Genomic DNA, 1153433 nt, shown 5'->3' on the forward strand with positions numbered 1-1153433 from the left:
AGTCCCCTCCTTTAGGCATGGCCCTGTGCCCCCGCCCCCCACCTCTGTAGGGTGACAAGTACAGCAATCCATGGTCCTGCATCACCCATTTGCGCATTTGTTGTCCATAGACCTGTTGGCCTAGTCACAAGTACTGAGTAGTGTACCCCGATTGCGCGGCTTAGTGCATGAGGCTCCTGTGTCTGTCCTCTCCGCCAACGGTGTGGACAATGCATGCACTCAACCTGTTTTTTTTTCTCCCCCCACCCTTTTTCTTTATCTTCTTGTGCATGTGTGCATTAGCATCATCAGGCGTAGGAGAATTGGCATCGGAGCACGAGGGATCTGCGACTCACAAGGCCCCGGTGGGCCATGGTACAGACACCGAGGTCACCAGTGATACGGAGGGTGAGGGGAGCACCACAACGGGGACCCGTGGTACACCAGCGACACCGACACGTCCTCGGACGGGAGCTCCCTAGCGGTGGCGGCAACATCCGTGCCCCCCGCCTCAACAGATACAGCCGCCACCCAGCGCACCAGCTCCGCCCTCCCAGCAGCCCCTCAGCCTTCGCTCCGTGCCCGCTCGCCCAAGAAGGCGGGCATCTCCTTCGCCCCAGGCACCTCAGGCCCTGCCCCAGATACCCCTGTTGCCCTCAGTGAGGAAGTCATTGACCTCCTACAGACCATCATTGTTGGGCAGTCTACCCTTTTGAATGCCATCCAGGGGCTAGAAAGGGAGGTGCATCGGAGCAATGCATACCTGGAGGGCATTCATTCGGGTCAGGCTGCCCATCAACGATCGTTCAATGCTCTGGCCTCAGCACTGACGGCAGCCATTGTCCCTGTTTCTAGCCTCCCTCTTCTGACTGCCTCCACCCTGTCTCTGTCTCCTGTTCCTCAGCCTATCCCATCCACACCATCAGACCAGCCTGCACACACCTCAACACCCAAGGGCAGCTCATCCAGACATAAGCACCACAGATCCCACAAGCATTCACCCAAGCAACACCCAGATGCAGACATGGCAACAGTCACTACCACCTCTGTGTCCCCCTCCTCCTTGTCTCCCTCCTCCCTCCCTGTGACGTCTCCACTCACACCTGCATGCACATCACCAACAGCCAGTGCTTCCATCACCAGCACACCCTCCAGTACAGTCCGCACACGTGCAGTCACCACCCCCACTGCCATTTACACGTCCCCTGTGTCCTCTCCCACTGTGTCTGTCACCCCCTTTTCCAAGACACACAAACGCAGGCAGCCACCCACCCAACAGCCAACCACCTCACGACAGCCTACGTCACAAGCACCTGCACCCAAAGACAGCACACCTGACTCTCCTACAACCACATCCTCTTCCTCCACTCCCATTCCCACTGCACCTACCCTTCACATTGGTCCTAAAAAACTTTACCTCTCTAAACTTAACCTCTTTGCCCCACCTGACCCACCCCCTCCATCTGGTAAGAGTCCGAAGAGCACCTCAGCCACCACCAGCCCTGCTTCAAATGTCAGCATTGTGCACGGGTTTTGGAGTCCCCCCTTTCCCAGCACAGATACATCGGCCAGCAGCAAGGGGACAGCCAGCCCCCCCCCTGGAAAGAGGACCCGTAAAATCAAGGGCCGCCGCGAGAAGACTGACACGGCTGCCCCCAAGGAGCAAAGTCCTGGGCCGTCACCTGCCACAACATCCAGGGGAGGCAAGGGCCAGAGAGCCTCATCGAAGGAGGGCAAGGGCAGCAGGGTGGAGAAGTCAGCCAGCAAGGGCGCGGACCAGGAGGGCCCCACAAGCCCCATCCCGGGTGTGACGGAGGACACCCACGGGCCCAGGACTCCGTCACAGAAGGGTCCAGCAACTGCACGGTCGGAGGGCGACTAAGCAGGGAGTCCTGGCCAGGTCTGGCTCCCTTGAATGACTGGACAAGCACTGCTGAAGAGGGCCCCGCCGTGAAGAAAGGCACCGCTGAAGAGGGCCCCGCCGTGAAGAAAGGCACCGCTGAAGAGGGCCCGCCGTGAAGAAAGGCACCGCTGAAGAGGGCCCCGCCGTGAAGAAAGGCACCGCTGAACAGGGCCCCGCCGGGAAGAAAGGCACCGCTGAAGAGGGCCCCGCCGTGAAGAAAGGCACCGCTGAAGAGGGCCCCGCCGTGAAGAAAGGCAGCGCTGAAGAGGGCCCCCCGTGAAGAAAGGCACCGCTGAACAGGGCCCCGCCGTGAAGAAAGGCACCGCTGAACAGGGCCCCGCCGTGAAGAAAGGCACCGCTGAACAGGGCCCCGCCGTGAAGAAAGGCACCGCTGAACAGGGCCCCGCCGTCTCAAGCACCGCTCCGCTGGGCCCCGCCGTCTCAAGCACCGCTCCGCTGGGCCCTTCCTGTCAAGCACCGCTCCGCTGGGCCCTTCCTGTCAAGCACCGCTCCGCTGGGCCCCGCCGTCTCAAGCACCGCTCCGCTGGGCCCTTCCTGTCAAGCACCGGTCCGCTGGGCCCTTCCTGTCAAGCACCGCTCCGCTGGGCCCTTCCTGTCAAGCACCGCTCCGCTGGGCCCCGCCGTCTCTGAACTGCTCCGCTGGGCCCTTCCTGTCAAGCACCGCTGGCCCATTGACAGTGCCGGTTCTGTCTCGAGCTAGTGTTCACGCTGCACTCTGGCCTCCCTGCCTCCTCCAGAACCAGTGGAGACTGTTATCCACTTGAGAGACTGTGGCTTTGCACTCCCCAGGATGTAACAGTGGGCAACCCACCCACTTGTGAGACTTGAGAGACTGTGGCTTTGCACTCCCCAGGATGTAACAGTGGGCAACCCACCCACTTGTGAGACTTGAGAGACTGTGGCTTTGCACTCCCCAGGATGGGACAGTGGGCATGGAGGCCCCTCGTGGATCTGGCGTCGTGGACTCATGTGGCTGAGGTGCCCCCCCTTCCCTTCCCCCTGAGGTGCCTGTCGTTTTGTCATCTGATGCCCCAGCAGTGTTCTCTCCAACGGACTCAGGTCTCCTGTGTGGGCTTTGCCCTTGTGTTTGGTGGACATTGGCCCACGGACTGTGGATATTCGAAAAACTGAGCTGGACTTATTGACTTTGTACATAGCTTTCGCACTGTTCATTTTTATGGTTTGCTATTTTATTTTGTAAATTTTCCATGACTTCAATGAACCTAATTTGAACATAAATTTAACGTAACATTTTTATTATGTCTTTGCATTTTTCTGGGGGGCTTGGGGGTGTCACTCAGTTGTTGCTCTGCATTGGTGTGTTGATGGTTGGGGGGGGGCGTATGTGTGTGCCCGTAACCTTTTCTCCTCCCCCCTCCCCTGTGTCGTAGGTGCGGTACTCACCGTTGTCTTCTGCGCCGGAGTTCGTACTCGTGGTAGATGAGCAGGTAGACAATAGCTGGTAGGATGTTTAATTCTGGCTCCATGCTGTCCTCCGTCCTCGTGGAGTGCGTAGAGGTGAGCGTTTTCCCGTTCGTAGTCTGTTTCCGCCGTGTTTTTATCGGCGGGGCTCTCGCCCCGGAAAAGGTGGCGGATTGATGAGTTGTGATAGGGTGGGCGTTACATTGTCTGCCGCCTGCCTGTTGGCGGTGACCGCCGCTCTGTTTGTGTGTCCCGCCGTGGCGGTCGGAGTGTTAAAGTGGCGGTCTCTGTTGGCGGTTCCCGCCAGGGTCAGAATTCCATTTTTTGGACCGCCAGTCTGTTGGCGGGTTGGCCGCCGCTTTAACACCGACCGCCATGGTTGGAATGACCCCCTATATGTGTAAAATAGAGCAGTGTATTTTAACTTTTTAACATGTATTTTGTTAAATTATTTTTGGTACTGCAGCAGTCCTGAGGCAAGACCATGGTACTCTGTACATTTTTTGTACATTAAAAAAAATATATATTGAAACTTTAAATATTTTTGCCTACCTATTACCAGTCTAATAAAGTACCTATTACAAATTTAATAAAGTGATAATATGTAGGGAAAAAATGTCAAACCTAATACTTGCCTATATCTGAAGCGTAAAACAGAACACTGCCAAAGTGTACCTAAAAAAACATGTCTGCCTTTAACTTTTAGAAAGGCAGTCATTAGTAAATCAAATAATGACTTGTCATCAATATGCAACACTGTACTCACGCAGTTTTGCACCAAAAGTTTAGCACCGGCTTGCACCATTTCTGTGCACCAGCCAGGCACCATATTTATGAAGTGGTGCACACCGTTGCAAAGCGTGGGCTAGTGTAAAAAAAAGAATGACGTTAGTCGTAAGGGGCTGGTACTATGAAAGAAGGGGGTTTTGCTCAAAAAAATGACTTTAGGCAGGTTAGAGTAAAAAAAAATGACTCTAACCTGCCTAGAGTCATTTTCTGGCGCATAACCATTCATACCACATGACTCCTGTCTTAGAAAATGGCCAGCACAGGGGAGCAGGGTCCCCTGGGCATGGCCATTGCACCCAGTGCGATGTAAAGGTGCCCATTACAGGGCCCCCCATGGCACTTTCAAAAATAAATTGCAATACTTACCTGTATTTACCTGGGATACGGTCCCCCATCCTCCACAGCCCCTCTGATGTGGGGGGAGAGGGTGCTGGGGCCTGGGGAGGGCACCTGTGGGCTTATTCCATCGTGTTCCACCATGGAAATAAGCCCACAAGTCCCCTAACGCCTGCCCTGACCGAGGCGTTAAAAAATGGGGCAAAGCAAGCTTTGCACCATTTTTTGACCCCTCCTCCCTCCCTTGCACCATTTTTGCACAGGAGTATAAATATGGCGTTAAGGCCATAGAGTCATCTCATTGAGGCAAGGTAGGTTTCCAATTCAAAAAAATGACTTTAACTCCATAAATTTGGCGCTAGACGGGTCTAGTGCCAAAGTATAAATATGGAGTTAGTTTTGCACGGAATTAGAGTAAAACAAAATCACGCTAATTCGGTACAAAAAGAGTATAAAAATGCCCCTTACAGAGAAGTTGTGTGAACACCGAAGATACTCGTGAATGCACAGTTGGAGTTGCGTACACAGACAAGACCTTGCATACACTAAAGTCTTCCTAATTTCTAATGAGGTGTAGCACAGATACACATTTCTAAGTGCTTAAGTTGTGCACATGCGTAATAAGGTTATACATTCAAATAGTTAAGGTCTGATGTATCAAAGAGTTTTATTCATTATATGTCGCTGGGAAAATGCGTTGATGCATAAGGCCTACAAGTTGTGCACACATGCTGTAAAGCTACACATGCACACCGTGAAGTTATGCTTTTTACCACAAATCTTGTCTAGAATAAAATGCATAGCATAGATCTTAAATGACGACTGTTGCTAGAGACACACTTTTTCTGATCATGACATAAAAAAACACACAGCAACCAGTTGCGGCCTGCAGTTTTAGGAGGGAGGGAGGCGGGCGGGAAGCACACTCAGACTTTCACACACACACACACACACACACATGCATGCATATCCATCAACAACACTCAACATTCAAACATACATGCACACACCAAACATTCATTTAAAAAGATCGCACACACTTACCTTCAGCCTCGGAGGTCCCAGGAGGGTTGGGATTGCTGCCTTCCCTCACTGGCTGACCTTAGGTCAGCCAGTGAGGGAAGGCAGCAGTCCCAACTTCGTCACAGAGTGGGATGGGGTCAGTGAGACTGCTGACCCCACCCCACCCCACTCTGTGACGAGGTGTCACTGATTGACACTCGCCCTGGGCGGTTTAGGGCTTAAACCTGAAGCGCCCAGGTGGAAGTCAATGGGTGATGCTTCCCTCGTCACCTGGGGGAGGGGCCTCAAGGCACCTTTGCTGAGCCGAGGAGGTCACACCCACAAGAGCTGTGACCTCTTCAGCCGAGCAAAGTTCAGCTCAGGCAGCCAGGAGTCTGCACAATTCGTGCATGTCTGCTCCTGGCTGCCTGACCTGAACAGGAAGAATGTCTGTCAGGCCGACCTTTGTTCAGCCTGACAGACGCTCTGATGGGGGGGAGTGGCCCCTCCGCCCTAAAGGACGGGCCGGGCCTGACAGCAACTTTTGCAAAGCGCCACCAATACGATTGAGACCACACAAAGAAATGGACGCACCAAGTACTCTAAATGGCTGTGTTTTCTTGGACGTTGCGTGACCCGGTTGCTATTGGGGACAGCTAATACATCAGGGTTTCTCTGTTTACCACAACAACTCTCAGCACAAGTGTGACCACTGCCAACGAGTTGCACAGCAGCCCATACCCCATCGTGGTCAGAGTAGCTGTTGTGTAAAGTCGGTGTTAGAGTCAGCAAAACTACAAAAAGAAACACCTGGAAGGGGACCCGTCAATCAAAATGCCTAAAACATAAATCAAACATAATTTTCATTATGCAAATATTTGTATTAGCTGTATTTAAAACTGAGTCCTGATCAGTTCTTATTTGTATAGGCAGCAGTCTCAGAATAGTTATTCAAACTTTGTAAACTACGATAAATAAATCAGTAATTCAGACAGTGTAAATACATAATTAGAGTAAACATTAGCATTTTTAGTTTGAGGTGCTTGGTAGGTTTTTTGGTGCAGGTTTTTAAATCGAAGCCTGGTGGCCAGACCTGTATTGCACCCGTGTCAGGCAGTTTTGCACTGGTTTCAGGTAATTGTATTATTGCACATCATGATGCTGTAGTGATATTTGCACCAACACCCAGCGCAAAACACTTTTCGCTCCAAGTGATCAGCTGGTCAGTGCAAAAGTCGGTTCAAGGCTGGAAAGTTGAAAAAGATGTTTCTGTTGGGCTATGATATTTTAAACTAGTGGTATTTCATTGCATAATCCAGAAACCATTTGTATTCTCTCCAGATAGGCCTACACACAAAGTAAAACTATCTATACATTTTATTCATTGTGTATATTCACTTCTCAAATGCTGATTGTACCACAACAATTGTGAAAAGTCCCTTGGAGGTCAGATTACACGAACAATTTTGGATCAGGGATATTTTAATTTGTTGGCAGTATTAACCAGAACAGGGTAAAAGATTTGTGTTTGTGGTATCTGAATTTGTTGATGGTAACACCAGCCACAGGTATTTAAATTTGTTGTTAAAAATGTAATTTATTGAAACAGCACTGGCAACAATGAAACATGCATTATGTGGTGCAACCTGAAGCTAACATTAAGGAATGCACAATTTAATAAAGACTAAATTCAAATAAAGCATACATCTTTTACCGCCAACAAATTGCAGTGCAGACGACACATCTGTTTACTGAATCCCGTCAATACCACTACCAAAGTTAAATTAGACACTAAAATATTTATATGAGACTAAGCTTGTAGAAGGCGAGCAGCCCACATATGAGTATGCAATTTCAGCACAGCCTAATCATGCCACCTTTGGGGGAAAATGTCGTCTGAACACATTCTGTACACGTCCTCACAGTTAGGGAGCACCACAAGGAGATTCAGCTTGCAGAGCTTTACCATGTAAGCGCCTCATGCATTTATCCTAAACTTCATGGATTTTCCCATGTTTAGGGCTTTTATTCACGCACTCTCTCATTTCTCCAAAAGTCTTGGGCCCTTATTTATACTTTTTGGTGCAAACTGCACCAAAGCAGTTTTGCACCAAAAAGTTTAGCACCAGCTTGCACCATTTCTGTGCACCAGCCAGGCACAATATTTATGGAATGGTGCAAGCTGGTGGAAAGGGTAGGCTAGAGTAAATAAAAATGACTTTAGTCGGGTGGGGCTGGCGGTATAGAAGAAGGGGGTTTAGCACCAAAAAATGACTTTAGGCAGGTTAGAGTAAAAGAAAATGATTCTAACCAGATTAGCTTCATTTTATGGTGCTAAACCTACCATGCCACATGGCTCCTGCCTTAGAAAAGGCAGGAGTCATGCCCACCACCCCAATGGCCAGCACAGGGTACAAGGGTCCCCTGGGCATTGCCACTGCACCCTGTGCCATGTATGGGGGCCCATTACAGGGCCCGCTATTGCACTTTAAAAAATAAAATGCAATACTTACCTGTACTTATCTATACTTACCTGGGATGGGGTCCCCCATCCTCTGCAGTTCCTCAGGTGTGGGTGGGGGTGCCCATGGGGCCTGGGGAGGACACCTGCGGGCTTATTCCATGGTGTTCCACCATGGAAATAGGCCCACAGGTCCCCTAACGCCTGTCCTGACCCAGGAGTTAAAAAACAGGGCAAAGCAAGCTTCGTACCATTTTTTGACCCCTCCTCCCTCCCGTGCACTATTTTTGCATGGGAGTATAAATATGGCGTTAAGGCCATAGAGTCATTTTTGCACGGGAATGCCTACCTTGCATCTCATTAAGGCAAGGTAGGTTTCCACTTCCAAAAAATGACTTTAACTCCATAAATTTGGTGCTAGACGGGTCTAGCACCGAAGTATAAATATGGAGTTAGTTGTGCACTGAATTAGAGTGAAAAAAAATAACGCTAAATCGGTGCAAACAGAGTATAACTATGCCCCTTGGTGTGCAGACGAGAACATGGTGCTTGCAGTCTGACCTGTTTAGAGAAAACTTAACATTTTCCTTAGGTATATTAAAATGTGTCTTTTTTTTTACAAATAACAATTTAGCAGGACTGTAAATCGTCAACAATGCTATTTTGATTTATTGATTGTGAAATGCATGTTTGAAGAAACAGCGTTGGCCAATGGGGAATTTTCATTTTCAAGTTTCACTAAAATCCAGATTTTTCTCTATTGGTGGATTCTGATCTATCTATCTATCTATCTATCTATCTATCTATCTATCTATCTATCTATCTATCTATCTATCTATCTATCTATCTATTTATCTATCCGTCCATCCATCTGTCCATCTGTCCACTGTACATATCTCGATGGGAAACCTGGCCCATATTAAATGTATGGAATGCTGGGAAAAATTGAACCATATTGCGCACATGTACCCAACATATTTAAAAAGGATAAAGTACCCACTGCTATACATCATAAGGATATTGCAAGTCACAGACGAATTCCATGACCATTTAGAGGTTCAAGGCTGTAGGCCAGGTTCCTTTATAAGGCTATGTAACTGAGACGCAAGTTTCAATAGCCTTATCATACAGGGGGTACTTTATTTCTCATAATACACGGTCACACCATCACCTTACTCACAAACCACTTAAATCCTTAGCGGCATATTTATACTCCGTCTGCGCCAAATGTGCGTCAAACGTTTTGACGCACATTCAGCGAAAACGTTGCCCCCTATTTAAACATTGACGCCCGAGCCAGCGGACGATTTTTGGGATGCGGCAACCCGCCTTGCGTTAATCATATGCAAGGTAGGCGTTCCCGCCCCAAAAATGACTTAAACGGGCATGCGTCGTATTTATGCTTTCGGGCAAAAATGACACACGGCCGGGAGGCGGAGCCGGAAAATGACCCTCAGCCAGATTTGCGTAAAAAATTGACGCCTGGGTCAGGGCAGGCGTTAAAATGGGGCAAACACACCTGTATTTAATCAGAACACACAGAAGCAACAGCAGAGCAGCAGAACAGCAACAGGGAGACATGGAGGTGATTCTAATCCAGCGTGCATGCAGACGAAGAGCCCAACAGCAACAACAGCAGCTACAACAACACCAGCAGGGACCCCAAAGGCAGCACAGAAGGCAAGAGAGGATATTCCGCCCCAGAACAACCCTTCAGGGCCTCAGGGAACACAACATCATCCAGAGGTACAGGTTGAACTGGCAGGCCATTCAGCAGCTGCTGCGCAACATTGAACCGCAGTTGGCCCCCACTTTGCTGACACCCCGCACCATCCCAAAAAAAAACAAGCTGCTTGCCGTACTTCACATGCTGGCAAGTGGCTCTTTTCAAACAACTGGTGCCCTGGTTGCCGGAATATTACAACCATCATTCTCCGCCTTTTTGCCCAAAGTACTGGATGCCATCATTGGACTGACACCCGCCACATCTGCTTCCCTAACACACTGCAGAAGCAGCAGGAAACAAGACAGGGGTTCTACCTCATCAGTGGCTTCCCACATGTCCTTGGTGCAATCGACTGCACACATGTACGCCTTGTGCCACCTGCTGCAACTGAACACCGCTACCGCAACAGGAAGCACACACATTCCATCAATGTGCAGGCCATTGTCGATCACCAGGGATTGATCACCAACATCGTGGCTAAATATCCTGGGAGTGTACATGACTCATTCATCTTCCGTCACTGTACCATCAATGAACACTTCCAGAATGGACGGTATGGCAATGGACTACTTGTTGGTAAGTAAAAAATCCTACTTTTTATACGCACTGCACAGCAATCCTTTAGGACACACAACACATACACTACAACAGCAACATGTGCACAGGAACACACTAAGGTCGTGACATCGCTAGCCATGTTTCTTAGGTCACCATTGAACCTGTCACACATCTGAAATTACTGTACAGCCTAATGTTAAGACGTCAAAGATCACAACGTGTGGAGTGGGTTGCCTAAATGTCACCTTGCAAAATGTAAGTGTCCCAATGACGTTTACATTAATCCATCGCATAAGTCTAAAGGTATGGGATGTCCAGCGTACATTGATATGAACGTGTTACCACCACTGTCAATTTTAACCTGTGTATGGAACTATCATCTCACCCACAGTGAAGACACACGGACACCTGTATCACAAGTCACAATGCTAGGGAGGGCACACTGTACTGCAAATCCCAAAACATACTGCTGACAACAGGTTAGCAGACAAACACTTGTTCAGCCAAGGAAACAACACAATGCAGATGGTACATCCTACAAGCCTAGGATGCTACATTATAACACAAAAGAGTCACAGACAACACAAGACAACTACTGCCATGAAAGGTGATTTCAATAGGGCCAGCTACATCAACATGATCTCATTCATTTTCTCTTGCAGCTGATCAGGGGTATGGCATCCAGCCATGGATTATGACACCTATTGGCAACCCGAGTACTGCTGCAGAGCGTGCCTACAACGACGCACATAGGAGGGCACGCAACATAGTCGAGAGGATCTTCGGCATCCTCAAGTCAAGGTTCCGGTGCCTCAACATCACTGGTGGTAGCCTCCTATATTCCCCGGAGATGGTCTGTGAGATCATCCTAACATGTGCAATATTGCACAACATTTGCATCAAAAGGAACATTCCCCTCCTGAAATCAGAGCCACACATGCCTGAAGAGGAGGAAGAGGAGGATGCTGGCCTGCAACATGAGGGGGAACTACAGAACACGGCCGCTGGTATACGTAGGCGGCAACATATCGTCAACAATTTCTTTGAAATATAATCACCTTCACCACTTTAGTTAACTAATTTAAATAAACACCTATAATAATCACCATATCATAGTCTGGCTATTCATTTTTGCACACCTTCATCTCTACTTATCAGAATATGGTGTTGCCTCATGGAGAATTGCTGAGATACTGATTAGGACACTGAACATCCCAGAGCTAATGTGATGCCTAAAATACAATGGTCACATACACACACACTGTAAATGACATATATTATGTACATTTCTCCTTTGAAGGCCAATAGCAGAGGACCACACCTATTTCACACATACATGTCGAAATCAAGGTCCAACGCAGCATATGACACACAACTAAGACAGCATCACTCAATAAGGGGAAAACAAGCCTCATACATGAGGCAGTTGATGTGCTTTTGCATCAGTAACAGGAATGTCTGACCAGACCCTTAACAGCAGTAAGTCCAACTGCATCCAATATTTGCAAGGACTATCTGTGACCAGAGTTCCATAGAAGCAGAACATAGACAGCGCAAGTGCCACACATATGAGCAGCATTGCACACATGACATTCCATGTACATGTCAGCCCATTTCCTAACTCTTGACACACCCATGCACCTGGTCACAACCCACCTGTCGGAAGAGGTCCCTGGAATACTAAGATGTGTACCCTGATATTCCCTCCTCTACACACACAGACCAACATTAGCAATCCAGTGTGCTACACCCTTTCCTATGGTATGCCATTGTCATAGAACATCTGACTGCATGGACGTCAGGTTAATTTATACACTGTCTTCTAGTTTTAAAGCCCTGTTAGCACCTGTAGATTGCTTCCCATGTGAAAATGTCTGTTGGCCCTTACAATGCAAATCTCACCTACAGGACTGGTGAGAAACAGATGCAGCCCACACCTGTGATCACCTCCATGCACACCACCCATTTCAAAAAGCACTGCCCCTGCTGATGCCTGGAACAGCATAGGAGTTGCCATTTAGTCAATTACACCGTTAAGCATTGATACTAATTAAGCTGTGTAACACAGCCCTAGGGTTAATTTGTCACCTTCAAAAACACAGGACATACACAGTTTGACATGTCAACTGTCTAGTTTGTCCTCCAAACAGTCTGAGTCAGACCACTGATTATGTAACTTGTCAAATTGCTGGATCCTGAATCACCCTGCATTCTGTCAGCCTGACTGGCATCTGTCTGTGCGTCACACTAAAGTATCCCTGTGTCGACATATGTACCACACTTGCGTTAGCAAACCTCTCATTCATCAGGGGGTATTGGGCATGGGCTTCTTCAATGCATACACAAATACATTGTATAGCATCATCTGCCTTTTAACTGTACCATTTGAGTAAAATCCTCTGGGAAAAGCAAAATTCATGGCCCATACCTTGTCTGGGTATCATTTATGCATGAAGGACAAAGTGTGACAGTGTCCCAGGGCCGTAGGCAGGGATTGGGTACGGGGCTTTCAGCACAACCAGCAACCTCTGATAATGTCCATAAAAAATACACACATGTCAGGACCATGACAGTTCACACACAGAGTCACAGTGCTCACAACATATTGATGGGCCGTGTGTGGTGAATAGCTGCGATAATAATCAGCACAGAGGCTATGATGTTCCCAGATGCAGTGGGAATTGCAGAGGCTAACCTGTGTACAAATGTTGTAATGACACCTGCCAGAACAGGACACCTGAGACATTATCTCACTCAGCACACCAAGGTTGCCCTATTGACTGTCTCATTACACGTCTTTAGTGACAGGGTGGGACCATCCCCATGTAGGTTCACATGTCCTCATCCACTTTACTCACATTGATCAACCAAGGATACCCAGTAGATACAGGAATAGCTGCCACCTACTCATGATGAGTCCTGGACCGAACTGTGACAAATTACACCCCAAACAATATACAGGATCATAACTGGACCACACACATGAACAAGACACCTATGTGCAATTGATCACTGGAAATATGTGAACACGTGCTGTCTTGTATGCTGGTCCACCACAGCCACTTGATAGTTGGGGCTCACTTCTATGGCCTCAACTGTGGTGTCATCATACATTTGAGTTTCACCCTTGTCTGTCTGTGCAAACAACATGGTACCCACTTCCTCAATGCATGTGTATGACTCACTGTGGGATTCACCAACTAGTGCCTAGGAAGCTGTTACCAATACTCTAGGAAATAGGATGTTGAAAATGTTGACCATTGACATGAACAAGCGTCTGCCATCTATCTGGTGCATGCTATGTCACATGTGGTATATACGTTACCCTAAATCTTGGAAGTCCACATTACGGATGTTGCTACATGTATGACTAACACATGCCCTCTCTCATTTCCACAATGACTTGCATGTAAGGATTGGACACATGGACGTCACATTCATACAAGCATATGTGCAATTATGCTTCATGTGCTACACACACACTTGGTCAACAAAAACATTAGTTGCCAAAGCACAAACTTTGAGCCAAAAGCATTTAGGTATTGTACATATGTGCGTCACATTGCTATCCTCTCCTTATGCCAAACATGCACAATTTGTGCAACACATATATGTAGGCCACACTTATGACCAACTATTGCGTCAGCCAACCATAAAAATACTGTGAAGGGAGTAGCGGATCATGGTCCGCTGCAGTATGATGTCACACATGTGAACATACACCATCAACACCATAGTGTCTTCAATCAGCCTATCTCTGATGTGTCCCAAATGTAACATAACAAAAAAACAGAAAAAAACAGTTACTGCACTGAAATGTTGACATTCCTAGCGTTATGCGTAATTTTTTGTCTACTAAAACTGTATTTGCGTCATTTTTTTTTACGCACAGGAGTGAAAATTAGCCCGCGTCCAGATATTTGTACAGGCCATGTACTATTATGTGGATGCGGGCTAATTTTCACTCCTGTGCGTCAAAAAAAATGATGCACATACAGTTTTGGTAGACAAAAAATTACGTATAACGCGAAAAAGGGCAGACATTTCATACAGGAAGTGATGTAATAGGATATCCTGTTTACAGATCATGTACAGTGGGTGTACTTTCACTTTCACTTTGCAGTATATGATCCTTCTAGACTGTGTGGCTGTGTAGAGAGTGGTGTCCTGAGATTTTGTGCTTTTTTGTCCTGTGTGCTATCTGTAAAGTCCATTTGTGAAATAAATATTGTTGGTGTATACTGTACTACTGTGTTTTGTCTACATTTGTCCATTTATCTTGTGTTTTTGTTGTTTGTGGGAGTCTGTTGTGGGTAGTGTTAGTTTGGGGATAGTTGGGCTCTTTTAGTGGTTAAGTTTACTTTTCATCTGTATTTGTACCCCTACTTTTCCCCCTTTCCCCTTTCTATTTCTTTTACCCCTATTCCCTTTCACTTTTCCAGTATGTCTGGTAGGCCACGTCTTGGCAGGATGGGTGAAGAGGAGTTGGGGGGGTTCATATGGCTTGTGTGCCATTTCTTGCCACTCATGATCCAGGCAGAGGGCAGGGTGATACAGGGGTATCCAACAGAGGCGCGCAGAATCCGGTGGGGAAAGGTGCTGCATCACCTGCAGTGTGTGTATGCCAGCCAGAGGAGTGACCACCAGCTGAAGCACCGGTGGGCTGACCTCATCACCAGGGAGCAGGATCTCTTGGACCACCTGGGAATCGTGATTGGTGGCACTGTTGGTGAGTACTAATCATGTAAATGTGCACAATTAAATGCTCTGTAGTGACATAAGAGGATCTGTACTATGTCTGCCAGCTAACTTGCTGACTGTAATGCTGGAGAAACATACAGGGATAATTGATGCACTATGTTAAGGATCACAATTGCTAGCTGTCAGGTAGCATGTGCTCAGCAAACTTACAGGATACTTTTCCATGAAGTAAATTGGTGCTGCCTTTTTGTCAGACAACCAAAGAAAATAGGAGCCAATCATGTCTATATAGGGTACTATTGACAGAGAAGTAGGATGTACCAACATATTGGCTAACTTTGTTGACTCAATAGCTAGACTGACTTTAGAATCACTACATGATGCTGAAAATGAGTGCTGCCTTCACGTCAATTGATAATAGAAAAGTGGCTCAGACATATGTCTCATGTGAGTGTGAAAGAAAAGCGTTTACGGAAGTACTATGAATGTTTGGGATTATTGTGTTCCTTGATCTTTTTGGATACATGTCAGATCTGGATTTGAAAACATTGTGAAAAGGTGTAAGGTGCCCTCAGCTAACATCTTAGAATGTTTGTTGGAGTTAGCTGTGCCACATTCCAAATATCGATGGCAGTCCAAAGGTATGCACATGGCTTCACATCTCCATGGTTGGTGCAAATCACCATAGCTGGGCCACATCAGTTGAATCAAATGTAACAACAGGAGGGCTTACAAAAGTCTCTGCCCCTCTCTCTGTACATTGCACCTATGTGTCATTAATGTGTCATGGCCACAAGGCATGTTTGACAGGTAATGCAGTCCTCAAGTAGCCAGGCTTTGGATGTCTCTCTTGGATGCACATGATGAGACGAGTACACTCCATATTTTTTTCTGGTCACCAATTACGGGGCATGTTTGCAACCACATGATAGGGCCAATGTATGTGTGCAGATATGTGTGTAACTGTCACAGGAGACCCATGCTACATACAAGTTGGCCGTGATATATCAGATGCAGTACCATCATGTCTGAATGGCTGCCATTTCCTTATTCAGCCTACACATTGTATATGTTTATGAAATTGTTGCGCTGTGCACAGATTTTGAGCACATTTCTTCCTTCCATACCTTACAGGTGGACCGGCACCCTACACTGTGGGAGAGGTGGCGACATTTGAGGACCCCGACAACTCCAATAAGTGTTGATATGTCTGTTATGTGTTGTGTTTGCTGGTTATGGGCTCGTGTGTGTTGAACGCATAGCAAGGTGTGATGCATTGGGCAATCATTTCTCTTGTTCCATGAGTGGGATTTCAGTTTCTCACATGTTTTGAGTTGGCCAATGTGTATCCAATGGTATTATGTAGGGATCGTAGGCCATTCCTATAGGCCCCACTGTGAGTACTGGGGTTAGTCATGTGGATGACACTTGTATCAACAAGAGTCGCACTGAAAGTCAGCTCCGATTTAGTCAGCCTGTCAGACCCACATTCTCCAAGATAGGTACAGCAAATTGCTTTCCAATAGACTTCTGCTTCTCTATTTACCAACGTAATTATGAAACTGTGGGTAGAACCTCCTAGCAGCATGTACTTCAACATGTAGTGCTACAAGTATGTGGAACTTGAGTGCAATGGCCGAGGTGTGCATGCAATTCATGATCATGGGTGTTCTTGCAACTTTGTGTCTGATGTAAGTCAAGCCTTACTGGAAGTATATGTTGTGTACCAAGTTCTGCATTTCCTGACATGTGTGGCCCTATGTTTGCTCTAGGGTTTGCTGACTCCTAATGTGTGTGTGTAGAGCCAAACACGTGTGGAGTTTTCTATACACTCCTCGGTGTACATGTTGTTGGAAATTGATAGTTGTTTATCCACCCCCCACCCTCAAACACAGGCATGGGTTTGTGAATGGGGTACCTAGTACTGATGCTACCAGTATGTTACACATACATGTGAATAAGTGACTGTTTGGTTGGAACCTAGTATACACACACTCAGGTTTGGCACTTGGTACTATACTGGCAAGTCCAGTTACAACTTGCAGACCATGTGGCTTTAGTTTTGCTTTCAGTACACTGACATTTGTAGCCTAGGTCTTGGCGGAGGATATGCAGAATGATTCTTAGCTGATAACTGGCAGAACTCAGATTGCAAGTCAAAGCCAGTTGTTACCCATCTTGTAGGTTATGGATGTGCTATGTGTGATGTGACCTTTGTAGGCTGGCCTGCCATGTACTTCCTCAGGGACATTCAATGATCTGTATTGTGATATGAGCTGTTACAAGTACAGTAGATGTATTGTCTGATTAACTTCTTGTGCCATTTCACACAATGCAGTTACTAATGTAGAATATTTGCATTTGTCTTCACAGCTGCAAACATGACTCCAGACCAGGTCCGTGAATTCCAGCGCCGGGCCATGAGATACCAGCACATCCTGCTGGTAGAGTCGGGGTTCAGGAGGATGGCCCGGCGATATCGCCATGAATGGGACTCTGGGGCATGGAGAGCCTTCCCACAGGGTGGCCCTACTTTGCCCACCACAACCACCACCAACACAACCACCAATTCAAGCCAGGTGGCCCCACCCACAGCTGGGACTGATGTGCCTACATCTGCTGGACTTCCAGGCCCCAGCATTGCCACCGATGCAGGACAGCCCACTGGGCCTGGCACCACACACACACAGACCTCCTCCACCGGTACCCATACTGCCACAGCTCCATCTGTTGACCCTGCAGCCTTCCACAACATGGAATGGAAGATGGACCGTGTGCTGCGCAAGTTGAGCCACCTGTGCCGGGATGTGCGCCACATTAACCGGCGTTTTAAGTCTATCAAGAGGACCCTCCGGAGGGCCAACCTCTAGACATTTTTTGATGGACATGATTTCCTCCCCTCCCTCCTCTTTCCTTGTTCTTATAGTTAGTGGGCTTAGGCGGCTTAGAGTTAGGTTAGTATAGTGTTAGTGGGTGGGGGGTGGGGGTCCAGATTCTTTATATTTTTCCTTATTAAGTGTGTGGGTGGGTGGGTGAGTGGGTGGGGGGCAATGTTGGTGTTCTTGTGTGTTTTAAAAAAAAAATACAAAAAAATATATATTTGTTTAGGATAGTATAGTATGTGTTTAGCTTAGTATGTGTTGTCCTCCATGTGTCCCGTCTCATAAGGGGGGGGGGTAGATGTTTAGAATGTTTTGTTACATGTGATAAGTAAGTGTAGCTTAGGTTAGTTAGGGTCAGTTGTGGGTAATGAGTAGTTAGGGTAGATTAGGGTAGGTAAGATTTTTCCCTCAGTTTACTCTTCTGTCATTAGCATTTAATAAATATTTGGTTAACCCTTAATAGTATGTGTTGAATGGTACTTGATTGTGGGTTTGGATTCAGTGTACATACATTTTGTACTATTACATTTGTGTCCTATGCTACAAACAAATCCCAACTGAGCTGTACGATTTGCAGCTAGGCCAGAGCTACCTTGCAAAGTGTCGACCCTTCGTTGCAACCACCAATCACAGTTAATATGGATGACAATGTGTTTCTGTTGATAAGTGTGTTTTCAAAGTCACAAACAGTGCTTCCAGACTTGGTATTAGGGAAAGAGTTTTAGGTCTGACTGCAGTGTGATGATCAAGGATACCCTTATAAGATGGGTTCTCATTGGCACTCTTGTATTCTTGTCTTCATGACTCTCATACATCATTTGTGACACAGTTCAGCATGATTACCTATTTGTATGTAAACTCAGACACCTTCATTTATGCAGTTTTTGTAGTGTTTGCTTAGATTAGTGTGCACTGTTATATGTGTTATTATTGCATGTTGACAACATTTTGCGGCCACTATTTGATGACTTAGATATCCCCTGAGGAAGCATTCTTCTGTCCAACCCAGCATGATGGTGTATGGTTTCTCACTTCATCAGATATGTCCCTCAGGATGGGCAGAGTATGATGCAATCATGCGCACTGTGCAAATTTCTCTGACTACATAATATCAGGACAGTTGTATTGACAAGCTACGTAATTTGACAGTAGGCACATTTCAGTTATCTACTGCACAGTTGATATGTCACATTACCCAAAGACAGATTTGTTGTGTAAGTGCTATTTATTGAAAAGTGCTGTAGTGCTATCTGTACATTCTCCATGATTGTGAGTCCATTATAGTGACATCTTACATTGTGATCCAACACAAGGGTTTACCAAAATGCTTTTGACATGCTGGGGTTGATGTTTCAGACAGTGCAGAGGGACAGAATTTGCCAATGAGTAGGAGAGAGACAATCACTGGGCTGGGTGACAAGATATACAGTGGTTTGCAGAACAGTGCTTGAGTACAGTTGTTGCAAGACTGGCAAGTTACAAAGCGCAGGACCTTGGTAATGTGGCAGGGACTAGTGCTTCTGGGTCATTTTCCTTGTGAATGTGATCTGCTCCATGTCATCTTCTGATGTATGTGTTGCCTCCTCTGTCCTTGTTGTTGTTGGTTGTGAAGGTGCAACACACACTTCAGTGTTAGAAGACGTGGAGTCAGATATCCCGGTCGCCGCTCCCTGTGAAGGTCTTAAGGGCAGTACTGCAGCAAGGAGTATCTGCTGGTTCTTGAGAATAGCAGCCACATCACGATGGTAGGCAGCGAGGTCGGCCCTGAGGGGTTCAATGTTGCATTCGTGCACGCGTTGACAGGATTGCTGTTGTAGGTGTTGGGTCAACTGTATTACAGCTGTGCTGATTTCCTTCTGGGTTTTCTGCAGTTCCTGCAAGTTAGATGTTAGGGCTTGCATAGCTGCTGCCTGATCTGCAGATGACATCATGCACGAATGCACCCACTCTAGGCTGGCTGCCATATTTTGCATCCCCACCCGCACCTCCTTGGCCAGCTCCCGCTGTACTCCAACTACAGTTCTCTCAAAGCTGGTGCAGTGTCGTCTGAGTCCTCAGCTGTATTGGAGCTGGCAGGTCTTACAATTGGGGTGGTGGGTGGATCCTCTGCGATGGCTGCTTGTTCTGTGCTCCTCCTTGTGACTGAAGGTGGGGTCTGGAGGGTTTCAAGGACCTTTTGGATAGTCTCCTGGGGAAATTTTATCGGCTCGTCATCCATGTCATCAGGGTAATCTGGGACAGGCATATCCACAGGAGATCCATCTTACTCTGCAATGAAACAGGGTACAATTAGTGTGTCTGTGTTGTGTCAATTTTGATGTGACATGCCTGCCTTTTGATGAATTCACTTTGTGATCTTGTTTCGTGTTAATTGCTCCAGTCCTTCAGATGGGTATTCTTCCAGGCCTATGGCCCACCTGCATGTCACATGTATGTTATTGTGTTATTAGACTTGTCAGCATCATCGCCTCTAGGTGTTGGTTTAGGCCAAATAGAGAATTGCCACCTTCTTGTCCTACTCAAGCCTCCGTCTACATCCATTCTCATGGTGAGACCTTTCACTGGCTCTGGGTATTCTGATGGCCTGGCAGCACACTTAACAATCTGGACCTGTCCCAATCTCTGATCTTTCACATCCACTTAAATGTATTTGACATGTGGCATATCCTATGCATAGCAATGTTATGATCCGATTGGATGTTGACATTGGTAATGTGTACTGCTGATGTTGGCGAATGTGTGTTACATTGGATTGCCCAGTATCAGTGTCCTATTTCCTCCTCTGACTGTGCAGGTGTATTTCAGTGACCAGTTACATGTGTCCCCCCCTCAATGCTGTTGTCTGAGCAGTATGACATTTGGGATGTTGCATTGTTACCCAGGCACAGGATGGACCCTGACATATGCAGCATGGGTGTGTCCTTAGTGCTGTGTAGCTCCTATTGTTGTACATTGGCTGATGTTTGCGACAACTATGGGCATTGACATTTGACAGTACTGGGGCCTTTGTCTTGTTTCTGGGGATTTTTGAAGTTGTCATCCTCACCCCCTAATTTAGGTGTGTATGATCCATGGGGAGGTGACTGCCATTGGCTACTTGAGCTGCACACAGAGCGGAGGTGGTAGTGACAACTGTTGTCACTGTTACATTCCAGTTGTCAGTATGGCTGGAGGTTGTTAATAGGGCCCTAGTTAATGTAGGGGATAGGGTGGCTGATGTGTGCCGGGATGTCAGTTTGACGTTGTGGCCTTCCCTCCTGGCGTGGCTTTTCCTTTGCTCCATCGTTGGTATGACAGCACGCCCCCATGGGGCTGTTGTTGGTGTTGTGTAATGGTGTGCCCCAGGTCTTCTCAGAACGGGCCATGCCCCCCTGCTGTGTCCCTTTACCCATGCCACTCCATGTATAAGATGACTTCCATGCATTTTGTGGTCGGTATCCCCCCCCACTCACAGTTGACATTATTGCATGTGTGTTGTCTCCTGGTAGTCTGCGCTTTCCTGTCCTTGAATCCCTGTGACGATCTCCTCAGGGATGACGGCTGCGAGCATCTCCTCCATGTGGTCCAGGGCCTCCTGGTGTGCTGGACTCCCACCTCCAGTGTGCAGTGCTGCCTTCCTGTTCCTGCCCATCTTTTCCTTGGTCCTGCGCTTGCAGTCATGCCATCGTTTCTTGCACTCGATGACTGTTCTGCATACTTCAGCCACACTGTTAATCTTGTCGACAATCTGTTGCCATATAGCCCCTCTCCTACTGATTGGCAACTTTGAGGTGACAAACAGTTGGTGCTGGTGTTCCGTCACCTCTTTAACCAGAATTTCCTGCTCCTCTGCACTGAAGCAACACTTTATTTTCTTCTTAAAAGTGTCCTGGTTTTTGTGTGGGTCATCCTGGCTGGTTCCTGGTCTGCTGTCATCTTCCTGGGGTCTGTAGTGGCATCTGGGATCCATTTTGGCTTTCCTCTGGTGAAATGGCAGTGTTTGCGTTTTTTTTTATGCTATTGCGTAAAAAAACGATGCATATCCAGTTTGCGGGGTCGTAAATTGACTCACAGTCATTTCCGCTGCGTTAACGTCGTTTTGCTTTACGACTTGACGCTGCGGTGCGCGTCAAAAATAATGACTCCCACCTGTGGTTTGCGCCGCCTTGCGTCAAAGTATAAATTTGACGCCCGCACGGCGCACCAAAATGGTGTTAGCCAGCGGTAATATTTTTGACGCAAAACTGCGCCGGCGCAGTTTTGCGTCAAAAAGTATAAATATGGCCCTTGGTGCGTAGCAGTTTCATATGAAAAAGAAAGAGAATGTTTGCAAATATGAAAAATAATGTAAAATCTCTAGTGCAAAATGAAACACATCAAAAGCTGTTAGATATTTGTTGCAAAAGGGTATTAGAATCAGTTTAATACAAGTCCGTTTTTTTAAAAGGAGCAGTAGCTCAGAATGTGTAGAAATATGCAGAGAGATTCCAACTTTTCTATACCTGCCCAAAGAGTGCAAAAAATAAATATGTTGACATAAATATCTCCTTTCTGCTTTTCTCTGTACAGCTAAACAGAGAAGAAGAAATAAAATCCATATTTCATTTTTGTTCTGTATGCAGCAGCTTTAATTATACTCCTTGACTGGATTTGTCTTTTCACTCAACTGCTGGCTCTAGAAGCAGTCATTCTGAAGTCAGAACTCAACTGTAATAAGTCATTACAGCTGATCGGCTATGTCATTTCATTATAATAGGCAAATGGGTGTGTCACAAGTTGCCAATGATAAAGAAATTAGAGACCAGTGTCTACACTGGGATTGCAGAATCCTATGTAGTATATATATAGACATATAGGGGGTTATTACAATTTCGGTAGATGGAAAGGTCTGTCCACTGAAATCCTGATGGTGAGGTTGCCGCCATTGTGGCTGCCTCCCGCAGGGCCCATTACAAGTTTCCTGCTGGGTCAGCAAGAGGAAACTTCAGTTTCCGTCTGCTGGCCCAGCGGGAAACGATCAAGAGCATTGCTTCCGGCTCGTAATGGAGCTGGCTGCAATACTGTAGTGTGCAGGGTGCACCAGCACCCTCCTATTGTTCAATGTCTGCAAAGTGCTGGCCAGGGGGGCTCCTGCACTGCCTATGCCAAGCGCATGGGCAGTGCAGGGTCCCCCTTGGGCCCCCTGCACCCGTTCTCCGCCAACCTTTTCATGGCAGTGCTACCGCCATGAAATCACTGCTGGAGAATGTATGAAGGATTAGGACCGCCGGTGACCACCAGATGGCCGGGACGCCTAATCCTGGCAGTGCTTGCTACCACGAACCTAGCAGTTATGAGACCGCCAGATTTGTAATCATGCCCAAATTATACAAAATTTAACCCCCGGGTGGGCCAGGTCCTGGGAGCATGTGCAATTATAAAAAAAAAAGGAGGAGGAACACAAGGCCCCCATCCTAGGGCTTTTTTGAGCCCTGAGGACCAGCACCTCCCCAGGGCTTTCTTAAAATATTGGAGAGGGGTCAACGGACTGGGAGGGGCCAGGCACTTATAAGCCCGGGGGACCACCACCTCCCAGAGACTAAATTACATTTTTTGCAAGGGGGCAAGCAGACCCCCAGGTCCCGGGGACCACCACTTCCCAATGCCAGTAACATAATTAACTCTGGGAGGTGGGCAATGCGGACCCCCTCCTGGAGCCGTTAAGGATAAATTGTTTGTCCACTAGATTTTACCAGATAAAAGCATGTGAGATAAGTGGTTGGGTGCTTACAGGCCCAACAGCCAACTCACTCCACTCACGGCCAAAGGCCATGCAGAGCGGTGGTTGGATTAACGTAAAATAATTAAATATTACTTAAAATGAAAAAAGTATAGAAATTCACTGAAAACATCAAATGTTACAAGGATGGACATTATAGTTATGGTCATAATTTACTTGCACAAAACCATAGAAATTCAGCAGTTATAGTTATGATTATCTCAAGTAACTATATCTTGTGCCCTAAGGTAACTATAATTCTCGTCCTCACCACGCACTGCTAATTAACTCACATATTACATCAGTAATTGCATCTTTCATGACATCATTGATGATATCATTGCAACATTTGAAGTAAAATGATTGATCTGAAAACTGTGCATGGGGGGATCAACTATCCATAAGCAAACAACCCCATGCCACGTACTGCCTTTGGCTATGCATGGTGTGGGTTGGCCACAGGGCCTGACCTTCAGCTAGCTTATGCAGCGAACACCCAGTAAGCACCCAACCCCAAGCCACGCACGGTTGGCCATGCTTGGCGGGTGTTGGCCGCAGGGTCTACAACCAACTCCCTTGGTCTTCTAGCTGACTTTACATACTTAGGGGGTCATTCCAACTTTGACGGGCGGCGGAGGCCGCCCGCCAAAGTTCCCCCAACAGAATACCGCTACGCAGTCAGAAGACCGCCGCGGTTATTCTGTGTTTCCCGCTGGGCTGGCAGGCGACCGCCAGAAGGCCGCCCGCCAGCCCAGCGGGAAACCCCTTCCCACGAGGAAGCCGGCTCCGAATGGAGCCGGCGGAATGGGAAGGGTGCGACGGGTGCAGTAGCACCCGTCGCGAATTTCAGTGTCTGCTAAGCAGACACTGAAATTCAAAGTGGGGCCCTCTTACGGGGGCCCCTGCAGTGCCCATGCCATTGGCATGGGCACTGCAGGGGCCCCCAGGGGCCCCACGACACCCCTCACCGCCATCCTGTTCCTGGCGGTCGAAACCGCCAGGAACAGGATGGCGGTGAGGGGGTCGGAATCTCCATGGCGGCGCAGCAAGCTGCGCCGCCATGGAGGATTCAGCAGGGCAGCGGAAAACCGGCGGGACACCGCCGGTTTTCCTGTTCTGAACGCGGCCATGCCGCCGCGGTCAGAATGCCCTGCGGAGCACCGCCAGCCTGTTGGCAGTGCTCCCGCCGACCAAGGACCGCTGGGGTCAGAATCACCCCCTTAGTAGTTAAAAGGGAGACCAAGGTGTTCTGTTCTCAGCAGCACATGGGCAAGAAAAAAAGCACTTGTCACTACATAAGATACTGCACTTGAAAGAGCAACGATGCAAACATCTCCAGTAAGGATTTCAGTTAACTTTTGAAGGTGGAACTTCAGAGAGAGCACAAGTGCTTTCCCTTGTCCAAGTGACAGAGGCTTCAATGATTTGTACTTAACAGAAGTGGAGCTTCAACTGGGACACGTGCTTTGTTTTTATTTGTAAGTGTGTCCTGTTGAGGTGTAATTTCTGTGAAATGAGCATCAGTGACAGAATACATTCTAACCTGCCCTATTTATCTAGGAATAGGCTACAGTTTAGAGCACAATATCTACCCAACTGGCATGCTCAGGTAAAGTCTCCTGTGACCTTGTGTGTCTGTAATTTTCTCAATGTGGTAGTCCCTCAAGCTTCTACATACAGAAATCTGCAATAAAATGAATCCTGGTGCAGAGAAGACGTCAAGACTACAAAAAGTTGAATCTCCATCAAACAAGGGCACTTCCTGTTAATTATATGTACTAAGTGCTTCTTTGTTTAATGGAGAGGTACTCATATCCCTCTCCATTAGGGACCCTAGGGGGAGCCTGAATGCCCCCGCTGTCCCTGCCGGCTCCCTGCCCCCAGCCTCATAGCAGCAAAATGGCTAAACGTACTGCAATCAAAGTTCATAGCAGTGCATATTTCACTATGTATCTGGTCTTTTGTGCTATTTCACGTGATGTTATGAAGTGGTTATGAAGTTATGAGGGCTAAAATCTTAGCGATATATTTGTAGCAGAATATTACTAAATGCAGCAAGGAAGCCCAAAAAAATAAACTAGACCGCATATATAAAGTTTCAGCATTATTGCATGAACAACTGAAAGACCCATTTATGCTCATATACAAATGGAAACCAGTAAACAAATACATAACAAATACAATACATTTTAGTCTACATAAGTTTTCTTTGCATTCTCTCTGACTCACAAATTAAATCTGTGCCCGAGAAGCCAAACAAAAACCATGCTCCTTATATGTTCTGTGAACAAAATGGAAAAGTGACCTAGCAGTGAGCTACACAAACTAATATATGGAAAACATGATAATGAAAAAATCGCAAATTGTATAACAACGGTTGTCTTTCATTCACTTTGGACTTCATAGGTAGCACAATAATAATAAAAATAGCAAGGAAGCCCAAAAAATAAACTAGACTGCATATGTAAAGTTTCAGACAGGGTTCCCTGGAAATAATTGATAAAGGAGTGGGACTGGGAAAATAATAAGAAAAAACAAAGGAACAACCCAACTCCCGAGCTGGTACCTGAAAAGGAATTGCTCAAAAATTATAAGAAAAGAGAGGTCAAAAAAGCAATATTGATAATCACAAAACCAATTATTCTATTAATAAATATTCCCACTTAAACATCATTCATAGTGTGATCTACGATTGTAGGACCTTACAAAGAGCTCCCTAAAAAAACTAATCAAAACATACCATTCACACCATTTACACACCTTACTTCTTGCTATAGAAAACAAAAAACAAAAATACAATTAGACCTGTTAGATGTACATATCCCTCCCCACTAAGAGAGTCAAATAAATATTGTATATCCAAAAGATTACACAATTTTACTATTCCTATTATACAATATTGCAATATTATTCCAATTACACAAAAATGTTTATAATCTGCTAAATACACCTTTATATAGTACGATGAACAAATTCATCAATTACAAAAATGAAACATTTCAGCTCATTATGTCCAAAATTCAAAAAAAGGGGGGAGAATTACTACATGAGCAACTAAAATACATATTTATGGTTACATGATTATGTAAACCAACAAAGAAATACATAACAAATACAATTGATAAAAAAGAAAGAAATCTCAATAAATCTGATTGCCACCAGATTCCTGGAGATAGGAATTCCTTGGATCTTTGCTCCCTAATAACTCTCCCCCGTTTGACAAATCACCACAAAACTTTCAAAGACCTATAGCATTTTCTACATTTTGTGATGATATATATTTTTCCGGTAAATTGTTAAGGGGGTGCAAAAATAAAAGGGGTCCCAAAATGCATTTTTCCACTAGTGCATTCTCCAAAGACTATTGCAATTGCCGTAATGCGAAAACAGCTGAACGGATTTATATGAAATCTGTCAGGATTAAATATTATGATGCACGGATGATCCTTTTTGGGCACAGCAGGTAAGTAGGGTAAGTATTTTTTAATTTATAAGTCATTTAAACTTACTGATATCTTTTGTTGAATTTCTCAAACATTCATGATACTACAGTGGTACATAGAAATGACAAGTCATTATCTGATTGGATAATGACTGCCTCTACATACGTTTAAGGTTCAGACATAGGGACTTTGATGTAGGTAAGTATTACTGTTTTACTTTAGTAAAGTTGTGAAAGGTAGTGAAAAATAATAATTAGTTTCTATATATTTAAAGAAAAAGTTACAGAGTACTATGGTTCTGCCTAGGAAGTACTGCGGTAATCAAAAAATATGTAAAAAAATAAATATATTCAAAAAATGGAAAAACATAGTAATACACAATATATATTCCACAAATATAGTGTAGTACAGTGTAGTTGCAATTTTTAGCATATTTAATTCAATAAAAAAAAAGAGCAGAGGGTAAAAAAAATACATTTCCCTACCTATTACCACTTTGCTCATGTGGTAATAGGTAGGAAACTACAATAAAACTTACAACTTACCTGTATCTTAGGCCCTAACATAGCCAAAGTGTAGTAAAAACTGGCTTTTTATCTCCATGTACCACGGTATGCCGCAAACCTACCGTGGTACACCATGACCCAAAATATAACTAAAGCCTAGCTGTATTATTGTATTGCTGTACCCTTGCATCATTCATGGTGTTGCATGAACAATGCAATACTAAAGTCAGATTTACAAAGCAGCGCAAGGCCAACAGGTGTGTTCCGGTGTTGATTGGTAAATCTGGAGAAATGGCAGGCAGCGCAGTTCACTGTTTGCATTTGTCTGCACACCAGAATCTGCTAAATTTCACACAGATCCATAAGTCACTACACTGTATACCACTACAATATATATGACTCCACTTTATGGTATTCCAGTATACATCACCCTAGTGTACCCCAGTACACTCCATGCCATTCCCCTGAATGGTACACCACTGTACCCATCTCCACTATATGCTATTCCACTCAACACCATGCCACTCTACACTTCTCCACTTTATGAAACTCTACTCTATGCCACTGCGCTCTATACTATTACACTGTGCGCAACTCCACTGTATACCACTAAACATTACTTTCTTACACTGTACGCACCTCCACTCTACACCACTCCAGTCTATGCCACTCCACTGAAAGTGATTCCACTGGATGCTACTCCAATATGTGCTATTCCACTTTACTCCATTCCACTCTATGCCACTCCACTTTACACTATTCAATTGTATGCCACTTCACTCTACAACACTCCACTCTATTCCATTGTATGCCACTCCACTTTTCTTTACTCCTCTCTACGCCACCCCAGTGCATGGCACTCCACTCTAAGACACTTCATTCTCCACTATTCCATGGGATTCCACGCCAATGCACGCGACTCCACTGTATGCTATTACACTCTACTGCACTCAACTGTATGCCACTCCATTATGCACCACTCCACTGTACACTACTCGACTATATCATATTACAGTCTATGCCACTCCATTGTACACTCCACTCTATGCCACTTCAGTCTATGCTGTTACACTCTACACAAGTCCACTCTACACTATTGCACTGTACGCAATTCCACTTTATGCTACTCCACTGTAAAAACATCAAGGTGATGGATGGAATGCGTAAATTAATCTCAGCCACAGGTAATCACTTGAGCTGCATCCTAATCCATTGTTTTATTGCCCACCATGCCACCTCAGTTTGGAACCAGCCATATGCAAATCAGTCTTGACCCTGCTCCTCCTGGGAATAGTCCAGTTCGACCTGCCAGGCCAGGTTCTCCCTGAACTAGAAAACAAGCAACCTAGGACCAGTTTTGTCCTAGTTAGGGCTCTTCAGCCAGGTGTATCTTGGTTCCAGTGGCACAGTGAGCCCGGGACCCATGCCTGGACATACCCATTGCACTTACAGTGGTAACTGCAAAAACAACAAGGTAATGGATGGATTGCTTGAATTAATCTCAGCCACTGGCAATCGCTTGGGTTGCATCCCAATTCATCATTTTTTTGCACATCATGCCACCTCAGCTTGGACCCAGCGATATGCAAATCAGTCTTCACCCTGCTCTTCATGGAAGCAGTTCAGCCCGAACTGCCATATCCAGGTCCTCCCTGAACTGGAAAACAAGCAATCTCATACCAGTTTCTCCCTAGTTAGGGCTCTTCAGCCAGGTACAGCTTGGTTCCAGTGACACAGTGAGCCTGGGACCTACGTCAGGACATACTCTGCACACTTAGGGTAACAAATGCAAAACCAACAAGGTGATGGATAGAAGGCTTCAATTAATCTCAGCCACAGGCAATCACTCTGTTTGCATCCCAATCCACTGTATGCCACTCCACTATATGCTACTCCACTAAATGCTATTGCGCTCTGTGCCATTTGCTGTAAGCCACTCCAATGTATGCTATTTTACTGTATGCCACTACACGCCATTGTACTCTATAGCAGTGTATGCCGATCCATTCTATCACACTCTACAACACTGTACTGTACTGTACACCACTCCACTCTATAAAAATCAACTAGACTGAATGCCACTCTATTGTACTGTAGTCTACATCATTTTCCAATACTGTACAATACCCACCTACACCCTACTGTACAATACAGTACTCTAATTTATGACACTTTACTCAATTGTATGCTGCGCTGCTCCACTCTACTGCACTCCACACCACTGTAGTCTATGACACACCACTCAACTCTATAATACTTTACTCCACTCTACACTACCACATTCAAATGTACTCCGCTCGACTATTCTCCACCCGACTACACTTTCTCCCATGCTATGCCACTGTACTATACTCTGCTATATGCTGCTCCACTGTCCAACACTCTACTCTACTGTATGCAACTCATGCCCTAAGGTAACTAAAACTCGCTCCCTCACCATGCACTGCTAATTACCTGACAAATTATGACACTCATGACATCTTTGATAACATCATTGATTACATCAATGTAATATTTTCAGTAAATATTTTGACGAAAAAACTGCATGCTCTGGGTGTGAGTTATAGTTACTTTAGGACACGAGTTCTAGCACTTTCTTGTGCCCCTTAGCGCCCCCCACTGCCACCATATTTGAAATATGGCGCAACATGGCACAGGGTAGGGGGCAATAGTGTCAACATTTTTTACACTATTCATGCACTGCTCAGGGCTAGCGCTAAAACAGTACAAAGGGGCCCATTGTAACCAATTGTTACTGCTCTGAGCAGGTGTTAAAAATGCAGAAAAAATCTTTTTGTTTTCTTTGCGCCATTTTTTCAGCCCCCCCTAATGGTTGGGGAATGAATGGTTCACTGATTTTGGACTCGTTGGGCCACATTAGCGTAAAACAATGACACTAATGTGGCGCAAGGAGGCGCTATGCCCTCTTAAATCTGGGCCATTGTCTTTTAACTGTAGAACCTTGAAACATTTCCTAATGAAGACTAGAGAAACAGTCTCTATGGTCGTAATGCAATGTGTCGAACAATGGACTCAGGAGGACCCACAACCGTAGAATAAAGAACTTTGGACATCAAAGCGGACATTTTAAAGGACTTTGTGTGACAAACGTCTATCAGAACGCCATTAGGCCGTCACTCACTGTTCTCAGTCCAAATCCACAACCAAGTATAGGATGGCTTCAATTCAAAGGAGAATATATGAGTGACCTAATGACCTATTGTATTATCACCAGATATCATATTAGGATGTGGCACCCAAGAATAGCACACAAGCACTCCACCTTGTAAAATTCTCTCACACTGTATTTGAATGGCAAAGAATTGTGGTCTTTTAGAATTCTGGTATTTATTCAGAATGATATCTTTGAAATTATGAAAGGGACAAAATGTTATGGAAGATGATGCAGAAATCATAGAGGCATGAAGGCATGAAACGCACAGTGTTGTGTTAAGATGTTTCTTTTATGGATACTAATTTTGTTTTCCGAATATTTCTGACAGAACCATGATTAATTGGAGTTTCATAAAAGAAACACAAACTTTTCATTTATGGCAGTACATATTTGTGAGTTGTAATTAGTCATCATAGGCACAAACCTCAGTAGGTGTAGCCCTATCCCTCCTCCAACAAGCAAAACGGCATAGTTTTAGTGCATGTCAGAAATTGGGCTTCTGGTTTTGCAGAGGTATGCACCCTGTCCAAGAAGGAACAACAATCCTAGTCAGAGTAAGTTAGATACATGCCATAAAATAACCTGTGCTCCCCGTCTGGTAGCTTGGCACAGAGCAGGCAGGCTTAACTTAGGAGACAATGGCCTTGATTTATACTTTTTGGTTCAAAACTGCAATAACGCAGTTTTGCACCAAAAACTTTAGAACTGGCTTGCACCATTTCTGTGCACCAGCCGGGCACCATATTCATGGAATGGTGCGAGCCGGTACAAAGGGTAGGCTAGTGTAAAAAAAAAATTACTTTAGGCGGATGGGGCTGGCGGCATGGGAGAAGAGGGTTTAGCACCAAAAAATGATGTTAGGTGGGTTAGAGTCAAACAAAACAATGACTCTAACCTTCTTAGAGTCATTTTCTGATGCAAAACCATCCATACCACATGACTCCTGTCTTAGAAAAGACAGGAGTCATGTCCACCACCCCAATGGCCTGAACAGGGGACCAGGGTCCCCTGGGCATGGCCATTGCACCCTGTGCCATGTATGGGGGCCCATTTCAGGGCCCCCTATGGCACTTTAAAAAATCAAATCAAATACTTACCTGGGATGGGGTCCCCCATCCTCCGCTGTCCCTCTGGTGTTGGTGTCCCTGGGGCCTGGGGAGGGCACCTGTGGGCTTATTCTATAGTGTTCCACCATGGAAATAGGCCCACAGGTCCCCTAACGCCTGCCCTGACCCAGGCATTAAAAAATGGGGCAAAGCAAGCCTTGCCCCATTTTTTGACCCCTCCTCCCTCCCGTGCACCATTTTGGCACGGGAGTATAAATATGGCATTAAGGTCATAGAGTCATTTTTTGCACGGGAACGCCTACCTTGCATCTCATTGAGGCAAGATAGGTTTCCACGTCCAAAAAATGAATTTAACTCCATAAATTTGGCACTAGATGTCTCTAGCACCAAAGTATAAATATGGAGTTAGTTTTGCACCAAATTAGAGTAAAAAAATTACGCTAATTCAGTGCAAACAGAGTATAAATATGCCTCTGTGTGTGAAATATTTGTGCAACACTCCAAACAGTAAAACAGTGAAAACACCTCACAAAAAGATACCACATCAGAATAAAAAATAGAGCTTAATTTAACGAACAAAAATGACAAGTAGAGGTTGAGATATGATTATTTAAAGAATGAACTTAGTAGTAGTGCTTAGAAGCATAAAGCGCCAACAGGGGCTATCTAGTTCACTAGACCGGGTCAAATCTGAAAAGTCAGGCCGACGGCGATGGAGTGCGGGTTGGATACAGGGACCAGCCTTGGCCCACTGAAAACAGTACCTTGGTTTGGAGTTGCGTCGACATGAAGAATCAGATGCAAGGAGCAAAAGGAGTGATACATTAGTGTGGATCTCGCAGATGTAGGCGATGCATCGGCTCAGAGCCACACAAAGTCGGAGATGTGTCAGGAATGGAAGCAATGTGTTACACAGTCGGCAATGCGGTACTCTTGATCCTCGCAGCAGCAGCAATGCTCCGGAGTCGACAGCAATGCAGTGTCCTCGATTCTCGCAGCAGCAACGATGCGTTGGCATTGATGGAGATGCATCAGTTTCGATTCGATTGGCATTGATACGCAGGTTCTGGTAGTTTCCGCTTTTCATTCCCACTTCCATGGGTCAAGGACTGGACTTAGCACCACCTTGCAGGGCAAGACTTGCAGCAAGCAAAGTGCAGGTGCTGTTGCAGGAGGAAGAGAAGTGTTTGATGCCCCTGAGATCTCAGAAGAACAGTTGGCAAGCCAACAATACCTTGGAGTCACTTTGGTTTATGCAATCCTTTGTTTGGAGACAGACATGGCCCATTCAGGTGTAAGTGTCAGCTCCTCCCTCCCATCCCGACCAGGACGGCCTGTTAAGATGTTAATGGCCCATCAGTCACATCGAAACTCATTTTGTGTGTCGCTTTCTGGAGGAAATGTACAAGTCCAACTGTCACCCCACCCCAGATTTGTATTGGATAAAGGTAGAAGGCACCAGATGGTTAAAGTAGGACAATTCCAACTTTCTAAAAGTGGAATTTTCTGAATCACAACTTAAAATCTGACTTTACCATAAGTTATGATTTTAAATTGTAATTCCAGACATGACATACTTGGGGGTCCCATCTCTTCTCAATTGGAAATTACACTCATAACATTGAATTAGATATTGCAGTAGTGAAAAACAAATGTAAGAGTTTTTCACTACTAGGACATGTAAAACTTAAAGGTACTTGCCCTACTTTTTAAATACACTGCACCCTGCCCTTGAGCTATATAGGGCCTACCTTAGGGGTAAAGCATATGTGTTAAACATTAAGGTTTGAGCCTGACAAGATGGTTAATTTGCCAGGTCAGCATGGCAGTTTATAACTGCACATACAGGCTCTGTAGTGGCAGGCCTGAGTCATATTTAAAGGGCTACTGAAGTGGGTGCACAATCAGTGCTACAGACCCACCAGGAGCATTTAATTTACCGGCCCCAGGCACAGGTAGTGTACTTTACTAGGGACGTACAAGAAGGTTAAATATGCCAATTGTGGATAGGCCAGTGCTACCATGTTTTAAGCAGAGATCACATGCATGTTATCACTGATTAGCAGTGCTGACGTGCCCAGAGTCTTAAAGTCAGCAAAAACGAGGTCAGCAAAGCAGGAGACCTGAAGGCAAAAAGTTAGAAGAACCTTGCCAAGGATGCCAGGTCTAACATGGGTATGCCCCAGCTGGAAGTAGGGAGAGCTACCCAACCCCTTGGGAGTTCTCTTCACTTAGGCAGAAGAATTTTGATAGACCATCAGCATTGGCATGGTCTGTTAAAGGACAGTGTTCCACCGTAAAGTCCATTCACTGTAGGATGATGAACCACCTCAACAGTTTGGGATTCTCATCCTGCAACTGCATTAATCATCTGAGGGGCCTGTGGTCTGTCAGAACCCAGAAGTGAGTACCAAACAGGTAGGGTCTCAGCTTCTTCAGAACTCAGACCACAGCAAAGGCTTCCCTTTCTATTGCTCTCCATCTCTGTTCCCTGAGAAGTAGCCTCCTCCTGATAAAGAGTACAAGCTGACCCAGGTCCTCTTTGTTTAGCTGGCAGCACAACCTCTATGCCATGTTCTGAGGTGTCAGTCTTCACAATGAATTCTTGGGAGAAGTCCGGGGCCTTAAGCATGGGTGCTGTGCACATGGCCTCCTTCAGGGTATCAAAAGCTTTCTGGCATGCTTCTGTCCAGATAAACTGACTTTCTGGAAGTCAGTTCTGTCAAGGGAGCAACAATGATGCCATACCCCTTGATGAATCTCTGCACTTTGCCACCTCCCACTTGGAGACCGAAGTAAACCATGAACCCTGCCCTATCTGGCACATACTGCCTTGATAGTCAGGCCTGCACTCTGCAGAGCTTGAAGCACTTCCTTGAGGTGACACAGGTGTTCCTCCCAGCTAGAACTGAAGATGGCAATGTTGTCTAAGTAGGCGGCACTAAAGCTCTCCAGTCCAGCTAGGACCTGGTTGACCAACCTCTGAAAGGCGGAAGGGGCACTTTTCAACCCAAAGGCCATCACCCAGAACTGGAAGTGCCCTTTGAGGGTAGAGAACACAGACCTTGTTTTAGCCCCCTCAGTTAAGGCATTCTGCCAGTACCCAGACATTAAGTCAACCTTGCTGAGAAACTTGGCAGCCCCAAGCCGGTCTATGAGCTCATCACCTTGGGGGATGGGATGCGTGTCAGTTTAGTGACCGATTAAACCCACAGTAAACCATGCAGAATGTAAGTTCAGGTGTGACACCTGGAGGGGTAACTTTGGGGACCAATCGCAGTACGCTGCAATAAGGACTACTTGAGGGCTCAATAACCCCTAACACCAGCATCTTGGAGACTTCCCCCTTAATTTAGGCCCTCACTTTGTAAGACAACCTCTAAATTGTTTTTTTTCATAGATGTGCTGTCCCCAGTGTCAATATCATGGGTACACCATGTAGTGAGTCTTGGGGTAAGGGAGAACAGAGAGGCAAACTGACCCAGCAATTTGCGGCAATCTCTGTTGGTCTAGGGTTACTGTAGAGGAGAGCCTGACACACTCCAATGACCCACCCTGCTCCTTGGAAGAAAAGAGGTCTGGGAGCAGTGCACTTTTATCCTCCACCCCATCATCAGTAACGAGAACCATGTAAGCTCATACCTGTCGAACCAGGGCTCAAGGCAATTGACCTGCAGGACTCTCAAAGAATTCCTGGGAGTCGTATGGTCCACAGGGTAGGTGACATCACTCATGCACTCCTTCATCTTATAAGGCCCAGACAAATGGTCTTGCAGGAACATGGGTTACACAGGCTCCATCACCCACACTTTTTGGCCAGGTTAAAACTTAACCAGAGTGGCATTCAGGTCATGCCATCATTTCATGTCCTTCTAGCTGGCTTCCAGATTCCCCTGGGTGAGTTTCTGGAAGTGGGCTGTCTGTCTGGTTGATAAGGTCCACCATGAAGCTGACCACATCCTGAGGAACCTTCTGGAGAGCTTGCTCCCAGCTCTTCTTTACAAGTCTAAGAGATACTCTGACAGGGCGCACATACAGAAGTTCAAAGGGGCTGAAGACAAACCTTTTCTGTGGTATCTCCCTGTATGCAAACAAAAGACATAGCAGGAAGATGTCCCACTTATGTCTCATGGGTTCTGACAGGCCCATAATCATGCCTTTAAGGGTCCTGTTAAAGCTTTCACAAGACCATTGGTTTAGGGGTGGTAAAGAGTAGAGAACTTGTAGGTTACTCAAAACTCCTTCTACATGACCTTCATGTACCCTGACATGAAGTTGGTAGCCCAGTCAGATTCCACCTCCTTGGGGAAACCCATACAGATAAAAATCCCGATCAGTGCCTTGCGAGTGCAGTCACAGCCCTTAGAGGGATAGCCTCCAGGTACCAGGTGCCATGGTACACCAAGACCATAACCAATCTGTTGCCCATAGACGTCATTGGGTCCAAAAGCCCCATGATGTTGATGCCTGCTCTTTCAAAGGAAGTGCCAATGACAGGAAAAGGTTGCAGGGGGGCCTTGCACTTCCCCCATGTCTTGCCACTCGCCTGCAGGTAGCACTGGGAGGCAGGTTACCTCTCTGTTCTCACTTACAAAACGCATCTGAGGCTTTCCTCATTTGAGGCAAGTAAAAGTCGGTGACAAGCCTGACAAATGTCTTGTCTTGCCCCAAATGACCTGCCAAGAGAACATCATGAGCCAGCCCCAGTAGGAAGACCCTGTAGCACTGGGGGACCACCAACACACAAGATATACCTGGCTCAGGAGCCTTAGGCTCACTATACAGAAGACCATTCTCCCAGTAAATCAGGTGTTTATTAGAGACGCCAACAGTTGCTTTGGTCTCAGTATTCTGCTGTAGACCCACAAGTGTAGGGCAATCCCTCTGTGACTTGCAGCACTCCTCCCTGGTGGGAATCCCTTCCTGCTGCCAGTTGGACGGCTCATGCAGGTTTCCCAGTTCAGCCACATCCTCCCCTGTAGGATGCAGGCTGCCCCCCCTCACGGGCAGTCTCCACCTGGACCTTGGGAGTTTCAGGAGGAGGTATCCCGCTCCCTTTGCCCTCCCTTTTTTTGCAGGACTCTGGGCCATTCTTCCAGGTTTCAAGTTCTTCTGACCACCCTCTCAGGTTGCCAAGGACCGTGTGGGCAGGCACACCCACTCAGTCAACCCTAACATCTGCAAGTGGGACCTGAGCTCCACCTCCTTCCAGGCGATATGCTCCAGGTCATTGCCAAGCAGACAATCCACAGGCATGGATGGACTCACAGCTACCCTCAAGGAACGTGCCCCATCCAAAGGAAACCAGAGCCACTGGGTAGTGGCTCTCACGGTTGTCAGCAGCAACAACTTGGTAGAACATATTAGGGACTACCTTCTTGGAGGATGCCAGATGTCACCAAAAGGATGTCATACTGGCTTCAATGTCTCTCAGAGCCTCCACTGTCTGCCCATTAATGGTGACCCACTGCCTGTACTTCCTAGCATTTTGTTTGATAAATGAATGAAATTGTTTTGCTAACAATGCCACAGATAAACTCAGTGTATCAAAAATATAGACAAAGCTCCCGATCTCAGTGTCATATGGCTCCCTCTTCCACTCACCACCTACTGCCCACCATGTTTTAAATCACATTTCAAAGCATACCTCCCCTGGTAGAAGATAGCCCATAATAATCCCACCATTTAGCCCAAATCTTAAAGAATTTCTGTGGGGTTCCTCAGACAGTATTTATTGGTTTGATGACTTGGCAAACCAGTCCGTGTCTGCACGCCACAACTTCAACTTTGGTGTTAGACTTTTCCAGGATTGTGATATGTCTTGTTTGGCCACCAGAGCTGTCAACCCCAGCAGAGCTCTATCTCCCCCCAAAGTCAACCATTACCCCCAGCAAGGCCATTTTCGGAGTGAATAGAAGTAATTTATTTAGGATCGCCAAGAGGGAAGTACTAATTTGGGACTGGTAGTGAGCAATCTGTAGACATTGCCAGACCATATGAAAACGTCTGCCATCAGTAACCTGGCAACAGGCACACCTATGATCTGGAAGGATGCCTGCATATCCCAGTTAGTGGGTAGTCATATAGGTTTAGTGGAGGTAGTGTAGCTGGACCAGGTGTAAACATGCAGATATCGCCATTTCCCCAGGGGCCATGCATGCCTTTAGCCACTCGGCTGTCTCCAGTTCCCCAATCCATCCTTCCCACCTCCAATGGAGCAGATCCAGTGTCTCTGGGGCGTTGCATACAAGGGCTCATTATACCTGAGAGATAACCCCACGTCCCAATACCACCATCAGCAATGGTGCCTCCAAGGGCTTAAAGTCTGGGAGCTTCTGTAGGCGAGCACCATAGCACCCCAGGGTATGATGCACCTGTAAATATTTGTGGAACTGGGCGCAGGAGAAAGTAAACTGTTTTTGGAAGTAAGCGAAGGAGGACATGGTGGAGCCACACCATATATCCCACAGTACAGTCATTCCTATTGAGTCCCAGCAGTGGAATTCCTCCAGGCATGTCACCTGCTCCAGATAACGTCCTCTCCAAAGGGGATTCTGCCCAGTCAGGCATCTGTCCCAACCCGTAAAGTGCATTACCCCCCTCCATGCCAAGAAGATCACTCTGGTAAACTCCAGGAGAGCAAAGGGGAGTGGTTGGTCATAGAAAAATACATCACGCCATCAATACTAATGTATTTAAAGCTGAGGCGTTGAACAGGGATGCCCGCCTGCCAGTAACTCAACGCATTATTCCCCTATAAAGGAACATGAAGTGACCGAGGCTTCCTTAAAGAGTCAAAGAAGCCTAAGAACTTGTGGGCCAGAAACCTCCAGATATGCAAGGAAGACAATCTACCATTGACCATGACCTGGGCCATTTATTGGGAATACAGAAGGGCCACTGTTGCCTGAAATCATTAGCCAAACCCCATCCACCACAGCACCACTCCAAGATAGTCCCAGTCAACAGTGTTGAATGTTTTTTTCAAAATTGACCAGCAACAGGACTGCCGCCTCCCTGATCTCACCGACATGAACCAGGGCTACACGTAAACATTGTATACAATGTCTACTGCTGTGCCCTGACATAAAGGCACATCAACAGAAAAAGTGGTAGTAATGGTAATGTAGAAGCACTTCCAACGTGTGCCCAGTAATTGAAATAAAGAACTACTTGTGGTGCTACGTGGTCAATTGCCTTACTACCTCAAGACAAAACAGTATGTATCACAAGAATACGCAACATACATATATCCAATTAAGACCACAGCACTCTAGTATGAGTATATAGAACGTCGATGATAGCTTCCAAATATATAGTCATTTTGCACCAGTCCTTAAAGAAAACAAAGATCTTCTTAGTTTCAAACTTGTGGTTTTTTCACATCAGTCCTTTATATTTCATGCATTCATATACAGCTGTCAGCAATAATCCTTTATGGTCAATTCATTAAATAACAGTCAACACGTGTTTAATCACGAAGTGACTTTTTCAAGGCTGTGAAACTGAATATTGAACATATATTCTTATAGACGAACAGAGTTTAAAATACAAGGACATGACATTGCCCGACAATCAAACATTGGTGAAAGTAAAGGGATGTCTACACCGTGCATAATGGAGAATGTGCCATATACTAAACATATGGAGAAAATTGAGATTTAGACAGAGTTAGTCCAAAACCATAAGTGATAAAAGATACTACTCAAAAGCGTGCAGTAGAGGTGTATAGATACAGAAAACCAGAACCGTAAGATATGAAAAGTCCATTGAAAATGTAGGTCAGTCATGTGTGAGAAAGCTGAAACATAATGACTGCATCATTGAGTTATTATGTTTCCATTGAATATCCAGTACAGAATACACATTTCTCATGGATCTTTTAATCCATAGTGAACCAAAAGAATATTTTGCTTGCCAAAGAGAAATTTAATGTTCCTAAACAAGTACCTGTGCCTGGCGTATAATGTAGACATCAGTCATTGCACATGGTCCAAAAAAGTGTCTTCTCTGTTGTGTCACCAATGGGGACAAGTTTAGTCAGCCAGATGAATGTGGGGGGGGGGTGGCTGAATAAACAGCAGGATTATGACTGGAGCCCAGGAAATGGGTCTCTTGTAGCAGAGCCACGCCAGGTTGGTGGTGGCAAAGGAACGTAAGGACTACAGTATGTTTAATATGGTCCAATAGACCACATAAGTTCCAGGAAATAAGACGGAATTCCATAGTGAAGTTGGTACGGGATTGTGGGATTGACCTGGTGGCACTGCCACAGGCAGAGTGGGGCTGGGGACAAGGCATCAACAGGAGCATGCAACCCAAAGACACAAACAAAAACAACAAACTTACATCCCATGCCAACTATTCTCAGTGCCCCCACCCCACACTTCTACCCCTGAGGCATCTTTCACCCAACAACAAAAACATAACAGGACTTTCGAGGTTTACCACCTCCTATGTAGGATCTGGATTCAAAGGTTGTGTTATGGAATGAGCACCTTGGGTCTAGAGTTGTTACTTGACAGCATTTGGAGCAGTTTTGAGTCACACTGGTTTCACCGGAGGATTCTCATGTGTACTGCCTAGTATTACTAAGCATGTGGGTTCTCTGCACTATTTCTCCATCACCAAGGGACACTAGGGTAACCTTTATGATGTCCCCCACATTATCTGGGACAATTTCCTCTGCAAGCACTACACTAGCCTACCCCTGTGACTGCACACCAATGAGGGACTGTGCCTTCTTGGGACACTTGGCATCCCCCTTTTGGTGTCCTTCCTCTTGACACTCACAACACTTTGGGGGTGTCTTCCCTGCAGACTTACTGCCAGAGAACCATCTTTTTTTCTTTTCAGTAGGGGGATGGGAGTCCTTCCCCGAATAACTATTTTGGGGCACTTTAGAGAACTGCTTACTTTCATTTTTGTCCCCCCTTCTTCTGGTAAGGGCCCAACCCACCATTTTACTGATGCCCCCCAGACACCTTCTTGTGGAACCTGGTGCTGACCCAGTGATCCGCCTTCTTAGCATGCTCCCTGGGGTCAGTTAGCTTACTGTCAACAATGTGTTAGCCCAGATCTGGAAAACAAACACTGAACATGTGCTCCTGTGCAATCACGTTATACAGCCTTTGATCATCTTTAACTTCACTGCCCTTCACCCAACCATCCAATGCCTTGTAAAAGGAATCTATACAATCCTCTGTTGGGATAGCTTCTGACTGTCCCTGAATTTCTGCCTGCACTTCTCTGGGGTTAAACCAAACTTTCTGATCAGGACTTCCTTCATGGAGGGGATACCTCATCCTGCCACCCACACCTAGGGTCAGGAGGGTGTCCTTCACCTCAGTAGGGATATGCTTCCACAGACTAGCCTCCCAATCTCCCTCAGGGATCTTGTGCATTTGTAGGGCAATCTCATACGCCTCAAACCATCTATCTATGTCATCTTCCAGAACAAAGTCAGACACCAACTCTTTGGAATGTGGACCCTTTTGTCAGTGAGCAATGAGGAATTGCTGCCACCAGTGGACCCTATTTGCTTAACTTTTATGCCCAGCTCCTTTAGACTCCTCGCATGAGCCAAATGCTCCAAAGTGATTCTCTGCTCCATGGCCAGTTTTTCCAGGCTAAGGCTCTCTCAGCCTCTTCCTTAGCCATTTTATTCTATTCCAAAGCTTTTTCTTCTCCAACTTGATCTTAGCCAGCTCCAATCATAATTTTCTTTCTTCCTTCCTGTCCTACAGTCTCTCTGGGGACAGGCCTCTGGGTGATACAATGATCTCTGCCTGGGTGAGAACCACTACTCCTAGCAGGATGTTGGCCTCCTGCCCCTCAGGCAGTCCCAGACTCTCCAGTGAGTCCTGGTCCAACTCCTCATCAACATTCAGGTCCTCACCCTCCCCTGGTACTAGGTACTAAATCACAAGCTTCTGTCCAGACCCTCAGTGTCTTCTGTGGTTCTACCTTCCTGATGACGCCTTTTGTGGGAAGCTCAATCCCCTTGCAGAAATCCTTTAGTTGGGCCACAGTATAACTCTCAAGTTTGGCTAGCTCAAAATCCATTTTTGCAGGTGAACCTGTAGAAATTCCAGGTAAAGACATGATTTTAGGAAAAAATTAACAATACCAATCAGTGAGAACAGAAAAATTAAAAATGCCACCCAAGGAGAACTGACTCAAATTGGTTGTAGGTATGGATATTAGTGTACACCAATCGCTGTATGGCACTGAACAAACACAAATTTAACCTCACCGCTGATCACCAATGTTAGAACCTGGGTTTCTGTTTTTCAGAGGTATACACCCTGTGTAAGCAGGAACCATAGTCCTAGTCAGGGTAAGTCAGATACACACCATAAATTAACCTGTGCTCCTCCTCTGGTAGCTTGGCACAGAGCAGGCAGGCTTAATTTGGGAAGCAATGTGAAAAGTAGCTGTGCAACACTTCAAACAGTGATACAGTGAAAAAGTTACACAAGAAGATACCTTGGTAGGTTAGAAGAATAGAGCTTTATTTAATGAACAAAACAACAAAAATCCAATAAGTAGATGTCGGGATCTGAATTTTTTAAGAATAAACATTTGCAGTGCTTAGAAGCGTAAAGTGTCAACAGGGGCTTCCTGGTCATGCTAGACAGGGTAAAATCTGAAAAGTTAGGCCAACAGTGATGGAGCGCGGGTCGGATACAGGGACAAACCTGGGCCAGCTGAAAACAGTACTAGAATCACATCGACGTGGAGAACCAGATAGGAGTAGCAAAAGGGACAATGCTTTAACCACGATCCCACAGATTTAGGTGATGCATCGGCTCTGAGCCGCACAGTCAGAGAGGGGTTGGGAATGGAGGCCATGTGTCACGCAGTCGGCAATGTTGTACTCCCGATCCTCACAGCAGCAGCGATGTTCCTGCATTGGCTGCAATGCGGTGTCCTTGATCCTTTCCGCAGCAGTGATGCATTGGCGTTGATAGGGATGTGCCGGTTCCAATTAGTGGAACAGCATTGATGCACAGATTCTGGCAGTTGCAGCATTTTATACTCGCTTCCCAGGGCACACAACAGGATTTGGCACCACATGGCAGGGCAAGACTTAAAACAAGCAGAGTCTAGGTGCTGTTGCAGGATGAAGAGAAGTCCTTGATGTTCCTAAGATTTCAGAAGAACATAAGGTTAGCCATAAAGTCCTTGAAGTCACTTCAGTTCTGGCCTGGAGAGATTCAGGTCCAGTCCTTCTCAGTACCAGGCAAAGAGGGCAGCAGGGATCAGGTCAGCACATCAGAGCAGGAGTCCAGCAGAATCCAGGAGAATAAGGGGGTCATTCCAACCCTGGCGGTCGGTGTTAAAGCGGCGGCCAACCCGCCAACAGGCAGGCGGTCAATAAAATGGAATTCTGACCCTGGCGGGAACCGCCAACACAGCCCGCCACTTTAACACTCCGACCGCCACGGCGGAACAGACAAACAGCGCGTCGGTCACCGCCAACAGGCAGGCGGCAGACAATGTACCGCCCACCCTATCACAACTCACCAATCCGCCACCTTTTCCGGGGCGGGAGCCCCGCCGATAAAAACACGGCGGAAACAGACTACGAACGGGAAAACGCTCACCTCTATACACTCCACGAGGAAGGAGGACAGCATGGAACCCGAATTAAACATCCTACCAGCTCATCTACCACGAGTACGAACTCCGGCGCAGAAGACAACGGTGAGTACTGCACCTACGACACAGGGGAGGGGGGAGGACGAAAGGTTACGGGCACACACATACCCCCCCCCCAACTATCAACACACCAATGCAGAGCAACAACTGAGTGACGCCCCCCAACCCCCCTGAAAAATGCAAAGACATAATAAAAATGTTAATTTAAATTTATGTATAAATTAGGTTCATGGAAGTCATGGAAAATTATCGATATGAAATATAAAAGCAAAAATAATGAACAGTGCGAAAGCTATGTACATAGTCAATAAGTCCTGCTCAGTTGCCAAATATCCACAGTCCGTGGGCCAATGTCCAGCAAACACATGGGCAAAGCCCACACAGGAGACCTGATTCCGTTGGAGAGAACACTGCTGGGGCATCAGATGATAAAACAACAGGCACCTCAGGGGGAAGGGAAGAGGGGGCACCTCAGCCACATGAGTCCACAACGCCAGAACCACGAAGGGGCCACCATGCCCACTGTGCCATCCTGGGGAGTGCAAATCCACAGTCTCTCAAGTCTCTACAGTGGGTGGGTTGCCCACTGTTCAATCCTGGGGACTGCAAAGCCACAGTCTCTCAAGTCTCTACAGTGGGTGGCTTGCCCACTGTTCAATCCTGGGGAGTGCAAAGCCACAGTCTCTCAAGTCTCTACAGTGGGTGGGTTGCCCACTGTGCCATCCTGGGGAGTGCAAAGCCACAGTCCATCGGATGGATACCCGACTCCATTGGTATTGGAGGAGGCAGGGTGCCCAGAGTGCAGCGTGAACACCAGCGCGACACAGAACCGGCACTGTCAATGAGCCAGCGGAGCTTGACAGGAAGGGCCCAGCGGAGCGGTGCTTGAGATGAAGGGCCCAGCGGAGCAGTTCAGAGACGGCGGTGCCCAGCGGAGCGGTGCTTGAGATGAAGGGCCCAGCAGAGCGGTGCTTGACAGGAAGGGCCCAGCGGTGCGGTGCTTTAGACGGCGGGGCCCAGCGGAGCGGTGCTTGACAGGAAGGGCCCAGCGGAGCGGTGCTTGAGACGGCGGGGCCCAGCGGAGCGGTGCTTGACAGGAAGGGCCCAGCGGAGCGGTGCTTGAGACGGCGGGGCCCAGCGGAGCGGTGCTTGACAGGAAGGGCCCAGCGGAGCGGTGCTTGAGACGGCGGGGCCCAGCGGAGCGGTGCTTGACAGGAAGGGCCCAGCGGAGCGGTGCTTGAGATGAAGGGCCCAGCGGAGCGGTGCTTGAGATGAAGGGCCCAGCGGAGCAGTTCAGAGACGGCGGTGCCCAGCGGAGCGGTGCTTGACAGGAAGGGCCCAGCGGAGCGGTGCTAGAGACGGCGGGGCCCAGCGGAGCGGTGCTTGACAGGAAGGGCCCAGCGGAGCGGTGCTTGAGACGGCGGGGCCCAGCGGAGCGGTGCCTTTCTTCACGGCTGGGCCCTGTTCAGCGGTGCCTTTCTGCACGGCGGGGCCCTGTTCAGCGGTGCCTTTCTGCACGGCGGGGCCCTGTTCAGCGGTGCCTTTCTTCATGGCAGGGCTCTGTTCAGCGGTGCCTTTCTTCACGGCGAGGCCCTGTTCAGCGGTGCCTTTCTGCACGGCGGGGCCCTGTTCAGCGGTGCCTTTCTGCACGGCGGGGCCCTGTTCAGCGGTGCCTTTCTGCACGGCGGGGCCCTGTTCAGCGGTGCCTTTCTGCACGGCGGGGCCCTGTTCAGCGGTGCCTTTCTTCACGGCGGGGCCCTGTTCAGCGGTGCCTTTCTTCACGGCGGGGCCCTGTTCAGCGGTGCCTTTCTGCACGGCGGGGCCCTGTTCAGCGGTGCCTGTCTTGTCTTTCAAGGGAGCCAGACCTGGCCAGGACTCCCTGCTTAGTCGCCCTCCGACCGTGCAGTTGCTGGACCCTCCTGTGACGGAGTCCTGGGCCCGTGGGTGTCCTCCGTCACACCCGGGATGGGGCTTGTGGGGCCCTCCTGGTCCGCGCCCCTGCTGGCTGACTTCTCCGCCCTGCTGCCCTTGCCCTCCTTCGATGAGGCTCTCTGGCCCTTGCCTCCCCTTGATGTTGTGGCAGGTGATGGCCCACGACTTTGCTCCTTGGTGGCAGCCGTGTCAGCCTTCTCGCGGCGGCCCATGGCTTTTCGGGTTCTCTTTCCAGGGGGTGGGCTGGCTGTCCCCTTGCTGCTGGACGATGTATCTGTACTGGGAAAAGGTGGACTCCAAAACCCGTGCACAATGGTCAGACTTGATGCAGGGCTGGTGGTGGCTGAGGTGCTCTTCGGACTCTTACCAGATGGAGGGGGTGGGTCAGGTGTTGCAAAGAGGTTAACTTTGGAGAGGAAAAGTTTTTTAGGAGCAATGGGAAGGGTAGGTGCAGTGGGAATGGGAGTGGAGGAAGAGGATGTGGTTGTAGGAGAGTCAGGTGTGCTGTCTTTGGGTGCAGGTGCTTGTGACGTAGGCTGTCGTGAGGTGGTTGGCTGTTGGGTGGGTGGCTGCCTGCGTTTGTGTGGTTTGGAAGAGGGGGTGACAGACACAGTGGGAGAGGACACAGGGGACGTGTAAATGGCAGTGGGGGTGGTGACTGCACGTGTGCGGACTGTACTGGAGGGTGTGCTGGTGATGGAAGTACTGGCTGATGGTGGTGTGCATGCAGGTGTGAGTGGAGACGTCACAGGGAGGGAGGAGGGAGACGAGGAGGAGGGGGACACAGAGGTGGTAGTGACTGTTGCCATGTCTGCATCTGGATGTTGCTTGGGTGAATGCTTGTGGGATCTGTGGTGCTTATGTCTGGATGAGCTGGCCTTGGGTGTTGAGGTGTGTGCAGGCTGGTCAGATGGTGTGGATGGGATAGGCTGAGGAACAGGAGACTGGGAGAGGGTGGAGGCAGTTAGAAGAGGGAGGCTGGAAACAGGGACAATGGCTGCCGTCAGTGCTGAGGCCAGAGCATTGAACGATCGTTGATGGGCAGCCTGACCCGAATGAATGCCCTCCAGGTATGCATTGCTCCGATGCACCTCCCTTTCTACACCCTGGATGGCATTCAAAAGGGTAGACTGCCCAACAATGATGGTCTGTAGGAGGTCAATGACCTCCTCACTGAGGGCAGCAGGGGTAACTGGGGCAGGGCCTGAGGTGCCTGGGGCGAAGGAGATGCCCGCCTTCTTGGGCGAGTGGGCACGGAGCGAAGGGTGAGGGGCTGCTGGGAGGGCGGAGCTGGTGCGCTGGGTGGCGGCTGTACCTGTTGAGGCGGGGGGCACGGATGTTGCCGCCACCGCTAGGGAGCTCCCTTCCGAGGACGTGTCGCTGTCGCTGACGTCTCCACGGGTCCCCGTTGTGGAGCTCCCCTCGCCCTCCGTATCACTGGTGACCTCGGTGTCTGTAGCATGGCCCACCGGGGCCATGTGAGTTGCAGCTCCCTCGTGCTCCGATGCCAATTCTCCTCCGCCTGATGATGCTAATGCACACATGCACAAGAAGATAAAGAAAAAGGGTGGGGGGAGAAATAAAGACAGGTTGAGTGCATGCATTGCCAACACCGTTGTCGGAGAGGACAGACACAGGAGCCTCCTGCACTATGCCGCGCAATCGGGGTACACTACTCAGTACTTGTGACTAGGCCTACAGGTCTATGGACAACAAATGCACACATGGATGATGCTGGACCATGGATTGCTGTACTTGGCACCCTACAGAGGTGGGGGGCGGGGGCACAGGGCCATGCCTAAAGGAGGGGATAACACTACAGAAAGCGCCCTGGCCTAATGTCACCCACAGCCCTCCTCCCCCACCCAGACACCTCCACTGCGCGCTAATATAGCAGAACGTGCTGATACTCACCCCCTTGTGTCTGCTGTGATGTCCTCACGCGCCCATCCAAATCGGGGTAGGCCACCGCCAGGATCCGGGACATCACAGGGGTCAAGGTACGACTGGCACCCCTCCTACGTTGGGAGGCCATCCCCAGCAGTGACTCAGCGGTCTTCCTGGTCCCGCGGCGGATGTCCTCCCACCTCTTTCGGCAGTGGGTGCCCCGTCTGTTGTGGACCCCCAGGGCCCGGACTTCCTTGGCGATGGCACGCCAAATGTCGACTTTCTGATGGGCGCTGACCTATTTGACATGTACAGGGTGGGAAAGGAAATATCATCATATTTCTGCATGTTAGATGTGATTGGCCCCCCCTCCCCAACCTTGCCATGTGGCACATGCTCTCATCTGTCGTGCCTTGCATTCCTCATTCGCTCCCCTCCCAACCATCTTACATCCACCATACTCAACCCAGGCATAGCCCATTCAACGTGCACCCAGTGTACTTACCTGTTGGTCTGGAGGACCGTAGAGCAGCGCATACTGGGGGAGGACCCCATCCACAAGTTTCTCCAACTCTTCTGAAGTGAAGGCAGGGGCCCTTTCCCCAGTCGCAGCAGCCATTGTATCTTCCAGACCGAGGTCACAGCAGCACTTGCAGTATAGGTCCTCTCCTGTGGATGATCAGGTCTCGAGTGATTAAGCAGATAGAAAATGGCGGTCATGCCCGCGGCGGTGCGTGCCGCGGCGGTGCGTACCGTGACCGCCGGCGCACATTGTCATTGGCTAATGAAACCCATAGGGTTCAATGTTAACCAATGCGCCTTCGCACTGCGGTCTTCGGCCGCCTACCGCCACGGTGTGCCACGCCAGCGCATTGACCTCACATCCCACTGTCACACTTCTCAGGTCAGGCAGCCGCCATTTTAAGGGCCCACATGGCTTAATTTCTACTGCGTCACACAGGCCTAGGCCTTGCATTGCCACTAATACAAGCCATTCAATGCATTGCGATTCAATTACTGTGCAAGCTGTGTGAACGAACCTGTGGGTTGCTTGACTCTGTACTCCATGTTGTCCTTCCTAGGCACCGTCCGCTGGGACTTGCGAGGAGAAGGATGAATCCTCCCGTGTACCGACCGCTGGTGGACCTGTCGACAATGGAAGAACGACATATTATACTTCGATACCGACTTGACCGAGCCACTATACATGAACTGAGTGCCCAGCTGGAGCCAGACCTACCTCTGGTGCAGGTTCTGTCAGTACTCCATTTTTTGGCAAGTGGGTCTTTTCAGACAACAGTGGCCATGTCATCAGGGATGTCTCAGCCTATGTTTTCTAAGGTTTTGTCCCGAGTGTTGTCTGCCCTGATGAAATACATGCAGAGCTACATTGTTTTCCCTGAGGATTATGATTTGGCCACAGTGAAGGGTGATTTCTATGCCCTTGGACATATCCCCAACATCATTGGTGCCATTGGTGGAACTCATGTGGCTTTGATCCCCCCAAAAGACAATGAGCAGGTGTACAGGAATCGAAAAAATTACCATTCGATGAATGTCCAGGTGGTCTGTTTGGCTGACCAGTACATCTCCTATGTAAATGCCAAGTTCCCTGGGTCAGTGCATGACGTGTATGTTATGCGAAATAGCAGCATACCTTATGTGATGGAACAGCTACAGAGACAGTGTGTGTGGCTAATTGGTGACTCTGGTTACCCCAACCTGCCTTGGCTATTGACCCCAGTGAGGAATCCCCGGACCAGGGCAGAGGAACGGTACAATGAGGCCCATGGGCGAACTAGGAGGATTATAGAAAGGACCTTCGGGGTCCTGAAGGCCAGGTTTAGGTGCCTGCATATGACAGGTGGATCCCTAATGTACTCACCAAAGAAGGTGTGCCAGATCATCGTGGCCTGCTGTATGCTTCACAATCTTGCATTGCGACGCCAGGTGCCTTTCCTGCAGGAGGATGGTCCAGATGGTGGTGTTGTAGTAGCTGTGGATCCTGTGGAGAGTGAAGAGGAGGAAGACGACGGGGACGACACGGACAACAGGGACACAGTTATACAACAGTATTTTCAGTAGCACACAGGTAAGAATCACCCACGCCATTTTACATTTACTTCTGGCCTCCTGCACCTCTACTTTCTGTGTTTCCGCCCAGTTCCTTTTAACTGATTTGTGATTTTCCCTTCCCCTTTCAGAGCTGTATGACCCACTGCGTGACTTCTGCTTTGTTTGCCCATGGACTTAAGCGTATTGACATTGGTATGTTGTCATCACAATGTAACTGAACATTATTGCACCGTTATGTGTAATACATTTGTTAAGAATACAAGCAGACTCCTGATTTTTTAAGTGCAATAAGTGATTTATTTCAAGTGCTACATATAGGTACATGATAGTAAAACGGTGATGGGTGGGGGTGGAGTAATGTCCATGGCAGAGTCCAGTTCTCAGTCTCACAGGTGCATTGTCCATATGCCTGTGGAAGGATGGAGCAGGGGCTGTTTAAGGTTGGACAGGGTGACAATGTGGGACAGTGGGATGACATCAGGGGGTATCTTATGCTGGCGGGGGTCTTGCAATCCTACTCTGTCTTCTTGTGTGATCTCAGGTTCCGCTTGCGGGGTGGTTGTTCTTCAGCAGGAGGTGGGGTTCTGGTGGCCTGTCGTTGTGTGGGGGCCTCCTGTCCACTAGCGCTGGCGGAGGTGGTAGGCTGTTCCTGGTCCTGGCTAGTGACAGGGGCCCTTTGTGGTGCCACATGGTCCCGCAATGTGGTGACTATCTGGTTGAGGGCCAGGACGATGGTCCCCATTGCGGAACCGATGTTCCTGAGTTCGTCTCTGAACCCCATGTACCGTTCCTCCTGCTGTGCCTGGATCTCCTGGAACCTGGCCAGTACCGTCGCCATCGTCTCCTGGGAGTGGTGGTATGCTCCCATGATGGTGGTGAGGGCCTCTTGGAGAGTGGGTTCCCTGGGCCTGTCCCCCCCCTGTCGCACAGCAGCCCTCCCAGTTCCCCTGTTTCCCCGGGCCTCTGTCCCCTGGACGGTGTGCCCACTACCACTGCCCCCAGGTCCCTGTTGTTGTTGGGGTGGTGGGTAAACCTGGGTGCCCTGTAGTGGCGGACACACCGCTGATTGACGCGTCCTGGAGACAGAGGCATGGGCCCGCTGGGTGGGAGCTGTGCTGGTATTCCCAGAGGGGGTTAGGTCTGCTGTGGCCTGTGGCTGTGTGTGGGGAACCGACTGTCCAGAGGTCCCCGATGTTCCGGGCTGGTCATCAGGTTCTAGGTTGACAGAGCTACTGTCATCACTGGGGGCCTGTTCTGGGGGTGGGATGGACAAATCTGGACCATCCTGGCCGGTGTGTTGGCGTTCGGGCCCTGCAGGGGTAAAAGAGTATGGTTATTGCTTCTGTGTGTGCCATGGCGTGCGATTTGTGGGTGCCCTTGTCCCCCAGTGCTGGCAGTCCCTTGTGGGAGGAGTTGTGAGGGTGGTTTGTGGGGGGGGATGGATATGTGCAGTGGTCATGCTTAGGTGATGGGTGTCCATGGTTTGTGTTGGCATTCAGGGATTGGTGTTGGTTTGGGTGGGTTGTGCTGGTGAGACATTGGCAGGGAGGATGTGTGCTGTGGGTTTGGGGGTGAGGGTGGGGGTGTGGGTTGGCATGCTGGTGGTTGGGGGGGTGAAGTAGTTGAGATTAGACTTACCAGAGTCCATTCCTCCGTCTACTCCAGCGAGGCGCTCAGGATGCAGGATGTTCAAGACCTCTTGCTCCCATGCTGTGAATTCGGGTGGAGTGGGTGGGGGTCCGCCGCCAGTCTTCTGCACAGCGATGTTGTGTCTTGACACCATCGACCGCACCTTCCCCCGTAGGTCGTTCCAGCGCTTTCGGATGTCTTCCCTATTTCTGGGATGCTGTCCCACAGCGTTGACCCTGTCGACGATCTTTTGCCATAGCTCCGCCTTCCTGGCTATTGTGGTGTGGTGCACCTGTGTGCCGAAGAGCTGGGGCTCTACCCTAATTATTTCCTCCACCATGACCCTGAGTTCTTGGTCCGAGAACCTGGGGAGTCTTTGGGGTGCCATGGGGTGGTGTGGATGAGGTGTGGGGTGGTGTTTGAGGTGATGTGAGTGGTGGTGTGTGGTGTTTTGTGCGTAGATGTGGTGTGGGTGATGATGTTGGGTTCCTGTGTGTTTTGTGGTTTGCGTTCCCTGTGCTCTCTCTCTGTGTATTGCGCCTTGTCTCTGATTTTCGATTTGTGGGGGTTTGTGGGTGATGTGGGTGTGTTTTTTATATTGTGATGGGTGTGTGGGAGTGGTGTGTATATGTGTCTCAGGTGTGTGTGTTTCAAATTGTCCAATGTGGTTGTGTTTTGTAAGGGTGTGTGTATTTTGACCGCGGCGGTGTGTACCGCCAATGGAATACCGCGGTTGAAAGACCGCCGCGTGGATTCGTGGGTCGTAATGGCATGGGCGTGTTTGTGTTGCCGTGACGGTGGAGGTTTGGTCATCTCCAGTTTATCGCTGACCGCTGATGAGGCGGCCTTCCGTGGATGTCGGGTTTTTGGCGGTTTGGCAGTTGTGGGTCAGAATGACCGTGGCGGTTTACCGCGCCGCGGCGGTATAATGGCGGTCTTCTGACCGGCGGTAAGAGCCTTTTACCGCCGAGGTCAGAATGACCCCCTAAGTCTTTTCAACAGAACACAGCTCCTTAGGTGTGCTGAGTTGGTAGATTCAGAAGTCCAGCACTTATACCCAGTGGTGCCTGTGAAGTGGCAGAAACTTCAAAGACAGGCCTTTGAAGTGCACAGAATCCCTGCATTTCCTGTCTTGGTTCCAGACTCACTACAAGGGGGGATGCAATCCTTTGTGTGGAGACATGCATATTGCACTCAGGTGTAAGTGTTAGCTTCTCCCTCCCATCCTGCCCAGGATGGCCCATCTGGATTTTAATGTCTCATCAGTCACATCTAAGCTCCCTTTGTGTGTGGCCATCTGGAGGAAATGCACAAGTCAAGCTTTCACCCCACCACAGACATGTATTGATGAAAGGCAGAAGGCACCAGATGGTTAAAGTAATAAAAAAAACAATTTTCCAAAAGTGGCATTTTCAGATTTACAGTTTAAAATCTGACTTCACCATAAATTGTGATTTTAAATTGTGATCCCAGACACACCAATCTTGGGTGGGGGGCTATCTCTTCTCATTTGATTACACATATAAAATGTAACAAGGTCATTCCCAATGTTATCCTATGATCACTCCTTGCAGTAGTGAAAAACTTTACTACTAGGACATGAATAACTTAAAAGAACATGCCCTACTATTTAAAAACAATGCACCCACCCTCAGACTATCTATGGCCTCCTTTAGATGTATTAAAAAGGAAGGTGTGGGCCAGGTAAAAGGGTAAACTTGCCTGGTCGACATGGCAGTTTTAAACTGCACATACAGGCTCTGCAGTGGTAGCCCTGAGTCATGTTTGAAGGGCTACGGAAGTGGGTGACACAATCAATGCTCCAAACTCACTAGTAGCATTTTTTACAGGCCCTGGACACAGGTAGTGCACTTTACTGGAGACTTACAAGTAAATTAAATATGCTAATTGTGGATAAGCCAATGTTACCATGTTTAAAGCAGAGAGCACATGCATTTTAGCACTGGTTGGCATTGGGTAAATAAAGAGCCCAGAGTCCTAAACTCAGCAAAAACAAGGTCAGCAAAACGAGAGGTCTGAAGGCAAAAACATTGGGGGAATCCATGCCAAGGATGCCAGGTCTAACATCGTGCATTATAAATAGGAATTAGAATAACATAACATGGTGGAATATATCACTTTCCAAGGTACATCAGATTCTTCAGCAACGGTTGGGCGTATCCAGGAGAAATGTTTTGTTGTCACTTGTACTATGTACAATCATGCAGAAGTGATGAATTCAGCATGGGTAGTCCCAGAAACAATTATACTATCACTGCCAACCTGTCTCATGAACAGAGACTGCAATGCTTCCACAGTATTACATTTTCTAGTCTGATGCCCTGTAACGTCACCCACTTCAAAACCCACATGGTAGCCAGATATTACATTTGAAAAACTGGAACCTTCCACAATTATAGAAGTAGTAGTCTCTCTCTTCCTTAGCCTTGTAGGCTGTGAGTGCTTGTCCTTGGCTTGAACCATGGCCCCACCACTTCTGAAAGGAAGTGAGTTGTTAACTAGAAGGGAGGCTCCATTTCCCTGCTTACTGTGTTTGAGTACTTTAGCTCCAATTTTTCCATGCATGTATGGTACAATCAGAAATGTAGTACACATCTCAATGCACAGCACTTTCCACTGTCCTCCTGCATGGTGCCATTCCTTGGTTCTTGTTAATCTGTTGCTCTAAGGCCCAGAATTACATAGAAGCCACTGAATGCAGGGCAGCAAATAAAGTTGCTGTGCTGCATTGCAGGAACGAGAGATAGCAGGAAAGCAGCATATTTACTATGATGTGCCGCTGTTCTGGTCTCTGTTTGTGCTTGCATACTTTGGTAGCCATACACCAATGCTTACACCCTTCCAGTACAAAAACTGTGCTTTAAGACTTTTTCTACATTGTATGTGTGACGTACAATACAGCTGTCAGCGCTTTACACCAATTGTTTTAAAAGACAGTGGACTGATTTGCAGGAGTTGGGCTGTGTGAGTCCCAAAGGACAATGTCTCAGTGCAAAGAAAGTAAACCCATGCAGGACACACAGGACAATATTTAAAGTCAATACCATGTTTATTAAATAAAATCCAAATTAAGAAACATTACTGAAAGAATAGGTGGTTGGTTAGTCAGTTTAAATCAGCACCCTAGCCCATAAATCAAGAGAAAAGTCCAAGTATAGAGTCAAATACTAAACGTTCATAGAGTCTACTGAGTATAAAATGCAAGAAAGGTCTGTAAAATATGTAAGTACAAAGTCAGCAAGGGGTTTGATATGAAGTCTGCCTCTGGAAAATAAACAAAAAGTTCTGGCACACATCCTTGAAAGAGTACTGTTTATAGGTTTTAAAACAGTGATAAACGTGTTCATCACATGGCATGTAATGACGTAAAAATGACAACAATCAAACACATGATACATTATCCGAAACACAGATAAAATACCTCCATAATGCATACTTACTTCTTACTTATACCTATTACCCCTCCTGGGTTATAGGCTTTCCAGCCATCTCTGCATGGTCTTTTCTTTCAATCTGACTTCAGGTATAGCTCATCTCCTTGCAGTCAGCCTTGAGGCCTCAGCATCTGGTATTTCTTGGCCTTCCTCTTTTCCTTCTTCCTTGAGGGTTCCAGGACAGGGCTTGCCTGGTGGTGTTTGATGCAGGCTTGCAGAGGATGTAACTTATCCTGTCCCAGTGTCTTTTCATGGGCAGGGAGTTGGAAAGTCTGCTGTCATGGGTTGTTGTCGCTGATGGTGTTTCACCAGTAGATTTGGAGGATTTTCCTCAGACAGATGTTGATGAAGGTCTAGACTTGTTGGTAGTGGCTACTCTTGTCCTCCAAGTGTCTGATCCATACAGAAGGGTCGATTTTATGTTGGTGTTAAAAAGCCCAATCTTGGTTTGCTGTGTTATGTCCTTGGAGTCTGGATCTTCTTTAGCTCAATGAAGGCAGCCCTTGCTTTGCCGATTCTTACCTTGACATCAGCGTCTGTGCCACCCTGCTTGTCTATGACACTGCACAGATAGAGGAAGGCCTCAATCTCATCCAGTGCATCCCCTGCAAGAGTGACTACAGGTGTGTTGGCCATGTTAGCCTTCAGGATCTTTTTACCCTGTGGATGTTGAGGCCAAGTTGTGCTGATGTGACAAGCCACATTGCAGTCTTCTTTTGCATCTACTGATGGATATATTCCAGATAGTCAAGCTGTGTTCAAGGGTGTCTACTTGATCCCACTTCTTCTCCCTGCTGTGGATGTCTTCATGATTCAGTCTATGACGAGTAGGAAAAGAAAAAACAAGAGCCAACAAGCCTAGTGGACTCCAGTCCTCAGTTGGAAAGCTTCCGTTAGATGTCCCACATGGACTATCTTGCAGGGCATTCCCTTGTGTGAGTTCCTGATGCTTTCTATGCATTTATCTGGCACACCGTATTGGTGGAGGAGTTATCAAAGGGTCTGTCTGTCTATTGCATTTACATAGTCAATGAAGTTGACATAGAGGGCAGAGTTTCATTCTATTGACTGTTCAATGAGAATGCGCAGTGTTTCAATCTGGTCTTTGCAGGATCTTTCTTTGTGGAAGCTAGCTTGCTGGTCTCACAACTGAGTGTCCTCTTGTTCTTTCATTTTGTTCAGGATAACTCTGTTGAACACTTTGCCTGGGACTGATTATCCTTTGTAGTTTGTGCAGTTACTCAGGTCACCTTTCTTGTGGATCTTGATGAGATAACCCTCCTTCTAGTCTGATGACACCCTTTCCTCTTCCCAGATCCTTCCAAACATGTGGTAGTTTGTCTACTGATGTTTCAATATCTGCCTTTTTGTGCCTCTGCAGAAATATCGCCAGGTCCAGCTGCCTTCCCATTTCTCAGATGGTTGATGGCTTGCCATATTTCATCCTTGGTTGGTCTTCTTAAGTCATTTAGCAAGTCCTTATCAGCTGTCTGTATGACTGGAGGAAACTGTGGCACTGACTGGCTGAGAAGTTCTTCAAAGTGCTCCACCCATCTTTATTGTGGGTCTTCATGACCCATGAATATCTTTCTAGATTTGTCTTTAGCAGGTTGTTCTGGCATGCTGTAACTGCCAGAGGGTTTCCTCATTATGTTGTAGAGTTCTTTCAGGTTTCCTTGGCTTGCTGCTTCCTGGGCTTCTGTGGCAATACCAATCTGCTCTTTAGCTTTTCTTTGCTTCCTTGTTGGTTTTGGTGTACTCGCCCTGAGCTTTCACTTTCTTTGCTCTTGTTCGGCTACTTACACTGATGCTTTATTCTCCTTTGTCTCTTGCATTTTGTAGAGAGTGTCAGTAGCAATCCATTATTTATTCTGATGTTTCTTGCGACCCAGTACCTCCTAGCAAGTTGATGTCACTGTTTTGTTGATCATTCTTTAGTTCCAGTAGGTCATGAAACTTCTTGATGACGGTGACTGGGTATTCACTCTGGTTTTGAGTGTCTTTGAGGAGGTGGTGTTATATTGCTTGTGGCGGTTTGTTGGTTCCAACCATGCTTTTTTCAGTTTAAGCTTCAGCCTGGCCATGACAAGGTGATTGTGTGACTTCATGTCCCCTCCTCTCATCGCTTTTGCATCATGCAGGGATCTCTGGAACTTCTTGGCGATGCAGAATTGGTTGATCTAATTCTCTGCTGAATAGTCTGGTGACACCCACATTGCCTTACTTTATTTTGTGTAGGAATACAGTGCTGCCTATCACCACACTGTTCAGGGTGCAGAGATCTGCAAGCCTTTCTTCATTCTCATTCATATCGCCAAGGCCACGGTTTCCCATGACTTCTTCGTACCCAGTGCTGTCACTTACAATCTTAGCATTGAGGCCCGTCATTAGTATGGATTATGAGTTCCCAACCGCCAGCCTGTCCATGGCAGTAAACACCGCCATGGAAAGGCTGGCGGTAAGGGGGATTCGGGATGCCCCTGGGGGCCCCTGCACTGTCCATACACTTGCCATTGGCCGTGCAGGGGCCCCCAGGCACAGCCCCATCGCGCATTTCACTGCCCGAATTTTGGGCAGTGAAATGCGCGACGGGTGCTGCTGCACATCAACATTGCCGCCGGGTCTATTATGAGCCGGCTTCAATGTTGATGTGACTTTTCCGCTGGGCCAGCGGAAATGTCAAAATAGGGTGCCACACATACTGCCAGCACTGACGGTATTGTGGTGCCCGCGGCTTCGGCGATCTTTTTTTAAGACCGCCAAAGTCGTAATGAGGGCCTTAATGTGTTTCCAATATATTATTAACTAGCATGCTATTACCAGGGGCAAATACTGTATACACCTTTGCTGGACCTTTATTAGACTGCCCACATCACCTTCTTTTTCAAGTAAAACATTCAAAGCCTTAGGATTTTGGATAACCATCCCACGAATGGCAATTTTCACTTCATTAATCTTAGTTAATGGACCTGCAGTATTAGTAGATAATCGACTAACTAATGCAGTTAACTTTCTAATCTTCTCATCATTCAAAGCCAAATCGATAGGAAGAATCATCATACCTAATGTATCCAAAAGCACTTGACCAAGCCCACATTTCACTATTTTAAGACTCAATTCATTCTTCTAATTTATCCCACTCACATGATACACTCTTTGAAAGGCTAATGCTAAATAAAAGGAACTCACCCAGTTACTTGAAATTTTAAAATAAGCTGTTTACCACAGACACTATACATGGCTCTAAAAATAGGATCTTCACCCAACATAAAATCTCTGCTAACTAAATAGTTATGACTACAAACACTCTATATCTGAAGATTCCCATTCATCATGTTTTTCACATATCATGCAAATAACTTGGGGCCAGATGAAGGAAGCCTTTTGCGCCTCGCAAACGACGAAAAACGCAGTTTGCGAGGCGCAAAAGGCCTTACGCGATGCAGAATCACATTTTGCGAGTCGGTACCGACTCGCAAAATGTGATTCCGACTCGCAAATAGGAAGGGGTGTTCCCTTCCTATTTGCGACCGCATCGCGATGTAGAGTTGCTTTGTGACCGCGAAAGCGGTCGCAAACCAACTCGCAGTTACTATCCACTTGAAGTAGATGGTAACTCATTCGCAAAAGGGAAGGGGTCCCAATGCGACCCCTTCCCCTTTGTGAATGCCCACAAAAATATTTTTTCAGAGTAGGCAGTGGTCCAATGGACCACTGCCTACTCTGAAAAAACCGAAACCAAATGGTTTTGGAATTTTTTCTTTTTGCAGCTCGTTTTCCTTTAAGGAAAACGGGCTGCAAAGAGAAAAAAAAATACTGCTTTATTAAAAAAGCAGTCACGGACATGTTGGTCTGCTGTCTCCAGCAGGCCACCATCCCCGTTAGTGCCTAAACTCGCTATGGGGTCGCAAACTGCGATCCACCTCATGAATATTCATGAGGTGGGTCTTTGCGACCCCATAGCGAGTCGCAGAAGGTGTCTGAGACACCTTTCTGCATCTCGGATTGCGAGTTGCAATTTGCGAGTCGCTATGACTCGCAAATTGCAAGTCGCAATCGGATACCTACCTACATCTGGCCCTTGTTTCTTCTTCGTCTTCTGATTAATTCTATGGGCCTGATTTAGATTTCAGCTGAGTGGTTACTCTGTCACAATGGTGACGGATATCCCATCTGCTGAAACCTAAATCCCATAGGAAACAATGGAATTTAGACTTCGGCAGATGGGATATCCGTCACCATTGTGACAGAGTAACCACTCAGCTGAAATCTAAATGAGGCCCTAAGCCTAGAATGCATTTTTGAATTTCCAAATTTCTCTTCAGCGTCTACCTGTAATTCAATATCCCTCGCTTCTGCAGAATGTTTACCAATTTTCCACTATAAAATTATGCTCCACATCAATCAAAATATAAATACTCTTGTGAGTGATGTTGTATGATTGATATAGCATAATGTGCCTATTATTTTTGCTAACATGTCAAATTCTTAATTTCTGGAAATCCATGAAGTGGCCATTCATAGTTTTTCTCAAACTCCATCAATAGATCCTGCTGTAATAAAAGTGACAAACACTACACGATACTGCATAGCACCAGAGGAGTTAATAATATGTAACACCTCTAACAGAATTTGGAAGGTAGGTGCAAATGTAGCCTTTAGTTATATTCATAATATTTTTATATTCAGTAAACAAATTATTGAAGTATCCTCAAGACTTATTTGAATATGGCTGGGTCCAAGCTGAGGTGGCACGGTGGGCAAAAAATGATGGACTGGGGTTAGACCAGAGCGATTGCCAGTAGCTGAGAATAATTGAAGAATCCCACCTATCACCTTGTTGTTTTTACATTTTCCACTCTAAGTGTGCCATCTATGCCCCTACATGGGTGCAGGGCTCACTGTGCTACTAGAGCCAAGCTGTATCTGGCTGAAGAGCCCTAACTGGGGCAAAATCGGTTCTAAGGTGCTTGTGTTCTAGTTCAGGGAGGACCTGGCCTGGCAGTTTGGCCTCGACTGTTCCCATGAAGACCAAGGCTAAGACTGATTTGCAAATGGCTGGGTCCAAGCTGAAGTGGTATGGTGGGCAAAAAACATTGGATTGGGATTCAGCTCAGACCAATTGGCAGCGGCTGAGCATAATTCAAGCATTCCATCAATCACCTTGGAGTTTTTGCATTGGATAGTTTAAGTTGGCAGTACTATAGTCCATAAATAAAGAGATAAGTCTACGTAAAGACTCAAACAGCAAATTGTCATAGAGTCTGTTCATTTTAAAAGGCAATAAAGGACTGTAAAATATCTAAGTACAAAATGTTCAACATGAAGTCTGCCTCTGGAAAATATACCAAAAGCAGTGGCACACATCCTATAAAGATTACTTTTTTTAAGTTTTCAAACAGTAAAAGTCACTTTCATGTCATTGTGTGAAATGAAGTAATAGCGACAAAACCAGTAGATTTTCCTAAACCTGTGATGCATTAATTCCAACACTGCTAAAATGCCTTGAGAATGCATAATTAAATTAACCCTTAACCTAAGAACAAAAGAATGCACTTATTAAACACAATAGACCTTTCAGAATCAAGCCCTGGAATGGAAAAAGTACTTGATTTGTTGCAAGAGCAAGTCCAGTTAGAACATAGCTTCCATCAAAAGTATAAAAGGAATCAGATTTAATTTTAGCACAGCACCACAGAACACATCCTTTTTCTACTGTTTACATGTTATTGGAAAAGAACACCAGTAGGACTTTTAAACTGTTCATAATTCAAAAGTGCACGTCTGTACTGGCAGTCCTAGGCCCTGTCATGTCAAGGCCTGCTTATGTTAACTTCAAACACACACAGAAATGAACATTAATTTTAACACAATGGAAAGTGGGAAGAATTAGGAAAAATGAAAAAAAATCCCTTGCTATGCCTGCAGGATGTTGGTAAAAATCTCTGCCTAAAATGATTGTAAATAGGCATTTACGTCAACTCACACTGGTGGTTGCATGGGAGCACCCATGCAACATTCATGGCCGACCCCCTTGAAGTAAAGTAATGCAGGGCAGAGCATTGCACAAGTTTGCATTATAATCCAACTCAAATCGCGATTTGCACTGTGTTGTAAAGTTCACCTGAACACTTTGCATCAGGTTATCATTAGAAAAGTAATGCAAACCCGACGCAAAGTGTTTGTAAATCAGGACCTAAGAATGTTTTTGACCTGTCTGCATGCCTCTGTGATATTTATTCACTTCACAATTAAACCAGTGCTTTGATTCAAGCCTTGTGTTTACAAAAATGACCTGACATTCCCACAAAACCTGCAAGCATATTTTGCATTTTGCCAATCATTTAAGGTGCTGTTCCTCATTCTATGCTAACCCCCAATCTCTACGCAATTTGTTTCCCATTTGGTTTTCTCAGTGCCTGTGACAGCAAAAAACTTCACTAGCTGTTCTCAATAATCGACCAGGGGTGCCTGTGATGTCCACCTTTCATCTCAACCATCACAAATGAATGAAAGATGTGCATTTGAGAGGACTAGTCTGGCCTATGGATGCTGACATTGGTGAACAGGCTTTGGTATCAAAAATGACTGGGGACATGCAATGGTAATTCTCATACACTTTGAGCATCACGTAGGGGACAGCCGGGGGAGGGGGCGTAGTAAGGGTGCGGTGTTGGTATATGGGGATCTGTGTTTCACTCCATACGTACATGAAGGCCATGTGGAAGGAGTGTGGGGCAACCTACAAAGTCTCCACTCCCTTTCATCCACAAACCAGTGGCTTGTGCAGAGGTTCAACAGGACCCTAAAAGGCTTGATTATGGGTATGTCAGAACCCAAGAGACAAATGTGATTGATGGACTTCTCTCGCTGCATCAGAATTGCAGTGTTGACCTCCAGTGTGAAATCGGACATGATGTGTACCTTTTACGGGGCCATGCTTCGGATATTAAAGTTTAGTAAGTACATTTTGTTACACATAGCACCCGAGCTATGTGTAACCAATCCATGCAGACAACCCCATCTACCATCACATTAGTATATTGAGTGCAAAACTAAATCACACTGTTCTTCTGACTTTCTTATAAAGAACTTGCAGGATTTTTTAAATTCAGATGTGAACTGGTATTATTTTATATCAGTTTTTTTCTGTAAAGATGTCAGCAATCCATCAAACAACTGCTAATGACAATTATTTTGAGAAGTTTTTTTGATATTCCTGACCTTGCCTAGAATGTGCCTCCTGAAGAGCAGGGTCCTCTCTACTGCTCCAATTCTTATGACTTTGTTATAAAGAACTTGCAGGATTCTTTTTAATTGAGATGTGAATTTGTATTATTTTATAGCAGTTATTTTCTGTAAAGATGTCAGCAATCCATCGATCAACGGCTAATGACAATTATTTTGTATATTCCCCTCCTTGCCAAAAATGTGCTTCCTGAAGAGCAGGGTCCTCTCCAATGCTTTTGATATGGGTGTGTTATAAAGGTTAACTACACAGTTGTGTTACCTGAACATCACCCACATTGTCAAGAGTGCAAAGGTTGTACAATGGCAATAGGTTGGAGTGCCTGTCATGTCCCTGTTTCGAGGTGTACGGATCACCTAAAACAGTAGTGAGTAGCATCGATAGTGGAGGTGTAAGCGAAATCATTGTTATTGTTGGAATCCAAAACATTCCCAGCACCACTCTCAAAACACTACAGCTATGCTAAACTTAATTTCCAAACTATCCAAACCTAGGTATCAGGCCCTTTCTACAAGCAAGGATTTTCCAATGCTGTCCACCTCAATTCTTATCAAATAACCTTGTGTTCTGTGGGACGGTGAGGTTACTTGCTCCTTTCCCCTAGGGATGATTTGTAAAGCAAAATCCCAGGCTGTGCCTCCATGTTAAGTGATTAGTATGTAAGGTGAATGACATTTCTCCACCAACAAGGCTTTATTTTCCTGCTCAAATGCCTGTGTTGGATAAGTAAATAGAGTGATTGTCAGTAGTAAATGCAGAATCTGGCCTTCCACTACAGATCATCCAGGAATCTCCGGTGAATTACAGCACACAGATTAACTCGACAATCTTTAAAGAGTTAAACACACAGAGACAGATTAATAGAAGTATTAGTGAATGCCCCTAGTTGCAGAACGCGCAGAACCCAACATTTGGAGCAAAATCCACAATGTGAAACATTTAACTATTCAGCACCCCATTTGGTTAGGTCACAGACTTGATGGTCGTGAGGGATGAATATTGGCTAGAGCTCATGCCTTCCATATGTTTGCACTACTGCTACTTCACAAAGCTAGTAAAAAAAAAAATACATGAATGAATATTCTGGTCAATTGATGTATTTATGTGGTATGGCTGAATCTGTCAGTGATTGGTTGGGAGAGACATCTGGGACCAGTGTCTTTGAGTGGAGCCTCTGTTGTTTTCGTTAGGAGAAGGGTGAGATGTAGGAAGAAAATGAGCAACACAGAAAGAAAACAAACAAACATTGGCATAGCCAATAGGTCTCGCTTTTAGGACCTTATAAATAGTTAGCCATGCAGTACATTACATTGGCAGGTGGAACAAACCATAGCTGACATTGTGCAACCACTGGTGACCCCCTAAAAGTGTCACTCAAACATATCAAGAGTGTTCAAACAGTCATAGTGCAATATTGATGTTACGTTGGCAAGAATCATGGACATAATTGCAATAAGGAGAGCGCAATAAAACAAATACAACCATCATGTAAACCCAATAAATACCTTTATCAGAAATAAACTTTCTGTTTGTACATTCCTTTAGACACTTGGCATTAGACTGCAATGCTCAGAACTGCCCCTAGAGGGCACCACAATATAAATAGCATTTGAAGGAGGCCCGGTCACGTACCCATATAGTCTGCCCCTAGAGAGCATAACCACATGACAACAGAATGGCAGAATGTAATGCAATGTAACCATATATTTATCCCTAGAGGGCATACTGCATTACACACTTTCAGGCCTAGCAGGCCTACCAAAATAATATTACAAATAGGCCCTTAAAACACAAGCTATTCCCAGCTGTAAAACAAAAGCTATGAGAGAACTTTAAAAGATATTGAATGGTGGGAGGGATTATTATTTTGAGGTTCCCCGCAACCTAGTGTGGGGAGCCAGAGATGACCTAGACAGAAAGAGCGTGTCATGCTGAACATTTTGATGGTGGTCCCATTGTCCAAAGCATTATGGGGTGAGTTTCTGAGTGCTGCGAATATTGTAGTATCTTAAATGTAATACTCACAACAGCACCTACAGGGCGTTTTGTAGCATTTATAAGAAACATGGTCACATAACCATATAGCAACCCCACATAACCACATGAAAACAGAACGGCAGAATGTAATGCAGTCTAAGCATATATTTAGACCCTAAACTGCTGTAGTGCATTACACGTTGTCAGGCCTACTAAAATAATACTACAAACAAGGCCCTTAAAACACAAACTATCCCCAGCTGTAAAACAAAAGCTCCAGCCATGAAAGTGTTTAAAAGGATACTCAATGGTGGGAGAGGTTATTATTTTGGGGTCCCCCCCGACCTAGTGCAGGGACCCAGAGATGACATAGACAGAAAGAGCATGTCTGAACGTTTTGATGGTGGTCCCAATGTCCTAGGACCACCACACGGTGAGTTATGGGCAAAAATGTTTTGTAAAATGAATGCCCCACAAAGCATTATGGGGAAAGTTTGTGAGTGCAGCGAATATTGTAATATCTTGACTGTAATGCTCAGAACAGCCCCTAGAGGACACCACAATAAAAATGTGATTTGGAAGAAACTTGGTCATTTAACCATGTGAGCATAACCACATGAAAACCGAATGGCAGAAAATAATCCAGCGTAATCATATATTTAGCCCTACAAGGATGTAGTGCCTTACACATTTTCAGGCCTAGCAGGCCTACTGCAATAATATTGCAAGCAAGGCCCTTAAAAACAAAAATCTACCCCCAGCTGTAAAACAAAAGTTTCAGCCACGAGAGAGCTTAAAAAGACATTAAGGGGATGCCGCCCGCCAAGATCTGACCGCCATGCGGCCGCCGCCACAGCCATTTGGAGATCCCCGCTGGGCCGGCGAATGCGGCCGCAACATAGGAGCCGGCTCCAAATGGAGCTGGGCGTGTTGCGGCCGTGCGACGGGTGCAGTTGCACCCGTCACACTTTTCACTGTCTGCATAGCAGACAGTGAAAAGCTGCATGGGGCCCTGTCAGGGGGCCCCTGCACTGCCCATGCCAGTGGCATGGGCAGTGCAGGGGCCCCCAGGGGCCCCACGACTCCCCTTTCCGCCAGCCTTTTCCTGGCAGTGCAAACCGCCAGAAAAAGGCTGCCGGTAGGGGACTCGTAATCCCCTGGGCAGCGCTGCAAGCAGCGCTGCCCAGGCGGATTAACACCGCTGGGGCAAAAGTGGCGGAATACCGGCCACCCCGGCGGTGGGACTGCGGCACTTCCGCCGCGGTCGTAATACGCCTGGAAGCACTGCCAGCCTGTTGGCGGTGCTTCCGTCGTTTTAGCCCTGGCGGTCCCGTACCGCCAGGGTCAAAATGACCCCCTAAATGTTTGAAGGTTATTATTTTGGGGTCATGGGATGGGAAACCAAAAGAGGAGCTGGACAGAAAGAGCATGTCATGCTGAACGTTTTGGTGGTGGTCCCATTGTCATGGTACCATCACAGGCTGAGTTATGAGCAAAAATGTTTTCTAAAAGAAATTACCTGCAAAGCATTATGGGGCGATTTTCTCAAGGGCAGTGGATATTGTAATATTGGCTCTCCATGTGCCGAGAGAGCCGCATTGAGGATTTCTGTGTTTTTGTTTGTTTAAAATGCACCAGTTTGTATATTTTTCAACTGCTAAACTCATAAGTAAGTGGTACTCGTGTTAAGTGCTCCTCCGATCGAGTTTGCGCTATATGAAACTTCAAAAATAAGTAAATAAAAAAGCACACCCCTTCCAGCTTACACCCCAAAGAAACAGTGGCATGCCCAAAAACAGGGAAAAGGAAGAAACAATATACGGTCACGGAGCGAGGAGAGGCAAAAGAAAAAAGTAGTGCCCCACACTAAGGTATATGTCCGATCATACAATCCTTGAGGCAGTCACAAAAAAGGCTCAAGGCAGGACAAACGTAAAGCTTTTACCTATGAAATCGAGTGAATTTTGAAGGGCAGGCCAAGGAACAAATGAAAGTGATGGGCGTGAGATAGGCATGGTCAAAGCCCACAGAGTAGATTACAGCATGTCAAGGGAGCAGCGCATGAGCGCTGCTAGACTTGACCTAAAAAGGACTGAGAACAGTGATAAATGTTAAGGGGGATTGCCAAATCAAAATATAAACAGTATTACACAAACTGGTTACGATAAAAAAAGATTGAAAACAAATAAATCCATGGAAAAAAACACAACATTTTGAAAAAGCAGTGAACCTGGAGGCTTCTATTGAAACAAGTAAAAGAGCTCGAAAGGGAGTTAAAGAACAGGAGAGGAAGAAGAATACAGAAATACACAACATTAATACGAAAATAAGTGACAGTAAAGGAACAAAAAAGAGTAAAATGTACTTTTTTAAGGTACGAACTAGTACTGCACAATACTAAAATGTAGACAACAAAACATCGTCTTATAAATGCAGAAATTTATCTAGAGATAATGTATTTTCCATAAGTATGATCGAAATAACTAACCTTATACTGTCTTTTTAATAGAATTTTAGTTCTATTTTCTTGACCTTTCTATTGTCTGTCTTGAAGGGTAACCCTAGTACAACCCTCCTTTTTTACATGGACTTTTTTTTTTTACTTTTGACTACATGTTAAAGAAACCTTCTATTACCTCAATATTTTGGCTTTGTTGTTTGCAGTACCACATTGTGTAATGTTGTGGATCTCAGGTTTTCCTTTGTCTTTATGTTCTGCCCCAGCTCCCAATACTACCTAACCTGCTGCTGATTCTACTGTCCCTCTGTCCTTATTTTAGTTTCTGTCATGGGTGCGGTAAAGCCATTTTCCACTGCTGCATTGATTGTCACTGGCATCACTCCTCCTCTTTGTAACTCTATGTTCTAAAATTCAGCAGCCATATTTTAGTGTTAGCTATGTTATTTTCCTTTACATCTGCTCTCCATGCCACCACAACATATATTTGAATATCGTTGTATAAATTAAAACACGTTTAAATCCATCACTTTAAACTTTCTACATTTATGGCCTATTGTTTCGAGCACTCCATATTTGTGTTTCTACATCTATAAAGCAAACTGTGAAACAAACATGTGCCGAAGAGAGATGGGTTTTGTTCATGACATCCACCCTGGATGCGGTGTGGGAAGACTGGAGGGACTGACCGCTTGTGGTAGAAATATAAAGTTCAATTTTCAGTAATAAGGATTGCAAGTGAACTCAGAGCTGTGACTTAATAGGGGAAGTCAGCACCTAATATATTGGTTTGCCACATTCTTTAAACATCTATTTGAGAATACATTATCAAATATATAACTTTGTTGTGACCGTCCTTGATATATATATATTTTTTAAAACACATTTTTATTGTCTTTTTCACAGTTTATACAATATCATGCATATTGTGCTTTGTGGCATATCTTGTCTTCTATCCTTATCACAGTAATTTACACTTTTGTGCTATAGCTCTAACATCTATTCTTTGGTCCCAAAAAAATATCTGTGAGGTTCATTCCACCCCAGTTTACATGTATTTGGCATGATCATGGCATTTAGAACTCCCATAGTTGGTAATGCGTTCTTTTAATAACCAATAACATTCCCCTCCCCCTTTAAACTTGACATCAAAATCTCAAATGATAGTCACAGCAGTGATGTATGTCATCTTTAGCTATTCGTTTCGTAACATGTGATTACATTATAGTTCTAGCTCGTAGGGGGTCTCGCAGCTTGTATTCCTTATTTGTGAGCAGGAGAGAATAACCCCATAGCCCATTGCTAGTTTCTACAATTTGTAATTCCTATAGGTGGACTTCAATAAGCTCAGCGGTATGTTGTGAGTGATCCTTACTTCATCATTCAGTCTCACTTTCGTCTTTGCAAGCTATTTTAAAAGTTTCTAGCAACGCATCCCAGACCAATGCCATTGGGCGCCTTCTCAACTCCCTGCTCTCCTCTTGTCAGAGAGCGGCACTCTCTGCTGTGCCCCATTCCACTACCTCTGCACTTCACTGTATTATCAAGGGTGCCGTTGTAGCTTTCCAGCACCTAGTCAAAAGGCGTTTTGCTAACAGTAGGGCCAAGACTGCAAACCGTGTCGACACCCTCCTTTTTTTGCTGTGTGGGGAATAGACCGAGCAGGCACGCCTCTGCCGTCCGCCAGTCTTGTCTTCCCGTCAGCCTCTCCAATATGGTACCCACATTGTGCCAGTAATGAGCGATACTAGGGCAGCTCCAGAGCATATGAAGCAGCACTGCATCGTCTGCCCTGCATCTTGGACATGCCGGTGAGAGAGCAGGGAATAGTATGTGGAGCCTATGTGGTGTAAGATAAGCTCTGTGTAAGATAGTATATTGTATAAACTTGAACCTAGTATTCTGGGATACTTGTTTTGGGTATACCAGAATGGAAGACCATTATTTCTCTGAGAATTCCCTCTATGACTGGCCCCCATTTGGTTCTTAAGGGTGTTAGGGGCTTTTGTAAATGTACTCTGAGTCCTTTATAGAGCCATTTGATTAGGTGTCTCCCATGTCCTATGATGTGCATTGTAGAAATGAAATTATGTGTTGGGGGTTCTATTCCATCTGGAGCCCAATGGTCCTTGGTGTAGTGTACTATATGTGCATATAACAGAAATAAGGAGGTAGGCAAGTTGTGTTCATGAGTGAAGCCCGTATGTGTGATTAATTGATGGTCCTTGAATAGTGCCCGATAGTATCTACTCCTTCCTGTGTCCACACTTGTATCCTGCTTTGGGTCAGTACTCCAACATTCATGGGTAGCCCAGGTAGTGGAATATTTGAGGCATAGGAAATTGTGTCAGCAGTGTATCTGAGAGTAAGTCTCCAGTACTGCAGGGCCACTCGTAACAAGAGTGGTAGTTTCCTGGGGGGCAGGATCCAGGACAGATCAGAGAATGGAGGCAGCAGCTATAAAACATTGATTGGGTGAACTCTATTGCATGTAAATTTCGTCCAACCAACCAGTACGCGAGCCACTGAAGTTGCCTTGCCACAAAGTAGGGTTTAAAATCTGGCACACCCACACCTCCCTGGTCTGCCATCATCTGTAGTTTTACTAAAATAATCCAGTGTCTTCCCTTCCCCCAGATGAGGTCTATCAATGTAGGATGGAGCATTTTAAAGTAGGTATCAGGTACTCTCACCGGCAGATTCATAAAGTAGTACAAGATACGGGGCAGCATTACCATTTTTGCCAGCAGTAGTCGGCCCGCACTGGACTACGGCAGTGTTATCCAGAATTGGACCTGCGATTTGAGGGAAGTCATTGCTCTCTGTAGGTTGCCCTCTAACAGATTCAACGAGGCCCTATATACTTGGATTCCTAGGTATCGAAAAGTATCTACGGCTACTTGTAGTGACCTGTCACCAAAGAAAATTGTGTTACCCATGTCCATTTTACAGAATAAAAATGCTATGGATTTATTGTAGTTGATCTCTAGTCCTGACAATGGTGCGTAATCGGAGAGTAACTGTGCAGCAGACTTTAGGTTTTGGCCCAGATCTTTTGCATATAGTATAATGTCGTCGGCATATAAGGATATCGAGTGCACTGTAGTGCCTATTTCAATAACCCACATCTTAGCGTCTCGTCGAAGTCGGTGTGCCAGGAGTTCTACTGCTAAAACAAACAGCAGGGGCGATAGTAGGCATCCCTGTCTAGTGCCTCAATGGATGTGGTAGGAGTCTGAAATGTTTTGCCCCGTGCATGCTCTTGCTGTTGAGCCGACATATAACAGTCGCACCCAACATATATATTCATTCGGGAGCCCAAATCGATTCAGTACTTTGAACATGTAATCCCAATCTAAGGTTTCAAATGACTGGTGGAGGTCCTGGGAAAGGCAACCCGCTCGGGGATGTCTCTCTCTTGTATGTTTCATAATGTGATATAGGTGGGTATATTCAGGGATGTGTTACGAGTTGGTATAAATCCACATCGATCTGTGTGGACCACAGTGCCTATGAAGGGAAGGAGTCTTTGTGCTAATATTTTAGCTAGTATTTTATATTCTGTATTTAGTAACGATAATGGCCTATAGGATGACATAGCTGTTGCTGGTTTGCCAGGTTTTAGTAACAAAGTCATTATTGCCTGCTTTGTCGTATCAGGGAGGTGACTAGCAGACATCAAGGCTTGGTATAGTTTTTCCAATTGAGGAGCCAGTTTTGTGCTATATAAAGAATAAAATTTGGTCGGGAGACCATCCGATCCTGGTGCTTTATTAGGAGCCACGTCTTTAATGGCTTCTCGGATCTCCCTTTGTGTTATCTGTGCTCCCAGGGCTTGCTTGGCCGTGTCGCTAAGTGCTGGCAGGGTAATATCAGATAAGAAGGAACTGAGTTGTACTTGATCTAGTGCTGGAGGGGGCAGAATACAGAGTTGTGTCATAGTCTCGAAATGCAGTGTTAATCTCCACCTGTATGTTTATGCTAGTAAATTGTGGAGTAAAGATGTGTAATATAGGAGTAGGAGATGGCTTGTCTTTTATAAGTCATGTTAGAAGTGTTCCTGCCTTATCCCCTTCACTGTGCGCTCGTTCTTTATATTTTGTGTAATCCACCTTTCGTAGTCTTTCAAGGAGTTCCGCATGTTCGGTCCGAGCATCTTGCAACATCTGGGCCTGGCGGGCTGTCTCCCTCTCTAAGGGCCCTAAGCTGTCTTCTACACATTTTAACTCCCTAGTATAACCGCTCGTGCTCCCATTGTCGCTCCCATTTTTGCCCCTCTTATCACCTCCTTGAATGCCTCCCATTCTACCAATGGAGAGGATGCGGTTCCTGTGTTATCAGTGAAGAGGTTTGTTATTACTTGGGCTATCTGCTCTTTTAACACCGCGTCCTCAAGGAGCAGTGGTTGTAATCTCCAAGTAGGAATCGGTGTGGACGCCCTTCCCCAGTTCACTGTCAATTCTAGTGAATTATGATCCGATAGTGTTTTTCCTAAGAAGGTGGCATGGGTCACCTGGGTCTGTAGTGTATTTGTGCATTATATAAGATCAAGTCGTACATGCACTTTGTGTGGGTAGGAGTAGAAGGAATATTCCCTCATTTCTTGCCCGCCATATGTCGGTGAGAGCCCAGCCTTGTAACCCTCTCCGTAGCACCTCTGCCTGTTTCTACGCATTTGTGCAGGACAACAGGGGGCGGAGCTGTCGAGGGTCGTATCTAGTACTGCATTATAGTTCCCTCCCAGGATCCAGGGTATGTGCGCCCATTAGGACAGGACACTCGATAGATGCTCCAGGAAAGCATCCTGTCCACTGTTTGGGGCATAAAGACTTCCTAGTACCACGGGCTTCCCATACAGGTTACCCCTGATCAAACTGTACCTGCCTTCTCTATCCGCTTTTGTGTCTATTACTTCGAAAGGGACACCAGAGCATATCCATATAGCTGCCCCCAAGCGAACGCGGAGTATGAGGTGTGGAACAGTTGTCCCATCCATAGTTTGCAGAGTTTCCCGGCCTCATGAGTGGTGAGGTGCGTTTCCTGTAAGTATACTATATGTGCTTTACGGCGATTTAATTGGGCTAGTATTCTGTGTCTTTTATGGATAAATCCCACTCCTCGCACATTCCAAGTGATAATATTGTAATTACGTGTTGACAACATAATATATCATTAGTGTGCCATTCCCCCTCCTAATCCATACTGTCCTGCCGTACTCTATGCGTGTTGTTTGTAATGCATGTGCTGATGTCTTAACATTGATACAATAAACATTTCCCCCAACCGTGTTCAATACTAGGCAGAGCCAAAACTGTCTCCGCCAAACTATTACATAATAGGAATGTAACCAATTTATAACCATTATTATGTAAACAAACAAGCCTACGCAATGGGGGTTGTGTAAGATATAAGCTATGTGGGTCTCTTCTGTGATTGGTGGTTTCTTTCACATAGTGCATAAATCACAGAGCCCGTTCGTCCGGGCCCACCACTTAGTGCAGGAGTTGTAGTCTCCACAGGAGGCAGGGTGTCATCCATCAGTGGAGGGGACCATCCTTTACCTGAACACCTCGGCACTCTATTTCCACAGCTGGTTCTCCCTCTCTTTACCAGTTGCAGATTTGATCACATAATGAGGTAATGATTCATAACATGGTCTTTCTGTTCTGAGTTATTTACTGGTCTGGGTGGGCGATCATTATTATTCCGCGAAGCTCTCTCTTAAGCTCTTGGGAATGTCCAAGCAGGAGATCACATTTATGCAGTGTATTAATTAGAGCTTGTGTGCCGTCTGTGGGGTAATTGAAGGGAGTAATGATATACTTCCCCCTGAGTCGGATACTATAGTGCTGTCCACGGAGGAAGCAATGCTGGGAGAAGGAGACCATTCTCTTTGTATTGAGTATGCTGTCTGTATTCTTCTCTCTGACTCTCCAATACTTGCGACAATGTTGGTCCAGTATTCCTTCGTGTTGGGTGTCGTTGGGTCTGTTTCAGTGGTAGGGTATCACTTAGTTCCTTGTGGCTCGAGTGCGGGAAGGTCGTGGCCAGCCACTCACGCACCAGTTAAGCTGTTTAAAAATAATGAGCTTTTTGGTTATGTGTGATACGTAAGCGGGCCGGGAACAGCAGGGTGTAGGAAGCCCCTCCGCTCGTAGTCGTTTCTTTACTGTCTGGAAGGAGGCCCTATGCCTCTGGACCACCAACGTGTAGTCCAGATATAGGGATATTCAAACTTTATCTATGATGGTGGGGTCCGCTTCTCTCACCGCCTGCAACAGGGCATCAAGATCCCTGTAGTTCAACACTCAGGCCATCATGGGTCGGGGTGGCGCCCCCGGTGGAGGCCTCCTACCTGGGAATCAGTGTGCTCACTCTATCGTGAAATGAGTCGATAGCCCATCCGTTGCTATCGTTTTCAGCCATGTCCCTACATATTGTGTGGCGTCTTGCCCCTCCTTACCCTCCGGATGGTCAATTATACGGATATTATTACGGCGTGATCTTCCTTCCGCATCTTCGACTTTCTCTTGTAGGACTTCCACCTATTTTTGTAAATGCTGAATTGCATTCTCACTGTCTTTTTGGGCAGGTGAGAGGATGGCAACTCTGTTTCCGTTTGTTTTATTCTGTCCGTTAGCTTTTTTGGTCATCTTTCAGGATACCAAGTTCTGCAGTGATAGAGCCCAGTCTTTGCTCTATTGCTAGCCGTGATTCTCTAATTTCTTGTAGTATAACATCCAATTTGTCTATTGGAGGGACTGTTTCTGTGGCCGGCACATAATTCCCTGGGGTCGACGTCTCGGCTCCGTCCAGGTGTTTGCCTTTTGTACAGCCCATTGTCAAGCCTTCACGCAGTGCTTCTGAGCTGATAGGCCGGCACCTCAGTCCCAATAATGGATCCATCAGGAGGCCCCACAATGCAGCCCCGACCCCTACAGTCCTCCACCCAGGCCCGTGGCCCTCGCACTCACCGATAAGTTGTAATTTCAAGTGTGGGGTCCAGAAGCAGACGTCGTCGTGACCTTTCTTTGTTTTCTGCCTCGGTCTTCACACAATCTCATTGATTGAGGATGTTCCCAATTTCGGGCCCTCCGGTGAACGCCATCTGCTGCCAATAGAGTCAGGTCCACTCTGCGGCGTGTCCTCCGTCTCCGGATGCATCAGTCTCCCTCTGGATCACGCCTCCGTGGTATTCCGCTGTACTTTCTCAGAGGAGAAAAGATGGGGGTGGGAGAAGCGGGCATCTGGAGCGGTGGGGGGGCACTGCAGCGTCACAGCCCAGGCTCCTCCTGGTCAACTCTAACCCCGTTCGCACTCTTGCCAGGCCCCCGCGCCCCACCCTGACCTACTGTAATGCTCCTATCTGTTCGTTCCGAGGCCGTCACATCCAGGCGTGTCCGGCCCTCCACCAGGCCCATCTTGCTCCACAGCCTGCGTTTGCCAGCACAATAACGGGCGGGGACTTATTTTTGCTCCATTCAGTGTCCGATTGTATTTACGCACATTTGTCGTCCCTCACCTCGATGGATGGCCCCATTTAATCACTGATATTTCGGTGTTGGCGGGCCTGGACCAGGAGCTCTGCGATTAGATGACCTCCATCTTGGGCGGTTAGCAACGCCCCGGTCCTTGATATTTTTCATATATGATTTATAATGAACACAAATCATCCTCGGTCTTTTTGAATTTGGAGTTGGGACCACATTATTGTTACGTTCTCCATTGAAGCAATTTTAACTAGAGAAGCACAACTTTTCTTTGGGCTGATTTCTTGAATTATTCGCAACTTGTTTTCCTGAAGTTATTGTTATTCAATGACAACAAGGGCAAGTGTTCCTAGAAGTAATAAAGGCAGGTAGAAGCTGGCTATTTTGATATCTTGTTTAAAGTGGGAATCATCACTTCCAACACGAATTGAATATGACCAGTGAAAATGGTTAAGTTAACTGTTTATCATTACTTTATGCAGAATCACAATGAAGGCAATTAAAGTCAATATCTCGAGGAAGTGAGAAGAATATTTTACAACTAGATTTGAACCACAAAGCTTGGAGGGATGCCCTCCCATTGTGCGTTCTAGGACACAACCCAGAGTGAGGAGTAACGTCCCACACAAAGCTGTTTTGGCACCAGACTTGTTTTATTTATTTCTGGCAGACTTTCCATTCAGATTAGCCTTACAGAATTCATTTTCACCAACCGCAGCATATAGGCAGGTGGAGGTGGGGAGCGCAGAGGAGGTTTGGGGGAAGGTAATTCCAAGGATGAGAAAATAACAGAAATTATCAAGTTGGGGAAAAACATGCCGAAATTTGAAATACCATGCCGATTTCTGCAGTTTTGTAGATGGAAAACTTTGCTTCTTTGTAGCAGGGGAAATCTCTGGGTGAAACAACACATGGCTGTGGTGGTCCCACAAAAACGTATAATTTCAACTGGGGTAGTAACTATCGGATTTATCAGGCCACTCATAATAAAGGCCTCATTCTTTGCAGTTAAAGTCTTTCTGTTGTTTGGCAAAGATAAACTCGAAGTAATGAATAGCTAACAACACCTAGATGTAATGTATTTTCGTATTATTACTTGGGATATGTATTGAAACAGAGTGCAAATGAGAAACATGAGGATGTTAGCAGGTCTTCTTAAGTTCAACCATTTGTTTGGAGGTAACTCATTGGTGTCTTTACTTAGGGAAGTACTTGATAAAATGAAATCTTTAGATGTGTATGGCTGTCCTCTGCTTGCCTTGGATAACTGGGCACAGAATTATTCCCCGGATGACATTTTTTAAAAGAAAGCTGTTGTGGTAGCCAGATCAGCTCTGCTAGAGAAGTTGAGAATGGAGCTTCATACTACCTCCTAGCTCCTACGTGTCAAGATAAGAGCCATTAATTTCTTAAAGAGAACACGAGTTTGAATTATAGAAAGTTATCATAATTTATTCTCTCTCCTGCACTAAACTGAAGAAAAGGAAGCAATGTATCATTTCAGAAAGTACTCACTTACTTATTAGGTATGATTTTATTTCCGACTATATTTTCAATGAACCATAGGAAATTATGCTATATAAATAATCTGCTCCATATAGTTGCCATTAATATTTTTTAAGGGGATCATGTCCGGAGTCTTAATGTTGACAGACTGGGGGAACTTATTGGATTTAATCTATCGTAATACACTTCCAAATAAATCACTAAGTAAAAGGTTATTTAGATCGGGCTGTCACCCCACTTAGTGCAATAAAGGGTTTGGAAAGGCAGTTAACTGTTTATGTACAATGCAGTCTACATGGTCGTTGCTATATCTTGCTTCACATTCCCCCTTATTTGTATTGCATAGAACATTATTCATATATCTGTCATAAGAAGTATGCTTTTTCAATAATTGAAGCAATGTAACTACTGGATGAATAATTCTCTTTTGACTTTGCGAAGGCGATGCAGGAGATTTAGATGTCTTTGAAGTAATATCTTAATAGCTTTATTTTTGATAGTTTTTAAAATATGTTTACTGACATTATTCGATTTTGTATGTTTTTAAGATTACCTATAAAAGGATAAGCTGAGTTACTCGATTGTGTACTTTGAATTAAGTGACTTGCCCAGCAATCTATGTTCAAAGGTAATGAAACCAAGTGTCTCGGAAGAATCAGCTCATGAAAATCACGTATGTTTTTGAAAAAAAGAACTTCAAGGCTCAGGACGTTTTATTACAAAACCTTTATTGTTCAGATTCACTAGGCACCCATAACATGACAACATAATTCAAACCTTTATCACGATTCCAATTGCAAAAGGAAATTTGCTGAGATTTGGCCCCCAGTATGTTTAGTTTTAATTTCCATTGGCAAATATCGAAAATACATTTCACAATTGTCATTCAATTTAATATGAAGACTTAGACAGCAAATGTAATATTGGAATATATAAATTAAAGGTTCTTTGGATATGGGAAGTATCGTGAAAAACGCAATTGAAATATACCAGTAGCCTTTAGATTTTCAAGAAACACAGAGATACATATCACAATATATTTAGTGACAAAAATGAAACAACCCTGCAATGGAAAATGTCAGAGATAATTATTCAGCCTTGGCAAACCACTAAATGTGTGTAACAAGAGTCAATGTTTTGTCTTTATAATTCGTTGTATATCTTACTATGTTGCTAATATAATTTATCTTAATGCTTAGAACTGGAAGGCAAATTCCCAAAATAGAACATTTGCAAGCTGATGCCTCTACTCTAGCCTGATTTGAAAGTGTGTATACTCTGATATCTACTCTTCAAAAGTGCAGGAGATATGTTTGTATTCACATTTCTGAAGTGTTTTGGAATTGCTCTATCCTGAACTAATTGTTCTCATGTGAAGTCACTTAAAAACATCATTTAGAATGACACCATAACACCAGCAAGTTCCTCAATTCGATCGTCCTTTCTTACTCCCCCAACCCGTTTATTTTGAAGTACTAACACTCTGTAGAACATTATTTAGATTAATTTTTCAAAACTGAGAGTGGTACATGGGTCAGTTACAAAAGCAATAGTGCTGAGATAACAAGGTCCACAGGTGATAAGCAGAGCCATTAAGAATGTCTAGCTACACAGAGGCCACTCCATAATTAAGAAAACAGAAAACCTCATTATACAATATTAAAAGCTTCCCCTTTTCAAGTAGGGAACATCTCACATAAGACTGAATGCCATAAACATCTGACATGGCAGCCGGGTCACCCCAAACATCTGTTTTTTTCATAAGGATCAAAAACGTCCTCTCAAATCTGCACGCTTTACCATGTACAATGGGCAAGATCACAAAAATGGAGCATATCTTTCTCCACCAAATATTGAGCGGGGTGACTGTTGGCAATTTCCACATCAGTGTCACCAAAAGTGGCGCAGCACGATGCAAACACAAATGTAATTTCCCCATGGGTGTAGTTAGAACAAAATACACAGTTTTTACCTCGGGCTCCGAGCAGGAATACCAGCTGAGAGATGTAGTGCTAAGGTAGTTCCCTTTAGGGTTTTAATGTGTGAGATAATTTCACACCAAAACATACACCTGGAAGGACAGGACCACGATATGTGTAATAATGTGCCTTGTTCACCATGTCCTTTCCTGCGATGGTCAGACCCACAAAACATTTCCTTCTGACTAGAGGGGGCAAGGTACCACCTTGTCCGGACTGTTGCATTCTCTTTATGCTACACGCATATGGAAAAAATTGCAGCCCTCCTCCAGACTCTGCACCAGGTTTTATATGGAATTTTACATCCCAGTTTTCTTTTCCATTGATTTGTATATTTATGTTTGGGTTCGGAGCCAAGTTTGTGGATACAGCAATACATTCAAGTGATGCTCTTGTGGCGTACTTTATTAGCAAACAGAGATTTGAGATTGTTCTACTCTCTATTTTTCTTTTTTATGACTTGATTAATGATCCAGTGTAATATCTGGATGATCCGGTATTCCTCAGCTTTGGCAAAGAAAAGTTGTCCCTTATTTCTGTGCATGTCAGAGGGTTTGAAAAAAATAAATCCTACTAGAGGAGGATTGTTTTGGTTCTGCTTATGGAATAGTGGGTCTGAGAGGTCTGGTGGAAATTCTGTGTTTAACACTACTGGGGTTTGTGGGGTGGGTTTGAGAAAGCACATCAGTTCCGTACCACCAGTTGTCAGTAACTTAAGAGAATCAAGGTAGTGTGCACGGTTTAGGCCTAGCACTGGGGGGAAGTTATAATAACCACGTGCAATGGACCTGTGAGGATTTTTGTGTTCTGCTTGTATCCAAGATGGCTTGCATGGAGCATGGTTCCAGTCCAGTGCTGCACTTTTTTGGGCTGTTATTGTATAGGTTTCCATATCGGGGAAGCTTAGGCTCCCTTCCGCTGTGGGTTGGTAAAGGTTTGCTCTAGAAACCTTTGGAGATATGCCTTTCCAGAGGAAGTCAAGCATTTTCTTGTTGATTTGGGAGATGGCTGGTCTGGAGAAACATGGAGGCAAAAGTGGAGTTATATATAAAAGGTGAGGTATAAAGTAAATTTTAAGGCTTGTTATGCGTTCCATCCAGAAGATCTCTTGCCCCAGCAACATGTCTTTGTATAGTGTTCTTAGCAAGGAAGGGAAGGTTAATTTACTCAAATAGTATTTGATGGGGGTTTTGCTCCAAGTGAAGAAATATTGCTTTAGGTGTTCCTGTGCCCCATGGTGAGGGTCTGCAATGTCTACTCTTTGGGATTTCATACAATTTTTTTAAAATGCAGATAGTTTTGAGAAAAGATAAAGCTCAGCTTGTAGGGTATGTAGCGACTGTCTAAGGTTGATGAGAAAACAAAGGATATCGTCAGCAAAGAAAGCTAATTTCTTTTTCGTGCCACCTATAGTGATACCCCTAATGGCAGGGTTTTGCAATATTGTATGGATATAGGCTCCATTGTCTCTGTTACCATTTTCAAAGCTAAGAAATATTTTAATACCTTTGTGAAAGGACCAGCAAGTAAATTTAATACAAAACTTAATCTGTGAAGCAATCCTTTCTAGGGGATTGATGCACTGTATATTGTTCATGGCCCCCCAAGTGTCATCTACTGAGATATCTTCCACTAGCTCTGCAAAATCTGACCTAAATTCTGGAGGTGCATAACCCCGGAGACATACATCTTGATGCAGTGAGTCTAGCTCCTGATGGCTAAATAGGTAGGAATAGTAAGCTAAAAATACAGTGAGCATCTCAGGGGTACTTAGATATTTATTAGCATTGCTAACTACGATGTCCTAAATGTGATTACGCATTTTCGCATGTCTTGGTTTATATGCAAGAATATGATCTACTCTTTTCCCCTTTTCATAATAAGATTGTTTCACATATAAATGTTTCCTCACTACATCCTTCATCAATACTTGATCTAGTACCCCTTATTTTGCATAAATCCTGAGGTTCCTGACAGAACCACTTTTTTTTATGTGTCTCCACCAAAGAGAGTTGTGTTTCTAGATCTAATTTTTTTTGGCGGGCTATGCATTCAAAGGTAGCATGTGGGAGATTAACTCACTTTTTATTATCACTTTTACTGCCTCCCAAAATGTTTATTGATTTTACTTCTCACTTAACATTCTCATTAAAGTACTGCTCTGTAGCTTTTGTAATGTTTTCGTGGAGGGTTGGGTCTCACAGGGCTGGGTAGTTTCCATGGGTGTGGGGTGGCCTTTGTGGCAGGAAAGGGCTCAAATATAGCCATACAGAAGCATGGTCAGATAGAGTTTTTATGCCAATTGTAAAATCAAGAATTCCAGGCAGGAGGTTTCTAGAAGTTAAAAAGTAAGCAGTTTGCGTATAGGTTTTATGTACATTTGAATAGAATGTATAATCACTATCTCCCTCAAGCTGATGGCGCTAGATATCTATTGAATTACAATTTTTCAATTCTTGGATTAAGGAAGACAGCGGTGAAGCAGGAGTTTTGTTGGAAATGGAGTTATTGGTTAAGGGGGGAGGGAGTGAAACCCTATCCAAGAAGGAACTACAATCCTTGTCAGGGTGAAGTCACAAGCACACACCAAATTAACTTGTGCACAAATCTGATCTGCTGTTTCCCCCTTTTCATAATAAGATTCTTTCACATATAGAGGTTTCTGCGCTACATCCTTCATCAATTCTTGAACTAGTCCTCCTTATTTGCAGAAGTCCCCGAGGGTCCTCAGTGAACCATTTTGTTTATTACGGGTGTCCACCAGGGAGAGATGTGTTTCTAGCTCTAATTTGGTTTGGAGGGATGGGTCTAGCAGGGCTGGTTATTATCCATTGGGGTGGGATGGCATTTGCTGCGGAAAAGGGCTCACCTATGTCTATACAGAAAAATGGCCAGATAGAGTTTTTATGCCAATTGTAAAATGAAAAAGTCCAGGCAGGCGGTTTCTAGAAATTAGAAAGTAATCAATTGGAGTATGGGTTTAATGTAAGTATGTATAGAATGTGTACTCACTATCTTATTCATGCTGGCGGCACCACATATCTTTAAGATTAAAATTGTGCAAACCCTGGATTAAGGAAATTGGTGGTGAAGCAGGATTTTTGTTAGAAATTGAGTTACTGGTTGGGTGGGGGGCGAACCCCTACTCAAGCAACAACCACATTCCTTGTCAGGGTGAAGTCACAAACACACCCCAAACTAACCTATACTCAACCCTGTGGTAGCTTGGCACAAACGCAGTCAGGCTCAATTTAGAGGCAGTGTATAATGTATCCCTGTATTGTTCATCAAGTTATCACAATGCTTTCCGAATAAACACCATTTATTTTGGGTTTGGTGGAGAGGGTTTTATAGTGTGCCTGTATGAATGTTTAACATTTTGGACCTATTTGTGTTTTAGCCAATGTTTTCATTAAATATGGATAAACAACTCCATCAAAGGACTTCTCTGCATCAAGCGAGAGGGGTGTATAAGCCACACAACAGCAGGTCTTTATCAGGGTTCAGCAGCAGGGACAAATAAGAAGGAAACAAAAGAGTACTGACAAACCCTTTGTGAGTGTGCTCAGGCAGAGCCTTTGTGATGTGCAAGTATGGTAGGTAACAGCTCCTCCTCTTGGTTATTTCAGAGTGGCCTATCTTGCCAACATCTAGTGTCCTTTTGGGTCACTGTCTGGGAGCAATCCAAATGGACCAACTGTCAGCTATGCCTAGTCATGTGACACAGGAACAGGCTGCAGGCACCATGGGGGAAGGACAATGAAATGACAACTTTCTAAAAGTGGCATTTTCAGAACTGTGACTAAAACTCTGACTTTACCATAAAAAATAGATTATATTTTCAATTATTTAAACATCAAACTCAACCTGTCTATCTGCTCCCAATTGAAAGTTGCCACTTATTATATGTAATGAGGTAACCCAGTGTTATCCCATGGTGGGAGGTAGGCCTTGCAGTGGTGAAAAATGAACTTACGAGTTTTTCACTACCAGGACATGCAAAATTTAAAAGTACATGTCCAACTTTTTACATAACTGCACCCTGCCCTCTGAGCTGTTCAAAGCATATCCTTGGGGTGACTCTGATGATAAGGAAGGTTTGGGCCTGGCAAAAGATATATTCTGCTGGGTCGAAATGGCAGTTTAAAACTGCACACACAGGCTGCAATGGTGGGCCTGAGCCATGTTTGGAAAGGCTACTCAAGTGGGTGGCACATTAAGTGCTGCAGGCCCACTAGTACCATTCAATTTACAGGCACTAGGTACATGTAGTACTGCATTACTAGGGACTTACAAGCAAAGTACATATGCCAATTATGTGTAAGACAATTCTACCACATTTAAAGGAGAGAGCACAAGCACTTTAGCACTAGTTAGCAGTGGTGAAGAGGACTGAGTCCTAAAAGCCAACATAAATGGGTTCAGAAAGCAGGAGGCTGAAGGCAAAATGTTTGGGGATGACTCTGCAGAAAGGACCAAGTTCATCAAGCCTGATGTGTGTATTTCCTATCATGGAATGGGCCCATAACTGTATTAGCCATTGGAGTAGTGGGGAGTTAAGGCCTTGTATATTTCCAGGAGACAGAGGGGAATCATTCTTTACTGGTGGTTTTTCACTGAGGGTAGGCTCCTAGAACCAACAATTTGAATAAAGCATAATTTCTCGAGAATGACAGCATACATTCAGCATTCCTCGTATCATGCAGCCAACCCCCAATATTGAGGCTGAACCTGTTCTTACTTGTCTCGTGAAGTGGTAATACCAACATCCATGCACATAAATTGAGAGACACTACAACCAAACTCAAAACTACAGGTAGACAACTGACCAAAAAAACGTACTCAGTTGCTGGAGTCATGATATGCCAGCCACATCTTTTTGGAGGTCATACATTGTAGGGGTTAATCGCAAAATAAATGAGGGCCTCCACCCCCCAAGATTAAGTTCTGCATGTCATTAAATCCAAACAAGCAGATCTTTATATTGATAATACAAGATGGTTATCTCGCTCATGTTGACGTCATAGTCATCTACTCTCTTTGAATGAGGCAGTTGATTTCTGGGTGCAAAAGCCTCCTCTAAGTTTGTTTAGAGCTGGTTGTGCCTCCTCATGTTGGTGAGACGAAGGGTCCTGTAGTCCAAGAATTTCACAGGCATCTTGCACCTCCTTTACTGCATTGTGTTTTCCTTTGATGGTAATGAAGAGGCAGAAAGGGTAATCCCTTTGATAGAGGATCTTTGCTCTTTCTAGGTTGGCGGTGATTTCCTTGAATTCCCTAATCTTTGCAAGGGTGAGGGAGAAGACCTTCAGTCAGTGCATCTGGTGGTAGGTTCTGTCTTTCTTGAAATGTTTGAGTAGACTCTATGGGTACAGTCCAGGCAGGTTGACTTGTCTTCAGGAAGCTGTAGTATTTTGGTGAACAGCGCTTATACATAGATTGTAGATCAGCCTTAGATATCTCTTTAGAAATGTCTTGAGGGGATATCTTGTTGCTTCATAATTGATTTTAAAGGTCCTCATAGTATGGTGCTGTAGTTCCAAGGCATCCATTCGGAGAGCTTATTCATCATTCTCATGGAATTGCTCTACTAAGGTGTTCTCCATCTGATCAAGTCTTTTTTTTTTTTGGAGCAAGTGGTCTAAATCAGAGAGTGCCTTGTTAAAGTCTTGATGCAAAGAGAAAATATCTTTACGGAATTCAGACAGCAGTGTTTGTATGCCCTCGTTTGTGGATGGTGAGTGGAGGTAAGTGATATTAAGCTCCTTGGATGTCTGGAATAGCTCCCACTTGTGGTTGTGGATGTTATGGTCTTAGTGCCTGTAGCATTTCTTTGAGGGATGCAGATTTGGGGTGCACGATTTGCCACCATTTTGGTACATTTAAAGAGTGTGGCTATCAGCTTATTACACTTGGCATTCTATGAAAGTATTGGAATACTCCAGTGTTGTGATGTTTGTCACTGGTGTCTCAAGGTTTGCAGCTACAATTCAAAACAGCTTTATGATGTGAGGCCGATAGGGTCATAGGAAGATATCCTAGTGTCAGCAAAAGAGACCTTTGAGAAGTGTGTGCTTTGATGGGAGGAGAGGGGGCGAAGACAGTATATACATGGTATTCGCAGTAGCTATCTAGCGGTCCAAACCCAAAACAAGCAATAGGGATGGTGAGCACCTCAGTTTGGTAAGGGAGGCTTAGGCTAATTTGTGGGCTTTGTAAGATGGTATAGATCAAGGCCAGTGCATGGGAGCTCCAGGCATCCATGTAATAGTAGATTTTCAATGTATTGCAGCCCTGGGGGGTGGATGTCTCCCCGTGTTCCACTAAGGAGCACCTGTGACATCATAGTAATCTTGTGGCCTCAAGGGGCAGTTCTTTTATGAGCGCCACTCATCCCAAGACTCCGGAATGTGGAGCCGATTTGCTCCTTTCAGGGCCTGCCTTCTGTCCCACTGTGGTCCATGAGTCTCAAGAGAGAGTTTGCTCCCATTTCCAGTGGCCTACACCTCCAATCTGCTTCTGGCTTGCTAATCTGAAATTTTCTGTCATGTTTGCCACCTTCGTGTCATCAAATGCCGCCTGTTGTATAGTCCACCCCATCGAGCAGTCAAAGATATGCATTGGAACCTCTGCAGTGACCATCTTTTTTTTGTTGTGCACATCTGGCTTCTCAAAGGAATTACAGTCTTCTCCTTTTCAATGAGACATTTGCCATCAGCTATTGAAGATCTGGGAGTTATCAGCTGCAATATTTTTTTTATTGTTCATGGTTCTGGCAGTATCATGATGTTTGCCAGGGTGTCCAAGTTGTGGACCCTGGAGGAGACGCATCTTCCTGAGTCTTTCCTCTTACCACATTCCCAGAGCATTAATTTTAATAAATATAAATGTTTCCTTTTATTAACCTTATGCACGGTTGGATGTTTTTAAAAAATATAGGTGATCATTGAGAACTACAATATCAGTACTATGCTTTACAAGATACCTAACAATTAAATTGTGTGGTATGAACACTACAAGTAAAAACAGACATTTGTAAATTTAAGTGAACCGAAATATGTTCCCTTCAGCCATTAATTACCCGTTTTCTTTTCATGCACAAAATAGTTTTGGTTTTCAGGCACAGTGGTGTAAATCAACACCAGTTATAGATTTCCAGTGGTACATCTGGAAACGCTAACCCTAGCTAGGCAGATTTTCCATCATGGAAAACATGCTTGTTTAAATTTAGACAGAACAGAACATTTGCATTGTATTTTTCTCTTCATTGCCTCTACAAAGAAAACATGTCACGGTGGAGAAACTAGTTCTTCTACACTCTTTGAATGCTTGTCCCTCCTCCTTTCCTATTCCAGAATTAAAAATCCAAATTTTACATATGTGAATGCACTCTTTTACATCCAGAGGCAAGGTCTAGCTTAAGAAACATTTAAATCACAATATATATCACTACCACTGAAAGAATCAGACATACAAAACTCTTCGAATTTTGTCCTTATTTGTGTTTTGTAAACCATTCCTTTTTTTATCTAAATTGAAATATAATAATTTAAAAAGGTACAGCTATGTGTTTCTGTCTCTTTAGCTATATGAAAATGTGTACGTAATCAGTGGTTTACAAGGCCTTTATGGTGCTGGTTTACAGTGTTGGTGGTTATTGCTTAGTTGATCAATCAACAGTAAAATACAATTTAAGCTTTATTATGATTCAATGCCAGAGTTTTACTGTATTCCATCATTATGTTATTTTAATTTTCAGAAACAAATTGCATTTGCATATTTCTGAGCAAACTGTCATTTAGGCGCAACTTGCTAATGACACATTTTAAACTTTTTTGCAAAATGATTATTTGTTTTACTCATGTAGAGTGCTTGTGACCTGTATTAGGATTTCTAAGGCTGTCAAAATGATTGCCTTGCTAGTCCCACTTTACTGCTGATAGTATAATTGGCAAGTGACCCCCTACGATGAGTGAGACCATGAGCCAGTCTGGTTATTTATCCAATAGCCATACCAGGGCCTTAGTCAGTGTCAGGACAGGCCACAAATGTCAGAATCAACAGGAAGCCACTTGAAAACATGTGATTATAAACACAGTCACAGAGGGTGTGGCCGTAGGAGTTGTATTGTATTTTATGAAGACAGGAAATATTAGAAATTGTTATTCAAGTGTTATATAAACCGAGATGATATATGTACAGTTGTGACCACGAATTTTCGGTTATTCGTAAATCAATTAGTGACTGCATTTTAGAATGTATGCATTCTTTGCTTTGTGATAACTATTTCTTTCCTGGGTGGCATGAACATTTCTGGCATTGGAATACCTCCTAGAAGCATATGGCTACCCAGGAGGTCTTACGATCACAATGGTTTTTGTAATGTTTATAGGGTGTAGAATGGCTGAATGAAAGAGATTTTGAGCCTGCAGTTTAGCATGAATTTAGAAACGTAATACACAAGTCGACCTTTTTGAAGTACTGTACATCTTATATATATATTTGCAACAAAGTTGGAATTCTTAACCACCCTATCATTGTCCTTAGTAAATAGATCTCTGGTACTTCTAAGATACAATCCCACAAGTCACAAAGTTATCTCGGCCATACATTAATAGATTCCTTTTCACAATTTTGTCTTTTTTATTTAATTTTGGTTTATTGTTGGATATTTCGGGAGAATTACTTTCATAATTCCGTAGCCTGAACTTCTTTTCATCTTTGAAAAGAATATGCATTCCCCCTCCGCGTCTTCAAAGCCACATGGTAACCATGTTCAATTTTATTTTCAAATTCTAAATTGTGTCTTAGTACTGAAATGTCTTTCACCAAACCATTTCCATAACAAATACATATTAAATTAATAATCTATCCCAAAGTAGTGCAAATAATACAAAAGAAACAATCCTTTAATGAAAGGTTCCGTCAATAATAAGGCTCCACACCACTTCACAAGAAAATCCAATAGTCCATAAGTAAAGCTCAGTGTCCATAAATCAACCTAGGAAGTACAAAATGATGAGCTGCGTTTCTCACTTCTCAGTGAGAAGGCCTTCTCCCACGGTAGAGCTGGTCTGGTTCTTCAGTTCAGCTCTCAAAATAGAAGTCAATGCAAGCACACTTGTATGCCTGTTTTAGTACAGCATCTAGGTCTCTTACATGGCTGCTTCCTCTTTGATTACACATAGGAAATTTGAGTACTTTTTCTGCAATTCAAGAATCTTTTCTCACACATCGCACTGAATGGCACCTGCATAAAGACCTTCCTGCGACTCTGCAGGTTCACCGAGTCCCATTCTGATTGTTCTGTTTCTCTTCATTGACTTCTTAAGGTTATGCTCTATCAGCCATTCAAAAATCAATATCCCAGCCAGACAATTCATCTGGAACTGTCCCCTCTTCTGCAGGGTAGTTGTCAAAATAGCTATGGTCAGTGGGCCCTTTAAACTGAAAAGAGAAGAGAGATTTTAAATAGACGTTGACAATATTAATCCAAATCTGAGATCTCGGACATTACTAGTGTTTAATATATTGACATGTGAATATAAGGCAGAGTAAAGACAGTCCGACAATAATACATTACTCAGCTACAGCGAGCCATAAAAGGGCATAACAAAAGCAATGAATACAAGAGCATAAAACCAATAATAAACAGCAAATAAAATGAATTAAATAGAGCTTTCATTAAAAAGATGTAGTTCAATATACATATAAATTAACAATGAGAGCTGACGAAACCTGTACACTCAATATCTGTTGCTGATCAATAAGGCAATTTTTTATTAAATTGATTCTGGATAAACATATCTCTGGGCTCCCTAAGCACTGTAAAAAAGCAAAAGCCATCTTATCGGATCTGGTGTTAGATTCACACAATAGTGGAAGCAAGGGACGTCTCCTTTGTGTAGTAAAAAGTGACGAAATAAAGCAAAGTGCAATATGCTTTGTGCAGAGTTACCATCACAGGGACACGAGAGAAAATATGCAAACCACGACCCTTGGATGATTCCATTGACCCTTGTATCAAAATTTGCCAGGCGCATGGATAAATATTGCTTGTAAAACAATTCTTTAGTTGCGGAGAGGGTCAAATGCATGGAGTTCTCAGAGTGTGAGACGAGCTCTGATATCCCTTAATCATTAAACCTTTGTTTTACATAAAACAACCAGGGGATGTGTTGCATTATTTGCAGCACGACCATCAGACAATACAGCTCTGGAAAAGTGTGCCTCTGGTTTTCTCCATAATCTAACTCATAACAACAGGGGTTGCAATTTAACCTATTCTTCTACGAAGCCAAGACCTACTTCATTTGTGACAGCATCTTGCAGGTGTTGATTGGGAGACATCCAGAAGCCTTCTTACAAATGTATTTTCCACTTTCTGCACGGAGATACTTTTGGTATAGCTCCACACTCCTTCGAAAGTGCCAATAGATGTACATTTACTTTTAAACATGCAGACTAGCTCTTTTACAGGTTTGTGCCCAATGTTTTTGGCAAATCTAAAGTACATGTCATTGAGTGCATCATATATCATTGCCAAATTACAAACACATATATTTGATGTTATCTGGGTGCATTTTCTAAGCTCTTAAGGTGCCATAACTACTGGGGTGATTACAGTGACATTTACTTCAGCAACATGTATAACAGCCATGTAGACCCGATGGTAGAGCAAAAACAGACTGCACCCTTTTTGCACCAGTGACTATTATAAACTGAGCATTTTTTGGCCTATATCATGTTTTGCTAACATGTTAGTTTCAGCAAAACAGTGACAAAAAACTTTCTGCCCGCGGCTCTGTGTTTTATTTTACACAAGTTTGTAAACTGGGTGTATAAAACACGTGTTATTTGCACCATAGTGTTTGGTGCACCTGAACTTTACACCAGAACCTAAATGACCTCTTAGAAATACCCAAAAACTTCCAGAAGAAGAAATTGCCCTATGCACTGGTTCTTTTAGCTACTGATCAAAAACTGTTGGTAAGCGCTGCAAGAACGTAGAGCAGGCTACAGCTGTAATATCATGCAAGTGATTCGCAAACCACACCAACATTATGGCTACCGTACTTCATGCCACAAAATCTGAAATATGGCAGAAGTGCTCCAAAATACACTTTAAACAATGTAAAAATGTAGGTAAACATTGATTCACAACTGGTAAAAGGTATTGTGGTAGAGAATATTTTCTCTTAAATCTGTCTATGCACTTAGAAGTTTGTTACCAATGTGTGAGGTTTGTAAAATAGCCATTATTTTCTTATATGAAGAACTGAACCATTTAAAATGATACTTTTCAGAAATGTTGCATAAGTGAAGCTTGAAGATGCTCAACCCCACTGTTAGAAGTAGTAACATACTCTACCTCTCTCTTTAAAGGTGAAGGAAGTTTTCTTGCTTTCAGTCCCTCCCAGTTAAAACCATGAAACCACCTGATGAGAAAAGTATAAAAAGAATTAAAGAAGAAACAACATTAACCAGGGTCAACTTTAGGATTTATTGGGCCCTGGACAAGACCTATTTTGGGGGCCCATCCGTCAAACAACTTTGCATCTTACTACCCATTTTCTGCTATTTTATGCCTGCATGAAGCCAAAAAAACTTCAGAAATAGGATTGTTTAAAAACTGTTGAAATGCGCCTTATCTGTATGAGGAATAAAACGTTAACTGTATGTATTGCCAATAAGTTGAAACCAATAAGTGTTTATAAGAAAGAAAAAATATGTCTTGCGCCGGGTCCCAAAAATCCTTAAAATGATCTGGACAAGAGAGAGTTGAGATACACGTATGAAGAGAGGAGAGAGGTCGACATACAGAAATAGAGGTGAGACAAAGCAAAAGTTCACTTTCCTAGGAGGCCCCTTGGAAGGTGGAGGCCCTCAGCAATTGGCCACTTTGCCTATGCCTTAAACACTCTCTGTCATTGATGTAAACCATGTTTAACTAGGTCTTCTAGGAAATTATTACATTTACCCACTTTTCATGTGCATTTATCCAAGAAGGAGGTTACCAAAGTGAGTGAGGATAACTACCGGACTTTGAAACAATCAAAAACCCATATATTTGTTTTTTACACTTTAGTTATATCTACATTCAAAAACAACCAAAAGAATAACCAGTCTCTTGGTTCATTGAGCTCTACCTATAGCCATAAAAATATCAGAATACCCAATGCAGAGCAACATGTTTACAGCTGCAAACGGCATCAGTAAACCCATGTTGTTCCTATACTTTGAAGATATTAATATACAATCTCACATCTATAAAATCCAAAGACACTGCTGTCTGTGTTTGTGTGTGAATTTGTTTATGTGCAAGTGTGTTTATGTGTGCTTTTCCATAAATATACAAATTTGTTTTATTATGTATTGGTTTTCCATGTGTTTCTAGGAGGTATTGGTTTTCCATATGTTTTTTAGTAAGTAATGGTTTTCCATTTGTTCCAAGTTTTTGTTTGTGTTAAAAGCTAATTTCAATAATAGCAAAATTAGAAAAATGCTCGGAAATGTTGAATAAAACTTTTTGGACCATAATTGAAAGCTGCCTTTCTTTTGGCTTGTTTGCATTGAAAGCAACAGTGTGTGTCTTGTAAAGTAAGACAATTAAAATGATCACTATATTTCTCAAAATCTGTTTTCTGCATCATAAAATATGAAAAATAATGATTTGATGAGAAACATTCGGAGTTCAAATGGAAGCAAAACGTGTTTTATAGCCAAATAAAACTATTCTTAAACATGAAACATTGTAAAGAAAAAATAGAATGTCTTATGAAGAAACAGGTCTTACCAATATTATTTAAATGAAACAACATCTTGGATGCTTCAAACGCTCTTCACTATGATAAGTAGCTTAAGCCACACACACAGAAAGGGACTGCTATTGGGGTGCAATTGCAGTCTTACATCAGAATAACAAATTGTTAAAAGAAAAAACTACATACCTAATACCAACCTCCTACATTTGGGAAAAGCTATAGAAAAATGTGTAGTATTTGAACTAACAAACCCTATTGTCAAAATGATTTTATAGTCCCAATCCGACTTCCACAAGGAATGTGTTGGAAACTGATATCTTAACAATATTTGACAATGTCCATAGCAGTCTGGACAAAGGGGGCACATGTCTCCTCATTCTTCTTGTTTGGATGTACCCTCGTTAACACTATTGATCATCAAAAGTTACACTCTGCAAAATCCACATGTGCAATGGTGGAAAAAGTCCTCAGTTGATCTACTGCCATCCTCCCTAACCGCACACAGCTGGTTAGAATAGGACCAGCTGCTTCAACTCAATCACTATCACTTGTGGAGTCCATTTATTCTCACACCAACACTATTTGTCTTTTATATGGAGTCTTTGAGTGACCTAATGGAGAAGATGGGTGTTGAGTTGTACCAGTGCACCGGGGACATCCATGTCTACTTGGAAACAAAGTCCCCACAAGATGACCATACCCTAAAAATCTGTCTAGAAAAAGTGCAGGACCGGATGTCCACAAATTTGTAAGGGTGTGCAAAGTTCTCGTAATTTCCCTTTTCTAAATTATCTGCTATTTCACAAAAATTAAGCAAAATATGTAAAATGGAAAACTAGCAATTAACACTATATTTTAGTACAAAATTAGTTATTTGTGCTAAAAAATAGCTCAAAGTACCCAAGTCCTGCTGGCATCAGCCACTCACGTTCTGATGATTCACGCTGGTCCTGTGTTACTCTGAAAGGATTTCTGCACCAACGGCATTTAATTATATTAGTGTAATGACGTAGTTTGGAAAGGTTAGTGTATCATGTGTAATGCAAAATGCTAGAAATTACAGAAGATTACACCGGCGTAACAGATATTTCACTGGGGGCTACAAATGTCCTTAAACTACTTCCTGCGAAAACTGAATTGATCCATGAATAAAAACAATGCAACCACAGAATGGCTAAAGAAGCTGCAATCTTATGATTTCACCCTCCTCATGTCACTTAAAGTAAAATCACCAGGCATCTGAACAAACCCCTTCCTATCAGTGATCTCAAAAATCAACCATAGAGTGAAAGCAGCCAATCAACATTCTACCTAAGAAGCACAATCCTTTCTTTACACCAATTTAATTTCACATTGTTGTCCAAGGTGTGTCAATCTACCAAAATAATTATAGGAAAGCTACTCTCTTTGAAGTTCCCAGGGTTTTGGTCTAGCCTGTAATGGCTTTTATCTGTTCAGTAGGTCGTCTGGTCTCAGATACCTAAAAAACAACCACATTATCCCAGCACTATATGAACTGTAAAGCTATCCCACCGAAGTCAGAATCACATTCAAATCAGCTAGCACAGCCAAACTACATACAATCCATCATAAAAATCTCGAGAGGAAATAAATAAGAATCAAAGTAACCCTGACAAAACCTTGAAAGCTCATTGTGTATGTTCACAATCTTTCTCTATTGCCCAAAAAGAAATGAGATGCCATAAAAACCTCTGAACTTTTCACAAGAAATCATAAACCTTTCTAGTTTACTGCTATATGAATTGACAGGCACTATGAAATAATATTTTATCTCTGCTTCACACACTCTCCTCTCTCTTACCTAGTCTCTTATGTATCTTCACTTAACGTTCCCTACCTCTATTCACCCCGCCTTTTTGTTCTTCTTCTCTACCTCTCTATTTAACCCTGATCTGCTCCCTCTCCTCTCACCATACCTGTTCCCTTTGAAACACTTAATTTACATTTTACTAGATTTTAATCCTGTGCATAGCTTCAGTTCTGTTTCTCTCCTGCCATTTCACTGTACTTTGAGACTACTATCTCCATCTTTATTTTATATAACAAAGCACACTGACACGGTTGGGTAGAGTGGCGATGCACATATAGGCACAATAAAATAAAGCACATTGAAAATACAACTGTCTGATACACATTAGGGCATTATCTCTGATTGTTTCTGTGCTCCGACAAATCCGAGATAAGAATTTCAAAATTTCTTCTGGACAAAATTGACAAACAGAACTAGAATTCTGTAATGTTTCAGACGTATTCCTGGGGCCAACTTTTGAGTCTAACCATTACCTAGACATTCAAGAATCCTGCCCCAGCAGCTGTTTCTCGTCTAATGTGGAAATGTTATAAGGAGACACCTATTATGTTAATAATATGGTATTGTCATGATTTACAGTTCAAAGTGCACAAATACTCAAAATTTATGCGTTGAACAACTTGCAAAATATTCCTGACAGGCACCAAAATACTATCAAGACTTCGGGGTCAAACTGGATGACAATTAAACAATGATATCTGTTCTCAAGGTGATGGTAAAGCGATGTGTTAACCAGCTTATAATGCTGTAAACAATACAATTTCCTCCTATAATTTCAGTTTGTTGATGGTCTGTAAAGTTAGTTTAGCTGATGGGGTGTAGTAGGTGAGGTGGAAGGAGAAGTGGATGAGACCAATGGTTGTCAGATAAAGTACCTCTATTGTTCTGGGGACCCTCTGGCCACAGGGAAATGTCTGTCTGTGCTGTACACAAGAACTGGACCACGCAAATCAAAAAAGGTTTGCTAAAGAGAATCAGGGCCCAGACACCAAAAGGCAAAGTCTAGTCATATTTTCAGAATGACTAACGGATAATGTTTAAATGCAACCTGGTTTGATGTATATTTATTTTGGGGTAGGGAAACATTTCGGGCCTTAGCTTTGGTAAAGGATTCCCTGTAATCCAGCCTATCTCTTATTAAACCTTCAAGTCAATTCTGTTTTGCTCCAACACATAACTTGGTGTCACAACCATTTATAGTTTGAAACACACTTTGGTAAAACACATCGCTTCAGTTACTTTTAAAAAGTTGAGACAAACATGTTCCGTAACGATATTAAGGTTCTGAAGTAGTTCCAGAGGAGTTATGTCTAAAAACACAATGGGTCCTATATAGAGTTTGGTGGTATGATATTTTGTCAAAGTCTGATGGATATCCCGTTCCCCCTATTACTAGTGCCATGGACTATAATGGACTTGTAAGAAGGAGGAAGAAACTCCCATCACATTTGTGATGGAGTATGCCATCCTCCAATCTCTAACTAAGGGCCCATATCAGCAAAGCATATGTTACGCACTAAGAAAGGACTACATATATTATATATTATAGAGAATAGGGAAAGAAAAGACAACCAAGGTTTACATCAGTATTCAAATCACACTTATGAAGATCACACAAGGGTACAAGGTCTGAGCACACAAACTTGTCTTTGTTACACCTAATATTTGCCCTTAAACTCTGATTAGATAACTATTTATCTCTCTATTTTTTGTTTTGTGCAGCACACACCATGAACTGATGTATTTCAAGATGCTCTCATGTGGTGATGAAGAAAAAGGAGGCACTGTGACAAATCTTATTGCCTAGTATTACACAACGTGGTCAAATAGAGGGCAGAATGGATGCAAGCTTTCCTGGTTTCTCATTGTTCCATCTGGCCTGTACATGGTTATCTCTTACTTTCTCCCATTTTAGACCAAAGCTTAATGCTTTGTGTTTAATCGTTTGAGGCACTAAATCAACACACTGTGTTTAATACATAGAGACTATGCAAGTTTCACAAGGAATGGTGGTGGTAGAGTTTAGGAAGGGTGATGGTTTAATGGAGAAGCTAAAATGAAAATCAGAGCGCCCATCTTTGGTCAGTGCACTTGGAACATTTGCACCACGTAACTAACGGCCTTACTTTATCACCATCCATTCTTTCAATAATTCATCCACACACTCCTCACCTAACAACTACTTATTCATTCATTCTTTGAGCCATACAGCCATGTCTCCAATCTCTATCCATACATCCATCCATTCAATGATTGGACAAGGCTCTATAGTCGAAAATATTTTGAAAAACGCACTATATTGCAATTTCTTTAACGTTTTGGGGAGAGAACACCCCCCCCCAATCCCTTTAAAGAGGTAAGGCTTGCTCACTGCATGCAGTAAGAGGCAGTGGCATAACATTAGCTCTCTCAGCCCCTATGGGGCGGGGGGGTTCTCAAGTCCAGGGGCACCCTGCGCACAGTACCTTGGCCTGAGAGCTGAGTGAACCCGGGGGGGGCCTGCATGTACTTTGCAGGGGGGCCCTCTCAAGTTTCATTACGCCACTGGTATGAGGGCTGATCTGACAAGATTTGCCAGGGTTGCCTTTCTTTCCCAGTCCAGCCCTGCTAGCAATTGCAGTCTTCACCAATTTACCATGCTCACTGGACATACCCTTAGAAAAGCCAATCTGTTTAAATCGCAAGATCTGATTTGAATTGAGTCAACACTGCCAGTAAAGCCATTGGCGTGGAGCTTAACATCACCAGTACTCTGTTGCTTCGCAGTGGCGTAGCAAAACTTGCGGGGGACCCCATGCAAAGTACATAGAGGCTCCCCCTGACCCAGTCAGGAGGTCTCAGGTTAGGGGCCCATGCATAGTGCTGGCCAGTGCTTAATGTGTGCTGCTGAGTGGGGCCCCTGAAGCTCACCTCACACTCAACACGCAACCTGCGGGGGCTGATGTTATGCCACTGTTGCTCCATGGGACAGCCCTGCGGTGCCTCGTTTTGATTGACAAGTTGTACACTCCAGTTCAGGTGCTAGGATACTTGGTGTTAGTCCAACTTTCTTTTAAAACTGGCAGTAGTACCGCTGCCTACCGGTAGAAATAACCTTCCATAGATTGTTGGCCCATGCATTGGGGCCAATCACTTTGCAACTTTTGATGGCCTCAAAGGCCTTGACTATATCGTCTTATCACAATTCTATATGAATCTTTTGGACCTCACTCTAGAGTTATTTTAAAGGGATCCTGACTACGCTTCCATGTGGCTCGGTCAGATTATGAGAATTCTTCTCTGAAATCAGTTGCCACTGACCTGTGACACTAAAGTAATAACTGTTTTCTTTCAATAAGCAACGGATATCAAGCTATTTCTAACAGTTAATAATATCAAGAATCACAGTTCAGCATTTCTCCACAAATATATCTTAATTTCTCTATCAAATGTTTGTTTTGCTACATACAATAGTTTGAGCTTGCTTTTAAGTTCTTGTCACTGAATAATTTATATTTGCGGAATTTGCACTCTGACTCAGTATTTTAAGTCACATAACGCAAAGTTTTTGATTAAGCAAAGGCAACGTATATCCATCACTGACCAGGCCACATTGTTTCACCTTATCATAAAATACTGTTCGGGAATATCGAAAACTTGTCTCACAACACAATACATCAACAATGCTAATAGAGGGATTATACCAGGAAAGACCTAAGCCCGGAATTTAATATGTGAAAGCAAGTGTATGTTTTGCATTCGATATATAATTTTAGGAATTTATTTACTAATGTTTAAAATGGTCGTTCCTGGGCCACAAAGCTGCCAAAGCATTGTGTCAATGCACTTACCACTGAAAAGACCAGCAGGCGAAGCGCAACCAGATCCCTCTGGACTGTACTCTGGACACTGTTGACGGACTGAAAGCAGAAGCACCTACAATATTCTTTCGCATACACTACTCTGTCACCTAAGAAGTGCTCTGAACATACATGCCAAAATTTTAGAAGAGGAAAAGGGAGATTTAAAAAACATAATCAGAAGACTGTATTTTCACTTAATTTCAGGCAGTAGGCAGCCAAAATAAAGCCGTTTTCGGCTTGAAAAATTAGGAGCCTCCTATCTGAATTGGGTCCATTGGCATATATCAATCAATCATTTGTATGGCGCACTTATCACCCTTTGAGGGTATCCAGGCGCCGTGTCCACTGTGTAGGTCTCAGACAGAACTCTTCGAAGAGCCAGGTCTTGAGCTGCTTTCTGAAGTCCTGGATGGAGAGAGATGTCCTTAGGTGGATGGGGAGATTGTTCCAGGATTTTGCTGCCAGGTAGGAGAAGTCCCATCCTCTGTAGTTGCTCCTGCCAATGCAGGGTGTGTGGGTGAGGTAGAGGTAGGTGGAACGCAGGTGTATGGGGGGTTGATGAAAGTTAAATTAGTGGTTGAGGTAGGCAGGTCCCTTGTTGTGTAGGGCATTGTCAGGGAGTGTCAGCAGCTTGAATTGGCATTGATTTCACACAGGGAGAACGTGCAGGATCCTGAGGTCTGAGGATATGTAGGCTCCCCTTGGGAGGTCGAGGATCAGCCTGGCTTCTGTGTTCTGGATGATTTGGAGTATTTTTGTGAGGTGTGTGGTGAGTCCAGTGTACAGAGCATTTCCGTAGTCCAAGCGGCTGGTGATGAGGGCTTGTGTGATGGTGTGCCTGGTGTCAGTGGGAAGTCATTTGAAAAGGAGGGTGCCGAAGCAGGAAGAGGATTCTAAGTGGACTTGTTTTTTCATGTTTAATATGTTGTTGATGATGACTTCCTAGATTGACGCCATGTTCTATCGGTGCAGGAGGGGTCCCTAGGTCAATGGGCCGCCAGGAGTCGGGGCCATCAGGAGTCGTCCCATGGAAAGGAGGTATTGCCGAAAAACGGAAATTAGGTTTTGCTGGTGTTCAGTTTGAGGTAATTTTCTCTCATACTGTTGGCAATGTGGGTCATGCAGCCTTTGGGTAGATAGAGGATCAGCTATGTGTCGCCTGTGTAGGAGAAGATATTCAGTCTGTGGTCCCATACAGTACTGGCCAGGAGGATCACGTAGGTTTTGAAAAAGGTTTGGCAGATGGAGGATCCTTGCTGGATGATGGCTTGGGTTGAGAGGTGAAAGTTTTGAGGAGGACTCTCTGGGTTTGACCGGCAATCCATTTCAGGGCATCGCCTCGGATGCAAACATGATGGAGTCTCTTGAGCAGGGTGTGGTGGGAGACTGTGTCAAAGGCTGCAAAGAGATTAAGGAGGTTGAGTGCGGCTGAGTCTCCTGGTCTAGGAGGGTTATGATGTCATTCGTTGCTGAGATCAGGGCAGTCTCTGTGTTGTGTATGAGTGGAAATCGGACTGAGATGGGTCCAGGAGATTTTTGTCTTCTAGGTGATTTGCGAGTTGCTGGGTCATGGCTTTCTTTATTACTTTTGCTGAGAAGGGGAGCGGAGAGAATGGCCAGTAGTTCTTGAGGTTGTTGGGGTTGGTGGAGGGCTTCTTGAGGAGGTGTTTGACTCTTGTGTGTTTCCATTCATCTGGGAAGGTGGCTGAGATGATGGATGAGTTGAGGGTGTCTGAGTCTGCTGCTGATGCTGAGGATGAAAATTTAATGTGGGCTGGATCAGCGAGTGGATGATCTTCATGATATCTGTGGTGTTTAGGGTGGTGAGGTTATTCCATTTGTAGAGTATGTTCTTGGAGGGGGAATCAGCATGGGTGAGGAGGTTGATGGTATCTGCTGCAGTGGGCTGGGGTGCAACGTTTTCATAGATGGTAGAGATTTTGTCATGAAAGTGGGTGGCAAGGGAGTCTCATAGTTCTTGGGTGGGGATTATGGTGCTCTCTTGTGCTGCTGGGTTGGCAAACTCCTTGACAATGTTGAAGAGTTCTGTGCTGTGGTTGGTACTGGCCTGGATGTGGGTGGCTGGGGCCTGTTTCCAGGCATTCTTCAGGAGGTTGCTGTACTGGTTAATTGTGCTCTTGAAGACTGTTTCGTCGTTGAGTAGTTTGGAGTTGCGCCACTTCCTTTCTAGTTGTTTGTACTTGTGTTTTGCTGTGCACAGATCTTGTGAGTACCAGCTTGCTTGCTTGGAGGGTCTTTTGGGTTTGGAGGGTTTGGTGAGGGTGACAAGGTCAGTGCAGTTAGCTATCCAGGAGATTATGGGGGTCATTCTAACTTCGGCGGGCGGCGGAGGCCGCCCGCCAAAGTTCCCCCGCCAGAATACCGCACCGCGGTCAAATGACCGCCGCGGTCATTCTGACTTTCCCGCTGGGCGGGCGGGCGACCGCCAAAAGGCCGCCCGCCCGCCCAGCGGGAAAGACCCAGCAACAATGAAGCCGGCTCCGAATGGAGCCGGCGGAGTTGCTGGTGTGCGACGGGTGCAGTTGCACCCGTCGCGATTTTCAGTGTCTGCTTTGCAGACACTGAAAATCTCAATGGGGCCCTGTTAGGGGGCCCCTGCAGTGCCCATGCCAGTAGCATGGGCACTGCAGGGGCCCCCAGGGGCCCCACGATACCCGTTCCCGCCATCCTGTTTCTGGCGGTGAAAACCACCAGAAACAGGATGGCGGGAAGGGGGTCGGAATCCCCAAGGCTGCGCTGCTTGCAGCGCCGCCGTGGAGGATTCCCTGGGGCAGCGGGAAACCGGCGGGAAACCGCTGGTTTCCCTTTTCTGACCGCGGCTTTACCGCCACGGTCAGAATGGCCCCTGAAGCACCGCCAGCCTGTTGGCGGTGCTTCCGCGGCACTCTGCCCTGGCGGTTTACAACCGCCAGGGTCAGAATGACCGCCTATGTTTTTGACGTCACTGTTGATTTCTGGGTTGGTGCCGGGAGCCTGGTCTGAGGGGTCTGTGTGGATGGCGTTGAGGGCGTTAGTCCAATGGTCCATGAAATCTTGCTCCAACTATGGTGTTTGTGGCAGGTGGTCTGGGTGTTTTGTTGGATGTGAGGAGGTAATTAAAGTGGACTATGGAGTGGTCAGTCCAGGTGAGCTCAGTGGTGTGGCTGTATTTGATCCTGTTGCTTGAGGTGAAAATGGGGTCTAGTGTGTGTCCAGTGATGTGAGTGGCGTTGGTCTAGCTGTCTGAGGCCGATGATTTCCATGCTTTCTATGAGGTTGGTGGTATTGGCATCATTTGGGTCGTCCAGGTGAAATTTGAGGTCTCAGAGGAAGATGTAGTGTTCGGTGTTGATGGCTGGGGCGATGATTTCTGGAATAGGATGGAAGAAACTGGGATGTGGTCCGGAGGGTCTGTATGCAAGAGTTCCTATGATGGTGGTATTATTGTTGATGCTGAATTGAAAATTGAGGTGCTCTATGATTGGTGTGTCACTGTCTACCAAGGTTGAGCAGTGTATGGATTCCTTGTGTATTATGTTGATGCCGCCGCCAGGTTTGTTGGTATGGTTGCAGTGGGTGATGTATCCATTGGGTCTGGCTGCAGCGATGTCAGGTGCAGAGGAGTTGTTGAGCCAGGTCTCTGTGAGGAAGACGAGGTCGGGTGCTAGGGCGGTGATGGTGTCCCATACTTTGGTTGAGGGTTTTCCTAAAGAGCAGACATTCAGCAGTATACAGTCCAGTTGGCGGGTGTTCGAGGTGTCCGAAGGCTGTAGTTTGCTTGTGTGTGCAGGAGAGTCGGGAGGCAGGCGAACCGGCAGTCTCCGCAGTGCAAGGCATCTGCAGTGGTCTACAGGGAGATACTGCAGCAGTTATCCTTAGGGGGTCAGACTTTGATGGCAGTGAGTTCTGCTCTGGTGTAGCAGTGGGTAGTGGAAAAGCCAGGGTTTCTGGTGCTGGGCCGACCCAGGGGCAGAAAGGTTTGTCTTTGGCAGGCTTCGGTGAGGTGGGAGAGGCTAGCAGGGAGGCGGGAGGCCAGGAGCGGGCGAAAGGCGGGAACTTTGGAGGCAGCAAACAAGCAGAACACACAGAAACTGAAATTGACTGAACAGACTAAAAAACAAATAACTAATACGAGAGGCAAACAGACTAAGGTGAAAATATGTACAAAGCAAGTACAGTTACAGTCACAATAAGCAGGACAAGATAAGCATAAATACGAAACAGGCAGACTAAAGAGAAAATATGTACAATGCAAGTAACACTTACAATTACAATTAGCAGGACAAAGATTTGCAAAACTACTAAACAGGCAGCAGGAGGCAAATGTGGGAAGGACACGGGATCCGTGGCTGCGGGATCGAACGCAGGGCTCTCTTGGGCTCAGAGCGAGGCCAAGCAACAGTGCCTCAGGGCTGTTAGGCAGAGTGAGGGATCAACGTGGCCTTGACCACCTTAAAGGGGCTACTGTATTCTCTGAGTATAAATTATTCTCATCTCTATGGTGCCTTTCTACAATTGTGACACATACCTTGTTCATTAAAGCAACAAGAATTATTACAAAATCAAAGCTAAGCCTCGCATACCTGGAACTGTTCGATAACATCAAAATAAAACAATTGTATTTGTAGCTTTTTGCTGACGCTGGCTGCAATTTCTTGGTTTTGAGACATTGTTTAGGGACTAGGATACCAACAGTCCTAGGTTTAAAATGTAGATTGGTTACCTCATGCAAAGAAATTAATTTGGGTGAGCCAAGGCAGCAGCTGGAAAAATAGAGCAACAACGTGACCAGACGAATCTGAAATTATATCGCTTGCAGGAATCATGGTGTTCCTCCCAGCAGAGACATTTTAATGCATGGGCAAAGTAGGCCCTAGCCAGGGCCTCCAGACTTTCAGAGGCCCTCTGATAGAGCCAGCTTTTTCTGAGAAGAGTCTTGCCATGATGACCAAGAATAATTCTTAAACAGATTGTTTTAAATACCATTTTCCTTTGATTTATTTTTTAAAGTAGGTGATGTGTGAGTCTACTAAAGCCATTAGAAATATTGTGTATATGTTTCATGCAACATACATACAAAATGTTTATTTTAAGTCAAAACAGGACTTTACATATGAGTAATGGGATGATGCCACAGACATTATTTGCAGTAATATTTGTTAGCTGCTTCCGTGTTACAATATTGAAAACACATCACTAGCCCTGAATGTTAGAGGTAAACACATTTAGAATTTGGACAAGTGTGTCTGTGCACTGTCAGTGACCGGAACAAAGGGGGCATGAAGAGGGTTCAAACTGGATCAGAAATTCAAATCTGTTCCAAACAGGGGCCCCAAAATACGCTCGGCCCAGGGCCCCCAAAATCCTTAAAATGTCCCTGCCTCCCAGACATTTCACCAGCAAAAACTGGTGAACCTCCAGGTAAGCACGCAAATGGAAATGGAGAATTGCCACTGGAATCAGGCGGAGGAACTGAGCTCTGTTGAATTGAATGCCCTGCACCCTGCAAAAATATTTTCTTTCATTCTGCCACTCACATGATTCAGTCAGGGGCGTAAGACACGCCCCTGCGATGCAGGGTACCCCCATTCCTCTAGGGGGGCTCCAGCCATTCAAGGGGGCCCCGTCGAGCCCAAGGTCATTGAATATCTGTGAGATAAGGGAGACTCGAGGGCCCTACTTCACATTCTGCAGGGGGCTTCATAACACCACCGCCCTCAACCTCCCCTATCCCATTCTTTCATTTCTATCATATTTTCTACCTCCCCTCTTGTACTCTCCCTCCCTTACCTCCTGCGTTGTTATGTGTCTCAGTCCTTGGTGTTTATCTATTCTGACCCCTCTACTATAGCCTCTTATTTTCCCCAAGTCCTGCCCCCGCTTCTTGGTCCCTATTCCTAAAAGCTACCCTGCTTCATGAAATATGTAGTTGTTTTACAGTCTCATAACGGATAGTGAATATGTATTTACTTAAAATACTCTAAAAAACGAATTTGAACTTCCCATTGTTCTACGTACCTGTGTCTCTTAATGTCAAATATTCCGTTCTTCAGATTTCCCAGTCGCTCTCTAGGCTTCTGCCTAAAACACAAAAGTACGCACAGAAGGGTCAGCATCTGATAAGGCCGCGGGGCATCAGCTTTAAAACAAAAACTTGTAATTATTTTTCAGATTCGGCTGGTCTCACGTGCAGAGATTCATACACATGAGCCACGGTTGGCAGTACAGACGGATGGTGGCCTCCAGGGGACAACGGGGATCCAGGGCTCCATGCTGTAAAGCAGATCCATGCAGATGGTGCTTAAAGGGCTCATTTTGCTAACATTTTTGCAATATGGAAATATTTTAAACAAATGAAGTTGTATAAATGTCCCGGTCTTAAATAGGAGAGGAAGTCAGCGCTTACCCCAAGTCCTCAATCAGAGAGTCGAGTAAGGCATGATTTAGCCGGCGAAGAGAGTTGCCAGCTGAAGCCGAAAATGTAAAGGTTCGAGGTGAAGCCTCAGATTTTGTTGTCACCCAGACTTAAAGCGTGCTAAAAGCACATACAGAAAAATACATACAGAAATCGGTGCATGAGCAACAATTCCTTAGATTATTCTCTATTTATGGCTGCAGGAGTTTTAATGGCCTGGGTTCACTACTGGTACTTACTAGTGAAGAATACTGATGTGGGAGTTCCCCTACCCTCGGAAATTGGGCCTATGTTCTTTGCCAGGTGAAGCTCATCAACCACTGAATAGCCACCAAATAGCAGAATTCAGTTAGGTTTTCAGTTAAGTTAACAAACATACAGATAATCTCAAATTAAATGATTATTTTTCCCAATTAATATTTTATGAGATTTTTTCAAGTTTTGAAACATCTATATATAAATTGCCGGATTCCTATGTACAAAGGTAAACCACAAAGGTTCTCTAGGTTACAGAAAAGTAAGATCTTTAAATACTCCTCCACCTTCTCCTCCCACCCCTTCCCACCCTACTGTTAGAAGTTAGGGCCGTATTTATACTCTGGTTGCGCCGAATTTGCGTCGTTTTTTTCGACGCAAATTCGACGCTAAACTAACGCCAACTAACGCCATATTTATACTATGGCGTTAGACGCTTCGGGCGCCAAAGTGCCCGGAGTGTGCGTCATTTTTTAGCGTGAACCCCTTCCTTGCGTTAATGATATGCAAGGGAGGCGTTCCCGTCTTAAAAAATGACTCCCAGGCCTTTACGTGGTATTTATACTCCCGGGCAAAAATGACGCCCGGGAGTGGGCGTGGCCAAAAACGGCGCATTTGCGCCGCTTTTTAACGCCTGGGTCAGGCATGGCGTTAAGGGACAAGTGGGCTCAAAATGAGCCCAGAGTGCCCTCCCCTGCCCCCAGGGACCCCCCCTGCCACCCTTGCCCACCCCAGGAGGACACCCAAGGACGGAGGGACCCATCCCATGGACATTAAGGTAAGTTCAGGTAAGTATTTTATTTTTTATTTTTTGTGGCATAGGGGGGCCTGATTTGTGCCCCCCTACATGCCACTATGCCCAATGACCATGCCCAGGGGACAGAAGTCCCCTGGGCATGGCCATTGGGCAAGGGGGCATGACTCCTATCTTTACAATGATAGGAGTCATGTTGATGGGGGATGGGCGTCGAAAAAAAATGGCGCAAGTCGGGTTACGACGATTTTTTCGACGTAACCTGACTTGCCCCATTTTAAGACGCCCATACGCCATTTTCCCCCTACGCCGGCGCTGTCTGGTGTACGTGGTTTTTTTCCACGCAAACCAGGCAGCGCCGGTCTGCTTGCGCCGGCTAACGCCATTCCATAAATACGGCGCCCGCATGGTGCTTCAGAATGGCGTTAGACGGCGCAAAATTTTTTGACGCTAAACTGCGTTAGCGCAGTTTAGCGTCAAAAAGTATAAATATGGGCCTTAGTGAGTCAGATCAATCGTCCTTATATGCACAATCTCAGTGTTACAGTGCCACTTCACTTTACGCTTTTTAACAGTAAGAACAAAACACATCATTGTCGCCCCCATTAGGTTGGTAACAAGAGTGATTTCAAAGATCTAGGGCAGCCATAAATCTGGACTTTGCCTGATAGGTACACTGCTAGGGCAGGCCACTGGTTGTCAAACTTGCAATCCAAATCGTTAATTCACCATTTTAACTTATTTTCGAGCATTGACCAGGCTTGCCCGCCCATTCCTGCATCAGTGGATGACAGGAGACTTCCATCTCAGCCACAGGAGTTCCTCTGCAACGAGGAGCATACTGCTAATCTGTCTCGAATTAACCTTTGACACGTGGACCATTTTCACAGGTTTAAGGCCCAGGAGTTGGCTTTAGTGGGTTACCAACCACCGCTCTGATGTGGCAAGGATCACCTTCAAAAACCTTCAGCTTGGGGTACGACCACCCTCTCCAACACAAACCATCAGCTGTCTAACAGGTGTGACATTCACATTATAAGGACTTTATCCATGAATTCCCTGTTCGGCACACTCTTAGCGATGGAAGAAATATTAGACCAGTGTTCTTGCCACTGTGTCCTGAAAAAAGGCCTCCCAAATCAGAGACCACTTTTTCATCTAGGCCCACTCCATGTGTGGACCTATCTCGGCTAGAACTGCATATAAGTTGGAAATAATGCATTTAGTGCCCGCATATGTAAATAACATGAATTTTATGCGAATTTGCCTCGTGCATATTTATTTTAGGCAACCAGAATTCCAGACGGAATTTTAAGCCAATCAACGACTCACTGAACTACCCCTCGGCGTTTCTCAAATCATATATATCTACTAAGGAGTGATATAGGTCACCTCATTGGAAAGGCGGTGCAAGGCTCAGTTTACCGTGACTCTTGTTCCAAGAACGGAAAACATAATCTATAAACCTGATTATACCCCCACTCCCACCTGCCGGTTTTTGTTGTGGAGCATGTGTGTGACTGAAGTATATACCAAAGTATACATTTTGCATCAGAAGTAACACAATTGAAGCTTCTCCATGTTTTTATCCACAGCTGGGCCCTCTCATGACTTCCTGAGGAAGAGTCTATGCCTCAAAATGTGTCAGGGCCTACTGGATTTTATGATTTCAAATGGCAAACTAAAAAAGTAGCAATTGTTCACTATGAATGGTCTAACAAACGACTTATGATCAAAAGCGACCTGTTCAGTATAATCAAGACAAGAGAAAGAAACTCTTTATCAAACTAAGGCCCATATTAATACTCTGTTTGCACCGGATTTGCGTCATTTTTTTAAAAGCAAATTTGGCGCTAAGCTAACACCATATTTATACTTTGACGCTAGACCCGTAAAAAGTCAAAATATCCCAGTGTGCGTCATTTTTATCGATTCCGGTCTAAAAAATGACTTTAATACCCGTGCACCATATTTATCCAACTGTGCAAAAATGGCGCACGCCTGGGAGGCGGATCCGGAAAATGATGCAAATCCTGATTTGCGCTAAAATTTAACACCTGGGCAAGGGCAGGAGTTAAAATGAGGCAAACACACCAGTACTTAAGGAAAACTCAGAGAAGCAACATCCGAGCTCAAAAAGGAAGACATGGAGGTGCTATTCATCCGCACGAAGACGCAGAGCCCAGGAGCAACAGCAGCAGCTTCCACCACACCAACAGGGACCCCAAAGTCAACACAGAAGGCAGGAGAGGATATTCAGGACCAGGACAACCCTTCAGGCCCTCAGGGAACATGACATCATCCAAAGTTACAGACTAAACTGGCAAGCCATACAGCAGCTGCTGCACCACACTGAGCCACAGTTGGCACCCAGCTTGCAGACACCCCACATCATTCCACCAGAGGCCAAGCTGTTAGCTGTCCTGCACATGTTGGCAAGTGGCTCTTTTCAAACCACTGGTGCCCTGGTTGGCAGGATCTCACAGCCCTCATTCTCTGCCTTCCTTCCCAAGGTACTTGATGCCATCATCTCCCTCACACCCCACCACATCAGCTTCCCCAACACACTGCAAAAGCAACAGGAGACCAAACAGGGGTTCTATCAAATCAATGGCTTCCCGCACGTGCTTGCTGCCACTGACTGCATACATGTACGGATTGTGTCACCTGCTGCAACGGAGCATCTATACTGCAACAGGAAGCACACACACTCCATCAATGTGCAGGCCATTGTGGATCACTGTGGATTGATCACCAACATCGTGGCAAAGTATCCTGGGTGTGTACATGATTCATTCATCTTCTGCCACTGCACCATCAATCAGCACTTCCAGGATGGTCGATATGGCAATGGCCTACTTGTTGGTAAATACAGAAACCTAGGAATTTACACACAGCACAGCAACCCTGTAGGACACACAACACCTACACCCCTACATTGACACATGGCCAGGAAGACACTAAGGTTGTGACACTGGTAGTCATGTTTGATATCCTGACCCAATGGGATACACACCTATGGACAAATGACAGATGCAAATAACATGAGATGCCACTCCAGAGCCACACAGGACCAATTTAAAACCACACAGTGACAATGACATGGCCTTAACTGGCAGTACAACTTGGAAGATGAATCTTCTAATATCACATCAATAACACTGAAACACACACCCTTCCAAGCAATACATACTGTGTAAGGGGTGTGTAATGTGTTTTGCTGCAAGTCAAACATCATGAGACGCATAGCATGATGATGCTGACTCTAATGAAGGTGACATGGAATCATTGAGGCAGCACCAACATCTCACATCACTCCTGGGGTGACATTGCCCGCTAGCAATAAAGAAGTGGACTGTGCTATGAAAACATGTGGATCAATCAATCAGTGATTTGTTAAGCGCGCTACTCACCCGGCAGGGTCTCAAGGTGCAGTGGGGGGGGGGGGGGGGGGGTGGTACTGCTCGAAGAGCCAGGTAGTGATGTGCTTCCTGAAGGTCAGGAGGTCCTGGGTCAGATGTAGGTTGACGGGAAGGGAGTTCCAGGTTTTGGCAGCAAGGTGAGAGAAGGATCTACCACCAGATGTGGTGCGGTAAATGTGGGGAACAGTAGCAAGGGTGAGGTTGGCGGAGCGGAGTTGGCGTGTAGGGATGTGGAAGTTGAGGCGCTTGTTGAGGTAGGCCGGTCCGGTGTCGTGGAGAGCTTTGTGAGCATGGATCAGGACCTTGAAGACAATCCTTTTGTTGAAGGGGAGCCAGTGGAGATCTCTGAGGTGGGCTGAGATGTGTTCGTGGTGAGGGAGGTTGAGGATGAGTCATGCAGAGGCGTTCTGGATGCACCGGAGTTTCTTCTGGAGCTTGGCTGTTATTCCCACGTAGAGGGCATTGCCATGGCCCAGTCTACTGCTGACAAGGGCTTGTGTGACCATCCTTCTGGTTTCCACAGGGATCCATCTGAAGGTCTTGCGGAGCATGCGAAGGGTGTTGTAGCATGAGGATGTGATGTCGTTGACCTGCTGGGTCATGGAGAGAGAAGAATCCAGTATGAAGCCAAGGTTGCGTGCATGGGTGGTGGGCTTTGGCGCCGACCCTAGAGTGGCAGGCCAACTTGAGTCGTCCCATGCTGATCTGTTGGGGCCGAAGATGATGATCTCAGTTTTCTTTGAGTTTAGCTTGAGGCAGCTTTCCTTCATCCAGTTGTCGATAGTGTGGAGTCCTGTGTGGAGGTTGATCTTAGCGTTTGCCGGGTCCTTCCTGAGAGAGAGGATGAGCTGTGTGTCGTCTGCGTAGGAGACGATGTTGAGGCCATTGGATCAGACGATGTTGGCGAGTGGAGCCATGTAGACATTGAAGAGGGTGGGGCTGAGTGAGGATCCCTGGGGAACTCCACATATGGTCTTGGTGGCCTTGGACAGGAACGGGGGAAGGCGGACTCTCTGGGTTCCTCCAGAGAGGAAGGAGGTGAGCCAGCCCAGGGCTCTGTGGCAAATTCCGGCGTTGGAGAGGCATGTGCGAAGGGTGTGGTGGCAGACGGTGTTGAAGGCTGCAGAAAGGTCAAGGAGGATGAGGGCGACGGTTTCTCCTCTGTCGAGTCTGCTCCTGATGTCGCTGGTGCAGGCGATAAGGGCAGTCTCGGTGCTGTGGTTCTTGCGGAAACCTGACTGGGAGACTTCGATATGGCTGTTGTCCTCCAGGAAGCGGGATAGCTGGTTGTTGACTATCTTCCCGATGACCTTCGCGGGGTATGGGAGAACGGAGATGGGTCGGTAGTTTTTGAGGTCTTCTGGGTCGGAATTTGATTTTTTTGAGCAGGGCGTTGACTTTGGCATGTTTCCAGCTCTCTGGGAAGACGGTGGTCTCGAAGGAGATGTTCATGATGGTCCGGAGCTGGGGAGTGATGATTTGGCTGGCTTTATTGAAAATGTGGTGAGGGCAGGGGTCAGCGGGAGAGCGGGAGTGGATGGTGCTCATGGTCTTGGTGGTTTCCTCATCGTCGGTGTGGTCCAGCCGTTCAGGACGTTGGTGTGGCAGAGTACGCTGGGGTCGACCTAGGCCATGGTGGACGTGGGGAGCGTTGGTGTGAAGCTTCCATGAATGTCGATGATCTTGCTGTGAAAGAAGGTGGGGAGGGAGTCGCAGAGGTCTTGTGAGTGGGGTGGGTCGGCGGAGCAGGTCTTGGGGTTGGTGAGTTCCTTGATGATGCTGAAGAGCTCCTTGCTATTGTGTGCGTCGTTGTCAATTCGCTCTTTGTAAAAAGATCTTTTGGTGGCTCGGATGAGCTGGTGATGTTTGCGTATGGCTGATTTGAGGGTGGCGTGGTTGTTTTCTGAATGTTCTTGTCGCCAGATATTCTCAGCTTTCCGGCATTCGCGTTTGGATGCCTGAAGGTCTGAAGTGAACCAGGGAGCTTTCTTGTTGGCGTGGTTGTTGGTGGTTTTCTTGAGTGGGGCAAGGGTGTTGGCACAGTTGTCCAGCCATAATTTGAGGTTGAGGGCGGCGGTGTTGGGGTCGTTGGTTTTGGGTGGTAGGGCGTGAGCGAGGTTGGAGATCAATTAGTCCTTGGAAATCTTCTTCCACTTGCGATGAGGGATCCAAGGCTGTTGGTGATGGGTGGTGGGCTTATGGAAGGAAAAATTAACACAATGGTGGTCGGTCCATTGGAGTTCGGTGGTGTGAGTGAAGTTGATGTGGTTGCTAGAGGAGAAGATGGCGTCAAGTGTGTGACCGGCTGAGTGGGTGGATGAGGTGACCAGTTGCTTGAGGCCGAGGTTGGCCAGGTTGGCCAGTAGGGCTGAGGAGTTGCAGTTGCGGGTGTTCTTCAGGTGGAAGTTCGGATCGCCGAGGAGCATGTAGTCTGTGGAGGTGAGGGCGTGGGTGCTGATGGTGTTGGCGATGGCGTCACAGAATTGTGGGCGGGGGCCCAAAGGGTCTGTAGATGAGGGTTCCTCTCAGGGTGGTGTTGGCATTAACGTACATCTGGAAGTGCAGGTGTTCTGCGGTATCTAGGGCACCATGGGTGTCGGTTGTGATCCTGATGGAGCTTCTGTGGACAATGCCGATTCCTCCCCCGATTGTTGGTACGGTCTCTTCGGGTGATCATGTAGCCCTCAGGGATAGCTATGGCAATGTCTGGTTCTGATGAGGGGTTCATCCAGGTTTCGGTGAGGAAGGCAATGTCAGGGGAGGTAGATGTGAGCAGGTCCCAGAGTTCGATGGCGTGCTTGTGGTGGGAGCGGGTGTTGGGGAGGATGCAGCTGAGGTGGTTGGGCTGAGCAGTGTTGTTGTGATGCTTGGTGGCTTGAGTGCAGATGAAGTGGCACGAGCAGCAAGAAAAAGGTCCGTGGGTGTGCCTGGGAAGGCCTGGATGCAGGTGGTTGGGCGACCAGGGTTGAGCATGAGGATTTCAGAGGAGGTGTAGTGATGTCTGGTGGCGTGGGAGGTGCGAGGGGCAGGAGGACAGGCGCAGGGCACGGTCCAGGCGTGGACGGGTGCAGACGGGCTTGCCTTGCGGCACGCCCACTGCACACAGCCGCCATTAAGAAGGGGAGGTGGGAGGGAGGAGCAGCTGGGAGGGAAGAGGGGGTGGCGAATGAGGGCGCGAGGGTGGCAGGGCCGCAGGGGACGCAGCGGCGGGAATGGGAAGACCGGCAGATCAAAGCAAAGCAGAAACAGGCAGAGACAGCAATAAACAGGCAGAAAGGCAAAAGCAGAAAAACAGCACGAAAGCACAGAAAACAGATGACAAGACAAACACACAAGATAACAAGACCAACACACAATATTTACGTCTACCACTAGACACCAGGGATGTGACATTAATGCAAAGTGAACACTGCTACACATACGGATTGAGACAATTCCCCATATACATAACAGATGTACAGGCACGTGGACCTTCTGACACTAAAACCTTCACCCCCACAACCAAGTTAGCCGGCTTACCTGGAGCAAGTTCAGTAGTGTGGGTACATGTTTGCACATGAGCCAACTTGGTGAGGGAACAAAAATAGGTTTACCTAGAACTTGTCACACAAGGGATAATTGTGCATTGCCAATTGTGAACACTTCAGTGCTACCAACTTATGGAGATGTGTTGTACATTGTCACCTAGCCAAATCATAGGGCCTCACTGTTGCATTTCACATGCAATTACATATGTCGAATTGGATGGGATGTTCAGCCCATATAGTGCAACCGTGTTACTACCACAGTGGAATTGATTGTGTGTGTGGACGTATTATGTCACCTCCAGTGAAGGCACATGGACACTTCTTTCACATTACATAACGCATGGGAGATACACACTGAACAGCAAGTTTCAAAATATACCACTGGTATCAGGTAAATCAGCCAAACACCAGTTTTGATAGTTAAACAACCCAATGCAGAAAGAACATCACAGAAGCCTAGGATCCCACACAATACCACAAACACAGATGAGTCACAAATGACACAAGATAACAACTGCCATGCAAAGAGATAATCAAGGTGCAACCAACAACCAAATATTAAGCCTCATTTTCTCTTTCAGCTGATCAGGGTTACGGGATCCAGCCATGGATCATGACCCCATTTGCCAACCCAACCACAGCAGCAGAGCGTGTCTATATCGAGGCACATCGTAGGACACGAACCATAGTTGAGAGGACTTTTGGCATCCAGAAGTCCAGATTCAGGTACTTGGACATCACCGGAGGCAGCCTCCTATATTCACCTGAAATGGTCTGCAAGATCATTTTGACCTGTGCCATCCTGCACAACATTTGTGTAAGGTGGAACATTCCCCTCTATGAACCAGGTCCACAAATACCTGAAGAGGAGGAATAGGAGTATGCTGTCCGTGAAAATGAGGGGGAATATCCAAACACTGCTGCAGGATTGTGTTGCAGACAACACATCGTACTAAAAGTCTTCTAACTATAGTCACCATCACCACTTTGTTATCAAATGTCATTAAACACCTAACTTCATCACTCAATCATGCTCTGGGTAATTGTTTATGCATCACATGATCCCTAAGAATCATAATCAGAGTTTAGCCTCATGGAGCACTGCAGAAATACAGATTAGGATACTGAAAAAGCCACATCACATTTGATGGGTATGAATGTACAGCCAACATCACACACAGTGTAAATGACATATGTCCTGTCTATTTCACATGTGAAGGGCAATATCAGAGGACAACAGCTATGAGACGCATCCATGTTGCCAACATGGTCCATTGCAGCAAATGACACACAACTAAGACACAATCAATCAAGAGGAAGAAAAGTGTCTCATACATGAGGCAGTGGATGTGCTATTGCATTGGTAACAGGAATGTATGACAAGTCCCTTGACAGCAGTAAGTGTGACATCAGCTATCTCTGCAAGGAGCATGTGTAACAAGAACTCCATCTAAGCTGAAAATGGATAACACGAGTGCCCCAGGTATGACAAGCATTGCTCACAAGACATGCCCTGCGCAGTCCATCCCAGATAGTAAGTACTGCCACTGCCATGGTTTAAGTCTCTCCTCACCCTTCTCGAGGGGGCCCTGTAAATGGACTATCTGTACCCTGAGAATCTTCAGCTACACACACCCAGACTCCCATTCTGACTCCTGTGTGCTTCCCACTTCAGTATGGCATGCCATAGTCATAGTTCATCAGTCTGCATGGACTTCAGGTCAAATAATGCACTGCCTGCTAGTCGGTAAGACCTCTAATCAGCTGTCCATTGCTTCCCATGTGAAAGGTCCACTTTGCCCTTTGAACTTGATTCTCAACTCCAGGACTTGTGAGAGACTGAAGCTGCACACACCTGTGAGCACTACCATGCAGACCAGCCATTTGAACCTACCCTTCCCTTGCTGCTGCCTGGAACTGCTTAGAAATTGCCATTTTCAGAATTTCCTTGTTATGCGTTGGCGTACAAATCACTTGTGTACCAGAGGTCTTGGGGGATTGTGTAATGTTGCATACCACAGCACAAACTATTTTTAGTTCCCACAGTGTTGTACCAACTTTTCCCAGTCAGAGTCTGCTCACTGTGTATTTGCCTTGTTCATGTTTGCTCCTGACAGAGCCTGCATCCTGTTAGACAGGCTGGTTCCTGTATTTGTGTGAACCACAGAGGTTCCCTGTGGCTACATTTGTCTCATAGTTGCTTTCCATGCCCTCCCTTTCCTCATGGGGTATTGTGTGTGGTAGGTCTACAATGAATCCTCAAATAGATAGTATAGTTTAATCATTTTACTCATCATAATCAGTTCTGGGACATGTATTCAAATGGCCTAATCCAGCCCCCATCCCTTGTCTGGTTTTGCATGTATTCATTATTGCCAAACAATGACAGTGTGCTATGGCTGTATGCATGGATTCGGTACGGTGCCTCCAGCACAACAAACAAGGCTTGCAAATGTGTATGTGAGGACAAAACATGTTTGTGCCCTGACAGTCCAGACACACATTCACTTCTGCCGCCACCTTTTGACGGTGCTTGCGTGGTGACTAGCTGTGAGATTAATTAGCACAGAGGCACAGATGTTCCCTGTTGCAGTGGGAATTTTCAAGACCACCCTGTGTACACACATTGTGATGAAAGCTGCCTGTTACCTATTACTCATCCATAAAGTTTTTGACCAAACCAAGGTTTCCCTGTAGTCAGCCTTATCAAGGTTCTGCAGTGCCATAGCTGGACTATCACCATGTGTGTCATTAGTTGATCTTTGGCTTTAGGTCAAATCTGCTTTGAACAATACTCTGTTAATTGAGGGAATGGCTCCACAGACTCATGACTAGGCCTGCACGTAACTGTGACAACATGGAGGCCAATACTGACACAGGGTACACATGGCCACACACTTGAACTGGACGCCTTTGTGCAATGAACCACTGGAAATATGTGAACACATGCAGCATGGGCTGCTGGCCCTCCACAGCCACAGGAGAAACATAGGTCATGTACCTGGCTCAAACTGTGGTGTACAAAAAAACTTTTGGATTGGATTTGAGACTCAGTGTCACAAACACTGTACATACCTAGCATGTTCAAATGCCTGACTCATGGGTAGTACACAAACAAGTGACCATGAAGTGGTATCCAACATTTCATTAAATGTGATGGGTTATATTTCTGACATTGCCATTATCAACCGTCCTCTATCTATCCTGTGTATAGTTTGTCATGGGAGATGTTTTGTCCCCAAAGTCAGGGAAGTTCACACAGCATAAGACGCAACAGATATAACAGACACATATCATGACTGATGTACCTCAATGACTGAGGTCTGATGGTTATACACAATTACAACACATTCATACATGTACATTATGCAAAACACTTCTTGTGACGTTCACACAGAGGCACAACAACAATTGAAATAGCCAATTCACAGACATAAACACACAGGCCAAGAGTCTATTTGTTTAGTTGCGTACCCTTGCTATCCTCCATTGATGCAACACCTGCTCAAACTAGGAAATACCAATTTTATTCCAAAAGTTTGTGTTGCTGTTGTGACAGCTAAGAGAGCTAATCCAGCACAACAACATGACTATTATGGTCTGCATAGTGTGGTCTGCCACATGTGCCCAAACACTAGAACACACACAGCAGGTCTTAATATTCTATCTTTGTATAGTTATAACCTTCATGTATGTTAAAAAAAGAAAAATGACCCAAACACAGTTATAGACAGATTTTTTAATGCAAAAGCGTAAAAAAGGACGCATATGCGTAAAAATGTGATGCATATGCGTTAAAAAATTACGCTCACACGCATAATACATCGATTGGTCCCTAGCATTAATTCCAACACTGCACCCCATGAAATCGATTATCCATAAAAAATGTATTGACCCTTAAATGCGGGGGAATTTTTAAGCATATACGTAAAAAAATATTGACGCAAAGCCCGTAAGCGTCATAAAATTTCACGCATTATAATAAAAACACACTGCATTTGAGACAGGAAGTGATGTAATAGGATATCCTGTTTACAGAAATTGTACAGTGGGTGTACTTTCACTTTGCAGTCTGTGATTCTTCTAGACTGTGTGGCTGTGTCGTGAGTTGTCTCTGTGAATATTGTGCTTTTGTCTCCTGTGTGCTATTGCCATTGTCATCTGTTGTTTTTGTAAGTGTCTGTGTAAATCAGTTTAAGCGTGTTTTTGTCATTTTTTGAGATTAGATTTGTCTTTGTACTGTTGGGAGTGTGTTAGTGGGTATTGTTAGTTGGGGTATTGATGGGCTGTTTGAGGGTTCTTTAAGTTTCCTTTCCATACCTCCTTTCCCTGTTTTTCCTGTTTTTCCTTCTTTACCTTTTCCTAACCAATTTTTTTGGAGATGTTGGGTAGGCCACGCCTGGGGAGAATGGGTGAGGAGGAGCTGGGAGCCTTTGTGTGGCTGGTGTGCCACTTCCTCTCCCTGATGTTGGAGGCTGGTGGCAGGGTGATACAGGGGTATCACACGGAGGCTAGGAGGCTCAGGTGGGCAAAGGTGATGTTCCACCTAAGAAGACTGTTCAACAGCCAGCGCAACGACCACCAACTGAAACATCGCTGGGCTGACCTGGTGGCCCGAGAGCAGGACCTGCTGGACCACCTGGGTGTGGTGATTGGTGGCCCTGTTGGTGAGTACAAATTAGACTAATATGTACAGTAAAATACTCTGTAGTGACAGTAGAAGATTTTGTGACATGCTGCATGCAATGTTTGTGGACATTTTGGAATGCAGGTTGAACAAACAGTGGCCACAATTTATACTATTTTTGCTATGCATTACCGTCATTTGTTAATGCAAAACCTGCACAAACTTACAAAAGACAACTTTATCTTGTAAATTAGTGCTACTTTGACGTCAATAGATGATGGTAATGCACCACAAACAAAAGTATTATTCAGGGCCTGTGAGTGTACCAGGAATTAGATGTATTTCACATACTAATGCAAGGAACCAATGTAGTCCCCAAACTTTTTAATACATGTCTGAACAGTAATCATGGCCATACGTATGAATATCTTCCTAACAGTTGGTAATATCTCGGGCTGATATTTCGACTTGGTTTGTGCAGCATTTAAATTAATTATGGATGCCAATGTAATGTACTCTTGATAATATCTAAATATTTTGTGCTGCTTTCCATAGCTGTAGCGTAAACAAATGAAGTAATGCTACACATAAAAAAAGAACATCTGGCCTAAAGTTAATTGTTTCTGTGTGTTTACGTCTGGACAGATAATCTTTCACATGGCCAAACGTAATTGTGCCTGGATTCTACCAGATTGCAGTAGCACTAAACAGGTTAATCTTGTGGCTTTTCGGAGCAGGCGTAGAAACCCTATCATTGAGTAGCATGGCCGAACAACATTTTTGCCTTGGGCACAATTGCTGGTAGAGAGCTGGTGCATTTGCCATCTCTGTCACTTTATAGCCAAATAATTTTATAAAGTTAATGGGTCATCATGGGATCCCTGAACTTTGTGAATGCATGGTCACAAATTATTTATGTGCATGATGTTGTGCAAGGAACCACTGACTGCTTCCATCATACATTTAAAGTTACAAAATAGTTTGCTAGTTTACGTTTGGTACACCCCTGCTGATCTAGTGCAGCACATGTACAATTGTTATCTTCTCAGTATGAAGGCTATCACAGACATGGTGGTATGCTAAGATCAGCAGACCATTCCTGTGAGTGCCGCCATTCCCAAGGTGCTTACAAATAGAGACCTAGTTAATCAAGATTGCAGAAGTAGGACATTTGCTAAACAATGTTTCAATTATCGGATCAGTTGTATAACCACAGATCACCCAACTTGGCAAATGTAAGCTAATGAATGTGGCAAACTGTGATCTACAATATATGATATAGGTACACAGGGCCCAGAGGAACACATTTCAGGTGCAATGACTACACCGGTGCCCATGCATTCTGTCACGTATGATCAAATTAGACACTGTCAGCATATATTTTTGTTGTTGTTTTGATTTAGATAAATGGCCAATCCATGTTTAGCGTAACATTGTCATCAAGTAACACACAGGATCCCTGCCATCATGGTGTCATAGGGGGCATATTCGGCTCTGGGTACACTGCTAATGTGACATATGCAACCTGCATACAACACAGGCACACATATAATGGACAATTGAAAGCACAATAATTCCTGAACAAAACTCAACCCACATGAGCATCACACAGTAACTCATTGTCCCTTGATGCACAAGCCACAATACCTGAGTCACTGGTATTGCAGTGCGTCAGGAATGTGGCTTTGCATGTTTCTCATAATAAAAAATGATGAAATGGAGTACCCTATAGAAATAATTCAGCACAAAATTGAGTAATCATGTTTTGGCACCACATGATTGTTAGGGCCAGTACATGTGTGCATATGTGTGTCTATCACTCACTGGAGTGACAGTGTCAATGCATGTTTGCAGTAGTATGTCTGTTGGGGTGTCTACATGCTTGATGTGCTGCTCTATCATATAAAATGTCACACACAGTAATTTGTTGATCCAAGTTTTGTACAGGGAGCAGACATTGAGCACATTTCACCCTTTCATGTTTTACAGGTGGACCCGCCCCATATACAATTGGTGAAGTGGACCGATTTGCGGACCCAGACGTATCCAGTAAGTGTTAATATGTTTGTCCTGTGTTGTGTTTGCAGCTGTTGTGTGACTGACTCCTGTGTGTTGGACTCATTGCAAGGTCTGATGTGCTGGCACATGATCTGATATGTGACTTGACTGGAGGTTGACATTTTGTTCCATGTTTGAGTTGGACATTCTGTGGCGGAGAGTCATATAGTCGAGTGCTGCGCTATAGGCATGGGCAGGTGAACATGGTGATTTTTTGCTACATGTATGGCAATTATTAATTTGGAGGTGGCCAGTTTCCTGATTTAGGGGGTCATTATAACCCTGGCGGTCAAAGACCGCCAGGGCTGTATCGACTGAAGCACCGCCAACAGGCTGGCAGTGCTTCCACAGGGATTACGACCGCAGCGGAAGCGCCGCGGTCGCACCGCCGGGACCGGAGGTTTACCGCCACTTCAGTCCCAGCGGTTTTAATCCACCAGGGCAGTGCTGCCCAGGGGATTACGAGTACCCCTATTGCCAGCCTTTTCCTGGCGGTTTGAACCGCCTGGAAAAGGCTGGCGGTACGGGAAGTCGAGGGGCCCAGACACGGCCCCGTGCAGCTTTTCACTGTCTGCTATGCACCCGTCGCACAGCTGCAACACCGCCGGCTCCATTTGGAGCCGGCTCCTGTGTTGCGGCTGTGATCCCCGCTGGGCCGGCAGGCGGAAACCAGGGTTCCGCCCGCCAGCCCAGAGGGGATGCCAAAATGACCGCGGCGGGAGTGCGGCCGCATTGGCGGCCGCCCCGCGGTCCAACCTTGGCGGGTGGCCTCAGCCTCCCGCCAAGGTTGTAATGAGGGCCTTAGTCAGCAAGTCATAACCTGATTCACACAGACCAGTGATGCTGATGTCTTACCCACAGACTTGAGCATCCCTGTTAAGTAATGAACATGTAGGACTGTATGTTTGACTTCCTAGCAGCATCTAGCTCCACATGTTGTGCTGCGTTTATGTGGCACTTGAGTAAAATGTCATAGGTGTACATGCAGGTCAAGGCCTTTTGGAAAGGTATCAGTGAGATCTAATGATGTTGACAATTGTCCGCAATTAGAAAAATAAATGTGGATGGGATTGTTCAATGTTTGAGTCAATCCTAGTTGGCAGCCCTCCTTAATTGTGGTGGACTGACTAAACACATGGACAGCTGTCCAAAGCTTCCTTGCTGTCCTTGATGTTTGAAAGTATGTGTTGCATGTTCATCCCCCCCTGAGGCACAGGGTTAGGGTTAGGAAATATGTGTACCTAGGTGTGAGAATCCCAATGTAGAAGACAGACATGTAGTTCAAACATTCATGTGTTCCACCTACGATGCCCTCGAATGATTAGCAACTGCATACTGTTCAGACAGTTCCATTTACAAATCACAGGTCTTGTGGGCCTTGATTGTCATCCAGAAGATAGTCATTAGTTGGCCTGACACATGTGGAGTACTTGCAGCATTTGTTATGTGACTAATAGCAGTACAAAGATGAGCAGACCATTTAATTAGGTACACACCTTGTTGTGCATTGCTGTGCTGTTAGATAGTAGATGTGTAGGCTGCTTTGGCATGTCATTCCTCAGAGACATTCGATAATCTGTACTGTGATTTGGACTGTATGTGCTATTTTTGAGGAAGTGTTAAAATACCTTCTGTAGATGTATCACACAATGATGTCACTAATGTTTGGCTTTCTCTATTTTGACAGCTGCCAACATGAATGCCCATGAGATCAGGGAATTCCAGAGACGGGCAATGTGTTACAGCCACATACTAGATGTGGAGGCTGGGTTCCGCAATATGGCACGCCGTTATCGCCATGAGAGAGCCACAGGGGTCTGGAGGGCATTTGCCCAGGGGAGGCTAGCCTTGCCCACAACAGCCACCACCACCTCTACAGCTCAGACCACAGTCGCCCAAAGGATGAGAGCCAATGTCGCAGGTCCCTCAACCTCATCTGCTCCAGGCCCACAAGCAGCAACTCCTGCACCTCCCCCTCCAACCACGGCACCGGCACCAGCAATGGCATCAACAAGTGGAACACAAACAACCCCTTGATAGACAATGTGGAATTTCAGACACTGAGACCTGACATGCAACGGATGTTGTGCAGGATGGACAGGCTGCAGCAGGAGGTGTCCCGCAATAGCAGGAGACTGTGGGGTATTAAGAAGATCCTGCGGAGGGCCAATTTGTGACTTTTGGACCCTAACCCATGATTCCCTCCCCTCCCTCCTCTTCCCTCGTTCTTATCTTTAGTGGGTTTAGGGGGCTTAGTGTTAGTTTAGAGTAGGCTGCTAGTTTAGTTAGTATAAGTGGGTTGGGGGTGGAGGGGGTTATATTATTACATGTTTTTTTGTGGTGGGTGGAGGATGATGTTGGGGTTTATGTGTGTATTAAAAAAAATACAAAACAATTAAAAGAAATATAAAAAAATACCAAAAATATATATATTTGTTTAGGATAAGTTATTAAGTGTTTAGGTTAGTATATGTTGTCCTACATGTGTCCCGTCACATAAGAGGGGTGGGGGGGGTTGATGTTTAGAGTGTTTAGGTAAATGTGATAAGTAAGTTTAGCTTAGGGTAGTTAGAGCCAGTTGTGGGTAATGTGTAGTTAGGATAGGTTAGGTTAGTTAAGGTGTTTCCCCTAGTTTTAGTTTCCTTTATTACTGAGAAATAAAGTTACTCCTTTACAGTATGTGTCATATGCTTGGGGATCAGGGTCTTGGCATGGGTGTACAGTGTCAATTTGGTATTTGCATTTCTGTTCCATCCTGCATCAGAATCCCATTATTGACATGGTTATTCCCAATTCCAAATGAGCTGTCACTTTGGCAGCTACACCAAAGCTACTTCTCTATGCATCTGCCATCCATTGCTCCCACCACTCAAGGTTACTATGGTTTCCAATGTGTTGTGAAGGTTGGATGTGTTTTTAAATCTGCCATCGTTTGACTCCTGAATTGGAATCTTGGGCACTATGGGATGTCTGCCTGCAGCCTGATGTTCATGTGAACCCTGATAAGCTGAGGGATGTTATAATCTTATGTAGTATTGTATACATAAATCACACCTATGTACTCCCAGGTTGCATATTTGTCCATGAACTCGTACACATCCATTCCTGCTGTATGGTGTGTGATGTGAGTTTATAGTCAGATGTCACATACATGAAGATTGTCTTGAAGGGAATGTTGGCCACATTGAGTTGCAGCTTATACGTAGCTTGAAGCTGACTTTTTCTGTCCTACACAGCATTATACTGTTTGTTTTCATTTCACTTCAGAAATAAGCCTAAGGCAGCACAGATGATGATAAAATCGTGCAAGTGCGCATCCCCTCAAGGCTGGCTGCCATATTTTGCATCCCCACCCGGACCTCCTTAGCCAGCTCCCGCTGTACTCCCACTACTGTCCTCTCAAAGATGGTGCCAGTGTCCTCAGAGTCCTCAACTGGGTTGGAGCTGGCAGGTCATACTATTGGGGTGGTGGGAGGGTCCTCTGTGATGGCTGCTGTATCTGTACTTCTCCTTGAGACTGGAGGTGGGGTCTGGAGTGTTCCAAGGACATCTTGGAGGGTCTGCTGGCTAATGTTTGTCAGCTCGTCATCCATGCCATCAGGGAAGTCCAGGACAGGCATATCCCAAGGAGAGCCATCGTCCTCTGCAATGAGATATTGTACAATTAGTGTGTCTGTGTTGTGGCAGTTGTAATGTAACGTTACTGACTTCCTATTAGTGAAACATTGTAATCTTGGTTCCTGTTCATTGTTCCTGTCATTAATATGAGCATTCTCCCAGGCCTATGCCCCACCTGCATGTCACATGTAGTGTGGGCAGTTTGGGGAATTGTCTGTGTCACATCCTCTAGGTGTAGGTTCTGTCCAAATTGTATGTTTCCACCTTCTTGTCCTACTCAACCCTCCGTCTACTTCCATTAGCATGGTGAGGCCTTGCAATGGGTGTGGGTGTTCTGATGCCACTTGCACCACACTTAACAATATGGAACTGACCCAGTCTCGGATATTTCACATACACCTATATGTTGCTGAGACCTAGCATATACTACGTATAGCATTGGCATGGCACCATACAGGCGTCAGCATTGGTAGTGTGTCATGTTGATGTTGGGGAATGTGTGATACATTGGATTGCACTGATGGTCCTGGCAGTATTCCATTTCCTCTTATGATGGTGCGGTGTGCTTAACTTTTTAGACACATGTGTCCTCCCTCTCAATGCTGTTGTCTTAGCAGTATGACAGTTGGGATGTTGCAAGGTGGCATTGCAGCTATTGTAACACAGGCACGGGGTAGACCCTGAAATGTGCAGCATGGGTATGACATTACTGCTGTGTACTTCATAATTTAAGTAACAATACCTGATGTTTATAGCACCCATAGATATGAGCATTTGACAGGATTTGCACTTTGTTAGGAATTACAGGGGATTGATAACGTTGTCATCCTGAACCCTCTATTTTGGGGGTGTTTGATCCATGGGCACGTAACTTCCATTAGCTACTTGACCTGCACACACAGCACAGGTGGTAGTGGCAACTGTTGTCAATGGTAAATACCACTTGCGGATATGGCCTGAGACTAGAAATTGAGCCCTACTTCATGTAGCAACAATATCAGCTGTCGTGTGACAGCAGGCCAGTTTTACGTTGTACCCTACCCTCCTTTCCAACATCTTTGGCGTGGCAGAGTACCCCCATGCAAAGGTTGTTGGTGTAGTGTTGTGCTGTGCCCCTAGTTTCCCCTGCTCAGCCCAGGCACCTGTGCCGTGCCCCTTTGCCCTTTCCACTACCTGATTTTCATGACTGACATGCATTGTGTCGTAGGTATGTCCCCCCCGTTTACAGTTAACATTTAGGCAGTTTTGTTCCCCATGCAGCTTGCCCTGCATTTTTGTGGTTTCCTGGTAGCCTGCGCTGTCCTGTCCTTTAATCCCTGTGACGATCTCCTCTGGAATGACGGCTGCCACCATCTCCTCCATCTTGTCCAGGGCCTCCTGCGGTGCTGGACTCCCACCTCCAGTCTGCAGTGCTGCCTTCCTGCTCCTTGCCATCTTTTCCTTGGTCCTGCGCTTGCAGTCATTTCAGCGTTTCTTGCACTCAGTGACTGTTCTCCGTACTTCTGCCACACTGTTTATCTTGTCCACAATTTGTTGCCAAATTGCCTCTCTCCTCCCAATTGGCAATTTTGAGGTGACAAAAAGTTGATGCTGGTGTTCCGTCACCTCTTTCACCAGTATTTCCCTCTCCTCTGCACTGAACTGACACTTTGTTTTCTTCTTCTCCCTCTCCTGGGTCTTGTCTGGGTCCTCCTGGCTGGTTCCTGGTTGGCTGTAGTCTTCCTGGGGTCTCTCATGGCTTCTAGGCTTCTGCGTTGGCACAGTTTTGCGTCAAAAAGTATAAATATGGCCCTAAGTAACCTCTTCTTCAAGGTGCCCCACTTTATAGTCTACCACATAATCGAAAGTCTCTTTCTGAAGGTGGAACGCAATGTGACAATTACTGCAGAAACAATAGGAAGGCAACAACCTCAAAACACCACGCCAACATAAAAAGTAGAACCTCACTGATCAGTGTCCTCACAATAGGAGGAGTTGGTGTTTTTATCTTTTTGACATTTCAACAGTAGGCTTTTCAGGTACTGAGTGGGAGCATTGTTTTGAAGGAACAACCCAGTGTTGCTATGTAAGGTGAGAATGCAAACTTTTACCAGGAGAGGGGGTTGGAGCAGGGTAGTTCTTTGGTTAATATACCGTCATGTATTTATAAAACACATTCTAAATTAGTTTCTGCTATCCACAATTAACTTGGTTTGCATTGTCCAACTGTAGACCTTGCCTCTTCAGTTTATTCAGGATGCACTGACATGACCAGCATCCTGCCACAAAGCACTTTTAGAAGCCCTTTAAAAGATGACCCTGGTTCATGTTTTCACTGGCCCTGTTTAATTTGTGATTATTGCCTCTGTGTTTTGCCATCACCTGTTAACCTGCTCATCTCTGTGCATGTCCATGTTTACACTTGCTATATACCCTGCATGCTTCTGCCCTTTGGTGTCACTGTGTGTTATCTGCCCACCCCCGGAGCTGATGATTTACAGCCTCACAAACTTTAAGAAGCCTACACGGCATTACAAAGATTAAACTATGAAAAATAATTCACACATAAGAAATTGGGTTAATAGGTAAGAGTAGTAGAAACCCAACTGAAAAAATAAGCACAGTCCATGTCAGTGAGAACCATAAAAAGTCACTAAATTAACCTATGCTTAACTATTCTAAAAAGGTTAATACTACTGCTGACTTTGCTCTTTGGAAGTGGAATCAAATCAAGGACCAATCCTAAAACAACGTTCACAGACTTCCCGACCAACTTTAATAGGTGACATGGAGGATGATTTGAAAAGTGTTTTTCGATGGCTGGACAAAACATGAGCATGTTAGCCAAAACCCCATCCCACTCCACTTTTCGGATCTCTCATAACCAAAAATGACAGCATCATGGTCCTCTAAGAAGCTAGCATTAGAAATGAAAGTATGTAAACATTTGAAACGGGAATAGAGAAGCAATTAAAGGGTAGAAGATAAACTTTAATATAAACTTGATCTGAAATCTTAAAAGAAACCTATTAACATTTGTCCAATGTAATTTCTTTACTTTAGAAATCAATAACTCGAAAATTAGCCTGTGAGATTTTTTGAATTGCCGATATCTTTTTGTACCCAAAGGCCAATAATATTGAGGTCAAACCCTCAATAGAACTCTTTAAAAATTAATCAGAATTCTTTGAAAATAAAATAAGAAATCTGCAGGCTATTTTGATATGGGTAATGAAAAAAATCGGGAGTTGACTTTTCCATCTAATGCAGTGTCTAAAATAATACTAACTTGTCAAGTTTTGAGGAAAATCAGCCTAGCACAATCGAAAAAAGGGATAAGATATTGTAAAGCAGGATCCTAGGGTGTTGGCCAGAGCTACTGATGAGCCTAATCTTGTGGTCAATGGTTTTTTTAACAACTCATTGGCCTCAGTGACAGTGCCATCTCTGGAAACAGGAAAAGATTAAGCATTTGCCAAAAAAACAACCCCACAAATACCTGCCCATCCGGATATGTTATCAAATTTCCGTCTCATTCCCATATTGCCAGCATTGGCCAAGATGCTTGAACCACTGGTGAATGAAAAGCTGTCAGAATGCTTTGAAAACATAGGACTTTTACACCCCTCGTAATAAGGGTTTAGACCAAAATGTAATACAGAATCAGGCATGCTAAAAGTTACAGAGCATTTAAAGATAATATAAGACAGAGGGACGAATGTGGTCCTTATTCTTTTAGATTTGGCGTCATCATCCGACCCAGTCTCCCATCCCCTTTTGCTACAGAGACTGGCAGAGATAGGTATTTGTGATCAAGCACTAAAACGGCTTTAATCCTTCCTTAGTGATAGATATCAATCAGTGGCAATGTCACATTTTCAATCAGAAACAAAAAGCTTCAGTATGGTGTCCTCAAGGCTTATATTAGGCCCTACTCTTTTTAAAATTTATATGGCACCTCTAGCCACCTTCATCAAAAACTTTGGAATCAAAAATAGTGTTTTATGTTGACAATACACATCTGATTCCATGAATAGAGCTTCTGACATTTCAGAAGCAACTTTTTAAAACTGTCTATCTCAGATTATTAAACGGATGCAACATAGTTATCTCAACTGTAACTCAGACAAGTAAGAAGTCCTCATTATGACCCTGCCGGTCTCTAGACCGCCAGGGTCACGGCGGCGGTCTGACTGTGACATTCCGACTGTGGCATTGCCGCCACTGTCGGACCGCGGGCACAGCCATTTCTCAGCCTCTCATTGGCCTGACAGTGCCGTGGGTCCAAGTCCACCAGGGCAGGGCTGCAAGCAGCGCTGCCCTGGGGGATTACGACCCCTCTCTCTGCCGGGGTTTACATGGGGGTTTCACCACCAGGTAAAGGCTGGCAGAGATGGGGTGCCAGGGACCCCAGGGGGGCTCCCACACGGCCCATGCACTTGGGATGTGCAATGCAGGGGCCCCTCCTGGCCAGTCCTGTCACGCAAATCACTGTTTGCTTTGCAGTCAGTGATTTGCATGACAGGTGCTGGTGCACTTGATGCAGAACAGCATTGCCACTGGCTCTATTATGAGCTGGCGTCAATGTTGTTGCGCATTTCCCGCAGGGCTGAACCAGCAGGAAACTCATAATAGGGCCAGCAGGAAGGAGACCACACTGGCGGTCTCCGGACCACAGGAGTTTGGCAGGCGGCCCTTTCCGCCTGCCAAACTCGTAATTAGGGCCAGAGTGTCTTGTCTTCAGGAATGTAAGTTATTTCAATATTGAGGATTGGTGCAGGAAGGTCTGCCTATAGCCCCACTCCTGCATCAGTAGTAAAAAATGTGGGACTGAAATTTGACAAGAAGTTGTTCTTTCGCCAGCAAATTTTCAGAACAGGAATGTGTTTCTCTATATTGCATACTTTGAAGACATATTTAGATCTTCTGCCTCTGGAAGCCCAGGAAAAAAGAGGTACATGCCCTGATAACCTCGAGAATCAACTATGCAAATAGCCTTTATCTCAGTCTACTTAAGACCTTGAATAATAGGCTCCAGATGGTACAGAATGCTGCTGCTCAACTTGTTCTGAAACTTCCTAGGAGATCGTCAACATTGGGTCTTCTCAAACATCTGCACTGACTTCCCCTGCACAAGCGCATTCAGTTTAAAACCCTGATTTTAGCTCATCAAATATATTATGAAGTTAGCCAAAAAATCTAAGAGATAGACTTTAGCACTTTAATCCAGCCAAGGATCTTAGATCCAGCAAAGCCAAACTTTTTATGTTCCTGAACTTTAGAATAAAGAGAATGCGAGGTAAAGCATTCCCTTATCACTGTGAAAGGTGAAGAAGGAAACCAAAGCAGGAAATTGCTTAAAACATGTTTTTTTCACTCTGTACTTGATGTATAATGAACTAATTTGGCCTCCTCATTTTTGCTTAGCTCCGTGATGCCTCTTTTGGCAGCTGTTAGTGCTTTGCAAAACATTTCCATTCATTCCTTTATTCATTCTTCTGGTAGAATGGCACAAGGCAGTTAGGGTGAACTTAAAGGCAATGTGTAATGTATTTGTGCAGCACTCAAATAGTAATTAAGTAAAAACACAACACAACAAAAATCCCAAAACCTATTTAGAAATATGGATTATGTTTTAATGAATGACACCAAAATGGCAAAAATACAATCAGTAGAAACTGCAGATATGAGTTTTTAAAGTATTAGGTGAAAATAGAGCCAAAAGTACAAAAGGGCCATTTGTCATTATCTGGTCGCACTGGACCTGGGGAAAGTCACAAGTTAAGATTGACCATGACAAAGCATGGATTGGTAACAGGGATCAGGTTAGTTATGCCGAGGTCCAGCAAGAAGGGTGCCTTTTTCATTGGCAGAGGCTGCAAGGGGGGAGGGTGTTGGCATAAGGAACAGGGTAATCATTGCATATTGTCACTGCTGTAGGGCACTAAAGAACTGGTCGTAACTGAAGCATCGCAGTGGCAATCATCATTGTGTGTCACTGTCAATGCGAATTGTGAATCTTCTATTGGTGGTTGGCATGGACGATCACTGTCGGCACACAGAGCAGGCCCTGCCGGAGCATCATGTTGACAGTTGTCACAGGACGTCAATTCGCGGCACCAAGAGGTCACTTTGCGGTTGCGTGGAGCTTAAACATATGTATCTTCACCTTTTCTTCAGGAGAAGTTCATTCTGATGCCAGCCAGGGGTCCAGGATCAGGGAGTCTCCACTTATGGTTCAGGACTCACTCCGACAGAAGGCAGCAGCAGGGCTCTGGATACAAACAGGTCCAGTTGATACTGGTTAGCTGGGTAGTTGCACAGAGGCTTCTGGTAGCTTGTTGTGTTTCTGTAGCTCACACAGGAAGTGAGACAACTGACCCTTGGTGTCACTCTGGGTAGCTTGGGTTCAAGATACGTAGGTCCAATCTTCCTTCTTCAGTCAGTTGGGTAGTCCCTCTTCCTCAGGCAGCAGGGCAGTCCTCATTTTCAATCTTTTGCTCACCTTAGTGTGGGGTATTCACTGGCCTACTCCCAAAACTGGTTCCAGTCATTTCTTTCCCTTTCCCTGGGTTTGACTCTGAACTGTCTAGAGTGACAAAGACAAGGGCAGGCCTGGTGTCAGGTTCCTTTAGCTGAGCTGCAGACAGGGTCCTTTGAAGTGGAACGGGGGGCATGGTACAGCTCCTGCCCAGCCATCCTGTCAGAGGGACCCTTTACCTCACCCCTAGGCTTCCTTTGATTGGAAGGAATGCACAAAACACCAAAGGAGAGCCATTCACAATCATGTGACTCCGGACACAGGATAAAAAGCACATTTAGCTTAGGACAGAAAATGGCAACTTTCTAAAAGTGGCACTTTCAAAATGTTAACTTAAAATCTGACATCACCATTAAAGAGAATTTTAAATTACAATTAAGTTGAGCATAAACAGCATATCTTTATTTGCTCCCAAACGGAAGTTAACACGAGTTTTAAAAGGCAACCCAGTGTTAGCCTTTGGGACACATATTCTTAAAGCAGTGAAAACGATTTTAGGAGTTTTTCAGTACCAGGACATGCAAAAACTTAAACCCACATGTCCTACTTTTCAAGCACCATGTACCATGTCCTGTGAGCGACTTGTGCCACCTTAGGGGTGACTTAGTAGTAATAAAAGGCAAGGTTTTAGGCCTGGCAAAAGGTTTATTTTGCGAGCTCAAAATGGCAGTTTAGAACTACACTACAGGGTGCAGTGGCAGGCCTGAGACATGCATTAAAAAAGCTAATTCATTGGGTCACACAATGAGTGCTGCTGCTCACTAGTAGCATTTAACTTACAGGCCCTAGGTACAGGTAGCACCATGTACTAGGAACTCACAAATATAGTTCATTTACCAATCAGTTGTTGGACAATTGTACCATGTTTAGAAGCAAGAACATAATCCCTTACATAATCCCTTCACCACTGGGAAAAGGTGCAGAGTCCTAAAAGCCAAAAAACATGTGTTCAGTAAAGGAAGGCAGAGGAAAGCATAAAATCTGGGATGGCCCTGAAGAGACACCCAGCTTCAAAAACACAATTCAATTTATTTCATCTTTATTTGTAAATCTCCCTAGAGCATGTATCATTGTCAGGTCACAAAACTCTTGGAACATTTCAAATCCTTCTTGAAAACAGCCATTCCAACATTACCCTAAAATGAATTTAGATTGTGCATTGGACAGCTTGGCATAAATCAATATCTTACTTGCAAAGACGTCGAATTAGGTCTTCAGGTCGCTTTGTGATTCTTTTATGAAACTCAATTGTTTCTATGCCCATGAGAATCAAATTGTAGATCGTCATTTGGTCACACCCCAGGAAAGGAGGACTGAAAAAGAGAGATCAGAGATGCTCACACAACATTAGAGGGTTTCACACAAAAAACTAACTGCATTGAGACAACTGCTGAAGGGAGTGACAGAAGAAGAATCTGAAGTGAGAACGCTGCAGCAGGTGTTGGGACACATAAACATTGCTTGTGAGGTCTGGGTCCAGGCATGGCATTTTGTACACATCTGCATTTGCCATGATAGGGGCAACAAAACCAGTACGAATAACAGAGAGTAAAAAAGGATGTGGATGATATTTTTGGACCTTTGGAATGGTGCATTCTTGTGGTTTCTTGAAGACGAATTAAGGTTTATGGGTGTGATCTTTTCAGAAGCATCAGGTGCTGGTGGATTTGGTGTTTACTGGAAAGGCCAATGGTGCACTGAGGGGTGGCCACAGGTGTGAAAGGACAAGCACCGTACCCTTGCTTTCTAGTGCAGGGTCAGGAGTTGGGGAATATAAAAGAGACATTTATGACTGATAACCAAACAGTGGTACAGGTGATTAACAGAATGATAACCAAGAACAAATACACCTTGAGACTGCTAGGAGTTGGGAATGGAACATTCTGCTCAGAGCCCATATTGCTGGATTGGACAATCGGGTGGCTTCATGCAGTATCTCGTTCACAGTGGGCAAGGTTCAGTGGTTTGTCCACCAGAGCAGACGAGAGAGGCCTGGGAGTGACAGAAGATTTGTGGGGGATTGGAATGTGAAAGCTAACCATCTGTTGGAAAACTCATTGGTGGAATCATGAAAGAGAACATCCAGAACTGGCTGGACATAGTTCTTACAGTCAGCAGCATTAAGATGGCAGACTGGTGGTCAAGGTTTGGAAGCGAGATGAAATGACATAATTTTTTTAATGGGCAGATTGAAAAGGGTTTTGAGTCAGTGACTACTGACAGGAAGATGACAAGAATCCTGTTCTATGGGAAGCTTTTGTGGGCTTATAATCCTTGCTAGAGCAAGCTGAGAAGTAAACCTTTGGAAGGCTGGGCCTAGAAAAAGAGTAAGATTGTGAAACTATGAAAGCTGCATACGATAAAGGTATTGAGGATCCTGGTAGACCAAATGAGATTCACATGTTCTTCCACCAAGGAAGGTGCACTGTTTGGGACACTGTATTGTTTTTCATATTCTTTAGTGTATTGGAACTAGTGGAACATGAAGTGATTGGGGCTTAGAAGAGGGAAATGTAGCCAGGAACGAACAGGGGTTGGGCCTTCGGTTGAGGAAGAGCAACACAGATCAGAAAGGTAAAGGGAGTGTAATATGGTTGGACAAGTCTGGGGTATGGGGGATTTGCCCAGTACAATGGCTTGGCATGTGTGGTTTGAGGCTGCATGGCTTGGGGGATGGGCCAGTGTTTTGACATGAGGACCAGGTGAGAGCTTTTGCCATGAGGGACTGAGGGTAATGGGACACTGCTTGAAACATGCAGGGTGGAATGATTTGGGGCTTGGGACACATTAATTCAGGATAGGTGCAGTGACGGAAGGATATTGCCTTGGATGACTGACAACATGTTGAAAGTCATAGGGAGATGGAAGATTGATTTACGTGAGGTTGCATGGGACAGGGAGGCAACTGAGTTTAAAGCACACTTAACAGTTGTGCTTTTATCCAACAGGTGAAAAAGATGAGATAGATCAAAAAAGGAAATTTGGATATGTGGGGATTCAGTTGTGCAATGGGCTGAGATACAACCTGGGAAACAATTCTGCAACTGCTGGGCTTGGACTCTGAATGTGCGATGTGATAGTCAGTTGGTATGGGGTAGGTGGAATGGGATGGGGGTAGTTGATGCCCACATTAGGGGAACTCAGAGAGAAATGGTCACAACCTCCTGCAGCAGTATTGCAGCTCAGGGAAAATGACCTGGTCCAGTTCATGGGTTTGGAACTGATTACGATAATGAAAAAAGGGCATGGGAGCTTTGCAGGATAGGAGGAACGTTGTTGTGCTAGGCTCAGTTGCTGCCCAAGGTAAGGGGCGAGGAGCCAACAGCGATAAATAGGGCAAGGAAAGAAGTAAACTGGGAAATTTGTTTTTTTTGCTAGACCACTGGGATTAAGGCGATCGAGCACAATGAGATAGGTTATGAATTTCCAGTGGTGTTCTGACACAATAGGTTAAACATGTCCTTGCAAGGGAACAAGTTATATTTGGACACACGTAAGGTGAAGGTGGAGGAGTGTGTCACTGAATTGCACCATGGAAAGCAGGGGACAGAAATAACACCTCAGGAGAAGGTGTTCTAATGGTGGTTGGAGGGAGCAAAGACAGAGAGGTGATTAAGTGGGAAAAAGGGGGGAGAGAGGAAGTAGTAGAAGAGAGAGGAAGAAACAGGAATCAATGAGGAGGGCCTGGTCCAAGGGAAGGCAGGCAACACAATCAAGTAAATGAAGGTGAATGAAAGGAGAGCTCAGGAATATCATAAGCCAAAATGTTGGGGACTGTTGTCAGTGTTTTGGGGACTGGGTGGGGGAACATTTGGGCGACAGCTGCTTAGGATTGGGGGAAGTGTTAGTAAAATGTTGTTAGTATATCACATACTAGTATATGCTTCTCAGCCAAAGGAGGTAATGTTACCTAGCTTGCTGCTAATATTTCTTCTCAAGAGGATCTAGAGTCTTTAAATGCGAAAGTCCTAGGAACACACGCTGACAGAGGTGTGGACAACACTGTCCCTTCTGTGACTTTGTGCTGAACAGACACACATTCAAGCAGTATTCATTTGCACTTACAAGCCAGAACAAATTCCTTTAACAAGACAACCTGGCAAACAGTAATATTTTTCAACCACAGCAGTAAATTAAATTGTTTTATTTGGAAAATAGAGTCTATGCAGAGGCTAACCAAAATATAACATATTAACTTGAGTTTAGTTTTATTTTCAGAGTCAAGACTTATAATTACTCTATGGGAAGTTCCTCCACTGGAGTTAGTCGGTGGGGGAACTGTGCTGGGGGAGGAGAGGGCTGGGATAATAATAGTTTATGAAACTCAGGGCCAAAGTTTCTATTTTTTCATGCAAAACAGCGCAACAATCAAAGTTGCTGCGCTGTGTTGCGGTAAAGGAAGAGAGCAGGACAGCACCATAGTTACAAAGATATGGAGATGCTTCTGTCATCCCCTGTGATAGTGAATATTTTGCTTCCTACTGCCATGCACTCACCCTTGCAGCATAGTGCAAAGATGTGTTTGCAATGTCTAGGATAGGTTTCGTACTGGAAGGATACCCTTCCATGGCAAACCACTATGCTAAGGCATAGGTTAAAATTACCCCACTTTGTGTGTGTGGTGCACAGTACAGCACACATGCAAAGTTAGAAACGTGTGATGAAAATAAAACTGTTCTCCAACTTTTCACCCATCTAGATGAAACTGCTGTCTATTTCTCACTACGTAGGTCTACAGACACCTTCCCTTGCTTCTAGCGTGCCACAACTTGATTTATAAGCTACTGTAATATGATAATGGTAAATCACCTTTCAGGTGGCACTTACTTCCCTGTCAGGAGCTCATACACAAGGATTCCAAGTGACCAGAAATCTACACTGTAGTCGTGGCCTTTGTTCAGAATGACTTCTGGTGCAACATACTCCGGTGTCCCGCAGAATGTCCATGTTTTCTGTCCTGGGACAATCTGCTTGGCAAACCCAAAATCCACCTGTAACATATAAAAGCTAATAGTACTTAAAACATTTTTACTGTTAAAGTTTTTGTTTTAATTTGTCGGTTTGATTTCTGATTAATTAGTACATTTTACATTCAGTTTATAGTAAATATATTGGCAGTATCAATCAAAAGAGACTTCACACATTGCAAAAAATGTACGTTGTAATCAGAACACCCTCTAAACTAGTTGGCAAACTTTCAACTCCCACATCATTCGACAGAGTCCATCTCATCTGCACAAGTCTACAATTCTAATTTCAACCTCTCTTGCTATGCTCAATCAGTTAAATTGTTTTAAATTACTTATGTATTTAAGGTTCTCAGCAGTACTAGTAAGGTACACATTACCCGTTCATTGACTGTATGTCTTTAGGGGTAGATATACCTTCCATAACCCTATTGGGCATTCATGTCTGTAGTCATAGTGTGACACAGGAATTAAGGTCTAGTGTCCGAAGTGTTAGTGAGGGACTGAATCAACATTGCCCTTTCTATCAAGTTCTCAGCAAGCTCATCATCCTTCTTACCCTTTTTACTTGCGCTTACCCTGTTGTGACCTATTTCACCATGTCTTTACTCCTGCTGTTAACAGTTAGAGCCCTTGTGCTAAGCCAATGTATGGCTATATGTCACTTTTTTGCTCCTATGATATCAACCTTATCAAGCATTGGTTCATGATGAGTTGGAAGAACCCACCCTTGCTATGATTTGGTGTATCAAGCAGCTTAACCCAGAAGCCATGTATTCCCTGACATTTCCATGTGACATGTATGAAGCTAGCCTCTTTATCTTCACATCTAGGACACTGCAAGGAGGATCCCAGGTAGAGTTTACTTATTTTTTTTGGAGTCAGACATGTCAAGTGAAGGTTAGTCGTATTGTATAAGCTCAAAGTGTGTGTTACTTGAAATTGGTTTGATGCCCCAACAGGCTTTGTTACACTCCTTACCTGTAAGTAATTCATCCATTTGCGACTGCCCCTTCTCCAGCGCTATTCATTTCATCCATTGTCTGTCTGTCTTTAATGTCATATATATGTTAGTTATTAGCTTCCTGCTTTGTGACAGAAATAGCAAGGCTATCATTGTTTGGGTAAGCTCAAGTGCCCACCCACCAGAAAGTGGGTTAGATTTCTCAAGCCTTGTGGACTGTTTGGGCGTACTGCAGAAAAGTGCCTTTTCCAATTTCGTAATACTCTAGTGGTTCCTCGAATGTTATAAATCTATGATATAAAGGTCAGCAATTGTCAGACACCCTCCCTGATTCCACCTATCGACTGTGTCTCTTGGGCTATTTGTGCGAAGGGATGAATACTTCAGATGTGAATATCAGTTGCAAATGGTGAACACTTCGTTATCCTTTTGATTTCTTTGTTCCACATCATACAGATTCTTTTTTCAGCTGGTTAGCCTGTAATTCTTTAAATGCTTGGGGTCAGCTTTTTAGGGATGTCTATTTAACTTCTGAAAGTGTGTAAAAAAAGTCTGTGCTGAAAGTTGGTAGCTAGCCAAGTCCAACAGGAGAGGATCTGATGCTGATGTATGTTTTCCTTTCAAGGAAACACTCCCTCCATCCCAGCTACTGACAATTACAGCCTCTTGCTGTAAAGAAGTATGCACTGTGTTGATTCTCCTGAAGAAACTCTAGGTATAAGTTACACTACTCCATTCTTTCATAGTATAGTGTTATTTTAATAATATCCTGTGGGGTTATTTTACAGGTGCTAAGCAACAAGATGAGCCTGTTGAAATATACACTTTTAGGAATAAAGGCCCTCATTATGACCCTGGCAGTAATATGGGGGAAAGTATTGCCAACAGGCTGGCGGTACTTTCCACCATATTATGACAGTGGCGTTTTGCCTTCAGCCAAACTGACAATGTACCACACCGACCACCACGGCGGTAACGGCTGCTGGGCTGGAAATATCAATCTCCAGCACGGAGGCCGTCACTGTACTCCCTTACCGCCACAAAAACCTTATCGGCCGGCACTATCAGTGACAGGGAATCCCTTCCCTGTCACTGATAGGGGTCTTCCCCACCCCTAACCCCCTCCCCAGAGTCCCCCCACTACCTCTTTCTCTCCAAAACCCCCCTACATTAATGTCCCTCTTCACACATGCACACAAGCATACACACACCCATTCCCACATTCATCTACGCATGCATACATTCATTCACACACACATCCGCACACACTTTCATACATACACGCAGACATGCGTTCACAGTACACAACATACACGCACTCACACCTCCATACATGCACACACATTCAAGATGCAACACACACCTGCATACACACACGCACAAACATACACACACCCGCACACATAACACCCCTCTCCCCTGTCTGAGCACCCACTTACCTGTGTTTAGGGGGTCCTCCGTCAGGAGACGCCAGCAGAACACCGCCAGGCTGTATTATTGGTCATAATGTGGCCGGCGGAGGTCTACTGGCGTGGTACTGCTGGTGGCAGCAGTGCCACCTTACCGCCATCCGCCGACATGGCCACAGACGGATTTCCGCCATCCTTCTGGCGGAAATCCGGCTGTGGTCATAATACGGTGGACGGCTGGTAGCCCCGGCGATGGTCTTCTGGCGGCCGTCGCCACAGCAGTAGGCGGTTTTTACCGCCAATGACATAATGAGGGCCAGATTGTCTTTTCTTATTTGTTTGTGACATTGTAAAGAACTAAACAAGGTTTTTAAATTAGTACTCCATCCCGAATCCCTGTTTAGGGAATATTAGTAACCTAGTAAGCACAAACGCCATATCAACTATGAATTGAATGGGTCTGGGGGCTACAATAACCTGTTCCTTCACATCCAATCACTGGTGCAGTGAAGCAAGTTCACTTGCATCATCCATGGGTGTGAAAGCAAACCTTGTAGAGTCTTAGTTTATGCAACACCTCTATGTTTGTATGTGGCAAATAGTGGCAAGTGGTCCAAAAGGTATCAAGCCAAATTTGGGATCCCTGCAATTTTTTAACTCTGGTAGGCTTTTGCCATTAGGTAGTCCAGTTTATTTTGCTTCCTTCCCTTGACGGTATGAAACAATATTAGATCTTGACCTCAGGGTGCTGGGCACACCACGCATCAATTAGACCCATACCTTCGATTAGCTCCTCAATGCTTTTTGTCATAGCAGGTTTAGTGCAATCCCTGGGGTGTACCTGTCTAGTCCACCATCATGCTCACATTTCAGATATCTTGCCTGAATGATGTCTGATTAGTTATGAAATCATAACTTTTGGCACATTTTAAAAAAAAAATCGTTGTCATCTATGTTCAGGCATAATTATTTACAAGGGTCATATCTTGTGAATCTACTATTCCAAGAACTAGCAAATGTTAGCTCTCCAGGCCTGTTCTTACATCTTTCATTTTAAAAGGGAGTCCAGGTGCTACCGAGGTCATCACACCACTGGTATAGTTTGAGGTACGATGTAGCAAATAACTGGCTCCTCCTCTTTTTACATATTTTTGGTGTTTCATTCCTTCTAATATGCGTTTCTTGTTACATAATGATTCCTACACATGTCTTTTTTTTAAAGTGCATATATTCTGTGCCGCTTGGCATGGCTATTCAGAGCCCTGCCATACCAGGTTAGCAGTTTCCAGCTTCCATCCATTTTATTAACTATTCAACTCATCTCAGCTGGGTTCCAAGGAGTCTCACAATTAGTTGTCTAAGGCCTATTTTAACCCATGTGTTGGCAACTCTCACTTAGCAAGTGCAAGTTTGGCATACTCAAACATAATATATCCCCATTCTCTGCATGCCCCTCTCCCCAACTAGTATGTCAACCTAAAATAATGTGTAAATTCACTCAGGTGGACCTCACTCAACCCAGAGGCACCTCAACCTAATCTTGAGTGGTCACCCCGATTTCAAGTTGTATGGTGTTTCAGCCACTCCAACCCCTTGATATTTAATTTAAACCCACTGCTGGTTGTCGGCTTCATGTGCTCTAGCCACATGCCTCCTGCAGTCACTAGGATACTATACTTAGAATACTGAGATCTATTTTTATGTCTTTTTACAAAAATAGGATCCCTCATTTGTTTATCGATTAAGGCTGACGGGTCAAAATCATGCATTATGTTCCACTCATCTCCTAATATCTATTTCCTGGTTCACTTATATGTGTCCTACTGTATGCCAATCAGCATAGATCTAACAGTTTCTTAGACTTCTCTTCGATCAATGCTCTCATGTTGTAGTTGTAGTGTGGTGCTTATTCTGTGCTGTCTTGGTCTACTTCTTTGCTGGCCCACATGATGGGGCTGGCTGTTTATGCACACTTGTCTCTCTGAACATGCTACCCTGCAACCTCCATTCGTATCCCATCACCTTAAACTTAAATTCTTCCTGTAGGTCTTGTTGTAGTGAAGCCACCTATAGTTGATGCCTTCCAGAAGGCTCGGCTGTTATGCTCTATCTTCCTGATCTATTGTGATGTCCCCCATTTCCATCTTTGTGAGTTAGACCAATCACAACATCAATCCATTCCAATGATTCATCTGGAAAGGTGAAGAAGTGTACCTTGCAGTCATATTGAATTCTCAACTTTGCTAGAAACACTGAACTCTATTTTAGTGTCATATCTCTCAGTTTCTTCTTCACCATTACAGAGTTCTTTGCATATCTTGCATTTTTTTTGTATGTTCTGAAAAGGTGAGTATGGGTCTGGTTTCATACTTTGGTATGCCCAAACATGGCGTCTTGTTTGGAAAGTCTAGAAATCAATGGCTGCCGCAGGGCCCCAGCAGGTAGGGGCACCAACATTGACTTGTGGGCCTTCTCTTTTGTGAAGAACTTGTAAAGATTTTCAGCCTTAGGGTATCGGTTATCGAGTCCTTCAAGAACAGTTCAGCAGAAGGTATTTCATCTTTTGCAGGAATCCAATAAACCTCAAATTGTGACATCTCAAGCGTCCCTCTGCATCTTCAATTTTTTCCTTCATATTGAATGTCTGTGTCAGCAGGAAAGCTACTATAGCTTTTAAACGACTTTCTTCACATTGAAATACGGTAATGTGTTCTTCTTCAGTCTCAGTGTCCTGCAAGTTTCTGTAGGTCTGCCCGAAGCAGATCTACCTCGATGGTGACAGTGGCAATCTTACCTAATAGTGGCATTCTAGTGTTTTGTATGGCAGCCACTACATACCTAGAGGAGGGCTCTCTCTGTTGCCTTGTTCCTGTTGGGGTTGAGATGGATTGTCATCAGTGTTCCCTGTAGGCTCCGCATGCGCACACCTATTGTGAAGCGAGCACACTTCACAAAGCATGTGAGAGACCATTTGTAGCTGCTAGTTTTAAAAGCAAGCAGCACAAATAAATGTTCACCTATGGCGAGAGACATGCAAGAGGAGAACAGCATTTTAGCTTACCTCTTCCAAGGCACTGTGAGGGGTTGAGGGTCAGAAGTTGAGTAGCAAGTGGTTCCTGCATATACTACTTGCTGCATTAGTTTTGAAGGTGGTGGTACACCTTTGAAGAATGCATTTCTTATGGCCCTGCACTAATTGGCATTGTTCAGTGTCCAAAGGCATAACGGGGTCATCACCTCAGGGCATAAGTTTTACATCTCACCCTAAAGCTTGGTGATGTTTTGTTAAAAGTCTCTGCTCTGTGCATTGGCATTTGATGTTCCTGCAGGAAGGTTGTTGCTGTTTTTGGGACACTCATTTCACTCCTGGGGTGATAATGGAAAATGTCTGGTCACTTATCCTGCATCAGTGCTAAGGCCGGACTTGCGGTACCACAAATCAGGCGTTTTCCCGGGAAGCTAGAAGAGTGGGGGGGGCTGCTTTTGTTACTGGGGGATCAGTTTTGGGGCAGTGCAGCAGTTTTAAAGGCACTGCAGAGAGCCTTGTATATCCAACAGTTTTCAGGCAACATTAAAAGTGCTAAGTGAACTTTGGTGATTAATGTACCTGCTGGAGATAGATTGGAGTTTTGTCCAGTGGCAGGTTTAACTCACCTAAGGTAGCGCAGAAGTTTAATATAAATGTTGCAAAGAACATGTACCATGCAGATTACAGAATTTTATTTTAATTGCACAGGGATACTACGTTTGTCATAGAGATCCTTTTGTTACTGTGCAGTTCATAAATTGCAATCATAATCGAGCACAATGAACTATGAACTGCCATCAAAGAGCTGCATGCAAACTGCATGGTCCAGATTATAAAGTTATGTTTTTTTCCCTAGTCTGTGATTATCCTAATTTTGTCAAAAGGGGTTGTTTGGGTAGAAATAAATTATTAGTAAAGTCAACCCTAATCACTGTGTTAGGTTCAGAATCCTGGATTCGTGCTTTCCAAGACCAAGCACCCTTAAATATACTTACTAGAATGGGTGACAAGTGAATCCTATACCTTTTAGTCCCCTTTGACTAACATTTTCTATATAATGATTTATATCTATGATTCATTGTCTCTGTATCTGGTTTACATTGCTCCAACACCCTATGCTGGTAAGAGAGGCACTATGAAACAAATGGAATACATGTGAGAGAGGGGCCATGGAGAGATGAGGGGCACTGTTAGAGGGTGATGGTGAGGGAATCACCAAAGAGCCCGAATAAAGATTGTGGTATTCTGGTGCTCTGTACGGACAATATTTACTATGCTTTGAAAACTAATACAGCTGAATCTATATTGAAAAATGTTTTGTAGAATGCACCATTTTGCCATTTATTTCAAATTTCCTTAGAGGGGGTAACCCCCCAGCCTCAATTGTAGTGGTCAGGCTCACAAGCTATGTACCCTAAGGGGCTGGTCTGACAACATTTGCCAGGGCTGCTTTGGGTTCCCAGTCTGGCCCTGAACAGTGCACAGGCCCAGCTCTCTTGACATGATGTTGGAGCTGAGTGCTGAAATGTTCATCATGTAAATCATGCAACAAACATCACCTGAATATGATAAAGTCTCTTTGAATTAAAAAAAGCACCTGTCCCAAAAATGCAGAATCTTTTACCTTAATACATCAAATTATATCACCGAACCCTGAGGCATATATTAAAAATTAGATTTTTTTAAACATGACCTTAGAACCATTCCTGCGTTGAACCTGACGAAAATACTGTTTGTGAACTAAGTTAGTTGTAATGTGCACCCTGTGAGTGGCCCACGTTTGTATGTATAGAGCAACATTATGGTCTGTTAAATGTAACTCAATAGGTTTGTACGCTTCATATTTTAAACTTGTGTGTTTGAACGTACTTTCGTGTGCAATAATAAAGAAAATGGAGGATTGCTGAATTAAAATATTTGTCTAAGGTCACACAATTTAGTCAAGCGAGGAAGCCAGTATTAATCCCAGGTTTTCTAGTTTAACTATGCACAATGAGCCACTAAATGGGTATCTACTGGTCTTCCCTTTTTAACCTCAAATGTTAGTGCTTTGTGTTTAAAACTTTCTGCACAATTTCCACATTCTTGAAGCACAGGAGAGACAGGCTTGCCATCTCCTTCTCTCAAGCCAACTCATTTGACCCAGTTTGCATTGAGAAGCGACATGTACATTTCTCAGATTGTTAGCAATATTGTTAATTTTGTTGCTACCATTATCTTAACATGCCCAATGAATTTACATTGATGCATATCGCCAGTAATGTAGCCAGTATGACATGGGCACTAGTGCAAGGAAGAATTGGGCACCTTGGCCACTGTTGATAGGTGAAATAAATAAATAATCTGCCTTCAGTGGTCCCTCAAGCCTCTAGGCCTTGGTGTCACTGCACACGCTGCACCAATTGAAGCTGCTGTCCTGCACAACACTAATTGTAGCATTTTCTTATGGAGGCATCCGATTACTGTTTTCATGCTCTGGAAGGAGCTGATGATAATACCAGGGATGTAGCTACCATTTGTGCAGCAGGTGCAGTGGCACTAGGAACATTGAACCATATAAACAACTGTGGTTCATACGGTGCCGTATGTCTCCTGTCACTCCATTGCCAACCCATTTAAAACAAAATACACTGAGGTGCATGGGTGCTTCATGTATTATTTCATCATGCATTACCTGAGATGATTCGTTTTTCCAGATATTGTGTACGTGTAGTTTTTATGCAAACATATTACTATTGCACAGTGCATAATGTGAACTGTGCCACATCCAGGTGTCTTATTGAGTAGAGAATGTGGGTGTGTGATTTTGATGGGATGTGACTGAGAGCTCTGGCGGTAAGGCAGAATGCAGTACAATTTTCTCACAATGCCTTTAAACTACATTCACCCCAATCTTTAACCTTGCTACGGACCACAGAGAGTAATGGTCACATATATGCAAATTGTAAATATCGGAAAATGTGTGGATTTACACTGCTTTCAAAATTAGGCATCGCCAAAGGGAAACAAAATGCAGTGCTTCCAGCAGGTCAGTTGGTAGGTTGTGTGTGTGGTGGATATTGAAGCAAAGGAGATTAAAAGAAGTATGTGCACGAGAGAGAGAAAAGGCAGCACTGAATAGGAAAGAGATGAAGTGTGAGAGATGCATATGGGGAATTTCAAAAATATATTGGAGTAAAAGGATGTAAGTGTCAAACAGAGTGAGAGACTGCAGAGAAAACTGTCATGAAGGGCAGACATTTTCACAACAAAATCATATTTAATCATTGATTTGAAACAACTAAAAAGCATAGGCAAAGCCAACAGCTCTGGATTGTATTCGGTGTTAGTCCATTTTTGTGTTATGTTTGGATGCAGTAACAGAAAACTCAGAAAGATACCCAAACACTGGTTAAGTTTGCCGCAGAGCGATACACAGGATTCTTGTTTACAAGTTTTCAGTCAGGCCTCTTGGGAAGGGTGCTTAGTTACACTTCTTTGGCCATGCCCCATTTAGAGATCCCTCACCAATTTCAGTCCACTTAAAGCACTGCTGAACATGTGCAATACTATAAGGACTCCCTCTGAACTGGCACTGCAGGAAATGGTACCCGCATGTTGTCTGTAGCTTCCAGAAAATCTAATGATCAAAATGTGTGCATGTCTTCTCAACTCATCCACACCTACTTGTAGGGTCAGGGTTACGGGTTCAAACACTCCCTCTATATACTGATAGTAGGAAAGCACATTTGTGGAACATCTTATACTTTATTATTATGGCAAAGGTAGAAGGTTGGTGGAGAAGACCACCCTTAGACTATGGACCCTTTGGGATCTATGATGTTCATCATTATTTAACGTAACATAATAATAAAACATAACATACCATCCGGTCTGGCAACCATTGCTACTTATAATTTGCCCAGCATGGGGATCTAAGTTTTAGCTCCATAGTGATACTATCCAATACAGGGTGAATTAGCTCATCTCATTTACTGAGAGGTGAGAAGGAGAGAGAGAGAGACATAAGATGTTGGGAGGTAGGCTGCTTGAAGGGAGATCGCGTTCAAGATAAACAGGTTTGCAGCAGGTGTGCAGGAGGATAATACATGTCTTGGCAACCAGGCAGCATAAGAATAGTATGCCAAAAAAGCAAATAGAGATGGTAAATAACATGTAAATTCTGTACATTCTAATCACTCCTCCAAAGAGTTTTTCAAGGACCATAGTAACTTTATGTGATATTTGTGGTCTCTGGAAAGGAACATTTCTTACAGCAGAACTAGTTGTTTTCATTTTAGGACTGCAGTTTACCTTTACTAGATGGCTGACCGGGATGTTTTCTCCTGACACATTTCTCTTCATTGTGTACCTAAGCAAGGCTGCCTTTCTCTGTATGGACATATCAAATCAAGATAACAAAAGATTTTCACCTTACCCAAAGGAGCGACATTCAGCATGAAGCTCTTATTTCTTGTGGTGGTGGTGATAATTTGAAGACCTCACTCTATGATGTTTGAATTCAACTGGTTGATTAGAATGCTGCTGATACTGCTATCATGTTTGACCCACATTAGCATATCATGTATGACTTGGAGGCACCCTGCTCCATCGACTCACAGTGACATTATTTGAGGAGCCTGGCCACATTTCGGTCAATGCCTTCTTTTCTTTGCTTCTCCCATTACTTCTCATATGTAGCCAGGACAAAAAGTTGAATAGAAGTCAAAGAAGGTGACAAACATGTCATTTCGTCTGGTGGAAAGATTTGTGGGACAACAACATAATCCTGAGATGATTGCCTGACCACACATTCTTTATGAAAAGACTCCTAATGTTCTAGACAAAGTTTGTATGTTCAGAAGAATGTTGACCACCTTATATGTTGTCTTAAAACAATGGTTCTTAGAAACGTGAATAGAATCAAACATAGCTTTTTATGTTCCTTCTGTCAAAAGAAATTATTTACTGACATTGTATCCAGATGATGTGATAAATAAACTACAAATTATATCTAGATTTTGTCCAGGCACAAGTGTATTAAAATACAAATATCTGCTTCCAAGTCACACAGTACTGACATATGATAATCCCTATGTTAATATTTAATTTTGAGATAAATTTAGTAGAACCACTGTTCTTCATATATTACACTGCCCAGGTTATTCTCCTGCATATTAGGTAGTATTAGTTCTTGAACACAGAATTTTCCGTTGGGGACAAGTACTGTTATGTACCCGCAGCACCAATCAAGCTAATGAGCATGTAGCTTTGTGAGTCATCCATTCTGTCTTTCTTGATAAAGTGTTATAATACTGTGTTTCTCTAGCAGTGCCATATTAAGAATTTTCTAGCCTGGGCAAGACATATTGTGAGACCCAAGCACAAGGCACTTTGAATTTATAACCCATTGTTAGCTCATTCAACACCTTATGATGGCAAACAATAATTAAATATGCAAAAATAAATAAGCTTGCTACATTTGGTGGAAAAGTCTCTCCCACTATCATCTGCCCAATAAAGTACATTACTCTGAGAGCCCCTTGCAGCTCAATGTCTTTCTCAGCCCCAGGTATGCTCTCAAATAGCTCCTCGCCTCCCACAATCTCCTAGTGCTAGCCTATTTTGCTCTGCTAAGCTTCAGTTTGCTGTGCCGGCCTGCACAAACACCCTAATCTCAATTCTTGGCACACAATCGTACAGAGAGGGTGGAGTAGGGGAATTGTGCGAGGAAAGAAGCTTTGTTCTAGCAACATCAGTGGCTGGGAGCATAGGGACAGGTGGGAAGAGGGCCTGAGTGAGGTGAGGTCAAAGCTGTGAGGAGAGTAGAGGGACTGTGCTCGCAAAAGAGGTACGGGAGGGCAAACAACCACAGCTGGCTAGAAAGGGCTGAGGGAGAGCAATGAGGCAGGGGATTTGTAACAAAAGACCGGGATACATTTAAGGGAAGATTGTCTGACAGCAGATGTTGGAGGTTAATGAATAGAAACTGAGGGCTGTGGGCCTGTAAGGTTACATTTTATCCACCCAAAAAAGCTCATTTCGTCCATCTGTGGCTTCTGCCCACCTAACTCTGCTGCTTTATTCCTGGCATGCCCCGTTGTGCAAGCAGACCTGCCTGTTTCACTTTTTTTAATAAGCCAGCAGGAATTAACTCAAAGTAACATTTAGGGCCAGATGTGTGAAATTGCAGGTTTGCGATTTGCTATTAGGAAATTGCAAACTGCGATGTACTACAGTGTGTTTAACAATATTTGATATTCCCAAATGGATCGCAGGGGTCCTCTTCATCAATATTCATGAGGCAGGTCGTAATTTGCGACTCCTTGGGAATCGCCTGCTCTCACAGAGATGGTGGGCTGCTGGGGTCAGCAGGCCACTGTGTCTGCTATTGCTTTTTATATAAAGTCATTTTTTGTAATGCAAACTGTTTTCCCTTAATAGAAAATGGGATGCATTACAAAAACAAAAATTCAATGTTTTCTTTTCATTTTTTAAGAGCAAGCAGTGGTTGAGGGACAACTGCCTGCTCTTAAAAATTGTTGGCGCCCACATTCACAAAGGCGAAACGGTCCCTTGGGGCACCCCTTCCTGTTTGTGAATGGGTTACCACCTCCTCTACGGAGTTTGGAAAATATAAATGTATTGCGACCGCATTTCGGTTGCAAAACCTTCACACATACCAGTGCTATTCGGTAGTTACCAAGTCAGATTTTGTCTTTGGTACATGGCAGAAAGCATTTTTCTGGTCGCAAATGGCCCTTAAAAATGCTTGGTACATCTGGCCCTTAGTTCCTTGCCACAGGTATGCTACCAATAACGTGTAAATTATATTTCTTCATATATGCTTACAAGCTTTTAAAGCACTTTGTAATGAATAGCATGCTACACCGCAACCCAAGCTTAGAGTTAAATAGGTAGTGACATGTGCATTCTTTTTCCTTAACTATTTGTTGCTGTAAAATTGTTAGGTTTGTGCTACTGAGGTCTCATGCATTTACTTCATTGTTTTGAAAGGGATAGAATAATTAAAGTGGATTAGTTAAGGGAAGATGTGAGATGTTATTGAGAGTGGTCGGGACATGTGCACCTGTAAGCGACATTTATTGCACAAAGGAGGGAAGAGTTTTGAATAGATGATGGAGGTTCATAGTAATCAGAAATGTTTCAGATGAGTTAGAGCAGAAGGAGAAGAGGTTGAGGAAAACTAAACTATACAAAAATAACTAAAAATCAATATATAGATATACAGAGACAGACACAAATTGTAATTGTTATTGTAGTTATATAGTGCGTACTGCGTGGCTGCTGGAATTAATAGGTGATCTAGGAGATTAGGTATTGTTAGGTTGGGGCCATCACTTTCAGAGGAAGGAGGGGAGGGTGTGTCTGAGTTGTGGGCAATTTGCAGGAATACAATAATTGATATTAAGGTGAACATGTATGTGACAGAGTAGGTTGTGCTCAGAGAGAACGAATGCAGAGGGTGAAAGGAAGGATTGGGCCATTGGAAAGAAAAAAGGAAATATTCAGGGGTTTCAAGTAAGAGTCCATTTCTCATGCCATATATTAGAGACCAGAGGATTTCTCTGAGACAACATGCTGTTTGAGGATGCAAGACTAAAGAAAGAAGCACCACCTGCTTGTAAAGATTGTACCACATTAGGCATTTTGACAGGCATTAGAATTGGGCAAACAGTCTGTTCTCTGATTAAAGCAATATCTAAAATAATGGCACAACCATATGTTGAGAAACATCAAGAGCCCTAGGCTGCAACCAAAGGAAGCAGCATACACACATACACCTTATACTTATTAAATCTTCCCTATAAGGCACAAACCCCACTATATATACACCTATATGTACATACATGTAATAATATTTAGTCAGACATTCTGTTGGGCAAGATAGTATCAAATTAATCATAGAAAATGTATCCCACCGGAATTCATATGTGGCAACGCATTGAAAATATAAAGCATCGAAAAGTGATTAGGGTTAGGGTTTTAAGTTCAGTTGTAGAGTTTGGTTCAAAGTTTGAAGTTACGTGTAAGATGTAGTATTACGACTGGGGTTTAGTGTTTGGGGTACCAGTTTGGTTGAAATATTTGGTCTTTACAAATGGGTTCTAGTTTTATTGCCTTAAAGTACATGAAATGTTAAAAATTCACTTGGCTACTGAATAAAGTGTTGCTCTGAAAAGAAATGCATTTATTTTACTCCCATTTGTGAAATATAGACTTGAGTAAGAATGCTTTGCCTCAAAACAATCTTGGCTAAACTAATAAGGAACAAAACAAATTATTAATTTTGCTCTAATTTTCTAATGTGAAGGCAATGTCTAGGTTTGAGGCAAATTCCATTTGTTCCTATTGTAGGTGTGGAGTGGCAGCGTGGCAGTATGCAAGCCCAATTCTTTACAATATACATAGAGTAGACTTTAGGTCAGCCCCCTTCAACCATTAACTTACTTGGATCACCCACTTTCAACTAATGGATTGAGGCATCCTCCATCAGAACCTAGATTAGCCCAGAGGAGAATTTTTGTTTTACTCTCATGTTGGATTGTTGGGTACATCATTACGCCTGCTAAGGAATGGCAAAGACAATGTGGTTTGGGGTTGGGCTTTCTTGGGAGGGGTCGACTTCTTGGTGGGGTAGGGGCATGGGTAATGGCAGGGTGGCAGGGGAGGCTTTGGAGGTGGAAGGGATGTCCTTGGGGTGGGAAACGGATCTCTTTGGGGAGTCCCGGGCAGGGGAAGAAGTGTAGAGCAAAGGTTATACTCCTAGAGGAAAGCTTTTTTAGCCACACAGGGATGGGCATAAGGAAAGGGTTTGGGTGTGGAGGTAAAGACAGTGGTTGTAAGAGGTGTTGGTGAGTGAGGGTGTTTATGTGTCTTAGGCTGAGAGGGGAGGAGGTGCTGGGGGGTGCCCTGGTGGGTGAGTGGCTGTCTGTTGGGGTGGTGACTGCAGGTAGGGTAGATGTGCTGCATTTAGGTGTGTCTGTGGTGTCTGCGGGTTTGGTGATGGGTGGATGTGTGAGGGTCTGCTGGGGTGCTGTGTGTGGGTAAGATAGGTGTGGTGGCTGGATCAATGAATGTTGGTGTGGTGTCTGCAGGTGTGTCAGGTGTTGTGTGTGTGATGCTGGGAGTAGTAGGGGTATCAGGGCAGGTGGTGACTGTTGCTGTGTGTGCAGGTGTATGGTGCTTGTGTGTATGTTGGTTGTGTGTCTTGTGGTGCTTATGTTTGTCTGCGCTACCCTTGGATGTTGAAGTGGATGCATGCCTGTCTGTTTGTGTGCTTTGGCTGGGTGGGGGAAGGTGGGATTGGGATTGGGAAGAGGAAGGTGGAGGGGGCTGTAGATAAAGGGTGACTGCTGTTAGTGTGGAGGCCAGAGCCTGAAATGATCTCTGTAGGCCATCCAGTGCACCGTGAATGCCCTCCAAGAACACATTACTCTGTTGTATCTGAGTTGCCTGTCCCTGGATGGCATTCAGGATGGCCGACTGACCCACAGAGGTTGACCTCAGGAGGCCAATAGCCTCCTCACTGAGGGCAAAAGGGCTAACAGGGGCCAGGGCAGAGGTGCCTGTGGCAAAGGAGATGCCCACCCTCTTGGGTGAGCAGGCACATCCTACTGGGTGGGGAGTTACAGGGACGGCAGTGATAGAAAGGGGGGTGGCTGACAGAGATGATGCTGGGGTAGTCCCAGATGGGTCCACCACCACCATGGAGTGTCCACTGGAGGACGATTCCAAAGATGATGAGCTGGATACAATCTCTCCTGTGGCACTCCCCTCGCCCTCCAGGCCACTGGGTCCCTTGGTGTTGGTGTTCTCATGACTGGAGGTCCCATGGCCAGTAGCTTTCCCACGCTATGCCCTGTCTCCTTTGCCTGCCGAAGCTGATTCAGGGAAACAGAAAGTGAGGTAGGGTCATCAAATTCTTTGCATACCACTTACATCACATTGTACACATCAGTAACATCACATCTAGTTGTACAACACTCTCAGGTAGTATCCGTTTAGTTTCAACATCATGCCTAAACAAGATACAATGTAGATCCCTTAATCATAACGTAGTCACACACCAGCTAAGTTACCTATCTTACACCTACAATAAATACTATGATATCAGTAGAGCTAGCACACATGACCACATGATACTGGGTCCATATCCACAGCAACCTAGTCAACCAACAACCAAGCAATGGAAAATAGATGCAACATAGATTTCCACATATGACGGACACAAACTAAACACATACTAAGAAATTGGCCTGATGTCATGTACCAGACAAGGTAACATATTCTATAGTAAACGCAAGACAGCATGTCGCACACAAGCCATACCCACTTCATGTCAATGAGTTCACAACCTTCTCAATGGAAATTTGCAAACATACAACTACTCTAATTGGCATAACCAAATGTTAGAAGATGACAGAGTCAGAACACGTCACCTATACATGTACTAATAGTGATGTAGGAAAGGATCATACATACTTTGTGGACCAAGTCATCTAAGTTATTGTCCTACTGAAAACATAGTATAGCACTAATATAAGGGCCTAATAAGCTTAGAGCATTTACTCACACACAACCACAGGTAGTATAGCTACTCTTTCAAGTCAATGGACACCTGTCATGTGCATGAAGGTGACATACAGTTCAACATATCATGCTATTATTTCATCAAAAGCCCAATGACCGAGTGGCAACATCCCTATCCACACATCAGACATGATTACTCTCACATCTGTTTGGGAAAAAATCTGAGTCAATCCACATCTGAGGCTACCATGACAGGTACACCCACCATTATGCAAGGCAAATGCCTGAATACACACACCATACCACTCACTTCTGTATGTGAACTACCACACCTGCACCACATTGGTTTCAGTGCAAACAATAGGTTTCCATATAACAATGACTCCAAACATATCCAAAATAGCAACATAAAGTATGTTTATAACTCATTACAATGTGGAATCCTGACATGACCTTTCAATGTACACATGGGCCCTCATTACAACCCTGGCAGTAAATCCCGCTTACCGCTGTGCTGACGGCTGCCAACATACCGTTGCCGCGCCAGAAATCCGCTACAGGTATTATGACTCACATCTCATAATCCACCACAATACATACACTCACACAAGTCTGCCACACCAAAGGTCACTGATAAACTGGCAATAGCAAAACCTACACTGTCACGCCAACAGAAATATGCCCACACTATCACGACCCATGAATCAACGCGGCAGTCATTCAACCGCAGTAATCCATTGGCGGTACACACCGCCGCGCTCAAACTACACACACATTTACAAAACACAACCACATTGGACAATTCGAAATACACACACCTGATACACATACACACACCACACCCACACACTCACACCACTATAAAACACACACCCACACTACCCACAACCCCTTACAACAACAGTTTTGGAAGAAGCAGAGAGAGAGAGAGAATAGCAAAGACAACACCAGTATCCAGAGGCACACAACACCATCACTCATACAACATCCACGTACCTCAAAGAACACACCCCAACACATCACATCACACATCACAACAAACATCACCTCACACATCACCCATGCCACATTATGGCACCTCAAAGACACCCTAGGTTTTCTGAGGAGGAGCTCAGGGTTATGCTGGAGGAAATCATCCGGGTAGAGCCACAGCTATTCGGATCACAGGTGCATCAGACCTCCATTGCAAGGAAGATGGAGCTATGGTGGAGAATTGTCGACAGGGTCAACGCAGTGGGACAGCATCCAAGAACACGGGAGGACATCAGGAAGAGTTGGAACGACCAACAGGGGAAGGTGCATTCCATTGTATCCAGACACCAGGTAGCTGTACAGAGGACTGGCGGTGGATCCCCACATCCTTCCCCACAACTAAAAACATGGGAGGAGAAAGACTTGGTAATCATGCATCCTGAGGGCCTCGCAGGAGTAGCAGGAGGACTGGACTCTGGTAAGTCAAATCTTTACTAGTATATCCCCCTCCCTACCTGCATGCCATCACATACCCCCACCCTTACCCTCATTCCCATCACTCCATCACCTCACAGAGTACTGCTGTGCGACGAGGGGAGGACAGGCCCAGGGAAGCCACTCTCCATGAGGCACTCTCCAACATCATGGGAGCATACCACCATTCCCAGGAGACCATGGGCACGGTACTGGCCAAGTTTCAGGAGACCCAGCGGCTGCAGGAGGAACATTACTTGGGGATCAGGGAGGACTTGAAGTCCATTAACACCACCCTGGTCACCATTGCAGGGGTGTTGGCAGACATGGCCAACACCATGAGGGAGACAGTGGCACACTAGCCTGAACGATGAACATCCCTCCACGTCCGCTGGCGCTAGTGGACAGGAGGTCCAGCCACAGGATCAACAGGCCACCAGCACCCCAGCCCCTGCAGAAGGAGAACCACCTGATCCCTGCGATCCAGGCACAAGGCAGAGAACATTGCCAAGACCCCTGCCAGGAAATAAGACTCTCCTGATTGTCACCCTTCTGTCCCACTATGTCACCCTGACCACCTTGAACTGCATTGATCCACTTCCTATGCCCCCTTGGACAATGCACCTTTGATACAAAGAAACTGGACTCTACCATGGATATTCCTCCACCATCACCCCAGCCCATTGCACATCCCCCTCCATTGATTAGCACTTAAATAAACACCCTTGAATCACAAAACAATCTGGAGTCAGTCTGTACTTTCACAAATGTGTTATTACAACCTCTCTGACAAATATCAACAGCAATGTTCATTTGCACATACCAAAGTTTGACAGTTGTGGGGCAGCAGTGAACATAGCAGAAGGCAGAATGTGGTACCCAGATCTGTGAAAAGGAAAGGCAAAGTGAACTGTCAGGGTCCATACACAGAGTTAAAAAGGCAGACTCATGCAATGTCATACAGTAGTCTGATGTGAGAGGAGCAGTGCCAGTCTCTTATCTGTGTCTCACTGGAAGTATTGCATGATGATGTTGTTTCGGTTGTCAATATCTTCTTTTTCTGACACCTCTTCTACACTGTCCACAGGCTCCACAGCTGCCACAAGACCAACATCAGGCCCATCCTCCTGCAGAAAAGGCATGCGGCGTTGCAAAGCCAGGTTGTGCAACATACAGCATGCCACAATTATCTGGCACACTTTCTTCGGTGAGTAGTATAGGGAGCCACCTGTCAGATGGAAGCACCGAAACCTGGCCTTCAGGAGGCCGAAAGTCCGCTCTATAATTCTCCTAGTTCACCCATGTGCCTCATTGTAGCGCTCCTCTGCCCTTGCCCTGGGATTCCTCACTGGGGTCAGTAGCCATGACAGGTTGGGGTAACCAGAGTTTCCTGCAAATATCGAGGGGTATCTGTTAGACATACACAAACCCTTAGGGACTCTCCCATACCCAGACACCTATTCAAACTGTGTGTGGACCTTGGGCTCACCTATTAGCCACACACGGTGCTTCTGGAGTTGGCCCATCACATATGGGATGGTGCTATTCCTCAAAATGTAAGCGTCATGCACTGAGCCAGGATACTTTGCATTCACATGGGAGATGTACTAGTCTGCCAAACACACCATCTGCACATTCATGGAATGGTAGCTTTTGCGGTTTCTGTACACCTGTTTATTCCTGCGGGGGAGGGGGACAAATGCCACACGTGTACCATCAATGGCACCAATGATGTTGGGGATATGTCCGAGGGCATAGAAGTCACCTTTCACTGTGGGCAAATCCTCCACCTGGGGGAAAACGATGTAGCTGCACATGTGTTTCAGGAGGGAAGACAACACTCTGGACAAGACGTTAGAGAACATTGGCTGCGACATCCCTGATGCCATGGCCACTGTTGTTTGAAAGGAACCACTGGCCAGGAAATGGAGCACTGACAGGACCTGCACTAGAGGGGGGATTCCTGTGGGATGGCGGATAGCTGACATCAGGTCAGGCTCCAACTGGGCACACAGTTCATGGATTGTGGCACCATCAAGTCTGTAGGTGATAATGATGTGTCTGTCTTCCATTGTCGACAGGTCCACCAGGGGTCTGTACACAGGAGGATGATGCCATCTCATCATCTGCCCCAGCGGATGTGCCCTATGGAGGAGAATGGTGAGCAAAGGGTCATATACCACATAGGTTGCACAAGGGTGTTTTGCACTCTTGTGATTTCATCGGTGTGTTGCGCTGTCTGTCTGTATTCCTGCCCAAAAGTGCTGCCTGACCTGTAAGGAGGGACAAGGGGAAATGAGGTAACTGTGCTGGTGTTGTGCAGCGTTGCGGTAGGCGGACGAAGACCGCTGCGCAATTCAGCATTGGTTATCATTGGGACCTATGTGTTCCAGGAGCCAATGATGATGTACGCCAGCAGTGACGGTACGCACCGCTGCGGACATGACCGCCATTTTCTATCTGTGCACTAACTAGATACCTGACCTTCAACAGGAGAGGACCTACACTGCAAGTGCTGCTGTGACCTGAGTCTGGAAGCGACAATGTCTACAGTGTCTGGGGAAAGGGCCCCTGCCTTCACCGCAGAGGAGTTGGACAACCTGGTGGATGGGGTCCTCCCCCAGGACACGCTACTCTACGGTCCTCCAGACAAACAGGTGAGTTCACTGTGTGCATGGTAGATGGGACACTAATGTATGGAGTGGCCTGGATGGAAGATACATGGGGGGGGGCTGTGGCCTGCATGTGAGGATGGTGAGTGTATGTGTTTCAGGACATGGTTGGGAAGTTGTGGCCAATGAGTAAGAAGAACCGGACGGGGGAGTAAAATCTTTTCTTACTTTACCTTTCCTGTCGGTCAGCGCCCACCAGAAGAAGGGTAATTGGCGTACCATTGCAAAGGAAGTGCGGACCCTGGGGGTCTATCACAGACGGAGCACCCACTGCGCAAGAGATGGGAGGACCTGCGCTGCTGGAGCAAGAAGACGGCGGAGGCCCAGCTGGGGATGGCCTCCCAATGTGGAAGGGGTGCCCATCGCACCATGACCCCCCTGATGTTCCAGATCCTGGCGGTGGCATATCCGGAGTTGGATGGGCACTTGAGGGCATCACAGCAGCCACAAGGGGGTGAGTACAGTCTCATTCAGCTGACCCTGCGTGCTTTATGAGGTGTCTGGGTGGGGGATGTGGGCTGTGGGTTCCCCTAGGCCAGGCCGAACTTACTAGGGTAGGACCCTTATTAGGCAGGCTCTGTGGCACTCCAACCCCAATAGTGGTAGTGGCCATCTACAACTAGTCAGGCTCCTGTGGGTTCCAGGGGTGCAGCAAACGGGCTTAGGCATAGTCCCCCATGGGCAGGTGTTTTTCCCACTAACTGCTAGTGCATGGGCTAGTGCATAGGGCTGCTCCCTGTGTGTTGTGTCCGCCAAAGGTAGTGGTGTTGCTGGCATTGACCATGTGTCTCCTCTGTCTTTCCCCCCTTTTTTGTTTTGTCACCCTTACCTTGTGTGCATTAGCATCATCTGGCGGAGGAGCAGTGGCACTGGAGCAGGAGGGAGCTGCAACCCACATGGCCCAGGAGGGTGAATGTATGGAGTCTGAAGGCACCAGTGGGACGGAGGGCGAGGGGAGCTCCAAGACGGGGACAGGAAGAAACACCAGCGACAGCAACTCCTCCTCTGATGGGAGCTCCATTGGGGTGGCGGGCACATCTATGCACACCGCAACAACAGGGACAGCTGCCACCCCCCCTACCAGCACCGCCCTCCCAGCAGCCCCTCAGCGTGTTTCCCGTGCTCGCTCACCTAGGAGGGTGGGCATCTTCTTCACCCCAGGCACCTCAGGCCCTGCCCCAGTCAGCCCTGCTGCCCTCATTGTGGAGGCTATTGACCTCCTGAGATCGTCACTGTTGGGCAGTCAACCATTTTGAAGGCCATCCAGGGTGTTGAGAGGCATTTGCAGCAAACAAATGCATACCGGGAGGGCATTCATTCTGGCGTGGTGGCCTAACAGAGAGCATTTCAGGCTCTGCCCTCAGCACTGATGGCAGCCCTTGTCCCTGTGTCCAGCCTCCTCCCTCCAACCTCCACTACCCCGACCCAATCCCCCCTACCTCAGCCTATCCCAAGGACATCATCAGACCAGCATGTACACACATCAACACACAAAAGTGGCTCAGGCAAACATAACCACCACACATCCCACAGGCACTCACATAAGCACCATACCCATGCAGACACACCAACATCTACTGCCTCCACTGTGTCCCCTCCTCCACATCGTCCACCTCCCTCCCAGTCTCGTCTCCACTCACACCTGCATGCACTACATCCTCAGCCACTACCTCCATCACCAGCACGCCCATCACCACACACCGCTCACGTGCAATCACCACCCCCACAACCATGCACACGTCCCCTGTGTCCTCTCCCAGTGTGTCTGTGAGCCATCCTCCCAAAGTACACAAATGCCGGCACACACCCACTCAACAGCCATCCACCTCACAACAGCCTCCAGCCCATGCACCTTCACCCAAACTCAGCAGACATACACCTCCTACAACCACTACCTCTTCCTCCACTCCCAAACCCCTCCATCTTCCCGTCCCGGTGTGTCTAAAAAACTTTTCCTAGCTGTCATTGACCTCTTCCCTACACCTCCCCCCCGTCCTTCCCCTAGGGCCAGGATCTCTAGATCCCAGCCCAGCACCTCAGCCACCAAATCCTCGACCACTGTGGTCCCTGCAAGTCCGGGAACATCGAAGGTGGCAACCATCAGGGCTGCCAGTGTGCCTCCTAGTGAAGCCAAGGACCACCCTATTCCGCCACCTGCCAAGGCAAAGAACGGGCCAGCTTGCCGAAGAGAAAAGCTGCACCAAACATTCAGCAAGGCCTCTTCCAGAACCAAAGAGAACAGTGCCAAGGTCCCAGCAGCGACTTCTAAGGTAGGGAAGGGACACAAGGGCAAAGGGAAGTCAGCTCAGGGCACTGAGCCTCCGGGTGAGGGACTGGTGTCACCCCTTTTGCAAGACAGACCAGCAACCTCTATGGCGGTGGCCACTGCCACAACGGCCGCAACCTGCAAGGAGGAGTGTGGCTCTGCCTCCATGGAGTATTATGCTACCTGTTACCGGTAATTCTCGTGGCTCAGACCCCCATGTGAGGGAATGGGAACTGCCACACCGCTGGTGCAGCATCTCTGGGCACCATGCCCCCTCCAGAACCAGTGGAGAACAGCATCCATTCCCCTAGTCCTTGGCAGGATGAAGCACTCTGGGCACCATGCCCCTTCAGAACCAGTGGAACATGTCATCGACTTGAGAGACTGTGGCTTTGTACTCCCCAGGACCAGGCAGTGGGCAAACCACCCACTTGAGAGACTGTGGCTTTGTACTCCCCAAGACCAGGCAGTGGGCAAACCACCCACTTGAGAGACTGTGGCTTTGTACTCCCCAGGACCAGGCAGTGGGCCTGGAGCCCCCTCGAGGAGCAGTGGTGTCGTCCCATCATCAGGCTGAGGTGCCCCCCCTCCCCTCCCCTGCCTGTGTTTTTTTCGACCTGATGCCCCTGCAGTGTTCTCTCCGTTTTGAGGCAGGTGTCATGTGTATGCTTCTCCCATGCTTTTTGGGACCACAGACCCACGGACATTTAATGGGACAGTATACGGACTTGTGTACTTGCTGTGAATATTTGTATATACTGATGTTTTAAAGTTATCTTGGCCTATCTGAATTTTCGATTATTACACTCGTTAAACTAATTTTATTTGGTCCGTGCGTTCTTCCAGGGGGTGACGGGGTGTATCTGTGATGTAACTGGATGTGTTAGTGTGTATGTTGTTGTGGGTGGGGGTTGGGGTGCTGCGTGTTGTGTGTGTGTGTCACTCTCTTTTTCCTCCCCCCCTCCCCTGTGTGCTAGGTGCAGTACTCACCGTGGTCGTCGCCGGCGTCTTTGATGTTCCTGGTAGATGAGGAGGTAAACCAACATGGGCAGGACCTGTAACTCGGGCTCCATGGCATCCTGGTTCCTCGTCGCGTGTCGTGAGGTGAGTGGTTTCCGTTCCAAAGACTATTTCCGTCGTGCTTTTGATGGCATTGGTACCGCCCCGGAAAAGCTGGCAGATTGGTGCCTTTCAATAGTGTGGGCAGTACATTGTGTTCCGCCTGTCTGTTGGCGGTTACCGCTGTGGTGTTTGTTGCTCCCGCTGTGGCGGTCGGAATGTTAAAGTGGCTGGCTGTGTCGGCGGTTTCCACCATGGTTTTGATTCCATTTTGTTTCCCGATGGCCTGTTGGCGGTATTACCGCTGCTTTATCACCGACCACCAGGGTTGTAATGAGGGCCATGATGTTGGCAAAAAACAGTTAAGATTGTAACTTTGATTAATATGTCTTGGTCTATTTATCACGCCTACAACACTATGGCTAAAGAAATAGCTGTGTAGCCACTTGCCACTTACAGAACATGAACATGGTACTAACATTCATAGCTCTGGCACCAATGTATGTGATCCAATAGGAGTCTAGCAATACCTCAATGGTCACCAACATGTAGGATGTCCACTCAGATGACACATTACAGAGGCCTATGCACATCCCTCACTTACCAAGGGGGTACACCTTGTAACAAGTCTGAATAGGGTTTTCAAGTATGGCATGTGAAATGTCATTTGGACATCACAGCCTCATATGATGCTGTCACTCATCAGAAACCTTTTGAAAAGTATGTATGACTTCAAATTGTCAGACTCTATGCTGCACATAGACATGGATCAAGGGACATTGGAACTGACAGAGGGCAAAGACCTGGACAACTTACCATCATTATATTGGGAGTATTGGCCTGTAGGTGGGAAGGAACAACCACCAGGGTATGAAAAGCTGTATGGTGGTAGGCATATGACACTGTCACACGTGGATCATCAAATGCTTTTTTACAGAGGGGACAACATAGGAGAGTAATATGTCCCTATACAAATTAGAATGAGCACACCTGTGTGCCAATGTTGGGGAGTGTACATCAATGTGTTCCTTCGAGATCTTTGACCCGCTGCCAGCTGTGTACCCCAGGGTCTGCACATTCTTGGTGACGGCACGCCAAATCCCCTTTTTCTGATGAGCGTTGGCCTGCATTGATGACACAGACAAGAAGAGAATGTCATGTCCACAGACACAATACCAAAACAAGCAGGGTAAAAATACAAGTTAGTGCAACTAGCCATACACAGTATGCCTTCAACATCCCCTTAAATGAGGGATGACCATCTGCAGTCAGGCCATGTGTGATGTTAAGACAGGCATACAATATGCATATCCAGCACCTGGTGTCAGCTTGAAACATGTTACCAGACCATAAGCATTTCTCTAAACATGGTATATATTTCCAACTATTTTTCACTCCATCTTTAATGATCATGTATTACAGTCTGCAGTTGGCTCAGGGTATATACATCACACACTCTCTACTATGTCTCAGGACTTAAAATCTATCTGTTCACATATGCACATGCCCATCTACCAACACATATTATCACAATCCTTCATTCCACCACATATCCTGGACATCATCATACACATAGTCCTTCAAACATTGTATTTGCATTGCAATTACCTTTTCCTCTGGTGCACCATAGAGCTGTTCATACAGGGGTAGAACCTCCTCCACAAGTTTATCAAGCTCTTCTGGGAGAAAGCAGAGGTCCAGTCACCTGTAGGATGTGACATGATTGCTCTCAGAGGCAGTACACAGCAGCTCAGGTCGTGGAGGTCTTGCTGGCAGCAGTGTCAGGAGTCAAGTGAAAGATGATGTATGAGATGGCGGTCATATCCACCAAGTAACAGACCATTACTGCCGGTGGACATTGCCATTGGCCCAAGACCGCCAAAGGTAGCAATGTGTTCCATTGGCAATGTCCACTGCGGTTGTACCCCCCTACCGCCATGAGGACTTCCACTGTTGGACTTAGGCCACTTCCTAAGGTCCAATACAGTAGGTCAGGCACCTGCCACTTTAAGGCTCATATATGAAAGAAAAAATATTTAAAAGTTGCGTCACACACTGTGAAACATATCTACGACACTGTGTTCACTGCTAGCTTTGTGCAAACATGCAGAAATGTGCAAAATTGATGTGTTTTAAGTAATGTAACTGTAGTAGCATAGTCAGCAGAGCAAGGACAATTTGACATGTGGTATATGTGTCCCGTTTGTGGGCAACATGTTAGCAATGTTAATGTCACATAGACTGTCAGTGACATGCTTTTCCATTTCTAAAATATGACAGTAATATGCCATTATTTGCCAAGGTATGTTCAGTGTACAATGTTTTAACTGTTTCATGTGGCACTGTAGAGCACTATATGTGACATAGGTATGATCATGCTTATGATGTACAGAATAAGTGATACACATACATTCAGGTTTTTGCCCACATAGTTAACCTGGCATGAGAAGAGTGAGAGAACCTCCAGTGTACAGTCCACTAGCAGACCTGCAGACCATGAAGAAGGGACATGTGATTCAGATCTAACGCCTATATAGGCACACAATCATGGCTCTCTGTCATCAGGTGGAGCCAGATCTGATGCCTGCCATTTGTAATCTGTATAGCATACCACCCACTGTACAATGCTGCACTTTCTGGCCACAGGCTCCTTTCAAAATACAGTGGCCCTAACTGCAGGGCTGTCTCAGCCTATGTTCAGTCTGGTCTTGAAGGCTGTACTGTCTGCATTTTTGAAACACCTGGACAGCTACATCAGATTTCCACAACGTGAAGATTTTGCCCACGTAAAGGCTGATATTTATGCTTTTTAAATCATACCACATCACATGTGGTTGGAGCCATAGATGGCACACATGTAGCTTTGGTTCCCTGAAATGGCAATGAACAGGTGTATAGCAACAGGAAAAACTTCCACTCCATTAATGTCCAGTTGTTTTGTTTGCCTGACCTCATTATTTCACAAGTCTGTGCAAGGTACTCTGGATCAGTTCCTGTTTCCTAGATCATGCAAAACAGCAATATCCCACTGCTGATGACACGATAATACACAAAGTGGGACTGGCTGGTTGGTAAGTCACAGATGTCATGCATGTCTGTACCTTTTATCTGCTAACAAATGTGTAGATGTCCGTTACTTATGTTTGCCTTTTAAAACTCTTCATTACAGGGGACTCAGGTTACCCAAACCATCCCTGGCTGTTGACACCAGTGAACTACCCATCCACGCCAGAGGAAGTCAGCTTCAATGAGGCCCACAGAAGGACAAGGCGTATCATGGAGCGGCATTTTTCTGGGCTCCTGAAGGCGCTCCGGGTGTCACTCAGCCTTGCCTGGCCGGCCTGGGGTCGCGGGACTTCAATCTCCACCAAGCCCACAAAATAAATGAATGTGGACTGGCACCACCACTGTGGACCGACTGGGCCTGCTGCGGCGAGCGGGAGGGGGTCGGAGGAGGATTGACTGTCTGCTACACTGGCGGGTGACACATTATAACTTCTTGCAAATGGTGTCGCCAAACAAAACGCAGCTGAGCCCGAGCCAATAATGCCGCAAGCTCAGACATAACGCAGGTGCAATGGTATCCCTTCAGAGAGCTCATGATGGAGAATGAGTTCATTAATCCCTCTGACTTTCACTATTGATCACTGCAATTTAGAAACCCACTCTTCCTATATTAAAGAAAACCACTGAATAAACTAACTGACATAGCTGCTTACAACACACAAGACCCATTGACATCAGTGACCTTGCTCACTCATGCAGCCGTTTTGAATTTATGATTTTGGCAGGCCTGTAATGTTTAAAAATCGAAACAGGGGTGACTAAAAATTTGAAAAAGAAAATATTTTTTTTTCAGGGCCATTCAATGTTTTATATACTTTTTAGATAGGTATTATATGCTATCTGGACTTTTATGATTACATTTTTGAACACTGCTGCAATCTTACATCCAACGTTGGATAATGCCCCATCACAAAAAAAGAAACATTTTGAGTTGTTTTCACTATCCACAAGAAAATGTGTATGCTTTGTTAGGGTTCCCTATACCATACTAAGTAATTGTTCAGTTGAAAATGCCTGCCAGTGCTATATTCTATTGCTGCAGTGGTCTGAGAGCAGCAGGATTCTGACATTCTTCACTTTTCATGGCTAACAACTTCCAATTGCCCAGATTAGGCAGGAGTGGCAAATGATTAGGTAGGAAGCCTCTGTCTCCCCATTGCTCACTGACTGCACACATGTCGGAGGGCTGCTGATAGAATGCTGTGTTCAGATCAATGGGCTCTAGCTATGGCAAAACAGCATTTGTCATAAGGCTGACAGTATATTAGGAAAAATATCAAGTGTCAACCCAGTGTTCCTGGGAACCTGGATAGACAGTAAATTGTAGCTTCTTTTTCAGGAATAAGTGTGCACGTTCTGTGGGCTCCTCACTACTTCAAATGAGAACCTATGCACATGTGTGATCACAACTGTAATGTAAATGACAGGACAGGGCCCCAGCACTTGTAATAGTCCTGGCCCCTTGCTATACCTCCATAACAAATTGTTGTACAGAGATTTTCATTTTTGGTTTGTGTTTTTATATCATTAGAGAAATAATTTAGCTTGGGTAGACATTGCTAATCTGGGGTGATTTTTTATGGACGACATTTTTTAAAAGGGTGAATGTGTTACCTCATTTTGGTGTCATAACATAGGTTTTGGGGGTCAAGTAGCCTTATAGAGACAGAAAATACCTCTTGTGGCTCTATAATGATGTCTTTTAGACATCATATTGGTAATTTTTTTTTTTAACATTGTTTTAGTTTCAGGTTTTCCATTGATTCAAATTCCTAAACATGAGCAAAGCAGGTGGTAGCAGAGGCTCTTTACCCCATTACAGAGTGTTGACAACTACAAAATCTGAAGGCTCCTTCAACAAATAAAAATGTGTCATACCCCAAACTAATCCGAAAGAAAAGTTACTATTAACTGTGGCTGGACAGAAGAGAGTTCTAGATATAATGGAAAAAAGTTGTCAAAAAATAGCAGACAGTAAATCGCAACAAGAATACGGGTCTTCTGAGAAAGTGATGACAACCAAATCCAATGCCCATCTACTTGGAAGAGATGTCAAATTCAAAATGAATGGACCATTGTGAAACTGTTCCTCACCACGAACTTGTGGGAAACAGAGGGGAATGTTTTAATACACATGTTGACAGCCTTCTGTATTTCATGCAGCAGCAAGGAAACCCCTTTGAAATGACTGAGCCTGTGCAACTACGCAACTTTGTGACCAAACAATATGTGGATAGCAATATAAAGACACTACTGCTAGATGTTCTGGAACACTGTAATGATATTTGTTTGACCATTGACTCCACGTTGCACTTAGCCAAGCAGCACACCATCACATTGGTGACCGTCAGCTTCATTTTGATTATTGACTTCATTTTATGCTAAACTTAGCTTTAGTCACTGCCATGTTAGAGGTGCAGATGTTAGAAGTGCAGCTGCAAGTATTTTTCCGTGCCATGTTATGCAATGTGTTTTTCGCTCATGTTTTCACTCTATGTGTCTGCATGTTCTTTCTCATCAAGGGCTAGGATATAACATGGGGGGGCAAAGAGATAAGGATGTAGTAGGATGATGTTTATGGTATGGCAGGGAACAGTTTGGTTTTGGAGAAGCACCTTGGGATCTTGGCCAGTTCCATTGTGTTCCTTTCAAAACTGACCTGAAGTATCCAGGCAGGGCAGCACTTCTCCTCAGCTCTTAAGCTCTTCTCCTGAACCAGGCAGAGGTTCCTCTTGTCTCCAGAAGTGTTTCTAAAGTCTGTGGTTTTGGGTGCCCTTCTTATACCCAATTTCTCCTTTGAAGTAGGCCTAATTCAAAGTAAAGTCTCTTGTGAATGTGAAATCCTGCCTTGCCCAGGCCAGGCCCCAGACACTCACCAGGGGGTCGGGGGTCTGAGACTGCATTGTGTGAGGACAGGCACAGCCCTTTCAGGTGTAAGTGACCACTCCTCCCCTCCCTCCTAGCACAGATCGCTCATCAGGAAATGCAGACTACACCCAGCTCCCTTTGTGTCACTGTCTAGTGTGAGGAGGTGCAACAGCCCAACTGTCAAACTGACCCAGACTTGGAATCCACAAACAGGCAGAGTCACAGAAATGGTATAAGCAAGAAAATGCTCACTCTTCTAAAAGTGACATTTTCAAACACACAATCTTAAAATCAACTTTACTAAAAGATGTATTTTTAAAGTGTGAGCTCAGAGACCCCAAACTCCACATGTTCATCCGCTCCCAAAGGGAATTTACACTTTAATCAGATTTAAAGGTAGCCCCCATGATAACCTACGAGAGGGTCAGGCCTTGCAACATTGAAAAACGAATTTAGCAATATTTCACTGTCAGGACATATAAAACACATTACTGTATGTCCTACCTTAACAACACACTGCACCCTGCCCTTGGGGCTACCTAGGGTCTACCTTAGGGGTGTCTGACATGTAGGAAAAGGGACGGTTTGGGCCTGGCAAGTGGGTACACTTGCCGTCGAATTTACAGTTAAAACTGCACACACAGACACTGCAATGGCAGGCCTGAGACATGATTACAGAGCTACTTATGTGGGTGGCACAACCAGTACTGCCGGCCCACTAGTAGCATTTGATTTACAGGCCCTGGGACCTCTAGTGCACTTTACTAGGGACTTACTAGTTAACCAAATATGCCAATCATGGATAAGCCAATTACATACACATTTTGTAAAGGAGCACTTGCGCTTTAGCACTGGTTAGCAGCGGTAAAGTGCCCAGAGTAACAAAAATAGCAAAATCAGAGTCCAGCACACATCGACAACCTGGGGAACAGAGGCAAAAAGTTAAGGGAGACCACGCCAAGGATTAAAAGTTTAACACGTGTCCCCCCCAGCTGAAAGTGAGGAGCAACTACCCAACCTCATGGGAGTTCTCATCACTACGGAGGAAGAACCTGGACAGACCATCAGCATTGGGGTGCTCTGTACCAGGATGATGTTCCACCATAAAGTCCATCCCATGTAGGGAAATGGACCACCTCAACAGTTTTGGATTCTCATCCCTCATCTGTATTAACCATCTGAGGGGCCTGTGGTCAGTCTGAACTCGGAAGTGAGTCCCAAACAAGTAGGGTCTTAGCTTCTTCAGTGCCCAGACCACAGCAAACACTTCACATTCTATGGCACTCCACCTATGTTCCCTGGGTAGTAACCTCTTGCTAATTAAGGCTACGGGTTGATCTAGCCCCTCTTCATTAAGCTGTGAGAGTACTGCTCCAATACCATGCTCTGAGGCGTCTGTTTGCACAATAAACTCATTGGAGTAGTCAGGTGCCTTCAGCACAGGTGCTGTGCACATGGCAGCCTTCAGGGCATCAAAAGTGTTCTGACAAGCCTCTGTCTAGATCACTTTCCCGGGTTGCTTCTTAGAAGTCAACTCAGTTAAGGGGGTAACAATGGTACCATATCCCTTAACAAACCTCCTGTAGTATCCCCTGAGACCTAAAAAGGCTCTCACTTCAGTCTGGGTCTTGGGAGGCTCCCAAGCCAGAATCGTGTCAATCTTAGGCTGTAGGGGTGCCACCTGGCCACTCCCCACCTGGTGTCCTAAGTACACCACAGAACCCTGCCCTATTTGGCACTTGCTCGCATTAATAGAGAGGCCTGCCTTCTGCAGGGCCTCTAACACTCTCCAGAGGTGTTGCAGGTGTTCCTCCCATGTGGAACTAAACACAGCAATGTCATCCAGGTAGGCGGCACTGAACTCATCCAGCCCAGCCAACACCTGGTTGACCAACCTCCAAAAGGGGGTAGGGGCATTCTTCATCCCAAATGGCATCACTTTAAACTGAAATGGGCCATCTGGTGTAGAGCATGCTGACCTCTCCTTGGACCCTCAGTTAAGGCAATCTGCCAGTACCCAGATGTTAAATCAAACGTACTGAGGTACTTGGCAGCGCTTAACCGGTCGATGAGCTCATCAGCTCAGGGGATGGGGTGCGCGTCAGTCTTGATGACCGCATTGAGTCCCCGGTAATCCACACAGAACCGGAGTTCTGGAGTGGCACCAGGTGCAGCAGCCTTTGGGACCAATACCACTGGGCTGGCCCAAAGACTGCTGGAGTGCTCAATAACCCCTAGGGTAAGCATTTTGGATACCTCATCCTTAATGCATGCCCTGACCCTGTCAGTCACCCTGTAAACCTTCTGTTTAATGGGTGTACTGTCCCCAGTGTCCACATCATGTGTGCACAAGTGTGTGACTCCTAGGATCAGGGAAAACAGTGAGGAAAACACTTGGCGACAGTCACCTTGCTGCTCCTCAGTCAGGGAGGGGGAAAGGATCACTCCCTCCACTGACCCATCTTTTTCTACTGCAGACAGGAGGTCAGCAAGAGGCTCACTTTCCTCTTCTACCCCATCATCTGTCGCAAGGAGCATGAACAATTCAGTCTGCTCAAAGTGAGGTTTGAGGCGGTTGACATGCAGGCCCCTTAAAGGGTTCCTTGGAGACTGCAAGTCTACCAGGTAGATGACTTCACTCTTGTGCTCCACCACCTCAAATGGCCCAGTCCACTTATCCTGGAGCGCCCTAGGCTCCACTGGTGCCATCACCCACACTTTTTGTCCAGGTTGAAACTCGACCAGGGTGGCATTCTGGTCATGTCCTCCTGGCTTGCTTCCAGGTTCTCCTGAGCAAGACTCCTGAAGGGGGCAGTATGGTTTCTCAAAGCCAGCATGTAACTTAATACATCCTGGGGGGGTTTACTGGGAGACAAAACCCAAGTGAGGCACCTCCCCAGTGGCAGGCAGCAGCTTTAGGAGGGAGGGGGGTGGGCGGGATACACACACACTCATTCTTTCACACACAGACACGCATGCACATCCATTAACAACACTCATACCATTCAAACATGCACACACGCACCAAATATTCATTTCAAAAGATCGCACACACTCATTCTTTCACACACAGACACGCACGCACACACATCCATTAACAGCACTCACAACACTCAAACATGCACGCGCGCACCAAACATTCAATTTAAAACATCACACACATACACACAAACACACACACTCACACACACACACACACTTACCTTCAGCCTCCAGGTACCAGGAGGGTTGGGACTGCTGCCTTCCCTCATTGGCTGACCTTAGGTCAGCCAATGAGGGAAGGCAGCAGTCCCAGCCTCGTCACAGAGTGGGATGGGGTCAGTGAGACTGCTGACCCCACCCCACTCTGTGACGAAGTGTCACTGATTGACACTCGCCCTTGGCACTTCAGGGCTTAAACCTGAAACGCCCAGGGAGAGTGTCAATTGGTGACGCTTTCCTCATCACCCAGTGGAGGGCTTCGAGACAGCTTTGCTGAGCCGAGGAGGTCACGCCCATAGGAGCTGTGACCTCCTCAGCCCAGCAAATTTCAGCTCAGGCAGCTAGGAGTCTGCACAAATCGCGCTTGTCTGCTCCTGGCTGCCTGAGCTGAACATGGAGTGTGTCTGTCAGGCTGACTTTTGTTCAGCCTGACAGACACTCTTCATGAGGGGCAAAAGGTGTGGGGGGTGGCACCTCTGCCCTAAAGGATGGGCTGCCACTGCACCTCCCTGTAGGTGAACAGAAGGCATGGCAAGAGGGCGTCCCACTTCTGTCTCAAGGGCTCTGACAGGCCCATGATCATGCCTTTCAAGGTGCAGTTGAATCTCTCAACCAGAACATTACTTTGGGGGTGGTAAGGTGTGGTTAACTTATAGGTTACCCCACACACTTTCCACAAAGACTTCATAAACGTGGATATGAAGTTTGTACCCCTATCAGATACCACTTCTTTGGTGAACCCCATGCGGGTAAAAACCCCCATCAATGCACGACCCACCACAGGGGAAGTGACTGACCCCAGAGGAATGGCTTCTGGGTACCGTGTTGCATGGTCCACCAAGATCAGGATGAACCTGTTGCCCAAGGCTGTCTTGGGGTCCAGAGGCCCCACAATGTCAATGCCTATCCTCTCAAAGGGAGTACTGAAAACAGGCAAAGGCTAGAGGGGAGCTTTACATTTCCTCCCACTCTTGCCACTTGCCTGACAAATCTGACAAGACCTGCAATGTGCATCTGAGTGCCTGCGCATTAGGGGCCAGTAGAAGTGGGTGACAAACCTCTCAAAGGTCTTGTCCTGCCCCAAATGTCCAGCTAAAGGCACATCATGAGCCAACCCCAGTAGGAAGGCCCTGAAGCACTGGGGTACCACCAGCACACGGGCTGACCCAGGCTCAGGAACCTTAGGCTCACTATACAGGAGGTCATCCTCCCAATAGATCAGGTGTGATCCTGGCTCCTTGCCAGCCGCCTGGTCTGCAGCCTGCTGCAACAAACCCTCCAAAGTAGGGCATGTCTTCTGTGCTGCACAGAATGCTTCCCTGGTGGGCCCCCCTTCCTGCTGCCACTGTGACAGCTCAGGGACCTCCCCAATTCAGCCACCTGTTCCCCTGTAGGCTCCAGGGTGTCACCCTCAGGCTCCGCCTCCTCCCGGATCGTGGGAACTTCTGGGGCCAGTTTCCCGCACCCCCTCCCCTTCCTCTTCTTGGTGAACCCCTGGGCCACCTTTTCAGGCTCCAGGGGCTCTTGATTACCCTGACGGGCTGCCATTGACAGGGTGGATACGCATACCCACCCAGGCAGACCCAACATCTCCAAGTGAGACCTGTGTTCCACCTCCTTCCAAGGGGAATCCTCCAGGTCATTGCCTAGCAAACAATCAATAGGCATGGTGGGACTCACAGCTACCTTCAAGGAACCTGAGACCCCCCCCCCCATTCAAAGGGAACCTGTGCCACTCTGCACAGGCGCTCTGAGTTGTCCACTGCAACTACTTGGTGAAGTACCCGGGGATCAATCTGCTCTTCAGACACCAGTTGACTCCTCACTGTAGTCACACTGGCTCCAGTGTCTCTCATAGCCTCCACCCTCTGTCCATTAATGGTCACCCACTGCCTGTACTTCTTAGTGTTTTCAGGCACTAGGGTTCTCTGGACCATCTCACTGTCCCCTAGTGAGACAAGGGTCATCTCAGCTGGTTTCCACCCACCTGAAACCAACTCCTCCCCAAGTGCTACACTGGCTAAACCCTGGGACGTCGCACCAGTGGGTGCCAGTGTACTTTTTAGCAGCTGTAAAGGTCCCAGAGTAACAAAAACAGCAAAATCAGAGCCCAGCACACATCGACAACCTGGGGAACAGAGGCAAAACGTTAGGGGAGACCACGCCAAGGATGAAAAGTCTAACAAAGGAATTAAAGTAAATCCAAATTTGTATATCTGAGGTATTAGCAAATTTCCACAAATACGCGCGTGAATAGAAGTGCTGTAATTGGATGGCCAAGCCTGAACAGAAAGTTGCAGCTGTCACTTTAAGGTCCCGGGACATGCTCCTTGGGGCTGCAAAACAAAATGTAAAGTATCATCAGGGGTCAGGGTGGAGGTACGCGGACTCCAGGAGGGTGACATAAGGGTGTTCGAGGGTCAAATTATGGTTTTAAAAAGATTTTTCTTCATCATGCAAGACATTCCCTAATAATCAAGATTAACTGAGATTAATCAGGATTAATCGAGATAAATCAAGAATAGTCGATAATAATCACAAATAAGTTAAAACATGTAAAATAATAATTCACAGACTCATTCGTACACTAATTCATATACTCATACATGCACTCAGAGACATGCACCCACTCACACACCCAATAAGACACTCATGCACCCACTCATTCCCACTCATAGACTCCCTCACACACTTTCAGACCCAGTCAGACAATCATAGACCCACTCACAGATCCACTGACAGACAGGCCCTGTGGCCAACACCCGCTGTGCATTATTAAAATAGAATTCATAAACGTTTGTTAAGGCTGTCGGTGGAAGCCAGCAACTCTCACAAGTTTCCAGGAGTACTTCTGGAAATTATTACGAGTTTCTGAAAGTCATACAATTACACACAGATGTTGTTTGTATTTGTCTTACAGAAGAACTAAATGCTGTTTAGAATATTGTAGTGCTACTTTAAAATTTGTATAAGTTTTTATAGATTTTCATTATTTCATATATTTAAATAAATCTTGCTATCTATTATAAAAAGAGCATTATAGTTCTGCTTGTGCTATCCTTGTGCTTTTTAAGGCTCCACTGCAGATCTGAACCTCGATTTATCAGGGTTTTGGAAATGTTTCATTAATCTTCAGTGGACAGGGCATCACCGTGCAATCCATAGTGACCAGAAACTGACAACCAGTGAACACATCATGCTTTTCAAGTGTGGCGCATAGTGCAACCTACTTTATTGGGGATAATGCCCAGTATGTCAAAGTTCTCCCTCCAGACCTCTGAATCTCTCCATGGCTTTATCATCTGGGACGATGTCAGGGAGAAGACCAGATGTCACTTGGATCCGCGATATGCCTGTGTGGTTATTCCAGCCTCCCCTACTATTATAAACATTCCACAAGGCCAAAGATCCACATACTCCTGGAGCTCATATCACGAGTGTTTGGTACACCACATTCTAATGACCACATACATCAATAGGCATGAAGGATGAAGAGTGTGGGTAACGCTGTTTAGTGCAGGACACATGGCACACCGCATTTGTGTCAGGGAACACAAATACAATTTAGACTCAGAAGAACTAGCTGAAACTGTCTCTTGAACCCAGCTTGCTACATTCAGCATTACACCACTTTTTCCACTTGGTTCCCTTACCTTATTGTGTCCACAATGTGTTAAATGTATTGTGTAGATACAAATGTTTGACAGACTAAAAGGGGCTAAAAACACAGTAAAGAAGTACTAAACATCCTGCAGATTGACACCAATAGGAAAACCGTAAAACCGGAATAATAACACCGGTAACTGAGGTTAATGTAATTATAGAGGTAAATCTCTGGATTAAGTCAATTTTGATGTGAATTTGTTTGGAAGAAATGGCTTTTACTATCACCTTATACTTAATAAATGGTTTGTCTGCTGTATGTCAATTTATAAGGTAATAGTTTAAAACGTATGCAATATCTAATTAATCTTTGAACAGCTAATGTATATGCTCTCTATTTTGTCTTAAAGTGCTTTATTATATTTTTTCAACAAAAAAATTGAACTCTAAAGAAGCATGGCTGCTAAATATAGGCCGTTAATCTAGAAAGGTTGTTTCAATTATTATTTTAAATGTCATTCGAATTTCAAAAGAATTAATATAACATCTGGTTGCGGTAAATATTGGAGAGAAACTTGTGCAAATGTACCACAAAACCTGAAAATGATTTGGAAAACTAAATCAATGGAAAAACTTACCACTGCTTATTTGGTCCAAAAGATATTTGGCCAAGTTGCAACTACACATTTTCCGTAGAAGAAACTGCAAACGTGCCACGATCTCACAAAGGGGCTAATTTAGTTCCAGACATACTTTAACTAAACAAATTATACAAGAGCCTCTGATAGGTGGCTGAATGTATCCACCTCTTGATTTCCTTTAAAATGTACAATATCTGTTGATATACATTACACCCTGAAAAAAATCAAGATGATATCTTTAGAACATTCAGGGTACTGTATGAGTTGAAGCAACAAAACTGCCTTGAATACTTGATGCATGAAGTAATTTTGGTTACTTAGACAGTAACTTAATAGAAACCTTTTCTACTGTTTAGGGCATGGATACGACTGGTGGTCTTGGAGTCCAACAATGTGTCAGATGTTCTTTTGTAACCAACTAAGCCAGGTCACTGTGCCACTGGAATCAAGCTAGCCTGGCTGATGAAGGGTAAAACCCTGAAACCGGTCCCAGGATGCTTGTTTCCGGTCCAGTGAGGACCTGGCTTGACAGTTCGGGCTGGACTGTTCCCATGAGGGACAGGGTCAAGACTGATTTGCATACAGCTGGGTCCAAACTGCAGTGGCATGGTGAGCAAAAGAACAATGGATTAAACCCAGATCTGTGACTGGGGGTGAGTGTTTGTATTGTTCAGCACTCCGTCCATCATCCTTTTGTGTTGCTGCTTTGCATAGTACCCTTAGTGCACTTTGTTGGTTATGGGGGACACCATGTGTGCTTTTTGGAGTGTCTGTGGGCAGCACACCTCTAATTGGTGTGCAGCACGTAGATCCAAGAATTGCAGAATGCGGGGAACTAGTCCCAGCCTGACTGGTGGGTGTGTATCTGTTGTTTACAGTGCCTGTGCGATGTCACAGATTAGCTCATGAAGTGTCAGCACTCTGATTGGAAGTTTCTGTTTCCTCTTTATACCAAAGTTGCAGACACCAGTTGTTCCAAACAACAACATCTGATTCCCATTCAGGGCAGTTCTAAAATGTGACTTTTTTCCACTCAGACTGGTTCAGCAAATTCTTTGTCATGGAGGATGGTGAGGGGGAGGTGGAGTCTCCTCTTAAGATAAACCCACAATAAAGGCACAAAATAAGTGTAGTCAGCCTCACTCATGTGCATTGGGTGGTGTCTTCTCCAGAGGACAATGGCCTCGAAAAGAGTGGCAACCTTGCAATCCACATCTGCTGTATGAGGTCTGCTTCCAAATCTCTATCTTAGGTACCACAACCAAATGTAGCAAAAAATGCATAATTGATGCTCCATACATACATCATCCTCGCTCTTAAAATGGTATACTCACAGGGATGTGTAAAGGACCCATTACAGGGGAATTGCAGATCAACAGAAAAAGCAGGCAAGGTCAATAGCCAGGAGCAGGTAAAAGTCCACAGAGCCATACTCTGAGCCTTAATACGCAATACAAACTGTACCTCTCATGCATGTATGATTAACCTGTGTGCTTAGATGAGGTTCAAAATCTCTAGATTACTATGGGGTACTCAAAACAGGGGAACATGTTCTCCGGAGCCATGTCAGGGGCCTTTACTATTCCAACAATGTGCATGTACTAAAAGACTTGTAAGCCATGTTTGCAGTCCCTATTATGAAGCGGGACAGTGATTATGGCTAAAAGAGCTCAGCCAATAGTACCAGTTCAGCAGCCCTTTCTGCAGTATTTAGTTCTTGGTATGGAGATTTGTGGAATAACGAGAGAAAAATATTATTCCCGTCTGTAACTACATCGGCATTCTCCTGCAGCTTTTCCAAGAATTACCAAGATATGCATGGTTTTAGAGAGATAGTTCCCGGAATTGCCACTGCAATTCCTGGTAACTTCAGACATGTATTGATATAATGGTGCAAAGATTAAAAATTGCCCGATCACCCAACTACCTCTATTTTCCACTCTATACACTTATTGGTAACTTCATTACCAGATATCAACAATGCAAAAGTATCTCCCCATGCATCCACAAAAAGTGTGTGCTTCACCAAGAAGCATGTGGATGTTATGTTTCTTAGCGGGATCCCTTCACCCAGCATTGAGCCTCCTGGGGTGGGTGCAAACATGCATAGTGGGTGCACTGGGTTCAGCCAGTGGGGGTATAGATCTGGCATTGTGGCATCTGCAAATGGAAGCATGTTGGGATCCAACAGTGCACACCAGTGGCAAGATAGCCTTTTACAGCAAGATGCATATTAGATCCCTTTGTATTTACGCTGTATGTCATTACCTTGGATGAGGTACTAACAGCGGAGAGGAGAGACCTACCTTTGGTGGTGGTCGGGCTGTGCCGGTATTACTTTACACTGACGATGCTGTCCTGATCTCCAGAACTGCTTTAAGCCTCCAGCAGTTTCTGGACAGCTTTGTAGGCTTTATGGACAGCTTGTACCTCAATACAAATTCTATTAAATCTAACTTCATTATATTAGGACCCAAGAATACCAAGAGAAGATTCCACTGTATTCAAGGTAATAGGTTAAATAAAGAGAAGACATTTCCCTACCTTAGGATTTTTTTTATTCTTCTGTTAGTTGGTTCCCTTTCGTTAGTGCCAGAATTCATACTTTTGCTAGAAGCACTGCTTCAGTTTTCAATTTTGCATCAAGATTAGGACATAGATGTGTTGTTGCAATGCTTAAGATTTATCATGCTAAATGTCTTGCTATAACCTCCTACGGCGGTAATATTTGGGGGTATTTCAATCTTTTGAAACTACAAACAACAGAGAACAGATTCCTAAAGATTTTGCCTTCACTGCCCTTTAGTATCGCTACTTATAATTTTCAAGAAGAACTAGTGATCGGCTTTGCCTCTGATCTGGATCAAGAACAACATGGAGTTTAACAGATTAAAAGATAAAAAAATTGTCGGAGCAAATGGCCATTTAATCGCACTAAATTTGTGCTCCCGACCTGCTAATGGCATTCTGAAGAATCCTCCCCACCACGACAAATACAGCGGCCCCCAATAGCTTGCATTGTACTGCTGCATCAGTGGGCTACAATTTGGAGGGTGCATTGTCCCTCGTAACACCAGATTGCCGGCCCTGAGTTATGGAAGACACTGAGACCTAGCGATGCTGGCCCACGTCTATGCAAAACGTACAAGCCTGCCCAGAGTGACGGCAGTGTGGGAGGCAGAGTCGGCCTGAGCTGCTCTTGGTGCTGTTGTGAGCGGCATATCGGCTGGAGCTGCCAGAGGAGGGGTTGCACTCTTGACGGGCTATGAGGGAGACCACTGGCAGGCCCGTTTGGCCGGGGATTGGCCCTTTGCTGTACTGCTGAAAGACAGCATCGGGCCCGCAGTCACATCAGCCTTTCGCTTGGGGCGGCCCGGGGGCCAGTGGCAGAGACATCAGCTGCACCGACCCAGCCTGTCTAGGGCATGGCATGAGATAGCGGACACTTGGGATGACTGAAGTCCCCTGAAACTAGTGGCGGTGAGACATACCTGCAGTGGCGCTTTGCCCGCGACTCTCCCTAATAGCTGCAGGGAACTGGAGGTGTGTGCCAAGGTGAAGGGGATCACAGCCACAATGCAGAGTGCCTCAGCAGCCAAACACGGCACTGTGTGAGGCAAAAAAGACCTGACCTGCTGCTGGGCTAGACCGGTGAACCACACAGTGATAGCTTGGACCCCTATGATGCTAGTTCTACCCCCCTAGAAGTATCCCTTTCCACCCGGCTGCATGAATCTATGGGCAGCGGGCCTCCTATGGAGATGGGGGGATGCTTGTGGTGCGGTGGAGCTCCCGACCTCTCTCTGCTTTATCTGTCTCCCCCGTGACGGGCAACGTTGAAGGCCAGAAGACATCTGCTGGAGTAGCGAGGCTTATCAACAATCTGAGCTGCTGAGGTAAGAGTGAGGGGATGTAAGGGGCCTGCTTATGTCGGCAACATCAACGCAATCCTTGGTATACTTGAAGAGGGACAAACTAAGAAACGCAACACAAACAAATTAAAAAGAAAAAAGCACTTCAATGCCCATAGAACACGAATGACCAGTGAGTACGGATTTGTGGGTGAACCAGTTTGGTGGCCATATCCAGCTTGCTCCCCCACCGAGACTCAAAGCAAGAATGTTGCATTCTGTGGGCCCCTGCATTCTCCCTTCATAGCAGCATGGCAAGAGTCGCAATCCCCTATTGATCTGGAACCAGCCTAACTGTATCCCCATGAAGCGGGCACTACTGCCGACCCTGTGAGTGGACTCCACTACTGTGGCTCATGATGGGCCAAGACAAAAAAAACTGCATATCTCAACAGACAACCATGGATCACTTTGCGGCACAGAACTCGATGGGCAGCACGCAAACGACAATCCAAGATGGCCTGCAGTCACCGCAGGGTCCCACAGGTGCAGAAATCCTTGCATCCATTAAAGACTCTACCAGAGCACTACAAAACAAAATTTAAGCAATAGCACTAGATATGAACCCTTTGGCATGAAGATGTCTGGAAAGTATTAGAGAGGACAGTTAAAACGGAGAAGCACATCAGCACTCTCCAGTCAGAAATGCAGACTGTTAAAACTAAGATACCAGACTTAGAGACTAAGATGCAGAAATTGAAACTCTGCGTGGAACACGTCAAGGGGAGAGCTCAGAGATGCAACCTGCTACTCGTAGGGTTCCCAGAAAAGGCTGAAGGTACTACACTGGAACTGTTCCTATAAGACTGAATTAAGACACAGCTCCTGGATGTTGGTCTGTTACAATTATTTGTGGTAGAAAGGGCCCTCAGGTCGCTTGCCCCTCCTCTGCCTCCGGGGGGTAACCCCAAAACAACTATTGCCAGAATCCTTAATTATAGAGATCGAGATGCCATATTACAAGGAGTACACAGACGGGGAACCCCACCTTTGACAAGCACTTTATCTGGATATTCTTAGACTATGCTAGACTGGTGCAACAACAAAGGCAAACATTTAGTGGGATCAAATACTAATTGAGAACAATGGGCCTTCAGAAACGCTGTTGTACCCAGCAAAATTTAAAACTAAAGTGGTGAACGAGGACCAGGAACACTTTTTCCTGACACTAGAAGACGTATGAGAGTCGCTTGCGATTTGCAGAGATGGCAGAATTGAGCCACGAAGCAGGAGGAGTGCCAAAAGCGGATCCAGGGGTGGTTGTCTGAGGTAGAACATCAGGTCACAGAAGACAGAGCAGATGAAGGAGATGCTCGAACTCTGGGACCTGGGTGGTGGTGCAGAAGGATGGCAGGCTGGACTTAGAACTGCAGCAACAGGAACATGAGCAAGCCAGAGCATTGGTGAAGATAGTGACATAGGCTGAATCGTCTGGCAGCTGTTCAGATCGGATGGACAACTCACCCTGCACTAATGCCGACGTCCCATTTGAAGCAACACCTCTATCTGGTGGAGATTGCTAAAGAAACCCAGTTGGTATTATACACAGAATGATGTCACAGGGGAGGCTGGGTGTAACTGGCTGCAGACAGGAGATGACACTCGCTGGGTAAGCCCTTCAAAACTATGACAGCCTTCACACTTATCCAGAGGCTAAGCTGCAAGGTTGGTTATGAGACCTGGCTCTCAGGGTGGGGACTCACTGCGGGCTGGGACAACATGCACAAATTGATCTGTAGGCTTTCTTTGCCTTTTCCCATACCCTTAGTGTGAATGGTATCTCTCTCTGAAAAGTGTTTAGGACAGCAAGTGATATAGTTATGGAAGCGAATTAATGTCTGTGTGTGAGTGGATCGAATGTAAGAAGACCAGAGAAGCCAACCTGGATCTGAGGTCCACTGTCACAGGCCTGGCTGGAGGGTTTGCCCTTAGATGGCAACGTTAGTGAGGAAAGTGCATGACTGATTTGTTAAGTTGCATGTGAGTTCTAATTGCAGTCCCCTTTGGGCAGTTGAAAGGAGTTTTTTGATGGGAAGGCACAAGTTTGATACATATGTGTTTACCCTGGTCAGGGAAGTGGGTTATAGTATTTAGGTAAGTATAGCTTTTGGCAGTGTCATCAGGGCTCATGGTGGGTGAAGTGGGATGGGACACGAATGGGGGGAGGATATTGTCCAAGTTGTAATTATTTGATGACTAACTCCACTTGTATTCTCACGTGGAATGTGGGAGGCTTAGACAAATTCATAAACCGTTACAGGACACATACTTGAGACACATGAGTACCCAAATAGCTATTATACAGGAAACCCATTTACCTGAGGGAGAAGCACAGACACTCCATAAGAAATGGAGAGGTCAATTGTACTCTTCGACTTACTCCTCTTATGCATGAGGGGTGTCTATATGGGTGGCACCCTGGTTCCCATTCCAACACCTTAGTTCACACGGATGGTATAGAGGGCAGATACATACTGGCACTTGGCCGTTTGGATGGAGATGAGGTCTGTCTCATTAATGTTTATGCTGCCAATCCTGATGACAGTGATTTCTTTACAGCCCTAGAGATGGAACTCTTACATTATGTTGACATGCCTATAATATGAGGGGCGTTGAACTGCATCCTAGATGGTACACTAGATCAACACCCATCTAGATTAGGCACTGAGCCGAATATGACTGCTAGACTGTCTGAAACTATGCATAGACTATGGTGTAGAGATATATGGCGAGACCTCAACCAGCTGACCACAGAGTTTTCCTATTACTCCCTTATGCACCACGTGCACAGCAGATTAGATTGATTCCTTTTCACTATGGGAGGAACCCTAAACGTCACTGGAATCAGTTATTAGGTCCAGTTCCTGTCAGTTCATGCACCTCTCCTACTGGACTGCACTTTGGGAGGTCCGAGACATCGAGTGCCGCTGTGAAGACTCAGACCTGAGCCTCAAGGGGACACCGAGGGGCATATTTATACTCTGTTTGCTCCAGATTTGCGTCGTTTTTTTTTACGCAAATCCGACGCAAAGCTAACTCCATATTTATACTTTGACGCTAGACCCGTCTAGCGTCAAAATTCTTGGAGTTTGCGTCATTTTTTAGCGTGGACACCTACCTTGCGTTAATGAGATGCAGGGTAGGCGTTTCCACGCTAAAAATGACTCTAAGGCCTTTGCGCCTTATTTAAACTCCCGTGCAAAAATGAAGCACGGGAGGGGGCTGGCCTTAAAAAATGACACGCAGCCGCATTTGCGTCATTTTTTAAGGCCTGGTCAGGGCAGGCGTTAAGGGATCTGTGGGCTCGGAAGGAGCCCAGAGGTGCCCTCCCATGCCCCCAGGGACACCCCCTGCCACCCTCGCCCACCCCTGGAGGACACCCATGGATGGGGGGACCCATCTCAGGTAAGTACAGGTAAGTAGAGGTAAGTATTTTTTAAAAAAAAATTAAGTGGCATAGGGGGGCCTAACTAGGGCTCCCCTACATCCCACTGTGCCCAATGGCCATGCCCAGGGGACAGAAGTCCCCTGGGCATGGCCATTGGGCAGTGGGGCATGACAAAGACAGGAGTCATTTCCATGGTGGTTGTGCGTCATAAAATGACGCGAGTCAGGTTAGCGTCAAAATTTTTTACTCTAACCTGACTTGCACCATTTTTTGACGCACAACCCCCATTATTCCCTACGCCAGCGCTGCCCGGTTCGCGTCATTTTTGTTGACGCTCACCAGGCAGCAGCGCCGGCTAGCGTCATTCCATAAATATGACGCCCGGCTAGCACGTTGGAATGGGTTAGCCTGCGTTAAATTTTTTGACGCAAAACTGCGTTAGCGCAGTTTTGCGTCAAAAAGTATAAATATGGCCCTGAGTTTAAAGGAGATGTGCGACAGGCCCTACAGACCTACTTTGAGACCAATTGGTTCTCTAGGGAGACAAGGAGTACAGAGTGTGGTGCATGTAATGTCGTGATCCCAGGGGTGTGCTTGGAACAATATATGGTACACAGGGGAAACCTGAGGGGGAGTTGCAGAAAGAAGAAGCCTGCCTGACCCGACTCCAACAACTGGTGAGGGGCGGTGAGTAAGACTTAGCAGGCCTCACAAGCACACACCAGTGTGTGGCACAGGTTTGGGAGAGACTGGACCATCATATGCACCAAGACTAGGAACAGAGGCTGCACAGAGAGGGGAACCACTGGCTTGGTTACTAAAATGGGAGATGCCACCACCTGTGATACTCTCTCTAGTGAGGACTGACGAAAGAATGATAGTAGGGCAGGTAGCAATCAACCTAGCACTACGTGACCATTTGTCGGAGGTGTATAGGGAGCCTTGGGGTGACAGGACACATGCAACAGAAGCATTCCTGAAAGACATTGTGGTCCTGTGCCTGACAACAGGTGAAAGAGAGGACCTAGAGGGTGACATTCACCTTGAGGAGCTAAAGATGGCTCTACGGGACATGCAAAGGTGGAAGACTCCAGGGTGTGACGGCCTTCCGGTGAAATTTTACCAGTATACTCTGCCGACCTGTTTCTGAAACTCCTGGATATGCTCCAGGAAGCTAACGGGCCGGAATTTTACCCAACCACATGTGGAAGGGGATAATCATCATGCTGCTGAAGCCTGGCAAAGACCCCTGTAATCTGGGATCTTATAGGCCTTTGTCTATATTCAATGTCGATGTTAAGTTACTGGCGAAGGTCCTGGCCAAGCGTCTGTGCCGGGTGGTATCCAGATTAGTCAATGCTGATCAGTGTTGATTTATGCTGGGTAGGGTTACTCACATGAATCTCAGGAAACACTCCCACATTCTGCATGCTGCTAAAGACATAGACATAGAAAAAGCTATTGATACTCAGTCCTGATCATGCCTCTGGGAGGTACTCCAGAGAATAGGATTTGGCCTGCAGTACCTAAACTGGATTCGCCTGTTGTACATTGCACCCAGGGCACTGGCACTGACCAGCCATTTCATATTGAGGGGCACAAGACAGGGTTGTCTAATGCCACTGCTTCTTTTTGCCCTTGCAATCGAGCCCCTGGCAATTTTTCTGAGGGACAACCAGCACGATAATGGGATCAAAGTGGAGGACACCACACATGTGGTATCCAAGTATGCAGATGACACCCTCCTATACTTAACAGACCCAGTCAGGTCCATCCTGCAACTACAGCAAATTATGGTGCACTTCGGGGTGTTTCAGGCCTTTGAGTCAGCCATCACAAGACAGTGCTGTTCCCTGCGGCAGCGCTGGCCTCTTGTTCCCCAGAAGAGCTACAAAACGTTGATCTCCCCTGGGAAACCAGACATTTACGATACCTGGGGATTCAGGTGTCAACTGACTAGTGCCTACAATACAAGCTAAACATGGGCCATGCGCTGCGGGGCCTCACCCAATCAGTGGAGTTCTGGAAGACCATGCTGTTGTCAGTCATGGGCTGAGTGACCATGAGTAAAATAGTATTACTCCCAAGGTGCCTATATGTTATGCAGAATTCCTAAATAGCCCACTATTTAGGCAAGTTGATGGGCTGCTGGTGTCCTTGATCTTGGCCAATAAACAAAACAGGGTCAAACTAGAAATCCTAAAACTGGATCAGGAGGAGGGTGGTTTTGGACTGCCTGACCTGCAGCTGTGTAACCTGGCGGGTCTGCTTCAATACGCAGCCCTGTGGTGTGAACAGGGACCCAAATGGGAGAAACAGTTACAGGCAGGCTTGGTACCGTTCACTGAGCTACCTAAATTATTGATGAGTGGGCGTAAAACCCCAAATGGTACGCTGTTCATAGTATCACAAGTGACGCAAGCTAAGGAGTTGTCGGTGATGAAAGTCAGAAGACGAGCACCATATGCAAAAATACTCCCGCTCTCGTGGCTCACACCCTTTTTGAGGTTTAGGGATGCCATGGATGTAACATCTTGGATCATAGACAACTGTCAAACTGCCGGGGACATACATCTAAATAACATACTCATAATGTTTGCAGAAGCAGGTGAGCTTTACAGTGTGGGCCCAGGCCTGTTATTTGCATACAGCCCAGGAAATTTGGATCAGATACCCTGATGAGCTGGAGGTGTCACAGTTGTTGAGAAACATACTTGACCCGGGTTCACATATGGGTCTCATCTCCTGTAGGAGGCTGGCCTGGCTTGTAGTGAGTACCAAGGGGTACTTACACCTTGCACCAGGTCCAGGTATCCCTTATTAGTGTAGAGGGGTGTCTAGCAGCTTAGGCTGATAGAAAATGGTAGCTTAGCAGAGCAGCTTAGGCTGAACTAGGAGACGAGTGAAGCTCCTACAGTACCACTAGTGTCATATGCACAATATCATAAGAAAACACAATACACAGATATACTAAAAATAAAGGTACTTTATTTTTATGACAATATGCCAAAGTATCTCAGTGAGTACCCTCAGTATGAGGATAGCAAATATACACAAGATATATGTACACAATACCAAAATATGCAGTAATAGCAATAGAAAACAGTGCAAACAATGTATAGTCACAATAGAATGCAATGGGAGCACATAGGGATAGGGGCAACACAAACCATATACTCTAGAAGTGGAATGCGAACCACGAATGGACCCCAAACCTATGTGAGCTCGTAGAGGGTCGCTGGGACTGTAAGAAAACAGTGAGGGTTAGAAAAATAGCCCACCCCAAGATCCTGAAAAGTGGGTGCAAAGTGCACCTAAGTTCCCCAGAGAGCACAGAAGTCGTGATAGGGGAATTCTGCAAGAAAGACCAACACCAGCAATGCACCAACAATGGATTTCCAGACGAGAGTACCTGTGGAACAAGGGGACCAAGTCCAAGAGTCACAATCAAGTCGGGAGTGGGCAAATGCCCAGGAAATGCCAGCTGTGGGTGCAAAGAAGCTGCCACCGAATGGTAGAAGCTGTGGACTCTGCAAGAACGACAAGGGCTAGAAACTTCCCCTTTGGAGGATGGATGTCCCACGTCGTGAAGAGTCGTGCAGAGGTGTTTCCGTGCAGAAAGACCGCAAACAAGCCTTGCTAGCTGCAAGGGTCGCGGTTAGGGTTTTTGGATGCTGCTGTGGCCCAGGAGGGACCAGGATGTCGCCAATTGAGTGAGGAGACAGCAAGACAAAGAGCCCACTCAGAAGCAAGCAGCACCCGCAGAAGTGCCGGAACAGGCACTACGAAGTGGAGTGAACCGGAGCTCACCCGAAGTCACAAAGGAAGGACCCACGACGCCAGAGGACAACTCAGGAGGTCGTGCAATGCAGATTAGAGTGCCGGGGACCCAGGCTTGGCTGTGCACAAAGGAAATCCTGGAAGAGTGCACAGGAGCCAGAGCAGCTGCAAAACACGCGGTTCCCAGTAATGCAGTCTAGCATGGGGAGGCAAGGACTTACTTCCACCAAACTTGGACTGAAGAGTCACTGGACTGTGGGAGTCACTTGGACAGAGTTGCTGAGTTCAAGGGACCTCGCTTGTCATGCTGAGAGGAGACCCAGAGGACCGGTGAAGCAGTTCTTTGGTCCCTGCGGTTGCAGGGGAAAGATTCCGTCGACCCACAGGAGATTTCTTCGCAGCTTCTAGTGCAGAGAGGAGGCAGACTACCCCCACAGCATGCACCACCAGGAAAACAGTTGAGAAGGAGGCAGGATCAGCGTTACAAGGTCGCAGTAGTCGTCTTTGCTACTTTGTTGCAGTTTTGCAGGCTTCCAGCGCAGTCAGCAGTCGATTCCTTGGCAGAAAGTGAAGAGAGAGATGCAGAGGAACTCTGATGAGCTCTTGCATTCGTTATCTAAAGAATTCCCCAAAGCAGAGACCCTAAATAGCCAGAAAAGGAGGTTTGGCTACCTAGGAGAGGGGATAGGTTAGCAACACCTGGAGGAGCCTATCAGAAGGAGTCTCTGACGTCACCTGCTGTCCCTGGCCACTCAGAGCAGTCCAGTGTGCCAGTAGCACCTCTGTTTCCAAGATGGCAGAGGTCTGGAGCACACTGGAGGAGCTCTGGGCACCTCCCAGGGGAGGTGCAGGGGAGTGGTCACTCCCCTTTCCTTTGTCCAGTTTCGTGCCAGAGCAGGACTGGGGGATCCCTGAACCGGTGTAGACTGGCTTATGCAGAAATGGGCACCATCTGTGCCCATGAAAGCATTTCCAGAGGCTGGGGGAGGCTACTCCTCCCCAGCCCTAACACCTTTTTCCAAAGGGAGAGGGTGTAACACCCTCTCTCTGAGGAAGTCCTTTGTTCTGCCTTCCTGGGCCAAGCCTGGCTGGACCCCAGGAGGGCAGAAACCTGTCTGAGGGGTTGGCAGCAGCTGCAGTGAAACCCCTGAAAAGGCAGTTTGGCTTAGACATGTTACATGGCCATGTTCGGAGTTACCATTGTGAAGCTACACATAGGTAGTGACCTATGTGTAGTGCACGCGTGTAATGTTGTCCCCGCACTCACAAAGTCCGGGGAATTTGCCCTGAACAATGTGGGGGCACCTTGGCTAGTGCCAGGGTGCCCACACACTAAGTAACTTAGCACCCAACCTTTACCAGGTAAAGGTTAGACATATAGGTGACTTATAAGTTACTTAAGTGCAGTGGTAAATGGCTGTGAAATAACGTGGACGTTATTTCACTCAGGCTGCAGTGGCAGGCCTGTGTAAGAATTGTCAGAGCTCCCTATGGGTGGCAAAAGAAATGCTGCAGCCCATAGGGATCTCCTGGAACCCCAATACCCTGGGTACCTCAGTACCATATACTAGGGGATTATAAGGGTGTTCCAGTATGCCAATGTAAATTGGTGAAATTGGTCACTAGCCTGTTAGTGACAATTTGGAAAGAAATGAGAGCGCATAACCACTGAGGTTCTGATTAGCAGAGCCTCAGTGAGACAGTTAGTCATAACACAGGTAACACATACAGGGCACACTTATGAGCACTGGGGCCCTGGCTGGCAGGGTCCTAGTGACACATAGACTAAAACAACATATATACAGTGAAAATATGGGGGTAACATGCCAGGCAAGATGGTACTTTCCTACATCTCCCGACTTTACGCAGCCTTAAAGGGAGAAAGACAAATAGATATAACCAGGGTTCGCCTTCGCTGGGATGAAGACCTAGACTCCCCATTAACAGACAATGAGTGGAGGAGAGCCAGGGCACAAGTGTGCGTGACCTCCAGAAATGCCAGGTTTAAATTAACGCAATTCTACTATCTACATAAAGCCTACCTGCCCCCACAACGACTTAGTACAATATACCTTATGCGCACTGCCAAGTGTCCACGATGTGCTGTGTCCCCTGCTGGATTTGTACACATCACTTGGAGTTGCGGAAAACTGCACTCCTACTGAACGCAAGTTACGTAATCCATCACTAGAATAGCAGTGATCCACCGGTCCCTGTCAATTCGACATTACGTTCTGGACCTTCTGCAGCTACCTAGGGAAGGACGTAAAATGAACTATAGATTCACACTCCTAGGCTTGGCATTGGCCAGACGCCACATAGCAATTCTTTGGGTGCACGTGGTGCCCCTGGCCTTTGACAGCTGGTGAAGATATATATTAGAATGGGCAGTAGCTGAAGGGATACATCTTGAAAGAGTCAGTAGGGAAGAACACGCAGAGAGAGACCTAGTGAATTGGGAAGTGATGATGGATTGCATAGGGGGAGATCAGGAAGACTACACAGCGATTTCATTGGAGGGGACCCCCTGAATAAGAGTGTATTCTCTCACCACCCGCAGGACAAACTAGCAGGTGACAAATTGCAGTTCTTAGGCAGCTCTCCTCAGGGAGGTATGCAGCAACTAGAGAGGTGTGTGTAATTGTGTAGGGAACAAGCAGGCGAGTAATGTCATGTTGCCTTTACCCAAGGACCTTCCCCCTCATAGGTATATGTTGTACTCCTGTTGCACAGTTGTGACCTTGCACATAATATACTTACTGATATGTACCCTCATGCTTATATTGTATTGTAGTATTGTATGATACTTGAATCATTTGAGCCACTGTCTGACACAGCTCCCTGTTGTCTTATGTTAAAAAAAAAGATTGTCTGAGCCTTGGTCCTGCCAATAAAATCCTGTGGCTCAATTATGTCAAGGATTGTTTGTACAAACTAGGATGACCAGATTTGTTTAACAATTCAGAATCTATTGTCAGGGGAAACAAAGCGTGGGTCAAGAAATTTTTCAAGATATTGAAGGCAGACGAAAGATAATCTAGGGCTTTGCTCATGCCTTCTTTTAGAACTTATGTTTTGGTTCAAACTACTTTTTCTCTGGAATCGTATTAAATATGGGATGTCTAATACCCATCATTTTTTTGTTAACCCATTATTGGTTTAATTTAATACACAATTAGTTACGAGTACCCAAGGGCTGGGCTAATGAGGCAGGCAATGTTCCCCGTTTATCTGATGGTATATCCATTCAAGACACTGTGCATTTTGTTTTTGTATGCCCTTTCTCGTATGCGCAAACGATTTCAAAAACCATTATGGGTAGATTGGATCTTCAGACAAGCTAGGCCTGCTTTGCTGCATTCACAGATGCTCCCTGACATTAAAATCTGGCATCATGTTGTTAGGTTACTTAAAAAGCGAGGTCAGAATGAGGAACTAGACTGGTAACTAGGATCTTAGACTGATATACTGGATTTAGGCATTGTCTATGTAGTTTATTGTACAGTCTATGAAGCTTGGGATGCAATGCCCTTAATGGGGTCTATAATGCGACTCATAAGTATTTTTCATCGAATTGTGTGTTATTGATTCTGAATTGTTTTCATTGCCTTTTAGGGTTAACATGTTTTAAACCAAATAAAGTATATCTGATTTGATTTGAGTCACTCAGGCAAAGATTTGACTCTCTTTTCCATTCCTGTACATGGGGAATGTCTAGGTGGTCAGCACTGGGATTTCCTAGGCACATCTCAATCTGTGTATCATCTACATAGGTCTGAAAAGGCATCTTGAACTTAACAAAAATGTATGCATTTAGACATGAGTAGGCAATGAAGAGTCTATGGGATGTGGATGTTCATTGCGGAATCCTGCATCAAATTCCCTGTTTTTCTGATATTAAATCATCACATTGTATTTCCTCCACTCTTGGGCTATTCCTAAAACACATATGCAGTCTTAGGAGATCAGAGTAGGAAAGACTAATCAAGCATGCCATACGCAACTGAGATGCCTAGTAACAGCAATACTGAATGTTGGTTTTCACTTAGGGTTTTCAGTCTTTCCTGATATATGTAAATGAGTGTTACCAATGTGCCTCTGGCTGGTCAACCTGCTGACTGGTCATCAGCGATTGATAGTTCATATCTGAGTTGCTTCCCTTGAACTGACACACCTTTCTCTAATACCTTTGCCTCAGATTGGCCAATTACTATACAGGCCATTCCTGTCTGAATTACAAGAGAGCTGATTGGTGTTTTTTTGTTCGGCCAGAGAGCTCACTGTGAATAGGTGAGAAGATAATAATTTCAGTTAGACCTGAGGCCTGTTTAGTAACTGAGTTCTTTGAAGCTACCAGCTGGATAAGGATGCATGGAGGCTGATGAGGCATGGATACTTTGCATACCCCATGTACTCCATGTTGTTTTCATGTTTGCGTTCAGCGCCATGTTGATTGTGTGGTGCCAAAAAACTTGGCAAATGTTAGATGATGGGTAGTTAATAAATTTATTGTTGCTTATTGAATTTCACTTTGTTGGAAAAGAAAAGGTGATTGGTTGCTTTTGTAATGGAGTGATCAAATTGTTTATTTTGGATGATATTGTGATTTCTTTGAAAATCTTGAATAATTTATTGGTCTTGTTATTTACTTTTAATAAGTATCTATTAAAATAGCTTTTAATGGCACTGAGTTGGGTGTGAGGGTACACAATGGAAGGGGCAGTAGAAATGTTAATTTGTTGCATCTTTAGGGGTCTAAAAACGGTTGCCTTGGTTAGAAGGTGGTGATGAGTAAATGGTATTCTCCACAAGTTGATGACCAGACTGGTGCTCAGACAGTGGTCTGACCACAATTTGGTGGTGATGGTTATGTCTCCTGGCTCCAGATCAGTTGTAAGCCTTTAAAAGAAAGGCTCCTAGAACTCAGATCCTGCGTACATGTACTCAGTAAGTGCAAGATTGTCTTTGAGAATTTAAATATGAATTTAGAATTGAAGCCTGGCAGTTGTTGATAGTGTAGACACTAGGAAGGAAGCAATGGTCATGACGACAGGCCTGATTCACAAACTGTACGTGATTGTACATTAAGTAGCACTACATTAGTACTACTTACTACAAAATGCAATTCACAAACCTACAACTGGAAATCTCCACCTCTTATTTCTGTGGGGAGATCCTCACACATGTAAGTTAACTACTTAGTAGTAAATGTGGAAGAATGAGGGAGGAGTGGCTGAAAAATGACAAATACTTACTGCTAAACAGTAGGGATTTAGAAAGAGCTTAGTAGGGGATATGGGAGGATATGCATTCACCCACATAAGAGCATGCCCATTGCTATTCACAAACTGCACTTCTAACGTTATTGCAACCAAAAAGGAGACAAAACAGTATTAAATGAACTCCAGCTGAGACCTGGAGTACGTCCAGTGTCACACATGGCCTACCACTGGTATTGCAGCACCCTACCATAGAAAATAATGTAGGTAGGGACTTAAAATAGAACCCCAAAGGAAATAACGTGAACACAAATTTATTTATTTAGACTGTGTGTGGGGGTTAAAATAAATCATTAGAAAACAAAGGCAACATTTAAACATTCTCTTTGTCTTAAGTAACAAAGGGATACCTTTTTTAATTTAAGACGGGGAATACTTTATTTTTGGAATTAAGAAACCCTGGCATTGACAGGATTGGTGGCAACACGATGAGGCCTGAAATTCTGAATAAGAATATTTTTTACATTTTTGGTGGCTATTGGCGTTAGGTCCTATGGGGCAGTGCCTTGATTTTTTGAGAGAGTTCAGTGAGTGAGATATAAGAGAGGGAAGGACAGAAATAGAGAATGGAATGGATGGGTGGAATTAAAAGAGAAAGAGATTTAAAGAGGGGATGAAGAGAGTGGGGCTGGTTTCAACATTTTTGGTAGAGCTCTTTTTGGATCCCAGTCCCGCTCTGAGTGTGGTCAATATTAATCTATTCCTCGCCCAATGAGGGATGCAATAAGAGCAATTAAGGCCACACCTTCTTTGTGCAATGTGCAAATATACTCTGCATGAATGCTTACACGTCTTAAAATCGGCACGAAGTAATTGCCTTAATGAATCAGAGAAACGTTGTGCTTAGGGCCAGATATTATTTGTGTAAGAACATAACCCAATTGATGATACCTTCTTTGGACATGACCAACTTCCTTAGTTTGCTCATCTTGCACTCTGTGATGAGTCAGTGGATGCAGGAAAGTAGACGGTTAGTACAAAACTGTAAACAGAACATGAGTTTGGCTGAACAGCCATGACAAACTGGTTCTGCCAGTCAGAAGGCGTACATTTGTACAGCAGCGTTCTGGGAGTAATTAACAGTTTTAGGTATTTTGCATAGTGGCATTGAGAGTCCACAATTTGATGTGTTAAAGACAGTATCTTTGTGTTACAAAATACACTCCCTAATACAGGTCTCTACTGGATGTTCATGTCCCAGAAATGCTATGAGACTTCAGAAGCAAAGGCACAGAGTCTTGGAATTTCTGACTGTTAAACCTATTGACCTTACAGTGGTCTCCCCCACACTTTTTGTCTTCACTGTCCTATTTTTGCTGAATTCATTGGCCTTAGGACTCCATGCACTTTACCACTACTAATCAGTACTAACATATGTGTGCTCTCTCATTTAAACTTGCGAAAATTGGCTTGCACCAGATTGGCATGTTTCATTAATTTAGAAGTACCTGGTAGAGGGGTATACCATATACCCAGCACCTGTAAATTAAATGCTACTAGTGAGCAAGCAGAACGTACTGTGTCACCCACTTAATTAGCTCCTTAAAACATGTCCTAGGCCAGCCATTTGCAACCTGAATGCAGTTCTAAACTGCCAATTTGACATGCCAATATAACCCCCTTGCAAAGCCTTAAACTCCCTTCTATTGCATATGTCACCCCAATGGTAGGCCCTAGGTACCTCAGAGGACAAGGTGCATTGTATTTAAAAGGTTGGACATGTACTTTTAAGTTTTAAATGTCCTGGTAGTGAAAGACTCCTAAATTAATTTTTCACTACTGTGAGACACAGCTCCTCATAGAATACCATTGGGTTGCCTTATTACATTTAATAAGTGCTAACGTTTGATAAGGAAAAGATGAGCATTTATGTTTGGTGTCTTAGAAATTGTAATTAAAAATCTGTTTTAATGATAAAGTTGGATTTGAAGTTACAATTTTGAAAATGCTACTTTTAAAAGCTGGCATGTTCCTGCCCTAATCTATTTGGTTATTGCAGCCTGTCCTGGCTCACATGACTGGGTGTAGTTGGCATTTGGGCTTTGTTTATTCCTACCAGACAGCCACACAATTGAGGGATTAGTTAAGCCTGGATGGGCCATCAACTGGCAGGATCGGGGGCAGAGCTAGGCATAGCCCCACTTGCAACTGAAAAGACTGTGCTCTGCCTTCACACAAAGGGCTTTTTCATTCCTGCATTGTTCATGCAGCCATCTTGAAGCCAAGACAGAGGAGTCGGGAAACTTCAAGCACTTCAAAGGGAATTCTTTAGAAACTCCTCCTACTTCAAGGAAGTCACACTATAAAAAAGGGGCCCCTCAGACCCACTCTTAAGTTCACTTTCTGGACCTGCAGAATGACTCTTAGAGGACTTCCTGCTGCTGTGGTCTTCTATGCACTCTACAAGCACGGTTTGCTGCACCTGGAAGGACTGCTTTGCTACCACCTGGAGCCTGCCCTGAACCCTCAGATGCCAGTCCTGCTGCTTGAGCCATGTTTCATCACTTGAACCGAGGTCTACAAGAGTAACTACAAGGGCTAGTTGTCTTTCATACTGATCAGCGCCTCAGTAGCAGAAAAAGTTCCAACCATCTTGAACCTGCACCTGGACCCAGCCTGAGTGAGCCCTGAACCCCTACCTGGTGCCCCTTCAGTCTTGGACCCTGGTTGTGGTGTTAAAGGTACTCAGATAGCCAAAATCCAAAACTTTGGCTAAACACTGCTCCAAGAACCAAGAGAAGACCAGGACCACCCAGCTCATCTATCCACTGAAGGTATGTTGCTGGTGGCCTGACTTTGAAGCAGCTCCTGCTATGTTTTTTTCCAGGGCATCAAATCCTGTTCACCAGACCTTTACTAAAGAGGGTTCTGACCTTGTGGAACTCTTGTAGGCTACAGCCTCCTGCCCCATCCCACTGGAGATTTTCAACTTCCAAAAGAGACTAAGGTACTTCTGGCTACCTCCTCACCGGACCCATTATGACTTTCTCACTAGGCTGATGGGCAGAAACCAAGGTTTCCACCCATCAGCCCAGCAGGAAAGTGACAGCAGCATTGTCACTGGCTCATAACAGAGCCGGCAGCAATGCTGCCGCTCGCAGGGTGCACCAGCACCCGTGCAATGCTCGCTGTCTGCACAGCAGACAGTGAGCATTGCAAGGGTGTTGAGCAGGGGGACCTCTGCACTGCCCACGCCAAGTGCATGGGCAGTTCAGGGGCTCCCTGTGCCCACTGCACCTGTTCTCCACCAGCTTTTTCATGGCAGTAAAACCGTCCTGAAAAGGCTGGCGGAGAACTAGGTCGTAGTCAGCAGGGCAGTGCTGACTTTAGCGCCGCCCTGCCAGATTCCGAACTCCGCCACTGTCAGCCCGTTGGGATCACTGTGGTGTTCAGATCACCACAACTGCGGCGGTCGGACAGCCACAGCAAGTGTGGCGGTCCGAGGACCACCATACTCTTAATCAGTTTGTTTTGGAAAAATGAAGAATTAAATGAAGAATCTGTTTTTGTTTTATTATTTGCAATATATTGTATTTTTCTACAATTGTTTTGTAAAATGTTTTAAGAGATTTGACTTTGCTAAGTCAGTCACGGAAAACTTATGGGGTTACAATATTTGCTACATAACTTGGAATTCTGATCTCAGTGAAAACGTCTGATTGCGAGGGATCAAAATGTAATTTCCCACTCTGAATCAGGTTTCTTTCGAGTGATTAATGCTAGTGCAAGACCAGTCGATTAAAATGCTAACATTTGATTGACACAAAGATGGGTATATCGCATATCATTTCTCAGTACATGCTTAAAAGTTTATTATTATAAATGCATTAATTTATTTTTCAAGCAAAGTACACCGTTTTGGAAAAAGGTTTTTAAGCGGTTTTATCATTCATGGTGAAATGGCTTCTGTGCTTGTCATAGGATGCCCACCTCCAAATAGACAAATTAAGGAGAAACCCCTAAAATACAGAAGTGAGTTAGTCAATTTATTTTGTGCATCATCAATATTGAAAAGGAAGGAGCTCACACGGCACTCTCAGTGTGTGAGGCAAATTCAATCACTTCTGTTCCTTTAGTTCTTTAAACTGATATAAATTGATGTGCTTGCCCAATTCAATTTGAAATTGGCTCTGTGTATGAGTATGAGCTCTATTCGGATTTGACACATATTAGTACATTGTACTGTGTCAATTTCTCATGTCTGAGTTTGGCTATTGGTTATTTGTATAATGCTGTGATCATCATTCATTAATTCCCTATGTGTGATTTTTTTACTGATACTTGCTGAGCTATTAACAACGTATGTTTCTGTATTTTCTATTCTTCGTTTTATTAGATGTTCTGAAAGACATTCAATTTAACTATTTCCTTGTGTTTTGACTCCATTTCCTACTTTCATCTGAAAGATCTCTTATTAATAAATATCTTGAATCTCGCGATTGTACATAGACTGCATTGTATTTCTATGTGTAAATTATAATTTATATTGTACAAATATGGTACATCTGTTCCTTATAATACATATGCTCAATTCAATAACAGGAAAATAGAATCAGTTTCTACCGTTGTACATAACAAATTCATACAATATTGTACATTAAATTACTCTTCCCTATTGATCAGTTTTGTGATTCACAGATACTTTAATAAAACACGCATCTTTTACTACTTTTAATGTTGAGCCGCTGTTCTTACACATGAGTATTCTCTGCATCAATAATTTGTTAGTTCTCATATAATTCAGGCATATCTGCGCAATGTATTTTTTAAGCTTCATTGAGGAATGTATGAGTAGAAACAAATGTTTTGTTAAATTTTCTGGTAACAGTCATATATGTGTGTGTGCGAGAGAGAGAGAGAAAAGGGAAAACCATTGAAGAACTAAATACATTTGAAACGGAAGAAGCTCACATGTGAAGCCAATCTTACCAGTTTTATGTAACCTCCAGCATCAAGCAGTAAGTTTTCTGGTTTTAAGTCTCTGTAAATAATACCCATAGGATGCAGATAATCAAACGCCTCCATAACGCAGCCAACGCAGAACTTACAAGTGGGTTCATCAAAACTGCCTCTACAATAAAATATAGTTTTGTTGCCATTAATATTTTCCATTTACTGTATCTGGATAAGATATAAATAAATTGTAGGCAACAACTGCTGCAATAATGTGTTTACAAGTCAATAAGATTGTATTTCAAATACACTTGTATATTACTGGAAGAGGGCATAACTCCCCACATGATAGGACAGCACTGCTTAGTTTGAGCCAGTTGTTTCCGGTGCTCGGCATGGCACCAGTTCTAGTGACAGTGTACCACATGGTGGCACTGTCTGATTAATTTTGAGATGAGCGAGCACAGCCCCATTAAGTCAAATTGCATTGAAAATGAAAAATACCAGCCTCTCACGCCATTATTATAGCTTTGTGTGGCCTGAAATAGTCTGCATTGTCACACTTGAATGAGTACGATGGAAAGGTGTTATGTTGATAATGCCATTGACAGTGCTGGCAGGGGCAATGTGTGGTGCAGGCTGTAGTGGCATTCCGAGGAGGGCCCCTGCACTTCATTTTTTATAAATTAGGCATTGCAGGACAGAAATTGGCTTTTTGAGGAAGAAGCTTGACAATTAAAATAATAGTTGTATATTTTAGGTCTTGTTAACATCTAGGAGTTAAAATGTTCAACTCTTTGACAAGCAAAGACTTTGATGTTCTGTGAATGCGAGAGTAGCAATGGCCTGGGTAGCTCGAGTGCCCCAAAATACACAGATTCATCCATACCATTTTTTGCAAACAAATCAGAACCATTTTACTGTCGAAGAAGGTCAGTTGTTTCTGCGCACAAATGACCAAACGTGAAAATCTAATCTCAAATGAGAGCCACAGAGAAAACATTATCTGCTCACATTTGAGGCAAAACCTGTAACATCAGCTAGGAAACAACCATGCCTTACCCCATGTTCGGTGAGGAATCCTAAAATAAAAATAATCTTGTTTTCATGTTTAAAATGTCAGATTTAAGAGGATGAAAATCAGTTGCTACTCTGCCCTAACCAGTCAGGCCAAGCTGCGTAATTTTTAAAGGTAGAATTTAAACTACATATACTACATATAAGAAAGGGTAACATGCGCCAAGTGCTCTCTTAAAAGTGAGACCCATATTTATAATTTTTTAGCGCGCGCATTTGCATAATTTTTTGACGCAAAAGCGGCACAAACTTACAAAATATAGACCCATATTTATACTTTTTTAGCGCTGCATTTGCGTCATTTTTTGACGCAGAAACGGTGCAAACTTGCAAAATACAATTGTATTTTGTAAATTTGCGCCGTTTTTGCGTCAAAAAGCGGCGCAAATGCAGCGCTAAAATAGTATAAATATCAGTGTCTGCACGTTTTCATAAGTGTGATGTAGCTAAAACCCATTTTTCTGACATCAGTTAAGAATTAAGTAGAACAATCTTTCTCCCAACATTTAGTTTGTTATATAAAATAAACACCATTAGTCCACATGGATTTTACTATGCATGCTGCTAAGGTGGTTTTTGTAATGTTGTTACATTTCTGGATTTAAAATAATCAATCTGTGCTGGTAGCATTAATCTCTTCCTTTCCGTTCCCTTTTCTCTAGGGTAATAACAGCTTTTCACTGCTCATCCCTTTGCAGGAGTTGTGACTAACTGTCACAATCAAAGTTTTCTTTGGTCAAAGGATTTCCTGCTCTCTCAAATCTTGTCTGCCTGGCAAACAAATTGATTTCATCCTTCTATTTGACTTAGCTCTGGCGCTGACCAAGCACCCAATAGCACTGCACTGGAAGGCAGGTATAGGCCCAGAGATTCCCACCTGGGTGAGAGACTAAACCTGGGCCAGGGCAGAGGAGAGGGTATTGATTAGAAAGGATGTCTGGGGAGTGAGAAGATGACCATTGGCTGGTCAGAGGTGCTGGAGGCTTGGGAACACCAAGGGGGAGGATTCAAGGAGTGACATGGATGAGCGGGTTGCACATCCTGGAGAGATTGGGAAGACCACTCAGGTTGCTTTGGCCAATGGTGGTCAAACAACTTGAAGAATGGGAATGAGCGAGGACATAGACACTGGAACCCCACTTCATTGGTAAGGTGAGATCCCGGGGTGAGAGGGCCTACTCGCCCTCAGCGCGCTGACCTCCCTCAGAACACCCATTCGCTGGAATGCTCGGACCGCCTGGTGTGGGTGCTTCTGTGTGGATTCCTCTTCTACCCGGCATTCCCAGCCACAACTTGATGGACATGGGATTGACAATTTACTTTGCATCGTCCCGCTTTGAGATTCCTCATTATGGACTAACAAATGGACCCTCAGGGCTGACTATTTTTTGGGTTGCTGTTTACCATCTGTTGAATTAGGTTTTTCAGGGCCACTACAAACTCTGTACTATCCTTCCTTTAGAAGTAATACATACAAAAGAAACCATGACAGACCTGCAGACTACATGAATACACTTAGCACGTGGAGTAGAGAGGTGAGAACAGATGCAACCAAATGGAGAATGTGAGCAGTCTTCGGTCCTGGGAAGGGGAGAGGGGACTAAGGGAGGTGGGGTGGGTGTTATGGGCAGTGAAGAAGTTTGACTTTATTTAGGAGTTAGGAGAGAGAGGTAATGCTAGTAGTAGATCTGCTCTGCCATTTTGGAAAACTGGAGTATAATGCATTGTGGGCTTGCCTTAGAAATACATCAGCTTTAGGCGAGAGGGCCTGAACATTGGTGCAGTTAAAGATTGGAGCAGATGGGCATGTCTATGTTGAGGTCATCTGTAAAAGTGGCCTCACCAAGCTCCCCGACCTGTGCAGCTCCCTCCATGTCAATACACGGTTAGGAGCATGGATCCTTTTCCATCAGGGGTATGAAGCACGTTGGAAGCTACCTACAGTCATTGTGGTACTGGAGTAACAGTGGCCATGCTGTAAGAGACTTGGAAAAGATGAATGGAGTGCCTCCTCCTCACCTTCTATCCCCAAGAATGCCACCACCATGGCCTGAGAAACGAGACAATGAGCACACTCACCAGCACAACTGTACACACTGCAAATTACTTATGACTTCTTGTGATCTCCAGTGAACTACCTTAAAAGCGACCATCTCACCAATAAGCAAAGAATGATAACAAATCAAGGCTAACGGTGGCACACATACCTGTATTCCATCCCCACAAACTACTCATCTGGTGAAAGGGAAGCTGGGATGGTGTTCTTTGCATAGCCCTCTCGCTTGAATACTGCAGGTGTTCTGTTCCCCGCCACACCACCTGGGCTTGAAGCAGCCTTACTTTTCAAGCAGGGGACAGCAGATACACTGTTTTGTGATGAGGGGTTGAAGCTGTTGTTGGTGAATTCACATCATACATATAAGAGGTACATTCTCATAATAGAGGATCATTAGGGGTTATTTCGCCATCCACCCCCTAGCACTTGTCAATGGTAGAGCTAGCGTCCACCCTGTGTGCAGTCACCCCACAAAAGGTAGAAGATATTCACCAACATGGCATCAACACATGGCAAAATGACCAAAGAACTCTATATTAACACATTCTGACTACTCTCAAGTTGACTCCCAAGATAGAAGGATTGCCATTACTGTAAACACAAGGAACATCCTCAAACCCCACGGAAAACAAAGACATGGCAGCTCCATCCACCAAAAGTAACATCTGCCTCGTTATTCTATAGATGAAAAAGGAAATGAAGCTCCTGCAACAGGATTTCACAAAAAATCATAGCCAAACAAGATCACACACTGCAAAAAGTTGAAACAAAGGTTGAATCAGCTAGATCTGGCAGCTTTGAAGGATGCACATGACATAGCTTGACTGGAATCCAGGGCCAACAAGCTCAAAAGGCAGCATCAAGACCTTCTCAACAAGGCGGAGGATGGGGAAAACCGGTCCAGACAAAATTATCTATGAATTAGGAATATGTCTGACATAATCCTGAACACTCAGCTGAAAGAGTTTATTCAGAGACTTTTTCACACCCTCCTGAGATGCTAAAATTACTTGAGAGGTGTGCTTGATTACACCCACAGAATCTTGTTTTTTCAAATACGGCCTATGGGCAACATGGAAAGCAGAATCAACACCTTATGAGGAGCTTATAATCACATTGTTCCAGGATGTATTAGCAGTGAGTCATTGTAGGAGGCTGGCCTGGCTTGTAGTGGGTACCAAGGGGTACTTACACTCTGCACCAGGTCCAGTTATCCCTTATTAGTGTAGAAGAGGTGTTTCTAGCAGCTTAGGCTGATAGAAGGTAGCTATAGCAGAGCAGCCTAGGCTGAACTAGGAGACATGCAAAGCTCCTACTATACCACTGGTGTCATATGCACAATATCATAAGAAAACACAATACACTGATATACTAAAAATAAAGGAACTTTATTTTTATGACAATATGCCAAAAGTATCTCAGTGAGTACCCTCAGTATGAGGATACCAAATATACACAAGATATATGTACACAATACCAAAAATATGCAGTAATAGCAAAAGGAAGTAATGCAAGCAATGTAAAGTTACAGTAGATTGCAATAGGAGCACATAGGTATAGGGGTAACACAAACCATATACTCCAAAAGTGGAATGCGAACCACGAATGGACTCCAAACCTATGTGAGCTTGTAGAGGGTCGCTGGGACTGTAAGAAAACAGTGAGGGTTAGAAAAATAGCCCACCCCAAGACCCTGAAAAGTAGGTGTAAAGTGCACCTATATTCCCCAGAGAGCACAGAAGTCGTGATTGGGGAATTCTGCAAGGAAGACCAACACCAGCAATGCAACCAAAGTGAATTTCCGGATGAGAGTACTTGTGGAAAAAGGGGACCAAGTCCAAGAGTCGCGACAAAGTCGAGACTGAGCAGATGCCCAGGAAATGCCAGCTGAGGGTGCAAAGAAGCTGCCACTGGATGGTAGAAGCGGTAGATTCTGCAAGAACGAAGAGGGCTAGAAACTTCCCCTTTGGAAGATGGATGTCCCACGTCGTGTAGAAGCTTGCAGAGGTGTTCCAACGCAGAAAGACCACAAACAAGCCTTGTTAGCTGCAAGGGATGCGGTTAGGGTTTTTGGATGCTGCTGTGGCCCAGGAGGGACCAGGATGTCGCCACTTGGATGAGGAGACAGAGGGGGCGCCCAGCAAGTCAGGGAGCCCTCACAGAAGCAGGCAGCACCCACAGGAGTACCAAAACAGGCACTTGGAAGAGGAGTGAACTGGAGCTCACCCGAAGACACAAAAGGGAGTCCCACGACACCGGAGGACAACTCAGGAGGTGGTGCACTGCAGGTTAGAGTGTCGGGACCCAGGCTTGGCTGTGCACGAAGGAAATCCTGTAAGACTGCACAGGAGCCGGAGCAGCTGCAAATCACGCGGTACCCAGCAATGCAGTCTAGCGTGGGGAGGCAAGGACTTACCTCCACCAAACTTGGACTGAAGAGTCACTGGACTGTGGGAGTCACTTGGACAGAGTTGCTGAGTTCTAGGGACCATGCTCGTCGTGCTGAGAGGGGACCCAGAGGACCGGTGATGCAGTCCTTTGTTGCCTGCGGTTGCAGGGGGAGGATTCCCTCGTCCCACGGGAGATTTCTTCAGAGCTCCTGGTGCAAGAAGGAGGCAGGCTACCCCCAGAGCATGCACCACCAGGAAACAGGCGAGAAAGCGAGGATCAGCGATACAAGGTTGCAGTAGTCGTCTTTGCTACTTTGTTGCGGCTTTGCAGGCGTCCTGAGCAGTCAGCGGTCGATCCTTTGGCAGAAGGTGAAGAGAGAGATGCAGAGGAACTCTGATGAGCTCTTGTATTCGTCATCTAAAGAATTCCCCAAAGCAGAGACCCTAAATATCCAGAAAAGGAGGATTGGCTACCTAGGAAGGAGCATAGGCTAGCAACACAGGTAAGAGCCTATCAGAAGGAGTTTCTGACGTCACCTGCTGGCACTGGCCACTCAGAGCAGTCCAGTGTGCCAGCAGCACCTCTGTTTCCAAGATGGCAGAGGTCTGGAGCACACTGGAGGAGCTCTGGGCACCTCCCCTGGAGGTGCAGGTCAGGGGAGTGGTCACTCCTCTTTCCGTTGTCCAGTTTCGCGCCAGAGCAGGGCTGGGGGATCCCTGAACCAGTGTAGACTGGCTTATGCAGAGATGGGCACCATCTGTGCCCATCAAAGCATTTCCAGAGGCTGGGGGAGGCTACTCCCCAGACCTGACACCTTTTTCCAAAGGGAGAGGGTGTAACACCCTCTCTCTGAGGAAGTCCTTTGTTCTGCCTTCCTGGGCCAGGCCTGGCTGGACCCCAGGAGGGCAGAAACCTGTCTGAGGGGTTGGCAGCAGCAGCAGCAGCAGCTGCAGTGAAACCCCAGGAAAGGCAGTTTGGCAGTACGCGGGTCTGTGCTAGAGACTCGGGGGATCATGGAATTGTCTCCCCAATGCCAGAATGGCATCGGGGTGACAATTCCATGATCTTAGACATGTTACATGGCCATGTTCGGAGTTACCATTGTGACGCTGTACATAGGTAGTGACCTATGTACAGTGCACGCGTGTAATGGTGTCCCCGCACTCACAAAGTCCGGGGAATTTGCCCTGAACGATGTGGGGGCACCTTGGCTAGTGCCAGGGTGCCCACACACTAAGTAACTTAGCACCCAACCTTTACCAGGTAAAGGTTAGACATATAGGTGACTTGTAAGTTACTTAAGTGCAGTGGTAAATGGCTGTGAAATAACGTGGACGTTATTTCACTCAGGCTGCAGTGGCAGGTCTGTGTAAGAATTGTCAGAGCTCCCTAAGGGTGGCAAAAGAAATGCTGCAGCCCATAGGGATCTCCTGGAACCCCAATACCCTGGGTACCTCAGTACCATATACTAGGGAATTATAAGGGTGTTCCAGTGTGCCAATGTGAATTGGTGAAAATGGTCACTAGCCTTTTAGTGACAATTTGGAAAGCAGAGAGAGCATAACCACTGAGGTTCTGGTTAGCAGAGCCTCAGTGAGACGGTTAGTCATCACACAGGGAACACATACAGGGCACACTTATGAGCACTGGGGCCCTGGCTGGCAGGGTCCCAGTGACACATACACTAAAACAACATATATACAGTGAAATATGGGGGTAACATGCTAGGCAAGATGGTACTTTCCTACACAACCCCCCCCCCCCCAAACGAAGGACAATAAGACTAGCCATGACCTGATGAGTCTTCATTGTCTAAGTGGAAATATCTGGAGAGTCCATCTGCATTGGAGTGGGTACTCCCAGGTCTATGTTCCACTGTATAGTCCATTCCTTGTAGAGATATGGACCACCTCAACAATTTAGGGTTTTCACCTTTCATCTGTTTTAGCCAAAGTAGAGGTTTGTGGTCTGTCTGAACAATGAAGTGAGTGCCAAACAGGTATGGCCTCAACTTCTCCAGTGCTCAGACCACAGCAAAGGCCTCCCTCTCTATGGCAGACCAACGCTTTTCTCTAGGGGTCAACCTCCTGCTGATAAAAGCAACAGGTTGATCCTGGCCCTCAGAAGTGAGTTGTGATAAGACTGCCCCTACCCCTAATTCAGATGATCATCCCAGGTGGAGCTAAAGACAGCTATATCATCTAGATATGCTGCACTAAAAGCCTCCAACCCTTGCAGGACTGTATTCACCAACCTCTGAAAAGTGGCAGGTGCATTTTTCAAACCAAAGGGCTTTACTTTGAATTGGTAGTGCCCTCCAATAGTCGAAAATGCAGTTTTTGCTTTAGCATCCTCTGATAACTTGATCTGCCAATACCCTGCAGTCAAATCAAAGGTGCTTAGATACTTGGCAGATGCCAGTGTATCTATTAGCTCATCTGCCCTGGGTATAGGGTGAGCATCAGTTTTTGTTACCTGGTTGAGACCTCTGTAATCCACACAAAACCTCATCTCTCTTTTCCCATCTTTTGAGTGAGGCTTTGGTACAAGCACCACAGGAGAGGCCCATGGGCTTTCAGAGTGTTCAACCACTCCCAGTTCAAGCATTTTCTGAACCTCTTGTTTTATACAGTCTCTGACATGGTCAAGCTGCCTATAGATCTTACTTTGACAGGCATGCTGTCTCCAGTATCTATAGTGTGCTCACACCAAGAAGTGGTGCCTGGCACAGTAGAAAAGAGTTCAGAAAACTGACCCAGGAGATTTATGCAGTTGTCTTTCTGCTCAGCAGTAAGACAGTCTGCCAGAACTACACCTTCCACTAGAGAATCTTGTTCTGTGGAAGAGAAGAGATCAGGGAGAGGGTCACTCTCTTCTTCCTGTCCTTCATCTGTTGCCATGAGCAGGGTGAGATCAGCCCTGTCATAATAGGATTTTAGGCGATTGACATGGAGCACCCTAAGGGGACTCCTGGCAGTGCCCAAGTCAACCAAGTAGGTGACTTCTCCCTTCTTTTCAACAATGATGTGGGGTCCACTCCATTTGTCTTGGAGTGCTCTTGGGGCCACAGACTCCAAGACCCACACCTTCTGTCCTGGTTGGTACTGAATCAGAACAGCCTTCTGGTCATGCCATTGCTTTTGGAGCTCTTGGCTGGCCTGAAGGTTTTTACTGGCCTTTTTCATGTACTCAGCCATTCTGGATCTTAGGCCGAGTACATAGTCCACTATGTCTTGCTTAGGAGCTTTAAAAAGGTTGTTCCCAACCCTCCTTCACAAGTGTTAGGGGACCTCTTACAGGGTGTCCAAATAGGAGTTCAAAGGGGCTGAAGCCCACGCCTTTCTGGGGTACCTCCCTGTAAGCAAAAAGGAGGCAAGGTAACAGGACATCCCATCTCCTCCTGAGTTTTTCAGGGAGTCCCATTATCATTCCTTTTTAGAGTTTTATTAAACCTCTCTACCAGTCCATTTGTTTGTGGATGATAAGGTGTGGTGAATTTGTATGTTACACCACATTCCTTCCACATGGCCTTCAAGTATGCAGACATAAAGTTGCTACCCCTGTCTGATACCACCTCTTTTGGGAATCCCACCCTGGAAAAGATTCCTAGGAGGGCTTTTGCCACTGCAGGTGCTGTAGTGGTCCTTAGAGGAATTGCTTCAGGATATCTTGTGGCATGGTCCACTACCACCAAGATAAACCTATTGCCTGAAGCAGTAGGAGGGTCAAGGGGGCCAACTATGTCAACCCCTACCCTTTCAAAGGGAACCCCAACCACAGGCAGTGGAATAAGGGGAGCCTTTGGTGTGCCACCAGTCTTGCCACTGGCTTGGCAGGTCACACAGGACTTACAAAAGTCTTTTGTGTCCTCTGACATCCTAGGCCAATGAAACAGGGGGACAAGCCTTTCCCATGTTTTAATTTGACCCAAATGTCCAGCCAAGGGAATGTTGTGTGCTAGAGTTAGGAGGAACTCTCTGTATTGCAGGGGAATTACCAATCTCCTGGCTGCTCCAGGTTGTGGGTCCCTTGCCTCTGTATACAAGAGGTTGTCCTCCCAGTAAACTCTATGTGAGCCACTGACATCCCCATTTTGCTGTTTGACAGCTTGCTGTCTTAGACCCTCTAATGTGGGACAGGTTTGCTGTGCCACACTCAGCTCCTCCCTGGCAGGCCCCCCTCCACCCAAAGGCTCAGCAGTGTCTGCTTCCAGCTCCTCTGGTGAAGGTTCTGCACAGGGGGGAAATTCTTCTTCCTCAGAAGTTGAATCATCTGTAGAGGGAGGGATAGTGGGTAGGGATTTACCCTTACTAACCCTAGCTTTAGGGAGCACTTGGTTCATTGTTCCAGGATCCAAGTCACCCTGTCCTTTTTGCTTTTTGGCCTGAGCCTTGGTTAAAGCAAAAATATGCCCAGGAATGCACAGCATTGCTTCATGAGCCTCCAACTCCACTTCTGCCCAAGCTGATGTCTCTAAATCATTCCCTAGTAGACAGTCTACAGGTAAATCTGAGGCAACCACAACTTTCTTTGGACCAGTAAATCCCCCCCCCCAGTTGAGATTCACAACAGCCATGGGGTGGCTAAGAGTGTTGTTATGGGCGTCTGTCACTTGGTACTGGTGACCAAGTAGGTGTTGTTCAGGGTGTACCAGTTTCTCTATTACCATGGTAACACTGGCACCTGTGTCCCTGTAGGCCTGAACCTCAACACCATTGATTAGGGGAAGTTGCTTGTACTTATCCATATTAAGGGGACAAGCAACCAAGGTGGCCAAATCAATGGCACCTTCAGAGACTAACAAAGCCTCTGTGGTCTCCCTAACAAGACCAACCCCAACTAAATTACCAAAAGTGAGACCAGCTACTCCCTTGGATTTGCTATTAGTAGGTTTGCTCCCACCACCACTGCTATTACTAGGGGCACTAGGTGTAGCAGTAGTGGTTATGGTAGTGGGAGGCTTGGTGCTTTTCTTTGGACAACTGGCATCAGTTGTCCAATGGCCTTTTACTTTACATAAATAGCACCATGGTTTCTTTACTTGATTAGAAGAGGATTTGGACCCACCACCCCACCAGAGTGTTTTTGTGGGCCTGATGAAGACTCATTTTTATATTTGTCCCCATCCTTGTCTGAAGACTTACCATCCTTCTTCTTGCCATCCTTGTCACCCCCTGTATGAACTTTTCTGTTCACTCTTGTTCTGACCCATTTGTCTGCCTTCTTTCCCAATTATTGGGGAGAGGTCAGATCTGAGTCAACTAGATATTGGTGTAACAAATCAGACACACAGTTATTCAGAATATGCTCTCTCAGGATCAGATTATACAGGCTTTCATAGTCAGAAACCTTACTGCCATGTAACCACCCCTCCAAGGCCTTCACTTAATAGTCAACAAAGTCTACCCAGTCTTGTGAGGACTCTTTTCTGGTTTCTATGAACTTAATCCTGTACTGTTCAGTGGTTAAGCCAAATCGATCCAAGAGTGCATTCTTCAAAACTGTAAAATTATTGGCATCACTTTCCTTCACAGTAAGTAGCCTATCCCTACCCTTTCCACTGAAAGATAGCCATAGGATAGCAGCCCACTGCCTTTGAGGGACCCCCTGTACAACACAGGCCCTCTCAAGTGCAGCAAACCACTTGTTAATGTCATCCCCCTCCTTGTAAGGGGGAACTATCTTATGCAGATTCCTAGAATCATGCTCTTTCACAGGATTACTATCTGGAATACTGCTGCTGCCACCATGGTGTCCTAACCCCAACCTCTGTCTTTCTTTCTCTAAGTCTAAAGATTTCCTGTCTAGAACCAGCTGTTGCTGTTTAAGCTTCAGCCTGGACTCTTCCACTCTCAATCTATTGAGTTCCCTTTCTAACACTCTGTCATCAGGGTGGGTGGGTTGGGCATGCTTTGACAAAGAAGAATGATGTGAATGAACAGAGGGAGACCTGTCCCTAACAGTTGGCACCCTAACAACCTGGCCTGTAGGAATAACATCCCTACTGTGATGTGAGCTCACATTAGTACCAGCTATGCTAGGTGGACTGCTAAGGGGCAGGTTGGGAAGGTCACCATCTAACACTCTTACTGGGGGTGCCCCTGAGTCAGAGTGTGAACCATCTCCTAACTTCTCAATGGATGTGCCAGCTAAGGCTTTATCATTCTCAATAAGCATGTTAGATAACAATTCTCTAGAGGGATTCTTCCCCACCCCTAACACTCTATCAATGCAGAGACTCCTTAAACCCTTCCAGTTAAGGTGGTCATAAGCTAGGCTGACCAGATCAAGAGAAGGTCCTACATCAGACATGATAGAAAAAGGTTTAGGGAAAGATAAAAGAAAGAAAAAGTTTCAGGACTTTTTAAGGAAACAGAAAAAAACTTTTTCAACTTTTTAGAAACTTTTAGAAAGTTTAGAGGTACTTTTCAGCACTTAGCAGATAGTGTAAGAGAAGAAAAGCAAAACTTTTTGGTTAGGTGTACATACACTGAACTTGTTTTGTATATTATTCTCTTATGAAAAGTACACAATGAGAAAGTAGTTGCAAGTACTTATCCCACCGCTGCACAACCAATGTAGGAGGCTGGTCTGGCTTGTAGTGGGTACCAAGGGGTACTTACACTCTGTACCAGGTCCAGTTATCCCTTATTAGTGTAGAAGAGGTGTTTCTAGCAGCTTAGGCTGATAGAAGGTAGCTATAGCAGAGCAGCTTAGGCTGAACTAGGAGACATGCAAAGCTCCTACTATACCACTGGTGTCATATGCACAATATCATAAGAAAACACAATACACAGATATACTAAAAATAAAGGTACTTTATTTTTATGACAATATGCCAAAAGTATCTCAGTGAGTACTCTCAGTATGAGCATATCAAATATACACAAGATATATGTACAAAATACCAAAAATATGCAGTAATAGCAAAAGGAAGTAATGCAAGCAATGTAAAGTTACAGTAGATTGCAAAAGGAGCACATAGGTATAGGGGCAACACAAACCATATACTCCAAAAGTGGAATGCGAACCATGAATGGACCCCAAACCTATGTGAGCTTGTAGAGGGTCGCTGGGACTGTAAAAAACAGTGAGGGTTAGAAAAATAGCCCACCCCAAGACCCTGAAAAGTAGGTGTAAAGTGCACCTATATTCCCCAGAGAGCACAGAAGTTGTGATAGGGGAATTCTGCAAGGAAGACCAACACCAGCAATGCAACCAAAGTGGATTTCCGGACGAGAGTACCTGTGGAACAAGAGGACCAAGTCCAAGAGTCGCAACAAAGTCGAGAGTGGGCAGATGCCCAGGAAATGCCAGCTGAGGGTGCAAAGAAGCTGCCACCGGATGGTAGAAGCTGTGGATTCTGCAAGAACAAAGAGGGCTAGAAACTTCCCCTTTGGAGGATGGATGTCCCACGTCGTGTAGAAGCTTGCAGAGGTATTCCCACGCAGAAAGACTGCAAACAAGCCTTGCTAGCTGCAAGGGTCGCGGTTAGGGTTTTTGGATGCTGCTGTGGCCCAGGTGGGACCAGGATGTCGCCACTTGGATGAGGAGACGGAGGGGGTGCCCAGCAAGTCAGGGAGCCCTCACAGAAGCAGGCAGCCCCCGCAGGAGTACCAGAACAGGCACTTGGAAGAGGCATGAACCGGAGCTCACCCGAAGACACAAAATGGAGTCCCACGATGCCGGAGGACAACTCAGGAGGTTGTGCACTGCAGGTTAGGGTGTCGTGGACCCAGGCTTGGCTGTGCACGAAGGAAATCCTGGAAGACTGCACAGGAGCCGGAGCAGCTGCAAATCACGTGGTACCCAGCAATGCAGTCTAGCGTGGGGAGGCAAGGACTTACCTCCACTAAACTTGGACTGAAGAGTCAGTGGACTGTGGGAGTCACTTGGACAGAGTTGCTGAGTTCCAGGGACCACACTCGTCGTGCTGAGAGGGGACCCAGAGGACCGGTGATGCAGTCTTTTGTTGCCTGCGGTTGCAGTGGGAGGGTTCCATCGTCCCACGGGAGATTTCTTCAGAGCTCCTGGTGCAAGAAGGAGGTAGGCTACCCCCAGAGCATGCACCACCAGGAAACAGGCGAGAAAGCGGCAGGATCAGCGATACAAGGTTGCTGTAGTCGTCTTTGCTACTTTGTTGCGGTTTTGCAGGCGTCCTGAGCAGTCAGCGGTCGATCCTTTGACAGAAGGTGAACAGAGAGATGCAGAGGAACTCTGATGAGCTCTTGCATTGGTTATCTAAAGAATTCCCCAAAGCAGAGACCCTAAATAGCCAGAAAAGGAGGTTTGGCTACCTAGGAAGGAGGATAGGCTAGCAACACAGGTAAAAGCCTATCAGAAGTAGTCTCTGACGTCACCTGCTGGCACTGGCCACTCAGAGCCGTCCAGTGTGCCAGCAGCACCTCTGTTTCCAAGATGGCAGAGGTCTGGAGCACACTGGAGGAGCTCTGGGCACCTCCCCTGGGAGGTGCAGGTCAGGGGAGTGGTCACTCCCCTTTCCTTTGTCCAGTTTCGCGCCAGAGCAGGGCTGGGGGATCCCTGAACCGGTGTAGACTGGCTTATGCAGAGATGGGCACCATCTGTGCCCATCAAAGCATTTCCAGAGGCTGGGGGAGGCTACTCCTCCCCAGCCCTGACACCTTTTTCCAAAGGGGGAGGGTGTAACACCCTCTCTCTGAGGAAGTCCTTTGTTCTGCCTTCCTGGGCCAGGCCTGGCTGGACCCCAGGAGGGCAGAAACCTGTCTGAGGGGTTGGCAGCAGCTGCAGTGAAACCCCAGGAAAGGCAGTTTGGCAGTACCCGGGTCTGTGCTAGAGACTCGGGGGATCATGGAATTGTCTCCCCAATGCCAGGATGGCATTGGGGTGACAATTCCATGATCTTAGACATGTTACATGGCCATGTTCGGAGTTACCATTGTGACGCTGTACATTGGTAGTGACCTATGTACAGTGCACGCGTGTAATGGTGTCCCCACGCTCACAAAGTCCGGGGAATTTGCCCTGAACGATGTGGGGGCACCTTGGCTAGTGCCAGGGTGCCCACACACTAAGTAACTTAGCACCCAACCTTTACCAGGTAAAGGTTAGACATATAGGTGACTTATAAGTTACTTAAGTGCAGTGGTAAATGGCTGTGAAATAACGTGGACGTTATTTCACTCAGGCTGCAGTGGCAGGCCTGTGTAAGAATTGTCAGAGCTCCCTATGGGTGGCAAAAGAAATGCTGCAGCCCATAGGGATCTCCTGGAACCCCAATACCCTGGGTACCTCAGTACCATATACTAGGGAATTATAAGGGTGTTCCAGTATGCCAATGTGAATTGGTGAAAATGGTCACTAGCCTGTTAGTGACAATTTGGAAAGCAGAGAGAGCATTACCACTGAGGTTCTGGTTAGCAGAGCCTCAGTGAGACAGTTAGTCATCACACAGGGAACACATGCAGGGCACACTTATAAGCACTGGGGCCCTGGCTGGCAGGGTCTCAGTGACACATACACTAAAACAACATATATACAGGGAAATATGGGGGTAACATGCCAGGCAAGATGGTACTTTCCTACAGTCATGCAAAGAGTAAATCACATAAAACCAAAACAGATTATCTGTGACCTAAACAAATTCTGCATACATGGGCAGTATCCTTTCCATCTAATCTTCCACATAAGTGACAACAACACTTGGTATTCACCAGTGTTGAAGCCATCACAATGTTGAACTTGGGACGTGACTACGAGAACAGAGAGGATTCATCTGAGGCCCTGCAATGCAATTGGCAGTTTCTGAGGTTGATAATGGCAACGAATGAACAGTGACTAGAGGATAGGACAGAGATAGAAGACAAAGAGATAACATGAGCATTTAGCTGAGTGCTGCAGTATTTCAAAAGTTATCTGGCCACACCCTTTAATGCCACCTATCTCCCCAAGATGCCTCCTGACTATAGGTTTGATCTTCAATAATACCTTGCTTGTGTCTAACATCAGCTTTATTTGGTTGAATTTATGAGATTAGAAGTGGAAATATTATCTTAATCCTACACATCCGCGTGATCAGGGATGTGCAGGATTAACATCTGTCACACTGATGAATAAGTGTCCAAGAACAGAAAGCGTAAAACCACAGACAGTCTAATATAAAGAGTGGATTGCTAGTATTTAACTTGGGGGAGCTCCGTGTAACCCAGTGAGCTTACCTCTAACATACTAATTAGTTTGCAATTTTCTCACCATATTGACTGTTTTTTTACTTTCATCCAACTATGTTGTTCTTTTGCCTCTACCAGGGACACTGCGGTCAAGTGCCAGGTGGTTGTCGAATTCACATCTATTTTTGGACGGGTGGATGAGAGAAGTGGAGTGAAAACTGTTGTGGCACATGGCCTAAGCTATTTATGATAAGAGTTTGTTGGCTGGTGGAGATTTCAACGCAGCTGTGAATCTGACCCTGCTCAGGATCTCTTCCTGCAGGAAAATATACCCCATCTTCAGTTGTAGAGGACATAGCTGATCTAAACTTCATGGATATATTGAGAACTACCCATGATGGAGGTACAAAATACACAATCTTTCCAACATATACACGTCCTATTAATGCACAGTCTATTTCCTGCTCTGGTCCACCCGGACAGAATTGATCCCAGCAGTGGATATTGGTACTCAAGCATTTCACATGTGGCACGTGCCACCATTTTAGTTGTGTACAATATGGTTTACAAATGTTACAAGGATTTCAAAACACCTTGTGCAAGTCATGTATTGGCGAACCTCTAGTTTTCTGAGCATAAAGTCTTAACCAGTAGGCTCAGTGATTGCATTTGGTAAATGAAGCATCTGTTATGAATGACATAAGTGTTTCTTGGCCATATTGGAACCTATAATGTTTATGAAGTAGTTTGACTGCAAGGCTTAAGAGGGCCACATTACACATTAGTTGATGATTAGTAAAGTCTTTGAAACGTGACAAGAAATTACTTAAATATATAATGTTGAGAATGGAGGTATAGGAACAATTTAAAACAGTACAACACTTCCACAGGATAACTTTTATGGATTGCGTACTATTGCAAGTAATATAAGGGGTGTAAAATGATGCTTGTGAATAAGTATAAGGAAGTATTGGTTTGTACCCTAGTAGAGAATGGGCATGTCCTTTAGACACAAGAACTCATTATGATTTGGCTATTAAAATCTGATATGTGTAGTAAATCTTAAAAAGAGAATCCTGTCACCAAATGAATCTCGCCAGGTCAATATGAACTGATATTGACTGGGAAAAAATGGCTGGTAAATACCATTGAGGTACACAACAAAATTTGGAGGTTATTGCTCATTATCAGGGGGAAAATGGTGAATGGGCGGTATTATTATATATATATATATATATGTATATATATATATATATTTGTTTTTCAAAACAATCAGTTGACAACAACTGTAACGCTACACTCCAGGAAAATTAACCCCTTCTGTGCCGCGGACGTAGTGGTTACGTCCCGCGGCACAGTGCTGCTGTGCCGAGGACGTAACCACTACGTCCTCGGCACACAGCCCAGAGGGAGCGCTCTCGCTCCCTCTGTGTGCTTCCCCCCACCCCCCAAAGTCAGGGATGGAAGGGGAAGCCCTTCCCCTTTCAACCCCGACCCCACAACCCCCCCATAATGACGTCAGCGCGCGATCGCGCGCTGACTTCATTATTGGGTTCTCGCCGCACAGGAAGCCATTTGCTTCCTGTGCGGCGAGCGGAGAAGAGGTGAGTTCCTCTTCCCGGTGGGTGGGGGGTTTGAGCTAAAGAGGCACCGGGGGAAAGGAAAGGCTTTTCCTTTCCCCCGGTGTCTCTTTGAGCATTCCTGCTGCCCGATCGCATTGCGATCGGGCAGCAGGAATGCCCACTAGACACCAGGGATTTCTTTTTTTTTGTTTACTTACCTGTTTCTTGTTGGCGGGGAGCGGCCCCTTGGGCAAAGGTCGCTCCCCTTTGGGGGGCAATTCGTTACGGCCATTTCTGCCCCCCTTGGGGGCAGATTGGCCTATTTTTTAGGCGGATCTGCCCCCAAGGGGGGCAGAAAACACTAGATCACCAGGGTGTTATATATTTATGTGCATTTTATGTGGGGGGGTGCCCCCTTGGGCAAGGGGCGCCCCCCCAAGGGGGCAGAGAACTTTTGGCCTTTTCTGTCCCCCTTGGGGGCAGATCGGCCTATTTTTTTTAGGTCCATCTGCCCCCAAGGGGGGCAGAAGCCACTTAGGCACCAGGGATTGTGTGTGTAGTGGATGGGGGGGCGCCCCCTTGGGCAAGGGTCGCTCCCCTTTGGGGGGCATGTCTTTTAGGGCCATTTCTGTCCCCCTTGAGGGCAGAGCAGCCTATTATTTTTAGGCTGATCTGCCCCAAGGGGGGCAGAAACCACTAGAACGCCAGGGATTTTTTTTTATGTGTTTATTTTTGTGGGGGGGCGTCCCCTTGGGCACGGGGCGCCCCCCCCCAAGGGGGGCATTGACCTGTTGGCCATTTCTGCCCCTCCTGGGGGCAGATGGGCCTATTTTTGTAGGCCCACCTGCCCCCAAGGGGGGCAGAAGCCACTTAGACACCAGGGATAGTGTGTGTGTGTGTGTGTTAGTGGATGGGGGGGGGGCCTTGGGCAAGGGTCGCCCCCCACTTTGGGGGCACATGTACCCAGGCCATTTCTGCACCCCTTGGAGACAGATCAGCCTATTATTTTTAGGCTGGTCTGCCCCCAAGGTGGGCAGAAACCACTAGAACGCCAGGGTTTTTTTTTAATTTGTTTATTTTTGTGGGGGGGCGTCCCCTTGGTCACGGGGCGCCCCCCCCAAGGGGGGCATTGACCTGTTGGCCATTTCTACACCCCCTGGGGGCAGATGGGCCTATTATGTTAGGCCCACCTGCCCCCAAGGGGGGCAGAAGCCACTTAGACACCAGGGATAGTGTGTGTGTGTGTGTGTGTGTTAGTGGATGGGGGGGGGGCCTTGGGCAAGGGTCGCCCCCCACTTTGGGGGCACATGTACCCAGGCCATTTCTGCACCCCTTGGAGACAGATCAGCCTATTATTTTTAGGCTGGTCTGCCCCCAAGGTGGGCAGAAACCACTAGAACGCCAGGGTTTTTTTTTTATTTGTTTATTTTTGTGGGGGGGCGTCCCCTTGGGCAAGGGTCGCTCCCCTTTGGGGGGCAATTCGTTACGGCCATTTCTGCCCCCCTTGGGGGCAGATTGGCCTATTTTTTAGGCGGATCTGCCCCCAAGGGGGGCAGAAAACACTAGATCACCAGGGTGTTATATATTTATGTGCATTTTATGTGGGGGGGGTGCCCCCTTGGGCAAGGGGCGCCCCCCCAAGGGGGCAGAGAACTGTTGGCCTTTTCTGCCCCCCTTGGGGGCAGATCGGCCTATTTTTTTTAGGTCCATCTGCCCCCAAGGGGGGCAGAAGCCACTTAGGCACCAGGGATTGTGTGTGTAGTGGATGGGGGGGCGCCCCCTTGGGCAAGGGTCGCACCCCTTTGGGGGGCATGTCTTTTAGGGCCATTTCTGTCCCCCTTGAGGGCAGAGCAGCCTATTATTTTTAGGCTGATCTGCCCCAAGGGGGGCAGAAACCACTAGAACGCCAGGGATTTTTTTTTATGTGTTTATTTTTGTGGGGGGGCGTCCCCTTGGGCACGGGGCGCCCCCCCCAAGGGGGGCATTGACCTGTTGGCCATTTCTGCCCCTCCTGGGGGCAGATGGGCCTATTTTTGTAGGCCCACCTGCCCCCAAGGGGGGCAGAAGCCACTTAGACACCAGGGATAGTGTGTGTGTGTGTGTGTTAGTGGATGGGGGGGGGCCTTGGGCAAGGGTCGCCCCCCACTTTGGGGGCACATGTACCCAGGCCATTTCTGCACCCCTTGGAGACAGATCAGCCTATTATTTTTAGGCTGGTCTGCCCCCAAGGTGGGCAGAAACCACTAGAACGCCAGGGTTTTTTTTTTATTTGTTTATTTTTGTGGGGGGGCGTCCCCTTGGTCACGGGGCGCCCCCCCAAGGGGGGCATTGACCTGTTGGCCATTTCTACACCCCCTGGGGGCAGATGGGCCTATTATGTTAGGCCCACCTGCCCCCAAGGGGGGCAGAAGCCACTTAGACACCAGGGATAGTGTGTGTGTGTGTGTGTGTTAGTGGATGGGGGGGGGGCCTTGGGCAAGGGTCGCCCCCCACTTTGGGGGCACATGTACCCAGGCCATTTCTGCACCCCTTGGAGACAGATCAGCCTATTATTTTTAGGCTGGTCTGCCCCCAAGGTGGGCAGAAACCACTAGAACGCCAGGGTTTTTTTTTTATTTGTTTATTTTTGTGGGGGGGCGTCCCCTTGGTCACGGGGCGCCCCCCCAAGGGGGGCATTGACCTGTTGGCCATTTCTACACCCCCTGGGGGCAGATGGGCCTATTATGTAAGGCCCACCTGCCCCCAAGGGGGGCAGAAGCCACTTAGACACCAGGGATAGTGTGTGTGTGTGTGTGTTAGTGGATGGGGGGGGGCCTTGGGCAAGGGTCGCCCCCCACTTTGGGGGCACATGTACCCAGGCCATTTCTGCACCCCTTGGAGACAGATCAGCCTATTATTTGTAGGCTGGTCTGCCCCCAAGGGGGGCAGAAACCACTAGAACGCCAGGGATTTTTTTTTATTTGTTTATTTTTGTGGGGGGGCGTCCCCTTGGGCACGGGGCGCCCCCCCAAGGGGGGCATTGACCTGTTGGCCATTTCTACACCCCCTGGGGGCAGATGGGCCTATTTTGTAAGGCCCACCTGCCCCCAAGGGGGGCAGAAGCCACTTAGACACCAGGGATAGTGTGTGTGTGTTAGTGGATGGGGGGGGCCTTGGGCAAGGGTCGCCCCCCACTTTGGGGGCACATGTACCCAGGCCATTTCTGCACCCCTTGGAGACAGATCAGCCTATTATTTTTAGGCTGGTCTGCCCCCAAGGTGGGCAGAAACCACTAGAACGCCAGGGTTTTTTTTAAATTTGTTTTTTTTTGTGGGGGGGCGTCCCCTTGGTCACGGGGCGCCCCCCCCAAGGGGGGTATTGACCTGTTGGCCATTTCTGCCCCCCCTGGGGGCAGATGGGCCTATTTTTGTAGGCCCACCTGCCCCCAAGGGGGGCAGAAGCCACTTAGACACCAGGGATAGTGTGTGTGTGTGTGTGTTAGTGGATGGGGGGGGGCCTTAGGCAAGGGTCGCCCCCCACTTTGGGGGCACATGTACCCAGGCCATTTCTGCACCCCTTGGAGACAGATCAGCCTATTATTTTTAGGCTGGTCTGCCCCCAAGGTGGGCAAAAACCACTAGAACGCCAGGGTTTTTTTTTTTTTTTTTTTTGTGGGGGGGGGGCGTCCCCTTGGTCACGGGGCGCCCCCCCAAGGGGGGCATTGACCTGTTGGCCATTTCTACACCCCCTGGGGGCAGATGGGCCTATTATGTTAGGCCCACCTGCCCCCAAGGGGGGCAGAAGCCACTTAGACACCAGGGATAGTGTGTGTGTGTGTGTGTGTTAGTGGATGGGGGGGGCCTTGGGCAAGGGTCGCCCCCCACTTTGGGGGCACATGTACCCAGGCCATTTCTGCACCCCTTGGAGACAGATCAGCCTATTATTTTTAGGCTGGTCTGCCCCCAAGGGGGGCAGAAACTACTAGAACGCCAGGGATTTTCTTTTTATTTGTTTATTTTTGTGGGGGGGCGTCCCCTTGGGCACGGGGCACCCCCCCAAGGGGGGCATTGACCTGTTGGCCATTTCTACACCCCCTGGGGGCAGATGGGCCTATTTTGTAAGGCCCACCTGCCCCCAAGGGGGGCAGAAGCCACTTAGACACCAGGGATAGTGTGTGTGTATGTGTGTGTTAGTGGATGGGGGGGGCCTTGGGCAAGGGTCGCCCCCCACTTTGGGGGCACATGTACCCAGGCCATTTCTGCACCCCTTGGAGACAGATCAGCCTATTATTTTTAGGCTGGTCTGCCCCCAAGGTGGGCAGAAACCACTAGAACGCCAGTTTTTTTTTTTTATTTGTTTATTTTTGTGGGGGGGCGTCCCCTTGGTCACGGGGCGCCCCCCCAAGGGGGGCATTGACCTGTTGCCCATTTATACACCCCCTGGGGGCAGATGGGCCTATTATGTTAGGTCCACCTGCCCCCAAGGGGGGCAGAAGCCACTTAGACACCAGGGATAGTGTGTGTGTGTGTGTGTGTTAGTGGATGGGGGGGGCATTGGGCAAGGGTCGCCCCCCACTTTGGGGGCACATGTACCCAGGCCATTTCTGCACCCCTTGGAGACAGATCAGCCTATTATTTTTAGGCTGGTCTGCCCCCAAGGGGGGCAGAAACCACTAGAACGCCAGGGATTTTTTAATTTTTTTTTATTTTAGTGGGGGGGCGTCCCCTTGGGCACGGGGCGCCCCCCCCAAGGGGGGCATTGACCTGTTGGCCATTTCTACACCCCCTGGGGGCAGATGGGCCTATTTTGTAAGGCCCACCTGCCCCCAAAGGGGGCAGAAGCCACTTAGGCACCAGGGATAGTGTTGTGTGTGTTTTTTGGTTTGTTTGAGGGCTGTCCCCTTTGGCAAGGGTCGCTCTCCATGGGGACACACTACTAAAGGTATTTTCTGGCTTCCTTGGGGCAGACAGGCCTATTATTTTAGTAGGCCCATCTGCCCCTATGGCAGAATCCACTTAGGCACCAATTTCTAAATGTTTGATGGTGGGGTGTTTGTCAACTGAAGAAGTCTTTGCATTTGTGATAAAAAATGTTTTCCTTCTTTTTGTTCTAGTTCAAAGCTTTTGCTTTATTTGCTGTGGCTCCTTGCGGTTTTGGCGGTGGTTGACCTGCAGTTTGCACAGTTTCATGTTTTAGGTAAGTAAAAACAATTTACTCCAAAGGAGTATTGTTGCAATGCATGAATGACATGTTTGTAGGGGGTGTACTAAATGCAGGATTGTGTGTGAAATTGTCCTTAGGTTTGTGCACAATGATATTTGTTTTGTCTTATTTCTAATTTGCCTTTCTTTCTTTATTTTTAGTGGGATATCATTGGTGATTGCTGTGTAGTTGCTGGTGAATCAAGCTTTTTCAGGCAAGTGAGCGGTATAGTTTGTGAGTTTATAACTCTTACTAACAAAGCTACACTTTGTTACTTGTCTTACACAGTGCTGGTTGTTGGTGGTGAATTTGTCCAGTTAATTTTAGCAGGAGAGATTATGGCTAGCCGCAGGATGACCGCTCAGCAGGTGGTTGGTATGCTTTTTGAGTCACAGTCTGATCATGACTATGAGACGGACTCTGCATCTGAGGCAGAGGAGGAAGTCAGAGATTCTGGCAGTGATGTTTCTGTTGGAGGGGAATCTTCTGATGATGAAGCCACACTCAGTGCAGATGAAGGGCCTGTTTTAGAGGAGGACATTGATGTGCCAATAGTGCAGCAACCTGGGGCTGAAAGGTTTCCCGTTATAAGACCTGATGTCTGGGTTGCCCCAAACATGGAGCAGCCAGAGTTGCCTGCCTTTACTGGTCTCCCGGGTTGTAACGCCAATACAGAGAACTTTATGCCTATCAATTTCTTTGAGTTATTCATGGATGATATGTTTTTGGAAGAGATTGTTGAGCAGACTAATTTGTATGCGGAGCAGCATTTGAGGGACAACGCTGCTAGACTTAGGCCACACTCTAGAGCTGCCCAGTGGATTCCCACAAATTTGGAGGAGTTAAAAAAGTTTTGGGGTTTGACTTTTTTGATGGGGTTGATAAGGAAGCCGTCACTGGCTTCGTATTGGTCTACTAGTCCCTTGATGGCAACAGCTATATTTCCAGCGACCATGAGTCGTAATCGGTATTTGCTTCTTCTTAGGATGCTGCATTTTGTTGACAATGCATTAGCCTTGCCAAGAGATCACCCAGATTCTGACCGTCTTTTTAAGATTAGGCCTGTACTTGATCATTTTGTAGATCGGTTTTCGGAGGTCTATGTTCCAGGCAAAGAGTTAAGTGTGGACGAGTCTTTGGTCCTCTTTAAGGGTCGTTTGGTTTTTAGGCAGTACATTCCTAGCAAAAGGGCACGATATGGAATTAAATTGTATATGCTGTCTGAAAGTAGGACAGGATATGTGTATAGTTTCCGTGTGTACACTGGTAGGGATTCCAATATTGACCCCCCTGGTTGTCCTCCCACTTTTGGAGTTACTGAGAAAATTGTGTGGGATCTTGGTAGACGACTGTTCAACAAAGGTCACCATTTGTATGTAGATAAATTCGACACTGGTGTGCAATTGTTCAAGGAATTGTTTAGAGTGGACACAGTTGCTTGTGGCACAATCCGTTCTAACCGGAAAGGCTATCCAAGGGAGCTTGTCTGTAAAAAACTTGAGAGAGGACAGTGCTGTGCCTTGCGGAACGAGGAGCTGCTAGCTTTGAAATTTTCAGACAAGAGGGATGTCTACATGCTAAGTACCATCCATGATGAGAGTACTTCCCCTGTGACTGTTTGGGGCCAGGTTGCTGAAGTGCGCAAACCTGTGTGCATTTTAGATTATAATAAGCACATGGGAGGTGTAGATAGAGTTGACCAGAGGTTGGAACCTTATACTGCTATTCGTAAGTCTTACGTTTGGTATAAGAAGTTAGCACTTCACCTCTTCCACTTAGCAACCTTCAATGCTTTTATTGTGTTTAGGGATAGGTCTCCAGAGTCAAAGATGACATTTGTGAAATTTCAGGAGTCAGTGATAGAGAGCCTTATTGTGGTGGAACAGGCCAGAGTTCCTAGAGAAGCAGTGGTGGAGGATGTGGCTAGATTGAAAGATCGCCACTTTGCTGAGCACATTCCTCCCACACCCAAAAAAGACTTTCCAGCTAAGAAATGTAGAGTGTGTTTTCGAAGAGGTATACGGAGGGAGACTCGAATGTACTGCCCAGATTGTCCTTCAAAGCCTGGGCTGTGTGTCGGTGCTTGTTTTAAGAATTACCACACCCAGAAGAATTTCTGGGAACAACCATGTGTGTAAACTCATGTCTGTTTTGTATTTTCATGTGTTTAGTTTCATGGTTAGCATTTCTGTCATGTTCTTAGTTAGAGCTTTTGTGTTTGTAGTTTTTCAATTCTTTCTACTTAGTTAGGGGTGCCTCTGTTAAAAATAAAATAAAAAATGATGCCATTGTGTGTGGAGTGGGGCTTGGCTGAGAGTGTACATATTGACTTGCTGTTGGCTACTGCAACACACTGCCAGCCAAACACCAGTCCACACACTCCCATCAGCTGGTGTGATTGTTGTATCAGGCATGTGGGCGTATGTAAGTGATGGGCCCTTGAGTGGCGCTGTCTGTCGATGTGAGTGTTGTAATGTGCTGGGCCCGTGGCTGGCGGTGTGAATGGCCTTGTGTGTGTCATGTATGAAAGTTGTGTGAATGGACTGTAAAGCGGTTGGTGCCTTGTTGCGGCTTTACAGCTCACGAGCTGTGAGTCATTGGTTCAGTTTTTTGCCTTTCAGTTACTAACCGTGCATTTCATTTTTGTGAAAGCTCTTCTGTTAGTAAAATTTTATCCACTGAACCATCACTCACCCTCGTGCCAAATCCAACCAGTATGTGTGGTAAAAATGACAAAACCTGCTCCGCTGTAATCAGGCGTCGCAGCACACCTGTGACACGCTAGGTGCCTCAGGTGAGACCCCAATGATGAAGCATGCCACCAACTTGGTTGGTGGGTGAGGGGTCTTTTTCACATAACCTAAGTGTGTTTCTTTTCAAAATTTTAGTGTTTGGCACATCACGGACGTATGTGGGCACATCAAACCGATATATTACAAAACTACCTGTGTTTGGGGGGGAGAGGGCACCTATGTTTTTGGTCCTGTGTGCGGCCTTCATCTAGGGAAACCTACCAAACCCAGACATTTTTTAAAACTAGACACCCCAAGGAGTCCAGGGAGGTGCGGCTTGCGTGGATCCCCCAACATTTTCTTACCCAGACTCCTCTGTAAACCTCAAAATGTGCTTAAAAAAGCATATTTTCCTTACTTTTCTTCGTAAGATCACCACTCCAGCACAAAATTCCTACTCCCCAGTGTTCCCCTCAGTCTCCCAAGTAAAATGACACCTCACTTATGTGGGTCCCCAAAGCAGAGTCAGTCTAAAGATGTATAAAAGAATATGTCCTTATAAACTTGCTGTGCTATCCCCTCTATCTCTACAAGTTTTGGGCCTTATTCTGTTGCAGGCACCTGGCCCACCCACACAAGTGAGGTATCATTTTTATCGGGAGACTTGGGGGAACGCTGGGTGGAAGGAAATTTGTGGCTCCACTCAGATTCCAGAACTTTCTGTCACCGAAATGTGTGGAAAATGTGTTTTGTTAGACACAATTTGAGGTTTGCAAAGGATTCTGGGTAACAGAACCTGGTCAGAGCCCCGCAAGTCACCCCATCTTGGATTCCCCTAGGTCTCTAGTTTTCAGAAATGCACAGGTTTGGTAGGTTTCCCTAGGTGGCGGCTGAGCTACAAGCCAAAATCTACAAGGAGGCACTTTGCAAAAAACACCTCTGTTTTCCTTCACAAATTTGGATGTGTCCACGTTGCGCTTTGGGGCGTTTCCTGTCGCGGGCGCTAGGCCTACCCACACAAGTGAGGTATCATTTTTATCGGGAGACGTGGGGGAACGCTGGGTGGAAGGAAATTTGTGGCTCCTCTCAGATTCCAGAACTTTCTGCCACAGAAATGTTAGGAACATGTGTTTTTTTAGCCAAATTTTGAGGTTTGCAAAGGATTCTGGGTAACAGAACCTGGTCCGAGCCACACAAGTCACGCCATCTTGGATTCCCCTAGGTCTCTAGTTTTCAGAAATGCACAGGTTTGGTAGGTTTCCCTAGGTGGCGGCTGAGCTACAGGCCAAAATCTACAGGTAGTCACTTTGCAAAAAACACCTCTGTTTTCCTTCACAAATTTGGATGTGTCCACGTTGCGCTTTGGGGCGTTTCCTGTCGCGGGCGCTAGGCCTACCCACACAAGTGAGGTATTATTTTTATTGGGAGACGTGGGGGAACGCTGGGTGGAAGGAAATTTGTGACTCCTCTCAGATTCCAGAACTTTCTGCCACAGAAATGTTAGGAACATGTGTTTTTTTAGCCAAATTTTGAGGTTTGCAAAGGATTCTGGGTAACAGAACCTGGTCCGAGCCACACAAGTCACGCCATCTTGGATTCCCCTAGGTCTCTAGTTTTCAGAAATGCACAGGTTTGGTAGGTTTCCATAGGTGGCGGCTGAGCTACAGGCCAAAATCTACAGGTAGTCACTTTGCAAAAAACACCTCTGTTTTCCTTCACAAATTTGGATGTGTCCACGTTGCGCTTTGGGGCGTTTCCTGTCGCGGCCGCTAGGCCTACCCACACAAGTGAGGTATCATTTTTATCGGGAGACATGGGGGAACGCTGGGTGGAAGGAAATTTGTGGCTCCTCTCAGATTCCAGAACTTTCTGCCACAGAAATGTTAGGAACATGTGTTTTTTTAGCCAAATGTTTAGGTTTGCAAAGGATTCTGGGTAACAGAACCTGGTCCAAGCCACACAAGTCACCCCACCTTGGATTCCCCTAGGTCTCTAGTTTTCAGAAATGCACAGGTTTGGTAGGTTTCCCTAGGTGGCGGCTGAGCTACAGGCCAAAATCTACAGGTAGTCACTTTGCAAAAAACACCTCTGTTTTCCTTCACAAATTTGGATGTGTCCACGTTGCGCTTTGGGGCGTTACCTGTCGCGGCCGCTAGGCATACCCACACAAGTGAGGTATCATTTTTATCGGGAGACGTGGGGGAACGCTGGGTGGAAGGAAATTTGTGGCTCCTCTCAGATTCCAGAACTTTCTGCCACAGAAATGTTAGGAACATGTGTTTTTTTAGCCAAATTTTGAGGTTTGCAAAGGATTCTGGGTAACAGAACCTGGTCCGAGCCACACAAGTCACCCCACCTTGGATTCCCCTAGGTCTCTAGTTATCAGAAATGCACAGGTTTGGTAGGTTTCCCTAGGTGGCGGCTGAGCTACAGGCCAAAATCTACAGGTAGTCACTTTGCAAAAAACACCTCTGTTTTCCTTCACAAATTTGGATGTGTCCACGTTGCGCTTTGGGGCGTTTCCTGTCGCGGCCGCTAGGCCTACCCACACAAGTGAGGTATCATTTTTATCGGGAGACGTGGGGGAACGCTGGGTGGAAGGAAATTTGTGGCTCCTCTCAGATTCCAGAACTTTCTGCCACAGAAATGTTAGGAACATGTGTTTTTTTAGCCAAATTTTGAGGTTTGCAAAGGATTCTGGGTAACAGAACCTGGTCCGAGCCACACAAGTCACCCCACCTTGGATTCCCCTAGGTCTCTAGTTTTCAGAAATGCACAGGTTTGGTAGGTTTCCCTAGGTGGCGGCTGAGCTACAGGCCAAAATCTACAGGTAGTCACTTTGCAAAAAACACCTCTGTTTTCCTTCATAAATTTGGATGTGTCCACGTTGCGCTTTGGGGCGTTTCCTGTCGCGGCCGCTAGGCCTACCCACACAAGTGAGGTATCATTTTTATCGGGAGACGTGGGGGAACGCTGGGTGGAAGGAAATTTGTGGCTCCTCTCAGATTCCAGAACTTTCTGCCACAGAAATGTTAGGAACATGTGTTTTTTTAGCCAAATTTTGAGGTTTGCAAAGGATTCTGGGTAACAGAACCTGGTCCGAGCCACACAAGTCACCCCACCTTGGAATTCCCTAGGTCTCTAGTTTTCAGAAATGCACAGGTTTGGTAGGTTTCCCTAGGTGGCGGCTGAGCTACAGGCCAAAATCTACAGGTAGGCACTTTGCAAAAAACACCTCTGTTTTCCTTCACAAATTTGTATGTGTCCACGTTGCGCTGTGGGGCGTTTCCTGTCGCGGGCGCTAGGCCTACCCACACAAGTGAGGTATCATTTTTATCGGGAGACGTGGGGGAACGCTGGGTGGAAGGAAATTTGTGGCTCCTCTTAGATTCCAGAACTTTCTGCCACAGAAATGTTAGGAACATGTGTTTTTTTAGCCAAATTTTGAGGTTTGCAAAGGATTCTGGGTAACAGAACCTGGTCCGAGCCACACAAGTCACCCCACCTTGGATTCCCCTAGGTTTCTAGTTTTCAGAAATGCACAGGTTTGGTAGGTTTCCCTAGGTGGCGGCTGAGCTACAGGCCAAAATCTACAGGTAGTCACTTTGCAAAAAACACCTCTGTTTTCCTTCATAAATTTGGATGTGTCCACGTTGCGCTTTGGGGTGTTTCCTGTCGCGGCCGCTAGGCCTACCCACACAAGTGAGGTATCATTTTTATCGGGAGACGTGGGGGAACGCTGGATGGAAGGAAATTTGTGGCTCCTCTCAGATTCCAGAACTTTCTGCTACAGAAATGTTAGGAACATGTGTTTTTTTAGCCACATTTTGAGGTTTGCAAAGGATTCTGGGTAACAGAACCTGGTCCGAGCCACACAAGTCACCCCACCTTGGATTCCCCTAGGTCTCTAGTTTTCAGAAATGCACAGGTTTGGTAGGTTTCCCTAGGTGGCGGCTGAGCTACAGGCCAAAATCTACAGGTAGGCACTTTGCAAAAAACACCTCTGTTTTCCTTCACAAATTTGTATGTGTCCACGTAGCGCTGTGGGGCGTTTCCTGTCGCGGGCGCTAGGCCTACCCACACAAGTGAGGTATCATTTTTATCGGGAGACGTGGGGGAACGCTGGGTGGAAGGAAATTTGTGGCTCCTCTTAGATTCCAGAACTTTCTGCCACAGAAATGTTAGGAACATGTGTTTTTTTTAGCCAAATTTTGAGGTTTGCAAAGGATTCTGGGTAACAGAACCTGGTCCGAGCCACACAAGTCACCCCATCTTGGATTCCCCTAGGTCTCTAGTTTTCAGAAATGCACAGGTTTGGTAGGTTTCTCTACGTGGCGGCTGAGCTACAGGCCAAAATCTACAGGTAGGCACTTTGCAAAAAACACCTCTGTTTTCCGTCACAAATTTGGATGTGTCCACGTTGCGCTTTGGGGCGTTTCCTGTTGCGGGCGCTAGGCCTACCCACACAAGTGAGGTATCATTTTTATCAGGAGACGTGGGGGAACACTGGGTGGAAGGAAATTTGTGGCTCCTCTCAGATTCCAGAACTTTCTGCCACAGAAATGTTAGGAACATGTGTTTTTTTAGCCAAATTTTGAGGTTTGCAAAGGATTCTGGGTAACAGAACCTGGTCCGAGCCACACAAGTCACCCCATCTTGGATTCCCCTAGGTCTCTAGTTTTCAGAAATGCACAGGTTTGGTAGGTTTCCCTAAGTGGCGGCTGAGCTACAGGCCAAAATCTACAGGTAGGCACTTTGCAAAAAACACCTCTGTTTTCCTTCACAAATTTGGATGTGTCCACGTTGCGCTTTGGGGCGTTTCCTGTCGCGGGCGCTAGGCCTACCCACACAAGTGAGGTATCATTTTTATCGGGAGACGTGGGGGAACGCTGGGTGGAAGGAAATTTGTGGCTCCTCTCAGATTCCAGAACTTTCTGCCACAGAAATGTTAGGAACATGTGTTTTTTTAGCCAAATTTTGAGGTTTGCAAAGGATTCTGGGTAACAGAACCTGGTCCGAGCCACACAAGTCACCCCATCTTGGATTCCCCTAGGTCTCTAGTTTTCAGAAATGCACAGGTTTGGTAGGTTTCCCTACGTGGCAGCTGAGCTACAGGCCAAAATCTACAGGTAGGCACTTTGCCAAAAACACCTCTGTTTTCCGTCACAAATTTGGATGTGTCCACGTTGCGCTTTGGGGCGTTTCCTGTCGCGGGCGCTAGGCCTACCCACACAAGTGAGGTATCATTTTTATCGGGAGACGTGGGGGAACGCTGGGTGGAAGGACATTTGTGGCTCCTCTCAGATTCCAGAACTTTCTGACACAGAAATGTTAGGAACATGTGTTTTTTTAGCCAAATTTTGAGGTTTGCAAAGGATTCTGGGTAACAGAACCTGGTCCGAGCCCCACAAGTCACCCCATCTTGGATTCCCCTAGGTCTCTAGTTTTCAGAAATGCACAGGTTTGGTAGGTTTCCCTAGGTGGCGGCTGAGCTACAGGCCAAAATCTACAGGTAGTCACTTTGCAAAAAACACCTCTGTTTTCCTTCACAAATTTGGATGTGTCCACGTTGCGCTTTGGGGCGTTTCCTGTCGCGGGCGCTAGGCCTACCCACACAAGTGAGGTATCATTTTTATCGGGCGACGTGGGGGAACGCTGGGTCGAAGGAAATTTGTGGCTCCTCTCAGATTCCAGAACTTTCTGCCACAGAAATGTTAGGAACATGTGTTTTTTTAGCCAAATTTTGAGGTTTGCAAAGGATTCTGGGTAACAGAACCTGGGCCGAGCCACACAAATCACCCCATCTTGGATTCCCCTAGGTCTCTAGTCTTCAGAAATGCACAGGTTTGGTAGGTTTCCCTAGGTGGCGGCTGAGCTACAGGCCAAAATCTACAGGTAGTCACTTTGCAAAAAACACCTCTGTTTTCCTTCACAAATTTGGATGTGTCCACGTTGCGCTTTGGGGCGTGTCCTGTCGCGGCCGCTAGGCTTACCCACACAAGTGAGGCATCATTTTTATCGGGAGACGTGGGGGAACGCTGGGTGGAAGGAAATTTGTGGCTCCTCTCAGATTCCAGAACTTTCTGCCACAGAAATGTTAGGAACATGTGTTTTTTTAGCCAAATTTTGAAGTTTGCAAAGGATTCTGGGTAACAGAACCTGGTCCGAGCCACAAAAGTCACCCCACCTTAAATTCCCCTAGGTCTCTAGTTTTCAGAAATGCACAGGTTTGGTACGTTTCCCTAGGTGGCGGCTGAGCTACAGGCCAAAATCTACAGGTAGGCACTTTGCAAAAACACCTCTGTTTTCCTTCACAAATTTGGATGTGTCCACGTTGCGCTTTGGGGCGTTTCCTGTCGCGGGCGCTAGGCCTACCCACACAAGTGAGGTATCATTTTTATCGGGAGATGTGGGGGAATGCTGGGTGGAAGGAAATTTGTGGCTCTTCTCAGATTCCAGAACTTTCTGCCACAGAAATGTTAGGAACATGTTTTTTTTTAGCCAAATTTTGAGGTTTGCAAAGGATTCTGGGTAACAGAACCTGGTCCGAGCCACACAAGTCACCCCATCGTGGATTCCCCTAGGTCTCTAGTTTTCAGAAATGCACAGGTTTGGTAGGTTTCCCTAGGTGGCGGCTGAGCTACAAGCCAAAATCTACAGGTAGGCACTTTGCAAAAAACACCTCTGTTTTCCTTCACAAATTTGGATGTGTCCACGTTGCGCTTTGGGGCGTTTCCTGTCGCGGGCGCTAGGCCTACCCACACAAGTGAGGTATCATTTTTATCGGGAGACGTGGGGGAACGCTGGGTGGAAGGAAATTTGTGGCTCCTCTCAGATTCCAGAACTTTCTGCCACAGAAATGTGAGGAACATGTGTTTTTTTAGCCACATTTTGAGATTTGCAAAGGATTCTGGGTAACAGAACCTGGTCCAAGCCACACAAGTCACCCCATCTTGGATTCCCCTAGATCTCTAGTTTTCAGAAATGCACAGGTTTGGTAGGTTTCCCTAGGTGGCGGCTGAGATAGAGGCCAAAATCTACAGGTAGTCACTTTGCTAAAAACAGCTCTGTTTTCTGTGATGTGTCCACGGTGTGTTTTGGGGCATATCCTGTCGTGTGCGCTAGGCCTACCCACACAAGTGAGGTATCATTTTTATCGGGAGACTTGGGGGAACATAGAATAGCAAAACAAGTGTTATTGCCCCTTGTCTTTCTCTACATTTTTCCCTTCCAAATGTAAGACAGTGTGTAAAAAAGACGTCTATTTGAGAAATGCCCTGTAATTCACATGCTAGTATGGGCACCCCGGAATTCAGAGATGTGCAAATAACCACTGCTTCTCAACACCTTATCTTGTGCCCATTTTGGAAATACAAAGGTTTTCTTGATAGCTATTTTTTACTCTTTATATTTCAGCAAATGAATTGCTGTATACCCGGCATAGAATGAAAACCCACTGCAGGGTGCAGGTAATTTATTGGTTCTGGGTACCTAGAGTTCTTGATGAACCTACAAGCTCTATATATCCCCGCAACCAGAAGAGTCCAGCAGACGTAACGGTATATTGCTTTCAAAAATCTGACATTGCAGGTAAAAGTTACAGAGTAAAACGTAGAGAAAAAGTGAAGTTTTTTTCACCTCAATTTCAATATTTTTCTTTTTCAGTTGTTATTTTCTGTAGGAAACCCTTGTAGGATCTACACAAATTACCCCTTGCTGAATTCAGAATTTTGTCTACTTTTCAGAAATGTTGCGGTTTCTGGGATCCAGCGTTGGTTTCATGCCCATTTCTGTCACTGACTGGAAGGAGGCTGAAAGCACAAAAAATCATAAAAATGGGGAATGTCCCAGTAAAATGCCAAAATTGTGTTGAAAAATTGGGTTTTCTGATTCAAGTCTGCCTGTTCCTGAAAGCTGGGAAGCTGGTGATTTTATCACCGCAAATCCTTTGTTGATGCCCTTTTCAGGGGAAAAACCACAAGCCTTCTTCTGCAGCCCATTTTTCAATTTTTTTTGAAAAAAACAAAATTTTCACTGTTTTTTGGCTAATTTCTTGGCCTCCTTCTGGGGAACCCACAAAGTCTGGGTACCTCTAGAATCCCTAGGATGTTGAATAAAAAGGACGCAAATTTGGCGTGGGTAGCTTATGTGAACAAAAAGTTATGAGGGCCTAAGCGCGAACTGCTCCAAATAGCCAAAAAAAGACTCGGCACAGGAGGGGGAAAAGGCCTGGCAGCGAAGGGGTTAATATGCTTTTATATTTATTTGCAGTCAAAAGAAATCACCAACCATCACCATGGTGATGTTTTGTGATTTCTTTTGACTGCAAGTGATTGTTTTGAAATTGTTTGGAGGAAAGGTCCAGTCCTCACGACTGCACCAGCATTAAACAGTGCCCCATAAGGAGGACCGTTTTGTTTTTAATATATTTCAGATTTCATCAAGTGTGATAAATATTGCACCAGTTACTGGCTAACCCATAATGGTGGCCAAAGAGGATGCATTGAGGTACTGAAAAGGCTTCTAGTGTTCAAAAAAGCTTATCATTGGTTTGCTTTTGCTCAGAGGAGGCATGAAGCAAAGAAGTGGAATGGGTCTAGCCTACCAATGGCCATGGACCAATAGCAGTCCTGACACTGCTGGCACAAATCCTTTGACACAAGGAGAATGGTACAACCCTAATTCTAATGGTCTCAGGTGACTCTTCATGAGCTACGTTGCTCTGCTGGATTTTGTGCCACAAGGTGCTTTCTGATTCTGGGCAAAATGTTGGGGAAAAACAAGGAAATGCTTTACTGTGGTGCAATTCTGTTAGTATGATCTTCCTACCTATGTGTTTCCAACCCTATAAGAAAAGCAAAAGGAAGTGTGCATTTACTCAGCCATTGGCTAAATAATACAAAAATGTTGCTATTTCTCCAGCAGCTGGCAAAATAGTACATAATTCCTGCTGTTTAGCTAGCCATAGACCAAATAGTAGAAATTATGTATAATTTGACCAGCGACCAGAAAAATAATGTCAAGCAGATCTTTATGTAGCAAGCTGTGTAGCAAAAAGGGGCCCGGAAAATGGTGGCGTGGTGGCCATCTTGTAATGGGGATACATCATGTGTGAAGCATTTGAAAGTAAATGCATGTACAACTGTAAAATAGTTTGTAAAAAGGTAAGTGCATGAATTAAGCTAAGCTGTTTACAGATGAAAAACATAAAATCAATTTGAATAAAACCATTTATGTTATTTTAATATTCAAATAAGACACACAGAAATCGAACAGAAGCTTCAGGATATGGCACAATGATATTTTGTGCTTCAGTCAGGGAGTGTGTGGCTGTCTGCAATGAATACTGAATGTGGTTTTAAAGTATATTATATAAATGTTTTATTCACTCATGAGACTACATTGTTTTTTTAAATTCATGGTGCTCTTTTTGATGATTTTTGAGGGTTGGGCTCTTTTTTGAGTTTATTATGGATGATTTTGTGCTTGTATTAGGCTTCTGTTTAAGGAGGATTGTGCTTGCTTTCTATTTCAAATCTGTCAACAAAGCAGCAGTCAACATGAGCAGCAAATAGGGTGTGCAGGTAGATAGGTGTAGGTGGTAACTGGGCCCCAGAGGGAGAGACACAGTAGGTAATTGGTGTTTTGGGTGCACAGTGCTTTGGGGCACTTGCAGGAGGTATGTTGAGTGGGATACTGTAATTGGGTTTCTTTGGAATGTGGAAGTGAAAGCAGGGACAGGTAAATAATGCATTTAGGTAATTCACAGGAGGTGTTCACTCTGCTACCAGTGTATAAACATAATCTTCCATACTATTCACCCAGTAGAAGAAAGTTTAGAGCATTGATGCTTATTGGTCCCATGTCATGAGTGGTCCCTACAACCACACTAACATGTTAATCATCTGAACAATGCATCTTGGAAATTGTAGTTTTGATTTTGAATATGTTAAGCAGTGTTTTGAGTGGGCAAAGTCCTGTCTCTGCTGTGCCATCACCTCTGTACTTTTCAGTGCTGTCTCAGCAAAAGCAATCTGGAAGCCAAAAAACATCTGTGTGACAGGTTTGGAGGCAGTACCTGACTAAAGTCACAGTGGAGGGAGGTTGGGGAAGGAAATAGTAGTAGTAGGAGAATGAAAAGTAGATAAGAGCCAAGAGGTGGACCACCAGGAGGGCTAGGAAGACCAGAGCCACGAGGACCAGGTCAAGAAGTTCCAGACCCAGGGAGACCTAATTTACGGGGCCCAGGTTACCAAATCCAAGAGGAACCCAGAACAAATAGACAATGAGGAACAGGATGATGAAAAATAGCACTAGAGGTACCAGGCCAAGAAGGATCAGGATAGCCAGGAATATGTGGTGCAGAGGGATCTGGACCCACGGATAAGGGCCCGAAGCAACAGAAGGACCAGAGTTAGAAGGTACAGAAGGACATGGCCCTTAACGACAAATAGGGCTATGAAAGCCAAAGTGCACTGTCTGGGACCAGAGAGACGAGGACAACCAGGTCCAGGAGAGCAGACCCAAGGGGACCGGTACCAGGGGGCCAATGGAGAGAAGGACCAGAAAAAGGAAGGCAAGACCACAGGCTTCAGATTAAGGAGGACAAAGGTGCAGAAGCAAAAGAACCAGGACCAGGAAGACCACAATCAATAAGAACTAGGTCTAGAGACCCTAGATTAGAATGACCAGGTGGTTATAAAGAATGAGGAAGTGTAGGTCCAGTGCGACCAGGATCAGGAGGTTCAGGTGTTAGACCTGACAGCCTTAAGATGGTCTGCCTCCCAACTTTTTGCCCACCCCTTTTCTGACCTTGTTTTTTCTGGTATTAGAGCTCTGTGCACTTTACCACTGCTAACCAATGCTGAAGTTCTTGTGAGCTCTCCCCTATATATGGTAATTTTGGCTTATCCCCAATTGGCAGATCTAAATTGCTTATAAGTCCTTACTGAAGTGCACTGCATGTACCCAGGGCCTGTAAATTAAAGGCTACCTGCGGGCCTGCAGTACTAATTGTGCCACCCACTTAAGTAGCCCTGTAACCATGTCTCAGACCTAGCATTGTAGGGCCTGTATGTGCAGGTTTACACTGCCATGTCGACCTGATAAAATAACCCTGTGCCAGGCCCAAGATTTCCCTTTTTATACATTTAAGTCACCCCTAAAGTAGGCCCTGGACAACCCTGAGGGCAGGGTGCAATGTGTTTAAAAGGCTGGACATGTACTTTTGCATTTTACATATCCTGGTAATGAAAAACTACCAAAGTCATTTTTCACCACAGCAAGGCCTACCTCTCTCATAAGCTAACATTGGGATTACCATATTACACTTCATAGGGGTAGTCCGCAATCTGGAAGAGATAAGATTTCAAGTTTGGTGTCTATGGAATCACAATTTAAAAACACAATTTATGGTGAAGTTGGACTTTAAAGTTCAACTCTGAAAATGCTAGAAAATGCTACTTTTGAAAAGTTGCCATTTTCTGACTTTAGGGTTTGGTGCCTGTTGCCAGTCTCTGATCGCTTCTCTGGGGTGGGTGACAGCTGGGCTTTGTGTATTCCCTCTACACAGTCGACCACAATGGGAGCTTAGCTGTGACTTGATGGGCCATCCTGGAAGGATGGAAAGGAGGAGATGGGCACAGCATCACTTACATCTAATTAGGCTGTGTCTGTCCCCACACAAAGGGCTGTCTAACCCACCGTAGTGAGTCTGGAGCCCTGGAAGGAAGGGGAGTACCTCTGTGCTCTTCAAAGACCTGTCGCCGAAGTCTCCCCACTTCAAAGGGCCACCTGGGAACAAGTACTGGACCTCTGACATCACCAACAAAGTACACTTCTGGACCTGTGAAGACACTGCCAGAAAGGCGAAGTAAAGTACTGCTGAAGGACTGCCACTCTGCTTGACTTCTATTTTGCTGGACTCCTGCCTTGCTGTGCTGCCCTGCACCTACTGTTCTCTCTTGCCTGAGTGAGAAGGAATGGACCTGCATCACCAGAGTTCCCCCAAGGGCTAGCTGGCTGGCCTCCTGATCTGAAGTATCAGGGACATAAAAGACTTCCAATCACTCTGCTCCTGCACCTGGACTCTGTCATCTGTAAGCCTGCCCCACCAAATAGTGCCATCCCAGTTCCGGACCCCTGGAAGTGGGTCTAAGATGTTTTGCTTCAGCGGAACCAACGCATCTTTTGCTGCGTGAGCAGAACCTACATATCGCCACTGTTATGTGGAACAGAATAGGAGCATCACCGCTACTGTGTGGGTCAGAACTGACACAACAGACTCGCATTGCTGCATCTTTGAACTAGCGCATCACCTTCAGGACCACCACTGCGTGACCCTTTCACCTGTGCCAGCTCCTTGCATCCATCATTGACAGCAGCCTCAACGACGATGCTACAGGTCTGCATCGCAGCCTCAGTGCTCGTTAGAACTGAAGCATCACCTCCGCTGGGCAACGCATCCCTGACACAGGCCTTCACATTGCAAGCCCCGTCGACGGGATAATCGCCGACAGTGTAACAGAACCTTGCACCGCAGCCTCCGCACATCTTGTAATGATGTATCGCATCAGCTGAGAAGCACATCTGAGTTTTTAACCCATGCAACGTTCTGCAACCAGGATTTAAGATACATTGGTTCAGTGGGCCTAACTGGATCTCTGTAGCCAGCCTGTGCTCCATTGTGGTCAGCCTGAAATTTTTACTTTGTTCCAGTCTGACATGACCAGATATTCCCGGTTGGCTTCTTAGTTTTATGCGCTATTTTAGTTTACTCTTTAAAAATTTTGAAACTCAAGTTGTACTTATTGGATTTTTACAATTATGGTCTTGTTTTATATATTACATTCAATCTTTTTTAAAACCTGGGGTGGAATCTTTTTGGGTGGTTGTTTTTACTGTTTTACTATTTGAAGTGTTGCACAAACACTCTATACGATTCTCTAAATTAAGCCTGACTGCTCAGCACCAAGCTACCGGAAGGCGAGCACAGGTTAATTTAGGGTTTGGCTTGGCCCTGACACTGAGTAGGATTGTGGTTGCTGCTTGACCAGGGTTCACACCCCAGTCAACCTCCAACCTACTTTCTAACACCAGGAGTATCACGGGGATCCTAAACCAAGGTGACAAGACCTAGATGAACCAGGGTGACTCACAACATGGGAACTAGGAGGACCAGTGCCAGAAGGATGAGGAAGACCAGACAGTATGATGGGGCAGGAGGACTGAGGACTAGGGAACCAAGGCCAGAGGAAATAGCACTAGAAGGCCCAATGCATAATGGCCAGAGAAAGGGGTACCAGAACTAAGACCAGGATTACAGGGACCAAATTCCTATATATCCGAGGGCCCATCTGCATCAACTGAAAATGCCTCCCTTTCACCTCTAGACACCTCAATAAAGAGGTTTGTCACCAAATACTTCAACATTAGTTCCCTCTCCCCATCAATTGTGGTCAGCAATCAATCAATCAATCTATATTTGTAAAGGGCGGCTAGTCACCCGTGAGGGTCTCAAGGTGCTGAACGGGATGTCCTTTTATACGTTCAAGGGGCAAATCCGAGTTTATAATGTCAAAAATCAACTAAATACCCCAATCACCTGAAATATTTTCATAAGAAAAAGTAGCACTTTCAAAACTATTGTTATGACATTTATTGATATAAAAGAAAATCCATGAAGATGAAGTTTGAAAGAATGGTTTTCAGAAACTCAGATGACTGAAGACAGGAAACAAAATGGTTAATGGCTAACAAAGGGGTCAAACGTATATGACTATCAGCAAAGGGAAGCCCAAAATCATAAGATCATAAGAAGGCTCTGATGAGCAGAAGAGAGGGTGATGAAGGTGCCAGATATATTGTCTCAGATGGCCTAAAGAGAGACTCTGTGAGGCCCCAGATTTTTGCACTGATAGTCCATGTGTGTATGTGAGGAGGGTATGTAGCAAGGGGCAAATTTACTAAGAGATCATGCATCACAAGGCAGCAAGACACCTTGCTGCGCTGAGTTTCATGATGGGGAGAGAGGAGAAATGCACCATATCTACTAAGACATGATGAATTTCTGCTCTCTTACCATGCTGGTGCACTGTGTGCTGTCTAACGCCAACGTAGGCACCCCTGCGACATGGTGCTGGGGTGCCTGCATTACAAGTAGGATAGTTTTGTGTAGGAAGGGGCACTTTCCTGCACAAAAAAAATCATTTGAGGCATTTTCCTCTTTCTATGTGTGATGTAGTTTGCAGCACGCATGGAAAGAGGAAGTAACGAAGAGCTATACAGATATTTCTCCTCGTTATGTCACACTTTGGGAGGTCATCTCATTTTGACACAATCCCAGGTTTACTCATTTTAGTAAATCTGGGTTTGCACCAGGGTCCATAGGTGGCTGTATGGGAATGCCCAAGTTGCGCCCATGGAACCCCTTCTCAACACAGGGTACCGCTAGGCAGCGATTTGCTCTGCCTTGCAGTACTCTGCATTAACTAAGCCACGCAGAGCCACACAAGGTGGCTCTGCATGGATTAGTAAACCTGATTTAAGGACCTGTGTTGCAATAACTCTCCATGCATGACGCAAGTGCAATGCAAGCATTTAGTAAATCTCCCCCTAATTGCGTAGTAGTAAAACTCCTTGTGGGATGATTGTCTTAGTGCATGCACCAGTGGGATGTATTTTACATCACATGATGGAGGGTAGATTCACAGTGGATGTGTAGTGACTGCATCCCTGTGGATAGAGAGTGGAGACCCGGAACTGAAGTGAGGGAGAATGGAGAAAAGGCTACCCAAAAAAACTGTAAGATCATTTTTGCAAATGGCTGCTGACTAGTTTTTCGTGAATGACGACATAGGTTAGATGGTCGAAGTTAGGGGTAGGTCGTAGGCTTCTCTTGTTAAAGGTGTGAACATTTCTAAGCAGGCCTGTCCTTTTACTTGTGCCTGAAGACTACTCAGAAAGGCTGATGACATCCAGGTGCTGAGATCTCATGCTTAATTGTGTCCTTGTTTTGGATACTTCTGCTTGGAGCCAGCACTATTGTTACTTCTATGAGAGCCATCACCTAGCAAAAAGGCTGTGTTTAAGCAACAGCCATAAAATGATATTTAAAGATGAATTAACCCAAATCTCTTCTGAAACCTCCATAGTTAATCCTCATCCCTGTCTGGAAAATGAGTATTAAAGTGGAACTGTGAAATGATCGATTGGTAGGTCACAAGAAGGAACGTAACTAGATGTCTCTGTTTATTCAGTGTCGTATTTCTTGCAATGTTTGTAATAAAGTCAATGAATAAAAATCTCTGTGTTTTAAGTTTCTTTTCTTCTCTGTCTTTGATGCACATATGTCTTTCTCTGATTTACTGGGAAAATTCATTCATACTCCAAAGACATTCAGTTCAAATAATTATAGGCCATACCTTTGCTTGTGGCTTCCTGACAGAATACTTCCTCTGATGGTCCGACAAAGTACGGGCCATCAAAGGAAGGACTTTATACCATCTACCCTATTTAGAGTAAAACCTGGCTTCAAGGGACAGGAAATAAAAGTAATGACCCCCTCCCTCTGGAAGAAAACTCCCAGAATGTGGGACCATTCATTTTTTAGTTGGAGTTTGTTTTTGAATTTTTTTTAAAAAAAAGGTTTGCTAACCCCCTGTTCATGTCTGACTGTACTTTCCTTGAAATGCTTCATGCATAGACAGGAACCTCCATGACAGCAGCTGCAGTCAATGTAGAGAGCTGTCCACAGGGCACACGGACAACTCTAAAGGGCTTATTTACAAGCCCCTTGCGCTACCGGTGTGTCACTCTTTATATTGGAAAAAGTGACGCAACGGCAGCACAAGGGGCTTGTAAATAAGCCCCTAAATTTGGTGGGCGGAGGTCCCTTAGTATGTCGGAGATATTGTGGTCCACCATCCTGACGGAGTTAAATCCATCCTCAAAACTAAATCTGGCCTATAGTTTTTCCTACTTCTGTCATGAGAATGGAAGTAAGCTTCTCAATTTTACTATGTGGGTTACTTCATAAGGGGCCCTATGCAATTGTTTCTATTATAATAAAATCACCCTAAAAATGAGCTGTCTCTATGTTACTGGGATGCAACTTTTCCATTTCTGATTTGTACTTTTACAAATCATTGTTTTCAGGTGTTTAGTTTGATTTGTTTTCATGAATTGAACCAGAATTAATAATTCCAGAAGGCACTGATTTGCTGTGCTGCAGAAAAAAGAGGTGTTCTTTTAACATAGAGCTTTTCGGTAATCCTGTATCTGGCCCTTGTACATTTCCACGGCTCTTTGAGCAAGAGCGAGTATATAACTTTAGAAGAGTAAACAGCTATAACTAGTCTTGCAAATGTTCTAATCATCTTTATTATTAGTCACATTTGCAGGTAAATATATAGGAGTAGGAGCATTTGTGGATCACAAGACAGCTCCATAAAGGGCCTCTCAAGTTGCTATTGCTTGGCCCACAATATAATAGGGTGGCATTCTGTGTTATGTCTGTCAAACAAACTTAGAAACATTCAAACATTTGAGATGCGTATACCTGTGAGTTAGTGCCTGCATCTAAACCAGTTTTAGGACTAGGGACACCATGTTGTAAAATCACAATGGTTGTGACCACAAAAGTACTTATCATTATGTACAAAACCCTTCTTATGAGTTGAATTATTTAGACTAGTAAAATTACTTTTGTGATTGTTTATGAATTGCAAATAGGAGGGGTCATGAAAGGGGTTTCATCCCTCCCCTTTCCAATTTGGAAAGTGATTTATTGATAGTTTATGACTGCAATTGCTGTCGCAAACCATTGATGAGTTAACAAAACAACCCCCACAAGTTGGGGTGATAACTAATTTAAATAAAGGGGGAGGGTACCTCTTAGGACAGGATGTTGCAAGCCTGAGGGTTGGAGGAGTTTTCTAAAAACTGTAGGCCAGACAATGCAGAATCTACACTATTTAGACTGCAACTTGGCAAATAGTGATGATTTGCTGCTGTTTGCACGACTGCCGGCCAATCAGTGCAGCATCTCTACTATTTAGCGAGAGGCTAGGCAAATAGTGAGGTTTTTCTACTATTTGCATGGCTGCAATTTGAACAGAGCGGCATCTCTACTATTGAGTCAGCAGCCAGGTAAATATTCACATTTTCCTGCTATTTGCACAGCTGCCAGACAAACAGTGCATAATCTCTAGTATTTAACCATTGGCTGTGTAAATAGTGAAGATTTTCTGATATTTACATGGCTCCAAGCCTCACAGCACCAAATCACTACTGGTTAGCTAACGGCCAGGTAAATAGTGAAGTTTTTCTGCCATTTGCACAGCTGCCAAACAACATTTCTACTATTCAGTCAGCAGCCTTGTAAATATTTACATTTTTTTGCTATATGTACAGCTGCCAGCTGGACAGTGCGTAACCTCTACTGTTTAATCAGTGGCCGGGCAAATAGTGAAGTTTTTCTGCTATTTGCGTGACCGCCAGCTGAACAGTTCAGAATCTCTACTGTTTATCAAGTGAATGGGTAAAAAGTGCAGTTTATCTGCCATTTGCATGGCTGCCAGCTTGGCAGTACAACATTTCTTCTATTTAGTCAGCAGCCTTCTAAATATTTACAATTTTCTGCTATTTCTACGGTTGCCAGCCAGCCAGTGCAGAGCCTCTACTGTTTAACCAGTGGCAAGGTAAATAGTGACGTGTTTGTGCTATTTGCATGGCTGCCAGCTGAACAGTTCACAATCTCTACTGTTTAGCAAGTGGCTGGGTCAACAGAGAGGTTTTTCTGTCATTCACATGGCCACATACCAAATAGTGCAGAATCTCTACCATTTAGCCAGTGGATAGGTAAATAATGAAGTTTTTGGCAGTGCTTAATTTGTAAATAAAAATGTGCCGGTGCTCGAAGACCTCCTCTTAAACATGCGGCTGCTGCAGTTAAATTTGTGAGTACAGAATACTGAGGCAGTGTAATCCTGAAGCCATCTCAGGCCTCTTCAATCCATTTACAGCCACTCCTGCCCTTCAGCTCACTCTTGCAGCTTTCTGCTTTCTACCATTGTGACGCTTTTTCGTTTTTCTCTTCCTCCGTCTTTCTCATATGTGTCTTTTGCTCGCAGTAAATGCTTGTGGCAGAAAAATAAGTGTCGGCCCCCAAAAAATAAGTGCCGGTGCTCCGCACCGGAAACAACAAGCACAAATTAAGCACTGGTTTTTGGCTATCTGAACGGCCTCCAGCTAATCAGTGCAGAATCTCCACTACTTAGTCAGCAGCTGAGTAAATAGTGGCGTTTGTTTCCTATTTACACAGCCATCTGCGATATAGTACAGAATCTCTATTATTTAACCAACAACCAGGTAAATAGTGAAGTGTCTCTGCTATTGTCAAGGCTTCTGGCCAAATATAAATAGTTTCTACTGTTTACCCAGCAGTGGATTAAATAGCTGAACAAATTCACCATTTACCCGGCAGCCAGGTAAATATCCGTTACCATTGCAAAAAGGTTACTTAGCGCAGACAAAAAACATGCATGTCTGAAAACAAATCTTTCCCTGCTGACGAAACCCTGTCACGCTGAAGGGAGGTCGAGAGCAAAAGATGTGCCAGTGATAGAGCGTTCCGTCCTAATAAATTACCTGTATTTGGACGCTCTTGGGTCGATGAATCTTTTGACCAAGTGGGGCTCTCTTCATCCGAGAGTAATCAATTTAATCAACTCAATAATCAATAACGAACATAAGCAATGCCCTGATCAACATAACACTTCACAATTAATCCAGAAAACATTTCGGCGAACCATGACCTTCCGGCCATGAATAACCACACCAGTTCATTCAAAGTTAGTGAATTTATTTCCCTATATTAACAAAGCTAGCACGATATAAATGTGTCTCAACACCAAATGATATATGTAAATGAACATTAATAGCTGTCCATAACGGCGAAAAAGATGCAATCTATGCAGCATTTGAATAACAATGCATTCGATGATAGCAACGCAAACCACTAAAACTATAATCTGTAATGGGCTAATTGCATACATTAGTCAGCATAACAAGGTCTCAAATTGCATCGTGCAACAAATGAATCCTCATCTAACCTCAAATTAGCATCTGCATGTGGGATTTCATGCAAAAACAATTTAGCAACATTAATTTGGAAAAACTCCTAACTAGGGCTCTTACCAAAAATCAGCAGTTGGTTACCTAAAAAGAAACACAATGCAATTGTACATTTTCCATTCATATTTACCAAATTCAATCAGCATTCAAGGAAGTCTTCGTCTCACAGGTACCGGATTCATCAGCATGGGGCGGGGGCAAAGGGGCAGGGTGGACGGGGCAATTGCCTCACAGCGGCAAGATAAAAGGACAAAACTACTACTTTATGCAAAGGGGCAAATCGAAGTTAAAGTCTCTAGGGCGAGAATTATTTAAAGTCTCTTTCTCTCGATTAGAGAAAGCATCAAAGTCTCATTCAAAATGGCGTCGAACATCAATTGGCATCGTAGAAGATGGCAAAATGACGAAGTCGGCAAGATGGGCCATAATGGCTGCAATGTCCTGCAAATGGCGGGTAATGGCTAATGGCTGGTAATGGCCGCAATGGGTGCAATGGCTGCTTTCTTCTTGTGCACCAGGTTTAAATAAACAACAGTTCAAATCCAGTAGGGTCTTCCATTGGAGGGTTCATAGGTTGGCTTCAAATTGTCCAATCAAAAACAACAATTTACAAGCTTCTACCTAGGCATACATTATCCTTGGAGTCGGGAACGTAAGTTGCAACATATTTTACCAATTAACTCACTTTCAGAGCTTCCATTGTCTGCACCTGCAGATTGACCTTGGAGCAAAGAAGAAGATGCCAGGCTGGCACGAAACCTTAAAGATAAGCATGTGAACCGATCTCACTGGAAAAGTACAGCTTCAAGCAAGAATACACGTTTTATTAGCACATTAGAAAAACACGAGCATCTAAACCGTGAGACAAGGCAACTAGGCCGAAGCCTCCACTAAAGTTATGCTAAGTTAAAACATTTCAAACAAGCAAATCATGGCACACGTTTACGGTTATATCAAATTAGTACAATTCTAATACATCACGTTATATAAAGCACGCTTATAAATGTTGGCAAACTACTCTGAGGGCACATTTGTCCGCGTACAATCTTTATTAGTTCGGTTAAAGTCACACTTGATTATTGCGGTACTACGTTTATGCGCTAATAAATGTAAAACCTTCGTTTCTGCGTCATCAATCCCTCCTCTGATGACTATTTGTCATCACACAAAACTATTCCCACAAATTTTATTCCATTAAAATTCTGTCAGTTCTCTTTGCCTTTTAGTTCCCCTTGTTCTTGCCTTGTATTCTTCTGCCATTCTTTTCATCATTTTCTCTTCCTTCCTTCTTTTAATTCTTGCCATGATCATTAATATTCCCCTTTTTATTCCCCAAATCCCAAAGATGCAAATTAGTACTATTAGTATTCCCTGTATTATTTTTAGTAATATTCCATTCCAAATGCCACCAAGCCAATTTCCCACTGAAGCAATTCCCTTTCCAACCTTCTCCCAAACTCCTGGCTCTTTCAATTCCTTCTACTGAAGTCCTCTTACTTAGCTCTTTTTCTAATTTTGCATTCATTTGTGCCCTTCTATCATCTGTGCGATCTAAAAAGCTAATTTCTACTGCAGAGAGCGAGCAGGTAAGGTTTTCCCTATGAGCGTGAGCTGTTTCAAATGGTTGCATTGGCTCGAAAAATTCCCTCATTATTTTAGCATCCCAATCTTTAGCAATCTGGCTTAGTTGCGTTATTATAGGAACATATGCAAAGGTAACATCATAATTTGAGTAAAAGTACTGTATGTTAGTTTGACCATAAAATCTAGAAGTTACTAAACTACATGTAATCCCATATGTAAGAGGCATGTGGTGATAAGTCACCCCTTCCGTTACCGATGTCGGTATCTGTGTACACACATAACAATCTTTCGCATCCATAGTCTCAACATACTCTGTTAGTAGGCGATAGAAAACATTATACGAAAGTTCCTTCTTATCATGCAAGTGTCTCTCATCTAATTCTAGTCTTTTCAATGCGGTTAGTTCAGTGACAGTAACAGGAGCAGAAGTAGAAGCATCAATTTTCTCATTCTCACCCTTACCACGCGTTGCAAGCACTATTGCCATTATTATTAGTACACATGCAGTTATCAAGCCTATACACGCATATTTACAATATTTCACTCTACTGTTTTGTGTAGCGTACTTAGTCATGATCTGTATAGAATCAGAGAGCTGGAAGCACCTATAAAGAAACGATTTAGCAATTAGTTACAAAGCTGAACGAGCGCAATGTTCACACAGTTTTCTTCAGGAGCCCAGTCACTTATCGGTTAGCAGCATTTGTCTCAATTCGGCAATAACTCAGTCTTTTATCAGTTAGCAACGTTGTCTCAAATCGGGTTTAAGAGTCATCAGGTTATCAAAGTCTTATCAAGTTAGCAAATGTCTCATCCGGTTTAGCAATGTCTCAGCTGGTTGTATCACGTTAGATTGTAGCAAGCAATGTAATTTATCAGTTTTTCAGTCAATAGTGTCCATAAAACTTTTCTTTTCTATTGGTATCTCTTCTTCTTCGTTCTCGAGGCTAAGAGATACAAATTCGTCGGTCCAATCGTCATTGACTACATATGCCCATTCTGGACCGGAATATCTCCTGTTTGGTATCCTTTTCCTTTTCAATTTTGCATCTCTCTTTGATTCTGCCTCACTGGTACTTTCCTCTTTGGCCAAATCTTTTTCTTCACTTGATGTTGGTACCACGACAGACACTTCCTTTCTTTTCTCTTTCACTCTTGGCCCTTCACCGTCGTTCAACGTTTCTCTAGTTCTTAGTTTTACTGGTGATATACTTGGTCTTCTCTTTGCACTGTGTCCACTTGATGGACCTGCGATCTCTTCTGAAGAAGTTTGAACAGTTTCGTTCTGTTCTGCCTTGTCCCCTCCTTCTGGGGAGTCAATCAGGTTTTCCTTTTCTTTTTCTGTACCGTCTGCTTCTGGGAAAGCCCTCCTCTGATCAGGCTCTCCTGCTTCTCCACCTCTTTCGAGCCCTTTGTCACCGTTACTTTCTTCAGGCTCTTTGTCACTTTCAGCTGCTTCAGGCTCTTTGTTACCTTCAGCTGCTTCGTCGCTGTCTGAGGTTTCTCCTTGGTCTTCCCCAAGTGAATCGGTTGTTTCATCCTCAGAGAATATTTCTCTCTCCTCTATTTCTGCCTGTTCGCTTCTAGTTCTGTTTTGCTCTGTCTCAGCGCTCGGCACTTTGTTATCAGGTACTGGCAGTTTCAGCGCTTCAACTTCCTCATCTGTGGGACACAACACTTTCTTTGTATGACTGGCGTGGATCCAGTTGGGAACTCCCGCACACTTCACAGCGGTAGTGGTCGTCAGGATCACTTGGAAAGGGCCTTTCCAACGGGGTTCCAGACACGACTTCCTCACGTGCTTCTTTATCGCGACCCAGTCACCTGCTTTCAGTGTGTGTCCTGGACCTTGGATCGGTGACAAGGTGGTTGCTTCCACCTGGTGAGAGAAAGAGCGAACCACGTCAGCCAGACCTTTGCAGTAGTCTAACACCATATCATCTGTAATATTCAAAAGCGCGTTTGCGGGAACTGCAGGAAGTCTCATGGCCCTGCCCATGAGAATTTCGTGCGGGGACAATCAAGTCTTTCTGTCAGGGGTGTTTCTCATTGACATTAACACCAAAGGCAATGCGTCAGGCCATTTCAAATTTGTCGATGCACATATTTTCGCCATTCTTGATTTCAGTGTACCATTCATTTGTTCCACCAGTCCTGAGGCTTCAGGGCGATAGCTACAATGCAGTTTTTGCTCAATGTTCAGCGCTGCGCAAAGTAACTTTATCACCTCGTTATTGAAGTGACTTCCCCTATCTGACTCTAAAGAGATCGGGAATCCGAAACGTGGTATCAACTCCTTCAACAATAGTTTTGCAACTGTAAGGCTGTCATTTCTACGTGTGGGGTATGCTTCAATCCAGTGACTAAAAATGCACACAATCACCAACACATACTTCAGACCTCCATGCACAGGCATTTCAATAAAGTCCATCTGCATTCTGCTGAACGGGCCACCCGCCCTGCCAATGTGGCTCACGTTCACAACCGTTCCCTTTCCTGGGTTCATCTGCTGACAAATGACACAACGATGGCAAACTGCTTCTGCAACTTGACGGAATCTGGGGTTAAACCAATCAGTTTTGAACAATCTTATCATGGCATCTCTCCCTAGGTGAGCCTGCCCATGATAGAACCGCGCTAGCTGCGATAAGAGACTATTTGGTAAAACACATTTTCCTTCATTTGAAACCCATAACTCATCTGGTCTTTTTGTACATTGTGACTTAATCCAGGAAACTCTTTCATCCTCCCTGACGCTATTCTGTAATGCTTTTAGCTCATCCATTGTATCCACGACCTTCAAGGCAAATGCTTCAGCTGGTTCGAGCTCTGGCTCACTTATCAAATTCCATTCATCCCTGAGCAATATACAGTTCAAGGCACAAAATCTTGCGACCTGATCCGCATATGCATTTCCCAGGGAAACATAGTCCTGTCCTTTTGTATGAGCACTACACTTTACCACTGCAATTTCAGCTGGCATCTGAATGGCGTGTAACAATTCCCTTATTCTCTCCCCGTTTTTCACTGGGGACCCTGAAGAGGTCAAGAAACCTCTCTGTGACCATAGTTGCCCAAAGTCGTGCACAATTCCAAACCCGTACTGACTGTCAGTGTAAATGGTAACCTTCATCAATGTAGACAGTTGGCATGCTCTTGTAAGGGCTACAAGCTCTGCTACTTGTGCGGAATAGACTCCTTGAAGCCAGGACGCTTCCAAGACACCTGTTACAGTACATACAGCATATCCTGCTTTCAATATTCCCAATGCATCTCTTAAACATGACCCATCAACAAAAACAATTTGGTCATTTTCATCAAGCTTAGTATCCTTAATGTCAGGTCGGGGTTTTGTGCAAAATTCAGTCACCTGAAGGCAGTCGTGCTCGACGTCTTCAGCGTTCTCAATTTCAGCATTTTCACCGGGAAGCAAGGTTGCTGGATTCAACGTAGTGCACCTTTTCAGCTGCACATTCGGTGAGCCCAGAATTATTGTTTCATACCTTGTGAGTCTTGCTCCAGTCATGTGTTGCGTTCGGGAGCGGGTCAAAAGTATCTCAACTGAGTGAGGGACCATGACTGTTAATGGGTGTCCCATCACTATTCCTTCACTCTGAGTGAGGCTGATACCAACTGCTGCTACGGCGCGCAAACACCCTGGCAGTGCTGCTGCGACCGGATCCAAAGTAGCTGAAAAATATGCTACTGGTCTGTTTATGCCACCATGGGCTTGGGTCAAGACAGACAAAGAACATGCATCACGTTCATGACAAAACAATGTGAAAGGCTTTGTGTAATCAGGCATACCTAAAGCTGGAGCCCTGCACATGCATTCTTTCAATTCAATAAAAGCATCCATCTCATCTCCTTTCAGCTCAATTTCATACAAGGCATCCTTCTGGGTCAGTTTCAGTAAAGGCTTTGCTAGAGTTGAGAAGTTGGGAATCCACTGGCGACAGTAGCTCACCATCCCCAAAAACTTCCTCACCTCCCTCCTCGTCTTTGGTGGACTCATTTGAAGTACACTTGTTATTCTTTCCTTCATTATTCTCCGTGACCCTTTCTCTATTTGATGACCCAAGTATTTCACTTTCTTCTGACAGAACTGCAACTTTGAAGGAGACACCTTGTGTCCATTCTTTCCCAAATGGTTCAGTAGAGCAATGGTGTCGGCTGTGCAGCCACTTTCTGTCTTAGATGCAATCAGTAAGTCATCAATGTACTGTACTAGGGTTGACTCGAATGGCAATTCTAACGCTTTCAAGTCTTTCTTTAGAATCTGATTGAAAATTGACGGTGACTCAGAAAACCCTTGAGGAATTCGACACCAACTGTAAACTCTGTCTAAGAATTTGAAACAAAAGAGAAATTGGCTGTCCTCATGAAGAGGCACCGAAAAGAATGCTTGTGACAAGTCGATGACTGAGAACCACTCGGCATCGCAAGGGACTTGAAACATTATCACAGCTGGATTCGGTACTACAGGGCAGCATTTAATTACGATGTCATTTATTTTCCTCAAGTCCTGCACGATTCGGACCTTTCCACTCGGCTTTATTAGCCCCATGATTGGTGAATTACATGGACTGCTTAACACTTCTTTCAGTACTCCCTGTTTTACAAACTCGTCAATGAGTTGGGCGACTTTCATGAGGGTGTCTTGTGCCATGTGGTATTGTGGGGTCTGGGGAAAGGTTACATTGGGTTTTACGGTCACTTTCACTGGTTCCACTCCTTTCACCAATCCCACCTCTTTTCCTGTCATATCCCACACTTCCTTTCCGACTGTTTCCCGTAATTCGGCTGGAATATCTTCTTCAGTTATCATCGGAAAAAGGTTAATCAGAGGATATTCTTCATCGACAGTTTCCATCTCATCCCCTTCTACACTGTCCTCTTCTTCCCCATCACTGCTCGTCTGAATTCTAATTCCATCGTTCGAACACATAATCGAACATCCCAATTTGCACAATAGGTCTCTCCCTAACAGTGCTATCGGGCTTGAGTCACATACCACAAAACTATGTGACCCTTGATAGTTACCAATTCTGACTTGTACTGGATCTGTGATTGGGTTCGTCAGGTGCCTGTTTGCTACTCCCACTACTTGAACTGTTCTCCCTGAGAGTGGCAAATTTGGTACTTCAATGCTCCTAACAGTTGAACGTGTGGCTCCTGTGTCAACCAAGAATGAAACACGATGATCCATAACTCTTCCCTCCACATATGGACCCTTTTGATCAACTTCCAAGGATGCTGCAAGCACACAATTTCCCTCCTCATCTGAACTTTCACTCTCCCATACATTGTTTATTCCATTCTCACTGTGTAATGGGAACTGTTGTACTGTGCCATTTGTATTCATCACCTGACCCGAGACCTGTGGAGGAACCATCACTTGCTGCTGACTCATTGGTGCCAAAGGTATTTGCATTTGCTGATTAGGTACCATGGGAAACTGCTGTTGCATTGGCTGCATTTGCGTCATCTGCATACGGGGCATCTGCATCTGCTGCGGCTGCACGGGCTGTAATCCCTGCAGCTGATTTATGGTCTGGAAATTTGGGTTTGGACCTCTCATTTTCGGTCCCCTCATTGTCTGGAATGCATTGACATCATTGTTTTGCTGACCAACACCTGCACCTTCCTGCACCACCATCGGGCACTCGCGTTTCCAATGCCCGACGATTCCGCACACGTGACACGGCATCACCCTTTTCATTGCCTGCACACCATTCGGAATCGCAACAGTGTTCAAATCCGGACCATTACTCCCAAAGCCTCCTCTGCCTCTGCCTCTCGCCTGTGGCTGAAACACCATATTTCCCTGCGGCTGCGGTATCTGCTGTTGAAACCCTTGCAACCCTTGCAAACCTGTCTGAGCTGCTTTAAGTTGCATCATCATCACTTTCTCTTTCAACCTTTTCTGTTTCACTTCAATTTCGTCGCTACAGTATTTCGCATAATTCAACACCTCATCAATAGGTTTCGACTGCCAACAAATCAAATGCGTCTTTATCATCTGACTTATCTCTGGTCTTAGCCCTTCCACAAATCTAAACACAAAATGAAGCATGTCCTTCGCCTCTATTGTTTCCGTGCCACTGTAGTTCTTGAACGCCTTCAACAACCACTCATAGTAACCATGAATCGACTCTTTAGCCTCTTGGGCAGTTCGATCAATCTTCTGCCAATCCACATTTTTCGCGGCAACCTTCGTCTTCAAATGCTCAATCACCTTATAGTACAAGCTCATTACCATAGGTGATGGTGCACCCGTATCCCTGTCTCTCTCTGGTTCACTTGTCGGCCAACCTACAGCCCTTTTGCAGTCTTCCCACAAATCTGCCGGAACCACAATCTCAAAGAGGGTGTTCAGGTCTTCCCAAAGACATTTTGCAAGCTTCACAAACCTATCAGTCTGTTGATACCATTCAATCGGTTTCTCTCTCAGTTTGGGAAAATCATCCGTAAAAGACTGAATGTCACTTCTGTGCCACGGTACATGTATTAATTTTCCCCCTGCTGTCTCCCTCATTGGTAACATGGTTATTGCATCACTACTCTGTGATCTTTTCTCGTTGTGCTCTGGGACACTGTCTTTCCTCTTTTCCTTTTTCTTTGCCCATCTGCTTTCCCATTTGTCTAAGCACCTCCACACTTGTGCACTCTGCAGCAATTCTCTAAGGTGCGTTTTCATGCCTGCTGACCTCATATGTTCAAAGTCTGTGGTCCTGAAATCCAATCTATAGCTCCTGCTCAAGTGTTTTGTCTTGTCTATCTCAACCCCGTTTTTGTCAGCTATTTCTTGCAACCTTCTATGTACCTTGTTCACTTCTCTCGTAATCCTAGGACATAGATACCTCAGCTCTTCTTCCGAGTAGGACTCTAACCTATTCAAACCCATAGTCCCTTCCACCAATTCTTCTGCTTCCATGTTCAACCTTACCCTATTCAGATAGTCTTCTCCCTTCCCACTGGCTGAGCTTTGTGTGGAATTAAGACTGTTGAACCACTGTGTCAGCTGTTGCGCATTCAACCCCATCAGTGTAGCATTCACATCGACTGCCATTGATGGTTGCGGCAACTTTTCAGTGTTCGATGATAGCGGTATCATCAGTGGGGGACTCGACCTCACCACTGTTGACTGAGCACATATGGGACTAAACTCCATCAAGGACCCAGATCCAGTTGGCTGAGCCGCTATCGGAGTTGTCTCTGGAGTGTTTTCTATGCACCTCCTTTCCGTCCCATTCTGCACCACTGATCCTTGACCGCTCATACCTGAGTTAGGCTGAATGTACAAAGGTACCGGTGGACCTACAGTAATGGGTAGGGATATCGCATCTGGGTTCTGTCCATTCCCCAGGTTCTGAGGCATGTTCATTCCCACACTATGGGTCATCATTGCCGGCATGCCCGTCTGACTCCCCGTCATCTGAGCATGTGCAGTTCCCCCCTGCATCTGCTTTTGAGGCATCAAAAACTGGGTTGATTCAGCTGTGCCAATGTTGGGTTGCGACCATTCTGTACTCCCATTACGGTTGGATCTAGAATCATTCCCGTACTGTTGTCACTGCTGTAGTACCTTGGGACCTGCGGCTGATAATTTTCTGCTGTTTTCAATATAGGCACATCTGGATATATTCTCCTAACCTGCGGTATCTGCGGGGTGAACAGTAAACTCGGGTCCTTAGATCCCGATGGTGTTTCTGAATTCGGAGTTTCATTATTCTGTACCGGTGCCGGAGGGGCAGAACTGGTACTTGGACCTTGTTCACTTTCTACATAAGGTGGTGGACGGTCGTTCAACAATTGCATGATGAACTCCTCATCCTCTGACTCGTCTTCCTCTCTATCTTTGGAACACCTCCTTTTTGTTTTACAGGTAGCTTTCTTGCCTGTCGCCTCTTCTTCCTTAGCAATTGCGGGAAACAATTTTATCCCCTGCAATATATCTGACCTCCACACCTTCTGTGCATTATCCCACCTAGCGTCCGCTAGTGTCTTTTCTGCCTTTCTTATCCTGGTCTCGAACTTCTTTTGCTGTTGCTGTCTAGCCATTAGTTCCCAAATCGCTAGAGCCTCAAACTGTGCTGGCCTTGGAGGTACCTTCATGTCGTACATCGCGAATCTCAAATTCTCTAGGATCCTTATATTGAATGTCCCATGGATTGGGAACGCTACGCTCCCATGTCTCTCTGTCAGCTTGTGCCATTGCTTTAGCCAAAGGCACGGAGCTACCCCCCTTTCCTCCATTACAATGTAAGCTGGTGTACCTTCGGGTGGCGTCTCCTCTCCTACGCTCGCTTTAATGTAAGACTCCCCCTTCATCGCACTCTTTAATGCTTTCAAAAATTTCATTTTCTCGTCTTTTATTTCACAAAATTTGTAATCAATAAGTGACTTTAATTCCCGGAATACTCTTCGCTTGCCTTTCCCCTTCCAATCGAGCCCCACGGACTGCGTCCAATCCGTGCGCGACCCTTCTCTGCAACCAACCTATCCCAGCGCGGCTCCTAGTGACGTCACACTCACACACACTGCGGCTGACAAAGCCTCGCGGCTTGTCCTCCTTCACTCAGCTCCTCTCGTAACAACTTCTGGCATGTATCGCGAGCAACCAAATAATAATAAAACAGATCTGTCGGTTTACTACAGGAAGGGTAACACAATCGCTTCAGGACCTTAGGGATTTTTCACTAGCCTCGGCAGTTATTCCATCTTTCTCGGTCCCCACTTTCGCAAGCAAATTCTGACCCGCAGACTCTGCTCTCAACTTGTCAATGATCTATTCTAGTGCACTTAGAATTTGTCAAAGCCCGAAGTCGAAGTTTTCTTCCACTCCCTTAACACACGTACCGACTCGTTGACCACGCCCGGTCAACCTATTAAACCGACCAGACCACAACATAAACAAGTGTCTCATACACTTTTCAACATACTCCGGAGTCTCTTGACCTCGCAGGGCCCGTCTCAACAACAACAACCACGTGGACCTTTTTCTGCACAAAGCGCCACATGCACATGAAGTTCGACGACTTCCCTACTCTCACACTCGGAGTCGCACCTCCGCTATTCTCTAAAATCCTCGCAACCCTTTCAAACAATCTGCGGCAATAAGCTGTGCAAGCGCAAAATCCTGACTTCACTCATACCATCACTAGTACCGCCAACGCCGATTTCACACCTCCATTCTCTCCATTCGCAAGCTCCGAGATCCCGGGAAAGTCGCGGGGGACTTAGGGCATCATCATTCTCTCAATCTGTTTTACCCAAAAAAATCTAATTCAACACCATATACTTCTCGAGTGGGGTCCCAAAGGGCGAAACCTTCAATTCAACACCATATGCCTCTCGAGTGGGATCCCAAACGGCGAAACCGTTACCTCTCGAATGGGGTCCCAAAGGGCGAAACCGTTACCTCTCGAATGGGGTCCCAAAGGGCGAAACCGTTACCTCTTGAATGGGGTCCCAAAGGGCGAAACCGTCCTCTGCTACCATCTACTGATAGAGCGTTCCGTCCTAATAAATTACCTGTATTTGGACGCTCTTGGGTCGATGAATCTTTTGACCAAGTGGGGCTCTCTTCATCCGAGAGTAATCAATTTAATCAAATCAATAACGAACATAAGCAATGCCCTGATCAACATAACACTTCACAATTAATCCAGAAAACATTTCGGCGAACCATGACCTTCCGGCCATGAATAACCACACCAGTTCATTCAAAGTTAGTGAATTTATTTCCCTATATTAACAAAGCTAGCACGATATAAATGTGTCTCAACACCAAATGATATATGTAAATGAACATTAATAGCTGTCCATAACGGCGAAAAAGATGCAATCTATGCAGCACTTGAATAACAATGCATTCGATGATAGCAACGCAAACCACTAAAACTATAATCTGTAATGGGCTAATTGCATACATTAGTCAGCATAACAAGGTCTCTAATTGCATCTTGAAACAAATGAATCCTCATCTAACCTCAAATTAGCATCTGCATGTGGGATTTCATGCAAAAACTATTTAGCAACATTAATTTGGAAAAGCTCCTAACTAGGGCTCTTACCAAAAATCAGCAGTTGGTTACCTAAAAAGAAACACAATGCAATTGTACATTTTCCTTTCATATTTACCAAATTCAATCAGCATTCAAGGAAGTCTTCGTCTCACAGGTACCGGATTCATCAGCATGGGGCGGGGGCAAAGGGGCAGGGTGGACGGGGCAATTGCCTCACAGCGGCAAGATAAAAGGACAAAACTACTACTTTATGCAAAGGGGCAAATCGAAGTTAAAGTCTCTAGGGCGAGAATTATTTAAAGTCTCTTTCTCTCGATTAGAGAAAGCATCAAAGTCTCATTCAAAATGGCGTTGAACATCAATTGGCATCGTAGAAGATGGCAAAATGACGAAGTCGGCAAGATGGGCCATAATGGCTGCAATGTCCTGCAAATGGCGGGTAATGGCTAATGGCTGGTAATGGCTGGTAATGGCCGCAATTGGTGCAATGGCTGCTTTCTTCTTGTGCACCAGGTTTAAATAAACAACAGTTCAAATCCAGTAGGGTCTTCCATTGGAGGGTTCATAGGTTGGCTTCAAATTGTCCAATCAAAAACAACAATTTACAAGCTTCTACCTAGGCATACATTATCCTTGGAGTCGGGAACGTAAGTTGCAACATATTTTACCAATTAACTCACTTTCAGAGCTTCCATTGTCTGCACCTGCAGATTGACCTTGGAGCAAAGAAGAAGATGCCAGGCTGGCACGAAACCTTAAAGATAAGCATGTGAACCGATCTCACTGGAAAAGTACAGCTTCAAGCAAGAATACATGTTTTATTAGCACATTAGAAAAACACGAGCATCTAAACCGTGAGACAAGGCAACTAGGCCGAAGCCTCCACTAAAGTTATGCTAAGTTAAAACATTTCAAACAAGCAAATCATGGCACATGTTTACGGTTATATCAAATTAGTACAATTCTAATACATCACGTTATATAAAGCACGCTTATAAATGTTGGCAAACTACTCTGAGGGCACATTTGTCCCCGTACAATCTTTATTAGTTCGGTTAAAGTCACACTTGATTATTGCGGTACTACGTTTATGCGCTAATAAATGTAAAACCTTCGTTTCTGCGTCATCACCAGCAAATGCACCAACATATTCGCACATGTTCAACATTCATGAACTCATTCATAAACGATTTGACTACCATCCCCATGCAAGTCTTGGCTTTTGTTTTTTGCAGAAGTACCTACCTGTCTCTTAAAATGCTCCACAGCTCTCCTCCAAGGCAGGCCTCCAGCAGCATGTACACATATTTGTTATCTTTAAAGGTGCGATATAATCTGAGAAAAAAACGAAAAATAATTATTTAATTTTTATTCTGGTTAATTTATACAGTTTGCCAGAAACTTTGCAATATAATACTAATTATCCAGAAATGATCAAAGCAAATTGTACATTATTTCCGTTTCATATCCACCTCATTATTGCCCACTCCAAGTATAATTTTATCACACTGATTAAAACATTTCTAACTGCTCAGCAACTCAGGATTCCAAACACAATAATAAAAACGAGATTTTCTTCGATTTCAAATTATCGAGGTATTTTTCCACATATTGTTCCAGGGAGCTAGCAAAGGGCAGTGTACTGTCATGTGCGCCAAGGTTTAGAAAGTCCAGCTGCCATCCAAAATCTTTCCTGTCACAGAATACCATGATAGCTCTTATGAAGAAAGGTGCTTTTGTACAAACTCAATTTCAGTTTGGGCAAAGGTTCTGAAAGGCCATAGCAGTGAAGCCTCTCAAACATGTCTGGAACCTTCCTATTTTTTGCACATATAAACTACAACATGGAATGCTGGGACCTACATTGGAGACAATGGAGTGGTAGAGGGCCAATAACGAATGGCATTGACCTTCCGCTCCAACATTCCAATGTGTGTCTTTTGGTTTCTCGCTGTTTACTTTAGAACATTCTGCCCTCAATGGAGAAATGCTCCAAAAACTTTGCAGCTTCTATGCCTCAACTAAAGAAGTCGTCAACGTCTTGCCTGAAGCCCCAGCTTATCCCTAAGAAAAGGACACTCAGTAACTGGCATAGTCTTCAACAGTGGGCTATAATTCTGTAGAGGGCCCTCAATAGAAGTTGACACAGCTTTTCAGTCACATGTTTACACCATTAGGTCTCCATATTGATAAAACACCTTTATTAAATAAGCGCTTGTGTCATCTAAATCTAATAATTGTTCAAAGGAATGATATTGCAAAACGAATGCCAGCTGTGCCTCTCCAAATAATTGTCTAATGGAATGGTATTGCAAAAATGATGCCGACTGTGTCTCTCCATGCTCCCTGTTGTTCCAAACATAACTTGCCAATGAATGCCAAGATGACTCAGTGAGCAGAGATTTGTTAAACCGCAATAAAAACTCAGAGGGCATTAATATTAAAGGCATGAGGTCAAGCTCGCTATGGACTGAGCACATCTGTGTGCCTCAGGTTGATCAAGTAATAACCTCCACATTTCCCCTATTCATTATTTTATAATCAGGAACTTTCCAATGTTCAAAACCAAAATATTAAGGAGCTGCGGAGGTGGGGGAGGCTGGGAATCCAGGTTTGAGTCTCAACCTCCACTCACAATCCTGTGATTCTGGGCGAATCATTCAACATCCGTCCTTCTAATAAAATGGAGACCTCTGGCTATCATGTAAAGCACTCTGATTCCACTGGGCAAAGTTCGGCTCTGGAACGTGGCCACAGGAGGGGTGTAACAGAGGGCACTGCAGCCACTGTGATGCAGGGGGACTCCCAACCATTCCGGGGGCCCTCAAAGCTTCAGACGGCTCCCATTAGGCCATGGCCAATACATTTCTGTAAGATATGTGAGGCTAAGAGTCCCTCTTCACATTCTGCAGGGTGACCCCATCATTTTGCATTACACCACTGGATTACAGGCCCTCAACAATGGACATTGAAACCAAAATCAGCAAACTCTTCAATTTGTGACGTTCTGTGACTTTCTCTACTTTATCCAACTTCGCTTGCAAGAGAAATCATTTTTAAAGCTGGCTGACTTTCTCAGCTTTATCTGAGTTGCAAGAGAATTTGCATTTTTTTCAGATTTTTTCTCTCGAACGGCTACTTTCTGAATATGATGTCTTGTGGCACTTTTTTCACTGTAACATCCGTGAAGCCCACAAATATTGCCAAATGTTGAAACATAAAAAATGAAAAAGCAGCAAGACAAACAGCTTTGCAGTTTAGCATAACCCGAACAGTGAGTGCACCACAGCAAATGGGTTCCTCCCTGAAGGTTACAAATGTTCAAATCATTCTCCTACCAAAAAAGAGATTTCAACACTGTGATTCTTGTGCTAATTAACAAGATGAATAAACTGGCCCAACGTTACTTGCTACCATTTTAAATGTATGCTGAGTCCAAATTTCCTGTCCCTTTATAGAAAACCAGGCAAGTTCCCTGTTTTCCTTTTTATGGTCTGGCTTGAAAGCGCAGCTGTCACCAGGCAATTATGTGAGAATCACTAGGAGAGGGGATTTGGCTCCCCCACATGTTGGAGCCAGTAGTACATGTTTAGATTGGCAGAATTTTGTGCGCTTCAACAAAAAAGTACTTGCTGCCTCAGAGCAGTGATTATCTCGGTGCCTGAGCTTGAACCTTCAGGGACACACACACTACTTTCTAATGCTATTAATTTATGTCAGATAACTAAATAATTTATTGTTTTTTCCTTTGGCAGAAGTACAGCTGTTAGGATGCCCATGATTAACCTCCATGGAGTTTTAAGTCTGGCTTGAGAGTGCAACTGTCACCTGGCCTTTTAACCTACATCGATATAATTCTACAGTTCTTTGCAACCACACAAAAATGTATCCATTCTTATGCTGTGTGCTTCACATTACCGTAAAACATTCCCTTAAAGCCAGACCTATTATAATTACTTGTTTAACTGTATAGGACATTTAAAATTGAAAAATAGTCAGCAACGTATTGTTCATTTGGATCCAGAAAACATCATGCTCAAAAAATTCCCTAGCTCAAATCATGTTTGTGTTGGGTGAAATTTATGTTTCTGATATGCAAGCGTAATCACATTCGATTCACATAACTTTTCTCCACAGGTGTGATTTTTCATGTAATGTTCACCCCCAGGAGACCAGTTTGAGCAAAAGATTTCTTGGTGGAATAGTGAAACTGATGTGTGCTGCGATCGAAAGACATTTTCTAAAAACAGTCTCCGATTGGCATATTCCATTACTTTTCTACAAGAGATATATCCTTGAGCATAATTTTCACGAGGCAATCATTGAAAAGCATTTGGCATATGTTGTCTGTAAATATACTCTCAGCTACTAGATATGTATTCAATATTATAGGTACTTAAACTTGTTATACCTATTATTCATTCTGCCAATTCTCTCTGTGTGTATCAAAGAATTCATTGGTGTCACTCCAATGAGGCTCTAGAGGGAGAGAAAGATTCTACTGACTGGGCAGCGTTAATTGGCCGAGAACAGTCGTGGGTCTTTCTATATGGAACAAATATTTTTTTTAACTATGTACAACAAATTTTGTGTTTGTCCTGGAGGGTTGCGTACACCATTTATTGCCAAATGCAACATTGGATTACCCAAAAATTGAAAAAAGTTCCAAATACAGATCCAAACAGTTGCCATTATTTAAACAGGAATCTAAATTTGTAGTGTTTCTTCACTAATATTTGTCAGTGAAAAACTTGAAGCCTAAGGTCTGTCGTAATAATTTGTGAAATGGCTGCTACAACTTTGGCTGCATCAATCTAAGGATATATGTGCAATACCCTAGTAGCCTTCACTTGTTTACAAATTATTAATGTGATCGCCAGGCTGTACCTTCTGGACTGTGGATTCAGTGGTGGCTGCATTATGACACGCTAACGCACATTATGTAGGCGCATTCACATGATCAACTCATCACCTCTTACTATTCAAATGTGCGTGTTGGCCATATTGATTAAGGCGACTACTTTGGTTTATGTATGTCACATCAATGATTTCATTAAAAGCTAAATTTAGACATCTGCTGACAACACCAGAAAAAAGGACCATTAAGAACAATCACAAGGTTTGCAATTAACATAATATACAGTTTCGGAAACAACTGCATTGCAAGCGACTTGTGTGTTATTTCAAACCAATTATTAGTTGACAGAGAAGTCTTTGCAAGACTTTTTCTCAAGATAATATGGCCAATGCAAATAATATTATTCAACCGCCACCTTTTCTACGACATCCTGGGAGGCCACCAATGCTTTGGAAAAATGGCTTAGGCTATATGAAAATTGCATACTTGTAATCAACGCAACAGAGTTTGATGCTGTCAGGCATACTGCCTTGTTCAATAACGTATGTGATGCTGGACAACACATGCATGACAATTGGCTGGAGATGGAGTTTCTATCAAAAGTGTTTAGAACTTAGGTTTAATATACTGAAGCCACAGCCAGTATGACTAAACAGTATTCGGATGAACCATCTGTTTTGCTTGCAAGACACAACTTTTTCAAAGCAAAACAGAAAAGCAAGGAGAAAATTGAAGAATTTCTTTCTGAATTAGGAATTTCAGCAGCTAATTGTAAATTTAGAAACAAGAATTCGAGAATGCTTACTATGTTGCAGAAATCTTTTATTAAATTAAGTCTTGGATGTCACTAAAAGTATAGAACTCTCAATAATTTCAACTAAGGTGTTTACTGATAATCCAGAAGGGAAGGCACATCTGTCCAGGGTGAGTGAAGGTGCTGATTTGGATGTATGTGTTGTGTCTTGCAGAGACAAGTTCACCAAAAAGTGTTGCAATAAGAGTAAATGGCAGTTGATATAGATGTGTCTCAAAATTGGACATGGGTAACAGCATGTTATGTCCAGATGCAACAATAGATGCAAAAAATGGGACATTTTCAAGCAATAGTTAGAAGTTCAAGATTTAACAGGAATGGGAACGAAATTGAAACTACCGAGAGAGAAGTAAGAGAAGATTTACCAAATGTAGTATTAACAGATAATGTAGGAATGGGACATTCAGTACAAAAACTTGTCAAAGTACCAATTTGTGAAGTGGAAATAGGTAATGTAAAATCAGTATAATGGAAGAATCTGGTTCTCCCATAACAATTATTTTTAATGTAACTTTTAAGAAATTTGGGGTTAAAAGAAACCTAAAAGCACAAAGCACAGGTTCAGGTCTCATATCGCCAGTCATTGCTGCCAGTCGATGTAGCATGAAGACTCAGGTTCACTAGAGCTTCTCTTTGGTGCTCAATAGGCCCGTTTGTGGTCACAAAGTGCACCAAAACTTCAAGATTTCACCTTTTCTTGAAGAGGAGTATACTCTGATGCCAGCCAACCTTCCAGCACCTGATGAAGCACCTCTTGAGGATTAGGCATTCACTCTAGCAGAGGCCAGCAGAGCTCAGACAGGTCCAGTTGCAGGTCTAGGCAGATCCAATTGAAGCAGGTCAGCTGGGCAATTACAAGGAGGCCTCTGGAGCTTGTTGTGTCCCTGTAGCTCAGAAAAGGTCGTCAGCCTGCTGCCCCATAGAGTCACTCAGGTTAACCTGGGATGAATAGAGCAGGTCCTGTCTTCTTGCACAAGCAGCATGACAGCAGCAGGGCAGCCCTATGGAGAGGAAAGCAAGCCTCAAGCAGCAGGGCAGTCCTCTGATAGCAGCAGAGCAATCCTTTAAAGAACAAGGCATGCCTCAAGCAGCAGGGCAGGCCACTGGGTAACAAGGCAGTGCTTGTTCTGTAGTCCACGGGTCCAGGAGTGTAATAAGGAGCTGGTCTGATGGTACAATATTTCTAAGTGGTGCCATCATTGGAAGTGGAAGAAACCTCTAGGCTATCGCCTATCTGGTTCCTTGCTTCCCCGCCCAGGTTCCAAGTGGTCTAGGGTGACAAAAGGCTGATATCAAGTTCATTTGTGAGTGTAATATAGGCATCCCCTTGAAATGTAAGTGGGGCAGGGAACAGTTCCACCCCCCACATCCTAAGAGGATGCCAACTGCTAGTCCCTCTTGTTTCACTGTTTAGGAAGAATATACAAAGGACAACTGTCAACTATTCACAGTCCTGTGACACTGAATACAAGCTGCAGGCACTAAACAGTTAGGATTAGAAAATGCCAACTTTCTAAAAGTGGCATTATCAATATTGTGACTTAAAATCCTACTTTACCTTTGAAAATAATTTTAAATTTCAATTCGTTAGAGACCAAACATGATTTTTCTACCTGTTCCCAATCAAATGTTAGCACTTAAATGTCATAGGGTAACCCACTATTATCCTAACGAAGAGGTAGGTCCGACACTAATGAAAAACAAATTTGGGAGTTTTTCACAACCAGGACATGTAAAACTTAAAAACACATGGTAAAAAAGTTTATTTTGTCAGGTCGAATTGGCAGTTTAAAACTGCACACAGGCCATAACAGCAGGCCGAGAAATATCTTAAAAGGCTATAAAGAGGGTGGCACAGTAAGTGCTGGAAGCCCACCAGCAGCATTAAGTTGCAGGTCATGGGTACATGTAGTACCACTTTACTAGTGAGTTAAAATTAAATTAAATGTGCCTATTTACCAAATTTTTCCATGTTTAAATGAGAGATCACAAGCACTTTAGCACTGTTAGCAGTCGTAAAGTGCACAGTCCTAATGCCAACAAAAACAAATTTCAGCCAAGAGGAGGGGTGAAGGCAAAACATGTGGGAGAAAACTAGACCAAAGGGTGTAAGGTCTAACAAAGTCTATGGGGGTGATTCCAACTCTGGCGGGCGGCGAAGGCCGCCCGCCAGAGTTCCCCCGACAGAACACCGCTCCGCGGTCCTAAGACCGCTGCAGTGATTCTGTGTTTCCCGCTGGGCTGGCGGGCGACCGCCAGAAGGCCGCCCGCCAGCCCAGCGGGAAACCCCTTCCCACGAGGAAGCCGGCTACGAATGGAGCCGGCGGAGTGGGAAGGTGCGACGGGTGCAGTTGCACCCATCGCAAATTTCAGTGTCTGCTAGGCAGACACTGAAATTCTTTGTGGGGCCCTCTTACGGGGGCCCCTGCAGTGCCCATGCCATTGGCATGGGCACTGCAGGGGCCCCCTGGGGCGCCACGACACCCCATACCGCCATCCTGTTCCTGGCAGGCGAACCGCCAGGAACAGGATGGCGGTATGGAGTGTCGGAATCCCCATGGCGGCGCAGCGAGCTGCGCCGCCATGGAGGATTCCATAGGGCAGCGGAAAACCGGCGGGACACCGCCGGTTTTCCTGTTCTGACCGCGGCTAAACCGCCGCGGTCAGAATGCCCTGCGGGGCACCGCCAGCCTGTTGGCGGTGCTCCCGCCGACCCCGGCCCGTCGGAATGACCCCCTATATATTTTTCCACCATTGATCTACGTTGTGTTCAGCAGATCACTAGATCCTGCTAGAAAAAGTATGTCAAAGCTCAAAAACATCTGTGACACCTTCTGGTGCATACATGTACTTGCGGAGAGTGATATTCAAACATTTCAAGATGCTATTTTGGTTTATGCAGAGAGTGCTGAACACCAAAACAGAAGTCTGGAGGTGATTTTGTCAACTCTAAAAACATAATTTGACAATAGATAAACATAGGTATATTTTTTAACAAACTAGGTCATACCAGAAGATGGCATAAAACCATTGCTCAATAATGTAATAAAGGCTGAACCATGCTAAAAGATAAAGATGTGCTTCTCTTCTTTAGGGCTGAGTGAAAATTATGCCAGTTTTATTTAAGGCTACGGATTTGTGGTTCAGCCTTTGAGAAACTTGTTAAATAAGGGTACAAAGTATAACTAGATGAGTGAAATAGATGAAGCACTTAAGAAGATTAAGTTTCTCATCATGGAAGAACCTGCTATAAGAACCTTTCATTCAAGGACTTAACTTCATCATTACTGTTGATGCAAGTGCATTTGTCCTTAGTGTGGCATGAACAGCTGCTCAAATAAAGCCTCATCTAGGTTGGTGAGGTTAATGTCAAGCCTACAGGAGTTTAACTTTGGTATAAATTTCCTGCCGGGGGAAACATTTAGCCTCTCACATATGCCAATTGAAATGGAACTTGGGCCCATATTTATACTTTTTTAGCACCGCATTTGCACCGCTTTTTGACGCAAAAGCGGTGCAAACTTACAAAACACAATTGTATTTTGTAAGTTTGCCCCGCTTTTGCGTCAAAAAGTGGCACAAACGCAGCGCTAAAAAAGTATAAATATGGGCCTTGGTTTTAATGATCTTCAGGATGAAGATAAATGTGTTATTGCATGCATGAGATTCATTGTTGTCTCAATACTTGCGGACACCAAAACCACATCGGTTGATCTGAAATCCCTGAACACAGATCTTGGCTCTCCGCATAAACTGCTTCATGAAATAGATGACCGGGTTGAACTGTGGATAAGCGCCTGGCAATCCTAGAAACTAATCCGGATGTAGAGAGTGAGGTGTGGCACATATACAGGACGCTAAGGGAAGTTAAAGATCGCAGCCTCAGAATAATGTCCTCTTTTTAGGTACTGGGGGATGCAGAAGCAAAGGACATAGAGGGATTTCTTTCTGTTTTCATTCCAGGGTTTACGGGGATGACTTTTGTGCCTCCACTGGAGTTTCAAAGGGCATACTGGATCTGTGATAGAGGATCTCCTGGTCAGAATACTGCAGACTGATTATAATTTGTTCCCTACGTCACAGCAAGCTGATCACATAATTTTTGAGGGCAAGAGAAATAATGGCTCTTTTTATTTTTGTAGTACCAAAGTTTATGTGCTGCTAATTTCTCACGATTCTGATACTGAAGAAGTTCTTGGCGTTTTAGCCAACTATGAGGAAACTTGGTATGCGCTGTGGCCTTTAGGAACTGGCCACTACGCTCCTTACCAATGTTGGCAAGGAGAAAGAATTTGAGGATCCAGATGATCTTGATAATTTTTTGTCCTCTTTGCCTGGATCGGACATGTGCTGGAGGTGTTGCGACCTGACCCTGACAGTGCACCGCAGTTAGGTTTGAGCCATGTGCCTGCCCAGCTGGAAGGTCTGAGTGAAGAGGTACTGGAATGTCAGATACTAGATTCTGTGCTGAAAAGCTGGGAGAGGAGGTCCCCTAGAGAAAAATGTGAAGCTGCTGCAAGGATCTGTGACAAGTCTCACTCTCCATTAAACTTTGACTGTATCTGACCTTTAGATTAAATGTTGAACTTGTGGTTACCAACTTAGAGATTCTGTTCCATGGTCTGTATGATACTATATGTGCTTTGGATGCATGGACACCCTTTTTGTGATTTGTAGGGGGAGCTACTTGTGTGAGTATATGACCTTTTCAAAGTTGTAAGATTTGACGGTGTATATTCTTGTCTTGTTTGTCTTACCCATTTGTCGAAGATGACTGTTAGATATGTCCATGAACAGTGCAAAAGTAGGGAGATCTGGGTAGAGCTTAGGAGTCCGGAGTGGGCCTGTTATATATTAAGAAATGTGTTTCTGGCTGGGGGTGTTTGGGGTGGCAATGATTTGGGAGGTTCACTCACCTGTTTTGAGTAACTTATATTCATTACTAACTGGGCCTTGCTATACTCCTTTTTAAGACTATTATATTCTTGCCCTTATTATAAAAATCTTTCTTTATATCTGGTGCTTTACACCTCTATAGTTTTTGCACATCTACTGTTTTAGATCCAATGGCATAGAATTTAACATGGTCCATATGTGTCATTGCTGTATTCTCTCCAAACGTAATACTAGCTCACCACCTTCACACTGTGACTCGTTTTATTCTGTCCTTGATTTATGTGATTGCCATCACAACTCAAAAGATTGTGTATACTATCCCTTAATGTTAATAGCCTCACACACTACATTCAGAGGAAGAAGGTACTGTCTTACATTGCCTCAAAACTCCCAGAGAGCACCTCATAGCAGGAGACGCATATTTTAGCCCTGGAAAAGAGCAAATTAAAGAGAGATTGGTTGGCTTCTATTGTCAATAGTAGTTTATTATCCACTGCCCTTTCTGACGCTTGGTGTTGGAAATGGCCTTCTCTACAGGGTCACCCCCAAACTTTTTGCCTTCCTCCTACTACCTTTTTATGGATTTTTACTCGGTTGGCATTAGGACTCACTGCAATTTACCACTGTACCCAGTGCTAACGTGTTTGTGCTCTCTTCCTTAAACATGGTTTGATTGGCATATACCTGATTGGCATATTAATTTATATGTAGGTCAAAAGGAAGAGTGGCATACCATATACCCGGGGCCTGTAAAATAAATGCTACCAGTGACCTTCAGCACTTATTGTGCCACCTACTTGAGAAGTGCCTTAAAACTTGTCCAGGCCTGCCATTGCAGCCTGAAGGCAGTGTCACATTGCCACTTCGACTTGGCGTTTAAAACTTGTTGCCAAGCATTAGCCCTCCTTTTATTACAAATAAGTCAACCTAAGGTATGCCCTAGGTAGCCCGTAGGACAGGGTGCTGAGTAATTAAAAAGTAGGGCATGTGCTTTTACGTTTTACATGTCCTAGTAGTAAAACACTCCTAAATTCATTTTTCACCACTCTGAGGCATACCCCTCTCAAAGGATAACATTGGGGATTCCTTATTACATTAAAAAAAGCTGTAATTCCTAAAACAAAGAAGATAGCTATGTCATATTTGGCACTCATGGACTTGTAATGATAAACCTGTTTTAATGGTAAATTAGAATTTTATGACAAGACCGGAGGTTCCTATTATGCGTTTCTTTTCTCGCTTTAATAAACACAGCAGCAGTCAAGAAGAAACTACAAATCCCATAAGGCTAACACAGACAGCCAATGGGATTAAAAACGTAATACAGAATATCTTAACCAATGGAAATACCCCCATGCCATTGTGATGTCACTTGACTGCAAGCAGCCCTCTTTTCTTGCTGCTGCAGTCAAGATAAGTTTACCAGTTCTTTCCTCTCATGTCGTTCTTTTGTAATTTAAACCTTTTGTTTAAGAATTTTATATAATTTTTGGTTCTTTCATATCATGTTGTCGGCAAGTTGCCGCATATGCTATATTTAGAGCTTTCGCTTTCCTCGCACTCGCGTTCATTTTCTGGCTTCAGGTAGCAACGGTCCGGTTGCTCCTGAGCCGAAAGCTAAACAGTTCAGTGCGCGCCGCGCGGCGTCTTCCGCGTGTCTCCCTCGCGTCAGGAAATAACCGTTATTCGGTTTTTCCTGATGCGAGGAGTTCTTCCCAAATAGGCGCGCTTTACACACCTTCTGGCCACATTTCTCCTCGTCGACTGGCTGTTCTGAATGACGCTTGCCAGCAGCTGTCTCCTTTTCAGCCAGCAACTCGTTCCTTTACCCCGCCCAGGGGGAGGAGGAGTTTCCTGCTTCACTTTTGGTGTTCCCCACATTTAAGCCCCGGTTGCCTGGTTGTTTATCCTTCAAAGATATTTATCATTCCTTTCAGTTTTTTCTTTTCTTGGGAATTTCTTTCCTTTATTTAAATTTTACTTTAACATGGAACCTAATACCTCTTCAATGGAACAGGGTGTTCCCAGTGATTTAGAAGATATTAGACATGAACGCCGGAATTTTATTAAGAGTTCTGTTCATCAGGCAATGGAGTCCTCAATGCAAAAACTGTCCAAAAATTTGGAATCTAATTTTTCTAATTTATTATCTAAATCTTCGGCCCAAACTGCGGGGGAATGCAGTCAACGCCTGCCAGAAAACTCCACGGTTTTGGCACAAAAGGAGAGTAAGTTTTTCTCACAAATGTCAGAGGACGCGGCTCCTCATAAGGCTCCTGACAAGGAGTATAACAATATGGCTCCTAGACCCACTCTGAAACGAAAATCTAAACAACGGAATGTATCTCTTCCTATTCCCACGGCCTCCATCTAGATTCTGATGAGGACATTCCAGATGCTGATTCAGACTATTATGTCTCTGACAAAGACGATAATGATTCATTTTCTGCTCTTCCTCCAAAGAAACCTAAAGTTCCCTCTGTTTCCCCTCCTCTTTTCAATGCAGAAGGTTTTCCCATGTTCGATCCCTCCCACATATTCCATCCCAATTCGACGGAATGGTTCCCAGCTGACCATGTGGGTCGTTATGTGGCTCAGAAATTATTCTCACCCCTAGACAAACAAACTAGAGCCAAGTTGAAGTCGGAATGCCCACGTTCAGTGCTTCCTCATAAGGCTACTACTACTCCATCCATTGACCAGCAGATGTTAACCTTTTTTACCAAACAGAGCAAGGACCCTCGTACAGAAGTGGATAAAGCGTGGTTGTCCTGCCAGGACAAGTTGTTGGACGTTATTGGCCCACTTACAAGGATCTTTGATATGGTTGAGACGGCCAGGTTGGATGGTACTTTTTTAGACCCAGAGGAACTATCCTTGTGGGTCCAACGTTGTTTTTGTTTACTAGGGAATGCTAATTCCTCTCTTATTCATGAGAGACGTAAGGGCCTCCTTATCAAATTAGACCCTAAACTAATTAATTTGGCAACAGTACAACCTCAGATCCACACGGAGGGACAACTTTTTGGGGAGACTTTCATAAAGGATCTCAGCAAATATGTTGCCACATTCACCTCTTTGGATAAAGCACAACAGTCCATGAGGAAAATGTTCATCCAACGGGTTTTTGCCAGGGCCGGTAGAGGCAGGGGCCGCTTTACCAGCCGCGGTTCTGCCAATCAAGGCTCCAGAGGTTACTACAGTTCCAATTAGCAAGACTTCAGACCACAATTCTACCCCCAGCGTGGCAGAGGTTACCATTCCAGGTCCTTCAGACATTCTAGAGCCTCCAACCCAACAGGTAAGCCCTCATGTTGGCTTCCTTCTGACAGGGGGTCGTATCTTCCATTTTCTTTCAAATTGGTTAACAATTACCACAGATGTGTGGGTTCTAGACACTGTACAGGGTTACAAAATAGAGCTTTATTCTACTCCGGTGCAAACATTTTTCACTCCCCCTCCCCATTTTTCTCCAGAAATGGACCATCTGATATCTCTTGAGGTAAACACTCTCTTACAAAAACAAGCGGTTTCAATTACTCGCCCTCATCCGTTGGGTTTTACCAGCCCAATATTTCTAGTTCAATATAAGAACAAAAAGATGCGTCCGGTCATCAATCTAAAACATTTCAATCGGTTTGTGGTATACCGACATTTCAAAATGGAGACAATTCTTCACCTCAGAGATATACTTCTTCGAAACGACTGGATGGTCAGACTGGATCTACAGGACGCTTATTTTGTGGTTCCTGTACATCCGGAGTTCAGAAAATTCCTTCAGTTCCAATGGCTGGACCAAACCTATCACTTTACCTCTCTGCCCTTCGGTCTATCGTCTGCCCCTTGGTGCTTCACCAACCTCTTGAAGCCAGTAGTTGCTTTTCTAAGGGCTCAGGGCATAAGGCTCTTAATTTACTTAAACGGTATCCTCATTTTAAGTCAGTCTCCTCAAACTCTTCTACTCCACTTACAAACGGCCTGCTCTCTTTTAGAAGATTTAGGTTTCATAATAAACAGAGAAAAATCTCTCCTAACACCCTCTCAAATCATAGAATTCTTGGGATTCCAGATCAATTCCCTTTCGGCTACCCTTCTTCTACCTACGAAAAAAATAAAATCCATAAAGTCAGAAATTCTACAAATTCTTTGCAGCTCTCTCATCTCCCTCAGGACATCAGCTCGAATAGAAGGCCTGCTTTCCTCTTCTATCCAGGCAATCTTTCCAAGTCCCCTTCATTACCGCTCACTTCAAAGACTGAAGATTCAACACTTGAGGAAGGGGCTATCGTATTCCGACCTCGTTCCTTTAGACGTGGAGTCTCGCACAGAGCTTCAGTGGTGGATAGACCATTTAGATGCTTGGAACGGGAAAAGTATATTTCCATCAGCCCCAGATCTTGTGTTAGAATCCGATGCAAGTCGTCTAGGTTGGGGGGACCGGTGTGGTCCCATCACGACTGGAGGTACATGGACAACCGAGGAGTCCAAATTGCACATCATTTGTTTAGAGAAGTTTGCCGGCTCCTTTGCAATCAGAAGCCTGGCAAAACACAAAGTGCATTGTGCAATCCTTTTCAGAATGGACAATATCTCCGCAGTCAGATACATAAATCATCTTGGGGGTACAAAATCCAAACCTCTGGCGGATTTAGCCAAGAGTTTTTGGGAGTTTTGCCTTTCAAACCATCTTTCGGTTCATGCAGAGTACCTTCCAGGAGTTCTCAATTCAGTGGCAGATTGGCATTCTTGTCATCTTCGAGACTCCAGCGATTGGAGACTTCACCCTTCAGTTTTCCACAAGATACAATCATTATGGGGTCTGCTCTATATAGACCTATTTGCATCTCGACTGAACACACAGCTTCCTCAGTTTGACAACTAGCGTCCAGATCCCTTAGCCTTGGCATCAGATGCTTTCTTACAAGATTGGTCTCATTCCCTCAACTACGTCTTCCCCCCTTTTATCATGATCAACAGGGTCCTAGCACACGCCTGACGTCAGCATGCCTCTCTCATTCTCATAGTCCCGTTTTGGCAATCCCAGGTATGGTTCCCTATCCTTCTGGAACTCTCAGTGGATTTTCCCTTACTAATTCTGTCCTTCCCAGACTTACTGCTAGACCCTCTTCATCGCTCTCACCTCCTCATTGTGGACAATATCCTCACTCTATCTGCCTGGAAGATCTCAGGAATTCCCAATCTCCCCCTGTCATTTCGTCAGAGGCTTCCCAATACATCTCAAATTCCTGGGCCCCTGGCACCAAGAAAGCCTACAAGGCAGCCTGGTCTTTATGGGACGGCTGGTGTTTGGGAAGGCATGTTGATCCCTTTTCAGCAGATGTAATTTTTTTAGTCAATTTCTTGGCCGCAGAAGCCAGTAAAGGTAAAGCATTCCGCACTATCAACCTTTATAGGTCAGCTATTTCTTCTAATCATATCCATGTCAATGGAAAACCGGTAGGCGAACATCCGCTGGTATGCCGATTAATAAAGGGAGTAACATTTTTCAAACCTCCTCTACCAAAGTATAATCAATTGTGGGACGTTAACGTTGTTTTAAAATATTTGATTTCTTTGCCAGACAATCCAATTTTATCACTAAAAATGTTAGCTGCTAAATTAACAATGTTATTATGTTTAGTTTCCATTAAACGTTAATGGGATGTAAAAGCATTTCACGTCTCCAACCGGCAATTCACTCCTTCGGAGGTGCTGTTCTCGGTTGTACGACGTACCAAGACCAACTTATCGTCAGTTTTTTATCCTTATTTCCCGCAACATCCGAAATTATGTGTAGGCCAATGTCTCAAAGTTTATGAGCAAAAAACTGCAGATTTGAGAACATCCTCCTCCCAACTTCTTATCTCTTTCAGGAAACCCTTTAGCCCGGTTTCGTCTGCTATGTTAGCTCGTTGGGTTAGATGGATTATGTCCTTAGCGGGTATTGATATTTCCAGATTTGGACCTCATTCTTCCAGAGGGGCTATGGCTTCCAAAGCCTTCTGGGCAGGCTCTCGTTTAGAGGATATTCTAAAATCTGAAGACTGGTCTAATGATAATAACTTTAGAGTTTTTTATTGCAAACCTGTTGATAATGTTTCATTGAATGTAATTAATATGCTTTAAACTTGTCATAAAATGTAGATTTTCCTAGTTTATGACGGAAAGTCTTAATTTTATTAAAGACACGGAGGCGAGTATTATCCCACCTCTGGTATAAACATTGTTTTTCTCCCTCCCTTTCTTCCAGCGCCAGTTCCGGCCACTCAACCAGCGTCCTAGTTGGACCTCCTTGCATCATTTGAATTCTCCGCTTACTTCAAGTTCTGGATTGTATCCTTCTGATGTAGTGGAACACTCCTTCCTTTGTAGGATTTTGGACTTTTGTTCTGACATGTTTGCTTTTCTTATGGAATTGTTTATTCTCTGTTCTTTATTCCTGTTATTCTTCAATAATTGACTTTATTCGCAAGAAAAGAGGGCTGCTTGCATTCAAGTGACATCACAATGGCATGGGGGTATTTCCATTGGTTAAGATATGCTGTACTACGTTTTTAATCCCATTGGCTGTCTGTGTTAGCCTTATGGGATTTGTAGTTTCTTCTTGACTGCTGCTGTGTTTATTAAAGCGAGAAAAGAAATGCATAATACTCGCCTCCGTGTCTTTAATAAAATTAAGACTTTCCGTCATAAACTAGGAAAATCTACATTTATCATTACAAGTTTGAAAATGCCACTTTTAGAAAGTTTGCATTTTCCTGCCCTTGGCCCCGTGTGCCTGCAGCCTGCCTTAGATCACATGACTGAGCGTAATGACAGTTATGACTTTGTAAATTCCTCCCAGACAGTCACACAGTAGTGGGATTAGTGGAGCCTGAATGGGCCATTAACTGACTTAATGAGGGAAGCAGAGCTAAGCAGAGCCCCATTTGCACCTGTATAGGCTATGCTCTGCTACCACACAATAGGTTTAATGACCCTGTATTGCCAGTGCAGCCAACTAGGAGCCAGGGCAGCGGAGTCAGGAAACTCCTGGAACTTCAAAGAACTTTTCTGGAAACTTCTCCCACCTTGTAGAAGAAGGGCACCAGGGTATAAAAATAGGGCTTTCAGACCACCCTTCAGTTCACTATTGGACCTGCTGAAGGACTGTCAGAGATCTGCCTGCTGCTGTGACCTTCTGTGCACTCTGCCAGACCACTGCTGTACCTGAAAGGAGGATCTCTTTGCTGCATGGAGCCTGCCTTCAACCCTTAGAGGCCAGTCCTGCTGTGCAGCCCTGCATCTTCACCTGCATCCAGGACTTTCAGAAGTGACTCCAAGGGCTAGTTTTGCTGGACTCCTGTTTAGTGCCACAGGGAAATAACAAGCTTGTACCATCTTGAACTGGCACCTGGACCCAGCTTGAGTGAGTGCTGAACCCCCAAGAGGTCTCCATCCACTCCTGGAGCCTTGGTTGTGGTGCTAAAGGTGCCAAGATGGGTGATTTCCAAAAGTGAGAAATTAGGCCAAAATGTGTTCTGAGAACCAGGAGGAGGCCAGGACCAACCTGCTCGCCTAGCCGCCTGAGATGCATCGCCAGTCGGATTGACTTTTTTGCTGTCTCCTCCTACATTCTTCTCCTCAGCAGCAAAACATTTTCAGTGGTCCGTGGCGAAAGAGGTATCCGACCTCTTGGAATTGTCTTCGGCTACAGCCTTCTGCTTTGTCCCGCTGGAGATTTTCGACTTCCATCTAAGCTAAGCCTGAAGGTAAAAATCTTAACTGCTGCTTTGCTCTACGGCTCTCTGATGATGATACTCCCTCCTCGGATACTCCGGCAACCATGCCATGCTGAACTTCTACCTTTTCAGATACTTAACACATTGCCTCTGATGTTAGCCTGATTGTTACTTATGCCAGGCTACCCAGGATTAAGCACAGGATAAATTAGTGACTTTTTGTGGTTCACCCTGCAAGGGATTGTGGCTGTTGCTGGACCAGGGCTCACACCCCAGTCACCCAACAACCCAATTTCTCAAACTCGGCCTTCTTTGAAAAGGTGTGGAACTGCCATCCTGCTCCACAAATCTGTACCAGTCATAGTTCTGTAGACGTGGACGGACCTGTTGGGCCATTACGTCTTTGTAAAATTTAAAACTTTGGATCAGATTCTAATTTTGAGGTTGTAAATGCCCCCTATCGTGACCGTGCATCTTTTTATATTTTTTCTCAAGGTTATGCAGGTTGTTGACTGAGCTTGTTCACACCATGAGAATAATTGTGGGGGACTGGAATAAAGCGCTTGACCCCCATTTGGATCATTTTGGCCTGAAGGACAGAGCGAACGCTAGGGATACCGCAATCTTGCATGATGTACTAAGTGATCATGGCTTGAACGATCCATGGCATATAACACACCCAAGAGATAGGGATAATACATTTATCTCCTGTTTTCATGGGTCTTGTTCCAGTATACACTTTGTTTTAATGTCTCATGCCTCGCTGACCTTCCTAAGTACTTGCACTATAGATCCTGTGGGAATCTCTGATCATGCCTTGACAGTTCTGGAACTGGATTTAGGGCATGTGTCTCCTGTATCTCAGCACTGGCGGCTGAATCTCTCACATTATAATACTTCGGAGAGTGAACAGAAACGTATTGACCATCTACGTCAGTACTTATTAGATAATGAATCTGCTATAACTTCTGAGCAGATGTCACTGACAGCAGGGCAGTCCACCTTGAGAGGCATGCTTATGGATGATTCAGCGATCAGCAAGCAGGAAACACATGCTCAGGGAGATAATGTTTCCTGATCAATTTTTATAAGAATAACAGAGAGTTGATGGTCCCGTTTCGGTATAAGCTTTTTAAAGAGCTACGGGGAGATGTTGTCATTTGGCCAGAGTTTAATGGAGTGCTCATCAGGTGTATTTTAAATCCCAATATGGATACTACTAACTGTGCAAGCTACTGTCCCATACCGCTCATTAATGTGGACATGAAGATTCAAACAAAGGTCATTGCAACCCACCTCAAGAAAGCTCTCCATAGCTAGATTTATAGCTCTCAGGTTGGTTTTGTACTAGGATGTTCTTCTTGTAACCATATGCGTCTTCTGTCCAATGTGACATATCAAATACAAAGTGATTCAGTTGATAATTTGCTGCTCTCTTTGGATGCCGAAAAGGCTTTTAATCAGGTTGAATGGGGGTATATTTTCCTTACATTAAGCAGGGCAGGGATGGGGCCTGTCTGTCTGTCCAAACTCTAGTGGTTATACTCAGCCCCCTCGGCACAGATTGACAGCGGAAGCCATCTATCAACGCCCTTTCATATTTCGCACGGCACAAGGCTGGGTTGCCTGTTGTCGCCTTTGCTGTTCCTTTTACCAACTGAACCACTGGCAGCAGCAGTCCGTCAGCCTCCCTCGGTACGGGGAATAGAAATGCCTGTTGGTGCATGCAAGATTTTGTTATGTTCAGATGATATCCTATTAACTCTAAGTGAACCAGACTCCTCTGTTACCCAATCCATTTCTCTAATTTAGGCTTTTTCATGGTATAAGATAAATTGGTCTGAGTGTAAGGCATTGCCACTCACGCATAGGAATTGGAGAATTCCACAGGATGCTTTTGGCTTCTCGTGGAAGGGTTTGAAGGATCTGGGTTTGCTGATAAATAGAGGGTTGGACAATTTGGTGGGTGATAATATCCAGCCTTTGTTGAATAGAATGGAACAGGACTTCATAAGATGGTCTGCCTTACAGGCCTCTTTTTGTTGTAGAGTACAGATAATTAAGATGGTGACGGTTAGCATATTTAACTGTGTTTTTGGTATGCTGCCATTGATCTTTTCTGCATGTACCCTTCACATGTACCCTTCACACTATAAATCAGAGCATAATGAGGTTTATCTGGACAGGTAGGAAATCTTCAAGGTTGAATGAGCATACCTTGTTGGATGTGATTTGTACCACATACTTTGTTCATGCCCTACATTAGATACCTATTGGCGCTATGTGAGGGAGACTCTACGCTCAACTAGTTTTATTCTTTTTGACGAGTTGGTCAAGCTGACCTTGTTAGATGCTTTTGTCGCTTCGTAAAGTACAAATTCTCATTAGCGTAGATGGATTTTGACTGTCCTTATGATGGCTAAGATCTGCATATTAAGGCATTGGCATACAGCACAGGTGCGCACACATCAAGAATGGCTAGCTGAACTTTACCGGTTAGCTAAATATGAAAGATGAATTCACAAGGTTCAAAATTAAATCCAGGTATTCAACGAAGATAGGGCTCCCTTTCTGGTCTTATTTGAACTCTAACTGTCTTCCTCTTGCATAGACTATACTTCTTTTATCTGCTTATCGTTGATGCTGATTGGATTGCTCTCATCTGTGATTTGACTCTGGGATGGAATCTTTGAGGCTTGTGAAGTAAACCATTTCTTTGTGGGGTGTATGCCAAGTTTGGAGATAGGTTACCTCAGGCATTGCTTAAACTGTGTTTAATAAGCAAGATGGCTCTTTTGTTTTAAATTATTTTTGTCCCTTTATGAGATCTTATTTAGCATAGTATTTATGTTAGAGTGAAGTTCTTTGCAAAGTACTTTTATCTCATTACAGTTGTATTTCATGTGCAATGATAATTCCAACATAGAAATGCATTTACAATTGTAAATGCAGAAGTTGAAGGAATCAATTATATAAGTATTTCAGATAAGGAATGGATTGACAGTTATAAGGGTGATGCTATATTGTGTAAAGTCAAGGAGTAGCTTGGCAAAGGTTCGCATTAAGAATGTTAAATTTAGATTTAGGAAATTGTACTCAATTGGCTTCAGAGCTTATGATTGTCAATGACATTATTTTAAGACAAGATTTGTTTGTGCCTTCAAGGTGTTTGCTTGCAAGGATGGGCCAATTAGTCCATGAAGGTCATATGAGTATATCAGCAACGGTTTGCAAAATATAACAGTACTATTGGTATCCAGAAACTCATGGTCAAGTTAGGAAATTTGTTGAAAATTGCAAAGAGTGCCCAACTCTCTGCAAAACATTGAAAAGCTCTTGCAAGTCCAATAAATCCAGCTCTCTGGCCAGAAGGACCACAGTAAAAACGCAGTCTGGATGTTTGGAGAATGACTGTAAGTATCTGATTGTTGCTGCTGAATATTTCTCTTAAGTCGTTGCATTTTTTTTTTGTCAAAGCAGTCGATGAGAGCAATGATAATGGATTTCGGAGCAACTATTTCATGTGGAAGGTGTGCCTAAGGGGACTATGACTGACAATGAAACACATTTCACTTCTACAGAAAGGATAACATTTCTGCATAGGCTTGCGATAAAGCATATGAAGGTAGCACTTTATAGTCCTTCCTCGAATAGGTTGGTAAAGAGAGATAATCGTTTACTTAAACAAAGTGTTCAAACAGGTATTGCAAACAAACTGTGAGTATTTACATACCTAAAGGGAAAGGTCTGGAGTTGTAATACCAGTCCACAAATTCTACTGGTGTATCACGAGAGGAAGAAACAAATTCAGCTTGGATAAAAGAAAGAGTGGGCATGCATGTTGGCAAGCTTGTGGATAATTTCGCTTCAGATTAAGTATGGAAAAGGTTGGAAGGAAACTAAAGCTTGTGAAAGGAATATCTTGAAGAAAGTAGGAAGGTCAAATACATCAATTTGAAACATAGAAACACATTGAAATCTCATTACAGTTTTGAAGGGGGAATTTAAGTTTTCTTGTCCAGTCAAAGTGGTCAAAGTGTCTGGAGGTGTTTGAGGGTAAACGATGGTAGAATAAGATTGCAGTTGTTAAACTGTCATTTGACCAAGCTCAAATGAGGACAAACAAATATTGTTTTACACTTTGAAAACTGTTATGACTGGACTAGTTTGGGCGATAAAACACATTGTTGTGATAAAGCCATAGTTTTTGATGACAGTGCAGATACTTCATCTACATCATCTAACTGTGACCAAATGGGTTCAGGGATTACTCTTCAGAACACTAGAAGTTAATACAGTTAGAGCCAGATGTAGCAAAGGTTTTTCCCCATTCTGTGTCTATGGGAAAAAGTGTTTGTACATATGGCCCTTAGTTACAGTTATTAGCTGTTCTACCAATGCTCTCTGCATGAATTAATAATGTATGTCACTCCCATGTGATTCTAGAGTGATAGAAAGGTTCTACTGACTTGAGAGCATTATTTGGATGAAAACAGTCATAGGTCTTTGTATCAGAATAAATCGTTTTCTTCAAAACTGTGTCTGTAGGCTGTTTGTTTATAGTGTAGGATCAGTAAACGCACCGCGTAATAAGAGTGAATTTCACAAAAATGAAGTGCCACATTTACTCTTATTTCACTTGATGCGTCACAGAAAGGGAACCTGCTACTTTGGGTTGCATGAAAGGAAGAGAGCAGGTATTTTCCATATTTACAAAGATATGGAGCAGTTTTGCTCTCTCCTTGTGCTGGTGTACTGTGTGTTGCCAAAGCAAGCACCTTTGCACTACAGTGCAAGGGCAGCAGTGTTATACTCGGGATTGTTTTGGTGTATGAAGGGACATCTTCCTGCACAAGAAAAATCTGTAGAGCCAGAATGCAGCACACAAGGAGAGAGGAAGTAACAAGGTGAAATAAAGATGTTTTTCCTTGTTATGCCGCAGTTGGGGAGGAGCATCTTTTTGGTGCAAACCCAGGTTTACAAGTTTTTGTAAATGTAGGCTTCTATTAAAAGATTTAGTAAATCAGGCAAAGTCATGCAAAGTGACTCTGCGTGGCTTAGTAATTGCCAAAAAGGATTTTGAATTGGATCTGCGGCACAAAAATGATGCAATCCCAAAGTAAAATCATAGTAAATCTGCGCTGAAGGGTCCTTCACAATGGAAACAAATTAGCAATTTCGCCCACCACTAGTTCTTGCACTCAAGGCAGGGACTGCCACACAGAATGGACAATGGCATACAACCTGTCGCCTCTGGAGTTTCTGTGTTTTGAGATCGCTAATACCACCAACTTTCAGAGTATTAATAGCTTGTGCAAAACCCAATTCAGAGCAAATAGCACTCAACTAGTAGTGCAACATGAGGCATACAAATAGATTGTGAAGGGTTTTTCACTAATATAAGAATATAAATGAGGTTCTTAGTAGTAGCAATTGAAAATTGTGACTGGATTTGAGCAGAGAGGATATTCCAAATATACTGCAACCTCAAATTCATTTTAGAAATGGTTTGCTTTTGCTAATCACTAAAACATAGCCAATTTTTCTACCACTACATACTTCCGGACATTTTAATTTATAAATGTAGACAAATTAACGTTTTTAGAGTAATTGATATGTACGAAAATGTACACTTGTTATTTAGCTGCAACAATTTAAGTGATTGCAGAAATGTAATTGCTCTGGAATCGATACACTTCAATGCAACTGCTACTATTTAACCACACTTGGAGTAGTTTTTTTGTTGTTGCAAAAATAACATAATTGCAAGGCCCAACACATTTCACAGGAGGCCGCTGCAACTTGCACTCCTCAGTGCCCCTGTCCTGTGAGGCTGCCAAATGCCTATGCCACCTGCTAACCATCACACAGCTAATCAAAGTATGTGCTGGTGTTAAGAAATAAGTGAAGGTGCTGCACATTGGCAAACACTGGCATAAATTAAGCAATTTCTTTTTTAAAGTCCATTCAAGCTCGTCAGGATTTTCTCAGCCTGGGTTCGATTCCGTTTTTTTAATGTTTCATTTACTTCAGACTTAGGTAATTATTCCTGAATTTACACCAGTAAATGGCAACGAGCCTTAGAAAAATAAGGGCCTCAATTTACGAGGATCTATCAGCACACTGAGCCACCGGTGGCATTTTTTGACGCTCTGGTGGCGCAGTGTGCCATCCCATATTTACAAGGCCACACAAAGCCAAATGACATGACTTTTCATGGCCTTGTATATATGGGCCCTTTTCACGCATAAAACTGCGTGAAAGGGGCTATCCACATGTGTTGCTGTGTGTGTTTTTCCACGCAACACCCATGGAACGCTGAAGAATCTGACGCATTCCCAGATTTATAAGTCTGGGAATGCGTCAGATTCCTACACCATTCGACAGCACACATAGAGGAAAACACCTCTCATGATTGTTTTTGTGCAGTAAGGTACCCCTTCTTGCACAAAAACAATCATCCCCACAGTGCAGGCATACTTGCACCATGGTGCAAGGGTGCCTACATTGGCTCTAGACAGCAATTAGTGATCCAGCGCAGTGGGAGAGGCCAGAAATAGGCTGTATCTTGTAGATACAGCTCATTTCTGTCCTTTCCTGGCGGTGCAAGACGGTGCAGCAAGACACTTGCTGCGCCACCCTGCACCACAGGGCTTGTAAATAAGCCCTTAAATGTTTTGAATCTATCCTACTGTATTTAATTGAGGGCTGTTTTGTGCATTAGCGCATAAATTGACGCCTGAGATGAACTACACAAAAAGATTAGGTTAGTAGCTGTGTTATGGTACGGAGAATCATGAGACCTACATAACTGAAGATTCAACATGCTCATGGGCTAGAGCTCATTCGCAGCTCATTCGGAACTTCCTGTCTCATCAGTTTAACCTCAGCATCTATGGCGAATACTAAATTCTCTTCTTTCATCCACTCAAACCACATAACCATATGCTAGCACACTGACGGCATATTTTGCCTTGTAGTTTTTCTCTTTGGTAGAAATACCCTGATTAGTATCTTACTGACCACTCCTGCATCCTCTTAGTCTCCCTCTCTTTTCTGCTGCCACTAATCTTCCAGCCCATCTTCCTAGTTTATTTATTTTTCGGCCCTTTAATTTCTCTTGTGCACCCCTAGCGCCTTTAGCATCTAAATCACCACGATCTTTGAACACTTTGCAGTACGCTTTCCTGCTCTCCAAACTCTTCAATAGCTCTCACCTCCAAAGCATCCACTTACCAAGCCTTAAATCAACCAAAGTTATCCCATTTCGCAAGAAACGGATGACTGATCCTTTTTTTTCTCTTTCCAAACTGTCCCACCATCTCCCAATTTCCTTTCCTCACAAAAATAAATGAATGTCTTGGACAATATTATAGATACGGTGCATGGTTCCACTCTGGTGGTCTTTCTATAATACAGCCCCTGGTATACAACCACCTGACACTTTGTCTTAACTCCATAAGAGCTGCAAGGGTCACATACAAGAGGTATGCATAGAGTAAGTAGGCCCAGCACTGCAGGATTGCAGCACCCAATCAATTATCTAGCCACAACTTATGGAGAAGTCTTGGTCTCCCTTCCCTTCAAAATACATTTGTATTGTATATATCAGCCCTCTAATAGCTATAGTGAAAGCATAAACTTTTGTCAGACCCATCAGCCCTCTTCTTTATTCTCCTCTGCTTCTCATTAACATGCTACATGACTGTTTACTCCAAAATAGCAGCTACTCCTGTCTCCTGAGTTATCACTGGTAACACACTTGACTCCCTCTAGTTCTCTCTATTTCCTTCTCCCAATGCCTTTCTTACTCTCGGACCACAGCTCTAATTGCAGACATCCCACAAGTTTCAATCATATGCTGTCCGTTTTCCCCTATTCACCATACCTAAGTGCAGTGCTTAATTTGAGCCAGTGGTTGAAGGTGGAACCCAATAGCACTAATGTTTGGGGTCCCTGACACTTATTTTTCCTCAACAGGCTTTGACACAGAGCAAGAGAGAGACCAAAGAGAAAAGAGGATAAAAGGAGGAACAGAAAGATGGAATAACAGTGACAAAGGAAGAAAGCAAGGATGAAAGGGAACTTACAAGAAAGAAAGTTAAGGGACTGTCTGGTTGTAGAAGAAAGAGGCTTGAATTCGAATCAAGGTTATACAGTCTTGGTAAACGGCAGCCCGTCAAATCTCTGCACTCCACTACTTATTCTTTAACTAATTATACACTGCCTCAGTGGCATAATTTTGGGCTTTTCTAATACCGTCTCTTATTATATGTAATTCTAAAGTACATTATCACCTGCAAGGGTATCTTCTGGCTGAGCAGGTGTGCCTAGTGCTGCATACAGCAGGTTGTTTAATTGAAAAGGGAGGTATTAAGTGTCTTACATCATTTAGGAATAGAGGAGGAGGCTCTGATTTGGAGTGGTAGGTTGTCCCAAGGTTTAGGAATGATGTAAGAAAACATCCGTCCACCTGATCTGGTTCTGTGTATGCATGGGAGGTGTATGAGTGATAGTCCTGCAGAGTGGAGGTGCCTGGGTGGTTGTTGGAAGGAGATATGACTGTTCAGGTAGGTTGGGCCAAGGTTGTGTAGTGCCTTGAGTGTGTGTGTAAGGAGTTCGAAATGAGCTCGTTTGGGTGTCAGGAGCCCATGGAGCTCGTTGAGGTGTTCTGTGATGTGAGTTCTGTGAGAGAGGTTGAGGATGAGTCTAGCTGCCGAGTTCTGGATGTCTTGTAGTTTTCTACTGAGTTGCTTGGTGATCTTGGTGTAGAGGGTATTCCTGTAGTCCTACTTGCTGATGAATAGGGCAGAGTGATGGTTCTTCTACTGTTACTTGCTTATAAAGATCTTCCTCGACATCTTAATGGTGTGGAAGCAGAATGCAGTCATGGTGTTGACAAGTGCTATCATATCCAGTTTGCTGTCAATGATTATTCCTGAAATGGTCCTGGGTGAGGGTGTGAATCCAAGCTCGGTTGGCCACCAGCTGGAGTCCAGTGGGAGGTGTTCTTGCCAAAGATCACTACTTCTGTCTTGTTGGTGTTGAGCTTGAGACAATTGGCTTTCATACAGTCAAGTGACTTGAGTTATGGAGGTGGTGAACTTATTTTTTTAAGAGAGTGTGACTGACCAATGAACCTCGAGGCACTCGGCAGATGAGTTTGTAGGCATCCAAGGAACAAGGTGGCAGGCTGGCAGCTTGTGTCCTATCTGTGAAGAAGAAGCAGATCCAGCGAAAAGTGGGTCTTTGGATGCCAATTTCATTCAGATGATGGAGTGTGAGACTGTATTAAATGCTGCAGAGAGGTCCAGGAGAAAGAGGGCTGCCGTGTCTCTGTCAAAGATTATGTGGATGTCATCTATGGTGGCAATGAGTGCTATCTCTGCCCTTGGTTTGGCCTGAATCCAGATGCGTGGCATGAAGGAGCTGGTGGTTACGGAGCTGGTCGGTTAAGTGTCAGTTGATTGGTTTCTCTAAGACCTTTGCCGTGTATGGTAGGAGGGAAATGGGTCTGTAGTTGCAAAGTGTGGCTGTGTCAGCAGAAGGTTTCTAGAGGAGGGGCGTGGCAGTGACTTGTCTCCAGGTGTCTGGGAATGTGACTGAGTCGATGGAAACGTTGAGGTATGAGTGTTAGTGCTTCACTGATTGGTAGGCTGAGGGTCGACTAGCTAGCTATGGATGTTATTTTGTTACAGCAGATTTCCAAGATCTTGTTGTAAAGGTCTTGGGAGGTGATAATGTTGCTGGAGGTGGCAGGAGGCACAGTGAAATCTTTGATGATGGTGAAGATTTACGTGCTGCTGCTAGTGCCTGTGTCGATGCGATCTGCAGGAGCTGTGCGCTTGGTGTTCTGTATCTGCAAGTGATAGCGTCTCAGAACTGATTTTAAGATGACCTTAACTGTGGTGCCTCAACTTGTTCTCCATTTGCACTCCAGTTGATTGCAGTGCTGTTTCGCCAGCCTGAGTTCTTCTGCATATCAGCTAGCCTGTGACTGGGCTCTTGCTGTTGGATTGCGCTTGGGAGAAGACAGGGTGTTGACACATGAGGTGATCCAGCTGTTGCTGTTTGTTGTTGTAATACAATTATTCCTCCTCCTACCGTCCCTTGCCTACTGCTATGAATCCTTAGTTACACACTACCTCATGGCTACTCATGCTTTACTATTTCAAAAGAGAAATACTTGACGTCCTGTCAGCTTCTATCGCTATCACTCTGACCACTTTGATATACTTCCCTCTAGAAACACAGGCATTCTCCCTTCTTACCTGGAAACATGGACAGTTTGTAATTTGACTCCAGCAAAGTATAGCAACTGTCTCCTGTTCCAAACAAATTATTTGAAACATGTTTCACTGTTTTAATGATTTGGATCATGCTGTCGCTAATGTTAGGAACCTGCCATGGACACCTTTGACTGCACGGTAGGTTGGTCTGGAGGGATGTGATAAATACACTGGTGCAGTGCTTTTTGATTATGGTTTCTCTGAGAGATATGAGACACAGGATTTAGATACAGTGTGCAGCAGCAAGGGGTGAAACTTGATAGAATGAAGCCCTGTGTTTCTGGGTCAATTCAAGATGATGCGCCTAGACCTAAATGGTGTACCAATCCAAGATGAACCTCCCATTCGCCTTTGTGAAAATGCCCATCAGCTCAACTCAATAAAATTTTTTACTACCTTTAAAAGACCTCTTTAAAACAGACATTTGTCTTGTAGTCCTGTGAGCTGGTCTTTATGTTTGTCTTCAACCTCAAGGCTTCAGAATCCAGACTCCACATAGTTTACACACAGGTGGGAACTCTTTTTGATTTGTGATATTTTCCATCTACTACAATTGCCTGGTTTTTCATTGCTGTTTTAAGAATGATACAACTACGTTCTTGAATTATCCACTATTATTTTGGAGACATTGTTTTCAAAGGGTATGAGCCCTCGTGTGCAGTTGGGTGTTATACTGGGAGGAGGTCCTCGTAACATTCTCCCCCGTGTGACCTCTTATAATTGCACCTTCTTTCTGTGACTGTTGTTACCGATGTTGTCTCTCAGAGTTTCTCCCTAGTTCTGCTTCGCCTTTGCTCACTATTGCTGTGGAAGGGGCTTGGAATGGCTGGGTGTGGTGGTATCCTTTCATCTAGTGTTGCTTCTGAGCCATCCATCCACAATCTAATGTGCCCTTTAAATAGACTATATATATGAGAACTGTAGGTGTGGCTACCCAAATGTTGCTTATTGCTCCTCTCCAATAACTGGACAACTACCCAATGTTCACTGTTAATGCAAGTAAAGGTACTGTGAGTCTGACACCACAGACAACTTTATTTATCAGAAGCTTTTAGATTTTGAGAATATCCATTCATAGCGATATGAAACACTTCTCCAGGAAATCTCAATGAAAGTTGTGGTGGAAGCCTATGCATCTTTGTGTGCTGCCAAGATGGCAACTAAAACATATTCCATGCTGACCTTGCCTAAGAAAATATCTCTAGGAAAAAGATTCTGGAAAGGAAGAAGAAGCTAACTTTTGGTTGTTTTCATGTGGCCTTAAGAAAACCTCCTGACTTATTTCAGGCAGTTAAAACCCCCATTACCTATGTATCTATTCAATATCTGATAGACAAGTCCCAGTAACTTGAGGGAATATTGTTGGTCTTTGCTTCTAAATTGATACTGGATTCAGTAAGACCTACTGTTTCTAGGGGTACTATGTTTTATTCACAATACTATTTCTAATCAAGAAGTTATATTCACTCTGAGGATTTACTTCAGAGATAACTATGCCCACCACAATTCCCAGCATAGTATATATGAGCCTTGTTAGTGAATGTATGCCTGTTTTGAGTACAGTGTTCCAAATGTATTTACATAGCCCTTTGTATTAGGAATTAAAAATAGGTATTGTTAATTGTCTTGTTTCGAAACCCTATCTAGACTCTGCAATATTACGCTTCTGTCGGCCAACAACAATATTGTATGGATGTAAATTATAATAGTAATGTTGATTATCAAGACTCATTTCATTCAGACCAAATCTCTAAATGTAAGCCAGCTTTGGCACTTGTTAGAAGCCTGGCAGTGGCATATATGGCTTAAGGCCTGGTTCATGAGAGATATCAGCAATTTCTCATTGACCACATGCAGCTGGTGAGACAGGACAGGACCTTGTACTGTCGTGCTCACAATTGATGCCTGTAGGCTACTTCATAACTTGCCGCACACCTTGTGGTCAATATATTTACCTGATCTCTATCCGGCATCCTCATGATCTCTTACTTGTAATCATGTCCCAGTGACAAATTGATCTTTCGGCGAGTCAACAGGCCACATAATCTTATTTCCTCATTTTCAGAGGAACTCTGGGTCATTGAGAAATGAGCAAGAATTGGTGGCCTTCCACTTGAAAGTTTCAAAACAGAGATGTTACTGTTAAGACACCATCACCTTCTCGACAATCCCACATTTGTTGGGCATATACTAGACTTTGCTGAAAAGGAACAAGATCAATAGTACATAACAGGAACTTCTAGGCAAGGTTTTGGGGGTGGTCTCAAGTGTCATCTGTGAATTGGTGGTTGTTTCACGAAGTCTCTTCTGTTTAGCTGCTTCTAAAAACTTTATTATTCATAATAGTGTAGGCCTGCGTTTAGTATGGCTAACATTTGTGAGCCATCTTGTTTCATGCCATGTATGTGTTTTATGTCTAGGAAACTCTGAACACGCAATTTACAAATGAGGTATCATTGCTTACTTTCTTATGTGAAATGTTTTTATTTACATAATACCTGCAGAGTACAGGCAGGCCCAAAGTATCCCGTTTGTTGCAGACAACTGTAAGTCTGAAGCACATTTAGAGAAGCTTTATTGCATACGGTCCTCAGAAACTAATGAGTCTGGATTGTATTTGTGCACCTTAACCTGACTGGAGTGTTTTATAGGAACCATGTGTAGTGCGGGTAATGTTAAAATTGTGTGATTTAAGCTAGCATGAGTAAAACTTTTCAAGAAAGCAAAGAGACATGCTTTTGTCCACTCCAAGACAGCTTAGAGCAGAGTAGGGTGCTCTCTTTACGAAAGAGCTGATTTACTCAACTTTTGCCTTTAAGACAACTTTAAAATAATCTGTTTTATTACTTTTATGACTTTGATTGATTTGAACTTCATACTGATTAATGCATTCATTATTTTTTAAATATTGATTGATACTAACTTGATCATTTTGCATTTATAAACCTTTTAACTTTTAATAAAAATATATGGTTTGGAAACTTAACTACTCTTTCTTCCTTGAGGAGCCTAATGGCCTTCATGTTAATTAGGTGTATTGTTTTCATTGCTAGCTTCAGATGTGAAGTTCGATTCATCATATAGGGGGTAAGTACAACATTGGTGGTAAAAGCCGCTTACCACCGTGCAGAAGACCGCCAATACACCGCCGCGGCATTCCGCCACAGCTATTATGACCCACATCTCGCAATCTGCGAAATTCAGGCACCCACACAAGTCCGCCACACCAAAGGTCAGTGATAAACTGGCGAAAACAAAACCTCCACCGTCACGCCAACAGAAACACGTCCATGCTATCACGACCCACGAATCCACGCAGCGGTCTTTCAACCGCGGTATTCCATTGGCGGTACACACCGCCTCGCTCAAAATGCACACACATCTCCAAAACACCGCCACATTGGACAATTCAAAATACACACACCTGATACACATACAAACACCACTCCCACACACCAAACACAATATAAAACACACACCCACATCACCCACAAACCCCTACGACCAAAAATTAGAGACGAAGGCGACAGAGAGATAGCACAGCAATAGGCAACCCCACCACACAGAGGCACACAACACCATCACCCACACAACATCCACGCACAAAATACCACACACCACTACACATCACCACACTCATCACCATATACACCCCACACACATCATCTACACCACCCCATGGCACGCCAAAGACACCCCAGGTTTTCGGAGGAGGAGCTCAGGGTCATGGTGGAGGAAATCATACGGGTAGAGCCACAGCTATTTGGATCACAGGTGCAGCACACCTCTATAGCTAGGAAGATGGAGCTATGGCGGAGAATCGTTGACAGGGTCAACGCAGTGGGACAGCACCCAAGAAATCGGGAGGACATCAGGAAGAGGTGGAACGACCTACGGGGGAAGGTGCGTTCAGTGGTCTCCAGGCACAACATCGCGATTCAGCGGACTGGCGGCGGACCCCCACCTCCTCCCCCACAACTAACAACATGGGAGGAGCAGGTCTTGACCATTATGCATACAGAGGGCCTCGGAGGAGTCTGTGGAGGAATGGACACTGGTAAGTCTAATCTTAACTATCATATCCCCCACCCTACCTGCAAGCTATCACACCCCCCTACCCTCACCCCCTCCCCTATCACTCCAACTCCTCACTAATGTACTCATAACACAAACCACACATCCCAACGCCAAGCCCTGCATGACACAACAAAGCATGGACACCCATCACTAAAGCATGTCCACTGCACATACCCATAACACCCCCAACCATCATCACACAAGCCCCCACACAGGAATGCTAGCACAGGGGTACACGCTCACCCACCTATTGCACACCATGACACACACAGATGCAATAATCATGCTTTTACACCCCTGCAGGACCACTACCTAACGTCACCAGACATGAGGGTCCAGACATCTCCACCCCACCCACAGAAGAGGCCCACAGTGATGACAGCACCTCTGGCCAACTGGATCCAGATGACCAGCCCGGACCATCGTGGGCCTCGGGACAGTCTGTTCCCCTCGCACAGGCACAGCCCAACACTGACCTTCCACCCTCCGGTAACACCAGCACAGCACCCACCCAGCGGGCCCATACCTCCGTACCCAGGACACGTCAATCAGCTGTGTGTCCACCACTACAGGAAACCCAGGATAAACCACCACCCCAACAACAAGAGGGACCTGGGGACAGTGGCAGTGGGCACACGGTCCAGGGGACGGGACGGAGGCACAGGAACACAGGGGAACTGGGAGGGCTGCTGTGCGACAGGGGGCGGACAGGCCCAGGGAACCCACTCTCCACAAGGCACTCTCCTCCATCATGGGAGCCTACCACCACTCCCAGGAGACGATGGCTACGGTCCTGGCCAAGTTTCAGGAGACCCAGCGCATGCAGGACGAACAGTATTTGGTGTTCAGGGAGGAGCTCAGAACCATCAGCTCCGCCCTGGGCACCATCGTAGGGGTGCTGAAGGACATACAGAAGACCATGAGGGACACCGTGGCACTTCAAGGGGCCCCTGACACTAGCCTGGACGATGAACTGTCCACCACCTCTGCCGGCGCTAGTGGACAGGACGCCCCGCCACAGGACCACCACACCAGCACCCCACCCACTGCAGACGGACAACCACCCCGCAAGCGGTCCCTGAGATCCAGGAACAGGACAGAGCAAGATGGCAAGACCCCCGCCAGGAAATGAGACCTCCCTGATTGTCATCCCATTGTCCCACTTTGTTACCCTGTCCAGATTGGAAATGCCCCAGCTCCACTTCCTATGCCCATATGGGCAGTGCACCTGTGAGACTAATAGACTGGACTCTGCCATGGACATTCCTCCACCATCACCCATCACCATTTTGCCACCCCCTCCAATAATTAGCACTTCAATAAACACCCTTGAACCACAAAACAATCTGGAGTCAGTCTGTGATTTTGAAAATGTGTATTATCTATGACAATGACAAAATCTGTTCGAAAAAGTAATGTCAACATACCTATGTAACACATCACAAGCCCATGAAGGATGCAAGCAGATGACACACGTTTGTAATCACACCTGTGAAACCGTAATGGAAATGTACCACTCAGTTAGCAAATACTGCTTCAAATTGACAGACAGGATAGAGGTAGAAGTGTGAAAGTAAATATAGTTGTAAAAAAATTGTTCTCACCTGTGTGTCACTGGAAATATTGCTGTATGACAGAGTCCCTGTTATCAATGTCTTCTTCCTCTGCTTCCTCCTCATCACTGTCCACAGGCTCCACAGCTGGCACAACACCGTCATCTGGACCATCTTCCTGCAGAAAAGGCACCTGGCGTCGCAAAGCAAGATTGTGCAGCATACAGCAGGCGATGATGATCTGGCACACCTTCCTTGGTGAGTAGAATAGGGAACCACCTGTCAGATGGAGGCACCTGAACCTGGCCTTCAGGAGGCCGAAGGTGCGTTCGATCACCCTCCTAGTCCGCCCATGGGCCACATTGTAGCGTTCCTCTGCCCTGGTCCTGGGATTCCTCACTGGGGTCAATAGCCATGACAGGTTGGGGTAACCAGAGTCCCCTAATAGCCACACACGGTGCCTCTGGAGTTGGCCCATCACATAAGGGATGCTGCTATTCCGCAGGATGTAGGCGTCATGTACTGAGCCAGGGAACATAGCATTTACCTGCGAGATGTACTGGTCTGCCAAACATACCATCTGTACATTCATCGAATGATAACTTTTCAGGTTCCTGTACACCTGTTCACTCCTGTGGGGGGGGGACCAAAGCCACATGGGTCCCATCAATGGCACCTATGATGTTAGGGATATGTCCCAGGGCATAGAAGTCACCTTTCACTGTAGCCAAATCCTCCACCTGAGGGAAAATGATGTAGCTCCTCACGTGTTTCAGCAGGGCAGACAGCACTCTGGACAATACGTTAGAAAACATAGGCTGGGACATCCCTGATGCCATGGCCACTGTTGTCTGAAATGACCCACTTGCTAGGAAATGGAGTACTGACAGCACCTGCACTTGAGGGGGGATACCTGTGGGATGGCGGATTGGTGACATCAGATCTGGCTCCAACTGGGTAGACAGTTCCTGGATTGTGGCATGGTCAAACCTGTAGGTGATGATTAAATGTCGCTCCTCCATTGTCAACAGGTCCACCAGCGGTCGGTACACCGGAGGATTCCGCCATCTCCTCACATGTCCCAGCTGACGGTGCCTAGGAAGGACAACAGTGACCACAGAGTCAACCAATTCTGAGGTATGTACCCACAGCTACACAGAACACGACACAATATACAAAAATCTTCCTGTATGAGTGTTTAGTCCAGGCCTAGGTATGTGTGACGCAGGTGTAAATGAAGCCATGTGGGCCCCTGAAATGGCGGATGCCTGACCTCTAAAGTGGGACAATGGGATGTGAGGTAACTGTGCTGGCGTTGTACACTGTCGCGGTAGGCGGTCGAATACCGCGGCGCAATGCTGCATTGGTTAACATTGGACCCTATGGGTCCCAGGAGCCAATGACGAAGTGCGCCGGCGGTGATGATACGCACCGCCGCGGACGTCACCGCCGCGGACGTGACCGCCATTTTCTATCTGTTCAATCACCCGATACCTGATCTTCGACAGGAGAGGACCTACACTGCAAGTGTTGCTGTGATCTCGGTCTGGAAGAGACAATGGCACGTGCGTCTGGGGAAAGGGCCCCTGCCTTCACTGCACAGGAGTTGGAGAAGCTCGTGGACGGGGTCCTCCCCCAGTACACGTTACTCTACGGTCCTCCAGACCAACAGGTGAGTACATAGGGTGCAAGTTGTATGGGCGATGCCTAGGTGGAGAGGGCTGGATGTAAGTAGGAAGGGGGCAGAGTTATGCGAGCATGAAGGACTGTGAATGCATGTGCCACATGGCAAGGGTAGGGATGTGGGCCACTCACTTTGATGGTGCAGTTGGTAATGACTTCTCTTCTTCCCCTGTACATGTCATGTAGGTCAGCGCCCACCAAAAGAAGGATATTTGGCGTGCCATCGGCAAGGACGTCCGGACCCTGGGGGTCCACCAGAGACGGAGCACCCACTGCCGTAAAAGATGGGAGGAGATTCGCCACTGGAGCAAGAAGACGGCGGAGGCTCAGCTGGGGATGGCCTCCCAACGTGGGTGGGATGCCCATCGCACCATGACCCCCCTGATGTTCCGGATCCTGGCGGTGGCCTACCCTGAGTTGGATGGGCGCATGAGGGCATCACAGCAGACACAAGGGGGTGAGTACACTCACATTCTCATGACTTTGCACGCAGTGGAGGGGTCTGGGTGGGGGAGGAAGGCTGTGGGTTTCCCTAGGCCAGGGCGAGTTCCGTAGGCTAGGCCCCTCCGCAATGCAGGCAATGTGCCACTCCACCCCACCTCTGTAGAGTGCCAAAAACAGGTATACATGCCCCTGTGTCATCTATGTGGGAAGATGACACTCATAGGCAAGTAGGCCATATCCCAGGTACTGCATCTGTAGAGGCCAAGAGCACGGCGTAGTGCAGGGGGCAGCTGTGTCTGTATTGTCCGCCAACAGTAGTGGTAAGCCATGCACTCAACCTGTTTTTCTTCTGTTCTCCCCCCCCCCCTTTTTGTGCTCTCCCTGTTCTTTTGTGCATCAGCATCATCAGGGGCGGTAAAGGGGCACCGGAGCACGAGGGGGCTGCGTCCCACATGGCCATGGAGGGCCACACCACGGACTCCGAATACACCAGTGGGACGGAGGGCGAGGGGAGCTTCACGGTGGTCAGCGGATCAGCAAACAGCGGCACAGACTCGTCCTCCGATGGGAGCTCCCTTGTGGTGACGGCACCATCTGTGCCCCCCACTTCTACAGGTACAGCCGCCACCCCCCCTACCAGCACTGCCCTCCCAGCAGCCCCTCAGCCTTCGCCCCGTGCCCGCTCATCCAGGAGGGTGGGCATCACCTTCGCCCCAGGCACCTCAGCCCCTGCCCCTGTCACCCCTGCTGCCCTCAGTGAGGAGGCCATTGACCTCCTCAGGTCACTCACTGTTGGGCAGTCTACCATTGTGAATGCCATCCAGGGTGTAGAAAGGGAGTTGCAACACACCAATGCATTCCTGGAGGGCATTCATTCTGGTCAGGCTGCCCATCATCGAACCCTGCAATCTCTGGCCTCAGCACTGATGGCAGCCATTGTCCCTGTGTCTAGCCTCCTCCCTCCAACTTCTTCCACCCAGACCCAATCCCCTGTACCTCAACCTATCCCAAGCACACCATCAGACCAGCCCGCACACACCTCAACACACAAGGGCAGCTCAGGCAAACATAGGCACCGCACATCCCACAGGCACTCACACAAGCATCACCCACATACAGACACAGCAACATCCACTGCCTCCACTGTGTCCCCCTCCTCGTCGTCTCCCTCCTTCCTCACAGTGTCATCTACACTCTCACCTGCATGCACTACCACAACAGCCACTAGGACTCGCACCAGAACACCCAGCACCACACCCCACTCACCTGCACTCACCACCCCCACTACCATTTACACGTCCCCTGTGTCCTCTCCCTGTGTGTCTGTGACGCCCCCTCCCAAAGTACACAAACGCAGGCACACACACACCCAACATGCATCCACCTCACGACAGCCTCCAGAACATGCACCTGCACCCAAATCACCAAAAGTTACACCTCCTACAACCACCTCCTCTTCCTCCACTCCCAGACCCTCTCCAGCTACCCGTCCCAGTGTTTGTCATAAACTTTTCCTGTGCAACCTTGACCTCTGTCCCATCACCCCCCCCCTCCAATTCATAGGTACCGTAGTAGCACCTCAGCCAAAAAGATTCCGGTACCAGTGGTGCCTGTTCGAGGTATATGGAGTGCACCGGGCACCATGGCAGCCAGTGTGACACGGAGCCAAAGCATTGCCAGTCCTCCCCCTGTGAAGCACAAGAAGTGGGACAGTGCCCGACGGGAGAGGGGGAAGACACTTGCCGGCACAGCCGCCAACAAGGGCCCCGGGGGGAGTGTCGAGTCAGCTGTGACTCCTCCCAAGATGGGAAGATGCAGCACGGCGGAGAAGGCTGCCATCCTCCCTGCTGCCCAAGACACCACCGCCAGCCCCATCGTCACTGGTCAGGAGACCACCGCCGGAGTCAGTGCCCAGGAGGGCAGCACTATCGTCACTGGTCAGGAGACCACCGCTGGATCGTCACTGGTCAGGAGACCACCGCCGGAGTCAGTGCCCAGGAGGGCAGCACTATCGTCACTGGTCAGGAGACCACCGCCAGAGTCAGTGCCCAGGGGAGCCCCGGCAGCCACAGCCCCGCTGGGCAATGAGGGACTGCCATGGCACACACCGCTGCACAGGTCAGAGAGAGCAAAGTCAAGCACCGCTGAACAGGGCAAGCACCGCTGAACAGGGCAAAGACCGCCATGGACAGCACCGCTGAACAGGGCAAGCACCGCTGAACAGGGCAAAGACTGCCATGGCAAGCACCGCTGAACAGGGCAAGCACCGCTGAACAGGGCAAAGACCGCCATGTCAAGCACCGCTGAACAGGGCAAGCACCATTGAACAGGGCAAAGACTGCCATGGACAGCACCGCTGAACAGGGCAAGCACCGCTGAACAGGGCAAAGACCGCCATGTCAAGCACCACTGAACAGGGGACAGGGCAAAGACCGCCATGGCAAGCACCGCTGAACAGGGCAAGCACCGCTGAACAGGGCAAAGACTGCCATGGCAAGCACCGCTGAACAGGGAAAGCACCGCCAACTCAAGCACCGCTAGCCCATGAGCGGCAGGGGCAGTGACGCAACAGGGACCGTCACGGGGTGAGTGATGCACTCTGGGCACCAGTCCCCCTCCAGAACCAGTGGAGACATGCATCCACTCCATCTATCCTGCACAGGATGAAGCACTCTGGGCACCAGTCCCCCTCCAGAACCAGTGGAGACTGTTATCCACTTGAGAGATTGTGGCTTTGCACTCCCCAGGATGGTACAGTGGGCAAACCACCCACTGTAGAGACTTGAGAGACTGTGGCTTTGCACTCCCCAGGATGGTACAGTGGGAAAACCACCCACTGTAGAGACTTGAGAGACTGTGGCTTTGCACTCCCCAGGATGGTACAGTGGGCAAACCACCCACTGTAGAGACTTGAGAGATTGTGGCTTTGCACTCCCCAGGATGGTACAGTGGGCAAACCACCCACTGTAGAGACTTTTTGAGACTGTGGCTTTGCACTCCCCAGGATGGTACAGTGGGCAAACCACCCACTGTAGAGACTTGTGAGACTGTGGCTTTGCACTCCTCAGGATACATCGATGGGCATGGAGCCTCGTCGTGGATCTGGCGTGGTGCAGTCACCCGGCTGAGGTGCCCCCCCTTCCCTTCCCCCTGAGGTGCCTGTTGTATTTCTATCTGATGCCCCTGCAGTGTTCTCTTCGTTCCCAGACAGGTATCATGTGTGGGCCTCGCCCATGCATTTTGGGCCCAGTGGTCCACGGACATTGAAATGTGCATACCTGTACTACTAATCGTGATGTATATATTTGGAATGTGTATATATTGATGTATATATGAGCTTACTGTTTTTTGATACATTACAATGGTTGAACTCATTTCCTTTTGTCTTAGCATTCTTCCGGGGGGGTTGGGGGTTGTTACTGTGATGTTCGGAAATGCATTGGTGTGTGTGTTGTAGTGGGTGAGGGTCGGGTTGGGGGTGGGGGTGTTGCATGAGTGTGCCCGTGACTTTTGCCTCCCCCCTCCCCTATGTCGTAGGTGCAGTACTCACTGTTGTCTTCGGCGCCGCCGTTGCTGATGTTTGTATAGGAGCAGGAAGACAAGCGCAGGGAGTATTTGGAGTTCAGGCTCCATGGTGCCCTCCTTCCTCGTGGAGTTTGTTCAGGTGAGCGTTTTCCCATTGAAATGTCTGATTCCGCCATGTTTTTATCCACGGTGAATCCGCCCCGGAAAAGGTGGCGGATTGGACTGTTGTAATACTGTGGGCGGTACTTTGTCTTCAGCCTGTCTGTTGGCGGTGACCGCCGCGCTGCTTGTCTGTACCGCCGTGGCGGACGGAGTGTTAAAGTGGCTGTCTATGTTGGCGGTTTCCGCCACGGTCATAATTCCCTTTTTTTTCCGCCGGCCTGTTTGCGGTATTACTGCCGCTTTAACACCGTCCGCCAGGGTTGTAATGACCCCCCATAATGCCTTACAGGCTACAAATTTGGTCTAAGAAAAGTGCTAACAGTCGTGCTTCTAATAAAACAATTTGGGCCCTTGCACTTTTTAGGTCTCACCTACAGACAGCTTTAACTGTCTGTTGTCAAAAGACCTGCTGTGTACAATACAAAATCTTACAGTAGGCCTTGGGTAAGCCAATTGCTTACCATTGTGTGTTTGTCGCTCTCCTGGAGCATAGCTTCTTTACTATACTTTTAACTGATGATTTATATACTTCCACTGCTTACCTCCATGGAATTCCAATTTTCTTTTGTTTTCAGCGCTCCATTGGGCCACTCACATTTTCTAGCCCCCCCCAAACTCTTGCTTATATACGTATTTTCTATATGAAGGCTGCCATCCTCCCCGCTGCCCAAGACACCACCGCCAGCCCCATCGTCACTGGTCAGGAGACTACCGCCGGAGTCAGTGCCCAGGAGGGCAGCACTATCGTCACTGGTCAGGAGACCACCGCCGGAGTCAGTGCCCAGGAGGGCAGCACTATCATCCCTGGTCAGGAGACCACCGCTGGATCGTCACTGGTCAGGAGACCACCGCCGGAGTCAGTGCCCAGGAGGGCAGCACTATCGTCACTGGTCAGGAGACCACCGCCGGAGTCAGTGCCCAGGAGGGCAGCACTATCGTCACTGGTCAGGAGACCACCGCCAGAGTCAGTGCCCAGGAGGGCCCCGGCAGCCACAGCCCCGCTGGGCAATGAGGGACCGCCATGGCACACACCGCTGCACAGGTCAGAGAGAGCAAAGTCAAGCACCGCTGAACAGGGCAAGCACCGCTGAACAGGGCAAAGACCGCCATGGACAGCACCGCTGAACAGGGCAAGCACCGCTGAACAGGGCAAAGACCGCCATGTCAAGCACCGCTGAACAGGGCAAGCACCACTGAACAGGGCAAAGACCGCCATGGACAGCACCGCTGAACAGGGCATGCACCGCTGAACAGGGCAAAGACCGCCATGTCAAGCACCGCTGAACAAGGCAAGCACCGCTGAACAGGGCAAAGACCGCCATGGCAAGCACCGCTAAACAGGTCAGAGACAGCAAAGTCAAGCACCGCTGAACAGGGCAAAGACCGCCATGGCAAGCACCGCTGAACAGGGCAAGCACCGCCAACTCAAGCACCGCTAGCGGCAGGGGCAGTGACGCAACAGGGACCGTCACGGGGTGAGTGATGCACTCTGGGCACCAGTCCCCCTCCAGAACCAGTGGAGACATGCATCCACTCCATCTATCCTGTACAGGATGAAGCGCTCTGGGCACCAGTCCCCCTCCAGAACCAGTGGAGACTGTTATCCACTTGAGAGATTGTGGCTTTGCACTCCCCAGGATGGTACAATGGGCAACCCACCCACTGTAGAGACTTGAGAGACTGTGGCTTTGCACTCCTCAGGATGTAACAGTGGGCAAACCACCCACTGTAGAGACTTGTGAGACTGTGGCTTTGCACTCCCCAGGATGGTACAGTGGGCAAACCACCCACTGTAGAGACTTGAGAGACTGTGGCTTTGCACTCCCCAGGATGGTACAGTGGGCAAACCACCCACTGTAGAGACTTGAGAGGTTGTGGCTTTGCACTCCCCAGGATGGTACAGTGGGCAAACCACCCACTGTAGAGACTTTTTGAGACTGTGGCTTTGCACTCCCCAGGATGGTACAGTGGGCAAACCACCCACTGTAGAGACTTGTGAGACTGTGGCTTTGCACTCCTCAGGATACATCGATGGGCATGGAGCCTCATCGTGGATCTGGCGTGGTGCAGTCACCCGGCTGAGGTGCCCCCGCTTCCCTTCCCCCTGAGGTGCCTGTTGTATTTCTATCTGATGCCCCTGCAGTTTTCTCTCCGTTCCCGGACAGGTATCATGTGTGGGCCTCGCCCATGCATTTTGGGCCCAGTGGTCCACAGACATTGAAATGTGCATACCTGTACTACTAATCGTGATGTATATATTTGGAATGTGTATATATTGATGTATATATGAGCTTACTGTTTTTTGATACATTACAATGGTTGAACTCATTTCCTTTTGTCTTAGCATTCTTCCGGGGGGGTTGGGGGTTGTTACTGTGATGTTCGGAAATGCATTGGTGTGTGTGTTGTAGTGGGTGAGGGTCGGGTTGGGGGTGGGGGTGTTGCATGAGTGTGTCCGTGACTTTTGCCTCCCCCCTCCCCTATGTCGTAGGTGCAGTACTCACCGTTGTCTTTGGCGCCGCCGTTGCTGATGTTTGTATAGGAGCAGGGAGACAAGCGCAGGGAGTATTTGGAGTTCAGGCTCCATGGTGCCCTCCTTCCTCGTGGAGTTTGTTCAGGTGAGCGTTTTCCCATTGAAATGTCTGTTTCCGCCATGTTTTTATCCACGGTGAATCCGCCCCGGAAAAGGTGGCGGATTGGACTGTTGTAATACTGTGGGCGGTACTTTGTCTTCAGCCTGTCTGTTGGCGGTGACCGCCGCGCTGCTTGTCTGTACCGCCGTGGCGGACGGAGTGTTAAAGTGGCTGTCTATGTTGGCGGTTTCCGCCACGGTCATAATTCCCTTTTTTTTTCCGCCGGCCTGTTTGCGGTATTACCGCCGCTTTAACACCGTCCGCCAGGGTTGTAATGACCCCCCATAGTGCCTTACAGGCTACAAATTTGGTCTAAGAAAAGTGCTAACAGTCGTGCTTCTAATAAAACAATTTGGGCCCTTGCACTTTTTAGGTCTCACCTACAGACAGCTTTAACTGTCTGTTGTCAAAAGACCTGCTGTGTACAATACAAAATCTTACAGTAGGCCTTGGGTAAGCCAATTGCTTACCATTGTGTGTTTGTCGCTCTCCTGGAGCATAGCTTCTTTACTATACTTTTAACTGATGATTTATATACTTCCACTGCTTACCTCCAGGGAATTCCAATTTTCTTTTGTTTTCAGCGCTCCATTGGGCCACTTGCATTTTCTAGCCCCCCCCCAAACTCTTGCTTATATACGTATTTTCTATATGATATTTATTTCTAAAGGCTGCGGTGTGTTTTGTGCTGCACATCCATACCTCCACACTCTCCATGTTGCTCTCCTAGTTACTTCCTCACCCCTCTCTGTCCCCTATTTTATTTATTTATAAAGTTTTACTTTTAGGAGTGTCTGACAGCTGCAATTTGTTATGGGTCACTCTTATCTGTTGAAGGGCTTTTACACATTTTTGATATTTCATGATTTACTGCTTCAAGTTGGGCATCTACCATCTTTAAATCATAAATTAACAGAGAAAAGTGGCCACTGCAGCTTCATGATGACTACATGTGCATCCATGGTAAAGCATGTACGTGTATAGATGATCACAGTGGAGCCCGCTATTGGGGCTTATTTTCTTTTGTTTTAGATTGTTGGAAAAAAAGGACTGCTCTGCTGCCCAGTTGCAAGAAGGTCTGCCTTGCTGCCCTGATCCCTGACGAAGCAAGACTGAACCTGTTCCTTGAGCTCAGAACCACCAAAAGGACTCCAAGGGCTAGCTGAATGACCTACTGTTCTGAGCTACAAGAACATAACACGCTCCAGAGACCTGCCCTGCATCTGCTCAGCTGCCCAGACTCAACTGGACCTACCTGTGCCCTGCTGCTGGCCTCTGCTGGAGTGAGTCCTGATCCCCAAGAGGTGCCCCCAAAGTCCTGGAACCTTGACTGGCATCGGAATGTACTCCTCCTGGCCCAACTGTGGGTTTCCTCAGAACTGACGCAGAGTGAGCCAACTCAATGCAGGATCTCGCATCACAGCCCTCGAAGCTCCGTATCTGAATCAACACAGCGCAATCCAATGCTCCGTCTGAGGAGTATAAGGTACAATCCTCAGTGGGCCTAACTTGGTCCCTGTATCCAGCTCACACTCAATCGCGGTCAGCCTAAACTTGTGACTTTGTCCCAGTCTGGGGTGACCAGATAACCACAGCTGGTGCTTTGTGCTTTCAGGCACTGTACTTACCTTAAAACTTTGAAATTGCATATCTCCACATATACTTATTGGTTTTTGCTGTCTTGGTGTCAAATAATTGATTACATTTTGCTCTATGTTTCTAAATTGGTGTGGGATTTTTCTTGTGTTGTGGTTTCACTTTATTACTGTTTAAGTGCTGCAAAAATACTTTATACATTGCCTTTAAGTTAACCCTGACTGCTTTTGTGCCATGCTATCAGAGGGTAAACGGGTGACTGATTGTGGTTCACACCGACAAGGATTGTGGCTGATGATAGTGAAGGATTCCCACCTCCCTCAACCAACATCCCAGTTTCTTATATTGATGCTCAGTGGTAGGATACAGTACTTGTGTTTTTGCAGTACCATACAGTGATTAGAGTAACACTACTCTAAAATCCCATTAAAAATGATTTGAAACCAATTTTATTTTTTTTAATTCTTTTTAATTGGCCATTTTTGCTATGTCAAAATTCACTCCCAACCTAACTGACTGTCAGTGCCTGTTACTGTACCTGCAAGTATGGAGTTTGAGCTCAGTAACTTGGAGAGCTACACCGCAGCTGAGCTCAGAGAATTCCGCAGGGAGAGGTGTCTTCTAGAAAGAGGAGCTCTAAGAAGCAAGAGTTCACTCTGGCCCACTGAGCCTCTGGGAGGCCTGACAACTACAGGCTGCAGAGGAGGAGGTGGACATTGAGGAGGAGCAGGTGGGGGAGATGGAAAAAGGAGATGACAACCCCATTTTGCAGGCCCCAGATGAGAGAGGGGCCCCTGCCAGATCCAGGGCCAGCAGCATCTCAAACCACACTCTGTCCCCAGAGGAACAGGCGGACAGGAAATCTGAGAGGGAGCTCAAGCTGCAGCTGGTTTAATTAAAAATGAAGGGAGCCAAAGAGGAGGCTGCCGCTATAACAGCCCTTGAAAAAAGGAAACTGGCACTGGAGGAGAAGCTGTCAGAGGAAAAGAAGGCTGAGAGAGCCTTGGAAGAAAGAAATATCTTATTGGCTCATGAAGTGAGTTTTAGGGTGTTGGACCTCAAAGCCAAGCATAGCAGAGGGTCCAGCAAAAGTGGTGGCAGTGAAACTGCATTGTCCAATTGGGACACAAGAGCCAACATTCCTAAAGACCTGGTGCCTTGCTATATGGTCAGGGGTGACATTGACAAATGGTTTTCAGCTTATGAGGCAGCCCTAAGGATGCAAAGGGTCCCAGAAGAGGATTGGGAAGGGGGTGAGTCTCTGGAAACACATACCCCGGGTGGGGAGGGATATCCTGCTGACACTAAAGGTAGATGACCACATGATTTATAGCTCCATGAAAGCTATTCGTGTCACCAAGTTTGGGCTCACCCCAGAAAAATACCTTATTATGCTTAGGGACAGACACAAGCTGTCAAACCATTCTTGGGGGGATTTCATTGATTACTTCAGTAAAGCACTGAATGAGTGGGTGGAGGGCAGCCAAGTGAGTAATTATGAGGGCCTGTACAATCTAATTTTGAGAGGACACATGCTGAGTAACTGTTTCACAAGGCTGTGCCAAAACCTGGTTGACCACAAGCTCTCTGACCCCAGGCAGCTAAAGAGGCAGACCTCTGGATGAGCACCAGAGTATCCAAGATGTACCTGGGAGTGACTGTAAGAAGGGTGGTTCAGGTCCCTGCAAGAAGAGTGAACAGAAGGTCCAGGTAGCCACAGACAAGTCCCAGAATAAGGTGGGAGGGGGGTTCCCATGCCCCTTCTGAGAAACAGGGGGAGGTTCAGGTAGGCGGTGACCCAGCATGCCCCATTTTCAACCATGTTACTTTGAGTGTTCCCAGTTAGGACAAAAGCACAGTGTCTCTGTCTGTCCCAAGAAACTACCCACTGGTGGGAAATCTACAGGGGTGGCCAGTGTAGCCTTCAGGGTAGGTGGTTCCTAGGAACAGACGGTAGAGCATGCCGTGGTGTCCCTTACCTTGGAAATGAATTCAAGGGATAAACTTGTGATCCCTGGGGGTGGGAGCTGTCACTTTCATCAGGTAACAGTTAATGTGATACCTGTCACTGCCCTAAGGGATATCTCTTCCAGGCAGGCCATGGTGGTGGAAAGACTTGTTTCCCCAGAGCAGTACCATGGACAGGTGTGTTGGGTAACGCAGGCCTATGGACAGGACCTCTTACACCCTATGGCACTGGTATTCCTTGAATGGGATGGGGAAATGGCACAGAAAAGGGTCATAGTTAGTCCCCGATGCCCATTGACTGCATTCTGGGAAATTAATTACCATCAGTGTCAGAAGAGTTGGGAGAGGTGGCCACCCAGGGCACCCTGGAAGCTCTGGTTTCTGAGTGTTTTACTACCAACAGAAGAGTGCAGAGGCCCAAATGGAGGGGCAGGAGGTGGAAACAGTCCACAGTGGGAGGACCAGTGGATCAGGGGTTGCCGGCTCTGAGGGCAGAGCACCGAAGACTGATCCTGGTGAAGCCATTTCTGACCTGAAGGTGCTCCCTGCACTGTCACAGAGACAGATGGCTGGAGACCTGCACCAGGCAGACCCATGCATGACAGACAGAGTGTGTCACCCCTGAGGGGGTGATGCTTTCTCCCTGGAAGTCCTGGCTCATTGAGGCACCTCTTCCGCATCAGAGTACAGATCATGAGCTGAGTGGCCAGTCTCAGACTACCAGCCTTGGACTAGTGGGAAGGAAAGTGAAAGAAAGGTGGCTTACAACTGGGGCTGTGGCCCCCTACTCTGAGCAAACCTCAGAGGTCAGAGAACCCTGGATGTCCATGGGGCCTGGCTCTTGACACTGACAACTGTCAGTGACCTCTGTTGGTTGGTGTTCTTATAGGCAGAGTTTTCCTTGGGTTTTGGACAGCTGTCTGACAATGGAGGCAGAATGGACCACATAACCTTGTTGGCCACGAGAAACTCTCTGCCTATTGGGATGCATCTGTGAGCAAGTTAAGGTTGGGAGCTTCACAGATAGGGTCCACAGGTGAGGAGAAGGCTTTGCTATGGATTGGTCCAGTAGCCCAGGAAAGTGTTGACAGAGGGATCCAACAGAGTTCTGAGGGATCCAATTGAGTTCAGGGGTGCAGACAACTGACAGGTGTCTCTGCAATAGGCAGCCATAGTCAATGTTCTATCTTCAGAGTAGGGACGTCCTTCAAGGTTTAGATTAGTCTCTCCTAGCTTTAGGTTGGAGGGGGGTCATATTGGACCTGTTTCTCTCTGCAAGGTCACCCCGAAACTTTGTGCCTTCAACCCATCTGTTTTCTGAACCTGTTCTTTTAGATTTTAGGACTCTGTGCAATTTACCACTGCTAACCAGTGCTAATGTGCTTATACGCTCTGCTCAAAATATGGCAAACTTGGCTTATACCCAATTTGCATATTTAATTTGCTTATACATTCCTAGTAAAGTGGTACTACATGTACCCAGGACCTGTAAACTATATGCTACTAGTCAGCCTGCAGCACTTGCTTTGACTAGTAGCCTTTCTAAACATGTTTCAGGCCTGGCAGTCCAGCCTGTGTGTGCAGTTTTAAACTGTCATTTTGATCTGGCAAAATAAAACTGTTGCCAGGTCTACTTTTTTAATACATGTAAGTTACCCCTAGGGAAGGCTCTACGGTCAGGGTTTATTGTATTTACAAAGATGGACATATACTTTTTATTTATCCTGGTAGTGAAAAACTCTCAAATTCATTTTTCAGTACTGCAACACCTACCTCTCTTATAGAGTAACACTGGGTTACCTTATTGCATTTAATAAGTGCTAACTTTGGTTTGAGAATAGGTAGGAATGTCATGTTTTGTATCTGAGGAGTTGTAATTTAAAACCTTCTTTAATGGTAAATTTGGATTTTCAGTCACAATTCTGCAAATACCATTTTTATAAAGTTGTCATTTTCTTGTCTTAACCATTTGGTGCCTGCAGCCTATTTCCTGGGTCACATGACTAGGTGTAGTCGGCCTTTGTGTATCCCTCCCATACAGCCGCACAATAGTGGCCTTGATGTAGGTAGGGTGGACCATCCAAGGCAGGATGGATGGGGGCTGTGCACAGCCCTACTTGCACTTCAAAGACACTGGCTTATCTCACACTTGTGGACGTGTTTTCACTAACTAAAACTTAAAATAATTAACCTGTATGAGTTGTCATGTAAGCCTCAACCAAACGCTGCCTGTAAATGAGGCATTGCACATTGAGTTCTTTCTTCCTTGTTTTGCTCTGAACTGCGTCATGTTCATAAGTGTATTAGCTTTTTATGATGCAAATGCTTTTTGAAACAAGAGAATGAATAGAGGATGTGTTATGTTTTAGTACTCTTACCCATTTGGCCCATTGTAAAATATAGTAATGTATTGAAATGTTTGTTTAATCTTCATAAATTGTTTCTTTATTAATAGGTTTTGTCAATAGAAGCGTATGAGAATGAGAGCGATCTCACAGAGTAGTGTGCCGTACTTGCCTTTACTTGTTTTGTCTTATATAAAGAAGTGTTAGGAAAATGAACTGAATTGATAATCGTGTTATGAATTGTAGAGTTGTATCTTATGTTTAGGATGTTCTTTGTTACACTTGCTAAATCAATGGAAGCTGTCTTGTTCTCAATAGGACTTAGCTTTCCTATTGGTCCAGAAGATGGGTTATCACCACAATTTGCCACACATTGCTGCATTCTAACGATACATACTGCTGAATAAACGTGCGTTCCCAGACTAGAGAGAGAGAGAGAGTTCTTCTCCCAAGACCTACTTGAGAGTCCCTTTATCAGACTTCCTTGAGAGCCATTCAACACAGATACATTCTGAATAAGGGCCTAATTTAGAACTCGGTGGACGGGTTAGTCAGTCACAACATTGACACATATCTCATCCACTAAAATCTACATCCCATAGGATAGAATGGGATTAAGATTTCGGTGGATGGGCTATCCATCACCGTTATGAGGGAGTAACCTGTCAGCTGAGTTCTAAATCAGGCCCTAAGCCTCTTTACTGATGCATCTCAAATTTATTCTGGGAGATACTTCTTATTCACTACTTGAGTTTATGCTGCTTTGAGACTCTACCAAGTTTCTTGAACCTTTCTTTATGAGAAGTTCTGCTACATACTTTATTCTTTCACCTCTCAAACTTAGAGCTCTTTAAGGGTTCTGTTGATACATTTCTCTACTCTTCTTAGCTTAGAATAGAGATAAGCATTATGGAACGCACTTCATGCTTTGTTCTTTTTTTGTATAAATATTAATATTCAAAATGTAATTGACTGCCAAGAAAGAATGTAATTACTAACTTTTAATAAAACATTAAAACTTAATCAAAATGAGATTTCTGACTCACATAAAATGCAATGATGCTTGAAATGATGAATTGTTGATTTGTGTTTTTTTTATTACTCGCACTTACCCCAAAGATCTCACCTCTTGTGCCAAGTGGAGTGCAGGAACTTCATTCCTCATATCGAATTAGATTTTGGCTACTAATGATTGAGGTTCCCAATAGTTCTCGGTGCTATCTCGCCCCCTCTAAAAACTATACATTAGCCTATTGTGACTGCATCCAGACTGGAATCCAGGACAGGGAGTCAGGAAATTCCAAATACATCTGTGGGGAGAAAACTCCAAGAGCTTCTCCCCTTTCAAAGTTTGCACAAGGTGTACAAATGGCACCCTCAGACCCACTCTTCAGATTACTTCTGGACCTGTGGAAGACTCCTGCGGAAGGAAGACTGGACCTGCTCCTTGTACCCCAAACCACCAGAAGGAGTCCAAGAGCTAGCCTGCATGACCTACTGTTCTGAGCTACAAGAACAGAAAAAGCTCCAGAGACCTGTCCTGCATCTGCTCAGCTGCCCAGAGTCAACTGGACCTGCATGTGCCCTGCTGCTGGCCTCTGCTGAAGTGAACCCTGATCCCCAAGAGGTGTCCCTCAGGTCCCTGACCCTGGGCTGGCATCACTCTGATCTCCAATAGGTATCCCTCAGGTACCTGACCATTGGCTGGCATCAGAATGTACTCCTTATCACCCAGCTGTGGAATTCCTTGGAACTGATGCTGTGCGAATCCTGCAAAGTGCCAAACTAGCATCAAAATCTTTTACGTTAGTTCCCTAATGTGCGCGATGGTGCGCTGTATCATAAATACAGCGCACACATTATGGCGTAAGGGGGGGCAACGGGGCACAAGAAAAGGGGCGTATCATGACATGATGCCCCACTTTTCTTAAATTTGGCCTTTAATTTCTAAATTAGTGTGGTATTTTTCTTGGGTTGTGTTTTCACTTAATTACCGTTTCATTAGTGCATAAATACTTTACACATTGCCTCTAAGTTAAGCCTGACTGTTTTGTGCCAGGGTACCAGAGGGTTAAGCACGTTAATTTAGTGCCTATCTGTGGTGCCCCCTGATAAGGATTGTGGTTATTGCTTGTGAAGGGCTCACACCGCCCTCAACCAGCAACCCAATTCCTCAACAGATGCTGTTCATCATAGACAAAAAGCATTGGCAAAGCTATCTACTGATTTTGACAATGTTTGGGGGTTTTATTTAAATAACAGTGGTCTGATCAGGTAGACGTAGGCGCGTTTCTTGCATTATGTGGCCTAAAGTTTATCCCCCCTTGACCACATCTCCCCACATTTACAGTGACCCTTCCTCTGACCTATCCACGCTGCCATTTAAACGAAGCATCATGGTGCGCTACACTTAATGAAGCTCCTCTGTGCCATTTGCAAGGTTCTCGAGGCATTTTAAGTTTTTAATATCCGTTCGCATGCAGTTAGAAACTGTTTTTACAGGCAGCTTTCTGTTCCTTTAATGAAGGTGGGGAAGTCTGAGAGTGAGCTCACTGATTGTTGAAGCAGCGTGGGTCCTCGCTTGCCCTTCAGAATATAACCAAGGACCTATCTGGAGAATTAACTTTTCTCTATCAAACAGACTAATGAGCACTCCGGCGCCACATGTACGTTTTCAAATCTGGAAACGTTTTTCGAGAAAAACTAAAATATGCTATTTAAGACGTCTCAGACGATTAATAAATAGTCTGTCTCGCCCTCTCCTGTTTCGTGCTGTCTTGTGCTCTATCTCTGAACGCCTGGTATCCTCTGCTGCTTGGCTTCTAGCACTTGGGCTGGGCTTGATGCTACGGTTCTACTGTTAGAATCACAAACTATTATTTGAACTGTGGTTCTGGGTGCAAATGTCAACTTCTTGTAAACAGAGTGTAAAAATGTGCCTTCAAAATGGAAGCAGGATTGCCAGCTGGGCCCGATGAAATACGATTTCCACTTGACACTGAAAATATTCAATTTCATGTTTTTTTATGTTAAAAAGTCAGCACACGTTTGGCCTGGTAGATTATTACTGTATCTATCTCAAAAATGGGTAAAACCTCTCAACGCCACTTTTCCTCTCATAAATTCCACCATTAAGTCTATAAGCTGTCTTCGCACACGTTCCAACAAGTGAAAACAATGTTAACGAGGACCACAAATGCAGCCAAAGCTATACTTTGCAGAATGGTTTTCAAAACTTGGTGATGGGAATAGCAGCTGCAAATCCATTAGGCGTCGCGTCTAAGGCCTCATGCCTTTGAGGTGACCTTCAGCCAGGCCTGTTTTTTCAGCCAGCTTCAGTGTACATGTTGTCACCTATATATTGTTACACTTTTCTTATTATAAATATTGGCCTAGAAATCCCAGCATGCTTAACGTTTTTGTCTGGAAAATCGGAACTACTTGGAAGTAACCTACATACTATGGGGCAATTGATAGCTTTGTTACCCCTCTTGCTTTTAAGAAGACAAAACCATTGATTTCCCCCCCTATTATCCTTAATCAGAAGAATACACTCCATAGGGCTGTAGCTCAGTAGTGCCAAGGTCCAAAGCTGAGCAATGGTGACTGGGTCGGCAAAGAGTTTTCTGCACTCTGTACAATGACCGTTGTTAAATCATGCCCAGTCACATCATTATGTTGTACTTGTCCAAGGGTAGTGAATGAGTCTAACAGGAAGAAAGGCTTTAAAGAAGCAGCATTTTTTGGAGGGTGTGGTTGACTCCATCAAGGAGATACACAAAAACCTAACTTGAAATTTAGCTGATGTTACATAAGTTCTAATGCTAACTTGTTTTCTCCAAGAATCACCATCCTCGCTAGCCCTGGTAGGTCTGGATTACTTTCTCCCCATTTCCATCACACGTACAGGTTGGTTCTTGTCCATCAGAGACGTAAATCTCACATTACATCTAGGGTGGAAATGTGTCTGCCAATAGCTAGCGAATGCTCACAAATATGCAGCTTGTGGGTGTTCATCAATTTTGGAATGCATGCCAACCTTGGAAGGGCTAAATTGGCTTCACTGAGCAAATTTGCTCAAACATAAAATTACCGTAAACTGGAGTAAAAATATATGCAATCAAATTTACTGAGGACTCTAAATTCACATTTCGTGATTACAAAATTGACTTTAAGCTGGCAAATTGAGGTATTGGTGCACCTACGTTTGTCATAGATGCTAAATCTCCCTTATTAACTGGGCAGGAAGGAATGTTTCCTAGTTCATGTTTAAAAGTTCTCACTTTTATTAAATATATTACTAAATCATATGCTGACTGTAAATGACAGTGCACTAAGATATTTTCCATTGGAATGGCCACATAAATTCCCACTGACAATATGTTTTACTGATACAATTATATAGCAGGGATCTCCAACCTTTCAGTAGCTAGAACTACTTATGATCATTGAAAATCATTGTGAAATACTGCAGTCTAAGCAACTTGCACATTGCTACCAGACACCCCAGATCCAGCTTCACTGATGTTAAGCCTAATATCCATAAAGCCAGATACCATGGTTTGAATAAAATATTTTGACTGGAGCATATTGACAGTGCTACCATGTGTGTCAGTGAGGGCGTGGTCTTCAGGGATGTATGAACATGTGTGCTTATGAATGGGATATATGTGTATGGGTGACTGAAAGCATGTGTCATATGTACTTGTGGCACAGGGTATAACTCTCGCCATACATGGCACTGTTATGTGTATAACACAGACATACAACCATTTTATTAAATAGTAGAAATGTAAAGCGCAAAAATGTTCATAAAATGGAACATTGTACTGCATTTTAAATCTCTCCCACTTAAAAAATGCTTGTATTTTCACGTTATAACTATGGCACAGTGTTCTACTGGCCACTGGGAGCAAGAGGCCTGCTGTTTGTAAATGCAAAACTTTGAAAAATAATTGAGAAATTTAACATATAGAGCTAACTCAATAATTAAGGTAACTTTTCTTTTTAAGAGTTAAATATCTTACTGCTTCAATTCTTCACCTCTTTGGCTCACCATGAGTTCTGAATCTGACTCCAGCCCTGCTTATTAGCAGGCCCTGCTATCTGCAGCCAGATGATAATAACGGAAATAAACACAGACTTCTCTTAAGGTTAAAAGGAAAAATGCGACCCTGTGCTTATGTAAAAATGAACTCAAGGCTGTAAGCTACTTTGAAGGTGTCTGGGAGCTATTGGAAGGTCGTGATCAACTGGTTGGAAACACCTGCTATATAGCGTACAAATATGAATGTTTGTGAATCAGGTTTTTGAAAGACTGGGGACCCTGGGCCAGAGCCCACTTTGCTTATGCCTTAAAACATCTCTGACATAAGCTGACATTTGTCTTTGATCACACAATAAATGTGACAGTATAAAAAGTAATTTTAAAGGCATCTTTATTGCTTATTCATTTTCTGACTGAGCAGAACACCTGGTCTTTGCCAGCATGGGCCAGTAGGACCTAAAAATAGCTCACTCTGGTGAAATCTGACTTGCAATAGTAAGTGGGCGAGCAGATTTTTTGAGGCCTGGTATGTCTTGTTTTTCAAAATATTTTCAGGACAGGGTGCAAAATCCTTAAGTTCTCTAATGGCTGCTAAAATATTTCTCTATATGTTACGTCTAGTCAATCTGAGTGCACGTGAAAAAGCCCTCTCAGCCAATCAGAAGGCTAGAATATCAGCCAACGGTCTGCATATCTATTAATTTTGAACCTTAATTTCTCAAAAATACTTTGCTACTTTACTACTTTACCTTTCTAAGCCCTAAGCCATCAAAGTTTAATATACTAGCACCGGAAACATTCCTTTTTTTGAGACACCTACTCTCTCCGCTGCAAAGATAGAAGATCTCTCTTGACTACTTACATCAGGAAACAAACCCACGCTACACAGACCTTTCCCCATCAATGCCCTGAAAGTATGGAACAATCGCTCTCTCTCCACATTGGAAATGCCTCCTTGTTTCAAAGCTCCAAATTCCTTCTCGAGACCCTGCTACTTGAGGAGCACTTGTCCCTGCCTATCTAAATCACATCCCCAGATGAACCCTTTCGGCTCTTAGTTAAATATTTTCTACTTAATCCATACTCAATACTTTACCATCATGTTTATGTTCTGGTAAGGCACCATGAACGTTGCTCCGCTCTCATTATGCCTCCACTTGTATCCACAATGGGGGCTTGAAATTTGCTGTTTTAATCTATGTGATTTTACATTTGTACTATAATTATTGACAATCCAGTGCTTTAGTCACCACATGTCCCTACATGTGTGGCCAATGGTGCTTTGTGGAAACTGCTGCTTTAAATCATCTAAATATTTATGCCTGTGGTGTTTCCTTGTACTGTGATTACTGGCAATATAGGTTATATCCCAGGCCACACATATACCATGCATCGCTTAGGTTCTGCTACCTGTATTTTGTTCATATTGTTGATACTTTTACACTCATATTGTTATCCCACACTAATTTCTGACATATTTTGAGCTAGCAAATAATATTTGCTCTGTCATGCTCACCAGTCAAGAACCACTACCTTCCTTACACATTAGACTGCTAGGTGAAATTCACCATATATAAAACAAAAAATAAAATGATTTTCTCTGGGTCAAGGTCTAATGATGAAAAATAAGTTGGGATCTCCAAAAGTGACTGCTGGTGTCCCCACAGATATCTATGTTACCTCGGGCACACAGTAGATTCGGTCTTGTCTCTCATCTCTTTCTAATTCAGATATCACAAACTTGAAGTAAGTGGGTACTTCTCTGTCTGAGCTCTGCCATTACAATTTCATTACATTATCCCCCTCTTAACCACCACCTTTGTTCCACTTTGAGGACTGGGATGGTACCAGGTTACATGTTAGTTCATTTGGTATCATGCCTTCCAATACACTCCTGGGATTATGAACAGGGGTGGCTCGTTCACAATGGCTAAGGAACGTCGCCACCCTGGCTAAGCCAGCAGCTGAAAAATAAAACGATATTTCATTATCATTTTATCTTTCAGCTGCTGGCTCAGCCTTCGGCAGGTGTGGGGAGGAGCAAGGCTGGGCCACCGGAGTGGGGAGTGGAATCTGTGTGCTAAGTGTAAATGTGTGTTTGGCTGGCCGTCTCAGGTCAGCCAAACACAAATGCGCACTTTGTTTTCTCCAACCCTGTGCTGGGATGGAGAAACTGCACAGACCCGAGGGCGGTGTCTGACTGGCATTCCCAGCTGCTGAGACCAATCCTGACACTGCTATCATGCTAGGTTTAGCACGAGAGCGGCGCTAGGATTGCTGAGGAGCCTGTGCACATGTCCCAGTGAATGCTGGGACACCAGAAGAAGAGCAGGGGAGCAACGCGGCAGGCTGCCACAATGGGAACAGGTACTTTTTTTTAAATGATTGTTTTATTCACCCCCCTTCCTCATCCCTCTCCCCCACCTCCCCTCCCCTTGCGATTTGCAGCAGCCGCTGCTGATTATGAAAGAGCTATTACACACTTAAATGCAGTGCTGGTAAAAGGTCATGTGTTAGCTCTTCCCGGCCTGCCTTCTCTCTCCTAGAGATGGAGGGGTTGACAAAGTATTCGTGGATTGAACCACCTTTTCAGATATATCTTAGATACTGCTTTAGTTGTCTTCCCAGCCTTTCATACTTACAAGAAAACAGCAGCCCTCTTCATCCGTTAGCCTGTGCAACTGTCATTCACATTCAGCTTCTGCGCACTACAGCATACAGCAAAGACAAATGGGCAGTGCACAATTTCTAAATGACATAAAACGTGTGGCAGGGCCCAAAGTATCACTATGAATTCAACTGCAGGTTGCACCGCCCACAGACCTTGCCTGTACTGCAAAATGCCAGTAGCAATGGTATGGGTGCTATTATTATTTTTAGCACATTGCTAAACAGATATGCTTTTCTGAAAATAGGCAGACAGTGCCAATATGTGGTAGATTGTCATAATAATAGTGCCAGTGTTAGGAGTAAAGCATCAGCATACACCAGCAGAAATTAAGCACTGGCAATAGGTCAGGCAATTTAAGCCATTTGCGCTCTTGCACTGTGATGGTATTTTTCAAGAATACCTGTGCTCATTCACCTAAAAAAGGTGTACTTCAGGGCCCGGGCTGTTGGGCTAATATTATATCTTGCCATTTCCTGTTTCTATTCTTTAATATACTTTTCATTTTTTCTAGACATCATGTATGTTTGAATTATGTCTTCAGGTTAAAGTAATTCAAAGCGCACAGTACATTTTCTATGTGTCAAAAAGAACCATAGTTGCTTGAAATGTGTAATAAAACTAAAAAGGAGTTTTATATCTCTTCTGAGTACTCTTGCCTGACAGGAAGCATCCATAACTGTTTAAGTAAACCTAAATGCGAGAGTTGATTTTAAAATGTTAAGGGCCTTATTTATACTTTTTGGTGCAAAACTGCACTAAGGCAGTTTTGCCCCAAAACGTTTTGCACCGGCTTGCACCATTTTTTAGCACCAGCTAGGCACCATATTTATGGAATGGTGCAAGCCGGTGCAAAGGGTAGGCTAGCTTAAAAAAAAATGACGTTAGGCAGCTTTGAGTCAAAATAAATGATTCTGACCAGATTAGCATCATTTTTTGACGCTAAGGGGCATATTTATACTCTGTTTGCACTGAATTAGCGTAATTTTTTTTTTACTCTAATTCAGTGCAAAACTAACTCCATATTTATACTTTGGTGCTAGACCCATCTAGCACCAAATTTATGGATTTAAAGTCATTTTTTGGAAGTGGAAACCTACCTTGCCTTAATGAGATGCAAGGTAGGCGTTCCCGTGCAAAAAAATGACTCTATGGCCTTAACACCATATTTATACTCCCATGTAAAAATGGTGCAAGGGAGGGAGGAGGGGTCAAAAAATGGAGCAAAGCTTGCTTTGCCCCATTTTTTAAGACCAGGGTCAGGGCAGGCGTTAGGGGACCTGTGGCCCTATTTCCATGGTGGAACACCATGGAATAAGCCCAGAGGTGCCCTCCCTAGGCCCTAGGGGCACCACCACCCACACTAGAGGGACTGCGAGGATGGGGGACCCCATCCCAGGTAAGTACAGGTAAGTGCATTTTATTTTTGAAAGTGCCATAGGGGGCCCTGAAATGGGCCCACATACATGGCACATGGTGCAATGGCCATGTGCCCATAAAATGCCGCTAATCTGGTTAGAGTCATTTTTTTTTTACTCTAACCTGCCTAAAGCCATTTTTTGCTGCTAAACCCTCTTCTTCTATACTGCCAGCCCCACCCGACTAAAGTCATTTTTGAAAACTCTAGCCTACCCTTTGCACCGGCTTGCACCATTCCATAAATATGGTGCCCGGCTGGTGCACAGAAATGGTGCAAGCCGGTGCTAAACTTTTTGGTGCAAAACTGAGTTAGTGCAGTTTTGCATCAAAAAGTATAAATAAGGGCCAATATTTTGCTAGTTGGTGCCACTTTTGCGTCATAAAATGACTTTAATGCGGTGCAAAAAAAGTTTAAATCAGGGCCTTGGTGCTAGATTGGTCTAGCACCAAAGTATAAATATGGAGTTAGTTTTGCACCGAATTAGAGTAAAAAAAAAATGACACTAATTTGGTGCAAACAGAGTATAAATATGCCGCAGAGTATAAATATGCCCCTAAATATGGTGTTAAGGCCATAGAGTCATTTTTTGCACGGGAACGCCTACCTTGCATCTCATTAAGGCAAAGTAGGTCTCCACTTTCAAAAAATGACTTTAACTCCATAAATTTGGTGCTAGAGGGGTCTTGCACCAAAGTATAAATATGGAGTTAGTTTTGCACTGAATTAGAGTAAAAAAAAATGACACTAATTCGGTGCAAACAGAGTATAAATATGCCCCTAAATGTTTACTGTAGGCATATGGCCACCATGTTTAAGGAGCAACATGTCATTTTTTTCGTTTTCTCTTGGCATGTGCCTTCAATTAAAAAACAACAACAATAACTATCGTACCAATTTGCAAATGTCAAAACAATTTGGCTAAGGCAGTGCTTGGCATTTGTGAAGTTGTGTGGGATATATGTGCTTCTGTTGATTCAATGCAATCTATGGTCTTTTTAATGTGATAATTGCCAGTTTAACCCTTATTGTACAGAGTGTCCTACTTTGGGAACATAAAGCTTTAAAATTGTATGATCCAATCATTTTGGCTGCAAAATAAAAACTGTACTTTTCTCCTGGGATATGAGGACGTTTGTAACTATTCTTACAGTGAAATAATTCGATCAAAAAGAGCAAAAGGTAATACATATCAATGGGGAAAAGATCCAATTGGTCTTACAGAACTGACCATCACACATATAACAAGCATTTGCAATGCAATGGGTCTCGCATTTGCTCGAGTCAGAGCAATTAGCGTTGTAAATTCCTAAGTGGACTTTCTTGCCACATAAATTGAAATTAAAAGTAAAACTGTTGACATAAGCAAGCCGGTTCAAAGCGCCATAAGCGCAAAGGAGAGAAACAAAAGGAAAGAGCAGTTTGCTCACAGTCAAACGTATAGGCAGTCTTGCAATTATCCATGTAACAGGGGCAGTCTGCAAGGCGGTAACAAAACCGCCCCAAGGAGGGACAAACGTAAAGCATTTACCAATGACAATAAAGGATTTCTGAAAGGCAAGCACACAAACGGGTGAAAGTGATGGGGTTGCGGTGGGCATGGTTAAAAGCCCACAATATGCAGCATTGCTAGTGCCTGGTCTACCAATGCATACTGCGCTGAGCATAACTACAGGTCAAAAGCCTCATATTCACTGTTGAAAACCTGGGGGCTCAAAGTTTATGGATTGGCCTAAACTGCTCAGGTTCTTTTATGGGGACCACCCCCAAGGGAGGAACCTGCTATAGTCATCTTTGCTTGTACAGGGCAATCAATTAGAGCTTCTGATCAGGTTGCGCAAAAGGAAACTCTGCTAGATTATGAGGGAGACCAAAAGGTGAAATTACAACATCTTTTACAGTTAACATATGCATTCGTCAGAGTTGTTCAAAGCTCCTCTACAGTTTTCCCTGTATATCAGTTGGATATTAGATGCTGTTAAAAGCATGCATGAATGATGGTAAAAAATAATGGCATCTAAAGTTGCTATCATGTTATGTACTGAAGATGTCATACTGGTCTCCAAGACACATATGGGACTGCAGACATTATGTAAGTTTATCAAGTTCTGCAGACCTGAGCAGGTGTGAGATTTTCCCAAATCTGCAATACATTTGACACGTAATGCAAAATGGAAGAAACAAATACCCAGGAGCTGTAACCACCTAACAAACTGTGCAGCGGCAACCCTGTGCTCTGCCAGAGAGAAGAATGGACACTTGGTCTTCCCCTCTCTTGAGGTGTATAAGCTACTGGCACATAATTCTGCTCTGCAAGGAGTTGAAATTTGGGGTTACTCTGATCTTTCGGAGTTATTAGATGTCCTTTTAGAGCGTTTATTAAGCCTACCCTCTGGCATCACAACAGTCTTATTGCTGATAGAGCTTAGGGTGCTGCACATTTCTTTGCTAGACAGACTGAGATATGTACTTTACTCAATGCAGGTGTGGTGTGCACCTGAGCTGAAGCACTGTAAGGAGGCACGACCAGATGTACTGGACCTCACAGGCAGTGGTTCGCTTGAATGGTGTAAGCATGTTCGCACTCTGTTACAACAGATAGGTATGTAACTCATTTGGACCACACCTGAGGCCATGATCGAGGACTTGCTAGTGAGGCTCAACTCAAATAAAAAGTGTCTTATAGAGGTGTTGAATTTCAAACCTTCCTAAGGTGCCCTATCAAAGGCTTTTCTCACAAGAAATGCTTACCCTCATTCCAGATTTGTTTAGATGAGGTGGAACCAGCATTGGCCAAAACACTGTACAATAAGCTTAGTTGTGGGACCTTGCCTATTAATCATTTTATTTCTAAGATGGGAGAAGCCTATGGGCAAATAAGCCACAGTTACAAGTGCCCGGAGTCTGTTAAAGACGATCCATTTTGTATTCTTCTGCCTGGTGTGCATCCATCCTCGAGCAAAATGTTGCAATCAGATGCTTACAAATGCGTGTATTCTTAATGTATGTGCCCCTGTACTCGTGATTATGTCGGACACCTCAAGGACCGTGGTGTTTGCTGTCTCTCGTTTTTTATGCATTGTCAGGAAAATCAAACAACGCTTTGTAATTTAAAACTCCTAGTACATTTTCTCTATTTAACAAAAGCTTATTATATGCTCTTTTAGTCATTTTAATTGGATTTAGTTATGTTATTTTATCTCTCGTTATAGCTTCGCAACGATGCATGGTGGTTTTTTTTATTTAATTTTTATGGGCAATGTCCGGAAATAAACTGGCAAAGGTATAATTATGGCATATTCACAGCACAGTTAAACAAGTACGGGAAATGAACTCTCAATCTCCGCTCATTTCTCGGAGCTCCCTGCGGAGAAGCCATGGAATGAATGGGCAGGAGGCCTGAATGACACCTCCATAGGTGATTTACTGAAAGTGCTAACAGGAATCTATGACCATCAAGAGGTGTCTGTCCCCTGTTCCGAAGAGACATCTCTAGAAAGAGACAGACCTGTACGTTCACCAAATGCCCGTAGAGTCTCAAGCAAAGGCCGCAGGGCGTCAGCTGTTGTTCACTAATTCTATGTCAGGACTGGAGGCTCAGATTATGTTTCTCTTTCCATGCTTTATTTTTAACAGCAGCCAATGAAAATCATGGAAAGTAAAAAAACTACATGACCCAACATCAGTCATAACATGTGATAAAACATAGAGGAGGAAGCCTATAAAGTGTTGCATCACACCAAGCCACTCTCTCTTTCTTTGCTGCTTTGCAGCCAGATAAGTGTTATTTCCTTCTTACTGTTATTTATTTATTAACGTGTTAGGAGCGGGCTTTTCCCCTCCTTATAAGCGTCCTTTGGAGCGCTCTTCATTACGTGGAGTGGGAGCTAGGGAGCCAGGACTCGCGCTCTGCGCAGTCCTGTCTTTGCCGGTGAGGCTTTAATTCTTCTACTTTATTATTTTATGGCCCGAGATCTGTCTTGATGAAGCTAGATCCCAAGCTGGCGGACCTCGCTGCATCGGAATCAGGCCCCGTGGCCCAGGGTTTGCTCTTTGGGTCTCCCTTCATGAAGGAACTTTCTAAGTTCGTTTCCACTTATGCCAGTCTGGACAAGGCACAAGGATCCATCAGGAGAGTGCTACGTCCACTTTTTTGAGGGGCCGGACGCTACAGAGGGCGTGCCTTCGGCCATTTCAATCAACAAGGCCCCCATCGTGGATCCTACCAACAAGGAAGAGGAGGCTTTCAGGGTTACGACTCCTCCTCGTCTACCTTCTACCCGTCGAGACCTAGGTATGGTCGAGGCAGATTCCGCAGGGGGAGATCCAAGGGACAACAATCTTTCTCCCAGGAGTCGGGAGCCACAGGTGAGCTTGGTCTTGAGTTCAGAAGTAATATTGGGGGCCAGAACCCAGAAGTTTTGGGAGAATTGGCATCTAATTCCTTCGGATGCTTGGGTCTTAGAGACCGTGCAAGGGTTCAAGCTAGAATTTTACGAGTCCCCTTATCAGATATGCCTTCCCAGGCAGGGATATTTTTCCCTTCAAGAACACAGTCTTATTTCCGCAGAAATTTCAGCTCTAGTCAAGAAGGGTGCCGTTATCAGGGTTCCCCATCATCCTTCAGGTTTTGTCAGCCCAGTGTTTCTTGTAGACAAGAAGGGTGGCGGCTCGCGCCTAGTTCTAAACTTAAAAGACTTCAATGGTTTTTTGCTATATCGCCATTTCAAAATGGAAGGTATCCATCTGCTGAGAGATGTTCTCCAGGAGGGAGACTGGTTAGTCTGCTTAGATCTAAAGGACGCTTAGTTGACCATTCCTATTTTTCCTCCACATCGGAGGTTCCTTCAGTTCTGTTGGGAGACCGAATATTATGAGTACAAGGTTCTCCCCTTTGGTCTGTCCTTCGCCCCTTGGTGTTTCACGAAGGTTATGCGTCCAGTAGTGGAATTCCTTCGCTCCCAAGGGGTCAGGTTAATTGTGTACCTAGACGACATCCTAATCATGGCCCAGGATCGGGACCTTCTGTTAGATCATCTCGAATGGTCATTGTCTCTTCTTCAGAGTCTGGGCTCTATAATCAATGCCCAAAAATCCGTTCTGGTCCCCTCTCATTGGATAGACGTCCTGGGGTTCCAGATAGACCCGTTACAGTCTCTTCTGATTCCTCCTTCCGGGAAGATCCGTTCAATTAAGAGAGAATTGAGGTGTCTATTATCCAAACAGACTGTTTCCTTGAGAGCGATTGCTCGCATGGTGGGCCTGCTTTCTTCTTCGATTCAGGCGATATTTCCGGGTCCCTTGCATTACCGAGCCCTTCAACGTTTGAAGATCGCTCATCTTCAAAAGGGCCTCCGTTATGCAGATCAGGTTCCCCTGTCAGAGGAGGCCCGTGCGGAGATGCATTGGTGGCTCGATCACATGGAAGCCTGGAACGGCAGAGCCATATTCAGTTCTCTCCTGGATGTAGTGATAGAGTCCGATGCCAGTCGTTGGGGCTGGGGAGCCCGGTGCGGCTCAGTGTCCACGGGAGGCAGGTGGTCCAACGCAGAGTTGAGTCTCCACATAAATTGCTTGGAACTCCTAGCCGGCTCTTTTGCGATCAAGAGTCTTTCTCTCATCAGAGCGAATTGTTGAATTCTCCTTCGCATGGACAATATCTCGGCAGTGAGATATGTCAACAAGTTGGGGGGAACTCGTTCCCGCATTCTGACAGAGATAGCCAAGGAGTTCTGGCACTTTTGCCTTCAGCACAGGATTTCAGTAGTGGCGGAATACCTCCCTGGGGCCAGCAACTTGGTGGCCGAATGGAACTCTCGTCACCTGAGAGACTTCAGCGATTGGAGGTTACATCCCAGAGTTTTCCGATCTCTTTCTGCGAAGTGGGGCCCCTTTTCGATCGACCTGTTTGCATCTCGCCCCAATCGGCAGCTGAAACGTTTTTTCAGTTGGAGGCCAGATCCGGAGGCATCAAGGACGGATGCGTTTCTTCAGGACTGGTCTCAGGAACTGAGTTATGCCTTTCCTCCCTTCTTAATGATACCCACGGTTTTGGCCCAGATCAGATGTCAGCAAGCGGAGTTAGTCCTGGTGACGCCCCTTTGGAGATCTCAAGCATGGTTCCCGGTGGCAATGGAACTGAGTTGCGATCATCCGATCCTTCTTCCCTTCCGGGAGAATCTCCTCCAGGACCCTCTGGGCTTGTTACATCCATTGATCCTGTCAGGCCAGCTGTCTTTGATGGCATGGCGTCTTTCAGGGAAAGTTAGGACATCCCAGAGCTTTCGCAAGAGTCTTCCGAATTCATTGCGGGTTCCTGGTCCTCCAGTACTCACAAGAGATACGCTTCGGCGTGGAAGCGCTGGAGTACTTGGTGTAGTTCTAGGAGTGCAGATCCTTCTTCAGCAGGTTGCGGTCTGGTCCTGAATTTCCTTTCCTCCTTAGCAGCGTCAGGTCTTGCATACCGATCTATTAATAATTATAGGTCCGCTATTTCAGCAGGACATTTACCAGTGGAGGGTAAACCCATCGGCGAGTCTCCAATTGTGTGTAAATTAATGAGGGGTATCAGGTTAGCTAATCCTCCTCGTCCCCGTTATTTGTCTCTTTGGGATGTTAATATTGTCCTTCGCTTTTTAAAATCCTGGCCTGCTAATAGATATTTGTCTAGGAAACAGTTATCAGCCAAACTCACCATGTTGTTGTGTTTAATATCTTGTAAGAGAGTATCAGATGTTGGAGCACTAGATTTAGCTGGGAGATTTTTTTCTCCTGAGGGAGTCTCTTTTTCCATTTCGCGTAGAACTAAATGCAACCTGAAGTCCGTTTCTTACCCCTGTTTTGTAGACAACCCCAAGCTTTGTGTGGTGCAGTGTCTTAAAGCTTACGAGGTGAGTACAGAAGAATTTCGTTCTGATATGGGGGTCAATTACTCATTTCTGTGTTAAACCATATCATCCTGTTTCCTCACAAACTCTCGCTAGATGGATGCGTTGGTTGCTGAGTGAAGCAGGCATTGATATTTCTAAGTTTGGTGCGCATTCTGCCAGAGGAGCTATGGCATCGAAGTCTTTGGCTTTGGGTTCTCGTTTAGAGGACATTTTAAAGGCAGCAGATTGGTCTTCGCCTTCGACTTCTAAAACTTTTTATTATAAACCTATTGTTGATATAGCCTCTGTGGTTGTGAATCAGCTTTGAACAAGCATAATCTGAGCCTCCGGTCCTGACATAGAATAAAAAAAATTCTAGCATTCGCGCTAAGAATTTTTCAATTCTATTAAGGACAAGGAGGCGAGGATTACCCCACCGCACTGTATATATATGATTGTAGAGTTTCATGTTATTTTGTTGATATTATGTGCAAGTTACTGGACTTCAGTGCTATCCCACCCTATTGAATAGTTGATATAAGTATTCCTTATGTTATTCAGTTTTTATGGCCTGGATTTTTTAATTTTTCCTAGGAAATGATGAGAAGTAGTGCGGACTGTCGCAATATCGTTCTTCTTCCAGTCAAGTGGGATGCCAGGTCATCTGTTTTCAGGATTTTCGTTTGCAAGTTTATGTTAAGACTTTTACTTTTCTGTTGCGAATTTTGGACAAAGAAAGAGGAGTGGCTTGGTGTGATGCAACACTTTATAGGCTTCCTCCTCTATGGTTTATCACGTGTTATGACTGATGTTGGGTCATGTAGTTTTTTTACTTTCCATGATTTTCATTGGCTGCTGTTAAAAATAAAGCATGGAAAGAGAAGCATAATCCTCGCCTCCGTGTCCTTAGTGCGAATGCTAGAAAATGTTTCATTGCCTGTTGACTCCAAATTAAGAAATCCTATTTCTTAGGCAGTTCCTGCCAGGATGCCCTTCTATAATAAATCACCTCTTACACATGAGACCGGGTGATATTGCTCATCCGGCGCAAGTTGTAAAATCAACTGGGTACTGTCTGCGCAATTATTAAATCAGGCACACATTATCTTAACAGGCCATCAGCATTAAAGCATCAACACTAAAGCAGACCAGTTAAAGCGGGGTCCCGGTAATACTGAATCATGTAGTACGCTGCCGTTGAAACCTTAAGTTTCGCAACAAAAACAAACCTTTACAATGCAACGGGTCTCGCGTTTGCTCATGTTAGAGCTGATCGCGTTGTAAACTCCTAACCCGACTTTTCACCTATCGGGCAAAAGTGCATTTATGTACATAACCCGAAAAAGTGAAATTAACTATGTAAAGCACTCGACTTCTGCCGAGCGAGATCGCGCTCGTAAATTAGAGAAAAAGAAGTCCACGAGCCCGATGGAAAACAGCGAGCCTCGCATGTTTTCTGTACTTGGTCGCTGCGCTCGAGGAGGGCTAGCCACCGGAAAAGGCATGTCTTCGACTAATGAAAGCAAGCAGATTGTAATAGGCAAGCCCACGAACCAATAAAAAACACTGACGTGAAGTTGACAGGGCTCCGAGCCCTTTTCTAAATACAAAAGAGTCTCACTGCGATACACATGCACGAGCGCATGCAACGCAGGCTCGACCCTAAAAATGGTTGGAATGTGCTATACAAAGACATTTGGCATAACATAACGGAGTTCATGAGACAAATGCTCTACTTCATGTGCAATCAAGCAATGAAGCACACTGATACGGCCATGTATAGCTTCTAATCATTACATTATGCAACCAGTGGAGAAGCATGATGTGGGGGTGCAACGGATGACGAGACCTTTAGCTGCCTTGTTCGTTGCTCCAGGCAAAAGGATAATGGCATTTGGGTGCTCCATTTACCCTAGCAACGAGGCAATTTTTGAAGTCATTTCCGACCGTCGTGCACCCACCCTCTAGTGGTCATTTGTGGTGGCGTGCCCATAGAGGCCATATTGAAGAACTGTCCTTGTCCATTTCATTCTGGTTACCCATAGTGTGGCTAGCATGGAGAATCCGAGGAGCTTACGAACAGACTACGGCTCAGTAGCTTTTGCCTGTCAGTATCAGTACCATGCTTACACCTACGAGCGGGACTCTCTCGGGCTGGTGGCGCCATGTCCTTAAATTTCACTCACACACCTGCTTACACATTCACACCTACAATCACTCTCCCACGTAAACAACCACACCCACCTGCAAGCACGCACAGCGCTTACATATAAAAGCACGTTTTTAAATAAGAGCTGACACTGTGCTCCGCCATTGACTTCGCCACCTCTGAGGCCAAGGGTTGGAAAGGCAGTCTTAGGAGTAGCAATGGGCTATGACGTCCACGTATACATGTCAGACATTTTCGGTTGCTGTCATATTCCAGCAGTAGGGGCGTAACGCAGGCCCCCTGTAGCGCAATGTGCCCCCCAGGGCTATAGGGGTTCCTGTAACCCTTCAGGGGGTCCCATTCAACCCAAGATCCAAACCAAGGTCAAACCATATCTGTGAGAAATTGGAGACTGAGGGGCCCCGAGTCACATTTTGCAGAGGGAGAGGAAGGGGGCTGGGGGGGCGTATTCAGGTTAAGCTACGCCACTGACCAGCAGTATTTGAAGCACAACTTATATTTTCTCGTTCTTGGTGCATTCAGTTCCTTTGAACTTGGCACTGAAGCCCTATTTCCAGATTTCGATAGCCTCAGCTCATTTCAGAACAAAACCTGCCAAATTCCTTGAATTTCTCTGCCGCACAAAGTATAAGGGACAGACTTAATCCATGTATATTTCTTTTTCATTTCTACCATCTGCACTTAATAAAAACAATTTCAGCAATTGTTTTGATTCCGAGTTATGTAAACGTTGGACTCATCGTTGTTACATATTTCAGTGATTCTTTTCCAAATTCACGTATTAGGGATACACCTGGCGTTGATGGAGGGAGGCCATTTAAGTTCTGAGGAACATTTATCCTGCCCTGTTGTCAGGAGCATTCCTATTATCGGCGCCTGTGTTTCATTACCACCCTCTTCTGTGATAGGTCCATGCACAACTGCGTGGTGTCCAATAGGTCGTTGAGTCAAATTAATTATTGGAGTAGATTCTCTGTGCAAGGAATTCTGTGGCTGTTTACCCAGCACTTGATGCATAAAGCACTGCAGGTTAGAGAGAGGATCTGCTCACGCATAGTAATGAACCTACCTTGGGTTTGTGCCCGCTGCTATGTCTGTAGGGGACTAGAAAGACAGTCGTTGGAGTTCTGCAGAGCACATGAGCCAATTAACAACAAGCATTAACAAAGTCAAAGGGTCAGGCATTGGATGTCAGCCTTTGGTAATGCTCAGTTTGTTTTGTCATGGGTTTTGTAAAACTTTATTTTGGGGGCAAATGCTGGGACCTTGTTAATATAAAAATGCTAAAAGCAAAAATATTTTTTGCCTGAAAAGCACACATTGGGTTACTAGTCAATGCCAATGAAGAGAACTACTTTATGTATGGATGTTCTCCTTGTGGAAGGACAGAATACCATCACTCACAGCGAACTTAGCCAGTGGCTGACATGGGCTGTCCCACTGCCCCATGCTGTATGGTGTAGCGAGCAGAACAAGACTGCAATTGACACAGCAGCAGAACAATGGACGAAGACGCATTGGTGACAGGCCCTATAAATATATTGTATATATAATTTTAGCAAAATCAAATGGTCTGGTATAACATCAGACCTAAACATGGTGCACTCTGCCTGTATACACAAGGAACAGAAATTGGCAGTGTGCCATATTACTTAAAAAATCTGTTGCCCTCAGTGCCAGGAACAGTGCATGCAGCACTGACAGACCAGGGTTTGAAAATGCATGTCTGTCTTTCAGTACAGAGGGGTTGGCATCATTTTGAGGAGGAGCAGCTATTTCTTGCAGACAGGTGCAGTGTGTGTACTTCGGACTATGGTATCATACTAGAACAGGGGTTCCCAACCTGTGGTCTGGGGACCCCTGGGGGGGCTGCAAAGCCACCTCATGGGGTCTGTGACTGCTTAGAAAGTGTAATAAGTTTAACAGATGAGGTCCCCAGCTTTCAGTAATGACTCAGTGGGGGTCCCCAGATTCCAATAATGATTCAGTGAGGGTCCCTGGGTTCCATTATTGATAAAGTGGGGGTCCACAGAATTGGGAACCACTGTACTAGAACATCATTTTCAGATTATTTTCTGACATATATATTATATCCTAAATAAATCTTACACAATCATCGTACAATTTGAAGTGGTAAAAGAAAATGTTCTATTAAATGTCTTGTTTTGTTGAAGGCAGCATTCTTCCTTATGGTATCTTGGTGCTATGAGAAACCCTACCAAAACAGATAATGAATACAGTTTCTAGACAAGAATTTTCAATTGTTAAATTGAAGATCGGATTTTAAAGCCTTGCTAAATTTAAGCGGATCTGTTTCTATATGAATTGTGTTTGAATGGGAATTCTAATTCGAGGAGACAACCACCAAAACTGCTTCATACCTATCTTTAGAACTTTTAGCATAAGTGTATCGCAGATCTAAGGAAACTGGATGGAATATGTCTATGGGGGCATGTCCACAGGGTCAGCTTTAGGGCGGTGCGAGCAGTGCAGCCGCACTGGGTGCTGACCTCAGGGAGGGTGCTGTGTTTAGCAATAACTTGTGATTTAAAAGCACCTGCTGAAAAGTTTCTTGTGCGTCCAGCCTTCAGGAAGCAATTCAAATTTAAAGATACCTCTTGTGATTAATGTTCCTGCTAGGGAGAAGGATCGGAGGTTTGTCTAGCAGCAGCTTTGATTCGCCATAAAGTAACGTAGAGGGTTAATGTGCCTGCTGCAAATAACAGAATTATATTTTGAGTGGATAGCTGAGTAGATAAGTAAAGCCAGCCTTTCAAAGCCCTTTAAAACTAATTAATGTATGTGAAATAAGGGCTATGGAGAGATGAGGGGCACATTTGACAGGTGGTAGAGAGGGATCCAAGGGGGTGGTCATGTGGTGGGGGGGCACCAAAAAAAGACTATCGCACAGGGTGCCACCAACGCTTAACCCGGCCCTGCATGTCTATGCATATTCAGTGCATTTGGTACAAGACATAGTGATCAGAAGACGATTCATTCCCATCTAGGTAACCAGTGCAGTGGGGATAGGGCTTAAGAAACATATTTGTATCTTTTGAGTCACATAACAAGTCTAATTAATGAAGTCTGCACTAGCTACAGCTTTGTCACTGCATAATTAGACAAGATCAGATAAAGGCCCTCATTCTGACCTTGGCGGGCGGCGGAGGCCGCCCGCCAAAGTCCCGCCGTCAGGTTACCGTTCCGCGGTCGAAAGACCGCGGCGGTAATTCTGACTTTCCCGCTGGGCTGGCGGGCGGTCGCCTTCAGACCGCCAGCCAGCCCAGCGGGAAAGAGGCTTCCACGATGAAGCCGGCTCGGAATCGAGCCGGCGGAGTGGAAGCTGTGCGACGGGTGCAGTTGCACCCGTCGCGTATTTCACTGTCTGCGCAGACAGTGAAATACATGTAGGGGCCCTCTTACGGGGGCCCCTGCAATGCCCATGCCAGTGGCATGGGCACTGCAGGGGCCCCCAGGAGCCCCGCGACCCCCCCTACCGCCATCCGGATCTCGGCGGTCCGACCGCCGGGATCTGGATGGCGGTAGGGGGGGTCGGAATCCCCGAGGCGGTGCAGCAAGCTGCGCCGCCGCGGAGGATTCAATGGGGCGGCGGTACACTGGCGGGACCCCGCCAGTGGTGCCGGTCCGACCGCGGCTTTACCGCCGCGGTCGGAATCCCCATTGGAGCACCGCCGGCCTGTCGGCGGTGCTCCCGCGGTCCTCCACCCTGGCGGTCAAAGACCGCCAGGGTCAGAATGACCGCCAAAGTGTGTTACAGTAATCAATTTGGCCAAAAATAACTACGTATATTCTACACCCAATAGGAGGAGATTTTTGTAAACAATACATAGGAGACATTATTTATGCCAGATGAGGTTTCTGTTAGCTGCATTCTGATATACAACCAAGGGCGGCTCCTCCACTAGGGCGGAGGAGCGTCGCCCCCCAGCCAGCAGCAGGAACTGCAAACCTTTTATAGTAAAATCCAAATAAAATCTGTTTATTACGTTTTTACTATAAAAGTGGGCAGGGCCACGGGCATGACAGGGACGGAGAGGGAGTGCAAAGTACTCCCCTTTAATGCGCATGTATGTTTGGCCGGCCGTCTTGGGAAGGCCAAACATACATGCGCAGTAGGGTCTCTCCAACCAGGTACTATGGTGCCGGGTTGGAGAGACCAGGCAGAGGCTACCAGTGTGACTGGGAGTGCCTTGGCTAGGCTCTCCCAGCTTATCCTGATGCTGCTTTAAGGAGCGTCAGGATTGGCTGCAGGGCAGGCTGGGAGCCTGTACCTGCAGCGACAGAGGAGTGGAGCGAATGGAGGGGAACAGCGCAGGAAAAAGGTATGTTTCATTTTTATTTTATTTATTTATTTTGACCCCCCCACCACGCGCCACACTGCCCTGCCCCTTTTCCCTCCCACGAGCCGTGCCTGCATACAACCATGCTTGCGAGGGATGCCTTGGGTAGTGGGACCTTCTCCCAAATGACACTATTAGAGGGCGTGCAGACCATGCCAATTTATTTGCAGTGCACAATCAGTGTGACTCACAACAGCCTGTGTGCACCTGTGTCTGTAATAAATTATGCAATATGGTCTGCAATGCGTATTTTGTGTTTTAACAATTATGTTTGACAAAAGTATTTACAAATTACCTGAACGTCACACAATAACACTGGGCAACATATCCTAGGACTATTATGACATAACTGAGCCATTGAAACACACTTTTTGGAACTATCCCCTCTCCTGTTTGAGGAAATTACATCGTATATTTAGTGCAAAACAATGCAACACAGAGGCACAGTAGTCCTCTTATATGTATGAGGTCATGCTGCATACAATGATGGAACATGGGCACAAAATATTCATCAGCATGGCACATATTACATACAACGCTGCAGAAGTGTCTGAGATCCCTTCTGTAATATCAGTGTGCCCCGGAGGCACACAAATTGGGTCAAATGCCTAATGTGCCACTGGGGCCATTTCTGTACTATGGCTGAGCAGCAAAAAAAATGAATTGTCTGACTGATTCGATTAATTTTTGAATATCAACTAAAGCATATATTTGTCATACACATAACTAAGGAAGTGGCTGGGAATATTCCAGTCTGTGGTAATCAGAATAAAAATATCACTCAAAAAATCTCTCACTCAATAACTCGCTGATATTCATGAGTTTCTCATCTTACAAAAATTATTAAGAATAGCTAAATGCCACCTCTCTGCACGAGGACATTGGAGAGGACATTGAGGCCCTCTGTTGTATGATATCAGAGGTCATTCGGCCACCACATTTTCATTGCAATGTGCATGCACTTGAGGGATGTCTCCACCTCTAAGTACGGTAATGAGTGACAGGTCCACGGTCAGCCCTCCCATGAGGAAAACAAGGGGTCCACTGAGGTCTGGCACCCTGGGCTGCCGTTGGAGATGGGGTTCCCCGAGGTGCTGAGGTGCACAGGCCAAAGGGGCAGTATCCACAATGGTACTCTGCTTTGAGGATAGTGGAGTGTCCCTCGGCAGTGGGAAGAGATATAGGAGCTCTCCTTCTGTGTGAATGCACTTCCCTACCCATGTACTGATAAGGAGGGCAGAGCAAGCCGAGCCCCAGAAGGGCTGTCACTTGGTATGTATGTATGTATGTATGTAGGATGGGATATAAAACCTTTAACCCAGAGGGGTCAGTGAGGATTATAAGTGGCCTCATAGAGGGACAAAGATTTAGGGTTGCCACCTGACAGGTATTTTACCAGCATAGTCTGAGTTTTTATGCCTGTGCCAATGAAAAAAAATAGCAAGAGCTTTGAAATTTCGAAATTTGAAATTCACACCTAAACCAGCAATCACATGGAAAAATCACCTTAAAATTTTCTGAGAACTGTATACATTTCACCTGAAGCACTGAGAGAACAAACAGAGGGATAAATGCCAATTTTCACAACCATATTGCGAATTTTAACAGCATTCCTTGTCACCTACCAGATCTTCACCCTTCGAGAATGGTACGCAGAGGGTTGGTGAGTTTTCTGGGAAAAGTGGTAACTTTTAGGAAAATAGGGTTATGGGAAGTGGAGAGAGTGGTTTGTGGTCTAATGGGTAAGGTGTAAGACTCACAGTTTGAGTGCTGACGTCCAAAAGAAAATGCACCCCTCCTTGCCTTGTAGTTAAGGAGACCGACTTTCTTCTTCGAGGTTATGAGTTCAAGTCTGCTATGACCATGGTCACGTTTCTAATTGATGTATTTTCTTGCGTATGATTACCACCAGGCAATTAGGCATACCTGTAAAGCTCTTGACTAAAGAAAGTAGGTCTAGTGAGGTGTTTGATAAGGTGATCCTATTAGGGAAAAGGAGAATGGGCACTTTTTGGAAGGTGATATATGTTTGAAAGGCGGTTAACCCCATCAAAGCCAATGAAGTTGAAGCAATAAAAGTAAAAAGAGGGTAACACTACCTGGATAAGGGAGACTAACATGTGAGTGTAGTACGGAAAGCTATATCTAAGGAGGGAAATAGCTTTGCTTAAATTGGTAAAATAAGGTTATTGGACAGTATGCAGTGTGCCAAGATTTTAATGCGAAGTACAGATTGAGGCACATTGAGGACAGCTGAAGTTAGAAAGAGTGGTATTAGTCACATATAATAGCAGACCTACGGACTGTATTTTTATGAGAAAAGTGGCACTTTTGGCATAAAAGGGAAGAGGTTACAGGCCTTAAGGCTGCCACTGGTGTGTTGCTGGGTATGATGCAGGCTTTGTCTATGAAGCAAGGCACTGTGTTTTGGATCACCAAGGTTTGAACGAGTAGTACAGCACCAGCAGGTGTGGAGGGCTGCACAGGTGGACCCCAAGGAAGGTCCCAGAGACCTAGATGTGGCAGCATCATTTCAAGTTGAGGTCATCAGGAAATGGTGGCTATGGCAATTAAGAGGGGAGTGGGCACTCATTGTAGGGAGTGCACACAGTCCAGGTCCCAAGATACTGGTAAATGATACAAGGGTAAAGGAGAATCTGTGCCCAGTTTGATGGCAGCACAGGGGCATTCAGTTGCAGTGTAGCACAGTTTTGACGTACTGGGTTACATCAGGTGAGAAGGGAGTGGGCACCCTTGCAAGAAGTGCATCTAGTCTTGGCCAAAAGTGCTGGTGAAGGACATGAGAGTGTTACGGCACCACTGCTCACAGCCTTATGCCCCAGAGAGACGGCAAGATGTGGTAACCGAGTTTGACAGAAAGAGCTGTGGTACCCTGTCTAGACTAAAACAAAATGCAGTTGGCTCCCAGTTTGATGGAAGCAGAGGACCATCAAGATCTGTGCAATTTGTGTGAGTGACTACCCATCTCATGGAATAAGCACAACCTTTGTCAGGGTGAACCCTTAAGTCACTAAGTTACCCGGAGCTCAACTCCCTTGTACAGAGCAGACAGTCTTAAGTTAGGTCAATGTGTAAGGTACTTATGCAGTAACAAAAAAGTAATAAAGTCAAAAAGCAAAAAAATTAAAATCACAACCCGAATTAGAAAAGTAGATTTAAGAAACAAAATAACACAAAAATGACAAAAATCCAATAAGGGGTAAGTTTTAATTAAAAATTGTGCCAAGAAGCAGAAAGTGCCAATGATAGTCAATGGCAATGGTAGACCGGGACCTAGGCGCAATTTGACGCTGACCAGGATGGAGCACAGGTTGGATACACTAACCAGGATTGTCCCAGTCAAATATTTTACCTTCTGACTTTAGTCCTTTAAGTCTCAATCCACCATTCCAGTATACTTCTAAAAAAAAACAGGATCTCAGAAGAGGCACTTGACACTTAGAGACTCACAGGGTTTCAGGCAAAGGCCAAACACCAGAGTCTGGTTTAGGTCCTGCTGCCACTGGTCAGCTGGGCAGTTGCATGAAACAGCCACTTGTAGCCTGTTGTTTCCCTGTAGCTTTAACAGGAGGTCAGGTTTATGACGCTTTAAGTCCACTTATTTGTTCTGGATACAAGAGAGAGCAGGTCCAGTCCTTTCAGAGCTCTTTCCAGGTCGCAGAGAGCAGTTTCTCTTCTGATCTTCCTAAGGTCCAGGAGTGATGAGAAGAGGGTGCCAATGCTAGACTCTTTGGGCATTTTTAAGATGGCAAAATGCTTCCGCCACACTAAACTTGGGTAGCGTTGGTTGGATGTGTGTGTGGGAAGTGTGCACACAATAAATGCAGAGGCAGAAGTCTGGTAGATCATAGGTCGGTTTCCATCCTATTTGACTTCTTTGAAGTGTGTCTAAGTGTTATATTTAAACTCAGTAGACCTGTCAAGTAGGCTTTAACACTCAACCAGGATTTGACACTGTATTGACAAAAGGGTGCTCACACTGATTGAAACCTGCCTGGCTGTGGGGACAGTGTAAGAGCCCTGGCCAGGTTTTAGGTAACATTTGTCTACGACAGGAGAGGCCTTTTTGACGTTAATCAAGGCCCTGTGCACAGCCCACTGGTGGTCCTATCAAAGGAACACCAACACCTCCCCACACCCAAGATCTTTGCCTTCCTCTGGGAGTGATTTTCACACCTCATCAAGGGGGCTTTTCAGCTGCCAGGTGACAGATGGAGCTCATGCAAATGGGTAGCTAGAGGCTTTAGGTAGAGAAAATATATTTTTCTAAAAGTATACTTTCCTTAATAGTTATAAAAAATCAATTTTACCATTAGAGTTCATTTCCAATAACTATTATTAAGAGTCTTTGAATCACATTTCCAGCTGTTTCCTAACTAAAATTACCATTATTAAAAGTAATAGTGTACCCCTACGTAGCCTTGCTACAGAGAATATAGCTTTCAGCTCTTTTTCCCTGTCAGGAAATGTTTAACATTAAATTCCTAAATGCCCCATAATTAAATACCACACCCCCTGCCTTATGGGTCTACTTAGGGGTACGTATGTTTAAAGGGAAGGTTTTAATCTGTCATAAGGGGATAATTTTAACAGGTTGAATGTGCAGTTAAAAACGGCCAGGATACAAATGGTAGGCCAGCAGTTATTTTTGCACTGTCACTGTAGAGGATGAGTGCTGTAGTCCATAAGTTACATTTAAAGTACAGCTTCTGGGTACCCTTTGTACCATATACTGGGGAGTTGCAGATATGGTAAATATGCCAATCAGCATGCTCAAAGGGGGAGCACAGGTAATTTATCACTGGTTAGCTGGGGTAAAAGGTACAAAGTTTTATGACCAGCAATAATACAGTGCACAGCAAAAGGTGAAAAATCCATGGTGTCCCTGCAAAAACAGCAAATTTTTTACAGTCTGGCATCTCCAGTAGAGACAGAAAGCAAAGAGGAAATTAGAGTGTCCCGCACCTTAAAAAGTGGACACAAGATGGGTCATAGCCCATGGTAAGAGGGCAAGGGTCTGGTGGTTGTGCAGGTCACAGGACAGCCAAGGGGGTGGAAATTTATAGGTATAGGTGGGTTGCATGGCGGAACATCCAAATGAGGGAGAATGCAGTGTGGAAAATGTTAGCTGTAGTGGCTAAAACAAATGGGGTGAAAGAACAGTAGAGTCCATGGTGGTAGGCTTCAGAAAGGGAGGCAGGGATAGGGAGGCAGGGATGTGGAGTAAGGACAGAGTTGCAACAGTGATGGACAGATGGTGTGGGGCTGCCTTGATGCTGAAAGGCAGTCATGGGCAAGAATAGCATTTTACCTGAAGAAAGGTCCAGCTAGCGAAAACCCCAGGAATATGGAGCAAAGCAGGCTTAGAACCCATGAGATCATCAACATGTGAGGGTATGAGGAGAGCTGGCAACATGGCATGGGGGAAGAGAAGAGGTGAGGTGGAGTTTTGGGTGTGTAGAAGACTATTTGTGGTGCAATGTTAGGAAGAGAAATGGGATAAGTGTAGAGTAGGTAGGTCATAAAGCGGCGCAGAAAGAATGATTCACAAAAAGGTGTTAAAAGTAGGGGGGGAAAACATAGCCAGCGACACAGAGTCAGACTGAGGGCGGTCACTGGAGGACAGTGTGATTCCATTTGCAAGGTGATCCGGTGTCTGCTGCAGGGTTAGCGTAGCACAGTTTGAAAGACCGGACATCATTATGGTAGCTGTGATATGTTTGCAAAGCTGGTCCAACTGATAGGCAAGGAGTGTGGAGATGGGAAGAACTGCCTCCAGGATGCCTTCAGAAGAAAGGTCTCATGCAAAGACTGCAAACAGCACTTTGGGTGGTGAGTAGTTCCACTTCCTGCGTGGCCACTTTGGAGGTTTTCTTTCAGGAAAGAGACTGAGATTGAGCAGCAAACAAAAGTGGGTAGTTGAGGTTATGCCGGGAGTGCTGACAATAGAATATGTGTCAAGTCATAGTGCGAGTATTTGTCCGCTGGTGGTACAGTAACAATTTCACACATGAACAAGGGAAGGTACAGGTAGATGGGTGATCAGCCATAAAGAGGGGGCAGTGAAGAAAGATTTCTGGGTTTAGTAAATATATTGCATTTTCTGGGTCAAGGGGAGGTTGGTGGGGGAGTATATCCATTATTACCAATTACAGTGCCCAGAGGGTGAGTAGGTGTAGAGTGAGTTGGCCAGGGGGACCATTTCCATCCATCCAGAAAGCAACAAGGAGGAAATTGTGATTGCTCATGGTGAAGGGGGGCAGAAATCATATAGACAGACATAGGGTCATCACGCGTCCCCTTGAAGGTAACTGGCTGATAGGCAGAGGATGAAGATGGATTTTGAAAAAGTGATTGGGGGAAGATAGGGTGAAGCTGAGGATAGCCTTGGGGGCATACGGGATGTTGGATTTGAGTATGGATCACCTAAGGTTGGCTTTATGATGATGCACAAGGGTCAGAGTGATTGATATTTATCTAGGGAGGAAGAAGGGTCATTGCGCAGATTGCCAGATGTTTGGTGGAGACTAAACCATGGTAGTTATTTCACAAACATTTGGTGGTTTAGCAATGCTGATGAAGGGTTGGGCATTGATGGACAGTTTCAGGACTTTGTGTTAGACAAAAGGGCGGTGAACAATTTGTCAACCAACTTCCACTGGGGGTTGGAATGGTGAGGGGAGTAGGTACCCACAGGTGTGTGAATGCACGTGCAGACACAACACACGCTTGGGTAAGAGAATGGCGTCCAGTTGTATGTCGGGGGTAAAAGGTGGGAGATAGAAGGTTAAAGAGAATTTAGGAACCTGGCCAAAAATTGGCAATGAGACAGGTGTGGTTGGAGTATGTGAGACCTGTGGGCACACTCTTCTGTGAATGTTTGGACTGTTGTTCAACAAGGTAGTGGGAGTGTTTGGAATGTGAGGAAGGTACAGAGCACAGGTGCCACGGTGTAAAGGTAATAACCTTCTTGGCAAGAAGGGAGCTCTGCTCTACAGTGAGGACATGTTGGTAACATCAGGCCAGAAAAAGATGCCCATGGTCAAAATGAGAGAGGCAGAAAGAAAATTTCAGGGGAAGGTTTTACATGTTGAGGAAATAGGGAGCTCACAGATGGCAGATGTAGTAGTTATTGCTGGAAGAAAGCAGAAAGTGAGAGCTTAAGGATGGTGGGGGTGGGGGGAGAAGAGAAGCACAGGGAATGATATGATCCAAAAGGGAATAGGAGGCAGTCTGGACCTATTAAGGGCAGGCTGGAAAGGAAGCTGCTGAAGATCCTGGAGTGAGGAGGAGGATGTAAGAATCTAAGAGCTAAACATAGTGCAAGAGTTGTGTGTTAGAAGGGAAGAAAGGGCATTAGAGATGTAAGGGGTGGATACAGTTTAGAATGGGGGATAATTTTGAATTGATTGTTAGAAGATTATTTAGGACAATATATTGTGTGCAGCTTAGCTGGAGGATTGTCAGTAAATGTGAGAACGGCTTGCTTCCAATAAAGCAGCCTTTTCCACAAAAGCAAGGGTGACAAGAGTGTTCCTTCTCCCAACCAACTCCTCTGCATTAAATCCCTTTATCCATGCATCATCTCCACAGACTGTAAAAAAGGGACTTTGCCCTCTAAAGACAGGGACAAATAAAGCTCTAGGTAGTCTCCTCTGTTGGATCTAGCATTTCCATCACATGCTAGATAGTGAGGGCGACTTTCTATGTATCACAAATAGGCAGAAGCTGTCAACAACTTTAATAGTGATAGACTGTAATGATGTCCATTATAATAGCATAAACACCCATCTAATTTAGCTGCATCTTTCTACTGTTTTTTTCTAGGTTAAAGTTCTCATGGGTTGCACTGGGTGAATGAGTGAGTAATATAATTAATGTAGCTCCAGGCAAAGAGCGGACCTTCTTCTGGCTCAGTCTTTTAAAAAAAATATATATTTTTATTGGTTTTATGTTTCAAATATGCGATACAAACTGTTCAATTATCAGCAACAGGATCACTTAAAGCATTATCCAATATTAAAACCATTTAACAACCACAAACCCCCCCCTTTGAACACATCTCGAAACACTACCAATCCTACAGTATCATTTCTTGCTGCAATTGCCAAAAGCTTAACGTGTGTTGACTATCTTTGGGGGTATTCGCGCGTGACCATTGAGGACCATATGCTGCCAGGCCTATGTGCTTAGCCTTCTGCCAAAGGCCCCGTTTAGGCTAGTGGGCGCAGGAGGCTCCCGGGGTGGTGCCACGCCCTGTGCATTGTTGGTGATCCTTCGTTAGATAGCTGGTGGGACATAAATACAGGAGGAAGAGGGGGAGGGAGATATTAATGCTGTTGTGGCTGGCCGCCCTGCGGGCTATGCCTCTATGATGGGAGATGTGGAGAGATTTATATTGCGCTTGTTGCAGGTATGTATTCACTGGCTCATGGGGGCATATCATCGTTTTTGGCCTCTAGTTTAGTTACCAGGGTGTCCCAGGTGGTACACCCTATATGATGCCGCCCCTCTCGCGTCAGTTTCTTTAGTACCTGGTGTTCAGTGCGGGCCCACCGCAGTATTAGAGTGTACCAAGATTTACGATCAGGGGCACTGAGGGCTTTCCAATGCACCGCTATCAATCTTTTATACATTAAACAGGCTAGATCTACGAATTTGTGCAGGTGTTTTTGTTTTTTAGGTCTCTCCCTTAATCCCAATAAACAAGACCCGGGGTCTGCTATCAGCTCAAACCCCGTTAACTCGGAAATCTCCCGTACCACATCCAACCAGGCTGTTTGTACGTTAGGGCAGTCCCATACCATGTGGTAGAAGGATGCTGACGGTGCTTTGCATCTGGGGCATACTGGCTCAGAGCCAGGGAACATTCGCTTTATCCTGGCAGGGGATAGATATGTTTGGTGCGTGTAGTTAAATTGAGTGTACCTGAATCTGGGATTCCTTGAGACGCCACGGGCGTGATACAAGGCTTTTGGCCAATCCACCTGCAGGTTTGGGGCGGGAAGTACAGCGTTCCATCTCTCACAGGCTTTCTCCGCTTGTGGCTCAGGAGATTTGTTTAGGATTTTGTACAAATTGGATACTATTTTTATTTGGTCATTGTATTGTAAGATATGATGTACCACAGGGGAGACCATTGGTTCGAGGTGCCTGTCCCCCACGTTTTTTTTATTGCATGGCATATGGCGTGGTATATCAGGAACTGGCCGGGGCTTATCTCAGTGAGGGCCTGAAGGGCCTCAAATGACGTAAGCTTGCCATCTTCGAAGCAGTCGCCCACTGTCTGTATTCCTGCTTCCACCCATGCCCGCGACACCCGCTTTCCAACTGTGATCCCCCACATTAGGTAGTCCAATGGTATATGTGGGGAGTAGGGGAGCTTGTCCGCTCAGCTTTGCACAAATTTAGCCCAGCACGTATGCGCCACCGCAAGCAGTGGGCTAACGTGTTCCGACTTAAGGTGTTTAGATGTCAACCACCCTATCAGGGAGGTCCCCTTCAACCAGGACTCCAAGCACGTGGATTCTGCCTGCGCTGGTCTGTGGATCCAATTTTGAACCCACTGCAGCTGTGCAGCTGCATAATAGCGTTCGTAATTGGGGGCTCCCAGCCCGCCCACATCTACCGGCCGTTGTAGCGTGGCTAGGGCCACACGCGCTCGGCCCCCACCCCAAATGAGCTGCAGCAGTGCTGTGTTCAAGTTTCGGAAAAAGCTTTTGGGAATAGTTATCGGTAGGGCCGCGAAGTAGTATAGCAGTCTAGGTAGGATCAACATGTTTGCGATCGCCACCTTGCCAGGTGGCGAGAGCGGGAACTTGTTCCAGAACTGCAATGAGCCTTTTATGGAAGTTAGCGCTCTCCCCAAGTTTCCATCTCTCAGATCTTCTGTATCGTGGTATATGTTTATCCCGAGGTATTTGAACGTTTCCGGACACCACTTTAGACGCCCTATCTGAGGAGCGCCCTGATTAACGGGTGACCGCTTTGCCAGAGGGAACGCGCACGACTTTTCCCAATTTACCACTAGGCCTGACTGGTCTCCAAACTCAGCCAATAAGGATATCACTAAGGGAACAACTGCACGGCCATTACGGATGTATATTAAGGCATCGTCTGCGTATAGCGAGATCGTATGATAGAGCCCGTTCCTGGTTATTCCCCATTCGTGTTCCATGAGACGTACTCTTGCCGTTAGAGGTTCCATTGCTATAGCAAACAGTAACGGGGATAAGGGGCAGCCCTGCCTTGTGCCCCGGAAAATCGAAAAGCTGTCGGAAATCACCCCACCTGTCTTCACCCTTGCACTTGGGCTGGAATACAGTGTCCGGACCCAGCGGATATAGTTGGGGCCTAATCCCATGCGGGCTATTGTAGCCAAAAGGTAATCCCACTCGAGCGTATCGAAGGCTTTTTCGATATCTAATGAAAGCACTATTTCCTCTTGTGTGTCTCGGGGAGTATCCCCCATTATGCTCAGTAGTCTGCGAATATTTAGGAAGGTGTTGCGCCTTGGAATGAAGCCATTTTGGTCTGTGTGTATCAATGAGTGCATGAGGGGGGCTAATCTGTTAGCTAGTATTTTGCCTAGTATTTTAAAGTCTACATTTAGAAGTGATAGTGGTCTATAGGATTTGACATCTGTGGGATCACAACCTTGTTTGGGGAGTACCACTATCATAGCTTCCCTTTGGGATGTGGGCAGGCATTCATTAGTCCATGCCTCTACAAACACTCTTAAAAGATGAGGTTTCAGGCAAGATAAGTGGGCTTTGTAATATTCCGACGGGAGGCCATCTACGCCAGGCGCTTTATTTCTAGGCAACTGTGCAAGGGCTAATTCTATTTCTTCCATTGTCATGGGGGCTTCTATTTTTTCTCTATCTATTTGTGATAATTGCGGCAGTAGGGAGTCAGCGAGAAAAGCCTCAAGTTGTGGAGCAGTGCATGAGGTGCGTTTGGTGTATAAGTTTGAGTAGTATTTCCTAAACGCCTCGTTTATCTCTGCCTGCGTGGTAGCCATAGCGTGTGCACCCACGCGTATGGCCCCTATTGGAGTTTGCTGTCTGTCCTCGCGGAGCAGCCAAGCTAACATTCTACTTGATCTGTCCCCTTCTGTTTGCAGCCTTATTAGGTGATAGTTGTAGTCATGACAACAGAGTTTGCTGTCAGCGTCGTTATATTTTGAGCACCTTTCTTTTAGGACAGTGTGAGGGGTTTCCCCTAGTGCTACCTCTATTTCTGCTGCTCTGAGCTCCTTCTCTAGTTTGCCGATCTCCGTCTGCAAAGAGCGACTCACTCCCCACGAGGAGGATATGCATACTCCGGGTACTACTACTTTATGGGCGTCCCACTCTGTCGCACGCGTTGTTGCAGACATGGCATTTATATCCCAGTATTGGCTTATAGATTCTTTCAATGTTTCGGCAAATGCCTGGTCCTGAAGTGCTTCCGCCTGGAACCGCCAGGAGGGAATCGCCTGGCGTGATCTACCCCAGTTCAGTGTTACTCTCAGTGGTGCGTGATCCGACAGAGTCTTTGCTAAATATTCCGACTCGCTGACCAGTGCCCCTATATCTCGGGTGCCCCATATTATATCTATTCTGGTGTGGGTGTTGTGTGGTGCTGAGTAGAATCAGTATTCCCTTTGCTTTGGGTGACCTAATCGCCATATGTCGTGCAGACTCATTACGCTTGCCCAGTCTTGTAGGGGGCCTGTGGGTTTCCTGTTTGCTGGTGAGCTCGCTTGGGTACGGGATCTATCCAATGTTGCAGATGGTGTGCTGTTGAAGTCGCCGCCCCAGAGGGCCAGGGCCATGGGGTGGGATAATAATGTTGGAGTTAGGGTGCTGAGAAATCTCGTAGTACCACAGTTTGGAGCATATATGCCAACCACTGCTATTTGCCTGACATCTAGTCTGCCCTCCACTACTACGTACCTCCCTCCTTGGTCTATTTTATGTGCCAATAATAGGAATGGGACTCCCGCCGCTATCCAGACCAGCACCCCTCTTGCGTAGGCCGAGTTCGTTGTGCCTATCAGTAGGCCTCCCCATTTCGTGCGCAGGTCACGTAAGTCCCCTTCTAGCATATGTGTCTCTTGTAGTATGGCAATGTGCACCCCTAGCCGCTTTAGCCGTGCATGTACTCTGGTCCGCTTGCTCAGTGCCCCCAGGCCCCTAACATTCCATGTCACTATAATATACTGGTTTTTGTTGTTTTTACCGGGAGGCATCATACAAAGTTTTGGGGATAAGTCTCTGCGCTTAAGATCTGAGCTTTGGTATTGGCCCACCTGGTCACTACCCTTCTGTAGCTGCTATTTGTTAGATATAGCAAGTGCAGCTGTTTATTTTGTGTTTTGAGTGATTCCGATACATGCATTACTGCTAAACTACGAACCCCAACTCCCCTTGATGGATCCCCGTTGCTACCTACAACTAACATGAAACTACTAAACCTAAACACCCATGAACTAACCCGTATCCGGTTGGATTTGCATATTGGGGTTCTCATATCTACCAGATGTGGCTCTTATAAGGGGCTCACATCTTTCCGCAGACTTAGGGGGTCATTCCGACCCTGGCGGTTGTCTACCGCCAGGGCCAGGGACCGCGGATGCACCGCCAACAGGCTGGCGGTGCATCCATGGGCATTCTGACTGCGGCGGTACAGCCGCGGTCAGAAACGGGAAACCGGCGGTGTCCCGCCGGTTTCCCGCTGCCCTGGGGAATCCTCCATGGCGGCGCTGCAGGCAGCACCGCCATGGGGATTCCGACCCCCTTACCGCCAGCCTGGTTCTGGCGGTTTTGACCGCCAGAACCTGGCTGGCGGTAACGGGCGTCGTGGGGCCCCTGGGGGCCCCACCAAGATTTTCAGTGTCTGCCAAGCAGACACTGAAAATCGCGACGGGTGCAACTGCACCCGTCGCACCCCTTCCACTCCGCCGTCTCCATTCGGAGCCGGCATCCTCATGAAAGGGGGTTTCCCGCTGGGCTGGCGGGCGGCCCTCTGGCGGTCGCCCGCCAGCCCAGCGGGAAACTCAGAATTACCACGGCGGTCTTTTGACCGCGCAGCGGTATTCTGACGGCCGGACTTTGGCGGTCGGCCTCCGCCAAAGTCAGAATGACCGCCTTAGTCTGCTAATACCATTGGGTGCCCCTCGGGACGTGAGACCATTCCCTCCAGCACCGCCCCGCCGCACGCAGTTCGCCCCCTGCGCAACCCCTATAACTTAGCTTTACTATTATATCAAAGATACACATTGCCGGGGGAGCATTTACTCCGGTCCACAACGGCGCCACAGAGTCCCTGGAGGCCTTCGAATTTCGAGCATCATTGAAGCCGGCGGGCCAGCGAGGTAGGTATATGCGACTTAAAGTTCATCTGCGGACCTGGGGGTGACCTTTGGCCCACCCAGCTCTCCAGTTATTGTAGATGTGGAACTGGCCGTGTCGGATTCCGAGCCCTGCTCTGGGGGTGTCCTTACAGTTGCAAAGTTGCTTTGCATGTGTAGAGGCGTCTCTTTCAGCACTCTTGCTCTTTCTTCTGCCGCCTGCCAGTCATTGGGCTGGCCCCTAGCGCGTCTCTTGGATCGCTTCCTTGAAGCAGAAGTTTGCCGTTCCTCATCCCCTTCCGCCTCTTCCCGCGGGCGAGCTAGTCCCTTGGCATGCAGCCATGTCTAAGCATCTTTGGGGTTGGTGAATATGTGGGTGCGGTCCTCCGCTACTACCCTTAGTTTCGCCGGGAAGAGCAATGCATATTTTATGTTATGTTCTCGCAGGCGTTGTTTAATTTTAACGTAGGAGTTGCGTTGGTTCTGCACCTCCTGTGTGAAGTCTGGGTATGCGTTAATAGTCGAATCTTCGTACTTGAATGGGCCTTTGTTGCGAAATTGTTGTAGTATTGCATCCCGGTCTCTATGATTTAGGAATCTGACGATCAGCGGTCTGGGTGGCTGACCAGGAGCCGGGGGTCTGCCCGGTATTCTATATGCCCTTTCCACGGAGAAAAACTTGGATGGAGCCCCATTTAACACATTCTTAATTAGCCACTGCTCCAGGGGGATTTCCGATTCTGTTTGCTGCATGCTTTCTGGGAGCGCTCGGATCAAGTGACCATCCCAGACGCTATTTTGGCTCCTCCCACTTCTTCTGGCTCAGTCTTGGACTTGCAAATGAGAAATTAAGTTGCAGCTAACCATGTGAGTGTATCAATCAATAGTCAACATATTCTTCAAGTATAAAATGCAGATCAACTGACTGGAAATCTGCACCTTTATAGGTTCATTGATGATGAACGGACTGGAAGGCACATTTTTAAACAAACACATAACAAGCACAATCAAATCCTTTCACTGGAAGGAGTAAAGCACAAGAGACCTGGAGGAAAAGAAGCCAAATTATAGCAAGCAGTTTAAGTGAAGTCAGGAACCTTCATCTAATGAAAATGCAAAAATACAGTGGCAATGTAGTCAACGTTTAACGGCATGTAGAGTGGATAACACACATGTATGTTACATGATGTAATGACACATAGACTTGCCTGAGGAGCAGGTGCAAGGAAGATGTTATAGTGTCCCAAAAGAAGGCAGAGGACCCTCGTGTCAGCCGACCCCCCAAGATCGAACAGTGAGCAACTGCTGGAAACCCTGCCTCATCTCCAGCTTCACCAATAACTATTTGGGAGGGAAAAGTCAAAGTACAAGAAAACAAATAAAGTTCCCTGGTGGGGAGGGGAGAGTCAGACATGACGTCAGGCTGCGTCCCTCTCATTTCTCATCCAGTTGTCAAGGGAGGAAGCGGCCCCTAGGCACTCTCTCTACACATATTTTCTTCCTGAAAGTATCACTTATATTTATGGTAACGCTGCTCCCATACAATATTTTTTTTAATTAAAGGACAAAGGTCTAGCTATCACAATGACAACACTTCTAAAAAGATTTCTTGTAACTTGTTTATTAGGAAGTGTGCTACCAAAGTAACCACGAGGTAGAAGAATTCAGTCTCACATCGCGCTGGTTTATTTGTACATTGCTTTTAGAGTGTCAAGGCTCATTTCATGGTGTTTATTGGGGAATCTCTCAATTGTTTTTATAAAGAAATCCTACATCTGAGATTCAAGAAAATCTTCACAAATCTTTTGATTTACAAATGTCCCCATGTTGTTCATGTTCGCACTCGTGCGCATTGTCCACAGGGCGCACAAGCAGCAGGTTTAAAGTCAAAAGCCTTATTTAGAGTTAGGCAAGCGGATACTCCATTACAAATGTGACCCCAAAAAAGACCCACTTCAATATGGTAATGGCTATTCTAACACATCTCCTGCAAAAGTGAAAAATTAAGGGGCAGATTTACTAACATTTGTTGCAGCACAACACAGCAAGAGAATCAGTTTGCTGCCTCAATTGGAGAGGGCAGGAATGTGCCATATCTACTACGATATGAAGCATTCCTGCTCTCTCTCTGTGCTGCCACACTAGTGACTGCCACCCCGGTGCAATGACTGCTTTGCAGGCAGGATTGTTTTGTACAGGAAGGGACAGCTTCCTGCACTAAAAACATCCTCTGAAACTTTTTCCTCTCTTTATGTGTGATGCAGAATGCAGCACATATTGAAAAAGGAAAAACGAGAAGACATCAACATATTTCTCCTCTTTAAGCCTCCCTTGGGAAGGCATAGCATTTTGATGCATTCCCAGATTTATATTGTTAGTAAGTCTAGAAATGAACCAAAAACCGTGGGTGGATGTGTGAAAACAACCATGCTCCTCTCATGGAATCCCTTCCCAGGGCAGAGAAACACGAGGTAGCTATTTGAGCTGCCTTGTATTACTCCAGATTTACTACGTCACCAAAGCCTCACAAGGTGGTTCTGTGTTGCATAGTAAATCTCATTTAACAGCTTGTGCTGCTCTGTGTCACCTTGACAGCACAAGGGCAATGCCCTTAGTAACTCTAGGCCTAACTTCTTAGTTAGTGTCTCTAGATGTTCCCGAGTGATCTCTTGCTACTTGCACGGGGCTTTGAGAAGTAGCTACAGATTAAAATGATCACTCTGTAGAGTCGATGGGCATGCAGCACAGAAAGACAATGCACACCCTTTTATCAGCTACTAGTTGAAAGCTGCGGGCCCGATTCACAAAGGGATTTACGACTCCTAAAGTTACGAGGGTGGAGTCTCCGCCCTTGTGGTGCAATCTCTGCACTCACAGCGGAATCTCCGTACAGCTCACTCTCTGCAGTGCATCATAAGCAAATTCCACCCTGAGTGTGGAAACTCTGCCCCAAGTGTGGAGACTCCGCACTAGTAACTTTACGAGTTGTGAATTGGGCCCTGCGTTTGTGGGCTTTCAGCCAAATGTAATGACACAGTGATGTCACCAGAATGGTACCATTAGCCCTAAGACCTGGGTAACCAAACAGCAAAAGCACTGTGTGGTGTGTGTACACTCAAACACATAAATATTACATTCCTCGGAAGCTTTAATAACAACAAACGACTATGAACAAACACTCAACTTTTGCTGGATAGAAATGGTCATACACAGCTCGAAGGGAACTGTTCTTAGTCTTTGTAGTGTTAGGACTGGGTCAGATTGGCCCACAGGTGGTAGTGGGGATGATTAGAAAACACCTGTAAGGCACTTCCCTTCCTTGCCTGGTCTGTCTCACTTCTTGTCTTAGTTGCCCAGTTGCCTTGGCTGCCGTATCCCCTTCAGCTAACCAGTCACATGAGTGCAATGCTGACTCTTGTTGGTCCCTAGGGCTTTGGGAACTGTTGAACAGAGCACTTTCCTCACTGTTTTCATCTGCTTCTTTGGGATCTCACCTTGGTTGATCAGGAGCAGGGATAGGACTACGAAAAAAGCGGAAGATGAATGCATTAATTGTCATTTCTTTCATTTCAAAGTTTGCAGTTATCATCAAGATGACGGATGATCTTTCATAGGGCAAGCATAGGGGAGGGTGTTAAATTTGCTCCCCGGGAGTAAGTCCTTATGTAATACCACATTGTTCACATCTAGATGCTTTGCCATTTCCGTCTGACTTTTCTTTGCATGTTTTCCTTGATATTGCTGTGGCTTTGGACCCACACCACATGATAAGGAATTACATCTACTACAGCACTTCCCAGGCACAGTATAGCTGGTGGCTTGTCCTGTCATGGTGTAAGGTGTTGGCCTGTACACCCCGAAGAAGTAGTAAATGGCTTTGTCAACATTCAAATGAATGGCTAGGCCTATTTGTATAGCCTCCCCTTTCACTTGGGGAAAAGGAAGTGTCACTTCCTGATGCCTGGCTTAGAGCCGTCTGAGGCAATTCTCCACCATTTGCCCTTGAAATGAGAGACCATTATCAGTCCTGAGTTCACCGAAGACACAGTCAGTTGCCAGTGCATTTTCAAACTTAGGAATCAACTCTTCCCCCAAGGCGTTTCATCACCTCCACCTACTGGTACTTTGAATAGTCATCAGTGACCACTAGAGAGTACCACACACCTGGCAAACTCCCAAAGTCAGCAATTGCTTGGCGCAGAGAGAAGTCAGGATGGCTTTCGTGATATCTGGCATCAGGAATTCTGCCCACTTGCTGCTTGCCATGCCACATATCCTTTTACAGGTTTTTCCTCTAGATCATCTAACAGCTTGAACCACACTCTGGTTCTCATTCTATCCTTTGTTTTTAGCATTCCTTGGTGGCTGTCATGAGCCAGCTGCACTTTCTGCAGTGTCAAGGTCATTGGAATAATTATGCAATTTCCCCTTACCAGGCAGCCTTCCGAGGACAGAACTAGTTCATTCCTGATGTTGTACATGGATGTTAAAACTTGTCATATTTCTGGAGTGCAGGCTGAGAGGCTGCCTACCAACTTCTTTGGTGGCCAGTTAAAACATTCATCAGTGTTGGATGGCAGTTATGATATCTTCCAAGAACATCAGCAGTGGATGAGTACTCTTGCAAGGAAATGCCTCTTTTTGCATTATTGCTCCCAAAGATGTGGACCTCTGTTTCTAGTCTTTCAACTCTGAGAGTGCACTAAGGCTTGCTAACCAGACCTCAGTGCCAGTGTTCTTACCACTTAAAAAGCGCATGTTGAATTGGCTACTCCCAATTTGCATGAGCTGACTTACTTATACATCCATTGTATATGGTTCCTGGGGTACCCAGGTCATGTAAGACAGAGTGCCCTCTCCACAAGGTACAAAATGGCTCTAACCCTGCCACTTCAGCCTGGAAGAGCAGTTTTAAACTGCTAGTTCGACTTTGCCATTAAAGTAATGGCAAAGCCCCATGTCCCATAACAATATATGTACATCTCCCCTACGGAAGACCTGTGGAGCACAGAGGAAGGCAGCTATATATTATTAATTGGGACATATGCTTTTAATCTGACCTGACAGCAAACCTTCCAAATTGTTATTTTGCTAAAGAACGGTTGGTTGCCCCATTGGTTAACAAGGAGTTACCGATTGACCCCTCAGCCCACATAACTTCTGAATGGGATTACTAAAATGGGTACTTCAAGGTATCAAATGAATCATTGCACTAAACCTGACGATGCCCAAATTGAATTTAATGTCACTTTTAAGAAAAAACAATTTTTAGAAAGTTGCCAGTCTCTAGCCCAGTTTGTCCAGTGGCCTCATGAGGTTGCTGACCACGAGGCAGCTTTCTGCCCTCCTGGAGAGTAGTGTAAACTACTCTAAGGAATAGGAACAATTGTAGCCCATTACAGAGGGAGGTGTTTCCTCCTCCTTTGCAGGAAGCCACTCAGGGTGTTGGTCAAAAAGGAGAGCTTCAAAGGCAACAACGCCTTTAGTGGGCAAACAGTGATCACACTCCTGAGGGGTTACTCCGTTCTTCATGAAGACAGGCTGGCAGCGGGAACAACAAGGGGAGAAGGGTGCCCAAACCGGTTTTCTTGAGGACATGTAGCCCCCAGATAGCCACACCTCTAGGGTGGGCTTCGAAGCTCCTAAAATCCTGGTAAGGGCTCAGACACATTGGGAATGGGTAGAATAGTGCACCCTGGGATTGCTGGATGCCACATATAGCCAGAAGTCATCACAGGGCAGGAGGGATCCTGGTAGCCCATTGACTAATGACTGGATCATTCTCCATGGCACTTTCTGGGCATACATATGGCACAACTGACACCCTGAACCTCAGATCACTATGGAACTGGGGAAAGGACCAAAGAAGGACTGTCATGTTGAACACTGAACCTGGCAAAGAGAGGCTGCACTGTCTGCTGGACTGCAACTGCTGCACCTTGGGGCATTAAAGAGAGGGCTGTGCCTGTGGCTTCTGACTTGAGGGAAAGTTGCCCTAGAGCCCCATATCAAAAAAGTGACTCCAAGAGTCAGTTGGATGACCCTCTGGAACCAGCATCAAGGCCATCAAAGCTCAAGTATCCCAACTCGGCATGTCAGTAGCCACTTCTGGAGAATCATCACTGACTACCGCTGGGCGCTCCAAGAGACCAATCATCGATCATGTAACATAGGGCCAGATGTAGGAAAATCCTGAATTGCGACTCGCAAATTGCGAGTCGCAATTCAGGATGCAGGATGGTGTCCCTGACACCATCTGCGACTCGCAAGGGGGTCGCAAAGGCCCACCTCATTAATATTAATGAGGTGGGTTGCAATTTGCGACCCCCTTGCGACTCGCAGCACTCACAGGGATGGTGGCCTGCTGGAGACAGCAGACCACCATGTCTGTGACTGCTTTTAAATAAAGCAGTTTTTTTTTTTGTAATGCAGCCCGTTTTCCTTAAAGGAAAACGAGATGCATTACAAAATGAAAAAATGAAACGTTTTTGTTTCATTTTTTCAGAGCAGGCAGTGGTCCATAGGACCACTGCCTGCTCTGAAAAAATGTTTTCCAGGCCATTCTCAAAGGGGAAGGGTTCCCATGGGGACCCCTTCCCTTTTGCAAATGGGTTACCACCAGTGTGACACTGGTGATAACTGCGATTGCTTTGCGACCGCGTTCGCGGTCACAAAGCAATCCTGCGTTGCGCTGCGACTCGCAAATAGGAAGGGGAACACCCCTTCCTATTTGCGACTCACAGTCCCGTTTTGTGAGTCGGTAACCAGGTTACCGACTCGCAAAACGGGAATATGGCATCGCGATGTGGGTTTTGCGCAGCACAAACAGCGAAAATCACAGTTTGCGACGCGTTAAACCGTTGCTATATCTGGCCCATACTCACAGAAAAGCACTTCAAACTGTGTTCAGTCCATTGCTTAGTGCTCAAACTGAGTGGAGTCAACAGAATTTCATCAGTTAATTACATTTTTGTCAAAGTAGATACTATAACATATCTCCATCGGAATGGCATGTAATGTTAACACCTGCATACAAATACACAGAGCTGGTTTGTGATCACTGTATAGGGATAGTGTGTAATGATGTCCACAGAGATGGTATTTGATCACAGTAGCACCATAGTATCTACAGCGATGTTGTGTGTGGTTATAGATATGGTCAAGTCCTCACAGAAATGATGTGGGAATGTAATAATTTCAAAGTCCCAAGAAAGATATTGTATGATTATAGCAATGTTCAAGTACCCACAGAGATAGTGTATGAAGATAAATGTTTTCAAGACTTGCTGAGATAGTGTATAAAGATATTGTTTAAGGCTCCACAAAGATAATGTGAATATAATGATTTTTAGTGAGTGATTATTGAGATTTTAAAGTCCCCAAAGACATAGCGTGTGAAGACCATCATGTTTAAGTCCCCCATGAAATTGAATATAAAGATAATGTTCAAGTATCCTCGGAAACAGTGTGATGATAAGGATGTTCATGTCCAAAGAGATAGTGTGTGATTATTTTAGTATTCAAGTCCCCACAGAGATGGTGTGTTGCCTTGTAGATATGAGCCTGCACTTTGCACTGCCGGTATGTCACAAAAAGTGATGCACCTGCTGTGCACAGGGCTTGTAAATAAGTCCCTGCGTTTCTTGAGGATTTGGGAATTTTAATACCAGGAGAGCAATACCGAGTAAAAGGAACTCCACATAGATTATCAAAAAAACTAATCAAATGAACATAGGTTTAGAGTGAAGAGTTAGATGTGGTGGCTCATTGGACAATACCATACAATATGTTAACAATATACTGGCATGATGTACATATTTACCTGCACCGGTCAGACAGGAAAAATAAGTTACAATTGCAATGTGGGAGGAACAATGGAAGATTTTCAACAAATGACATTTTCAAGACTCAGATCCTGGAGCTATGCACAGAATGGTGTTGCTCAGGGCTAGCTAAGGCAAGGCATTCTCAATAAACAGCAACTGAACCATGCTGGCGAATATCAAATGTGAGGAATTTAGGCTACAGTTGTTGTGTAACAATGAAAGATATTAATTGAGACCTAACAAAAGATCCCTTGAACAGAAATAGCTCGGACATTGATACCATTGTAACCTTATTAGGACATTTTGAAGTTAAATTGGGGGTATTCCTCAGTGAAATGCACATTTACATCCTTGGCCTAGGGTCATGATCCTAGGTTGAAAACTCTTGTCAAAAATCTGTGGTATGTATTTTCAACTGAGTATGACAGTGACTGGGCTTTATAAACATCACCATTGTAACGGAGTAACCCATCTCCAGAAATCTAAATCAGGCCCATAGTTTGTAAGGATGCATAAAGAGACCAAACAACCTAATGCTGATTTTTAAAAAATGCTCGGACAGATTTGTTCACAAACACTCAGCAGTTAAAGAGTTAATTAGAGGTTTCAGTGCTCACTTAATGTGAGATAGCCTGAAACGGGTAATTTATGATACAGAGTCTGCCACAGTTTGGTTGACTGATTTCACAAATAGTTGAAAAGCTTGAACCCTACTATTTTACCACCTTAGATCTGGCTTTAAAAGAATATGATGCTTGGGGTTGAAAATGCAGCAGCATTTGTTAGGCTCTCTAAAGTAGCTACAAACCACAACACAATAATGAAACTGAAAGCACTAGGCTGACTGGGGTCTTAAATGGTTGAACAACCAGAGCAGTGCTCTTTTACTACCTCTGACATGGGTAAATACTTGTTTATCACTGGAACTTTTAAAGAATTTGCTGTTTTACGATGGAAATGTAGCAGCACGTGTTTAGATCTCTAAAGAAGCTATGGTGCTCAACAGAAGACAGTATTATAACAAAAAACAAACCAAAGTAACAACACAGCAAAAACGTACCAGGGCCCAGTACATCAAAACAATGCACAACAGCAACTTCAGTACAAGACAATAACCGAACAATAATGCAGCACAAAGCAACGCAAATCACAGCATTGAATAACCACCACAACTACATAGAACATAACAAACCTGCATTAATATGCTTGTCACGCGTTACCTCCTCCACAAACCTGCTTTCGTAATATGGTAGTAAATTATGTTTGCACCAAACATTGCCTTACTTACCTCCAAAGACAAATCATAGCACCAGTTTTGAATAATGTTTTGAGATTCGACCCCAAAACTATAATATTCACACATAAATGTAAGCTTTTTTGTTCCATTTATTGTGATTTCTTTTTGTCTTTTTCAGTGTTTTCAAAAACTGGAAAAATCAGTGGTTATCATTGTGTTTCAGTGCTTTTTTCTGTTTTCACTCCGTAAACATGAATGAGGGTGAAGTGTTTTCTATCTTTATAAAGAGTTTGGCTTTTATTTCCTTCCTTTCGGTGTTCATGCCTCTTAATAATTCTTCCTTGCTTCTTTCCTATTCCTAATTCTCTTTTATGTACCTTTTCCACGCATTTGCTCTGCAAGGTAACCTTTATTTCCCTGACCTCACTGCCTGTCTCAATTCCGAGAACCCGAATTCCTTTTTACTGCAATCTAGTCCATGATGCAAGTGGATGGGGATATGTTTGCACCCATTATGTTTTGATTGCAGTAAATAAAAGCTCACTGGTGTACATTTACAACACCTTGCTGCTGCTTTACTCTTCAGAAAAATGACAAAGATTGACTGAATTAAGATTTTCTACTTGGGACATCAGATATATATTGTTGGGTGCTCAGAGCTCTGTTATTGCTCGCCAGTGTCACACTGTCATGTTATTTGTCGCTAGATAAGAAGACAGAAATGGGTGAATAAATATGGTAGTAGTCTGATCCAGGTATATTTCAAGCCTACATGATCATATGGGAGATAGCTCCTAAGGAATAATATGCAGATTATTAGCTACACGGTCTTTAGTGACAGCAAACTCTGATGCTGTGCAGGATGTTTTGAATTGTTTGATTGTGCAGTTCTTATCATGAATGAAGTTTACTATATATTGTTGGACCATGCCTATGAGATTTTGGGTTTATATAAAAGCCAGCACATGGGCCACTGAGAATTTAATTTTACCAAGCATGTGGACCTTTATTTGCCAGCACAAGGGCCACTAAAAATAATTTAAAAGCAGTGCAGGGATTGTGCTCCTTCAAGGTATGTGCAAAAGTTGCCCAGTACACTTTATCTTTGTGTTTATATGAAAGCCAGCACATGGGCCACTGAGAACTGAATTTTACCAAGCATAGGACCTTTATTTGCCAGCACCAGAGCCACTAAAAATTGAATTTTACCAAGCTTATGGGCCTTTATTTAAAAGCAGTGCAGGGATTGTGCCCTTCCAAGCATGTGCAAAAGTTGCCAAGTACACTTTATCTTTGTGTTCTAGGCAGCAATTACTGTTCGATTGCATTTTCTGTCCTGGGTAAAAGAACGAGCACAGCTTAAGATGATACCAATAAATATATCAATGCAGGTGATTCTGTTGATAACTTTGGGGGTCATTCCGACCCTGGCAGGCGGCGGGCGGCACCCGCCGGGCGGAGACCGCCAAAAGACCGCACCGCGGTCAAATGACCGCGGCGGTCATTCTGACTTTCACGCTTTCTCCAAAAGATCGCCCGCCGGCCCAGCGGGAAAGCCCCTGCAAAGAGGAAGCCGGCTCCGAATGGAGCCGGCGGATTTGCAGGGGTGCGACGGGTGCAGTGGCACCCGTTGCGATTTTCAGTGTCTGCAAAGCAGACACTAAAAATCTTTGTGGGGCCCTGTTAGGGAGCCCCTGCACTGCCCATGCCAGTGGCATGGGCAGTGCAGGGGCCCCCAGGGGCCCCACGACACCCATTCCCGCCATCCTGTTCCTGGCGGTAAAAACCGCCAGGAACAGGATGGCGGGAAGGGGGTCGGAATCCCCATGGCGGCGCTGCAAGCAGCGCCGCCATGGAGGATTCCCTGGGCCAGGGGTAAACCGGCGGAAAACCGCCGGTTCCCCTTTTCTGACCGCGGCTTTACTGCCGCGGTCAGAATGGCCCAGGAAGCACCGCCAGCCTGTTGGCGGTGCTTCCGCGTTCGTCGACCGCCCGGGTCAGAATGACCCCCTATGTCTTCTTTCACAACCGTAGGTTTTCAAGCCTCATTATGACATGGTGGCAATATGAATGAAAATTCACATTTATTATGCTGGGTAGATAAAATGTATATGCTCTTATTCAGCATGTATGCCCAAAATGGGTCTATGTACTACTTTTTGCTCAAATCATCCTCTCCCCAGCAGATACTTAAAAACACAGAGTAGTAGCTGTATCTTTGTGTTTCTAAGCTGCACTGTCTGTATTCTTATAGTTAATATATGCTCAATAGGCACCTCAATTTCAGCAAAACAGGCATATGAACCTTTTCTAAGCCTGTTCTTGGTCAATGAAGATGTTCATGAAATGGTATTCATCCTTCTGTATAATGGGATACAGCTTCGATGAGAAGGCTATTTAAACCATCATGACATACACCAGAGAAAAGGAGTGTTAGGTACAGCGTTTACGGGAGGATATTAATTCTAGAGGCAGTATTGTATGCACAGTGATCTGCGTTGCCACAATCTTGATATCCCAGTTTTCGGAAAGCAAAGATGTGCCCCAAACTCAGTGAAGGAGGGTCACGTTATGGTAATGCCTCTTCCTCTGCACTAGGACCAGCTTATAATTCAGTTGTCAGTCTGTTTGCCAACCCACAGAAATGTGCAGTGAACAGAGCGCTGAATCCACATGAGGTGAGCCATTCTCTCAAAGAGGGCGTGGAAGTAGGTCCAGGGATTCCTGGGACCTTGTGGATGGTCAAAAGGACATATTAGTTGGCTTACCATGGCCCAAAAGAGTCACAATGGGATTATACAAAAAAGTGCTTTGGGGGTAGAGACTGCATTTCTACTGCAATCATTCTCCTATTTGGTGTTTTATTGGTTAAAATCGGTTTTAAGTGAAAACTGGAAACCCTACAGACAATTTATGTAATTGATTTTTCAAGTATGCATGTGCACAGAAAAACTGCTTCATGTAAAGCAGCAAATAGAATGCAGAACAATCCTAGCCCCCAAAGGCCACAATCACAGTAGTGCAAAGACTGACCTTTCTACCCTAGCCACGAGTTCAGCAACTTCAGGAGCCACCAAAGGGCGAATCGGGCCAGAATGTTGCATGTCAGTAATTTAGTTTCTTTCCATTCACCTGCCGCTTGCTTTGCAGTCCTCTTATACTATGGAATGAGGGCCTTAGTCAGGTCACACATAGATCCCAGACAAAGCCATATACCATTAACCAAAACCTTTCAAAGAATTCAGCATGGAGGCTGTAGAAGCACTGCTTCACAAAAGAGCCCAAGCCTTCAGCTGAACTTCAAGCACCCTGGAGGTTGTGATTGAACAGAATTGAAGTACATTGGACTGCAACAATTCTGTTCATCAACTGGACTGTAGCCTCCGACCCCATCACAGCATAGAGACTGTGATACATCAACAGTGCTCTGACATAATTCAAAGTCAAAACAAGTTGCTTTATGAAGCTTCCCAAAAATTAAATGCATGGTTACACGTGATAAGTAGAAACTGATTTATATGATCCATAGACTATGAAAACAAGATATCTCTGCAGGGTAGTTCTGAACAAAATGCTCCATTATTGCTAAAAACCAGCAAAATGTATTATATATTCTCTTATAGAACGTTTTGATGTACCTCAGCACCACACACTTCTGGACTCCAAACATCTCCCTCTGTATACAATACACAACATAACACATACAGACAACTGCAAACACAATCGAACTGAGTGACCAATCCCCGATGAATTATCTACAGTTCATGAATGTGCAATGCAAGTTTAACAGTTGTTAAATTCCTGTCCCTGAGGTACATGTCTGATCTGCTGACTAGTGCTAGTACCGAAAGAGTAGGAATTTAATGACTGATAGAGACCGTCGATAATTATGTTAGAACATTAAACCCACTGCGTACACAATGTCCTTAATTAAAAATGTAGAAAAGGAAAGAAAAGAATTGGAATGTTGAAGCAGAAGGTGTGTGCCAGCCACTACGGCCCTTAGCCACTCCTATGTCCTCATCGGAAGTCACGGCATTCCTATGTTCGTAAGCATCCCTGGAGCCCATGGGCTATGCAGGCCATCAAGGGCCGCTTCCAGCATTATTGTCCTTAGCTGAAGGCAGTGCACTATAACAATCAATCAATCACTGCATTAACAAGAAATGTGGACCTTAATGTGGACCTTAATGGCCAGTGCAGCCTGCTTCGGCGGGCACTATGGCTAGAAGAACATTGTGCACTATGAGAACTGAATAGCCTAATTAAAATAAAAAACTCCCAGGAGAAAGCTTCCCCTTTGTGAAACTGCGACCACTCCAACTCTTGGTCGATAACTGATCAATGGTTTGAGACCAGAATGCGATCTCAAACCAGTGACACATACCTATGCAGCACGTAAATGGGAAGAGGACGCCCATTCAGAGCCCTGCTTTATTTGAGGCCTAGAAAGGGTCGCAAAAGCCTTTCTTAGGAAGGCTGTTCTAACCTAAAAAGGTGTTTGTGAATTGTTGAAAGACATTTTGTGGCCATATCTGGGTTTGGGACTGCAAAGAGGCTATGTACACCAGGCCCTTATGCCGATGCAGTTGGTTTGATAGAGATGGAATGTAACTTCGAAATAATGAAATCTAAGAATAAAGTTCTTCATAGCCCAACATATCGGCATATCGTTGTTTTCTTCTGAGACGTTCATTTGTGCTTTCTGTATTCGATTGCATGGTAGTACTTTTGTTTGATCCATGGTGTAGATTAAAATTGCATAAGGCTATTGTGAAACTCGTCACATTCACTTACTTTACAATAAAGGGGGAACACGCAGTTTCTAGAATTTTCTTTTCGGAATGGATATGTTCCTGCTGTCTGTTATCCACAATTTGTTTCTTCTTTATGCACTTCAATGCAAAAGTAATGTTTTCATTCTTCACTTTAACCTGCAAATTTACAGAAATATATACTCAATAAACCACACCCTTCAAACAAACAAAAACTATACTAAACTACATTATACAATTTTGTGGTGATTTAGCGATTTCAGCTCTATCGATCCCTCACTACCTTTTGATGTACAAACAAGCTGTAAGGTTTTGGCTTCCACACAGACACTGAATTTAAATACATTCCTCAGTTTGTATTTCTAACTATCAGCAAAAATGCGTTCAAGTACTGTTAAGAGTGTAATGCAAAGACTTACCAGTAAAGAAATGTATGTGGTAAGTTGTAGGGAGAGATTCGTCGCTGGGTTAGCAAGACCAAAATTAAAGCAGTAACTTCAAGATTTGCTGCATTTTATATGCCAAAGGTGGCTACTTAATGCGGTTAATAGTATTTTATGAGAAATCCTCTGTGACGTCCTACTCTCTAGCCATCATCTGCATAGTCTTATTATGTAGGATGTGGTTCACCACATACATGTGGATGCTCACATCAAATGCTCAGTGACACCAAGGCTCGCTTCCAGAGCACACTAGGACGAATTCTTCTTCTCGTTTTCTTTCATAAAATTGCATGAGCCAAGGCTTTTAGTTAGTTAAGTTTGATTCTACAATACCATCTTCGATGGTCTGCCACAAAATAGCATCTTTCACCTACATCACATCCAAAATGCTAAAATGCTATTGTCAGAACTCTTTTCTACTCAAAAGGTTTGCACGTGTCAGAATATAGAAAGCAACTCCACTGGCTTCCTGTTGTCAAGCCAATTTAATTTAAAGCTGAATGCATCCTGCACAAAATGTATTCTTCTTAAATTCGGAAAACAACTGACGACCTCCTTGTTCCCCCTGTAGCCAGTATAATTAGGACTGCATGGCAGAATCCGCTGTCTTGCGCCTTGGAGACTCTACTCCATGAGCGATGATGTGCGTTATAAATAATGAAATAAATTGAAATTAAATTAAATAAACAAATACATACATAAACAATATGGTTCCTAAATGCAGCTGGTCCCGTAGGTTGCACACACGTAGAAAAAGAATGTGCTGGTTCTGTACGATTTATATGCTCAATACTTTGGCCCTGGGCATGTAGACCCGGTGCTGTCACTTATTTGCCAGATCTTAGCAAACCTCAGGTCAGTTAAAGTCGCAGTTGATACCTGTGACCTTGTACCCTTTAAAAGTGGAGCTGTAATGTTAAAGTCAACGTGGCATGCACAGGAATCCTGAGACATAAGGTAATGGAAGAGTCCTTGTGCAGTCTTGAAGAGTGCTGAGTGTCCAAATAATCTGTGGTTTATCGTTTGCATTTAGGTTTTCTTGAACTATTGCCTTCCAAGTTGTAGTGTTGCGGCAAAACCCGTGAACGTGACCAGAGAGCGCTAGGACCTCAAGGACAAAAATATGTCCATCAAGGGCTGAGCGCCTGAAAAGTAAAGGGAGGGGACAGAGAGAAAAGGAAAGGCTGCATGTAGGTGAGTGGAGAAATAAAGCAAGAGAAACCTACCTTTGTGTGCCGTAGTTTTTCTTGCACGACATGTCAACTGGCGACGAAGGTTAACCTTTAAGAAATACGCGACGCTGGGCACCCAGCCTGGGTGCATCTGCATGCAACGCGGCCCAGGCCCACAGTGTGTCGCCAGCACTGCCATAGCGTGAAATTGGGAGCCCACCCAGATTGTTTGAAGATGCTTCAAATTCCAGGAAGAGGCACAGGAAGCCCACCCCAGCAACCTCTACTCGTAGTTCAGCCCCCAGCAGCAGCGCCCAGCAGGAGGTAAGAAGCTCGACTCCACAGCCTCTGCAGAATGTAATACAAATCTTGCAGTAAATCAAGATTAAAGTCTTCTCGGAGGCCATCTTGAAGTGAGGCAGCTCAGCCATTGAGCTGCAAGAACTAGAGGGAAGTCACAAGACACCTCCCTCACGCCACGACTCGCTGACACTAGTGTTGATGAACACGACATGTCCACGTGACCAGACTCAGCACGACGCACAGGCCACAACACGGATGGGACTGCATTCATGGCGCTGAACATGTGCAGTCCCGCCATACTGGGGGTTTCATTCCTGCGCCCGCTGTAACCACTCACCCTTGTGTCAAGAGGAGGCATGGGCCTCCGCTAGCGGGACTGTCTGGAAGACTTCGAAGACTTCATGAATGGGTCACAAGTTACTGACTGTGCAAAAGCTCATTGTGCTACGCAACCTCATTGAAAAAGAGGTTGGGCAGATCATCAATTGCATGACATGTCACAAGTATCTGGCTCCTCAGGACACTGTGAAGTAGAGGGGGATACCATGGTGCACTGCATATTCTGAAAGCACAAATAATTCTGATTACTGCTTGAGATAACACCGTTTTTTTGTTCAAGTGCCTTAAATACAACTTTTATTGGCTTTGCGAGTACAGCCAGTGAGGTTAAGTTTCCTTTGTGTAGAATGTATGACTTTTTGCTGTGGTTCTTCCATGTTTAACTGTTGGCGCTCCACAACAAGTTTAATGTGTTAGTGCACTTGTGAAGGTAAATCGTGGTTTATTTTGATGCCATCTCCGTGATTGGCGGTTGTCCTGGGCCCAGCTAAACGTAAGGCAGAGTCCACAGGAAATTGCAGCTTGGTTTGACAAATTTTGTGACTGCAAAACAAGAAAATTGCTGCCAAAAACCAAAACCTGTGATATTTTTCTGACAGGCAAAATAAACACTGTGGCCCCGCCAGAAAACTAGGACAGTGCAGCCAGAAAGAGCTGTCGAACAAGATGTCTGATACCAGATAGATAGAGTGCAGAATACAGTTTACAAATGTGTGCTCTCTTTGGCACCTTCCTGACATATTGTTTTCTAGCAAGACACACATGCTTCTGGAGGGAGCTGGTAATGCACACCGTTGCATCCTCCTCCCATCTTAATGTACTGTGGGAGGAGGGTGGAGGGGTTACTGTAATGGCCCCATGTGGAAGCATGTATTTCAGGCTGCTTGGTGGTGCAGGGGGTTTAGGGTAAGTAGAAAGGTGAAAGGAGAGGGGCGTGAAAACTAAAAGAAAATGGAACGGAAGAGCAGTGGGCCTGGAAATAAATGTTATTTAGGCGGGCGCAAGAAGCAAAGTCGGAAGATGCCAAGGGCAGGGCGGTAGGGAAGGGCAGAATGATGGATGCCAGTCAGGCGACTGGGGACCAGAAGAAAGACTGCCAAGGTGGGGTGGGGACCCTCACCTTCTTAACACTGGTCTCCAGGAGTCTTTCTCTTTTTTTGCAAGGGTATTTCGAGGCAGGCTCTGCTCCCAGGAGACTCAAAGTACCGTCATAGTACAGGCAAGAGGGAATAAAAACACATCTTTTCTGCTCATTGTTCTTTATTGACAACGCGGCATCGCAGGGTCAATAAAAAGAGGGACAAATAAGCTTCACATTTTTTTGTGATTTTTCCAGAGCTTTTGTAAAAAATCACAAGATTTTCTTTCACAATTTTGGTGCACATCGCAAAATTGCAAAATCCTGGGTGGTCTGTTAAGGACGAGAAAGAGGTGGCAAGACCTGACAGGCCACGGAAAAACTGCTGGTCATTATTGGTTAGGACTTTTAAAAATTATTCTTACTAAAGGACGTCAATGAACTGAGGAAAGAGAGAGCCTGGTTGTTCATAGTTGCCTTTTGGCACAGGTTGGGGATGGTGCTAAAGGAGCATATGTTATTACTAAGCATTGACCCGAGGTTCTGAATCTTGAAGTGCACGTGGGGGAGCTAGAATGATAAACGCTGTCACAGGCAGCTTGGTAACAGGCAGAGCAGATAAGTCCAGTGGTGAAGAGCTTGAGGGGCTTAAGAGAGACATGTGAATTGAAATGCAGGTGGTTTTGTACAGGTATGGGTGGATGTTGGGAAGCCTAGTGCCACTGCTGCGCTGACTCTGGTGTAGAAAAATAGGTGTTCTCACCTCCCTATTTATGGGGAAAGAGCAGCAGTCAGTTTAGGTCTGGTGAGGTGTTTTAGCAGATGATGGACTAGTCAGTGTAGACAGGAAAAAGGACACATGTGAAAGGAAATGCCCATGCCCCTCCTGCCTGCCCTCCATGGTCAGCTTGCTGCCTCTGCTCCTACCACCTGCCCTCTTTGGTCTGATTTTCTGCTCCTACCCCACCTGCCTTCCCTCCGTGGTCAGCTTGCTACCCTTTTGCCTCCTGCTAGCCCTTTGTGTTCCATGTTCAACATCTACTCCCTCACCTGTCCTCAGTGGTCCATTGTGATGCCTCTATCCCCTCACCTGCTCTCCACGGTCATCTTGCTGCCCCTGCCCACCCCCACTGTGGTCCATGTGCTGCCCCTGCTCCTCCTGACTGCCTTCTATGGTGTGTTGTGCTGTCCCTGCCTCTCCCACCTGCCCTCTGTGTTTTGTGTGCTGCCTCTCCTAGGCTGATAGCACCCGAACCATCCTCTTCCTCATTGACAAAACAACCACAGCCAGAATCAACTTCACCAATTGCATGACCATGATAGCAGACTGGACGACAAGCTCAACATGACATCTCAAGTCAACACAGTGTGCACCTCCTGTTTCCACATCCTATGCATGCTGCGAAAAATCTCAAATGGTTGCCTCAAAACACCGAACTGACCATCACGCAAGCACCCATCACCAGCAGGCTAGACTACAGAGACACTCTCTACGCCGGAATCTCCAAACAACTGCTACACAGGCTCCAGAACATCCAGAACATCACTGCAAAGCTCATGCCCAACCTCCCACGCCGCACCCACACCACACCATACCTCAAAAAGCTTCACTGGTTCCCCATTCACAAGCGCAGCCAATTCAGACTTCTCACGCACAAATACAAAGCCCTACACAGCACAGCACAGGTCCAGAATACCTGAAAAAACGCATATACTTTCACCAACACACTAGAAACCTACGCTCTGCCTCACTTGTATACATTCAAACATCCGCAAAGTCAAAACTTGAGGTCCCTCGTTCTCTTATATTGCACCCAAGATATGGAACGACCTCCCTCTACACATCACAGCCTCCTCCTCACATTTGAGTTCCACAAGAAGCTGAAGACTTGGCTCTTCATACAAGCACCTTGGGGACCACAGAACTAAACACAATTTCAAGCACCTGGGTACCCTCTTAGGTGATTAGTGCGCTATACAAATTAATATAACATACCATAATTTCCTGATCATCATAGTCCCCCATATCCTCCCACCCACCCTGTGTTGTCTTGCTTCTTGTCCTGGGCTAGGTTTGTGTGTGTGTGTGTGTGTGTATATATATATATATATATATATATATATATATATATATATTACCTAGTGGCAGTCACCACTAGGTAGTTATAGTTAGGACCTAGTTTCCATATAAAAAGTGTTTTGTTACTTGCCTATATCTTTGGCGCCACTTCACAAATATTCATCAAACTTTCCCAAAACGTTTGTCAGTCCTGTTAGCTGCTGCCTGGAAAGTTTCAGGGTGATCTGTGTTAGGGGGTGCTGAGAAAAAAGGAGGTCCCAAAAAGACGTTTTCCCCATTCATTTTTCAATAGGGATTTTGAAAAGCAATGGCGCAAAAACTACTGGACGGAATTACACCAAATTTGGCAGGAAGGTAGGTCCTGGCCCAGAAAGAATGCCTTTTTGCTTTGGTGTAATTCCGTTCAGTAGTTTTTGACAAATTAAGGGGAAAACAAATTTGTATATCTAGGGGCACGAAGGATTTGCAACCCTTAACGATCTCATGCAGAGATCTGATTGGCTGATAATACTTCAACAACAGAAGTCGTTGAAGTGTTGTCAGCCATCTTGGGACTCAGCTGATGCCAAGTCCTCCCAAAAAAGTAAAAAAACAAAAGAAAAGGAGCCAGGGTAGGAACACCCTGAACCCTTAGCTCTCTTGGTGGGATACCAAAGGGTACCAAAGGGATGTGCCTCCCACCCACCCCCCCGCCCGCCGGGCTAAAAAGCATTGTTTTTAAAATTTTACGAGTGAAGAAGCAGTGGATCCTCGACTCAACTTATAAAATCAGAAAAAAAACAAAGTGTGGTCTCCCGTGCTTTGTTAGTCTAATGCCCATGGGTGGGCCATGTCCCGGGGGCTTTTAAAAAAAAAACAGCAGGGTGGGCCTCCTGACCCCTTTTCAATGTCCGCCACCTCCCCGGAGCTTATTTTTTGTATGCGGGGGGGCCTGTCCCCCCCTCCCCTGGGGATCACCACCTCTCCAGGGCTTTCATGTAATATGTGGGGAGGGGGGCCGCCTGGCCCGCTCCCACTGCCATGGGGACCACTACCTCCCCGGGGTGTTGAGCTTATATCATGCGGGATCTGCGGCCTCCCCGCTCCCAGGGACCACCAACCCTGGGGCAAAATGCAATGTATTTGTGAGGGGCAGAGTGACCCCCCCCACCACCCCGGGGACCACCACCCCTTGGGCTACACTGTATTCTTAGCGTAAGCGGCATGGCCCCCCGCTGCTCTGGAATCACCCCCTTCCCCAGGGCAAATCTTCAAAACCAGAAAAGGGGTCCCTATGGGACCCCCAAGCCCCAGGGACCACCAACCCCGAGGCTATGTAAACATTGGAGGGGGCTGCATGGCCCCCCTCGTGGAACCTCTAATGGCCCTGGGGACCACCGCCCCCCCCCCCATGGCCGGCTCCTGCTATTTCGTGGGGAGCCCACTCCTGGGACATAGCTGTTTGCTAGGAACTCCGCTAGCTAATACAGTGGTTGCAGCCTTAGTGCTAGTGGAATGAGCATGCAAGACCTCAGGAGTTGCTTCTTGGCCATCGCGTAGCTGATCTTTATGCAGAGCACTATCCATCTTGAGATAGTCCATTTCAAGACAGCCTTTCTTTTCTTGGCTCCTATGTAATATACAAAGAATTGATCGCCCACCTGGAACTCTCTGGTACGTTCAAGGTAGAACAACAATGTTCTTTTTGGGTCTAGGTGTTAGAGTCCTTCCTCTCCTTTAGAAGAGTGAGGCAGAGAAAAGAGGGTAAGCAAGGTCATGCTTTGGCCTATATGTAAAGTTGTCACTACCCTTACAAGGAAGTAGGCATATATTTGAAGGATCAGCTTCTCTGGGTAGAAGGTGGTATGCAGAGAATGCGCAGAGAATGTCAGCAGTTCACTGACCCTCCTGCCCAATGTTATGACCACAAGAAAGCCATCTTGCTGGTTAGCAAACAGAGTGGAGAGTTGAAAGCAGCTCGAAGGGTACCCACATCAAAAAGGTCAAAGCCAGGTTTAAATCTCACTGGGGCATGATGAATGGCCTGAGATAAACATTGTGTTGGAAGATTTTGAGGAACATAGTCACAATAGGTGACTTGAACAAAGGAGGTTGGTCTATCAACCACAAAAATGCCAAACTGGCTGATAGGTAACCTTTAACTGTGGCCAGAGCAGAGCCCTGCTGGGCCAAAGGTAGAACAAACAATAAGACTTGAGTGAAGAGTGTAGAGAGAAGGTCCATATTCTTTGCTGCCCACCATGCCACAAACGATTGGCATATACTGTCTTGGTGGAGGGACTGCTGACTGCTAGAATAGCTTGACAGACTTCAGGAGGAAGGTTGAAGGATGTCAAGTGTCACCACTCATTTCCATGCATGAAGGTGGAGGGTATGCAGATTTGGGTGGAGGACCCTCCTGTGTTGCTGCGACAAACGATCCTCCCGAAAAGGCAACTTCACTGGAAGACCAATGCTCATGCTCAATAGCTCAGAATACCAGACTCTCCTGCCCAATCTGGAACCACAAGAATGACTTAGGCCTTTCCTGATTTTTTCGAGAACTCTGGGCCAGAGTGGTATCACTTGAAAGACGTACAAAAGGCTGTATCTCCACTCGAGATGAAAAACACCTCAGACAGAGAGTTGCCTTGGAAACACCAGTGTACAGAACTGCTGACACTGCATTTTCAGCGGTGGCAAACAGATCTAACTAAGGCTACCCCAATCTTGAAAGAGACCTTGCACCACTTCCGAATGGAGATGCCCTTTAATGATCCACTAGACATCGATAGCTGAGGACATCCACCCTGGCGTTCAGAGCACCCTCCAGGTGTTGAACCACTAGGGAAGTGCCCTGATGTTCGACCATGTCCAGAGATGCAGGGACTCTTGATAAAGGGTCCTCAACCTCATCCAGCCCTGCTTGTTGCAGTATCACCTGGTGGTTGTGTTGTCTGTAAACACCTACACCAGCCTTCCCCTTAAGGAGGGAAGAAAGGCTTTCAATGCCAATTGAATTGCCTGAAGCTCCAACAGAGTGATGGGGAGCCCAGACTCCACCAGAGAACAGAGTCCTCTGATCTCCACCTTCCCCAGATGGCCACCCCAGGCCAGGAGTGATGCATCTGTCACTAAGATCAGCTCTGGTTGAGGAAGGGAGAGGAGTCTTACACTAACCCAACTGCAGTTCGTCAGCCACCACTGTAGATCTATCGCAGTTCCTTCTGAGATCTGGACCATGTCAAGGAGATTTCCCTGATGGTGTACCCACTGGCATTGCAGGTTGCAACAGGCATGTGTCGTTAGCAGGATACAGAAGGCCATCAGGCTTAACAGCTTCTGTGTCAGTCACACCGAAATCCAACTCGCTGCTCAGGAGAATAGGCCCATAACTGCAGAGTCCAGAAATACTCAAATAAAAGGGAACATCTGAGAAGGAGTGAGGTGTGTCTTTGACACATTGATAGTGAACCCCAGCGAGTGCAGGAGTTCCACCATAGTCTGGTGGTGGGAGAAGAATGCCTGGGGTGAGCTCACCATCAACAGCCAATTGTGGATGTAGGGGAATACTGGAACCCTCAACCTCCACAGATGTGCTGCAGTCACCTTGGTGAACACTCACAGAGCACTTTTTGAAACCAAAAGGGAGCACAGCGAATTGAAAGTGCTCTTGGTCCTCTGTGAACTGCAGATAGCACCTGTGGGCTGACAGGACAGGAATGTGGATGTATGAATCCTGCAATTCCAATGTCGCCGTCCACTCTCCAAGATCCAGGACAGGCAGGACCTAAGCAAGGGTGAGCATCTTGAACTTTTCTTTTTTCATGTGGAAGTTAAAAAGGCAGAGGTCTAGGATAGGACAGAGGCCTCCGTCCTTCTTGGGCACCAGAAAGAAGAGGGAATAGCAACCACAACCTACTTCTGATGCTGGCATCTTCTTGATGGCTCACTAGGCCAAGAAAACCAACACTTCCTGATGGAGCAAGGAGAGATGGCCCTCTGTCAGCCAGTCATTATTGGGTGACATGGGTGGAGGAGTGTCCAGAAAGGGGAATAAGTTGCCCCTTTGGACTATTTGTATAACCCACTTGTTGGATGTTATGGACTGCCAATGGTACAAGTGATGGCGTATCTTAACCCCCCACTGGTTGACCATGGAGGTATGACGGCACACTAAACGGGTTTGGATCCTGCAGCTGCTGGAGGAGTACTGGGCTGGCCTCTGGCTAGTGTCTCTATGTAGTCTGTGAAAACCACATCTTCGGTCCCGAAAAATCCTGGGAAGCCTGTTGGGTGTGGTGGTTAGGTGGAAATGAACATGGTTGGGAGCCCCATGCGCAGCCATGAAAGGGGTGGAAGGCACAGTGGGTTTGGTGAGGGGCAATCGATAGGCCAGTGGACAGGGCCACAGCTCTGCTATCCTTAAAGCACTCCAGTGCTGAGTTCATCTTCTCACCAAAAAGGCGAGAGCCATCAAAGTACATTTCCATGAACAAATCTTGGGCATCCCCGAAAAGCCAGTGGTTCCCAGCCTGGTGTGGTACTTAACGGCCACAGATGATGGAATCACTCTGAACAACATTTCAGTCTTATCTAGTCCACATCTGAATGTGAACTTAGTTACACCTCTGCCATCTGCAATTGCCTGTGACAGTACGGCTTAGGCCTCCTCTGAGGCCTAAGCCTGCCACTGAGGTCATCTGAAGGTCCAAGACATCAGCCGCCCTTCGCACCATCATAGAAAAATAAAGCACCCTCCTCCATTGCTAGGGTAGGGGGAGAGACTAAGTCAGTGTCCAGTGAGGTGTTTAACCTACTGGCATCTGCCAGTTCCACTTACTAGGTGTCCCCTGTGCCATCCAGGGGATGGTGGCATCCATGGGGATCCTCAGACACCTCCCTTTTATCTCTATCCCCATGCCTGCTGACTGAAAAAGGCACTGGCTCCAACTCTGAGATTGTGATCTCGATCTTCGCTGGAGCCAGCGACAGATGATGTCCTTCTGACTCCATGTTGGAAATGGGAATGACAATGGGAGAGGCACCGCTGTGAGGTGTCGGCGGCGACGAGAGCCTTGGTACTGTAGCGGCCGCCAAGGAAGGTCAGGATATCGCAAACGGTGTTGTTCCAGATCCATTACTGGATCCAAGGGGCCCAACTAGCACCAAGGGTGAACTTACTGGTGGGAATCTAGGGGTGGCCCCCCCCGAACCCATGGGGTCTGAATAGTGCCCAACAGAGTCAAGCCACACAAATATGAGGTGCATAGACTCACAGAACTCTTTTAGTTGGGTGGGAGTCGGCTCAGCTCTTGGAAAGTCAGAAAGGTGCAGAGCCTGCCACCGGTTCTGCAGAGGAGTGAGGCCTAGAGTGCCAATGCTCCAGCACCTCGCCCGAGAGCTTAGATTATTGTGGCAAAGTTGAAGACCTCTTTGACTTCTTGGACTTCTTCTTTTGAGGGACTTATGCAACATCTTGGACTGAGATGACAAGCATCCAGTGTGGCTCCATGAGCGGGGCCCGGAACCTTCCGCATGATCAGGATCATGAGCATCGTGGGCTCGTCCGATGTTGGGTAGCAAGGAGCTTCAGTGGCTTCAGGAGCATGGCGAGGCAGTCGTTTCCGGCCGTGGAGTCATGGTCTCGTTCCAAGCACCAAAGACAAACCAAGTGTCAGTCTGTTACAGACATCTGTGACAGACATCTGCCTGTGACAGGGACCACTCGGGTTTCTTAGGGGACATCCCTATCATGTTTCATACACAACAGTTCCTCGGGATATCCTGCTTTTGTTTTCTCATTTTCTGTTATTTTTTTGATGCTTGTGATGTTCCATGTGAAGTGCCACAGGGCAGAAGGTGCTTTGCTGAGGTTCTTTCCTTTTGTTGACTATACTTCCTTACTGTGGTTTCTTTTCTGTTTCTTTGGGTTTGTATGACACCTCCCTGACACACTGACCTACATGCATTCTGTGACCCAATTCAAACTGAGACGGTACCTGGCGGTTGAGTGTCCCTCACTTGGTGCTTTGTCCATATGACACACTTCAGACTGTGACTGTATCTGATAGTCAAGGGTCCTTCACTTGGGTGTCCGGACAGTTACTATGTCAGATTGGGCCACGGATGAGCCCCTGTTCCCCAGCGAAGGGTGGTTTTACTTGCATGGTGGTCTATCCCAGTCAATTGACTTGAGTTTTCAATTTTGCGCTACTTGGCTCTTACAGGCGATTGACTGAGAGTATGCGCTGATCTTTCCCCGGTGGAGGCATGCATCTTGTTGATGGTGCACAATTTTGTTATTTTTGGTATACCAGGAAGTATGATGAGTAACATTGGCCAATAGGGGAAGGTGGTTGTCCTTCCAGGGATGTGGGGTAGCAGTTAGTGCTCCGCTGATTGCACTTGTCTCCTCTTTTGACATCCTGACCTACTCGTACCGAGGGGGCATCTGACGGTTGTGTGTTAGCAGGTTCTGGATGCCTGTGGGTTCTCGGGTTGTCCCAAGGAGTTTGCTTGGATACAAGAGGAGGGTGACTAGGGATTTGCCTGATAAGGTCTTTATTTTTGTATTGCATTTCCTCCCCATTTGCATTGTATTTGTTGACAACGTTGCTTTACACTTTGTTGTTTATTGTGTATTCCCCACATTTTGGATACCATGTAAGTTTCAGCATTCTCAGTATTGCCACAGGCTATCTATTTATTTCCCTGTGCTTGTGCACATTCCTGTTAGGCGGCAGTGACTGCTCTCCCTATCCCACTGTTCCCCGGGATAGCCCTTTGAGATGCGCTGATGTGTGGGTACGACACAACTAGGCCGTTAGAGTCACTCCCCGATTTCTTGTGTATGACGGCACATGTGAATGAAAGAGAGTTCACCTCTGTTTGAAAGTGTCTTGTATGACTACCCAACGGTGAATTCCGGAGGTTTTTCTGCACGAACTCTTCTCAGGCACAAATGTTAGCCTCTGTTTGAGAGTCTAGCCGAAAGCAGGGGAGTTCATGCAAAATAACTTATTTTGACTTTCCTGTCTCCTTTTTCGGTGGCAAGGATGCTTAGGGGCTACCATCTATAGCACCCTTTGTCTCTAAAGACACTTTCACATGTGTGTTAAGTACATAAACGTATGTTGAACTTTTATCACATGATCTTGACTCCAAAATATTTTACTCAGCGCACCTCTGCAGGGCTGAATGAATAGAGATGAAAGTTAATGTGATTTCCTCATTCCATCCAGGGGTTTAAGCACAGGGAACTAGCCCTAGAGCCATCCAATTGCATCCTTTGTCCAGTGTGGGTGAAACTTTTTGTTACGCTATTGGAATAGTTACTATATCAACGAGTAAAGGGGATACTGGACACAAGCAAGGACGCCCAGAACACTGACTCGAGCGTCCTGGTTTGGTTCTTGAAGCATCGTATACTGTTCATGTAGTTAGCAGCCAGTTTCAAAATGTGGCAAAGGGATAAACCTCCTGCACCAATATGTTTTTCTTTCACAGCTTCTTGTGCATGGGGTTTGGGAGACAAGAATGGAGGTGATTTAGTGGCACCAAAGGGACCACCACCCTATGCTAGCTTCCCAACCAATAAAGGAGTTATAATTAAAGGGGAGGGGCACTAAATTAGCATTTGCTTATAACTTTGTTGCTGTGTGATGAATCTGTGTCATATGTGGGAAGCAGTTAGCAAGTGATACCCATTCCAGGTATTTTAGGCTTCATCGAGAGTCAATGGGAGTGCAAAGTTAAAAGGAGGGGAGGGGGTGACAATATTTTTGATTCATGAATAACTTTGGCATCATTTAATGGGTAGGCACAAAATTTGGCAGGGACTTCGCACTCCCTTCTTTTAGTATATTTCAATTGCATGCAGATCCACCAAGGAGGGTGCTGAGTTAAAAGAAGGGGGCAAAGAAGTGTTCATCTTCCTAACAGAGATATTATGTGAATATTTGACAGAGGCGTGCAAGGTTTGGATTTTTTTTACCGGTACATCAAGTTTTGTGCCAATCTTTCAAGGGGTCACATTTTAAGTGAGCTGCAATAACATTTTCAATTGCTTATAATTTTAGAACTGTTTGATGAATCTGCATCAAATCTGGCTGACAGTTAGCAAATTACAGCCAGTGCGATTTAGTGGAGATGAAGATTAAAAGAGGGGGCTAGAACATTTTTTGATTTATTACAAATGTTGGCTTTGTCTGGTGGCTCTGTCTGAAATCTGGAAGAGTCTTAGCATGTTTACTCTACACTTGGTTTTCTCAATTTCAGTTAGGCACATCGAGGGTGGGGTTCTCCAGGGGAATTAGGGTGAAGGCAGCGTTCATTTGATAATACATTTGACACTGTTTGAAGAGCAATCAATAGAACAATGTGTCACCATGGTGTCTGCTGTGCTTTATGGCGTGTTGTTTCCACTGCTGACCATTACTGGCACATTTCTTTTTAACTGTGTTTTTTTCAGTGAATAGGTATAACGTTGTATCGAAATATTCATATTTATATGCCATGGAAGTGAACATTTTATTTTGCTGCAATTGGTAAAAATTATCTTTATATTAAGCAGAGAAGTGTTTATTGAAAGCAAGACGTAATTCTGGAAAATGTTGGTTGTCCTTCAAACAAGAAGCGAAATATTTCTAGGTAAGAATGTAAAGTTTACAAAAACACACTTAGCTTTGTTAAAAGGATATTCTGGAATTAAACAGCATAACGCGTTGAAGCTGCTGACTGCACAAATACAATTGAGTCTGCAGGTTTTGTTTAGCTGTCCTGGAGTGGGTACTGATTAAACACATGGCAATGGTGCTGTTCTGTGACATGAGAGTATGAGATTGTCATTGTGTACACGTGGTGTCATGCTGAGAGACTAATTAGCTGGACGGAAGTACATGAGACTAAGGCTAGGCCTCCCTTGGATTAAACCTGTATTCCACAGAAAAGAAGTCATATTTGCAAAATACCATCATCTTTTGTGAAATATATGTTTTTGACTGTAATGCAATATAAGAATCCAAACATTTAATATATCTCTAGCAGTGTTTTATTATATTGCATTGGACTGCAGCTAATAATAAAATGCCTTAAGAATCCTTACAAGCTCCACTCGTCCGAAACCTCCAACGCCAAGTGTTGCGATTATTTCCAGGTTCTGAAAAGGGCAAGAAGAAGACAAACTGGCGGCTTTTTCCTTCAACTGGGTTACCTCCAAAGACACTGTATTTGCCAAGCGCTCACATGCCGTTCTGCTAAACGAGAGAGAGAGAGAGAGCAAATCAGTGATGGTTCTTCAGTCTGACTCTTATTTGCAGCAGGTACTGTTTTTAATGACGCTCTGGCCTTGTAATACATTTACACTGATGGACTTTTCGACATCAGTGATATTTGCAGCAATGATTAACTATTGGCTTAAAGTGCATTGACATTGACACACCATTTGTTGTTTGACAATGATCTTTAAATGGATCACTACAACTCATCAACTTGAATTAGGTCTTCAACAATTGCACAAGTCCGTGCTGAAAATGGAAAGTATGTGCTTAGAGAACCTACACATTGAATGAGTAGTGGGCAATAATGGATGGAGCCAAGAAAGAGGGAGTCTCGAGACACGGAGTTATGAGAAGCTTAGTCAGTCATATTCAGCTTATTGGTCGCCAGTAATTACACATATACATGCATTTTTGAGTCATAGCCTTTCCCTAAAGAAACAAACAGCAAGGAAAAATGTTTTGTTAAGTGTCTTGGCTTATTTTGAGGTTAAGGCACCAGATAGACATGTATTCGTGTCCAGCAAGTTGTAGGGTGTAATTCTAGTAAAATAGCTCAAGTAACTGATGTACTCTATACATAGATTGGTGTGCTACTTCTGGTCCCATGGTTGATTCACAACAGCTTGGAGGTTAAATGTGCCTGCTTTATGATCACAGTGTGTAACCTGCAGGTTATAGGTCTGCGCTCTGTATAAGTATCTCTGTAGGTTAATGCACGTGTTGCAGAAATCCTGTGTACAATGAAAATCAGTTACTTTTTTTAAGAGACCTCAAGTGGCTGTGCACTTGCTACAAGCAGTAGCATACACCCTTCAATGTAAGCAAGCACTGGCATTGCTAGTAGATATTTCTTACAGCTGGAAGTACATCTTCAGTCACTAATGAGTTTAGGCAGTTAAGAAGTCATACATGCACCATGTCAGTCATCCTCGCATTTATACATCCATTCATCAACTAAAATTCTTGCATTCACACGCTTCCTGACGGCATTAAACGTTCTCAACAAGCATGTGGAAGATACATTAAAATAATAGAGGTTGAAAAAAGAAAGCATGTTGTCACCTAAACAGAAAACCTACACTTGAAATAATAACACCAGGCATCTATCTTGCAGTGGCATTGCACTTAGGCCCTGATTTATACTTTTTGGTGCAAAACTGCACTAATGCAGTTTTGCACCGGCTTGCACCATTTCTGTGCACCAGCCAGCCACCATATTTATGGAATGGGGCAAGCCGATGCAAAGGGTAGGCTAGCGTAAAAAATAATGACGTTAGTGGGTGGAGCTGGTGGTATGGAAGAAGGGGGTTTTGCACCAAAAAATGGCGTTAGGCAGGTTAGAGTAAAAAAAAATGACTCTAACCTGCCTAGAGTCATTTTCTGATACAAAACCACCCATACCACATGACTCCTGTCTTAGAAAAGACGGGAGTCATGCCCACCACCCCAATGGCCGGCACTGGGGACCACTGTCCTCTAGGCATGGCCATTGCACCCAGTGCCATGTAAGGGAGACCATTTCAGGGACCCCAGTGGCACTCCAAAAAAAAAAACTTACCTATACTTACCTGGGATGGGGTCCACCATCCTCTGCTGTCCCTCTGGTGTGGGTGGGGGTGTCCCTGGGCCATGGGGAGGGCACCTGTGGGCTTATTCCATGATGGTCCACCATGGAAATAGGCCCACATATACCCTAACGCCTGCCCTGACCCAGGCGTTTAAACATGGAAATAAAGGAAGCTTTGCGCCATTTTGTGACCCCTCCTCCTTAACGTGCGTGATTTTAGCATGGGGGGATAAATATGTCGCTAAGACCACAGAGTCATTTTTTGCACTGGAACGCCTACTTTGCATCTCATTGACGCAAAGTAGGTTTCCACGTCCAAAAACTTAACTCCAATAATTTGCCACTTGACGGGACCGGCGCCAAAGTATAGCTATGGTGCCACATTTAGAAACAATGCGTTGGCCAACTTTGAGCAGTAAAAAAATTATATCCTAAACATTGCACTTGGCAGTCATTTTTCAATGTTAAAGTGTAGAAGTGTTTTGTTGCTGTCCTGATGCAAGGTGGCCAACATAATACTTCTAAACAAGGAGCCACCTTCAAACTCTAGCAATGATACACTGTGAACTACACCATTCCACGATGGCCTCCCAGTGCACAGGGTAGAACACACAGAAAATGAATCGAGCAGGAAAGAAGCAGTCCGGCAAGACTGTCTGAGAATCTCCAGCATGCTCTTATAAAGAAAGAGAACATAGGAATGAATGAAAGGGGAAATATGAGAGGAAAGCCATAAAATACTAAAAGATTGTCCACCAACCCAGACACTAACTCTCACTACAACTGATCAGGAAAAATGCCATTATTCACAGTGTAATACAGCCAATGGCAGAAATAAACTATCCCACTGCATTGGGCAATGCACAGCAATAGGGATAGGCAGAATGTGGATGACACTGGAGCAGAAAGGAGGAGGCTGACCCAAAGACTCGCTCTGGATATATTTATGTAGAGTTTGTTTATGTTTTTTTAATTGCAGTGGCCTGGAAGAAAACTACACCGGCCATGCCCCCTAATATGGTCCAGCAAGGATTAACTTCAAATCTTCAAACTCTAGCATTCGTCAAAGAACATAACCAACACTAAAATCCCTGCTTAATACAGTAATCTCTAAGATTCCATGTAACAAAATGCCTGTCTACAGGAACTGACAGTGAAATATCGATCCACTCTTAAAGGCCTTTTGGCTTTAACACATGATTTGTACAGTAAAAATGTTAGGCTTACTACTTTTGTTATAATTTTTCATAACAAACAAATCAGACCTATGGCATCTGCTATGACTTTTACTAATGACTGATAAGACTTTTCCTAATGATCAGTCAGGTTTATACTGTTAACCATTGTCCTCTTCGTCATACCCAAATCAGGCCTACTATATTGAGCATGAGCTTTCCAACAAGGTAATCATCAAGTATACTGCGATACAATTTGAAATATGTACATAGTTATGTTTGGCAAAACGATTCACATTCCCTTTCACCAGCAATGATCCTCACAGGGCATATATTCAACCCTCATGGTTTTGTCAAAGAGTCACCAGCACAAGAACCTTTGCCTATTATGTTAATTTAGGAGGACTAATGTCACACAATACCTCTCTAGAGGCTTTAATACAGTGTGATAACAATGCAGCCTTAAAGGCCTTTTGAGTTTAACATATGTTTTCCACATGCATAAGCTAGGCCTACTGCTTTTGTCCTCACTGTTTTCATAATAAACAGATCAGACCTGTGGCATCTGACATAACGTTCTCCAATTAATCAATCAGGCCCATAACCTTTATCATTGACTTGCCATCACAAAAAAACAACCATCGACACACATTCATAAAATTCGATAGACAGCTGGAAAACCAACATACAAACCCTTCTAAATGGCAGGATTCACAAAGTTCTAGTCTACCTGCAGAGTTTGTCATGTGGGTAGCCAACACCTGGCATACTATGGTAATCACTGACATTCCATGTAACAACATACAAGTCTACAGTATTTAACTCAGTCCACTGACAACTGAAAAACCCACCATAAAGACCTATGCGTTTTACAATAAATAAGTCAAACACATTTTCTTAATTAACAGACCAGTCCAATAGCATCTGACATACCTTTCCAAATGACACATCCCGGCCTATAACCTTTACTGTCCGCTTGTCATCATCACCAACTTGGGATGACTATTTTGACCATAAGCTTTCTCACATAGCAGTCATCTGGCAGTTAGAAAAATTACAAATATGCATACAAATATGCAGCTGGCAAAACAATATACAGTCCCTCCTAAGAAGAGCAAACAAGGATTATCATACTACATAACTTCAACTGCAAGTGTCTATCTACCACAACAATGTGTGAGATTCTCTGTAACAAAATATCTGTCTACAGCTTTCATTACAGTGTAATGACAATCCTCCCTTGAAGGCCTTTAGCCGCTAACAAGTGCTTTTCACAATAAATTGGACATTTTGACTGACTTTGTCATAACGTTTAAATATAAACATATCAAATATATGCCATCTGGCATAAATTTCCCAAATAACCAATCAGACCTACAATCTTTATCACTGGCTTTTCTCCATAGCCAGCTCAGCCCTCTGAATCAGCATAAGCTTGCCCACAAGGCAGTCCTAAGGCATCCAATTAGAACATTATAAATATACTAAAAATGACTGTTGGAAAAACAATAACAACTATAAAGAATACCTCTGAGAGGTTTGATAAAGATTATCAAAGTGCCCGAGGGAAAAATCAAAGGCGGGAAACCGGCACCAAAACCTTGTCCACTATGGTAATCTGTGAGAAGCATCTAACACAATACCTGACTACAGCCTTTAACACAATGTGATAACAATTCACCCTTAAAGACCTACTGGCTTCAACGTTTGACTTTCACACATAATAAGTGAGGTCTACTCCATCTGTCAGACATTTTGAGCACATTTATACCAGTACCTTTGCCTACTGCAGTAATCTGTGAGATTCTCTGTGTCAAAATATCTGTCTACAGCCCTTAACCCATTGAAATGATAATCTACCTTAAATTTCCTTTTGCATTTAACAAAACGTTTGACAATAAATTGCATACCCGTTTTTTGTAATTGTTCATAATAAAAAGATTAGTTGTATGGACTCTAGCATAGCATTTTCTATGAACTGATCAAACTTATAGCGTTAATCACTAGTTTGTCACCATAACCAACTCAAGCCTAATGTGTTCCACTTAAGCTTTCCCGCAAGGCATGTCTTGATATTCAGACATAAAATTACATATATGTACAAAACCTACAGTTTGGAAAACAACATACAACCCTTCGTAAAGCGGTGTAACAAGGATGCTCACAGTTCACATCTTCAACTTGAGTCTTTGTCAAAGGGGGTTACTAACACGAAAACACTTGACAAATCATTCCTAAAGGCCCGTAGGCTCTACCAAATGCTTTCCCCAAAAAATAAGTTAGATTAACTGCCTTATCATATGTTCTCATTTAAACTGATCAGGTCTGTAACCTTGATGAATGTCTTGACACCGTAACCAACTCAGTCCGACTGTATTGAGCAAAATCTTTCCCACAAGGCAAAAATGGAATACAAGCACTCCTTTTTAACAGAAGTACATAAAGGGCCTCATTAAGACCCTGGCGGCCAGCGATACACCAGCGGTAACACTGCAACAGGCTGGTGGTGTACCGTCAGTGGATTATGACCATGGCGCATTAGCCACTGCCATACCGCTGGCCCTTCCAACATACCGCCAGATCATAATCCCCAACTGCCAGCCTGTCCATGGCGGTAAACACTGCCATGGAAAGGCTGGCGATAAGGGGGACTCGGATGCCCCTGGGGGCCCCTGCACTGCACATGCACTTGGCAGGGGCAGTGCGGGGGCCCCCAGGCACAGCCCCATCGCGCATTTCACTGCCCGAATTGCGGGCAGTGAAATGCGCGACAGGTGCTGCTGCACCCGCTCACAACAACATTGCCGCCGGCTAGATTATGAGCCGGCTGCAATGTTGATGTGACTTTTCCCCTGAGCCAGCGGACGGAAACACTGTTTCTGTCCGCTGGCCTAGCGGAAAAGTCATAAGAGGGAGCCATATATACCGCCAGCACTGGCAGTATAGTGGCGCCCGCGGCTTCGGCAGTCTTCTAGTAAGACCGCCAAAGTCGTAATGAGGGCCAAAGTCTACACAATCAAAATTTGTACTCAAGGAAATCATCATTTAGGCGAAGCCAAAGCCTGTCTCTCAGTAGTGCTTCTCAAGCTTTTTTGTGTTGTTCACAAGAGATGCAGAGACAACTATGCTGTCAAGTCACATCTTAAAAGGGCAGTTCCAGACAGGTACTAATTTATTATACTTTGTATTGAAGAAGGTAAACCTTAAACCACACTTTCTACGACTGAATCATTATGTATCATCTTACTGTATTTGTCAATGCTATTTATCATCGCCTGGTTCTTCCTGGTTGAATCCGCAGGCTGCGTTTTTTGCCGAAGTCAAATTTAGATATTGTCATTCCAAAATCATGACTGGTTGGGCCTTGTGGGAAATTTCTTTTCATAATATACTTGATTAAAGCCCATTAAAAGTGTAAAAAACAGTTTAGCATAAGGCATCAACATGAATGGCATAACTGAAGAGCTTATGAACAGACAAGACAATTCTTTTCATACAATCTTTAGGAGTGGCAGCCAAACAAGGGTGTTGGTTCCTAGTATGTTTGGCAAAACCTCTTGTCCATAAATTCTGCAACAGATCCCTTGATGCCATCATAGACTCTTTGCTAAACCATTATTTATTATAATTATATATTATTAGTGAAGGAGTATGAAAAGATCCATTACGATATTTTCCAGGGCGATTGGCACCACACATAAGTGTGTCAAAGCATTCCACATATTAAACCATATGTTGCCTTCCTCCAGACTAGAATGGTTCTTGACAACTAGACGGTGTATTGCTATCTCTTTTTGTAAAACTTCACTGTTGAGGACATGCACCTATTTAGCCCAGTAAAACATACAGATGCTTGGGAATTAATCAAGCTGAAGGTATTTCCTGTAGTTGCAGGACTAGTGGGGTCATTTAGAAAAGGACAGATGGCCCATCAGACTGTCAAGGGGGTTGAAGGCATGGCCTCTACCATCCTGACAACAGACTTTATTACCTATTTAGAGATCCACACTTGCTTGGTGGGGATCTCTGTGCAGTGAATGAAGTGGCACACGCAACTGCCCTTTTCACAACACTGAAGGCTCCCTGTGTGAGCACCATGCTAAAAAAGGCTCTGTGGCTGATCGGGTTTTCTCCATGAGCATGGGCCCATAGTATATTTTCCCTGCCCGCATCACCACATGGCAGATGTAGGCAGAGGAAATAGTAAACTTTGTCAACTTTACGTAAGACAGGATCACTGACACAATGTTTATATATATATATATTACCTAGTAGTGGTCGTCACTAGGTAGTTATAGTTAGGACCATGTTTCCATAGAAACATTGTGTTTTAACTTGCCTATGTCTTTGGCACTGTTTGATGAATCTTCACAAAAGTTTCCAAAAAAGTGCCCCTGTGATTCTTGTGCATGGAAAATTTCGGGGTGATCTGTCAAGCGGGGGCCGTGAAAAAGGGGAGGTCAAAAAAGTTGTGTTTCCCATGTTAATTCCCATGGGACCTTTAAACATGACTACGGCCTCAACCACTGGACAGAATTACACCAATTTTGGCAGAAAGCTAGCTTTCGGAACACAGCTTTCACTTATTTGGTGTAAATCTGTATTAGATTTTGAAGGAAATACAAATTTGTATATCTGTGATTGTGATGCCTTCCCGAACAATGATTCACTTGTGCAGGGAAATTCACAGCTCTAATTGGCTGCTAACACTTCAAACAAGGAAGTGTTGGCAGCCATCTTGAGACTCAGCTTGAGCTGAGTCCCACATAAAAAGTGTAAAAAAATACATGGGGCCAGGGTAGAGTCACTATGACCCCTTAGCTCTGGTGCTCTGGTCAGAAGGACCCTGAGGGTAAAAAAGCATTTTTTTAACTTTTTGCCATGAATTCACAATGACATCACAGATTCACAGGCAAAAATTAAAAAAAACAAGCGCGGACTCATGTGCCAGGCCCCCGGGGCATTGTGTTTTTTTTAATGGGGAAGCCTCCCGGCCCCTCTACAACCCCGGGGACCACCACTTCCCCGGGGCTATTGTTAAGGTAAATGCAGGGGGCACACACCTCCACAGCCCTGAGGACCACCACATCCCCATGGCATTTACTAAATTCGGTCTGGGGGGGGCTGCATGGGCCCCATGCCCCGGAGACCACCACCTCCCTGGGGTAAAATGGTTTCTGGTGTAGGGACCACCACCTTCTCAGGGCTTTTAACTAATATGGTGTGGGGGCCACAAGGTTCCCCCTGACAACCATGGGCACCACTACCTATGCGGGGCATTTAAGAAATTGGGTGCAGGGGGGCCGCTCAGCCCCCAGGACCACCACTTCCCCAGTGCAATTTTAAAAAATGTAAAGGGGGTCAGTTTTGGACAATCAAGCCATGGGGATCGCCACCTTCCTAGGACAATTTCCACATTGGAGGGGGGCCATGTGGCCCCCCTCGAGGAGCCACTGATGGCCCTGGGGACCACCACCCCCCATGGCCTGCTATGACCCTGGGTGCCCACCGCTGGGACATAGATGTTTCCTTTTGCTTGGTGAGAGATGATCGCTCCTACCAAGCAAAAGCAAACATAACTAAACAGGTACCGCTGTCAGAAGGTGGAGTGTTCATCTGTCTTCCCTGCATGGAGATATGCATGGAGAGAAAACAGATGAAAACATTGCTTTGGCAAGCAGGGAACTGCTAATAAAAATCGCCTGGGACCGCAGGATATGCCTCAAGCCTACCCCTGCGGTCCCAGATAGCCCGTAAATGGCACAAATTGAAAAAACAATATTAAAAAAACCTATGGCCTAATGGTCAAGGTCTTAGACCCTCATACTAAAAGTTGAGGGTTCTACCCCTAGCGTGTCCGTGATCATTTCTCTCCTTTAACATTTTTTAAACTTCAAATGTTTAAGGCTCATACTGAAAGGTGATCTCACTCTTCTTAACTGACAAATACATTTTCTCAATTTGTCCAGAAATATCTCATTCTTAGCATATTATCCATCAAATCCTAAAAAACTCTGTATCTCGCTCCCTCTCACTTTCTTTTTCTCTCTCTCTCTTTCAAACTCTTTCTCCCACTCATACACCCACTCAAACCGTTACGTAAGCCAGCATAGACCCACTTAGACACACACACCCACTCACACACCCACTCAGACACTCACGCACCCACCCAGAGACACACTGACACCCCCATGCACACACTCAAAGACCTGTGCAGACACTGACGCACCTACTAAGACACTGATTCATGCACTCTCACACCCAGAGTTAGACTCTCACAGCCACTCTCACCCCCAGATACACCCTCTTACACCTATTCTAACAACCCAGAGAGATAGGTTCCGAAGGGCGATGTGCATAGTAGGGTTGGGTGATTAGGGGGGGTTGGTCTCCGGGACTGGCTGCAGGCCAGGTCCTACAGGCAACCCCTGCTGTGCACGGGCAAAGGCAGTGCACAGTGCAAGATTGGGTGCTTATAGGGGGTTGGCCAACCGCCGCCGTGCACGGCCGAAGGCTATGCGCAGCGGTGGTTGGACTAAAGTATAGTAATAAAAATGACTATGCTTAAAAAAAAACATAGAAGTTCACTGAAAAAAACAAAGGTTAAAGGGACATTATAGTTAGGAAACAGAATTTAAAAAATCAAAGAAATTCACTGAAAAAAACAAAGATTACAGGGACTTGAAAGTTAGGCTCACATTTTAAATGTACAAAGCCATAGAAATGTACCTATTAGAGTTATCTCAAGTAACTATAACTCAAACTCCACAAATTACAGCACTGATAATATCTTTGATAACATCACTGATAATATCAATGTAATATTTGCATTAATATTTCTAATGAAAAAACTGTGCATGGCGGTGGCGCTAGTTCGCTAGTTATAGTCACCTTAGGGCACAAGTTATAGTTACTTGAGATAACGTGAGCCTAACTATATGTCCCTATAACCTTTGTTTTTTCAGTGAAAAAAAATACAATATATATATATATATATATATATATATATATATATATATATATATATATATATATATATATACATATATATCACAAAGAAGTCACTCCATTAACGACGAAAGCCAGGTTTCCCCAGCCTATTGCCACATGTATGACGCCAGCACCACCAATCCAGGTTCCAATTTTCTTTTATTTCCTCTCATAAAGTATAAAAGTGCTGAGTGCAAAAATCCAGAACACACATGGCAACGCGTTTCGGCCAGAGCCTTCGACTGGCCATAGAGTTAAGTACAGAGTGAGTGTATTTAAACCATGTGACCACTCCCCAACACCAATTAAAAATCATTACCTACTTTTGATTGCTAATTAGTACACATCTTTCTTTCTGTCTTTACCTCTTTCTCATTATAACAAGTATAAATTGTTTAAAGTCTGAGGACCTGATTTTTCTAATGCCTTTCCTCATTTATAAGCTTATTTGTTTATGTATTTTATGTGTTGTATATGTTACCTAGGGGCGGTCGCCAGTAGGTAGTTATAGGTAGGACCTAATTTCTAAAGCAAAAAGCTTTTTTTGTTTTGCTTAGAAATTTGGCACTGTTAGATGAATCTTCACAAAAGTTTCCAAGAAAATACGACACTCACTTTAGCGTCTGTCTATAAAGTTTCGGGGTGATCCTTCAGGTGGAGCCTGAGAAAAAGGGGGGTCCCAAAACACTTTTTCCCCATGCATTTTTCCACAGGCCTTGCAGTCAGCCCCCTATAACCACCCAACCCCGCGCTACTTACAATGAGTACCCTCAACCTTTTGTGTGAGGGTCTGAGACTGTAACCACGAGGCTACACGTGATTCTTCACTACATTGTATCCAGTCATCTATATGACACTCAAGCTAAAGATAGTGATGGGGAAAAAGACATAAAAGTACTATCATGAGGAATGTTTAACATTCAAAACATGAGTAAATAAACAGACATGCTGCCATGATATACCAGGATGTGAACCTTTACCCTACTGAATGCTAGTCCAAGAGCTTTACCAGTAGGCCACAGGTGCCTCTGTTCTGCTGTGCATCAAAAGGTGAGTATAACATTCCATCCAAACATCTTGCTAGTGTGGTGCTTTGAAGTCACTGTATGGCGAGACTATTGCAATAACAATGTCTCTCTCTCTTCTATCCCTTTATGGGATGGAAGAGAGAAAGAGAGAGAGAGAGAGAGAGAGAGAGAGAGAGAGAGAGAGAGAGAGAGAGAGAGAAACAAAGTGACAGGAATGCAGGGGGAGCCTCAGAGGCACGGTCACAGTCGGCTACCCGTGTCCTGTGGGAGCCAGCATTGCTGGCAATGGTTTTTTTTCTTTTTCCCTGCTCGCAAATATGCATTTAGGGAAAGAGATGAAAAGTCCACTTTCAGCATGAGGAAGCTTTTTTGACAGCACCAACTTGCTGAAAGCAGGATTTTGTTTGCTTTCACTTGGCAGGAGCTCTCAGCTCCTGCCAAGCAAAAGCAAATATGTACCTTCCGAGGGCTGGTACCTCTGGAGGTAGCAGGAGCCGGCCCTGGGGATGGCAGTCCCCGAGGCATTCTATGCATCCACGAGGGGTGAAGCGTGGCCCCTCTCCATCATTTTAGTTCAGCACCAGGGAGGTGGTGGTTCCAGGGCCAGAGTGCGGGGGGCATGCCATCCCCCCCATACATTATATTCATTGCCCCTTTGAGGTGGCAGTACCAGGGGCTGCAGTGGGACGGCACCCGCCCGCATATATAATAGTCAATTGCCTCGGGGAGGTGGCAGTCCTCAGGGTGCGGGGGGTGCGCACAGGCCCCCCCGCATATTCTTTTGAAGATTTGCCCCAGGAAGGTGGTGTAGCTGATATGGATTTCTTGTGCCCCATCACCTAATTAATAGTATTCTACAACCCTTTGCTATAGCATGATTCTTAGGATAAGATTTATTGTTTGTCAGAACAACCACTCAGGAATATTACCCGGTCTAAATGGAAGCTATCTTTAATCCTACCTTATTGTGAGTGCTAAACATTGGAGCTCATTTGTGAATGAAATAAAGGCTTACTTTGCATTTCTTCTTTCATCATCCAGGGTCAAGTTGGCCACATATCCATGAAGGAATTTTTGGAGTTCCTCAAAAGTTCCAACTGTCTGATTGAATGTCCTGAAATCAAAGGAAATACAATTCTCTATTAAAATACCCAGATTCGAAGAACAATAATATGTTAAGGTACTTCTTAAACGCAAACGCTAGTCAATGGTCAGAAAGCACTTGCCAGTAAAACGATGATTGTAACTTAGTCTTTGCAGCTACAAGACGCACCCATACTTCACATGATACTTTTAGAACGTCTTGTATACTTTTAGTGAATTTCTCATTTTATACAGTATTTGAAGCCTGGGTTAAAGAAACATAGGGAAAAGGATTTCTGATGTTATTCTTTCACCCCCTTGATCAATATGAATCAAATAGCACAACTAAAACTTCTTTCTCAAACGTCATTCCATGTATAATGCGAACTTGTGGGCATAAGAAGTAGAAAAACTGCACTGAAAACCTTATTCTGAATTAAGGAAGGCAGAATTGTATATTTATAGCTTGAGGGGATGATAATAAAAAGTGCATAAGCTTTAACTATATAAGCATTCATGCAGTTGTAAGCGATGGTGAGTAGACGGTGTGAATGAAGTGCAAAGAACGTGGTCCATGCAAATGAGGTTCAGAGTTATACATTTATCGGCATCCACAAACAAGGGCAACACTTTCCCACTCATATTCGATTAACAAAACTGCATCTAAATGACCTGGGTGTGATTATTGCAGCTTGTCTGGGAAAGTGCAAACAAATCTCACATTGTTACTGAAGGTGTGTGGGAAAGAAATGCTTCACAAGAAAAATGGTTTCTATATGAATGAAACTGTAAAAGAAAATGTGTACCCCTACGCATAATAATTTCGGCAGTGTGGACATTCTTCTGAGGAAGGGTTATGAACACAGGTGGTCGCATTAAATTTATGTACATGAATTCTGAAAAAAGACAGACACACCTGTTATTTGTGTGAATCAGAAAAAATATTTAGAAATCTCTGGGATGGAAATGTGGATGGCTATACACACAACGAATCACAACACACGTTTGCAAATCAGCAACCTTTTGACATACTTTTAAGCACTGGCAATTCTTTCCAGCTCCATCGATTTGTTTACTAAAATTAAAAACAGTAAGTCAGTTTACTGTATTTTAGCAAACCCCAAAACATGAGATGTTTGAATACTACAATGTTCACGTCTTCATATAAAGCCGAGTAACGTGAAATCGGTCATATGATGTTATCCCTACAGTTATTTAACATTGTCCATCTAAACACTTCAGAAAATATTTCAATATATAGTGGAACAGATAATACATACAAACTATAAACTATAAATAAATGAAAATTATCATGGAAGCAGTATTGTTATGTAAGTTATAATGCAATACATACGTAACTGGGTAATTGAATAACCATTGCGAGCACATGGAAATCTACTTGAGTACATTTTTGGTGTCACAGTTTAATCTTTCACCCACAGGTATAGCTTCAAATGTCTTTTTTCAACACAGAATAAACAGTTCGGAGACATCACTGTCACGTCACTGTGAGAGATGGGGTCTTTGGTTGGCAGTCAGGTTACCCCCTGTCCAAGCAACGACCCTGACTCCTGTGAGGGTAAATCACACACAATCCAAAATATCCTGTGCCCACCCTCTGGTAGCTTGACACTGAGCAGTCAGGCTTAACTTAGAAGGCAATGTGTAAAGTATTTGTGCAATAAATCATACAATACCACAGTGAAAACACCACAAAAAGACACCACACAGGTTTAGAAAATTATAGGATATTTATCTGATTAAATTATGGTAAAAAGATTTGATAATCGCTAGTTGAAAATATCACTTTGATATCAATAAGAATAGTCTTAAGTTCTTACAAGCAACAAATGTCTCTTGCAAGTACAAAGTACCTGGTTTGCGTCACAATTACACGCACGGAGACCACAGAGGAGGAGAAAGGTAGGAAACGAGGGGTGTGCGTCAGATTTCTGGGCGCACACAAACAATGTGTCGGTCCTTTTCCATGTGAGTGGGGCTTTGCGTTGAATTCCGGTGCGCAGGCTTGAATCCTATTTGCAATGCGGGGTCTTTTGATACCCAAGGACGATGCAGAGAAATCTTGGGCGCGCAGGGCGAAGTCACAGGAGCTGCATCGATCCAGTGGGTGATGCGTCCGAGTTTCTGTCACACAGTAGGCACTGCATCAATTCCTCACGTAGGAAGTTGGGCTGCGTCATTCCGGTTCAGCATTTCATTGATCCGGTGGGCTGTGCATTGAAGTTCCGGTTGCAATGCTGGTGCTGCGTTGATCTCGACTCGGGAAGCCAGGCTGTGTCATTCCCGGTCGGCGATGTGGTGATCCTTTCACTGAGGGGCAGGCTATGCGTCAATTCCGGCAGGCTGTGCGTCACTTTTCTCTGCACAAGAAGTTTCTTTGCAAAGATGAAGTCTTTTTGGCCCTGAGACTTCAGGAACAGGAGGGAAGTTCAAACCTAACCCTTGGAGAGCACTTCTCAAGAGAGCCAGAGGCCAGCAAGGCAGCAGGGCAACAGCAAGGCAGCAGTCCTTCTAAAAAAAGCAGCCCAGGTGAGTCCTTTGGGCAGCCAGGTAGTTCCTCTTGTCAGGTTGCAGGTTCTGGTGCAGAATGTCCGTCCCTAGGAGTATCTTGAAGTGTCCAGAAGTGTCTGAATTGGTAGGGTCATGGATTCAGTTTATATACCCACAAGTGCCTTTGAAGTGCGGGAGACTTCAAAGAGTGGTTTGAAGTGCACAATGTCCCCTTTCAGTACAACCCTGCCTGCCAGGGTCCCAGTTAGGGGTTTGGCAGTCCATTGTGTGAGGGCAGGTCACGCTCCTTTGAAATGTAAGTGTCAGGCCCTCCACCCTTCCAGCCCAGGAAGACCCATTCAGTATGCAGATGTGTGCAGGTGTGACTGAGCATCCTGTATTTGTGGTTGTCTGGGTGAAATGCACAAGGGAGCTGTAAACCAGCTCAGTCCAGACGTGGATTGTAAGGCACAGAAGGATTTAAGTGCAGAGAAATGCTCATTTTCAAAAAGTGGCATTTCTAAAATAGTAATATAAAATCCAACTTATCCATTAAGTAGGACTTTGTATTACCATTCTGGTCATACTAAATATGGCAGCCCCAATGTTAGCCTATGAAAGGAGCAGACATCATAGCAGTGGAAAAATAATTTAGGAGTTTTCCACTACCAGTACATATAAAACACACATATATATGTCCTACACAGCAGCCTTCCCTCTGTGTTACCTAGGGCCTACCTTAGGGGTGACTTATATGTAGAAAAAGGGGAGTTTAATGCTTGGCAAGTACTTTTAAATGCCACGTTGAAGTAGCAGTGAAACTACACTCACAGCCCTTGCAATGGCAGGCCTGAGACATGGGTAAGGGGCTACTTACGTGGGTTGAACACTCAGTGCTGCAGGCTCACTAGTAGCATTTAATTTACAAGCCCTGGACACATGTAGTGCACTATAATAGGGACTTACAAGTAAATTAAATAAATATGCAAATTGGGTATAAGCCAATGTTACCATGTTTTAAGGGAGAGAGCATATGCACTTTATCACTAGTTAACAGTGGTAAAGTGCACACAGTCCTAAAATCAGCAAAAACTGTGTCAAAAAGTGGCTGGAGGCAGGCAAAAAGTTGGGGGTGACCACCCTAAGGCTGTCAGGTCTAGCAGTCACCACACAAGTATTGAAAATTAAACAATCATATGAATCTTGTCAGAGGCTGTGGTTCTATTATCCACTCAGACATTGTATCTGGCACACGGTTGTGTGGGCGCTTTGGCGGGAGGGATTCTATTAAACTCAATCTCGCAAGTCCTTCTTTAGTCACAGATCTCCTGCAGATGGAAGCACGCAACTTTTTAAGGACATCATGCCTGCTTGGGGAAATAAGAATTTGTCCTCTTGTTCAAACATCGATAAGTTGATTCCATCTCACGCAATTGATCCTGCTGCCTCTTTTGGTTTGCCACCTGTTTCTGTTGCTGAGCTTGTCATGGTTCCTATTTTTAAATGTGATAGCGCATGTGATTCTGTGCCCTAAGGGGGTACTTCTGATGTGGATTGACTATGTTCCCCTAGTCCTTGCAAATCCAGTGCTGGTCATGATTCTCAGACCTTGTCACTCCAAAGACCTTTGCTAAGCTTGGGTGCCAACATTTTAAGGGATCTACCTAGTATTGCTATTGTGAATTCCAACCCAGTATTGGATGTTGATTTTTGTGAAGCCTCTTGCAGTACTATGCTTGTCACAGGGAAACCCTTGTCTTGGAATGTGGCAGGTATTAAGAATAAACTAGCTGATCCTGAGTGGGGGGCTTATGTTGAATCCTTCTCTATTTGCATGTTCCAGGAAACATGGGCCACGGATTGTGTGTACAGGCAAGGTTTTTGCTCCTTCACTAAAAATGCCATGCAGTCTTCTATGGGTAGGGCAATAGGGGGTTTATGTACCTGGGTTAAGATGACTGAGGTGGGCAAAGCCAAGGAGATCGTTGTTGACTTCCGTGACATTTTAGCAATAGAAATACAGCCAAACTCGGGCACTCCTGTGTTATGTATTAACATCTACAATAGACCAGGCCCTTCCAATCATCAGTCAGCTACCATAGATCTCCTGCACAATTTCATATCTGACTTTCGTTCTAAATATCGTATTATTATCGCAGGCGACCTTAATGCACAAATTGAATTTGTCTTGGCTTATGCCGAGTCAACACAGGTCGAAGACGAAGTGTGGAATATTCCTCCTTTTTTAATCCAATCAGCGTCGTCTATTGCTTCTTGCAGGGCGACGCAGATAACAGATCTTGTAGTAATCCATGGCCTTCGCTTTGGAAATGGCCGATTTCCTGCTGACAATCCTGCTAGACCAACTTTTTTTAGGGGCCTCTATAGCAGTATTTTGGACTATGTCATTTTTGATCTACGGGTTTGGCATTATATAATTGACGTGGAAGTGGGCCCACGGTCCACTAGTGATCACGCCCCTCTACAAATTGCATTAAATGGAAATCTTTTTGCAGGACCTCCACCGTTTTTTGCTTCTAATGCTCATGATCTCTTGAAATTGTCTAGCAATAGGCGCGCCGTGAGATGGGCCTCGTTTCAGAAGTCCAATCTGCTAAACGACAAACTGCGCGTCTTAGTTTCTAGACATCAGATTTTTGATGATTATATTGTATTATCCCCTCTGGAAGTCATGTCTTCCCATGTGGCTCTTTTTGCGGCTCTCAAGGAGCTTTTTATCAAATCTGCCACGAATCGAAGGAACTCCTCTATTGCACCTAACTGCAAATGGTTTTGATAGGAGATGCAGTGAGGCTAAGAGCCTCTTGACTAAAGCGCTAAAGACAAAGAATCGGGAAGCCATTGCAAGTGTGAGAAGAATTTATGTCTCCTCTTGCAAATTAAGTAAACGCAAGCATGAGGAAAGTTTATGGGGGGGCCTGGCTGAGGCGGCCAGGACCCGTGATGTCAAACTCTTTTGGCTCTTGGTTTTACGCAGAGACCCAGACCTTCCACTCACTCCAGAATGCTATATTGCTGCTGACACCTGGCTTACTCATTTTAGGGAACTCTATGGTTCTTTGCCAGAAATTGTTGATACCAACCCTGTAGACTTTCCAATGTGTCGCTCTGCAGTGCCTCCCTTTACTTTAAAAGAAACAGAGTTGGCAATTTGTGCCCAAAAATCAGGGAAGGCTCCTGGACCAGACGGTATCCCCTCGGACTTGTACAAATCAGACTTGCCAACATGGACCCGGTATGTCAATAGGATATCGAACATTGCCTTGGCGACTAGGTCCTATCCGGATTCCTGGAAGGAGGCAATAATTGTGCCCATTCATAAGAAAGGAGAGAAAAGTCTCCCAGCAAATTATAGACCCATCAGCTTACTAGATAATTTGAAAAAAATATTCTGCTCCCAGCTGCTAGGCAGACTGAAACTCTGAATAGGGAGCAATCAGGCAGTAAGCCATCTTCAGGCAGGATTCAGGGATAAGGTCAGCACCATCGATCAGGTCTTCCGCTTTATTACTATAAAGTCGAAGATCGTAGATGTAGACCATGGCCACTTATTCGTGGCCTTTGTCGATTTGAAATCCGCTTTTGACCTTGTCCCGCGCCCCAAGCTGTAGGAGGTTATGAGCAATGCTGGAGTCCCGGGCTCCATGATTAATATAATTAAAGATCTTTACTCTGGCAACTGTGCCAAAGTACGATGGGCCCGGCAGGTGATCTGACTCCAGCATTCCCCACGGCCCGTGCGTTCTTGGGCCTACCCTGTTTCTCCTGTTTATTAATGCTTGTATTCCGTACCTTTTAGATTGTCCTGGCGATGCCCCCAGTATGGGTGGGCATTAGTTCACATGCCTTTTATTTGCCGATGACACCTTGCTACTTTCTCGAACAGCTAAGGGTCTCTCAAGTCTGCTCTTAAGGTTCTTGGAGTTTTGCAAGGACCACGGTTTGGAAATCAATTCAGCAAAAATGAAATACATGATGTTCGGGGACAAAAAGAAGAAAAATGAAGAGACCTGTATATTTAGAAGGTGTTTCCTTGGATAGAGTGGGCACTTTTGATTATCTAGGCATGAAACTAGAAGACTCACATTTCTGGCATGCTCATCGTCAGAAATCACTAATGTGCCTGAAGCAAAGGGCGGGTAGCATTGTGAGATTTGCTATCAGTTCTCCCAGTATTGCTATGACTCCTGTTCTCGAAATATACAAATCTCAAGCCGGGGGCGGGGGGCTCTGTACGCCGCGGAGCTTTGGGGTCATTGCAACTTGGTGAATTTGGCTAGGGTGGAAAATCAGTTCTTGAAAATGTTGTTAAAAGTTCCTTTCAGCACTCCATCGTTAGCCATTCGAATGGACTTAAATCTTTTTTCAATTAATCAGATTGCTGTCTTAAGGCCTCTCTTGTTCTGGATTCGGCTATGGTCCTCAGATGCCCTCATTCCATTCAGATGTGGACTCCACAATTTGATGGCCCCCTACCCCAATACTAAAATCAACTGGTGTGTTTATGTTGAACGGTCCCTAACGCACCTTGGTTTGGGGTCCTACTGGAAGGATCCCTCTTCCATTCCCAAAAATGCCGCGCAGTTATTGAAGGACGCTTTTTGTCTCAAAGTTCAAACTGCCCAATTTGCTGAGGTTGTGCCGCTGTCCATGTCTGATAGCTACTTGCAATCCAAATGCCACTATGAGTTTGAGCCCTTCATGGATGCCGCACTTTCTCCATCTGCACACGTACTTTTTATCAGATTTAGAATAGGGTCCCTCCCTCTGTGCTCTTTAACTTACAAATGGCTTACTTCCATTAATGGGTCCAAGTTATGTCTGATGGGATACAAGAATGAAGAGTCTGTCTCACATGTTTTTTTTCAATGTAGTGCATCTGACAATCAGAGGGCTTCTTGGATCAATCCCCTATGTAAACAATTGGGTTTTAGGAGCTGTTTACATGCTGAGAGAATTTTTAAATCCGATCCATCTGTACACATAGCCTATCCAGTGGCAAAATTCCTTGAATCAATTTGGTGTATTAGACTAGCGACCTTAAAGAATAAGACTGGGTAGCAGCCTTTCAGACCTAGATCTTTTTATGTATATTTATTGTACTCTGGTGTATGAGATTAGTTGACATCCTGTGGTACTAGAGGTGTTGTTTTTATATCATTAGTTACGATTGGTCTTTGGGAATAGTTTATTTGCTGAGAGAACTTCTCCATACTTGATTTACTTGTTTATATAGTTCATCTTGTAGGGAAAATTTCTTTGGGATCAATTATGGCACTTTAGATTAGTGATTCAAAGAATAAGATTGGATGGCTGTCCTTTAGATTTAGACCTCCTCAAGTATATTTATTGTACCCTGGTGTATGACATTTTATGGGTTTAGAGGTGTTGTCTTTTATATTATTGGAGTAAGAAACATTTTATATCTATACTGTTATGGTTTTAATTTTTGTTTTCTAAAAAAATGTTTTACTTGTTTTATTGTGTCTTTTTTTTTATATACTCTCTTTTATATGTATTGTACTTTTATGGTATGTTTCTCTTACCGAAATAAAGTAAATGATGATGATATGAATATTCTAATTCATTAAGGGGTAATTCCTGGTAAAATGTGGGCACAGGTTAGGGTAATGCATGTAAATAAATACTATAAATGTTGTTCAATGCCCTTACATCTAGGCTCTCATGTCCTTTCCAGTGTGACAAGGAACACTTTTCAGCAGCCTTTATATCATATTTTCCATGCTATTAACATAGATCGCTCCAGAATATCCCCTTGGAGTTTGGTCATTAGTCAAATACCCATATTTTCATCACTTTTTTGGTGAAAAGCCACAAACACAGGATTATTTATTCAGGATAGGCTTGAAAAGCTAACTCTTGGTAAAACTGGCATAGCACAGGGTGTCCGATGCAGGTTCCAGAGAAACAGACCAACATCATATTTTCAGGAAATCCACATTAAGATAAAGATAAATCTACTTATGTAAATGGACACACTTTAATAGTAAATGGTTATTATGAACAAGATTCCGACCCCGGGGAGGTGAGTATTAGGTACAAAGTAGGAGTGTCGCTTTGAGGAAGGTGTGACTACAAGCACATTTGCATATGGCTGGGTCCAAACTGGGGTGGCATGGTGAGCAAAAGAACGATGGAGTAAATCCAGATCTTTGACTGGGTGTGAGTGTTTGCTTTGTTCAGCACTCCGTTCATCATCCTTTTGTGTTGCTAAAGTTGCCCTAAGTGGGAAAGGTATGCCCAGATGTGGGTCCCGTGCACACTGTGCCACTGGATTCAAGCTAGCCTGGCTGATGAAGGATGATGCCATGAAACCGGTCCCATTATGCTTGTTTCTGGTCCAGGGAAGACCTGGCTTGGCAGTTTGGGCTGGCCTGTTCCCATGAGGAACAGAGTCAAGACTGATTTGCATATGGCTGGGTCCAAACTGGGGTGGCAAGGTGAGCAAAATAATGATGGACTAAACCCAGATCTGTGACTAGGGGTGAGTGTTTGCATTGTTCAGCACTCCGTCCATCATTCTTTTGTGCTGCTAAAATGCTCTAAGTGGGAAGGCTATGCCCAGACATGGGTCCCATGCTCACTTTGCCACTGGATTTAAATTAGCCTGGCTGATGAAGGGTGATATCCTGAAACTTGTTGTAGAATGCTTGTTTCCAGTCCAGGGAGGACCTGGCTTAGATGTTTGGGCTGAACTGTTCTCATGAGGAACAAGGTCAAGATTGATTTGCAGATGGCTGGGTCCAAACTGGGGTGGCATGGTGAGCAAAAGAGTGATGGATTAAACTCAGATCTGTGACTGGGGGTGAATGTTTCCATATTCAGCACTCCGTCCATCATCCTTTTGTGTTGCTAAAGGTGCCCTAAGTTAGAAGGGTATGACCAGACGTGGGTCGCCTGCTCATTGTTACACTGGATTCAAACTAGCCTGGTTGATGAAGGGTGATATTCTGAAACCGGTCCCAGTCCAGGGAGAACCTAGCTTGGCTCTTTGGGCTGGAGTATTCGGGCTGGACCGTTCCCATGAGGAACAGGGTCAAGACTGATTTGCATATGGCTGGTTCCAAACTGAGGTGTTATGGTGAGCAAAAGAATGATGGATTAAACCCAGATCTGTGACTGTGGGAGAGTGTTTGCATTGTTAAGCACTCTGTCCATCATCATTTTATGTTGCTAAATGTGCCCTAAGTGGAAAGGGTATGCCCAGACGTGGGTCCTCTGCTCATTGTTGCACTGGATTCAAACTAGCCTGGTTGATGAAGGGTGATATTCTGAAACTGGTCCCAGAATGCTTGTTTCCAGTCTATGGAGGACCTGGGTTGGCAGTTTGGGCTGGGCTGTTTCCATGAGGAACAGGTGAAGACTGATTTGTACTGTATATGGCTGGGTCCAAACTGGGGTGGCATGGTGAACAAAAGAAAGATGGATTAAACCCAGATCTGTGACTGGGAATGAGTGTTTGCATTGTTCAGCACTCCGTTCATCATCCTTTTGTGTTTCATTAGTGATAGTCAAACAAGGAGTGGCACCAGGGAGTCTATCTTGGTCCTGAAGAGTAGCCTAGGTGTCAGGCTCGAAACATGTAGTCTAGGAAGTCAAATACATTACATCCCCCACTTCCGCAGCCCGCTTTTTAATGATACCGCCTCCAAGAGATCTATTAAATCAGTGGAATTACTAGGGGACAGGTATTTTTAACTCACTCAAGACCCCACCACTCCTAGCCCTCCTGTGATTCAAATTGACAAGACTACATCAGTGCTCACACGTATCTCGTAGGTCATATCATGCCCCGCTCCATAGCGGAATGGGAAGAAACCCAATGATGAAGCATGCCACCAAGGTGTAACCCTGGTGGGTGAGCATTTTTCTAATAGGAAAATCCTTTTCCCTTTCCATCCTGTGGTAGTTCTTTTAGTTGGGCCTCTTTTGTAATGTTATATAGGCTGTAAGAAGGACAGACCTAACCCCACAACCTCCTTCTCCCTCTTTGTTTTTGAATATTCTAAACAATAGACATGCACCCGGCCCTTCTGGACTTTTGTGGACTCTTATGGCGTTACATTTTTCAGAAAACATTAATTATTGAAAATATGGCTGTTCTTTCTTAGTTTATTGGTGATATTTTCTTCTTGAATAGAAGCACTTCTGACTAAATTAATCTGTTAGTGCACATACAGGCAATAGGCCAAGGTAAAAAAATGCTTGATGGCTGTTCCTTTACATTAATAATTAGGTTATCCCATTTTCTGGTATTAGACTGCTTCATTGCTATATTGATGCATGATTCAGTCTGTAGATCATGGATGGTGTTACAAAGTTATAGGCAAAGCTTTTCTGTTTCATGATGATCTAGTGTACAACTCTAATATTGAATGCAGAGTTGCAGATACTTGTCTACAAAAGCCTCTCCTCAATGTGGATTCAATACAGACATGAATTTTTAATTTTACGTAGGCGAGAATTTGAATCCTAGACAGCTAAGAAGCTCCTTTAGGCAGTTTGGTGTAGGCCCCGATTTTGACTTTTTGGTGCAAAACTGCACTAACGCAGTTTTTCACCAAAAGGTTTAGCACCGGCCTGCACCATTTCTGAGAACCAACTGGGCACCATATTTATGGAGTGGTGCAAGCCGTTGTAAAGGGTAGGCTAGCGTAAAAAGAATGACGTTAGTCGGGTGGGACTGGTGGTATGGAAGAAGCGGGTTTTGCGCCAAAAAATGACATTAGGCAGGTTAGTGTAAAAAAAAAAAAAAAGTCATTTTCTGATGCAAAACCATCCATACCACATGACTTCTGTCTTAGAGAAGACAGGGGTCACGCCCAACACCCAATGGGCAGCACGGGGGACCAGGGTCCCCTGGGCATAGCCATTACACCCAGTGCCATGTAGGAGGGCCCATTTCAGGGCCCCCAATTGCACTTAAAAAAAAAGAAAAACTTAACTGTACTTACCTATACTTACCTGGGATGGGGTCCCTCATCCTCTGCTGTCCATCTGGAGTGGGTGTCCGTGGGGAGAGCACCTGTGGGCTTATCCCATGGTGTTTCACCATGGAAATAGGCCCACAGGTTCACTAACGCCTGCCCTGACCCAGGCGTTAAAAAATGTTGCAAAGCAAGCTTTGCACCATTTTCTGACCCCTCCTCCCTCCCGTGCACCATTGTTGCACGGGAGTATAAATATGACATTAAGGCCATAGAGTAATTTCTTGGACGGGAACGCCTACCTTGCATCTCATTAAGGCAAGGTAGGTTTCCACTTCCAAAAAATGACTTTAACTCCATAAATTTGGCGCTAGACGGCTCTAGCACCAGAGTATAAATATGGAGTTAGTTTTGCACCAAATTAGAGTAAACAAAATGATGCTAATTCGGTGCAAATAGAGTATAAATATGCCCCCAAGAGTGTTACGGCCTTATCAGATTTTATATATATTGGCAATGTAGTACATGTATTAAATAAGGAGGAACAATTTTCATCAAATTACTTGAGGCAACGTTTTCCTCTCATCAATGCATTGTCAAATTTTCGTATTAGCGATGGGTACTTTTTTACGATTTCTCAGCATACAATTGCCTCTAAATGACTCAAAATATCCTGTGAGATGGTATAACATAATAAAGTAAGGGTGCTGAGGCACACAACCAGACATCAACATGTACTAATCGTCAGCAATATTGACAATCTGCTTCTGAGGCTTCTGGTGCTCTTGTAGCAGCAGCACCTTTGGGATATATTCAAGCATATTTAGCTTCTGGGCGAATAAATAGTTTCATTTCACGTCGAATCACCCCAAAACATTTTCAAAATGCCAAACGATATAAAGCACATTTTTCTCCAAACTTTCCTTGAGCCTCTATCTACATATGTCTCTGTATTCCAGCAATAAATGTTCACTGTGCATAAAACCTGTAAACAACGGTAATGTTAACAGTCATGAGAAATATGAGCATTGGAACTATAGGCTTTGCTTTGAAAAATATTAATTTGTGTGTTTGGCTTAAAAATGACTTATTCTACAGTAGTGCGCCTTGAAAAAACATATTCTACCAGTCCGCATGTGCCTTTTGGAAGAAATAGCTGCAAGTGTTTACACTGCAGACTAATATAATAACCCCGGGTTAGAAAAATAAATATGGCTTTAGTAAATCTTTCAGAAGTAACTGAATTGGTTTGGTACTTTCATTTTTGTTTTCTTTAAGTCTGCATATCACTTTGTTTGTGCTACACAAACTATTGTTTTTGACCTCTCTCGAGCCCATGATGACAGATCATTAATCTGAGCTGGAGATAACCCCTGTTCCATGAACCTGCTACCAGAAACACCTATTTTCCTTCAATGTGTCTGTTCTCGAAAGGCTCTTTGCTGACTGCTCATTCCTTTCAGGCGTTGTGCTGAGCTCAACGAGAGGAATTGGAAACCCCCAATAAATCTTATGCAGAACATGTAGTGTTGGTATCTTTCAGGTACAACACCGGGAGCCACTAAATTGCCCCAAAATCGACATCTACATGCACTCACTTATTTATATGCCATGGATCAGGTAAGATTTAATTTTGGTTCAAAAGTACATGGAAATGTTTAAATAGATAAATGAATGCAACTGGGACAGATTGTGCTAATCTCTGCGTCTGTGCATAGTGGCCTGGGAAACATAGTCATGACTCTGTAGACTGTGCCAAAGAACCCGCTTGTGAGTAATGATGCACCTGCCACCCACCCCCTCATCAGCAGGAGTAATGAATAGAATATTTTCTCATGTCACTTTTGTTGAACTGTCGTCATAAACTCAAATTTGACCCTTGCACTGTTGTAATATATCTGAAAATGATGTTTATCTGAGGATGTGTGTTTATTACTACAGTTGCTTTAAATAACGTGATATTGGTCCATATATATATATATATATATATATATATATATATATATACACAAACACAGACACACACACACACACACACATATATATATATATATATATAGTCACTTTAAAAAAACATAGGTTACCATTATAGTTAGGTTCTGAATTTACTCGCACAAAACCAGAGAAATTAAGAAGTTATAGTTGAAGTTATTTCAAATAACTATAACTCATGGCCTAAGGTAACTATAATTTGCACCCCCTCCATGCACTGTTTTTTCAACCAAAATTTGATTTCTAATGTTTCATTGATTTCTTTATTTATGTTGTCAAAGTTGTCATGAGTGCTTTGATATCTGGGGTAATTAGCAATGCATGGCTAGGGCACGAGTTATAGTTACCTTAGGTCATGAGTTATAGTTCCCTGAAAAAACTCTAACTATTACTGCTGAATTTCTCTTGTTTTTGGTAAGTAAATTTAGAACCTAACTATAATGTCCCTGTAACCTTTGTTTTTTTAAGTGAATTTCTATTTTTTTTAACATAAAGTAATTTACATTACTATATGTTAATCCAACCACTGTCGCGCAAGGGCTATGACTGTGCACAGCGGGGATTGGCTGCAGTGCCTGCCCTGTGGCCCGGCCCTGGGGCCAACCCCCTATAACCCTTTCAACCCCGCTCCGCACCGCACGTGGCACAACAGGGTTTGGCTGCAGGGCCTGGCCACCAACCCCTCTAACCACCCAACCCCTCGCTGCACATAGCATTTGGCCATGTGCAGCGGAAGTTGACCTCAGGACCTGTCCCTCTGTGTGTGAGAATAGGTGTGAGAGGGTGTCTCTGGGTGTGAGAGTGGCTGTCTGAGTGTGAGAGCGGCGGTAAGAGAGTCTATATGGATGTGAGAGTGTCTGTCTGGGTGTGAGAGTAGGTGTAAGACGGTGGCTCTGGGTGTGGCAGTGGCTTTGAGAGTGTCTATTAGTGTGTGTGTGTGTCTGTGTGGGTTTGTGAGTGTATATGTGAGAGTCTGCGTAGGTCTGTGAGTGGGTGTGTGAATGTCTGGGTGGGTCTCTGAGAGGGTACATGAGCTTTTAAGTGGGTATGTGAGTGTGTGGGTCTGAGTGCGTCTGTAAGGGGGTGCATGAGTGTCTGAGTGGGTCTGTGAGTGGGTGCATGAATCTCTGAGTGGGTCCGTGAGTGGGTGCGTGAGTGGTTGAGTGGGTCTGTAAGTGGGTGTGTGAGTCTGTGAGTGGGTCTGAGAGTGAGTGCATAAGTCTTTGAGAGGGCCTGTGAGTGGGTGTGTGGGTCTCTGAGTGGGTGTGTGAGTGTGTAGTGGGTCTGTGAGTGAGTGCATGAGTGTCTGAGTAGGTCTGTGAGTGGGTGTGTGAGTGTCTGTCTGGGTGTATCAGTAGTTGGGTGTGTGACTCTGCCACAATTAAACCTCACCTGCCATTTTTTCCAACAAGTGTCCACAGCTTTGCATAAAATATATACCCAAGTGGAGATCTTTCTACCTCTTTGGGTCAATGTCTAGTATGTATTCTACACTACAGCTGCATAATGGAGCACAAGGAATTGTCACCAGTGACCTTTGTGTGCATTTGGCAATGTGATTGATCCTCGTGCATCGTTCCCCAGAAGTCTGTGATAACATGAATCCCTCTATAGAAAGGACAAGACTACAAAAATGTAATTCTCCACCAAACCAGGATCCCTCCTCTTATCTATATGAAGTAAGTGCTTCTATGTTTTGTGGAGATGTCCTCATGTTTCTTGGCATCAAGAGTACTCCATCAGAATTGGTGAGAAACGCACTGGGGCATTGGAAAACTGTCCATCATCCTAGCAAAAGGGGGGGAGACATATACATACTACTAAGGTAGATGGTGTGGGGCCAAGCAGGCACAGCATCCAGGCGATTTGTACATTTATGGGGACCTGGTCTATGCAGAAGAACTTCAATACATTTCTATTACCCCCATGTTCTGTAAGAAAATGTCTAGCCACTGGGTATGTTGAATCTCTTTTGGCGATTGCCCTTGTGTATTCCAAGACACAATTTTTTGCTGCTTTTACTGTACTCCCTACATATTGTAACTTACAGGGACATATTAAGCAGTATACCGTAAACTGTGAGTTGCAGTTGAGAAATTTCGTGATCACTTTCTTTTTTCTAACCCCAGGTATCAAAAATTCTAATACCTTGTTGCTGGTCTTACATGCTTTACAATTCATGCTAGGAAAAAATCTTTTAATTTGCCCTTATCTTTTCTGTTATCAGTATAGTGACTGTGGAGCAGCATATCGCGTAAAGAAGTGCTTCTACGGTATGTAACCTGCGGTATTGAAGGTAACTGCACCCCAATGACCTGATGCTTTTCAAAATTTGCCAATGCTTTTTCGACTTCTTAAATAACCATGTGGAGTCACTTTATATATTGACAGTGAGTAACATTAAAGAAACCCTAGAAATGTACTGAAAAAGCCAAATGTTAAAGTGACAGTTATAGTTAGGTATTAGAAATCCACTGAAAAATCAAAGGTTAAAGTGGGATTATATTTAAGTGACAATGTCAGTTACAACATAGCATTTTAAACTAAAACAATACTGAAATTCACTGGTTATAATTTACTGAGCTAACTAGAACTTGTGCCCTCAACCTGTTCTGTTTATGGCCTCACAGACTGCATCATCCATGACATGTTTAATGACATCATTGAATACATCACTGATAGCATCTCAAATGACAAAATTGATGGCAACACTGGGCATACCCTCTATTTTGAGTTTTAAATGTGAAAATTAGCCAGACAAAGAGAAATCGGGTTAACTCAACAAATTGCACATTTTGGGGATTTTTTCCAGCCTTTCCCTGATAAGTTTTGACAGCGTTGCAATGCCTAAGTCTATCAGAGGAAACTTTGGAAGGTGTCATAATTATCACACACCTCGTAATTCTGGTCCCTGTGCCAATGTCTGTTTGGACACGGGTCGAAATTTAGTCCTGAACTTGTAATCAGGGTCTAGCAATACACATTAGAAAATTCAGAAAAAATAAATGCAGTCATATTTTAAACATTGCTAATTACTGTAAATACTTAGTTACATAAACAGTGCATCCTGACATGTAAAAACATTTATAAATAATTTTTTACTTCTTGTTCACAGATGTAGTTTAATGTGTGCTATACAGAGAGGGCTGGGCTAAAACCCACCTGTATAGATATTACCTAGTTTTGACCTAAATGATTCTGGTAAGAGAAGGCTTAAAAATAATAATGTCTAATTTTTGTGTTTAACAATTGGACAACTCTTGTATGGCATGCTAGAGTGTAATTTATTCTCAGTATATTTGGGCAATGTCAAATTGTTTCTATTCATAGTCCCTCATTAAAAGAAGATTCGAATTACCACAATTAGCGGAAGAGGCTCATTAAGGGAATTACCACACATTTGTGTTATTTGAATGAGAGTAGTGTAACTTCATTACCATTGTGGTGTTATCAGAGGTCTACCTTCGCCCCTTTAAATAGGTAGAAACATGCAGAAACTCTGTTTCTATACGTTATTTCCTAGTAAACGAAACCAGTGTGTGATAAAAGGATTCCTAATTCACAGTATTAACACACATATTCCCAGAAACTCTAAATGAGTGTCATAGTAGATAGCATGATGTAATTTTTAAATGCAAATCACAGTACAGATGAGATGCTGCTGTCACTGATACTCACTCTCGGTCCATCACAAGGCACTGCACATCATTTTCATCTGCGATGATGTTTGCTGACCTCACGTCATCACTGTTGAACGAGAATACAAGAATAGGTTGAGTTTATTCTTAGATTTATGCATCCACTTACCTTAATGCTTGTTGATCTGGGAAGGCTATAAAAATATGAACTTTTTTTTATTATATAGCGCTTCATAGCAATGGATATTTGAGAGTAGCAGTAGCAGCATCACCTTCCTAAGGATATAGCAAATGAGTAAAAGGGATGAGTGGCAACTAACACTGTGGGCAGCTAAATACTAAATAAAACAATCGTTCTTGGGAAGTGCCCCTAGGGAATGGAACTCCATCATATCAGACGTTGGGCCCAGATGTATCAAACTTTCACACAACGCAATGCAACTCAGCAAGGCACCTTGCTAGCTTCCCTGCGTGAAAGGAAGAGGGCAGGATTGTGCCATATTTAACATTATATGGTGCATTCGTATTCTTTTCCTGCCCTGGGGCACAATCTGATGCCTAGTGACATTGCAGGCACCCTTGCACCGTGGTACAAGAGTGCATACGTTGCAGGCAGAGTATTTATGAGCAGGAAGGGGCACTTTCCTGCATAAAAACAATCCTCTAAAGCTTTTTTCTCTTTGTACATGTGCTGCAGCACACATTGAAATGGGAAAAACGAGGACAAAAACTTTTTCTTCTCGTTGCACCTCCTCGCTGCATTTTGAGGCATTCCCGGGACTACCACTCACGGTAAATCTGGGAGATAGCCAAAATCCTGGAGTGGATGCGTGGGAACACCCATGCTCCACCTGTGGAACACCTTCCCAGGGCAGAGTAACACAAGGCAGCGACTTGAGCTGCTTGTGTTACTCCAGATTTAACAAACACCTCAGGGCCCACGCAAGGTGTAGCATTGCCCTTGTGTAACCTTGCGTGATGCATGGGTAAGCCAACACTACAATAACTGCCTCTTGGTACATTGATACTTCAAAAAAATAGTTGAAAACGTATTAATTCCACAGCATTTTCAACTGTGAAAGATATCTGTGTCATTGCTGTCATCTTAGAAAATGGGCATTGTTTTTGGAATGTTCTGCGTCCACTTTATATGTCCAGCCCTGTATATGTAACTCACTTTATGCAACTGTTTCTGTATCTGATATTTTATTGTCCTATATTTTTATCAATTATACCATATAACCTTTTACTGTGTTAATACATTTTCTATTACATACGTAACATTTGGTATTGATTTTATGAAACTGTTCCTATGGAACGTGCTCTGTTACAAATTGGGTCTATCCTGTGCCAAATATAACTGTTAAAAAAAAATGAAGCTAGATGATGGTGGGGTATACTACTCATTATACAGGGAGTGCAGAATTATTAGGCAAGTTGTATTTTTGAGGATTAATTTTATTATTGAACAACAACCATGTTCTCAATGAACCCAAAAAACTCATTAATATCAAAGCTGAATATTTTTGGAAGTAGTTTTTAGTTTGTTTTTAGTTTTAGCTATGTTAGGGGGATATCTGTGTGTGCAGGTGACTATTACTGTGCATAATTATTAGGCAACTTAACAAAAAAAAATATATACCCATTTCAATTATTTATTATTACCAGTGAAACCAATATAACATCTCAACATTCACAAATATACATTTCTGACATTCAAAAACAAAACAAAAACAAATCAGTGACCAATATAGCCACCTTTCTTTGCAAGGACACTCAAAAGCCTGCCATCCATGGATTCTGTCAGTGTTTTGATCTGTTCACCATCAACATTGCGTGCAGCAGCAACCACAGCCTCCCAGACACTGTTCAGAGAGGTGTACTGTTTTCCCTCCTTGTAAATCTCACATTTGATGATGGACCACAGGTTCTCAATGGGGTTCAGATCAGGTGAACAAGGAGGCCATGTCATTAGATTTCCTTCTTTTATACCCTTTCTTGCCAGCCACGCTGTGGAGTACTTGGACGCGTGTGATGGAGCATTGTCCTGCATGAAAATCATGTTTTTCTTGAAGGATGCAGACTTCTTCCTGTACCACTGCTTGAAGAAGGTGTCTTCCAGGAACTGGCAGTAGGACTGGGAGTTGAGCTTGACTCCATCCTCAACCCGAAAAGGCCCCACAAGCTCATCTTTGATGATACCAGCCCAAACCAGTACTCCACCTCCACCTTGCTGGCGTCTGAGTCGGACTGGAGCTCTCTGCCCTTTACCAATCCAGCCACGGGCCCATCCATCTGGCCCATCAAGACTCACTCTCATTTCATCAGTCCATAAAACCTTAGAAAAATCAGTCTTGAGATATTTCTTGGCCCAGTCTTGACGTTTCAGCTTGTGTGTCTTGTTCAGTGGTGGTCGTCTTTCAGCCTTTCTTACCTTGGCCATGTCTCTGAGTATTGCACACCTTGTGCTTTTGGGCACTCCAGTGATGTTGCAGCTCTGAAATATGGCCAAACTGGTGGCAAGTGGCATCGTGGCAGCTGCACGCTTGACTTTTCTCAGTTCATGGGCAGTTATTTTGCGCCTTGGTTTTTCCACACGCTTCTTGCGACCCTGTTGACTATTTTGAATGAAACGCTTGATTGTTCGATGATCACGCTTCAGAAGCTTTGCAATTTTAAGAGTGCTGCATCCCTCTGCAAGATATTTCACTATTTTTGACTTTTCTGAGCCTGTCAAGTCCTTCTTTTGACCCATTTTGCCAAAGGAAAGGAAGTTGCCTAATAATTATGCACACCTGATATAGGGTGTTGATGTCATTAGACCACACCCCTTCTCATTACAGAGATGCACATCACCTAATATGCTTAATTGGTAGTAGGCTTTCGAGCCTATACAGCTTGGAGTAAGACAACATGCATAAAGAGGATGATGTGGTCAAAATACTCATTTGCCTAATAATTCTGCACTCCCTGTATTAAACTGTCACCCCCCACCCCTTCCAACTTGAGAGGATCGTTTTTATCATTAGTCATACCTCATCCTCAAGTACAAAAATGTTGGCGTGGCTGGTCACTAGCCACTGTGCTCTAGCTATTGTGATGTCCAATCAATGGTGTCATTCCTCATTTTAATCTTCTTTCCCTAAAGTAGTGTGGTATATTTCTTTTTATTGTAAATGCGATTGAACTGTCCGGTAGCAATTTCATTTTCAGAGGGATAGCAGGGCAAATGGAATCCTATGATAGCTACCCCATCATGTCACAAGTCCCGCTAATTGAACCCCACACTCTGGCTGAAATTAACAAGGACACTTTAGTACAGTTCAGATAATCCATCCAAGATATTTTTATTTCCGTGTTGAAGAATCCGAGCTGCAAGGCATAATCCAGGAAGGCTTTGTAATCTATTTTACAAATCAACATCTCATCATTATCTGTGTGCAACATTTGTGTAATTACGTGTTATTCTGCAAAGATTATATCTGTGAAATGCGAAAACAACATCTAGTGATATATTTTAGTGCAAAATGCAAAACGGATGCAAGGAAACATTTCAGTCTGAAAAAACATAGCACGAAAAACATAGAAGTTCCCTGAATAACAGCCAGTTGCGTTCTGGTAGTTCATGCTCCACTGCTAAAATGTTGCAAATGCAGCATAACTGTGAGATGCGGCCTAATTACATAATTTCAGGAATTCTGCATAACATGCATACCCCGAAATTGCCAAAATGATGCAAGATTTCACAAATGTAATAGAAATTTCGCCCGGGCTTACTCATCACCTGCCGAACTAAGGGCCAGATGTACGAAATTCATGAATTGCGACTCGCAAATTGCGAGTCAGAGAGACTCGCTATGGGGGTCGCAAAGACCCACCTCATTAATAATAATGAGGTGGGTCGCTTTTTGCAACCCCATAGCGAGTCCCTGCACTCACAGGGATGGTGGCCTGCTGAAGTCAGCAGACCTCCATGTCTGTGACTGATTTTTCAATAAAGCAGGTTTTTTTTTTCATTTTGCAGCCCGTTTTCCTTGAAGGAAAACGAGTTGCAAAATGAAAAAAATTACGAAACCATTTGGTTTTGTTTTTTCAGTGTAGGCAGTGGTCCATTGGACCACTGCCTGTTCTGAAAAAAACTTTATGCCCACATTCACAAAGGGGAAGGGGTCCCATGGGGACCCCTTCCCTTTTGCGCATGAGTTACCCCCAGTGTGACACCGGTGGTAACTGCGAATTGCTTTGCAACCGCATTCGCGGTCACAAAGCAATTCTGCATTGCGATGCGAGTCGCAAATAGGAAGGGAACACCCCTTCTTATTTGCGAGTCGCATTCACAACTTGCGAGTCGGTACCGACTCGCAATTTGTGAATGAGCATCGCATTAGGCTGTTTGCATGGAGCAAACTGCGATTTTCGCAGTTTGCACCATGCAAACAGCTTCCTACATCTGGCCCATTAACATCTTAATTCCTGTACTAGCCACAAGTGTGTATAAATGCGCGGGTCTTTACAAGGAAAAAAATGCAAACAGGTCTTCTGTAGCAGGCAAAGGAACAAAAGGCTAAAGGGCAAACAGCAGTGGGAAGGCTAATTTCCCCTATTAAAATGGCTCCACTTCTGAATATTAAAGCTTGGAACCCCACATTATCATTGCAGAACGGGATCAGCGCTACTGCCCTGACAAAGGGACTTTTGGGCAGTGTTGTCAGCTTTACACCAAACAGGGCACTTATTTAACATGTAAAGAATGTGTGCAAGTAAGGAGTTAAATAATAGTAAATGCAATGCCTTTTTCATTCATTAAATCTCTGTCTAATATTTGGGCCTGGCCTCACTGCTTAGAATGCTTAGAATGAGTTTAGTGATATAGTTATTGTGGTGAGAGAATCATAGTCGACTCAAAAACAAGTCATATCTCCTAATTGAAAAGACTATTGTGAGGACTATATCAGTGGTTCCCAACATTTTGGCCTCTGTGGACCCCCACTTTATCATTACTGGAACCCGGGGAACCCCACTGAATCATTATTGGGATTCACGGACTCCTCCACTGAGTCATTACTGAATGCTGGGGACCTAATCTGTTAATATTATTCAATTTTCTGAGCAGTCGCGGCCCCCCTGAGGAGGCTTTCTGGAACCCCAGGGGTTCCCGGACCACAGGTTGGGAACCACTGTATATATCACTGGGAGGCCATACTATGCAGTACATTTGCAAAAACCATTTTGGGTCCAGTCAGGTATGTTTACTCAATCTTAAGCTCAACTTTGAATAGCTGTGACTGCGAGCCGTAAGGCTTGCAAAGGAAAAATGTATAGAGTATTTACCAGCACCAAACAACAGACCAAGAAAGTCACATGCCACAAAAGAAACAAGACACCAATTTATTAAAACACATTAGATTTTTATGACTTTCTATAGACTTTTAGCATCAAAATCCACTGGTGGGTTCTGGTAACAGAGATTTTATAAGTAATAAATAACTTTTATATCAACCGAAAACAAGCATTGGCCAACAAGAAGTTTGGAAGCTTTTGAAAAGTTTGTAAAACTTAGGGGCACATTTAAAAGCCCCTAGCACCACCTTAGCGCTGCCATTTCATCATTTATTTTTACACTACGGCGGCGCTGAAGTGTCTTTTTTCACACTTCATATTTACAAACTGGTGCAATGCAAGCACTGTGCCACTTTGTGAACCCTTGTGCCTGCACCAGGCATAAGGTATGCAAGGGTGGCATTCTGTCGCTAGGAGGCCCACAAAAATGTTGTAGTGAAATTTAACATATTTCACTGTGCCATATTTGACTTAATTTTTAACGCCTGCTCAGAGCAGGCGTTAAAATGGCGCTCCCATAGTAACCTATGGGTGTCCTTGCACTTTGCTGCACTAGCATCAACATTTTTGATGCTAGTGTAGCAAAGCGCCACAATAGAATCAAAAATGTTGACGCTAATGTGCCACCGACTTCCATGATATGCCATATTATAAATACACCACAACCATGGTGTTGTTAGGTGCCAGTGTGGGGGGAGGAGGCAGGAAAAGTGTCGCATCAGCACTGATTAGCCCCTTTTTCTTAAATATGGGCTTTAGGTTCATAACTCTGTCCCAAGTCTAGTAGGACATAAGTCTAGGGGGCCAGAAAGGATACTTTGGACAGATACCTAGCCACCAGAGCATTTTTAAGGCAAGATCCAAACTTTACAGAACAACCAACATAGACATCAATGAAGTGGCCCTGATGCTGAGGGATGCAGACAAAAAGATGCTCTGCTTGGGGTGCGGATCACTGGGTTGCCTTTGTGGTGATTCCTCGGTTCATGGGTTAAGTAGGGAGAACATAGCCTCAGAGGTCGTGGTTCCTGGAAGTCCTCTACATTGCAGTAGCTGGCCAGCTGATGCTGGGCTACAGATCAGTCTTTACTGATGTTGGAGCAAAATCCATTGGTAGGGGCTGGTGTCGATTGGGTATGACAAATTCAGACCTGGATAGCACTCCCGGGGTCAGCAGACACGGGTGGAGGTATGTCCTCTTGAGTACCCAGCAACTGATAGCAGCAAGAATTATGTAGTGGCTGCCAACTTTGCGACTTGGGCAATTTCAGCTCTTGTGTCCCGGGAACTGGTTCTAGAAGATCTGTTGACGGATCCTTGGAGTCACTGCTGTTTTTGGATTTCGGGAATCACCTTTTACCTGAGCCAGGAGCAGTAGGCACAGCCCAGTCTTTGCTAGCCCAAACTTCGGTAGGTGCAGTTCTTCTGAGTGTGTAGCTTCTCTTTGTGTGGGACCTAGAGCAACTAGGCAGTCCTTCTTTGGTCTTCTCTCCGATTCCAGCATTAGCTGAGGGTGAGCATGCCAGGCGTGTCATATTTATCCCATGAAGGTGCACATGGTCACTAGTCAAAGGGCTACTGGGTCACCTCCTACCCACTGATGAAGTTCCTATGATGTGTGGCATCTGGTTATTTCAGAGTGCCACATTCTTGCCCCTTTCAAGATGGCATGACCCTTCCTGGTTTGTCATGAGCTCAGCAGACCACCCTAGAGGTATGGCTACCTGAGAGCTACACACATACGGTAAAATCAGTTTGTGTGTGAGTTTCCCCTCTCTGGCCCTGCCTCCATGCTGTCTACAGGAACAAAAGGTGTCCTGGCCCGGGTGCGTTGGGCCGTGTGGCCCATCAAAGACAGCTTCCCCTTTGAAGCTTGCCTCTGGGATAATCCCCTAAGAGGCCATCCTGACTTAGGAGGTGACACCCTACTGCTGTGGCACAGCCTTTGTTCCTGAGCCTGGAAGTCGTCACACACCTCCAGAAGAGGTCAAAAAGCTGTCTGTGTGTTTCTGCCTTTGTGAAGCTACTGGACGAGCAGAGCACAGAGTGGCAATTTCATAGAAAATTGCCTACCTTCAATAGTGACAATAATTTCGACCTGGCCATCAAATTGCATTCAATACCATGATTAATTTGAAACCTTACATGACCCATTTTGGTAGTCCCAGTCAAAAGTTAGCTGGGTGGAGATGCCACCCAGTAACCCTGTGTTAGTCAAAGAGGCTACCAACTTTACCCACAGCAAAACAACAATTTGGAAGTGTTACTGTTAAGACACAGAAGAAAACATATGTCTTACTTAACAAAACACACCTCCCTGCCATAGGACTCCATAGGCCTTCCTGAGGAGGGATATATAATGTCAAGGGATAAGGTGACCTTGCTATTGGTTTGAATGGCAAAGTAGAACTGGCAGTGAAAACACTGTCCTTGCAGTCTGTAGCGGCAGGGTGGGAGCCATGCTGTACCTTGTCACACAAAGGGTGGCACAAACAGTGCTGCAGACCTGATTGGACACCCTGTCTTACATATGATGAGTTCCATATACTAGCCATGACAATTGGGTGTATCCGATTTGACATGTATTTGGTATGGGGTTAAAACACTGCTACTGATGTATAATTAGCAGGCCTCAGTACACTCTAAGGGGCATATTTATACTCTGTTTGTACAGAATTAGCGTTATTTTTTTACTCTAATTCGGTGCAAAACTAACTCCGTATTTATACTTTGGCGCAGACCCGTACAGCACCAAATTTATGGAGTTAAAGTCATTTTCTGGACGTGGAAACCTACCTTGCCTTGATGATATCCAAGGTAGGCATTCCCGTGCACAAATGACTCTATAGCCTTAATGCCATATTTATACTCCTGTGCAAAAATGGTGCACAGGAGGGAGGAGGGGTCAAAATATGGTGCAAAGCTTGATTTGCCCCGTTTTTTAAGGGCTGGGTCAGAGCAGGTGTTAGGGGACCTGTGGGCCTATTCCACGGTGGAACACCATGGAATAAGCCCACAGGTGCCCTCCCCAGGCCCAAGGGACACACCTACCCACACCAGAGGATGGGGGACCCCATCCCAGGTAAGTATATATATTTTTTTTAAAGTGCCATAGTGGGCCCTGAAATGGGTGCAGTGGCCATGACCAGGGGACCCTTGTCCCCTGTGCTGGCCATTGGAGTGGTGGGCATGACTCCTGCCTTTTCTGCGGTAGATAGGTTTAGCGCCATAAAATGAAGCTAACCTGGTTAGACAAATTTTTTTTACTCTTACCTTCCTAAAGTCATTTTTTGGTGCAAAACCCCCTTCTTCCGTACTGCCAGCCCCACCCGACTAATGTCATTTTTTTTTTACGCTAGCCTACCCTTTGCACCGGCTTTCACCATTCTATAAATATGGTGCCCGGCTGGTGCACAGAAATGGTGCAAGCCGGTGCTAAACTTTTTGTTGCAAAACTGCGATAGTACAGTTTTGCACTAAAAAGTATAAATCAGGGCATAAGTGTCAAAAAAACAACAGCTAATTATCCAAATGGAGGCAAAGGTTTGGGGAAACCTACAACAAGCCTGTTCCCTTACAGCTATATACAGCTTTACAAAGCAGGCCCAATTGCATCTTTGAAAAGAGTGTGTGATACTTCATGAAACAAGCCCAATCACCTAATTTGAAATCTCAGTGATGTAATGTTTGGGGGTCATTTTGTGCCTTTGGGCAGGATTTGATTCTTGGTGTGAGTGATACCATATTCTAAGATGTACCATTTACAATATCACTAATTGCACTGGTATGTAAGCCACGACCTTGCTTCTGAAATGAACGTTGTTTTGACACATCAATTAAATAATACTTACACTACATACACATCAACACTTTAGAGGAGGAAAGATGGGGATTTTGGGAGAATACATTTCTCCCATTGACTTTTTATTAAAGCAGAGGTATTTTCAGGAGGGACACAGCCAAAATAAAGCCATGTTTGGCTTAGAAAATCGGGAGTCTCCTGTCTGAATCGGGTCTATAGGCATGTTTTATAATATCAAACTTTTGACAACAGTGACTATTTCATTTGTTTTTAAATTATTAGTTGCATGGCAACTGTGACTACTTTTCATATTTTAACAGTAAAACAAACTGAACCACTAAAACCACTAGCATGTCTGGTATTGTAATTTACCCATTCTTTCTTTGACTGATTAACCTGTAATGGAATGAAACGTGGTTTGAAATGTTCTTAGCCTACGTAGAAGTACTTGAAGGTGAAGAATGTTCACATTAAAGGAAATGATCCTTAAATTTGGGTGGAGAAGGTCTATAACAATTTACGCTGTTGCCTCCACTGACTGGAGTTAATAACTTACAACACATTTAGCTATGATGAATTAGAAGTTAGATATGGGTGGAAAAATAATACCGTTATAGAACGTTATATGTTTTATTCAAGAAACAAAGTGTGGGTGAAAACGTCAAGTACATTGCGGTGCTCAGATGTCTTGCAACTAAGTGGACTTTGCGAATATCAATTATTATCATGTGTCGAGACATCAAATTCTACTGAGAACAAATATTCAGAAAATACAATGGTTTATTACTGACCTCCCTCTTGCTGCAGCATTAGAAACACCACTGAACACTCTGAATAAAGTAAAAGGATCACATACTTTCAGGTCTGAAGTAGATTCTGTTTCTAAAAAGATGAAGTGGACAGAAAATAGAGTAGAAGTGCTTTTGGTTCTGAACAACGTTTCAAGCTACAGATCTCGTAGTAGTAGTCACTTGGGAAATTCCAGATCCTGTCCGGCGGCTGAAAATTACAATTACAAATACAGGAAGAAGGGCCATTTCAGTAGGGTGTGCAAGTATAGTGAGTGCAGTTTTGGAAAAGTCAGAACACATTCCAGAGGTTTAGACACCAATGTGGTATTAAGTGTAGGTGCAGAAAATAAATGTAAAGGGCTTCCCAAATGTTCTATCTTACTAGATAGGCAAGAAGTCCAAATGATGGTGGACCCTTGTACTTGGTATTACATCCCGGGGTGGAAGTTAGTTCAAGAGCTGTGGGGCGGTAAAAGATTATTGACTACAGAAATTCATCCAGGTGGCTACACAGGCACAAAATAAACCTAATTGTGTATTTTTGTAGTGATATGGAGTTCATGGGGTTTAGTACCAGAAGAAAGATTTATGTAGTGGATATAGGGTGACCACCTGGCATTGAGGCAAATTCTGGACAGGACTGTAAAAAATTCAGGACAAAGGGTCAAAATTCAGGACAAAAATTCAGGACAAAGGGTCAAAATTCAGGACAAAAATACAAGAACAAACGTCAGTTTTACAGACACACGCAAGAGAGGCCATGCCTCACTATGTTGTCAGTGCATTTATGTATTCTTTTTCAACATAGCACTATTTATTCACTGTGGACCTTTTGTGATTGCCTCCTGGTGTGCTACAGACAGGTGTCACATTACGTCCTTGTTCAGTAGTAAATTAATGCCCTTCACGGCAAGGCCATCACCCCTACCCAAATCTACCCGATCTTTCCTGAAGAGAAAGTAACAGCAACATTTTGATTATGTTTCTGAACATTTCAAAACCCCTGGCAAACAGTTTGGGAAACATTAAGGTAATTAACCTTATGCTAGTTTAAACAAATTGAACAAAAACATCTGGCTTACCGCAACCGCCCATGGACTTTCAACCTATTTTTTTTTAAAGAGGCAGGGCAGATGGTGTGGGTGACAGTCTCACACCTAATGACAGGATGTGATGTACCGATAACTTGTCTGTAGTCTCACTGCACTAGAGTGTATGTTTGGGACTCTACATTTATCTCAGAAATGGGAGCCCGGACTACCAATCAAAGATAATAAAAGAGTAGGATGAAATCGAGATCAAATGGGAGATCCACGGCAAGTAATTCAAAGGGTTGTTGCTAACAACTGGATAAATAAAGAAGAGAAGAACAAGGTGTGACAATTCCTAAAATCAGACAAGATGGGTCCACCAAGACTATTTGAAGGTATTGGGTACCTGGGGAGTTGTCTGCACACAGGAGCAAAAGAGAAGGGGCACTGTCAAGTGGTTGAATAATCAACACCCATCCACCTTGGCAAACTCTTCTGGTGCAATGGTTCGCTGTTAGTGCTTGTGAAGGGTGAGCAGGGGCCAGACCCCTTGCAAGGTTGTGCAAGGCAATTGCCCGCTTAGTCCATTTCTTTATATGGTTTTGAAATTGAGCAAAAGCCAAACTAGAGATCTGGGTTATCCCTAAGTGTCAAGTACACATACAATCTTCAAAATATTTGGGATGTAAATTGCACAAACAAAATTTAATTTTTTTTAAATTTAATTAGTGTTTCATTAACATATGGCACTGTTTTCGCCTTCATACACAATTAGACCTCAGATTGAACTGGCAACAAGTTACCTTTTGATACCTAGTGATTAATATCTACCATTCTTACACTGATTTCTAGGATGAAAATCTCAGCAGAGCGAACGGTCCCTCCGAGCCCAGTTTGCTTTTAGGTCTTCTCTTCTGCTTTCTGTAGTGAGCCAAGTGGCACTAGTGAAGATGGTGTGCTACCCCAATGATAGTATTATTTTGCAAACCTTCCCCTGCTCGTCCTTCATTCCTTCTTCAGATAGGCCACACATCTGATTTGGTTGCTGCAGCGCCATCGGGAGCTCTTTCCACTCTAAAGCTAACTGTGACTGCGGGTGGATTAGATCTTCTGGACTTAGAATGCTTTTATTCAGCTGCAGATGTCCAATGGGTGGCTCACTGGCTTTCTGCCCACCTCCCTGCATGAGATGGGGTTTACCAGTAAAGACTTTTAAGGAAGGCTTAATGCACTGCTCATTGTTTCCTACTGACCATTCTATGGATCACCATCTGGGGTTATCATGCATGGCTTTCTCTTGCCTTGCCAGAACCTGTAAACTCACTGACACGAAGAAACCCTATGCTCCTGCACTACCTTTGCTAAGCCTTCCCACTCGCACAGGATGGCTGTGCTCAGAGCAACTCTATCAGTGGCATGTTGCAGGGGTCTTAAAATTGGGGACTTTGTTTCTGAACAGTGAGCTACTAAATTTCCAAACCCTTGTGGCAGACTACCATCTTCACCCCGGTCAACTCCTTACTTACAACCACCTTAAATAATCATTAAATGCCCTATTTCATGTCTGCTACCTAGCACTAACCCTACAAGAGGTGTGCCAGAAGCTCTGTACCATAGGAAATGGTGGCAAACTGATAGAATGGGTATACAGACCTATCCTGCAACATGGAAACCACTCCAGGTCTTCTTGTCATACTACCTGCGTGATTGATGTAGCCAAACCTCTGCAAGATATGGACAAAAATACTGGACTTTCCCCACAAAATATACCACAGCTGTCACTTTAAGTAAATTCATAGTGCTTCATTGTGAATGCATTCTGCCCGTTGCTTGCCATTGGCCTTGTTGTTTGTAACTCACAATTTGTTGCTTTCAATTTGCTGGCTTTATTTGTTTTAGGCCACGCAGCTTGAATTTGTCCCTTCCCTTGCCAAAACCTTATTTACAGTATCCTGTCGAGTGCTCCCTTTTGGTAAACAGGCCTGTAAATCTTGTTCTTATCTCATCATATTTGCTGTGCATTCAAAGAACAAAGTCAAATGTCAGGCTCTGTCTTCGGTGGGAACTTAGTGTTTACTTTCCTTTCTCTGACTTCAAAGTGAGAGGATTTATGCAACAATCTTGCTGGATACTGGGGTAAGGAAATAGTTTTTTCTATCACATGACAACATTTAAATAGACTTCAGAATATATCAGAATTGCACCCTACTCTGTATCACTCCACTGTATGCCACTCCATGCCACTGTTCTCTTCTCCATTCGGAACCACTCTACATTATGTCACTGCTCTCTATACTACTTCACACTATGCCTCTCTACTCTACTCTGTACTACTCTACTCTAAGCCACCGCACTTTGCATCTCTCTACACCACTGCGCTCTGCTCGTCTGCACGCCATACCACTCCAGTCTAGGCAACACCAATATAATCCGCACAACTCCACTCTCTGCCACTCTGCAACGCTGCACTGTACGCCACTGCACTCTCAGCTAATACATTTTACTCTGTAACACTCAACTCTATGCCCCTGCACTCTACATCAATACACTGTACATCATTCTAATCTACTCTGCACCTCTGCACTCTATGCCACGGCACTCTACACTACTTTACTCTATGCCATCACACTCTATGCCACTTTATGCAACTCCACTCTAACCTGCACTTCTCCAGTCTAAGCCACCTCACTCTACTGTGAAATAATCTACTTTATGCCACTGCACTCTGTGCCACTGCATTCTATGCCACTGCACTCTACCCTGCACCTCTCCACTCTATGCAACTGCACTCTACTCTGAAACAATCTATTCTACGCCAGTATACTCTATACCACTCTGACCACTGCACTCTAGTTCAATGCACTCTAGACCACTGCAAGCTGACTCTCTGCAACACTGCTCTGGTCGCCACTATACTCTACACCACTCTGCCCTGTACTACTGCAGTTTTGCACCAATATACTCTATTCCACTGCATTCTATGCCACTCTACTCTGCCCAATGCCACTCTATGCTACTGCACTTTACACCAGTGCACTCTAAACAACTGCACTGCCCTTTACTCTGCACCACTGTACTCTATGCCACTGTTCTCTGTACCACTCTACACCACTGCACTGACACTCTACTCTGCAACTCTGCACTCTACACCACTCTACTCTATGCCACTGCACTCTAGGCGCTATACTCTACACCACTCTACTCTGCACCACTCTACACCACTACACTCTATGCCACATGAGTCTACTGTGCACTCTATGACACCACTCTGCATTACTGCGCTCTCTGCTACTCTATTGTATGCCACTCTACTCCACTGCACTCTCTGTAACTCTACCCCATGCCACTCTATGCCACTGCACTCTGCGCCAATGCACTCTAAACAACTGCACTGTACGCCACTGCCCTCTACTCTGTACCACTGTACTCTACGCCACTGCTCTGTGCCACTCTACTCCACTCTACATCACTGCACTGACACTCTACTCTGCAGTGTTGCACTCTCTACCACCATACTATACACCAATGTACTATGTACTACTGCATTCTATGCCACTGCACTCTATGCCATTCTACTCTGCATCACTCCACTCTACAGCACTTTGCCCTACTCTGCACCACTCTACACTACACCACTGCACTCCCTGCAATGTGAGTCTACTCTGCAATCTATGCCACTGCACCACTCTACACTACTGCTCTCTCTGCTACTCTGTTGTATGCCACTCTACTCCACTGCACTCTATGCCACTCTACTCTGTCCATTGCCCCTCCATGCCACTGCACTCTAAACCACTGCACTCTACAATAATGCACTCTAAACAACTGCACTGTACCCCACTGCACTGTACTTTGCACCACTGGGCTCTACGCCACTGCTCCTATGCTAGTCTACTCCACTCCATACCACTATGCCACTAGCTTTAAGCCATGCTGAACAGCAGCTACTCTGGTGTATAACATGGCTAATGGCTAAAACACATTAGCAAAGCCATTAACTCTTTCGTAGATGAGACCTATTGGCTTTGCCAATGTTTGTTAGTACTATGAGGTACCGTGGTACCTGAAAGAACTGTGAAAAATACAATTACATCATAATAAAAGCTGCTACAAAATGCGCAAATACATTTCGGTTAAATAAATAAAAAGTGCTTCTCAAATACAGATTTGAATAATATACAGTTTATACCTAGTGATAAAAAAAATTATAACACTCCATTAAAACCACACACTCCACAGCTTACCTTGGAACACAATTACAATACCTCTCTGAAAGAAATATCTTTGCCACCAGAAAACTTCAAGTGACTCCTTTTAGTAAATTCAATGCAGGTTTTCAAGCCCCTTTGTATTTGCAGATTTACCAGTTGCCACATTTGCATGTGTTTAGGGAAAGAGACACCCTGGCAAGAAGGCCTATTCTTATCTGTCTGCCCCTCCCTCCCTCAGAGCACAGGAGACCCCCTGCCTTCCAGCCCAGCTGGGGAAACTCCTCTGCCCGTAATTTCGCCCTGCCTCCGTTGCCCTTTAGGTGAAAGCTGAAATTACGGACAAATGCCGTCCGTTAAAGCTTTCATCACGGACAACGGACAGCAGGGCGAAATTACGGACAGTCCGTGAAATTTACGGACGGGTGGTCACCCTAAGTGGATAAGGTGGACTAAATTTTTGGTTGGCCTCATCAAAAGGAAATGGGCATCAGGCTAGTCCCTAAAAGAGATCCACAAGTTTATGTAGTTAATAAGGTGTTAAGAGCACCTGAAGGATGAGAAATCTGTGGAAAAAGCCACAATATGTTCGTTCAAGGCTTGTAATAGAACTCTTTAAATCTGTTTTAAAGAACTGGGAAGCATATGAAGGTTTTGAGCATCGTTTCAAATTGAAAGAGGGAGCTGTTCTCATCAGGAAGAGGGTGAGAAATGTGTCTTTGTCATATCGTGGAAAGCTGTAAGGAATGCTGGAGGAACGGTATAGCAAAGGCATCAAACCAATTGAATCTTCTCCATGGTTTGTTCCCATAGTAATCTCTCTCAAGTACTGAGGTGAGCTTTGCTTGTTTGTGTATCTCTGCAGTTTAAACAATGCTATATTGACAGTTCGGCATCCACTCCCAAACATGCATGAGATGTTGTCAACTTTATGTTAGGTGGCCCTTTTTTTAACCTTACATCTACCAAAGGCTTACCACCAGGTGGGTTGGAGAAAAATTCAAGGTACCGCACTGCATTCTTGACTCTGGAAGGCATGTTCCAATTCAAACGCATGCCTTTCGGCCTTGCGAGCGTTGCCTCTGTATTCCAGAGAATTACGAAGCAGTCTTTTGAAGGGATAAGGGATGCCATAGTTTTTCAAGATGAAATTCTGGTGTTTGAGGAAAATGTTGGACAGCATCACTCCTATCTAAAAGAAGTCCCCATGCTATAGCAAACAAAGAATTGTCAATTTAGGGTTCACGCTGTGGAATATCTGGGGCACACAATTTTCTGAGATGGCATAAAACAAAAGACTGCCATATGAAGGCAATTTTAGAAGCTCCAAAAACGGTTACCAATGAACAATTAACGTTATTCCTGGGGCTCTCTAAGTTTTACGCAAATCTAAGCAGACCTATTGAAAAGACTCCTGAAAAAAAACATGAAATTTATTTGGGGAAATGAACAAGAAGATGTGTTTGTTCTGCTTAAACAAATATATGGGGTTAGCACCATGCTTGAAACCCTATGTAATTCAGAAACAAATTGTGGTTTCCGTGGATGCCAGCAAATGTGGTCTGGGAGCTTCGCTAGGGCAGCGTGATGGTGAACATGAATGGATGGTGGCATATAGCTCAAGAACCTTACAGATGCCTGAAAACAGTTATTCTGTTATTGTTGAAAATTAACTGTTGGCCTGCACATGGGCTGTTGAACATTTTCAGATGTTTCGATGGAGGACACGTTTCATGTTGGAGACTGATCGCCGGCCTTTAGTCGGTATACTTGTGCCTGGTGGGGGAAGAATCATGACTGCAAAGTTGGCGAGGTTGGCCACCAAATTACTAACTCTAAGGTTATTGTTGAATGAGGCCTGGTAAGAGAAATCAACAAGCTGACCGCATGTCACGCTTACCTTTACTGCCATATGATTAACAGTGACAGTGACCATGATAAAGAAGTTGTTTTTATTATCTCAGATTTTGTGTTGTCCGTGGATTGTGCATGTACTGAAGTAGAATGAGTGGAGGCTTGCAGAACTGGCCAAGTTATGTTTCAAGGAACATCCACTTGCTGGATGGTCAAAAGAGATTAAGTTGCAAGGGAAGTTGGTTTCTCTTTGCAAGATTCAAGGTAAGTTTGCATGGGAAAGTGATGTATTGGGGCAGGGAAACAAAATAATTCCCCCACAAGATATAAAAAGGATATTGGCAGTCCAAAGTCATGAGGGGTACATTAGACTGTTGGCCACTAAAAGGTTATTTGGGAATACTATTGATGGCCCATGTTAAATGAAATGGTACACAGGGCAGTGAGGGCCTGCAAGTTGATTGCCAAATGTGATAAATGTACCAGAGTTGTGTTTCATCACCTGCTCCAGCTCCTCTACCGGAATGGCCATGGAAAAAGTTAGGTATTGATAATGTGGGTCCATTTAGACCATCTTCGAGGAAGGAAAAATATACTTTGGTCCAAATGGCGTGAAGTAAAGGTTGTGAGAAAATGACTACTGAGATTGTGATAATTATTTTGGAGAGTGTATTTTGTAGGGAGGTTCTTCCAGAGAGCTAGGTCTTGAAAAGTGGTCCGCAGTTTTTCAGTTCACTATTTGCGACATTCTTGAACTGCTATGGCCTAACTCACAAATGGATTGCGTTTTACCACCCTAAAGCTACTAGCCGGTTGAGTGCTTGAATTGAGTCATTAAGGATCAATATAGTTGGTTGTTAAGAGGGGTGTCAGTTGGGAGAAAGCCTTGTTGGCCATGTTGCCATCAAACAGGAGTGTTCCAAATTCTTTGGCTGGTTATTCCTAGTTTGAGTTTTTAAGAGATCATAAACCGCGTTCATGCCTAGCTCCATGATGAGTAAAGGAAAGGCTGGGTAGAGAGTTGTTTAGTAGTATTATATCTAGAGACAAGATATTCCAGGATGTGAGAAGTGTAGACAGTTAAAATGGGGAGACACTCACAAAGAATTCTGCAACTAGAAAATTAGTGTGTAAATATTCTGATCCTGTAAAAGTGGTGGTGGTGCTTAAAAGTGCACTAAAAGTAAAATGGGGTTCTATGAGGAACTCTGGAATGGTGTCAACAGGCGTACGTCATGAAATGTGTGTTGATAAGAATAAAAACAGTAATGTGTTCCTGGACTGTGCCCCATCTTCTGGACGTGTACATCTTCTTCAGCAAGGTGTGTGCCTCCTTGGAATTTGGTGGTAAGCAGACAAAGCCAAGGGAACACAAGGGTTCTTAGGATGTATGATTATTTTGTTCTACCATAGGATAGCATATTACACTGTTCCTGAGAAACAAATTCCACTGTGTATTCTGAGTTGTTTCTTTCACAGTGTTTTATGTGTTCTTTGCTATCAATGTTTAGAAACTTAGAGCCCGAATTATATGATAGTGGACAGGGAACTCCTTCACATCAGAGACGGAGTATCTCACCACCAACACAATGGTCACCTGGCCCAATTTAAATTCAGGCAGACAATAGTCTGATGACAGCATCAGTCTAATCTGTCCCTGCCGTGGGCAAACTGTTCCTCTGGACCAATGGAATAAGGGCCAAAGGAGGTTTGACTATATGCCCAGCTATCTAATTTAGACGACCAAACATATAGCTGTTTTTCCATGCCTTTGACCACCAGGAAAAACCTGATAGTAAGGGCCACTAAAAAGTGCTTAACACCCCCCCCCCCTTTCCCACCCACCCCAGCCAAGAGAGAAAACTTCCATGGTGAGGGTGGTATTGTTTTTTTATTTTCAAAAAGAAGATTGAAGATTACGTGCTGGGGTTTCTTTGTAAAAGTTTTTTAAAATGTACGTTTGACCTACAGCTTCATCATGTTGACAAACACGTAAGGGAAATTTACAATGCATTGTCAAGAAACACTGTGAAGGCAGTTCCTGTCAATGCTTAAAATGTCCGCTGGGCTAGAGGACATCTAAAATTTGGCAAGCTGTACCTCCGTCAGAGCGACAGAGTAATTTTCCCTGACAAAGAAACAGGTCACCTGCCAAAATATAAATCAGCCCTTAATTTACATAGTAGTTAAAGAGGAAAGATATGTGGTGAGTGAAACACAGTCTAGTGTTATGCAATGCTATGATGCCTGGTATAAAGAAGAGACATGTGGAGTGGATGGAAAATGGAATGTAGAATGTGTGGCGTGAGGTGAGATTCCATGAGGGGACATTTGAATGACAATGATAGAAATAGATGGAAGTAGTGTTGGGCTGAGCTGCTCCTACTTGTATTTCTGTTGCTCTTTCTCTCACCTGTTAAGAAATATATATTCTCTATAAGTGCACTGATGTCTGGATAATCTTTAAATGTAACAGGTTTGTTGAGGACAAAGCATGAGCTGGTGTGGCAGTAGGACAGAAAGTGGGTCATTTGGCATAGTTGCTGTGTCTAAATGTGAGTGAGTGCTTGTGTTAGTTAGAGGCATGTAGTGCTAGTGACAGAATAGTGTAGTAGGTGGAAAGAGATACAAAGGATGATACAGCCACAGATTGAAGGAAGCATGACATGTGAGTGGATGGGGCAGCTGTGAGAATTTGGGGTTTGTGTTTAATGCTCTGGGGGTTGTGTGACTGCAGTTGGGCGTATCCTGCTATGATTAGCGGAGAAAAGGTTGGCTTAGTAGTGATTTGCAGCATGCGACAGAGGCCAAGGGGGTGTGGTGAAGGCTTAGCAAATTAGAGGCGAAGATAGATGTGATTGTCATTGATCAGAGTGGGCTTTGAAGGGATATGGAGGTGGATCTTTAAGGAAAAGATAATAGTGGGACATGGCGCAGAGGAAGGTATAGAGGCACAGTGGTGGCAGGTAGGGGAGTGTAAAATGTACGTAAAAAAGATGGTTCTGAATGAGGTTATGTCTTGCACAATGGGCAGGATGAGGAAATCGTGGTGAGTGAGAGAGAGGGAAATCTAGTAGTTAGGCATTTAGGAAATTTCCCAGCAGTACGCCCAGATTGTTTGCTTTTTTGATCAACCGATTTTTGGACTTTATACTGTGGGTGAGCCTCACTACCGATGTCTCACCCACGGTAATCAGACCGTAAACTGACTGCGCATGTTTACTGCGAGTGTTCGACTTTTAAGAAAATGCCGGTGCGACGTAGCAAGGGTAAGGGGTGCTTGGCTGGTCACACGTGAGCACACATGGGTGCAAATGTGTGTGGGCTGCGCAAGGGGACTACTGTTGTGTGCAGCCCAGTAACAGGGCACAGGTATCTGCGGACATAGGCATTCACCTGGGATGGCCCTCATGAGGGTAGTGTGGATTATTAGAGAAAGTCAGTGTGCTTTACTGTTTTAACTATAGTGATACCTCATTATACACATAGGGAGGGAACTGCCTTAGAGTGCAGTTTCTCTTCTACTAGGCCTACGTCTTGAATTAGAGTGTAAGCTGTGTGAGAAAACCAAATTTGTAACTTCCAAAATGATAACTGTACATCTTGTGGATCATTCAGAGTTTACATGTTTTCCTGGCTCAGCTCAAGATCAGAGCCCAGGGCTTTTGTCACCCTGCTGTGTCCAGTAATTATATTTTCTGCAGCAGCAGGAACAAAGGTTGTCCTCACACAAAAGAAGCAGTTAGCACTACTTCTCCTGGCTCTTTAGGAAGAAGGGAGTGGGATGGAATGACCTGTATCAATCACCCAGCTGTCACAATGCACCAAGGATGTACCTGCCCAAGCCCACTGAACAAAAGAGAGTGCCCAGACAACTAGAGCAAAACTTCTGGCAGTGACGATAGTGAGGGGTGGAGCTGATGTGACCAGTGCCTCCTTGATAAAGCCACTTTGGATTGTCCTAACATGCTTAGAAGGAGGGCTGGGACAGGGGTGGAGAGGTGATGTGACATTACAGGATTGGTTAGGGGTGTCTATCTTCTTTAACCTCACTCTCCTCTTTATAAACTCTTGTGCAAGGGGAAGGCTTGCTCTTGCCTGCAGATTTCCAACTAATGGGCTTCTGGATCCTGGGACTGCCATGGAGAACTGGTAAGAGGAACACTCTGACCCACTACTCAGTACCTAGGACTCCATCCAGTTGACCCCATGACCAGTGGGTCTCCCTGAGGGTCAGGGAGGCTGGATCTCACTCCCCTGAGGACCAGTTGGGGGAAGCTCTGGTCTTTTCTGCACCCACCAACACAGCTACAAAGAAGAACTTGGGCAGGAAGCCAGAAGGACCAGTTTTTTGGAGGACTGCACCACTTTGGCAATGCACGTGCCTCTGGTGGATAGAGCTCACCACCAGGAGTAAAATGAGCCCAGAATTGTTCAAATTGGCCAAACAGTGTCCAGGTTTTCAGGTTTGGTGACCTTTGAGCCACTTTCCTGCCATGGAGCACGTGGGGCTACTCTGTGATGCTAATAATTTCCCCCGGGGGATGGTCAGGAAAGCTGAAATTATCTTGGTGGGAAAAGGGTGTGCGTGGGTCCTTCCCCGTGTTCCTATCTCACTTCGGCAGATTTATGATAAAGGGGGCCGGGGACACATTCCGGCACCCTCAGTACCTTAAGAGTGTGGGGAAGGGCAGTTGTGCTTCCTCCACTGTCCCAGGAGGGGCCCAGGACCCCATCCTGGGACCTGGGATGCCACAGAGGCAGCCTGCATGACTCATGTCTGCCTGCTGGAACAGACAGATACACAGGAGTTCTGTCAGCTCCAGCGATGGCATGCAGTGGAGCTTGACACGGGGAGCTGGCAAGGGCAGCAGGGGGTAGACTCCCCATGCTGCCCTCTAACATTGCAAGCTCTGGGGTGCCCAGGTGGGACAGCCCCCCCCCCTCCTACAATCAAGAGAGGAAACGCAGCGTAAGGCCGCTTAGGAAGGAGAGAAACACAACAATAAAATCACTGCAGCTTTCTCTGGCTCAGCAAGAGCCAATACTATGATATTCACAGCTCTTCAGAGTCGCCTCATACAGGAAATCCAATTTCAAAACAAGGCATTGCTAGATGGATAGTTAAGTGTATTCAAACCTGCTATCTTAAAGCAAAGAGAGAGCTGCCTATTACACCAAAGGCACACTCAACCAGAAAGAAAGGTGCTACCATGGCCTTTCTAGGAAATATTCCAATGAACGAAATATGTAAGGCAGCAACATGGTCTACGCCTCATACATTTACCAAGCACTACTGTGTAGATGTGTTAACTTCACAACAAGCCACAGTAGGTCAAGCTGTACTACAAACATTGTTTCAAACAACTTAAACTCCTACAAGCTGAACCACCGCTTTTGGGAGATAACTGCTTACTAGTCTATGCACAGCATGTGTATCTGCAGCTACACATGCCATTGAACGGAAAATGTCACTTACCCAGTGTACATCTGTTCGTGGCATTAGTCGCTGCAGATTCACATGCGCCCACCCGCCTCCCCGGGAGCCTGTAGCCGTTTAGAAGTTGATCTTGAACATTTGTAAATTTGTAAATATATTACTTTAAACTTCATTATGTACATACGTATTCACTCCATTGCATGGGCACTATTACTAGCACACACAACTCCTACCTCACCCTCTGCGGGGGAAACAATCTAAGATGGAGTCGACGCCCATGCGCAATGGAGTCGAAATGGGAGGAGTCCCTCGGTCTCGTGACTCGAAAAGACTTCTTCGAAGAAAAACAACTTGTAACACTCCGAGCCCAACACCAGATGGCGGGATGTGCACAGCATGTGTATCTGCAGCTACACATGCCATCGAACATATATATATATATATATATATATATATATATACATATATATATATATATATATATATAGATATATCTATATTTTAATAGATCTTTATTTAAAAGCACAATTCAAATTTCCAGATGTCTTATGTGAATAGATACATTGCACTGTCAGCAAGAATATGCATCTATGCTACACCTTGATTACCAGATTATAACAAAACACAACCCCCAATACTCACCCCCTATAGCCAAGCACAGCACCATATGTTCATGTCTACACAATATGTCCATATTCCTACCACATCTCTAAAACCTGTTTCACATGTCCACACTTACATTTTTCAAGGAGGGTTTGCATCGGATTTTACTTTTCATGCCAATAATGCCATGCCGCCTGCATCTGTTGGCAGCAAATTCTCAAGGAGTATATCTTAATTTATTTGTATTTATTTTTTCATTATAAACAAACTGAACACAGTTAGTGTCAATTTCTACATAGGTGAGTCAGTTCGGAATGAGCAAGACATCACATTTTCAATATTATGACATTTGTTTATATATATTCATTATATAATTATGAAATTCATGAAATGTCAAATTGTGAGGCCCCCCACCCTTACCGCCATTACCCCTACCCTTACCCTTATCTACAGTACCCAGACCCAGGTCAATGCTGTCATCATCTTGGTTAGTATCTGCCAAGTGGTCTAACCTTCTGTATTACAGTTTACCTCTCAAGAAACATATCTTAATTAATACAGACTGCTATCCAGCATTGAAGAGAGCTCCTCGTCAATGCATTTCTGAAATTATACTCCAGCTGAAGGCTCTATACACAGGTTGTTTGTTGGCATTTTTACGCAACCATGTTACAATACTGCTGAAGTGTTGCCAAGCTTTCAAGTGTGAATTTATGTGGTTAAGCACTACAAACAGAATGTAACAGTACTTTAATGTTTCACTAGAAATAGCGTGTTTTCTTAGTTTTCTGAGGAAGTTTTTTACATGTAGAATGTCACACTATACAGAACTATTTTCACAGTAAATTGTATCTCATTCTTATTGATCTGCTTTTCTGTTTAAGTGTACCCTTGAGAAAGCCTTAGGTGATTTACACAAGAAATGGTGAAACATGTACTTGGTATCACTGCTTGTCTATAAACATCATGGAAAAATTGTAGGAAACCTGCAAACCCACAGGCAGTGCTTAATTTCAGCGGGTGATTTCTGGTGTTTGACATCAGCTCGTAATTGATTATACTGGAACTTATGACAGTTTGCCACATGGTGGCGCTGTCCGACTAACTTAGAGATGAACACAACTGTTTTTCATTAACTAAATATAAATTGAAAATGAGTAATACCTGCTGCCCAAGACATTCTTATACCTTCAGGGACCCGGAATAGTCTGAACTGTCACACACGTTGGAGGGTGATGGTTTGTAGTTGTGTTGGCAGTGTAGTTGGTAGCACTGGCAAGGGCAATGGGGGGTGCAAGCTGCAGTGGCTTCTTGCCAGGAGCCCTGGTATTTATTTTAATATAAATTAAGCAGCCTGCAGAATAATAAACACAAGGGGAATTGTAGGGTCTTTCCCACCAAGACTCCAAATGCCTCACTTGATGGGTTCTCTTTCTTGAGTTGTATCTTGTCTGAGAGCAAGTGTCAGAAGACAAAGGCAGAACTGGAAGTTGCTATGACTTGCTTTCAGACTCAGCAGCCCATTAAGTGAAATGAAGCCATATTACTTGTCAAGTTTACCAAGAGATAACCCGAGTTATGAAAGGCGTTTCCTTTCTTAAGTTTTTAATTTTTGTATTTAAGTTAGCTAGGTTTATGCTTTTTCAATGTGTATGTAAGGTAAGTAGGTCTCTGTATGTCACTACACCAGTAATAACTATTTATACAGCATGCAATAGAAACTGAATTGTTTTTTGGAATTTACTGAGATTCTTGAATTAGTAACTTACTCAATGGTACCCAATTATCAGCCTTAGACCTCGGGAGGAGGGAGGGTCTGTGTTGAGCAACAACTTATGGTTTAAAAACACATGCTGCAGAGTTCCTTGTGCATCCTACTTTCAGGCAGCAATAAAAATATTAAGATAACTCTCATGATTAATGTTTCTTCTACAGAGAGAGATCATAGTGGCAGTTTTGACTCACCATAAAGTACTGCAGAGGGTTAATATGCCTGCTGCAGAGAACAGATCTGTATTTTATGTGGATAGCTGAGTGGGTTAGAAAAGCCAACCTTTACCAGTGCTTTAAAACAAATTAAATGTATGTAAGAAAGAGGCAATGAAGCAATGAGGGGCACTTTTGAAGGGTGGTAGTGAGGGAATCCAAGGAGGAGGTCATGGGTGGGGTGGGGGGGCGACAAAAAAGATTGCTGCACTGGGCACCAGAGGTGCTCAAGCCAGCATTGAACATGTCTAAATCACAGCTTGAAAATGACTTATAAAGCTGAAATCAAATGTGAAAATGTTTGGTTGGTATTTTGTGAGCGGATTATACCACAATTACAAGTTGCTCATAACTGCTGATAGGCCCAGTGTTATTGTTACTGGGCCCATCGCGGTTCTAGTAATGAAATAAACCGGCAGGCCACAACATCTTCCTCTTTGGAATCCATCTGCTAAAAGCAGCTGAAATTTTGGGGTTAACAAACATGAAGCCAAGCATGAGGAATAACCAGAGAAAGTGGACGTGCCACATCTGATTCTCTGCTTATTTCATATTTCTTACTGTTCTCTTGGGTTCAATCTGTTCTTTTCACCATTGTGACGGACATCCCATCTGTCAAAATCTAAATCCCATTGCATATGATGGGATTTAGATTTCAGCAGAAGGGATATTCGTCAGCGTTGTGACGGAGTAACCGTCCACTGAGTTCTAAATCAGGCCCTTAGTCTTTTTTCTGGAAGTCTAAATCCTTCAGTGGGGCAAGGTAGCAGGCTGAATCCAAGGAGAGCTCCACTACATCTGACAAGCATTGGGCAAGATCCAAGTGAAGCCGCTGGATTTGAAGTAATAGCTCTGAATGAGAAAATTTGAGTTTCACGCCAAGGGAAGTCCTCTCACCAGTCGGATACATTTGGTGCCTTCACCCAGTCAAGATTTTTATCATTAGACTTAGGGCCTGATTCAGAGTTTTGTGGATGGGATGCTCCATCACAAACATGAGGGATATCCCGGCCGCTGTTTTACAAAAGTCAAGATTTTTACCTTTGGGCTTAGGGTCTAATATAGAGTTATGTGGATGTGTATACTCCATCACAAATACGAGGGATACCCCAGCCACTGTATTAGAAAAGCATTATATTTATGCCACGTGTTATACGGCAGGTAGGATACCCGTGATGTTTGTGAAAGAGTATTCCATCTACCAAACTCTAAATCAGGCCCTAAGTGTCATTTTCAGAGTTTGAAATCCTCTAGTGGGGCAAGACTGTTGGCTGTGTTTGATGACAGCTCCATGAGGCTGGATACTTTCTCACCAAGGTCCCACTGAAATTAATTTGCTGCTTAGAAGCTCAGAATGCAAGAAAACTGTTTTTTCAGTTCAACTGGGTCACGCTGTGGGCATATCGGCATGGCAGGTTTGCTCTAATCTTGAATTCTAAAAATGTTGAAAGTCTAAGGGTTTCAGGAGTGGTAGGAGACGTCCAGGTAGACATAGGTAAGGATCCCAGGACCTCAGGAACAACTGACCCTTGGAGTCTACTTCTTTGTCCTGGGTACAGGAGCGAGCAGGTCTCCTCACAAGTATCAAACAGCAGCTGCAGTCCTTCTTTTGTTCTTCTTCAGGTCCAGAGTGTTCTGAGGAAGGTGTCTTGGGGTGCCAAATGCATGTCTGGCTCTAGCTGTGGGTAGAGGTGACTCCTGGCCCCACCCTAACTAATAGGGTAAATTCCAGCTGTAACACAACTAACTTTTGCAGATGTTCCTGTGTGCCCAACTGCAAACAATCCCACAGTGGCCCTCACTGAATACATCCAAGATAGAAAAAAACCTTCTCCCCTTATCCAGAGCTTGTGTGGACACCCAGAGGTGTGGCCAGGTTAACAATCAGCCCCTCCTCTACAGGCAGCTTCCACTGTTAGGTTTGGTGCCTGCCTGACTGGGAGAACAAAGGTTGAGGACTGAACAGGTGTCCTCTAACATATGCTTGTGATAGAGGGTGTCCTTTTGAGGTAAATTAAGTTTCTGATCACAGCCCAACTGGTCTTCCTGCCAGGGGAAAAACACCTCAGCACACCCAAACCATTGCCTCTGCTCCAGAAGTAGTTTTCAAACCATTAGGGTGGCAAATTAGCAAGCAGGAGCTTCTGGCAGGGATAACGGTAACTCCCTAAAACACCCCTTTCCTGAATATTTATCAAACGTTCAACTTCAGCATTGAGTGAGGCTTTTAATAAATATTAAAAGTAGTTATTTAGTCATTTTTCTAGCTCTACCATAGCCTAAAATAGTAGAAATAATATTTAATATTCCTTCTCAGTGTGTCTCTATGAGCCATCCAGCCTCCCATCAGAGAAAATATGTTTTGTGCTAGTCATTGCAAGGTCATGTTAACTTTAAGTTTCTACATGCCTTAGTTTCAAATGCCATGTACTACATACTTATTAATATTTAAAAGGGAGGTTTTCTCCAGTCGAAAAACAATCATTTTGACTAGTTGGGCTGCTCTTTTAAACTGCAGCAGCCAGGCTATAGTGGTAGGCCTGGAGTTATGTTTGTCTTGTGATACTAGTGGGTGGCACAGTAATGTTGTAGGTGACATTTACTTTCCAAACCATGAATTTATTTTTAGACAACATCCACTATGGTCTTGTATGAAAGTGAAACACGCAAATTAGGGATTGAGCCAATTGTTAGCACATACACTGGCCAATGGTCCAACAGTGGCACAGTGTGCACAGTTTTAATCAACAATAAAAATCAGCCAAAAAATTGATGTGACCATGCAAAGCGAGGCATTTTCTCAGACTGACAAACTCACAAGGCTGAAGGAGAATTTTGGTCAGCACATGCTGAGAGATTATTAGGGATTAAACAGGGAGCTGTTTACTGTATGACTACCTTTGTGTAGCTGCAAGATTGAATCTAGGGATAAATCTCAGAAGAGAAAAGAATGTAATACTGATTTGAATTGATGGGGAAGAGAGCTAGGAAGTAAAATAAGAGGAACTGAAGCAAGGAAAGAAAGTGGAAGACAGGAGAACAGAGGAAGAGGAGGAGAAAAGGAGGACTTAGAGAGTGACATTTAAGCAACATTGAGAGAAGTGTAGCACCTAATGACGTTCATACCAAGTGTGATGCTTGCACCCGATTGTAATTTCACAACCTATGTTTTCCCTGCACAAATTCATTTACATACAGCTTGGAAGAAATTATGGTTGCAATGGGATTCATCTATGAAATCAATTGTTGAGCCACTTCTTCGTCTTATTTTCCCATTGCCCCCTCAAAATCTCAGACTCAGGCAGGAAAACTGAACAATGAGGTGATAAGATTTATCACAGGTGGTGTTGCAGCCCAGTAAATGTGTGAAACTCTCTGAGCATCTTCTTAATATTTTGCATGTAAAGTAACAGGTTAAGAAGAGGTATCTAGAATACTGAACGCAGACATTTTGCAGTGCCACTGCCTGCTCTCAAGGACAGTGTTCAACAGTTGAGAAATTATTTATTTCCTCCAACAAGCACCTGGCCATCAGTAAACAGAGTGTAGAGGGCCTGTTGTAGTACCGATCACGTTGAGGTTTGGTGATGTGAGACACCCATGCAAAATGCACTGTATTGTAATTCTGAATAGTCTATTGAAATGGGTGCTGATGTAGCTCAGTGACTAGGTGTCATCAATTTCATGCTAAGTATTGTCACATGGAGTAGAGTGGATTGGAGCCAACCAAAACCCTTGGTGTCAGAACTCATATCACAGCAGCCTTGGAAGTAAAGTTCAAACTAAGAACCTAAAATCTTAGGAGCATATTTATACACTGTTTGTGCCAGATTTGCACCAGTATTTTTTTTTACACAAATCCAGTGCAAACTTAACTCCATATTTATATTTTACGCTAGACAGGTCTAGCGCCAAAATATTGGAGTTAAAGTCATTTTTTGCCTGTGGAAAACTACCTTGCGTCAATGAGATGCAAGATAGGCTTTGCGGGGCAAAAAATGACTCAAAGGCCCTAGAGCCTTTTTTATCCTCCCATGTAAGAATCACGCACGGGAGAAAGAGGGCCTTAAATAATGGTGCTAAGCCTGCTTGGCACCATTATTTTACGCCTGGATCAGGGCAGTCGTTAGGGGACCTGTGGGCCTTTTTCCATGGTCAGAGACCATGAAAACTGCCCACAGGTGGCATTCACTCCCCCCAGGGACACCCCCGCCCATCCACACCTACACCTGGAGGACACCTAAGGATTGGGGGACCCATCCCACGTAAGTCCAGGTAAGTATTTTTATGTTTTTGTGCAAAGTGTCATGGGGGGCCTAACTTGGGCCCCTCTACATGGCACTGTGCCCAATGGCCAAGCCCAGGGGACCTAAGTTCCCTGGGCATGGCCATTGGGCTGGGGGGGCATGACTTCTGTCTTTACTTAGACAAGAGTCATGTCCATGGAGGTTGTGCGTGGAAATAATGACGCTAACTGGGTTAGAGTCATTTTTTTGACTCTAGCCTGACTAGTGCCATTCTTTCACGCACAACCTACAGCTTCCCCTACTCCTCTCCCACCGCCAGCTAGGGTCATAGCTTAAATATGATGCCCGGCTGGTGTCCAGGAACGGCGCTAGCTGGCGGTATACTTTTTGACGTAAACCTGCGCGACCGCAGGTTTGCGTCAAAAAGTATAAATCAGGGCCCTAGTGTTAGTCGATTATCCCAACACAGAAGAATACATCACCCTTAACTGTGCATCAGGGACTTCAGAACTTGCATTCAGTTAGATATACCTTTTTAAAGTCTGTGTTTTTGTGCAACACTGCTGACAAAGCTGATGTAAACTCATACCACATACATTGCCTGGTGATATTTTCACTGTCTGTGTGGATTTGAGGCGTTACTGCTGCCTTAACATGATCAAACCCCTGACCCTCAAAGATTTATGACCCCAATAAACTTACACCAGGGCAAGGTCTGAGGAAAAAGAGATAGATGATGGTTTTGGAGCAATAGGTAAAAAGTCAATGAAATGGAATGGATGGAAATCACCCAAGAGGTTTTGTTTAAGGGGAGGAACTCTGACTTGGTTCTTCGTTGGGGATTGGTCCAATGAGTGGAGAGTAAGAATCCAAGCCTACCCATAACCAAGACTGGAGAATTGGAGGAAAGTAGGACATGGCTCGGGTTTAAAGAAGACTACCTAGTCAATCTGGGGTTGGTCATGAAAGTGCCCTGTCAGCCTTAATTTTTTCTTCCATGAAGGGGATCATTTTTCAAGGTTAAGAGCTGTGGTTATTGGATATGTTTTTTTTCCCCTCAAATTAAATCTAAGATAAACAAATATGCCATATGGTCACCCATTACAAGTTGGATGGAATAATGTGGGGCATTAACCACATGGGGCAAATATCATTACCCGAGGGTGATTTGTTTTACTACACCTGGTAAGCACCTGCTATCCCGAGTTTTCAACTTGAAAATGAGGCATAACACACAACACAAAATCAGTTTGTAGTAATCCTAACTCTGCATGCTTTGCCATTTTTCTGTCCTTTTCCCCTGATAATTTGTGTCTGGTTTCACCTGCCGGAATATATCAGGGGAAAACTCAGACAGTGTGATAATTATCACACAGCTCTTGTTTGCGCTCCAATTTGAATTAAGCCCTTAGGCCGTAATGAGGACAATAGTCAGCTAACATAGGGCCCTCCAAAGGCACATTCTACAGTACCATGCACAGAGATACCTTGCAGTACACAATAAATAGACCCGATTTCATACTTTCAACACAGCTCTGATGCAGCTTACATTCAGAAATCACGTGCCATACACCAAAAACCACCACACACAAGCAGGCAACAGAAAACATATGACAGAGCATCTCACACACATCCATTCACCTCACAACGTCGCCACACAAGTAGTGCTAACTACTAAGAAGAAATCTGTATCTTAATAGGGGAATATATTATATATATAGACAGATTACAAACACTATGAGTACATTTTAAGCAGATCCTTCTCTAACATCCTAGCAGGTAACCAATCAAAGATATACATAAGCAACTGATAATGCCCTCAAGCTTCACCCCTCTGACACCAAAATCATACACCCACAGTTCACTAAATTAGTCACTGTCGCCTAATACAGAGATGGACACAACCTCACAGGTAGACTCAGACTTCAATTTCCCATGGAAACCATGGACTGCCAACACTACAAGACCATACTTATGGATGGCTCTTAATGTTTAACCAGGGAGACCCTCTGAAAGGGGGAGGCATGTGTGTGCCAACAGAATTTGCATCCATTTTCCGCCCCCCACAGTGAAGTGTCTCTCTTTTATATCTACAGCCTCGAGGTCAGAGCGAACAGTTCTTTTCCAGCTGATAATCCACCTCTGGTCTGACAATTCTTCTTCTAGTCCTCTTTCACCTTCCCCTTCAATGTGCCTCCCACTTCTTCTGTCCTTTACCTACTTACTGCTGCCTTTCTCCTCTCTCTCCAATACACTAAGAGGGAGAAAAAAGGTAATTCTGGTAACGTGAGAGGTGAAGGAGAGGCTGTCTCTTGCTGATATTATGGGAACTGGCTTCACCTCACTGTAAAACTGAGGACTGGCTTTACCTATGTAAGCAAAAGTGTTTCTATCCCAACCTTATTTACTAATAATAAATTCACCAGCACAGAAGCATGCGTGAATGAGTAGAGCCACCAGCAACAGAGCATTGTTGGACTGGCCTGGCACTGCAACATGGACAAGCTTCAAGGGACCAGTGTAAGGGATGGTTTATTTAGCACCATTGGCCCATAACAGGACAAAATAAAAAAATTAGGCACATACTGGCTCTTTCAAGCAGTCCTATCTGGCATTTCCAGAGTACCTGCTAGACTAGTCAAATATTGACTGACAGTCAACACAAATCCCATCTCCAGCTGTCTACTCTCTTTGTTTTCCGCGGTCTGATTTTTCCCAATAAACTTCATCTGGTCATGTAAGAGAATGCCCTTTTTTGTGTGTCCATCCTAATTTTTGTCTGAATTTTATTGCTGGTTTTTAGACTCTACACACTGGGGTACTGCTTGTCCAGTGGCCAGTGTATGTGCTCAGGTCCATCAAACATGTAGAAATTGGATAATACCTGATACTGTATTCAACTTTTTTTACCAGATCGAAGCTAATGGTGCGGAAATATGCCCATGGCATGAAAAGTCAAATGTCACCTGTGGAATGTAGCTCTTATTTTGCCATCCACTAGTGTGACAAAGGAAGACACAGCGTCTGGTCTAAGTCATAAAAGCTATTTTCACTGTGGCAGGCCTAGTTGCCTCATGTAGTCAACAGAGTACAGAACAAAATACTAATGCTGTATCCCAGGAATAGGACCACCTAGAAAAATAATGAAACCACTGTTTTAATAGGTTTTAAAATTCCAACTCAGTGGTGAATTCAGATGTTTAATAAATATGAAGAAAAGTCACTTTTAGAAAGTTGCCTTTTCCCTACCTGAAGTTCCTGGGGGTACATTTGCATTAAGTCTCCAACTTTTCTGAGCCTGTGCTTAGTCCTGGAAGAAGCATGAAAACGATGTGAAGGACATCTTAAGTGCAAACAATGGGAGGGCCTGAATGGGTAGAGATGACTACTCTGGATCCCACAGATTATGCAGGGTTAAGGTTGTGGGCATCCTGTGATACACAGTGTCAAATCCTGCTTGGCAGGTCTGGTGAGCCACTTGTAACGCTTAGGGCACCCTTGATAGGAAGAGAACAGGATGCTAAGACAATTCTTATGTGTCCCCTGTCTGTGTGCTGAAGGACCTTGCTTCTTACCTCCCAGGGGCCATATTATAGGTAGGGTGCACTTTCTCTGTTTGTGCCACGGTGCACCTTAAAACAGGTGTGCCAGGCGCAAACAAAGGAAGTGTGCCATGTTACATTTATTGTACTGCCTCCAAAGCAGCTGTGAACTCGCGCTATCCTGGGGACAGCGCATTTAAGTGAAGAATGGAGCGGCTGCTATAAAGCCCTTCCATGGTTCACTGTGCAGGTGGCAACCCGCCTGCAGTTTTAAGGGGGGTTAGAGATCCCATTGCAGGCGGGACAGCGAGTGACTGCACCGGCCTGCAAGATGATGTGGAACTCCCTACCAACATCCAGGGGCTGCCATTAGGGGGCACACCTAGAGTACATTCTTGAGGCTGCACTATAAGGCAGCAGCCTTATAGAACCTGACGTACACACAGGTTAACCTTGTTCTAAGTGTATGAGAGAAGCTTGCAGTTCCTTTAACTGTGCCATATCTGTTACCTATGTGTGGGGGCTTCAGCACTGCTGCTGCCTGCATTGTTCATGTATTGGTATGCATTGTCTGCTATTGTAACTGCATTTATGCAGCGCTTAGTACGACTGACGAGGCGTTGAATCACTTTACGCGGGTAGCATGCTCGTCTGGGGCGTAAGGTTAGTGATTAATCCAGGGGCAGTGTTTATTGTTGGCTATTGGTTGTTGTTGGTGTGCGTACGAGCTTGTGCACACGTGGCTGGGGGGTGGGGGAGTTATGTGGTTATAAATCGTGTGCTGTTGCTGTTGTATGTGGTGTGTGTGTGAGAGAGAGAAAGAAACAGACCCTGCTCATGTGGTACCTATTTGTGTTTTAAGATTAAGAAAAACTGTTCAGTGCAGAAAAGGCAAAAGGATTGGAACTATAAATGCATGTTATTAGTTGCTATCAAGGCTTTTGCAAGGGAATACCAGTAGACTGATTGTTCTGTATTACTCAGTGAAAGGTAAAACATTGTTAAAAATAAATTTGGACCACTTTGACAAGTATTAGTGAGAGAGTTAACGTGCGGATTTGCAGTCTTAAAATAATGACTAGAAAGAAACAATGCTGTGCCCTGTAGATGGCAGCATTGCAGAGAAAATGAAGCATCTGACTCATGTTTCGTGAACATGGTTCTTTATGATTTACCAGAATAAAGGAAGCCAACAAACACTTTACCTTTTGTTCATTTTTATTTTAGTAGCGGGCACTCTGCACCTCCTATTTGTTTTTAAAAAAGGCCAAATTAAAATACTTTAAAAAGTAAACGAGGAGGACCAGAAACCACCGAAATATATCTATTTAAGCAGTTGCCGTGTTCTACAACCTTAAAATGTTTTGGTGCGATTCCGAAGCTAGTGCTAAATGCAGATCGGAAATTTGACCCATGTGGAGGTTTCTGCGGACTAATGACTGGGTGTGCTAAAAGTTGCATTCCCGTGATCACCACTCCGCCTCCCCACCCCTGAACACCCTCTCAGTTTTGGAAGGTCAAAGCTGCAGACAATTATCAAACCAAAAAATGTGCCCTAAATTACTGAGGCACAGGTAATTCGATGTGATAGCCACCGATCTCATTGCTGCACGTTAGGATCTCTATCCGAGTTCAATTGCGGAATAGCGACATTTACAGAACCCGGTACATACCAAACCCCACGAGGAGAGTATTCAGCCAGGCCCAGTAAATACCTAAACATACTCCATTGCACCCTGCTGTGGCCTAAGTGATGAGGTGTAACATGAAAACGTGGGAGATGTGTAGAGAAAGGGTGCCCATGTCTAACAAAGAGTGAGCACAACCGAAGTGACTGAGACACTGAAGACCACTGCCCCTTCCACAGGCCTCAGTAATGTTTAATTCAGAGTCTCACAATTTCAGAATTGAAACATTTTGAATATAAATTATTTACAACAAGCTCATTGTTGTGACTCATTTATGTTAAACAGCTAACAGACCCTGACAAAGCCACTAATTCTGGCTGATTTTAGGTGCATGTATTTTCTGGCTGATTTTAGGTGCGTGTTTGTAATTTGTGTTATATAGCTGGATGAAGTACACAAAGCACGGAGAGGATCCAAAATAGCGGTTGGACGGCACATCATGGGAGTTGCATGAATTTAGGGGCATTAAGAGCCCCTTGTGCCACTTTAGCGCTGCCTTAGCGTAATTGTGGCACTAAGGTGGCCTTTTCCACGCATCATATTTACAAAGTGGCGCAATGCATGCTTGCACCACTTTGTAACCCCTTGTGCCATATTATGCTTGCACCAGGCATAATGTATGTAAATGGGTGTTCCCTCGTTAGCAGGCCTGAAAAAATGGCACAGTGAAATGTAAAAGATTTCACTGAGCCATTTTTTCTGTCATTTTTCATGCCTGCTCAGAGCAGACGTTAAAATGACACAACCATTCAAATCAATGGGCCTTCCTGCACTACAATAACGTCAACATTTTTAACACTAGTGTAGCAAAATGCTACAATAGCATGAAAAATGTTGATGTTATTGTGATAACTAACGCCATGGTGCACCGTATCTTAATTATGGTGCACACATGGTGGTGTTAGGGGGGGCGCAAGAAAGGTGGCGCTGCATGTTTAGTGCCACTTTTCTTAAATTCGGCCCTTAGTTCAAACACTTAGGCCACGCCTTTTAAAAAAAAAAAGTACACTGGTAGTCAAATGTTTACAAGGGTTAGCCCAGTGTACCTTGCCAATAGGCTCAACTCACAGTGCCCTGCCAGGTCTCCCTTTCTTTCCTCTAATACATATTACAAACAGAAATATATACCGTTTAGTCCATTTAGTGCATGATATGAAAATAACATTCCAAAAATCTCTCCTTTGACTTTAGTTTATTTGATTCCTGACTGTTCTGCAGAGGAGTCACTAAACCCTTGAAAACAGATTGCATGAAAATAATAATAGGAGACTCTAATATCAATCATTCAGTTGCTATAGTTGGAATGGGATTAAGAGAAGAATAGTAAAGACCAATGAGGGAATATCACTAACACTTCACTGACAAAGTTAACAACTCTCCATAGATAGCATCGCCTTCACTGGTTAAAATAAAATACATAAAATCAAATCCTAACAAAGGCAGAGGAAAGACTACCAATGGAAATGTATGGAACACACACGCTTTTCGTACCACATGCCTTACACTTGGTGTTACGCCTCTTCTGCCCTTTCTCTTGATTCTGCAAGTACAACAAGGTGATGGATGCAAGGCTTGAATTAAATCAGCCACTTGCTACCAATTGGGCTTCATCCCAGTCCATTGTTTTACCCCTCCATTCCAACCTAGGCAAGGCCCACCTTATGCCAATTAGTACAAACCCTACTCCTTATGGGAAAATTTCACCCCGAACTTCAGTGCAATTTCCTAGGTGTCACGGGTCTGCCCAGACAGGAGTCTCCATACCCACTGTGCCACTGGAAGCAAGCTACACTGGACTGAAGGGCCCCAAGCAGAGCAAAACCAGCTCTCAGTTGATTGGGTTCTGATTCAGGGAGGCCCTGGCCTAGCAGTATGGTCTGGACTGTTCCTACTGGACCAGGGTCAAGACTTATTTACATATGGATGGCTCCCAACTGAGGTGGTATGGTGTGCAAAATAACAATGGACTGGGATGCAGTCCGAGTAATTATCGGCGGCTGAGATAAATGCAAACATTCCACCCATCACTTTTTTTGTTAACATTCTGCTGATTCAGCATCAAAGTACAAAGAGTGCTAGAAAATAAAATATTTGCCTCCATGTCTTTCCTTTCTTTTTCTCTGTTTTCTTATTCTTGCCTCCCTTTTTGCCCTCTCTCTTTCTGTTCTTTGGAAAGAAAAACAAACCTATTCATTTTAAATCTTTTCTTCACTAATTTCTTTGTGGTTGTTTTTTCATTCGCTATATTGTGCGCTTGTGTACAAGGGGATGGATCTGCATCCACCTCCATGAACTGAGACCATCTTTCTCTGAATGTAGAGCATTACCTATAAACAAAGACTGGCTAGGGGAGTGCATCACTGTTTTCCTAATGCTTTTGATTTATTCAGAGTAAGCAACAGGATTAGTTCTCACTTAGAAAAACATAAAGCAGGAAGGATAAAGATACAAGATTGACACCTTACATCAACAGACAGAAATGTGGTTAGTCGTTAAGATGTGCATTGAGGGATTATAAATATAGGACATTTGCAGTGCAACATCATGGAGTACCTCATCTAATACATCCCACCAACACGTGTTTCGTCATGCGAACAATACTCGGTTTGACTTATTCAAGGCTGAGGGTTTCCATAACCAATTATTGGCTTAATTCGCACCACCTCCTCATGTATCCTACCTATTCAAATACATAAGCAATTTGGTAGGAATGGCCTCGCAAATACAATAAATGAGTATGAAAAGGTATAGCATAGCATAGTATGAAAGAGGGACAAAGTAATAGACTGTAACTTAGGATGAGCCAATTGTACATGATCCATTCCTTTGTCAGTACTTACATTGGGCAAGGCTCAGTTCCCCACCACTTCTATAGTAGGGAGATACTTCAATTTAGTATTGGCATTATTTGATCAGTCGGGAAAAAGTTGTTAGGATACATTTTGTCCTGTTGTTTGTATTGAAATTTGCATTGTTGCGTAGCCACGAGGAAAAAGCAACATTGATTATCTCAGAACTGTGAATCTTTACCTACATTCTTAAACATGTTTTCTAAAGCAGGCCCCTTCATTTTTTCTGTATAAGTCTGAAATCCGTCTTTTTTAGGTCAATACCTTCACCAGCCTCCACGCCAACACCACACCCACCAAGGCAGGACAAAACCATCTCAGATGTATCCTCCTCAACACCCGCTCAGTCCACAAGCATGCAGTAGAGCTATGGAATGTACTCGACTCATTCTCCCAGACGTCGCCTTCCTGACTGAGACTTGGATGAACCCCTCCTCAGCGCCTGACATCGCCATAGCTATCCCAGACGGCTACAAGATCACCCACAGGGACCGCTGCAACAAACCAGGAGGAGGCATCACCATCATCCACAGGAACACCCTCAGGATCACGACCAATACCGAAGACACCCTCAGCACCATCAAACTCCTGTACTTCCAAATCCACGCTGACTCAAACACCACCCTTCGACGGACCCTCGTCTACAGGCCCCCCCGGCCCACGACAGCAGTTCAGCGACTGCATTACCGACATCATCAGCATGCATGCTTTTGCATCCTCTGACTACATACTCCTCAGGACTTAAACTTCCACCTCAAGAACACCAACGACAACAATGCTGCCACCCTCCTCGACAACCTCTCCAACCTCGGCCTCAAACAGCTTGTCACAACACCAACCCACTCCGCATGTCACACACTCGACCCTATTTTCTCCACCCGTAATCACGTCTCTTTCAGCCACACCAAGGAACTCCACTGGACAGAACACCACTGCATCCACTTCTCCTTCAAGAAACCCACAACACACCACCACCCACAACGGATCCCCCACCGCAGTTGGAACAAGGTCACCGAAGACCAACTTATCGCAACCCTCTCCCAGAACCCACCCATCGACACCACCGACACTGATGCAGCTGCCCGCAACTTCAGGTAATGGATCAACACCTGTGCCAATAATCTCGCCCCAATCAAGAATCCCTCCAATAGACACACCGACAGAAAGGCCTTCTGGTTTACCGCCAACGTCCACGAATCTAAGCAAAGCTGCTGAAGACTCGAAAGAAAGTGACGCCAAGATCAGACTCTGGACAACCACATATCCTTCAAAAACGCCATCCGCAGACACCACCAACTCATCTAAGCTGCCAAAAGAACTGCCTTCAAAGACCGAATCCACAACAATGCACACAGCCACAAGGAGCTCTTCAACGTTGTGCAGGAACTCTCCAACCCCAGCTCTAACGTCAGCGACATCCCGCCATCCCAAGCCCTCTGCGACTCCCTAGCTTCCTACTTCCACCGCAAGATTGCAGACATCCACGACAGCTTCAGCACCCAGACCCCCCGGCAACCACCAACAACACAGATTCTCCTCCGACCAATCTACTGCTCTCCTGGACCCCCGTCAATGACAACAACACCATCGAAATCATGAACACCATCCACTCCAGCTCTCCATCTGACCCCTGCCCTCACCACATCCTCAACAAAGCAAGCTCCGTCATCGCACTTCAACTACGGAAGATCATCAACAGCTCCTTCGAGTCCGCCACCTTCCCGTAGAGCTGGAAACATGCCGAGATCAGCGCCCTCCTCAAAAAACCCAAGGTGGACCCAAAGGACTTCAAGAACTTCCGGCCTATCTCCCTGCTCCCCTTCCCGACAAAAGTCATTGTGAAGGGCGTTAACAAACAACTAACCCGCTTACTACAGGAGAACTGCACCCTGGATCCTTCCCAATCCAGATTCCGCAGCAACCACAGCACCGAAACTGCCCTCATCGTCGCCACTGACGACATCAGAACCATACTGGACCGTGGCGAAACCGCGGCCCTCATCCTCCTGGACCTCTCGGCCGCGTTCAACACCATCTGCTACCACACCCTACGCTCACGCCACAGCAATGCTGGAATCAGCGACAGAGCCCTGGACTGGGTCCACTCCTTTCTCACCCAGAGAGTCCGCCTCCCCCTATTCTGCTCGGAAGCCACAAAATCATCTGCGGTGTACACAGGGGTTCGTCCCTCAGCCTGACCCTCTTCAACATCTACATGGCCCCACTTGATGACATTGCCCGATCCCACAACCTCAACGTCATCTCATCTGCCAACGACACCCAGCTGATCCTCTCCCTCACCAAACACTCCACCAAGACCTACCTCCACAAAGGAATGAAGGCCATCGCTGAATGGATGAAGAGCAGCTGCCCCAAACTCAATTCGGACAAGATGGAAGTCCTTATGTTCAGCTCCACCCCCTCCACATGGGTTGACTCATGGTGGCCTGCAACTCTCGGAACCGCTCCAACTCTCACCGACCACGCACGCAACCTAGGATTCATCTTGGACCCCTCAATGTCCATGACCCAGCATGTTAATGCCATCTTCTTGTCCTGCTTCAACACCCTCTGCATGCACTGAAAGATCTACAAATGGATACCCACCGAAACCAGAAGAACAGTCACCCAAGCCCTTGTAAGCAGAAAACTGGACTACAGCAATGCCCTCTACGCAGGTACCACAGCCAAACTTCAGAAGAGGCTGCAACGCATCCAGAACGCCTCTGCATGCCTCATCCTGGACATCCCCTGCCACTGCCACATCACAGACCACCTGAAAAACCTGCACTGGCTCCCAGTCAACAAGAGAATCACCTTCAAACTCCTCACCCACGCTAACAAAGCACTGCACAAAACCGGACCAGACTACCTCAACAGACGACTCTCCTTCTATACTCCGACCCAGCATCTCTGCTCCGCTGACCTCACCCTCGCAACCGTCCCACGTATCCGCAGAACTACAACCAGCAGTAGATCATTTTCACACCTCACCGCCAAAACGTGGAACACTCTTCCCACCCACCTGCGCCAGACCAAAGACCTACTTACCTTCAGGAAACTTCTCAAGTCCTGGCTGCTCGAGCAGCAGCAGCACCTCCCCCTACTTTCTCCCTTCCCCTCCTCTACGCCTTGAGACCCTCATAGGTGAGTAGTGCGCTTTACAGATCCCTGATTGATTGATTGATTGAAGCGCTCAAGCGCTTTGAACTGTTGTAAGTATTGTGGGCTTGTAACCACGCCCACTGAATGCATATCACTTTCACTCGTTTGTGGGATTGCCTTTCAAAAATCCTTTGTTATCATTGATAAATTGTTTACATTTGTCCCTCCTTGGGGTGGTTTTGTTACCGCCTTGGCCATTGACTCTGTTACATGGATAATTGCACGTTTGCTGATATGTTTGACTGTGACCAAACTTCTTTTTCCTTTTGTGTCTCTCCTTCGCACTCATGCTCATGGCTTCCATGGCGCTTTGAATCGGCTCACTTATGTCAACTGTTTTACTTTTCATTTTCAATTTATATGGCAAGAAAAGTCCAGTTAGGAATCTACAACACTAATAGCTCTAACTCAAGCAAATGTGAGGCTCATTGCATTGCAAATGCTTGTTTTAAATTAGGCTTACATCTCTAGCTCTGTTCAGTCAGAATGGGCTGAAATAAGAGAGTTTAGTTTGCATGGTAATAATATTCCTGGGGGAGTAAAGATATACCATAGATATTCAGCAATCTAATTTGCACCACTTAGGAGGAGGCATGAACTTGGATATCCTACAATTACATAATAATTAATTTAAGTCTATTTGCAAAAAACAAGCAATGCTACACTAGTGTCCGGGTCTGAATTCCTTCTGCTGACTAATAGCTCTACCAGATCTGATTTTTATAACACTATAGTGAAAGAAAAACTAAACAATCTTTCTAGAAGAGTGGAGAAGTTGGGTTAATGTGGCTGGTAACCCAATTGATCCAGGCTTTCTTAAAGAATCACAGCAAATTGTGCAAAACTCTTCATATTAGTACACAAACCACTTTTAAGTTCTGTGTGACTCCTACCAAGATAGCTAAGTGGACACCTGATGATTACACTCTATGAGGTAAACATTGCTAAGTAGGACAAGGTTTTCATGCAAGAATTTAGAGCGACTCAAGCAGGAGGTAAGTTCTTTATTTCATGTTAGGCACTTAGGTTACAGCAACAGCAGGTAGGTCCTGTCAAGGCTCCATCTTCCCTCCAACTGTAACTATCTTCAAGCTTCCACTCCAGACCACACATCATTCACTCCCAGTCTTTCAGATATCAGCTCAGATTTACAGTGAATGGGGGCACACTGGAAAAAAGCTTCTTCAAAATGGGATTCCTCTTCTTTTGGGAGTAGTGGAGGGAATTTGGTGGGGTGCAAGGACTCGTTTATAATGTTTCACATGGGCAGTTTGAAAAAAAGATCTAGATAGTTCAAATCGCATTGCTTATTCTTAGTAATGAATTGACAGATGATAAATAACATCCAATCTTCTGGCAAACTGATTATCAATTGACTAACCTGTAGTTGGCTTTACCCCTTCTTTACCATAGTTTTGTTGATACATTAAATCTTTAATATTCTGGAGAACTGGAGAAGATTTCTAATTTTTTAATCACTAGAATATGTTTTGCACTTAACACACAATGAAGGTTTATTGTGAAATGTGAATTTAACTCATTGTACCATTAAATTGATCAATAAAGTTATCAATTGTGAATTCAGCTTTGGTTATGCTATAGAATAGTCAAAAGCATCTGTAACTGAAAGACACTACACCACATCTAAGCCATGTACTGCTTACTTATTTATGTTATTTATATACATGGTTGTGTCTTGCATGGACTGGTCCTCAGGACGTCAGAGCACTGTACAGAGGCAGCATTTGCACTACAAAGTAGAGGTGTGTAAAAACATACACAGATGCAGTACACATGATTTCGTAAGCAGTGACAAAACCAAAGCCCTCATTACGAGTCTGGTGGTCTTGAGACTGCTAGACTCGCCGTGGCGGTCTCACTGGAAGTCAAACCTCCATAACACCGCCTGGCCCGCCAGTGCGGTTGCACTGCCGCGGCCGGCTGTGACCTCCTCCAAAACGGCGGCAGGCCACAGGATGCCGTCCGGATTGCGAGTTTGTAAACCGCCAGGCGGTCACGCACCCGGCAACAGGAATCTCCATTCCTGTTGCCAGCAGACACATACACACATGTCTGCACACATGCACACATCCCCGCACCCATCAACACACTCACGAACCCCCTTCATGCATGCATGCATGAACATGCACACACATGCAGCACACGCATACATCCACTCAGACACCCTCACTCGCATGCATCCACTCAGACACCCCCACTCACTTGCATGCATCGACTCAGATACCCCCACTCATTCGCATGCATCCACTCAGATGCCCCCATACACGCACACACCCAGTCACATTCATTCACATAAACGCATGCATTCACCACCCCCCTCCGCAGACACGCACACACGCACCCAAACACAGATTCCCTCCCTCCTCCCCTTTCAGACACCCACTTACCTTCTGAGACGAGAAGGACGTCCAAGGGGATGGGTCCTGGTGGTCTTCTCTCACCGCCACCACCACACCAGCAGGACACCGCTGAGCCGTATTACAGCTCATAATACGGCAGGTGGAGTCATGCTAGTGTGGCGGTGCCGGGGAGGGAACAGCCTCTGCACCGCCGACCGCCTGTACGAATGATGGCTACTTTCCACCTAAAAAATGGCAGTGAGCAGACACCCCTCGTAATATGGAGGTCTGCTGATCGCCAGCATTGGCGATCGTCTGGCGGGTTTGGCTTTGGCAGTCAATGAAATTGACCTCCTAAGTCATATTGAGCGCCCAAGTTTCCTATTTGAAAGTATTGAGAGTAGCTGCTTTCCTTATGCAGAGGAGGATGGAGCTCCATAGTCTCAGTGACATACACTCATGAAAGGAATATTCATTCATAGTTCTGTAAAGCGGAAGGGAATTGTGTCAGAGAACAGCATACTATCTGGTGGTGAACTAGGCATTGTAATAATGAAATTATGAAATGCATGATAACGCTGTAAAGTAAAATCATGCATTACACCCAGGCAATATTGATGCTATGTAAATCTATCACATTTTCTACATTTGCATGCTGACAAGTTATTAAGATACAAAGATAACTGAAAAGAGAAAGTAGGAAATCACGTTCAAAGACTTTTAAGAGACTTACTCAAGTCATAGTGGGGGCGTCTTGGAAATATCTTTTATGGTCGAATCTCAAAAACATTTAAGCCAAGATTAATTAATGCTAAATCGAATTGAAAATTCTAAGGGTTGAAGGTGAAGTGAAATATGCTGAAATCATTTCTTGAAATAGGCAGGTATTATCAAGTGTTGAGTATATGCATTGATTTAATTTGAAAGTATAGTACCATCACTTCTTGGCAGGATCGTAATACTTTTAATGGGACAATACTACCACTTCTCAGTGGGGTGCAGTACATTTACGGGAAGAATACCAGCACTTCTTAGCAGGGGTAAAAAAAAAATCACATTCATCTTTCAAATTCTCAAAAATGCTTTGGAACGTGATTTCTCTGTGGATGGCCTAAGTTGTTGTATGTTAAACACTGCAAAGAAAGAAATGAGAAACCTTCCATACTTACAGTCCCTAAATCCACCATGCTCACATTTCATTATTCATACATTACCTTATCCATTCCTGTTGCTTCAAAACCGTAGCCTACACCAACAGATCAATGTCTATTGTGTCTCTCATTCACCCAGATCTGCCCAAATCTCATCATTGATTTAATCAAAATATTTATCAACTTACTGATCATTAGAAAGCTTGACTACTACTGCGCTCTTTGAACGACGTGTTACCCTCCACCACCTACAAACCTTTCATTGTGGATCACTCCAGCCACATTTCCACTTACCCCTTTTGTTGGCTCTGAGTGCAAAACCACATACTCTTCAAATTCTTACCTATTTTCCAAACTATTCATGGACCCACCCGGCTCCCAATAAGAGCAAATCATATTACTCTGTATCCTTCAGCATCTCCAAACATCCTTCACACCCTGTTTCTTTTATATCCCTAACCTTAATTGGTGGGTTTCTTGTAGGATTGGGTGGGATAGGGCCATATCAATTAACCTCAGAGCAATGGCATTGGTCCAGCAGAGTTTAAAATGGGAGCTGCTGTAGTGGTTATGTGGCCACAATATTTTTAGGGTAAGTTTTTATTCAACAAAGTTGAAGTGGGGTTAGTGTTTATAGGTTATGTTATATTATGTTATGTAGATTTATAGAGTGCACTACCACCCGGGCGAGTAACCTGGAGGTGAGAAGGTGAGAGTCGAGGTACACCTACGGCCAAGTTGGACTGCTCAGAAAGCCAAGTCTTCACCTTCTTGTAGAATTGTAGAAATGAGGATTAAGCGCTTATGTGTAGCGCAGATTGTTCCATGCTTTGTTTGCAATGCGGGAGAAGGCTTGAGTGCCGGATCTGGTTTTCCATATGCCTGGGACTTGTCCAAGTCCAGAGGAGCAGAGGTCTCTGAAAGCAGATGCAATTTTTTATCTTATTTGTCTCAAAGTATTCTAAAAAGCACAAAGTCAGCAAGTTGGCTTTGTGGGTTAAGGACTCGCTGCTGACATCTATGTGTGACCCTTCAATCATGAAATCAATTGGTGGTAAGGCCTACTCAAATTTCAGATGTTGATAAATTAAGTATCACTAAACTGGATACCAGTAACAGTTGTTATTTACAACAATTAGAAATGTCAAGGCCTGTGACATGAAGCACTTTATAAAAAGATACTGAGCCTGATTTACAGAATATATCTACTCCTACACCTGGGTGTAACTCTCCACCATTTAATATTCACCGTTTCCGAGTGGAAATTTACCACTATGTGATATCTTACATGTTTCCTCCCCTTTAAATGAGAGAATGGAGCCACCTACGACACAATGTGAAGGTGTAAAGTTAGTATTAGTAACTTGTCACCTGTTGGTATTGATCCCTTAAACCTGGGTCAAGTTCTCTGTATGAGTAAGTAAGGGGTAAATTGCTAAAGTTTATTATTTTAAAATAAAATGTATTTACAAATACTTTAATATAAAATAAAAGTAAAATCTATCAAAATAAGTAATATTAGCCTCAAACTAATGAAATACAAATGTACACTACATTATCTCCTCAAATTAAATGTGTATTTCATTTCAAACATTTAATTTTTTTAATATATAGTGAAATTGGTTAAAACATTATGGGCCTTCATTACAAGTTTGGAGGAGGGGATTAATCTGTCACAAATGTGACGGATATACTGCCCGCAGTAATGCGAGTTCCATTATATCCTATGGAACTTGTAATACGGCAGGCGGGATATCCGTCATGTTTGTGACGGAGTAATCCCCTCTGCCAAACTGGTAATGAGGCCTGTGTCTTTAGTTCATTTGAATCTATTTCATTTTTCAAAATAAGTTACAATGTTTTATCAATTTTTGTAATTAAGTGTATTTTAATTTTTATTTTTGTAATAATAAAATGTATCAATAATTATACTAAAGACCTGATTTAGGGTTTGGCAGTTGGTACTGAGTCTTTCAGGATGGTGAAAGACATTCCTTCTGCCGCTCTCATGGAGGACTGTCTGTGAAATTTAAAGATGACCGTCAGCTCAGCGATCATCTCTGCACCTTGAAGGAAACCACCATCTCAGCGGTTCCTTTCAAAGTACGAAACGTTCGGTAGATGCCAGCTGTCGGTATGCAACCCATCCATCAAACTTTTAAAAAAAATTGTTTTTAAGAAACAAACTTCCAAAGCCAAACAATAAATCAGGGCTGTTTACCTGAATAAACACTTGGAGCAGTACTGCCTTGAGTGAGTGAATGCCGTACTTTGAGATTATGTGAATTGAGAGAAGTAGTACAAGTTATATGGGAGACCCACTGCACCACGAAAAGGCCGAAAAAGTTATTTAATTTTTGGATTTTATTTTTGGACCCAGGCTAGGTCCCTCTGTGACCCGCATAAATCTAGTGGGTGAGAGTGCCCCTACCCTGGCTAACCAACTACCTAATTCATTTGTTTATTTTACATTTTCAGGACATGGAGACAGAGTCCTGTGTCCAGTGATGGCGACTGCAACATTATCTTACATGGTGAGGCCAGCCAGTCAAATTGCTTTTCTCCCGAGGGACCATGAATCCCACATGGGTTAGCCAGATGACACGAAAAAGAGCACTTGCGGCCAATCAGATCTTTGAATTTACGCTCCCACAGGACTCCCACAGGATCAACTGTCAATATATTTATACATTCTGAACCTTAGTTTCTCAGTACACCAAATCACAAAACGACCACTTTCTGGGTAAAGATCTAACTTTCTGCCAAATTTGGTACATTTGTGTTCAGCCGTTTTCTCTGTATCTTTGTCAAATTTTTCCTATAGAAAATGCATGGTGAAAAATGTGTTTTGAAGCCCCACTTTTTCCTCAGCCCTTACTTGACAGATCACCTCAAAACTCTCCCGGGAGGAGCTGAGGTGGATGACTCATTTTTTGGAAAGTTTCATGAGGGTTTGACAAATGGTGCCAAAGTTATTAGCAAAAGGAGTGTGGCCACGCAAGTTGTCCAGCAGGAAAAGCTCCTAAGAGGCTCCTACAACCCCAGTAATATCCTGAAGAACCCTCTCTGAATCTGTGCTGCTAGCCCCAGAAACTGAGGGTGCAACACCTTAACAGCACCCTTATACCGCTGACATCCCGAAATTTGAGGCAATGAATCGGCCTGCAGCACATTGGAGGGAGGCGGCCTACATTGTGTCCAGAAGCCTTTGGGATGTGCGGCTAGCTGTTAGAGAAGCTACAACCTACCGGGCCAGAAGAATCGCCTTGGCCTTTTATGGCACTAGACTGATTTGGGGTGCAGCACCGCCACTGAAGTAGGAGGCCGACGGGCTCTTCTTCCATCGGTGTCTTTATCGGCTCCCTCGATATACCGATTCTGCGTGGCCTCGATGACGTTATGACACACTCTGGCTGGACAAGCTGGAGGAGTGCTGCCCCATGGGACTGAAGCTGCAGACCCCTTGTGGGATATGGCCCCTTTGGCCCCGCTAGTCAGCAATACTGTGCGGTCTGAGGATGGGAGGCTGAGACTGTGGAGGCCAGGTACCTCCCTGCTTCTGAGCTCCCAATATGACTATTGCTATGTATGGGGCGGTGATACCTCTCGGAATCAACACAATTCTGTCTCTTCTTTCTGTGGCCCCTAGGTTTCTTGAGCATTAAGTTCTGAACTGTCCTTGACAGTAGGAGGGTTATTGTTATTGACTGGTCGGGTTGGCCCTGATGGGCAGGTCCCCTGTTTGGTTGACTACTGAGGCTCCAGGCCCCCCCTGCAGGGAAGGAGACGTCTGTTTTTTGAAGGCCAGTGTTTTCATGGAGCTGAGATGCCCTAGGAGGAGCATTGCTGGCAGCACAGCACCGTACCTGGCTGGAGACCCGGTGGTTTGGGCATGAGCTGCTTTTGTGCAGATCATCATCTTGGTTCATTTAATAAGATGTACCCACCAGAGTATGGACATATGTGTTGTCAAACTATTTGACATTTGAGTGGTAATTCATCTCTTGCACTGTATGTTTAGTCTTTTTTTGTGTTGTGAAAAATCAATAAAATACAGTTTTCAAAAAAGTTATTAGCAAAACAAAAAGCACCTCTTTTGGTAACTCTGACTTAAGCATAATTACACAGTGGTGACTGCCACTCTTTAATATATAAATTGAAATATACACATAAGTATGAATTACAGAGTGACGGTAGCTAGCTGTAGTTACAGTTAGGATACCTAGGTATAGGAATTCCTCAGAATTTTGGTCACTAATAACTTTGCACCCGTTTGACAGATCTCCACAAAACTCTGCAGACACATTATTCATTCTACATTGGTAGATGATGCAATGTTTTGTGGTGCTTGATCATGAAGGTGCAAAGATAAAACGGGGGTCAAAAACACAAGTTTTTCCATCAACGCATTTTTCATAGACTATTCTATCTCATGCAGCACAAAAACAGCTGAATGTATTTACATGACATTTGGCAAGATTAGAAATGATGGTGCACAGATGAGCTTTTTGAGTACTATAAGTAAGTAGGGTAAGTATTTTTAAATTATAATGCATTTTAACTTAATGATATCTGTAGCTGTGGTATTTTCATGAAACCTTGCAGTTTTTCATGGAGGTATCACTGTACATAGCGATGACTTCTTTGTGTGATTGGCTAATGACTAACTTTAAAAAAGACTAGTTATGTTTAGGTACATTTTGTCTGTGTTCTGCATTTCACTCTTAGATGTAAGTAGGTATTAGGTTCAACATTTTTACCTACCTATTACTACTGGTATTTATAAGTTAAACAATGTATGAAGTACCACAGTACTACCTTGGGAGTACCACAGTACCAAAAATAAAGAAAATAAATAATAAATAGGTTAAAAAAATCAAAAATACACAAATACGAAGGCTACGCAAATACTCCTGAGCTCATGCATAGATCTGGTCAAATACCATCCAAGCCAACCTGGAATGAGTAAAGCAACCCCTGATATGTGTTTCGCTCTCATTAGAGCTCTTCAGAGGAGTATAGCTTTGTCCAGACACAAGGGAGCACCCAGTATAAGTCAAACCAAAACCCTTTCAGGGATAGAGCGACGCATAAATTATGCAAAAAACAAAGGAGAACTCTGGGACAAAAGCCATTTACCACACCAGGCACAGTATTACAGCTTTGGACTGGTCAAATACCATCCAAGCCAACCTGGAATGAGAGCGAAACACGTGTCAGGGGTTGCTTTACTCATTCCAGGTTGGCTTGGATGGTATTTGACCAGTCCAAAGCTGTAATACTGTGCCTGGAGTGGTAAATGGCTTTTGTCATTTTACAGCTCGGCAAGGATGACATTATGTCAATCCTATGCTTAAAGATTTTGCTGTACAAATGGCAAAAGACTTTGTCACTATCTAGCTCGGCGAGGATAGCACTGTGCTAATCCTATGCTTAAAGACTTTGCTAGATAAGCAGACATTTGAGGTGAGCAAATCTAGAGTGTCGCTGGTGTTGCAGGGTGCTCCTTACTAGAGCAGCTCTCCACCTAAAATTGGGAACTTCCCAGAGTTCTCCTTTGTTTTTTGCATAATTTATGCGTCGCTCTATCCCTGAAAGGGTTTTGGTTTGATATATATATATATATATATATATATATATATATATATATATATATATATATATATATATATATATATATATATTTTTTTTATATATATACACACACACACACATGCACACCCACCCACACACACACACACACTACAGGACCCTAACAACTACAGACCGATTACAAATGGTCCTTTCCTGGGAAAACTGATAGAAAGAGCAGCTTTTGCACATATGTCACAATTCATTGAAAATAGCTCCATACTTTCAGACTACCAAACTGGATTTTGCCCAAAAAGAGGCACTGAATCTGCCCTCATTGCCATCTGGGATGATCTTAAAAACACAACAGACCACAATGGAGTTGCTACACTACTTCTCCTCGACCTCTCAGCTGCCTTTAACACAGTTGACCATGACTCTCTAATACAAAGACTCCGCAAAGCCGGCATAGAGGGGACTTCTCTCAACTGGATCACATCCTACCTTTAAAACAGAACTATTTGTTTCTCCTCCAAATCATACTTCACAAAAGCAGGTGTCCCTCAAGGCTCAATCATCTCACCCATGCTTTTCATCATCTACATGATGTCATTACCAACAATGATCAATAAATTTCAACTCACATGCCGCAACTATGCAGATGATACACAAATACTCCTTAAACTGGAATGCCCCAAAGACATTGCAAACTCACAAATCTTCAGTTGCCTCAGAACCGTGGACTAGTGGATGACATGGAGCCATCTCAAACTAAATGCTTCCAAAATGGAAATATTCACACATGGTGACTGGAAAAATTATGACCCACTCTGCTCCTAACTTGACGATCTGGGGCTACCTCCTAAACTATCTAAGGAAGTAAGAAACTTTGGAATTAACATGGACTCCAAGTTAACAATGAATGCTCAAGTGGAGAAATTATCAAGCTTCAGCACCATGAAAACTCTGCGACACATCTTTGCCCACCGCAGATTACCACACAAGGTGCAGTCTGATATCTCTCTTGTACTATATAAACCGGGTTACACCAATGGCCTCTACCATAGATCATCTCTATCTACAATGAAAAAACTACAATGTATTCAGACTTCAGCTCTATGGGGGTTATTCCAACTTTGGAGGAGGTGGTAATCCGTCCCAAATGTGACGGATTTACCACCAGCCGTATTACGAGTTCCATAGGATATAATGGACTCGTAATACGGCTGGTGGTATATCCGTCACTTTACCGTCACTTTTGGGACGGATTACCACTTCCTCCAAAGTTGGAATAACCCCCTATGTATCTTAAAATATATACATACTCTTTAGGCCTGTTTAACAAACTTATATTTTACTTCAGTTAAATGTAGATATGTATGTATGTGTAGGTGTATGTATGTGTATATATATGATGTTATGTGTATGTTCCTATGTATACATATCTTGACATGTTCATAGGTCATTGCATAGTTTCTATATAAGATGATTGATTAGATGATCATGAGTCTTTGTTTTTATTTGATCTATCACAATAGGTAAATATTATCTTAACTATGTATCTACAAGCATTTCAGTATTGAAATATTGAGGAAAGATAAAATACTGTTATAAAAGTACATAAATAAATTAACTTTAAATACTGTAACTCTAGAAAGCCTGTGTTTATATGACACAACTTGAAATCTCAATATATTATATTCCTTACATATTTATTCCCTTGATTATGTAATCACACATCTATATATTTACTACTCTAATCTTACTGTACAAGAGAAAAAAAATGTACTCTCTCGAAAGCTTTAATCTGCCTGAACATCACCATATAACGCTGTCAAATTATCCACTATCTCCACTCTCTGACTCATCCAAAACCCATTCTACTACTATGTTTTCTAAAACAGCCCTTCTCAGACTTTTCCCTCCTCTACCCCTCCTTGCTCACACCAAACCTCAGTTTACAACTATGATCTCCCAAACAACCCTGCTAAATTCTCCCTCATTTATCTCTCCTCTAACTCATCCCAAACCCCAATAAACTACTAAGATCTCCCTAATCCCTTTCTAAAGACTATTCCATCATCCACCTATCCTTTACTCATCCCAAACCTCATCTTACTACTATGATCCCAATTAACACTTCTGGATTCTTCTGTCTTCCATTCCTCCATTATTCTATTCAAATCAACTAACAGACTCACATGTCCTCTGCTCAAATTAATGCATACCTCCCAATATTAATACTAATGCTGTACTCATATTTCCCTATGCTGAGGCACCACTAATTCTTTTGGATTCTGGAGTAGCATGCTACTCACCAAAAAGTGATTCAATGCCTTGTTAGGGGTAGTAAGCACTATATAAATACAATTATGAATTACAATACATATCAGACTTGCAAACTCTACGCTGTGGGGTAAAGACGTATTGTAAAGCCCTGAATGGTAATACAATGCACTGTCAAAATCAATGCGCTGAAATACCTGCGGGGGTAATTGAATGAGGGGTAAGGCCAGGGCTGTTGTGACTAATATATCTCGATATTCCATCTCGAGTATCAGTGAGAGTAATACACTTCTGAGTATGGACATTTTATAAGCACACAAAAATAAGAAAAAAGGCTCTTGCTCTTAGGCATAGCTTCTATGGGGGTCATTCTGACCCCGGCGGTCTTAGACCGCCGGGGCCAGGGTCGGCGGGAGCACCGCCGACAGGCCGGCGGTGCCCCGCAGTGCATTCTGACCGCGGCGGTAAAGCCGCGGTCAGACCGGCAACACTGGCGGTCTCCCGCCAGTGTACCGCCGCCCTTTCGAATCCCCCAAGGCGGCGCAGCTAGCTGCGCCGCCGAGGGGATTCCGACCCCCTCTACTGCCATCCAGTTCCCGGCGGTCCGCCCGCCGGGAACCGGATGGCGGTAGGGGGGGTCGCGGGGCCCCTGGGGGCACCTGCAGTGCCCATGCCACTGGCATGGGCACTGCAGGGGCCCCCGTAAGAGGGCCCCTACGAGTATTTCACTGTCTGCTTGGCAGACAGTGAAATACGCGACGGGTGCAACAGCACCCGTCGCACCTTCCCACTCCGCCGGCTCGATTACGAGCCGGCTTCATCGTGGGAAGGACGGTTTCCCCTGGGCTGGCGGGCGGCCTTTTGGAGGCCGCCCGCCAGCCCAGGGGAAACCACAAAATACCCACCGCGGTCTTCCGACCGCGGTACGGTATTTTGGCGGCTCCCGCCGGGCGCGCAGTGACCGCGCCCGGCGGGAGTCAGAATGACCCCCTATGTCTTTAAAACTGATACCTTTGAAGTTGAGGTTCATGTTTAATATTAAGTTTAGTTTCTGCTCAAATATGTACTGGTTTCTTATTTTTCAAAGATTTTCTTACATTTCAAAAATAGAAAACATCACTTCTCCACCATTTTTTCTAGCTTCTGTTGGTGAACCAACTATCTCGAAGGCAAAGAGGAAAAAAAGGGATTCGGGCACTTTGCACATGCCTGTTGTATGCTTTTCAGTACTGCAAGAAAAATGACATTTTTTATGTACTGCCTTGTGCCGAAAGGTCAGGAGGTTTTCGACCACCTTCCCAAGCTGATGGGTGGGGAAGCCATAAGCATGTATGTTTGAAAAAAATAGATTTGCACCCTCTTCCATATGTCATAGATATCATTTTGCAAAAGGAGAGTGAGAGAGTGGAATCTTAAGTTACTAACTTACGTAGACTAGCATCAATGTTAAAACTTGGTGTAACACTAGAGGAGAAAAAACATGGCCAGTTTATAATGCGTTTAACATTGAAAATATAAAAGATGTGCTCCAGCACAAAGGCAATCCTGTCCTAAATTAAGATTAAATATCAGCTAACAAAATTGAAAATACCAAAGCTTTTATGGAGGTCATAAATAAAAATAATAGTTTCATTGAAGCATACAAAAAGTAGAGGACAGTTATTCAAATGACAAATTACAATGTGATTTTTAAGGATGCTGTTATGGGTGCTGGAACCAAGGTCATTAGAAACAACAAAGAATATCCTGCATGGAAGGCTGAGTGTAAAGTATGCAACAGAAAAGGGCATTATTGAAAACAAATTGCAAGAGAAAGGTACAGGCAAAGTGAGACAAGTGCCAGTGACGTAGGTTAGTGAGTATGAAAATATGGACTGTGGAAAAATGCAAGCAAATGGAGGTAACAATTAAGGCCCCATCGATGAAGTGAAATAGAAGAAAAGGTTATATGTAAGCTAATTGATAAGGTGCAAAAATAACTTTGGTTCCAAGACAATTTTATATAAACAATATCAAGCATAAGGTAAATTTTGTCAGACATTAGACTTGTGGACTATGGTTGTGGATATTTCTTTTAGGTGGGGATTTTTAATAAATCTTTAAAAACTAATTGATGTATTTCATGTATTTAAATAAATTGAATAAGTATATGAAAAATAAGTTAACTGCTTAAGGTCACTTTTAGTAACTTTCACATATGGGCAGAGTTGTCTACTAATTTTAAATATTTTTACTTTTATTATATTTTTAGACTCACATAAAAAGCTACACAATTAGTAGTGCAATTAAAATGTTAAACGTAATTATTTGAAATGCATTAAATTGAATTCAAATTAGCTTTCTGAAGCTGAAATTATAAGAAACTCCCACATAAAGTAAAAATAATGTTGCATTAAGTATTCAAAAATTAATAAAAGTAATTCAAAAAATGAATTAAATATAATTTAATAAATGTTAGTAAAAGTCGTGTTACATTCATTTTTAAGTGTAAAAAGGTTATCAAATAAATTGCATTCAATTTCAATAATATGTTTTTCTTTTTAGATGACTTTTTACGTGAAATCCAATGTGTTTATATTTCAAGTAGCTTAAACAATTCAATTAATTTAACATTATTTCCTATGGGATTTTATGTTAAGATCCACCTACTTTATTTTCTATGGAAGAGAGTTTCAGTACCAGTGGTTGACCATATATGGTGCCAAAAATACTTAGCATTTTGTAATACATTATAGTACTATTGTGGTGCTACTAACGTACTACAAAATGTGTTTGTAAATAGACCCCAATGTCTTCAGATTTTTGAATATGAAGGTGCCAGCTTGGAAGGGCTACACGAAGTACTGAAATAAAGTAAGGGTGAATCAGAAAAGTTGATTACATTATTAAATGGTTTGAAATAGGTGCAGAGTTGAAAATACTTTGTGTATGAAAAATAGTTTTATGTGATTTTTGGGGCATTAGTAAAATTAAAGAAATTCCTGTAGAGGAATGTTTTTGGAATAAGGACAGATCATAAACTCCTCTTGGCTTGTTTACCAGGAAGGGCATCGACTCAATCTCTAGCAGGATGTGTAAGTGGGTCATTGTGCTACAAGAATGTAACTTCAATGTCAAGTCCATTCCAGGTGCAACCAAGTGCAACCTAACTGTCTCTGTATGCTGGTGGAAGGTATTGTTGCAGAACATGCTCCTGAATCTGAGGATTGATTTGAGGAACTCATTGTATGTGAAATTGCAGGGGAGATTGTTAGTGAGGATGGATAAGGTAAAGGATGATGTGTTCAGACAGGAAGTGGCAGAGCACATCAGGACAGGTTAGAACTGCAAAAACACGTGTAGTGCAGGGTGCAAGATATACTGTTATGTTACTGGTGAGCTATCAGAACGTGAAGGTTAAAGATTAGTGTCAGGTGTCACCTGCCAGTATTAGTTCTGCTCCAAATGATAATGTTCACCAAGGCCCTCTTGGGATTGTGCAAAACCAAAGAAAGACTGAGGTTGTGTTTCTAGTGGCCAGGTTTAGATGTACAAATGAAACTTATAGTAAGAGACTGTATTGAATGCTGTAACAGTGAAAAAACTCAGGGAAGAGCTTATGATTGTGAGGAGATTACCTGACAATCCTTGGGATGATGGGGCAATAAACATCATAGGACCTTGCTATAGTGGTGGAAGCCGACAATGTGTCATTGTGCTTACTGCCATGTTTTTCAGACAACCTAAGATAGATATCACAAACAAGGTCACTATGAGAACAGTTATGAAATTTGTAAATTACGTTTTCTGCAGGGAAGGACTTTCACACACATTGCTTACTGACAATGGGTTCTGGCTAATACCCAAGGATATGGGGGAGTTACTAGCTATCCAAAAGGCAAAAACTACCATTTACAAACTATCACACTGAAACCAATGGCATGGTAGAAAAGGTTGATCCAAGTACTGGAGGGGGGCATACAAATTGCCAATTCCAGTGGGAAGAATTGGAAAGAGGATTTGTTCAAGAGAGTACAAATAGATAGACAAACTCCTCCTTCTACTACGAATGTGTGACTTTTGAGTTGTTTAGGAGCAGGAAACACCACAGTATGTGATGCCCAGCATGATTGTTTAAAGATGTTGGAAACCACCCCTGAGTGGCATTGGAGAGAACAGGAATCTTTGTGGGAGACTGGGTTAAAATAAAGAATCCTGTAGGTAAACTTGAAAATTCACGTTTTTTAATACCATAACGGTTTTGAAGCTGTTTACCAATGCAGTGAAAACAGAAGACTCAAGAATCTGGAATCTTATTGAAGTAGTTATGGTGAAGCAGTGTGAGATCGATGGGGCAGTCTTGATGAAACTATCTGGCAGTACAATGATGTCTGAAAACAGGGTTAAAGGTGGCTGTATGTATGGGTATGAGGGTGCTGTGGACCAAAGAAGTGCAAGGATGAGTAGGGCAGCTAAGTAACTGAATGTAATAGTCCTGATGTGTGGATATGTGATTGTTTGAAGGGCAAGCATTGTGAACATGTATACTCCTTTTGTTGGCTTTATGCATATGTAGGTGTGGTATTTTATGACATTGTTTTGTATTTCCTCCCTGTGCCTGTTCTGAGTAATCATATTTCTCAGCTAGTAGTTATCCAGTTGGTGGTAAAGTTACTTGTCTAGGTGTGTTCTTTTCATTTTAATTTATTAGAAGGGATGTTTCAAGTATTGTGCTAATGTATTAACATGTTGTAGCACAGAATCTTCATATAAGAATGCTGCTGTAGTGGAACTGTGAGTGGTTCTTTCTCCTGTGCACGAAAGCCTGATACCTATAACGTGCAAATAGTAATTTCAGTGTGGACAGTTATATTAGTGGCTTCCTGCTCAGTTTGTTTATATGAAATGTTCCCTGTGCTTACCAATTATCCAAATATTTTCTCTTACAGGCTCAACAATTAAAAAGCATTTTGATACAAAAGAACACCATTAGAGATTTACCCAATGAGTAAAGCAACATCTGAAGAACTGACCTGATGAGAGCCTTCTCCCCAAAAGAGTCCCCCTTTGCCAGTGTCTTGATGAGCTGTGGCTCTGTTCGACCTTCGGTACTCTGGGTGACAACAACCTGAAGTAGAAAACAGCCTTGTGATGTGTGAGCTCTGAGAGCTATGACTAAGAAAATCAACCAAAATCCAGCATGTAGCACATTTTCTGCTATTTTTCTACTATTCAAAATATAACACAGTTGACTAGTAACAGAAAATATGACTTTGGATCAAAAAGTTTAATCCATCATTATTTTACTCACCATGCCACCCTAGTTTGGACCCAGCCATATGCAAATCAGTCTTGACCCTGTTCCTCATTGGAACAGTCCAGCCCGAACTGCCAGGCCAGGTCCTCCCTGGACCGGAAACAAGCATCCTGGGCCGGAGATGAAGGGTGATACCCTGAACGATGGATTATACCCAGATCTGGGACTGGGGGTTAGTGTTTGCATTGTTCAGCACTCCATCCATCATCCTTTTGTGTTGCTAAAGTTGCCCTAAGTGGGAAGGGTATGCCCAGACGTGGGTCGCTTGCTCACTGTGCCACTGGATTCAAGCTAGTCTGGCTGATGAAGGGTGATACCCTGAAACTGGTCCTAGGATGCTTGTTGCCGGTCCAGGGAGGGCCCAAACTGGGGTGGCATGGTGAGCAAAAGAACAATGGATTAAACCCAGATCTGTAACTGGAGGTGAGTGTTTGCATTGTTCAGCACTCCGTCCATCATCCTTTTGTGTTGCTATATTTATTTATACCTCATAATACATCTCTTTCTCCCTGACCCCCTAAAATGTCATTTCATGTCTCACTGCTTGGTAGGTAGCTCCTTCCTTGCACCCTGTTGGTGGTTCAATCTCCTGAAACACCCAAAGATAAAATATAATAAAAAAGGAAAACAAAGAACCCTCTTTATCTTTGCTTTAAATACAATACGCATCGATGAAAAACGTCTGCCATGATTAATTTATGGTGAACTCTGGCTCGTGGTAGTCAAATGGGAGCCCGACCTTTTCCCTGCAGCTGGGGCACGTGCTCAACGGAAAGGAGCAGACTCGAGTGTTCGCAAGCCCAGGTGTGCCCTGCTCCGGAGCTTTCTGTTTAAAACGTTTGTCCCATGAATCCGAGACCGTTGGGATCCACAGCAACGCGCGCCTGCTTGGGTTGTGTTACCAGTGGAACTCTGCTCCAGGCTAAGGTGACAGCCGTTGGTCACAAGCTCATGCTTTTTGTGAGACTTACAACCCCATACTCATTTGGATGCTGCCTTTGGACCCTGCTTGTGTCCACATGTGTATAAGTGATGCACACTTTCAACATTACAATATGTGATATAAGTTTTAATATGTGAAATAAGTCAGTATATGAAATAGGTTTCACATTACAATATGCGAAATAAGGATGCAAGTTCCACGTTTTTATGTTTTACCTGTCCTTTTGCTATAATGAAAAAGGTGTTCCCCTCCTCTCCTTCTCGAATAACGTAATCTCCTTTGTCGTAGTATTCCTGTTAGAGTGGAGGCAAGAGCAACAAATGGTTAATGCGGGGCAGACTAACAGGGGGAATGTTAGGGGTAGCTATGTACGTGCACGTGCGCGTACGTGTATGCGTGAGCACCTGCGTGTGTGAATTGATTGACCATGCCACTCACCAACTCCAAAGAAAGGTTAGGCATTTCAGATTTTGCCCGTATGATCCATTGTTCTAGGTATAGCATATGTAACCCGGCTTCTGAAGAATACTGGGTAGCCCCAAACATTTTCAATATAATGTATGTTATACATATCCAGAGAAGCACCAAAAAAAGGGCGACAGGGGCTTCGGAGCTAAAACACATTGGCACATAATCTGACAAATGACCGAGGGTGTTCCAATATTAGCGTAAAGTCATTACAAGTACTGAGAAGAACATAAATGCAAGCCAAATAGTACAGAACATTAACCTTTGGCATAAAGCTATGTAATTTACTCTCCAACCACAAAACCTCAGACAGTTAAAATAGCCACTCACGTGGTCAATGCACCACGTGAACCAAATAGTGTTAGGGTCACTCAGGCATGACACCGATAACTGATAAGCAAGAGAAGGAGCATAAGGTCGTAGGACGAATCCACATACATATATATAGAGCACGAGGTTAACATGCTCAATTTTAATATATTTTCCATACAAGAAAAATTCATTGAAATAATTTATTTTTGTATTTGCAGTCATCGGCAGTGCCATAACAAACGTGCATTAAGTGCTTTCATTAGTATGCTTTATTGCTACATGGTTTTTACAGTTGCCAAGGCCAGACACATCATCACAAATACTTCAGTAGCTGTCAATACAAATCCAGAAACACGTGCATAGAAAACGACACCATAGTGTTCCCTTAACATGCTTGGGTGATCACTGTTAAATAAAGCTCTAAAATATTTAATGACGTCCAAAAGCTGGAAGTGCCATTGATTTCACACTTGCAGATATTGGATGCATTATTACGAAGCCAAATATGCGGCCCTTGGTGCGCATTATTTCATGTCACTAAACATGTACAGAAATGGAGTCTACGCCCTGCACTCAAACTATTGAGTATCCAACTAGATTAACCTGAAATCAGAATCCAGACTGAAAGGGAATTCTCAAGACCAGGATGTGAGGCTACCTAAAGTCTTACAACTCTGTTAATCCATACTAATGGCTTAATGTGGCCTACACAAAATTTTATAAACTATGATAACATAAGCAAGCAAGAAACTCATATACCTGTGCACAAGCTACTACATTTCTCAGTGTTTAAAGTTCATAGTGGAAAAAGCAGGGTAGGGTATTGTTTGCAAAGTAACCCCTTTTGAGTAGTCAACCACAGACTTTCATTGTTTTTTGGGACTCATCTCTTGATAATCTTGAACACTAACACTGGGATACTGCTATCCAGTCCTCACTGTATGCGCTTCAGACCCTAAAACAGCTCAAATTTGGCTTACAACCTGGTTGGCACATATAACTTTCCTATAAGACCATAGTAAATGGTGTATAGTGCAAATGTTCATCCATGGCATGGAAAGGTAAATGCCACTTGTGGACTGCAGCACCTTGTTCCATCTACTATAGTGGCCGTGAAAAGACGGCTTCAGTCCTACCCTGATTAGCCTGAGAGCAGCAGCTTGAGCCCTGCTGACAGGTCCTGTTTTCACAGGTTGGAAAACATGATTTTAAATATTAAATATGTCTCCCTCAAGCACATCTTGCTGCCTACAAGGTAGGGTGCATAATATCTAAGAGTGGAACAGGTGTAACTTTGAAAATGTCCTGTTCCCCCAGAGACTAGGCCAAAATTGACATTGTCACTTGTCAGTGTATAGATGATGTACCAAATCTATGACTTTTGATCTCTATAAGCTACACACTCCATCCATAGATGTATTTTTATATCTAATAAAATCCCATCCAATGATGAAGTCTGATTTACATTAAATATATTGGAAACTTAACTTTTAAAAAGTTAACTTTCCCCTGCCATATACTGGTGGAGGCTAATTTGCATTAACTCTCCAGCAACGGTCCAACCTATACTGTGCCTTAATTAAGTGTGAAAGAGGTGAGCTCCCAAAGTTTAAGCAAAGGCCTGGGAGTGAGGAGGTGTTTTCTCCCTCTTTCAGGAAGACCAATTGAGGTTGGCCCAGGACCCTAATTTACTCCAAAAGGGCCTTCCCTGTCACAAGTAAATGTTAGGTGACACCTGGTAATACCCCAGCATTTGTACCCCTAGTCAGGTTGGCACCAAAAACATAGGAGGATACCTACCCCCAGAACTGGTTCTGTGTGACCACAGCAGAGAGTACTGCTCAATATCCTGGCCACAAATCTGAGTTGTCGGACAGGCTCTGTGCAAGGGGGGGAGGGTTTCCCTATCTTGGATTTTGAGAGTGAATGGCACTGTGGGGCTGTTTGAAGTAGAATAAACAGGAATTGTGGAAAAAAGTTGTTATGGTTGTCCCTGGAACGTTTACCCCTGACCCAGGAGCTGGTGCAAGACATAAAGGTGGCACCTCCTGATAACACTTTCTGGACCTGTGGAAGATTACAAGAGGATTGGATCAGCTGTCTGCGACCTAAGTGGAACACTGAAGGACTAGCCCTATTCCCTCCTGAACCCAGGACAAAGAAGTGGACTCCAAGGGTCAGTTGGTTGACCTGCTATGTGGCTAAGGGGCACAAAACCTATAAGAGGTTGTTTCCTGGAAATGCCCAGCTGGGCAGTGGCAACTGGACCTAGACTGGACTTGCTGTTGACCTCTGCCTCAAATGCTGAGAGTCCCCAAAAGCTCTCCCAAAGGTCCTGGAGCTTTAGAAGTGACCCGGGGTTGTTAGGGCACCAGAAGAAATTTTGGAAACTTTTAATAAAATCTCCTCAAGAGGTCCAGCAAAACCTTCAGAAAAAAGTATCCCACTGGCAGTTCATGACATTGGATTGAACTTCATCCTCATACCACTCTGGGCTTCTATCACCTCTAAAAAACACAACTAAGTCCCATTCTGTGTTGGGACTTGGAAGAGTTTCTGCAAGAAATCTCCAAAGCACCAGGACTCCAGCTGGACCAGCCTGCTTCAAGTATTCAGCCTCTGGTTCTACGGCATCAGCTACAATTTAAGTGGCAGCCTGTGCAAGGAGTAGTTTTCTTCTCAAAAGCTGATAAAGTTAGAAGAAATTACAATGTGTTTCTTCTGAAGTGGGTCTAGGAACATTTTCAAACATTTTGATTCCTAGACTTTCAATTTGGACCAGTCCACTAGTTGTATCTGATCTGGCCTCATGAACATGTAGTTGAATGTAAGGTTTATTTACAGGTTACTCAATATACATTACATCCTCCAACAAAAAGCAAAGGAAATTCACAATTTGAAAGTGAAAGCCGAATTTGAGTAGAACTTCAATATCTTTGTCAATTTTTCATAGCTTTTGCAATAAACACCCGAAGTTTGCAAGATAATAATTTTGCACCTTCTCATACTCACACTCCAATACTAGTTGCAACTGCTATACACCATACTTGTATGCAGCCCAGTTCAGTGTGCTCCTTTGTTTGTTTTGTTTATTATCATGAGTGCTGCTGAGAACTCATTAATATCCATCTGTTTGGACTATACAAGCTTTATTTGAGAGATGTACAAAGGCTGTCTTGTGTGTTGTGCTGAATGTTTTGGTGTTGTTGCTTGAGGAGGAGTGATGCGAGAAAAAGCTAAGCAAGGTATGCAGTCACATACACAATGTTCACAAGTTACCTGCAAAATTTCACAATCAAAGGAAATCACACGGGGCTTAAATGTCAGAAAAGCTCAAACTCCGTGAGCTAAGGGTAAGTCAGTAACCAGGAACTCCTCATGACTATGCGTGCATAGTGAAACATTTTCACAACCCAAAAAATGGACACTGCTGTGAATACAACCTTCCACCTGGAACCAACACACAACATCCAAAGAATACATTAGACAGGGCAATGCTCAAACAGCATTACAATTCAGAGGCACCTGAAAGGTGGACTTCACCCAGCTCATGCAGCATCTTTCTCTCTCTCTCAACAAACAATCTGCCAAGCCACTACAACACATACCACACTAAACCAACACCCACCCGACACCACAGAGTCTAGTTAAAAAATCCTATGATGCTGACAAAACGTATCACTCTCAAGTAGCTCAGATGCATACTTTAAGTTGTGCAATGCGCATGCAGGTTTACCAACTAGCTCATATCCAGACCTCCGGCTACACACACCAAACGTTACCACAAATCAGGTCACGCATATACGTGAAAGCAGCATCCTATCCGCACCAACACTGCTGATTGTCCAGCTCAAAGAATACGATATCAGATTCCAGTCTGCCGAAAATCGATGGCACTGCGAGACCATGCTAATGGCAAAAGAAGCGCAGCACACATCTCTATAACATAGCATAATATCCTGTTGCATTGGGCCCAGTACTGACAACGTAAGAAAACATATCTGCGCTTCCTTCCCAGCCACTAAAATAACAGGTTTCCATAAACTGCCAACATTTGTAGACGTCTGATATGGAATAAGGTTTGAGGTCGCCCGAGCCTTGCTGCAGATCCCTGAAGAAATGTTTTTAGCGACGGTATTCCTCTCCACCCTTAACAGTCATCCAGACGCGCAGATTGCTCTGTTGTAATTTCACTGGTCAGAATTGACATAAATCTGAACCATAAAAATTTTGGAAAAACATTTTCTTTTAAATCTGTGCTCTACAGCAAATACATCAGAAACCGATATGAATTATTAATTTGTAACATCTGCTGCGGTGTTTCGTTACACTGGTAACCCGCCCCAGAGGAGCAGAGTCAAGAAGAGAGAATTTGCAACACTCTAAATTACTTCGTCAGGGAACTCCCTGGGCACTCTGAGGAGGAATGTACCATTATCGCACAAACAGGGGAGGACACACGAGGGGTTCCATGAAATAGAACGTGCCGTATTGGTACTGCACGTTCACTCGGGTCATAAGCGATTCTTGGATACGTCTCGGAGGAGGATTACTGCTTGTGAGCGCACACAATCACCAAGCTATTTGTCTTTGAGAAGAAATATATCTCGCAGCCATGGCAACATTAAAGTTGTGTCGTCAAGTCAGAGAAACTGCATATCAGGGCCTCAAACTGGAGACAAAGTGGTAAATCAGTGTTGTAGAACGCCACAGAACATTTTTTTTTCATGGCCTGGTAGCTTAGTGTTTTTAATTATCGTTTGCAACGGTGTGGAGTTGTTTGATCACTGGATATTTTACCGTTCCACATCTTAAATGCCCCCCCAACAGAGCTCCTGAATATTTATGTATGTGGATTTTACAAATGTAAGCTCTCCCTCCATGCTTTGCCTCTGGGCTCATGTGGCACCCTACTCTGACTCGATCTATACTTGGAACTTTCAAAATGCCACATATTCTTATGCATCTTGCTCTGTTCCTTACACGAGGGTTGCACTCACAGTGATCAGCTTGGCCTTTTGAATTATACTTAGCCTAGAAATACAGTGGCGTCTCTACATGGTTTTATGTTTGCAACAGATCTTTAGGCCCTGATTTATACTTTTTGACGCTAAACTGCGCTAACGCGGTTTCACGTCCAAAAGTATACCGCTGGCTAGTGCCATCCCAAGACACCGGGCATCATATTTATGGTATGACGTTAGCCGTCAGTAAGGCCCGGTTAGCGTCAAAATATTTAACGCTAAGCGGGTGGGAGAGGCGTAGGGAAAACTGGAGGTTCTGCATCAAAGGATGGCGCTAGTCAGGTTAGAGTCAAGAAAATGACCCTAACCTGATTAGCGTCATATTTCGATGCACAACCTCCATGGACATGACTCCTGTCTAAGTAAAGGCAGGAATCATGCCCCCCAACCCAATGGCCATGCGCAGAGGACTTTATGTCCCCTGGGCATGGCCACTGGGCTCAGTGCCATGTAGGGGGCCCAAGTTAGGCCCCCCTTTGGCACTTAAAAAATAATTACTATACTTACCTCTACTTACCTGGGATGGGGTCCCCCTATCCTTAGGGTTCTTCCTGGTGTGGATGGGGGTGTCCGGGGCCAGGGAAGGGCACCTGTAAGCTCTTTCCGAGGTCTCTGACCATGGAAATGAGCCCATAGGTCCCCTAACGCCTGCCCATACCTAGGCGTTAAATAATGGCGCTGAGGAGCTTAGTGCCATTATTTAAGGTCCCTATTCCCCCATGCATGATTTTAGCAAGGGGGATAAATATGGCGCAAGGGCCATAGCGTTGTTTTCTGCACGGGAATGCCTACCTTGCATCTCATTGACGCAAGGTAGATTTCCACGTCCAGAAAATGACATTAACTCCGTAACTTTGGCGCTAGACATGTCTAGCACCAAAGTATAAATATGGAGTTAGGTTTGCGCTGAATTAGCATAAAAAAATTATGCTAATTCGGCGCAAACCGAGTATAACTATGCCCTTTAGTGTTTTTGTAGCTTTTCAGGCTCATTCTCAGTTCCACGTTAAATCTTGGTTCGAGCACAAAGGATGATTGTACCAAAAGTGGCACTCTGAATCCTCGACTATGAGCGCCTCGGATAATTTCGGTGGGTTTTGAAATTATGACTCATATTTTTCCAATAGGTGAATTTTTTACCGATAAATTTTGGCAGGTCATACCTGCTTAAATGTACTGGCTGAAGAAGGCCCGGTAAATATTCACAGGGAAAAAGGTCAGAAATAGGTAAAACTTCAACAGTACTTTTTCGGTATTTCAAACTGTAAAACTTGACATCTGGAGGTAAAACCACATATAGGCCAACATTGTGGAAATTATATTACCCCATGCATGTCTGGATAAGTTATTCCATGTTGTAAAGAGGTGCGAAGTGTTTTTCTGAAAATGCCGTTTTTTTAATGTAATCATTTTGAAAACGGACAGTGGGTGCATCTTACCCAAAGTAAATGAGAAGTAGGCTGTACTGCCTTACCATCACACAAAACATTATGGTGTGTAAACACAATAGCAAAGAAGAGGTCTCATTTCCCTGTCCTCCTCTCACTGTGTCACACAAAATTCTCTGCAGACAATTTCAGAAGAAATAGCGCCTCAGGATCGTACACACTATACAATGTCCTAATGCTGCTGGCTAAATATAATCACTTCCTGTGATCTGGTGGATTGAATCTTTATACGTGTGTGCGCAGTGCGGCCTCTCCACAAAGTGGCTTCCGACAGCATGCTCTGAGTGAAGATCCAAGGTCTGGCAATGAGAAGATGTTATCTGTACAAAGTTGTGATGTGTTGCTCTGGTATGGACCTTGCTTTTGGTCCTGCATGACCTTTCCACCTTTTTTGGTCTCCTGTCTTATGTGAAGAACTGCACTGGCCATGTACATAAATATATTATTGCACCTACAAGGGCGTTGGTTCATCTTTTCTTGAGTTCATGAGTGTAATCGCCCTTGAGTAAGAAGTCCATAATTCTCTCTCTATGCTAGAGAATTGAGAAAAGAGTAGAACATTCTAGGGTTATATATGAATCTGATAAAATTCTATTATTCTACTTCTCTATTTTATTGTTCTTATGTAGAGTACTAGGCCAAGTGGCCTAGACAGTGTTAGCTGCGCAGAGTGCATAGGCCAGGCCAGCAAGTATGCACATAGACGTGTGCCCGAGACCACACAAGAACTGACACTGAGGAGCGTGAACGATGTCTCCAGTTCAGATCAATACTCACCTAAAGCTATTGACTATAAATGCATCACATTTTATGTCCCCGTGCTGGTGGGGGAAGAGTTGAACAAACTTGAGTCGGACGGACTTATTTAGAGAAGATAAATGCTGCAACCATGGCATTATTATTATAATAATATATATTCATTTTAAAACAGGAATAGAAGGAAAAATGAGAATATGTGTGGATGTGAGGCTCCACAAGTCTATATCATGCCAACAATCAATTACATCATGCCTCATTTGAGCAGGGCAAATGGAAGCCTGGATCCACAAAAGTAACAGATACATTTCCATGATTAGCTGTGGTAAATACATACATTTTCCATGCACACTGGGCAGAGGAGACACAAAAGGCTGCATTTCAGTGTGTCATTAACTGCAGAAGGCTTCCAGATCTCAATAAGGCAGAAGCTAACTAAAATCCCTACAGTCCTAAACGTCAATGGTGAGATCCAAATCTATGTGCCCTCAGTGTAAGCACTTGACGCAGGGCTTACAGGTTTCTCACCCTGGACAAGGAAAAATGAGAGTTCATAAAGTAGAGTTTAGCTTACTTTGGCTGCATCTTTTCAGACGGTGCCAGCTGGTCCACTGAAAGCACAGGGCCTCAAATCGGCATTAGCATTTAAAAATGCATAAAGCTAATGAGCTTTTCGTACATGCTTCCATACTGTGGTAGACTCATTTCAACTGTTTTTAACTAAAAAGCCTATGCTTCACCTGCTAAAATATTGTACCAAATGGATCTGATCTGACCTACAGAAGGAGTTGCTTCCTGTTACCAAGGGAATCCTTCTACCTGATACTAGTACATACTACATTAATCCTGGCAGGAGAAAGGACCTAAGACTAAATGCAGTCTGTATGATTTTGGGATGTGTTTTTTGCAAAGTTGCTTTTACGGATGGTGGTATAGCCCTCCCTGATATAACAAGGCACTATTGGGCTGCTCGACTGACTGTCATTAACCACTGGGTCCTTCTCCCTGAGGGGGAGCTGGTTAACAGAGTGGATAGAGACAACATGAAACCTGGAGGCCATCTTAGAGCCATCTACAACGGCTCGGAGACCGCATCATTGCTCAGCCCTACAGCCACCACATTGACTCTCTGGCACACCACACTACATGAGATGGGGTGGAGGGGCCAGATTACACAAGCCACAAACTAGTGGGATATGGCGAGATTGGGCACCTTAGCTACACAAAGAGGCTTTGACAAATGGGACTTAATTGGTTTATTTAAAGTGGGTGACGTATGAAGGCAAGGAGAAGTTATATCCTTCTCAGAGTTACAAACAGAGAACAAATTAGCCACCACTGAGGCATTCCGCTATTTACAAATTAAGCATGCTCTACGGAAAGCAATCCTGAGGGGAGTAGATCTCCCTGAGCCCTCCCCATTCAAGAATAGGTTGTTAGATGAATATATGCCGAAACAGGTGAACTTGCTAACCTATCGTAAATTGATCAGTAACTCTCCAGATCATTTGACTAGGCTGCAGGCAAGTTGGATGCAGGATGTGGGAGAGTTAGATGAGGGGGAGCGACCTGAGGTCCTGGCTTCCCCATTGGAGGTGGCCATATGCTCCAGATTTCGATTGGTACAACTGAAAATTCTTCATCACAGTTACTATGCATGTACTAACCTGGTTAAAATGGGCAAAATGGATCAAGCATGGTGGCCTAGAAAGTGTGGCCGGGGGGTACAGTCTTTCATGTGCAGTGGAACTGCCCTGTGCTTCAACATTACTGGGGAGAAGAACTGACTTGTTTCAGTGACGTGGTCTGGAGCGACCTGACACTTTCAACTAAATGGTGCCTCCTCAATGTTTGGGATTAAACAGACCTTAATCATATGGACCGAATCTGGCTCACATTGGGACTGATGGTAGCCAAGCGAAATATAGCTCACATGTGGAGCTCTGAGCAGAGCCCGAGTTTGGGAGATTGGAAGAAAGACATGGACTGGTGCATGCTGGTGAGGAGGGCTGTATAAGTGGGAAGGGGGTGCGTGAACAAATGGAATACAATTTGGGGAAAGTGGAATGCTTATAGGGGGAAACTTTGGGCGCCCCTGTGTGGTACTATTGAGAATATTTTGTAATCCTGATGATATGTAATTCACTGCTACTGTGCAGATTGTAGAGACGTTAATCCACTGGTGACATGTTGCTAAACATATAGGTAATTATAAGTTGATGCTGCTGTCTTTACCTACTGGACTGACAGGTTTACTGTCACTGCAGTTCTCTTTGTCTAATTGCTCAAAAAAGAAAAGCCTGTACCAGCTGGGCACTACGTAGTGACATTCTCAAATAAATATAAAAGCCATTAGATTTCTTGAAATGTAGTCACATCTGCAGCCATCGATCTTGGAAGATCGTGGATTCTTTGGTGCTGTTCATTTTGAGAGTGACCCATACCCACTCTCCATGATTGAATGTAGTTCATAGAGACTGAAATGTATCATGGAGTATTACACAGGTGCCAACAGCACCAACAATCACCTATCTGAGGACCCAGAACCACCATCTTGATAGAGCAGGGGGAGACAGAAAGAGTGAGGAGCATGTAATGCTAGTTGTCAACACCCATGAAGTGATCCTAGCAACCAAGGAGAATTAGGGCTGACTACAAACAAAAATAGAGGAACCTGTTTAAAGTCAACATATATTGCACTCTTGCGGTGAGAAAAGAGTACTGCAGTCAAATAATAGGTACTGCTACTGAGAGTCATGCATCTTGATGCTACTGAGAGTCATGCATCTTGATGCACATACAAGGCAAATGATACAGTAGGCCTAGTATGAATAACCGAGGGATAGCTAAAATACTGGCAAGAGAATGTATTCACGTTTGGTTCCCTACAGTTCAAGAGTTCGTGTAGAAGCAACGAGCCCAAGCCTTCCGAAGCATCCCACCAATCAGGCGGAGCACCCCTTATCCTAACCCTCAAGAGAACTGTGTGCAAACTATGGAGAAACAAGCAGTGGAGAAACCCGCTGCAGAAATCTGCAATACCCTGGATTGTTGATGACGGCTGATCACCTCAAGTACCTACAAGTACTTTTCCCTGCTAATAATCAACGTGCTGGCAGTCATATCAATTCTGATCTAGTTTCCACACTCTCACAGAAGAAGAGCAAGAAGATACGGGAGAGAAGGAAGAAGAGAAAGGAGATGGCGGGGAATGAATAAAAAAGGAGTGCAATTTCTAATTTTATAAGTTTATCATTTTTCTGGGCCAAAAAGGATGTACTTTTACCTTTCAGTTAAAGCTCCGACCAGAGAGTTCCCTATCCAGATTTACAGCTCTGTAATTTTAAATTTAAGAGGGACGGTTTATGGACGAACAACAAAAGCACAACACCAGAGAAGAAATGCAGTACTGAATTTGTAAAATCATAAGTGCCAGTGCTCAAAGTTTATCTCAGGAGCCTGCATCCATCGCTGATGAATGTCGGGATTGCCGAACACCAAGGCTGCACAGTCTGTATTCTACCCCATGCAAGTGACGTTGGGACACTTTTCAGAGTGGGGTTCTGACATTAATATTAAGTCACTGAAACAATAGGAGTTGTGAAAAATCAAATTATTACACAAAGAACTTGTGTAGCAAATGAGAGGTGTCCACTAAGCAGAAAAATAGCAGGGAAGTATTGTGTGTCTAGTGGCAAAATTTACAGCACACTGTCCCAAATAAATGACTGAAGCATGGTGTGGTAGCACAATGCCATTTTAGAGAGCATCTGTTCCCTTGAAATTGCCTCCTGAAAGGGTCGCTAAATTTATGTTAGGCCACTGATTTTACTACCGAATGTATATGGCGCACAAAAGAGAGTATGTAGAAATTGGATGGCTGTGCCTATTTGTCATTTGTACATCACGCAAATAAATCTTTATTTACATCAGATGTCAGAAGTACAAACAAAATCAACCTAATTTGTACCTTCTTTGCTGCTGGTTTACTTTAAAATATTTGCAAAATTAATTAAAACGTATTTACATTTTCTTCTGCATTAGAAAACATTTAACACTTGCTGTACCCCAGCAACATTGTCATTTGGCTCAAATTACAAAATTTCCTGACTGAAATAGGGAAAGGAAAAAGAAACACTAATCCCCATATTAAATACGAAGCAATTTGTCAAAAGGCATTTCCTGGCACTTGACACCCGTCTTTCAACTCCTAGTAATGGGGAGTCAATAAACACAAAGGGCCTAATTTAAGGAAAGTGGTGCTGCACTGCCCCTTTGCGCCCCTAACGCCACCACATGTGCGCAGAATGTAAGATACGGCGCACCATGGCGATAGTTAGGGAACTAGCATTAAAAATTTTGATGCTAGTTCGGAGTTTTGACGCTAATCCTCCAAAGCCCATTGAGGCCCATTGTAAACAAAGTTGTTCCTCCATTTAACTCCTGCTCTGAGCATGCATAAAACGTGCTAAAAAAAATTACGCAATGAAATCTCTTAGATTTCTTTGCACCATTTTTTCGGCCCCCCCAACAGATGAACACCCCCTTTGCATACATTATGCCTAGCTCAGGCATATTGTGGCGCAAAGGGTTACAAAGTGACACAATGCATGCATTGTGCCACTTTGTAAATTTGGCGCAGCAATTTTGGCCTTGTTGGTTCACATTAGTCAAAAAAAATATGCTAATGTGGCGCAAGGAGGCTCTAGGGGCTCCTAAATCTGCCCCAAAATGTAAAAAACCTCTTTATTGCTCATTCTCCCTCTGAATTCCTGAAAGGTTCTTTTGGGGATGCTGCTGTACCGCCTGCATCCCTACTTCCAGTGCCCCTGACTCAAGCCTTTTTCTTCCACCACCATTCACTCCCTGCCCCTTAGTTTCACTCCTGTAATTCTTTTTCATCGCTGCATTCTCCATTTGTCACTGTTTGATCGTCTTTTCCTCCCTTCCTTGTGCTTCTCTCTTGTGCTGGGCGAAAGTCTGATGCAGAAAAGTAAGTGCTGGTTCCCAAAAATGAGTCCCACCTACAACTAACGCCTCAAATTAAGAACTGCAGAAATGGCTCATGACTGAATCTCAACAGTCCATACTAAGAACCCACAAAAAGTTGAAGTGCACCAGGGATCAAGACTTTTTGACTTTAACTGAAGAGGAAAATATGTTTAACATATCGAAATTAAAAGAAGGAGAGTGAAGACCACCCGATAAAACAGCCCAACAGTGGAACCTCATCTGTGAATTTACTTCATCCAGAAAACAAAAGCACAACATCTACGAAATCTCAAGGTGGTAATTTGTTTTGATATAAAAAATGGAAAAACACTTTCACAACAGTGGTTCCTGCCGAGTGGGGAGAACATGGTGGCTGGCTAGGTCACGGGCCACGGGAGAGCACAATACTGAGCTGCACGCCATGGTGAAAGAAAATGTTGTTTGAGGAGGGAGCATGGGAGAGTGAGGTGTAGATGCCAGGCAATACCATGTAGGGGCTGTGTTGCCTAATTTCTCTTTCATCCCCCGAGAGGTCTCCTTACCTTTGTCACCTTCTGTTTGCGTTTGGTATCACTAATGTAAATCGAAAGGAGATAAGAGGCGTGTGTGAAGACTTAAGAAAGAAGTTGGACGATCTCACAGGTAGGACAGCTGTGCTAGAAGAAACGGTAGGGGACCTGAAGTTGGTAGTAGAAACAAGCAACAAAGAAGTAGACAATAGGAGTTGGGGAAGAGAACTGATTTCTTAAGAAGGTTGGGGGCCACAGCTCAATTGAAGTTTCCCTCTACATTGACAATCATGTATTACAACAAAAAGTATAATTTTAGAGATTGCAAGGGGATGGATGACCTAATTAAGGATTTGGAAGGGAGCAATCAAGATTAAAGAAACATGTCCACTCCTGCTTTCTCTGATGTGGTGGTGTGTTTGACGGATAGTGACTGTATGTATTTAGCTCTCCCTTAGATGTTTCGATTTTACTGGTTTGATTAAGATAGTAATGAGTTGTAGTGGTGATTGTGCTCAGTAGGGAGCCTCTCAAAGGTGGAGTTGCCATGAGAAACAAGAGGGGTTCTCCCAGGGAGCGGGTCTGGTTTGGCAGTGGGTGGCGGTGTGGATACAGGGTGGGGAGCATGAGGTAAAATAATTAAAAATGAAAATATTCCCTCAGAAACCTATGCGATTGTGTGGGTGGGAGGTAGGCTTTGGACCCGGAATTATAATCAGAGTTTAGGGGACCCACCCAAGAGGCAAAAGTCAGTTTAGATGGAAAGGCCAGAGTTACTGAGGATCCTGTCCTGGAATATCAATGAGCTACGGGTGAGAAGCAGGCAAGGAAAGCTGTTGCAGTAGTTGAGGGATTTCCAGGCGAATGTGCTGATCTTACAGAAAATGCATTTGAAGAAGGAAGAATGTATAGAGGTGTTTAGACCACTAAAATGGGTACAAGAAGTTGTGTGCACCAACCAGAATGTGGGCATTAATGTAGTAGCCATTTTGCATAAAACATCCAAACCTTTCCCTTTGGGAGAGTGTGGTAGATAAGGCCTGGAGGTGGGTAATTGGGAAATTGGTAGCTTATGAGTGTGTGTATACCATGGCAGGCTAACAATGACAATATCAGGCCATTGGTAGATTTGTTTCAACATCTGCTTCAGTTTTCTGACCCCATAAATTGTATATGAGATTTTAACGTTGTTCTGAATTACGAGTGGATAGATCTTCAGGTAGCAGACCGAGAGTAAAACGGAAAAATTCAATCCTATATAAAATCTATGATGGCTCAGTTGAGACCGCATGATGTGTGGCGAGAAACGATGGGGTTGCTGTAAGGGTATACTTATAGCAACAAAAAATATAGACATCAGTCAAGGATAGACTATGTCCTGGTTGACAAGAGATTAAAAGATGCCATGGAGAAGATGGTCCATATGGGAGCCCATATGTCGGATCATTCAGCGGTAAGCAGGGCTGGCTTTAGGGTGTTGCGAGCGGTGCAGCAGCACCAGGTGCTGACCTGGATTGGGGGGCGCTGACCTCAGGGGGCGCTGTGTTTAGCAATAACTTATGAAACTTGCGATTTGAAAGCACCTGCTGAAAAGTTCCTTGTGCGTCCGGCCTTCAGGAAGCAATTAAAACACTAAGACACCTCTTGTGGTTAATGTTCCTGCTAGCGAGAGAGATGGGAGTTTTTTCTAGTGGCAGCTTTGACTCGCCTTAAAGTAGCACAGAGGGTTAATACGCCTGCTGCAAAGAACAGAACTATACTTTATGTGGATAGCTGAGTGGATTAGTAAAGCTGGCCTTTACAAGTGCTTTGAAAGAAATTAATGCGTGCGATAGGGGAGCTTTGGAGAGATGAGGGGCACATTTGCTGGGTGGTAGTGAGGGAATCCAAGGAGGTGGTCATGGGAGGGAAGCCAAAAAAAGACTGTCGTACAGGGCTCCACCAGTGCTAAAGCCGGCCCTGGCGGTAAGCCTGGTCATCAAGTTAGCAGGAAAAATTGGGTAGAGCAGATGGACACTAGATAGGATGCTGTTGCTGGATAATAAAGTGATAAGGAAGCTTCGATCTGACATGGAGGAGTTTTTCTGTTTAAATATAAGTTCAACCTCTCCAGGTATGGTGTGGTACACTTTTAAGGCTTTTCTAAGGAGCAGACTTTTGAGGTTGGGTGCCTTCAAGAGAAAATCCTAGAAGAAGTTTTACAGGCTGGAATCACATGTACGCATGGTAGAGTAGAGATTATCTCAGCAGGGTCTCGGTTCTGAGGAGATAGACCAATTGAGGGCACTATTAAAGGCAGCAAGGGATGAGCTCACAGCAGTGACCGAGGGTATGGTTAGAAAGAGATGCAAGGTGAATAGGATAGCCCATTTTGAGATTGGGGAAACTTGTGGCAAATTGCTGGCATGGAAAATAAAATCGGACTTAGTTAGAAATACAGTAAGTGAGATTGAGATATAAAGCAAGAGAACCAGGGCTATTAGAAGGAGCAGTAGAGAGATCGACAAACCCTTCCAGAGTTTCTTTGAGGTTTTGGATTTTACAGCGGAGATGGTTAGGAATTGGGTTAAAGATTTAGAACTGGTGGCATTGAGAGATGAGAAGAACATGGTACTTAATGATCATATTGGACAGATTGAAGTGGCTTGAAGTGGAGCAGGCAATTACTTTTAGCAAAGTGGGAAAAGCACCAGGGCCTGATGGATTACCTTTGGAAATTTAAAGAGTCCTGGGTGAGAGTACAACGCATGTCATGGCAAAGTTGTTTGATGATATTTTGGAATCAGAGGCCATGCTCCCTGTAGGAGGCTGGCCTGGCTTGTAGTGGGTACCAAGGGGTACTTACACTCTGTACCAGATCCAGTTATCCCTTATTAGTGTAGAAGAGGTGTTTCTAGCAGCTTAGGCTGATAGAAGGTAGCTATAGCAGAACAGCTTAGGCTGAACTAGGAGACATGCAAAGCTCCTACTATACCACTGGTGTCATATGCACAATATCATAAGAAAACACAATACACAGATATACTAAAAATAAAGGTACTTTATTTTTATGACAATATGCCAAAAGTATCTCAGTGAGTACCCTCAGTATGAGGATGCCAAATATACACAAGATATATGTACACAATACCCAAAATATGCAGTAATAGCAAAAGGAAGTAATGCAAGCAGTGTAAAGTTACAATAGATTGCAATAGGAGCACATAGGTATAGGGGCAACACAAACCATATACTCTAAAAGTGGATTGCGAACCACGAATGGACCCCAAACCTATGTGAGCTTGTAGAGGGTCGCTGAGGCTGTAAGAAAACAGTGAGGGTTAGAAAAATAGCCCACCCCAAGACCCTGTAAGGTAGGTGTAAAGTGCACCTACAACCCCCAGAGAGCACAGAAGTCGTGATAGGGGGATTCTGCAAGGAAAACCAACACCAGCAAAGCAACAACAGTGGATTTCCAGACCTGAGTATCTGTAAGAGAAGGGGACCAAGTCCAAGAGTCGCGACAGTGTCGAGAGTGGTCAGGAGCCCAGGAAATGCCAGCTGAGGGTGCAAGGAAGCTGCCACTGGATGGAAGAAGCTTGGTGTTTTGCAAGAACGAAGAGGACTAGGAACTTCCCCTTTGGAGGATGGATGTCCCACGTCGTGAAGAAGCTTGCAGAGGTATTCCCACGCAGAAAGACCGCAAACAAGACTTGCTAGCTGCAAGGGTCGCGGTTAGGTTTTTTGGATGCTGCTGTGGCCCAGGAGGGACCAGGATGTCGGCACTTGGATGAGGAGACAGAGGGGGCGCCCAGCAAGTCAGGGAGCCCTCACAGAAGCAGGCAGCACCCGTAAAAGTACCGGAACAGGCACTTGGAAGAGGAGTGAACCGGAGTCCATCCGAAGTCAGAAAAGGGAGTCCCACGACGCCGGAGGACAACTAAGAAGGTTGTGCACTGAAGGTTAGAGTGTCGGGGACCCAGGTTTGGCTGTGCACAAAGGAAATCCTGGAAGAGTGCACAGGAGCCGGAGCAGCTGCAAATCACGCTGTACCCAGAAATGCAGTCTAGCGTGGGGAGGCAAGGACTTACCTCCACCAAACTTGGACTGAAGAGTCACTGGACTGTGGGAGTCACTTGGACAGAGTTGCTGAGTTCCAGGGACCACGCTCGTCGTGCTGAGAGGGGACCCAGAGGACCGGTGATGCAGTCTTTTGTTGCCTGCGGTTGCAGGGGGAAGATTCCGTCGACCCACGGGAGATTTCTTCAGAGCTCCTGGTGCAAGAAGAAGGCAGGCTACCCCCAGAGCATGCACCACCAGGAAACAGGCGAGAAAGCCGGCAGGATGAAGCGACACAAGGTTGCAGTAGTCGTCTTTGCTACTTTGTTGCGGTTCTGCAGGCGTCCTGAGCAGTCAGCGGTCGATCCTTTGGCAGAAGGTGAAGAGAGAAGTGCAGAGGAACTCTGGTACGCTCGTGCATTCGGTATCTGAAGAATTCCCCAAAGCAGAGACCCTAAATAGCCAGAAAAGGAGGTTTGGCTACCTAGGAAGGAGGATAGGCTAGTAACACAGGTAAGAGCCTATCAGAAGGAGTCTCTGACGTCACCTGCTGGCCCTGGCCACTCAGAGAAGTCCAGTGTGCCAGCACACCTCTGAATCCAAGATGGCAGAGGTCTGGGGCACGCTGGAGGAGCTCTGGGCACCTCCCCTGGGAGGTGCAGGTCAGGGGAGTGGTCACTCCCCTTTCCTTTGTCCAGTTTCGCGCCAGAGCAGAGCTGGGGATTTCCCTGAACCGGTGTAGACTGGCTTATGCAGAGATGGGCACCATCTGTGCCCATCAAAGCATTTCCAGAGGCTGGGAGAGGCTACTCCTCCCCAGCCCTGACACCTATTTCCAAAGGGAGAGAGGGTGTAACACCCTCTCTCTGAGGAAGTCCTTTGTTCTGCCTTCCTGGGCCAGGCCTGGCTGGACCCCAGGAGGGCAGAAACCTGTCTGAGGGGTTGGCAGCAGCAGCAGCTGCAGTGAAACCCCAGGAAAGGCAGTTTGGCAGTACCCGGGCTCTGTGCTAGAGACCCGGGGGATCATGGAATTGTCCGCCCAATGCCAGAATGGCATTGGGGTGACAATTCCATGATCCTAGACATATTACATGGCCATGTTCAGAGTTACCATTGTGACGCTGTACATAGGTAGAGACCTATGTACAGTGCACGCGTGTAATGGTGTCCCCGCACTCACAAAGTCCGGGAAATTTGCCCTGAACGATGTGGGGGCACCTTGGCTAGTGCCAGGGTGCCCTCACACTAAGTAACTTTGCACCCAACCTTCACCAGGTGAAGGTTAGACATATAGGTGAACTATAAGTTACTTAAGTGCAGTGGTAAATGGCTGTGAAATATCGTGGACGTTATTTCACTCAGGCTGCACTGGCAGGCCTGTGTAAGAATTGTCAGTTCTCCATATGGGTGGCAAAAGAAATGCTGCAGCCCATAGGGATCTCCTGGAACCCCAATACCCTGGGTACCTCAGTACCATATACTAGGGAATTATAAGGCTGTTCCAGTATGCCAATGTGAATTGGTGAAATTGGTCACTAGACTGTTAGTGACAATTTAGAAAGCAGAGAGAGCATAACCACTGAGGTTCTGGTTAGCAGAGCCTCAGTGAGACAGTTAGTCATCACACAGGGAACACATACAGGGCACACTTATGAGCACTGGGGCCCTGGCTGGCAAGGTCCCAGTGACACATACACTAAAACAAGATATATACAGTGAAATATGGGGGTAACATGCCAGGCAAGATGGTACTTTCCTACACTCCCTCTGTTGTGGAATAAAGCCATTGTTCCACTAATAATTAAACCAGGGAAGTGCCCAAAGAGCTGCAACTCATATAGGCCTATATCACTTTTAAATTGTGATTATAAGATCTTTGCAAACATTTTGGCTGATAGATTGAGTGGTGTGATGGTTGGACTCTTACAGGAGGACCTAAAATAGTTTATTACGGGCAGGTACATGCATGAGTTGATGCAGGAGCTAATTGGCTCAATAGATTTAGCTAACATATTTGAGGTATCTATGGCAGTAGTCATGATGGATGCCACAAAAGTTTTTGATAGAGTCAACTGGACATACTTAAATACCTTGTTTGAGATTTATAACTTCGGGGATAAATTCTGCTAGGTACTGCAAAGGAAATATCAGAACCCCTGTGCTATAATATTAGTCAACGGCTCTCTAACCTGGCTTTTCAAAATAGCGAGGAGAACAAGGCAGGGATGAGCATTGTCACCATTGTTATTTGACCTGTATATAGAGCCTCTAGCATGTAAAATCAGAAGGGAGCAGAAGATAGCACCCTTTCGGGGTAATGGGTGGCTAAGGAAAGTTACTCTTGACTCTGATGATTTAATGCTATATATGGCCTATCTAAAGGGTACTATGCCATCACTGGGGAGGTTAACAGCAGAGTTTGAAAAAGGTGGCAGATTCACAGTTAATAATGATAAGACAAAAGTCGTGGCCTGGAACATGTCAAAGGAAGGTGCCCCAATTAAAAATGAGATGAAGTACTTGGGTGTCATTATTACGCAGGCCACTAACAAAATCTCAGAAGTAAACTTTGCCAAGATTATGAGAGAATCTTGCAAGTTAATGAGGAGCTGAGAACACCTACCACTTATTAGTTTAGGGAAAGTCAACTTGATTAAGATGTGTAATTTGCCTAAACTCACTTTTATTCTTTCAATTCAGTTCCACTGATGTTTGATAAAAAATGGTTGAGTAAATTGCAGGGCAAGATAAACAGCTTTATATGGGCCTTATTGGGGGCACACATTGCTTGGAAAAAGCCAAGAAGAAAGAAAGAGAAAGTCGGCCTGGCACTGCCCAATCTTCCGTACTATGCATGGGCATTCTTCTTAAACAATGGGAAAGGGTTACTGACCAGCCAGGGGGAGTCAGGGTTGGGGACTCTGCATAGAACAATGATGAATATTATCCAGGAAGAGCAGTCTGGTTGTTTATATAAATTTGGGGACCCCGAGTTTTTCAAGAAGGTGAGGTTCAAGTTGCTTCAAGACCTGGAAGAATTATGGTACTAAGTCACGAGGCCATAAATCTACCACACAGTATAGTTAAGCACACACCTATAAGGAACTACACAGATTTCCTGAAGTGAACTAGTGATAGTCTGGCTATACTACTGAGGGAGGTGGGGTTTCAGAAGTGGGGTCAACTTTGCCATGATGGGGTCTTGGTGTCATGGGAGCACTTTAACTCAGAGATGGGTGGAAAAGCATCTACTTTTAAAGATCTCCAAGTGAAAAGCTGGGTGCAGAGTTTGAATGAGGTGGTGAGGGTCTCAAATGAGTTGGAAGAGGTATTATATCAGAAGCCCCAGATGAAGAAGGAAATCACAAGATGGTATTGGTTGGTGATGGCCCTTACAGACTGAAACGTCTTGAAACCAGAAGAATTGTGGGGAAAATGCTTGCCAGGGACACAGATAAGAGATCTATGGCAAGTATCTACTACTCTTTTGTACGCCGCAGTTAAACCCTCCTGCTTAAGGAGACATCACTTGTTTTCCATTCATTGGGCCTTCTGGACTCGGGAAACGTTATTCAAAATGATGCCCAGCAATATGGTCAACTGTTAGAAGTGCATGGTCAGTGGTGCTAATGATCTACATATCTTTCTGGAATGTCCAATGATCAGCAACTTTTGGGAGGATGTTTGTGAGGCCAGGTAAGCCCCTCTCTTGTTAATTTTGGAAGTTTGCAAGATCAAGTTAAGATGAATAATGACTGTGTCAAGATACTTTTCTATATGATCTTAGTAGCTGGGAGGGAGCTATGTAGGAGATCGATCAATAGTTCTCCACCCTTGTACCTAGAATGGAAGTGGTCACTGGTTTAAAATTTGAAATTGGATGCAAAGGCCATAGCAAACAGAAGATAGAAGTTCTGGCTTCCACTAGTGAGGTGGGTGAAAAAGTAAATTCTAGTTTTCCAAGTGAAGATCGTCCCATGATTACACCAACAAGTGCTCTCTGATGCTCTGACATCATGTTTCAAGGCTTTGATGCAACAGTGAACTGGGCCTCTCCAGGCAGGTGTCTCCTTAGATATGAGATTTAGGACAAAGGTAGTCCTGATAAAGAAATCTTTTGGGGTCCATCCTGTCCTTGGTCCTGGAGGTGAATGAGAACATTTAAAAAAACAGTGGTTCCTGCCAATGCAAGAGATGTCCACTGGGTCAGCAGACCTCTCAAAATTTGGCGGTTGAGTACTACTTCAGGGTCTTGTCCTATAAATGGGCAAACCCTTCACATTTTCATTAACATTAATGAGGCTGTTTGTACTTCTTTTCAGAAGATATTCTTGCAAAGCAAATCCGAAATCAACTCTGTAATGTGTAAGATCTTCCACCCACTTTCAAAATTATGAAGCAGTCAGTTGGTAAATGAGTTGGGGGGGCTTTCCAGCAGAAAGAGACAAATATATTTTCAGGTCTGCCTTTATAAAAAGCATGCACAGTAGGGCAGCTTCCGTGCAAGTAGGATAAGCAGCAGTTTGGCAAATCACTTTCAAATATAATCTAGCTTTATGCATCGCTCATTTGGCATTTGAAAAGCTAGATTTATGCGCAGCATGATCAACAGTGTGCTTCCTTCTCAAACAACAGGTACAGAGATAGTGTGTTCCTCAAAACAGACAATACTATTAAATCTATGGGCACCACCAAAGGAAAAAAAACAGGTAGCTGATGTTAGATGTAGGATGCATTATAAAGTAAGTTGATTGACAGCCTTTGAATTGTCACATTAAAATATTCATACTTGGCCACTTTAAGCCCATTGTAGGTCATGTAGATTTGGAACAGTAATGCCAAAGAAGTAAACACCCCAAAGGCAGGGACCACAGCAGTGCGTGAGATCTCCAGCTCAAGAGATCCATGCAGTGCTGTGCTGACTGATGACAGGAGGTATGGCAATAATCTTGCAGGCTGCAGCCCCTCTAGTTAGGCTATTCAAATTTTTAACATACAAAGATCAATTGCAGTTCTCCTAAAATACCCCCACCCCATGACTTTTATGATTTATTCTTAACAATAACAAACATTTCAAATAGCCCACTATTGCTTGCAACATGTACAATGGTGATCAGTGGATGAGCAATGTAAGTTGAAGGATCCTATTGCTAGTTGACCAGACAGAACATAGTGGTGGAGGCTTTAGGAAAAGCAATTTGGAGAGGGACGAGGGGAGGAAGCACTGACAGCAGAAGGATGAGGCAAGAGAAGCTACTAATGGAAGAAAGAAGAGAGAGGGATGTGGTGGACGATAGGGAAGTGATGGAAGGGAAAAAAGGTGATGGAGAAGAAGGGATAAGTATAGGTGAGTGAGGGTACTAGCTTTACTTGACAATGTAGTCAGTATTTTGGAGCGTGAAATCCACCAGGAGGCAGGTCTAAAGGCTCTAGGTGGAAGGTTCCCACAAAACCGGATACCTTTACCATGAGGCCCTACTGAAGATTTTTTTGTATTAAAAAACTCCATGCAGAGTGAACCTGAAATATTTCCTCACCAAGTTTGTGCTTTCTCTGGAGCACCCCACCAATTTGCCCTCCGGATGTCAAAAAAATGACTACGTTTCATTTCCAGCAGGTGCTGGGAATAGTTCCCTTGGACATTGCTTTAGCTTCTAGACAAGGGAGTCTCCTAAGCACATGGTCTCACTTCAGCAAAGTCTAGTGAAATCCAGTCTCAAATGGTCAGCTGGTTGTACCCCACAAGGGGCAACACTCTTCATCGTTTTCTATCCTTGTGCTGGAGGATGACCATCTGACACTTAAAGAGGAGTTCCAGTTCCTTCATATAAGTACAAAGAATTTCACACCTGAGTCCTCCCTTTAGGCAAATCAATTTCTTCACCAGGTCCCATTATGATCAGAGGTGCTGACGGTGGGAAGCCAGTTTTATGAGACACACTAGCCAATGATTGGTGATAACTTCTAACCAAATATCCAAATCTTTCCCTGACCATTTTTTCAGCAGTTCCTGTTTGCTGTCCTACACACCATCCCATAGTATCCTGAACTGTCCCAGTATCAAGAGCCCATAAACTCAATGCAGATGATGGTTTATTGCAATGAGTATCTAAAAACTTACAAGCTGACAAGTTCTGGAAGCAGGGTCCATAACTGTGAGCACAGGCAGGGTGGCTGCAAAGATCCTAGTTCAAAGTCCTTCTTAATCCTAGGCCCTGTTTATTGTAAACAAGTGAAGAGGCCAGGCAACAGCTAGTCCTTTTTGAAGACTTCAGTTTTCTTATCCACAACCCTCTCTCCACATTCTAAAACAAGTGGCCACTAATTAATCCTTCAAACTAGGGTTGTGCGAAATTCCTGTAATTTGCTTTCACATAATTATGAAAGATGTTGGTAAAATTACATGAAATTATGTGTAATTATGAGAAATTCATATCCATCACTTTGCTCTACATTTAAGAGTTACATGTGTCCTTGCATCCGTTTTTGACACAAGGGTGCAATGTGCGTTAAGAAGGTGCATAAAACTAAAGCACTTCAAACAACAGCAATTCACATTCTGTTGTTCCTGTGCATTCAAGGCATATTCTAATACCGAATGCTATGGTTTCAGTAAATTCTTACTATACATGGTGCATACTTATGCAAAGTTACATAGTGACATAATGTTTTGCAAATTTGGATCAAGTTTAAAAAAGAAGTCGAAAAATGTCAGACATTACACTGGTGTAGTTTAACGTTTTCCCAGGCCTACATCAAGCCTTTCTGCCTGCAGAGCTAGGCCTATTGTTTCTAAGAAGAGAGATATTTCACATTTCATTAAAAGGGTCAATAAATGGCAGGGAACTAAATTGATTGTTGCTAAAAGGACGCATCAGACTTTCAACCCCTGGGGAGGAGCATGAACTGCCGCCTACATTCTCCATCAGGCTGTGCGGCAGGAGGGCCGTGCTGCTGACAAGCGCCAGGAGGCGCATAATTACATTGGCTCATACACGTGGAGTGGGACGCGCATCAGACTTTGGACCCAGGGGGAGCCTGAACTTCGACCTACATTCCCCATCAAGCAGTGCGTAAGGAGGTTGGCACTGCTGACCAGCACGTCAGGAGGCGCATAAGTACAGCGGCTCATGCCCGCAGCGTGGGACGCATCAGACTTTGGACCGGGGGGAGCCTGAACTGCTGCCTATATTCTCCATCAGGCAGTACGGCAGGAGAGCCGCTCTGCTGACCAGCATGTCAGGAGGCACATAACTACAGTGGCTCATACCCACGGCATGGGATGCATCAGACTTTGGAACCAGGGGGAGCCTAAGCTGCCACCTACATTCTCCAGCGGCTCATACATACTACAGCGGCTCATACCCACGGTGCGAGACACACCCAGGCGAAGAGCGAGCCAACAGCGGCCCAAGACCGGGCCTGTCTTCGCCCCTCATTTGGCAGCAGAGGCTGGGCTGGGCTAACCCTCTTTCAATAGGTCCCAGGTATCGGGGAAGTCGCATGGACATTGAACAAGTGAGTAGTCAGTGCAGCAGACTAGCCACTGGTGTGTGGAGTGATAACCATGGGGAAGCGCAAGGCTGGGGACATTATGGCACCAGCAAGTAGTGCCAAGAAACTAAGGAAGTCACCACGGCAGGCAATAACAGGGTCATCCTTGAGTGATGATGCAGGCACGCTCTCTGACTTTGGCAATCTTATTGGGGAGGTAGAATCATTGCTAAATGGCAAATTAATTAAAGAGTCAAGGAATGGGGTGTAAAGCAAGGGCCCCAATATTTTTTATTAGAAATGCTGCAATATTCGTTCGAGCAGGTGCTGAAGCCCCGCCATCAACTAATGCCAAAAAACCCTGTGATTTGACTGAGCTAGCTGGTGTTCTAATGCTGATACAGCTTTTCTAAGCTTACCTTTTTCACCAACAGTAATAATTGATACGAGCATATCTCGCTCAAATAGGTTTGCCCCTGTGGCTACAACTGAAAGCACCGCTATGCTTATTAATGCCCTGGACAAAACCCGTAGTAAGCCTACTGATGGAACAATAGCAAAGGAGTACACTGCTGCCTGTGATACTTTACATTATAAATTGAATGAACTTAAACTATTGGTTACTGCCTTAGGCAGCAGGGTGGACAACCTTGTAGCACAGCTAGAAGAGCACAGATGCTCATGCTGGGGAGGATGTAAAGAAGTTAACAGTGAAGTACCAGTGCTGAGGAGAAGTTCAATCAACCTAGAGACACCTCACACAGAGGGCGAGTGGCCTGCAGAGCAGCAATGCTCTGGGGCCTTTGGCCAGGGTGCCATCTGTGTTCCTTGGACGGGCCCTGTGGTGACTAATAAGGCATTAGTACCAAACCAATTGACACGCTCTGCGGGGAGGGTCAAGCCTGATACTAAATTCACTAGCAATTCTTAGCCCCCCTGCTTGCATAGACATTAATGGTCACCCGGATAATTTGAATTCCTCAGACTATCAAAGTGTGAAACAAAATTTAAATTTGGGCGTTGCCTCCTCGGAGATGACTGTACCCCAGTTGAAAGATTTCATTCAAGGCATAAGAAAGATATTGTACACCGCAGGGATCTGACTCATTTAACCCAGGTGCCCAAGTTGAAGGAGGGATCCCACGAGGAAATGGAATCTTTAATTAACAAAGTTTGTTTTTTGGTTTAGGAAGCAAAATAATTGGTTGTCTGTAGTTAGGTCTAATATCATCTATGCGAGAACATACATATCCAACTCGTGTACAAACGACTATATTACAGTACAGATAGGATCTAACATACTGGTTGACAATCTTATAAACTTTGAGTTACGCACTTGTCACCTCAGAAAGAGTCAATTGACAGCAATGGGAGTGAAACTACTCCCTCTGGAGATTGGAACAGGGGAGAAAAGTGAAGGGGGTGCTCCAGTGTGCACCCAACGGGAACCATTAAACTATGGAACAAGTCCTCTTCTCCATGAGCCATCTATCCTTGATAAAGTGGATTTGCTGTCTCTTGAGGATAGCACTGAGGTTAACTTTTGTATGCCTAGGCGAACGCAGTCATGTTTCAATGTTGAAGAAGGTCTGTGATGTGAGCTGATCCTGACACATCCCCCTTTGACTCCCTAGATACTACAAATGATTAGTTAAAAGGTACAAACTACTCATCTGTATCATTAGAAGCAGTCCTCTGTGGTGCCAATGACAGCCCTCCCAAGATGGGAGAGTTGGCAGAGCTGCTACCATGTGAGGTCGTTGGAAAACCAGGAAGTAATGTGGGTGGAGGAGCCAACTTTGCTCCCATTGGTCGTGGAATATGGCTGGAATGGCACATAAACTGATTGATGCTGAATGGTTGTCTCACATAGAAAAATGTGATATTTGCATGTTCCAAGAGACTTTGGCCACAGAGAAATATTCATTAAATATTCATTAATATTCATTAATGGTTTTACCTCATACAACATACATGCCAAACCGCCAGAGAAGTATGGGAGGGCCAGCGGGGGTGTGCTGATTTTGTTGAAGAATGACCTACCTAGGCCCCGTAAGGTTATGTGGACAGACTCTCCTGATATTCTGGGTATTATTATAACTTTTCCCTCTGGAGCTTGCATCACTTTCATAAATGGACATGTACGACAGGCTGTAGCGAGCAAAGAGGCCCCACACTTACTTTCACTGGAGGAGATACTAGAAACTACTCCCTCTGGTGTAACAATTATCTTAGCAGGTGTTTTTAACAGTACATTTGAACTCTCTCCACTTCTAAGCGAGGTTACTGCCCTAGAGGATGACGTGTGGAATATCCCTCCTATAGCGGGAAAATCTTGCTACAATTATACAGCTATCGCTCTTAAGATTGTGTCACTGATGGTCAGAAGGGGTTTAAGAGCCTGTAATGGCTGTACAACATCTGATCCTGGGATGGCTATTACCTTTAAGAGGGGCAGCCATTCTAGTGTTATTGATTGAATGTTATTAGATGTGAGACTGAGGGCTCTCTTGTGCGACACAATAGTTAAGAATCACATGGACAGTGACCACAACTCCTTGATCTTGTCGCTAACTGGGGAGGCATTGAGGAAGGTAACTAGCATTCATGAAATGATGGTCCCCCCCACTTTCGCCAATAATGGTTGCTATCTCTATTGGCCCTCAGTGATGTCAAATCAAAACTTGTATTCAAAGATTTATGATATCTTTGTATCTCAGTTCCCTAGATATGCATGGTACCTGCCCTCAGATATCATTACTTTGATTGTGCACAATCTGCTATTTGTAAGGATGAAGGAACTGTTCCATAAAGATAATCATGGGAAGGAGAAAATGAGTAAAACAGCTAGATGGTTTAACACAGACTGTAAAGCTGCAAAAATCCATTTGAGAAAGGCTATAAAGGAGGTCTCCACTCAAATAGAGACGGAATGGTGGTAGCCAGGTGAGAGTATGGCAGAGCTCTCAACATCGCAAAAAACTGTGGGAGGAACTGGTTCAGAGTGACATGTTAAAAGCAGTGGACAGAAGAGATAGACAGTCATTCTGGAAGTAGGTGGCTATTGCCGGGTCTGACGGTGCAACTCCCTATCACTACCATATTAGTCCTAACAGTTGGGTCTCCCACTTTACCACCCTATATGCCCCTGAGGGTTTAATTGAGCTTGAAAGCAGTAAGGATGGGGTGCCCACTGAGGATTCTGTACTTGAGCACGAAAGAAGGGACAAGGAAAGTCCAGTATTCTTCAGCCTCAATGATACAGTTAGGGCAAATACTGTCCAAAAAGTGGCAAGGCCCCGGGTCCGGTCAAAATTTCAGGTGACCTCTACAAATCGGAGACATTAGTTTGGAGCAGTTACATATACATCTGCTATCTAATACTATTTCCAGGGGATATTCCTGAGGCATGGAGGGGTACTGAGATCATCCCAATTTATGAAAAAGGGGATGCTACATGTCCCTCAAGTTATAGACCCATAAGTCTTATCAATAACCTCCAGAAAATCTTTACTAGACAAGTTTTAGAAAAATTGCTACTGTGGGTTGAGGATGAGAAATTCTTGACTACCTTACAGGTAGGCTTTCGCCCTAAGACTAGCAACACTAACCAGGTTTTTAGTTTGGTAGGTCTGTACTGGAAATATGTGTTACAGGCAAAACAAAGACTTTATGTAGCCTTTGTAGATCTTAAGGCTGCATTTGACTCTATCCCACGTAAAACATTGTGGCAAATGCTGTTTAATATGGAAGTTTCCTCAAAGTTGCTTGAACTTATTAAGTTATACTCGAAGAACTACACCCAGGTGCATTGGGGCAGCAGGGGAGAATTGACTGACAGGGTTGCCATCAGACGTGATGAATATCAAGGCTGTGTGCTTGCGCCCACATTATTCATGCTTCATATGAACGATGTGGTGAAGGAACTCCTTGACTGTAATAATGGCTCCCCTACAGTGAATAATGTAAAAATCCCCATTTTACTTTTCACAGACGACTCCCTACTAATATCTTAAACACCAATGGGGCTCCAGACCCTCATCGATAAAGTCGTGATTTTTTGTACGTCTAGAGATCTGGAGCTGAATGTAGGGAAGACTAAATATATGATTTTTGGCAAGAGGGGAACAAGGAATATGCCAATTCAAGTGGGTAATGAAACATTAGAAAGGGTTGAATTCTTTGACTATTTAGGGGTCAAACTAACTAGTGATCTCAAATGGTTGCCCCAGCTAACCGAGTCCTCCCCAAAGGTAGAGCACAGATCCAATGCCTTTACTAGGACCTACAAGAACACTAGCTACCAATCTGTTTCTCCAGCTTTTGCAGTTTATCAAGCCAAATTACAAGGAGCTGCCTTATTTGGCGCAGAGATTTAGGGCCATAGCAACACGGGATGCTTAGTTGCTGCAGAAAACAAATTTGTGAGGAAGCTGTTAATACTACCTGCGAGCACTCCACTGACCCATTCTTTTTAAATCTTGATTTACATAGAATTGCAGATTAGGCTGCATTAAAGCCCTTGATCTATTGGGTTCATCTGCAGTCTGACAGTGAATTGAGTCATTACATGGACTCCTTAAGAGATTCAATAATCTCAGCAAATGTAAACCGTATTCCTCGGGTGAAGTCAGTGCATGATTGGTTTCACAGACCGAATATAGGGACATTTTGGGATGAGCCAGAATTACTACAGATGTACTAAGAACTACTATGGGACTATATCAATGAGCAGCGCGTTTTGGCTGATGTCCATGGGTTCATTGACAAGAAGGTTCTTGCAAATTAAGTTTCTTTCTAGCTTTGAACAATTCCTTAACAAGATCAATCCTGCCCTTGCCAAAAGCTTGTATATCCAGTTTAGGATTAGCACACTCACGTTGAGAACTCTCATTAGTAAATGGCATGGGAGCACAAGTTTGAGTACATGACCTCATGTGGCTTAGCGAATGAAACGGAAGCCCATGTTTTATTTTACTGCCCTGAATACAGCGAACTGCACAGGAAATGGATTCCCCCAATTTGTCCGCACCTTGGGATATCACATTACCATCAAGCCTTGATGATTTTAAAATATGACAGCAGAATTAACAGTTGTGTTCAGTAAACAGATCTTTAATGATAATTTGGCACAGGTGCCACAAGTTTTTAACATTATCTGATCACCATTCCCATGTAAATTCTCTTTTGCACTTACCTATTTTACTTGATTCAGCTTTTTACCAAGGTGTATCTTTCCGAGGGTTCCTTGCTATTAGAAATAGCTTGTTCTGTCGGGAGCCAGAGGTTCCAGGGCACTTAAAGATTTTAGAGAATCATGAATGTTCTCTCTCAAGGAAAATTTATCTTTTATCAAAAAATGGTTTTGATATTATATTGCTGAACTGTATTTTAATAGATATGTATGATCTTTTTATCTGCATTTTAAATGTAATTTAATGTTATTGTTTTTTTCTTTGATGGTTGATGATGACCGAATAAAGTATTTATACTACTACTGCTAAAGCTTCTCCCAGCACAAAACAGTTTTCTATATAGTCACGCTTATACTACATTTAGCAAAAATCTACCTTCGCCAATGAATTAGATTTTCAATAAAAAAATAAAGTCTGTATGATCTCTTGAGTACTTTTCTAGGACAACATGTGAAAAAAGTGATTTTTAGTCATTTAGGCATTTTTTTAAAACCTTTATTTTTAGTTTTTAAATAACAACAACATGCAGCGGTCACTGAGATGTCCTACACAGTACAGGTAATCTTATGAGGAGCTGTGGCTATTGTTTTTATGGTCATACACTTTTATATTTCTCAATAGCATCCTGCGTACAGCACCATGTAAAACGTTATGAACACAGTTTTCCTCACCCCCTCTGATCTCCACTTGGAGCCCCAGTAGTGTCTGCGTCCCCATCTTTGTCTGTGAATAACTCGCCATTGCTCACCGATAGTTTAACTGAGGCTGGGGCCAGAAGTGCTGCACCAAAATCCCTTCCCCCACACCTGGAGCTGTTCCGCCAATTTCTCATCCGATCTACTCTGCCTCAGGTGGACATCTTCCACCAGCACCCATTCCTGGAAATCCCTGTGCCAGAGTTCTATCGTTGGAGCCCTCTGTACCATCCATGTGATAGCCATGCAGTTCTGGGCCAGCACCAAGGCCCTATGGGGGAATTTATAAGCCACCCTGCTGTTTATGGGTTTCTTGATAAGGGCTAGTAGGCACTGCAACGGGTGCAGTGTATAGGTATGAGCGTTGCTCTATTTAATACCATCACTACCTGTGTCCAGAATGCCTCCACTGCCTGACAGTAGCATGCTAAACGCATGAAGTCCACTTTGTCCATGTTACCTCACGGGCATCTATCTCATCTATTATGCATTGCAGTGTCCTGGGTGTTACATATGTTCTGTGAAGAAAGTCATAGTTCACTTATTTGAAACGTGTGTTGCTTGACAGTGCATGCATCAGACGGCAGATGGTAGCCCAGACCCTGTCACTCAGCAACGCTGGAAATCTGGAAATCTGTGTCCCGTGCGGTGTGCGCTTGGCTCGGGAGCCCTGACATGTCTTTTCTCCATGCTCTATACAGTAGCATTATAAGGTGTCGCCTTGACCCATAGTTCAAGAGTATGTCCAGTGTGTGCGTGGTTGGTGGTGTGTCTTGGTAAGAGGGTCAGTATCCTTTTGCCACTTCTGCAATTCCAGAATAATGTATGTAGTTTCCTGGGCCCACTGCAAAGGCCTCACACACTTCTTCATTTGTAATGAAGTACTCGCCTGGATATGTCTCCCTTCTGGTCACAACCAACCTCCTTCCATGCTTGTAAGGACATATTGTTCATCATATGATGATCGGCTTTAGTATCCATATGGGCAACTCCCTATGAAACGGGGCCCTCTTTAGCACCAGTCATGCCATATTTTGGCCGTGTTTCAGACTACATAGGGCCTATCCCTGATATGTAGGCTTTCTTAATAAGAAAACCCGCAGTAGCCTAGAGCCTATAAGTGGCAATAACACTTTGTAGCTCAATGCAGAAAAACATGCCCTACTTTTCTACATTAAGCACTCTTTCTTGAGAGCTACAAGTCACTTGTAGGGGACATTTTGATAATGCCTAAAAGTACGTTTTCTAAATAGCTAGAGAAGTTCATTTTGGCACATCCTGTTGCAGTGTTTTAAGGTGTAAGCAGTCAGGCCACAATGATGGGCCTGAAGTCAGTCTCTTGGTGTCAAACATGTGAGTAGTATAAATGCACACTGCACCATACATGTGAAATATAACCTTTATGACACTGGTACATTTCCTGTACCAAGGTACCGTATCGTGAATACAAATCAGTACGCCAACTGGGTTCAAGTCAAACCTTTACAATGATTTAAAGGTTAGAACACATGCATTGGAAGGATCACTCTCAGACCCTGGATGCCTAGATTCAAAAATACCTGTAAAACGTGACAAAAATAGGGTGACCACTCAAATAGATGCACTTTCTTACGTTGGTCTGAACCAGGAAACTGATATCGCACAAAAATGATCAACTGTGCATTAGGGGTTCTGGCTTTAGGAGCTGACCAAAAGATAGAGAGGCAAGTAAAAGGATAAATAAGTGGAACCATGAGAGAACTGTAGGGTTCAAAAGATGGGAGGATGTAGAAGTTGAACATCACAGTGAGTGGAATCAGGGGATCATCAAGAGTTAAAAATAGGGGCTCACTCTCAAGAGATAGTGCAGTAGGCTTGACAGCCACAGTGTGTTCTAGAATGCGTCATTTGTGACTGCTAAACAAACTGTGAAAATAGCTCCCCAAACAGATGTGTGTAAAAAGTCTGATGCACAGGGAGCCGCAAAGTATGTGCATATGCATGCCTATGAGTAGAGGCATCATTTAAATGTATGAGAAAAATGAATTGACCTTATATTACTTTAGAAAGTCCTTTGTGTTAATGGATAAATAATTATGCCATCAAGTAATGTGCTAACTACAGGTTTCATGTTAAAAATATAATTATGAAAACACTAGTGTCATACAAAGAATGCTTAGCTAACTTTCCATTTGAGTAATGAATTGTTTTTACTGAAATACATTCTGCACTGTTGAAACATTGTTTTATCAAAATACACAACATTTTATGGTGTGGCCAAGCGCGACTGGCGAAAGTCTTGACTGTTAAAGAGTGTTCTGTGATTTTCAGAATGTACTAATGAGAAACATAGTATACAGTAATATAATCCGTATACAATCAATATTTTAACATTGTGGTTCTTAACCTTTTGACTTCTGTGGATCCCTCACTTAATCATTGCTGAACTCTATGGACCTCAACTGAATCATTATTGTAATTTGAGGACAACCACAGAATCATTACTGGAAGCCCGTAAGTAATTTTGGCGATTTGAAGTACAAAAAACAAGACACACAAATACAGACATAAACATTCATGAAAAAAACACAAATGGTAAAATATTGTATTAATTTCAGAAACATTTGATGCACTTGTCTCACAATCAATTTTAAGACATCAACTTAATTGTCAGCATCCAATTTCAAATTCCTGACATATTCACAGAGTATTTAAAAAAATGTAATTTTATATTTTGCATCTTTAATTATATACAGTTTATTAATGTGTTAATATCATTTGAATTTGTAAGCTGTCACAAACCACTGAGAAGACGTTACCGACTGCCAGAAGTCCTTAGAACACAGATTAAGAACTGGATTTCTAAGCCAATTTATAAAAGAGTTTTGACAATCTCAAATGTTCACACAGAAAGCAAGTGCTTATATGTGAAGAATATATTTTGTGCTTTTTAGCATTCCTTGTGTGATTTGGGATTGTATCATGGGGGTTGAAAATGAAGGAACATAATTTGGCAGATTCACACATGCCTAAAACACTTATGAAAGAGTAGCAGTTTAGCCAAGATGTGGGAACTGACCAGCTTTAAAAGAATGTGGCAAGTAAGGGTGGGCAGAATTGGCAGAGTTTCACTCCGCTGAATTCTGTGGAATTACGTAAAAACTCTGTAAAATTCCACGAAGTTTGGCGAGCAAGTGGAATTCAGGCACTTTGTGCTGCTCTGACTGATTTATAGCACCGGAAGCTTTATCCATGCTGTAAAATCAGCGTGAATGGCACCCCGCAGCATGCCAGAGGGTGCTGCTTCTCTTTGCCACTCAAATAGATTTTCTATTCGAGGGGCAGCTTTCTTAACGCAAACGGTTGTGACTTGCCGTGGCTGCCAATGTTGAGAAATATCGACAGGAGGTGTTCTAATACCCAAAAATCTCACTAGGGGATGCAAATTCTCCCTCACGCTTGCCAACTTAACGTTGGGGAAAAAACTCTGCCACATGGTGGTTGGTGGAGTTTTCCCAGAACTTCAAGCTCCAAGCAGAACATTGAGTGGGCAAAACTCCACCAGTGGAGCAGAATTTTCCACCCACCCATTGTGGCAAGCTGATATTCTAGTGAAAAACACAGCATTATCTGACCAAGAAATGTGTATGGTTTGCATTAAAAAACTAAATTTGGCATCAAGCTCTGTAAGTCATTTGTGTACATAGAGTCATGTCAAATAATGTTGTAAGCAGACCAGTGCTTGGTGCACCAAGGCCATATTATGGAAATGCATGCTGTCCGTTCAACAGGTCTGATATAAATGTGGCACGATGTAGGTATGCACCATGTTCCCATTGCTTGTGGGACTATCTCACCGGCCCTGCATGCTAAAAATCACTGAATGGAGCAAGAGCACCCCCACTTGTGGCCAAAGTCGCTGATTAAATATGGGAGATAGTGAAAGAAAGTGCACATGGAGACAAGGGGTCTGATTCACAAAGGTAATTTACACTTTTGAGTGTAAGTTTCTACAAAAAAACACAGAGCAGTAAGTCCAGCCCCACACTTGGCCAACCACTGGTACTGCAACAACCTCCTAGAGAAAATACTGTAGAGAATTAAACCTCAAATGAAATTATGTTATATTAATGTAATAGTCTTTTTTTTAAAATTGAGTATACATTTTCATTTTCCCTATACTTTACCATGTGTAGATCTCTGTCCTGGCTGCAGAGTCTCCCTATGGTAAAGTATAGGAAAAATATAAAAACAATGTATTTAACTTGAAAATAAGTATTACAAATATTTTCACATTCAATGCTAATTATTATGAAAGCCTTTTATTAAGAGGTATGGTTGTACTATCTCACCATGTAATAAACTCACTAGCCCGCCTTGGGGCCAGCCATGCTCGTTTGCAAAACCTTAGCACTACTCGGGGCAGCTGAGGCTTTGAGCAGTCAGGCTTTGTCAAAGGAACATGTGCAAAGCATTTACAAGTACAAAACTAGTTGAACAGGATACTAACAAAATACAAAGAAAATCCAACACGAATTGTTAAAAGTAGCTCTTATTTTTATTATCTGTTAGACACAAAAATGAAGAAAATCCACTGTAGCGTTCCAGAGATCTAAGTTATTAAGCAAATAATAAATTACTGTTTTTTAATCAAATTGCAAAGAAGCATTGGCAACTTCCGCGGCTGCTTGGAAAGCTTCTGAAAACATTTGTAAAGTATTGTTTGGTTACTCCGACCAGCTTTACAGCAACCAACTCCGGTAGGCAGCAAGTCATAGGTGCCAATGAGGCTTGGCAGGATAGCTACCTTGCACTCATAGCAGCTTCCAGACCTGTTCTAGGATCTATGAACAAACAGCCATAGACATTAATGGAGTGCTCCTGATTCAAGGGATACAGGATGCTGAAGATGCTAAAGGATGCTGAGGATACTGATCTGCTGATGGAGGGCTTCCTGGGGCCCACCCTCCATCTACTTTGGCCACTGAGGTTGATGTCCCTCGAAGTGCGGTTGAAGTCCAGCAGAAAACTAGTTGCCACTGGTCTACTGGTCTCTGGTTACATCAAAACCAGTGGTTCCCTTTAACTGAGGCTATTTCAGCATTTGTGGTCTGGGACCTGTGACAGGAAGTCAGACAACTGACAGGTGCAGGCTGGTCTTTGGTGCATTCTCTCTTTGTCAGGTGCAGGGAACAGCAGGGCAGTACTTCTTTGGTCCTCTCTCCAGTGCAGTATATGAAGCATAGTAACCCACCTAGAGGTGTGGCTGCCTGAGGCTACACACAATAGGAAAACTGGTTTGGGCGTGTTTTCTCCCTCTCTGTCCCCGACGCTAACCTGTCTATCAGAACAAAAAAGCAGTCCCTTTCATGTGTGTCCACCATTTGCCCTTCATGGCGGCTTCACTTTTGAGGCTCACATTTTGGGCTCACACCTTGTTTGACCTTCCAGCCAGGAAGATATAACACCACTCCCAATGGCAGGCCCTTTGTATTCCTTCCTAAAATTCATTCACAACTTTCCACAGAAGGGCAGAATATTGTCTCATGGTCAGCAACCATAAGAAGTCATTGGAAACTTAGGCAACAGAGTGGCAACTTTCGAAAGTTGCCATTTACTTAAAACTTACATTAAATTCAACTTTGTCACCAAGTCAAGTTTAATGTAATGATTCTTTTGATCCCTTGAAGTACCAACTTTAGTAATTCTAATCAGAAGATACACAGATGAGTTGTCAGTGTGTAACCCTGTACTTGACAATGGCGCTACTAACCTTTCTATAGCAAAAGAGACAATATGGTGTTTTGTTTACTGTAAGAAAATGTGAAACACATGTTCAACTTTTCAATATATAGCACCCTGCCATAAGGCTCGATAAGGCTGTCTTAAAGGTGAGATATACATTAAAAAAGAAGATCTGGACTTTGTTATTTGTTTAATTGGCAAAGTCGGGTTAGCAGTTTGAAAACTGCTCTTCCAGCCAGCAATGGCAGGCTGCGAGTCATTCTTTGCATCATGAGACTCATGGTGGAACAAACAGCCCTGCAGTCTACGAGGGACATTTTAACTCATAGGCCCTAAGTACCCCTGGTACCATATACTAGCAATGTATAAGTAAGTTAACGTGTGCCAATTCTGAATGAACCAATCATACAGATATCTTTTAAGGGTCAGAGTGCTGCACTGAGGTCTGGTTAGAAGGTCTCTGTGCGTCTTCAGCGTTGAGAAACCAACAGCATCAGTCCAAAAACTTGGGGGTGAGCATGCAAAAAGAGGCTTTACCTTATATTAATGTATATTAATTTGATATATTTATTTTAAATGTAAGCAACTTTTTTTTTAAAAGCTACAGCACTATTGAATTACTTTTTAAATAAATCATTAATTAATTAAAATAATTTAAATCAAAACTCATTTTCTTTATTTTAAATTAAAAAATACATTTCCACCTAAAGACAGAAATATTTTTTTATTGTGCATTAATAGTTATTAAAAGTTATGAATAGAGCCCTGATGTTGGTGAGAGAAGAGATCAGAGTCCACTCCTTAGAGGCAGCAAAACAAATGTGGTGTGCTTCCCAGGCACGGGTCTACAGTTGGGGGGATAAAAACAGCAAATTGATCTATAGGCTCGCTTGCAAACCCCTGGTAGGGTGGATCATACCTGCTGTGACTCACTCGAGGGGATTAATGCAAACCACCTCTCCTAGCATAGCCTCTGCATTTGTTAACTATTATGCCACACTCTACATGGTAGTCCCCCGGCCTGAATCCAATAGAGACGCTCCCCCTCTTGACGAGATAACTATGCCCCACCTATCAAGCTCCTTCTGACAGACTCTGGACCAACCCATTACGTTGAAAGAAATCAGGGAAGCAATCTCAGCCCTGAAGCAGGCAAGACGCCAAGTGCAGACTGATATCCTGCGAACTCTATACCAAATTCAGGGACATCCTTGCCCATCGCATCTTAAACCTATTTGAGGAGGCACTGAAGACAGTCACCCTCCCTCAGGACCTGGGCCAGGCCACCATAGTGGTCATACTGAAGAAACAACCCTCATCTATATCTTGTATCGACTAACAGCCAACCTCCCTCATCCAGGGGAAGGTCGAGATATATGCCACTAACCTAGCTAATAATCTGCGACAAATCACTGGGTCTTTGATCCACCCTGACCAGTGTGGCTTCATGCCTGCTCGCAGCACCAGACATTGCCTCCGGCATCTACACGTTGCACTCGCCCAGTGACACTCTCCCAACTCCTCTGGCTTGTTAATAATAGATTTTGATAAGGCATTTGATACAGTGGATTGGGCCTACTTATTTCGAGTCCTACAAAAGACAGGCTTTGGACCCCACTTTAATCGCATGGTTCGCTTGCTATATACAAAAACAACAGGCCGAGTGAAAATCAATGGGGTTCAGTAAGAGGCATTTAACATAAGCTGTTGCACCCGGCAAGGTTGCCCTCTTTTCCCCCTCCTTTTCACGTTTGCCATAGAGCCTTTCAACTGATTTATACACTGCGGCCCAATGCTCATGGGATGGAGGTGGGAAATGGGCCACAAAGACCACCTTACACTTTATGCGGATGATGTACTACTATACTTAGTAAACCCGGCAGGCAGTGGCCCTCGTTGTCGTCAACTCTTGCAACTATTCACAGAAGCCTCTGGCCTGACAGTTAACCCTTTCAAGTCACTCCTGGTGCCCTTGACCAAAAATCGAGATGCATTGGATTGGCAATCGAACATACCAATTAAAACACCTTAGCTTCCGCTATTAGGTGTCCATGTTGCCCTTGAGCCATTCCTGACTTGGTCCCTCAGCATAACTCTGATAATCCGTAAGGTCAGAACGGACCTCAAGAAATGGCAATCACTCCCCATTAAAAGTCATGGGACAAATCTCATTATATAAAATGATGATACTACCCCGGTTTCTCTACTTTTTTAAAAATGTTCCCATCAACATCCCCTGCCAGTGGTTCAGGGAAATGGAGCCCATGGCCAGTGCCTTTCTCTGGCATAACACCAGGTGGCGCCTAAGAGGGAGTGCTAGGCATGTCCAACCTATGTTACTACTATGTAGCGTTTCAAATCCGAGTCATAAATGACTGATTAATGGGGGCTGGTCTAAGCTAGCCTACCGACTAGAACTCACCTTGTTAGGCTTCCGCGTATTATGGAGCTGCTCTATGGCATCCTCATTTCTGTAAACATTCCAGAAGTGTGGTATTTTGAGGTTGGAGGCTGCACAACGGCACACGGAATGGTGGAAATTACCCAACATACCCCCCATCGCATGGAATGTGGCTGCCAGATGTAACTGCCCTGGAGGGGGTTTCCTGATGGGATACCATAGGTATCATCACCCTGTTTGGGGATATATGGCCGGGCACAAACATGGTCTCCTTTCAGGAACAGAACTATGCACTGTCCAAGCTGCAATTTTGTAAATGTTTACATCTTTGTCATGCACAGAGGGTATACATTCCCCCTAGTAGCCCTGTGCCAGAATTTAGTCCAATAGAAGCTAAGTTAGTAATTGGTGCACTGGGTAAGGGAGGGGTCTCCTACATATGCTGCTCCTTGAAATTGAATTTCTCCGAGACTCTCCAACCCCTTGGGTCTCACTGGGAAACATGGGTTAGCCCCATGGAAGATGGAGACTGGCGGGATGCACTGATGGTGCCCAGAGTGATTGCAATCTCTGCCAGACTGCGACTGGTGAAGATATTCTTCCTGCAATGTGCCTATCTTAAACCTGCCAGACTACATCAAGCAGGCCTTTTGGCCAACCCACGATGTAACTGCTGCTCTTATTCACCTGGCTGACTTCTTCCATGTGGCCTGGTCATGCCCCGTCATAACATGCTATTGGAAGGAAATCCTGGCCGAGCTTTCTAGGGTGCTTGGTCAAACCCTGGAGTTCTCATCACTTCTAGTCTTATTGGGGATGGATGAAGGGGTTGGGGGCTCATAGGCAGATAGGTACTGCTCTAATGGTTGCGAAAAGGGACACTGTGGTGCACTGGAAGGCACTGGGCCCTTCTGCATTATGGAGGTGGAGAAGAGGGGTCGATTGGTGGGCCCGATGAAACGACCAGTATACATGGCACGAGGATGCTCCCAAAAACACACTAAGATCTGGTCCAAATGGTTAGATGATGCACGATTGGACGCTGAAATGTAATAATACTGGAGTGGCTTGTCTGACTATGGAAATAATACCTCTGCATTGCACGAGATGTGTGTACTATAAAAGGTCTATGCAGTCAAGAGCGAGTGAGGCTCATTCGTACTGGATCAGTAATTGTAATCTGTTATCATTTACATAAAACAATAACAATTGGTTATCATAGAATTAATTTAAATAATGTAGTTTCAATTTAATAAACTTTTTTTTAACTCAAAAGAGGATGTTAAAATATCTCATAATTGAATGATAAATATATGATATTTTATATATTTTGTAACAATACATTTTGTTTATATTTTTAACTATTTTTCATAATTTAATGTAAATCAAACGTATTTCCTATGGGGTTTATTTAAATTGCCTACCTGATTACTTTTATGGGAGAGTGTTGTAGCACCACTGGTTGGCAAAGTGTGTTGCAGGACTTCCTACTTTTTCTTTTTATTTAGTAGTAACTTACATTCGGATTTTGCGAATAGTCAAAAGTAGTAAACTTGCTAAAAATTGTAAATTGCTCAATAGTGTAGGTTACCCTTGACAGTAGAGCCTTATTCACAAAGGCAACTTTTGAGTAATTTACACTTTTGAGGTAATTTACGACTTTTGGCTAGTCATAAAATCTCTCTAGTTTAGCAGAGGGAGTCTCCCAGTTGGAGTGGGGTTCTCCAAGGTAAAATAATAAGAAAGTTTATCTAACTCAAAAAAATACAACAAATATTTGTGATTGAAATATTAATGTAAATGAATTGTATATATTATTTTATATGTAGAACAAAATAAAAAATGCTACATTGCTACTGAAAAATTTTGAATGCATTCTTTAATGGTTTACATATTTTAAATTACATTAAATTGAAATTATTTTACTGAAGTTTAAATGAAAATAAATAAATTTGCCAAAAGAAAAACATGTTTGTGTTACATATTAATACCTATTATAAGTGATGTATAGGATTAAGTATAAGCAATTTAATTATACTTAAAAAATGTTACCTTAATGTTTATATTCAAAGATGGCTTTTAAACTATTTAAAAATTGAATATTAAATATATTCTCTTTTGTATGTTTTTAACATCACATTACATTTATTTAAATTTTTCACGATTTAAATGATTTAATTGATCTTAACATTATTTCCTATGGGGTTTTACCTCCATTATTTTCTATGGGATGTTGTTGCAGTACCAAGGAGTAGCCATGTTTGGTGCTGGATTTATTACAACTTTGGCATGTGGTAACCTGCACTTGTAAATTTGTCTTAACCCCTTTTTTGAGGGGGCGGAGACATGTAAGTTTACAGATTTTGAGGAGCTTACTCAAAAGTGTAAATTACTCATAAGTGGAAGTTAACTTCATGAATCAGTCCTGAGGTCTCTTGAGACAGACCAGGGCTTGAGGCTTTCTTGCCGGAGCTGGCTTTTGAGCTGGTATTCTGTGATGGGAGTCCATTCACTCTAGGTCCTGACTCTGAGGCCCACGGAGTACAGTGTCAAGGCACAGAAAGTTAGACAGATACCAATACAGTAATTTTAGACAGCTGAGGACATAGGATTGATATTGATTGTGAGTACCTCTTTTGCACCCTTTATAAATAGAAGAATATGTTTACTGGGAAAACTGTGGAGAGAAAGCACTTTAGGCTGCACCAATATTTTAGTGATAAGGACTCAAAGGAAAATATATTATGGAGTCACATAAACAGCAATGAGGTACTGTTAATCAAGCCCAGAGCTTGTCCAAAGAGGTAATATTCAAAGGTTCATAAGTGAGCGTTTGTACTCTGAGATGCTTCTTTTTAAAGAAACACTGAAAGACAGGGACAAGAACTCATATCAAGGACTGTGACTTCAGTAGCAACCGAGGCCTGACAGACATAATCTTTTACCGTAAACCTTCCAATTCGCAGAGAGGGCCTGCGACCATTAGAGAGCATTTTTGTATTTACTAAACACATTTACAGATTTGGAGAGTGTCTCTGAATGTGTAAATTGGGTTTTAGAAATGGATTACAAATTGCAATTTGGAAGAGGAGTGTAGTGGGCATATTGTCCTAACTGCAAATCGTATTTTGATTTTGCAACCATAATTCCGTTCACAAACCACTGATCAGTTACCTATTTTCAAACTGGTGTGGTAAATGATTCACAAAGGGGAAGGAATCCTTTGCGAGCCTTTCTTCTCTGAATGTGGGAAACGTTTCAAGAAGAGTAGGTGGTGTCCCTTGGGACTACTGCCTACTCTCAATGAATCCTTTTATAAATTAAAAAATGCAGCCCCATGTTTGTAAGGGAAATATGTTGCATGTAACAAAAAAATACTTCTCTTTATTTAAAAACAGTGACAGGCATGGTGATCTGCTGATCTTTGCTGGCCACCTTCCCTGTGATTGTGGCCAATACCCTAGGGGCTTGCCTAGCGAATGTTAATTAAACAGATTGCTCTGTGACCCACTGCAATTCTGCATTTTGTGAACCGACTTATTTAAATGTAACTTGTTTCACAAAATATGAATGCATTCTCAAAAGTCAGTGTTTTGATAATGTAATCCGTACATTGGGCCAAAGGTGTCATAGTAATTCTACATACATTAGTAATCTGCTAGAAACCGAAACATTTCTTACAGGGAATCCATTCAAACTATTCTGTAGAGGAACCCATTTCAGAGGATGTCACAGTAGCACATTTGGTTATAGCCACCCGGGTAAAAGACAGCATTAGATTATTATACTGACATTCTGTAGATGAATAAAACACACTTGCACCCATTCTGAACTGCAGACAATTAACCCACAGATTTTCGTTTCTGAGCATGCCTTTGCAAAAATAAACTCAAAATATGTATACGGCAGAAAACGTTTAGCTCCCTGTCTCTAGCTGTTGAACAACAGTGGAGCTTGCATCATTCCAATTTATGATAATATAAAACTCTTTTTCCACCAGAGCATATACCAGGGGTTGCCAGAAGGTTTAGTTCAAACTTAAAATGTATTTTATGTAGTTTAAATTCACTTCCAATTCAGAAAGGAAAACATAAATCTGTGTTTTGTGTGGAAGTGATAAAAGAATCCATTGTGGTAGGCTTAAAGACACATTGAATTGCGAAAGAAAGATGTTTGCTGTATTTTGTCTTCATGAGTGACTTCAAGAGGGCACATTCTTTTCTGACTACAAATTGATGGTTTATGTCTGGGCTTGTTTTTCAGTGTTTTGTTTTCCTTATAAACATGAACTTAAACTGAAGCATATGCAGAAGCAAGTGAAGGTGAAATCACGAGGTTTTGGAGGTCAATAAATGCAGGCGTTACTTAGCTTCTTTTACGACTGGACTGAATGTTATTGCAAATTAAATGATTAAAGTATATCCTTGCTACTCGGAGTGAAATCTGACCAATCCGTAAGCACATGAAATGTTTTTATTTTGCCAAATTCTGTGAAAAACGTTGCAGCACTTATAAATAAGGATACTATCAGCCAGAGATTGTTGCGCATGACACTTACCCGAGTGCATGCCGATCTAATTCCTAAAATAAGCCAAAACATGCCATTCTGAAATGTATATATAGAGAATATTCTCTTAGAGGTCCCAATGCTTTAATACACCAATATAACCTCCCTTTCCATCACAAACTAGAACCCGCAATCTCACATCCTATCATTCTATTTGCCCAGTGCACATTAATTTGCACTATTTGTGATTCATTCTGCTAAAATTCTTGGAGGGAGAAGCCTAAAACTGCTGAAAACACTGTTAAGTCGTGTTATGCTGAGGCCAATACTACTGACCCAGTGTTCTGTACATAAGCACGATTCCCCACATATTACTCAGAAAATTGTGCTTTGTACTAGAATAGTGAATAGAGCCCCCAGAAGTAATTCTAACTCAGACTCCCCTCTCCCACGATTCCAAGCTTTAAAAGCGCGGGCCTTGTTGAGCTCCTGGAACAAAATATATTATTACCAGAATATGCCCATATGTTTGTGTTTTAGTCCATATAATAGTTCATTAAGTGCCACAAATGTACATGACTGATGCCTTATTTGACACATTCGCACACTTTGCAAAATAACTGATCTGTAAGGCGCAGGAAGAAGGGCATCTGAGAAGTATTAGAATACCTGTAAATTATTTTGCCGTGCACAGGAAGGACAATCAACCCAACAGGAAATATTGCTCTCTGCATCCTGCTGCATGTGCATTTGCAATGCAACCTGAACATAGTTGCAGGAAAAGACAGAAAGGTCACCAGAGACAAGGAGAAAACTCCACGCGCCTTAGGAGCATTTGTTTTTTGTTCATGAGAAGCCTCACTGTGGGGTTTTGTTTCTGAGAAGCAAAAAAAAAATGGCACACGGTCGCACCCCTGTCCACATTCAGTTCTGCTGAAAGTCTATCTGGTGCATCAGTAGATGAGCCTTTGTCAAAAAAAACTGCTGTGTTGGCGGGGATCTCTAAATTGTGTCTCACCTGCACTTGTAGCTCCGCGAATCCTCTCAAAGTAAGCTCTTCAGGACCATATTTATCAAGCTTTTGTATCGCCCTTGCGCACTCTTGAGTTGCAGCATTTAAGTGAGATTAGCAAGCCACGCAAGACCACCTTGCACAGCTGCATGGCACCGCAAATCGCTGCCTTGCGTTACTCTGAGACAGGGAGACGTTTCATGGGTGGAGCGTGGGTGTTGCCACACATCAACCCATGGATTTTGTCGTATTCCCAGATTTACCATTACTGGTGGACCTGGGAATGTGCAAAAATGCTATGCCTCCCAGAGAAGTGTAACACGAAGAAATATATTTTTTCTCCCTGTTTTTCCCTCTTTGTATGTGTGCTATAGAAAGAGGAAAATGCCTCTCAGGATTGTTTTTGTGAAGGAAGGGCTCCCTTCCTGCACAGAAACAATTCTACCTATAACATAGACACCCTTTCAACACGACGTAAGGGTGTCTGCATTGGATTAGGTAGCCAAAGTGTGCCAGTGTTAGGAAAGGAAAAGTGATTATAGTATAATGGTACATAGAGCACATGTCTGCCCTTTCACTCAGCGCAGCAAGGTGGCTTGCTCTGTTAGGCTGTGTGAAATAATGATAAATCTTCCCCTAAATGAGAATTATCAAGCCATGCAAGGCCACCTTGCATGGCCATGAGTGACTTGAAAAATCTAGAGTAATACAAGGCACTGCAAATCCCTACCTTGCGTTACTCTGTGGCAGGAACACATGCCATTGGTGGAGCGTGGGTGTTCCCACGTACCTACCCATGAAGTCTAACACATTCCCAGATTTGCCAACTTTGGTAGACCTTGGAATGTGTCAGAGTTGTACACATCCTCACCAGAGGTGCAAGGAGAAAAACAAAAGGAAAATACCTCTGAGGACTGTTTTATGCAGGAAGGTCCCCCTTCCTGTACACAAAACAATCATGCCTACAATGCAGGCACCCTTGCACCATGCTGCAAGGGTTCCTGCATTGGTGCTAAGTAGCCAAAAGTGGGTAAGCGCTAGGAAAGAACATAAATGTGTCATATAATATTAAATACAGCACTTTTCAGCCCTTTTCATTCTATGCAGTGCAGGTCAGCAACATGGCTTGCTAAGTTGTGTTGTGTGATGTTTTTATAAATATGGGCCTCAATATTTAGTAAATATGCCTTCTTACAGTTGTTAAACGATAAACAAATATTGTCACTTTAAACCTTTTAATTATATAAGAGAACTCACCACTTCCAAACAATCAGAAATCTTTGTTAGCTTATCTTCGGGCAAGTCCTTTAAAAGGGGCACACTTCAAAAAAGAAAGAAAAATGCTTTACTTATATTTCCATTTCTATTTATTGACATGGTTAATGAATACATGTAATCAAGCATAATTTGTTTACCATGCATTTAAGGTCTACTTATCAGGTTGCAAATCATAACCAGAATTTCAGAAATTTAACAAAATGGAAACAAATTTACCCATTAAATCAGTATGATTATTAAGTTTGTCCTCCATAGAGTCATCCGCGGAGGACTAAGTCAATGCTAGTTTATGGCAGATAAGATGGTTGGTGTTCTTTATCCCCTCTACATATTGCACATCCTTTGGTCATGTTCACTATCCTTCCCTATCTATGTTTTATTACACAAGTGCTTTTCCTTACCTCATTCCACTTTTTCCTGCATGTAACAGAACCAAAAGATTTTTTGTCGATGTAGGAATGTCTTCTGCATGGTTTACAGGTGTATATTCATGCCCTTAGTGATCCAACTTGAATGTGAAACTGGTATCCTGATTTTTTGTTGGCCTAGTACTAACTGTGGCAGAGCCAAGGACAAGAACCTGGTCTGTGACCTGGAGGAGTTCAATAAGCAGGCCCATTTCATTGATGCAAGACTACCTATGGACTGGGTTGTTGACATAAATCAGTGATGGGTGCACGCCTGTTTTTGTGGACTTCTTAGTCCATAGCAGACTTTTTGTGCTCCAAGGAGAATGTGGCCTACTGGTCATGTGAAGTTCTGCAGAGTTGGAACATCCAGACTCTTATCCTGGTGTTCTGTGTGCTTGTTGTCTGTCAGTCCTGGAACCGTCTTTTAGGAAGGCTGATAGCAGCCAAGTACTGAGACTAAACACTTCATTGTGCCCATAGATACTCTTGCTTGGAGTTAGAATCATTGCTACCTGCTGTTAGAGCCATCACCTTGCACACAGGCCGTGTCTATTCTATTGCCAGAAAATTATATTTGAAAGGTAATCTCTGAAACCGGTTCCAGGACTTTAGTGAATCAACATTAACTTTGTAGAAAATGAATATAAAAGAAGGATCCAAACAATCCCAATTTATTCCATTTGCAAGCTGATTCACTGACCAAGAAAGGGAGTGTTCAGCAGAGTATTCGAAGAGCTCCCCCTTCCATGTTCTACAAACATTACTTTACAGGTGGAAGTAATGCAAGGAACAATGTAACTTACTGTACCAGATAATGCTGGATGATACTATCGGAAGTCTTGAATGCCTCTGAAATATATGGGCCCATGATATAGGCAAGCAATTAGCGAAGAAAGACTTGAAGTCGATGTTAGGGACTGCACCTTTAGGGTTGCAGGAAAGGATAGGTCCAAATACAAACATTTTATTATTTCTGACGTACCTGACTCAAAGACGAATCTGGGTTATGCATCCTTGAGATAATGCCTGCTGTCCTAGTTGTGGGAAAAGGGTAGCAGACCTTCACCATATGGTATAGGCATGCTCAAATATCAGCAAATACTACAAACTATAAAGAAAACTCTAGAAGGCATCATAACGGGGATGTGGAAGACATGTTGGAACAATGCCAGCAAGGTCTTACTAAAAGATCCAAAAAAAGGAAAACACATCCTGGATTTGTAGATTTGGCACTGGCGCAGGCAAAAGGTATTGTAGCCAAGAACAGGAAAGCAGCATGTGCCCTGCGAACTGAATTTTGGAAGAAGGAGATTGAAAACCAGGTGCTGCCGGTGGAATGTAGGAAAGGGAATATTCCCAGAGAAGCGGCACAGGCAAACAAACAATTGATGCAGGCACTGACAACAAAGGGCAATGATAACACAGCTTATTGAATCTGGTTGAGTAATTCAGTTAATTTTGACTCTACCTCATTGTGTACAATGGGAGCTCATCATTGAGTCCATGTCTATGAGCATTTTGGTTGCTGTCTACGAGTGTACAAACCCGACAGAGCATACAAGAAACATACCATATTCTATATTCGTTAACACATCCTGAAGGAGACAATTCAAGTGTAACTTACTTGGCTGATCCAAATCCCACCATTTTCCCATGTAGGGGTTGTCCTTGTGCAGTTTTCTTTTGGGGGATAGATGGGAGTGTTTCCTGTTTATTTGATTTTCCTTTGTTTTTTCAGCTCTGATTTAAAAGATGAAGTGCAATTTTTTTTTTGATCTGGAAAAAGATGGAGCTTGTACATGCCTGCTTCACCGCTGCTGTGTGATTGTTAATGTACGCAGCTAAACCATTAAATAACATATTATAAAAAATCAAAGTGCTGCAGTGTGAGTGGGGCGGGTGTCTGCGTGGCAGTCAGTCTCCCAGAGGTTGAGGGGACATCACCTGAAAGCTGTGCAAGTTGCTAGAGAAGCTGTGGGTCTGCCTTGCACCTATCAGCCTGCTTACATGCTCAGAGAGGGAAGGACAGTGCGTGGCCCTGCAGGGGAAGGGTCAGCCCCAGGTGGGAAGCCCAGCCATGTTACCAGTGGAAGGCTAAAATCTGGAGTGCTACCGGCACTGACCCAAGACGTAAGAGGTCACCAGATCTCCCTGTGCGGTCAGTGGTGAGACCCAAAGGTTATGGAGGGAAACCCTCTCTCTCAAACAAGACATCCAGAAAATCAATTATGTCTTTCGACTCAAGTAAGTAAATTGTGCCCCTTTCAAACACCTCCTCGTCCGTCCCAACGTCTCTCCACACCACGTTCCACCATCCACGTCACTTCACATTCTCTCAAAGCATTCTACTAATTTTTCGAATGGCCTCACGAGGATACCACACCAAGCTGCTGCAATTTGCTGCCAGTCTGCTACTTTGTAGGAAAAAAAGCACTTCGGAACACTTATTATGTTCTTTAACTTAGAATTCCAAGACAGGTGCCCACTATCTTACAGTGGTAAATACAAGCAAAAAAAAGAGTCCACCTCACCTTGTTTTGCTGATACCGCTCTACAGATCAGTTTTCTCACTGCCCTTCTTCTATCGTTAGGTAGATTTGCACAGGACAATCTCCATTTACCTCTAACAATCCACTGCAATTCAGCCGTTCAGCAAATGTTGATACTGTGTTTAAATGTAAACTATAATAATATGAAAGGAATGATCCCAAATCCTAACATCTTGTCTTGCTTATGGCAAATACCACTTCAATCAAATCTCAGGAGGACAGTGCACTGTTAACACATTTTGACACTTAAACTAATCGATGCGTTAGCTTAATGTTGACTAATTCAATCTGTGCTCTCGTCCTAAAGTTTCCCCACGACCCAAAGAGTACTAGGGGAATGCTTATGCTAATTAGAAAAGGAGAGGTTGCGTTTTTGTTCCAGATGTTTTTTGATTATGTCCCATAAGGCTATGTGGGTTACATCACTTAAGCGCCAGCTACCCTGCTCGTTTAGATGACCCTGTGGTCGAGTTTGAGCCTTTATTGTGGCCTGCGTGCTGCCAGACAATTAATCAATGTTTTTGAAACAGTAGATTTTCAGGCACTTTGCTGTTGAGTTTATTTTTCTAACTTGTGACTATCAGCAGCAGTCTAAAACTCGTAAGCAACACAAAATGGCAATCATGAGCAGTTCGTATGATTTTAATTTGTAATGTGGATAGAAATAACACGGCTCCCAAGTATTTACGTGGCTTATGTGTGACATTCCCTTGTTTTTATGGTGCAAATGTATGACCTCAGCACCTTTGTGCTAGACTTAGAGTGAGATTTTCACAAGTTGAACAAAGGTGCCATGCCCATGTAGTGAGATACGTTCCAGATATTGCAGTATTATAGTCGAGAAATGCTCTTAAAACACTAACTATGCTCCAGCAGTACCTGCACAACCCAAGGTAACTTTGCCCTATTAGTGACATGCTCAACAATCTTGCATTCTGTGACTTTTGGGCGTATTATTTATTAATAATGGGGACATGTCAGTACCGGTTCTAAATGATAGAAGCAGCCAACAGAATACAAATGCTCCCTGCTAAACAGAAGAGCTACCCAAAGGTGCTAGCAACAGAAGCCTTCACTTGGTGGCCATTTTATGAGCTTACCACATCAACATGACATACCGTACACACTAATCCTCATTGATAAACAAGCATTCAAAAGTAAAAAATGTTACCCATTCTTAGAACATAGGGGTTTCAAATATACATTGTTTTCTTTTAATTCTTTTGTTGACAATTTTTTGGACTAGTAAACTGAAATGTATAGTACACCTATCAAGTTAGGTTTCTATTCTTTCTCAATCTGTCTACAAATCGGGAGACCTACGGCTCACTAGAAAGAGCTGAACATGTCTACAATGGCACCGCCTGACCAGCAGCACTAAGACAAAACAGGTGAGTTGCTGTCCTGCATATTTGCCCAAGATAACCACATCTGACCTATCGAGTCTTCGATGGCTTTTTAAGCCATAAGTATGTTTCACTTTGGGGCTCGTGGTCCCCAGTGTTATAGAGGCTGTTGGCCACAATAGCCTTGCGGACGTCACACCTCATAGCACTTTACACTTTGCTACTCAAATCACTTTTTACTTTAAGAATCAGCAGAACTTGTGCGGGAGAGACACGGAGTAGCAGCAGCTGCTGTGCATTCAAAACTGAGACTGTTCTTAAAAATTTACAGCTAGATGTTTACGCTAACAAGTCGCCTTTGCTCTAACAAGCGCAGATCAGTTACATTTGACTAAGGTTTATAAATCTCCAGGTCTTTCAAGCTGAAAGGTCCAAATCGTCAAAAAATGATCGGCTTTTGGTTGATGTACATCTTAATGGCAGTGATGATGAGAATTACGTCTTTAATATAGACGGGGATAATGATGACTCTGGTGACCCAGATGAATCATTCTGGATCAGACCCCTGGAGAAAAGGCATAGATTTTCCTATTCTGATTTTCGAAATGATTCCTTTAACAATTCTAAAATATCGTTTTTAAACTTTGCTGATGAGCCTGTATTTCAACCTTCTTATACCTACCACCCAAAATCCAGCGATTGAATCCCGACAGATCACGTAGCCCATTTTGTCACATCTAGACGGTTAGAAAACTCTAAACAAACACACTTGCACAAGGCTGTGACCGGAATGTCCTAATAACACAAATTATGGACCACAAATTGTTACTTTTTTTTCTCAAAGTTTGGGAAACACCCAAAGAATGCAGTACATCATGCCTTGTCATTTTGCCAAGGATAGATAATTGGATATAAAGGGCTCCTGTCACGAATCTTAGGTAATGCTGAGGAAAGAAAGCAGGAAGGCTAGGACATCGATCACATCACCATATCAAATTAGGCCCAAAGTGTTGGTGAGCTACGAGGCAATGTGAACACCGCTATCGCTCAGGATAAAAGAGTCTCTTATTAAAGATTGACTCAAAACTAAGAATGTGGCGACAAAGGAGTATGGTCAGCAAACCAATGGATTGCTGTTCAGCAACTCTTTAATAAATATTTGGCAACATTCACTTGTCTCAATAAGTCCCAATTCTCTCTCAGAAGATTCTTTGGCTCTTGTGCTTTTGGCAGGTCCCGCATAGGACAGAACTGCTTTGCTGGTCAATATTTCTCAAAACAAAACTCTCATTTCAGAGTCTTCAACTGCTACAGTCAAGATTTCATATTGCAAGTCTTTCTCCAAAGAAGCAGAGAGTTTAGGAAGCAGTGATCAAGTCAGAAGGACAATCAATCTCAAGATGGGTGAATCTCTTTCTGGACACCTTCTCAAAGGAGGCTCGTTGGCTCCTTTTCTTTCAGCATGGAAAAATATCAGAACAGACACTTGGGTTCTGCACACTGTCCATGGTTATGCCATAGAACTTTACAGGTCTCCTTTTCAGGATGTTCTTTCAAATCCCCTTCATATGTAGAAATAACTGAATTCTCTATAGCCTAAAGAGGTTCAAATTCTTCTGCAAAAAGAGCGTTAGAGCTAACCTAATTTGGTCCATTAGCAGCATACTGTGACGGTCCAAGAAAAGTACAAAAACTATGACCAGTAATAAATCTCAACTCTTGAAATCTCTGTGTAATCTATTGTCATTTCAAAATGGAGACAAGTACCAATATTAGAAATTGGCTTCTGGAATGGTATTGGATGGATCCTCTGAATTCTCAAAGTGCCTACCTCAAAAATCCCATTCACAATCCTTTTTTTAGACTTTTTTATTGGTATTTCAAAATAATCACAAGCAGTAACAGATGGCAATATGACTCACATGTAAGGAAATGAAAAAAATGGAAAGATTAATAAAGAAGAAAAGAAAGTTGGATCATGTACACATTCCAGGTTGAAACATATGGAACACCATAACATTTTGGAAGAATTGGACAAAGAATGAGCTTAAACATATGAACAAGCACCTGTAATATATGTAATCTATCAAGGTCTGAATAAGAAAGGATTGCAGACATCGTCGTCTACACATGTGTCTGGAAAGAAAATGCGAAACACTCTCAGGGTCAGTCTGGGTTGCTCTTATACACCTCTAATGATTATCAAGTATACTGTGTGACTCACCTGCATAGCAGGTGTGATAAACATGTACATCAATCATTGTAGAGAAATAACAGATATCAATTGTTAAGGGAAGGAGTTAAGGTTAAGAGAAGGATGGGCGTGGCTCCATGTCATATCAGCTAGTCACAATTTTGCAGGAAATTCTTCAGTTCCAATGGGTTGACAAAACTTACTGCTTCATGTTTCTTCATTTCTGACTTTCCTCAGCGCTAATGTACTTTACGAAAATCACAAACTAGGGTAAAGTCTATCTAGATGCCTTTCTATTTCTAGCCCAGAATTAGATCTTGCACCAGCAACAGTTGTCGATGGCAACTTATTTCATCCTGAGTGTTGCATTTATTGTCAATCAAGAGAAATTAAATTTCATCCCTTCCAGGTGGATAGAAATTGATGATTTCATCATTGTTTCAAAGAAATCCACACTTCAGTTACCTCAGTCTGGAGTGGAAATGATAAAAAGAGAGCTCCTTCAAGTTTTCAACAAGTTCATATCTCTGAGACTATTTACTCGCTTGGCGGGTCTTTTGTCCTCCTCCATCTTAGCAATTTTCCTGCTCCTCATCACCAAGAGATCAAAAACCTATCATGTACACTGAGAAGTCTCTTTTTTCAGAAATCATAGCTCTAGATCTGAAGTCCCACATGGAACTCCAGTGGTGGCTATAACTCGTAGATGTCTGGAACAGGGAGGTGATTTTCTCTTCCACCCAGATCTGGTATTATATTGTGGTGTAAGGCTTACATGTTGGGGTACAAGATGTGGCCATTTCTTGATTGGGGTACATGGTCAAACCAGGAATCATCCCTACACATAAATTGCTGAGAGATGGTTGCAGACTCCTTTGTCATCTATAGCTTTGCCAAGACATCCTCCTGTACATAGAAGATTTGATGGCAGTCAAATACATCAACCGATTAGGAGGAACAAGATTCAGGCCTTTAGTTAAATAGCCAAACATTTTTGGGAATATTTGCCTACAAATAAAACTTTCTGTACAAGACTGATATATTTTGGGAAATTTCAACACAATCACAGCCTGGACTTGAATTCATCTTTAGGATTTCAGTGATTGAAGTCTGCACCCTCAGTTTAAAAAAAAAAAACTCTTTTCTAAGTGGGGTCTCTTTTTCATAGACCTCTTCTTTCTGCTTAAATTCTCACTTTGCCCTTTTTACAGTTGGAAAGTGTATCCCCATGCTTTTGCTCCAGAAGCCATTGGTTGGGCTCAAAACCTCAATTATGCCTTCCACCCTTTATTATAAGCAATATTCGAAGCCCAGCTTCATAAAAAAGCATTGCTATTCTAAGTGACTCCTTTCTGCCTGTACCAAGTTTGGTGCACAACCTTTTCGTAACTGTTATTCATTTCAAATTCTATAGTCTACCATCTCATGAAGTACTTGAAGCTGCTTCATTTCTGTCAGATGATTGATGTTACTGTCAATGGGTGTTCCTTACTCCTTTTTTCCGGTAGAGTGAATCTTGACTACGTTATTCTCACTTGACAATCAGTGGTGCCTCTGAGTTCCCTCCCCTCTTTTGTGCCTTTTTAGTGTGTATATGTAGGTTGCATGATGGAACCATGCATGTCAGAAAAATGTGTGCCTTAACAATGCGGTCGGAACCACAACCGCGTTGTTTCTACGCATGTCTTTACCACGCATGCCTTTGCAGCGAATTTCGCTGTAAAAGCATGCCTAGTAAAGGCATGTGTGGGAATGCATGCAAAACAGCATGAGTGGTTCTGTCATGCAACTCCCCCAACCTCCCTGAGGCCCAAAACTACCCCATCCCTAATACCTAACCTACCGCGAACGCCCTAAAAAAAAATATTATCGTAACCCCCCCACCCTTGCCCCTATAAACTAAAGTGCCTTGACTGCCCCCCCGGCCCTGAACCCTAAAAATAAACTGCCCCAACTCCCTGCCCCATAAAACTAAACTACCCCGACAAGCCCAACCCATACTGAGCTGTAAAATAAAAAAACTACCCATCACCCACCCTTATAAAGTAAACTACCCCAACCCCCACCCACCTTCAAAAAAACTACCCTCGCCCCTAAAAACTAAACTACCCCCCACACCCTCACCTGCCCTGAGCCCTAAAAAAAAAAAAAAACTACCCAGGTCCCCTACCCCAAAATGTAAACTACGCTGACACCCCCACCCGCCTTGATCCCTAAGAAAATCTACCCCAATTCCCACCCCTAAAAACTAAACTACCCCGACACCCCCACCTGCCCTGAGCCCTAAAACCTTAACCCCTTAATAAGTAAACTACCCCGACACCCCACCCCAAGCTCTAAAAAAAAAAAACTATGCTGACCCACCTACCCCGCACCTAAAAACTAAATGAATCCCGACCCACTCTGAGTCCTAAAAAAATGTACCCAACCCCCCACCCCTGCCCCTAAAAACTAAGGTACCCTGACACACCCACACACCCCAATGCTCTAAATCAACCCCACTGCCAAAAACTATCCACCAACCCTACCCCAACCCCACTTTTCTCTCCACCCTCCTCCCGCCCTTCCTTAAACCTTCCCCCACCCCTTTAAAACTAAACTACCCCCGACCACCCTAAGCCCTAAATAAAAAAAATGCCCAAAACCCCCACCCCGTCCCTAACAAAAAATACCACAAACCGGAACCTACTCCTTTAAAAAAACAAAATACCCAAACCCCCAGTCACACTACTCAAAATAAAAAAAAATAGCCCACCCCTGATCCCCACACCCCAATCTCTTTATCCACCCGACCCCTGCCTGAGCCCCACTTATTTCCCACTTACTTCACTGTGTTCTCCGCATCTTCTCCCGAACACCACATGGCTTTTTCTGTGCCTTAACCACTTATATGCGTAGTTGGGAACATGCATTGTTAAGATACATGAAAAGCCATGCGTTGTTCAGGCAAGCATGGTTACGCTTGCATGGGAAATGTATGCGTCATGAAGGACGCATTGTTAAGAACATTTCCTGTATCTGTGTACTGATTTCTGGGGTGTGGTTTCATTAACAAATCTTCTGTGGCTTGGTTCTTCCTCTCTCCTTCCTGTTCAACTGTTGTCCCCATCACCTGCCCACCATCTCTTGCTTTGTGGAGTGCTGCTTTGTCTCTAGCCTGCTCACCAGCTCTTGCCTTCCTCAGGATTTCTTTCAACGACAATGGTTTTTCAAGGAGTTTTTGTTACATGGTTGATAATAGCCAACCATGTGAATGTACTGAAATTACAGTGTTCTGACAGGATTTCTAGCTTTGTAACAAAAGGCTCTCGCATTTCAGCCTACTTCTGGAATGCCAAGTTAAGAATGTGGTGTTCTTGATCCACATTCTACTTTGTAATGAAGGGTGCACACAGTGTTTCTTTGAGGTTTTCAGATGTCTCTGTATTTTTTGTAGAGCATATCCTAATGTGACACCAGTCGTCAGGCCCTACACCATCAATCAGAAGCTGCAGCTTTTGCTTGTCCCTTCATTCACCTGCTGCTTCAAGAAAGTCATAGTAATGCAGTGACTCCAGTCACTTCTTCTACCTCTGCCCCAAGCTCTTTGGGGTGTTCTTTCAGCCTGGGGATGGCACTTCTAGGTTGGGAATCAAACTTTATGATACTCTTTCACCCGGCATGATGGTTTTTCCTGCAGAATTGTACTTTTAAATGTTTTAATTTTTGGTTTTTGTTCTTGCTTCTGCCTTTGTGCCCTTTTCCTTTCCTGCTTTTTTTGCTTTGTTTCTTTTGCATGTTTCTCAATTTTTGTATTGGACCCTTGTTTCTTGTGAGTATCTTAGTTGTGTGGTTTCTCTACTATTGGTCTTGCTTACTCATTTGCCCCTGCAACTCATTTGTGCTATGCCTGAGATCTGACTCTCAAAGACTGAATGACAGGATTAGCCCTGCAATGGTTCTGATATGATTTGACAATCACTGTCAATCACTGCATGTGTTAATAGCCCTTACCTATATTAGTCATGTTGACTATTCTTTATTAAAATATTGCTTATTAGAGCTTTTCCTTTCACGGATACAGCTTCACTGATTGTTAAAACTGTTTGTGTTTGTTTCCTATATCTTTGAGTATAACCTCTAGGTGTATGCAGTATCACTTAATCTAGTCTGTTTTGCAATCATTCTTTTTTTCTTGTGTGGCTGGCCTCCCTTTAGCCATCAGTTTGATCTTTGCTAGTCTTGCAGCAGTTGCCTTCCGGCCATCAGCTCTTATTCTTGATGATCATGCTGTTGTGATGTGGGCATTAGGACATTATGATTGCACATGCACACTGTTTCTTGCCCTTGGTTTTAGAGACCTCTTCTATTTAGTTATTTTTATCAACATCTCAACATGTCTTTCCTATTTAATAGTATTCTTTTCTCCTTATATATCATCAAGAACTATCAAATGATTTGTGACAAACACACGTTCTTTGCCTATTTTGTGATGCATCCTGACATAATTATCTGCTTCTGTGTTTTTTACAATGGCATCCTAGCTTGAGTCCAGTTATTTGCTGTGAGAAATTGGGTAATTGGTTGAGTGAGGTGTCAACCCGGCTCAAGCAGCAGTCACAATCCCTGTGAGGGTGCACCACTAAAATCATTAAATTAACCTGTGCTTTACCTTCTGGTAACCTGGCACAAAGCAGTCAGTCTTAAATTAGATGCATAAAGTATTTATGCAGCACACAAACAGTACTAAGGTGAAAACACAACAAAGGAACAATTCCACACCAATTTAGCACAAAAGAGTACATGTTAATAAATTATTTGACACCAAAACAACAAAAATCCAAACAGTAGAACCGGAATATGCAATGTTAAAAATTTAGGTGAAATGCACAACTGTGGTCATCTGGTCATGCTGGACCGGGACAAAGTCATAAATTCAGGCGAACTGCATTGGATTGTGGGACGAATAGATGGGACGAAGTTAGGCCCGCTATAGAAAGTAGCTTAAATCCTGGTTGCAGAGCATTACAAGAGCCTGTGCCAAGAATATGTATCACAGCAATGGTTTCAATGAGCTGTGGGCTGCATTGTAAAGTCCTACATACAGGATGCTTCGAGGATGTGTCATGCAGTGGCAGTTCTGACGAGCTGTGGATCCTTTGTCAAGGATGCTTTAAACAATGGAGGTTCCAAAGAGCTGCAGGTCCTGCATCAGCGATGTGTTGTGCAGTGGCAGTTCCAATTTGGAGCTGTAAAGAGATACGTTGTTCTGCTGGTGTGCCGGACCTGCAGCAGGTAGCATCATGCTGCAAGGTTCAAGGTGATGGGAGCCTTCTCTGTCCCTGAAGCTCTTATCAGGAGGCCAACCAACTAGCCTTAAGAGTCACTATGGTGGTCCTGGGTCCAAGAATCAGGTTCAATAATTCTCACTCAGGCAGCAGGGCAACAAAGTAGCAGCCCTTCTCTTCTTGCAGCAGAGTTGCACAACAGTCCTTCTTCCAAGTCTTACAATGGTCCAGAAGTGTATTCAAGAGTTGGGTCTGAAAGTCCAATATTTATATCTGGTACCCACTTTAAAGTGGAAGAAGCTTCAGGAGTTTCTCCCCACAGAGGTGTCTGGAATTTCATACCTCCCTGCCCTGGTCCCAGTATGCCTGGAGGGAGAATAGGCTAGTGTGAAGTCTTGAGTGTCTGCTGAGGCAGCCCCATTGAACTGCAAGTGTGGCAGGTGACAGCTCCACCCTCTTATCATGAAAGAGATGGCCCACCCTGCCAACATCCGGACTCCATATTGTGTGGCTGCCTAGGAAGAATGCACAAAGGCCAACTGCCAACTACACCTAGTGGTGACCCATGAACAAGCTACAGGCACCAAAAGGAAAAGAAATTGTCAGCTTTCTAAAAGTGCAGTTTTCTGAATTTTGACTTAAAATCCAATGTTACCACTAAGGAGAGTTGTACATTACAGTTCTTCAGCCACCTAACATGAATGTTCTACCTGTTCCCAATCAAAAGTTATCACTTATTAAATGTAATAAGGCGACCCAATGGGATATGGGATAGGTAGGACTAACAGTAGTGAAAAACAAATTAGTAGTTTTTTCACTGCCAGGGCATACAAACTTTAAAGTACATGTCCAACCTTTTAATTACCCTGCCCTACTATTTGTCTAAGGACTACCATAGGGGTGACATATGTAATAAAATGGGGGTTTAAGGTTTGGCAAGGGGGTTATTTTGCAAAGTCGAATGGGCAATTTAAAACTGCATTCATGGGGCAAAGGCAGACCTGGTACATGTTTTAAAGGGCTAGTAAATCAGGTGGCATAATAAGTGCTGCAGGCCAACTAATAGCATTTAATTTACAGGCGCTGGGTATACGGTATACCACTTTACTATGGACTTAAAAGTACATTAAATATTCTGCCCATAAGCTCAACCCATCTGTGATCTTTAAAATATCTCACCACCCCTAAGCTTCACCCATTCCTGAACCCCCAAATGCTCTGTACCACCCCTAAACTCTACCCATCACGGAACCTTAAAAACCCTCACCAGCCCCACACTCCATCCATCCCTGAATCCATAAAACCTTCACCCACCTAACGACCACCATTTGCTGATCCATAACAAACCCTCTTCTAATCTCCACCTATAACTGAACACTAAAAACCCCTTCTACTCCTAAACTCCACACATTCATGACCCCTCACTACCACTAAGCATTACCTTTCCCTGAAGTCAAAAAACCCTCGGTACCCCTAAGTTTCACCCAAGGCTAATGTAATCTTGGATTTTATAATTTGTACTTCCTTAAAATTGTCTGTCCTTAAAAATGGTTTTCATGATTTGGTTACCTCCAATATGGTTTCTCAGTTTTCATTTTTCCCTTAATTCTCATACATCAGCTGCAGGACTGTGCTGTTTACTCCTAAATAAAAATGATGGCAATGTGAAACTTGCCCACTGTGTCACTGCTCGGGCATGATGCAACATTGACATCATAAGTCTCCAGGCCCTGGTGCCTCGCTCCTCTCAATGGAATCCCCTGATGAGCAGTGTTTTTGCGCATTCAGAATGTAAGAATGAGTAATTTGCTAATTGTAATATTGTTTGCTCAAATTTTTGTGAGTTTTCTCTGTCTTTTGCTCTGCTCTGAAGTTGCTTGTTTATTTTTGCTTCAAATGTGAGGTTTTGTTTTCTGCAGTGGGCGGTGGTGAAAGGAAAACAGGACAGAGAGCATGGTTTGGGTAGAAAATATAAATATTTCACTTCCGTGCATTCTCGGTTCTCTCATCATCATCATCAGCTTTATTCGATCAATGACCATAAAAGCACATAAAAACAAAGATAATAAGTAATACTTAAGTAAATAAATAAATACACATCTATAAATTGGTATAAAAACTTTAAAACGATAACTTGAATTACACATAAGACTCTAAAACTTATCTATAAAAGAAATGGGGCCTTAGATTACTTTTTGAAGATGGCATCGTATGCGCCAAGCTGTTACTAAATACTTGCTTACTAAAAGAATTACGTCGGCTGAATTATGGCTTTTTAGAACCCGTAGAGCCAAAGAGCAGTTCTTAAATCCCATAGCCCTGCAAATATTGCGAATCCATTTTGATCGCGGAATCGCATAGGCTGGGCAGAAGAACATGAAGTGCTCAATGGTTTCAAAAGTACTGCCACAGGCAGGGCATATATCGGGAAGATTAATCAATCCCCACCTATGGATCAATGACATCAAGGGCAAAGAGCCAAAACGAAACCTTGCATATAAGCTCTTGCCCTGCAAATCCGGTATAATATCCAGATAGGATTCAAACTTTGGGGACCATTTAATATCAATGAAGGAATTAATTAAGCGACCATGGGATTTGTGGGTTATGTAGTTGTCCCTAACATAAGACCAATAGGATAACTTTAAAACATTTTTATGCCGTCTCTCTAGTTTATGGGGATTTTCCCAATAATCACCCAGGCCCAATAGCCAAAGCCAATGGGCCACATGGCGAATCCAGGGAAGAGTGATAGCGTTTTGGCATTTTAATAGATCGAGTAATGAGGTCTTATATATATCTAGTTCGGGGGTTATCCATAACCTGATCCAATAAAGGAGAGGTCTTAAAGTAGCTAGATCTGCTACTCGGCTTAACCCCAGATCTAGAAATAATGGAAGCAGGGGTGTGGTGCGTGGACATGCAGTTTAAGCCCTTGCAAAATTGTTTTCCCCCACACTAATCTTGTTACAGTTAGCGTAACCCCATACCTCCGATCCGTACAGGGCTGCACCTTGAGCCTTAGCTGTATAAATTTTTATTGCTGGGGAAACAACTTTTGTAGAGGTGCTTTGATAAAAACGCAATATGGATGAGGCTCTGTGTTGTAGGAGCCCTGAACTTTTTGTAATCTGCTCTTCCCATGATAGTTTACTAGTTAACCTGACTCCCAGGTAATCTATAGAGCTTACTTTCTTCAGGGGTACTCCCTCAATATGAATGGAACATTTTTTCCTAGGTCCCTTGGATAACACCATCAGTTTTGTTTTGTTAATATTAATCTCCAACCCATGATCGCTACAAAATTGGTTAAACCGGTCAACGAGGATTTGCAACCCCATTGGTGTCTTAGAGATGAGAAGCGAATCATCGGCGAAGAGCAGGATGGGGATTTTTTGTGAGTTCAGGGAGGGGGCATCGTTCTGGCCTATGGACACAGCCTTTACTACTTCATTGATGAATATGGTGAATAGTAGGGGGGCTAGCACACAACCTTGGCGAACTCCCCTTCTAATTGGGATCTGTTCTGTCAATTCGCCTTGTTCACCCCACCTCACTTGGGCATAAGTGTTTTCATGTAATCGTTTTAACAGGAGTAGTAGGTCCTCTGGAACTCCCAATCTACCCAGCACTTCCCACAGTTTGGCTCTTGGGACCAAATCAAAAGCCGATCGCAGGTCTATAAATACTACATACAGGCACTGCTTGGCAACAAGAACATATTTCCAATACAATATGGCCAGTCGAAAGACCTGGTCTATCGTGCTAGTTTTAGCATGAAACCCTGCCTATAATTGGGAAAGTATTTGGTACTCCTCAACCCAAATGGTTAGCCTCTGCAAAATTTGTTTAGCAAAGATCTTTTGTAAGTTGTCTATAAGGCTAATTGGCCTATAGTTAGCTGGAAGATTAGCATTTCCTTTTTTATAAATGGGTATGATCTCTGTCCCCTTCCATGTACCTGGAATTTGTCCCCCTGCAGCTATGCTATTTGAGATGGCATTAATATACCAGGACCAGATGTATGGTTCCGATCTATAGAGATCTCCAGGAAGCTTGTCCGGTCCAGGTGCTTTGCCGGGTTTCAGGCTATTTATAGCCTCAAGGGTTTCTTCTACTTTAAAGATGAGGTAACCCTCAGGGACACACTGGGCCTCCACTTGGAGGGCCATGCTGGAATTTGAATCCAACAGTTTTGTTGGAGAGTGGACCACATTGGAGTCCATTGGGCCCTCTGGTAGGGCATAAAGAGTAGTAAAATGCTCTACCCAGCTTTCTGGTTGAATATGGTTGCTGGGACAACTCCTACCTCCATTTTCTCTTTTAGACAGAAGTTCCCAAAAACGCTTGTTATTCTTCTCTCTGGAAGCATCTAATAATTCCTGCCACAGGGAATCCTCCCACCCCTTTTTTGCATTAGACAAGGTTACTTTGTATAAGGACCTAGCTTGTTTAATTTCCCCCTGGGAACCAAACATTACTGCTGCTCTTAACCCAGACTTAGCCTTTGAGCACCTCTCATCGAACCATCCCTTACGTGCCCCTTTCCCTTCATGTGGCTTTGACCGCCTTGTTTTGTAAAAGAAACCCCGTAGCTGAGTAGTCATGCTGTCATGTATTTTGAGAATCGGAATATTCCCCACAGCCTGATCTTCGTACTCAGCCAAACTATTGAAGAAAATTTGATATATTGCTCTAATATGGTGAGGGTTGGACATCACTTTTGGCCAAGTAATCTTAATAAATTTGTTGTTCCAGCAAGGTGGCGGAATTATTGTAGCACAGTTATTAAGTGTTCTCCTGAACATTTCTCCAGAAAGGGTAAGGAGCAAAGGGAAATGGTCACTATCACATCTCACTTCTACTTTCATGTCTACCAAATGGGGCCACAACCTAACATCGACCAAGAAGTAATCAATAGTGCTTATAGACATGCCCCTTTTGAAAGTTGGTGCGCTGTTCATATCAGATGGAGTTCTACCATTACAGGCCCTAAGGCCATGGTTTAAACATAAAGTGGCTGATTGCATGGCCACCCGAGAATTTTTGCAAGGCTGAGTAGTGGATAATTGTGGGATCCCCCACTGCTCATCCTCTTCATCAGTTAAACCACTTATGAGAATAGAAGGTTCGAAGGTACAGTTAAAATCTCCAGCTATGATTAGGATAGTTGAGGGGTGGAGGCTTCCTACAAATTCGGACAAAATAGCCAGGGTATGGGACTCAGAGCCATATGGGACCGATCGTATATAAGCATTAACAATAACAATTGATAATCTTCTGTTGAACGTAATACACATGGCTTTTAGATCTACAGAATCAATTTCCAAAAGCTTATAGTCACACTGCAGATTCTTGTTAACAAGTAATAAAAGCCCACCTTTCGCCCGGCCCCTCCCCTTCTCTGGAGGTATAGCAGGTGCACTAAATGAGAGAAATCCATCTATGTTGGTAGCATCCTCCGCCCAAGTTTCCTGAAACAGACATATATCTATTTTTTTAATAAAAGAGGCCCATTCACCATCATCTAATTTCTTTGCCAGGCCGGCAACGTTCCATGACATAAGATCTAACGTACATTTATCTTGGTTTATCACCATGATTGTGCATCCAGCATCTACCGCGCTCGGGTCGTTACTACAAATGTCTAATGATGGTGCTTTATCATCCCCCGTCAAATGTAAGGCCTTGGAACGGGCCGTCACATTAGTTGCTGATTCAGTAGTCAGTCATACAGGATTAGGCAGCGGCCCAAGATTGGTAGCTTCCTTTCGTACAGCACCTCCACGGGAATTAATTAAACCATTGAATCCTGCCGGTCCCATGGCTAGTCCAGTATTATGTGGGTGTAACATGAGTCTTATTCCCCCCCTGGTTGTTGCACTATCCACGTGGGTACGAGAATCAAAATCCATTAATTGTGTCACCATAGACTTATCTTCAAGTAGATAGTTATTGTATCAAAATTGGTCCCTGTGATGCTGCTTCTACTGGCCGATATTATGTCAGAACGAATAACAGAGAGACAACTTCGTCGGGAGCGTATCCAATGTATGACTTTGTTAATCAAAGAAGCTTGGTTCTCAACTGACCCTGGCGATAGTTTTGGAACATTAGTCAAATAGATTTTATTTGTTCCCTGACTTGTAGGCAGGTCCTGTTCTTTAATAACTGTACTCTCAATATTGTAGCGGGAGAGAGTGATGTTATTATAGGGGATCTTGTGTAGCCTGTTAGGGGTTTGTGTAAAACTGGACTCTTGGACAGTTTCCGGGAGGTCAAGTCTGCTGGTCCTACCTCTAGCTCTATCACTAGTTAAATTACTTGACCAGTTACCTTGACGATCTCCATGTCTAGGTACATTTGTAGACCTCCTTCTGGGCCTCATATTATCTTTGTTGGGATCACAGTGGTAATCTTCCCTCCCTTGACGAGCTGTCCCCCCTCTAATGGGGAGACAAGAATTATCCCTTAACTCCGCCCCCTTTGTTGGGGCAGATGATGGGAAAGCTACTTTCCCCCTGACCTCCCCACAAACTTTACAAATCCCTGCACAAGCATAGTTGTTTCCGTGCTGGTGCGCACGGTTGCTCTTCATAAGATCTATTAATACTAGAACTAATCCCTTGACTTCATCGACTCTCTGAAGAACTGTAGCCAGGTTATCTCTACTGGCTGCAGATTCTTTGCCTTCCGACTCGGACTGGGAGATCGGTGGGATAACACTAGGGTTGGATGTTCCAACTACTGGCTTGCACTTGGGCACACTCGTGGGCACGGGCGAATCCTCTATTGCTAATAGAGGTTCAAAGCGATTAGTACAGAATAAGCTTGGGACCACCTTGATCACCGGGGTCATTGGTAGGAGAGTTGGTGTGTGTGGTACATGTGGGAGACCCCACTGGGATACTGGAGGACTCGCTATATTATGAGTCGGTTTTGGGGTGGGGCCCCTAAAGTTATGCGGGCCCCCATCCCCATCAACCCCTGTTATAGTATCTATAGAATCCCTTGTCCCCTTCTTTTTAAATATCTCTGGGATTTTCCTATCCTTAGGGGGGCCTCTCTTTGGATTATTTGCCCCTATAGTTGTTTGTGTACCTAACATAGACTCAACTTCTTTAACTAGGAGGTCTATTTCATCCAATGGGTTGGACCCATTGGGTGTACCCAGATTCAAAGGTCTACTTGGGCGTTTTTTTGCGAATTTAGTACCCTTGGATTGCGCTGGTAAATCTATAGCCTTTCTTTTCCCCATGTTAAGAAGATGCCCGTAAAATAAAATAAATACAAAGTACAGTGGTAAAAGAAAAGAAAAAGAAAAACAGCTCCCTTACTTATGAGTTGAGTGTCCTGTCACTGGAGTAACTGGCCCTGCCTGACAGCCCTCTTCCGGGGATAGCAGCGTCTCACTCGTTAGCTGGGTGCTTGTTTTGGATTTGTTTGAGAACAGCCCTCTGGGTGATATCCTCCGGAAGCCAGTAGAAGCTTATGGAAGAGGCCTACTGTTGTTGTAATACAGGTGAAAGAGGGGGGGCCCAGCCCAGCCTCCTCCGGTCTCAGACGGGCACAGGACGGGCCCGCCCTTGGCCCGGGCTTTGCCCGGGCAAGCCCGCGCGCGTCCCGCGAGGCGGGAGCGCTTCCAAGGTTTAAAGGGCTCCTGCCCCTTGAGTCAATGCCGCCTCCTCCTCTGCCCCCAGGTGCTGGTGATCGCTTTTCCCGCGAGGCGGGAGCGCTTCCAAGGTTTAAAGGGCTCCTGCCCCTTGAGTCAATGCCGCCTCCTCCTCTGCCCCCAGGTGCTGGTGATCACTTTTCCCGCGAGGCGGGAGCGCTTCCAAGGTTTAAAGGGCTCCTGCCCCTTGAGTCAATGCCGCCTCCTCCTCTGCCCCCAGGTGCTGGTGATCGCTTTTCCCCGGTTCTCTAATACATCAGTGTTGCTAGTGGGCTTACAGTGGGAAATCGAAGCTCACTACTTAAAAATAGCAACCATACAGGTTGGTAAATACAGCAGCTATCTTAATACTTTGTTCAACTTGTAAAACAGCAGTTTGAAATATACTGGACTGCATGCAAACTTTCACACTGGCCCATTTTTAGCCACAAAAATGAAAACAAATTAGAGATTCAATTCTAAAATGTTCTTTGTCCTGATAAAAGTATTTGGGCAAATTAGTTAGCTACTTTCTGCCACAAAATCCCCCTGTTCAGAAATGATGACATTTACTAAATGAAAGGCTACTCTTGCAACCATAGTTTCTTTGTTTTACACTTTCCTCCATGTGTTTTAATTATTTGCAGTACTAACTCTGAAATCACCACGCAAGTGTCGTACAGGTTGGCTTTGCCAGTGCTTGTTTTTTCTTCTTTTCTGCCGATGCATTCAGCATCAGCAACAAGCACTGGAAAAACGAAAAATGTCAGCTAATGCCTTTCAAAAGATTGACTTATGGGGTTTGCCAATGATCTACTAAAAACCTACAATTCTTTTTCAGAGATGTCAAGTATTCCCTGTTGGGCCACAGCCTGACAGGCAGAGAGGCAGAGGAGCTTGAGACAAGATGTAGAGGCCTCAGCACAGCAGTTGGCCAATGTCTGGCTTTTTCTGTCGCATGTGCGTGTCTTAATTGTCAAGCAAAGTTGACAGATTGGTGTAAGGCGTTTAATTTTGTGTATTGATAAATATATATATTTTTGCACTGTAATCAACCATGGGCCAATATGCATATTTTCTTTGAACACATGCAGAGAAACACAGTTGCAGCTTCTTTTTCATGCAAAACATAAATGCAGATAGATAAAGATACATTTATTATTCTGGATGCGGGAAACCGCCTTGCGTTAATAACATGCAAGGTAGGCGTTCCCGTTCCAAAAATGACTTAAAGGCCTGTGCGCCTTATTTATACTCCTTTGTCATTTTGACGCACAGGAGGGGGCGGGCCTTAAAAAATGGCACCCAGCCTTATTTGCGCCGTTTTTTAATGCCTGGGTGAGGGCCGGCATTAAGGGACCTTTGGGCTCATTTCCATGGTCTCTAACCATGGAAGCAGTTCACAGGTGCCCTTCCCTGCACCCAGGGACACCCTCTGCCACACTCACCCACCCTTGGAGGACATCCATGGATGGGGGGGACCCATCACAGGGAAGTACAGGTAAGTAGAGGTAAGTATATATTTATTTCTTTTTTAAGTGGCATAGCCAATGGCCATGCCCAGGGGACAGAAGTCCAGTTAGATCCATGTTTTTTTACTCTAACCTGACTTGCACCATTTTTTGATGCACAACCCCCATTCTTCCCTACGCCTGCGCTGCCTGGTTAGAGTAATTTTTTTTACTCTAACCAGCCCGCAGCGTCGGCTAACGTCAATCCATAAATAAGGCACCCACCTGGTGCGTTGGAATGGCGTTAGCCGTCTGTACATTTTTTTACGCAAACCAGCGCTGGCGTTGGTTTGCGCCAAAAAGTATAAAAATGGGCCCATGTTTCCACTAAGGGTGGATGTAGACTTTTCTAGTTGATTGTTATATTTTGTTTGGCTAAATTTGCTTGTGGCTTTCTCGTTATTGAGGTGAGAAAAAAACTACCCAATATAATAGCCTCCAAAGCATCATCTAGTCTGAGTAGCCTCAGCCTGTGGTACGAGACACCACTTCCAATATCCGTAACCAGTTAGGCATTAGAGATGCACCGGGTCTCTATATTTGGGCAAGATCAGCTTCAACAGTGCTGCACTGTGGGTATCTTAAGTGAACTCCAGAATAGAGTGTGCTGAGACGCTGCTGTGTTAAGTAGGCCCTATTCAGTATATTCAATTGAATAGACTTGAACCATGCAATACAGGAAAGTTTATGAGGACATGCTAAGGTTTTCCTCCACTCAAAATCCTGCAAGTGTTAGTTTCCCAGCTGGTATGCACTGTGGTACAGGAGAGGTCCCGGTGTTCAAAATAAGCTTTACATAACCATCAAATCAAATTATCATCTTCCATAGCATAGAATATACCAATACAGACAATACAGATTATATAGTTCCTTGCAGGGTGACATTCCAGTGCACCTCCAGATGTCTCAGATGAGCGGCCAATGGATTAATAGCTAAAGCAAACAATGAAGGCTATACGGGACAGCCCTAACGGGTTCCTCTTCCAATAACCAAGAGTCAGAAACACATTGCCCTGCCCTAAACCTCACCACTGGTCTGGCATATAAGATACGGACCCACTTCCAAATACCTGGGCTAATACCAAACCGTTCCAACACTCTTTACTTGTAATTTCATTATAGGGAATCAAAGGCCTTTTCGAGGTTGAGAGCAATACATGCTGCTCTGAGGACTTCGTCTCTGGCACTATGCATAATGCCCCATAGTCTACGTAGCTTACACAAAGTATTACAGTGTGGGATGAAACCAAAGTGGTCAATATGAATATGTCTAGGGAGCTCCAGTAGTAACCATGCTGGCAAAACCTTGGCTAAGCTCTTGTATTCCAAGATAAGTATTGATAATGGATGATAAGATACCACATCTGTAGATACTTTCCTTGGCTTTAGCACAGCAACTATCACTATCAGCGCCTCTTCCAGCGTTGGCAGAAGGGAGACACTCTTGTATGATCCCTGATAAACTTCCAACAGCCTAGAGGACAACTGAGATGCAAATAAGACAAAACATGTTGACAGAATGCCATCAGACCCTGCAAATTTTCCACAAGGAGTGTCTAGCATTACTTCCTTTATATCTTGCACCGTAATGGGTAAATCCATGGAGGTGCCTGCTTTCACTAGCAAACTAATCTGTGTGATGAAATTATAAATGTTTAAAGCAGATGGGACTATCAAAGTATTATATAATTCCTTATAATATTTAGAAAAATCACTGTTAATGTTGGACTGTGTAAATACTGATGTCCCTCTAGGAAGGATTGTGAAAAGGTGGGCAGAATTAGAAATGGATGGACTCACTAAGTAAGCTACAAGACAACAAGGTGTACATCCCTCGTTATGTGTCCTGGTCAAATAGGAAGAATAGCCATAGCAAATGAGGCGTTCTAGCTTGTCACAGTATGTAGATTTGTTGTCGTAGATTTCCTCAGCACTGTTTGGAACTGAAAGGAGAAGATTCTCTCCAGATGTCAGTGAAGCCTCCAATTCCAATAAATCCCTATTGATCGCCTGTCTAACCCCAGGGTACATTTTATGCACAACCCCATGGTGACTACTTTGAAGGTCTCCAATTTGATTAGGGAATAAGACAATGTTCCTTCATTCTCATGAAAATAAATTCTGATGTGTTCTTGTAGTGTATGATGAAACACAGCATCTTGAAGCATCCTCTCTTGTAAATGCCAAATACGTATAGGTTACACTCGCCTACCAAATTCCACCACATGCTCATTGGCAAGGGCGTAACACAAGTCCTTGCAGCCCCTGTGAGTAGGGGGGGGCAACTCTGCAGGGGCCACCATCTCTTCAGGGGGCCTACATTCAGTCCAAATTCTATGAATATTTGTGAGATAATGGAGACTCTGGGGACTCTTATCTCATTTTGCAGGGGAACCCCATCATTTTGCGTTGCACCACTGCATGCTGGGTTATGATCTGGAAGTTTTCAAAGATGTATGAGATTGTGGGAATGTGTGTGCGTAGTCTTGTAGTGCATCGAAATCTATCCAGCCGGGAATGCATGCTGTGGTATGGACTGGGGAGAAAATGGAGTATTCTTGTCTTCACGGATAATGCAAATGCCATGAATCTTCCAGATCCTACTGCTCTAGCCAATGATAGAGGCCCTTAGAGGTGGGGATTGAAGGAGACTGAGTGGGAGACAGTATGAGGTGGTCAATGCCAACATCTAACATACAATATAGATTCCCTCCCTGGATCCAAGGGACATATGCACAGTCTGAAAGGCAAGTGAATAGAGTTTGCCAAAATCTCGCCTGATCCCCTTTAGGAGCATACAAAGCACCCAGCACCAGCAAATTACTGTCATGTCTACCCTTGCCAATCGTACATCAGCCATCATTATCTTTTTGAGTATCATCCACTTCAAATGGGACAGAGACCTTAACCCAAAGAAGGGCACACCTGTCAAATGCTGAACAGCCCATGCTCTACAACTGTACCAGCCATCCGCGCTACAACTTACAGTCTCCTGAAATAAAACTATCTGGACCTTACAGTGGTGCAATGCTGAGTGACTTTTTATAATGCTTCTGAACAGAGTTCCCCCCCATGATATTCCATGTGAGTATGTTATATAAAGCTGTGAAAACAAGACATTTAAAGGGACCAGGTTGCTTGAGTCAGGGTTATCGTCATATGGTAAGACCAATGCCCTCATTACGACTTAGGCGGTCTTTTCACAAGACTGTGGAAGCCACAGGCAACGGAAGACCACCAGTGTTGGCGGTCCGAAGACCACCATATTACGAATTAAGTTCGTCCACCGACACCATCAACCTGTCCAATGGTGGAAGAGAGGCGTTTCTGCCACCAGCACCCCCATGCCAACAGGACTCCGCCTGCCGTATTATGATACATAATACGGGGTGGCGGTTTACTGAACGGCAGTGCGGTGCTGACGGTGGAAACGCCGACACCCATCCCACCCCAAACAACCACCTTGCCGAGACAGGTAGGTGGACTGTCCGAAAGGGGAGGGAGGATGGGGGTGTCTGTGTGCATGCATGTGTGTTTGTATGCAGAAGGGTGGAAGTATCTGTAAGAGTGCGTGTATGTGTGCTAATGGGGATGTCTGAGTGTGTATGTGTGCGAATGAGGGTGTCTGAGTGCGTGTGTCTGTGCGAATGGGGGTGTCTGAGTGTGTGTATGTGTGCGAATGGGGTGCCTGAGTGCATGTTTGTGTGCGAATGTGGGTGTCTGAGTGCGTGTTTGTGTGCAAATGGGGGTGTCTGAATGCGTGTATGTGTGCGAATGGGGTGTTTGAGTGCGTGTTTGTGAGTGAGCGAGTGGGAGTGTCTGGATGTATGCATGCAGTAGGGGGTATGTGTCTGCATGTGTGTGGATGGGTGAGGGGTGTCTGCATGTATGTGGATGGGTGGGGTTGTTTGCAGGTGTGTGGACATGTGGCGGTGCATGGGCTGGCAACAGAAATGGGGAGTCCTGTCGCCGGGTGCGTTACCACCAGGTTTTTGCGGCGGGGTGAGCACCACAGAAAGCCTGGTGGTTTGCCAAGTCGTAATACCGCCGGCAGTCTTATGGCTGCCGCCAGGCCAGAGGTGCTCACTGCCCTGGTCCGACCGCCCTGAAGGTACTGGCGGCGTTGTGGCGGTTTGGCTTCGGCAAAATCGCCAGTCTCGTAATATGGCGGTCTTCACCACTGGGTCTGTGGCAGTAAGACTGCCACAGCGAGTGTGGCGGTCTTAAGACCGCCACACTCGTAATGACGGCCTAAGTGTACGTTTAACAGAGAAGTAAGGGGGGAATGTGAATGCAGGCAGCTGGGAGAACATTTCCACTTAACATGTGATGTACAACTTACAATACCCCCATTAGTACAGAATCCCTGTTGGACTTTTTTGCTTATGCAGAGTCATCCCCAATCTTTTTGCCTCCTGCCTCCTATTTTTTCTGACCTGTTGCTGTTGGCTTTTGAACTCTGAGCCCTTTACCACTGCTAACCAGTGCTAAAGTGCATATGCTCTCTGTGTAAAATTGTATGTAATTGGTTTATCCATGATTGGCATATTTGATTTACTAGAAAGTCCCTAGTAAAGTGCACTAGAGGTGCCAGGGACTGTAAATCAAATGCTACTAGTGGGCCTGTAGCACTGGTTGTGCCACCCAGATGAGTAGCTCTGTAATCATGTCTCAGACCTGCCACTGCAGTGTCTGTGTGTGCAGTTTTAACTGTAAATTCGACTTGGCAAGTGTATCCACTTGCCAGGCCCAAACCTTCCCTTTTCTTACATGTAAGGCACCTCTAAGGTAGGCCGTAGGTAGCCCCAAGGGCAGGGTGCAGTGTATGGTTAAGGTAGGACATATAGGGGGTTATTCTAACTTTGGAGGAGTGTTAATCCGTCCCAAAAGTGACGGTAAAGTGACGGATATACCACCAGCCGTATTACGAGTTCCATAGGATATAATGGACTCGTAATACGGCTGGTGGTAAATCCGTCACTTTTCCGTCACTTTTGGGACGGATTAACACCTCCTCCAAAGTTAGAATAACCCCCTTAGTAATGTGTTTTATATGTCCTGATAGTGAAATATTGCTAAATTCGTTTTTCACTGTTGCAAGGTCTGTCCTTCTCATAGGTTAACATGGGGGCTACCTTTAAATCTGATTTAAGTGTAGATTCCCTTTGGGAGTGGATGGACATGTGGAGTTTTGGGTCTCTGAGCTCACAATTAAAAAATGCATCTTTTAGTAAAGTTGATTTTAAGATTGTGTGTTTGAAAATGCCACTTTTAGAAAGTGAGCATTTTCTTGCTTATACCATTTCTGTGACTCTGCCTGTTTGTGGATTCACTGTGTGGGTCAGTTTGACAGTTGGGCTGGTTGCACCTCACACTAGACAGTGAGACAAAAGGAGCTGGGGTGTAGTCTGCATTTCCTGATGAGCCATCTGTGCTAGGAGGGAGGGGAGGAGTGGTCACTTACACCTGAAAGGACTGTGCCTGTCCTCACACAATGCACTCTCCGACCTCCTGGTGAGTGTCTGGGGCCTGGCCTGGGCAAGGCAGGATTTCACCATTAAAAGGGACTTTACTTTGAAGTAGGCCTACTTCAAAGGAGAAATTAAGGGCCATATTTATACTTTTTGACACAAAACTGCGCTAACGCAGTTTTGCGCCAAAAAAATTAGCGCCGGCTAACGCCATTCTGAAGCGCCATGCGGGCGCCGTATTTTTGAATGGCGTTAGCCGGCGTTAGCCGACCGGCGCTGCCAGGTGTGCGTGAAAAAAAACGACGTACACCAGGCAGCGCCGGCGTAGGGAAAAATGGCGTTTGGGCGTCCCAAAATGGGGCAAGTCAGGCTGAGGCAAAAAAATCGTCTTAACCTGATTTGCGCCATTTTTTTTGGGCGCCCAGACGCCATTAACATGACTCCTGTCTTAGCAAAGACAGGAGTCATGCCCCCTTGCCCAATGGCCATGCCCAGGTGACTTATGTCCCCTGGGCATGGTCATTGGGCATAGTGGCATGTAGGGGGGCACAAATCAGGCCCCCCTATGCCACAAACATTTTTTTAAAAAATACTTACCACAACTAACCTTTTCTTCCCTGGGATGGGTCCCTCCATCCTTGGGTGTCCTCCTGGGGTGGGCTAGGGTGGCAGGGGGTGTCCCTGGGGGCAGGGGTGGGCACCTCTGGGCTCATTCTGAGCCCACAGGTCCCTTAACGCCTGCCCTGACCCAGGCGTTAAAAAGAGGCGCAAATGCGGGGTTTTTTGCCCCGCCCACTCCCGGGCGTCATTTTTGCCCGGGAGTATAAATACCACGCACATGCCTGGGAGTCATTTTTTAAGACGGGAACGCCTACCTTGCATCTCATTAACGCAAGGAAGGTGTTCACGCCAAAAAATGACGCTAACTCCATGAACTTTGGCGCTAGACGCATCTAACGCCAAAGTATAAATATGGAGTTAGTTTTGCGTCTAATTTGCGTCGAAAAAAACGACGCAAATTTGGCGCAAACGGAGTATAAATATGCCCCTAAGTATAAGAAGGGCACCCAAAACTACAGACTTTAGAACACTTCTGGAAACAAGAGGAACCTCTGCCTGGAGAAGAGCTGAATAGCTGAGGAAGAAGAGCTGCCCTGCCTGTGACTGTGCTTTGTGGAGCTATCCTGCAGTAGCTGCTTCTACCAGAGTAAGAGGGCAAAGACTGGACTTTGTGTGCCTTCCACCTTGTGAAGCAATCTCCAAGGGCTTGATTTAGAGCTTGCCTCCTGTTTGAAGTCTCAGGGACAGCAAAGACTTCTCTCTGCCAGCACCTGGAGTCTCTGGAGAGACTCCTGCTCTGACAAGTGGTGCCCTATCCAGTCCCTGAGCCCTTGAAAGGAAAGCTGGTGGAAATCGACTTTGGACGACTTCGGACCGACGCCACTGCTGAATTCGGTGACGTCGCCTGCAACCGACTCTGTGATCTTCACTGGAACACGACGACCTTCGCAGGCCCGACGCCGCTGCAGCCCCGCTGAAGTCTGCGACTCCATGGAAGTCGCTGCACCACGTCGTGACCGACCCCGCTCAAAGTGCGCAAATTCATCATTTCGCACAGATTTTGCGATCCCCGACTTCGCGCATCGACTTGTTTTGACTCTTCACCAAAGGTACTGTACTTGGGGGTCTACGCGACTCCGTGTCCAGCGCCGCTGGTGTCAGCTTGTTGGGAACGACTTCGTCACGACGCCGTGTTAACACCTCAACGAACCATTTGTATTTCTAAGCGCTATTTTTGAGTTTAATCTTTAAAAATTAATAACTTGACTTGTGTATGTCGGATTTTTGTCGTTTTGGTCTTGTTTTGTTTAGATAAATATTTCCTATTTTTCTAAACTGGTGTTGTGTCATTTTGTAGTGTTTTCATTAAGTTACTGTGTGTGTTGTACAAATACTTTACACCTCTGAAGTTAAGCCTACTGCTCTGCCAAGCTACCAAGAGGGTAAGCGGGGGCTAGCTGAGGGTGATTCTCTTTTACCCTGAATAGAGTGAGGGTCCTTGCTTGAACAGGTGGTAACCTGACTGTCAACCAAAGACCCCATTTCTAACAATCCCCAACTTTTCCATCAAGATAAACAACTGAACTCTAAAACAAACAGCAGTTCCATAGTTTGAGACAAGCTAAGGAACAAAGAGGGCATTGCGGACATAAATATGCCTGAGATGCGAGGAGGGCTCACAATAGTATCAATGAAAAACAGTGATTTGGAGGAGGGGATCCACCCATAGCCCCCACCACGTAAGGGAGGGCCATTCTGGAAACTGTGGATTCAAACAATTTCACCACCAGTAATTAATATTGCAAGGTGCACAGCTGCCTGTTCAGTATAACAACAAGGTGCTGAAATTGAGATTACAAACATAGTGATAGCCCTAGTTACAGAAACATCAAACAGTATAGAACCAAACTCCACCCTACTGTAACAGTTAGAGCTGCAGAGGATGAAAGGATATACCCATCTCATGGCAGATCATCCATCAATTGTGGAGCAACAACAGGCACTAGGGAACCATACAGAGTCTGTAGGTGGGTTATCATCCGAGCTCCTAGATCCTGAACATACATGGCACAGAGTTTTGATACGTCCTGTAAGCGGTTTCCACCCCTCTACGTTTTTCCTGTTGGATTTGTGACGAAGTTGGTCCCCTCCATCGAGAACAAGAAGGGCGGGCACATTAGACCGTCCGGTAGCCTCATATGCTCTAAGAGATGAAGTTGAGCACAGCAGTGACGCCACATAGGAGTCCTTATCAAAGCACTCTACTTAGTCACAGGCTTGCTTCGGGCTCTGAAAAGAAGTGGGAAAGTTATCTTTCCATTATAAGTAGTTTTGCTGGGAATAAAAGATAGTATTGCTGGTCAAGAACGCGAAGCTTCCCATTCATCTGCAAAAATTAAATTAGTTTGTGCTTCACAGCCAGTGAAAACTGGGAACACCGTCTCCTTGGTGTTTTCAGTTCTAATGGTGTCACGTGGCCTTGCCACCATAAGGATAACAGCTTCTTTCGGAAAATTCAGAATTCCTGCAACGATTGATCTTGGCTGTGTTCCAGGGAGCAGATGTCTGGGCAGGGCCTTGTGTGCCCACTCCACAACAAAATACAGCTACAAAGAATCAGAGAAAATGTCAGATTTCATCCAGTTCTCAATACAGCTTGTTGTGTCCGCAGGCTCTAGGCCCTCGGGTAGACCTATAAAGTGAATGTTATCAGGGTGAGCGTGACATCGCCATCTCTGTCTTCCATACTCTGTCCCCATCCATGTAGTTAATGTTCATGGCTGCTGAACGTAATCATCCGTGCAGGGCAAGTTCCTTAACGACAAGGAACTGAGTTACAGCTTTTTTAGTCAGTTTGAGCTGATTATCCCATAGTAGTGTACAGCCTGTAGTGAACGCCTCCACCCTTGTTTCCGAATCCACCCGAGTCTCAGTGAGATAAGTATCTGATTCAGTTGCTCAAGTTGGCCTCCCACGTTCCCATCGATACTCAGCACTGTTGGTGAAGTACGCACCTCCGTTATCAGATGATACGGCTGAGTGCTGGGCATCGGCACTTGAAACAGTCTTTCCTGAACACAGTACCCGGCCCATTCACAGGGTAATATACGCCGTAATTAACGGCAAACATGGTATTATCAAAGCATGCACAATGTGACGTCGGAGACAGTACTGCCCAGTGTGCTAACCTTCAATGAAAAGAGACTCTGAACAGATGAGGAGGACCATACCGCCCCTAGGTCCATCAATTAGCAGTCACTCCCAGAAATAAGGGAGCAGCAACTGGGGGCACGTGCAGCCCTTCTATGCAAGTAAGGCAGGAAGCACATAGCTCCATCGTTGACCCAGTTCAAAGTCCCTTGCCTCATAATGATATAGGAGTTACTCATGGACTGTCAGATCATGTCCCTGATGTTTGTATCAGCACAGTCTCATATTTAATGGCCGAATGTGTAAACGATGGATAACCCTTCATTGGTATAAAGGGCCATTAACGATGCTAGGAAGGTGTAAAGATAACCCATTGTGTCACCAGAGCACTCTTAAGGCCATGCAGGCAAGTGACTCGGTGCTCTCAATTTTCAATTTTTGGCTTGCAGCAGATGTCTTTTATGCATGCGGGCTCAGATAGGGACACCCCACCCCACTGCTCCAGGCAGTGGACCACCATGATATTGAAGTGGCCTCCATACAAAGTCATACACTGGGCAGCTCCTCGTGGCTGTGGGTGCGCCTCAAACAAATGCTCCAGAAGACGTATGCAAGACACTGGGTTTATTGCAGATGCCTCCCCACCCCCAACTTTTTGCCCCAGTTTATACTACGGATGCTGTAATTTTTTTATCTGAAAGTGCACTGAGGAATGCTAATCAGACCTCTTTGCCAGTGCTCTTTACCTAAAATTGTACTGTGACTTTGTAAAACCAATTGGCAAGGACTTTACAACCCCTCCTTTGCCACCCCTCTAATGCCCTAGTAAATGGTACCAGTGGTACCCAGGGCAGGGATAGTAAAAGGGTCACCAGGGCAGCAGCACTGATTGTAACACCCTGCTTGGCCCCAGTAAAAGCAAAGCCTGCAGAGCTGCCATGTCAGCCAGCACGAGCAGCTTGTCTATTCGACTTTGACTCTGCCCCCACCAAGTGCACGCAGAGTCCCTTTGAGGAAATTCGATTTTTAATACGATCGTATCGACCCGCCATTTTGTGGCCCGCCGCCATTTTATGTTGCCTTCACTCAGGCAGCACAGCGAACGAAGTCCATTCTGCCTTTTCTGCTTATTCTGCAACATGGTGTTCAAAACAGCCTTCTGCCTCTATCTTTACAAGGCTGGTATTAAGGTCTGACCGAGTACACTAATCCCTGTCTGGTTTTCTAATCCTTGTTTCAACTATCTGTAGGCTCACACTATTCTCCGCCGATCTTATCTTATCGTCTGGCCTTCGCTGTCCTTTGCTAGTATTCTCTCATTTCACAACTGTCCTCCAAACGCACACAAACTTATCACACCACATGCAACTTCGTTGTGGATCGGTTAATGAATTAGTTCAAGGGAGGGGTGACAAACACAGCTGGAGGGGAGGCAACCTTAAGTCACTTGATACTTTGTTTTCCAATTCCTTCTATTGGTGCTGTCTTGTTTTCCGACATTTCTATTGGCTCTGTTCTATCTTTACATTATTCTTACTGGCTCCTTTCTATGTGTTCTGGGAGAGTATGTAGTTAATAAATGGTTTTTATACGGTATATAAGATTGTGCGCCACAAAGTAAAGTGGCAGTCTCCTGAGAACATACCTTGTGTACTTCTTGGACAACTGTACTAGCTGCAGCTAATAAAATCTGATCTTTTACGCCTGACAGAGTGTCCCGTGTCTCTGTTAGTTGAGGCAGGTGAATCCAAGGAGATTTCAGGCGTACCCTGCGCCGCCAGGCCCATAAGGTTCTGGTTCTTCAACTGGTGCCCAACGTGGGGCGGCTTCAGCGGTACCGGTTCTGCCTGAAGGTCGTGAGGAACCCCGCAAGAAAATTCTGGAGGAATCGCGAGCCACGTCAAGCGACCCCTGTATGTCGAAGTGGTCCGAAGGTCTTTTTCAGCGCGGTTACTCCTTCCTGACGGCTACTGACGACTGCTGCCCTGACTGCCGCCCTGCCTTGGCCCTTTCTTTGATGATGTATGGTAAAGCGAGACGATAGACGGGCCTCTGTTGGTGTAAGAAGACATCCTTAGTTAAGTATTTGGTGGGTCGCGCCCACAAATTTTGGTCTTTGTTTTGTCCTTAGGTCCTTAGATTTGGCCATTGCAGTGGCCAAAGCCGAGGGGTAAGTGCATTTGTGCTGTGTAAACTGAAAGTTTTACCCCCTTGATGTTTGTGAACAGCCAGTAAAAATCGTGAGATGTCTGGTCTGACTAAGTTTGGAAAACTTTGTTGCTTTGGTTGTAATAGGGACTCCCAGCTTGAGGACTCCTGTCCGATTCCTTCGGTTGGAACTCCCACATATGAGCTCTATTCTAAACATGGTGTTGGTCCTATTGCCTTTAATAAGACATGGACCCGATATACAAAGAAAGATGGTGTTTTAAAATGGCCAGAAAATGGTAGTTTCGAAACTGATGTGCTAGATAATTTAGAAGCAACGTTATTTAAAAGAAAAGCCCGGCCGGCAATGTTTGACTCTTTTCGCCTTTGGCGTAAGGAAGCCAAACAGAGAGAAATTAAACAAGCGAAACGAGATAGGAAAACACAGGGAATGACGATTATACAGGCTGCTCAGCAATTCAAAGATGATGAAATAGATAATGCAATGGAAATTTCAGACAGACAGCATCGAATGGCAATAGATAAATGCTATCCGACGTTGCCTATCTCTTCCCTTGATAAGAGAAAAGATTTTGAGGAAGATTCCTTAATGTCCCACTTATTGAAATTGCCTCCGCCCTATGTACAAGGTGCTAATGCACCCCCGATGTTACAGCCTGTTCAGCCGCCAGTTGTGCTTCCGCCTGCTCCAGCTTTTCCACATTTGCCTCCTCAAGTATTGCCTATGCCAGCTTTGCCTTTAACTCCTTTGCCTTCTGCTCCTTTGGCAATTCCTAATGCTCCTTTAGTTAATTCACCTAATACCTTGTCCCCTATCCTTATGTCAAATTCTCCATCTATGCGTAAGCGATTTGCAGATACTGTCTCTGGTCTCTTATCACCTTTCTTTGAAGCTTTAAACGTGTCTCCAGCTTTTTCTCGAAGACAGTCTCGTAGTCAATTCCCAGACTCCGAAGAGCGAGAAAAATTGGACTCACTTGCTTGTAGATGGATCAAGAAGGGTCCCCAATATAGTACGTCTGATATTATGTCCACCTTTCTGCAATGGAATGCACCTACGCAGAGATATGTTTTTAAAGTTATGTGCGATACTCTCGCTAAAGAATGGGAGGATATGAATTTGGGTTCGGTCCCACAGGATCTGTTAGATGTTCAGGCTGACTTTGACAAAGGACTTATTGTGGGTCCTAAGGTTGAAAACGCTGTCAGAACACTTATTTCTTTCAGATCCCTATTGTTCTCACAGACTTTTCCTGATTCTGATCCTTCAGTTAGGACAGCACTGAAAAACTATCCCATGAGAGAGGTTTCTCCAATATGGAAGGAAGAAGTTGCAGCAGCAGGTGCTAATCCAGCTATTCCTGCGCATTTTCAGCGCATATGGATACATGTCCCCTGGAAAAGGTCTGAAGTTTTAGCACTTAAACAGTCACTACCAGATTCACGCAAAAATCCTGCTGGTTACTATAAAGAGTTGTCGCAAACAGTTGATGCATGTACTATGAATCTAGCAGATATTGACATGTTGATGGGAAATGTAGTTCCACAGACAATATGGGCTAAAATTCGTAGAGAGGATCACGCTCAAGAATTAGGCGGCGATTGGAACGCTATTATTGCCGCAGATAGAGGTCAAGTAGGTGGTGCAAAGCCCGACGCTTTGATCTCAGAACTCCCTGGTAGGATTATTACATTAATGAAAACAATGATGCCTGCTTTGAGAGTTAATTGGGATAAGCTAGCAGTATGTAAACAAAAGAAAGATGAAAGTGTTTCCGATTTCTTTACCCGATTCGAGGAGACATTCATTGATCACAGTGGTCAAGATATGGCTACAGAAGGGGGACAGCGATTATTTGTGGATAAGTTCGTATATAACTTGCTTCCTGAACTATCACACAAGCTAAAAGACTCCGAGAGTTCATGGGCAGTTTCTTCTTCCGCCCAGATATTGGCTACTGCACAATATTATGAAAATAGAGACAAAGAAGAAAGGGAAAAACAAGAGAAAAAGACGAAAGAATTAAAAACTAAAGTTCTCTTGCAACAGGCTTATCCTCCTCGTTATGTTCAGCCTCAGTTTCAACAGCCTCCGCAGTTTCAGAGGTTGTATCAAAAGCCTGAACCATTCATTCCAAGACCTTTGCTAGGTCCCAATCAATGTGCTTATTGTAGGGAGGAAGGTCATTTTAAGAACAGTTGTCCGGCATTGTTGCAGCGTAATGGAGCAACATCTGCTTCACGAGGTCGTGGTGGTTCTCAGTCAGCAAATAGAGGTAGAGGTCGAGGTGTGTTAACCCAAGAGCAGCGTTCTTTTGTTCCTCCAAATTCCGGAAATTACTTTGACCAGCAAAATGTTAGGTCTACACAGTATTACAGTGAGGATCAGTATATTGAAGGAGGAAATGAAAGTCTTCATTTTGAATAGGACAGCCATGGACAAAGTAAGGGGGTTACGTCAATTCCAGTGGATCAGAATGGACCTTATGTTAATGTCACTACAATGGGTGTTTCAGAGCCATTTCTTTTAGATACTGGTGCCATGAGAAGCTCTATCATTCATTCTAAACTCCCTGGCGCACCTTTGTCTGGCTTAACAAATGTATCTGTAGGATTTTCTGGCGCCCCTGTTCGCAATCCAGTTTCTTGCCCTTTGCCTGTTTCAATAGGCCCTTATGATTTAGAAGCTCCGCTTCTTCTGACAAATGGTTGTGGTGAAAATCTGTTGGGTTTAGATCTATTAAAAAGAATGCATGCTACGATATATTGTTCACCTTCTGGTGTATACCTCACTCTAGGACAGAAAATGACTAGTCCAATGTAGTTATCAAAAGATCAATTCCCACCTGAATTGCTTTCTCTTCCCGAAACGCTTTGGGCTACGGGTCCGAATGACGTTGGTTGTCTTGAGATCCCACCTTATGTTGTTACTCTTAAGCCCAATGCTGAAATGCCACGTATTCCGCAATACAGAATCTCTACTGAAGGTGAGAAAGCACTTCTGGAAATTGTCCATGATTTGATTCAGAAGGGTGTGGTTGAGGAAACGAGAGGAAATACATGTAACAGTCCTGTTCTTCCGGTTCTTAAACGCACTGATCCTTCTCAGCCTCCTGTTTATCGTTTTGTAATTGATCTTCGGGAGGTAAACAAGATTGTCGTACCGCAGTTTCCTGTAGTCCCAGATATCACTGCTCTGTTGACGATGATACCTTCTACAGCGACTTGGTTTTCAGTTATTGATCTAAAGAATGCTTTCTTTAGTATTCCCATCGCCGAAGAGAGTAGAGATATTTTTGGTTTTTCCCTCGGAGGCCGAAGCTTCCGGTTTAAACGCGCACCTCAAGGTTATTGTGAAAGTCCCTCTATTTACAGTCAAGCTCTAAAATGTCATCTTGATGCCTTTTCCTTACCGTCCGGTGCCGCTCTCATTCAGTACATGGATGACTTATTAGTTGCAGCTGATTCAGAGGAGATTTGCAAAAACGTGACCGTTGCACTGTTGCGTCATTTGTTTGATCTGAATCACAAGGTTTCTCCTTCTAAATTACAATATGTCTGTCGCGAGGTGACTTATTTGGGTCATCTCTTGTCAAAGGAGGGACGACGATTGACCCCCGAACGAATTCAGGCAATTGCACAAATGTCAGTGCCATCCACACAAAGAGAGGTACGTGCCTTTTTGGGCATTACTTCTTATTGTAGACAGTGGATTCCGAGTTTCTCTTTATTGGCTAAACCGCTGTTGGCGCTAACTTTAAAAGATACGCCTCAGCCTCTTCCGTGGACTGACGAGTGTCAGAAGAGTTTTACTGATTTGCGTATTGCTTTGTGTTCTGCTCCTGTATTGGGTACTCCTGATTACAGTAAGCCCTTTACGCTCTATGTCCACGAAAGAGAGGGTTGTGCATTGTCAGTCTTAACGCAGCGTTTTGGAGATCAACAGCGACCATGCGCATATTTCTCAGCTACGTTAGATCCAGTAGCTAAAGCATTGCCTAGTTGTCTTAAGGCGACAGAGGCAGCAGCAATTTCTATTCGACAGTCTGCTGGAGTAGTGCTAGATAATACTCTCATTGTTATGGTGCCACATGCAGTGGATACTTTACTAAATAGGACAAAAACGCAGCATCTTACGAGTGCTCGGTTGTCCGGATATGAGCTGACGCTTTTGGCTAGTCACATACACATCAAACGATGTAATACCCTGAATCCAGCTACTTTGTTGCCTCTTCCAGAAGAGAGAGATGTCTCTGAACAGCATGATTGTTTTCTCCGTACTGAAGAAGAGACTAAGGGTAGAATTGACCTAAAAGACACGCCATTAGTGAATCCAGATGGAACACTATGGGTAGATGGTTCTTGTTTCAAGCTCCCGAATGGAGATACAGTTTCAGCCTACGCTATTACTACTTTGCATACGATTGTGGAGACAGCACGCATTAGACATAATTCAGCTCAGGCAGCTGAATTGATAGCCTTAACTAGAGCGTGTGTGTTATCCAAAGGAAAAAGAGTAAACGTGTACACTGATAGCCAATACGCTTTTGGTGTAGCGTTTAACTTTGGGCGCTTATGGAAGGAAAGAGGATTCTTTACTTCCCATGGTACTAAGATACAACATGGTCAATTAGTGACTGAACTTCTTGAGTCACTTACAATGCCTACTCAGATAGCGATCGTGAAGTGTAGTGCACACAAAAAGATTGTGGACGATGTTGGTCGAGGAAATGCATTTGCAGATGAGGTAGCGAAAAAGACAGCCAGAGACAACACAAGTCGAATGTATGTTGCAGGTCCCGCAAACTGCGTAAGAGAAAAGGGAATGTGTGAAGATACAGTAGAGAGTGTGAAATCAATTCAAGGAGAGGCTACGGAGAATGAGTTGAGAAAGTGGAAGGAAAGTACAGGAATGTTAGATGAGATGGGATGTTGGGTTGAATTATCAGAACATCAACGTTGGCTGTTACCAGATGCTTATGTACTACCTGTAGTTACTATGGCACATGGTCCAGCTCACCTAAGTGCAAAAGGAATATGTAAACTTCTGGCTCCAGTGTGGCAAAATGAGGGGATCCCAAAGTGTGCAAATAATGTAGTAAAACATTGTATTGTTTGCTTGATGTACAATCCGGGAAAGGGAACCCCAACTCCAGCAGGTCATTTTGCTCCTCCAACATATCCATTTGAGGTGTTGCAGATCGATTATATTCACATGGAACGATGCAACAACCTCAAATATGTTCTGGTGGTAGTATGTGCTTTTTCTAGATGGGTAGAAGCCTACCCTCTGAAAGACAATACTGCTTTATCAACTGCCAAAATACTTTTGAAAGAATTCTTCCCTAGGTTTGGTTTGCCGCGCATTGTCTGGAGTGACAATGGGAGCGAATTTGTGGGTCAAGTCATGCAAAAAGTTTGTGCAGGTCTTGGCATAAAACAGAAGTTCCACGCGGCGAATCACCCACAGTCGGCTGGTTTAGTAGAATGCTACAATGGAACCTTGAAGCTTAAAATTGCTAAGGTGCAAGCTAGCACAGGACTTAATTGGCCTGATGCTTTACCATTGGCTCTTCTGTCCACCAGAACAGCAGTACACTCTCGTTTGGGGCTTAGCCCTTACGAAGTGATATTTGGTCGCCCAGCTAATGTATGGGGAGTTCCTCGCCCTAAGAAATACTCAGACTTGCCATACCCGATGTTGATTGACTACTTGCATGACCTTACAACTAAATTGCGTGTTCTTCATCAACAGGTTCAGAGTGCTCTACCAGAGGCTTCCACAGACCCAGGTCATTCCATCCGACCAGGTGACTGGGTCTGCACGAAAAATTTCCAACGACAGAGAAATTTGGAGCCCAGATGGAGAGAGCCACGCCTGGTTCTTTTGACCACAAGAACAGCAGTTAAAGTCGAAGGAAAGAAAAACTGGGTGCATGCCGTGCACTGCAAGAAAGTGCCTTTGCCCTTGCCTTTCGATCAGTGGGTCCGTAGAGGCATCAGTGACTCTGAAAGTGAGAAAGTTCCGCAATTTGTACCATTCAGTGATGCGCGTCTAATTGGAACACTTTCTGAGAAAGAGGACGACGACATCCTTCAAGAAGCAATACCATCGCATCGTCGCTTGAACACGACAAATCCAGGAACATTGTTTCAAAACCAGACTGCCTCTGGACAGGAACGCTATAATTTGAGACCAAGACCAAAGAACTTGTAAATTTCTCTCCTATGTAGTACTCTATCCCGGTTGCAGGGTCACGGTAGGAGTCTTAGTTACGACCTGAGTAAGTGGCAATAGGCCTGCAGGACCTCACAGTGTCATAGGACGGTAGATAATCGTGACTACAGTGATTGAGGAAGATTGCCGTGAGCATCCACTTAGAAAGATGGAGGCTACATTAGATAAAAGAGAAAGTAAAAATGTAAAGAATAATTGTAAAGAAATATATAGTCGTTGTAGTATTGCTCTATGCGTCATTATATTGTCGTGTATTCTTTTGGCATCTGTAAACTGGATCATTATTACTCTGCAGCAAAAAGTTGTCTCTTCTCCTACCTCTACATCTTCTTCTACTATCTCTCCGCACCTATTTCACACTCTTCCCCAGCATGAACTCATCAGAAGAACTGAATACTTTAACAATTCCTTCGTCCAGTTGTTACATCAACATCAGTTAGTGATCAATACAACTGACTGTTGGGTGTGTGGACTCATACCACATACGGTAGAAAAAGGAATGCCATATTTAGTTCTTCCATTCTCCTATGAAGGTTCCGCTTGGGCTTATTTTGTCATTTTCAATAATGCATATCAAAGTAAAATTAAACAACCTGTCAGTTCACATAGTGTTGGTTCAGATTTCAGTCATAGTTTATTGATAAAGGGAATGGTAGCTATGGCTAAAATCATGGAAAAAAGTGAAGCTTCCATAGATGAAAGAAAAGCATATACCAATTGGAACATAACTAATTACATTTCCAGCCTCAATGATAAGATTGAGCAAGGAAAATCTCCTCCGATACGGGTCATACCCCAACAAGGAAATTTCTGTCTGCAAATAAATGGTAGAACTCCAAACACCGGACAAAGAGAAAGTTTATGTTCCCATACATATGTTTATTCAGCCCTGAATTCACCGCCGTTAGTACCATCTCAAGGTACATACTTCGTTTGCCACGATAGGGCTTATACATGGTTGCCAGCTGATTTCTCTGGTACTTGTTATATAGCCTTTCTTCTTCCCCCTACATACACCGCTCCTGCGAACCATCATAAAAATAGATATGGCAGAGGGATTGTGGATTCGAAAGACACAGCAGGACAAGAGGGAGGAGATTTCCTCAAAGGATTTCTTCCCTTCTGGGGTCCAATGGCCAACAGCAGAAATATAAGGCAATTGGTTCGTGTCGTAGAAACCACCATAGACATCACTGTAGGAGCTTTAAGTAACATTACAGCTGAACTACAGGCTGATCGTCTTATGACCTTGCAGAACCGTGTTGCCTTAGACTTTGTTCTTGCGGACCGTGGTGGAGTATGCAAATTGATCGGATCAAGTTGCTGTATTTTCATACCTAATGACGCTCCGACAGTATACCAAGCTATCTCTAAGTTACACATAATCTCCGAGTCGATTCATCAGGACGAAGGAGATTGGTCCTTTTCAGAGTGGTTTTGGGGATTACTGTCCAAATGGGGTTGGAAGGTATTGACATTCTTTGGAGTAATTTTAGCTTTTATATTCTCTTGTTGTCTTTGTATGCACTGCGGTCCTGCCATCTGCAACCTATGTGCTACTGCATGTATTCCCAAACCCAAGTCACAAAGAGCAGAGAATATCAAAATGATGGTACAGCAACAGCTTGATGACCTCATGGCCATAGACATCGACTCAGATTAACATGAGTTTGTGTATCTTGCCTGAGTTCTGGCAAAAGGAGGGTCTGAGGAAATTCGATTTTTAATACGATCGTATCGACCCGCCATTTTGTGGCCCGCCGCCATTTTATGTTGCCTTCACTCAGGCAGCACAGCGAACGAAGTCCATTCTGCCTTTTCTGCTTATTCTGCAACATGGTGTTCAAAACAGCCTTCTGCCTCTATCTTTACAAGGCTGGTATTAAGGTCTGACCGAGTACACTAATCCCTGTCTGGTTTTCTAATCCTTGTTTCAACTATCTGTAGGCTCACACTATTCTCCGCCGATCTTATCTTATCGTCTGGCCTTCGCTGTCCTTTGCTAGTATTCTCTCATTTCACAACTGTCCTCCAAACGCACACAAACTTATCACACCACATGCAACTTCGTTGTGGATCGGTTAATGAATTAGTTCAAGGGAGGGGTGACAAACACAGCTGGAGGGGAGGCAACCTTAAGTCACTTGATACTTTGTTTTCCAATTCCTTCTATTGGTGCTGTCTTGTTTTCCGACATTTCTATTGGCTCTGTTCTATCTTTACATTATTCTTACTGGCTCCTTTCTATGTGTTCTGGGAGTGTATGTAGTTAATAAATGGTTTTTATACGGTATATAAGATTGTGCGCCACAAAGTAAAGTGGCAGTCTCCTGAGAACATACCTTGTGTACTTCTTGGACAACTGTACTAGCTGCAGCTAATAAAATCTGATCTTTTACGCCTGACAGAGTGTCCCGTGTCTCTGTTAGTTGAGGCAGGTGAATCCAAGGAGATTTCAGGCGTACCCTGCGCCGCCAGGCCCATAAGGTTCTGGTTCTTCACCTTCAGTGCCCATAGTACAGGTCAATCACCCCTAAGGCAAACTTCCTATAGATCAGGAGGCAGGACACACTGTGTTATGAGTGAGGACATAGATGCACAAACATATATGACCCTGAGGTAGCATTTAAAATGTAATGCTACCACAAGTGACCAGCAGTCCATAGATCAACATGGTCTGGCACCCGGGCAAACCCCAGATCTTCGATTCCTTGATGGCCTGACTGATGTTCCCCGTGTTTGGTGCCAAACACTGTGCTTCTTTACTTTAACCCTGAGCACGATTCTTGTGCTCAGGATTGGCCTTAGAGGGTACCCACCAAGTTGCCAGCTTTCTCTTGGTGGACTCCCCCGAGCTGTTTGCTGCCAAGGCAAGAGTCTGCATTCCTGCTGATTGTGCTAGCACTGTCCCAAGGACAGAGACAAAGGACCTGGGCAGGGAGGAGGTCACACCTCCACCCTGACAGGATGGCTAGTGTTTACAGTGATCAAGGCAGTAAGCCTGAAAGGCTACCACTGCCCTTGATATGTAATCTCTTCTCCCCCATTTGAGGACAAAGCCCTTCCTGCACCTGTCCAGGCTGACAGGCGGGAAAATTAGTTACGTAGGAGGAGTACACCTCCAAGAGGCTAGCCACACCTTTAGGGTCTGCCATCTTGGAAAACCCTGAATTAGTGGATTCTGGGTAGAAAAGTGACATACTCCCACATGAAGTCATCACCTCAGTGGCAGACTAGCTGCAAGGACCAGTAACCCATTGACCACTGTCAGTCACACCCTTAACACCCCCTAAACTAGGATTTATGGGGCTCCCCTGGCACCAGAACCTCCGTTCTGACTTTGAATCCGAGAAGAGGCACAGAGAAGATCCCACCACCGACAACATGACTTTGAACTCCACTGCAGTGCAAAGAGAGGACACAGATGCCCTCGGGAGACCATATACTGGAACTGTGTATTCGAAGTGTGTCCGTGGCAAAAGCCGGTTGCCCACAGCAAGAGGGACTCCAGACTCCCCTGACTGTTGGAACCAGTCAGGCCTCTCTTGAGTGGGCCCAAAGAAAATCAGTGACCAGTAGCCCAGGAGTTGTAGTGAGGTGGTAGTGAGACTCACACTAAGTTTCAAGCCATTACTCCACTCCGTCGACCTCCAGCCAACTAAGTACCCGTGGATTACTTTTGTCCCTGCCAAGGCTTGCTGGTCACCAGCCTGGTAACCGACCCATCCCGGACGTCACCAACTCCAGAGCAACTCGCAGCAATAGTGACCAATTTCAGCAACTAAACCCAGAGCTGAGATACGCATCCTGAAGAATAAGACTTCAACTAAGTAGCAAAGCATCTTTGGTGCAACCCTCCCGTGACTGACAGCTGCAAGGCCACCTCTGCACCCAGAGCCGCTAGACGTGATGGCAGAGTACCAGCTGTGGAATCCAGGTCCTGGGAACCAAAAGGCCTCTACTTTCCGAGGGTAGAGTGTAACTCCATCTCCAAGTGTGGTTTTGCAGAGTGATGCATCTTTGATTGACAGCACTCATGGTTCCCGGTCTTTTCCAGGGACAGCAAGGCTACCTCTGCACCCAGACTCCATGGGCAAGGTAAAAATTACTGTCTATAGAAACATGATCTAGGGAGCCCTCAGACCTTCACTTAAGGTGGGTTCCCCAGGGCTTACCACACAAGTGACAGATTGCACACTGTCCTTTCCCCCATTGACTACAATGGTATTCGTTTTACAACTTAAAGTGCATCTATTCCTAAATAGACGCACTTTTAATTGTCAAACGAATCCACAAATCCGGTTGTACGTAAGATACAAAGTTTGTTTTGGTGTCTAAATTAAGATAAACATCTGCTTTATTTTTGCTAAATTGGTTTTGGATTTCTTGTGAGTCGTGTCAAGTACTTATTATCCATGTTGGTGTTGTGGAATGCTTTACACCTGCTCCTCTAAGTGGCCTGAAGGCTCTTTGCCACTCTACCAGAACTGAGCTAAGGTTTACTGGTGTGAACTCGAGGTCCACTTCTGGTTAATGTGTTAGTATTACATGGTAAGACCCCCCCTTGTCATACCACATATTACTTTTACCTTGCTACAATGTACCTTAACCCCAAATGCATGGTATAATCTGGGCAGCAGTTTCCTGGAGCCACGCTTGAAAACAGCACTAGCCAAGCACAGTTTCAGGTCGGGGCTGCGGGCCAAAAAAAACAGTGTTACACTTGACCACACCAACCACTGGCACTACAGCTGACTTCCTTCAGTTCCTCCTTTACTCCATCTCAAACAACAGAGCAAGGGGGCACCCAACTCCTGTCAAGCCAATGCTCAGTGGGGCGGGGCCCAGGAGCGCTAACAGAATGTGGATACCAAGCTCGGATGCCTAGACACACCCCCTCCTGGCTCATCAATTGATAACTCCCCACATTATTTTGTGGCCACTGCGTTTCACAACAAAGGAACTGTTAGGGAACAAAGGTAGTATTGGTATTCTCCTATACAACTAAGTAAGTTAATATGGCAGAGCACAACATTACTCAAATTAAGTCACCCCATTGTTGAAGGTGCGAGATAGGGACATGAGCCTATGTCTGCTGTAAGAATAAGTTGATCATGGGGTGGGGGGAATGCAGATATGAGAGGATTTATGTTTTGTATAAGAAGGGGAGGCCTTCTCCTTTAAAACTCAATCTCATATTTCTGACCATCACCATTAAGTTCTCAATGGCATACAAGCCAAATCTTTGTACATCCCAGGTCACCGTTAGACAGGTCTGGGACTTTACATTTTGGGCAATTACTAATTGGGAGGTCAGTATTAACTGGAAGAGGACTGAAGACATATTAAACCATCATCATCAACATTACCCAGCAGAACAATTTCCAGGTCTATCAGTAATTTTATATCAGTAACATCCCCTCAGATCCCTGCCAGTGTATGTCAGAACCACCAAACATTCCTTTCAGTCTCACTGGTGTCAAGCACAACATCAAAATGACTTTAAATGAATTTTCTGGTGGAGATTAAGGATCTAGCTGCCCTTTATCAGATTTGCAACATTGAGGTTTCCAGGATGTCAGCGTAGACCCCTGCTGTCTATTTCTGGATATGTATAGTTGACCCACATCCAATACTCTGTATAGTCGAAAGGCAGCCTGTATCATACTCTCTTGGAGAACAAATCCTCCATTTTTGCTGTGTTTCTATTCACTCTCTGCTGCACCCCATCTTGTCAAGCTCTGTTGAGAAGTTGAGTCAGCCTATTAATGCTCCTCGTAAACATTTGAAATGTGGTTACCTTAACTTACAACCAATAACATAAAATATCATCAGTCAAAAATGTTTTGTTATTTGGATCCTGGTGGGTTGAGGATGTATATCAGAGGCAGGAGATACAAATCTGTAGAGATAGTTTTGAAAGATAAACACGGGACCCAGCAGGTAAGACCATCTGAACAAATTTTGGTATGTGTTGAAAAAATGTTTTTTCAGCTGAGTTCTAATCTTGACAGGGATGACGTTCAAGATGCAGCACCTTAAGAGGCTTTGAAACAGCTTTGCTGGTCTTGATTTGTTTGTGCAGTAATATCCCGCTAATACTGTGCAATTATGTTAAATCCCACAAATGGGGAATTTGTGTGTAGACTCATGTCTACTGATCAGAAATTATGCATAGAAATTCCCAATTCGATGGGGTTTAAAGCAAACTTTTACCACCTGCTCTAAGCTGATGGTGTGTTTGTGCAAGGGTTCTGGTGCAGGATGCAGGCCGGGGTGAGTGGAAGAGGGAAGGGCAGGGTGTTGTTGGGGAGTGGCAGCATTACATGCTTCATCAAGCCTTGCAAGGGGGTCGACAAGGAGACCATTGAGGGTGGCATCCATCCCAGAACGAGCCAAGCCAGAGCAAACCACCAGGCCAACAGAGGAAGAAGAGGCAAAGGGATGGCAGCAGAATGGCAACTTCACCCAGAAGGCAAAGCTGTGCACTGCCCTGTAACATTCTTGCTACCCGGCTTTACTCTGGAGCTGAGACCCTGGAAAACATAGGGAGCAGAGAAAGAGGGGCATCAAACAGAGGAAAATAGACCTTGTGTAGCAATGGTGAGTCTGCCTGGTGCAGGCCACATCACTTGCCTGGTAAGAACAAGGATCCTCTCCCACCAAGTGAAGTTCTATACCACCTAAGCGGGTGAATCTCCAGCAAGGTTGGAGCCCTGCACTGAGCTGCACAGCCAGCCAATGGCAGAACTTTTATTTTCTCCAATACAATGATATCCATGCTCACTGTGAGTTGTGAATCCACCATCTGCACTGGTGGGTGGCAGGCCGAATCAGAGCCAACATCGGCGGCAGACAGCAGTTCTTCTCAAAACTGGAGAAGTCATTTCCTTTCCCTGCCCACCAAACAACAAACAAGGACCACTTTATGGGAATTGTTCTGCCTCTTAAGCGTCTTCATCAAATCCCCTAGGGAGGAAAGTGAGACACGGATGAAGGACTAATAGACAAGTAACAAATCAGATCACCAACTGGTCCTGTGCCATCTCAACACAATTGGACCAAAGACCTTAGTGTCAAAGCAAAAAGCTGGATAAGAGATACGAAACAGATCAAACAGACCAAACAGTCTGAACTTTGCCTCGGGAAACTCAAACACTCTAATGAGATGCATAGCACAAATGAGATAACTTTCCACTACAACAAGATGATGAACAACACCCCTGTGTCTGAAAAGAAAACCACATAAGGTCTCCCCCCTGGTACAATCAGACCATAAATGAAGAAAGGCGGAAGCTCCTACTAGCAGCAAGAAGATGGAGACATACACCCTCCTAGACTCACCTAATCCAAGTCCAAGACACACAAAACAGCTACAGGAAACTTCCATGGAATACTAAAGCCTTTTTTTCAGATCTCATTTTGACACCAGAAACCTACTAGGAAACTGTTTGAAATCAGTAAGCACCAAACCTGCCCCAGCATCAATGCAAAGACCATTAACAGGTCCCCTAAAGCCTGTGAGAAATTAATAATTTTTTCGATGAGAAAAGAAAAAAGATGGAAAACTCCATTGCGAGACAACCAAATACAAACCTAACTTCAAGAGAGGCCACAATATTGATTCAACCAGAAAACACAAGAAATGTGACAGCCTTTAGAGGCCACCCTTTAACCCCAAAAACAATGCATTGTGGAACTAATTTTAAATAAGACAAATTCCTTCCCCCTCAGCAAAGATCTCAGTCACCTTTTTTACTCACTGAGCACCAAGATGGTTATTGTCTCAATAACCTAAGGCACAGACCCATATTACCTGAAAACTGGCCAATTGATGTTCCTCCTGAAGAAACCAGGCACAGACCCAGCAGTTCTAAACATCTTTCACCAGGTGACTAATCTCCCTTTCTTGGTGAACAATGCATCCTAATCAATTCTGTCAATACATTATAGAATTTGACCTGTATGACAACTTCCAGGCCCACTTTAAACCAGGTCACAGCATAGAAACAGCTATCATACACATCGTGGATAACTCTCTCACAATTCTAGATCAATATAGGTCATGACTCCTCATTCTCACCTGACCTATCCTTGGCTTTAGACATAATGAACCATATCATGCTTTTGAAGACACTCAAAGACAGAATTGATGTTTCCGGAATATGCACAACTGACTCTCCTTGTATCAAAACAACTGCACACAACTGAATAAACTGGAGAGCACACGACTGAACCCATATGTAGTAAGAGTAGGAATCCCCCAAGGCTCCACCCTCCCTCAAACCCTTTTCAATCTATACACGGAATCACTAACTGTGAAGCTGTCACACTACATGTGCACAGATGACACACTGCTGTATTTAAAAATATTTTACTCAGATGGAATCATCCACCTAAATAAGGGTATGGAGGAGGTTCAAACCTGTCTAGTGCAGAATCACCTCAAACTAAACTCCCTGAAGACAAAACGTCTCAACATCTCCCCTGCCCAACCCTCTCCCACAAATACAGGAATAGATAAACCACCTAAATAATCTTAACGGCAAACCACCAATCATTGACTCCACTAAATTTCTAGGATTCTCCCCAGAGTATAATATCTACATGAAAGCTTTTATCAACACATCCACATGCATTGCCTTCTTTTATATCAGCCTCCTAACGAAGATCAAAATGTTTGTCCTGTCACCAGATTTCAAAACTACAGTAAAAGCCATGGTAGTATCCAGATTGGCCTACATAATAGCAATTGAAACACCAAAATCTCAATTAGCCTCTCTCCAGGCAACAATCAATGCAGCAGCAAGACTGGTAACTGCCACAAAACACTTCAGTCACAGGACTCCCTCTCTCGTATTGCTCCAGTTGCTCCCTATAGCGAATCGGTCTAGAGTATGCACACTTTTGTATATGCCTGAGACTTCCAACAGGAGGCATGCTCTACTCCAAGCCTTTGGAGAACTTTCTCAAGCAGGATACACAGTAAAGTTCAACCTTTGCTCTCTTTTAAGGAAGAAGCAGCAACTGCAGGCCAATCCAGCAAAGCAACACAGCAAAGGGACAGTACTCATCCTTCAGCTCTTCAGCTCTTCTCCTTGGCAGAGGTTCTTCTTGATCCCAGAAAGATTCTAAAAGTCTGGGGTTTTGGGTCCAATACTTATACCCCTTTCTGCCTTTGAAGTTGGCAAACTTCAAAGGAAAGTCTGAGTTGTTTGCAAGATCATTCCGTGTCCAGGCCAGGCCCCAGACACACACCAGGGGGTTAGAGACTGCATTGTGTGAGGGAAGGCACAGTCCTTTCAGGTGTAAGTGACCACTCCTCCCTCCACTCTAGCTCAAATGGCTCATCAGGATATGCAAGCTACAACCCAGCTCCCTTTGTGCCACTATATAGAGGAGAGGTGTAAACAGCCCAACTGTCAAACTGACCCAGACAGGGAATCCACAAACAGGCAGAGTCACAGGATGGTTTAAGCCAGAAAATGCCTACTTTCTATGGCATTTTCAAAATACAAATCTAAAAACCAACTTCACTAAACTATGTATTTTAAAATTGAGAGTTCAGAGACCCCAAACTCCACATTTCCATCTGCTCTTAAAGAGAATCTGCACTTTAAAGTTATTTAAAGGCAGCCCCCTTGTTAACCTATGAGAAAGATCTGCCTTGCAAGAGTGACGACTGAATTTACCACTATTTCACTGCTAGGACATGTAACACACATCAGTACATGTCCCACCTTTAACATACACTGTACCCTGCCCATGGGGCTACCTAAGGCCTACCTTAGGGGTGCCTTACATGTATTAAAGGGGAAGGTTTAGGCCTGGCAAGTGGGTACACTTGCCAAGTCGAATTGCCAGTTTAAAACTGCACACACAGAGACTGTAGTGGCAAGTTTGAGCCATATTTACAGGGCTACTCATGTGGGTGGCACAATCAGTGCTGCAGGCCCACTAGTAGCATTTGATTTACAGGCCCTGGGCACCTCTAGTGCACTTTACTAGTGATTTCCAGTAAATCAAATATGTCAACCATGGATAAACCAATCAACAGTACAATTTATATAGGGAACCCTTGTACTTTAGCACTGATTAGCAGTTGTAAAGTGCCTAGAGACAATAAACCAGCAAAAACAGAGTTCAGTATACCATAAAAACAGGAGGTCAGAAGGCAAAAAGACAGGGGAGACACGCTAAAAAAGCTGCCAGGTCTAACAACAGTCTGTCCTCTTCCACCCTTCTCCCTTTCAGAGACTACCCAGCAGCTGGGGGGCTCCTTATGATCCACACTCCTTCAACCCTCTCTGACCTTATGAGCCTAAAGGAACAATTCCCCAACATTAAGGAGAACCCAAAACAGTTTTGAGACTAACTGCAGAGCATTTTTGAGATGTACGGACCTGACTGGGCAGATGTGAATCAGGCATTGAGACTGATAGTGCCAAGTAAAATGAAAGAAAGACTGGTGGAGAAAGCACAGTTGTTCGGAGTGGCCCTGTGGAATGATAGAGAGTTCAGTTTGGCTAAAGATGCACTGCTGAATGCGATTCCAGAGATATGTCCAGTGAAATCTAACCAGACAAAAATTTCCCATTGTTAGCAGAATAAGGATGCTGCACCTAAAGATTATTTGAATAGGCTTAAGAATGTGTTTTAAAGGTATTCAGGTATAACCTGTCCTACAGAGATGAGGAAGCTGTTGGTGCTGCTCTTGTGGAGGGGCTGTTACCGAATTCTAGGAGTCAATTGACTACTAAATGTATTTAGTGGCAGATTTCAAAGTTAGCAGTTTCTGCCAAGAACCACTGTGTCACATCACAAAAGAAAAGGAAAGAGAATGCTGAATCAAAATGTTCCTGAAATTGCAAAACAGGCAACGAGTAAACAATGGCGTATGGAAGGGAGTTTCACAAAGCAGGGGAGGTTGTGGATGCCAGGGAGGTGGGAGAATTGGAAAGAGAAACAGAAGGGGCTGGAGAGAGACTCTAAGGTTCTTTCTTGGCATGTGGTCAGCTGGGGCATTGGAAACAAAACTACCCTAATTCCACTCACAATGCCTCAATGCTCCCTGCCCAACCTGGTTATCACCAAATTGTACAGGAACGCCACCTCTAAATTTTAGGACACCCCAAGAGGTTCCAACTGTGTTATGTTCACCTTGATAAATGTAGAACAAATTAACCCTTTTCGGCTCTCAAAATGTCTCCTTTACCTCTCCTGGGCATGTCCATAGAGACACTCAGTATTTCCAATTGACAAGTCCCCCTCTGCATTACAGACCCAGTGTCCTTTTTAGTAGGTCCTATTAATGAATGCAACTACTTTTTATTTAGTCACACTTCTCCAACAAAACTGCTAGATGAGGATATCCTCTGTAAGTTATATTGCATTGTGCTTTGCACCTCAGGTGGGGTGCTCTTAAATATAACTCAAAGGCTGGATAGTATGATACTTGCATTGTCATATGAATGCTTAAATTGCTCCCAAGTTTCCTAACCCTGCAACCCTTCTTTCCTGTATCAGTGCCAGTGGTTCACTGTGATCGACCTTTGTTGTGACTTTCTCCACACGGGGATAGTCAGAATCATTTCTCAGTGACATTCTGAGGGTTCCAGGTTTTGTGGATTCATCTCCGCAAGGATTAACAGAGTCTCTCTCAATCTTTTTATACACCCTGAAGAGATATTTAGGCATGTTGATTTCCTACTCTAATCCAATATATTGACAATTTATTGTTGGCATCTGTTAATCTAGATCATTGTAAAAAAGGCTCAGTCTATCAACTCACTAGTTTAGCTAGGTGTGGGCATATGGCTTGAAAGGAAAATTATTTGTTTTTCGTTCCCCGAGTGAGATACCTTGGCAACGATATTTCTGCTGGCGAGGGCCACTTGTTGTATGAGGGAGTTAAAGCTATCCGAAAATTGCCAGGTCTGTAACTGTTTCCCAGGTAGGATGCTTTTAGAGAATTGTGGGGTTTTGCAGACAATCAATGTTGGGGTTTGGCGATGTGACAAAGATTTGATAGAATTTGTTCAAAAAGACACTATTGACCCTTTGCAATGTTTTAATGAACACTGAAATGCATTTGTAAAGATAACATAAACATTAACATCCACATCCACCTTAGATTCCCTCTGATTATGCCAAACCCTTTACACTGTATTGTCATGAATGAAACAGATTTTGTGGTTGGAGTACTAGTACAAACCCATGGAGATCAGAACATGTCTAAAGCCCATTTCTCCTCAACTTTGGTTCCAGCTGTGACTGAACTACAACCTTGTTTAAGGTCTGTAGCAGCTTCCACAAATCTTATTAAAGCCTATGAAAATATTGTGCTAAAGCTGTATGTACCCTTTTCTGTGATTGCAGGTCTCCTCACTACAAAAACTTAGCATCTCTTCACAGCACAATTGCCTCAATACGAAATACTGTTGTTGCCTGCAGCTCACATTACTTTGATCCATTGACCTTTTTTGAATCCTGCTTCAGGGATACCTATCAGTGAAGACGAAGATCCACATGACTGTATTTTAACAACTGCCCAGGTTACTTAAGCCAAGTATTGATTAAAATGATGTGGTCCTCGAAGAATATGGACTAATTTATTCTCTGGATGAATCATGTCTCAGAAATGATGACTTTTCACCAGTTGCTGCTTACACTGTTTGCACTATATATCAAGTTGTGGGAAGACATGATTTGCCCAGAGTGAGATCATACCAAGTTGCAGAACTCATCACTCTTATTCGGGCTTGCACCCCATCCAAGGAAAAGTATGTTACTTTCATTGGCTTAAAAGTATGCGTTTGGAGTAACGCATGACTTTGGGTTACAATAAATGCAAAGAGTTTTTTTTTTACCTCTGCAGGTAATCCTGTCAAAAATGGGCAGCGTGTTCATATGTTCAGTATCTTTTAAATGTCTTGCAATTGCTTCAAAAGGTTGCAGTGGTAAATTGTGCTGCTCACCAGCACCCTTATGATGATGTTTCAAGAAACAAAGCCCTAGCTGTTTCAGCTGGTGTTAAGTATGCAGTATTTAGGACATGACACACTGTTTTTGTGGCACCACTCTTTCCTTTTCTTTACTGTTACTATCTTATTTTATACAATGTAGAACAATAATGGCGTCTTCTCCTCCTTTCTTTCTTCAGATGCCGAAGGCCTGGGCCACAAGGATCAGAGAGGTGCCTCAACGGAAGGGCAAAGGCCACTAGAAAGTGTATGTCAAAAACACTTTCTATTTCCTGTTCTTAGGGGTTTGGTTAAATGGGTGTAAGGAGGTTCCTGATATCCTCTAAAGTTATACACCATGACCACCACCAAGGAGCAGTGCTACTGCATCAGTCTTGAAAAGGAAGACAACAAATAACAAAAAATTATTCCTTTCTCTCTGTGCTAGTAGTAGAACCCGATGTGAAGGCAAGATTCTAATAACCATAAGTCAATGTGCCTTAGAGAGAAAACATAAGTTTTGGGTAGCATGCAAAGTCAAGAAGTTCATTATAGCCCATAAATAACCAAACAGAAATAGATAAAAGGAGAAAAAAAGTGTCATTCAAAGCATGACCAAAGTGAAGTATTAGTAACTTTCACACTCATTTCCCACGTCCGTCGCCCTCCCAGCCCCCCTTTTCCCGTAACTGCCCAAGAGGTGGTTGCATACCTGGAGAAGCCACGCTACTGGTGCCCTTCTGACCTCTCAACCTGATCCTCCAGGAGGTCGCATATCTTTTCCTTTTTCAGCGGGCCATTTTCTTGGGCTCCTTGTAGTCCTGGGAACACGTCTCCTCCTTTGTGTCTGCGTCTTCCGTGTTTCGTGGCCATGCCTACTATTCCCTCTTGGCGTCCTCGGATTGAGAGTGTCTCCATCCCTTTCTGATGTTCTCTTGGCTTATGATCCTTTCTTCAAAGGCCAGTGTTCTACCATGTGGGTTTCATCCAAAAGGAATTTAAAGGAGCTGCCTCCGGCACTCACATGTTCTTGTTGTTCCCACTTCCTGATTCCAAGGGGTGAAGAGGAAATGTCGTCAGTCATTAATTCTCCTACCTGACTTCCTGTTTTCGGCTGCAAATACAGAATAGCGTAATCAGCACGCGGAGGGCAATCCAGTAGGACTTACCAAGGGAACTCAGTCTTGTCTTCTACTTCTTTTTTCTCAAACTCTGGTCTCAACTGACATATCCCTTCAATGCGATTTTCCCGGTCGGGAAAAGAGGCAAACGGGAGAGGAAGTCCGCATTATCGTTTTCCTGTCCTTTTCGACCTGTCGTACCTTGAATCTGAAGGGTTGCAATGATTGGAACCACCTGTGTACCTTTGGATTGTTACTCTTATTGCATCACTTTCAGATCAAAGGAGCATGGTCTGTATAAAGGATAAATGTCTTTCCCTCCAAATTGTATCTTAGTTTCTCTGTAGCCCATTTAATTGCTAGTCATCCTTTTTCTAAAACTGGATACTTTTGTTCTTGAGTGAATAATTTGCGGCTGATGAATAGGATGGGAACCTCCAACCCATCTGCATTCATTTGTGACAAGACAGCCCCTGACCCAATTTGAGAAGCATCCGTTTGCAAGATAAAATTCTTAACAAAATTGGGAAAAGTCAGAATAGGACTGGCAGTAATAGCCCGTTTAAGAAAAGAAAAAGGCCTTTTGAAACTTTAGGAAAGGGTTCACAAGTTCTTATTTTGTCACACCTTTTTTAACACGTTTGCCAGGGGTCTTGCAATATCAGAATATTGTGGTATGAATCATGGATAGTAAGTGAGAAGGCCTAGGAAAGCTCCAACTTCCCTTTTTGTTTTGGGTAGAGGGGTGTCTATAATAGCACATATCTTTTCTTCATGGGGTTCTATTGCCTAACATGTATCCCAGATACTTGACTTTATTAAACCCAACCTGAGATGTTTTGCATTGATATGCAGATTGGTGTGCTGTAACTCTAGTAAAACATTATGAATATGAGACAGAAGTTGTTCCCAAGTTGGACTAAAGATGACAATATCATCAAAAAAGGCACAGGAATAAACCTGATGATTCTGTAAGACCGTATTCATTCATTTTTTTAAAGTAGCAGGGGCCCCATGAAGGCCAAAAGGGAGGACCGTTAATTCAAGTAACCCATCCGGATTAGAAAAATCTGTCTTTTCTTGATCCTCTTTTCTGAGCGGAACCTGGCAATACCCTTTTGTGAGATCCAAGGTGGTGATGAAATTGGCTTCCCCTAGCTTCTCAATTAGTACATCGATTCTGGGTAGGGGATAGGCATCCAGTTTGGAAACACTATTGATACCCCTAAAATCAATGCAAAAGCAAATCAGCCCAACAGGTTTGGATACCAATACTATGGGTGAAGACCAATTACTTTTAGAGGGTTTAATGAATCTCATTTGCACCATATTGGCTAGCTCTTTTTAGGGTGGCTTCCCTTCTGCTTCTGGAATTCTGCTTGGTTTCTGTTTAACAACAGCTCCAGTTTGAGTTGGAATGGCATGTCCTTCCTACTGTGGGTCCCAGTTTATCCAAGAACAGGGAAGAAAAAGACTGTAGGATGGTGAATAGGACCTCCTTATGTTCTTTGGTTAAAACATCATTAATAATTAATTGGTCTAGGGTACTCTGTTAGGATTCCAGTGGTTCTGCCAGATGCACATCTTTTGGAAAAGGTCCTAACCACTTCTTTAGGAGATTCACATGATCATTTTGTTGTTTTTTGGAGCTATTTGGAGATGATATGTAACCATACCTATCTTGGCAACAATGTTATACAGTCCTTTCCTTTCTGTTTCCTTTTTTTATGGGACGTGGGTCGTAGGACCAAACCCCAATCATTTACTTGATATTCTCACCACTTTTTTCCCTGTATCATAGCTAGATTTTTGTCTGGCCTGATTTATTTCTAGGTTTGGAATCAGCTAACTCTCAGAGCTTACTGATCCAGGATTTTAATTCTTTAATCTATTCTAATAATGCTCTGGCATCAAACCCTGATTCATTTTCCCATACCTCTCTCGTCATCTCAAGAAGACTGCAGATTGTCTACCATACAAAAGTTCAAATGAGGAACATCCTAAACTACTTTGTGTCTGTCTCTGATAACAAAGAGAGCAAGGGGCAGCAGTTGTTCCCAATTTCTTCTCTCCACGGTCAGCAGTTTTTAAAGGTAAGTCTGAGAGTACCATTACATCTTTCCACTAGTGGGGGTGGTATACAGATGTTTTGATTTGGGAAAGGTTAAGCGGTTTACACACCTGGTTCATAAGTTCAGAGACAAAGAGGGTCCCTTGATCTGTAAGTATTTCCTTGAGGAAAGCCACTAAAGAAAATACCTCAATTAAGATCTGTGCTATGTTTTTGGTTGTAGGGGTTCTTAATGGTATGGCCTTGGGGTATCTTGTTCCATACTCTACTATAACTAAGACATATTGGTTACCTCTACTTGATTTTTGGAGAGGTCCGATGCGGTCTATCCCAATATGTTCAAAGCAGTTTCTTGTGATCGTCAGAGGTTGTAGGGGAACGGGAGGAAGTCGATATGGGTTTTCCTTTGGCACACCTCACATTGCTGGCAACATTTTTGTTATAGTGGCAAATATACCTAGCTAGTAAAAGTGATGTAGAACCATTTTAGTTGTCTTTTGTGTTCCGGTATGGCCAGCCAACAAATGGGAGTGTGCAAAAAACATGATTTGTTCCCTGAACCCGTAGGGTACTAACAGTTGGGGATTTTCATCTTTTTTCCAATCATATATAGCAATCCATTTTTTATAAGGAAGTGCGGATAACTTGGGCTGGGGTTTTTGTGATTGGCTTGGGCTTCTTGCCTTGCATTTTGCAGAGAAGCATCATTCACCTGTGAATAGCTAAAGTTTTACCTAGTGCCCAGGGTTCAGAAGTGAGTCTCATTTTCTTTTGGTTTTTGTTTTCTTGCGTGTCTTTGTGGAAATGGGTGGAGTTTAAACTGACCAGAAACATGTCTAAGCAGTCTGGATTATCAGGACCCAATATGAGGTCTTCCGGAAGATTGCATAGAATCCCAACTACTATGTTTAACATTTGTCCTGCTAGGGTAGTAGCAGTTAAATGGACTACTGAATATGTTTTAATGTCTCCAGGAACACACCAACTACTAACTGCTTCTTTTGGGAGTATTTGGGCTGAATGAACCAACTCCTCTTGTGTTACTGACTTCGTACACCCTGAGTCTAAAGGAGTGGTTATCCATTTCCCATTAACTTGTACACTTACATAGAAACAATGTCCAAACTCCTGAGATAATAGAATGTCTCAAGGGACATTACTCATTTCCATGGTTCCTCAGTAGACTTTTTGTTCGTACACATCCGGGGTATAAGTCTCCACTCTCCACAATCGAAGCACTGAGGACCTTTAGATGCCAAACTTTCAGTTTTGTTATTCCTTCATTTTGTGGATTCTGTGGAGTTTGTATTGGGCTCTCTTTCATTTCGTCCTCTTCCCAACTAAGATAAGCTGCAGGGGTGTCTTTCTAACTCTCTGGGATGAAAACGAGGTTGAGCACGGGAGAAAGTGATAGTCATTTTGACCGCTTGTTCAACCGTGAACCTTGTGTGTTGTCTCAACCATGTCTGTGTAGATCAAGGTAAAGCTTCTAGATGCAGATCAAGATATATTCGATCCATTATGTCTTCTTTTGTACTTTCGGCTGATTTCAACCACTCGTCCGCAGCCATCTTTAGTTTAAAGAACAATGTTGTGGAAGAATCTCCAGGTGAACCTCTTTCTTTGCAGAATTTGAGGCAATATGACTCTGCGTCCATGCCTAAATAGTCCAATATAACAGTCTTAGGGGGTTATTCTAACTTTGGAGGAGTGTTAATCCGTCCCAAAAGTGACGGTAAAGTGACGGATATACCACCAGCCGTATTACGAGTTCCATAGGATATAATGGACTCGTAATACGGCTGGTGGTAAATCCGTCACTTTTCCGTCACTTTTGGGACGGATTAACACCTCCTCCAAAGTTAGAATAACCCCTTAATCTCCTCATACGGTGGAGTCCCATGAGGGTTGGCCACTTGATATGCTGCTTGTGTCTCTCCTGTCAAAAGAGGGGCACGGAAAAGTGGCAGTTTGTCTGGCAATTAATCACAGGCTCTTGCAGCTTGCTCAGAGTTTAATAGGAAGGCATCGGGGTCTTCCCCAACTACATATTTCAGTAGGACTATACCCAAGTCTATAGGCTAGTCGGCCATTGGAGATGCTAGAACTGAGGTGATATTGATCCTCAGCCATCTTATGTAGGCTCTCCGTGTGTGATTTCATTACATCCTTAAATATTTCCATGACCACTTTGCAGTGTCCATCTGTTGTTCGAGGGCCCTTTTGAGCTTCTTTTGGCCCTGTATTAGTTGATGTATCAATCCTTCCATTCTTTATCAATGGACATATGCCTGCATTCTCCACCACATGTTAGGTTTGTGGGATTTAGGACATGTGACACACTGTTTTTGTGGCAGCACTTTTTTCTTTTCTTTATTGTTGTTACCTTATTTTATACAATGTATAACAATTATGGTGTCTTTTCTTCCTTTCTTTCTTCAGACGCAGAAGGCCTGGGCCACCAGGATCAGATAGGTGCCTCAAAGGAAGGGAAAAGGCTAATGGTAAGCATATGTCAAAAACACTTTTTATTTACTATTCTTAGGGGTTTGGTTAAATGGGTTTAAGGAGGTTCTTGATATCCTTTAAAGTTTAGACACCTTGCCCACCACCAAGGAACAATGTGCTTCTGTATCATTCTTGAAAGGGAAGACAACAAATAATTATTCCTTTCTCTCTGCGCTAGTAGTAGGACCTGGTGTGAAGGCAGGATTCCAATACCCATAAGTCAATACACCTCAAAGAGACAATTCAGGTTTTGGGTAGCATGCAAGGTCAAGAAGTTTGTAAAAGCCTGTAAGTAACCAAACAGAAAAAGAAAAAGGGAGAAAAAAAAGCATGCTGTTCAACGTATGTATGACCAATGTGAAGTATTAGTAACTTTCACACTTGTTTCCCACGTTTGTCTGCCCTCCTAGTCTCCTCTTTCCAGTATTTGCACAGGAGGCGGTTGCGTACTTAGAGAAGCCAAGCTCCTCCTGGAGCAGTTCGGAATACTTTGTCTTCCTGGTGCCCTTCTGGTTTCTCATCTGAATCTTCTGGAACGTCATGTATCTTTTCTCCTTCAGTAGGGCTGTTTCACGGGGCTCCTCCTCGTAGTCCTGGGACTGTGTCTCCTCCTTGTTGTTGGTGTCTTCCGTGTTTCATGGCCATGCTTCCTTCTCCCTCTTGGTGTCCTCGGATTGAGCGTGTCTCTATCCCTTTCTGATGTTCTCTTGGCTTATGATCCGCTCTTCACAGGGCCAGTGTTGTACCATGTGGGTTTCATCCGAATGGAATTTAAAGGCGCTGCATCCGGCACTCGCAGGTTCTCATTGTTCCCACTTCCTGATTTTGTGAGGTGAGGAGGAAGTGTCCTCAGTCATTAATTATGCTGCCTGACTTTCTGTTTTGGGCTGCACATAGAGAACAGGGTAATCAGCTCATGGAGGGGAATCCAATGGGACATACCAAGGTAGTTCACTCCCGTGTTCTTCTTCTTTTTCCTCAAATTCTTGTCTCAACTGACAGCTGGTAAGAATGCTGCATTCTTTTTCTATTTTTTCAATCGCAGGAACAAGTCTCTAAAAAATTAAAAGAAATCATAGATCAAGTAGCAATGTAAAAGAGAACCTGAGGGGGAATGAAGAGACAGCACTGGGCATATGGTCAAACCTAAAGTTCTACTCCCCAACCTCACCAGGCTGTATCTTGGAGCAGCCATCAATGGGAGGGACATAATGATGCATGCCGCTACAATCCATTGCTGAGAACCTTTCTTTTGTTGCAAAGTGATTGTCAATTCTGTGCGACGCGCCTGTCATTTAGTGTTTGGAAAGGGAATTAGACCACTTCCACTGCCCCTCCCTCTGCATTGCAGCCCCTTCGTTCACATTTAGACTGAATTTGTTCAACTACCTAACTGTGCAATCTCCACTTACGTCCTTCATCATGGTGTCTATGTTTTCAGGAAGGGTGGAAGCATACCCCTGTTCCTAGGCAGATTCAATTTCTGTAGCTGTGATTAATCAGTGATTTGATCCCTCGGTTTGGGGTACCAAGCCGAATTAGCAGAGACTGGAATTGACTTTGGTCCTCATTACAACCCTGGCGATCAAAGACCTCCAGGGCTGTTTTGTCAGAAGCACCGCCAACAGGCTGGCGGTGCTTTCCTGGGAATTATGACCGTGGCGGAAGCGCCGCGGTCGCAACGCCGGGACCGGCTGTACCCCGCCACATTGGGCCCGGCGGTTGTACTCCCCCAGGGATTACGAGTCCCCTCCCGCCAGCCTTTTCATGGCGGTATGAACCGCCATGAAAAGGCTGGCGGAAAGGGGAGTCCCGGGGTCCCCTGCCACGGCCCGATGGAGCTTTTCATTGTCTGCATAGCAGACAGTGAAAAGCGCGATGGGTGCAACTGCACCCGTCGCACAGCCGCAACACCGCCGGCTCCATTTGGAGCCGGCACCCGTGTTGCGGCCGAGATCCCCGCTGGGCCGGCGGGTGGAAACTATGTTTCCGCCCACCTGCCCAGCGGGGATTTCAAAATAGACACCGCCGGAGTGCGGCAGCATTGGCGGCCGCCCGGAGGTTTCAACTTGGCGGGCGGTGCTTGCCACCCGCCATTGTTGAAATGAGAGCCTTTTTGTCCTAAGTAGTGCAAGCATTTTGTAAGTCTGTAGGAATAGACCAGCATTCCCATAGTACCTATCACTCAGAGTCAGTGTGTGGCAGTGGGTGTAGCGACAAGAAGGACTAAGGTAGTCAATCGGAAGGGTGAGTAACGTGGTTTTATTATATCAAGTTTTAAGTTTGAAATGTCCAATGTTTTGAGGCCGGTTGGTTAGTAATTCTCTGTTGTCCTCTTCTCCCTCAGGGTTCCTGATGACTCGAGATGATATTCCCCAACGGTGTTCCAGGTGGACCGGGAAAGCAAGAGGAACGGAAATATCGGTAAGTCTATGGTTGTTATACTGGCGTGTTTTCGTGAAAAGAGAGAGAGAGAGAGAGAGAGAGAGAGAGTGAGTTTGTAATAAGTAAGGGTCACCTCCCCACAGAAAGAATATCGTGGTGATAATAGGCTCAGGAATCCAGTGAAGTCACCTCTGTGAGTGTTCAGTTATTTATTAAACGATCTCTATTTCTGTGCTCTTTGAGGATATACCAGTGCCCTTCTCAAGCCCTTCCCTCTCCCCCTTCTTGTCCCCTCTCTCCGCCTCCTCTTCCCCTCCTCTCGCCTCCCTCCCTACCATGAAATGAATGCTGTCCTTTAAACAGGACCGTACCTGACTGAGCCACATCCCTCCGGGGACGTGGCGGCGTTCGGGCTCCTCGGGACCTTCCTGTCCCGTAATGGTATCTCCTGGACTGGTGTTCGTTGATTCTTCCTCCTCCATTCATTTGGTGGACGTCTCCTTTCTTCTGCCGTTCTCCGCGTCTCCTTCCTCGGCGTCTGTTTTTGTAAACGCGTGCCGCGCGCGTAGTCCATCCTCTCTTTCTATAGCATCGGGAACCCGGATATCCGGGTTCCCAGTCATGGCGATCATCTTCCCTTCTTCGAGGTCCTCAGGTATTTGTTTGGGAATCCGGCCATCCGGATTCCCGATATCCTCGTTGTCGTGTCTGCCGGGGTCGGTGAAGCGGCATTCCGCTCCCGGTTTAATCTGCGATGTAGCCGGGGATTCCAACACCTGGCTACACAGTGGTTAAGTGGAATGGAATAATGGGACTCTGAAGGATAAAATAGCTGAAATATATTTAGAGACAAAATTAAAATGGCCCAATGTCCCACCATTAGGTGTGTGGTCCTTGAAAGCAATCTGTTTCAAAAACCAAATTGAGTCAGTAAGAAGTAGTCATGGGCCGACCATGATGCTCCACTCGAATCCCTGTGTCTTCTCTGCTAAGCTGGATCTATAGACACTTGAAAATGCTGTTTTACAATATTGCAAAAAGTCTATACAATGTCTGTCAGTGCAAGCCACCTTACATGAGTGTCCAACTGAGGCCTACCATCCCCTAAGGTCCAGTCAGTGGGTATATCTGTGTGTATATACAAGAGGAAGACTTCCCTGCAGCTTTGCTGGTGTGAATCCTATCAGATCCTGCTCATTAAAATCACAGCTGTCAAAAGCTGAGAACTTGTGACCTGGATTCACTCCTCTCACCTGTAGATGAGTCAGCCCTCCTAGAGACAACAGGGCTCCTGATGCTGCTTCAAGGCCTGCCCCTCTCCCTGAGTCACCAGCTGAAATATTTCTGCTGTGGACTTGTCATCTGTTGGTGGGTCAAAGTTGTTTGCCTTCTCCACTGCTTCTTAATAATGACCTGACAACTTCTAATTGTTATTGCCTCCAAGGTAAGCAGCCTCCTCCTTCTGGATATCAGATTCCTATGTTGGCCTGACCTGCTATCTTCCTTGCTGCTTTCAGCATCTAGCCAGTGGTGAGGTACATTCTTGCAGCAGAATGTGGAATTATTCCAAGATTGAATTGTGCTGAAACTTTCCTTTACAGAGTCACCGCTTAGCTTAGGAGGATGACTCCTATGTGTTGTTGTTGAGAAAGCATAGACAGACCATTAACTGTTCCTCCTGCTGGATTTGCACATACATGCATAACATAGGGCCTGATTCAGAGTTTTGCGGATGGGGTTACTCCGTCACAAATGTGACACATATCCCATCTGCCATATTATGATTCCATTATTTCCTATAAAGATTGTAATATGGCAGATGGGAAACCAGTCACGTTTGGGATGGAGTAACCCATCCCTCAAACTCTAAATCAGGCCCATTGTCATACAGGAGGTAGCATTCCTTTGATCAGAGCGCCCATCAGTTTTATTGACACTTGTCTTCAGCTCTTCCCTATTTGGCACAGATTGACAGAGTGCACTGACATCTGCACCTCTTCATTCCCAGCCCTTGAAAAGTTCAATAATCCTTTTAATTGCAACATGCCAGATGCTACTCATCCTGCATTGACTGAACCATGATTGATTTTTGTGCTCTGGCGATTAAATATCTCCAGAATCATTGTTGGATGCAGCAAATGTGATTTAACAATGTAAAATATTCCTTTTGAGTTATCTCCCTTTGAACTTCCCCATACGTTATTGTTTCTCAAATGTTCCGGCCAGGGAGATCATGTATATTTCATTTGTGGATCGCAGGCCTAACCTTGGCTGTCTATACATGGGACTGGGACTTGCTGTCCATATTATATAGTTCCAGCCATAAGACACTTTGATGATGATCCCATAGAATGAAAAAGGGGTAGGCAGGCGGTTTCAGCTACCTCCAAGTTCTTGTCCGATCTAATTCTCAAGTATGAGGGCTGCTTTAGATGAGATAAGGAGGGATGCATCAATTTTGGAAGAAATAGCAAATTCTACTTGGACTTGGTAAAAGAACAATTAGATGCACTTTTTAAGATGCTGATTCAAATAGATTGGCATTGCATTATCCCTTCTCGTCCAAAGGGACAGCGGGTCTACGGATTTTAGGGACTGAATATTGAACTCATCTTCCCAACACTTCTATTACCATACACAAATATATATCAATAAAGAGACCGTTAAAAAATACACGAGATAGAAATAGACTCTGACTTCAGTTCCAAAGCATCAGGGTGTAGTTGGTGGACGTTTTCAGCTCTTGGGGTATTAAGGTATTTGCGTCCATTATTGGTATATTTATGATTTTAGTTGTCATCCATATTGCTATTAAACTGATCTTGGGCATCACCCAATGTGCTTGCAAAAATATTTGCATTTCCAAATACTTTTACACTTGCTCCTTCTGAGGATGGTGAGGAAGGTGGCAACAATGAGACTGGTAAAGCAATGGTGAGACTGTACTCTACTGACTTGTTGTAAACCAAATTCTTTCCTCTCTGAGATAAAGGAAGCTTTGAAAATAGACTTCTGTACTGTTTGTATCATGTTCGGATCCTCCTTTGTAGAGCAATGTTAGTAACAGCATATGTAATCCTGAATGTATCAAACATTTAAGCAAACATGGATGTTGTTTTATATTAGCTTGAAGTTTCCTGTGATACTGAATCAGCTTGCAAACGTTCTTGGCTGTAGTAGGCCCGGAAGCCATAGGGCTAAGGAGTTTCAATTGGACATTTCCTAGCAGCATAACTTTGATTTCCAAGCTAGAAAGAGAAGTAGGTTTTGGTGAGAGTAATGACTGTATTGTGAGGATGAATATCTTCAACCTGAAGGCTATTTTGCACTTCTTTGAGAAGAAGATCCGTCCACCTGCACATTAGATACGTTTACACTAAGAGTAACAGGCTTTTGTCACAGGATTATTCTTCATTAACTTGTATTAAGAGGAAACCTATGTATACTTGTTGGTTTTATACGTTTTCAGGTTTTGGCTCCCACTGACCATACTGTATCTAGAGCCTTGATCAGGGGAAATGACAATTGTGTTTGATATTTTGCATTTGTTGCTTCCTTTTTTGCATTAAACGCTAGTTGGACTTTAAGCTTCCCGACATGTTTGATTTATTTTTAACACATCTGGAAATTCCACTGTGCTTAATTAGTAATTGAGGCCTGTGGATCGACTTTTATTTACCAAAATGGGGTAGAACCTTACTGGGCATTCTTCTGAAAAAGTTATCAATATTACTATGACCTAGAGTCTGGAGCAGGAGTATTTAAACTAACATGTCTATGGCAATTCAGAAGGTTAACAAAATACATATTTAGACCCACCTGTCATATCCATGTGTAATTATGGGAATGTAAATGGAAATGTTACCTGAAAAAGCGGTGACGTGAATGGAAATGCTATATGATCGCTGTATTCAATTAGACCTTTTAGCCGGCTCACGTGTAAAAGCGAGTGCAAAGATTTGTCCATTTCTGATGGTGTCCGAAATGAGAGAATATACTGATTCGTTGTTTGGTTCCTCAAGTGATTTCCAGAATTCCAGCAACCGATTCATAAAAAAATCTGTCGACGAGGACAGATGCCCTGAACCACCCACATTTACACCAGCCATATTCTACTGCATTCATATTGCATTCACAGGTGTGCACTGGGGCAAATTTGCAGATGCCACAAGCATCTATGGGGTGCTTTCTAGGAAATGCAATTCATAAATAATTGCTCACGTGCATCATGAAGACTGTTCCAGAAACTCCATCTTTCCAATTAAATAATGTCAGAGTCTTAAATACAGGGCTAACCACTGTTGGGAAGCAGTAACAGTCAGATAGGCCCACAACTTGAATGGAAATCTTTCGCAGTCCTTGCTGAAAACAAGTGATGAGAATGGATATGTCGCAGTACCGATGTCCTATTATTTTAGTCTTTTTTGATTTTTTATGTGTCAGCACTCTCTGAAGTTTGACTCAAGTTTAAATGACAATAGCAATTGTTAAATAAAAGAATCAATGTTGTGCAAGAAGGAACAGTGACCTATTTATAAGACAAAATAAAAATTCATAAATAAGAATGTATTTATAGTTTACCTTCTCAGGAGTTGTCTGTATTCTTCATGTCTGGTCTGCATCGTTCTTCTCATTATGTTCTGGAACACCTCTCTGTCTAATGCCCAAGTCTTGGCATTGCTGGCAGCTTTGCGAAGATGCACATTGTGAATGAAAACAATAAATTAAAATACTAATCATAATCTTAGGCCAAACATAGTTTTATCAGACAGCAATGTGTGTGTTTTGTTAAAACGCATGGACTTTTATAGGAATGTGAGCTGACTTGATTTGTGCAGTGCCAGATATTATTTCTGACAGAAATACATAGGGCTCATTTACGGTGTGTGTGGGGGGGGGGAATGAAAATAAAATGTAAAATAATTTTTTTAAAACATCTTACCTTAACGCTGTGCCGTGCTCCGCTCCTCTGTCTCCTCGCTGCAGGAACAGGCTCCCAACCTGCCCTGCAGCCAATCCTCACGCTGCACAAAGCAGTGTGAGGATTGGCTGGGAGCGCCGAGCCAGGGCACTCCCAGGCAGACTGGGAGCCTGTGCAGGCTCGATCCAGCCCGGCAACTGTGTTAATGGGCTGGAGCGAGCCTACTGCTCATGTGTGTTTGGCCAGCCCGAGACGGTCAGCCATACACACTTGCACTCTGAGGGGGAGTACTGAGCACTCCTCCTCACTGCTCGTCACCCTCATGGCCCGCCCTTTTACCAAAGAATGATAATAAACACAGTTTATTTTTATTTCTTGGTGAAAGGTTTGCAGCTGCCACTGCTGGCAAGGGGGCGACGCTCCTCCGCCCTAATGGAGAAGCCACCCCTGAGTTTTCAGCCACATTGTAATAACAAGTTCCATAGTAACAATAAGATAAGAATCTTGTGTCTTTCACTCACAAACATCACCTGCCAAAATCTGGTGTGTACTTCTAATAAAATAAGGAGGGAAATTAAAGTTTACACGGGGAATCATTGTAGTGCCTAATTTGTGAAACAATAAGTGATGAGGCCCAAAGTGTTACTCAGAGGCTAGCAGCTGGTGCTATGAATAGTCGTGGTGCCAAATACCAAGGGTGCGCAGTCTTAATTCCATCTCATGTATCTTTCATCCACCACCAGATGCCTCTTATCTCAGTTTGGCAGGTTCCTTTTCAGCTATGGTTTCTCTCTATCACTGTTTCCGCCATTCTCTTCCTCTTTCTTTCCCTCTTTTGTGTTTTTTCTCTCTGTTGGTCTGGGTGAAAATCTGCTGAGGAAAAATAAGAGCTGGTATCCAAACATGAATGCTGGTGGGCCCCACCTGCAAATACCAGCTCCAAATTTACCACTGGGAACAGAAGTGGAATTAAAGATTTCCCCCGTAATTACTCATTATTTGGGGAACCCTCTGTGTCCCACTTGTAAAACCTGTTAGCCCTGCTCACCCAGGGCTACCAACACCCCCAAAATGGTCATTGTTGCTGTAATATGTAAGAGACTATGAGTAATGAGGACTTTTGTGCCTCAAAGTCCTATTAGCCAATGAAAAATACACATTTCGTCATTCTGTTCTTGCTTTCCAGTATGATCCTTCCACCTAACAAAGGCAGGGAAGCAGACTCCTTGCAACCTATGAAACCTTATTAACAATGTTTTCTACAGTGTACCGGGTTTGGAAGATATGTTTTGTAGTTGCACTAGCAATACCATGGCCAAGAGGGCTTCAGTGGAGTTCCTTCTAACTGATGTATTTTGAAAACTCATTTGTTTTCTTATAGCTTGTCTCTCCCTTTATTCCAGGTGTTTCACTGCCTTACAAACGAGAACATCTTGACGTCCCTGGGATTCAGACATCTGGGGGAATCAGAAACTTGTGCTCTATGCCAACAACATCCTGTTGATCATCTCCTCGAACGACACATCTTTAAATATGCTGATGTCACTGATCACAGCATTTTCCACCTCTTTTAGATGCTTCATTAATTGGTCCAAAAGCGAAGCCATGGTCATGACCTGAACAACCGCAGCAGGCATTTTGTGTGGTTTTCCCTTTAAATGGGTCCCCTCCAAAATGAAATATCTGGGAATCCTGATCAGCAGCAACATCATGGTCCAGGATGACATGTCTCCTTTGATCAAATGCAATAGACTCAATATGGAGAAATTATATGCAGATACAGTCTCCAGAGGACCAAGACTCCCCTAGATATAGCTTTATTTTTCTGCACATCAATTATCGCAACTTGCACACCATTTTTGAGACAAAATGGAAACCACCCACTAAGAACTGGGCCATCATAGGGAGATATCTACAGAAGCGTGCGAATGGGGCTCAGGTACTCTACAGAAGGCATAAGGGATCTGTGACCCGTTAAACCCGATATTGACTGCATCAGTAACAACCTAGAGGTCCAGCCATCACTTGGTTAAATAGAATGGCTTCCTACGTTTTGGGTCTCACACCTGGGTCTCCTATCTGGCTCAATGCAGACCTACAAATAGGCAACTCTCCTTTCATTTGGCCTGACTGGGCCTCTAAAGGCATGTGTTCAGTTCAAAACATCATGGCAGACAGAACATTGAAAGACTATTGAGCCAATATTCCGATAATCCAATTATTATATGGGATTATCAAGCCAATTATCCACGGCTGCCAGGAGCCTGTATCTCTGGCTCGAGGTTTGAAAGCAGCATCAGCTGTAACTGGCCCCTTTACAATTAATATGTCGAATATTGGTGGCTTGGCGTTCATTGTGAGTTGCGGTGTTAAACTGCCCTGCTACATGTTGAAGAGCCAGTCCTGGATTAATTAGGGCTTTTATGTTGCTGTGGATATGAGTATGAATTCTATCTTGGCCACTTGGTTGATGGAGCAAAGAGGTGGTTGATGTCTGTGATAGTGGATACTTTCAGACAAAAGTGCGACCAGTGGAGGTGGAGGCAGGACCGCAAGCCCCTGATCACTGCAGAGTAGGTGGAAGTGAACTGTGTGCCAGTCGGGAGCTTGAAATAGCCCACTTTCCTCCCATAGCGCGGAACATGATCAATGGAGGTGGGGGCAGGACCACAAGCCCCAGAACACCACGGAATAGGCAGGTATCAAACTGTACACCAATTAGGCACTTGAAATAGCCTGTTTTCCTACCACAGCGTGGAACAAGACCAATCGAGGTGGGGCAGGACCACAAGCCCCCAATCACTGCGGAGTAGGCAGGAGCGAACTGCGTGCCAGTTGAATGCTTGAAATAGCCCACTTTCCTCCCACAGGAGGGGACATGACCAATGAAGGTGGGGGCAGGACCACAAGCCCCAGAACACCGCAGAGTAGTCAGGGAGGGATCTGTGCACCAGTCAGGCAGTTGAAGTAGCCTGCTCTCCTCCCACGACGTGGGACAAGACCAATGGAGGTGGTACAGGACCACAAGCCCCACAACACCACTGAGTAGGAGGGAGCGAACTGTGTGCCAGAGAGGTACTAGAAATAGTCTGCTTTCATCCCACAGCATGGGACATGACCAATGGAGGTGGGGGCAAGACCACAGGCCTCAGAACATCATGGAATAGGCAGAGAGTGAACTGTGAACCAGTCTGGCACTTGAAATAGCCCACTTTCCTCCTGCCATGCGAGGTGTGCACAGGCATGCGCCCAAGCTAAGACCGGGCCGGTCTTTGCCTGTCCTTGACTGGAGGAGACTGGTCTCTGTCCCCCCTTCCGTCTTTGGCCCTGATATCTGGGGAGAATTATTCTCATTGGGGGCCATGATCTGACTGTGTTCAGCCTTGCTCTTCATCTCCTTGTGGTGTGCTATTTTTCAAATAATTTAAACAATTTAGTCCAAGCGTTTGAGGGTGAACACGTGAACAGTATGGGTAAGCGCAAAGTGCCTGGGGATGCAAATAAGCACGACTTTAGACTCTTTTTAAGCCTGTGCATTAGAGGTGATTTACAAAGCAATCAACATTGTGGAGCGGTGGCTATCTTTGGATTGGGTGGAGGCTTTAGTCTTCCACTACCAACTCAGACAGTTTCCCATTCTCACTCTGCTCCTGTGGATTTGACTGTTCTCCCAGCATGCTGCCTGCTGATTTTGAGCTTTTAACAGGGATCAATATTCACAAGACCTTTAATAGTAGTCACTGCCCCCCCCGGCAAAAAGAAAGCACCAACCCAAACAGACCGTCAATGGCACACATCTGGCATGTACCATAAGCAATTGTGATCAGCCTGAGGCCCACCAGGATGCTTGTGAAGCTCCAGTCTTATACTGGGAAGTTATTTTAGATAAATGTGTATCTGTCATCTTGCAATGTGTCACCACACTGGTGGATAGACTGCATAACATAGCCTGAGAAAAAACTGCTCTGCCTTAACCTGCCCCCTGAATGATGTCCATACGTTGCCATTATGACGGGGGCTTCTCAACCAACCGCTAACACCGAGGAGTCTACCACCCAGCTGAAAAACAAAGTATGTCATTAGTTGTGTTGCAAATCAAATTTTAACATCAGTGAATAGAGTTATGTATTAGGAGAGTTGGGTGAGTACGCCCAGCGGCTAAGAATTTGAAGGGGGATTGTGTGGTAATTAACTGTAAATTTCCTAATCTGGCTAGATGCCAGATCCACAGTATAAATAAGCATCATTCCCTGGATGAGGGTGAGAGAGCGTAGCACTTGTACTCATAATTAACATGAAATGTTGATGAACTAATGCATAATAATGCCACTTAGAAAATGTATTAATGTGTTATTGCTAAACACGCGCTTGAAATGTGCCCACGGGGAGTGGCCACCAATGTATACAATGACTAATGAAACTGACTAATAATAATGAAAATGAGATGTTAAAGTATGATTTTTACACTAATATTAAGAGTTATATGTTAAGGTTTTGCTAATAAATCAATAGGCCTTAGTTAGCAGGAGTCGAGGCCTAGCTGACCGGTTTTCATATTAAATGTGTTTTTCTAACGTGCAGTGTGCTGACTTGCTGAAGGACATGTACTTGTATTTTTCCAAAGCTAAAGGATGAATGTAACCGTAGTAGATCCGTTCTCATGAAATTCGACTTACTAGAAGAAACATTTTTGCTGAATGCAACACTGTAGACTAGTTACAGGTACAAAGTCACCTGAACCGGTACAGACAATGGACCTACTGACTGAAGATGGGAGAGGACCACAAGAGTATGAAATCATACCGGACATTCTGCCCGCTGGAGACGTCAATCATAAGAACCAATAAAATACGTGAGAACGGTTATGGGGTGGCAAATTTGATACTAATACTGTAAACCCATTGGATGAAGATAGTGGGGTTCCCACCCTAACCAATCAAGAATCAGGGGACTGTACAACAGAAAAGGGATAAAAGCCTTTGACACAAGGAGCCATTAGAGAGAGATGCCATTGCGAACTTGTTATGACCCAGACACTTTGTCACTCTGCATAGAGACTTTGCTGTTTGGTTCTTCAAACCATCCTTGCCTTGCCTTGCCCGTCCTATACTTCTCCTCCTTATGAGGGAAGTGTCCCTTTTTACCCGTCTTGCTGTGTTTCCCTGGCTGATGGCAAATCAACTGATGTCCTGAGGACGAAGACTGAATCTGTATGCTGACCCATTACGGAGGGTAACTATATGATGATGAAATTATAATTGATGAATTGCCTTTCCTTTCTAGGTACAGACTGCTTCTTTTGACAGAGACCATAGTTAGATGTTTTTCCAAATTTGTGTTACCAAATAGTTTTGCATGAAGCCCAACATGCCAATGCTAATTCGAGGATAGTTAAGGGGTTCACTGAAACGGACGCAAATAGACAAATGACTGGTTCAATGCTTTGTTGAATAATGCTCTAATGATACTCTGCTAAGGTTAACCTATGTTGACGTTGTGCTATGTTCTAATGTTTGTGATCTTTGCTTTGATGAAATCTTATTTGAGTTGCCATATTATGACAATGCTAATGTGTTTCATGATTTCGAGACTAATAAACTTGCTGGTAGAATTGTAATCAATAGGGAATAAACGTCACAAAATCGTACTAAACTGGTGTGGTTTTTCATGACTGAAAGGTCATGGTGGTTTCTGAGTCTAATTGATGACGTTATTGACTTGTTGATTGACATGCTGATCAGTTATCTCGTTCTAAGGTGTCTTCAATCAGGGTCAAAAGATTCATTGGCCTAAAACGAGTCCCAGAGAGAATAAATTAATCAGATTGGGACGCGTTACCAAGGGCATAAATATCCTCCTTGTTTTTTTTATAGACGTTTACAACCCCGGCGTGGCAGCGGGACACAGAGAGACCATATATCCCCACTTCCATCAGATTTCTCCCCCTGTCGGACCGGGATCACAATGACTGACTTCTTGAAATTTCAACCTCCAGTTCCGACGTAAGCAGGCGGTTAGCAGGATACCAATGGCCTACACCCCAATGAACATGTGATATGTTCACAGGATTCTGCCCTAAGGCTAGTTTGTTGGAATATTGCAGATATTAGGTCCAAGCTGCTTAAATTTATTACCCACTTTGCTGTGGTTATGGTCCAAGACACTTGACCACCTGGGATGGCTTTGAATGCTTCACTGTCCCAGCAACTGCTTCCGTGTGCCAGAGAGCACGAGGTGAGTTAGCTATCATGATCCACATTTCCAAACATCTCTGGGTTATTTCAGTCCCCTCAGAGCATAGTGGGATTCAGATTCTATGGGTCGTTTTATCTAGAGAGTTTAACTTTTTTTAGTTAGTTTTTATATGATTTAGAGTGCCATATTAAGGCCTTAATTCAGGGGTTGTCTGCTCTTGAGACTAGGTCTCTTTCTAAGCTTAACCGTTGTAGTGTGATATTGGCAGGATATTTTAATGCTAAACTGGGTTTAAACCCTGCTACCACTGATCCGTTTCTCAGTAGTGTTACTACATTTTGTTCTATGATATCTGACACCAGAGGAATGAGATTGTATAACGTTCTTGGCCAGGCGGGTCTTTGTAACATGATGGACACTTAAGAGAACCTCTTCAACCAATGACTCACCTTTGAAGGATGTGGTAAAGAGCAACGCACAGATTAGGTGTTCATCTCCAGGACCTCTGAATGATTTGGGAGCTCCGGGAAGGCCATGAAACCTGTAATAATGACCATAGCCCTATTGAGGCCGGTGTGGTGATACTGGGACAACCAATGACTCACCTGTGTAGGATGAAGTAAAGGGTCAGCCATAGATTATGTGTTCATCTCCAGGACTTTTGAATGATTTCTGAGCTCAGGGAAGGTCATGAAACCTGTTATAGTCACCATAACCCCATTGAGGTCGGTGTAGAGATACCAGCTAGTAACCACCCTGTTGCTACCCTCAGCTTAATTGGCTAGATCCCAAAAGACAAGGGTTCTAGGGTTAAATGGCGTAACGCATCAATCCCTACCTTATCAAACGTCTCAGTGGGTTCAAACCTGAGCTTGATCATGGACTCTTTGTTAACTTTTGATGTTCCCACTGGCATTATTTTAGATGCCTCCCAGTTTTTAAATCACTCTTTAAGAGCTATTACGGTTTTTCTATCCGGGCCTTGTGGGGCCCATAATGTTGGCTGGTTTGATAAGGGGTACGGGCTTGCCAATAAGTGGCTCCATGAAGCCCTTAACGTTAGGCCAAGACACCAGAAAAGCATTACGTTGGCAAGAGTAGCCTACAAGAATGCTATGAGGAACAGGAAGCAAACCTGGGTATGCTTAACTACACCCAACAATTCTGGGAATGCAAAAGGCTTTTTGGAGATAGTCAATGGGAAACAACCTTGCTCTACCTTGTCTGATTACTAAGGCTCGAATATCACCCTCAAACAATGGGTGGCACACTTCAAACAGATTTATGCAGTAGGCGTTGATGGGCCCCCCGGCTGTTACAGAAGGGACCCCGCAGTTTCGATTGGAGATTTCATTTGAACTTAAGGATGTAGGCTCTGCCATTTTAGCTAGCCACTCTAACAAAGCCCCCCGACCAGACTGGGTTCCAATGGACCTTTACAAAAACCAATATGTCCCTTTGGGCCCCTCTATTAACAAATTCTTTAAATGCTGCCATTGCAACGAAAATTCCTAATTCATGGAAAAAAACGGTCATTGTACCCATTTTCAAAAAGGGTAACAGGCAACACCCCAGCTGCTACAAACCAATTTCTTTATTAGAGCCTGCAGTTACAATTGTGGGTCATATTATTTTACAATGTATTGAAGACTGGGCCCAACTTAACAACATTTTCTGCCCAGTCAAGTATTGGGCTTAAACCTGATAGTTGGGAAATATGTTGTGGCTAAGAAGGGGGCCATGTATTTAGCATTCATAGATTTAAGTAGTGCTTTCAATTTGGTAAATAGATCTAAGCTACAGAGTATTTTAGCCAATCACGGACTGCCTCAGCCACTGATTGTTTTTGTACGAGCCCTTCAGCTGGATGTCAACACCTAGGTTAGATATGGGCTGGGAGGGGTGTCTACAGATTCTTTTAGCCTCCCTCTGGGGGTTGGGCAAGGTTGGATTTTGGCCCCTATTTTATTTTTATTACATAATAATGGTTTGAATTCTTTTTTGGTAGCCAATGGGAAGGAAATGCCCAAGGTGAAATCAGCATTTGTCCCTTCCCTCCTATATGCTGAGGTTGAAGTGTTACTCTCCCACACCCTGAATGGTCTTAAGGGCCTTGTTGATCTATTAGTCAAGTTCATGGGTGAACTAGAGTTGGATACTAACATTGCTAAAATGCATTACATAGCATGTGGGAGGCAGACCTCACAAGTTAAACCCATCAAGGGAAATGTGATTTCAACGGTGTCTGTTTTTCCTTATCTTTGGGTCATATTTGATCAACAGAACAGGTGTACTCTTGCAATCGTTGCCTGCAATTTCACCAAGTTTGTCGAGCCCTCTTTAGGTTTGCATCAACGATGGGCAGTAAACCCATACTATGCTTATTGCAAATATATAGAATGAAATGTCTCCCTGTGTTGTCATAGGGTGCTGCCATCTGGGAGGTATCATAATTTTCTGAGTATTCAGCGAGAGGAAAATTGTTTTTTCAGGATATTGTTATGCATGGGTCCCACCAGCTCCACTTTTTTATGCTTGAGAGTTGAAACTTGATTATGTTGAAGATCTTGTTAAACTTACCCGCTACTTCTGTGTGTAGAAGTATGGAGTGGTAAACATACTGTATTTAATGGGGATGTGATTGCAGACTGTCTTCAGTGTGAGAGTAGTCATAAAATTCTGTGGCTCAACTACATCAGGAGTGTCGCTGTGTCTTTGGGTCACCCAGAACTGTATTATACTCCTCAGTTAACGAAGAAGACAGAATGATAACCAAGGTCTTGTTTTAAGAATGTGACAACAAGAACAGAGAGAATATGGCCCTGGAGAAATCAACTTTGAGAGCCTTTCTGTTTCTGGAAACCAGTGTTGCCCTGAACCTTAACTCTCTCTTTTTAGAAATCCTTGGCAGAGATGTCTCCTCACAAATTTTTGTTTGGGTGCAATTCAGTCTAATCTTTTCTTTCCTCCAGGACAATATGACCCAAGTTCAATACCAATTTGTCCCTGTGATGGTGGTTCGTCCCAGACTTTGGAGCACTTGATTTTATTCTGTAGTTTACATGATTCACTCTGACATAGATACTTGCTGCCCATCCTTAAATCTAAGGGGTTTCTATCAATATAGACTAGCTTTTCTCTACCTGCTATCTGTGCCAGCTGTGTCTTTTGCTGTTGGTTCTTTTTTTGTAATTTCCCTGTACTGGAACAAAGTGTTAAACTATTAAACATAACTTGGCTTTTAACTTTAGAGATATCATGATTCATTGTGAAATATAAGGAATTTCTTTCACTTTTAATCTTGTAGCTTTTAGCATCATATTATCATGTCTTGTATTTATATTGATCATGTTATTTGTTATGCTGTTTTAATCTTTTATGATTATATATTTATAATAAAATACAAATGTTTCAATCAATCAACCTTAAAAGACTTCCAGACCTTCTGTGACAAATTCCAAATTGGCTCGAAACAACTTTGGAGGTACACTCAACTACAAAGCTGGCTTAATAATAAACTGAAATTCATGCACAACGGAATGCAAATCTCACTTCTACATGAATTCCAAGTGTGGAGGGTCACCAGGAGTTGTTTCAGATTAGGGTCCCAGGATGAGGATCTTGGTCTTGTTGGAGTTTAGCTTAAGGCAGCTCTCCTTCATCTAGGCGGTGACTGCTTCCATCCCGTCCTGGAAGTTCTTCTTGGCTGATGTGGGGTGTTTGGTCAGGGAGATGAACAACTGGGTGTCATCAACGTAGGAGACGATGTTCAATCTGTAGTTCTGCCGATTAGGTTGAGCAGGGCCACATAGACGTTGAACAGTGTGGGACTCAACGAGGATCCTTGGGGTTCTCCACAGCTGATCTCTGTAGGTTCTGACAGGTGTGGCGGGAGTCTGACTCTCTATGTTCTGCCTGTCAGGAAGGAGTGTATCCACCGAAGAGCCTTGCCATGCATGCCTGCTGCATGGTGTCTGGGGCATAGGGTGCGGTGGGACACTGTGTCATAGATAGCCGGTAGGTCCAGTAGGATAAGGGCTGCTGTTTGTCCACGGTCAAGGAGAGAGCGGATTTCATCTGTGGCAGTGAGAAGGGTGATCTTGGTGCTGTGGTTAGTTCTGAATCCTGACTTGGAGATGTCCAGGATGTTGTTGTCCTCGATGTGTTGGCTGAGCTGAGCATTGGTTGCTTTTTCGGCGACCTTGGCTAGGAAAGGCAGCAGCGAGATGGGGCAGTAATTCTTGAGATCCGTGGGGGTCGGCCGTGGGTTTCTTCAAGAGCAGGCAAATCGGTGCGTGCTTCCAGTCCTCGGGGAAGGTGACTGACTCTAGGGAGCAGTTGATGGTCTTGCGGAGCTCAGGTACAATCGAGGCACTGGCTTTGTTGAAGATGTAGTGGGGGCAATGATCAGTGGGAGCTCTGGAGTGGATGCTGCTCATGATGGAGCGAGTCTCGTCCATCGTGAGGGGGTTTCAGGCATGCAGGAGCTGTGAGGGTTCCGTGGATCCAAGCTGGGGCATTGTTGGTGAGTTCAGAGAGTCTTGGGGTCCGAAGCTGTCATAGATATCCTTGATTTTCCAATGGAAGAAGGCAGATAGTCTATTGCAGAGGTCCAGGGATGGAGGGATGTTAGCGGCCTCAACTTGTGGTGTGGCAAATTCCTTCATGATGGTGAAAAGTTATTTTGTGTTGTGAGTGGTGGCGTTGATACGGTCCAGCAGGGTGGTTTTTCTGGTGGCTCTGATAAGGGCATGGTGGGATCTTGTGACAGATTTGAAGTCTGCAAGGTCCTCCGGGGATTTGCTGTTCCTCCATCTTTTCTCCAGTCTCCTTCAGGTGTGCTTCAATTCCTGGAGTGCAGGGGTGAACCAGCTGGCTTTCTTGGTGGTGTGTTTCCCTGTGGTCGTTCAGCATGGAGCTAGGGTGCTGGCGCAATCGACGATCAATTGGCAAAGGTTGCGTGCTGAGGTGTTGGCATCTGTTGTGTCGGGGGATGGCGAGTTGCTGAGGGTGTTGATGAGTTACTCCTCCTTGGTCTGGTTCCATTTCCTGTGAGGGGGACAGGTGGTGTTGACGTGAGCTGTAGGTGTGATAATGGAGAAATGGATGCAGCAGTGGTCGGTTCAGTGTGGCAGTAATGAGTCGTCGATGGTGACGATGCTGCTGGCAGAAAAGATGGGGTTGAGTGTGTGTCCAGTGATGTGCGTTGGTGAAGTGATCAATTGCTTGAGACCGATTGTGTCAAGGTTCTCAAGTAGAGAGGAGGTGTTGTGGTTGTTGTTGTTGATGTGGAAGTTGAGGTCTCCGAGGAGTATGTAGTTGGTGAAGGGAGTGCATGGGAGGCTATGAAGTCGACAGTGGAGTCGCTAAAGGCTGAGTGGGGGCAGGGTGGTCTGTAGATGTGGGCACCGTGGATGGTGGGCTTCGGGGTGATGTGGACTTGGAAGTGGAGGTGCTTCATGAGGGGGGGTGTTCCTGTGTGTTGATTGATAGGCGGAGGGTTGGCTTGTGGGCGATGGCTAGTCCATCACATGGTCTGGAAGGTCGGTCTTTGCAAGCAGTTTGCAGTCTGGGGATGGCAATGGTGATATCCGGTTCTGATGCTGTTTATGTCCATGTCTTGGTGAGGAAGACGATGTCTGGGCTGGTGTAGTCTAGCATGTCCCAAAGTTCCATTGCATGCTTGTGAAGAGAGTGGATGTTGAAGGAGGATGCAATTGAGGTGACCTGGATGAGTGTGCAACGGTTACATTTGAAGCCCACATGCAGTAACCTGAGGCACTGGTGGTCGGCTTGCACCCCTAAAACCTGTTCAGAAACAGACTAGACACTCCTTCTCTATACTCACCATCGACACTTGTGAAGCACGACTCAAGGTAGGATGCTTTTAACCTATCCACCTATGGTATTCTACCCCTACAAAGCTCAACTAAGCAGAATTGGTCCCATCTACGAACTGCTGGAGGTGTGGCTTACTGGGAGGTGAAATTGTTCATATTTTATGGTCATGTCCTTCCTCACTACTTTCCAGGAAGACATCTGGAGGATGCTCAACCTTTCGAGTATAGGTTAGGTCCAGTCCTCCAAGGAAGTAGATCTCCTTCACAACACAAACTAGGATGTGGACCTTAATCCCCATTCTAAACATTGGCTCGACTCCTCACTTGCCATAGGCAAGGATTCTTTCCTTGAGAACTTAGCATGACCATTCCTTCTATGAGTCTTGTAAGGACCTATACCTTTTCGTCAGTCTATCTAAGCTTTTTGCCTCAGTTTTTTAATTTTTTTATATAAAGAACTTTATTGGCTTTTTTGGAAAAACTAGTGCATACATAGTACAAAATACAAAATAGGTCACCTCCTGCTCCCCCAAGCAAGCTACCATGCAATACTGTTCATCGAAGCTAGATGGCACAGGCACATTTCGAACAGTAGTTTGCACCTGTCGTGCCTGGTCGCCCACAGGAAGTCGTCTACAGTCCAGGCTCGGACCTGGCACCCCAGGTAGCTTCCCACTTCCCCCATATTCTCCTGTACTTGTTCGGGCATCCTCTTGCTTCGTATACGAGTTTCTACCGCTGGGCACACCAGTCCACCACACGGCGCCACTTGGCCAACGTCGGTGCCGCCTCCGCTTTCCAATCTGCCACTATGTCTCTTTTGGCCACCAGACAAGCCACTCCCAGGAAGATTCGATCAGCGCTACTAGACTCTACTCCCTCCATGACCCCCAATAGGAGCGGTAATGACACTGCGGTCACCTCTTCCTGCAAGACCCCGGAAATCTCAGACACTACCGCTCTTCAGTATGAGGCAATGTTTGGGCAGGTCCATACAATATGATAGAAATCGGTATCAGGGCCAGAGCATCGGGGACAGTTCACGTGGGATCTGAGACCTGCCTTATGTAGCCTAATGGGTGTGAGGTAAGCTATGTGCAGGTAGGATGTCTGTAATACGCGAAAGCGGGTGGCCATGGTCAGGGCCCTGGGGGCCATCAGTGCCTCCCTCCAGTCCTCCTCATCCATAGGGCCCAGCCACTCCTCCCACCTCTGACAGAGCTTGTCCAGCAACTAAGCAGTGTTGGTAACTAGAGTGCGGTAGGTCTGCGACACACCCCCCCTACCCAGACTCCCCATCAACACCTTCGCCTCCATGGGACTGAACTCAGGAAGAACCTCCCCCGCCCGGACGTATATGTGCAGCGCATGTCAGAGTTGCAGGTACCTGTGGAACTGGGTCTTATTAAGCGAAAAGTGCTGTTGAAGCTCTTCGAAAGATCGCATATGCGACCCCTCCCTGACATCTCCAAGTAAAGAGATTCCTATGAGATCCCATCTCTGAAATCCCTCCAAGGCTGAGACTTCTGCCAACCACCCCCGTGCCATAGTGGGGTCTGCTGAGTGAGACGGCCCCACCAACCCGATACCCTCTGGGCCTCACGCCAGCCCGCCAAAACCACTCTCGTCACATCAGGAATAGCGTGGGGGAGTGGGCAGCCATACAACGCTCCAAGCATCTTTGGGAAACCCATCATCTGGAGCTCCAGTTGGTACAGCGGGTCTGACCAGCCCCCCCCCCATCCAGTCGTTTATCACCAGCAGGTGCATTGCATGATAATAATAATAGATGCTAGACATCCCCAGCCCGCTCTCGTAAACATCTCTCTGCAAGTGCCAAGGGCTAGCCTGGGTCGAGTGCCGCACCACAGAAACTGTTGCGCTACTGCGTCCATTTCCCTAAACCATTTCCTAGGCACTGGGTAGGAGAAATTCTGCAACAGATAAAGGAACCGGGGGAGGATCATCATTTTATAGAGTGCTATTCTGCCTAGCAGGTTAAGGGGCAGGGTCTGCCAGCGCTGAAGATCCTTCCTGACCAGGCCACTGAGTCAGGAGACGTTAAGCGCCCAGGCCAGCTCTGGCAACAAGGCCACCTGTACCCCCAGGTACCTGAAGTTGTTGCGCCTAATAGGGATGCCCTGCTGCCAGTCCACACAGTCTCTGGAAGGGTGTAGCGGTACCAGCAGGGACTTACTAGGGTTTAGAGTCAAACCGGAAGCCTCTGAGAACAGGCCCAGTATCTGTAGCGCGCGGGGTCCACTGCAGGAGGGGTTGGCCAAAAAAAGAAGCACATCGTCCGCATGAAGTGCCACGCGGTCTTCTTGCCAGGCAGGCCAAGACCATCCATCTATCAGGGGGTGCTCCCTCAGTATCTTCACCAAGGGCTCTATCGCCAGCGCGAAGAGAAGCGGGGACATGGGACATCCCTGGCGGGTGCCTCGTCGAATGGGGAACGGGTCTGAGGTCACTCTGTTCACCTGCACTTGCACGGTCATATTGGTATACAAGAGTTTCACTAGGCTGCAAAACCTGGGACCATGCCCATTACTCAATAACACCTGGTCCAGGTAAGTCTCGTCCATGATGTCGAAGGCCTTTTCAAAATCCAGCAGGAGGAGCGCCAATGGAGGGGTCAGGATGCCCCGGTGAGCCAATGCCACATGCAGGCGCCTGATGCAGTGCCTAGTGCTTCGCGTAGGCATGAAGCTGCATTGATCTGGGTGAATCAGCGAGGGCAGCACCCCTTTCAATCTAGTTGCAAGGATCATGGACAATATCTTGATCTCGGTATTAAGAAGGGAGATGGGGCGGTAGGCAGAGCAATGCCGCGACGGGGGGTGAGTCTTGGGAATCACCACTATAGTGGCCTGATCAATGCCCGAGGGAAAGCCGGCTGTTTCTTCGGTGTCCTTATACATAGTGAGCAAGTGTGGGCCTAGAATTTTTGTACATTTACTATATAGTTCTGCTGGGAAGCCGTCCGGGCCCGACGTCTTGCCCGATGCTAGCTTCGCAATCACATCCCCCACCTCCTCGAGGCTGACGGCCTCATCCAAATTGCACCTGTCCATCGGTGAAAGCCTTGGGAGGACAACATATCCCAACAGGGGGGCCTCCTTTTCTGACTGCAGCCGGGGCTGATCCTCGTAAAGTCGCGTATAGTAGGTGGCAAAGCTCTGTGCAATCTCGCTAGGCATTTTGGAAAGAGCTCCTGAATCGTCAACTATCTCAGGAATAACTCTGCGGTCGCCAACCAGTGCAGGAGCTTTCCATTTTTGTCCCCCCAGTCATACACCCGGGCTGCTGAGGCTCACCAGATATGCCTTGCTGTCTCAAGAACCGAGTGTCTAATCTCTTCCCAAATCAGGGCAAGTTGCCTTGGCATGGAGGCCTACGTGGAGACAGCGAGATGACATTCCAGTCGTAGTGCCTTGGCCTCAAGGTCTGACACCTTGAGGTTGCGTGCCCTCTCCCTTATGCGTAGGAGATGTTTAGCTTGCCCCTGGAGGGTGGCCTTGCAAGCTGCCCAGACCATGCCAGGTGCACTGACCCCAGATTGTGATCGAAGTATTGAGTGAGTTGGTCTTTCACCGCTTGGGTATACTCCCTATCCTGGAGGTACCAGGCATTTAGATGCCACACCGGGTGCCGGGTTGGGTCTGTATCTCCCATACGGGTTTGTAACGGTACATGGTCCGAGACCCTGTGCGGCAATATCTCCCCCTCAGTGACACTAGAAATGTCCAGTGCCGGCATGAAGATGAGATCAATTCTGGCATGTGTATGATGTGCCGCCGAAGTGTGAGTGTACTACCATTTTCTGGGATGCCATATTCGCCATACCTAGCACAGGCCAAGGCTCTCGACCCAACTGCTCAGCCCCAACGCCCAATGGGGGTGACTCGCGGACACAGTACCAGAGATATCCATCATGTGATTAAGTATAGAGTTGAAGTCGCCGCCCAGTAGGGTCAGCCCCGGCAGGAGCCCTGACAACACGTCCCGGAGAGCGAGTAAAAAGCGGTCAAGTGCTGCAGGAGGGGCATATGCGCTCAGGATATTAATCGGATGGCCCTGGAGCGTACCGGACACCACAACATAGCACCCTTGCGGATCCGACTAGGCAGCAGTTATAACTATTTGCAGGGAACAGTGTAGCAAGACCTGCACCCCCCTGGAGCCCCTCGTAAACACTGCATGGTAGACTCTGTCATATCCCCCCCCTCGTGAGCATGGTGCATTTAGTGCCAAGTGGCCTGTCATTACTGTGGAGCTGTGGACCCCTCCATTCAGCTGGATTATCTGCAATCTAGCCCCTCCCAACCGCACCAGCCACTGCCAAGGAGGATGCGCCCTCAAGTGTTATTACCGGCCCGAATGCCACATTTCCGCCCATCAGGTGAGCTCAGGAGTCTGGCTGAGATGATCCTCCTCTTCCGCTCGTGCGGTCCCCGGACCCTGGGGTCGTCCAGGGGATTTTCTCCTGTCGGGCGACCGGGCCCCCACCACGAATCCCTCTCAGCTGGGCTGCCCGGACCGCTCTGCCTCCTGCGGCGGGACCTGGTGCATCTGCGTCCTCCTCGTGTGCCTGCCGGGGCAGCGGGGCCATGAACCGGGGAGCCCCCTCCGCCCCGGTCCAGGGGGGACCCCTCCGAGCCAAACAGCCCTCCTCAGTTAGCCAGTCCCATGCCACCTCAGGTGACTCGAAGAAGAAAGATTTCCCATCCATGAGGACTTTCAAGCGAGCGGGAAAGAGGAGCGTATATGTGAGCTGCATCGCCCTGAGTTTTTGTTTGACATTTTCGTATGAGCGGCGCCGGGCCTGGACCTCCCGGGTGTAGTCTGGGAATTCTAGGATTTTGTGGTTTTCCCACCGGAGGTCTGGACACAGTTTGGCCTGTTTAAGGATGATATCCCGGTCTTTAAAGTTCAGGAATCGGGCGATCATTGGTCTCCTAGGTCCTCCGGGCGGGGGTCTGGGTGCAAGTGTCTGTGCGCCTGTTCGATTACAAACCAGGGGAAGAGACGCTGCTCTGGCATCCAGGATGGAATCCAGCTCTCCAAGAACTCAAGCGCCTGGTTCGCCTCCGCCCCCTCTGGGAAGCCAACGAAGTGCAGGTTGTTGCGCCTGGAGCGGTTCTCCGCATCCTCAGCACGGTGGTGCAATTCGCCCATGCGGGTCAGCAACTGGGCTACTTTAGTCTTGAGATCTGCAAGCACGTCTTCCGCTTGGGAAACACGGCCTTCTACATCTGTGATTCGACCCACTGCAGTCCGGAAATCTTGTCGCAACATGCCTACATCCTCACGTACCTCACCAATCTTGGTTTCTACTACAAGCTGCGAGGACTGGATAGCCTGGAGGATTGTGCTCACTCCGTCCGGTGTAGACCCCCCAGACGCCAGGTCTCCCACACCCTGAGGGGGTGCTTGCATAGTGAACTGATCAATCCGCTGGTGGGTCACCGGGGGTTGCGTGCCAGCTCTGTCTTTTCCCCTAGTGCCTCTCTGGGCCTAGCACCCCAAAACCTCATCTAGCGCGTTATGTTCCCTTCTCAAGGCCGCCTCATCCACTGTCACTCAGCACCACGGGGGTAAAAGACTCCAGGAGGGGGGAAGGGGGAGACTCCTTCACTTCTGGCACCCCCTACCACACCCCGCTCACTTTGCTCTTCAGCCGCAGGTTTCAGCAGTCCTCTCGGCGGGTCCCCACCCGCAGTCCTGGTGTTCCAGACTCCTTCTCGCCGGGGAAGCTGTGAAGCTCAGGCCCCAGGGTCCGGCGTGCCTTGCTGCTTTGCTTGCTGGGGCCTCCACCTGTTGGCCCCACCCGGAGGCGGCCCCACGCTCTCCGGGCCCCCAGTCACCACAAGGAAAAAAAGGGGGGGAGGACCCCCCTAAACACCTCGGCGTATCCAGCGGGCCCCAATACTATCTCCAGATCTGGGGGGCTATTTGGCTGCCCGCCGTCACACCATCGCTGTTTGTCGCTCGGGCCTCCACCGCGCCTCACCCACCGGGCAGGCCCAGGACCCGCTGCAGCTTCTTTCCGCTCTTCCGCTTCATGGGCACGCCTCCGTCTGATATGCCTCAACTCGCCCCAGGCCCCAGCTCTGCTGCACTCGCCCTCCAGCCATGTGGGTCCTCTTTGTTTGGCCGCCCCCGGCTCCGGACTCCGCCCCAGGGGGCCGTCACCACGCCATTGCACTCCGCGCTCGACGGCGGCTGACCCGCCGCTGCCGTGTCACCGTCCACCAGGTCTCGGCACTGGCCCCGCCCTCCTCCTCACCGCTCGGGCTCTTCATCGCCCGGCGCACCTCTGGTCGCCCCCGGATCCAACTTCGGCCTCACTGGCCGTTTCCACACCTCCTCTCCACTTTCTGGTGCGGCTGTGCCAGATGGCCGTGCTCCGCCATGGCGCAATGCCCGGGGGCGGCCCCAATCTCCAGCCGCGACCCCCCAGCCGCACCGCCAACCCCGGCCTCACCGGTTCACTCACCACTCCCTCGCGGCCCTCACTTGGCTCTCGCTGCCCCCCCCGGACCCACCTCCCGACAAGGTCGGGGCAATTTGGGTGCCGGTTGGCGGGGGCTTCTGCCGGCGGATGACGGAGGGGTCCGGAGCACTTTTAGAGTGTGACCGCCATCTTGACGCCCGAAGCCACGCCCTCCTTTGCCTCAGTTATACTATTAGACTTAGACTTAGATTGCTTTTATCTAACATAGGGGTGTCGCCTTATAAGACAGATCTCTGGGAGTATCACTGTACGAAGGTAATTCTGTTTTGTATTCTTAATTGATTAATGAGATTTTCTTTTTCCTTTCATTTTTTCGTATACTGGATGTTCATGGTAAGTTTTTGTTGCTCTTCTGCCACTTGTAGACCTTTTAAGGCTTCTGCCTTTAAAACGCGTTGAAGGTGGCAGTCCCGTTTTGAACACGCCTTTGCACTGTGCGTCTTAGCCATGTGTACTTTCTGGCATTCTTGGTTAATGTTTCTTTGTAACAATCAAGTTATCAACCTACATGCATCACGTTATTGTTCCTTGTGCTATAAATACGTATACAAAAGTATTAAAAAGAAGATGATACGTAGCTGTGGGAAATGTGCCTGTTAGCATCTGAGGAGATTCATATATACTAGCTACACTGTTTATGCTCACCAGCGCAGTTTGTATCACTGCTGATGTCCCGATTTTTTCTTGCAGTTGCTCTATCACGTCCATTCAAATGCCAGATACTGTGCCTAAGAAATAGCAGCTGTTGCTATCTGTGTCATAAATGCCTGTTTTTATCATGGTGTTTCCCTTTCATCCATGAGATAGGTCCAGTTATCCCGTGCTAATAACATTATTTGGACACATAAGACTTCCAAAAATCATAGATGTGTATCACAGTTCCCTTCCTGGACAAATTCATTAAGTAAGCCGTGTTCTTACTTGAAGTTGCCCCATCCCTCAACATTTGTATCTTATACAAATGACAGAGGGTAATGTCAGTTTCCTGCGGCTGGGTTTTACAATGTGACCGTCCTGCCAAAGACAATGCTGCTTGGATGTGTACCAGAGAGGGGCATCAATAATCAGGAGAACTATATGGATGTACCATAGGAATCATTCTTGCTCAGGCCACAGATGTCATTGTTTCTCTTGAACAATGTTCTGTATCTCAGCTTGATGATTTACAACCAAGTTACACGTTAATCTCCCAAGAATGGGGGTTAACCGCATTGACCCACTTACAAGTGAAGTAATTTTGAACTGTTTCCCCTGTTCTCAGGACATTTGCTCTCACATTTGCTGCCTGCTCTGAGCAGGTGGTAAACATGAACTGGGGGACAGGTACAGGTGGGGGTGGAAGAAGGTGACCAGCAGGGTAGGGAAGGTTGAGAAAGGTGTCCTAGCAAGGGGAACCATTGGGAGCCCCATCTGGTGATGGGTACAGAAGTTTGACTTGTTGCAACCAAAGCTTTATGTGATTGTACTAGCTGGAATTGCTGTTCAGTAAAATCAGGTCTGATATTCCTGTATCCTGGGTAAAACAGAGTGCGGAATCACAGGGAAGAGCGGTAGTCCACCCAGGGATACCACTCTGCTGACTCTTAATGAGGGCCAAAATTTACCATTAGTCCTTCTCTGTTTATATATTCTGACAATACTGACCTTAGCTCGGCCCATGGAACAAAAAGTGTTCACACACTGGCCCTTTCAAACCCGTCTCTCTGGCAGTGCCAAACTGCCCAGAAGACCATTCCAAGGTTTTAAGTGGTTTGTGGGACAGGTGACGGTGTGGCTATGTATTATATAGGATAAAGTATCCATTGGCGTACATGATAAAGATATTGCAAGTCACCTTGGAGTTTCATAATCTTATAAAGGAACTTATCAGAGACTTGCAAAATCCTTATCATGTACTGCAGGGGGTACATTTATCCCTTATATAGTGTAGCAATGATATTGAGGACAAAAGTATTGAAAGGTAAGTGCTTACAGGGAAATATAGATTTACTGCTCTTAACTCCCCATCTGTATACTTTGGAGATATATAGCGTTCATGTACATATATGTGGAGTGAGGTATAGAAAATCCATACACTTAACTGTCAATATTTTTGTTCTCGTGATTTTGGCCACGATAATAAGGTACAACTGTATTCCTTACTCGACAATCAGGATAAAACACCCATGCACCTGGACCACATCTGGCACACGCTCTCTGAGTTCCAAATATGATATAAAAACTCATAAATTCTTTGACATTGGATTTGAATTAAACTCATTGTGGAAATAACAAGGGGTAAGCCAAACCAACACTTGGTAATAATGTGCAAAAACCTCACCGACATTATGTCATAGAGTGTATGATTTTTAAGGGTAGGCGCTGGTAAAAGGTATAATTGTACGTGAGTAGTACCTTTTACTGAAGCGGTTCTTGTACAGTTGTACAAAATTGCAAGCTCCCCAAATGTTGTCCACTCTGGTATGGATGTTAGAAGTTTGTTTTGTTGAAAAACCTCCAATTTTCCCTCTGTGAATAAAATTAAGAAAGTAATTTAATAGTACAATATACATGCACGTGTCTGAATTTGAAATACAACAATCCTAATGCTTCGTATTATGACATACCAATGAACAGTCCAACAGAAGGCATGCAAATAGAGAAATTGGATTCTGTAAGTGACATCCTCCCCCCCACCACACACGAGACCTGATGTACTAATCTTGGGTGACATCAAAGTTGCAGTTTTTGCAAAGAATCAGCGATGCAGCCCTAGAATGTTTTTGTGCTGCAAGAGATGCAGTAATCACTGCAGCCCACAAAGTGCATTCAGTATGGGTCTCAGAATCCTTATCCACTGATAATAATGAAACAAGGATTCGGTTTACAAATATATGCAAAAGAAGGATGAACGCCTGCGAGGGATATGTGAACTCCATCTCTGCATTCAGATTTGCAGAATTCCAGGATAGCAGTCCTTGTTCCTTAACGGGATAGTGTCTGCCATGTTGGATGCAAGCACTGGCAAAGACAGTAGGTCTGGTTTTGAATATAGCCTGCTACCGAGGACTGCACCAGTTGTTAAAGGCACTGAATCCAAATTATATGGCCAAGCCCCAGCGAGGGCCTATACGAGGGAAAAGGCCTTTAACAACTAGTATAGCCCACTACACAAATGCTACAATGCTATCTGAAAATTCTCTCCCCTGAAGACAGAATGTTCTAAATTAAAAACGGAGAAACACAAAGACAAACACTGGAATAGCGGAGAGGAGGTCTATGCCATCCATCATAAGTCCTTATCCTTTGTCCTCAATTGAGCTCTCAACATTCCAGTAATTCAGTAATCACGCTGGCATAAAATAAAGGATCTTGGACACCAAGCTGATTGCAGGCTGGAGGGGTCCACGGATAATTTTACCTAACAAGTACCAGCACTCCTTTAGTTTTAGTAAATAGAGTTACAGATGAACACAAAGAATACATAATTGAAATCAGTCCTTCAATGCAAAGCTGATTGCATGCTGGAGAGCGCAAATCCTTGGCAATATCTTACTTTAGCCACAACTACGGTCACAAAGCATTGATATATGCAATTGAGAAGCTCAAACAGTGAGAATGACACTTTTTTCACCCCACTCTTTTATAAAATTGCAGTCATTCACAATTTGCCTGTAGCCAGTAGGAAAGGCATTCCGACTTACAATCTACATTTTGTACATTGCGATGTGCTTTTTAGATTGAGCGTAAGCGTATGACCTCTTGTATACTTTTAAGTATACTTCTTCTGTGGGCTTACAGCTATTTAATTTGCTAGTTTCAGTGTCATTTACAAATCCTTGCTTGCTAGAGGTCAATTATGCCTCTTTGTCCCTCCTTCATCTGTGTTGGAGCAGGGACCAACTACTGCATAGTTACGCTTTGCCCTGTTTATCTGGTCTGTAGGGATCTTTTTTTTTATACTTTGTTTCTGCTCCTATCCAGAGAAGCTTCCCATTTCATTTGCAGAACATTCATGAGCTTAACTGTAAACAAGGCTATACATAAGGCTGCTATCTTGGTCACATTTGATCTGTGTGGACTCTCTCCACCCTCTCTCAGCTGCCTGGCTCCCCACAAACACTGTCTGCCACAGCACCTCAGTTCTTCCAGTCAATACACTCTGCTGCTCCAGTATTGGGACCTCAGGTGCAGCTCCATCAGTGCACTGCAGTTCATACAATCCAAGCCCTCAACCGTGCCAGTGACAGGAACCCCACACACGCTGTCTGCCAGAGCACCTCTGTACTCGCAGTCAGTACACTCTACTGCTCCAGTACTGGAACTTCGGGCACAGCTCCATCAGTGGACCTCGGTTCACATGCTCCAAGCCTTCTTCTGTGCCAGTGCCAGGAACCCCACACACTCTGTCTGCCAGAGCACCTCAGTTCTTGCAGTCAGTACACTCTACTGCTCCAGCACTGGGACTTCGGGCACAGCTCCATCAGTGCATCTCAGTTCACACACTCCGAACCCTCAGCTGTGCCAGTGCCAGGAACCCCACTCAGGCTGTCTGCCAGAGCACCTCAGTTCTCACAGTCAGTACATTCTGATGCTCCATTACAGGGAAGTACTGGGACCTTAGGTGCAGCTTCATCAGTAAACCTCAGTTCACACACTTCAAGCCCCTAGCCATACCCTTGCTAGATCCCCACACACACTGTCTGTTAGACTACCTCAGTTTCTGAGCTTAGCTGTAAACAAGGCTATAAATCAGGCTGTTATCTTAGTCACATTTGGTCTGCCTGCCTGTGGTCCATGGTGCTGAGAGCAACGGAGGATGGCTTCTAATTGCTTATAGCCTAGCCGTCCAGGGCTTCTTACATCAGCATCTACAACAAAATTAGAAGTGTTATCTGCACACCACAAAATTGTTTTCATGAACCTTGGAATAAACTGTGACTGCTTGACATTTCCTGATTGCTTAATCAGATATGCCTGACCTTTCCTAATTAAGTAATTCAGTGGTGTTGTAAATTAACCTGCTATCTCCACTGTTGTCCCAACAAGCACACAGGAACGTTCCCCCATCCAGAAGCCCTGCAATCAGATGTAACCTGATGTCACCTAGGAAACCTTTTCATGAAAACCTAGAAAACCTGCTTTTCCAGCTCTGCTACCCACATACAGCTCAGCCAAAGCACCTGCTTCCAAGCACTCAGTGCCCACTCCTGTTCCAGTGCCAGGAACCCTCACCAAGCTCTACCAGGGCTCCACAATCCTGAGAGACAGTGCCCACTTCTGCTCCATACTGGAATCCCACTTGCAGCTCCATCAGTGCACCTCAGTTCACACAATCAAAGCCCTCAGCATTGCCAGTGCCAGAATATCACATGCTGTCTGCCAGAGCATCTCAGTTCTTACAGTCAGAACACTCTGTTATTCCAACACTGGGACCTCACACACAGCTCCATCGGTGCACCTGAGTTCACACACTCCAAGCCCCTCAGCTGTGCCAATGCCTGGACCCCACACATGCTGTCTGCCAGAGCACCTCAGTTCTTACAGTCAGTACACTCTGCTGTTCCAGTACTGGGAACTTGGGTGCAGCTCCATTAGTGCACCTCAGTTCACACACTGCAAGCCCCACAGCAATGCCAGAACCCCGCACACGCTATCTGCCAAAGCACCTTAGTTCTTACAGTCAGTACACACTGCTGTTCCAGTACTGGGACCTCGGGCACAGCTCCATCAGTGCACCTCAGTTCACACTCTCCAAGTCCCATAGCTGTGCCTGTTCCAGAACCCCCCACACATGCTGTCTGCTAGAGCACCTCAGTTCTTACAGTCAGTACACACTGCCGTTACAGTATTGGGACCTCAGGCGCAGCTCCATCAGTGCACCTCAATTCACACACTCCAAGCTCCTCAGCCACGCCCCTGCCAGAACCCCACACATGCTGTCTGCCAGAGCACCTCAATTTTTGCAGTCAGTACACACTGCTGTTCCAGGACTGGGACCTCGAGCACAGCTCTATCAGTGCACCTCAGTTCACACACTCACTCCAAGCCCTTTAGCCTTGCCCGTGCCAGAACCCCACATACGCCGCCTGCCAGAGCACCTCGGTTCTTAAAGTCATGCCATTCTGCTGTTCCAGTACTGGGACCTCGAGCGCAGCTCCATCAGTGCACCTCAGTTCACACACTCCAAGCCCTCAGCCATGCCAGAACCACACACTCACACTGTCTGCCAGAGCACCTCAGTTCTTACAGTCAGTACACTCTGCTGTTCCAGTACTAGGACCTCGGGCACAGCTCCATTAGTGCACCTCAGTTCTACACCAGCGAGGTCACTTCCTTTCCTATACTGGGACCCCGCTCATCTACAGTTCCATTACAGCAGCTCAATTCTAATATTCAGTCCCACTGTAAAGCCAATACTGGACCCAAAAGAGCAAAGCATAGCTCAACCAGTGCACCTCAGTTCTAAAATCCAATGCCACTGTTGATGGGAACCACCACAGTTAGCCAGAATCCATCAATTCTAACATTCAGTGTGCATTTCTTTTCAATACTAAGGCTCACACACTCGCCCATTAGGACTCCTGCTTCTGTGGTTCAGTAGGAATGTCTCTCCCATACTGGGCCCCACTCACAGCTTCACCAGGCACCTCCAGGCTAACACTCGGCAACACTGGCACACCAAAACTAGGTTCCACACATAGCTCCATTAGCATACCTCACTTCTAACCTTGTGTGCCTGTTACTATTCCAGTGCTGCAGCCCACATACAACTCTGCCAGTGCACCTCAACCCTAACCTGTAGCACCCCATTAAACCAATACCAGGAACTACACAGCGCTCCATTTCTCATTCCTCACCCGCTGCCTTTTTGTTATTCAAGCTCTGGGCCGGGACACAGCTCTGTCTATACCCCCAATCCATGATCTGAAGTTCCCCAATATTGCTGCATTGGAGTTCACATTCAACGCTGCTAATGCATATCTGCGGTTTTGAAGTGCCCCCTGCTGTTCCACACTCTGACTTCTAGTTTAGGACATGTGGGAGCCAATTAAATCTATTCTTTGCTGCCATCTTTATTTGGGAGGGTCTGTTTCACCTATCTCACTCCGTTCTTTCCTTTACTCTGTTTACTTTCAATGTTTTCTTTCTCCCCCACTTTTCTCTTTCCAGCTCTTCAAATCCAAACGTTGTTTCACTCTTTCTTTCACCTGTTTATTTCTGATCCTCTCCTTATTTTTTATTTCCCTCTTCATTTTGCTACCTCCTCTTTCAAACTTGCAAAAACTTGGGTATTTCTTTTATTGTTTCGATCCTCTCTTTCTTCTTCATCGGGTGTTCATTCTTTCACTATTTTTTCTTCCTTCCTTTCTCTGATGTTTTTCTTATCTTTATCTGTCAATTCATGTTTACTATAAATCCCTCTTTTCCTGTCTGTATGTGGAAGCCACAAGCTATTTTTCAGGACAGAAAGTGTCAAAGTAGTTTTCCCATTCTGTGTCTGTGGGAAATGTGTCAGTACATACACGCCCTGGTTCTTCGCTGCTTGTTTCTCTCACCATCTCTCTTTTCTTCTTTTCTCTAATGATAATTTTTCTTTTTCTTTTCACACTTCTTTCATTATTTTTCCCTCTATATCGTTCATTGGCTAGCTTCCTTCCTTTTTTCTTTTTTCTCACACTATTGCTCTATTTCTTCTCTTAGTTGTGTTTCTATGTTCTTGTTCTTTCTTTCCCTTTTTTCTTTCATTTCTTTGTGACCCCTTCTCTTTTTTCCATTTGCCTCTTGCATTCCTTTCGCTTCTCTGTTTCTGCCCCATCCTCTTCCTCTCCTGAGGCCTAGTTATCAATGGAGCAACAGATGCAGTGGCACTGGGGCACAGAGACCTATGGACCTCACTCAACTCTAATTACTGCTGTATTTTCCTGCCAAAACTGTAGTCAACCATTTTCTTTTCTTACTCCAGGGCCCATGACACCTTTACTATGCCACTTGTCCTCTCCATCTTCACTCCCTACTCCCTCTTTCCTTTCACCCTCCAATCCGTCCCAAATGATATTTTTGTTATCGTGTTTTGAGCATTACACTCTAATGCCAAAGGTTTATTTCTGATAAAGGCTTATATGATAATTGTATATGTTTTAAGATGGAGGAAGAAGGTAAATGGATGTGCTTCAGTTAACTGCTGGGACACTGTACTGTAATTATATGGCAGGAAAAGACGAAAATATGTGGCAAGGAAGGTCCAGTTATGAATTTACAAAGCCAATAGCTCTAACTCAAGAAAATGCAAGACCTCTTGCATTGCAAACTCTTGTTTCTTGGTGCACACACTACAATTTTGCAGATTGCAGACTATGTGGCCGTAAAAAGGCTATATAGACTGGGTTAAAGTATACCTTTCCCTGTGATACAAGCACAACATTTTGAAAAACTGGTTAGATAGCTCAGTTAGTAGAAGCTCCTTTTGCAGATACCATTCTATGGCCTTGCAGTCAAAGGTACAGATTACAGGATGGCCGGCTCGCCCTCTCATCATTTAAAGGCCAATAAAATGAATATTGTTGGGTGACGAGAAGAACTGCCTGGTATTTATGAGTAAACAAACAAGCAATTCGGATTCTGATGCGCCCCATGTTAAGAGTCACTACCTGCTTTGTATCATTAAGAAATAATAAAAGGACCTGATGCTCAAACGCGTGTTTACTGCAGGGCAGCAAAAGGTCGCACAGATCACCAAGAAAAATACATTTGCAGAAAAGATAAATCCTTAGAGGAAACGAGTTTTGTTGTGTTCAAGAGTAATTCACTTATTCTTTATTATAACCTTGTTGAAGCATGCAAAAATCAAGTTACAGAGCCTGGACTCTCCGCCTTCGCCCACAGCCCTCGCTAGGCCACTTCATGCCAATCAGCAGTTCATAGGGGGAGCCTCAGGCGGAGTGAAAGCGATCAAATATTATCAACCAGTCGTCAATTTAGATAATGGAACTGTTTATGTCAATTAAGAATCTCGTTCTTCACTCTGCATTGCAGTTGTTTGTTCAATATGCTGAATTAGAAGAACATCTAAGCAATGCTTAATTTGTATATATATATATATATATATTTAAAACAATAACTTTTATCCGGAGCTGTCCTTAGGAGCCCACCGCTGGTGAAGCCAATGGCTGGGAATGGTGAATAACAAGGCAGCCTGATTTTGATTCCGCCCCATGCCTCTTTCTTCCATCACCGTACACTTCCTGGGCTCTGTGTATAAAAAGAAGACCTCAAAGTATGGCCATAAGCTGTGCACCGACTGATTCTGCAGTCCTAATAGGTCACATCACTAAATCTCCAATCACAGAGGGGCAGAGGACATCCTGCCTAATTCATGTTAATTAGGTAGGTCGGTACTTGTAACGTTCCTGTTATTCGCTACCAACAAAGGGACAGCGGCTTGCAAGGAACTGAAGACCAGACCACCAGCCCTTTGTTAGCTTTCACGAAAGGGAAGCTCTTTTTAAGCAGCCCATGGTCCTTAAAGGAACAAGTGCTGCTTTAAAAAAATGTCTTCCATTTGAAAATACATTGGGCGGAGCAGGCTGTGGTTCTATGGACCTCTGCCTGTTTCTTCAGATGTCGCCTGGCAGAATTTAGATATGGGAATTGACATTTGCTAAGGAGTTACCAACGCCTTTGAGGTGTTGGTAACCGACCAATGGTTTGCATCAGCAATTACTGTTGTTACATACCATTGTTACTAGCAATTAGGATGGGTCACCCCTCTCCTAATTGCAATTCAAAATAGATGGAAACACCCATTTTGTGAGTCGGAAAAGCTTTACCAACTCACAAAATGGGTCCAGGAAATAGTAAAAAACATTTTGCAGTCATAAACTCATGATTTTGGGAATTGGGTTTACAATTGCAAAATGGCTTTTTACATCTGGCCCCCTTTTTCTTTATCTCACTCTTACATCTTATTTAGTACTGCTTTCTCACTTTATCACAATTTTCCTATAATTCTTTTTCTCCTTACTTATCACTTTTTGCCCTTTTTCTCTCTTGCTCTGGATCAAAATCTGATGATTAAAACTATTCCCAGTTCCCACAAATGAGTGCCAATGTCCACCACCTTCAAGTATCTGCTCAAATTAAGCACTGCAGCCTAGTCAAGTAGTGATGTATATGTTCACATACAATGATGAAAAAATACTTTACATCTATTGTGGGTCATTCCCTTATCAAAACACTCATTTAGGGGTCGCCAAAGGTCACGCTGCGATCCTCAGCTTGCCCCTTGCGACCACTGTAACTGCCTTTGCGACCGCCGGCCTCAGAAGTCGCAAAAATCAGTGTCAGAAACAAAAGGCAGCTCGTCCTTGTGGATGTTTCTTGGACCTCCACTTTCTCACTCAGTCTTTGGCATTACCCTAATAGTGAATACAATTGTATTATTCACTATTAGTGTAATACAAATGAAGTACAGTTAGCTGGAATATGACCTTCCTTGATAGCTGAAGTAGGTAAAAAACACTTTTAAATGCACCTTGTGTGCATGCTTGCGGGTGAGCGTGTGCTTATGTAAAAGAGAGCGTGTGTATGATTGAATGTGTGTGTGTGGGTAAGCATGTGTGTGTGTGTGAGTGAAAGTAAAGCTGAAATGGCGTGTGGTGTCACTTCTGCTACCCCTGGCGTTTTGGTGAATTGGGGTCCATGCTGAGAACTCCTCTTTTGTACTGACAATATTTTTGAAAGTAAATTAGTGATGCAAGGCAACGTCCACTTGAGTGATGTTTTCCTCTACTTCAGAATGTAGAGACGTCTACTGCAGAATGGTAAAACTGCAACCTTCCTGTGATTGTTAGCGCATTTTGACTTTTGCAGTTTCATAATGTCCACCCCAGTGACTGCCCTTTACTAATGGCCTCATTTAATTCTGATGGAGCCCCTAACAGCTGTTACCCGCCCCATCAGAATGATCAGATCTGCTGGAACACCACAGATCTTCTACCTTGGGGAAACTCTGGGGCAAAATGAGATTTTACCAGGAAATCGGACCTAGAATTAGCAATTGCTCCAGTAAATCGCTGGTAGTTTCGCATGGCCAGAGTTACTAATACTCCTAGTATCAACAACACTGGTGGGTGGAGTTACAGGCAGAACTCCGGAAGGGGAATTGTGCAATGCACATATTGTTTCCAAACAGAAAAGTTTAGACATACTTGGTGATGGTGAAAGAAGGTGTCTACTACCGGTTGCCAGACACATCAATGTCTGCCAAACATTTTTCATAGCACAGTAGTTGGCACAGTCATGCTAGGGAGTGCAGCTTATCATTTACCATTTACCTGATGCTCAAAAGATTTTGCATTCACAAAGCCTGTGCAACCTACTTTGCAAATGCTTGTCATATTTCACAATGTGCTAAAGCGCATTGTATTCCTACTGTGTTTTATGAATCACAATGCGAGCACTGCAAACCCTTGTGAACCACAAGGGAAAGGGAGCAGCCAAGTTGCATTCCGCCCCTCCCCCCCCCCTGAAATTTGCAAGGCAATGTCCAAATCCTTTGCAACTGTCTTTGTTGTTTCACAGCATGGAATGACTAGCTTCTGCTAAGGCAGGCTTTAAGTGGGCCTGGGCGAAATTGTAATTATGATGGAGTAATTGGAGTAATTTTGTGTAACTCTTTTGATGCAAAATTTCAGAAAATTACGCCATTAGGTAAATTTGTGTAATTATGAGTAATGTGGCACACAAATCGTACTGCAGGAGCACAGGAACAACATATTTACAAGGCCCTAATGACACCTTGCGCCACCTAGTGTAATTTTTTTGTACGCTAAGGTGGCATTAAGGAGACTTTTCTCCTGCATCATATTTACACAGTGGTGCAATGCTTGCATTGCACCACTTTGTAAACCCTTTCGCTATATTATGGCTGCGCCAGGCATAATGTACGGAGGGGGTCGTTCTAGCGAAGGTATGCCTGAAAAAATGGGCCAGTGAAATTAACAACATCTCACTGTGCATTTTTCCTTCATTTTTAATGTCTGCTCAGAGCAGGCATTAAAATAACGCACCCATTTCAATCAATGGGCCTCCCTGTGCTTTGCTGCACTAGCATCCACATTTTCAATGTTAATGCAGCAAAGCACCCCAATAGCGTCAAAAATGTTGATGCTATTGCCCTAGCGACTGCCATGGTGCGTCATATTGTAAATACGGCGCTACCATGATGTTGTTAAGCCGGGCAGGGGCAAAGCAAGAAAAGTGGTGCATCAGGACCGATGCACCACTTTCTTGTAAATATGCCCCTTAGTGAGCAGCTGCAGTTGTTTGTTTTCTGTTGCATTTAGCGCTATTTTCTTGCCATCTGTGTGTAATCTTGATTCCACCTCATGCCTCCTTAATCCAACACTAGACTCTCCATGCCCCTTTATAGCAGTTTCTCACTTTGTCACTGTTTATTCATCTTTCCCTCTTTCCCTCTTTTGCGTTGTTCTTCTGCTTGCTCTGGATTAAAATCTGTTGAAGGAAATAAGTGCTACTCCCCGAAAATGATGATGGTGGGCCCCTCCTGGAACCACCATCTTAAATTGAGCACCTGATGGAGGTCAGCTGTCCTATTTAGGCCTTTTACCCAGCAGTCTCTATTTTCCACAAGGCATTACAACCTGTCATGAGGTGGCAGATGTTTTGCAAAAAAGGCACTGTGGTGAGAAGGCCTTGAGCTTCCAAACCACCACAAAAGGAAAAGTTGGGTAGCAGCACAATACTGATGACTTTCATGAAGGTGATTGTGCACGTAATTGTGTATACACAACCAAATGTGAGTTTTGCTCCTAATTATGTCTCCACACACCATTTGATGTTGCACTAATGTATTTTTGGACCTGACAGTGTTTCAGTGCGCCTGCTAATGTTGCATAAATAATGATTTTGCACCTAAATGTAATTTTGCACCTAAAAAAGGTTGTGCACTTAAGTGAGATTTATGGTCATAAAGGTTTTTACGCACCTCCTCTGTACCAGTACCCCAGAGATACTATTTCCTTAACCTATCTATAGCTACCCTCAAATACCACAAATGCGAAGCTCTGACCATCAACCCAGACACTTAATCAAAGATAATTACTGTAATCTTAGACAGAACTCCAATAACACTGCCCTACGTTTGTTTTACTAAATTCATACTCTCACATTTCTACTCTCATCATACTTGTGCTTAGCCTCAAATAAAACAATCCCTTATGGGAGCAATCGTTTATCACAAATAACCATAACCAAAAACATTGCCCACATGTCAGTCTGTGAGAAAATAGGAAGGTCAGGATGTACTCCTCTAATACAAAATAAATCCACATCTTCCCCAAATTCCATGATACCCTGAAGGCTGTAAAAGCTTCTGCAAGAGCTAGAGACATTAACAGTGATACCATGTCTACCATCTCTCCACACTATGGCACCACTTTCTTACAATCCTCCATCCTCCACTCCCTTGCCTCCACAATATCAACCAGGAATCTCTCGGAGAATCAAAGAAGACAGAACAATGCCAGCATTAATGAAGGAAGCCTGACACAACCTGGAATCAGGGACGTTTCAAGGATTGGGCAATGTGGGCAATTGCCCTCGCCCCCTCCCCTTTCCAGGATGTAACTAAGAACGTGAACTATCTTCCCATCTAGCTCACCTCTGTCTATTTCATTTTTCAACCTCTCTTCTCTCTGCCTTCCTCTACCTGTGAGTATATCTCTTTTTGCAAGTGGCTTTTTAGGAATTCTGTGGTGTCTTGAAAAGAAATATTGCAACTGTTTTGGTGTGAATCTGTTTCTGAATGTTTGTTTCGCATCAAGTGAGCTTCAATTAGCAGAAAATGGGTGGTAAAATTCAAAGATGTTATAAATGGGTTCCCCAAACTATGTCTTGCAGCGGGCTGCAAAAATACTCAAAACAACATTGCCTAGAATAAGACTATTCCTGTACCAACACAGATCATCGTGGACCAAATCCAAAGCCCCCCACAAGGTACCACCACCTTTCAATAGAGCTTCTGTATGTCAGCCAACAACACAATTCAGATCCTCGTCACCAAAAATCAGCAAACTGGACTCAATCACTCACGTGAATAGTTCACATGAGAGTGTGATTTTGAGCACCATTGTTTCTTGCAACTACTTAATACTGATCAAAGCACTCTCTTATCCAGTCCCCAAAATGAAGTGCTTGGCATCAAACCAAAGCTGGATAAACTGTAAGAGATCACACAGTATCTCAACCACACACACCATCTGTCTCTCATGGGCACTGACCTCTCCGCCACTGATCTTCAAAACCTCATCACATCTCATCCAACACACTCCTGAAGAGCCCAAAATGAACATCAAACCAAAAGTTTTTGAGTAGTCCTCTATTCGGGTTGCTACTTTTTCATCCTATACATCCTAATGTCTTGTGTTCAAAGATATCACAAACTTCCTAATGTCACAGTTTCTAGAAGTAGACACCCTAAATACCCAAGCAACCTCAGAATAATCTCCTCTCAGCCCATTGCCCCTTCTCCTACGCATCAAAGCTACTCTCCCGAACTACAAGTCTGCAGAATTTAATGCAACTATGATGCAAATCTGCCTCAACCAAGACTGTGATCCTGATACTATTGAACTAAAAAAAACTAGTTCTGCTCCTCATTCATACCATAACTTATCATTTGGGTACAACCACCCTTTCCCTGAAAGAATAGAAAAACGCAGTGGGGTTGGCTTTATCCACAAGGAGTTATTTAATTGCAAACTGATTTTCAAAAAATCTTCCTTGCTCTAGAGCCTCACTGTGGAGAATTAAGCATGACATCTAAACCAATGAGGCTGAAAATCTTACAAAACCCACATGGTAGCAAGATATTTATTGATGGTTTACTTGATTCACTGATCAGCTCTTCTTGGGATCAGAATTTCCTTGGAAATGTCAGCCTAAACCGAGAACAAGCTGGTTTCCCTCACATAGTTTCTAAAATCCTTCCTCTACGACGCCAAGCTACCGCATTATTGTACCTTCTTTTTCTACACCGGATCAGAATGTCATTACAAAAATGGATAATCTCTGACACATTCAAATTGGATTGGCCAGACGACTTCTTTATTGTTTTCAATATTCTAATCTTAATGCATCCTTACCATGTTAGACCGAACTTGTAAAATGTAAAATCATCAAACACATTGACAACAAGCAATGACAAAGCCAACATGACTGACTTTTATATTCTAGTGCATGCAAATAGCAGCATGATCAAAAGCTAATAGACTATTCGCGTTGCAGCTCCACAGTCAAGATCTTTAATATCTGTGCTCTGGTTTTATTCGTCAACCTTGTGCTGCTGCTGTTTTTTATTCCGTAATCTTTTGTTGCTGGGGCTGTGTAGCACCACATGCTTGGGGAAAAATATAGCAAATAGATAAATGTGGTGCAGAAAGAGGCAGGTTGCACAGAGAAGAGATAAAGGGGGTCATTCTGACCCTGGCGGTCGGTGACTGCCAGGGTCACCGACCACGGGAGCACCGCCAACAGGCTGGCGGTGCCCCGTCGAGCATTCTGACCGCGGCGGTTCAGCCGCGGTCAGAAACGGAAAGTCGGCGGTCTCCCGCCGACTTTCCGCTGCTCGGGAGAATCCTCCATGGCTGCGGAGCGCGCTCCGCAGCCATGGGGATTCTGACACCCCCTACCGCCATCCTGTTCCTGGCGGGAGGATGGCGGTAGGGGGTGCCGCGGGCCCCTGGGGGCCCCTGCAGTGCCCATGCCAATGGCATGGGCACTGCAGGGGCCCCCGTAAGAGGGCCCCACAAAGTATTTCAGTGTCTGCAAAGCAGACACTGAAATACGCGACGGGTGCAACAGCACCCGTCGCACCTTCCCACTACGCCGGCTCCATTCGGAGCTGGCACCTCGTGGGAAGGTAGATTTGCCCTGGGCTGGCGGGCGGCCTTTTGGCGGCCGCCCGCCAGCCCAGGGCAAATCTCAAAATACCCTCAGCGGTCTTGCGACCGCGGAGCGGTATTTTGTCGGGGGAAGACTGGCGGGCGGCCTCCGCCGCCCGCCAGTCTCGGAATAACCCCCAAAATGTTCTGTATGTATTTGGGCATGTTTTTAGCATGTGTTAGCACCTGAACTAATGGCTTTGCCAGTGATATTTTCTTTGAACGTCTTCATACACGTAAAACCGAGTCGCACGTGGAGGGAGTCGTTCTAGGTTTGATTTAATTATGACTGGGTTTATTCATAACAACATTAAAAATAAGAAAATGCATTTTGGGACCACAAGTCACATTTCTTTGGAGATTTAACTTGCCTGCAAATTGCGTCTGCCAGTTTAGATTTTAAATGAAGTTACTATCAAACGACCCAAAGGCTAATCAGATAAAGACTTGTTTATAAAAGTTGTGAGAGGCTAATTTAGTCAGCATTAGCATACAGAGCATATAATTGTGGCACGATTAATTACTACAAGAATCAACCATAAGCTGAGGATAGACGCAGCGTTTTCAAATAGAGACTAAGCACTGAGACTTGGGAGGAAAGAAATATGAAAACTAACAGTGAATGCATCTTATAGTAACAAATCTGGAGATTGAGGCATCGATAGGAAATAGGAATCCTTTACAGAATATTAATCAGGTAGGGGAAGGATAGAATGATTACAAATTACCTGTGATTAGACGTGGTTGTAGTTTATTGTTTAACTATTTGCACAATGCAAAATAAGATTAATACATATAATGACATGCGGGGAAAAAATATCCATAAACCCGCAATTATTCAATCTTGGGCGACACGCATCTTGCCTACCTGCCCTACAGGTTTGCATTCATCAAGATCTATATATAAACAAGCTATATATAAACGAGCTATACCCTAATCTAAAATGTCGACCCTCTAAAGCATTTAGGCATGGGTAATAGGGCCCACAGTCATGTGTGCATTCATTATCACAATTGTCTGGGTAAGGATCACACTGGACCTTACATTCTTGGTTACTTCTTTACACAGTCTCCAAGCTATATTTGGGCCCTACTGGGTACAAGGCATCAGACCCAGATTTATACTGTGTTTGCGCCGAATGTGCGTCATTTTTTTTAAAGCAAATTTGGCGTAAACCTAACTCCATATTTATACTCTGGCGCTAGACGCATCTAGCACCAAAGTTTTGGAGTTAAAGTCATTTTTTACTTGCGGGAAACTAGCTCGCATCAATGAGATGCAAGGTAGGCGTTCCTGGGCAAAAAATGACGATGTGTCCTTAACAGCATATTTATCCCCCCCATGCTAAAATCAAGCACAGGGGAAGGGGGCCTTAAATAATTCTGCTAAGCTTGCTTAGCGCCGTTATTTAATGCCTGGGTCAGGGCGGGCGGTAGGGGATCTGAGAGCCTATATCCATGGTCAGAGACCATGGAATGGGCCCACAGATGCCCTTCCCTAGCCCCAGGGACACCCCCATCCACACCAGAGGGAGACCAGAGGATGGGGGGGGACCCCATCCCAGGTAAGTGTGAGGTTAAGTACAGGTGAGTATTTTACATTTTTTTTAAAGTGGCATAGGGGGGCCTAACTTGGGTCTCCCTACATGGCACTGGGCCCAATGGCCAAACCCAGGCCAAGGGGACACATGTTCTCTGGGCATGGCCATTGGGGTAGTGGGCATGACTCCTGTCTTTACTAAGGCAGGAGTCATGTCCATGGGGGTTGTGCGTCAAAGGATGACGCTAGTCTGGTTAAATACATTTTTACGCTTCTAACCAGACTAGCGTCACCCTTTGACGCATAACCTCCTGCTCCCCCTACGCCTCCCCACCCGGCTAGCGTCCTTTTTCATGACACTAGCAGGGCCCTACCGTCGGCTACCGTCATTCCATATGCAGGCATAATAAAGGCATGACATCATAATATCTGAACGACTGCACCATTGGTTCAATTAGCTCGGAGCAATAGATGATGTGTGATTTGAACCACTAACAGTACCCTCCATCCTGGTGGTAGGTTCAGGCTCCCCTCTCTCACCCACAAACCCTCTGTAATCCTGCCAAGGGGACCATATCTCTCCCATTTCCTGAGGTATACACGGCTTTGATAGATAGTCTTTTATGCCATCATGTGCTATACACACTATTGATCGCCATAATACTCACCAATAGAGTGCACAAACTGGAGATTGCGGTCACAGGGATCTCCCAAAAGACCAAGTAGAGATGAAAATGAAGTTGTTAGAGATCAAATTTGAGATTATAGACTAGACATGTGAGAAATGTGAGAAATATTCATTATGTCCCTAAAATTCTTGAATTTTCTGAATTTCACATTATGAGAAATTTTAAAAGTACTCAAATTCGACTGCCATTTAATGTTTACGGTCTATGAATTTGTCATGCAAAATAACATACAAGAGTGGTTATTTCAATTTTGTGTACTTTCCATGAAACTGCATGACATCAAATGCCACAATTTCGCATAGACGTGTTATACAAAGAAGATGGAAGGTAGTAATCCACAAAATTGTTGTGGCGCTTGAAAGTGGGAACGTCGAAAGGATCTGGAAGGAAGATTGACATTGATGTGATGAATAATCCTTATTTTTCAGGAGAACAAATTGGGAAAGAGACTATGGGTAATATCATATAAAATGGGTGAAAGAAGCACTGATTTAAGCTGATTCCCTGCCACAGTTTTGGATCCGGCTGATATTGTAAATAGTGGATGAGCTGGAGGAGTAATTTTTCACTGCCTTAGACAGTGAGAAATGGTTGGCGTAACTGGAAATTTAAGGAAATATGCTGATTTTGGCTGAAATGTAGCAGAACTTGTTTGATGACTCTAAAGTAAACAAAGCAGCAAAACACCAAAAAAATAACAAAGCAAAATAGCACAATGAAAACATAAAGAGCACAACACAACCAACCAGTCAACACACAACAATGAAAGAACAACACAATGTAACAGAGCAGTGCAAACACACCAGCAGAAGCAACAACATAACACATCACCACCACCATAAAATGCAATGCAACAAACATAGACAAAAAAAAAACTGTTTTTATGACACAATGGTAAAAGGTATTTGCACTAAGCATTACCTTTCATACGACCTAGAACATGAAACAGTGCCAATGGAAACTTTTTGTGGTCTGGCCCTAGCTAATTGAAAGCAAGAACACGGATGACAAAGAAGTCACTAATTAGTTTAACTATCCAAAGGAGTACTAAGATTCTGTTTACCACCATGTTACCATTGCTTGTTTTTCTATTAAAGCAATTACAATTATTTTGTGGCTGCCTGATGTAATGTAGCGTCCCCCTAGATATGCTGCTGGGATAGTCTAATTGCTGCGTCCAGTTTTGGTTTAGTCCAGCGCATTGCACACTCAGCAAATAAAAGCGCACATGCGAGGCTTGACAGCAGTTGCGCACCCATATGGAATTCAGTCAAAGTCTCCATGACCCTTCATTCATGCATGCCACATGTTGACCTAATATATCAGGCCCGACACAACACTGGTGACGAGTCAAGTACTTGTCCTACACCCCACTCACTTTGCTGCCAGGACCCTCAGCAACACAGCGATCCTCCCGCAGCCTCGAGAGCCAACAATGCTCGCTCCTGCAGTGCAGCCACTCTCCACGACTCGCTCCAACCTGCTGAACGCATCAAGCACCACTCTGGACACCTGGTGGCAATTTATGTATGGAGGACAATTCAAAACCATTTCATATTAAATAAAGGAGAGAGAAGAGTAATACCTGCCTCTAAAATGCCCTCAACCTCAATGCATGCACAGGTCTAAGAGCAGAGGAAAAGTATCTGACCACCCTCAGCCCCAACACATAGCTCCCTGGCTACAGTACTTCCCAGGCCTGCAACAAAGTAGAGGAGGCCATCCAATTACCAAGTAAGGAGTGCCCCCAAGCATGATCACCTCATATATGGAGACACTGCCACAAAGGAAGCCAGGCCACACATACCCTTGAGAACGAGGCCAGCAACAACACTCCTGATCATGAGCAGCAAGACTTTAGGAGGGGCTACACCATCACCAGGACTGCACACCATCCCTCAGTCAGACAGCTGTATCACACACCCCTGCGGTGACAGTGCATGTGCCGCAAGACAAATGTACTCACCCCACCAAGTGCTGCGAGGGCCAATCACAAAATAGGAGCAAGGCCCCCACAAATCTGACAAAGCAAGGCTGAAAGTTTTTCCATACGATCAGTCACACCACTGTCCATGCTCAGGAGTTTCAAGTTGTCAGTGTCCCACAGATAAGCATGTGTAAACACCACCATCAATGTGGAGGATGGAGGTCACAGTATGCTGGTTAGCAGCCACACCACGGAAACCCTGGACCTGATCTCTTTTGTATTCGGAGTGAAATTTGAGGAGCAGCCAAACATCCTTATAGAGTTTGAAAACATGTTCCAGGGGATTGGTTATTTGAAAGGCAAACATGTACGATTACACATCAACCAATCAATGCAACCAGTAGCCCTGCAGCATAGACTTATCACATTCCAACTGAGACAGAAGTTGGAGGAAGAACTAGAGAAACTTGAATGAAGCGCCATTATTGAAAAAGTGAACAGCTCCCCACCAGAGTTATCCCCAATTGTGGTGGCAAAGAAGCAAATATAACCTGGAGAAGTCCACATCCATGTGGACATGAGGCTCCCAAATGTTGCAATCAAACGAGAACATCATCTGAACCCCACAGTCAACGACATCCTAAAAGAACTCTATGGAGTGAAATGCTTCTCAAATATCAACCTCTCCGCAGGATACCACCAGCTACCTTTTCACCCATACTCAAGGTACATAACAACATTTTTGACCAATGTTAGCCACAGAAGATACCCTCGCTGCAACTTCGGAATATCAAGCACCCCCAAGGTATTCCAAAATATCTTCCAAGAAATGCTCGCTGGCTTACCAGGGGTCATCAACGTCAGAGATAATATCTTAATCTTTGCAAATCCATGAGGGAACACCAGGAATGCCTGCGAGGAGTCCTCCAAAACATCTGAGCCTCAAGGTTGACTCTCTAATGTGAGAAGTGCAAATTCTTGAAGCAACAAATCAGCTTCTTTAGCTATGCAATTCTCAGTCAACAGAGTAGTACCAGACCCAGAGAAAATGTGCGACGTGCAAGAAGCCCTCACTCCCACCAACATATGTGAGGCACAAAAAACCACAACCCCATGGACATGGGGTACAATGCAAGAAGAAGTGTTTCAATGAATTAAGCAAGCCCTTTTAGTAAATACCACCCTGCCATACTTCGATCTGCTGAAACCGACAACTTTTGCTGTCGATGCAAGCCAAAAAGGGCCAGGAGCCATCCTCACTCAACGACACAACAACTAAGCAACCGGACTCCTGTGGCCTATGCCAGCAGATAACTCTTTGCAACAGAACAAAGATACTCTCAGATTGAGATGGAGGCCATTGCCATACACTGGGCTTGCAGACACTTCCACTTGTACATCTATGGGCACCCTTTTATAGTCACCACTGATCACAAACCACTTGTGCCAATATTTCATGGCTCAGCATCTAAATCACCAACCTGCATCGAAAAATGGAAGCTTCAATTACAGGAGCACGATTGCAAGGTGGAACACTGGCCTAGTGCAAACAACCCAGCTGACTACTTCTCCTGCCACCCCCGAGCAGCTACTCATAAAGAAGCAGATGGGGCGGAAGAAACAGAGTACGTTTGGTATGTTGCTAAGCGGTTTAAACCACTCCTGTTGTCTTTCAACACCATACTCTTCACCACTCAGGCCAATGAAAGCCTGCTACTAACCATTTTGGCAATTCAAATGGGATGGTGGCATTCGCTCAAGATACACATATCCCAGAGAGCCCCAGGCGCAAAAAGGATTCTAGAATCCCTGTTCAATGTTCCCCACGAGCTCGCAACTGATTCTAAAGGGTGTCTGCTGAGAGGACCCCACCTAGTGATACCATACAGCCTAGCTGATCAAGCCATGTGACTTGCCCACCATGGCCACCAAGGCATAGTCAAGACCAAAAACAGGCTCTGAACATAAGTCTCATTCCCATGCATGGATGAAATGATAGAAGCAGCAGTGAGGTCCTGCCAGAGGTGCCAAGTGTCAGGATCCCCTGAAACACCAGCCCCGTTGCTCACTGAGCCTGGCCCCCAGTAGTTGTGGGAGTATGGTAGTTTTGATTTTGGTTGTCTCCTAAACGGACGCTACACCCTAGATAGTTGACTACACCAAATATCCCGAGGTTGAGCTTGTGGGATCCCAAGCAGCATCAGATGTTATTTCAAAAATGGAAAAGTTGATAGCCACCCATAGCTTATAGAATTAAAATGGTTAATGGCCCACCATTCCAGAGCCAAGAATTTGCCAAATACCTCTGGTCATGGGGCATCCATCTCTGCAAGATAACTCCCCACTGCCCACATGCCAATGGAGAAGCAGAGTGCTTTATGCGCACCCTGAACAAAGTGATCTGCATTGCTCATGCTGATCAGCAACCAATTGAAAAAGCCATCTATGGGCTTCTTTGAGAATATCAACAGACCCCACACTCCACTACAGGTCAAACCCCATGACACGCCAACATGGGAAAGGTATTTACTAACACTATCACCCCTCCTCCCCCCCGTGGACGCCAGGCCCCACTAATGATGCTACAGTTTTTCCAGAAGGAAGAAAACAAACAATCAAGCCAGCACCAGCCAAAGAGCTCAGTCATCAAACATTCAGCCTGGTGACTTGGTATTTGTAAAGGATCAATATTCCAGAACCAAATTCTGTCTGACCTTCGAGTGACACTCTTGGGTTGTCATCAGGCGAAGAGTCACCATGGTCACTGCTCATCGATGAGACAAAGAAATCGCCTATGATATCTCATTCTTCAAAAGAACCAGAGGAAAACTCAGGGAGGAAAACATCTCCCCTAAATGCTCCACCCATTTTCCAGTGGACGATGCTTGAATGACATCGTCACCCCCTGCTCACACCCAGGCAGAAGAACCTAACAATCCAGGCAGAGCAAAGTCAAGCCCAGTCACTGCTGATGGAGTTGCTGAGGCCAACTCCGCAATGACACCCACTACCCAGAACTCCTAAGGCCAAAGAGACCATCCGAGGTACTACCAGAGAGACAATCCTGTGCCCTTCACCCATCTAAAGAACTGAGAGCGGTCCCTGGAAGAAGGACACACTGGGGGTTATTCCAACTTTGGAGGAAGTGGTAATCCGTCCCAAAAGTGACGGTAAAGTGACGGATATACCACCAGCCGTATTACGAGTCCATTATATCCTATGGAACTCGTAATACGGCTGGTGGTAAATCCGTCACATTTGGGACGGATTACCACCTCCTCCAAAGTTGGAATAACCCCCACTGTCTCTACCTGGTTTATTGGTTGCAATGTGTTTGTGGTGCATTCACCCTGTTCTAAAAGGTTTGTTTGTTTTATTAAAGTTGGGGAGTAATGTAACCTTACACACCTCAAGATATGCTACTGGGGTAGTTTAATTGTTGGAACCCCCCCTGCTTGTGGTTCTGGTTTAGTCCAAAACAGAAAAGCAAAAAAAAGCGCATGGGTGTGCCTTAACAGCAGTCGTGCACCCGTACGGAACTCCGAAAAAGACTCAGGGGGTGATTCTGAGACTGGCGGGCGGCGGAGGCCGCCCGCCAGTCTACCCCCGACAAAATACCGCTCCGCGGTCGCAAGACCGCGGAGGGTATTTTGAGATTTGCCCTGGGCTGGCGGGCGGCCGCCAAAAGGCCGCCCGCCAGCCCAGGGCAAATCTACCTTCCCATGAGGACGCCGGCTCCGAATGGAGCCGGCGTAGTGGGAAGGTGCGACGGGTGCTGTTGCACCCGTCGCGTATTTCAGTGTCTGCTTTGCAGACATTGAAATACTTTGTGGGGCCCTCTTACGGGGGCCCCGCGGCACCCCCTACCGCCATCCTGTTCCTGGCGGGAGACCCGCCAGGAACAGGATGGCGGTAGGGGGTGTCAGAATCCCCATGGCTGCGGAGCGCGCTCCGCAGCCATGGAGGATTCTCCTGAGCAGCGGAAAGTCGGCGGGAGACCTCCGACTTTCCGTTTCTGACCGCGGCTGAACCGCCGCGGTCAGAATGCTCGACGGGGCACCGCCAGCCTGTTGGCGGTGCTCCCGTGGTCGGTGACGCTGGCGGTCACCGACCGCCAGGGTCAGAATGACCCCCTCAGTGACCATTCATGTATGCCATGTGTTGACTTAATATATTAGGCCTGACACGACAGCAAAGGCAGTGCTTATATTTTGTTTAAAAGCGTAACATTGGTGATGGAGTACAGCACTGAATTCCACAAAATGAAATAAAGAAAAAAGTTGCACTTTTTCAACAGGTAATATTGTGCTAAACAGCACCTCGGTATGTAATGGCTAGATTTCTTTTTGTGAATTTCAGCGCAGTTTGGAAACATGGAAGTGCAAGCATTGTTTTTGCTGCTGCAAAACAGTAGAAATCACTGAAAAAATGTGGAGCAAACTAGAATACACTTGCGAATCTAAATAATAACTTAATTTAGCAAATGCGTGTGTTCGTTCTGTTTTAGTCCTTGTTTACTTTATTAGACATAATTGAACTTACATTTCACAGCAGGTGAAACCTCATAGGCTGGCTCTAGTCATTGAGTATGCCTGGAGCAATTAGGCTACCCTAAATGTGAACATAAGTTGGGCCTGATTTAGAGTTTGGCGGAGGGAGCTACTCTGTCACAAAAGTGACGGATATCCTGCAGCCGTATTTACAATTCCATTATGGCCACTGGTACTTGTAATATGACGGACAGGGTATATGTCACATTTGTAATGGAATAACTCCTCCGCCAAACTCTAAATCAGGCCCTTAGACTTTGGAGGCTAGGCTAATATCTGTCAGGGTGTTGGAGTAAATTATGTTGTTGCCCTGATGGACATCCCATATCTATTCAAGCCTACCGGCACAACAGACATCTTTTAACATTGGCAGGTACTACCGTCACAGCAATTTCTCTCAGTGTTGTAAAAGTCTGATGGATGGTTCCATCAAACGTGAATGATGGCTACCAATCTTTTAGAAAGTTTTACTATTTTCATAAATAAACTCCAAAGGTGGTAGTTTTTTTTTTTAAATAGGAAAACTAATGACCCCTACGCCATGGGAGTTGTCTCCCACATGGTGGGGGTAATTGTATTAACCTTTACTGTCCCTCACTACCAGGTAAGTACAGCAAAATAAAAAGCCAACTGATAACCCACTCTTAATTGGGGGGATGGCCGAATGGTTTACCTTCTGTCACTGTTGCAATGGAATACCCTCTCTGCCAAACTCTAACTCAACCCCTTTACTCCTCAATGAAGGAAGACCCTGAACCACATTGTTAAACATGTATGGTTTTACCAAAGAGGACCGGAATGGAATTGAATTGGTATGTATTGTGTATAAGAGTGTTACATAAAGATGTTTACTGCAAAGAAGGCAGGGATTGGAAGAACATAAAAGGTAAGTCTTCTAGCACTCAGTAGAAGTGATTTGCCCAAGAAAGGTCTGTAATTGAATGAATATCTACATTAAACTTATGTATCTGCCTTAAATATGTCTACTTGTGCACAAGGGCGGAATTTTAAATGGTCATATAACTGGAATCTTCTGTTCACTAATTAAGAATCCATTTGCCTATCTGCTCATTAATTCCTCTGCCTGACTGTCCTTATAATCAGGCTCATGGTCAGGAATATTTGTTTTGGGGTAATGGCCCCTCGTAATGGCATGAAGTAACAGTTCAGACGTGGTGCATAGCGGTTATAGTTCTATCAAAGTTTTTTAAAACCTGCTGTACTAGCAGGGAAATTTCAAAGGCCTGTAATGCATTTTGTTTTGTAAATTCTTTTAGCATGGAATTATTTTCCACTGAGAATTTTTGAGGAAAACATTTGAAAAAGAGTGTATTTGGGTGATTACATCCTATTCAGAGACCTGACCTTCCATCCGGAAGACCACACCAAATCAAGAACACTGACCGAAGACCTTGGAAGCCTGTGCCTCAGCCAATTATTAAAGGAGCTTACCCACGTCTCAGTACATCTCCTGGGCCCTTTTTCACCAAGTTCGACAACATCGGAGTTGGCGAGTCCACACCAGTTCCTACAACAGTCCAAACACTCAACAAGTTCAGCATCTCCGTCCCAGTCCAAGGCTCATGCCACCAGGCCAGTCCACAGAAACTGGAACTGGAATAGCATCACTGACAAGGACTGGAACCCCGCTCTCAACACCCACTGACACAAACAGCAAATGCCTTCCCAAGGTCATCAAGAACTTCAACAACTGGATCACTTTCTACATCAACTACCTGGCCTCCTCAGACCCAGCAATACAACAGGATCCAGAGCCCAGACCAGTTAGTTCACCAAGGAACTCAGACTGATGAAACACCACAGCAAACAACTGGAGTGCAAATAGCAAATGAGCCAGGACAATGCAGACAGGAGCACATTCAAATCCACCCTAAGACGCTCCCACCAAATAATCCAGATCACAAAACGTGTCACTTGGGACGTACATCGATGCCAACACCAACAGAACAAAATAAATCTTCAGAATTGAGAAAGATTTCACCTCACCAATCGGCTGCTTCAAACTCCAATACCCCTTCATAGGACCACCCTAACAATCTCTCTCAATTCCTCAGCAACAAAATCACTGTCATTTACAGCAACTTCAGCCCTCAAACTGATCCAAAAGACCTCTCCAAACACCTCTCAATCTTATCCAAAGAGCCAGTGCTAACTACATGGCCGGTCATTACACCAGAATAAACCACTGCCACCATCAAGCCCATCCTCTCAGAAGCCCCTTCAGACTCCGGCCCCTACCACTTCTACTCCTGCAACCAATCAGCACCATGCTCACACCCATTCTGAATGTCTCCATCTCTTTCGAGACCTAACCAGATGCTTAGAAATATGCAACTTTCCTCTCATTGCTGAAGAAACCCTCAGCATTCCCTTCAACAAATACTAACTACAGTCCAATATCCCTGCTACCATTGCAGGCCAAGGTCTTAGAGAAAATAATTAACAGACACCTCACCTAATACCTCGATGATCACCAACTCCTTGGCACCACTCAGTCAAACCACAGCACTGCCCTCATCACTCCCACAGATGGCATCCGCATTAATCTAGACAGAGGAGACACAGAGCCCTCATCCTGCTGGACCTCTACAAAGTATTTGACACAGTCTCTCACTCTAAACTCATCTAACACCTACATGACAACGGAATCCAAGGACATGCACTCCAAGGGATCTGCTCCTTCCTGACTGGAAAGACACAGCCAGTCAGCCTGGCATTGTATACCTCAGAAACCTGCGACCTTATCTGCAGAGTTTTGCAAATATCCTCCCTTAGTCCAACCCCCTTCAACGCACACATGATCCCTCTAGCCAATATCATCTATTCTCATGACATCAACTTCCTCTCCTATGTAGACAACACACACATCATTCTCTCCTTCACAGACAAATCACCCAATCTTGAATTATGAAAGAAGCTCATGGCTTGGCTTTTTAAGTAGTCTCACTAGGTACTAGGGGGCATATTTATACTCTGTTTGCACCGAATTAGTGTCATTTTTTTTTACTCTAATTCGGTGCAAAACTAACTCCATATTTATACTTTGGTGCTAGACCCCTCTAGCACCATATTTATGGAGTTAAAGTCATTTTTTGAAAGTGGAGACCTACTTTGCCTTAATGAGATGCAAGGTAGGCGTTCCTGTGCAAAAAATGACTCCATGGCCTTAACGCCATATTTAGGGGCATATTTATACTCTGCGGCATATTTATACTCTGTTTGCACCGAATTAGTGTCATTTTTTTTAACTCTAATTCAGTGCAAAACTAACTCCATACTTATACTTTGGTGCTAGACCCATCTAGCACCAAAGCCCTGATTTAAACTTTTTTTGCACCGCATTAACGTCATTTTATGACACAAAAGTAGCGCAAACTTACAAAATATTGGCCCTTATTTATACTTTTTGCTGCAAAACTGCACTAACTCAGTTTTGCACCAAAAAGTTTAGCACCGGCTTGCACCATTTCTGTGTACCAGCCGGGCACCATATTTATGGAATGGTGCAAGCCGGTGCAAAGGGTAGGCTAGAGTTTTAAAAAATGACTTTAGTCGGGTGGGACTGGCAGTATGGAAGAAGAGGGTTTAGCACCAAAAAATGGCTTTAGGCAGGTTAGAGTAAAAAAAAGGACTCTAACCAGATTAGCGTCATTTTATGGTGCTAAACCTACCATGCCACATGACTCCTGCCTTAGAAAAGGCAGGAGTCATGCCCACCACCCCAGTGGCCAGCACAGAGGACAGGGTTTCCCTGGGCATGGCCATTGCACCCGGTGCCATGTATGGGGGCCCATTTCAGGGCCCCCTATGGCACTTTCAAAAATAAAATGTACTTACCTGTACTTACCTGGGATGGGGGCCCCCATCCTCGCAGTCCCTCTAGTGTGGGTGGGGGTGCCCCTAGGGCCTAGGGAGGGCACCTCTGGGCTTATTCCATGGTGTTCCACCATGGAAATAGGGCCACAGGTCCCCTAACACCTGCCCTGACCCAGGTCTTAAAAAATGGGGCAAAGCAAGCTTTGCCCCATTTTTTGACCCCTCCTCCCTCCCTTGCACCATTTTTACATGGGAGTATAAATATGGTGTTAAGGCCATAGAGTCATTTTTTTGCACGGGAACGCCTACCTTGCATCTCATTAAGGCAAGGTAGGTTTCCACTTCCAAAAAATGACTTTAACTCCATAAATTTGGTGCTAGACGGGTTTAGCACCAAAGTATAAATATGGAGTTAGTTTTGCACTAAATTAGAGTAAAAAAAAAACGACGCTAATTCAGTGCAAACAGAGTATAAATATGCCCCTTAGCGTCAAAAAATGATGTTAATCTGGTCAGAATCATTTATTTTGACTCAAAACTGCCTAACGTAATTTTTTTTTAAGCTAGCCTACCCTTTGCACCGGCTTGCACCATTCCATAAATATGGTGCCCAGCTGGTGCTAAAAAATGGTGCAAGCCGGTGCAAAACTTTTTGGGGCAAAACTGCCTTAGTGCAGTTTTGCACCAAAAAGTATAAATAAGGCCCTAGGTATGGCTAGACTCACACCTGCTTAGGACAAGGATACCCTCTCGGGTGATAGCATGCTCCGCTTAACATAATACAACATAACACACATTCAAATGATTGTCCTATAAATATCAACATGTTGTTGTACAAGAATATAGAGGACAAATATGGATGGACAAAATATTGAGTGCATATAGGGAAGTATATATTTACTATTCCTAACTACTCATCTACATATATTAAAGATATATGTATCATGTAGGACATATATGTGAAGTTAGGTAAAGAAAATCTAGACTTACTTACCTGTCAATCATTTTTTCCGATAGTTTGTCTTCTATATTTAGTACCCTCAATAAGGTGACTTCAATATTTAGTATGCACACCCTTCCACTAGAGGTGTAATGGACACACCTGCAGCCCCGCAGTGCGGGGGCAGCCTTCCATACACAAAGTGGGACCACCTCACCTTTTCAGCTTGAGGGTATGGGTTTTGTGAGAGACCCCTTTGCAGGGGGTGCCTCAGGGTTCACTTATACCACTACATTCCACCTAACTTTTTAAAACAGATGAAGCAGTAATGAAAAACTGAATAACATTTATAACACTATAGGTGTAGGTTCTCCTTGGAGAACTGGAAAGGTATCAACAATAATTCTGTAGAAAGCTTCCTTAAGCTTCACTGGCCTTATATTGATAAGTGGTACACATCAGTGTGAGGTTTGTATTGCATCCAAAAACATGCTACTATTTAAGTTGAAACAAAACATTGGCAATCGTCCAACATCCCACATGTATTAATATCTTTAAGACATTATTAGATTAGTCAAAGGTTTCATATAAGATGTCAATTTTATTTATCCTCCCTTTAGAGGGCATAACCATCACATTTAATCCAAAAATGACCAGTCACCTCCTTTGAAGCTCCAAAATATGAATACAGTCCTTTATATTTCACCGGAAAGTGCAATGCCAGAATACAGAGAAATATAATTTTCCAGGTTTCTCTCTCAAAATCTCCCCCTAAGTGCTCACTAATGTTGTGGGGAACTGGTGTCGATAGAATGTCTGGCAAACCTCTTTGTGGCATATGTAATTAAAGAAAATAAGGTACTGATTGCTTTGTTGCCTATGTTGTACTAAAGAAAAGATGCTGGGAATGAAATTAGGACATTTAGGCCCTCATTTTGACAATGGTGGTAAAAACCACCTACCGCTGCTGCGGCGGGTGCCAAAAGACCGTCGCCGCAGCTATTATCCATCTGCCGTATTATGACCACAGCCAGATTTCCGCCAGAAGAATGGCGGAAATACGGCTGTGGCCATGCCGGCGGATGACGGTAATGTGGCACTGCTGCCACCAGCAGAGCCACGCCAGTAAACCGCTGCCAGCCGTATTATGACCCACAATACGGCCTGGAGGTGCTCTGCTGGTGGATGCTGATGGTGGCAGCAGCGCCCCGTCCCGTCTCCTGCCTGAGGACCCCCTGAACACAGGTAAATCGGGTCTCTGACAGGGAAGGGGGCAAGGGTGTTGTGTGTGTGTGGGGGTGTTTATGTATGTGTGTGCATGAATGGGGGTGTGTGTTGCGTGTTGGATGCGAGTGTGCATGTATGGAGGTGTGAGTGCGTGTATGTTGTGTTTTGTGACTGCGTGTGTGCGTCTTTGTTTGAAAATGTGTGGAGTTGTGTGTGCGTGGATATATGCACTTGCGGATGTTTGTGGGAAAAGGGTGTGTGTATGTGTGTGTGAAGGGGGGTGAAAATGAGGGGGTGCTTTGGAGAGGCAGATGGGTGGGAGGGTAACTGGAGAGGGAGGGGGGAGACCCCTATCAGTGACAGGGAAGGTATTCCCTGTCACTGATAGTGCCTACCGCCATAGTTTTTGTGGCAATAAGGAAGCCACGAAAACCATTGTGGTAGGTGGGGTCATAATCCCGCAGGCGGAACAGTGACAGCTGCCGGACAGGAGATGCAAATCTCCAGCCTGGCGGCTGTTACTGCCGTGACGGTCGGGTGGTACATTGGGGAGTTGGCTTGAGCCAAACCTTCAATGTCATAAAATGGCGGTAGGTACCGCCAGCCTGTTGGCAGTACTTACCGCCATATTACCGGCGACCGCCAGGGTCGTTATGACCCTTACAGTACCGAAATAACCCTCTAAAACAAAGTTTAAGTCCTGGGCTTTCTTTTAACAATCTATTGCATTCTGGGAGTTGGTTCAGTGGGATTTATTGTGCACATACTGCTGCTAATGAAATCCCTTTCTGTAGAATATCACAGCACTCATACCTTTCTGTGAAAGATAGTGACACACAGTGCAACATAAGGGGTGGTCACTTGGCAGCTGTGGTGGGAAGATCTACGTGAATTACCCCCCAAAACATACTTGTTATATGATGGTTATTCTCACATTATTACATTAAGAAGGGTAAAAGGCAGAGTTACCTCTTGTTGGATGATTCTAACGTGATGCAGGTTGCCCACAAGTTTCTCGAGTGGATGCAGGGAAACCACTGATGTATACACATCATTTCCTCTGTACTTCGGGCATTGATAATTGGTACCCAGTAGAACTGTCTCTGAGGTGAGACTCTCTAAGGAGTTTGTTGCATGGGTAGACTGCATGGCACCTGCAGGCCTGGACTGTTCGTGGATTAGCACAAAGACACAGACCTTGTTATCGCTCAGCTTGCAGCCTTTTAGCTCTGTTGCAGGATTTCCGTTATATGATAGTTGAATGGGCACTGAAAGGCAGGAGCGCAGTAGGTCCAGTGTCCATGGGGCCCAGGAATGTGAGGGTCCACTGTACCCAGTGCTTGAAATTGAAAAATAGAAGTGCAGGTACTCTGAACCAGAGTACCTGCTTGTTTCTGAAAAGTGCCGGTTCTCTCCAATTAAAAGTATTATGTTTTTCTTGAGAAATGCAGGTACTCTCCCTCTCAAAATAAAAAAGTGCCAGTACTCAGTACCGGCCCATTTGAAGCACTGACTGGACCTCCTTTATACGGCCAGGGCCGGCTTTAGAGAGGTGGGACGAGTGCGGCCGCATTGTGCTCTGAGGGCTGCTGTGTTTAACAATAACTTACATTTAAAGCACCTGCTGCAGAGTTCCTTGTGCGTCTACCTTACAGGCAGCAATAAAAATGTCAAGATAACTCTTGTGATTGATGTTGCCCTAGAGAGAGGTCCTAGTGGCAGTTTTTACTCACCATAAAGTAATGCAGAGGGTTAATATGCCTGCTGCAAAGAACAGATCTGTATTTCATGTGAATAGCCGAGTGGCGTATGTAAGAGAGGGGCTATGGAGAGATGAGGGGCGCTTTTGCTGGATGGTAGCACCGGGCGCCACCAGTGCTGAAGCCGGGCCAGATACCTGTCTTTTACTATCCAAAGAGGAGATAAAATGGCCAGTTTCCTTGCATGTGTAAGGGTCCATGACACCGTTGCTAAGCCACTGCTCAAAACTTGCCACTATCACAAAACACCTCCCTGTGACCAGTGGGTGAGCCTTGGTCCTCTTTATCCCACCATGTAGCTTCTTGCCAGGGAGGTAGTCAACAGTGTACAGGCCTTCACTCTGGTAGCTCCCGCTGTGCAGCTGATTCTTCATACCTAGCCGACTGGTACAGCAGGCAGGCCTGTACCTGGTCAGTGGTCACTGATGATGGGTTACATTTAGCTTCTGCTGTAAGAAAGTTTAAAGCAGACTGCTAAGTCCGACGGTGATGCCAGCCGTCATTGCCAGATCCTACAAGTGGACTGCACAGCATTAGCAGCCGCACCCCTGCCATATGCAGTCACGGGGCAAGACATTGTCTGCCAGAGGCCTTGGGGGACAGAATGAAAGTTGGTAATGCCCAAGTGTGGCACTTGTGGAGCAGGGAGCAGCAGTAAATATATGAATGCCAGACTACCCAGAGAAGTGCGATGATTGGTAGGGGTGCTCCCTAACGGTGGTATGATTCGTGATGCTAACTGTATTGTATTGCGTTGTGGGACTTACATACTGTAGAGCTTCATGCTTCATGCCACATTGTGATGCACATTATTGGACTGGCATCATGTTACATCATGGGTAAGTGCATGGGTGGAAGGGTGCGGTTTTTGTTGCTATCATTTGTGGGAAGCGTTTTGATGTTGTGCATGTGTGATCATCTTATTTTGGACAGTATAAGCAAACTAGGGCAGCAGCAACCAAGTCTTCCCAGAGGAGATTCGCATATAATATGTACAGCAAAACACGTCTGCAAACACATCTTCATTTAATGCTTGCTTATTGTTTGTTTGGTTAATGAATACAGACCCTAATGACGAGGGAGAGGGGATGAAAATAGGATTCCAAATCAATTAGTTGGCAGTTATATTTGTCAGAGGGGCAATGGGGTGCAGTCTCCCTGTACACGAAAAAACAAGTTATTCAGAGAAGACTTAGGGGATCATTTTGACCCCGGCGGTCGGCGTTATTATGGAGAAAAGTACTGCCAACAGGCTGGCGGTACTCTCCTCCTTATTATGACATTGGCGGTTTGGCTGAAGACAAACCGCCAATGTACCACACCAACCGCCACAGTGGTAACGACCGCCGGGCTGGAGATTTCAATCTCCAGCCCAGCGGCCATCACTTGCCCGCCTACCGCCATGGTTTTCGTGGCATCCTTACCGACAGTAGGCACTATCAATGACAGGGAATGCTTTCCCTGTCACTGATATGGGTCTTCCCCGCCCCACTCCCCCTCCCCAAATTTCCCCCCACTCCCCTCCTTCCTCTCCAAATCCCCCTTCATATACGCCCCTCCCTTCACACACATACATACACACACCCATTCCAACATTCATCTGCGCATGCATACATCCATTCACACACACATCCGCGCACACACGCATTCACACAACTCAACATATACATACTCAAACCCCCAAGCATGAACACACATACAAAACACAACACACACTCATATTCACGCATGCACAGACATACACACACACACCCAAACACACATACAACACCCCCCACCCACCTCCCCTGTCGAAGTAGTCAGGGGGTCCTTCGGCAGGAGACGAGACGGGGCACTGCTGCCAGCAGCAGCGTCCGCCAGGCCGTATTATTCTCATAATACGGCTGGTGGCGGTCTACTGGCGTGGCACTTACCACCATCCGCCGGTATGGCCACAGCCGGATTTACGCCATCCTTCTGGCATTAATTCGGCTGTGGTTATACTCCGGCAGACAACTAGTAGCCGCGGCAATGGTCTTCTGACGGCCGTCGCCGCGGCAGTAGGCGGTTTTTACCTCCGGGGTCATAATGAACCCCTTAATCTGTATAGAAATATGCATTAGGCAGACTCTGTGATGTGAGTAACAAGGTGCCAAGTGGCTAAGAGTGGAAAGGCATTGATGCTACTCACTGCTGGAAAAATCCAACTTTTAAGCAAAGCAAAGAAGTGGCAGAGCAATCATGGTTGGCAATCTGTGGTGAAACTGCACAATCTTTAAAGGTCCAGATCTAGACACAAAACATTGTGAAATGCAGAAGTAATACCGACAATTTGTGCTTCCTAGTGTTGTTGGTTTGGAGAAGTTTACAAAAATAAAAAAAAAATTCTCAGAGCTATGCTTATATTCTCCTGCGTTATTTCTCTTAAAACATAATATGGTAGTGAGTGAGGTTGTGTCCACTTGGACTTCTACCATGTCGGCATTTGGGGAAATGCAATTATACAGTGAGCTACTCAGTCATTCATTCTGAATGCCTGATATGCAACCTATGAAGCAATCAGTCAAAAGCCAGGCTCAAAAGGCTTGTACAGCGCTCTATAATGGGTAGTTATTACATAAAAGAGAGGAACTTTGTCACCAAGCCTTGCTGAGCCCTTACCCCAAAAATGGGTTTAGAAAACCCAGCGTGTCAACCACCCATTAAGCTCATCTCTCAGACAATTAAATCTTCTTGCCCTTTGCTTGGCCTGCAGCTCCAAATACTTTCCAACGGCTACTTTGCCTTGTTCATGAGGAAAGAAGGTAATTTCTAAGAGTGCCACACTACGACCCAAACCCTATCATTTTGCCTTGTTGCGCCCCTACTTTAGAGCAGCCATGACGCAAAAATGTAAGTTTTTATTTACTAAGCCAGGCAAGGGCTGACTTAGGTCGCCTTGCGTGGCTTTGTAAAGAAAATATAACGCAACGCAGAACCTTGTGCAGTGTTGTGTTGAGTTACACTGCATCTGGGAGGCGTTCTATGGGTGGAGCATGGGTGTTCCCATGCATCCACCCATGGATTTTGGTGCAGTCCCAAATTTAAGAAAGTTTGTAAACCTGGGAATGTGTCAAGGTGCCACACCTTCCCCAGTGAGGCGTAACAAGGGGAAATATGTTTAGTTCACCTTGGTACCTCCTCTCTCTATGCGTGACACAGATTTAAAGAGGAAATTACAAGATTGTTTCAGTGCAGGAAGATATCCATACCTTCCTGCGCAAAAATAATCCTGTCCATAATGCAAGTGCCCTTGCACCATGGTGCACCATGATGCAAGGGGGCCGGTATTGGCGCTAGACAGCTACAAGTGCACCAGCACATGCAGAGAGCTGAAGTGCACCCTATCTTGCTAGATATGGCACTTTTTAGCTCTCTCCTGTTCGAGCAACACAGCGTAGCAACTTTGCTTTCTGCTCTGCATTGCAAGAACCTTTTTAAAATATGCCCCTCAATATCTTTGCGGAAGTGCACACACCTGTACATCGAAAGCTGGACTCTTTTCCAACTTCATCTGAAGAGGCAGAGCCTAGCAAGTGCATGCCCACATGGCTTTTACTTGGCGCCCAAATTTTGTCCCTCACCCTAGTCCCCTTCTTGTTTCCCACACTGATGGGTGCCCCATCGTACTTGCAACCTTGACTGATGTAACAGGAGCATACCATTATGCATGCAATGTGCTGATCATGCTGCAGTCCAGCAAGCGGATGACTAAGGCCAATTATAAAATAGGGTGTAAGAAAAGGAAGCCAGTATTATTTAGGGAGGCCACAAAAAATACACAGGGTCCTGGGCCCTGTCCCCCACTCGCATACCTACATACCACATCTAATCCATATCTATCTGTGAGTTTCTGCATGTTTGCTGTCCATGTTTTCTGTAGGAGAGGGAGAGTGCTCACAGGGAAAAGATTGCAAAACTTTTGAGCAGGATCTGAGTGTCCTACTAAAACAAGATGGGTAGACGGAAGGGAGGGATACCTTTGGAAGAGGCAGGCAATAATAAGACCTTAGACGGCTTCCTCCAAAAAGCGGTAGGGGCACTAGAAAAAGAAATTGAACTGGTCGAGCGCCGTCTAACTGCTCCCCCATCCTTCTTTTCACCAGCTTCACAGCCCCCCTCTGCAGAACCACCAGCACCAACCACCCTCACAATTCAAACGCTCAACGCAGAACCCTTGGACAGAACCATACATTCTTCGGGATCTACCCAGCCTATGCCAATCAGGCCCACACCTTCCCCAAATCATGGCACCAAGGGCAAAAGGAAACGGGGGGAGACGAATCTAAAGAACAAACGGGCCCGTGTCCTGGACCCCTCTGTCCATACCGTATCTACCAGACCTAAGGATCATATACCTGCCCAAACTACCAACTATGGCAAACTGGATATTACTTCTATCACAGACTTTATTAAAGATGAGCTTCTAAAACAACTACATCCTATAACAATCCGTCTATTAGCCATCGAGGAGAAACTCGATGCCCTCATTAAACCCAGCCAGCCAATCCCCCTTTCCCCATCGGGCTTGCACTGCTTGCGACAACACCCTATCCTTGGCCCCCCTGTCAATGATGCCAGTAGTCCCCTTCTCCCACCACCTACGGTCCACAAGTCAAAACCACCTTGCTCTGACACACTACATCAACTAGCGAAGCTTTCTACACCTAGTCTGGCTAATCTCCCTAAAACGTGGTACACAAAGAGCGATTCCTCTTACTTAAGGCGGACTGGTGAAATTGCCCCTTCCACAAACACGGGCGCCAAACCCCATAGAACCCACCCAAATATCCAAGTAGATCGGATGCGCAGGGACTCAGGAATCAACATGGGAACTTTACATCTACCTCCAGAAGCCTGCCCCTACGTGCTTGTTATTACGAATGTCCCTAAGCTCAAGTCCATCATCCCTGAATCATTCACAGAACTGAAAAACAAGGTTATTCACTGGTTGCATAAACATGCTAGATTCGCATTCCATATGATACCCTCAATATTAATGGTGAGGAGGGTGGGTTGGGTGGGCCCACTCAAAAATCCTGGCACTGGGGACTGTATTGTTATTAATTTTAATGCGCCCTCCCTCGTCGATCAGCTTTCCCTAAATGCATGCCATCTCAACCCCCTAGGGGGGGCCACTTCACTTTGCAGGCTTCAGGCCTTTTACCCCCATAAAGCTGCACCAGGCTTCAAGGGGGTGACAATGACATCCAGAGATTTTCCTAGGGCTCAGATGCCAACTGATTTCCAGCCAAGTTGCAATCCTGCCTCGCCCACACTCTCCGAAAACGATTGACTATCACACATGACTTTTCTTAATTCCCGAGGTTCAAGCAACTGGAACAAAAACTACCCAATAGCTGGGAAAAATGAAACTCATAAAACAGGGCAAATCAATTGTGGGGCCGAATATACTCCCATTAGCAACACTAGTGAGTCTACTCTAACCCCCGCTCTCGCCCAGTCAGACTATCTTAAAAGCTCTGAAATCCATATCGGGGGAACAGATAAGGAGCGCTGGGTGATTGAGATTAATTTAGCTACAGACCCACTAGATCACAGCAAATCCGCAAACCCACCTCTACTCCAGGTATCTGATTGGCTTAGACCACCCCCTGTCCTAGATGGGGCTGGAAGCACCCTAGACACGACCGAGAAGGGCATATTGCTTCCACACGGTACACTAGCCCCGAGAGAGAATCCCGTGGCTGAAGCTCCCCATAACAAACCAGATGGCTTAGATACCATCCTCAGTTGGAACATTGCCGGGTTGGAGAGTAAAATGAACAACCCTGAATGGGGAAAATTCATAGACAAACATAAAGTATGTCTCTTCCAAGAAACATGGGCGCTGGAGCCTAAATATAGAATCGGTTACAAAAGCTACTGGGTTCCAGCAAATAAGGTGAATTCAGGGAGACCCTCAGGTGGCCTGCTAATATGGCTCAGCTGTTCTCACAAATGCCAAATTGAACCGATTGACTTGGGCTGCCCTGATCTAATGGGTCTATCAATACCATCCCTTATAGAGAAACCACTTTTAATAATTAACATCTATAATAGGAGCCTGGGCAATAAATATGAGTCCAACGCACTGACTATTTTAGACAATTTTCTCACCGATAAATCTCCCTCTCATTTTATTCTCATTGCCGGAGATTTTAACACCACTTTTGAACCCTACTCACTGGCCCAGGAACTATATAAAGATGAAGATGCTCATTGGGGCATCCCCCAGCTGGTGTCAAGCAAAAGACCTAAAATCAACAGACTATCATACCAGCTCATGGACATTACATTGGCACACGGTCTCCGGGCTTGCAATGGCCGTTCCCGTTCGGATCTTAACCTTCACCCCACATTTAAACGTGGGTTGCAGAAGAGCCAGATTGATTACATCTTGCTCGACATCCGCCTTTGGGGTCACATGGTCGATATGAACATCACAGAACATGAGGAAAGCGACCATGAACCATTGACTTTATCACTCAGGAACCTACTACCCCTACTTGAGGCCTCCTGCCCCAAGTCCTATAGTCAGCAGCTCGCACTGACCAACAACAGGCGAAATGTTAGATGGAAATCCCTGAACACTGACATAACCACTTTGGCAAAAGTGTACTGGCAGCTGGCGGATCATATGGAATATATACTTCAACCCACGAAAGATAGTGGTGGGCTTATAGCAGCCCATACACTGTTTTTTAACTCTTTAAAAACTCTACTTACTAAAGAGTCGGCAACAGAGCCTAAACAGAATTCTAACGCAAGATGGTTCAACACTGCATGCAGAGAAGCACAGCATAAGTTGCTGAGAGCCCTAAGAGGTGGCCAGATGGATTATATAAGGGAAGCTAGAAAAGACTACAAAAAGGAACAAGGTAGAGCCCGTAGGGAATGGGATGAATCAAGATGGGTCCTCCTCCTGGAATCCGCTAAAACAAACGACACCACGAAATTTTGGAAATTGGTAGCTGATGCCAGCAATGAACCACACCGTTCGCCTGGTGCCTCAATACTCCCTGCAGAATGGTCCGACCATTTTTCCCAATTATACCTGGGGACCACTGATGCTGCTTCCCGGGATCTGATCCATATCATGACCCCCGAGACCCCCAAAATTGAATTCACTTTGGCAGATACCAAGGCTGCGATTGCCTCAATGAAATGGGGAAAGGCCCCCGGCCTTGATAAAATACCAGGAGACCTTTACAAGACAAATCCAGATGTTTGGGCCCCATACCTAAACCTCATCTCAAATGAGATAGCTGCTGGAGCACCTGTTCCGAGCTCCTGGTTGGGAGCAGAGATAGTCCCCATTTTTAAGAAAGGCGACCCCTCTAACCCTGCCAACTATCGCCCAATCTCCTTACTCGACAACTTCCAAAAAATCTTTGCAAAGCAAATTTTGTCCTGTCTAGAAGACTGGATTTTAGAAACAAACGCCATCTCTGATCTACAAGCAGGGTTCAGACCAGCAGTCAGTACTATAGATCAGGTACTAAGATTTTTAACAATAAAATGGAAAACTGTAGAAATAGGAAGGGGTAACCTTTACGTAGTTTTTATTGATCTCAGAGCCGCGTTCGACCTGGTCCCCAGAAACCAGTTATGGCTGACGCTAGCCAATATGGGTGTCCCGCATGGCCTTCTGAAACTTATTATCCGCCTACATGAAAATACCTACGCCCAAATCAGGAACGGCAAGAAGGGTGATCTCACAGAACCAGTGGCTATTGAGAGGGGAGTTAGACAGGGGTGCGTCCTGGCCCCAACTCTCTTCCTATTATACATAAACAACTGCATCAAGTACTTAGCAAACTGCACAAATGATTCTCCCAAGCAGGCTGGAACCAAAGTCCCCTGCCTACTCTACGCAGATGACACTATTCTTTTGTCTAAATCACCCATGGGAATTCAAAACTTGGTAAATCAGTTTGGTGTTTACTGCAGAAATTATGGATTAGACATAAACCATAAGAAAACCAAACTTATGATATACAGCGCCCCGAACAAGAAGCTCAGCGCAAACATAAAGATGGATTTAACTCCCCTGGAGAGAGTAATGGAATATGACTACTTGGGCATTAGACTATCCGACAAGGGCAGCTGGGAGCCAGCCATAAGGAAAGGGGCACTAACAATTAGCCAAAGATGTAGAGTAATAGGACGCAAAGCTAGCACTGCCACAAGCCCCCCTCTGATCCTTATCTCTGAAATATATAAAGCACAAATCCGTGCTGCGGCCCTATATGGAGCAGAACTTTGGGGATTACATAGACAGATGGATACTCTCCAAACCAAAGAAAACAACTTCCTCAGACACATATCTAGACTGGGGAGGGGCACGCCAATGCTCCCCCTCAGACTGGACCTGGGCTTAAATAGTATCAAAGATATAGCCTATCTAAGACCACTCCTGTATTGGGTCAGACTATGGAAAACAGACGAACTTGAACCCTACAGGGCAGCAGTTAAAGAACTATTACCACCTCATCACGGATGGGAAAAGGTACGGTGGCTCAGGGAGATGAAAGTGGCATGGACCAAACTGAGACTATCCCAGTACTGGGAGAACCCCGAGATGATTCCTGGCAGTGCTAAACGCCTGATCAAAGAACATTATTGGGCAAAAATCAACGAGGAATCTCTCGGTTCACATGTGTCAGGTCGGCTGACAGCTGAATTCCTGCTGGTCAAACACGTTCCCTTCCCTGAAAGCTCCCTGGATCTACCCATACCAGCCCGTGCTCGCTCGCTACTACTCCAGCTCAGGTACGGGACATTGGCGGTTAATAGCTACACGGCTGGTTGGTCGACTAACAGTTCCCCATCGGACAAATGCATAAATTGTCATTTATGCAAGGAAACAGCTGAACACATCCTATTTTTCTGCCCTCTGTACAAAGGTCCCCGAGGGAAGTGGATTATTCCCTTGTGCAGAACACTCCAACCACTATCCCGCAACAGTCTATTCAGAATATGTAAATACGACACTTCCATACTGATAATCAGCGCTGTTTCTAAATATCTGGCAGCAGCATGGAAAATTCGTAATAGGACTATTCTAGATTTTAACTCACTGTTTGAAGAGCTGTCTTGAAAACAGTAAATCAGCATCCTGTCATATCAGCCTTGGGCTCTAATTGTAAACCGCGACTTATTGAGCACAAAAAAAAACCGTATCTCTGAATAAGTGCTATATTGAGTTATTTTAACTAAAGTGTTTTATAAATTTAAAATTATACTTAATTTTATAATTGTCAAGATGCAATTTATTGGATTAATTAACTCAAAAAACTAATTAACCTAGAGCATCAGCCACCACTGACTGACTTCTTAAATTTTTTAACCAGTTTTACTGTCTGGAGTTTCAATGCCTGATTTTATATAGAGATGTGCCACACCACAGCTTTTACGTTATCATTATTCTACTGTTCAGGGTTATGTACAAGGTAAGATCCAGAGACTATTCCGAGCACCTCTTTCACCCCTCCTATTTATGTAATCATTCTCAGGCAGCTACTGGACCCCTACTTTTTTTTTTACTATTGTTCCTTTTATTGTGTACTGGTTTATGGTTTTTATCTTACTGTACGTATGTATATATTTTTTAAATCTTTTAAATGGCCCAAATTTGGACCGAATAAACTATTGATTGAAAAATAATCCTGTCCATAATGCAGGTGCCCTTGCACCATGGTGCACCATGATGCAAGGGGGCCGGTATTGGCGCTAGACAGCTACAAGTGCACCAGCACATGCAGAGAGCTGAAGTGCACCCTATCTTGCTAGATATGGCACTTTTTAGCTCTCTCCTGTTCGAGCAACACAGCGTAGCAACTTTGCTTTCTGCTCTGCATTGCAAGAACCTTTTTAAAATATGCCCCTCAATATCTTTGCGGAAGTGCACACACCTGTACATCGAAAGCTGGACTCTTTTCCAACTTCATCTGAAGAGGCAGAGCCTAGCAAGTGCATGCCCACATGGCTTTTACTTGGCGCCCAAATTTTGTCCCTCACCCTAGTCCCCTTCTTGTTTCCCACACTGATGGGTGCCCCATCGTACTTGCAACCTTGACTGATGTAACAGGAGCATACCATTATGCATGCAATGTGCTGATCATGCTGCAGTCCAGCAAGCGGATGACTAAGGCCAATTATAAAATAGGGTGTAAGAAAAGGAAGCCAGTATTATTTAGGGAGGCCACAAAAAATACACAGGGTCCTGGGCCCTGTCCCCCACTCGCATACCTACATACCACATCTAATCCATATCTATCTGTGAGTTTCTGCATGTTTGCTGTCCATGTTTTCTGTAGGAATAAATGTGGGCCTGTGTAAGAAATTAGGTTGTTAGTTGACTGGGGGTAAGCCCTGGTCAAGCAGCAACCACAATCCTTGTCAGGGTAAGGCACAAAAAATAAATAATCATATGTGCTCAACACCCTGGTAGCTTGGCACAGATCAGTCAGGCTTAACTTAGAGGCGATGCGTAAAGTTTTTGTGCAGCACTTCAAACAGTAACACAGTGAAAACACACCAAAAAAACAGAGCCCACACAGAGTTAGAAAAATACAGTTGTTTTTAATAAATAAAACAAGATCAGAATGACAAAAATCCCATTGCGCTGGACCAGGACAAAGTCACATGTTCAGGCTGACCAGGATAGTGCAGAGGTTAGCAACAGAGACTCAGTTAGGCCCGCTGAACAACGGTACCTTTAATCCTAGTTTGAGGAGTGTTGCAAGGGTCTTCATCAAAGATGCGGCAAGCAGCCAGAGCGATGTGTTGGTTCTCAGATGCAGCGAGGCTGCAGTGCAAGGTCCTGTTGCATTGACATAGAGGATCCCATTAGCGGGGTTTGGGATGTGAAGTCCAATGTCGGGGATGTGACACGCAATCGGAGTGATGCATTATTTCCAAAGAGCTGTGAGGTTGCGATGCAGAGCCCAGTGTCATCACCGAGGCTGCTGTCAACAAGAAATGCGAGGTCCTGCACCAGGAAAGTGTCATGCTTCAGCAATTCTGATGGCAATGCGGGTTGTGCTATGCGAGTCTTTGCAATGGGTCCATTCCACACAGCGGAAGAGTGCATCAGTTCTGGTCAAGTTGGTGCCGCCCAGCAGAGGAGATGTGTCAGTTCTGCTGGATCCACAGGCTGGTAGAGCACCTTATACCAACTCCCAAGGTTCAAGGACTGAGATGGCATAACTTGGTAGGGCAGACTCACAGATGGCAGAGTCCAGGTGCAAACACAACGTGGTTGGAAGCCTGTTATGTCTCAGTGGTTTCAAATCAAAAGGCCAGCCAACTAGCCCTTGGAGTCACTCAGGGCCCTGGGTTCAAGAGATCCAGTTCCAGTCGTTCCCATCCAGGCAAGAGGAAAGCAGGCAGCAGATCAGCACAGCAAAGCAGGAGTCCAGCAGAGTGCAGACCACCAGAGTGGCAGACCTTCAGCAGCACAGCAGTCCTTCTTCCTGGCAGAGTAGTCATAGGTCCAGAAGTGTGCTGACGTGGTGGTGTCTGAGGTCCAGTACTTATACTATGGTGACCTTGTTCTGGAAGGTAGGAGAAACATCTAGACAGTGACTTTGAAGTGCGAAAAATCCCCTGCCTCCCCTGCCCTAGCTTCAAGCTGGCAAGAGTGATAATTCAGAATTGTTAGGCCCTTTGTGACTGGATAGGGCAAAGCCCATTCATGATAAGTGAGGCTGTGTCCAGCTCCTCCCTCCCATCCTGCCTGGGATGGCCCGTCAAATCACACCTAAGCTCCCATTGTGTGTTGCTGTATAGGAGGAACACAAAAAGCCCATTTGCCAACTACACTCAGTCATGTGACCAGAGACAGGCTGCAGGCACCAAATGGCTATAGCAAGAAAATGTAAACTTTATAAAAGCAGCATTTTCAGATTGCAATTTAAAACCTGACTTAATCATGAGTTAGGATTTAAATTATGATTCCAGAGATACCAATATATTATAAGGCAACTTCGATGATATCCTATGGGATGAGATAGGCCTTACAGTAGTGAAAAACTAAATCAAGGGTTTTTAACTACCAAGATATGTAAACTTTAAAAGTACATTGCACCCCGTCCTTTGGGCTGCCCGGGTCTACTCTAGGGGTGACGTATATGTATTAAAAAAGAAGGTTTGGGCCTGGCAAAGACATTTACGACATTGGTAATTGGCCATCAGCCAGGGCTTAGTTTGTAAGATAATAAGTGCTAGTGCCCAAAGTTCTGCTCGAAGCACGCATCCATTGCTACCAAATGTCGGAGGTGCCAAAAACCAAGGCTGTGTAGCCTTGATTTCAAGTCATGCCTCTTTCATTCACCACCACTCTCTTTTACTTTATCTCACTCTTTCAGGTTCTTTTTCATCCTTGCTTTCTTTCTTCATCACTGTTTTCAAAGCTTTCCCTTCCTCCTTCTTCCCTCATTAGTGTTTTTCTCACTCTTGTTCTGGGTAGGGTCGGAACAGCCTATAGGGCAATCAGGCAGTGCCAGGGCTGGTTTGACAGATCAGTGTATGGGCTGTTTTTTTATCAGTTTCTGGGACTGTTTGCCAGGTGGGCTATTTTTAACAGTTGATTCTTCCTGATATTACTACTTACACAGCCTGCAACAAACACAAATGCATGCCGTCTCCCATCCCTTCAAAATCCCCATACAGTGTGTCTTTACAGGTTCAAAACTGCCTTGGCCTTTGCTCCATGTTATGCAAACCCTTGTGATCCGACGGGGATCCTGCTGCCTTCTGTTCAGATGCCAGTACAGAGGATGCACAGAAGGAAGAGACGTTTGCTGAGCAGGTGCCACATTGTTTTCACCACCCAGCCCTTCTTCAAAAACGTTTTGGTTTTCAGAAACAAAGCCGAAGCATACGTTTGTATCTGAAAAACACAGCACAAATGTCCCTCATCATTTGCTGATAGTCTTCTTCAATCATGTGGCGGTCATTTGTCTTGTTTTTGGTCTGGAAGCCCTAGCTGGAAATCTAGCCCTTTGTACACCTCTAAGTTAGGCAGTCAAACTGCAGATTTGGCGCTGGGTGAGAGCTTTCCTGAATTACAGCTGGGCTCTCGCTTCACAAGACTCAAGATGAGGCTTTGCACATATATTACATGTATAACTGTTATGCATCTCTTGAATTCTCTTTCGCACTCTGTGCTGGCTCCTTTATTTACTCTTGCGTTTTAGTTCCCTTTCAGCTGACCTCCTACCGGTTCTTCAACATCTTTCCCTCTCTAGACTCTTCCTTGTAGTTCCCCCATCACTTTCGTAGTCTCTTTCGCACCTTCATACTTGCCTCGCACATAGTCGCTCCTTGCCCAATCCTTTCAGCCTTTCTTCACCTCCCGCATTATTACTTCTCTCCTCTCCTCTTCTTACATCCTTTCCCTCCACCTTCCCTCTAGTTTCTTAACTACTCCATGTTTGTTCAAGTTTATTGTAAGATAAATGTCACTGTTGTATTACTATGTAAATGCATTCAGACCTCTCAGTGCCCATGCACTATATCAAACTGTAAATAAATAAATATTAATTGCCGGCTTAACCCTTTGTGTATATTAGCATGGGTGAGTAAGTTCAAAGACTTTATAACATTGTTGATGCTCCTGGCGTTAGGGTAACTGTTTGCAAACATTTATTTATAGAAAAAATGGAGTATACAAAATGGGATATGTGCGCCCCACATGTCCCCTTCTTCTCCCCTGCTCTGTGTGAAGGATTTTGAGAAGGGTGATTTCCCAGATACCTCCCTAAGGTAGGAAATTAGGGGCCTGATTTAGAGTTTGGCAGATGGGTTACTCCATCACAAATGTAACGGATATCCCGCCCTCCGTACTACGATTCCATAGGATATAATGGAAACGTAATACAGTGGATGGGATAGCTGTCACGTTTGTGACGGAATAACCCCATCTGCCAAATTCTAAATCAGACCCTATGTCTCAGCCTGACTGGTTGATGCTTTCAACTTATGAGATGCTTTGGACTTTGATTTGCCTTAGGCATCTGCCATCTCTGCACATTTGTGTTTGTACGTTGGAGCTGCCCTGCAGCTCACTGATCATTTCTTGGACTTCGACCTGAGTGGAGCATTGCAGCGGTGGTGCATCTTCGGTGTGCTCTATGCATGTTACTGACTTTCTCCTGACTAGGGTAAGGCTGATGTGCCTGCTAAACTCTGCTGGAATGCCACACTGGCTTACTGCACGATAAAGCAGCATTTATCTTGCAATTTTGTTTCCCCAGATATCTCTTTTGTGTGCATTCCTGCTGCACGATCGCGAACAGGGCCGCGATCAAGCAGCAGGAATGCCGAATGGACACCAGAGATTCATTTTTTAAGGTATTTATGGTGTTTGGGGGGTGGCCTCTTTGGGATGGATAGCTCCCCTTTTAGGGGCAGATGTTGTGGCCGTTTCGGCCTTATATTATTAGGCCCATAGGGCTCCAATGGGAGCAGAAGCCTCTAGACACCAGGGACATGTTTTTTGATGCTATGTTTGGTGTTTGAGGAGCAGCCCCTTGGGGAAGAGATGCTTCCCTTCTGGAGACAGATGTAGTGGCCGTTTCTGCCTCCCTTGGGAGCAGATCAGCCTTTATATTATCAGGCCTGCAGAAGCCTATAGACACCAGGGATTTCTGTTTTGCTTGTATGTTTATTTGTTTGAGGGAGCAGAACCTTGGGGAAGGCTTGCTTCCTTTGTGGGGAAAAATGTTGTGGCCATTTCTGCGCCTCTTGGGGGCATATAGGCCCATCTGCCCCAAGGGGTGCAAAAGCCACTAAACACCAGGGATTTATTTTAAATGGTATGTTTAGGTGTTTGGGAAGCAGTCTCTTGGGGAAGCGTTGCTTCCCTTGTGGGGACAAATGTTGTGGTCATTACTGCCATTTGGGGGCAGATTTGCCTCATATTATTATGCCCATCTGCCCCCAAGGGGGACAGGAGCCACTAGACACCAGGGATTTGTTTTGTATTGTGTGCTTCAAGGTTTGGGGAGTGGACGCTTGGGGACAAATGTTGTGGCTGTTTCTGCCCCCTCTGGGGGGCAGATCAGTCTTATATTATTAAGCCAAGGGGGGCAGAAGCCACTATACACAATGGATATTATTTTTTGTAATATTGTTATTGTGGGGAGCGGCCCTTTGAGCAAGGGTTGCTCCCCGTTAGGGGCAAATGTTGTGGCCATTTCTGCCACTCTTGAGAGAAGATCGGCCTTTTATTTTTAGGCCCATCGGCCCCCAAAAGGGACAAAAGACAGCAGACACCAGGAATTTTATTTTTTGTAATATTTTTGTTTAGGAACTTCTGCCCCCCAGGGAAAGTTTCTGTGTGTGTGAATTGGAGTTCAGCTGATGGTCTGTATGTACTGGCGTTTGGCTGGCTGTGTGTGTTCTGGAATTTGGCTGGCGGTGTATTTGTACTTGCACTTGGCTGGTGGTGTGTGTGTGTGGAGTGGCACATTATTTGCATTTGTGATCATAATGATTTAATTCTCCTTTTGATTCTAGCGCAAGGCTTTTGATTTCTATGCTGTGACTCCTGCTAGCGGTTTCGGCACTGGAAGATCTGCAGAATGTGTAGTTGCATGTGTTTGGTATTGTGTTGTCTTGTATGTAATTTTATTTTGTTTTTCTTTCTAGTGGGATATAGTATATCGTTTTTTGTGTGATTTGTATTGAGTGACTTTTCCTGCCCGGTTACTTTATGCCAGTAGTTTTACTTTCTGTTTGATAAAGCCACAGTTTGTTTATTACTTGTTTAACACAGTGTTAGGTATTGTTGGACTTATTTGTCAAGTTACGTTTATTAGTAAGGATTATGGCTAGCCACATGATTACCTCTCAGCAGGTTGCTGATATGCTTTTTAAATCTTCTTCTGACCATGATTATGAGACTGACTCTGCATCTGAGGCAGAGGTGGAAGTGCAAGATTCTGGCAGTGAATTGTCTGTCTGAGAGGAATCATCTGATGATGAAGCCACTCTCAGGTCGGAGGAAGTGCCTGTTTTAGAGAAGGACACTGATGTGCCGATAGAAAGGCATCTGAATCGCAGCCTAGGACTGAAAGGCTTCCCATTAAAAGCGCTGAACTCTGGGTTGCCCCTAACATGGTATGCCAGAGCTGCCTGCCTTTACTGTCACAGGGTGTAGAGTGAATACTGCAAACGATTTGCCTATAAGTTTCTCTCAGTTGTTTCTGGATGTTATATTTTTGGATGAGATTGTTAAACAGACTAATTTGTGTGCTGAACAATATTTGGGGGACAACACAAATCTGGCTGTGTTTGAAAGATCTTGGGTTTAACTTTTTTGATGGGCTTGATAAGGGTCTACCAGTCCCTTGATTGCAATGGCCATATTATCTGCAATCATGAGTCATGATCGGTATTTGTTTCTGCTTCAGATGCTGCATTTTGCTGATAATGTTTAAACGTTGCCACAATATCACCGTCTTGTGACCATCGTTTAAGGATTCAGCCTGTCCTTAATCACTTTGTAGATTGTTTTTCAGAAATCTATGTTCCAGGAAAAGAAATAGCTGTGGATGTGTCTTTGGTCCTGTTCAAGGGCTTTTTGGTTTTTAGGCAGTACATTCCTAGCAAGAGGGCACTTTATGGAATTAAGATGTATATGCTGCCTGATTGTAGTAGAGGATATGTCTATAATTTCCGGGTGTACACCAGATGTACACTTGCAGGCATTCCACTATTGACTCACCTGGTTGTCCTTTCACTTTCGGAGTTAGTGAGAAAATTGTATGGGAACGTGATAGAGGACTTTTTAACAAAGGTCACCATTTATATGTAGATAACTTCTACACTGGTGTGCAATTGTTCAGGGGATTGTTCAAAGTGGACACTGTTGCTTGTGGCACAGTCCACTCAAGGAGCTAGTTTGTAAAGAACTTGAGAGGGGACAGTGCAGTGCCTTGCATAGTGATTAACTGCTAGCTGTGAAATTTGCAGACAGGAGGGATGTTGACATGAGGAAAGGACTTCACCTGTGACTGTTTAGGATCAGGTTGCTGAACTGTGCAAACCTGTGTCCATTTTAGACTGAAATAAGCACATGAGTGGTGTAGATAAAGTAGAACTAAGGTTGGAATCTTACACAGCTGTTCGTAAGGCTTACATTTGGTATAAGAAGTTGGCTGTCAATTTGTTTCTTTTAGCAACCTTCAATGCTTTTGTTGTATTAAAGGATTGTTCTCCAGAGTCAAAGATGATATTTGTTCAGTTTCAGGAGTCTGTGATATGCAGCCTTGTTTTTGTAGTGGAACAGGCAAGTGTTCCTAGAGTTGGAGTGGTGGCGGATGTGGGTAGATTGAAGGATCACCACTTTGTTGATTACATTCCTCCCACTCCCCCCAAAAAATGATGGCCCTCATGACGACTTCGGCGGTCTTTTCCAAAGACCACTGAAGTCGCTGGTGCCGAAAGACTGCCCTAATACGAATGATTTCTGACTTCACCCCAAAATCGGATGGAATTCCGAGACCAGTTGTGCTGGCGATCAGCGGTGTAGAGGCAATATCGCCACTGGTACTGCCACACCAAACAGCAACCACATACCGTATTACAACCTGTTATACAGTGCCAAGATGGCAAGGCAGCGGTGGAAGCGCCAGGACCCATCCCCTCCCGGACGACCTCCTCGACAAACGAGGTAGGTGGATTGTCCGACAGGGGAGGGTGTGTGTGCGTGTGAATTTTGTGATGGGTGTGTGAATGTCGTGAATGCGGGAGGTGGGAGGAGTCTTTGTGGGTGCGTGTCTGTGTGTGTGAGTGAGTGATTGTGTGGATGGGTGTGAGTGTTTGTGTAAGTGGAAGGGGGAGAGCGGGTGAGTGCGTGTATGCGGTGCGGGAGGGGAAGTGTAAATGTATGTATGTGCATGGGGGAGGGAAAGTGAATGTGAGCATGAGTGCTGTGTTTGTGTACGTTTGTGAGTATGAATTGGTGTATATGTCACATTTGCGTGGCTAAGTGAGGGTGTGTTTGTGTGTAGAAGTGTATTAGTGCTTGTGAGCGGGTATGTGGACGTGTGTGCGAGTGTATCCTGACGACAGGAATGTTTGTTCCTGTTACCAGGGTGCTAGACCACCAGCATTTTCTAGCGATGCGACCGCCAGAAAAAGGCTGGCCGTCTCCCCCCTTGTGATACCACTAGCAGTATCACACCATCAGCCGTGCTGGAGGTGCTCACTTCCAGCCCAGCGAAACACTGTAATGTGGCGGGATGGGTGGAGGCTTGGCGGTTTGGCTTTGACCAAACCGTCGAAACTCATAATTTGGCGGTATTCACCACTAGCCCGTGTGCGGTGACACTGCCACAGCAGTCCTGGCGGTCTTCGGACCACCAGGGTCGTCATGAGGGCCTTAGAGTCTGTATGCGAATAGGCATGCAGAGTGAGAGACATATGTGCTGCCCTGAGTGTCCTTCTAAACCTGGTCTGTGAGTGTCTGCATGTTTTAGATTGTACCACACGCAAGAGAGTGAGTGTGAAAGTGAACTGCGTGGTCTGTATTGTTTCATATTTTTTGTTCAGTTTCACAGTTGGCATTAGTGTGATGTATTTAGTTAGAGCTGTTGTGATTGTAGTTTTGCATTTTCTTGTAATAGGTTTGTGTTTCTTTTTTGATAAAAAAAATGTGATGGCGATCTGCATGGACTGGCGCTTGGCTGGCAGAGTGCATGGACTGGTGCTTGGCTAGCAGTGTGTGTGAGCTGGCACGTGGCTGGAGGTGTGTGAGTAGTGACTTGCTGCTGTTCAGTACACGCACTGCTTGCTAAATGCCAGTCCACACACTCCGTCAGCCGGTGTGATTGCTGTGTCAGACATGTGGGCACATGAAAGTGATGGGCCCTTGGAAGGCGCTGTTTGTCGTAATGTGCTAAGCCCGCAGCTGGCGGTGTGAATGGTCTTGTGTGTGTCACGTATGAAAGGTGTGTGAATGTACTGTAAAGTGGTTGGTGCCTTGATGCAGCTTTACATCTCACGAGCTGTGAGTCATTGGTTCAGTTTTTTAACCTTTCAATTATTAAGAGTGCATTTCATTTTTGTGAAATCTCTTGTTAATAAAACTTTGTGTTCTGAACCTTCACTCACCCACGTGCCAACTCCAACCATGATGTGTGTGTACTAATAAAGAGATTGAGAAGAAAGAGCTCGCTCACCTTTCCAAATTACTTTCAACAACCACAAGAAGCGAGCAAGCTACAGAGTCTCTTACTTCTGTGATGTCCCAAACACTCAAATTATGAAAATCATTGTTTTCAACTGTTTTCTAAGGTTACCACAATTAAAAACATGCCATATCGGTATGTAACCATGAGACACTTTTATTGCATTTCTCTTGGTTGGAAATTCAACTCACGAATAAGCCCCACTCTGCTGTAATCAGGCTTTGAAGCATACCTTTGGCACACTAGGTTTCTCGGGTGGGACTCCAATGATGAAGCATGCCACAAACTAGGTAGGGGGATGAGGATTCTTTTCAACAAAATCTAAGGGTGTTTTCTTTTTTACAATTTGAGTGTATAGGACATCACAGATGTGAGAGACTTGGTAGTGTGCTTCGTTCTTGTCTAGGGAAAATCTAATGACTCTAGATATGTTTTAAAACTAGACACCCAGGGGAGTACAGGCTGGCATGCCTCTCATGGATACCAACATGTTTCCTTATCCACAGGGCCCTTGCTTTTCCGTGCCATATTCTTGAAGAAACAGAAATACATTTCCTACCACCCAGCATTCCCCTTGGTCTCGAGATCAAAATTATACCTCACTTGTGTGGGTGCTCAAAACAGAGTCAGTCTAAAAATGTATGGAAAAAAACCTACCCTTTTGAACCGGCTTTGGTGCCCCCTCAGACTCTACACGTTTTTACCCTTCCCTATTGCAGGCACTTGTCTCACCCACACAAGTGAGGTATCACTTTTATCGGGAAGCTGAGGGGAACGCTGAGTGGTAGCAAAATTGTGGCTCCCCTCAGATTTCAAAACTTTACACCACAGAAATGTGACCAAAATGTATTTTTGAGGTTTTCAAGGGATTCTGGGTGCCAGAACCTGGTGACATCCACACATGTCACCCCATCCTGGATTCCCCTGGGTGTCTAGTTTTAAAAAATGTACAGGGTTGCTGGGTTTCCCTAGGTGCCGGCTGAGTTAGGACCCAAAATCCACAGCTAGGCACATTGCAAAAAAAGGGTCAGTTTTAATGGAGAAATATGATGTGTCCATGTTGTGTTTTGGGCCGTTTCCTGTCACGGGCACTAGGCCTACTGACACAAGTGAAGTATCATTTTTATTAGAGCTTTGGGAGAATACCGGGTAGAAAGAAGTTTTGGCTTCCCTCAGATTCCAGAACTTTCCACCACAGAAATGTGAGGAAAATGTGTTTTTGGACAATGTTGAGGTTTGCAAAGGATTCTGTGTGACAGAACCTAGAGAGAGCCAGAAAAGTCACCCTTTCCTGGATTCCACTAGGTATCTAGTTTTAAACAATGTACAGGTTTGATAGGTTTCCCAGACTGCTGGCTGAGCTGGGGTTCAAAATCCACAGCTAGGCACATTGCAAAAAAAAGGGTCCGTTTTCAGTGGAGAAATGTGATGTGTCCACATTGTGTTTTGGCCTATTTCCCTTCAAAGGCACTATGCCTACTCATACAAGTGAGGTATCATTTTTATCGAGAGACTTGGGGGAACACAGAATAGTAGAACAAGTGTTATTACCAATTGTCTTTCTCTGAATTTGTGCCTTTCAAATGTAAGACAGCATGTACGAAAAAAATCATTTTGAGGCATGCCCTCTAATTCACATGCTAGTATGGATACCCACAAATTCAAAGATGTGCAAATAACCACTGCTTCTAAACTCCACATCTTGTGCTCATTTTAGAAATACATAGGTTTCCTTCATACCTATTTTTCACTCTATATATTTTACCAAATGAACTGCGGTATACCCGGTAGACAATGAAAAACCATTGCAAGGTGCAGCTCAGGTATTTACTCTGGGTACCTTAGGTTCTTGGTGAACCTACAAGTCCTATATATATCCCACCAACTAGAAGGGACTTGTGGAGCTAACAATATATTGCTTTTGAAAATCTGCCATAGGTTGAAAAAGTTACAGATGAAAACATAGACACAAATGGCTTTTTTCAACTAAATTTAATTGTTTGCTTCTTTTAATTCTTACTTTCTATAGGAAAACCTTGAAGGATCTGCACAAATTACCCCTTGCTGAATTCAGAATGTTGTCTACTTTTTAGAAACGTACAGTGTTCCAGGATCCATCATTGGTTTCACACCCATTCCACTACTAACTGGAAGGAGGTTGAAAGCAAAAAAAATAGGAAAAATGGACCATGTCCCAGTAAAATGCCAAAACTATGTTGAAAAATTAGGTTTTCTGATTAACGTCTGATTGTTCCTGAAACCTGGGAAGAGGGTGATTTTAGCACCACAAACCCTTTGTTGATGCTTGTTAGACCTGTCAGTTCTTGGCATGATTTCCCCCGCCTTTTTGGCTTCTGACCTCCTGTTATGATCCTGTGCTGAACTTTGTTTTTGCTGGCGTTAGGACTCTGAGCACTTTACCACTGCTGACCAGTGCTAAAGTGCATGTGCTCTCTGTCTAAATTGGGTTGGTGATTAGTTTTCTCCATGATTGGCATGTTTGATTTACTGTGAAGTTCCTAGTATGGTGCACTGGAGGTGCCCAGGGCCTGTACGTTATATGCTACTAGTGGGCCTGCTACATGAGTATCCCTGTAAACGTCTTAGACCTGCCACTGCAGTGTCTGTATGTGCAGTTTTTAAACTGCCAGTTCAGCCTGGCAAGTGCACCCACTTGCCAGGCCCAAACCTTCCCCTTTACTACATGTATGTCTCCCCTAAGATAGGCCCAAGGCCGCCCTATGGGCAGGGTGCAGTGTATTTAGAAGGTAGGACATGTACTAGTGTGTTTTACGTGTCCTGATAGTGAAATACTGTTAAATTCATTTTTCATTATTGCGAGGCCAGTCTCTCCTGTAGGATAGCATGGGGATAGTCTTAAAAGATCCATGAGTCTAATTTCCCATTGGGAGCAGATAGAGATATGGAGTCTGTGGTTTCTGAACTCACAATTTAAAAATACATCTTTTGATGAAGTTGATTTTCTTGCTTAACCATTCTGTGCCTCTGCCTGGCTGCTGAATACACGTCTGGGCCAGACTGAGAGTTGGGCTTTTTGTGAATTCACTCTAGACAGTCACACAAAGGGAGCTTAGGTGTGTCCTGCATATCCTGATGGGTCTTCCAGGGCTAGAGTGGAGGGAAGAGCTGACACTTGCACCTGAATAGGGCTGTGTCTGTCCTAACACAAAGCAGTCTCCAACCACCTGGAGTGTGTCTGGGGCCAGCACAGGGAGAGGCAGGGCCTTGTGCACTACAAAGACTTTCCTCTGAAGTTTGCCTACTTCAAAAGCAGACATGAGTAGTATTGGACTGCTGACCCCACAGCTTCAGAACACTTCTCGACCGAGGACTTTATGCCAGGGAGAAGGGCTGGATGCTTGAGGAGGACCTGCACTCTGCCTGTTGTTTTGCTGTGCTAGCCTGCTGCTGCTACTTCTACCCTGGAAGTAAAATGACTGTACTTTTCTTTCTCCCTCCTGCTTTCCAAGGTACTCCAAGGGCTTGAACTGAGCTTGCCTCCTCTTTAGAAGTCATAGGGACATCAACGACTTCTCCTGCCAGCCCCTGGGTTTTCATGTTGAGGACCCTAACTCACTAGGTGGTGCCCACTCCAGTTTCTGGGCCCTTGGGAGTGAACGCAGGCCTTAAAACAAGAAGAACCAGGCACATTCACTCCGGACGACTCCAGGACCTGCATCGCAGCCCGACTCTGCACCGCTGCCTACATCCAAAGCTGTGGTCCCCTCTAGAGTGCAATGACTGCGACCAATGCCACAGGTCAAGCGCAGCTAGCCCTAAGGCGCTGCAATGCCCCTGAAGTCCTGTAACTTTGTGAGTGCTGAGTGCCGTGTCACTGTCATCCGTGACATCTGCCTCTGCTGCGGCGCCTGTGACCCCATGGTGTGACCGCAACCACGAGAGGTCGCCCCATTGCGTTTTGACCCGCCGGATTCATCGACCCCGCCGGATTGAAAGGAACCAACACCTCGCCACCAACACGGCATCACCTTCGCTGCAACCATAAGGAACCGACACCTCACCTCTGCGCTAGCAGTAATGAACCAATGTGGCAGTGGCTCCAGCAACATCTACATGCAATTTCTTTGTTTCCTCGTTTCTATGGTACTGTACCTGGGATCTGTGCAACTCAGTGACTGTGTAGGCAGTCCCTCGTCAGTGGCGTCGGACTGTTGGGAACGAATCCGTCAACAACGTTGTGCTAAACCCCTTTGGAGCTATTGTGTTCCTAAGCACTTTATGGGATTTAATCTTTCACAATTCATATCTCTGCTTGTATATTTTGGATTTTTTTTTCGTTTTGGTCTTGTTTTATTCAGATAAGAAATGGCTATTTGTTAAACTGGTGTGGTGCCTATTTGTAGTGCTTTCACTGTGTTACTGTGTGTGTGTGTGTGTGTGTGTGTACAAATACTTAGCATATTGCCTCTGAGATAGGCCTGGGTGCTCGTGCCAAGCTACCAAGGGGGTGAGCAGGGGTTAGCTTAGCAGTGTGACACCCTGAACCTGACTAGAGTGATGGTCCCAACTTGGACAGGGTGTAAACTGACTGCCAACTAGAGACCCCATTTCTAACAATGCCATTTGCAGACAAAAAAAAACAATTTCTTCTGCAGCACGTTTTCTCGGTTTTTCTAAAAAAAACTAAATTTAGCTGGAATTCAGCTAATTTATAGGTCTCCTCCAGGGGAATCCACAAACCCTAGGTACCTTTAGAATCCCCAGGAGGTTGGAAAAAAAGGACGCACATTTGGCATGGATAGTTTATGCAGACAAAAAGTTAAGGGAGCCTAAGCACGAACTCCACCAACTAGCCAAAAAAAAGCTTAGCATGGAGAGCTGGGGGTTTGGGCACAGGCCTAGCAGCGAAGGGGCTAAGGACTGAGTGAAACAGAAACAATGTAAAGATACAGTAGTGCTGGACATCCTTACCATAATTACCTTATCATATATAAAATCATTACTACTTATGTTTACTTTGGAGGGAGATACCAATGATAATATCCTTGGTGAATATATTTGACTTTGTAGCCTACTCTAGTGGGCTGTACGACAAATATATCCCATCCGTACATGATGCTATAGGGTTATTTTAGGAGTGGAGATTCTGTGAACCATGAAGACTAAAAGATGTAGGGGCATATTTATACTCTGTTTGCACCGATTTAGCGTCATTTTCTTTACTCTAATTCGGTGCAAAACTAACTCCATATTTATACTTTGGCGCTAGACCCGTCTAGTGCCAAATTTATAGAGTTAAAGTCAGTGTCTGGATGTGGAAACCTACCTTGCCTTAATGAGATGCAAGGTAGGCGTTCCCATGCAAAAAATGACTCTATGGCCTTCACACCATATTTATACTCCTGTGCAAAACTGGTGCGAGGGAGGAAGGGTCAAAAAATGGAGAAAAGCTTGCTTTGCCCCATTTTTTAACGCCTGGGTCAGCTCAGGTGTTAGGGGACCTGTGGGCCTATTTAATAAGAGCACAGGTGCCCTCCCCAGGCCCCAGGGACGCCACCACCCACACCAGAGGGACAGCAGAGGATGGAGGACCCCCATCCCAAGTAAGTACAGGTAAGTACAGGTAAGTATTTTATTTTATTTTTTAAAGTGCCATAGAGGGCCCTGAAATGGGGCCCCATACATGGCTCAGGGTGCAATGGCCATGCCCAGGGGACCCTGGACCCCTGTGCTGGCCATTGGGGGTGGTGGGCATGACACCTGTCTTTTCTAAGACAGGAGTCATGTTGTATGGATGGTTTTGTGGCAGAAAATGACTCTAGTCAGGTTAGAGTCTTTTTCTTTTTACTCTAACCTGTCTAACGTCATTTTTTGGTGCAAAACCCCTTTCTTCCATACCGCCAGCCCCAACTGACTAACGTACTTTATTATGACACTAGCCTACCCTTTGCACCGGCTTGCATCATTCCATAAATATGGTGCCCGGTTGGTGCACAGAAATGGTGCAAGCGCTAGTGCAGTTTTGCCCCAAAAAGTATAAATCAGGGCCATACTTTGTACATAGGTCTAAAGGGTCCTTCTGGGAGTAGTGATGTAATGACCCAGGAACTTTAAGAAAAATCATTATTTTATGGTCTTTACGATCCACCCAGGAGAGGAGATGCTGTGATCCAGAAAAGTTAAGAGACATCGCTCAGGGATAGGCCTGTGACTGGATTGGCAGGTTTTACACAATGACTATACATAACTTCCAAATTGCCTTATGACAAGCACTGTATGAGGTTTGTTTTGAAAATAATAAAAAATAATTTATAAAAAAACCTACGCCAGTGGGTTCCACCAGGAGCAAAAATGCAATTATCAACAGAAGATGCATGTTTAAAGGTCCATCTGAAGATTTGGCTGTCTCTTGCTGTCCAAGGGGACCTGAGATGCCTAAAGGGTGGCTGAAGCCTGCAGTTCCCCTCACTAGTAGATCAGAGGCAACATGTTGAAAATTCAACCTCAATGACAACAAATGACCAAGAACATTCGCTGAGACCCTGAAATCCCTCACCGCAGGCGGCAGCAAGCTGCCAAAGAGATTGACTACTACATGTGCAGGAGATACTAGTGACTCTGCCTGACAAGTGCACCCTCCATAAACTGACTTTTATTGTGTTCACACATTTTGTTGCTCCCAATTACCACCAGTGTCCTACTCTTCGTGTCTCATTTTGCTATCTCGATAGTATGATCCTGAGATCTTGTTGCTTGTGTTTCTGTTTGGATAGTACGAGGTTGCTACAATGCACTGGTGTTCACCATTACACCCACAGAGAGGCTGTCGCCTTTTTTGCAGGTACTGACAATACGGTATTTCAATTGTCATTGTGTTTCTTCTGTGGTGTTGTATATGTCTGCGAACCACTAGGAATGCAAAGTTTAAGATTACATATGACTATATTGAGACCGTATCTATTTAGTGCTTATAAACTTTCGCCAGACTGCAAGCCTCAAACTGCATCATTTTTGTACAGTGCTCTCCAGTTCTAAATCTGTTCCTTACTTCACAAATGTTCGATTTCAGGAGCATTATATAAAATCTAACTCCATTGCTATTTTGTGGTTTCTGTCTTCATTTTGAATTACCAATATGATAGGTGGACATAGGGTTTCAAGATGTTTAATAATGTTACATGTGTAACACGCTTTCATGCATGTAATTGTACTCGTTATTTATGTACCAAATGGATTTGAATGCACCATTTATTTAATATCATTTTGCAAGAACTAGATGTAGACCTCAGATAATGTGGATTTTTTGTGCAGGCTAACAAAGTTTGATTACGCTGCATTTTCACATATGTCAGTTGTTAATGTTGCAATAGCTGAGTGCTTGCTTTCCTAAAAGTCTGCTTGCAGGCTGACGTGCATTTTTTATGCTGGCAGAATTCTGCCTGCTTTCAAATGATCTAATAGGAGCCATGTTTGCAGTCTTGGGTTGGAATGCAAGGTTCAAGTCCAGTGGAGCCCACTCCCCCTTCTTTTATAAACTGTTAAAAATTGATTGAGTTCCAAAATGACTGGGGTGGAAGCCCTAGTCAAACAGTAACCACAATACTTGTCCGGGTAAGTCACAAACACAGAGCAGTCAGGCTTAACTTAAGAGGCAATGTGTACAGTATTCATGCAACATTTAAAACAGTAAAACAGTGAAAACACCACACAAAAAGATTCTAAATAAAGTTAGAAAAATAGTTTTTTTTAAATCAATAAAATAAGACCAAAATGACAAAACTTCCATTAGTAGAACCGGAGTTAGGAATTTTTAAAGATTAAATTGTACAATAGCACTTAGAAGCAAAAAGTGCCAGCTGGGGATATCTGGTCACTGGAAAAGGATAAAGTTAAAAGTTCAGGCTAACCACAATGGAGCGCGGGTCGGATAAAGGGACCAGTCTTTGCCCGCTGCAAAGTACTTTGGTTGCATTGTTATCGAAGACGAGATGCGATATGCAGATGAGGCACTGCGTCATCGTCAGTCCACAAAGAAAGGAGATGCCTTGGTTCCGAGCACCGCAACTGCAGTGATGCATTGGGAATAGAGTTAATGTGCTGCACAGTTGCAATGTGATGGAGTCAATCCTCCAAATGGCGGCGATGCGTTCGTGGTGGAGGAGATGCACCGGTTCTGAGTCCTTGTGTCAATGGTGATGCGTGGATTCTGCTGGAGCAACACTTCATACCTGCTTCCAACGGTCCAAGAACGGGTTGGCACCACTTGGCAGGGAAGAGTCACAGATGGCAGAGTCCAGATGCTGTGGCAGGTTAGTTGGAAGTCTTTTATGTCCCTGAAACTTCAATCAGGAGGCAAGCCAGCAAGCCCTTGGAATCACTCTGGTTCTGGGTTCAAGTGATGTTGGACCAGTCCTTCTCACCCAGGTCAGCACAGTGAGAAAGGAGATCTTCCAGCACAGCAGTTCAAGAGAGTGACAGTCCCTTTAGCAGCACACTAGTCCTTCTTCCTGACAGAGTATCCACCGGTCCAGAAGTATAATGATGTAGTAGGCTCAGAAGTCCAGTGCTTGTACCTTGGAGTGCCTTTGAAGTGGGGGGACATCAAAGAGGGGCTTTAAAGTGCACAGAGGTCCTCCCTTCCTGCCCAGGCTCCTGACTCATTACAGAAGATTAAGCAGTCCTTTGTGTGGGGACAGGACATAGTCTATTCATGTGTAAGTGTGAAGCTGTGTCCATCTCCGCCCTCCCATCCTGCCCAGGATAGCCCATCAAAATGTGAATGGCCCAGAAAGTCACACCTAAGCTGCCCTTGAATGTGGCTGTATAGATGGCATGCACAAAGCCCAGCTGTCACCTATCCCAGATGTGTACTAGAGACATAATGGAGGCACAAAGGGCTAAGGCCAGGGAAATGACAACTTTCTAAGAGTGTCATTTTCAAAACTGCAATGATAAATTCAACTTTGCCATTAAAAAGTATTTATCATTACAACTCCATTAGGTACCAGACATAACAGATCTGCCCCTTCTCAATTAGGAATTACAGCTTGTTAGATGGAATAAGGAATCCCCAATGTTATCCTATGAGAGGTGTACGCCTCACAAATATGAGAGTTTTTAACTACCAGGACATGTAAAACTTAGAATTATATGCCCTGCCTTTCATTTACAAAGCACCCTGCCCTATGGGCTACCTAGGGCCTGCCTTAGGGATGACTCCCATGTAATCAAAGGGGAGTGTAAGGCTTGACAAGGGGTTTTAAGTGCCAAGTCAACATGGTAATGTAACACTGCATTCAGGCTGCAATGGCAGGCCTGGGACATGTTTGAAAGTGCTACGTAAGCGGGTGGTATACTGGGTATGTGGTATACCACTCTACAAGGGACTCACAAGTAAATTAAGTATGCCAATTGGGCATATGCCAGTCAAACCATGTTTTAGGGGAGTGAGCACAAGCACTTTGGCACTGATTAGCAGTGGTAAAGAGCTCAGAGTCCTAAGGCTAATGACTAGAAAATTAGCAAAATTGGAGGCAGGCAGCCAAAACATTTTGGGATAGACCCCCTTAAGGCTATCAGGTCCAACAGACTCTAATAAACAAAAAGGGTATTCAAGAGCTCAGCAATTGAGGTGTTGCAAGCCGATGAAGGGTTGTTGGGAAGATGCTTTCAAATGGGAATCTGGATTTACTAGCATTGGGGGCTTTACACGACTCAGCAAATATCATACAACTCTACGTGCTAATAAATAAAGATGTACTGCTAAATATAGAGTACTTAGGGTCTGAGGAGCTTCTGGAGCTCCGCCATATTTATCCTTCCTTCTGAGCTGGCAAGGTGTTGGGCATCCCAACCAATGGGGTTCAAATTGCCATCCTCTGTTATGACCACTTCCTCTGAAGTGTGGCATATTTCCATCCCAGGATACACAGATCTTCAAAAATCAAAATTGAGAAATTCTCACCTTAGAGTGCAGGTCTTACTAACCCAACCCACTGGTGTGGCTAACTACACGCCACTTCCAGTCACTCTCCTAATCTAACTGCGAGGCTACCATCTGGCTGGGGATCAAGGAGATGGGGACTGGCCTGGGAATCTGTGACATCTATGCTTCTACTTTTAAAGTCCAGTTTATCTCCAGAGCCCCCTTCCTGTCTGACTCAAGGAGCAGGCTTGGCTCAAGCTGTAAAAGGCTGAACAATCAGAAGAGGCTGCCACAGGGTTGTGTTAGGTAACTTTAGGATAGTAAGTTTTAAAACTACTTTCCTGTAATAGTTATAATACATCCGACTGTAGCAAGTTGTTGGATTTCTTGTAACTATTATTTTGATACTTTGAATCATGTTGCTAGCTAACTTCAATCGAAAGTTAGACTTTTAAAAACGTAATAAAGCCTTTCCATGTTAGCCTATAAGGCTAGCAGCACTACAATGGAGAAAAACAATTTTGGCTGTTTTTCCCTACTACTGCATATAAAACATATTTTATATGGTCCCTGCTTTTTATAACAAGGCACCCTACGCTTGTGGCACCTGGGCAGACCTTAGGGGTGAAATATAAATAATAAAAAGGAAGTTTGGGACTTTGGAAGTACTTTTAAGTCCAAAATTTTATTTGGGCATAGTTGTATTTTAAAACAAGCTTGCAAGGCAGGTCTAGCTTTAAAATGACACTAGACATCACAGCAGTGCACACTTACATGCATTAAGTCCACCCGGGTCCCTAAACCTCCCTGCCCTATTATGTTCCAGGGACTCACAATAGGGTGTTTTGGCCAATTACAATTATTCCAAACACCATATACTTGTAACGACAGAGCCCTGGGTCTGGTTAGCAGAGACCAGGGCACTTTCAGAGTCAGTAACCACAAGTATCAGTCACTTTACTTCACCAACACTTTATTTCACCAAGCCTCCTTTTTTCATTTTTACATATTGAGAATTCCTTCAGGACATGAGTTCAGGAAGTGCATAGAACAAACATCTCACTTGTTTGATTTTAAAGTTTATAATGTTGCTCCATGTATAATAAGAATGTAACCCACACATAGGCTGCATGTGACAACTGACTTGCCCCAGTTCATGAACAGCATTATCATCAGTTCAGTGGTTAAGAATGTTTCTTGGTTCCTGTTTTAAAACTTTCACTTTTCATAACTACTTCTCAATGCAGAGATACAATCTGATATACCAAGGTGAAGCACTTCCATGTGTTAACCCCCTGGGTGCCTCGGGCAAGCTGGTCTCATCCTGGCACACGGTTCCCGTGTGCCAAGGACGAGACCAGCTTTTCCTAAAAATACTCACAGCGTACCGACGTCATCAAATGCTGCTGAGGACGCGCTGGGAGCCATTTGCTTCCAGCACATTGAGAAGAGAGGACACAACAAAGGTGAGTCCTTCTCTTTTGGTTTGTTTTTGGGGGGGTGATGCTTTTATTGTGTTCAAGGATTGTTCACCTGAGTCTAGGAGGAAATTTGTTACATTTCAGGAGTCAGTGATAGAGAATCTTATAGTGGCAAGAGTTCCTAGAGTAGCAGTGGTGGAAGATGTGGCTAGATTGAAAGATCGCCAAATTCCAGATCACATTCCTCCCACTCCCAAAAAAGACTTGCCCACTAAGAAATGTAGAGTATGTGCCCGAAGAGTTATCCGGAGGGAGAACCAGATGTACTGCCCCGATTGCCCTTCAAAGCCTGGGCTGTGTGTGGCTGGCTGTTTCAGGAGTTACCACACCAAAAAACAGTTTTGGGAAATACTGTGAGCGTAAACTGCCTGTTTTATATTTTCAGATGTTCAGTTTCACATTTCTGTCATGTTTTCAGTTAGAGTTTTTGTGTTTGTAGTTTTGTACTTATTTTATAATTAGTTAGTGGATTCTTTGTTGTTTGTAAACAAAAAAAAGTGATAGTGGTGTGTGTGGAGTGGCCCTTGGCTGGCGGTGTGTGTGGAGTGGCGCTTGGCTGGCGGTGTGCCTTGGGTGGTGCTTGGCTGGTGGTGTGCGTGGGGTGGCGCTTGGCTGGTGGTGTGTGTGGGTTGGTTGCTGTATCAAGCATGTGGGCGTATGTAAGTGATGGGCCCTTGAGTGGCGCTGTCTGTCGATGTGAGTGTTGTAATTTGCTGGGCCCGTTGCTGGAGGAGTGAATGGTCTTGTGCATGTCATGTATGAAAGGTGTGTGAATGGACTGTAAAGCGGTTGGTGCCTTGACACGAGCTGTGAGTCATTGGTTGAGTTTTTTGGCCTTTCAGTTATTAACAGTGCATTTCATTTTTGTGAAATGTCTGGTTAATAAAATTTGATCTACTAAACCATCACTCACCCTTGTGCCAAATCCAACCAGTGTGTGTGGTAAAAATGACAAAACCTTCTCCGCTGCAATCAGGCGTCACAGCACACCTGTGACACACTGGGTGTCTCAGGTGGGACCCCGATGAGGAAGCATGCCACCAACTTGGTTGGTGGGTGAGGGGTATTTTTAACATAACCTAAGATTGTTTCATTTTACAATTTTAGTGTTTGGAACATCACAGAAGTATGTGGACACACCAAAATGATATATTACAAAACGAACTACCTGTGTTTGAGGGGGAGGGGGCACCTATGTTTTTGGTCCCAGGTGCAGCCTTAATATAGGGAAATGTACCAAACCCAGACATTTTTTTAAACTAGACACCCCAAGGAGCCCAGGGAGGTGTGGCTTGCGTGGATCCCCCAACATTTTCCTACCCAGATTCCTCTGCAAACCTCACAATTTGCTTAAAAAAGCATATCCTCCTCAATTTTCTTTGTAGGATTACCACTCCGGCACTATTTTCCTACTCCCCAGCGTTCCCCTCAATCTCCCCAGTAAAATGATAGCTCTCTTGTGTGGGTCCCCAAAGCAGAGTCAACCTAAAGATGTATAAAAGAAAAATATGTGCTTATCAACTCACTGTGCTGTCCCCTCAATCTCTATAGGTTTTTGGCCTTTTTCTGTTGCAGGCACCTGGGCCCCCACACAAGTGAGTTATCATTTTTATCAGGAGGCTTGGGGGAGCGCTGGATGGAAGGAAATTTGTGGCTCCTCTCAGGTTCCAGAACTTTCTCTCACCGAAATGTGAGGAAAAAGTGTTTTTTAGCCAAATGTTGAGGTTTGGAAAGGATTCTGGGTAACAGTTGTGTCCACGTTGTGTTTTGGTGCATTTCCTGTTACGGGCACTAGGCCTACCCACACAAGTGAGGTACCATTTTCACCGGGAGACTTGGGGGACTGCTTTGTGGAAGGAAATTTGTGGCTCCTCTCTGATTCCAGAACCTTCTATCACCGAAATGTAAGAAAACGTGTTTGTTAGCCAAATGTTGAGGTTTGCAAAAGATTCTGGGTAACAGAACCTGGTGAGAGCCCCACAAGTCACCCCATCCTGGATTCCCCTAGCTGTCTAGTTTTAAAAAATGCACAGGTTTGGTAGGTTTCCCTAGGTGGCAGCTTAGCTAGAGGCCAATATCCACAGCTAGGCACTTTGCAAAAAACAGCTCTACTTTCTTTGGAAAAATGTGACGTGTCCACGTTGTGTTTTGGGGCATTTCCTGTCGGGGCACTAGGCCTACCCACACAAGTGAGGTACCATTTTTATCGGGAGACTTGTCGAAACCCTGGGTGGAAAGAAATTTGTGGTGCCTCTCAGATTCCAGAACTTTCTGTCACCAAAATGTGAGGAAAAAGTGTTTTTGTTAGCCAAATTATGAGGTTTGCAAAGGATTCTGGGTAGCAGGAACTGGTGAGAGCCCAACAACTCACCCTATCTTGGATTGCCCTAGCTGTCTAATTTTCAAAAATGCACAGGTTTGGTAGGTTCCCTTAGGTGCCGGCTGAGCTAGAGGCCAAAATCCACAGCTAGGCACTTTGCAACAAACAGCTCTGTTTTCTTTGGGAATATGTGATGTGTCCAGGTTGTGTTTTGGGGCATTTCCTGTCGTGGGCACTAGGCCTACCCACACAAGTGAGGTACCATTTTTATCGGGAAACTTGGGGGAACGCTGGGTGGAAGGAAATATGTGGCTCCTCTCAGATTCCAGAACTTTCTATCACCGAAATGTGAGGAAAAGGTGTTTTTAGCCAAATTTTGAGGTTTGCAAGGATTCTGGGTAACAGAACCTTGCGAGAGCCCAACAAGTCACCCCATCTTGGATTCCCCTAGGTGTCTAGTTTTCAAAAATCCACAGGTTTGGTAGGTTTCCTTAGGTGTCAGCTGAGCTAGAGGCCAAAATACACAGCTAGGCACTTTGCAAAAAACAGCTTTGCTTTCTGTGGAACAAATGTGATCTGTCCACGTTGTGTTTTGGGGCATTTCCTGTCACGGGCACGAGGCCTACCCACACAAGTGAGGTACCATTATTATCGGGAGACTTGGGGAAATCCTCGTTGGAAGGAAACTTGTGGCTCCTTTCAGATTCCAGAACTTTCTGTCACCAAAATGTGGGAATTTTTTTTATTTTTTTTTTGCCAAATTTTGAGATTTGCAAAGGATTCTGGGTAACAGACCCTGGTGAGTGCCCAACAAATCACCCCATCTTTGATTCCCCTAGGTGTTTAGTTTTAAAAAATGCACAGGTTTGGTAGGTTTCCTTAGGTGCCTGCTGAGCTAGAGGCCAAAATCCACAGATAGCTCTGTTTTCTTTGGGAAAATGTGATGTGTCCACTTTGTGTTTTGGGGCATTTCCTGTCATGGGCACTAGGCCTACCCACACAAGCGAGGTGCCATTTTTATTGGGAGACTTGGGGGAATGCTGGGTGGAAGGAAATTTGCAGCTCCTTTCACATTCTAGAACCTTCTGTCACAGAAATGTGAGGAAAAAGTGTTTTTTTATCCACATTTTGAGGTTTGCAAAGGATTCTGGGTAACAGACCCTGGTGAGAGCCCCACAAGTCATCAATCTTGTATTCCCCTAGGTGTCTAGTTTTCAAAACTTCACAGGTTTGGTAGATTTCCCTATGTGTCGGCTGAGCTAGTGGCCAGAACCACAGCTAGGCACTTTGCAAAAAACAGCTCTGTTTTCTGTGGGAAAATGTGATGTGTCCACGTTGTGTTTTGGGGCATTTCCTGTCATGGGCACTAGGCCTACCCACACAAGTGTGGTACCACTTTTATCTGAAGACTTGGGGAACGCTGGGTGTAAGGAAATTTGTGGCTCCTCTCAGATTAAAGAACTTTGTCACCGAAATATGAGGAAACGTGTTTGTTAGCCAAATGTTGAGGTTTGCAAAGGATTCTGGGTAACAGAACCTGGTGAGAGCCCCACAAGTCACCCCATCTTGGATTTCCCTAGCTGTCTAGTTTTCAAAAATGCACAGGTTTGGTAGGTTTCCCTAGGTGGCAGCTTAGCTAGTGGCCAATATCCACAGCTAGGCACTTTGCAAAAAACAGCTCTACTTTCTTTGGAAAAATGTGATGTGTCCACGTTGTGTTTTGGGGCATTTCCTGTCGGGGCACTAGGCCTACCCACACAAGTGAGGTACCATTTTTATCGGGAGACTTGTCGAAACCCTGGGTGGAAAGAAATTTGTGGCGCCTCTCAGATTCCAGAACTTTCTGTCACCAAAATGTGAGGAAAAAGTGTTTTTGTTAGCCAAATTATGAGGTTTGCAAAGGATTCTGGGTAGCAGGAACTGGTGAGAGCCCAACAACTCACCCTATCTTGGATTGCCCTAGCTGTCTAATTTTCAAAAATGCACAGGTTTGGTAGGTTCCCTTAGGTGCCGGCTGAGCTAGAGGCCAAAATCCACAGCTAGGCACTTTGCAACAAACAGCTCTGTTTTCTTTGGGAAAATGTGATGCGTCCAGGTTGTGTTTTGGGGCATTTCCTGTCGTGGGCACTAGGCCTACCCACACAAGTGAGGTACTATTTTTATCGGGAAACTTGGGGGAACGCTGGGTGGAAGAAAATATGTGGCTCTTCTCAGATTCCAGAACTTTCTGTCACCGAAATGTGAGGAAAAGGGGTTTTTAGCCAAATTTTGAGGTTTGCAAGGATTCTGGGTAACAGAACCTTGCGAGAGCCCAACAAGTCACCCCATCTTGGATTCCCCTAGGTGTCTAGTTATCAAAAATCCACAGGTTGGTAGGTTTCCTTAGGTGTCGGCTGAGCTAGAGGCCAAAATACACAGCTAGGCACTTTGCGAAAAACAGCCTTGCTTTCTTTGGAAAAAATTGGATCTGTCCACGTTGTGTTTTGGGACATTTCCTGTCACGGGCACTAGGCCTACCCACACAAGTGAGGTACCATTATTATCGGGAGACTTGGGGAAATCCTCGTTGGAAGGAAACTTGTGGCTCCTTTCAGATTCCAGAACTCTCTGTCACCAAAATGTGAGGAAAAAGTTTTTTTTTTAGCCAAATTTTGAGATTTGCAAAGGATTCTGGGTAACAGAACCTGGTGAGTGCCCAACAAATCACCCCAACTTGGATTCCCCTAGGTGTCTAGTTTTAAAAAATGCACAGGTTTGGTAGGTTTCCCTGGGTGCCGGCTGAGCTAGAGGCCAAAATCCACAGCTTGGCACTTTGCAAAAAACAGCTCTACTTTGTTTGGAAAAATGTGATGTGTCCACGTTGTGTTCTGGGGCATTTCCTGATGTGGGCACCAGGCCTACCCACACAAGTAAGGTACCATTTCTATCGGGAGACTTGGGAAACCCTAGGTGGATGGAAATTTTTGGCACCTCTCAAATTCCAGAATTTCAGTCACCAAAATGTGAGGGAAAAAGTGTTTTTTTATCCACATTTTGAGGTTTGCAAAGGATTCTGGGTAACAGACCCTGGTGAGAGCCCCATAAGTCACCCCATCTTGTATTCCCCTAGGTGTCTAGTTTTCAAAACTGCACGGTTTTGGTAGGTTTGCCTAGGTGCCGGCTGAGCTAGAGGCCAAAATCCACAGCTAGGCACTTTGCAAAAAGCAGCTCTGTTTTCTGTGGAAAAATGTGATGTGTCCATGATGTTTTTTGGGGCATTTCCTGTCACGGGCACTAGGCCTACCCACACAAGTGTGGTGCCATTTTTATCGGGAGACTTGGGGAACGCTGGGTGGAAGGAAATTTGTGGCTCCTCTCAGAGCTCAGAACTTTCTGTCACCGAAATGTGAGGAAAAGGTGTTTTTTAGCCAAACGTTGAGGTTTGCAAAGGATTATGGGTAACAGAACCTGGTGAGAGTCCCACAACTCACCCCATATTAGATTCCCCTATGTGTTTAGTTTTAAAAAATGCAAAGGTTTGATAGGTTTCCCTAGGTGCTGGCTGAGCTAGATGCCAAAATCCACAGCTAGGCACTTTGCAAAAAACAGCTCTGCTTTCTTTAGAAAAATGTGAAGTGTCCACGTTTTGTTTTGGGGCATTTCCTGTCAGGGGCACTAGGCCTACCCGCACTAATGAGGTACCATTTGAATGTGAGTAAAAAGTGTTTTTTTGCCACATTTTGAGGTTTGCAAAGGATTCTGGGTAACAGAACCTGGTGAGAGCCCAACAACTCACTCTTTCTTGGATTCCCTAGGTGTCTAGTTTGCAAAAATGCAAAGGTTTGGTAAGTTTCCTTAGGTGCCAGCTGAGCTAGAGGCCAAAATCCACAGCTAGGCACTTCGCAAAAAACAGCTCTGTTTTCTTTGGGAAAATGTGATGTGTCCAGGTTGTGTTTTGGGGCATTTCCTCTCGCGGGCACTAGGCCTACCCACACAAGTGAGGTACCATTTTTATCAGGACACTTGGGGGAATGCTTGGTGGAAGGAATTTGTGGCTCCTTTCAGATTCCAGAACTTTCTGTCACCGAAATATGAGGAAAAAGTGTTTTTTTAGCCAAATTTTGAGGTTTGCAAAGGATTCTGGGTAACAGAACCTGATGAGAGCCCCACAAGTCACCCCATCTTGGCTTCCCCTAGGTGTCTAGTTTTCAAAACTGCACAGGTTTGGTAGGTTTGCCTAGGTGCCGGCTGAGCTAGAGGCCAAAATCCACAGCTAGGCACTTTGCAACAAACAGCTCTGTTTTCTTTGGGAAAATGTGATGCGTCCAGGTTGTGTTTTGGGGCATTTCCTGTCGTGGGCACTAGGCCTACCCACACAAGTGAGGTACTATTTTTATCGGGAAACTTGGGGGAACGCTGGGTGGAAGAAAATATGTGGCTCTTCTCAGATTCCAGAACTTTCTGTCACCGAAATGTGAGGAAAAGGTGTTTTTAGCCAAATTTTGAGGTTTGCAAGGATTCTGGGTAACAGAACCTTGCGAGAGCCCAACAAGTCACCCCATCTTGGATTCCCCTAGGTGTCTAGTTTTCAAAAATCCACAGGTTGGTAGGTTTCCTTAGGTGTCGGCTGAGCTAGAGGCCAAAATACACAGCTAGGCACTTTGCGAAAAACAGCCTTGCTTTCTTTGGAAAAAATTGGATCTGTCCACGTTGTGTTTTGGGACATTTCCTGTCACGGGCACTAGGCCTACCCACACAAGTGAGGTACCATTATTATCGGGAGACTTGGGGAAATCCTCGTTGGAAGGAAACTTGTGGCTCCTTTCAGATTCCAGAACTCTCTGTCAACAAAATGTGAGGAAAAAGTTTTTTTTTTAGCCAAATTTTGAGATTTGCAAAGGATTCTGGGTAACAGAACCTGGTGAGTGCCCAACAAATCACCCCAACTTGGATTCCCCTAGGTGTCTAGTTTTAAAAAATGCACAGGTTTGGTAGGTTTCCCTGGGTGCCGGCTGAGCTAGAGGCCAAAATCCACAGCTTGGCACTTTGCAAAAAACAGCTCTACTTTGTTTGGAAAAATGTGATGTGTCCACGTTGTGTTCTGGGGCATTTCCTGATGTGGGCACCAGGCCTACCCACACAAGTAAGGTACCATTTCTATCGGGAGACTTGGGAAACCCTAGGTGGACGGAAATTTTTGGCACCTCTCAAATTCCAGAATTTCAGTCACCAAAATGTGAGGGAAAAAGTGTTTTTTTATCCACATTTTGAGGTTTGCAAAGGATTCTGGGTAACAGACCCTGGTGAGAGCCCCATAAGTCACCCCATCTTGTATTCCCCTAGGTGTCTAGTTTTCAAAACTGCACAGGTTTGGTAGGTTTGCCTAGGTGCCGGCTGAGCTAGAGGCCAAAATCCACAGCTAGGTACTTTGCAAAAAGCAGCTCTGTTTTCTGTGGAAAAATGTGATGTGTCCATGATGTTTTTTGGGGCATTTCCTGTCACGGGCACTAGGCCTACCCACACAAGTGTGGTGCCATTTTTATCGGGAGACTTGGGGAACGCTGGGTGGAAGGAAATTTGTGGCTCCTCTCAGAGCTCAGAACTTTCTGTCACCGAAATGTGAGGAAAAGGTGTTTTTTAGCCAAACGTTGAGGTTTGCAAAGGATTATGGGTAACAGAACCTGGTGAGAGTCCCACAACTCACCCCATATTAGATTCCCCTATGTGTTTAGTTTTAAAAAATGCAAAGGTTTGATAGGTTTCCCTAGGTGCTGGCTGAGCTAGATGCCAAAATCCACAGCTAGGCACTTTGCAAAAAACAGCTCTGCTTTCTTTAGAAAAATGTGAAGTGTCCACGTTTTGTTTTGGGGCATTTCCTGTCAGGGGCACTAGGCCTACCCGCACTAATGAGGTACCATTTGAATGTGAGTAAAAAGTGTTTTTTTGCCACATTTTGAGGTTTGCAAAGGATTCTGGGTAACAGAACCTGGTGAGAGCCCAACAACTCACTCTTTCTTGGATTCCCTAGGTGTCTAGTTTGCAAAAATGCAAAGGTTTGGTAAGTTTCCTTAGGTGCCAGCTGAGCTAGAGGCCAAAATCCACAGCTAGGCACTTCGCAAAAAACAGCTCTGTTTTCTTTGGGAAAATGTGATGTGTCCAGGTTGTGTTTTGGGGCATTTCCTCTCGCGGGCACTAGGCCTACCCACACAAGTGAGGTACCATTTTTATCAGGACACTTGGGGGAATGCTTGGTGGAAGGAATTTGTGGCTCCTTTCAGATTCCAGAACTTTCTGTCACCGAAATATGAGGAAAAAGTGTTTTTTAAGCCAAATTTTGAGGTTTGTAAAGGATTCTGGGTAACAGAACCTGATGAGAGCCCCACAAGTCACCTCATCTTGGATTCCCCTAGGTGTCTAGTTTTCAAAACTGCACAGGTTTGGTAGGTTTCCTTAGGTGCCGGCTGAGCTAGAGGCCAAAATCCACAGCTAGGCACTTTGCAAAAACAGCTCTGTTTTCTTTGGGAAAATGTGATGTGTCCACCTTGTGTTTTGGGGCATTTCCTGTCGCAGGCACTAGACCTACCCACACAGGAGAGGTACCATTTTTATCGGGAGACTTGGGGGAACGCTGGGTGGAACGACATTTGTGGCTCCTCTCAGGTTCCAGACCTTACTGTCACCGAAATGTGAGGAAAAAATGTTTTTTCAGCCAGATTTTGAGGTTTGCAAAGGATTCTGGGTTACAGAACCTGGTGAGAGCCCCACAAGTAATCCTATTTTGGACTACTTTGTCTAATTTTCAAACATGCACATGTTTGGTAGGTTTCCCTAGCTGCCAGCTGAGCTAGAGGTCAAAACCTACAGCTAAGCACTTTGCAAAAAACACATCAGATTTCAATGTAAAAATGTGATATGTCCATGTTGCATTTTCTGTCGCGAACATTAGCCTACCCACGCAAGTATGTACCATTTTTATCGGGAGACTTGGGGAACACAGAATAGCAAAACAAATGTTATTGCCCCTTGTCTTTCTCTACATTTTTTCCTTCTGTATGCAAGACAGTGTGTAAAAAAGACATCTATTTGAGAAATGTCCTGTAATTCACATGCTAGAATGGACACCCCGGAATACAGAGATGTGCAAGTAAACACTGCTTCTCAACACCTTATCTTGTGCCCATTTTAGAAATACAAGGGTTTTCTTGATACCTATTTTTAACTCTTTATATTTCAGCAAATGAATTGCTGTGTACCCGGTATAGAATGAAAACCCATTGAAAGGTGCAGTTCATTTATTGGCTCGGGGTACCTAGGGTTCTTGATGAACCTACAAGCCATATATTTACCTGCAACCAGAAGAATCCAGCAAACGTAACAGTATATTGCCTTAAAAAATCTGTCATCGCAGAAAAAAGTTACAGAGTAAAACGTGGAGAAAAATTGCTTTTTTGTAGCTCAATTTCAATTTTTTTTTCATTTCAGTTGTTATTGTCTGTAGGAAACCCTTGTAGGATCTACACAAATGACCCCTTCCTGAATTTAGAATTTTGTCTACTTTTCAGAAATGTTTAGTGTTCCATGATTTACCATTGGTTTCACACCCATTTCTGTCACTAACTGAAATGAGGCTGAAAGCACAAAAAATTGTAAAAATGGGGTATGTTTCAGTAAAATGCCACAATTGTGTTGAAAAATTGGGTTTTATGATTCACGTCTGCCTGTTCCTGAAAGCTGGGAAGATGGTGACTTTAGCACTGCAAACCCTTTGCTGATGCCATTTCCAGGGGAAAAAACACAAGCCTTCTTCTGCAGCCCTTTTTTTCCTTTTTTTTTTAGAACAAACTTTTCGCTGTATTTTGGCTAATTTCTTGGTCTCCTTCAGGGGAACCCACAAACTCTGGGTTCCTCTATAATCCCTAGGATGTTTGACAAAAAGGACGCAAATTTGGCATGGGTAGCTTATGTGGACAAAAAGTTATGAGAGCCTAAGCATGAACTGCCACAAATAGCCAAAAAAAAGGCCTGGCACCTAAGGGGGAAAAGGCCTGGCAGCGAAGGTGTTAAACAAATACACTTTTGAATTTGGAAGACACTGTATCATATTCCAAGATTTACGTGCCAAACATGTTCATGGCTCTGCTTGGCTTTTGGAGCCATACTAAACCCTTGGATCTTGGAGTAGGTTGTCATTTAATAAGTAGTCTACATATATTATGGAGATACATTTAGGATGGCCCTTGGTTTTGCTGTCTTTCATTACAAATCTATGGAAGAGATTCATTTTAGGTTAACCCTTTTTAAATATACCCTTTATTTTATAATTTGTATGCCCCACAACTTCCCTACACAAGGTAAAACATGACAGTTAAGACTAGTGTTAAGAGCTGAAAGGCAGCCTTGCATAAATCCTACTAGATCTGGGTGAATCAAGAAGTGAAGGACCCTAAAAATTCTGTTAGCAAGATTCTTTGCCTATGGCTTACAATTTGTTGGGCCTGCAAACCCGGATATGCCACAGTAAAAAACTTCTGAGTTGATCATTCGCCTTTGCAGGGACCAATGCTTGTTGGACCTAATCCTTGTTATAGACTAATGCTTGTTTGGGAACACGTGTTGCACAAGCCTCCAGCATCACTATGACTCAGACTGGGTGTTGCTGGATGCAGCAGGTATTCAAACCACACCCGGCCTGAGTGAATTGCTTGCTGTAAAGATCCCCGGCTGCAGAGAAGGAATCTCTGCTCCTCCGGTTTTGATCTTCATGTTCTTTTCTGTTCAGCATCTTGGTGGCTGCTTCTGGAAGAAGAGACCGAGGGAATTAGTACTAAAAAAACTGCAGTAATGCGCTGTGTGAGATTTAAGAACATTTATTGCTAGAAATTGCTCCTTGCTGACTTGAAACTTGATAAGCGAATGCTCCAGGATGCCATGCGCCTAAAAGGGCACATCTTTGGGTTTTAAGGTCATTGGGATGTTCACCGCTTCTCATGCTATAACGCTTATTGTCATTGCTTGCATTATACCATAGAAAGGAGTTTCTATTAAACAATTAATATGAAAATGATACACTGTGAATATGTTTATTATCGCTGAGTTTAATGTGGCATTACTATTGTTGTTGGCAATACAATGTACTGTAAATACGGTTATAATTGCTGAGTTCAAAGTGGCATTTGCATTGTTTCAAATTGTTGCTAGTGATACAGAGCATTCTGTGTTTGGCGCTTAAAGGAAGTTGAAGTTTATCTTTGCCATGCTTAAAATTTTGCTGTGATGTAACACTGATAAGCCAGTTGTTATGGATTAACCCTATGTTTTCATAGTAATACAATGTGAACTATCATCCTTGATAATAACCCTATGTTTTCAGTGTGATTTAACAATGAACTGCATTCCTAGCAATACTATCACAGTACAATGATTAACCAATGACTATCTGGACAATCTAATTCCCTGAGATTTTGTTCTTATTATTGTTGCCTATGTAATGTCTATGAATCGAGTAAGTCAGCAACTTGAAAAAACTCATCAAAGTGAAACATGCAAGATATCCACTGAACGTCAAGGAACATCTAGGTAGGCTTAATTGAGGTTATGAGGGACTAATCTGGGATCACAGTGGGAGTAGGTATAGGTAGTATAGGAGGTTCATGACTCTTATTTAATTACAGGTAATCCACACCTTTTCTGAAAATTCCTAGAGAGGGAGAGCCATCAAAAGCGGGAAAGGGGACCCCAACAGGTACATCTAGCTTGCACATCATAGTTTAACAGAAGAGTATACATGGGTTATGAGATTGTATTTATTTGACTGATGTGTAATTTATCATAGGAAAGACCGGCACTTCAAGAACCATCACTAGGTGTCCGGATCCAGCGCTGCGACTCCAGTGTCTCTCTCCTTCTCTCATCCATCCCCTTTCTCATCATGTGTATTTAAATGGGAGGCACACAACGTTTAGAAGGAATTGGGAACATGCAGCCTTGTCAACATTGTGTCTCTGTGAGGCAAACAGGTTAGTACTTGACACAATCTTGATTAATTAAAGAGATTTGTCTATAATGTGAAACAATAATGGGATATTTGTCTTGTTTGTGGAAAACAATAAGTGCATCATAAAAGGAGAAAGGCATAAAAAGTGATAATAAATATGGGGCTAATTGTACAGAAAATTCTTTATAGCATTTAGCAGGAATCCCATCAGGGCCGGGAGCTTTCCCAGATTTGAGTGAAGTTATGGGTGAAAGTGTTTAATTTAATGAAATAGGAATTTCTAGTGTAGGTTTTGTCACGAGACAAGGAAGGCATGTGACATTTTAATAGGGAATTATCTAACACGTTTGGTTCAAAAACATAGGGTTTATTATTTACATCAGAGTAGTATTTAATGGACTTCTGCTACTATATCTTTACAAGTAGTTAATAGGTGACCAGAACTAGAATGTATAGTATGAATATGTCTCTTATAATTTCTGACGGATTTCTAAGGCAAGTAATCTTCCTGGTCTATAAGGCTGATATTGGAGCTTAGCTTTATTATTTGATCATTGTAAGCCAGCTCTTTTTCTTGGTAATGAACTGAAATCATATCTAACTTTCTCTAAATGTGTTTTACTTTTACATTTAAGATTGGTAAAGTAAATAGAAAGCCTTTCTTATTTAGAAATGTATTTTTCTAGTTCAGAAGTCTGAAAGGTAAAGTGTTTATTTTCATATGGTATAACAGAGTCAGCTGTTGAAAGCATCCCATCTGATAATATGAGATGCATCTGTTTCAAGATTAACCAAAAATATTGACAAATGGAATTTAATAATTTAATTCCATTTGTATCAATATTACTAATATCTATATTCATTCTGAAACATTGTTGAAGGGATGTTTAATCATCTAGTATGGTATTGAGTGAGAGCCTTGCATAATCTGAAAGATCAGTTTGGTGGATTTTCAGTTCAAAAACTAGGTGGCATATAGTTCTAAATGTAAGTAAGTAGTCAATTCTAGAGTATGAAAAAAGAGGGTTGGAGTAAAAACTAAATTCCTTATGAGTAGGGAAATGTAGTCTCCAAATGTCAAGCAATTTTGTACTTTAAAAAAATGATTTAAGGTAGAAAAATCTTTTATGTGTTGCAAATCAAGCAAAGAAAGACAATCTAGTAAAGAATATTGTATGAGATTAAAGTTGCTACTGGCTATTGTTAGAACATTACCTAATTGAAGATTTAAGAATTTCAGTGATTAAGGGCATGATTTAGATCTCGGCGGAGGGGCTACTTTGTCTCAACAGTGACGGATTATCCCATCCGACAAAATCTGAATACCATTGTTTTCTATGGTATTTAGATTTCAGCGGCTGGGATATCCGTCATCATTGCAACGGAGTAACCCCTCCGACGAGATTTAAATCAGACCCTAAGTCTTTCCAGAAGAAGAGATCATCTACCGTGAGGGCAAAGGTATTAACCAAATTTCAAGTTGCATTATTAATCATGAATTTAAGATACAGGTATCTACCATTAGTATTACAGTATTTATTTAAAAGAAATTACCCTGGGAAAATGGATAGCAACACAATTTTTCCTACTAATAGCAGGAGAAAAAACTAACCCACCAAGCCAAACTTTCACCATTGACATTAAAATTGTGTCATTGATATGACTCTCTCATATCAAGCAGATTTCGGCTTGACAGCGCTGGAGGTAGTCACTGAATATTAAGTACCTCAAAGAGGAGAAAAGATAAACACTATAAACAACATACTGTATAAAATAAAGACAACGAGGAAACATTCAATATATAATTAGGCTCAGTGGGGAACCCCCAACAGAAACAGTATCAAAGCTCTGAACCCAGCCAGGTTGAATAGTGTATGTCAAGTAACGGTAATGATATATAAACACTGGTGACGGACTGTGCCAATAAAGCTTTATTCACTACCAGAACAAACGAGTAATTTTCTAAATAAATATATGCCACCAGAGTAACCTCTGAGTGTGGTTCATGTCTTTTCTGGATAAGGAAGAAAAGAATAATTTGTTGATTTAAATCGGCATCCCCAGCCGAGAAACCAGCACCGCCAAACGAAAGGGGACAGGGGAAACTCTTTTGAAAAAAAAAAAATATATATATATATATATATATATATATGACCGTGACCAAGACCGGGAAGGTCGAAACGCGTTGGTGTTAGTTTGTTTGGGGTCCTGTTATGGAATAAAAGTAATCTGCTGTAATCCTGTGAGTGCAGCATTTTTTACTTAATTGTCAAACTGGTTTGAATATATATATATATATATATATATATATATATATATATATATATATATATATATATATATATATATATATATATATATATATATATATATATATATATATATATATATATTTTCACTCAAAATACCAAAGGTTACAGGGAAGTTATACTTAGGTAATAGAATTTAAAAAAACATAGAAATTCACTGAAAAAAACAAGGGTTACAGGGATGTTATAGTTAGGCACACATTTTAAACGTACAAAACCACAGAACAACGAGTTATAGTTACTTGAGAGAACTCTAACTATAACTGGTGAATTTCTGTGGTTTTGTATGTTTAAGATGTGTGCCTAACTATAAAGTCCCTGTAACCTTTGGTATTTTCAGTGAATTTCTATGGTTTTTTAACATATACTAATTTTAATGACTATATGTTAATCCAACCACCACCGCAAAAAGCCTTAAGCTGGGTGCTGCAGCGGTTGGCCACAGGGCCTGGCCTGCTGCCAGGCCCTGAGGCCAACCCCCTGTAAGTACCCAACCTTGCACCATACGTGGCCTTCGCCCATGTGCAGTGGAGGTTGCCCGCAAGACCTGGCCTGCAGCCAGACCCTGGGGCCAACCCCCCTATGTTCTCAACCCCATGCTGCACACAGCCCTTTTTCCGTTCGCAGCAGTAGTTGCCCGGAGCCTCTCTGGGTGTGAGAATAGGTGTAAGAGGGTGTATCTAGGGGTGACAGTGGCTGTGAGAGCGTCTGTCTGGGTGTAACAGTGAGTACATCAGTGTTTTAATGGGTGCATCATTGTGTGCATGGGTCTGTGAGTGGGTGCATGAGAGTTTCAGTGAGTCTGTGAGTGGGTGAGTGAGAGTCTAAGTGGGTCTGTGAGTGGGTGCGTGAGTGTCTCAGTGGGTCTGTGAGTGGGTGCGTGAGGATCTGACTGGGACTGTGAGTGGGAGCACAAGGGTCTGAGTGGGTGTGTGAGTGAGTGTCTCAGTGGGTATGACAGTGGGAGAAAGAGATTGAAATTGAGAGAGAAAGAGAGTGAGAGGGAGAGAAAGAGAAAGAGTGTGAGAGGGAGAGAGAGAGAGAGAGTTTTAGGCTTTGATGTATGAGATACTTAAAATGAGATATTTGTGCACAATTTGAAAAGAAAAATGTATTTGTCGTTAAAAAATAGTAAGAACACCTTTCAGTATGAGCCTTAAACATTTGCAATTAAAAAAAACTTAAAGGAGGTAAACAACTCCGGATATACCTGGACTTGAACCCTCAATGCTCAGTGTGAAAGTCTGTGACCTTCACACTTGAGCTATTTTTTTTTTTTTAATGTGCCTTTTTTTAGCCCTTTATGAGCTATCTGGGACCCCAGGGGAGCCACAAGGCCTCTACCGCGGTCCCTGACTTAAAAAAAAAAAGTATTTTATTATATGTCCATTACGGGCTATCTGGGGCTGCAGACTTCCCCTGCGGTCCTAGCCAGCTCTCGCCTCCTGCGTGAGCCAGCATTTGCTCCAGCACCCAAGGAGCTGCTTCAAGTAGTAGTTCCCTGATTGCTGGAGCAAAGCTTTCACCTGCAGGGAACAGAGATGAAAACTCCGCTTTGTGACTGTGAGACCTGTTTGACAGGTCCCGCTGTCAGAAAATAGAATTTGTTTGATATGATGTGGCTGCAGCTGTCAAAGCTGCAGCCAAGCCACAGCAAACAGCTATGCCTCGGGGGTAGGCCCCCCAGGACATAGAGGGAGCTGGCCCTAGGGGTAGGCGGCCCTCAGGACTATCAGTGGTTCCTCAAGGGGGGCCACCCGGTCTTCCTCCAATGTGATAGCCCCAATGAGGTGGTGGTCCAAGGGTCTTGGGGTTCTGAAATGGACCCCTTCACAATATTTACTATTTGCCCCGGGGAGGTGGTGGTCCCCAGGGCTGTAGAGGTGGCCCACGTGGTCCACCCCCAGTGTTTGTCTTCGAAGCCCCGGGGAACTTTTGGTCACTGGGGGAGCAGGGTGGAGGGCGGTTACCCCCCACCTGAATTATGATATAAATGCCCCCAGGACTTGGACCACCTGAGGGCTTAAAAAAGATGAAGCGCAGGAGCCTGCGCCTTATATTTGTTTAAAATCTATGGCGGATCTGCAGATCCACCATGACTCCCGGAGTAAATTTACAAAAAATGCTTTTTAGCCCTGGGGGTCCCTCTGGGACACCACCATCAGAGCTAAGGGGTCAGGGTGTCCCTACCCTGGTCCCTTTTCTTTTCCTTTTCTTTTTTTCCGTCACTTGGCTGAAGCCAAGTCCCAAGATGGCTGCCCACACTTCCTGGTTGAAGTTTTGTCACCCAATCTGATCTCAGCGCGAGACTGGAAGGGGTCGCAAATCCTTAGCATCCCTATATATACAAATTTGGCTTCCTTTAATTTCTCAAAAACTACTGAATGGATTTTCACCAAATGACAAAAAGGGCTCTTTCTGGACCATGAACTACCTTTCTGCCAAATTTGGTGCAATTCCGTACCAGTGGTTTTGGCACTATTGCTGTTCACTTTTTCCTATGGGAATTAACATTAGAAACACTCTAAATTTCACACGCTCTTTATCTCGGCCCCCACTTTGTGGATCACCAGGAAACTTTCCAGGCAGCAGCTCATGTGACTCTCCATTTTGTTCGGAAAGTTTCGTGAATATTTGTCAAGTGGCGCCAAAGATATAGGCAAGCAAAAACAGCTTTTTCTATAGACACTAGGTCCTAACTATAACTTTCTAGTGGCGACCGCCACCAGGTAAAAAAAAACATATATATAGATAGACATATATAGATATATATTCACTTAAAAAAACAAACGTTATAGGGAGTTCTAGTTAGGCTCACATTTTAAACGTACCAAAACAATAGAAATTCACCTGTTACCGTTATCTCAAGTAACTATAACTCATGCCCTAAGGTAACTATAACTTAAGCCCCCGCCATGCACAGTTTTTTTGTCAAAGATTTGGCTGCAAATACATGAGTGCCGTAATTTGTGGGGTAATTAGTAGTGCATCGCAAGAGCGAGAGTTATAGTTACCTTAGGGCACGTGTTATAGTTACTTGTGATAACTCTAACTGTAAAATGTGAATTTCTATGGTTTGGTATGTGTAAAATGTGAGCCTAAGTATAACATCCCTGTAACCTTTGTTTTTTTAAGTGAATTTCTACGTTTTTTTAAATTCTATTTCCTAACTGTAACATCCCTGTAACCTTTGTTTTTTTAAGTGAATTTGTATGTTTTTTTTTTAACGTAAAGTAATTTTCAATACTATAAGCTAATCAAACCACCACCCAAAGGCCTGCGGCCAACCCCTATATCCACCCAACCCCGCACTTCACATGGCCTTTGGCCGTGCACAGTAGTAGTTGGCCACAGGTCCACCCACCACCCTCCCCCAGTCAACTTTGACTCCTGGGACCACATTCCCCAGGGACCTGCCTAATTATGTTTTTGGGAGGGTGAGAGGGGCTGCGTGGCCCTTCTCCTCAGGGCCAATCTCATCCCTGGGGACCCCATCACCTGGGGCCTGGCTTTATGAAATGTGTTTTTGGGGGGGAGGGGGTGCACTGCCCCCCTCCTCAGGCCGATCTTGGCCCCCAGGGACCCTATCCCCTGGGACCTGGCCTAAATATATATATATATATTTTTTGGGGAAAGCGGGTTATGTGCCCTCCCGCCCACCAGGCCATTCAGGGGCCCCATCCTCCAGGGCCTAGCCGAATGACTTTTTGGGAGGGAAGGGGGTCCATGAGGCCACCCTCCCCAGGGCTGATCTCAGCCCCAGGGAGCCCATCCCCGGCATTCTAAAATGCTTTGTTTGGTGGTAATGGTGCCCCCTCCCAAGGCCGACCTTGGCCGGGACAGCAGGAGGGTGGCGGGGACACAGCCCCATGCATTTAATTTAATGAAAGCCCCGGGTAGGTGTGCTCCCCGGTGCAGCAGGAGGGGTGGCGCGCCCTCCCCTGCATCATATTTGCTTTAGGATCCAGGAGGTGGCGGTCCCCGGAGAAGCAGAGAGCAAAGCAGCCCCACTGCATTAAAATAACAATGCCTCCGGGATCTGGCCCACCCGGAGGCTTATTAAAAAAGAAGCAAGGGAGCCCTCGTTTGTGTGTTTTTTTTAATTTTGGGCAGATCCGCCGCAACGTCTGCAGAACATTTTTAAACAATAATGCTTTTTTGCTCTGGGGGTTCCTCTGGGAGCTAAGGTGTCAGAATGTCCGTACCATGGCCTCTTTTCTTACTTAATTTTTTACATTTTTTGTGGGGCTCTGCTGAAGCTGAGTCCCGACATGGCTGCCAGCACTTCCTGGCTGAACTGTTGGCAGCCAATCAGATCTCAGCACGTGATCGGGAGGAGTCGCAAAGCCTTCTCGCCCCTATAGATAAAAATTTGGATTTTCTTTAATTTCTCTAAAACTACTAAACCTATTTACACCAAATAACAAAAAATGTTTTTTGGACCTAGAGCTACCTTTCTGCCGAATTTGGTGAAATTTTGCACTATAGCTGTTCAAAATCCCTGGGGAAAAATGAATGAGGAAAAAGCGTTTTGGGACCCCCCCTTTTTCTCGGCCCCCGCTTGGCGGATCGCCCCAAAACTTTCCAGACAGATGCTGAATTGAGTGTTTTTTCTTTCAAATTTTGTGAAGATTCATCAAACGGTGCTAAAGTTATTAGCAAAACAAAAACAGTTTTTCTATAGAAGCTAGGGCCCATATTTATGAAAAAGTAGCGCATCAGAGTTGATGCAGCACTTTTTCTGCGCCCCCCCTTACCGGTACCTAATGACACCATGGTTGCACCGTATTTATAATACGGCACATAATGGAGGTCATTAGCACAATAGCGTCAACATTTTTGATGCTACTGTGGTGCTTTGCTACACTAGCGTAAAAAATGTTGACACTGTAGCAAAGTTCATGGAGTCCCGTAGGTTTCTGTGGGTGCATCATTTTAACACCTGCTTTGAGCAGGCATTAAAAATGGTGCCAAAAAGGGCGCAGTGAAATCTGTTAAATTAAACTGCACCATTTTTGTGGGCCTCCTAGAGCTAGAATGACCCCTTGCATACATTAAGCCTGGCGCAGCCATAATGTGGCTCAAGGGGTTACAAAGTGACGCAATACGTGCATTGCGCCACTTTATAAATATGGCACGGGGAAAGGGCACCTTAGCTCCACTTTAGTGTAAAAAAAATACCCTAATGTGGAGCTAAGGTGGCGCAAGGGGCTAGCAAATATGCCCCTAGGTCCTAGCTATAACTACCTAGTGGTGACTACCACTAGGTAATATATATGTATATATATTCAACACTTACCTGTGAAATTTTAATTCTGGCATGCGTGGTAAAGGGATATGCGTGGTAAAATTTTGCGTAGTATAGGCATGCATGGCTGAGGTATATGCATTACAATTGATGCATGGTAAAGGTAATATGTGGTACCGTCTGCGTTGTAAAGGCTGTTTCCCCTCCAACAGTGGTCATTGACAGAGTAATTTTAATAATATCAGTGATGGTCAGAAATAGAATAACATTATGTCAGCATTTCTACTGAGAGCAGATAGGCAGACTTGCAGATAGAACGCAACTCAGTGCTTGACAGTTCCCTGGACAGCACCAAGAAGAATTGATTAGTCTCAAGCACTGGATAATTTGCAGTTATAGAGCCAAATTAAATGATTTGTTCTCACTTAAGCTATAAATAAGTTAGTGAACATAAAAAAATTGTCAAGGATTAATTTTCATACTATACAGGACATAAAAGCGTGCGGTGACAACTGGCCCGTAAAAATGGTGTTTAATGTGTGGACTAGCGCTGGACGTAATTTGTATAATTCTCTGTAGCGTAATTCCTGTAAAATTTCTCGTAAATATGTGGAATTGTATGAGAAGCATACTCCAGCATTTAGCACTATTATTTTAGTGAAAAATGCACCTTTGTGTCCAAAATAGGCCAGAGGATGCATTTTGCGCCAATAAAATAGCACTCAATTCTAAAGGACATGAAAAGAAGTAGACAACAACCACTCTGTCTCTCTCTTAGGCCCATATTTATACTTTTTGACACACAACTGCGCAAACGCAGTTTTGCGTCAAAATGTTTAGCGCCGGCTATTTCTCAGCACCATCTGTGTGTCATATTTATGCTATGATGCACGATGGCGCTAAGAAATATTTAAAGTAAAAAATGTTGACGTTAACCCTTGCGCCCTGTCGTAAGGCAAACTGACATAAATGCTGCAAAACTGACTCTAAGCCATTTTGCGACACGTAAACATGTTGCAAATGGACTTGCCCCATTTTAACACCGTATTTGCATCAACTTTAGACACACAAGCAGGAAAGAGTGCAATTCAAAGGGAAGATGGATGCAGCATGCCAGGAGAGACCCCAGAGTGACCCAATACATCCAGGAACCAGCCAGGAGGATCCACAGGAGTCCCAAGAGAAGGAAAAGAAAAAGTTCAAGTGAGGGTTCAGTGAGGAGGAGCATAAGATCCTTGTCAGAGAGGTGACGGAGCACCAACACCAGCTATTCGTCACCTCCAAATTGCCAATTTGTAAGTAAGAGGCGATATGGCAGCAAATAGTGGACAAAATCAACAGGGTGGCAGAGGTGAAGCGAACTGTCACAGAGTGCAAGAAGCGCTGGCATGATTGTAAATGTCGAACTAAGGAGAAAATGGCCAGGAACAGAAAGGCAGCACTGCAAACTGGAGGTGGAAGTCCTGCACCATAGGAGGACCTAGATGAGATAGAGGAGATGGTTGCTGTGTCATTCCGAAAGAGCTGGTCACAGGACTACAAGGACAGGACAGCACAGACTTCTAACAACCACCGCAAATGCAGGGTACATTGAATGGGGGTAACAGCTGCACATTTTACAAATGCCAGAAGGAGGAGGCACATAGGACACACTTAATGCATACTACAGGAGCGAGATACATTGCCCATGAATCAAGATGCACTATTCAAACATGAGCAACACATGCACACATGCCTTGGTTGTGCCATGTACAACAGCACATACACAACCTGGACAAACGTCAATCACCAGAGCTAAATAACAAGATATACATATCTGGCACATTAGATGGAAGGCACATCCAATTACTGCGCCTGTGGCTGTGTCATCGCAACACTCCTAGCATATGCTCAAACCTACCCTTCCTACACAACTGAGACATCAAAGACGAATAAGAAAGTCAACACCATTCCTGAGGGTAAGTCATGGTGGTGTCTCTTGCAGAAACACTTCGCTACTGCCATGTCCCATTGCCGAAACACATGTTTCCTGCATCTTACAGCACACATTAAAATGGCACATTGGCTAACATTACTTATACATGCGCAGGAAGGAACACCACCCCGCACATATGGTGGTCATATTGCCAATGGCAGTCTGGTGGTTTTAGCTTCCAGAATTGTAATAAGGGTCCATGTGTACACTAATACAACTAGCTGCAATATCTCCATCAAACTAGCTCGAGGCCCTGATAAAAGTTGAAAATAAGTCAACTGGCTATGACCATAAATTTGTGGCATCAGGCTCTGTCATGTATAAAATGCTGTTCACATCAATAAATGATACCCATCAGGCCATCCCTGGGTTCAACCCTGTGCCAGTGGTAAATTAGCTGCCCTGCCACAATGCTTCATCCCTTGCACCGTAGTGCACGTTTGGCTGCTTTGAGGGGGAGACCATAGTTATGTAGAAGGAACACCTTCCAGCACAACCACAAACTGAAATGATAATCTGCAAGGTCCATGTGTGCTGTGGAATACAGCACACATACACAAATATCAACATGAGAAGCAATCAAAGTAAACGTCATCATTGAGCCTTGTCAATGCCATCTCTGGGGTGGTGTAAGATTTTAGTGCTGCCTCAGGTGTATGAAAACACATAAAACTGGGACAGGGGCAAAATGCAATGTGTGTTGGTGTGGCTTGACCACTACAACAGCCATTGCAAGGCCCTCACATGCAAATTGATGCATTGGAAGAGGCCATAATAACAAGATGGTTTCAAGCCATCATAAGGGAATACATCACACCTTGTAAATATGACACAGCCTATTGCGCCACCTGAGCTTCCCTTTACGTGACACTCAGGTGGGGGAAAGGGCTGATAAATTTGAACCATAATGTACAAGAACAATGTTTGGGCTGTACATTGTCACTGAGCCTCCAATAGCAATTCTATGATGTGCCATGTCAACTGCCACAGCATTGAAAGATTAATTTTACACTATCTCATTGCAGAGGATGATGGCTCTCCTGTGGATCTGCCTGTCATGGAGTTCTCCGATGACCTAGATGACCAGCTGACAGCCATCAGCCAACAGCCTCTCCAGGATGTCCTGGGATCCCTCCAGAAACCACATCCTGTTGCAAGGAGGACAATCAATGTTGCTGCCTCCCCAGATGCCCCACCCAACACCCAAAATATACTACCTGCCAGTACAAACACAGTTCAGGACTCCAAGGACACGTGTTTGTACTTCCAGAGGACAGTGAAAGGAGTCCAGTGGAAGCTGGCCAAGCAGGTGTAGGTGGGGATGGAAATCATGGCAGGCAGCCTAGAGGGAGTGCACACATGCCTTGTGACAGCCAATGAACACACAGCTGCCATCCAAGGCACACATCCCCCCCCTGCGTGAAGTCCAGCAGTGTCTGGTGGACATAGCTGCTGCCATGAGGGAGAGGCCACAAGAACTGCCCCCCCAAACTGGCAGCAGCATGATGGATAACAAGCTGGACTCCGTTCTGCGTAAAGTGGCCTCCCTCAGGGGCGACACGGTTGCCTGCCACCGGGATGTTGCAGCCATTTTGAAAAATCAGCAGTTCCTCCTTGCCGCAGTGATGCCCTATGTCATACCACAAATGGCAGCTGCCAGGAATTTGTACTCCACATCTTTAACCACTGAAGTGTGTGTGGCCCCCTCTACCTCTTCACCACCACCACCAATGGGACAGGAGCCACCACACACATCAGAGGATGAAGATGTTGAACAAATAACTTTTATTCTGAAAAGTACCCGGTAGCACCAGTCCATGCCACATGGGCAGTTTTCTCCTTAGTTTCTCAGCTAAAGATCATGCCAGCGTTGTCACAGTAGGTTATGTGCACTCTTCACGCACCCACTGTTGACCTGTCTGCTATGGACTGTCATTGTCTCTCACTTACCAATTGGCATTTTTTGTTCCTCCACACTACTCCAAAGCATGCCTCATGACATGTTCCCTCAACCCTGGACTTGTATTGTGTCACAAATATCTGGATTTCACAAATGGGTTCACTGACCATGATACTGTAAATATCTCACTACCACCCTTTCACTTGTAAATAAACACTTTGTACACATTTAACATGTCTACGTCTATTGTGATCCATCGACTCATCTAAATGATAGTAATGTGTGAACCCGTGTCATTGGTCACAGAATATCAGTATATGAGTGCTGGACTGTAGGGGAACAAAGCTACACACAAGGATCCTAACATGACATATGTGTATGCTGGTCTCCTCACCTACAAGCAATTCTCTGAGTATGTTATAAATGAAGGACACAAATATGATTCCCTCATCGTATATGGCAGGTATGGCTGAAATGCAAGTCTAGGGCAATATCGTCAGCTGGGAGTACCAGAAGAACTCATTGTTGTGGTACAGAGGTAGCTAACCTCATTACTGATGGCCACCGGTCAGTATTGCAGGAAAGAGCTCCAATTGTGGCTGTTGTCAGATGTGTCACAGTTCCCAACATTGCTACTACAGGACACTGACAGCTGAACTACCAGACTTACCGGACCAATACAAAGTATACATAGTCATCATGAATGGTGGGTACAATGGATGGCAGATGCATGGACTAATAGATGTGATCTTGCAGTCAATGTGACATCTCCGTTGTCAATAGGAGTAGCACATGGTAAATGAGGCTTTTGAAGGCAGGACGGATTCCCTAGGCCATTTCTGCAATTTGCCCAGTGCACTCATGGGGAGAATCCTGAGACTATCGGAAGCTGGCGGAAAGGGGGCGTCAGGTGCCCCCTGGAGACCCCTGCACTGGCCATGCACTTGACATGGGCAGTGCTGGGGCCCCCATGAACAGACCTGTAGCACTTTCCAGTGCACAAATTACATGCAGTAAAAACCACAACCGGTGCTGCTGCACCCGCCCCAATGCCTCATTGCAGCCGGATCACTTGCGAACTGGCTGCAATGTTTTGGCCCTCTTCTCAAATGGGCCAGCGTACAGAAAATTATGTTTTCGTCCTCAGCCCAGCAGTGAACTCCTAATTGGGCCAGCAGGGTTTAAACCACAATGGCAGTCTAACAGTCGTGGAAGTTTACCAAGTGGCCTCTACCGGACAACAAACTCGTGATGAGTGTCCAGGTGTCCAAGGGTGTGTATCACATATTAGAATGATGATCACATTTTTTACCGGTGTATGTCCTAGCTTCTTAGTAATTGGATTTTCACCCAGACTTACTACACATGCACAGTACAGACTTTGGGAGGGGGCCGAGCTCTTTTTCTGAAAGGTCACTTAGTACAGTGCATGTATGGCCAGTCATGTCCTCCATACTCCTACAGGGGCCTACTATGGCATCCATGTATGTTACAGTTTAGCAGTGAATCTGCACCATGGTGTACTATTGCTAGTCTACAGTGCCAGCATGATGGTGTTTGGGGGCGCTAAGTGGGGCATGTGAGGTGTCAGTTGACTGTTTGTGGCACCATTTCTCATGATTCTGCCCCATTGTCTATAACGGCAGGTACATTAATCTTCCTATGGCTGAAATACAATGCATTCGACAGATGTATGTGCAGCCTACAGGTATGTCAGGCATGTGTAGATGGGATGTAGTTGTAGTTGGCACCACTTTGGTGGCATTTGATGTGGATTGTGCCTGAGTCTTGCACACCATAAATGAGGTGGGGATGTGCCTAGGTGTGACTTTCTTTGCATGCACATGCCATAGGCCATTAACATGGCGGAGTGAAGTACACTCAGTAGTCAACCAGTGGACACTTGTAGTGGTTTGTGGTCTTCTTCTGTATGCAAAGGGGACATAACTCTACCTGTCCTTCATGTGGTGTGGCTGTTAGTTTGTGGCTGTGTTAGGTTCATGTGGGTGTTTGTGATGACCAATTATTGTGGTGTACTGCGGCATGTTGCATATGTGTTGTTGCCAGTACATCTGTGGTCCCAGGCCCATGGGTCTTTGTTGTGGTGTATATGTTGTTTGCCCTACAGGGTTGGTGTGTTATGTGTATTTAGTTGGTTGACTTACCGACAAGTAGGCCATTGCCATATTGTCCATCCTGGAACCGCTCATTGATGGTGGATTGCCAGAATATGTAAGCATCGTGGAAGCTGCCGGGGTACTTGGCTGAGATGTTGGTGAAGAGCCCACGGTGGTCCACAATGGCCTGCATATTTATCAAATGTGTGTGCTTGTGGTTCCTGTATAGGTGTTCCGTAGCTGCAGGTGGCACCAGTTGTACCTGGGTGCAGTCCATTGCACCCATCATATGTGGAAACCCAGCAATCAGATAGAATCCTCGCTTGGTCTCCTGCTGCAGTTGCTAGGTGTTTGGGAAGCAGATGTGGTGGTGTGAGGAGGAGGATGGCATTTAGGACCTTAGGCAGGAAAACAGAAATTGATGGCTGGGAGACACCAGCCCCTAGTGCCCCTGTTGTTTGAAAGGATCCAGAACCCAGCATATGCAGAACGATGAGGAGCTTTGTGATGGGTGGTATGTTGTAGGGAGTTTGCAGCCTTGCTGTAATGTCTGATGCAATCTGGTTCAGCAGACGTAGAATGTACTCCCGGTTGAGACGGTATGTCCTGATGATGTCTTGCTCCCTGAGGCCATGGAGGGTTGTCCTCTGGGGAAATACCCTCTCCTGCCTTCTGTGTTGCTTTTGTGGGAGCCATGGTGGTGTTTGGAGTTGCTTTTGTGGAGATGGAGGAAGCAGCTGTTGTTGCGGACGTCTGAGGGGTGTGTCTAGCAGGAGCAGTACAACTTCCCTGTTGTCATGGAGGTAGCAAATGTTCCTTCTGTGAATTTTCATAAAGTAGTGGTGTATGTGTCATTTTAAAGCCTGGTCAGACCCAGTTGTAATAATAAACATGCAGGAATTGAATTGACAGTTTTCAAATCTACATTCCTGACATGCTGATAATTAGAAAATTGGAATGTTGGGAGCTCCATTGAAAACAATGGAGTGCTCCCAGCTCCTAATGGCTGGTAGAAGCACATGGTGAAAACATTCCACTGTTTTTGTTCACAGCTGTTTCAATCCCCTGGGGCTTTGTGAGACATTTGTTTTATTTATTAGAACATTCTGCCCTCTAATGGCAGTATGTTCTAATAGCCTCATAGCCCTCTGTAGCTGAGCTATACCGGTATAAAAGTCTAATTCCCTAGTTAAAGTCCCTTGCCCTCAGCTCGGGCCTTAAACCTGGAGTAGGCCTTTAATGGCCAGTATAGCTCGCTACGACAGATTATAAGACTATAGTAAGGCCTTTAGGACAGAGTGAGACTTTTAGTGAATAATGCAATGATAAGTCCTCCGTTCTGGAAACTGTGAGGCCCATATTTATACCTTTTGACGCAAATCAGCGCCCGGGCAGATTTGCGTCAAAAAGGTTACCGCGGCTAACGCCATTCCAACGCACCAGCAGGGCGCCTTATTTATGGAATGACGTTAGCCGGCGCTGCGGCCTGGTGTGCGTAAAAAAAATTACAGTAACCGGGCAGCGGAGGCTAAGGTAAGACTGGGGGTTGTGCGCCAAAGAATGGTGCAAGTCAGATTAGAGTAAAAAATATTGTCTCTAACCTGACTTGCGCCATTTTTTGGCACACAAGCCCCATGGAAATGACTCCTGTCTTAGCAAAGACAGGAGTCATGCCCCCCTGCCCAATGCCCATGCCCAGTGGATATATGTCCCCTGGGCATGGCCATTGGGCACACTGCCATGTAAGGGGGCCCAAGTTAGGCCCCCCTATGCCACTTAAAAAAAAGAAAAATATACTTACCTGCACTTACCTGAACTCACCATGGATGGGTCCCCCCATCCATGAGTGTCCTCCAGGGGTGGGCTAAGGTGGCAGGGGGTGTCCCAGGGTGCTGGGAAGGGCACCTGTGGACTGCTTCCATGGTCTCCCACCATGGAAATGAGCCCACGGGTCCCTTAACGCCTGCCCTGACCCAGGCGTTAAAAAACGGCGCAAATCCGGCTGGGTGCCATGTTTTACGGCCCGCCTCCTCCTGTGCATCATTTTGAAACCGGAGGATAAATAAGGCGCACATGCCTTAGAGTTATTTTTTGCACGGGAACGCCTACCTTGCACGTCATTAGCGCAAGGTAGGTTTTCACGTACAGAAAATGACTCAAACTCCATAACTTTGGCGCTGGACGGGTCTAGCGCCAAAGTATAAATATGGAGTTAAGTTTGCACCGAATTTGCGTTAAAAAAAAGGATGCAAATCAGGGGCAAACAGAGTATAAATATGGGCCTGAATTTCTTCTGCACAGTGCAAGGAATCCAAGATCCTGCCCTACATTGCAACTGCACAATCTGTTGTGATTGCCACATGTTTTTGACAAGGCAAATTCATGCCATTCGCACATGCTTTGAAAGCTTAGCAAATGCCGTCTCACCTAGGCTTTCCGGGTAGTAATAGAACTGCTAATCAGTCTTCATTCACAATGTTGTCTTGAAAAAAAACTTCATGTGAAAACAGATAATTGGACAGTATCTTTTGTGTCAGTTGATTAACCAAACTGCAAACTCATAGGTATAAATGTATCTAATTCGTTTTCGAGTTGAAAATCAATTTCTACAGGTATGACTTCTGTTCCTGGGGAACACTGTGTTCCCTGAGAATTACACATCTTTAATGGCAGAACCTATTTCAGAGTAAATTTTGAAACCAGGGAACAGTGAAGCAGCAGCTGTAAGCATAGTTTCTTTCTCTACTGCCCCATCTTCAAATGGTTTCTTATTCTTTGCAAGGATGAGGGCTACTTTAAATGATGCCGTTATGGCTGCTTTTGAAAAGGTTCTCTTTCACAAAAAAAATGACTGCTGAATACCCAAAGCAATTTGCGACCAATTCTTGGGACCAGCTGGGAAAGAAATAAACACGGTCACTGATCTACATTTGTTTTCTCTGACCCCCAACTTTAATAAAAAAGCCTTTGTATCTGACCCATGTGTTCGGCTCTCTTCTCTTCTATTAAAGCTTTGCTCCTTTAGTGGGGCTCTCGCCTAGACTTAGGGTTTTTGTTCTGAAAGTGACTTACTTCCTCAGCCAAATGCAGGGTAAGGCCAGCTTAATTAAAATGTAACGACAAGAGCAGAAAATAAGTCGAGGCAAACAGTGCTAGACTAATGCAACTCTTTCTGAACCAAGGACTATTTGAGTTTACGAGCCGCTTGATCACTGAACATGATCTAACAGCTGCAATACTTTACAATGCCAGCCCGATACTACTCACCACTGCCTTCAGTCATTGTTTCTTCCCTACTTATTGTGTTTCTTGGTTCACAAGCTCCGAGAAGCTCTCAGATTGTATCATAGTGGCTGAATGAATGACAATGGGATTCTTTGTATGGTATTGTCAGTGAGAGTAGGGGTTTTAAGTCACTGCAGCATCCAACTCAGAGGGACAAGTCAGTGCATCAGCACAACGTTTTCAGAACCTGATCTTTTTGTGATGATGAAGTCGTAATCCATAAAGAACAAAGTCCATTATTACTGTTAAGAATTGAGGGATATTTATTTGTGATTTGCATGCTTCTTGCCCATCAAATGGGGCACACCCCATATTTGGCCTCCCAGGCCTGAATTTAATTTAAATAAAATCTACTATTTAGTTTAGGCTGTTTAGTTTTAGATGTCCTGCATCATGATAAGTGGGTGGGCATTCACCTCCTGGTCATTGACGCACTTGCGCTTCAGAGTGAGCATATCAGGTTGCCTTTCTGTGACCAGCCCAGCGTGCCCACTAGAAGCCTTTATCACCTGGGGATAGTGAGAGGGGAGGGGATCCAAGCCGCAACCCTTTGGACTCAAAATGAGTGTTGGTTTCACCTGCCAGATCCAATCCTGGCACTGCTCTCAGCAAGGGAGCAGCGTCTGAATTGGCCAGGGCACACAGTTAGGTCTCTGGTCCCCAGTGGTCCTGCACATGAGGCAGCACGGGGGGGAGGTTGAGGTCTATGGAACACTTGGCCAATCACTGCATGGCTTTATTATGAAGCTATGCAGTGATTGGCAATTTTGTTCCGTGTTCTCTTCCCTCCCTCCATTTCGTGTGCAGCGCCTAAAGGCATTGCACAAGAGAGAGTTTTGGAGACGAGTTGTGCTGTGGTTCCAGCTAAGTTTCCTCCTGACCAGCCCTCTGAGATGACGAGATGTCTGCCATGGTGTTAAAAATATGATGTAATTTATTTCAGACATACTTGACTGAGACTGTTTGTGAATCTTTTAAAGATGGAAACGTTTTTTGCATGTTACTAAAGCAAAGGCGTGTGTTGTTCAGAATCGCCTTGGTCACGACGATGTGAAACATAATATTAACCTGTATGTATCTTTCTTAATGGGAAACAGACTGACTAAATGAATTGCAGTCGCATAATAGGTTTCTATCGATGTCAAATTTGTCGATGTCTGAGTCGGACATGATGTGCAGGGTTCAAGGCTCAGGCCCTTGTAAAAGCCAAGGGCAATTTCATAGTCACCCTGGAGAAGACAGGCAAGGTGCCGCAATGGGCCCCGCGTATATTAAAACAATCAGCTGTGAGTCACTGTCACTCACGCAACCTATCTGTGCACTTTTTGAGGTCAACGCTCTGTGCATAAATAAATATCAGTCATTGATATCCTCTAGCCCAGGCATCAGTCAGTCTGGTCAAACTGTGTGTGGCATTTGGCAAGGCAAATAGCAACATACTAGTTTGTGGGACCAGTCAATTGAATATATGTTAATTCAATTGTGTGACATCTCTGCAGCTTTTCCGATGCCTTTTGTTTACAAAAAAATTAATAACACCTTACTTAACTTACTTCGTTACATGAGTTACAAAATGGCAGCCGTGTGCACACTGCCATCTCACGAGCCATGATAATCAGAGCAGAGGTTAACTTAACTTTCAGCTCAGTGCGGGCCTCAGGGACTCGCTTCCTTAAATGGACAGAGTGTTTCTGCCCTGCTTTCTTTCAGAACTACAGCTTACTCCTACAATATTTTCACCGCATACCATTGCCACTCCAGTACCCTAAGTGTTCTTTCTGTGTTTCTGAGTTTGACACTGTTTGTCCGGGCAGAGAGGCAGCCGTGTAAAAAAATTACGAAGTAGTGGGATTCGGATCGGGTGTAAAAATAACTTCAGAGTAGTGGTTTAACAACGAGTGAGTGCTGTGTCTGCCTGTGGCCAGTGTAGTGTGTTTAAATATCTGATAGTAAGGTTCATCTTGGGCCTTCCCTGAATGTAAAACCAATTCACCCCAGGCAAGGCAATGTATGCAATCATAAGAGCGGTGCGTGCAGTGCTGCCTGCGCGCACACAAAAAATAGCTCTGATCTGACTCAGTCAATCCGCAGTACAATTTATAAATACAATACCATTAATATCCAGGCTCAGGCTCTCAAACTCACATCAGTTAGTCTGATCAGACTGTGTGTGTATGTGTCGCATTTTATGGCAAGTAACATTACTAGCTATTGTGGTGTGGGAAGGTATGTTAATTGTGTGACATGGCATCCAATCCTGAACCTCTTCCGACCCCCTTTTTCAAATATAACATCGTTTACTTTAAGGCATCACACCACACACACAAGTTCCAAAATGGCCGCACAGACAGCCGGGACGGGTGACCTGAAAGCTGGGAATGCAGTCCCAGCAGGTTGAGTTTAAACAGCTCGGGATAATATTTAAAAGAACTGAAGAGAAATGTATCCTTCAATGTGCCCCTACCATTCATGATGCCACTAAGCTCAGCCTGTCTGAACTCTCCTCATCCATCTAACGGAGTCATGAACTATAAGCCAGGTATCTTAGGAAGAACTGCGACCCCTTCACTGCCACTGTCGCAACTTGATGGACCCTCTGGTCAATGTGGCGGGATTGCTGAGGCTCCCAGTCCCATATCTCACAGATAGAATAGCCTTTGGCGGAGTGGAGGACCCCTGAAGTTTTGGGGGCGAGGAAGGGCCGGCACCACAACAAGGCCTGCAAGGGTCTGCATTACACTCTCCTGTCCCTGCAGCTCGACTGCTTGACAGTAGTGCTTTGGAAGAGGCCGTGCAGGCACTGCACTCCAAGGTGTCAAGGCCCTCTTCTTGCCCATGCACCACTGGGCTGCACCCAACAGGAAGCCCTAGAGCCCCCGGGCCCCCTACTCGTTCAGCAGCCAGCCCTGCATACTGCCGTCTCATTCACAAGCCAGATTCAGAGAAACAAAACATTGTGGTACACTAGGGCCCATATTTATACTTTCAGCGCCGAATTTGCATCATTTTTTGACGCAAACGTACAAAATACAATTGTATTTTGTAAGTTTGCGCCGCTTTTGTGTCAAAAAGGGGTGCAACTGCGGTGCTAAAAAGTATAAATATGGGCCTAGCTTTGCAGTGGTTATGCTTATATGGCACTTTTGTAGCTATTGTGGCATTTTGCAATGTTGTCACTGATACTGTGCAATATATGAGCTTAACCCTGGTAGATTGTGTGATGTGCCATTAAAGGTAATGTGTGGTGCCTGGGCTTTCCTTCACCAAAGTAGTTTACATGCCTGTGTTTATGTCGTGACAAATGGATTCAGCCTGATAAAGTTACCAAAGCAGGCTCTTCCTCCTCTTCCAAATGCAAACAATAAATACAAACCATTTGTCAGGACACAAATACGCAGGCCTGGTAACGGATGCCAGGAAATAAGGCCTGCGCCTGTAGTCTGCTCTGCTGTATTGTAAACTCGGGGAAAGGAAACCCCGGCCTTGCCTTTGATGCACTTTAACCTGCTTTCCGGACCAGGAAGTTTGCAGATCTATGCAGCTTGGTCCCCAGCACGCAGTGATCAACGGTGGCTCCTCCACTAAGGCGGAGGAGCATCACCCCACTGCATTCGGTAAAAGGACAAATAAAATGATAATAACACTATGTTATTAGCATTTTCTTTTTCCGGAGAGCCAGGTTAGAGTGGGGCAGGGCTGGGCTGGAGGGGGCCGAAGGAGGGCTGGAGGAGGAGGGGTATGTGCACCATAAGTGTATGTGTCTATTTAGCCAGCCGTGTTGGTCCAGCCAAACAGGCATGGGCACTTTGCATTTCTACACCAGGCTGTATTGCAGATCCTGGAGGAGAAAGTGCACAGGCCTTCACTCCTGGTGTAAGCGTTGAACCAGACCACTCACACCAATCATGATGCTGCTGTCACGCTGGTGCCAGCAGCATTGTGATTGGCTGAGAGCCTGGGTGCTGCCGGAAAGAGGACAGAGGAGAGACTAACGTGTCTCTCAAAGGAGTAGGTGAATGTTTTTTAATCACGTGTTTAACCCCCGCCCCACCACCCCATTCAGTGGCAGCCACCACTGGCAGTGATAGAAAATATTATTTGTATAACTTGCAAGTTATACAGGTAATGTATGAGATGCTGAAGTGGCTGCTTATCCGCAAATCCATTCTAGCCCTGTGCAAAAACAGAATGGTACTTGCTGTAACATAGGGGTGAACTGCAGAGTTTGCATTGTGTGTAATGTATTAGCATTTCTGCAACATGTAAATGTGTGTGCTTCAGAAATTGCAGTAACGTGATGCAATCACTGCCTATGCTACAACAATTACTCTTCTATTTTTAGAAGGTGTACGGAAATTGTTTCGAAGTTGCTGAAGGAATGCTAAACCTGGCCCCTCCGGCCCCCATCTGCTGGCTACGCGTGTGCTGTACACTAGCACAGGGAGGGTGTGAAGAGCTGTGCACTGGAAGTGCCAGCCTCCCATTCAACTGAACAGTACACGTGCGGAGTCCATTCTGGGCCTCAGGATCAGGGTGAGAATGGAAGCAAGTGGGCACTGCTCAGTCCAAGGTCTTTCGATCTGGTCTGCCATGATTGATGGCTCCAGTGGCGTTGGGGCACTTTTCAGAGTGGGGGTGCTGCCATCAATGTTGCGTCTTGCGGGACTGAAATTATAGGGCTTTTGAAAAATCCAAGGGTACCGAAAGAACAAGTGTTGCAAATGGCCTACAGCCTACACCCACTCAGCACCAAGGTGGTGAGGGTTTAATACTAGTATGTAGCTGGTGGTGCATTTTGGGCCACACATTGACACAAATATATTACTAGAAGATTTCATTAAAATAGCCACTACTTTTCACAGACAGTAATGCAGTTCTACTGATAGAATTAACATATTAAACGTGTTTATTGATGTAATAACTACACTGAATCAGCATGAAGAACTGTCATACAGATTTTGATAAACAGAACGGAGGCTCCCACCGTTTAATGTATATGTACTTGCATATGTTACCATTTTTGATCAAAAACAATTTACATTTTCATTTTGCAATGCCCATACGTGATATAAGATTATCAATATAGCATGATGATGTTCAGCTTTACCACCCAAATGCAGCGCAGAGACAACCCTGTGTGCAGGTAAAATAATTGAAACCCTAGCTTGTCACACTAAACAATTTTAATTCAATAAGATATGGAGCATTTTTTATGTGTTTATTTTGTTTCAATATTTCAAGTCTGCACCTTATACCATTGCGTTCTAAGCCTTCTTGCTTCCTCAAATTAGCTTCAAAATGCACCATTTTCCCTACTCTGAACTCACTTTATGACGGTCGGGCTCACTCGCGACAAACCACTCACCCCCAACTTTTACATCCCACCACTTTCAAATGTCACCAGCTGCCACTGGGTTTGGCTGGCTTGAGGTGAAGGTGTTTACTTTCCAGATCTACCCCAGGAATGCTTACATTATGGTGTTGTTAGGGGAGTCTCCCAATATTGACACCAGTGCATACTTTCCAGGATATGCCACAGTGTAAAGAACTCTTATCATACTGTATGTAAGCCTTATCAGTTGACAGAGCCAGTTGAATCCTCTCTAGAGGCCCTGTGTTTATCTCTGTGACGTATAGTACAAGGGTGTTCAGACTATGTCCCCCACCACATCAATAACACGGAGGGACTTTAGTCTCCTTCAAGGGGTAGAGCAGACTCAATATTAGCTTGTTTCAGTCGGGGGTAAAGGGTTCTTTTAGCCACAGTGAAGAGCGTTCCCCCTCTTGTTAATGCCTTTGGTGTAAAGTGCTCTGTTGAAAATCTCTACTTTCGAGGGTGTCAGAGGGCGGGAGTTTCTCCGCCCTGTCGTGCTTTCTGAAGGACTTAGAGGGTCTTGAGGCTTATAAATCAGTGCGACCCCGAGGTCGCACTCGTTAGCCTCCTCTACAGTGTCCAGAACATGCACAAAGAGGCAATGCCCTGCGTGACAATACTTTAATTTAGTGATTAAAGGGCTTCGGTGAAAAACACTGAAAACCAAAGAAGTTGGACAAACATAAGTTGTCTTTTATTGATTTAAACCTTGGCATGGCTTTGGGTGTGTGTTAGGCTGGCTTGAAGTAAAAGATTAACAACTTTCATGTGTGAAACACGCACCTAAGGCGTGGCTTGATTTAGTGGGATGTTCAATGTTCGCCCAATAATCACAAAATTCTAAAGTTTTGTAATTAGATAAGCTGCAGCTACTTTTATAGTCAAACAGTGGACCTATGTTCACCCCGCGGACTGCAGGCCCCGTGAGTGGCGATAAAGCAGTGCATTAACACTGTTGTAGAAGGAAGCAGCAAACCACACAATTCAAACAGGGTGACCCTGCCAGCTGCGCGCATTCACCTACCGAGAGCCTTACTTGTCAGGGGTGAACGGTGGTCAGGGGCATAATGGCAGGAATACACTCTTTTTCTACAAATTATAGCGTTTGCACATTTGTAAATGCACATCTGGAGATTCACATCCGGAAATGTCCTTGTGAAGCAGGAGATATTTGTAAAAATAGTAACTAGGACTTCTTTCAGAACTGGGCTCTTTTCGTCTATGTAGATTTTGGAATTCTGTTTCTTCTACAGTCTAATTTCAAGAATACTTTATAAAAGCCAAAGGATAACAGTATACACATTTCCCTGGCAGGCAATATACAAATTTCCACCTCTGAACGTTTACGTTTGAGCCAATGAGTTAACGTTTTTAGAAAGCGCCAGATGTTGACAGGCAGTGTCTGGATAAAAGAAGTGTTCAATCCTTTTTGATGTTTGTGAGGCCTTCAGATTTCTGTCTAGAAGGCCCTGCTGAGTCAATGCACCTGCTTCTCTGCCCTGTAGACTGTGATCTGTGTTCATCAGTATCAATAGTCAAATCAAATTTTTAGCCAGGACCTTTAGATTTTAGTACAATTCATGATATGCTTACTTAAAGAGGCTTTCAGCCCGCTTTCTTCATTCATTGGTCTGCTATTGTGTCATTCACATTTTTCTTCTGCCTGCTACAGCATGCATTATGGGAAAATAGGTCAACCCACTTTGGCCATTGATTAACTTCACTGTGAGTGATGGCATTCTTCTCTTTCAGAAAGAGCACATCCATACAAAGTAATTCCTTCACTCCCAGGGACTGTTATGGAAAAGTGTGGTCAGAGAAAGCAGAAAAAATGGATTTTATTGTTTATGTTGGTGATGGATGACAGTTACTCAAAAACAAAGCGGCATATTTAAGAGCGATTAGTGCTACCTTACTCACCATAGCATCATTTTTTTATGCTAAGGCCGCATTAAAGTGGCTTTTCTGCCATGCCATATTTACAAAGTGGTGTAATGCACACATCGCGCCACTTTGTAACCTCTTGCATCACATTATGCCTGTGACAGGCATAATGTATGCGAGTGGGGTGTTACGACACTAGGAGGCCCTCAAAATGGCGCAGTGAAATGTAAAAGATTTCACTACACCATTTGTGGAATTATTTTTATTACCTGCTCAGAGCTGGCATTAAAATGACGTTCCCATAGTAACCTAGGGGCCTCCTTGCACTTGCAGCACTAGCGTCAAAGTTTTTTACACAAGTGTAGCAAAGTGCCACAATAGCATCAAAAATGTTGACGTTATTGTGCTAACGACCGCCGTTGTTCACTGAATTATACATTCTGCTAAACCATGGTAACGTTAGGTGCCGTGGGAGTGGAAGGGCAAGAAAAGTACTGCATCATAGCTAATGATCTATATGTGCCAAAGTTTTACAAAAACTATGACAAAAAAATAAAATAAAGCCACAAGGTTGGTGACCAACACCAGACCTATTGACATTGCCAATGCTTGTTACAATTATGCTACATAGGGTCATATTCAGATGACAAGTTAGTAGATGTCTGTCAAACAACACAACATCAGAAAAGCCTTCTTTTGGTTAAACATTATGCGCAGAATGATAGTAGGACAGCAGGTCATTTTTTAGTAATACATTGTAAAGCCTTTTTAATCCTTTGATTTACAGTATGCTTTAGAACTGACCTACTGTGTGGAAATTTACCAGAGCATAAAAGTTGTGAGAGCAAACAGTGAACAAAATGTAAGAAGTGATATACGCACATCATAATGCAATTGGAAATTGAGCACTGGTGCCAACTAGCCCCAGCAATTTAATGGAAATTCATGATCCAAATTTAAATTAGTTTGTGTGCTTAACACTGTGATGTTGTGTAAAAATATGTTTCATATATGTTATATGCATTAAATTAATTGACTAGCCTAAAATTACTTTAATATGTTCATTATCACTGAAAAATAGTGAACTACTAATTTAGGTGGCACATTTTATTACATTCACTTGCCACAAACACAGGACATTTAGATGCCAGATGCAATGCAGTACTTTGGGGAATTTGTTTGTTTTGTATTATTGAAAGAACCACACAGGATAACGTCTTTTCTGCTTTGTATTGACCCAAAGAAGACTGCATATGACACACATAGATAGAGAGGTCAATGCAATATAATCGACTTTGGCAAGCAGTCACAAACCAGATGATATGTATCCTTCAACAATATCAACTGGACAAGTATTGCATGTAGTACATCACCTTTCACCAAATTTTCAAGGTAAGCATATATTTAATTTTCTTAACTCTGCATCTAACGTGACGATATGGTGAGTGATGGTCAATATTATGGATATGATATAGTAAATGTTATATAGTGGTCACCCACCATTTTACATTGTACCCACCTGCCAATACAAAAAGATGAGTGCCAGCCTCCCCCTGCTTGATGATGTAATTGCCTTGCTGGTAGTTCCTCGGGTACATGCATTCCACCATGTCTCGGATTTGTTGAGTGTCCAACCGCTTAAGAAACTGGTTTTTGGTGAGGGCATCCATGATGAGTTTCTTCTCACTGGCATCAAGAGCAAAAACATAGTTTAGTGAGTCGCACAGAACAGCACATCCTTCTTAGCATGTACTGATAGTGGTGTGGGTTCTGAATATCGAAGCAGAAATATTGAGTGGTCACACTACCATGACCAGAACATTGAAACACAAAATATTGACAGGTTAGTGATGTATAGATTTTCTATGCCTAGCTCCCTATATAAATACCTTGATTGTATATACATGTATATACATATATACGTATCAAAAAGAATACACTGTGAGTTGCTGGCTTTGCTTTTTCTTCCCGTTTATACAACCTGTTGGGAGTGCGCTTTCACATGAGGACAACTTCGTTTTTGAACATATATACGTATGTATACATGTATATATATTTTTTTTTTTTCAAGGTATATAGATGAGGATTTAAGAACAGTAAATCTCTGTGTACTTACCTTCTCAATATTTTGGGTTTCAATATTTTGGTCATGACATTGTGACCCCTCGAAATCTCTGCTTCGATATTCAAGACTACGTTCACACTTAGCACTGGCATGATTTCCAATGAGCATCTTTGCAACGTAATCAGAAGGTAGGAGGCTTTCCTCTTTTCTTATTTTTTTCACACAGACAGCATATCAAGATGTCTAACATTCCAACACACTTTACCCATTACGAGTCCAGCTTGCTTTCACCATAAATGAATACAGAGACAATGCCAGATGCCAAATGATGCTTTTCCATTAATTAAATAAAACACTTCTGCAATGGATACCGTGGTGAAAAATGGAATATCACAGATTTCCTCACTTTGACTCTAACCCACAATGCAGCAAATTGAAACTGAAACTGAAATACACAAAGGCCATGATGAGTGCCTGTGTCCATGTTTTGGCCACTGCATGTAGGCGGTGACATTTGCATACAGAAGGAATTCCCGTTACATAGGTGCTCAATATATTGCCTGCTAGTATCCTTTGTGAATGACTAAAGCATGGAAGGAAGAGTGGATAGAAAGGACAGGACGGAATGGAGAATCAGGCATTTTATGTAATGAAAATGATTAGGAATGAGCATTGCAAAAGTCTTGCCATTTGTCATGTGTCAATTCAACATCACATTTTTAAGAGAGTTTTAAAGATGTTTTTTCTCTCCTCTCTTTACGAGGAATGCTACATTAACTTTTGTCTCCTCATACAATTGATATTAACAATTGATTGTTAGTCATGTATCGGAAAAAATATTTTTTTTCTGTCTGAAATGGGTAAAAATATAGCACACTGAGCAGGGTTTTGTCATGAATATCATAGGGGGCTCAACTAAGGTTGGATTCCATTTTCTAGAATGTATTAATCTCCCTTGTCTCCTTCATTGCCATCCCTTCCAAAGCACACTTGAATTTCTCCTCTGGATTATTGTGTCTTTACTTAAGTTGGACGGTCCTCCAAAGATCTACAGAACACATTTTTTTGTGACTGTCTAGCAATTTTTAGTTATTTTATTCACATATGCCTACAGGCATCCATTCAATTTGTATGATTTTTAGTTATATAGATGTGTGTTTCTGAAACAATAATACAGATCGGACATGCTATTACAGTGATATTACAATGCTATCGCAATGCTGTCACTCCTGTTTACATAGCATGATATACTAGTTCTGCCCTCTTTAGTTCCATGGCTGAGTGGTAGTTAGCTTTTCAATTGCATATCCACCGACCAGCCTGTCTCATGCATGAGTATGAATACCGTCTGTAGTGTCTACAACATTAGGAAACAGTTAATTGGATATTAGTAACACTTATTGATTACATTGCTAAGAAATGCCAGACGTGTGGTATGAAGTGCTTTATAAAGAAAAGGTAGTAGAATTATTGGTGATGCTCAGTGAGTCATTATCATCTCTGCTGCTTTGAAATTAAAGATTTTAGGTTGGATGTCCTTCTCATCTCCTGAGCCAGCGTGCACTGGCTGGGAGGAGAATTTATTCATGCTGGTTTACAGATTAGGATGTCAGTTTAGTTAGCCTCCTTATATCAATTAAATAATTCTTGTACGGTCTTAGATGCTTTTTGCAACCTCTTTGCACAACAGGATTTGATGCTTCCTTGTTCTGACTTGTTGGATCAAAACTGTGTGTGTCAGCCATATTGTCTTCATGTAGTTGACTTTTAAGATTTCATTATAATAGGAAATTAATCACTGATATGTGTGTTAATTCCTGTCACCACACATATCGGATTTATGAGTTTTGTGGTTTGTATTGCACCCGGAACATACCAGGCGTGATTAAAGAAAGCATCCCCCATTACATTTCGGCAGTGACGAGGGTCTTTTTAGTTCATGAAAATATAGAGGTTTATGTGTTGGCAAATACTTAATCATGACCAGTAGGAGGATTTTCCACAACTCTCCTACTATGATATTTTCATGGAGGCTGGAGGCCAGGGCTGCTTTCAGAGATGGCTGAGCTGCAATTATTCAGTTATGTCCCCATGACCCTATTGAAGAAACAGCATCCATAGTGCTGGGCTGGTTTGAACATTTTCGCCAAGGCTTAGTATGGTTTCCAATCTGAACCTGCTGCCATTTGAATCCTGTCTACCTGACTTGCCACTGTCCTGGCATACGTGTGTTTGCTTTCACAAGTATAAGCCACACAAAAAATACATTTTTTTTCACTTTTATTTTTTACAGTTCTTTGTGCTTGGATTAAAGTTGCAGGGTGTAAAATCATGTTATCTGGTCTGGTCTGGTCTAATTAATTGATAAGATCCACAGAATCTAGGGGTATTGAAATCATACTTGACCTTTTGCCGGTATTTAATAGTGCCACTGACAGAAGAAATGGCTGGCTCATAGGAATCTTGGCCAATATGCACTATCACATTCTCTCATAGACACAGAATGGGTAAAAACCTTTGATGCATCTGGCCCCTTTGCTCACAGTCAGTATTGATAGAAGGTCAACTGCCAAAGACCCTGGTTTTAAACATTCAATCCAAGTTGTAACAGGTACCCGTGAAAAGTGTATGGTCACCACACAAGTACCGTGGTGAAAAGAGTGTTGTCACCACATGCATGGGACAGTGGTGAGTACCCCTACAAAGTAATGATATTTAATAAGGACTAGATGAATGACTCCCCAGGTATGTACAGGAATGTATTTCATAAAAACTTCTGAATGTTTTACTTTCCTAATCAATACACTAATAGACCTGCAAACTTGAAAGAGTCCTGAGAAAATGGAGAAAATGTTACAGAGGGAATGTAAGTGTCTGTCATTGAGACAGTACAATACTCAGACTTTCATGCTTAGCACAATTTGCCATACGCCTGGTGGACACTGTCAGTGGGAAGACACTTCATCCCTGCAACACGTCTCCCTTAAATTAAATATGTGCGTTATAACAGTCAGTGCTAAAAGCAACATGTTTTAGACAGCGAAAGGAACACTTTTGGGCTATTTTCAGGATTAAAGAGCTGAATAAGCAGCAATAAACTCAGATTTCAAAAAGTTTAGACAACACTGAGAAAATCCCCAAACAGTAAACATTGAAAACAAAAAATAAAATCTTTATAAGCCTATTTATAATCTGTGCTTTCACCCAATATAAAAATTAACATTATGCATGACAACGTGTGCAGCTCAAACCATCATTCCGGGAATTTCATCCCAGAATCCCAAAATACATACACTTCCTCTGCACACGAGAATATCCTACCTGCCAACACCCTGAAATCACAATAAGACCTATAATTGGATCCATGGTTGGCTACTAAAACTCCGTTTGCATATGAAACAACTACAGATGTGATCAGGAGCTAAAGGTACAGATGACAGATTGGCTAGGTACAATTGGATGTCACTACTGAAAAAAATACACAGTACAGCACAAAATCAATCCAACATTCAAATATGTTTGAATTATTCATGTTCTATTACTTTCTATCTCTAAAACTTAAAAAACATTACTCCAGTGTTTGGTGGGTTGACCATATTTTTTTTCTACATTGGCTGATGATTCACAGTTGTGCAGTGATTGGTTAAGGGGGTGTAAAGAAAAAAGGGGGTCCGAAAACACGTTGTTCCACCAATGCATTTTCGTTAGACTTTTTTTTTACAGCTGTAGCGGCAAAATGACTGGACTGATTTACATGAAATTTGGCAGGAATACAGATTATGGCGTGGAAAGGGTAATTTTTTGTTATTTGAGCTAAATTTGTTCAGTTGTTTTTGAGTAATAAGGGACCAATATTTGTGACATATTGGCCCATGGTATTCCGCCGTACGTTTGCAGCCTACTACTTACATGGCGATGGCCTAATACAATATTATTGATTAATCAAAGCGCTTACAAAATGAAAACAGTCATAATTTTTAGACCACATTTTGCCTTTGTTCTGTGCCTTTGTTCTGTTTTAACATGACATGTAGCATACTAGTTTTATTATAATGTATAGGAAGAAATGAGGAAAATTAGCAAAGTCTGTAGAGTTAGGGAAAAGTATTTTTGTTGATGTATATATTTTTTAAAAAGTTTACGATGTACTGCAGTACTTTTTCAAAATTATCTAGAAAGTATTGTGGTACCTATTGAAAGGTAAAAAATTATACGTGACAAGATAAAATTACATATAATACAGGGTGGCTTTTAAAAGAGACTTTGCTTTTTTTTAAATAAACATATTTGTATTCTTTTGTCAAGCCACACTTCTAGGTTTGATCAGGTGTGGCTCCTCCGTTAGGGCAGAGGAACGTCACCCCTCCCCCTGCCAGCAGCAAGCGCTGCAAATCACCTTTAACAAACAAGTGTTTGTTAAAGGGTCGGGCATTGGGGATGGCGACGATGAGTGGAGAGCACTGTGCATTCCCCTCACTGCGCAGGTATGTTTGGTCGGCCGTCTCGGGCTGGCCAAACATATATGCGCAGTAGGCTCTCTCCAGCGCAGCAACACAGTTGCCGGGCTGGAGAAGACATGCACAGGCTCCCAGTCTGCTTTGAGCAGTGTCAGGATGGGCCGCAGGCCAGGCTGGGAGCCTCTGACTGCAGTGCAGCAGAGGAGCAGCGTGGCGGAAGCGAAGCAGGTAAGTGATTTTAATTTGTTTTTTAATTAATTCGCCACCAACAACCATATAGCTTTATTTCTTCTTCAAAGACATAACAGAGAAATTGAAATTTATACCCCATCACCTCCAGCTATATCTTTCTACATGAAATAGGTACATTTCTATATGGAATACTGTAACAAAATAAGAAAGTAAAGTAATTAAAATAAATTAACACTTTTATTAGGAAATTTGTACTGTAACCATTACATCTTTATGTCTTTTCAAAAACAGACTTGTCCATTGAGCACAATGCCTTAAAACAATACGTGAAGAACCACAAAAATAACTTCAGATAGAGGAGGAAGAAATAATTGAACAGAGAGAGAGAAGGAAGACATCTAATTAAAAACTACAGTACGGGTAGGGCTAAAAGGCATGGCACTACACACTTTAGCCATCATGATTATGGTGAGGCCCACAACTGTTTACTGATTAAAAACAATCTTTTATTTGTACCTGAAGTGTGGCCAGCAGTGAATGAGCCCATACCATCCTTTATAGGGGGAGAGGGGGATCCTGCACTACTATTTACTATATATTATTTTCTAAGATATTTCTCTCTGAAGATCTGTCTTTAATATTGCTGCAAACGCTGCAGTGATCATAATCTGCTTTCTGTTAAGATTAATTTGTGCTCAGATACAGTTGCCTAAACATCCTGATATATCTTACTTCAAAAATAAAGGTGTTATGGTTAAATAGAGCAAACCAAACCCTAATCACTTACTTCGAGTAAGTTTTAAGATAGAGTAAGTTTTGAATTTATTACATTTATTATCTCTCCTTATCATATATTAGGTCATAAGAAATATCTCAATCACACATTTCAAATGCTTCAGGTTTTTGAACATTTGTCTCTCTGTTTCTTAGTAGTGCTTGCTGTCATAAGGGCTCTCTCATTTCTCATCTTGCCCCATTTTCTGCATGTCCATCTATGACATTTCTGCTCTTTAGCTTCTTTCCTTAAAACTGCTCATTCTTTTCAAGTCCATCGTTCATTCTTTCGCCAGCGCTGGCTCTTCATAAAGGTGGCACTACCCCTATGTGTGGCACTCTCCCTACCTGTGCCACACTTTCCCTGTCAAATGTGACTGTGTGCAGTGGCTCTTCTGTCCACTTTTGTCCACTGCTGTGCACTATTCCTTGCCATCTAATCCATAAATGGACCATGGATCTGTGCCTTCCTCCTCTTTCTACTCTGCTGCTCCTCTGAGTGTCTTCACATCTACTCGAGGTAAGTGCCACATGTAGTTCATGCACTCATTATTAGTATAACTTATTATTTGAGACATGTTGAAAATCTTATTTGAAGACATTGCCTTTGTTATCATAACCCAATGTCATTCCTATTCAATAACAAACTGTTTACTTGCCACAGTACAAACAATCTTCAAACATATCACTATAAGACCCGTTGATGTATGCTGCAGTAATCAGATTTTGCACTTCTCTCTCTCTCTCTCTCTTTATCTTCACTCTCCAAAGGTTCAGGGTGGACCTGTGTACTGTTTCACACACTGGCCCAAGACTTATGTAGGAGGATGTGTTACACCAAAAGTAGGTCTATCATGGATCCTCAAATTAGGCTTTGATTCCTCTTCATTATTATGTTGATTTTTTTGCAATGTGGATTATAGGCTGCATCTTCATCTCTGAAGTCTTAAGCCACATGTTTGCTCTCCGTTATTACCAAGCCATTTCCTAAAGCTGCTCAGATGACTTGTGGTACCTTTTGTAACTATTCTTAGCACTCATAAGTAATTTAGGCAATCCAGTACCAGTGCTACCAGGTGTCCGTCAATGTGCCCAATCCCAGTGCCCCTCAGTGTCCCTCAGGACGTCGGGTTACGAGCTTCCTGCTGGCTCTCGGTAACAGAGTTGCAAGGCACTTACAAACAGGAACGTTCCCAAAGAACATCAAAGATAGCTCTTCATCTACTTTCCACAAACATTGAACCAATGAGATTTTGTTCAACGAGAACGTGGACCCTAACAAATGATTTGAAAATCAAAAACTCTATAGCCAGATGAGCTTTTTTGCACCCCCTTAAGTTGCAGATTAAATTTCGAGTATCCATAATTGCAGACACCTAAAGTTATTTTATCTCTTGTAGCTTGCTACCTGCTTTCTGGCCTGAGGAAAACCCTATCTAAATTATTTGTTGCAGCTGAAAATTCTACATTTCATAGTCCCGACCACCCAGTCATTGTTCAACTCCATCCAATCTTGAACTATTATATGCCTGGAGTTTTGATGCAAATATGTGGTTAGGACTGCATATATCTATGGTCTGATTACTGTATGACTTGTTTACCATTATCACGTTTACTGAGTTGTCACCAGGAGCACCTTTTGAACTGCCTGTGCAAAAGCTTGTTGTGGTTTGTTGACAATATAATTCACAAATCAACATTATTCTTTATGTTGCATTTATTGCCATCATATACTAGGGAGGGCATATTCTCAGGCTTCTTTTGAATATTAAATGACTATATACTGACTATTTGACTATATTGGCATTGATAAGTAGGTGAGGGAAGGATAAAATGGCATATGAATTGATGCTTCTTCCAAAGAAGAGGTAAATAGTGACCATTGGAAAGCTTCTCTGGGTTCTCTAGTAGAAATGCGGAAGAACTCATTTTAGCTGTGGGCTGAGGTAGAGCCACCAGAGTTATGCAATTCTGCATAATAATAATAATAATAATAACAATAATAATAATTTGATTCTAGATCAAAAAGATTAAATATGAATAAACATGCTAACACATGTGCTGCCAGTTAGTAGCAGGTCTTTCGTCACACTGAGACAGGCCACATTTCAGTTTCTGACTACTGTCTTTAGGTGTCTCACTGATATTACTGAGGTGAAACATTTGCCCAAACTGTGCTAATGTGCAAAAATTACAAAATGTTGAAGTAATACTGCTTCAAAATGTGCGGCATTACCCTGCATAATTTGTCTTTTCTTGCTGCATAATGTATTCAACAATGCTACATAATTTGATCATCCCCAGTCGTATAGTTCAAGTGGCCGTGGCCGAGAATGAGGCTCGGCCAGAGTAAATTAAACATGATGAGGGGTGGAGCTAGGGGAGGGTAGAGAGCCATGAGGGAGAAAAATAATATCAGAGTTACTGTTTCGTAAAAAAAACAGTCATGAGGAGACGGGTGTAAATGAAATGTGACTCATCTTGAAAAGAGAGAACTCGCTGAGAAAGGATGGGAGTCAAAATGTGAGCGATACTGTGAGACACTGAGTACAACATGGTCAACATGTGAGTGATGTGCTTGCCATTAAAATGATTACCTGTACGCGTTGTGTTGGAAATGTAAAACAAATGCCTTAAAACGAAACAAAGACTGTAACGTGTAAACCTTCATGGCCATTTTCTGGGGCAGCACAAACACTGGCATGGCAGTGGCAGGAGGCAATGCAGAAACTGTCGTGGAGAGCACAATGGGGAATTGACACATGCAGACTGGCACACTGAGCAGAGTCCAGTCTTGTTTGAGCAGCACTCGGACATATTCGGACAGCCTAACACACAGGCTAGCATATTGTTGAGCAACATATTGATCGAAGCATCCTGAATTATTGGTTAGCACACTTTTATAGAAATTAGAAGTTGCCAGGAATATGGAGGCATTATACTGGCCTAAAATATAAATTGCGATAATGTTTCATTTCCTCACACGTGCATTTTGAGAGGCTACTATCCGAACTTGAAACAATGATGTGTTCTATATTTCTTGTGACGGTATTTCGAAATTGTGTATTTGACTAGCATACAATTTATGACTGGGATTTTGTACTATTAGGGTAGCGGTACTTTGTGCCTGGAACTGATAACTGATGTGAAAAACATTGCTCTTAGCTGTAAATCTAACGTTTCTATTGGATAAACAATTTAGTCTGAAAACATACATGATTTGCTGCAGTGTGAAATATGCTTGTGTATACTGTGAAAAATATTTGATCCCATTGGGTTCTAAATTTCCTTGGTTTGAGGGGACCACTCTTCCAAACCTTCCTAGCAATGACACAACTCCAAACCATGAAGTTCTGACATATTCTGTCCCCTTTCAGAACTGCCCATAATGCCAGTTTGTTTGGGGAAGGAGGGTAAACAACAATTGTTTCACTACCATTACAGGCATCACAGGCGTTATTCACTACCTCTTTAGCAGTTGTGCTTTTCAAGGTGATGTTTCATCTAATAGTGTATCTCCACAAGCCAGAAAGTGACAGCTTTTTGTAAAAAAGTTTACATTTTTAGTTTAACTTTACAACATAGCCTGAAGAGCAGTTAACCAGCTCCATAGGGCCAACAAGTGATGTATTATTAGAATTCATGTTTGAAAATTGTCCAGGAACTGCGGCCTCACTGATAAAGCTCCACGTGAGCACATCTTCAAAACCTCACACTCAGCCAATTTAGGCAATCTGAAAACAATCTGTGAAGTTGACTATGGTATTTTTTAAATGCGAGGTTATGTGTTATTCAAATGCACTTCTTTTACTGTATGAATCGATTCCGTGTGAAAGCTCTTCTACATGAAAGACTCAATTTAGCCACACACCTGCCACAGAAGTATCTACTCTTGGTGGTCTTGCAAGCTTTGGCAGATAATTCATATTTGCCAATGGAATTAAAAAGATAGCTTGCGTTCAAAAAAACTAATAAAATCATTCTGAAAAAGAGTAAAACCACAATTCTGCAGATATGATATTGATATCTATGAAGGGTAAAATTCTTTAACACAAACCTGATACCTGTACTTGAAAAAACATGGGTGAGTTCGCTGAGTAATATCATTACGTGTAGGTTTTTCTGTTAAATATGCAATAGTGTGTTTTGTCTTGTTTTTCTTTTCGCTTTTTTAAACTCTAGCGTATGTGTAGGTCTTCGCAGAATGAGGAATCTTGTTTTGATAACAACTGGAGGTGAACACTTTATTGAATGTAAGCTATTCATGCATCCTTAACGCTAAGATTGTATCAAACGTTTTCATTCAATGTTTAATTATATTCTAATAAAATTATTATTAATAGAAATCTGCTTTTATGTTTTCACTTTCTACTATTTTGAAGTCGTTGTTCCCATCTCGCTGTGAGGGAATCAGATGTTTTAGTTAGGATCTTTCCATTCCCGGCTTTAAAAAATCTATTAGGCACAGAGGCCTCATAACTTAAGCGCGGCTATGAACCCATTCGACCCCTCTGAATGACGTAAGGCACAAAGGGCCAGATGTAGCAAAGGTTTTTACCCATTCTGTGTCTATAGAAAAAAGTGTTCGTACATATGGCACAAAATGATCTGCTCCTTACGCACTGCTTTGCAGGCTGTGCCGCCTGCCCTCTGTTCCATGAGTGCAGTGAATCATAGGAAAGTTGAAGACAATTCACGTCTTTGGAAATAGTCGACGCAAAATAAAAAGGAATGCAGCTTTTTGTAAACAAATGTCTTCTGTTTAGCTTTATGCCAAGCATCTCTACGCTAGAAATGAGATCAAAATGGTATCAGTATTTTTCATTTAATTTATTTTATTATTTTTTGGAGCGTTTTACCTGAACACTAGTTATATTATAATGATACAAGGACTCGTTTTTTTAAGGCAAGGGGATGTTAAATGATTAGCCCAGAATCACAGGCTGCTGAGAAGGTGCCGACTCGAACGGGGGTCCCTGGCTCCAAAAGGCAGCTATTTCCCTAACGCCAGACCCTCTTGGTTCTTCTAAGGATCTGACAATGTTTGTTCAGCGTCTTTGTCAATTAACATAGATTTTGACATTGAAAATAAGGTACCTGCAGTCACCCCTCCCTGGTAAATATACGCTGAAATTGAACACGCTATACCTACTTTTTGTTGACGGATCTGAATTGGGCAGTGCTTGTCCCCCATGTGTAGAAATGAGTGAAACGATTATACAACTTGACACTGAACGTAGAACAGCTTCAAAGAGGTCTCCTTTCAGATCCCCAAAGCTTACCTTTTCGCCTGAATCTTTATGTAGTTGCCTAACTTTATGTAGTTTTCCTACAAAAGTAACCTGTTTTGCTTTTTCTGGTAAAAAAAAAAGTTGTCTTTTATTCAAATGTTACATTAAATTTCACTTGGTTATCAAGTCAAGATTAAAGCAACACGTTTTTTGATGCCTTGAAGCACCAACTTCAGAAGTCCTAGTCACAAGTTATCTCAGCTGAGCAGCCAATGTGTAACCCTGTATTTGCCAATGGGGCTACTGGCTTTTCCACAGTAAAGACAACAGTTTGGGATTTGTACATTTAGGACATATAAAAACACATGCCCTACTTTTTTGACATACAACACCCTGCCTTAGGGCTCAACAGGCCTACCTTAAGGGTGATATTTATATTAAAAATGAAGATTTTGATTTTTTCAATACTTTAAATAGCACAATGTCAGAAGTTGAAAACAGCCCTACTGCTCTTCAGTGGCATGCTGGGAGGCTCATTTATGGTGGCACAATAGATGCTTCAGTCCACGAGGGACATTTTAACTTACGGGCCCTAGGTACCTCTGGTACCATATACTAGGAACATATAACTAAGATAACTAATGCCATTTGGGTATAAGCCAATTAAACACACACTTTTAAGTGTCAGAGAACTGTACGTATGTGCTCTTTTACCATCAAATTGGAGAGACCCTCATAGGTGTCCACCTTGTAACCCTTAATCCAGCCAACCAGTGCCTTTACTGATCAATAAGAAGAAGGGTAAACAAACCCTATACTCCCAAGGAACTCGGGTATACAAGCCATTATTATAGAAAGTATTTCAAAGGCAATTGTTTACAAAGACACAACAGGTGTAGAGGCTTCATGCCCGTGGGTCTGAGGAACTTGCTACAGTCTAAATATAGTTGTCTTTTACTACTCAACTGGGGACATGAGAGAGGGGACCATTTTAACTGCTTGCATAGTTGCAGTAGGGCCCAGGGCACCCACTGCTAGAAAGGAGCATTTAAACCTTCTAATACTATAATGCCTTCAAAAACCAAAAGCACAAACACTTACCACATTCTGGCAATGTGGAATGGCTGATGCAGATTAAACATAAAACAAGGGAGGATGAAACATATTTGCCAGTTCACAGACGAAAAAGCAGAAACTGAAAGACACTTTTCCCTTCCATACCCACTTACAAAGGCCACTTACTTCTCCACATACTGCAAGGGTATTACACTCTTTGCCAGTAAAAGCAAGGGAGGAAGAACAAGCATTGGTAAAGCCAATAGGTTTCACCTAGGCTTTGTCAATGTTTGTTTCACATGTTGCACAGCAGCGTGAGCAATCATCCAATTAGACACTGTGAACCAAAAAAAAATATATATATAACATATAATAATCAACATAATCAATTGGAGTCAGTAATTTGAACACACCATGACCTATGAGGCCATGAATAACCACACCAGTTTAGTAAAGTTAAAACATTTATTGCCCTTTAGATTAACAATGTTAAGTTCACGTAAAGCAAGCGCAGGACCAAATGATAGAAATACAGAAACATCCCAGGCTGTCCAAAATGCCTGAAAAATCTTAAGCTAACTAGAGCATTCAGCATAAGACATTCCCAAAGAATAATGTAGAACAATAGAATGAGGTGGAAACTAGAAATTGCATGCATTTAATTGTGCGAATAAAATTGAAATCACAATCAATTAATACACATTCAAAATTAGATTTAGGTCAGGCGTTCCGAACCAACACTCTAATTCGAAAAGCATGTGTGGGCTTTATGAAAAGGGAAAAATAAGACAACAATTAGTTTGGAAAAACATCTAACTAGGGTGATAACTAAAATAAGCAGTTGGATTTTCTAAGGGAGAAAAACCTGCAAGAAAGAATAATGCGCCTTGGTTATACCTCTCCTAAATGGATCAGCAAAGAGCAGAAACTTCATCAGCAGAGCGCAGGAACATCAGGCCTTCAGGAAACTGCATCAGGACATGAAGGGAAACAGTTCAGCAAGTTGGGCCTAGTATATCTGAACTGTTAGAATCATAGGCAAGAACTAAGCAGCATCTTGTAGCTTTGAGAATGAAAAACTAATCAGAACTGAAGCTAAATGGAATCTGACTTACATCACCTAAAACATTGCTATATTAAAGTTCCAAAAGTTACCAACTAAGCTTCTATTGGACATGACTATGAGGTGGTTTAGTTTGCAACCAATGAACATAATCTGTGCATCAGATGTATCTCTTCACGTTTTCTGCAGCCATGATTGGTTTAGGATGTCACACCTCTCTTGTCTCCATACACCAGCTTCCGTGATTAATTACATTTAAAACTACATGGAAACATAAAATGTGCGTCTTGCCAATAAATGAAACCAAGCAAGAATAAAATGTTACATGAGAACACAACATTGAGCACTAAGGCCTATTGTTTAGTTTGTATGCTTTTATCTCATTTTATGAAGGACAAATACCACAAGCAAAGAACATAACTTTTCCACAGTGTGCAAGTCACACAGGATGCACGAAGAAACATTATTTTTGAAAAGTTAGCATTCTTTTAAAACATTGTGCCTCTGGAAAATTACTAAAATGTGAGGCCTTTAAACTAGTGCTAATTAAGAAAAATAAAACATTTCATTTAAGTATAACCCATTAACCTTTAGTACATAATTAATACTTATCTTGTCAATATATTTAAACATGATTAAATTATTTTCATTGGCCATTATTTAAGTTTAAGGTCAAACTTTAATATGGTTAACACCAGAGTAGGCACATTTCAAAGTGTACAGTTTTCAGTTAGGCCTTTTAAACACACGTTATTTTATCATTTCGTAATACGTTTTAGTGACACATTTTTATTATTAATGTTCACTCTCTAACAATCCCTCCTACGACGACTACATATGTCGTCACAAAATAATATATTTATTAATACTTGTATTAATACTAATGAGACAATTCAAAACATAGTTTATTTAGTATAGCTACTATTTGTTGTTTTTCTCCAGGTTTCCAAATTTCTCAAATCATGAAAGTATGTGCTTCTCATCTTTTCCATTTTAATTTCTTCCCTTCTCTGTTCATTTTTCATCCTTTGGCTTTGTATGCATCTATACAATTTGTAAAATCTGACTATGCAAATGACACATACAACCACTATTAATAATGGTTTCAATATCATTCCCACAACACCCTGACCAAGGTTTCCTAGCCAATTTTCACAGATACTTGCCTCTTTCAAATCTTTTAGGTCAGAATTTAGATCTGTCAAATTCTTAATGAAATTTCTAATTCCTTTACTGTTATCAGGAATAAATGTACAGCAATGTTTTGCTTTGAGCATCTAGCAGACTCTGCCTTCCTTTACTGAAAGGATGTCTAACACAAGACTGTTCAGAAGAACCAGTGAACATACCACAACCATTTCAGTATCCATTAAAATGTTTGCTCCAGAAAAATATGTTTGCATTTTGTCTACAATGGTAGACAACTTTCCAATTATCATGTCATTCAGAACAATTCCTTCCGACAGACGAAATAATTGCTCCAAATATATCTCCAATTATTTCTGAATAACTTGACCTTTTTGATCCTGTCTCAAGTTATCATGTGTTTCGGCTACGTTGTCAACTTGATACATTTTAGGAAAAAACACTCCCAGGTAACAAGTACTATATCATCCACTAAGGAGACGATAATAAGCACTTTTTTCACAGATGTTATAATCCCCAGGAATCGCAGGATCTTGTCCATTCAGCATAAAGTCCCATGTACTGTTAAAAAGCAATACATGTCAGCATTCACTTGTTCCCACAAACTTAGTATCAGTTCTGGATTGAGGTCCATATATACTAAGCTTTCCTACATGTTGATTATCTAAATCTAGCTGCCTTGTGTGTTAGTTACTCTATATACATAATCATTCTTGTAAGTGTGTTTCACTAAACCCTTCTCTATCTTCTCCTTTGATTCTTTTCTTCTATCATTGGTCTGATCCAGGAAAGTTTTATGAAGTTGTGAATGTGTACATGTGAGGTTGTTCTTGTGTGCATAAGCTGTACCAAATGTTAGTATAGGTTCAAAGAAACCTCCTAGAATGTCAGTATTCTCAGCTTTAACAATGCTACTTAAATGTTGGTTAATTAGAACAAATGAAAAAACAACATCTATATTCAAATAAAAATATTGGATGTATTCTTGATTATAGAATCTTGTTAATAGACGGCTGAAACTAATTCCATATACTAATAGTAAGCTATGATATGTAATTCCTTCTTGCACTGATGAAGGAATTTGTGTACACATATAACACTCTCTCACATCCATTGACTCAACATATTCATCCAATAAGCAATAGAAAACATTAGAGGAAAGATCTCCTTGTGAGCTGTGTAACTGTAAGTATTTCTCATCTCTATTAAACTTCTCTAATTTAGAAAATATACTAGTCTCTGAAGCAGGTGCATAATTAGTTTCAGCTTTACTATAAAAACTCATAATTATAATCAACAATAAACTTATCAATCCACATACAACTGCTAATCCAACACATATACACTTGTAACACCTACTTTTTTTATTGCAATTGTGATTGGTATCCATGACCTGTAAAGAATCAGAAAGCAAAAGAAAAAGAAAAATAGATTTAACTATGCAGAAAAACAAAAATCAAAAATAATCTTCAGTCTTCTTTGCAGTTATTTACAGCAGCTTTCAGACTTTCTCTAGAACTTGTCAAAAATCGGTTTAGCAGCTTTGTCAAAATCAGTTTCAAGTGTCTCTTGTTATATCATAATCTGCTGATCACTAACTATCACTTCCAGTGTATAATGTCTCTCTTGTTCAATTGGCAATGTGATTTCAAAACACAGTTCAAATGAGATTTCAAGTTCCAAAATGTAGAACTGGTTCTCATGGTCAAAACAAAAGGACTTAAACTTGTTTTCCCATCCATCAGCTGCAATATATGCCCATTCAGGACCAGTGTATCTTCGACTTGCAACTCTCTTTCTCTTTGATTTTCGATTTGCACTTGTCTCTCCTTCACTCAGATCTGTTCCTTCTGTTGTTTCAACTTCTTCGTTATTCTCAACAGTACATCAGGAAACTTTTTGGATGTGTGCAAAGTAGGCCATTTGTCTCCTTTCATAGTTTTTCTAGAAAGTGAAGGCAAAACTGGACTTACGATTCTTATTTGTTCAGCAGGACTTTGACAAGCACTTCTTTGACTTTGATTTGCTTCACCTGCACCATTAACCACTTCAGGAAGAGTCAAATCTCCATTGATGCTGATTCAACTCAAATCCATTTTCGGCTTCTTCAGGGAACGAGATCTGTTTTAAATGATTTTCCCACTTGTTTGCTTCTGGGGGAGTCCTTTTATTCAGGCTTGACTCTCCTGCTATATCCACTCTTGAATCTGCTGACGCTGACTGACGAATGTTAGGAACCTCTATTTCGTCTCTCAGAGGTGTACCTGGAGAAGCCTCATTTCTTAGAGGTGTACTTGGATCTTCACCAGTTTGCACTGTCTCTGTTTCTGTCTCTACAGTCTTGCTTCTTGCTTCTTAAGACTGCACAATTTCTGCTGGTGCGCTCAGCAACACTGGATCTTCTTCCAGAAGATACGTCACTTTGCGAGTATGGCTTGCATGGACCCACTTCGGAACTCCAGCACACTTCACAGGAGTCATCCTAACCAGAATTATCTGGTAGGGACTTTTCCACCTAGGCTCCAAGCAAGTCTTCCTCACATGCTTTTTGATCCCCACCCAATCACTAGCTCAGAGACTGTGACACTGTTCTTGGGATGGTGGCATAGCTGTTTTATCCAACTGGTGAGAAAAAGAGTGAACCACATCAGGTAGACCTTTGCAGCAATCCATCACCAAGTCATCTGTTATGTTTACAAGTGAATTTGCAGGAACAGCTGGCAATCTCATTGCTCTGCCCATAAGGATTCATGGGGAGAGAGTCCAGTCTTTCTGTCAGGTGTACTTCTCATGCGCGTTAGAACCAATGGTAAAGCATCTGGCCATTTCAGATTTGTGGATGCACACATTTTTACCAATCGAGCAGAGTTCCGTTCATTTGTTCTACTAATCCAGAAGCTTCTGGTCAGTAGCTACATTGTAGCTTCTGCTCAATGTTAAGGGTGAACATAGTAATTTAATCACCTTGATATTGAAGTGGCTTTCTCTGTCTGATTTTAAAGAGGCTGGAAACCCAAAACGCTGGATCAACTCTCTAAGTGACAGCTTTGCTACTGTGAGGCTACCATTCCTACGTGTGGGGTAGGCTTCAATCCAGTGACTAAAAATACAGACAATCACCAACACCTATCTCAAACCACCACACACAGGCATTTCATTTAAACCAATTTGAATTCTGTTAAATGGACCACCTGAACTTCCAATGTGACTCAAATTGGCAACAGTTCTTTTCCCCACATTCATTTGTTGACATGTAATGCATCGGTGACAAATTGCTTCAGCAATCTATCTCAATTTTGGATTGAAACAGGATTGCTTAAATATTCGAATCATTGTGTCTCTGGAAATGTGTATTTGACCATGATAGTATCTTGCCATTTGCGTCAGTAGACAGCTAGGCAAAACCACCTGCCCTTCCTTTGAATGAAACCCATATTTCATCTATTTCTCTTTGAATGCAACCCAATTTTACCCAGCTTTTCTTTTTGTCTTCTGGAACCAACTCTTGGAGTCTTTATCTCTTCCCAAGTGTCGATTGCTGTCAATATGTAAATTTGACTTGCCCCATCAATATACATTGCACCAACATTTTTCCATTCTTCATTAAATGTTACGCAATTCAGTGCAGTAAATCGAGCAACCTGATCCACACAGGAATTTCCCATGGAGATGAAGTTGCTCAATCTCTGATGTGCGGTACACTTGACCAAGGCAATCATTTCGGGCAACTGTAGGGCATTTAGCAAATCATGAATTCTATCATCATTTCTAACTGGTTAGCCAGAAGAGGTCATGAAACCTCTCTGGGACTGTAACTGCCCAAAGTCATGCACTACGTCAAATCCATACTGGCTGTCTGTAAAAATCTTAATTTTCAGCTGTGCAGAAATACAGCATGCTCTAGTAAGAGCCACCAATTCAGCCACTTGTGCAGAAAATACTCCCTGAAGCCATGAAGCTTCAAGGATGCCAGAAATAGTGCACACAGTATAACCAGCTCTCAATGTTCCAATATTGTCTCTTAAACAGGAACCATCATTTTTTTTTTTTTTTAACTTTGTGATTAATTTTCCATACTCATTAACAGCTATCAGTACATAGAGTCTTGCTGCTCATTGTCAAAGAATATCTGTAGTTGCTTATTATACATTTCGATTCTCCACCTCAACAGAAGTACTGTTATACCTGTATAGGGCATTTCAGGTTAATCAAAAATAAGCTGTAAGAAAAGTGTTTAGAAACATTCTAATCAGAGCAGCTGTTGCATAAATAATTTAAAAATCAAACCAAAACGAAAAAATAAAACTTGTGCAAACGTGGTAGTGAATGTCATATTCGGCTTCATCTCCTCATTTCATATCCGCTATACTCGGGCTGAGGTTCTTAGGGATAGTTGCTCTTCTCTTCTCTCATGGCCCAATTCTCCAGTCTACTTGTGTGGTGTTCCTGCTACGGGTTATGTGATACCCTCTGCCCCAGCGTCATCCTACCTAGTCAGTCCGGTCTTCCCCCTGGCGTGTCTTCATATCCTTCCTCTTGGGGTATACCATCCCTCCTTCCTTGTTCCTCCCAGGCCTCCAATATTTCTTTCCACAATGGCGCAATATGTTTGACCCTGATCCCCCTTGCTTCTTCTTTCTGTAAGGCCTGTAATTCCGCCTGAGCCCATGATGACACGTCTGCTCTCCAATCCTCTATTTTGGGTCCTGTTGAGGATTTCCAGGACATCGCTATCCGACGCCTATACAATATCATTGCGAGGTCTATGAACCTACAGCCAATCTTCTTGGATACTGTTCTGTTGTGAAGTCCCAGCAGGCACGAATGTCAGCTCATATGGAGTCCTGTGCCCAATCTCCTCCCATTTTGTTCTTAGTGTTTGTAGAGGTTTCAGAGTGGTATCAACTAGGGCCATGTATATTCTAGTGACCAAGTGTCCTTCCTCTCCACTCATCAAAAGCAGATGGAGTATGGTATCTGTTTCAGGTTCTACATTCACTATGGGCCACAGTCGTCGTATCGCCATAACCAGCACCTGATATCTCAGGAATTGACCTGCAGGAATCTCCTCGTCTTCAAGAAGTCTAGCAAAGGACCTCAGCTTCCCGTCTTGGAAGAGGTCCCCTATTGTTAGTACTCCCACTCTGGTCCAGGCCCTGACCCTGCCTTCACTTAGAGTATCTCCCACTTCGTTTAGTGGTATCCTTGTCAGTGGTAGCGCTGGTGAGTAGGCCGTATTCACCTCCGTTTGTCTCAGGCATCTCTTCCAGCTAGTGAGTGCCGTCGTTAATAGAGCCGATTTCTCGGTTCTGAGGTTTCCGGCCCCCAGTAACTCCGCCACCAACTTCTCTATCGTTATCCTATTATCATAGCCTTTTAGTCCTTTGTGATGACTGTGAGAAAGTAGCCTCTTTCTAGCCTTGTTACCCCCACTTTTGGCCTGTTTGTGAGTGTATGTCAGGGTATTTTCACTGTCTCACTGGGATCCTGCTAGCCAGGGCCCAGTGCTCATAGTGAAAATTCTATGTTTTCAGTATGTTTGTATGTGTCACTGGGACCCTGCTAGCCAGGACCCCAGTGCTCATAAGGTTGTGGCCTATATGTATGTGTTCCCTGTGTGATGCCTAACTGTCTCACTGAGGCTCTGCTAACCAGAACCTCAGTGGTTATGCTCTCTCATTTCTTTCCAAATTGTCACTAACAGGCTAGTGACCAATTTTACCAATTTACATTGGCTTACTGGAACACCCTTATAATTCCCTACTATATGGTACTGAGGTACCCAGGGTATTGGGGTTCCAGGAGATCCCTATGGGCTGCAGCATTTCTTTTGCCACCCATAGGGAGCTCTGACAATTCTTACACAGGCCTGCCACTGCAGCCTGAGTGAAATAACGTCCACGTAATTTCACAGCCATTTACCACTGCACTTAAGTAACTTATAATTCACCTATATGTCTAACCTTTACCTGGTAAAGGTTAGGTGCAAAGTTACTTAGTGTGAGGGCACCCTGGCACTAGCCAAGGTGCCCCCACATTGTTCAGGGCAAATTCACCGGACTTTGTGAGTGCGGGGACACCATTACACGCGTGCACTACACATAGGTCACTACCTATGTGTAGCTTCACAATGGTAACTCCGAATATGGCCATGTAACATGTCTATGATCATGGAATTGCCCCCTCTATGCCATCCTGGCATAGTTGGCACAATCCCATGATCCCAGTGGTCTGTAGCACAGACCCTGGTACTGCCAAACTGCCTTTTCAGGGGTTTCACTGCAGCTGCTGCTGCTGCCAACCCCTCAGACAGATTTCTGCCCTCCTGGGGTCCAGCCAGGCCTGGCCCAGGATGGCAGAACAAAGGACTTCCTCTGAGAGAGGGTGTTACACCCTCTCCCTTTGGAAAATGGTGTGAAGGCAGGGGAGGAGTAGCCTCCCCCAGCCTCTGGAAATGCTTTCATGGGCACATTTGGTGCCCATTTCTGCATAAGCCAGTCTACACCGGTTCAGGGACCCCTTTGCCCTGCTCTGGCGCGAAACTGGACAAAGGAAAGGGGAGTGACCACTCCCCTGACCTGTACCTCCCCTGGGAGGTGCCCAGAGCTCCTCCAGTGTGCTCCAGACCTCTGCCATCTTGGAAACAGAGGTGCTGCTGGCACACTGGACTGCTCTGAGTGGCCAGTGCCATCAGGTGACGTCAGAGACTCCTTCTGATAGGCTCCTTCAGGTGTTGCTAGCCTATCCTCTCTCCTAGGTAGCCAAACCCTCTTTTCTGGCTATTTAGGGTCTCTGTCTCTTGGGATTCCTTAGATAACGAATGCAAGAGCTCATCCGAGTTCCTCTGCATCTCTCTCTTCACCTTCTGCTAAGGAATCGACTGCTGACCGCGCTGGAAGCCTGCAAAACTGCAACATAGTAGCAAAGACGACTACTGCAACTCTGTAACGCTGATCCTGCCGCCTTCTCGACTGTTTTCCTGGTGGTGCATGCTGTGGGGGTAGTCTGCCTCCTCTCTGCACTAGAAGCTCCGAAGAAATCTCCCGTGGGTCGACGGAATCGTCCCCCTGCAACCGCAGGCACCAAAGAACTGCATCACCGGTCTCCTGGGTCTCCTCTCAGCCCGACGAGCGAGGTCCCTTGAATCCAGCAACTCTGTCCAAGTGACTCCCACAGTCCAGTGACTCTTCAGTCCAAGTTTGGTGGAGGTAAGTCCTTGTCTCCCCACGCCAGACTGCATTGCTGGGAACCGCGACTTTTGCAGCTACTCCGGCCTCCGTGCACTTCCGGCGGAAATCCTTTGTGCACAGTCCCGCCTGGGTCCACGGCACTCTAACCTGCATTGCACGACCTCCTAAGTTGTTCTCCGGTGACGTGGTACTCCTTTGTGCGACTTCGGGTGAGCACCGTTTCACGCATCCTCGTAGTGCCTGTTTCTGGCACTTCTGCGGGTGCTGCCTGCTGCTGAGAGGGCTCCTTGTCTTGCTCGACGCCCCCTCTGTCCCCTGACGCAATTGGCGACATCCTGGTCCCTCCTGGGCCACAGCAGCATCCAAAAACCCTTACTGCACGATTTGCAGCTAGCAAGGCTTGTTGGCAGTCTTTCAGCGGGAGAACACTTCTGCACGACTCTCCACGGCATGGGGGATCCGTCCTCCAAAGGGGAAGTCTCTAGCCCTTGTCGTTCTTGCAGAAACCTACGCTTCTACTGTCCAGTAGCAGCATCTTTGCACCCACAGCTGGCATTTCCTGGGCATCTTCCCATCTCCGACTTGCTTGTGACTTTTGGACTTGGTCCCCTTGTTCCACAGGTACCCACGACTGGAAATCCATTGTTGTTGCATTGTTGGTTTGTGTCTTTCCTGCAGAATTCCCCTATCACGACTTCTATGTCCTTTGGGGAACTTTAGTGCAGTTTGCACTCACTTTTCAGGGTCTTGGGGTGGGCTATTTTTCTAACCCTTACTATTTTCTAATAGTCCCAGCGACCCTCTACAAGGTCACATAGGTTTGGGGTCCATTCGTGGTTCGCATTCCACTTTTGGAGTATATGGTTTGTGTTGCCCCTATCCCTATGTGTCTCCATTGCATCCTATTGTAACTATACATTGTTTGCACTGTTTTCTAATACTATTACTGCATATTTTGGTATTGTGTACATATATGTTGTGTATATTTGCTATCCTCATACTGAGGGTACACTCTGAGATACTTTGGCATATTGTCATAAAAATAAAGTACCTTTATTTTTAGTATATCTGTGTATTGTGTTTTCTTATGATATTGTGCATATGACACTAGTGGTACTGTAGGAGCTTCACTCGTCTCCTAGTTCAGCCTAAGCTGCTCTGCTACGCTACCATTATCTATCAGCCTATGCTGCTAGACACCCTATACACTAATAAGGGATAACTGGGCCTGGTGCAAGGTGTAAGTACCCCTTGGTACTCACTACAAGCCAGTCCAGCCTCCTACAATGACCCCCCGAAATCCACCTTGCCACCCATTGTAACTGGCATGCCTGATAATACAGCTCAAAATCCAGAACTGCCAGTCCCCCTTCCAGCGCAGGGCGGCGGAGGACAGAGAGTGACGTCCGCTGACGTCCTCCATCCCAGAGTAGCGCCCGTATTAGTGTGTCCAGTTCCCTGAACCACTTCCCAGGGATAGTCAACTGTAGATTTGTAAAATAATATAGAAGACACAGCACCACTATCATTTTAGTCAAAGCTACCCGAGCCATCGTTGGAAGTCTTAGAGAGCGCCAAAACTGAACTGACGATCTCAGGAAGCAGAGGGCTGCTCCCAGGTTTCCGTCCTGCAAGTCATGGAGAGTGTGAAAGATCCGGATACCCAGGTACTTAAAAGAGCGTGGTGACCAGGGAAGATCTGCCGGGCACATCGATGGATGTTCCACACTCTCCACCAGTGGAAAGACATGCGTCTTGCCTCTGTTGACCCTGAGGCCTGAATTAACACCAAATTCCTCCAGCCGTTGCAGGGCCCAGGGAATGCCGGTCTTGCCAACTCCCAAATATATCAGCAGACCATCTGCATAAAGTGAGATGATATGTTCCTCCGGACCTATAGTAATTCCTCTGCCCCTTCCCTCCCCATGGAACCGTGCCGCTAGTGGCTCTATAGCAATCGCAAACAATAGGGAAGAAAGGGGGCAACCCTGTCTTGTACCCCGACCAATGGGGTAAGATTCAGACACCAGTCCTCCAATGCGTACCCTTGCCACTGGTCGGTAATACAGCAGCTCCACCCATCTGATCCAGTTCTCTCCCATCCCCATTCTCTGCATCACTGCCCTCAGATAGTCCCATCTTACCGAGTCAAATGCTTTTTCTAGGTCTACCGATAGTAGCATGGCTTCAGGAGTCCGCTCAATCAAGGGATTATGGAGAATCGCGAATAGTCGCCGGAGATTCAGCGATGTACTGCGGGCTGGCACAAACCCGTTTTGATCCTCGTGGATAAGGGTAGGAATGTGTTTAATCAATCTATTGGCCAGCGTTTTTCTAAGGATCTTAAAATCGCAATTAAGCATGGACAGGGGGTGGAAATCAGTCACGGACCTCTCTCTGCCTTTTGTCTTGGGTAACGGCACTACCAATGCCTCCCTCAGGGTCCCTGGCAGGACACCACTTTCATACGCTTCCGCATACAACTCAACCAGTTCAGGGGCTAATATATCTATATAGGTCTTGTAAAATTCTATGGGCAGTCCGTCCATCCCTGGGGTCTTACCCGTAGCCAATTGTTTAACTGCCTCCTTCACTTCGTCTTTTGTAACCGGTTCTCCCAGGCTGACCCTGACGGCTGTGTCTAGTCTCACCAAGGGCAGCGACTCCAGCTGCTCATCTAATACCCGCGGCAGCTCCTCTTCTGGGGGTCTGTATAAAGTCATGTAATAAGTTTTGACGATTTCATTGATGGCAGTCAGTGAATAAACCTGTTCTCGAGTAGACCCTCTCACTCCCGTTATTGGTTAATTCCCCTCTGTGGGACTCACTAACCTGGCCAGTAAGCTACCCGCTCTACCCTCCTCGGCCTGTACAGAGGACATATGTCTACGATAATCATGGCACCGCAGTCTATCTAGTGTCTGGTGGTAAGCCTCTTTAGCCCGGGTCAGTCTATGGCTTTGCTCTGGGGTTTCCCCCCTGTTCAACCTCCCGTTCATGTAACTCCTCTTCTAATCGATTCAGTTTGTTAACCAGAGCACGCCTTGTCCCTACCGACTGTCCCAGGCAATGACCTCTTGTGACTACTTTGAGTGCCTCCCACTCCGTCCTGCGAAATTCCTTGGAGCCTTTGTTAATCTGGATTTGTTCTCTAAAATACTTTCGTAACTCCTCCCTGTATATCGGGTCGTCCAATGCCCGCAGCTGGAGTCTCCATACAGGTATTGGGGCCCTTGGTTTGGTCCTATTCCAGGTGATAATCAATGGCCCAGATATTCAGAAGAGATTATTTCATGGGTAATAGAGCCTGAGCACACCACCCTATCTATTCTTGTATGGAGGTGATGTATCCCTGAATAGAATGAATAATCCCTAGTTTGTGGGTGCTGTAAGCGCCATGTGTCCGCCACCCCCCAGTGTCGCATCCACTCATTCAAAGTCTCTGCCATTTTATGCACCGTCGCTCCAGTCACCGGAGGAGAGGAGCGATCGAGTTCCAAATCAAGTGTACAATTAAAATCCCTCCCGATTAGGAGACAGTCTCCTGAGCATCTTGCTAGTCGTCCTGAGAGCGTGCGCCAAAACGGGGTCTGGTCCCGATTTTGCGCGTATATGCAACTTAGTACCACTAATCTACCCTGTAGGCACCCTTCAATTACTGCATATCTCCCCTCTGTGTCTAGATCTATTGTAATGGCCTCAAACTGGATTCCTGCTCTAATCCAAATTAATACTCCTCTGGCATAAGCAGAGTATACAGTGGCATACAGTTGACCTCGCCATCTACGCCGCAATTTATTCACCTCCGATGTGTTTCTTGCAGTAGAGCAATATGTACCCCCCTTCTATTGAGGTATGACAGGATTTGATGACGCTTGACAGGAGACCCCATCCCCCGTACATTCCAAGTTATCAGTTTGTAAGACATAATGGCATAGTAAGCCTCTCCAGCAGGGGTTTTATCCCCTTGTGGTTTCCATTAGTTCCCAACAGCCCATCGCTTCCTAGTTTTGCCTCATATCGCAGTACCAACAGGAGTAACGTCTTGCACATGGATATAAACTGAAACATCAAACCCCAACTCCCGCTCCCCAGGGCAATCCCGCAACTGGCGGTTGTCCAGTCAATGCTTATTACATCAAACAATAACATTAAGTCTTAAAGAGTTCCCGCCAACTGGTGGTGTTAGACAAGAATCCAATTGGGGGAGGGAAAGCCTTCACTATACCTGGACCTTCCATCCCATCTTGCTCCTGGAGGGAGCCGAGTTGCTTACCAGCGACATTCGTTACAGATCATCTGCAGTTCTCGGTGTCACTATAGGACCCCCCTCTGAGTGGTGGGAGTCTGAGTCCGATGAGTGTGTCTGATGTCCAGTTTCTCCACCACTTTCCTTGTCTCCCACCTTCGCTAGGGGTAGCGATGCTACCGCCTCCAAAGCCGATTTCCTCGCCTGATCCCGCTGCACCGGTGTCAGTCTGGTTCTGAAGCGCAATCTATCCTGTCGGCGCCTCCCCTCCTTACGCCGTTGACAGTGGAGCAACTCCGGCGGGGATCCCGAATGGTCCTTCATCTTATGTGCCTCCAACCACTCCCACACCTCTTCAGGTTATTGGAAAAATACACTGCACCCGTCACAAGTTACTCTCATCTTGGCAGGAAATAGAAGCGCATACTGGATTCCAGCATCCCTTAAAGCTCTTTTCACCACCAGGTAGGACGCTCTCTTGGATTGTACTTCCACCGTAAAATCTGGGAACAGGGTCACTGATGTATTGTCAATTTTAAAAGGGCCCACTTCCCTTGCTCGTTGCAGCAGTATATCCCTGTCCCTATAATTTAATAATTTGGCTATCAAGGTTCGCGGAGGACGGCCAGGTGCAACCGGTCTTGTCGGGACTCAATGGGCCCTCTCTAGTGCAAAGAAGGGAGTCAATAAACCTGGTGCCACCTCTTGTCGCATCCATGTTTCCAGGAATTTCACTGCATCATCCCCCTCTGCACCTTCCAGTAGCCCAATGATGCGCACATTATTTCGCCGGTTACGAACTTCTGCATCCTCCGCACGGCACCCGGTCCTTAAGGTTCTCCAGTGTGGCATTCATTTCCTGTCATTACGGCGCCATCCCATGAGTGTTGTCTCCGTTTCTCGGACCCTGTCCGCTAGCTTCTGATGATCAGCACGGAGAAGTCCCAGCTCTACTGATACCTGACCAATCTCATGTTGAAGAGTCTTCTCGGACTCCTCTATTGCCCCCAAAATTTTGTCCAATGTTTCTTGTAGAGTTTGGGGTATCGGATCGGCCATTTCCAACTTGTCTGTGCCTTCCACACGGTCTTTCACTTGTGGTCTGTGCTTTTTACGGTTGTGGGCCGACATTCAGTTGACGATGACGGGGTGTCTCCCCCTCCGTGTGGCCAATGAGGGCCGCTATATTCGCCCCTTTACCAGTCTCGTTATGCGACTCGCACTGGTACAGCTCAGGAGATCGATATTGCGCATGTATGTGTTACCAGCGATATCTAAACACCTTTGGTCGGTCCCTGTGTCTCCTTAATCTGGTCTGCCATCTGTGCGGTCGTCGTATGCTGTCCCGGTCGTTCTCCTCAGCCCCTCCCCTTATTACAATTCAGAGAGCACTGTGGCTACTACAGTGTGTCCCCTCTTTGTACTATGAGGGTAGGGGCTATGTTTAATTCTGTGCGCCGAATCCCAGGTGAGTTCTTGCCGAATTCATGTGACCCCTTAGCGTTCCTTAGAGTCCGATGCTACCTGGGTGGGTACTATGATTGTCCAAGGCTTCGCTGGATCCGTCCAGTCTCCCCGAGCAGCACTTCGCACCGTCACCAGTGCGTCACCTTATTTCCTACATACATACTTCGCTCCAGGCATTAGGGGTGGCACTCCTTCACTGTTAGGGCCTCACCACCTACCCTGTGGTCTGTTCTCTCCTCACCGCTCCTTCAATCTGCCCCAGGGTCTCCTCCGAGCCGGCCCTCTATTACACCCACCACTGCTCACCTCCGTCCCATGCCGGCCTGGGCAGTACCCTCCTGCAGCTTGACACGTTCTATCCCCGTGTCCAGGCCGCTCTGTGCACTCTCAGTATGTCTTAGTCCTCCGTAATGTTCTGGGGACTTCTTCAGAGCCAGAGCGCCTCCCCAATCACCGAAGCACAGTGCGCTCGAGGAGGTCCACCTCTATGCTGTTGTTTCTCTTCCGACGCCCGTCGCGCACCCACTACGCAGGAACGGGGCCGCTCGTGTCCCCCTCAGGCGTCCGTGCCCAGTGAGGTCTCCACTCCTCGCCAGGACGTCGTTAGGGTCAGTGTCCCCTCCGACCACTGTGCATGGGTCTTGAAGCTGCGCTTGGTCCCGTACCATCGGTGGAGACCGCACCCCGGCCTGGCCGCTAGCCTCTTGTTGTGGGCAGCTGCCCACCGCATGGTCCACGCTATCCGCCCGCTGCACAGCCCACACAGTAGTGGATCGCATTGACAGACCTGAGAGCCCGACCGGTGTCTTCGGCGTCACTTTCACCGTCGGTGGCTCCCTCCGGTGCGCTGTTGTTCCGGATAATTAATAGGCCTCAGCGGAGCGACACGTTCACACGTCCTCCATTGCTGCCTACCTGGCCACAGCCCCCCCATCAACAAAAATTATTTTATCATTTTTCTCCAATGGAGTATGTTGAATATCAGGTCTGGGTTTGGTGCACAGTTCAGTAACCTCTAGGCAGTCATGATCAACTTCATTTACATTTTCAGGTTCAACATTGTCCACTGGGAGCAAGGTTGCTGGATTGAGTACAGTGAGTGGTACTGCACCTTCTGCTGTTGACTCTTTAGGTACATCTAGCCACGACCAGTGGTACTGCACCTTCTGCTGTTGACAGTACAGAAACATCTAGTTATGACCTGTGGCACTGCACCCTTGTGTCGCTGACTCCACAGTTAAATGTTCTTTAAAATGCCTACTGGGCCTGAAAATGTTTAATACACTATGCCCTAAAGAGGCTGATTAAATGGTTCCACTAAAATGCCCTTTGTTAAAGTCCCAAAAGTTACCAACTAAGCTTCTATTGGACATGGCTCTGAGGTGGTTTAGTTTGCAACCAATGAACATCATCTGCGCATTAGATGTATCTCTTCACGTTTTCTGCAGCTGTGGTTGGTTTACAATGTCACTCCTCTCTTCTGTCCAAACACCAGCTTGAGCACAAAGGCCTATTGTTTAGTTTGTGCGCTATTATCTTATCTTACCAAGAACAAATGCCCAAGCAAAGAACATAACTTTTCCATGGTGTGCAAGTCACACAGGGTGTATTTTTGCAAAGTTAGCATTCTTTTAAAACATCATGCCTCTGGAAATTTACTAAAATGTTAGGCCCTTAAACTAGTGCTAATCATGAAAAATAAAAAAAATCATTTCAGTTTAAACCATTAACCTTTAGTACATTATTAATACTTTTATTAACAATACATTATTATAATTAATACTTAATAATGATTATTACATTATTAATAATCTTGTCAGTATAGTTAAACATGATTAAGCAAAATATATTTTCATTAGTCATTACTTAATTTCTTTTTGAACTTCATTATGGTTAACACCAGAGTAGGCACATTTCAAAGTGCACAGTTTTCAGTTAGGCCTTTTAAACACACGTTATTTCATTATTTCGTAATACATTTTAGTGACACATTTTTATGAATAATGTTTGCTCTCTAACACTATGCAACATGTAAATAAATTGGGGAGAGCATGTTTGGGGCTGGCAAAAAATCATAGAGCATTAGGAGGGTGGTGAAAACAATGGGAGGTGGGGTGATGGGGAAACACAGATGAGATGGAGAGTTACTTTTTGGCATGCACTTAATAAGAGTAGATGTCCTAAAGTAACAAGAGTATCTGCAGGAGCTTATGGCCAGTGGAAGGACAGTGGACACAGGAAGCTCTCTGAGGTCCATACTCAACAGCATGGACACACAAAGAATCCCCAGAAAGAAGCTGAGGTGAGGAGGAAATGCTGACCAATGGTAAGTAAAGTCACTCTAGTGACGTGGGAGCCAGCCAATGGTAAGTAGAAGTAAGTAATGGGTAGGCTGTAAGCCCCTTCTAATATTTTTTAAAGAACAATAGGTTTCACAGACAGTGCATGTGTACTGTGGGAGAAACATAAACACTCAATTGACGTGGGAGCCAACCAGTGGTAGGTAAAGTTTAAGTAATTTGTGGGCTCTAAGTCCCTTTTAATATTTATTTTTTAAAACAAATAGATTTCACAGTCAGCTGTAATTCATCCTAGGAGTCCTGTTAGGCATAGCTGAGAGGGTGGATAAATGTTAATTTACACATAACCAAATGAGACACAACGTATAAAACAGCATTGACCTCAAATGGGAATAACAACCACTGGAGAGTCTGATATTTTACGACTTACATGAATTTACTTTAACAACAGTGGCCTGGCGGCTGTGCAAGTACAGTTTATTGTAATATAACACAACCACACAGCATCCACAGCGAGATCACTACTTTTCTATTTCCCTAAATTAAGGCTTTCAGAACTAAGCATGTTACTTATCTCTTATGGCATGAACCACAGACAGCCCTGTTGCTGGAACCGGTTTCTTGTATTAAATCACATAACACAACAGGAATACAGTTCCTCTACCGTGGCCTCCGCATACATTCATGTTATTATCATTCTCGACTCTGACAATTGGAGCCTTGCTCTGAGTACCCTTGATCTGTAACTCAGCACCTAACCTCCCCTAAAATATATGGGGTAAAGATACCATGTTTTACTTGTGAGACTACGAGGGCCCCCAGAGAAATTGCAGTTTACTGGGGCATTGGTAATCCTGTTCCAGCTAGTTTTTCCTCTTTTTCCATTGTATGTCAACCAGAGACAGGTGGGACCCCCTTCAAAGGACACAGCATCCAGTAAGTTCCCTTAGACTTTATAAATCTGACAGACTGGTAACTCCTATTTTTGACTCCATCGAAATAAAAAAAGCCACTTGAAATGAGGGGCAGGACTGACAGTGACAGCATTAGGCCTTCTCAAATTAAGTCACAAAGATTTTAATTAGTTTTAATGAATTGGAAGCTTCCGTTGGAAAGAGCAACAGAATGCTCCATAGTGAAGTCACATACTTATGAGTAAAACAAAAAGGCACCTGAAAGGATGCATTATTTCTTATCCGTCATGGGACATATTTACAACATTTTGCACCTATGTTTGCTTGGCGCAAACAGATGTGAAGGGTTGATTTCAGAATATGGGGCCCGATGTATGTAGCTTTGTATTTGCGATTTCCTAATTGCAAAACTTTGTGCTTCACAGTTAGGAAATTGCAAACAGTGATGCACTAATGTGTCTCAGACACATTTAGTAATTCCCAGTGGGTTGCAAATGGACCCATCTCATCAAAATTGATGAGGTAGGTCACAATTTGCGCCCCTTTGGGAATGGCCAAAAATCACAGAGATGGAGACCTGCTGGGGTCAGCAGACCACCATGCCAGTTTTGTATGCAGCCCGTTTTCCTTAAAGGAAAACGGGATGCCTTTCGATAAGAAAACTGAAAACACTGCCTGCTCTTAAAATATGTGTGCACCCACATGCACATTTGCGAATGGGTTACCACCAACTTGAAGTTGGTGGCAAACTGCAAATATTTTGGAACCGCATTTTAGTCGTGAAACATTCTCACATCCCACTGCGAGTCGCTATTTGGAAGGGACACCCTTAACACGCCCCTTCCTCTAATACCAAATCGCAATCCCTATTTTGCAATTCGGTCATAGGTTACCAAACCACAAAATAGGGTTTGCACATAAAAAAGGCTTTTGTTCCTGTCACAAATGGATGGATTCTGCAAATCGGGCCGTTTGCATGAATAAAAAAGCTATGTACATCTGCCCCTTACTTTCCAATTAAAAACACATTAGGCACTGGAAAGTAGCACCAAAGCAGACCAAAGTAAAAGCTTTGTTTTTTCTCAAGACTTTTCAAAGTTGGCCTGTGTGCTACGCTGTTCACAGTACACATACAAAGTTATGAAAGTGTTACACTATGTCGAATCCTAGTATTTTGTACTGACCCTTTCGGTCTAACTCTAGGTCTGACACCAAGCCTAATCCTTTGCAGAATAGTCCAAGGGTGTGTGCACTGGAGCAGTGCCAGCTTAAAGCACACTAGCGAAAGGAGAGACAAAAACAGTACCATATCGGAACTTAGACTATCTCCCTTTGACACACAACAGCAACTACGGTTGCTGTGCTACACTGTGTGAATTCTTTGTAAATTTGCCCCCTTTGATAAATCACAGATCTAAATTAGGTGTGTTTGGAACGTGCAGAGTTGTTTTTTTACCTATCCTATGATTTTTTTTAAACATCACAAATTTCGCCATCTTCATGAATCTCGTGAAGCGTGAAAAATCGTGTTTGAAAAATCCAGCAAAGTGTTTGTTTTGTGTGAAAAAACGATCATACTGCGATGCTTTACCAAGGTGGCAAAGTTCTCAACTTCGTCACGGTGCAAAGATTGTTACCTTTGCAAACATTTGGCTACAGAAAAAAAAATCTTGTATGCCCCTAAAGTAAATGAAATCCAGTGTTCAATTTGTAAAAATGTAAGCACTGAGAGGCGCGAGGCTGGCGGGAGCCCTAGATGGCCATTATCTTTGGAATCTCCTGATGCAGGTTCCTTCATCTGCATGCACGGATATCCCGGGGTTGCCTCATGACCACAAGAAGCCAATTTGGTGAAGAGGAAGCAGTGGTAATCTTCTGGGGACACCCTCAGAAGTTATCAATACCTGATGAAATCTACCCACTTCCGTCCCACACTTTCAATATCACAGGTGAGCACAGTGTACAGACCAAAGAAAGCAGCAGCAACAACCCTTGCACCTGACTTCCTATCTGGTAATTGTACCCGAGAACACTGATGCTAAAGAGATGAGCAGGGGACAAAGGCGGATGCTATCCCCTGCTAGCCCTGCCATCTACCAAAGTGCAGTGCTCGCAAAGTACTAATGAGCTACCCTTTGTTAACAAGGCTCTCATTTAATTTTTAAAGATAACAATTTCTTCATTCCTTCCTCACTTCAGTGGTTGGGTCTCCAACCTCTAGCCACAGGAATGCAGGAGATACATTTCCACTTTCTGGGGAAGCTGGCCTCATCTCCATCTAGTGCATTGCTAAACCAGGGGCATCCAAAATGGTCCCAGTACTCTGACTCACACAACACACAAAGCCCTAATAATACACACCTACTACACATCTGCTGCACATATTTATACTAGACATGCAACAGGATGTGAGTACAAGGGTCTGAATTTCACATAACAGATGAACTTCACATGACAGGAGTTGTTAGGCTTGCCTCTTCTTGACAAAGAGATAAAGGTTTGACCGCACTATTGATTCACAAAGCACAGTACACTGTCACCACCGCTTCATATGATACACTCAAGGCATGGACAGAAATCCACTGCCTACCATGATGAAAACCTGCGCACACCTCTATAAGTGACAGAACTGGTCCTGGAGCCCGAATTACCATTAACAGGCCCAGGTCTCAATGCACATGTGAGATTAGTGTGATGCCAGGGCCAAAATAAAAGTATTGTAGGAAAGTACCATCTTGCCTGGCATGTTACCCCCACATTTCACTTATATATGTTGTTTTAGTCTATGTGTCACTGGGACCCTGCCAGGCAGGGCCGCAGTGCTCATAAGTATGTGCCCTGTATGTGTTCCCTGTGTGATGCCTAACTGTCTTACTGAGGCTCTGCTAACCAGAACCTCAGTGGTTATGCTCTCTCTGCTTTCCAGATTTGTCACTAACAGGCTAGTGACTAAATTTACCAATTCACATTGGCATACTGGTACATCCATATAATTCCCTAGTATATGGTACTGAGGTACCCAGGGTATTGGGGTTTCAGGAGATCCCTATGGGCTGCAGCATTTCTTTTGCCACCCATAGGGAGCTCTGACAATTCTTACACAGGCCTGCCAGTGCAGCCTGTGTGAAATAACGTCCACGTTATTTCACAGCCATTTACCACTGCACTTAAGTAACTTATAAGTCATCTATATGTCTAACCTTCACCTGGTGAAGGTTGGGTGCAAAGTTACTTAGTGTGTGGGCACCCTGGCACTAGCCAAGGTGCCCCCCACATCGTTCAGGGCAAATTCCCCAGACTTTGTGAGTGCGGGGACACCATTACACGCGTGCACTATACATAGGTCACTACCTATGTATAGCGTCACAATGGTAACTCCGAACATGGCCATGTAACATGTCTAAAATCATGGAATTGTCCCCCCAATACCATTCTGGTATTGGGGGGACAATTCCATGATCCCCTGGGTCTCTAGCATAGTACCCGGGTACTGCCAAACTGCCTTTCCGGGGTCTCCACTGCAGCTGCTTCTGCTGCCAACCCCTCAGACAGGTTTCTGCCCTCCTGGGGTCCAGGCAGCCCTGGCCCAGGAAGGCAGAACAAAGGATTTCCTCTGAGAGAGGGTGTTACACCCTCTCCCTTTGGAAATAAGTGTGAAGGGCTGGGGAGGAGTAGCCTCCCCCAGCCTCTGGAAATGCTTTGATGGGCACAGATGGTGCCCATCTCTGCATAAGCCAGTCTACATCGGTTCAGGGATCCCCCAGCCCTGCTCTGACACGAAACTGGACAAAGGAAAGAGGAGTGACCACTCCCCTGACCTGCACCTCCCAGGGGAGGTGCCCAGCGCTCCTCCAGTGTGACCCAGACCTCTGCCATCTTGGAAACAGAGGTGTTGGTGGCATACTGGACTGCTCTGAGTGGCCAGTGCGAGCAGGTGATGTCAGAGGCTCCTTCTGATAGGCTCTTACCCCCTTGGTAGCCAATCCTCCTAACCTGGTAGCCAAACCTCCTTTTCTGGCTTTTAGGGTCTCTGCTTTGGGGAATTCTTCAGATAACGAATGCAAGAGATCACCAGAGTTCCTCTGCATCTCCCTCTTCACCTTCTACCAAAGGATCGACCGCTGACTGCTCAGGATGCCTGCAAAACCGCAACAAAGTAGCCAGACGAGTACCAGCAACATTGTAGCGCCTAATCCTGCAGGCTTTCTCAACTGTTTCCAGGTGGTGCATGCTCTGGGGGTAGCCTGCCTTCACTCTGCACCAGAAGCTCTGAAAAAATCTCCCGTGGGTCGACGGAATCTTCCCCCTACTAACACAGGCACCAAAAGACTGCAACACTGGTCCTCTGGGTCCCCTCTCATCCTGACGAGCGTGGTCCCTGGAACTCAGCAACTCTGTCCAAGTGACTCCCACAGTCCAGTGACTCTTCCGTCCAAGTTTGGTGGAGGTAAGTCCTTGCCTCCCCACGCTAGACTGCATTGCTGGGTACCGGGTGATTTGCAGCTGCTCCGGCTCCTGTGCACTCTTCCAGGATTTCCTTCATGCACAGCCAAGCCTGGATCCCCGGCACTCCTTTCTGCAGGGCACAACCTTCTGAGTTGTCCTCCGGCGTCGTGGGACTTCCTTTTGTGACTTTGCATGGACTCCGGTTCACTTTCCTTCCAAGTGCCTGTTCAGGTACTTTTGCGGGTGCTGCCTGCTTCTGTGAGGGCTCCCTGAGTTTCTGGGCACCCCCTCTGTCTCCTCCTCCAAGTGGCGACATCCTGGTCTGTCCTGGGCCACAGCAGCACCCAAAAACCTCTACAATGACCCTTGCAGCTAACAAGGCTTGTTTGCGGTCTTTCTGCGTGGGAACACCTCTGCAAGCTTCATCGCGACGTGGTACATCCATCCTCCAAACGAGAAGTTCCTAGTCGTCTTCTTTCTTGAAGAACTCCAAGCTTCTTTCAACCGGTGACAGCTTCCTTGCACTCTCAGCTGGCATTTCCTGGGCTCCTGCCCACTCTCGACACTGTCGCGACTATTGGACTTGGTCCCCTTGTCTTACAGGTACTCAGGTCCAGAAATCCATTGTTGTTGCATTGCTGGTGTTTGTTCTTCCTGCAGAATCCCCCTATCACGACTTTTGTGCTCTCTGTGGGTAGTAGGTGCACTTTACACCACCCTTTCAGGGTCTTGGGGTGGGCTATTTTTCTAACCCTCACTGTTTTCTTACAGTCCCAGCAACCCTCTACAAGCTCACATAGGTTTGGGGTCCATTCGTGGTTTGCTTTACACTTTTGGAGTATATGGTTTGTGTTGCCCCCATACCTATGTGCTCCTATTGCAATCTATTTTAATTCTACACTGTTTGCATTCCTTTTCTTGCTATTACTTACTTAATTTTGGTTTGTGTACATATATCTTGTATATATAACTTATCCTCATACTGAGGGTACTCACTGAGATACTTTTGGCATATTGTCATAAAAATAAAGTACCTTTATTTTTAGTAACTCTGTGTATTGTGCTTTCTTATGATATTGTGCATATGACACCAGTGGTATAGTAGGAGCTTTACATGTCTCCTAGTTCAGCCTAGGCTGCTTTGCCATAGCTACCTTCTTTCAGTCTAAGCTGCTAGAAACACCTCTTCTACACTAATAAGGGATAACTGGACCTGGCACAAGGTGTAAGTACCTCTGGTACCCACTACAAGCCAGGCCAGCCTCCTACATTGGTTGTGCAGCGGTGGGATAAGTACTTGTAACTACTTACCACTTTGTCATTGTGTACTTGTCATAAGAGAATAATAAACAAAACAGCTCAGTGTATTTACACTAACCAAAAAGCTTTGCTTTTCTTCTCTAAAACTTTTTACAAAGTTCTGAAAAGTTTCTCGAAACTTCTAAAAGGTTTCTAAAAGTTAGAAAAAGTTTTTTCTCTGTTCTTTCAAAAGTTCTGAAACATTTTCTTCCTTCTCACTATCTCTAAACCTTTTGCTATCATATCTTTGGTAGATTCAGCTCTTAAAATGGTCAATACAACTTATGACAATTTGAATTACAAGAGCCTAAGGAGTCTCTGCTTAGATAGAGGTTTAGTGATAGGAAAGAACCCTACAAAAGAGTTTCTATTTAACATGCTTATTGTAAATGATGAGTCCCAAGCAGGCCCATCAGATGATAGGTTAATAGAAGGTTCCCATTCTGACTCAGGAGAACACCTTGGGGGAGGTGGGGAGGGTTCTGAACAGGATCTGACCCCTAGCAGGACACCCAGTAATGTTGGTAGTAATGGAGGGTCCCATCATAGTAGGGCATCCTTTATTCCTAGAGGCCAAGTTACCAGGGTCCAGACAGTTAGGGACAGATCCCCCTCTGTAGTTTACAACTTGTCTCCTGTGTCCAAGCATTCCCAACCCACCCACCCTGAGGATAACTTGTTAGAAAGGGAACTCAAAAGGTTGAGGGTTGAAGAGACCAGACTGAATCTTAAACAGCAAAAGCTGGCCTTAGATAGGGAATCCCTAGACATTGAGAAGGAGAGACAGAGGTTGGGGTTAGGACCCCGTGGTGGCAGCAGCAGTATTCCTGATAATAATCCTGTTAGAGAGCATGATTCCAGGAATCTGCACAAGATAGTCCCCCCTTACAAAGAGGGGGATGACATCAACAAGTGGTTTGCTGCACTTGAGAGGGCCTGTATGGTACAGGGGGTCCCTCAAAGGCAGTGGGCTGCTATATTGTGGCTATCTTTCACTGGAAAGGGTAGGGGTAGGGTCCTTACTGTTAGAGAAAGCGATGCTAAAAATTTAGCAGTTTTGAAGGATGCACTCTTGGATGGATTTGGCTTAACCACTGAACAATACAGGATTAAGTTCAGAGACACCCAAAAAGAGTCCTCTCAAGACTGGACAGACTTTGTGGACTGTTCAGTGAAGGCCTTGGAGGGGTGGTTACATGGCAGTAAAGTATCTGACTATGAAAGCCTGTATAATCTTATTCTGAAAGAGCATATTTTGAATAACTGTGTGTCTGACTTGTTACACCAATATCTAGTGGACTCAGATCTGACCTCTCCCCAGGAATTGGGAAAGAAGGCAGACAAATGGGTCTGAACAAGAGTGAATAGAAAAGTTCATACAGGGGGTGACAAGGATGGCAAGAAGAAGGATGGTAAGTCTTCTGACAAGGGTGGGGACAAAAGTAAAACTGAGTCTTCATCAGGCCCACAAAAATCCTCTGGTGGGGGTGGTGGGTCCAAATCCTCTTCCAATAATCAACCTAAAAAGCCTTGGTGTTATTTGTGTAAAGTCAAAGGCCATTGGGCAACTGATTCCAGTTGTCCAAAGAAAAACACCAAACCTCCCACTACCACAACCCCTGCTGCAAATTCTATTGTCCCTAGTAATAGCAGTGGTGGTGGGAGCAAACCTACAAATAGCCAATCCAAGGAAGTAGCTGGGCTCACTACTGGTAATGTAGTTGGGTTTGGTCTTGTTACGGAGACCACAGAGGCTGTGTTAGTCTCTGAAGGTGCCATTGATTTGGCCACCTTGGTTGCTTGTCCCCTTAATATGGATAAGTACAAGCAACTTCCCATAGTAATTGGTGTTGAGGTTCAGGCCTACAGGGACACAGGTGCCAGTGTTACTATGGTCATAGAGAAACTGGTCCACCCTGAACAACACCTACTTGGTCAGCAGTACCAAGTGACAGACGCTCATAACAACACTGTAGCCACCCCATGGCTGTTGTGAATCTCAACTGGGGGAGTTACTGGTCCAAAGAAAGTTGTGGTTGCCTCAGATTTACCTTTAGACTGTCTACTAGGAAATGATTTAGAGATGTCAGCTAGGGCAGAAGTGGAGTTGGAGGCTCATGCAGCAATGCTGGGCATTCCTGGGCATAGTTTTGCTTTGAGAAGGGCTCAGGCCAAAAAGCAAAAAGGACAGGGTAACTTGGATCCTGGAACAATGGACCAAGTGCTCCCTAAAGCTAGGGGTAGCAAGGGTAAATCCCTACCCACTATCCCTCCCTCTACAGATGATTCTCCTTCTGAGGAAGAAGAATTTCCTCCCTGTGCAGAACCTTCACCAGATGAGCTGGCAGCAGACACTGCTGAGCTTTTGGGTGGAGGGGGGCTGCCAGGGAAGAGCTGAGTGTGGCACAGCAAACCTGTCCCACATTAGAGGGTCTCAGACAGCAAGCTGTCAAACAGCAAAATGGGGATTTCAGTCACTCACATAGAGTTTACTGGGAGGACAACCTCTTGTACACCGAGGCAAGGGACCCAAAACCTGGAGCAGCCAGGATATTGGTCATTCCCCTGCAGTACAGAGAGTTCCTCCTAACTCTGGCACATGACATTCCTTTGGCTGGGCATGTGGGCCAGATCAAAACATGGGAGAGACTTGTCCCCCTGTTTCACTGGCCTAGGATGTAAGAGGACACTAAAGATTTTTGCAAGTCTTGTGTGACCTGCCAAGCCAGTGGCAAGACTGGTGGCACTCCAAAGGCTCCCCTTATTCCACTGCCTGTGGTTGGGGTACCCTTTGAAAGGGTAGAGGTTGACATGGTTGGCCCGCTTGACCCTCCTACTGCTTTAGGCAATAGGTTTATCTTGGTGGTTGTGGAACATGCCACAAGATATCCTGAAGCAATTCCTCTAAGGACCACTACAGCTCCTGCAGTGGCAAAGGCTCTCCTCGGAATCTTTTCCAGGGTGGGTTTCCCTAAAGAGGTTGAATCAGACAGGGGTAGCAACTTCATGTCTGCATACTTGAAAGCAATGTGGAATGAGTGTGGTGTTACCTACAAGTTCACCACTCCTTATCATCCACAGACTAATGGACTGGTAGAGAGGTTTAATAAAACTCTCAAAGGTATGATAATGGGACTCCCTGAAAAACGGAGGAGGAGATGGGATGTCCTGTTACCTTGCCTCCATTTTGCTTACAGGGAGGTACCGCACAAAGGAGTGGGCTTCAGCCCCTTTGAACTCCTCTTTGGACACCCTGTAAGAGGTCCACTAACACTTGTAAAGGAGGGTTTGGAACAACCTTTAAAAGCTCCCAAACAGGACATAGTGGACTATGTACTTGGCCTAAGATCCAGAATGGCCGAGTACATGAAAAAGGCCAGTAAAAACCTTCAGGCCAGCCAGAAGCTCTAGAAGCAATGGCATGACCAGAAGGCTGTTCTGATCCAGTACCAACCAGGACAGAAGGTGTGGGTATTGGAGCCTGTGGCCCCAAAAGCACTTCAGGACAAATGGAGTGAACCCCATCTAGTTGTTGAAAAGAAGGTTGAGGTTACCTATTTGGTAGACCTGGGCACTGCCAGGCGTCCCCTTAGGGTGATTCATGTCAACCGCCTAAAACCCTACTATGACAGGGCTGATCTCACCCTGCTCATGGCAACAGATGAGGGACAGGAAGAAGAGAGTGACCCTCTCCCTGATCTCTTTTCCACCACTGAAACTGATGCTTTAGTGGAGGGAGTAGTTTTGGCAGACAGTCTGACTGCAGAACAGAAAGACAACTGCATAAATCTCCTTGGACAATTTTCTAACCTCTTTTCAATTGTGCCAGGTACAACATCCTGGTGTGAACACACAATTGATACTGGTGACAGCCTGCCTGTCAAGAGTAAGATTTATAGGCAGCCTGACCATGTCAGGGACTGCATAAAACAAGAGGTGCAGAAAATGCTTGATCTGGGAGTGATTGAACCTTCTGAAAGTCCATGGGCGAGTCCTGTGGTGCTTGTTCCAAAGCCTCACTCAAAAGATGGAAAAAGGGAGATGAGGTTTTGTGTAGACTACAGAGGTCTCAATCAAGTAACAAAAACTGATGCTCACCCTATACCCAGGGCAGGTGAGCTCATAGATACACTGGCATCTGCTAAGTATCTTAGCACCTTTGATTTGACTGCAGGGTATTGGCAGATCAAATTGGCTGAGGATGCTAAACCAAAGACTGCATTTTCAACTATAGGAGGGCACTACCAATTTACAGTGATGCCCTTTGGTTTGAAAAATGCACCTGACACTTTTCAGAGGTTGGTGAACACAGTCCTGAAAGGGTTGGAGGCTTTTAGTGCAGCATATCTAGAGGATATTACTGTCTTTAGATCCACCTGGGATGAGCACCTGGTCCACATTTGGAATGTTTTGGGGGCCCTGCAAAAGGCAGGCCTCACTATCAAGGCCTCAAAGTGCAAGATAGGGCAGGGAAAGGTGGTTTATCTGGGACACCTGGTAGGTGGAGAACAGATTGCACCACTTCAGGGGGAAATCCAGGCAATCATGGATTGGGTTCCCCCTACAACTCAGACCCAGGTGAGAGCCTTCTTAGGCCTCACAGGGTATTACAGGAGATTCATTAAAAACTATGGCTCCATAGCAGCCCCTCTTAATGATCTCACTAGTAAGAAGATGCCTAAAAAGGTATTATGGACAGCTAGCTGTCAGAAAGCTTTTGAGGAGCTCAAACAGGCCATGTGCTCTGCACATGTCCTAAAAAGCCCACGTTACTCCAAGAAATTCATTGTTCAAACTGATGAATCTGAATTAGGGGTAGGGGCAGTCTTATCACAACTGAATTCTGAGGGCCAGGATCAACCAGTTGCTTTTATCAGCAGAAGGTTGACCCCTAGCGAAAAGCGTTGGTCTGCCATAGAGAGGGAGGCCTTTGCTGTGGTCTGGGCACTGAAAAAGTTGAGACCATACCTGTTTGGTACTCACTTTATTGTTCAGACAGACCACAAATCTCTACTTTGGCTAAAACAAATGAAAGGCGAAAACCCTAAATTGTTGAGGTGGTCCATATCTCTACAGGGAATGGACTATACAGTGGAACATAGGCCTGGGAGTACCCACTCCAATGCTGATGTACTCTCCAGATATTTCCACTTAGACAATGAAGACTCATCAGGTCATGGCTAGTCTTATTGTCCTTCGTTTGGGGGGGGTTGTGTAGGAAAGTACCATCTTGCCTGGCATGTTACCTCCACATTTCACTTTATATATGTTGTTTTAGTCTATGTGTCACTGGGACCCTGCCAGGCAGGGCCCCAGTGCTCATAAGTATGTGCCCTGTATGTGTTCCCTGTGTGATGCCTAACTGTCTCACTGAGGCTCTGCTAACCAGAACCTCAGTGGTTATGCTCTCTCTGCATTCCATATTTGTCACTAACAGGCTAGTGACTAAATTTACCAATTCATATTGGCATACTGGTACACCCATATAATTCCCTAGTATATGGTACTGAGGCACCCAGCGTTTTGGGGTTCCAGGAGATCCCCATGGGCTGCAACATTTCTTTTGCCACCCATAGGGAGCTCTGACAATTCTTACACAGGCCTCCCAGTGCAGCCTGCGTGAAATAACGTCCATGTTATTTCACAGCCATTTACCACTGCACTTAAGTAACTTATAAGTCACCTATATGTCTAACCTTCACCTGGTGAAGGTTGGGTGTAAAGTTACTTAGTGTGTGGGCACCCTGGCACTAGCCAACGTGCCCCCACATCGTTCAGGGCAAATTCCCCGGACTTTGTGAGTGCGCGGACACCATTACACGTGTGCACTATACATAGGTCACTACCTATGTATAGCGTCACAATGGTAACTCCGAACATGGCCATGTAACATGTCTAAGATCATGGAATTGTCCCCCCAATACCATACTGGTATTGGGGGGGACAATTCCATGATCCCCCGGGTCTCTAGCACAGTACCCGGATACTGCCAAACTGCCTTTTCTGGGCCTCCACTGAAGCTGCTGCTGCTGCCAACCCCTCAGACAGGTTTCTGCCCTCCTGGGGTCCAGGCAGCCCTGGCCCAGGAAGGCAGAACAAAGGAGTTCCTCTGAGAGCGGGTGTTACACCCTCTCCCTTTGGAAATAGGTGTGAAGGGCTGGGGAGGAGTAGCCTCCCCAGCCTCTGGAAATGCTTTGATGGGCACAGATGGTGCCTATCTCTGCATAAGCCAGTCTACATCGGTTCAGGGTTCCCCCAGCCCTGCTCTGGCACGAAACTGGACAAAGGAAAGGGGAGTGACCACTCCCTTGACCTGCACCTCCCAGGGGAGGTGCCCAGAGCTCCTCCAGTGTGTCCCAGACCTCTGCCATCTTGGAAACAGAGGTGTTGGTGACACACTGGACTGCTCTGAGTGGCCAGTGCCAGCAGGTGATGTCAGAGGCTCCTTCTGATAGGCTCTTACCTCTCTTGGTAGCCAATCCTCCTAACCTGGTAGCCAAACCTCCTTTTCTGGCTACTTAGGGTCTCTGCTTTGGGGAATTCTTCAGATAACGAATGCAAGAGCTCACCAGAGTTCCTCTGCATCTCCCTCTTCACCTTCTACCAAAGGATCGACCGCTGACTGCTCAGGACGCCTGCAAAACCGCAACAAAGTAGCCAGACAACTATCAGCAACATTGTAGCGCCTAATCCTGACGGCTTTCTCGACTGTTTCCAGGTGGTGCATGCTCTGTGGGTAGCCTGCCTTCACCCTGCACCAGAAGCTCTGAAGAAATCTCCCGTGGGTCGACGGAATCTTCCCCCTACTAACGCAGGCACCAAAAGACTGCAACACTGGTCCTCTGGGTCCCCTCTCATCCTGACGAGCGTGGTCCCTGGAACTCAGCAACTCTGTCCAAGTGTCTCCCACAGTCCAGTGACTCTTCAGTCCAAGTTTGGTGGAGGTAAGCCCTTGCCTCCCCAGGCCAGTCTGCATTGCTGGGTACTGCGTGATTTGCAGCTGCTCCGGCTCCTGTGCACTCTTCCAGGATTTCCTTTGTGCATAGCCAAGCCTGGGTCCCCGGCACTCCTTCCTGGAATGCACAACCTTCTGAGTTGTCCTCCAGCGTCGTGGGACTCCCTTTGGTGACTTCACGTGGACTCCAGTTTACTTTCCTTCCAAGTGCCTGTTCAGATACTTTTGTGGGTGCTGCCTGCTTTTGTGAGGGCTCCCTGAGTTGCTGGGTGCCCCCTCTGTCTCTTCCCTCAAGTGGCGACATCCTGGCCCCTACTGGGCCACAGCAGCACCCAAAAACCTTTACAGCAACCCTTGCAGCTAGCAAGGTGTGTTTGCGGTCTTTCTGCGTGGGAACACCTCTGCAAGCTTCATCGTGACGTGGGACATCCATCCTCCAAAGGAGAAGTTCCTAGTCCTATTCTTTCTTGCAGAACTCCAAGCTTCTTCCAACAGTGGCAGCTTCCTTGCACCCTGGCATTACCTGGGCTCCTGACCACTCTTGACACTGTCACAACTATTGGACTTGGTCCCCTTGTCTTACAGGTACCCAGGTCTGGAAATCCACTGTTGTTGCATTGCTGGTGTTTGTTCTTCCTGCAGAATCCCCCTATCACGACTTCTGTGCTCTCTGGGGGTAGTAGGTGCACTTTACACCACCCTTTCTGGGTCTTGGGGTGGGCTATTTTTCTAACCCTCACTGTTTTCTTACAGTCCCAGCGACCCTCTACAAGCTCACATAGGTTTGGGGTCCATTCATGGTTCGCATTCCACTTTTGGAGTATATGGTTTGTGTTGCCCCTATACCTATGTGCTCCTATTGCAATCTATTGTAATTCTACACTGTTTGCATTACTTTTCTTGCTATTACTTACCTAATTTTGGTTTGTGTACATATATCTTATGTATATAACTTATCCTCATACTGAGGGTACTCACTGAGATACTTTTGGCATATTGTCATAAAAATAAAGTACCTTTATTTTTAGTAACTATGGGGGTTATTCTAACTTTGGAGGAGTGTTAATCCGTCCCAAAAGTGACGGTAAAGTGACGGATATACCACCAGCCGTATTACGAGTTCCATAGGATATAATGGACTCGTAATACGGCTGGTGGTAAATCCGTCACTTTTCCGTCACTTTTGGGACGGATTAACACCTCCTCCAAAGTTAGAATAACCCCCTATGTGTATTGTGTTTTCTTATGATATTGTGCATATGACACCAGTGGTATGGTAGGAGCTTTACGTGTCTCCTAGTTCAGCCTAAGCTGCTTTGCCATAGCTACCTTCTATCAGTCTAAGCTGCTAGAAACACCTCTTCTACACTAATAAGGGATAACTGGACCTGGCACAAGGTGTAAGTACCTCTGGTACCCACTAAAAACCAGGCCAGCCTCCTACAAGTATTGACACCAGTTTCAGATGCAGTCACCAGTCCACCATGCAGTGGACATAACAGTCCCAAAAACAAATTAAACTGTGTTATTGTTCATAAAATGTCAGCATCACAAACTACACATACACCATTCTTTACTACCCTCATGTATTGGCAAACTCAAATGAAAGTTATTTAATTTTACATAGTTGAGTTAAGCCACCACTGCAAACCATGTAGATATAACACTATGCGCAGAGTGAGTGTTAAATGGAAATGATCGGCATTGGAAGCGGAAAACGACTTAAGAAATTATTTATTAATTAAACAGAAGCATAGAGTAAAAGCAGCTCACAATTGTCTCTCTCATGTCCTTGGTGCTCAGTGCTAAACTGTCATACATTCCACGGAACACCCGGGACGGAGGGAACAGAATGTGGAAGTCATATTGAACAAACACACATTCTAATGACACATCGTCTCAAGGAAAGCCAATGCTAATAATGGACACCACATAACATCATTCTTCCCTTTACACAATAATAAGAACCAGAAGAGCATATAACTTTGAATAATAAAAACAGAAGATGTACAAAACAAAATATCAACTCGAATACAAAATCCCTGCAAACAATTGTCTTTGAATTTTCGAGGTAATGATACATTTCAAACAGGTCTCTGACACTCTTGGTGTCCTTGAACAACTATCAACATGGCTAGGAGTTATGGACTCTCCTTCTCCTGTGGAAGGTAAATGTATCAACCAGTCAACATTGGCATTAAAAGAAGATGCATCAACCTCACTATTCTCATTTCTGTCAATAGTGTCAGAACAAGGTGATGTACTATGTTGAAGAAAGCTCGAAGTTTTCTGATGAGATACATCCCACCAAAAACCTTCTAAATCTTTAACACAGCCAAGATTTCTATCTTTTACATCTGTAATTTTTTTAGCTTGTTCATGAGTTCATTTCACCAAACTTCTCCTGCTCCGCCATCCTTTCCCTTCAAGGAGTAGTGCACCTTTTGATACTTTAACCACTTTGACTGGTAGCATGGATTTAGATTCACCTTTCTTGATTTGATTGGGTTGTTTAATAAGAACCCAGTCTCCTACATTGAAATCACACTCTTCAGCACTGTGTTTGTCTCTGAAATACCGTGTAGCTGCATTCTGTTTGGTATTTACCTTATTTCACATAATATCAAAATTAGGTTTTTCTCACTGCTCCTTGTAATATATTTAATCCAATCAGGGCACAGATCACATCTGTGTAATCTGTGACACCGCAATCTAAAGTGAGACTTACCTGTATTGCTATGAGGTGTATTGTGATAGCTCCATATTTTTCTCTGAGAAAACTTTCTACTTGTAACTCTGATTACAAAGCCGTTTTCATCCCTTCTTTCAAAAATGTGTTGACCTGTTCAGCTAGGCCATTGGAAGTAGGTCAGTACAATGTTACTTGTAAATGTTTGATATTTAACCTTGCTAAAAGATTTGTCATTTGATGAGACTTGAATTGGGCACCATTATCGGTTACAATTTCATGAGGTGGGCCTTCAATCAGAAAAATATTTTGTAAAATTTAATTAACAGATGTGGTGTCAGGTGCAGCATCAAATTTAAAGTAAATCCACTTTGAAAAGTAGTCTATGAGGACTATTAAGTACCTCTTATTTATTGCCAGTTTTTCAAAAGAACCAGCAAAATCCAATGGAACTTTACTCCATGGTGCATTTGGTAATGGGACCGTATGTACATTTTGTTCACATGTCCTCCAATGTTTCTCGGAAACTAAGCATGTATTGCAGTTTGACACCCATCTATTTAGGTGTGTATCACTCCAGGCCACAAATAATACTGTTTCAATCTGTGGACAGCAGCTGTTATATCTAGATGGCCTTCATGAGCATGTAAAATAGCTTCTCTCTTAATTTAGTGGGAGGTACCAATAACTCATGAAGTAGTAACAAACCTTCAAATACAGAAAGTTCATCAGCAACTTGAGCAAAACATTTCAAGGCAGACTCTGGATTTCTTTCCTTGAGCCAACTATTTTTAGCATGGTTATTTACTTTTTGTAAAATGTCATCTTCACACAGAGCATCCTTCCAAACTTTACTAGATATGATATTATGTCCTTCTTGTAAATCGTCAACTAAAGCCACCACACACTCAATATCATCTTCACAAAGATTGGCATTTTCATCTAACACTGGCATCCTAGACAAGCAATCCACTCTGGCATTTTTCCCATCAGGTAAGTATTTTATTGAGAAATTAAATTCTTGCAGTTTTGACAGAATACATACCAGTCTAGACGAGGCTTTACCTGTGCCATTACTGTTCAATAAGTAAATGAGAGGCCTATGATCTGTGAATATTTCAAATTGGGTGCCCCATAAAAAGGTTTTGAATTTTTAGACGGCCCATGAACAAGCCATAGCCTCTCTTTCAATGGTGCTGTAATTCAGTTCAGATGACGTGAGAGCACTTGCTGCAAATGCAATTGTGTGTTCTTTCTTTCCTACCCATTGAGATAGTACAGCCTCAAACCTAATTGACTGGTATCCACCATCAAAAAACACGGATGTCGAACTGTGAAGGCAGACAAAATGGAAGATGAAGTTATCAGGTACATGATTTTAATAATGCATCGTTTTAGTGGACCATTCAAAATCCTGCCCCTTTTTTAATAGTTCTCTCAATGGTTGTACCACAATAGCGTAACCATGTATGAAACATAAATAGTATTCACACAGATCTCAAAAGGATGGCAAAGTGTTTTTGTTGTGTGGTGTTTGGTGTTTTGAATTGCAGCTACTAATGACATTTTGGGTTAGATACCTTTGTCAGAGATTTTGTGACCCAGGTAGTCCATGTCATGAACCATAAACTAACATTTTTCCTTTCTAATTGTGATACCTAGACTCTCAAAAACAAGAATCAAATTGAGTTCTCAGATAGTCTTGGAAAACACAAGTACCCCATCTTGGAATGCTTGTACTTACAGAATTTCTTACAGAACATTATCCATACATTTTTTAAACATACTTGCTGCAGAGGCAAATCCGAATGGCATGTGCAGAAATGTATATGCGCAAAACAGAGTGATGAAAGTAGTAAGATGTTGGCTCTCTGCAGCAAGTGGTATTTGATAATATGCTGATCTAAGCTCAAGCAAAGAGAACACTTTAGAGCCCCCTCAGTTAGCCAACAAGTCTTGTACTTTGGGTAAGGGATGACAGTCCACTAAAATATTCTTATTGAGTGTACACAAGTCAACACATAAGCGTAACTCACCTGTCTTTTTTTTTTATTAAAACCATGGGACTAACCAATTCAGATGAGTCCGTTTCTTGGATTACAGATTCTTCACACAGTTTTTCTAGTGATTCTTTGAGATCAGGTCTGACACTTAAAGGCAAGGATCTAACTTTGTGCACAATAGGGGTGGATCCCTCTCTAAGTTTTATCAAATGTTCACATTTTTTTATACTTCCTATTTTGTCACAGAACACAACACAATTTTTTTCATAATGTTTTCTATTCTGGTATCTTCAATATTTTCTATAGGTGAAATAGAATTGTCATCTAACACAATGGGACTCTCTGCACCCAGTTTTAAGATAATGCCCAGCCTAGCCTGTTCTTGCCATCCTATAATATTCCTTCCTTTGATGGCAACATAAATTTGTGTAATTATTTTCCTTCCCCAGTTTTGGGTTAATATCTGTTTCTGTTAAAATAGTAGTATTCCATTTATCCTTAAAAAGAATGTCTGAAATAATGGTGATGGGTGCACCTGAGACTGCCATCATATCAATGGCTCTATGTCCAATATGTGCTTTGCTCCAAGGTTCTTTCACCACTTTGGGTCCTTTTTGATCAGTGGAAAACAGTATTACTTTGGAGAGAGTTTTTGAGCAATCATTCAGATCCACATCAACTGTGCTAACTTTAACTGGGTTCTTGGAGCTCCTGTAAACGGACTTAATATGACCAAGTTTCCCACGTTTGTTGCATTGTTTGTTAATGGCAAGACAGCTTGGATTATACCCAAAATGTGATCTGGATAGATATTTTTAACATATATTGGTGTTCTTTTTAGGTGGAAAGCAGGTATTTTTGTTTTGGACAGAAAACGCTCCTTTTGACTCATCTTCCGAAACGATATTAACTTCCGAATTTCCCGGTGTAGTAGTTTCTGACGACATTAATTTGGTTGAAATGATCGATTGTTCACTGCTTTTTGCAATTTCTATGACCTCTGAGAGAGTTGGGTCTCTGCAACTCAATAATCTCGCTTGAAGTTTTTAGAGGCACAACTATATACAAATTGGTCCCTTATGTATGTGTCAAGAAAATTACCAAAGTTACAAGAGGAGGCCAACAACCTCAGAGCTGAAATATATTCTTCAACTGACTCTTCAGTATTTTGTTTCCTCTTAAATAAGTTGAGACATTCCAACATTACATTTTGTTCTTCTGAAAATTTCTTGGTTAGCCTTGCAATGGATTCTGTGTAAACATTTCAACGTTCTTCCCACCCCGGTGGCATGTCTACTCTAGGAAGATTATCAAATACTTAGTGGCATTCATGGCCAAGATGCCCAAATAAGAAAGCAAGCTTCCTTTTTGGTTCAAATAGGGTAGCATCAATTGCAAATAAAGAATTTTCCAAAGATCTGAGCCAATTTTTCCAACATATGATGGGCTTGCCTGGATTTTGGAGGAACACAGGAATTTGGAGTAGTTGAGAATTTGTAGCCATTATATAAATAATAAATAGGTGCTAACAATTTCCAGACACAAAGCACCAGTAGATTTAATTCTTGTCAAGAAAATGTAAATACCAATGAAATAAAAAGAAAAATTCCTCAGTAAGGTGTGCCTGTTACCGATATAAGTAGGGAAGAAACAGGCAGTTGATTTTGAATGTGAAGTACCTGTCATCAAAGTAAGCAGTGTTCTGGTGAGAAAAATGACCAATGTTTATTAACAAAGATGGCTTCCATGCCAGGAGACATAGGTGGTTATTCTGACCTCGGCGGTAAAAGGCGCCCACCGCCGGTCAGAAATCCTCCATAATTCCGCTGCGGTCGCGGTAACCCGCCACGGTCATTCTGACCCGCAGCAGCCAAACCTCCGAAAGTCCGACAGCCACAACAGACCGCCAGACCAGCGGTCGGCGGAAAAGTGGAGGTGACCAAACCTCCACCGTCACGCCAACAGAAATACGCCCATGCCATTACGACCCACGAATCCACGCGGCGGTCATTCAAACGCGGTTTTCCATTGGCGGCACACACCGCCGCGGTCAGAATACACACAAACGAACAAAACTCAGCCACATTGGCCGATTTGAATTCCACACACCTGATACACATACACACACCACTCCCACACACACAATACAATATAAAACACACCCACATCACCCACAAACCCCTACGGCCAAAAATTCAGAAAGAAGCACCGAGAGACACATCATCGAACACAGAATACCATCACACAGAGGCACACTACACCATCACCCACACAATATCCACACACAAAACAACACACACCACCACACTCAACACACTTAACTACACATACTCCACCCCACACATCATACACACCACTCCATGGCACCCCAAAGACAGCCCCGCTTCTCAGACGAAGAACTCAGGGTCATGGTGGAGGAAATCGTTCGGGTAGAGCCCCAGCTCTTCTGCACACAGGTCCAATACACCTGCCTAGCCCGGAGGACGGAGCTATTGCAGAGGATTGTCGACAGGGTCAACGCTGTGGGACAGCACCCCTAGAAATCAGGAAGACATCAGGAAGCGATGGAACGACCTACGGGGGAAGGTGCGTTCCATGGTATCCCGGCACAACATCGCCGTGCAGAGAATTGGAGGAGGACCCCCACCTCAACCCCTACAATTTACAACATGGGAGGAGGAAGTCTTGAACATCCTGCATCCTGACGGCCTCGCAGGAGTCGGCGGAGGAATGGACACTGGTAAGTTGAAGCTTCACTACTGCTTCCCCCCCACCTGCATGCCAAATCATACCCCAACCCTCACCCCCATCCTCGAACCCCACCCTCACCCCCACCCCCATCCTCACCCCACCCTCACCCTCACCCCCACCACCATCCTCACCCCACCACCATCCTCACCCCCACCCCCAGCACACCTATTCCCTGCCAATGTCTCACCATCACAACCCACACATCCCAAAACCTAGGCCTGCATGCGTCCACTAAGCATGGACACCCATCACCAAAGCATGCCCAATGCATATACACATCCCCCCCACAAGCCACCCTCACCAAAGCCCCCACACACGAATGCCAGCACTTGGGGACACGGGAACCCACAGATACACCCATATGCCACACATTGAAACTATAACCATACCTCTATACCCCTGCAGGACCCGACCGCCAACACACCGCCACGGAGGGCCCAGAATTCTCCACCCCCCCCACCCAAGAGGCCGTCAGCGATGACAGCAGCTCTGTCGACCTGGACACCGATGACCAGCCCGGACCATCGGGGACCTCTGGACAGTCGGTTCCCCTCAGACAGCCACAGGCCACCACAGACCCAAACCCCTCTGGGAACACCAGCACAGCTCCCACCCAGCGGGCCCATGCCTCTGTCTCCAGGGCGCGTCAATCTGCGGTGTGTCTACCACTACAGGGCACCCAGGATAACCCACCACCCCAACAACAACAGGGACCTGGGGGCAGTGGTAGTGGGCACACCGGCCAGGGGGCAGAGGCCCAGGGAAACAGGGCAACTCGGAGGGCAGCTGTGCGACAGGGGGGGGACGGGCCCAGGGAACCCACTCTCCACGAGGCCCTCACCACCATCATGGGAGCATACAACCGCTCCCAGGAGATGATGGCGACGGTACTGGCCCGGTTCCAGGAGATCCAGGTACTGCAGGAGGAACACTATCGGGGGTACAGGGAGGACACCAGAGCCCTCACCTCCACCCTGGTTACCATGGTCGGGCTGCTGCAGGACCTCATCAACACCAGGACGGACACTCAACACCAACAAAGGGCCCCTGCCACTAGCCTGGACCAAGAACAGCCAACCACCTCCGCCGGCGCTAGTGGTCAGGAGGCCCCCGCTCAACAGCAGCCCACCAGACCCCCACCTCCTGCAGGAGAAGAACCACCCCGCAAGAGGGCCCTGAGATCTCGCAAGAAGACAGAGTAGGATGTCAAGACCCCCGCCAGCAAAGGATACCACCTGATGTCATCCCACTGTCCCACATTGTCACCCTGTCCATCCTTGAACTGCCCATGCTCCATCTCTCCACAGGCCTCTGGACAATGCACCTGTGTGACTGTTACTCTGGACTCTGCCATGGACATTCCTTCACCATAGCCCCCACCCACTTGAAACCACCCATCCCATTTTGAGCACTTAAATAAACACCCATTTAGCACAAAACTATCTGGAGTCTGGCTGTGATTTCAAAATATTGTAATTGACATGACATTGCAAATATGTCCTTGTACATAGTGAAGTCAACAAACAGCTGCCACAAAGCTGTAGTCCATGGGGAAACGAAGCACAGGACTCGTAGTGGGGACCCCAGATCTGAAATAGGGAGGGAAAAGCCACAACTCAGTCATCATACACTGGGGCAAATAGACAGGCAGCAGAGATGCAGGAGAGTAGTTCACATTCACTAAATGATGTTTGAATTGTTACCTGTGTCCTATTGGAAGTACTGTTCAATGATTCTGTCCCTGTTGTCTGTTTCAGCCCCGTCGTCTTCCTCCTCGTCACTCTCCACAGGTTCCACAGCTGCCACTACACCACCGTCTCGACCATCCTCCTGCAGGAAAGGCACCTGGCGGCGCAAAGCCAGGTTGTGAAGCATGCAGCAGGCCACGATGATGTGACACACCTTCTTAGGTGAGTACATTAGGGATCCACCTGTCATATGCAGGCACCTAAACCTGGCCTTTAGGAGGCCAAAGGTGCGTTCGATCACCCTCCTAGTACGCCCATGGGCCTCATTGTACCGTTCCTCTGCCCTGGTCCGGGGATTCCTTACTGGGGTCAGTAGCCACGACAGGTTGGGGTACCCAGAGTCCCCCAATAGCCATACACAGTGTCTCTCTAGCTGCTCCATCACGTAAGGGATGCTGCTATTCCTCAGGATGAAGGCGTCATGCACTGACCCAGGGAACTTGGCATTTACATGCGAGATGTACTGGTCAGCCAAACACACCACCTGGATGTTCATGGAATGGTAACTTTTTCTGTTCCTGTACACCTGCTCCCTGTCTCTTGGGGGAACCAAAGCCACATGGGTCCCATCAATGGCACCAATGACGTTGGGAATATGTCCAAGGGCGTAGAAATCACCCTTCACTGTAGCCAATTCGCCCACCTCAGGGAAAATGATGTAGCTCCTCACGTATTTCATCAGGGCAGACAACACTCTGGATAACACCTTCGAAAACATGGGCTGAGACATCCCAGAAGCAATTCCCACTGTTGTCTGAAATGACCCACTTGCCAGGAAATGGAGTACTGACAGGACCTGCACCAGAGGGGGAATCCCTGTGGGTTGGCGGATGGGGGACATCAGGTCGGGCTCCAGCTGGGCACACAGTTCTTGTATAGTGGCACGGTCAAGCCGGTAGGTCAGGATAATGTGGCGTTTTTCCATTGTCGACAGGTCCACCAGCGGTCGGTACACGCGAGGATTCATCCGTCTCCTCGCCAAACCCAGCGGACGGTGCCTAGGAAGGACAACATGGAGCACAGAGTCAAGCAACCCACAGGTACGTACTCACAGCTTGCACAGTAAACGATTCTCTATGCAGTGAATGGCGTGTCTGAGTGGCCATGCAAGGCCTAGGCCTGTGTGACGCAGTTGAAATTGAGCCATGTGGACCCTCGAAATGGCGGCTGCCTGACCTGTGAAGTGTGACAATGGGATGTGAGGTCAATGCGCTGGCGTGGCACAACGCGGCGGTCGGCGGGCGAAGACCGCGGCGCGAAGCCGCATTGGTTAACATTGAAGCCTATGGGTTTCAGGAGCCAATGGCGAAGGGCGCTGGCGGTGGCGGTACGCACCGCCGCGGTACGCACCGCCGCGGACGTGACCGCCATTTCCAATCTACTTATCCACTTGCGACTTGAACTTTCACAGGAGAGGACCTATACTGCAAGTGTTGCTGTGACCTCGGTCTGGAAGGGACAATGGCTGCTGCGACTGGGGAAAGGGCCCCTGCCTTCACTGGAGAGGAGTTGGAGAAACTTGTGGATGGGGTCCTCCCCCAGTATGCGCTACTCTACGGTCCTCCAGACCAACAAGTGAGTTTGATTCAATATGGATTTGGGGCCACTGGCTGGCTTGGGGGCCTGGCGGGGGGCCTGGCGGGGATGGGGGGCATGTTGGGCCTGGCGGGGGGCCTGGCGGGGATGGGGGGCATGTTGGGCCTGGCAGAGGGCCTGGCGGGGGGCCTGGCGGGGATGGGGGGCATGTTGGGCCTGGCGGGGGGCCTGGCGGGGGGCCTGGCGGGGATGGGGGGCATGTTGGGCCTGGCGGGGGGCCTGGCGGGGGGCCTGGCGGGGATGGGGGGCATGTTGGGCCTGGCGGGGGGCCTGGCGGGGATGGGGGGCGTTGGGCCACTGGCAACGATAATGCAGACAAACTTGAACGTGGTATTTCTCCCTCCCTGTACGTGTCACATAGGTCCGCGCCCATGAGAAGATCGGGATTTGGCGTGCCATCGCCAAGGAAGTCCGGACCCTGGGGGTCCACCATCGACGGGGCACCCACTGCCGCAAGAGGTGGGAGGACATCCGCCGCGGGACCAAGAAGACCGCCGAGTCTCTGCTGGGGATGGCCTCCCAACATAGGCGGGGTGCCTGCCGTCAACTGACCCCCCTGATGTTCCGGATCCTGGCGGTGGCCTACCCTGATTTGGATGGGCGCGTGAGGGCAGCACAGCAGACACAAGGGGGTGAGTACAAGCATCATCTACTCTGTTGTCGCGCAGTGGAGGTGTCTGGGTGGGGGAGGAGGGCTGTGGGTCCCCCTAGGCCAGGGCGATATCTGTAGGCTGGGCACCCCCGTAAGCCCCTGTGTCCCCAGCCACCACCCTCAGTAGTGTGTCAGTACAGCCATCCCTGGGCCGTGTCATCCATGGGTGCAGTTGTCAACTCTAGGCGTGTAGGGCATGTTCCACGGAATGCGTAGCGGACCCCAAGTGCGCAACTTAGTGCAGGGGGCATCTGTGTCTGTCATGTCCGCTAACTGTACCGGTGATCCATGTACTCAAAATCTCTTTATTTCTCTCTCCCCCCCCCCTTTTTGTTTGTCCTTCTGTGCTTGTGTGCATCAGCATCATCAGGCGGAGAAGAAGTGGCATCGTGGCAGGAGGGAGCTGCATCTCACATGGCCCAGGAGGGCCATGCCACAGAGTCTGACTGGACCAGTGAGACGGAGGGCGAGGGGAGCTCCACGACGGGGACGACTGGACCCTGCAGCGACACGGACACGTCCTCGGAAGGGAGCTCCCTTGCGGGGGTGGCACCATCCGTGCCCCCTGCCATTACAGGTACAGCCGCCACCCAGCGCACCATCTCCGCCCTCCCAGCAGCCCCTCAGCGTTCGCCCCGTGCCCGCTCTGCCAGGAAGCCGGGCATCTCCTTAGCCCCAGGCACCTCAGGCCCTGCCCCTGTTACCCCCGCTGCCCTCAGTGAGGAGGTCATTGACCTCCTCCGAACGCTCATTGTTGGGCAGACTACCCTTTTGAATGCCATCCAGGGGGTGGAGAGGGAGGTTCATCGCAGCAATGCGTACCTGGAGGGCATTCATTCGGGTCAGGCTGCCCATCAGCGATCGTTCCAGGCTCTGGCCTCAGCACTGACGGCAGCCATTGTCCCTGTCTCCTGCCTCCCTCTACTAACTCCCTCCTCCCAGTCTCCTGTTCCTCTGCCTGTCCCACCCACACCATCAGACCAGCCTGCACACACCTCAACACCCAAGAGCAGCTCATCCAAACATAAGCACCACAGATCACGCAGACATTCACACAAGCAACATTCCGATGCAGACATGCCAACAGTCACTACCACCTCTGTGACCCCCACCTCCTCGTCTCCCTCCTCCCTCCCTGTGACGTCTACACTCACACCTTCATTCACCTCACCATCAGCCAGTGTTTCCATCACCAGCATACCCTCCACTCCAGTCCGCACACGTGCAGTCACCACCCCCACTGCCATTTACACGTCCCCTGTGTCCTCTCCCACTGTGTCTGTCACCCCCTCTTCCACACCACACAAACGCAGCCACCCACCCACCCAACAGCCATCCACCTCACGACAGCCTCCCGCTCCTGCACCTGCACCCAAAGACAGCAAACTTGTCTCGCCTACAACCACATCCTCTCCCTCCACTCCCATACCCACTGTACCTTCCACTCTCCATTGTCCCAAGAAAATCTATCTCTCTACTGCTACCTTCTTTCCTGACCCTGAGCCCCCCCCCTCCTTCTCGTCGGGGTAAAAAGAGCACCTCAGCCACCACCAGCCCTGCAGCCCCCTTGACAAGGGTGCAGGGGTATTGGAGCCCACCAGCCCGCAGGTCTGGATCTTCGCCCAGCAGCAAGGAGACAGCCAGCCCACCCCCTGGGAAGAGGAGCAGAAGGAGGAAGGGCCGCCGCCGGAGCCCGGATTCGATATCCCCCCAGGACACTAGCCAGCCACCGTCAACAGCCACAACTCCAAAGGGAGGAAAGGGCCACAGACTCCCGACTAAGGAGGGCAAGGGCAGCAAGGCGGAGAAGTCAGGCAGCAGGCCTGCTGCCCATGGAGGAACCGTCGCAGCTGCCCAGGAGGAGCCCGCAACCCCCATAGCCGCTGCCCCGGGAGGAACCGGCACAGCTGCCCCGGGAGAGCCCACCACCCCCATAGCCGCTGCCCAGGGAGGACCCAGCCCAGCTGGCCAGGAGGGCCCCACCACCCACAGCCCAGGTGGGCATTGAAGGAGCACCATCCCAGCTGCCCAGGAGGGCACCACCAGGCAATGAGCAGTTGGCCATAGAATGGCCGCCGTCTCCAGCACCGCTCCGCTGGGGCCCGCCGTCTCAAGAACCGCTGAACTGGGCCCTTCAAGGCAAGAACCGCTGAACTGGGCCCCGCCGTCTCCAGCACCGCTCCGCTGGGGCCCGCCGTCTCAAGAACCGCTGAACTGGGCCCTTCACGGCAAGAACCGCTGAACTGGGCCCCGCCGTCTCCAGCACCGCTCCGCTGGGGCCCGCCGTCTCAAGAACCGCTGAACTGGGCCCTTCAAGGCAAGAACCGCTGAACTGGGCCCCGCCGTCTCCAGCACCGCTCCGCTGGGGCCCGCCGTCTCAAGAACCGCTGAACTGGGCCCTTCAAGGCAAGAACCGCTGAACTGGGCCCCGCCGTCTCCAGCACCGCTCCGCTGGGGCCCGCCGTCTCAAGAACCGCTTAACTGGGCCCTTCAAGGCAAGAACCGCTGAACAGGGCCCCGCCGTCTCCAGCACCGCTCCGCTGGGGCCCGCCGTCTCAAGAACCGCTGAACTGGGCCCTTCACGGCAAGAACCGCTGAACTGGGCCCTTCAAGGCAAGAACCGCTGAACTGGGCCCCGCCGTCTCCAGCACCGCTCCGCTGGGGCCCGCCGTCTCAAGAACCGCTGAACTGGGCCCTTCACGGCAAGAACCGCTGAACTGGGCCCTTCAAGGCAAGAACCGCTGAACTGGGCCCCGCCGTCTCCAGCACCGCTCCGCTGGGGCCCGCCGTCTCAAGAACCGCTGAACTGGGCCCTTCAAGGCAAGAACCGCTGAACTGGGCCCTTCAAGGCAGGAACCGCTGGCCCTTTGGCAGACGTGGCAGGGCAGGATCTGTCTCGGGCTGCAGGATGTCCTCTGGCCAACATGCCTCCTCCAGTGGCAGTGGAGTCTGTTATGGACTGCTTGGACTGTGGCTTTGCTCTCCCCAGGATGGCCCAGTGGGCAGGCCACCCACTGTATGGACTGTATGGACTGTGGCTTTGCTCTCCCCAGGATGGCCCAGTGGGCAGGCCACCCACTGTATGGACTGTTTGGACTGTGGCTTTGCTCTCCCCAGGATGGCCCAGTGGGCAGGCCACCCACTGTATGGACTGTATGGACTGTGGCTTTGCTCTCCCCAGGATGGCCCAGTGGGCAGGCCACCCACTGTATGGACTGTATGGACTGTGGCTTTGCTCTCCCCAGGATGGCCCAGTGGGCAGGCCACCCACTGTATGGACTGTTTGGACTGTGGCTTTGCTCTCCCCAGGAAGGGCCAGTGGTCATGGAGTCCCCTCGTGGATCTGGCGTTGTGTACTCAAGTGGCTGAGGTGCCCCCCCTTCCCTTCCCCCTGAGGTGCCTGTCCTTTTTTCTTTCTGATGCCCCTGCAGTGTTCTCTCCGTGGAGTTCTTGTCGTGGGACTGGGCCTTGCCCCTTTGCTCAGGACCCCTGTGGTCCACGGACAGTGGTTGGACTACATTTAGTAGATGTATATATTTTGTACATAGTTTATTTATTTATTTGGATTACTGCTGTCCATTTTTCAATATATCTGCCCGTTTGAGATCTCTTCTTTTGGTCTTTGCATAATTTCGGAAGGGGGGGGTTTGTGGGTTGTGACAGTGATCTGTGGGAATGCATTGATGTGTGTGTTGTAGTGGGTGTGGGTGGGTGGGTGTGTGCCGGTAATCTTTGCCCTCCCCTGTGTCGTAGGTGCAGTACTCACCGATGTCTTCCGCGCCGCCGGGCGTGCTCCTGGTACAGGAGCAGGTATAGGAGTGCGGGGATGACCTGCAACTCGGGTTCCATACTGCCGGAATCTCGCGTGGTGTATGTGGAGGTGAGCGTTTTCCCGTTCGTAGTCTGTTTCCGCCGTGTTTTTATCGGCGGTGCTCCCGCCCCGGAAAAGGTGGCGGATTGGTGGGTCGTGATAGGGTGGGCGGTACATTGTCTGCCGCCTGGCTGTTGGCGGGGACCGCCGCGCTGTTTGTTTGTTCCGCCGTGGCGGGCGGAGTGTTAATGCGGCGGGCTGTGTTGGCGGTTCCCGCCAGGGTCAGAATTGCATATTTTGGACCACCGGCCTGTTGGCGGGTTGGCCGCCGCTTTATCACCGACCGCCAGGGTCAGAATGAGGGCCATAATGATGTGGCAATGGTAGCTTGGGGCTATGGGGATTTGCGTTGCAAGCGCTTGAGGGCATGAGTCAGCACGTATGCTTGTGAATGTCGGCTACGCGCTGACATACTCTAAAGTGCGTGTAAACAGCATGATCCAGGGCACAAGCACAATGCAATTCTAGGAACCCATGTGACAGTGGTTTCTGGAAATGATAGATATGTCTGCTGGCCCAATAGACATATCTAAAGGCATGACGGTTGTAAATCAGTCCACCATGACGCCAGATAATACTTCATCCATCAATATATAAGTTGGTTCCAGAATGTTTACCAAGGTCTCATTTACATTTCATAGAATTCAGCCATTTGGTCCTCTGTAGTAGCCCATAGAATAGATTTATGGGCTTCCAGGAGATATGGCATGTGGGCTAAATACACCTTTTGTTTCAGATACCAGCTCTAGCCAGCCAAAATATCCTTGCCCCTGTGCTTTTAAAGACAAGCTTGGGCAGGGTGGGTAGCAACACAGCATGGAGGTGTCATACAGGGGATAGCAGCACAAGATCGAAACAGCTGGAAAACACATGCACTTTCATGGAGTGCTCAATGAAAAAGAAGAAAGCTGGTTCCTAAATACTATCAATGGAAAGATACAACTCGCCCACCAATCAAAAGGATCATAAAGAGGTTATGCTCCAGGGGAGGGGCAAACACAAGAGGAAGGCAAGCCATTGAATAAGGACAAAGTGATTGAGAGTGACAGTAAAGCCAACGAATGGTAAGCAATGGGTGGGCTGTACTGCAAGTTCCCTCTAGGTCTTTCCCAAGCGGAAAATGTGTGCTGTCTAGTAGGTGAGACCTAAAAATGGACAGTGAACTCTTTTCTCCTCGCTGACTGAAGTTAGAAAAAAATGTACCTGCCATGCTCCACATAAGCAAGTTATCATTGCTTACTTTAAAATGTATCATGTCAAGTGTTTTATTGCTTGTGCTGTGGAAACTCCTAAATGAATACCTTGTTGGCTGTCAATCTCAGGAAATATTTGCTATTCTATGAATTTGTCAAATTCAGGATTCTACTTAACATGCAATAGGCCACTGTAAATGTGAAGATTTTTTAGACGCACATTTTGGGATGCTCTCCATTTAGAACCCTCCTCAACATATTTCATGCAACCTAAAGCTCTGGGGTGAGTTTATGGAGTTTTTGACTCCATCAGCAGACATTAGAAAGGGCCAGAACTACTAAAATGCAATCCTTTCCTTTGTCTAAAACATTGTGAGCTAATTAATGATGGACCTTGGTTACCTTGAATATTGAGCCTTCCCACCTTGGCACAATGCTGCCACACACAGAGCCAAATATACTAAGTGCTTAATTCATCATGGTCAAATATTGCAAATTTAACTATGTCATGGAACTACAGTTGTTCAACATGAATTACCATTGTGTTATGAGACATCGTCTTCTTGTTACATATTTGGTGGTGATTGGTGCTTGTAAATGTATGAGCTTTTTTGTGGTCTCAGCCTTGGGCATATTGGTTGAGTTGTGCCTGTGGAGTTTACATCCTCTCTGGACTGTCTGGGATGCCTTTCAGCCCCAAAAGGACTGGAATATCAACATATATTAGATAAAATGTCCTGCAAGGGCTCAGCTCCCTTGAAAGAGCACTGTACAAATTGTGTGGGTATAAGTACAATCCCCATCATGATAAACACCCTAACAATGCTGCACATCTGGAAAAGACAATTGATGTGAGTCTCAATGATGGTGTACGGAATACTGTAGCTAGTATGGGAGCCTGCTCTCACTCCTTTACTAGGGGGTTCCTTCAGACCTTTCTGTTCAACGCGAAGAAGGTATTACTGATGTATTTAATTCTTTTTTTGTATTTATTTTGGAGTTTTATAAAGTGCATTTGCAACCAAAGGTTTGCTTCAGTGTGTTCAGGTCAGTGGTAGATTGAATCAATGGTAAAGATGACAGTGACAAATATCTTTGATGAGTGACTGGTGCCAAAATAGGGATCCAGAGAGGAGATGTTTTATTGACTGAAAGCCATGCATATAGATAATAGAAGTCGGTCCTTCAGTGGAACATGGGGGAATCCTATTGTTGACCACATTATGAGTGAACTAGTTTCTGGAGGGTAAACATGCCATGTGTCGGGGCTCACCACAAAATGCTGTCCCGCTACATACCAGACAGTCCGAAGACCATACATCAAAAAGTGCTTGTAAAACAGCTTTTGCTAGTCTATGTAATGTTGTAGCTGCTAATGTAGTCCTTGATGACATGTGGCTTATGTGCCTCATAAGAAGGTTGGATTTGATTGGACTAATTTTCTTGTCAGCAACTGAAAAACTATTGGAAGAAGATTTACGAGCTTTTCAGAACCTTCTACAACGCTCGTGTTATCAGATATACGGGTTATACTGCCATGTGGCACCAGCAGAGGTAGAAGCACATTTTGAGACAGCAAAAGGCGAAAATAAGTGCAGTCAAATGATTACTGCACCTAATGCCATTCGTGAGCTTTCAAAGTCCAAAGTTAAAACTGCAGTCTCTGTTACGGTAAAACCAGTGCTTAATTTGTGCTTGTTGTTTCCGGTGCTGAGCACCGACACTTATTTGTGAGGGCCGGGGCTTATTCTTATGCCTCAAGCATTTGCTGTGAGCAAAAGACACATGTGGGAAAGATGGAAAAGGGTAAAAACTAAAAATCGTCATAAAGGGAGAAAGTAGAAAGTTGCAGGATAAGCTGAAGGGGCAGGGGTGGCCGTAAATCGATTGAAGAGGCCCGAGATGGCTTCAGGATTACCCTGCCTCAGTATTCAGTGTTGGCAGATTTAATTACAGCAGCCTCGTGTTTAAGAGAAGGGCTTTGAGCACCGGCACCTCTTTATTTACAAATTAAGCACTGGGTAAAACCAGTGTGTAATTTGTAAAAACAAAAAGAATAGGTGCATGGTTCTAAAGGTTCATTTAGGTGTCTGCCACTGGTGCTGCCAAACGCTTGTGCTGCTGAATAGACTTGCTCAAGAGAGTATCCAGAAAAAAATGAAATACTCCCCACTTTGAACCATATCCCTTTTGGCACTCAGTGAGCACGTGAAGCGAGTGAGTCCAACACTCATTAAGTTGCTTTCCAGAATGAATTCTCGACACAATCTGGCCAAATGTCTCCTTTTACACCTCAGTTCACAATTAATTTCGCCATCCTTCATTCCATGCCATCCAGTCACTCATCCTTCCTTCTCTCCTTCCATATATTCTTTCTCCATTTTTCAAGCCTTGTTTTCTTCATTCATCCTTCTATCCTTTTCTGATGTATGCTTCCTCTACTCCTCCCATCCCTCTTTCCATCCATTCTTACTTTTCTCCTTTGATAGATCCATCCATCCACCCATCGCTACATCCATCGTTTCGTCATTCATCCTTATCCCCAGGCCTCTGTGTTCTTTTACATGCATTCTTCTTTCTATCCATTTATCCCTCACCAATCTATCTTTCCATCTACCTCTCCACCCCCCATCCTATATTTCGTCTTGTCTTTTCTAGTTGCATGTTTCCCTACTCCGCAGCTCCACTATGCTATTCTCTTGAAGTGGTTTTATGAGGTTTTGTTTAGAGACCATTATGATCAAAATTTAGAGACCAGTACAAGCAAAGTCAATGGAGCCCAGTGGCACCTACCCCTGCTTAAGCCGCTAAAGTGGGTCACGGGTTCCTGATGCCCTGGGTCTTGGTTCCAACCCGTGACTTTCTCCCATCATCCAGCTCTTCCTGTCTCTTTATCTTACTATTGCTGGCTTTCCATTCCTGCTTTCTACATTTGTTATTGTTTTCCTGTTTTTGTCTCCATCCTTCGTTCTTCCGTTTCTGGCTTTCTCTGTCATGCTCTAAATCAAAGTCTAACGATGAAAAACAGATCCTGGTCCCCAAAAATGAGTGCAGGTGCCTACCACTGACAACCACCAGCACACATTAAACAATATGTAAAACCACATCAAGAAGTGGAAAACCCGTTTTGCACTACCACTATAATAAGGCGGGTGGTAACTGTGTGGGAAATGCCCAAGCACGTGCAGTACACGGCTACTGAGTTCCAAGACTCCTTTTCATGAGGGGAAAAGTGCAGCTAATGTTTATTTCCCTGCTTGGACTTACTCACCAAGTTTGCGCCGTGCTGTAAATGCCCCCCTTGTTTTTTTCCTTCGAACTGCCTGAGTTGGGCATCCAGGACGGGACTTATGGCGTAAAAAGAAGGGCAAAACTGGAGGTAGGGTCTTTCATGGGCTGAAAAGCTAATCCTCTAAACCAATCTTACATCATCAAGAGACATCAACAATATGTTCTCCACGGTGTCCCTTTGATTGATAATGTCTTGTTAGGCTGTAAAAACCATTGTGATATCATTCACTGGATGGCCAAGTTAATGCTGTTGAGGGAGTTTGATATGTTCTAGCCCTCACTACCCCGCTTCTAGCCCTCACTACCCCGCTCCTCCCTAGCCCCCCCATTTCAAAATGACAAATATCGCTTGAGTTTTGGTTTCAGTATAACGCTTGACGTTTTGTGGGAAGATTGGATTCAACGTCCGATTTCTGTGATCACATTATGAGCTCTTAGCTCTTGCGTCGTATCACCCGGACTCCTTGCACGCCAGCTGTGGCACGGACAGTCCGCTAAGAGGCTAACCGAGAATTAATGCTGCGTATGTCGCTCCCTCAGGGGTTAGCAGAGACGTGCCAGCTGTGACGACGGCAAAGAGCCGCGGGGGGCAGTCACAATTAAGGGCTCCTCGTTCGAGCAAAAACCTTCTGTACGGGTAATTTAAGACTTCAAAAAAGCGTTGTTAGAAATGCCTTGCAGACAGGGACGGCTTTAGGGGGGTGTAGGGTCACACTGACCGCTGAGCTGGAGGGGGCACTGACGGAGGAGGGGGGAGCTGTGCTTATCAATAACATATGATTTTAAAGCAGCTGATGCAGAGTTCATTGTGCGCACAGGTTGCAAGCAGCAATAAAAGCGTCAAGATAACTCTTGTGTTTAATGTTTCTGCTAGAGAGAGAGAGATCAGCGTTTTGTCTAGTTGCAGTTTTGACTCGCTATAAAGTAGCACAGAGGGTTAATATGCCTGTTGCAAGGAACAGATCAGCATTTAATGTGGATAACTGAGTGGATTAGTAAAGCCAGCCTTTACCAGGGCTTTAAAACAAATGAAAGGTAAGTGGGAGAGTGGGTATGGACAGATGAGGGGCACATTTAGTGAGGAAATCCGAGGCGGAGGTCATTGGGGGAGGGGGGACAAAAAAGATTGTGTCACTGGGTGCCACCAGCGCTAAAGCCGGCCCTGCTTGCGGATGAGCGGGGAGAACGTGCTAATGACGTTGGGATTGTCACTGGATTACCGGAATGTCCATTCATGCAAGCGAGAGACGCAATGAGGGTGATTAATATGCCAGTTGGGGATAAAGGGTTGTTGTTTTGGATCTGTTTTTCACTATCACTAAGGCAGTGAGGAGGGAACGTTCATAGAAGATGTCTAATGATCTTCTCTCACAAAAGGATGATGTTCCTTGGTGAATTCTCAGTTTTATAATACAAGTAAACTGATAAGTATCACTGATTTGTGAAGTCAAATGACTCGCAACTTGGCATTTAAAAAACAACTTTGCAAGCATGGCAAAGACGAAAAAGATGGGAGCTTCAGAAGTGCTTGGAGGCAGCAAGCATTGAGATGTCATGAAGGACAGCAGGTGGCCTTTCGCTGCATGGAGGCTGCCAACCGTGAAAGCCCCATCTTACTCAGGCACACAGACTCATCTCTCATCACTCACACTCACATACCTTTCCCAAACATGGTATATTTTTAGGCTACCACTTCACAGTGCCCCAGCCTCCAGACCCCTAGCCTCCCACCCCCCACAGCAACGCCCAGGCTCCGGCATCATTGGTTGCTCTGTCGCCTATCATACCATGATGCTAGGTTCAAGCCCTTTGCAAGCCTCAGGATGGCCTGCCCTTTTGTTCGAATTTATTAATGGGGGAACATCTTGCACCTGGAACAGTCTGGCCCAGTTGTACAGACCGCTAGTGAGGAAACTTTTCATCAGTGGAGTCAGAAAATGTTGCCTTGGTTTGCCGATGCAAAATTTCTGAATTAGCCTATCTTCACAGGAGAAGGTTTTACCTTCTGCCGCTTACATTCATTTACCACAGTGAACTGCACCCAGAGATGCTAGATATCTCTCTGCCATCAGGACACCATGTTTATGTGCTTAGGCTTCCTTTCCCAAATCATTGTTATTAAATCTATGAACCAGATTTTAAATGGAAATAGGCAGAGTACTTGGATTTGTTAAATGGAAGCTCAGACTTCCATTCTTACCAAAGTCTACATCAGGCACTAGCCAGAAGCCCAGTGCCTAATTTGAGCCTGTGGTTGCTGGTTGGGTCCACCTGCAGTCATTATTAGGAACCAGCACTTATTTTTCCACATCAGACATTGGCCGTGAGCAAGAAAGACAAAACACACAAAGGGGACAGAAGTATGAAGAGAAAGAGGGAAACACGTCACAAATGGAAAAAGCAGGGGCCTGCATGAGTGAGATAAACGGGTAGGAAGTGTTTGATAGTCGATGGATGAGCCATGAGGTTGATTCAAGACTACGCAGCCTTGGTTTCAGTACGTGGAGATTTAAAAGCACAGGTGGAAGATTTCTGAGCAGAGCTTTGTGCACCAGCAGTCATTCTATTCGTAATTAAACTTTGCCAAACCGCAGTGCAGTATCAAACTAATAACTCTGTGGGTTTGGAACAGTCTTTCATGAAATATACTTTCAGCTTTTCCTGCACTAAGTTCTAAAAGCAGTGTCTGGGGTTGGTCAGTAGAACCAGTGAAGGGCCTGATGAGATGTTGAACCATCCCCCAAGTGTTGCTTGTCATTTTTCATTCTGTGACTTCTGTGCCTACTCCCAATGAATTGTAATAATAAGCAGTTAGGAACATGGTAGCAGGTTTGGGTGCTTTGTCGGAGTGTCTGCTTTATTGCTGCTAATCCTGATATATTGTTAATGAAACCAAAAGCCACATGCTGACAGTTCAACAAGTCACTGTGGATGCCCAATTCGACTATCTTCAGTAAATAAGCATGCAATTCACTATTTCATTATCAGTGTTGATGGTGAGACAGGCACAACACAGGCAATCATATCATTTTAATGCCTGTTGGGACGGTATTTCCTCTGCTTGATGTTCCATGCAAGCACCCCTGTCCTGAGTTACCCAAATGCAAGACTCTGCTATGTTTTTTTTAAACTTTTTAGTCTTAGGACACTTGACCATCATGCATGTATACCCAGGACCAATTTAAATGGAATACAAGACCCAGAGTAATGCTTTGCGGTCTGGAGTATCGCACCGTGCTTCCCTTTCAGTGGTACCGCCATCCCCTTGCCAGTAGATATGAGGCTCGCTATTGTGTCAGTGTATGTTTTTGAATCATTACAATATTGTCGGTTTTCCTGTTCTCTGCTGTTGGGCGAGTGATCGGCTTCATCTCTCTGAACTTCTACCTAATCTCATAGAGCTGGGTCTGTTGTTACATCTTCTGTGCCTAATTGCCAGATTAAAGCATGCTCTACCAGATGGTGGTCGGCTGTAACCTCCCAAACTAACACTATGGGCCTGATTCTAAGCTTGGCGGGCGGCGGGAGCCGCCCGCCAAGCGGGAACCGCCAGAAGACCGTACCGCGGTCAAAAGACCGCGGCGGTCATTCTGGGTTTCCCACTGGGCTGGCGGCCAACAGCCAAAAGTCCGCCCGCCAGCCCAGTGGGAAACACCCTTCCCACGAGGAAGCCGGCTCCGAATGGAGCCGGCGGAGTGGGAAGTTGCGAAGGGTGCAGTTGCACCCGTCGCGAATTTCAGTGTCTGCAAAGCAGACACTGAAATTGTTTGTGGGGCCCTCTTACAGGGGCCCCTGCAGTGCCCATGCCATTGGCATGGGCACTGCAGGGGCCCCCAGGGGCCCCACAACACCCCATACCGCCATCCTGTTCCTGGCGGGCGACCCGCCAGGAACAGGATGGCGGTATGGGGTGTCAGAATCCCCATGGCGGCGCAACATTCCCATGGGCAGCGGAAAGTCGGCGGTACACCGCCGGCTTTCCGCTTCTGGCCGCGGCTGTACCGCCGCGGTCAGAATGCCCGGCGGAGCACCGCCAGCCTGTTGGCGGTGCTACCGCCGACCCCGGCCCTGGCGGTATTTACCGCCAGGGTCAGAATGACCCCCTATGTATTGATAATGTCAGGACCGGTTCCTTCTTTAGGGTGAAGGGGTGTTGCCCCCCCATGAGCGACACATGCATTACCATGAACTAAAAATTACATTGATTATCGCAGCACTGTGCTGCTACAAGTCAGGGCAGGGCATGGACAATCCTGCTGATTGGCAGACAGCAGGCATTAAGTCAAGTGTGCATGTTAGGTTGGACAGGTCTCATTCCCTGACTAACCCAACATGCGCATGGTATGCTTCTTGAACCCACGCTGCAAAGGCACCTGGGTAAACAAAGCACAGCTCCCCCAGTCTCCTTTGGAACGCTCACCTGCTCACACAAATCCTTGCATTGCTTTCAGGCCTTTTACAACTGAAAACAGCATGAGAGAAACACATGGGTTGGTTGTGTTTACAGCATTATAGGCTGGCTTGTCTCTTCTGACCCGAGCTCAGAAGACAACAGGGGGCGGGAGTACCACATGGCTAATCACTGTACGGCTTTATTTTCAAGCCTCACATTGATTGGCCATGTTTCTGTTACTTGCGGAGTCACACACAGTGTGAATGGAAGGAGAGATTGAAGAGGGCAGTCAGATTTTTCGCCTCCTCTCCAGCACACTGTGCGTACGTCCGGGCCCTGGTGAGTGGCATTACATTTCAGAGTAGAAATGTTTTGACTAGTATTTGGCATCAGACAGGTATATGATTGGAGCACAATTCTGTTTTGATAAGAAAGCATCTGGGGGCATATTTATACTCTGCTGGTGCTGGATTTGCGTCATTTTTTTGTATGCAAATTCGGCGCAAAACTAAGACCATATTTATACTTTGACGCCCGACCCAGCGAACGTCAAAATCTCTCAGTGTGCGTCTTTTTCTGGATGCGTGAAACCACCTTGCATTAATGACATGCAAGGTAGGCGTTCCCATCCAAAAAATGACTTAAACACCCGTGCACCATATTTATCCAACAGGGCAAAAATGGCGCACTGCTGGGAGGCGGAGCTGGAAAATTATGTAAATACCGATTTGCGTCAAAAATTAATGCCTGGGTCAGGGCAGGCGTTAAGGGACCTGTGGGCTCTTTTCCATGGTGGGAGACCATGGAAGCAGTCCACAGGTGCCCTTCCCTGCACCCAGGTACACCCTTTGCCACCCTAGCCCACCCCTGGAGGACAGCCATGGATGGGGGGACCCATCCATGGTGAGTGCAGGTAAGTGCAGGTAAGTATTTTTTTGTATTTATTTTAAGTGGCATTGGGGGCCAAACTTGGGCCCCCCCACATGCCACTGTACCCAATGAAGTCCCCTGGGCATGGCCATTGGGAAGGGGGGCATGACTCCTGTCTTTGCTAAGACAGGAGTCATTTCCATGGGGGTTGTGCATCAAAAAATGACGCTCGTCAGGTTAGCGTCATTTTTTTTTACTCTAACCTGATTTGCACCATTCTTTCACGCACAACCCCCAGTCTTCCCTACTCCTCCGCTGCCCGGTTAGAGTAATTTATTTTGACGCTAACCAGGCCGCAGCGCCGGCTACTGCCATTCCTTAAGTATGACGCCCGGCTGGCACGTTGGAATGGCGGTAGCCCGCGTTAAACTTTTTGACGCAAACCTGTGCTGGCGCAGGTTTGCATCAAAAAGTATAAATATGGGCCCAAGTTTGCTGCTTGGAGAGAAACTCATTTGTGAAATGTTCCCTTCATTGTATGGGGAAACTCAGCACACTAACATTTTATTTTTACTTCCACCTTGATACCTTATATGCCTAATGCTATTGAATCAAGTACCACTCTCTTCCGGTTGCAGTGAGTCACAGAATCTCTTTATCGATTAATCATGCATTTTGACCATTACTTTGCCTTCTAAATTGCACTTTAGTACTTTAAGAAACACTTATGGTTTGAAAATGTAGAAGGCTCATTTCCCTTCTTGACTTAAGACTTAGTTAATTGGCTATGCTAATTTATAACCAAGCTGTTATTGGTTGGGACACATTGTCGCATATATTTTTGAGATTAACACTATCTCCAATCTCGCTCCAGCACTTTATCTTGATCATCTGATAAGTGGTAGCTAATGAATTTTATAGGTTGTGGGGTGTGACCACTTGTCCTGAATTAAGTGGCACAAGTGAGTGAAGTGATTAGCCCATCTGTTCTCAAAGGGGCTCAGATTGGTTCTGCACTTTAGATAATTTTGGAAAGTAGAGTGCACATAACAGTAAATGAGAGATCAAACATACAAATTAAGCACAACATGGAACGTGAAATCGCTGAACTCCTTTGTTGTAAATAAATGTATACTCGTTTACACAGCTATTTCCAGAAGCGTTGTTCCGAGACATAGGACGTGCTGCTAGTGAACATGTGTGCTTAAATCACTGTAAATATTTGCTATCATGTTTTTTACAGTTTTAATTAGCTCGAACTCAACTCCGAGGTATTGGAGCACTTTACACGAAAACCAGTTGCATTACACATAGGTGGTCATTCCAAGTTTGGCGGGCGGCGGTTGCCGGCCGCCAAACTTACGCCGCCACTTGGCCGCTCCGCGGTCAAAAGACCGCGGGGGCCATTCAGACTTTCCCGCTGGGCCGGCGGGCGCCCGCCGGCCCAGCGGGAAAGGCCCTGCAACACAGAAGCCGGCTCCGAATGGAGCCGGCGGTGTTGCAGGGGTGCGACGGGTGCAGTTGGACCCGTCGCGATTTTCACTGTCTGCTTTGCAGACAGTGAAAATCATGCTGGGGCCCTGTTAGGGGGCCCCTGCACTGCCCATGCCAGTGGCATGGGCATGGGCAGTGCAGGGGCCCCCAGGGGCCCCACGACACCCGTTCCCGCCATCCTGTTCAGGCTGGCGGGAAGGGGGTCGGAATCCCCATGGCGGCACTGCTTGCAGCGCCGCCATGGAGGTTCAGCCCAGCCAGGGGAAATCCGGCGGGAAACCGCCGGATCCCCTTTTCTGACCGTGGCGGTAGGAAAGCACCGCCAGCCTGTTGGCAGTGCTTTCCGTCGTTCACGGCCCTGGCAGGTTTTACCGCCAGGGTCGGAATGACCCCCATAGTCTCATTCATTGTTTAAGGCAGAGGAAGATTGAATGATTGGCCCAGAATCACAGGATGTTGAGCTGATGCCAGGACTCCGCCCGGTTCCCCAGTTCCAAAGTTAGCAGCTTTGACCCTAGCGCTTCAGCAATTCTTTGATAGTGAATTTTATAAAATTTTATAGAGATTTTAATAAATAAATAATTTTCTCACATTTGTGTATTGTGGGGCAAACTGCTTTGCTTTGAAAATATTACTTATTAGCATTAGGCTCAATCAGAGCCAGCAACGAGCCTGACATAAAGTCAAGTCTTCGAGCAAAAATATTTTAAGTCCCAGACAAGGGACAAACTGAAGTAGTGCTGTTCTCAAAGCGTCAGTGTAAGCCAGACTGACTCCCCTCCAATTTCAGGGTCTTATATAGTGAAACACACAGTTAAAAAAACATATATATCTTTATTTATTTTACTTAGAACAGGTGCCATTTACAACGAGATACTGCATGACTGTTGTGCGGGCAGAGTTGTCCCCAGGGTCTAGCAGATCGATACATGTATACATAAATGAAGGAAGAAATACAGTCTTGTGGAAACACACCGCCCCTCGCCCTCATTCAGAGGCAGCTGGAATATGGGCCTAGTCAGGCATCGAAACAACAAATCATAATAAAGAACAACCAGTAACCTGAGAATCAACCAACACAGCTCGCCCTCCCGCCCCACATCTCCACTCACACTACTCCCAACAAGGTATGAACTACGTCTCCCGTCATGTGGTCCACATTTCAGGGAGAACCACAGTACAAATTGTTACGCCTAGCCATCAGTAGTCGAGTATTCTCTGTTCCATAAGATTGCATCTCCCACCCCTGGGTCTGACATCTACAGGGACTGAAAGCTCTCTCAAAGCCCAATTGACAACATCCGTCTGCCAGGCAGTAATCACGGGGGCAGTCGCCACCTTCCAGGACATGGCAATGCAGGGCCATATTTATACTTTTTGACGCACAACTGCGCCAACGCAGTTGTGCGTCAAAAATTTTAACGCCGGCTAACGCCATTCCAAAGCGCCATGCGGGTGCCTTATTTATGGAATGACGTTAGCCGGCGCAGCTGACTGGTGTGCGTCAAAAAAATGACCCACACCAGGCTGCGCCGGCGTAGGGGAAAATGGAGCTTGGGCGTCAAAAAATGGGGCAAGTCAGGTCTGAGGCAAAATATTGTCCTCAACCCGATTTGCGCCATTTTTTTTGACTCCCAACCCCCATTGAAATGACTCCTGTCTTAGCACAGACAGGAGTCATGCCCCCTTGCCCAATGGCAATGCCCAGGGGACTTATGTCCCCTGGGCATGGTCGTTGGGCATAGTGGCATGTAGGGGGGCACAAATCAGGCCCCCCAATGCCACAAAAAAAAAATACTTACCTGAACTTACCTTAAGTTCCCTGGGATGGGTCCCTCCATCCTTGGGCGTCCTCCTGGGGTGGGCAAGGGTGGCAGGGGGTGTCCCTGGGGGCATGGGAGGGCACCTTCCGAGCCCACAGGTCCCTTAACGCCTGCCCTGACCAGGCGTTAAAAAAAGACACAAAAGCGGCTGGACGTCATTTTTTTTGACCCGCCCACTCCCGTGCGTCATTTTTGCACGGGAGTTTAAATAAGGCGCACATGCCTTGGAGTCATTTTTTAGACTGGAACGCCTACCTTGCATATCATTAACGCAAGGTAGGTGTCCACGCTAAAAAATGACGCAAACTCCAAGATCTTTGGCGCTAGACGGGTCTAACGCCAAAGTATAAATATGGAGTTAGCTTTGCGTCGGATTTGCGTAAAAAAAAACGACGCAATTCCGGCGCAAACAGAGTATAAATATGCCCGCAATGTTTTGCTAGTATCTGGGTTAAGCCTTGAAACACCCTCAACTGTTTCGTCCGTTTTGTCACTACCCCAGAGTTAAGGAGGCAATGCGCAGCACCACAAGGGAAAATAGAGTCAGTACGTTCTGATATACAGGAGCTCATTGTTTGCCAGAAGCTCACTATTACCAGGCATAGCCACTCCATATGAAGAAAGGCGGTCTCGGCCTGGTGACATCTAGGGCACATCGCTCCTGTGCCTGGGTACATTTTTCCTATCCTATTCAGCGAGAGGTATGTGTGGTGTAAATAGCTGAACTGTGTAAACTGGAATCAAGCATTCTGTGTGATCGATCTGACAGACCCCAACCACCTCCACCAGGCAGCATCCGATAGTTTTGTGGACATCTTCTCCTCCCACTACCCCCTAAGGGTTCGGGAGGCCGGCACCTGGGGAATCTCTTTGCAAAGCCCTATAGATGTTGGATATCACTCGTCCCGACCCTGTGAAGGTTAACATCAATTCCAATGGGTCAGCTGCCTGCGCGAGGTCTCTATCTAGGTGCCATAATCTCCCTGCCACTCCCTGTAAAACGGAATATAGGAGAAATCTAAGGTGCCCTTTTCCATCAGATCAGCGAATGTCTGCCCTCCACCACCACATAACCCTGTGTTTTGTACCCGGCTGTGGTCCAAGCATCAACCGGATAAATAGCCATCAAACACCTGCATGGCAGGAGCGCTGAGTGCAGGCTAGGTGCATATGGTGCTTCTTTCTTACCGTGGTGTACATATTTCTAGCAACACCATATTGCTACCTTCAGTAAGGCATTAGAGACAGTGCAATAGGAGAGGTATTCCAGGAGCCACTCCAGTAATTGGGTTTCTCCAAAGTGGAGGCCTAACAGATCTCTTTCGGGATTAGAGGTATCATGCAGCCATGTAGCTACTGGAGTTGAGCCATAGCATAGTAGAGTTCCTAAATGGGAGCTCCGATCCTCCGGTCTCCAGCCTAGCAAATAGTGTGTCCATCTTTACTTTATGTCTCTTACCACCCCAGATCCAAGATGCAAGTAAGCGTTGTAACTCTAGAAAGAATGAATTTTTCAGTATCACTGGAAGTGCTGCAAAAAAGTAGAGGAGTTGAGGAAGTATCAGCATTTTCCCAATGGATACTCTCCCTATGGGCGACAGTGGTAGCTGTGTCCAGAAGGGCAGTGACTTCCGGATCAAGGTCAAAGCTTTCCCCGGATTCCCCACTACGAGATTATGTTCCAAGTGATAGATTTGAATGCCTAAGAATTTAAAGGTATTGTATTTTCATTGTAAGGGGGTATTCCCGCCACTGTGGCGAAGTTATTCGGGTGTCTGGAGCAGGGGAAATAAACACAATTTCCCCCAGTTTATCCGTAGCCCTGAGATGGGAACAAAGTCATTCAGAGCCGACATGATAGCTGGCAAGATCGATGGGCTAGCCTTCAGATAGATCAAGGTATCATCAGCATAGATGGAGACAATATTAGGGCTGTCCCTACCTTGATAAACCCATGTGTGTGCCCACACCTGCAGAAGATAGGCCAGTGGTTCCATGGCCAGGGCAAACAGCAGTGGAGACAGGGATCAACCCTGTCTCGTGCCACATTTGATGGCAAAGCTATTGGTGGCTATATTACCTATGCATATCCATGCTTTGGAAGATTCATAAAGGATCTTTATCAACTGGCAGAACTCGGGTTCCAGCCCTAACTTCAATAGTACAGTTTGTAGGTAAGTTCACCCCAGGGTGTCAAACTCCTTATGAATGTCCAGTGAGGCCAGCCAACCTTTAGTGTGTCCTGTGCACCCAATCCATAACACCGAATAGTTGGCAAAGCTTTAGGAACTTGCTCCTGTCTGGGAAGAACTCATTTTGGTCCTGGTGGATCACTGTCTGTACAATTGGCATCAGCCTATTTGCCAGCTCCTTACCTTACAGTCAAGACTGAGTAATGAAAGTGGACGATAGGATGCCACCTCAAGTGGGTCTCTCCCAGATTTCAGGAGCCCGGTTAGTAAGGCCTCCTGCATGCTGTCTGAAAGTCTGCTCTGTTTCTTGGCTTTTTCATATAAACTTAGTAACCAAGGGGCCAGCAGGGTGTGATATATTGCATAGAACTCTACGGACAAGCCATCAGTGCCGGGTGTTTGCCCCTAGTTATCTGTTTAGGTGCCAATTTGATCTCTTCCAGAGTCAGGGGTGCATTCAGTTCCTGCATCAGCAGGGGAACTAGAAGGGGTGTCCCGAGGGGCTGGAAGTATGAAGAAATCACTTCCTGATTAAGACCCCGAGGGGCTTGGTAAAGCACCCTGTAATAACCTTCAAACTCTCTAGTAATGGCCAGTTGGGAATTCACTATGGAGCCTACAGCCAAATGAATTACACCAATTAGGCTACATGGATGTTCAGAGATCAACAACCATGCCATTAGGGCACTGGCTTTATTCCCAAATTCATGTTGACATTTAGGGGGACATTATGCAGGGTCATGGTCGCGGTCGGACCGCCGCCAAAGTGGCAGTCCGACCGCGACATTATGACTGTGGCGGAGCTGCCACGGTCAAACCGCCGACTCTACGCGGCTGCCCACAGCTGGCAGCCTGGTGGTCCCGGCGGTTGTAATCCACCAGGGCATTGCTGCAAGCAGCGCTGACCTGGGGATTACAAGTCCCCATCCGCCAGCCTATCCATGGCAGTAAATGCCGTCATTGAAAGGCTGGCGGTATGGGGTTTTGGGGGTCTCTGGGGGGCCCTGCACTGCCCATGCATTTGGCATGGGCAGTGCAGGGGCCCCCATGCACAGCCCCATCATGCATTCTACTGCCTGAATTACAGGTAGTAGATTGTGTGACAGGTGCTGCTGCACCCGCTGCACCGCCACATTGCCGTCGGCTCCTTTAGGAGCCGGCAGCAATGTTAAGACCCTCTTCCCCGCTGGGCCAGCACCATAATAGGCCGGCAAGGTTCAGGCTGCACAGGCGGCCTGATGGCGGGATGGCATAATGAAGGCTTTAGTATATTCTTTGTAATCAACGGCACATAAGCATTTGGATACCTCCCTATATTCTGTTCGAATGCCTTCCAATGTAGGGTACCCAGCAGAGTCAGTTACCCAGTCCATCTCAGCTGACCTCAGCCGGTTCTCCAATTCCAGCATCTCTGTCTAGAGGCCTTGTTTCATGCAAAACTGTGCGGACATACACACCCCACGTAACACCACCTTTAATGCACCCAACTCAAACACTCAATCCATGGCAGTGCCCTCATTCTCAGTAAAGTATCTCTCAATTTGTTCACCTACATGAGTTAAAAATGGCATGTCGGTCAGCGCCCGTGGCGGAAGCCTCCAAGTGGGAATCACCAGGTGTGGCCTACCCCCATTTGAAGGTCACCATCCAAAGGCAGTGGTCGGATAATGTTCTACCTATATACTATGACAGTTTGCATTTGGATACCAACACCCAACTTCTATAGATCAGGTCAATTCTCCTGTGGAGCACATGTATGGGAGAGTGATACGAGTACTCTTGTTGGTGTGGGTATAGTAGATGCCAAGTATCTACCACCTGCATGTTGTCGAGCTACTGTTGTAAATCCTGGCAGTGGTTTGAGATTGGACCCCCGGGAGTGGAGGAGTGAATCTATCTATTGCAAGGTCTGGGACACAATTGAAGTCTTCGCACCAGAATGAAGGAGAAAGTGTTGAGCGGAAGAGTGCTGGTGTTACAGAACTGAGGAAGCGGGGTTGGCACACCTTTAGAGCATACATCCGTGATAACATGTCAGCCCTATGGGTCCACTAAAGTGTGTTCAAGGATAAACAGTACCCCAGGGGCCACCCATAGTAATACCCCCCTAGAATTGACTGAATAAGTGGTACCCGGTAACATGCCCGCCAGTGCTTACGTAGCTTAGGGAGTTTCACTGCAGTCAAATGTGTCTCCTGGAGGCACGCATATTGGATATTACACTGCTTTAGGTAGGACTAGATCCTCTGGTGCTTATATATCCTATAGGTGCCCAGGCTCCTCACATTCCATGTCAGTAAGTTGTATTCATTGGTAGTCATGTAAAGCACATGTAGTGTGCAGTCTCCATCACTGAGCGCATGATGTGAGTTTGGTGTGGTGGTAAGCAGGCGGAGCAAAAGAAAGAAAAAATCAAGCTGTCAAATATTGGTAACAATCCCTAACAAACACAGCACCCCGGCCACACCCTCAACCAGTCACAGCCATATACTGCCATCAATTATTTGGCAACTACTACAAAGTCTATCCAATGGTGGGAGTGGTCCAAGTTAGTCACCATTGAGTCCCACACTCCGGGTCTCTACCAACAAACAGTAAAGAGCCCAACCCTCACAGTAGAATACGGCATTAACCTTCTGTTCCCCTCTCCCTCCTCCCCAGCAGACCTGCTAGCAGTACAGCCATCAAGAAAAGGGATACACATTTATTATTCAATCATTTTGGAATAGGTCCGCAGTCATTGAAGTGACCTGAGGGCCACCCCACAACTCTTCAGATAGCATTATCACCTGTGTAGCATCTTGTAACAATCCAGCATCATCATCATCAGATTCTAAGACTTTCAGTCCTGGCAGAGATGACTGCTCCACCGCAGCCAACACTTCCCCCCTGCCCAGCACCCCCTGTGCCCTTCAAGAGTTAGCCACAGATATTTCTAGTGGAACAATGTCTGTTTCATGAGTCTTCCATTCTCCCCCTCGATCAGATGGGGGTAGGCACTGGTGGTCTTCTTGTGTTTCAAGCCAGGGCCACACCTCCTTGGGTTTTGGAAAGAACACCATGTAATCCAGGAAGATAGTGGCAGTGCTATTATCCACAGTCTAGGGACTTTTGGTTCAGGCTAGCTGAAGTATATTGTCATGGTCTCTAAAGTTGAATAGCCTCACCACCACCTGTTGTGGCGGAGCTCCCAGAGCAGGGGTGTGGCCCGACACCCTATGTGCCCTCTCCACTGAAATTACCTTAGAGACCTTTCCCCCTACCACCACCTCTGTCAACCATATTTCCAGAAATAAGCCCATCCTTGGGCCTTCTATTCCCTTTGGGGGACCCACCACCCTGATTTAAATCCTCTGCAAGTGTCCTGCCGCATCATCTGCCCTCACTCGCAAAAGTGGCACTTCTTCCTGGAGTTTCTCAATATGCTATTGGTGTTCCATCACAGCGGGGTGAATTGCCACCAGTTCCATTTCCCACACCCTGTCTTATAGGTTCTTGTGATCCTCTCAGAGGAACCCAACATCAATCATCAGAGAGTCCAGTTTGGGTTCCAAGGAGCACTTAAGGCTACTTACAGCTGTTAAAAGTTCTGATAATTTTTTGGTGTGGTCCTGCAATAGACGCTCCACTGTCATTTGCTGCATCAAAGGCCCTGGTTCTGTGGCAGCGCGCAGGTGGGGCCTGTCTCTGTCTTTCCCTGTCTTCACTTTGGCTACAGTGGAACAAAACTGCTTGACTGAAGTCTCCTTAGGAAGGAAAGAAGGACATATTGTTTGGGCAATAAGGAGTTTGTGTGTGGGTAGTGAGCAACTATAGTAGTGTTAACAGGCAGGCAGAAGTTTGGTGCTCTGTCCACCGTGCCAAGTAGCACCCATATGGGCGGTAGCACTTCATCATTGTTCTGGAAGGCCAATAAGTCCCCTAAAAGCTGTAAGCCTTGTCAGCACGCCCAGTAGGTTATGAGCCGAGGGGGGAGCCCCATCCCTAACAGGGCAGCACTCCCTGCAGATCATGATCCAAACAATTAACGCTACTATGGTATGATAGGCTCCAGGAGTACTGTCTTAGTGCAGGTCTCTGCTGGAGCGGAGTTAAAAAGCAGCATGGTGACTGAGAGTTGTCAGTCTGGGCATGTGGGCAGCAGAGACTCCTACCAAGTAGGACTGTCAAGGGGCAGTGCCCATATGTGTCCCCACATCAGGAGGAGTAACCTTGGCAGACCAGGACCAGCATGTCACTGGAGTTAGATCACTCTGAGCTATGAGAGCAGAGGATTCAAACTACAGTGCTTTTCCCCAGCTCGGGAATTACATTATCCTCCTTCACACACCAGGTAGTCGTTTCAGGGACAGTTCAGTCAGGGAGCATTGCATAAAAGATAGCTAGCAGCACCTCAGGTGCAGAAGCTCTGATGGGCCCATGTGCCTCCCTCAGACGCCTTGCCTCGTTTACTGTCGGGAATCATCCACAAAGCACCTCCATCCAGCCATCACGTGAGGACTCTTCACAGCTCCCACCGTGCTGCAATTACCAGTGCATGTGCCTGATAGAGAAAGCTGAAACACACACAGGTCTGTGATGCTCAGCCAGGACAGGCCTGTTATAGTCCCGTCGAAATTGCATGCCACCGTCCTTGCCCCATATTGTCGGATGGCGCCCACTGCAATCTCTGGGTCACTAGTGGTACAGCAACTTCTGCCACCTTGGCTCCATACTGGGTGTCAGATGTGAAGGCTTCTCTCTTCTTTGGGCTTATTTTGTGAGTTTCTCCCAATGAAGATTCCCAACATCGCTCCCTACTGTCTACTGACACCGGGAGACAAAAAGTGTGTCTGGTCTGGAAGAAACCAGTTGTAGGACAGCACATGTGGAATATATAAACCATGTCTGAGAAAGAAGTATAGGAGGACTGAAACTGCCAGTTAGGGCTTCAGCACTTCTCAGTGTCCTCTGCAAGCAACACCACGCACAGTGTTGGGGAAATATTTTGAGATCCAGGAGAAGTGCCCTTGACAACAAGCTTTCCAGAGCAGAGAGGACTTCACCTGAAGGACTCTTTGACACTCTGCTGGAGGAGCTGTGGATCTGCTTCGAAAGGATTCAGTTTGGCCTGTTGAGTGAGGGGTATTCGCAGTATTGCTTCAGGGAGAAGGTTCTGTTGATGGGAGGCATAGCCAAAGCTACCTGAAGTGGAGCCACACAGACAAAGCAGACTGAGAAAATCTTGGTGTTATCGCCACTATTGTGACAGGGTCACTAAGGGTCTGTACTAATCTCTGCTGTCCTAGTGGGTACCAGTCACCCCCACCGGGCCTGGAGGATTACCTCAGCCCTCTCCATGGTGGGGGAGAGATTGGCAGGGCTGGCGAAGAAAGAGCGGAAGAGCACCAATGCGAGCAAAGGGTCATGTCTGCCACTGCATGCACCACACCTTCAAGAACACATCTCGGGCTTACAACTATGCCAGCAGTTGTATGCTCGACGTTTGGTGAGGAGGATCAGAGAAAGTGAAACCATAGCCTGTGGTTGAGAAGCACTGGGCTCTGCGTGCAGCACTAGCCCAAGTACCCTGGGGATATAAGTGACTGCTGCTGCATGGTCGAGAACCTCAAAGATTCCGCATGACACCACCCAGGGATTCTAATTGGGGTCTTGACTTAGTTACTCCCTTCAAACAGCCATGGATAGTTTGTGCTATATTTTTGGGTGGGAAGATTTCCTTGGGTCTGAGAAGCATTTCAACTGTCCTCCTGCTGCATTGCTGTCCATATTGAAGGCTGGGTATCTCCTGGAAAAGGCAGTCTGGGGCCTAGAAGACTGTAAACTTAGTCCATCAGCAGAAGCCTTGTGTCTGGAATCCCCGCTGCAGCAACACCAGTTATGGCTGGCTCCCTCACAACAAGAGCCTTTCATGGGTGGAAAAATGCAACAGACTAGATTTCTGCATATAAAGAGTAATACAGCACATTACAGGGACTAACCCTTGGGTTAGTGAATTTACAGAAAGCTGGCTCCTGACCAGATTTTCCACTGTAATACAAAACTCCTTATGTTATAAATAATGGCATATTTGTACTATACTTGCATTCTGAAGTTCCATATCTTTGTTTAGTATTGTCTAATGTTATATTAAAATACTTTTACTGATCAAGTAAAGGCACTGGCTGGACATTGGATTATTGGTCAGTACTGGGTGCATTGTTGATTTCTGAATCACTAACCCCAAACCACCTCATGGGGTAAGCTCTGGCCAGCTCAACTTCATTACCCTGAGGGTCAGGGTGCACATGGTGCTCAGTTGTCAGTCTGTAGTAGGATATGCTTCTGACATGGATGGCAAATGGACTCAATCACCAAAGTTGAGACCCAGTACCTCCGGTGTGCCACTTATCCTGGGTCTGATACTGTTCCACTCTAGGTCTAAGAATCTGAACTTGTGCCTGGGATTATGCCATTACAGTGTAGATGGGTTGTGCAAGTGAAACAACATGAATCCCAGGGTGCCAATTAGGAACAATTGGGAGGAGGAAGGGTCTCTGAATGCTTATGTAGGTAAGTTGTTCAGTTTTTTAATCAGCATCTCAAAAACCTTTCCATTTCCTGGAGTTTAAACAGATTTGAAAGAGGTCCTCGCTTATTAGCTGGGTGTCATGTTGCCTTCACCTTCAAAATACTTTCTTGTTAGTCTTCAGCCTTCAATTGGTTTCCTAATGAATGTGTTCATTAAAGAAAGCCAGAGAAAAATGCATGCCTATTATAACGGTCACATTATCAGAGAACACTCAGGAAATATTTCAGTGTATTGGGAGAAGCTAGAGTCTCAAGAACTCACCCCTTGCTGGAGCATCGTCACAAGTATGCTGTGAGACCATAGGGACTATGCACAAAAACATTTGGAGAGGATAAAGTATTATTCCTATAGTACTCTTTTACATACCCTTACTAAATGTATGTACTCTTACATGCCTTTGTAAATTGGCCCCAAAACATATAAAAAATAAATATGGGAATCAAATGGGATTATTCATATATGACTATTACAAATACAAAGAACTTTGCCCTCTTCGCACTTTTAAAAAGAGAGAATTGGACTTTTTGGGTCGATTCACAAACCAAAACATTTTGATGGGCAATTAGCTACATTATCAAATGTATGTCTTATATTTTCAGACTGTTTGTTACTCTCACACCATCATTTTTAAAGTGTTTGAAAGCTGTTCAATGCAGTGTAGCACTACACTAGTAAATCAATTAAAAGTGTAATTAGGAAGTGAATGGAGATGAAACATGTAATTGTTCGGTATCCTGGAATCTTAGGAAAAGCAAGAACTTTTACTTCTGTGAAATAAATGCCTCATTTCACCTTTTAACCGGAGTACAGCACTTTCTCTTGTTTGGGAAATCTTTTTGGATGTTTTATTGTCAGGGTGCTCCGTCCCTGCTGTGCCGGAGCCGCCCTGTTTGGAGGAGGCTCTTTCTGCGGAGAAAATGTTTGGTATAACAGCAGGTTACCCCAACCCAGAAAGCATGTGCATGCAGCGGCAAGCACAGACAGAGTTCTTTCTTGGCAGCCCCCCAATTTAGTTCACTGGTGATGCTGGATGTAAAGTAGATACAGACAATTTTTTGCCAATTGACTTTCTGGGTCATTCTCACCCTGGCGGTCCAAGACCGCCAGGGCTAAAATGACGGGGGCACCGCCAACAGGCTGGCGGTGCCCTGCTGGGCATTCTGACCGCGGCGGTTCGGCCGCGGTCAGAAGTGGAAAACCGGCGGTCTCCCGCCAGTTTTCCGCTGCCCAAATGAATCCTCCATGGCGGCGCAGCAAGTTGCGCCGCCATGGAGGATTCTGACACCCCATACCGCCATCCTGTTCCTGCCGGTTCTCCCCCGCCAGGAACAGGATGGCGGTATGGGGTGTCGCGGGGCCCCTGGGGGCCCCTGCAGTGCCCATGCCAATGGCATGGGCACTGCAGGGGCCCCCATAAGAGGGCCCCAAAAAGAATTTCAGTGTCTGCTTTGCAGACACTGAAATTCGCGACGGGTGCAACTGCACCCGTCGCACCTTCCCACTCCGCCGGCTCAATTCTGATCCTGTGTCCTCGTGGGAGGGGTGTTTTGCACTGGGCTGGCGGGCGGCCTTTTGGCGGTCGCCCGCCAGCCCAGTGCAAAACCCAAAATACCCTCAGCGGTCTTTCGACCGCGGAGCGGTATTTTGGAGGGGGAAGTCTGGCGGGCGGCCTCCGCCGCCCGCCAGACTTAGAATCACCCCCTTTGTCTGTCTCTTTTTGGATGTTGACTTCTTTCAGCAAATTGTACAGCAAACAAATTTGTGTGCCAAACTATTTCTGAGGGAGCATGGAGGCACTCTAGGGCCCCTTTCTACGGCATGCCACTAGACTCCCAATTTTCTGTTAAAGTTGAAGATATATTTAGGCCTTACACTCAAAAAGGGCTTAGTGCATAAACCCACCATGCAGACCTTTTGGACAACCTGCACAATAGGTGGAGACATCAAAATTATCTATCACAAAACAACCTGGTTTTGTAAGGTGGACACCTGTGCTTTTTGGTCCTGGGCTCAGCAGGTATATAAGAAAACCTACCAAACCCAGACATTTCTGAAAACTAGATACCAGGAAGAGTCCACGGAGGTGTGGCTTGTGTGGATTCACCAAAGTTTTCTTACCCAGAATACCCTGCAAACGTGAAATGTTGAAAAAAAAACTCTATTTTTCTTGCATTTCTGTCTCGCAAACCACAGGATAATGCAGGGATCCACAAAATTCCTAACACCCAGCGTTGCCCCACTTGTCTTGATAAAAATGCTTCCCCACTTGTGTGCCTGTGCCTAGTGTCTACGTCAGGAATGGATCACCCCACGGTCAAGAGTAGCTCTCATGCGAAGACTACCATTGACCATTGTGTGATCCATTCCTGTCACGGGCACTAAGCCCAGGCACACCAGTGACGTAGAGTTTTTATCAGGACAAGTTGGGAAATGCTGGGTGGTAAGCAGTTTGTGGATCCCTGCATAGTCATGTAGTTTACCTCACAGAAATGCAAGGACAAATAGTGCTTTTATTCAATGTTTTACAGTTGCTGGGCATTCTGGAGAAAAATTAACTTTGGGGAACCTCACAAGCAATACCTCCCTGGACTCCCCTTGATGTCTACTTTTCAGAAATGTCTGGGTTTGATTGGTTTCCCTAAATGGTTCACGATCCTAGGACTAATTAGTACACTCACCTTAGTTATCAATATCGCCACAATGCGTTTTTGGACCTTCCCTGTTGCAGGCACTTGGCCTACCTACAAGTGAGGTAAACATTTTATCGGGGGACCTGGGGTAATGCTGAGTGGGAGGGAGTTTGTGGATCCCCTCACATTCCAGAACTTTGCATCGCCGAAATGTGCGGAAATAGTGTTTTTTGAGTCAAATATTGATTGAGGTTTACAAAGGACTCTGGGTTACAGAACCTGGTGAAAGCCCCACAAGTCACCCCATTCTGGATTCCCCTAGGTGTTTAGTTTTCAAAAATGTACAGGTTTGCTAGGTTTCCCTAGGTTCCAGCTGAGCTAGAGGCCAAGATCCACAATTAGGCACTTTGCAAAAAACGCTTCAGGAAAAATGTGATGTTTCCATGTAGTGTTGTGGGGCGTTTCCTGTCGCGAGCACTAGGCCTTTTTAAACAAATTTTGAGGTTTGCAAAGGTTTGTGGGTGACAGAACCTGGTGAGAGCCCCATAAGCCACACCATTCTGGATTCCTCTAGGTATCTAGTTTTCAATAATGTGTAGGTTTGCTAAGGTTTCCTGTGTGGTGGCTGGGCTAGAGTCCAAAATCCACAGCTAGGCACATTGCAAAAAACAAGTCAGCTTTCATAGGAAAAATGTGTGGTGTTTTGGGGCGTTTCCTGTCGCAGGAACTAGGTTTACCCACACAAGTGAGGTAGCATTTTTATTGTGAGACTTGAGGGAGGGCGGAGTGGAGGGAAGTTTGTGGCCCCCCTCAGACTGCAGAACTTTGCATCGCTGATATGTGAGGAAAATGTGTTTTTTAGACAAAGTTTGAGGTTTGCAAAGGTTTCTGGGTGACAGAACCTAGTGAAAGCCCCACAAGCCACCCCATTCTAGATTTCCCTAGGTGCCTAGCTTTAAAAAATGTATAGGTTTGCTAGGTTTCCCTAGGTGTCAGCTGAGCTAGAGGCCAAAATCCACAGCTAGGCACTTTGCAAAAAGCGCATCTGTTTTCAATGGAAAAATGTGATGTGTCCATGTAGTGTTTTGGGGTGTTCCCTGTCGTGGGCACTAGGCCTACCCACACAAATGAGGTACCATTTTTATCAGAAGACTTGGGGGAATTCTGAGTGAAAGGAAGTTTGAGGCTCATCTCACATTCCAAAGCTTGCATCGCTGAAGTGTGAAGAAAATGTGTTTTTAGACAAATTTTGAGATTTGCAAAGGTTTCTGGATGACAGAACCTGGTGAAAGCCCCACAAGACACCCCATCCTGGATTCCCCTAGGTATCTAGTTTTAAAAAATGTATAGGTTTGCTAGGGTTCCCTAGGTGCTGGTTGATCTAAGGGCCAAAATCCACAGCTAGGCACTTTGCAAAAAACACATCCGTTTTCATTGGAAAAATGTGATGTAACCATGTAGTGTTTCGGGGCATTTCCGGTCGCGGGCACTAGGCCTACTCACACAAGTGAGGTACATTTTTATCAGGAGACTTGGGTGAATGGTGAGTGAAAGGAAGTTTGTGGCTCCCCTCAGATTCCAGAACTTTGCATTGCTGAAATGTGAGGAGAATGCGTTTCTTTTAGACAACTTTTGAGGTTTGCAAACTATTCTGGGTGTCAGAACCTGGGAAGAGCCCCACAAGTCACTCCATTCTTAATTTCCCTAGGTGTCTATCTTTAAAAAATGTGTAGGTTTGCTAGGTTTCTCTAGATGTTGGCTGAGCTAGAGGCCAAAATCTACAGCTAGTTCCTTTGACAAAATCAAGTCAGTTTTCAGTGGAAAAAATGTAATGTGACATTGCATTTTGGGATGTTTCCTGTCGCGGGCACTAGGCCTACCCACACAAGTGAGGTACCTTTGTTATCAGGAGACTTTGAGGAACACAGAATAGTAGAGCAAGTGTTATTAGTCTTTTTCTATATTTGTGCCTTCCAAATGTAAGACAGTGTGTAAGATAGTCATTTTGCGAAATGCCCTGTAACTCACATGCCGGTACGGGTCCCCCCGAATTCAGAGAGGTGCACATAACCACTGCTTCTAAACTCTATATCTTCTGCCCATTTTGGAAATACATAGGTTTCATTGATACCTATTTTTCACTCTTTTTAATTTACTAAATGAATTGCTGTATAGCTGGTATACAATGAAAACCCATTGCAAGGGGCAGCACATTTATTGGCTCCCGGTACCTTGGAACCTACAAGCACTATATATCCCCACAACCAGAAGGGTCCAGCAGACGTAACGGTATAAGGATCTATACAATGACCCCTTGTTGAATTGAGAATTCTGTCTACTTTTCAGAAATGTTTAGCTGTCCAGGATCCACCATTGGTTTCACACCCATTTCTTTCACAAACTGAAGGAGGCTGAAAGCACAAAAATAGTAAAAATGGGGTATGTCCTGGTGCAATGCCAAAGCTGGATTGAAAAAATTGGTTTTCCGATTTATGTCTGCCTGTTCCTGAAAGCTAGTAAGATGGTGATTGTGGCACTGCAAACCCTTTGTAGATCCCATTTGCAGGGAATAAACAAGATGCTTTGTTCTGCATCACTTTGTTCCCATTTTTCCCCAAAAAGACAAATTTTATATGTATTTTGGCTAATTTCTCGGTCTCCTCTAGGGTAACCCACATACTCTGGGTACCTTTGGAATTCCCAGGATGTTGGAAAAAAGGATGCAAATTTGGCTTGGATGAACAAAACGTTACGGGGGCCTAAGTGCGAATCCCTCAAATATCCAGAAAAGGACTCAGCACTGGTGGAGGAGGGCCAGCATCTAAGAGGTTAAAAAAGGGTTTCAGTGCAGATAGTGGCAAAGGGAGGTATGTTTAACTTTGGGGTTCAGGATTGGGTGGTAGTTTAGGGTTTAGAGGTGGGCAATGGTTAAGGGAAGTGGGTGTAATTTTAGGGTTAAGGGATGGGCAGTGGTAAAGGGACGTAAGGGTATATTTCGTTTTTATGGCTATATAATGCTAAAAGGAATGTAAGTGTAATTTTAAGGTTTAGGGCTGGTTAGTGGTAAAGGGAGGTAAGGTTACATTCAGGGTTTACAATTGATAATGGTAAAGGAAGGTAAGGTTAATTAAAGGTTTTAAGTTTGGCTGGTGGTAAAGGAAGGTATAGGTCATTTTATGGCTTATGGTGGGTAGTAGTGAAGGGAGATAAGGAGTAAATTAAAAACAATGGGATTTGTTGGGTTTCCCTCCCAAAAAAGAAAACAATAAATTACATATTAAATTAACATTAAATATTTTAATTAAATATTTGTGTGTGTGTGTGTAAGAGAGGTTACCTATCTTACATATACATACAATGCATTGTAAAGGTATATGTGGTAAAGAAATCTATGTGGTAAAGGTTGCATGCAAAAAGGTATGCATGGTAAAGTTGTGTATTGTAATGTCATACATTCTGCAGCAGACACACCTCTGAGGGCTTTGAGTGTTTGCTAAACTGCCTATATGTTAGAGGCAGCCATTCAGATGTTTTTTTTTTTTTCATACAAACCTGCAAAGAAGTAGTTTGGTTTTTGGAAAACAAAAATTCTAACTACCCTTGCACCCTGTGAGTTTTCTCCCAGGAAGTGGGGGTCATTTTCAATGTTTTTCTTTTCAGGACCACCAGGGTTTCCTGGTGCCCCCCAAGATGAGAAAAAGTACATCAGACCATCCATTCTAAATAGGGCAGATGGACTAATGCACCTAAACAGAAATTCTATCAGTGTAGGATTTCCTATGGCAGAGCCAGTGGGGGCGCTGCCTTCAGGAGGAAGGTCAATTTGGTAGACACAAATTTCAGAGGAGATACTATCCACAAACTCTAAATCAGGCCCTTAGTCATTAAGCTAGAGAGAATGTATTTCAAGGAGGAGCTGGCTGCTTACAGTGTCTAAAGAAGTTTCATATCTTTGATTCAGATTGGCATTTGCTTCTGGTCAGGTTGCGTGAAACCATAAAAGATGGACAAAGTGGCATTATTAACAGTATTATATGAAGATATGAAATCCGTGGCCTAGCTACCTGACAGTTCCGGTTGCTTTTTTGTCTGTTCTCATTTAGCTTTTCCTTGCTATGGAAGTATTGATGTTGTTTTGACAGTCAGAATATGCAGATATTTTTTCTCAAGATTTAAGTGTGAATATTTGAAAAAAGAAGTTCAAACGTGGTTACTCAGTTTGTGTGTATTATATTCTGCAAGACACAGGGACAATATAACTGTCCAGAATTGTGCAATGCCCCAATAGTGGAACATTGATCTAGTCCTTCAAAGATTTCTTACGATGACAGAGTGGATGAAGCTGTGAAAGAAGCGCTAGAGAAAGCTTTCAGTGTTTTAAATATTGCCCTAGCAGTGTTACTAGGTTTGAGAATCTTTTTGCATAAAAAACCACTTCAGTCTCAAAGGTTCTCTTTTATACAAGTTGAGTTGTTGCATATAGGCCATTAGAGCGTCCTCGTCATAAGAAATTCCCCACTTGCACTCCAGTTGTGAAGTGTCAGCTGCCTGCGAAGTTGTGAAGTGTCAGGGGCCCTCCCTGGAGCTGCCACTATGAATATTCCCTTTATAGACGATAGCTATTCAACTGTATTGTAAATCTCTTCTTCTCTGTTGCATACAGATTAGATAAAAAAAAACAATTTGTTCTTGCTATGGAACCTTCAGCCATGTTACAGTCTGGAAGACTTTCTCTGCCAGCACCTATTACAAGAAGAAGTGAGAGCACCACATTTCCAGCATCCATCTGTGCAAGACGTGAAATCACCAGTTCCCAGCCAAAACTGTCTTAACAAAGTAGAAAATAGGCAAACAGAACCCATTTGCTGCACCTAACACAATAAGAAGGGATTGCACTACATTCCCACCCTCTATAAATACAGGAAGTGACATCATTGTATTTCCCAGCATTCATCTCAGCAGGAAGTGACATTACTGATTTGCCAAATGAAACCTTTCACATCCTCTCTGTGGCAACATTCTAACTGTCCTAGGCAAGACAGGGCTTACTAGGCTCAGACTGTGACAATCAGAGCTTTTTGTCTCTGGTGACCCTTGGGCTTTAGCTTACTAAGAACCCAAAGCTGAGCACTAAGTAGAACCCATTAGTACTTTGCCCTCAGGGTAGCAAAGTTGAGCAGTCTAAGGCTTGCTTACAGAAGATGTCTGGTGTAGAAATTCAGAAGTCATTGGCACATATAATAATGGCCAATCATTGCCCAGTTAGTGCTTTAACTTGAAGAAAAAATAGTTTACTTCTGACACAAAGTAACACTGTACATTAAAAATAGAAAGCTTCAATGTGGGGTATACTTAGTAGTGCTCCTATTACTTAAAGGTAGGGCACAGCTGATGCTAGGTTTAGTGCCAGTCTCCTGGACAAGGTGCAGATTTCCCAAGTGCAAGACAAGACACATTGCCCTTGTGAGGTGGAAAATGATTTCCCTATTGCCCCTTCTGAGTGTTTGTTAAATCATATGATAGAGTCTGTTGTGTCCCAATGTTCTCACTTCTATGTCTCTTTCCCTCACACAGTATTTTTCTAATGGTCTGCTTACCCTTCCTCTGCAGGCTGTGCCTGCCTTTTCAGTCTTAGGGTGGGAGCTGCACTGTTCCTGTCCCAGTCCAGACAATTCTGATGTGGTCCACAACAGACACCAACAGACAAAACATGGACATTTTTCTGCACCTTTAAAATACTCTCCTTCACCACTCTTTAAAAATGTACTCGAAGATAGTAAGACCAACAATGGCGTCATAAGAATTCTGAAAAGTCATCAATGACTAAGTCAGATAGATATGACATTACTACAATACATCATGACATAAGACAAAGCTATAAGACACTTGCCCAGTATAAAAAATCACAATAGGAAGAAGTAAGTATGGAAAACTAAAGTAAACCATGTTGTTTATTGATACTCAGGCTTAAGGACAGATGACATCAAAATATATGGCATATATTTTTAAAATTAATATGTGTATACTTTTATACTTTAAATCACAAACTCATTTAATTAATTTACCAATACTTTGTATAAGATGTTATTTAATGTCCCGCCCTCCATTGTTTTCTATGGGAGTGTGTTGCAGTACCTTGAATGGCCATGTCTGGCACTAAGACTTACTCTAAGGCTGGGCTGGAGCAAATTTATTCCGTGCTATAGTAATTATTGCATGTGACTTCAAAATGCAATTTTACCCTTTGAATGAGAACAAGGAAATTGTGAAGAAAAAGGATCTCAGTGGGCGTATGGGGGGAGGGGAGAACTTTTCATTGGGAAAAAACACAACTGTGGGAACTTGCCAGTTTCATCTTGTTGCCCTGGAAATGGGTAGAGATGTGAAATGTTTCTAATTGATGACGAAATGTAAGGTCATCAGGTATGGAGCGAAATGAAAGGGGAAGACTGTTTCTATATTTAGCACGTAAGGTGCCAGCTTTAGCGACTTGAAACACCTTTTCAAATGACTGTCATGCTCCCTGTCAATATTCACTGGGTTTTCAATGGAATTACATCAATAATGTCCATACTCTGCTAGTGCTTTATGACCATATAATCAGGCCTGGGAGAAATTTTAATTATGCTGGAGTAACTGGAATACTGTCATTAAGTAAACATTACTCCTGTGATGCCAAATTACCAACATTACGCAACTGCGCCAGCTTGAATAATTAACAGTAATTTGTGGCAAAAATCCTACCACAGGAGCACAATTAAAAATTATGTACATTTGTTTAATTGTGTAGTTTTATGGTTTTTAATTGAAATAAAAAAGGCACTTCAAATTCACAAAATATGAGAGGCTTCCCCATTTAACTACCACTCAGCTTTTTGGGGGCACATTTCTAAAGAACTATAAGGAAGGAGGACAGGGTGTTTCCCTGCACTTCAAGAGAACCCTCTGTCTATTTTCCACACTCTAGAGTATGATCCACTACAATGGGCCACAGGAATCTTGGGGTGCAGCTCTCCAATTCACATTGTTGTGTGGGACCTTCTGCAGTCTCCATCTTACCTAGCACTCTGTTTCAGGAAATCCACACACAAACTTGGATGGAGTAACGCATCCGGTTCCAAGGTACTGAGGCACCAATTTAAGATGGAGAACAAGACTGCTGGTGACAGGCAAAAAAGGCCTTTCCTATCACTGACCTCCTTTTGTTGCTCTCTGAAAAATGAGAAAAATGGTGAAGCAAATGAAAGGATGAAATATAAGAGCATGCATGGCCATATTTGTTGAGTTTGTGTTCTAAAAACGATGGGCCTGCCCCTTGAGTAGCTCGTTGCATGAGGATTTTGCCTTAATAGAGAGGCATTAATTTCCTACAGAGAGAAATAGCAGACCGAATTTAGGAGCTGTTAGTAGAAGACCAGCTGCCAGAGCTTAAAAAATCTGGATATGGGCGAAAACAGGCTTGGTAAGACAAGTGTGCAGTGCATTATGGGGTATCAAACCAGGTCTGAACCAATTAGTACTGTTAGTTCTGTGGAACGCTTTTCAGGGATCAGGACTGATGGACATTTTTTGCAGTTAAAGATGGTAGAATGACTAGGGGGCAGAAAATTGCCACTTAGGATGCACAAGAAAGTTGGACATCAAAATTAAAACCCAAATCTCTCACCCTCCACCACAGGACGAGGAATGCTCTTAGCTCTAATAGCCAAAAGGGATGGCCATTGATTCCCATGGCTACCTACTAGTATCATCTCAATGTGGCTGGACTTTACCTTTAATAAATCTATTTAAATCCATCCAGAAGCTTGAGTCCTGGTACCATCAGAAAATCTCTTGACAATTTCAGTGCAGTTCCCCTACCTCAAGAAAAAGTGTTACCAGCATACATTCAAAACTGGAACCCACAAGCCTGTATAACACTGGGTATTGATTCTTTGTATAGGGTAATCTTGGCAAATGAGATAAACCTTGTGGTACCTCACAGTCAGTGTATGTTGTGGACTTTTGAGGAGTAGGGGAAGACTAATTTATAATATGACCTATCATGAATGAGCTGAACGATCCAAAGATCACCTGCCATTGGCCTGGATCTATGCAACAAGATTCTATGACAGACAGCATCAATTACTGCTGGTAGGTCCAAGAGGGACAACATACTAGCATTACCTTGAAATACTCCTGTCAATGGCAAAGTGCTAGGATCAGGAACAAGCCCTACTTGATGGTCATTGGGTGACCTTCCATCTTCCAGAAAAGCTCCTGATTCACAGCTTACTAGTAACTGAAGAATTTTAGAAACTAGAGGCAATAAAGGGATAGGTCTAAAGTTAGAAATTTCTGAGGGCTACTTCATAGTTTTTTGGGTAATAGTGAAACAAAGGCATGTGCAAAACATGCAGGTATGTGGCTCAATTCCAGAGATAAATTGAGAGTAGTTTGATATATCAGCAAAAAGATGTCCAGGTTGCTGCAAGGTTCAGTCTCGGCAGGGGTTCCAATGTCAACCTGAATGCAGATTCATTAATGTTATGCTCAACGTTTTGACCGTCCTCTCAGTAGGGGCAGATTATTGGCTTAACACAATCCTCTGTTCATTGTCAAATTCTGTGGATCTAAAGGTTGGTGAGATTCTGACTAACTCTTGTACAAGTACAGCGACAAAGGACTACAGTCTGACTCAAAAACAAACCAAGAACTATGCAGACTGCTTTTGAAGAGTGCCTCTTTTTGGGGGGTGGGAGGGGGGAGGGATAATAGGGTGTGTGTAAATTATCACCTAGAGCCTGACATGAAATTTCTCCCTACATGCGGCATACATTTTCAACAACTTCACAGTGCTGTGAAGCGGCCATGGGAAGAAACTCCACTTAGATACATAGCAATTTAGTGAACAAACAGAAGCAAATAAAACTCATAGGTGCAGCTGTACAAAGCCAACATCAACGAGGTCACAAAGAAAGGCAGCAACAGCTGGAAGGGCCCACGAGCTGATGGTGGCAGGGAGGTCCCCCGCACTCATTTTCAGGGACTGGCATTTATTTTTCGTTCATCAGATTTTGAACCAAAGAGAAAGAAAAACACAAAAGCGGAAAGGAGGAGGAAGAGAAAGAGGGGAACAGGGATAAAACAGGGACGAAAAAGAGTGGGGATAAAGCGGCAGGGAGTGTTTGATGGTGGATGAAAATAGGCATAATGTGGTATCAAGGATAGGCAGCTTTGGTATTTAAACTGCGCGGACATTCCTTAGCGCCTGTCGCAGGCTCTGAGCAAAACTTTGGACCCTGGCACTTCTTCTTTTACAAATTAAGCACTGTCTTGCAGGAAGGATGAGCTCGTGTTGCTTTATTTGACAAACGCTTGCATTCTGTAAAATCTCTTGCAAATCCTTGTGCTGTTGCATCTCCCAACCTTTGCACTTAGCTACCAACACAAATCCCTTGACACAAAAAATCAAAGCCTCGCACTCCCTACAGACACAAAGGTGACTTCAGCTTAGCGTACTGTGGATGGAGGTTTATGGAAAAGGGCCGCTTTTTTTGTGGAAAAACATTACCTCCTTGCTTAGTAATTGGGAGTATCAGTGAGAGACTCTCTTCTAAATGGGAAGAACTGATCTTAGCGTCTCTCGTTTCTATATGCTTATACCTCCGTTGTCTGTATACATTTATTAGCACAATGTATCGAAAACACTTGCAAGCGCTGAGCGATTGGAAATCAACCATCAGCGATCTTTCACTCGGTTCACTTGCTCAGTTAAACTCGAGGCTGTTGCTTGTTTGGTGCGCTCAGACTACTGCCTGTAATTAACTAAGCCAGGTGTTATTAACCTCAGTAAATACTTCTAATAATGAATTAATTAATTAATGGGAATCCTCATATAAAGCCCAACAGCTGCTTCAAAGGAGGTGTCCTTGTCACCATTTTCTGCATCTCTGAACCTTAGTTCTACCTGTAATCCCCTGGCCTCTATCCCCGATTTACCCCTTCTCTCTTCAGTGATTGCTTCTAATTCTGCCATCTTGTGAACAACCTACCTGGACTTCATGTGCGTTCCCCACTTTACTTAATATCTTCAGTTCTATGTAAGTTGTTTGATTAGATGCTTATGAGTCTCTGTTTTTATTTCATCTGTCTCAATAGGTAAATATTATCTTAACTATCTACAAACATTTAACTATTGAAATATTGAAGAAAGATAAAATAATGTTATAAACGTACACAAATAAATTAACTTCAAATACTGCAACTCTTGAAAGTCTGTGTTTGTACAATACAAGTTTAAATCTCAATATATTATATTCCTTACACATATGTTCCCTTACTATGTAATCATGTGTCTATATATTTATTACTTTAGTCTCACTGTAGAAGAGGAAAAAACTACTCTCTTGACAGCTTTACTTTGTCTCACAATCACCCTATACCTCTAACATTCTATCCTGTATCTCCAACTTACAACTCACCCAAACCCATTCTACTACTATCTCTAAAATAACCCTCCTAGACTCTTCCCTCCTCTACCTCTCCTGGCTCACCCCAAACCTCTATTTACTACTATGATCTCCCTAACAACCCTACTAAGTTCTCCCTTGTTTATCTCTCCTTTGACACATCAAACCCCCCATTTTCCTACTATGGTCTCTAATCCCTTTCTACAGACTCTTCCATTGTCTACCTCTTCTTTAATCATCCCATACCTCATCTGACTACTATAATCTCCTAATTAACACTTCTGGATTCTTCCCTCCTCTATTCCTCCATTATTCTATTTAATCCAACTAGCAGACTCCTGTCCTCCGCTCAAATTAACTCATATCCTCCCTATACTAATACTAATACTGTACTCATATTCCCCTATACTAATCCACCACTAATCCTTTTGGGTGCCGGATTAGCGTACTACTCGCTGAAAACTGATTTGACGCCTTGTCAGGGGTAGTAAGTGCTATATAAATACAATTACAATTGCAATGAGGCACCCATTATGCCACCTACCTATACGTCCAACCTATCTACAGGCTGATCCAGAGGTTGGCAGTAGGGTAGTCTATCACTGGATATTCCGTCAGCCTGATTACAAGCACATCGAGATACAATGCACTTGTAATAAGGCCGACCGCAGATCCATCACATGATGTAATGACGTTTTTGTCCACCAAATTCTAAATCAGCCCTAATCTCCTTTTAATCTGCCTACTCTTCCCACCAAGCATTCACTCAGACTGTCATACTCCCAGTAGTGATTCACACTTAAACTCTATTAATTTACTCCATAACAAATAAACTGGAGTAAATGTATGAGATGGTTTTCCGGCAGAGCACAAAAATTATCACACCAGCAAAGAAGAAGGTAAAGCTAATCAACTACTAGAACAGTGCTTTCCAAACCCTTTAGAACCACAACCCACCTTTTAATGCAACAAACATTTTCAGCCCATCTAGTTATAATAGACATGAGGTGGGCGATTTTTTAATGTAACTAAAGTGGTAGCACATTGTCACCCATACACATGCAGGCAAATACCCACACATTCATGCAGACATGCACGCACCCTACCATTTAAAAAAACACTTACCGGTCAGTGGCAGTGACCGCAGGGCCAGCAGGTGAACAGAGGGGGGAACAGATGGCACTGAAAGCGCTCATTGCTTTGGTAAGGGAATGCAAAATTAGTCTTGCGGCCTCCACTCATTGACTGACCTAGAATTCTGAGTCAAGCTTTGCCAGGCTGAAGATTTCACAATCCTGAGGGCAGTGACCTCATAAGCCCAGAAAAGCCCTGTGATGTCCTCTAACTCATGACATTGCCATCAGAGTAAGGCTTGGGTGCTTCAGGTTTAAGCCATGAAGTGTGAATTATGCTTCGACACACAGTGGGGGAGGGAGTTCAGCAAGTCATATTCACCCCACTGCACTCAGTGAGGAATACGGAAAGGTCCTCCTCTCACTAGCTGACACATGACAAGGTCAGTCAATGAGTGTAGGCAGCAGGGCTAGTTTTAACTTCAATCACCAAAGCACTAAAGCTGTAAAGCACAAAGAACATGTACCACATGAGCATCAGCAGTGCCAGCTCTGCTCACAAACAAAGATCTCACATGAGGGTTGGTCATGCCAGTTTGCCTTGCAAACACAGACAGTTAGCATATGTGCATCAGATGTGCAAGCTTCTCTCCCTCACAGTACAGATACCAAGTGTGCATCACCAGTGCATGTTCTCCTCCCTCCTAATACATGTACGACTTGTGCATCAGCATTGTAAGTTTTCTTCTTCTATAGTACAGGTACCATTTGTGTATCAGCAGCGATGCCTCCTAACCCACTCTAGAAAAGTTCAGCTGCTGTGTGCTTGACTAGATCTTTGACCTGCATTGGGTTATGGGCCAGTGTTGCCATGTTTTTTGTGCAGCGCAAGGATGTACATGTGCCTGAGAGATGGTAAAGTGCAGGAGAACTAGCGCAAGTGGTTGTGTATGAGCCCGAGGATGTACATATCCCTGAGAAATGGTACAGTGCAGGAGAAATGATGCGAGCAGCTGCATGTGCATGCTAGGATGTGCATTTGCCTGCAAAAAGGTACAGCCCACAGGAGATAGCCAGTGATGATGTATTATCATGCTAGGATGTATGTGTGCCAAGGAAGAGGTAAAGTACATTAGACATAGTGCATGTGTGAATGTGTGTGTGTGTGTGTGTGTGTGTGTGTGTGTGTGTGTGTGTGTGTGTAAGAGTATGTGTGCAATTGTGAAGAGCATAATACACAGAAGACACTAGTTTCCATTTTAGGAGACCCAGGGCTTGCTGGAGGATCAGGGAGAGGAAGAGGTGTACCCCTGAAAGATTTGTGGATTGCTGCCTCCCTGAATGCTGGATGGGACACACATTGGAGGAAGGAAGAGCCAGGCTCTTCAGTAGGAACCCTTTGATTCTGGAAGGAGGTCACAGGTCCAAGGGGCCTGGGCATTTGAGGAAGGAGATGGGGTGATAAGAGAATCATTAAGAGCAGGGGTGGGGTTCTTTGGTAACCTTTTGAAGCACTTAACACTGAGGCTGATAACCAGGTGTGAACCTCTAGTCACTCCCTTGACCTCTTGTTTGGGGTTATCAAGATTGAAGGCTGTCCTACTGTGATAGACTCTGCTGTGGAAAAAGAGCACAGCAAAGGAGAGGGCACTTCAAAGGGAGCAACCCACAGAACACTAACATCACATACAGAGACACTAAATCACAAGTGTGTCTGGAAATGTATTATCAAACTGGGACCTAAAGACTACCAATTGTACATCAGTGTGAAGACCCTTAGTACAAAGTCTGCCAATTGTAACAAGAACTGCGGACTAAAGGCCTGCCAGTGTCCTAGAATGGACATCACCACAGAGGATCAACGACACTCGACGGGAGCCTATAGCACCAGTTTCTGCCTGACCAAGATCAGTGGGACCTCTAAGGTGAAGAAGATAAGGTCCAGTGGGAACCCTGTGGGGGAGTGTGAGATTCTGGTCTGTCAGGACCACTGAACAGATCTTGGCTGTCGGCTCATGTGTCTAAGTCGACGACCCTCTTACCAGGTGAGGACCTTAGTGCTGCCCTGTGAGAGATGGAGGGCCATTGCCCAATACTTAAGGTGACCAGATTTTAAAAGCTAAAATCCGGGACAGCCTGTAAAAAAAATGGGTCTGTTCTGGAAAAACCAGGACGCCTAGTCACCCTACTAACACAGTACCATGACCCAAAGAGGGAAATCACGTTGGTTGTGCTACCCGTGACCCCTGTATGCCAAGTGGGGGCCACAGTAAAGAGAGAAGTCGGTCGCCCTTTATGTGCTGCTGTGAAGGAGGAAGAGGGCCATTACTCTGAATCCATTTGCAGCTTAGAAGGCACCACAATCTGTGACCCTTGCAGAGTGACAGCAACAACTTCACCTCCTTCGTCTGGGAGCATCGGAGACCTGCCACTGGATCCTAGAGGAGACTTACTGCTTCAGAGAAAGCACCAAGGGTATCAGCCGCCGCAACACAGCTTCATGCTGTCTGGGCACAGCTGGGCTGCAGAGGAGCACCTGGGGACTCTGAACTGCCACTTTGTGAGAGCAGGCATGATTGACAATGGGTTACCGGGCCCTGGGGAACTTGCTCTGAACTGACATGGCCCATTGCCTGGTCTCAGGATCTTACTAAAGAGCCCCCATAGAACTTCTTAGACTTGAACACATTAATAGGGCCTAGTTTGGATGTTGCCACAAATGAATGGGAAAGAACTATCAACCGTAAACATGATGTGTGACTGGAAAGATGACCCAGGTAACACTAGTGGGCTTGCCTCAAGTAGGCTGTGTTAATAGTATGTTGTATTTTACTTTGAGTTAGTAGATACTCATTTTTAAACAAAAGCAAATATTTGACTAGACAATCTATTATTGGGCCTGCTGGATGCCGTTTGAGTTGTGAGCCTATGCTAGTCTTTCGCCTACCTCTTCCAAGAGAAGCCTGGGTCCGCTTGACCCATGCTACCACTGAAAGTCATGCTGAAGAAGTATTTGGCCCAGTTGCTCAGAGCCCATGGTAGGCCTAGCCCCGTAACATCAGGAGTAAAAGGCCTGAAACTCCATCGTTGGGCCCAGTAATTCTGGCTTACCTTTTAAAAGGTGTTTTGACAGGTATCTAACCTGGAAGCCGTACAGTTAGTTGGGAATTTAGGGAGATGTACAGGTTGTAACATTTGGACAAGATTAGTCTCAAGGCAGAATACCCAAGAAGATGCACTTGGCCAAACCCATAAATAAACACAGAACTATGTCTCCCAGAGTTCTTAACCAACGTGTAATAAAGGGTCCTCATAGCACAAAGTAGTCTGTCAGTAAATTTGTCTGTTTGAGGGCATGATTCTGTCAATGAATTGAAAAGATAAACATAGAATGTAGACTATGCAAGCGCATTCTTTTTTGTCACACAGTAGGCATGACCTTTATGGAATCAACATCCAAATGTGTCTATAGGATGTTCTGAGCTGTCACTCTGTGCTCAAGAGCATAGGGGGAATCAATCTCTCACTGCAAAGACCATGATAATGCAGTTAAAGGCTGTTTACTTTGTCACTGGTCTGTAGGTTTTCAATAGTATAATGATGTTTTCACATTCTATGGCAGAGCTACTGCCTTGCTCCTAGCGAAGCCCTGCTCTCTGTTTAGGTCTCATCTACAGACAGATTTTAGCTATCTGTTGTTGAAGACTTCTTATGGAGCATACAAAAAACTTACAGTGGGCTTAAAACCAGCATATACATTACCACTTGTTGGAATGAGTGTCACACCCATTTGCTTGCTTCTTTTCTCATGATTTTCCTTCCTCCCCATGTGTTTGTCACTCCCAAGGAGCATAGCCTCCTTACCATTATTTTGAGTCAATGACTCCTATCTGTCCACTGCTCACTATAAGAGAACTACTCTTTTAGTTTTCTTTCTGCACTTCATGAAGGTGCATGGTTTATTTTGCTCTCTGCCTCGTGCACTTTTTCAATGCAAATACCACCCCAACATGCACTATCTTGCTTCCTCCTCCCTCAGCCCTCAGAATAATTGGCCTCCCTACTGTCTTTTTGTAATGTTTTATCATTTTTAGGGGTGGGTGGAGGATTCAGCTCTGCTCGCGAAGTTTGCAGAATATTTCCCATTCCGTGCGTGGAATTTGAAAGAACTCTGTGTAGTGGAGCGAGGAAAATCTTACTCCAGACACCCTCCCAGCGAGATTTATCAATGGGGTCGGTTGTGGATGGTCACTACTGCTCGTATTGAGAAACCTTCCTTACGAGTTGAGGAAGCTGCAGCTCCAGTTGAAAATCTACGCGAGCGGCAGAAAAGAAGCAGTGCCTTCTTGTGCTGCGCATGGTGCCGTTTGCACTTATTTTTCAGCGCGGGACATACACCTGGCACTAAAAATCAGCCCGACCAGCACGACTTAATGCACTCCACTGCTTGCAGGACTCTGCCTAGCGCGGCAGATTTTTTTGGTCACTTTGTGGAGTTCCGCATAGCAGAACTTCACAAACTCAGCCCAGGCCTAATCATTTTATTTTTCTTCATTTCTCCCCCTGCCTAAAGCTCTGCTGTTGCTCCCCTACCTACTTCCCATTGCTCTCCTGTTTGACTGCTCCCTTACCAAAATGCCTCACTCATTCCTCCATAGCTCCCTGCCCAACCCGTTGTTGTCCTTAAAGAACCATTTTTTCAAATTTTCAATTTTTTGGAGGGTCTAGCTGGTGGCATTTGGTTCCAGGCCACTCCATTTCTGCAATCCTTTTTTATTGAATTATGAAAGGTTAATGGCATAAACAATGTCATCACAAGTATCCCGGTAGAATACATAGGTACAATACATCACAAATATACAGTACAGTGTCTTTGTGAGCATTTGTGCTGCTTAACATTTCCTTGTGTAGTAGTTGTACCACGTAATCCTCATTTTCCACACTAACCCCTGTGGAGTTCCGGGAAGTCTGATTGTCTTGTTGTTCCATAAACAAATTATCATCCTATCCTAATCCATTAAGTCCTCTTCTACCTTGTCATTTGCCTCACTCACCTCATGTGTTGGGTGTCTGTGACAGACCACTCCAATAATCTTTTTTTCCACACTTGCACCTGAGGGGCCTGTGGTGGTACCCAGTGTTTCACAATCTTTCTTTTAGCTAGTGCCAAACAAAGTGACACCATCATTGCCTCATTTTCTGGTTCTTCCATTCCTTAAGGATAATGAGGAGGCACATCTTCACTGATCTTTCCAACCTAAAACCTGTAATACGTAATAATTCCACCGTGACGGAACCCCAAACGGCCATCACTGCGGAACATGTTCCGGTCATGTGCAGGAAGTTAGCTGCATGTAGTCCACACCTACCGCATGCCACCGGTCTTAAAGGGTCAATTCAGGTCAGCTTGCCAGGTGTGGAATAGGTCGTGGGCAAGTAGCTAAAGTGTGTTAACTTGAACCTGGCATTGGGAGATATGAACTTCACTGCTGCTCAGGACTTCATCCAGTCTTGCACTGTCAGCACTTCCAGACATGCGTCTCTCTTCTGTCTTTTCCTCCCTCTGTCATGCCCCCTTGTCCTCTAGCAGTGCCTTGTGTATGTGTGTGATCAGTCACTTACATCCTGCCAGGTCAGTCTGTTGCTGCACCATGCAAAGTTCCAACGGTTCATCCAGGAATGTCAGCCACACCTAGAGTGCCACATGAGCAAGCCTTGCATAGTGCAAGAATTGTCTCATTCCTACATCAAGCTGTTTCCACGCCTTTTTGTAGGTGTTAAATCTATTAGTACAGTATAAGCCAACCAGAGTTTCACAACAGCATGTTCACCACTGAGCGTAGGACAGTTTATTCCACACGTCAGCAAAAGGCTGTAGTTTCCATAGTGGCAGGTTTTCAGCAGGGTTTTACCAACAACTCGGTGCCAAACCCCTGCCTTGTGTCATATTGGGAGGGGAAGTCTCTCAGGACTCCCAAACCGATTAGGAGTAGCTGCTGTAGGGAGTCTGGTCCACAAGCCCCAGACAGTAGGATGTGCTCCCAATTAAGCTCGTCCTCAAACCAGCCGACCGCATGCTGGAGCAGCATTGCTGCATAATATAGAAACAAATCTAGGAGTCCCAGCCCACACTGCACTAGGAGGAGTTTTAGGGTGTCTAGTTTCACTCATCTCCTCTTCCTGCCCCATATCAATTGAATGAGCTTTTGATCAAGTCAGCAGAACGTTTCCATTGGGATCGAGCACATAGCATTTTGCAGCACATATAAACAACTAGGGAGGAACACCATTGCGGCACACCGACACGCGGCCCATAAGCGACAGTGGCAGCCGGATCCAGATCCAAAACTTGATAGGGCTACCCAGCCCTGCCAGGAATGCCATAAAATTTAAATCATAGTGAGATGGTATGGCTTCTGTGATCCATATACTGAGGTACCGAAATCAATCATCTTCCCATCCCACGGGACAGCCATCCCTGGTTGATTAAGCCTCCCTCCCCCATGGGGAAACAATTGGGTTTTTGTCATATTCGTATGTAGGCCGAAAACCTTTGCAAAATCGTCCAGCTCCCCCAGCAGCAAAGGCATCGCTCCAGCTGAGTGATTCCAGTACAGCAGGAAATCATCTACATAAAGGTACGTCACATGCTTTTATCTCCTCACTTCGATTTCAGAGGGCCCCAGCTTCACGCGCAACATCGACATGCAATGGTTTCACCACCAATGCAAAGAATAGAGGAGAAAGCGGGTATCCCTGTCTGGTCACTCTGCTCAAAGTCCACAGGTCAGAGAGTATAGTCCCCATGCGCACCCTAGCACTGGATCCGTGTGCAGCATCGACACACATTTAATATAGCTGCAACCAAACCGCTTATGTCAGAGAGCTTCCCATAAGCATTGCTATCCCACTGTGTCAGACACGTGCTCCAAGTCCAGTACAGCCAGCAAGGCCTGGACGAGGGAATGGGCTAGTGAATGCATCACATGGCAGAGGTGTCCTATGTTATACATCGTGCCTTTGCCAGGAATGAACCTCGTTTGGTCAGGATGTATCATAGAACCAACAACTCTGAGTGGTCGGTTAGTCAGGACTTTACAGATCAATTTTACATCCGTATTTAGCACAGATAGTGTTCGATAGGAAGTCAGTCAGGCCGGGTCCCACCCAGCCTTTGAAATCAAAACCATTGATGTGTCCAGGCCACTCCGTTTTTGAAAAGCACTTTGTGCATGTTAAAATATTTTTTTTATTTACTGTACCAAGTGGTGCCCATTATCTTGTAACAGTAAATAAAAAAAGGAAAGCAGAGGTTGTGTCATCCCACATGTGTACATGCGTATACTTCATTGTGCAATTTTTAAACACTTTTCTGTGTTTTTTGCCAGTGCTGCACAGCATATCCAAAAACATTGGCAAAGACAACAGGCCCACAAAGAGATAACTGTTGGCTTTGCTGATGCTTGTGTGAAAGTGAGCGCTACTGAGAGATACTGAGCGCATGCCCTTGGAGCAGAGGTTGGGGTGGATGAGAGCTGCTTTTAATTTTACCAAGAGTTGCCATAGTTTGGAAGAAAAAATTACAATTGTTCCTGAACGGTTAATGTCAATCTTACATCGTCTCTGGGTGGAAGAGAAGGACTCGGGCCTCCTGTACTGCGAAGGAGAGACAGGACAAGCACAAAAGACAAAACAAGCCTTCTGTACAGGGGCCCGCTGCCTGAATGAAAGGCAGGGTCTGCAAATGGTTAATCAGCGACCTGAAGTCACTTGTGAGCAAGTCTAAGCTTTAATTGGTAGATTCATCTGGAGCGTGGTAATGCAGTGGCAAAGAGGTGTTCTTTTTGAGAGGTACTGGAAGAGTGTTGCCAGTTCTGAAATGTGTCCACTAAATGGAAACCTTTAAAATTAGGTCTGCCTTAGGTATAGCCTGATATTACTAAAATATATCTTTTGAAAGCGCTGGAAGGATTCAAAACGGAAATTTTGCGCAGGTTTTGCAGCAGTCTACCTTATACTGTGTGCAATACATTGTTTCAAAAATTAATTATATATTCACAGTGTTTTCTATCACAGGCTGGAACTTCAATTACTATAAAAACTTATGTCACTACTCCCCAGTACAATAATCATGATTCAAATTACCTTCCAGTTACACACACGCATGTCTGAAATGATGGCAATAACCGACTGCGCTTTCCTACAAGAACAATGCATATCCCACAAATGTATATAACTTGTAATCCTTTTCAGGTCCTGCGCTAGCTAAGACGTTTCGATTTTACTAAAATTATATGTATAATATGATTACTTAATGGGGGCTTTTAACGAGTCATCATCGATTGGTCAGTTATTCTGTCATTAAATTTTTTTTGCACCCACTACAGCATACAGCATGGTGCAAAGCACTTCAGTCACTGGTTGACTTCAATTTCAGTCATGACATTCTGTACTTTCACAAAGAGCACGTCCACAAAGAAAGTAATCCCCTTTGGTGCCAGGGACTACCACTGCAATGAGTTATTTTTGGGACAAAAAAATATATCTGCTTTTAGCCAAGCACGATCTAGACTGACGAGGGACTGGCAGCTTCCCACCAATGAAGGTATGCAAAACACTACGGCAAAATAAGCGTTAACAAAGCCAAAGGCTGCTGAACAATCTCAGGCCAATTGGCGTTGCCAATGCTTTTCCTTTAATTGTGTGTATTACATTTTAGATGCAGTTATTTCTAGGTGAACAGGTAACCAAATAATAACAGAATATTTTGTTATTTTTAACCACACTACTGACCCCATCCCCACTGTACTAAGAATGACAGCTTCGGATACTGGAGTAGCTGTTAAAAAGCAAAAGTGAAAGCCAATCTTGATAGATTACTAGATCAATCCACCTTTTTCCAACACTGGTCTACTCAGAGCATACTGTTCACGGTGCATACATTTGTGATGGATCCACCTACTTCCTGCCAGGGAGTCCATGTCCAGATGACTCCAATATCTTGTCTTAGTGGCACATGAATGCCAGTGAATTAAAAGGTAACAAGCATTGGCAATGACTATCGGGTTAGCATGTGCTGAAAAAGTGAAAGTCTCTGCCCATGCAAAAATTAGCACATGGGTTGGAGTAGCAAATGTATATTTTCAATGCACAAGGAACCTTTCTCTGTTTAAAAAAATGCTGTGCCTTATCTATGTTTGTGAGCAAGTACTCACAGCTGCTACCTGCAGCGTAAGCCTCCCTAACGTTCACAGAGATATAACAGCACAGGTAGCTGCGCGGTGCACTTCTTGACATACACAGAACAGGTACATCGAAGATCAGGGCGTGCTTCGTTACATGGTTCATTCTGAACCATGGAAGTCACAGTATTTACAAATTGTGCCATGCTTCGGTAATATCAACCATGTGACAGGCAAGCATGCTGCCACATCATATGCTAGGTCAGTGGTTCCCAACCTTTTGACTGCTGTGGACCCCCACTTTATGATTACTGGAATCCAGGGAACCCCACTGAATCATTATTGGAGTCCGGGGACCCCCACACTAAGTCATTACTGAAAGCTGGGGACCTAATCTGTTAATATTCTTCAAATTTCAAAGCAGTCATGGACCCCCTGAGGAGGCTTCGCGGGCCCCCTGGTGTCCCCGGACCACGGGTTGGGAACCACTGTGCTAGGTAAACCTAGTGCACATGTAATTTACAAACAACAAAGCCAATTACAGACAAATCGAAAGGGACATTAGATGGTGCAGACAAAATCCAACCACATTACATGCATATTATGATGCATTAGCTGCTTCCTGTGGAGGACTGCGATGCTACTGTGGGCTTCGACCAGCCAGGACGTCACAAGAGCTCCAGATGTGCATCCAATGAGTGCCAAGTAAGTGTAGCAATTAATATGTATAGCTAATAAATAACCATTACAAGAGTGCCAGTAAGATTACTTCATAGACGAATATAACAATAGTAATAATCGGGCAATCACATAACGTGCCATTAAAAGTAACCTAATCTAAAGAAACTGAAGTAAAATATTGTTAGTCAGAGGGATACACAGAAAACCACATAATACAATGATTAAATAATACTCAGAGACTAGACAGATTACAGCTAATCTACCCTGTTTCAATCAAAAATACATTAATTGGGTTCAATAAATAATAACTACATTTTGCCATTAACTAATGTATTTACAGGCCCAGATTTATTAAGGTTGTGTGCTGGTGCAAAGCCACACAAGCAGACGCTTACAAGGAGAAATGTTATGATAGACAGTGCACACTGACCTCTGTGAAGTTGTGCATCAGGGAAGGCAGCCTTTAAGAGCACCAGAGCTAGTGGAAGACAGCAGTAGCAGGCCAAACTTAATACATATTGGTTTGTGCTGTGTTTCCCCCCCTTGCACAACACAGCGACTTTCTTATGCGAAAAGTTGTGTAAAAAATGAAATTTGTGCCACCGTGACTGTGCTGTTAACTATTTAATCATGGACACATTTTAGAAACCTAACAAAAAGGCAGTCCTGGTTAGGATGGTGACACGAACAACTGCTCGATCATCGGAAGGATGGACTTCAGTGTTGCCTCCTTTTTTAAGAAACGAGTAGCAGCACAAAACGTGTGTCGGTAATAATTACAAAATCTGCACCCCATGAGCAGTGTGAGATCTGTCCATGCTTAGTAGATGTCTACAAAACTGAAAAAGCTAGAAATGCTTTAAGGACTTGAACATTCTTTTTCAAGGCACCTGGACTTTCGAAATGTGGCTGCAGTTAAGCTGCTGATTAGACAGCACCGCACCCTTCCATGGAGTTTCGATGCAAGGATGTTGAAATCAAATTGGCAAGACTAAGCCTGCAGGTTTGACTGCAGACGTGTCTTAATTATAGGAAACATATGAGGCCCAGAACTGCGGCAAATCCGAGGCATCCAATGCATCAAAAAGCGGCCATTACCAAAATGTATTCGATTTATGTGCCAAACCGTAAACTTCTTCCTGCAGAGTTGCTTTAAGGGCGTCCTGATCCGCATTTCTAAACCGAAACAATGATATACTCCTTTATAACCCCCTCCAACCTTGGGTTACTTATGGAATCCCACACCATAGGGGGAGCAAGGCCCAGGTACCAGGAGGAACAGAACACAGGCTTGTGGACAGGGACCAGTAAACAAGCATCAGTGGCGAGTGGCAAGACGTGGACGGCGGTGGGAGCAGGCAGCATGGGAATGATAAAGGAGGTGCAGGTAGGACAGAGCATCATTAAGTGATCAATGAGGCAAGGGAAGGAGAGAAGCAATGCGATCGAACACCTTGTGTGGGAAAGGAGTGACTGAGGTTGGTGCCTGAAGGGACATCACAAGCGTAAAATTGACATGTGAATAACCTAGCAACAGGGAAAAGAAGAACAGTTTGGTTTAAAGCACTTTATAAGTTCAGTAGTCAACAAATAAATAAAACACATTCAGGTGCAGATCGGTGCATTGGGTCCCAAAGGGTACATGCAGAAGTTGACAGAAAGTGTGACCCAGCATGAAGGTAAGGCACAGGGAGTAAAAGAACATGGTAATCGTGCATAGCAGAACACATGCATGAAGTTATGGAGAGTACAACCAGAACAGGCATCTTGAGGTGCGCGAAGACACAGCCTGAGGGAGCCAGACAGCAGGACCACCGAAACTCATTTTTTGAGAACAGGACTTATTTTTCTGCATCAGACTTTGACCCAGAACATGAGAAAGAAAGGCAGAAAAGGGAGAAAATATGATTGGTAGATCTTAGACCTAGCATCCTTGGTGTGGTCTCCCGTGTCTTTTTTTGCCTCTGCTTCCCATGTTTTGACGTCGTGGACTCTGTTTTTGTTGTTTTTGGTACTCTAGGCACTTTACCACTGCTGACCAGTGCTAGTGTGCAAGTGCTCCTGTGTAAAGCATATGTGTAATTGTCTTTTCCGTGATTGGCATATGTGATTTACTAGTAAGTCCCTAGTAAAGTGAACTAGAGATGCCCAGGGCCCGTAAATCAAATGCTACTAGTGGGCCTGCAGCACTGGTTGTGCCACCCACATTAGTAGCCCTGCAAACATGGCTCAGACCTGCCACTGCAGTGTCTGTGTGTGCAGTTTTAAACTGCTAATTCGGCCTGGCAAGTGTACCCACTTGCCAGGCCTAAACCTTCCCTTTTTATACATGTAAGGCACCACTAAGGTAATACCTAGGTAGCCCCATGGGCAGGGTGCAGTGTATGTTAGAGATCGGACATGTACTCATGTGTTTTCCATGTCCTAGTAGTGAAACACGGCCAAATTAGTTTTTCACTGTTGAAAGGCCTATCTCTCTCACAGGTTAACATGGGGGCTGCCTTTAAATAACCTTAAAGTGCAGATTCCCTTTCACAGCAGATAGAAATTTGGAGTTTGAGGTCTCTGCACTCAAAATTTAAAAATACATCTTTTAGTGAAGTTGGTTTTTAGATTTTTTGTTTGAAAATGGCACTTTTAGAAACAAGGCATTTTCTTGCTTTAACCATTCTGTGACTCTGCCTGTTTGTGGATTCCTTGTCTGCGTCAGAATGACAGTTGGGCTGTTTGTGAATCTCCTCTAGACAATGACACAAAAGGAGCTGGGGTGTAGCTTGCACAGCCTGATGAGCCACCTGTGCTAGAGTGGAAGGAGGAGTGATCACTTACATCTGAATGGGCTGTTCCTGCGCTCGCACAATGCAGTCTCCAACCCCCTGGTGTGTGTCAGGGGCCTGGCCTGGGCAAGGCAAGATATTGTGAACAACAGAGACTTTCCTTTGAAGTTTGCCTACTTCAAAGGCAGAAACAGGTATAAGTAGTGGACCTAAAACTCCAGACTTCAGATCACTTCTGGAACCAAGAGGAACCTCTGACAAGAAGAAGAGCTGAGGAGAAGTGCTGCCCCTGCCTGTGACTGTGCTTTGTTGGGCTATCCTGCAGTTGCTGCTACTGCCTGTGAAAGAGGACAAAGACTGAACTTGGTTGTGCATTCCTGCTTGAGAAGAATCTCCAAGGGCTTGAACTGAGCTTGCCCCTTGTTTTGAAGTCTCGGGTCCATCAAAGACTTCTTCTACCAGCACCTGGACTCTCTGCTGAGACTTCTGCCCTGCCAAGTGGTGCCCTATCCAGTCCCTGTGCCCTTGAAAGGTGAAGTTGGCGGAATAAGCACTGAAATCCACGCACAGAAGGCCATGAGGGAAAATTGTCAATGCACCATCTGCAACGTGGCTGATAAACGCGCCACCTGCTTTGCAGCTGAAATCAACGCTCCACCTGCATCGCAGCTGGGAGATCGATGCATCGCAGCTGGAGAAACGTCGCACACCTATTTGCGGCTGCTGATAACAATGCAAAGCCCACGCCGCGCGGTTTTCTAACACTTTGTGACCGGATTTCTCATGCATCATCGCTGGGTGACAAAGTCATCATGAACCTGCGTGGATCCAAGATGCCCCGTCCAGAAATCGATGCATCACTCTCTTGCAAAGGAGAAAAACAACGCATCGCCTATCTAACCAGAGAAGAAACGACACCCGGCCTCACTTGGAAGTAAGGAATCGACGCATCGCTGACTTTTCTGATGCACTCTTGCTCGTGCAGCTTTATTTTTGACGCAAACAGGTACTTTGTGTAAAATCAACATTTCCATTGTTTTCTATGGAGTAAGACTCTTAATATTCTGAAAATGAATATCTTGACTTGTGTATGTTGGATTTTGGTCTTGTTTGATTTAGATAAATATTGCTTTTTTTCTAAACTGGTGTGGTGTCCATTTTGTACCATTTTCACTGTATTACTGTGTGTGTTGGTACAAATAGTTCACACATTGCATCTGACTTAAGCCTTTCTGCTCGTGCCAAGCTACCAAAGGGGTGAGTGGGGGCTAACCAGGTGTGTTTCTCCTTTGCCCTGACTACAGTGAGGGTCTTTGCTTGGACAGGGGGTAACTTGACTGCCAACCAAAGACTCAATTTCTCACAGTGGATTAAAATGGCATTAGGTGAAAACAAGACTATGCAGCATTGATATCCACTAACCCCCCACATTCGGCATCCCTGGCAACGACTTCTGAGAAAAGTTTTGGGGCCCAGCACTTATACGAGAGGCTGTGCTGATGATTAGAGAATTATGGTGTGCTAGAGTTGATGCCTTTCTCCTTTAAATGCCAGCCAGTTGGTAATTTTTTGAGATTCTGTAAGTGCCATGAGCGTCTCTTAAGTGCGATTTTATGTAAAAACACTCTGTATTATTACATGGCAATCCTGCATGTGTGTTTTTTTTTTTTATGTTTAGGAATCATATGGACAGCTCAAAAATACTTTCAAAGTAATTTCTTCCTGTATTCACTACTTTACGTTTATCATTCAAAGGGGGAAATATGCAATTTTTGCTGTTTTTCTTAATATTTCCAATGACCTTTACATAAAAATACTGGTCAGGCATATAGGACAATGGCGAGGAGGAAAGTGTAGGGGCTGGAGAGAGGAATAATAGGGAAAACTGGAGGGCTACATTTTGAACACATCAACGGCTGTATGGCAATTTAAACTGAGTGTTATTCCCTAGCTGTTGTAACATAAGTAGACAGTGAATAGGGCAGTATCTATTCATTTCATGAGCAGACAATGGCATTGCTGAAGGTTAATGCAAAGAAGGAGAAACTGAGAAAGTGGCAGAGAAGGAAAGAGGAAGAGAGAGTGAGAAAGAGTAGCAACAGCATTTGAAACATTTCCAATGAATCCCATTTGAGACTTCAGGTTCTAGATGAGGGGGGTGGTCATCGGTGTTAAGGTCAGCTGAGATATCCAGTATAATCAGGGGGCAGCGATAATTTTTACCTGTGGTGAGCACAGTGTTGTTTACAGGAATTACAGAGGTGGTTTATGGTTGATGGAGGTGATTTATAGGAATGGAGGAGGTGGTTGTTGTTCATATGTTTTTCGATTTGTGTATATAGTGCTAGGGTAGATGAGAGATGTGCCAGTAGTTGACAAGGTCATCGGGGGGTAGCTTGGATTTCTTCAAGAGTTGTATGATCTTGCCTGTCTTGAGATCTTCAGTGAATATTCCTTTAGTGAGTGAGGCACTGACACAAATGAGTAGAGGCAAAACAGCTTTTCCAAAGAGGACTTTGATGAATGATAAGTGTAAGGCATCAACTTCATACACAGTGGTTTGAAGCAACTTAGAATGTCAGCGAGAGCATTGAGAGAAAGATTAAAATGGGTGATCATTACGGATGAACGCATGGCTGAGTGGATGCCAGGTGAGCAGCAGGTTTTGTGTTGGTGCAGTGCTGTCTGATCTTTTGTACTTTTTCATTGAAGACATGGTTGATGGAAAAGCACCTGTTTGTGGAACGTGGGACAGAACGGTCAGGCAGGCAGTTGACGCAATGCTTGGTTCTTTTGAAGTGTTCTGATTCTGTTGGCAGGCTCATTGATGGCTTTGGCATAGTACTTGGCTTTGACTAATGGGATGGGATGTCTGCATGTTAGGCAGAGGGACTTAAGTACTGTGAGGTCAACAGGGTTCTGCTTTTCAACCATTTTTTCACTGTAAGCAAATTAAGCATTTGTTGTTGACCAGGTCTTTGGAGTACCAAGATGCTGAAGGGTTCACCTTGCACTTACATGTTTTAGTTGGATCATTGGTGCTCATAATTGCCATGCCCCATGCAAGAGGGCAATCAGGCAAGCTGGGATTGCTGAGCCTCAACTGTGAGGGAAGAGGTAATTTGCCTCTATTGTCCTGAGGTCCTTCCTACTATTGCTTTGCAAACTCGTCGAAGAACAAGATTTTCAGCACTTGTCTTTAAGTGGTTGTGATCAGGGATAGGCAAAATTTGTGTAATTTGCTTTTGCATAGTTATGTTAAATTTTGGGAAAAGTAAGCATAATTATGTGAAATGCAAATCAATCCTTTAGCGCTACATTTTATGGCAGAATGCCTTCCCACACCAATTTTTTGATGTACGGATGCATTAGCTCTAACAAATAACATAAAAAACAACTGGCATGAACAACAGCAGCTTGTGTTGTGGTTGCCATGTTTTTTATCAACAACTTTATTGAGTTTTGATATAGTAAAACACTCAGGACCTGATTCATACTTTTTTGGGCAAAACTGCACTAACGCAGTTTTGCACCAAAATGTTTAGCACCAGCTTGCAGCATTTCTGTGCAACTGCCGGGCACAGTATTTATGGAATGGTGCAAGCCGGTGCAAATGGTAGGCTAGTGTAAAAAACAATGACGTTAGTCTGGTGGGACTGACAGTATGGAAGAAGGGGGTTTGCACCAGAAAAAAGGACGTTAGGCAGGATAGAGTAAAAAAAATGACTCTAACCTGCCTAGAGTCATTTTCTGATGCAAAACCATCCATACCACAATGCTCCTGTCTTAGAAAAGACAGGAGTCATGCCCATCACCCCAATGGCCAGCACAGGTGACAAGCATCCCCTGGGCATGGCCATTGCACCCTGTGTCGTGTATGAGGGCCCATACCAGGGCCCCCTATGGCACTTTAAAAAATAAAATACAATACTTACCTGTACTTACCTGGGATGGGGTCCCCCATCCTCCGCTGTCCCTCTGGTGTTTGTGGGGGTGTCCCTGGGGAGGGCACCTGTGGGCTTATTCCATGGTGTTCCACCATGGAAATAGGCCCACAGGTCCCCTAACGCCTGCTCTGACCCAGGCGTTAAAAAATGGGGCAAAGCAAGCTTTGCACCATTTTTTGACCCCTCCTCCATCCTGTGCACCATTTTTGCACGGGAGTATAAATATGGCGTTAAGGCCATAGAGTCAATTTTTGCACGGGAACACCTACATTTAATCTCATTAAGGCAAGGTAGGTTTCCATGTCGAAAAAATTACTTTAACTCCATAAATTTGGTGCTAGACGGGTCTAGTGCCAAAGTATAAATATGGAGTTAGTTTTGCACCGAATTAGAGTTAAAAAAATGACGCTAATTCAGTGCAAACAGAGTATAAATATGCCCCACAGTGTCACAAAGAGATACAAGTAAGTAAAATACACCACAGGACAGATTTACAAGATACAGTAAGGTGATTACTTGTGAAGGATACATTAGAACAAGATACAAGATCACGGAAGACTCTACACCAGCCATCCTCACCATTTCCCCCATATTCGTTCGTGCTTCGAGGGGCACCCTTGGGCTTCAAACAGAGGTCTCTTCTGCTGTGCGCAGCAGTCCATCCCGTGGCACCACTGCAACAGCATACGGGGAATAGGGTTTTTCCATCTGCCCGCAATGTCACGTTTGGTCACCACGGTAGCTGTCCCAGAAATGCCTAGTCTACCCTTGATTCTCCCAAAGCCTCCAAGACCCCCAGTAGCAGCATCAATGGCGAGAGATGCATCTTCCAGACCAACACTTTAGTCAGTTCAGCAACCACGGCAGACCGGTATCCTTGAATCACCCGGCACATCCATACATTGTGATAAAAGTCAGCATGGGCATGTGAGCAGCGAAGACAGAGCTCTCAGCTGTGCCTTGGTAACCAAGAGCCTCTCAAATCGGCCCTCTAGATCAGCGCACCCTCGCTCCCCTCCCCTGGAGTCCCCACCTCTGCACTGCATAGACTTCTGCTGCCCAAAATTTAGAGCTGCAGTGGTCCACCAACTAATAATGCATTATTGGCATCCCCACCAGTCTATGCATCCCAAGTTCTGTATTGTGAGGTATGTGGTGGTTAGTGTGATATGCATGAGATTTGATATACTGCATAAAGTTAATATTTACAGATCATCAACAAGCCATTTTCTCTTATGTGACTGTGAATATCTCTGACAAGGCCAGTAGCCATGCCATTTTAATAGCGAATAGCCTCCTAAAATGTTTCCAAAAGACATACATTCTGGAATTACTGTTTTTATGGTTAGGACTTTCTGTTGTTCAAAATGTTGCAGGGTTGATTGCCTGCACTCATATTTACTTATGGTATATGACTTTCATCCTGGTTAATCATTGAGGCCCGTTTAGGAAGGGTTTCAGGCTGTAATTCTACTATATGTAAATGGGTGTAACTGTACAGTATTAGGTTGTGAGTGAACTAACGTAATTTTCCTTGTTCAAGAAAAAGAATTAACTGAAGAATTATTTATTTTGTGTAATTTTATGCCTCACTGACTTTTGAGTTTTTAGCCGACAGCACCTGCTTAAATAAGCCTTGGAGTGCTCTGCTTTGTTGCCCTGAGAGTCAAATGCTAAAAGGTGTACTTGGTCTTCAGTTTGAGGGTCCATGGGAAGAAGGCCCTCAGGATACCAAAGGTGAAAGTCCCCCTCTGACACAATTTGGGTCCAATAACTTCTGATTGCTCCAAGACCCCCTGGATCCGATTTCTCGCATTCACAGCACAGCCTTTATGGAGTAGAGTTTTGCACATATTGTCAATACTAACCTAATGATAAAGGAAAATTCCACCTATCTATATAGGCTGCACATTTAACAATCCAAAATACACTGTCTCTAAATCCTTCCCCCTATTTTGCCTACACAATGAACTGCCAACAAGCCCACACCACATCGACAATGACCCTGGATCACTAACTCCTTCTTAATATAATTAACTTATTTTCTGAAATCTTCCCTGTGAAATTCATAAGGTGCTTTACATTTTTAAGTACTTCGTTCTGGGTTTTGTCTTTCTCCTACTTCGCCCTTCAATTTGTGATTCTCATTTAAACCCCAAACACTTTCTCCAATTTCTCTGCAGTCATCAGTATTCAGTATTCATTTTGCCTGCCCTTATGAAGTACAGGTAAATGTCACACCGATTTCTTCGTCTTCCATGTATGAAAGGGTGGGACTAGATAACGGCGACCGCAGTGCCATGCTACCATCCTCCACATAGCCACACATGTGTCTGTCTGTGCTATTTGCCCATTAGGTTTTCAAAGAGTTATGAATATCTGACAATGGGATTTCCATCACACTTCTGTTGGTTGAGAAGATGCCCCTAATACATGTGAGATACACTGTATGGCCCATCTGGCATGTTTACAGCTATCCAGGTATTTATGTTTGCTAGTTGGCGGAGATGTAGAAACGTCTTCAACGAGTTCTGAGCAATTGGGCTCTGCTAGTACCTAAAGCCTAGGTAAGGGATGGTCCAAAGCGGAGATTCTGACAATACATCAGTGATTATTTCCACACTTTAGGTAACAGACAAAATTCAATAAAGGTTATGCTTACTGAGTGCTTCCTGAGCTAAACTTCAAATAAGCTTACTTCTAGTGACTGGTAATGATTGTTTTCCCTAGAACATATAATATTGTTTAAACATAACCTTGGTTCCTATCCATTTGGGCTCACTTTGGTGAGTGGACCTCGGCATCACTCCTAGTGATTCAAATAACAGCCTGCAGAAAAGAAGGCTTGTGTCTGAGTCCAGCAGTTAGAAGCTCGCGTAGCTTGTTTTGATACACCAGTTGACTCCTGCTCCTTGTAAAGGTACTCTAGGAATTCAGTGGAGCTTCTCTTCGGCTTCCTTGACACCCTTCTCCACTTAAACTATGCACGTCCTACATGGATGAATGAGTAAATATCTGTGACAGTGTGCATTACTTCTAGATATTAGATTTACCAAACTAACAATGTGTTTGTGTATTTCATAGAGTTTGATCCCTCTAAGTTACTCTTATAGCCTTCATGCACAAGGCAGTGAATTTGGTGCAGACATCCCTCACCAAAACAATGTCAGTGTCTGGTGTCTCCATCTGGTATAGGGGACAGGCCTCATCCTTCCTGGCTTTCTCTCTCTCTCTCTCTCTCTCTTATCTATCTTAACTTCAAGCTCTCTCTTAGTCGATCAGAAAATGTATGCTTCTCTCTCATGTATGGTACAGACCAAATCACAGCTGAAAAAATCAAAGTGGGTCAACAGGCATCCAACATAGGTGCTCCCTGGGCCTATTAGAGAATTGATACGGATAAGAGACTGCTCAAACACCTCACTCCTTCTTGGTCAAACAATAAGACAAATTATCTTTTGACCAAAAAGTCTTTACATACTCTTCACATATTCCATATCCAAAGGAATTGATAAGATAGTGGTCATTTGTGATCAAATCAAGAAGAAAGGTATGTGTGGATTAAGGAAACAAGCATAGGTTTAACACCATCGTAACGGTAACAAGGGACATTATTTTTCAGATTTTAAGAGGCATAATACTCCATAACCTGTAGACCATTTTCTCTTTCTCAATCAAGGTGAACACTAGGTGTAAAAAGTGTCATATTGTTGATGGAATAGAAAGAGTGCGATGGTAACAAAAGCCCCTTGGATTTTGCATATTAGCTAGTGTGTGACCAGACACTGCTTTAAGGATTAAGGGCATAACTTTAAATGTGTTATTATCAGGAAACCAATAGAGCAGCATTGTTTTTAAAACCCGGAAGGCAATGTATCAATGTTGGGATGAAATTTGTTAGCAAAGAATTGCAAGAGTGCTCATGGAACCAATTCGTCCCTCACCTTCAATGCAGAATCTTGATTTGAATTAAGAGGTGTGCTCCTTCTTAGCATCCTTAGAAGCTTCAGATTTAGTAGGTAGGATGACTTGACTTGATGAAGTAGAGGTAGTACAGAAAGAGAAGGTATCTTACACGTTTTAATTTCGGGTTAGACTGTGAAAGTGAACTGACCACTCACTTAGCAGAGTTCATACCAGAAGTTATAGACTGTGGTACACTGCCAGTGGTGAATATCAAAATAGGGGCATTCCCTCTCATCTCTGCTAGGTGCTACATCTGATAGTGTTTTTGATGTAAGCATCAGATTTTACACAAGTATACTTTTGCTGTCTGTCTCTTGTAAGACAGATAAACACATCTCCTGCCCTAAAGGAAGAGGTTGGAGGTGGGTGAGTGTGGCCTGTTAGGCCTAGCCCATTTGTGAGGCTCCCAGGGAAAAAAACATAGCTGGACACCTAAAGGAAGAAAGAAAGACCTCCAAATATGAGACTGGTGAACTGTATTTGGTTCTACAAAAGGATCAGTGTTAGCTCATGTCTGGGTAAAACCCTGGTTACAGGAGAGCACGCAAAAGACTCTTCTTGTGAAGCAAACCAGTTGATCCATTGTAACTGGTCTGGTGCAACATTGGTTAATATGTTTTGTTGGAACTGGAAAGTGAGCACAAAGCCAACTTTGACTCACTGCATGTTGGTATCCAGAAAGAGGAAGGTGGGGATTTTGATGTCCACACCAAGGATTAATCTAGTAATGGAAAAAGGGGGTACGGTCTACTTCTTAGAAGTACCAGAAGAGTCCTGGAGATACAAACCAGAGACACTCCCATAGGACCCCTATCAAAGTTAGAAGTTGTGAACTGTGCCTGCTTGCATAAAGTGACTGACTTTCTTCCAGACCTCTGGTCTGACTGAAGGCAAGAGGCAGCCTGGAACTGGGAATCGTCTTGTGTGACTGGAGGAGAAATAGCCTGAAGTGTCCTCTTGTGAGGACTGCATGGGAGCTTTTGTTGACTGTTTATGCATAATTAGGAAGCCATGTGCAATGAAACTATTTAACTTTGAAGTGATTCATTTTTTTGGGCTTTATTTTCATCATTTACTAAAACAATAACTAAGATGGTCTTGGAACTTTACTGAGTGTTTTCTCTGTACAAGTATTGGACTGCCACTGCTAACTCTTTAAATATTTTCTTAGGTAATCTTCAGTCTTGGCTCTGCACTACTAAGGGGTAGATGGGATTGTCTTAGAGAAACAGTGTTGGCCTGACTAGGCGCTAATTTTGCATGCTGGTGAGAGAATGTGCCCTTCTCAGCATGCCATCTTGTACAGGTATGCACTTTAGTGACTTCAAAAATGTGGAAGGCCAACTCCGTCCTACTGGAGTTTGAGCCTGCCATCTGAGGTTTACACACAAATCTGTTTTGTTGGGACTCAAGCAAGTGAGTTACATTCCAGCGCACTAGGGAATTAATAAATTATCACAGAATGCAGTGAAAGACAAAAAAAAAGCCATTTTGATGAAGAATGTTGTTTTGGCGCGGAACAAAGCCCTTATTTACATTTCTTCCTTCACATTAGGCAACATCTGGTTTTCTTGCATGCTGACTTTGTTACCGTGGAAAACATGTGTTTATTAACATCCTTTCAAAGGTGACAAGCAACCCATTAAATTAACACAAGACAGGACAGGTGAGGCAGAGAAGGTGTGAAAGGCACAAGGATGAGTGTCGCAATAGGAACAAGAAAGAACAGAAATACTGAGCGGGAGTATATCATCCAGGTCAAACTACGAAGAAAATGGACAACAATGATTATATCAGTGTTCGTGTTTTCTGTCTCTTTAGAGTACTTTCTAAGCCAAGGGATTTACGCACTCTGACCTTTAAAATGTAAGCACGCTTTTGTTAATTTTAGTGTCAAGGTATTAGTGACAATACCAGTAACTTTTTATTAGCATTGTGTAGCCTCGCTTAGTTCATGCAAAAGTACAGTGGCGTGTTTTCCATGCAACCAATCTTGCTGAACCACAGTCCATCTTCTCTTCACCAATCAGAAAGTGCATGCTGTCTCCAGCACTGCTTCCAGACTGCTTTTGTGCTGCTTAACTCGAAGCATATTGGAATAATGGGACCTCGTGCCTTAGAGAACTCATGTGCATCCAGGTCCACTCCACAGAACAGCAGTAACCGAAGAGGAACCAAGGCAAGGCACAGGAGATACACAGGGAGTGGGGCTGTTGTGAAGTGGCAGGGCGGGAAGCGTGGAGGTGAAAAGGCGCAACATTAACATCTATTACGACCTGTACTGTGTGACAGAATACCCGTGTCTTATATGGTACAGTGGAATTCCCATTAATATGGCACATTCAGCTTGGACATTCTCTACAGAGAAGTATGTTGAAAAAGCCCTTCTCATTCACACAAATAAAAAATCGGTCATCTCTACCCACTTGGCAGCATCCATGCTACATCAATACTAGGCACACTTTTGGATGCAAAAGTCCAACACATTTTTCACGATAGAAAGAAAAAGAAAGCTTAAAATAGTATAGCTATCTGGAGGAATTTTATAAAATAAATATGTTAAATTTGTTGCTGCCTCTCCAGATTGGCAGTGCACATTTTTTGTCCTGACCTTTAACCAGCAAAGAAAAATTCCTCTTCGCCCGGTGAGAGGCATACTTATTGCTAAAATAAAATCAACATTAATGCAAGAATATGGCGTATGGTGGGCGATAGATTTTTCAGTTGATAAAGTAGTCAGCTTCCCTGATGTGACATATGTTTTAAAATATTGTGGATAACGCGGTCAGAACATAACTAATTAGAATCTTACTTGGCAATAGTCAGATAAAAGTCCAATCCTATCCTTATTATATGCTCATTTCAAACAACACAGGGCCAGATTTAAAGGAAAGTGGCGCAGAGCGGTGCTGTGCCAAAATTGGCAGCGCCACGCTGCGTCACTTTAGAAACACAGGGATGCCACATATTTAAGGGAATACAGCGCACCCCTGCGTTTCCCCCTGTGCTGGCGCTAAATTTAGCTGCCAGCGTCAACGCAGGCATCCATGCACCATCGTCTGTGTTGAGGGATATGATTGTTTATGTGCGATAAGGTGTCCCTCCTGCACATAAACAATCACTAATAGTGCTTTTTCAAATGATTGTTTATGTGTAGGAAGGGACACCTACCCGCACATAAATAATAATTTCTGGCATTTTGCTTTTTCTATGTGTGTGGCAGAATGCATCATGCATAGAAAGAGTAAAAAACGAGGAGGAATAAAAGTATCCCTCCTCGTTGCACCATGCTAACGCCACCCCTGGGATTGGCGTTAGATTTTGGAGCTGCCTCAGGTTTAAGACATTTCATAAATCTGAGGCAGTGTCAAAATGCAATGGGTGTTGCTGTGGCACGTCCACAACAACACCCACTGCACGGCCCTTCCACGCACAGTGCTGTGTGGGAAGGGGCCGTATATTTACAAGGTGGCGTTAGGCCACAAAAAGTGTCTCAATGCCACCTTGTAAATACGGCGCTGTGCTTAGCGCCAAAGAAGCGTCACTAAAAGTGACGCTCTTGTGGCACTAGGGCCCTATAAATACAGCCCTAAACATGACGCTCTTATGGCGCTTGGGTCCTATAAGTATGGCCATAATCTTTTATGGGAGCTTCACTTATTAGGTGACATAGCTTCAAATCTCACTGTTTCATAATGCATTAAATAATACTAAGACCACAAAACAACGGATAACGGACACAGAATACATCATCTCGCCAGATTTCTCGCCTTAGCTTACAGGTGAACTCATTGGTCTCTGAATAGTCAATCCGTTTTAGCTGACAGTTAAGCCAATGATTCATTATCGCCATGATCAAACAGCCACACACTGAACCACAATGAACCACAAACAACACTAATTCCCCTTCCAACATACCATCTTCTCAAAATTTACTGCACCGCTATTTAACACTCGCTAAAAGCCTCAGCCCTACAGGGAGTGCAGAATTATTAGGCAAATGAGTATTTTGACCACATCATCCTCTTTATGCATGTTGTCTTACTCCAAGCTGTATATGCTCGAAAGCCTACTACCAATTAAGCATATTAGGTGATGTGCATCTCTGTAATGAGAAGGGGTGTGGTCTAATGACATCAACACCCTATATCAGGTGTGCATAATTATTAGGCAACTTCCTTTCCTTTGGCAAAATGGGTCAAAAGAAGGACTTGACAGGCTCAGAAAAGTCAAAAATAGTGAGATATCTTGCAGAGGGATGCAGCACTCTTAAAATTGCAAAGCTTCTGAAGCGTGATCATCGAACAATCAAGCGTTTCATTCAAAATAGTCAACAGGGTCGCAAGAAGCGTGTGGAAAAACCAAGGCGCAAAATAACTGCCCATGAACTGAGAAAAGTCAAGCGTGCAGCTGCCACGATGCCACTTGCCACCAGTTTGGCCATATTTCAGAGCTGCAACATCACTGGAGTGCCCAAAAGCACAAGGTGTGCAATACTCAGAGACATGGCCAAGGTAAGAAAGGCTGAAAGACGACCACCACTGAACAAGACACACAAGCTGAAACGTCAAGACTGGGCCAAGAAATATCTCAAGACTGATTTTTCTAAGGTTTTATGGACTGATGAAATGAGAGTGAGTCTTGATGGGCCAGATGGATGGGCCCGTGGCTGGATTGGTAAAGGGCAGAGAGCTCCAGTCCGACTCAGACGCCAGCAAGGTGGAGGTGGAGTACTGGTTTGGGCTGGTATCATCAAAGATGAGCTTGTGGGGCCTTTTCGGGTTGAGGATGGAGTCAAGCTCAACTCCCAGTCCTACTGCCTGTTCCTGGAAGACACCTTCTTCAAGCAGTGGTACAGGAAGAAGTCTGCATCCTTCAAGAAAAACATGATTTTCATGCAGGACAATGCTCCATCACACGCGTCCAAGTACTCCACAGCGTGGCTGGCAAGAAAGGGTATAAAAGAAGGAAATCTAATGACATGGCCTCCTTGTTCACCTGATCTGAACCCCATTGAGAACCTGTGGTCCATCATCAAATGTGAGATTTACAAGGAGGGAAAACAGTAAACCTCTCTGAACAGTGTCTGGGAGGCTGTGGTTGCTGCTGCACGCAATGTTGATGGTGAACAGATCAAAACACTGACAGAATCCATGGATGGCAGGCTTTTGAGTGTCCTTGCAAAGAAAGGTGGCTATATTGGTCACTGATTTGTTTTTGTTTTGTTTTTGAATGTCAGAAATGTATATTTGTGAATGTTGAGTTGTTATATTGGTTTCACTGGTAATAATAAATAATTGAAATGGGTATATATTTGTTTTTTGTTAAGTTGCCTAATAATTATGCACAGTAATAGTCACCTGCACACACAGATATCCCCCTAACATAGCTAAAACTAAAAACAAACTAAAAACTACTTCCAAAAATATTCAGCTTTGATATTAATGAGTTTTTTGGGTTCATTGAGAACATGGTTGTTGTTCAATAATAAAATTAATCCTCAAAAATACAACTTGCCTAATAATTCTGCACTCCCTGTATAAACCTATAAACTTCATACGTTGACGCACCCTTGGCTAAGCACCCAGAGGTGAATTGGCCTAGAAATGATAACCTATAACTCCCAATTAAAAAAAAACACACACAAAATCATCTCGTCAAATGTCATTTCGAAATAAACCATACGTTTTTCTCAACAAACAAATGCCCCAAGGTTTGTGAGAAACGATTACAACAAATGAATCACCAAAATACAGTGAAAAGCAATCACAATTCTTTGTCGACAAAAATCACAAAATATGCCCTGCAAAATAGAGCAGAGCCCCAAGCCCTCATGCACAAACCACTGCTCAAAACCACTACATAGATCAAACGTGGAAGTTTATGCTCATCAGCGCGCAAAATCATTCCACCAACATTTTTAAGCGGTTGCAGGCATCTTGACGCAGCCATTACGTGCTTTGCGCCTAAGAGTACTAGTCATGTTGTTATCTCAAATAAGCAGTTGTCACACCCGTACAAAACCAGCCATAAACTAACCAGCAACTACAAGGTCACCAACAACCACTCCACCGACGCTAAATGTAATGAAACAAAAACATATATATTCCAAAGCCAAACTCGTTCCCATTACAACACGTTTATCGGCTCACTGAATCTTTAAAAGAGACTGCAACTTTACTTGATAATATTTCTAGATATAACACGTGGTCTACACATTATCGAGTGTTTTTGCATCGATCTACAAAAAATCTTAATCCAAAATATTAGTATACGTCGGCGTAAAAACTGCATTGTAATGATAGACAGCCATCAAAACTCATAAAACGGAGTTCATCAAGGTGCACAACCCAGGCTGTCTGTTCTAAATACTGAGATAATTGCAAATGCTGTCCCAATGTTTATTTAGCATGGAAACGGAAGTCACTTTTTTAGATGGTTACTATAAAATAAACAAGCCGTTGCACAAACTATTTACAACATTTTGCAAGATTCATACGCCTGATAAAAATCCATTTTTGGGTACTTAGAAGTGAACTGTACTGTCCAGAGCAGTTAAAATATCCAGTAACTGTACTGTCAGCAACTAGTGTTCCCATTCCAAACAATTACAAACATATTTGGAAATTACCCCAAGCTGTGCGGTATTGCTGTTTCATTCCCAGCAACTCACCGATGTTTCCAGAAGCCTTTTGCTGCCAGGAAAGTCTTGTGAAAAAGACTGTCAGAAACATTGTTTCCGCCGCTTATTCCTGAAATTTCCAGGCTGCCTCTTAAATAAAATAGAACTCACTGATTGTAATTGAATTACGCCCGCAGCCACATCCGGTATACTTATCACCCAGTTTTTAATCATAGCCTTTACGTCTTATTTTCTGTGTTTCTTTGTGATATTAGAAGGGGGGGGGGGGGGGGGGGGTCATTACTTAAAAAAAGACCGGGGGCCTGCTGTAGATTTACGCGCAACGTTTCTTTGTCACGACCGTGAAGGACATCCTATGACGAGGACCTTATATCCTTATGCCCTTGTAATAAGGCGGCCGGGGTGTCCGTCACGTTGTGACGCAGCAACCCAACCTCCAAACTTTAAATCAGGCCCTAATGGTCCACAGGAAGCTGACTTCAGCACGGTAACCTTGAGTAGTATTCACACAGCATAAATGATGGCATAAACAGCACCTTAATTTGTTTAAAATAGATCGGAACAATTAAACACACGGGCAAAGGCAACAAAAAGCGGGAACGCATATTTACATTCATTGTCTAACAACAAATCTCTGGGACTAACGATTGCTATAAATAAACACAAACCACCATGGCGAGAGTAATCCAGATCTAGCAGTTGCCCATGCATTGTCAGCCGGCCAATGACAGTATTTTTTAATATATGTCACCACAGGCAAACTAACTACTTTTTCAACTGAAAAATCTATATGACCACTGCACCATCCGCTATTTTCTTGTATTAATATTTTATTTGTTTTACATATAAGGATGCTTCTAATCTGGTGGAAGAGGAACATTTCTTGGCTGATTAAAGGTTAGGACAAAAACTGTGCACTGCCAATCTGGAGAGGCAGCAACAATTAGAATATATGTATTTTATAAAAAATGCCTCCAGATAGGTACATTATTTTGCGTTTCCTTTTTGTTTCTATTGCGAGGCATGTGTTGAGCCTTTGCACCTCGAAGTGCGCCTAGTATTGAAGTTGCTAGGTGGGTATAGATGACACCTTTTATGACGAAATGTATATGTTCACAGATTGGGAATTTTGAACCACTGAGCTAGCTGCTATGTCTGTGGTGGTCTACCATAGCCAAGACACCGATAGCTATTCAACCATTCTTTTTAAACGCTCTCTCAAACCTAAGGAAACATTCATTGTATATGTCAGAGGCTTCTCTGGTGAATCAATTCGTTTTCCAGGTTTTTGGAAAACCTTCTATTCAAACCATCTGCAATCAATATTTTGTAGGTCTGTTTTGACAGCACAGTTGTCACACGACCTTTTGTGATTAACAGAAAAAAGAGCTTTTCATGAGTCCTAATTAGAGAAGGGCTTTAGCTCCGACCACATTTTGGTATTCTTAAGTACATAATATGATTGTGCAGAAATTGTTTACTTAATATCAATTAGAGTGCTGTTATTGCAGTTTTTGTCTTTGAAAAACGTATGCTCGATACAGCAGGACTGTTGGTTATGGCGACAAGCCAATGATCAAGGTTATAAGCCTGATCTGTTTATTATGAAAAGTTATGATTAAGTCAGTAGGCACCTTATATTCAATTTATAACAATATGTCATTAGACATTTGAGAGTGTATTGTTATTATTCTGTAATAAAACCTGCAGAGAGGTATTTCGTTACAAGGAATCACACAGTAAATAATTTTTGTGGTAGTTGCACCTTCTGACAAACCACAGGGTTTGAAGATTTGCACTGTGGCAATCCTTCTCAGGTCCTGTTTGGAGAGATTAATTTTTGCTTTGTCAACTGTAATTCAATATTGTAAATTTATGACTGAATGTCTCATGGTTGCTGTTAGAAATTGGGTTACTGGTTGACTGGACCATGAGGTCAAGTCAAGCAGCAATCTCAATCCTACTCAGGCTAAGGCTCAAGCAAACCCCAACACCCATGACAGCGTACAGCATCGAGAAATGGGCCAACCCACTTCACCTTTGACTCTCTTGCTTTCTGAGTGACAAGCATTTATCTAATCACATGTGCATCCACCAGAAAATTACTGTTCTTCAGTGCCAGCCCAGTAGCCAGGCCTTTAGTTTTCCATTTTCTCTTTAATTTCTTTCCTTCTCCTCTTTTAATTTTTCTTTTCTACTGCATACAACATCTCCCAAGAGAGTGCTAACTCGTCTCTTGCTTAACCCTCATTTCATCTGCAGTGTGCTACATTCTGCACGGCCACTGCCTCTAGACTAGGTGACCCTCATGGAAAGGTATCATCCGTGGTGTGTCACTGCTTTCTCTTACAAGATGGCTAGCAAGTTGGTTTGAAATTTGACTGCAATGCTGGAACTTTAAATCAATGATACACCATGCACAGTACCATGGCATATTTTCTTTTTTTCTACTTTTATTCTTTTACTTTAATTGCAAATGCTGTTGAATTGGTGTGTTTTGTGCTTGTGTTAAAGGGTGAATGCAAGAGTGAGTGAGTGGGTGGATGAATGAGTGCCTGAATGCAAGGATGAGTGTCAGAATGCATGTGCGATTAATTATTGAGTTCCTAGCATGTCTAATGAGTTACTGAGTGCCTCAAACCATCATTGAATTTTAAGTCAGAAATTTGGGCATTGCCAATGCTAGTTAAACACTTTCAGCTTGGGACAGCAATCTCTCAGAGGGAGCCTTCATCTTCCCAACGCCCCCACACCACTGCCCCCCCCACACTGACGCCCCCGGTACAATTGCATAAGGGAAAGCTGTCCCACAGGCACAGCTTTCACTTTGTGAATCAGGTACCACCCCAACTTGCATGTACGCAACCGATTAATGTTTTTTAAGTGCAACCGCAATCACAAACTATAATAAAAACCATAAAATATCCCACTGTCACTTTCATGTAGGAAGGAGGTCACCCCTTTCATCCCAGCTTGGAAAACATCTAAAAAAACCTTCAATGAAATGGAAGAACTTTCCTCTCCTAAAAGGCATTTTGTACAAAAGAAAAAGGGTGTTCTGCAATTGTAAAGCTTGTAATTTTGTGGATCGTAGGATTTGTGACCACAAAATACCTTTATACAGTTGCCCTCTGTGGTGTCCTTGTCACGAGTTGCTATAGTGATCTCAGGTTCCATGTGCGGTATTCTGTAATTTTGGGGTAGCAGTTGGAGGAGACCGTTATCCAGAGTGGTCCCTCCTTGTACTGTCGCGGCCTGGTAATAAATAATACTAAACTTACTTTGGCTATATGATGTCACTAAAAATTGGGAGTGACTGCAACTATCCTGCATGCTGCTCATGATGTCTCCTCTCTGGTGTTTCCTTGGTTTTCACAGGCTTTGTCACAGACTCTGAGATCATCGACGGGCCATCACCACCAGCAGGTCCAGTTTCTGAAGTCACAGCAGGCAGTGTGGAGGCTGTAGAGAGTGGTGGGGTGAGTTGGAGTTTTACCCCAACCCCGATTCGGTAACGCTTGTGAGTTGGAGGGGACATTGCCTTGCACTCCACAGCACAAACGCATGAGGAAAAGCGATTAACCATTGCCTCGTGCAACCCAGAGCAAGCACAGGGAGAAGAGCTCTCAATAGCCAGAATGCGTGATGAGTAAGGCTTGCGTAATACTTCACACGCAGCAACGTCGTGGCCATTTGGGATTCTGCCACAACAATTAGCCGCATATGGTTGGGACAAGCCAACTGACGCCGGCTGGTAAATTGGGCTATTCAGGACTAAACTCTTGGGCGGTGACACACACACCATTGATCTGTGTGTCATTGTACATCTTCAAACAAAATGGAGTAACACACACCATTAAACATTGAGTGTCAATCATTTTGTGTTGCCAGATTGAGCAATGCATTAACCATGGACACTTAACACTGCAGTGATACGCATATCATTAAAAAATCTTAAGAATCGGAGTACACTGTGCGCTTCATAACTGTACTGAGGTGACATGCACATCATTTGATCTTCAATATCTTATGTATTTCTGTGCATTCTGTCGTCACTACACCCATTGTGATACACACACTATACACTGTACTGGAAGCCACTGTTGTTGCACCATTTCATCTTGTGTATTGTTGTTAGGATGTAGTTTGAGTATTCAGTATGTGTGCCCAAAAGCTTTCTCTTCCTCCTCCTTTACCCTTTCTTCCGCTTCCTGATGAACCACAAATGAAATGGACAGAATGGAAGGAGTGCTTCCTAAATTATATTTCTGCAATAGAGGAACAAGGCTTGAAGGAATTCATTCCTGTAAGAAAAAGGAAAATCTTGTTATACAGCTTTGGTCCAGAAGGGTTGCATGGTTTTGGTCAGATGTAAAAGAAAGGGTGGACAGGAGGTGATTCTGATGTGTTCCAACGTGCCTTAGAACACTTGCATAACAATTACCATCCACCTTTATGTGTGGTCATTGACAGGTATAACTTATTTCAAAGGAAACAGTGTATAACAAAACAACGAAGATTATGTAGCAGCTCTTAAGAAATTAGCTGTTCCGTGCAAATTTGGCTCCTTGCATGATGAGTTTATTTGTGATCATATCGTTGTGCATACTAATAAGTTCAATTTACAAGAACAATTGTGTATGAGTGAAGACTCCTCACTCAAAGACATTACTGCCATCGTAAAAAAACAAACAAATACAAATGAAGGATGGAATGCAGAACCAAGCAAACATTCACCCCCAGTCACGGATCTGGGTTTAATCCATCAATTCTTTTGCTCACCACGCCACCCCAGTTTGGACCCAGCCCTGTGCAAAACAGTCTTGACCCTGTTCTCCATGGGAACAGTCCAGCCGGAACTGCCAGGCCAGGTCCTCCCTGGACCGAGAACAAGCATCCTGGCATTAGGTTCTGGATATCACCCTTCATCAGCCAGGCTAGCTTAAATCCAGTGGCATAGTGAGCCCGGGACCCACATCTGGGCAAACCCACCACACTTAGGGTGACAAAAGCAAACAAACACAAATGATGGATGGAGTGCAGAACCAATCAAACATTCACCCCCAGTCACAGATCTGGGTTTAATCCATCAATTCTTTTGCCTGCCATGCCACTCCAGTTTGGACCCAGCCATATGCAAATCAGTCTTGACCCTGTTCCGCATGGCAGCAGTCAAGACTGATTTGCATACGGCTGGGTTCAAACTGGAATGGCATGGCGAGCAAAAAAAAAAATGATAGATTAAACCCAGATCTGTGACTTGGGGTGAATGTTTGATTTGTTCCACATTCAGTCCATCATCTGTTCTTTTTGCATTTGTCGCCCTAAGTGGGAAGGGTATGTCCAGGCATGGGTCCTGTGCTCGCTATGCCACCAGATTCAAGCTAACCAGGCTGATTTAGGGTGAGATCCCAAAACCAGTTCCAGGGTGGTTGGTTCTGGTCTAGGCAGGATCTGGCCTGGCAGTTCGGGGTGGACTGTACCTGTGGGGAGCAGGGTCAAGACTGATTTCCATATGGCTTGGTTCAAACTGGAATGGCATGGTGAGAAAAAAAACTGATGGACTAAACCCAGATCTGTGACTGTGGATGAATGTTTGATTTGTTCCACATTCCATCCATTATCTGTTATTTTTGCAGTCATAAAAAAGGCATAATTGTTCAGAAAGTGTGCTAAGATAGCAGCTCAAAATCCTGCTGCAGAGAATGTAACAGAATGCAAAGTATCTGATAACTATGGGAAAAAGAGTAACAATTCAGCCTTGAATTGCATGAATATAAAAACTCAGAATGTTATTTCAGTCAATGATAAAAGTTTGAAATCTTATGGGTGTGGTAGAAGAGAACATTTAGCTAGAGACAAAAGATGCCCAGCGTTTAGCGCAAATGCTCCTATTGTAGGATGAGGGACCATTTTGCTAAAGTCTACAGAAAAAAAGCCATAACAAGACAGTGAAATTTGTGTTAGAAAAGTCTGCAAATATAGAAACTCAGATATATTATTTCAGGCAATGATAAACGTTTGAGTTGTTATAGGTGTGGTAATACAGAACATTTAGCCAGAGAAAAAGGTTGCCAGCGTTTTGGTCAAATGCTCCTATTGTGGGGTTATGAGCCATTTTGCTAAAGTGTGCTGGGAAAAAAGGAAGGGCTGGATCTGTGTGCTACGAAGTAAGAAGCATACCTTAGCATGTCAGGGAGTAAATAGCAAATTAGTTTGTTAAACTGGAAAGGGATAATTGAGTAAATTCATACGAAGTGGTTACCACCACTTCTTATGGCTAGAAAGGCCAATAGGTAAACAAGGTTGTGTGTAGATCTAAGGGATCTTAGCAAGCATATTGTGGTAGATAAGTTCCCTTTGCTTACAATTAATGTAATGTTGGCCAAGACTAGAGGTGTAAAGTTATTTTCCATAACTGTCCTAACTTCAGTGAATCACCAAATTACCCTTATCATGCAAGTCACAAACTCACAGCTTTCATCACACCATTTGTATCTTATAGGTTTATAAGGATGCCGTTTGAAATAGCATCTGCGACAGCTGTTTTTCAATGTCTAATGCATACATTATTTTAAGATCAGAAGGGAGTAATTTATTTCCAGGATGACATATTTAAAAAGGGTAAATATAAAATGGAACATGATGGAAGGTTGGAAAGTGTTATGAAAAAAACTAGCTTTTAATGAACTAACAACAGAATTGAAAAAATGTAAATTTGCCACGGATGCAGTAACATATTTAGGACATGGAATAAATGAAAGGGGAATAACCCCCAAGAAAGAAGTTACAGAGTCAATTAAAAATGGTCCTCCACTCACGAGTAAGGATGGTGTGAGGTAATTTCTAGGTCTGATAGATTTTTACTCCATGTTTGCGCATAATTTTGCAAGCAAAACCTATGAATTGCAAAAATTGTTGAGAGATCATCAAGAATTTGAGTGGAATAAGGATGTTTAAGGGGCATATTTGAATATTGAGGAAGGCATCTGTAATGCAGTGTGTTTGATGTCCAAACCTACCACAACATATTCAGGAAGAGTTGTGAATCTAACCAATAAATTGAAGGATTTTGTTTTGAAATGAATGTGAAAAATGTTTTGCATATTTATCTGTATTTTGTTACAAGAATAGTTTGTACTTTAGATACTGGGGTAAGTTAGTAGTAAATGTTTTTATTTGTTCAATATGGGTTATTCTTGTTGTTGAAAGGGGGAGAAGTATGGTGCCCTTGTCATGAGTTGCTGTAGTGATGTCAAATTCCATGTGGGGGTTTCTTGAGTATTAGGATGGCAGTTGGAGGAAAGCCTTATTGAGAGTGGTCACTCTTTGTACTGGTGCTGTCAGCTAATAAATATTATTGAGCTTACTTTGGCTACGTAAAGTCAGTACAACCTCTACTGCTATTCAGAAGGACAGAGAATGTATTAAAATATTTTAGGAAAAATGAATTTGTTCAATACTATTTCAATATTCAATGTGTGATCAACATATTGAAGGCTGTACTGTATTGTGATGTCATTTCTTGTGTACATTGTTATGTTATTTTACGTAACCCTCTGGGGACTGTTGTGATACATACTGTACATATGCTATCAATATTACTCATCCTTTTGTTACTGTTTACAGAACAAGCAAGCGGACAAACGTTTTTCTTAGGACCACTGGTGAATCCTGGGGCTAAGGAACACCAAAGCTACTTTATCTTGATTTTACCTCAAATCTATTTTTTCCACTGTCCCATTATCTTCAATTATCTCAGAATCATTTTCATCCCTATGTTCACCTTTTGATGCTGTTTTCCTATTTCTCTCTTTCTAGTTCTTTGTTCATTTTCTCATTTTCTCTCCCTTACTATGAGTGAAAGTCTGATGAGAAATGAGAAAAAAAGTTCAATTCCCCAAAAATGAGTGCCAGTGCCCACCACCTCCTGCCATTGACACATGATAATCCCTGGTGTAAAATATCCATGAGCTAGAGGAACATGGAGTTAAACAAAGAATTTGGAGATGCAACAATGCTCCTGTTGCTACACAGCACTGGCCTTGAGTTCGTGTTTGTACACAACTCACTTATTGTCTGTCACTGTTGTCACTGGTGCCAATAGGGAGGATGATAAGTCTTAAATGCTTTTTAAGGTATAAAAGAACAACAAATATTTTGGAATTTATATTTCCAGATCATGGGCCAGATTTATTTACATTTGTAAAAATTCTGTGCAGCAAAATAAACCTCCTGCACTGTGTTATGTCGATGGGAGAGGGCAGAACAGCATCATGTCTACTAAGATTTAGTACTGTTTCTATCTGCTCCTGCACACTTTTATCTGCCTTGCATTACATGTATACCCTTGCACCACTAGCATAGGTTTCATATTGGAAGTATACCCTTCCAGTACAAAATACTGTGCTTAGAAATAGTTTTAAACTTTTCCAAGTTTGGATCTATGCTATACATTACAGCACACAAGCAAAGTTGAAAACATTTGGAGAAAAGAAAGCGATTCTCCAACATTACCCCTGCCTTAATGAGGTGTACATTTTTGCTGCAAAGCCCGGGCCACCATTTGAAGTAGAGGGGGCTTTGTGTCAAAACCATCAGTAGCTGCATGGGAATGCCATGTACCACCAATAGGATAGCACAGAGAGCAACTTTGTGTTATTTTAGGGCCACTTTTGGAATGTGAATCCCAATTCAAGCATTTACACCGGTTTGTGTCACTTTTTGTGACCATTTCTCTGAAATTTTACATAAACATTCAGAAAGTAAATTACATGAATTTTGCACACTTCTATTTGGGCGTGAAACACACAAAGAACTGACCCAGGGAGGAAGTATGTCAGGGTATTTGCTCCATCACACAACTGTTACCACCACATATACTATGAACCAGTACAACAGTCTGTACTGCACACCCTCAAAAAGGTGCTATCTCACCCCAACTCTGCAAGAATGTGTGCTCCTTTGCCTTTGAGGGGAAAGAGGGGAGGTGCATGTTTCTCCTGGCACAGAAGCAGCATGCTTGATCTTGGCTGAGCTTCATGGCTCTTCAACTATCTGACTTCTCAAGAGGCTGCCTTTTAGTGCGGAGAGGTTTGTGATTATACACATTAATAGGAGATTTTAGAGGATGTTTGGGGCACTCCTTGCCCTCTCTCAAAAGACACCCTTCCTCAGGGAGTGTCTGCCCAGGCACATATTTCATATAGACACATCTTTTTTTCATATTGGGAATGCCCCGTGCAAATAAAGGGATGAGTCTCAATGAATATGAGGCTCACTTTATGTGCCTAAGAATATAATGCTACACAAATACATACTTAATCAAAAAACTACAATTAGCTAATTTGCTAAGCCAGCATTGCTTATGAATACCGATCCCACTAAGTGTCTTGTGATTATTCAATATATTTTTTACAGTAATCAGTCCAATTCATCTTGGATGGGATACTTTATCATGGTAATAACGTGTGAATTCATACAGAATTAAAAAAGAATGTTCTCTTAAATCCATCCTGAACATTCGGATTCTGTAACATTATGCTAGACTTAAGAATAGAGAAGCAATCCTCAAAAATACTTTTGTAACAATCCAAAATCTTCAAATTATTTGTTTCTCTAACAATTTGCATAGTTTTCTTCCAGGTGGCACTCTTAGTCTTGCACCTTTCAGAGTGCATTTATGTGTGTTTTTAGGGTGGAAACTGTCATGAAAATAGTTTGCAAATACCCACAAAGTTTCAATGTTGTGTGTGATCCCAGCACTTTGCCTGACCTACATACTCCCCTGAAAACACTTGTCCTTCCATCCCTAACCCTACACTTGCTATAGTAGAACATCTAAAATAGTCTCATAATTTCCCCAGTAGTAAGGGAAAGGTGTAAACAAAATTTACAAGTCATGATTTTAAATCCTGATTTTATTAATCATTATGTGGAAAATCTGATCACAGATACAACCTTTGACCTCCTATGCTGAATTTGCATGTGCAAATCATTTTTGGATCAGGACCAGAGTTATCTACAGGTAGCATTACCATTCATCTATCAGAAAAACAAATCTCAATGGCAAAGGTCACAAGACAATCACTCAGTTTTCTTGTTGTCAACTCAAGTGAGATAAAATAGAATTAATGTTGTAGGGCATTCACAATATTGTAAATGGCATACTTTAGTATTCAAATCAATTCCTGAATTTAGTCTCCTCTAATTGTATCTTATGCTATCTTTCCTGGTTGTAGAATCTATTGGTGCCTCTGGGGCCATAGGGCTCCAGAATCAGGAGGAGCAAACAGCTGAGTCAGTTGGTGGATGAGACAAATAAAGACTTATGTCTTTACTTCTGGAGAGTTTCCCAAAACGAGTTCACTTGCAACGAGTGGTCATGCTCAGCAAGTTTTGCCTCAACATCCTTCATGTGGCTGTGTTCTCAGTTGAGTAAGGAGTTTACAAGCAACTCTCAGATGTTTGGTTTCCTCGAAGGAGAAGATCCTTGGGAGCACAAGAGGATGGAGTTTGGCAGGCTGGTGTATTCCTGTTTGATGGGTTAATGTCATGGCAGCATGTAAGGATGGGCATATGGATACAGTCGAAAACCGCATCAGTGTTCATTGTTGGTATGTCATAGTTCAGAAGATGTACAAGGCCTACTAGCTTCAGAGGAAAGTTTTGACAAACACAATCTCCGGTTGGCACCATTTTGGAAGGCCAATAATAGGAGCTTCAGCAAATGTAGAGGGGAATGCTATTGTTGTGATCAGGTTAGCTAATTTTAAGGATTGTCCTGTTATTAGAGCTATTTAAAACCAGCGTAGTGATAAGTGTCATTTTCTGAAATGTTGTTGGAGTGCAGATAGAAGCATTAAGGGGAGGCAGGTGTCAAAAGACTGCAAAGAGGTGGTTCTTTGAGTGGGGAACAAAATGAATGGCAATCCAATTAAATTAGTGAAAATCAATGAGATACCAGCTGTTTCAATGTTTAACTCTTGCACTAAATTGAGTATTTTTTCCTCAAGATTTATTTAGATGCCATTTTCGAATAATGCCACCATTCATCACATCAATGTCAATACCAGCGGTTATGGGATACAAAAATGTATTATGATTTGTTACATTTGGTGTGAAATTAAATGTAGAGGGAGAATAAGTCCAAGGAAAATGTATGTGGCTGTAACAGGTGACTGCATTTTAAGTTGGTCACATGAAAATAAATTGGGAATTTTCTTAAACCCCAATTCTGATGCTCAAGTGTGAATGCCTAAAGAGTCCGAAGGGTGTGAAGGCTTTGGGAAAATGTGGCCAGATACACTAACAAGTATGTTAGGGTGTGTTAGAAATCACATACATAAAATTAAACTTGTGGTGAGTGCTGTACCAGAGGTGACTAAGGGCCGGAAAATGCCTTTAAATGTACAGCATGATGTGCATAAGGAACTAGATGTATTACTCCAGTACTAGCGATAGAATGGTAAGCACCTATTGTGCTAGTGAAGAAAGCAAGTGGGGATATCAGACTTTGTATCGACCTAAGGAGTTTGAACAAAAAAAATTCCACTTCCCAAAATTGTGCAGATGGTATCAATGCTGTCAAGTGATTTTCAGTTTATTTTCTACAGTAGGTTTGGGCTTAGTGTCAGCATATAATCAGATCCATCTTCATCCTGACTTTTAAAACCTGACTGCATGTGTACCTGTTAGACCTGGCATCCTTGGTACTAACTTTTTGCCTTCAGACGTCCTGTTTTTGTTGACTTAGTTTTTGCTGGCCTTAGCACTCTGCACACTTTATAACAGCTAACCAGTGCTAAAGTGTGTGTGCACTTTCCCTAAAACATGGTAACATTGGCTTGTACCTAATTGGCATATTTAATTTACCCGTAAATCCCTAGTAAAGTGGCACTACATATGCCCAGGGTCAGTAAATTAAATACTACTAGTGGGCCTGCAGCACTGACTGTGCCACCCACTTAAGTAGCACTTTAAACATGTCTCAGACCCGCCATTGCAGAGCCTATGTGTGCAGTTTTGAACCAGCATGACAACCTGGCAAAATAAACCTATTGCTAGGTCCAGACCTTCCTTTTTAGTACAGGTAAGTCACCACTATCGTAGGCCCTCAATAGCCCAGACAGCAGGGTGCAATGTATTCAAAAAGGACATGTACTTTTAAGTTTTAGATGTTCTGGTAGTGAAAACATCTTAAATTCATTGTTCACTATTGCAAGGCCTACCTCTCCCATAGGATAATATTGGAGTTACATTATTACATTTTATAAGTGTAATTTCCTTATGATGATGTTGGATTTTAAATTGCAATTCTGAAAATGCAACTTTTAGAAAGTTGGCATTTTCTTGCCTAAGCCATTTGGTGCCTGCAGTGTGTCTCTGGGTCACATGACTGGGTGTGGATGACAAGTGGGCTTTGTGTATTCATCTTAGACACCCATACACAATGGGAGCTTAGGTGTGATTGGCTGGGTCATTACTGGCGGGATAGGCGGGAGGAGCTGGGCACAGCCCTACTTACATTTGAATGGTCTGTGTCCTGTCTCCACACACAGAGCTGCATCCCCCCTGTAGTCTGGAGCCAGGGCAATAAAAGGAGGGCATCTCTGCACTTCAAAGGCATGACTCTAGAAACGTCTTCCCACTTCAAATGCACAACTGTGTATAAATACTGGACCTCAGACACCACCACTTCACTGCTGTGCTTCTACAATGAATTACATTTTGCTGGACTGCTACTCAGATAGAACTGCTGACCAGCTCTGATGACCTACTGCTAACTGCCCTCTTGCCTGGGTAGGAAGGACTGGACCTGCATCTCCTGGACCCATAACACAGAGTGACGGCAAAGGCTAGTTGGCTGGCCTGTTGATCTGAAGCCTCAGGTACATAACAAGCTCCCAACAATCTTACGTCATCTGTGAGTCAACCCTGCCTAGAGGTGCCACAGCAGTCCTGGACACCTGGAAGAGGGCTTAAGGTGCTCTGCCAGCCTCAGTGGATCCAGAGAAACCAACTATCTCCTCTGCTGCATGGTGCAACCCCGAGCAGAACCAACGTATCTCTGCTGCTGTTGTGGATTGGACTTGTCACAAAAACCTCCATTGCCCCTGCACCACCTTCGGAACTACCACTGCCTGATGCATCTCAGTGCAAGTCCTTGCAATTCTTGTCTAGGGCAGCCTCATTGATGGACTACACATCGCAGCCTTGCATCTCTTCAGAATCAACGTATATGGCCCCACCTGCATGCCGCCTCCTCAACGCCGGACTACTTATCGCAAACCCGGGTAACAGGATTCTCAATGACGATGCAGTCCTCACAACGCAGCCTTGCCGCATCTCAGAACTGATGGATCACCTGCAACGTATGTGTGACACAGATCATTGCAATGCTCCGCAAACCAGAATTTAAGGTACTGTGTTTAGCTGGCCTCACTGGGTCCTTGTCGCGTGCTCTATCATGGTCAGCGTGAATCTGTGATTTTGTACTGGTCCGGTGTGACCAGATATCCACAGTTGACACTTTGTGCTTTTTGGTGCTATTGGTACTAAAGTATTTCATATTGCATATCTCTGGTTCTACTGATTGGATTTTTGTAGTTTTGGTTTTGTTTTATTTATTTAAGAAAGCTCTATCTTTCTGACCTGGTGTGAGGTGCTTTTTGTGTGGTGTTTTAACTTTATTATGGTTTTAAGTATTGCACACATACTTTACACATTGCCTCTAAGTTAAGACTATTGCTCTGTGCCAAGCTACCAGAGGGTTGATCACAGATTAATTTAGGGTTGACTCGTGCCTCACCCTGACAAGAATTCTGGTTGCTACTTGACAAGGGCTCATATCCCAGTCAACCAGCAACCCAAATTTCTTACATTACTCCCATGGGAACGTTTACATTTTTTAAAATGCCTTTAGGTCTGGCATCCACTTCTCTTCTAAGAGATTCATGTGCTCAATTCCAGATAACATGACAGGAGTACAGTTTTTCCAAGATGGCATTTTGGTGAATGGTTCAAGCCAGCGTGAACACAATTTGCATCTATGTGGGGCTATGCTTAAATTGCAAAAGCTAGGTCAGACATTGTGTCTTTGGGATGGAGGAAATTTATACATATAGCACAAAGAGTCTGGGGATGGAGTAAAACCCCAAAAGCACTTGATCAACACCATATGAAAGTTGAAGGTTTCAGAATCTATAGTCATCTTATTCACAATCTAGCAAACAAAATAGTTTGTTTGAGAGAACTTTGTCAGGAAGGCATAGACTTCCCTTGGGGTACTTTTTGCAATGAGGAAATTAACTTAGCTAAAGAAGACCTTAAAGGTGCACCAGATCTCTAGCTTTCATTCCAGAAAAGGACACTTTTGTGATAATGGATGCCAGTAGCAAAGGATTAGGAGCTGTTTTGATACAAAAGAGGTGAGGCTAAAGGGAAAACTATCACCTGTGTGTCAAAGGCTCACAGAGAAATTGAGTTTAACTACTCAGTGATCAAAAGAGAAGCTGAGGCAGTTTATTGGGCTACAAATAAAAATCATGAGTTTTGTGTAGGCAGTTCACCTACAGTGATGTCAAACCATAAACCTTGGAGAGAGGTTTCTAACAAAAAAGGGTATCGTTTTTGTGTCAGCACAGGTTAGAAAATGGATGGTTGAGTTTCAGGAGTACATGTTTAAAGTTTAGTACATACCAGTGTCTAAGAAGTGTGTAGTCGATTGTCTCTCCAAATTGGTTACAAAGGAGGGAGGGATGGCCAAGACTCAGAGAGATGAACATGACAATGAGTTAAGGGATATGGAAAGTGTCTGTATTGTCTCAGGAATATTAATTTCTGAGCAGAAGTGGAAAAATCAAGGTTAGTGACAATCAATTACTGGTAAATTGGTCTTCTAATATCAAGGAAGGTTGGTGGAAAAAGCGGCCACTCAGTAAGGAGTAAGGGAAGAACTCTCAGTGAAGAATGGTATGATGTTCTGTAGAGTTATTTTGGTTGTTCCTTATAGTGTCAGGAAGATAGTAATTAATTTGCCTCATATGGGGACAGTAAGAGATGGCCAAGACCAAAGAGAGGTGAGAGAAGATTTTTGGTAGCATGGCTTTGGTTTGGAGATTAAGAAAAAGATAGGGAGGTGACATGAGTGTTCGGAGAGTGACAACATTTGTAATACTAGGAGTTTGGTAACTGATATTGGAGTCCCATTATGTTCAAAATTGATGAAGGAGTTCCTGTCTAAAGATGGCATTGTATATAAGACTTTCTCACTTTACTATCCTCAAACAAATGGAATGTGTAATACAACTATAGAAGAGAGCATCCAATTGGCTAGAACTTGTGGATTTAATTGGAACACAAGCTACAGGATCACAGGCTTGCACTTAACTCCACACTCCAATATGACTAGCTGCTCACTCCTTTTGAGCTTTTTAGAGGAAGACAGTCTCTACCTCCAGGTAAGATGAGTTGGAACAAAGAAATTATGGAAGTGACAATTGAAGACGGAGGGAATATGAAATGAACAAAGAAGATGCTAGGAAAATGTATCAAGGTGTGAAACATTCTCTGAAGGAGTGTGAGGTGAATGTAAGGGATTTGATTAAGGTGCCTGCTCCTTTGGGTGCATAGAAATAGTTAAAGTACATTGTGGGAAGAAAGATTGTCAAATTTTTTAAGAATGCTGTGAAAACAGCTGATGGAAAGAATTGGAACACTCTTAGAGTGTGCTGGTGGGTCCACTGAATATCCACCTGTTTGGGAAGGTGTGAGGATGCCTTTTCCAGCAGTGAGAGCTCTAAAGTAAAAGACAATCTCAGTGAAAAGGAAACTCTTGCATGAAGGCATGGAAATTCAGCAACTACACACATAGGAAGACCAAAGAGGAGACATTTGCCTTTCAAAGTCCATGCTCAATATTATCAAGATGTTTTCATCCTATGGTTATTTCTATGTCACATGTAGAGAAAGTTGTTATGCTATGCTTCTATGACCTTGCTCTGTTAGCAATAGTTATTTCTTTAAATAAGTTAAGATTGTCTAATTTTCTTACCATTTGTTAGGCCGGTCAGCCTTAACATGGTCCTCCCCCAAACATTTTACCTTCTCCCATCCTTTTTTGCTGAATTTGTTTTAGTTAGCCTTAAGACTCCCTGCAATTTAGAGCTGCTAACCAGTGCTAACGTGCTCGTGGGCACTCCCTACTACATGGTAAAATTAGCTTACACCAGATTGGCATGCTTAATGTACTTATAGGTCCATAGTAAAGTGGTATACCATATACCCAAGTCTAGTAAATTCAATACTACTTGTCAGCCTACAGCACTTATTGTGCAACCAACTTACGTCTCCCCTTAAAACATGTCCTAGGTCTGCCACTACAGCTTGTAGGCAGTTTAAAACTGCCAAATCACCTTGGCAAAATAATCCCTTTGCCAAGCCTAAAATTCCCTTTTTTATACATATCAGTCACCCCTAAGGTAGGCCCTAAATAGCCCATAAGGCAGGGTGCATGGTATTTAAAAGGTTGGACATTTTAGGTTTTACATGCCCTGGTAGTGAAAAACTCACAAATTTGTTTTTCAGTATATTGAGGCCAAACTGTCCCATAGGGTACAATTGGGTTCCCTTATTATATTTAATAATTGATAACTTATGGTTGGGAGAAAGTCAGAATGTCATGTTTGGTCTCTAGGGAATTGTAATTGAAAATCTCCTTTAATGGTAAAGTCAGATTTAAGTCACATTTCTGAAAATTCAATTGTTTTAGGGAGTTCGCATTTTTCTGTCCTAACCATTTGGTGCCTGCAGCCACACAGTAGAGAGCCTCGGTTTTGGCAGGATGGGAAATCCAAGCAGAAAGGGGACAGAGCTGTGCACAGCCCTGCTTCAGCTCACACACAAAGTACTTTACACTAGCCTATTGTGCCTGCAGACAGACTAGAACTAGGGCAGAGAAGCAGAAAATTCCAGACACTCCTATGGGGAGATAATTCCAGACATTTCTTGCTCTTCAACAAGGGCCCCTCGTTCAGCATTCTTAGTGCAGTAGTGAGTTTGTCATCCTCAAAAGGGTGCACCAGGTATAAAAATAGGGCTCTTAGACTCACTCTTCAGTTCACCTCTGAACCTGCAGGACTCTCAGAAGACTGTCCTGCTGCCTGTGGCCTGTTGTTTACTTCAAAGAACTGCCCTGCTGCTCAAGACCTGCTTTTTGGCTTGACCCTCAAGACTTCCAAAGTGACTCCAATAGCTAGATGGCTGGTCACCTGATCAGGTAAAAGAAAAAGCTCCAACCATCTTGAACCCACACCTGGACCCAGCCTGAGTGAGTCCTGACCCCACAAATGGTGCCCCTCCTGTCCTGGATCCTTGAATGTAGTACTGAAAGTGTCCAGATAACCCAAATCCAAAATTTGAGACTTGAAAAATGATCTGCCGAAATGTGCTAGGAGAACTGAGAGGAGATCAGCTCCTGGTTCATCGCCAGTCCACTTGACTTTGCGCCAGCTCCTGCTGTGTTCTTCTCTGCATCAGAAAATCCTGTGCCGCAGCTTCTCTCAGAAGGGGTATCCAGCCTTGTGGAGCCCTTAGCGGCCACAGCCTGAAGCTTCGTCCAGCTGGAGATTTTCAACTTCCATAAAAGAGACCAAGTCTGAACCTAGAAATCTTCACTGTAACTTCGTCCAGTGGCTCCCTGTCAATGGCGCCTCCTCCTCTGCCACTTCCAGCTTCATTGCCACGCTGAGCTTTAACTTATCAGTCATTTTTCCTTAAAAGTTCCTCTAAGTCCGAATACCGGGCCCAATCCACTTAATGTATCTGTCGGCCATAACTTTCAATTTTGCCCGGTCTTGCAAGACTAGGGTCCATATTTATACTTTTTTAGAGCCGCATGTGCATCATTTTTTGACGCAAAAGCGGCACAAACTTACAAAATATAATTGTATTTTGTAAGTTTGTGCTGCTTTTGCGTCACAAATTTACATACATGTGGTGCTAAAAAAGTATAAATATGGTCCTAGATCTCCGCGGTTGGTGCTTTGGTTTTTTATGCACTATTTTTCACTTTAAAATTTCATAACTCCAGTTCTATTGATGGGATTTTTGTCGTTTTGGTGATTTCATATAATGTCTTCTATTTTTCTTGCATTGTGTATTCACTTTGTAACTGTTTAAGTGCTGCATAAATACTTTACACATTGCTTATAAGTTTTGACCCTGACAAGGATTGTGGCTCTTGCTGGAGAAGGGCTCACAGTCTTCTCAATCAACAACCCTGTTACTCACTCCCTTGTTTGTTGTAAAACAGAAAATTGTTCAGTATCTCCCCTTGTTGTAGAATCCATTGATACCTCTGAGGTCATGGGGTTCTAGAATCAAGAGGACTGCAGAGTTGAGCCAGTTTGTGGATGAGACAAAGAAATACTTACCTGTGTTTACGTCTGGAGGGTTTCTCACAAATATTTCATATATGTTTCATGTGAGATATAATTATGGAGCTGCACTGATTCAACAATAACCAACTGCCCAGTAAAAGTGGTGAAAATCAGTATCATCTTTAGCTCTAATCTGTGAATCCAGAATATTCCTCATGGAAATAGTAACTGGCCCAATGACTCAAACCTCAGCCACATAAGACCTTGATATCAATATTGATTTATGAAAAACATTTCCTAAAACAATGGAACCATGACCATCTCAAAACATTGTATCTGGGCTTCTCATTCTCCTGCATTATAGTGCAATTTTCTAATTTTCAAGGCACTTTGAATAAAATTGATTATAGCCAGACAACATGTTTCTTATTTAAGCAGTTGTAATGCAATCAATGCTGACCAGCACTTGTAGCATTTTAAATTCCCAGTAATGGTATTAAAAGACGTTCCTTAGCAGCAGAATATAATTTGTAGAAAAACAAAGTGTAGTGTGCTTTGTTTCGAGCAGTTCTCACAAGGACATAAGGGACAATCCATCGTCCAAGTATCACATTTGGGGAACGAAACAAGAATGTGTACAAAAATATAACGTTCTGGCCCTTCCACTGTCAACTTTCAATAAGGGATTTCAAAGTAGATTCACATAATTCATACGTAAATCTGACATTTTCAAAACTCTATAACTCCCAAAAGATGAAAGCCCCCTACACATAAATAAGCCAAGGGATATGTAAAGCATTATCAAGAAACATAACAGTCCCTTATCACAGCCTGCAAGAAACTGTCTCTGATTTTGCCCATATGGAAATCCACAACAGTGACAGGTGAATTTTAATTTGATCCACAGCTCAGTGTAGCATACAGAAGTATTGCAACCTTGTGGAACAGCCAGGAGTCTTTATAGAAGGTTATTCTCAGTCCTCTGAAATATTTCAGGGTTTGAATAGCCTGATAACCCGGCTCCATATGTGGCCATAGATAAACACTTGCTCATATATTATTATCACCATTTCCTGTACTGGTTTATGGCCCAGTTTTGCTGTTTATCTACATATAGCCTCAATGCATCTCAATAATTGCTGCCTTATACTTTGTAAGTGATCCCAAGAAAGAGATGAGTGAAAAGGAATACCTTAGTAAGCAAAAACATTTTTCTGCCTCACTGCTGTATCATCTACGGTTGAACCGCTTTTGTATATTTATGGGCCCACATTTAAAGTAAACTTTTTGCTGTAATTAGTATTCTAGGCCAGAACTTTCATAAACATGGGAAATCATTTAGAGCCTGTTTGAAGTCCTGGCCAGTAAGATTGCATCATCCGCATACAGCAGTAAGCGCATAGGGGCCCACCTGGGACATATCTTTCCTACTAATCAAAAAAGTAATCCTCCAGGCCATGTGTAACAGTGGGAAAGGAATGGTGCCAAGACACATCCTTGGTAAACCCCACTTTTAGATTTGATTTGTTCTGCACATTCACCATTTGGGCCATAATATACCCTCACTTAGACCTCCCTGTGCATCTTCCTCAACAGGGGTATCAGAGGTTTCTCAACCCCCATCTCGACCATGATGGACCAGAGCTTTGGTCTATCTACTATACTCCAAGTCCAAGAATTCTAAATGTACAGCAACCTTCTTCACTTTTGTTTATTTCCTAGTATAAATATAGGTTTAAATATTGCTCCTCCGTCCCTAAGCCCTGGTGAATCCATATGAAGTTTAAATAGAAGATGCAGCTTTCCTAGAAATGTATTTCAAAATGAAACCCATCTTTTGGCCCCCAGACTGTCAACCACTGCCTCTGGGGGGCTATACCTTGGAAGATCTTGCCACTGTAAAGTTGCTGGAGGCTAGCACACTAGAAGGAGACGAAATACATCACTGAAGTCTGATTGTTCAAGGAATATATATTTTTTGTAATACCTATAGATTGATTATGGGTTACCTGCTCAAAGCATCTTTGAATTATTTATGGTTTCAATTATTTATGATGACCACACCGTATTATGCACCACCTAACAGTAAAGAGTTGCTCCTTATCTCTGATTGTCAAGGCTTAGTTATTAGATCATAGCACTATTTTTATACATTATTGCTGTTGAGACCTTAGGCATGTTCCACAAAGCATAAGGATCCAGGCAACCAACATTAATTTTTACATAAGCTGACCAGCCACCATATCTTGAAACCAAACATTGACCAAGGGCCAGATGTAGAAAGCGTTTTGCATGGCGCAAACTGAGAAATTCGCAGTTTGCGCCATGCAAAACGCGCATCGCAATGCACATTCCCATTTTGCGAGTCGGTACCGACTCGCAAAATGGGAATGCGACTCACAAATAGGAAGGGGTGTTCCCTTCCTATTTGCGATTCGCACCGCGATGCAGAATTGCTTTGTGACCGCGAACGCGGTCGCAAAGCAATTCGCAGTTAGCACCCATGTCAAGTGGGTGCTAACTCATTTGCAAAAGGGAAGGGGTCCCCATGGGACCCCTTTCCCTTTGCGAATGTCGCAAAAAAAAAAATTCAGAGCAGGCAGTGGTCCAATGGACCACTGCCTACTCTGAAAAAACGAAACCAAATGGTTTCATTTCTTATTTTGTATTGAAACTCGTTTTCCTTTAAGGAAAACAGGCTGCAATACAACAACAAAAAACTGCATTTTTGAAAAAGCAGTCACAGACATGGAGGTCTGCTGTCTCCAGCAGGCCACCATCCCTGTGAGTGTAGGGAATCGCAAGGGGGTCGCAAATTGCGACCCACCTAATTAATATTAATGAGGTGGGTCTTTGCGACCCCCTTGAGATTCGCAGAAGGTGTCTGAGACACCATTCTGCATATGATTTTGCGACCCGGAAATTGTGAGTCGCACCAACTCGCAATTTCCGAGTCGCAAAATCATATCTTGCTACATCTGGCCCCAAATGTAGAAATGAATTTGAAATAACCCTAATGGTAAAAATTTTAGAGTTATATCTGGTAATAATTAACATCTTCGGAAAAACAAGTTATGGTTTCTGACTAAATTCTCACTAAATTGTGGGACTAGAGGGGAGGTATTTGCTAGGATCATTTATCCATGCACTCTTGAATAATTTGTATTGAGATTAGTAAGTATCCAGCTCGATTCACAAAAGTACTTTTGTTTAGTGGAAGTAGAGCATACTTAAGTAAAGTGGTGCCCACAGCATTGTTTGGTTTTGTGGATCTTTAATCTTAATGCTATATTCACATATAATAATCTGGAATAGACATGTTTTCTTTCGGGGGCGTGGCCACGGGCGTCAAGATGGCGGTCGCACTCTAAGAGTGCTCCGGACCCCTCCGTCATCCGCCTAAATCCACTGCCATAATCGATCCTGTTTGTCCCAACCGGGACTCGAGGGGTGTGTTGGTGGCCCCCTGATCCCCGGTGCCTCAAAAATCCGGGGCGCGGGAGTGCCTGCTGCCGCTGGTGGGCGGCGCCGATTGGAGGGCCGGACCGCGCCGAGGTGAGATTCGCCCTACGGCCGAGATAGCCGGGTGAACAGCGTACGGGCCCCGACCGGAGGAGGCCGACCGGGGCTGCCGGAGCAGCGCCGAGGGCGACACACCACCCATCACGCCTGAAGAGGGACCATCCGGGGGACTGCAGGCGCGACCAGCGGCACCGGGGATGGATGGCTCCGGGGCGGGCCGGCGTCATGGATCGGCGGGCCGGGGGCCGCAGGCCCGAGCGCCGATGCACTGATTCGGGCAAAGCGACTCCAGGTAGGAAGCATAGAGGGGCGCATGCAGGGATTCCGCGCCCTCTGGGCCCCAAGAGACACTAACGCACACCAATAAGAGGGAGTCGACTGGGCCTGTAACCCGGAGCCTGAGATTGCTGGTCATTGGCGACAAATCGGGGGGGCCCCCTCCCCCGCCACAGAAGATCATCCGCTGCCCCCCCCTCCCCCCAAAAATGTGAAGCACCGAAGCGCACCTCCTCTGGAACGGGAACGAGAGCGGGGGAGCGACTGGAGGCAAGGGCCCTGAGGATCCTGGAGCCTGCACCCGAGGGGACACCGAAAGGGCAAGAAAGACGGGCGTGAGCCCGGGAATGGCCCAGGGTCACGCTGTCCCGCGCCTGCGGGGACACCAGGTCCCATGGACTCATCATGAGTGCGCCACGATAACGATAACTGGACAAGCTTCAATCCCTGGGACATACCGCGGGGGGACAGGTGATCCCACCCCCGCCTGCGGATCCAGTGAAGACCTGCGGAGTGGCCGCCCCGAACCAGACCCCCGACCCGTATCGTGGATACACACCGCTCCCACCAGACCGCGCTGGCGCTTCCTTGGCCCATCGGACAACATGGGTAAAGATAGAGCCGCCAAACAGACGCAGCCATCCCAGCAGAGGATCAACCAATTTACCACGCCAACGGTCCCCAGAACCGGAGGCGATGCACCGCTCAATGAACAGACTGCAGACGGGGTCAGTGCTATCCTTCTCGCAATACAAACATCGCAACGGGCAGTAGAAACCAAGATTGGTGAGGTGAGGGAAGAGATGGGCCTCGTAAGACAAGATCTTAGAAATGCGGTGGGCCGAATTACGGAGGTGGAGAACCGTGTCTCTCAGACAGAGGATGACTTGGCTGACCTTAGAACCAAGGTAGCTCAGCTGCAGACTAGGACCGGCGAACTCCACCGCAGAGCGGAAGACGCAGAGAACCGCTCCAGACGCAACAACTTACGCTTCGTGGGTGTCCCGGAGGGGGCGGAAGATGGCAAAGCTACAGAGTTTCTAGAAAACTGGATTAAATCCTGGATGCCGGAGAACACTCTTTCACCTTGGTTCGCGATTGAGAGAGCGCATAGAGCCCTGGCCCCGCGGCCCCCCCCGGGTGGCCCCCGAAGGCCCATGATAGCGCGCTTCCTTAACTTTAAAGACCGTGATGCGATCCTCAGGGAAGCCAGGCGCTCCCCTGACCTCCTCTGGGACAACCAGAAAATCTTGGTCTTTCCGGACTACACTCGAGAAGTTCAAACCAAACGCCGATCGTATGAACAGGTGAAACAAAAACTGAGAGCGATGCAGCTCTCTTATATGCTCCTCTTCCCAGCTCGCCTGAAAGTAATCCTTGCCGGCAAAGCACACTTCTTCGAGTCACCTGAGGAGGCATGGGACTGGTTGACGGAAGAAGGTATCGGAAACCAAAGGGGTCCAACTAACCCGTCTGGAAGCCTCCGGACGACACGTCCAAGCATGCAGGAGATCGAGCGGAAAGGTCGAAAGCGAACTAGATCCAGAGGAGGAAGGCTGAAGAACTCTAATACCCAAACAGTCGAGAATAATGATCCGATCCTGACCCCCACACCGGGGGAGGGACCAGCGGCTCAACCTGGAGACCAGACCTCGAGGGAGGAACAGCGAGTGGACCGTTTGAGCCAGTCTCCCGAACTTGATTGACTCTAATCTTCGTGCGCTGAGCTTCTTCTGCATTGGTCAACACTAACAGAACTAGATGGTGTCCACGTGATTGGTGCGCTGCACGCCCGCGGCGGTACTATGCCAAGCACCCCAACAACTTTATTACGGACAGGGACTTTTCATTAATCAACTGCAATTGATCCGACACACAGGAGGGGTCCACCACTCCACTCGATGGCAGTCTGCACGGCTGCGTTGGCCCCGTTGGGCAGTAGGGCGACAGATGCTTCAAGGGTAGAAGTATGGGGTGGGGGGGAGTTGGGAAGTTTAAAGCTCACGTTAGGGCTTAGTGAATGGTTTGTGATAAGTTACTATAGCAATACATACACCCACCGCATAGATCCCTTCCACTCAAGGTGCCTATCTCTGGCCCTCTGGTCAGGTCTCCGAATCCCTGTAACGCAACTATGGCACACATGGTCCCCGCACTGACACAGATTCTCTCATGGAATGTTAATGGCCTCTTAGATAAAATCAAAAGATCTGCAGTGTTCAACACCCTGCACAGGTATGCCCCTTCAGTGGTCCTCTTGCAGGAAACCCACCTATTGGGAACTAAATGCCCTATCCTAGCACGGGGAGGGTTTGACAAAGCTTTCCATGCAGGTTTCTCGAGAGGTTCCAGAGGGGTGGCCATCTTATTACATCGTTCATTACCCATAGTGATTACAGCCACACAGTCAGACCCACAGGGTAGATTTGTAACAGTAACCGGTATACTACATGGGTCACCAATAAATTTCATATGTGTGTACGCTCCCCCAACTGGCTTTGACATATTCCTATCAACTCTCAGCCGGACGATTGTAGGTCTCCCACAGGGGCTCACACTTATTGGAGGGGACTTTAATTCGGTCCTAGATCCTAAGATAGACGTATCCGGACCAAGTTCTTCCACCCGAGTAGGGAGAGCAGCCAAATTAAAAGGTTGGGCAACGAGTCTAGCCCTGTGCGACGTTTGGAGGACATGGCACCCCAAAACACGACAATACACACACACTTCAGCGGCTCACCAATCTCAGGCAAGAATTGATCTGGTGCTCATGCCCGCCCTGGATGTTCCTAGAGTCACTGGCGCTGAGGTATTATCTCGGGGAGTCTCGGATCACTCTCCAGTCAGAATCCGAATAGGGGACATAGCCCCAAATCAGCGTCCCATGTGGCGCATGAACGCATGGTACTTGCAGAATATAGAATTAATTCTTGAAATAAGAGACCACCTCACTCAGTACTTTGCGCAAAATCTGGGGTCTGTACAATCCCCAGGCATAGTTTGGGCGGCTTGTAAAGCCACACTCAGAGGCTATGCCAAGTACCGTGTGCGCGCTCGCGAACGAGCTCGAGAATTACAAGTGACAACCCTTGAAGCCAAAGCCCTGGCCCTGGAGCAGTCAGGGACTATAGTGGCATCAGCATCTGCCTTGAGGCGTTTAACAATGGTTAGAGAAGAAATAAGACAACTGGTGTTCGAAGCCGCGAAACACACATGGAGGGCGTCGGCGGCTCGTGTGTATGGATGGGGCGATAAAAATGGCAAACTCCTGCACTGGCTGGCCTCACGGCCGCTAGCCGACAGAGTTATCCCAGAGGTCGCGGACGGGGCGGGCTCAATTGCGAGGACCCCCTGGGAAATCGCTAAGAGCTTTGCCTCATACTACGCCCAGCTATACGCTGAGAGCCCCGCCCGCAAATTGAAAGGGAGTCTCCCCTACTAGACGACATAATCCTCCCTAAAATCCCGCAGACAGTCAAGGAGGTCCTGGAGGAACCCATAACTCTGGCCGAAATAACAACGGCCATGTCCAGGCTAGCATCGGGCAAAACTCCTGGGCCGGATGGCTTTCCAGCCGAGCTCTACAGCAAATGTGGGGACATTTTAGGTCCTCATCTGCTTAACATGTTTATCGAAGCAACAGAAAAAGGACGTTTCCCCGCAGAAATAGACCAGGCCACAATAGTGGTGATTCCGAAGACGAGCCCACCGGCGCCCGACCGATCAGCCTATAGGCCCATCTCCCTGATAAATGCGGAAATTAAAGTGCTCTCAACATTACTGGCCAATAGGATAAGGGAAGTGCTCCCCTCGCTAGTACATCCAGACCAGTGCGGCTTCATGCCCTCACGCAGCACTAGACATTGCATTAGAAGGTTGCACAATGCCCTAGCTCGACGTGACACCTTGACCAGGTCCCCCCTTGTGCTCCTGCTAATAGATTTTGAGAAAGCCTTTGACACTGTGGACTGGACGTACCTAGAACACGTCTTAAAGAAAAACGGTTTTGGACCTAAGTTCCGAAACCTAGTAAAACTACTTTACTCCGACCCGACTGCTCGTATTCAGGTGAACGGGGTGTCATCCGATCCATTCCCCATCCGTCGCGGGACCCGCCAGGGTTGCCCCCTATCACCGTTACTCTTCGCCCTGGCAATTGAGCCCCTGGCAAAATTGCTGAGAGAAGACCCACTGATAACAGGCTGGGTATGGCCTACGGGTCCAGAGGACAGAGTGGCATTGTATGCTGATGACCTCCTCCTTTACCTCTCCAACCCGACAATGAGCGGCCCGCGGGTCCTAGAACTCCTAGAGCTCTTCTCACAAGCCTCGGGGCTTACCCTGAACGCTAACAAATCCCTACTGATCCCACTACACCCCTCGAGAGACTGTGTTAGCTGGCAGGACAACATCCCAATCCGCCGCAATAGTTTTAAATATCTGGGCATCCACATAGCCCTGCTCCCAGAGCTAGCCTGGGAACTGAACATCACACCGCTTCTTAAAAACTCTAGGAAGGACCTCCAACGCTGGCGGAATCTACCACTCAACACGTTGGGGAGAATAGCTCTATACAAAATGATGGTACTCCCCAGATTCCTATACCAACTACAAAACTTCCCGCACCTAATCCCTCGGAAATGGTTCAACGAGGTCGAGGCTATTGCACGCCATTTTTTGTGGCATGGCTCGCGCCCCAAACTAGCTCTAGCCACGTGTCAAAGAAACGTCTATGACGGGGGATTGGGGATGTCTAACATTTATTTCAACTACCTAGCTATGCGTCTACTAGTGATTAACGACTGGCTAGCCGGGGGTTGGACCGATCCCGCATACAGACTGGAACTTCATGAGATGGGTTACAACGGGGTTTTCAACGCCCTGTATGGAGGCGCGATTCCGAAATCCACTCCAGAGGTGACCAAGCTGGTCCTCACGGGATGGCGCACAGCACAGAAGGCCACGGGGTGGTGGGGCCGCCTAACTCTCCAGACGCCTCTTTGGCAGGGGAAATGGCTAAAGGAGGTCTCCACCCTGGAGGGCTTTCGAAATTGGGACAATATTGGAATAACTACGATCGGCGACATCTGGGGCAACTCGTACATTCGATCATATGAAGAACTCCAGAAAACATACTCTCTACACAACACCCAGTTTCACAAATATCTACAGCTCAGGCATGCTCTAAGGGTACACGTACGACCAGGAGACAGCATCCCAGAGTATAGCCCGCTTGAGGCTATGATTATGATGGGACATCTAAATAAAGGGGGAACCTCCCAAATATACCGCTCCATCCTCACTAATACATCCCCTCCCCTTGGGGAACTGCGCCGGAAATGGGAGGAATGGGTGGGTCCCATGGAGGATTTAGATTGGAGAGAGGCTCTAATGGCTCCCCGAACACTGGCCATATCCACACGGTTTCAATTGTTACAGTCCCTTTATTTACACGCAGCTTACCTTACGCCTAAGAGGCTCCACCGGGCGAATCTTCGAACCACAGACGAATGCCCCAGGTGCTCTCAGCCAGGAGCTGATTTCTTCCACATGGTCTGGGCCTGCCCAATTATAGAGTCATACTGGAGGGCGGTTATAAAAGAAGTTTCCGAGGTAATGCAGTCTACGATGGAGGTATCCCCAACACCACTTTTACTGGGGGCACTGGGCGAGACAGGGCTAAATAGATCGAGCCGTACGTTTCTGGGAGTGGCCTGCTTAGTGGCAAAAAGGGACATTATGTCGGCATGGAAGGCCGTAAAAGCGCCGTCCCTTAATAAGTGGAGAAGAGGAGTGGATTGGTGTGCAGGTTGCGAAAAACTGGTGTATGAAGCGAGAGGGTGTCCTGAAAAATATAATAGAATATGGGGGAGATGGGTGGGTTTGTTGACTGACTGATTAAACTATGACGACAAGAAGCTCCATACACACCCGAATAAAAGTCACCCAGGGTCCATGGGGCAGATATGGCTGAAGTCCTTGCTCTGTGTGTGGGGTGAACGAACACTGGCCATAAAAGGGGAGAGCATACCGACCCCCTTGGAGTAGTTTCAGGGAGAGACGGTCACTTACTCTAAAGTCATAAAGACAGGACCATAATCTCTGGAATCCCGCAAACCTTAAAAACCTAAATTTAACAGGTCCCCGGACTCCACAGGAAGATTGAGACAAAGGTGGCAGATGTTACATCATGATAAGAGTGCTATGGTATTGAAATCGGTGTTTCTCAGGTATTGCTATAGTGTATGTTCGTTGTGTATTTTCTATTTGTACTTCAAAATAATAAAAATATCTTTATAAAAAAGAAATGTTTTCTTTCACTGATGGGGTCAGTGACCTACAAGTAAGGGCCAAGGAGGTGGATATAAGGTCTCTTGAGATTCGGACAGAAGAGGTGACCCTTTCTTTTATCTTCCATGCCACATAATGACCTTTGACTACATCTCAAAATGGTTTGGTACCACATGAGGTGTACCAGATAGGGGTGATGCCGCGTGATGAAAGGACTCCTACTATAAGACGATCATTGACATTCATTTTAAACTGCTTAGCGCTCTGTAGTAGCGGTGTGATGATGCACAACACTATATAAAACTTTCAAATAAATTAATTAATAGTCATGCTAATTTGTTATGTTAAAACAATTGGTCTGAGTGGACACTGGTGGTGAAGCTTTTGTTACATGTATAATAAGCTTGAGAGCTGTATCAGATGCTAACGTTTATGTCTGCTTTTTTGGTGTGAATAATGCTTCTTTTATTGATATTAATAAATAAGAGGCATCCATGTGAAATGTATCCTCTCTGTTTAGTTTAAAACGGGGTTGTGAAGGAGAAGTATGATTCCTTTGCGTGGTACAGGCTGGCAGATGATTTGGGACAAGAGTTGGGATAGCTAGCGACAAGAAGGTTGCTTTACTCAGGTCAAGCACATTAGTGAAGGAGAGAGCATGTGATAGACTCAATGGTTTCTATTAGACAGCACTTTATACTAAACACCTGCCACTTCTAAGCACTATAAATAACATCTATTACCACATTTTAAAGTAATATATTTACAGATCTCTGCACAATGGAGACTAAGCCAACATCGCTGAGATGTGAGCTTGTGACTTGCAGAGCATTACACATACGAGTAAGACTACACTCAATGAATGATCTAGACTCTTGTATATAGGCAGCTCGACCTAACAAGTTTCCAAAACAAGTATGTTCATCTTTAGATTGGCCTTTACATTTTATTCACTCAGAGAAAATACCTTATAAATGAAACATTTCTCACTGTCCTTCCACAATCAAATACAACACAACAATGCACTTGTGATGTGGTTGTTGTAGCTGAAGGACAGAGTCTCCATTCAAGAGTCTGGCTTCATTCAGGAAGGAGGCAGCCGCAGCCCGTCCTTTAGGGCAGAAGGGCCACGCCCCCCCACCTTTTGCTCCTCATGAAGAGTGGCTGTCAGGCTGAGCAAAGGTCAGCCTGACAGACACTCTTCATGTTCAGCTCATGCAGCCAGGAGTGAGACAGACTCCTGGCTGCCTGAGCTGAACTTTGCTGGGCTGAAGAGGTCACAGCTCCTATGGACGTGACGACCTCGGCTCAGCAAAGGTGCCTCTAGGCCCTCCACCTCGGTGACGAGGGGAAGCGTCACCCGTTGACTCCGACCTGGGCGCTTCAGGCTTAAGCCTTGAAGCGCCCAGTGCGAGTGTCAGTCAGTAAAACCTCGTCACAGAGTGGGGTGGGGTCAGAAGTCTCACTGACCCCATCGCACTCTGTGCCGAAGTTGGGACTGCTGCTTTCCCTCTCTGGGAAGGCAGCAGTCCCAACCCTTCTGGGACCTCCGAGCTGAAGGTAAGTGTGTGTGTGTTTTTTAAATGAATGGTTAGTGCATGCGTTTATGTTTGAATGTTGATGAGTGTTGTGAATTGATGTGCGTGCGTGTGTGAATGAATGAGTGTGTGTGCTTCCTGCCCCGCACTTCCCTCCTAAAATTACTGGCCGCCACTGGAAGGAGGTAAGCCCTTTATTCCATGCTACGTCTCTCAGCAGGTAGATCCTGTTAGTGCTCCAGTCTCCCTCCATTTGTAATCAATCTGCCAGGCCTCACCATCACACCAACCCCAACATGCTATGCTTCATCACATTCTCACAGCATTCACACTCGGCCAGATTTATGAAAAAGTGGCGCAGCACAGCAAGTCACCTTGTTGCACTGTGTCACTTGGAAGGGGAGACATGTGTTGTATTTAAGGATAGTGCATTCCTGCCCTTTTCTCATGCGCTGGCACACAATGGGCTGCCTAGCACCAACGCAAGCACCCTTGCACCACGGTCTGTAATCAAGAGTATGCCTCCTCTCCCTCTCAGAATTACAAAAGTCTGCAATCGCAGAAACCCTGTAGGGTGAATGGGAGGGAAAAAATACTAGACTGAGTTAAGATTTCAGCCTATTGTGGAATTCTTCTGGAATTCATTGTGAGTTCCACGTTACTCCCTTGTGTATCCATTTACACTTTAACTGTTGCAAGCCTACGTTCGGGCATATTTAAACATAATGCAAAAGTGCAAATTTCAGTTTTGCCCCTTCAAATTTTCTTCTCATTCCTCCATGAACAAAATATGTGTTTTTGTCATGACAAAATCCCTAATTAGCATATTGTTTTTGGAGACGTTCCATCCCCTTTCCCTTCCTGAAAACAGATTTAATTCTTGCCTTTGAGTAAATCGACATTTTCTTTCAGGGAAACAAGTATCCTGCAAACGTTTTATCAATATTCACAATCTTGTGAGTTTGTGGTTGTTCACCCGATTTTGCTGGTGCCTGTGCCCCGAAACTCCCACAACCTGCTGCTAAGATTGACTCACTTTATAAATTGCTATAATTAAGATATTTTAAATATTAACAAATCCATCTAGAGGTGCAACAACAGTCGTTTTGAATCACAAATGTGAACTTGCACTTATAAATGGTGATATTTACCCACCAAAGCCAATTAAGTGTTTGATCCTTAAATTATTAGTGGTTGTGGCCATGCTAGAAGCTGAATAAGAATGGGAAATTGCCTTCTCTGCATCTCCTTATACTGTATATGTGGTGATATTACTATACATTGATAGGATAAAAAGGGTAAGGGTCTTCTTGTTGATATATGCAGCATTAATGTACCTTTCTGACTCTGGGTGAAACATAGCCTCCTACTGCAACATCCTTCTCTTAGGGGTCCCCTTTTCTAAGAATGAGAATAGGAACATTTAAGTAAACTATCCTCTACACAGGCAGGATAGGGACAAACTCCATGCTAGATTTCTCCCACATGCAGATCTTGTGGTTATTCTCTTGCTGACTCCTACGTTTGTAAGCCAGTTATGTGCGGCCTGGGAGCCCTGCTAACCCTCACATGGGAAACTGAAATGTGGCAGCATCGTCTCCTGTTTCAAGTCCTTTCCAAACGATGACCACAGCATTCACCAGATCAGATTTTAGGTTATTGAGAATGTATTACCAACTACAAAAACTCAGTAATCCAAGAGAAACAATGGTTACAACAAAAAATGTGGTGGGGAGACGATTTCAATAGTTTATCACCTAATAGGTATGAATAAACATTTGGAGTAGGCATGCTCTTGTTAAGGAATGATGAAAATGAAACAGAACGATTTAAATAATTTGGCTTCATTCAGGAAGGAGGCAGCCGCAGCCCGTCCTTTAGGGCAGAAGGGCCACGCCCCCCCACCTTTTGCTCCTCATGAAGAGTGGCTGTCAGGCTGAGCAAAGGTCAGCCTGACAGACACTCTTCATGTTCAGCTCATGCAGCCAGGAGCATGACCTCTGTCCCCCCTTGCGATCCGAATCTGATTCTGAAGGTGACGGGTGTGGCTTGGCAGAGGGCCCACCGTCTCCTGGGGTTCACCCCTTTCTCCATACCCAGGCTCACTTGTGGCACAACAACAGTATACGCATAGGGGGAATAGCCTTCAATTGGCCGCAATGGAGGGACGCTGGTATAACTCTTCTAGATCAGGTGCTGGAGACTTACAGGCTAAAACCTTTCCCTAGTCTGAGGGAGGGATTCCGTCTCCATTCCACACAGAAGTGGAAGTACCTCCAACTCCAGCAATGTATGCATCAAAACCCTGATATTGTATGTTGGGGACTAAAACCCTCACCTATATTAGCCTACCTGACGACATGGGGAAGCATATGGGTGTTATGGCTGGCCTGTATGAAGTCCTTATTAGTCATCTATTCTCCCGACCACTCCTGGACAAGTTGCGTCTGCAGTGGGAAACCCGCCTTCAGCAGACCTTTGAAGAGGAGGACTGGGCAGACACGGTGGAAGCGTTGGACAGAGGAACATGGGAGGCTCGCTTAAAGTTCTGCCTCTTCAAGATCCTCCACGACTGGTACTGGACCCCGGTGAAACAACATAAGGCTGGCCTTCTCCCGCATGCATCATGTTGGCGCTGCGCAGACCTGTGCTGTGATTTACTTCACGTACTCAGTAGCTGTCTGTCGGTACAACCTCTATGGAAGGCGGTGGAGCATGTCCTGGCGGACTCCATGTTCCATGTTGCTTCCATCCTCCTTACCTTGTTCATTACTCATGCTGCACAACACGGCCTCCCTCCCGGCTTTATCACGGCCACAAAAAAGACTTTTGCAGACAGCCTTGGCAACTGCGAAAATATGTATTTTACGACACTGGAGATCCGCGACTCCCCCTACGCCCGAGGAATGAATTGTGGCTATGAGTAGCATAGCCACACATGAGAGAGTCATTTACAACCTTCAGGATCAGGCTGCCATTTTTGCTCAGGTATGCACTCCTTTCCTTACTGCATCTAGTCTGCACCTTTGTAACTACTACTGCTCCCCAGCTCACCTCATGCACCTCCTATTTTCCTTTTCTTTTTCTTGTCTTCCTTGCTTCCTTTCTTCCTTTCCTCTCCTTTCCTCCCCTTAACACCCACCCCCCCCCCACACTCTCCCTTTCCATACCCTCCCCCTTTTGTTCTCCTAGTCCTGGGCTCACTGTACTTGTCCGCTGGTTTCTCTCACCCCTCCCCACTCCTCCCCCACCCCTCCCCTCCCGCCTATCTATTTCTAATTTGATGTTCTCCCCTTTTTCTCTTTTCTTTTTCCTTTCTTCAACACCAGATCCCTTTCCTTCCTTTTTCCCCTGCCCTTCTCTTTTCTCCTCTCTATCCATCTCCCGTTTAACCCTGTAAGACCTGGACATCCCACCCTTCTACCACTCCTGCCTCTGCAACCCTTGCTCTCGAACTGCCCAACTATCATGGAGTGTCTTCCCCGTCCCCGTATTTACCTTGTCTGATAACCTTTGCTGAGAGACGGACCCTGCTTGCGACAAATACTTGCTTATTTGCTCATGTCAATCCTAAATGAGGGAGGAGATGATACACAGAGATGTAGGAACCATGTGCAACAGATACCCTTCGGAACACTGTCCAAACTTGATAGCTGATCTCCCCCCCTTCTCCCCCTCCCACCCTCTTTTGTCAGCAGATTTCTGAAAGGTTTGCATCCCCCGTCCACCTCTCTCCTCCTCTTGTTTCCTCCCCCTCCCTCTTCTTAGTATTGAACGATTTGTTCCCTGTCGCTGGTTGCCCCATTACTATTATTTCCCTTTGATCTTCTTTCATATCTCTCTCCCGACACTGTTTGGTTCTATAGATGCTGATATACATGCCATGTTCTCACAGCCGTACCTCAGGCAATATTCTTCCGTTTCTTTTTTGGACCATATTGTGCACGGATTGATGTGTATTAGCCTTATGCATATGGCTTATTATGAGGCTGTGTTATACTGTACTTTATACTGTATGTTACCTGCTGATATACATAATAAAAAATTACAACACAAAAAAAAAGATTGCGAGCCAAAGGGGGTCAACCACATAGCCATTGTAAACATCTACATTAGATCTGCCCCTTCCAGCATCAAAACCTCCATGGTCGACCATATTGCGGACATGCTTACCCATCTGCCCAGCATAACACAGGTAATTGTGGCTGGAGATTGGAAAACCCAAATGAGGCATAATGAAGATCACCCATTGTTGACATATCACCTTGCAGAACCTCTGGGCAGATCGGGACTGTGGCGGCCGGCAGTTTTAGGAGGGAGGGTGGCGGGCGGGAAGCACACTCACACTTTCACACACACGCACATCCATTAACAACACTCATCAATATTCAAACATGCATACACGCACCAAACATTCATTTAAAAAGATCACACACACACACACTTACCTTCAGCCTCGGAGGTCCCAGGAGGGTTGGGACTGCTGCCTTCCCTCTCTAGCTGACCTTAGGTCAGCCAGTGAGGGAAGGCAGCAGTCCCAACTTCGTCACAGAGTGGGATGGGGTCAGCGAGACTGCTGACCCCACCCCACTCTGTGACAAGGTGTCACTGATTGACACTCACCCTGGGTGCTTCAGGGCTTAAACCTGAAGCGCCCAGGTCGAAGTCAATGGGTGACGCTTCCCTCATCACCCGGGGGAAGGGCTTTGAGGCACCTCTGCTGAGCTGAGGAGGTCACGCCCACAGGAGCTGTGACCTCTTTAGCCCAGCAAAGTTCAGCTCAGGCAGCCAGGAGTCAGTGCAAATCGCGCATGTCTGCTCCTGGCTGCCTGACCTGAACACGAAGAGTGTCTGTCATGATGACCCTTGTTCAGCCTGACAGCCACTCCTCATGAGGGGCAAAAGGTGGGGGGGGGCCCTCCACCTTAAAGGACGGGCCGCGTCTGGATCGGGACCATTGCAGGTAGAGACACGAAGAGTCACAGGGTGGCAGCCCAATTGGAGAACTTAATTACTAGTATGGGGCTAAGACAGGTCAACGGGAACACAAGATCATATGCTCCGGCTGTACCCACGTTTAAAAAAGGCACCTTTTCGAGTCATCTTGATTATATTTTTTTAGACCAAATGCTTTGGCCACCCTTATTGACATGTCCGTGAATCCAAGAGCTGACAGCGATCATCAAGCCCTTTGTGTAGTTTTTGCAGCACCCCTATTTAAAAACAATGGTTTGTCTTTGTGGGAAATGGGCAGCAACACCAAGGTAACCAACAATAAGAAGAACTCAAGGTGGGCAGCGGCGGCAAACAATATGAAGGTTCAGACTTCAATTTATAGGGCTATTGAGAGCCTGTTCCCCCTGACGTCTACTCATTCTCCAATGGTGAACTTTGTCCAGCTACACTGAAGTTTGATGGATCGACTGAGACCTCTTTTCATGGTGGCAAGATGTATAGGGATGGCCACTTGTAAATCACTAAGGTGGTTTTCAAAGACCTGTTGGTTGGCAAAATCTCAGCTGCTGAGAGTGCTGGACAAGGGGAATACAGCAGAGATAAGGGTAGTGAGGGACTTCTATAAAAAATCATTAAGTGACGCCAAACAAAAGTGGGGGAATGATTTGGTTACTTTTACCTTGGAGGAAACTACTCAGGCTCTCAAAACATTACACAAGGGAAAGGCCCCGGGCCCAGGTGGCATACCTGGTGACTTGTACCTGTCACAACCTGAGGTCTGGATACCATACTTAAATACTTTGAGCAATGCTATTTTGAGGGTAGAAGGTATCCCCTCCACGTTGCTGGGAGCAACAATAGAACCAATTTATAAAAAGGAGGACAGAGACTCACCATGGAATTTTAGATAGATAAGCCTAATTGACATTAGCCAAAAGGTGTTTTGCAAACAAGTCCTGGCCAGGTTGCACTCTTGGATTGTCGACCATCAGATCCTTGTGGATTGGCAGGTCAGATTTAAGAAAGGGATTAGCATAGCTGATCAAGTGCTTTGGTTCAAATAACTCTGTTGGAAGTGCTTAACCTTAAAACAAGACCACCTTTGTGTTGCCTTCATTGATTTGAGGGTGGCATTCGACCTGGTCCTACGGGAGCTTCTTTAGAGAGTCTTAGACTCGTATGGCCTGGACAGCGACCTCCTAAGGCTAATAAGATACTTGCATGAGGACACCTATGCAAGAGTTAGGTGGACCCAGGGGGCGACCTTACTACCCTAATTTCTATTGCAAGAGGGGTCAGACAGGGGTGTGTCTTGACCCCTACCTTGCTTAGCCTTTACATCAATGGCACAGTGGATCAGCTAGCCCAGTGTAACCATGATGCACCCAAGTTAATGGGAATGCCTGTTCCCATTCTCATGTTCGCCAATGACACTTTGCTCATCTCAAGAACGCCGATGGGACTACAAAGCAAACTAGACTCATTTGCAGCGTTTTGTGAGAAGAGGGGACTAGAAATCAATCCAGGGAAATCAAAGTTCATGGCTCTAAATCCACACAAATCCTTTAGGGGGAAAATGGCTATTGGGGGAGTCCCTATGGAACAAATCAGGCAATTTGATTACTTGGGCATAAGATTAACAGATAATTTATCATGGACTCCACAAATAGAGAAAATCTCTGTCGTCCTTCAGCAGCTGTTAGTGGTAATTGGAAGGAAAATAAAGAACTCAATGGGAGGGTCTCTTTCTCCAGCCCTTACGGTGTATAAGGCTGCACCAGTGACAGCTGCAATTTACAGTGCAGAGCTCTGGGGTTACCATAACTCACAGAGGTGAACTCTGATTGAAAATAAGTTATTACATTCTATTTACACCTACCTGCTAGTACGCCCCTCATTCAACACAGATTTGATTTGGCTCTTAATCAAATCCATCGCATAATTGCTCTGAAACTACTCTTATACTGGGTGTGACTTTGGTCCTCTGAGCACTTGAGTCCTCATAGAGCAGCCATGTTAGAGCTACTATCCATTGATAGATTGGTATCAATTCCCTGGTTTAAAACAATTAAGGATTTGTGCCATTGGATCAAAATGGAGGAGATATGGAGGTGCCCACAGAGTAAAACAAGAGGCATGGCATTGCGTACAAAGCGACTTTATTGGGAGGCAGTACTAACCCAGATATGGTGAGGTCAGTCAACAGGCAGTAGAACGCAGCAATTTGTATACCATAAGTGCTCACTCAAGTTTGAATATTCTGTGGACAGCATATATCCGGCCCAGGCTAAAAATCTGTTTATAAAATTTAGATTAGGAGCTTCGCTTCTAAACTCTGTCACCTCTAGATGGAAAAAAGGTAGCTGTGTGATTAGTTCCTGCCCTCACTGCCCTATAAAAATAGAGTCCTTGGCCCATTTTTCTTTTTTTTTGTCCAAAGTACTTAAAGCCTAGGCGGAAGTGGATCATTCCCCTATGCAGGCTCCTTGGCACCCATAACTGTAGGGAGACGCTTCGCATTATAATAAGCGACACTAGTGAAAAGGTAGTGTTTGCAATTGCCAGGTATTTACGATGTGCTTGGATCATGAGATCAAGGGAGATTTCTCATTGTGTAGATTATAATTCTTGAACCACTGTCATTGGCTGAAAGACTGAAATTGTAACAGTGCTCATGCCCTATTTATTTTAGAGAATAGCAGCCCTCGGCCCTATAGTAAGAGCATTATTGTTGGGCCGGTATGTAGTAGAGGGATCCTGCCTGTGACAGAACGGTTACTGCTGCCAAGAATCTAAATTTATAAAACGAATCGTTAGAGTGATCATTCCAAAGGGGAATTAAAAAAATTAATTAGTGATGCTCACGAATTGTAAGTTATTTAGTTATGATTTTATGTGCTGTAATTATGTTTTGGGGATAATATGCATCTTTTGTTGATTTAGTGAATGTATGTTGCTTTTATGGCTCATAGCTGAAATAAAGCTTATTATTATTAGTATTATTATTGCATTTAACAGTGTGCTGATAAATTGCCATGCTGCAGCTGTGTTGTCCCTCTGCCTCTTCCTTGGAAAGAGGAGTGGCGTTAGATCATCTACCAACCTTCCATTTAAAGTTATTTCCCCCACCAAAAAAGTATTCAACACTTAAGCTGTTGTTTTCTTTTGACTTCCATAATTTCTGCATTTCTTCCTTGCTTCCTATTTTTTTTTTACTACTCTGTTAACTTTAAAGGCTGTTGGCTATTCTGTTCAAGCATCCGAATTTATTCTTAAGACCTTCTATTACAGATATGTGTGTCAATTTTTTTAAAAACTATAAGTCAAATACAAAACGCGGTACATTGTACTTTGTACGCCGCGATGCAAACACAAATGTTTAGTGTCATTAACAAATTTCAGCAGTAGGCTACAAAATGTTTTGTATCGTAATGAGGCCCCATAAATTTAAATCACAATCCATACCCGCATTCTCGAGGACTAAGCAATACAATACTATCAAGCTTCCCACATCTCACATAGATGGTAGTCTTAAGTTATCAACCTCATCAAACAGGGACAACTACTATCTAACATTCTCATTGTCACACTTTCCCTGATCCCATAACAACCTGAGGGTCAACAGGAAGTATACTGTGAGATAGGTCAAGGACTTAACACACCTTTACTACTTCATGAGGCTCACTTCCGTATTAGTGGCCAGGAGCAGTTCATTGATCAACTCATCAGAATCCTTTTCCAATTGTAGTAGTAATCTTTTGATGAGTTAGTTGAGCCATGCTCTCTAGACCAGTGATTCTTAACCTGTGGTCCGAGGACCTCTATGGGTCTATGAGATCTACCTAGGGGGTCTGCGACTATGTTACCAAACTGAATAATATTAAATGGAATACATTAAAATTAATAAAATATATAAGCATGAACAATTTTTCTATATTTGGTTGTGCATTAAACTGAATGTTTCAATATGTGAGCATTTGTATTTTTGTGTAATATTTTGAGGTTCAAATCATTGAAATTGCTTAGTCTAGGGGTTCCAATCTTCCAATAAAGACTCTGTAGGGCTCCCCAAATTCCAGTAATGATTCAGTGGGTGTCCACAGAAGTCAAAGGTTTAAGAACCGCTGCTCTAGCCCATCTAGTGTATTCCCTATCTGTTCTTATGTCCTTGGTCCTTTTAAAAGGATGAGAATAACAGGAAAATGAAATTTTCACAGTACAGACTGCGGACTAGGTATGGATAAAAGGTACTGCTATTACATATCGAAGGTTACTCTGTTTAGCTATCCCATCCTCCCCAGCTGCTCCTAACCTCGACAACCAAGGAGACCAAGTCCTAGACCTAGACAATTTGTCTGTCACGTGCTTCAGGGGGAGCCACCATGAAACTTTGCATTTGAGTTGCACATGCATGGGTTTGATCGAAGCAGCCCTTACACCTTGTGATCCTGTACAGTGTAGAGTGGACACAAGACCGAGTAAAAAATGGTACTAGTTACAAAGAGCTTTGCTTTGATAAACACACTCACAAAGTGCATATTGTGTGTCCAGGACAAAAAGTTTTACCACTTTGCATTGGTAAAGCACAAGTACATCTATGACACAGTTCTTAGGGACAGGCTCAGTTATAGCTCCACCACTAACAGGCCATTGATTCTTGGTTTTGCCTTCTGCATGCTTTCATGAAATTAAGTCCTTCTAGATAAGGAACATTTTAAGAGCAAGGTGTCCGCCGGAGGAACTGTGGTGTGCGAGCTGGCCCCATACAAGCGTCCATTTCTACCCCCAAAAAGATTGGATAAGCAGGAGTCAGAGGTAAAATGTTACTTAAATGAGGGGACTAAACGCGCTGCGCAAGCTCAGTGCAAATATTACATTAGGTAACTGAGAATGTATTTATTTATTTGAGCTTCCAAACAACGTTCCTGTTTTTCATTTGTTATAAATACACTCACCTTGAATCCTTTCTGACCCTTGCCTTTTCAAAGGAAAACTTTGGCTGTTCACGATGCAAGTCATAGGTCCTGGTGGTAGGCTCAGCAGACACCCCGTCTTTGGCACCACGCCTTTTGCCGCCACGGAAGAACTCAGAAATGGTTTGGTTGATCTTGAGTGCCGTCTTGAATGGCGAGGGTTGGAGGTAGTTCCCTCCTTGTGTCTGGATGACATCTTGCAACTTGCTCAGCTCGGTGCACTTGCTTTGAAGCTTCTCCGCAACCTCCGCCATCGCCTTTTTTTGCCTCTCCAGCTGCTCCTCCTGCTCTCTGAACATGTGCTCTTTCTTCCTCAGCTCTTCGTCCCTTTTCTTCAGCTCTCTTTCAAGCTCCAGGACCTTGCTTCTCAGGCCCTCTGCTGGGGCCCCGCCATTTCCTGAGCTCCCAGTGAGGCTCGCAGGGGGGCCTTCTGGCTGCCTCTGTGTGTTCACCGAACCATTTCCCATTCTCTTCTGGCACCCTAGACAGAAGAAATAAAATCTCATTATTGCGTGCTTGGAACAAAGAAAAAAAAGGTCAACAGTGTGACGAGAATCAGAGACCATGTAGCAAGATACTGGAAACGTATTGATCTGTCTCAATTAACCTACGGGGAGCTAATGGTGACATTTGAACTTTGATCCCTCTTAACCTAGCAGGGGCTGAGACTTGTGCTTCTAACAAAGGCAAGGGCACCCAACCGAAGGCAAGCTGTACAAATGTGAGCCCTGGAGCAACATGTCTTAGAACCGTAAGCGTTGTTGTACAATCGCACAAAGTTTCCATGGAAGGACCAACTAACTGTGTCTCCTGGTTGGAAGAGCCAGTGCATAATTCGTTTCAGTGGCTGCAGAGGGTGGGCATCAGCACATGGGTTTGGCAGCCAGAAATATTTTTTTATCAGAAAATGTTGACCCACAGCAGCAAAGCAGAGAGGAGTGAGAGAAAATAGGAAAACAGTTACAACGGAATGAAGAAGGGATGAAAAAGAATCCCCAAGAGTGAGGTCAAGAGACAGGAAGCGTAAAGTGGTGGACAAAGGGGACGCTGTATGGTATGAAGATGATATGTGGCAACCCTGGACTTTGACAGGGCCGATGGTAGTTTCCCAAGAAAAACTTTGGGCCCCTGCACAATTGTTCACAAATTAAGCACTGGGAAGGGCAATTGTGTGGTAGACGTTATGTGCTTGCAGTTCTTAAGATCAGCTCCTGCAGGAGCCGCGTATTCATCCTAAGCCTCTACACATATTACTCGTCAGGTAGGTACCATAGAGACTTGGAAGTAAGGGCGAATGTCTCATTATTTAAGGCTTACAAACCCCACTGCACCATTCAATTCACACACTTCATAGTTGAAATTATGAAAGACAGAATGGCTGTAAATCCTTTAATTCCTCTACTAAGAAGAAACCCTAGCTCAACACCTCATAATTCTCAGAGGGCACATTTCCAGAGACTTCTACTACGAACAATGAGAAACTCCTTTCACAAGATGGGTATGGTTTCTGGTTCTTCTGAAGGCAAAATCCCCTGGGTCTCATTTAGACCCTGGCAACGATACGTCAATAATACTTGATCCCATTTTAGCATTAGAATTGAGAACCAATTGTCCTTGCCCATTCACCTGCACTAGCATTTACCATCAACCTTTAGCGGGTTGTTGGAAATGGTCCTTTTTGCAGGGTTACCCCCAAACATTTTGCCTCTGATCTCCTGTTTTTGATCCTGTGCTGAGTTTCGTTTTTGCTGGCTTTAGGACTCTGGGCACTTTACCACTTCTGACCAGTGCTAAAGTGCAAGTGCTTTCTGTCTAAATGGTAATGGTGATGGCTTTATCCATGTTTGGCATATTTGATTTACTAGTAAGTCCCTAGTATGGAGCACTATGTGTGCCCAGGGCCTGTAAATCAAATGTTACTAATGGGCCTGCAGCACTGATTGTGCCACTCACATGAATAGCCCTGTAAACATATCTCAGCCCTGCCACTGCAGTGTCTGTGTGGGCAGTTTTAAACTGCCATTTTGACCTGGCAAGTGCACCTACCTGCCAGGCCCAAACCATCCCTTTTACCACATGTAAGTCACCCCTAAGGTAGGCCCAAGGCAGTCCCATGGGCAGGGTGCAGTGTATTCAAAAGGTGGGACATGTACTGGTTGTGTTTTACATGTCCTAATAGTGAAATACTGCTAAATTTGTTTTTCACTATTGAAAGGCCTATCTTTCTCATAAGGTAACGTGGGGATTGCCTTGACATATCTTTTAAGTGTAATTTCCCATTGGGAGCAGATAGAGCTATGGTTTTGGGGTCTCTAACCTCACAATTTAAAAATAAATATTTTGGTGTAGTTGGTCTTTAAATTGTAAGTTTGAAAATTCCACTTTTAGAAAGAGGACATTTTCTTGCTTAACCCTTCTGTGCCTCTGCCTGTCTGGAGAATATACGTCTGGGTCAGGATGACAGTTTGGCTGTTTATGAATTTACTCCAGACAGCCATACAAAGGGAGCTGAGGTGTGCCCTGCATATCCTGATAGGTCCTCCTGAGGTAGAGTGGTGGGAGCAGCTGACACTTGTACCTGATTAGGGCTGTCCTTACACAAAGCAGTCTCCAACCCTCTGGAGTGTGTCTGGGGCCAGAGCAGGAAAGGCAAGGTTTTGTGCACTACAAAGACTTCTCTTTAAACGTTGCCTACTTCAAAGACCACTCAAAGTTGGAATCCTTCTGGTCTGAGGACATTCTGCCAGGAAGAAGAACTGGATATTGTAGGAGTGACTGCCACTCTGCCTGTTGCTTTGCTGTGCGGGCCTGCTGCTTGCTGCTTCTGTCCTGGGAGTGAAAGGACAAGACTTGACTATCTACATCCTCCTTCCAAAGGTTCTCCAAGGGCTTGGACTGAGCTTGCCTCCTGTTAAGAAGTCACAGGGACATCAAAGACTTCACCTGCCAGCGCCTGGGCTCTCTTGCTGAGAGTACTGACTTGCCAAGTGGTGCCAAATCCAGCTCCTGGGTACTTGAGAGTGATTTCTGGTGTAACAAGGAAGAAACTTGTGCAGCAATGTCCACAATGACTTCAGGACCGGCGCCGCTCTCTGACTCCACACCACTACCAGCACCGTACCCATGTTCCTCACAGAGTGCAATGACTGCGACCTCCACTGCAGACCTGATGCCACCACAGCACCTGCAAATTCCCACCACAGCATGAATCCAGAGCGCCATGTCACCGACATCCATTGCACCCCACTCCAACCTTGTCACAGCACCTGTGGCTCTGTGGTCTGATTGCGACAGCACGAAGTTGACGCCTCACATCTTGACCTGCTGGATCCACAGACTCCACCTTGTCAAACGAAACTGACGCCTCGCTGCAAACACTGCATCACCTCCCGTGCAACCGTAAGAAACCAAAGCCTTACCTCCCTGGTGGCAGTAAGGTACCAATGCTGCACGGACTTCAGCGAAGCCTCACCTCCCCTACTCAGTGCAACATCTTTGTTTCCTCATCGTTTTCCAAGGTACTGTACCTGGGGTTTGGGTGACTTCTTGAACAACCCAAACTCCCTTATGAGTGGCGTTGGACTTATGGAAGTAACTCCTTCAAGACGCCATGATAGCCCTAGTTGGAGCTATTGTGCTTCTAAATGCTATACTATGATTTAATCTTTGAAAATTCATATCTTTACTTATGTATTTTGGATTGTTGTCATTTCGGTCTTGTTTTAATCAGATAAATATTGGCTATTTGTCTAAAATGGTGTGGAGAACTTTTGTGGTGTTTTCACTGTGTTACTGTGTGTGTGTGTACAAATACTTTACACATTGCCTCCTAGATAAGCCTGATTGATTGTGCCAAGCTACAAGGGGGTGAGTAGGGGTTATCTTAGCTGTGTGATTGCCTTACCCTGACTAAAGTAAGAGTCCCTACTTGGACAGGGCGCCAACCACTGCCACCTAGAGACCCCCATTTCTAACAGGGGTGGTAAGTGTAAGCAGGTTAGTATGAAAACTGTGGGAATAACGTGGGGAAAAGGGGTGTAAACCCTCAGTTATGTGCATTATTTCCCATTCTTTAACCAAGACTATTAGTCTGGTGTAAAACTTCAGATGACACCTGGCACAAGTGTAAGGAATTAACTGCAAAACTCCCCACACTTTTTTTAACACCTAATTATTGCTGAGTATACTGTAAGAGTGCATTTGTTTGCTTTTCGCTTTGCAAATGCAACAAGCATAGTTGCCATTTAACAGTGGCTCAATAAAGAAGCAGTATTTCCTATAAACTGGCAGCTCTTGTACACCTGAATGAATTATTGTCCTGCAACTAAAATTAGCTTTTTTTCCTGTAGATAAAGAAAGAAATCTCTTTACATTAAAATACTTTACAAGCTTGAATGTTATATTCAAATCTAACGGGACAGTTGGGTTTTAAAGCCGAAAGATGGGTTCAGGCAACAGAAAAAAAATGAATGTTATTTTTCTAAATGGAAAACCAAAACTTAGATAGATACAATTATAAATACAGTATTGTACATTAATTAAGAATATTTTGAAATACGTAAAATGCACAGAAGTTGCCGTGGGTCCCCATGCACAAGGCATAAAAATGTTGTTTTTGTTTTTATAGAAATGATTGTTTCACTAAAGCATGCACACAGCAGTCTTCGCTGACCCTTCTAACATGCTATCTCGTAGAAGAGCTGAAGATGAGTCACTGTGTGAGGTCAGACTCAAAACTTTCGTTAGAAGGGGCCACTTTATAAAATCCAACTCAGCTGAGACTACATTTATCAAGTGCGATAACGACCTTCCGGTCACGAGTTTTTGGGGGAAGATATGCTGTTTTTTTTAGCTTGCTTTGCCATGGTAGGCATGTTCCGGCCAATAATGGGCATTTTCCCCACGATAAATATCGGCAGGTATCACAAACAAATAATTGCAATATTAGCGAGAGCGGCCGTGACCACACATGTAGCGCCTTGACACCTTTGCGGGTGATTAGCCTTGCTTTATAAATCCTTTTTGATGGATTGATTGATTGATTGATATACTTTCCGCTGGTAATTTCGGCTTTGGTGTCCCCTCAATCTATCTGTTTCACAATAACAGCCCTCTGAAATGAGGGACAGGTCCCTGCCTCGCTAACGGCCATCCGAGCAGGTGTGATGGGTGGGCTGCCTGGGCTGTCCTGAGGTGAAGGCGCGAATGCGTTGCACAAGCCTTTGTTAGCATAGATTCCACATCGGCAAGGTGGAGTGGTGGGTGACCTGGCACAAAGGGATTACAGAAAGTCATAATTTTCCACCAAGTCACCATAACACAGGCCCTTCGGGCCCGTGTTACCATGGCGGTAGCAGAGTACTGCTACCATTCACACTTCCTGGGGAAAACAAGATGGAGGGGGGTCTCTGAGGTGGGTTGTCCCAGCCACACGCAAGCCGTAAGTGAGAGCTTCCTCCAGTTCACGGAAGACCTCTGTGGAACCTGCTACAACACTTCATGGACATCTGAGGTTTGAGGAAATGGGCAATTGCTGGTTATAGTCACAGCTAAAGCTAGGGCTAAAACGGATGCTCTTTTGAAGGTCTGCCGGCCTGCCCCACTGTGAATACTGATCTTGCTTGTGCCTTTGCGCAGACATGCAGGGATCACCCATGCACTTTATGAGTGAGTTTCAGAAGTTCTTTGATACTCTCCAGTAGTTATCGGCCCTTATTCTACCATCCTTGAGTCCTTTTTTCAAGAGGCATCCCTACATTGATTTAATCTGTCTATAAGAGCAGTTTTTACCTGCAGTCCAGACTTCCTCAACGTTTCTGGATTCATCATAACTCCATCCTACTCCTACTGGACAGGGGCTCTTAACTACATCTCTAAAGGTTCTTACTACCACTGGGTCCTATTTTCTTCGCTCCTACTCTACAAGAGTCCTGACCTACATTTATGTGTTTACCTCAAATTCTCCTGCCCTGATGATGACCCCTTATTGCCCTGAGGTTAAAACGCCATAGACTACCGACGCTATATAGACTCCAATTTCTGACCCATTTTCTGTAAATCATACAAGGAGTCATGAGTTGTAGGTTTTCTTTTTATTCTGATTCACATTTCACTTTTTTATTCATATTTTGCAAAGAAGCCCACAATGAATCACTGTTCTTTGTTATTGTCTATTGCCCCAAGTTCCTGGTCTAGCAGATTTGCCACACCCTTGTTTCCTTCATAGACAATTGAGGACAATGTCTACTGCGGCGAATAAGTTATCACTTTATAAAGCATCAATGTCTCTCGCGACCCAACATTTCTATATCAGGATCTTTAGATACAGCCAACGGATAATTACCATTGGCAGTTTGGGCAAGTGATGTTGAATGTTGGTGCTGGAAGGAACTATGGCACACCCATGAGCAGCTACGGCAGGCTCAGGAGTCAGTGCATCTGTGGCCATCTGGGAGCTATCTGAATCACGGTGGCCTGCCCATCATCTGCAGTACTCTTGAGTAGCTAGGGGAGCGAAAGACAGGTGAAGAGCTGGCCCACTGGCTAATTCATAGGAAGATGTCTTCCTCCAGCAACAGTCACTTGTTGCACTGTTTACACCAGCTGCATATCATTACTTTCTTATCATCACAAAGGAGTCAGATTGAAGTACACTTTTGGAATATCAGTGTCATACCCCTGTGCTTCTCTATAGCTCACCCCTGCCACGAGGAGGAACATCTGCTTTGCAAGCACATCTCACAAAGGTGTCTGCAGATGAGCGTGCATATCCTGTTTGTGTTGGTGTAGGCATGAAGGTGTATCGCATATGGGTAGCTGGTCCAAATATCATGATGCCCTAACAAACGGTAAGGGCTAAGTAGGGTAAGGATGTTTAATTCACACTGTGGTAGCCAGGAAGGCAGCTATCTGCAACATATTCACCCTAACCATTGCTCAGTTTGTGACATAAACACACACAGCAAATGTGTTCTGCTTAACTATGAAAATGTGGTTGGGACTGTAAATACTACATGTATTTTTCCAACGACCACAAGTGGTTCATCAGCTGAGCTGCAATTTCTGGCAAAACTCTACTGTGTGGGATTCTAGTATTGCCTTCACCTAGGTTCCTGTAGGTGTTGGAGGTGGGCGGTGGATGAGGCCTCCACTGGTTTCTGCCCCTCCATGTATTGTCATAGTGATGGTTCTTTTGTATGTACGCATATGTCAAAGCAACAATCCTTTATCTCCAGATTAGGTTGCAAGGAGCATTAACTCCCCTCTGAGTTAAGCCCATAGACTACCTTCCCTGTTCTATGGAACTAGCTAAGCATTTCCATAAAGTTCTCTTTTTGTTCAGACACACCTCCTACTGAGAATGTTCAAATTCTCGTTCGTGACAAGCAACTGTGAAGGCTTTCCCCTCAATATCAATAATTTTATTTGAGAATCCTGGATTCTTTAGTGGGGTAAATTGCAATTTTTGTGCAAAATAAGTATAATTTTCTTGAAAATGACAACAAATAATTGAATTGCACAAAATGTACATCAGGGGCCCTAGGCTCACTTTTCATAATACAGACCGCATTATGGAGAGTGTCCTGGGGGCACAATGGCATGGGCACCCGCTTTGCGTGCCCCCGGGGCACTTTGGTATTACAGAAAGGGCCGCAGATGCTTGTGCACCCCTTTCTGTAATACAAATAGCTCCAGCTCTATCACCAGAGTGTGTTCCCTCATTTGCATGGGGGCGTGGCTCTCTGCACCTGCCTGCAAGGGGATCTCTAATCATCCTTGAAAGTGCAGGCAGATTGCTGCCTTCAAAGTGAAACATGGAGTGGCTGCTTCAAAGCTGCTCCGTTTTTCATTTGAAGGCGCTGCATTCAGAGCAACGCAATTTCACGGCTGCCCTGGGGCAGAGCATTCAAATCAAGGTATCTTGCATGCAAACATAAGGTACTGTCTGGCGACTACTTTGAGCAGAGAACGTCTTGCGCTGCTGTTGAGCTGTTCTTTCAAATCATTCCCTACTCCCACTAGACGCCCATCTGCTTAGTTACACAAAATAACATGACCACATTTTGCCCCGATAAAAAAAAAAAAACACGTAATTCGTGTAACACAAAATTAGTGACTCTCATGTGATATCGATAGTGTAATAAAAAAAAATTCTCAAGTCAAATTTCTATTCTTTTTGATGATCTGCTATCCTTCCTTGGTTTTCAAACATTACGGATTTGCATTTGTCATGAATGCTTTGCGAACCCTGGGTATCCTTGCACTGCATTCTGCTTCTTTGTATATGCTGTTTCAGGCAGTACCAAATGTGCAAAAAAAAGGGTGGATCACTACAATGCACTAAGACAACACTTATGACTGAAATCAGTGAAAAACTCCTGTATGGTGCCGTTAACCGACCTACCACTATTTTTTTAAAGGCAGAGATGAGTCTAGTTGATAAATAGGCAGGTTTTACGTTTTTTTCTAAAATTGCAAGTGGTCAGTTGCTAAATATATAGGCCAGAATTTGAGAAGGGCCTAGTGCCATATATCTCCTGGCATAATATATGCAAGGGGGCATAAGAAATGGCGCACCAAAATCTAAAAGAATTCTTTGTGCCATTTTTAGCAGCATTTTTAATGCCTGCACAGAGCAGGCATTAAAATGATACACATCATTGTTTTCAATGGATCTTGATGTGCTGTGCAGGATTAGGGTCAAAAGTTTTGGCGCTAATCCTGCAAAGCGCCAAACTAGCGTCACAGATTTTGCTACTAGTTACCTAACTATGGCCATGATGCACCGTATGTTAAATATGGCACACACATGGTGGTGTTGGGGGAACGCTAAGGGGAGCAAGAAAAGAGACGCTGCATTGGATGGAATATACATACGCAGAAGAAATGAAAGGCCTGTGTTATACGAAGCCTTATGACACAGATAGGAGGGCTTAAAGATTGGTCTTTTGGTCAAAAGTAGCCAATCAAGTGAGATAACATGAACGGAAATGGTGGCTCGAAAGGGAAGATAAAGGATGAGATGTCCTAAGCATATTGAACTATCTGTGTCCTGCACAGCAAATAGGCCAATTGGGCAAGACACAAAGGATTGCAGTAACCTGCCCTAGAAAAAATTAACAATTGGATTACTGCTCTACAGCAAAATTTGAAGAAAGAAACTTGGCTAGGAGGAGCAGATAAAAAAGTAAGAGATCACAATGTTAGTAATTTGTCCAGAAAAAGAATCCTTAAACACCACACCAAGGTTTTGGGCCAATAAAGTAGCAACAGGAATAGAACCTCACTTTATAGACCACCAGAGAAATTACCAAACTGCTGGAGAGTCTTCAAAAATAAACCCCTCAGTTTTATCACCACTGAGTTTCAGGGAATTAAGCTTCATCCAGGTAGCCACAGAATCGATGCAGACTCTAAATCTGGATTGGACGGCACTTGTTATTTTGAGGGGATAAAATGTCTTGGGTATACGCAAAATAAGACATAAGGGAGAACCCAAAAGACTTGATAAGAATGGCAATTTCAAAGGTTAAACGGTGAAGTGATGAGTTTTGCACATGGCAAAGTTTGAAGAGCAGAGCAAACTTGCGGTAAAGTGAACGCTCTGAACTCTCTCGGAAATAGGTGACTGTGACCATGTCACAGTGCACTTAAACCTTTTTCAACTCCAATATAGTCATTAATTTTCTCTATTAAAGCATTTTTCTTTATACCTTTGCCACACTGGCCAGATAACTGTGGTCATAATGTTTGCTTAATGGTATAAAGATGAACTTCTATTAGAACACTGGAATGTTGAAACCTCAATTGAAGACAACAAAGGGGATCAAGGCTAAAAGTGGTCAGCACAGCCTTCTGCTCCAACATTTCAAAGCTTGCCTTTCTGTTTTTTAACATTCTACCCTCAATGGATGGAAAATTCTGATAGTATTATAACCTTCTGCCCCAGTCAACAACAGTTGTTAAAGGTCATCTCCCTCATCATACGCTGGAGCCAAACTGTTATTGCCCTCTGTGGCAGGCTGTAATGCTATAGTAGAACACTGGAATGAGGAGTGCTCCACTGAAAATAAAGAAGCAGCAGCCATCTATATAAACTGGTAGAGACCCACTGCTCTCAACATTAAAATGTTTTAATTCACAGCCTCTGCTTCTCTCTTCCCCAGCCTCTCCAGAATCTAAGGATTGGGCAGGACAAAGTGAGAGGCAGAGCCTATGCAGCAGGGCATACAGCGATCCATCCCTCCAACCCAATCTTACTCACAGTGTCGCTGGAGCTGTGGAAGGAGGCAGGGGAAAATTCTGCTCAGTTCCTGGGTCTCCCTGGCTCGGCTGAAGGAGGAAAAGCAGTTTAGCCAAGCCCAGGGAGAACAAAATTCCTGGAATAGTAGGTTTAGATCAAAATGTATCAGATACCTTTATCTACACACTTAGTTAAATGAGTATATAATGTCAGTGCCGTGTATTTCTGAAGGAACATGAACCTGCATCCAAATCAAGCTGTACAAGGAAGCAATGACCTCACACACATGTCCATCACTCAAAACAAATTGACAAGACATATCTGAGAAATATTTGTAAAAACAAGTAGCCAGTCTTCTCAACATTTATTTTGGTGCCAGTGTTCCAAATAAATGCATTAAAATCAGCTACACCCCAAACCATTTTAAAGTAAAAATAAATCTTGTGTTCAGTGTGCAATATGCTTTACCCTCATCGTGAGCCTCTCGGGTCAGGATAATGCCCCCAGAAGGAGTTTTATTTCAAAGCTTCCTCTGAAAATCGGAGAAAACGCCTAAAAAAGTGTTCAAAGATTAAAGATTTAAAGACAGAATTATTCACCATTCTTAACTATAGTCCTTGAAAATTTAGTAGAAGTCTATTTTCATGAGCTTTGCTTTACTCCTGACAAGACGAGTGAGTGAAAATAGAGGCCTATGGGTTCATATGTACAGCTGAGACTGTAGGGCAAAAGCAGACGGGAAACTTCATCAGACGGAACACTAGAGCATGTGTAGTGTACTAGTCTTCAAAAAACAAGCTAGTTCGACCTTAGGCTCTGATGAGCTGACAGGGACCGATCTGACTTACAGTCAATCCGATCTTCCTCAGTCAGCTACCAGACTACCCATGATCGGACTGGCTTCAAGGGGGTGTGGTGCATTGGTGCCTATAGGGTTGCAGCTGTTGAGCAACAGCAGCATGTAACCTCATTATGACAAAGGCACACTTGCACGCCACACCTTCTCTGTCCCTCTCTCCATGTGCCTCTCCAATGGTGGGCACTACCTTGAAACCACTACATTGAGTGTAAGTCAGTGAGCACATCCTAAGGTACTATCATCAGAAAAGACTACTTTTTATTTAGTGTGGGATTCTGAATTTCTTTTTGTTTGGTTAAATCTCCTGGCGGCCCTTTTCACAATTTTGCCACAGAGAGGTCTCGAGTAGAGGAAAGTATGAAATTTATACAATTTGCTTTTGCATAAATCTGCTAAATTCTGCAAAAAAGTATTGAAATTCTGCAATATTCCACAACATGCAAAACCGACATTTAGGGCCAGATGTAGCAAAGCTTTAGCGAGTCGCAAACGGCGAAAATCGCCGTTTGCGATTCGCTAAAGCCACTTTGCTATGTAGAAATGCATTTTGCGAGTCGGAGCCGACTCGCAAAATGCATTTCCGACTCGCAAATAGGAAGGGGTGTTCCCTTCCTATTTGCGACTCGCAATGGTATGCATTTTCATTTGCGACCGCAATAAGCGCAGTTACCATCCACTTGAAGTGGATGGTAACCCAGGCGCAAACGGGAAGGGGTCCCCATGGGACCCCTTCCCCTTTGTGTCTGGCAAAACAAATAATTTTTCAGGGCAGGCAGTGGTCCAATGGACCACTACCTGCCCTGAAAAATACCGAAACTAAAGGTTTCGTTTTTTTTTTCAAAGTGCAGCTCGTTTTCCTTTAAGGAAAACGGGTTGCACTTTAAAAAAAAAAGACTGCTTTATTTAAAAGCAGACACGGACATGGTGGTCTGCTGTTCCCAGCAGGCCACCATCCCCGTGAGTGCCCTGAATCTCTATGGGGTCGCAAATTGCGACCCACCTCATTAATATTAATGAGGTGGGTCTTTGCGACCCCATAGCGACTCGCAGAAGGTGTCTGAGACACCTTTCTGCATTCCAAAATGCGAGTTGCAATTTGCGAGTCGCTGGGATTCGCAAATTGCAACTCGCAATTTGGAACCTTGCTAGATCTGGCCCTTAGTGCTATATTTTAGTGTAAAATACGCCATTATGTTCATTTAAGAACGTGCAAAAACCTGAGTGCTACAAAGTACCATCGCTCATTTTCTCGTCATTTGTATTGTTCCCATGCACCTGAATTATGGCATAATTTCAGGAATGTTGCATAACAAGTATAACTTAAAATGCAAGATTATGGAGGTAACAAATTTCGCTTGGGCCTACTCTTGAGTAATTGGAGAGTGTTATCAACCTGCAGATGTCACACACTCCCATGTGATTGAAATGTTGGTTATCAAATAGGTCTTGCTATCTTATGAATACATCAAACATTAGTAAATACTTCAACATTTTTGCCTTACTACAACTTTTCAGTGTGAATGCAGTGTCAAATTAAATGGATTTATTTCATGCAGTAAAATGGGGTTATGAATTCATGCTTTTTTCACATATGTGCTAAGCAACAATTAGGCAAAGCTTATTAGTGCTGCAGGCCCTCCCCCCTTGTGCCCTTCCTACCATCAAGTGTTGAGTCATTTTTATAGGCTTTTGGAACAGTGTGTGCTGGCACCCATTCACTTTTTTCCCATAAATGATATCCATTTCAAACTTTCACACTTTTTCCTAACATGTTGGCAATTGTTAGTGTACTATCCACACAAGTTGTGCAGTGCTATATTTCTGAAAAGTATATTTCTGTTACTGACCAGAATTTTAGTCCTGCACAACTAGTGATAATCATCACTCAAATATTACTTTTGCTAGGATTAAAGGATCTATATCTTTCTCAAATTCAAGGCTAAAATGAAATTAGCTTCATTATTTCTACCTCTCTATGTCAATATGCACATTTCAAGCTTCATATGGACCCTTCTTCAGGTTTTATTGGAGTAATTAAATCCTTGAGGAAGTCCCAGCGTAAGGGCTTAAAAATACGCATGTTGGCATGGAGAGATGGTGAAAATGACAATTTGTACAAAAAGAAAAAAACACCTCCTGTATAGGTTCCAATACTGGAATCCTTAAAGTACTCCTGTCAACGTTGAGTAAATAAATGTGTACATACACAGACAATAGTAGACATATACACAGATGTTTGATGCCCAAATTTATTATCAATTAATAGACACTTATATCTTGTTTCAAAATGCATGGTCCTAACCTGTAAACTCTTTATCAACCATCATTCATACCACATACTCCACTCAAGTTCACCAATTAAAACAAATATAAACAGTTGGCCTAGTATCTGTTATCCTCCAGGTGTTCCACTAATCAGGGCAGACACTATCGTCTGTGATTAAATATATTTCACAGGAATAATTTTTCAAGTTCAACTATTTGTAATTCAATTTCCCCAATTCAAATCTTCATGTAGTATATTCATTTAAAGTCTGTTATAATGTATGTTTTCGTCCTTGGATATATCTTCCTCCACTGCCTGTGCTATATACAAAATGTACTTTAAAAGCCACGAAAAGGAACAGCAAGGAAAACTTCTGGCCAAAAGTTGTGCCGACATACGTTTCGGTGTAAGGTGACTAACTGGTCACACACCTTCTTCAGGGCACGTATTTGTCCACTGTCGCTAGTTAAAAGGAGCATACAGAGAGGTCTGGTCCATTTAGAGCCAATCTATAAACGAATCAGTCAAGAAAGTCCAAATGTCACTAAGTGCTCAATCAGTATTCTGACTTGATAACTGTATCCTCCACCTTGTGTATTAGTAGAATATGCCTGTTCTTCTTTTGTTTCTTTGTATTTTATTACACTAATTGTGTATTCATGCAGGGTGCACATGCATCACGCTTGTGAAGAACAATAGTTTCCAATAAATGTACTAAAGCACAAAGTATAATCAATCAACTCAATTGAGGTCAAATAACAGAAACCTACTTATGAGTGCTTACTCTAATAGCTGTGATTACTGTACTTCTCATAGATGTTAGTAATAAAATACAAAATTACAAAGATAGATAACCAACAAAAGAAAAGAGTAGACACAAAAACACTTACAGAGACAAAGGAAACGGACAATTTGGAAATGGGCTTTAACGCATACCTACACACATAAATAGTGCCTGCACAGCAGCACAGAAGAACAAGCAATGTCATAGCCATTAAGGCTTGCCTTTGGGACCTTCTAAGTATTTAGCCATGCAGCACATTACACCTTTATCAGAAGTACACTGTGTTTGGGACCTTATAAGTATTTACCCATGCAGCACATTAAACCTTTATCAGAAATAACTTGATTGTGCATTCCTTCATACACATGGCATTAGACTGTAATGGTCAGAACATCCCCTAGAGGGCACCACAGTAACAATAGCATTGGGAAGAAACATGGTCATGTACCCATATAGTAAGCCCCTAAAGGGCATAACCACATGAAACGAGAAGAGCAAAGGGCATTACAGTTTAACCATATATTCAGCCCCTGGAGGAAATAGTACCTTACACATTTTTTAGACCTAGCAGGCCTGCTTGAATATCATGATAAACAAGGCCCTTAGAAAAGAAACTACGTGCAGCTGTAAAGCAAAAGCTCCAGCCACGAGAGAGCTTAAAAAGACATTGAATGGTGGGAGAGCTAATGGACAGAAAGAGCATGGTGCGCTGAACATTTTGGTGGGGTTCCATCGCCCTAGAACCACCACAGGCTGAGTTATGGGCAAAAATGTGTTGTAAAAGGAATGCATTGCAAAGCATTATGGGACAAGTTTCCAGAGTGCAGTGAGTATTGTAATATCGTCTCTCCCGCTCTGCCAGAGAGAGCCACGTTGAGTGCTTCCCTTGTGTTTTTTCTATTTAAAAGGTAGCAGTTTGTATATTTTTCAACTGCTAAACTTGGGAAGAATTTAAGAATGGGGCTGCAAATTTAACCAGTGCTCATGTAAAGTGCTCCAATCTTCCGGTCCAGTATGCGCTATATAAATAGAATTTCCCTCCAGTTTGCATCCTATGTCGGGCACAGACAGGTAGAAAAACAGACACACAAAGAAACAGCGAGATGCCAGAGGAAGAAACAACATATTGCCACCAGCGCAAAGCAGAGAGGCAAAAGAGCGAAGTAGTGGGCTGACACTAACGCAAATGGCCGATCGTGAAATGATCCATGTAACAGGGTCAGTCTCCAAAGTGGTAACAAAACCGCCTCAAAGTGGGACAAACCTAAAGCATTTACCTAACAAACAAAACAAATTTTGAAAGGCAGGCCAAGGAACGAATGTGATTGGCGTGTGATGGGCCACAGAAGTAGATTACAACATTTGGAAAGACAGCACATGTGCTCTGCCTAGGCTGACCTCAAGATCAACAATTTGTCAAAGTAAACAGATTCAGTAATAGGAATTCTTGATGTTAATTTCAGAAAAGTAGACACTATGTCGAATTTAAGGAGGGGACGTTTGTGGACACTGATGAAAGATTTCCTGTAATAAATAATGAACGTAAGTGGGAACAAAGGGAAAAAAGCAACAAAGTTTAAATTTGTATCTTTTTAAGCTGAATGGGATCCACAAAAGGGATATTCTGTTTCGTCCATCTGACTGTTACACTTGCAGAGGTGCGCAGGACTTGTAGGTTGATACCCAGAGGCAACATTACAGTCAGGATTTAAAATGGTTTGTCACAGTTTACTAAGCATGCATCAGTTAATATTGAAAAATCTAGAGAGTAGATATTTGGGATGAACGAAATATGTTTTTTTAAATGTACCAAAGATTCCGAGTTTTTCTCTTTTAAGGGTTTCTTGAACCACTCTGAATTATGAATTGTCTGTAACTGCAGGTGATTCTGAGTATATATTTTGGAGACGTTGCTTAACAAAAGAAAGTAAAAATATAGAGAAATTCAGTTAAGAATAGCAAATACCCTTTCACGTATTGTTTCCACACATATACTAAAGAATGCCGTGCAAACATCAAACTTTGGTTCAAAACGTGAACCTCATCACATTTCTGTGATGGAAATTTCAAGAATTTTGGAAAGCAACAAAAGTCCTAACACCGAGCATTTCTAGCTTTTTTTGAGTGAAAACAGCACCCAGGAAAGACTCACGAGCCCTGTGAAAAGAACCAGAAATATGCTTAGAAGTATATCAAAATTCCAGATGTGGGTAGATTAGCTATTTGGGCCTGGGATCAGATGGCAATCGGGGAACCTGGCCTTTCTGAAAACTGGAGACTTCGGTAAGACCAGGGTGGCGCGGCTTGTGTGCATGCCCTCACTTTGTGTTACCCTAAATACAACATATGTGTCAAAAAACTAAATTTTCTCACATTTATAAGACCAAAAACTCAGCAACTTTAAGTAAATAGCAAAAGTTCGCCAACCCTGCATTCTCACACTACAATGTAGCCTAACTTGTGTGGGTGAGCCTAGCGTCCCAGACAGAAGTAGGTCAAAAACGTGTCCTGGTCAATCAATGTTGTATTAATGAGGCCTGCATAAGTTCACAGTTTTGTACTATTTTAGTCCTGTGCAGTAGGCCCACCCTCAAACATGGGGTGCCAAATCTATTAGGAGAACAGTGGGAATGTTGAATGGTAGGCCTTTTTAAATTTTGCCGAAGTTTTTCAGTCACAAGAAATTGAGCTAAGTATGTTTTTATAGATATTTTGAAATTTGCAGAGCATTTCCATCGATTTTCAGAAAAGTCCACGAGTATGGCTCCCTGGTCTGATGAAGTGTCAAAACACTGCAGCCATCCACCACAGAGGTTGAGAGGTAATTTGGGCTTTTTAGGCATAGTTTTGACATTTTTTATGACAATCCCTCTACTTGTCTCAATTCCAAGGAATCAAAGAGGATATATGGAATTTTAGGCATAGATTTGGCATTAGTAGGGTATTTCACCATCTAACCACAGGGGACAGATAGAGTGTGATTGGTCCAAGTGACGGAGGAGCAATCCCCATGCAGGGGGAGGGAACCACCATCATTAAAACAATACTCTGGTGTCTAACAGATTTTTCCTTTGCCTGCCTCCCTTGCCAAGATGCACAGACTAGGAGCAAATCCCCAATCTGTTTCCCATTTCCCAAGGAGGGAGGCTCCTGCCCCAATTCACAAAAATACAGTCTTCTATCCCATTCACTTAAACATTTTTATCTAGTGTTTAATGGCCTTTCTGGTCCCATGGGTTAGGCCGTTTGGCCGCAAACCTCCTGGGGGTGGTTCAAAAGACTTTAAGGGGTTGGGGAGATTGTGAGCAATTGCCCATACTACAGGGCCACTCCCCCAACAATTTCCTGACACCAAGTGAACCTTCAGTACTCTGGTGATGGACAAAGTGGGGTAAACCGCTCATTCCACCTCCCCACAAGGGACAGAAAGACTTGAAACAATTGCCTTTTTGTGTAGTGGGTTTTCTTCCTCCTGTTGTTGGCACATTAGAAGTACATTTCCCAAATTGCCCCTTGGAAGCTAAGACACACTGTTCCAGTGGGATGGGGCAGTGGAGGTGGATAACAGGACAGGTGAGCGCCCATTCTTTTCACCTATAAATTATTTCCCTGCTTTCTATTGGCCTATCTGCCCCACTCCCCACAAGCTGCCGATTTGGCCTCAAAGGGGACAAAAATAATATTGGGGCTCATATGGTATGGAGCAATTTCCCATGCTAGAGGATCTCACTTTCCACATGAAAACAACTTTTCGGAGTCTAGTGGGTTTTCCGCTAGCTTCTTGTTTCTTGTAGTTGCAGGCAGTGCTCTAGGAAAGAGTTTGGTGACATGCTCCCGAGTAGCGGGCTCACAGTGCACCATGGGGATTATGGGTGGACTGTGAAGGAGCCTGGACCTCACTGGTCTTTTCAAGTGGGTGGTGGGCTCCGAGGTCAGCAAGGGGCAGATTAGACAGTGGGCACAGAGGCGGGGTTGGCAGGGGAGAGGAGTTAGCATTAGGGATAATTTGTTCTCTTTAGGTATCCGTTTAGGAGAGCAGGGCAGCATTTTCTTCAGACAAGATTCAGCCAGGTATGGGTAGTGATAGACAAGATGATGGATGTGACACACGTCACAGTGGTTGAGGCCCTGTTGGCACGTTAGGAGGCAGGGTAGGAGGATCTGTTAAAACCCAGGGCACTGGGGGAGACCTTAGTCCCACAGCAAGGGCATCCTATCAGGCGTCAGCAGGTGTGTGTGGCAGCAGCTGTTCTAGCCTGGTCCCCTCTGTGGACCAAGATCAGGATGAGTGAAACAGCGGCAGGAGTGGGCAAAGGTGTGGGAAGGGTGCAGGTCTCCATGGTGGCATGGCCTTCATGGGCTGGGCTGCAGCAGAGATCTCTGCATGTAGAAAAGGGCTTAGGTAGTGAATTAGGGCAAGGGTGTATGCACCTGTTATGAGAGGAGTAGGCAAAACACGTAGAACAGGTAGCGTAGTGTTTATAAGAAGGGCATGTAGCTTCATGTGTGCTGTCACCTTGGGTAACAGGGAGTTCATCTATATCATGGGGGGTGAATGGTGTAGCCGCAAGCTGTGACTATGTAGGTGTCACTGCAGTGAAAGTGGGTGGCCTCCAGGTGGCACATACTGTATTTGTTGGTGCCAGACATCCCCAGCAATTCAACCGTGTCAGAGAGGCAGATGCTGTGTGATGGGCGGGCTGAGGAGCAGGAATAGAGGGGGATTTAGGAACTGATCAGTATCAGGTAAGCCAGCTGCCTGCAGTAGGTTGTATCAAGGCAACAAAAAAAAAAAAGGTAGCAGTTTAAGTGCATCAGGCATCAGTGACATTGACCTACTGGAGACTTGGTCAGTTGATTAGAGGCTGGGAATGGAGGGGAATGATGAAGCACAGACTAGTATGGCATTCTGTTAGAGTGCCAGAAACAGATAGGTATGGGTTGAAGATGAGTCAGAGATAGTGAAAGGGGTAGGAGTAGAGGGTGAAAGTTTTGTGGCCAGAAGTTTAAGTTTGGGACAACAGCGACAGTGGTGGCATTGAAAATTTCTGGTGGTCGGCCGGGAGATTTCTGTGATGGTCAGTCACCCAGACTGGAAGAGAGGGTGCCGACCAGGGTAGCTGGCCCACAGACAGTGAGGTACCAGCCGGGAGAGAAGCAGGAAAGATTTAGTGCAGCCACCATGCAGAACTCAATAGCCTTGTAGGAAGTGCAGTTCAGAGACTGTGGTGTGGGTGATGGCGAAATGCAGAGTACGAGTCGCTTTGGGTGTGTTTGAACCAGAACGATGGAGAACGAGGTGATACTGTATTATGATGAGTTGGAGAATGAGTGTAAAGAGTGAGACATTTTAGAGACTGGTGTGCCACAGGTGGATGTCTGTGAGGAATGGCATTGGTGGTCAGAAGTCTTGAAGGCACTAAAGGGGATAAAATTAATAGGGAGGCAGTTGTGTCTTGCAGGAAAGAATACAAAGCTTTCCACTATCACACGATTTGCAGAAGTAAGGGGCAAGAGTAAATTACCAATCGGACATCATTCTTCAGTAAGGGCCCCCTTTATTCCATCTGGTAAGTCAGGTAACAAAGTAGTTTGCTCTGTGGAGTTTAGGGGTGACGTGAAAAGCAGCATATATGGAACCAGGCTCTATAAGGAAAGGTATGTGATGGACCAAAGGTACTGACATGGCAGAAGAAGTTCAGCTGGGTGACACAGATACGGTGATGGAGGAAATGAAAAATACATCTGATACGGGGCTATAAGTAGGTATAACGGTTGAGGGGACAGAGAGTAAGGAGATGAAACACAAACACTCCTGTAGATGGGTATTACCAACCCGCTGGGAACACACTTGCTGAGTGCCATAAAAGACAAGAAATGGAAAGGGGAATATATTGAAATATTTACAATACTTCATAGAGAGATAAGATCAAAGGAAGGATCCAGGGAGGAGTAATATGACTTGGCCAGAAGGTTGAAGGTCCTGGTACCCTTTGAGTGCTGTTGTTCAAATACATAGATGTCATATGCAAGGCACAAGTGATCTTTGGGTGGGTTGGTTGCATTATGATGAGGAAATTAGGCTCTGGCTAGCTGAGGATGCTAAAGGTAAATTGGGAAAGCTGAACAAATGCCTATGGTTACAGTTGATGGCCCCAACACTCCATGTACCCACCACATACACATCTAGTGGATTGCAATGATTTATAAGCCCTTTCAAGGGAAGTCCACTTAGCGAGGGGTGGGTGCAACAGGTAGAGAACAAGCGGAAGACGTGGGAGGCATGCGGGTCATTTAATAAAGGCTTTTGCAGTGGAGACTATTGCAAGTTCAGACATGACTGTTCTAATTTTTGGGAGAAACATTCTCTTACTCATTGTGCCCAGAATATGGGAGAGCAATTGTCAGTCAGTCCAGGCTGTGACAAGAACAAATGGTAAAAAGGGGTGGAAGAGGTGGGGGACCAGGACATCTGGGAAAGGGCTCATACACCCATTAACGTGGACAGGTTTGAAGGTTGGCATACTCGCTTCAGTTTTGCAACCTGAAGGATGATACTGTGCTGTTTGAAGGTTTTAGATTTGGTTTCAAATTGAATTATGAGGGCCCTCACAAAAGACAATGAGGGAAGAATTTGTGGTCAGCTAACTGGCATAAATAAGTGGTAGAGAAGAAGACAATGAAGGCAGTGTGGGGTGAGACAATGAGAAGACCATTGTGGAATGGCCATTGGACAAGATAATGATCCAAAAGAAGAGTTGGGCTAGTTTCATCTTATCAACATTGTTATGGCCAGTAGTATCTCACATAAATGTTTTTGTAGCATAGGACATGGTATTAGTGACATACCCAATGGTGGATGGGCAGGTGCCCTGATGGCAAAAAGTGACAATAAGCCAGCATTTCAATTGTTGCCAATACACCAAGATGATTCAGAGCTGTTTGGCATGCAGTTCCAAGGCCACAGTTTTGTGCACAAGGTGTTGCGGATGGACTTCTCTATCTCACCCATATTGTTTGAGAAGATTAGTTCCTTTTTACAGTGATTATTTTCCTTCATCTCTGGTGTACATTCTGTGCTCCATTACCTGGATGATTTATTTTTTTGTGTGGCAGCGGAGTCTGACTGTTGCATGGAATAACTGGGAGGTTTTTGTGGATTAATGGAGGAATGTAGGCGTCCTTCTGGCACCCACAATAAATGGAAGGCCCTGCTACGATACTGACATTTTTAGGCATATAAATTAACTCTGTGGCTAGTGAAGCATGGTTGCCAATAGAGAAGCTGGGGATGCTGTCTATTCAGTCTCCTCAAATCAGTTTGAGATGTTGCAGAAAAAGAAGGGTAAGGCAGGGGAGGTGCTGATGGGTCATTTAAATTTTGTGTGCTGGGTTGAAGTGGTGAGGTCAGGCCAGACATTTTACCTCTTCCCTGACAGTGCTGTTGTGTTTGATGGCAGGGGTAAAAATAGACTTGAAGATGTGGCCAGTTTTTTATGAGTGTGTTTAATGGAGTGGTGTGGCAAAGACAGTGAGATGAAACAGAATGTTCTATTCAGATTGTTTTCAGATGCAGCTGGCAGTGCTGGTTTTGTTTTGTACTGTATAGTGAGGTGGAGTGCTGTGCAGTTGCCTGAACAATGTACTGTGGAGGGCAGAAGTATTTCCTTTTTGTAGTCCTTCCCTCTGGTGGTTTGCCTTGTAATCTGTGGGCATTCTTTCCAGAACAAGAAGATGGCTTTCATTGTGGCCAACATGTCAGTTGTCAACACAGTGAACAGGAAATCACCTAAAGCTGTGCGAGTTCTAAAGATTTTGGGCATATTTGTGTTGGTGGTTAAAACTACAATGTAGTTATTAGAGGTTAGGAATGTCCGAGGAGTGGCCAGTGATATTGCTGATACACAGTCTCATTCGCAGTGACGAATATTCCAGGGGCCAATGCTGAGAGAAGAGCAGAGCATAAGACAGTATTGCCGGAAGAATTGTGGCACGAAGAGGTTGGGAATGCTTCAGTTACTGGAAGGTTCCTTGGCTCCATCTACTAAGAGAGCATATATGCAAGGGTGGGCAGAATATATAGCCTCTGGAGTGAGGAGGAGGTCAGTAAATGAAGAAGGCAAGGGGAAGAGTTGTGAGGACTTGGTTAGCTATATTAGTGCAGATGGAATAAGGTATCTCTCTAATGATCTCTGGCAAACTGACAAGGATAGCATTTTTGGCACATTCTATTGGATTACAAACATTTGGAGGAAAAATTAGGGCAATGGATTTTGGATGATTGGGCTATAGAGAGGGGGAAGAGACACAGGTGGCCATTAAGGGGGGCGACATTACTGCAGAGAATTGTGCCAAATGTGGTGTTGTTGTATGCTACTGGTAAAGAGATTTTAATCTTTTTATTGCTAATGGTGTGGCTACCTTTTAGGGCATTTGGGCCCATATTTATGAAAGATTATGCAAAATTGCGCTAATGCAGTTTTATGTCATTTTTCTTAATGCCATTCCTTAGAGCCATCATTGCTCTATATTTATTAAATGACGGAAGATGGCACTAAGGAATAGTTAGCGTCTAAAAAAAGATGCTAGCTGGTCAGGGATGGCATTAGGGAAAATTGCGCTAGTGGGTCTGAAATGACGTTAGGCAGGTTAGCGGCAAAAAATATGCACATTTTTTGACGCCCATACAGCCAAAACATGACTCCTGTCTAGATGTAGACAGGAGTCATTACCACCACCCCAGTGCCCACCACAGGGGGCTAGTGTCCCCTGGGCAAGCCTAACATACCCTGTGCCAGGCAGGGGACCCCATGTATGGTCTGACCCAGGCGTTAAATAATGGTGCTAAGCTGGCTTAGCACCATTATTAAGGTACGTCTCCTCCGTGCGCATCGTTTCTGCAAGCGGAAATAAATATGGAGCTAGGGGGTTAGCGTCGTATTTAGGACGGGAGCATCTAGCTTGCATCTCATTGATGCAAGGTGATTTCATGCATCCTAAACATGGTGTTAACTCCAATATTTTGACACTAGATGGGTCTAGTGTCAAAATATAAATACCGAGTTAGGTTCGCGTCATTTTAGCGGCAAAATAAATGGTGCTAAAGCAACGCTAACCATCCATAAATATGGGCCTTAGGGTGTCTGAGTTGGATGGTATTGGGACAGATACAGGTTTGAGGAGGTGGGATGTGAAAGACACAGATGTGGGATTTGAAATCTTATTGGAGAAGTCTAAAATGGATCAGCGCAGAAGAGGTAAAGTGGTTCGATTGGTGGAATATTGGAAACAGGGGCATATTTGAACTCGGTGCCAAATTTGCGTCATTTTTTTAACGCAATTTCAGCGCCAACTTATCTCCATATTTATATTTTGATGCTAGACATGTCTAGCATCAAAATATTGGAGTTAGCACAATTTTTGGGATGCATGAACCTACCTTACGTAGGTACGTCTCAATGAGATGCAAGGTAGGCGTTCCTGTGTAAAAAATAGTGCTTACCCCATAGCCCCATATTTATTCCCCCATTTTAAAAAGACGCACATGTGGGAGGAGGGGCTAAATAATGGTGCAAAGGTTGCTTTGCAACATTATTTAACGCCTGGGTCAGACCAGGCGTTAGGGGACCTGTCAACTCATTTCCATGGTTAAACACCATGGAATGGGTCCCCAGGTGCCCTCCCTAAGCCCTAGGAACACCCCCACACACACCAGAGGGACACCAGAGTAAGTAATGGTAAGCATTTTTTAATTTTCTTTTTAAAGTGCCATTGTTGGCCCTAACTTGGGCCCCCCTGCATAGCACATGGTGCAATGGCCATGCCCAGGGGACAATTGTCCCCTGTGCTGGCCATTGAGGTGGTGGGCATGACTCCTGTCTTTCTTAAGACAGGAGTCATGTTTTTGATGGTTGTGTGCCAGGAAATGGCGCTAGTCTCGTTAGAGGCATTTTTTTGCCTCTAACCAGGCTAGCGTCATTTTCTGACACACAACCCCCTTCTTCCCTACTGCCACACCCACCCTGCTAGCGTGTTTCTTGAATGGGGTAGCCCAAGTTTAGCGCCGGCTTGCGCCATTCAATAAATACGGCACCCGGCTGGCGTTGTTAAATGACGCGAGCTGGTGCTAATCTTTTTGCCGCAAAACTGTGTTAGTGCAGTTTTGCGGCAAAAAGCATTAATCTGAGCCATAGTGTATGCCCCATGAGATGTTGGAGATATTTTCTGAGGGTGGTTTTGGTGGTTGTTTTTTGTCAAGATGGAGGTGCAAAGGTATCACATTTACAATTGTTTTTAATGAAAAGTTTTACAGTTGCCGCCCTTACTTGAGATAGTGTTTGGAACACGTTCTTTCAGGATAGGGGCAGCTACAGAAGCTAGTGGAAGGTTATGCACTGGGGAGACTATTGGGGCATTTGGGAGATGACAGTAAAACAGCTTTGTGTGTCCAGAATGATTACTGCAATAGGTAACTTTGTGATCTTTGTGTTTGTTGCTGTTTTCTTGTGAATAGGTGTTCCTGGCCCAGAATGTCAGACTATATTGATTTAGATTTGCAGGCACTCATTTGTTAAATGGGCAGCATGTCATGTGGTTCAGGGGACTTTTGGGAGGCATCTGGGCTTTGATGACATGGCCATTAAAATTCATGGTGGGGAAAAGAGAGGTTGAGAATGGGAGGAGTTGCCACTGCACCTGGCGGAGTTGTTCAAACGTAAAGGTTGCCCGGATGCATTGCTGATCCACCTAGACAAGAATGCTTTGGTGCAGTTAAAAGGTTTGACACTGATAAAAGATATGAGCAGAAACCTGAAAAGGGACCTAACAGAACTGACAAGACTGTGGTAAGGTACAACTTTAGTATGGACAGCATTGATTGCGAGCAGAGAATAGAAGTAGAAAGGTTCAGGAATTCAGTAGCTATAGACAAGGTGAGGGTGAAGTGAGATTTTGGCAGACAGAAAGGTATATTTAGGCTGGAGCATTAGGGCGTAAAGGGGCATATTTATAAGCCCCTATGGCCACCTTGTGCCACATTAGTGTCATTTCTTTACGCTAATGTGGCCCCACGAGGCCAAAATCCTCACACCATATTTACAAAGTGGTGCAATGCATGCACTGCGCCACTTTGTAACTCTTTGCGCTACAATATGCCTGTGCCAGGCATAATGTATGCAAAGGGGGCGTTGGGGTGGGGGGCAAAAAATGGTGCAACGAAATCTAACAGATTTCCTTGTGTAATTTTGTAAGGCAGTTTTAATGCCTGCTTAGAGCATGCGTTAAAAGGGGGCTTCCATTATTTATAATGGGCCCTATTTACTCTGTAAGAGTAGCACCAATATTTTGGCACTATTTCTGCAGAGTACATCAATGGCGCCATTAAAAATGACGCTATTACCCGCTACCCTGCGCCATGGTGCACTGTATCTTAGATACGACGCACACATTGTGGCGGTAGGAGGTGCTCAGGGGCGCAAGGAAAGTGGCGCTGCACTAGGTGCAGCCCCACATTTCTTTAATATGCCCCAAAGTTTGAAGAAGGTCGCTTGTTGTGCAATGATAGGGCACAGGCAAAAAGAACAGATGATGGACGGAATACTGAACAATGCAAACATTCACCCCCAGTCACAAAGATCTGGTTTTAATTCACTGTTTTTTTGCCCAACACGCCACCCCAGTTTGGACCCAGCCATATGCAAATCGGTCTTGACCCTGTTCCCCATGGGATCAGTCCAGCCTGAACTGCCAAGCTAGGTCCTCCCTGAACTGGAAACAAGCATCCTGGGACCAGTTTCAGGGTATCACCCTTCTTCTGCCAGGCTAGCTTGAATACAGTGGTGCAGTGAGAATGGAACCCACGTCTGGGAATACCCTTCCCACTTAGGGGGACAAAGGCAAAAAGAACAGATGATGGCCGGAATGCTGAACAATGCAAACATTCACCCCCAGTCACAAAGATCTGGGTTTAATCCATCGTTTTTTTGCCTTTCGCCACCCCAGTTTGGACCCAGACATAGGCAAACCAGTCTTGACCCTGTTCCCTATGGGAACACTCCAGCCCAAACTACGAAGCAGGGTCCTCCCTGGCCCGGAAACAAGCATCATGGGACCAGCTTCAGGGCATCACCCTTCATCAGCCAGGCTAGCTTGAATCCAGTGGCTCAGTGGGCACTGAACCCACGTCTGGGCATACCCTTCCCACTTAGGGCAATAAAGGCAAAAAGAACAGAGGATGGACAGAATGCAGAACAATGCAAACATTCACCCCAGTCACAAGGTTCAGGGTTTAATCCATCGTTTTGTGCCCACAACACCACCCCAGTTTGGGCCCAGCCATATGCAAATCAGTCTTGACCCTGTTCCCAATGGGAACAGTTTAGCCCGACCTGCCAAGCTGGGTTCTTCCTGGACCACAAACAAGCATCCTGGGACTGGTTTGAGGGTATCGCCCTTCATCAGCCAGGCTAGCTTGAAACCAGTGGTGCCGTGTGCATGGGACCCACATCTGGGCATACCCTTCCAACTCACGGACACAAAGGTAAAAAGAACAGATGATGGACAGAATGCTGAGCAATGCAAACATTCACCCCAGTCACAAAGATCTGGGTTTAATCCATAGTTTTTTTGCCCACCATGCCACCCCAGTTTGGACCCAGCCTTATTCAAATCAGTTGTGACCCTGTTCCCAATGGGAGCAGTCCAGCCCAAACTGCCAAGCCTGGTTCTTCCTGGACCGAAAAAAAAAGCATCCTGGGACTGGTTTCAGAGTATCACCTTCATCAGCCAGTCTAGCTTGAATCCAGTGGCACAGTGATCACAGGACCCACATCTGGCATACCCTTCCCACTTAGGGAGAAAAGGCAAAAAGAACAGATGAAGGATGGAATGGCGAACAATGCAGACATTCAGCCCCAGACACAAAGATCAGGGTTTAATCATTAATTTTTGTCCACCACGCCACCCCAGATTAGACCCAGCCATATGCAAACTGCTCTTAGTTGTATTTCAAGTTCTCCAATTTTGCCCAATTCTTCAGAGCAAGGCTCAGTTACCTTTGCGCCATCTTGATTCAAAAAGCTCTCAGTATTATTTGAGAAAGTCTTACAACTGTTTCCATGTGTGTAACATATAGTTATAATGAGTATGTTTAAGAGCCAGGGAAGGTGCTGTAACATTGCATTGCATCTACTACATCAGGGGCCATACATCACAGCAGATACCTGGGGAGTTACTACATCACAGGTATTAATAATATTTACATCAGATTACTGGATACCAGGAGTCATTGTATTGCAGATAAGTATATGTCAATATTTGTAAAAACAAAACCTTAAATGTAACCTTAGTTATCTCCTTCAAAAAGAAAAATGTGCTAAAGTCATGAATCAATTGTCAGAACGAAGCTAGCAGTGCCACAACAATCTTCAAAGGCATCAAACATTCTTGATTATTAATCTGCCTGACTGACACGACACTGAGAGTGACATATGGGCACTGGACAAACTTGTCATTTTATAGTGATGGTCTTCTTATCAGAAATCATATCACAACTTTCTAAAACTTTAGCAGAGCTTTGATAAAGCTCAACAGCATTTGGGCCTGAATGAAACAGGTTCACCATGAAGCGCTAAGATATTTGAAGAAATGAAAGGGAAGTACAACTACATAACTATCTTGAATTGATCTCTTATTCTAAGAAATTCTGTTTGAACTGTGAATTCATCCTGACTAATGACTTTATAAAAGATTGGGGTATAGAGTCAAACCCAGAGGTTTAGGATCCAGCATGCGGGCCAGAACATGATTCATTCCAGACTAAATCAATATAAGGGTAATGCCAGGCCTGTTTCTTTATAGCCAAGAACCGTAGAGTATTTGTACTAAGTGTCAGCATACACTTTACACAAAGGGCCTGATTACGACCTTGGTGGATCGACTACTCTGTCAGAAAAGTGACAGATATCTGCCCGCCGTTTTACAAGTTCCATAGGATATAATGGAACTTGTAAAATGGCAGGCGGGATAACAGTCACTTTTGTGACGGAGTAGCTCATCCGCCAAGGTCATAATCAGGCCCAAAGTGTTGTCCTGCATACAATATCCTACATTTCGTTTCTCATGAGCTACATCAGGATTGCTATCTAGCCTCCCTCTAGGTCCAGAATTCTTCTATTCATACCCGAAAGCAGTAGACCGGAGCCATAGCCAAATCCTAAATGAATAAGTGGAGAGAACCAATTACCAAGACAGTGCTGTTAATAGCACGTTGGTGGGGTTAAGGCTGGCAACAGTGCTCATTTTCACTTATTTTATATACTTTCTCATGATGTCATATGGCTTAGAGGTTCCTGCAGTTTGATTTGGATCACATGATATCATTTACTGTGATGTCAGTATCAGGTCAAAGGTCATATTATGTATTTCCTGTGAGGTTATCATTATGCTAATTACCATATCTGAAACCTGAATTTTCTACCACTTTTTGGTCATAGACTGATAGCAAGTATGGCATGGTAACAGAAAGCTTGTATTGAATGAAAGAACAATAGTAGGAGAGCCAAGACTCCCTCATCCCTGTAAAGGACAGACTGTTGAAGGCCACAGGTATAAATTTGCAGAATTAATGTGGGGCAGAGGTGTTTGAAACAAGCAGGAGAGTGACAGACAGAAAGGGTAAAAAACTGTGGTCTTGTGACAGGGGAAGACTCAGGGTTCTCCCAAGAAAGCCATGTCATTCAGAGCCAACCCACCCAGCCTCAGGTGAGTGAAAGATATGAGTGGAAGATATATCACACCAGATAATAATAGTAATAATAATAATAATAATTTAACAATAACAACAACAATACTACTACTACTACTACTAATAATAATAATAATGATACTTTTTATTAAGATTTGTAAATTCTTATAAATAACAGAGTTTTGGCCATAAAGAAAATAATTTAGTTAAATTAACCATGCTTTGCATGTATATTAGACCAGGACTATTTTTTATTACAAATGCAGGATTATCAAGACTTTGACGCAATGTACAGGCACAAAATGTAGCTCAATTTTTGCCCTTGGGCGACTGGTTCCAGCACAAAATGTATTGTTGGATGCATTTTCTCCTCAAAATAGTCCTCTGCTAGTATCTTGCATGACCTTTGAATGCCAAGTGTGTGCCTTTGTGTTAAGTTGTGCTACATTCCAGCAAGGGGAGTTTGTAAACTTTCACATTATCTTCACAAATTTGACATGTTTATGATGTTATTTCTATGAGCCCAGGTCTGTGATCTAACGATATAGCCTTGAAGGCAGCTTGCAGAAATGGTGTGTGTCTCTATCAGAAACCCGCAGGGATCCCAAAAACTTTACAGTGAGTGTCTCTGTATTTAGGATAATTGATTTCAGGTCTAGTTGCAGCTTAAGAGCCCGAATTTCTGATGGATTTTGGAAGGGTTAAGTGTGATCTGCAACGACTACCATTCAATACATCCCACATATGCCTGGTCCAAACAATAAAATATATATACATAAAAGCAAGTGAAATTGTTTTGTTTTCCAAGGTGTTCTTCCGGGGAACAATTGATCGGTCGACATAAGGGTATTCCAATCCAACAAGCATGTGAACACAATTAACTTCCAAGCAGGCAAAAAATTAGACTTTTCCCCACTTATGATTAGGATCAGTCTGGAATCAAGGGCAATCTGGCAGCGCGAGACGGGCTAGTCTGTTTGGTCAGGGTATGAGACAGTTATTTAGCTGTTTGTGGGCCTGTTTTGTAGTCTCATGGGCCAGTGTTTAATGTTGACTTCTCTGATATTATCACAAACATTGACTGAATCAAGAACAAATGCATGATATTTCCCACACTTTGCAAAATATCTATACAGCATGTGTGAGGGAATAGGATGCATTATAATGTGTGGTTGTGTGACCTCACTGTGTAATACACTTACCAAATGCTTTAGGAGCTGTAGTCTTCATTTGTTAAACCCTTATACTGGGTTGCTATGGCTCTAAGCAGTCAGGCTTACACAAAGGAACAATTATAAAGCTGTTAAACAGCACCAAAACAACTGAAGAACAAAGACAAGGCACAACAGAAATTCAACACCAATTTATTAAAATAGACTATATATTTATGGAATTTTAGACACCAAAATGAAAAAGATCCATCAGAGGGTTCCAGAGATACAACATTCACAACGTATAGTAAATATGCACTTTTAACTTAATCACGGACAAGCACTGGCAAATTCAACACATTTGGCACAGAAACTTTTTCAAGAAAAACTTGGGTAAGTATCAATGTGGTTACTTTTATTCACTTTAGGTGACCATCACCAGCAATGTGCCAGCAGAAGGACCAGCAAGGTCCCCAGAAACAGTTATCCTGGAGGGAGAAGCAATCATCTGTGAGTTCCAGGAACTTTTATCTCCTTGATATAGACTTCAATGGAAGTGGTCCTGATGCAAAGGATACAGGATGCTGTAGATGTTCATGGATGCTGTGGATTCAGTACAGTTGACGGGTGTCTTCCTGCGACTACTGCTCATTCCACTGGCTTGGCCAGAGAGGTCGAAGTCTCTCAAAGTCCTCTCGGTTCTGGCAAAAGTCAAGTTGCCATTGAGCTACCAGTCACCTGGTGTCACGGTCACAGGGGAATCCTTTCTTGGATTATAACTTGCCTTCTGTGTGACACAGCTGCACTGTGATGACTCTTCCGGGTTCAACAGATTTGAGGTCAACTTTGAGTGTCAGGTCCTGGTGCTGCATGCTGGCGAGGAGTGGTGGTCCGAATTTAGGGGGTACCAACTCACCCCAGGAGGCCTCTTCAGCTGCTGTGGCCCTTTGCTACGAAAACGAGGTCTGCCAAATGGCCTTTGTTGTCTCATCTTTTGCCCATTTCACAGATTTTTACTGCTCTCCCCGTACCCGCCGCTGCGTCTCCTGTGGCCCCGCCCCCCTCGCACCCCCATTTGCCAACCGCCTCCAGCTGCTCCTCCCTCCCACCTCCTCTTCTTAATGGCAGCGGCTGCGCATAGCGGGCACACCGCTGGCGCGCCAGAGGCAAGCCCGACTGCCGCCCGTTCGCGCCTGGACTGCGCCTAGCACCAGTCCCTCTGGTCCCACGTGCCCCCCGCACCGCCAGATGCTGCTACACCGCCAAAGAACTCCACGCGCTCAACCCTGGCCGCCCCACCGCCTGCATCCAGACCTCCCCAAGGCACACCCATGGACCCTTCTCCTGCCGGATGTGCTACTTCACCTGCACCCAAGCTACCAAGCACCACATCAACTCCACCCATAACAACCACTTCAGCTGCATCCTCCTCAACACCCGCTCCGTCTACAAGCACGCCGTCGAACTCTGGGACCTGCTCACCTCAACCTCCCCAGACATCGCATTCCTCACTGAAACCTGGACATCGCCATAGCCATCCCTGAAGGCTACAAAATCGCCCGAAGAGACCGCACCAACAAACCGGGAGGAGGAATCGCCATAGTCCACAGGAGCACCATCAGGATATCAACCAACACCCGTGACACCATTGATGCCGCCGAACACTTGCACTTCCAGATTTACATTAATGCCACCCTGTAAAGAAATGGCTCCCTGTTGCAGTTACCCCCCACTTTTTGCCTGATACTGATGCTGACTTGACTGAGAAGAGTGCTGGGACCCTGCTAACCAGGCCCCAGCACCAGTGTTCCTTCACCTAAAATGTACCATTGTATCCACAATTGGCACACCCTGGCATTCAGATAAGTCCCTTGTAACTGGTACTTCTAGTACCAAGGGCCCTGATGCCAAGGAAGGTCTCTAAGGGCTGCAGCATGTCTTATGCCACCCTAGAGACCCCTCACTCAGCACAGACACACTGCTTACAAGCCTGTGTGTGCTAGTGAGAACAAAATGAGTAAGTCGACATGGCACTCCCCTCAGAGTGCCATGCCAGCCTCTCACTGCCTATGCAGTATAGGTAAGACACCCCTCTAGCAGGCCTTACAGCCCTAAGGCAGGGTGCACTATACCATAGGTGAGGGTACCAGTGCATGAGCATGGTACCCCTACAGTGTCTAAACAAAACCTTAGACATTGTAAGTGCAGGGTAGCCATAAGAGTATATGGTCTGGGAGTCTGTCAAACACGAACTCCACAGCACCATAATGGCTACACTGAAAACTGGGAAGTTTGGTATCAAACTTCTCAGCACAATAAATGCACACTGATGCCAGTGTACATTTTATTGCAAAACACACCCCAGAGGGCACCTTAGAGGTGCCCCCTGAAACTTAACCGACTGTCTGTGTAGGCTGACTAGTTCCAGCAGCCTGCCACACCAGAGACATGTTGCTGGCCCCATGGGGAGAGTGCCTTTGTCACTCTGAGGCCAGTGACAAAGCCTGCACTGGGTGGAGATGCTAACACCTCCCCCAGGCAGGAGCTGTGACACCTGGCGGTGAGCCTCAAAGGCTCACCCCTTTGTCACAGCCCAGCAGGGCACTCCAGCTTAGTGGAGTTGCCCGCCCCCTCCGGCCACGACCCCCACTTTTGGCGGCAAGGCTGGAGGGAACAAAGAAAGCTACAAGGAGGAGTCACTGGCCAGTCAGGACAGCCCCTAAGGTGTCCTGAGCTGAGGTGACTCTGACTTTTAGAAATCCTCCATCTTGCAGATGGAGGATTCCCCCAATAGGGTTAGGATTGTGACCCCCTCCCCTTGGGAGGAGGCACAAAGAGGGTGTACCCACCCTCAGGGCTAGTAGCCATTGGCTACTAACCCCCCAGACCTAAACACGCCCTTAAATTTAGTATTTAAGGGCTACCCTGAACCCTAGAAGATTAGATTCCTGCAACTACAAGAAGAAGGACTGCCTAGCTGAAAACCCCTGCAGCGGAAGACCAGAAGACGACAACTGCCTTGGCTCCAGAAACTCACCGGCCTGTCTCCTGCCTTCCAAAGATCCTGCTCCAGCGACGCCTTCCAAAGGGACCAGCGACCTCGACATCCTCTGAGGACTGCCCCTGCTTCGAAAAGACAAGAAACTCCCGAGGACAGCGGACCTGCTCCAAGAAAGGCTGCAACTTTGTTTCCAGCAGCCTTGAAAGAACCCTGCAAGCTCCCCGCAAGAAGCGTGAGACTTGCAACACTGCACCCGGCGACCCCGACTCGGCTGGTGGCGATCCAACACCTCAGGAGGGACCCCAGGACTACTCTAAGACTGTGAGTACAAAAACCTGTCCCCCCTGAGCCCCCACAGCGCCGCCTGCAGAGGGAATCCCGAGGCTTCCCCTGACCGCGACTCTTTGAATCCTAAGTCCCGACACCTGGGAGAGACCCTGCACCCGCAGCCCCCAGGACCTGAAGGACCGGACTTTCACTGGAGGAGTGACCCCCAGGAGTCCCTCTCCCGTGACCAAGTGGAGGTTTCCCCGAGGAACCCCCCCCTTGCCTGCCTGCAGCGCTGAAGAGATCCCTAGATCTCCCATTGACTTCCATTACAAACCCGACGCTTGTTTCTACACTGCACCCGGCCGCCCCCGCGCTGCTGAGGGTGAAATTTCTGTGTGGGCTTGTGTCCCCCCCGGTGCCCTACAAAACCCCCCTGGTCTGCCCTCCGAAGATGCGGGTACCTACCTGCAAGCAGACCGGAACCGGGGCACCCCCTTCTCTCCATTCTAGCCTATGCGTTTTGGGCACCACTTTGAACTCTGCACCTGACCGGCCCTGAGCTGCTGGTGTGGTGACTTTGGGGTTGCTCTGAACCCCCAACGGTGGGCTACCTTGGACCAAGAACTAAGCCCTGTAAGTGTCTTACTTACCTGGTTAACCTAACAAATACTTACCTCCCCTAGGAACTGTGAAAATTGCACTGTGTCCACTTTTAAAACAGCTATTTGTGAATAACTTGAAAAGTATACATGCAATTTTGATGATTTGAAGTTCCTAAAGTACTTACCTGCAATACCTTTCGAATGAGATATTACATGTAGAATTTGAACCTGTGGTTCTTAAAATAAACTAAGAAAATATATTTTTCTATATAAAAACCTATTGGCTGGATTTGTCTCTGAGTGTGTGTACCTCATTTATTGTCTATGTGTATGTACAACAAATGCTTAACACTACTCCTTGGATAAGCCTACTGCTCGACCACACTACCACAAAATAGAGCATTAGTATTATCTCTTTTTACCACTATTTTACCTCTAAGGGGAACCCTTGGACTCTGTGCATGCTATTCTTTACTTTGAAATAGCACATACAGAGCCAACTTCCTACACACCCTGAGAGGAACCCTTGTCTACAGACCCCGTCCACAGTTCTGCGACGCCATCGCCAACACTATCAGCACCCACGCCCTCGCCTCCACAGACTACATGCTCCTCGGTGACCTGCATTTTCACCTGGAGAACACTGATGACAGCAACTGCTCAGCCCTGCTTGACAACCTCGCCATCCTCGGTCTCAAACAACTCATCACAACGCCCACCCGCTCAACCGGCCACACACTCAACCCCATCTTCTCCACCAGCAGCCACATCACCTTCACCCATACCACTGAACTCCACTGGACCGACCACCGCTGTGTCCACTTCTCCTTCCAGAAACCCACCGTTCACCACCACCAGCAACGTACCCCTCACCGCAGCTGGAACAAGATCTCAAAGGACCAACTGATCTCCACCTTCGCCCACGCCCCACCACCCAACACCAGCGACCCCAATACCGCCGCCCTCAACCTCAAACAATGGCTACATGACTGCGCCAACACCCTCGCTCCACTTAGGAAATCAACCAACACCCGCACCAGCAAGAAAGCACCCTGGTTCACCACCGACTTTCAGGCCTCCAAGCGGGAGTGCCGGAAAACCGTGAAGATCTGGTGCCAAGAATAAACAGAGAGCAACCACGCCGCCCTCAAGACTGCCATCCGCAAGCATCATCAGCTCATCCGGACCACCAAAAGATAATTCTACAAAGAACGAATTGACAACAATGCACACAACACCAAGGAGCTCTTCAGCATCATCAAAGAACTCACCAACCCCAAGTCCTGCTCCGCCGACCCCCCTCGCTCACAAGACCTCTGCGACTCCCTCTCTGCATTTTTTTCACCACAAGATCACGGACATCCACAGCAGTTTTGCCTCCCCGATCCCCACAACCACCGATGCCGATGCCAACCTCAATGCACCCAACCACACCAACCTCCTGCGTTCCTGGACCCACACCAACGACAAGGACACCACCAAGACCATGAGCACCATCCACTCCGGATCACCCGCTGACCACTGCCCTCACCATATCTTCAATAAAGCCAGCCAAATCATCGCCCCCCAGCTCCGTACCATCATCAACAGCTCCTTCGAGACCGCCACCTTCCTGGAGAGCTGGAAACACGCCGAAGTCAACGCCCTGCTCAAAAAACTCAAGGCAGACCCCGAAGACCTCAAGAATTACCGACCCATCTCCCTACTCCCCTTCCCAGCAAAGGTCATCGAGAAGATAGTCAACAACCAACTATCACGCTTCCTGGAGGACAACAGCCTGCTCGACATCTCCCAATCTGGCTTCTGCAAGAACCACAGCACCGAGACCGCTCTCATCGCTGCTACCGACGACATCAGGATCATGCTCGACACAGGTGAAACCATGGCCCTCATACTCCTTGACCTCTTGGCAGCCTTCAACACGGTCTGTCGCCACACACTTCGCACACACACTTCCATGACACTGGAATCTACCACAAGGCCCTGGACTGGATCACATCCTTCCTCTCCGGCAGAACTCAGAGAGTCTGCCTCCCTCCGTTCTTGTCAAAAGCCAACAAGACCATCTGTGGAGTACCCCAAGGAGCCTCTCTCTGCCCCACGCTTTTCAACATCTACATGGCACCACTCGCCAACATCGTCCGTTCCCACGGCCTTAACATCATCTCCTACGTGGACAGCACACAACTGCTCCTCTCACTCACGAAGGACCCCACCACCGCTAAGACCCACCTCCACAACGGACTTCACGCCATCGCCAACTGGAGGGAGGTAAGCCGCCTCAAACTGAACTCGGATAAGACCGAGATCGTCATCCTCGGCTCCAACAAATCAGCATGGGATGACTCCTGGTGGCCTGCCACTCTAGGAGCCGCTCCAACTCCCACCACCCTCGTACGCAACCTTGGCTTCATACTGGACTCATCGCTCACTATGACCCAGCAAGTCAACGCAATCTCATCCTCATGTTTCAACACCCTCTGTTTGCTTTGCAAGACCTTCAGATGGATCCCCATCGAAACCAGAAGAACGGTCACCCACGCCCTCGTTAGCAGTAGACTGGACTACGGCAACGCACTCTACACAGGAACAACAGCCAAGCTCCAGAGAAAACTTCAGCGCATTCAGAATGCCTCAGCACGACTCATCCTTAACCTCCCTAGCCACAAACACATCTCAACCCACCTCAGAGACCTCCACTGGCTCCCGTCAACAAAAGGATCATCTTCAAACTCCTGATCCACGCTCACAAGGCTCTCCATGACACAGGCCCTGCCTACCTCAACGAGCGTCTCAACTTCCACGTCCCGACACGCCAGCTCCGCTCCACCAACCTCACCCCCGCCACCATCCACCACATCCACCATACCACAACCGGCGGCACATCCTTCTCCCACCTCGCCGCCAAGACCTGGAACTCCCTCCCCATCAACCTACGTCTGACCACCTGACCTTCAGGAGGACCACCTGCCCTTCAGGAGGCGTCTCAAGACATGGCTATTCGAGCAGTAGCACCTCCGACCCCTAGCTGCTTGAGACCCTATCCGGTGAGCAGCGCGCTTAACAAATGATTGATTTATCGATTGATCCCTAACTGGTCTTTTTTTGCCACATAACTTGAAAATGAAAAGTAAAACACTTGATATAGCAAGCCGATTGAAAGCGCCACAGCCGCCATAAGCATGAGCACAAAGGAGAGACACAAAAGGAAAACGAAGTTTGCTCGCAGTTGAACGTATTTACCAATGTGCAATTTTCCATGTAACAGGGTCGATGGCCAAGGTGGCAACAAAACTGCCCCAAAGATGGACAAACATAAAGCATTTACCAACAATAACAAAGGATTTTTGAAAGGCAAGCCCACGAACGAGTGATAGTGATGGGCATGCAGTGGGCGTGGTTAAAAGCCCAAAGATAGATTAGAACAGCCTGAGCGCTTGCACGCTCAACCTAAAATGCAACAGCATCAGTCCAAAACTTTGGGGGTGAAAAAGAGATATTCCTTACAGCATGTCTTTACAAGTTCAAAACTACCCCCAATGGCAAATGTGAGCCTAGTATTTTTAAGCATTTGACTCGCTAGAGGGGGCCATTTACTTTGGTGCTTCAACCTGTTTTCTGTCCCAGCCCGAACTTGTTTACTATCACTTACACGCCAGAGGAACCAATGTCAGTTTAGAGTAAGTCCCTCCAGCCCACTAAACCAATTGGGAACACAGGTCTCAATAATTCATGAGTAAGATAGGATAAGCATAATGATTTTGAAGTAGAGGTGAAGCACTCACCTGAAATATTCTGAACTTCGTCTACAAAGGCAGTAAATAAACTCTATGAAATATGGCGTGAGATTGTCCACAGAGGCAAGCTATGGTGATCTCAACTGGAGGGAGACAGACATGACAGCAGAGGTGTAACGCTAAACAGTGCCCCCCCCTTCAGAATGTGATGGGGGCCTTCAAGTCTCCTCTGTGTCACAAATATTCCTTAACTTTTGACTCAATGGGCCCCTTTTGGACGTTTGGGAGCTCCCTAGAGGGCTGGAGGTCTCCCTGCGGCACGCCCTGTATGCTCGGCGTGCTGCAGGCAGCGGACTGGTAGTAGTAGGCCAGAAGAACTGGCTGACGTGGGGACACAGATGTGTGGCACTATGCCTTCAAACCCCTCGAGCTGAGCTGAAACTAAAGAGGGGGTGGGGTTGTCAACAGCGATAACACAGACCGGAGGTGGAGAGAACACTGCCCACTACCCAGGAAAAACCAGTGTGCGAAAGGCCTGCACCGGCACCTATTGGCTCTCAGAAGACGAGGCTGCACCCATTATAATGAAGGAGAGCACCGAGGCCCTAAAAGAAGCTCGAGTCCAATCCCGCCACTGAGCTACTTTTAGCACTCCATGAGACAAACTGCGGCCTCGTGATCAACAAGCTAAGCAACACTTTCATAGCAGCATAAGAACAATCTGGAGAAATAAGTTAAGCATAGCAAGGAGGGACTAGGCATGAGGGACTCAAAAGGGTAGAATAAATGAAAGGCAATAACAGAAACAGAGGAACCACGGACTCCGACCGCAGGGAGGAATACCCAGCCCCTTTTTTAAATCTTTGGAACTATTCCGAGAACCGGAAGCTCTTACAAGGAGTCCTGTGCTGATAAAACGGAACCCTTTGCTTCAAGGGAAGGAGGAGACATGGGGAGAACTCACGGGGTTATTTCAGCCGGAGCTCCCTCGTGCCCACAGCGGCCCCTGTGGCCTGGTAACAATATGCGCTGGGAAGCAGCTGAAACCGGCGCTACCTGCCTCCGAGCTGGCAGCGCCTAATGGGCACAGCTGCTCCAGAGTAGCAGCTGATACCTAACCTGCTTTTACCGGGCGTCATCCGTGGTGGAGACGTCTGCCTTGGGGTGGCATCTGCCCTGTCACCAGATAAAAATATTCCCTGGGTAAGCACCCAGCAACAACGGTCACTGGTATGCCACTGGGAGAGTTTACATAGGAGACACCTGTGATTGTGCAGCACCTACCACAGGGCACCAACATACACTGGAAGACACTCATGGCTGGGCAGCGCCGGCAGCTGGCATCGCCCATCGATACTAATCATTAGGAAGCACATTTACTGGTTGGGACTTTTCACTGGACTACAACCATCACTGCGGTAGTTGCCACACAGGGGCATTTTAAGGATTTTGTGGGTCCAGCCAAACGTATTTTGGAAGCCCCTGTTCAGAACAGCTTTGAATTTATGGTGCAGTTTCAGCTTTGCCATGCCCTCTTTGGCCAGGTCACTGAGAGTGCACATGCACAATAGTTCAAATTCTAAGTGTTTCCAGGTAGTATCCAGGGACACTGGCGTGGGCCTTCTATATTGTAACACAGCAGCAGCTCACTATTACTGCAAATAACCTCTGAACACATTTCTCAGTAAATGTCTGTTATAGACTCACACATCGCCCACATTAAAAAATTGTTAAAGGAAAACAGTATTTTAAACAATCTGCTTAAGACTTTTTCAACGTAACCCGGGCACAGCAGAGCTGGCTATATCAGGGGGCGCCCTGAATGTCTGGGGCCCAGCGCCAGTGCCCACATTGCCCATGCCTTAACACGTCTCTGTTGCCACCATGCAACACCTGTACTGGGCAACGCTTTCCCTAGTACATCCCTTCGCCGGAGCATTGTCACTCCCCTTCCCTACTCTGTGGTACCTCACACAGGACAGTCCTAATTTCTGGGCAGCACCGGTGCCCCTAAAGCATTCGAGCGCGCCTGTTCTGGGTAGCATCTACCCATCATTGTGCAACAAATGTCCTGTCCGGTACAAGCCACGCGGCACAGCCTGTCGCGGCACCTGGTGTCTGTGCAGCGTCCGCCCTCGCCCTGGAAAGCCACACTGTCAGCGACACTCACCTGCAGGAGGGGGCACCGGGTCGGGCGGGAAGCGCTGCTCCCTGTTGGCCGCCACTTTTGCTTCTCTGTCTGGACCTACGCCAAAGAAAGTAGTGCTGTATGGAAAGGGCAGCACTCTCGCAGAGAAGAGGAGATGGTTGAAGACAGGCCGATGTTCTGCATCCTGAGGAGCAGCTTTCCTCCAGCCCCTCCCTCGCACCCGCGGGCTGAGTCCTAGCTCCCAGAGGAGCGGGACTCGAGGAGGGAGGGGGAGCCGTGAGTGGAGGTAGCAGCTGGTGGTCACTCCCAGGGGGACAAGCCGGGCAGCAGTGGCAGAGGCCTCTCAGTCTGTCTGCGCACCATTCCCGGTTTCCTGAGGTCCAGGACCCCATGAGCGGCCCCAGGAAGGTGCGAGGGCTCGGAGAGAGGAAGCTTGTACTGCAGCGAAATTACCTGTTGGAGAACAGCAATCATTTAATATTTAAAATAAAAATTCTAATTTCATGCACTAGGGCCGGAAATAAAGCCGCAAACAAATTAATGTTGACAGAACGATCGACTGCTTGGCAAAGCTTACAATATGAAAAGCAATGTCAACTAATTAAAAGTATTTACGCGAGCACCAGCCTAGAATAAAAAATCCAGCTCGGTGAAAATGTTTTTTTTTTTAGCATGAGTTTATACCGGTGTTATCTGTGTTACTAAATAAAGTGGGCCCTGTTCATAAAACCACTTCAGCTAGTAAATACACCAACAGACTGATTACAACTGCGAATTTGCTTTTAAAATGCATACAACGTGAATTCGTACTGGTAAAAATATTTAATCAAACATAGTTTTACCCCAGTTTGGTGGAATACGAGGGAATAGGGGTAAGAAGAGGGCATTAGTGGGGGATGTTGGAACATTATTGCACACTAATTATGAGTTCTCCACGATCCGTTTGTATTAAGAGACAAGCCGCAAGAAGTGGTTGCAAATTGCCCACCAACATTTTGCAACCTGTTTCTGATTTTGCGACGCAACATATGTACTAATAAGTCGCATCACAAAATCTCCAGTCACAGGAGGTTCCAGAACATCCTGCCTATTAAATATTATTTAGGTAGCTCACCAGTTGCAACCCTTCTGATTGGCTAGTAACACTTGTAGCAGCGGCTTGTAAAGAACAACAGACCACCATCCCACCATTCTTGTGCTTGCATTCTCAAACAGGATTTTTTTAACAGCCATATTTCTTAAAGGAATAGGTGTTGCTTCAAAAAAAAATTCCCGTTTGGGAATACATCAAGAGAAACAGGCAGTAGTCCCTTCCACCACCGTCTAATGCCCCCATAACCTGGAGGTCATGTGACAGAATTCACAAAGAGCAAAGTGTCCCAATGAGTCACCTGTCCCTTTGTAAATCAGTTACCAGCTCTTTTGTGGTGTCAGTAACTGACAAATGGCGTTGTAAATCAGTACATGTTTAAGCGGCGACAAGTATGGCAACAAAGGGAAAGAAAACATGGAGAACTGACATTATGGCTCTCATTATGAACATGGCGGCAATCACCGCTCCACCGGCGGTGGCGGTAACTACTGCCAAAAGTCAGGCAGTCTGGCCAGCCAAATTATGAAGCACCTGAATAAACAGGCAGCCTGAAAACCACTCACCGCCAGCAGAGGAGTGCCGACAACGATGGCAAAGGCCGCCAACAGGCTGACAGAAAGGCCCTACTCGCCCATCAAATAATGAAGCACTAGACCGCCGTCAGTTTTGGGGCGGGAACCACCGCCACCAAAGCCAGGCAGAAACAAACCAAATATAAGGAAACACTCACCGGAGGCTCACACAACACGCCGAAGCAGACATGGATGAATTGCAAATCATGCCAGTCCTGTTCCTTGCCATATAGCTCCACGACCGAGACCACGGACGAAGACGATGACGGTAAGTACCACAACCTACTAAACAAGGGAAGAAAGGGCACAGTTACATACCCACCCACTCTACCCACCCCGCAATGCACCCACAGCACCTCACAACAGCACAAGCCATACACACCTGAACTAGAGGTACTTACCGGACACAAGGCCAAGACAACCTGCCCAAAGTACACACATGTGCACAACACTCCCCCACAAAGAAACTATGAACCACGGGTCCAGAGTGTGCCAAAACCAACACTGGCCACACAAACTTTTATTAAGCTCCAGGAGCAACAGAAGGCCAACGCCAGTCCATAGTCCAAAGTTTGATTGGCCCAAATGGCCCCAACTTGACTCCCACAAGTGCAAATGGTACTCCACCTTAAAGGGGCAACAATGGGGCATCCAGGCACCTCAGGGAACAGGGTCAGGAGGTGGTGGGGGTGGTGAGTTTCGACTGGCTTGGCTTTACGTTTGGGAGGTGGAGGGGCTTACGACTGGGAGGTGGGGCTTGGGTTTATGTTTGGGAAGTGGAGGGGGCTTCGGTCTGGCCAAAGCTGGTGGAGCGGCCTTGGACTGGGGTGCGGCAGATGTGCTTGGGCCAGCACAGGGTCTCTGGCTCACAGGGGAGGTAGCATGGGAATGGGAAGGGTGGACAGGAGCAGGCTGTGACGTGGGAGGAGTGGACAGGGCAAGGAGGTGGGCACATTTAGGGACATGACGGGGGGGGTCAGTGGGTTCGAATAGGTCAACATGGGATAGGAAAAGCTTTTTAGGGACAATCGGGGTGGACCTGGAGGAAGGTGTGGGAGTGAAGGCAGAGGGAGTGGTTGTGACAGGTGTAGGTGTGCGTGACATGGGTGCAGGTGACTGTACAGTATGCTGAGGTGTGGTGGATGTGTGTTGGGTGGTGTCTTGGAACGTTTGAGTGTCTTGGGAGGAGGGGGGGTGGACACAGTGGGATAAGACAGGCTGCCAGTGTAATTGTATGTTGTCTGTGTGTCTGCAAGTTTGGTGAGTGTGCGGCATGTTTCAACCAAAGTCGTGGTGAGGGCAGGTGTGGTGTCTGGGGTGCATGAATGGATGTCTGATTTTGTGGTGACTGCCAGAATGGGGTCAGCAACAGTGAATGAGGGTGCAGTGCCTGTGAGAGTGCACGTAGAGGTGACAGACAGGGAGGCGGAAGAGGTGGACACACTGGGGGAAGTGGATGTTGGTGTGTGTGCCTTTGGATGTTGGCTGTGTGTATGCCTGTGGTGGGAAGTGTGGTGCTTGTGTTTTTCAGTGTGCTTCTTGTGTGTTGAGGTGTGTGCATGGCTGTCAGAATGTGTGCTTGGGACAGGTGAAGGGAGTGGGGTGCTGGAAGGGGAAGAGGTGGTTGGTGGGGGAACGGAATGACCAGGGACTCTGGCTGCCATCAAAGAGGAGGCTGAAAAGACCTCTGTAGGCCAGACACGGCACTGTGAAAGCCATCCAGGTAGGCATTGTTCTGTTGCACCTGTAATGCTATCCCCTGGATGGCATTGACGATGGTTGTCTGCCCTACAGAGATGGACCTCAGGAGGTCAATAGCCTCCTTCGTGAGGGCAGCAGGGCTCACTGGGGCAGGGGATAAGGTGCCTGGGGCGAAGGACATGCCTACCCTTCTGGGTGAGCGGACACGGGCAACTCGGTGGGGAGCAAATGGGAGGGCGGTGATGGTAGGGGGGGTGGCGGAAGATGACACAGAATGGGTGCGCCCACTAGGGTCCGCCACCACCAGGGAGCTCCCATCGGAGGAGGTATCAGAGTCACTACCTCAAGTGGTAGTTGCCTCTCCGGTGGTACTCCCCTCGCCCTCCAACCCACTGGTCCCCTTGGCGTCGCTCAACTCTGCCTCCGTGGAACAGTGGGCCGCTGCATCCCCACTCGCCGGTTCCACAGCTCCCTCACCCGATGATGCTGGTGTACACAGAAAACACAAGAGATTAGGGATGGAGAGACAAAACAGGAGAGACACTTGTAAATAGCTGAATGGAGGTACATAACTGGTTCACACATACTCCCACCCTGCAAATATTCCACCATGCAGCACCTACCACTATACACATGGCTATTCCCCTGACCAGTGGCCACAACCCTGCTCTACAGCCATTTCCAACATCACAGAAGGACCTGAAGTACTGCAGACCTGTCCCTTACAAACTAACTTCCCATGGGGGCCATTATGTAAAATTACATCAGTCATAGTCCCTACCAATAGACAGCATACATACCACAGCACACTCACACATCCATCAAGGAGGCATACAATGGTTTCTGTACTCACCCCCTTGTGTCTGCTGTGCAACCTTCAAGCGCCCATCCAGGTCCGGATACACATCCGCCAGAATGCGGCGCATTAGGGGGGGTCAGGCCCCGACGGGCACCCCTTCCTCATTGGGAGGACTTCCCCAGCTGGGCCTCACAGGTCTTCCTCACCCAGCGCCATAGATCCTCCCACCGCTTCCTGCAGTGGGTGCTCCGCCAGTTGTAGACCCCCAGGATCTGCAACTCCCTGGCGATGGCCTACCAAAGTCCCCTCTTCTGATGGGCACTGACCTATATGGGACACACAGCTGGCTATACATCCCCTATGGGACGGACACTCACAACAGCATAACAGGACCTCATACATGCAGGATGTCATGAATCCCACAACTGTTCAGTGTCAAATCGTGCACACATGTTTACAGCTATCTACCACCATTACACACATCCATGCCCCCCAATCCACCTACTCACCGGTACCTCTGGTCGACCATAGAGCTTGGCGTACAGGGGCTGGACACCGTCTATGAGCTTGTCCAGTTCCTCAGTGGTGAAGGCCAGGGCCCTTTCCCCTGTCATGTGTGCCATTTCCAGGACCAGAGTCAGGACACAGCAGCACACTCAGTGGAGTACCTGCATGCACGTAATCCGGGAGTCAAGTGAAGTTGGGGTGACGAGATGGCGTACGCTCCGCAGCGGTGTGCACTGTCACCGCTGGCGGGGATCATGATAGGCTCTTATTTTCCATTGACAACCATGTTAACCATTGAATGGTTGCATAGTGTTGAACACCGCCATACGCTATTACGACAACCGCTAGCGGTATGAGGTCACTTCCACTACAACATATCTGGATTACAGGGGGCAGACATTTTGGTCATTACTATGCAATTATTAATTTCTCATTTGCCGCATTCAGGCCCTATTGTCCCCAACTCCCATACGCATGAATAAATATACATTTACTCACCACAACAGTCCTGATGTATCATTGAGGACATGTCACTCCAGTTTAACATCCTACTTTGCATTTGTGTCATCGACTTGTATGCCAGCAGTGCTGAATATTTAACATGTTGGGCAGATGTATGTGTGTTCCTCACATGTGTTCTCAACTCCTGCTAGGTACAGACCCATGTGGCGAGGGAGGGCCCCATCCGTGTACAGATCACCTGTTAATTTGGGGAACATGGTGCAGCGTCACATCATCATCAATTACAGACTCAACCGTGCTACTATTCATGAACTTTGTGCATTACTGGATCCAGCACTGAGACCGGCTAATCGGAATCAGCAAGCCATCCCTACTGAAGTGCAAGTGCTCTCCGCACTCCATTTCCTGGCCACAGGCTCATTTCAGGTGACTGTGGGCATGGGTGCAGGTTTTTCACAGCCAATGTTTAGCCTCATACTGTCCAGATTCCTGAATGCATTTGTACGACACCTGCAGTCTTATGTGAGGTTTTCCCAAAGTGCTGAACTTCCTGCCATCAAGTCAGACTTTTATGCCTTTGCCAACATTCCACATGTGATAGGTGCCATCGATGGATCCCACATAGCTTTCATCCCCCCAAGAGTAAGTGAACAGGTGTACAGAAACAGGAAGAACTTTCACTCCATGGACATTCAATTGGTATGTACTGCAGACCAATACATCTCACATGTGAATGCCATGGTCCCTGGATCAGTCCATGATTCCTTTGTGCTGAGGAACAGAAGTGTGCCACACATAATGGAACAACTACAAGGGGACAGAGGATGGATCATACGTAAGTGTGCCTGACACTTATTGGCACATAGCTGACAGCTAGGCTGTCTGCAAACGAGGGTTGTCAGTGACAATCCTGTTTTGCCCACTTTTGCAGGTGATTCTGGCTACCCAAACATGCATTGGCTCCTGACACCAGTGAGGAATCCTAGGGCAGATGCTGAGAGGAATTACAGTGAGGCCCATGGACGTACTAGGAGGGTGATAGAGCACACTATAGGCCCCCTGAAGGCTAGATTCTGTTGCCTCTATATCTCTGGGGGATCCCTGGCCTATGAGCCTGAGAAGGTGTGTAGAATAGTGGTGGCCTGCTGCATGCTGCACAACGTGGCTGTGAGGAAATCTATTCCTCTCTTGGAGGAGGAGGGTGCTGTATATCCAGCCCAGCTTCCTCTGAGAGGGGATGAGAGTGGTGGTGATGATGAGGAGGGGGAAGATGTATACTTCAGGAACCAACTGATCCAACTGTACTTCCAGTAACTAAGAGGTACTATTTGATGCTGTTGTTGTCTGTGCAGCATACTGTTGGTATGCCTTATCCTCTATGGGGGTGTTGGGTCTATAGACATTGTCACTGTGACGAGGTTTGCATGGGACATGTGACATGATGGACAACTTGTTAGACATTTCTGTTGGCACCACCCCATGTTATGCGTGGGGTGCCATTCCTGCAATAAAGATATGAATAAATGATTTTAATTTCAATTGCATGCACACTTTGATTTGATTCAACATACTGACGGGGGACATTTACATTGGTGAACAGGTGTTTTATTTGGTGTCAGGGATGCAATGGTGCTCTTTACAGTGATGGGAGTGGGCTACTGGTGGATGTCCATATTGGCAACATGGTCTCAGCGATTGATGGCAGTGGTAATGTCTGCTATCTGTTATTTACAAGTTTTGGGGCTGCTATTGCACGGTGGGGATGGTGGTTCAGTGGCACACTTGGGGGACAGTTCTTGTCAGTGTCACCTCTTAGAGGGGGCCTTGGTCTTGGCAGGTGTTCCAGTGCCATATCTGGGCCTGAGGGACCATTTGGGTGCCTGGTGTTGGCCTGTATGGGTTGAGGTGCTGATCTCATATGTGTCCTCAGATGGCGGCACAAGTCCAGTTGCTGCTGCTGATGTTGACGGCTGGTCTGTATCTTGGTCTGTGTGTAGGGGCTTCCTGGTCTGTGGGGGGCCCAGGCTGGGGTGGGACACGGTGCTATGGTGGCCATGGTGGTATTGAGCAGTTTCCACTTCTCCATGGTCTCTTGGTGTTGGGCTATCTGCAGCCTTTGACTCTGATCCTTGGTGGCCACAATCTGAGCCAATCTGTCCTGTGTATGGTGGTATGCTTCCAGGACCTCAGAAATCACATCCTGGGCTGCAGCATCCATCCTGTGCGCTTCCATTGGGCCTAGCCCCCTGTGCCTGTGTCCCCTGCACAGGTCTGGCGGTACCACTTGTACTGGGGCCATCGTCTTCCTGCCTGTTGGTAGGTGGTGACTGTGGCCTCTGTCCTTGCGTTCCACCAGTCTGTGGCTGGGATACACAGGTGTGGGGCCGGTTGCCCTGGGCTGATGTTGGTGGCTGGGTGGTAGGGGTGTCAGTGGTGTCCTGGGTGGGCCTGCTGGATGGTGACAGTCCAGGACTGTGTGAGGGGCCAGGGTATTCCTCACTGTCCAGGGTTCCCTCTCCAGTGTCCTGGGTGGTGCCTCTGCCTCCATGTGGGGCACTGCCACACCTTGTCCTGTCCGTCAGGGTGGCATGGGTGGTGGTGCCTGTTGAGGGGAATGGACATGTCTGTTGCAATTGCCAAATCTGATGGGGTGCATAGCGCTGGGCTATTTTGTGCAGGTTTTCCTCTGTTGGGCCATGCAGGGTGCCTTTGTGAGGTTGCAGTTGCATTTTGCTTGGGATGTGCAGGTGCATTGTGGGTGGTGTTGTGCCATTGTGATTCCTTGCAGGGTTAGGTGGCTGTGCACAGTGGGAGTAATGTGGGCCTGTTGGTGGATCTGTGGGCATGCAGTGTGACTGGATGTTGTGATTGTGGCCTGGGTGAGGTAGTGGTACTGGTGGCTGTTGGAGGGGTGAGGTGGTGCATGCATTACAGGTGCGGTGGATATGGGGTAATTGTAGGTGACTTACCCGAGTCCATTCCTCCAGTGAGTCCAGTGAGGCCCTCAGGGTGCAGGATTGCCAGTACCTTTATCTCCCAGTCAGTGTAGTCGGGTGGTGTTGGTGGAGGTCCTTCCCCAGTCTTCTGGACCGCAATGTTGTGCCGGGCTTCCATAGACCTCACCTTCCCGCGCAGGTCGTTCCATCTCTTGCGGATGTTGTCCCTCGTGCATGGATGGTTTCCCACTGCGTTGACCTTGTTGACAATGGTCTGCCTTATCTCCATCTTCCTGGCGGTGGGTGTGTGCTGGACCTGGGCCCCGAATATTTGTGGCTCGACCTTGAGTATCTCGTCCACCATGGTCCTTAGCTCCCTTTCTGTGAAGCGTGGGTGCTTGGGGGGTGACATGGTGTGTGTGTTGTGAGTGATGCATTGTGTGGACCTAGGTGAAGGTGCTGGTTTGTGGTTGGGTGTTTAAATCGTGTGTAGTGGCGTTAAGTGTCTGCTTGTGGAGTTCTCAATCTCGGTTGTCCTATTGGCAATGCAAAGGATTGTGGGGTGAGTCTGTGAGTGTTTTATGGTGTTGTGGATGTGTGTCAGGTGTGTGGGTTTCAAACTTGCCAATGTGTGCAATTCTTACTGTTGGGTCCCATTGCTGGCCGTGGCGGTCTGAACCGCCAATGGCCGTTAGACTTCCACTGACCGCCGCGGTGATTTGTGCTTCATTATTTGGAGGGCGGGGAATTTGTGTGCTCGGCGGTGGCGTGGTGGGATGTCCAGCATTTTCAACGACAAGGCCCTGGGGGTGACTGGTGGCAAGGAAATTTGTGTCAGATTCTGATTTTTGCATTTTTATATGGCAGGTTTCTGTTCACAGCCAATGGCGGGATTCTGTCCAGCATCGCCATGGCGGGGAACGGTGTTTACCGCCATGTTCATAATGAGGGTCTATATATGAAATTTAGATTGGGCCGTTGAGGAAGGTATGAGAATGAAATAGTATTTTATTATCAACAACAAATAGGAAATGGCAAAACAAATAGGTCTCACTATTTAGGTCTCACCTGAGACGCTTGCAAGACATTTTGTTAGCTTACAATGGCATTAGAGCCCTTCCACTTCTTATCATTGGTTGGTTTCACTGTCACTGTCATTTCCTTGCTTCTCTTGGGTCAGCCTGTGTCTGCTTCACTTTCTCTTTATCTGTTCACTGTTTCTCTAGAGAAATGCCCAAGTGCTCTTCCTTGCCCAGTAAGTGTCCTTCTGCTGCTTGCGCTTTTGAGCCCAGGCTACTATTTTCTTTGAGTTGTAACACTCCATAAGAGTACACATGCTTGCAGGCCGTCTCCCTCACGATCTTCTACGCCTCCCCTCCAACTCTGTGTTATTGTTTGCCCCTCCCTCCTGTCCTGATCAGTGTTATTGCTTGCCTCTCCCACCGTCTCCTTGTTGGTGCTTGAAACTTCCCACTCTGCTGTATTGTTGCTTACCCACTCCTGCCCTGGCAGAAAAAAAGCAAGCATTGGCAAGACCAATAATTATTGCTGATGCAAGACAAACAGATTTGAGAATGTTATTTTAGCCATGTTTTACACCACTATTTTGTATAGAAGCAATAACACCAATATTTTCTTGACCTTCAATGTTGCAACCAGTACTTCCCCAAAGCGGCACACATTTCTTTAGGCCATTACTAGAGGTCCCCCCTGAATTAAACACGGATGCTTTCTGTAACAGGGTGCAGTATCTGAAGACATTATCAGAGGTCCCTTCAGAATGACATGCCCTTAAAAAAATTAATCAGGAGTTAGATATATGCACTGCAGAGGTGCACATAGTTTGGCTATGGTAGGTAGGGTAGGTTAAGTTTAGAGGGTATTTTAGGTAGATATGGTGGGTAGGTATGCTAGGTTAGGTATCGTAAGTATGTATGGCAAGGTAGATATGATTGGTTAGGCACAGTATGTTAGGTGTGGTAGGTTGGTATGGTACATTAGGTAGGTAGATTAGTGTGTTATGGTAGCTAAGGTAGTTGTTAGAAATGGGGTCTAAAGTTGGCAGTCAGTTTACTCTGGTCAGGGTAAGGGAGATACACAGCTCAGATAACCACTGCTCACCCCCTTGGTAGCTTGGCACAAGCAGTCAGGCTTACCTCAGAGGCAATGTGTAAAGTATTTGTACAATCACACACAGTAACACAATGAAAACACCACAAATGCACTCAACACCAGTTTAGGAAAATAGCCAATATTTATCTAAATCAAACAAGACCAAAACAAAATAAATTCAACATACAAAAGCAAAGATATGAATTTTTAAAGTGAAAAGTCTTAATCCATAGAAATCAATGGACCGGTTGTTTTAGCACAAAGTACCTAGTATGCATCAAAAATAAAGCCACACAGGTGAGCGTGCATCAGAAAAGCAAGCTAAGAGTCGATTCCTTACTCACAAGTGAGGCCATGCATCAATTCTTTCTCCGCCGGGCAAGCAATGTGTTGATTCTTTCCTCGCAGGGAAGTGATGCGTTGATTTTGGAACAAGCAGCCTCAGGTCTGTGCAGTTATGTTAACGATTTTGACGCCCAGGGACGATGCATGGAAAATCCAGACACACAGCAGCAATGAATCCACGCTGAGCTGGCGATGTGTCGATTTTACCAGAGATGAGTTGATTTTTCAGCCACGGTGCAGGCACTGCATCGATTTTTCTGCCGCTCACACAGCGGTGCATGGATTTTCACCCACAGGTTACCAGCTTCCACTTCTAAGGGCTCAGGGACTGGATTTGGCACAATTTAGCAAGTCAGGACTTTCAGCAGAAGAGTCCAGGCACAGGAAGATGAAGCTTTTGATGTCCCCAAGACTTCAGAACAGGGGGCAAGCTCAGTCCAATCCCTTGGAGAAACTTCACAAGCAGGATTTCAGATAGCAAAGTCCATTCCTTTCCCTCTTAAGGCAGAAGCAGTAGCAGAAGGCCAGCACAGCAAAGCAGCAACAGGCAGAGTGGCAGGTCCACCTCAAGCTCTTCTCCTTGGCAGAGATTCATCTTGATTCAGACGTAATCTAAAGTTGTGGAGTCAGCAATCCAATACTTATACTCATTTCTGTCTTTGAAGTAGGCAAACTTCAAAGGAAAGTCTTTGTAGTGCACAAGATCCTGCCTCTTCCTTGCCCTGCCCAGACACACACCAGGGAGTTGGAGACTGTATTGTGAGAGGGCAGGCTTAGCCCTTTCAAGTGCAGGTGACAGCTCCTCCCTCCCACTCCAGCCCAGGAAGGCTCATCAGCATATGCAGCATACACCTCAGCTCCCTTTATGTCACTGTCTAGAGTGTCACTTCCTAGAGTGAATTCACAAACAGCCCAACTGTCAGTCTGAACCAGACCTGTATTCAGCAGCCAGGCAGAGGCACAGAATGGTTAAGCAAGAAAATGCCCACTTTCTAGAGGTAGCATTTTCAAACAGAGAATCTAAAAAACAACTTCATCAAAATATGTATTTTTAAATTGTGAGCTCAGAGACCCCAAACTCCAAATCTCTATCTGCTCCCAATGGGAAACTGCACTTAAAATATATTTAATGGCAATCCCCATGTTAACCTATGAGAGAGATAGGCCTTGCAATAGTGAAAACCGAATTTGGTAGTATTTCACTATCAGGACATGTAAAACACTACACTACATGTCCTACCTTTTAAGTACACTGCACACTGCCCATGGGGCTACCTAGGGCCTGCCTTAGGGGTGACTTACATGTAGTGAAAGGGAAGGTTTGGGCTTGACAAGTGGGTACACTTGTCAGGTCGCACTAGCAGTTTAAAACTGGACACACAGACACTGCAGTGGCAAGTCTGAGACATGTTTACAGGGCTACTTGTGTGGGTGGCACAATCAGTGCTGCAGGATCACTAGTAACATTTGATTTATAGGCCCTTGGCATACATAGTGCACTGTACTAGGGACTTACCAGTTAATCAAATATGCCAATCATGGATAAAGCATTCACCAATACAATTTAGACAGAGAGCATATGCACTATAGCACTGATTAGCATTAGTAAAGTGCCCAAAGTTCTCAGGCCAACAAAAACAGGTCATAAAAAAATAGGAGGAAGGAGGCAAAAGTTTGGGAATGACCCTGCACAATGGCCAGGTCCAACAGTAGTGTAGGTATAGTAGGTAGGTATGTCATTATGTATAGATAGTTGGTAGGTTTAATACTTAGGTTAGGTATAGTAGGTAGATATGGCAGGTAAGAGAAAAATAAATAGATATGTAGTAGGTTTTGTAGCTATGATAGAAAAGTTAGGTACAGTAGGTACATTATGTATGATAATCCAGGTATGGAAGGTATAGTAAGTTAGTTATGGTAAGTATGATAGGTAGGCACAGTAGTTTGGTAAAGTAATTACTGTGGGAAGGTTTGATATGTATGGTAGATAGGTTGGTATGATATGTTAGGTATGCTAAGTAGGTAGGGTAGGGGGGTATAAGAGGTAGGCCTGGTATGGTAGCTAGGTATAGTAGGCAAGGCGGGATGGTATGTCAAGTTAGATTTGGAACATGGGTAGCATAGGTAAGATAAGACATCATACAATTTTTGTATGAAATGAAAACTTTCACAATAGTAAAGCATTTCCTAGACTTCCTCCTTACAAATCAAAGCATTGTTAATGAGAAGCACATATTGGTGCTGTAATTATCAAGGCACACTTTTTCAGTGGTGGCTCATTACTAGGGGCCTTGGGGCTATGTGTCCTCTATTTTTCGAATGCATTATAAGTGTCTCTTGACAGACATTCATCATGTCAGGCAGCCAGGTGTTTTTCATGCATTGATGCACATGCTCCAAACAGCCAATGTACACTGGTCTGAAGATCCTACAGACCTGAATGCTGTGGTATTATCAATCCAATAAAGCCCTTTGAAGATCCGTGCTGTTATGGTGCCTGCCAGTGTCACTGATAAAATCAGACCTGCCCTTTTTAAGTCTCCAAAAAGACAACGCATGCACAGTTTGTTGCAACAACCTTTGTTACTTTACAGTGGGCATAGAGGCCACCCCTTGCTTACCATTGCTTGCCATCATTGTCACTTACAATTGCTTGCTTCTTGTCACCTTCCCTCCCAGGCTTTCCTTTCTCTTCTTGTGTCTGTCCCTTCCCTGGAGCATGGATGAATTACTTGTGCCCTTTACCACTCTTTTTTCGGATGCTACATTTTCCTTTTCATTCAAGCACTCAACAAGAGTGTGTGTTTTTCCAGCTGTGTCCTTTGTGCACTTTTTCACTCCTCCCTTCTAGCTTCCCCCATCCGACTTCCCTTGCTGTTCTTGCTTCCCACTAACCTCTTGTCAGTTAGCTCCACCAGCTCCACCTGCCCACCTCTGTAGTCTGTTTGCTTCCCCAGCCCACTCTCCATAGTCGGCTTCAAAATCTAATAGGAAAATAAACAGGACAATGTACCACCTCCAAATGTTCGCAGCCTTGATGAGTAGCTGATCCAGGCAATGGCAAACCATGAAAAACAATAGCTGAAGAGGACTGACCCAAAGCTCAAATCTCTGTCTACTTCTGTATCCTTGTTTTGCTGTATTAATGACAAGAGTTCTCAAACAGAGAGCTGAAGTTGCATGTAGCAAGACATAAAACGTATAACACATGCAGCATTATTATTTAACTACCAGCACAAGATCAGGTAAAAGCATGCCCTACTCATAATCTGACCCCTTTCATTCTTAATGGGCATATGTGGGCAAATGTTTGCCTCATCACTATGAAGTGGCATGCAGAGATACACAGGGCAACCTTAAATGAACAAAGGGATTTGGTGCCCTTTCTGCAGAATAATGTCACTGGCACGTCTCTGCCACAAAGCTGGGTTTTAACACAGCACTCTAGACAACCTCCTATGTGACACACAAAGGCACTGATTCAAAACTGCTAGACGCCCAAATGGCAGGATTTATGACTGCAAGTAATTCAGGCAAGGTGAAATTAATTTAATACAATGATATCCCACACCAGCATAATGTTACACATGCGTAAAAAGGATGTAAGAGATGGGAAACAAGTGTTTTAACACTTCTTCTGCCTTGAAAGCATTCACCAACATTGGAGTTTGTAGCCTTTCACAGATTTTGTTGTTACCGTTTCCCACCCTGGAAACAGTCATTTACTTCTGACGAGTGTAGAAATAAATAAATTTCCAGAATGAGAGGGGGAAGAGAATGTATACAAACTTTATGGCAGGGAAGACATTTCTGAACTAGGAAAAATATTTTCGTCTTAGATAAATAAATTGTGCCATTACACAAAGATGCTGACATAAGACGGTTTGCAATTGTACATTGTTCAAATACCACCATCTTTGAAAATAAACAGATATCCCAAAAATCTCCCAGGATTACAACTGAAAAGTTGCGACAGATGCCCCTTTCGACGCATAACATGAGGATTTTCAGAATACCTGAAAACTGTAACTCCATGGCCTACTGGCCCTGCGTGATCCTGTAGCATGGTGTGCCCTTCTTGCAGTCTCTTAGAAATATATTTTGCAGAACAATAGTGTTTTTGTGGAAGGTGGCAGGGATTGAAAAATATTTCATGGTCGCTGAGGGTTTCCAGACTTGCATTTAAATTGTCTAAGGAAACCATCTATCAAAACAGCCAATACAAATTTCTTCAAAAATCAAATCATCGATACGTTTAACAAATTCTGCTCACTCATTCTTCCTGCACATTCACTTAAATACAACTCCAAACTTTGAAGAAATCATGTTTCGTTCTACCTTTGAGTGTGAAGATTTTCCACAATAGCTTCATTGGCAAAATAAACTTGAACAGAGTTAAACTTGGACTTCTCAACTGGTTCTCTTCCCCCAAGATCTTTAAGTCATTGAGACACTTTCTCCTCCATCAGCAAGGATGAATTCTCTGCCATTTTAAAAATCTCAAACCAACAATTCATAACCTAGATTGCTAACCCGCATATCACTGAAGACAATTTCGGAAGCTTTCCTAATGTTTCGGGCTAACTTACAAATGAACCAAAGCCCTCATTTTTTAAAGCGTTCTGACCAGGATCTGAATTTACTTTTTGATAACAGGCACGTAACAAATCTTTGCTGCATGTCATGGCAAGGTAAGCTGCAACATCGAAAAAAACTTCTTTAGTGCCAGGGGCAACTGCTTACAAAGTACCAATGTGGCTTCGTCCCCGGATTTATATTTAAAACATCCCTTCTAAAAATCCTAGTTGATGTCCATCACATGTTGGATGAAGGGGATTTACAGGGAGTGCAGAATTATTAGGCAAATTGTATTTTTGAGGATTAATTTTATTATTGAACAACAACCATGTTCTCAATGAACCCAAAAAACTCATTAATATCAAAGCTAAATATTTTTGGAAGTAGTTTTTAGTTTGTTTTTAGTTTTAGCTATGTTAGGGGGATATCTGTGTGTGCAGGTGACTATCACTGTGCATAATTATTAGGCAACTTAACAAAAAAAAATATATACCCATTTCAATTATTTATTATCACCAGTGAAACCAATATAACATCTCAACATTCACAAATATACATTTCTGACATTCAAAAACAAAACAAAAACAAATCAGTGACCAATATAGCCACCTTTCTTTGCAAGGACACTCAAAAGCCTGCCATCCATGGATTCTGTCAGTGTTTTGATCTGTTCACCATCAACATTGCGTGCAGCAGCAACCACAGCCTCCCAGACACTGTTCAGAGAGGTGTACTGTTTTCCCTCCTTGTAAATCTCACATTTGATGATGGACCACAGGTTCTCAATGGGGTTCAGATCAGGTGAACAAGGAGGCCATGTCATTAGATTTCCTTCTTTTTTACCCTTTCTTGCCAGCCACGCTGTGGAGTACTTGGACGCGTGTGATGGAGCATTGTCCTGCATGAAAATCATGTTTTTCTTGAAGGATGCAGACTTCTTCCTGTACCACTGCTTGAAGAAGGTGTCTTCCAGGAACTGGCAGTAGGACTGGGAGTTGAGCTTGACTCCATCCTCAACCCGAAAATGCCCCACAAGCTCATCTTTGATGATACCAGCCCAAACCAGTACTCCACCTCCACCTTGCTGGCGTCTGAGTCGGACTGGAGCTCTCTGCCCTTTACCAATCCAGCCACGGGCCCATCCATCTGGCCCATCAAGACTCACTCTCATTTCATCAGTCCATAAAACCTTAGAAAAATCAGTCTTAAGATATTTCTTGGCCCAGTCTTGACGTTTCAGCTTGTGTGTCTTGTTCAGTGGTGGTCGTCTTTCAGCCTTTCTTACCTTGGCCATGTCTCTGAGTATTGCACACCTTGTGCTTTTGGGCACTCCAGTGATGTTGCAGCTCTGAAATATGGCCAAACTGGTGGCAAGTGGCATCGTGGCAGCTGCACGCTTGACTTTTCTCAGTTCATGGGCAGTTATTTTGCGCCTTGGTTTTTCCACACGCTTCTTGCGACCCTGTTGACTATTTTGAATGAAACGCTTGATTGTTCGATGATCACGCTTCAGAAGCTTTGCAATTTTAAGAGTGCTGCATCCCTCTGCAAGATATCTCACTATTTTTGACTTTTCTGAGCCTGTCAAGTCCTTCTTTTGACCCATTTTGCCAAAGGAAAGGAAGTTGCCTAATAATTATGCACACCTGATATAGGGTGTTGATGTCATTAGACCACACCCCTTCTCATTACAGAGATGCACATCACCTAATATGCTTAATTGGTAGTAGGCTTTCGAGCCTATACAGCTTGGAGTAAGACAACATGCATAAAGAGGATGATGTGGTCAAAATACTCATTTGCCTAATAATTCTGCACTCCCTGTACATTTACTGATTATTCTTTGTTTGGTGGCAGCCTTTGGCATGGTTGATCATGTCAAACTGATCTGGGCACTTGAACATCGCATAGGCTTTCACTGCAAAGTCTTCAAATGGAAAAGAGGGAGACTTTTAAATGGGGAAACTATGTAATTACTCCTGGTGTTCATCATACTTCAAACCTAGATCCTATGTTCGCTGTTAACATGTCTCCATACATTAATAAGCAGGTTGTCCACAGTTATTCTTAAAAGTTACCATTCTCTGGAACATTCTTACTGTCTGTTCATGTCGTGAAAAACACACTTGCGTGTGTGAGCAGCTATGCCTTAACCCACAGAAAACATAATTTCTTTCTAACTCTTCTATACACAAAACAAAATTCAACCCTTCTTTCTTAAATTTCCTGCTAGCAGTGGGCTTCCTGCCACTAGTTTCATACAACAGAAGCTTTTTTTCACCTCTCATCTTTATCCATAACATCAACAAATTGTGAATTCTGAAAATTACATTCTACAATCACAGGGGAAAAAAATCAAAATTCTAATCACTGCTGACAAATGAAAACTGCAATTGAAGTACTAGTTATTTGAAAACCAGTCTTAAGTAATGCCATTTTGGTGGGTGCTCTACAAGCCTCTTTCTCTCAGCCAGAAGCTATTTTTAATTCAATGGTGAAATATCACCAAAACAAAAAAATAGACTACATAACAACACTTCTCCAAAGTCATCACTTGCTTCCTAATGAAGCAAGAGTAAAACTGAACTGAAACTGTGCTGCCTCACTTAAAGGCCTTGACTCCCCAAAAAGCCCAAATACCTGAGACCTTATTTCTTCACAATTGTAGGAGACGAGAGAGACTTCAGAAGATGAAACTCTCTACAAATGGAAGTAACTCACTCCAAAACATCTCTTGCCTGGAAACAATCAATCTCTGGAGCTTTAACCTCTGCTGGGAACTATCTCCCTCATATTCAAAATATACCCAGGACGTAACTTCAGGGGGCGAGGGTGTTTGGTGTGTGAAACCCACCAAATAAATGCATTCTTGGCTTAGTTGTTGGGTCTGGGGTCCCTGAGTCAGGTCTGGTATGTCTTTTCGGGTATTTCTGGTCATCCTGATTTCAATAAGTTTTACCTTCTTCATGTTTTGGGATTAGGAACTTACATACATTTAGGCCCAGATTTACAAGGATTTTGTTTTGGGGTTGCATCACTTTTTTGATGCAGCTCTGACGAAATTCTTTTTGGGGTATTTATGAAGCCACACAAATGTCACTTTGCATAGCTCTGTAAGAAAAAGTAACGCAATGCAGCACATTCCGCTGCTTTGCGTTACTTTTATTAGGGTAGCCGTTGGTGCATGTGCATTCCTGTGCATACACACATGGATTCTGACCAAATACTTATTTACATATTGTAGGACCTGACAGTTTTAGGGTGGACAACCCAGAGGGTGGGTACTCTGTATTTGAAAGACAGGATATGTACATTTATGTTTTACATGTCCTAGTAGAGAAAAACTCCCAAAGTCATTTTTCACTGCTGCAAAGCTTAGCGCTGCCATAGAATGACATTGGAATTACCTTACTATATTTTATAAGTGAATTCACAATTATGAAGAAATAGACTTTTCAAGTTTGGTGTCTCTGAAATCCCAATTTAAAATCCAAACTTATGATGCAGTCAGATTTTAAATTGCAGTTCTGAAAATGCCACTTTTATAAAGTTGGCATTTTCTTACTTTAGCCATTTGATGCCCGCTGCTTGTCTCTGATCATATGTCTGGGGTGGGTGACATCTGGGCTTTGTATATTCCCCTTGTATATTCCCCCTAGGCAGCCACATGCAATGGAAGCATAGGTATGACTTGATGGGCCATTCTGGCAGGATTGGAGGGAGGAGCATAACTAAGCCTCGCTTACACCTGAAAAGGTTGTGTCCTTTCCCCACCCAAAGGACTGCAAACCCCTCTCTAGTGAGTCTGGAGCCATGGGAGGAAGGGGAGGCCCTCAGTGCACTTCAAAGGCCTTTCTTTGAAGTCTCCCCCACTTCAAAGGCACCACTGGGTAGAAGAACTGGACCTCACACACCACCACTTCAGTACACTTCTGGACCTGTGAATAATCTGCTAGGAAAAAGGACTGTTGTACTGCTGTACTGCTGAAGGACTGCCATTCTGCCAGATTTCTGCTTTGCTGCACTCCTGCCTTGCTGTTCTGCCCTGATACCTCCTGTTACCTTGCCTGGGTAAGAAGAACTCACATCGCCGCTACAATCCACATCTTAGGTTTGACACATCGCCTTCTGAACCTCCACTGCACAATGCTTTTCCTGGCACAAGCTTGTCACTTCTCCCATCAACGGCAGCCTCGACGACGAAACTCCACATCGCACCTTCAACACTCATCAGAACCGAGGCATCGCCTCAACTGCACCGCCTATCCTCAAAACTGGCCTTCAAATCACAAGCCCCATTGACATGATCCTTGACATTGACACAACTGGACCTTGCATCACAGCCTCGCCGTATCCAGGAACCGGTGCATTGCCGCGGCTGCGTGACGCATCTTGTATGCATATCCACACAACACTCTGCAACCAGGATTAGGGTCCAGGTAGCCGGCCCACGCTCCATCGCAGTCAACCTAGATTATTAAATCTTGATATATTTTTCTAACCTGGTGCGGAAACTTGTTGTGTGGTATTTTCACTGTTTTACTGTTTGAAGTGTTACACAACTACTTTAAACACTGCCTCTAAGTTAAGCCTAATTGCTCTGTGCCAAGCTACCAAAGTTTGAACACAGGTTAATTTACTAGGACTGTGATTGCTGCTCCAGCCAACCAACAACCCAGTTTCTAACACACTGGCAATCTCTTGGGGTAGCATTCCAAACCACAGTTTTTCACCCAATGTGCCACTCCAGTCAGAGGGCCTGATTTTGGATTTAGCAGATGCAGTAAAGGAAGATAGGCTAGGGGAGGACTTCACTACCTTTATTCCTCCTGCCAAATGTAGAGATGTCTACCAATATAGCTGACATCTCTATATATTGGCAGGAACCACATGGAAGTTCTTGTCATTGTAGGAAATGTTTAATGGACGGCTTCATCAAACACAAACCCCCAAAGCAAAACTTTGTTTTTGAAAAATAAAAAAAAATCTGACAACCACACCAGTTTTCTTCCATCGTGTGGGAATCATTCTTCTTTTTTTTACCGCGCCTGAAATTTTATATACTTGGGGTGACAATCATTAGAAAAAAGCCATCTGACTGTCCACCCTAAATAGGGTGAAAGTGGATGGCTTACTTCCGATGGCACTTACTCCGCCTGGCAATCGAAGGGAGTTTTACACTGACAGAGTAAATTTTAGTCAGTTGGTGTAAAACTTGCAGTCAGCTTGACTCAAAATCGGGTGGGGGACCTTGAATGTGGCTCACAGGGTACTTCGTCAATGCTGCAACAGAGTTCCTGTCTGCCAAACAGCCCCAGAGGCCCACCTAATGCAAACCTTGGTCACCTCACACATTGACCCTGTGGCCCACTGCCTTTTTAGTCGGGAAATTTCCCCTCTATCAATTTTTCATGGATAGGCCATTCACAAGATGATCTGTATTTGGTGAGATCTACTGGGCAGAGGTGGTTTGTCTTGATGAGCAAATATATGTATAAATGATTCCTTCATTTGTGGTGGGAGGGTGCCAGAAGATATGGAATTTATATGATGTTCATTGCTGAGATTGCAGAAGTCCCTAACAGTAGGATGTTCTTGGATGTTTGTAAGGACAGGGGTCTGAACGGGAACCATTAGTCCCACTCACCTTGCAAGTTCCTGGAGTTCTGAGACTCACAATAGCTTGAAAGATGCAAGTGTCCAATGTCTCTAGCTTGATATGGTACTCTTTGTCATGGCTTCATATGGCTGTAGGTTTGCTGTCTTGTTAGCAAGATAAAGGTCTGGCATTTTATTTGTGGTCACAAAGGGATCTGTGTTGGAGTAAAAGAATTATTGAGATTGCGGAGTTTTTGTGATTGTGGATTGTAGATCAAGGATTTTTTTTCAGGGTTCCAAGGAGTTCCTTAGAAAGGCATTTGGCATTGGAGAGCCTAGTTCAGAAATGTAACCTGATTTCACGGCAGCTTGTGCTGAACTGATAACATCTAGACAGGGCCAGTTCTAGGATGTTTGGGGCCCTGGGCGGAAAAGAATTGTGCGAAGCCCCTCTAATTTACATACACATTCAGGACTGTTTGCATCTCAATAGATGCCCTTGCTCCTCAAGCTGCTTCATGCAGACCCCTCCTGGGCTGCAGCCCACCTTCTCACCAACCTACAAGCAAAGGTCAACAGCTCAGATAGGGCTGAAGGTGTGATGTATCGCAAGAGAGCGTTAAAACTGGCAGGAAGCTAAACAACAAGACAATAGTCATCCCACCACTCCTCTGTGTGTGTGGGGGAGGTGCTGCAGTAGATGCAACCTGCAGAATGTGTTCCCTTGCGATTGAGGTGGGTCCCCTCCGTGTGGGTCCCCTCCACTGGATCCCCTCCCCTGGGGTTTGCCTGGCTACACCATAGCAGCAAAGGCAGAGAAGAGGGTCCCTTCCCAATGGGCCCAATTGCAAGGAGACAGCTTTCCTGCAATGGCCTGGCTGTGTCTGCACTGCTGGAGGCCCCAAGTGTGGGGCCCGGAACAGCTGCCCATAATGCCCATGCATATCGCCGAACCTACATCTAGATATTCCATATTCCATATGAAATGTTTAAGAAATTGTGTTTCCGGTTGATTGAGGTGTGAGGTCTGTTCAAGCAGGAACTACGATCCTTGTCTGGGTGAGGCACATGTCAACCCTAAATCAACCTGTTCTCAGCCCTCTGTTAACCTGGCACAGAGCAGTCAGGCTTAACTTAGGGGCAAACTGTAAAGCAGCGGTTCCCAACCTGTGATCCGCGGACCCCCAGGGGTCCATGGCACATTTTCAGGGGGTCTGCAGGCCTGGGCCGGCAGGAAGACATGACAGAAACATGTGCGTGTATTGCAGCAGCTTTAAAAGCACTGAAAAAGTTCCTTGCACATTCAACTGCTTTCAGGCAAAAATAAAAGCGCCAAGATAACTCTAGTGATTAATGTACCTGCTGAAGTGAGATGCACGTTTTGTCTAGTGGCAGTTTTGACTCATCTAAGGTAGTTCAGATGGTGAATATGCCTGCTGCAAAGAACGTGCTTAATGTAAAGAACAGTGTTTCTTGTATAGCACAGCGGATTACTGCTTTCGTCACTGAGATTATTTTTTTACAGTGCAGTTCATAAGTTACAATAGTAATCTCGCACAGTTAGCTATGAACTTCCATCAAACAGCTGCCTGCAAACTGCATGGCACAAATTGTAATGTTATTTTTTTTCAGTCTTTCATTATCCTTATGCTGCTAAAAAAAAAGGTTTGCTTGCATGAAACACACTCTTTTATTAACCCCTTCGGTGCCAGGCCCTTTCCCCCTCAGGTGCCAAGTCTTTTTTTGGCTGTGTGGGGCAGTTCACGCTTAGGCCCTCATAACGTTTTGTCCACATAAGCTACCCATGCCAGATTTGTGTCCTTTTTTTCCAACATCCTAGGGATTCTAGAGGTACCCAGAGTTTGTGGGTTCCCCTGAAGCAGACCAAGAAAGTATCCAAAATACAATGAAAATTTTGTTTTTTTCAAACAAATGGGAAAAAGGGCTGCAGAAGAAGTTTTGTGTTTTTTCCCCTGAAAATGGCATCAACAAAGGGTTTGCTGTTCTAAAATCACCATCTTCCCAGCTTTCAGGAGCAGGCAGACTTGAGTCAGAAAACCCATTTTTCAACACAATTTTGGCATTTCACTGGGACATACCCCATTTTTATTGTTTTTGTGTGCTTTCAGCCTCCTTCCAGTTAGTGACAGAAATGGGTGTGAAACCAATGCTGGATCCCAGAAAGCTAAACATTTATGAAAAGTAGACAAAATTCTGAATTCAGCCAGAGGTCATTTGTGATTCTACAAGGGTTTCCTACTGAACATAACAGCTGAAATAAAAAAATATTGAAATGTAGGTAAAAAACAGCCATTTTTCTCCACGTTTTACCCTGTAACTTTTTACTGCGATGCCAGATTTTTTAAAGCAATATACCGTTACCTCTGCTGAACTCTTCTGGTTGTGGGGATATATAGGGCTTGTAGGTTTATGAAGAACCCTGGGTACCCAGCACCAATAAATGAGCTGTACCTTGCAATCGGTTTTCATACTATACGGGTATACAGAAATTCATTTGCTGAATGAAAAATAGGTATCAAGAAAACCTTTGCATTTCCAAAATGGGCACAAGATAAGGTGTTCAAAAGCAGTGGTTGATTGCACATCTCTGAATCCCGGGGTGCTTATACTAGCATGTGAATTACAAAGCATTCTCAAATAGACATTTTTTTCACACACTATCTTACATTTGGAAGATAAAAATTTAGAGAAAGACAAGGGGCAATAACACTTGTTTTGCTATTCTGTGTTTCCCCAAGTCTCCCGATAAAAATGGTACCTTACTTGCGTGAGTAGGCCTAATGCTCGCAACAGGAATCGCAACATGGACACATCACATTTTTACACTGAAATCTGATGTTTTTTTAAAGTGCCTAGCTGTAGATTTTTACCTCTAGCTCAGCCGGCACCTAGGGAAACCTACCAAACCTGCAAATGTTTTAAAACTAGACACCTAGGGGAATCCAAGATGGGGTGACTTGAGGGGCTCTCACCAGGTTCTGTTACCCAGAATCCTTTGCAAATCTCAAAATGTGGCCATAAAAACACTTTTTCCCCACATTTCGGTGACAGAAAGTTCTGGAATCTGAGAGGAGCCACAAATTTCCTTCCACCCAGCGTTTCCCCAAGTCCCCCGCTAAAAATGGTACCTCACTTGTGTGGGTTGGCCTAGCGCCCGTGCCCCAAAACACTTTCTGGACACATCAAAATTGTCAAATACTAAACTACCTGTTTTTGCAGGGCACCTGCGTTTTTGGTCCTGGGAAACCTACCAAACCCAGACATTTCTGAAAACTAAACACCCGAGGGAGTCCAGGGAGGTGTGACTTGCGTGGATCCCCCAATGTTTCCTTACCCCGAATCCTCAGCAAACCTCAAGTTTAGCTGAAAAATCTAATTTCCTACTACCCAACGTTCCCCTCAGTCTCCCGGTAAAATGATACCTCACTTGTGTAGGTGGGCCAAGTGCCTGTGACAGGGAAGAGCCAAAAACATGTCGAAATTGAGGAGGAAGCAAAGCAGGTCCAAAAGGGCAGTTTGAAAAAACACATTTGTAGGCTGACAAGTGCAGCAGAATGTTTATCGGTATAGATGAGACATTGCTGGGTGGAAGGAATTTTGTGGATTCCTGCAGATTCTGGAAGGTTCAATCACAAAAATGTGGGAAAAATGTATGATTTCCATCAAAGTTGAAGGTTTGCAGGGTATTGTGGGTAAGAAAATGGTGCAGGGTGCATGTGAAGCACACCACCCTGGAATCATCCAGATGTTTAGTTTTCAGATGTGTCTAGGTCTTGTGGATTTTTCTACAAGGCAGAGTCCCAAAGTCCAAAAAGTGCAGCCCTCACCATTCCAAGTGGGACGGTTCTGAGAGTTAGCCAAGCTCTCATGGCCCAAATGTAAAACCAAAACCCAAAATAATCAAATGTCCTCTTGTTTGCCATGGGATAAGATGTATTAGTGTGCAGGGGGAGAGCTGAAAGACTGTTACCCCCTTCAGTTGGGGTGGGGACATAACCAGACCCATACTGGTTGGTAGCCACCACCCCACTTCTTTTTTTTTTTTAATTCCCTGGCATCTAGTAGACTTTCTGCCCCCCCAGGGGTGTGGAATGGGTGTAATTGCCCTATCTGCCCACTGATGGGCAGAACAATTTTGACCCAATTTATTTGGGGTGGGGGTAAGGCCCACCCTCTTATTTTGAAGAAAAAAATCTTCCCCTGCCTCTGGTGGGCTTTCTGCCCCCCTTGGGGACAGATGGCCTTCCAAAAATAGGCCAATCTGCCGCCAAGGGGGTCAGATCGGCCAACAGTAATGTGCCCCCATGGAGAACAGCCCTTGCCCAAGGGGCTGCCCCCCCAAACAAAACACACACACCAATCTCTGGTGCCTAAGTGATTTCTGCCCGCCCGGGGGCAGATGGGCCTAATAGAAGTGGGCCGAAGTGCCCCCAAGGGGAACAAAAATGGACTAAAAAAACTTGCCCCACAGGGGAGTGACCCTTGACTAAGGGGTCACTCACCTTGTGTGAAATTGGCGCAAAAAAAAATCCCTGGTGTAGTGGTTTCTGTCCCCTTTGGGGGCAGATCGGCCTGATAAAAATAGGCCGATCTGCCCCCAAGGGGGTTCGCGTGGAAGGGGAAGTGATTCCCCTTCCAGCCCTGCCATGGGGGTGCTGACCTTGGGGAGAGCACTAGCGCTTCCCCCGAGGGCCAGTACTGGGACGTAATGGTTATGTCCGTGGCACCTCAGGGCGGCAGCCACAGACGTAGCTATTATGTCCTTGGTGCCCATGGGGTTAAAGTCAACACTAACCACTGTGTTATGTTCGGAATCCTGAGTTTGTGCTTCTCCAGACCAATCTCTTTTAGAAAATGCCTACCAGTGTGGATGTGAATCTTACACCTTGTAGTCCCCTGTAAAGTGATCCAATACCCTAAATTGGCATGAGAGGTGCTATAAAACAAATGAATTTCATGTGAAACACAAGCTATGGAGAGATGAGAGACCCCTATGGTTTAACTTCCTTTCCCCACCCCTACATATTTATGTGAAAAAGCTTACTCAGATCTTATGTATAATACAAAACAAAAACAGAAATCACTTGGGGAGTGCAGAATCTGACCTTAAGGTTTCAGCTCTCCTAAAGAAAACCGAACTTTGGAAAGTTAGTCGCCGAGATGCAGTGGCAACCTTCATATTAAAATGTTTCGATTTTTGCCTATTTTTTCAAGATAAAATAATTATATCTTCAGTAATTTGAGTATTTGTTTAGTGTTTACTTGTTTGTGTATTTGTTGCAAATTACTGTTTTAATGTCTGAAATTCAAATCGTACAAATTGCTTGGGGATCCTCAGCTTCCAGTAGTGATTCAGTGGGGGTCTTACAAGTCAAAAGGTTGGGAACCACTGGTGTAAAGTATTGGTGCAACACTTCAAACAGTAATAAAGTGAAAACAATACACAAAAAGGAGCCCACAACAAGTTTGAAAAATAGCACTTTCTTTATTAATAAATAAAGACCAAAACAATGAAAATCCAATTAGTAGAACCACAGGTATTAACGCCAGACCGGGACAAAGTTACACGTTCATGTCAATCACAATGGTGTGTGGGATGGCTACTGGGACCCAGTTAGGCTCGCTGAACAAAGTACCCCTAATCCTGGTTTACAGAGTGTTCAAAGGATTTGCGTTGAAGCGATGCGTTAGTTCCGAGATGAAGCGAGGGTGTGTCGTCATCAAGGATCCCAACGACTTGGCTTGCAATGCGAAGTCCGGCATCAAGGATGCAGCATGCAGTCGGGGTGAAGTGTTGGTTCCAAAGAGCTGTGAGACTGCTATGGGAAGTCTGGCATTTTCGTCGAGGCTGCTGTTGATGAGGGATGCAAGGGCCTGCGCTGAGGATGCATCGCATAGTCGGGGTAATGCAGTCGTTCCAAAAACCTGCTATGCGGGTCTTTGCGACGGGTCCAAACCACACAGCAGCAGTGATGCATCGGTTCTGCTCGGGTTCATGCTTTACAGCAGAGGGTCCAGGACTGGGGTGGCCCCACTTGGCCAGGTAGATGCGCAGAGAGCAGAGTCCAAGTGCATAGGCAATGTTGTTAGAAGCCTTTTTTGTCCCTGGGGCTTCAGTTCAGGAGGCAAGCCATCTAGCCATTGGAGTCACTCTGGGTTCTGCGTTCAAGAGATGCTGGTCCAATCCTTCTCACCCAGGCAAGAATGCAGCAGGTCAGCACAGCAGGGCAGCAGTTCCTTTTGAGCATCAGTCCAGAAGAGTGGCAGTCCTTTCAGCTCCCCAGCAGTCCTTCTTCCCTGGCAGAGTATCCCCAGGTCCAGCAATGTTCTGAGTTAGTGGTGTCCGAGTTCCAATATTCATGCACAGTTGTGCCTTAGAAGTGGGTAGAAGCTTCCCAAGGTTTGCCTGTGAAGTGCACAAGGGCTCTGCCTTCCTGGCCCTGGTGCCAGACTAACTACAGGGAGTATGCAGCTCTTTGTGTGGAGACAGGACACAGCCTAAATTCAAGTGGGGCTGGGCCCAGCTCCTTCCTCCCACCCTGCCAGTGATGGCCCATCCAGTCACACCTAAGCTCCCCATTGTATGTGGCTGTCTAGGAGGAATATACAAAGTCCAACTGTCACCCGCCCTCAGTCATGTGAACCAGAGGCAGGCTGCAGGCACTAAGGGACAGATTTATCAATCAATCAATCAGTTCTTGTGAAGAACGACTACTCACCCGTTCTCAAGGTGCTGGGGGGTGGGAAGTGTAGCATTCACCGGTGGTTCTTAAAAAAGCCATGTCTTCAGTTTCTTCGTGAAGCTGAGGAGGGAGGTGGTTTGTATGAAGTGGAGAGGAAGGGCATTCCAGGCGGTGGCTGCAAGGAAGGAAAAGGAGCGTCCTCCTGTTCTGGCCTTCCTGATGCGGGGTACTTCTGTGAGTGAGAGCTGGGCTGAGTGTAGGGTCCTGTAGGGTACGTGGAGGTTAAGTTGATGGTTCAGGTAGTCTGGTCCGGTGTTGTGGAGGGCTTTGGGTGCGTGAGTAAGGATCTTGAAGGTGATTCTTTTCTCTATGGGAAGCCAGTGCAGTGGACGCAGGTGTTGCAAGATGTGGCAGTGTCGAGGTAGGTCGCGGACCAGTCTGGTGGCGGCATTCTGGATGTTTTGTAGTTTGCAGATGAGGTTCTTGTTGATTCCAGTGTAGAGTGCGTTGCCATAGTCCAGTCTGCTGGTGATCAGGGCGTGTGTGACGGTCTGTCTATGTTTGAGGGTGATCTATTTGAAGGACTCACGTAGGAGGCGGAGGGTGCGAAAGCAGGTGGAGTTGACTGAGTTAATTTGATGGTTCATGCTGAGATTGGAGTCCAGGATGATCCCGAGGTTGCAGACTTGGCTGGTGGGGGTGGGTGGGTTTCCGAGGATGGGTGGCCACCAGAAGTCGTTCCACGCATTGGGTTGAGGGCCCATGATGAGAACTTCTGTCTTGTTTGCATTCAGTTGAAGGCAGCTGTTTCTCATCCAGTTTCTGACTGCTTCCAAGCCTTCGTGGAAGTTGTGTTTGGCTTTGTTGGGTTAATTGAAGAGGGAGATGATGAGTTGGGTGTCGGCAACATAGGAGATTATGTTGATTCCGTAGCTTCTGACGATGGTGGCTAGCAGGTCGTGTAGACGTTAAACAGCGTGAGGCTGAGGGAGGATCTCTGGGAAACTCCGCAGGTGGTGGGTGTAGGGTCTGTGAGGAAGGGGGCGAGTCTCACTCGTTGAGTTCTGCTGGAGAGGAAGGATTGGATCCAGTCAAGGGCCTTGTCTCTGATGCCAGCTTCGTGGAGTCTTCGTATCAGGGTGTGATAGGAGACTGTGTCGAAGGCAGCCAAGAGGTCTAGCAGGAGGAGTGCCGCTGTCTCTCCCTTGTCCAGCAGGGAGCGGATGTCATCTGTTGCGGCCAGGAGGGCTGTTTCGGTACTATGATTTTTCTTGAATCCGAATTGGGAGATGTCGAGGATTTTGTGGTCTTCTAAAAACGTGGCGAGTTGGCTGTTGACCACTTTAATTAGGACTTTCTCAGGAAAGGGGAGTAGGGAGATGGGCCTGAAGTTTTTAAGGTCGGTTGGGTCTGCTGAGGGCTTCTTGAGGAGGGGGTTGATCTCGGCGTGTTTCCAGTCGTCGGGGAAGGTGGCGGTAGCTAGTGAGTGGTTGATAGTGAGGAGGAGCTTTGAGGCGATGATGTCTGTGGCTCTGTTGAAAATGTGGTGGGGGCATGGGCCCGTGGGGACCCCGGAGCGTATGGACCTCATTGTTCTCAGAGTATCTTCAGTGGTGAGGGGGTTCCAGGTGGTGATTGTTGGTGCCGGGTTTTGGTAGAGGGGGTTCTGCGCGTAGGTTGTCCTTACTGAAACTGTTGTAGATGGTCTTGATTTTGTGGTGGAAGGAGGTGTTGAGTCTGTCACAGAGGTCCTGTGAGAGTGGGATATCTGTTGTTTCACTGTTGGGTTGGGTGAACTCCTTGATGATTCTGAAGAGTTCCTTACTGTTGTGTGCATGTGAGGAGATTCTCTCTTGTATAGCTTTCTTTCTAGTATTTCTGATGAGTTGGTGGTGTGCAGTGGTGGCGGCTCTGAAGTTGCTATGGGCTTCTGTGGATTTAGTGTTTCTCCAGATTTTCTCGAGGTGGCAACAAGTGTGTTTATGAAAAGTGGTGCAGCGCCACTTTTCTTGCACCCCATAGCTCCCCCTAACGCCACCATGGTAGCACTGTATTTAAAATACGGCGCACCATGGCGGTAGTTAGGGTGACTAGTGTCATAATTTCTTATGCTAGTCTGGCGCTTTGAAGAATTAGTGTAAAAAATGATGACGCTAATCCTACAAAGCACCCAGAGGCCCATTGAAAACAATGGGAGCCTCTTTTTAATGCCTGCACTTAGCAGGCGTTAAAAAATGCTGATAAAAATAGCGCAAAGGAATCTCAGAGAATCTTTTGTGCCATTTCTATGCCCCCCTAGCACCGGAACACCCCCCTTACATACATAATGCCTGGTGCAGGCATAATATGGCACAAGGGATTTCAAAGTGGCGCAATGCAAGCATTGCACCACTTTGTAAATATGACGTGGTGTTTTTCCCCTTCCAACGCCACATTTGCATCACAAAAAAGATGCTAATGTGGCATTGGACCGGCGCAAGGGACCCATAAATCTGGTCCTAAATTGCTAAGGCAAGAAAAGGTTCTAAAAAAACATTTTCAGAACCGTAATTACAATCCAACTTCACCATAAGTTAGGATTTTAAATTATGATTTCAGAGTCACCAAATATGAAGGAGTTACCTGTTCCCACGTGGAAATTACACTTAAAAAATGTAATAAGGTAATTCCAAAGTTATCCTATGGGAGAGGTAGGTAGGTCTTGCAGTAGTGAAAAATGAATTTAAGGGTTTTTCACTACTAGGACATGTAAAACCTAAAAGTACAGGTCCAACCTTTTAAATACATTGCACCCTGCCCTTGTGCTGTCCAGGGCCTAACTTAGGGATGACTTATCTGCATCGAATATGAAGGTTTAGGCCTGGCAAAGGCTTTACTTTGACAGGACTCAAAGGGAATTTAAAACCGCACACACAGGTTTCGTAATAGCAGGTCTGCAACAAGTTTAAAGTACTACTTAAGAGGGTGGCACAATCAGCACATAATTTGCAGGCCCTGGGCACTGGTATTGCCACTTTGCTAGGGACAGACTTATAAGCAAATTAAAAATGCCAATTTGGTATAGGCCAATGTTATTATGTTTTAGGGAATGAGCACAAACACTTTAGCACTGGTTAGCAGTGGTAAAGAGTGCAGAATACTCAGGCCATCAAAACTGAAGTTAGAACAAACAGGATGTCTGAAGGCAAAAAAGTTAGGGAAAAACCATGACAAGGATGCCAGGTTGAACACGTTTTCTGCCCAGCTGAAAGTGGGAAGAACTACCCAACCCCTTTGGGAGTTTTCTTCACAAAGGCAAAGAACCTGGAGGAATCATCAGCACTGGTGTGGTCTGTTCCAGGACTGTGTTCCACTGCAAAGTCCATTCCCTCGAGGGACATGCACCACTTCAACAGTTTGCGAATCTCACCCCTCATCTGCCATCTGAGTGGTCTGTGGTCTGTCTGAATCTAGAAGGGAGCACCAGACGGGTATGGCATCAGCTGCTTCAGCATCCAGACCACTGCAAAAGCTTCCCTCTCTATCCCACTCTAACTCTGTTCCCGGGAAAGTAACTTCTTACTAATGAAGGCTTCAAGTTGATTCAGGTCCTCTTTGTTTAGATGTGAGAGCACAGGCCCTATGCCATGCTCTGAGGAGTATCTCTGGACAATGAACTCTTGGGGGAAGACAGGGGCCTTGAACATGAGTGCTCTGCACATGGCCCACATGCCGAAATTTCTTTGGAGGAGTTGAATCATAATTGTACTGCAACCAAAGGACAGGCAGTTGGCTGCTGTATAATAAACATTCAGGGGGTTTATTCCCCATGATTTGCTACCATCCTACAGCTACCTCTTTACAATTGGACTGGCTATTGTATTGTAAAGCACAGCCATGAAAAAATGGTGATGGCAAGTAATCAATGCTAATCAAAAAGTTTTTTTTTATTGTGTTGGATTAAGTTTCAGGCATAAACCCAGGTACTGTGAGTGTATCTCTAACCTCGCCCCTGAGTTTAAGTATGAATAAAATAGTTGTTCACATCCATTTGTTTTGGTTTTCCAGTGATTAATTTAGGTTTCACTGTGATATAATTGACCCTGGAGATTTGTCTTTGGCACATCTTGCGTTATATTTTTCATTTATCTGCAGAGCCCCTAGTGACATTTGAATTTACAGGCCCGGGCACTGGTAGTGCCACTTTACTAGGGACTTACAAGTAAATTAAAGATGCCAATTGGGTATCAGCCAATGTTACCATATTTGAGGGTAGAATCACAAGCATTTTGGCACTGGTTAGCAGTGGTAAAGCATGTAGAATCATAATTCCAGGAAAAACAAAGTCAACAACAACAGAATGACTGAAGGCAAAAAGTTAGGGCAAAATCACGCCAAGTGTGCCAGGTCTAACAGAATGTATGCTCAGTTGAACAGGTGCCGCAGAAGTCACCTGCGTGTCTTGAGGCTGCATTAAATTTACAACTTGTGTCATCTCGAGTATGTCTCATCATTACAAAGTTGGCATAGAGGGTGGTGCAGCCCTGGAGCGAGTCCTATCAGCCTTGGGAATTGTAGTTAAATTGGAGACAAATGATAGTCAAGGAACATTTGTCTTTGTGCCACTTCAACAGGACTCCTCAATTCTTGAACTCTATTTATTGTGTCAGATGACAAGCTAAGGTATACATTACTCTGAAATACATTAATTTTGAAGCTATTGAAAGTATTAGTGCCTACCAAGCGTCGTTACTGGGCAGGTGCCATCATTTGAAAGGTTCAGACATCGCTCACACAGGAGAGGTTCAAGGATCCTTCTGGTCAGTGAGGCATTGCGGTGAACTTATGTGTGACATCAGATGCAACTGTCACATAGTGACCTTACATGCTGCCACATTTGTTGTTGCATACTTGGTGGAGTGATATACTGTGACTATAATGTCAGAATACAAAACGTACTTGTAACATTGGTAAACAATATTTATTCTTAATCTATTTATTTATTATCCATACGGAGTACATTTAATCCTCATTCTCTGCATAATGTTTTAGAACTTTTTAGTTTATTCAAAATATTTGGGTAATCTGTACGGATTATACTTTTGCATATAATGATTATCACTAAGGGAATACATCGTACTCCGCCCGAACCCTTCATAATAGCTTATTATTCTGCCATGAAATGGGAGGAGTGAAATCCTTCCTACATGAACCACATTTCAACTTTTGACGAAGAAGAGGTGTAATCAGAAAGAAAAAGAAAAACATTATTACACTGCGTAGGTCCTAGTGGGTTGAAAATACACCAGAGAATGGAAAAGAAACTTCGACAACAGGGTCAAGGAAGCATATTTGATAATGCTTTGGAGGATCTTCTTACTTCTCACATCTGCGTGTGTTGCAATTGTTCTCTCCAGCGTTTTCCAGAGGAAACAAGGGAAGGCTGAAAGAATAGTTGATTATTTAGCAGCACTTAAAAATTTAGCTTTAACTTGTCATTCTAGTAATTTGCATGACTAACGTGGCAGAGACCAGATCATTATGCACACTAATGACAGTAGCATTCAAGGTCAATTGTGGGTCAATGGAGAAGCTCTATTGAAGGAAATTGTAGCTGTTGTTTTAAAGGGGGTTTGAGGACTAGATGTGCTAAAGCAATTGTGGGTGGCAAATAAAAGGAAGTGGTGGGGAAAGTAAAAGATCTTGAAATGAATAATGCCAGGGACAGAAAAAGGAAGAATGCCAATGTAGTCAGTGGATATGAAGGAAGACAATCTCATGGGAACATATGTGGTGGGTGCTACAGGTGTGAAAGTCTGAATCACCTTGCATATAGTAAGAGTTGGCCAGCTATTACTCAATAGTGTTTGGGATGTTTGTGGGAGGACATTTTTTGTGAATATACAGGAGGAGAGTGGATCGGGAGAAACTCTAAGTTAACTGGAAGGTTAAGTGTATACAGGATGACTGATGAAGAGAATTATTCAGAAGGGGGTTGCAAGAAAAGAGGTTATGGTTTCAATGTTAACGAAGAAGACAATGAAGTGGTGTGTGAGAAGGTGTTAAAAACAGTTACTGAAATGAATTTTGGGGATGTCAATAAATTATGTGGCAGACTCAAAGTCATTGTATACTATAGTCAATAAGCATATCTGGGGAGGCAAATTAGTCAAGAAATTGGGAGAATGTTTGGAAAAACCGTACATAAAACCAGAAAGTTTTACTGGAGAAACAATTGAAGTATTGGGATTTAGAGAATTGGAATTTGAGTTTCAAAATAGGAAAGCAACAGGAAAACTTTATATAGCTGTTAGTGAACCTTCTATTTTAGGATGGGAGGTTTCTGAGGGCACTGGACATAGTATTAGACAATAACAGCTCAGAACATATGTTGTTAGTGGATGAGTGCAGAATGATGAAAATTCAAATTTGTAATTAGTACTCTGATGTGTTTTGAGGAAAACTGGTATGGTGAGTGGGTTTATAGACTGAATTATTTGAAGGGGGATGCAAAACAGGATATGAAACCAGAAAGTTTTACTGGAGAACCAATTGAATTATTGGGATTCAGAGAACTAGAATTAGAGTTTCAAAATAGGAAGGCAACAAGAAAACGTTATATAGCTTTTTGTGGACCTTCTATATTAGGATAGGAGGTTTTTGAGTGCATTGGCATGGTATTAATCCCTAACATCTCAGAACCTGGGTTGTTAGTAAATGAGAGCAGAATGATGGGCATACCGAATTGTAATGAGTTCCCTGATGTGTTTTTCAGGAAAACTGGTGTGTTGGGTGGGATTGTACACTGAGGGCCTTGTTAAGAGTTTGGCGAGCGGCCCAAACTCTTTGGGTTGGAAAACCGCCACTCCAGTTTTCCGCCCATTGGCCCGATTACGAGTTTCTCACTGGGCCAGTGGGCGTAAACAGTCTTTCCGCCCGCTGGCTCAGCAGGAAACAGGCCACAACATTGACACCGGCTCGTAATTGAGCCGGTGGCAATGTTGAGGTGCGCCGGGTGTGCAGCACTCATCACGCTTTTCACTGCTTGTAATTCAGACAGTGAAAAGGGCAGTCCATGGGGGCCCCTGCACTACCCATACCAACTGCATGGGCAGTGCAGGGGCCCCCATGGGGCTCCCAGCACTCCGTCTCCACCAACCTTTGTATGGTAGTGGAACTGCCATGCAAAAGCCGGCAGAGAGGGAACTCGTAATCCCAGCGCTGCCCTGGCAGATTAAGACCACCAGCACCTCCAGGCTGTTGACCAGCGGCAACCTAGCAGTCCGACCGTGGTGGCTCTGCCACTGTCGTAATATGGCGGTCGGACCACTACTTTTATTTGAAGGACGATGCAAAACCTTGTTAACATACAGTGAGGTTTATCAATATTTCTATGAGAGATGTTAAGAATGAATTAGATAATGCTGGTATCATAGAACCTATTGAATTGACTGTTTTTCACCATTATTTGTGGCTAGACAAGCGAACACCAAACTACGATTTTGTGTCAATTTAAGGGAACTTAATAAAAATATTTTGGTCTATAGAATTTGATAGCAAGAACAATAGATTTCCCCTGCCAAACATTCACAAAATGTCAATGACTAAGAGAATTGAATGGTTTTCCACTATAGATTTAACAGCAGCATATCACCAAGTACCCTTAAATGATAAGAGTAAAAGATAATAACATTTGTGACATCAGCTGGATGTTTTTAGTTTTGCAGAGTACCTTTTGAATTGGCCTTGGATTCAGATGTTTTTCAGAGGCTATTGTATATACTGTTGAAGACTTACCTAGTGTTATGTTTTTCCAGGACGATGTAATGGCTTGGACAAAAACAGAAAAGAGCAGGACTGCAGGGTAAGAGGAGTGTTAAAAGTCTTGCAAATGAAGGGATTAGCTGCAGAAATTAGTATTCTTAAATTTGCCAATTAAAATGTTACTTACTTTGGCCATAATATACATGAAGAAGGCATAAACCCAAAAAAGGAGCAAGTAAGATATACTTAAAATGTGTCTCATCCTCAAATTTAAAGATCATCATCATGGATTTCTTGGGTTGGCGTAATTGTATGCTTAATGTTTGAATAATTTTTAAGACAAAACTTACGAATTGAGACAACTATTACATTAACAAAATAAAATTTGTTGGAGTAATGTGTCAAGATGTATTTGAAAATACTAAGAAGGATATTTGTGATACACATCGCTTGCAGGGTTTTTATTTAAGTCTGGTAACTATTGTTACTTATGCCGCAAGCAATAAAAGCAGCAGCTTAATATTGACTCAGAAAGAGAAAAATGGAGAAGTAGTGGCTATTGCCTTTGCTTCTAGATTGTTAATACTGACGGAAGATAAATATTCCGAAACTTTGGTATATATGTGTGGGGCCTAGAGAAGTTCAGGCAATATGCTTTAGTTATTGTTGTGAACATGACAAGTGAACATACGCTCTTAGTGAATTTCTTCCCACTAAAGTAATGGACAAAACAACACTAGGTATGGCCTGCATGTCCTTGAGGCTGGTGGAGTATAATTACACTATGGAATATGTGCCATGTGCAAAGAATAGAGTTGCAATTTTCTTGAGTCATATGCCAGTGATGGCCTAATAAGTGCAGAGAGCTTATCGGATAAGTATTGTGTAGCGAATATTTTGGAAACTTTTGACCAATGTGGAATCTCAAAGGAAGAATGGGATAGTGAATGTTCTGCAGACTAAGAGATTTTCAAAGTAAAAAGACTATATTGAATCTGGTTGTCCTAATAAGGGACGGTTAGTAAGAAATTCTCATGTGTATATGGAATTTAAGAAATAATTGAGTGTGGGCTTGTTAAGAGGGGGATCCATGATTTATCTGTTAAAGTTAAAGAAAATAATTTGGAACATATGTTACAAAGGACATATAGGTGTTGTTAAGACCAAAAGGACAGTTGAGAAGGGATTATTTTAATGGCCTGGGGAGACATGCAAACTGAACAGATGGCTGTGTGATGTGTGATGGTTGAGACAAATCTCAAGTGACATTTAGGCCACCGTTAGCTCAGATGAAGTGTCCCAATATGCCTTGACAGAAGGTGTGAGCTGATATTAGGAGAACTTTTCAACATGAAACAAAAGACAATCATTACATCATTCTGATGGTAGATATTTCCTCGAAGTGGCCTAAGGTATAATATCTGGAACACATGGATGCAAGGACAATAGTGTATTTCTTAGGTAGAGTTTTTCTCTTCTGAGAGATGGGTTGTCTAAGATTGCAATTAGTGACAGCAGACCTCAATTTATTTCTGGTGTTGTAAAATACAGGGCTGCTTCCAATTATTATCCAGAAGGTAATGGTAATGTGGAGAGGATCAACACAGCTATAAAGGGAATTACACAGTTGACAAAGAATAGTACTCAACAAGAAACATGAAGCATTGAAAATGGTTCAGTCATATCGGATAATCCCAAGTTGTGTTACCGGTTACAGTCCATTTGCGCTTGTGAGAAGCAGAAAAACACTTTCTAAGGATAATATGGGTTGGCTACTTATGATGAGACAAGTTATATAGTCTGTTGAGGAAGTGCAAAGGAATGTCAGCAAATCTCAATTGAAATATAAGGAAAAGTATGATACTAAACATGGTGTAAAGCAGTTAACTGTAGTGAAGGAGACTGTTAGAGTAAAGAGGAATGGGATGATTAGGAAAGTAGAATAGAAGTTTCTTTAACCTATTATGGTCAAAGACGCGTTGTAATTTAGGGAAATTGAGTGATTGAGTGATGGTAAGACATGGCATGTGAGACGATTAGCAAAATGCAAGAAGACTTCTGAGTGTTTCAAAAGTGGTAAAAGAAGTTATGATTATTTGGAGGATGATGAAGGCTCTTTAGGAAGTGACAGGTCTGCCATTCAAGGGCCCAATGCAAATTGTGGTTTGGATAATTATTGCTTGGAACCCCAAGAATCTGATAATGAATGTTCCTCAATGTTCAGAATGGTTTCAAAAAGAGGAGTAGGTGGGGTTGTGTTTTCACAATTTATTGGATTATATGTGTGAATTATTTACAATATGTTTCATTATACTTCAATATTATTCACAATACTTCAAGAGGGAGGGTGTGGCTTAGATGCCACCCAAGATGGCTGCCTGATATCAGATCTCCTCCACATGCTGGATTCTTCATCGCTCGTTATGGAACCACTACCTGCTTCAAGTGAGGAAACTTGTTTCCCTCTCATCTAGTGCATCAGGAGAATGGACATGAACCTCCTCTTATCCAGGGGACACATCTGTATGCATTTTTCTTGCTGGCCCAGTCGCTTGTGAGACTGCGACCACCATTTTGAACAAATGTTCTTCTTGCTGATATGTTTTCTATGCGTCTTTGTCTCTAAGCACATTTTCCATCAGGAGTGTTCTGTGCTTGTGTCAAGGAGACCAGATCCTCGGGGCTTGTGCATGTTCCCAACATGTCTTGGCAGCTCCAATCTCGACTAGTCATATAGCTCAGAGTTAAAGAATGGCCAAGTGTGGGAATGGGTTTTTGGGTTGGGAACAGCGGGGAAGGAGACCTGTGGATGCAAGAGTTAAACAACACAATTGCAAGATTAATCACAATGACTTTCAATAAGTCTTGTTTCAAATAAACACTTATGCTGAAAACATGAATGGCCTAAGGCTTCACTACTGTATAACTAGGCCTCAAGAATCTAGGTACCCAGAAATCAAGAAAGGTTATGCAAGATTTTCTTATGAACATTCCAGAATTAACATAGTATATGCATTATAACAAAGATCGAAGAGCACCTGGTTTTCTCTGCATGAATGAACTGTACTAGAACCATGTATAACACTGCTACGTCACTCTCTGATTAAGAGTTTCAAGACTCAAATGCTCAGGGAATATTATGCACCTTAATCAAACTGCACATCTAGATTTCAATGTCTAGAAATGATCCCGCACTCCGCCGATCTGTATTTCAAAAGTTAAACACCAGGAAAGAATTGCGCACTCTGTTGCCGATTCGAACATCTAGATTTTTATGCAATCAAATGATCGTGCACAACGCCGATCTATGATTCAAGATTTAAATGCAGGGAAAGAATCGCGCACACTGGTGGCGATTCAGAATTCACCATATAAATGTCATGAAATGATCGCGCACACTGCCGATCTGAATGCCACAAAGTAAAAGCCTGGAAGGAATCGCGCACACTGTTGCCGATTCGGAATTCACAATGTAAATGCCATGAGATGATCGCGCACACTGCCGATCTGAATGCCAAGAAGTAAATGCCTGGAAGGAATCGCGCAAACTGTTGCAGTTTCGGAATTCACGATTCAAAGGCCATGAAATGATCGCGCACATTGCCGATCTGAATGCCAAGAAATAAATGCCTGGAAAGAATCGCGCACACTGTTGCCGATTCGGAATACAATTTTTTCTAGCTTATGCGTCAAGAATTTTCAATTCTATTAAGGACACGGAGGCGAGGATTAAGCTATCTCCTTCTTTACTAACTCGAAACAGCAGCCAATCAAAATACAGAAAAAACAATGACTATATTTCCCATGAGGCATAAGCCTGACATCACCTGGCCCAATCACCTCCCATACCCTTTGTCCATAAATGCCTTGACCTTAAACGTCACTTCCTCTTTCTTTGGCTAAATCCGGCAATAATGTACTTCAGAAAAACAAAACTTCATATATAGTCAAAAAGTCAAAAGTTCTCAAACTCTAGTCTTGGTGCGATCCGAACTCCGCTGGAAACCAAGCCTCTTCAATGAACCGAATAACAGATCCATAAAACGATATCCTCAGAGGAAGAAAACCGAAGATTTCAAGAGTTCTTCTGATCAGAACCTAAGAAAAAATAATATACATAAGGTAATATCATGTAATAATGTAGGGAAGCAAAGCTTTAATGTTATAAATAAATCTCAGGGTGGGAAGAAAGAATGCTTAATATACAATCAATAAATAAATACAATCATTTGTTATTTAACAGCATTGTTTCTTTGGGAGGGATAATCCTCGCCTCCGTGTCCTTAATAGAATTGAAAATTCTTGACGCGTAAGCTAGAATTTTTTTAATTCTATTTCAGGACCGGAGGCTCCGATTATGCTCATTTAAAGCTGATTAATAACCACAGAAGCAACATCTAAAACAGGTTTCTGATAAAATGTTCGAAATGTAGATTCTGACGACCAATCAGCCGATTTCATAATGTCCTCTAGATGAGAACCTAAAGCATATGTCTTGGACGCCATTGCCCCTCGTACTGAATGAGCTCCAAATACATTAATATCTATGCCGCCTCATTCATTAACCATTTAACCCATCGAGACAAGGTGGCCGATGAGACTGGTTTGAAATGTTTTTGCAGAGCTATGAGTAACTGACCAGTAGTATCTTGCCTAAGTTGCTCTGTAACTAGCTCATATTCTCTTAAACAGTGAACCACACAAAGCTTTGGGTTGTCTGAGAACGCTGGGTAAGTTACCGACCTGCAATTAGTCTTTGTCCGTTTGGTAATGTTAAAGGTAACCACCTCAGGTGAATACACTCTACCTGTTAAGTCCAAGGCTTTGACATCCGATACGCGCTTGCAAGAGATGAGACATAATAACATTGTCAGTTTAGCTGAAATCTGTTTACGAGATAAGAATCTATTGGCTGGCCAGGAATCCAAAAATCTCAGCACAATATTGACATCCCACAAGACGGAATATTTGGTTTGTGGAGGATTAGATAGACGAATACCCCTAAGTAACTTACAAATGAGAGGATGTTCACCCGCAGGTTTTCCATCCAGGTGAGCATGGCCGGCTGAAATGGCCGATCTAAAGTTGTTAATGGTTCTATAAGCTAGTCCTGAGCCAGATAATTCAGCTAGAAAATTAATTATCATTTCAACATTTCGAGTCCACGGGATTGAGATCCCGTCTATCACACCAAGTAGTCCATCTTCGCCATGCAGATGTGTATCTTTAATGGGTGCCTGATGCCCAGGCTTGTTTGATGAATGCCGCAGCTTGTTGCGAAATTCTTGGGGCATTCCATCTTGCCCTGAAACCTTCCAACCCATCAATGTTAGTTTCATTGAAACAATCATTGGATGTTGATGATTCTCCGGGTTCAAAAGGAGATTCGGGCGAGGAGGAATGAGAAGAGGTAGAGCGCAGGTTAACTGAAGGGCAAGCGGGAACCAAGGCTGAGCTCTCCAAAATGGAATCACTAATATGAGCTCCGCTTTCTGATGCCTTATCTGAGGCAGTACTCTGGGGATCATTAGAAACGGGGGAAAAGCATATCCCCGAAACTTTGACCAATCCTGCAGAAATGCGTCGGTCGCCAAGGCCAGAGGGTCCGGGCGCCAGCTGAAAAAGTTCGGTATCTGTGTATTGAGCCGAGATGCAAATAGATCCACTTCGCATGGGCCCCAAACTTTGGACATCTGTAGAAAAATTATCGGATTCAGTCTCCAGTCGCTGAAATCTGTCAGGTACCTGGAGTTCCAGTCTGCTATTGTATTCTGGTCTCCTGGGAGATATTCTGCCATGATAGTCAGGCGATGGCTGAGGCAATAGTGCCAGAATTCCTTGCCAATTTCCACCAGTATTCTGGATTTCGTGCCCCCTAGTTTGTTGACATACTGCACTGCAGAAATGTTGTCCGTTCGTAACAAGATGCAGCAGTCCGTCTTTTGAGGGGAAAGGCTCCTGATGGCAAAGGACCCCGCTAGGAGTTCTAGACAATTGATATGAAGAGTCTGCTCCCAGGTCGACCAACGACCTCCAGTTACTATCGAGCCGCATCGGGCTCCCCATCCCCAACGGCTGGCATCGGATTCTATCACTATTTCTGGGAGAGAACCGAAAATTGCCCTGCCATTCCAAGCTTCCATGTGTTGGAGCCACTAATGAAGTTCTGCTTTCACTTCGTCGGTCAGGGGAATCATTTCTGAGTAACTCAGACCCTGTTGTAAGTGTCTGATCTTGAGTCTCTGTAGGGCACGATAATGAAGCGGGGCCGGGAAGATTGCCTGAATCGAAGAAGCCAGAAGGCCTACTATTCTGCCAATGTTCCTCAATGAAATCATCTGGTTGGACAGAGCAGATCTCAATTCTCTCTTGATGCCTCGAATTTTCTGAGGTGGGAGAATCAGAAGGGAGAGGATGGAATCTATCCTGAATCCCAAAAAATCTATCACCTGGGAGGGATTCAATAATGACTTCTGCACATTGATAAGGAAACCTAAATCCTGCAGAAGATTGATTGTCCATTCCAGATGAATCAGGAGTGTATGGGGGTTCTGAGCCATCAGAAGGATGTTTGTCGAGATAAATTATCAATCTGACTCCCTTGGATCTCAACCATTCCATCACTGGCCTCAGTAGTTTTGTGAAGCACCACAGGGCCAAAAGGAAGTGCATTGAATTCTAGACAGTGCCCCTTCCATAGGAATTGTAGGAACCTCCTGAGAGGGTGGAAGATGGGAACTGACAGGTAAGCATCTTTTAGGTCGAGACTAACCATCCAATCTCCCTCTAGAAGAATGTCCTTTAGCAAGTGGATACCCTCCATCTTGAAGTGTCTGTATAATATCCAGTAGTTGAATTCCTTTAGATTTAGAACTAGACGGTGAACTCCTCCCTTTTTGTCCACGACAAAGATGGGACTGAGGAACCCTGATGGATGAGGGGTTGAAAAACTCACTGCTCCTTTGTGTAAAAGGTCTTGTACCTCTGAGTCTATAAAAGTCTGGTCTGTGAGGGAAAAATACATTTGTGTTGGAGGGGCAAGTTGAACCGGAGTTCCTAGAAATTCTAGATGGAACCAAGAAACTGTCTGAAGAATCCAGGGGTCACCTGAAATTCTTTTCCAGTTTTTTTAGGAATAAGCCCACTCTGCCCCCAAGACGTACTTGAGATTAATGAATAATGCTCACCTGAATAACTGGATTCTTGGATCGCTCCCTGCTGACCTCTGTGGGGTCCACATCTATATCTGGGGCGTCCCCCTCGATTGCGAGTGGGGTAGAAAGTGGTGTCCGATTGATCGGAGTACCAGTTGTTTCTCCCTTTAGGGTAGGGATATTGAGAGCCTTGAAAGGATCCTCGGCCGGGCATACGCCCTCCAAAACATCCGGCCCTGGCAAAAAGGTTTCTTTTGAATACTTTTTTAAGAGCCAAATGACCCTTGTCTAGGGAAGAGAAAGTAGCGCAAACTTTTGCTAGATCTTTTATGAAGGAAGAACCAAAAAGGAGGCCATCAGCCGATGGGCCAGCTTCTGAAGTTGCCAGGTATGTTAATTTGGGATCGATTCTCATAAGAATTGACTTACGTTGTTCTGACGAAATCGCACAATTTGCATTGCCCAAAAGGCAAAGTGACCTCTGAGCCCAACCAACCAAGACTTCAGTATCCACGGGTGTACCCGACTCTTTGGCAAGGAATGCCATGTCTAGGATCTTAGTCAAGGGACCTGTGACATCTTTGGCACCGTACATTACGATATTAATGTGGCTATATATATAGAGGCAGGAGCGCCATATCACTCTTTGTTCACCCCCATTTCTATGTATAACCTGTGACATCTAGTAGCTTATCTTGGCAAATCCGCCATGACCTGTCTAAGCCTTTTTTGGGGTCTTTGCCAAATTTTTTCATAAAGGTGACCATAGTGGGGTCGATGTCTGGGGTGTCCGTCACCTTCTCTTCTACATCAGGTCTAGGGCATTCAGCTCTAAGGCGCGAACGGACCTCTTTGTCAAAACCTCCTTCTGACATTATTGTGGACGTATTGAGCCACTTCAGGAGACGGGGTCCAGTTGGAGGCTCTAGGGTGCATGATCTGAGTGGGATCGAAATCCAGGGTTTTTGATGTGGAAGGTTCTTTCCTGGGCTTTTTATTGGGAATTGGGGACTCCGAAGCGTCTGAGTCGCTGGAGTTAGAATTGGAGTCAGATGAGGACTGTGAGGAGCCCAGGTCTTTTGAGGAACTGTAATTATGTTCCTTGGAGTGTTTCTTAAGCAATTTGTTAAATGCATCTGCATGTACTCCAGTGATCGTGTTTTCATTCCCTTCTAGATTCTTGGTTTTTGCTTTGCATTTCGATTTTTTCTCGTTAGAGGAAGATTGTTGTTCATTATGCCAACCCTGGAATTTGGCGTAGTCAGATAATTGCCCTGAAAAGGGTCCTAAAGCTCTTATCAGGGCGTCCTTAACAGATTGTTGGACTCTGTTATCAAGGGCTTCAACTAAGTTTACTTCTAGTTGATTGCCCAATTCATCAGGGTTAACTCCCTGTATCATTTTCACTCCATTGAGCCATTAGGAGGAGTGGTAAAAGTTTAATTATTAGTAGAAAAAAGGGGGGTGCGAGCCCCTGACAGGCAAGTAAGCCCAGATATAGTGTGGAGGGAGCAGCCTGTATAATGCACTCTAGGCAGAGCCTTTTCGATATTTCACAACCCAAGTTCTCAGTTGTGAAGTGAACTGGGCATCAGGGAGCACACAAGAATCACCGGGTGTCAGGGAAACAGCTTGCAAGCGCTCCGCGCGTCTGCAGAACGAGCCGGCTCATCAGGAAAAGTGATGAGATCGGCTCGAAACGCGCGCGTGAAGCGCGAGCATGGCCATAGAAATGGGACTACACAGAAGTGTAGAAGCTCCCGCTCGACAGGGCCAAAAAGTAGTCGGCACGAAGCCGCGTTAAGTAAAAGGTGCACGCGCAACAAAAATACGGGTTAATGCGAGCGGAATCGCGTCGCTACCCGACAGTTTTAATTAGCACAGTATAATTATAGTAAACAACACTCTAAACATACAAAGTATTGAGGAGAAAGGAAAAAAGTCACTTATCTGCTGCAGAGCAGCAAAGAAAGAGGAAGTGACGTTTAAGGACAAAGGGTATGGGAGGTGATTGGGCCATGTGATGTCAGGCTTATGCCTCATGGGAAATGTAGTTATTGTTTTTTCTGTATTTTGATTGGCTGCTGTTTCGAGTTAGTAAAGAAGGAGATAGCTTAATCGGAGCCTCCGGTCCTGAAATAGAATTCACAATGCAAATGCCTTGAAATGATCGCGCACACGCGATTTCAAGTTTAGGCCCAAAACTCGAATGTCACTGGAAAACGTAGTCGAGGCTTAACCCGACCTCCGCCTTACCGCACTGCCTGAAGATCACCAAATAAACGAGGGCAGGCCTGGAAATGACTGCAATAGGCCTCCGGGACAGAAGCTCTGGAAAATGCTGCTGCTCTGCACCGGGACCTCTGAATAGTGAGCACATGGAGCTGGGCTGGCTCCCTTATATAGAGCCAAGCCCCGCCCATGAGCCACACCCAACCATGCTGCAAGAAAGGCTTCTAGAAAGTCTTAGAATAAAGGACCACTCCCTGTAGTCCTGCAAACAAGCCTTGCAAATGAACAATGAATTACAAACAGCATTAATGACTTTTCAAGGTAAAAGCTCTGCAATGCAAAAGGTTAACATACTGCATAGAAACACAATGCATGAAATATGACTTTGCATAAGGACTGGGTTTTTGCATTTACGTCGGCCATAGAGCGCGCACTGTCCTGATGTTGACAGCTTGATAATATTGCTTCTAGTTTTGTAAACCTGCTGCTTTGGACACTTTCCTGAACTTTTGTACAAATTTAGCGTTTTCACACAAAGCACTACATTCGTATCGCTGTTTCCAGGAAAACCCTGCCCAGTTGGCCCTCCTCATGTTGCAATGTGTTTTTCTCATTCCTTCACAACTATGATGTCTCTTTGCAGCGCTTCACTCCTATAATGCAAGTTTTTCAACATTAATACTATATCTTTCATGCTTTTTCTTTACTTTTCATCAATATGACTCCAAGCTTGGATACTCAATGATAATGTTATCAGTTGGTGCTCTCTACAAATTTTGCATGATAAGTTTTGCCGCTCTTCCAAATACTAAGACAACTATAGTGATGTGTGTATCTTTAGTGGAGCAACAAGTTACTGACTTATAATGAAACCAATAAAATTGCAATTTTGGAAAAGGAGATCCTTCAGTTAAAGAAACATTTGGAAGACTTAGAGAAGAGAAACAGACTAAATAATCTTAGGGGCATATTTATACTCTGTTTGCGCCGGAATTGCGTCTTTTTTTTTTACGCAAATCCGACGCAAAGCTAACTCCATATTTATACTTTGGCGTTAGACCCAGTTAGTCTAGCGCCAAAGATCTTGGAGTTTGCGTCACTTTTTAGCGTGGACACCTACCTTGCGTTAATGATATGCAAGGTAGGCGTTCCCGTCTAAAAAATGACTCCAAGGCATGTGCGCTTTATTTAAACTCCCGTGAAAAAATGGCGCACGGGAGTAGGCGGGTCAAAAAAAATTACGTCCAGCCGCTTTTGCGTCATTTCTTAATGCCTGGTCAGGGCAGGCGTTAAGGGACCTGTGGGCTCGGAAGGAGCCCAAAGGTGCCCTCCCATGCCCCCAGGGACACCCCCTGCCACCCTTGCTCACCCCAGGAGGATGCCCAAGGATGGAGGGACCCATCCCAGGGAATTTAAGGTAAGTTCAGGTAAGTATTTTTTTTTTAATTTTATTGTGGCATAGGGGGGCCTGATTTGTGCCCCCCTACATGCCACTATGCCCAATGACCATGAAGTCCCCTGGGCATGGCCATTGTGCAAGGGGGCATGACTCCTGTCTTTGCTAAGACAGGAGTCATGTCAATGGAGGGTGGGAGTAAAAAAAATGGCGCTAATCGGGTTGAGGCAGATTTTTTGCCTCAGACCGACTTGCCCCATTTTTTGACGCCCAAGCTCCTTTTTCCCCTACTCCGGCGCTGCCTGGTGTGGGTCATTTTTTTTTACGCACACCAGTCAGCTCCGCCGGCTAACGTCATTCCATAAATAAGGCGCCCGCATGGCGCTTTGGAATGGCGTTAGCCGGCGTTAACATTTTTGACGCACAACTGCGTTGGTGCAGTTGTGTGTCAAAAAGTATAAATATGGCCCTAAGTATTTATGATCTTCCTGAGGGTACGGAGGGAGATAACCCTGTCTCCTGTGTTCTATACTTTCTACCACAAATATTGGATCTGCCTCCTTCCACAAATCTTATTATTCAATGAGCACTGGGTCCTTGTCTCTCTACTTCTGCGCCACCTACTAAACCTTGAGGAGTCATTATCTTCTTTTGGAGTTTACTGACCTTTTGAAAGTACTTCATGGGGCTAAGTCAAAGACACAAACCATATGGTTATGCAGGAAGATCTTCATTTTGCAGGATGACTCTAATGCCAAAGCTAACAGAAGAAAAGATTTCCTTAGTCTTCCTCCTGCACTTTCATAATATGGAACCTCAGTATTGCCTTTTTCATCTGTGTCTCTTTAAGGTCACTTACCAAAATCAAACCACACTGAACGAAGAGGTTGCTGAACTCAGGAAATTTATAAACTCTCTAACATGATGGACAACATGGACACAGGTGTTCCTTCTACAGGTTACTATGCTCTGCAATGTTTGATTGTTTATTCTTTTTCTATTATTGGATGTAATGTTTCTTCTAGTGTTATATTTCTGTTATTTTTTTATTTTCTCCCTTTTCTTACAGATACCATCAGTTCTTTGTTTTGTTCATATCCATATTTATTTCTTGGTTGTGCTGCATAGCCCCTTGTCAGATATGCCATCATCATCGGTTTTGGCCCCACCCCACCTCCTATTTGTCCAGCATTCAGTTATGTCTTCTAAATTGTCAGTTTTTGACACGTACTGCCTCTTTTTTGGTATATCTCCTACAGGGGCAACTCCTCCGCTAGGGCAGAGAGCATCACACCCCCCTGCCAGCAGCACCCAAACTTCTGCAATACAACGATAATAAACTATTTTATTATTGTTGTATTGTAGAAGGGGTTGTGCCACAGAGCTGATGAGCACTGAGGGAGAGTGCTCGGCACTCCCCCTCAGTGTGCATGTATGTTTGGCCGGCCTTCTCAGGCTGGCCAAACATACATGCGCACTAAGCTCTGTCCAACCCAGCACAGCAGTGCCGGGTTGAAGAGAGCAAGCAGACTCTCCCAGTCGGCTTTGGAGTGCCCTGGCTGGGCACTCCGAATAAACAGAATGCTGCTGTCATGCTGCCTACAGCATGCCAGCAGTGTTCAGATTGGCCGCAGGGCAGGCTGGGAGCCTGTACCTGCAGCGAAGGAAAGAGAAGCTACACAGTGGTGGTGGCACATTCAGGTAAGTTTGCTTTTTTTCAAAATATACATTTTTGTCCCCGCCCGCGCTGCCCTGCCCCACCAAGCCCCGCACGCCACTTCTGATCTCTTATCTCTAATTTGATTTCCCCTTTCTTTTCCCTTCTCTCCCTTATCCCTTATGTTGTATGCTTCTCTCATTTCTATATTCTTCTTCTGCTTAATTCTTTTTGTCTCCTTATTGCAATCATGTTATCATTTGATCCTCCTCATGGTTTATTTGTTTTACCATTGTTGTAACATTCAAGTTAGACTAATGGAATATCAAAGGAAGTATTACTCCTGTCAAACAACAAAGAGTGTTATCCCACTTGACCAAATGTGCTCCAGATTTGGTCCTTCTTCGAGAAACCCACCTTACAGAATCTGAAGTGTTAAAAATCAAATGTGTTTGGGTAAGCTCTGTGTTTGTGTCTCCTACTTCCAATAAAAAGAATGAGTTATAATTTTGGGTATAACAAACTTAGTTCTTGTTGTCCTCTCTCATGAAACTGATGACATTGGCATATGGAGTGTTATTAAACTTTTAAACCCTAACCCAAACTGACTATACTATTTGGCCCGCTATCGCTCAAAGTTGCCTTCAATATAGCGATACATATTTTATTCTAGGTGATGACTGTAGCCAAGTTATGGACCCGTATTGAGATAGACAATCCTCAGTCACGTTTCTTCCGCATAAAATGCACAAACAATTTAATTCTGTAATTTCTCATAGTACTTTCATTGACTCTTGGTGAATCTCTAATCCCACTTCATGTGACTACACTTTTTCTTCTTCTACACATGGTACTCTTACAAGATTAAATCATATTTTTGTTTCTAAACCTTTGTCACAACATATAGTTTAATCCTCCATTAGTCCACAGTGCCTTTAGATCACGCCATGGTTGTCACAGACTTGAACTTGGTTCTCCGTAAACCTGATCTTCATAGATGGAGATTTAACAATTCATTGACAAGAGACACACAGTTTTCTTCGTCCTTCACATCATTTGCCTCTGAATTTTTATTGTTTAATGATTTCCCTAATACTTCTCCTTTGGTAGGGGAGGCATTAAAGCAGCTGCTCATGGTTTTATCAATGATTATGTGTCCAAGACAAATAAACTCTAGAATTGGGAACACAGAACTCTGGAACAGAAGTATTTTTCTTCTAACCTGAATAGTGATCTTCAAAATCTGCTCAAAGCCAAATTACATTTTAATACCCTCTAGACTAATGAAACGTCTTTAATTTGGTTGAAAAATAGTGTTCATTATTATGCAGGACATAATAAAGCTTTGGAAGTACTGGCTAATTATCTTAAGGTGAAGAAACATTGATTTAAGATAGACTCATTAATCAGTGCACAAGAAGTTATCTTGACTAGAGATAAAGATATCTTGGAGGTATTTGTTACTTTCCATAAAACTTCATATAATCCTGAGTCTCAAGTGCAACTTACTTGGATTGGTAACTATTTACATTAAATTCCTAAATCCATTCCTTCTCATTTAGATTTTGAGTCTTTGGAGGTGAACCTCTCTTTAAATGGGATTCTTCAAGCATTAAACTCATTGAAGAAAGGGAAATGCCGGGACCAGATGGCTTTACTGTAGATCTTTCTTCATTTTTTAAATAGTCTTCAATCTCATTTGATGCACTTCTTTCAACACTTTATTGACTCTGGTTCGACTTCTGGTACTTTCCAAGAAGCCTTAAATTGCCTTATATATAAACAAGGCAAGGACACTACTATATGTAAACACTATAGACCTATTTCTTCAGTTAATGTTAATTCCAAGATTTTTGTAAAACTTCTAGCTCTCCGTTTAGAATCTTTCTCCCACCTCCCTTTGGGAAGGATCAGTCAGGAATTATGAAAGGAACTGTTAGTGTTAGATAATACCAGATTATTTCTCAACGTTCTCTGTAAGGCTCCATTCCTTAAAACTCCACCTGCAGCTATAACTATAGATACAGAAAAAGCATTTGATAGGATCAACTGGGACTTTATTTAAAAAATATTTAGCCTGGCATGGTTTCGCTCCTAAGATTAATGCCCTAATTTCCCTACTATATCATTCCCCATTAGCGTCAGTCCTAATCAACGGTGTAGTCTCCCCATATTTTCCTCTCCAACATGGTGTTCCACAGGGGTGTCCTCTTTCCCAATTACTATTTGTTCTTGCTCTCTAACCTTTTCTTTCTTGTATTAGACTCAATTCATCCATATCTTGTTTTCAAAATGGAGATCAGCATCTAAAACTAGCAGCACACACCAATGATGTTCTTCTCTTTCTTTCCTGAGAAGTCCTTATCAGCACTATTTAGTGAAATTACCTTCTTCTCTGAAGTTTCAAGTTATAAAGTCAACAGGGATAAGACTGAAATACTCCCTTTAAATAAATAAACCAATAAACATTCATTGTTAGGTGATAGATTTCAGTGGTCATCTTCTTCTAAAATTAAATACCTTGGTATTTGGTTTAGAAATTTAATACAAGATTCTGTTGCTATTAACTTCAAGGAGATCTTTGCTAAAGTTGAAAAATTACTCTCATCTTGCAGTCCTTTATATTTGTCTTAGTGGGATTGTCTTGACTCAATTAAAATGATGATTTCTCCACTTTTGCTTTATACCATTCCTCTGATGCCAGTAAATATTACCAAAGCTAAATGTAAGCAAATAGACTCTATAGCTTTTAAATTTCCATGGAGGGATTGAAAAACTAGGGTTTCTCTATCTCTCCTCAAAAAATCAAGACTTGAAGGTGGTGTAAGTTTTCCAGATTTTAGTCAATATCATAAGGCGTTTGGTTTACGTCAAGGATTTTCATATCAGCTTCACCTTTCTCTCCCTTATGGTTTGATGTCGAGAAAGCTCTGCTTCAACCTTTTTCCCAAAAGGAGGGTCTCTCTTTCTCTTCTGAATCTTCTATTACGACCACCCCCCTTTATAAACACACCTATCCTTGGAGTAGAGCAATTTACACCCCTTTCACTCCCACCCGTCCTGTTTTTCTAAACATGCCTATTTGATATAATAAATGTATTAAACTACACAAAAAACCCATTTTCTATAACTTTTGGAGGAATAAATGTATTATGTGGATAGCACAGTTATTTGAAAATGATGCTCCTATCGATTTTCCTTACTTCAGACATTTATTTCATTGTCCTCAATCTTTTCATAACTGTTTTTTTAATACTTATTAATTCAGTCTTAGATGTTCTTTTCTCTTTACTAGATGCTTCACTCTCAGTCCCACATACTTCTCATTTTACTAATCTCCTCACTTTCTATCCTAAGGCCTCTATTATTTATAACTTAGCCATTAGCAACCAAGTATTTCACTCTCAATTCCTACCTGAACCAAGTCCAAAGCTGAACTCCTTTCGGAGAGTGATTTAGGGGTGGGCTGGCGTATTGCATTTTGGAATAAGGTATGGTTGCGTATTTCCAAACTCTCTAGAACTGTTAGTATAACCCAAAGCCTAACTAACTCTTCCCAATGCTGGTCTTGTGATTGTCCCAAAAGTGGTATGATGCATATGTTATTTTGGTGTCCCAATACACTCTCCTTCTGGCACAAAGTCTGGTCTCAAAATAAACTAATCTTTATTATACAACACCCTTTTGATATTATTCATCTCTTTTTAAAAATGTTAACTCATAAGGTTTCCCCTGCCTGCCCTAGGTGCAAATTGCTTGACATTTTCTTAGCATTTGTGTTTCAACAAATTGCTTTTAATTGGAAAAGTTCATCTAAACTATCATATAAGATTTGGTGGGGCTCTGGGGGTTATTATGACCCCAGCGGACAGCAGTAAAATGGAGAAAAGTACTGGCAACAGGCTGGCGGTACTTATCTCCATATTGTGACATTGGCAATGTACCACACCGTCCGCCATGGGGGTAGCGGCCGTCGGGCTGGAGACTTCAGTCTAAATCCCGGCGGCCGTCACGAGGCCGCCTGCAGGATTATGACCCCGCCTACTGCCATGGTTTTCGTGGCTTCCTTAGTGCCACGAAAACCATGGTGGTAGGCACTATCAGTGACAGGGAATCCCCTCCCTGTCACTGATAGGAGTCTTCCCCACCCCCCACCCCTGGTTTCCCCCACGACCCCTCTCTCTCCAGACCCCCCTTTCACTCATGCACATTCATTCACACACACACACGCATTCACACACTCACTTCCATGCATGAAGACATCCATTCACACACACATCCACACACACTTACATACATACAAGCACACAAGCATTCACACAACACAACATACATGCACTCAAATATCCATACATGCGCACACATACAACACGCAACACAAACCCGCATTCACGCACGCACAGACATGCACGCACGCACCCACACACACACAACACCCTCCTCCCCTGTCGGTGCACCAACTTACCTGTTGTCAGGGGGTCCTACGGCAGGAGACGGGACGTGGCACTGCTGCCTGCAGCAGCGTCCACCAGCAGAACACTGCCAGGCCGTATCATTGGTCATGATATGGTCTGCGGCAGTCTACTGGCGTGGCGCTGCTGTTGGTAGCAGTGCCACCTTACAGCCATCCGACGGTATGGCCACAGCCAGATTTCCGCCATCCTTCTGGTGGCAATCCGGCTGTGGTCATAATACAGCTGACGGCTGGTAGCTGTGGCTACGGTCTTTTGGCAACTGTCGCCATGGCGGTAGGTGGTATATACCACCAATGTTATAATGAGGGCCTCTCTCTGTTATCATCATAAATTGGATACTACTTATATGTCTCAATGTTCTACATCTCATAATGTTTCTCTTTGTATGGTTACCCTTGACCTAATTTCTTTAAAATACTGAACATTGCATGCCATCTATGCTTTGTACATTGTCTGAAAATGTGCAACCAAAATAAATATTGATCTCTCTGTTGTCCCTTATTTTCACAAGTTATTATTGCCTAAGGTTACCATTTGTTTATTTATCATAATATTTCTAGGTAAACTGTATCGGTTTACAATTTAAGAAGGCAATTTTCTTATATTCATACAACTAAAGTTTCTAATATATCCCCCTACTTCCAATTCCCCTCCTCCCCCTGGAAAACATAAAAGACTTTTGTTGTTTGGTTTGAATTTTTACAATGTAACAGAGTTATACATTATCTTTGCTTTTTCAATCTTTTATGTTTACATTGTTATTTAAATAAAGTATTTTTAAACCACAAAACTTCAAAAATGTATTTATTGGAACACCTATGTAAATTATTTATTTTATTTACTTGAATGATTTGGTTTCTTAATACATATTGTTGAATTGTATGTATTATATATTTTAGATAAAATTGATATGCAGTTATACAACTATATTCTAGTTTTATTCCATATTGATTACCATTTATTGTATATTAAATCTTGATAATTTAGTTTCCTTTGAAGTATTATAGTTTTTTAAAGATTTTGTATTGTTGGTTTAAAGAGGGAAGATATGTGTAGTGTTGGCTTTGCTACTTGTGCTCAACTGATAACATCTAGGTATTCCATTTCCCATATGGAATGCATGGCCAGTTGAACAGGAATTGCCGAAGGAATCAGTTGTGTGTCACCGGGACTGCAATAAAACCTACAATTTGTATCATTTAGAGTACGTCTTATCATTACACTCACAAACAACAAAAGAATAATACTGAGATAAATTAAGTCAAATAAAGTCAAACTCCAACATTACATTGAAGTTGGTAATAAAGAAGTAGCTTTTGTAGTTATGAACACAGAGAATTACACAAACAAATTGAATGCACATAGAAGAGATGAAAACAAGTACTTACAGTTGGAGAACGACTCTACTATAATATACAAAAAACATTTGGAAGATATTTTATAAGAAGCATGATCAAACTATTGGATTAAAGAGAAAAACAAAGGTTATCTTACACAAATGAATACTAAGAGCCTGGTTTAGACTTTGGCAGATAGTTCTCCATCTGTCAGAGTGTTGGAGGGCATTTCCTCCGCATCCCGAATGCACTTCTGTCCACCTAATTTAGAGATGACCACTGGCAATGCAATTCAATATGGGAGTTCGCCCCTCCCCCCATCCTGGGAGTTTTCTCTCAGAATTTGGGAGTTATTATTAGTTTTTTCTGTCCCTCACTGACTGGCTTTACCTGGTGGTGAGGGCTGAAAAGAGGACATTATACTATCCTTCCTAAACAGTGTTATACCCTTTCTCTGACAGCCCCTCCTTCCTTGTAAAATGAGGAAGCATTCCATCAACAGAGGCAGTTGGAATGCTGCAGACAGAAAGCTTACTGTTCACCACCTCTAAAGGAGGCAGACAGACAAGAGTTTGGCAGACAGGGTACTTCGTTGCATCCGTTATGGAGTACGCTGTCCACCAAATTCTAAATCAGGACCTAGGTGTTCCAAAATGGATATGCTGTCCATGAGACACAAGTATCTGGTTGACTCTCATTTCAAGCATGTAATGTATACAAGCCCGAGAGGGAAATATTTGGCCCACCTTCTACAGAAATTAGTGACAAGCAGTCATTTATCCGTTAACACAAGAGACAGAATAAACATGGGTAATTACTGAGGATACAATGCTACTTTGTACACTTACTGTGAATTTGCTCTACAAGTCCATACCAAACTGTAAGGAAATAAAGAAGGAGTGGAATGATCTTAAGATTTAGTTTATGACCAGCATTGACCAGGTGAATACCAAACATGGGTGCATAACATGCATATCCAAAGTACAAAACAAATCCACTTTTTAGATGGGCAGATCATTTAAATGAAGAGAAACCATATACAGATCCATAACTTAAAAAACAGAAACAAATAACATTTTATCTTTCAGAATTTATCTTTAAAAGCAAAGTTGACATTCTCACAATTTTTATGAATTGAAGGCATAATTTCAAAGCCACACAAATACAAAGAACACGAAAAGATCATTTGAAAAGTTCAGTGAAAGAAGATATCCAGATACAATTATTACCAGAGTCAAAACTCTGATAACACCATCTGCTAGACTAGCCTACAGTATTGAAAAGAGAGCCTTCAGAGAGATTATTTGTGTTCATATCTAAATTTTCAGCATTGAGGAAGAAAATGAAATAAACCATTGTCAGGTGCTACATGTTGAGCCTGATTTCAAGAACCAGTTTAAAGACCCTACATTGTTCCCATATAAAAGAAGTCAAAATGTAAAATAAATGGTTACAAGACTGTTTAAAAAAGTGACAATATTCAGAATTTGATAATGACCAACAAAGATTAAAATATTCTGCTACTTGAACAACAATCACTGCACTTCTACCAGAAAATGAACCCAAATCCACAATCCATTCAGAGGTTACAAATTTAGAATTCAACATTATGCTACTGTTGTGTAGCCATTTAGTTATAGCTCCATGCACGTTAGTTTTACACACTAGGCCGCTGTGCACTTTGACCTATATATATTTTATTCGGCTTTGCATTGTTATTTTTACAATAACCAGTTTTACGGTCTTGTTTTATTCTCATTTATCTAACTATTTTTGCTTAGCCCAGCACTGTGTTCTCAAACAAGACATTCTTGATCACTTTGTGCTTCAGTCAAGGCTACAGTTTGGTACATTGCCGGTGAACGTGGTAAAAGTTTAGTCTCCAACATTTGTAGAAAATACACATCATTACGTAGGGACATTTTCTTAGAACATCAGCTGTGTTATTATAAAAACACTTCCTAGTCCCATTACACGTTAAGAAGGAGATTCCAGCCAGGGAACCACAACTGTATGCTGAATGCTTCACTGCAGATGCTAACGCAGACTACAGGCCTTTGCTCAGGTATGAGGGTTGATGTCCTCCCGGGAGAACCTGAAAGGCAGAATTAGAGCTTAACATGCTGTGCTCAGATTATGACTTCGATAGGCAATAGTCCATAAATCCTAGCGACAATATGATAGCATTATTCTTATGCTTCACTCTCCTCGTCACCATTTTGATATTGTCATGTTGTGTCATCCTGGTTATTGCAGCTCACGCTTTGATATGTAAAATGCAGTTGTTTTATTAAACCAGTCCTTAAAACTCATACTGCTTCTTATTGTCATTTATATATGAGACCAAATTGTGAATGAGAGAACCGGATGCAACCTGAGTGACCACGACTTCCCTGAGAAGTATGATATGTCATGCGCTCGGCTGCCCAATCATCCCTACCCCTTGGTAGAGATGAGGCACTGCTAGTTAGCCAGAGCAAAACTTGGATTTAGAGTGACAGGTGTCACCCACAGTGGGTCAGACTCAGTCTCCCACACCGTGGACGATCCTGCTGCTCAAAATCCAGTAGTCTCATTAGAATAATGAAAGCCTACGCGACACTACAAGCTATAGAGCAAAATATATTGTTTCAAATGTCCAAGTAAGAGGGTTTAGGCAGGAAAAAATAGAAAAAAAATATACTAGAAAGACAATACAAGATGCTTACTAACCTGTGTGTATTTATTGATACAAGTGAGCAAGTGCATGAAATAATTACTAAGCAGTTAAAACACTCCCAGTTTCATATTATTACCCTGGGAAAACATATCAGAAACATCATGAAAGGTTGGAATGAGCTGAAGGCATAAGTACTGATCCATTCCATTTTCATGTTCCATAATTTTTCTAACCCTGAAGCAGGATATGCCTAAACATCAATCTAGAGTACTGAAAATTCACATAATATTGCACAATTATGAGTCATTAATTTTAAAGTTATCCAGATTAATATATATATATATATCAGAATGTGTAAGAAACTGGGTTATTGGTTGTGGGCGGTGTTAACCCTACTCAAGCAACAAGAACAATCCTTGCCAGGGTGAACCACAAAAGTCCCTGAATTAACCTGTGCTGAACCCTCCAATAGCTTGGTACAAAAGAAGTCAGGCTTAATTTAGAGGCAAAGAGTAAAGTATTTATGCAACACACAAACAGTAATAAAGTGCAAACACAGCACAAGAGAAATTCCAAATCAATTGTGAAGAATGGAGTAATGTTTATTAAATAAAATGAAACCAAAACGACAAAAATCCAATCAGTAGAACTAGAGATATGTAATTTTAACGTTTTAAGGTTTGAAGTGAAGATGTGCTGTTTCATGGTCAGTTGTACTGTGGTCTCCTGCTGTTCTTATTTTAAGGCTCTCAATTTCACTGTTGTACAATTACCATCCAGTAAAATAGCCCAGAGAATATCCACTACTGCTCCTTGTGCTTTTCCCTGAGGCTATTTTACCACTGGATTCCAAGTCTGACAGTTTGGAACGTGGAATAAAATGCAAATCTGATTTTAGTGCTCATGAAGTCCATATCACCTACTCTTAAGTAACCTATTTTCTTGATACCAAATCATACAGTTTATACTTGCCAGAATTTATGATGTACTCAGAATCTTAAACATCGCATAAATACTATTTTGTTCAATTTTCAATTTCCCTCAGTGAACGGATTTATCAAGATTTTCTGCCATTGCAAATTTGCACAAAGTGACCCATGTTGATGCAAAGTCTTGATGTTGTATTTACTTTGCAGGGCTAAGAATTTAGGGGCTGATTTAGGAGCCCCTACAGCCAACATTAGCATAATTTTGTTTACGCTAATGTGGCGGTAGGTGGCCAAAAACGCAGCGCCATATTTACAAAGTGGCGCAATAGATGCATTGCACCACTTTGTAAACTTTTGACCTACATTATGCCTGCGCCAGGCATAATGTATGCAAAAGGGGTGTTCCCCCATTAGTTTCACTGAACAAATGGCGCAAGGAAATCTAGATTTCCTTGTGCTATTTTTTGGGGCACTTTTAATGCTTGTTCAGAGCAGGTAATAAAAGGGGGCATGTCATTGAATACAATGGGCCCCTATGTACTCTACAGGAGTAGCGCCAACATTTTGGTGCTTCTCCTGCAGAGTACATCAATAGCCTCAGGAATTCTGACACTATTGCCCCCTTCCCTGCGCCATGGTGCACCATATTTTAAATATGGCGCACCCATGGTGGTGGTAGGGGGGCGCTAAGGGGCGCAAGGAAAATGGCGCTGCAGTAGGTGTAGCGCCACGTTCCCTAAATCAGGTCCTTAGTGTATTGTGAAGTTGCCATTAATGTAGCACACATAGCACTCTGCCCTACTTTGTGCTTTGTTTTAAAGTCAAGATGTCGTTCCATGGGTGGTACTTGGGCCTGCACAGGCTACCATCCATATTTTTTGATTCAAAGGGAGATCTACAAACGTTGACAGATCAAGCTTGGCCCAAAAAGTAATGCCTCCTTGAAACAGGTGTTAACTAGCAGAAGCTTTTGAATTTGTCCAGATATTTCAATTATTGCAAGGGTTCTGCACTGTACAGCCTACAGCTAATGCGTGAAATGTTAAAGAAATTCCTAAGAAAACAATGTTGTACTCGAAATGAGCCTTCTATTGCAAAGCCTGTTCTAAACAGCACCTATACACTTTTGCACTATTTCCTGTTTGTGCATCAGTAAATGGGCAGAGAGCAGAAGCAGGCTATATCTAAAAAATAAATATGGCTCTGCGCTGCTTTCTCCACACTGCATCCAGAGCAACACAACGCAGCAAGTTTGTTTGCCTTGTTGCATTTTTTTTACTGAAAATGTCCCACAATTAGGCGGTTTATGTGACTGCATGACTTCTTTTGCTAAATGTATCTGTGGTCTACTGTTCAAACACTCAGCGCTTGGGGCTATATCCCATCCATGTTTGAACTCCAGATTTACAAGTAACTGGTAAAGCATGGTGCTGCGCCAAAAACGGCAGCGCTGCACTGCATCAGTTCTGAAAACATAGGGATGTGCCGTATTTACAAAAATACAGCACACCCCTGTGTTTCCCCAACAGTTGGTGCTAAGTTTAGCTGCCAACTCAGGCATCCTTGCACCAATGTGCAGAGGTGTCTGCGTTGAAGGGAATGATTGTTTATGTGCAGGAAGGTGTCCCTTCCTGCACATAAACAATCTACAATGGCGATTTGGCACTTCTGCAGCACACATAAAAGTAGCAAATTGTCATTATTGAATGATTGTTTATGTGCAGGAAGGGATAGCTTCCTGCACATAAACAATTATTCATGGAGTTTTGCTCTTTCTGTGTGTGCTGCAGAATGCAGCACACATGGAAAAAGCAAAAATGAGGAGAAATAAAAGTATTTCTCCATGTTGCACCATGCTAATGCCACCCCTTAGGTGGCCTTCGTTTTTGGCGCTGCCACAGTTTTACGAATTCTTGTAAATCTTGTAAATCTGAGGCAGCTTCAAAAGTAAAGGGTGTTGTAGTGGAACAACCACAGCAACAGCCACTCCACGCCCTTCTGCCGCAGAAAACTGCGTCTGAGGTGCCCATATTGGAAGGCAGCATTAAGCCACAAAAAGTGGCTTAGCGCCACCTTGTAAATATGGTGCAGTCCACAGCACCAACGAAGTGTCACAAAAAGTGATGCTCTGGTGGCACAAGGGCCTTGTAAATATGCCCCTGAGACTTTTAGAGTTCATGTGTGCACTGAGACAGGCAAAGAGACACTGAGACCCCTTCTGTGTTAGTGCAGAGAACATTATCCTGATACAGGCCCTGCGCATTTACCTCTACAAAATGGTTGTGAGATGTTTTGTGTTATTCCTGTGGTTGTCTGCTGCTTTTGCATATTTACTTTCGCCACCATTTCCTAGACAACAGTTGAGTGGCATTACACCCTCATTATTAATGTAGAGTTCATTCACTTAGCACCTTTTTTGCAGGATCCCATGTCCCTTCTGCCGTTTGTCCAGCTCTAGCACTGCTCGGGCAGGGCATGTCTGGTCACACGGTAGGTTGAAAAAAAGCACACATATGAGTAGTGGAGAAGCCCTTCTATACTGGTGGCCACGGAAGGTAGATATAGACACCTAAACATGTTTACAAAGTACACATTTTTTTGAACATTGCACATGATGAAAAAACGGTAGCGAAATTGTGGAGGGGCCCTATTAGGCCAGGGGTCTTCAAATTGGGGGGCAGGCCACACTGGGGGGTGGGCTCAATTGATCCCAGGGAGAGGGGGAGGCGCTGGGTTTTAGCCAAAAGAAGCATTATGCTACTAACATGGCATTGTTTTAAGCTAAAAACAATGAGCAGCAGTAAACCGCTCTGTAATGGGCCATCACTAACATGTTTTGTCATATATATCCAAACTGGGAGTGTGTGTGTCAAAATGGAAGGGACTCAAAATGCTCTTCAAAACCCCCACCCTCACTTCCAATAATCACACTGTTGACACTTTTACACCTTAGTAAGGCCTGTCTGACCAGAATAGAATGTGTGGCATCACGTATTTCGATTGCATTTTTAAAACAATAACAGAACTTAACTGTAATGTTCAAATAAGTGTAGATGTATTCAAATATGGCCAATTTAATAGAATAATTGTGAAAAGGTTGGAGGGGGGCAAATTTTTTTTTTTCCTTGGGGGACCACGGTATCAACAAGTTGGAAGACCACTGCTAGAGGATCCCAGTGGAGGGCAGTAGGAACAGGGCCAGTTTGTTGCAGGGAGAGAGGCAGGGCCGTTGACCCCTCCACTGGGGCTGATTTACCCTCTGACTAGGTAACTAGGGCAGTGACAGGAAGAGTTCATATGTATGCGACCTGGTAATTTAACAAATAGTTATAATTTTCCTATAGCCCCTAGCAGTTCAAATATTTCTGCAACTATAGTAAAAAAAATATTTTCTTATAGTGCTCAGTATGTCAAAGGGATTTTCACTGTTTGGGCTGCAGCGTTGCACTATTGATTGTGGGGACCCACACTTATTGAGAATATGAAAGCAAATGTGTCATGAGGTATACATTTAAGTAGGCCCTGTGGGTTTTTCACGTTTATGCTTGCTTCATTGCCTGCAAGACAAATTCCACAGATAGAAAGTCACTCGAGAGGCAAGGTGGTATGGGTGCAATGACAAAGCTCCAAGACCACTGTCTGGGACTTCTCTGTGTATATCAGGCAGTGCTTAATTTGAGCCGGTGGTTTCCGGGGCGGGGCACCAGCACTTATTGTTGAGGGCCGGCACTTAGTTTTCTGCATCAGGCATTTATTGTGAGCAAAAGACATATATGGGAAAGGTGGAGGAAGAGAAAAACGAAAAACTGTCACAAAGGGAGAAAGCAGAAAGCTGCTAGAATGAGCTGAAGTGGGAGGGAGTGGCTGTAAATGGATTGATGAGGCCCGAGATGGCTTGCGCATTTAAATGCAGCAGCGCATGTTTCAAAAGAGAGCTTTGGGCACAAGCACGTTTTTATTGACAAATTAAGCACTGATATCAGGAGCAATATTGTTAAAAGGGGCAGGGCTGTGAGGTGCATCAACAGATGTGGAAAAGAGGCCAGGATGTCTTGTAGGGCCAAAGTCAATGTCTTGCAGGTGGTACTGCAATTGGCTGTCTGTGCTACAGTGGGGAGAAATGTACTTGCGCCCAGGGTGTAATCTTAGTTTGGGGGCACAATTACTTATACGCTGGGGCATTTTACAGTGCAAATTAAGCATGCAGTTTATAAGTAAGGCGAGGATTGCAATGGAGAGGGCAAGAGGTTCAATGAACGGGCATCTGGCAGTGTAAGATTTTTCCCCTCAGCAGAATGGCACTAGGCCTGGACGAAATTTAATTAACACTGGCATAATTTGCATAATTTCAGGAATCTTGCGTGACACTTGTTATGCAAAGTTCCTGAAATTACGCTATTACACAACTTCACGTAGTTATGTGCCATTTGCAGTAAAGTTTACTGTGAATGGCACAATTTGCAAAAAAAATTATAGGGAATGCCCAGGGACAACAGAACATGAATAGCTGCTATTTACAGTGCTTTTATTTAATGCACACTTGCTCCAAAAATTGACATGAGGATTTTACACTAAAATATAGCATGAAATTACAGATTTGCATTTAGTGTAATCAAAAGCACTTTTATTGTAATTTTGCCTAATTATGTGCAAATTATGTGAATTTCGCACGACCCTACACAGCACCCAAGTGAGTTCGCTCAGCAGCAATGCCTTCTAGTGGTGAACCCCAAAATGTGTATGTAAAGGCAGCCCGAACAGCACAGTTACAGTTCATGCAACTTTGAGAAGGTGCCGAGGCACACAGCATTAATTGAGTATCCGAGGCAGTGGCGTAACAAAGGCCTTCACAGCCCCTCTGGTGAAGGGGGGACCCCGAGCTCCAAGGGCCCCCTCAGCACACTACCCTGGCCTCAAAGCTCCTGGGTAAGTTTGGAGGTGGGCCCTTCATGCACTTCCCAGGGCCCCCTTCAGATTTCGTAACACCACTGATCTAAAGGACTAGAAATGTCCAAGAAGGCCATCAGTTATGGTATACCACTGACGAGGCGGGCGCCAGACAGTTTCAGGGAGAACTCTCCAATGTAAAGAGCAACACGGGTGACACCAAATATCCTGCAGTCATCAGGACGAGTCCCAAGGGTGAGTTGCCGGTGTCCCGACAAGCACAGTTGGAGCAAGTGATCTCCACTGACACCTAGCGGCATTAATAATACGAATATGAGAGTGTTGGGTAGGGCAGCAGACAATTATTATTTCTCCATCACAGGAGGGTAGAAGCTCCACAGGAAATGCTGAGCAGGCTGCACAAGTGCAACAGCATTCAGGGCAAGCGCAGTCAGTCTTGGCTCCGGACGGGCTCCTCCTGTTTATTCGGTTGCACAAGATGTAGCAGCGACCGATGAGGTTCTGATCATCTTACTGCCTGAGAAGGAAACCGGTGGGCCCACTATGATTTTTGAGAGCAACTCTCAAACGATGGGCCCCTCAGGGTACTTTGATTGCCATGTCCTCGGTGAAACCCAGGAAAAGATTTGTAAAGAAGAATTTCTGTGATGTGTCTGATCAGATCAATGCAGGGATGTTGCCATTCAAAGGAAAGCATTGTAAGGACGGGGGTTCCTCTCGAGAAAGTTTTGAGTGGAGAAGTCATTGAACAATTGAGAATACAATCTCCTGTACATGTTGTGTCTTAAAATCCACTATGAATAGATGCAACCACAGTCAACACCTTTTTCTGGTTGCGAGCCACCAGGAGATAGTGAAGGTAAGTACTGTTCACAAATAACCCATTTTCTAGGTATAGCTTATGCAAGAGATTTTTGTTGGGAGCGGATCGGTTTCCTTAATGATGCAGTCTAGGGATATGTAAATATATTTGACAAAAGTAAAAAGATAAAACTAGATGGAAGGACGACTTACAAAACATCTATCTTGAGAGGGATCAAAATTGGTTATGCACTCTTGAGAATGTATTCTCATTACTATATGTGAGGATCTAATAATTTATTGGAATGGGGGAAAGCGAAACTTCAGATCATTATTGAATAAGATTGGAGCTAGATTTATTTTGCTGAGACAGCACTGTCAAGGACAGAAATGAGGGCTCAGTAGGGATTCGTCATTTGCGACTTGAAAAATGCTTCGTACATCTGGCCCCAATATAATTGAAAACTGCATATATTTCTCATTTCCTATTTACATCGCTTTACAGGGGCATGCTATACGGTGAGTCCGAGCCAACATGTCATAAAAGTAACATCCATAAATCATTTGCCAGCTTCATTGTTCCCCAGGAGTGCATACCGACTTGTCCCTGCTAGGGCATCTTGTGACATCTTAGCCCATTGCCCATAACTGTGAGGTTACCTGAGATAAATGTAGAAGTGCAGAGACCACGGGCAGGTTAGGCATCCTTCCAACATGTTTCATTCCATAGATAACCTCTCCTGATGAGAATTTGGTGATCATGGTCTATGGCGCCCCAATCACATTGTAATTTTTCTGCATACTTAGGCCACAGGGCGCAAGGTTATTGGCGAACACAACCTCTCCCCGTCCCCCAACAATACTGCTTTCTTCCTTGCAATCGCCCCCCCTGACATGTCTGTGAAAATGCGGTAATCCCACACCCCCTTCTGAGACTGTGTACAAAGCCAACTCTAAGTTGTTGGTGCCAGCTGCGGCCAAATCACTGAGCTGTTGAGGTCCAGCATAAAGAGATCTCTTGTAAGCAGCTCCTCGTCCTCTAATCACTCCAGAGGCGTGTGTGATGATGCTTAGCCTGTGGGCCGTACATGGCCAGGCGATGCTCTTTGAAAAAGCTCTGTCTATGACTCTGAGTGCAGAATTGAGTTAACTGTCTAGCACCTGAAGCTGGTGAAGGGTCACTTTGGGAGACCCAAAACAGTGAACAAAGGATTCTCAAAATGCTTCAACCTTGGCCTGAGGGAATCGGCTCACCACTTCTGCAAAATCAATCTCAATGCCTAGGAATGACAACTTAGTTGAGGGATCTTTGTGTTTTTTTTCTCCGCTGAACTAACACATGAAACTTGGTTGAGGAGCATGCCCCACTCATGTGTCTTGCCTGGGTGGTCTTTTGGTTTACCATGTATTTTAAACCATCTGGCTGCTGAGTGTCCCTGGCATATGCCAAAGGAACATATATGTTTAAATCTACAGTGACTTAATTTGGACATTGTTCCCTATCAATTTGGAGGATACATTCTGTTTGTTACCTCACTTGTCTGTTTCCTCGAAAGGAATGGTTTCACCTACACATGCTGAAAACTACCACAGTTTATCCTCTTTCTGACCCCAGGCAGTTTCTGGCCTGAAGGTCTACATCTCCTTGAACTTCATATGATACTGAAGCCAAGCATCAAAAGGAAAGCTGATGCTGCGCCACATATCAGGGAAATTTAACTCATGATTTCATAGCTCAAAGTGCGGAATCTCTCAGTCAAGCTTGCTGCATATATAGGGTGTTTATTTCAAAAACATCATAGAAACTTTGTTACGATTTATGATGAAATATGTTGTACACCAGGAAAGTCCTAATTGTGGGATCATCAGATTTATAATCTCTAATAACCTTGTTTTATATTACATTTTCAGAGTGACAATTAAAATGCTATGTTTCCATATTTTCAAATAAAAATACCAAAGAAATACATTTTGGAATTGTATGAGTGGCAGTTGAGAATGGGATATTATGTTCACTCCCACAAATCCACATCATTGATTTAAAATAGTAGTCAGTGGGATTACTAACTTAATGGGTGGTAGCCAGGGCAGGGCCGTTGTCATCTATTAACCCCAAATTTTGATAGTCATAACAGGGGAATAGATAAACCAGGTGAGGGGGACCAGGAGGACTGATGCATGAGAATAAGGGTGAGGCAAAGGAAAAGGACCAGGGCCGGGAGTGTGTGAAACAGGAGCTCCAGGTTAAAAATGACTAGGTGAAGGAATACATGTGAATGACGACTAGATAGCTCAGGAAGTACATGGCCAGGAAGTTGTAAGGTTAGCATGAACCGGATGTTGAGGAAAATCAGAACTAGGAAACTTTAGAATGACATGTGGTGGGCCAGGAAAAAATTATTGCAAAACCATAAGGGCCAGAAGAAGGACGACTAGGGCTTGCAGCACCAGGATCAGATTGAAAAGGACTATGAAGATCAGGACCAGAAGGGTAATGGCCAGTAGAACCAGGACAAGCAGGGCAGGGACTAGGAACACCATGGGGATCACTACCAAGGGCACCCAGAAGACCGGAGCAATGAGGACTAGGTGAACTTACAGAATCATGACTAGGTGGACTGGAAACAGGGTTAAGAGGGCCATGTAGATCAGTACCTAGGGGACCAGATTTAAGATTAACAAGTGGAGTAGAGCAAAAAATGTCACAGTGGTGGCCAGATGGACCACGTCCAAAATGACCAGGCTCAGGAGGAGTCAAACAAGAAGAACCTGCCTCAAGTGAGACAGGGTCAATGGTTGCAATACCAGTAGGGATGAGGGGACAAAGAACTGATTCAGGAAAACCAGGAGAACAAAGACCCTGAGAGCCAGGACACCAGAAGCCTGATGGACTAGGATTTGTGGTACTAGGGCTATGTGGTTCAGGGTGAAAAGAACCAGGAGAAGATGACCAGGCCCAAGAGGACCAGTAAGGGACAAAGCTAGGTATGCCAAGACTAGGGTAACCAAGAAGGGCCAAGATGACCAAAAGGCAAGATTTAGGACAGCAAGTATAAAGGACAAGAAGGACCAGGATGACCAGGACCAAGCTGACCAAGGCTAGGATGGCTGCCGAACCAGGTCCATGAGAACTAGGCCCAGGAGAAATTAAACTATAAGGACCAGGACCCAGAGGACCAAGCCAATAGGAACATAATCTTGAGAAGGACAAGAAATATGAAAAGTAAGAATTGCACAACCATAGCAAGGAGTACCAGGAAGGTAAGACTAGGAACACAGGCCAATCAGAGCCTGAAGGAAAAGTTCTAAGACAACCAGGAAGTTCAAGGCAAAGATAATTAGAATCTTGAGTGCCAGGATCAGGAGGACCAAGTTGAGAGGGAAAAGGAGGACCGGGACCAAGGAAATCAGGACTGGGATGACCACACCCTAGAGGTCCAGGCCACAGGGGCTAGGAATAAAATGGCCAGTAAGATGAGGAGTTGGATGACCAGGTCTAGGGCAGTCAGAGAAAGAAGGACCATGATCAGTTGGTTTAGAACCTCAAGGACAAAGAGCAGGACTATCTGGACCAGAGGCGTTTCCTGCATAAGGGCAGGGGGCACCGCCCCTGCCCTTTTTGTGTCTTCCTTTTAAAAAAAACAAATATTTACAGCCACAAAAGTAAAATGAAAAAGTACTGTTTTTTCATGGCAAGCTGCCAGACGCTATCTCACTTATAGTTAGACACTTTCAGGAGCTACACACTGCGCATGTTAGAATGTGTGCCTAACACTGCAGTGTCATAGGTCTTGCCTACGCACAGCCCTCGTATTTCATCTTAGAGCAGGTGTGGTCATCTCCCTGTCTCCTCCTTTAATCAGCACAGACGGAAAACAGCCTCAGGCATTGTACTCTTAAGCTCAGGCTTTTCAAAGCATCATGTCAGTCAAAAGCAGTTTTCCACACCTTTTCCCAGCACATCATGGAGTAGGGTGAAATCAGAATGCTTCACTGACTCCGCCACATTTTGTGATGAAACAGGAAAGGATGCAGTCAGGGAATTTGTAAGCAGACATCAATGATAAGGAAAACATGTTATTTTCTGATGTCAGGTCAAACCCAGCTTCATCTTTCATTAATACTTCACATGACACTGGTTCAAAGCTTAGGCCCTAAGTGATGGAAGGGCAGTTCAGGATCACTTGTAACCAGATTGCAGTAATGTATATGTTGAGGCAATCTAACTGTAGATATAAAGACCATATTGCTGCTTTGAATGCAAAACCATGAGATTTTGCCTCCAAAGTTAAGATACTGCACTTGCCAGCAGCCTTTTTAGTGGAGTGAAGAACATATAGGAGGGAAAAACAATCAACGGTAAGGTCTGTAACAATTTATTTATAAAAAAGGAAGTTTCACGTTTGAGAGTTTACTCTGTGAGTTCGATGCAAAATGTGGTGCAGCATGTTTTAGGACTAAGGTATTACTTATTTGATGTAATTGAAAAATTCCTGGCAGATATCTTCCCAAGCTGGCACTGGATTGATGTGATTTGTTCCTCAGAGTGCATAAGATGTGCCCGCTCAGTGAGCAGTGCCCACTAGTGTGATATGCTGTAGAAGGCTAAACGATCTTTGGTAGGTGTAGGCCTAAAGGCTGGTCTTTCTTCTTTAATTGCGACACATTTTGGCCCGTATTTATACTTTTTTTAGCGCCGCATTTGCGCCGCTTTTTGACGCAAAACGGCGCAAACCTACAAAATACAGGCCCATATTTATACTTTTTGACGCTAAACTGCGCTAACGCAGTTTAGCGTCAAAAAGTTTTGCGCCGTCTAACGCCATTCTGAAGCGCCATGCGGGCGCCGTATTTATGGAATGGCGTTAGACGGCGCAATCAGACCGGCGCTGCCTGGTTTGCGTGGGAAAAAACCACGTAGACCAGACAGCGCCGGCGTAGGGGGAAAATGGCGCATGGGCGTCTTAAAATGGGGCAAGTCAGGTTACGTCGAAAAAATCGTCTTAACCCGACTTGCGCCATTTTTTAACGACGCCCATCCCCCATCAACATGACTCCTATCATTGTAAAGATAGGAGTCATGCCCCCTTGCCCAATGGCCATGCCCAGGGGACTTCTGTCCCCTGGGCATGGTCATTGGGCATAGTGGCATGTAGGGGGGCACAAATCAGGCCCCCCTATGCCACAAAATATTATTAAAAAAAAAAAAAAAAAAACTTACCTGAACTTACCTGAATGTCCCTGGGGTGGGTCCCTCCAGCCTTGGGTGTCCTCCTGGGGTGGGCAAGGGTGGCAGGGGGGGTCCCTGGGGGCAGGGGAGGGCACTCTGGGCTCATTTTGAGCCCACTTGTCCCTTAACGCCATGCCTGACCCAGGCGTTAAAAAGCGGCGCAAATGCGCCGTTTTTAGCCACGCCCACTCCCGGGCGTCACTTTTGCCCGGGAGTATAAATACCACGTAAAGGCCTGGGAGTCATTTTTTAGACGGGAACGCCTCCCTTGCATATCATTAACGCAAGGAAGGGGTTCACGCTAAAAAATGACGCACATTCCGGGAACTTTGGCGCTATTCGCCTCTAACGCCATAGTATAAATATGGCGTTAGTTGGCGTTAGTTTAGCGTCGAATTTGCGTCTAAAAAAACGACGCAAATTCGGCGCAAACGGAGTATAAATACGGCCACAATGGTATTTTGCAAGTTTGCGCCATTTTTGCTTAAAAAAACGATGCAAATGCGGTGCAAAAAAAGTATAAATACGGGCCTTTATGTAGTGACCTCTCTCTATGTGTTCAGATGTTTCTGTATTGCACTGAGATTGCAGGCAGAATATAAAGGTGGCACTTGGAAGTCCCATCGCTTCTGAAACTGCTGACTGTACCAGCTACAGCATTGTTGTTGCATATACTTAAAGTTACTTTTTTATTCTGCACACCATGGCAGTACATGATCCAGAATGCATCATAGCTTTCTTTTTTAGTACAACTTGTATAATTGTTGCACATGGCTTCATAGCATCCACTGGGTTATATGTGCTTATGTTGCCTTCCATGTGACCTCGCAGTAGGACTGTACTTCCATGTATGTATGTTTATGCACTCTTACCACGCAGACCATATGGTATTCAAATGGGCCCACTGTAAAAACGTTTCTAAATTTGATTTTCTATTACATTTTGTTGGTGTTAATTATCCTGCATCCAAAAACCAAGATGTGCTCCTAAATGCAATACACAAATCAGCTTAGAGTGATGTATGCACTAGCAGTTGGCCACTTGGGTGCCATCTAACTAACAACATCTTCATTTATCACATACCCCTTAAGAACTGCTGGGTAAATTATGGCATATAGCCCCAGAAGCCTTCCCCCCGGAGCGACCTAGGTAGAGTTGCGATTTTCTCAGTTCAGTTTCAGGCATGTGCCTATGCCCAACACTTTGAAACTTCACCAGCCGCCACAAATCAGGACCAGATCCTGGAAAATTAGGAAGATTAAAAGCATGAGGATTATGACTAATAGACTGGGATACCAAAAAATGCAAGGAAGATGAGGGGGCCAATACCAAGGATACCAAGAGGGCCAGAACCAGAGCCACGAGGATTAGACAGATCAGCACTAAGAGAACCAGGAACACACCTAAGAGTGTCTTGGGACCAGGGCCCCGAGTACCTGGAGCAGAAGGATCAAGACCAGGACAGCAGGACCAATGTGAGGACCAGAATGGCCAGAGCCAGAACGACTAAGGAGACTGAAGTTGGATGTCCAAGAGGACCAGGACCACAATGATGAGGCTCAGAAGGGCCCAGACAAAGAGAACCATGACCGAGAGGGCCAAGACTATTGGGTGCAGTGCTAGAAGGACCATGACTACAAGGCACAGGGCCAGGATGACCAAGATGATCCAAACCAGGAAGACAAAAGCTAAGAGGGCAAAGGCTAAGAGGGCCAGGATATGAAAGGCCCAGTGGTTTGAGGGCAGGAATAAAACCAGGGACTGATGTACTAGGGATCAGATGGGCAGGGTGAGAAGGATCAGAATGACCAGGTAAAGGGTACAAATCAAAAGAGGATCAGGGAGGAAGATGTAGGAGAAGGGAGCATGGGAAGACCAGGATGGCCAGGAGGACCAGAACCAACAGGTTTAGGCTTACAGAGACTTGAACATGGAGGACCAGAAACTAAACAACCAAGTCTAGTGTGCACACAACCAGGAAGAGAGCACAGACTGTAAGGACCAGGAATAGGAAGAACAGACCTAGATAAATTACACTGGGGATGAAAAAGCCTAGAAGAACCGGACATGGACAATCAGAAGGAGATGGCCAGGCAACCAGAGCCAGCAGGACTAGAGCCAAGAGGACCATGGCAAGGAGGACCCGTGAGGCCACACCCACTGGGCAAAGGAAGATCAAGTCACAGAGGTCCAGGGGTGTCAGGACCTGTCATACCAGGACAAGGAGGACCACAGCAAGGAGAGCCAAGATAGATGGCAGGATGAGCAAACTGGGTTGCTAAAGACAAGATGACATGGACAAGGAGGATCAAGACTAAGTGGATGTATTAGGGTAGAATCAGGATGACAAGTACCAGGAGGACAAGGGCCAAGAATGCCATGACATGTTAAAGTGGAACCAGGAGAACCAGTCATGGCAGGAGCAGCAGGTGGACTAGAGCTGTTAAGACCAGGGACTAGATTGGGGTGAATTAGGTGGACTAGAAGGATCAGAATAAGCAGAGCCAGGAACAGGGCCATAGAGACAAGTGGGGTCACAACCAAAGGGACCAGTACCTGAAGCACCAAGTGGAGCTGGAGAACGAGGACCTGGGGTATCAGGATCATGCTGGTAAGGATCGGGTAAGGATCGGGGGCAGGACAACCAGAGCCACAAGGACCAATGGGATCTGACCAGGACTATAATGAAAAGACCTAGCCCAAGAAGACATAATAAGGAGTACCAGGACACATGGCTACAGAAACAGGTGGACAACAAAGACAGGGGAAAGGGCAAAGTAAATCCGAGTGACCCAAACCAAGAAGTCTAGGAGAGCCATATATAGGAGAGCCAAGACAACAGGGTCATTTGGCGAAGGACCCAGCACACCAGCCAGATCAGGGTGAGGATCACAACAGGATCAAGAGGGCCAGGAAGGGCTAATACAAGGAAAGGTCAGAAAGACGGGGGTCATGCAGGACTAGAACCAGGAGAGCCAGATGCAGGAAACCAGTGTCAGGGTGCCAAGAACTAGTTGGACCAAGGCCAGGATGAGGCTCAAGAGGACTAAAACAACCCAGAAAAGGAGGGCCCAGAACAGGACATGGAGGAGGACCAACACCAGAAGGCGCTTAAGGACCTGGAGAAGAAGGAAGAAGACCAGGAGCAGGTGGCCCCCTATGTGATTCCACACCACAAGAATTAGGGTATCACTTTTTAAAAGGCTCCTATTTATGCTTCTTATGCTATCAACAACTAGAAATCTCCACCTTAGCCCATGTATAGAACTGGTAAGTATTTGCTCAAAAATCAGAGCATACAAAAGGAATTATGGGCCAGATGTAGCAAAATAATATTTAGCGAGTTGCAAATTGCGAGTCACAGCGACTCGCAATTTGCAACTCGCAAAATATTATGCAGAAAGGTGTCTCAGACACCTTCTGCGACTCGCTATGGGGTCGCAAAGACCCACCTCATGAATATTAATGAGGTGGGTCGCAGTTTGCGACCCCATAGCGAGTCAAAGCACTCACAGGGATGGTGGCCTGCTGGAGACAGCAGACCACCATGTCTGTGACTGCTTTTAAATAAAGCAGTTTTTTTTTTCTTTTTGCAGCCTGTTTTCCTTAAAGGAAAACGAGCTGCAAAACGAAAAAATTCCGAAACCATTTAGTTTCGTTTTTTTCAGAGCAGGCAGTGGTCCATAAGACCACTGCCTGCTCTGAAAAAATATTTTTTGGGGCATTCACAAAGGGGAAGGGGTCCCATGGGGACCCCTTCCCTTTTGCGAATGTGTTACCATCCACTTCAAAGGGATGGTAACTGCGAGTTGGTTTGCGACCACATTCGCGGTCACAAACCAACTCAGCATGGCGATGCGGCCGCAAATAGGAAGGGAACACCTCTTCCTATTTGCGAGTCGCAGCCTCAAATTGCGAGTCGGTACCGACTCGCAATTTGAGGTTGTGCATCGCGCGAAGCCTTTAGCGCCTCGCAAACTGCGTTTTTCGCAGTTTGCGAGGCCCAAAAGGCTTCCTACATCTGGCCCGAAAAGTCAAGACTGTTACACTCTGCTCTTTGAGTGATAGGAGGCACAGTTAGATGCTGGTATAGCATAGAATCTGGTGGCAGAGGGACTGAAACTTGGTACAGGGGTTTAAAGCTGGATGGGTGTAATGGAGTGTGGTATGTGAGGAATGGAAGAAAGGAGTTGAGAAACTTAGACACCTGCAGTCAGCAAAAATGGTTAATGACTAACAAAGGGGGTCAAAGGGCCAGGGCAATCAGCAAAGGTGATTTCAGAATCATATGAAGGCTCAGATGAGTGGGTGATGGAGGCTCCCGATAGATCGTCTCAGATGGCCTAAAGAGGGCTTCTGATTAACAAATGGCTCTGATTACCAGGTGTGATAGCAATGGGACACAAAACCAGTAATGACAGCTTCAACACCAGACTAGTAGTCTGTAAAACTCTAAGAGCTGGACGAAGGGTAATGGAGATACATATGTGGCAGAAGTGTTTGGAAGGCCATCGAAGAGGCAACTAATGTCAAGACCAGTAGAATAGTCTGTGTGGCTCACAGACCTTTGAGTTGACATTCCATGTGCATGTATGTGCCGTGGATATGTAGCAAGTATGTAGCAGTAAGCCTCTGTGTGGTAAAAGTCTAAGTGAATGGACCAGTGGGATCCCTTTTGCATAGTCAGCAAAGGCCTGCTAAATAGTTCTTGCTGAGTGACGACAGACAGTAGATGTTAGAAGTGAGGGGTAGTCAGAGATTTCTCTTGCTGAAGGTGAAAACGTTTCTGCCCTTTTGTCTATGCCTGATAGCTGCTCAGGGAAGCCGAAGACAGCCAGCTGCTGATATCTCATGTTTTCTGGGTCCTTTTTTTGGACACTCCTGTTTGGAGCCAGCACTGTTGCTACTTCTGCAAGAGCCATAACCTAACACAAAGACTGTGCCTGAACAACAGCCCAACATTTACTTTTAAAAGAGAATCTCCCCAAATCAGTTCTGAAACCTTAACAGTGGACCCAGATCCCTAATCTGGAAAATGAGTAAAAAAGTGGAACAGTGAAATGATCGATCAGTAGGTTGTAAGAATGGAAGTAAGAAAATGTCTGTTTATTCAGTGTCTTATTTCTTAAAATATTTATGATAAAGTCAATAAATAAAGTATCTCTGTGAGTTTCTTTTCTTCTGTGCCTTTGATGTCTATATGACTCTCTCTGATTTACCGGCAATAATCACTGGTATTTCAATGACCTTCAGTAGAATTAATTATAGTCCCATTCTTTTGCTTGTGGCTCCTTGACCAAATACTTCTTCTGGCGTTCTGACAGAGTAGGGGTCGCCGGAGGACAGACCTTGCACCGGCCACCCTATTTAGGGTGTAACCTGACTGTGAGGGACATGAAAAAAGTAATGATCCTAACATCTTGGCAGAAACTCCCAGCAGGTGGGAGCACTAGTTTTCCCTCAAGCTTTGGAAGTTTGTTTTTGAAAAACAAAAAGCATTTGAAAAGTTTGTCAGTCAGTAATTATGTCTGACGGTATTGTGCGTCAAACTATTTCTGCAAAGGCAGGAACTGCCATGTCAGCAGTTCATGTCAATGTAGAATGTTGTCCAAAGGGGGGGTTGCAAGCTAACCTAGACAGATATTCACTCATTTTTGGAATCCATACACGTTTTCCCAGTTATGGCAGAAAACCTATGAGAGTTGCAAGTATCCAGTCATTATCCGAAAAGTCTACTTTGAATTTTCAATTGTAACCATGGGGGGGGTGATTTCATAATGCACAATTATACACAGTTGCACATGGGAAAATGGCATTCCATTTCCATTGTGCTCTTTTTCTACAGAAGGAAAATATTTTTCCACACGAAGAAACTTCTCCAGCATATATTGCAGTCATTTTGGGGCGACCCATTCTCATCCTGGGAAAGGGTTTACTCCTGCCCTTGCCAGGAGTAAATTTATGAACTTTCCAATACTGGGAATATTTTGGAATGAATTTTGTGAATGCCAACCAATATAAGATTCTCGGTGTCTCGGTGTACCATACTCTCACAGGGCATTCCCATCCTAGAAAACCAATTTCACGTCCTTAGAAGTAGATTTATTCATGTGAAAATGTTTCTTAGAGTAAACTATTTTACAAGTGTTAAATCAACTTTTGTGAATTCCAAAAGTAGGTTCACATTCATTTGCATGATTAAGTTATATTTGTAAGTTCAAACAGCTCCATTAAGCTGGCCTGTAATGTGTAAGAATTGTGCAACAATTACACAAACTTGATTTACGCCAAAAATGTTCAAGAATATGCCTTACAAAATGAGTTTGAATGTTTATTTGTGGGAACGATGCACGGTTCCTAAATGTACACGAACAAGCTAAATATTCCATGGTTAAAATTGAGGTTTTAATGTAGTTTGTATAATGATTAGTAGCCTGAATTCTATGTAAACATGTTTGTGTGACCTTTTAGGAGGAACGTTTCGCAAACAAAATATGCTAGTGTGAAAAGGAAATCAATAATATTATGAATAGTTACACTACTGTCACTATTCTATTACAATTATTAATACTACTATTCCGACAACTGTCACTATTACTACTATCACCCCTACTATTTCCCTACTATTACACCCCTTTTACTACTACTACTGTTCCTCCACACACTTTTACTATTACCCCTCGTACTACTACTTCAACTGCTACTACTACCACTACTAATAACCCCACTACACTACTGCTACCACCAATGACCTTGGTACCACTGCTACCACAACAATCACTACTACTGCTATCAGTACTATTACTACTTCTAGTCTTATCCAATACTAATTCTACAATTACCTCTGCTGCTGTCATCCAACTGCTGCAGCTCCCACCACCACTCCTTATGTGACTACTACTTCCATCACTATTTGTACTACCACACAGCTTCTACTATCATTATTATTGATACTATTATCAATTATACTACTGACAATACTTCCACTACTAGCACTACTACCATATCTAGTAATAGAGCTACTTCTATTACTACCGCCATTATTAACAACAATCATAATATTGATACTTAGTAACAAAAATATTAAAATATTAACAGCTATACCAATGATGCTGCTCATTATGATAATATATGCTTCTTTTTTGTGCAATTCTAAAATTTCCTCTTGATACTTCTGGTTCATTTTGTGAACTCCTTGACACTCACTTCATCCTCAATGAAAAAAAGACAGTTTGGTACTAGTGCTCTCTGCTGAAGAAAGTAAAAACATTCTTCTCACAAAGTGTCTTAAGGACAGCATTTAAGACTTCACACTCTTGCACCTGGATAACGTCAATGCCCTGCTCCACAGCCTCTCTGACTCGGCAATCGTCTCCTGGCACTCTTAAAAGATTTGCATCTGAGATATGTGACCAAATCACCCTCACTATGGTGGAACTCAACTTATCCTCTTACCAACTTGGATTCAAAACTAGCTGCATAACAACAAAACCTTGACAATCGGTACTTTGTTCTACCTGTCTGGCAGGCAACTCACATCTAATGGCTCTTGGCACACCTGCAGCCAAAAAAACATACAACTGTTTTAATGATCATGTTTTTTTCTCTTCTGGGTATCCCTTTTTATAGGGTATATATGTTAATCATTTACTTCTGAAAGACAAATATAGAATGCATGTTTGTTAAATGTCACTTTTCCTTGCAGTGTAATAACCACGTATTCTAAAATATGTTCACAGTGCTTAATAGGAGCTGCATTCTCTGATCTGGAGCAATTGTTATTGAGTTATGAACTAAGTTTCACGGAAGCTGATCATTTCATTCTTCATCTGTTAATATAATTGAAAGAGCATGGTCTTGTATAATGAAAATAAGTGAAAGCGCTTCAGGCCACTTTCTGTTAATTGGTCATTCTGAAAGATTCAACAATCGCCAGATAATGTTATATGTATTAGGAACAGTGAAGAGGTAGAACAGAACTTCTTGCCAGAAGATGAGAGAAGAGACAGGCCATGAAGAATCACTTCACCTACTTCTTCTGAAGGCTACTGAGAGGTGCAGTCAGCCTGCATTTCCTAGGTCTTGTTAGTCTTTCTTCCAGCAGCAACGAGAATAGCAGAATATTCTATTGTAGTGAACAATAATGTCATTGTTCAAGCAGGTATGAGAGTGTAAACCATCTTTAAAACGTGAATCAGGTTTCTCTTTTGGTGGTGAGTTTAGCTGAGTAAACCAAAAATATGAGGATGGGATTGATATAAAATTATACTTTCAATATACTTTCTGCTCTTCATAAATCTTGTAAACATTGCAGCAACTATTCGGTTTGTTTCTATTATACTTACTAGTCATATTGTGTGCACTAAGATAGGGTTTCAATTTTAAAATAAATCTTTAAAACATATCCTATGTTTCCTAGTTGTTAGACTTTTCATCCTTGGCATGGTCTCCCTTAACTTTTTGCCTCTGTTTCCCAGGTTGTTGATGTGTGCTGGACTCTGTTTTTGCTTTTTTTGTTACTCTGGGCACTTTACCACTGCTAACCAGAGCTGAAGTGCAAGTGTTCCTGTACAAAATGTGTATGTAATCGTTTCATCCATGATTGGCATGTTTGATTTACTGGTAAGTCCCTAGTCCAGTGCACTAGAAGTGCCCAGGGCCTGTAAATCAAATGCTACCAGTGAGCCTGCAGCCCTGGTTGTGCCACCCACCATAGTAGCTCTGTAAACATGGCTCAGACCTGGCACTGCAGTGTCTATGTGTGCAGCTTTAAACTACCAATTCCACGTGGAGAGTTTCTCCATTTGCCAGGCCTAAACCTTCCCTTTTCTTACATGTAAGACACCCCTAAGGTAGGCCCTAGGTAGCCCCATGGGCAGGGTGTCGTCTATGTTTAAGGATCGGACATATACTAAAGTGTTTTATACAGTATGTCCTAACAGTGAAATACTGCTAAATTTGTTTTTCACTGTTGCAAGGCCTATCCCTCTCATGGGTTAACATAGGGGCTGGCTTTAAATATGATTAAAGTGTAGCTTCCCTTTAGGAGCAGATATACGTCTGGAGTTTGGGCTCTCTGAGCTCACAATTTTTTAAGAATACATCTTTAGGAAAGTTGATTTTGAGATTGTGTTTTTGAAAATGCCACTTTTAGAAAGTGAGCATTTTCTTACTTAAACCATTCTGTGACTCTGTCAGTTTTTGGATTCCCTGTCTGGGTCGGTTTGACAATTGGGCTGTTTTACCTCTCTCTAGACAGTGACACAAAGGGAGCTGAGGTGTAGCCTGCATATCCTGATGAGCCATCTGTACTAGGAGGGAGGGGAGAAGTGGTCACTCACATCTGAAAGGGCTGTGCCTGCCCTCATACAATGCAGTCTCCAACCCCCTGGTGTGTTTCTGGGGCCTGGCCTGGGCAAGGCAGGATTTCACAAACAAGAAAGACTTTTCTTTGAAGTAAGCCTACTTCAAAGGGCAAAATGGGTATAAGAACGGCACCCAAAACCACAGACATTAGATCACTTCTGAAAACCAAGAGGAACCTCTGCTTGGAGAAGCTGAGGAAGAAGAGCTGCCCTGCCTGTGACTGTGCTTTGTGGAGCTATCCTGCTGTTGCTGCTTCTGCCTCTGCAAGAGGACAAAGACTGGACTTTGTGTGCCTTCCTGCTGTCCAAGGGCTTGAAATTGAGCTTGCCTCCTGTTGTTGAAGTCTCAGGGACAGCAAAGACTTCTCTCTGCCAGCACCTGGAGCCTCTGCTGAGACTCCTGCCCTGCCAAGTTGTGCCCTATCCAGTTCCTGGGGCCTTGACAGATGAAGCTGGTGGACCAAGGTTGGAAATCCACGCACAGATTGCAGTGAAGGGGAAATTTCCAATGCAACCTCTGAGAGTGGCTAAAGAAACGACGTGCCACCGGCTGTGCGGCTGAAATCGACGCAGCATTGCAGCGCAGCCGTGAAAATTGCCGCACGTGGCTGGAGAAACAACGCTCGGCATCGCTGACGGAGGCTGCAATGACGCAACATTGCTGGGCATGGAAAAACAACGCAAGCCTGCCCAGAGTCGAGGTGTTTTGTCTCGATCGACGTATCTCTCTCCTGCAGGGAAAGAAACGACGCACGCTGATCGGACCGGAGAAAGAGAAATGATGCACGATCTCGCTTGCGGTTGAGAAATCCATGCACTGCTTACCTTTTTCGATGCATACTCGCCCATGCGGGATATTTTGACACAACACAGGTTCATGCTAACAGCGTTAGCGTTGTGTTTAAAAGAGCATGAAGACTCTTTTTTCATTTTAATTAATAACTTGTCTTGTACATGGTAGATTTTTGTTGTTTTGGTCTTGTTTTATTTAGATAAATATTTTCTATTTTTCTTAACCTGTGTCATTTTGTTGTGTTTTCATTAAGTTACTGTGTGTGTTGGTACAAATACTTTACACCTAGCACTTTCAAGTTAAGCCTGCCTGCTTGTGCCAAGCTACCAAGGGGGTGAGCAGGGTTTAGCTGAGGGTGATTCTCTTTTACCCTGTCTAGAGTGAGGGTCCTTGCTTGGACCGAGGGTAAACTGACTGTCAAATGACTGTCAACCAAAGACCCCATTTCTAACACTAGTGCTTTGAGTATGCCCTTTAATCATGAAAGAGTGTTTGGGTTCTAATAATAATCCATGTAATGTTTCACAAGATTGACCATTACCTGAAATGCATCTCACTGAAGGACTGCTCAATGGGCTGTGGGGTGGTTGCAGTTCAACTGGCTTTCAATACTGGGTTGGCACAGTGACAAACTCCTTAGTGCATGTGGGTGTAAAAAAGCGTAATCTCGAGCCATGTTCTATAGGATCTAGAAAACATACTAAAAGTGGATCTGAATAAGTTCATAAAAACTTCAGCAACACGTCTTCTGCATTTGTATGCACAAGATCTGGATCAACACTGATGTATCCATCAGGACCTCCACTGTATGGGCGCCAAGTGTAGGGAGAGCTCAGCCAAAGGGAGAACACAGTCTTCTGGTAAATTATGTGACCCTGCATTAGCAGTGCCAGAGGTGTAGAAGGTACTTGTCTCTGATTGATGGAACCCACTGGCAATGCCCAAGGGAACCTACACACTTCTTCAGTGAACTTAGCATTGTAGGAGCTGTATGAAATCTAGAGAGGACCTTTTTTTAACTCTACACGAAGATGGCCACCGGAAACACCAGCAAGCAAACATAGGAGGCTCTGGATGAAAGCAACATTAACAAAATAGGAACAGATCCTTTTAAAATCCATTGCCAATTTACACACAGGCACTATCAAATTGGTGGTGAGAAACTGCAGAGTATGTGAGATCCCGTTCTGAGTTTGGAAAGGGTGCCAGAGACAATGGAAAGGAGAATGCTTTCCCTAAAACAATCTTCGGCAACGTATGCGGCAGTGGTAAAGGACCTGAACAACTTTAAAGAGTCTGCAATGGAGCCATATTGAAACTGGAGTTAAAGTTTGAAACATTGGAGGACCAGCAGAGAGATACCGGCATTAGGGTCATATGTATGAAAGCTTTTTCCCATAGACACAGAATGGGTAGAATCCTTTGGTACATCTGGCCATAAGAGTGCTTGGGGTACCAAAGAATTGCCAGCTGACTCCCTGTCAGAATAGATGGAGTAAGTGATCCCAGAATTGTGGCAGATCCAATAAGATAGTATCCCAGTGATTAGGAAGATTTGTAGGGGCCAAGAACCTGTATCCAATGTGAGGGGCACAGTGATGATAGTGGTGCAACCACAGCACCAAAAAGATCAGAGATTAAGAGCAGCAAAACAGTGAAAAGAGAACTGGTGGATGATAATAGACTTTTAATGTATACCCCACTAAGTGTGCAGGAACTCTAGCAAGGAAAAGAAAGTTGATGAGCATCAAGGAGGCAATGGTGACAAAGGGGCACACAGCTTCAGTGGAATTTCTGATTAAACTGCGGATGAAGCATGGCAGGAAGAGATATGTTTTTACCCAAGCAGAGCTAGCAAAGGCATTTCTGTAGAGGTTGCAGATGTAAACGGGAAGAAGTTGTGGTAGGGTTTCAAACACTGAATGCAAAGGGGGGGCTTGCTGGGGAGTAGGGGTTGCTGCCATATTGGGATCGGGGGGAGTCCCCACTGGGAGGAGAGGGAATCATGCTATGGCTGTGTCAACACCAGAGCAGTACGCACTCTATTGGCGACTAGAATGCAAAAACCAAGCACTCTCAAAACAACGTAATTTATGCATTGTGCTGATATATTGTGGTTTAACCTTTTGCATTGCAGAGTTCAATCCTGAAAACTTATTTTTAATATGCTTACAAATACTGTTCCTTTGCAATGTATTGCTGCAGGTTTTCAGAGTGTGTTAGGGTGTGTCCCCTTTCCAGGGCCTTCCAGAGACTTTCCCTGCAACATGCTTGGGCGTGGTTGTGGGCTGGGCCAAGACTCTATAAAAGAGAGCCAGCCCAACTCCCAGTGCTCACTATTCAGAGGTCCCGGTGCAGAGCAGCAGCTTCTTCCTGAGCTCCTGTCCCAGCAGCCTTTTGGATCTTCCAGGCTTCTACCCTTCATCCTTCATTGGTGATCATTGTTCCAGGCGGTAAAACGGTGGTTGGACTGTTCCGACACCATTATCGAGAATGTTCATATTCTTGGTTTAATTCTGTAATGATTAACAAATTACTCGCGTGCTACCATTCTTGACATTTATATGGTGGTTTGCATACCGGCAAGACGCGCGATTTGTTTCATAAAGGTTTAACTTTGTTATTCATTGCCCGCTACCATTTCTTGGTATTTCTTGGTATTTACATGATGTCTTACGAAATCGGCAAGATGCGCGATTTGTTTCATGAGGATTTAACTTTGTTGTTCATTGCGCGCTACCATTTCTTGACATTTACATGGTAGCTTAAGAATCGGCAAAAGACGTGCGATTCGTTTTGTTGTACTTTGATCTTGTTATTCATTGTGAGCTGTTATTTCTTGGCATAAACATTGTGGTTTACAAATCGGCAAGACGCACAATTCGTTTAATGATGATTTGATTTTGATATTCATTGCGTGCTACCATTTCTTGACATTTTACATGGTGACACTCGAATTGGCAAGACGCACGATTTTCTCCTCGAGTTTAATTCATGTTGTTTATTGTATGCCACTATTGTAAGATATTTATTATATAATATTAGAGTTGACAAGTTATATGATTTGTTTCCTGAATCCATATTGTGTTATTCATGGTGCACAATCCTTTTATGGTGTTTACTATATATATATATATATATATATAAATCTGCAATATTCGCAATTTGTGTTGAAACATTTTAAGAGTATACAGAGGACCAGAGTTTCTAGACGCAATATTGTATGGTCCTAGTATGTATTCTTAAAAAAGGATTTATATGACTGGTTTAAAATTTAGTCAGAATGTTTTTCTGATTCTCATGTAAAGGAAAGTACTTGAATAAGAAAGTTTTCATTTAATCCATCTTGATTCCCTTACAGGTATCCGATCATTTTGAAACGTAGTCATTTTAAGCTTAATTCTTAGATTGTTCATGTTTTCAGAATGACTAGGCTTAGAATCATAGTCTAGTATTGATTTCAGGAGATATAATTTTCATATTGTGTGTTCTAACCTTTTTCTTACTACAGGTCTCCTTCCCAGCTGTTCCCTTCATAATCCCCTCTTCCCCTCTTGAACTCTCTTAGCCTCTGTGATTTATCTATCAGAGTCTTGGAGCTGTTCAGTGGTCGACATGTTGGGAACGTGCGCAGACCCCGAGGATCTGGTGACTCTGACAGGCTGGTTCTAATTATGGGGATTCTTTTCGTGTATAACTATGATCCCTTTGTCTTTCTCCCTTTCCTCTGCAGCTCCTAAAGGAGCAGCCTGTTGTTTTCTATAGTGGATTAATCTTTATATTGTTTATGCATTTTAATTGACAACTGTAAGCTTGCAAGGTTCTGATTACATCATTGAAGGGGGTTTGATGTGTTTTACTTATTAACAATTGAGAAGAAATCTCAAAAAGATTTAAACCTAAAGATCTCAATTAGGAAATGATGGTGACATAACAATATGGCGTAGGAAGTTTTTAGACTTCACTGAACTACCCCATCTTAACGAGGAAGCTCCTTAATTCCGGAAGATAAAGAGTAACTGAATGAAAAGCACTTGTGCTCACAAACTGTACGGTTAAAATGGAAAGTTATATATATATATATATATATATATATATATATATATATATATATATATATATATATATATATATCTTACTTTTTGGTAGAGGCTGTCCTGTTCTCCAAAGAAAAAGTAATTCATTTGTGTTACTTAATGATGCAAAATTCATGAGAGACATGAGTAGGTAAGATGATCTGCACTTCTTTATCCGTCCAGCTTTGGAAGCAAATTGTGGCACAGTCAACAGGATCGGAAGTATAATTGTACAGAAACTGGTCCAGGAAAGTCCCTTTATGGTTATTTATTTGCATTGCTATGACCAATATAAGTGTAAATAGCAATGACGTGAAATTAGTGAATTCCTTGTTTTATTAGCAAGAATTCAGGTGAAGTTCTGTCTGCTGCACAATAGTCAGCCCATATGAAGACATGCATGGATGAAGGATAGAATAAGACGAAGCATCTACAAAGAAGGAGCAGAAAAAGTGATATTACAGTCAAACTGTGGTTGCACCATTAATGGGTGACAATTGAGATCTAGTTCAATGAACTGAGATACATCCATTACAATGAAATGCTTGATGGCCAGCCACCATGTCTTTATAGCAAAGGCCTCAGTTTGTTATGTGAAGGAGTGTAAAGGAAATAAACTCACACAAGTAAAATTTTCTACCCCACCGTGTATCACTGAAGCATCACATCTCCAGGTGAGGGACTACCGTGTTAACCTGCTCTGACTGAGAGGTTACACCTTTCTGCTTTGTTCAGCCCTGTTCTCATGCACTTAAGGAATTGTGGAAGTATGACCTTCCTCGGCAAGGATGTGGCCGGTGCAGCTGGGAAGACACATTTTTGGGTTTGGTAAATTACGGTCAATGGTGGTCATTCCAACCTCGGCGGTAAAAGGCGCTTACCGCCGTTCCGAAGACCAGCATAACACCGCCGCGGCCGCGGTAAACCGCCACGGTCATTCTGACCCACAACAGTCAAACCGCCAAAATACTGACATCCCCAAAAGTCCGCCACACCAAAGGGCAGCGAGAAACTGGCGATGACCAAACCTCCACCGTCACGCCAACAGAAATACGCCCACACTATCACGACACACGAATCCACGCGGCGGTCTTTCAACCGCGGTATTCCATTGGCGGTACACACCGCCGCACTCAAAATACACACACACTTACAAAATACAACCACATTGGACAATTCAAAATACACACACCTGAGACACATACACACACCACTCCCACACACCCATTACAATATAAAATACACACCCACATCACCCACAAACCTCCACTCCTAGAGATTCGTGAACACGCACCAAGAAAAGACATCCGAGCACCCAGACGCCCAATTCACTGTCACCCAGCAATATTTGCACGCACTTCACACAACACAACAATACACATCACCACACTTAGCACCACACAATCCACCCTACACATCACCCACACCACCCCATGGCACCGCAAAGACACCCCAGGTTCTCTGATGATGAACTCAGGGTCATGATGGAGGAAATTGTACGAGTAGAGCCACAGCTGTTCAGGGCACAGGTGCAGCACACCACCATTGCCAGGAAGATGGAGCTATGGAGCAGAATAGTGGACAGGGTCAACACTGTGGGACAGCACCCAAGAAATCGGGACGACATCAGGAAGAGGTGGAACGACCTACGGGGGAAGGTGCGTTCCATGGTATCCAGGCACAACATCGCAGTGCAGAAGACTGGCGGCGGACCCCCACCTCCTCCCCCAGAATTTACAACATGGGAGGAGCAAGTCTTGAACATCCTGCATCCTGAGGGCCTCGCAGGAGTAGGCGGAGGAATGGACTCTGGTAAGTCAAATCTTCACTACTTCTTCCCCCCACCCCACTTGCATGCCAACTCATACCCCCACCCCCATCACACCTACTCCTTGCAAATGTCTCACCATCACAACCCACCCATCCCAACACCTAGCCCTGCATGCGTCCACAAAGGATGGACACCCATCACCTAAGCATGCCCACTGCACATACACATACAACCCCCAACCACCGTCACAACAGCCCCCACAAAGGAATGCCAGCACTGGGGTACACGGGCACCCACCCATTGCACGCTATGGCACACACAGAAGCAATAACCCTACTTTTATACCCCTGCAGGACCCGAACGCCATGTCACCGCGCAGGAGGGTCCACAAATGTCCCCGCCACCCTCAGAAGAGGCCCACAGTGAGGACAGCAGCTCTGTCTCCCTGGATCTAGATGACCAGCCCGGTCCATCGGGGACCTCGGGACAGTCGGTTCCCCTCACACAGCCACAGGCCACAGCAGACCTTCCCCCCTCTGGGAACACCAGCACAGCACCCACCCAGCGGGCCCATACCTCTGTCCCTAGGACACGTCAATCAGCGGTGTGTCCACCACTACAGGGAACCCAGGCTAACCCAACACCCCAACAACAACAGGGACCTGGGGGCAGTGGTAGTGGGCACACGGTCCAGGGGACAGAGGCCCAGGGAAACAGGGGAACTGGGAGGGCTGCTGTGCGACAGGGGGGGGACAGGCCCAGGGAACCCACTCTCCACGAGGCCCTCTCCTCCATCATGGGAGCATACCACCGCTCCCAGGAGACGATGGCGACGGTCCTGGCCAGGTTTCAGGAAATCCAGCTTCTGCAGGAGCAACAGTATATGGGGTCCAGGGAGGAACTAAGAAACATAAGTTCCGCCATGGGTACCATCGTAGTGGCCCTGAATAAGGTAGTCACCACATTGGGGGACACTGTGGCACCTCAAAGGGCCCCTGACACTAGCATGCACCAAGAACTGCCTACCACCTCCGCCGGCGCTAGTGGACAGGAGGCCCCGACACAAGACCAACAGGCCACCAGAACCCCACCCCCTGCAGAAGGAGAACCACCCCGCAAGCAGGCCCTGAGATCCAGGAAGAAGACAGAGTAAGATGTCAAGACCCCCGCCAGCAAAGGATACTGCCCTGATTGTCATCCCACTGTCCCACATTGTCACTCTGTCCAACCTTAAACTGCCCCTGCTCCACTTCCCACAGGCATTTGGACAATGCACCTGTGAAACTGATAGTCTGGACTCTGCCATGGACAATCCTCCACCATCACCCCTCACCGATTTGCAACCACCCATCCAATTTAGAGCAGTTGAATAAAAACACTTATTGCACAAAACAATCTGGAGTCTGGCTGTGATTTAGAACAAATGTATTAGACATGACCGTGCCAAAATGTTCATTCACATTGTGATGCCAACAAACCGCTGTCACACAGCTGTAGTCCATGGGGAAACAAAGCAGATGTCACGCAGTGGGGCCCACATCTCTGAAAACGGAAGGGAAAGTCACAACACAGTTACCATACACTGGGGGAAAAAGTCAGACAGTAGAGAGGTAGGAGTCTTTAAGTAAATGTAATATGCCGGTGTGTACTCTTACCTGTGTGTCACTGAAAATACTGCTGTATTACTGTGTTCCTGTTCTCTATGTCGTCCTCTTCGGCTTCCTCCTCTTCACTCTCCACAGGCTCCACAGCTGCTACAACACCACCATCTGGACCATCTTCCTGCAGAAAAGGCACCTGGCGGCGGAAAGCCAGGTTGTGAAGCATACAGCAGGCCACGATGATCTGGCACACCTTCTTTGGTGAGTACATTAGGGATCCACCTGTCATATGGAGGCACCTGAACCTGGCCTTCAGGAGGCCAAAGGTTCGCTCGATCACCCTCCTAGTCCGCCCATGGGCCTCATTGTACCGTTCCTCTGCCCTTGTCCTGGGATTCCTCACTAGGGTCAGTAGCCATGACAGGTTGGGGTAACCAGAGTCCCCTAATAGCCACACCCGGTGCCTCTGGAGTTGACCCATCACATACGGGATGCTGCTATTCTGCAGGATGTACGCTTCATGCACTGACCCAGGGAACTTGGCATTAACATGGGAGATGTACTGGTCAGCCAAACACACCATCTGTACATTCATGGAATGATAACTCTTCTGGTTCCTGTACACCTGTTCACTCCTGCTGGGGGGGACCAAAGCAACATGTGTCCCATCAATGGCACCTATGATGTTGGGGATATGTCCAAGGGCATAGAAATCACCCTTCACTGTAGGCAAATCCCCCACCTCAGGGAAAACGATGTAGCTCTGCATGTGTTTGAGCAGGGCAGACAACACTCTGGACAACACCTTGGAAAACATAGGCTGGGACATCCCTGATGATATGGCCACTGTTGTTTGAAATGACCCACTTGCTAAGAAATGGAGTACTGACAGCACCTGCACTAGAGGGGGGATCCCTGTGGGTTGGCGGATGGGTGACATCAGGTCTGGCTCCAGCTGGGCACACAGTTCCTGTATAGTGGCTCGGTCAAGCCTGTATGTCAGTATGACATGTCGTTCCTCCATTGTCGACAGGTCCACCAGCGGTCTGTACACGGGAAGATTCCTCCATCTCCTCGCATGTCCCAGCGGACGGTGCCTATGAAGGACAACAGCGAGCACAGAGTCAAGCAACCCACAGGTACGTATCCACAGCTTGCACATAACACGATTCCCAATGCATTGAATGGCTTGTATGAGTGTTGGTGCAAGGCCTAGGTATGTGTGACGCAGTTGGTAATTAGGCCATGTGGGCCCTTGAAATGGCGGCTGCCTGACCTGTGAAGTGCGACAGTGGGATGTGAGGTCAATGCGCTGGCATGGCACACCGCGGCGGTAGGCGGTCGAAGACCGCGGCGCAAAGCCGCATTGGTTAACATTGAACCCTATGGGTTTCAGGAGCCAATGACGATGTGCGCCGGCGGTCGCGGTACGCACCGCCGCGGAACGCACCGCTGCGGGCGTGACCGCCATTTTCTATCTGCTTAATCACTCGATACCTGATCTTCGACAGGAGAGGACCTACACTGCAAGTGCTGCTGTGACCTCGGTCTGGAAGAGACAATGGCTCATGCGACTGGGGAAAGGGCCCCTGCCTTCACTGCGGAGGAGTTGGAGAAACTTGTGGATGGGGTCCTCCCCCAGTATGCGCTACTCTACGGTCCTCCAGACCAACAGGTAAGTACACTGGGACCATGCTTAGTGGGCAATGCCTGGGTTGAGTGGGGTGGATGAAAGATGGTGGGGAGGGGAGCGATTGAGGCATGCATCAAACAACAGATGAGAGCATGTGCCACATGGCAAGGGTGGGGATGGGGGGCCACTCACATTGAGCATGCAGAAGGTGATGACAATTTTTCTCTCCCTGTACATGTCACATAGGTCAGCGCCCACCAGAAAGTCGCGATTTGGCGTGCCATCGCCAAGGACGTCCGGACCCTGGGGGTCCACAACAGACGGGGCACCCACTGCCGGAAGAGGTGGGAGGACATCCGACGCTGGAGCAGGAAGACGGCGGAGGCTCAGCTGGGGATGGCCTCCGAACGTAGGAGGGGTGCCAGTCATCATTTGACCCCCCTGATGTCCCGGATCCTGGCGGTGGCCTACCCCGATTTGGATGGGCGCGTGAGGACATCACAGCAGACACAAGGGGGTGAGTACAAATACATTCTGCTGACTTTGCGCGCAGTGGAGGTGTCTGGGTGGGGGAGGAGGGCTGTGGGTATCCCTAGGCCAGGGCGATTTCTGTAGGCTAGGCCCCTCCGTAAGGCATGGCCCTGTGCCCCCGCCCCCCACCTCTGTAGGGTGCCAAGTACAGGTATCCATGGCCCTGTGTCATCTATGTGTGCAGTTGTCGTCCATAGGCTTGTAGGCCATGTCCCACGGATTGCGTAGTAGACCCCAAGTGCGCGGCGTAGTGCAGGGGGCTTCTGTGTCTGTCTTGTCCGCCAACGGTAGCGGTAATCCATGCACTCAACATGTCTTTATTTCTCTCCCCCCCCTTTTTTGTGGTCTTCCTGTTCATGTGTGCATTAGCATCATCAGGCGGAGGAGAAGTGGCCTCGGAGCACGAGGGAGCTGCATCCCACATGGCCCTGGAGGGCCATGCAACGGAGTCCGAATACACCAGTGGGACGGAGGGCGAGGGGAGCTCCACAGCGGGGACTTGTGCTGATGTCAGTGACAGCGACTGGTCCTCTGAAGGGAGCTCCCTTGTGGTGGCGGCAACATCCGTGCCCCCCGCAACAACAGGTACAGCCGCCACCCAGCGCACCAGCACCGTCCTCCCAGCAGCCCCTCAGCGTTTGCCCTGTGCCCGCTCACCCAGGAAGGTGGGCATCTCCTTCGCCCCAGGCACCTCAGGCCCTGCCCCTGTCGCCCCTGCTGCCCTCAGTGAGGAGGTCATTGACCTCCTGAGGACCATCATTGTTGGGCAGTCTACCCTTTTGAATGCCATCCAGGGTGTACAAAGGGAGGTGCACCAGAGTAATGCATACCTGGAGGGCATTCATTCGGGTCAGGCTGCCCATCAGCGATCGTTCAACGCTCTGGCCTCAGCACTGACGGCAGCAATTGTCCCTGTCTCTAGCCTCCCCCCTCTAACTTCCTCCACCCAGACCCAATCCCCTGTACCTCTGCCTATCCCAGACACACCATCAGACCAGCCTGCACACACCTCAACACCCAAGGGAAGCTCATCCAGACATAAGCACCACACATCACACAAGCATTCACACAAGCAACATCCACATGCAGACATACCAACAGCCACTGCCTCCACTGTGTCCCCCTCCTCCCTCCCTGTGACGTCTCCACTCACACTTGCATGCACAACATCTTCAGCCACTACGTCCATCACCAGCACACCCACCAGAACACTCCGCACACGTGCAGTCACCACCCCCACTACCATTTACACGTCCCCTGTGTCCTCTCCCAGTGTGTCTGTCACCCCCTCTTCCATACTACACAAACGCAGGCAGCCACCCACCCAACAGCCATCCACCTCACGACAGCCTCCAGCCCAAGCACCTGCACCCAAAGACACCAGACTTCACACTCCTACAACCACATCCTCTTCTTCCACTCCCATACCCACTACACCTACCCGTCCCTCTCTTTCCAAATTGCTTTTCTTTTCCAAACTTGACCTCTTTCCTACAACTCCCCCACCCCGTCCATCTCATAAAACTCCAATCAGCACCTCAGCCACCACAAAACCGGGACCTGTAAAGACTGTTGTCCATGGACTGTGGAGTCCCCCACCCTCAAGGGCATCCAGTTCAGCTATGAGCCAAGGCACGGCCAGCCCACCCCCGGAAAAGCATGCGAAGATTGCCAGTGCCCGGCGCGAGAGACCAAAGACCCCAGGGACCAAAATCCCTACATTGGCTCCGGCAGGAAGTCGGGTGCCACCTGGCACACCGCCAAAGGTGGGAAAGGGCCACAAGCGTACAGGGAAGGGTAGGAAGGGCAGCACGCCCGACAAGTCCGGCAGCAGGCCAGCTGGCCAGGAGGGCCCCACCAGCCCCATCCCAGGTGTGCAGGAGGACACCCACAGGCCCGGTACTGCAGCCCAGGAGGGCCCCGCAAGCCACGTCCCAGGTGGGCAGGAGGACACCCACAGGCCGGGTACTGCAGCCCAGGAGGGCCCCGCAAGCCACCAGACAGATGGGCAGGAAGGCCCCGCCAGCCACATGTCAGGTGGCAAGTGACATCCATGCCTGGGCCGGATCCGCTGACCAGGACACTCATCTCAAGCACCGCTCCGCTGGGCACCGCCGTCTCAAGCACCGCTGAACAGGGCACCACCGTCTCGAGCACCGCTGAACAGGGCACCGCCGTCTCAAGCACCGCTGAACAGGGCCATTCATCTCAAGCACTGCTCCGCTGGGCATCGCCGTCTCAAGCACCGCTGAACATGGCACCGCCGTCTCAAGCACTGCTCTGCTGGGCACCGCCGTCTCAAGCACCGCTGAACAGGGCCCTTCATCTCAAGCACCGCTGAACAGGGCACCGCCGTCTCAAGCACCGCTGAACAGGGCACCGCCGTCTCAAGCACCGCTGAACAGGGCCCTTCATCTCAAGCACTGCTCCGCTGGGCACCGCCGTCTCAAGCACTGCTGAACTGGGCCCTTCATCTCAAGCACCGGTGAACAGGGCCCTTCATCTCAAGCAACGCTGAACAGGGCACCGCCGTCTCAAGCACCGCTGAACAGGGCACCGCCGTCTCAAGCACCGCTGAACAGGGCTCTTCATCTCAAGCACTGCTCCGCTGGGCACCGCCGTCTCAAGCACCACTGAACTGGGCCCTTCATCTCAAGCACTGCTCCGCTGGGCACCGCCGTCTCAAGCACCGCTGAAGAGGGCCCTTCATCTCAAGCACTGCTCCGCTGGGCATTGCCGTCTCAAGCACCGCTGAACTGGGCCCTTCATCTCAAGCACTGCTCCGCTGGTCACCGCCGTCTCAAGCAACGCTGAACAGGGCCCTTCATCTCAAGCACCGCTGAACAGGGCACCGCCGTCTCAAGCACCGCTGAACAGGGCCCTTCATCTCAAGCACTGCTCCGCTGGGCACCGCCGTCTCAAGCACCGCTGAACTGGGCCCTTCATCTCAAGCACTGCTCCGCTGGGCACTGCCGTCTCAAGCACCGCTGAACAGGGCCCTTCATCTCAAGCACCGCTGAACAGGGCCCTTCATCTCAAGAACCGCTGGCCCATTGGCGGAAGGGGCAGGCCCGCATCTGTGTCGGGCAGGGCTGAACGAAGCAGTCTGGGCACTAGTCCCCCTCCAGTACCAGTGGAGACTGTTATCCACTTGAGAGACTGTGGCTTTGCACTCCCCAGGATGGCACAGTGGGCAAGCCACCCACTGTAGAGACTTGAGAGACTGTGGCTTTGCACTCCCCAGGATGGCACAGTGGGCAAGCAACCCACTGTAGAGACTTGAGAGACTGTGGCTTTGCACTCCCCAGGATGGCACAGTGGGCAGGCCACCCACTGTAGAGACTTGAGAGACTGTGGCTTTGCACTCCCCAGGATGGCACAGTGGGCAAGCCACCCACTGTAGAGACTTGAGAGACTGTGGCTTTGCACTCCCCAGGATGGCACAGTGGGCAACCCACCCACTGTAGAGACTTGAGAGACTGTGGCTTTGCTCTCCCCAGGATGGCACAGTGGGCAACCCACCCACTGTAGAGACTTGAGAGACTGTGGCTTTGCACTCCCAGGATGGCACAGTGGGCAACCCACCCACTGTAGAGACTTGAGAGACTGTGGCTTTGCACTCCCCAGGATGGCACAGTGGGCAACCCACCCACTGTAGAGACTTGTGAGACTGTGGCTTTGCACTCCCCAGGATGGCACAGTGGCCATGGAGGCCCCTCGTGGATCTGGTGTCGTGGACTCATCTGGCTGAGGTGCCTCCCCTTCCCTTCCCCCTGAGGTGCCTGTAGTTTTCCTATCTGATGCCCCTGCAGTGTTCTCTCCGTTGGAGGCAGGTATCCTGTGCGGGCTTTGCCCATGTGTTTTGGCCCAGTGGCCCACGAACAATGGCTGATAGACATATCGAACTGGACAATTTATGTATATAAAGTTATAGATGTGTGATATATTTTATACTCAGTCTTACAATATAATTCTATATTTATAATCATTTCCTTTTGCCTTTGCATTCTTCCGGGGGGCTGGGGGGGTAACTGTGATTTGTTGCTATGCATTGATGTGTGTGTTGTAGTGGGTGAGGGTGGGGGTGGGTGTGTCGCGTATGTGTGTCCCCGTAATATTTTCTCCTCCCCCCTCCCCTGTGTCGTAGGTGCAGTACTCACCGTTGTCTTCTGCGTCGGCGTTCGTGCTCCTGGTAGAGGAGCAGGAAGACAATGGCTGGTAGGATGTGGAGTTCGGGTTCCATGCTGTCCAGATTCCTCGTGGGGTGTATGGAGGTGAGCGTTTTCCGTTTGAAATCTCTGTTTCCGCCGTTTTTTTATCAGCGGGGCTACCGCCCCGGAAAAGGTGGCGGATTGGTGGGTTGTGATAGGGTGGGCGGTACATTGTCTCCCGCCTGTCTGTTGGCGGTGACCGCCGCACTGTTTGTTTGTCCCGCCGTGGCGGGCGGTGTGTTAAAGTGGCAGTCTCTGTTGGCGGTTTCCGCCAGGGTCGGAATTGCATTTTTTTTACCGCCAGCCTGTTGGCGGTTTGGCTGCCGCTTTAACACCGACCGGCAGGGTTGGAATGACCCCCAATATCTTTTGTCTGTGCAGCGATAGCTCTTTGTTATCAGCAGAGACGTGCTTGCCACCTGGGAAGATGAGAATGTTTGTTGACTGACAAGAGTTAACCATCATGCATAACTCTGTACTCACTTCTGGCTTTTCTAGGCCTGACTCTACATCTAATATGTGGCTACAGTTAGGAAAAGGTGCAAACTGCAGCATTTCAGACAGTGGAAGGGGGGAAGCATGATCTGAGATGGTGTGATTGTTAAAAGGATAATAGCATTGTTCACACTACTCACCTTTTACATACTCAGGAAGGTCCACCATAGTAGCATCAACCTACCTATCAGTGCTGCACAACCAAATATATTTGGTCATCGAGATATACATGTGCGGATTGTCGGTCGGATACCTGACCAAGAGGTGTTTGGCAATATTTGACCCTACAGGACCGTAAATGAAAGAATATGGATTTTAAAGCATCCAGTTAATATCCCTCAATGATCCTCTCCATCCAACAGACAGTCCACAATGCTGAGCTGAACAAAGAAAAACAAATTCTCCCACTGTATCGCATTTGTGTATCAAACCCTCATCTGCTTGCCCTTGGAGATTCCATGTGATTACATCTAGACCATTAATTACTTTGGAATTAAACTCAAGTTAATTAATTTCTGGTTACTTTTTGTTTGATTATTTACAGGGGAAATACCATTTCCTCCTCAACTTTTTTAGTTTATTGGGGAAAGACCCAAGGTTGTCCTCGTTTGTTATTGCCCATTATGATTCCCGTTTTTCCTCTTTTCTAACATATCCTAACATATCCTATTACCATGCAGTGTATTATTATATTTACATGTCATTTTCCAAAGTTTTTGTCCCATTTTTTTCTTTTCTTGAGGTTTATGCCACAATTCTTTCCTCCAATGTTTTTGTCATGATGTATTTAAACCTCACAACTTTGGAGTTAGTCCTTTCTTTCAAGCTGCTCCAAACCATTATACTAGTGAAGGGAGTGCACCATCTGCAAGACAGTGTTCTAAAATTCTGCACGGTTCACACGCTTGACTGGATTCCAAATGTACCCAATTATCCCAATGGGTCTCATTGGACCTGGTCTCAACTGCACTTATGGGTTCATCTTGACGGTTCCTAAGCTCTATACAGCCTGCCAGAGCAGAAGTGCATAAAGAGCACAAGCCCAGCCAAGCAGTCAACACAGTATAGGTTGATCTCTCTAACTGAGAAGTGTAAGCACAGTTCTTATCATGTGTATTAATTAGGGGTGGGCAGAATGTTTCATTCCACCCACAGTATTGGTTGAATTTGGCAACTTCACATTACTCTTGGAACCCAAAGTTCCAGCAAAATTCAGCAAAATCACTGAGTTGCCGAATGTTTCCAGCAAGGCTCCAGAAATGCGAGCTGGCGATTGAGTTTTGGAATCCCTCACTGCGATTTTCTAACATTGGCCGTCGCGAGTAGCTGCGGTTAGAGGGGTGCTTTTCTAGTAGATTTGCTGCCGCTCAAGTAAATTTTCTACTCAACAGGAGCAGGTAGAGCTACATGGAGCTTGACGCTCAGGTAGCTGCTCAATAGAGGTTCACAGAGAAAATGGTGCACTGAGATTGGTGTGTCTGAAGAAGATGTAATCACAACAGCAAGGTGTAATGCAGGTACACATGCCTCATACTGGCATCAGCATCACTGAAGAAGGAGTACCTACAACAGCAGTGCAGGATGCAGTGTAGGCTCTGTTAGCAATGTGCATTAACAATACAAAATGTAAAGTACACAGGTCTCAAACTGACATTTGCATTGCTGAAATTGGATCCCACAAGCAGCAGCAAAAGTGAAGCATACAGTCTCTTACACAGGCATCAAAGCTCCTTCAAGAAAAATCACTAGTGAGGTAGGGCAGCATTTGCAAATTTACAATCTCAGCAGGGCAGGGCCATGTATTGCCCCTAATGCAATAAGCTAGCAACAATGGACTTGTGGTCCTTGACTGAAATAAGGCAAGCTCTCTATTTATAGGCAAGTCACCTGAGGGAGCTTTTTTGTGCCTTAATGAAGAATATGCTTTGTTAACAGAGGGTAATATTTATTTATACTTAGTTTCACTTGTATATGTTTTATGATACTGTTGCAGTTGAAACAATTTTGACATGACACTTTGAAGTGTGTGCTCCTGGCTTCTGAAAACTTGGCCTCAATTAGGTCACAATGCCATCTTGTGCAAAATGGACGTCACAGCATCAAGATTATTTTGTTTGTATTTGTGTTGCATGTAGTCTAGTAAGATGTAAATTTGCTTATTTTGGAGTGAGAATTTTCTCGAAGACTGCAACACTTTTTCAAAGGTCTTCCATTTGCTCAGTGTTACAGTCAATCACATGGGTTCACTGTTGTTTATGTAACTAGCTTGTTCTGACGGCTCCAGATGATATTAGGTCAGAAGTACTGAATCAATATTTATGTAGCAGGTTAGTGCGTTGATGGTAGGGCTGTATGACAACTTTAAAGTCTCTATTTTGATTTATCTAATTATTTTGCGGTAATTCTTTGCTCATCCGCAATGACTTTGCAGTTTTCATTCTCCTCTGTGTTTGTTATATAAATCCTCAAAGTTGGAGCAGTTCTAGATCCTTATGGGTTTCTACTAGGGATGTCATCAGATTTCTTACTGATTTTGCTGCACATCTGAGACTTAGCATTTCTCTGATTTGATTACTATTATGGCACCTTAATTCTATGCAACTCAGCAGTTTCTGTAGTCTATTACCATGTATTGTACCTTTTGAATTTGTGTAATGATCCCTTATGGTTTCCTTAGATTCTGCGCTAGAACTCACTTAGGCCCTCATTCTGACCCTGGCGGTCTTTGACCGCCAGGGCGGAGGACCGCGGGAGCACCGCCGACAAGCCGGCGGTGCTTCAATGGGGATTCCGACCGCGGCGGTAAAGCCGCGGTCGGACCGGCACCACTGGCGGGGTCCCGCCAGTGTACCGCGGCCCCATTGAATCCTCCGCGGCGGCGCAGCTTGCTGCACCGCCGCGGGGATTCTGACCCCCCCTACCGCCATCCAGATCCCGGCGGTCGGACCGCCGAGATCCGGATGGCGGTAGGGGGGGTCGCGGGGCCCCTGGGGGCCCCTGCAGTGCCCATGCCACTGGCATGGGCATTGCAGGGGCCCCCGTAAGAGGGCCCCTACATGTATTTCACTGTCTGCTGCGCAGACAGTGAAATACGCGACGGGTGCAACTGCACCCGTCGCACAGCTTCCACTCCGCCGGCTCGATTCCGAGCCGGCTTCATCGTGGAAGCCTCTTTCCCGCTGGGCTGGCTGGCGGTCTGAACGAGACCGCCCGCCAGCCCAGCGGGAAAGTCAGAATTACCGCCGCGGTCTTTCGACCGCGGAACGGTAACCTGACGGCGGGACTTTGGCGGGCGGCCTCCGCCGCCCGCCAAGGTCAGAATGAGGGCCTTAGTCCTTTATAATTGACAGTATTCTGTGATGCTTATTTGAACATTGTCTCTGGGACATAGTGAGTTGTGATTTGAGGTTAACATTGCCCCCATTCCACCCAATTTTTGGGTGTGCTATTAGGTGTAAGATATCAGGGGTACCACCTTCACACATTTTTTGGTAGCAAAGGATGGATTGGAGATAAGGGGGTGATTTCTGAGAGTGTATTTTGGTCTGCCATTCTAGGTACACATTAGATTACATTGCTGATTCCCGAAGTGGCAGTGCTGTTGCTGAGCAAAAAGGATTGTATTAATAGGGTGGAATGCTTTTTAAGATTCAAAGTGCATTAGGATGTTTGAGATCCATTGTGGGATGTGTAGTTGAGAGTATGGGTTGGACTGAGTAATGGACTGTTACAGTGTATGTGCGATTTGTGGTTATACACTAATGATTCTTGGTTCAATTGGTGGTTTGCCTACTGTTATTTTGATGTAATTATTATGTTTGCAATTTGTGTCAAAGGGTTTGCTATTGTACTTGTTCATTAAGGTAATCAGATTAATCGTAATCTAAGATCTAAAGATACTATTGTTGAACTTGTCTGTAAAGTGGTAGTGTAATTTGTGATGCACCGCATTTACAGAGAATAGTGTTTTTTCTGAATTAACAAGTTTCCTTTCAGGTTTTAGATCTTTAGGGCCTGATTTAGATCTTGGTGATAATGGCCACGCTGTTGGTTTTCCATTGGAAAAACAATCATTTCCCTTGGCGGTATGCTCGCCCTACTTAGATGTTGGTGGGACCATAGATGAAAGACTACGTGAGTCCCACCAACTCCACCAGGAATCTCCACCCGCGTTCCTGGGGCCATTGGAAATAGTAGCAGTGGGACTCAGCCACTGTTCCCACCACGCCAATCACAATGTGCCTTCCCGCCAAGGCAACTGTGGCAGTGTTACCTCCACACCTGAGTTGGCAGATTGGAAAGGAAATGAGGTAAAACTTACCTTTTTCCCATTTCTACTTCTGTTTTTGACTGGACACAACTGGTTGAGACCTGCCCTTGCTGCTGCCACAGGACCACGAACGACATTCGACCCCATCATCGCCAGACTCAAAGGTACGCATTCTACATTACTTGTGTATGTTGGTGGGTCATGTCACATTAGCTCTGGACCAATGCAGAAATATACATGTCACAGTAATATTTAAAAAAACACTTGTGACATGCATATGTCTGTACAACATCTATGTCAGATGTTAATGGGGACACACCTGTATATGTCACAAATTGCTGACAAATTTTGGTGTAAGTATTCATTACCAAATTAATGCTTGCACCAAAATAAAAACATCACAATTGTAAACTATATCCATTTGTACCATTTACAATGGGACCTGTGCTTCCAGTGTGTGTGTGTGTGGATTGGCTGGCTGAGGCAGAGGGAGCTGGAGTGGGTAATGTGGTTTTGTCTGTATGTGTACCACTTGCATGTGAGTCTGATGTTTATTGTGTATGTTTGGGTGTATGTTGTGTTGCTGTGCACAACATTCAGGTGAGTGTTGTTGTGGCATTGTGGTTGTGATGTGTGCAGATGTGCTTTTGTGTGAGTGTGTTCGTGTAGATGAGTGCGTCATTGTGTTGGTAGGTGTGGTCGTGTTGTATTTGGGTGTGTACCAATAGTGTGTGTATGTTGTGTGTGTTGTGCTTCAGAATGTATGGCATTGTGTCTTTTCTGCATGTATGTGTTATGTTGTGGTGGAATGGCAATAGATCATGGTGTGTATGTAGTGTGTTTTGTAATGCAGGTGGACATATCTGGCTAATTTCCATGAGGCGAGTATACCTTGCCTTGTTGCACTGGCCACTGTCAATGTACAATGTGCATTGGCTCCCTGCAACAGTCTCCCTCCATTAGCAATCCTCCGCCAGAACAATGCCTGCAGGCCTGTAACATCTAAATATGGTCTGTGGGAGCCCACCAGCCTGGCAGCCAGGTAGAGCACTTCTTCGAGGCATTAAGCGGTTCAGCCGCAATACATCTAAATACGCAAGGATGGCAGTAATACCATCAAAACCTAAGTCAGGCCCCTATCTAGGCTGGTGTTACTAGCGCTTTGGTGCACAAAAGTAAGTACACTTACCAGAGATGGATTGCCTCTGGACGGGAGTCTGCTTTAATGTAAATTTGAGTTTGACAAGTGCTACAAAGGTACTAATCTTGTTGCTATTGGCTGTAAACTTCCTTGTAATCTAACTTGCTGATTTTCTCCTATTTAGGTTGAATAGACAAGATTTATTTGTTTATCTATATGCGTCTGATGACCGAAAAGGCTTTGTATTGTTTTATCTATGCAGGAAAAAAGTCACGCTGCAGTCAGGTAGCCAGCTGCGGAGACATGCTAAGATTGCTTGAATGTCACTCCAGTAGCGCTGTCATTGGTTAGTTGCTGTTGTAGCCTCACTGTGATTGATTGACCTTTAACATAGCCGCATTGGATTGGTTGTTTGTCTTTTATTTATTTTGTGAGGATTTTGGATTGTTTCAATTAAGAATAATGGGTTATGTGTTGATTAAGCCTCAAGCCCCTAGCCTACCTGCTATGGAGGAAGAGAAGATACCTCCTGAAGGCTCACCTGCATAAAAAAAGTTGACTGACTCTGGGCTATATATGTTGGCGTGAATAAGAGACTGGCAGGAGTATACTTACAGTGACAAGGACAAGCAATTTCCTTTAGAGGGTGCCTTCCATATTAGAAAGTTATATAAGAATGAGCAAAAGTCACAATCTTGACCCACACAATTAAAAGCAATGAATAAATGGGATCGAATGGCCTTAGAGAAAGAAAGAAAAATGAAAAGACAGTTTTATTGTTACTGGAGCCAGTGGTTAGAAACCTAGGCGCATATTTATACTCGGTTTGCGCTGAATTAGCATCATTTTTTTTTACGCTAATTCAGCGCAAACCTAACTCCATATTTATACTTTGGTACTAGACACATCTAGCGCCAAAGTTATGGAGTTAATGTCGTTTTCTGGATGGGAAAACCTACCTTGCGTCAATGAGATGCAAGGTAGGCATTCCCGTCCAGAAAAGGACGATATGGCCTTGTGCCATATTTATCCCCTGTGCTAAAATCCAGCACAGGGGGCATTAAAAAATGGCACTATGCTTGCTTAGAGCCATTATTTAACGCCTAGGTATGGGCAGGTGTAAGGGGACCTGTAGGCATATTTCTATGGTCAGAGACCATGGAACTTGCCCACAGGTGCCCTTCCCTGGCCCCAGGGACACCCCCACCTACCCCCACCCACACCAGGAGGACACCTGAGGATGGGGGACCCATCCAAGGTAAGTATATATTTATTTTCATCCAACACCGCTCGGGGGCCCTGACTTGGGGCCCTCTGCACGGTGCTGGCCCCAATGTCCATGCCCAGGGGACATTCACCCCCTAGGCATGGCCACTTGGGTGGTGGGCATGGCTAGTGTCTTTACTAAGACAGGAATCATATCCATGGGGGTTGTACACCAGAAAATGGCGCTACATTTCTTAGAGGCAATTTTTCTGCCTCTGAACAGTGTAGCACCATAATCTGGCGTACAAGCCCCGGTTTCCCCTATGCCTCCCCAGCCCTGTTAGCATCTTTTCCAAGTTCGCAGACAGGACATTAGCGGTTGCTTGCGCCATTCCATTAATATGGTGCCCTGCTGGCATCTTGGAATGGTGCTAGCCTGCGCTATACTTTTTCACACAAAACTGCTCTAATGCAGTTTTGCGTGGAAAAAGTATAAATATGCCCCCAAGTGGGCTAACCTGTTAAAATCTTGGAGGGGGCTTTGGTGGAAGTAGTGAGAATGTTTCCTGCAATAGGTAATGAGATGAACAAAAGGAAAGCTGATGAGTCTGAAGGTGACAGGAATAACAAGAAAAAGATCTTTTGAATTCTAGACCTCCTCTATACATAGATGGCATACAGCAACAAGCACAGAGACATCTGGTATCTAATATAGGTATGGGAAGTGAACTGGGTACGAGTATACAGAGAATGACAGCACTTGCAGTGTTCCATCTGAGTGCAACTTGGCAGTACTAAAGGAACTGCTATTTTGCCTTCTACACTTCCTAGAAAGTGGGAGTTCAACGTTGTACTCTTGAAGATTGAAAGTGGAGAAACTTTGAAGGGAACAATTGATTTAAACAGAATATCTTATAACGTTGGATGATGAAATGAAATACCTGATCAGAGAAGCAGCAAGGAATGCGAGCAGAAGCACATAATAAACTTGAGGATTTAGCTGAAGAACATGGGGTTGATAGAAGCAGTAAAAACGTCTTACGGAGGAATTACCAAATGGATTTGAGTGAAGCAGAAATAACAGATATTGGCCTAGCAACTTTGTGTGCCCACATTAAAGATTTAGTTGAGGGCAGATATGAGGAAACACAAGGACAAGTGGAATACTGAGACAGAGAAGAAAGGGAACGTGATCATGAGGAACTCAGAACCAGAAGCAGCGGCAGAATATCCTTTAAAGGAAACACATTTTCCAAAACTGAGAGAAGAACCTGACAAGTGGTATAAGGAGGTTTTTGGAGATTGGTGACAATTTCGTAGGATCTTTGGATTGATTTGGATACATTATTTGAATTTGCTGCTCCAAGTGATTCATGGGCAGAGTTCAAGGCTACTGTTGCTTGTGAAACCAAAGAACAAGCTAGAATTCCACCTAAAAATGATTCAGCTGAGGTAGGTATGGAAATGGTGGTGGTGATACAGCAGTTGAAAAAGATAGGATCAGAGGAGTAGATGAAGTGGGCAAAAATAATGAGAGCTACACAAGAACTGAAAGAGTCAGGGCATGCTTATTATGAAAGGCTACTTTATAGCAAGTAGAGTGGAGTTGAAGAGCCTACAAGAGAAAATGTTAGCGGATTTGTATTGGCTTTCATTTTGGGTTTAGGTCAGGAGTTTAATTCTCATATTCGGTAGAGTGTAATGTGTTTGCAGACTAAAAGTATCAACAAGACTCACAACGGAGCACATTCAGAGAAACAGCAGAAATCACATAAGGAGTTCTGATTCAGATTTTGTGCAACCTGAAAGTTCTGAAATAAATGAGTCATACAGGAGGCAAGGAGTGGGAATGAGAAATGAGAAAGTGCAGACTCAGGGTCAAGGCAGAGGGAATGTGTATAATTCTAGAGTGAATGTGAATATACATTTTCTAAAGAAGAGCACTGCTTGTTACATCTGCTGTAAAATTGACCACTAGAAGCATGAGTGTAAGCAGATTCCAGATCAAATCCAGAATTATTTTGTTCCCCAGATTCAGCAAAACACAAATCAAATGCAGCGACAGTTTACTGTCCCTGCGCAATAGACTCCTCTATGCAGAATGTGCAAAATCAATGGCAGTTCTATATGAATATGCCTATCGCTCCAGTGATGCAGCAAAACATTCAAAACAAAATGCTTCATAATTAGGGTACCAGCAAAATCCATTGATTCTGAGCAATGATTTTCCTCAGTTTTCACCAGAGATAAAATCACAATGTCAGTGCCTGACGGGGGGAGAGTATTTTATTCTTAGTGATGTCCTAGAGGTAGACCATAGTTACCCATATGTAGATGGCGAAGCGAATGGCAACTCATTTCACTTCTGATTGATACTGGTGCTATCCTTTCTACAGTTTGTTCTGTGGAGGTTCCAAACCTACCTCTCTTCAGAAAAGAGTCCAAAATTGTAGGAATTAGCAACAAACAGATTATTAATCAGGTTACAACAGACGTCCCCATTAAAATAGGGTCAATGGAAAACAGTCACCCGTCAGTGTTCTGAGATTCAAGTCCTGTTAATTTCTAAGAAAGAGACGTGCTTTTCAAAATTAATTGTGTGATTTATTGCACATTAGATGGTGTTGCAGTTAAAACACAAGATGAAGATTCAGTTCTTAAAGTAAAGTCACAATGATCAATAGATCAGCTGTTTCCAGTCCTTACAAAAAGATGACCTGCCTCTTGATTTAAAACAAACAGTGAAAGAAGATGTATGGAATTTCACAGGAAAAGAAATAGGATTAATAAAAAGTGTGGAATCTGTTAAAATGCTAGTCATACCAAATGCCATTGACCCCTGAAATCGGCAATGCAGACCTTTACAAGAATCCAAAAAAGGAATCAAGTCTGCCATAGAATAAATGCTACAACAGAACATTTTGCTTGTTAGCCTTTGTTACTCTCCTGTGATGGGAATTAAAACGCCAAGTGGTAAGTGGAAGACAGCACAGGATTAAAGAAAGGTTAACCTAATTGTGGTTGCATGTTGTGCGGTGGTACCAAATCCTGTTGTAATATTGCTTCAGGTTGCTGTGGATGCCGAATGGCAAACAGTCATTGACATGACAAGCGTCCTTTTCCATTCCTCTGCATGACGATACTCAATAATCTTTTCACATTTCAGTTCCAAAACAAAGTTCTTGTTTGATTTTGAATTCCACAGAGGTATACAGAACATCCCTCAATTTATAGTCAAGAAAGATTTGAAACGTTTACAGTTGCTCTGTAGATCAGTTTCAGTACAATATATTGATGCCCCATTCAAGACAAAAGAAGATTGTAAGTAAATACAGTTACATTCCTAAATCATCTTGCTGACAAAGGTTATAAGGTCTCACCCACAAAGATGCAGAACTGTTTATCTTGGTCGTCACATTGAGAAAGAGCCAAGAAAAGTTTTGAAAGAATGTACTTCTGCAATCCTGATGTTAAATCCTCCAACCATCCAGAGGGATGTGAGGATGTTTCTGGAAATAGTTGTCTACAGTCATCAATGGATTCTAAACTTGTCCTTAATTGCAAAGCCTTTAATGAAGCTTACTTTCAGTGATATCAAGAATTCAGTACGATTTGAAGGCAAATGCGTGAAGGCCTCCTAAGTATTAAGAGAAAATATTTGTAGTGCACCCGCCCTTGCACCTGATTATGAGAAATAATTTTATTTTTATTGCCATGCAAAGCATAGGTGTGCACTATCCATGCTGATTCAGAAGCACTGAGGAGTAATGCAACCTGTTACTTAATTCTCTGCTACACCAGATCCAGTAGGTGCGCTCTTCTTGGTTATTTGAAAGCATTTGCAGATGTCTAAATTGCAATAGAACCGAGTGAAGGGATTGTTATGGGTCATGTACACATTGTGTTTGTTCCCCATTCAGTTGAAGTTTTGTGGTCTCGTACCAGAACCGAGCATTTGACAAATAGCTATCTCACAAGGTATGAGCCTACAATATTAGCAGATGAAAACATTTCAATCATGAGGTGCAGTAACCTAAATGGTGCAATACCCTAAATCCTGCAACAATGCTTCTGATTCCAGACAAGGGTGAAAATCATGACGAAGGCCCTGCTCAGTATTGTGTTAATGTGACAGAATTGTGTACTAAGTTAAGACTAGATATAAAAAAAGTTCCCCTTGAAATGTCTGATCTGACTTTGTTTGTAGGTGATCCTTGTCTGGGAGACCATCAAGGAGCACAAAAAGCTGCTTCTGCTGTCTGAACCATTTCTGAAACCATTGAAAAATCATACTTGTCTTATGTAACTTCAGCACAAACGATGGAGTTACTGGCTCTGACACAAGATTGCTGCCTAGAAAATTAATTAAGTGTGGCAATTAACAGAGACAGCTAGTATGGATTAGGAGTGGTATACAATTGTGGGCAGCTATTTTCACAAAGGGGCTTTAAGAAATCCTCTGGTACTCCTATCAAGAACAGTTCCTACTTTCCCAATCTTTTAGAAGTGATACATAAACCGAAAGAAATATCATGGGTTAGATGTATAGCCCAAAGAGCTGGCGATGACCTAGTCACAACTGGTAAAAATTATGCAGATAAAGTGGCTACATGTTGTGCCTTTGAAAATGTAACTGTGAGATCAAATGAGAAAACACCAGTGCAACAATCAGAATAATGTGAAACCAATGTAAAGGCTGCTGAGAGAGTAAATAATGTCAATTGTTTTTTGTTGAACCCAGTACAGACCACATTAAGTGCACATTAATTGCATTGAGGCCCTGAAGGAGGAAGTGCAAGAAGATGACAGAAAGCAAATGAAACTGACTGGTTATAAGGAAAATAATAATGACTTGTGGGTTACTACTGATCATCAATATATGCTGCCAGACTCAAAGTTCCATTTCAAATCATGTTACCAGCAATGCCACATAAACATAGGAAGGGAAGCAATGGTGAGCATGTTCAGAAAATACTGGCAAAATAAGAATTTCAGAAGTATAGCAGAAGACGTATGTCAAAGATGCATTACTTGCCAAAGAAATAATCAAGTTAATTGTACACTTGTGATGAATCACAAAGGAAAATCAGAAGGCCCATCCACTAGACTTCAAGCAGACTTAATTGAAATGCCTGTTTGTAATGGGCTTAGAAAGGTTCTTGTGATTGTCTGCTTGCTTTCTAAATGGGTTGACAGATGAATGCCACCAGCAAAATAAAGTCTGTGTGTGGCGTCTTAAAATTAAGGTGGCCTGATATGCTTCTTTTTGTTCTCATGGGCAATTAGAAGTACTCCAAACAAAGAGACTGATCTCCCTCCTCCCTAAGTTTTGATGAGCACAGCTATGAGAATCCCATCCATTACTCAAGCAACACCTGTATCAATAAATGATTGTTAGAAATTGGGTTTCTATTTGGCAGAGGTAAACACCCTTGTTCAAGTAGGGACCAAAATCCCAGCAGGATAAGCCATTACCCAACCTAAATCATCCTGTGCTCACCCTCTGATAGCTTAGCACAAAGCAGGCAGGCTTAACTTAGAAGGTAATGTGTAAAGTATTTGTGCAATATACAGTAACACAGTGAAAACACCACAAAAAGAGGACTCCACGCCAGCTGAGGAAAGTAGACAATATTTATTTGAATAGGATATGATCAAAACAAACAAAATCCAATACGCACAAGTCAATACATCACTTTTTAAAGGTTTAAATGAGTCTAAATCCTTAAGAATCAGTGGTTATATCCTTGTAACACACTGTACCTGGGATCCGTAAAAAATAACGATACTCAGGTCGCAGAAGAAGAGATGTGTCAAAAAATAAGATGTTGCATTGGATTTTCCTAATGGGCACGGAAGATGCATTGTTTCTTTCCACTTTACAAGGTTATGCTTCGATTTACAGGGGCACAGACTTGATTCTGGGGAGATGCACTGAAAAATAAGGCGCTGCGTCGCATTTTGCTGAGCGGCACAGACGATGCATCATTTCTTTCCACACTGCACAGGAATGCATCGATTTCCAGGAGCGCTGCCTTGGTTTCTCACTGCAATGGGGGGATATTTTGATGCCCAGAAAATCCTTGATGCTCTGGTAAGAAGGAGCAGGCGCTGCATAGCTAGGTTAGGTGATGCCTTGATTTTTCAGCCACGAGGCAGGTGTTGCATGGATTTCTGCAGGCTTTGCATCGATTTTCTGATGCACAGGGATATTCTTACCTTTGGTGAGGCCTTTGTGGCCCAGAGACTTCAGAACAGGAGGTGAGCTCAATCCAAGCCCTTGGAGAGCACTTGTGGAGAAGGCAGAGTCCTCCCAGCAGGGTCAGGGGCCAGCAGGCAGCAGGGCAACAATCATGGCAGCAGTCCTTCTCAGCAAAGCAGTCCAGATGAATCCTTTGAGAAGCCAGACAGTCCTTCTGACAGCGTCCAGTTGCAGGTCCAGAAGTGTCTGATTTGGTGGGGTCTGAAACCCAGTATATACACCCCAAAATACCTTTGAAGTGGGAGAAACTTTAAAGAGTGGTTTTGAAGTGCACAAGTTCCCCTTCTAACCCAGCCCTGTCTGTCAGGATCCCTGTGAGGGGTTATCAGTCCTTTGTGGGAGGGTAGGCCGCTGGCCTTTGAAGTGTAAGAGAGAGCCCCTCCACTCTTCCTGCACAGGGAGACCCATACAGTATGCAGATGAATGCATATGTGATTGAGTGTCCTGTGTTTATGGCTGTCTGGGTGGAATGCACAAGGGGAGCTGTCAACCAGCACAGAACACACATGGATTGGAGACAGGTTGTAAGGCACAGATGGCAGTAAGTGCAGAGAAATTCCCACTTTCTAAAAGTGGCATTTCTAAAATAGTAATATTAAATCCAGCTTAACCAGTAAGCAGGATTTTCTATTATCATTCTGACCATACTAAACATGACAGGATTCCTCCTTTCAGATCAGAATCTATCACTTCAAAGTATGTAAGGGCAGTTCTAATGCTGGCCTATGAGAATAGCAGGCCTCATTGTAGTGAGAATCAAATTTGTGAGTTTGTCCCTACCAGTACATGTAAAACACATAAGTATATGTCCTGTGTTTATTTACATAGCACCCTTCCCCATGGGCCTACTTTAGAGGTGACATATTTAGAAAAAGGGGAGCTTAAGGTTTAGCAAGGAATTTTAAATGCCAAGTCGAAGTGGCAGTAAAACTACACACACACACACAGGCCTTGCAATGGCAGGCCTGAGACATGGGTAAGGGGTTACTTATGTGGGTGGCACAATCAGTGCTGCAGGCCCATTAGTAGCATTTATTTACAAGCCCTAGGCACCTCTAGTGCACTTTACTAGGGACTTACAAGTAAATTAAATATGCCAATTGAGTAGGAGCCAATGTTACCATGCTTAGGGTAGGGAGCACATGCACTTTAGCCCTGGTCAGCAGTGGTAAAGTGTGCAGAGTCCTAAAACCATCAAAAACATGGTCATAAAAATAGAGGGAGGGAGGAAGGCAAAACATTGGGGGATGACCACGCTAAGGCTGTCAGGTCTAACAATGATGATATCGTATTTGATTACTGCAAAGGACTGGCTGATATAAAATCTGTCATTCAAGAGGTGAATTTAGAATTAGCACTGACAAAAGAAACCCATTGCCATCCACTACAAACAGGTGGTTGGATTCTAAGCAAGACAAGCATGCACAAGAGCTGCCTTGAACCGAGACGGAAGGAGCAACATGAAGTTGTGCTTGTAACTAACACTGCTGTGATGTGTGCTGTAATCCCGCAGTGGATCTACACCGCTAACACAAGAAGAGTAAAGATGGCGGGTGAAGAAGTGGTGACAACAACCTCTAATTCATAGAGTCAAGCTCCAGCTTTCAGGGTGTATCCAGAAGTAGGAGAAGTGAATCCTGGAATTGATGAAGTTAGTGATACTGGTAAGAGTGAAGATATCAGCAGCCAGTATCAATTTGAAAATCAGAGTGATGAACTGTTGCAAAGTCACAAAAAGCAGGAGGACATAGTCTCTGATCCAGCTGATGAAAAACTCTAGCTGAAAATTTGAGTCTGAAGAAACTCCAACGGAAAGAAGTAATTCACAGTATTTCAAGTTAATGATGCTGACCAAAGAACAAGTTCAACTGTGAATGAAGAAGACACAGCAGTAGTCAGAACTGAAGACATGCAAAAGGCAAGAGAGTGCATTTAGGAGATTAGTGGCCCAGAGCATCAAAGAGAACTTACAAAAGAAGACATTGGAAGAATGAACGATCAGAGTTAATTGGGGAAGAAAGAGAAATAACTGAAATCGATTTAGAAAAAAAGTGACAGTAAAGAGCCTGTTGCTAAGACACCAGCAAGAACGAGAATCCCAAATAAAAAGCACACTTCTACTGAGTGGAAATATCTGGCATCTGTGTCCGAAGAAGAGGAAGAAGAGTCAGATATTTGCCTGTACTTTTCCCTTCTTCTGCATGTAAAGGATCAACATATTATCAATTGTCAATGTTCTATAGGTTGTTGTGTAGTGTTTTTGTTAGTAAATTTAATAAGCAAGAGTTTCTGTCACCATACCCGTTGGAATTTAACTCTTTGCTGGAAGACCTTCCTGTTTCTGGAGATTTTGGGTATTTAATGGGCTACATTAAACATTCAGGCCCATATTTATACTTTTGTTAGCGCAGCATTTGCGTCATTGTTTGACGCAAAAGCGGCGCAAACGTACAAAATACAATTATATTTTGTACGTTTGCACCACTTTTGCGTCAAAAAATTACGCAATGCAGCGCTAAAAAACTATAAATATGGACCTCAGAACCAAATGCACAACCTAACCAGAACATTAAAATAATTAAATGGGAGGACATATGCAGTTTAAATAAAGTAAAATGTTAATGTTAGGGATTATAAAGAGAGGTGAGTAAACATTCGGAAACACTGGAAGGATGAAAGGAAAATTCGAGAAGATTAAGCCTGAAGAAGAAATTTGGACTTCAAATTTGCCTCCAAGGTTGAGAATGGAGCACAAGAGAAAGGGTCAATTATGTATGGTGCTTCATGAACCTACAGGAGTTAGATCAATAGAGGTTAAGGGAAAGAGTGAATGTGAAAGAAGTTATTTTGTTAACGGTGAAATTCTGCTTGGTTAAGAGCCAATACTTAGGGGAATTCATTAGTGTGTGATAAGACTGTCTAATTTAACCTACTTTGTAATTGTGTGGGTTCCTGCCACCTAGCTTTGCTATTACCTCAGATTTAATATGTCAATGAGATCAATTATGTTTTTAGTCTGAAAAGAGTGAAACAAGGTTTGGTCCAAATTCAACTGGACGTATTAGGAACCATGACTCCAACTATTGGAGTGGCTATGAATGATGTGAACATTACAAAATGATGTACACCTGTGGGTTGCCCTGCTTCTAACACAGCTGGTGCATTAACCCAAATAAATAATGAGTTAATTGCTATGTGAGCAATGATTATGCAAAACTGCCTAGCGCTAGATATCCTTCACGTGAAGGAAGCAAGAGTTTTCTGGGTTTTTGAAAGTGAGAGAGTGCTGCACCCTCATACCAGAAAACAGCAGGCTTACAGAGGCATATATAACTAACATCACCAATGCTTCTTGTGAAGTTAAAGCTTTTGAAGAGTATGGCTTATGGGAATCAGTAGATACTTGGGTTGGTGAAATTGGGAAGGATTTTAGTCAGGCTGGTGGGTTTGACATCTTGGGTGGGGCATGATAAGGGCAATTCTAACCAACGAGCTACTCGCGTAGTGGTGAGAGGCTACTGCCTTCACCAAAAGTTACGCAGCATGAGCACAGTAGTGGCAGCATACCAAGTAGTGATCAGTAGGAGTGAGCAGGTCCTTTTTACTTGTGTCACTGGAGTGAGACCTACAGGCTCACTCAGTTAATATTGTGCTGCTGTGTGCTTAATTCACCCTTTGCCTACATCAGTTTGGTGTTTAGTGCTGGGCAGCGCATGAGTGGTGTATCCGCGCTGGGTGTATGTGTGCCTGAGAATGGTACAATACATGGATAATGCAGTACTGTGCAGTGTGTGCATGCTGAATGCATGTGCTGGGTGTATGTGTGCCTGAGTAGTACAATCCATGAAGGGTGTAGTACGGTGCAGTGTGGGCTAGGTACATGCATATGCTGGTTGTATGTGTGCCTACAAGTGGTACAATACATTGAGAATGTAGTGCTGTGCATGCATGTTAAAGGTATGTGTGCCTATGAATGGTACAGTACATGAATGACGCAGTGCTGCTCAGTGTGTGCATGTTAAATGGATGTTCTGGGTGTATGTGTGACTGTGAGTGATACAGTACAGAAAGGATATAGTGCTGTGCACTGTGTGCATGCTGTATTCATGCACTGGGTGTATGTGTGCCTGTGAAGGGTACAATACATGAAGGACCCTGGGTTCCATTTTGGGAGACCCAGGCCTGAGATAAAGGAATCCCCCAGACAAATCTGTGTATTGCGGCATTTATGTAAGCTGGGTGGGACACACACTGGAGAGGGGAGCGCTAAGTTTCCCCAGTATAGTTCAAAGAGTCCTCTTTGATTCAGTTAGATGTCACAAGGAAGGGGCCTGGGCATAACTCAAGAAGTAGATAGGGCTGATAAGAGAATCACAAAGTGCAGGGCCTGGGCAGGGCTATCATTTTGATACACATATGACTGTGGCTGACATCAAAGTGTTAACTTCAGTCACTCCCATGGCCTGTGTTCTGGGGCTATCAGCTTTAGAGTTATTCATGTTGCGACTGTTTTCAAGAGGAAGAGAGGGCAGAGGAGCAGGATCTTCAAAGGAAGCAGATCTTCAACATAAACGTCAAAGGTTCAGACTCTAAATCACATTTGGTGTTTGGAAATGGACTACAAGAAGGGGAGCTTGAGACCACAACAATTGTCATCTGCCAAGCAGCCAGACAGGCTTTGTGAGGAGGTGAAGCTTTGCAAGACTTCTGCCTGTGACCAGGATTGGGGACCAAGGCTTGCTAGTCTTCTTGGTGAGTGAGGTAATATAACCCAGAGAATCCAAGATCACCTACCCTTGAGCCTGGGGCACTAGGTCTGCCTCCTTGCCAAGACCAGTGTGCCCTGTGACGAAGAGGAGAGGTTGGGGGGAGCGATGTTCTAGTGGAGAGCCCTGTCACAAGAACTCCTTGTGTATTGGTGAGCTCCAACCTTGTGCCAGGAGTGGCTGATGCTGTTTTGCAGAGCCTTGTATGCCAAAGGAGGTCACTGGGAGCAACAAGACAAGCAAGTTGATCAACACCCTGACACTGGAGAAGTGAGGGCACCATGGGAGTACCTGCACACCGTCATCAAGGTGAGGGACCCACTTCAGGATCATCACATCACTATCCACTGTGGGACTGATGAGACACTTATCCTGCAGGGAGGAGCTGCAGATAGAGACTCTGGTCTCTTCTGTGGCCTGAACGCGTGTGAGGAACTCTCCACCTTCTAAGTGCAGTCCACCTGGGCACGTGCAGTGAACTCACCTGATTCAGCTGCTTCTGCTCCAAGCACCCTCAGGAACTCTGGATGCTCCAATCTGCAGGTACAAGTAAAACTAATTTCAAGCACGTTGGCCCCAGGGAACTTACTTGCTAGTTAGCGCTGTAACACTCGAATACTGTTGACTTTCAAATATAGTCAGGGTGGACCTGTGAGACTCAAGCTACTAGTGGGGCTTTTCATGGATGTTGCGCTATAGTAAATAGTGAATAACCACTATTGCTAGTCGGGAGTGTGACCCAGGGGAATGCTAATAGAAGCACTAGAGCCCTGTCATCAGGGGGACTGTGTAGTTGTTTGTGAACATCATATTTTTTCTTTGTGCTGGTAGAGGTAGAAATTAAATAGTTACCTTTTATCATAAACCTGAGTATTTGGCTAGACAATGATGTATTGCTGCTGCACACATTTTGAGTTGTGAGCCTGTGTTCACTCCCCTCTATCCTTCCCCCCTTGAGGGAGCTGTGGACTGGCAGGCCTCACTATTTATGAGAATCAAGTGCTGAAGGCGTACTTGGCCCAAAGCTAGGGATCCATAGTAGGTCGGGCCTCGGGACATCAGGAGTGAAAGGCCTAAACCTTCACGGTTGGGCCCAGTAACCTCTGTGTGCCCCATGGCCCTCTGAAAGGGGTTCTGACATAATATTTTCAAAATGTGGCAGTAAAGAAAAAAATATGTTGTCCAAAAGGAAAATATGAGAAATGGAGATGAAAGATGCCAGAGACTGAGTATATAATCAACTTAAGATGTCAGAAGAATCAAGACACAATAGACAGAAAGTCATTTAGACAGTGTTGTAAATAGTTTGAGGGTTGTAGTGAGGATACAATCAGCAGAGGGGGGAAGTTGAGGGAACTTTTGTGCATTAATCAAGAACATACATTATTAACAGTGGGCAAAATATTGATGTCCCCTTGATTTCATATGTATTTGTTAATAAGATACTACTACCTTTAAAACAATGCTGCTATGACCTGTTAAATTGTGTTTTCCTGGCTTCTGCTAACTAGACTTCAACTACACCTCAACACCATTTTGTCCAAACTGAATGTCACAGTATCAAGTTTATTTCATGTGTGTGTTTCCACTGCATATAGTCAAGTAAGATGTGCATTTGTTTATTCTTGAATTCCACTGTTCTCGACAAAAGTCTGCTTGAGAGCCTACTGTAACATCTTTTCAAGGCTCTTCGGTTTGCACACAGTATTACATTAATTCACAATGCTTCACTGTTGTTCATGTAACTAGTCTGTCCTGACACCTGTGGATTACATTAGGCCAGAAAGCCTAACTCAATATTCATGTAGTGGGTTAGTGCTTAGGTGGAAAGACTGTATGATGATTTTAAAGTCTGTATTTTGATTTGATGAAAATGTATTTCTTTGCTCCTCCCTCAGTGACTTTGTAGTTTTCATACTCCTCTATGGAGAAATTTCCTATATAAACCCTCGAATTTTGAGGTGAGCCAGATACTTTTGGGTTTCTGTACAATTTCTTACCTATTTTGCAGCACTTTTGAGACTAAGGGCCTGATTTATACTTTTTTAGCGCCACATTTGCGTCATTTTTTGACGCAAAAGCGGCGCAAACTTACAAAATTAAATTATATTTTGTACGTTTGAGCCGCTTTTGCGTCAAAAAATGACACAAATGTGGCGCTAAAAAAGTATAAATTAGGCCCTAACCATTTCTCTAATTTTGTCATCATTCTGTATGATTCAGAATCAAGGGCCTTTATGACAAATGAATTCTATGTAACTCATCTGTTTCTGCATTCCATTGCCCTGTATTGCAACTTTTGAATTCTTAATTCCACTCTAGAACTCACTTAAGGAGTCAGTCCATAATTATTAACAGTATTCTGTAACTCATGTGTGAACCTTGTCTCTCTGACATATTGCGTCATGATTTGACGTTACCAATGTCCTAGAGCCACCAACTTATGTAGTGTTCTTTGAAGTGTAAGATTGTATGGGAAGAGGGCACCCACACCACCTTCTTTTGGCTCAAGGGAGACAGCAAAGAATGTTATGTCAGGTTCTCACATTTCTTTAGCCAGATGTGAAGAACTTTTTGAGCAAAAGGTGAACATGGGCCTGGCCCACATTTATGGATTTTGACGCAAAATTGCGCTAATGCAGTTTTGCGTCAAAACTCTTAGTGCCTGCTAGCACCATTCCATAGCACCAGCCATGCACCATATTTATGGAATGGTGCACGATGGCACTAAGGACAGGCTAGCGTCCAAGAAAAAGGCGATAGCCGGGGGGAATGGCAGTGGAGGAGAAGGCGCTAGTGGCTCAGACGTGACGCTCGGCTGGTTAGCAGCAATAAATATGCGCTAACCAGCAGAGGATCATTTACTGACTCACTAGCACCCACAAATGACTCCTGTCTTAGTAAAGACAGAAGTTATGCCTACCACCACAACGGCCAGCCCAGGGGACCAGAGTCCCCTGGGCAAGGCCTAATACCCAGTGCCAGGCAGGGGGCCCCTGTAAGGGGCCTCTAATGGCACAGAAAATAAATCATACTTACCTGTACTTACCCAGGATGGGGTCCCCCATCCTATGGTGTCCCTCTGGTGTGGGTGAGGGTGTTGCTAGGGCTTGGGGTGGGCATCTGTGGGCCAATTCCATGGTGCTTAGAATAGGAAATGGGTGCACAGGTCCCCTAACGCCTGGTCAGTCCCAGATGTTAAATAATGGTGCTAAGCAGCCTTAGCACCATTATTTGGGTCCCCCTATTCCATGCGCGTCATTTTTGTGCCAGAGTATAAATAAGGCGTTAGGGGGTTAGCATCATATTGTGGACGTGAACACCTACCGTACATCTAATTAGCGCAAGGTAGTTTGCCGCATCCACAATATGATGCTAACTCCTATATTTTGACGCTAGATGGGTCTAGCGTCAAAATATAAATATTGAGTTCAGTTTCCCCTATTTTAGCATCAAAATAAATGACGTTAAAACAGCGCACACCAAGTATAAATATGCCCCTAAATGCTAAAACGCACCAAGTCTTGGTGAAGGTAGCCTGAGCCCACCTGCCCACTCAGGATGTTAGCCCACCCAATTAGGGAAGACCATTCCTCACAAAATGCATTTTCTTTAAAGTATGCTACTTCTTTATGGCAACAAGATGCAGATGAATTGTCACTCTCTGGTGTGTATTGGCTTCGAGTAAACTATCTGGCCAATCAAGTGCTGTTGCTAATGTCTTATCTCACCTGCAGAACAGAACACAGGATGTGTGGCCTGGGTAGGTAGGCTATCCCTTTTGTTTAAGAAAAGCAGTCTTTTGCCTTGCTTTGGACATTTTATTGTGGCCCTTATCGAGCCAGAGGCTGGCATGTTGGAACAGGTTGGGTCCAGTTCTAGTGAGCAACATAATATTCTTCCTCTCAGATGCAACATAATATCCTTCCTCTCAGGTGCAAATTCACGCTAGACAGGTGAACTTGGCTTTACAAAAATTTTTATAGGGACGGTGACATCAGATCAGCAGCAAAGGGGTAAGGGATGGAGAGCAGGGAGACGGGAGACAGCAACATTAACATGAAACCCTATGATCCCCCTACAATCGCCGAGGCTACATACACCCACTTTTCATGTACCTAAGCACTCACTTGCAGACAATAGTCGAGGAAATCAGGCGCCCCAGGCAAGTCAAACTACACACATTTACAGGGTGAGCCAATTTGCAGACTTCCAACCGTGAAGCGGGTAAGAAGGGCCCTGTGCTCCAGCACTACATTCAGCTGGCAACAATCATTAGTAGTGTTCTGTCCTGGTTTTGGGGACTGGATTCATCCATGTAAAAAGGAGTATCATTTTGGTGGTGCTTTTAACCCCAGCAGAGTCTAGCACTCTGTATGTGAGGCAACATGCAGAATCATTGTGGAGCCCTAGCTAGGAGACTCGTAACAGGGGAATCTTTACAAGAAAAGAAGCTTTGTGTACCAGAATGATAAAATGCGTGTTAGACGGACACACACCAGGGAATATAGACCTGTTAAAATACCTCTATAAGCTAATTGCTTACTGCACAACTGTATGCATAACCTGAAGGGTCAGAGGGTGGTTTATGGCCGGCCATTCAGCATACGATATTTATGATGTCTACACAAAGACTACCATTGATCTGAGTAATGGTAGCACATGTTACGGCTCTACAAAATGGGCAAACTGAGGTGACAAGCGTTATGTTAAAAAAATAAGTTATAGCTGAGAGGGTCAGTTGGAAAATTAGTCTGTGGTTCAGGAACGTTACTTTTCTTTTTGCAGCTGTAGTATAGTGGTCTGTAATTCAATTGGAATAGTCTGATTGTAAGGACTTATGTTTTTGATGCTGAGTGCTCTCTGTAATGTAACACATTGCAGTACAGGCATTGATATCACTGTTTTGAGTAGGTATGCACAGATATGCATGCAAATGAAGAACATGTCTCTCAAAAGAAATTAAATATAAACTATCTTGCCCTGATTCGTGTACATTGAGAGCAATCTGTGCAGAAAATAAAAGATGCGAGTGCTGGTAGGTGCCGTGTTCACAAATGACCAACACAAGTGGTTCCCAACCTTTTGACTTCTGTGGACCCCCACTTTATCATTACTGGAGCCTGAAGACCCCCAGTGAATCATTATTGGAATCCGGGGAACCCCCACTGAATCATTACTGAAAGCTGGGACCTAATCTGTTAATATTATTTAATTTTCTATGCAGTCACGGACCCCCCGAGGAGGCTTCATGGACCGCTAGTGGTCCCCGGACAACAGGTTGGGAATCACTGACCTACACGTTACCAGTTGCGTGTTCTGTATTTACACAAGTGTGCTGCAAAACCCTTAATCAATATTAGGGCTCTCAGTTTTCCATTTTTCGTGATTTTTACAGGTAAATACAGACAGAAAACAGCTCATTTCCCATCTGGATTTATTTTTAAAAGTGGAAAATACAGAAAATTGTGCTTCTTGTAAGTGATTTTTCTTGCTGTTCTTCATGAATTCCAGGCCAACAGCTGAGCAGGTAAACAGCATAGGAGTTAAGAAGCATGATGGATTTTCCTTAAATACAGGCATATTTAAACATATATTTGTATATGATGCTAATATTTACCTGTGGGTGTAGTGTTTTGTTATATTGTCTCTTTAATTTGTTAAAACGCAACAGGCATCAAAATATGAGTGCATGTTTACTAGTTAGATAAATGTGGAAATATACCATTTTAATACTTTGTTCTTAAAACACAAACAAATATCCCTCTCTTAAGAACTTCTGAAGGAATAACAAGCTTTGTGCTTTTGTATCCCCTTCATTGCATTTGCATTTAGCTGTGAGGCTCCCATCTAGGATATTCGAATAAAAGCAGGCCTAACCAAAATCAGTCCTGATGACACCTTAAATTCATTGTTTTCAGCCCAGATGGAATTGAAAATAACAAATCAATCAATCAATCAATCATTGAATTTATAAAGCTCTCTACGTACTAGTGAGGGTTTCAAGGCGCTGGGGGGAAGGGGGGCTGCTGTTACTGATCGAAGAGCCAGGACTTGAGGAGTCTTCTGAAGGTGAGTAGGTCTTGGGTCTGTCGCAGGTTGGTAGGGAGGGTGTTCCAGGTCTTGGCAGTGAGGTATGAGAAGGATCTGCCGCTGGAGGTCTTTTGTTGGATGCGGGGAACGACGGCGAGGGTGAGGTTTGCGGAGCGGAGCTGACGGGTGGGGGTGTAGAAGCTGAGTCTGTTGTTCAGGTAGGCTGGTCTGGTGTCGTGGAGTGCTTTGTGAGCGTGGGTAAGAAGCTTGAAAGTGATCCTCTTGTCCATGGGAAGCCAGTGAAGGTTTCTCAGGTGGTGGGAGATGTGGCTGCAGCGGGGTATGTTGAGGATCAGCCGGGCGGAGGCGTTTTGGATGCGTTGGAGGCGCTGTAGGTCTTTTGCTGGGATGCCTTTGTAGAATGCGTTGCCGTAGTCTAGCCTGCTGCTGACAAGGGCCTGTGTCAGGTTCTTCTTGTTTCTGTCGGGATCCACTTGTAGATCCTACGGAGCATGCGGAGTGTGTTGTAGCAGGAGGAGGAAACTGCATTGACCTGTTTAGACATGGTGAGGGAGGAGTCGAGGACGAAGCCCAGGTTGCGTGCGTGGTTGGTCGGTGTCGGTGGGGTTCCTAGTGAGGGAGGCCACCAGGAGTTGTCCCCAGGCGGAGGGGGTGGGTCCGAGGATGAGGACCTCCATCTTGTCCGAATTCAGTTTCAGACAGCTGTTTCTCGTCCATTCGGTGATGGATTTCATTCACTCGTGGAGGTAGGTTATGGCGGTGCGCGGGTCCTTGGTGAGGGAGAGAGTGAGCTGGGTGTCGTCGGCCTAGGAGAGAATGTTGAGGTTGTGTTGTCGGGCCACTTGTGCGAGGGGGGCCATGTAGATGTTGAACAGCGTCGGGCTGAAGGATGAGCCTTGGGGATGCCACAGATGATGTCGGTGGCTTCGGAGCGGAAGGGGGAGGCGGACTCTCTAGGTTCTGTCGGAGAGGAATGAGATGATCCAGTCGAGGGCTTTTCCTTGAATTCCGGTTTCGTGGAGGCGTGTTTTCAGGGTGCGGTGGCAGACTGTGTTGAAGGCGGCAGATAGGTCCAGGAGGATGAGGGCTGATGTTTCACCGTTGTCCATTTGGCGCCTGATGTCGTCTGTGGCGGCGAGAAGGGCGGTCTCAGTGCTGTGGTTTTGTCTGAAGCTGCACTGGGAGGGGTCCAGGATGTCGTTGTCTTCGAGGTGGCTGGTTAGTTGTGTGTTGATGATTTTTTCAATGACCTTCGCTGGGAAAGGGAGTAGGGAGATCGGTCGGAAATTCTTGAGGTCGTTGGGGTCTGCTTTGGGCTTCTTGAGGAGGGCGCGGATTTCGGCGTGCTTCCAACTTTCCGGGAATGTCGCTGTTTCGAAGGAGATGTTGATGATCTTCCGTAGTTGGGGGGGCGATGGTAGAGTCGGCTTTGTTGTATACGTGGTAGGGGCAAGGGTTTGACGGAGATCCTGAGTGGATGGAGTTCATCATCTTGCGTGTCTTTGTGTCGTTGACGTTGGTCCAGGAGGTCAGGCAGTTTGCGCAGGTGGAGCTTTCGGGGGTTGGGTCTGGCGTGGGTGTGCTGTTAAAGCTGTTGTGGATGTCGGTGATGTTCCGGTGGAAAAAGGTGGACAGCGCATCGCAGAGTTCTTGGGATGGTGGGATGTTGTTGACGTTGGCGCTGGTATTGGAGAGTTCTTTCACGATGCTGAAGAGCTCTTTGCTGTCGTGTGCGTTGTTATCCAGGCGGTCTTTGAAGTGGGATCCTTTGGCTTGTCTGATGAGTTGGTGGTGCCTGCGGGTGGCGTCCTTGTGGGCTGTGAGGCTGTCAGGTGTGCGTTTGAGGAGCCATTCCTTTTTTAGTTTCCGGCAGTTGCGCTTGAAGTTTAGGAGCTCGTCGGTGAACCAGGTGGCTTTTCTTCTGGCTTGGTTGTCGGTGGGTTTCTTGAGTGGCACGAGGTTGTTGGCGCAATCGTTGATCCACAGTGTGAGGTTGTGGGTGGCGGTGTCTAGGTCGGTGAGGTCGGAGGGTGGGTTCTGGGCGAGGGTGTTGGTAAGCTGGTCTTCGGTAACTTTGCTCCAGCATCGGCAGGGTGGTTGTTGGGTGCGGTGGTGCTCGGTATGTTTCTTGTAAGTGAAGTGGATACAGTGGTGGTCGGTCCAGTGGAGTTCGGTGGTATGGTTGAAGGTGACGTGGGCGCTTGAGGAGAAGATGGGATCAAGTGTGTGGCCGGCGATGTGGGTGGGTGTGTTGACGAGTTGTCTGAGGCCGTGGTTGGTGAGGTTGTCAATCAGAGTTGTGGAGTTGGTGTCGTTGTTGTTCTCCAGGTGGAAATTTAGGTCCCCGAGGAGGATGTAGTCCGTTGAGGTGAGTGCGTGGGTGCTGGTGAGGTCGTCGATGGATTCGCTGAATGGTGCTCGTGGTCCGGGAGGTCTGTAGATGAATGTTCCTCTGAGAGTGGTGTTGGGGTCGGTGTGGATACGGAAGTGCAGGTGTTCGGCGGTCTTGAGGGTGTCGTCCGTGTGGGTGTAGACTTTGAGGGTGGATTTGTGGGCGATGGCTATTCCCCCTCCGATTCCGTTGGTGCGATCCCTTCGGATGATCTCGTAGCCGTCTGGGATGGCTATTGCGATGTCGGGCACCGAGGAGTCGTTCCACCAGGTTTCGGTCAGGAAGGCTACGTCTGGGGTGGTGGAGTCGAGCAGGTCCCAGAGCTCAATGGCGTGCTTGCGTGCGGAGCGGGTGTTGAGCAGTATGCAGTGGAGGTGGTTTGTTTCGGTCTTTGTAGGTTTCCTTGTTCTGTCGCAGGTGAATTTGCAGGCACAGCAGGAGAAGGGTCTGCTGGTGTTCCTCAGTGAGGACTGGAAGCATGCTGTGATGTGGCCGGGATTGAGGGCGTTGAGCTGGTCGGCTGTGTAGCGGCGTCTGGAGGTGCGGGGATCATGCGGATCAGGAGGGGTGGCGCTGGGCGCGGTCCAGGCGCAGACGGGCGCAGACGGGCTTGCCCCTGGGGCGCCTCTGGTGCGCCAGCGGCGCGGTCGCGCAGTGACCGCCATTAAGAAGGGAGGGGGGAGGGAGGAGCAGCTGGGAGGCGGGAGGGAGCGGCGAATGGGGGCGCAAGGTGGGCGGGGCCACAGGGAGGCAGCGGCGGGGAAGCGGCTCAGAGAGAGCCGGCAAGGGGAGTGCACAAGGGGCAAAAGCAGGCAGAAAACCAGGAAAAAGGCACAAAAGGAAAACGGATGAATAAACAGCACAATAAATCAAGGCACAGAAAACAAGTCAGAATAACGAAATGGCACAATGCACAAGTCTAGCGACGCTTACCAAGCCCACTAGACACCAGGGATGAGGCGCAGGCGGATGCCTGCGGGTGGAGGAGGGCCTCGAACACGCGAACAGCCGCATGGGCGGGGGTCAAGGGCACGGGCACAGCTAGATGGTGCTGTGGACGTGGGGGAGCGATCTCCTGACCAAAGGCAGGTCAGAGGTCACTCACCCTCGACGCGCAGCGACCGCAATTAAGAAGGGAGGGGGGAGGGAGGAGCAGCTGGGAGGTGGGAGGGAGCAGCGAATGGGGGCACGAGGGGGGCGGGCCGCAGGAAGGCAGCGGCAGGGAAGCAGCTCAGAGAAAGCCGGCAAGGGGAGCGCACAAGGGGCAAAAGCAGGCAGAAAACCAGGAAAAAGGCACAAAAGGAAAACGTATGAATAAACTGCACAATAAATCAAGGCACAGAAAACAAGTCACAATAACGAAATGGCACAATGCACAAGTCTAGCGACGCTTACCAAGCCCACTAGACACCAGGGATGAGGCGCAGGCGGATGCCTGCGGGTGGAGGAGGGCCTCGAACACGCGCACAGCCGCGTGGGTGGGGGTCAAGGACACAGGCACAGCTAGGGGGTGCTGCGGACGTGGGGGAGCGATCTCCTGGCCAAAGGCAAGTCAGAGGTCGCTCACCCTCGACGCGCAGCGACCGCCATTACGAAGGGAGGGGGGAGGGAGGAGCAGCTGGAAGGCGGGAGGGAGCGGCGAATGGGGGCGCGAGGGGGGCGGGCCGCAGGGAGGCAGCAGCGGGGAAGTGGCTCCGAGAGAGCCAGCAAGGGGAGCGCACAAGGGCCAGAAGCAGGCAGAAAACCAGGAAAAAGGCACAAAAGGAAAACGGATGAATAAATGGCACAATAAATCAAGGCACAGAAAACAAGTCAGAATAACGAAATGGCACAATGCACAAGTCTAGCGACGCTTACCAAGCCCACTAGACACCAGGGATGAGGCGCAGGTGGGTGCCTGCGGGTGGAGGAGGGCCTCGAACACGCGAACAGCCTCGTGGGTGGGGGTCAAGGACACGGGCACAGCAAGGTGGTGCTGCAGACGTGGGGGAGTGATCTCCTGACCAAAGTCACCTTGCTTTGGACGTTGCTGCTCAGAAGGAAAGCAGACAATTTGCAGGCACTGCTGAATGTGTCCCGGTGTCTGAAAATTACACAGGGACCAGGAGAGCATATCTCAGTGGTGCCAAACTTTTTGCCAGGGTGGATGGCATTCACACTTTAAAAAGAGTGGGTAGACACCATCTTCCCATGAGTACCCTCAACTTGTGTCCTGCTGGTCAGCTCTCTTTTTTGCAACAGAGCCATTCATCAGACGTGCAACCACAAGTGTGTGTTTTGTGACCAAGGCCAAACTGGCCGTGACAGGCATCGGCATTTCCCTGGAAGGCTGGAATGTCAGGGGCCCACTTCTGTTACTTGGGGGCCGGTTTTGTAGCAATGTAGCAGTTTTTAAACCACTGCAGATTTCCTTCTATAGCCAACAGTTTTCAGGCAACAATAAATGTGCCAAGATAACTCTGATGATTAATGTCCCGGTTGGAGAAAGATTGGTGTTTTGACTAGTGGCTGTTTTCCCTCATGTAAGGTAGCGCAGAAGGTTAATATGTCTGCTGCAAAGAATGTGCTATGCAGTATTTTATGTGCATAGCTCATTAGGATTCTGCATTTGTCACAGAGATCCTTTTGTTACTGTGCAGCTAATAAGTTTCAATCATAATCTAGAACAGTGAGCTATGAACTGTCATCAAAGAACTGTATGGTACAGGTTAGAAAGTTGTGTTATTTCCCAGACTTTGATTATCCTAATTGTGCTAAAAAGGGCTTGTTTGGGTAGAAATACATTTTCATTAATAAAGTCAAATCTAACCACAGTGTTATGTTCTGAATCCTGAGTTTATGCTTCGCCAGACAGAGCACTCTTAAAAATGTCTACCAGTATGGATGATATGTAAATCCTACACCTTGTAGTCACTGTTGTCTTATGTAACCTTTTCTATACACTGATTTACACACATATGATTCATTGTCTCTGTATGTGTGTATGATGTAAAGTGCCCCAAACACTGTATGCCAGTATAAAAGGTGCTATAAAACAAATGTAATACATGTGAGAGAGGGGTTTTGGAGAGATGAGAGGCATTGTTAGAGAATGATGGTTAATCGTTCATGAGCCCCACCAAGGATTTCCATATCCTGGCACTCTGTAAGGTCATCATTTACTATGCTTTAAAAACAAATCCAATTGAATATATAAAGAAAAAAGTGTTGTAGAATGCACTGTTTCCCCATTTTTTCCCAAATTGTCCGGCCCCCGAACCCAATTTAGTTGTCAGGCTCGCTCGCTATTGTACCCTGTGGAGGCTAGTCTGACAAAATTTGCCGGGGCTTCTTTAGGTTCCCTGTTTGTGAATTGTTGAATTGCTCAATTCCCCAAGACAGGCATTGGCACCTGAGCAAATTGCACGTACAATGGAATGGCTTAAATAAACAGCTTGTTCTGTGTTTCTGCTCTAATTTATACTGTTTGGAACTTTGGGCCATATTTATACTTTTTGACGCAAAACTGCGCTAACGCAGTTTTGCGTCAAAAAAATTAGCGCCGGCTAATGCCATTCTGAAGCGCCATGCGGGCGCCGTATTTAATCAATGACGTTAGCCGGCGTTAGCCGCCGGCGCTGCCTGGTGTGCGTGGAAAAAAACGACGTACACCAGGCAGCGCCGGCATAGGGGGATATGGGGCTTGGGCGTAAAAAAAATGGGGCAAGTCAGGTTGAGGCAAATTTTTCGCCTCAACCCGATTTGCGCCATTTTTTTTCACTCCCAACCCCCGTAGAAATGACTCCTGTCTTAGCAAAGACAGGAGTCATGCCCCCTTGCCCAATGGCCATGCCCAGGGGACTTATGTCCCCTGGGATGGTCATTGGGCATAGTGGCATGTAGGGGGGCACAAATCAGGCCCCCCTATGCCACAAAAAACACTTACCTGAACTTACCTTAATGTCCCTGGGATGGGTCCCTCCAGCCTTGGGTGTCCTCCTGGGGTGGGCAAGGGTGACAGGGGGTGTCCCTGGGGGCATGGGAGGGCACCTCTGGGCTCCTTCAGAGCCCACAGGTCCCTTAACGCCTGCCTTTTGCAGGCGCTAAAAAACGGCGCAAAAGCGGGCATACGTCATTTTTTTTGACCCGCCCACTCCCGGGCGTGAATTTTGCCCGGGAGTGTAAATACGGCGCACATGCCTCGGAGTCAATTTTTTAGACGTGAACGCCTACCTTGCATCTCATTAACGCAAAGTACGTGTCCATGCTAAAAAATGACGCAAACTCCATGGACTTTGGCGCTAGACGCGTCTAACGCCAAAGTATAAATATGGAGTTAGTTTTGCGTCGGAATTGCGTAAAAAAAACCGACGCAATTCCAGCGCAAGCGGAGTATAAATATGCCCTTTATCTTGTAGTTGAGCTGTGCCTTTGTTTTGCTGAGAGTCGTCTAGGAAACGGTTTTCTTAGAAGCAACACGTTATTACTTGCCCAACTTCTTTTTGCGTGCATTGTAATAATGTTATCCAATCCAGTCGTAATTTCAAGGCAGCAGAGTAGAAGTATGGATTTGAAAGGTGAAGTATTTTTTGAAATCGTACATACAAGTTAGAGAAACATTTGTTGCTACTTCTGGTACAGTTGCCATACATTTCGGCATTACCCTTTTTCTTACACTAGATGGCAGTGTATGCTCATAAATTAGGTTGTTAATTGAACAAAGCGTTTTCATTTGTTTTATGATTTTGGCGCCTTTATTACGTGGATCATTCTCAAAGGTCTCTCCTTGGTGGCAGACTTCCAAAACAAGTACTTGTAAAGCCAATACTTAGCACCTGTGCATCATCTGCTTAAAAAAACAAGCAGTTGCAATGCAATAGGTCTCGCATTTACTTGAGTTGAAGCTGTTGGTATAATAAATTTATAACTGGACTTCTTTTGCCACATTAATTGGTCAACCCTGTTGCATATTCTGGTCCTTTCCACCAAATAATTCTAGTGCCCCTGCATATAACTAAAGAGCTAGTAGGTCTACTAAAATACTTTTTTAAACAAGACACTTAAAATAAAATCCTCTCCCAGGTGCAAAACAAAAGTTCAAACCATAAGAGAGCTTGGTAGAAAGTAATGCAGTGCAAGCATATATAAAGACCTTAGAGAGAGTAGTGCATTACACATTTTCAGAGCTAGCATATCTACTGCAATAATATTACCAACATGGCATTTAAAACACAAACTACTGTCAGCTGCAAAACAAAAGTTTTAAGAAAGCTTAAACATACACTGAATGGTGGGAGGAGTTATGATTTTGGGGTCCCCAATAACATAGTGTGGGGACCCAGAGATGATGTAGACAGAAAGAGCATGTTGCTGTGAAAAGTTTGGTGGTGGGCCCATTGTCATAGGACCACTACAGGCTAAGGTATGGGCAAAAATGTTCTGTAAAAGAATGCTTGCAAAGCACTATGGGGTGAGTTTCCCAAGTGCAGTGAACATTGTAGTATCGGCTCTCCCGCTGTGTCCACTTTGAGGATTTCTCTGTTTTTTAAGTAAAATATTTATTAATTACAAGTGTTTTTGTGCAAGCTGTGGAGTGCCAAAAGAAATGACTGTTTTGGTAACAATGTGAACAATGTGACCATCACTTCAATACAAGTGATGGAGTTTGCTCTGCTGTTCTGTGCTGTGAGAGCCATAGGAGCCATGGAGCATGAAGGGGAGAGACAAAAAAAATGTATCCGCCCACGCTGGAGTATATCGGCAACCGTGCAATAATCCATGTAAAAGGGTCAATATGCATGGCGGTCACAAAACCACCCCAAGGTGGGACAAACATAAAACATTTATCAATGACATCAAGGGATTTTTGAAAGACAAGCCCAGAAACGAGTGAAAGTGATGGGCGTGAGATGGGGGTGGTTAAAAGCCCTCAGAATACTTACAACAGGTCCAAAATCGCTTGTGCGCTCGACCTAAAAAGGAAAATATTGGTGGGATGAAGCATTCACTGCAAGCGGCTAGCTCATTTTTCATGTGTAAGGAGTTATACTCACTCATTCCTCAGCATGTATGGTATGTCCGTGCCTACAAAATAATGCGGGTGCTAATTTTTATTTTATTTACCAATCTAATAGCACAAAAGTGCTTTCTGTAAAGCGTCCAAGCTGCAATTTTCTGCTGGGCCCTCGAAAAATAATTAAGACCTAAGAAAAGGGAGATCTACAGGGAGGGGGTCAAAGGAGAAACAGATGAGAAGAGCAATTTAGGAGAAGCAAAGGAAAAAATTAAGATGCTTGAGGATAGGCTGGGCAAGCTCAAAAAATATTTAAAACCATTGGCAAGCCCAATACATCTGGTCTGAAAAGAATTTGGATGGTAATGTGAAATATTACAAGTAGATAGTGTGGGAATGGTATGTATTGGCGTAGAAGCAAAGAAATGTAGAATAATTTTGGTGTAGGGTGAAGGTCAAGTGACAGGTGTGCTGTCACGTCATATATAAAAATCCATGTAAAATCACGACTGCCCTCCTCCCATCTGTGCTGCTGCTGGAGAAAAAAATAACATACATTATCTGGTTATCTAAAACTATTTAATAGCATGTGTTTGCCCTTGAATGGTTAACCTCAGGTAGCTGGATAAATAAATAAAACTAATTCCAGATGTGTGGAATGCAAGCATTTGTTTGGTGGAAGCACATAACTTCTGCCCAATCAGAACATGTACTGCTTTCTCCCTACATATGGACAGAGCCAAAGCTTTGCTCCCGGAGTTCTCACATAATTGTCTGGAGACAGCAGTGCTGTCATGTCAGACCATAAAAAAACAAGGAGTGGGGAAAGCAATGGAGGGGTTTGCGGAGAGTGATGAGGGAGCAACACAGAGATCATGGGGCCAGTTATCGGTGGAAAGAAGCAGCACATGGAGTGAAAGCGTTAGAAATCAAATCCTCTCTTGAAATACAGAAAGGAAAAAGAAAAATAGAAGTTCCCTGATTGTGAGCGGTGGAAGGATACAACCATGGAGATCAATTCACCAAAATGCCAGTGGTAGTGGAAGTGACCTCACACAGCATTTGACATTGACAGCATCTCAGGAAGTGATATCATATGACCTATAAACTATATTACTGCCTTGATTTACTCCTTATCATTATTAACGAGTTTTGAATTAAGAACACTTGTAAGGAATTATCACTCTTGAGAAGCATTGAGCTGAATGTGTTTTTTCAGTCATCATTAACTGTTGCTGAGAAACAGCTGTAGCTGTTTCTCCTCCCTCCTTTATTGTAACAAAATCATAGCCACAGATATAGACATACGTAGAACGGTTTAGGGTCAGTTCTCTCCATCCAATGGCCTGTTGAATAGAAATTACCATTTTTTTGCCTTACGCAGTGAGTGTCAGGAATTTGCCGGGCGTCAGGGATTTGTCAGCTGCTATATTACTTTTGCAATGCCTTTTTCATTCTATTCTTTAGGCTTTTTTATTTTTGAATAACTCCTGCATGTTTAAACTAAGTGTTCAGCTTGCAGCAATTCTGATAATACCTATTCTTTTTCTTTGTGCTAAAAAGAATGTTATTTTTCTCTAACATTCATTAAAAATGGTTTCAATGCCTATTCTATTCAAATTTTATGCCAATGTTGTTTTTCATTTAAAATTATTATTACAATCTTATGGTGCCACATTTAGGCAGAATGCTTTTTTCTTTGTATTTTTGTGGCATAGCTGTGCAATAATAAAAACATAAACACCAGCTTGTCAAGAACAGTGTTATTGGCTTTGCCAAGACTTGATTTATTTGTATGTTTGTAGCATAGCTGTGCAACAACAAAAACATAAACATCTCACCAGCTTGTCAAGGCCAGTGATATAAGCTTTGCTAAAGCTTGTTTTTCATGGTTTCTAAATAATGAAGCATGAGAATAAGTTTTAAAATGTTTTATTTATTTCATTTGTTTTATTTTATGTTGCATTGTAGAGTGCTGCATTGGTGAATACATTTGTTTCACCGACCAGAAGGTGTAATGTGCCGGTGGGAGCTGCCAGAAGTGAACAGTGCACATCACAGTACTGTTTACCTTCTATTCTTGCAGCGCTTAATTTGTACAAATAAATGAATAAATAAAAAATGAGTGTCAATGTGAAATATCTCATAGGAGACAACCACCACTTCCACCAGTGGCACAGCCCTATTCCACCTCTACTGCAGGCAACTTCAGCACTGGCTTGGCCTCTGTTGAGTTAGCAGAACAAATAAGTTCTGTTGGTGCTGTCCACAACAATCACAAGTAACTCTGTTTTACTCTGAAAACACTCACTCTGCTGTGGTGTTACTCGCTGGACAATGCTCTGACAAAAACTCTCAATGCACTTCTGTGGCCAGGCAGTTTGAAAGGGGAGCACATTAAAATGTCTGCTCCGTTCCCCAGCATAATCAAGATTCCACTACTGCTTCATGCTGTCCATGCTTTGGGATCTGCAGTGGTAATCTGACTGCAGTGCGGAGAACATGGCTCTGTCCCAAATCAATGATTTCAAGGTCTATAACGAAGGGACCTCTGCTCACAGAGAAGATGCTCAATGTGAACTTATCTTACATATCATGGACAAGCGGGGTCACATTAATTGTTTAATTTATGCCGCTGGGGTCCACAGCACTCATTTTTGGGCAACAACACTTATTTTTCCTCATCAGATATTGACTGCAAGCGAGAGAGGTGAAAACACACAAATGGGAAATAAGGAGGAAGAGAAATACATAAAATAGACAAAAAGGGAGAACATGGGGATGGACAATAGTGAGATAAAACAGCAGTAGTGTCTGGTAGCGGATGAGGCCTAAGGTGAATTCAACACTGCGCAGCCTTCGTAATGGATGCACTGGTTTTTAATAGCACTGCCGGAGCAGAGCTTTGGGCACCAGCACTCATTCTTTTACAAATTAAGCACAGAACTCATTACGGAATTGGTAAGATCAAGGAATGTGGGAAGGTCACAGAAAAAGGTTCGCTGCCAAACATCAGCCTCAATGCCAACAGACTTGATTCAGGAAGAAGACTCCCAATTTGCAAAGCGAAGAATTGTCTTTATTTCTGTGTACATGATAACGGGGCGTAAAGAAAGCGACAGTGTGGATAGGTGTGGTAGAAATTGGGTAAATGAGAATGTACAGCTCACTAGCAGCTCAAATGGGTTTGCTGCCTTTGTTTTTCTGTTACTTACTATGTGGTGCCCTTTACTTGTTGGACAACCATACACATAACTTTTAAAAATGGCTTTATTTCAACTGTCTCCCGTCTGAAAATGCCTGTGGTTCAATGTTAGTCAATGGGGAAAATATATTTTTTGTCTCCTCCCACTTTCTTGTTTCAAAATGTTGGGATGTATGCAGAAAAGTTGTCAAAAGTTAAGGTGTCTAGTCTATTCCACCTTGTTCTGCTTTTATCCACCAACATCCACCCTCTTCCACTTTATTCCACTCTTGCAAAATCTTTTTTACTCTTGCAACCTCTTTTTCATGCCTGCGTTCTCCCACTGTCACTGGTTTTCTCTCTTTCTCTTCCTTCTTCTTCCCCCCTTTCTTTCCTTCTCTCTTGCCCTAGGTCGAAGCCTACTGATGAAAAATAGTTCCTAGTCTCCAAACATGAGTGCCAGTGGGCCCCACCAGCAGCCACCGGCTCAAATTAAGTAGCAGGTATGCATGCACAGTAGTGTGCGCAGACTTGGCGTGGTGTAGCAGGCACCTCAGCTGCCTCCTTATGCACAGGATCGCCAGAGTCCATGGGCGGCAGGAGTGGAAAGTGTGAGCCGGTATAAAGGGTTGAGCATGTCTTTCATCTTTCTTTAAAAAAACTGTTTTTCTGCGGTAACATACAGCCATAAAAGCACAACACAATTAGACAAAACATCCTAAAAAGAGATAAAAATCCCAATAGATGGGTTGAGCATGCTATTTTTGTTGAAATAGCTGGAATGGGCAGTCAGTGCCTAAAGCCCCGCAGAGGAGACCAAAGAACTGATAAGGCACCTAAGATACTCGGGTATCTAGTAGACATTCAGGGTGCCATGGGTCTAAGCAGACAGGCAGTGTGCAATGTACAGTGAGCTGCAGGTATTGCCTGCTGTGTGGTTGTCTGTGTGCACTGACTTGCTTGCGATGCACAACATGCAGTGCACAATGAAAATAGTACAATAAGCGATCAACAGTACACAATAGGTAACACTGCACAATGTGCAGTGTGCATTGAGGGCCAGGGGTGTTGAGTAAGTAGTTAATATCTAGTAAACAGTGCACAATGATCACTGTATAATATAAGCAGTGTGCAGACAGCAGGGTGGAAAGCCGAGCGGTGAAAAGGCCACAATGCAGCACTGACTGAGTTGGAGTGGTTGTGCATAGAGTAGGACGCTCTGAGCATTACATGGGTAGTAAGTGGAGCAACTCAAGCAGGTACACAGTTACCAGTGAGCAGCATATACTGAGCAGTGAGCCATACAAGGTGCCCATTGAGCATACTTCAGTGCAGTGAGCAGTATGCAGTGTGTATAAAGCAGTGAGTCATGCACACTTAACACTGATCAGTGCACACAATACATTGAACCGTGACTGGTGCACACTAATATGCAGTGTGTACTAACCAGGGAGCAGTGCACGCTGCACCAGGGCCGACTTTAGGACTGGTGTTGCCCTGTGCGACAGTTTATTTTAGCGCCCCCCCCTCCCATGACCTCCTCCTCGGTTTCACTCACTACCACCCGGCAAATGTGCCCCTCATCTCTCCATCGCTCCCCCTTCACATACATTCATGTGTTTTAAAGCGCTTGTAAAGGCTGGCTTTACTAATCCACTCAGCTAACCACATAAAATATAGAGGCATATTTAAGAGCCCATTACGCCATTCTAACGCCACCTTAGCGTCATTTTATTTTACACTACTGTGGCGTTAGAAGGCTAAAAACGCTGTGCCATATTTACAAATGCATGATTTGCGCCACTTTGTTTCATTTTGGGTTACATTATGCCTGCAACAGGCATAATGTATGCAAAGGTGGCATTTCCCCATTAGGAGGGCCAAACAAATGTCACAAAGAAATCTGACAGATTTCTTTGCGTCATTTTTTTTCCTGCAGTTTTAACGCCTGCTCAGAGCAGGCATTATAAAGAGGCTTCCGTTGGTTACAATGGGCCTCTGGGTGCTTTGCAGGATTAACATCAGCATTTTTCACTCTAATCCTGCAAAGTGCCAGACTAGCATAAACAATTCTGATGCTAGTCCCCTAACTACCGCCATGGTGCGCTGTGTTTTAAATACAGCACACACATGATGGTGTTAGGGGGGGCACTAAGGGGCGCAAGAACAGTGGCGCATCACTGTATGCAGTACCACTTTTTCCAAATATTCCCTGTAGAGGCATATTTAAGAGCTCCTAGTGCCATTCTAATGCCACATTAGTGTCTTTTTTTTAAGCTAATGTGGCGCTAGAAGGCCAAAAACACTGCGCCATGTTTACACAGAGGCGCAATGCATGCATTGCGCTACTTTGTAACCCTTTGCGCTACATTATGCCTGCGCCAGGCATAATGTATGCAAAGGGGGCATCCCCCCACTAGGGTGGGGGCCAAAACAATGGCACAAAGAAATCTAACAGATTTATTTGCATCACTTTGTTCCGGCACTTTATTAGAAGGAGGCTTCCGTTGGTTACAATGGGCCTCTGGGTGCTTTGCAATATTAACGTCACAATTTGTGATGCTAATCCTGCAAAGCGCCAGACTAGCATAAACAATTCTAACACTAGTCCCCTAAATACCGCCATGGTGCGCCGTATTTTAAATATGATGCACACATGGTGGCATCAGGGGGGCGCTAAGTGGTGCAGTAAAAGTGATGCTGCCTTTGTGCAGAGCCACCTTTTTTCAAATGTGCCCCATAGGGGCATATTTAAGAGCTCCTAGTGCCATTCTAACATCACATTAGTGTCATTTTTTTATGCCAATGTGGCGTTAGATGGCCAAAAACGCTGCGCCATATTTACAAAGTGACACAATGCATGCATTGCGCCACTTTGTAACCCTTTGCGCTACATTATGCCTACACTAGGCAAAATGAATGCAAAGGGGGCATCCCCCCGTTAGGGAGGCCAAAAAATGATGCAAAAAAATCTGTCAGATTTCTTTGCATAATTTGTTTCCAGCACTTTTAACATCTGCTTAGAGCAGGCATTAAAAGGAGGCTTCCCTTGATTACAATGGGCCTCTTGGTGCTTTGCAAGATTAGCGTCAACATTTTTTATGCTAATCCTGCAAAGCGCCGGACTAGCGCATAAACGATAGTCTCCTAACTACCGCCATGGTGCGCCGTATTTTAAATATGACGCACACATGGTGGCGTTGGGGGGGCACTAAGGGGTGCAAGAAAAGTGGCACTGCACTTTGTGCAGTGTCACATTTCTTAAATATGCCCCATAGATCTGTTTTTTGCAGCAGGCATATTAACGCTCTATGCTACTTTATGTTGAGTCAAAGCTGCCACTGGGTAAAACTCCCATCTCTCTCCCTAGCAGAAACATAAATCACAAGAGGTATGGTGACATTTTAATTGTTTCTTGAAGTCTGGACGCACAAGAAGCTTTTCAGCGGGTGCTTTTAAGTCGGGTTTCGGAAGTTATTGCCAAACACAGCACCACCCTGAGGTCAGCGCCCGGTGCAGCTGAACCGCTCGCACCGCCCAAAAGCCGGCCCTGAGATGCACTCTGAGCAGAGTGAAATGCATAACGTATGAGCAGTGTGTACTGAGCAATGCATATGCTCTTTTTGTCTATGCCTTCCTTCTCGTTAATAAAGCCTCTTTTGTCTTCCTGTAGGAGTTTCTTTTTCAGCAGGATGCCTTACACGTCTCCCGCACTCTGATGTATTTACTTACATCGGTTCTTAGGTATGATAGCGCGTCAGAGCCTTGATAAGTAAACTTACAAGGGGACATGCCTCGGTCGATGAACCTTTAGACCACTTTCGGGGACTTCCCAGTACGAGGTGTCTTTTTAGCATTTCAAATCAATAGATCAATAAACCAATCAATAATCACAATAACTAATTAACAACCCGAATCAATGACATTTAGTAAGAATCAATAAGTTGAACACACCATGACCTTTCAGTCATGAATAACCACAACAACTAGTTAAGTGTTAGGATATTTATTTCCCTATTAGTTACAATCTAATGTCATTTCTGTTAATCTCATTAGCAATAAACCTCATTAGAACTCTTCTAATTAGCAATTTTAGAACACAATTAATCAAAGCATAGGGAGTGTTCATTCAGTATTTAGACACGTCATTAATAAGAAGTAACTTAGCAAAGTCTCACTAATACATGATTCAACAAAGCAAGAACTCAGACATTTGTCTATTTGCGTCAGATATTTGTGGACACCTTAACTAACCTCTAATAGCATTAGCATGTTGGACTTCATACAAAACATTTTAGCAAACACGAATTTGGAAAACATCTAACTATGGCCTCTATCAAAAGAGCAGTTGGTACCTGGGAAAGAAAAGGCAAACAGACAATTACAATTTTGCATCAGATAGTTACCAATCCAACAGATCAGCAAACAGCGTCAGTCTTCGTCCTCAGGACATCAGTTGTTTTCATCATCAGCAAGGAGAGGACGGGGCAAAGTCTCAATATAGCATAGCTAAGGAATAGGACTCTTCCCTCATATGGAGGAGAAGTAAGTATTGGGTAAGGAATAAGTCTAGGACGATTTAGAGTATCAGGACGAATAAAAGGCAAAGTCTCAAAAGAATGGCCGCCTTTCTCCTTGGGTTGTGCGGTTAAATCAAAACTGCCTAATTTGCTCTTAATTCCTCATTGGATAATAATTGGTGCATCGTTACCTCTGTTCAATAATTCTCCATTCACTTCACCAGAATTTTCCACAAAACACAGTTCTCATGTCGCTGATTGGCCCATGTTATTGACGTCTTCATTGGTTGGAATGTCAGGTAAGAAAAGTTACACTTTACGCTCCAGTCAGTAGCTCCATTGTTTTCTCCTACTCCAGGCAGCCTTGCACCAGTTACGAATTACACTGTTGCATTCAGCAAGAATGTCTGCTTGAGCAAGTTGGGTCTCATGAGAAAGAATTTACTACGGCTACACACATAACTTCTGGAAAACTACAGTTTTGTGTCCTCCAGGAAAACAGCACATTGCACATTAGAAAAAATACAGTTTAATATGAGACCAGGCAGCAAGACCCAGACCCTCCCTAAGCTGAGGCCAAATGATTAATTAAGCAAACTCCTAATACATGACTCTAATTATGATATGCTAGTACATATTCAAAACATTAGTACATAAGTAATTCAGCATTAATAACTTTCATTAGTCTTCATATACATTGGTAGCCACACCCCGTGGGCACATTTTAACGCGTGCATTATTTTCTATGTTAACACATTTTCTATGCAGCTTAATTACACAATATATTGCAAGCTTTTCATGTTAATATTGCTTTTACAAGACACACTCCAACAGGTACTTCTACCATCCTTTCAAATACAAGGATTCTCTCTCTGAATTTCTCTTTATAGGGTTCAGGGACCCAGATACTACATTCATGCCTCTAGCCGTCTCATACAAATCTCACACTCTCTGGTGGTTCTCTGACATCTATTTCTCTGACTGTCTGTCACCTGATTTCGTCTGCCTCTGCTTTGATTTCTCTGCCGATTTCAATATTCAGAACTTTCCTTAATATTTTGAAAATCAGTGTTAGCGTAAAAGATATGGATGGAGGAGCGCGAGAAAAGCAGCGGTTGGAGTTAAAAAACGGGTCTCCAGCGTACTGACGCCTTCAGGTCTTTGACGCTATAGAAACACTGATCTGATGCAAAGACGAGCTCTGCAGAATTCAAATAAGCCTTTACTGCAGGCTGAGGTCACATTCATAGACAGTTCACGTTTTTCTGAGTAACTCTGCCTAACACTTGGTAGCAACACGGTGAAGTGTCTTTAAGTGGAAATGCAGAGGGCGGCCCTTTTTACTGACCCCAGAGTTCACGTTGATGATTCGACTTGTCCAGGCTGACTTTTAGGGGCATGTCTTTACGATGTTCACAGCGTGCCACCCCGCAGCCCCTTCTTACCCTGTGAAAGCCAGAGCCCTCTGTTGAGTCTCTCTCTGGCATTCGCCGGCAGTGCCCAGATATTCCACGCTGCGCACTAGATGTAAAGGCATAGAGACGCTACAGGGCTGCGTTTTTTTTTTTTTTGGGGGGTGGGGGGCTACTCCCCACTGAAATCGGGGTAATGAGGGAATTGAAAGGAAGGTGGGTCACATGGGTGAGAGGCCAGCTTCCACACTGGCACCACCAGCGCCATTCTGTATGTACACACTTTTCAGGGCCAGCTTTATCGCTGGTGGCACCTGGTGTGACAATATTACAATATTTGTTGGCACCCCCAATGACCACCTCCGCCATGGGTTACCTCGCCACCACCCTTTAGTAGAGCTCTTCAAGCCTCCAGAAGCACTCTCTCTCAGATGCATTGAACCAGTTTCATAGCGCCACTCACACCAGCGTATGGTGCCAGAGCACAGATAATGGGTGTGCGAATCAGTGTAAAGGAAATGTTGCATAGGACAGAGGACCACAAGGTATGAGAGTCACATGTCATGCCATCCATACTGGTAAGCAGTATAGTTTGCAGTGCCTGTACTGGAGAAGCACAAACTCAGAATTTAAAATGTAACTCCATGGCTGGGAGATCTCTTTCATAATACAAATTGATTTTTACCCAATAAACCCTTTTTGCAACATTAGGATAATAAAAGACTGGGGAAAAATCTTAACGCTCCTATCAATACCTTGCAGTTCACATGCAGCTCTTTGATGACAGTTAAAAGCTCACTGTTCTTTATTAGGGTTTTAACTTATAAACTCCAGGTAACAAAAGGATCTCTCTGACAAAAGCAGTCACCCACTGACCTATTTGCATTATCTGCATATTGTGATCTGCATGGTACACATTCTTTGCAGCAGGCACATTAACCCTCTGCGCTACCTTTTGATTAGTCCAAAATGCCACTAAACAAAACTTCATCTTTCTCCAGGAAGAACATTAATCACTAGCATTATAGTGATATTTGTATTATTGCTCGAAAATTTCTGGAGGCAGGAAGGGCAGTAGGTGCTTTTAAAAACCATAATATACTCACAGACACGGCGCCCCCACCAGAAGTTAGCGCTCAGTGCGGTGGCGCGAGTCACAGCGCCCTAGAGCCGGCCCTGACACTATTACAATGTTGCTATGTACAAATACATGTGTGTATGTTTTTGCTTTACAGCTATTACAATGTTGCTATGTACAAATACGTGTGTGTATGTTTTTGCTTTACAGCTATTACAATGTTGCTATGTACAAATACGTGTGTGTATGTTTTTGCTTTACAGCTATTACAATGTTGCTATGTACAAATACGTGTGTGTATATTTTTGCTTTACAGCCAGTGCAGCAATTAGCACAGTCCAACTGGCCTAAGTACTGTGGCATTGACACTGCCCTTGTTACCTAGGCCAGAGTCGCAAAGGCAGTGTTAGGGGTCGCAAGGGGTAAGGCAGGGGTCGCAGCTGGGACCCCTGGCAACCCCTAAATGACATCCATGGTAAAGATGGTAAAGAGGCTTTGATCCAGGCGAGGGATAAACAGAAGAAAGGGATGGAAAACACAAGATAGACAAAGAAAGCCATCAAATATAAACCAAGCAAATTAGAGTGACAAAAAAGGCAACCAATGGCAAGCTGTGAGTTGAGCCAATGCCCACTGTATGCTTTTGGTATAGTCCACAATAGGCTTCCACCTACCAGACAGCTAAAAGCTGTCTTGTAGCTGAGACCTTAAACTAGCACAAAGGCACGCAACAACCAAAGTTGCTGCACTACATTGAGCTGGGGTAGAGCAGCAGAGTAATATTTGCTAAACATTGACTGCTGCTACTCTCTTCACCTGTGCTTGCGCTCTTTGAGGCTGTCTAGTGCCACGCACATACACCCTTGCACCGTAGTGCCAAGGTGTGTGCAAGCTGTCTAACATAATTTTTGTACTGGGAGGGTATCCTTCCATTACAAAGTTATTATGACTCGTCATTGTTTTGAAACATTTTCTGCATTGGATGTGTGCTGTATCGTGCAGCACACAAGCAGTGTGTCAAATGTAAGAAATAAAAACATTTCTCTCATTTTGCGCATGGCTTAAGGAGGTGTTATTTTTCGATGTACAATTTAGTAGATTGGACTGTTGTAGGAAAGTAGCCTCTTTCTAGCATGGTTAACCCCACTTTTGGACTGTTTGTGAGTGTATGTCAGCGTGTTTTTACTGTGTCACTGGGATCCTGCTAGCCAGGACCCCAATGCTCATAGATAAAAACCTTTATGTCAGTGTGTTCTGCCTGTCTCACTGAGATCCTACTAGCCAGGACCCCAGTGCTCATATGTTTTGGCCTAATGTGTATGCCTGTGTAATGCCTAACTGTGTCACTGTGTGGGGACACCATTACACGCGTGCACTACATATAGGTCAATACCTATTTGTAGCTTCACAATGGTAACTCCGAATATGGCCATGTAACATGTCTAAGATCACAGAACTATCCCCCCATTCCAAATCTCTTATTGGGGAGCCAATTCCATGCATCCTGGGGGCTCCACCATGGGTCCCCAGTACTGCCAAACCAGCTCTCTGAGGCTTGCACTACAGCTACAGCTGCTGCTACCTCACAGAGAGGGTTCTGCCCTCCTGGGGTCTGGGCAGCCCAGTCCCAGGAAGGCAGAACAAAGCATTTCCTCTGAGAGCAGGGTGTTACACCATCTCCCTTTGGAAATAGGTGTTACAGGCTGGGAAGGGGTAGCCTCCCCCAGCCTCTGGAAATGCTTTGAAGGCCACAGATGGTGCACCCCTTGCATAAACCAGTCTACACCGGTTCAGGGACCCCTTCTCCCCTGCTCTGGCGGGAAACTGGACAAAGGAAAGGGAGTGACCACTCCCCTGTCCATCACCACCCCAGGGGTGGTGTCCAGAGCTCCTCCAGTGTGTCCCAGACTCCAGCCATCTTGCTTTGCAAGGTGTTGGGGCACTCTGGAGGGCTCTGAGTGGCCAGTGCCAGCAGGTGACATCAGAGACCCCTCCTGATAGGTCCATACCTGATAAGGTAGCCAATCCCCCTCTCAGGACTATTTAGGGTCTCTCCTCTGGGTTCTCTTCAGATTCTGCTTGCAAGTTTCCTTCAGGAATCCTCTGCAACAACATCAGACTCTTCTGACCTCGGATCAACCACAGCCTGCTCAGAGAAAAGCTGTAACTGCAACAAAGTGTCTACAAGAGACACTTCTCTTCAGCAACCACAGCTCCAAGTCAGCAACTGCAACAGTTTCCACAGTGAGCATGCTCTGGGGACTCCCTGTCTTCATCCTGCACCAGAAGGACTGAAGAAATCTCCTGTGGAGTGACAGAGTCACTCTCCTGCTCTAAGCAGACACCTTCCAAGGCGAGGATTGGTACCCTGGGACTCCTCTCACAGCGATGAGCGTGCTCCTAAGGACACAGAGGGTAGACATCAACAACATAGACTATCATGAGGTCCTGCTGACACAATTTGGAGGAGGTAAGACCTTGCCTTCCCAGAGAATGATGGTACCCCTGGGTACTGTCTCTTCTTCACCTCCTGTGGCCTCTGTGCACTCTTTGCAAAATTCCTTCATGCACAGCCTGGCCCAGGACCCCCGCACTCCACCCTGTGACACTCAACTCGCTGAGTTGTTCTCCGGCGGCGTGGAACCTTCTTTTGTTGTGCTGTATCAACAGCATTTTGCACCTCCTTTAACCCGGATCCTGCAGCTTCTGGGGGTGCTGGCTGGCTGGCATCCTGAGGGCTCTCTAAAGTGCGGAGAGACCCCTCTTCCTCCTCACACAGAGTTGAGGCCCCCAGGTCCTTCCTGGGTCCATCCAGCGCCATTTTGACAAAAAAAACACTTTTGTCGTAGCCAAGGCTTGTTGGTGCCTTCCAACACAAAATCTCATTTGCAACGATCTTCACGCCCTGGGACATCCTTTGCATCATGCAGGAACCCACTGGCATCTTTCTAGGGTGCATGTCTGCAGTCTTGGACTAACCAGGGACTCTTCCTTTGCACCCTCGTCTAGTTTGGCAAGGGCTCCTGTCCTTCCTGGAACTTCCTTCGACTTCTGGACTTGGTCCCCTTCCTTTGCTGGTCTTCAGGTCCAATAATCCAGCAGTTGTTCTTTGTAGACTTGGTTGGCTGCTGCAAAATCCCAAAAACGAGGTGTAGTGTGTCCTAAGGAACCTTGCAGTACTTTACTCCTGCTTTTCTGGGCTCTGGGGTGGGGTTATTTACTTACCTTTACTGTATTCTTACTCTCCCAGCAATTCTGCTCACACTACACATGTCTAGGGGGGAATTCGTGATTCACATTCCACTTTCTTAGTATATGGTTTGTGTTGCTGCAGACCCATTTTCTCCCATTGCATTCTATAGCATTTCCTATTGTTTGCATTGTTCTATGACTATTTACTTGTCTAATTTTGGTGTCTAGTGTATATTTTGTGTATAATACTTACCTCCAGAAGGAGTATGGTCTCTAAGATATTTTTAGTAATGTGTCACCCAAATAAATACTTTTATTTTTGGTAACACTGAGTATTGTCTTTATTTGTGTTTAAGTACTGTGTAACTATAAGTGGTATTGCAGGAGCTTTGCATGTCTCCTAGTTCAGCCTAAACTGCTCTGCTATAGCTACATCTATCAGCCTAAGCTGCTAGAACACTTCTAATCTACTAATAAGGGATAACCGGACCTGGCACAAGGTGTAAGTACCCTCAGGTACCCACTACAAACCAGGCCAGACTCCTACAGCTGTGCATCACAAAGGATTGGTGGTTGCTCTGGAACACACAATTATCACCCATGGAATGCAAGCTTGACACACAGCAGTGCAAAAGGGACTGTTTCCAGTGCAAAAAGTGGAAAGTAAAAACCATATCAAGACTTTGTGCTGCCTTGCATCATTTGGGTGACTTTGCAGGGGCACAAGGTCTTGATAAATCTACCCTTTCCTCTCCTCAATCATTCATGAAGGACCACGACATACGGAGCCACACGCATAGCTCTCAAGTTGTGAAACTTCTCAGGTGTGAGAAATAATTCACATTTCTAATGAGATTGTAGGGAATGCTGTCCCACAACCTCTTCAGCCAAAGACTACTCAAAAAAGGACCTCAGTAAAAGAATACATTGATAAAAAGAAATGTAACCTTAATAGAATAATACAAAAGCCTCATTAAAGAAGATTCTTGGGTTACTAAAAGTAGTGGAGGGGTTTCTAGGACGTATCCAATGAGGTGGAATCACTCGTCAAGTTTCACCAGTGCACCTGGCACAGTGTAGCACAAAGGGTTACAAAGTGACACAATGCATGCCAGTTTGTAAATTTGGTTCAGTGATTTTGGCCTCATTGGTCCACATTAGTGTAAAGAAAATGACACTACTGTGGCGCAAGAAGGAGCTAGGGGCTTTTAAATCTGCCTAAATCTGCCCCTATATATCAGATTTGCATTTCAGGTAATTGCGTGCAATTTTGCATAATTTCCCCAAAATTGTGTACAATTTCGTAAAAGCAAATTACATGAATTCCGCGCACCTTTAAACCTTTAAATCTCTGCACAGCAAATTTTCCATTCTCTTCCAATTCTTTACGAAGGTTCCGAGGGGAAAAACACCCCAAGAAGAGAGTGAACAGCCTCAGTGCTCTGTGTAATAACTGCGTGTTGGTGAAATACACTAAGAACCCTTGTCAGTTATATTTTGGATTACTAGGTACACTGGATGGGTATCCTACAATCAGGATGCACACGTACACAATGCAATACACAGATTATACTGTGAAACACAGTGCACATTAAGGAAAGCCTTTCCAGCTGTAAAACTTCAGGGATGGGAAAGAGACATCACCATGGACAGCTGCACTCCCTCCCCGGTGCCTCTTTCTTAAACTACCACTTGCTATAGCATTTTTACCTTAAGCAGATTGGGTACAATGCCTAGACGTTATGAATTCCCATGCTGAGGAAGAGATCTATTCTAATCAGGCATCCATCCCAACATTTGCTATGGTTCACAGCCGACTTCGGGTGCATTGTTGCCAGCTTAGTTACTGCTCAACTCAATGGTACTTACCGTATTGTTTTCAAATTAATATGTTTGTGTTACCTGTGTGAAGGTTCAAAGCTAAACCATGTGCATTACAGACAGGTGTGCAGCTGCATGACTCTGTGGGCTGTTTTATGGGGACTGGGCCTTGTGATCAGAATATTGCACCTGGATCTCAGCAACAAATACATGAATCTGCTGAGCTACATTTTAATGACTAAACCATAAAACCTGGAGGCGCCTAAAGTACTCTGCAGCACATACGTTAGCTACCAGATCCATAAGTTATGGGGCACATTTAAAAAAAGTGGCGCTGCCCTGGGCAGCGCCACTTTCTTTGCACCCTTCAGCGTCCCACTACCACCACCATGTGTGTGCCGTATTTTGAATACGGCACACTATAGGGCAATAGAGTCAGTATTTTTGACGCTATTGATCTACTGTTCAGGGTTAGTGCCAAAATGTTGGCCCATTGTAACCAATGGTAGGCATGTGTCCTTTTAATGCCTGCTCTGAGCAGGCGTTACAAATGCAGAAAAAAATGACACAAAGAAACCTTTCAGATTTCTTTGCATCATGTTTTCGGTCTCCCTAATGAGGGAACAACCCCCCTTGCATACATTATGGGGGTGATTCTAACCCTGGCGGTCGGTGTTAAAGCGGCGGCCAACCCTCCAACAGGCTGGCGGTCAAAACAATGGAATTCTGACCCTGGCGGGAACCGTCAACACAGACAGCCACTTTAACACTCCGACCGCCACGGCGGTACAAACAAACAGCGCGGCGGTCACCGCCAACAGCCAGGCGGCAGACAATGTACCGCCCACACTATCACAACTCACCAATCCGCCACCTTTTCCGGGGCGGGAGCACCGCCGATAAAAACACGGCGGAAACAGACTACGAACGGGAAAACGCACACCACTACGCACTCCAGGAGGAAGGAGGACAGCATGGAACCCGAATTAAACATCCTAGCTGCTCTCGTCTACCTTCTCATCTACCACGAGTACGAAGTCCGGCGCAGACGACAACGGTGAGTACTGCACCTACGACACACGGGAGGGGGGAGGACGAAAGGTTACGGGCACACACATATGCGACCCCCCCCCCCAACTATGTACACACCAATGCAGAGCAACAAGTCACAGTGACACCACCCAAACACCCCTGAAAAATGCTATGACATAATCAAATTTGGAATAAATATTTATGTACCAAAAAGCTCCTGAAAATTATCGTACAACCATGAAAGATATTTACAAGAAAACAAATGATATACACATCAGTGTATAACTGAAGTAACAAGTCCTGCACATCCTACGAATTCATCATGTCCGTGGGCCAAAGTTTTGAGAAACAAGGGCAAAGCCCACACAGGAGACCTGAGTCCTTTGGAGAGAACACTGCAGGGGCATCAGATGTAAAAACTACAGGCCCTCAGGGGGAAGGGAAGGGGGGGGCACCACAGCCACATGAGTCCACGACGCCAGATCCACGAGGAGCCACCATGCCCACTGTACCATCCTGGGGAGAGCAAAGCCACAGTCTCTCAATGTCTCTACAGTGGGTGGGCTGCCCACTGTACCATCCTGGGGAGTGCAAAGCCACAGTCTCTCAATGTCTCTACAGTGGGTGGGCTGCCCACTGTACCATCCTGGGGAGTGCAAAGCCACAGTCTCTCAATGTCTCTACAGTGGGTGGGCTGCCCACTGTACCATCCTGGGGAGTGCAAAGCCACAGTCCATCAGGTGGATGACAGTCTCCACTGGTCAAGGAGGAGGCATGGTGGGCACAGTGAACCATAAACAGTGCTTGAGACGGCGGTGCCCAGCGGAGCGGTGCTTGAGATGAAGGGCCCAGCGGAGCGGTGCTTGAGACGGCGGGGCCCAGCGGAGCGGTGCTTGAGATGAAGGGCCCAGCGGAGCGGTGCTTGAGACGGCGGGGCCCAGCGGAGCGGTGCTTGAGATGAAGGGCCAGCGGAGCGGTGCTTGAGTTGAAGGGCCCAGCGGAGCGGTGCTTGTGACGGCGGTGCCCAGCGGAGCGGTGCCTGAGATGAAGGGCCCAGCGGAGCGGTGCTTGAGATGAAGGGCCCAGCGGAGCGGTGCTTGAGACGGCGGTGCCAAGCGGAGCGGTGCCTGAGATGAAGGGCCCAGCGGAGCGGTGTTTGAGAAGAAGGGCCCAGCGGAGCGGTGCTTGAGAAGAAGGGCCCAGCGGAGCGGTGCTTGAGAAGAAGGGCCCAGCGGAGCGGTGCTTGAGAAGAAGGGCCCAGCGGAGCAGTGCTTGAGATGAAGGGCCCAGCGGAGCGGTGCTTGACAGGAAGGGCCCAGCGGAGCGGAGCTTGACAGGAAGGGCCCAGCGGAGCGGTGCTTGACAGGAAGAGCCCAGCGGAGCGGTGCTTGACAGGAAGGGCCCAGCGGAGCGGTGCTTGAGATGAAGGGCCCAGCGGAGCAGTGCTTGAGAAGAAGGGCCCAGCGGAGCGGTGCTTGAGAAGAAGGGCCCAGCGGAGCGGTGCTTGAGAAGAAGGGCCCAGCGGAGCGGTGCTTGAGAAGAAGGGCCCAGCGGAGCGGTGCTTGAGAAGAAGGGCCCAGCGGAGCGGTGCTTGAGATGAAGGGCCCAGCAGAGCGGTGCTTGACAGGAAGGGCCCAGCGGAGCGGTGCTTGACAGGAAGGGCCCAGCGGAGCGGTGCTTGACAAGAAGAGCCCAGCGGAGCGGTGCTTGACAGGAAGGGCCCAGCGGAGCGGTGCTTGAGATGAAGGGCCCAGCGGAGCGGTGCTTGAGACGGCGGTGCCCAGCGGAGCGGTGCTTGAGAAGAAGGGCCCAGCGGAGCGGTGCTTGAGATGAAGGGCCCAGCGGAGCGGTGCTTGAGAAGAAGGGCCCAGCGGAGCGGTGCTTGAGAAGAAGGGCCCAGCGGAGCGGTGCTTGAGAAGAAGGGCCCAGCGGAGCGGTGCTTGAGATGAAGGGCCCAGCGGAGCGGTGCTTGACAGGAAGGGCCTAGCGGAGCGGTGCTTGACAGGAAGGGCCCAGCGGAGCGGTGCTTGACAGGAAGAGCCCAGCGGAGCGGTGCTTGACAGGAAGGGCCCAGCGGAGCGGTGCTTGAGATGAAGGGCCCAGCGGAGCGGTGCTTAAGAAGAAGGGCCCAGCGGAGCGGTGCTTGAGAAGAAGGGCCCAGCGGAGCGGTGCTTGAGAAGAAGGGCCCAGCGGAGCGGTGCTTGAGAAGAAGGGCCCAGCGGAGCGGTGCTTGAGAAGAAGGGCCCAGCGGAGCGGTGCTTGAGATGAAGGGCCCAGCGGAGCGGTGCTTGACAGGAAGGGCCCAGCGGGGCGGTGCTTGACAGGAAGGGCCCAGCGGAGCGGTGCTTGACAGGAAGAGCCCAGCGGAGCGGTGCTTGACAGGAAAGGCCCAGCGGAGCGGTGCTTGAAATGAAGGGCCCAGCGGAGCGGTGCTTGAGACGGCGGTGCCCAGCGGAGCGGTGCTTGAGAAGAAGGGCCCAGCGGAGCGGTGCTTGAGATGAAGGGCCCAGCGGAGCGGTGCTTGAGATGAAGGGCCCAGCGGAGCGGTGCTTGAGATGAAGGGCCCAGCGGAGCGGAGCTTGAGACGGCGGTGCCCAGCGGAGCGGTGCTTGAGAAGAAGGGCCCAGCGGAGCGGTGATTGAGATGGCGGGGCCGTCTTCAGCGGTGCCTATCTTCACGGCGGGGCCCTCTTCAGCAGTGCCTATCTTCACGGCGGGGCCCTCTTCAGCGGTGCCTATCTTCACGGCGGGGCCCTCTTCAGCGGTGCCTATCTTCACGGCGGGGCCCTGTTCAGCGGTGCTCTTCTGCACGGCGGGGCCCTCTTCAGCGGTGCCTATCTTCACGGCGGGGCCCTGTTCAGCGGTGCCTATCTTCACGGCGGGGCCCTGTTCAGCGGTGCTCTTCTGCACCGCGGGCCCTGTTCAGCGGTGCTCTTCTGCACCGCGGGCCCTCTTCAGCGGTGCTCTTCTGCACGGCGGGGCCCTGTTCAGCGGTGCCTATCTTCACGGCGGGGCCCTGTTCAGCGGTGCTCTTCTCCACGGCGGGCCCTGTTCAGCGGTGCTCCTCTCCACGGCGGGCCCTGTTCAGCGGTGCTCTTCTGCACCGCGGGCCCTGTTCAGCGGTGCTCTTCTGCACGGCGGGGCCCTGTTCAGCGGTGCTCTTCTCCACGGCGGGCCCTGTTCAGCGGTGCTCTTCTGCACCGCGGGCCCTGTTCAGCGGTGCTCTTCTCCACAGCGGGCCCTGTTCAGCGGTGCTCATCCAGCAGGTCAAGGGAGCCAGACCTGGCCTGGACTCCCTGCTCAGTCGCCCTCGGACCGTGACGTTTCTGGACCCTTCGGGGACGGACTCCTGGCCTCTTTAGTGTCCTCCTTCCCAGCTGGGATGTGACATGTGGGGTCCACCTTCTCCGCGCTCCTGCTGCCCTTCCGCTCCTTTGATGGGGCTCTCGGGCCCTTGCCTCCCCTAGATGGTGTGGCTGGTGAAGTGGCCGCACATTGCTCCTTGGGGGCAGCCCTGTCAGTCCTCGCACGGCGGCCCTTGTTTTTGCGGGTCCTCTTGCCGGGGGGGGGGCTGGACGTGTCCTTGCTGCTGATCGATGTGTCACTGCTGGCAAAGGGTGGACTCCAGATCCCATGCACAACAGTGACACTCGAAGCTGGGCTGGTGGTGGCTGCGGTGCTCTTGGGACTCTTTGCAGATGGAGGGGGGAGCTCATCGGAGGGAAAGAGGTCAAGACTAGCCAGGAAAAGCTTTTTAGGTCCAAGGTAAAGGGTAGGAGAAGTGGTGATGGGAGTGGAGGAAGAGGATGTGGTTGTAGGAGAGTCAGGTGTGCTGTCATTGGGTGAAGGTGCTGGTGCTGTAGGCTGTCGTGAGGTGGATGTCTGTTGGGTGGGTGGCTGCCTGCGTTTTTGTGTCTTGGAAGAGGGGGTGACAGACACAGTGGGAGAGGACACAGGGGACGTGTACATGGCAGTGGGGGTGGTGACTGCACGAGTGTGGACTGTACTGGAGGGTGAGGTGGTGATGGAAGCACTGGCTGATGTTGGGGTGCATGCAGGTGTGAGTGTAGACGTCACAGGGAGGGAGGAGGGAGACGAGGAGGAGGGGGACACAGAGGTGGTTGTGACTGTTGGAATGTCTGCATCTGGGTGTTGCTTGGGTGAGTGTTTGTGGGATCTGTGGTGCTTGTGTCTGGATGAGCTGTTCTTGGGTGTTGAGGTGTGTGCAGGCTGGTCTGATGGTGTGGATGGGATAGGCTGAGGAACAGGAGACAGAGACAGGCTGGAGGCAGTAAGAAGAGGGAGGCTGGAAACAGGGACAATGGCTGCCGTCAGTGCTGAGGCCAGAGCAGTGAACGCTCGTTGATGGGCAGCCTGACCCGAATGAATGCCCTCCAGGTACGCATTGCTCTGTTGCACCTCACTTTGCACACCCTGGATGGCATTCAAAAGGTCTGCCCAACAATGAGCGTCCTCACCAGGTCAATGAGCTCCGCACTGAGGGCAGCAGGGGCAACAGGGGCAGGGGCTGAGGTGCCTGGGGCGAAGGAGACGCGCGCCTTCCTGGGCGAGCGGGCACAGAGCGTATGCTGAGGGGCTGCTGGGAGGGCGGTGCTGGTGCGCTGGGTGGCGGCTGTACCTGTAGAGGCGGGGGGCCCGGATGTTGCCGCCACCGCTAGGGAGCTCCCATCCGAGGACGTGTCGCTGTCGCTGCTCTCACCAGCGGTCCCCGACGTGGTGCTCCCCTCGCCCTCCGGATCACTGGTGCCCTCGGTGTCTGTTCCTGGGCCCACCGGGGCCTTGTGTCCTGCAGCTCCCTCGTGCTCCGATGCCAAATCTCCTCCGCCTGATGATGCTAATGCACACATGCACAAGAAGATGAAGAGAAAGGGTGGGGGGCGAAAAAAGAAGACCAGGTTGAGTGCATGCAATGTCAACACCGTTGGCGGAGAGGACAGACACAGGAGCCTCATGCACTAAGCCGCGCATTCGGGGTACACTACTCAGTACTACTGACTAGGACAACAGGCCAAGAGACGTCAAACGCGCACATGGGTGATGCTGGACCATCAATGGCTGTACTTGTCACCCTACAGAGGTGGGGGCCGGGGGCACAGGGCCATGCCTAAGGGAGAGGACTACACTACAGAAAGCGCCCTGGCCTAATGTCACCCACAGCCCTCCTCCCCCACCCAGACGCCTCCACTGCGCAGAAAGATAGGAGAATGTGCTGATACTCACCCCCTTGTGTCTGCTGTGATGTCTTAAAGCGCCCATCCAATTCAGGGTAGGCCACCGCCAGGATCCGGGACATCAGGGGGGTCATGGTGCGACTGGCACCCCTCCTAGGTTGGGAGGCCATCCCCAGCAGTGTTTCTGCGGTCTTCCTTGTTCCGCGGCGGATGTCCTCCCACCTCTTGTGGCAGTGGGTGCCCCGTCTGTTGTGGACCCCCAAGTTCCAGACTTCCTTGGCGATGGCACGCCAAATCTCGATCTTCTGATGGGCGCTGACCTATTTGACATGTACAGGGTGGAAAGGAGGAAATCATCAATGACCTGCATGTTAGATGTGATTGCCCCCCCCCACCAACTTTGCCATATGGCACATGCTCTCATCTGTCGTGCGTTGCACTCCTCATTCGCCCCCCACCCCACCAACTTACATCCACCCCAATCCACACAGGCATAGCCCATTCCATGTGCACCCGGTGTATTCACTTGTTGGTCTGGAGGACCGTAGAGTAGCGCATACTGGGGGAGGACCCCATCCACGAGCTTCTCCAACTCTTCAGACGTGAAGGCAGGGGCCCTTTCCCCAGTCGCAGCAGCCATTGTCACTTCCAGACCGAGGTCACAGCAGCACTTGCAGTATAGGTCCTCTCCTGTGGATGATCAGGTCTCGAGTGATCAATCAGCTAGGAAATGGCGGTCACGCCCGCGGCGGTGCGTACCGCGGCGGTGCGTACCGCGACCGCCGGCGCACATCGTCATTGGCTCCTGAAACCCATAGGGTTCAATGTTAACCAATGCGGCTTTGCGCCGCGGTCTTCGACCGCCTACCGCCACTGTGTGCCCCGCCAGCGCATTGACCTCACATCCCATTGTCCCACTTCACAGGTCAGGCAGCCGCCATTTCAAGGGCCTACATGGCTTAATTTTGACTGCGACACACAGGCCTAGGCCTTGCATTGCCACACATACACGCCTTTCAACCCATTGCCATTCTTTAACTGTGCAAGCTGTCTGTACGTACCTGTGGTTTGCCTGACTCTGTGCTCCATGTTGTCCTTCCTAGGCACCGTCCGCTGGGACTTGCGAGGAGAAGGACGAATCCTCGCGTGTACCGACCGCTGGTGGACCTGTCGACAATGGAAGAACGCCATATAATACTTCGATACAGACTTGACCGTGCCACTATCCATGAACTGTGTGCCCAGCTGGAGCCAGCCCTGATGTCCCCCATCCGCCAACCCACAGGTATTCCCCCTCTGGTGCAGGTTTTGTCAGTCCTCCATTTTTTGGCAACTGGGTCATTCCAGACAACAGTGGCCATGTCATCTGGAATGTCCCAGCCTATGTTTTCAAAGATTTTGAGCAGAGTGTTGTCTGCCCTGATGAAACTCATGCGGAGCTACATCATTTTCCCAGAGGAGGGTGACTTGCCTACAGTGAAGGGTGATTTCTATGCCCTTGGACATATCCCCAACATCATTGGTGCCATTGATGGGACCCATGTGGCTTTGGTACCCCCAAAAGACGATGAGCAGGTGTACAGAAACAGAAAAAGTTATCATTCGATGAATGTCCAGGTGGTCTGTTTGGCTGACCAGTACATCTCCCATGTAAATGCCAAGTTCCCAGGGTCAGTGCATGACGCGTATGTTATGCGAAATAGCAGCATCCCCTATGTGATGGAGCAGCTACAGAGACAACGTGTGTGGCTAATAGGTGACTCTGGTTACCCCAACCTGCCTTGGCTACTGACCCCAGTGAGGAATCCCCGGACCAGGGCAGAGGAACGGTACAATGAGGCCCATGGGCGAACTAGGAGGATCATCGAAAGGACCTTTGGCCTCCTGAAGGCCAGGTTTAGGTGCCTGCATATGACAGGGGGATCCCTGATGTACTCACCAAAGAAGGTGTGCCACATCATCGTGGCCTGCTGTATGCTTCACAATCTGGCATTGCGATGTCAGGTTCCTTTCCTGCAGGAGGATGGTGCAGATGGTGGTGTTGAAGCAGCTGTGGAGCCTGCGGAGAGTGAAGAGGAGGAAGACTCAGAGGACGACACAGACAACAGGGACAGAGTAATAGAACAGTATTTCCAGTAGCACACAGGTAATAATCACCCATGCCATTTTACATTTCCTGAAAGCCTCATGCATCTCAACTTTGTCGATTTCCCCCCAGAACTATAAACATGATGTTTGATTTTCCCTTCCCTTTTCTGTGCTGTATGAGCCACTGCGTGACCTCGGCTTGGTTGGCCCATGGACTAATGCTAAGTTACCTCGGTATGTGTAATTCACAATGTTAATAATACGTGATTGATATGTAATGTGTCATACATTTGTAAATAAGACAGGCTGAGTCCTGATTGATTTCAGTGCAATGTGTGATTTATTATTAGTGCATAGATATTGGTACATGATAGTGAAACAGTGATGGGTGGGGGTGGAGTAATGTCCATGGCAGAGTCCAGTTCTCAGTCTCACAGGTGCATTGTCCATATGCCTGTGGCAGGATGGAGCAGGGGCAGTTCAAGGTTTGACAGGGTGGCAATGTGGAACAGTGGGAGGACTTCAGGGGGTATGTGATGCTGGCGGGGGTCTTGACATCCTACTCTGTCGTTTTTTTTTTATCTCAGGCTCCTTTTGCGGGGCGGTTGTTGTTTAGCAGGAGGTGGGGTTCTGGTGGGCTGTCGTTGTGGTGGGGCCTCCTGTCCACTAGCGCCGGCGGAGGTGGTAGGCTGTTCCTGTTCCTGGCTAGTGACAGGGGCCCTGTGTGATGCCACATGGTCCCGAAACGTGTCCTCTATACGGTTCAGGGCCTGGACTATGCTCCCCATAGCGGTTGAGATGTTGGTGAGTTGGTCGCTGAACCCCATGTAGCGTTGCTCCTGCTGTGCCTGGATCTCCTGGAACCTGGCCAGTACAGGCTGCCATGATGGTGGTGAGGGCCTCTTGGAGAGTGGGTTCCCTGGGCCTCTCCTCCCCCCCCTGTCGCACAGCAGCCCTCCGAGTTGCCCTGTTTCCCTGGGCCTCTGTCCCCTGGACGGTGTGCCCACTCCCACTGCCCCCAGGTCCCTCTTGTTGTTGGGTTGGTGGGTTACCCTGGGGGCCCTGTAGTGGTAGACACACCGCTGCTTGACCTGTCCTAGAGACAGAGGCATGGGCCCGCTGGGTGGGAGCTGTGCTGTTGTTCCCAGAGGGGGTTGGGTCTGCAGTGGCCTGTGTCTGGGTGAGGGGAACCGACTGCCCAGAGGTCCCCGATGGTCCGGGCTGGTCGTCAGGTTCCAGGTCGACAGAGCTGCTGTCATTACTAGGGGCCTGTTCCGGGGGTGGCATGGACATTTCTGGTCCCTCCTGACCGGTGTGTTGTCGTTCGGGTCCTGCATGGGGTAAGAGGGTATGGTTATTGTTTCTGTATGTGCATTAGCTTGCGTTTTATGGGTGCCCTTGTCCCCCAGTGCTGGCATTCCCTTGGGGGAGGTGTTGTGAGGGTGTTTTGTGGGGGGGGGGGATGGGTATGTGCAGTGGTCATGCTTAGGTGATGGGTGTCCATAGTTTGGGGATGGCATGCAGGGGTTGGTGTTGGGTGGGTTGTGCTGGAGAGACATTCTCAGGGAGGATGTGTGCTGGGGGGTTGGGGGTGAGGGTGGGGGTTAGCATGCTGGGGGGGGGGTGAAGTGGTTGGCCTTGTACTTACCAGAGTCCATTCCTCCGTGTACTCCAGCGAGGCCATCAGGATGCAGGATGTTTAGTACCTCTTGCTCCCATGTTGTGAATTCGGGTGGAGTGGGTGGGGGTCCCCCGCCAGTCTTCTGCACTGCGATGTTGTGTCGCGAGACCATCAAGCGCACCTTCCCCCGTAGGTCGTTCCATCGTTTGCGGATGTCCTCTCGATTTCTGGGATGCTGTCCCACCGCGTTGACCCTGTCCACGATCCGCTGCCAGAGCTCCGCCTTCCTTGCTATGGTGGTGTGCTGAACCTGTGAGCCGAAGAGCTGGGGTTCCACTCTTATGATCTCCTCCACCATGACCCGGAGTTCTTGGTCAGAAAAGCGTGGGTGCCTTTGTGGTGCCATGGGGTGGTGTGTATGAGGTGTGGGGTGGTGTATGTGATGATGTGTGTGTTGGTGTGTGGTGCTTTGTGCTTCTATGTGGTGTGTGTGATGTTGTGGTGTGCCTCTGTGTGTCTGGCTATCTATTCTCTGATGTGTCTCTCTCTCCTTCGTCTCCGGTTTTTGTTGGTAGGGGTTTGTGGGTGATGTGGGTGTGTGTTTTATATGGTATTGGATGTGTGGGAGTGGTGTGTGTATGTGTTTCAGATGTGTACCTTTCAAATTGTCCAATGTGGTAGGGGTTTGTAAAGGTGTGTGTATTTTGACCGCGGCGGTGTGTCCGCCAATGGAATACCGCGGTTGAATGACCGCCACGTGGATTTGCGGGTCAGAATGGGATGGGCGTATTTCTGTTGGCGTGGCGGTGGAGGTTTGGTCTTCTCCAGTTTACCGCTGGCCGCTGATGTGGCGGACTGCAGTGGAGGGCGGATTTTTTGAGGTTTTGCAGTTGTGGGTCAGAATGTCCGTGGCGGCTGACCGCGGCCGCGGCGGTATTGTGGCGGCCTTCTGACCGGCGGTAAGCGGCTTTTACCGCCGAGGTCAGAATGACCCCCTATGTCTGGCGCAGGCATAATGTGGCACAAGGTGTTACGAAGTGGCGCAATGCATGCATTGAGCCACTTTTTAAATCTGGTGCGGCATTTTTGCTACAATATCCCAACATTAGCATAAAAAAATTACTCTAATGTGGATATTTTAGTTCAAGGGGCTCTTAAATCTGCCCTATAGTATTTAGGACTAGTTGGGTAGCTCTTACCTCCGCTGTCTTAGCAGCTGATACACTTGGGCTGCAGAGAGAGTCAGCACAATGCTTCTGTGGGATGCTTTTCCCTCTGTGGCAGCCCATCCATCACAGGCCAGCTCTCGTTTTGACCAGCTAGCTCTTGGTTACTCGCAAACATTTTCCCAGGGGCCACAAAGTTTGGTCTATGATGTGACTGAGGGCTGCATTGAAACTAGCAGGGTGGCAGTCACAGGCACTCTTACCAGGATGAACAGTTAGCCCAGTGAATCTCAAAGTTATGGGTTGGGGGAATGTGGCAGTATGGTGGGTGTAGGGGAAGAGAAGCATATACATCTAGTGGCTCAATTGCACAATGTGAAGCCAGAAAACCTGGGATTAATCCAGGCTTCACCACTTTACCAAACTGTGTGATTCTAGGTAGTTGTTTTATTTCACTTTCTCTCCTTTTTTCTTCATTATCATATAAAAGAGGACCTCAAAATGCATTGCCTGTGCACTGTGCAAAACATTCCCCTGTGTTTGATTTAATAAACTATAATGTTGTTTGTGTGTAATAGGAAACCAAGCCACCCAAAGAGTGCACATTACAACTAACTTGTTTCTTAGTTTACTATTGGCATTGGTGTCAGGATGGAGAGAATAATTAATGTTTCTCAATGTATGTTTGAAAACTATCACTTTAAAAAATACTTGTAAATACACTGAGGTACTAAGATGAAATGGTTCTGCATGTTAATGAAAAACACTTTTTGAATTTTTATGAGAACTTTTCATATGTTTTCACTTTTTATGCAACTCTATCGACATTCTATCTCCCCTCCTCAGGGCCATAGCATGGTGTCATCCCCTAAAGGGGCAACACTACATTCCTCTCCTACCTAGAAATCAAAAGAAACAACAACTAAAAAAACATTACATTTGGATTAATCAAATGTGACCATAGGTACGAGTCACAACAGGAGAGGGTCAGTGGAGTGGTACCCTCCTTGAGTACCTTGCAGTCACTCCATTAGAAAATCAGCACACCACCTGAACAGGTCTGGGTTTGGTCTAAGGTGATATCATCCTGGTTCACTCCTCACTGATAGTATCACTGCTGTTTCACCTGCAGACAAAGGTTCCATTGCGATAGGACTTGGTGCTCGAGTTTCAGACATGGAGGGAGATGGTATAACTCTGGAAGCATGTCGGGCTTCTTCTGCAGGCTCTGGGGAGCTCGGGAGGTGCAGTCCAGGAAAGATCCACCACTTTGAATGTTGTACCACGCTTCATCACTCAGTAGATTGTCTATTGGCAAATCGGCAGACAAGTACCTTTTTGAATTAGGACACATTCCTGGTGACTATATTAGTTCCCCTCTCCGCAGTTACCATTGTGCCTTTTGACAACAATCACTGTCCAAGGGTTGGCTTCCAAAGGCAAACCGAACTTTCCGCCGGGGTGACAGTCCTTAACAAGCACCCGGTCACCCACTCAATGGCATTCTGCTTCACCCGCCATCACTTTCAGGCATATTCGTCGTTGTGTGTTCTCCTCGCCTCTGACTGGTTTGAGGGTTTTGGCTGAACAGTCCACAGGCGATGGTGTGGTATAGAGTCAGCTACAGCCCTTCCAAAATACAGTTGGCTAGGGGTAACCCAAGTGGTGGCATCTGGTGTGAGTTGGTATTCTCGGAGTAAGTTATAAATAGCCCATTCAACGCTTTGTGCTTCCGCTACTGCAATACACATGACTTTGGTCAGAGTCCTTACAAAACGCCCTACCCCCCTATTAGCTTGAGGCCACCAGAGTTTCATACAATGATGTTTTGTATTCTGGAAGTGGGGTACTCTGCCCACTCATGGTCGTTAAAGGGTGGCCCATTTTCTGTACATACTTCCCTGAACAGGCCATGGGTGGCCATCATCTTCTCCATTTCTGGGATGAGTTTGGAAGCTGAGCTGGTCAGAACGATCTTAACCTTGGAAATTAGGAATAGTCATCCATGATGATGTCCATGTAAGACCCATCAGGAACACTCCCAAAATCGGCACTGATACATTGCCAAGGGGTGGCGGGGTTGTCTTGCATGATGACCTGCACAGGTGGGTCTGGTTGCCTACTGGCTAGGCAGGCCAGACAGACTTTGACCACCTCTTCCACCTATTGGTCGAGACCAGGAAACCATACTTTGCTTCTGAGTCTCATCTTTGATTTCACCACCCCTTGGTGGGTGCCATGTGCTAGCAAAACTGCTCTTTGTCGCAAGTTGGCCGGGAGAAGTAGGCAAGGGCCTCACAGAAGTCAGCCATCTTCTGTGACTGAGAGCTCATGCCGAACTAGGTAAAAGGCCAGCAATGTTGATCTTGCTTCAGCGGTGTGGTAGGCTGCCGGTCATTGTAGAGACCGCCAATCAATGGAAAATGTGGCTTAGATTGCTAGTTGCAGGCATTTGTCCTGTTTGTTTGCTTCCACTACTTCTGAGAGGAGCATGGGAATGGGCTTTGCACTGTCTAGGATCAATTGGACATACTTCTCCATATCTTGGACTTCTTGTGCTTCAGATGGCATGACTAGACGAGCATGTTGTGACAGAAAGTCTGCAGGATTGTGAGTGCCAGGTTGGTATTTCACAACAAAATTGAACTCCTGTAGCTGCAAGATCCACAAGGGCAGGTTGGAGGATGACCCTTTGGAAAGGAGTATCAGCAGTTTATGGTCTGAAAACAGCGATGAGTTGTCCATTCAGCTATAGATAAAAGTGTTGGCACCCCTAGTGAATGACAATGGCTTCTTGTTCTATTTGGGAATACTTCTGTTTTGTAGGTGTGAGGGTCCTGTTGGCATATGCAACTAGTGCCCATTCGCCGCAATGCTGTAGTTGGGCCTGGACCACTTCTAGGCCAGTTGGGCTAGCATGAACAGCCAACTGAGATTCTCGCTAGGTTTGAAATACATGAGCGTAGTGTTGGCTGAAAAGGCATCCTTGGTCTTCTGGAATGGTTGTGCTTGTTCTTCACCCCACACCCATGGGCTGGAGGCATTTGTTAACTCATGGAGAGGGTTAGTGAGATCAGAGAGGTGCATAAATGCCCACAGTACATTACAATACCCAGGAAACTGCATATGCCAGACACAGACAATGGTGTGAGAGCTTCCTGAATGTCTTTACCGTTGGCGGGATCGGGGTGTAAGAAAGTGCCTGTTTTGGCATAGTTACCCTCCAAATTTTTGCCTGGTAGTGATGCTAACTTGACTGAGTGTGTGCTGGGATCCTGCTAACCAGGTTTCAGCACTAGTGTTCTTTTCCTAAACTGTACCATTATTTCCACAATTAGCACAACCCTCGCACACGTCTAAGTCCCTTATAAAAGGTACCTGTGGTACCCAGGACTCTCTGACCCCGGACGGTCCCTAAGGGCTGCAACATGTATTGTGTCACCCTAAGGGACCCCTCATCAAGCACATGCATACCGCCATTTCAGACTGTGTGTGCTGGTGGGGAGAAAATGGTAAAGTCAACATGACATCCCTGTAAGGGTGTCATGACCACAACCCACTGCCTGTGGCATAGGTAAGTCACCCCTCTAGCAGGCCTTACACCCCTAAGGCAGGGTGCACTATACCACAGGTGAGGGCATAGCTGAATGAGCAATATACCCCTACAGTGTCTACGTCCATTCTTAGACATTGTAAGTGGAGTGTGGCCACATTAAGTACTTGGGCTCGGAGTTTGTCATTACGAACTCCACAGCTCCATGATGGCTTCATTGAAGGCTGGGAAGTTTGGTATCAAACTTCTCAGCACAATAAACCCACACTGATGCCATTGTTGGATTGGATTTATTGTACAATGTACATAGAGTACATCTTAGAGATGCCCCCTGTATTTTACCCAACCCTTTAGTGTAAGACTGACTGGTCTGTGCCAGCCTGCCACTAAAAGACAAGTTTCTGACCACATGGGGTGAGAGCCTTTGTGCTCTCTGGGGTCAGGAACAAAGCCTGCTCTGGGTGGAGGTGCTTCACACCTCCCCCTTCAGGAACTGTAACACCTAGCAGTGAGCCTCAAAGGCTTAGGCCTCCTGTTACAGTGCCCCAGGGCACTCCAGCTAGTGGAGATGCCCACCCCCTGGACAAAGCCCCACTTTTGGTAGCAAGTCTGGCGTGAAAATTAGGTTAAACAGGGAGGAGTGACCACTCCAGCTAGGACCAACCCTAAGGTTTCCGGAGCTGAAGTGACCCCCGCCGTGCAGAATCCTCCATCTTGGTTTGGAGGACAGGGACTGATAGGGTTAGGAATTCACCCCCTCCCCAAAGGGAGTGGGCACATGAAGGGTGTACCCACCCTCAGTGACAGTAGCCATTGGCTACTGCCCTCTGACCCCTGTAACACCCCTAAATCTAGGATTTAAGGTCACCCCTGAACCTAACTCACCAGATTCCTGGCGACCTCAAGAAGAAATGAAGAAAGAATCAAGAAGGACTGTTAAGCTGACCCCAGCAGTGAAGACTCCAGATGACAACTGACTTTGCCCCAGCCCTACCGGCCTGTCTTCAGCTTCAAGACTCCTGCTACTAAAAGGCGACACATCCTGCAGCATCGGTGACCTCTTCAAACCCTCACAGGACTGCTTGTCCAGCAGAAGACCAAGAACTGCAGAGGACAGTGGCCTTGTCCGGAATAAACCATCAAAAAGGGCTCCAGAACTGCCCCGGTTCCACAAGCCCTGCCCACTCTACACCAATACCCACGGCACATGTCCAGGTGGCTCACCTATCCAGTGAAGGTCCCCAGGCAATTCTGACCCCAAGTCCACCCTGGGTTGACCCCTCATGGCCAACACAACAATGCCTGGAGCAGAAAAAGCAGGACCTGAGATAGTAGTTCCATGGCGAGGAGGATCAAGAGAACCAGGACAGCTAGAGCAAGGAAGGCTAGGAGGATTGGATCTGGATGGCCAGGAGGATAAAGACCAACATGGCCAGGCTCAGGAGAACCCAAACAAAGACAATCAGTACCAACTAGTCCAGGATGAGTGGGTTAAATAACAGAGGGTTAAAGAGAATAAGGAAAATGGGCATGAGGACCGAGGCAATCTAAATCAGGCGGACAAGGACCTATTAGACCTGGCCAGGCCTAATAGGACCAGGTCAAGAAAGGTCAAGTAGACCAAAGGGGCCGGCAGGGCTACAAGCTGGGGTACCAGGAATCAGAATAATAGTGTGAGGAGGATCAGAAAGACCAGGACAAGGGGACCAGAGTGAACAAGGCCAGGAGAAGAGGGACCTGGAAGGACCAGAAGAACCAGGACAAAGAAGACTAGGCATACAAAGACCTGAAAAATGAGAACAAGAAGCAGGAGGATCAAGTTCAGTGTGCGCAAAATCAGGAAGAGAACAAGGACTGTGAGGAACAGGAACTGGAAGATCAGGGCTAGGCAGACCAGATGCACAGTGAGGAATGGTAAGAGAGCAATGATATGAGAGGCAGGAGTAAAAAAGGCCCTAGCAATCAGAGTCAGAAGGGGCAGGGCTATGAAGGTGGGGCAGGAAAAACAAATGGGGCCAAGGCTAAGGGGACCTGGAAGATTAAGGCACAGAAGCCCAGGAGGATCAAGACATGGCATACAAGGATGATGAAAAACAGCTAGAGGAGGAAAAAGATGAATGGGTCAGAGGTGACCAGGACAAGGATGAAAAGTGCCAGGAGGACAACGCTGAGTGACTAGTACAAGGATGGCCAAGAGGAGGTACAAGGCGACCAGAACAAAAAAGTATCAGAAGTAAGAGAATAAGAAAGTTCAGAACCAGGCTGACAAGAAGCAAGAAGACTTGGAGGACCAGTAGTATCAAGACCAGTTAGAGGAGGACCAGGCAGACTAGGGAGTAGAGAAGCAGATGGGCTAGAGCCATTAGGGACAGATACCAAAGTAAGGAGGATCAGGAGGACTAGAAGTATCAGAATAACCTGGAAGACAAACAGGGCTACAAAGACAAGAGGGATCAGAATCAAGAGGACCAGGGCTTAGAGCACCAAGAGAAGCATGAGTACCAGGACGTGGGGGAAAAGGACTAGGGTGACTAGAATCAGGGAGACCAGAACATTTAGAGGAAGGAGGACCAAAGGGACTGAATCAAGATGACCAAGCCCAAGAGGACCCAAAAAGGAAGACAAGTGGTAGCACCAGCTGAACCAAGAGGACAGGGACCGGGACCAGGAGGATCGGGATAATCCCACCCAAGAGAACTAAGAGTGCTAGACACAAGAGGACCAAGTCAGGAAGTGATAGGTGGAGTAGGAAACAGCAGACGAGCGAGAGCAGGGTAGGGAGGATAAGTAGGGCTAGGGCAAAGGGGATCAGGACCCAGAAAAGCAGAAGGAACCAATGAAAGAAAGGACCAGGAAGAAAAAGCGGGAGATAGACCAGGGCCAGTAAGGACTAAAACCAGGAGCACCAGATTCAGCAATCCCGTAGCATGGACCAGGGCTTGGGGGGCGAGGGGTGAGGAGCAGGAGGAGGATCTAGAGAGCCAGTACATCCTTGAAATTAGTACTCAGAATAGGACCGGAAGGAGAAGGGTGTGACCTGAATGATTCTTAGCCATATACATTATAATAGCCTTTTTGTAAATTGTTCTTAGTCATGCTTTTGTTGTCAGAACGTAGAGACCCTGACCGTTTGCAGCCCACTTAAAGTTTTGATGGTAAGTATGGATTGAATACAAAGATTGTAAAAAGACTGAACTGACATTCTCCGATCTCTGAGTGACAGCAGATGTTTAACACTGGCACAGTGGTCAGTGCATGGATCGGGGGCAGACGGACTAAAACTTGACTGAAGGGTCTAAAGGTGGATGGGTAAAAATGATTCTGCTCTGTGAAGGATGGCAAAAGAGTTTGAGAAACTTGAATGGCTGAAGTCAGCAGAAATGGACAGTGGCAAACAAAGTGGTCAAAGGGTTGTGGCAATCACCAAAGAGGCATAGAGGAGCTGAGGATGATGAGCAGAAAAGGGGTCAGGAATGGTACAGAGAGATGGGCTGTCAGAAACAAAGTGCACTGATTGCTTTTTGTGTGAGCTCTGGGAACCGAGGCCAGGTGTGGTACCTTCAGCAGCACACAAGTGGTCTGTGAAACACTGAAGACAAATTGAAGGGTGGTGGGGGGGTTGTTTGCAGCAAAAGTGTTTGGAAGGCCAGCAAAGAAGCTCGGCGTGATAAGACTGGTAGAGCAGTCTACAAAACCCTTGGTTGTCAGAGGAATTTGAATCCCTGTCCTGCAACCCATGTGAGTGAATCTGTTTGCATGATCCTGTACCATCAAAGTCACTGCTACAAGAGCAGGTTCACCTAATGCTCCCACCAATGCCACAAGAATCTCATCTTCACCAACCTGGTAAAAAAAGGGACTAGCTGTGAAAAGACCGAGGCCCATATTTATACTTTTTGACGCAAAACTGCGCTGCCGCAGTTTTGCGTCAAAAATTTTACCGCCGGCTAACCCCATTTCGTAGCACCATGCGGGCGTCAAATTTATACTTTGACGCACGGCGGCGCAATCAACAGGTGGGAGTCATTTTTTTTTACGCACATCGCGGCGTCAAGTCGTAAAGGAAAACGACGTTAACGCAGCGTAATTGACTGTGGGTCGATTTACGACACCGTAACCCGGATATGCGCCGTTTGTTTTGACGCAATAGCGTCAAAAATACCCGCAAACACTGCCCTTTCAGCAGAGGAGAGCCAAAATGGATCCCAGATGCCACTACAGACCCCAGGAAGATGACAGCAGACCAGGAACTAGCCAAGATGATCCATACAAGAACCAGGACATATATAGAAAAAAAAGAAAGTGTCGCTTCAGTGCAGAGGAGCAGGAAATTCTGGTTAAAGAGGTGACGAAACACCAGCACCAACTGTTCATCACCTCTAAGTTGCCAATCAGTAGGAGAGAGGCCATATGGCAACAAATTGTTGACAAGATCAACAGTGTGGCTGAAGTACGCAGAACAGTCACAAGTGTAAGAAACGCTGGCATGACTGCAAACGTAGGACAAAGGAAAAAATGACCAGGAACAGGAAGGCAGCACTGCAGACAGGAGGTGGGAGTCCAGCACACCAGGAGGCCCTGGACCACATGGAGGAGATGGTCGCAGCCGTCATCCCCGAGGAGATCGTCACAGGGATTCAAGGACAGGACAGTGCAGACTACCACGAGACAACGCACATGCAGGGTAAGTCGCATGGGGATTTAAAATACAATAATGTTGACTGTAAGCAGGGGGGGAAATACCCACTACACATTGCATGTAAGTCATCATATACATGGAGTGGCATGGGTAAAGGGGCACCGCAGGGGGGTCATGGCCTGCACATACAGAAGCTGGGGCACAACATAAAACAACACCAACAACAGTCCCATGGGGGCATCCTGTCATGCCAACAATGGAGCAAAGGGAAAGCCTCAACAGGAGGGAAGGCCACTACGTCAAACTTACATCCTGGCACTCGTCAGCCAAAATATCTCCTACATTAACTAGGGCCCTATCAGCAATCCTCTAGCCAAAACAACAACTGCAATGTAACTGCAACAACAGTTGACACTACCACCTCTGATCTCTGTGCAGCTATAGTAGCCAATGGCAGTAACCTCCCCATGGAACATACAAACCTAAATTGGGGGGTGAGGATGACATCTGCAACAATCTCCTGAAACAAGACAAAGGCCCCAGTATACTCATATGTCAATGCCCATAGTTGTCACATACATCAGCCAAAGTAGACAGCAATAGGAGCGACACAGCACTAAGGACACACACATGCTGCATATGTCAGGGTCCTTCCCGTGCCTGGCTAACAAGGCAACATCACAAATGTCATACTGCTCAGACAACAGCATTGAGGAGGGGACACATGGAACTGGTCACTTAAATACACCTGCACAGTCAGAGGACCAAATAGGACATTGATACGATAATCAGGGCAATCCAATGTAACCCACATTACTCAACATCAGCAGGGCCCATTAACAATGTCTACATCCACATCACATCATAACATTGCCATGCATAGGATATGCCACATGTTAATTACATTTAAGTCAATGTGAACAATCAGGGATTGGGGCAGGTCCTGAGATGCAAGTGTGCTGCCAGGGCCATCAGAACACCCACAGCCAGTGAAAGGTCTCACCATAAGAATGGATATACACGGAGGGTTGAGTAGGACAAAAAGCTGGCTATTCCCTATTTGGTACAAAGCAACACCTAGAGGCGATTAGGCAGACAAGTCTGATAACTCTATATCATACATGTGACACACAGGTGGGCCATAGGCCTATAACAATGCCCATATGAAGGACAGCAGATACCAATACCAAACTAGATCACAAAGTGAAATCATCAAAAGGCTGGCATGTTACGTAAAAATTGTCACAACACAGACACACTAATTGTACCCTGTTTCATTGCAGAGGAACATGGATCTCCTGCCGATATGCCTGTTCCTGATTTCCCTGATGACATGGATGACGAGCCCATAAACATTCCCCAGGAGACCATTCAAAAGGTCCTTGAAACCCTCCAGACCCCACCTTCAGTCACAAGGAGGAGCACAGAACAAGCAGCCATCACAGAAGACCCACCCACCACCCCAATTGCAAGACCTGCCAGCTCCTACACAGCTGAGGACTCTGACGACACTGGCACCAGCTTTGAAAGAACTGTAGTTGGAGTACAGCGGGAGCTGGCCAAGGAGGTGCGGGTGGGGATGCAAAATATGGCAGCCAGCCTTGAGGGGGTGCGCTCGTGCATGATGTAATCTGCAGATCAGGCAGCAGCTATGCAAGCCCTAATATCCATACTGCAAGGACTACAAGAAACTGTAAAGGAATTCACCACTGCAGTAAGGGAGTTGCCACAACACCTCGCACCCCAAACTTTCCACTGCATGCACGAATGCAATCATGACTCCCTCAGGGCTGACCTGGCTGCCTACCATTGTGATGTAGCTGCTATTCTCAAAAACCAGCAGGCCCTCCTTGCTGCAGTACTGCCCTTAAGAACTTCACAGGGAGCAGTCACCGGGATGTCTGACTCCACGTCTTCTAACACTGAGGTGTGTGTTGCCCCTTCACAACCAACAACAACAAGAACAAAGCAGGCAACACACACATCAGAAGAAGAAGACATGGAACAGATCACATTCACACGGAAGAGTACTCGGAAGCACTAGTCCCTGCACCATGGCCTACTTTGACCAAGGTCCTACGTTTTGTCAATTGCCAGTCTCACTACAACTATACTCAATGACCGTTCTGCTAACCACTGTATGACTTGTCAGCATTGCCAGTGAATGTCTCTCTCCTACTAATTGGCAAATCCTGTCCCTCTGCACTGTCGGTAACATCACCCCAGCATGTCCGGAGCATCATCCACACCCCTTCTGTAGGATCACCATGTAAGATTGCACTAGAACGGACTCAGCAAACCTGGAAAATTTACATTTTGCACTACAGCACCTATCAATAAATAGCACTTGCACACCTAATATGTCTCTGTGTAATCTGACACATCAACTGTGCAGTAGATAACTCAAAAGTGCCTGTGTGACAACCATGTAGCTTGTCAATACAACTGTCCTGACATCATGTAGTCTGATACATCTGTGCAGTGGCCAGGATTGCATCATAGCCTGCCCATCCTGAGGAGAATAACTGATGAAGGGAGAAACCACACACAATCATGCTGTGTTGGACAGAATAATGCTCCATCAATAGAAATCAAAGTCAACTAATGGTGGCTGATAAATGTGGTCACCATGCAATACTAAAACATTAAATTATGCAGTCTAATCTAAGCAAACACAACTAAACACAGCATCAATCAACCTTTCTGAGTAAACTTCCAAGAAGGGAAGTCATGCTGAATTGTTGCACACATGATCTATGTCAGTAATGAAGACAAGAAGACAAGAGTGTTAACAACACCTCATCTACAAAGATGTCCCTGAACATCACACTGCAGTCCGACCTAAAAAATTCCCCACAATACCAAGTCTGGAAGCACACTTTGTGATGTTGAAAACATACTCATGAACACAAATCCTTTGTGATCCATGTAAACTCCAAATGGTGGTTCTATCAAATGGTGGATACTTACCAAGTTAGCACAGGGGTAGCCGCCATTTTAAACCTCTTATTTCTTTGGTTTGTAGCATAGGACACAAATGTCATAGAACAACAATCACTACACTGATGGCAAGGCCATGATCAAGTAGCAGTTAACACATAATGCAAAGGGTTAACTATATATTTATTCATAAGTATTCACACCAGAGGCAACTAAGGGAAAAGTCATACCTACACTAATCTAACCTGACTACTCCTAACCCACAACTGTCCCTAACTAACCTAAGCTAAACTTACTCTACACATATAACGAATCGATCTAAACATCAACCCCCCACCCACCATTATGAGACAGGACACATGCAGGACAACACATACTAACCTACACACATACTATACTATCCTAAACAATCATATTTTTTTTGTATTTTGTTTTTTAAATATTTTTTTTTTCTAAGCAGACAGGAACCCCAACATTGACCCCCATCCACCCACCCACACACTCAATAATGAAAAGTAGAAAGAATAAGGACCCCCCACCCTCCTCCCTAACACTAACTAAGCTAACAATCTATACTAACCTAACACTAATCCCCAAAACCCACCTATCATGATAAAAAGGAAAGAGGAGGGAGGGGAGGGATAAATTAAAATAGACCATCTCAGTCCTAGAGGTTGGCCCTCCGTAGGGTCCGCCTGGTGGACCTGACCCGCTTCTTTATGTAGGCCACATCCTGGCTCAGCTTGTCCACCTTCCTAATGAACTTGTCCATTTTGCGGTCTAAAGCCTGGAATGCCACAGGGTCAATTGGAGGTGCTTCTGCTGCCTGTGTGCCGGCAGAGGTGCTCTGTGTGGGAGTTGATTGAAGCCCACTGGACTGTCCTGCAGCTCTTATATTGCTGGGTCCTGGTCATGCTGCAGAGGCAGGGACAACTGTCCCCGCCGTTGCTGGGGCCACTGGGGGAGAACTGGTGGTTGTGGTGGCTGTAGTGGGCAACGTTGGGCCACCCTGTGGTGAGGCCCACCATGCTCCGGAGGCCCGATCCGCCTGGTATTTTCGGGCCATCCGTCGGAACCCCGACTGCACCTGCAGGATGTGTTGGTACCTCATGGCCCGCCTCTCAAATTCATGCCTCTGTGCGGCACTCATGTTTGCAGCTGTGAAGAGAAAGGGCAACTATTTACCATAGGAAATGCATTGTGTGGAATAGCACAATGGGTCAATTGGAAATTACTTTTACTGTAGTTGTAACAGCTCATATCACCATATAGATCATTGAAAGTTTCAGAGGAAGTACATGGGAAGCCTGCATACAAAGGGCATCTCACACATAGCATATACAATTATCTACATGATGGGTGACATCAGCCTAAACTTCTCATCATAAAAATTACTAATGCAGCCTACATTATGGCTGCACCTCCTCCGCCTATTGCCTGGACTCCATATGTCAGTGTATGTGATAACAATCACAACCCTCAATATCTGCGATTTGTAATTGGATTTGCTAGTATAGAACTCATGTGCCATAACCGAGTGTGTACACTAGGTTCAAAACAAAGTTTCAAATGGTCACAAGTATGTGTAACATACTGGTTGCTACAGTCCTAGGTACCCTATTCCCAAACACATGGCTGACTTTAAGGAGGGGGTGGGAAGAACATCCAACAATCCCATAATCAATGCACACCCAGGAGTGTATAGAAAGCTCAACATGTTTTTGCCTCCACACACACACCACCAGTGAAGGGCTAGCAACAAATCGGAGTCAGCTAAACCTTGTCCTATCCAAGGTCCACACATGTCAAAATGTACTGACTTAGGCCAACATCACATACTACCAGTGAGGCATATTTTTCTACAGACACAGAGGAGCAAGAACACCCATGATCATGAGTAGCATGTACACCTAGGCCGTTGCACTGTAGTCCCACACACTTCTAGTACAACTTGTGGAAGTACATGCCCCCGGAAGATCCAACCTACAGTGTACTCAGTACATCGTTAACTAGGGAAGCAGCAGATTTCAGACAAGCCATTTGCAGAAGCTATCTGGGAGAATGTCAGTCTGAAATGCAGACTCAGTCCGAGACAAGTCCCAGAGCAACTCTTACATTAACTAGTGTATTCCACATGGCTCACCCCATTCCCCATAGCGGGCCCTACTGGAATGGCCTACAGACCCAAAATCAGACAAATGGATAAGCATAGGTCAACTCAAAATGAAGTGATAACTGAAATCCCAATAATGGAACAATACTAATGAATGGGCAGCGCATCAAACCTTGCAATCTGTTGAACACACAGTAGTCCATCATGCATCACCAGCAAACATAAAAAATACCACACATGCAACACTCACTGTAGGTGTCGGGGTCCTCGAAATGAGCCACCTCTCCCACTGTGTACGGTGCAGGTCCACCTGTAAAGCATGGAAGGAAGAATGTACTCAGAATCCGTGCACTGACGAACAATTGCAATTACAAAGACAATGTGAGAATATGACATGAGTAATGAAACCCTTTCACACATGCTCATACTGCATGGAATTATTCATGCGCAACATTTACATCGGATGAGTCTCCTGCTACAGTTACACACCCTACTACACACATGCAGTGGCCTGGACAGTCATGTGGTGGCAAAGAAGCACCTCCATTAGTATGCAGCAACAATATAGGGGTGCATTCATCTCATCATGTGCATCCAAGAGAGACATCCAAAAGCTGGTTACTTGAGGACTGCCTGACCTCTCAAACTCAAACAGCCTATGTGGTCATGACACATATGTGACTGATAGGTACATGGTACAGAGGGCCAGGAACTTTGGCAATACCTCATGTTGTTACAGTTTCATACATTGATGTGTCCAAACAATAGTGATTGGCACCAAACATAGATGTTTGTACCCTAGTCCATACCTTTGGACTGCAATCCCTATTCTGATTTGGGCAAAAGTGTCAATAAATACCAGTCTAAAATGTTAGCTGAGGGCACCTGAGTCCTTAACAAATATGGTTCATGCTCAGATCAGGCATGTAACAATTAGCTGTGAAGGAGCACATTTATCACGACAAGGCATGGCACTTCCAAGAACATTTTCCCTACACACCAACCAGACACACATGTGACATATGTGTGGACAACATTGCTAACTTCAATTGACGTGAAGGCAGCACTCATGTTCAGCATCATGTAGGGTTTACAAATGTCAGTCTAGCTATGGCGTCTACATATGTAGGTATGATGTTTCAACATCCATTTTTCACTGGCTATTGTGACCTGTAGAGTCCTAATTGCGACATTAATGTGTCGCTTGTCTGACACAAAGGCGGCACTACATTACATTCTGCTACAGGCAACCGGTATGTGTAGAAAACATGAGCTACCTGACTGCTAGCATTTGTCTTCCTTCACATTGTGCATCAATTACCCAGTAGGTTTCCCTAGCATTACACACAGTCAGCTACTTTTCTGGCAGATTGGGTAACAATCATCACATGTCACCACACAGCTTTAAATTGTGCACATGTAATTGATCTGTACTCACCAACATGGCCACCAATCCTGATTCCCAGGTGGTCCAGCAGATCTTGCTCCCTGGATATCAGATCAGCCCAGCGGTGCTTCAATTGATGGTCATTCCTTTGGCTACCATATAGACGCACCAAGTGATGGCACACCTTCCCCCACCGGACTTTACGGGCCTCCGTGTGATACCCCTGTATCACCCTACCCCCAGCCTCCAGCATGAGTGAGAGGAAATGGCAAACAAGCCATATAAACCCCCCCAATTCATCCTAACCCATCCTGGAAAGCTGTGGCCTACCAGACATGTCAGCACTGACAAAGGGGAAAAAGTTGTAGAAAAAGGAAAAGGGGGAAATGGGGAAAGGTAGAGTGGGGAAATACAAAGAAAACTTAAGATGAAGAGCCCAACTATCCCCTATATTACAGTACCCACAACAGACTCCCACAGACAATAAATAAAACACTGGACTTGACAAAATAATACAACACAGACTCAGACAGTATTCAACAACAAGACAATGATGACAAAAGCACAATTTAGATGGTACACTGGACACAAAAGCACTAATACACAGGACAACACTTTGCACACAGCCACACAGTCTAGAATAATCTGAGACTGCAAAGTGAAAGTGAAAGTACACCCACTGTACAGATTCTGTAAACAGGATATCCTATTACATCACATCCTGCATAAAATGGCCGCCGTTTTTTTCCGCTATGCGTCATTTTTTCACGCATACAGCTTGTGCGTCATATTTTTTGACGCATAGGAGTGCAAATGATGCAGAGTCCAAAAAAAAATCATCATTGGTAGATTATATTTGTTTGAGGCATATTTTACAGTTCTAGAGTTGAAAATTAAGCCGCTGGAAAATATTATATCTAATTATGAAAAATATTTTTGACTCTGCATTATCTGCACTCCTGTGCGTCAAAAATTATGACGCACAAGTTGTATGCGTGGAAATATGACGCATAATGGAAAAAAATGGAGGCCATGTTATGCAGAATATTATGATATCTATTTTTTAAATTAATTTTTGACTCTGCATTATCTGCACTCCTGTGCGTCAAAAATTATGACGCACAAGCTGTATGCGTGGAAATATGACGCATTATGAAAAATATGTCTTTCATTTGTCAAATTGAGAAATTAATTTTGTCATGACCAAACGGTGCTAAGTGATACACATTTGGGGTTAGCTATAGCAAATGGCCCTTATAGGATGTATAGAAGGTATTCACAGTGCAATGGTAATGATTGGCCAGAATGGATATTACTCATAATTGTACACATATGTAGGTAATTGCTGATTGCTATTTTCAAAATATGAATGGGATACCAGGATGTATTCCTTAGCAAAAATGTGTCCACATTTATCAAGCTAATCAAAATGATATAAAGGCCAATTAGGTAGTGCAATTGTCGCCTAAACTTTTTTGGGGGGTAACCATGTCCTATTTACGAGTTAATGTATCTAAAATGTGTTTTACTTTTGACATGTAGGGCACACATGCGCCTTATGCATGTGTGTGCTTCACATGTGCATAAAAAAATATATATTTGGGGGGCAGCAGAGGTGGACTTAGGCCCCCAGCACCCTAGGGTTTGCTCTTCCGGACTTGCAAATTTATCCAAGGGTTTCCCAAATTCAGTAATGCTAAACCTTCAGCAGCAGGCCCATGGAAGCAAATAGGGTATGATTCACTGTTTGCTATTCTGTAATCCCATTTGCCCATTTTACGTTTGCCCTATTGATTCTTTGGATAATTCTGACATACCATTTTGCATTGATTTTTTTGCAAAATCTCAACGTTCCTTATGTCATGATAGCAAATAGGTTGTTGATGTATGTGGCCCTTTATGCATTACCTTGTTTAGAGGCATGTTTCATTCTTCCTGCTAGGTTACAACTGGGACACTACTGTGATTGGCTGCTTGCAACCATTTTGTTGATTGGATGGTACATTTACATGTGCGTGGTCCAATATTGATCCAGTATCAACTGTCAAGGTGTATGTTGTCACTGTAACGTCCAGGTCTCCTCATGAGTTAGTGGCAGCTAATCGTGTATCTAATGGGTATCGTTCGTAGCAAAATTTGAGAAAAGCCATTGAGGACATGGTCACCTACACATGGATGGTCCCACCCTGTCACTGAAGACGTGTAATGAGACTTTCAACTGGGCAACCTTGCTGTGCTGAGTGAGAGAATGTCTCAGGTGTCTGGATCCGGCATGTGTCATTGCAACATTTGTACTCCAGTTGGCCTCTGTGGATGGTAATATATCAGGAAACATCATAGCCTCTGTGCAGAAGTAAATGGCTGGTATTCAGCACACACGACTCATCTTTATTATTTGAACAATGTTACTCAGCGTGTGAACAGTCAGGGTCCTCATATGTGTTGACTTTTCATGGACATTATCTGAGGTTGCTGGTTTGGATGGAGGCCACTTACACCATCAAACACTATGGTCCAGGTCCACTGTCACACTTTGTAGTTTAGGCATTAATGAGGGCCAGACAACGGAAGGGCCAAGATTTAGCTATTCAAGGGCACTGTCACAAATCTGATACAAATAACAGTCAGATGATGCAATACTATGTATTTGAGTATACATTGATGAGGCTAATGACAAATTAGTGTCTGAGGTACAAGAGGTTTTGGACAGCACGTGTGGTCCATAGGTGGACCCCAGGTATTTTTAGAGTGACCCACGGACAGGTGCCAGTCAGGCTGACAGGATGCTGGGTCAATCAGGAGCAAGTTCTTTCAGTAATTACATGATCAGTGTTCTGACTAGGACTGGTCAGAGGGAGCAGTAGACGGTTGACATGTCAGACTGTGTATGTCCTGTGTTGTTTTGAAGGTGACACATGAACCCTGATAAAGTGTTCTACGGCAACATTAGTAGCAATGCTTAATGATGTAATTGCTCAAATTCCAACATCTATGCTGTAGGAGGCATCAGCAGGGACGGGGCATGTACATTTGGGTGGTGTGCATGGAGGGGATCACTGGTGTGGCCTCCATCAGTGTCTCACCAGTCCTGTCAGATGAGATTTGCTGAAAATTAGCCTACAGTACCTTTCACAATAGAATCAATCTACAGGTGATTCCAGGCCTTAAAAACTCCAAGCCAGTGTATTATATGAGCTGAGTTCCATGAAGTGAGATGGTACTATGACAATGGTAGGCATAGGAAAGGGTGTGGCACACTGGATGACTCTTGTGTGTGTGTAGATGAGGGAATCTCAGTGTACACAAATCAGCATTCCAGGGACCTCTTCAGACAGGTGGGGTGTGACCAGCCGCAAGTGTGTGTAATGTTTTTAGATGGGATGTAATGTGCTGGATGCTTGTCATAGGTGTAGCACTTGTGCTGTGTTTGTTCTGCTTATGTGTAACTCTAGTGACAGATAGTCATTGCAAAGATAGTAAGTAGTTGGAATTACTGTTGCCAAGAGTCTAGCACTATATTCCTGTTCCTGAAGCATTAGCATGTGAACTGCCTGATGTATGAGGCCCGTTTTCCCCTAGTTGAGTGATGGTGTTTTAGTTGTGTGCCATCTGCTGTGATGATCCATGTTTACCACATGTATGTGTGTCATATGTGTGGTCCTCAGCTATTGCCCTTCAAAGGTGAACTGTATAGGATGTCTGTCATTTACATTGTGTGTGTATGTTACCATTGTATGGTGGCCATTACATTTGTAGTGTATTTTGTTGTGTCCTGATTGTTATATCATTATTGCTCAATGAGACGACATTCTTCTTCAGATATTTCAAGCTAAAGGTGGGCAGAAATGAATATGCCAAACCATAATGTGGTGTTTGTTATCAGTGTTTATTTACAATAGTGCATTAAGTGGTGATGGTGATAATTATGAAAAGAAATTATTTACAATCTGTTGGCGCCTACGCACTCCAGCAGCCGTGTTTGGTTGTTCCCCCTCCTGTTGCAGGCCAGCATCCTCCTCTTCTTCGTCTTCAGGCATGTATGGGTCTGGTTCGAGGAGGGGAATGTTCCTTTTTACACAAATGTTGTGCAATATTGCACATGTGAGTATGATCCTACAGACCATCTCGGGGGAATATAGTAGGCTACCGCCAGTGATGTCGAGGCAGCGGAACCTTGACTTGAGGATCCCAAAGGTCCACTCGACAATGCTGTGTGTCCTCTTATGGGCGTCGTTGTATGCCCGCTCTGCAGCAGTACTCGGGTTCCCAAATGGTGTCATTAGCCATGGCTGGATGCTATACCCCTGATCAGCTGAAAGAAAAACACAGAATGGGATCATGTTGATGTAGCTGGCACTATTGAAAAGACCTTTAATGGCAGTAGTTGTCTTGTGTTGTCTGTGACTCTTTTGTGTACTAATGTGACATCCTATACTTGTAGGCTATACCATCTGCATTGTGTTGTTTCCTTGGCTGAGCAAGTGTTTGTCTGCTAACCGTTTGTCAGCAGTATGTTTTGGGATTTGCAGTACAGTGTGCCCTCCCTAGCATTGTGACTTGTGATACAGGCGTCCGTGTGTCTTCACTGAGGGTGAGATGATAGTTCCATGCAGAGTTAAAATTGAAAGTGTTGTTAACACGTTCATATCAAAGTACCCTGGACATCCCATACCTTGAAACTTATGCAATGTATTAATGTAAAGGTCATTGGGACACTTACACTTTGCAAGGTGACATTTAGGCAACCACACTCATTGACGTCTTCACATTAGGCTGTACAGTAATTTCCGATGTGTGACAGGTTCAATGGTGAGTTAAGAAACATGGCTAGTGATGTCAGGACCTCAGTGTGTTCCTGTTGACATGTTGCTGTTGTGGTGTATGTGTTGTGTGTCCTAGTGGGTTGCTGTGCAGTGTGTATATAAGTAGGTTTTTGTACTTACCAACAAGTAGTCCATTGCCATATCGTCCATCCTGGAAGTGTTGGTTGATGGTACAGTGACGGAAGATGAATGAGTCATGTACACTCCCAGGATATTTAGCCATGATGTTGGTGATCAATCCTTGGGGATCGACTATGGCCTGCACGTTGATTGAATGTGTGTGCTTCCTGTTGCGGTAGAGGTGTTCAGTTGCAGCAGGTGGCACAAGGCGTACATGTGTGCAGTCGATTGCACCAAGGACGTGTGGGAAGCCACTGATTGCGTAGAACCCCTGTTTAGTCTCCTGCTGATTCTGCAGTGTGTTAGGGAAGCAGATGTGGAGGGTTGTCAGGCGAATTATGGCATCCAGTACTTTTGGCAGAAATGCAGAGAATGATGGTTGTGATATTCCGCCAACCAGGGCACCAGTTGTTTGAAATGAGCCACTTGCCAGCAGGTGAAGTACGGCAAGCAGCTTTGTTTCTGTTGGTATGGTGTGGGGTGTCACCAAAGTGGGGGCCAACTGCTGTTCAATGTTGCGTAGCAGCTGCTGGATGGCCTGCCAGTTCAACCGGTACCTCTGGATGATGTCATGTTCCCTGAGGCCCTGAAGGGTTGTTCTTGGGCGGAATATCCTCTCCTGCCTTCTGCGCTGCCTTTGGGGTCCCTGCTGGTGTTGTTGTAGCTGCTGTGGTTGCTGCTGGGATCTGCGTCTGCGTGCACGCTGGATAAGAATCACCTCCATGTCTCCCTGTTGCTGCTCTGCTGCTCTGCTGTTTGTTCTGTGTGTTCTGTGTGTTCTGATTAAATACAGGTGTGTTTGCCCCATTTTAACGCCTGCCCTGACCCAGGCGTTAAATTTTGACGCACATCGGGCTGTGCGTCATTTTTTTGCTCCGCCTCCCGGCCGAGCTGCATTTTTGCCCGGAAGCATAAATACGACGCACGGCCATTTGCGTCGTTTTTGGGACGGGAACGCCTACCCTGCATATCATTAACGCAGGGTGGGTTGCCGCATCGAAGAAATGACGCACACAGCGGGATTTTGTCATCCGCGGGCTCGGGCATCAGAGTTTAAATATGGGGCAACGTTTGCGCTGATTGTGCGTCAAATTTTTTGACGCACAATCGGCGCAAACAGAGTATAAATATGCCCCCGAGAGACTGAACAAGGAGAGGCACGTCTGTTGTTAAGAACTGTAGACTTTGTGACGTTTAGCAATATGAAGGGTTGAAATGATCTACACATTATCTAGTGGGTACATCGAGGGTGGGCTGCACTTTTGCCTATTTATTGTTTATGTCTATAATTCATCCAAGAGACCAGAGACATTGGAATAACTCCTAGAGCTGGGAGTAGACACCACAGGGGCGTAGCACTTAATCGAGACTTAATAAAAACTAGGGTGGACAAAACATTATTGGATCTGTTGCTTAACTGTTGAATTCGGAGCTCTTGCCTTGAGAGTTTTCTTTCAGAAACATGGCTGAAATATAATGTCTTTCCAATTTACATTTAAATATCGTTATGCTTTCTTTCTATGATTATTCAGGTTCATACATTTAAGCTGTGTATGTGCTAAGTGTTTGTAATTACAGCATTAATAATTACAATAAAAGATAAATATTTTGAAAAGTGTTGGTTTCTACTTTTGTACAATGTCTGTTTGAGAACTGTTGATGATATAGCTGGATATGTGTATGACACACTAACGTTTTTTGATGTCTCCAAAGTTCTCCGCCATGAATTCCAAAATACAAGTTGGATATGCTACAAAAAAAGGCTAATACTTGCGGAGCAGACATTATGGTTAGGCCTGGGAAGAATTCTAACTATACCAGAGTAACCTGAGTAACTCTTTGATGCAGAGTTGCTGTAATAACGCGATTCACCCACCTGCATAATTAAAAGTCATTTGGGGAAAAAAATCCCACGAGGACACATTTAGCTAGTCTTAGTGTTTGCTTGCACTTCTCTTATGTTCTGTTATATTCAACACTATTTTCTTAGAACAAAATGCACCCTTGGGACTATATTGGATGCAGAGGGGAATTTTGTGCTAGTGAACCAGTGCTAAATGCAGGGAGTGAGTTGTGGAAAATCCAACCACAAGTGCAAATTTAGTGAGTGCGAGCAGCTGTTCATGTTCTATTGTATTTAGCGCTATTGCTTAGTGCAAAATGCACCTGTGCAGCATTACTCTTCTCATACAATTCCTCATAATCTTGAGGAATTTTTGGGTAATTTTGTGTCATGCTACATGGAATTCCGCAAGAATGCTATGATATGATTGGAGCACAATTCTGATCTTCACTCATGATGCACACTGTTATGTTATGTTATGTGTAAAGCGTGCAAGTACCCACAAGAGTACCCTTGGGTAAAGCAGGTCTTATGCGTAGCATGCCTAGGTTAGGTTGGTTAATTGAAAAACCAGGTCTTCAGCTTCTTGCAAAATTTAAGAAGAGAGGAGGCTGTGATGTGGAGTGAGAGGCCATTCAATGCTTTAGGAGCAATGTAAGAGAAAACCCATGCTTCTGATCTGGTTCTGTGCAGGTGTGGGATATGTGCGAGTGAGAGTCCTGCACAGTGGAGGTGCCTGGGTGGTTGGTGGAAGGAAATATGACAGTTCAAGGAGGTGGGGCCTAAGTTGTGTAGTGCCTTAAATGTGTGAGAGGAGTTTGAAATGCGCACATTTGTGTATCGGAAGCCAATGGAGCTCCCTGAGGTGTGAGGTCTGAGGGTAGGCTTGGGTCTGAATTCAGCTAGCCACCAGTTGGAGCCTTATGGTGAGGTGTTCTTGCAAAAGATCACTACTTCTGTCTTGCTGATGTTGAGCTTGAGACCATAGGCTTTCACACAGTTAGGGACATCAGTCCTGCAGGTAGTGAACTTGTTTCTTGTGTTGGAGGTCTTATCCGAGAGGTAGAGTATGATTTGCTTGTCGTCAGCATAGGAGAGGAAATTGGTCCAAGGAATCAGGTAAGCATTGAAGAGGGTGGGTCTGTGCAATTAACCTTGGGGCACTGAGCATATGAGTTTGCAGGCTTTCGAGGAGTAAGGTGCTAGGCTGGCAGTTTGTTTTGTATCCCTTAATAAGGAGCAGATTCAGCAAAGAGCAGATCATTGAATGATCTTCATGTGCAGGTGCCAGACGAGGATGGGGCGTGAGACAGTGCCAAATGCTGCAGAGAGATTCAGAAAAATAAGACCTGTCACATCTCCTCTGTAAGGGATCACCTGGATGTCATCTGTGGCAGCGATAAATGCTGTTTCTATACTGTAGTTGAACCTGATTCTGTACAGCATGGTGTCAGAGAGCTCGTTGTTGCTGAGCTGGTTGTTGCTGAGCTGGTTGGAGAGGTGTTGGTTGATTAGTTTCTCTAAGACCTTGGCAGCTATGTGGGAGGGAGATGGGTCTGTAGTTGGAAAGCGTGGCTGGGTCAGTGGAAGGCTTCTTGAGCAGGAGGGTGATGGTGACATGTTTCCAGGTGCCCCTGAATGTCCCTTAGTTGAAGGAGTCATTGTGGGTGTGGGTGTTTCACGGATCAGTAGGAGTCCTTGGATGAAGTGGTGGTGGAGGCAGGGGTCTGATAAAGCCACCGTGTGGATGGTTTTTATGGTAATGGCTGTTTTGACAATAGTGTCAGTGAGCCACTAGGTCAAATTCAGTTCTTCTGCAATGATGGGAAGTTGAGGTCTGACAGTGATGGGTCTGGTTGCGGGACCAATTTGTAATATTTGGAAGAGATTTTGTTAAAGAAGAATTCGGAAAGTTTGTTGCAAGGTCTTGTGAGGGGATGATGTTGCTGAAGGCAGAAGGAGGAGTGGTGAAATTTTGGATGATGGTGATGATTTCCTTTCTGTTGTGTCGCTGTCTGCAAGAGCTGTGCACTTGGCATCTGTTACTAGTAGCAACTTATGATGGATTTGAAGATATCTTTGGCCCTCATTGTGACCATGGCAGTAAAAACCACCTACCACAGTGGCGACGGCCACCAAAAGACCGTTGTTGCGGCTACCAACTGTCCACCGTATTATGACCACAGCCGGATTTCTGCCAGAAGGATGACAGAAATCCGACTGTGGCCATGCCGGCGGATGGCGGTAAGGTGGCGCTGCTGCCAGCAGCAGCGCCACGCTAGTAGACTGCGGCCAGCCGTATTATGACCCATAATACGGTCTGGCGGTGTTCTGCTGGCAGACGCTGCTGGTGGCAGCAGCGCCCCATCCCCTCTCCTGCCGGAGGACCCCCTGAACACAGGTAAGTCAGGTCTCTGACAGTGGAGGGGGTGAGGGGGGTTGTATGTGTGGGTGTGTGTGTATGTATGTTTGTATGTGTGTGGATGTGGGTGTGTGTTGCGTGTTGGATGCGAGTGTGCATGTATGGAGGTATGAGTGCGTGTATTTTGTGTTTTGTGACTGCATGTGTGCGTGTACGTTTGAAAGTTTGTGCAGGTGTGTGTGAGTAGATGTATGCATGCATGGATGTTTGTGGGAAAAGGGTGTGTGTATGTGTGTATGTGTCAAGGGAGGCATGAATGTAGGGGGTTGGGGGGGCTTTGGAGAGGCAGGGGGTGGTGGGGTAACTGGAAAGGGGGGCAGACCCCTATCAGTGATAGGGAAGGGATTCCCTGTTATTGATAGTGCCTACTGCAATGGTTTTTGTGGCGGTAAGGAAGCCACGAAAACCATGGCGGTAGGTGGGGTCATAATCCCGCAGGCGGAACAGTGACGGCCGCCGGGCTGGAGATGGATATTTGCAGCCTGGCGGCTGTTACTGCTGTGGCAGTCGGAGTGGTACATTGGCGGGTTGGCATAAGCCAATCCGCCAATGTCATAATATGGCGGTAATTACCGACAGCCTGTTGGCAGTACTTACCACCATGTTACTGCCGACCGCCAGGGTCGTAATGACCCCCTTTATCTGTTTTGTGTTGGCATGGTATCCATTTGCGTCCCATTTGTTTGCAGTGGTGTTTTGTCATCTTGGGTTCCTCTGTGTACCAGCTGGTCTGGGGTCAGGCTCTTGCCTTTGGATTGAACTTGAGGAGAGCCAGGGTGTCATTGCAAGTGGTTTTCCAGCTGTTGAGGCTCTGGCTTCCATCAAGTTGCTTTTGTGCTCAGGATGGTGCATGGAGTGGGTGGAGGCCCAGTCATCTGTAATGCTTTTCCTGCTGCAGCAGACTGGTCCAATGGTGGTAGGTCTGTGGTGATATTGATTAGGCCATGGTCTGGCCAGGTTATACATGCTGACTTGTCGATTGTTATGTTGCTTATTGAGGAGAAAATTGGGTCCAGTAGGTGTCTGGCAGTGTGGGTAGGTTCGGTAACATGCTGGGTGAGGCCAAGGTTTTTGTGGCTTTCTAGAAGTGCTGTAGAGTTTGAGTCAGGATGGTCTTCTAGGTGAAAGTTAAGGTCGCCGAGGCAGATGAAGGTGCTGGCTTTGATAGTGAGTAGTGCAACAAAGTCCATGATGTTGCTGACAAAATTTGTGCAGGTTCTGGTGGTCTGTATATGAAGGTTCCACCCTGGGAGAAGTTGGCTGTGGTGCCTATTTTGAACGGAAGGTGTTAACAAGGTAGCTGGAGAGGGTGTGCATGTAAGTGGTGCAGCTGATGGCATTATTAAATATGATTACAACTCCACCTCCAGGCTTGCGTTGTCAGTCTTTTCTGCCAAACTTGTAGTTGGCGGGGATGGTTGTATACATGTCTAGTAAGAGGCTGGGTTTAGCTGTGTTTCCATAAGGAAGAGCAGGTCTGGAGCACGGTTGTGCAGTAGGTCCTATGTGTCCATGGCATGTTTGGTGAGTGAGCAGGTGCTGACGAGCGTGCATGGGAGATTGGCATGTTGCTTGGGTGGTGGTTGGTGTGTGTGAGCATGAGAGGGTGGCTTGCTTGTGTAAGTGTGAGCAAGTGGGGTGGTGTGTGCTGTTCATGCGGGACTGGTGGGTGTATATGAGAACTTGCAGGAACTTGCAGGAACCACATGTGATCGCTCCTTCCATGTCGTGTGATGGGGTGAGCAGTGAGCAGCAACCAGGCTAGAGAGTGCAGAGCAGCGTGGCATGGCAGCAGTGGGTAGGAGGGGAATCAGGGTTCGTGGCACAGATGGGCTTGCCTTTGGGTGCCTTTGGCCCACCAGCAGCTCACCCATAGCATGCTACATCTGCACATTCAAGCTGTGGCTGCCATTATGTAGGTCCTGTGGGGGAGCACAGGGCTGGTGTGCAAATGCATGACGGGAAATTAAGTCCTATTGCTTAGCTTCTTTTTTGAAGACCGTTTTGGCTGGAAACATATTTCTCACATCCACACATTAGCCATTACCACATTGGCCACACAATATCAGCCATGTCCAAGAAACAGGGTTGCTTTTATCTGATGATTCTGAAGTTCTTTGGAGCCTTATTAAGGGCATTAAGCGCTGTTACAATCTTGCAAAAGAAAAAAGTGGAACCCCAAAGAAGTGCTTCTTTCGTTTTTATTCAACTGTTCCTGGCTTCTGAAACCAAAAGTAATTGTCCAAACCAGTATGGAGAGGTCAAGGCTATTTTGAGGATTCTAGGCCAGACAGCCCACTCCATCTGTTCCCATTGCCTTTGAGACCATTAGAATCATAGTAAGAGAGGCGTAAGTTGATTTCACTATAGAAGTATGAATTCTAATGTGACAGAGAGAATCCATTGGCAGCCTTCTCCCAGTCCACCGACTGCAACTGGTTTCAGAAAGGAGTGCTTAGGAAGTAGCATGCACAGGTTTACATGTCCACAATGGCCTAAGACAGCCAGCTAAAGTAAGGCCTCCAATGTGTGCAGTATGCCCCTGGGCTCAAATTAACCCCACTGTTCAACCAGTAGTAGTACACCACGAATGTTGTGCCTTCACATATGACTATGGCAAGAGACTACAGTTTGTGGCACTGGATAGTCAGTAGGCAACCCCCCCCAGTGATATAGGTTAAACGTCTTGTGCCCATGCAATATATTACTCTGCTGTTGCCAATACCTGTCACCATATAGCCCGGGTTCATGGGCCAGTAGTCAGTCTCACTCAAAATGAGTACAATGTGTGTGTCCGCCAGTCATCAGACCCACACCAAACAAACAAACAAAAGAAATGGAAACTTCCAGATGATAATCATTACTGTCCAGTTCACCACAGGGGAACACAGAGATAGTAAGAACAACGGACAGGGTAGGATGGTATAGTGTTTTCAAGCCATGCAGAGGACTTTTATTCCATTAATTTTGTTCAACGTTTGTGACATTGGGAGTACAATTACCTAAGTACATCCCTTTACTTCCTCAATCTCAACCTCTCATGATGAATATTCTGAGCTGGGTTTTGGAGAAACTGTGCTGCTTTTAGAGCATACATTAACTCAGAAAATCCATGGGTTTGTGTAGAAACTGTACAAAGTACACCGAAAAAAACATGAATAGGCAACAACTGTTTCCAGGTATGTGCCACAGACAGCACAGTTTCAGCAAAACAGGTGCTTGTTTCCTTTCAGATCCTGCACACTTACTTAGGATATATTCGAGGTACAGCCCCGTGATCACCAAGGTCAACTTTCATTCCTAAAATCTCCATGTCAGAATGAAGCTTGCAAGTTATGGTGCCAAACCAAAGCTTGACACTTTGCAATCTGACCCGTACAAACCACTTGACTGCATTTAATGGAAACACATTAACACATTGAGCTGTGATTGGCCTTTCCCCCCAAGGAGCAAAATGCACTAGAATTGTGGACACTGTACAGAATAAAAAGTGAAAGTGTTGTGCGCAATTGTCAAACCTTTCCCGCATGAACACCACCGACCTTGCTTTTAAATAAACAAAGGCCCACCCAGATGCTTGGTAAAAAATGATGCATAGTGATCTGTGCGCTGGCTTTTAAATAAACACAAAATCCCATATGCATGGATCAACAATGTAAAATAAACTTCATTCACATTGTGAAATGCAGAAGCATATGATCCAGTGCAGGTCATGAAGTTTATTTACTATCTCAGCTGTTTCTTCTTGCAGCAGCACCATTTGCTGTCACGAACGAACCTATAGCTTACAGTATACATATGAATTCCTTAACAGGGCCTTCTCCATAGCTATGTAGAGTAGAAATAAACCCGGATCAGTCACTAGCGATATATGTATAACCCCGCTTATTTCTTGGTGTTTCGAGGCAAAAAGCAGAACTGTGTGCACTGGCTTTAGATAACTGGCAGGAGGAGATAAAAGTTAGTTGAAAGAGTCAATTCAAATGAAGCATTCAAAAATGGAGCAGGGCGCAGAAAAGAAGGTCGAAATTATTGACAAAAGGAAATAAAAACATTTTTTTTTATAAGCACTGAATAAGATCATCTCTGTGGTTTTGCAAGGAACAAAAGAAACACTGATTTTCACAGTTTTTGAAAACATTAAAAAAACAGTGACCACCCCCCCCCCACTCCCCCCTCCGGCCCCCAACCAGAATTCACAATAAATAGTAAGTAAAAACAGGAAAGCCTTTACATATTCGGAAGCAAGCCTTTTATGGCTTCTGTGGGTCTGACTGTTCCTCCTTCATTACGGAAGATGGATCCCTTAATGAGGAGTTGCTGACACTGGCCCCTAGGGTTCTCACATAGCAAGATACTAAGGGCCAGATGTAGCAACCGTTTTGCATGTCGCAAACTGCGAAAAACGCAGTTTGCGACATGCAAAACGGGCATCGCGATGTAGAGTCACATTTTGTGAGTCGGTACCGACTCGCAAAATGTGATTCAGACTCGCAAATAGGAAGGGGTGTTCCCTTCCTATTTGCGACCGTATCGCCATGCTGAGTTGCTTTGTGACCGCAAAAGCAGTCGCAAACCAACTCGCAGTTACCACCCACTTGAAGTGGGTGGTAACGCATTCGCAAACGGGAAGGGGTCCCCATGGGACCCCTTCCCCTTTGTGAATGTCGCTAAAAATATTTTTTCAGAGCAGGCAGTAGTCCAATGGACCACTGCCTACTCTGAAAAAATGAAACCAAATGGTTTCATTATTTTTTTGAATTGCAACTCGTTTTCCTTTAATGAAAAAAGCTGCAATAAAAAAAAAAAAACTGCTTCATTAAAAAAAGCAGTCACAGACATGGAGGTCTGCTGGCTCCAGCAGGCCACCATCCCTGTGAGTGCAGGGACTCGCTATGGGGTCGCAATTTGCAACCCGCTTCATAAATATTCATGAGGTGGGTCTTCCTTTAAGGAAAACGGGCTGCAAAAAGACAAAAAAAACTGCTTTATTTAAAAGCAGTCACAGACATGGTGGTCTGCTGTCTCCAGCAGGCCACCATCCCTGTGAGTGCTTTGACTCGCTATGGGGTCGCAAACTGCGACCCACCTCATTAATATTCATGAGGTGGGTCTTTGCGACCCCATAGCGAGTCGCAGAAGGTGTCTGAGACACCTTTCTGCATAATATTTTGCGAGTTGCAAATTGCGAGTCGCTGTGACTCGCAATTTGCAACTCGCAAAATATTTTTTTGCTACATCTGGCCCTTAATTCATTACCCAGCTGCTGGGAAAGCAGCAGACATTGGCCCTCATTACAACCCTGGCGGTCGGTGATAAAGTGGCGGTAATACCACCAACAGGCTGTCGGTAAGTACCGCCAAATTATGACCATAGCAGAAAGCTTTCAGATAGACAGGCACTTTACCACACCGACCGCCAGGGTGGAAACAAGAGCCACCACGGCGGTAGCCACCTACAGCCAGGTGGAAATCAATGTTCCGCCCACCATATTATGACCCCTGAAACCGCCACCTTTTCCGGGGTGGTACCAATGACAGCAAAAGCCTGGCGGAAACACTGCACAGAAGGGAAAGGACTTACCTTTGGAGACACAGGGAACAACCACGACGCCATGGAGCCCGAGCTGCAAATCTTTCCCATGATATATTACATCCTGCTCCACCACGAACACCAATGACGGCGAAGACGACCACGGTGAGTACAGCCCCCTAGCACACAAGGGAGGAGGGGAGGAAAAAGAGAGTGACACACACACGCACAACACACACTCCCACCCACAACACCATACACACAATCAGCTGCAGTAATAAAACATATTGACCCCGTACCCCTAAGGAATAATGCAAGGACAACACGAATAGAGTGTAATATAATAAATACATTAAAAATACGAACATTCAATCTAAAAGTATATACATATGTACAGTTCAAGGGACACTGCCCAGTCCTCACTGTGCGTGGGCCACAGGGCCACATGACAAAGTCCAAGGCCCCACCTGTCTCCTGCACCAACCTTGGAGAGAACACTGCAAGGGCATCAGTTGGAAAATAGGCAGGCGCATCAGGGGGAACAGGGGGGCACCTCAGCCGGCAGTTGGAACAAATCCACTGGTTCTGGAGGGGGCAACATGCCCTGTGCTTGGTCCTGGGGAGTGCAAGGCGACAGTCTCTCAAGTGGGTGACTTGCCCACTGGCTCTTCAGGGGGCAACATGCCCTGTGCTTGGTCCTGGGGAGTGCAAGGCCACAGTCTCTCAAGTGGGTGACTTGCCCACTGGCTCTGGAGGGGGCAACATGCCCTGTGCTTCAGATCCTGGTGAGGACGTGGTGAGTGGGTGTCATACCCACTGGTTCTGGAGAGGGCAACATGCCCTGTGCTCCTGATCCTGGGGAGTGCAAGGTCACAGTTTCTCAGGTGGATGTCATACCCACAGGATTTGCAGGGGGCAGGCCGCACAACAGCCCATGGAGGCAGGTCTACAGACCGTTCACCGGCGGTGACGGCTGCTCAGTGGTGGTAGTGGTGCTGCTGCTGGTGGCGGTTGTAGGGGGAAGCTTCTGCCCATCCCCTGCAGCCTCAGATGGCTGCCCACTGCTGGTGGTGATGCTGCTGCTGCTGCTGGTGGCACAGCCAATGTCCTCAATGGTGCTGACCAGAGTGTTGTCTGCCCTGATAAAATACATGTGCAGCTACATTGCATTCCTCCTGGTGGAGGATTTGGCCACAGTGAAGGCTGGCTTCTATGCAATGGGACATATCCCCAACATAATTGGTGCAATTGATAGAACAAATATTGCATTTGTACCCCACCACAAAATGAACAGGTATTCCGAAATCGAAAGAGTTTTAATTCCATGAATGTCCAGATGGTGTGCCTGGCGGACCAGTACGTCTCGCATCTCAATGCTAAGTATCCTGGGTCTGTGCATGATGCCTTTATCCTGAGGAACATGTGATGGCCCAACTACGGAGGCACAGGGTGTGGCTAATAGGTGAGACCTGTTTCCAACCCAGCAGATGTTGGTGTATGGGTATGGTGTAGGCCATATGGGATGGTGTGGCGAAATGTTGGCCCTCCATATTTGCAGGTGACTCAGGTTACTGCAACCTATCATGGCTATTGACCACTGTGAGGAATACCAGGACAAGGGCAGAAGAACGTTACAATGAGGCACATGGGCATACAAGAAGGATATTAGAACGTACCTTTGGCCTCCTGAAGGCTAGGTTTAGGTGCCTCCATCTAACAGGTGGATCCCTGTGCTACTCACCCAAGAAGGTCTGCCAGATCATCGTGGCATGCTGTATGTTGCACAACCTTGCCTTGAGACACCATGGGCCAGATGTAGAAAGCCTTTTGTACGTCGCAAATTGCGAAAAACGCAGTTTGCGACGTGCAAAAGGCCTAACACGATGCACAACCTGAAATTGCGAGTCGTTACCGACTCGCAATTTGAGGCTGCGACTCGCAAATAGGAAGGGGTGGTCCCTTCCTATTTGCGACCGCATCGCCATGCTGAGTTGCTTTGTGACCGCAAATGCGGTCTCAAACCAACTCGCAGTTACCACCCACTTGAAGTGGGTGGTAACTCATTCGCAAAAGGGAAAGGGTCCCCATGGGACCCCTTCCCCTTTGTGAATGACGAAAAAAAAAAAAAATTCAGAGCAGGCAGTAGTCCTATGGACCACTGCCTACTCTGAAAAAAACGAAACCAAATAGTTTCGGAAGTTTTTCTTTTTGCAGCTTGTTTTCCTTTAAGGAAAACGGGCTACAAAAAGAAAAAAAAAAACTGCTTTATTAAAAAAGCTGTCACAGACATGGAGGTCTGCTGTCTCCAGCAGGCCACCATCCCTGTGAGTGCATGGACTCGCTATGGGGTCGCAAAATGCGACCCCATAGCGAGTCGCAGAAGGTGTCTGAGACACCTTTCTGCATGCACTTTTGCGAGTTGCAATTTGCGAGTCGGTATGACTCGCAAATTGCAAGTCGCAAAATTTAACTTACCTACATCTGGCCCCATGTTCCTTTTCTGCAGGTGGAGGAGGAGGCTGGAGATGGCCGTGTGGCAGCAGTGGACCCTGTGGACAGTGAGGAAGAGGAGGCAGAAGATGAAGATGAGGACAACAGAACTGCAGTGATCAGACAATACTTCCAATGACACACAGGTAGGGCAGTGTTACTTTATCTTTCATTGACATTTTCTTGTTTATCTTTGTCACTGGCATGCTGTTTTTCCCACTTCTATGCCCACTCACTGTACCCTTTGTTAACTCATTTTGCAGATGTTGGTGCCCCACTATCGCTCCTGGTGTGATCACTGCAGCCAACTACAGGTCTTCCAAAGTGAACATTACTGTACCTTTGAAATGCAATGTTTGAACCTGGTTAAACAAATACATACTTAAATCCTTTGACATACTCCATACTTGTATTTTTTCCAAGGGTGTTTCTTTAAGTGCTAAGGAGTAGAGTGGCAAGTGCATTGGGCTGGGGTGATGATGGAGGAGAGTCCAGGGTCTAGTTCCAGTCTATTTGGTGCACAGGTGCATTGTCCATGGTGACAGAGTGGGACACAAGAGTGACAATCAGTAGAGTCTAATTTCCTGGCAGGGGTCTTGGCAGTAGTCTCTGGCTTCTGCCTGGATCGCAGCGAACGTTTGCTGGGTGGTTCTCCCTCTGCAGGGAAGCTTCATTAGTCACCTGGCGGTTTGCTAAATAGCAGAGAGTACACACAACTTGGCCAGTGGCCATGCAAATAGCAGAGAAACCTAAGTATTTACCCAGCTGCTCTCTAACCAGCTTAACGTTTTTGTTATTGTACCTTATGCAGATTTCAACGGGTACTTATCACCAGGTAGAACTGCAAACAAGGAGTGAATATACAAGGCATAAACTGTACCCTTCCGTACATTATGAGGATATTGCAAGTCAGTGAGGCATTTCATAATCATATAGAGGAAGAAGGTTGAGTTAATTTATAAGTTTATTGTACTCAGAGGGGACTAGCAATATCCTTATCATGTACACCATGGGGTACTCTATCCAGTATAATACATGGTCACACCATTACACTTCCCACAGACCACTTAAAACATTAATGCATACTTCTTTCATATGAAAGAGTGAGCTTGTTTACAAACATAAAGAATAAAAATAAAACCTCTAGTGCAAAATCAAACACATCAAACTCTCTTAGTTATTTGTTGCAAACAGATATTAGAAATAGTTCAAAGTGAGTCAGTTTTAAAAAAAAAGCTGCATCAGCTTGGAATGTGTAGAAACATAAGGACAAATTCTAGCTTTACTCCAACTATCTGAAGAGTGCCAAAAATACACTTCTTGTCTCTGGTTATCGTAATCTAAACAATTGAACGGGTGAACAGTGTTATTTAAACAGCTGCTTCAATTATGCTCCGTGACCTGACCTGCCTTACTCCTTGGCTGCTGGCTCTGACAGCATGCATTGTGATGTCAGAACTGCACTGTAATAATTTATAATACTTGCGTCCTGACATCTTTTCTTTATAATGGGTGACTCACAAGTTGCCAATTATAAAGAAATTAGAGACTGGTGTTTATACATGAATTACAGAAACCCATGTATGATAATTGGCACACATCTCCTTATGAAAGTTGGGGACCTGAAGTATTATTATTATTTCATTTGCAAAATGTGGTCATAAACAGCAAATGAAATAGTATTTTACAAACTGACCTATGTACTATTACGTTCGTTCACAAAATACTGTATCACTTGGGTTTGCAGAATGGACTGCCTGATTATTATTCATTTTACAGGTGCCAATTTGCGACCTTCTGTTATTGGTTGTAATCACAGGTATGTTAGCCTCCTAGTGACAGCACACCACCATCCCTATGACTAGATTCCAAAATGGAAAACATTTTTTAAGCAGTCTCAGTGCTGCTTCCATTGTGGAAAATATTTCTACATTCCTCTTCCCTCCCCCCATGCTGCCAACATGATTATCAAAAGGAAAATAGTTACTACCCCAGTTTGGAGGTCCTTAGGTTATCAATGTTTGTGCCAGAAATTGCAGTCATAAACTATCAATAAATTCCTTTCCAAATTGGAAAGGGAAGTGGGGAAGCCTCTTTCACGAACCCTCCAATTTACAATTCAGAAACAATTGCAAACATCCTTTTTCAAATCATAATCATTTTCTACCTCCTAAAAAGGGTTAACTACTTGATGATAACCACTTTTGTGGTCACAAACCCTGTGGTTTTGCACTTTTGTGCCAAAGCTGGCTTAAATGCATGCATTAACTTATAGGTAGGACTAAGCAAAATGTTAATTAAGTTGGAGTTATCCGAGAAAGGGCCAAATGTACAAAGCATTTTATAAGTCGCAAACGAGCCGATTCACAAAAACGTTTTTGAAGAGCAGGCAGTGGTCCCACGGACCAATGACTACTCTTCAAAAATGAAACTGAAAAATTTCATTTTCTTTCTTTTTAAACACAGCCTGTTTTCGTTTAATAAAACGGGCTGCGTAAAAAAAAAAAATGCTTCATTTAAAAGCAATCACAGATATTGTGGTCTGCTGACACCAGCAGGCCACCATCCCTGTGATTTTTGCTATTCCCAGTGGGTCGCAAATTGCAACCTACCTCATTAATATTAATGAGGCAGGTCACTGGGAATTGCAAAAGAAACTCAATGGAGTTTCTTACATTTGGAATTGTGATTCCCTAATTGCAATTCTCATGGAATCTCAATTAAGGAATCGTAATCCCAGATACACTTATATGTGGCCCAAAGATCAGTAATTTTGCATTATTCTTGTGATACAAAATTTCCAAAAACTACGCAATTACGCCCACTCGTGTAATTAAGAGTCTATTGGGGCAAAAATCCTACTGCAGGAGCACAGGAAGACACACTTGTTCTTTTGCATTTAGTGCTATTTTCTTAGCAAAAATCGAATCCTCTGGTCTATTTTGGCAATGAAGGTGCATTTTGTGCTAAGAAAATAGTACTAAATGCTGGGCTACGCTCCTTGCATAATTCTGCAAAATGTTGCTGTCAATATGTGCAAGTAGACTACAGCAAATTACACAAGTTACTCCCTCCCCTACTTATTGGTCATAAGGTCCCAATTGTTTGAATGTTTCCAAGATATTTTGACAGACATGGTCCATAATGCCACTCCATTTTACCATGATCCAAGACACTGCAACTTGGGAAGACCTTTATGAAACTGTTGTGTTCCACACACATGACCCTACTCCTTTATGTTTACCTGCAGAGTTGGCTAATGATAAATATGATAAGAACCTTTAAAAGACTAGTTGAAGCTGGTTATTCTTCTAAGAGCTATGTACTCACTCTTACCACAAAGCGGAATGTACCAGGGACAGATATAGGATTATCAAAAGGCTTCAGATTATAAGAATACCTCTTTTTCTGAAGCAAATTAACACATTCTGGAATTGCTGGTTCAGGTCAATTAAATAAAATCATACCAAAACACCTAAAACAATGATTTGCAAAAGCAAATGAAAGAACTGGAAATATTGCATCCCAGGTGTCATACCGTCATCTGATATTTAGGAGAATCTTCTCAAAATAGAAAGAATTGAATGGGGGCCCTTATGAAGTCACCAAAAAAGTAGAATTGAGAGGCTTCATTCCAATGCCATGACGGAAGGAAGAAAAATTTAGGGGGTCGAAGTCAACTCCATCTATTGAGCAGAGGACAATACCTCTGTCATCCAGAGCATCAAAACCTGCAAATGTAGGGTTGTCCTCTGGTCCACTCTTTCTACTCATTGACTGGAACTGCTGTCATGGTAGTTCCTGTGTAAGCAGGAAAAGTCGAAGCAGGGAAAAATGTCTAAGCAAAAATATTTTATAGACAATACTACTTAGACATGATTGCCAGCTGGCAAGCATTTCAAGGGTTTTTTGTTTTTCACAAACTCCAGCGAGTATGTTTTTGAAAAAAAAAAAAAAAAAGGTGCCACACTCGAGGGGATATTTTTTTCCTGTCCCTTACAGCCAGATTTTACATTAGAAAGGGTGGACAGTTTCAAGTCTGTCGTCCAATGACTACTCTGTTAGGCCGCCAGAGGAAGTACTCCATCGAGAGCTGTGATCAAAAGAATGAGACTATAATTAATTGAACTGAATGTCATTGGAATATGAATAAATCTTCCCAATAAATCAGACGAAGGCATATAGGGGGTCATTATGACTTCGGCGGATGGTTTACACGTCTGCCGCAGCCCTGTCGGTCAGGTTGCCACCAGTGCAGCAGCCTTCCTGCAGGCCCCATTAAGAGTTCCCCACTGGGTCAGGGAGCGGAAACGGTGTTTCCGCCCGCTGGCACAGTGGGGAACAGCCTACAACATTGATGCCGGCTCATAATAGAGCCGGCGGTAATGCTGTAGTGCGTAGGGTGAACCAGCACCCGTCGTGATGTTTACTGTCTGTAAACAAATAGTGAACATCATGACAGTGCTGGCCGGGGGGGCCCTGCAACCCATCTCTGCCAACCTTTACAAGGCAGTGCTACCGCCATGTGAACGCTGGCTGAGAAGGGGGTCGTAATCCCCAGGGCGGCACTGCTTGCAGAGCTGTCCTGGCAGATTAGGACCGCCAGGGCTGCCAGTCCCTCCTATAGAGGAAAACTTGCGGTGCTGGTGGTCCAACTGTGGCACAACCACCACAGTCATAATGTGGCGGTCAGACTGCCGCCAAAGTGGTCAGACCACCGCTTTGGTGGTGGTCAGGCTACCACCGTGACCCTGACGGTCAATAGACCACCAAAGTCCTAATGAGGCCAATAGTCATAAAAGACACAGAAGAAAAGAAGCTCACAGAGATATTTTAAATATTGACTTTATTACAAATAGTGTAAGAAATAAACCACTGAATAAACAGACATTTTGTTACCTCCATTCCTGTGACCTACTCATTTTCCAGACAGCGGATGTGGATCCACTATTGAGGTTTCAGAACTGAGGTGGTGATTCTTTTTCACACATACATTTCTGGCTGCAGCTCCGACACAGCCTTTGTCCTAGGTGGTGGCTCTTAAAGCAGTAACAAAAGTGCTTACTCCAAGCAAGAGTGTCCAAAACAAGGACACAATGAAACATGAGGTCTCAGCACCTCAGTGTTATCAGGCTTCTTGAGCAGTCATCTGGCACAGACAAAAGTGCAGCCTTGCTTAGAAACCTTGTCTTCTTTAGTTAGAGAAACCTCTGACCTACCCCCTCACTCCTAACATCTACCCTATGTCGTCACTGAGGATGAACTAATCAGTAGTCCTTTGCAAACAAGGAAATCAAGGAATTTCTATGGGAAGCCTTTTATCCATTCTCCCTCACTTCAGTGTCTGGGATTTCTATCCTATAGCCACAGAGACGCAGTCCACACACTTCTACTGTCTGTGGAAGCTGTAACTACTCATGCAAAATTCACCCCACTGGTCTATTCACTCAGACTTTCACCACACAGATTCTTACTACTACATACTTTTTACATATCCACTTCACACACATACGGCCTAATTACGACTTTCACAGTCTTTTTGGAAGACCGTTGAGGTGGTGGCTGCCAAAAGACCGCCATATTGGTGGTAATCCAACTGCAACATTACAACTTACACCGTGAAGACAGCTAAAAACAGCCACAAATCTGACACAGCCAGGACACTGGAGGGTGATAAAGAGGCAATTCCACCACCATCACCGCACACACCAACACATTTCCACCCACCAGATTACGAGACACAAATCAGCACAGTGGTTCTTTCAAGGCGGAAAACCATTGGTGGTGTGAACCGCCGCACTCAGAATCCACCACAGTCAGAACACACCACCACATTGGGTAGTTTGAATATCCCACAACTGACACACATACATACACCAGACACACCTACTCACAGCACTATATAACATACCCCAACACAACTCACAATCCTACAAAATCGATTTACACATACACAGAGAACAGGCAAATACACTCATATAGCACCATTACACAATAGGCACAGATACACATCCCACCCAGCACACAACACAACTGCAACATAAAACACACATAATGACAACACACAAACACCACGAGTCTCCATCACCCACTACGCACCACCCACACCCCATTAATCACTCTACACTGCACCCTTACACATACACTAACCCCCTCCCACCCACAACACAACCACTACCATGTCCCCAAAAAAGCACCCACAGTTCACAGACGACGAGTTGAGGGTCATGGTCGATGAAATCCTCAGGATAGAGCCACAACGGTTTGGAGCATGGGTCTAGCAACCTTGACTGCCAGGAAAATTGAATTGTGATAGAGAATAGTCGACAGGGTCAACTCAGTTGGCAAAATATTCTGCAAAGGCTAGTGACTATAAAAAAAGCCATAGGTAGCAGAGGGACATGTATTCTTACCACAGTCAGTAGGTGGAATGTCCTGAGTACAGGAGAATGCAGCACACATTGCTCATTACCGGTCTGTACACAGGAGATGTGATTCAAGGAAACTTCAGTGGGTACACTTGTTAGATATGAAAAATGCTTACTGTGCACATGACATACAAACAGTCTTCTCCCTCTCCACACACATAGGGATGGGCCACATCACACCACCACTGATGAGCCAACTCAGGAGGACTATTGTAAGCAAATCATGTGGATATGTAACACTTGCCATCCCACAATCACCATATCTGTACGTCACTGGAAGTACTGATTGATGAGCTCAGTCCTAGAGTCAGCTGCTCCTTCTTCCTCTGCCACCTCATCACTTGCCATGTCAGCATTACCAGCCACTGGTCCAGCTCCCTCTCCCTAATCAGCTAGCAATGGTATCTGGCATCTCAGGGCTAGATTGTGGAGTATGCAGCAGGTTACTATTATCTGACATACCTTTTGGAGTGAGTAGAGGAGGGCACCTCCAGATAGGTCCAGACACCTGAATCTGGCTTTCAAGAGGCCAAATGTCCTTTCAATTACACACCTCATCCTCCCGTGGGCCTCATTGAAAAGGACTTCCCCATCCCTGGCAGGGTACCTCACTGATGTCAACAGCCAGGGAAGGTTAGGATATCCAGAGTCATCTGTGTGAAAAAATGTGACATAACAGCTACAGTGACAGGGAAGAACTTGATGACAGATGCAACAACAGTGAACTACATTCAAATGTATACATACCAAGGAGCCAGGCCATCTCTGTGTGTGGTCGTTGCATCATGTGTGGTACATTGCTGTTCCTCAAAATGAAGGAGCCATGTACATATCCAGGAAACTTGACTGGGACCTGTGAAATGTACTGGTCTGCCAGAGACACCAGATGAACGTTAATGGAGTGGTCGTTCTTACTGTTCCTATACACCTGTTCATTGGCACTGGGAGGAACCAGAGCAATATGGGTGCCATCAATGGCCACTATCACATGAGGGACGTGTCCCATATCATAAAGGTCTGCCTTTACATAGGCCAAATCCGCATGTTGGGGGAACCTGATGTAGCTGTCCATGTGCACACAGTACATCCTTTAACACTAGACTGAACATTGGCTGTGACATCCCTCCTGCCAAGCCCACTGTATTCTGAAAGGAGCCTCTGGCAAGAAAGTGTAACACTGATTGTACTTGTACTGTGGGAGAGATGGAATAAGGATTGTGTCTGGCTGGTAACAGATCAGGCTCCAACTGTGTACATAGATCCTTGATGGTCTGATGATTCAGACAATAGGTTTGTATGATATGCCTATCCTCCATGGTTGCAAGGTCAACTAGTGGATGGTACACTGGTGGTTGTCTCAATCTCCTCATAGCAGGATATCTAGGTAGAGAGAAGAGAATGTAAATTGAGAAATGCACTTGACACATGTAACCTGAGCATGTAAAAATAGCACACACCTAACACTGTTGGACATGTGTAGCACTGCTGACATATAAAACAAATGGGCATGCAGAAGCGCTTTGGACACCAGCCTTGCAGCACAATGCTGAACCTGTAAGTGGTTTAGGACACATATCACATGTGTCAGCACTGACATGATGGCACAACATGGGGTTACTCCCCAATTTGTCCTAATATGTATATTGTACACTTAAACTGGCACATCAGTGCATGAGATGTGCACAAAATGGCAGCCTGCTGTCCTGCAGAACTGGACAGACGTAAGTGATCTAAGTCCGCCGGCGTATGTTGTCATGGCAGTAGGAGGTTGCTACCATCCTGCAACTTGTCATTGGTTAACATTGCTGCCTATTGGGGATTGGGGCCAATGGCTATGACCACCGGCAGTAACAGTCCTGTACGTGGCGGCCAGGACCACCATTTTCTGAAGCCTTGTTCACTTGACTCCTGACACTGTTGCCAGCAAGACCTCCATGACCTGAGCTGCTGTGTACTATCTCTGCTAGCCATCATGCCAAGTCCTGCAGGTGTTAAGACCCCATCCTTAACATTAGAAGAGCTGGAGAAGCTTGTGGACAGGTTCCTACCCATGTATGGACAGCTATACAGGACACCATAGAAACAGGTGAGCCCAATCCCATGGTCATGTGTGATAGGGGTGCGTGTGATGGTGAATGGGTTAAGTGTACCTGTGAGGGAGTATAGATGCATTCAGAGGGCATGAAGTGAAGGTGTGTGGGCCGAGAGGATGGGTATGTGTGGGCACTTGGTGAGTCTGATATGAATACGCCTCTCCAGTGAGTATGGTGCTGTTGTACATGACTCTCTCCTTTCATTTGTGTCAATCATGCAGGGGAATGCTCACCAGAAAAAAGGGATCTGGCGTGCCATCAGCAAGAAAATGCGAACCCTGGGGGTCCATAGCCAGCAGAGCACCCATTGTCGCAAACGTTGGGAGGACCTGAGACGCTGGGCGCTGAAGACCGCAGAGGCCTAACTGGGGATTTTCTCCCAATGAGGGAGGGGTACCATTGGACCCTGAACACCCTAATAGCCCGCATATTGGCGGTGGACTACCCTGAGGTGGATGGGCATTTGAGGGCAGCACAGCAGCCACAAGGGGGTGAGTACTGACTGTATCCTGGGAGTTGCATAGGCATGTATGGAATTAGCTGCCTCATTGTAGCTTATGTGACAATGTAGTCAATGCAACATGTGTGTAGACTTAGGGGGGATGGGTAGTAACCACCCTGCCTGACAAGTAGTTGTAGATTTGTTTTAATGATTTGCTGTCAGTGGATGTATATCTCCCATATCCAGTATTCTCCATGTCTGCATTGTGCAGATGGTCTAACCAGATTGGCACATGTGTGAATCCATCCTGCCTTAACTATAGATGTTTGCTTGTGTAACACCCTAGCCATTGAGTATGACCTGCTCCATCCATCTACATTTGGGCATGTGTGGCTCTAAGGTGTCAGTCGAATCCCATCTATATGGCACACCTGTATATGGAACTGTGTGACTCAGCTTATATCAGTGGGACAATAGAAATCAGGTACTGGTAATGGTGTTGACTCCATGTGATTCAGACACTACAATTCCACCACAGATATGGCTTGTGTATGACTGAACTAATGGCTTGACAGTTGTATCCCCATATATTGGTAATCTGCTATCTATTGAATATGTGAAGGTAGGTCAAGTAGGCTCATTTGAAATGTAGCTTTGAAATGGTCTGATTGCAAACATCATGCATTTCTAAGTGCTAGGCTTGTGAGGATGAAACCTTGAACACAATGGGATAGTACTAGAGGTGGTAAGTGCCTAGACAGACCTCTTCATTCAGAATGTGTAATGTTAATGCGACGGATGCCAATGCCCTAGCAATTACAGTGTTACATAGCTTATTGGCTGCCTACACCATGTCCCAATTGTTACTTGGGGGCACATCTGATGAAGTATGTACATGTCAGCTACCCTTGACCCATCTCAAGTGGGTGTATAGGACAGGATTGGGTATTGTATGACTAATGATATATTGATGTGAAATGTGTGTAGTATTTTCTCTGCTGAGGCAGCCCTGTGTAGTAGTGTGATGTGTTGTTAGTGCCAAGGTGGTGGTGTTGGGCCACGTATGCATATTGCTACCATTTATTGACCGTAAGAGATGTGTGTTGTCAGGACTTAGGTGCAGGTATTCTTAACTCTGGAATGGTGAGATTAAGGGTGGTGTTATGATACTGTGAAGTCCTACTGGTGAAAATTCATGTGGCTGTTTTGTGTGTGGAGCATGATGTCATATGCGTGTTTCTGATGTTCAGCAGTTGTGACTTTGCACTCAGTGATTGGGTATGGATGTGTTATATGTGCAATATGGGACACTGTAGATTAACTTAGATGTATGCTTAGTTGTGATACTTACTTATTTGGTTCTGCAGCTATTCCTCTGTGATTGGTTTAGACTAATCACATGCCTGTTCCCATTACTTGTATTGTACACATCAGATGTCACCTTTATGGCTGTCTAACTCGTAGTGGCGTAATCAGTTATTAATAAGATATTACCATTATTGTACAGAATGTTATGTCAGCCATGTAATGTGACAGTTAGATGGGGTGAGGTGTTTGAGTGTAGTAGTTTTCACTGTCATGGATATCTTACAAAGGACATGGACTGATCAGCTGTTGTAACTGTACAGACTTGATGTGTTTGGTTCAGTCAGCTGCCCTTCCAATAGGTGATAGGAGTATGGAGAGGTTCTATGTGAATTCAGGTAGACATTTGTAATTCATCCAGGGCATGATGTGCATGCACACATGGCTATGATGGTGATCATGATGGATGACTCCATTGGTGCAGACTTTCTTAGATGTTGATATAGGTGTGAGGGTTGGCATACAGGGGTGGATATTGGTGACATATTGTGAAATATTGTGAAGGGATGTAGGAAATATGTATTGCCACTTGAGATAGCCTAGGCAGGACATGTATTGTCACAGATGTTTACATGTGTGTATGTGAGGTATGTGTTGACCCTCTCTCGTCCTAACGCTCTCGCTGCCTCCTTCTCTCTCTGTATTTGTGTGCATCAGCATTGGGAGGCGAAGAAGAAGGGGCACAGGCGAGTGAGGATGCTGCAAGCTAGGGGCCCTGGAGTGCTGCTACCAGCGACAGTGAGGGACCCAGTGGCACAGAGGGTGAGGAGAGTGCCATGGGGATACTGGATCATCCACGTCATCTTCAGAATCCTCCTTCAGTCGACACTCCTTGGCAGTGGCGGACCCTTCTGGGATCACCCCAGCACCATCATTGTCCGCCACCCCCCTTACTACCACTGCCCTCCCTGTAGGTCCCCACCCAGTTGCCCGTGCCAGCTCACCCAGGAAGTTGGGTGTCTCCTTTGCAGGAAGCACCCTTGACATTGGACTGCTCAGTGGGCTGATTATTGTATAAAGTTATTTATTTTCTTCAGTACCCAAAGATTTTTGTACATCTGGCCCAACATGTTGTTGACTTCGATGGTAACATACTTGTCGTGCCTTTCTTTCCACATGGTTGTGTTGTATTTGGTGCCTATGGTTTCTTTGTGTGTGACTTGTGTGTATGGGGGTTGTGCTAGCTGTAGTGCCTGGCCTGCATGTGTGTGTGTGGCCCTGGCTTTTGTCCCACTGTGATGGTTGTGTATTGTGTGGAGGATATGTTTGTGTTTGGTAAATGCATGTATCTGGAATAATTGTGTAATGTTTGTGTTGAGATGTGGTGTTGTGTGTCCTTGTGTGGTTGTTGTGTGTGCGTACGTGTCTGTGGTGATGGATATGTCAGATGCGTTGTGTGTTGTGTTAGCGTGGTATGACGTATGTTTTGTTGTATGGCTGTGTGATTGTGCATCTTGGTTGTCAGGTGTTGTTACGTGTTGCAGTATGTATGTGGTGTCATGTGGAGGTGTCTACTGAAATCGCTTGACAAAGCATTTGGGTAGTTACGGTTGTGGTGTCGTGTGAATTGGTGCGGTGGTATATTGTTGTGTTTGACTGTGCTGGTGCTGTGTATCTGCGAGTTGCTGTGTGTATTGCACATGTGTGTTGGCTGTGGTGTGTGTAGTATGGGTGTGTATGTGTAATATAAGTGTGGGTGTGCGTGTGTATATGTAGGTGTGTGTGTATGTGCGTATGGGTGTGTGGTTACATGTGTGTGCCTCCTTCGTCTGCCACCCCGGATGTGTATGTTGTGTGTGCGTGTGTACTTTGGGTTTTCCCTACAGTGTCAGGTAGGTGTGTGTACTCAGGGTTGTTGTCTTCGTTGCGGTCCCTGGTTCCGGGTCATTGCGCGAGCAGGAGCAGTGGGAGGACTTCCAGTTTGGGTTCCATGTCGGCTCTAGACATGTATGGTTTCCTGAAGGTGAGTGTCTCCTTTTATAGAGTTGGTTTCCGCCAGGGTTTTTGTGGTGGTGCGACTGCACAGAAACCTTGGCGGTGTGCAGCCTCGTAATGTGTCCGCCGGCCGGAAGCTGGCTACCACCATCCATGGCAGCATGACCGCATTGGCAGTACTGGCGGTACTTTGGCTGTCTTCTGTTGGGGAGATCGCTATGGTCATAATTTGCCGGTCTTCTCACCGGCCCGTTAGCTGTACCACTGCCGCGGATGACATGGCGGTCATGGAACCAAACTGCTCTACCACTATCGACACTCCTTGGCTCTTCGCTGGCCTTCAAAACACTTCTGCCATATATGTATCTCCACCACACATCATCAAGCCCTTGGTGTTTTACAGACCACTCACTTGGGGCTGACACTATCACAACTGGCCCTGGTTTCCAGTGCTATCACAGGTGGCAAACAGAGCCTCTGTTCAGAATCGCTCTTTGGGCCATCTAACACATTCTATCTGGAGCCTTCCTCACCACCTCTTCTGCTCATCAGAGCCTTCCTATGATCCTGAGCTCCCCTTTGCTGATTTCCATGGCCTTTTGACGCTCTTTGTTAGGCATTAACCATTTATGTTGACTTCAGCCATTTAAGTTCCTCAAACCCTTTCTGCCATTCATCAAAGATCACACTCCTTTTTACCCATCCACCTTTAGACCCCTCTGCCATGTTTCAGACCCTCTGCCCTCAGATTCACCCTCAGACTACTGAGGCAGCATCAGACAGCATCTGCCATCACTCAGAGGTCAGAGTGTAACAGTTATGGCTTTTTATGAACTTTGCATGCTCTGATTTTTCAAGAAATACTTACCAGCTTACAGTTGGGCTACAAAGGTGGCGGTGTTGACAGCATGCAAAACAGGAGTTAAATATGTGTACAAAAGATACATCCTAACAAATGTGGCATAGAATCACATAGGTATCCTCCTGATCCCGGTCTTTATCCTTCTGGTGGTGGTCTTCCTCTTAGTCTTGTTCTACGTACCCCTTTTCTGGATTGTTTTGGTCCTCCTGATCCTCACCCTGGCCCTTGTCCAGCTATTTTTGATCAGCCTAATACTGGTTTCCTGAATCTGGCGCTCTTCGTTCTAGGCCTTTCTTGACCCTCATCTTCCTGGTCCGGCTTCTTGTCCTTCCTTTTATTAGCTGTCCTGGGTCTCCTGATTCTGTTGCTTCTGATCGTCACTCGGATCCTGCGGGTCTGTTGGCTCCTTCTCCACCTGACTCTGTTGTCCTGGTTCTCCTTAATCTGGCACTTTTGGTCTTCGTGGTCTGGGTGTTCATGATTCTCCTTGCCCTGGTCCATGATTGTGTGGTCCACCTGGTACTGAAACCACAGGCCCTGGTCCTCCCTATTTGTGCTCTTAGACATGTCTGTTCATTTAGGTCCTTGTCAGGTTCCATTGCTCGTTGTGGCTTTGGTTGTTCTTTCTCCCCTGCTCCTCTCCAGCCTGGTCTTGATACCCAAGTTCCTGGCCCTCATGCTCCACCTGGTACTTCAGGGCTCAGTCCCTTAGTTGTGACCCCTTAGTCCTCCTAGGCCTGTTCCTGGTCCTGATCATTCCAATCCTTGTAGCCTGCTTAGTCCTCCTCATCTGCTCCATGGTACTAATGGCCTAGTTCACCTGCTCCTGCTTGTGCCCTGCCAAGTTCTCATGGTACTCTTGCACAATGGCATGATACTTTTGGGCTTGGTCCTCCTGCTCCTTCTCAATCTGTCTTTGCACTGACTTGGTCATCCTGGTTCCTGTCATCCTGGCACTCCTTGTCCTGATCCTCCATTTCCTCCTCATCCTGGTCCTCCTTGCCCTGGTCATCTTAGTTCTTGCTCTGCTGGCTGTCTGGCCATCTCCTCCTAATTCTTAAATTCCTGTTCTCCTAGTCTTGCTCACGCCCAGTCTAGGTTGCCTAGCACTAGTCTTCCTATTATGGGCTCCCACACTGTGTTCTCTTCTTGGTTTTGGGCCCATTAGACTTGATCCTTTTGTTTCTAGCCCCCTTATTTAGGTCTTTGTTTTACTAATCCTCTTGGTTCTGGTCCTTCCCACATCCTGGTCACTCAGGCCCCCTTCTCCTAGCTCTTCCTTTCTATCCTAATCTTCTTAACCCTCAGTCCACTTGATGTGGTCGTTCCGATTCTTTTCACCCTGCTCATCTGATTCCTGGTACATCACTTCCTGGTCCTGCTGATCCCCTCGGTCCACCTGGCCTCTTGTTTTCAGGGCCTCTTAAGACTTACCCTCTTAGCCCTCATCTCCTTGGTTTGGATCATCCTGGTGCTCTTGGCTGTGTGGCTTGTCCTCGTGATCCTTCTGGCACTGCACCCAATAGTCTGGGCTCTCCTGGTCCTGGTTATCTTTGTCTGAGTGTTTACGAACCATATAATTTTGATCCTGGTGCTCCTCGACATCCAAGTGAAGTCCCCTTAGTCTTCCAGGCTCTGGCTATTCAGGTCCTACTGATCTTTCTTACCTTGGTGCTGCTACACTCAGGTCTTGGACTTTCTGCTCCATGTGGTACTATGGGTCTGGTCCTATGGTCATAGTCCTCCTAGTACTCCTAGGCCTGTTCCTGGTCCTTCTAGTGTCCCTTCTAATCTTCCTTGTTTGCTTTGGTCCTGGTCCCATTTACTATACTCATCATGCTCCTAATCTTTCTAGTCTTCAAGGATCTGATCCTAATCCACCTGCATCCTTGTCCTCAAGCTTCCTCACCAACTGATCATCTTCCTCCTTGCTCTGGTCATCCATGGCCTGGTCATCGTGTTCCTCATCTTCTTGGTCACCTTGTTCTTAGCCCTGTTGCCTGGACCTCCAAAGTGTGGTCATCCTGGTTTTGCTGTCTTTGGTGCTGATCCTCTTTTTCTTCCTCACCCTGCTCTCCCTGTTCCTTAAGGTCCTGATCCTGTTTGCCCTGATCTTCCTGGTCCCCTAGGCCTTTGTTTCCTGCTCCCCTTAGGACATTTCTTTCTGGCTCTGGTTCCCTGTATCCCTGGTCTCTCCTCCCTGGCAACTAGCCCTGGTCGTCCTATTTCTGTTTTTCATACTCCCTGTTCTTAAGATTATGTTCTTATTGGCCCTGATCCTCTTGGTCCTGGCCCTTATACTTTGATTTCTGCTGGGCCTAGTTCTTTTGGACCTGGGCCACCAGCCATCCTAGTCTTGGTCTTCTTGGTCATCCTGGTCCTTCTTATCCTTTTGTGCTTGTTATCTTGAATATTGCCTTTTAGCCATGCTCGCTCTTTTTGGTTCACCCAGTCTTGGACTATCTGGCTCTGTTCCTTTCTGGTTCTCTTGGTGCTGGTGACCTTGACATGGTTCTTCTCACCCTGAACTTCCTAGCCCTGGTGCCGACTGCAGGTCCTGGGGAAACTGGCCTCTCATGTGCTGGCCCACTTAAACTTTTTCCTCCTGATTTGGGTTGTCCTGGTCCTCCTAAATCTGTTCCACATCCTCTTAGTCTTACAGGTGCTGCAGACATTAATTCTGACCCTCTTTATCCAGGTTCTCCTTATTCAGGTCCTCCTGAGCCTGATCATTTTATTCCTAAACTTCATGGCCACCACTGTCTAGTCCCCTTGGTCTTCCAGATTATGGTTGGATTGCTTACTACTGATACTCCTCATCTTGGTCATGTTACCTGTAATGATCTTCTTGGTCCTCTTAGGTCTGTTTCTTGTCCTGTTGGTCACGATTCTTTTAGTTCCCCTGGTCCTCTTTGCTCTCGTCTTCTAGGTGCCCTAGGTACCAGTCTTCCTGATTGTCCTATTCCAGGTCCTGATTTTAGTTCATAGTCCTTGTCAATCTGGTCCTGATCTTCCAGGGTCTAATTCTCCTTTTCCTTGTTCTCATGGTTCTGTAATACCATGCTCTGACCCACCACAAATTATCCTAGCCTTTTCTAGAATATATGTATCTTGAACTCAAGTCCATGCTAGCCTGAGAACTTCCTAGCCCTGTATTTACTGGTCTGTCTGGCCATCATTCCCATGCACCGCTGCACCTAGTTTTTTGGTTCCTGGGTCTCCTGTTCAAAAGACTTTTGGTTCTAGATCCTTTCATCCTCCTCACTCTAACTCTTGTCCATGAGTCCTCCTGGTCCTGCTCCCTGGGTTTATCTAGACCTCTGGTTTGCGTGTTCTTAATCCTTCTGCTCCTGGTTCTCTTCATCCATGTAGTCCTCATCTTATTTCTGGTTCTCCTTCATTTGGTCCTCAAGTATCAGGTCTCCTGGTGCTGGTTCCACTGGCCTTGGTTTCCCTAGCCCTCCTAGTCCCTCAGTTCTCCTTTCCCATCCTAGTCCTACTAGTCTTCCTAGTCTCCTAGTTTGGATGTTTTAACTTGCTCTTGGCTATCTGAGTCTGGTCCCCTCTATCATGGTCCTCCTATTATTTGTCCTCCAGTGTCTGGTTTTCTCATTCCTCTGGCACTGATCCTCCTAGTTCTCATATAGTAGATCACCCTGGTTCATGTAGTCCTCATCACTCAGGTTTAGAATCCCCCTGAATCTTCCTCTCATGGACCTTTTAATCCTGGTCCACTGGGCCTAGACTGCCAGGGTGGTTGTTAATATCAGCTTAGTCATTCTAACCTAGGGTCTCCAGGTCCTGCTAGCCCAGGTCCTTTTTGGTTGTAGTCTTCCAGTGTTGGTCCATTTGCTTCTGGCCCTTGGTTGGTCTTTCTTGATCTAATCTCTGTGATCTTGACCCTCCTGTCTCTTGTCCACCTTTCCATTGGTCTCACAGTACGGTTCCTCTTTCTACGTAGGTGTAGTTGTCCTTGTTTCTCTGGCCCTGGTTGGTGGTCCCAGGCCCTCTTAGTCGTCCAAGGGGCCAGAAGCAAATGGACCAGTACCATGAAGACTACAACAAAAATGACCTGAGCTAGCAAGACCAGTCGACCCTAGATTAGAAAGACTAAGTGGATATTAACAACCAGGACGTCTAGGTCCAATGGGACCAGGATTAGAAGTTCCATGAGGGCCAGACACAGGGGGATCCTAAACCACGGTGACAATGACTACATGAACCAGGGTGACCCATAACATGGAAACTAGGAGGACCGGTGTCAGAGGGATGATGAAGACAAGACTAAAGATGACCATAATAGAGAAACCGGGGTCAGATTGACAGGAAAAGGTGGAACAAGCAAGCCAGGAGAATAGTTGGACTAGTAGGACAGTGATGGGGCAGGAGGACTGGGGAGGAGGACTAGGGGAAGGGAGGGCTATAACTGTCACGATCTACATGATTCTTACCGCAATTGTTTGTCAATCTCGAGGCACCACCTGGTCTCTTGCTGGTTCTGGACTGACCAAGGTAAGGGCGACCCTTTCCAGTTGCCACTGTGCTACAGATAGAGTAACACCAAGCAAATAGTGACCTCCAGAAGGAGTCCCAGAGGAAAAAAACCAGTCCTGGGAAAAACCTCAGAAGCAAGGAACTCCTGGAAAGGAGGTAAGAAAAAAGAGAAGCGTAATATAAGCTGGAAACAGCAATACTGCAGCCAAGAAAAAACAGGAGAAGTCCAAAAATCACTGGAAACAGGAGCGAGGAGCACCACCAGAATAGAAGTGTTTGCAACGCAAGGAACAGAAGACCAACTGTGCTTATATACTGGAAAACAGGAAGTGACACGCAGGAAGTTCCAAAGACACCATCTTGAATTGTGAAAAGCCACATTTGAATGAATGGAAAAATAGCCATGGTGGTAAAGAGGAAGCAAAGCATGCAGGGAGGGAAACACAGACTCCTGGGACGAAGAAAAAATCGCTAAGAGGAAAACCATAAAGAAAGAGAAAACAAGAAAAAAGAAAAAAGAAAAAAGGCAGAAAGAATAAGTAAGAGAGATTATAAGGGCGAAAAGCGGGCGCAGCGCAAATCAGCACCCAAAGAAAGATTGACTGGTCACGCTGTGGACCGAAAAATAGGCAGCGGCCCGAAACGCGGCTCAGAACGCGGCCCGCGGCAGAAACAGCTGTCCAGGACTCGGACCGCCGATTTGACTGCGGTCTGCAGGTCCTCGATGCGTCACAGTAGGTCCCCTCCCCGAAGCCTCAGGCTTGTCCGGAAAATGCTGAAAAAGGTACGAACCAAGCTGGGAGCATAGACGGAGGAGGCATTCTCCCATGAATAGTTACTAATGGGATAGCCCTTCCAGTGAATCAAAAACCGGAGGCGATTCCGAAAAATGTGCGAATCGCATATCTCCTGTATTTCATACTCACGCTGACCATCAACCAAAAGAGGAGGAGGATAATGGACAGTTCTCTGGTAGGGATCTGGAACAAAAGGCTTGATTTGGGATATGTGTAAGACAGGATGCACTTTCCAAGTCAATGGCAGGCGCAGTCGAACAGAGATTGGATTAATCACATGCAAAACTTGAAAATGCCCACTGTAACAAGGTTTGAACTTGTTCTGGGATAAGCTAAAAGGCAGAAATTTGGAGGAAAGCCAGACCTTGTCCCCGGGCTGAAAAGATGGAGCAGCATTACGCCGAGCATCAGCAACCTTCTTCATACATCGTTTTGTGGCCAAGAGATTGGCAGGTATCAGGTTCTGGACCTGATAGAGATGACTAACAAATGAGGTAACTGCAGGAACAGGGGAGTCCTTAGGAGTGACATTAAGAAAAGCACTAGGGTGAAAACCATAAGTGCAAAAGAAAGGTGTAGACTTAGTTGCACTATGGACTGTATTGTTATAAGAAAACTCAGCCAACGCTAGATAAGAAGACCAATTATTCTGAGTCGCATTACAAAAACAGCGCAAGTATTGTAAGAGTCCTTGGTTAAGGCGTTCTGTTTGACCATTGGTCTGCGGATGGAAACCGGAAGATAGAGCCACATCAGTATGTAAAAATGTACAAAACTCTCTCCAAAAACGGGATACATATTGAGGTCCCCAGAAATAATTACTTGAGGAAGACCATGTAATCGAAAGATATCTTGTATAAAGACTTGACTCATTTCTTTAGCAGTGGGTAATTTCTTAAGGGCTGAAAAATGGGCCATCTTAGTAAAGGAATCCATTGTAACTATTATGACCTGATAACCTGCAGAAGATGGCAAAGAACATATAAAATCTGTGGTTACCGTATGCCATGGAACGGAGGGTACTGGTAAGGGCATCAATAGACCCGCTGGCTTAGTCCGAGCTGTTTTAGTTTGAGCACACATTGGGCAAGATCTTACATATCTTTCAGCATTGGTCTTTAACGTGGGCCACCAAAAAGAGCGAAGGAGTAGTTCCTGTGTGTTCTTAATTCTGTGATGTCCAGCAATAGGAGAGTCATGACACATTTTCAAAGCTTCTGTCTGGACCTTCTCGGTAGGCAAAAATATGGTGTTTTTAGGAAAGTAATATTTCTGATGCTTTTGTAAGTGGGGATTTAAAGTGTTCCATTCTTCTATGGATAACTTCTGATACTCGGTCTTCACCCGATCAAGAAAAGATTGAACAAGTCCCACAATGCGACATGGCTCAATGATGTGTGGAGTAATAGAAATATTGCTCTCCGGCTATCGGCGAGATAAAGCATCTGCCACAATATTTTCGGATCCGGGAATGTAGTAACAATGAAATCGTATTGACTGAAAAAGAAAGCCCACCTGGCTTGACGACTATTCCGGCATTGAAAACTGCAGAGGCATTGTAGATTGCGATGATCAGTTCATACTTCAAAAGTCTCCTGAGAACCCATTAGGAAATGCCACCATTCCTTGTAGGCAGCCTTTAATGCCAGTAATTCTCTTTCCAATACAGAATAGTTTCGTTCTCCGTCGGATAACACATGGGATGGGTAAAAGATTGGATGTTCAAGGTTATCATCGTCTTGTTTTTGAAGTAACACAGCTCCAATGGCTCGATCTGAAGAGTCCGTGATCACAATAAACTTCTTAGTAGTGTCAGGATGACGAAGAATCAGGGCTTGGGTAAAGGCACGCTTTAGAGTCTGAAAGGCCATTTCCGCTTCTTCTGTCCTTCTTTTTTGATGGTCTGGGTTATGCATCCTTGTTGTTGGGCAAAGTCCTTTATAAATTGCCTATAGAAATTGGACAACCCTAAGAACCACTGTGTTTCTTTGGCAAACGTAGGAGAAGGCCAGTCTAATATAGCCTTAGAACCCGCCGTAGCGGGATCTACCGGCTATTAAAGGCCCGCTCCCGCGTTAAATGCCCGAGCCGAAGGCGAGGGCATTTAACAAGGGAAAGGGCCTTTAATAGCCGGTAGAGCCCGCTACGTCGGGTTCTAAGGCTATTAGAACATTCTGCCACTCAGGGCAGAATGTTCTATTAAAGAAAACAAATTGCTCACGGAGCCCGAGGGGATTAAAATCCCCTCGGGCTCCGTGAGGCTTTGTTCACAGCTGTTGCTGTGAACAAAGCGAACATTGGAATGTTGGTGCTGCGGGCTTTTACCAGCCAGTAAAAGCCCGCAGCACTCCATTGTCTTCAATGGACATGCCAACATTCCAATGTTCTAATATGGCTTGTACCTTTTCAGGGTCCATGGCGATTCCAACTGGATTGATACGAAAACCTAGATATTGAGCTTTGGTCTTGTTGAACTCACACTTCTCCGGTTTATAGTACAAATTATTTTGTCGGAGTCTTTCCAAAACTTGAAGAACATGTTGAGTGTGTTGTTCGGGACTGCAAGAATATATTAGAATGTCATCTAACTAGACTACGACACTCTGGTTCAAAAGATCAGAGAAAACTGAATCCATAAATCTTTGGAATATGGAAGGGGCGTTGGTAAAGACCAAAAGGCATAACACGATATTCAAAGTGGCCCAACGGGGTACGAAAAGCAGTCTTCCATTCGTCACCTTCCTTAATTCGTAAGAGATGATAGGCACCCCTTAGGTCTAACTTAGTGAATATTGTAGCTCCTTGAACTGCTTCCAGAACATCCTTAATAAGGGGTAAGGGATACCTATCCTTGATGGTAATCTTATTCAACTCTCGAAAGTCTATACAGGGGCGGAGATCTTTAGTCTTTTTAGGTACAAAGAAATGAGGAGCCCCAGCAGGTGACGAAGAGGGAGCAATCAATCCACTTTGTAGGTTTTCCTCTATGCATTCCTTGAGTACCTTCTTTTCCTGTTCTGATATAGCCTTGGAACCCGCCGTAGCGGGCTCTACCGGCTATTAAAGGCCCGCTCCCTGCGTTAAATGCCCGAGCCGAAGGCGAGGGCATTTAACAAGGGAGAGGGACTTTAATAGCCGGTAGAGCCCGCTACGGCGGGTTATAAGGCTATTAGAACATTCTGCCACTCAGGGCAGAATGTTCTATTAAAAAACAAAATGTTCACGGAGCCCGAGGGGATTAAAATCCCCTCGGGCTCCGTGAGGCTTTGTTCACAGCTGTTGCTGTGAACAAAGCGAACATTGGAATGTTGGCGCTGCGGGCTTTTACCGGCCAGTAAAAGCCTGCAGCACTCCATTGTTTTCAATGGAGCCCCCAGCATTCCAATGTTCTAATAAGGAATACATTCTTCCAATTAGAATGTCATCTAACTAGACTACGACACTCTGGTTCAAAAGATCAGAGAAGACTGAATCCATAAATCTTTGGAATATGGAAGGGGCGTTGGTAAAGACCAAAAGGCATAACACGATATTCAAAGTGGCCCAACAGGGTACGAAAAGCAGTCTTCCATTCGTCACCTTCCTTAATTCGTAAGAGATGATAGGCACCCCTTAGGTCTAACTTAGTGAATATTGTAGCTCCTTGAACTGCTTCCAGAACATCCTTAATAAGGGGTAAGGGATACCTATCCTTGATGGTAATCTTATTCAACTCTCGAAAGTCTATACAGTGGCGGAGATCTTTAGTCTTTTTAGGTACAAAGAAATGAGGAGCCCCAGCAGGTGATGAAGAGGGAGCAATCAATCCACTTTGTAGGTTTTCCTCTATGCATTCCTTGAGTACCTTCTTTTCCTGTTCTGATATAGCCTTGGAACCCGCCGTAGCGGGCTCTACCGGCTATTAAAGGCCCGCTCCCTGCGTTAAATGCCCGAGCCGAAGGCGAGGGCATTTAACAAGGGAGAGGGACTTTAATAGCCGGTAGAGCCCGCTACGGCGGGTTATAAGGCTATTAGAACATTCTGCCACTCAGGGCAGAATGTTCTATTAAAAAACAAAATGTTCACGGAGCCCGAGGGGATTAAAATCCCCTCGGGCTCCGTGAGGCTTTGTTCACAGCTGTTGCTGTGAACAAAGCGAACATTGGAATGTTGGCGCTGCGAGCTTTTACCGGCCAGTAAAAGCCTGCAGCACTCCATTGTTTTCAATGGAGCCCCCAGCATTCCAATGTTCTAATAAGGAATACATTCTTCCAAATGGGACCACTTCCCCAGGTATCAAAGGAATAGAGCCGTCATAGTCCCTATGAGGAGGCAAAATGGGTCTTTGAGGTTTCCGGAATACGTCAGAGTACCCCTGATAGCATCTGGGTACTCCTTGAATCACATTAATAGTACTGCTTGCTTCGTTGGAGGAAAACATGGACCCTTTTGGTGACCAGTAGGAGTCAGTAGAATAAAAATGAAACTAACAAAAGTGAGAGGAAAGGGATATAGTCCGTGTCTCCCAGTTTATATATGGTTTGTGTCTTGCCAGCCAAGGAATACCCAAAATCATAGTATGGTTTGGGGAAGATATCAGGTCGAAGGCCACATGTTCCTTATGTCTTCCAAATTGCAGGTAGAGGTTGGGCGTGGTATCAACCACTGGTCCAGAAGTTAGAGGAGAACCATCTACAGTTTGGACATGTTCTGGGATTTCTTTAGGAACACAATGTATTCCTTTTTCTTTAGCCCATTTCTCATCTAAAAACATACCACTGGCTCCACAATCCAATAACACAAAGACTTGTTCTTTCTGGTTCGGGCACTGAAGAATCACCGAGATGATAAAAAGAGCAGAGTTGTCTTCTCTGGAGTAGCAGATTGAAGGAATTTCAATACCTTCTGTCCCCTTCCTTCTCACAGGGGGCGGGAGTTGGGGTTTCCCGAAGGTCTGATGGGAAGGATGGGACACATTTGAATTAAATGACCTGAACTGCCACAATAAAGACATAAGCCTTTACGTCGTCGGTTCTCTGCTTCAGATAATGGGCCACGGGCAACATCAAGCTGCATGGGTTCTTCCTCCGTAGTAGCGGGGAATTCTGCTCGGTTTTCTTCAGGACGAAGTGGAGACGGGCAAATAACCACTGTTGGAGACTGGACCCTCGATCTTTGTTTCTCTAATCTACACTCCCGTAAACGGTATTCAATATTAAGTGCCAGGTCCATCAGTGCCTTCAATGATCTTACTGGAGTAGAATGCACCAGTTCATCTTTTATTTCGTCTCGTAACCATCGACGAAAAAGTGTCATAAAGGTGTGTTTAACCCATGTGGTTTCTGATGCTAGTTGTTTAAATCGGGTTAAGTAAGTCAGAACATCCTGATTCCCTTGTTGTATCTCACATAACACCGCTTCTGCAGCAGCTTCCAATCCAGGTCGTTCAAACATCTGTTTAAAGGCTTGTAGAAAGTCTGAATAATTGGATATTATCGGATCATTGGCAGCTACCAAAGGGGTTGCCCAAGCTAGGGCTGCACCAGACAAGGAGCTTATCAGATAACCAACCTTGGTCTTATCATGGGTAAACTGAGAGGGTTGAAACGCAAAGTATACCATTAAGGAGTCCAGAAATTCATTTAACGTATTTGGATCTCCAGTATAACGAGGCGTGGAAACAGAAATAGCAGGTACATCACTGGACTGTGACACCAGTGCTTGCCTCAGAGCTGTGTTCTCGGTACGCAGTTGTTGTAATTCGTGTGTCTGTTGTTGTATAGTATGAAGCATAGACTGCGCAGTTTCCACTACATCATCAGGTTGGACGTTCATGGTTCCAGGGCAACGTAGATTATTTTGGCGTTGCAATCTGTCACAATCTGAATGCTTCTTACCGCGATTGTTTGTCAATCTCAAGGCACCACCTGGTCTCTTGCTGGTTCTGGACTGACCAAGGTAAGGGCGACCCTTTCCAGTAGCCACAGTGCTGCTGATAGAGTAACACCAAGCAGACAGTGACCTCCAGAAGGAGTCCCAGAGGAAAAAACCCAGTCCTGGGAAAAACCTCAGAAGCAAGGAACTCCTGGAAAGGAGGTAAGAAAAAAGAGAAGCGTAATATAAACTGGAAACAGCAATACTGTAGCCAAGAAAAAACAGGAGAAGTCCAAAAATCACCGGAAACAGGAGCGAGGAGCACCACCAGAATGGAAGTGTTTGCAACGCAAGAAACAAAAGACCAACTGTGCTTATATACTGGAAAACAGGAAATGACACGCAGAAAGTTCCAAAGACACCATCTTGAATTGGGAAAAGCCACATTTGAATGAATGGAAAAATAACCATGGTGTAAAAGAGAAAGCAAAGCATGCAGGGAAGGAAACACAGACTCCTGGGACGAAGAAAAGATGGCTAAGAGGGAAACCATAAAGAAAGAGAAAACAAGAAAAAAGAAAAAAGGCAGAAAGAATAGGTAAGAGAGATTATAAGGGTAAAAAACAGGTGCAGCGCGAATCAGCACCCAAAGAAAGATTGACTGGTCATGCTATGGACCGAAAAATAAGCAGCGGCCCGAAACGCGGCTCAAAACGCAGCCCACGGCAGAAACAGCTGTCCAGGACTCGGACTGCCGATTTGACCGCGGTCCGCAAGTGGGGCGCTGCAGGTCCTCGCGACGTCACTATAACTGATACACGTGAACTAGACAAAGGGGTACCAGAACTAAAAGCAGGGGTACATGGACCAGGAGAAACAGGAGTAGAAGGTTTAGGAACAGGCAAACCAGAAGAACAGATGAACCAGGGAGCAGGGATTATGATGGACAAGAATTAGGGTGAAGGGGTGAAAAGGTCCAGGAATGGGAGCCTGTGAAACAGGAAACCTGTGATACAAAGGACAAGGTGCAGGAGTACATGGGAATGATGACAAGACAGAGCAGAAAGTACAGGGTCAATAATTTCTAAGACTACCATGCAGAATCATGCAGGCAAGGAGCAGGAGGATGAAGGCCAGGAGGATCCGAAGCAGATTAATGAGGGCTACAAAGATTAGGACCTGGAGAACAATGGTCACTAGTACAAGGAAGTCAGGATAACCAGTACAGAAACTAGGAAGACCAAGGAGACCAGTTACCAAGGGCACCCAGAAGACCAGAGCAAAGAGAGCTATATGAACTAAAAGGATCATGACATGGAGGTCCAGAAACAGGGCTAAGAGGGCCATGAAGATTAGGACCTAGGGGACTGGATTACCAAATGAAGCAAAGTAAGTGGACTGGACAGTGGGGGCTAGGAGGACCAGGATGAAAATGACCAGGCTCAGGAAGACCCGAACTAGGAGAACCTGGAGGACTAAAATGGCAAGGAAAAGATCTCGGAGGGCCAGGACAATCCAAACCAGACAAAACCAACAAAAAATAAGAAGGCCAGGACACAAGCAGCCAGATTGACATGAAACTGCAGTACCAAGGCTAGGAAATTCAGGGTGAGAAGAACCAGGACAAGGTGACCAGGGCCAAAAGGACCAGAAAGGAACAGAACCAGATTGTTCAAGACCAAGAAAAGCCAGGATGGCCAAAAGGCAAAGTTTATGATAACAAGCACAATAGGACAAGAAGGACCAAGACGACCAGGACCAAGGAGACCAAGGCTAGGATGGCTGGTGAACCAGGTCTATGAGAACTAAGCCCAGAAAAAAGACCAGGGCCAAGAGGATCAGAAACAACAGGCACAATGGGCCTGATTTGGATGTTGGTAAAAACGGTCAAGCCGTCGGTTTTCCAACTGAAAACACACCCAACACCTTGGCGGTCCACCTGCCAGATTTAGATGTTGGCGGTCCCATAGGCGAAAGCCCGCCTGAACTCCACTGACTCCGCCAAGGAATCCCAGAAAATAGTGCCCAATGGCAGGACCCCAGCTACACTGATCGCTGAGCAGATTTGGATCTGCCTTTCCGTCAAGGAAAAAGTGGCAATCAGACCTCTAAGTCTAAGTTGGCAGATTGGCGAGAAAAAAGGGGTGAAAACCCACCTTTTTCTCCCATTCCACTCTTGTTTATGACTGCACACAACAAGACAGGATACTTCCCCCATCGCTGGACAGGGAACCCCCATTGGCTGTGTACGTTGGCGGGGTGGTCACTGCACATGTGCACAGGATCACTGCAGACATTTACATGTGACAGTAATTATTTTAAGTTATTCTGACATGCATATATCAGAGACACGAGTGTGTCAGACATGGGTGGGGACACGCTGGTACACAACACATATTTCACACATACACAACTGTTGTTATGGTGTCAGTATCCATTGGCAAATGACTGCTGGCACCACAATGACGGTACATTCACACTTGTCAACTGTGTTCATGTGCACTCATTGCCAGGGAACCTATACGTGTCATGTTGTGCTGCGAGTTGTGTGTACGTCAATATGTGTATGTGTGTATTTGATGCGATTGGCTGGGTGAGGTGGATGGAGCTGTAGTGGGTGATGTCGCTGTGTCAAGATGTGTGCCACTTGCATATGGCATTGATGTTGTTGTGTATGTTGTGTTGTGTGTTGTATTGCTGTGTGCAACATTCAGGTGCATGATGTTATGTGGCGGTCGTTGTCCCGATGTGTGTAGTTGAGTTTGTGTCTGTATTTGTGTAGATGAGTGTGTAGTTGTGTTGGTTGTTGTGGTTGTGTTGTGTGTGGGTATAGTGTCAAAGTTGTGTGTTTGATGTGTCATGGATGTATGGCAATGTGCGTTCGCTGCATGTCTATGTTGTGTTGTGGTGGAATGGCAATGGATACTGGTGTGTATGTTGTGCCATGAGTGATGCAGGGAGAGGCATGTGGCAAAGGTGTGTGACTTACCTCTATTCCACAGTCAATGCCATTGTACAATGTCCATTGAGTCCCACAATATGCACTCTCTGTCAGGGAACCACCACCAGTACAACATCTATATACGGTGGGTAGAAGACCATGAGTTGACTTCTCAGGACCGCCGCCGACGCGGCTTGGTGGTGCAAATGTCAAGGTCTATGTCAGGCCCATAATCTAAAGAAGGAAAAGGATTACAAAAAGAAGAATAGCACAACCAAGGCAAAGAGTGCCAGGAAGGTGAGTCCAGAGACACAGGCAACCAGAGCCAGAGGAAAAGTTCTAAGAGGCCAGGAAACAAAGGACTAGATGGAGCAGAAAGATCTGGGCAAAAAGAATCCGGGCCAGGGGGTAAGGAGGATCAGGACCAGTATGATCACAGCCTGGAGGTCCAGGCCTTAGGGCCAGGAACAGTACTGGCAGGAAGATGAGCAACAGGATGTCTAGGTCCTGGAAAACCAAGTAAAGGAGGACATGATGAGTTTATGTAGAAGCATGAGGTCAAGGAGCAGAAGAGTTAGCTCTCGGATCAGCAAAGCTGTCAGTGGAATGATGTGGCACAGTACGGTCATGACTGGAATGCCCTCTATCTCCTTTAGGCCTATGTCGTGTTTATATAATAAATCCTGCAATGTTCTAAGAACAGGCCTGACATACTAATATGTCTAGCAATTAGGGACAGACTCCTGAGCTCCTAGAGTGGCAATACGAGTTAGAATATCATGTACCGAACATGACAGCCTTGAACAGGGCACAAAGTGATATGTGTACAAAGGGTTGATAAAATGTGCAGCACAAACAACTTCATCTTTTCAGAATGAAACAGCTGATTAAAATATTTTTTTAAAACAGCTAAAGGCTGGTAGTATTAAAAATATGAAATTAATAAAAGCATGTCTAAGTGTTAAAGGCACAAGCTACGGCCTAATGTTAAAATAAAGGTGTCCAACCCAGGCACTAAGGAGAACCCACAACACCAGGAACAGGCCTAGGAGTGGCAGGGGGACCAAAACCATAGTACCAGGGACCAGAGTGCCAAGTGGAGAAGAAAAACCAGGACCTGGGGGTAGTAGAACCAGGGTGAAGAAGATCAGGTGGACCAAAATGTCCAGAGCCAGGACAATTAACAGAACTGGACCTGGATGTCCAGGAGAGCCAGAACCAAAATGACAAGCTCTGAAGGACCCAAAAAGAGAGAACCAGGACCAAGATTTCCTAGACCACTGGGTGCAGTGAGGACCACGAGGACAAGGCTCGGTGCAGGGAGGACAAGGATGATACAAACCAGAAAGGCAAGGGCTAAGAGGACAAGGCCTAAGAGGGATAGGACAAAAAGACCAGGTAGACCAAGCGGACCAGCAGGACCAGGAAAGTATGCAGTAGGAATCAGATAAGCAGGGTGAGAAGGATCAGAACAACCAGGTAAAATGGACAAGGGTCAAGAGAATAAAGAAAGAAAAGGAAGAGTTAGAAGAAGGGTGCTTGAATGACCAGGATAGCCAGACGGAACAGAACCAAGAGGATTAGGAATAAAAAGAGAATCAGAAACAAAAGGATCAAGTCTAGTGAGCTCCAAACCAGGAAGAGAACACAGACTGTGAGGACCAGGAATAGAAAGACATTGCTAAGCACACCACACTGTGAGTAAGGAAGACTAGGAGAACAGTACCAGAAGAATCAAAAGGAGAAGGTCAGGCAGCCAGGGCCAGCAGGACAAGAGCTAAGAGGACAAGGGCAAGGATCAAAAGTGGGAACACAACCAAGGTAAAAAGAAAGCTCAAGCCACAAAGGCCCAAGTTTATCAGGACCTGCCATACCAGAACAAACAGGACCAGCACAAGGAGGAAAAGAAGGACTAGTACAAGGAAAGCAAGGATGACAGGAGTCATGAAGACCAAGCCAGGTGGCTAAGAACAGGATGACATGAATAATCAGGATCAGGACAATGTGGACAAGTTTGTCCAGGATGAAAATGAGTAGGATGACCAGGGCCAAGAGTATTATGACATATTGGAAGAGAACCCTGAGAACTAGTCAGGTCAGGAGCAGTGGGGCTAGGGCCTTTAAGACCAGGAACCAGATGGGGGAGGATTCGGTGGATAAGAAGAATCGGAATAAGTAGGACTAGGGACAGCGGAAGATGGGCCAGAGAGGTCAAAACCAAGGGGACTAGAATCTGAAGTTCCAAGTGGAATAGGAGGACTAGGAACTGGGGTATTACAACTAAGCTGGTGAGAATCAGAGGAACCAGGAAACCAGAGCCACAAGGATCCATTGGACCCGACAAGGACAACAATGACCAGGCCCAGTCAAGAGGACCTACTGAAGAGGACCAAGACGAGTGGATGCAAAGCCAGGTGGACTAAAATGACCAGGGTAAGGAGAATCAAGATAACCCAATCCAGGAAGACTAGGAGGATCAGCCATAAGAAAACCTGGAGAACAGGGATAGGTGGATAAGGGTTCTGTAAACCCAGCAGGATCAGAGTGAGGATCCATAGTACCAGGGTCAGGAGGTTCAGGAAGGGCTATTACAAAGTCCAGCCAGGCCAGGAAGACCAGTGTCAGGAAGAACTAGAGCCAGAAGCACCAAACTCAGAACAACAGTACCAGGGTGACTAGACCTAGTTATCCCAGGGACAGGATGAGGATCAGGAGAAGCAAAACAGAAAAGGAGGTCTTGGAACAGGACTAGGAGGAAGACCAATGCCTAAAGGCACAGAAGGACATGGAAGAGAGGGAAAAAGACTGTGAGCAGGAGGACACCTATGTGAGTCTTGGCCACATGTATTAGCATCCCTATTATAAATTGGTCTTTTTCATGCTTTTTATGCTTTTTATGCTGCAAGCCCCCAAGAACCCCCATTCAGACCACGTATAGAACTGGTAATATCATCTTAGATGGTCCAATGATACCAAGGATATTGGGAAAAATGGTTAATGGCTAACAAAGGGTTCAAAGGGCTATAAGAATCAGTAAAGGGGAGCTCAGGATCACAAGAAGGCTCCAATGAGCAGAAGAGGGGGTGATGGAGGCTCCAGATAGATCATCTTAGATGGTCCAAGGGGGGATTTTGTGTGACCCCCAGATCCTTGTGCTGACATTCCATGTGCATATATGTGCAGTGTATGTAGCAGGTGCACAGTAGTAAGATTCCTTGTGTGATTAAAGTATAAGTACATGGACCAGTGGAATGCATTGTTCATGATGTGATGGAGAGTAGACAGAGCTTACCTATGCAATGGACATGTATTGACTGCATCCCTCTGGATGGAGGGTGGAGAACCCGAACTGAAGTGAGGGGTAATTGAGAAACAGCTACCCAAAGAAATAGCTTGAGGGCCTTTTAGCAAAGGGCTGCTGATTAGTTCTTCCTGAGTGACGACAGAAGGTAGATGGTAGGAGTAAGGCGTAGGTCATAGGTTTCTCTTGTCTTGTTAGAGGTGTCAAAGTTTCTAAGCAGGGCAGCCCTTTTGTCTGTGCCTAGTGACTGCTCAAGAATGCTAATGCCAGCCAGGTGCTGAGATCTCATGCTTCACTGTGTTGTTGTTGTGGATACTTCTGCTTTGAGCCAGCACTATTGCTACTGCTGTGAGAGCCATCATAAAGCACATAGGCTGTGTCTCAGCTATAGCCAGAAAATAATATTTAAAAGATGATCCCCCAAAATCAGTTCTGAAACCTCTATAGTGGATCCACATCCCCTGTCTGCAAAATTGCTATTCAAGTGGAACTGTGAAATGATCAATCCGCAGGAGGTAACAAAATATCTCTGTATATTTAGTGTCCTATTTCTTACAATACTTGTAATAAAATCAACGGATAAAAATCTCTGTGAGTTTCTTTTCTTCTGTGTCTTTGATACCTATGTGTCTTTCTCAGAAGCATTGGGAATATTCATTCAAATTCCAATGGCATTCAGTTCAATTAGTCATAGTTCTATTCCTTTGCTTGTGTTTCAACAGAATACTTCCTCTGATGGCCCTACTCTATCCAACTCTAAAATTGGCAGGCAGAAGTCCTTCAGGATGGCGGAGGTATTGACCTCTGCTATCCTGACAGAGTTAACTCTGTCCTCAAAATCAGGCCTATAGATTTCCTTCTTTCTGTCATAAAATTGGAATGAAGCTTCTTAATGATACTGTTGTGGTCACATCATAAGGAGCCTTTTGTAATTGTTGCTATTTTTATAAAATCACCCAAATATCTGATGGTTCTATGTCACTGGGATGCAACATTTGCAGTTCTGGTTTTGGCTTTTACAAATCATTGTTTTCAGATTTTTTAGTCAGATGTGTTTATTTGAACTGAAGCACAATCATAATTCCAGAATGCACTGATTTGCTGTAGAAAAAGAGGTATTCTGATAACATGAAGGCTTTTTGGAATCCTAAATCTGGCCCTTGTGCATTCCCATAGCTTTGAGTGCAGGAGCGAGTACATAGCTTTCATAGAGTAAAAAGCTTTTACTAGTCTTGCAAATATTCTAATCATCTTTATCATTAGTCACCTCTGCATTGTCATTAGTCACCTCTTTAGTTGCGTAAAGTTGTAAGAGCATTTGTGGAGCACAAGACAACTTAAAAAAGGGCCTCACAAGTTGCTATGTCTTGGTCATGATGTAATGGAGTGGCATTGTGTGCACTGTCTGTCAAAATAACTTGTAAACATTAAAACATTTGGGACCTATAGGTTAGTTCCTACATCTAAGCCAATTTTAGCACTAACTTATGTCGCAAAATCCTGAGTTTGTGACCACAAAAGTGCTTATCATTATGTACAAAACCTATTTTATGAGTTAGAAATTCTGTCGACTAGTAAAAGGACTTTTGCAATTGTTTCTAAATTACAAATGGTAGGGTTCATGAAATGGGTTTCCTCCCTCCTCTTTCCAATTCGGAATGGAATTTATTGATAGTTTGTGGTTGTAATTGATGCTGCAAACCACTGATGGGCCTATGACCCTCAACTTGGGGTGGTAACTAATTTGCAACAGAAAAGGGATCTTTTTATGATTCCTTTCACTTTGGGAATCATGCTGAGAGCCTCAGGAGAGTGAAGTTTTCCAAAACTGAAAATGTTTTTTTTTAATCAGCACTGGTTTCTTTAAGGAATATGGGCTGCTTTGAACAAAAAAAATCCATTTTGGAATGCAGTCATAGAGATGATGGTGTGCCGTTACTTGCAGACCACCATCTCTGTGATTACAGCCAATCAGAGAGGGTTGCAAATTTGCACCTGCCTAATACATATTGGCAGGTCATTCTGCAACCCCCAGCGACTCAGTATGTTGTGAACTGACAGAGCAGTGCATACGTTGCTTTACAAAATACTATTCCATTAGCAAAACATATGTGCTGAATTTTTAACCATGTGTGTTCACTCCTTATTTGCAGTTCTTGGTGTAAGTATCTCTTGAACTCTGCATAAGGTACATTAAAACAGAATTTAAGCTGTTTAGACAGAAGTCGGGTAAATAGTAAAGATCCTCTGCTATTTTCATAGCTATTGGCTAAGATGTGCACACTATCTACTATTTAGGTAGTAACCAGGTGAATAATTATAATTATTTTCAAGTTATTTGCAAGCAGCCAGCTGGTGGGTAATTATTGAAGTTTCTTTGCTACTTGGCAGGCAAGACTACAGGTCAAATAATATAACATTTTAGCTTTTTAACCAACAGCCACATAAATAATTAAGTTTATTTGCATGACTGTTGGCCTAATTGTACATCTGCTCTTTTGCCAATGAGGGAAGGTTTTTGTTTGCTTCACTTTTGGTCAAATAGTACACAACTTCTGCTATTAGACAAAGGCCAGGTAAACAGTCAACTTTCCTTGTTATTTGCACGGCTGCCAGTCAAACAGTGCAGAAACAGTGCAGAAACTCTACTATAGCTAGGTTCCAGGTAAATCGTGAAGTTATCTTACTATTTGCACAGCTGCCAGCCAAATTGTGTAGACCAGTGGTTCCCAACCTGTGGTCTGGGGACCCCTGGGGGTCCAAAAAGGCTTCTCATGGGGTCTGTGGTTGCTTAGAAAATGTAATAATATTAACAGATTAGCTCCCCAGCTTTCAGTAATGACTCATTGGGGGTCTCCAGATTCGAATAAGGGCTAAGTGTGGGTCCCCGGGTTTCAGTACTGGTAAAGTGGGGGTCCACAGGAGTCAAAAGGTTGGGAACCACTGGACGTTCTAGACTTTCTAGTGTTTAATCAGCTGCGTGTAGATAGTGACATTTTTCTGCTACTTGCATGGCTGCCAGCTAAACAGTGCAGAATCTCTATAATTAATATTATTATTAAACTTTATTTCAGTTAAAACAATGAAAGCACAGAAACAAGTTCCAGTTAAAAGCGTTCACATCATAGCCATTAATATAGAGATCTGTATAAAGCATTTACCATCCTAAAACTGTAAAGTTCATAAAATTGTAAGGTAAGATGTCCAACATCAGCTTTTACATATTTATTTCACAATTAAAATTCAAACCCCTCTTTTTCCTTATGAGGTCCACTACATACAGATATTTACTAAGGCCATATACTAAATATGAAAATGTCTCTGTTTGTAGGACTCTCAGTACATTCAGATGCCTCCTAAAGCCTATATTACAGCAAAGTGAACCGATCCATTTTATCCTAGGAATGGCGTAGACTGGACAAAAAAGCATGATATGTGCAATAGTCTCCTTAGCTTTTAAAGTGCATAAAGTCCCATTTGCCCCATCACCAGCAGGACTATCTAGTAAAAGAATTCACCTCACACTGGGCTTGGCTGACAAAAATTGCTCTGAGAGCCTGCCCATTCATGAGCTTTGCTGGAGCTTAATCAATGTGTAATTCCACTAGGTTTGCTTCAAAGGGGTCTTGGAGTGGTCAGTCAATGAGTGTAGATTGCTTGTGTCTTTTCGAGGCAAGTTTGAACATGGCAAAACCATGAGAGTGAAGAGACATTGGGGGTCATTCTGACCTCGGCGGTAAAAGGCGCTTACCGCCGTTCAGAAGACCGCCATAACACCGCCGCGGCCGCGGGAAACCGCCACGGTCATTCTGACCCGCAACAGGCAAACCGCCAAAAACCCGACATCCACAAAAGTCCGCCACACCAACGGCCAGCGAGAAACTGGCGATGACCAAACCTCCACCGTCACGCCAACAGAAATATGCCCATTCCATTCCGACCCACGAATCCACGCAGCGGTCTTTCAACCGGGGTATTCCATTGGCAGTACACACCGCCGCGGTCAAAATACACACACAGCTCCAAAACACGGCCACATTGGTCATTTTGAAACACACACACCTGATACACATACTAACACCACTCCCACACACCCAACACAATAGAAAACACACACCCACATCACCCACAAACCCCTACGACCACCATTTATTGACTAAGGCCAGAGAGAGACACCACCAGCTAGTACAGAGCATTCACAGGCACATAACACCATCGCTCACACAACATCCACGCACAAAACTCCACACACCACCACACTCACCACACTCATCACCACAAACGCCACCCCACACCTCATCCACACCACCCCATGGCACCCCAAAGACACCCCAGGTTTTCAGACGCTGAACTCAGGGTCATGGTGGAGGAAATAGTTCGGGTAGAGCCCCAGCTCTTCGGGGCACAGGTGCAGCACACCACCATTGCCAGGAAGATGGAGCTATGGCAAAGAATAGTGGACAGGGTCAACGCAGTGGGACAACGTCCACGAAATCGGGACGAGATCAGGAAGCGGTGGAACGACCTACGGGGAAGGTGCGTTCCATGGTATCCAGACACAACATCGCAGTGCAGAAGACTGGCGGCGGACCCCCACCTCAACCCCCAGAATTCACAACATGGGAGGAACAGGTCTTGGCGATCCTGCATCCTGAGGGCCTCGCAGGAGTAGGCGGAGGAATGGACTCTGGTAAGTTTAATCTCAACTACTTCATCCCCCCCACCCACCAGCATGCCAAATCATACCCCCACCCTCCCCCCCACCCCCATCACACATCCTCGTTGCTAATGTCTCACCATCACAACCCACCCATCCCCACACCAAGCCCTGCATGCGACCACAAACCATGGACACCCCTCACCTAAGCATGCCCACTGCACATACCCATTCCCCCCCAAACCCCTGTCACAACAGCCCCCACAAGGGAATGCCACCACTGGGGTACACGGGCACCCACCCATTGCACGCCATGGCACACACAGAAGTAATAAACCATACTCTTATACCCCTGCAGTACCCGAACGACACAACACCGCCCAGGAGGGTCCAGAAATGTCCATTCCACCCCCAGAAGAGGCCCACAGTGATGACACCAGCTCTGTCTCCCTGGACCCAGATGACCAGCCCGGCCCATCGGGGACCTCGGGACAGTCGGTTCCCCTCAGACAGCCACAGGCCACAGCAGACCTACCCCCCTCTGGGAACACCAGCACAGCACCCACCCAGCGGGCCCATGCCTCTGTCTCCAGGACACGTCAATCAGCGGTGTGTCCACCACTACAGGGCACCTAGGTTAACCCACCACCCCAACAACAACAGGGACCTGAGGGCAGTGGTAGTGGGCACACGGTCCAGGGGACAGAGGCCCAGGGAAACAGGGGAACTGGGGAACTGGGAGGGCTGCTGTGCGACAGGGGGGGGGGACAGGCCCAGGGAACCCACTCTCCACGAGGCCCTATCCTCCATCATGGGAGCATACCACCACTCCCAGGAGACGATGGCGACGGTCCTGGCCAGGTTCCAGGAGATCCAGGTACTGCAGGAGGAACAGTATATGGGGTTCAGGGAAGAACTCAGAAATATCAGTTCCGCAATGGGCACCATCGTTGTGGCTCTCAATCTGATTGTCACCACATTGCGGGACCATGTGGCACCACAACGGGCCCCTGTCACTAGCATGGACCAAGAAGGAAGAAGACAGAGTAGGATGCCAAGACCCCCGCCAGGAAAGGATACCCCCTGATTGTCATCCCACTGTCCCACATTGTCACCCTGTCCAACCTTAAACTGCCCCTGCTCCACCTTCCACATGCATATGGACAATGCACCTGTGAGACTCAAAATCTGGACTCTGCCATGGACATTCCTCCACCATCACCCATCACCGATTTGCAACCATTTCCCAAATTTGAGCACTTTAATAAACACACTTATTGCATAAAAATAATCTGGAGTCTGGCTGTATTTTTGAACAAATGTATTACACAGAACCGTGCCAAAATGTCCATTAACATTGTGATGACAACATACCACTGTCACACAGCTGTAGTCCATGGGGAAACAAAGCAGAGGTCACGGAGTGGGGCCCACATCTCTGAAATTGAAAGGGAAAGACACAGCTCAGTGAACATACACTGGGTGGAAACTCAGACAGTAGAGAGGCAGGAGACTTTAAGTAAATGTAAATTCCGGTGTTGATTCTTACCTGTATGTTATTGAAAATACTGCTGTATTACTTTGTCCCTGTTGTCTGTGTCATCCTCTTCGTCTTCCTCCTCTTCACTCTCCGCAGGCTCCACAGCTGCCACAACACCACCATCTGGACCATCCTCCTGCAGGAAAGGCACCTGGCGGCGCAAAGCCAGGTTGTGAAGCATACAGCAGGCCACGATGATATGGCACACCTTCTTTGGTGAGTACATTAGGGATCCACCTGTCATATGGAGGCACCTAAACCTGGCCTTCAGGAGGCCGAAGGTCCGCTCGATCACCCTCCTAGTACGCCCATGGGCCTCATTGTACCGTTCCTCTGCCCTTGTCCTGGGATTCCTCACTGGGGTCAGTAGCCATGACAGGTTAGGGTAACCAGAGTCACCAATTAGCCACACACGGTGTCTCTGAAGTAGTTCCATCACGTAAGGGATGCTGCTATTTCGCATGATGTACGCGTCATGCACTGACCCAGGGAACTTGGCATTTACATGGGAGATGTACTGGTCAGCCAAACAGACCACCTGGACATTCATGGAATGATAACTTTTTCTGTTCCTGTACACCTGTTCACTCGTGCTGGGGGGGACCAAAGCTACATGTGTCCCATCAATTGCACCAATGATGTTGGGAATATGTCCAAGCGCATAGAAATCATCCTTCACCGTAGCCAAATCGCCCACCTCAGGGAAAACAATGTAGCTCCGCATGTATTTCAACAGGGCAGACAACACTCTGGACAACACCTTGGAAAACATAGGCTGTGACATCCCTGATGAAATGGCCACTGTAGTTTGGAATGACCCACTTGCCAAGAAATGGAGTACTGACAGAACCTGCACTAGAGGGGGAATCCCTGTGGGTTGGCGGATGGGTGACATCAGGTCTGGCTCCAGTTGGGCACACAGTTCCTGTATAGTGGCTCTGTTAAGCCTGTATGTCAGTATGACATGTCTTTCTTCCATTGTCGACAGGTCCACCAGCGGTCTGTACACGGGAAGATTCCTCCATGTCCTCGCAAGTCCCAGCGGACGGTGCCTAGGAAGGACAACATGGAGCACAGAGTCAATCAACCCACAGATACGTTCCCACAGCTTGCAGAGTACACGATTCTCAATGTATTGAATGGCTTGTATGAGTGTTGATGCAAGGCCTAGGTATGTGTGACGCAGTAGATTTTAAGCCATGTGGGCCCTTGAAATGGCGGCTGCCTGACCTGTGAAGTGCGACAGTGGGATGTGAGGTCAATGCGCTCGCGTGGCACACCGTGGCGGGAGGCGGTCGAAGACCACGGCGCAAAGCCGCATTGGTTAACATTGAACCCTATGGGTCTCAGGAGCCAATGACGATGTGCGCCGGCGGTCGCGGTACGCACCGCCGCGGTACGCACCGCCGCGGGCATGACTGCCATTTTCTATCTGCTTAATCACTCGATACCTGATCATCCACAGGAGAGGACCTATACTGCAAGTGCTGCTGTGACCTCGGTCTGGAAGAGACAATGGCTGCTGCGACTGGGGAAAGGGCCCCTGCCTTCACTTCTGAAGAATTGGAGAAACTCGTGGATGGGGTCCTCCCCCAGTATGCGCTACTCTACGGTCCTCCAGACCAACAGGTATGTACACTGGGACCATGCTTTGTGGCCAATGCCTGGGTTGAGTGGGGGGAATGAACGATGGTGGGGAGGGGAGCGAATGAGGCATGCATCAAACAACAGATGAGAGCATGTGCCACATGGCAAGGGTGGGGATGGGGGGCCACTCACATCGAGCATGCAGAAAATGATTGTTTAATTTTCTCCCTCTGTACATGTCACATAGGTCAGCGCCCATCAGAAAATCGACATTTGGCGTGCCATCGCCAAGGACGTCCGGACCCTGGGGGTCCACAACAGAGGGGGCACCCACTGCCGCAAGAGGTGGGAGGACATCCGCCGCGGGAGCAGGAAGACCGCAGAGGCTCTGCTGGGGATGGCCTCCCAACGTAGGAGGGGTGGCACTCGTCAATTGACCCCCCTGATGTCCCGGATCCTGGCGGTGGCCTACCCCGATTTGGATGGGCTCGTGAGGACATCACAGCAGACACAAGGGGGTGAGTACAAATACATTCTGCTGACTTTGCGCGCAGTGGAGGTGTCTGGGTGGGGGAGGAGGGCTGTGGCTAACCCTAGGCCAGGGCGATTTCCGTTGGCTAGGCCCCTCCGTTAGGCATGGCCCTGTGCCCCCGCCCCCCACCTCTGTAGGTTGCCTAGTACAGCTAATCATTGCCCTGTGTCACCTATGTGTGGATTTGTCATCCATAGGCTTGTAGGCCATGTCCCACGGATTGAGTAGTGTACCCCAAGTGCGCGGCGTAGTGCAGGGGGCTTCTGTGTCTGTCCTCTCCGCCAACGGTGTCGCCAATGCATGCACTCAACATGTCTTTATTTCTCCCCCCCCCCTTTTTTCGGTGGTCTTCCTGTTCATTTGTGCATTAGCATCATCAGGCGGAGGAGAAGTGGCATCGGAGCACGAGGGAGCTGCATCTCACATGGCCATGGAGGGCCATGCAACCGACTCGGAGTTCACCAGTGAGACGGAGGGCGAGGGGAGCTCCACAGCGGGGACACGTGGTGACACCAGCGACACAGACACGTCCTCGGAAGGGAGCTCCCTTGTGGTGGCGGCAACATCCGTGCCCACCGCAACAACAGGGACAGCCGCCACCCAGCGCACCAGCTCCGCCCTCCCAGCAGCCCCTCAGCCTTCGCCCCGTGCCCGCTCACCCAGGAAGGTGGACATCTCCTTCACCCCAGGCACCTCAGGCCCTGCCCCAGTTACCCCTGCTGTCCTCAGTGAGGAGGTCATTGACCTCCTGAGGACGCTCATTGTTGGGCAGTCTACCCTTTTGAATGCCATCCAGGGTGTAGAAAGGGAGGTGCACCGGAGTAATGCATACCTGGAGGGCATTCATTCGGGTCAGGCTGCCCATCAGCGATCGTTCAATGCTCTGGCCACAGCACTGACGGCAGCCATTGTCCCTGTCTCCTGCCTCCCTCCTCCAACTTCCTCAACCCAGTCCCAATCCCCTGTACCTCTGCCTATCCCAGACACACCTACAGACCAGCCTGCACACACCTCAACACCCAAGGGAAGCTCATCCAGACATAAGCACCACACATCACACAAGCATTCACCCAAGTAACAACCACATGCAGACATGCCAACAGCCACTGCCTCCTCTGTGTCCCCCTCCTCCTCGTCTCCCTCCTCCCTCCTTGTGACGTCTCCACTCACACTTGCATGCACAACATCATCAGCCACTACGTCCATCACCAGCACACCCACCAGAACACTCCGCACACGTGCAGTCACCACCCCCACTACCATTTACACGTCCCCTGTGTACTCTCCCACTGTGTCTGTTACCCCCTCTTCCAAACCACACAAACGCAGGCAGCCACCCACCCAACAGCCATCCACCTCACGACAGCCTCCAGCACAAGCACCTGCACCCAAAGACACCAGACTTGACTCACCTACAACCACATCATCTTCCTCCACTCCCATACCCACTACACCTACCCTTCCCACTGCTCCCAAAAAGTTTTTCCTGTCCAAAATTAACCTCTTTCCATCACCTGACCCACCCCCTCCATCTCATAAGACTCCAACCAGCACCTCAGCCACCACAAAACCTGGACCTACAAGGACAATAGTCCAAGGATTTTGGAGTCCAACACCTTCAAGGCCAGCTACTTCGGCTAGCAGTAAAGATACAGCCAGCCCACCCCCTGGAAAGAAAGCCAAAAAAGCCAGTGCCCGGCGCGAGAGGGCAGAGACAGCAGGCTCCAAGGGCACTACCCTGGCACCGTCAGGAAGTGGGGTGCCACCTGGCACACCGACAAAGGGAGGAAAGGGCCACAGAGGAGCAAGGAAGGGTGGCAAGGGCAGCATGCCCGACAAGTCCGGCAGCAGGCGAGCTGCCCAGGAGGGCCCCACCAGCCCCATTCCAGGGGTGAAGGAGGACACCCACGGGCCCGGGACGGCAGCACAGGAGGGCCCCGCAAGCGAGAAGACAGATGTGCACGAAGGGCACGGCAGCCACATGTCGGGTGGCGAGTGAGATCCATGTCATGGCCGGATCTGGTGCCCTGGAGACACATGTCAAGCACCGCTGAACAGGGCCCTTCAAGACAAGCACCGCTGAACAGGGCACCGCCGTCTCAAGAACCGCTGAACAGGGCCCTTTAAGACAAGCACCGCTGAACAGGGCACCACCGAGTCAAGCACCGCTGAACAGGGCACCGCCGTGTCTAGAACCGCTGAACAGGGCCCTTCAAGACAAGCACCGCTGAACAGGGCACCGCCGTCTCAAAAACCGCTGAACAGGGCCCTTCAAGTCAAGCACCGCTCCGCTGGGCCCTTCAAGTCAAGCACCGCTCCGCTGGGCCCTTCAAGTCAAGCACCACTCTGCTGGACCCTTCAAGTCAAGCACCGCTCCGCTCGGCCATTCAAGTCAAGCACCGCTGAGCTGGGCACCGCCGTCTCTGCACCGCTCCGCTGGGCCCTTCAAGTCAAGCACCGCTCCGCTGGGCACCGCCGTCTCTGCACCGCTCCGCTGGGCCCTTCAAGTCAAGCACCGCTCTGCAGGGCCCTTCAAGTCAAGCACCGCTCCGCTGGGCACCGCCGTCTCTGACCCGCTCCGCTGGGCCCTTCAAGTCAAGCACCGCTCCGCTGGGCACAGCCGTCTCTGCACCACTCCGCTGGGCCCTTCAAGTCAAGCACCGCTCCACTGGGCACTGCCGCCTCTGCACCGCTCCGCTGGGCCCTTCAAGTCAAGCACCTCTCCGCTGGGCACCGCCGTCTCTGCACCGCTCCGCTGGGCCCTTCAAGTCAAGCACCGCTCCGCTGGGCACCGCCGTCTCTGCACCGCTCCGCTGGGCCCTTCAAGTCAAGCACCGCTCCGCTGGGCCCTTCAAGTCAAGCACCGCTCCACTGGGCACTGCTGCCTCTGCACCGCTCCGCTGGGCCCTTCAAGTCAAGCACCGCTCCGCTGGGCACCGCCGTCTCTGCACCGCTCCGCTGGGCCCTTCAAGTCAAGCACCGCTCCGCTGGGCACCGCCGTCTCTGCACCGCTCCGCTGGGCCCTTCAAGTCAAGCACCGCTCTGCTGGGCACCGCCGTCTCTGCACCGCTCCGCTGGGCCCTTCAAGTCAAGCACCGCTCCGCTGGGCCCTTCAAGTCAAGCACCGCTCCGCTGGGCCCCGCCGTCTCTGCACCGCTCCGCTGGGCCCTTCAAGTCTAGCACCGCTCCGCTGGGCACCGCCGTCTCAGCACCGCTTCGCTGGGCCCTTCAAGTCAAGCACCGCTGGACAGGGCACTGCAGTCTCATGCACCACTGGCCCATTGGCAGAAGGGGCAGGGCCGGATCTGTGTCGGGCAGGGCTGCACGAAGCACTCTGGGCACCATGCCTCATCCAGAACCAGTGGAGTCTGTAATCCACTTGATTGACTGTGGCTTTGCACTCCCCAGGATGGCACAGTGGGCAATCCACCCACTGTAGAGACTTGTGAGACTGTGGCTTTGCACTCCCCAGGATGGCACAGTGGGCAATCCACCCACTGTAGAGACTTGTGAGACTGTGGCTTTGCACTCCCCAGGATGGCACAGTGGGCAATCCACCCACTGTCTGGACTTGTGAGACTGTGGCTTTGCACTCCCCAGGATGGCACAGTGGGCAATCCACCCACTGTCTGGACTTGTGAGACTGTGGCTTTGCACTCCCCAGGATTGTACAGTGGGCATGGAGGCCGCTCGTGGATCTGGCGTCGTGGACTCATCTGGCTGAGGTGCACCCCCTTCCCTTCCCTTCCCCCTGAGGTGCCTGTTGTTTTGCTATCTGATGCCCCTGCAGTGTTCTCTCCAATGGACTCGGGTATCGTGTGTGGGCTTTGCCCATGTGTTTAGGCCCATTGGCCCACGAACAATGGCTGATACCCAATTTGCACAGGACAATTTACATTTGTATATATAGTTATAGATGTTGGATATATTTTTGTACTTAGCCGTTCAATATACTTCAGAATTCATGAACATTTTATTTTGTCTTTGCATTCTTCCGGGGGTTTTGGGGGGTGTCACTCTGAGTTGTTGCTCTGCGTTGATGTGTATGTAGTTGTGGGTGAGGGTGAGGGTGGGTGTGTCGCGTATGTGTGTGCCCGTAATTTTTTGCCTCCCCCCTCCCCTGTGTCGTAGGTGCAGTACTCACCGGTGTCTTCTGCGCCGGCGTTTGTGCTCCTGGTAGAGGAGCAGGAAGACAATAGCTGGTAGGATGTGTAGTTCGGGTTCCATGCTGTCCAGATTCCTCGTGGAGTGTGTAGAGGTGAGCGTTTTCTGTTCGTAATGTCTGTTTCCGCCGTGTTTTTATTTCCGGGGCTACCGCCCCGGAAAAGGTGGCGGATTGGTGGGTTGTGATAGGGTGGGCGGTACATTGGCTCCCGCCTGTCTGTTGGCGGTGACCGCCGCGCTGTTTGTTTGTCCCGCCGTGGCGGTCGGAGTGTTAAAGTGGCGGTCTTCGTTGGCGGTTCCCGCCAGGGTCAGAATTCCATTTTTTTTACCACCTGCCTGTTGGCGGGTTGGCCGCCGCTTTAACACCGACCGCCAGGGTTGGAATGACCCCCATTGTCTATTCTCATTAATTCCATGAGCCCATTGCTGGCACCGGTTGTGCTATACAGTTTATTGATGTTTTGGTTACTGTAAGTTTTATTACACCTTTACACCTTTCCTTACATGCGCCGTGTGCTCTGCACTCGGAGGGGGGAGGATGGATGGGGGGGGCCTCGGGTTGGGAGGGGATCTTGACTGACGGAGGGGGGCTACGAAGTAAAGTCAACCTGAAATCATGACTATATACAATATTCTCACCTGGAATGTGAGAGGAATGGCTAATGCCTCCAAATGCAGCAGAATATATAACTACCTCAAGCGTCATGCAATGCACATTGCAATACTTCAGGAAACACACCTTACATAAGACAAACTGGGCAGGGTTGACAGGAAATGGCTGGGAACAATATATGGCACTCAAGCACCGACATACGCAAAAGGGGTGTTGGTATGGGTAGCTCCCGGGGTCCCCTATACAATCAAACGCACACAAATAGACAAGGACGGCAGGTATGTTCACTTGGAGGGAGAATTAGATGGAAAACAATTGACCAGAACAGGAATATATGCACCCAATATTAAACAGGGAGATTTTTTATTATCCACCTATGCAGCCCTCTCATGGGATCTGTCAATACCCAGCATTTGGGGGGGAGATTTCAACTACGTTCCAGACGTAAATATAGACAGATCCCACCCTCCGCTCGAGGGCGCTCAAAGTAGAAGACTCTCCCAAGCGCTGAGAACATGGCTGTCAGAGAGGAGACTCCATGATGTTTGGAGGAATTTACACCCCACAGACAGACAATACTCCTTCTTCTCCCCGGTACACCACCTCCACGCCCGGATAGATTTGTTATTATGCTCCAGCGAGCTCACTCAACTCATGGACAAAGCAGCATACCTAGATAAAACTACATCAGACCACAGATCCCTAGTTACTGCAATACGATGGGGCAGGATAGTGACACGTATTCCTACCTGGCGCGTGCAGCCTTCCCTATTACTGGATCCCCCTTCTGTGCCGAGTTAGCAGAGGGTATAGAATCATACTTTAAGATAAATGCAAAATCGGCATCATCAAGAGCAGTCGAGTGGGACGTGCACAAAGTGGTAACACAAGGTTTATGTATGTCGGCGTTAGGCGGAGTCAGATGCACGTTGATTGTGGAGCTACATGGTGTGGAGGGGAGACTACGGGAGGCGGAGAGGAGGGTGGAGGGAGGCGGGGGAGACATGAAAGGAGTGACTGAATTAAAAGCGCAATGGACTGAGACTGATGCGCGCTTGAGGAAATTTGACTACTGGCATTATACAGCAAGATTGCATGCCGAGGGGGACCGATCCAGCAGATTGTTATCATGGCTGGTAAAGGATGAGCAACAACACTCCACCATAAACGCCATTCGGTTAGACACGGGTGACATAGTCAACACACAACGGGGATTAATGATGCCTTTAAACAATACTATGCCACTCTGTACAAAGTGGCCCCCCGTCGGAGGAACAGTTGGGAGAATTCCTTCAGGCATCCCAACTGACCCGCTTGACGGAAGCACGACTATTAGATTTGGAAAAACCAATAGAAATAGACGAGATCCAGCAAGCCCTGAAGCAAATGGCCCATAATAAATCCCCCGGTGGAGACGGTCTCCCAGCAGAGTACTATCAGGTTTTCTTAGCACAGACGATAAAACCATACCTAGAAATGCTACAAGAGGCATATGAAAAGGGTCACCTCCCAGAATCACAATGAGAGGCGATCATTGTGGTCCTCCACAAAAAAGGACGTGACCCTCTGGATTTCCGGTCCTATCGTCCCTCATCTTTGCTGAACTCTGACTGCAAATTGCTGTGGTAGGTGTTGGCAACCGTCTCCTCCCGATGATGCCGACATTAATTCACCCAGATCAATCGGGTTTCATACCCGGCCGCAGTACTCATATCAATATCAGGTGCCTTTTAAGATTAATAGCTGAGACCCCATAATTAGACCATTCACAAACGGCGGTCTCACTAGATGTAGAAAAAGCATTCGACACGCTAGGCTGGGCATCCCTGATGGAAGCCCTTAAATATATGGGTTTTGGAAACACATTTACGAGATGGGTAGCAACGCTGTCTGCTGACCCGAAGGCAAGAGTTAAGACAGGTGGGATTATATCAGAGAGCAGATTAGCAGAGGCACCAGACAAGGTTGCCCATTATCGCCACTCCTGTTTGCATTGGCAATCGAACCGTTCGCGGCTGGGCTACGATGTGAAGCTCCACACTGGGGTATTCTCGAGGGGGGTGAACACAAAATCATCTCCCTATACGCAGATGATGCATTAATATATTTACTCAAGCAATCTGAATCCCTGCTGGACCTACTACAACTACTAGATATATTTAGGGACATAACAGGCCTACATGTAAACTGGACAAAGTCATGTCTGTTCCTGTTGCAACAGGTTCCGAACCCCCAGAGAGAAACCTCCCCTGCACATAATTTACAATGGTGTTACACCACCTTCAAATACTTGGGAGTGCAAACATACCATGACGAACTGGACCTCAGAGAGGGAAATTTAGACAGGACGATTATATCTATAAGAGTCTCAATGCCCTTTTGGTGTTCACTCCAACTCTCACCCTTAGGAAGAGTAGCAATAGCTAAAATGATCATATTACCTCGGATCCTATACTATCTGTCGGCCTTACCGCTAAACCTCCCCAAAAACTACTTTGCGCCTTTGTCCAGTCTACTGACGGATTTGATATGGAATGGAGGGCGCTGCCATGTGGCGCTAGCCAAGACTTATATGCCACTGGAAAGGGGGTGGGCTGGGAGTACCGCAGTTCGAATTATACTACGCGGCGGCACAAATACACTGGATCATGGACTGGATGTGCAACCCAAACGGCTCAGAGGGACAAATGGTGTATACCCAGCTGGGACACCGAGACGTGTTCAAGTGTCACGACTTACGTGCTGCTTTACCCTGGAGTCCGCAGAACGAGTGCCGAGGATCTTGTTCCTGAATGTTCGGCCTTGGCCCAGGTAGGGGCGACTCTTTCTGGTAGCCACGGTGCTGCAGGCAATGGATATGCCAAGAGCAGGCAGTGTCCCTCAGAAGTAGTGCCAGAGGGAAAAAAAACCTGAAAGGGGAAAAAACCTCCAAAAGGATAGGTTCCTGCAACAGGAACCAAATGAATAGGTAATAACAGGAGCAAAAGTACAGGAACAAACACTGGAACAAACGAGAACCAGTATAAATACAAGGAAGCAGGAGTGAAGACACCATCCAAACAGAAAGTGTTGCAGCGCAAGGAGAGAAAGAATCACAGCCCTTAAATACCAACAAACAGGAAGCGACCAACAGGAAGTACAAGGACACCATCTTAGAAAGGGAAAAACGTATATAACATAATGGACTAGGAGCTATGGAGAGTAGGGAAAAAGGAATGCTGGGAAGAGAGGGGTAATATGGGAAAGGGAAAAAAAACATAAAGGAAGGCACAACAAAACAACAAGAAAAAGAAGAAGAAAAGAAGAACAGGTGAGTGGGGGAGGTCAGACCTGCCTGGAAGCGCGTCGCGCTAAAAAAGAACGAGGCCCCATGCCCAATTTGGGGCCTCGGAATGTGCAGAGCAGGCTGGGGACGCGGCGCATCTTCAAACCGCGTGCTGCGGCCCGAGCCGAATGATCGGCTCGTGCTGCGCGCAGCAGCGCAACAGTAGGTCCGTCCCGAAGGTCCAGGTTTGTGCGGAAACAGGCAGTGAAAATGACTAATCAGAAGAGGTGCGTGAACAGAAGATGCATCTTCCCAAGAGCATTCACTGGGAGGGTAACCCTTCCAATGAATCAGATACTGAAGACGTTTGTAAAAGATACGAGAGTCACAAATCTCTTGTACCTCATATTCAGGTATATCATCTACTAACAACAGAGGAGGACAAGGAAACTGTTGAGAGTAAGGATCAGGTACATAGGGTTTGAGCTGGGAAACATGAAAGACCGGATGAATCCTTCAGGTACGAGGCAAGTGAAGACGGACAGTGACATGATTAATCGGCAGAAGAATACGGAAAGGACCGTAGTAACGAGGTGTGAACTTATTCTGAGAAAGGCGAAAAGGCAGAAATGTTTAAGAAAGCCAGACTTTATCTTGAAGGTGATATACTGGAGCATCCTTACGCTTCTTATCTGCTATTCTCTTCATGTATCTCTTGGTGTTCAACAAGTTAGATGTTCCCGGAGTCTTTGGAGGACTTGTTTCACGTGAGAAGAATGAAGTTCAGGACGTCTAGAGTAAATAAGGATATTGTCTAAGTAGATGACGACCGTATGGTTCGAGAGATCAGAGAACACAGAGTCCATAAATCTTTGGAAAATGGAGGGGGCATTAGTAAGACCAAAAGGCATAACTCTGTACTCATAATGACCAAATGGGGTTTGGAAAGCAGTCTTCCACTCATGTCCTTCTTTAATACGCAAAAGTTGGTAGGCTCCACGAAGGTCTAGTTTGGTAAATCGTTGAGCCCCTCTGACTGCCTCTAGTATATCCTTGATAAGGAGCAAAGGATAACGGTCTTTTATAGTTACCTTATTTAGGCCTCGAAAATCCAGGCAGGGGTGAAGATCCTTCGTCTTCTTGGGTACAAAAAAGAGGGGAGCCCGTGCCGGAGAGGATGAAGGTACAATAAGACCGCTATGTAAGTTTTCTTGCAGATACTCCTTGAGAACTTCCTTTTCGGGTTCCGTGAGTGAATACATTCTCCCAAAGGGAACGACCGCCCCAGGTTCCAAGGGAATAGCACAATCGTAATCTCGATGAGGGGGTAACACAGGTCTGGATGGTTTTTGGAATGCATCTTGAAATTCTAGATAGTGATCGGGTTCTCCTTGGACTGTATTGATGGAACATCCGGGATTAATTTCAGTAGGCATCAACCTCTTGGGTGACCAATATGTGTCTGAAGCAAAGCAGTTCTCATGACAAAACTGTGAGGACAAGGAAATAGTCCGGGTTTCCCAATTTACATAAGGGTTATGTCTTATGAACCACGGAATTCCTAAAATGATAGTATGATTGGGGGATGATATTAGATCAAATGAGATGTGTTCTTGGTGGTTCCCAAATTGTAAACTTAGTGTCAGGGTGGTAGTATCAACTGGACCAGAGGATATTAAGGATCCATCCACTGTGTGAACTTGTTCCGGGACTTCTTTGGGTCGTGTTGGCATTTGTTGAGTTGTGGCCCAAGTCTTATCCATATATATGCCACTAGCACCACAATCAAGTAAAGCCATTGTTCTTTCCTCACGACCGTCGGGTAACTGTAATGTCACAGGTAACATAAACAAAGTTGTGGCATTGTCCTTGAATGAACTGATGGAAGGTATATCAGATGATCCCGTCCCCTCCCTTCTTACAGGGGACGGGAAGTGGCGTTTCCCGATGGCCTTAGAGGACGAACGGGGCAGGTACAAAGCATGTGACCAGCAGCACCACAATACAGGCATAATCCTTTCTTCCGTCTTTCTTCCCACTCGCTAACAGAAAGTGGGCCTTTAGTGGTATCCACCTGCATAGGTTCACCTTCTGTGTCTCTGACAGGAGGACGAGGTTCCTCAGGACGATGCAAAAAAACAACGTGAAGTGCTTGGCTGGGAAGATCCTCTACTCTTTCTCTTCTCCATACGTCGTTCTTGGAGATGGTATTCGATGAAAAGAGCTAGATCCATCAGCCCACGAAGATCTTCATCTCGGGTTGAATGTACTAACTCATCTTTGATCTCCTCTTTAAGTCCTCTACGGAATGGAGTAACCAGAATTCGTTCTACCCTGGTTATCTCAGCTGCAAGCTGTCGAAAGCGGGTAATATATTGGAGGACGTCTTGTGAGCCTTGTTGGATGTCACATAATGCTTCTTCAGCAGAGGCCTCCAATCCTGGACGAGTAAACATTTGTTTAAACCGATTCACGAAGGGGGATAGTCAGACAATACTGGGTCATTGGATGATACCATCGGGGTTCCCCGGCCAAGGCAGGACCAGATAGCGCACTGATAAGATATCCCACCTTTGTCTTGTCGTGGGAGAATTGAGTAGGTCGGAAGGCGAAATACACAGTCAATGCATCGAGGAATTCTCGCAGTTTGGTTGGTTCACCGGAGAAACGAGGGGTAGAGGTGGAGACGGCCGGAACATCTGCACTGCGGAAAGCCAAAGCCTGTCGTAAAGCAGCATTCTCATTGCGTAATTGTTGCAGTTCCTGAGCTTGTTGCTAAATGGTTGCCAGAAGAAATTGATCAGGATCTGCAGCAGCCGCTGTTGGAGCGTAGCTCTTATAATCAAAATTAACATGAAAATGTTTATGAACTAATCCATAATCATGCTGCATAGAAAATGTATTAATATGTTTTACTAACGTGAGTCTGAAATGTGCCCACAGGGAGTGGCCGCCAATATATACAGGGACTAATAAAATTGACTAAAAATGAGTTATTGATGCACTAATGTAAGATTTTGTATTAGTATTAAGAGCTATAAATTAAGGTTTTGCTAATTAATTCACTAGGCCTTAGTTAGCGTGAGTCGGGGCCTAGCTGCCCGGTTTCATATTAAGGTGGTCATTACAACCTCGGGGGTCTTTTTACAAGACCGCTGAGGGACCGCCGTCCTGAAGACCGCCAGTGCAGGCGGTTTTCTGCTCGGCGCATTATGACCGCTGGCAGCCCTCTGTCCTTTTCCGGACAGAGAGCCACCAGCAGCCATACTGGCGGACGGCGGGGAAGTGGAGGTAGCTCCACCTCCACCGCCCCGTCAACAGAACACCGCCCACCGAATCACGTCCTGTGATTCGGCGTGGCGGTGTTCTGTTGACGGGGTGCTGGTGGCGGAGCTGCCCCCATGGATCCTGTCCCCACCCGGAGGATCTACGGACCAGGTAAGTTGATCGTCCGTTAGGGGAGGGGGGCGGGGGGGGGGTGTTGTGTGATGTGTGGGTACATGGGGGTGTGCGTGTGTGTATGTAGAGGGGATGTGTGAGTGCGTGTATGCATGCGGGGGTGTTGTGTGTTTGGAAATAAGTGCATGTCTGTCTGTATGTATGTCTGTATGGATGTGTGCGTGTATGTCTGAATATGTGTGTGGCTGTTGGCATGTATGTTGGTGTGTGTGCGGGTATGTGTGTTGGAGGTGCCTGCATGCGTGTCGGGTGTGAATGTGTAATGTAATGTTGGGGGTAGGGGTGGGGAGGGGGTTCCTGCCACCTTTGGTGGTTGCAGGGGTGGTGGGGGGTGTAGGGGAAGGACTCGGGGGTGGGGGGTGGGGGAGACCCCTATCAGTGCCAGGGAAGGAATTCCCTGGCACTGATAGTGCTCACCGCCATGGATTTCATGGCGGTTCCAAACCCCACGAAATCCATGGCGGTCAGCCGGGTCATGATACCGCCGGCGGTATTGTGACGACCGCCGGGCTGGAGACCCAGGTCTCCAGCCCAGCGGTCGGATCGGAGAAGTGGCGGATGACCATGGCGGTAACCGCCATGGTCATAATTGCACATTTTTTACCGCCAGCCTGTTGGCAGTAAGACCGCCGCTTCTCCGCCATGGCTGTAATGAGGGCCAAAATGTGTTTTTCTAACGTGCAGTGTGCTGACTTGCTGAAGGACATGTAATCGTATTTTTCCAGAAGCTAGAAGATGAGTGTAACTGTAGTAGATCCATTCTCATAAAACTCGACTTGCACAAGGAAACGTTCTTGCTGAATGCAACAGTGTAGACTCGCTACAGGTACAAGGTCGCCTAAACTGGTATAGACAATGGAACCACTGACTGGGGATGCGAGAGGACCACGAGAATATGAAATCACAGCGGACATTCTACCCGTTGGAGACGTCTATCACAAGAACCAATAAACTATGTGAGAACTGTTAGGAGGTGACAATTTTGATGGTACAGCTGGAAAACCATTGGATGGAGATAGTGGTGTGCCAAACCTGCCCAATTAGAAATTAGGGGACTGAACAACAGGAAAGGGATGAAAACCATTGACACGGGGAGCCTTTAGGAGATGCCATTACGAACTATTCTTGCTATTACCCAGACACTTTGTCACTCTGCCTAAAAACTTTGCTGTTTGACTCTTCAAACCATCCTCACCCTTACCTTGCCCGTTCTGTACTTCTCCTCCTTATGAGGGAAGTGCCCCTACTTACCCCATCTTGCTGAACTTTGCTGTGTTTCCTGGCTGATGGTGAATCAACTGATGTCCTGAGGATGAAGACTGACTCCGTATGCTGACCCATTACAGAGGGTAACAATATGATGATGAAATTGTAATTGTCTGTTTGCCTTTCCTTTCTAGGTACCAACTGCTTCTTTTGACAGAGACCATAGTTAGATGTTTTCTAAATTTGTGTTGCTAAATTGTTTTGCATGAAGCCCAACATGCCAATGCTAATTCGAGGTTAGTTAAGAAGTTCACTAAACAGACTCAAATAGACAAATGACTGAATCAATGCTTTGTTGAATAATGCGGTAATGATACTCTGCTAAGGTTAACCTATGTTGACGTCGTGTTATGTTCTAATGTTCGTGATCTTTGCTTTGATGAAATCTTATTCAAGTTGCCATATTATGACAATGCTGATGTGTTTCATGGTTTTGAGACTAATAAACTTTCTAGTAGAATTGTAATCAATAGGGAATAAACATCCTAAAATCATACTAAACTGGTGTGGTTATTCATGACTGAGAGGTCATGGTGGTTTCCGAGTCTTATTAATGTTATTGATTAATCTAAATGATTTGTTATGGTGACTATTGATGACGTTATTGACTTATTGATTGCCATGTTGATTAGTTATCTCGTCTTAAGGTGTCTTCAATCAGGGTCAAAAGATTCATCGGCCTAAAACAAGTCCCAGAGTGAATAAATTATCTAGTTTGGGACGCGTTGGCACCGCCACTGTATCATCCATGTTGTTAAACGACGTTGGGAGTATTGGGCGCTGCAATCTGTCACGACTTGCGTGCTTCTTTACCCTGGAGTCCGCAGAACGAGTGGCGAGGATCTTGTTCCTGAATTTTCGGCCTTGGCCCAGGTAGGGGTGACTCTTTCTGGTAGCCAAGGTGCTGCAGGCAATGGATACGCCAAGAGCAGACCGTGTCCCTCAGAAGTAGTGCCAGAAGGAAAAAAAACCCTGAAAGGGGAAAAAACCTCCAAAAGTATAGGTTCATGCAACAGGAACAAAATGAATAGGTAATAACAGGTGCAAAAGTACAGGAAAAAACACTGGAACAAACGAGAACCAGTATAAATACAAGGAAGCAGGAGTGAAGACACCATCCAAACAAAAAGTGTTGCAGCGCAAGGAGAGAAAGAATCACAGCCCTTAAATACCAACAAATAGGAAGCGACCAACAGGAAGTACAAGGACACCATCTTAGATAGGGAAAAACACATAGAACATAATGGACTAGGAGCCATAGAGAGTAGGGAACAAGGAATGCTGGGAAGAGAGGGGTAATATGGGAAAGGGAAAAAAAACATAAAGAAAGGCACAACAAAACAACAAGAAAAAGAAGAAGAAAAGAAGAACAGGTGAGTAGGGGAGGTCCGACCTGCCTAGAAGCACGTCGCACTAAAAAAGAACGAGGTCTCATGCCCAATTTGGGGCCTCGGACTGTGCAGAGCAGGCTGGGGACGTGGCGCATCTTCAAACCGCGTGCCGCCGCCCGAGCCGAATGTTCGGCTCGTGCCGCGCGCAGTGGTGTGACATCAGGTGGCTCATAGGCCAAGAAAATCCACTGCCCCGCAGTAATATTTTAATGGGAGTGGCAGACTAGGTGTGGCGCCAATACGTGATGAAGAAAGGGCAGACAGCACCATACTCACCCAAAATCCCATTGCTCGCCATCCCTGGCGCAAATAAAATAAAAAGACAATTTAAATTATCGACCTGGGTCGACAAGGGTGTGCAAACTATTGGAGAAGTATTCGGGGAGGGACACTTCTAATCGTATGAGACACTGGCAAATACACACGACTTAGGAAGAGGCAAATTTCTTACACACAGGGCATGGCAACAGGTAGTGCGCAATACATGGGGAAATGGCAATAGCGAACCACACACATCAACGGCACTTCACGAACTACTGATGGGTGTGGGCGCGCAATCGGACATATCTTGGATATACAAGATACTACAGGATTACCCAGAGGAGATACAGCCACAGGCTAAAATCAGGTGGGAAGTGGCCCTGCTATCACCGTTACCCACGCAAACGTGGAACACAGCACTCGCAACTACACAAGAAGTATCGAGAAATGCCCGTTTCCGATACACCCAATTCAATTACCTACACCAGACATACCTCACCCCAGCTAGGATAAAACGCATGTTCCCACAGTCAGCCCTAGACTGCCCGAGATGCGGGTCCCTGGAAGCTGACTTTTTACATATGACATGGAGTTGCCCACCAGTACTCCGCATATGGCAGGATGTAACGACGCAGACGGATAACTGGTCGAGATTGCCCTTACTCCCAACTCCGGAATCCTGCCTCTTAGGGATGCGCCCACGGTGAGGAAAGGACAGACAGAAACATCGGTGTGCCGACCTTGCGTTTGTTTTACTCAAACGATTAATAGCGATACAATGGAAATCGCCCAGCGCACCAGATATACACCGATGGACATCAGAACTACTGCACTGGGCCAGGGCAGAAGCGCAAATAATACACGAAATGCGCAATAGCGGGATGGAAAACAAGGGGGCGGACATATGGGACTCCCTCATAGAGCAGCTGAAACAAAAAGATGACACCCGACCTCCGTGAGCTAACACCACTCCAGTTGCATACATATACACAAATCATCTCCTTGCTCAGTTCGGAGTCCCCTAGAGATGGGTAGCTCACCTCCTTTCTTCCCCTCCTCACTCCCCTCCTCCTCATTCCCCCACACCCCCTTCCCTCTTACAGGCTCCAGCCCCCGCAACTCCTCCCCCCACACAATATGGGACATATGCCGGATCACTAGCACACAATAACTCTTTTAAATGGCACTTCACTGTTAACTTTCTTTCTCTTATTCTTCTTTCCTATTATTTTTTTATGTTAATCAAAAGATCTGCTAAGTTATATAGCAGACAGCAGAGTTATCCTAGATGTAAGATGGATCGTCACAATAACTCGACGTTATGTTTAAAGCAATGTAAAGTACTTGATAAAATCAATAAACAGATTTAAAAAAAAAAAATCCATGAGCCCATCCCTATAATGGGCAAGTTTTTACATAACCCACATTCTTATCCAAAAGAGTAGGGGCCTCAAGGCAGCTAAGTGCTCTATTCTCTGGATTCCTAGACCATGGTACACTGGGATCAGGGAGGTGCTCCCAGGAAGGTGTAATCATGTTGTCATGCACTTCTTTTCCCCCACAGTCAGCTTACCTAGGTTGCTCATTCAGCACATTTCTGCCCAGTAAGGTGCTGCTGTCTGGGCCTTGTACTTGTATAACTCTAGGGCCGGGGAACCTGCTTTAAAAATAGAGGCTTGTGTTTCTTTATACCAGCCATGGAGCTTTGGGCAATTACTATCTTAGATTTGTTTATGTGAGGGGTCCAAGACAATTTAGAGTTCAGCGTTACACCAAGATAACTGAAATTATTTACAAACTCCAATTGTTGCTCCTTCACTATCACATTCCCCTTGAAGGCCCTATGTGGTTTTACGACCATGTACTTTGTTTTGCTTATATTGATCTCAAGGCCTTTGGTTAGACAGTAATGATTGAAGCTGTTTGGTAGACTCTTAAGGCCCCTTAGTGTTTGAGATAATAAGATGGTATCATTGGCAAAGAGTAAAGTCGGTATTGCGGACCCACAGAGTCTGGGAGAATCATGGCTACATTTCTGCAGGTAGTGCACTACATCATTCATGTACAACAAGAAGAGGGTAGGTGCCAATACACATCCCTGCCTCACACCTCTTCTGACTGGTATAGCATCAGTGACTTTGCCATTGGGACCTCATCATACGCTGGCATAATTATCATGATGTAATCTCACAATCTATGTTAAGAGATGATCTGGCAATCCTCAATTTTTTTATGAATCCCTTAAAGGTTTATTGAAACTAGGCCAAAAGCTGTTTTAGGTCAATAAATGCAAAAAGTAAATGTCCTTTTCTCAACTTTGTGTATTTCCATACAATATATAAAAATCTAAACACCTGGTCGATTGTACTGACTCATGCCCTAAATCCTGCTTGGTCTAGTGTAAGTACACTGTTTTCATTGCTCGAGGGACCAAGTATATCCAGGATCTGCTTAGCATAAATCTTTTGCAGGGTATCTGTTAAACATATTGGTCTATAATTAGAAGGATCCTGCCTATTCCCCTTTTAAAAAACGGGGGCAATTTCAGCTCCTCTCCATTTATTAGGGATGGTGCGCCTAATGCCATTGTGTTGCACAGAAGGTTTATATATGGTGCCCATACTTCTTTAGCATGTTTCAACAGGTTATTCGGAATTGTGTTGGGCCTGGCTCTTTGCCTGGTTTGATGGCTTCAATTTCTAGCATTGTTTCTTCCAGGCTGTAACAAGTCGTATATACTGCACTATGCCCCCTCTCACTTCTTGGTCTGGGCGAGTAGCATGTATTACATCAGGACCTTCTGGCCCATGCAAGGTCTGATGGGGTTCAGTGGATTCTGGATAAGGATGAGAAAAATGGCAACTCCATGTTTCAGGGTCTATGAAGTGATCCGCACGCTTGCATGCATCTTTGCTACCATACGCTACGATTTTCCAAAAGGTAATACTATCTTTGTTTATAGATGCATCTATAAGATCTTTCCAATTGGCCTCATCCCATTCTCTTTGTGCTCTAACAAACTCTTTCTTGTACTGTAACATGGCTTCTCGGACAGCAACATAATTTTTTGGTTTTTAAGGTTTATATGAGTTGTCTCTTAGTACCAGGGCCCATATTTATACTTTTTGACGCACAACTGCGCCAACGCAGTTGTGCGTCAAAAATTTTCCCGCCGGCTAACGCCATTCCAACGCACCATGCGGGCGCCTTATTAATGGAATGGCGTTAGCCGGCGCTGCGGACTGGTGTGCGTCAAAAAAAATGACTCACACCAGGCAGCACCGGCGTATGGGAAAATGGGGGTTGTGCGTCAAAAAATGGTGCAAGTCAGGTCTTAGCAAAGACAGAAGTCATGCCCCCTTGCCCAATGGCCATGCCCAGGGAACTTATGTCCCCTGGGCATGGTCATTGGGCATAGTTTCATGTAGGGGGGTCCTAATCAGGCCCCCCTATGCCACAAACAAAATCGGAAAAAAATACTTACCCGAACTTACCTTTACTTCCCTGGGATGGGTCCCTCCATCCTTGGGTCTCCTCCTGGGGTGGGCAAAGGTGGCAGGGGGTGTCCCTGGGGGCAGGGGAGGGCACCTCTGGGCTCCTTCCGAGCCCACAGGTCCCTTAACGCCTGCCCTGACCCAGGCGTTAAAAAACGGCGCCCATCAGGCTGTGCGCCGTTTTTTAAGGCCCACCCCCTCCTGTGCGTCAAAATGACGCCAGAGTATAAATAAGGGCACAGGCCTTAAAGTCATTTTTTGGAAGGGAACACCTACCTTGCATATAATTAACGCAAGGCTGGTTCCCCCTTCCAAAAAATTATGCACATGGTGGAATTTTGACGCCCGTGGGGTCGGACGTGAAAGTATAAATATGGGGCAGGGTTTGCGCCGATTGTGCGTCAAAAATTTTGACGCACATTCGGCGCAAACAGAGTATAAATATGCCCCCAGATGTTTAATGGCATTTTTACCGGGGGTCCACTTTTAGCATTTATCGGGATACTGAGGAGGGCTAACCATAAAGAGGCAACATATCTAAGAATGTTTTATTGATATTGGCCAAGATGTTCAGTCTTGACGTTATCGAGGGCCACTTGACTGACCTGCGATTATTCCCGACCAATGATTGTATATGTGTTGTATCCACTTCGAAAATCCAAGTCTCAGTAGAGTACCTGCCAGCGCTAGATAGATCGGGCAGTGATCGCTCTCTTCTCTGTTATCAACTTTGAAGTGCATTATTTTGTCACAATGCGCTGTGTTAACCAATAAATAGTCAATTTGTGACCAAGCACATCCGTTTTTATATGTGAATGAGCTGGGGAAATCTGGTTCCATCCTACCATTACAGACTCGAAGACCATGTTCAGTTGTCAAGTAGGTTAGTTGCCATATCCTCTTCTTAAGACCAAATTCAAACCCAATATTGGTTCATACGTGCAGTTAAAGTCACTCTGTACAATAGTTGTCACTTCAGAATTCAGGGTGTTAAGGATTCTATCTAACTCTAAAGCCACAGGGGACTCAACACTAAACTTACTTTGTCTGATATGAACACTAAATAAACACACTCAAGAGCCTTTCTGCATTTTTACTCGGACTCCTGGAATGTCTGGGTAGTCTGCTTTTATCACTTTAACAGTAAGCAGGAAGATTTTGATTCATACAGTGAGCCCTCCCGAAGGTCTACCTTTTGATGAGCGAATTGCATTATTGTGGAATTCTTACATCCTAACTTGTGTGGTGATTCCAGTATTCAAGCCTCATCGAAGAGGGAAAAATAGAACAGATATATATATTCATGCCAGTCCGGGTCTTGCAACTTATGTCTCAGACCAGCTATGTTTTAAGAGATGAAGGCCACAGACTCAGGGCATACCACTTTTTGTCCCCTTGTCCACTACATATTGTATCCCAAGTGTACCTGACCAATTATAAAATCGGTCCTACCAGGCAGAGGGTGGTACGAATCGTGCCTCGAGGTGTCGGGAGGAAGTTTGTTGGTGAAGGCCTAAACAGTCAGTCCACAGACTCAAGATTTGCCAGAGAATGGTTGGTAGCAAATGAATTGTCAGGGTTTGGTAGGTCCCTTATTCCATGATCTGTCATCAACTGGCATATTTTATTTAAACCTTATTAACATGCCTGAAAGCAGACTAGATCTCAAATTGATGGCTATCAGCCCTTCGACTATTGTTTTTTTTAAAGACCAGGGCTGCATTGTCATGGATTCTTGTACTACATGGTAAACACCCAGCTGAGACTATATCAGAGCATACAACTAACAAACATTGACTATCGTGCCTTATCCAATGGATCACCTTCTTTTTCAATGATTCTCCATTGTCTTTGGTGTTTGGTCTTAAATTAGGGACATTTCTCCCACTACACGCTGGTTGTGTACTTCTCTCTCGATGAGCAGGATGGTATGGCTCAGTTTGGGGGAAGCTGCACTCGGGCACTGTGCTATCAGTAAGCACTGCTGGCTTCATCTGTCTGGTTTGTGATTTGGGTACTCCATTGGATCTAGCGCCTTCACTGGAATAGCCCTCCAACCCTTCTCAAGACCTTATATTATGTCTTGCCTCATTTCTCAGAGGGAATCAACGTGCTGACACAATCGAATCTGCTATTTGTGAGCTTAGTTTAACTGCTCCAGTGCACTTGGATTCATTTGACATAGGGCAGCGCCTTTGGTGACTCTTCTACGTGTAAGAGTAGTAGGAAGGGATACCTTTAATCACCATATTAAAAGTGACAGTTGTCCCGCCCCGGAAATGACGTCATATCCGGTGGCTGGGACTTCCGGTGTCCCAGAAAGCCCACCCCGGAAGTGACGTGCATGGGGGTGTGTCATGTGGTTTGTGACCTCATGGTGTCACGTGTTAGCCCTATGTCTGGGTCCTAGCCCCTGGTACTGGCCTATGGGCTGTGTAAAAAGTATGACTTAGTGTTGTGCAAGTGGTTTCAGAGCCTGAGAGGGACAGGTCTGGACATGTCAGACAATCATGCCCAAGTGGCTGTTAGGGGGCCTCTGCATAGGGCTGCAAAGTGGGCGGTCTGGCCAAACCTCCACACTGGTGGCTAATCCAAAAAAAAAAAAAAAAATGGGAATGGTCAAATGTTGCTTTTGTTAGAGCCAGCCTATCAATTTAGAGAGGTAAATCTAAAGCAGAGGTGTGCTTACAGCCTTTCCAGGGGTCACAGAGGGGGCTAAATTAGAAACTGGCCCAGTAATTAAAAGTTTGAAACACAACAGAGGTTGTTGTGGCATGGCTAATCTAAAACAGCTGTGTGCCTATAGGCTATCCCTGGGACACAGTGGAGGCTAAATTAGAAACTGTCCCTGCAATTAAAAGTTTGAAACACAACAGATGGTGAGGGGCATAGCAAATCTAAAACAGGTGGGTGCCTACAGCCTTTCCAGGGGTCACAGAGGGGGCTAAATTAGAAACTGGCCCAGTAATTAAAAGTTTGAAACACAACAGAGGTTGTTGTGGCATGGCTAATCTAAAACAGCTGTGTGCCTATAGGCTATCCCTGGGACACAGTGGGGGCTAAATTAGAAACTGCCCCTGCAATTAAAAGTTTGAAACACAACAGATGGTGAGGGGCATAGCAAATCTAAAACAGGTGGGTGCCTACAGCCTTTCCAGGGGTCACAGAGGGGGCTAAATTAGAAACTGGCCCAGTAATTAAAAGTTTGAAACACAACAGAGGTTGTTGTGGCATGGCTAATCTAAAACAGCTGTGTGCCTATAGGCTATCCCTGGGACACAGTGGGGGCTAAATTAGAAACTGGCCCAGTAATTAAAAGTTTGAAACACCCCAGAGGTTGTTGTGGCATGGCTAATCTAAAACAGAGATGTGTCTACATTCTTTCAGGGGGGTTCCAGAGGGGACTAAATTAGAAACTGGCCCTGTAATTAAAAGTTTGAAACACTACAAAGGACATGTATTGCTAGCCTATAACAGATGCCTATTTCCAGGTCCCACCAATCACAGCGCCCAGGCATAATTACCACTGTGAGCATAGTATAAGAACCCCCCATCTTCACAGGCCTCTTTTTTCTGAACTACCTACTGACATCTGTGGCACGCAGGGACGCATCAGGACATCATGGATGGAAACATGAAGGGCAGAGTTCAGACTGGTGCTGCTAAACATCTTCTACTTAAGGTCTGTAACAGTGTGATGTGTGTATGTGTTTTACTATAGTTTAACAATGACATTAGCACTAACCTGTTTAACTATACATAGACACGTAAAAATGCATGTTTTTAAAAAATAAATAAAAAATAAAAAAAATTAAAAGTTATTAGTGTATTTTTGAGATACTGTAATTACTTTGTGGGGTGATTTTGTTTAAATGTTACTAATGGAGGCCTGTGCTATGTATTTGTCTGTATTTTTATGGGGCTGCAATTATTTAATGGGGCATATTAGTATTGCTTAACTTATACTGGCTGGTTCTGGGCCTATGTATGGGACCTGTATTTTAGAAGTTCTGCACTTATTTTGTGGTTTGGTATTGTTTAAATGGTACTTGCGGGGTAATGTACTATGTATAGGCCTGTATTCCAGCCCAGTACCACATGTATTTAATTAATTGTTCCTGATTATTTTACAAGATGGCTTTTACGTGTTTCTGCATACTTGGGTTCTCTGCAATTGCAAACTTGGGATCTCTGTAATTAAGACGTCCTGGTTCACCCTGGGACCCCAGAGGGAGATAACATATTTATCACCTCTTTATATCAGTGGTGCTGGCATAGTAAGATTGTACCCTTGTCTTGTCCAAGGACAATGAAATATTGTGACCTGGTATAATTTATATTAGATTTCTAACATTAACAGTATTTCAGGGAGCTGCTCTCAGAGCCCACGGGGGCTCTAAGAGCAGCTTCAGGCATTTTTTTTTTTTTTCTTTTTTTTTTCTTTTCATAAAGCGTAGAGGTGCATGTATTCACCTCTACGACCTCGTTATAAAGTTAATAATGCTCGGCTCAAAGCCCGCGGGGGCTTTGAGCAGAGCTCTGTTCACTTTATAACGAGGCCTCCGCGGCGATAGTGGCCGCCGGGAGACCTCGTTATAAAGTTAACAGAGCTCTGCTCTTTCCAGCCCAGTACCACATGTATTTAATTAATTGTTCCTGATTATTTTACAAGATGGCTTTTACGTGTTTCTGCATACTTGGGTTCTCTGCAATTGCAAACTTGGGATCTCTGTAATTAAGACGTCCTGGTTCACCCTGGGACCCCAGAGGGAGATAACATATTTATCACCTCTTTATATCAGTGGTGCTGGCATAGTAAGATTGTACCCTTGTCTTGTCCAAGGACAATGAAATATTGTGACCTGGTATAATTTATATTAGATTTCTAACATTAACAGTATTTCAGGGAGCTGCTCTCAGAGCCCACGGGGGCTCTAAGAGCAGCTTCAGGCATTTTTTTTTTTTTTCTTTTTTTCTTTTCATAAAGCGTAGAGGTGCATGTATTCACCTCTACGACCTCGTTATAAAGTGAATAACGCTCTGCTCAAAGCCCATGTGAGCTATGAGCAGAGCTTCATTCACTTTATAACGCTGTCTCAGGGTGATTGCATTCACCCTGAGACCTCGTTATAAAGTTAATAATGCCCGGCTCAAAGCCCGCGGGGGCTTTGAGCAGAGCTCTGTTCACTTTATAACGAGGCCTCCGCGGCGATTGTGGCCGCCGGGAGACCTCGTTATAAAGTTAACAGAGCTCTGCTCAAAGCCCCCTGGGGGCTTTGGGCAGAGTTTTACTAACTTTATAGCGAGGCCTCCAGGCGGCTGTAGCCGCCCGGAGACCTCGCGTTGTACTCTACAGGGCGGCTCAGAGAAGCCGCTGGGGGATTCCCCCGCGGCTTCTCAGAGCCGGCTTTCAGAGTACAATGCGAGGTCTCCGGACGGCTACAGCCGCCCGGAGATCTCGTGTTTTAGGATGCGGACGGTTCTCTAAAGCCGCAGGGGGATTCCCCTGCGGCTTTAGAGAACCGTCTTGACGGTTTAATTACTGTGAATGCTGCGTTTGTTTCAGCGGCATTCACGGTAATTAAACCTCTCCCGACCTGCGCACCGAGGCCTCAGGGAGTTCCCGAGGCCTCGGAGAGTCGGTGCTTGCCGCCAGAGTGCGGCGTTCTTTTAAAAAAAAAAAAAAAAAAATAAGTAAATAAAAAAATAAAAAAGTGAATGACGGCGGGAGGCCAGGGTCTGTGGGGCCCTGACCACGCGCGCTAGGGCCCTAGGGGCCCATACAATAACAAAAAATATTGAAATAAATTAAAATAATAATGATTAAAAAATAACTATCCCTGTTAAAAACTTTTCAGACCCCCAAGTACCCCACACCACTCACCGTAGTTCAGGATGGCATGGGATCCTACGTTGCTGCCCTGAAAAACCCAGAACCTCACACAGGCTGCATCCACATCCGGCCATTTTCTTTTTTTTTTAAAACAAAGACTGGGGGGGGGGGGGCTGTGGAACTGGCTCAGCTTGGAGTTTAGACTGAGCTCCGCCCCCACACATGGTTCACAGCTTTGTTGAGCTAAGGTGAAAAACCCGGCATGGATCCTAGGATCCACTTTCCAGTCTATGTCTTATAGAGACAGTCCTAGAGGTAGTATTATGCAAGAGCGCCATCATGTGGAATTTGTTTATTAAACCTTGTATAGTTTTTGAGAAAAGTTTTACAGTTACCAATATGTATTTATACTTACAGAACATGTGGATTCAACAATTTGAATTTTGATAGATACATTTAAAAAAAAAAAAAAAAAAAAAATTATTTATAATTTTGTTTTTTTTATTTATTATTATTTTTTTATTTTTTTTACATTTATTTTTAATTTTTTTTTTTTTTTCTTTTTGTCCTACCCTTGTTGTGCTTTTATGAAGGGTTCGGACGTAGAAGATGAATTGTGGTATGTTTAAAGGTAAATATGTCTCTCTTGTACACAGGACATGCAAGAGTCTGGGGAATCCCATGTGGCCGTGGAGAACGTGCAGCAAGGTGAGTTACAGGCCATAGAGCCTTCTAAACTACGTTGTCAGGATTGTTATTTTTTATTTTACTTCTAATGGGCACCCATGTGTTTGCATAGGTTATGATGCAGAACTCAGGTGCGCGATTGCCTCTCTCCAACAAATCCTCCATGTTCAAGAGGGGTCAAGCACCTTGTCACAGGATAACGTTTCTGCAGGTATATATTAGGGGTCTTTTTGTACCCCCATTGAAAACCTAACAGGGTCTAACAGTCAGACCTATATTTGGACATCTCAGTGAGTTCGTATAGTCTATGTATTATATTGTATGTGTAACATTATTTTTTTATGATTTTTATCCCGAGGGGCTCCTATGGAAGAAGCGAGCCGGGATATGGATGGAAAGCTTAAAAAACAGCCCCGCAAAAGGAAGTCCCCGGGGTCAAAGGGTGGCCCGCCTATTAAGAAGGGACCCTCAAGCCGGAAAAACCATGGTGAGTTTAAGAAAATGTAGAGTTTGGTGTATACAGTGCAGCGTGTGTGTCTAAACGTCTTTCCGACCCATAGGTATAGCCGCTCTAACTAGCCCTAATCTATATTTTGCTATCTTTACATCCTAGAATCATCACACCAGAGCTCCGGAGATGCCTGCCCTCAGCCTAAGCCGCGGATGTCATCTTTAAAGGTCTACACTGGGACGGCTCAAAACCCCACAAAGTCATCGGTACTCGTGAGCCAACCCGAGCACCGAGACCCACCCTGCAACATCTCCACATCCGTCGCTCCTGGACCAGGTACAACTCATAACGACACCACATCATCCATCATAAAGGGAATACCTAGTACAGCGGGCACTTCTGCAACAACTATCCCGGGTTTGGGGTGTGGCCATCCGGACATTATCGTTCTTACAACACCAAGCGCCCAACTGTTTGCACCTTGTGAAGCCTCTGGAGGGTCCCCAAAACAGTGCAGCAACCCTAAAATAAATCGGCTGTCCTTAAAGAATCGTAGGAAGAAGTTCCAGAACCCTGAGCAACAATCTGGGCCTATAGACCTGTCTTTTAAAAATTTTGTTAAGGTACAGTCGGATCCGTCTGGGGTCCTTAGTTCTAATATCGGCGTGTCTGGCCTCGACCTAACCTCTCCAGGGTGTACAACTAAACCATCCCGGTTACATGACTCATCATTGGAAAATGACCACCCTGTAGAGGATCCTTATTCCCACTGTATAGACCTTCTTAAGGCTCTAGCTGGTACTACCCCGAGTTCTGAAGCCCTGACATCCACTTGTGTCAATTCTAAGATGGCCCCCTTAGGGTTACAAGCAGTAGGGTCTCAATCAGTAGCATCCAGCCACAGCCCTGCCTCTACAACAACGGACACCCTTTATAGCGATAAACATTTGACCTCCCCATGTCTGATGTCCCCCGATACACCCCCGGGGGCATACGACCCCACCAGTCCTACACCTAGTGCACGTGTTCAGTGGTCTTCACCTTCCTCATCAATATACCCCGCCAGCAGTATAGGGTGTAGCGGAACGCAAAATCAGAGTTTTGGAACACCCTCGAGCGATGATCAGGGCTCTCAAACTCCTGGATGTTCACACTGGAATCCTGTTTTTACGTCCCGCTCTGATCCCTCAGCCGTGATTGGGGGTGATAACACCGGCCGCTGTCCTATAACTGGGGATGCTCAGGGAGTTGGCAATCACCCCTCTAGTGTCACAAGTACTGGCCTTGAAACAAACCTTTCAAGCCGGGCTAGAGTTCTAGACAACTACGTTAAAGAAATCCATCATTCGTTCAGACAGTTAAAATGCCAACTCCGTCTAAAAACTTTAAAACTATGTAAGAACGACGGTAATAGAGGGACATCCAGAGCTAGCATAAAGGCTTTAAAACAGCTGATGGCTCGGTGTAGAAACACAATGGCCCAAACTTGCGCTTCAACAATTGTGGCCATGGGTAACATCCCGTCATGACTAGGTGAGCGTACATACCCGGGGAATGTTAGAACTACATTTACCAGTACAGGGGGCCGCCCGTCTAAATATGAAAAGAAGCCCCAGCACCTGCTTAGTAGAGCTCTAAGAGTTTTACGAGCGCTCAATAGTCAGAGGTCATGTCAACCCCCAAGCCCTGCACCCATAAGACCTCAAAATATAGAGTTAGGAGGTGCTGCTGGTCTTTACAGGCCCTCTGGGGGTGATGGTCCGAGGTGTCTCAGCCTTAAACAGTCTGTAGGAGCCCCGTCCGAAGTCGGTGTAGTGTCAGTGTCACCATTTGTAAACACGCCAGACATTGTTCAGATCGGCGGGGGTCGTTTACCAAAAACCAGATGGGCCCATAAGAAGCCAGAGTGGCTTGGTAGCTCTAGAAAACGCAAGCTGGTAATAAAAAAGTTAAAGAAAGCCAGACTCTGCGTTACCAGAAGGTCTAAAAACACACCTACATCTAACCACACCCCTGGGAGCTCTCCAACAACCAGTAATTCTCAAACTGAGGCTTCAGAACCAGTTTTTATGGAAAGTGTGAGACGGTATAGTCGTGTTGTAGAGCGGTTTAACGCTACAGAACACTATGAGGAGTTTAGGTTCGTTAACCTAGATCGCCTACACTCCTCAGATCATGGCATTATAGCTATACATCAGGCTGTGCAAACGCTGATCGAACGATTGTTACACGATGTGGGTCCTAATGATTTCTTTCAGATGCGTTTTCAGGGACAGGGTCTCAATAGTCCCCTGTTCACCAGACGGTCATCTCGGGATGTGTTTGACGCTGTAACGTTTTTAGAAAACCTATCTAAACTTTTACAGAGCAAGGCTGAATTACTGGCGTACGGGTCCTTTAGAATCATCTCCCTCGTTGTTAGGGGGCGCGAGGGGGGTGCTTCCAGAGCCTTAAAGAGCGTTATGTACAGTAAAATCATTGACAAGAAATCACGATGGTTGCTCGATTTTAATACCGGAGCTACCAACATGTGTCTGGCCGCAAGCATTGCAGGCTTATTGATGGACCGCTCTACCCCAGACGCCGTCATTATGGCGATGGCTGTAGCAGCACATGAGGCGCTTCAGATACCGACTGACAAAATGGTCGGTTTTGGGGATCTGGGACTTTTTGAGAATCACTTCGCCGTGACGGTTAAAGTTCTATACCATGCAGGTTCTTGGAAGTACTTCACTACCAATGAAGGTGTGAAAAACAAGACCGTGTATGTGCTACACCATGAAAACCACTTTTACGGTGTCTTGAACCTGAAGGGTTTTCTAGGCGCCAAGTATGTGTGTGAGCATTGCGATCACATACAACAACCGGACCAAACACCAGTGTGAATTACACTGTAAAATGTGTCAGAGGGACGGTTGTGTCAATGACAATGCTCTGAAAGTGAACTGTCCAACGTGCAAGCTGTTTTGTCGGTCGCAAGACTGCTTAAACACGCACATAGGCCTCGCCCAATGTGTTCTTAAAGCCGACTGTGGGACTTGCGGCCGTTATAAACCTGTCGATCACAAATGTGAAGGTATGCAGTGCCCTAGGTGTACAGCTCCTTTTATAGCCGGAACAACCCATGAGTGTTACATGCTCAGAAGTCACTACCAGAAAAAAACAGAAGACTATATCGTATTTGACATAGAGTGTACGCAAGAGACGGGGGTGCACCAACCAAACTATATTTACGCCCACCATCTAACCGGTGATGGGAGCTGGGAGTTTGAAGGTCGGGCTTGCATGAATGATTTCCTCCTCACATTTATGCAACCCCGATACCAGGATTATACATTTCTGGCTCACAACTCCAAAGCATATGATTCTTTTTTCATTATCAGGGACCTGATACATGAAAAGCTTCCCGTTAGTCTCATAACCCAAGGTTCCAAACTAATGCTGCTTAAGGTTGTGCCTTTTGACATTAGGTTCATAGACACCTTGAATTTTCTGCCCATGAAGTTGAGCAAACTGCCAAAAGCCTTTGGGTTTGAAGGCTGTAAAGGTTATTTCCCACACTTTTTTAACACATGGGCTAATCAGAATTACTTCGGGCCTATGCCTCCGCCCGACAGTTATGGTTGCGATTATATGATGCCCTCTGAAAAAGAGAGTTTTCTACAGTGGTACGATGAAAACCGTGAAAAACGGTTTCATTTCCAAACTGAATTGAGAGCATACTGTCAGGCGGACGTTATGATATTGCGAAAAGCATGCAACCTATTCAGAGATGTTGTGGTGGCGATGACGAAGCGGGTCGTGTTTATTGAAACCGATCCGTGCGAGCGTGAAAAAAAAATAACTGTATACCTGGACCCATTTCAAAACATTACTCTGGCTTCAATGTGCATGTCTATTTATAAACACATGTTTTTAATGTCTGAAACTATCGCCTTAATACCACCTGACCTCTATAACGGCAGGCAGAAACGTTACTCCACACCTTCTATTCAGTGGCTCATGTACGTCTCTGCGAATGAGAGCATCTTCATTCAGCACGCTTTGCAGGGCGGCGAATACCGTCTAGGCCGCTACTATCTAGACGGGTATGCATTAATTAACGGTGTTCCAACGGCCTTTGAGTTCAACGGGTGTTTTTACCATGGTTGCCCTCAGTGTTACAAACCCCATGAATTTAATAGACTGCAGGGCACCACGTTTGAACATCTGTACCGCCGGACTCTGGCAAAGGCGCAGTATATTGAGAGTTGTGGGTTTGTTCTGAGAACTCTCTGGGAACATGATTGGGTAACTGAGCTATCGAAAGATGGCGCACTGAGCACTTTTATTAAGAGCCAGCAGCTACCTTCACCGCTGGAGCCCCGTGACGCCTTATTCGGCGGCCGTACAAACGCCATTCAATTGTACCGTGTAGCTGGCCCTGGTGAGAAAATACATTACTACGACTTCACTAGTCTGTATCCATTTGTGAACAAGGTGAAGTTGTACCCTGTGGGCCACCCTACAATTGTATACAGGAACTTTAAACCTCTCAAAGAGTACTTTGGAATCATTAAGTGTCAGATTCACCCTCCGCGGAAACTTTACTTTCCGGTGCTCCCTTATAGAGTCGACGGTAAGCTAATGTTCCCCCTATGCCGTACCTGCGCTGAAAGTAAACAGCTTAGCGAATGTCGGCATAGTGATGAGCAGAGGCTGCTGGAAGGGACTTGGTGTACCATTGAGGTGCAGACGGCCCTAGAGAAAGGGTATCGTCTTGGTAAAATCCTGGAAGTCTGGCACTTTCCAAATACAACAACACAGCTCTTTTCTGAGTACATAAACTTGTTTCTTAGAGACAAGCAGGAGGCCTCGGGGTATCCAGAATGGTGTGTCGATGAGCCCTCAAAGAAAAAGTATATCGCTGATTACAAAGCTCGCGAGGGTATTAAACTGAGACCTGCGTTCATTAAGGTTAACCCCGCCCGCCGGCAGTTAGCTAAGCTCTGTCTCAACTCCTTGTGGGGAAAGTTCGCACAGCGGACCAATTTGTCAAACACATCCATCGTCACAGATCCGGAAGAGCTTTTTAAGTATATATTCACACCTGTTTATGACGTATCCAGTTGTGAATTTATTGACGACGAGACGGCCGTTCTATGCTGGAAATACGCCAAAGAGTACCCCACAACGTGTAACAATATAAACATCTTTATAGCATGCTTCACAACCGCTCACGCCAGGTTAGAGCTTTACAGGTTGTTGGACCAGCTTCAGGAACGGTGTTTGTACCATGACACTGACTCTGTTATCTTTGTGAGTAAAGAGGGTGATGAAGATCCTCCGCTGGGTGATTATCTAGGGGATTTGACCAGCGAGCTCGAAAAGGGGGAGTATATACAGGAATTTACCTCATCCGGCCCTAAGACGTACAGTTATAAGACCTCAAGCAACAAGGTTTGCATGAAAGTCAAAGGTATCACTTTAAACGTCAACAATACGATTAAAATAAACTTTGACAGTCTGAAGGGCCTGGTGCACGAATACTCGGCATCGAGCGATCACAAAAATAGCAAAGCCATTGTTGTAAACCATCCGAGCATAGTCAGGTCCAAGAAAAAATGGGAAATTACAACACAGCCTATGTTTAAAACCTTAAGAGTAGTGTTTGACAAACGGGTCCTCACAACGGACTACAAAACACTGCCTTACGGTTACTAAAAGCCATTAGAGGTTTGAACATCACCCAGATATGGACACCAGACTGCAGCACCCATTCTCCTGCGTTTTAGCGGGGCCCTCCAATAGCGGTAAAAGTTTTTTTATAAAGAAACTGTTAGAAAACGCTCCCGGTGTTTTATCTCAGACCCCTAACAACATCGTGTGGCTTTATTCATGCTGGCAGGATCTTTACACTGAGCTCACCCTAAAATTTCCCCACATTCGATTTATAGAGGGTATCCCCGATAATCTCAACGACGATGACTTGCTACCAAAACACCTTGTAAACATTGTCGTGGTGGATGACCTCATGCGTGAAGGAGGGGACCACCCCGAGCTTGAGCGGGCTTTTACGCAATATTCACACCACCGCAATCTGAGCATATGCTATATAGTGCAGAACCTGTTTTACAAGGGCAAGAGCAGCCGGTCCATAACTCTCAACGCCTCATACCTGGTCTTATTTAAAAACCCCAGAGACAAACTTCAAATCTCAATTATAGCTAAACAAATGTACCCCGGCAACACCCAGTTTTTCATGGATGCCTTTAACGATGCTACAGCAAAACCCCACGGCTACTTACTGGTGGATTTGAAACCCAACACTTTTGAAGACTACAGACTACGAGCCGGCATAATACCCCCGGACTTCCCAGTCGCCTACACGCCTAAAACAGTGTCCAAAAACTATAAAAAGAACAAGTAAAAAGCTGCTTATAACATTTACACTCTAAACCTTGTAATATAAGGTCCCCACAATGTCTGCGCGGTTACGACGTAATTTAGGACTTCTAAAAATGTTGATAACGGCCAGCCCCGCGAGAAGAAAAGCCATCCTCTGCGCTGCCACGGATGATTTAGTGGCCGCCATTTCAGAAATAGCCCTAAACACCCTAAAAGGTAATGTCCCTATATCAACGCGCCAGTTCCGGGTTCTGAAGAAGAAACGCCACATTATTAAGAAGCTCAGCAATAAGAGGGCTTCACTCCTTTCCAAAAGAAAACTGTTCAAACAGTCAGGAGGCTTTATAGGGTCGTTGTTAGGTATAGCTATACCCCTAATCACAGGGCTACTGTCGCGATCCTGATGGAGCACGCCCACAAAATGTACCTCGTGCCCCGGCAACAGGTGGAACATCTGGCCCCTTCTAACACGGATGTCTGGGACATACGCAAAAACGAAACACATCGTCTCGATGCGGAAATCAAAGCCATTTTGAACCGGACTGATTTAAAACCCCACGACAAGGCAGGGCTTTACTCAGGAGCCCTTCAAAACTTTCTACAATACTACAAGCAACTCACCTCTGAAAAAACCAAACTGACGCTGTACACCCCAGATGCTGAACAGCCGCCTGGACCCTCTACGCAGGCTCATGACATAGGTCCCACACCCACAACTGATGCCTTTGTCTTAGACCTTTTAAAAAATATCAGTCAGAAATATAGAGGGGCTGCGCAAATGTTACTCAGTAAAATGAGTACTACTAAAGATTTGACCACTTGGAACGCCCGGGGTGAATTCGTTTACAAAGGGCAGCCGGTTGCTGGTTCCCATATGTATGATCTGGTCCGGGGTCTCACACACGGTAAAACCCTAACAACACGAGAAGCTCCTAGAGGCTGGGAACAGTTCCTAAATGCAGCTGCGGAACTCAACATACCCTCCACGATCATCGGAAATGCCGAGAATCGCCGTAAGCTTGAAAGTTTAAAAGACCCGGCCCCCGCTATTTTTACAAGGAGCCCCGCTATATCGACATCGCCTTTCTTTCCACAACTAACACCCGCTCGGGACCGTGCTGATCTTCCTATGGGGCCTAAAAAGAGACTATTCAAAATGAACACATGGCTACCGATCTAATTTTGCACACATGTACAGTTTTTTTTTTGTTAAAAGTTTTTACGGTTCGAAAAAATGTGCTTCATTTTATATGTTTAACCATGTAAATGTTCGTGTTGAAACATGCTTGTAATAAACACTTTTAAATTTTCAGCCGGAGTATGCCATCTTTTTATTTATGAATGGTTTGAAAATGTACACAGTACGGATTAAAAAAAAAATGCCTAGGATGAAAGCTTGTTTAAGATGTTTTTTATTTTAGACACTCACAAGTACAAATAACAGCTTTACAAGACCTTACACTTTTGACAGAGACCAGAGTCTGTTTTAACAACGTGTGACATTGTCCTGTAGTTTTCATTCACATATTTCATAACAACACCGTCGTTGTTTACTAAATCATCTGAGTATAGATTTAAAAAATTTCTAAACGTTATACCTTCAGACATTTTACTAATAAAGTATATACAGTGTTCCCCACATGTGATGGCAAAAGGATCCTGTACCCGTAGTTTATTATACACAACCGTGGGTGATGCTTTTTTTACATATTTGAATATCGGCTTTGTATAAATACTATGCTCAGGGAATTCAGCTAAACTATCAAACACTATAACCTTGTCCACATCCAGAAACAGTGCCGCCCAATGTGCCCCACCCTTGTAATGGGGATCGGTGTTAAAGACGAGGGTACGTGGCCTTTCCGGACCTATCTTTTCAGGTAGTCCATCGCTAGGGTATACCCCTAGAAAGTATTTCTTAGCATATTTATGTCTACTTAAGAAGTCACGTATCTCAGTAGTGTCCATTTTATATATTTTTAAAAAAAAAAAACAAAAAAATTTTTTTTTTTTTATTTTACACTTTTTCAATGGTAGTCAAACATAAGCTGACGGGCGTGGTTGATCTGAATAACACTGTCGAATACAGAGAACACAACCATGTTCACATTGGCCGCCAGTGCCTGTGTAAAACGTATTTCTGCTTTTAGATTTCCGTTTTTGATCAGGTTGTAATGGTCTCCATCTTCCATGTCAGGTGTCAGGTCGAACGCAAACAGCGTGTAGCCTGCAGCATACCCTTCCCTTGAAACAACTACTCCTGAGTCCCGCAGCTGTTTCCCCGTTATCGAGACCAGTCCTAGATATTCCCGGACAAAATTTGATGTTCCAAAATTCGGCGTGAAAGGTTTTGCAGGGATCACAGCACCCTCGTGAACCAGAGCGGCATAGTTGATATCATAGTGTTTGAAGTTGAAAGGGTTTGAGTTGTAGAGGCCACTAAAAGCAGTGTTGTCCACAAACCCTATGATGATGAGTTTCGGTAATTGCCCCAGAAATAGATTCTGCTGCTGCGTTAACCGGGTTCCGGCGGGGATGCTGAATATCTTCAGAGCGACTCTTTCAATGGCGTACTTGGCGTTCGATAATTGTAAAGCTTCAGCATGAGCCAGTCTGACACTTGGGGACACTTTCACTCTCTTTACAAACAGGCTCGCTGACAATATAACCAGTTTATACTGCTCTGCATCACCGCTGATGAGACGGAAAGAGTCCTTGTTACGATTGAGTTTGATCTTAAGATCAATACCGTTGACTAACAGTTTGTCTTGGAAGAAAAGGTCTGAATGTACGCGCCCCAGGAGGTCAAACTGCCTACTGCCGGCGACGAAGCTGGCTCTTTTTTTAAAACCCTCGTTGTCTCCGTCCAAAGCTGTGTTCTCCAAATGCGCTTCGGTATCTCGGTAGAAGAGCCCCGCTGAAAGATGTGTGTCCAGCGCATCACGACTATAATTTAGAATACTCTCTATGTAGGCCCTGTAGGCATACATGTTATCACTCTGTGTGACGAGGCGATCGCCTAGGTTAATGTCCACTTGATTAAACATTGTTGCGATGGGGTATGCTATCGGGGCCACTCTAGCATCAGCCTCGATGTTGTCACCGTTCGCTTTGGTTATTTTACAGACGAGGTGCAGGAGAGTATTGTTGAGATCAAGGTACATATCCGTGGATCCCGACACATAAAACTCTATCGGTGCAAGGGGTGTCAGAGCAGCCATTGGTGACACTTCCATGAAAAAACTGTTTTCAATGCTTGTCTGTGTGGGTTTGAGAGAAAACAGATCTAACTCAGATTTGGCGCATTCACCCGATGCACAGTGTACGAAGGCCATGGTCGTTGCTTTAAAAAATATTCGCACTAGAACGAGTTCTCTTCTTCTTGGTTGATCTCTTCCGTCTTATGACTCTTCTTTTGTGAGGGCCTTTTGAAGTAGTCCGGCGCTTCTTATAGGGCCTTGGTGGCCCCCTACGCCGCGATGCCCTTCGCTTCCTTTTAACAAAACCATGCGCTTTATACAGCAACCCCGCTCCTTCTTGGGGCTGTCTATTCATGCGCTCTGCTACCGCAGACGTTACACTGCCCACAACGTCCTGGGCTATGTTTGTAGCTGCCGCTTTAACATGAGGTTTTGCAATTTCGAACCCTCTTCTCAAAAAGGGCATGGCACGCCTAAACATGCTCCGGAAGAAACCCCCCAATCCCGCCCCATACATAACCGGAGCCCCTTGAAAGTAGGGTTGGGGACCGCCATACCCTGCCTGAACTCTATAATAGTCCCTGTACATCGAGGGATCCCTGTAGGTTTTCATGGTGACCATTGCAGCTGTCTAATAGTCACCTTCGCGCCGTGGCCTTAAATGAAGCTTAACAATAACTTTCCCGTATTTAAAGGCGACCGGCTCCGACTGATCGTTGTACACCATGATGGTTATAGTGTCAAAATGGTTTTTAGAAATTGCAACATAGTCGAGTTTGTGATGTTGTATATTAACCATTGTGTTATTTTCACCCTGCACCGGGACCCACCTCAACAAAGGGGAATAACTATCCCCGACCCTCTGCGGCTCTACAATGTCGCTATAAACGTAGAGTGTATAAAAACCGCCGTTAATATCGGGGCATGTAGGGTCTGGATCCATCTGCCTTTGGTGATGCTGTACGGTCCCTAAAACCCTTTGTAATTTACCACTACATTTAAACACTGTACTGAACTCTGGGGCTTTAAGAACCACCTTTCTTCTAACGTGATCCAATACCAGATATATATTCGCATACGCTTCAGTGCTGGCTATAGACTTGTTGATGGCATCGACCACCGTTGCGACGGTAGGGTAATAGCCGTGTGGGAAAGACAAGTTATAGGTCAGTGCATCCTGAGGTCGCTTTATATGAAATTTAACATCGGCCTTTGTAAAGGTATTCCAAGTTCTAGGGTACTGTATTTCCGTTAGTGCCACCTCCCACGGGCCTTTCAAATCCACTGGCTTTGCAAGTTTCACTGTATAACTCGAAATCTGATTGTCTGGGAACATGTCCTTCGAAGCGTTGGATGGCAGCGTGATATAAAAAGGGGAGTTCTCCATCATAGCGTTTACAGCTATACCTCACACACCGTGCAACGAGCTGGCCAGAACCCAACTGTTAAATTTCTCGGGCCACCCGCGCCATTTGACCAACGCCTGTCGCCGGGCTCCGCTCCCTTTTCTTTTCAGAACCTTTTCAACCCTGTACACCCTGTTCGGGTCGTATGGCACCTCTTGTAACTCTTCTGTGTAAAAGACACCCGATACCTCTTCCCCAGCGTAGTCCTTTAACCTGTAAATATATACCCCTTCTTTAAACTGCACACTTTCCACTATGAATATCTCATCGCTGAATGTTTGCTGGTAGCCTTTGGTGAAGACACCCTTCAACTTTGAAACCCTGACATGAGCCCCTTCTTTTAAATCCGGTTTCTTGACCTTCTGTGTGAGACGCCCACCGTACACCGTTCTCCACACCGTTAACGAATTATCCCTTGTAACCTTAACAGGGGCCATTTTGATTGTCCGATGGTAGGTGGCGTTATAAACATCTATAAAAGCCTTTAGAACATCCACGTATCTGTAGGTGTTGTTGGCGGTGAAGTATCGCCACATCTTCGACTTTAAAGTACGGTTAAAACGCTCTACAACAGCGGCCTTTACCTCGGTGTGCGTTACAAAATGTTGAACAGCGTTCTGGTCTAATAATTTTTGGAAATGTTTGTTTAAAAATTCCTTTCCGGCGTCTGTTTGTAGTTTCTGGGGCACGCGCCCGCTAGCGAAGATGTCTTTAAAAGCAGCTGTAACGCTGGTACCACTTTTATCGTTTAACGCCTCTGCATATGCGTACTTGGACAAGACGTCTATGACGGTTAATATATACATGGCACCATCGTTATGTTGTGCCAGATCTTGAAGACTGATTATGTCGGCCTGCCACTGATAATCGAGCTGTGCGTTAACAACTGTGGACCGCCTCTTAAAGCGTCTCCTGACAGGTTTGTGTAGCGAATAAGCCTCTTCCCCAGCTAACCATGTCTTCACACTGGCACGTTTTACAGATTCATTTTCAGCTCGAGCCCTTCTAAATAGAGCTTCGGAGCCTCCGAAACTTCCAACCCCCTGTTTATCGTAATAAAGCTTCCTTAAATCAGCATCCGTCATGCTGTCTCACATCAACACCCCGAAATGAAAGACACCTGTTTTGTGCAAGGTCATTTTATTAAACATAAAAAACATACATGTGCGGCTGGGGTATACAACCAGCGTGTATTTGACATTTTGTGCTACATAGCTTATAAATGTCAAAACACGGATCCAATGTGGCCTTTTTTACAAACGTATACATAGTACAACATCCACTACACATGTTACTCAGAGCATGTTCCTTTACAAACCCTAAGCGACACAAACATTGATATTTTTATAGCTATACTCTCAATAGCTCTAGACATGACTTCCCGTTCCCCACGTCTATAACTCTGAACGCTCAGGATACTGATATAATTCAACAGTTCATACAGTTCTAGATAGGACAATGCAGAACCTTTATTTGTGAGATAATCTACAGTCATGTTCTCCAAAGCCTCATGCACCCCCGTCTCAGGTGAAAGTCTTAACTTGCGCTTGTGGTCTTTGTCCAAGGCCCACCATTTAACAGATGCGTTTAGCCGGCCATTGATACACCACTTGGCGATACACTCATGGCAGTTACATTGCAACAAGGCCGAAGGTTCCGAAATGTTCAGACATCGCAGAGTCACAGGCTGTATTTCAGCTATTCTTTCTTTAACCAGCACAAAAATCAATCTCCCGATACAGATGTAGCCCGGTTGTAACTCATAGACATCTTGCATCTCGATACCCGGAATCCCCTCCTAAAAGTGAGTAAGTATGGAGCGTTAAGTAACATATTTATGGTCTACTTTTTTTTTTTTTTAAATTTTTTTTTTTATTTATTTATTTATTTATTTATTTAAAACAGTTTTCGCGGGGCTAAAGACAACATTCTTCTGTTTTTATAATAAATGTCACACATTCGTCTTTCTATAACCCGTTCTACCATACGTTTGTCAAAGGGGGGACACATCCCGTGCATGCGGTCGAGTTTTGAGCATGGCTCTGCAGCGTATCGGATCTCAAGGACAGCCGCAGCCAAGACCTTCATCATGTCACAGTGGACACTTTTCTTCACAGCAGACAGCCCATACACAACCCTTAACAGCTTATATACCCGATAAGTGTCTATCCGGTTACAAACGTGACGAATTGTTCTTGCAGTGTATGCATCGTATAGACATTCGTGAGCCTCCTGTTGAGGGTCATTAATTTTATGCCCGTAGCAAAGGTCATAATAATCCCTTTTAACACATGCGTTCACAACGGCAGCTGCAAAGCCTTTAACCGGCCATATGGTGTCACAGGGTACGCCCGGAGCTTCCTTTTCAAGATCGTGGCTAGTGTAGGTGCAAACACATTTCTTACGAGGCTCTTTGTTCTGGCTTGTAATACTTTCAGACTGTCTGGAACAGCATAAGCAGAAAAAATTTACGGTGTTAACCTTTGGAGCTGACCCTTCTAGAGGCTCTCTTTCTTCTGTTATGTTCTAGGGTTCAAACAGAAAGCACAAGACACATTATTAGTTAAAAGTATGACATTAGAGTATACAGGCATAAAAAAATAAAATAAAAAATGTCTTTACTAACCTCAGCATTCGCTTCACACTCAGAGGCTCCTCTGAAATCTTGGGAGTCGCAGAGGTCCATTGGGGCAGAAACAGCGCCTGAACTTACACCTGATGGTTGTAAAATAACGGCCTCTGCCTCGGGGTCCTCCTGGAAGCCCATGTCTTCATAGATGGGCGAATTCGGGGGTGGTACACATTCTTCAACTTCAATGTCTACGACGTTAGATGCCCCGCTTAATCCATCTTTCGAGACATCGCTGTCACTGCCGGCCCCCTTAATAGGGGATATCAAGGGCGACACATCCTTGAGGTCAAGCTTTTCAAGCCGATGGCAAAGTTCCTCTTGAAAACCTGTAACATCGGTATCCCGGGTGTCTGGGACACCCTGTTGTGCATTCTCATCCATCGTACGAGGGGCGAGGGTCCGGTAATATCTACCAATAGTGTTCAGGGCCCCTGAGGAGACGGCTTTTCTGGCGATCGGATTGTATCTCTTCATAGCGCCTTGGCAAACTGATTCAGCCCTGGTTTGCGGTTTGACAGCCGGTTCTAACCAGCTCCTTATATGCAGCATTTCAAAAAAAAAAAAAAAAAAGGGTGGCTCTACCAGCCAACAACACGTGTTCACAAACCACGTGACACACCCCCATGCACGTCACTTCCGGGGTGGGCTTTCTGGGACACCGGAAGTCCCAGCCACCGGATATGACGTCATTTCCGGGGCGGGACAACTGTCACTTTTAATATGGTGATTAAAGGTATCCCTTCCTACTACTTGTAAGTCCCCTCCCCTTCTCTTTCCTCCTGTCAACAAACTCCTTACTAATTCTTTTAGATCTGCTACCTCTTTTGTTACTATGTCAATTTTCACATATATCTCTAGCGCCACTGTATCACTATAGCTACATTGTTTTGCCTTTGCCAACCTTGAAATGAGTGGTTCTATGTAAATCGCGTCTACTAGGGTTATCTGACAGAAAGTAGACTTCACTACTTTCAGGTACTTCCACTGGAGCCAAAAGCGCATATCTATTGGAACAAGTAATGGACGCAGGGCCTTCCCTTGCACTTTTGTTGGTGCTGTTTGGTCATAACGGTTTCGCCTAGAAGCCTGAGGAGTATCAGCGGGTGGGGAGTACAGGGGTTACAAATATCACATAGGACATTTGGAGAGTCCTTTCTACTTGGGGGTGCTATGGAGCAAGCAACAGTTGTCATACTTTTAATACTCGATGCGCCTTAATTTTTTTTTAATGAAAAGCTGTTATTTTAGGAATTCAAGAGCTCGCTACTTTCTGTTTGTCGCACTTTGTTTATCATTTAACAGTGTATCAACTTCTTCGATGAGGTCATCTATCTCTGCTAAAGTGCAAATATCCTCTGCATTTTTCATTACCCTTGGATTTTTCCCCTTACTGTGCAACATCTCGGATGCCTTACGTTTACCCATGGTCTAAATCTGAAGCTGGCATAGTTTACGCACCTACACATAGACCAGATAAATACAGGTGACTGCAGTCCCTCCCACGTCTAGCAATAAAGCCACCTGTTAATTATCAAAATATTTTCTGATTCTCTTACTTACCACACTTTTAAGCACACAGGAAAGAAAAGTCAAGGAGACGTGGCCCAGCCCAGTCAAACCTGATGCAGAATCTCTTCTACTTAGGCAGCAGCTAGGTAAATAGTGTCATTTTTCTGTAATTTACAAGGCCATCCAAACAGAGCAGAATCTCTACTATTTTGCCAGTGGCCGGGTAAATAGTGACATTTTTTCTGCTATTTGCATGACTGCCAGGAAAACATTTCAGAGTCTCTATCATTTAGACAGCTGGTAGGTAAACCGTGAAGTTACTCTGCTATTTTCACTTGAGTAAGTATACATGTGTGAATTTACTCAAACTCTTTGTAGAAAATGAATTTGTTTTTAAGGTGCGGAGTGGGTATTTATTTAGGGCTTAGGGTGGGGGGATTGGGCTATTTTTTTAGGGGTGGGAGTGGAGGGTTTGGGTATCTTTTTATTTAGGGCTTGGGTGGAGGGAGGGGTAGTTTATTTTTAAAGGGGTGGGGAAGGTTTAAGGGGGGATAGAAGAGGAGGAAGGATGCGGTGAGGTAAGTGGGGTTGGGGCAGGGTTGGTGGGTAGTTTTTAGCGGTGAGGGTGGAGTTAGGGATTAAGGTGGGTAGGGGTGTCGGGGTACTTCAGTTTAGTTTTTAGGGGCAGAGGTGGGGGGATGGGGTACGTATTTTTTATGGCTCAGGGTGGGTGGGGGGTCGGGGTAGTTTAGTTTTTAGGGGTGGGGGTGCAGGATAGTTTTTTTAGGGCTTAGAGTGGGTGGGGGGTCTGGGTAGTTACTTATTGGAGGAAAGGTTTTAGGGCTCAGCGCGGGAGGGGGAGTAGGGGCAGTTTAGTTTTTAGGGGTGGGGGTCAGGGTAGATCTTTTGAGGGCTTATCGGGGTAATTTAGTTTTTAGGGGCCAGGCGAGGAGGACGGGATAGCTTTTTTAGGGCTTAGGGTGAGGGGGGTGTTGGAGTAGTTTACTTATTGGGGGAAGGTTTTAGGGCTCAGGGTGGGTAGGGGTGTCGTAGTAGTTACGTTTTATAGGAGGGCTGGAGGGGTCGGGTAGGTTTTTTTTAGGGTTCAGGTTGAGTGGGGGGTCGGGTATTTTAGTTTTTAGGGTTGGGGTGGGAGGGTTGGTATAGTATTTTTTTTAAGGCTCAGGGTGGGTTGGAGGGTCGGGGTAGTTTAGGTATTAGGGGTGGGGGTAGTTTTAGGCCTTAGGGCAGGTGGGGAGTTGCATAAAAGAACCACGCATGTCGTTTTGCATGCTGTTTCCACACATGCCTTTACTAGGTATGCTTTTACAAATAAATTCTTTGTAAAGGCAGCATGGTAAAGGTATGCGTGGAAACAACGCAGTCATGGTTCCGACCGCGTTGTTAAGGCATGCTTTGTTCTGGCATGCGTGGTTCCATCATACAACCCTCGGAAATATCAGGTGGTATTTCCTTGGAGTACCACCAGTCTTTCTAGGACCAGAATCACTGGAACCTTAAAGAAGCCACACGTAGTTGAGAGTCTCAGTCGAGGCGGTGATTAAGGGTTTGCCCTCAGATAAGAGTTGGAAACAATAGATATCACAATGTTTAAAGAAAACATTCCAGACAATATATTTTTTTTAATGAATGTCTTTAAAATGACTGATGTAAAAAGAAAATTTCAAATAGAACACTAGGGTAACAATCAGTGTTTGAAGCCTGTGGGGGTCACAGACTAACTTGAGGTAAGTGTTTGGATCCTGTTGTTTGGACCCATAACAATGGACTCATTATTCAGGAGAAATGATGACCTTCTAGAAGTCCAGAACAACATTTTTGTACATTCCGTTCAGAAAAGGTGGTCTGCAGACTGTTTAACCTGTACTGATACAAAACTCACAATATCAACAATCAAAACTATCACTCTTAACAAAGTAGTGTACACAGTCACAAGCAAAATAACTCGGTTATTGTCAAGTTGTACCTTATGTAACTGCTAATATCACAGGAACATATATTTTATTCAGCACAAACTGGAAGAAAGGAATTTATATACAGTTCTAAGGTAGACAATCTTTATATACTGTACTGTGCTAGAATTTCTGATGTTTTCAAGTGACTTGACAGTCTTTTTCATTCCATTCAGTGACTACTGGACTTTGGGGAGTGTATCCAAGGTTCTTCTGCCATCTCTCTTCCCTTTGCCTTAGCAGGTACAATATTTGCAACTCGCTGCCAAAGACAGCGTAAAACCTTCTTCCACATCTGATATTACGCTCTTCTGTGTGTTGCTGTGGTGGGGGGATGGGGGAAGTGTGGTGGGGTGGGTGGGGTTTAACCACAACCTCCATAATCCACTATTTGAGTTTAGGAGGAGACGCTCTGGATGATGAACCACTTTTAAGTGCGCTCTGACCCAAGGGTGCTTCTGGTGTTGCTGCAGAGGGAACCACAGCCCCTATAATCCACCATTTGAGCCTAGGAGAAGGGGATCTGGAGCAGTGACCACTCCTGCCAGGAAAGGCTGGTGGGGCAGCATGAGGAGCTAGGGAGCAATATTAAAAAACAAGCATGTGCAATGCAATGGGTCTCGAGTCTGTTCGAGTTCGAGCTATTAGCATTGTAAACTCATAACTGGACTTTTTCTTGCCACATAAATTGAAAATGAAAAGTAAAACAGTTGACATAAGCAAGCCAATTCAAAGTGCCATGGCTGCCATGAGTGTGAGCGTGAAGGAGAGACACAAAAGGAAAAATAAATTTGCTTACAGTCAAACGTATTGGCAAATGTGCAATTATACATGTAACTGGGTCGATGGCCAAGGCAGTAACAAAAAACGCCCCAAGGAGGGACAAACGTAAAGCATTTGCCAATGATAACAAAGTATTTTTGAAAGGTAAGCTCATGAACGAGTGACAGTGATGAGCATGGTTAAAAGCCCACTGACAGATTACAACATGTCAGAGCGCTTGCGCGCTCAACCTAAAAATAACACTCACCTGCCACCTCAGTGTTCCTCTGCTCCCGCTGCCTTGGTGCTTCTGTGCTTGCTTGGCTCCCCTCCCCACCCAACTAGACGCTTCTCTCATGCTGTTGCCTAGCATGAGAGAAACACCAAGATTGGCCTGAACAGGTTGAGATGCTGCTCATTGAGGGAGTGGGAGCCTGTGCTTGGTCTCCATCTGGCTGTGCAACACAGCCTGGGTGGAAAGTTCTAAATGTGAATATCAGGTTGGCCAGCCAAAGACGGCCGTCCAAACTGACATGCGTACTTAGAGTGTACATACCACTCTTCCTCCCTGCTGATGCGGAGGATGCTGGCCCCACCCCACCCTAACTATGTGGAAAAATAAAATGATAATAAAATAATTAAGAATTAAAAATTTTTGCTGCCTTTCAGCAGTGAGGTGAGGCTCCTATGCTGTAGCGGAGGGGCTGCCCCGGCTCTGGACGCTGAAGTGCTTTTAACCACTCTCCGACCCGCCTGGGTAAGCCCGGACAAAGGCTGTGCCACACCAATTTCGGCCTGGAGGAGGCTGGGCTGGGCCACTCCACTTGGATTTTCCATATGGAGGTATTTCTGATATTTGCTTTCCTTGTGCCTGTGAGCCCCTTAAGTTGGATACTCTGCTGCCCTCTCACTGCTCAGAATATGCAAAAGGAAAATTGCTGGCACCTTATTTGCATCCACTTCCCCAGCGAAATGCACATCTATAGATCGGACGTTAGAAAGTGCAGTGGGGGGTTTTAATACAGAAATTGCTCTCACTGAAAGAAGATTTTCTATGAGTACAGAGTCTGCCACAGATCCTCTAGTCAACACTTTGCCCCTAAGTTTGTCCTTAAGCTTGCCTTCTAACATCACAGTTGCTGGCACCACAAGTGTGATCACTGAAGCCACAATCAACTCTGATAGCCCTCAGCTGGCTGTTATTCAACAGAGGGCTTAGCGGCCACCAGGAACAAAACAAGAGAGGCTTTTAGCCAAACAAGACAAGTTTTGACTGAGGGGCTTACAGCTAATTTTCTATTCACCACGGTGGTGATTTCAACCTCAAGTTCTTTCAGTACTGTGGATTTTATGGAGGATTGTTACTCTAAACTCAAGGCGCTTCTGGAAGTCAAACTTTCTTCTGTAGTTGAGTGATTGAAAACTATTGAGTCTCAGCTTGCAAATCTCCATCATCAGCCAACCACTTTTTCGAACACAGCTACCGCAACACTCAATCTACAACTGTTTGTCAGCCCAACACTTTTGGGATTATTTTAAGGAACATGCAAGGGGTTTTATTGTGGTTTCAATCAGTCATTTGGCAGATAGTTAAAATACCATACAGTGCAACATATAACAATCTAGTTATCCCATGCCTGACTTATATCGGATCTTTAGAGCCCTATTCTTAGGAATCCTGATATCGCAGTTCGAGGAGGTCTTATTCCTCTCTTGGCCTCCCGATAGAGAATGTTTCCCTCGCAGCTAGCCCATTTAGTCAACTCTCTTTTCCATGGGGATATTTTCGGCCCTACTGGGTTCTTCCAGGACATTGCGATTTCTCTTTTTGGCAGTGTATAGGCCAGGTCCTGAAACTTGCTAGTAACCTTATGTTTGGCTGTATGCGGAAACCATCCCAACAGACAGTGACACATTGTGCAGGGAATATCCCTTCCTATGGCTCATGCCACAATCTGGCTCACCTTTGCCCAGTATGCCTCCAACCTGGTGCAGTCCCAGAACATATGTTTAAATTCCACTCCTACCAGACCACATCTTGGACAACCCACACTCTCCGTTCCAAAGTACTTATTGATCCGTCCAGGTGTAAGGTATGCCTGATGAAGCACATAAACGTTTATAAGCTTGATCTGGCATTACGTGTCATTCTAGGGAATCCCCCCAGAATGCGCTCCCAATCTTCATCAGTAATATCAGTGCCCAGATCTCTCTCCCAAGCCAGTTTAAGTTGGGTCAGAGGAGAGGTCTTGTCAGCTCGAATCCTACAGCAGAGGTTTGACACTTCTTTATATTTGCCAGAAGACTATGCCAGATACGTACAGGCCACCTGTGCAGGAGGTTCCCCCATTCCTCCTCATCAGTGCCTACGAATACTGGCCGCTAGCGACCCATGTAACAAGAAATGTCCCCTCAGTAGCTAAAAATCTGCTCTGAGAGCCTCAAAGGGTATCATTATCATTTCTTTAAATAATGTTCCCAATTCAGGATTCCAGCCTCTACCCAAGTTTGGAGTCCACTCCAGGCACCTTAATGGGGTAGGGCCCAAAGTGACAGCAGAGGGAGCTCTGGCGAGTATGGGGCCCTTATTTTGATTTTGCATAGGAAGCCTTTCCAGCATTTAGTCAAGATTATTAGTTCTGGGGAGTCCAGCTTCCCGTCTCCTGAGGTTCTCAGCAATACTTCGAATCACCTAGAACCCGGTGGAGTGAATGCCTTCACTCTCGCCCCTGGCTCTACTCTACTTGCAATCCACTGTGCCAGCCACTAGAGTTGCGCTGCTAGGTAGTAAGCTTCGAAGTCGGGGACCGCCAGTCCTTCATTTGTGGCGTGCCTCTGGAGCTTGGTTTAGGCTACTCTCCTCCGCCCATCGCCCCACAGGAACACCGCCGCCATAGTTTCCAGCTCCTTAAATGTGGCCTTGGGTATCCATATTGGCAGTACTGTAAAATGGTACAATAGTCGTGGTAGCACTATCATTTTAAGAATCGCTACTCTCCCTGCTACAGATGGCGGCAAGGTTTGCCAAAAAGCCATACTGGACCTTAGGGATCTTATGGAGCTCCCTATATTGCCCTCTAGGATATCCTGTGGGTCGTGATAGATTTTGACTCCCAAATATGGGAGACAGCTTGGAACCCATCTGACCAGACCCAGCGGTGGCATCACGGAGGGCCTCAAAGGAAATAATCCGGTTTTATCCCAGTTCACTCCCAAGCCAGAGTGTCCCCCGAACTGAGACAGCATCTGCTGCGCCCGAGGTAGATCTCTGTGTATATCCTCCAAAAATATCAGCAGATCATCTGCATAGAGGGCTATCTGATGCCTCTCGCCTCCTGCCATTATTTCTGGACCACTCCCCACAGCTCTCGCCGTGGCCGCTAATGGTTCCTTTGCCAAGGCGAATAGCAACGGAGACAGGGGGCATCCCTGTCTAGTACCCCTCTCAACCATATAACTTCTAGATATTGTCCACCCCGTGCGTACTCTAGCTGTAGGCTTGGTATACAACAGTCTTACCCAGGTGATATATTCGGACCCTAGTTCAAGCCGGGACATCACAGTGTAAAGGAACTCCCATTCTAGACTGTCAAAGGCTTTTTCTATGTCCACCGCTAGGACCCCAGGAGTTGTGCCATCAGGGCTCTGATCTCTCATAACTGCCAGTAATCTACGAACATTATCCCCTGTGTTTCGCCCAGGAATAAATCCCGCCTGATCTGGGTGTATTAGTGTTGACATATATGGAAGGAGCCTATTGGCCAAAATCTTACTGAGGATCTTATAGTCCAGATTCAACATGGATAATGGTCTGTATCTCCGGTTTCCATTGGGTTTTTACCTGTTTTTAACAAGGTTGGTAACTCTCCCTGCTCTTTAGCGGTCCTATATAAATTCTCTAATCTTGGAACCAGTAAATCTACGTAGGTGGCAGGGTTTGCCTCCTATTAGGGATTGCTGCAGTTCTGTCTCTCAGGCACCTGGGACTATTTTAACTTTAACTTCTGGTTCACAACTACACTCCCTGAGAGAGGTTCTGTCTAATCTAAGAAAGCTAGCACCTCAATAAATTTTATCCGTGTTGGAAATGTGCCCAGTAGGTCTGTTTTTTTCCCCAGCGGGCCCTTTTTAATCCTCCAACCTGCTGTTCGTCCTGATGTGGTGATTCTCACTAGAGGTTTCCTCTTACTTAGGAATCAGGAGAAGTCCCATGCAGAACTATTTAAAAATATTTTGGACTAGCCTGCACAACACAGGGGCTTCCTTTTTTCTCCCTTGTGAATGATATCCTGTTACCTCAAAGGATTGGTTGGATCGGACCGGGTCCGGTTGACATTCAGGGTAAATGTTAGGTCTCCCCACCTCGTGCAAAGCTTGCTGTTTGGGACTTTGAGCAAAGCTCTTGTCAGGTGTAGTATAGCCTTTGTTCCATTATGATACTTTTATAAACCTTGCCCCTCTCCTTTTTTGACACATAATTATCCATCATCAATACCATCTGCTAACGACCTAAGCAGATATGTGGTCTTGTCCTCGGAATCACAAGCTTCACATCCGATCGGACAGGCACCCAATCCCCCATCCCGTGTAGTGGATCCTATTTATGTACCCTTAGCTAATAGCTTTGAAGTTCTATCAGATACAGACGGACTCCCTGATGATGTCTTTGAAGCACCTTCTTTTACTGGAAACTTGGCAAGAATGGTGTTGTACTGAGGAAGGAGCATCCTAGTCACAGGATGTGTGTTATAATCACCCCTTCTCCTAAATGAAGTGGAGCAATGCGGGTCTTAGGCAAAAAAAAAAAAAAAACCCAGTCTGGCTCACTCTTAATGCTAAATATGCTTTTATTGATTTGCAGAAAACCTGGGTTACTACCTCTATTTCTAGTGCAGACTTCTATTGTTATTCTTGAACCGCAATCCCTTCTGTACGCAAAGCGTGGCCTTTCTGTATGGGTCCATTTGAACTTAATGTTGAAATAACGATTTTATATATAGGAAGTTGCCCCTTTCAAGTTCTGCTTAGCAAAGATAATGAGAGTTCTTTTTATTTTTACTTAGTAATTTGTTTCAATGATGATTTTATACATTCTGAATGTGTTTATTAAGCACAATTGTTTTCTTTTTTAACTCTTTTGAAGCCCCCAGGAAGAGTGGTTTAATACCAACCGACTTTTCTTCTCTGAGGGGATTTCAATGCTACGTTAACAGCTGATACCAAGGAACAAGGGACCGCAAGTCTTTCAAATAGCTGTGGAATGAGTTAGGATATTATTTAGCTGTTCATGACCTTGTAGACTTAGGTAATTTGTTCATCGTAGATAGATCCATTATGGCCTCAGTCAATGATAACATCTTTGCAACTAGGGACTTTTTACCATAGCTCTCTCTGGGTTTTGTTATGGAGACAAAGTGGGGAGCTCACAATGCTTTAATTGCAGCAGGCTACTTTCCTGAGCGTAAAGATAAAGCCACTGCTGTATCCATACCAGTTGCCTGTTGTTCTAACGATGGCCTAAGGCTTGTCTGTTTTTTGAAAGATCACATCATTGATCTTGACCTTCTGCTAAAGAAGCACGAGCAAACATTTCAAGGCTGTTTGGCGGATGTATGCGGGGATGGCTTATTAGCTCACTATGAACACCTATGCCTATACATGAGGAAGCATTGGCTGAGGACACTCAGGTCTGTTGTTGCTGGTTTGACAGGCATTGTTCAGTCTTAGGAAGACATTTTTAGCTACACCTAGAGATCCCACTGAGATCCACATGGCTAGGATGTCCTACAGAAGTATTCTGAAGTCCAGAATGGAGGCCCCTGACAAAAGTGAATGCCTAGAAACATCAGTATTGAGGAACAATAGTAAAGTGTTCTGAAACATGGTTACTATGGCTAGGCAAAAGGGTGCCTCGAACAAACCCTTCTTGATTTGTAGTGTTTCACGATCCGCATAGGTAAGCATTTCAGTTCCATTTACAAACTTGTGGAAGGTAAGAGTCACAGTGAGCTTCTTCTGGAGATATTGAGCAATTCCTCTTCCTTTTCCATCACATTGTTGGAAGTGGCAAAAGCCCTATGGCAAAGTCCTGGTGGTAAAGTCTCCGGGCCAAAAGGGTTTCCTATGGACCTCATCAAGTGTAACATCGATTTGTGAGGGCCCATCCTCACAAATGTGTTTAACAACTCTCTGTGTTCCAAGATCTGTATTCTTGGACCCTTTTGATTATTGTCCCAATATTTAAGAAAGGGGATTGCAAGTTGCCCAAACGTTATTGCCAAATCTCTTTAATCAATAGCACTGTGGAGATCTTAGGAAAGGTGATTTTTAACTGTCTGACATTTTGGGCTAATCAGAATAACATCTTGTGCCCCATCAATCTGGTTTCCACACGGGGCTGGGAATGGTGTGACAGTGCCTAAACCTTGCATCTGTTGATTGACAAGTGTACCATCTCTAGGCAGGGTCCATTGTATGACCTTTATGAACCCATCTAAAGCATTTGATTGCATAAATAGGACCAAGTTATGGTTGATGCTGTTGGATCTACAGATTGAGCCTATACTTGTGAATTTCCTGTACACTCTGCATGAGAATGTATCTGCCACTGTGTAATATGGCCCAGCAGGTGAAATGTCTGATATTTCTTTCCTTTGGAATAGGTGACCAATCAATTAATCAATCAGGTATTTATAAAGCGCGTCAATTTACCCATGAGGGTGTCAAGGCGCTGGCTCACAAAAATGGGTGGAAAAGCAAGAAGAAAGCAGTGAAGATGAGGGAAACGGAAGGAGATGGCACACAAAAAAAATGGGGGCAAAGCATGTAGAAAGCAGTAACAACAAGGAAAAAGCATGGAGAAGGCACACAAAAAATGGTAAAAACAAGGCGAATGCAGTGAAAACTAGTGAAAAGCAATGGGAAAGCACACACAAAATGGGGGAAAAGCAGGGAGGAAGATGTGAAAATGGGGGAAAAGCTTGGAGAAGGCACACAATAATGGGGGGGCGCAAGGTGAAAGCATAAACAGAGAGGGAAAAGCAAGGAGAAGGCACACAGTAAACAGTGGAAAATCAAGGTGAAAGCAGTGAGAACTTGGGGACAGCAAGGAGAAGGTGCTCAAAAAGAGGGGAAAAGTGAGGGATAACAAGGAGCAAGAGTGATGCAGCAGCATGGGGAGAGCTGGGTCTGGGATGCATTTGGGCACCTTTATTGTTTATAGATAATTTGATTTTTTTTGTTTTGCCCAGTGTTACTGGTGATATCCTGAAATTAGCTGAAACATTTCTTCCTGCGTTATTATAGGCTGACAACGCTGTTCTCATGGCATGGACCCCGAAAGCACTCCATTTATTGGTAGACGTGTTTGTGACTTTTGTGGGCAACCTTGATTTTGTTACTAACTTTGTGAAATCCCACATCATTGCATGTGGCCATGAAAGGAAAAAGGTATCCTCAACGTGAATAAGTAACCATTCCTTGAGCAGTGTGAGCACTTTTTGTTTCTTAGGAGTTGTTTTCAGTTCAGGAGGTTCTTGGTAGCCACAGGTGAACAATTTGCACCTGAAGTTAAACAGGTCAGCTCGTGCAATATTCAATCTCCTTCCCTCCCCCGTCCGTAGGTAGGGCGACCATTTCCTCCTTTATGAAAATATACAACTCTCAGTGCGCCCCCACAGCTTTGTATGGTGCTGGGGTTTGGGTATATTTCAATACTTCTTTTTTACAGAGGAAAAGCTCAGATGCAGACAACTTCTTTCCCTTCCCTCTACTACCTCCTATTTTGTACATTATTCAGAGCTACATTTGGCATATATTTTTTGAAATGGCACATTTTGCTCTGGGTTAGCATTTGAGCCAGTTCAGAGGCCAGTTTAACCAGGGATAGTATTTTAGATTATCTTAAGTTAGACAGAGGTCTATCTATCCTGTAGTTGATGTGTGTTTCAAAGTGTTTTAACAAATGGAGCCTGTCTGATATGTATTTTGCACATGTTGCATACCGTAAGATGGAGAAGGAGGTAGTTCAAGAGCGTTATCAAAAATACAGTTACTCCCACAGATTGGGTTCCGAACTTAGACAAAGCTCCAGAGATAACATTATGTACTTTGACTCCCAGGAGCCCAACTGTTATTTATATCTTGAGCTCACATGCTTTCCTTTTGCATTTATTTTAAGGCTGGCACAGTGTGGTAACTTTTGGTATTTTTTGGTGACCCAACAATTCTTGGACATGTTGCCTGCCCATTTGAAAGGTTGTCCGACTAAGTTCTGATGTACTTTAAGTTTTTTTGTACATTTATAGCCCCTTTTTTAATCCTACCTCAAGCCACTTTTAAAGGATTCAATCGTCCAGAGGAGTAAAGATGCGTTACGTAGTCTTCAGCTCTTAGGTAGTTCTGCCGTTTGTTATAAGGTTTGTTCCTTACTCAAAGTGGCAGTAAGATGCAGGAAATTAATGGGGGACTAAACTATTGGTATAGCAAAGTTTTTAGGCAAGTGTGTTAGCGTGTAAGACCTTAATAAGTAAACTTACAAGGGGACGCAAATAGGTTGATGAACCTTTTGACTCGCAATTAAGATGTTCTTAACATAGCTCCAGTGCATGCAGATCAATAATCAATAACCAATACACAATATCAATAATCAAAAACAATCCATAACATCTATAAGCAATGGAGTCAGTAATTATCACGCAGCATGACCTTTCAGTCATCATTAACCACACCTTTAAGTAAAAGTTAGAATATTAATTTCCCTATATTAACAATGCTAAGGTCATTTAGATTAATCTCAAAATCAAATGAAACACATACAGAAACAATACTGGCTGCCCAAAGCGACAGAAGAAACGTAATCTAATCAAAGCTTGAACTACAACACATTCTAAGTTTATGGTGCAAGTCAACTGCGTCAAAGTGATTATATACATTTTAATTCAGCAGAGAAAATCATCAAGCATTTTCCCTATTAGCATAATTTCATTAGTGAGGATCTTTAACTAACACCAGATTAGCATCAGAATGTTGGGCTTCATGCAACACAATTTAGTAACACCAATTTGGAAAAACATCTAACTATGGCTGTATCAAAACAGTGCAGTTGGTCCCTAGAAAGAAACAGCAAATATTCAAAATAATCAACAGTCTAATTCATAATACCTATCCTCAGTGTGGATCAGCAAGCAGAGTCAGTCTTCATCCTCAGGACATCAGTCGATCAGCAAGGCATCAAGATTCAGCATCAAAGTTCCGAAAATGGAAAGTCTTCAAGCATTAAAGTTAAGCACATCTCTTGTCAAGACGCACATGAAAATATTGACCTTTCGGACAGCAAGAAAATGGAAAATGAACCTGTCTTCTCTCAGTGCAGTGTTGTTAAATCAAAACTAGTAAAACTACTTCCCAAATCTCTATTGGTCAGTTAATTGCATATTCACACTTTGTCCAATAAAACTAAAACTCTAAATCTATGAATTATACAATTAATCCGTTCATATGTCGTTGATTGGTTGTCCTGCAATGTCCTCATCATGCAGCTTGTCGGGTAACAATATTGTTGCACCTTCTACTCCAGTCAGTATCTCCATTGTTCGCCTCCTGAGAAAGTCAGTCTCACACACATTACACACAAAATGTTACATTAGCAAGAACAGCATCTTCTAGCATTCGGTTCTCATGAGAAACTTCGGTTATGAGCAGATTTAAACAATGCAAAATGGAAAATCACAGTTTAACTCTCTAGGATAGCCATTTATTAAACGTTAAGAAATTCAGCTTTGACATGAGGCCTGGCAAGAAGGCCAAGACTTTCGCTAAGTTAAGGCCTACAATTAATAAAGCTAGAACACAATACATAACCCAATACCACAATATTAAACTACTAGTAAGTACACTTTGTGAACATTGGCGGCCACTCATAGTAATCACATTTTCAAATGTGTGCATTATTTTTCTACATCATTATATTTTCTACACAAACCCCTTATTCAGAATACATGAACACTCATTAATAATCTTTATTAGTACACTTGCGCTAGCAAGTGTTAAGTGTAATTTTATTTACAAATTATGATTGATTAATTAATTCATCATTCTATCATTGTAGGTTCAATTTAGTGCACTTATTTACATATGTGTTCACGCAGATTTGGGCCTTTCCCTCTTTGTTTCTGTTGCACTCTTACTTGCCAGACTCCAAGCAAGCATTTTAACATATCTCCCCTGGCACTATTTGTAGATGTAGTTTATGATATTTGTAGGAATTTTTAGGCTCGCAATTTTTGTATTTTGGGTGCCCATTTCCAGCGATTTTGGGTGGCATTTTTCTGCAAGTTTTATATATTCACGATGTAATGGTGTTAGAAATTGGGTCTCTAGTTGGCAGTGGCTTGCACCCTGTCCAAGTAGGGACAGGCACTCTAGTCAGGGTAAGGGAGTCACACAACTGAGATAACCCCTGCTCACCCCACTGGTAGCTTGGCACGAGCAGTCAAGCTTATCTCCGAGGCAACGTATAAAGTATTTGTGCACACACACACACACACACACAGAGTGACACAGTGAAAACACCACCACATAAGTACTCCACACCAGTTTAGAAACATAGCCAATATTTATCTGAGTAAAACAAGACCAAAATGACAAACATCCAACATACACAAGCAAAGATATACATTTTCAAATATTAAATCTTAGTGTAGGACTTACAAACACACCAGTACATTTCCTACCTTTAAAATACACCACACCTAGCCCATTGGGCTGCCTTGGTCTTACTTTGGGGTGACTTTCATGTAGTGAAAGGGAAGGTTTGGGCCTGGCAAGTGGGTGCACTTGCCAGGTCAACATGGCAGTGTAAAACTGCACACACAGACACTGCCATGGCAGGCCTGGGACATGTTTACAAGGCTATTCACGTGGGTGGCACAATCAGTGGTGCAGGCCTCCTAGTAGCATTTCATTTATGGGCCCTGGGCACACATCGTGCATTTTACTGGGGACTTACTGGTGAATTAAATATGCCATTTTTTTTATTTATTTTTTTTACAACTTTGCGATCTCATTATTTTGCTAGGGCTCTTAAAGAAAACTATGGAATTTCCTCCCTTTACACCAAACAACTGAGATAAATGATAAAACTGGTTCCTCAGGAATGAGGTATTTGTAGAACATAGGGAGATATGAACAAGAGAATTGTTATAATCACGTGTTTTTAACAATTTGGTTTTAGATCATATTTATTTTGATAAGTTTTAATTGAGGAGAGCCAAATTACAACGACCTCATATTTTATACCCTTTGGGAAGTTAAAATTTTAACAATAGGTTATACTCGTGTATCTTTCAGGGTCCCCAAAGTAAACTGTGTCATCAACCGTCATGCTGTACAATCATGTTATGTTTTGTATTGTTTACTTTTATGGCTTCCAGCCGAAATAAAGTTATAAATATATATATATAAAATATGCCAATCATGGATAAACCAATCACCAATGTGTTTTAGACAGAGAGCATATGCACTTTAGCACTGTGAAGCAGTGACAAAATGCCCAGAGTCCTAAAGCCAACCAAAACAGGTCAGGAAAAATAGAAGGAAGAAGGCAAAACGTTTGGGGATAACCCTGCAAAAAGGGCCGGGTACAACAGTGACTGTTTGTATGCTGTTGTTGATAATTGTGTACTATAATTCTTTTATGTGGGATCTGACAACAGCCTGATAGTTTTTTCTTTGAGTCTTTAGTAGTCCTTACTATAAAAGTAAGATAATATGTTAGTTCAATTCTCTCAATGAGTCCTCTAAGTATTGTAGCTCCTAATTTCTTGATTCAAACGACCTCTGTAATTTGGATCTTCATGTGACGTACATTATGCCCAAATGTGATACAGGGTCTCGCTAGAGTAGATTTCAAATTTGCATTTCTTTTATTACTTTCCTGCTCTCTATGCCTTAGCCTGACATTCCTGATAGTTTTACCAAAATAGAACAGCTCTTATGAGTGCTTTATCGAACATACACAATTTTATGTTTCATATAAGCTATACGCTCTCAATTATATCTACTTGCCTATATGTGGGTTATACATACCTTCTATTTTCTGGACATTGGTGTAATGTTTTTAGGTAATATTCCATTAAAATATTTAGCTTGTTTAAATATTGGTTGGCCATAAAAAACTTTTAATTTCAGGATCTCATCTTATTTTTTCTTGGCTCTTTAAAGTTATCTTTTAATATTCTAAGAGCAAAGTGAATTTCTGGATACATCTACAATGCTAACCAC

The 1153433-nt window shown here is 45.0% G+C and overlaps 1 protein-coding gene across 1 annotated transcript; it reads right to left on the minus strand.

Annotated features, from left to right (window-relative positions):
* Positions 1-85696: 85696 nt before the first annotated feature.
* On the minus strand, positions 85697-877085 carry PRKG2 (protein kinase cGMP-dependent 2). The gene is made up of 19 exons (XM_069237440.1): positions 876939-877085; positions 837095-837593; positions 675405-675571; positions 576870-576983; positions 555584-555689; positions 491418-491481; positions 445801-445878; positions 444359-444453; positions 387473-387541; positions 370255-370353; positions 358305-358455; positions 343827-343963; positions 246759-246848; positions 189654-189795; positions 131471-131634; positions 127834-127956; positions 101466-101528; positions 88382-88448; positions 85697-86457 (listed from the first exon to the last, which is right to left on the minus strand). The coding sequence occupies exons 2-19, from the start codon at positions 837577-837579 to the stop codon at positions 86362-86364; spliced, it is 2310 nt and encodes a 769-aa protein (XP_069093541.1). The 5' UTR covers positions 837580-837593; positions 876939-877085; the 3' UTR covers positions 85697-86361.
* Positions 877086-1153433: the final 276348 nt, after the last annotated feature.

Source organism: Pleurodeles waltl, chromosome 1_2, assembly GCF_031143425.1.
Source record: "Pleurodeles waltl isolate 20211129_DDA chromosome 1_2, aPleWal1.hap1.20221129, whole genome shotgun sequence".
NCBI classification, from domain to species: Eukaryota; Metazoa; Chordata; class Amphibia; order Caudata; family Salamandridae; genus Pleurodeles; species Pleurodeles waltl.

What these genes read in the sequence shown, in the direction of transcription:
- PRKG2 (XM_069237440.1), bottom strand. Translation starts at nt 837,579, where the DNA reads ATGGGAAATGGTTCGGTGAACACACAGAGGCAGCCAGAAGGCCCCCCT. An exon ending in TTTCTGATTGTTTGGAAGTG is followed by an intron (nt 445,879 to 491,417) that starts GTGAGTTCTCTT and finishes CCACTCTAACAG; the next exon opens with GAATACTACGACAAAGGAGA. An exon ending in TGCCTTGTGATGGACCGAGA is followed by an intron (nt 370,354 to 387,472) that starts GTGAGTATCAGT and finishes CTTTGATTTCAG; the next exon opens with GACATTCAATCAGACAGTTG.